Raw genomic sequence first — 1,153,433 nt, 5'->3', positions numbered from 1 at the left:
TACAAATGAAACTTTTAACTCATCTTGTTGTGTTTGTAATGAGTAAAGGACAGCATGGAAACAAGAGTGTGTTGACAAGTAACCCATATTTGAAAACCAGCATTTTTAGTTGTCATCTCTCTTTTTGCTGTGTTTCTCTGCTGAGCTAAGAAAACAATTCATACATTTCTCTGTTTAATACCTTGCAGCAGAAAACCCTGAGAGACTCCCATAAACTTACTTTATAGAGGTAATACCCAGACACTGTAATTGTTCAGAAGGTAATAGACATGATGACATACTACAAGTACTGAGGGTGTATCAACATCTGAAAATGAGATATGTGATGCTGAGTAATCAAGAGGGGAGAACTAGTGTCTAAGGAAAGATATGAAGACACAGAAAGTAGGTCAGAAAATTAGTGATTTTTTTTTTTTATGGAAACAAGCATTTGGTGGTTAAACAATGTGTAAGGTGTAAGGACTCTAAACTTGTATACATGGATAAAATCTAGCACACAATCTACTGGAAAAGGTGGATATAATACTAATACTGATACTGACACGGATACTGATACTAATAAATACTAATACTAATAGATTTCAGGGAGGTTACCTCTGGAATATTTGAAAATAAACTGTATGCAACACTGGTGTCTGTAGTAAAGGAAATCTCTTACACTGGATAGGGAAGAAGCAAATAGATCTTTTTCATTATAGATGTCTGGGCCTCTGTGAAACTAAATGCCTTTAAAAAATAGGCATTCTCAAGAATGTGGTGTCTGCTGTCAGTATTATAGGGAGAATGTTTCCCTTTCTCACTTAGTATTCAGACATTCTAGCAAATAATCCAAATGTTTGCATAATTGATGCAAGATTGTGTAATTGATGTGGCCAGAGATAGTTCTGCTGCAGAAAAATAGGCTCACTGGACATAAAAAAACCAAACCAAAACAAAAGAAAACTGAATACCATGTCTGGATTATGTTATTGTTACACATCATAGGTTGTACATCTGAGAGGAGGAGGGAAATTGAGCCAGTGAGGACGAATTCCTCAAATAAACAGGGAGAGGACTTGGTTGCACGTGAGGGGGAAGGGAGAACACTGGCTTCTATATGTCCTCCACAAAAAAATGTAATTCATCACTACCAAGCATGCCCTGCAAGCATGTTACTTTGTACGGTGTCAATGAAAACACATCAGAGACAATAGATATTACTCACAGTATTATGGTAGCATGCCAGGTCGCTACTCCAACAGGAGCAGTTACAAACGCATGCTTTTATGGGTTTTTTTGTGAATGTGTTTGGATTTTTAATCTTTAAAGCTGGTTCTTTTTGGATGTTTGGTTCCTGAATAAATGTTTAGGCACCTTATAGTAGAGGGCGATAGTATGTGTTCATTTTCCGTTTGCTGAATAAATACTGCAGATTCAATATAAGACTGAAGGAGCGTGAAAGTAGGCAGAAAGAGGAAAGCTGCTCCTGAGCCTTGACCTATCTGCTGCTGCTGAAGTGGTTAATGTGAGCATCTCGGACAGGTGTAAGGTGCTCTGAGAGCAAGTTGGCATGGCGTGAGGAAACTTCAGCATTGTCTCAAAAGGCAGACAGGAGTAGAAATAGAGTAACTGAGATATTCTGAAAAGCCGTCAGCTGTCTGCAACAGGAAACACAGTCATAGCCAACCCTTATTTATAATGAGGAAGTTGGTCACCTAAAAAGCAAGAAGAAAAGAAAAGATCTGTCTTACAAAGACACTGTTAAAAAAGAAAGAGGCTTCTCTTCAAGACCTTTATTGACTATATCCCAAGCACTGAGCTTTCTATATTTGAAGAGAAAGTTGCCCTGGTTAAGTTTAGGAGGGAGGTGTTGTTTGTTCAGGTGTTGGGTTTTTTTTTTTTTTTGGTTTGGTTGGGTTTTTTTAGATTTAAATAAGCATATTTTTTGAGATCACAGTGCCAGTGTCATCAGGCATAATCATTTCAAAAGAAAAGCAGGAAGAAGATAGTTCCACTCTGGTCACTTTAAGATCCTCTTACATCCCAGTAAAAGTTTCCTGATGCTGACGTGTCCCAGGCATTTGTGATTCATTTGGAACCTCATTTGTGAAACATAAGCAATTTAAAAAAAGGCACATATATTTTCATTAAATGGATCAAGGTAGAGTTTGAAGACCATCTCCAGGTGTTTGAGAGGTCCATTTTCATTGACCATAAAAGGTAATAAAATACACAATGTTTACTCTTGAATCACCTTGTCTGTCATTAAATGGTATAAAATAACTTTAATGAAGAACTAATGTTTATTGAGTAAATGCAGCAAAGTTTTAAAACCATTATATCCCAGTAGATATTTTGCGCTTGGCCTGTCAGTCACAGCTTTTTCGGCAGAGTCAGCAGAAGGCAGCTTATCAGTCAGCAGTAAATGCAAGTAAGGCACCAGTCTGTGAAATGGAGCAGTTGAAATAAAAGAATGTAGGGGTTTGACTTGCTTATAGGGACAGGATGTAGTGGTGGTGCAAAGAGCTAGGTGTATTAACACCTATGACCACTACAATGAACTTTCCCAGAGATTGTCTTTTCCAGACTGAGTCCCATTCCTTTGACCTGTAGGTGATGAGCAGCCTCAGGAGCTCTTATCTGGATTCTGTACAGGCCTATAGTTAAGTGAGTAAGACATGTATGTAGGAGTGGAACTTGTTATGCTGCAAATAGCTCTGCTTTCAATGTAGAATTAATCTGTATATTCGGAATTACTGTTCTACAGTATTTCACAAACGACAGTGAAATGTCTCCATGAGTTCTTTAATGATAGTTTTACGTGACAATCCACCATTCTCTGAGCTTGACTAATCTGCTAGGTCGCATAGTGATGTTTGTATGTCACTTTTTGGAAAAGACTATAACTATTAACACATGTGAATGACTATTATTTTAGCAGATTATTTGCTTGAAAAATGGGCATTCATTCCTAAAATAAACTTCCTTGGAGAAATATTTGAGAAGAGAGTATAAAGAGGGTACAGATATAGTGAAATCGCTAGAGGACCAAAATTTGCCTGAAATGCTCTTCGGGAAATTTCAGTAAACGCTAGTAGAATTCCAGGTAGAAATAAGTATTCTTGTTCCTCAGAAAGTAACAATTCCAGTGAAACACAGCAATATATGTACACATACATATAAATATTCAAAATGGTGAGATAGCCATCTGAATCTCATTGAAGATAATGAGAACCAAGTGGCCAAATTGCTGCTTACAACATGGAAATTTTTTCCTAGTATCTCTATGTAACATGGGAAAAATCATGAAACATTGCAGCTATTAAAGACTTTTTAAATACAAAACACATCTTAGTCGAGAGAAGTTTTCTGGGCAACTATAAAAGCACCATAAAAATCTTGGCTGTGCTTAAAGAAACTGTAACAAATACCAACAATTAACATTTAGAAAGAGATAATTTCCATTTCATGTTAATGAACTAGCAAAGACAAAGGATGCTTTACTGTCTACTAGTTCTGCATGCCTTTTTATGTCTTCTAAAAACTATACAGTTTAAGCAGGAGTTCTCAGACAAATTATGGAAGACCACTGTGATTATTTCAGCTACAAGAGGATGAAAAAAATGCTTATCATGTCATTAAGTCTACAATGGTATCTAAGTAGCAACTGCTTTCCCCCAAAATGGCAAACCAGTTATGATTCAGATGCTTATATCCCTAACAAGATGCATATTTTTAAGAGTGACACGGCTACCAGTTGTGAAAGAAAATAAGGTAAGTTAGAAATGTTAATTATGTAAATGGAACCTTAAGGTGAAAACCCATCTTGGAATGATACAGATTTAGAGGAAGTGAAATGACCAGAAGTAGAAAACTTTTCTTTTAGTGTCATAGTGTCATCTATTTCATTCTGCATTCTAAATTTCACTCTTTCATGTCTATGGAAGAGTGGTTTACTTCTATCGTAGCATGAGGTGGAAAGAAAATTTTCGATGTCAAAAGGGTGATTATGGCAGCTGGGAACAAAACAAATTAAAACATGGAGTGGAGGAGGAAATCTGTTTACGTCAATCAATACTTATTACTTAGAATTAATCAAATGGCACAATATAAGCAAAGTGAGGAAACCCCCATAACTCTAGACAAAACTTCCCTTGCAGTCAGTTTTGTTACAGTTCAAAGCTGAAAGGCTGTTCAAAAGCTTCCTTAACATATTAGCTCATCCAAATTGAAGCATGAGCCTTCCAGCATTCAGACTGAAATCTGTAAGGGCTGGATGATCTCAAAGGGACACTGATGTTCCCAGTAGTTTTGATCCTTAACTGGGCAATGCCGAAACAGTTTGATTGCCTCTCTCTTAACCAGGATGATCAGCTTAGGCTGAAACCAAAAGACACGCATGGTGTGAAAATCATGTAGAACCAAAACCATTTTAAAAACCCACAAAATTTTAGGGTTTTCCCCACAGAATTTTACTAGCTATTTCAAAGGTTTAATTTAAAAACTGGGTCCTTTCCTGTCCAATTTATGCACTAAGCTTATATTTATATATATTCAAATCATGCTTTTAATTTTAAATCTACCTAAACACTGACAGTGTATAGTTCTGGATATGCAAGCACAGAGTTTATTGAAGCAAACTCAATGATATATACATACTATACACTTCAGCCACCCAAAAGTTCAAAGACAAGTGAAGTCAACTGCTGCTGCCTTTCTTCTTGCACTGAAAAGCCTTTACAGTTTTGCTGCATTGGTAGATATGAACCAAATTATTTTTCTGGGTAGTACAACTGTGCCTTTATATAAGCCACAAGAAGTGCACTAGTCACTCAACACTGTTTGATTAATATTCATAATTTCCATGTGTCTAGTCCTACTCCTGAGTTACTCTTTAGCTATAAAAGCAAAACACTTTGTCTCTTCCTACAAAGTACATACCTTAATTTTTTAATTTAACACTTTTTCCCTTAGTCTATGAGTTAATCATACTCAAAAGAAGGAGTTTTTAAAGTGTGTTGGGTTGAAGCTGTGAATAGTTTGGATACAAGATTGTGGATTTGTTGTAAATGCCTAACATTTTTCTTAGTCAAGATGGACTATGATTTTTCCATTTTGCTTTGGCAGCTTTCTTATGTGTATGCTTTCCCATAATTATGCACTGTAAAGCAGTGGGAAAGTGTTGGTCTTTATTTTGTAATTAGGTTTCCTCAATCCATCTACTGTAAGATGTAAAATTATAGAGTGTTAAAATTGATTTAAGAGTAGTTTTAATCTTTGACCTAGAAAATAAACGGATGCTTTGAGACTACAAAAATTCAAATAGACCTCAGACTGATGTCAGAAAGACAAGTCAGACAAATAAACAAATGAAATTGTTTATGCTGATTATTTACATAGTGATTAGATATTAGTTGTGTTTTGGATAAATATGTTCAGTCTTCTTCACTGTCTTCACTTCTTCCAGATATAAGAAGATTTTAAATATCTCAGTCACTAAAACAGAAACATGCATGTGATTTCATGCCACACTGACAAAAATTTTATTTCTTTCCTGTAATTGACTTTAAAATTGTCACCTTCTTTTCTCCTGAAATGTATCTCCAATTAGAACATGACTCATTTTCTTCAAATTCTCCTCCTTCATCTTATTCTTACTTTTCTAGGTATTCAGGGATCTGCATCCATATTTCCCTTTCGCAATTTGAAAAAAGATATGAGATGAAGAAGATGGTTTGTTAAACCCATAGCACACTACCTTGAGAGGAACTCATATAATGGCTGTCAATTAAATGTGAATAAGCCCTCATACATGTGTAAATATATGCATATCCTATGAACATACACATATATTTTGTGTCTTCAACTGTATTCTAAGCTAATCATGCTCCAGTTTGGTATACTCAGGGTATTCGGGCAGTGTGATCTCGGTCCAGAGCAGTACCTAACTCAGTATTATCTAACTGAGTAACTATGTCATTGCAATTTTCTTTTGAATATATGTTATGAGGTTTTTAAGGCCAAAAGACAACCCTGTGATCTTCTAATATCAAATTTAGCATAATATGAACATCACATTTAAGAAAACAAGCCAAAACAAAATAAGAATTATATTGCTGTATTTATCTTCTATGAACTGAGGTATGAGAAATCATTAAGCTGGGGTAAGTTCAGAGACTGCAGATGGGAAAAACTTAGACTGTTGCAGAAAAGACTGCAGCACATATGCAAACCAACATACATCGTCAGATCCAATATCAGAAAATGTATTTATGCAGTGTGACATAGTACCTTAGTGATAAGAGTCTCTCTGAATATGGCTCCAGTGTTTGCATGAGATTTCTTGCAGCTTTGACTTCTTCTGCCATTCTTTTTCTTTTCTTTTTTTTTTCCCGAAGAAATAAACATAGACATAATTATCTATGTTGATGTGAACTTTGAGTTTGTTCCAAGTCCCACTGAAATGAACCAAAAGGCTCACTAAATTCTCTGAGTTCTGCATTAGGCTTTTTTTCTCTTCATTATATCATGCTTTTGAAGCCTTCTTATTTTATGTTATTCTGGACTAGTTTTTAATGCTTGCTTATCAAACTTAGTAACAAAAGTTACATTTTCAAGTACTTTGCTTACCTGACTACCAAACATCTATAGCACCCATGGCAAATGTAGTCACAAATAGTCATATAAATCTAGAGAGATGGTTGTCCTATGAGAATAACTATTTGAAAATTATATAGGGAGAACTCTGTAAGGCTACTAAGATGCTTTGAGGACTGTTTGGATACCTTGGAACAATGACAATCTTCTCTCTCACATACTTTGAATCTTTCAGTAAATCCGCACCTGATTGTCCTAAAGAAGATGTTATGTCTATATAAAAATCACATCCAGAAAATAAGTTGGAGTTACAACATACTAAAGGCAGAAGGCTTTCTTTTTTAATAGCTTGCCTCTTGTCCTAGTCTCTTGAATATCTTTCCATGCCTAGAATTTGCAGTCTCATGATCTGAATAGAAGTGTTATATGTCAAAAAAACCTCTTCTTGCCAACGAACAGTGACTTGCTTTTCCTTTTAGTAGGATTCTCCCTGAATATATTCACCTGCATCTGCTGGATGCTGATATGTGCAAAAGGAACAGACAAGAAAGTTGTAATTAACTCCTCCAGGATTTAAGTGGTAGAGAGCAGAATCACATTACTTCTACGAAAGAACCTGCAGGGTTTCGTATATTTTAACAAACAGAGTTCAATTTCACACATTGATTTAATTCATTTCAGCTTTCCAGTGTTGCTTGAGAGACAAGTCCTTAAACTGCATACTTTCCAGCAGGGACCATAATTCTGTTTGCAAAGGGCCTAGTTAGTAGATGCATTGAATGTCACAACAGCATTCTTTCTCATTTACAACAGATCATGCAAAATCAAGATGAAGCTCCTAGCCCACAATAGATATCAGTTACAAATGTCAATTGTTATGAAACGGGACCTCCAAGAGAATCCCTGCATTTTCTTCTGGATACTCATGCAAACACGAATTAGTGGGGCAAACTGCTGACAACTCTGATGTTAACACCAGCATGAGAGAAGTGCTATATGATAACAAACCTCTTCTTGCCAATGAACAAAGTAGAACAATTGCCTACCAGTGAGAAAAGAACAATTATTTTATGGAGACTTTGAATTGGTTCACTTCTGTCTGTTTCCTAATGCTTTTTTCTTTTTTTTTTTTACTTCACTGAGGAAACTCCTAAGGCACTGAGATTAACAGCTGTTGCAGCATCAATAGAGGCTCAATGTTGTGTAGAAGTCTGCATGTTACTGAATTGACACATTTCCTTACAGACTAAGCAAATGGAGAATGTCTTATCATTATTTGATAGAAAAAATCTAACCACACTTTTCACAAACAGTAAAATGAGCTGGAAAGTTATAGCAATTAACTGAAATTTACTGTTCTTAAAGACCTACAATAGACTGTCCTTAATTCCCCAGGGGCACGTAAATGCTGGTTTCAAGATGGGAATGCTGAAAACTCCTTTTAGCCTTCAGGTGGACAAAGGAGTTGGAAAAAGACTTTTACTCCTGTTATGGAGAAGATAACTACTGCCATTTTAGTAGAAAGTAATACCCAGTAGACATTTGAAATAATGGATTGACTCAAATCCTAAATTTCATTTTCATAGTAGCATGTCAGAGTTGTCCTGAGACAGACATTTGAAGAACCTGTTGTTCTTTCTTTCGTATGGCTGGAACATCACTTAAGTCCTTCGACTTTGGACATTAACTATTCCTCTCTTTCTCTGTCAAATCTCTCCTGAAACATCTCTTTCACTTTACATTTAATAGACATAAGTGAACTGCGGTTTTGTTGTACTCCTATTTCCTATTTCCAAGAAAGGCAGTCACAGTCTTCCTCTCTCCAAATGAACATTCTGTTATTTACAAACAGTAGAATAGTCTTTGCTTTCTATTTCCATCCTATGAGATAGAAGATCTGCACCCTAAAGCTGTACTCAGTTCTGAATTCTGCTTTGCTTTAGGCAGCTTTAGTGAGGTGGTTCACTGAGAGTTCAACAAAAAAAGCTCAACTAGATGTATAACACAATAAATATTTAGCAATAAAGGGTATATTATTCTTCTGAATTTCAGGAATGAAAAATACAGACAATGAAGATGCACAGCCAGAGGTGGAATATGAACAAGCACACTCACAATTTTTACTTTGAGGAGTGAGTTTTGTGGGGTCACAGTGGTGTGAGAATATTTTTCTTTTATCTTTATTGTATCCATCCTGAGGGAAGAACAAATAATAAATACATGTTTAACCTATAGAGCTGATTTACGTCAAAGTATTCACCCGAGGAATAAGCTCAAAGAAGAGTAAGTTCCCATCTGCCTACTGATTTCTAGGTGCAAGTCATATGTCATGAGATGTAATTAGGTAAACCAGTAAACACTAAATTGTGCAGGGATTTAATATTTGGCATCACTTTTATATTGTAAAACATGAAGGCAATAAGCCCTTCTCTATTGTACTAAGCCTAGGATCAGAAAAAAACAACAAACCCAGAATAATGCATATCTGAATATCCTTGCCAATAAATGCAAACAAAGAGCAATATTTATTGCCTGTAGGAAGTGACAGTACTCTTACAAGGCACGCTTTGCATTTCTATGTATTAGTTTTATAATTTTAAAATTTCAGCTTAAAAAATAATCTCAAAATGCTGTTCCATCACATTGAAATTATCGAGGTTTTTCTGATTGTACAATACGAAGATATATATCCTGTTTGAAATTTCTGTAGTACGTGCCAAGAATTCATCAGCAAAAAATTAGGTTTGACATCAGAATTAAGTCTCAAACAGCATTATCTTCATGTAGATAATGGATATTTTATAAAGAGACATTTTTTTTTTCTTTAGACTTGGGAGATTAAGGTCACATCACAGTATGTTAAAATATACAAACCTCAATAATCTTTGGCAGATTTATTACCTACCACACACTCACAGATCCCTGTGAATCTTTGTAATTCTTAACATGAACAGCTGGTAGTAAATAACCAAACATAAAGTGCTTGATTGAAAGAGAAAGATGTATTCTTATACTCCCAGCAAGGTTCTTCACTAGAACACTAATCAAAGAATGATTCAGGAGAAAAGCTGAAAACAGTGATAGTTTGCTTATTCAGATGTCCCAACTTCTAAGCTTTAGTTTATGGTGCAAATATTTCAGTAAAACAACAAATACTAGGGCCCGAGCTAGGTGAAATTTACCAAGAACTTCCAGTTTATTTTTTTAAACTCATCTGCTTTAGTGAAGTTTTCTATTTGCAAATACTTCAGAGTCAGCTAGTTGCATAGGAAAAATCATTTAACACACTAGGAGATGGGAGAAAGAAAGAAAAATAAAATGTTAGCCAAGCATTAGGTAGAATTAACTAAATTTCTGGATTTTTTAGTTGTATGTATGCTACTTTTGAGTTATGGAAGGTTTCTGCAGGGAATTTAGAAGGAAGGCCTTGCACAAAACTCTTTGAGGGATGATGTGATTGAGACCAGCCCTGCAGAGAAGGAATTGGGGGTGCTTATTAATAAGAGGTTTGACATGAGCTGGCAACCTGTGCTCGCAGCCCAGAAGGCCAACCATATCCTGTGCTGCATCAAAAGAAACGCGGTCAGCGGGTCAAGGAATGTGACTCTGCCCCTCTATTCCTCTCTTGTGAGACCCCACCTGGAGTATTGTGTCCAGTTCTGGAATCCTCAACATAAGAAGGATATGGAACTGTTGGAACTGGTCCAGAGCTACAAAGGATCAGAGGGCTGGAGCAACTCTGCTATGAGGACAGGTCAAGAGAGTTTGAGTTGGGCAGCCTAGAGAAGAGAAGGCTCCAGGGAGACCTTATGGCGACCTTCCAGTACCTGAAAGGGGCTACAAGAAAGCCAGGGAGGAACTTTTTACAAAGGCACGTAATGGTAGGACTAGGAGGAATGAATATAAACTCAAGAAGGGCAGAATTAGATTAGACATAAGGAGGAAATTCTTCACAATGAGGGTGGTGAAACCCTGGCACAGGTTGTCCAGGAGAGCTGTGGATGCCCCATCCCTGGAGGTGTTCAAGGCCAGATTTGATGAAACCTTGAGAAGCCTGATCTAGTGGGAGGTGTTCCTGGGACTGGAACTGGATAATCTTTAAGTTCCCTTCCAATTCAAACTATTCTGATTCTATGATTCTATGATTTTGAATGCTTTCTAGAGCTGGGTTGTTTACAAACATCCTCTCTTTGCCAGTAAGCCTTTAAAACTTGTTTATCTGTAACAACTGCTCACATGAACAGGGTGAATATTTTAGTCCCCAAATGGTGGGACACACTGTTCATGGACTTACCTCATGGAAGCCCTATAGAGCAGGTAAAGAGCAATTGAACTGTATTTGCTAAATTGCAGCCGATCTCACTGAAGGTGTGGGAATCAGAGGGAAAGAGTGAGCAGGCGAAGGAAGCTAGATTCCAGACATTTATTCGGAACAATCATGTTCTGCCTCTTCTCAGGTCTTCAGAGGGATGGAGAATACATGAAGTCCTGCAGAAGGAGTATACAAACACATTATAGCCTGATTTTTTTTTGAAAAAAGACATGCTCATGGTTATTTTGAATTCCTCTTTGAACTCAGCAAAAGCTTTTTGTTTATGTTGGAGATTCACATGTAACTAATACTTTGCATCATCTGAGGCATGGTAGATAATGATGTTATTTCCAGCTATCATTATCATTTCTCATCTTAGCAAAGCAAAGCAGATCTGAAAACGAAGCTGTCTCACTATTAGACATGCTAAACAGTACAGAATGCAGTGTGCATCTCTCAAGAATTAGAAGCAGCATAAGTTGAATCCTCTGTGGTTTATACTGGCTTCAAAGAAGATGAAGAATTAAGTTCAAAGTGCATGTCACTATCTTTAAGCATTCTAGGTTCCCAAGGCATATACAAATTAACTGAATTGTAGAATCATAGAATAACGAGGTTGGAAAAGACCTTTGAGGTCATCAAGCGCAACCATACATGTCCACTACTAAAACATATCACTTAACACTTCATCTACCCATCTTTTAAATTCCTCCCGGGATGGTGACTCAATCACCTCCCTGGGCAGCCTCTGCCAGTGCCCAATAACTGTTTTGGTGAAGAAAATTTCTTAATGTACAATCTGAACCTTGCCTGGTGCAGTTTGAGGCCATTCCTTCTCATCCTATCACCTATCACTTGGGCGAAAAGACCAACTCTACAACCTCCTTTCAGGTAGCTGTGGACAGTGATAAGGTCTTCCCACAGCCTTTTCTTCTCTAGGCTAAAGAACCCCAGTTCTTTGAGCCATTTCTCATAAGACTTGTTCTCCAGCCCCTTCACCAGCTTCGTTGCTCTTCTCTGGATATAATCTGGCAAGTCAATGTCTTTCTTGTAGTGAGGGACTCAAAACTGAACACAGTACTGAAGGTGTGAATTCACCATTGCCAAGTCCAGGGGTAGAATCACTTCCCTAGGCCCACTGGCCACACTGTTTCTGATGCAAGCCAAGATGCTGTTGGCCTTCTTGGGTACCTGGGCACACTGCTTGCTCACGTTCAGCCTATTGTCAACCAATACCTCCCAGTCCTTCTCTGCCAGTCAGTTTTCTGGCAAATCTTCCTGAAGCCAGTAGCTCTGCACGGGATTATTGTGTCCCAAGAGCATGGTCTTGTTGAACCTCATACCGTTGGTCTCCATCCATCGATTCAGCCTGTTCAGATCCCTCTGTACAGCATCCCTACCCTCAAGCAGATTAACACTTCTTCCCAGCTTAGTGTCATCCATGAACATACTAAGGGTACATTCAATTCAATGAAACTATAAGATGTAGATTTTCACTGTTTTGGAAGAGAAAAAGTGATGGTGAAATGCACTTTTCCAAGAGCAATAAGCTTTCTCAGAGACTAGAGTGCTCTCCCTGGGAAAAACAGGGCTCCTAAAACCTGCTTCTAATAGCCTCCCTCTGCCTTTACGCTCTGTGTTTAGCAAAACTCACATTCCAAAACAAAAATAACTCCTTATCTGTCCTTCTTCCCTTCAGAATGCAAAAGAAAATACAGATATGGTTGTTGTATAGAGCAACTGGATGCATTCAAGTACTAAGGTAATGAGCATGGGACAGGAGGGATTTCAACAGAATACAATAGCATATCAACCCATACAGAAGGAATGGTATGATTTTTGCTCCTCTGCAAGTTATGGGAAAAGAACAGTTAGACACCTTGCTACAGCTCTGCATGATTGAAATTAAACTTCGTTCTGTGCTCAAGTCAAAGATCACTCTCAATCAAGCTAGCTGTAAATGAGTAGTTGATCAGTGTTCTAGAGTTTAAGGCAGTTAGCTGTGTTGGCCAATTGCCTGGGCCTCTTGCCTGGGGAAATCGGATAACTGTGCTGATCAATGGATCTCCTATACACAGGTGGGCATCTGAGCTTGAACGTCCGACCTCACAAATGGTGTCAGCCTCTGTGTAGCTTTTATATTATCTGAGCCAGATACTTAACTTAATTGGGTAAATTACACTAGTTTTGATCTACAGAGAATCTGGCCCATTTATTTCGTATATCATCTCTTGCTAAATTCCAGGAAGAGGTTTTTAAAAAACATGTCCCCATCATCAATAGTAATATGGGACTATGAAAATATCACCCATCAAAATTAATATTTCCATGTTCATATTTCTAAGAACTCATCAGAAAAATCATAATACACAAAAAAAGTCTGTAACAGTTTTTTTATCTTACCAGATCTAGGAATGTATCTGCAAATAATCTTCTTCGGATAGTGTATTATTTGAAGACATTAGCCAAGAAGTGAAAATCAATCTTTATAGATGAAATTTGAATTGGTTTAATGCAAGGAAACATGACAGAAAATGTACATTCAGGTTATTCAGCTTTTAGCCCTGAACACAAAGAGAGAAAATCACCTGTGCACTTACTCTTCAAAGCAGGTCAAAAGAGAATGGCTGATACTTTGGTTTTATCCAATTCAATTGTTTGATAGTACAGTTGCTTGACTGAACAACTGGACTGCTGCAGAGGGAAGCAGAAATTTTTCTGTTATTATAGGCTAGTATAAACTGATACATAAACAAGGGCTTTTTTAACTAGGCTGAAGTATGACTCGCTAGTGTCTCTGAGTCACAATATCTCTGGATATGGGGTTGTGTAGCTTATGTATCAGCCCTTGTTCAGGTCTCTGCTTAGTCCCAACCTCTGTTCTTATGAGTTTAAAGAAATTCAGACAGAGCTAGATGTTTATTCACTGAATTCTTTTACTGCATTTTGTCTTTCATAGTGGTATTTTTTTTTTCTAATCCGTTATACCATCTCCCCTTGTATATGCCTCAGCTTTGTGTGGTTCCCTGAGCACACTAAGCCATGGCTCTTGCATACTAATTATTAGCTATTTCCTCCTGCATTAGGAATAGGAATGGAAGAAAAAGAGTCTGGCATCTGAACTTGTTTCACTTTTACTTTCTGCAAGGTTTATCATTATTCAATTCCAGAATGGAAATGCCCTTTCCTTCACAGAGTGAGCATCCTATGTCAAGTCTTTTGGTTCCTCTCCCTATCTAACTTTTAAACACACATTTGCTTTAATTTAAATGGTCATTTTTGGTTTTCCTTTTTATTGCACTTTCCATTCCTCATCCTCCACTTGAGTTGCTGACTCTCTGGTCATCTTCTGTTGGCAACTATAAAAATTGAATTTGTATATAAATTACCGGAATGATTAATTCTTCATTACTGTCTCCCCTCATCTTCATTTCCATTTTCTCAAGCCTATCCATATGTCCTTGAATATTTCATTTCAATAATTATACTTTCCCAGTTGGCCCATAATGTAGAACCAGCAGCACAGACTTTTTTCTCTTTCTCTTCCTCTTTCTTTATCCTTGGCGTGGTGGGAGTCAGTATTTCTTCAAAAGCCTGTCACAGACATTGGGCTCTGTGCCTTTGGGAGAGTGAAACAATGTTGAGAGTCACTGGGAAGTTGTGTGTGCCAGGGAAACCCTCTATTTCAAGTGCTCCTCTTCCACCGCTATTTTTTCCCCTCTGGGTTCTTTTGATGGTTTCCAGATATCTCTTCTGGGATTAAACTCTTTCATTTGCTATTTTTATTAGGAAGCGTCATCAAAATGGAGAAGTAAGAGAATCTTTCATTTTTTTTAGTTCAATTCAACTTGATTGTATGAGTGGGATTCAGTAACAAAAGTATTTAATAAATGCACAAGTGCAGTTTAACTATATCTAGACTGTGGTGAAATTGACATTAAAATACTCTAATGCTGAAAATAAAAGTTGCGATTTTAAAATTATTTTTAATAATGAATTCAAGAGCAATGCCAGCAACTGGTGCAATAATATAATTTTTGAATTCCTTTCCTCCAGCTTGTTTTTCCATTATTAATTCCATTAAGACTGCAGTGACTACAGGATTTATTAAAATGACAAACAAGATTATACAATAATTTTGAAGGTAGTTGCTTTATCATTCCATTCATTATGTTCTAAAGTTTATATTTTTCTCTTTGTGTTTCTTTTGCTGCAGGTTTCCTGTCTCGTATAATTGTTCCTTCCATAAGGTCACAGGTCTTGGTGGAAACTGCATTGCATATATTGGCGTATCAGCAACGTCACCTTCCATCAGACTCTGAGAATAAATGTTCTCAACAAGGAATGGGAGATATAATCCAACTTCTGACTGAAATGTCAGAAGTTGTTCTGGACAAGGTAAGTCAATATCAAATGCCTTCAGAAATGCACATCCTAAGGCAGGCAGGAGGTTGCCTCAACCAACTTGGTCCTGCGTGCAGTATTCTCATAGATCCTCATGCTGCCATCGGGTGACAGAACAGTTTTGTTTTCATTCAGACTTAGTGTCCAGACCAAACCCTTCAACTGATGTCCTCAGAAAGGAGCAGTGAGAATGATGGTGGTTTTCAGCATTTAAATAACATTATTTCTGAAGAACTTAATGTTTCATCTTTAGTACACTACAAAAAATTGCAGACCACTTATTAACAACAATTAATTTTAGAGGTTTAGATTAATTCTGACATCTGACTTCTGCAGCCTGTGAGTGTCAATGATGGATTAGTTTGCTGTGATATTCCTGCCCTCCCTCCCTGCCCCAAGCCTGTTTGCATGCATAATCAACTCACATTTAAAAGAAATCAAACTCCTCTCATTTATTGGTAAGCCATTTTCTAACACTTTTCCCTGTATGTAAGGACCCTTTATTTTCTCAGTTAGTGAGTTAGTACAGGAGTTGGCTATGAAAGCCGGAAGACAAATGATCCAATGACCTTCTTTCTTTGACATTTCTGCTCTTTTCCTTTCCAAATAATATGCATACCTGGGGAGCTGGACGTTGCTCTACACTTGGCAGTAGCAGCCCATCAGGATGCAGCACAATGGAGTCTTTCCAAGGTGATCATATCCTGCTCCATTCACTTCCCTTCTCTCTCTCAGTATATTGCCAGCATACTACTTTGTGATCAGGCACATCCTTGTGCAAGAAGTGCCTCTAGAACCTGGGCAACCCCACGGACTCTTTCCTGCTACTTTTTTTAATTAAAGTGCTGTTTCCTCACTTCCCTCTTCCCTCTTTCTTCTGTATCTTGTTGTCTACTGTTGTCCTTCTTCCTCTTACTTTTTTTTTCCTTCCTCCCCTCCCTTTCCATTTTCCCTTTTCTATTCTCTTTTCTTTCCCCTCTTCCCTTTAGCCATTCTTTTTCTCCTTCTCCTTTTCCTTCTCTCTCTTCCCCCCACCCCCACCCCCGTTTGCTTTTCCAGTTCCTACTTCATGAATAGGACATAGAATGACAAAAAAAAAGTCTAAGTTACTTATCTCTATTATGATTCCATACAAGATTCATAGCAGTGGAAGCATGACTAGCTTCATATTCCCCCAGTAAATTGGGGTACTTATGGAAGAGAAAATCTTATCTTAAATTGTGGATGACAGACTTGTCTGGAGTTGCAATTTCGGTTTCAAGCTTTTATATTTCAAATTGACTTCAGCTGATTAACAAAAGTGGTTCTTAAACAGAAATAGCAGTCCATGTGGATTACATCCTGGTTGAAGTACAACATTTTTATACAGAAAATTATATGAACGTACAATTGACAGTTGTAGCTTGATATCTTCTAGAGAACAGATGTTAGAAAAACAGATTTTGGTATAAAATACCCAAAACAAGGGCAGAAAAAACATTTCTTTCATCATTATATTATCACCTATTTTTATTTTCTATGAATACTCAACAAAACTAGAATCAAGGGAAGAATTTTCATGAAAACATTTGTGCAAAAGGGAGAAAAAAACATCAGATCTTCATGTTACATTTTCAGAAGTATATATGAATCTTTACTGAGTGCCTTTTCTCCCTGCTTTGCTCAAGACACAGCCAGCACTCCTACTAGAGTCGATGAGCTTCTACCCCTCTGAACAAAGCCATGGTAAGAAATACCAAACATTATACCTCAGGTCTTGTGACAGAGTGACTTGAACATTGCCTTTACAGTCTGATGTTGTACCCTCCCTATTCCTCAGAATCAAACCATCCAGAGTGTCTCCTTCTGGGTGTCCAGCCATCATTCTTCACAACCAACCATGCCTTCCTTCCCACAGTCCCCCACCACAGTGCACAACAGAGCCATAATTGTTTCCCAGAGCTCATTTTTTGCTGCAGCCCGGCGGCCGCGAAGTGTATCAAAACAAACAAGTGAAAAAGCCAAAGGGGGCCCTGTTGCTGACTGGGACAGGGATGAATCGTGTCATAGTTCAGAGCACTGTTGTCTCTCTGGCATAGAATCACTGCACTCAGTCTCTGCCAAGGCGGGTGTCAGCTGGTGAATTATAACATTGGCAGACAGGACAGAGATAAGCAAGAAATACAATGACAGCTGCTACACAGAACTATTCTTTCTGGCCTGCTGAATACAGAAATACATTGTGTAAATAAAGACAGACAGCTTCATTATGCAATTGTCTGCTGCTGCATCTCCACTGAAGAAGTAGTATTGAGTCAGGAAACCATACCCAAGCTCAGCAGGTTAATGTGCTCTTGCTTTCGGACTCCCAGTATAGCAAGAAATATAGTAATGTGATTCTCTAATAATAGTTCAACAGAAAAATGTGCTTAATGGTGAAAGAAGGTCCTGGTGATAATCTAGTCATTTTGTTTCTGATAAATTCTTATATCTATTTGAGTCCAAAGCAAAACATGGAAACAGAATGCCCTCGTTTTATATGGCACAAATACACTCTATATAGAGATATCACCATGTCTTTCCACCAGTGCAAATCAGCAAATTTTTTGTTCTGTTGTTTTAGCCCATGTGGTAAAAAGGTACAAGATGCAAAAATTGTAATAGATAAACCACAGAAAGGAGCTGAAGTTATCTTACTGTAGTGTCCTTATTAAAATGTTGTTTCTACCTTCTGTCACATAATTATCTTCTCAAATGATGCAGGACACGCTTTAGAGTGTGGCACACAATGCGGCAGCATTTAAACAATATTTCAAATAGCCCCATTCACCTTTTGCTTTAACTTGACATCATTGAGCTGCTTAACCGAAAAATATTAAATAAGGAAGGTCTGCAGAGATGTTCTTATGTGTGAAAAACAGATGAAACTATTAATTTTGAAAATAAAGGAAGCGAAAGTTAAATCAGAAGCATATTGTGCTGAATATCACAAGGCATTCATCTTTGGGAGTACTAGGGAGTAGAAGACTCTTAAAAAAGTGCAAGTATAAATAGACTGTAAAGAAAGGGTAAGCAGTACTGTTCTCTGCAGGAATTAGTTCATTATCCAAAGCTCATGAGAACGACTGCAGTTTTCAAGGGGCAATTGTGTCTGAATTGGCTCAGCTATACATTTGGTGGGATTCTGGAAGCAGTTGTGTGAACAGACTATTGAGAAGGGAGGTATTGTGCAGGAAGGTACTCCTGATTCCCTAATTGACTTTTTTTTTTAAAGGGAAGAATGAGTTTGGAAGGCCACAGCTTTTTCTAAACGCCTTCTACATTACCTTATATCTACATTGACGGTTATTATCTTTAGGTAGTTATTTTTAAATAGTGATTGCCTGAACAAGTAAAGTTGAATTCTTTGCATCGTTAACCAAGGAGAGACAATGATGAGCCAAAATCTTCTTGGATCTTTCTGCAAGCTCTATGTGCTCACGCACTCTGGTTTGTGAAGTAGCTCTTATCTAGCAATCTCAAAGCCTACATATGGAATTTTGCAACCATCTAACTTCATCCAAACCCTAGGTGACCTCTGCTAGAAAAATGTTGCAGATATAAAATGACAGTCAGTAATCAAAGGAATGTGTAACAATGTCAGAGGAAGATCTAGGCCAAACTTAGGTGGCAATATTCAAAACACTTGTAAAATGATGTAGTCTGCTCCATTTGTAGTTGAGAAATCTGTCTTTGTGCTTCAGTTACCCTACCATTTCAGATATGTGAATAAATTCAAATCGTAAGCAGTGGCTTTTCTGTGGATTTCTCTGGGATGTTTACTCACTAATTAAGTTCACAGGCATTGCAACCATTAAATTAAGTATTGTCAGCATTTAAAAATAATGCAATAGTTTTAAAACATGCAAACTCCATTACTGCATTTCAGTCAGACCTTGTGTGCCATAAGTTACCATAACTGAAGGGAACAAACAAAGTGTTATTAACATACCTGAAGTAAATGGCTCAATTAATACACTTGTTAAAGATTTATGACTTCAATATTTTAAGTCTTCCTTCTGTTTGACAGTTTCACCGAGCTTGGCAACATTATTTTTTAGTTTGTGATTGCTCTGAAACACAATCACTTTGCAAACCAGTAAACCTACAGAGAACAAGGCTATTGATATTAAGGCAAACTAAATTTTGAACATTTGTGAACAATTCACACACTGCTGGGATATGCCACACTTACTTGCCTGTCACCGTAAACATAAGAGTAGTGACAGCATTGAAAACAAAACTAAGCAGAGACTCAGCAAATAATATAAAGAATATTTATTCACCAACAAAACCGGGCTTTCTAACCAGAGCAGCAGGCAAAGGGGGCTTGTAAGAGCTAAGTGTTGCTGTAGAACTCTTGTGGGGGCCAGAGAAACTGTCCTGCTGATCCCTATTTGTTGAAACTAGTAGTCCCCTTCTCTTTTTCCATACCTGGTACAATATTGCTAGCAATCCATGTCTAGAGTCCCACGGATGAGCTCTGCATGCTTCCACCCACCTTCTCCTGCAATGGGAACTGGAGCCCCATTCACATGATCATGGCAAGAAAAACAAGAAGGTTTTAGCGACTGATGGCTACAATAATACGTAGTGTTTGAAATGTTAGACTCTGCCTCTTCCAGTACAGGCAGAAGTAACATAATGATTTTTTTACTACTGCTGTCCTCTGCTCTAAATAGGTCATGCTTTCCCTAGTCTAATTCTTGCTAATTATATGTATGCCCTGCATCATGGCATGAGTGCTTTTCATCTCCATGCCTATGCAACCATAAACTGGGCTTCGTAAAAGGATTATTTCAGGTCGTAAATACTTTGGTTAAAAAATGAGTGAAGAATGACACAATAATATCTGTGAGAGAAACTGTGTCTGTCAGCAATAACAGTCTATATTTAGCTATCAAAGCATGAAAACAGAATAATATTTTTCCAGTACTACGGAACTTTCAAGGCTATGTAACAGCTATTTAGGCTAAACATGGGATTCTTTCATTGCTGTTGTTCTTGTTTCTAAAGTCAGATATGCTCTGAATTAGCATCATATTGTAATAATTTTGGACAAGGACAAGTACTCTAACCACTTTTGCAGCATTCCTAGAGCTATGGGAAACGACCTGTTTACTGGACTTCGGTGTTATCTCATTATATATATATGTATTCTTATTTCTGCTAACTGTATTTAGATGAGATTTTAAGCACCATTCAATTTTATGAAGTTGTGACTTAATGTAAGCAAACTGTTCATTACCATTTCCAGCATTTCTAGAAGCTGGAAATCTCTGAAGTGTTTGTTCTGAAAGTTATAAACCAGGTCATCTGAAGAGCATCTTGTACATGCTAAGACCCAAGCCTGTGACTTGTCAACTAACTCCCAAAACTTTTCTCTGTATAGCAATTAATATAGTTGGAAAAGCTCAAAGATTGGTCCCCACCCAATCTAGATGCACAGCATCTGTTGTTCCGTTCTAGTGCAAAATTAAACAGCAAAAACAAGCTGTTTAGCTTGCAGTATTAATAGTTTAAATTACAGTAGTAGTTGAAGACAATGCAACTCTCTCCAGAATGGCAGGCTGTCAGGGAGGAGGCTGCTTGAGAGGCTGAAATGCTCTTCTCTTGCATCTCCCATCTGAGTACATGCATGTCCTTTCTTTGGCTGTAACACATCCTGGTCTGTACAGAAAGTTTTCTGGATTAAGGCAAAAAGTTAATGAAACAGATTTCCCCACTCAGCCCAAACACAATTTGTGTATTTTTCAAGCCACATTATCTGAAACTCATCATGACATCAAAACTGTATATTGCAGTGTAGCTGCACTTAAATTCTTTCTGATTTGCACTAGTATACATGAAAAACAATGCAAGCCCGCATTCCTTCCTTCCTTCCTTCCTTCCTTCCTTCCTTCCTTCCTTCCTTCCTTCCTTCCTTCCTTCCTTCCTTCCTTCCTTCTTCCAGGAAGTGAATAAAAAATCTGTATCTTACAAAAACACTAACAGCAAAAGACTTCAGAGTCCTAGTAGTTTTTAGGCAGTCTTGAATGTACATAAACCTTTTTTCACTCCTACAACTTTCATGGCCAACTCTCTCCTTTTGTTCTTTGTTTTGAGCTTTATTCTTTGATGGTCTTCTTTGTCCAAGTTTTCTCCTTTTCCTGATTTTATAAAATAAAATTAAAATGTATGGAACAGTATGCAATTCTCTGGTAATTTCTAGTTGTTCACACTCTCTTTATCATCCTGGGAAACGGTTGTATTTCTACAACTACAGCATTAAGGAACACAACATATTCATCATACTGTGACAATAAAAAACAGAAAATAAGAAGGAACAAGAGCTTACTGCCAGGCTTTTCTGAAAATAAATCTGTTTTCTAGAGCCTGAATAATTTGGGCAGTCATTTCAGGAATCCAATGTAACTTGAGACTCAGTAACTCAAAGATTAAGAGTTATTTCAAGCCTTCTTCAGGAATTCCTGAAGTATTGTGTGATGTTTTGGACTCCACTGAAACAAATGTAATACAAGCTAAAGTGCGTACAAGCAGAAGTGCATACAAATTAAAGCAAAATACATCAAACAAAATATGGTACCAATATGAAAACATCACCTCTCTATTCCTTAACCATATGCAGATCTCTAAGGAAGAACTTTTCAAAGCGCCCTAATCCTACTTTTCCCCCGAAAAAGAAAAAGCTATGCTTAAGAGTAAAATGAATGTTAAAGATATCTAAATTTTGATGACTGTAATAGCCATATAAAGCATCACTATTGACTTGTGAAATAAATATGTGCACAAGTAACCATATTATTGCTTGTACTTTTAAAATCTGCACCAATAGCAAGCAATTGACCTTCAAAATACAGCCTATGCAAACGATAGTATCACTGTTGTACAAAGGAGGCAGGTAGTGCTTGTAGTGGCCATAATTTCAGCAAAGACTTTTAACCTGTCAGCAGCAATTCTTTAGTTTGAAACCTTATGCACTTTTGAACTTCACCTTTAAATCACTTTATGCTTCATAGCAAAAAAAAAAAAAAAATCCCATTCTTCTACTTTGCCTCTTTCCCTAGCCAACTTTCCTTACATCCTTCCTCGCACTTAGTGTGAGACACTACCACAGACACCTGGAGCTATTCCATGACGGTACAGCTGTTTATAGCATGAAATGCTTATGCCAGAGAACCAGGTTCTTGTGCATCCTGTATGCCTACATGGGTTCAGAAGGATAGCGGACAGAAAAAATCACCCTGGAGTCTGCTTCCTGCCCCTTAGACGTTCGCTTGGGCTCCTGACGTCTGCCTTTGCTCTGCTTTTTCTGCTTTGGGGCAGAGGCATAGGTGAGCCCATGTCTCAGAGTTGGCTGTCCCATTTACAGTTGATCAAGCCTGTCACTGCAGTGTGGCATTTCTGAGGGTCCCTTGCTTTAGGGACATGTCACTGTGTGTTAGGACTTCTGTCCTAAAATTCGCTTCCTCTTCTAAAGCAATGTAGGTATGCTGTATCACTTTGTCTGGCGCTCCTACTAAATTTATGAAGTCAGGCTCACAAATTAGGATCTGATCTGTCTGTGTTTATCTGAACTCCCCTAATGTCTTGATTTGACCTGAACAGTCACCAGTGCAGCTTGGGTTTTAAGTGGCAGCTGTCTCTTGTACCTATATGGATACACAGGGAAGGATCAAAGCCATCCGTGGCTTGGCCTGGCAAATATGACTTGTACAAGGTAAAAAGGGTGTGCTAGATCCACATTTTAGAGGTTAAGAGTGTTTATCAGTTCTACAAAACTTTTGATGACTTCTTTCCACTCCAGAAGTTCCCCTCAGGCAAGTAGCCCTTGTATCTGAGCAAAGTGCCCTTGCTTCCTTGCTTAACAAAAACATTATAAGTTTTCTTGTTAGTGTCACTTGGCAGTTATTTTTAAAAATCAACAGTAGACACAGGCAGCAGCAGTGACAATTTCTTACAACCAACAGCATGTTTGGAGAGGTGAAACTTAACTGAACCGCCCTCCATTTCCCCAGTAATTAAAAGCAATTATGAAGCCGACACCCTTCCCTCTCCCCATGCAGTGCATTAGTGGCTCAAAATGCTGCATGATTGAGATAGGATTCAATATTTCTCTGCTGATGTTACATCATAATTTTTTTTGTGGGTTTTGTAGTTTTTCAGGTATTCAGTGTCTCCCGAGGCATTCTGGGCTGTAAACATCAGATAATCGTAGAATCACATAATGGTTTGTGCTGGAAAGGACCTTAAAGATAACCCAGTTCCAAATCCCCAACTGCATGCACAGACACCTCCCACTACGTCAGTTTGCTCAAAGCCTCATCCAGCCTGGCCTTGAACACCTCCAGAGATGGGACATCCATGATGTCACTGGGCAACTCGTTCTAGTGTCTCACCACACTCACAGGAAAAAAAAAAATCCTAATATCTGATCTAAATGTCCCATCTTTCAGCTTAAAACTGTTAACCTTCTTCCTGTCACTCCACTCTCTGATAAGGAGTCTCTCCCCATCTTTCCTATAGACCCCCTTTAAATACTGGGAGGCTGCTGTAAGGTGTCCCTGGAGCCTTCTCTTCTCTAGACTAAACAGGATCCACTTTCTCAGTCTGTCCTCTTATGGAAGGTGCTGCAGCCCTCTGGTCATTTCTGTGGCCCTTGTCTGGACTTCAATTGTCCTTTTACCACTGTGGAAAGCAAAATGGTTTAAACCGTGCTTACAGTACCTTCCCTAAAAAGGTACAATTCCTAAATAGAGATTTTCCTGATCCTGGGAAATTTAAAGAATTTGATTCACCAGTATCTTAGCTCTAAATTTTGGCTTTGTATAGTGAGTGGGGAAATGTTATCATCCAACAAATAAAAGGAATCTATTTTAACAAATATCACAGTACAAATAAAAAAAAAATTAAAAAATATCATATATATTACTTGAAAAGCCAGTGATAGTGCAGATTTACAAGCAATGGCATCTTCCATTTCTGCTAGCCTTGCTTTCACTTCTGAAACTGGTCTGTGCTCTTCCCTGTCATTCAACAGGTCTCCAACGTCTCTCATGTTTTTACCCTGACTGATGACTGCCTCTACTGAGACTGTATGGTGGCCAGTGTCACCACTGCTTTCCTGTCACCCCACATGATTCATTGTGGGCTTTAAGGTTAGGGACATACCCACACGTGGCCCCAAATCTCACAGGCAGCAAAGCTCACAGGTAGCACTTTGCTTTCACAGAAGTGACTCAGATCTATCTTGAACTTTCTGTAGGAAGGGTGACCCATTCAATGAGTGTGCACCTTGCTGCACATCACAGCTGTATGATCTCCTAAAACTGGCGGTGATTGTTGGCAATCCAGTCAATAGTTCTGGAAGCTGAAGTTCAAGAGGAGTGAAGGAGGATGGTCAGTGCCTCGAACAAAAATTGTGAGGTAAAGATGACAAAATTACCTACAGGAAAAATATTACAAGACCTATTAAAGGAGAAAGGTACAGGGAAAGGGAGAAGCTGAAGGATTAGGAAAGAGAGATAGAAAAATCTAAAGACCAAAGAAAAAAATTAAGAAAATTAGAAAAAGTAACAAGAAAAAGAAGACAGAGGAAAAGTGAAAATTTAAATGAGAAGAAAATACATTAATGAAAGAAAATCAAGAAAAAATACATCCAACTCTGGGATTAATAAACGTTAGCAACATTTTTACTCTACCAGTAGTTTCACATCAGGAAATGCGAGACTGACAAATCAGAGTCTGTATGAAATGCAGAGAGTTTTGTTACAGCCTTGTGAGTTGAGACACGGGAGATTCAGGACAGCTGTGGCTGGGGAGTGGCCCCAGGGTCATTTGTTGTATTTCTATTGTAACCATTGTTTCAATTGCTCTACAGTTACCTTTGTATATAGCTGAACAAAAGCATGGACAAGATTTAGATATAATTTATCTAGAGAAAGCTTACTGATTTTGACTAGAACAGGCCTTTGTAACTCTGTGCAAAGGAGGATATTGAGTCAAGGATTCACCTCAAAACCAGCAAAACAACTTGTCCTCTCTCCTTTTCTCGCACATCAGTCTTCTGTATTGAAATGCATCATTTGTTTTGGAAATACAAAAAACACAATAGCATCACCTCAAATATATTTTTTCTTCAGCTCTACATTCCTGATGCAAGTACTGGGATTTCATCCCTCCTTCCTTTGTTTTGGGGAATCCTGTGGCATAGTCATCATGTTTGAGCGAAATGAAAGAAGGAAAGTGGGAGTCTGATTCTGGAGGTTGCAAAATGCATGCTGGACAGGCTACCAAATACTATATAAGCCTAGAGAGCTGATCCAAAAAGGTCTGCAGTTTTGGTTAGACACAACCCTACTTACATTTAGCTCACTTAGGATCCAAAGGCCGTATTCTGTGTGTGTTTAATGTCATCTCATCCATTTAAGAGCTATGTGCATATCATTAAAAGCTGTATGTATTCCACAGAAACAGTTATAAAGTCTTGATTCAGTACTCCAAAACAAATCTTTGTCATTTGAGGTGTTACACAGAGGGCTGGTTAGATGGGATCTGCAGCATGTTTGGAAGATGGATACTGCTAAATATAACTATGTTATTAACACCAAGTGAAAATCCACACTATGTATTCAGCTTTTCAGAAGGATAGAGAACTCTACTTTTTTTATCCCTATAAGAAAATGTAGGTACAAGGTAAGAGTGTTGGGTTTAAAAGCAGTCAGAGACAGTGTCTATTAAACAGGCGTATTGGGCACAAAGCAGAGTAAGGACCTGCTAGTATAAACACAGTAGCAGAGCCACAAAACTGTCAGCAAAAGGCATTTCCACAGTCAAACAGGAAAGTGCCAGAAGGCATATACAGCAACAGAGAAAATAAAACAGAGGAAATCATTCCAGATGCATATATGTGACATTATATTCTAAAATGTGGGTCTCCCATACCTAGTTTTACACACTGTATTAAGGAGATGATATCACATATTACAAAAGGCAGGTACAGAATCCTAACAAAAGGAAACGTCTAGAAGGAGCACTGAAATGTGGCTGTACTAGATTTGCAGTCCCTGGAGAGAAAGTGCTCAAAAGCAATATATGGTTCAAACTGTTAACTTTTTTTTCTGAATTGCAAGTTTAAGCACATGAGTCAAGTTCGGTATTTTGTAGATTTTTTAATCAATTATTATATTCTAATAATTACGTGCCAAATTATGTGGCCTCAATGTATCGCCATCTTCTATTACCTATTTAAACTATTGTTAATTTTAGAATGCTTAAAATGTCATCCCACCAACAAACTCTTGGGACTGATATTAATACTTACAGTTAGAGTAGATATTAAAAACATCAAACAATTTCTTTCAAAGTTTGAGATCATGCATTCGTTTCACTAAATGAAATGGAGATTTTTTTTTTGTTTTTTCTTCCTGAAAAACATTAATGTTTCTGTTAAGTGCTGAAAGAGAGAGCCACCCAACACACACCTATTCTGTATTTTTTTTCCCTTCCCAGTTATTCTTCCCCATTATATCCATGTTGGTGGAATCATACAGTGTTGTTTCACATCTCAAAATATTTATTGTTGCTTGCAAATGTAGTTGGATTTTTTTGTGCAGAACAGACTTTCATTCTCATAATCTTCTTTGGATAATTTCTGTTTTCTTTGCACCCTCTTATATAGCACATACTCTCTCATTTCTTTAGTTTGAGAAATAAAACCATAAAAGCTAGCAAAAAGTAGTTAATGGTCCTTGTATCGATGGGTCATCTTTCTCTATGGTCCCTGGCGCTGTACAGAATGATATATCTGTAAGTGCGTCATTGCAGCATTTTACAAATACATCTTTTTTTGCAGTCTTACTAATATATATTTTTATTTACCCATGTTATGCACAGAGTATATATACTGAAGCTGCAGGACATATAAAAGAGATGCCAGTCATAGTGATTGTTTGATGTCATCTTTCACACGTGAAGACTTTTATTATTCTCCTATGTCAATGTAATATTTTATGAAGTTATAGATGACTTTCATGGTCCTGAATCATGATTAGTAGTTTCTTACAAATCAAGTTAGTAATAGCTAAACCCCTATCATTTACTGTCCACCTCAGTTCACATATTTTAGATTGCTATTGGCTTCTATGTTAATTTTGGAACATTTTAAATCCATCCCCCTGAGATTACAAGGATTTTTAGTTGTGCGCAGGCTATCTATTATCCATATAGTCTCAAGATGCTTGTAAACCTGTTGAAGATCCTAATCAAATGTCCCTCTCAAATGATCTTGTTCACTTCAATTCCACCCTGTCATTGTCTCTTACTTGGCAATATTTCATCCCTTATCTCAGTTCTTGTACTGGAACCATGCTACCAGTCCCTATGTAGCCTTACTTGTATAGTTGCATACCAAAACCACAAAGACTCTGCTCATAAAGTCCCCCTTCATGACTATAAAAAGAATTTAGGTGTGAGGTTACATTTGGGCTTTATCTAAAGATAAATGGTAGCTAAAATTAGAAAGCTGATTGCATGCCCTATTTATCAATACATACTAGCCTGCCCTTCCCTCTCTTCACCTAAACATACAGTGCCTGAATCATTGCTTGCAGGCAATTATTGTTAAATACATGTTTTATTTGAAAGGTAGAATTTTATTGCTCTAAAATTTAGCTATTATTTATGTGCTAAAGAAGTGTTAAACATAACCTATGTAAAAATTCAAAAAGCAGCTGAGCACGAAATGTAACAAGTGTTAATTCAGTTACTTGCTTAATAGCAAAATTTTAGGGCTAAAAATCTGATACTATGATTGTAGGCAAGAATAGGTTAGTCATTGCTTTCACCAAAGAAAATTCCGATGTATATGTTAGGTAGAATGTCAGAATATGGAGTGCAGCTCTTCTTCACTTGCAAATTAAGAATTTTCCTCTTGGTGTAAATTAATAAAAACAAATATCTAATAAGTTCTGTTCTGTGAATGCTTCAAATTCAAAACAGGATTTGTCTAAAACAAGATAGAGCTGAACTGCAGATGGAGCCTTTGGGTAGACAGTTGCCTGCTTATGTCAGCATTTGACTTTGCTGACGCTCTATCCAAACACTTTTGTGTATGGGCTCATCTTTCTTTAAACACTTTGGCCAATTTAATCTTGGCTAAAAATATAACCACAAGCGCTATGATGACTGTTTGAGTTGGCTGCAGGGTAGAAGACAACTCTAGCTAGGTAGTATTGATAGGAGGAAGATAAGATTTCATGTGTGAGGGCGTTCCCCGTATATCTTAGCCATGATCATTGGAAAAACATCATGCTTAAGGAATGATTATTAGTTAAGCACGTCGTGGTCATTTCCAAAGGGAAATATGGAATTTGGAAGGTGATCTTATTTTAATACCACAGGTTTTGAATAAGTCTCCCGACAGAAGAATGGGAGCTCTTGCTGGACCAAGGGTGAAATTAAACATCTAGTCAGGACTGGATTATCATACTTGATTTTCTACAGTTTTGATGAATAAGCTGATGTTTCATATATTTTGGCCATGGGACAAGACCAGAAACTGTGGAGGTGCAGGCAGAATCTCCCACTGTTCCTATGATTCTGTTATTGTCAGCAGCAAATCCAAAGACCAGTAAGGAGGCAAAGTAGCTTTAAGCATTTCTGGTATGTAATTAACTCCTTAGGCAAAATGGACATAATTCAAAAACAACCTGAAAATTCAGAGCTGCTAGACTTTGAAAATAAATTGCATTATTATAGACTTATTTTCACTGTAATGATAAGAATAATACCCACAACAGTGTGAGGCAAGCTCTTAAGTTCTGCTTTTAGGTCGTGTGTAATGCAGAGCACATCTATTTTTATTTTCTATCTCTAAATAATACCAGCCAAAATTTGACATATTTGTCTATCTGTTTTCCAGTTCTCTGTCCTCACTCTGTTGTTGCATTTTCTCATATCAACAGATTGCCAGGAGCAATATTGGTATATTAGTTTACAAATGGATGTGGTAGATTGCTATAGTCACTTGTTTACTTTCAGTTCTGAGCATTATTGCACCAATTTATTGTTCAATAAGTAGCACTTACAGTTCATTTCAGGATTTTATAGAGCTTCTTCCAAGCTAATTCAATGTTTTTCTCATGCTGGATTGGACTTTAAAAAGACTATTGATCTTGAATTATTTTCTCTTTTCTGGATTCTCTTTGCAGTGTTTTCATTTTCCAGCATCGCTAGATATTTTTGATAGGTATCATGGGACCTCACATACACCATTTTGGAAGAGGTCACAAATTGGATTTCTTCTCTATTAAGAAACAGTAGAAAGAAATTCCGAGCTTTGGACTAGAGAAGCAAACAAACAAAAATACCCAGAAAGAAACAAAACCACAAAACCTTTCACTCCTGATTTACTGTGTTTTCACTATTACAACCAATTTTGGAAGACACTTCCTGCTCAGCAGAAAGCAAGCTTTTTTCAAGCTTGCTTGACCCCACCAACATACCTGTAGATGTCATAGCTATTCACCAATGGATGATGTAACACAAAACAAAAAAAAAAAGGAGAAAACAAACCCCCCAAAAACAAGCCAACCAAAACATATTAGAACATCTCTTCAGTGGAAAGAATCTACCCTCAGTTAAAAACAGTGAAGGACAGAAATCAGAAGAATCTAATGTTTAAAGTTTGTGTATTCACTCCCTATAATTGTTGTAGAAAGCTAGCAGTCTTGTAATTTTCTTGTTTTGCTTTCAGAAGTATGTGGGGGGAAAAGGAAATTGTTTGTATGACTTTTTGAGAAATAGGATATAGAAATCTTCTTGCTTAAGGGAGAGAAATTGGGGGGGAGGCGACATATGTCCTCCTGCTCTTCTTACTTCCCTTCTCAGAAAAAAAAAAATCAGGCTACTTTTTCATTATACAAAGATTTAAACCAGTATCTATACATCAGTAACTTGAAGAAAGAAAAATAAAATAAGAAAGAAAAATAAATGGGAATTACAAAGTCTCAGAAGATTATGAAGAAGAGTGATAAAAAAAGTCTGAAGGCACTGGAATATTAGTGACAAACCATGGTTCAACATGTCAAGTTACCCCTCAGATTTTCTTGGAGATATGCTTCCTCTATTCAACTATTTCAATAGCTGCATAACTATTCAACTGTGAGTTATTCTCATGTTTTCATTTTCACTTCTCTGAAATCAAGTATCTATTTACTTAATTCTGAAATATATAAAGAACAGATTTATTTTCTGTACAATACTGTAGATTCTTTATACAAAGGCTCTTTCTGCTGAAAGTCACCACTGAGTAAAATCTAAGCTATAAAACACGTATTTAAACTCATAACAAAAGTGCATCTAAATGGGTTGAAGCCTAGACTGGCATAGCTATAAAATGCCCCAGTTCTAAAGCATGGAAACTTAGATATGGAGACTGTACAAAAAGAAGATTTGGAAGAGCACAGCAAGTGACCACAATCTCTAAATGAAGAAAGATGGCACAGGCAGTGTTCACTGTCTAAGGTCTAGTATATACTATAATAAAACTCACATTGTCAGTTAGGTTGTGGATTTTAATCTTTCTTCAATTCTCAGAGAAATTACTGGATTAAGGACTATGTGAGGTGTTTGTCCTGCGTGGGAAAAAAATAATTTGCTTAAATTTCAAAACTAGTCTAGTGGCATATTCAACCACCACATATTTGAAACCTGAGGTCGTCTGGAACATGATAAATAGAATATTAAAATGATTCCTTTCCCATCTGACCTCTTGCTTCATGTGTCCTATACATATTCTATAGTAGTTCTGGTATTACTTGTGAAGTGGAGTTTTTAGATGTTAAATTGTTGAATTATGAAGGTACAAAGTTTATTGCAAGGTCAAGTTGAAGGAATTGTATTCCCATCTCTCATTAAGTCTTTTAACAGGTACCACATTTCTATTCTAACGCTAATATTCCTCAAGTATGAGTAATTTTTACAAATTATTTTCCCTCTTGTTAGTCATACTTGGTGCTGGTGAGAACATGTTTAGAATACCCTAGTTTTGGGTCCCTGAGTTTAAGATATATGTGGCGAAGGGTCTGGCTGGAAGACCAACAAGGCAGTCAGAAGCCCCAACCATGCGGCCTAGAGAAAGGAGTTAAAGGAGCTGAGATTTCACCCAGCCAAGAAGAAGCTGAATGACAATCTATTTGCCCATAACTATTTCGAGGACAGCTACAAAAATGATGGAGCTAATCTCTAGATTCTTGGTAGTTTCAAACAGTCTAACAAGAGGCAGTGACCAGAGCTTGTAGCTTGGGAGATTCAGGTTGGGCATTATGAAAAACATACATGGAGGAACATGCAGCACTGCAACAGATTACCCAAAGAGACTATAGAACTCCAGTCTTGCAAGTTTTCCAAAAATGTCATCGAGTCTTTTCTTTTAGGGTATTTTCCGGACAAAAACATACAAAGATTTTTAAACAAAGACAAAACTAACCTGACTTAGCATTGGCAATAATCCTGCCCTGAGTGTGATGTTAGTTTAGATTAATTGCAAAGGTCTCTTCCAAATCAGTTTTCTGTAATTATAGTGGTACTTCTGCCCCAGCAGTCAGTTTTCCTCAAATCCCTTTACAATATTCTGTGTGAAGCCTTATGGCAAGTCTCATAGCCTGTACTAAATTCATGTCTAACACCTGTGTGCTGCATCCCAGAAAGTAAGGCCAGCTGCCGTGCCAGGTCTGAACAGTGTTTCTGGTGCATTTTGTTCTATAATTTCTAAGTCAAATTTTAAGTCTTAGCATTCTTAACGAAAAGTATATAATCAAATCCCTTAGTAAGTTTGGAGATGACACCAAATTGGGTGTGAGTGTTGATCTGCTCAAGAATAGGAAGACTGTGCAGAGGGACCTGGACAGGATGGATCAATAGGCCAAGGCCAATCATATGAGATTCAGCTGGTGGAAGTGCCACGTCCTGCACAATAACTCCATGCAATGCTACCGGCTTGGTGAAGAATAGCTGGAAAGCTGCCTGGGGGGAAAAGGACCTGGGAATGCTGGCTGCACCTCAAATATTGTATTCAGTTTTGGGCCTTTGTCACAGTTTAGCTCTGGCCTGTCCAAATTTTGGCATCTAGGCTCCCAAATCGCTTCCCCCCACCACCCCAAGGGAAAGGGAAGAAGGAAATGAGAGGAAACAGACTTGCAGGTTGAAAACTAAAACTACAACTTTAATGAAATGATAATAATAAGAAACATGAAAATAATTAGAAAGTAATAAAATATATACAGATATATGAGATTGCACCCCCAACCCTTGATGACTGTATGCCTCCACAAATACTGTAGAGCAGATATGAGGAAATGGGCTCATGGGTAGGAGGGGACAGAGCTCAGGAACTGGATTCAGGAATGCACGGACCTGTGATCAGGAGCAATAAGACAGATGAGGTCCTCACTGGATGTTGACCATCACAGAAGAGGTCTAAGACCCTCATGAACTCTCATGTTATATCAAGTATGACATATATGGGATGGAATGCTCTGTTGGTCAGTTTAGGGTCACCTGTCTTGTCCGCCCCTCTTTGGAAGTGCAGCCCATTTTTGCCAGCTTGAGGATGGCCTTGGTTACTATAAGGATAAGCATTGGCCTTTTTGCATACTAATGCCCTGCATTATCACTTTCAGAGAAGAACACTGTCTCAAAATCATGCAGTTAGTTTTCAGAGAATGAATTTACTTAGAGCAACTGAGTTAGTCACAAAATTGACTCTAATTTAGCTCAAACCACAACAACACCTCAGCACAAGAGGGACATTGAGGTGCTGGAGCATGTCCAGAGGAGGGAAATGAGGCTCATGAAAGGTCTGGAGAATAAGTCTCATGAGGAGAGGCTGAGGGAACTGGGATTGTTTACCCTGTAGAAGAAACGAATTTTTTTTGCTCAAGGGCCTGGAGATGCTTGGTGGGTTATGCTGAAGGATGATGAAGTTTAATGTGTATCTCAAGGAAATTTATCTCTGGTTGAGAACGCTCTATTTTAAGCTGGATAACGTTATACGTAATATTAACAGCATTTACAAAGTGGTTTTCAGGATAATAAGCTAGCTTTGTCATATGGCGTCTAGTAAGCTCTTCAAAGTTGACATTTCTGACCTGCAGCCTGTAGGCACAAACCATGATGAATCTTCACGCTATTCTTCTTACCCTGAGAGACTGCTATAATGGATGAAGACCCTCAAGTCTCTTTCTCCATTTCCCTTTCCCTGGGGTAGATTGGGATCAACTGCTCATGTTTGGCTGCCAATCAAGCTGGGCTGGGGCTAAACTGTGACACCTTTGCAGCAGAGATATTTTTCTGAAAGTAGATTTCCTGTTTGTTTTCACTTTGATTTACTGTTATGTGTTAGTAAATACTTTCAGGAAATGGTTGTCTTTTTCCTTCACTGAAGCTTGAACGACATTTGTCAGTTTAATTTTAATTAAAACAATTTAATCACTAAGGCTCAGTAAAAGTGAAAGAAAAAAATGTAGTGATATCACTGCTGTTTTAATTTATATAGAAAAGAAATTACTTATATTTATAAACAGATAATCTTAGCAGTCTATAGTATGACAACAACTTCCATCTTTTTCCCAGGCAAATGTGCACGAGAATGTAATCTATGGATATGGAAGTAATGATTAAAGTCTGGGGAAGATAATGAGAGATTTTGCTGTTAAATGAATGCTGCAAGTGATATTCTGTTAAACACTGCAGAACTATTGGCGATTTCAACATATTTTCAGTTTCCCAAAGAATTTATCAATCCCTGTAGAAGGGAAAGTGTATTGGTAATAAACCTGCTTTTTTAAGTGGCCTTTCACAGGCCCCTAAGAAATAACCCACCAAGCCCAGGAAGCCGTCTAAAGCAATTTGTAATAGATTGATGTTCTCAAAGGCATAAACGAACAATTTAGACTGTAAATACAAAAAAAAGTGCCATCTTCTTACCCTGATTTCATACAATATTTTGAAAAATAGCCATTGATCCCTGATTACTGTCAAGTACTACTGCAATGAAAAATAAATCTAATTATAAGAAATTAATACACACTGCTGTGATAGGAATACATTTATAAAGGAAACAGTGAGAGAAATAAATTGAAAAAGGCTACTTCTCACTTACAGAATATTGCACCCAAGGCTACTTGTGTGTACAGATATGTAAATGCAAACATAAAAGATTCTCTAATTGAGAGCTTTTAGCTTCGTAGATACTATTCTTATTTTCTTGTTATTGGGTCTTGTTATTGTATTGTATTGCTATTGATCTAGAACTTGGATCTACTGGATCATTCTGGACTTTCTGTTTATTTTGCTGCCAGCAGTACAGCACATGTCCATGTTGCCTAGGAAAATTCTTTTTTACTGTTTGTAAATATATCTTGATGTCATCTAATGGAAAAGTGTTGGAGAGATGAAAGCACAGTATCTTTATACATTAAAAGGTTTATTGACAAAACATAAAAGAAAAATGCAAGAACAGATAGGTAATACCTAAGAACTTGTTAAAATTTTGTGAAAAAATGTGACAGATGAAAAATACTGAATTGCTTTAGCCAGTCAAAGAGAGGAACTTCAGTGTCTTTTTGTCTCTGAGAAACAGATTCAAGTGTAGCACAAATGAGTTCCTTGAGTCAGAATATTTGAGCCAACTCAACTATATAATGTGAAAGAAAGTAATTTATACAGCTATTGTTGAAATAAAAGCAAATGGAAGGTAACTGTTAATTCTTGTCGGTATCAATTATGTAGAAAATGCTACAATTTTCTAACTATGGGATCATAATCTCTGCTAAAGTCTATGTTAGCTTAAGCTGAATGGGGAATTATTAGGCTTCATGTAAGTAGTCTATAAAATCAGCATTACATTGTTACTGGAAGATTATGTAGTCTGATTAATGGAAAAGATCCAACTGGACTAAACACTATGTTTTATTGGCTTTTTCGTTAATAGCCTGCAGTGGACAGTCATCTGGACTACATTTGAAATACAGCTGAATGGAACCTAGTTTAATGAAACCCCACAGGCTAAAAAGTGAGTGTTACAAAGCAGAGCACAGATCAGTTAGTCTACTCAGCACCCACTGACTGTTTTATAAATTAGTAAAAGAATGCCTGAAAATCAAATCAATATGAAAATACATTTCTTGTTCCTCAAACAAGGGTACGTCAATCCCTCTGTGCTCCAGTTTTTCATTTCTGTGCTGGATAACAAGCTGTCATCCTTATCTGACATCTTCATCTCTGAGGTCAGTGAGCATCTATGTGCTTTATTCCCATACTGGCAAATTTCTAGCCTAGGAAAATCTCTTACATGTTTTTCTAGAGGTCCAGACAAGCCCCCAAAGAGTTACTCAGCCTGCAACTTCATTGAACCTGAAGAAACAGGATGAGAATGTCATATGAAGCATAGACGAAGATGGGGACTTGGACTGAGACTCAGACAGTAATTAATCTGTACTGCATTGAACTTATTTTACAGCATCAACGAGGGTTTTTTTTGATCAGCGTGTCAGATCTACATTGTAGCTTGCAAATAGCACCATTTGTTCTTGCCGTTCTTTCTAAGCTTGAGTCTCTCAAGGCAGGCTGTTTTCCTCTGCAGCTCACCACATGGCTCAACACCATTCTAGCTTTCTGATTCACAACTCTCCTTAGACATATGAATGAGCTGAGATCCAGCACAAGGACATCAATATTGAGTAGCCCAGGCAACTTACTAGTCATCTGCATAATACTTCTAATGGTATTTATCCCACCCATCTCGTGCAGTTATTTGTGGACTGTAGAATCTGCAGCACACGAGGCCAAACAGCTCAACCATCCATGGAGCCTGCAGTCAAGAGTGTCACGTTCCTGCTTTTCCTCTGAAGAGATTCTCTATGTTTTTTACCATTTCAGAGATTTTTGAAAATCAATCTGACATGTAGCTTGATTTCTCCTTGCATGGCTTGAAATCTTTCATGCTTCTACAGCCTGTACACCTACAGTGTTGTGAATGCAACCAATACTATTGCATCTTCATAAGAAGAAAAATTGTCCTGGGTATTTTGGCAGCCACACTTTCCTGCCTCCCAGTGATAAAGATGTAAAAGTTTAACTTCAGAATTACCTGCTTTGGATATTAACACTTTTATTTCAGATCTGCTGGTCATCGGTTTGTTTGGTTTTTTTTTCTTTGAAAACGCTCATCGCATTCATTATTGGGAAACAGCCAGTTACCATAAAAATAATATTGACAGTGAGCTAATTCTTCTGTAAAAATGCAGATTATAGAAGTTCACATGGAAGTGAGAGAAATAGTTCAGTTTTACATTGTTTTCAACTGCCTTACACCTGCTGTTGGGTCTAGTAAAATGGATTAAACCCACAGAAAGATACAGCAGAGGAGATCTTAGGTCAGAGCCGTGAAAACAACTGATGTTTGTTTTGCATCCAAAAAAATGATAATTTCCTCCACTGAAGACTGTTGACAAGCACTCCTCGGGCTTTTGATCATTTTTCAGATGAAATTAATCTTTCTGCCTGATGTTAGATAAAGAAATCAGTGTCCCTCACTGCTGATTCGTGCTTAAGTGCTGATTGAAGGTAGTTTGTAATTTTTTTCCAACCTTTTTTTTTTCAAATAAAGTGTATCAGATAAATATGGTAGAGTTCCCTTACACTTGTGTGTACTCTTTCTAAAAATAATGGAATGGTTGATAAAATTATTTCCGAAAAAAAAAAATGCCAACCTTCATGATATTAGAAGTAAAGAGAAGTGAGAAATCATCAAGGTATTTCCTTTCTTTTTAAATGATCTGCCATAATCAAATATGAATAGAAATGAAACCACACACATATTATCAAATGTTCTGTAGCTGTTGCCAAATATATCTATATCCATTCATAAGAATTATTTTCCATACCTCAGAAGATATGAATAGAACTAAGCAAATAAAGGTGGTTCACAGAAACAGAAAAATGGAGGGGAAAGGCAGTGAGCTGAAAGAACAAATACAAGCAATGATTAGTGCTGCATACCTCCTTTCCTCTGGGTCTTATTTCAGTTCTTTGAATTATACTATTTTTGGAGCTGGTGTATGTTAATGGCTAACAAGAAGTGAATCCCAAGGAATCACAGTATTTTCATGACTTACTCTTAGACATCTGGGGACAGCTCCGTCTGCTGCTTTGATCTAGTGGTTGAGCACAAAGGGTACTCTGCTTGATGATTTGAAGACTGAAGTTTCATCCTGGTTCTGACAAAAAATTCTGAAAAAAGCTACTCTAGTACGCAGTGGGAGTTGATAGCTAAGAGATATGTCTTTCTACTCAGTGAATTCAGTACACTTGACTTTAGTCCAACAATGGAGAAATAGAAACACTCTCAGAGATTTATTTGTTTTTTTTCCTGCAAATATTAATTCAAATTCTTGGTTGTGCTGGTGGATTTGGGCTCCAGTTTTCATCTTCAGAGAAGGTCATAAGACAGGAAAGACCATAAAGCAAGAATCTCAAATATAGGAAGCATTTTAAGACAACATACTTTGCTTTCGTGGCATGTGCCACTACTTCAAGTTTTCTTGCAGAATGTTTTGCATATGTTAATTTCATTAGAATTTCAGTTTGTTAAAGTGAAAATATCTGTCTTTCAATGAAGTTCAAATGTTACTTAACCTTTTGTAATGTAATCATATAGTAATATAATAGCTGGACCTAAAATTAAAAAAAAAAGGCAAAATTAAATACTAATTTCATCAAATTCCTGAACTAAAATACTTCGTATGTGTTTTTTCTTGAATATTGTTTTGACTCTTTTGGTCTAATTCTGAACAGAAAAATAGTTTTTAACTTTCAGATTTTTGCATGAAACAGAGATTCCACTTTCCAACTATTTATATACACATATGTAAAATTGTTATTTATATTTCTGCTCAGAGAGTGGAATAGCATATGAAAATTTCATTGAGAATATCTGAGGAAATCATTATATATTCTTCAAGCTGAATATAAATCCTCAATTAATGTGTTATGCACTGCAAATCATTTCTCCACTGTTACCAACACAATTTTTTTTGATGACGAGATGGAAAGGAAAGTTTCTGAAGGTTTTCTTGCTTTTGCTCTGTAAGACAAAGGATTAGTCCACTGGATCTAGAGCATGAAATAGCCATAGAAATAAAACTGTGAGTTATAAGGTCATTTATTTTAAATTACTTTCTTTACCAGATTTTAAAGAAAGAAAAAAATGAACCTTTCCTCCAATGATCAAGGAATGATGAAGTCAACCATAAAGCTGACTTTGGTTTCATTGTATAACACTTTGAGACATATAGAGACAAGTAAACAAATGAAAAAATCTAAACAGTGTGGACCAAGAATTTCTTTATATTGGCCTAAACCAAGAGTTAGACTATTGAAATTGCTTAAATTGGAAGGTATATATAGTTGATTATAAGTGAGTCAAATTTTTTTACAGAGCCAGTTATATTAGCAGAGAATTACAAACCTCTTTTTTTTTTGTGTGATTTTCTACCCATTTTAATTTTTTCATACAATTTTTAAGCTCAGGAAAGGCAATACTAATAATTTCTGACCAGTGTGCTATTAAAATACTGTCTGTGTACCTCATTTAAATGTGACTGAGGTGACATTTTTCTCTTCCTTTTAAAACTATGTAATTGTGGAAATAAAATCCTTATTTAATATATGACACAGTATCATGACACAATTTAGAAGTATAAGACAACTGAAAGCCACAAGAATAATGTAACTGAGGACATGATTCTAATCAGTAGAATCAGCGGTCTTTCACTTCACCAGTCAGAGAGTTTTCATCAATAGTTGTTTTGCAGTTATGTACACTAATAGATATTAAAACTATCAATCACATCTACGATGTGTTAATTGTAAATTCAAAGGGTATCAGCTAGTGGCAAGTGGTATGACTTTAATTTCTACTCATGTTGGTTTTAATTACTACTTTGTCAAAAAATAAGTATTGTTGTTTCTTTTCTTCAACAGTTTAAAAGTTAAATACAGGTCAATATTTAGTGTTGTTTTTCCTCTTAAACAGTAAGGTCTCCAGGCAAATAGATCTTTTCTTCCTTACATGTTGTACAGCATTTTCCATGATAGGGCTTTCAAGTATCCTTTCAAGTATGAAAGCTCTATTGTCAATCCTCAGATTGATATCCAGAATTTGGTTGTCCACTCTCCTGAAAACACGCTTGGGTTTGTTTCTTTTCTGTTTCCAAATCGGCTGACAACATTAGTGACAAACTGCAAAAACAGAGATGTGGGGAAGAAAAGGAGCCCATCTTACATACTCACTGTCAGCACATGGAAGTTTCACTGGCAAATACTTGAAGCATATCTGAACAAGTACTTTAACTGTCATTGTTACTAGCATCCACCTACTTTTGCATGATAACCTAAGATAATCCATTTTGTAGCTAGTCCTGCTTTTCAGCATGTGCTATCATCACAAATAAAGTTAGCAAAAAAAGACTCGAAAATGTTTATAAAGTCTTATAGCTCAGAGCTTGGAAGCCTGAAGGAAACCATTTGTTCCTGAAGGAACACATGCTGAAAGAAATAGAATAGAATTTCTTTGTTTTATTTTCGTCTGTGTGCTCTGTGCTGGTATTTGGGATTAGATCCAATTGAGAATTACATGTTCAGCATAGTAGCATTTGTATGCAGCATATAAGGAGAATCAGATTCCTCAAGAGGCTAAGTAAAATAGGAATGAAAAATGTAAGAGTAACAAGTATGCAAAAACACAAAATTAAGGAGAATTTTTCCCTTCTCTCACCTTTGCAGAGTGTACCGTTTCTCAAGATTGTTTAGGGCTGGGGAGGAGGAAGGGATAGACTCCAATTCCCCTCTGGGAAAGAGAGAATCTGAGCACTTCCTGCATTCTAGATGCTCTAATCATGAGGCTATGGGGAAAAGAGGAGCCACTGCTATGGTGTATCTTAAGTTTGCCAATTGTCCCAGATACGGAAAGTAAACTAGGCAAGAGAACTCCTGTTTTGTGCCTTTGCAAGCTCACTACAGAATTACATCTGGATAGAAAATGGTTTAGAATAAGAAAGTGTTAACTCATTCAAGGCAGAATGGCTGGACTGCATTGTTAAAAGTTCAGTTAACTTCTGCTGTCTCAGGCATGTTTAGGAGGAAAAACTTCTGATCTCCATGCAGGTCAGGCGCTGCTCTGGGAACTTTTTAAGCTTTAGGTCCCCAGCCCTAACACAGCATGGTAAGGACTCTCTGGGGTGTCATTAGGTGCATGTGTTAGTAGTGAAGGCTAAGAGTAGGTTCCTCTGAGTAGCTATCCGGTTTAAAACGAGAGCTCAGAAACATCAGGAAAAAAATGTTGTGATCTGCTTCAAAACTAGAGAATAAAATAAATGAGGAAAGGAGAAAAGAAATAAAGGAGAAAGAAATAATAAAAAAAAAGTAAAAGGGAAGGGAAGGGAAGGGAAGGGAAGGGAAGGGAAGGGAAGGGAAGGGAAGGGAAGGGAAGGGAAGGGAAGGGAAGGGAAGGGAAGGGAAGGGAAGGGAAGGGAAGGGAAGGGAAGGGAAGGGAAGGGAAGGGAAGGGAAGGGAAGGGAAGGGAAGGGAAGGGAAGGGAAGGGAAGGGAAGGGAAGGGAAGGGAAGGGAAGGGAAGGGAAGGGAAGGGAAGGGAAGGGAAGGGAAGGGAAGGGAAGGGAAGGGAAGGGAAGGGAAGGGAAGGGAAGGATTTCTTGCAGACTGGAAAACCTGTTTTTAAACAAAAATGCAGATTAAATTACCTTTTTCTTTCTCTAGGATGTAGTTTACATCAGTGTTTGACCTGTGTTAAAGAGTCTGGCTATCCAGTTTTTTGGTGACCCCCAGAAATTTCTGTATAAGTGGAGTCACTTGTTGACCCAACAGGTCTTCAGTGTAGATATAGATTGCATTTCGTTCTCCAAGAGCATGACAAGTAAATGCTTGTCAGTCAGTCAACAATACGGGTCTGAACTTCCTCCTATGTTAACATCAGTCATTCAACCTAGGCAGCTCCCTGAGCACAGATGACAGCAACTCTCAACAGAAAATCAAACCTAGAGGTAGAGCTTGGGCCTCCACCCCTATTACATAGTTTTTGGTTTTTTTTTGTTTTTTTTTTTTTGCTATGGAAACAGTTTACTTTCTGCTATTAACTCTGGTTTACTGCCATCTTAGGAGGATGCATGGAAAATTTCTATGTATTCCCTACAGAAATATATTGCCAGTTTATTATAGCATTTCCTCACACACAATTTATTTTCTAAGACCCTCAGGGGGAGAATTGACTTACACTGTGCTCAGGAATTTAAGAACTGAATTGGATCTAGATGTATCATGTTCTAACACCAAGTTGATCTTTCTTTTGATTGTCATTTAGTTTATGGAAGTGATACGTGACCACTGTTCATATTCCCTGCTAAATTTGGTGAATAAAACTAATGAAAAGTAACATAAGGGTACTGACTGCAGATTTCTGCAGTCCTTGGATATGTCAGAAATGTCAGACAATCTGGAAATTTCAGAATAATTAAGTATGTATTTGACAGAGCAAAACCTGAACACCATATTTAGGGTAAAGCAATACACAAAATTGAAAATTATTGAAAGATGTTAATAAGCTAAATTAGAATATTCCTCTTTTCATCGTAGGAAAATTATCTCCATCTTCCATTCAAAAGAATGTTGAGCAATGTAAGGTGCAGTAAAAGGCTCTTTAGAAGCATAAGTACAAAAATCTTTGAAGAAACCCTATTTCTGCAAGACACAATTCATTGCATATTGTTTTTTTATGACAGTTTCCACATTTAGACAAAATATATCATAAAGTTTGTGAGTTAGTAGTATCCTGCAACATCATGGACAATTGTCTAGACTATGTAGATAACCAGTTTAAGTACTCTCTTTATCCAGACATTTCTAAATATATGCAAATTTCATCGTGTTACTCTGGGTAGGAATTCATCCTAACAGTAGAGCCAGCTGGCAAAAACCAAATTCCTCTGTACATGTTCCCAGTAATAAGACTGCAATTCTGATGTGTCTTCATTTCAGTGCATTGATCCAAATTTGAAAGACTTTAAATGAAAGTGACTAAATAAAAAAACAACAACACACAACAAAAGAAAACCCCTAGCCTTTCAAAGGTTTGATTGGTACATGTGTAGTTTGAGGATCATCGGAAAATGAAAAATCTAACAGATGTCACATCTTTGGTAGGCATCTTTAGTGATTTTTTTCACCAGTTTGTTCAATATTTGTTTTATTGATTAACTGGATAACGATCACCTGTATAAGAAGGCTAAAGATGTTCAGTTTATATGTCTGACAATGGTCAGTCTATATGTTGAACTGTATAACTTTTAAGCAATGTCTTCAGCCAAATTTCTATAGTTCTTTTGTTGCCTGAAATGAAAAAAAGGGTTTTGCAATCCAAAGTGTCAGGAAACCTTAAGATTAGGCAGTAGTGATAGCCTGCCAACTGTAATGTTTTCAGATGAGTAGGCTTTGTTAATTCCTAGTGGGCTTCACAACGGAGACAATTTTGGGGGAATCATTAAATTCTACTAGCTTTCCAAAGTGAAACTGAAGGTTAATTAATTCTGCAAAAGCAGTTCATGATTATATCTTACAGAGTATGAATAATTATCATACAAGTGCATATTCCTTGATTAGCATCAAGTGAATAAAATGATATTTTATAAAAAACGATAAGGAAGATTATTTCTCAAGTGACATAGTTGCATGTTTTAGTAGTATTTTTTTAGTGGATTAGGCTTATAAAATTTAGGAAGCCTTGAGATACTAGAGTTAGACTGTTTCATTACGTGTTTGTTGAACTAATTTCTCAGTATGAAATACACTTGGTCTTGAATCTATGTAACTAATTTCTTCAGATAATTTATGTAATGACTACCAGTAACAGATTGGTGAACGAGGTTGCCTACATTTCCTTTCATCATGCTGTGGTGTGCTTGGTGCAGCTCGACTAAACTAATGACCTCTACCATTTTTCCACAAAATAAAATATCTTTTTCACTCTTCTTTGCTATTTTCTCTATTGATCAAGACAGATGTGTGGTCCTACTCCTTTCCAGCATAATAAAGTTTAAAAAACAACAAAAAAAAAAAAAGGGAAGTGTCTATATTCTTTTCCAAATATAGAAAATATGATCTTATGTCTACTAAAGAATTACAAGCCTACCTAAGATGTGTTAAAATATTTTCAGGATCATATAGAAATGGCATAAGGACAAAACTGTCTACATTGGACAGTCAGGCATTGCTTGAGTATTCATTATTTCTCACCATAAAGGGAGCAGCAAAGTTAGGAATCTGAAAAACAGGTCGGTAAATACACCCACCATTTTCAACAACTTTATATGGTATAATAGTTAAGTATTAATCTATTCAATATAACCTGATAATTGTGTTTCTTTTTAGAGGAAGGTTTTCTACTTGCGAAGGGTGCATTAAACCCCATGTAATACCCTTTGATGTTAGTGGAACTGAAGCATGTGCTTCAGTGCTATGCTGAATTAAGGTGAGCCCAGGAACAGCCTCAGACCCTGTCCTCATTCTGGGCCTTTGCAAGTAAGCTCAAGTTCCTCATGAATCTGCAGAACAGAGTTTCAGCATATTTTGAAGGATTTTAATGTTACAAGGCATCAGCTAGAACCTGATTGCCTTTAAAACACACAATTTCGTAGCACTGCATGTTTTGCTGCATCTGCTCCTCTAAGATTTTAGGATGAGAAAGTGAACAGATAATCCTCAGACTTGCAGTGCTAATTTGTGTATGACAAGGTAAGACTATCTGGTAGGTACTTAGCATCTGCTGGGTCAAAGGGAAAGGCAGTAATTTTGCTTTATTTCTCAGAGAATATAGGGGAATGTATTTTCAATGTATTTTCAAGGAATTTCAAGGTAGTAAATTGTCTTTATTATTAAATATTGTTCCCTAAAATTTTGGTAGAGACAGCACTGAACAATGTAGTAATGGTTCCTATTTGTTGTGTGAATGGACATCTTGGGACTTCTAAGGGTTAGATCTTTCTGAGGTATGCTAATTAAATGACAACTAATTCCTCTGATATGAATAATGTTTACTCATTATGAATAATGAGTGTTAAAGCACTCATATTTTAAAAATAGCATTTTTAGAGTAATCTCATACAAATTCTTGACAATTTATTTATTTAAATCACCTTTTGAACAGTTTTCAAGGTAATGAAATGACAAGGTAAACCCATCTGTGTTTGCATAATTTTTAATACCCTGAGTGTTTTAGGAATATACCCACACCAGAAGGCATATTTTGTAATTTCCAATAACAAGTATGACAAATGCTGACAGAAGGGACCCTTTAATCAGAAAAGAAATTGATTATGCCCACTTGGTCCTTTAAGATATTTTTTGTGTTCCCACATGGTCTCTTGGAATAACTGGTCTTAATTACAGCCCTTTTAGAACTAATGGCTGTGCATTCCTGTTCCGTATATGTTGACAGATCCAGTTTAGCTATTTTTATGATAATTCATCTTTTGGATCTGAGAGAATATTTTTTTTTTTATTGGAATATAGGTTTAAGAATTTACAGCCTAAAACTTGAGTTTTAGGATGAAACAGAATAGCCACTTATTAGTACAGAAGACTGCAATGCCACTTAGGAATAAAAGTCCATGATGTTGCTTTCAGTAGCACATGAGTTTGCATCTAGGGCTGTGAAACCCACTGGCATCAGTCTAAGTTTTTCCTGCAATCTCACTGGCCTTTCATACTGGCAGCGAATCTCCAGTTCTGAAGACATTTACAATTGCAGTTCATTTTAGATGAATGAGCCCTGCACTTATGCACTGAAAATGTTCATCTTCTTGTCTGCTCAGAGAAAACCTCATTGCTTAAATGCCTCATCTCCTTCAGTCTCAACACATGGTTTAACCCACTATAACAGTATTCGAAACAAGTTATCTCTCACTTCCCTGTGTTCGCAACCTCTGTTCTTGGTGTTTCTTTAGGACAAAAGCTCCTCGGAAATAAGTTTGTGTTCCCATGGCACAGTGAACTTTTGCATGTTTTCTGTTAACTCTGAAATGAACAAACACTGTCTTTCTTTATCATTACCTTTACCTAACCAGAATGTTAGTGTTCTTGATTTGAAGTCTTGCCTTGTACAGAAAAAAATCCACAATTGATTTGAAGCAATTTTACTTTTTTAAAGTGTTTTTATGACTGATTGCAGGATGAAAGAATTGCCTGCTTGTGGTATCTCAAGAGAAATGTGGCTGCTCCTTTTGTTGTCCTTTTTTTGGGCATCACTGACTGCTCTTAAGTGAGCTATGAATTATGATAAAATTATGCAAAATAGTAACAATCAAGCTGAAATATTCCCCAGGGGAGGTTCTGCATCAAAAGTAGAGCTCCCTGCTGTCTGAAACCCTGTAAATGGTCTGCTCCATTTAGGGCATTTATCGTTAGAAATGTTAGCTGGGATTTTGCTTCAGCTGAAAAATGCTGCGTAGGCAGATCTGCCGTAGGAATGTAAGCCTGGACCTTTCTTTATAGTTTAACACAGATTGGAAGAGGAAAGGAACATTTCTTCCTGTGGACCCACTCTACCCTCCTGGCAGGAAGCTCTTTGCAGCTGCACTGCTGGCCAGCTGTGACAGCAGCACTCAATAGCTGGATATCCTGTTGTACGGCTCGACTTCTCAGCCATCCAGGATTGCTATGTGGAAAGTAAATTGTGACTTTCCAGGGTTTCAAGCATGCCAAGGTCAGGTACGGAAAAAGGATGTTGGAATTCACCAAATCTCAAATCTGTTTGCCACGCTGTGAGTAACACGCTTGGTTTCCAAGACATGCTCACACGTGTGCATGTATGTGTGTGGGAGCAAAAGACAAAGATGTTTTATCTCGGCTGCGGTTTTAGATCTTCAGCAAGCTATGGAGCTAGGGGGATAGCAACTCATATGAGTAAACCTGAAAACTAGCCACAAATTCCGTTGTTCAGATGGAAAATCCAAATTGGTTCAAATAAGAATATTTATCAAATAATCTCAGTTTTGGCCTTTCTCCACTCCTTTGTGTAGGAAAGGTAAAATCAGAGCATGTGTTTTCCTCTCCCAGAAATGCAGGATACAGGAAGTAGTGGAATTTTAAAACAAAGGCTAGAAAACTTTTCTAAGCATGAATCACAGTTTTAGATCTTAGTTGATTTTTCTGAAGAACTTTACCCAGGTGAAGGCATTCTATCTATCCTACTGGCCAAACATTTTCCCTGAAGGAAGAGGAGTTTAAACAGGTTTAATTAATGATATTATACATTTAGATAAATGTCTATAGCGGTTTTCTTTGAAGCACTGAATCTTGCCTTGCAAGTAAGAGACAGGTTGCCTTGCTTGTGTCTTTTGTATTTTAATAATTCCTACATTTTTATGATAAGTTAAGTAAACCCTATGATTCCTGAAAACTTAAAAGCTGAATGGATGGTTAGGCTGTCACTTATCCTTAGACTTAATTCCATATGACAACTAAACAAGCATAGATAGACTAGTAATTCACCACCGTACTAAAGATGCATCCACCTTTTTTACAGGAAGTTCCATGACATTGAATTTTAGTGAATGTTGCTTACCAACTCTTTTAGATCTTTTTGAAAGTTCATCCAGACTTGAATTTCTTTAAATGAACATCAAACTGAGTGTGAAGTTAGGAGAGAAGCAAGTTTGTGTGATCACTTACAATGACTGTGTTTTGGGGTGCAACTTTAGATATACAAAATTAGCTTCCTTGAATGTGTTTATTGTTACATACTGATAAAACTGCAGCAAATGCGCACATACAGTCCTTCCATGTTACTGCACGTGACATACTAACTATGAGGTTTCTGGGGGTCACTGAGGCTGACTGTTATCAAGAACTTAACATGAATTTAAGAAAAAAAAACCCACACAGTTTTCCAGAACTTATAGCTCCAATAACAAGAACCACAACCCACAATATGGTAATATAATGAGATATGCCACTATAGTAGAGGTTTCCTTCAAGTCTGATATAATAATTGTAGGTGCTCAGTCACAGATTAGTGCATCGGAGGGCAGGGGAGAAGTTATGTAAAAATGTATTTATTCAAGAAAAATGAAACAAAGCTCACATGCAGTAGGTGTGCTCAGATACCAAGGCAAAAAAAAGAAAAAAAAAAAAGTAGACTCAGTGCAATGAGCACAGAAATTAACTCTTCTTGGAGCCCGTCTTTGTCAGTGACTTAAAACTAGGCATTATCCTTTGCAAATACTAGAAGGGCATCTAAGAAACTACTCATTCTGCAATTTCTCTAAAGGAAACTGTCTCTAAGATCCACCAAGCCAGACAAGTGATTGAATCTGAAAGAAGGAAGTTTATCTGAATAATTTGTCATCAAATCACATCTTAAAACTAACTGCTAATTTAGGAAATTTAACATTGAATGGTCAATCTTATGCCTTCTCCCCTCTTCATAAACTCCAAAAGAACCAAAAGTAGATTAGCCCTTCCTGGTGAGACACCAGTGAATTAACTAGACTTATGCCATGTTTGCATTTGACTACACAAATGACAGCTAACACAAAAAGGCTAGCAGATATCTCCAATATGATTTCATTAAAAAATTCAGAACAGCTTCCATGAAAAATTTGGTGTGGTATTTCCACAGTCTGATTTGGCCTGCGTCACTTACTGCAATAAAGCAGAACTGAATCTTATTTTCAGAAACAACTGTCTTCTCCTATAATGTGAGAAATAGTAATCTGTCTAATATTTATCAAAAAATACTATTAACCAAACAAATCTGATACCTAGATTTTTTCCAGATAACCAGACCCTAGGACGGGATTTCTCAGCATTGATGGTATCCCCTGTTAATTTCATTGAGAATGCCTTTGATTTGTTTGCAGAAACTCAATCTTTCTTCCTATGAGTATGTAAAAGGTCATACATTTCCACAGTGTCTCTGTCAAACACAGTCAAAAGAAAGGGTCTTTTCAATCATGAAATGCTTACATTCAAAGTGCTCCGGTGCTTCAGAAGACTGCTTTCTCCTTTTCTCTTTTCTTATTTGTTCTTAAAGTAAAAAATATAATCTCAGACATTCATTTACCTGTCCTTTTATTGAGGAAACATGTTTTCTAATTTGAAGATCCCTGAGTGCTAAGTCTTCCCTTGTACTATGTGTGCAAGGCCAGCTTTGCTGTGAGCTTTACCTAGGTGTTAGGACTGTCTCTTTTTACAAGTAAAAGGCTTTACAGAAGTTCAGATAGGTCACATCTATTTTTACTCCCATGTCCACTGCTGTGGTTATCCGATCATGGAAAGCCACTAAGTTTGACACCAGAAGGGCGGGATGTCATCCAGAGAGACCTGGAGAAGCTGCATAAGTGGGCCTGTGTGAATCTCATGAGGTTCAACAAGGCAAAGTGCAAGTATCCTTGTTGGGGCAATCTGAGATTTCAATACAGGATGGGGATAATCAGTGGGCTGGAGAACCTCGGCTACGAGGAAAGGCTGAGAAAGTTGGTGCTGTTCAGCCTGGTGAAAAGAAGACTCTGAGGAGATCTTATAGCGACCCTCCAGTACCTGAAGGGGGCCTACAGGAAGGCTGAGCAGGTACTTTTTACAAAAGCCTGTAGTGATAGGACAAGGGGGAACGGCTTTAAATTGGAGAGAGGAAGATTTAAACTGAACATTAGGAAGAAATATTTCACGATGAGGGCAGTGAGACACTGGGACAGGTTGCTGGGGAAGTTGTGAATGCACCGTCCCTGGAAGTGTTCGAGGCTAGGTTGGATGGGGCTTTGAGCAGTCTCATATAGTGGGAGGTGTCCCTACCTATGGCAGAGGTGTTGGAACTAGATGATCTTTAAGCTCCCTTGTAACCCAAACCATTCTATGATTCTCTGATTCTATCTCCAGCAAAACATTTAAAACATACATGTTACCTATATCTCTTGACACTCTTACTCAAGGACCATGCACTGAGTCCATTAGTTTTTCACTGCCCTTTCTCTAGAACCAATCTTAAACCTCTGTGACCTGGAGAGGCAGAAAATATATGCAGAGTAGAAAAACATGAGTAAGAGTCTGAGCTTTAATTAGAATGTCCTTTTCTAGGCTTTTTCTGGTATTTGCGCCATCATTAATGGGAAAAGATAAGTATATCTTTCCCATTGGGACTGGAAGAAGGGAGGGGGCTGAAAACATGGCATTTATTTCCTGGAAATTTTGAAGGTTTCAAAATTAATTTTTATTCCTCAGTGGGTTGAAAATGAGCCATGTTCATATTTACACAGAGATAAAAAAGCTTGAGAAAGGGTAAGAATCAAAGGAGCATTGATAAAGACGTATATCCCATCCTGCTATGAGTGAAGCAATTGTCTTTATCACCAGATTGCCAGTTATTTCATTTGTTTCTCAGAGGAGACTCTTTCCCTTCATAGGAATAATCTGTTATTTGTTGCCCTATGGCACAGCACAACTCTTGTACTAAAACCACTCCATTCCAAAAGACATAAATAAATAACACTAGTAAACCCCATGAAAACATTTGTGTTAGTCACACCAAGGAAATGAAATTATAATACTGGCCAGGAATATGGTGGATCTTCAAGATGTCTGGCATTTGAAGACTTAAATCAACTCTGCTGATGGATTAGTCAAGGCAGACTAAAGAGTTTTCAACCCAAGTACTCTAGCCTTCTCCTGTTTCTGCATTTTGTATCATTAATATAATATTTCTAGTTCAGCACATTCTCCTTTAGGATGTGTCTACATGGAGGTAAAGAAGCCACATCCCACTTAAGGAGCTTTCCGCATTGATTTGACCTAGAATCATTAGGTTGGAAAAGACCTTTGAGATCATCAATTCCAACCATACCTGTCCACTACTAAATCATATCCCTAAGCGCATCATACCCGCCCTATAAATACCTCCAGGGATGGTGATTCAACCACGTCTCTGGGAAGACTGTTCCAGTGCTCAATAACGCTTTTGGTGAAGAAATTTTTCCTAATTTCCATTCTAAACTTCCCCTTAAACATCCCCCCTCTTGTTCTATCACATATCACTTGGGACAAAAGACCAGCTCCCACCTCTCTACAACCTCCTTTTAATTAGTTGCAGAAAGTGATAAGGTCTCCCCTCAGCCTCCTCTTCTTTAGGCTAAACAACCCCAGTTCTCTCAGCCACTCTTTGTAAGACTTGAGTTAGCTCTGTAGCGAACGACACATAACCATGTTCACATGGCAGTGTGGGGGTTCAAGCACTCCCACAAAGTCTGTGAAAAGGGGCTTTTTTTGTGCACAGTTCAGTTTTCTAAGAACATCTCTGATGTAAAACTTGTTTTCCTCAGTATTGCAACATGGTGCCAGGAAATCACAGGGGGAGTCTGTTATATCAGCCTTTTCTACCCCATCAGCCTTTTCTACCTTTTGTTAGTTTTTTCAGCCTTTTCCAAGCAATGTCAGTGAGTAGAACACAGTATTTTATGCCAGATCTGCCAAAACCAGACCAGAAGCGGAACTCTTTTTGAACTCAGAAACTTAAGCAGTACTGCTCTGCAGGTAAAAAGAGTTTGGGATAGAAGGGGAAAATATAAAAGCAAGCAGATTTCTTTGCTTGTTCTTCCTTGTAAATGAGGTCGAAGAAATATCTGTTAACTGCACACCCCAAAATCTCTTTGATTTTAGATTTAATGGCTGTTTAGTTTCAGGGGGAAAGACCCACAACTTCAACTAAATATGATATTTTTTTATCATTTTACAGTAAAAAAATATAATCATTACCCATCCCTCCTCTCCCCCAAAAAAGCAATTTTGCTGAAACTATGAGTAAAAATTTAAACATGTCATGAGACTTCACATTTGCTGAAGAAAGCTGGAAGTGATCCTCTATCTTATTTAATGTCTCAGACATACATATGTGGTTACGAGTCTTTCACCCAATACAAAATCAATAATTTATACAAGAAATCTTGCATTTGTCTCTCTGAACTACCAAATAATAGATGAAAACTGACAGATAGAAGCCCAGTTTCAACAACATCTCAGAGAAAGGTACTGCGCACATGCAGGTCATCGGTTAAGTAAGTTCTCCTGAGCATGTACTGTGTTATGATTTGATATGGAAAAAAAAACCTCCTACTTATCTGAGAAAAAAAATTAGCTTTCAGTAGTAAAAAATCAGCTTAGTTAGTTCTGGATAAGAGAACAAGAAGGTCACAAGATGATTTAAGAAGCAATCATGCTTTTTTCCTCCAGTCTCACTTAAATGTACATTGGGGATCTACACGGGATGTTATCAATAAAAGGTATGGATCACTCTGCAGTGGGGATACAGGGAGAGCTAGCAAGCAAGCAGGAATTTTGTATAAAAGGCACTCTCCTGGGACTGCATCCTAGTCCCTATTCCCAACGATTTTTCATTAAGCCCTCTTTGAATAAAACACATAAGCATATTTGCCACAGAGTCTAAATAGCAAGAACCTCATTTTAAAATGTACCTCCTTAATCAGGGGCTGCACTGTTATGTGTTCACTCTTGGGCTTTCGTGATCTTTTCATTAAGGTCTATACATCGTCCTGTGGAGACCCCCACTTTCTCACCCCTGACATTGACTGTCCTGGACTGCAGTTTATCCTCCAGAGAAATATGAATATGAACCTCTTCAGGCTCCAGAGGAAGTTGATTCTTTACTTTTTGCATTAACCTCTGACCACTGAGTGACTATGAAAATATGGTAATTTCTTTGCCAGCCATGGTTTCACATGAAATAGACCATAACTGTTGTACTTGATGCTGAATTGTACTGGCATTGTGTACTAGCACATTTTCCAAGAAGGGGTGCCTCAGAGAAGTAGATGCTGAATTATGCAGATAGAATGGAGGACAAATCATGAATACATGCACCTACCAGACTCTCAAACTAAGCTGTACTAACCTTGGTCCTTGAGATATTTCTTCTGGGACCCAACCCTCCTAGATCCTGCAAATGAGGCTACGTGGCTTCTCAATGATCCTATTCAAACACAGGCAACTGTCTTAAATCTGAAGCTGTAAAATCAACAGTGTTTCTGGTCTAACCTTAGGAGACCTGAGTAGCCAGGTGATGTTTTTAATGATTCACTTTCTTGGAATTAGAAAATAAGTTTCCCTTAAAGTGAGATTTGCACCAGTTCCTTAGGAGACTAGAAACATACTGGCAGAGGTTTGTTATAGGAATTGAAGGAAGATACAAAACATTTAATAACCTTGTTTTAGTTTGCATTCTTCTGTGGAATTTCCTTTGAGAATTGCAATACAAGAAGAAAAGCTCTCAATCATTTCAAGTATCTAAGCTTTTTCCCTGTGCCTCTTGAATTTGATATTCTTTTCAGACCATGTTGGCATCACCTTTTCAAACAGTTATGTTTTGTTTGACAAGCTAATTTTTAGCAGACATGGAAGCAATCAGTAAGCTTCTCTGTCAGGGCACTCTTTGATTTCTGTCTTCTGTCAGTGGACAGAGTTCCCCACATCTTCCCAACTCCCTGTCTTCTGACCTCTTCATCTCACTGTGTACAAAGCAAAACATGCCCTTGGTCCAATGCACAGATAATGCATTTTTTTTCCCAGATAGTGAAGTTCAGTTCACGATTTATATGATTTATATGATTTTATTTCTTACAAGCTGTATGATTTTATTTTGCTTTTATAAACAGACTACATTGATATTACTCCTCTGCATATCCCTATTTTTCAGTGAGTTTTGTTCCTCTTGAATTGATCTGAATTTCTGTGAACATGATCACCCAGAGCAACTGAAGAGAATTTTTGTGTGTCTCCTGGGCCTACATCAGAATTCATTAGTATGCAGTGACACTGACACCCACCTTCCTTCCAGATGAGGGCTAGAAACCCACAGAGAAGAGCAGGTTCTCCATGATTCAATACTTGACAATAAATTCCTAGATTTCATGGCTGCTTGTGACTACCTGCTTTGGAAAATATCAACGTCTTAGCTGAAATTGTACCTAAAACAAAGGAAGCCTGTTCACTTAGAATAGAGATTACTTTTTAATTTTTTTCTTTCAATTTTGAAAACCCATAATGGACAAAAGATTCTGGAATAATGAAGCCTGAATTCTACAGGTATGCACTAATATCTACAAGTGATAATAGAATAGAAAAGTAAAAAATTCAAGTATTTATCTTCTCTGCTCATCATACTTCTGAGGCAGCCCACACCAACTACTATTAAGAAAGCTCTGCAATTCTGCAGTTTACTACAACATAATATAAAATGCAGATAACTGCATGAAGCCTACAGAAGTTCTCCTACTCGTAGCAAGATCTCTAATGAAAGACTTCATGCCTACTGTGAGTGGCAACAAGATGCTGGAGCCTGGCATGGAGGTTGTATTTAATTTTCTCTTGGTACAAGCTTTTACATTGCACTTCTTGTACCGCCCAGGGTCATCACTATTAATCTAGGTAGAATAAGTTTATCATGAGAGTAAAAAAAAAATTATAGACTACTTTCTTCTCTGTGAGGCTCTTGAGGTAAATGGCAAGACCTGGTAATTAGCTTAAAAAAAGCAAGCTAAAAAATGAGCCACAAAATTCACATTTACCTTCAGAAATAAATAAATTCAGCTCATGATTACAAAAGAAAAGATTATGCAATACTCCGTACCATCGGTTGGAAACCAGACCACTTGTTTGGATTTACAGTGCATCTTTAGGAATCCTGTGTTTTTTAAAATGTTTGCTGGTGCATTTTAGAGAACAGTTCATCTGTTTTGTTTCTGTGAGTAATGAGCTCATCTGTTCATAGCCTTTATATAAACATGTGGGTTTGGAAATAAGCAAATGCTGCTCACTAAAAAGAACACATATCAACACAAGCACCTTCTCCTATATCAGCCATATCTCTGCTGACTGTGTGGAATTAAGTCAATTTAACTGTATTTAAATGAAGTGTATTAAAGTTTTGCAATGAACTGCATTGAGACAATAGTCATATGAGTAATGGTGTTGACTGAGATCACAAATTAATTGTTTCAATCCTCTCAAACATAGGGGCCACCAGAGGGAAACAAATTTTTATTTGCCTTTACTTCAGAGAGGTTGAAGAACTAAACTGTTTTACCCCAGCAGCAGAGTACTAACAGTATTTCCCAGTGGCTTAATCTGCTTTGTAGACTTTCATCCAAAGTATAAACAATAAATTCAAGACCCCTGAAGATTACACAAGGCTTTGTATCCTATGAATTACAGATGTTTTATTTTAAAAAATTCTTATATTAAGTTACCTAATCTTGAGGGGGGAAAAGGCCTTTTTTTACCATCTATTGAGTTTACAATATATTTAAGCAATGTTATTTTAAAAGTCCTAGACTATGCTTCTATTAGATGCACATTGCTGTTTCAGAGATTTAGGTTTTATGATGATGCAGTCTCCTCTCCTCTCCTCTCTTCTCTTCTAGTCATTCTGTTTTGATGGTCTTCTTGAAATATATGAGTAGCACAAAGAATATGGAAAACTAGATGAGGAGTAGTCGAAAAATAACATATAGTTGGACAGTTAGGGAGTATTTGACTCCATATAGATAGTAAAAGCACACAACATTCTCCTCTCGCAGTACTCTTCCTATTTAGTGGGCTTTGACACTGATGGTGTCACCCAACAAGTCAGTCACTGCATTAGAGACAGCAATCTAAACCGTGTTGTGAGCTGATATGTTGATTTCCCTATCTGTCCTTTCTGCTCCTTAGGGGTTTTGCCACCGCAGTTGGAATCATATCTGAATTTTCAGAAAAGCATTTCTAATAATGGCTTGTGTACTTTAAGTGTACAACCAGCCTGTGGGCAGCAAAGTTTTTGGCAAACTTTTGTCATACTGTTTTTTTGCCAATAACTTTACTCGACTTGGGTTCAGTTCAGTCAGGCAATTTACAAGCAGACTGTTGGAATTATTCACTATGCCAAAAAGATTATTCCACTTTTCTTTTCAATATAGTTGGTTTAGCAAAGTCCATTTAAGTGAAAACAAAACAAAGCAAAACAACAACAACAAAAAAAGTGTTTTCAGATGAGATCTACAGGGACTAAGACCTCGTACACTTAATTGAAATTAGATGTGTCAAAAAAGAATTCATGCACCAAATGCCTTATGTAGATGTTAGGTAACTACAGGTGGCCTGTGATTTTGTTTTTATTTATTTAGACTGAAGTTTTGAAATTTTTTTTTCACAAAATATTGATACATCTTTAAAATTTTCATTGCTTCTTAAGTATACTTTTATGAAAAGATGACAGATGATTTTTAATGGAAAATAGGTGGAAAAAAACTCAAGACATTTTTTTTCCTCTATATTTTATAGGGAAAACTATTTTCTGACTAGCTGGAACTTCTATGATAACTTTCTAATTATATTTTATTTTGTTGCATAAAGCACTATAAAAAAACCTTTGTTTTCTTAAACTGTTATCAAATATGAGAAATATTATAAATTTATTTTTATCAGTCACCACCGCCAATTTGTCTGTTCCAAAGAAAGACATCACACTGCCTTTAAAAACTGGTTGTAAAAGTGGCATCTTCTGATCTAAGAGCTCTGTCCTTTGCATATAATAAAACTGCATTTCAAATTGTATCTGTTTAGGATTATTGGATGACAGAAACATATTTACTGCCTTGTTAAAACCTTTTAGCACAGCAGAAAGAGCATAACAGAGCTGTGGTCTTTTCCATCTTGTATGGCAACAACTGGCTTGTTTACAAAATTTAGAGCAATTACGTGCTGGGGAATTCCACTTAAGACAGCATTTACTTTGCTGTTGGAGAGATGAAGTGATTTGGGTTGTGTTTTTTTTTCATTCAGCTGTAAGTGGGTGATTAAACTTTAGAAAACATGAGTTCAACTTGACTTTCAGATTCTTAAATCTGAGTTTGCAGCATTAACAGTTACTGTATTAACTTGTAGCTTGTCCCATTGGAGTGAAAATAACCACAGGCAAGTCTGCGTTATAAGCTGCAGCCTGGATAAACTCTTTGCTTACATTTGTGAACAAAATTGCACTGCTAAAGTGTTTTCTTAAAAACAGTTTTGCACTGGAAATGCAGTTAATTTCACAATACAACTGAAGAAATTTAGGAAAATGTCTTAACACTCTCAAAAAGAAACACTTTGCAGGATTTTACTGGTATAACTTTGCAGAAAATCTGCAGTGGTTTAGATTAACCACAAGAACTTCCCAACAGCAGATCTTTCATGGGCGCTTCCTGCAGTACTGCCCTATAAAGAGGAGCATTTTCTTTGAACAGTGGAGGAGACATATAGTGTGTGATATGACTTCAAACAAAGTCGGTTAATAGAAAACTTTCTTACAAGACTGAAGACTTAGTGGGTGTGAGCTGTGAAAACAATGGTTCAAAACTTGGTCTTGTCAAAGCTGGGGTACAAGTGCTCTCTGGCTTCTTCCAGTCTCTTTCTGTCTTCAAGAAGTAAACAAACAAAAAATCACTGACTCCAGGCAAGTCAACAGAATGTGGATGTTGTCCCAGCTTCATTTGAATCTTAATCTCTCTCCACTGATAGCCCCATCCCTCTCCTTTTGCAGCCAGAAAGGCCCTTTTTTATAGTCTGCCTGTGGATAAACTCAGCACAGTTGTGCCAGCCATGCTGCAGCGCACGTATCGGCAGTGAGAGCCAGGCAGCTGTGGTCATTCCCCAAAGAAGGCTGGCTGTTTTGCTACAAGTACTGGAAGGGAGTATATAGACCACATCATGGAGAAAAGTGCCAGCTACATGTGATGACTAGGAAAATCAGTCTGGAAAGAGAATTAGGAGTACACAACCTAACAATGATTCCTTTAATACACTATACATTGGTAATGTTTTTGAACAAAGCAGAAGAGAATAGCCTAGAGTGCCTGTGGAGAGGGAGGAGGAGTCAGTGCCCTTATTGTCTTTTAACAAAAACAATTCTGAAGTGTACCTTAGCAAAACTCATGGCTTGAAATCTTTTTTCTTTCCAGTTCAGGCCTGATGCGCAGCATGTCCCTCCAGTGTTCCCCTGTCCTTAATTGCAAGTGCACCCAGAAACTTTTGTGCCGAGCACATTTTACTACTGAAAGGAGAAAAAAATCCCTGAATGTTTGAAAAGCTGATTGTCAAGGAATTTTTTTCCCCTGAATTTTTAAATGCCTTCAGCAGTGCTTTGTTATAGTCTTAGACAATGCTACTGACCTTTTTACAAAACACTCTACGCACTGAAGAGTGAAACTTTATACACAGTTAAAATTAAGCTTTTTGGCCAGATTTTGACAGCTGTTATTCTAAAACAATGTTTTGGCTCTGATCAAAAATATGACTTTATTTCCTTTTGGGTTTCTACCAGGAGCCATATGACTGTTAGCTGATGTGGAGGAGGGGTGGGAGCAGGACATCAAGAAGCTCTTTCAGATGCTTTCCCAGTACAGCTCAGATTACAAAAAGGAAATGATGAAAGAATATCTTTTATCCAAGGTGTTAGGTTTATGGCAAGTGATCCCTGAAATACAATTTGAAGAGACTTGAAAATCATGCATTGCATATTTATTATCAAAGACGAGGTCCTGAACCACAAGACTGGGATATGAGACTTTAATTTTCTACTTGTTTCTGTTAAAAATAGAAAGGTACACATGCACAGGTTCCTTAAGTGTCAAAAGCTGACTGTCAGTAGAATCATGAAAGCCCCAGGCGTAGCTAAGGCAAGTGAGGGGCAATCTGTGCTCTCAGCAGCACATTACATTACTTGCTCAAGTACTTAACTTTCCTCAGGAAGGCCCCAGCTCGGCTTTTGACCACAAACAAGTGCTGTGGTTGCTCCTGAGAAAAACTATTCTGGTTAGAGATCATATCATTGTAGAAGGTCGTCTGAGCGTGTCCGCACTAGGCTGCCAGAGTCTGTAAGAGCTCTGAAACATAGCAGTGTCCGAAAGATGAAGTGAGCTGAGGGGACCTCTGAAATCCTGCCCAGTTTCACCAGAAAACCATTGCTGGCTGCAGCAGGTAGTAACTTAGAAACACAAAAATCATTTATGTGGGAATTAAGATAAGTTATTTAAGTACTAGTGTTGTTTGGGATTTCCAGAGGAGCAGTGAAATGAAGCCTAGTGCCTATTACAGTATTTCCCACACTGAACAGCACAGATTTAAAATTCCCTTTTAAAGGTCACCTTTAATAATTGAATAAAAATCATTCTGATGAAGTTTTCAGCTGAACTCTGATCTTTCTGAGACCAAGCATGAGCAAGCTTTAGCAAGTTTGTTACAGCAGCACCAGTAATCAGACTAGCTTGGTGCGTTTCTCTTTCTCCCATAAACACCGTGGAGGGGAATATTGTTACAGCAACACTAATTCAGGAATTCTCCACTGTCCTTTCACCAAAATAGGTCTGTCCTGAAATTCCTCACATCTAGGATGAACAAATAAATTCTGGTTGTAACACTGGGAATGTGTGTAAAAACAAGTTCTTAGGAAATATAGTGGTAAAATGAAATAAACTCTTAGTTTCTCTGTAGTTGGATGTCAGCAAGGAAAGACTCCTTTAAAAAATATATGTGCATGTTGTTTGGTATATGTGTATATGCAAATACATGGAATTTTAGATTAAAAACTGGATTTTGGGAGCTGTTATCTTTTGCAAGTGATAGTAAATGCAAAGAATTTAAAACTGAGGACAGAGGGGATATGTGACAGCTGTCAAAGACACATTCATCCACATGGAATATATGAACTATATAATTTTGCAAGGTCACCATGATTGGTTGAATAACTGCTGATCCTGGAAGGAACTTTTCATGACTGAGCAAATGTGCATGCTATTCAAAAGGAAAAAATCTGATTTTATAAATCTTGAAAAAGCAAAATAGCAACATGTTTTCATTCAAATTGAAAAATTTTTCAAAATCTATGAAATAATAAACAACTTTTAATGTATTATCTCTCAGTGGATCCTATTAATATTCTAGAAAAAAATCCTTCTGAACTGGAAAGTAAAATATTTCTTGATATTCCTCATTTGCTTCATTTGCACTGACTAATGTAAAATTTACGATCTATTATATAATAGTAATTATGAAGGTGAAGGAAACAGCAACAATGAGCTGCCTCTATTATTGCCAGAGATACGTTTTGCTGATGTAAGATTGGTAAAGACACCTTGGAGTCGGCTCTCCTCACTCCTTCACCTTCGGTAGAGGCAAGACAGGAAAGAATTTACCCCTAGCAAACAAGCAAGGACCTGATGCAACGAGCCAGAGAAGACAAAATAGGTGGTTGCTTTTATTCTTGAGAAACTCATTAGAACATTCTCTATTTAGTTCTTTACCTCTTAAACTTACTATACAATAAATTAAAACAATAACACCTAATATATTAAAAAACAATTTCTTCCTTTAAATTAAACTGAATAAAACATTGAAAGGATTCAAATAACTTAAGAATTAGTAACAGCTGTCTAAGAAGTGGACACACTATTATCTGCACTCAAGCTCAATATTTTCTGAACGGATTAAGGGGTTTTTTTAAGTGTGTCTTCCTTCCTTCATTTGCCTTCCTTCATAAACTTTGCATATTCTTTTCAGCTTGGCAAGTATGACTATTGTGTGTGTATGTTTTCTACATTTGACAGAAAGATATTTGAGAGGCTCATAAATGGTGATATTCCGTATGCAATGTTTGATTTTTTTTTTTTCCAAATAATGGAAATTGCTTAACTGGCCAGTCCTAAGGGCCATCTAATAGAACATTTTATCTTGGAGGTTAAAGACTTCATGATGGTTGTGAGAAGGAAGTATGGAAACTTCAGCGCAAGTTATTACACAGAAAAAGTGGAGCAATCTTCCTTTTAGGCAAGTCTGACCCTTGTCCCTATTAGTTATTGTAATAACTAAACACAAAACCTCAAAATGTAACCTTCCTTCTAAAAATAATCAGATTGTAATGATGGCTTTTCCTGCTAGCCTTGTAAACTTCTAAACACCTATATTCTTGAATTCCTATGTTAATGAAATGTACACCTTAGGTTTTTTTCCATGTTCTTTAAGACAGTATTCATTATTTCCACTGAAAAACTATAGCAATCTAAACCAGCTGTTGTGTTCTTCAGCTATTTTAGTTTAAAAAGAAGAAAAAACTAGGAAAGTGTGTTTTCTACCTCTCCCTTACTCTTTATGTTTTCTTCAAGCTATTTTGCAACTATCATGACCACAGGGGTCATAGTCTAAATGCACTTTCAGTTATCAATGTAATTAGTATATCTTACCTTTTATTTTTTAAAATATTTGGAATAATTTGTAATATTATTGGAAAAGAACTGTTGGAATAGTCCTTTAAAGGGAAGCATTAAAACTGTACATCTGAAAATTATTAATATGCAAATTTATGTTTTCTGGATTATTGTGGATATTATTTATGGATTTCTTAAAAATGTCTAGTCACTAAAATAGTAGGAGATTATGACACTAGATGAACAATGTGTAGAGCTCCAAACTGTTTAAAAAAGTACTGAAATAATTGTTTTTCCTTCAACTTCTATATGGCTATGGGTCAGGCTAAATGTCTGAAACCCAGGACAGGTTAGCTTTTCTTTTTTCTTATTTGACCAAGTAAGTTCTGAGTTTTTAATTTAGCACGGATTTTTTTTTTTTTAATTGAAATTTTTATAGAATCGTAGAATGATTTGGGCAGGAAGGGACCTTAAAGATCCTCCAGCTCCAACCTCCCTGCCATGGCCAGGGATGCATTCCACTAGATCAGGTTGCTCAAAGCCTCATCCAGCTTGTCCTTGAACACCTCAAGGGACAGAGCAGTTTCAGTGTCTCACCACTCTCATAGTAAAAAATTCTTCCTAATATCTAATCTAAATCTCCTCTCTTTCGGCTTAAAAGTCTTACCCTTTGTCCTGTCAATGCACTCCCTAATAAAGAGCCTATACCCAACTATCCTGTAGGAATTTAAGGAATAAAACCAAATGCGAGCTACTAAAGTTGCAAGTTCTTACTGAAAATTTTAATTCCATACTCATTTCTGTTGTACTTTTAGGATGAAGAGGACATATGCTCTGCAAAAATGGCAAGAGTCATTGAACCTTTTATTCTAAGTCTAGCATTTATCCACAGAACATGTGGGAATCAGACAATTAGTGGCACAACTTTTCTCCACATGCAGTTTAGAGAACACTTTGTACTCCAGATGAAAAACTAACAAGCAAAGAAAGAAAAAACACACAAAAGACCCCTCCCCCAACCTTGTCTGTTCTTTTAATGTGTTGCATTCTTCACAAATTTTGAAATTAGAAATACTGCCCAGAGGTAAGATACAATTGTATTTAATTTCTTGGTAAAGCTGTCAGTTAACATTGCTTATAAACAGGTCTTGAGTGGACTGCAGGATAAAGTTTAGTCCTGAACAAAGACTAATAATTGTCATCCTGTTCTTGACATTTATGAAAACTTTTCTGAAATACCTATATTAAGTGATTTCATTAAAGGCTGACTGCAGAAAATATAGTCTCAGAGAGGATCAGGAGAACAATGATAGACAGGGCAGGAACCCACTAACGTTTTCAGGGCAAACAAAGCATCCTGACTTGGCTACTCCTAGGACCATCAAAAGGGAATGATAGGACCATCGTCCTGGTGGGGAATGCCGCTGAGAGGAGTAGAGGGAACATCATGCAGAGTAAAGTGGTTCTTTGCTTCCAGGTACATCAAGGAGGAAAGTATGGGACAAGACAGGGAGAAAGGGATAAGAGGGATCAGTGAAACACAAAAAGACTGCCTCAGTACACTTCTCTGACTGAGCCTGCACTTGATCTCTGTAGTCTGTCTTCCACTTATTAAATCCTATTTCTGTGTTTTTTTCAAGTGGGTTCACTCTCAGTTCGGTACATGTGACAATATTCACAAATTGCATGGTGAGTAGGAAGAAGTCTGAGAGCCAGCAGCTGGAGTGGATCCTTAAGGACTTGGGCCAGCAACAGGAGGATACCAGGGTCTGAGGACCAGCAAGCAGACAGATTGATCATCTTAGGTGAGCTGCTGGAGAGAGTAGTTTTGGGGTTTTTTTGAGTATATATTCCACTATTGTGAGTTTCAGAACTCTCCTTCCAGGAGAGGAGAAGCAAGGTGGGGCCATCTACACTCTTCATGTTTGTGTGTGTTGCTGGTGTTTGCATAGGTACTGGTGTGACACTGCTCTCTGACTGCAGTGGATCTGTGTCCAGGCGTGTGCGTGCTATGTGTTCATGTGTTTGTGTACACCTACTGCGAACAGCAGCCCACACACACCACAGGCTGGGGCTGGGGCAGGACCTGTACCATTCTTGTCTCTGTAGAGCCAGGATAGGAGGGACCAGCTGGGACCTCCATCCTGCCAGGTTGCACTATCTCTAACAAAGAAACAAGCTTTAGGCAATCTACTCCAGATCCTTGGTGTCTCCAATCTTAGATGGTTTTCCTGACATCTATCTGCAATTTGAGATTAGTATTTCCTGCTCTATCCACCTCGGATCATTCCAGCCCAACTTTTTGCTGCTTTCTTCGTCAGAGAAGACAGACCCTTTTGGAGACCAGTGCAATTTAAGTAAGGCAGTGATGGTTAATTGAAAGGATCTATAGTTCTCTACAGACTGGCATCACCAGTTTGGTGATATTTAGTGTTTCCCAATGCACTACCAGCTTCATGTTCTGTAAATTAATAGATTTGGCCCATGCTATATCACTTTTATACATTGAGCAGGCCTGAACTGAGGCCCAGGTCATACCTTAATGAATGCCACCAATTACATCCCTCCATACTGGGAGCAAATCATTCCCAGCCACTCTTTGGGTACACTTATACACACAGTAAGACTGTATCCAAGAGTAGCTTCACCAAGACCATAGCTCTCTGGTGTAACTCTAAGAATGATACCTGCGAATGTATCAATAATCCCATTAAAGTCAAGATTTATTATGCTGCTTCTTCTCCTTTGCTGCCTCTGTTCAGTTATCCTGTTATGGAAAGGAATTAGATTAATTTAATAAAAACTGTTATTAAGAATCTGTGTTGGCTGCTTCACAATGCTGGTAGATTGTTATGCTAGGAACTGTTGAGCTAGATGTGTCCCCAAGTCAAAAAGATGCTTCATAAGCCAATCACTGTAACTGGACTTGTAAGAGGTGTTCGGTAATTCAACCTGCATGCTGACCAGCACTTTCAGACACTTTGTCAAAATAAGTCCCTGGCATAGTATCTAATTCACTCCATATTCAAAGCATTAGTGAAATATTTTACATATGTTGCTACTGCAGGACAACAGCACTTTTGTTAAGAAGCACACACAAACTGTATGAAAATGAAAATACATAGTAATTTTGGATTACTTTTAAAACAATCCAAAGAATCTCATTTAAACGTATAACTGTTCCAACAGCAGCAGTTATTGAGGACTGTTATCATTAAGTTTTAATCAGCTTTCTGGAAACATCCTGATTAAGTGTAATTTTCCATAGAATACATTGCGGTTAAGAATTTTGTTGTTGAATGTTTTAACAGTATCTCTTAATTTCTCTCCCATTGCTGTAATTTTATAATCTCTCCCAGTAACTGTACATTACAGTTTTGTAGTATGATTCTAAGATGCAATTTATTAGAAAGGTGTAAAAATAAATTACTTTTGAGCTGCATTGCTTTAGAAGAAGAAAGTTTCTGTAATTTATTTGCTGAATGAAGCCTAGGAAACTTGGGTTTATTTCTTACCTCCACTACCTACTTCCTCTTATAATTAATGTAGATAAACTGACAGGGTCTCATGTTACCCTGATTTGCTATATTTGGAAGGTTTCATGCTAATGAAAGATTAGAACCATATTGTGACCAAGATGGGATGGAGGAAAGGCAACCTCTTTTTGTCTTTTGACTAGGCTAAATGGAGATCTATGGTACCTGCAGAGCTATGATTTTATTTAGTTATTTTCTAGTTTTCAGTGGTTTCCCCTTCAGGGCTAGAATGACTCTGAGCACGAGCCAACTAATTTTTTTTTTTATGTTAATGACATTGTCTTTCAGACCTATCTTTAAAAGAATATAGATATTCTTTCTATATATGGTGTTCCAAGATGTCATCATTTCATCTAACTTAAGAGCCTAATTTAAGAATAGCTTCATTGAAAACTTCAGTGCCTGCCCCAGGAGAAATAGGGATCATGCAGTTTGATTACAATAACTGTCTTTGCTTAAAAAACAAACCAAACCACACCTAATACATAGTTACATATCTATTAGGAAGGTGAGAAGTACAGGGGCACACGTGCTTTTGATTAAGGTTACTGTAGCATAACCTCTAAGTTCTGTACTCATAGGATGAACAGATATGTCTCTGATATGTTCCTATATGAAAAAGAGGTTACCACAAAAGGCAGAGCTGAAGATGTGCTGACAAATGTGAATTTTATGTTTGCTATTTGCTTTCCCAGAACAGCTTGTAAGAAGCAGGGCTGGCTGGGTCAATGTGAATTCTGTATAGAGCAACAACTGACACCCAGTTTCCAGAGAAGAGCAACAAAGCTGGTGAAGGGTGAGGAGAACAATACTTATGAGGAGCAGCTGAGGGAAATGGGGCTGTTTAGAATGCAGGAAAGGAGCTGAAATGAGACTTTATCACTCTCTGAGACTACCTAAAAGGAGGTTGTAGCGACGTGGGTCTCTTTGCCCGAGTGATGGGGATAGGATGAGAAAGGCCTCAAGCTGCACCAGAGGATGTTCAGACTGAACATTAGGAAAAACTTATTCACTGCAAGGTTTATCAAGCACTGGAACAGGCTGTCCAGGGAGGTGGTTGAGTCACCATCCCTTGAGGTATTTAAGGGACAGGTAGATGTGCTTAGGGATATGATTTAGTAGTGGACAGGTATGGTTGGACTTGATAATCTCAAAGAGCTTTTCTAACCTAGGGATTCTATGGTTCTATAACTTTTTTTTGTCAAGAATTCCCTTGATATGACACAATTAGGAATCATGTAACTTGCAGCCATTTAATGGCAATTGTGTAATTCCAACTGTAGGAAAATCTGACCTAATTTGAACAACCTTGGAGTGAAAGCAAACAAGAGTCGTGAAAAGCTTTTCTCACTTTTAATTTCAAACTCTTAGCTTTTATAGCTTCACATTTCAGACTCTGAGAATGAATCCGTGCCTTGTTTGGAATGCACTGGTGGATTAGGCAGAGTTCTGTTTCATTACTTTTTCTTTTCTTACATTTACTTTTTGAGAATTTCCTTTGGTAGTAGAAATGGAAAATGAAAAGTAAATAGATGTTGTAAACAGTAGTGTTATTTTCCCACTTTCACCACCTAAATTTTAACGCTATAGAAGCATTAAGGAAGATACTTCCAAAAGTAAGACCATTTACTCAACTTTAAATTAAAATGAAAAATTCTATTGCTACCTGAGCAAGATCAAGCACTTTTAGTTTCATCATGGATGACTGATTTTCCTACATTCCTATTTTTCAAGATTAAGATATCTAGTTGCCATAAAAATAATGGAAATAAGAGAAATAACAGACTAAAGAAACAACTTTGCAGCATGTTACTCTCTGGACTATCAAGCTGGTTAACTCCCTGAAGGGTTTAACTTACATTTGTTATACCCTGCTATCAAGACAAAAATTGGAGTGAAAATGAACTGTGCTTGAAGCAATCAATAAGATAATATTTCACCACTTGCACAGCAAAACATTCTGGCAGGTGGTGAGTACCAAAGAGTAAGTATGAACCTTTTTGGCCAACTAAGCTTGCAAAGTAATTGCCAAACTGTTTGGACTCAGCTGTCAGAAGTAATTTTTCAAGAGCTAAAGCACACTAGAACAAAAATTTAATAACAAAACAAAATGAAAACTTGTTTTATTGAAGAAATGTTATTAGCAATATAAACCACAAAATATGTCCAAAAACCAACTCAAGCAGTAGAATCGGTAACATTGACATAGATCCCTGCATGTATATAGCAAGCAAGTCCTGTCAAACGTTACTGTGGTTCACCATGCAATGCAGAATACCAAAAATTTTGTATCAACTTGTGAGCTAACTGGCATAATAAGAATAATAACATACAAGTGTTAATGGCTTAATTAATTTTGTATGAAAATAATGATGACATTCTGATATCTGAAATTACTGAAGTCATACAAATATAAACACAATGCACTGTCTGGTGAATCTAAGTAAATGTGTTAGTATTTTATTTCAAGAACATTGATACATGAAATTTGAGGTGTTTATGTATGTAACATGTTAGCAAAATCAAATCTTAAGTATTTGAGAGCAAGCTTTTCTAATCATAAATATCTTGCCTTAGAGATTGTACATAAGTTCTTGAAGTCCATTCTTTTTTCTTGTTGACAATAGTAGCATCAGAAAGAAGTCCAAACTGGTCCAAGATCACTTTCCAGCTATTTTAAAACACAGACATAATAAAAGATACAAAGACAATTTTTTTCATGATCTCAACACAGTAGTAGGGAAAAACTTGTTGGATTGTATCAAGGTCATGGTTTCTATGACGTCTACTTTAGGGGCTGTTAAGCTTTTCTGAATTAAAAAGCATTTGACAAAATTTGCATTGACAAGAGGAACTGAAATCCAGGTCCAGCCCTTCCAGGAGAAAGTGCTCATTATCAGACCTCATATGCAAGGGTCTTTGCTTTCCATTAACCTCCTTGAATTTATCCATCTTTTAGGAGGAGGGGAAGAAAGTAGAATAAATTCAATACAGTCATGCATTGCATAGACTTCTGAGGGGTTTTTCCTCTTCAGAAAAGGAGGACTGAGGACCCCAGTCACCCATTGCCTAGCTACTAGGCTATAATGAAAAATACATGCCTTTTCTCTGTTTTCCTTCAGGTATCTAAACTCATAGAACGGTCTCTGTCTACTGATTCTACTCCTAAGAGTCACCAAGGCTGCAGGCCAACACTTCAGTCTGAGAAAGCAACTTATAACATCCTTCTTTTTTTGGCTGGCATAGGCTTTCGTCTCTTGGTATGCTGGGCATCCTGTAACCTATCATAAAGTTTTTCTCTGTATGTAGCAGCCTTGGTCCTCTCTGGGGATTAAAGGCGTCCAAGTTGTGTTAATAAATTGATTGTCTGACTGGGAATCGGGACACTTACACCCCTTTGTGAATTCACTGAGTCCAAACATAAAATCTAGTATTTATTGCAGAGGGGCTATATATATTTTCCCACCTCAAAATCTTTGAAGAAATTCCAGCCTAAGTTAATATTTTGTGGAAAAATCAGAATGAATTTTGAAGTGCATTGGAGGGCATCTCTAGTGATCTAGACAGTGGTGGTGACAGATCCTGCCTGAGTCAGTATTATGCAAGGTGATATACACAACCATAGTTCAACTCAGTATTTATCCGAAGGATCTGCTATACACTTTGAAGTGATGATAAGCAGTGTTATATATGGTGTCATGTGTCAAGCCATACCATCTATTATGTTTTGAGAAAGCATGACTTAATTTCAAACTTATAATTACAGTGGTTTCTTTTATGTCCTTGAGCTGAACTTTGTATTTAATGCCTTTCCATCCTCTATGACTCAAGGTTTTCAGAGACACAACATAATATGTATAATTTAAAATCTCTGCCTTTAAAGCACAGAAAAGCTGAAGTGAGCTACTTCAAAATAAAGCAAATTTAAAACTACTAGAAAGAAAAAGACAATATAACGTCAGATATCTTTAATGGCTTGGAAGACATTTGGTTCTTTTTGAACAGAAGTATAGCTGCTGTTTTTGTCTAAGTTGCAGTATTGATTTATTTCTACACTTTTCTGTTAGTCTCACTGAGTGGGTACTATTTTCATGACTATCTAAAACTAAATTTAACAAAGCACTTAAGTGCTCACTTAAGTGAGTAGTGCCATTGATTTTATCAATAGAATTACACTAATTTTAGAGCTAAGATTACTGTCTGCTCAGCTTTGATGAATGTTTTCAAATTTTCAAAAATCAAGTTGCAGCTCAGCAGAATTCTTTTATTCAAGAAAATAGAGAGTAACATGTGTAATTTAAAGCAAGTTCTAGATGTCTACACCCGTATTCTGGACCACTTTAAATCTTCCCTATACTGACCAAACTTATGGCTATGTATAGAGCGTTTTCAATTTTTAGTACTGGAATAGTGCTGCAAGTATATGAAGCAGAAAAGTCAGAATGAAGATCTCATAAAACGGTGCTGAGAACAAGAAAGTCTGTTGACTGACAAGGAATCATGAATACTCAGCATTGTCAAAATCAGAACATTTTAAATGTGATATAAATTACAGCCAAATCAGTGGGACATTCTCTTTTGAATTCAATGGCTCTTCCCCTTGTTTAAGTGGGTAAAAGTTCCTCTTAAATTATTTTAAAATTTTTGAAATTTTTTTTATACAGCATTTTCTTTTAATAGATGTTCATAGAGATCATAGAATCATTAAGGTTGGAAAAGAACTCTAAGATCAGTGATTCAATGTCTTTCTTGCACTGAGGGGCCCAAAACTGAACACAGTATTCAAGGTGCAGCCACCTCAGAGCTGAGTACAGGGGCATGATCACATTCCTACTCTTGTTGCGTTTACCATTTTTGATAAAAGCCTGACTGTTGGCCTTCTTGGCCACCTGTGCAGATTGCTACCTCATGTTCAGCTGGCTGTCAGCCAGCACTCAGAGGTCCTTTTCCACCAGACAGCTTTCCAGCACACTTCTCAAGCCTGCAGTTTTGCATGGATTAGTTGTGACTGAAGTGCAGGTCCTGTCATTTGGCCTTGTTGAATCTCATACAATTGGCCTCGGACCATTGATCCAGCTTGTCCAACTCCCTTTGCAGAGCCTTCCTGCCTTTAAGCAGATCAATGTTCTCCCCCAATGTTGTGTTGTCTTCAAACTTACTGAGGGTGCTCTCAGTCCCCTCATCCAGATCATTGATAAAGATATTAAACAAGACTGGTCCCAACACTGAGCCCGGGGGACATCACTTATGACCAGACATCAGCTGGATTTATCTCCTTTCACCACAATTGTCTGGGCTCTGCCATCCAGCCAGCTTTTCACCTGGCAAAGTGATACACCTGTATGAGCCATGGGCTGCCAGGTTCTACAGGTCAATTCTGTGGGAAACGGTACCGAAGGCTTCACTGAAGTTCAGTTAGATAACATGCACAGCCTTTCCCTTACCCACTAGGCTGGTCACCTGGTCATAAAGGAGATCAGGTTGGTCAAGGAGGACCTGCCTTTCATGAACCCATGCTGGGTGTGCCTGATCTCCCCTTGTTGACCTGCTCTCACCTGGCAAGCACATTCAAGGTGAATTGCTCCATAGACTTTCCTGATACTGAGGTCAAACTGACAGGCCTGTAGTTCCCCAAATCCTCTTTCTGGCCCTTATTGTAGAGGTACGTCACATTGGCAAGCCTCCAGTCGTCTGAGAACTCTATGTTAACCAGAACTGCTGGTAAATGATGGATAGTGGCTGGACAAGAAACTCCACCAGCTCCCTCATTAGTCTTGGGTGGATGCTATCCAGTCCCATAGACTTGAGAGGGTCCAGGTGGCATATCAGGTCCTTGGCTGTTTTCTTCTGGATATGGGGGGGTTTGTCCTGTTCTCCATGCCTGTCTTCCAACTCAGGAGACTGAATACCCTGGGGATAGCTGGTCTGACTACTAAAGACTGAGATGAAGAAGACATTAAGCACTTCAGCTATTTCGTCATCCTCAGTAACATTTTTTTCCTCCATATCCAATAAAGGACGGAGATTCTCCTTAGCTCTCTTCTTGTTGTTAATGTATTTCTAAAAATTTTTCTGTTGTCTCTTACAACAGAGGCCAGATTGATATTGAGCTGGGTCTCTGTGTCTTGGTGACTATTGGCTTCCCAAGACAAAATGTTAGTAAAATACAATGTCACTTCTGCTAACTCTTGGTGCCACTCTTATCTTTTCTGAAAATTTGATATATTTCCCTTTCTCCTTTAAACAATATTTCTGATAATTGAACTAAGCAGATCAGGAAATATTTCCGGATCTAATTGGACATTTTTTTAGTGGAATTCAATGATAATTTTGTATTTGTAACATCAGGAAGAGATACAAAACACATGCAAGGAGTATGAGGCTTAGATACTTACTCAGTGGAAGACAGTTTTCATAACATGCACAAAATTGCTGGATTTTTTTTAGGTTATAATAGAATAAGATGATTTCAATATTGCAACACTAGATGTCATCACATCATGGTACAAGGCGGTGAAATAATATTTAAACTCTTACCAGAATAAAGATGAGTGAATGATTCAAAATGAATAATTTATTCACTGGACTTTGCCTTTTCTTTCAAACTATGAAATATTCAAAAGGAGATTACAAAGCTCTCTAAAGTATTCTTGACCAGAAATTATTTGCAGGTTTCTTCACATTTTGTATCCTATCAAATGAATTTCAGTTGTTCATTGCGGACTTCAAAATACACTACTAGTCATTGACTGAAGAGTATTACTTTTATTCCCAATTTATTTAGCAATAGTATAAACTGATGAGCTACAAAGACACATGGAAATCAGAGATGACAAAAATGAAAGTCTGATACAAAGTCAAAATTTCCTGTAAACTACCAGTTAAAATTTTATTTTTTTTAAATGTTTCAAACACAAGTAAATATGGGAAATGTGTTCATTTGTGCTAGTTTTTAGCTTTCTGTAAAATCTTGATAAAAAACCCAAACCAATTTACCTTGAAATTAATTTCAAAAACTATAGTGAAAAATAGATTTTACCTATGAGTGATGAGTTTTTAAAAGTTGTCACCCTTCAGTTTTGCACTTTTCAGCACAATTGAATTCTATACTTAGTGGTTTTGTGCATGTGCATTTGTGTGACTTTTAGAAACAACCTTGCTTGCACTGGGCCTTGTATTGAAATGCTGCAAATTCAGATCTTTTCTTTGAAGGTGTATTTTTTCATTAATGTGAAAAGCACAATGTACTTCATAAGTATCCTACAACTTCCAGCTACCACCTATTTCACCTCCTCCCTCTTCCTTACTTCTCTACTACCTTGTGTTATCGCATAGCACACAAAAAGGGAAAACACCTTAACTCCATAAGTTTAGGCAAATGGAAATATAAAAGCTGTTAATGCAAATAAAACAAAACCCAGAAGGCATATCTACAAAATTACTGCAACATCTACATTGAAAGCAGCATTCTTTCAGATTTTTGTTATTCAGGCAACTAGGACTTGTGAAATAAATTTGTAAATACCAAAATCGTCTTTGAACTCAGTACTTTACACAATGAGTTTTTATCACAAAATGTAATGTTAGTAAAGGGATGTGAACCTTTGACTAACACCCCAAGATTATAGAACAAGGCTTACTTACATATTTCTACTGATAAGCCAATTCACACCAAACTGTTGGGAAAAACTAAAGGTTGAGAAATAGTCCCAGCCTAGATCAGATCATGACAAGTGGGGTGTCTTCCAGTTAGGTGCCATAATTCCTGGATGATATTTTGGACATTAGGAAAAACTTCTTCACAGAAAGGGTTATCAAGCACTGGAACAGGCTGCCCAGGGAGGTGATTGAGTCATCATCACTGGAGGTGTTTAAAAGACAGGTAGATTAAGTGCTTAGGGATATGATTTAGTAGTGGACAGGTACAGTTGTACTTGATGATCTCAAAACTCCTTTCCAACCTAAGGATTCTATGATTTTATGACTGGTCTACGAACATCTCTTTGTTTTAGAAGAAAAGGAAAAATAACTTTCTCAGATACAGGTGCCTGAAGCTCAACAAAAGTTCCAGATCATGAATCTCAGTCTGAGAATTTCACTGCGGTGACATTCAGGCACGCTGCTCTTATTGGCGTTTCCCATTGGTCACTTCATTCTCACATATTCCAACCCTAAATACCACCGCAATTAAGATCCTTAAATAAAAGACACACAGAGAAAATACAGCACATTTGAGATGGTTTACTGTCATTTAGTGTGCCCACTTACATTTCCCTTACTATGCTGTGATTCCCTTCTTGCTCACTAGCATTACAAATTCATTCTAATTATTATATTTTTTTTCTATGGCCAATTTACTTTTAAACTTATACCTTATTTTAGGTTAGTCTAAATGATTTTAGTTAATCATAATTGTAACCATTCACATTTATTGTGGTCATTGACTTCATTATCTGGGTTTTAAAATATCTTAATATTACTTGCTATCTGGTTTTGATATTTTTCATTATTATTTTGTGTGGATTTATTTCTGTATATCACACTTTTTGCCATTGCACTTATCTCTCCCACTCTGGCATTTTGGATATTGCACTAATGTTCCTTTAGAGTGCAGCCTGATTTCTTTCGATGGAACCACAGATGCAGGGAGCTATTCCCCAGAGCAGTTTCCCAAGACCTGTTTACATCAGCTTTTGACCTCATTAACAGCCACTTCTTGGGCTGAAATCAGTGGGATTATGGGCTAGCATTCATTTCTGTTGACTACTTGCTCTGTTTTGGTGATTCCTTTATGGGTACGTTCTGGTGGGGTTGGTATGAGGAAAGCAGTCACTTTGGAGAGTATTCAAAAGGCAGAGGCAGGGTTTCTTCAAACAGATTTTTACATGCCTTTTGTGATGTAGGGAAGGGTAATACAACAATTCACTGTGATTTGCTGAATAACCTAGAAGACATGTCAAAGAAAGATAAGAAAGTAAGAAAACCATATCATTGTACTTTAAGAGTGTTACAGCACTGAATCCAACTTGCTGCTATTTTCATGAAAAAAAACCCTCTTCAAAATCTACTTTATAAGTATTCTGAAGATCTTACAACAGCAGCTAAGTTATGGTATAGTATTTAATGCTATTATTCCAATATTATCAACAGATAAATGAAAGTGAAGAAATGAAGATGTTCTCTGCCTCTTTCTATCATTTCCAATCCAGTTAATAGATGAAATGAGAAAGAATTAGATTGCCTGTAACACACCATAAATTCCTTTATATTTTGATAATATTTTCGTGAAGGAAGTACAGTTTTATTAATACTTCTGCTATTAGAAGTCACTTAGTAAACATTTTATTCAAAGATGAACAGAGAACAAGTACCCTAGCTGCTTAAATCTTGATGATTTGGCACCTGATTTCCTAAATCCTGTAGATTTGTTACTGTTCCAGTAACTGCTCATGACTCTGCTTATAAATAATTGAAAGTGTTTCAGTTTACGGGACAAGAAATCATGCTATTTATTGATCTTCTGGACTTAAGCCCTTGATCCTAATCATCATGTAGGGGCACAATTGCCTTTATGGTAATCAGATATAGAAGCTGATTCTCTCACTACTACTACTATAAAAAAAAAAAAAGAACAAAACAGTCATTTTATCAGTCTGAAACTTACACTTTACTGCAATAACAAGTTGTAACTCTGCCACTAAACTCTTCTTCTGCCTTTGAGCTGTGATGGGTTTTTGGAAAGCTGGATGACAGTCATATGAACTTCTAAAATATAATAGTAACTGCAGGATGAGAAAAGACATAAAGCCAACCCTGCCATGGAAACTGTGTGGGTGCAAGAATCTAGCAGGCTGTTACAACACACCTCAGTCTGCAAGAGGTATTAATAACACAAGCACTGACGGAAAGGAGAAAAGAATCAATTCATAGCAAGAAATTTTCACTCATGACAAAATTCTGAACTCAGGTTTTGTAGGTATGTTTGAAATATGAGAACATTTTTATAAGCATTTCTGCTCATGCAGGTATTTTACACAGACCTAACTCTCCAGGAGTTTGTAATCTCTTGCAATTCATGCAGCGTTTCAGTTTTACAACTATCAATTTAGTTAAGCAGGAAAATCCTTTTATTGTGTATTTAACTATTTTCACATCACAGGACTGAAATACTATAAAATATTTTGGTAACAATCATTTCATCTACCTCAATGCAGGGAGTTCAACGGATGACAAATTTATGGATGCAATTGTGCTGAATTTATTTGTATTATTTAATAAATATCTGTGATTCTAGCTACTAATGTTTTACCTGGAGAAATCTGGGACCATACGTACCTCCTGTCATTTGCTAGGGAAGTAGTGTGAAGAGGATTGTGTTACCAAAGGCCACGAAATAGATTTCTGAGAGCCTGACACTATTTACTTGCATATAAGGGCTACTCTTGTTGTATTTCAACACCGAATCAGACATCGGGTTAATAGGATTGAGGAAATTCACTTAGAATACAGCAAAGAAGAGTTTACATCAATATTGTCATATTTTTATTAAGTTCTCCTGACATAAATCTAGCTGAATTATTTGTTTATATAAGAAAAAATGAAAAGATCATTTGATTCAAAACCTACAAGCTGGTCTATAAATGAAAACAGATTTTTGCATGTAAAATTTTGGGAAAAAATCTTTAGCTATTTTTAATCTTTCAGTTCAATTTTAAATGTCTATCAAACGTATCATCAAAATTGGAAACATTTTCAGCTCACTTTCACGTACCGAGTTCCTTATTAACTTACCATTATACAAGTGTTCTTATCCTGCTTGCTTTTTTTCACATTTATTTTTGTCTTCATCTCAACAGTAAGATGTGCAAATTTCTTAGACTTTCATTTATATAAGACTTGCTCTTCACATCAAAAAGGGCAGTACTGGTCATACATCTTGTATATGCATATAAGGCATATATATATAACATAAACACTAGAATTGTATTGCATGAAGCAACTTTATTTTTATATTGTATATATGCCTATTAGTCCATCATTTTCCAGGCAATAAACCAATCATTTGATCAAATACAATGGAAAAAAATAATACTATATTGCACTACTTAAATATGCAAGAGTTTAGAACTGTAGAGAATTCACCATCATATCATGCAAGTGGGATACAGGTAGAAAGCATCTCTTTTGGACTCATTGGACACATTTGTTACTTCTGGAGTGTCCTGGCAGAGCTCAGGCAGCAACCTAGCTTCATTTAATTATTTCTCTGACTTCAAGGCTGCTTTTGTATGGAGATAGGATGGAGCACACTATTACACCTCTCAGAGAAAATAAATGGCTTAGACATTGAGATAAGACCCACATCAAGAGAGATTACAGTTTTGTTACTTGCCTCAAAATCTGTGTGACTCCTGTTTTAGATACCCGCATTCATTCTTCTACCTCTGTCCACCATGGTGGTGGAGCCTCACCTATACTAGTGACAGTAGTATCAATAAATCTTCATAATTTTCCTCATTTCATTAAGGTCTCTGGAAAACCTTTTATTCCTTCTCTGAGAGTTACTACATATTTATTTTCATTGATGGATTTCCACATACTTTCTACTAAGAAGTTGGGATGATATGTTATTCTTGGCCAATGACGCATTTCTTTCAAAGTTTTTGGCAGAGTTCTTTTGCTTTTTCTTTTCCAGGTGAAAGTAGGATTCATCCTTCTTTGCTGCACAGGGTCAGCTATTAGTCGAGGGAAAGCAGGCACCAAGTGGAAGAGGGCAGCCTTAAAGTTTAATACCTACAGTATTCCTTCTTAGATTGTTCATAGGATTTGAACATGAAATAAACAAAGAAATAATATAACAGCATAGATAGCAATTATATATGTAGTAATTAAAAAAAAAATCCTGAGTACATAGCTAGAAAGAAAATTAAAAACAAGTACTAAGCTTATCAAAATAGCAGAAGGAATTTTTAGACCTATACCAGACCTCTGAGTGTGGAATAGAGAAAATTAAAGAAAGGCAAATTAACTAATCAGAATTTGATCATCCTAAATTCTAAGAAAAAATATGATTTCTCACAAACCTTTCTCCAAGAGAGAAAAACAAAGTTAAGATTACTCTATATCTCACATCAGAAATGTGTGAGAATACAATGTAGTAGTGAAGGACTTAGCCTACCTCTATGACAGTGCCTAAGGGCTGCAGTGTGCAACAGAATAAGTAAGCAGGCTAAATGCAGACATATGATTTTGAAAGGAAAGACTTACTCACTACCTTCTCAAAAGGACAGAGCTGGATGCTCTATACTTCCTTACTTATTTTCCCTATTCTCTACTTCTTTCCTTATTCCGTGTTTTTTTCACCTGAGGCTGAGAGAGACTTAAATGCTCTGAGATTCCAGGATGGAAGAAATTCTTAATCATACAATTGACACTTGCACTGCCCTCTTACAGGAATGCTCTTCATCTTCCCTTTCAGGGAAAAAAAAAAAAAATAAAAGAAGTTGTTCAGGCTTACTTGCACTTCTAATCATGCTTGTTACAAGCAATATATGTAGACTTACACCAGGAGTAAATGAGCCATAGAGAAGAACAGGAAAATGAGAAAATGTCTCCTGAAGAAAGTGTAGCTCACTGCATTTTGAACGCTATTGCTGACAACGACATGATTGCTATTCTGTGTTGTGTGGCCAATAGAATAGATCCAGTAATTTCTGAGGCTGATGTATCTGTGCCGCACTTGTGCAAAAGCTTCATCTTTACAACTAGGCCAACTGTCTGATGGGGTACATGCCATCAGTTTACATTGAAAGTTTCTGCTACGTTAATGAGACTAAAAAAGATACAACCAACAGTGGTTTTGTCCTTCAGTTTGCCAGATAATGCTAAGGAGCAGTTTATGAACTCTGTGGGAGCTTACACTGCAAAGCAATACCTTACATAGCTTGTACAGAGCTATGTTGTCTGTTGATGTAATCACCATGCCAGAACTAATTAAGCTCAGAATGACATTTTCTGGTTAAGGTTATTGCAAAGTTCCATAAAGAAGACCAAACTACATCATATCAGGAAATCTCTTGGCCTAAATGTCTTCAGACACACAAAGACAGATCTGTCCCACTTTTCTGAAGCACGGTAAATGTATTTTTTCCTTACAGATCTGAAAAAATAAATTACAATAATACAATCTGTGCAAGATGAATTATAATATGAAGACAATTATCATTTAAGAATGTTGTATTCTTAGTATACCCTTTGTCCTTACACAGTGGCAGATTATGGCATGGGCATTTAAAATACACAGAGCTGGTGGGAGATTTTAATATTTTAAGACATAAAATCATTAATTTTGCAAAAAGTCAAGGCTGAAGGGAAATTATCAGTTAAAAAAACTTGTAGTAATGTCTGTGTGAAAAAGCTACTGGGCATTTGCTCTTCCACCCTGTCAGTTTGATTGTTCATCAATTGTCTGGGAAGACTGCACTGATGCAAAAAAGGGACTTTGTATAAGAGCCTAGAAAGGGAATATGAGTAAGCAGTGCTTGGATTATAAACTAGACTGGTAATGCATAGTAAAGTCAAAAAATATGGTATTCACATATACGTATGTATATACATGTGTTTATAAAGAAGTGGGAAAGAAACCTACTCCTTAGCTGACTACTTACCAATGTATTATTCTGCAGTGGAAATACAGTTTTAAAGTCTTGAAAATTCCTTACTATTTTAATTGATAAAAGTTTTCGAGGACATTAGGGAATTCAAGTGCAATATTCTTCCTGAAGTGGTACCAGACAAAACTCAGGTCAGTGTGTTTAGTGCAACATTACCTTTAAACTAATATAAAATATAAAATATAAAAAGATATAATATTAGGGAACTAAAATGGAGGGGTAGGGTGGGGAAGAAAAGGTAACAAGAGATGTGTGTGGTGTGGTTGGTTTTTTTTTCTTGGTGGAAGTAGATTTGGAGGAAGGAGGTTGGCCCTTGAATCTTCCATAAAACACTACAGAGTTATCAAAGAAAGACTAAAATATATTTTCAGCCCTGCCTCTTTTATATAACTTACACAAAATTTTAGGTTGAACTTGAAGAACCTTTTCAATTAATATTATTCCAAATCCATGCATATTTCAGATATGCATTGATCAGCATTCCAGAACAGACATTTCACTTTAAATATTCTTTCATGAAATTTAGTTGCTATTCAGAAATGAAGATGTTGCTACTCACTGATTTCTCTTTTTGCAAATATCATTGGTCAGAAAACCTCTTTTATTTTTTGGGGTATAAGACTATTCATGAGCCAGTCCCGATGGTCTTATTCAATGTCTTTATTCAAAATATTCAGAATAAAAATGGTTTGCAAACCATTACACATAACAATTCGCATATCATGATGCTAGGTCAGCTAAGTTACAATGTTCATTCTCACTCCTAGCAACACGATGGAATAATTAAAAAACAGAGTCAGAAATCTTTTAAATGTGATGTGCTTGACTGGAATTAGATGCTAAGTCTTCCGGGTTGCAGATGCTGCATATCAGTGATGTCTTACAAATGAGAGAAGGGCTCTCACTCTCTACCTGATCCAAAGTTCTATAGTCACTCATTTTGTGGTTTTTGTCCAGGTGCCTTCATACAGATTCTTGAGGTTGTATAAGCTTTTGCTTCTGCATAAATGAGTGATAAAACCGCTTAAAATATATGGAACTGAGGGTCTACATGCACATTTAGATTTCTGTAAATATTCATACATTTTTATCAACCTTGTCGTGAATCCTATGAATCCTATGACAGGTTAAACTCTGTGTTTCTTTGTATTAACAGTAACAAAGAATGATTTTGTTCTCCTAGTCATACACTGTAGCTGTAAAGATTGTGAACCAGGTTTATGGATCTTCAAAAGGACATACTAATACCAAAAGAGTTTGCATGTCTTTGTAACGCAAGTTTATTGATTGTCATGAAAAGATGGTGAGGACTGATTCTCAGTTTTCCATAATATCCATTGAGGGCTTTGGTCCTAGTTTTGGCTCAGGATTAAGTAGACAATAGAAGAGAAATACAGGTTGTTAATGAGTTTTAGTCAAGAATAGAGACTCCAAATAGGAAAAAGAAAAAAAATCTGGTTTTGTCATCCTGTCACCCAGATTGGTTGAATGAGTTAATGAGAAGTCTTTGACAATTTTTTTTTTAATGCAACTATATTTCCCTTCTGCCTCACCTCAAATCATTTTTCTTCTGCTGCTGTTGTGTTGTTGTTGTCGTCAAAATAAAAACAAGCTGGAAAATAATACTAAAAAAATGCTAAGGGGCATATGCTAAGGTGTAAGAGATTCTATTGGCAAAGGAAGGCAGAGCTGTCCCTCCCTCTCTCTGCAGTATCAGACCATTCTTTAACATGTGGCCTGGCCAAGATTATCTTTGCTTGAAAATTCCAGAGATATCACAAAACAAAAATATTACAGTCCAAGCTTAGATGAACTAACTCTTCTGATGATTAATCCAGTAGTACTTTTCATACTGTATAAAGATAAAAAGGTAATAGTTATAGGTCAGAGTTGGGAAAAAAATGTGTTAATTCATTTACAATGAATGGTATTAAAAGACTTTTGTAAATCCTAGCTCAAAAAAAGGACAGAAACATGTCCTTGAAAAAGTCAAGTGAGCCATTTTATTTGAATATGGGTTTAATATTCCATGTGGTGTTGACTGATGTCAATGTTTTAGTATACGTTTGGGCATGACCAAGTAAAGACATTCTGGGCTTGTCCATCTGCTGTAGCCAAAGCTGATAAGCTTTTTATGAGTCTTGGCTGCTAGAGCATTTGTATCAATTCAGTACACTTAACATTTTGTTTTGCAAATATATAATGCAATAACAAAGTGGGAGAAATACTAAAAATTAATAGTGACTCTAAGGTAAAGAATCCTAAGTTGTCCATGAATAACTGAAGTGAGGAGTTGGTGAACTTCTCATGATCATGAGAAGGTAAAGCTCTAAAAGGTTTTACAAACCCAGAATTAAGTGAATACAAAAACCAGTTTTAAAATATAACCTAACAGACTGCTGAACAGAGATGTTTTGAGTGATTGCTTAGATTAGACCACTCTGGACAACCCTTTAATTATTTTATGGAATAAAATGGTAAAATATTTTTTTCTCTTTCTTTACACTCCCATTAAAAAAAAAAGATAAAATGCTTAACGAGCACACCTGTCTGCTGAAATAAAATGAAGAGGGTTTTTATATTTGACAAATTTTCTTATACACAATATGAATCCATAAATTGTACATTTGAGGAAGAAATGCCAGATTAAATCTGCTCTGTGGGTACAACTGCATGACAAATCTATTTTTGTATATTTAAATGTCATTGTTAGTAACTCCGTATTGTATACATTGTATAAGTATTTATTGTATATTGGTTCCTTTATGCATTGTGTATATACTTTTACATATGAAGTGTGAATGCATATGTAGAGAGAAATGTAACTAAGCAGTGCAGAGATGGAGGCTATAGAAAAAGAAAACACACCTTACTCTGGAGTCTCCTTGTTTCTGGTCTTTTGCCATCTCTTCAGCCCTCTCAGTCTCTGGGTGTAAAGGTTATGTGACAGGGCAGAATTTCCACTGCTTTACTTTGGTGACTGGTGTTTTTAAGGGAATATCAATAACTGGATATGTGGGTTATGTGGAAATACAAAGAAGAGAGAATTTTGTGCATTTTAGCCAATTCCTACATTGTTTTTATTTTATCTTTTTGTGTGTTTGTGTTTATCACAAAAGGATTTTAGGATATGATTCTCAGAGAAATTTCTCTTTCAGACTCATTTGAAAAGAACCAACCTAAGCTATCAAACGATGGCCTTCATCGAATCATCTGGGGAAAATTCCCATGAAGTTCACCATGAAATGAAATAATAGACTGTTAAAGGGATTGTGATTTATCTAAGGATATGCTGCCCTGCTGATGACTGACATCTGATAAGCAGCAAAGCTGTGCTTCACATAGAGCGGTGGGTTCTTACTTTCAATCTGATGAGGTCATCCCAAACCCTAGTCGCTTCATATTTCTCTGTGATACTTTCAGATTCTTCACTGAAAAGATACCAGATTTATTCTTCCATTCTCAGCCCTAGAAATCAAATTATTGGGGAGGATGTGTTGATGTAATACTTAGGAAAAAAATATTTCATATAGTTTCTTGCATATGAAGTATTTTGAAAGAAGTTCAAAGATCTGTATGTTCTGCAATTACTCTTGACAGAGGCTGGCAACAAAGGGTATCACCTACTTGACCAGAAAGGAAGAAACTAAACTGCAATGACTTCAGTTCTTGTTAAAATTTGGAAAAAAATAAATTACCTGGAATAAAGTGATTGTCTTTTTGTCAAGGTAAGTGAAAAAGTTAGTATTTTTAACCAAGATATCAGCTGAGATGCCAAAAGAAAGTCAGAAAGTCTCTCTCTTAAACCAACGTAGAATTAGCGTGTCTGTGAAATTAATTGTAAGGAACATATCATCAGATTAAAAAGAGGTTTGATTCTATGACTCAAGGGACTAAAATCAGTGTCAGACCTAATTTTGGATTTTTAACTAGGAAAACAACATCAAATTAATCTTTTACTCCAAGCAAAACATGATACCCTAAATCTCATGTCTGGAGCTATTCAAGTCAGCTTTTATCATAGTCCTTTTAGGTCAATCTTGCAGGACATTTACTATGCACTGCATGTATCGATGTAGAAGACTTTTATTCTTGTTTGAAGTGATAAAAGCGTTAGTTATAGTATTAAAAATCATAAAACAAAAAATATAGTGCCAATGTTTAGTTGAATATGATTTGCTGCTATTGTCAGACATTTGAAACCAACTCATGTCAAAACTATAGAGAAAACAAATTTTGTTTGAGTAGATTGGTCAAATGCTTTAGATATGTTTAGCCCTTGAATAAGAAGGGTCCTTTGGCCAAAAAAAAACTGCATTTCATATAAAAGCCACAAAGAGAGAAAACCTCCACATGATATAACATATGAAATCTCCTCAATTCTTTGTCACGATGAGAATTTTCTCATTCTATGTTGTTTGCAGAATAAGCCTGAAAGCTGCTTCTCAAGAGTCATAGAACATTTCCTGGGAGATAGGTTATTGTACAAGATGAGCTCTTGAACAATTTTGATGTGATGATTTCTATATATTTTAGGTAGGTTAGGTTTTTCCATCTTGCACTCATCTTCTTCTCATACCTTGTTCTTCATCACAAGATATTTTGCGAAGCAGGTTATTCTGTTTTGTGGGAAAAAACGGGAAGAAAATGTATCTCCATTATTAAAACCTGATCATGGACTTATATAGCTTTTGAATAAATTGGTAACACTGATGAACCCAACATCATATGTGATGCAGCTTTTTCATTTACCAATATGTTTCTTGGGCACAATTTCTTAGTAAAATATTCTGAAAAGAGCTTTCTGAGAAAGACTTCTATGCCGATTACACGTACTACTCTAACATGGTCTAGATTACTGGTAAACATTTCAACTATTATGTGCAGAAATGTTAAAGAGGAGTTTTTGCAACAAAAAATAGCAAAGTTTTAGAGACAAGGAAATGATGGAAAAATCTCATTACCATACCTGTATGCCAAAATAATTCCCTACTGACTGAAGTAGAAATATGCTATTAACTTAGTATGAAACAAAGATAGTTGATTGATAGTGGACATATTACAATTATTTTTCAAAACTTTTTGCTTGTCCTGACCCATATCTTCATGCTAAATTTCTGTGTAAGATGAAAGTATTTCGAATTCTTTGTTGCTAAGCTCCTGCAAATTACACAGCATCTAACAGAAACTCTTGGAAAAAAGTTAGTGCAGACTTTTACATTTACATACATATACATTGCTTTATCTTTTTTTTTTTATTTCACACAGTGATCCAGATACCAATAGGATATACAAGGAAGATGGTTTCAAGTAATTTATTTGGGAACAGACTGTACTGTATTATACATAGTCATGCTGTGATTTGTTTATGAGACAACATTTTGCATAGGGCAGATATTGATCCCTACTTTCAAACTGTTCTCAATAACTTCACATTCTGTCATGATGTAGCTCAATATAGCAAGCTGAGTGCAGATTTCTTTCGTCCTTCCCATGATTGTTTCTCCTTCAGGCTTTGCTGGAGTATTATTAAATTGTAAGGGTCCCCTGTGAGATCATTATTATAATGTGTTCACAAAAAAGTATTTGCTTTTTAGCTATATTGTATTAATATTGTCTTGCTACAGATGAATTTAATATCTTAATATTCAGATATTTCATTCAGATACTTTTCAGTGAATTTGCTATAGTAAACTTATTAAAAGACCCTGAGTATACTTACAGTAGCCTGCAAGATTCAGTGTCCCCCAATCTCATGATGTAACCATTTTCTTGTTATAATCTCAACTCCAGTTCTAGAACACAAGCTTGGAAGTTTATGAATTTAAATTTTTCATGAAAAAATATTTTTATGACCTCTGCAGTGCATCAGCCAGTTACCTTCTGTAGATTTTCCAAGTCCAAGCCAATCACTTCCACTTCTGTACCATTACTGTTTGCCTGATATCTTGGAGCTTGGTTGGTTTGCTCTTATACATTTTGGTTTTAGGCACCTGATTTCAGATTGCTTTCTGTCTTGATCACAAACTGAAGTTCTTTGGCAGGTGACCTTATGCATAGCACCACTTTTTTTTTTTATGGGGATTTTTAATTAAATTCCTGAAGAAAAATACACTACTATAAAAAATTGAATTTAAGAGAACAGTCATATTCGTGTTAGTCACTTCCATACTTTATCATTAGAGACTGGTTGACATGAAATTTTCCTGTATTTACTTTGTTTACTTAGTGTTACTATCCATAGAGATGTAGAAGTTGGAGACACTGAGTAATTCTCCATATGAAACATCAGCATTTCTCCAAGGAGAAATATATACTTAAGCTAGGTAAAAAGATTGAACCATCTGGCATAAAAAAATCTTAATGAGAGTTTTGAGTTTATTTCACACTGCCTTGTAGTGCGACAAAAGTAAAGCATGGACAAAAGAACATTTCCAAAAGGTTAACATTTTACTTTTGCAGACATGCAAAACAATTTCACCAGAAATAGTTTCTGTCATAATACTTGATAGAATGTGTCTTTGACATAGTGAAACGTAGATCTTTTTTTTTCTTTTCTTTTGTGTTACTTTCTGATATTCTTTTCCTACACCAAAGAGGCAAAGTTCCATCACACGGTAGTTTGTATTGTGTAAATAAAAATTGTGGTAATTTATTTGTAGGTTTGAGGTTTTGTTTTATATTTCATTGTGGGCATTTTACAGATTTTTAAGTGGTAGTTATCTAACTTGAATCTAGCTTGTCTAGGATTATCATCCTCAGTTTGTAGACTTTGATCTCAAGATTGAAAGTGGTAGATTTTGGCCTGAATTTTTCATGTTAGAACACAGCTGATAATGTCATTAAATATTCTATGTCATTTGTGCTCACTGCAGATGAAAAATACCATTTATAATTTAACATATAGATGATGTACAGCTTGCTCACTGGTGTCTTTCTTTTGCTACTCTGGAAAAGCATCTTAACAAGTAAGTTAATTTATATACATGAAAAGTTCAGTTATTTTAGTCATATCTGCAAAGATATGTTTGTGTAATAAAACTATTCCTGAGCAAAAGAAAACAAGTTAATTTTTAATAGATATGACAGTAGTTAATCTGTAATTGCTTCCACAATGGGGAACAAATATTGGAAAGTGGGTAGACGGAAGTTCTTGGGGTATAGTTTGTGGATACATAACACACAAAATGTCACACTTTCCTTACCACTAGTTCTTCTTTTAAAACTGTTTCTCTATTCCTCTGCGGTTGTTGAGTAAGGTTTTCTGCAAGAACCCTCTTTTTGAAGATCTAAAAATGTTTTAAAATATACTGAGCAATGACAAAAATAAACAGTATCTGCTAAAGACAAAGCAATATTTACCAATGTGTGTAGTAAAACTTGAATTAATAGCGGTCTGAGCTTTATAAGTAAGAATACAAAGTGTTAGATGAAACACAGCTTAATCTTTATCTCACTGCTCCAGATTTCTCAGCTTTGAAGAGAATGTTTTACCACATTTACAATCAAAATATTATTTGTCCTCATTAAACTACTGCTGGAGTAATCAGCAATCCAAATGCTTACAGTGACCAAAGGTGTAAGTAAAATCCTCTCATGAGTTCATCAGAAATACTGCTTACTGGTTTTCATGGGACATTTTTGGATAACTGCACCTTTTTATTCCCTTTGTAAATCGTTTAGTTATCCTATACTCAAAGGTACTGAATAAAAATTTTGAGAATGTAGGATTCAAAGAAGATATCTTTAAAAACTTGTTATCCAGCTGATATTTGGTGTTACTACGGAGTCTTTCATATTCCATTCAGACTCTGCCACGTATCCTGTGTTCACTTTATTTAGACTTAGGAATGCTTCTCTCAGAAGTTATTTCTTCTAAGTTTATTAGATCAGTGCAAGTATTGAACAAGACATTGATAACTATGTATCAACTTAACTGTTAAGGATGATGTTAAGACCTGGAGGACCATTTACTTTAGCTACGTCATTTTTTGTATTATTTCATTTCCAGATAATGCATAGCACACTTCACTATTGTGTTGGGATCTTGCACAAGCTATAGGAAAAAAAAATTCCCTAGGTTTTTAGACATTAGTCCATTCATTCGGCACTTAGGAACCTTATTAGTAGCTGGTAATTGTCAGAATGGCAAAGCACATATACAGTGTCATCTTTAAAGCAGACCTTTATTTTTAACCATGTCTCCTCTTTTTTTGTTAGTACTTGTACTTTGTGTACTATTTGTATATACTGCTCATTTGAAGGATCCTAGGAAAGTTTATGAGCTTGTTAACAAATATATTTAGTTCATGCCCTGCAGAACGCTAAAGCACCTGCTAGACAGCATTAGCTACTTGGCCACATTTAAAGCCTAATAAAACTAAAGTATGTCTGTAGCTGTGTTGTTGGATCAGATATTAATTCAGTTTAGAATATGCATAACTGCTTTTACAGCAGTCTGTAGTTGATAACTAGTACAGAAAACCAGATCCTCAAATGAAACATATTTAAATGGTCCAACCTACCAAAAAGCACTAATGAAATCAGTGAAGCCACACTGATTGATACCAGGTGAGAATTTGGTCCAGGAATAATAAACAATAAAACTACAACATTGTAGTTCATAAGTAAAGTATTCTAGAAAATCAGACATATCATAGTAATCATTGGTATACACCCATCTGGGAATGAACAGGAAAAAAATAACAAATAATTTCAAAAATTTTTCTGTGGAAAGTGCTTACTAAGGAAAAATGAGCTTTGTGGTAATTCAAGCAAAAAATAAATCCATATGTAAAGAGACATGGATAGGTAAGGAAATAGCCTTTTTTCGGTTTAGTTTTTCACAGTGACAACTTTAAACACAGTTTGACTATTAAGTGGCATATTTTTAGATCCCAAGGAATAAGATGACATTTCCTCATTCTAACCAAAACGACAGTAGTTTATTTGAGCAGAAGCTCCTTAGGAGTCAGACAGGACTAGCTGTGTGTTTGTCATGAAGTGATGCTCTCCCTCATGCTCTTGAGCATGAATTCTCTGTATGAACTGTTTGAATCTGCATGATTAATGATATAGACCCAATTCCAAAACTACAGAGTCACACTCAAGTCAACAACAAGGAAAATTTTTAATCCTTTGATTCAGATGCATGTTTTCTTCATTATGTTGTTGCTTTGCAGTTAAAAATAAATGCATGCTACAAGGTGGAAGTATGTATTCAAGTACTTAAATCAGGCTGTGAAATCTAGTTATCGTGCAACTTCTGGTAGTTATAATTACAGTCCCTCTTCTCTCTCCTGCCCCATCAGAAAATTCATATCAGTTTTATGGAGACAACACTTCAGCCTGAAGTGGTAGTCCACTATGACAGAGAGCAATCTAGGTGGCTAAACATAGATATACAGTGGAATTTTAGGCATTTTAGGAAATGCTGCTTCAGCTTCAGCTGCCATTTCAGAAGGTAGAGGGTCCTTTATAGGTCTTGTGCCAGAGCTTCTTGCTGTGTGATATCTCAGACAGCATCAGGAGCCTGCACATTACGGCTTTGTCAGATAAGAGGAAAAAAATCAATCACAAAGCTTAAGACCCTTCAGTGAAACCTCTCTGCTGTTGATCACATGAAGTGTCACTGAGGAAAATTAGTGTAACATCTGGGGAAATACTTGCAAGATCCATACTATATAGAGGTTTTATATTAAAACTGGTATCTCAAACGATACTGGCAGTCAGTTAAAATCATGTTTAATAAATAAATGTACCCGTCCTGCATAAAATGGACATGGATTACAAAGCTGCACCATATCTCTTTGTAAAGAGCCCTGCAAAAGCATCTGCATTTGGATGGAGTAGCAGAAAGCTCTAGGTAAGCATATATCTGAAATAAAAGGTTGTCATGCACAACCTTAGCACAGATAAAAAAGTGTATTAGTGCTACTGAGCACCCCAGAACTGGGTCAGACCAGCACTTGAATGTGTCAACTCGTTTTGCTATAAAAGACTGAATCAAGTTACATCGATAGCATTAGAAATGGGATCAACATAATTTAGTCTTCTGAAACACTAAGGACTATGACACTGAGCTGAAGTGCAGCAGTTTAAATATTTTGGGTTTTTTTCCTTTGAAAGTACAAGACAACGTACATGATTCACTAGACTGGAATTTGCCTTTTCTCAGAATATCCAAGCATACCATCAACATAAAATACCTCTAAAAGTGGGTTCAAAGGGCTAACTTTGATAATGCACTTGAAAAAGAAATGTTGCCCACTCAGATAAGAATAAAAATTAAAGGTACATCTTCTGGGAAATTTAAAGTAGGAATATCTACAATTTGTACAGTGAGAAAAACTCCTATATCAACCTTAGCAAGAAGGACTGAATAATTCATTGTCTCTCTTTCATAGGTGTGATGGTTTTTTTTATGTCAGAAGAGATTTAAACTTTCCAAACTGTATAATTGAAACAACAGAATCTTTGACCACAAAGTCCTAATTTGCTGATATTCCACGGCTTTTAACATAAATGTATTTAGGGATCTAAATGAAAGCTGCATTTAATCTTTGCCTTTTCTTTAATATAAAAATACTGAAAGAAACATGGATGAAGAACAATAATAATTATAATAAAGGTTCGCCTTGTAGTAGAAACTAGTTCTTATAGTGATGTTAAACTTGAAATCTACCAGTCATGCAACATGTGAAAGAAGTTTAATAGCAAGATAAAAGGTTCAGGAATAACCTTAAAACTGTTGATCAGCTCAGAAATTATATAGTCTAACACTCCTGTTTTAAGGCAAAGTGAATCTGTATTCTGGTAATATAAAATGCAAAACCCTTAAATAATGAATTAAAAATAGAATATTATGTTATGGCACTGATGCCTAAATTTAAATTAGTGGTAAAGTGAAACTTTTTCCTGAACTTGCTGTTTTTCATAGTTGCACTGGGTTTTGTTCTGGATGAAGCTGAATAAGCCACTCCACTGCGAGAAGACAAGTGGAGCAGTGTTCTGGGAGAAGGCTCAACTCAATTAAAATCATTCAGGGTCCCTTCTCAATAGTGAAATGTGAGAAATACCTCCAGAGGACAATTATTCCCCTATATTTTAAACACTTACCTTTATTTTTCTTTAATGTGATAAATTAACATCTAGAGGTGTCTATTGTTCACCAATGACTTTGGAGAGAAGTTAGCATAGCCAAGATGCCTCCCTGGGGACAGCTAAAGGTAAAAGAGTATAAAATCAGGGCTATGATCTCATTGGCATCATGGAGACGTGGTGGAATGGATCCTATGATTGGAGTGTTGGCAGGGAGCGATCCAGGCTCTTTAGGAAGGACAGGCAGGAGAAATCATAGTATCGTAGAATCATAGAATAGTTAGGGTAGGAATGAACCTTAAAGACCATCTAGTTCCAGCCCCCCCACCATGGGCAGGGACATCCCACTATATCAGGCTGCCCAAGGCCCCATCCAACCTGGCCTTGACACCTCCAGGGATGGGGCAGCCACAACATCCCCAGGCAACCTGTTCCAGTGTCCCACAGCTCTCACGGTTACACCACTCTCATGGTGAAAAGAGGAGGAGTTGTTGACCTTTATTTCAATGACCAGCTGGAGTGCATGCACCTCCACCTGGGGATGGATGAAGAACTGACCAAGAACCCATGGATCAAGATTAAAGGGAAGGCAGGGATAAGTGACGTTATAGTGGGGGTCTGCTGCAGACATCCAGACCAGGAAGGGCAGGTGGATGAGCAGACAGATAGGCACAGCCTCGTGCTTGCAAGCCCTGATCCTTATGGGGGACTTTAATCACCCTAATATCTGTTGGAGGGACAATACAGCAGGGCACAAGCAATCCAGGAGGATCCAGGATTATGGTGATGATAACTTCCTTCTCCACATGATAGAAGAGCCAATGAGGAGAGGTGTTATGCTGGACCCTGTTCTCACCAATAGGGAAAGGCTGGTTGGGAATGAGAAATTCAGGGGAAGCCTTGGCTGCAGTGACCATGAAATGGTGGAGTTCAAGATGATTTGGGCAGTGAGGAGGGTGCACAGAAAGCTCACTGCCATGTACTTTCAGAGAATGCATTTTGTCCTCTTCAAGGATCTACTCGGTAGAGTACCATGGAATAAAGCCCTGAAGGGCAGAGGGGCCCAAGAAAGCTGGTTAATATTCAAGGGTCACAAGAAAGCTGGTTAATATTCAAGGGTCACCTCTTCCAAGCTCAGAAATGATGCATTCCAACAAAAAAAAAAAAAAAAAAAAAAAAAATCAGGCAAAAACCCCAGGAGGCCTGCGTAGGTGAACAAGAAACCCCTGGACAAAGTTAGACACGAAAAGGAAACCTATAGTGCGTGGAAGCAGGGGCACTTTGCCGGGGAGGAATAGAGAGGAGTTGTCCAAGCATCCAGGAATGCCAAAGCCCTGACAGAATTAAATATGGCCAAGGATGTCAAGGACACCAAGAAAAGCTTCTATGGGTATGTCAGTGATAAAAGGAAGACTAGGGAGAATGTAGGCCCGCTCAGAAAGAAAAATGGAGACCTGGTTGCCCAGGATATGAAGAAGGCTGAGTTACTCAATGATGACTTTTTTTGCCTCAACCTTCACCAGCAAGGGCTTAAGCCACATCGCCCAAGTTGCAGAAGGCAAAGGCAAGGACTGGGAGATCATGGAACCACTCACTATAGGAGATTATCAGGTGCAAGACCATCAAAGGGACTTGAAGGTGCACAAATCCATGGGACATGATGAAATGCATCTGCAGGTCCTGAGGGAACTGGAAAGCGAAGTTGCTAAACCACTATCATATTTGAGAAGCCATGGCAGCGCAGTGAAGTTTCCACTGACAGAAAAAGAGGAAGCAACCCCCCCATTTCTAAAAAAGGAAGACCTGGGTAACTACAAGCCAGTCAATCTCATCTCTGTGCCTGGCAAGATCATGGAGCAGAACCTCCTGTAAACTCTGCTGAGGCACATGGGAAATAAGGAGGTGATTGGTGACAGGCAACATGGCTTCACTCAGGGCAAATGATGCTTGATGATGGGATGGCCTTCTACAATGGAACTATGGCATCATCAATGCCATAAAGGAAGAGTAACTGACATCATGTGCCTGGACTTGTGCAAAGCATTTGACACTGTACTGGACAATCTTCTTGTCTCTATATTGGAGAAACATGGATTTTATGGATGGACTAGTGGATAAGGAGTTGGCTAGGTGGTCACACTCAAAGAGCTGTGGTCAATGGCTCATTGTCCAGGTGGAGAGCAGTGATGAGTGACATTTCACAAGGGTCAGTATTGGAACCAGTGTTGTTTAACATCTTTGTCACAGACTTGGACAGTGGGATTGAGTGCACCTTCAGCATGTTTGCTGATAACACCAAGCTGTGTGGTGCAGTTGACATGCTAGAGGGAAGGGGTGCCATCCAAAGGGACCTAGACAAGTGAGAGGTAGGCCTGTGCAAACCTTATGAAGTTCAACAAGTCCAAGTGCAAAGTCATGCACCTGAGTTGGGGCAATCCCAAGCACAAATACAGGCTGAGCAGAGAATGGATTGAGAGTAGTAGAAGAGAAGGATTTGGGGGTGCTGGAGGATGAGAAGCTCAACATGAGCACAACTATGTACACTTACAGCCTAGGAAGCCAACTGTATCCTGGGCTGCATCAAAAGAAGTGTGACCAGTAGGTCGAGAGAGGGGATTCTTCCCCTCTATTCTGCTCTCATGAGACTTCACCTGGAGTACTGCTTTCAGTTCTGGAGTCCTCAACAGAGGAAGGGCATGGATCTATTAGAAGAAGTACAGAGGGGGGCCACAAAGATGATCAGAGTACTGGAGCGCTTCCCATATGAGGACAGGCTGAGAGAGTTGAGGTTGTTCAGCCTGGAGAAGAGAAGGCTCTGGGGAGACCTTATAGCAGCCTTCCAGTACAGAAATGATGGGGAGGGGATCTTTATCAGACAGTGCAATGATAGAATGAGAGTTAACGGTTTTAAGCTGGAAGAGGGTAGACTTAGATTAGATATTAGGAAGAATTTTTTCCTGTGAGGGTGGTGAGGCACTGGCACAGTTTGCCCAGGGAAGCTGTGGCTGCCGCATCCCTGGAGGTGTTCAAGGCCAGTTTGGAGGGGGCCTTGGGCAGCCTGATCTAGTGGGAGGTGTCCCTGCCCATGTCAGAGGGGTTGGAACTAAATGATCTTTAAAGTCCCTTTCAACCAAAACTATTCTATGATTCTATGAAGTCACCAAGTAGCGACTTACTCTGATGCCTTCAGGGGCATGAAACTAATCATAAGATTCAAACGAGCCTTCACTCAAAAACAATCTTGAATCACAAACCCACAACATATTATTTCCATGACGTTCTGTCAGTTTGCCCTTAATGTCTTTAATAATTCCCTTAGTTCACAGAATTCTTTATCATTATTATTATTATTTTTTATTATTATTTATCGAATAAATAGGCATGGGGTATGTAGAAAAGAGAGATGTCAAAAATGTCTCAAGAATGTCTTTTATTATCTTTAATCCACTCTGCAAGAAAGCTGTTCGAATGTGTAAACTCTTTTCTGCTTACTTTCTCATAAACTCCTAAGTGTTGTGAACTTGCAGAATTCTCTCTTGCAAAATAGTTGAAGCACTTGGATGGCTCAGCAATGTTGCTTACACAGTCCAAAGATGCTTGGATGCATTTGTACTGAAAAAATACAAGAATGGATATTCTAAGTAATTTAAAATAGATTGTGAAAATTTGATTTGCAAGAATTTGTGAGGACTGCAATCTCCTGAAGAAAGATAAAGACACATCTTGTGATATGGCAGGGTATACATACCAAAAAAAAAAAAAAAAAAAAGCAAGAGTTATTTAGGCTGGACAAAAAATAAGATATAGAAGAAATCTAATGTGTTTCAATAGTCAGCTGTATTCATCTCTTTAGGAAAAAGTATCAGCATCCTTTTAACAGTGGCATTCAGTTGTGTATTTTGCAGCCCAAAATACAGTCTTTAACTTTCTGGGACATGTCTGAACAACAATAAGCTTCATAAAGAGGAAAACACATTTGACACAAGCTCCAGTTTTCATCAGTCTTCTCTCCTGGCAGAGTCTCTGAAGTAGAAATGTCACTGAGGGGCACGCATGCTGCTTTCTGATCTTGCTGAGTGGTGTTTGACTAATGATCATCTGCCTTTTAACAGCTTTAGAAAACAGCAGCAAAGCAATCCTATCAATGCTTTTTTATTTACCTCAAAAAAGGAGCATGTGATGTGTAGGAAAAAAATTCTAATTAGGCAACGATCAAAAATTAGAGAACAGATCAGCTTTTTTTTTGTGCAACATTAATGCTCAGAAAAAAAAGATTGTTGCAGTGTAGGCACTATTTACATCAATGCACCAAATACCACTTTCAAGTGCCTAATGCTCGCTATAAATGCAATTAATGAAAAATTTCAGGCCAAATTCTGAATGTTACTCCACAAAATTAATTTGTGTGTATAAGGTGTGTCCTTCCTAGGCAATACTTACTGGGAGTAAGAGATGGGGATTGAGGTCTGGATTCAGTCACCTACACAAGGCTACCCAGAACATGAATCCTAGCTTAAATATAATTATATCTGAATTAAAAAATAACAATATGCATTTTGAAGCAGCATTTCTGAAGAAAAGAAAAACAGAGTAACAAATGACTAGAGATATTTACTCCAGTAATATAGCCATTTAGGTACATGAAAATGTTCAGTTTGATTTTTGTCCTTGAGAATCTTAAAAAAAATATATCTTTTTCCTCTGGAAAGTATTTTATTCTACAAGAGAATGTTTAATTCACTTTTTATTTTTTTCCTCAAACATTTTCATCTTAAGTTTGAAGTTATATATTTGGATACTTTGAATTAACCAAAGATTGACAACTGCTGAGGTCTTTGCTCCACTCTTCACTTTTACATGCAAACAATTAAGAAGGATATCAAATACTCTGGTACAAAGGCTGAGGTGTATATACTGATTTATGTTATTCATCCTTACCTCAGTGGTGTCAGGTATTAATGTCTATGTACTTTATGTCCCAGTTTTATGCTGTGTGCTTGATTTATGAATCTCAGTACTCTGTTGCCTCAGCACAAAACAGTCTGAAGTGAAAAATAGATAGTCCAGAGAAATCCTCAAATATTGCACAGTTACTGATATGCAGTAGTAGAAGTCTTTAGAGTGGGAAAGGATAGAGAGACAGCATAAATAAAAGTCCAACGATTCTAGGTTATGTTGCAATGCTTTGGGTTGTTATCAGGGTAGGCTAAAACAGCTTTTAGGTTTTTCTCTCTGTCCTGGATCAAATAAGACCTAAACCAGTACTGTCACATGCTCCTACATCTTATTTTTTTACAGGAACAGAGGTTTGTCACAATGAAAACACTCAGTTCAGATAGTTTACCACATCGAGATTGCAGACGTTTATTATTTATTAATGACATAAAATTACTGGCAATCTGTAAACTATACATTTAAAATTCAATAATAGTAATTCAACAATTAAACCATAGCATTAGATGCTTAGGAAATATTAATAAACAGCTACAAATTTCTAAACACCTTTCTGTAGTTAACCCCAAGACCCACAGATAGTCACACCCATGCTTTCAGAATCACATGCCCTCTCATAACCTTACCCCTACCATTGCAGCTCATGCACATGTCCCTTTTTCTGGGACCATGGTGATCTCTGTTTGCACACATCTCTCCTCTGGGAGGTGCGGGTTACACTTTGATAAAATGTGTAAGCAGACAATACAAAGGACTGCACAATATAGGTGTTTCAGCAATGGCCCATCAACATTTACAAAGAGCACTGACAGTGGTGGGGCGGATAAATCTGTTAGAAGAGACCAAACTTGAACAGAACCTGGAATTGCAGTGGTGGGATGGGATACAGGAGAAAGGACTTACAATTTGCTGAAAGTCTTTTTTGTGTTTGTTTTCCTCAGAAGTCAAATTCTTATTGTTATTAAATAACTCACTTAAATACTCCTATGTTAAATCAAGATGATTCACTGAAACATTCCTTTAGGCAGAGTGAATTTCTGTCTATGAAGTTCACTTTGGTAATTGATGTTCTATTGCTTTCAGAAAAAAATAAAAAAAGGCATTGTATTTTTTTCTTTTCATGTAACTCCTCTAGTGGTACAATCTCTAGCACACAGTGGTGTTATTCTTCCTGGAAACAGATAATTGAACTCTGCTTTATAGTATGATGACATCAGCACCTGCTTTAAGCCAATGGTTTTCATTTGTTGCCTGAGATTTCTTAATAAAACAGCTGGGCCCTGCAATGTCTTGCTTTACACTCTATGTGCTCTGAAAAACTGAGCGAGTATCAACTGAAGAAATTAGAATACAATAAATATGGCTTGACCATTATTTTGCTGATGCAAGCTCTGATGACCTTATAAAATCCTTCTTCTGTGCAAGCATCACTTTATTATCACATATGTCCAGTAGAAAAATAGTAGTCAGCGTTTCAGAAAAAGAGAAGGTAATATGGACTTATGAAGATGGTGAATTATAGTAACACCTTAATTTTCTTTTTAGAATTTAGAAAGCTTAAAAGAAAGCTGGAAATAATCAGCTTTATGGGAATATTTATAATAATTTGGATATTCCCAAAATTTTACTTATAATAAATAAAAAAAATGTGACATTTAGCTTATAAAACTGTGTCACTTCCTAGAAAGTATTCTCAAAGATATATCTAAGCAAATACCACCCTTAAGTAAAGGAGCACCTCTGCTATGAGGACAAGTTGAGAGAGTCTGGCTTGTTCAGCCTGGAGAAGAGGAGACTGCAGGGAGACCATATGGCAGCCTTCCAGTACCTGAAGGGGACTTACAAGAAAGCTGGGGAGGGACTTCTTACAAAGGCATGTGATGATAGGACAAGGGGGAATGGCTTTAAATTGGAGGGGTAAGATTTGAAGGAGACACTGGGAAGAAATTGTTCATGATGAGGGTAGTGAGGCATTGGCACAGGTTGCCCAGGGAAGCTGTGGCTGCCCCATCCCTGGAGGTGTTCATGGTCAGGTTGGATGGGGCTCTGAGCAGCCTGGTCAGTGGGAGGTGTCCCTGCCTATGGCAGGGGAGTTGGAACTGGATGATCTTTAAGGTCCCTTCTAACCCAAACCATTCTATGATTCTATGATCTATGATTCTATGAAACGGGGAACTAAGAGAGGACAAAAATGTATAACAAACAAGCAGTGTAGAAAACAGTTATACCAAGTTCACATTTCTGTAAGGAATATATGAACCTTTACAGCAATTTAGCCCACATACACACACACATTAAGACAAGGAAAGGTCAAAAAGAATAATTATGATTTCAAACATACCTACTCTAGTTTTCTCACTTCTTGTATTTCAGCATCAGACTAAACAAACTACAACTTGTTCATGGAATAGGCCAACCCAACTATTATCTGTGGTGACCGCTTTTGTATTTGCAGCAGGAGAAAGAGTATTCATTCGCTCAGAGGATTCTAAAAGAAACCTAACCTGTGTTTCTTCATAACCCCAAATGCTCATGTCTTAAGAAAAATAGTGAAATTTCTGTTGGAAAAAAACACAGTTGATTCTGCCATAAACCCAAGGCATAGAAAAAACAACTCCCTGATGCCCCATGATGTCATGGCTACAGTGCTCTGCTTACTTCTCTGATAGGGTCCTTACCTGTAGATACTATGTCTGCGCCTGGCCAGGTCTTAGGTCTCCAGTCTCACTTTGCAGATATCAAGTATTATTTCTGAAACTAAAAAGTAAAACATTTTTTGTTTTGTTTGCTTTGTGGGTTTTGGGTTTTTTTTCATGCAAGCAAACTTGTAACAAAATTAACTGAACTGACTTCTTTTTATTTCAGTAGTAGAGCCAGCTCAGAATTAGGATTGAAATACAATCTGTTCATAACTGAAAGTTCACTAATACAAAGAATTTGGTGGTAATTGAAAATCATGCTATGTCATCATGTGTTTCCAAAGAAGAATATTAAGCGATGGGGCAAGGAGAAGAGAAAATAAAGCTTAGTAGCAAAATATATTGTTCTATACAACTATAGTAAGTGATGCATATTTATGTCAAACTTTTCATGGAAAGATTACAACATTCCAAGATATTAGATTACCTCAGTAACAATTTTCCCTCTTAGAACTGCTGGTTCATGACCTTTTGGTTTAAAGATGCTGGCAAAATGAAAATCATGCACGCATGATCATATGGTAGTCTGAAACTGGGAGTGAGACAAAATTCATTGGAATTTAAGTTTTATTGGAAAATAAAGCCCAATTATAGAGAATTCAAAATCTGTATTGGCATTCACAGATGCTTATGTCTAGAGATCAGATGTCAAAGTAACAAGACATAGAAATTTCACTATTTGTCATTTCCTGGAAACATGTATGCAGATGAATCAGGAGATTGTAAAATATTCACAGGTCTCCTAAAGTTGTCATCTAATACTTTCCAAAAGAGCTCCAAACACCAGACAGGATTTACAATGAACAATAAATCACCAAGTAATAGTATGTTCTGTATAGATAGAGTTTTTCTTTGTTAGTTTCTGTTTTTTAACTTCTTACACAAAAGGAGAGGGACCATATAGCCAGTTTAATTAGCTGTCAGGGAATTTACCCCATGGCCTGGATGTAGCCTGATGTTTTCATGCGTGCTCTTCCCTGAGCCTGAGGGAGTAGCTGTGAAAGTGTAGGTTGTCCACCTTGTCCCTGTGTTCTGACTATCAGTCTACATCGGGGATGTGAGCAGCCAGATTCACTTTTTGATTATGCTTTTCTTTGTTGGAGGTTTCAATCAGCCCTTTCCTGAGCTTGAGAAATAAATGAGACATAAAGCTATCTTTTGTTGCTGTGCACTCATTGTAATGTTATCCAGCCCCTACAGTCTCACAGGATTATAAGTGTTGCAATCCAAATAGCTTCACATGAAAAAGAAAACAACAAACTGCTAAGAGTTTAAGGTTCATCAAGGGATTTTCAAAAGCTTCCTCAGTAAATGAGATAAAAGGTAAAATCACCAGCAAAAAAATTGGGTCATTTTTAAATTGTGATGTATATATATACGTACAAATCTTCTTATGCATTTAAAGAGATTGAGTGTTGGCAGGAAGGACATATACCTGGTGCATTTGGTATGGCTTTTATTCTCTTTCTGTTCTGAATATTCTTTGAAATAATTTTAGTTATAAAGTTCAGTGATAACAATTGAAATACCATTAATGATGGTAAAAATTTTCCACTGTTTTATGTCACAACTAATGCGAAGGCACAAGTGTAGAGCTAACTATTAAAGAATAAATCTGCCTGTAGAACACAAAACTTGAGGCACTGCAGGTAAATCCGGTAAGAAAAAGATAATTAAATTCATGAAACTGGCAGTGAGTATCAGCCAGTCCTGTGTGTAGTGTCAAATATTTGGTAAGACCTCAGTTTCACCTAAAATATACATGTGATTGTAAACATAAACAGGCAGAGCAGCAATAAGGTAAGGAGCAGCCAAAGGGGCAGGGAATCTGTTTACAAAGCAAAGAAATCTTGTTTTGTTGTGTCCTGGGCAGGCAGCAGAGACTTGCAGTGGCATGAAATATTCTTTGATTGTTTTTAATTTTGTAAGTTTTTGTATTTTGAGCTCTCTTTTGGAAAACCCTTCGAATACTATGAAAAGAGGAAGTGAAAAACAAACAAAGATCAAATTGAAATCCAAAACAGGCTATCACCACAGCATTTCCGTGAAAGAAAATACAAAATAATAATAAAAAATAATAAAGAATCATTGCACCCTATGGAATTTTCAACTCCAGTTTTTCGATGAAAGAGGTCTACAGGTAGCTATCCAAATGAAACAGATCTTTTAAATCTCACTGAGTGTGATAAATGAGGTAATATTATTAGATTGTACGAGTGCCTATTTTTAGGTTATATCACTATAACTAATTTCACCACCGGGTTTGATGTGTGGTCTTTTAAAGCTAGCTCCAAAAGAAGCATGCTTAGCCAGAAGAACCCTAATGCACTAGATACAGGGAGTTTTCTGTAGCTGTACTCCCCAGGCCCTAAAAGTGATGTACTAAGATGACCTCACGTGTTTCTACATCAAGCAATCAGGAAACACATAAATTAAAAGCAAGCCAGTTTCTGCAAAAAGTTTTTGAGGAAGAATGTGATTTTAAACTCCTCACCTCTGGGCTCTGGCTTGACATTTTACAGCTCTTTACTCTCCAAAGGCTATCGGAAAGATCATAAGACCTCCTTGTTTCCTTTGAAAGGAGAGTAATATTGTACGTGCATAGAATAGCTATGCCTAAGCACAGCTTTCATTGAAAGATACGTATTTAAACATATAAAAAATCATCTCATATGCTTACTATAACTATACTAGAAAGACTGAAAATTTTCAGGTTCCCTTTGGTGAAAAGAACGTTATTCTGAAATTCTCTCATATTTTACTGAGTGAACACAATCTTAAAAAAACCAGCACAGAAAACACAACACTGGACAAAATTCACATTTTCCAAGGATTTATTTGCCTTTCAGTGTGCCCCCTGTACACGTACCTTTGTTTGTGAACAGCACTGTGTAATTTGCTGGCCTTTTCCTGAAACTCAGTTCATTATTCAAAATAGAATCAGTGTGTTAATTAAATTATCATAAATAAGATTTTCTTTGAGCTCCCTATAAGGAACAATTTCTCTTGCTTGTTCTATGGCAATATGCAGTATAATTAACAAAGTAGTTTTTAACAAAATAATAACAAAACATTTCATAATACTATCATTTACAAGTGAATTATTTAGGTTTCAAAGTAGCATATAGATTGTGACCTACTTTATAACTGCAAATATTTAATGATTAATCATGACTTCTCACAGCAGATACGTGTCTTTGTGAGAACAGACAACCTTGGTAACGAGAACACTATTCTACACCCAGATGCGGATGAAAGGATAAATTAATACCTGGATTCTCTGTAAGAGAATCATCCTGATATGATGCCTTCATGGCATGACTAGGAGGGTTAATATCCTGATTCTGAGGAATGTAGGCACATTTGGGAACACATGACTCCTTACTTCACATTTTTCTGAGCATTTTTCATTCTTTTGTATAAATATTGTTTGCTGAACCATAGATTGGAAAACAATAAATGTTATCAAGAGGAGAATAAAGATTTATTCTTCATTTTGGAAACAATTTGGGAGTTCTAAAACATTGGCACAATAGCACCAATAACCCATATAATAAACAAGGTGCCATTTACATTGTGAAATTCCATTGTTTAATAATAAATAAACCCTAGCATTTAGTACACTTAAGATGGTAGGTGCTACTAAATTATATTAAAAATAGCTTAGTCTTAAATTGGAATCTAAATATCCCTGTTGCTTATTAATCTACAATACAGGTATTAAATAATATCAGTCATGTCATACATGTGAGCTTCTAGTAAGTACAGTCTGCTTTTTCTCTAATACACATCCTGCCTTCTACTGCAATTTGTTTAAGTTGTTCTTGTGAAGGCAGAACAATAGATCTCAAGAATAAAATCTACATATAATTAAAAACCCCACGAAACTACTACCGGTCAGTATCCAGTTCAGATTTTTTTTTTCTTATTTCTGCTCTCACTCCTCTCCTTTCTCACTTTTTCATTTTGAAATGACATTTTAAAGTTTAGCAGAACTTTCATTTTTTTTTAAATAAATAGAAATTAATGCCATTGTCCTGGGTTGCTCCAAAAACTGCTAGTCGTGATGAACTTCTACTTACCCCAAGGAGATATCACTTTGCTCCTACGCCATCTAGACCTTATGCTTCCACTGCCTTAATCCACATAAAAGGACTACTCAGTCCTACCCTTCAGCATCCACATCCGTATCACTTGGTTAGTACAGGTTAGCACTCCAGAAAGTACAGGAGAGGCAACAGGTGAAATACAAAATGGGGGAAGCACCACTGCTACCATGTCACCATCACCTCTGCTTCTGGTACTCATTTCTGGTTTGGCATCAAAAGTGATCTTGGGCGAACCACGCAGGCAGCAAAATGTAGTTCCCAGCGGGTAGACTTCTCACCGTCCCTCATTCATAGACTCATTCCTCCCATCCTCTTCATTTCCAAGATGCCCCTACTCCCCTTACACTGCTGCACACACCCCTTGCCGTCTTTGTCCTGTGCTTTTCCAGATAGAAGCTCAGATCACGGAGGAAGTGTGAGCAACATATGTTAAAGAAAAAAAAAAATCTTATCATTGCATGCAAACAACTTCTTATGTGGTCTCATATAAGCAAACAACATTGGCCTCAGTTACGGAAACAGCTGACTAAAATCCATTCAAAAGGCAGGTGTACTCTAATAAAAATCAGAAGAGCCATTTATAGAGAAAACAAGCCATAAATCTTGTTAAAATGCTTTCAGATATGCACAATTGTAGTGAGGTCTCAGGGTGACATTGCCTTGATGCTGTGTTCATTCTGTTACACTGTGCTCATTCAAGATGAAAAAAACCCAAACAAAACAGTTATTGCACAGGTCCGTTCTGAGCTCCTAAAACTGCATTTTTCAAGGGCATCCCTGACTATACTAGCTGAGCTATCACAGTCCAGTGCTAGGCAGTCTGTACTGATGTTCCCACTTTGAAAATCTCATTCAAACTTTACTCACTTGTCCCATGCAGTTGGCATTTCTTCATTGCCATGCTGCTGGTATTTAATATACATCTCTGCCTCTGTCCATGTGGAATCTGACAGCAAAAGTTGCTGGTAGACAGCAACAATCTCTCACCTATTTTAGAGAAAGTACAGACATTTGGATTCATCTTTCACACTCAGTCCAACCCCCTCTTTTTACTCTCAGCTCTAAGTAGCCCTGGAGCTTATGGGGACACCTCTCCATGACTTCTAGTCCTTGTCTTGTTGAAGAATGGGATTTTTCTAACCAATGACACTCCCGGCTGTTCTTTAGTCGCCATTCAAAGATGGTAATCTTAACATGTTCTCCTAGAGGACCCATTGCAGTGTTTCTGCCTGCAGACATCCTTAGGGAGCTGCTCAGAGGTGTGGTCCTCACAAGCACATTGAGAACTGTTCTGTATTAGGGCTTCAGGTCAGGTCTTCTGGGAACAGATCCAGCTGTAAAATGCAGGAAAGGGCTAAACAAATATCAGGCCTCAAAGGCAAATACTAGTTCACCTCATCATGTAGTCTTCAGCAAACACATTTATTGTCTTTGAGGCACTCTGACTAGAAAAGGATGGGAAGCCATAATTGTTCTACTGCTTTTATGTGGGGAGCTGCTTATATTTTAGAGCATACAAAGTCTGAAGGGTATGCAAATTAAATGATAGCTGGAGATAGCATACTCTCTGTGCTGCTTTCTGAGGCTTTCTATAGAGAAAAGCATTTAGTTAGAGTTTTTAAAGTCACTGATTGAATTATGGCAACTGCTCTTCGGATTTGCTATCCTTTATACCTTTACAATTGAGCAGTGGTTCAGCAAAACAAAGAAATAAAGATTTAATAAAAAGGGATTCCATGTTGTCTCATGTAGTAGTACTACCACATCACTTTTCTCACCTTATTTCTTTCTGAAATAAAGATACTTATTTATGAAAGGAGAGAAGTATTCAGTGTGAACAAACAAAATCAGTCAGCTAAAGCAGATAATTCTTGTTTTGCACTTAGGGTAAGGAACAGAGCATTAAGTTATTCTACAAATGAGAGATTAAGATTGTAACAAATCATCATAAATTGGAAGAGACAAGACCAAGATAAATGAGAAATACCGGTCCTACGGTGGCACTACTATAATTTAATAAGTGAAACAAAACTGTTTAATTTTCCTGCAACAATAGTGTAGAATATTCACGAGGAGATGCCTACCTTTATTAGACATGACCAAATTCTTGTGAAACAGAAAGACTGTAGGATATTGACTAAGGGGAACACCTGGAAGCCAAGTTACTGTCTTGAGAGGGAATGGGATGAAAGGAATATATAATGGGACTTCAGCTGGAGGAGCTCTTCCTCAAACTAGAGGAGTAAAGGCCAGAACAGGGAATGACATACAATGGAAATAAACAGTAAAAAAGTGGTCTTAAGAAATAATTAGCTTTCCACCAATGTTAAGAGTGGATATTTTCTAACATGAGTTGATTTCATAGAATCATAGAGTCATAGAATGGTTTGAGTTGGAAGGGAACTCAAAGATCATCCCATTCCAACCCCTATGCCATGGGCAGGGACACTTCCCACTAGATCAGGCTGCTCAAAGCCTCATCCAACCCGGCCTAGAACAATTCCAGGGTTGGGGCATCCACAGCTTCCCTGGGAAGTTAAATATTTACATGTAGACTTACTAGGTTTGTATATGGTTGTGAAAGACACTGCTTTGATCCTGTGTTTTCCTTAGTTTACACCCTTTAACCTTGGTTCATAGTAGTATTCTCGGGCAGAGATAATAGGAAATATGAAACAAATAACCATCTTCCGTGTAACCCCAGCTGCAATAGTATCTGAACAGTTCACTATCTAAAATTCATTTGTCAAAAAGTTTTATCAATGATAGATCAAGGACTTCATTGTGAATTTTTAAGGCCCATGCTAGAGCACTATAGGCTATGAGGCTGATAGTCCACACCAAAAAGAGTCAGTAAATTGTGTAAAAGTCTGTGATAGATACCAAAGTAAAATAAACACATTTTGCAGATGTATACTGGATCATGTGAAAATTCTCCCCTGACCTTGGAGAGGTGGGGCTATCTGTAGTACTCAGTCAAGTTTCAGAATGGGACCCTAAGGGAAATAAATAATGAACAAGCACCGATTGCAAACTTAAAACCAGATCATCTGAAAAGCATCTATTTTTAGGCTGCAAAATCACATCCATCAAAAGCAGAGGTTTTATATAAGTCTCATTTTAAAGGAAAATTCCAAAAATCTAGCATCTAGTAAAAAATCCCAAACCTCTTAGAATTATCATCTTCACAAGAAATAATAATAATTCAATAATAGTAAATAATATCCACACTTAAATAATACCCACAGATTTACTATATAGACACTGTGGATCACTAAATAGAAGTTTTGATGGTGATAATGATTTGCCATAGCTAGAGAAACAATCTGGTAGATCTGGTAAACAGCTATGTTTGGTTTATATATTACATATGCCAAGGTTTGATCCGAGCCCTGAAGCCACCCATATCCTCTCTCTAGGTGCAGGCTGTCTAGGGATGGTATTTCTGACTAAAATGAGGATTTGTAGATGAGTCCATACAGAAGTGTTGGCAACGTTTAATTCAAATAGGACTGGAAAGCGCTATCTGAATTTAAATAAAAAAATAGAGAATTTGTGTATCTGACACACATACATAAAATAGAGCTGAACAAACTCTTCCAGTTTGGATTTGAGTCCTTTGAATTGCAGTAGAACTTGTCTGTCAAATTTGCATTTGTATAAATAGATCATATTTGCATGAATATGAAAGTCTTGCTCTATCTCCCTCTAACTGCAAGCTCATGCATTTATTCAGTACCTGTTGCAAGTGCTTGTGTGAGGGAGCAGCAGGAGCTTCTCCATGAGCCGAATGATCTGGGGGCCAAGGGCGGCCCCAAGGCAGACTCTGTCCTCTCCAATGGAGCACAGCACCTGAGCAGGGTCAGGGGGGTGATAGGCACAACTTCCCTCAGCTGTCCCAAGAAGGCTGACAGATAAGCCAGGTCCCAGGCAGGAAGCCAAGGCAAGAAAAAAGGGAGGCAGGCCTGAAACAGGACTGGAAATAAAGTTACCTACACCCCAGGTCAGGAATCGGTCCCAGAAGAGCAGCCAGTGAGTCAAACCGGCAGAGACAGGGTCAACTAAAAGTATCTCTGAAGCACAACTCGAGAAAGGTCGAGGTGTCCAGCATGAACGAAAACAGAGACCACAGATCAATGTGCAGAAACCTGGGAGGATGTCCCAGGTGATGCCAATCAGGACCTACTGGTGTGCTCTGATACCCTTATAAAATCGACCTTAGGCACTTACCTGTATTCTGTTTCTTTTGCATAGGCATTAGTGGAATTAACTAGCTGCATACTGCTTCTTAAGTAATGCGCAACTGTTTTCTGTATGTTTTCATTAAAGTTATTAATCTTACATTTTCCCTACATGTCCACTATTAACATTACTTGTACATGCATATCAATCCTAGATCTTCAGCAACTGTGTTAAATAGGTAATTAAGGGTGCGATTTATACAGTGAAGGAGATTAATGTGGCGTATAGTGCACATCCTTATCCGTTGGACGCAGAATGAAGCTTTCTATGACACGGCAGGATAGGCCATTGTCAATAGAAACAAAACATATGCATATGAGAGTGGTTGGCAAGCGATTCCCTAAGTTCTGCATATTTCTGCTTTTTGAGATTGACGTAGTGGTTCCAATCCTGTTGTAGTGTCTTCTCAAAACAATTAGTTGTTTCTTAAATGTGGGAAGATGCTTAATATAATACTACCCCTGACATATAATGTTTTTTAATATTCAGTATGGAAATATGAAAGAAGAGCAGAACAGTGCAGCACCTCTATATCACCCAATTTTTCTTTTCACAAAAGAAATATTCTCCTCCCACTGTGAAGTTAAACTAATAAAACTGACTTTAGGGACTAAAAAGTACTTAACAAAATAAAACTACCCTTTGTTTAAGGGCTTCCAATATCAAACCTGAAGGAATTGTTCTGAAAAATTCGAGGTCTAAAAGCCAGACTGTATCAGAACTAATTTCTGTTCCCTGTGCTACCACAGACTCCTGTCCAACTCCCCATAAGTTAATGAAGCTAAATGCTCAAAAATGGCACTGTTATTTTCTGCCATGCTGTGTCCCATTTCAAACCGTAAATATGGATTTATCTGACCAAATGAGGTAGTTGTCTAGATCTTCTGATATGTATTCTGTGTGTGTCTGCAGGAATTTATTTTGGCTTGGTCCTAGTTTGATTGCCGGAAACGTACATTAGCAAGTCTAATATTACCAGGTGTAGTGCGTTTGGTACATTTCTGGAATAATCTTTTACTTTATCTGAAGAAAGCTATTTGCATGCTCTGAGGCTGCTCTGTGATATGATCCCATACTCAGTCAGTTCTGGATAACTAATAGATTTGCTTCAAATGACCACTAATGATCTGAACTAAAATACTAGTGTGAGTGTTCCCATAGATGTCTAAGGTGGATGAGATTTATCGCACTGTTACAGCCATAGCATCAGAACTTATTTTTCTAGCTGGTCACAAAGAAGCCAAAACTCTACTCTAGTGAAGTGTTACCTGTAGTTATAGGTAGAATAAATATCAGTGCCTTTGCAAGAGTCAGTCTTCTGAACAACTACCTTTACTTTATTACTGCAGTCTCTGTGCGCCTGTATAATAGGGGCTAAACTCTTAAAAAAAAAAAAAAAAAAATCAGCCTGTTATCTCTTTCATATTAATGGTTTCTTCAGCTTGAGAGAATAAGATAACTAAGAAGAGATGAGTCTCTCGTCTTTGGGAAAGCAGTTATAAAAACTATTCTTCCAACGTCGTCCAACTACTCCTTTATTAACTTTCCCAGCTTTATTTTCTTTTTTTCCTGCATTTTAGAAATGACTATTTTTTTCATTTATTTTGAATTACTTCTTTTCACCATCACTCTCATAATACATTATGAATTGTATGCATTAATAATTGTATTTTAGTATACTATACTACCCTAACACTATTTAATGTAATTTCAACAATTTCATTGAAGTGCCTTGTGTACCAAAACCTTACCAAAACAGTCATAGGAACACATCTACATATAATTCAACAAAACAAGCAGTTTGTCCACACTGTAAGAGGACAAGTAAGGTGACTGATATTACATTATCAGTTACCTGTGCTGGCAAGTGGTAAAAATCTTAATTAACCTGGTGTCTTTGAAGATTTGTTCCTTTTCATTTGTGTTGCTATACTGTAGAAATCCCATTACTATCTGTACAAGGAACTGCTGCAGTGAAATTAGCTTTCATAGCATTTGCAGTCATCTTCATCTAATAGTAGTTCTACTGTTGCAAGTACTTCACAGGGATCTCCCTGTTTGACCGGCACATTACAAGACAAGTAATAACACTTTCCCATACTTTCCCAGACTAAGGGAAATGAAACTCTACCTTTTTTTTTTGTCATCTCTTCATTCTTGCATTTAATTCTGCTCGCATTTCAGCGGTCCTTTGAAGCCTCGTTCTCAGAATTCACACTTCTGGAAAAAGTGGCTTTGTGTATTGACAACCCAGACTTGAAATAACTCATACTTTTTAGCCATTTTAAAATCAGTTTTATCTTCTGCACTGAGTCTTTCTAGAAAATATGGGAAAAAATACTGATGTTCTTTTCCAGAAAGAGGGATAGAAGTTTAATTAATGAAATAATAATGATAACTGTATAGGTTTTTCTTAAAAGAAAACAGGCAGATATCCAAACAGTGGATTGAAGTATTTAGGTGAAGTATTGCCACTGCTAAAGTCAGACTTGTCATTGACCTCCATGCCACAAGAGTAGGTCTTGTGAGATATTATCCCTTCTGGAAATTTAGGCAACAGTTATATTTTAGCTTATGTTGAATAATTTGGACACAAATTGAAGTCAATATAACAGCAATAAACAACAAGGTCCTTCACATTTTTTTCCCCCACTTAGTTAATGTTTACCTAACAAATAGATTCTAGATAAAATTGTTTTCCTTCCATGAAATAAAATGAAGACATTTTTAGTGTAGCTTCCAAGTTAAGCATAGGTAGGTCCTAAAAATTATGAGATATATGAATATCTTCTCATTTTCTTTTCGTTAGGTTAAGAAATGCAAAATTAGGAAAAGCAGTTGTAAAAGTCTACAGGACAAGAAAATTCTATTATATTGCCTCTCTGAATTTGTTTTTTCCTAAGTTAATTGTTAAAGAAATCAAGTAACTTCTCACAGAGACTTCTAATTTCAAGAATTCTTTGTAATATTTATTTTTAATTCTTATCATACACTCATTTGTACTGGGATCCCATCAGGTAGTTAATATGCTACCTATTTTCTCAAAGAATACAAAAAAAATGCGAGAGAAAAATAACACCATGATCTAAAAAATGGGAATGATAAATTCATAGGTGCCTTAATAAAAGTACACTGTAGAGATTTGTATCTGTTTTGAGATACAGCTGAGCACAGGAGGCCAACCTAATACTTATCATCTTCATAGAGGAAATCTAAGGGTAGAGTTTTCCTCAAAGATGCAAACGCTGAAGTAGGAATCATTTGGATACTTAGTCTGCGACTCTTCCTAAGTGAAGAGATAGGATGCTTTCTCAGTTGTGAAGATTTCAGCTTGGATGATTGATTGCTTTCTCTGACAGAAAACTACGCCTTTGGAAAGGCTTAAAGATTGGAAACTGGTTTGCATTGAACACAGTTATCTGTAGAAAAGGATCCAAGGAATATCCTGTTAAGAAATAGAGCTTTTCTGACATTTCATAAAATGCAGCAATTGGAACCAGATATCTTGCTGGAGTTCCTTTGCTGTGAAAGCAAGTACTCTGCTCTGTTCATGGGTGACTACAGGTTAGATAGTATTAGTCATCTCAGTTTAAGTATCTGGATGAAAGTACTCTGAAGCCTTGCTTGTAGATCTCTGTAATGCTCAGAACGAGTAAAGTCAAAACATAAACTAAAACACAGAAATGTTGTAAAATGAAAATTCTTAACAACTTGGAAATAAACTGTTTTAATGGAATTGTGACATGACTGAGAAACTGCAAAGCAAATTAACAGTTCTCGTATTATAATTTTGTTTATGCAACATCTTTAAAGAACTATACAATAAACCATTTTTCTTGCTTCTAAGTCTCTTGTTGCAGGTGAGTAAAATCTGTAAGTAAAATCCTATTTTGTTCCCTTGCAGAGATAATATTAAGTGTGTGAGCGAAGTGGATAATTTGGCAACTGGAAGGAATGAAACACTGCTAGCACCTAGGGAGATCTGTTTCCAACAACTATCCTAATGAGGTGATTTCTCTTTGAAGTCAGCCTGACCCATGGCTAATTGTTTTACACCAGCTCCAACACCAGGAGCATCTTGCCAATTTTCTTGTCCGTTAAGACTCACTGTAACAGCCACGTTCTCTGTTTTCAACTAAATGTATGTTTTGCAGGTATACAACTATAATGCTTCTCCACCTGAAGACTCTTTCAATTGCTTTGAAAAATACAGGCATTTTCTTCTTTATCTGGACATGAGTCAGGAGATAAGATTGTGGCCTTAATAGAAGTTTGGATTGTGATGCTAGAAAAGAATGAGTAGAAAAATAACACACCAGAGGAAATAGGAGTTTTCACTCTGATTTATCAGTTCCCTTATAAGTGTAAAGCCTTCTTCTCTTTAAACTATCCTATTATCTGAAAAATAATAGTGACAAATTGAAAAATAATTTATATCTGTTTTACCATGCCCACAGCTATTCACTCTCTCATTTCTCTCTTGTATACATAAATATCCCATCTCTAGTTAGGTGAACCAATATGATGTGACTGTTATAAAACCTGTAACACCAAGCCATTTGCTACTGTGATGTTTAGTGAGGTCTGCCTCAGAGAAATATTTTTTTAATGAGAAATGCATTTTTTCATTTTGTAATTTTTATTTTTAAGCATGAAATATCTTTGTGAAATATCTCAAAACAAATCAGTGCAGATGAGAATGCTATAGTCTGAGATTTTTATTTAAGCTTCCATTGAAGATGTAAAAAGAAAATGAATTATTGGAAATTCTGTCAGGATACAGATGTTACTGTTGGATCAAATGTCTCCAAGTAATAACAGTGATAGTCTGTAACTTTCACCCTTCTCCTCTCTCTTTCATTCATACTTATTCTGCTGAGTTCAACAGACAGCTCTGTACCCTCCAAACATTGAAGCCTAAGTTCATATGCACATGAGTAAGTATCAATATGAATTCAGCTGAACTGCTTATCCAGAAAGTTAGATATGTATGTTTGTGTGCCAGAGTGGGACCTCATAGGAAATCTTACTGAGAAAGAAATATAACCTTTTTTTTTTTTTTAAATAGAGAACAAATCAACAAAATATATTAGATGAGACTTAAGCTTAGAAGTTATTAGGACACTTTTGAACAATACTGCTCAGTATTTTTGAAACTATGTCCCTCAAGATGCCATTCACAACTTCTAAGCATTTAATTTCCTCAGCAGTTTCAGTCCCCCTGCTGCTAGTGGGACTGCCTGCTGTGAGGTTATGAGAGAACTTCTCACAGTTGCTTTGACAAGTCTCAGGCACAAGAAATGTGCCACCAGTTTTCTGCAGAACATGGCACACAGCAACAGTTGTTTCAGCCAGAAAAGAAGATGGAGAAAGGAAATGTTGAATGGAAGCATTTTAGAACTCAGTTATTAAAGAAAAAAAAACCTCTGCATTTCAAAGCATTGTTTGAGATCTTTTTATTGAAAAACGTATTTGGTACGGAAAAAAACCAAATGAGTACACTATCTGAAAAAAAACCCTTTTAAACATTATTAATTTTTATTTTGTCAAATAATTTAAAAATAAACATTTTTTTACAAGAAAAGACTGTGACTCTTGAAGACACTAACTAAATACTTTCTTAATTTCTGTTTCGGTTTTGTTTCTTGGTTGTTACTCTAATTTATCTGTAAGCAAAGAGAATACTATTTTAAAATATCACTGTCGGAAACTTGGCTCATGTTTGAGTTTGGTTTAAGATGCTATGCTCAAAGTCATTACCCATAACTAAGATTTCCAAATCTGTCTAAACAAGTTGAATTATAAAATATCTTTAAAACATATCTTATTGTTATAGTCAGTTCCTAGCTATAGGACTATGTGTCATCAGGCAATATGATGCCTAGACAAAACTTAAAAGCTTTTTATCCCAGATGCCTATACATACAGCTGGTGAGTGAGCCAACCAGGGAAGGCACCCTGCTGGACCTGTTATTTGTGAACAGGGAAGGACTTATGGGTGATGTGATGGCTGAAGTCTGCCTTGGGCATAGCGATTGTGAAATGATAGTGTACTCAGTTCTTGGAGAAGTGAGGAGTTGGATCAGCAGAACTGTCATCTTGGATTTCCAGAGGGCAGACTTTGGCCTATTTAGGAAACTGGTCAATTGACTTCCCTGGGAGGCAGCTTTGAAGTGCAAAGGGGTCCAGGAAGGCTGGACAGTCTTCAAGGAGGAAGTCTTAGAGGTGCAAGCGCAAGCTGTCCCCATGTGCCAGAAGACAAGCTGGCAGGGAAGAAGACCAGCCTGGCTGAAGAGAGAGCTTTGACTGGAACTAAGAAAAAAAAGGGGAGTTTATGACCTTTAGAAGAGGGAGTAGGCAACTCAGGAGTACTATGAGGATGTTGTGAGGTTATGCAGGGAGAAAATAGGAAGGGCCAAAGCCCAACTAGAACTTAATCTGCCTACTGTGATAAAGGACAATAAAAAAATATATCAGCAGCAAAAGGAGGGCTAAGGAGAATATCCATACTTCAGTGGATTTGGGGGAAATGTAGTGACAAAGAAAAAGGATGAAGTACTTAGTCACTTCTTCACCTCTGTTTTTAATAGAAAGATCGATTGTTCTCTTGATACTCAGCCCCCGATGCTGGAAGACAGGGATGAGAAGAATGAAACCTCCATAATCCAAGAGGAAAGGGTTAGTGACCTGCTCCACCACATAAACACACACAAGTCTGTGGGGCCAGATGGGATCCACACAAGGATTCTGAGGGAGCATGCAAAAGTGTACACCAAATCACTTTGTATAATCTGTAAGCAGTCCTGGCTAACCAGGGAGGTTCCAGTTGACAGGAATGCCCATCTACGAGAATGACTGGAAGGAGAATCTGGGGAACTACAAGCTGGTCAAGTTGACTTCAGTGATGGGAAGATTATGGAGCAGATCATCTTAAGTACCACTATGTGGCATGTACAGGACAACCAGGTGATCAGGCCCAGTCAGCACAGCTACGGGAAAGACAGGTCCTGCTTGACTAACCTGTTATTCCTTCCTGACTAACCTTCCATGACCAGGTGAACTGTTCAGTGGATGAGGGATGGGCTGTACGTTTTGTCTACCTACACATAAGTAAAGCCTTTGGCACTGTTTCCCATAGTATTTAACTGGAGAAACTGGACAGGTGTATTTTCTGCTGGGTAAAATTTGGCTGGATGGCCAGACACAAAGATTTGTAAGGAATAGAGTTAAATCCAGTTGACAGTTAAATCCAGTTAAATCCAGTCACAAATGTTGTTCCCCAGGGCTCAGTGTTGGGGGTAATTCTGTTTAATATCTTATCAATTATCTGGATGAGGGGATTGAGTGAATTTCTTCACTATGAGAGTGGTGAGGCACTGGCACAGGTTGCCCAGGGAAGTTGTGGATGCCCCATCCCTGGAGGTGTTCAAGGCCAGGTTGGATGGGGCCTTAGGCAGCCTGGTCTAGTAGGATTTCCCTGCCCACGGCAAGGGGTTGGAACTAGATGATCTTTGAGGTCCCTTCCAACCCAAACTATTTGATGATTCTAGGATTCTAGGATTCTATGATAATTTCAATGTAGGTTTTTAGCAGAAGTTAGCAAGAAGCATAGCAGCTGAAAACAAGTTAGCCTAAAATTTATGTCAAGAAAAAAGGATTTTGAAATACAAATTTTGTAACCTATGTAGGGAAAAGTAGGGGAGATTGAGAAATGCAGAAGTCAAATTGTGATCTTTGGGTCAAAGAAGATGACAAAATTGATTCAGAAATGCACTATTTTTTTAAGGGAAAAACCCCATTAAATACAGAAAGCTGAAAGCAACATCTTAAACCTTTAAATGGGAATAAATTAGTAGAAATATAGAGAAGACGGGGGAAATGTCATGTTCATGTACAGGTGTAGAAGTCAACAACAAGAGCAGCAAGAGCAATTTTCAGTTCTTAAATATGTCACTGTTCTGCCTCTGGGTATTTATTTCTGCAGTTTCTTTGATCATTTCTTACCTCCTCTGAGTTAGCCTCTAGGTTAAGTTGTGCAGGCAATGATGAACCCGATGAGTTTGGTGAAATTAAAAGTTGTTTAATGAACTAAAATTTTGTATAAGATAAGCTACGATTGCTTTAGGCAATGAGTTTAACTGATATCAGTCTTCCAGTCTAGCCTGAGCAGTAATGTGTGTGAGATGTTATAGCAAGAATTCAATAGCAAAGCATTTCTGTTATTAGCTATCTTAGTTTCTCTACGTTAGTTTGTATTAATTTGTGTACCATTGGAAAGCTTGACAGCTCCATCTCTATGTAAACACAGATATGACATTCTTTCCTGTTCAGTCACTGGGTGCCATGGAAAAGTCTGTTTCTGTCCTTTTTCATACCCCCCATCAGATATTCCTACACATTGAAGATCCTCCTGAGCTTTCTCTTCTCCAAGCTGAATGAGCCAAATTGTCCCAGTCTGTCCTCATAGAAGAGGTGCTCCTGTCCCCTAATCACCTCCATGGCCTTTTGCTGGTGTCTCCTCTCTACATCATCCTGCACGCTATGCTTTCCACTCTGGTCTACCACTCTCTCACTTGATAGGTGCTCTTTATGTCCCTCCTACATCGTTCTTAGTTTAAAGCTGTCCTCATCAATTTGGCCAGGCTGTTGGCAAAAAAACCTTTTCTATCACTTAACTGGGCATTTCTTTTTTCTTCCTAGCAGTCCTTAGTTCTCAGTTAGTATCCCATGGTCACATAAACCAAAACCCCACTGCTGACACCGGATGCACAAACAATTGCTGACCCACAGGATACACTCGCTCCTTTTCGAACCTTTTTCCTTCACTGTCAGGATTGAAGAGACATCACCTGTTCTGCCATGTTCTTGACCATCACCTCCAAAGCAATGTAGTCATGCTTAATATGCTCCAGATCTTCTCCGGCACTGTCATTGGTGCACACATGAAAAACCAACAGGAGTCTGCTGTTCTATGAAGGCAGTTTTCTTACAATGTCCCAAACTGACCTCCCAGCAAGAAGGAAATGTCCCTCAACAGCAGGTCAGCTGCTAGGGCCCTCTGTCTCCTGTAGCAAAGACATGGTTGTCACTTGTCACCTCATCCATGTGGCTCAGTCTCAGCTGGCTCATGTGATTCTTTGGAGAGAGCTCCCAATACCTCAGTCATCACTCCCAGTCTGCAGGTAGTGCAGGAACCATCCTCCCCCCATGCAAGAAGTCACAAACGTCCAGCCTTCATCATCATGGAAAACTCAGTTTCTCAACATGATAAGCACAGACTATCTCCTCCTCCTTCAGTACAGTTCAGGGTCCAGGCCCTTGGAGAAGATACATTCAATCTCATTCTTTTTGCCCACACTGTTCTCATTCCTTGGTCACAGTTTTAAAACAAATTATCCTTGTGAGAATACTTTTTTTTCAGTTTGGTGTTGTCAGAAAAGAAAACTCGGTTGACTCACACTAATTCTGAGCAGATAGGATGAAGAAGTGAAGGAAAGGGACTGAAAGAGCAAAGAAGGGATCGATTCCTTGCCCTGTTCTCACCAAAATCCCAGTGGCATGCTATCATTAGCAGAGTCAGGATCAATCAGAGATGATCAACAGAAGATAGAAAAGTCACAACTACTTCATAGGGAAAGTCCTGTGCATTTACAAGCTAGTAGTACCACTTCCTTGAGTCTGTAAAGTCATGTTCTAGGCCAGAGTCTTTTAAGCAAGGCGATCTGGCCTTTCCAGAGGGTTGGAATTATGGGGTTGTGAAGCATTGACAATTTATTACTCTAAGCAAAATTTTGCCTTTCCACTTCTATTATACCCTTCAACTCTAAGGCCAAATGCCAATCTGTCATCAGTACCTCAAAACTTTTGCACAAAGAATTCTTTCAGACTTGTCACTCCTACCACGGTATGTGTTTTCCTGCTGGTTTATAGGAAATGCAAAGGCTTCCTGGCATCCTGCTTTCCTTTCACTTCATAGAAGCTGCACTGGGATTACAATAACACTGATAACAGGGCACAGAGACATCTCTGAGAGTTCAAGGACACTGACAATGCATGATCCTAAAAGGCAATAAACATGAAATACTATGACAAGTGGACAGACTAAGGCAACTAATATAAGGTAGATAGACAACTGGGTGAAAACATTGAGTGAGGCAGGATGCAAAATAGTTGCAGCCAACAGGAGATGGCAATCTGCCCATTCTCAGTATGTTCAGAATAGAACAATGTGCCGTTTTTCAGGAAAGAAAAATGTGCCTTTCCAGGACAATCAGCAAATCTCCATCTCATCTTTGCAATTGAGTTCCTGTTGTGGCTGCCAAAGACAGGAGGGAGGACTGCAAAGAGGGGAAGGAGGCATTTCCCAGCAACATTAGCTCTTCCGCTGAAACACTTTTCTGGCTGTCTTCCCTGGCCTGGGTCTGAGATTCATGGTCTCCCCCTCACTAGGATTAGGACCTCTTCCAATTATCTGACAATTCTTGGGAACTTGAGAAGAGACTGGTGATAACTGGATGTGAAACATTGGTGTTAAGTATGGGTTATAACACCAAAGAGAAGAAAAAGCAGGGAACAGGGATTAAGATGGGACCGTGGGCTTGTGTTCCTGAGGAAGAGATGAGAGGGCTCCAGGAATGAGGAGTGGGAAACTGTTCCTGTCACGGCCTCACTCAGCTTTCCTGGAGCTTTCTGACATCTTGGCACCTTTCTCCACTCCTCCCTCACGCTTACTACTTCTCCCCTGACTGCACTCAGCCACAGCTGCATACATCTTTTCTGAATTTATCCATTCAGGCTCACGGATAGAGAAGGCTCACCCCAAGACTCTGCTCCCATTGGGCCACATGAACCAATATCTGCACTGGTATGATTTTGATCTGTCACACTTTTCTGTGTCCTATACTTATTTGTCTGAAAGACAACAAGAGATTTTTGCCTCATGGGAAGGTATATTTAGCTTGTATTATCTACTTCCTAGAACACAATACCTCTTTACCTTCCCGTTTGCTTTTGACATCTATCTTTTACTCGTTGCTTTCACCCAGTCTGTCACTCTCTTATTTTGTGGGTCAAGTTCAGACACCTTGATGTATCATCATTTGCTGCAGTGTACAATAGCTGATTGCCTCAACAAAGCATGTCAGCTATGTGTTACCCTGCAAATCATACCTCCAGATAGCTTGTCACAATTCTTGGGTACGTTCCAAAAAACTCACTCCAGCAGAATAACAACATGCAGGAAGCAGGAACAGTCAAATAGTGCCAATCTGAAATGTCGATATCAAAGGAACCAATAAGCTGAGAACACTGCACCAGTCTAACAATCAAATTCCCTTACAAAACAATCACAAAAGACAATGGTCCAAACTGCTGTGTAAGAAAGATCATAAAAAAATTGGCATTAGACTCTCAGTAGGTTTTGGGACTGAAACTGGAGACATTTTATAGAGTATTAGGTAGCAAGCACTCCATTTGAATAGACAGGGCCGAGATTTGTACTGGGATAACTTTTTATGGTCTGCTGTAAGAGATTTGGATTAAGGGGTATAAAAGAAAGCAAATATTGGGTTGAGTAGCTCATTTGGGCCCTTGCAGCTCTTGTAGAGATCAGGAAGTTATATAGCTCAGTGAAGTCTGAAAGAGAGTGAAAGCAAGACCTACAGCAATAAAAAAAAAAAAACCTGGACTGAAAGCAGAGTCAGTTAAGAAAAGAGTCCCACAACAAACTACACTACACTACATCTAGCAAATAAACCAAATGTTTTCCCAAAGCTTATTGCTGTAAAGGTAATAGGAGGTGCTGGAGGTGGAATCAGAGTGTGCCTTGAAGAGTATGTGCACTTTTATCACTCTGTAATTGCTTTTTATAAAAATTGTGAGGTGTAATCTTTGAAAGCTAGAACCATCTGAGTCCCGAGTAGTCAAGAGGTAAAAATATGGGTACCTCTCAGTGTCCATGTTCAGACTTAAGTTATGCTCCTCTAATTCACAATTCAAATGAAGATAACATTGGAGCCATTCATATCTTACACCAATAATTAGAGATGACCAGTTTCTGTATTTCAGCTTTAGTTTCAAATATGGATTATATTCACATCAAGTTAGGTGAAAAAATTATTTGGGAATATATATGTATATCATGATAAACTATGTACAGTATTATAAAAAATAATTCATACTCCTAAACATACGCTCACTTTAGTGGATACCAGGTACTTGTAGATAGCAGTAATCATATGTAAGAACCTGTGTTGAGATGACTTCAAGTAGATACATATATGATGATCTAATTATAAGAAACACTTATTAAAAATGGTAGTGTCTTCTTTAAACAAGAAACATTGCTTTTTTACAGAAGAACCTGCAATGCAAAATTCATATCTCAAGAAGTTTTGAATAAACATTGAAAGCTATTATTTCTTTTTTTCCAGTTTAAGTGTGAACTCTGGTGTCTTCCTTCTAATAAATTATATTTTTAAGGTGTGGAATTTGAATCTCAAAATTAAATGCAAGAAAAAGCGTTAAACACAGTAAGGAGATTTTCAAATGCTGAGATGTGTGTCAAATCACTGCAATGTATATTTCTGAATCTCTCAGAATCAAAAGATAATCTGGCAAATTCACATTTGTGCATTGGATGGTAATACATAAAATCTGTGATTAGATTAATTAATATGGATTAATACAACAGTAATTTAATTTCTAAAGCCTCAATATTGACAAAAGATTCCATATAATCTTATATTTATTAGTAAATGTTAAGATCTAATATTATTTTTATGACGATGGGAGAAGGAAAGGCAGTATAGGAAGTCAGAACCCATACTTTTTTTTTTTTTTTATTCCATTATCTCTGTTTATCTTGCCAAAGAACAAATATTTCCTAATGGAAATTACTTTGTTTCCCCTGCTAGCTTTCCAGATTAAGCTTGACTCCAAGGGCTCTCAATTTCTCTCCTGAGCAAGACTCTCTGACAGCCTTAGTAAAAACATTAAACTCTTCCTTATTGAGACACTAATTTGAAGGATCTGTTGTCTCTAATTTCTGTCAAAAGGAGCATAACCAGACCACTTCCTGGTCCGATCAGCTCTGTTTAGTAGGCCTCCACTCTTGCCATGGTTCCCTCTTCTGAAATTCAAGTAAGAGGTACTGAAGTGCCTATTCTAGCAGTCATGCCTAGACAGCCATGCTATCAGTGAAGAGAGCTCTTCTGAAATGTTGCCTGCTGTATATCAAGATGTATACAAGATCTTTCTGTCTTTTGGACTGATTTGGAAAGCAATGAGAACCTTGAATTATTTGGATCCAGCTGTCACCACTCACACAGGGTGACCTCCTGTGTTAGGCAGAATTATATTCAGAGTTACTCTGAGCTAGCTCCAAATGAGATGATATGTCTACATGACACAAGTCAGAGTTCATAGAAAGAGAGGAAAGAAAAGCCATTAGGGCAACTGGAAAAAATAGATAAACTTTCAAGCAATCAAAAACTTTCTGTTAATAGAGTCAGCATAATCCAAAGCTGAAAAAAATTGCTCTCAGCTTAATTGGTTAGACTGTGAGGCAAAGTAGCTGGTACCTTGTAAAGCAGAAGACTATTTCAAACAGAGAGAAACATTAAACTGTTTATCTTGCTGTCAAAAAGAGAAAGGAAGAGAGGATTTATGTCCTGTGAATTATAAGAAACCAGCATGGAAGTGGAAACCAGAAGATAGTATGTCTACAAAATGCTACTTCTACTGAACCCATGATTATTATTTTCTAATTGGCCTGTTGACTACAAAGGTGAAATCGTGCCTTAGCCAAGTCACAGTGTGTTTGGTTTATGATACAACAATTGATAGCCTGGAACATGCAAATCTTAATGTGGCTTTAACTGGTAAGAATAATTTGTTTTGATTTAAATCATATATTAAGATGTACTAGATGATCTTCAAGGCCCCTTTCAAGTGAAAACCATTCTTTGATTGTATGTGAACAGGAATGGATGGCCTGATTATCCTTGCAGATATTGAACAGTTTTGACATAAATTTGGTCTATTGTTGGCAAGTTATTCATTTTCCACACCATTAGATCTTTGTCTTTTGATAGGAAGCTTTCACTGACCTAGTAGTCATATATGCACGACACTGTCTTTGTCAAGGCCGTTATCAACACACTGAGTGATATTCAGATTTGACTAGCAATTCTTTCCTGAGTGGAGCTCAGATCCTTTGAAAAATACGCTCTTTAACAAGTGGTGAGGGAATGTGAGAGGAGACACTTGTTTAAGTCATGCAGATGACTGAATAAGGCGTAGGCCTGAAATTCATCCACTCCAATAGATAGTTATTTGATTGCAGGAGTACTCAAGGCTTTTCTAGATAGCTGAACATATGTTAAAGGATCAGTCCAATGATTTTTCAGTTTAGTTTAGATGTTCAACACCAATTTTTATTTCTCCATTCCTAAGGGATTGGTTTGCTCAGTTAGCTCATCCTTAATACACTGTTTTCTGCAATGATGAATCTACTGCTTTACCTGGAATTTCTTTAATGTTCTATGAATTCTATGAGTTTTGCAGAGATGATACATCAAATCATCTGTAGTGAAGGATTATTCTTCTTCTTTTGGATCACTACAGGAAGCTGTTTTATTCTTACGCTCTCTCTTCTGGTCTGCCACAATTTATATCTTTCCTTAATTAACAGGTGAGCCAATTCTTCACCAACGTTCTTCACCAACGGGTAACACCATCACAGATGGGATCTTCAACAAGAGGATACACCTGAGTTATCTATTTATATTTTTCATCTTGATAAACTAGTTCTGGCTCCAGGGACACAACTCTTTATTAACACAGTCTTTACAGGTTACCTGTTTAAAATTCGTGACTAGGAAAAATGACTATGTGTGGTGTGAGAGCTGATTTTACGTGTATAATGACTAATCATACAAACTATGACAAGAGACAATGACTAAAGCAGGAATTTGTTTTGTTTTCTTTTGTGCAGTCCAGCAGTGTTATTGCTGTTAGCGCCACACAAAATATGTTGGATTTTCTCATTTCCATTTTCTGCTGTTGAAATATTTGGGTTACAGAATAAGCTTAGATGTCAGACACCTCCCTGCATTTCAGCAAGATTCCATCCTTCATTAATTTATTTTAGCAGCTGTTAATCCTCCAGCTGTTAAGATTACTAATGTTCAACCTTCCTTTATAATCAAAGCATAATAGTTTTTTCCAGGCAAAGTTTCCAGACAGTCATTATGAGATACTGCCAGCATCCTTTGACAGGATTTCGACAATTTCTGTATGAGTTATGAAAGATGCATTGATAACAAGATCATATTTGACAAGGGTTATACTGCTGTACTACTTGTGAGTAGTCTAGTAACTAGCTTAAATTGTTGTGTTAATTTTCCATTTCATGCTTCTTATTAGCATAACACATGATTCTGTAGTTAGGACATCTTGAGGATTATTTTTGTTGCTGGAAGCAGATTGGTCCTTTAAAATATTGTTTTATTAGTGTAAGCCTTCATGAAAGACCTTTTATACAGTATTGCTAACTTGTTTATCTTGGTATGACTTTTGTTATAGTAGTATAGATGTATCAAAATTGCCAGATTTGTTAAATTTGTAATAGACTTCACCACAAATTCTCCAACAGTGACAGCTTTATTAATGCTAGCACTAATAAAGCCACTCTTCCCTCCTAAGTAACATGAAGGAACAAACCACCAGTGAGACCTGACTTAGTGATTCTTAAGAAAGTTTGTTAGAGGCATCCCACTATCCATGAATGAGAGCTTGTGTAGATAGGTATATGAGCCACTGTAGCCATCACTGCTTTCATCCCTTTCCTTCCTGGGAGTAAATGTTCTTTTGGTTGATCAATGCTACCATGGGTTAACTTATGGTTTCATTAACACTTCCGACACAATAGCTTTCTATGGTGTGATGATACCATGGCATCACTAGATGGAAATTCGAATTAAAACCTTTTGGGTGTTTTACCTTCTGGAAGCTGTAATACTTCTTTTTTTGATGTGTTGAACTAGTACTTGACCTACAAAAGTGGGAAGAGTAATGAGACTTTCATAACACAGCAAGTGAAGAGTATAGTACAAAACTGAACTGAAAAGATCCAAGATGGTAATGTTCTTCTGTGTACTAGTGACAGCTGGTTGGAAGATTTTTGCTGAAAAGAAGTGGTTATCCAGCAAGAAGTATTTGATAAAAGAGGAAAAAAAAAAATTGGGGTTGGTATCTACCTTTGAAACTACTCACATTCTTCAAGAGAGTAATATAGATTGTTTGTTTCAATACAAACACATATGCCAATGTTATTAAAAATCTCGACTAGGAATTTGTAGTCTAGGTATTCTGAAAGCCTACTTCATAGGGTAAAGAATTTGGAAAAGGCAGAGACAAGTATTAAATGAGTTTGTTATTGATTACATCAAGACATGTAAATAGGACTGATGAAATGCGAAAAGTATCTGGAAGAAGAAGCATCTACAAGGACTTTAGATTTCGAATTATTTTAAAAAAGATGGTTGATATGGCCCTTTATTCACAATGTATATTTTTAATAAACATGGACTATCTCTTTTATTCAGTTTTTTATAATATTCAGATCCTTTTGGTATCTAGCTAGATAATGTGGTTATCATATGCAATGTATGCACATAAAAAAACCCACGTCTATATTTATGGCTATGGTCTCAATGATTTTGAGGGCAGCTGTGGAATGAGGAGACTTAATACAACAACTCTTGGAAATGGAAGGGGTCAAAGCTTACCTTTTTTATTCTAATGATATCTAGAAGCATCAAAACAAGAACAATTTAATAAAGTGAAAGGCTTTGTTTTTTACCGCACAAATTTTACACTGCAATAAGAACAATCTTCCAATTGAGATTTTCAAGTCTGAAAACATTAACTCTATAGCCACAATAAGCAAATAAATAAATAAATGAAATGAAATGAAACACATCGCAAAACACCTGAATTAAATTTGGGGAAATCTGAAAAATTTCTATAAACATTTCTTATGCAACAATTAAAATTGAAATGACAAGTTATTCAAGATGACTCTCTTGTTTTGCTCTAAAGTGAATATGAAGAATTCCTATAGAAAGGTATTACAACACCTTATTTCAATCTAAGTTTATAAGAGATCTTCCTTCTTTTTCTGTGTACCCTTAGTTATCCAGTAGTACAAGAATTTCTATCTGTCTATTCTTCTACATATTTCTGACTCTATAGGTTCGTATTTTATAAAATATTTGCTTATTTCCATGCTTCTGCATCTCATGTATATATTCTAGAGAAGAATTACATGTATCACACATTTGAGCGTAAGTTGATGCTGTAATTTACTTATGTATTTATTGAAGTTCTGTGTGCTCTGCAGGCGATCACACTTTACAGGTGCATTGGAGATCAAGATGGGCATTGTCAAAGTGTAATCTCCTTTAAGTAGCAGGAATTAACCTTGAAGTATCGTAGAAATGATAACCATGTTCTCCAAGGAGAAGATGGCATTTTTGATCTCACTCAGTTCTTACTTTGAGAATGTTGAAAGACCTTCTTTTTTGTTACCTGAAAGGGGAATTGTTCACATATTAGATGTTAAAATGAGTGAAAAGAGGAAAGAGACAAAGTAATAAAATGATCAGATCTGTTATGAGGGCTATTTGAGGATGACAATTTTAACTATGTATTCAAATATAATTTAGATCAGAAAGCTGAAAATAACTAGTCATCTCAGGTTATTTCCAAACTGCTGCTTCCTTAATGTATTTGGAAGACAAACCCTTTGAGGCAGATTATATTTCTCAATACATCTGAACACTGGGGAAATCACAATATGCAGCGAGCATAATAAGAACCCTAAGTGATTAGTAAGAGTGGAGTGTCTAGAAAAAGGTGAAGGAAAGACAGAAACGTTCCCGTGAACATCCAGTCACCAACCAACATACAAGAAACAAACATTTAAACATCATCTTTAAGAATGGAAAATTACATACACACTTCTTAAATAGGTGAGGCATCTTACGTACATGTTTTTATGGGATTTTTTTTTTATTTTCATCAAGCACAGACAGAAACAGAATGTATCTAAACATCTACTGTTTCTATTTTTCACACATTCCATAAGAGTGATGCTGACAATTACTAGGCATATTGAATTTCTTCAGAACATGCTTTCTATTAATAGAATTTGCAGTGAGCACAGAGATAAATGTTTTTAGCAAGAAGTTTGTGAGCTAAACCAGTGAATATTAGATCAAACATTCCTCTACAGGGATGGATGCCTTCTCTTCAGCTCTATACTTCTGAAGCTGTTCTGTTCATTTCATTTCAAGCTCACTTTAATCCACACTTGAAGAAGCCGAATCTATATTCAACGTCGAGACTGCTCTGTGTTCCTGTCAGATCTCTCCCTTTATATTGTTACTGATGCTATATAAGTGTTCTCTGCTAGAAAGCCTAGAATATAAACATCTATAAATGTTGATTTTACGTTCTATATGCAATCTCTATGATAAAAAAGCAAATGTTTCAGTAGCTAAAAACCACATAGCCTGTCTTTTATTCCTTCAGCTAAGGATTTGGTTTGCCCTTGGTAAAATGGTACATTAGGTCATAAGAGTGGGCTGACAAGCAAACTTTCTTTTCATGTTACTGTCTTGAAAGTTAACGAGTAAAAGAGAGGCTGCATTTGCATTAATGTCTCCTTTCTTTTCACCTCCAAAATTGAGCCAGTTGGCCTCTATATATTGAGAGATGTCTGCAGAGATTCAGCATCAATAGTAACTGGAAGGCCCTCTTTTTCAGTGTAAATCCTTTGAATCTGCTGCCAAGATGACACCAGGCCCGAAGAAATGCTCATTATCTTCAACTGAACAGCATACATCAAACATAAAGTCTCCCACACCAGCCAAAAATAAAATTTGTCCCATTTGTATTTATGTTTAGTAACATTTGTGGAAGACACAATTGTAAGGCCATAGAATTCAGTTTTCACTCTCTCACTCCTCCCATCTGTAAGCTTGTCAGTAAAGGCTGAAAAAAGTTGTATGCTTAGATCCCAAACCACTGGCCTGGTCTCATAAGCATATTAGACAGCTTTATGGGATTTGCATTTAACAAAACTGTAAGGAGATTAATTACAGCTTCTTAAGCCACTGAAAAGTAATGTAAAATCAATTATTATTGGTTAGGCCAAATCATGTGGTAGAAGACAGGACAAAAATCAAACAAGCACAGCACTTTAGCTCTCCATTAGAGTATTCCATTATCAAAGACTTTTCAGATATGTGGAGATGGTCATGAAATATAGGATAATATTAGCTAATTTTTAACAAGGGGACAATTTTTTAGTTCAACGATGGCTAGACATGGGCCTTTGTAGGACTACAGTGGTCTTTTGTATTTTACTGATGAGTGCTGAATAATTCTGCAGATAATGAATAAAGGTCCAATGTTTTCTTCTTACAGATAAACAGCCATGGATTTATCATTTGATAATCAATGCTTAGTTCAGTGGGAACAATTCCATTTGTCTGCATTTAGTACAGTATTTACACTTTATTACATTTCACAAGGCATTTTAAACAGTTCATCATGAAGAATCAGATGAGCTTTAACTTCTGGAGTTTTGAAAACCATTCAAAATATTTGCTGAGTTTTTATGTATGTATATGACTTTAAAACAAGCGCAAGTATAAACACCACCTTCCCATGGTTTTGTTTTTTTTTTTTTCTCATATACCTGATGTCCTCCTTCTTCTATAGTTTCTTTAGAACATAGGATGTTTTATAATGATTTAATACACATTTATTAAGAACATAGACTAAGATTCTACTGGCCAGGAGTGCATGCAACTAAAACAGGAACAGCCTGAGTTGAGCTCATCTTCCTTCTTCTTCCAGCTTCAGATTATACACCACAGCAGAAGGTCCACTCTGCATGGCAAATCACACATAGCTGAGACATACAATGGTGCAAGTCTGCATGAATATGATAAAGGCACACACGTTCAGCTGCTGCAAAGCAGCTGGGAAGGAAGCAGAGAGCAGCTACAGTGCTGTGAAAGAATCAGTTTTGTGTGGATTGCTAGAAGGAAGATAATGGGGGGTAAATCTAATAAACCCAAGACTGCTATTAGTAAGATGACTAAGTAAGTATTAAATTCTATAGAGTTTTTCATGTTCTGTAGTGACTCCAAACCCAAGTATTTTGAGACCCATCAGGGAGCCTAATTCTTGAGTGGGACATGTAAGCTAACTGGAAAGGAAGCCCTGCTGTTCTTTATCTCATTTCATTATACAGCCCCAAAATATGTACTGGGAAAAGAACATTTTCAACTAATATTTTGACTGAAGTGAACTAGGTCCATGAATGTTACTACCACATGTTCAAAGATGGCTGAGTTGTAATAGAATATTGTTCTCATCAATACATATTCTAAATAATTTCAGCCCAACGAATAACAGCTTATAGAGCTTTTTTTCTACAGGAGAGGCAGGACATCCTCAGGGGGACCTGGACAGGCTGGATTGACTGGCTGAGGCCAATTGTACGAGATGCAACAAGGCCAAATGACAAGTCCTGCACTTCGATCATAACAACCCCATGCAACACTAGAGCCTTGGAGAAGTGTGACTGGAAAGCTGCCCTGTGGAAAAGGACCCGTGGGTGCTGTTTGACAGCCAGCTTAACATGAGCCAGCAGTACGCACAGGTGGCCAAGAAGGTCAACAGCATATTGACTTGTATTAAAAACAGTACACGAAACAAGAGTAGGAAAGTGATCATGCTGTGTACTTGCTGCTGAGGAGGCTACATGTCGAACCCTGTGTTCAGTTTTGGGCCCCTCAGTACAAGAAGGACATTGAGTTGCTGAAGTGTGTCTAGAGGAGGACAAGGAAACTGGTGAGGGGCTGGAGAGAAAGCCTTGTAAGGAATGACTGAGGGAACTGGTTTGTTTAGCCTGGAGAAGAAGAGGCTGAGGGGAGACTTCATCACTTTCACAACATGTGAAAAGAGGTTGTAGTGAGGTCAGTGTTGGTCTCTTCTCCCAAGTAACAAGTGATACAATGAGAGGAAATAACCTATCAGGGGAGGTTTAGACTGGATATAGGGAAAAAATACTTTACTGAAAAAAGGGTGGTGAGCCGTTGAATGAGGCTGCTCAGGGCAGCAGTGGAGTCTCCGTCTCCACCCTTCAAAATATTCAAAAAAGCATGTAGACATGGCACTTCGGTATACGGTTTGGTAGGCACGATGGTGTTGGGCTGACAATTGGACTTGATGATCTTAGAGTTCTTTTTGAACCTTTATGATTCTATGATTCTGTGATTCTATAATTCAATGATTCATTACTGCAGTTCAGAAGTGCTGGAACTTATAGCTGTTTAATAAGATAAACTTGTATTTTCTGGGTCATTGATGGTATACATCATGTTATTTCCTCGAACAGCATATTACTATCACTTCAAAATAGTACAGATAAAGTGAGATAAATGTTGGCAATGGGAAAATGCTTCACAGATGCGAAGTCATAATATGAAGTAAATATATCCATTAGTAGAAAGCTCAAGAAAAACAATATTTAACTTTTAAGATGTAAAGGATACTAAGCAATCCTTGAACCTTGCACAGATACACCGCACTGGGATGAATTCAGCTAAAATTAAAAAGGAAATAAATGAACAGCTTAATCAATGAAACTCATTGAATTTATTAATATTGTGTAATACTTAGGTAGTCTGGAGTAATAAAATATAGATTCCTTCAGGAAATTCACATACTTCACTATCTATTTTAAATTAATTTTGTCTTCCAGTGTAAAAAATAAAATCTTAGAGTGCTGGCTAGTCCCAAATCATAAGAGCTTTGGTCTGGAAATATAATAAAGATAACCACAAAATTAAGTCTTTAACAACAAGAATCCTGATGAACAAACACTTCTTGGGAAGTTCATTATTAAAAAAAAAGAGACTGTGCTCTAGTCTTGCACAAGTTAATAGATTCTACCAGTTTAAAAAGCAGAGGAATTACTTGATCTTGCAGTCAGTTCTGAGTGTGTCAGAGGGCGTCTCCATGCAGAGTGCGGCTCTTTAATGCTTTAGGGACCAATGGAGACTCCATGAGCTCTCTCATGTGGACACCTCAAATGTTCTCTCATCTGGCCATTGGAAAAAGGATGGTGTGAACGATTACGTAAGACTTTCTGGCAAAATAAACAACCCAGCTGCCTTTGCATTTTCTCCATTGCTTAAATCAAAATACTCAAGTAGCAAAGCAGTGATTAGGGAAAGATTGCTCTTTCTGTCATAGGTCAGGAATGTGACTTTCTGCTTCTAAGATAAGGCTTGGTAAAATCTTTTCTGGCCAGATCCTTGGCACACTGAGTTAGATAGGAATCTAACTGTGTCTTTTATACAGCTGGTCCTCAAATACTTATCTGATGAGAGAACTTGGTGAAATATCCTCCTTGAGCCTCTGAGTGTCACAACAGTCTGCATACTTAAGAATGGTGTCTTGAAGTGAATAAATTCCTTCTGGAAAAAAAAAAAGTTTAAAAATAATGCTCTTTTGGTCACTTACTGCCTAATCATGTCCTGAGTAATCCTCCACAAAACTGAAGTCTCAGTGGTTTCCACTTACCTCCTTCATGATTGGAAAGTTATGTTTCCAGACAGGAAACAGGAGCAAGCTCATGTGACACACTGTGATTAACAAGCACAGGCAACAATTTAAAACATGAGCAATACAAAAGCACACTCTAAGGTTATGTACATTTTAGTCCTGTAAATTATTCCATCATTTCTAGTGTATTTCTATGAAAGACAATACAGAAAGTTTTGAAAGAGATGTATGGTGTCTGCTTAGATGAGAACATGCTGATAAGGAGTGGCACATGACAGAAACATTTCTCTTAGCTCATTACCTCTTCCTCAGCATAATGCTGAAATGTGACTAAAGCAATAACAGTGACTAAAATGTCAGAATGCTCTGGCTTTCACAGTCCATCTTACTTTTATCATCTACTCAGATAGGTACATACAGTTGTGGAGGGAAAATAGTAACTCAGTGAGGCTGAAGTTATTATTCATTTAAAAGATGAGCATCATGCTTTCCTGCTTACTCCATGCGAGGGTCTGTAAGCAGAGTAAGAGAGAGATGAGGGAGTGCATGTGCATGTTTGTGCACATGTACATGTATAAGCAGTATAATCTTGTAAACATCAGAAGACATTTTTGGTGGGGTGGATGGCACTTTATATATATTTGCCAGCACAGCTTTCCTCCTTAGAACACTATTTGTAATGCTATTATTAAACAGCATTAAGCACCAAACGGCTCCACCTATCTAGAATATAAAACATTCATGAAAATTTCATAGATTTCTTTTTGCAGCAGGCAACTGCATTATGGCAGCATTTGCAATCTTATAGTTAAAAATATATCAGTAGTTTAATTATTAATTGTAATATGCAGGAGTCTATAGCACTGATAAAACAGTCTCCAGAGCAGTCAAGTTCTCAATGAGAAAAGGCAAAATATATCCAGAACAGAAATCATCACCCTCTCCCCATTTGACGTTTGTAGCTAATCTTCGCTAAATTGAAGTCATATAAGTTCTGTGAATCCTTTCACCCTGTACAGACTAGCTTGTCCTCCATTCCTCCCTAAGACATACCTAACTGGGGAAGGACACTGCAAGATTCAATCATCTACGGGAGATGCCTGGGATGTACTATTCATCCTGTGCTTTCACATAAGGGACCTTCAGTCTGTCTCACTTTATGAACAGTGGAGTTCCTCTATTTCTTTGTCATTACAAGTTCTGCTGAGAAAGGGTAGGATAGGGTTGGACAGCATTTTCCCAAGTTTGCACATGACTTCAGCTTCATCCTGTAAAAAGACACCTAATCTTTCAGCCCAGTGACCGGCAGATGACATTTTAAGGACTTTCTGTGGCTCACAGAGTACAAAAGCAAGGACCTGAGCTACACTCAAACATGAGTCACTCAGGCATGAGTAGACCCTTGAGCATGGACTGTGCAGGCAGGTGTAGGAGAGTTGCTTGCTGCTGTCGAGCTCCTCCTGCATCTCAGAGAAACAGTCATTAGCAAATAACAATTAACCAGATTATTCCACCGCGTTATTGTATATCTTATTTTGCAGCTATTATCCAGAAGTATAAACAACTGTCTAGCTGTTATTTGGATTCTGTGGCCCAGAGATGCCCTTGCATAGCATCATTTACAATAGTTTTAAAGACAATATCTGTAACATGTAGATAGATCAAAAATCATTTCTCCTACAATAGCAGCTGGTCTGCCTGATATCTCTTGTTTTTTAGACTTCAAGACTACAGTTTTTTAGACTGCAGCTTTTGCAGGGCACATTGTCTTCTTATTAAGCATTCTTAGAAACTAGTTTTGCACTATCAAATAAAATGGTATTGATCCTACTCACCAGTCTTCAGGCTGGAGGATGCAGCCGGACTCCCACCTATTCACACAAGCTTTCTCCCTTCCTAGGATTGTCTTGCCTGTCATTAGGAACCATCCCTGACTTGTTCTATCCCTTGCAACAGCCCCAGACAACATCTTGGCAATCTCAACATGGCATAAACCAATCCCCCAACCCCCATGTACGGGAGTGTTCTGGTGACTAAAAAGCTGTGGAAGAGCATTCAAACCTGTGACTGTTTAGATGCCACCATGGGTGCTTCTACAGCACTGTGGGGTCCTGAACCGAGTTTAGCCCTCTTTAACCTGTGGCAAAAGCATTATCAAGATTGAGAAGCTCTGGTCACTAGGAAGCAAGTCAGAAGTCCCTGCTTTTTCATCACAATATTCTGCTTGTGTGTTTCATGGCCGAAATATGTCCTTATTGCATAAAAGGCAAGTCAGATGATCCTAGTTAATTTTTTGAGTGATTCCAGAGTCCTACTAACCCTGCATAGATTGTTGTACTTGCATTACTGCTTTCCCATGCCTAGCCTGTGCCTCTGTCTATCTGGTCTGTACTCATCACAGCTGTTTCTGATCCCGTTTCTACTGGAGGCAAGATATCTTTCTTACTCTCTTATTTTCATTATTTCCAACGGAAGAAAAAATTCCTTGATTCCAACTGAATGTCAGATAGATAAATTAGTGGCTCTTTCCTCTCTTCAATGGACATTCAATAGAATTCCATTATCAAAATAATATCCAGTTTTATGATGTTCTTTGATGTTTCTAAATCATGGAAGGCTAATTACTATGGATAATTCAAATACGAATTTGAACATTGGGATCTTTATTCTATCTGAATCAGAACTCTCATATGATTTATTCACTTGTCTTGGGTTGAATTTTACCAATGTCAATTGAAACATAGAGCAGTTACACAGGTCACTATCTCCAAGCCATATACCAGATTATAAGAATTAAAAAATACGGTATTTTCAGAAATCAAATTAATGAATAAATGAAGCAACCTGGCAAAATTAACAAAAGTTGACATGAAGTCTCTTTCTTACTGATGACTTGTAAACAAAGGTGTTCTTTCCTTCTAAACATATACCTTTCTCCCACAGAAATATAGTGTTCTGCTCAGTGTTATGGAGGTCCAATCAGAAGACTGAGATGATTTCTTCCAGTTTTCTATTAATTTATAAAAGATTAGTTAAAATGGCAAAGTCTAAAAGTTATTACAAGAAGATTATAAATCAATTTAAAAACATTGAATGTTCAATTATTGTAAATTTTATAACTGTAAAATTATACAAACATAGACTGTTCCTCCAAAATGAAAGGTGATTTTTTTAAATAAAAAATTTTGCAAATTTGAAGTGATTTTCTCTGCTCTGCTCTCATGATATTTTTGCTAGCTTATACCTTTAAATATGCCTATTTTTACTGGCACGAAAGGTTGTGATAAAAGGAGGTATAAGGCCGTATTCAGCTGTTTTTGTTAAAGCTCATTTTAACATGCACTTTTGTACTCAGAAACACATGTTCTTCAAGTTCTTACACAATATTTTCATGAAGGAAAAGAAAACCTGTGATTTATCACCCAGTCAAACCTGAGTTGCACACCTAGCAAGATGAATATTTATGAACTTTTCACTGTCAGGATCCTTATCCTGTAATGAATGCAGAGAAAACACACTGATTTACATCAGCTAAGAATCTTCCCTTAGTAGAGAGGAACTTTTCAAAGATATTTCACAAGCAATAAAGAAACTAAAGTCAAATTTTTCATTCTGAAATATCGTCATCTCTGTTACTCACATACCTATAAGCACCACAGAAATCTAATCTGATCGAGCTATTATAGCTTTCAGTACCACAGATTTTAACATTCCCTGCTTGAAAGTAATACCATCTAAAGCAAGAGCTTTGTTTCTGAGTGTAAATAAGACTGCACAATGTGTTCAGGAAACCTGTTGTATTTGGATAGCAGATCTCTAATGACTGGGAAATGGGGGTAACAATGAAAAATAGCCTTCTTAAGGAAAGAAATAAATATATTTAGTCAGTTTTGAAAGTAGTTATGTGGTTTAGGTAAGCTGCAATTTAATGGCAGCTTTCTCTAGTATCTAAATATTCAAATATAAGTAATATTTTAGTTGGTTACATTGTCATAATTATACTTACTCATTTTTTAAATCCATTTAATTTTAAATGGGCATTCCAAATTTCATTTTTTTACTGCTCTGCATGTGGGTAAATAGAGTGAGGATCACTTGTAATGTTGTGAAATCCAGTACCTCTATTGAGAAGTGTTTTTTTCTTCAGTCCTGAAATGCACATTTGGCTACAAGGAAATGAATAAGGGCAAACACTGATCAGTCTCACTGCAAAGATAATGTTAAACACAAAACCACCTTAGTAAAAAATAAGGAACGATTTGCAGCAAAATATATTTGCTCCTGAGGAAGGAGATAAAAATATAGGCCATTGTAGTCAAAACTCTGTAACATTTGTCTAAATTGTATAAACTGTTATTTCTAAAAAACCCAAGAGGCAAGAAGGAAATCAAATGAAATTCTCTCTCTTCCAAAAAAGGAAATTATGGCTGACATATGTCAAAATTCCATCCCGAGAAATATAGCAGGATGGATTGTAAGAGAAATGATCTCTACGCTTTTACAGCCAATTGGTGTTGGCTCCAGCTCAGGTATGTGACAGGAGGTCACAAACTTGAATTGCCCTGCTAAAGTGCTGACTTGATAGAAAAAAATCTAAATTTCATTTGTTGCCAAACTGTTTCCTCCAGGTAACAGCCATTTATCTGTTTGCATGCTCTACACACCCTCTCTTCTCTAAAACTCTGCACTTGTGTCAGCATTGCCGTAAACTACAGGCAAGGGACACTGATTAATGGACTGATTTATGTTGAAAACTTTACCTCATAAAGAATTGATATACAGCCTTATTTTTTCCGCTACATATTGCTGCATGATAATCATAATTCCTGTGAAAGCAATCTTTATTTTCATTTAAATTGTTATTTGGATATAAAAAATACACAGCTCAAGACCTTTTCTTGGACTTTTAAAAAAATGTCTTCAGAGAACAATACCTGACCATAAGATAAATACAACTTCTTTAAACAATCCAACTTATGAAATATTGCTTTCATAACTGATTAAGTAATGAACAGCCTGGATGCTTTGCAACTAAGAAAGTACAATATTTTCTTTTGTTGGAAAGTATATTTTATAAAGATCAAATATCTGGACTAAGGTAAAATAGAACCAAGGGAAAGTAAAGCAGAATGTCATCAGGAAGGGTCTAACTAAAGCATTTGATGTTCTTCCTTCTTTTATTTATTTTTCTTTTAATATTAAATAAAGTCTGAATCTCTGTGCTAAGTAGAGTTTTCTATGAAACCAGGTTTTACAGGCAAATTAGTCACCAATTTCTTAGTACTTTAAAGATATAAGCATGTAGCAACTAAAAAAATTCTTATATTCATAACTTTTGAAAAAATGGGACACAGTATTAAGAAAAGTATCCTTAAAGCGTATAGTCTCAGAGGGTTGTTAAGGTAGTTGTCATTACTGTTTGAAAGTTCTGGTTATACAGAAATATTAGAGAGGATATTGCTCGTACTGAATTAATGTTTGTGCCCAAGCCAGCTGTACACATCTTCTTCACCCAATGTTCCTCTGATGGTGAAAGCCTCAATTCAGGGCTGCTTTCAGCTTAGGTTGACTACGTTTCCAGGACCACAAATCACAGCTACAACAACACTGATCCAACATGGCCTTGTCACTGGCCTCTTTAGCAATATTGGACTGTGGCTTATCAATTTCAATTTAGATGTTCCTTATCCTCCATGATTCTTCTTTTAGGTGTGTTTTTCTGCTAACTACCTACTTCTTTTCTTTCAATTCAATCCACAGATATACTTAAATTCCTGTTTTGGCCATGCTTCTGCCCAATTTAGACAAGATTCACTCCTAAAGAAAGCACTTGACAGACCATGTTTATCTTGCAGACTGGTCCAAACACGTCACCTTTAAACCCTTAGAGAGCCTTAATTTTGGGACATCTGATTCAGTTCTTCAGTCCTATCATGCCATCTCCAGAAAATTAGGGGGGAAAATAGTATCTCTGGATGGGAACTGACTTTGTGAATGAAACCAAGTAGCACGAAGCTGAACAGTACTCTAGTCAGCAACCAAAACAAAAAAAAAACCAGAAGTGATTATTCTGTGATGAGCTCCTCTCCCTCCCTGTTTTCAGCATCCATAGATGTGTTGGATTCATGCCATGTTTTGGAATATGCAATACAGTGTGTCAACAAAGTGTGGATAATTAGGACAAGTCAAGAAATGCAGAAAATGCAGAATGCAGCAATCATGCATGTTACCACCAGCAGTACCTCTTGAGCCCAACCTTGAGCTGTGGTTCATTTGCACAAACATTTTGAAAATATTTTCCAGCTAGAGTTGAGGTCTCTAGAAACAAAATGACAACATTGCAGTACAACTCAAACTCATAATGGAGAGCGTCTGTTTAATCACATTTAATAATGACTACTTAACACTCAGAACAAATCATCATAGTTCAAATTGCACATAGGAATGGGCTGAGTGCATATTTTGACAATGCCAAAATATTTATGACTGAATTAACAGTATAATCCTACTTTGGCACAACGACTCAGAAAGGACAAATGTGTTTCCTGCAACACAAAATAAAATAGCTTGCATGGAGCAGTTTAGTGCAACACTGAGAGCCAGGGAATTGGCCTCCCAAACTTCTCAATCTCCACATCAGTGGAGTATGTGGCCATTCACACATAGCAAAGGGTAAGGAAGGTGCTGGGACCTCAGCACTGAAATGCAAGGTTACTTCTGCAAGAAAAACAAAAGTAATGCTGTTTCCTAAATGATATAAGGCATCACTGAACCATGATGAGTTTGGTAAATGTAATCACCACCCCACACTGTGATTAACAGAAAAGAAGAACCATGGGATTTGCAAAATGCAGTCACCCTTTCTTTGTCTCATTTTTTCTATCACTTTTTTAAATAACACTGCAAATAAGAAGACAAAGCTCAGTATTAAAAAAAAAAAAAAAGGGTCTGGAAAGACAACAGCTGCCTGAAAGAGTCCAGCTGTGCAGCTCGGGTTCTGCTTTCAGGCATGTTTTGTGCAAAGTAAGTGAAACTGAAAGCTTATCATAAAAGACCAGTGATCTACATGGTTTTGAAACGTGTCTTGTAGTTCATAGGAGGTTTGTTAAGACCATGCTGGCACAGATGAGAAACAGAAGTGAAAGCAGGGAGGAATTTGCATACAGAGTGCAGATTTCATTGTTCATGGCAAAGCTGCCCTTGATTTGGTTCAATCATTGTAACAATCAGCCCAGCCAACTGTTTACATGCTCTCCATTGTGCTAGTGTTGGCTAGGAAATGGCAGGCGCGATGAGATTTGCTTTCTGCCGGCACCCAGGGGAACAGTGGGAGTTCACACACTTAGACAGACAGACAGACAGACAGACGGGCCCCTCTTTCCAAGAAACAAGAGAGTGGCTTTCTCTCTCTTGAGTTCTGCTATTGTGGCGATGAAACCAGGAGCGTATGTGGCTGAAAGCAGGGAAGAAGGGGTGAAGTATGAAACTAACTGTCAAGAACAGGCTCTGCAGAAGGATTTAAACAACTCCCCTTCCCTGCTCAACTACTTGCACCTAAGCTACTCTTAAGTAACTTTTCCCAGAAAAAACGGGTGAGCGGCCAGACAAAATGTATTCTTGCGTAAGTCACAATTGAATAGGGTGTAAGAAAGGAGTGAATCTCAAGCTGTACTAAAGGATATGTAAATATGTCCTGTAAAAGGGACAGTTGTGTTGCTGCTGTCATAGCAACGTAGTCACAGCTGTAAATATAATAAGCTCTCAAATTTAAATATAATCACAATCAAACAGAAGGCCCATGAAAGACAATCCCCCCGTCCTCCCCCTTACCCCTGCATTCGTGGCAATCTTAATGAGTTTAGGTTGACAGGCTTTTCCCTGTCCCACCCTAGTCCGATTTAAAATGCATGGGTGAAAACACTTCCCTAAACTATTTGACAAACTTGCTGAAAGGTTAAAACTGAGTCTTTCTTAAGTTATGCAGTTTTACTCTTAGGTCCACTTTCTACAACAAGAAAATATGTCCCAGAGGAATACAGGAAGGTTTAAAGTTGCATGATCAGAAAGTGTTTATAAACAAATTTATATATTTTTTACTAAATTTCATTATTTAAAGAATAATAAAAGAATATCATGTGGCTGAGGATCATGGCCAAAATAGGTCTGGAGAGGCTTTTTATATTATTTTTTCCTTTTCTTTTAAAGTCTTAATTACAACCACTATTAGCAAGGCAAAGCCAAAACTTACTTTTGGGAGCATACACACAGCTAGTACATCACTGTAGATAGCATTCAGCAGTCAGTCATATTCAAATGTCTAAATTTCTCCTTCAAAATATAGATGTATTATGCTCCAAATATTCACTGATGATTGGTGAAGAAATCTCGTCTGGCAGCAGTCTAACTCTTTATTGTCAGTCTACCTGCTAGAATTATTTGATATGTACCCCTAAAAATCATACTCTGAACTTGAAGTAATTAGGGAAGTATGGTGACTAACCTACAGACTAGAGGAGTGAGGGAAGGGTTTCTCAGCCAAACAAAATACAAAGGAATGTATACTTGAAAAAAAGAGAAGTAAGACCAGTGCTATTGAAAGGCCAAATCCCTCCATGAAACCAAATACCCAGGAATATTATTTAATAAGGTAGAAAGCAAAGTAAGCATTTTACACCTCTATTAAATTTTTCTTACAAGTTTTCTCTGCAAATACAGAAAAGACTTGAATGCCATTTCCTTTATATGATTGTTAAAGTTTTGTTAGTTGTGATTTATTTGTACAGGTCTGACTAACGACTTGAAATGAAATGGCTAGAGCAGGGAAATGATAAATTATCTAGTATATAACACTGTTTAAAACCTAAACATGTGTTTATAGTTGCTGTTCTGGGATAGTTGCCAAAGGGACATTTTACTTAGTAAGTTATGTTAGAGTAAGTATTTTTTTTCCTATAAACAACAAAAACGTCTCCAAAAATAATAAGGGGAGGAGGAGGAGGGGAAAAGACATCTCATTTATCTGCTGCTAGGAGGCACCAGGAATTTCCATATTGTTTTAATTAAAAATTAATTTCTCAATATCATCTCGGTGGAATTTTCAGAAAAAAAACGGCCTGTTACCCACTATATACTATAGTTATACAATAAAGAAGCAATTCCTCAGCACGTAAGGCTATCACTGTCTGTAAGTCAGATGTATTGCCCAAAAGGAGATTGTGCTTCACTTTTCAGGGTTAGCTGAAGAAGTAACTTACAGTGACACCACTGAGGACTAGCGATGACAAGTGATGTTCCTGACAATTCTTTGAGATAAAAGGAAATAATTAAAATTTACATTTTTTTTTGGAAAAAAAACCTTGAAGTCCACTATGTAACATCTATCGTTGAAATATTTAATTCAGGAAGGTCTTTACGACATTAAGAGAGATATTTACTAGAAAGGAAATAATAATAAGTTACAACATTTAAAAGTAATTGAATCAGAAGACCACAGTAAATATACACACCATCAAGTTGCCAAAAGAATAAAAGGCATTCCACAAAATCAGAAGTAGTGTTCAACTGAAGAAAATGGAAAAGATATTAAAGTTCAGCAGGTTAAATATAAACCGTAACGCAACCAGCCAGAAAATATTTTTCTGAGGAACTTACTAAAGGTATAAAAACTATTAAAAAAAATGTTTTGAAATCTTCAGGAGTAGAAAGCTTGCTGAGAGTCAGTAGAGACAGTAGGTAATTGAGTTGAAAAGGAGAGCTGAATGAAAATAAGGAAGGAAAGTTACGTGGGCTCTTTGTATCAGTGTTTTGGTGGTTCCTATACCAGACTCCAGCCATTCAGGGAAACAGTGTCCAAAATAAACACTATCATAGAATCACAGAATGACAGAACGGCTGAGTTTGGAAAGGAGCTCTGGAGTTCACATGATCCAACTATCCCTCTCAACCTTCCGCAGTTAGAGAGAAGATTTTGGGAAAAATGGACAGAAAGAATAAAATTAGATCATGAGTACAAGACATTATTTACCCAAAAAGTAAAATGAAATTCTTATGCAAAATAAATGATCTAACAATGTCTTTAACCATTGTTTTAATTAGCAAAATAACAGATACATTTCTTTTCAGGGTGGTTAAACTTGGGACTGACAGCTGAAAATATTAAGTTTTGATCTGTTGAATTCAGTATTCATGAGTGCAGAGCAATATATATTGTAGGCAAAAAGAGCATACCTATATACACTTATGATGATGTCCACTAAAGAAAAAATATCCAGGGAGTATAGCGTTCAATTTGAGGAAAATATCAACACTAAAAAATACTACACAAAAAGTTCAGATGCATTAAAGAAAGCAATAAAGGAAACCATACAAGCGAGCAAATGCTGAAAACATTTTGTCTGTTCTTGAATGCTGCGTTTCTAGTTTCCTTATCTAAAAAAAAAATAAAAGTGAGTGAGAAAGGAAGAAACATTGGGAGTAGGAAAGACTAGAGGTAGTAAGCAATCTTCATCCAAGAATATATACAAAGTAAAAAGCAAAAAGAGCAAGAGTCCTCTTGCTCTTGTGGAAAGAGAACATCTAAAAAACACCATGGCATAGGTCTAGAAAATCATGATTCATAAAATCATGAATGAAGTTTTGATATTTCTCACAGTGTCCAAGTATGAAGTCACTCAATGAAATTTAGTAGCACAATTACATGCAAAATAAAAGGAAGAACTGCTATTCATGCATTGTGCTGGTAGTGCCACAGGATGTTTTGAAGATAAAAATATACATAACCTAGAAAAAGAAGAGGGGGAGGACAGCCTGTGAGTAGGCTAATAAAGTCAATGGCCTGGACACAACTTACAGCAAAGGAAGTCTTTAAATTGTTAACTGCTACAAGTTGGGAAGCTTTTAAGAGGGAAGAACTATTACTTACCTGCTTTCTTTAACATTCACTACAAAAGGCAGGATTGTAAGCTAACTAAAAATTTGATCAGAGCTACTGCAGTCATTTTTACTCATATACTTAAAGAAGTTAAGTGAAAACAGAAGGCCAAAAGCAGAAACAAGAGACAAGTGAAGTCTATCATAATCTGTAAGGCTGTGAAAAATCCGTCCTAAAAAGAGAGACACCGTCACAAAATGAGTTATTCAAGAGGAGGAACTAGACTAAGTTGACCATTAAAAAACTCCCAATGATTTACCAGGTTGGATGGGCCACTGAAAAGGGATCCAATACTGTCCTTACTCACATGACCACCAGGGGTACATCCTTCTTCTGTAAATGAAGCAAATGGATGCAGCAGTTCTGTATAGCTGCACATACTGATACCTCTGTCTTTTTGAGACAGCGCTGACAGAAGAAAGGATGGGAAGAAAGTAGAGAGCAAATACATTGTATGAACAAATGGAATATAACACAATCATATATGGGATGCTGATAGAAGTATATATTCTCCCAATAAATATAAGTAGTCTCCTACATCATATAAGTATTTGCTTAACTTTTATTTCTAGAGAGTAACCCAAATTGGAGACGACCTTTACTGAAATGGCCAGCAAGCTGAGAGGAAGCTCTTTAAATGGCATAATTCCAATAGCTTAAGATAAATATATCGTTGAGGATAAAAACTTAATGGGAGATAGATCTTAAACAACATTTGTTTTGGGGTCAGATTGTTGTCTTTTATTTTTTAATCATTGATTTTTTAATGAACATTCACAGTCCATTTCCCTCAGCAAGAGTTTCTTCAGTTACCAGACATGGGAATGTTAAGCAGCTCCATTCACTCAGTCATGTCATTTCCTTGTTTCATTAAAGACAGCTTTCATTCCATAGGCCCAGCATGGGTTTCTGTTTGTATGGGAGGGAGAGGAATTCAGCTCACTATGTTAATAAGTCTGTATATGGTTCCAGATTGTTATCTATAAATTTTACCCTGCAAGGACAATTGCTTTCCATTAAAAATAATATATTCTAACTCTGTTGTTATTGAAAGACAATAGTTCTGACCACTTTCTGCCAACAAATGACTACAGATGAAAATTAATGTTTTATTGTGATTGTGGGTGATATGGTTCTTTCTTTAATCTGTACACATGGGAGGGAGATCCGTGTGTCCGAGTGGGCATGTGCTTGCTTTAACTCTGTGCCTTGAAAGGGCTGCTAAGACTATAGTAGAGAGCAAGAGGGCCACATAATTCCTTCAGCCTCCCTTTGATCGTGTGTTTGGTGTCACTGCTCCCTTAGCGTTAACTTTCATGCTGATGGGACAGACACAGTTCCTCCAGACCCTCTTGCGGCAACATTTGAGACTCATTCCCTCTGTATTTTCTCCACTGCTGTGCCAAAAAGATACTTATGTTTTGATTTTTCAGAGCAACAATACCAGATCCTAAAAGAAGTTGGGTAATGCACAGCTTAACAGTCCCTAAAAGTATGATGCCAGGCTCTAAGTGAAAGCTGTGTCTCTGCTGTCCGCTCCTGCCAGATGAGTAGTGGTTGGAGCAGTCCAGGAGGAACTATCCCTTAGAAGGGGGTGCCTGGCAATGTTGGATCTCATGCTATCAAAACTGTTCAAAGGGAAAACCAGCTCCCAACCCTCCCAAAAGTGTTTTAGGTCATGGGTCTCCCTTCTAGTTGCTTTATCTCATCACTTTATTTAGGTTCCCTGCTACTAGAGACGTGTGTACCCTGGATTGACAGTTACCTCTGGATTAATTTTTAATATCAGACAATTTAACAGACAATTGTTCCTGTGGAAAAACGAAATGTGAACATCTCAACTGAAAAGCATGACATAGGGTCATAGAGAAACAAAGCCAATGAAATTCAGTCTATATTATGCTTAAAAGCATATTTCATCCTTAGCTGTCCAGGGATAGTTCTTCTAGAATTCCTCCCCATGGAGCTCTACCCTGAAAGCAAACAGGGAATGCAAAGGATGAGTCTCCTGTACGCCGACGGGGCGAAGCTGGCTCTCCTTTTTGTACATTCCTACTGCTCAAAATGGAGCCGTCTTCTCTTCTCCTACCTGTTTAGTATTCTTAATTTCTTAATACCAAAACTTTTTCCTTTCTTTTCAGAAGGAGCAATAGGTGGGACTCTGCGCAAGGGACAAAGGTACATTATGTTTACTATTAAAATAAAGTTCTGGGGAAGTTAGAGAAGAAGTGAATGAAAACTAGATAGATTTAACCTAACCTCACAACTATCACTAGCAACCAAAACCAGCTGCCAAAAAAAAAAAAAAAGGGAAATGGAATAGATGAGAAAATTCAGTAGCAAAGCAGAAAAGTGTGAGAAAGAGTTTGAGAGAGAGATGAAAAGAGAAACTCTAGAAACCACAATTTAAAAAGCAAATACAGAGAAATAATAATGTAAAGCCTTTCAGACAGATTCAGATATGGGAACCCAGCCAACATGAGGAATGGAAGAACAATATTATAATTGTTTCTTGAGAGGTATGGCAATGAGCCATTTAGCCTACTTGTTTTTACCTTGGGTCATTGCCCAGACTGGACAATTTGAAGGATATTTTTATCATAGAATCAGTCATTTAATTTCACTGCTGTTAAAAATATGCCCCTACCAACTGTGCACACTGATTTAATCGGTAGTTGTAGGATTTTCTGTAGTCCAGAAATCTCAGATGCACACTCCTGGTGTGAGTGGTTTTGTCATATCTTGAGGACTTTTCAAATTAAAAGAATGACTTTCTAGAAAGTAGGTGAACTCTCACGTTTTTCACCTCTGCAAACCTGGTAAATTCTAAATACAGTCAGCCAGCCAAATTCTCCTTTTTGACCACCTATACTATTTGTCCCTCCCATCCTGATTGTTGACATTTGCCAGAAGAACAATGAATCTTTAAATAGGAACTTCAGAAGACTGGTGTCATTTATTTTCCATCCTAAGCTAAAGGGAGGATAACGGTGAGTATATAGTGTTTCCCATTCAAAACTATCAGCACATCTGTTTTCCAAGTCTCTTTTTAAGAGTGGCTATGTTTAGAAAGGAAGTTATTTTAGTTGCATCTGATCCCATGGGATTAAAACACTTCTGACACTGAAACTTTATTATAGGTAATTTTTTCAAGAATTAGGAAATAATTCAATGACAGGTAAGTGTATTCTAGTATAATTAAACATTAAATTTATTGTAAAGGAAGAAGAGGAATTGAAGGGCTGGATTCAAAAAGATGTTAGCTCCTCATGCTGTGGGAGGTGACTGCACCTCGGTTCCACCTGTACCTGAAGGAGTTTAGGACTGTAGCTCTCAGCTTCCAAGACAATACCTTGTTCATCAAATTGTGAGATCGTCTATTACAGCTGTTACTTCATATGCAGTCCTTCAATTAATATTGAGTGCCAGATTGAGAAAGACTCAAGTGTTGAACCTCAAGGTGGGACACCCACATTCCAGGACATTTTTGGAACAGTGTAGTAAAACAGCTTAAAAGTACCATACCACAGAGTGACTTAAGCTTGACACTGATGTTACCACTTGGAAGCCCTGAAAGATGGTTTTAGACAAACTTGTCACGGAGACAATAGAAATGGGGATGAGATTATGACACACTATTGACTAAAAGGCAAATAAAATAAGCCCTGCATTTTTCACAGATGAAAGAATTTCTTAAATTTGGGTTGAAGTCATCCAGGATTTTAAAAGCAGTAACAGTGAAATGATAGATTTATGTAAATTTGTTATTTCTCAGGGGAAGTTTTTCTTGCTGCTTGGTTAGTGTTTGTTAAGTGTTTAAATGTACCAAAAAAAAAATAATGAAAAAAATAAAATCATTTTATTCACATAGGTCATTTTTCAAAATTTGCCTTATACAAAGAGTTTGAAGGTTTTCTTTTGGTTTATATTTATATTTTAATATTACAGTTCTTGAATCAACTGTCTATGCCAGATTAGCTCTGAGAAAAGAGACAGGGAAATTTATCTGCTGTGTAAAATAAGTAAATAAAAAATCTCATTGTCTTCACAGTTTAAAGTATAAAAAAGGAAACCACACTCTAGGGCATAACAGATGATTCTGCCTGAAGATGGGTGGGGAGGTTGCTTTCCTCATCCCTTCAACATTTAGTTATGACTTGATCGAATCAAAATATACAAAATCAGGCTCAGATCCAAGATCACTTATCTTAATCTAGCTATTCTAATTTTCTGACCATACATCCAAGACACATATCAGCAGGTCAACGACTGTATTCCAAGACTATTGAAAGCCAAGACAAAATTAAATGTAACTGATTTATATTTTTTACCTATTTTGTCTAGTCATCCTGTGAGGAAAACCAGAAGAAGAAAAAAGAATGTTTCTAGGAAAATAACTTCTTTTTAGTGGTTATGAATGGAACCTTTGGAAAACATAAAGTTCATTTGAGGCATCTAACATGAAGGGGAGGTGAAGGAGTAAGGAGGTATGCAGAGTAATTTGCTAAATATCTTGGCTCACTATGTACTGGTACCCTCTGGCATTTAAAAACTGGGAGTCCTGATTTACTTCCCAATGCACTAGAAGCTCTGAGTTTGACATTGAATCACAGAAACATATTCCTCTGAATGTCTGCAGATCAACCCCATGCTCAAGACATTCCCAGTTAAAGCAAGCTGCTCATAGTTGCATCCATCTGATTTTTGTCTCCAGAGATGAGACTCCACTGCCTCTCTGGGAAATGAATTCCAGTGCAGATCTTCTCACAATGATAATTTTCTTTATGTCACTGCTTTTCCCTTGTCTCCTTTTTTCACATCACCAGCATGATCATTCATGATGTGCCCTTGGTAAATCCACGCTAACTGTTCTTAGTCACCTCCTGTATGTCCTTCCTTTGTGTGGAAATGTCTTCAGGGAGGATTTGCTTTGTAATTTTTCCAGGGACTGAACTGCTGATTGCCCTGCAGTTCCCTGGATTCTTTTTCCAGTAGATATGAAGTTTGTGTTTTTTCCATTCTTCAATTATATTCTTGTTTATTGTAGGTGTTGATTCACTCCCGAAGGTGTAGTTAGAAGGCTTGGGCCTCCTCCTGGTAATGCTGGAGTCCTCAGAAATGCTGGGAGAACAACAGCCACCAGCTCTTTGCCCTCACAAGTCTCTCCCGTAGAGGGACTGCAGGAACAGCCTGTTTCACTGAAGAAAAATCTTTGCAATAAAGACATCTTCATATGTTACACTGCATAACTGCAGGATAAAAGACTTCCTAACACTTAAACAATTAGTACAATATTATGAACTGGAAAATTTAAGTTATATTATTATAAGTCTTTGTCATAAAGCCTTTAATGACATCACTCACAAGTACTAAAGTACTGAGTTGATAGGACTCAGAAATCATGTAGATGTTACAGATAACACAAAGCCCAAATGTTTTTCCCCTGTCACATTCCTGTACCTCTTTGTAATAATCCATTTAACAAAAGCTGCAAAATTATTTCCATGAAAAAAAATCACGTTTCCTAATTGGGATGAGCTCAGGTATAGGAGAATAAAATGCCAAGAAGAAATTAATTTAGCTTTTTCAGTACTGAAAGTACACTTGTCCCATAATATTGCAGTGTTTTAGCAGCTGTTTCTCTGCTCAGACCAATAAGTCTTATGTATTGTCCCAAAATTTTTTTAAAAAAACAGAAACCAGTAAAAAAGTAAGACAGAGACTGTAAATTTCTTTACATTTTGCTGTACCTAAAAAATGGTCAAAAACAGCCATCCTCTTATTCATAAGTGCCACAACCTCAGACAAAATCTGCAATAGTCTGAAATCCAGTGGATATGAAATAATTGCAGACATCACAGGCCTACATTTTATCCTCAGTTACTTCCAAAACTTTTTCTATTTGGATTAAATATTGGCACTGAGGTTATGAATTTACTGTTGTGTAATCAATGGACAGAGAATTAGATCATTCTGAAAGCAAACAGTGATTTAAGGCACTGAGGATTAATTTTTACCCTGGCATTTTATATAACCAATTGCTGTAATTGAGTTTGTGCCCAGATTTAAAAATAAAATTTGGTCCAGCTTTTGGCATATGGTACCATTAGTAGTTGAAAAAGATTAAGCTCAGTCTGGATACCAGATCTGATTTTGTGAAACTCTTCGTGCTGAATTTTGTTCTCACATGCAGTGTTTGGTGAGGGCCCATCAGAACCAGAAGACAACATGTAGAACCTGGACCCAGCTGTGAGGTTCTAGGTAGAAGTCCCATTACAAATTAGAGTAAATACTCGATCTCTGCCTTTTGGACTGCAAGCTCGTTATGCAGTGTGCTTTTTACCATGGACTGTATCAAAAGAAGCGTGGCCAGCAGGTCAAGGGAGGGGATTCTGCCCCTCTATTCCTCTCTTGGGAGACCTCATCTGGAGTATTGTGTCCAGTTCTGGAATCCTCATCATAAGAAGGATATGGAGCTGTTGGAATGGGTCCAAGATGAGGCTGGAGCACCTCCCGTACGAGGACAGACTGAGAGAGTTGGGCTTGTTCAGCCAGGAGAAGAGAAGGCTCCGAGGAGACCTTATAGTGACCTTCCAGTACCTGAAGGGGCTAAAGGAAAGCTGGAGAAGGGCTGTTTACAAAGGCTTATAGTGGGTATAAACTGGAGAGGGGCAGATTTAGACTAGACATCAGGAGGAATTTTTTCACTATGAGGGTAATGAGGCACTGGCACAGGCTGCCCAGGGAAGATGTGGCTGCCCCATCCCTGGAGGTGTTCAAGGCCAGGTTGGATGGGTCTTGGGCAGCCTGATCTAGTGGGAGGTCTCCCCAGTTACAACCCCATGGCAGGGGGGTTGTAACTGGATGATCTTTAAGGTCCCTTCCAACTCAAAATGTTCTATGATTCTACGATTCTATGTCTTTACAGTGCCTAATTTCTTAGGACTACTAAATAAGCCTGGGTGTGCTACTATGAAGTATCAGCAGCAAGTTTGGGACTACATGCAACTTCAGTCTTATTGGGTTTGGATACTAAAACTCACTCCAGTTGTCCTAAATCTATTTATTATTTTCTACTATTACACAGACTTCTTCATAAAACAACTTGTGATAAATTACTCTCTATGTACAAAATACATCTTAAGAAATAACTCCAGGCAAATGAACTGGAGTAAAAACTTATATGAAACACATTAATTTTATTATTTTTTCCTGTCATAATGTTTATCAAAATATGAATATTTTGCTTTAACACTAATTTTTTATTTTAATCTCTTTCCCTAATTCTTTATAACTATTTTATTTCTAAGTTGAGAAAATTAGAGAAGTGTTTTCCCTTCAAAAATTGAAAAACTGGCTAGAGAAATATCAGATTATTTTGAAAACATCCCTGTTTGAAAAGTATACTTTATCTTAAAGCTCGAGTGGCATGCAGAAGAGAATAAAATAATTCTCTCCCCATTATTTATGCTCCACTCCAGTAGTCTTAATTTCAAATCAGCTTAATATTCAATTGTAAAAGAAAGGAAGAAGAAAATAAATTTTGATCTTAGAAGAATCACCAAATAGATTTCTTTTATATGTGTGTGTGAGCACGCACATGCATGTATATGTTTATATAGATATATATGTATAGAATTTTAGCTTTCTCTAAATCAAAGCACAAAAGAATGAAGGAAATAATCTTTTTTCCTTCCTTCTTAGCCTTGTAAGGTCCCTAGTGCTGCACCTAGACCATCTAGAGTAGGAAAGAATACAGGACAAAATTAAATAGATAGAATCAGTGATTAATTTCCTCCTGGTTTATGATTTTTTTTTCTTAAATGACAGTATCTTAACTAAACTTCTGTGCGAAAAAAATCAATTGAGAAAGGCTGCACCTTTATAGATGGAGGTAAATGTGGGTCTTCAAGAAGAGAGAGCTGAGTTTATACTGCCCTATAAAACGTCTCCATTTTAAATGGAATTTTTGAATAAAACTGCTGAGCCATGTGAGGGCTCCTTGGCCATCCTCTTACCTCCTCACCACTGGCTGCTGGGAATCTTTTCCATTCAGCACAGCCAGAGGCAGCTAAATTAATAAAAGGGAGCAGGCCAGTGGTATAAACTGATCTGCAGTAAAGCAGTTACTGGTCTGGAAACATCTGACTTTAACATGAACTAAAATCTGAAAGTTTTTCTAAACTTTCATGTCTTCCCATGTTCCTACAGATATTTCAGTTTCAGGCTTCACAGAACCAGTCCCAGAGTACTTTCATTTTGTGGAAACTGTTTCCTACAGATTGTTAAGATGCAAAGAAAATTGATATGATATGAACACACGTATATACATTATATGTCACCTTCTGCATCAAAATTGGAAATTTAGACTGGGCAGGGGGAAGAGGGGGAAAGCCTGCCTTTAATAGTCCAGAAAAATTTTAAACATGGGGCTAACCGGAAGAGCACTCTGCTCTCTTAAAAGTAGGCAGCTATGTGTAAAGACGTCTTTTTATTCCAGGTAATGGGATGTTAAAATACTTTTAAATATCAGTGAGCGAGTATCACAAATTATATCACTTGGGAGTCTTTGATATACATTTTCCCTCAGGGTCAGCAGCAGGGGCAGTGAATTTGGAAGATGATAACAAAGCATCACATAAAAAGCTTGTTTTTTTTAAAGCCCAAGTGGTCTCTCTCTAAACTGAAAATCTCTTAATCTATTCATCAGATTTTACAACACAATCTCTATTTCTCCATGTTTTTCTTGTTTTATACATCCTGAGGAGAAACAAGAAACTACTTTTGAAATAGAGTTTCAAACTGCTACATGTCAGCTTATACAGCAGACAAAAACATGTGAAGAGATTTTCTTTTTCCAAGAGGAGGTTTCAATTAATGCCAGAGAAGCCATAGAGGTCTACACTAGTTTTGCTTATGCAAACCTAATTGAGATTTTCGCTGCAATTTTACTTTACATTCTTTAGTTTTTCTGTAACGCAGCCTCCCCCATTTATTTTTGTAGTTTTGCAAATGTTCCCATAAGAACCCCTAACTTTTGAGGCTTCTACCAGAAAGAGGATTTGGGAAGGTTTTTAACTGACACACCTTTTGAATTTTGATGATGTGTGAAGGGGGAATACACACTCCCAAATGCCCAGAGGAGAGTTTTCCTCTATGCAGGCTGTGCTCAGCAGAGCAAAGCTCTGATGTATAAACTGGCTGAAGCAGGGATGCTCAGATCATTTGTAAAAGCAACACAGGAGCCTCTCTTTGGAAAATATTAGTGTTTTGAGTCTTGCTGGGTCAAGGTGCTCATCCCCAGATCTTTCCTGTGTTCTTGATCATCCTTTGCTGCCTGACTGAAGGAGGCCTTCAGCCACAAGGGGCTCAATGCAGTTGCTGAAGTGTAGGCAACATGAATGCCATTTTATCTAATTACTTGAGGCAATTAGAGGTCCCTGAGGTATCCATATGGGTCTTTGCAGTTTGGAGACCCTCCACATTCCTGGAGCAGCCTTTGTGGAAGACCTTTATACCGTGATTTCAAAATACTTTACAAAACCTATTTACACATTAGCAGTAGCCACAATTAGAGTTAAAAGCCCATTTATATATGTGTAAATAGAAGGAGAAAAAAAGTTGATTTATCCTTTGTTCATAAAAATAATCTTTGATAAAAACTAAGAATTTGCATACAACTAGACAAGACTCTCTCAGCCAGAGTTTCTGCAAACTGAATGAAATAAATAAAATTGAAACAACTGGAATGAATGTGCAGTTTTATCCTTATCATTGGTTGCTTTCCTTTCAGTGCTATTTGGATCTCCAGGCACATGTTTTTTTCACTCTAATATTTTTATGCAAATTTGCTCCAATCGCTACTTGCAAGTGTTCACAACATGACAAGTATTCTGACATATTTATGTGACGTACCTTTCGAAGAGATGATAAGGTTGCAGTACTACATTTGTGATGCTGTGCATAAGGGCTGTCGTGCTTTCCATTCTAAACCACTATTTTTAGAGGGTTTATAATCCTGGAATGGAAATTATTTTTGAACTTTAGTTTAACATACATGACTGGGATAACATATCTCTGGATACAATGTGAGAAAATATGAGTTCTGTAAAATTCAGAGATACAGTGCAATGAATGTACACAATTTGCAGCAAAATGGGATTTGCCCATGTCAGTATTCTGTAAAATTTGAGTTTGCAACTGGTTTCCACTCTGCCATAACTACATAGATTCTAAGATACAAATGTGCGCACATCTGTGGTAATATATGAAAATAAAACATTCATGTAAGAGTGAAGAATGAATGTTCTCATGATGCAGGTGATTTTGGACAAAATATGGTAACAATTCAAAAGACCTATTAAAATGCCACTAATGCGGTATGGAAAAAAAAACAAAACAGAAAAAAAACCTACTCAGTGGCATACTGTTGCAAGATCTCCTGTTTCCTGTGACACTTAGGTGATGTTACACAGACAACTAATAGTTTTAAAGTTTATGCTCTTCAACTTCCAATGTTCCCTATTGGAAAATATTCCTTAACCACTTGGAGAATCAGTTTTGACAGACATTGTCCTCCACTTAAATATTCTTCAGTTCTCCTTTGGTTTCTCATATAGCATGGAAGCCCCATTTTACTGGCACTAGAGCCTGCATAATTTTGTAATTCTTTTCCAGATACTTAATACCTGAGAAATGGATGATGGCTAGAAGAAGAGTTTTCTATAGGACATTATAAACTGAAGAAAAAAAATAGCCTCTGAGTGTTCTCTGAAATTTTCCTGAGAGAAAAAAAATGAGTCAGTAAAACATAGGGTGGGCTCCTGTTCACTGTAATCCTCTGCAAAACCTGATGAAATGTTTCTGCTACTACAAGAGTTTGTCACTTGACCAACTCATAACATCTCAGTACTGTTCTTCTGCTCAGAATCTCTTAGTATTGCCTTGGATATTATTGGGTTACACAGGTATCAGCAGAGTTTCTGTCATATCGCCCAGTCTCTGCTGTCTTGTGTGCCCATTTCAGAAACATAAGAGGTGACACAAGCACCTCTGGCTTGGACAAGTGAAGCCATCCTGTAACAAGTGAGAAATGTGAAGCAGACTATCTGTATTCTAGCATCCATTCTTATTCATTGCTAAAATGTCATACTTTCAAATGATCTACACATAAACATGCCACCACATCACAGCTTTACATCCCAGGCAAGCTTCAAGCACCTTCATTCAAGAGAAAGTCATCTCACTGTACAGGCAGATGAAGTCACAGCTCCCCTGGGAAGAGGAATAATAGCAGTTATTCACTCAGCTCTGCAAAAAAAAAAAGTTATTTGAAGGTTTCTCTGGTGAGATCTTGAGCAGTGTTAAGTCCAGGTATCACCTTATGCATTCGTACTCCTTTGTAGTCCTCCTAACACCCTAAGTGCCTGAACTCCTTAAACACTTCCTCTCTTCACAGGAAAGGCTCCCGAGTCATTAGCTTTAGGTGCTTATTCATGCCAAAGACCAAAAAGAAATTGATTTCTACCTGCTAGAGAGGGAAAACTTTTACAAAAGCAATAGCTGATGGGAGCACTGGGCCAGGAATCAGCACACTATGAGTGCCTGTGAGCCGGTGGTTCAGGAAAGCAGCCAGAGAGTCCCAACAAGGCACTCAGTCTCCCAATCGTCCTGCAAGCAACAATGCAGGAATCATGCATGTGGAAGGAAAATAAGGAAATCAAATCTGTACTATAAATTAGAAGACTTGGCTAGCAGAGGGGAGAGCTGATTCTGGCTCCTTTCCCTGTTCACTTGTAGGACGGTGCATGACTATAGCAGAGAACAGTGGTGGGACCCCGAATCCTTTGTGGGTCATGGGCTGCTCTACGGCTTTTGTCCATTAGAGCTGGTGGGTAAAACTTCACGAGGCAGGCTGGACTGAACCCACTCCATTCATTTCTAGTATACAGAGGTTCATAATCTGCAGTATGTATGTAAGACACAATTTCACCTTCCCTCCTCCACACATACACACACGTACACGTTCCTTGGAGAACAGGAGGAGGTAGTACACTTCTTTCTTCAAAACAGAACTAGCCCTGGTCTGTTAGGTGTCCCATAAGACCATCTATATTTCAAAATGCATATGGGTGCCTACCATTTCCAATTTGTCATCTAGGCCTTCAGAAACTGTGTACTGGTTCTTCCTCAAAGATCTGCTTTTCTCCTTTGAATTTAGGAACTTGGTTCAAGGGCACTAGATTTCTCCCCTTCTTCTCCTGCTTGTAACAAATTTAGGCACATTGCTGCCTAACTGTGCTTTCTACCCTGAATAAATCCCGCTAAAAATGACTATTGAGGATAATATGAATTGGTAAAATTATTTCTAGCTAACATTTCTCCTTTAACCCAAGATATTTTTTAGTGCTAGGAACAAATTATTAATGAGGTAAAAATTCAAAAATTCTTCAGATTTAAAAAAAAACATAATGAAATCCATTTATATGCGTAAAACAAAGGTCCTGTTATAAACCACGGTCACACATTAGGGGAAAAAAAATCGGCCCTCTGTGTTTTTGAGATTTTAATGTGAATCATTCCAGCTTTAGGTAGGAATAGAGGTGATATACCTTGTACTTTATCCTATGTGGACATTTTTCACAAAGCATAGATCAACAGTCCTGCATGGGAAGACAGTCTTTATTTTCCACAAACCCACAAGTCTACTGGTAAATCTATGCCTTAGTCCACCTGCTACCATGGCATTGTTCCCACTTACACCAGGTGAACAGATCACAGAAGCCAATCAACAAATCTCTGTATGGCTTGGGGAGGTTAATACACAGAATACCAGGAGTCAGGTTTCTGAAGATGCTCTTGGCACATCTTGTGTTTTTAATGATTAGGATCTCACCCTTTGCGCTATGTGTTACCAGCTCAGTCCTTGTAGCAGGGAACAGAGCAGATGGCTTAGCAAAAGCAAGACTCTTGTCTTTTCAAAAATTAATCATTAATTTGTTGTTTTCTTCTAACAGGAAGTTTCATGCCTACTAACAGTATTGAGGTGATCTCCATACACGTTCTGTTCAGAGAAAAGCATAACCATCCTTATGTTTAATCCACAGACTTGTGTTTAATCCTCTTATGCAGTGATGAGAGAATACTTCAGCACTTCCAGCTACTTTGCCTTTAGCATCTCCTCTGTAATTTCCAATAAGGATGATATCAACATGTGTTTGTGGTTTTATTTGTTTGTTGTCATGAAGTGGCCAGTAGTCTACTACAAGTTGGCCTGAGAACTCCAATTATACCATACTGACCAACCATCTGGCTTCGTATTAATTAATCATAACATTTTTAGCCATTGCTGCTCTCAGTTGGATATGTAACATAAGAGGCAAAACCTTCTTATTGCATAACAATCATCTTGTCACCTGAAGCAGCCACATTAGTCAGCACCTGGTTCTGGGTCTTGGTAGATATCAAAGGACTGGTCAACAATGGTATATAACAGAAATGCTTCTGAGAATTTTAGACAAGTGTAAAAGGCAAACGTGAATTAGCCCTTTTCTGCACAGTGGGTGATGGCTCTTAACTTTTCTGTTGGAAATTCTCATGTTCTCATCTGATGCCAACATGTAACAATGAAGTGTTTGTGCAATTCTGTGTAATGGAATCTACTTTTATAACCAGTCAGTTTAATCGATTTCAAAAGACACAAGTATTGAAAAAACTTTTTGCTGAAAATGACAACAGTTAGTTGTGACACTATTTAGACAACACTAGTTGTCTATTCTAAAGTCCTTTCTAAAGCCCACACTGTGAAATCTTTACTGTTTTGAGCCACAAACCCTCATAGGAGGTCATTAAGCATATAGGCAGTAGAACTGCACAGATGCTCCTCGAGTCATACTAATCTCTAGACAGATGCTCTTCATGTTCATGTGCTGTGATGAATGCCAAATAAACCATTAGAGAACAGATTAACTTAGACTGGACTGTGATCCTTGGAGGACTGGTTTCAGACTGCAAGAAGAGCTGAGGGGTCACAAACAGAGCTGCAACTCATAACGATATGAACACAGCTAGCTTTCTTTCAGCTAGATTTACCCCTACAGCATTTCAGAATTCCATCCTGCATGGAGTGAAAAAAAGCCCAGCACGAAAGCAGACTTCCATTATTTTTTCTGCTTACTTGCTCACTGAATTTGCTGCAGCTCGGTTGGTTGCTCAACTTTCCCCAAATCTGACTTGCAAGACACTCCGAGGCATTTCTGTATTGATCCCATGCTCATCCCCTGGCTGCTGTGATCTGCTACTGTGTTTGTGGGAATTGTAACAAGCAGCAAACGGGGGCTTCAGGCAGAGAGTCAGTCCTCTTTACACCCTTCTTGTCCCTGCAGAGGAGGCCTGAAGACAACTTAGTTGTTATGAAACTGAGAGATCACACCCGCTTCTCTCCTCTGAGGTTTGCAAGAAAGATTGCATGCCAATACCAGATTTGAGTCCAGAGGCCTGTCTGTCCAAAGAGAGGTGTCATCTCTGGTACATCCTGCTGTGGACCTTACTCTTCTGACCTTCATAGCTACAGCAGATGTTCTTGTTATGTTGTTATTCTGAGGAAGGGGTTCTGTTGGCCTCTGTGGGCTCCTGGGCTCTTTTCCAGCTGCAGCTGTGGAAAAAGGATACATATAATAATAATGGAATCTTCTTTCTGTCATTCCAGCTTACATCATCTTGGCACCAATAATCAAGGTAACATTAGTCAGTCATTTGTCAAGTTGCTGCAGATTCCTTCTCCAAACCACCACCCTTCTCTCTCCACCGCCGCACTGTCTCTGCTGTTACCTACCCTTCCCAACTGGAATGATTTCAGATCTGGGAAATAAGGAGTTATTTCTCTGCTGACCACTTTGTTTTTCCTCAGCTCATACCTCATGTATGTAGTAACTGTGACATCTGCAAAACTAAGAAACCTGAATCCATTTAGTTGTGCTATATCCATGTAAAATTCTTGCAGTGGCTTATTCGTAAAGTAGCAAATACTTATAATACCCTTCATTCTATGGGCTGCTTCCTTGGTTTAATTTTTCTATTTTGTTTTTTCTAATTTTTCTAAGTTGTTCCTACCAAAGTCTCAGAGGATTTCAGGAAATATATATGCCTGTACATGCATCTCAAGCAGCTACATCTCTGAAGGATCTCTACTGCATTGGGAAATACCTGAAGGGTACCGGTATTGCATATCATTGGCTCTTTTTTGAATGATACACTCAAAAATATGCCCATTGTAGCTTCAAGTGGTCACATAAACAGTCCCTACCTACTTCTTATGGGAATCTACTGCTAGAAGGATCAGGACCTGTGAACATAAAGAACAATGGGGAAGGGGGAAGATTTGGGGGAAAGGAGGGTAGTTCAAATTATATTATATAATAACAATAGAATTAGCTGTGTAAACTGATTTGTCAAAAATAAGAAAATGTTACAAGTTTGAGACTTGTTATATCTCTTACTTAATTTTGCAGAAGATTGCAAGACACCATTTGCTTTTAAGATATTATAAAACTGTTAAGATTCAGAGCATATATCTATAGAGAATATGTGAATAAGCAATGAACTACACACATAAGGAGCTACAAATCTCATTTGATATGCGTGTAGCTGTGCGTTCACAAATACTCACAACTTTTTGATTCTGCCAGCATTTCTTAAACTGTACCACCCAGGCAGGAGTGATTGTTGCCTTTTTCATTCACCTGTGGGAACAATAAAGCAGGAAAAAAAATAAATCTAAACATTTGTTTTGTCAAGTTTAGTCCCTGAAATAAATGAAGTTGCTCTAGCAGGTCTGTACTGATCAAAACAAATAAGCTCCTTCAGCTTCCTATTTCTTGCATTAAACCTCTTTTCTGAATATATGCCTTGGCAGGAAAACCAATGCCATTGTTGTATATTGACCAATAGTGGAAAGAATGAAAATAAAATGCTCTTAACTGAAGTGTAGGAAAAACAACTGAAAGGAATTGCAGTAAAGCAGGTAAGTTGCAGTCTTGATGAATGTCAGAGGATGGCTAGGACAAGAAATAGTAACGATTCTTGCACATTAACAACATCTTAAAGTATTACCATCTATATATTTGTGCTAAGCTTACCGAAGGTCTAAAACTAAATATAATTCCTGGACCAGAGTAGAAATTTCAGGAAAATGAACACTACCTTCCTATGAAAATAGAGAATCCAAAATTATTGCCTTTGGCAATGAATAAAATGTGAAAGTAGACTGTGTTCCTGCTGTACTCTCTATTCCACCTTAAATATCCAGTATACCTAAGTATTATTTTACATAAAAAGGAAGCAGTTATCCAGTTTTCATTTCTTGTTAGTCCCCCAGTGGTTCCCATTTCACCCCCTGTTTCTGTTTCTTCTACCTATCAGATTCCTCATGCATCTTGGAAAACCCATGCTGGAGTCCTTTCTCCTTCATCTTTATGTTTACTGTTTCTTCCAACATGCTTTCTATGTTTCTGCCAAATAACACTTGACAAAAGCCCTCTAAAGAGAATAAGAAAAAGGCTGAACAGGGGGTGTTTAGCCTTGATGCTGGCTTTATTTCAGCAAATCAAGAAGTGAGTATATTTCAGACAACTTTGTACATCACAATCTCAACAAAAACACTAGAGCCTCATCATATTACACTTTCGGATACAAGAACAGGTTTTCTGTAGAAGAAGAGATTTTCTTGCAGATAGGACCTTCATGGAAGGGGTCTTAAGATCAAATATTAAGAAATGCACGAGAAAAAGGACAAGAAAAAGAAGGCATTTAACATTTATGTGGTTGTGTTTTATTGCGACCAGGGCTGAACCCTTCTATTTACAGTTGTGGAGAAAGAAAATATTTTCCTGACCACAGCTGAAGAGAGACCCTGACAGGGCTTTCCTGCTCGCCATCTCCCATGTCATCACTGTTTTCTGGGAGAGGAATTTTAGGTGGTTTTCCACCTAAGTGGTTACAGCTGTTTCCACAGGATCAGTCAGATGGAGTTTCTGCCTCTGTTTATTTTGGCTCTGATTTTCAGCTGGAGCCCGGCAGGATGACAGTGTTTGCTCAGGGTCTTGGGACTTTGGACAAACATTCCAGAGTTTCTGACTTCTTAACATTAATGTTTGATGAATTCTACTCTTAATTTCTTCTGGAAAAATGTCAAGCCCACTGGGGATTACCCTTAGTCTTACAACAGTCTTTTCTTTTTTTTTTTTTTTTTTTTTTTTTAATAAGGAAAAAAGAAAAAATCTTCTGCTAAACTGTGAATATAAGCATGCTGTAAAAATTGGAGAATGCAGTTTTCTAAAACTGTAGGCTTCATTTTTTTAAGTATTTTTTTCTTTTCTTGTTAGGAACACACTGCTTGACAGGAAATGTCCACCAACTTAACAGCTAAAATTTCTGTAAAAGCTATTCCACATAGGGCGTAATTTGGGAAGGTTATTGCCTAGCAGTTAAGTAGCTCTTTCTCAAAGTCGCTGTTTTGATAGCCTCGAAACATACTGTGTCAATACACTGATGTCAAAAGCGACCTTTAAAAGACAAAACAAACACCCAGGTGAAATTGTGACCCCTGTAGAGAGAATAGACTTTATCATTGACTTCAACAAGGTCAGCACTTCCTCCTTAATACCTTATCTCTTGAACAATGGAAAAACACAGGTCACAGAAGTACATCTTGTGGAACATTTACTAACTCGCAGAGATGGACAGAAAAATGTATTTACAAAAATGTGCAAAAATATGAAAAATTCACTGAATTGAATCTATAATTAAACTATGTTCAATAAAGATACAGTATTGTATGGAGTGGCTGCTGATTTTTATACCTACATATCTTTATTAGCTTGCAAGGGACATCTAAATATGTATCATACTTACATCCCCACTAGCTCTCTTCAGGCTGGCTAGACAGCTGTACTTAAGAGGACAGTGTCTGATCTACAGTTCACCTTTTAACCACTAAAGGCCATACTGCCCGGTCCTGTGGTCAGGATGAGTTTCCTTCAGTAACTCCCACACATCAGAAGAAAGCAGGCACAGATTAAGTCTGGACAGATCTGGGAAGTCTGTTTAGATCCTCTTTTTTTATTCCCCACTTCTTCTCCTTCATTCAGCTGGAAAAGAAGTAACCTTCTCAAATGACAGTAATGGTCTTATCTTTGTTGATATACACCAAAGAATTAGAGTCAATTGTTATTATGAAGCTTTCAAAAACAAACCAATAAAAAAAAAACAAGAAAAGAAAAGGAAGGGATTTGTCTACATATAAATAGACACTGAAAGGTGGTTTCCCAATTAAAAATACAAGCTTTCACAGCAGCAGTTTTGTGCAAAATGTTTCATGACACTGTAGAAGCTGTGAGCTCTGTGGCTCCTGGGCACAGTGACAGTGTCCACCTATCTGGAGAAGTTAACATAAGGAGCAGATACATCCCATCTTTTGGAGCCTGTTTGGTGGCACTGTGTCCTAAGTCTGTTTGTGCTGTCAGTGGTCTAGATAAACGAGATATTTAATCTATGCCCTGATATTTAGCCACAGAACACATCCCTGTGGAAAAGAAACTTTTGAAGATGTCTTGTTTGTGTATTTTTAATGGATAAAAACCGAGAGGCCCTCAGTTGTGAACTTGCTGCCTTCATTCATTCATAGTATAACTTGGAAGTCCTGAAGAGAAAGCTGAATGTTGCCCATATCTAGAATGGAATGAAATTTGCTCTTTGGTATCTCTGTACAGCTTTAATGACATTTTTTTCATTTCAAAATAGGAAATTATTGATAAATTTGTCTTTTTCCCTTGAACTGACAAACTTGAGGAGTTTTAGCCAATTTTGACTCTGATATCCTGACCTCAAATGATGGGAAAGAAATGGTAGCACAGGAAAATGAAATGTCTGATCCCTATGGAAAATAGATTCTGTGAGAGGAACCTGTCAGGGTGTAAGTGAGTGCAAGTGATGCTAGAATCTTTTACACACAGAGGGATGAAAGGTAATACAGACTGTAAAGAAGAAAATATAGATATAATAAAATATAATGTAAAGAAGAAAATATAGATATAATAAAAGATATAAAAGAAAAAGGGGAGGCCTTCTGAAAAACAGTGTGGAAATCTGATTGTTCTGCCCTATAGACAAACAAGGCATACCTTCAAATGACTCCCAGAAAAGGAGGGACACCTATCCTAGAAGCCACCTCTGACTGACTGTCACAATGCACCTTCTGCTTGGTGACCCAGAATTTTGTGGAAAGGAGGAACCAACATATAGTCTTTGGCTGTATCTTACCCAAATTGCTAGGCTAGTCCTGGACTTGGAAGATGAAAGTAAATGCAATATCTAGAGTATTTGGAAACATGATCGAGTAAGTGGAAGACACTTGCAGTTGGGCAGGACAGAGTTACCAAGATATTTAAAAGGAGGAAGGAATAAAAATATATAAAGTGTATTGTCAAAAGTATAGCTACATAATAGATATAAATCTTCTTTAATTCTGATGGTTGCAATGTTTCATTCTTTGTAACATCTTTATGTAAAGATCCAATCCTGTAATAGCAGATAACAGCAGGGTGTATTAACCAGCAGCTGAGGATACAGTGGAACACAATGTAAAACACCAAATGCATAAGATGACTGAAACATGCATGTTACGTGTCTCTCAAAATAATTCTGAGCGGTTCCTGGAGACACAAGTAGCTTGCGTTACAAGGAGGGAGAAACTTGGAGTTTAGAAAGGTAAAAGTCGAAAGGTCATATGAAGAAAAAAGAATCTTTAATGCTATTAGTGAAGAACTATTCATGGGACAAGTGTTTGCTGGTTGCGTAATTACTAGAGGAAAAGAGTTAGGCAGGGTGAGATCACATGCAATATGTTCATGAGGAATGTGAGTGTAATACTTGTAAAAGGAGAATGAGAAGAATCTGTAACAAAGCTGATGTTATTCTAAATAAGGTTTGCTAATACATCATTCCAACTTTCAGTATTCCCAATGTATGGATCATGAAGGCTTACTATGTTCATCATCTTTATTTAGAACAAAAGAAAAAAATAACAATTTTCAAACAATCTATATTGGAACACACTGAATCCAGTTTTCTAGAGTTAATTAGTGGTATGTAATTTCAAATCTATCCTTTCTAGTTACTGAACAGAGCTTAGAAACATAGACACAGCATACAATTTACTTCTACAAAACCAAGTGCATAGTACATCATCATATGGAGCAGTACAGACATAAAATATGAAAAAAACTCACTCAAAAAAGTAATTAGGGTTAATTGTTGGACTACAATTACATACAGAGACATATCCAGCAAGACTGATAGGAATCATTTTCTTAATTTTTAGTTGTTAATTGCAACCATTGACAATTTGTTAGAATATTTTTCCAACTATTATATTTCCACTGCTAGCTTATATAAAACAAAGATAAGATGCTCTGATACAAAGACAGCACACTATAACTTGGGTTAGAAAAATATCAGAATGGCCAGAAAACTGAACTGTTTCTTAAGCATGCTAAGCAGGTGGACATACGATAAGAAATTCAATGAGAACCAGCTTACACTTCAGCAGAAGACAGTTGTATAAATAGAACTGCAGAGTGGATATGAACTCAGAGTAAACCAGAGTAAGCTTTTGTTCGAAGACAGGCAGTTGCATTATTCAAGTCTGTCACATAACATAGTATTACAAATATCACATTCTTATCAGCAATATATAGGAAAACAAAAATGGTTTTAGGTCTGAGGCATTATTTGCAGTAGGTAAACAAGTTGGATGGAGTAATGGTCCTGGAAAATACAAATGAGTCTACTGTATTCGCGAGGCTAACTGTTGTCATACCAATTCTAGAGCAGTATACAATATGATAATAAAAGCACTCTCAACAGGAGCAAGTAATACTTTTACCCACATATAATTATAAAGCTATATGATAAATAGGAACCTACCTGATGCTTGAAGACAGACCAAGTCTGGGGAGAAAAAATAAGGGAGACATTCTTGGTTACATGTTATGAAACTCTCGTGTTTTTTACAAGCCTCTCTAAGCCAGGAATCTGGAAGTAGCACATTTTTATCATCCTAAATGATAATATATATAGATATATAAAATGCATAATTATATTGACAGGTATGTCAATCAGAAAAGGAAGGTTAAGCCAGCAATGTGTGCAACTCAGAAGGCTTACTGCATCTTGGACTGCATCAAAAGAAACATGGCCATGAGCAACGAAGCTGGTGAGGGGGCTGGAGAACAAGCCTTATGAGGAGCGGCTGAGAGAGCTGGGGTTGTTTAGCCTGGAGAAGAGGAGGCTGAGGGGAGACCTTATTACTCTCTACAACTACCTGAAAGGAGGTTGTGGAGAGGAGGGAGCTGGCCTCTTCTCCCAAGGGACTGAGGACAGGACAAGGGGGAATGGCCTGAAGCTCCGCCAGGGGAGGTTCAGGCTGGATATCAGAAAAAAATTCTTCACAGAAAGAGTCATCGGGCACTGGCAGAGGCTGCCCAGGGAGGTGGTCCAGTCGCCTTCCCTGAAGGTGTTTAAGGAACAGGTTGATGAAGTGCTTAGGGACATGGTTTAAGGGAGTCTTAGGAATGGTTGGACTCTATGATCCAGTGGGTTATTTCCAACCTGGTGATTCTATGATTCTATGATTCTGCCCCTCTACTCCGCTCTTGTGGGACCCCACCTGGAGTATTGTGTCCAGTTCTGGAATCCTTAACATAAGAAGGATATGGAATTTTTGGAACAGGTCCAGTGGAGGGCTACAAAGATGATTAGAGGGCTGGAGCACCTTCCATACGAGGACATGCTGAGAGAGTTGGGGATTGTTCAGCCTGGAGAAGAGAAGACTCTGGGGACACCTTATAGTGACCTTCCAGTACCTGAAGGGGGCTTGCAAGAAAGCTGGGGAGGGACCTTTTACAAAGGCACATGGGGACAGGACAAAGAGGAATGGGTATAAATTGGAGAGGGGGAAGATTTAGACTAGACATAAGAAGTGATTCTTCACGAGGATGGTGAGGCACTTGCGCAGGTTGCCCAGGGGAGTTTTGGATGCCCCACATCTGGAAGTGTTCAAGGCCAAGTTGGATGGGGTCCTGAGCAGCCTGGTCTAGTAGAATTTGTTGCTGCCTATGGCAGGTGGATTGGAATTAGATGATCTTTAAATTCATAGATGATCTTCTATGATTCTGTTATTCTCTATCCAAAATACATATGTATTTGCCATATGTAGGCAGTCCTATAAATTCAAGCCCTAATCAAATAAGATGTTTTAGTGCACCAGGACATTTAGGAGTTCTTCATAAGTTACATCTGCAGGTCAGGCTTGAAGAGCACTATCAGCAAAGTGTGAAAATGCTGGCACTGTTTCAGTGACCAGTGGGTTGTACCTGCCTAAACAGACACCTTTAAAATCAAGAGACCAATTAAAACTTTTCAAGAAAATTACAGAAAAGTATTTAGTGTATTATTTAATACAAGGATTACTGACTTCTGTCTTTCTTGGGCTACTGGAGTAGCTGATGAACGTCAAATTAAGGTTATGAAGTACACCTACAGTTTCAATAAGAGAAAAAGACCTGTTGTAAAAAGATAGATGGAACAAATAACTTCAGTTGTACTGAAAAATCAGTGGCATTAATTGTTCTAGAAAACCAATTTGGAAAATGCCCCAAACAGTTATTGTTACAAGGAGGTATTAAGGCAACCAGCATGTCTCTGAATTAGTAATTGCCAGCTATATCTACAGCTAATTATATACTGGTTCCTTGTAGTTCCTCTGGGGCTAATTTTACTGAGTAAAAAGGATCAAGTTGTGGTTAATAGTAACAGTAAAAACAGTGGTAATTTGTTTTTCCACACTGCTTTTCTTTTGCCTTTTCAGCAGCAGCCTGCAGCAAATACAAGGCTGTCTTGTCATTGTTGCCTGACATTCATTGTGCTGGTTTACTGACCTCAGAGCGGAAGAGTTAAGGGAAATGCACGTTCTAAACAAGTATCTTATACTAGTCAAGACCATAAATAGACACAGGGCATTTAAGCGCCTCCCACTAAACCTCATAAATAGGTTTGTCTAAACACAAGCTATCTCTAAGAAGAAAAATGTTTTTAGATGAACTAAAGGTCTTTAAAAAGTCATTGCTTACTGCTTTACACTATGTATTCTTAAAACAAAATAAGAATGCCGACACATAAAGGAGGAGGTGCATGGATAAAATGTTTTTTCTCATTTAGACAAGCTTCAATGTTGAACTGATCTTGTTTTGAGCTGTTTTTAGTGTTCTCTGCTGCAGTTAACAACTTCAAATATTTATTTTAAAAGGCAGAAAATTATTGTGAGTTTTATGTTGGCAAACAGCCAGCCCATGCTTCATTTGGGAGTTAGCAGAGAGAGACAAGTATAAGAAACATCCTGCTGTCTAGTGGGCTGGTAATTGTTTCATAATCAATTTAACAAATTGAGTGTGAAGGAAAAATGCTTCACAAAGGAAATAGCTCACACCTAGTACTGAATCTCAGTCAGCGTCCCCTCACTCATTCTTATATCATACCTTCTTGTTGTCCACGCAGCACTCTAGACCCATATCCTTCCCACTTTTTTTTCAACTCTCCTTCCCTCCTCATTCCTCTGGACTCCCCTAGCCGCCTCTCACTTTCTCTCATTCCAAACTGGGTGCCACTATTTCATTTTTTCTACTTCCCAAGCCATTTCTAATTCTTCTTCCAACTTCCTAATTAAGATCTCCAAGCCCAGCCACATCCACCATAGGTATTCTTTCTGTCCAATGATACAGGCAATGTGATTCATAATTGTCTTCTTATATTTAAAAGAGATCTACGCTGCCTCATGTATGTCCGAGAGCAATAGTCTTCACAGAGGAAGGCATCAGTGAATAGGTGAACCACAGCAAACAGAAGGCAAAGTAGCTCAGGCAAGCCATGCCAAGAGGACTGCCAGAAACATGGATTCCAGCTTGAATTACTTATGCCTAAGGCTGGTAGGAGCAATTAATCATGCACTAGTGCTAATCTCTGAAAAAAATAAAGGATTTGGGCTTCGTCTTTTGGAATGGCAGTCTAATCCATTTCAAGGCTCAGGAGCACCTGAAATAGAATACTTCAACTTTCTGATTTAGACTTGTGTATATCTTGGTAGCTGGGGTACTGCTAATGAAAATATTGTTCAACGCATGTAGCTGCCACAGTTTTTATGAGTCAGTCAGTGACTTCATGCCCAGAGTCATCAAGGCTAGTGCAACACCAACTCAGACAGAGACCTAGGGAGTGCGGATAGACACGAGCTGCATCTGGATTGTAGATCCAAGGTTTTCTTGCATCCCTATTAACTATATCTTTAGCCTCCTCCAGCTATTGTCCCAACAAGTACACACAAATTTGTGTCCGTATATTTGTAGTTACATATGCATCTGTAGCTGTAGTTTAGATCGATCAATTTTATAGATTGAATCTGATGTTAATTTCAACACCTTTTCCTGACAGCAGTAAAGACTCACTGATTATTCCTCATGTAAGAAAAATATTTCACCTTCATTAAATCTGAGCATGAAGTCATACAGAATGGTAAAGAAGCTGAGCTTTCCTACGTAAGCAAATACTTGCTTTCAATTCTTTTAGCTGTCCAGAATATATTTCACTGAACAGAAGGGCTTAGTCAAATATTAGAGTCAAGTTCTGCAGAAGGAACCTGTTTGCCTTCAGCTTTCACTGGATTTATCACAACTCCATTTGCAGCACATTTTGGAAGAACATATTTTAAGACATATTGCTGTACAACAACTAAATCTCAGTTCTGATAAATCACAGATCTCATATATGGTCTAAAAAGGCAACAAAAAGAGGAAGGAAAAAGGTCTCTGAAAACTTTCACATCTGGCTAAGGGAGAAATAGATGGTATTTTACAAGGACTGTAGTCTCCTGACAGTTAATGACACCTTTCAATTACAGAGCAGTGTTTGTCCAGCTACTGTATGTATAACATCACTGAAATATAGTAAGTTATCCTCTGGGAGAAAAGGGCAGATGGTATTGTGGAGCAAAGGCTTGTGTGATACTGGATGTGTATGAAAGTTGAGTTGTTTAAAACTGGAATAGTAACTCACATTATCAAAGAACTTGCTTGGGTTTGTAAAGAAAAGAAGCATCTTGACAAACAAGTAACCTGAATCACACTGAATGTAAAAGGAAGAGCAATTTCCTTACAAGAACATAAAGAAAAAAATCATACTTTCTCAAAAAACATCAGTGAAATCTTTAATGAGCAAAAGATGATCTTCAAGAAGAAGATACTTTGTCTTGAGTGGTTCATGCAAACACCATCTCCTAGTGTATCCACTGATTTGAGCCTAACTAAAATGACATGCCCATCATCTGGTTTTGCCTGGTTCCTTATTGTGGTGCCAGGCACTGTAATCCTTCCATTCAAACCTCTAAGTCACAGAATCACAGAATCACAGAATCACAGAATCACAAGGTTGGAAAGGACCCATTGGATCATCGAGTCCAACCATTCCTAACACTCCCTAAACCATGTCCCTAAGCACTTCATCCACCCTTTCCTTAAACACCTCCAGGGAAGGTGACTCGACCACCTCCCTGGGCAGCCTGTTCCAGTGCCCAATGACTCTTTCTGTGAAGAATTTTTTTCTGATATCCAGCCTGAACCTCCCCTGGCGGAGCTTCAGGCCATTCCCTCTTGTCCTGTCCTCTGTCACTTGGGAGAAGAGGCCAGCTCCCTCCTCTCCACAACGTCCTTTCAGGTAGTTGTAGAGAGTAATAAGGTCTCCCCTCAGCCTCCTCTTCTCCAGGCTAAACAACCCCAGCTCTTTCAGCCGCTCCTTGTAAGACTTGTTCTCCAGCCCCCTCACCAGCTTTGTTGCTCTTCTCTGGACACGCTCCAGAGCCTCAACATCCTTGTGGTGAGGGGTCCAGAACTGAACACAGTATTCAAGGTGCGGTCTCACCAGTGCTGAGTACAGAGGGAGAATCACCTCCCTGGACCTGCTGGTGACCCCATTTCTGATACAAGCCAAGATGCCATTGGCCTTCTTGGCCACCTAGGCACACTGCTGGCTCATATTCAGTCGGCTGTCAACCAGCACCCCCAGGTCCTTCTCTTCCATGCAGCTCTCCAGCCATTCTTCCCCCAGTCTGTAGCGCTGCATAGGGTTGTTGTGCCCCAAGTGCAGGACCCGGCATTTGGTCTTGTTAAACCTCATCCCATTGGTCTCGGCCCAGCAGTCCAGCCTGTTCAGATCCCTTTGCAGAGCCTCCCTACCCTCCAGCAGATCCACACTTCCTCCCAGCTTAGTGTCATCTGCAAACTTGCTGACGGTGCACTCAATGCCTTCATCCAGGTCATTGATAAAGACATTGAACAGAGCTGGACCCAGTACCGAGCCCTGAGGAACTCCACTTGTGACTGGCCTCCAGCTGGAGTTAACTCCATTGACCACCACTCTCTGGGCCCGGCCATCCAACCAGTTTTCAACCCAGGAGAGTGTGCGCCTGTCCAGGCCAGAGGCTGACAGTTTCTGAAGCAGAATGCTGTGAGAAACTGTATCAAAGGCTTTACTGAAGTCCAAGAAGACTACATCCACAGCCTTTCCCCCATCCAGTAGTCGAGTTATTTTGTCATAGAAGGTGATCAGGTTAGTTTGGCAAGATCTGCCTTTTGTAAACCCATGTTGACTGGGCCTGATCACCCGGTTCTCTTGCATGTGCTTCATGATAGGACTCAAGATTACCTGTTCCATGACTTTCCCTGGCACTGAGGTGAGACTGACAGGCCTGTAGTTCCCCGGATCCTCTCTGCAACCCTTCTTATATATGGGCACAACATCAGCCAGCCTCCAGTCTAGTGGAACTTCCCCAGTCAGCCAGGACCTCTGGAAGATGATGGAAAGGGGTTTGGAAAGGACATCCACCAGCTCCTTCAATACTCTTGGGTGGATCCCATCCGGCCCCATAGACTTGTGGGCGTCTAGCTGGGCAAGCAAGTCTCTAACCGCCTCCTCTTGGATCACGGGAGCCTCAATCTGCCCCTCTAACTCTTTGATTTGTAAACAGAAGGAAGAACATTCTTTGCTATTAAAGACTGAAGTCCCTTCTGTGAAGGAGGAACTTTGTCCTAAGCTGTGGTTGAGAGCTGGATGAAGAAGCTAGTGTCATGAAAAAAATAAATTAACACTGAACTGTAAAAAATTATCCCATCATAAAGTGAAAACACGTTGCTTGGTATCCATGGCAACTTCAGAAACCAATGCTCTTTAACAGTCTTGCCTGGAATCATGTAAACTGCTTTGAAAAAACATGAATTGTGGCAGATGGATATGTGAAAATAAAAATAACTTCACATCCAATCTATTTCCCACACAGGACATCCTTGAAATACAGTGTTAATTATATAACCTTTGCTGTGAAACCAAAATAGAGGTAGCATTTTTTCCATACATCTCCATAGAGTTAAGAATGGTTTTAGCAGTAACCATTTAATAACTAAAGCATAGAAAGGAAATGCTCCCTGGCACTCAGAGAAGTAAACCTAACCTTCAGCTCAATATAAGAACAGCTGTGAGTTTCTTCTTCCAGGAAAGGGACTAGTTTTGGGCTTTGACTCGATTTCACTGGTGGAGCATCTGCGGCATGGCATAAATTAGAACCACAAGTTTGCTTTCTGTAAGCAAAAATCCTGAAGGAACCATGACAGAGGTGAAAACAGGGCCAGAGACATATTAGGCTAGAGTAGCTTTCTCCAAGTACCTTCAATAGCGCTTCATAGATCTGTGGTAGAACACAATTTCAATGGTTGTTTTTGCCTTCAGAAAACAAAACCTACCTTTGACTCAGTATAAGCCTTCATTGAACTAACTGAATAACAGTTAAGTTCAGCAAAAATTATAACCCAGATATGTAAGCAAAAGATTGCAGGCTACTGCTTTGATTTCAATAAGACTTCTGTTAAGGGAGTGATGTCTTGCTTTATACGTGGCATTTGTACAATGGCACTTGAACAGACAGGTATCCATCACTGCAGGGAATGAGGACGAGAAGCATGGAAGAATTAGGAATTGTTTCAGAATTTGAATCAACAGTTCTGGTGGGCAGATCTCATACTTATTCAGAGATTGTGTGGTCTGAGCAGACAACGGCCCCTTCCAGTCAAGGGACATTCATCTGTAGAGTGCGTGAAAAAGCACCCTCAACACTGTGGTTCTCCATAAGGCAAGAACATGCCAGTGGTCTTAATTTTGTATATGTCTTGGAAATTAAATGAAATCTATCAAATTAGTTTTGTAGAATCTGATAAGAAGTCATCAAACAGAAGTCACTTTTGGTGTTTACAGGTCTGAACATATGAAGCCAAAGTAACCCAATTTTAGGAAATGTAGAAATTCAGCATAAAGACTCTGGATTAGCATTGCCATCCCAAAGACTGCTGTGCTCTGCAAGTGCTGGAACTCGGAGGCATCATTCGTGGGTGGCAAAAATATCCCTTTCCTCAGGAACACACATTGCTTTTTTCTTCATTCTAATAGTGTTATCAGGTAGTAATATGTAAAATCTGTCTTCACCTCAAGTTTATCATATAACTAACAAAATCAAAGCAAACAAATATCTAAAATGTGTGCTTTGCAAATGGGACCTCTTCCACTGGAAATGCCATGCCTACCTCTCATTTCCCTTTCTTCTGGAAAGCTTCTTGGCCTTTTCAGAAGTTGCAGGTCACATGAAGCCCAGGAAGAGTTGTTTTAAACCAGAAACAAGCCCAGTCCAGAAATGAGGTCAAACACAACTGTTATGTTAGTGAAACAGGGTAACTTCAGGAACAGGCTGTGTAAACACTGAAGGCAACATCGTGTTTCATTGTGGAAGTGTGCTAGGGACTGAGTTCATAAAGCTGTACTGTCAAATTATCACAACAGGAGAATGGCAGCTTATATTACCCTATACCTCACAGAAGTCACAAATGGACTTGGCCAGTACATGAAGAGACCCAAAGTATTTCAGGTCAAAAGCCCTTTCCCTCATTTTGCCAGGTTCTAACCTGTTGTCTTCAGAGCAAGCACTTGTTTGTTTGTTTTTATTCTTGGTTTGTTTAATGGGACACAATTGTATTTTACTTTATTTTGAAGACAGAGTCCAAAATGTAATACTCTTTGTTGTAAATGCATAAGACCACACTATTTTTCAGCACTATTTTATTTACTTGAAAGTAATTCCTTTGTCAAAGGGACATGTGAATCACAGCACTACTCAAAAACCCCTCTTTGAAGACCACAGAGTTCTTCCTAGTTACCAGATTGGAAATAATTGTTTTCTTCTCCACACTTACACTTTTTATTCTAGTTCTCCTATCCAGTCTCTTTGGCTCCATCTTGTGATGCACTCATATTAGAGTCTATACATTGTAATCACCATCTCATTTTTGCTGTCTCAGAAAGCACTGATGCTGTTTTTTTTAATAATCAGAAAGTTCCATTCACAGTAGGTCCGTGCCCTGACAATCAGCAGAAGCAGGTAAAGGTCTAGCAGTAGCAGCCCCTTTGGATTTGTCTCAACATAGAAAACAACCTGGACCATTACAAACACTAATAGTACAATTTTTAATAATAAAAGATATTTTTAATAATAATGACAGTGACAAGAAAAATACCAGTTCTTTACAATACTCTTATGTGAAGACTCAGAGCAACTTAATATGACTGACTAAAATTGTTTAAATTATACTTTTGAGACACAAGCAATGTCATGTTTCTCATATGTGTTTTTGCAAACTGTGTGTGAAAGAAGTAAAGCAAATCATGAAGTCATATTTCTAAAGTAGCAAAGGTTGTAAAAGTATTGATGTACATTAATAACTAGTGTGTGCAATTTTCTGAAAATCTGAATATTGTGTAATTTAAAAAGAAGTATTTGCTTTGCTTGTCTTCCTGACAGAGATAGAATAACTGCATAATTAGTTTTAATTACTAGTGACACTGGAAATAAAATTAAAGGAAGAAATAGACTCTTGAGCTGCTTTAAACTCTAGAAATACAGTATACGGTATGTCAAGATAGAGCTTGTGTCCTGTCAAAGTTAAAGTATGTCCCAGAAAAACAGACTGAGCCGATTCCTGTTGCAGAGATAGTGATATAATTTGCATGTACACTAACTGAAACCACTGCTGTGAGACAGAATCTTTCTTTTTGTGTTCAGAGTTTGTCATGGAAGGGATTTCCTGGTATGCAAAGGAAATTTGAGATTACTGTCTTTTTAAACTGATCCTTTTGGAGAATATATAGGCTTTGTTATGCTTTGTACACATACAGCTCTAATACATACCGTATATGACTATACACAAGACATTTACAACTTACAAGGCTTTTCTGAAGGCTGCTTCAAGACTTCACAACTAAGCTTCAAAAGTCTCCATGCTACATTAGTTAAGGAAACACACCTCAGTTGTTTTGTCAAAGCTTTACTATTAGTCCAAATGAAAACAAAACACACGAAAACCCTGTCATCTCTTTCCACGTCATCTCATTTTCTTTTCTTTCAACCATTTTCCTGTTTTACTTTAGAAATCTCTTTAGTTGGCTTTCATGTTTCCTGCCTGCATCACTTCCTGTGCATCACTCACATCCTGTCCATCTCTGCCTTGCAGGTGGCACTGCCTTTGCTAGGGAGACTTTGCTTTGTGTACTGCAGCACATCCTGCTCTGCTCCCTGTCTCCCTCGGGCCCAGGAGCCATCCATTTCCTTGGGAACATTCCTGTACTGAAAAGGATTGGCGTCACCCTTCATTGCAAGCACTTGGAGGCCTCTGCTATGCATTAGCACAAAGAGAGGAAACAAGAGGAATTTTAAACTTTTGAGGAATATGGTAATTTATGAGGGACCAACGTTTGGAAACAAAAGCCAGTGGTAGTATTACAGGGTCAAGAATAGTTTCCTCATGAGAGGTGGAGATGTTGACATCAGCAGTTTTTTCACCTTCAATTGGCTTATGAAAATAACTTTCACCAGGGAGGTTAAATGAAAAAGAAGTATTTCTAGACTTCCTAATCATCTTTTGTCCCCCAAAAAGTATGCCAAAGAAAGTCTGCTGTTAGTGTCACTGTATTTTCCAGTGTCTAAATATAGAAGACACTTGTTTTTGTTGCTCTTCCTGTATGCAAGAAACAGAATGATGCAAGAGGAACAATTACTAAAAGTAATGAAAAGAAACATGCCGAAAAGAAGCTACCTTTCCAAAGATCACTGGTTGTAATACACCTACCTCTGTATGTAGGTCTCTATTAAATAGTTAGCACTATTAAAACTACCAAACAACTTTTTAGCCTATAATTTCATCCTCAAAAGAAAAACAAAACATGTCTTTTATTTTAGAGTATGGCAGCGGTAGTCTACTACAATAGCACCGCACAAAGAAAGGCAGCAGGGACCACCAACATTGGCAATTCATGACAAACCGCTGCTTGCATGCATTATTTTTGTTGAAAATATTTTTATCTTAAATTCAGTCTTGATCTTTTTTCACCCTTTATATCTCCAATTTGAGCTAAGGAAAATGAACCACCACCAAGAAAAGAGAATAGCAACATTCTGCAATAAGAAATTATGTTCTGTGGGGAGAATCCGAGAATGCCAGAGAGTTTATAACCCCTGAAAAACACTTATAACAGACAGGTTATTAACAAGTGGTGTTTGGTTTCCAAGCAAACAAACTGCTTTTCATCCTATCAGGAAACAAAAAAAAGTAAAAATTATTACACATAGACCATCACTCTGTACATCTTAACCACTGAGTGCTGAGTGACTACACTGGCTGAACTGGCCCTTGGTGGACAGCTTTCGTATGTACTCCATTTAGATACACTCTTTGGCTTGCTTACAGTAGATGTGTATGTCATGCCTCTTCAAAGAAAGAGGTGAAAGCATTCATGTTTTGGAGAGTAATGTACATCCCCAACCAACTCTTCTACTCATGCCTTTTCATCCGAGAGTTTTGGCTGTACTACGAATGACGGACATACGCAAGATGTGCCTTCATGTGAAATACTGCTGATATGACCTTAAATTAATTATATTTTTTGCTTGTTTTCATAAGACTATTTTTTGGCTTCGTGCCAAACCTGAAGAGGCAGGAACTGGGAGTATCAAAGATCTGACATTCCTTCTTGTGAAAGGAAAGGAATGAACAAGTTCTACCTAATTTTTCGGAGCACAACGTTCTCTCCTCATTCCTCCACTACTTCTGTGAAAGCCTGTTATATTTCACATATCCCCTTCAGACACCCATTTGGCTCTTCTGTGCATTTCTAATCATGAATGATGAAGGAGTGGGAGCAATAACTTCTCTATCAGGTATGAATGCACTGTGCCAATTTATGTTTGTGGCAGTGCTTTCAGTGTCCTGCAAATAAGACCATGAACTAGTCTCACCTCTTTACAGATCAAAGAATACTGTTTAAGTGTCCTGCTGAAGCATAACTCTCTTTTATTTTTCTGGCTTTTATTTTACCTTAAGATAAAATATCTCCTGTGAATGAGAGCCAACTCTTGTTCTGACACCTCATGAAGTTGTCCCTACTTCCTTAAAGTTTCCACAAAAGTCCTTGCTACTGTTAAAAACTCAACCATTCAAGATTCGCTAGCCTGAAAATCTCAGACTTCAAGGTTTTCATGATCCCATAGCTTCAGTCAATTGAATCTGCTGGAGACAGGTCTTTGCTGGGGGCAGAAGGCATATCAGTTAGGTTACAGTAATGAGTTGCCCACGCAGATAGGCAGGTAAATATCCCAGAAAGGACTGCAGCTATACCCAGCTGCTGCCCTTAAAAATGAAATACAGCTTTGGAGACAGTAAAATTTTCTTTCAAGCTCATACCTGAGGTCAATGATAATGCATACAGCATGGAGGTGGCCTGGATCACAGTTCTCCAAACACAGCTGTTTAAAATATGGCAGGTGATTTTATAGTTTTTAGTCTCCATGACTCTCAAATCAGGTGCCTGGTTCACAGGTGAGATTTTGTGATTAGTCTCAAAATCTGTGATCTGAATTCTTTTGAGGACTTCACCGTCTGCTTTCTTCACTCCTTTGTGGCAGGCAAGGAACTGGGCTCATCTGATAAAAAGGTTGCTTAAGCAGTCACCTCTGGGTCTTTATGAGTTAGCTTTTCTGAGAATCAGGAAGTCTGAATTAAATGGAATATGCAATATTTTAGTAGTGTGTCCTTATGGCCTAAATTTTTTTTTCCCTTTCCCTTAGGATGAATGGTTTCTACCCTCACTTCCACCCTAGATTTTATTCTGCAGCGTAAAGTCATTATATTCTGGAGCATAATGAAGCTGTTATGAAAATTGCTTCTAAAGATATAAATTTGTGCAAAATTTCAGTGGATCCACAGCTGATTTCTGAAGTCGTATTCATATCTTGAGTAACTTGAGCTGAATTATTTAGGGCTGAATTGGCACATTTGGCTAATGTTTCCTCTACTATTATTTATCTTTTCTTACTACTTATTGTAGTTTTATATTCTGCATACACAGAGAGATCTTTTGAAGAAGCACCACCAGAAGGAGATTTTGAAAATGCTATTTTACCTCTGGCCAGCATTAATTGCGCTGGCTTGTTTTTTTCAGACCTTTCTCACTGTTTCCCTCATGACAGATGTAATGCACATACTGCAGCCAAGTATTTACAGCCATCTCCTTTCCCTCCTTTTTGGCTTATGAATACACCCCTGAGGAGCGTGCACACAAAGCTCAAGGAATCCATTAGCTTAGGCTTTAGTGAATACAGAAAGCATGAGATTTACAGAACTTGCCAGCAAAATACATTGTTCAGTTCCAAAATACATTATGTTGTTCCCGGTTGTGGTCTAAGGGTTAAAACAGGGAATTGGGATTCCAGAGGCCTGGCTTCTTTCCTGCAAGAAATGTGTCCTGCTTGAAAGTTTCTCTGCCTCAGTTTATACTTTTTAAAGTAATAACTGTAATTCACCTCTCTCTGTGTATATCCAATAGTTTTGGTACTCTTTGGAACCTTGAAAGATTGCTAGGAAACTTGTTGCAGCAGCATGTAGGCAGGCGACATACAACATACTGTACAACTCAGAAAACATAGGAAAGCACGGTCAAATACAATGCAAAAACAAGGCTATGTAAGAAAGATGAATATTTCTCAAAGTCTTTAAGAGATACGACAGAAAAAACATTCTTCTCCTTGTTTATACCACTGGCCAAAGCTGTGACTTTCCCGACACAGAACTTATCTCCTTTGACTTCTACTCCCCTCAGCCTGTAACATAGACTTAAATTCACAAGACGGAACCACACAGTTTTCCTGGAATGTATGTAGTTAAATGTATGCACATATGCACATTTATGTATAAATACCCTGTGAGTAGCAAGAGATGAATTCTTTATTCTTATTAGCCTTTCTCCTGAGCCACTGTGACCTTTTTTGAGCAGCTGGTATCTGTTCCTCTGGGACTTCAAGCTTCAGCACAATATAAGGGCCCTTATCTTCTCCTTCACCCCTTCCATTTAAGGGCCTGCTGTTGCAACACAACAGTACTCAGAGGGGTCCCAGAAGTGTGAGCAGGGCAAGGGGAAAGAGAGAAGTGAGACCTGATTCTAGCTCCTCCTCTCCCTGCTTTTGAAGTTTTGAGTCTACAGAAAGAGCATAATCCTGACCACTCATATAGGAAAAAGAGCAGAGCCAAGCCTGGCTGTTCATAGTCAACTGTTGTGGATACCGTGAAATCACATCACAGTTTATGGCTCATCATTTTAACTTAGTTTATTGTGGCATGCATTTGGAAAAGCAATATAGTAACCTTAGTATTTTACCCATCTTGATTACAGTTGTTACAAGAGACATCTTTTACATCAGGTGTATCTTCATGATGGATTATTCAGGTATGAAATCGAACCAGCTTGCAAATTCATAACCTTAACATGCTCACCTTGTGGTTAGCTCAGCTCTCAGATGATGCACGTCGGAACTGCAAGACTGTTTGGCCTTACTCAAAAACCCCAGCACACTTTCAGAAAATTCTACTGCACATTTCCAAGAACTGCTGTCCTTTGCCTCTCCTCTAGGTGCCTCTGAGACCTTCCAAGTGTTCTTTCTGTATAAGCAGAGACAAATGGTCTCAAGAAACTCATGCAGTTCTTCACTGAGCTCAGGTGGTCCCTGGCACTGCAAAATAAGCATGTGATCTTATTCTGTGATTTGTATTATCTCAAAAAGTTCATATCTCGGGAATATCCTGAAACTCATATATCAGGCATTGAACACTACATAATGTCTCCTGCTTAATGGATAATATCTAGTTCTATGGCTCCCTGACTCTGTGCTTAATGAATGGTGTATTCTCCTCTATTTTGCTGCCCTCACACCCCCTGCTGTTGAGTGGAGCAGAGGAGTGAGGATTTCCTGGAGTTCAGTGAATAAATGCCATTCAGTCTTACTTGCACGAATAATTTCTACAGTATTGGGTATCTCTCTCTCTCTCTCCACACTTGCCTGCAGAATAAAACGACAGATCATATCCACAAATATTTTGGGGAAATATATGCATTACATCCGCATCTGTTTTGCCAAACATGGAGAGCGTTAGTGAAAAAGCAGAGTAGTATGATGTCAGAGGAAAACGCTCAGCAACAGAGTGACAGCTGGTTGCAGGAAGAGCTACAGGACTGGCAAGAATCTGAGCTAGTGCCATGGCAACAGGCATCAGTACCTGTCAGGAGCTGGGGAGTCACAATATTCATGGCTTGTGTTATTGCTGCGTGTTTGTGTCGTTGACGTTGAGGCTGCATTGCAGTTCACATTAAAAAGGCATGCTCCCTGTACAGAATTGCTCCCAGGTGGACTTTGACACTGAAGACTGCAAAAACAGATTCTCTCTCTAAATATCCGAACTGTGTTTAAATCGTGTCTACCAATGCCCCTAAATAAATATTAAAGCTGACCTTGGTTACAGGGATTTGTGGAAGGAAAAATCATAAACACTACTTGCTAATTGGTAAGCAATTAGCCACTTATGCTACAAGACTTTTGAAGCACATTAAATTGACTAACAGGCAAAGCTGATTTGTAAACAAAATGGCTGGATATTGGTGAACCAATTAGAGAAGGAAAATTACAGCAGCTGGGAGGCTGTTGGGAGTCAGACTGGTGTCACACGGAGGCTGTTTGGAGCAGTAGCTGTTTGTCAACTCCTTTTCTTAAGTAAGAGCAAACTATAAGCATTTAAAAACATTAATAAATTTGTTTGTTTGTTTGTTTACAAAATACACCTTATACGTGAAGAATCTATTTTATAGAGTATTACATATTTTTACAATATATAGTACAATGTATATACATTTGCCTGCTATTTTAAATCAAATTAAATCAATTATTAAATCAAAACTCTTGCTTATATATGACATTTGTAAATACAGTAACATACAATAAACTGTTTGAAATTCTCACTTTTCAAATATGCTATATTCTAATGTATGAAATGTGCACCCTGTGACCCATGCTGATTCCCTCTGAGAGATGTGGTGGTGTAAAGGAAAATTTGACTGTATGCAAGTGTTCCTCTTGCAATTGGATTTGCAATATTTACTTCTGCAGGTGAGGCTAAGCACATGTTTTGTGCAGTAAGAGAGACTATCTTAAGATAAATTTGATGACCTGCAAAACCATCCAATTAACACAAAAACGTTTATCTCAAGGGAATTTCAGAAAACAACTACTGTTCAGCATTTTCAGATGTCAGATGTCACATTCTTTGTGGTACAAAACAGCAATGATGAAAAGTTCTTATTGGTAAAGCGTGAGTCAGAGCTGACCATTTGGATTACAATGGTGGACTCAGCAGAGGAAACAACAGAAAATCCCATCATGAAGCCACAGTCAATTCTGAGTCTCTGTTATGATTACTCAGGAGAGGAACCACATCTGCTAAATTTCAAAAAAGGTCCCTTGGTTTCTCTGCCCTCATTGCAGCAGATGTGGTCTTTTACTCTAGTCTCCTCCTCACTGAGAACCAGTGCTAAAGGAAGAAATATCTTTTGGAGCAAAATGGAAAGCAAAAATACTGAGACAAAGTCTGAAAGCTCTCCTGAGCATTATTGAGGAAAAACTCTCTTCACCATCATTGAAAATCAGGTGTATGCAAGGAGTTAGGTCCTCTTCTATGTGTTTTCTTTCATTGGTTCACTCTATGAAGAGCTGTGAAATCACTTCTGGTGAATTCAGAGGAAATGCTAGGAGAATACGGAGGATTTTCAACACAAATGAGGGGTTCAATGTCTGCCTTAGAAATAAATGGTACTACCTTTTCTGATTTACTCATTTCCATGGAGAAAGAAATTTATGCAGAAAAGCATAAGTATATGTAAAACTATACATGTCGTAGGTGCATCTCAACACCTTGGGTTAAAAAAATACACAAAATGTAACTGTTTATCATCCATATTTGTTCTGGTGTTCTGATTGCTTCTTTTTAACTGTTCAGCCAAGCTTTTCTAGTGAAATAATTGTATTGGCTGAGCAATCAGACTCTAATCAAGATTCCCTGACAGTAGGGATATAAACACATATATATATATTCTTAGGTATGGAATATGACCAAAATAATTTCAGTCAAAACCCCAGCTGGAGTTGCCTAACAGATTCACATCCATTTAATGAACTTGGAGCCTTGCAGTTCTGCATGCACTTACCGAACTTGGTGCGTATTTTCTGTTTAGATAGCATTTAACTGTTTCCAAGTAAAGTATTTGTTAATTCAGGACACCGTTTTAGTCCATATATGCACACTCTTCAAATTACATGCAAACTCCAATTCATTTGTAACAGAAAATGAAATAGGATTTATGGATCCATGGTAGCTCTGGGTAAGCAGAAGGGGCAGAAGGGACTGATGCTGGAAGGAGGCATGGGGTGTAGGCAAGGCTGAGCCTGGAGCTGAGCCGTTTTGCACAGGGGGCTGGTAGAAGCTGCTTGGACTGTAGGCTCGAGTGCAGACATCAGCGCCAGCTGCCCACAGATTTACATGATACAGTTGGCACTGTTTATTTAAACAGACCGATGAATGTGGCCTCCTAAATGAAATATTTGTAATTATGCAGTATAGACACAGAAAGTTCATATTAAAAAGAGTTTCATAGCAAGTTCTTTTTTATTTTTGTTTATTTGTTTGCTTTGGTAAAGAAGAGGTATACTAATTTTCAAAGGTGTTCTTGTTTGTTAACACAGATACTCAGTAGATATTCCCTAAAGAGTAACCTTGGCCCTGTACCTCCTGCACTAGCTCTTCCTGCTTTCAAATGGGAGTGAAAAGGATGAAGACCGAAGTGTGAGATGACAATAAGGATTTTCCTTCTTAAACTGTGATCATTGCATGTGTTAAACTACGGAGACTTGGAGGGATAAAATTGTCCTTCATAGAAGATTTGTCATAGAAAGATACTCCTTCAGCATCTCATTAATAATCACACTTTTGATCTTTCTTCGCGTTTTATTGGAATGAGAGGCTCTTATGTAGCTTTTACTGGTGCTTGAAGAAACTATTTTTGCTTAACATTCAAGATTCTATAAGAAATAAAACAGGAAAAGAGAGTTCAAAGACACAAGTCCTTCTGTCACTTCCATCAAAAAAGTGACAAGGCAATAATATACAGTTGTAAGTACAAGTAGAAAGGATGTCAAAGGAAATAAAGTACTGTCACGTTCTTATGAACAATAAGACTGAGGACAATTCTTCATTGAAAAATAGCCACAAAGTGTCTGCTGCAATATTGAAAAGAGCTTGGATTAACCATGGGAACAAAAGATGTGAACATTACTTTCTGAGCATGTTATTTGCAGAGATCACATCCATGATGTAAATTATCATTTAGTGTTTTTTATATTCATGTAGCACTAAAAACGGAAGATAAAAATTAAGTCATTCTTGTAGCCTCTAACTATACACTATAATTTATCAAGACCACCTCCCACAGACCTTTAGAAAACTAGTAATATAATTGGTAGTCTTTGATATGTGTATATATATATATGTATATGTATGTATAGCTTAGAGCTATTTTAGACTCTCATTACCATGGAAACCAAGAGCTTTTTAAGGTAACTGAGCAAGGAGTCCCCCAGTGGACTTCATGGTGGCTCTTGCTCTCTCCCTTACTTGAGCGCACAAGCCTCGGCTTTGGCTATAGATTAGCCAGTCAAATGTGTAGAAAAGCCTGATATAACTGAATGTGTAGTCTGCACTGCCCCTTTTCCCCTTTTAATGAGTTTCGGTTGGCAAGAAAAATTTATAGCCCCACTTTCACCTTCTCATTTGTAAAAAAAAGGAAACATAACTATCAGAAGATTAATTGTTTACTTAAAATAGCAGCAACAAAATAGTGTCCATGAAACAATGGGTCACTTCAGAAATCATTTGTTGCTCTCCCTTAGCTCAGATATGTAAGTAGAAACAAAAGAAGTTGGATGCTCCAAGGGGAACAATAATTTAATCAAGCTGCATCATGAGATTATTGTAATGAGGCTATAAAGCACCTAGGAGAGCCAGACCATTGCTATCTACCCTGATAATGCCACTTTTCATGCTGTAAGATCAAATATTGAAGCAAAAGCCAAACACAAATCATGGAAGAATAAAAATAAAAGCAAGCAACAGTGACAAATAGAGAAATAAGTTATTTTGTTTAGCTGGCTGTACCATTAAGTCAACCTATTCACTGAACTAAACTGAACAGTGGAAGTAATACAAAGATTTCTTTAAAAAGGGAAGCATCCCAAGGTGATGATTTCCATTTTTGTTATTTTCTTTAGGGTTTTTTCTTTTTTTTTACTTGTCGATGGTGTGACTGAGGAATCTGACTAAAAATCTAATACCTTTCTCATACAATTTTGTAACCTCTGCACATCTGTGTATCACAGAGATTTTTTTTTTATATAGAACCTGTCTATTTTGCACCTAAAAGTGTCTTGGTTTGTTTTCACTGATACACTTCAAAATTTTAGTCTTTGCCTAGTATAATACAGCAAGATTTCACTGCCTATTTCTAGATCCATAATGATCTAAATTAGTTAAATATCTGTTAGAGCAGAGAGACATTGTCTTCACTTTATATACCAGCTGGGGTTTTGCTGTATTTTTCCTTTTTTTCTCTCTCTCCCTTTCAACATGTTTAAACCCAGAATTTTTTGTCTAAGTGTGCAGAAAGTTTATTGGAGGTGGAAGATGATTACGTTCCTGATTATGTCCCTTTGTCTGAAATTCCTGCCTGGTCTGGATCTATGACCATATATTTTTCTCTACAGCTTTTTGTTACTTCTCCGTGTGCTTGCCAGCTGTTTGGTCCAAGAGGAAAGATGTATTATTTCTGCACCATGTGTTGATAAGCCAAACTGCATCACTTATGGCATAAGTGGCTTAAACCACTGATGGCCTTAGAGATCAGGGATAAAGCCTTGAAAGAAATTACTCCAATAGGGTTATAACACCAAAACAGAAGTTCACAGGACCCTCTTTCATTCAGGGATGGATTTCTACACATAATGGAGCTGCTGTTACTACCACCTTGGTGGCTTGGCAGAAAGTGAAAGACTAGATGGAGAACAATAGCTAAACTGGTGATACATGACAAATGTAGAAATTTTCTGTACTGGTAAAATAACACTTTCTTCACAGGGTCTGGCAGATTCACCTCTTTAAACTGTGGCTGGTGACTTCTATTAACAGTAGAGAGAGTATTTATTTCCTTTGGATTCCAGAAGCCTAAAATTGCAGGCAACTTGGCAGAACGGGTTGCTGCAATAGTCTAAAGGTTTCTGACACTGTTGTTTCTCTTCAACTTGTTTTGGGTTTCTTTTGTTGTCTCTCACTCTCTATTTGCCAGCACATAGGCCATCCTTCCTCTCTTCAGTCATCTTTTGTGGACATTCTTTATGAGTATTTTCCTTGTGTCTATTCCCTCCAATGAGGGACTTTTAGCTAGAGGAAGAAAAAGGTTAGTTCTCATTTACTGTTTTCAATGTTCTGCGGAGATTTTTTCAGAATAAAGTAACTTTTTGAAATACTGACCAATTGTTAGTATCCAAAATTTTTAGATATCCACAAAATTTAAAATTGCTCCATTAAAATTAAGGAAAATGAGGGAAGCAATTTTCACCATTTAAAATGATAGTACCATGTCTGCTGTGCTTTTCATGACAGTGTGTCAGTATTGCCTTTTATAGTAACCTGCAGCCCTGGTCACTGGGGGACCTGTGGCAGGTCTTCTCTGGCCTGGAGATTTGCGTCCCTTGGGAACCTGAATGGGAGAGGCATTAGAGGAGGCGTTATACACTTAGGTCTTATAAAACTGGATTTTGCCTTAATGAGCTCTTCCTCACTGCATCAGTGCAGCAGGGGTGCTCCCATGCCTTTCGCTGTAGCCATCAAGGGAACACCAGGCACTTGATTTGAGATGCTTTACAGCTGAGGGAGAAAAGGACTTTTACCCCACTCTTTGCTCTTTTCTCTTAGCTTTATTCGTTGACAGTCCCTCCTTGTATACTGTCAATCATTCAAATGTGATTGTGCTTTACAAGAATATTTCCTCCATGATGTAGGAAAAATCAAATGCCTTCTCCAAAATCAGTTCACAGAAATACCTGACTCTTACTTAAAAGTAAATTTACATTTGTAGTTCATAGTGAGATAATGTTATTTTCAAGTGGCTTTGAAAGAGTATAAAATTATCTGGAGATTCACTGTCTTCCTCGGTACTTCCCCGCCTGCTTTAACTGTAAATCTGATGCTCAGGATCATTCTAAAGAGCACAGTCCATCATAGTATACAACTATATATTGTGAAAATAAACAGTCCTTGAGGTGTTCTTTGTCTTAACACAGAACTATTTGAAAGGTCACCTAACTAGACAAACTTTTTCTAATTAACCAAGGTATGATGAATGTAGAAGATTGTAAGTTATGAGCATACCTCTATAAGGAAAAATGGAAACCCATAGTGATAACAAGGTGTTTATTTGTCTTAAGTAGTTTTCCCATTCCCAAGGTGTTAAATATTAATTATCAGTCAGCCAATAAGTCAGATAATTACAGAGGTAAAAATAAAAAAAAATGTGTAAATAAACAAAATTGTATAAGTTTACACATTGTTTTACAATACAGTAAATCAAGCTAGGTAGAAACCTTTAGCTAACTAAATAAATGGCAAAGACTGCTCTATCTTTTTTAGTCCTTTCAGTTGTGTAAAATATTATATCAAGTAAAGGACAATAGAACTTACATTCCACGTAGGAGTAATACAGTCTTTAAGTCATATTTAGATGCTTAGGTCAATCATGATGTCATAGAGAGAGTGACTTTTTTTCTTGCTTTGCTCAGTAGGTGTAATCTTTAATATACTCCTTAATTTGGGAGCAACAAGGTAAATATATTTAAAGTAATTTGTATAAAGTTTGTACAAATGGATTTTGAAGTTAGCCACTCATTGTAGTTATGTGTTTAATATCGGCCAAGAAGATAAATAGATGCAGACACACATTGACTGGAATGGAATTTTTTGGTCCCACTTGAATGGAAATACTTTGACTGGCAACGTGTAGATGTTTAAATATTCCCAGTGAGTTCATAGGAATAAGACCGTTCCTTTCAAAAGGATGTTACATCATTTAGGACCTTAAACTTCAATGAAAACATTGACTTTAACTTTCCTAAGAACTTGTAAAAGTTTTTTTTCTCCTGTTTCTTCTACTGCTTCTCTTCAGGAACTAAAACCCTAGTGTTCAGAACAGGTTTTAGGGGCAAGCAGTCCTGGGTCACAGCCCAGGGGGAGAAGAGGGAGGAGGCAAGAGGCTAAGTTTGGTCATAGGATAAATCAGATGTGTGGAGAGAAAGAGGAGACGGAGTACCACATTCTCAGCCTCAGGCCAAGGCTACAATGAGACTTTGAGTCTCACAAAGCAGCAGCAATTTTTGGCTCTGAAGAAAGAGATGTGTAGGACCCCAGCCTTTTCTTAGCATACCTTTCAGAAGGCATAACACCATAGGGTGTCTGGTTTATTTTTCACAGAGTTTAAGAGGTTTTCGGCTGTGGTATCCATGCTAATCACTGAATCTGTTATCGATATCTCCAAGTGTTTGTGTTATTGACAATGCACCTGTTTACACACCTCATTCTCCAACACTGCTGACAGAAACCAGCCTGTATGCAGTAATCCAATTCTTCATGGGTCCTTTTTCAGTTTCTAGTGTTACTATGCTAACATGACCAGCAAAGTATAGCTCCCTGTATGAGATGGCTTTCTGTTGCTTCCTTGGATAGAAGTTTAATATAGGTTTCTCTGTGCCTCAAATGAAAATGATTGCACAATATGTTTTTAATGCAGATGATACATTAACTATGTATACGCCTTAGTAAGCATTTTGAACTCTACAGTCAAGGTTTGATGCTGAGTTTGTATTCATTGCTGCCTGTAATATCAACGGAATATTTTATCTGGCTTTCATGGAGGAAATACCAGACTCCCTATTTCAATAATGTAATGCTAGTCATATGGAATACCTGATTCTATCTATGTCATTGAAATATGCTATTTAGTCCGTTATATACAATGTAAAATGAATAAAAAAGATTATTACTTAACAGCAGATCAGGTCAGACTGGGCCCATTGCTCAGTTGCTCGTTTGCTATGGGCATTGACACACCAGTTATAGCAGTTGCAGTAAATTTCAGAGGCACACTTCTTCAGTTGCTTGTAGGTGAAAAAAAGAGATAACATTTTATGTTCTGGGCTGAGTGCAGTGTTCACCTTTCCTAAAGCTCTGATGACTGAATTGGGGATGAAATCACAGCTTTGCCTAAAATCTTTCAAGCCTACACTGAAATTCAGTGAATATTTCCCCTGTGTGATAGTGGTGACAAAAATAATATTAACATGGACCACTAAAAAAATGTTGTTTTTCCTTTCAGACATGCACTTTAAAGTATGATGCAAGCATGTATGCTGTTTGAGTCATGTGTCCCAATGATGTAGATAATATGAGAAGATTTCAACTTGATTTAAATTTTCCTTAATGTAGTCTTTCTTCATTTGAGGGTCATTATCTGTGATGTGTTTGTAAAAATGTCCTTTGCAACTCACTACAATCTGCCTTATTTAACAGTTCTGAAAGGTGTAGTATAGCTTCTCCTACTCTCACCACACACTCATACAGGTAAAGCTATAACCTGCCTCATGAAACACACCAAATTTCATTTCCTGATTTTGTCTATCTTAACTACCATTACAAATATCTGTGTTCAGTAATTTTCAGTAGTTACTAGCACTTGTCAAATCAAGTTAAGTTTTCTTTTTCTCTTTTGGGAATTGACAAAAGAAGAAAAAAAATTTATCTAATTGCCCTTGACAGGATAACAGCAGAACTGTTATGCTGGCCTCAATGTTATTTTACTAGGCTCATGTCAATGGTAATTAAATTTGTCTTAGAACTCGATTGAATGTTAAACTACAATTGGGAAAAAAAAAAAGTAAACTAAAACTCTTACAGCTCAGACTGTACAATGGTCTGTTTTCTCCCTTCCAGAAATATCTGAGTTCTTCCCTGATCACCTGTAAGGAGTTGAACTCCCCAGGTATGTTTCTATGCATTTATTTTTTTTAGCCTTGGGAGACATTAGAGGTAAGATTTTTTTTTGTAACTTTTTATTCACAGATAGAGGGAAAAAATGGTTCCCTTGAGTTCAAATCTTGTAGAAGATGATAAAGTGTACATGAGTTGCCTTATCCTATGGCCATAAAGCAAGTACAGACCTGGACAGTATGACAATTTGTTCTCCATAAAGATTTTAAGAGGACCTCCTGAGCTTCCACTAGGAAAATTTATTCTTCTTCTTTCCCTCAAAATGGTCATAAATGTCTTTGATTCAAATTCAGTATAAATTTTAGGTTCCTAATTTGTCCATAGCCTTGAATATCTCAACAAAATCAGAGAGTTAGGAGCTTGGATGCGGGAGTGGATCTGGATGTTTATATGTATTGCCCTATTCTGAATGTGTCCTTTATCATATTGAATTTGAAGATTTGAAAATACCTTGGATTTATTTATTACAGTTCCAGAGTGCTTGGATAGGATCTGTACGTTCTGTAAGAGCCTGTGAGGAAAAATACAGGTTTCTCCCATACCAGCACTTACTGTCTTCTTGTCAGATTTATTTACTATGCTTAGAAAAGATAAGAGGCATTTATGTGTGCCTCCATGTGTTTGTATGTGCAAGCATATATATATATATGTGCGTGTACAGCACTAAAGAGACACAGCTCTCACAATCTCTCTCACAGAAGCTCCTTTTGCTTAGAGAGGAACAAAGACACTTTAGGCTTAATGGCTGCTTTTGCCCAACATAAATCCCTGATTTTTCTTTTCTTCCCCCCTCTTCACCACTGAAACTACGTCACATTCTCACATCATGACTGAGAAGGTGAGGATTGCTAGACAGTAGATTTAATTCTAGGAGAAATATAATGACGTATGATCACCCTTCTTTTTCTTGACTTGCCTGAACTCCTAAAACAATTTTTTAGAAAACAGCGTATTTTTCAATAGTTTTTATTTATTAATTTCATTTTTAAACAATTTTTTTATTTTAAAGTTTTGGAATATCTCATATTTTAGATATTACTTTCTGAGCAGCAGTAGCTTTCTTTTCGTAACTCTTAACCCTGTCAAGAAAAAGACAAAAACCTAAGCATTCAATGTCATTCAATCCTTTGGTGTATCTAAACTATTACATTCATGGAAACACGAGTGTCCAATTTTTCCTGTTCCTGAGCACACACCTAATTAGCTAATGTGATACATTTGAGTTCTTTTGGGAGACTTCAGTAGGGAAAAATATAACATCCCTACAATGGATACAGAAACTAAATTGGAAACAAACTACTGCTGAATATTTGAATTATTTCCAAGTCCTTTACTCTTGGCATAGAACTTTTTCAGTTTGAATTTTGCTTATATCTAATATGAGTCCTCTGGATGCAGATATATGGCCAGAAAAAAACATGTCTAAGATCAAGATCATCCCTGAAATCGATTGTTCTGAAAGTTAACATTCCATGGCCTACATTATTTTTCTCTTGACTCGTGGCTTGAAATTCTCAGAGACCCTGTGATCAGAAGACAATTATCCTCCTAGATGACCTCGAGGGCAGGTGTACTGGCTTTGCTGGGATGGAGTCAATTTTCTTCATAGTGGCACATGTGGATTGGATTTGTGACTAAATCAGTGTTGACTACACATCAGTGCCTTGGCAGCTCATGAGCAGTGTTTGCATAGCATCAAAATTCTCTTTTTGTGTGGGTTTTTTCCTCCATTCAGCCTGTACAGCCGATAGGATTGGGGTACACAAGAAGCTATCTGTACAGCCAGGGTAGCTGACCTAAACTGACCAAAGCCATACTTCATACCAAATAACATTGTGCTCAGCAATTAATACTCGGTAGAAAGGAGGAGAAAGGGGGAACATTCGTGGTTATGGCATTTGCTTTCTCAGGTAACAATTACATGTGCTGAGGCCCTCCTTTCCAGGGAAATGGCTGGACATCTGGCTGCCATTGAGGAATGAATTCTTTATTTTGTTTTCCTCAAACATACAGCATTACTGCACTTATCAAACTGTCTTTATCTTAATCCATTCTTATTTTTCTTTTCTGATTGCCTTTTCCATTTTGCTGGGCGGACAGAAAGCAGGTGGCTGTGTGAGTGACTAGCTGCTGACATGAAGTAAGAGCAAGCCATACAGAAAGTCAGGAATAAATTCACATCTGATAATAGCTTCATAAGCAGCAAACCCGCTTTAGTGGCACATCGTAATCCCTTGTAGGGCAAAGATAAAAAGACATAACACAGACCCCTCTGTTAGTTGTTACTGGGAGAGAAACATTGGAGACCTGAGTCATGATATTCACCTACCAGAGGTTTGATTTCACCTGGTTGACTTTCCTTGAGAGAGGAGGGCAAGCACTCATGTAAGAAGCAAGCCACTGAGAAACCTACACATTTCCTCCAAGGTGGGGATTTTTCTCTTTTGTCTGAAATGCACAACTTTCTCTAAACGTGGACATAACACTTGTAGAATGTTAGGCTTGCCAGGCCAAATCCTGATGTGAGAATGTGGGACTAGCAATGCAGATATCCTTATTGTTATCCTTAGAGTCCATGATAAATTCAGTGCTGAAGGGTGGGGAAAGTGAATAAAAAAAAAAAATCAATGGAGCAACAGAACAAATAATAATCATATGTAATGCTGCTACAATAAACACTTTGACTTTCTTGGGTACATAAGAATAAACAATAAACTCACTCTCCATAGTTAAATTATGGAGTTTCAATAAACTGCAAGTCACACAAGCATCACATGCACAGGATTTTTCAAATGTACACCACAAATCAAAACAAGTCCTGTTCACTCATCAATGCAGGACCTCACAGATGGACCTTAACTCTACTCTTCCACTGTAAAATTTCCCCCAACTCAGGTAGACAATCCCCCACCTCTCATCCTTGTTAACGGTTTTTAAATGGAAGAAAAGGCAACACTTAATGCTAAGTGCAAACACCTGAAATAAAGAAAAAAGGTTTAAATGCTAAAGAAAATCTGTTCTGTAACAGGAAGCCCAGGTGTTCAAGGGCAGAGTGACTGAGCCAAGAGAATTGTACTTAATCTTAACCTTAATTATTAATATAACTTTGCTGATATGCACTAAGAAGAGTGTAAGAACCAAACTGTCAGGAATGGAGGTAATTAATATTACAAATGAGGAATGTAGCCAGCAATGTCATACTTTCTTATGCTGGCTTCCTTGCAGACAGTAACAACAACTTGGAACAAATGAGTTTCCTGAAAATATTCCATCAATGACTCTTCAAGAAATGATACAGAAACATTATGTGAAACTTGTAGGCTATTTTCTTTCCCCTTTTTTATCTCACAATTTCTCAGAAGCCTTGTTCTAGTTTCAATTTCACACACTTAATTTTTGTACCAGTCTAATCCAGCATAAATGTACCATATCTGTCTTTCTTTGGCAATTTCAGCTGCACATGGAAAGCAGAAAGTGTGCAGCACAAAGTCTTCTTCAAAATCCATTAGCATATTAGATAGAAGGAAACATAATCTCATGATTAATCTTATGGCTGGTAAAAAGACAAACTGCTTTGAGATCTTTCATACTTCCAACCGAAATTAAAATTACTGTGTTCTTTACCAAGTTATATTATCTGTAAGGAAGAAATTATTGGAAATGTTTCTTGCTGGGAGGTCAGCCTTCGGCAGATGTAATCAAGAAGAATGTGTGTACTTTCAATAGTCCCAGAAGATGGTCTGGATGCTAATTGAAATTGCAAGTTCTAAAATTTACACCCCTCTTTGCTGCTACATTTTTCTATGATTCTGGAAAAATTATCTCTTTTCCTCTCATTTCTCTGTCAACATGGTGATAGGTTTGTTCTCCCACCACACAAAATCGAGTACTGCTTTACTCTACAGGTAAGGCAGAAAAATGCTTATTCCTTTCCCAGAATTAATTCCTCAGGATCTTCCCAGTGTAGGTTGCCCCCCATACTGAAATATTAAGAAGAGACACATGAGGTTTCTGCTGAGAGAAAGGAGACAGAGAAGCTCCAAACAGCAGTAACCAGTACTGCAGCTGTCGTTGTTGGCTTCTGTCTGAGCAAGCTCTTTACCTGATCAGCAAGCAAGATGCAGGCAGTTTTATTCATACAGTCATTGCTAGGCAGGAGGTTGGGTTGCTGAGTCAGTGTACTCCTTTGATATAGTGGACATTTTCACTTAAAGCATAATTTTCTAAATTTCTGAGGTGTATGCTGGCTGTGGATGTTTGTAAAAGGCGTGTTTGTGTTAAGATACATTGTGGCTGACTGACAGTTCAGTGATGACTCTTAATCTAACATATATTGGATAGTCAGAAGTGTTTAGTGTCAACAAGGGTGGAAATAAGCAGGTGAGATGAAGTAAGCAAGATCATGTGAGTAAGTAAATGCCAGTAAAAGCACAGGCCATAAATAGCACAAATAACTTTTTCAAAGTGGCATATTAGATCAGCATGTTCATTTCAGCAAAGCCCAATAGCTCAAATAACTTACTCATGCTGGACCCAAACAGATACAGAATACTGAAGAGAACTGCAGCATTATCATGGAGAAGTTCAGCATAGTAGCGCTGAATGGGTTCGTCCATAAATTAACAATGTGGCGGCCTGAAGCACCCAAGATAAAAAGCCAGAGCTATGGCTATGGCCATATCCAGCTAAATAGAGACAACATTATAGAAGAACTGATCTCTTCTGTCAGATCTGGACCTAGCTGCTGCCTTCTGGGCGCTAACCCTGCAGAACAAGTGCAGCTGAAGAGCAAAACTTGGACAAAAATGTGTCCAGCTTCTCTCTGTTATGTTTCAAGACGGACAGAGAACCAGTCACAAGACGAGCAAAGTGGGGTGAGTTGCACCATTTCAAGGAGTCACATAAGTCAAAGCGGCTGTGACTTTGCCTAGCCATGCCAGAGTATGAAATGCATGTGCTCCAGCTTATGCATCTCTGAAGTGCCTAGGCAGCATGTTACACCTGTACACCACATTTAAATATACACCGCAGCACCAGACAGTCTTCATTGTCCAGTACCCTGTTATTCAGAAGCATCCCTGACTATGAAACATGTAAGGAAGGAAAATCCTGTAAGTTACTGTAGGATCTGGTTTTGTACTTTACAAACTCCATGGTGGTGACTGCAGAATAAAGCAGGCTGCTGATGGTAAGACTCAAGGTTCACCTCATTCAGTGCAACTCCCCAAAGGCTTCCTGGACACCTCCATTGTTCACTTGGGATGTAAATGGGACTCCAGGTGGAGGAAAGAACACCTGGAGGTAGTGAGACACATGATCCTCACATGAAGTTGGAAAAACATGATTAAATCCTGCAATTTCTCTGTCAAACTTTGTGTGAGGGGAGAAACTGATCAAATGCCTCACAACATTTTGTACTGGAAGTGAAAAAACTACTGCTATTCCATTCCAGGACAGCTTCTTGAAAACTAGCGTGCCATAGGACTATTGTTCAGAAACAAGTCTGGCTAAAGAAAGGTTCTATTTGCTCGTCTTCCCTATAAAAATGTAAGTTAAATCTACTCGAAAATCATTCATATTAAGCATTAAATTATTTAACCCAGCTGTCTTAAATACGACTCCAGTGAGAAGCCTGTGTTAACAAAAACATAGCTGGAGTCTGTTTAAGGCTTTTTGGCTGTATAAGTGAAGCTGAATCCTGTTGCCCTAAAGGTGAGGACAAAACAACTTGCCAGGGCAAGCTGTCAACATGGTGCCTTCTCTTCCCTTCATCTACCACCTTCACGTTCCCAATCTAGGTAGACCTCTCAAGAGTCCAAGCCAGCCAGGGGGAACAGGGATCCCTCGGCTGCCTCTTCTGAGCTGAGGCTGCAGCAGCAAAGCACTGCCATATGCAGTGGGCTCGTAGGCAGTGCTGGTGGTCAGGTACCTCCTGTCCAGTTGCAGGAAGGAAATGCATCCTGCCCAGCCTGAGAGCCCACTCCGAGGGAGCACCAGCTCTGCACTTGTAGCAGCGAAACAGCTAGCAAGGGCTACATTCACCCCGGTTAACGGGTGCTATGTAAAGGCTCGATCCAGGCATACCTTCTGCAGTGTCTTTAAAATAACCAGTGATGTTGTCTGCATCCAGATTGTCCATGTGACTTTTTCTCTAAGAAAATAGCTGTCTATAGTAGTTTAGGACTTCTGTGTCTTGGAAATTATGCAAAACTTGAGCTTAGTAATGAAAGTTCATTTGTGTCTCTAAGAATATAATATGCAATTCCTAGTCAGCAGGAAAATAGATGTATTTCCCCTGGGAGACATTTTGTGAAAAGGAAAATACTGTAGTTTTAACATCATAAATATATATATTTAAGACATTTTAAAACTACAAACATATGAAAAAATATCTAGAAAGCAATATTTTTTTTCCATGTTACTAGTAAAACTTTGCATGCTTGCAATTGTATGTGAATGTATAAGTGTGTGTGTTCTTGTATATAAATAACATACAGCGCAAACCACACTTCTCATTAAAATTTCTAGTTTAATAAAAATACTGGTAAAATGTCATAAAAATTAAGCGTCAGAAACTACATTACATTCTTGATTATTTTTAATAACTTCAGTGTTTTATTTGAAGTTACAATTTCAGATATATTTTGCTCTGTATAAGCATAACAATGCAAGCGAGTGTATTTTTTATTATATACTGCTTTCAAAAGTATATTCTTTTCTCTTTTCTAATTATATGAATATGATAAGGGAAGAAGGAAATAACTTCTAATTATATAGAACTAGTTTTTTTAATTAAGAGTGGAAGAGAAATTCATTCATGGCACTATAAAATATATGTGAAGCAATTATATCATCAGGACTTCTTTTTGTGTGTAACTTATGTGCTATGTAAATGGAGCAATTATGGTATCATGACTTTTTATTGTTAATTAGAAAATTAGTCTGCTGTTTGAGTAATTACAAAGAGATTCTCCTTTATTGGATCTTTCTATTCTAAGTATTAGAGGCAATTATAAGTAACAGAAGTAAAAATTAACCTATTTGCAAAATAAAAAAGCCAATAATGTTCCTTTGCTTTTATAACAGTCTGAGTTACACACAATATGAGATGCAGAAGATGTTCCTTATGCAATGGTTTCAAATTCATGCTAGATTTGAAAAGCACAGAAAAAAAATCACGTTATGTTTTAATTATAGAAAGGCTTGATGGTTTTAATGACACATTTATATAATCAGCACAAATCTAGAAAGGAAGTGATCTTTTGCTAATTATTCAGACCAAAGGCTAATAACCCCATTAACAGCAGACAAGACACTGATTCAGAATGGCCTCAAACATGATGCTGATGCCCAAGCCTCCTGAGACAGGACAATACGGCTGTAAAATAACTGTGTAGGATGATGTGAGGATTTGGAAAAAAGCAAAGGGTCTAGCAATCTTAGGCACTGCAGTTTGTGACTGAATCTGAGCATGAGGAAAGTGGGACCCAGATACATTCATGACCCTTCACAGCTTCTTGTACATCTGGTATTGACCTGTAAAAGTCTTGTGCCAGGCTCCTGGTATGAGCTCTCTGAGAGAGCTCTCTCTCTCTCTCTCTCTCTCTCTCTTCTAGGTTTATAACGTATTCTTGGAAGATGCTTCTAGGTGGTTAAAGCAGAAAGAAGCATAGAGGCTGCCTCCTGGTGATGATTCCCTAAGCCTTTTACTCTTTGTGTCAACACAGCCCTGTTCAAAACCTGTGGATAAGAAACTATCAGGGTATAATATAGTACTATAAGCTCTCCTTGGTTTTGCATAATTTACAAACATAATCCAGACCAAGTCCTTATTTAAGGGGAGATGCAACACTAGTAAAAGTAAGAAAATTCTTGCTTTGCTTCATCAGTCATTTCTAATTTAATAAGGGAAAAAATGAGTATATTACACCTGATTTGTAGGATGTTTAGCATTAGTAGATCAATTGATCTCTAAATAAAATAAGGAATGTCCTTGATTTAAGATGAATAACTCTCATGTTAGTAATTTTTTCTTGTATTTTTGGTGTCAGTAAAGAAAATTTACAGATGTTCAGCCAAGAGTATGTAGTCTGCTGATTATGCTTTCTATTTTAGGGTCAAATCTTGTAAACACTTCTAACTTGGACATCCTACCCACTAATGGAATGATTTCAAATTGGCGTTTGATGGTAGTGAGAGCCACGGCCACTGCTTACATGTTTGCAATTTAAGTCCTGAAATTGAAATAGTAAGTCATTAGTTGCAACTATATATTTTTTTTATTAAGTTTTTATATATTTCTACACCAAACCAAGAATTTAAGTTCAAAAATCTACATAAACAAAAACATTCCTCATATAAAATAAGCCAGGTTAGAGCAGTTTTGCCATATCAAAATATGAAAAATTTTTTAGTGCCACATTCAACACAATTAGGTGTTTAAACATCTGTGTTAAATAAGAATCATTTCCAGCTTATTTAGATTTTGTTCTCACGTTTCCTTATCTTTAGGAGAAAACCACATCAGTCTTCGTTGTATCTCATTTAATTTGCCATTTTAAAAAAGTATTTTATTTTTGTATACTGAAACAGACCTATGAAATCATTGCATGTCATCACTCTTCTTCTTGTCCTTGTCTTGAAGTGGAATGTATTTACATCACTCACAGACCTCACAGCTCACAAAGCAGGTCCTCAGGAGTGAACCAGAAACTCGAAACTAGTGTGGAACACGGCTCAGTTCAGCCTCTGTGCTCTCTGGCTACTGCATTGCAATTTGATCCCTAAAAGCACAAAAAGTCCTTTGACCTAGATGTTCTTTCTTTTTGCAACTCACAATATGGCAGCATTAGCTCCTTTCCCTGGAGCAGAGGTCCCCATCTGGTCTACTACTCTCACTGAAAGATGAGAGACTGAAAAGTCAAGGCTGCCTCTATTCTAAGGGATATTTCAGTAAACTCACGAAAAAAGGAGGAAACTCATTGAAAAATGGGGGTTTGTCAGCCAGAAATGGATCCTGACTTTAGATCAGCCTGACTGAGTAGTTTGCAGCTGGAGAAGGTCTCGGATATAAGCAAGTGTGTTAATCCCTTCTACACGGTGTTTCAGTGCTTAGAGCTCTCAGGAAAGATGTAGCACTCTGAGACTCCTGTCCTCTGCTGGAAGAGTCATTATGATCTGTCCTCAGAGGAGAGTATTTGAACAGTGGGCATAGGGGTTGGGCAGCACTCCGAATTCTCCCTGCAATTCTATTGCGTTGCACCTTCGTACTTAAACACTCAGTACCACAGAAAACCAAATCCATACATTGTGTTCCAGGAATATCCAGTACTCAGTTCAAAAGGAAATTTTGACCCTATGGATCACTGAACTGGAGGATACAGACCAAGAAGGTGATTAGTTATACTTGGAAGCATATACTTAGGACTCTGGAGGAGTTTTCACCTTTCAGTCGAAAGACAAAAAGCCGAGTGTGGGTGCCTACTTTGAATCAGGCAGAAAACAAATCTGAACTTAAACATCAGAGAAGAAAAAAAAAAAACTTAGAAGGGAAAAGACCAAACAATTTTATCTGCCTGGGATGATTCAGCATGAGATGCTAGTGCTTTCAGCTAACTTTTTTAATGTCTTTTTCTTTTTTTCAGTAAAGATTTTCTGACACTGAGCAGCATAGTGAGAGTGAGTCTCTCATTTAATACTCCAACTGTACCCTTTAAGGGGGTAGGGTTGGCTTTTCTGCCTTCTGCATAAACATGTGCAGAACTAAAGCCCACCCCTCATACATCCCACGTGACTGATGCGACACTCTAATGCTGTATGAAAAAGCATTTCCTTAGAAAGTATTTCAGTTATGCTTGCTTTTCTTGCAAGTACCGAAACTTTTCCTGCAGGTTGAACATAAGTTGTATGGTGAACAGAGGAAAACTGGTTTTGTTTAAGTGAGCAATAGTAGAAATACTAATTCTGTATTAATCTTACCTTCAACTTGCTGATCTATATGACATACCATTCTCTAGAACTCAGAAAAAGTTTTACATCCATATGGGATTTGTGTATCATATGATTCCAAATGAAGATGTATACATATTTTTATTTTTCTGTGGAGGCTGCTATTATTCTGCCGTCTGATTTTATAAAGGAGCTGAACTGTTGTTCATCTTTTCACGTTTATTTGTTACAAGAGGATTGCTGTTGCACCTACTGTTTTAAGCGACTTTCTTACCACAGCAATGCTATATCAAGGATATTAGGATTGGTTAGAACCTCATGAATCTTTGTGGACTTGCTCCAAATGTAGTTGGGATTTTGTGTGCAGACTGGTTAACACACATTGAAGATATTTGTATCTTCTAGGAGACAATATACAGTTTAAAATGTAATTACTCTTTGAAATTAAATCCTTAAAAAACATCGTAGGATTCAGTGCTTATTTTGTCTCAGTGATTCCTTGGCATATATATTCTGTTTATAAGCAATAAGGTTTTCTTCCCTTAACTGCCACCAATAGACTCAGTGTGTGATCTCAGCTCTTTTCTTTTCTTGCATCACTAGGAATAAAGGGTCTCCAAATAAATTAGGCCACTGCTACATTTGAATAAGCCCATGGTATTCAAATCATGCCCTCAGTGAAAGCCACCCAGTCTCAATGCTGTCAATGGTTTTGAACAAGTTTTCAAGAGAAAATTTTATGAAAGCAAACAAACAAACAGAAGCAGCAAACTGTTCATGACCGAGATCGCCGTGCTTTCCCATTGCCCGTTACCACATATTTAAGTCCAGCCCAGAAACCTAACTGTAGAGCTCCAGCAATGCTACTGTGCTGCTACAGTCCCAAACAAAACTGGAAGCCGTTTGTTTTTCACTCTTGTCTTTTCTAATATTGCATTTTTATTTCAGGGAAATACTATTTATGAAGCAACACAAGACAATAAGGACTTTGGACTGAGAGCTCTTTAACCACCAAAAGGCTTTACTGCCTGTGCCCTTCCAGCCTCCTAGAGAAGTATCCTAATATGTTAAGACTGGGAAAAAAAGAGAGAAAAGCAAAGGAATTAGAAACACTTTGTCAAGCTATCCATACCCAAGGCTGTTTGAGTCACTGACTCCTTGGTTTAATCACAAAAACATCCATATATGTGCTTTTACATATGTATAATGTTTACAGGTACAATTTTTCCAGGCATTCATGAGGAAATCATTATCTTCTGTCAAAATGAGTCAGAAATCCCTGTGTTTTCATTACGTGCAGACTGGATACCTTACGAATGCACTGTGTTTGGAATAAACTTCAACCCTGTTGAAACAAGCAGTAGGAATAAATTCTTCTCATGTCATTGAGATACGATGCAAAACTCTTGAAATAACCTCTCAACCCGCTAAGAAATGTAGCCAAATGAATAATCCATTTTCAGAACTCTAAGTCTTAAGGCATGAACACACAACTGAATATACCTGGGTTTCAACAGCTAGCATTTGATCATGTTTCTAGAGACTCACAGACATGCTGCTGTTTATCACAACATGATAATGGCTTCACTACCCCATCCACAGAAGAGACCTGAATATAAGTACAAGCTAAGAGAACTTCAGTTGGTCAGTGGCTGTTTTCAATGCACTTGATCAGATGCATAACTTTTTTGAATTCAATCACTCCCTTTCTTCTTCAGAGAACAAAGGATCGATAAAATTTGAAAAATATATAAATTACTAATAGAGTGTTAGTGGTTATTTGTACTAAGGGTTCTACATAGTATTCTATATCTAGTTTTTATTTTATTTGTGGTTTTTAATTCTGGTACTATGTTTCTTTGTCTTCCAAATAACCTTCAGTGAAATAAAATAAATTCCCTGTGAGTACCTCAGACATTTTGTTGCTGTTGTCAAAGAAAAATAAGTGCATTTGCAGTTACATTTGAATCTATACCAAATGTGAGTTTGGGAATATTCCCCACAAGTCTGAATTGCAACACAATTCTATTTTTTCCTATATGTAGTCTTTATATCATTAGATTAATAGGTCCTTCATACATGTGAAAATGAGAAGGTGGCATGCAAGGTAATAATCTAGGTCAAATTTGCCTCTTGCATGTATTTACATGAATCCTATTCACTAATGGAAATGCAGGAAAATCACAAGTGCACATTGCATTTGGATTTAGAGATTCAAAGCAAGTTCACAGAGATGGGGAAAAACATCCATGATAGAGCATTTGAAACGTTTCTCCAGTATGAAACATCTTTAAAGCTTTCTGAGACTATCCGCAGCCCAGGATTTTTTATATGCTCTAAGTGTTTTTGTAGACTGCAGACTTGTTTTCCACATACCCTTTAATTAAAGTCCATGAACTGCAACTAAAAAGGGGGCAAAGTTGAGACTAAGTGAACGGGACAAGCTGAACTGAAGACAAAGCCTCATCTTAAAGATCCACCCTCCCTCCTGAGAGCTGCAACTGCTACATGTCTACTGCTCTCCATAGGGCCTTCTCAATATTTACAGTATTTTATCGTTTTGAAGAGAATTAAGTTCAGACAATCCTGCTCCATTTTTAAAGGCAGTACAAAGGACAGAAGATGCTATTGACAAGGAAAAATGAATGATGACATTAGTATGGAAAACTAGTGGATGGTTGCAGTGATGGCAAGGCACACATCCAGGCTATTTGCTATTCCAGGGTAGAAATAGGCTTTACCTTACAGGTTATTGCTGGTGCCTTATCAGGTCTGCTGTCAAGTCACATAAGTGCTCCCATAGGCTTTATATTGGGCAGCATGTGAAGGAAAGGAGGGGTGTGTAATATTATGCAGCACAAGGGAGTCTTCATTTGAACAGCTATTTTCAACAGTCCTGGTGATTCCAGCTCATGTGTTCTGGGGTTTTAATCCACATTGTGGATGTCCCATCCCTGGAGGTGTTCAAGATCAGGTTGGATGGGGCCTCCGGCAGACTGATCTAGTGAGATGTGTCCCTGCCCATGGCACGGGGGTTAGAACTGGATGACCTTTAAGGTCCTTTCCAACACAAACCATTCTATGATTCGATTCTATGATTTCTCTTTAATATTCTCTTCTCCTGAATCAGTAGATTATTCTGAGTAGGTGAGGCGTCAGTTCTGACATCAGAGCATGCTCAGAGACAAGAAAGCTCTATATGCCCCATGGTGGGGTCTAGAAAGAGAGAGTTGATGTTCATGTAAGATTTTGTAATCATCAAATGCAGTCACTCAGAAGCAATTGCTTGTTCATAATGATGGGTTATAAAATGGAATGACTTGGACTTTACTCCAGCCACAGCAAAATTTGCCCTCAGATGGTATTTATTTAAAAAGTCTACTCAGGGTTCGTGTTTACATAGGAACCACATACAGATTGCATTTTCCATTGGCAACCTGTGCACTTAATCCACATTCACAGAGTACAAGGAAGAATAAGTGATGTATATAATAGTTGGGATGAAGGAGTAAAGCAAGTATGCAGTTTTGCGTGGAAAATTTATGAAAGTATTAATATTTTCAGCAGGTGTTGTTTCCATCATGTAGGCAGAATTTGCACATACTTTATATTGTGTAAACTTCTTTCCTTCCTAGAGCTTGGCTTTTAATATTTATATAAACAATCTCAAAGTAACATAAACCAGAGCACAGTGTTTCTCCTGTGCATCACTATTCTCCCAGTTTTTCCTTGCAAGACTGTATTTTTTTTTTCCTCTATGGGCTAGGTTATGTCAAGCTCTTTGCTACTTCTGTCTTTTAGGTATCAAGAACTGATTTCAAAGCAAGTCAGACAAAACAGCTCTGAATCTGTCCGCAGGGCACTACCTTTTGACGTTACATCAGACAGCTAGCAAAGAGCTGAAAACTGAAAATTGGCAAGCAGTGATGCATGGAAAGCAATCAAAAGTGGAGTATATTAGAAAGATAAAGGCTTTTTAAAACAACACGAGCCCACATAATTTATGAAAAAACTATGACGGAAGCTGCTTTCTGCTTTGCCTTGTATATAAACAATGCCACGTGAGTTATTTCCCATTCCTCTGGCAGTCTGAAGTGCTGAGGTGTTACATCGCCTTGTTTCCAGTGCTGAGCTGCTTCCTGCTTCAGAAAGGTCTGAGGAGATGGACAGTGCTGCAGTTGGCAGCCGGGCTTGGTGGTCAAGGGCACATGATACACTGTCCTGGTCTGAGAGGAGGAAAAACTGTCCAGGCTGCAGACAGCCTCCCTCATCTCAGGGAGGAAGTCAGCTAGAGTCAAGGTTATATGAATTAGCACTACTGTTTTCTTTCAGCAGCTGCACATGCCTTTTTACAAATATTTCACCAACTAGCTTGTACGCTGAGGAAAACACAAAATCATTCTCTGTGCTTTTTTCCTTTTGCTCCTTAACTCAAAATTGTCTTTACGCAGTGATCACCAGCACTCACTGAATGAAGGCAAACTGCTAAAGAATCTCAAGCTCAGCTGGAGAAATCACCACAGTCATTTATTTTCCTTTTCAAAATGGTGAAGTTGAATTTATACTATGTTTAAATAAAGCTTAACACAACCAGAAAATAAACCAATTCATGACAGAATTTTACCAAGTTTCAGGCAATTACCATGTTCCAGTTTTTTTCGAGTTTATGCATTAGTTACCTGCATTAATTTTTACTTTGTTAATTATTAAATGTACATTAATTTGTTTATTAATTATAAAATAATGAGGCATTTGTAGATGCAATTTACTGGTTTCTAACTATATAGAATTCTAGCCTGAGGACTAATTATTTCTGCAGCCTTACATTTAACACTAGTAGTTAAGATCAGACAAAATGAAAAAATGACAAGCCACAAATTTACTTATCAGACTTCTAGAAGCCTCCCTGCCTTATTTACGTATGTGTTTATAGGGTACATAATTGATATATGCCTTATGTGCAGTCAAGCCTTTCATCTGCTCAGTTAGACTGTTGGTGTCTCTAAGAGTTTAGAAAATTCACTTTCTTTTCTTTCCCTTTTTTCTCTTTAAAGGATTGAGATTTCTTTGGCTAGTGGAGTAGCTCTGTTCATAACACAGACAGAAAATCAAATTAGGTGTTTTCTAGATAGGCACAAATGCCTAGCAGACTGGTGGCGTACACATTTTTGTAGTTTGGTGAGAACAAATGAATGCTTTACCATTTAAATATTGTTACAGATGAAGAAAACTTTTAGAACTAATGATGTTATATTTCTAAAAAGGTTTCCAAACATTACATTAATTACTAATTAACTGATTCCATTACAATCTATACTCATTAACTCATTAAGTTTCAGACAGCCATATGACATACAGAACATAAGGAAATCACCAAAACAGAAACAATCTTTCTGAACTTCTTTTTGAACAGCTCCCTTGAAAGTCTAAACTGTATCTATAGAGTACTCTGTTACCTGCTTGGAGACCAGCTACCAAATAAATTCTCCTTAATGCAACCACTCTTCCCACAGCTGTGAAGAATAATCCTCTCCCTTCTGTCTCTCTCTACTTTCTGCATCTTAAAATAGAATTGGTGTCATTTTTAACATCTTTGGTTGCAACAGCCATGGAACTTCCTTGATGTTTTAGGATGGTTCTCAGACCATTGTAAGAACTTCTGAAGAGGGGATTGTAGTGAAAAAAAATGAGTGTAATCTTCATAGTGTTTTTACTATGGTATATCAGGACAATTATTGCATACTTAATGTGGCATTTTTTTACCCTTAAAAAATCTTCTCATATCATATGTAATACGCATCATGGTAGGTTTCAAATAAGTTTGTGGACTCATGTATTAGGTGCAGTTCCTGGAACCATCATTTGATATAAAGGGTAAAGCTATTATAACTGGGGCAGAATAGTGTTACATCTAACTTCATAGGCAAACCTATCATCTGTGTGATGATTTCCTTACCGTTCATCTGTGATATGATTGGCAAACAATAGCAGTAAAGTAACCGTTACCAGGTTACACATGTTCTTTTGCAGACTATAGTGCTCAGTAAGCTGTTCAAGGCTACATATAGTGATTTCTTTTTTTTTTCTGCCTAAGTGACCCAGAATTGTTTAGGGCTGAAAAAGCATGAAAACGTTTTTGAGCTGTGCTGGAGAACATGTTGCATTATTGAAGTTCCTATCATTGTAGGGAGGGGGGGGGGCCGTGGGCGGGGAGGAAGAAAAGGAGATGGAGGAAATTATCTTCCCCACACCTTATGAATCTGTAATTGCTGTTCTGTGCAGAAAAGTAGAAAAGTTTGGGGAATTTACCTAAAGGTGTATTGCAAATGGGAACTCGAGAGCACAGAAGTCAGCAGTATAACAGTAGGATCAAGAACCAAGGATGGAACATTCCCATCCACTGGCAAGAGATTTCCAGACATTAATCTTTGGCAAAGTTTTTTCTGCAGGTACATCAAGTGTAATGCATTTGTGATGGGCAGAGACAGTGGTATCCAGAACCAGAGCTTGTTGGAGGTGTAATATTAGCAGCTCTTTTTATTGGGAGTGACTGAAGCACCACTGCTACAACCAGGGAGTAAACTAATGACTGGAGAGGGAGGCTGGAGCATGTCAAGAGAGTACATATGAATACCAGTACAGTCAAAGTACTGGTATCACTGGTACTTAACCTTCTATCTCCTCTCAAAGTTTAAGAGAAGCACAGTACTGAGGAGCACTGTGTTCTGTAAATCTATCCTCCTAAACCATCCCATGCCTTAATATTGTATCACACCTTCAGCCATGAATATCCCTATGCCAATTCTATTTTTCGCTACTGTGGCAGACATAAAGCCCTCTTTTTCCAAGGAAATCACTCTGGAAGCTGGCTCTGCACCTTTTGTGTGGGAACAAACACAAAAGCGTCATTGGAAAGGACAGCTCTGGTGTACACGCTCCTAAAACACTGAGCCCTGGGGATCATCACTTGTGAGTGTCAAAAGTATTGGGATAACACAATGTTTGAGCTGTATTCCAGAAACTCTTTATCTAGGCTTACGAATCAGGGCCTGAAGTTTTGATGATGAAAAACATTCTGAAAAATGGGATTAAAGTATCTGGTTAAATTCAATCATAATTGATAATCAGAGTGGCTAAGTAGTGTCATAAACTATAAAAAAAGATGTTCTGTTAGCTGTGTACTTCAGGATTTATGTATCAAACATCTTTCAATTCTTACCTTGATGTCATCATCCCAGTGTTACCAGTCTATTGCTCATTCCAATGCTACCAGTTACAACTGTGTATTTGACATTATTTTCCATGCAGTCAGATTTTTCTGGTCTCAGCTTACATGCTCAGGATCACATGAAGATGATAAGATGGATAAACTTCCATTACTCTGTTGGTATAGCCTATACTTTTATACATCAGTTTATTGGTTTAATTTCTAATTGTTTGCAAAACATGTTGCCTGCCTCTGATCTGGATGAGTTTTTTCTTTTTGAAGGTTTCTCACCATCTTGCAGTAGTCACTATAACTCTTTGGCTGAGTTCATATTTTTTGCTTCCAGTGGGTTTGAACTTAGAGGAGACCTTTGCAGTAATAAGAAAGGATTCTACTTTACAAGGCAGAGGCCTTAACTCAGGATCGCCAGAATGTTTTATCCTGGATCAAGTATAAAAGAGTTAGTAAAGCTTTGCTGTGAATCTTGTTTCCATAGTTCACTAGCTGGCCTCGTTACACATGCTGTGGATTTTAACTCAGTTTTAACCATCTGGTTTTCAGATCTCCTGCTTAGGGCATGATCAGCTACTTTCATTTTTCCATAATGTAAGTGGGATAATATCCATGTATCCCTATCAGACTTTAAAGTTCATTTCCACCTTATAATACATGTCTAGATTTTCCTGTACTTATGGTGTTTGGCAAAAATCTTATTATTTTGCAGCATTTTTTTTTTCATTTTCATAGTAAATGTAACTTTGTAAAAGTTGGTGGACTGCTAACTCTAGCAGATGAGTCCTGACTCATCTGCACAAAAGAAATAGCAAAAGGATATGGCAAAATAATCTTCATTTTCTCTTCCCATCATCATGCATCATCCTTGAAGAGGAAAGAAATTCTTCAGGACTGAAGGCAAAGTTCCTGTAACAGTTCAGCTAGCATGTATCTGTTATAGTAGTGATGTTTAAATCTGGTTAGATTTTACTGAAACCCATTCATTCAATAATTTTCACAGACACAAGAACACTGTCACATGCTAGTGTTGATTTCTGGCCATGAAATCTACAGTTGTGACTCCGTGACTCCCACTACTAAATATTTGCATTAACTGCTCTTAGAAATATCAAGACAATCTGTATTGCCCTGGGAATTTATGTAACAACTTTATGACTTTACATTAAGTCAAGGGCATTATTCACACTATTTTATATATAACTGTAATTTAAAATTGAGATTGAGGGCTTCTGTGCTTAGGAGACAAAGTTCTTTATATAGTCAAGAGAGGGAGACTTCAGAAAAAGTCACAAAATCACCTGAAATATCAACCTATAGACTGAGGAATTGGCCGCAACCAGAAGATTAAGCATTATTTTAATAATGTTTTGTAGGGCTGTGCATAGAGTTTTCTCACCTGTTTAGTGTGCCAGACTGATTGCCATATTTTCCTCTAGATTCTTGTGAATCTAGTTGTTTTTGGTAGGTGCCTTCTACTGTATGAAACAGGGCTAGTCCGATGATACCTCACTTCATTGCTGATGCAGAACTTTGGGCAGTGAGGGCACTTCAGCTTTTCCAATTATATGAACATAACAGTTATGACACAAGACACTGATGCACTATAGAAAGAAATTAGACATTATTATAGAATATTTTCTTATAGATTCTATTTTCCAAATAATGGAACTAACAAACCTGGTTTATATCCTTATGTCTCCCCCACACCCCTTTTAGCCCCACCAGGCAAAGCAAAGAAGTATGTAACGTGTTATATACAGGCTGGCTAGGGAGATAGCTAGCTGCTTTCAATCAAGTAAGTCTGACCTCCACCTAACTTTTTAACCAGTCAGAAATTGATTTGGATCTCTGTCTTCTGCTGATCCACTTATTTTTACGAACTTTGTAGAAGTTATCTTTAAGAATTCCTCTGCTATTTCTAATATGTCTTAAAGCAGCCAAAATGTCCCTATGAATAGATAATGTGACATATATATGTATAAAATTTTTAACTGATACAGCTATATATGTGTCTATACTTATAACTAGATATTATATCCATGAATAGAAAGGTATAAGCAGATAGTGTAATCTCATAATCTCATTTGGTTAGGAACAATGCCTGGGCCAGGAACTCTTCTCTTTGCTACCATGAATTTCCTAGGTAAGGGGTTTAGAAATAATTCTGCCTTTAGTTGTCTCAATTACATTTGAAAATAGAATAATTTCAATAAAAGGGGAAGTTCAGGTCTCCTCAGCTCTGAGGCAGTAGTCATCAAGACGGTGCACATTGCACATTAGCAATTTTTTCTTTACAGACAGTTACAAAACTAAACCCCATAGGAAAGACAGAAACTTCTGCAGCTCTCCCTCTCATCAGTAGAGTTATACTCTCTGATTTGCCAACATCTCTTCCCAGGGATCACTAAGGAGCAAGAGAGCTATAGCTGCAGACAACATTCACAAGACAGTCCCAGCACTTGAGCGCCATACCAGACCCAGGCATGTGGCTGAGGGGGAATGCAGCAAGAAACATCACACTCAGCATTGGAGGCAGTCTCATCTCATACAACTGTGCAATTGAGGGTTAGGCAGCCTGTGCAAAGTGGGTTTGGTATGACAATGTGAGGGAAGTGGTTGAGTCACCATCCCTGGAAGTATTTAAAAGCCTGTAGATGTGACATGTAGGGACGTGGTTTAGTGGTGGACTTGGCAGTGTTAGGTTTACAGTTGGATCTGATGATCATAAAGGTCTTTTCCAACCTAAATGATTTTATCATTCTGTGAGAAGCAAGAGTCTAATTCAGCCTCAGATTTATTTGCATTGTAGAAGGCTGATCTGAGATTCTGCCCCAGCTTTGAACTACTCACAGCCTGGTAAATTTTGTATGGGACACATTGGATTTTAATCACAAAGCCCCAGAACAGTTGTTGAGGGGTTCTTTTTAAGTGTTGCGAGGGCCACCTTGCAACCCAACCTTGTACTTGTCTTTCAACCTGAGAAGAGGGGTGGGCAGAGAAGTTCTGAGAAAACTGGAAACAGACACAATTGTAAAAAATGTAGATAAGCGTGTTTACATATTGAACCTCACGTCAACAGGCAAGGACAAAGGACATTTTTTTCATTTCTTGTCCCTCACCTTTTTCTTTAAGAAGCAGGATAGTATGCCGCACTGCGGCTGAGCTAGTAAAGTGATCCATCATACTGCAACCACCTCCAAAATCCATAGCTTCTTACTACAAAAATTGTACATTTTCAACTGGATCATCTGTACCAAACAATCTCCAGATAGGTCCTTTTCCAAAGAATAGTTCTCAGGCAGCAAAAACTAAACCATCTTCTATTGTATCCAATATCTATATGATGTGGTAAAGTATGTCACCAATGGCCAGACAAAGAGTACCATGAGAGGGTACCATACTTTTCCCCTGCGTGTAGTAGGAGCCTGATGACATGTCCATTCCTTCCTCCTGCATGCCTGCCTCTCAAAAGTGGTGTGTTTTCCACTAACAGATGTAAAGAAAAAAACAATCCTTCTTAAGTTACGATGCTGATTTCGCTGATAAAGAAATAAATGCAAAGGGATTATATTCAGGAAGAATTAGAGGTTAAGCAGCAGCTATGTAGTGGTAATTTTAGGTGATAAACTGCCATCCAAAATATTGAATGGTGTGTTATCTAAGCCTCCCTACCCTACAGCTGTGTGCCAGGAGGCACCAGCAGTCTTTCACATGTACTGCTGTGCTCATTCTTGAACTTTACACTGAATGAAAGTGGGCATGGAAGTAACAGAGATGTGAAGTCTTGCAGAGCAAGTAGACAGTGGAGAGACAGGCTACGTGAAAGGTAGGGAACTTAAACCAAAATTATCTTCATCTGTGGGAAGAAAGAGAAGCTTTCCTTGGAGCAGAAACAGCTGAAGCAAAAGGCCCATATTTTAATATTCTTGTTGCCAGGCAAATTATGTGACTTTTTTTCTCTCATTTTAAATTGCAAGCTGTGAATGATGCTCTGTCAAATCTAGTTTTATATCTACTATGAAGCAGTAACAGGAAAAAAAATCCTAATCTGAAAGTTTCCTGTGAGAATACCCATGGACACAAACAAAGCCACTCCTGCAGAGTGCATGTGTGTGGCAGGGATAAGGGATGAATAGAAATAATCTTGATACAAATCAAACTTTCCATATTTTTGAAATCAAAGAGATTTAAGAGAATCATAAACCCCAAAGCTGTTCCCTCAAATGATTTCAACAGCTTGAGGCAAGCTCATTAAAACAATGTATCCAGTCTTTCAGTGGAGACAAGCTCTCCATAGGACAGTGGTTTCGCTTATCTGGGAAGAGCTTCTTGCTGAGTTCCCGCTGTTTTACTCAAGACCAGCACTGGGCTCCTGTTACTCTTCTCCTGCTGAAAATTAAACTGATTTCAGCTAGTCAGTACTGCCTGACAGCTTTAAATAAAGCATTCTAAGTATATAGACCACATTCTGATACAGAATATCATTACAATGGGAAGCCTTCCAATTGCAAAAGAGCCAGGAATTTTAATCTTGGAGCCAAGATAATCCTAATAAAGAGATGGGGGAGGGTGGGAGTGGAGGAAGGGCACTTCCTTCTGAATTTACTTTGCAAAACAACATTAATAGGGAAAAAAAAAGTAGCTTGCATATACTCCTGTTGTCTTCCAGTGAGAAATATAATAAAATGTCAGGAAGATTCAAAACTCAGATTACCTAAATCTGAGAACCATGATTTAGCTAGAAGACCAAATGATACACAGATATGTGCAGTGAAAAAAAATTTAAAGCCTTGACATATGTGTAACTTTTTAGTTTGGAAATTAAGTTATCTGGGTTCATATATACAATTACATTTGTGTGTCATGTTTTGAAACACGGAGGGCTCATTCCACAAAAATGTGTGCATCTTCCACAACTCCAATACTTTGAATGAGATAAAGTATTGTTTTTCTGCATAAGTTCATCTTCCTTCATTCTTTGTATCTATGAAATACCATTCTATGACATCATTTTATATTGCTTCTCTGTTAAGGCTCATGACTTACTGTAAAAGATAGTTGGATGAGAAAGTGTGTCCCTGTCCTTCATACATACATACAGTTCCAGAATCTTACATCCCATACATGTGTGTCAGCCTACAAGTTTTGGATATTTAAAACTCATAGTGCGTCCTTTTCATACTTATGTATTTGTTTTTCAATCCCATACAATCTCATACAAAGACTTGAAAAATATTGTCTAGCAAATCTGAGACATACATATATACGACCATAAAAAACAGGTCCTAACAACACTAGTTTTTCAGTAGAAATCTTGTCCTATATGAAACACTGTGGGAAGATCTAGACGCAGACATGAGTTATTTTCCCATTTGTTACTGTTACTTCTTGTTAATGGAGAAGTCATAATTATCACCATCTCCAAACTACCTTCAGTTTTGTAGTATAACATGCCAAATGTAAGATAGATATTATTGCTATTTCTGATCACAAATTCATGTTATTTCTATGATAATATGTGCATAATCATATAAATACCTGGAAATCTGGAAAGCAAAGATGTTTTCTTACATATTGATATTTTCACGTACTAGTACAAGTTCAGTAGAACAACTGAGTGACACAAGAAATTCTGAACTCAGAAAATTTATTCAAAAAGGCCTGTGAAGCAGGATTATCACATGTTTTCACATGATTTTCACAGCCCAGGAAATGTGCTGTAAACAACTGAACTAGTATAATTCGTGAAACAAGAAATAAACCTTCATCATATCTTACAAAAGACACTTTGCTGCAGCTTAATATTAATCAAGGGCAAATATTAATCATGAGTCTAGAAGTTTATGTACTGCGTGTTGCCCTTCCCTCTTCTTATTTTCTGGCTATTCCTCATGAATGCCATGGCAAATGGAGACAGCAATAAGAGGCAATGATGGAGGTGGATGAGATAGACAAGGACATGATGACAGCAATGACAACAACGATGATGCTTTTTTGAAAGTATAGGGAAAGAAGTCAGCCAAACAACCAAGTCTTCTTGCTTCATATTTCCCCATTCTAGTAGAATTGAAATAACATGTTCTTTAAAGAGAAGCTATCAAAACCCGTGCTAGCATCCATAGTAAAAAAAAAAAGAATCAAAATGGGCCAAGCCATACCATTTTCAATTTACCTCTACACAAACACTTAAGTGTTAAAGAAAGAAGCACACACTCTGAAATAATGCTGTTTACATCCCATCTTTTCCTGAACCCAGGTTCAATATGAAGCTAGTGTGAGGCTGAATTTGAAGTATACTTGAAACTGAAAAAGACTTTCCTTTGGTCGGTAGTTTTCACTGCCCGTTACCAAGTCAGCAGAAATCAGCAACCTAGAAAAAAGTATTTGGTACCAGTAAGAGGACAGTTCTCAGTGACTGACAGCACATTTCTGCGTATGTGTATACTCATTGTTTCAAGTGGTTGCACTATTTCCTAAAGGATTTTTTTTTGCAGAGAGACATTTTCACCTGTCACATGCATTTCTCATTCATTGTTGATTTCTTGTTCTGTGGGTTATATATAAACTATAGCAAAGGCAGCTATTAGAACGTGAAAAACCATGCAGAGCTCTTAAAAGATTTTAGAAACATATGGTATATAGTGATATTTTACAAAACTGCATGCTCTTTCAGTAAACACGCCTGTTCCCTGTAGAGATAGTTTGCTAACTCGCAGAATAAGGGTGAAACACAAGAAGGTACCTTATGTGCTTCCAGCTTTTTGGGCATCACTGTTAAAATGCCTAAAAGCATCTGCCTATAGATTAAGATCCTAGGAAGCAGTAAAAGGCATGTAAGTCTCTTAGCAAGTCACCGGCAACACGCAGTTCCCATCAGAACTTTTTCAAAGAGTGGAGCCTTTTGTAGCTCACCCTTGGGAAACCTATGGGCACATGGTGTATGCGGACTCAGAGCTGCCCTACAGCTTTTCCAAGATTTTGGAGCAGGAAGATAACTTTGAAGAGATACTGAGGAGGGCTCTCTTGGTGCACTTTTTACCCTGTAACACAGAAGCTTGAGGCCTCCTCTGTTGCTCCTTTCCAATGGTAACATCCCCTCCAGTTCTGGAGGCAGATGTATACACAGCCCTCCTGCTTCCATGGGTCAAGCTTTTGGCCACATGACTAGTGCCATGGGGGAGGACAACAGCACTGACGCTTGCGGTGGTTTTCAATCAGAGGCAGTGGGGCTGCAGTACCCTTTCAGTGGGTATCTGCTCTACCAGATGAGGAAACAGCTGAGACCTCCACTGAATCACCGTGGAGCACGGGTGTGAACAGGGTGCTAAGCAAATAGGGACTCTGCAAAGAAAAGACCACCAACAAAAGGCAAGGTGACTTCAAATCAAAGCTCTATGTACCACCCACCTTGACTTCATTTCCTAAATTCCTCTGACAACCTCTCTGTCACTAAAGCAGATTTCAAGGTCTCTCCCTACAATTTTTCCCTACTTTGCCTGACAAAACTTTAACACAATATATCTGCTTCTGCCAACTTAAAGCAGGGAGTTCTTTTATTTTAATGTTTATTCATTTATTTTAGGGTACTCAAAATGGTGTAAAAATGTGGTTTCAGTGCCATGGGGAAATCTCTGCTTCTTTGGAGTCACTTAGATATCTGCACTATATCTCAGAGCCAGGATCCTGTCTCAAGGGTCCTCTCTGCTGAATTTCGGTGCACACTGACATGCTTTAACTTATGATTCTGATGCTGCACAGTGTATAAAGGTTATTATAGTTCTTTGAATTCCATTATGTCTGGTTAGAAATTTGCCCAGATCACCTGACGTGTTACTTACATTGCCTGCTTTGTCTCTCCAGGCACCTAGTAGTAAGAATATGGAGACTTAAAGGTAAGTGAAATTTGAAGTTCTGAGTGTTTAAAGCAAAAAAAGCAAGAAAAAAATCAGGCCTTCCTACCCAGGAATTGGTCATCAGCAAAGATGCAAAGCAATTAGATTGTTCAAAAAAACTCACCATAATGAACAATAGACCAAAAACATTGGACTATTTAAATTTTGCACTTTTTTTATAGCACTATAAAGTATGTTCTTAGTTCTCAATATACATACATCTAACTAACCAAGATTGTTTACTAATGAACATCAGCTTGTTTAGTAGTGCTATCTAAGAAAGATATATTTGCCAAGAGCTTCCTGTAAAGATCTGAGGGCCATGCAAGGTGCTGACCTTATTAATAAAGTCCTTATTTATGTTTATATTCCATCTGTCTTGAAGATTATTTTCCTTTACCCTTTTACTGTGACAGTTCAAGACAATGGATTCTCCTAGTTTTTAAACATTTGGAATGAGTCATGTGTTCCCTCTACAAGGGCTTCAGTTCTAGTGTTTTAGTTGGCCCTTTCTCCAAAAGTGTTTCTTAAGGTGTAATGTTCTCTTTACCTACAAGACAGTGCAAAATTTCAGAGTGGAAGGTTGATATACAAAGTTGTTTCAGTTTGATAACCTTGTCCACATTCAAATCAATGAGGCCATTCGGGAAGCAAGCTCAGTCTCAACGCAGATCCCCAAGACAACTCTTGGTTTTCAGAGGTCACACCTTTAGTAAGGATTAATTGTTATCATCATGATCAGTTATTACCATGTATCTCATATTTATGAAAATGTTCAATAAAGCCATGATGCAGCTGACATGTAGTACAATTTTAATATATCTTTCAAAATATTCATGGAATATCAACTATTTAATGTAATTGTCTTTTGCATAGCACTTGGAAAACTTTTCTATAGCTCTTGCAGTTATGAAACATGAATATTATAAGTTTATGAACAGAAACTGTAAATATAAAAGAGCAACTACTAACTCTAGTTACAGAAGTGTTAATATGAATAAATGTTATTGACATCAGTAAAACAACTCTACATTCATATTGAGAGACCTGAGAGCAGGATTCAACTACATTTTAATTAATTACTGATGGCTTTTTATAGGGGGAATATATTTTTAAAGGACATATCTTTTTTAACTTTGTCATGTTTACAAAGTAGTATGGGATTTTACAGCAATAATTTGAAATCTTTAATCTTATTTTAGTGGCTATACAGAGTGGGTGATTATTGAGTTTTACCATAAAGAATCTGTACAGGGAGGAATCTTCTAAAAACAAACACATATGAGCAAATCTTAGGGTTAGCTTTCATCACCTTTTTTCACAACAGCTGTTCAAGAAACAATGGGCAGGAAAAATGTGATCTGAATTGTGAGAGCTTGTTTAGACATGCATAAGCCAAGAATCTCCCAAGGCAATTAATGATGTAAAGAGCATCTGTAACCTTCCAGCTAACCCATACAAACAGCTGTGAAATGAAGATTCATGTGACATAGACTTCTTCTGATTCCCAGTGTGAAAACTTTCATCAATGCCAGGACAACAGCTATCTTTACCTCAGGCTGTAAACCTGTTGGTGCTCCCCATGAAATCTGTAAGCTATCACTGATTAATTCAGTTCTTTTAGCAAAATATTAATTTTACTTTGTTTCCTTTCCTTGGTCTCATTATTCATTCTTGTGAAGCCTTGCATAGACAAGCACTGAATGTTGCTGTTGAGGAAGAACCAAATATTTCGGAGTAATAGAGTTCACCTAATGAAAGCCATTTAGATTAGAAGGGGCATAAGAAAAAATAAGTGCTCTTTCAGACTTCTCCCCTATTCCTGCCAAAGTATGGTCATCTTTAACCTACCAAAATTTAGAGGTATTTACTGTACTGTGTAGGCCAATGAATACATCCTTCCATTCAGTTTTTCTATTTTCAAGTATTAAAGTGCACGAACAGATGATCTGAGGCTGATTCTAGGCCCTGGGCTTCTCTTAGAGCCCAAATAGCTCAGCTGCAGACTCTTTACAACTTCTTCAGAAAAAAAAAAGAAAAGATTCAACATTCCTTTCATTGAGCTTTCAGACCAAAAATATGGTTTCAGCCAAAGTAATAATGGCTTTTCCAAAACAGCTGAGTTCACAATCAGAAAACTGTTTTCCTTTAGTACCAAATAAGAAATTTGTATTTAATCTCAAAGCAGTTTTGTCCTACCTGCTGCTCCCATTCTGTTTAGTGCCTGCTAATGACTGATGAGGGAGTAGAAGTAGGTACAATTCTCTTTTGACTTTGGAGAGACAAAGCACCTCCCTCCCTTTTTCTTCCTAACCAAATCTTTCTCATACCCTTAAGAAGGAATCTTTATCTTTTTTCTCCATTATTTCTGGTGACAACAAGAAGGTAAATATAAGGTAAACTACATACTGGTAGTTAGTACTGAGGGTTTCTGGTTTTCTTTTCTATCAATGAAGAAATTAATGACTGAATCAAGTACTTCCTCCTGTATTTCTCTATTGCACAGTAGATATAAATGTCAGATATTAAATCCCAATTCTTAAACACTAGAGCACCCTAAGATCACTTTATTTGTTTGCAGATTTATGCCTTTTTACAGCACATGTACTTTTAATAGCAAATATATTACCTAAATGTGGTTTCTTTAGTTTTTCTTAAATGCACAGAAATACTCCTCACTGTGTTTCTAGTGCTTCTTTCTGGATTTCTTTAGCAATTCCTTTACTTTGAGTACAAACACTGCAGTTATCTGACACTCAGTTCATCTCTGCATTCAGATGACTAATAAATCACCCTTTGTATCTGAATTCTAACTTTTATTTTCAGAAAAAAAAAAATGTTTTGGGCAGTGAGTCTTACTGTTCCAGCTGTCTATTCCACACAGGAGCTTAACAGCTTTCACAGTTATCTTGAAAGATAGGCAGTTATCATAGTCTCCAGATTTTTCTGAAGTTTCACCTCATCTTGTCTAAAGGAAATACGGTTCTTGAAAAAGGACTTAAGAAAAAAACAGGTTTTTTTATAAAGAAAGATTTTAGATTGTTTCTTTCCATGTGATACTTCTGTGATAAGAACAGTTTTCACAGGGTTACTTCTCCAGTTAAGAGTCCCTGTCTGAACACTTCCTAATTTCAGTGACTTTCTGACACATCCTGGGTCAAACTCTACTGAAATGTAATCAAATGTCCAACTACATCGGGCAAAGGCCACTGGCAGTAAAGTAGATGGGGAAAATCCAAGTCACAATGAATTTTTTTTGTGCAAATTACCAAGTAATATCGACTGATGATGAGTGGGAATGTCTTATAGGTTTGTGATAACCATGCACAAATTAAGCATGGAATGAATGTGGTGTTTAAGTAATAAAATTCTATTTTCTGCTTCCTAGAAATCTGTCCCTAAAAGCATACGGCTCCTTGTAAATAGCACAATGGTTAGTTTTGTTTTGGTAGCAAAAAAAAATCCTTGTTAATACTGTCAAGCTTAGTTCTATCATACACTGTGAGGAAAAATGTGTACAGTATCACCACATTAGTTTGCGTTAATTATCTTATTGAGAGCTATACTGAGAATGATATGGCTAGTAGGTGAAAAGCTGACTAATTGCATACATTCAGCATGGCAATGAGACTAACGTAAGGGTTTCAGCTGACATACTCTCTGCCATGATACTCTGAATGTAAAATGAATGATTATTTCTTAGACCAGTGTAAAAATACATTTAAAGGAAGAAAACATTTTTAATTACAAAATATTATTTCCTAAGTGATTAAATTCCTGTAAAGTATGAATAGTGGAATAAATGCAATGTGAACTGTTATCTCCAAATCAATTTTTTTTCCTCCCTTGGTTGTGTGAATACAGTACAGCTTGTGTTCTCCGCTTTGGAACAACATTAAAGAATGTGTTTATTTTTTTTCACAACTATGCTTTCCTTTCTCTGTACTAATCAAACTATAAAAAGCATAATTTACTGTAGCCTGCTGCTGCAGGACAACACTCTCCTACACTAGAAATTTTAGTTAAAAGAAAGGGGAAAAAATTCTAATTTTTATTACATGACTTCACAGAGTGCCCTTGCCAGAGTACTTGATACTGTCATTATTTCCAGGAAGTCAAATGCTCGGAAACTTCTTGGACTGCTCCACAGGTCTGTAAGATGACAAACGAATCTGAGCATTGGGTTCATCTCACTGAACATCACTGGCACCAAATTTCAGAAAAAAAATCGAGTCCTATATGAACTAAGATTTGAGCGTCGTTTCTAGACAGTCCTTAAATCACCTTTTCATTTCAGAATATTTGGGTCAACTAACTCAGCTATTGACACCTCTGTGATAGTACACCAATGTTTATCTTCTCCTTCACTTGTAATATACTACTGTATACAGTGGGATTTAATTCTTGTAGAAAATCAAAGTGTTTGGTAGTTCAGGAATATAAATTCTCCAAGTTTGTTATAGAGAGGTAATAACTTGTATTGAGCCTAATGAAAGGATGGAGCTTGAAAGCTCGAAAGAAGGTAGAAAGCAAAACATTATTTGCCTTTTCCAACTGTGTGTCTGAATGATAATTGATTGACAATATACCTACACTAATCTTCTAGGAGATGAAAAGCTTGGTCTATAACTGTAAAAAAAGAAATACTGTAAATTTAGTATATAAAGTCATTGCTGTAGATTCTGCATTGTGGTCTTTTATTCTGAATTTGTGAATAACCAGAGAGAAGTATGTCTTTCACAAAGCTGACACCTTTTACTTAAATTAAGTGCCTTACAAAATGTTATATTACACTATGTATACAATATTATTTAATGTACAAAGTCATGAAAAAAAACCAGACTTGTCTTATTTTCCCTCTGTCTAGCAACATAGCCTTTCAGATAGTCCAAGAAAATTCTTTGTTCCCTTTTTCTTATAATAATATTTTCTTCCAATTTCTGTGGAAAACCTGAATTTGCTGACAAAGCTAGTATAACTCTTTTCTTTTATTAAACTGTACAATCCTGATCCAAACCTTAAATCACATACTAATAAACATGTGGGAAAGCTGCAGCTTATATATAACCTTTCCAATAATCACCCTCTTCAACTATGATTACTACTTCTGACTACAAGCTTTCCAGATAACATTATAGCTATTCTTATTTTTTTGTTAATTGGAAATGGTGCCAGGACCACAGCACTGGAAGAAATCATGGCAGTTATAACAGAAATGTAGTGGATATGCAATTTCATCCAACTCAGGTCCGCTAAACATGGCTACAGAATTCAGACAAAGAAGATTTAGTCTCTTGTTTAATCAGTCACAATTCCTTAGGACATTCAATAGAACATAATCAAAAGCTTGAAGATTGCAAGAGACTTTAGAACTGTAATAACCAATTAAGTTAACAGTTTATCAGGTTTAGAATCAATCTTACAAAAATATATGTTGTAGTCTGAGGTAAATTAGAGTCAGTTTTATGACCAACTCACTTCTTGTAAGTACCTTCATTCTCTGAAAGCTAACTGCGTGTTTATGAGACAATGCTGTTCTCTAAAGTGATAACACAAGGCATTCGTGTCCAAAAAGAACAATGCTTAAACTTAACCAAGGCCGTCTTCAAGCTGTTGGGAAAGGAACCATGCTTGCAAGGAGGGGTGAACAGGGCAGGTGACCCTAAACAGGCCAACAGAGGGTTCTATCCCATATACGTCATACTCAGTATAAATTGAGATATCATGAGGATTTAACTTTCTTCTGCAATGGCTAACATCTAGTGAGGACCTTGTTTTTCTGGCTGCTCCTGATCCTGGATCCATGTGTTCCTGAATTAAGTTCCTGAGACCAGATCCCTCCCAGCTGTAGACCCATCCCCTAGGGTCTGCTCTGCAGCATTTATGGTGGTTTATAGTCATTGAGGGGTTAGCTGGGGGCATGATCTGTTACATTTGTATATATTTTATTACTTTCTAATTATTTCCATTGTTTTCATAATAATTTCATTAAAGCTGCAGTTTTATTTTGCAACCTGTAAGCCTTTTTCCTCTCGTTTCCCTCTCCCCTTTCCCTGCAGGACGTGGGGGAAGAAGGGATTTTGGAGGCTCAAATGCACGGCTTTACCTGCTGAATTTGGCCATGTGGGGCTAAACTGTGACAAGATAACAAAAGGAAATTGAATAACATAGTTCTGGCACTTTTTTTTTTCTCTGACTGAGTTCATGTTAGTCCTATAATATGGATTTCACTGAGAATTAGAAACATGAGACTCAGCAGAGAAATAAACCTGAAAAAATCAGTTCATTATTATACATATATATCTGTAGTCTAAACATACTACGTATTTTACAATTTCCTTAAAGCTTCTCAATTTTAAAATATGAAGATTTTTACAAAGTATTGCTCTTTTAAGCTCTAGCCATTCTTTGACTTCAGTGACTCAGAACAACAGAGCACCTAAAGTAGATGAATCCTAGAATAAATTTTAAGAAATACAGGGACTCATCTCAAAAATACAAGGATTCATCTCAAATCAAGGATTCATAGACATCAGCAGCGTAAGTATATATAGTCCACAGCATATATTCCAATACTTTGAAGCATGTATTGCCTCAGATGCCATTCCATACGTTTCAAAACTACATCACAGAAAATAAAATACTGATTACAGTCAAAGAATATTAGCATCTATATTTAACCATCAAATTTCATTATAGAGTATATATCTTGGTGTTAGAATCATGCTTAGGACATTTAAGCATTGATCCTTCATGTATTTCATACGAGAAAATAATTATATCTTTATAGCAAAGAAGCAAGCAGAAAATAATCATGCTTTGCTTTCAATTAAGATGTAGCAGAAAATCCTGCACGACAAAGTTTAAATCCTTGCTGATTTGTTTTTCACCCTTCCCATTTCTCTCCAGTTAAAGTAACACTTGGTCAAATTATTTCCTTCACCTGTGATCTGTTATTGATTCATAGCCTTTTTTTAATATGTTTTAAATTATTATGTTTTGGTCAAGAAATGGAAGATGTGAATGATGTGGTAGGAAGCAAAAGTAGGTTACTGGAAGCAGGCAAAATTTCAGGTTCAACCAAAATGCCTTAGCTGAGCAAAACTGTTGCCAAATACATGATGAATAAGGGTGGGGGGGGAAAGGGAGGAAGAAAGTTAGTCAAATAAAGCAATTTAAAAAAGTAAAAATTGTGAAATATTTTGCTTCAGCATTTTTCCAAATAAATTATTCCACTTTTCCTGCTTTTAAATGATTCTTTGCTTCAAAATTTACAAAGTTTTCATTATAAATCTGTAAAAAAGCTAATATGAAGAAATATATTTCATTCTGAAAAGCACTGAAGTGTTTTTTTCTGAATTTTGCATTTCACCAGTAATACTGATAATGCTCCCAGTTTAGAATGACCCCGAAAGTATTTCTTTATGTTATTCATTTTGGTCAGTTGATCAAAGGACAACTTTGCACAATTCTGACAGCAATTGGTTTATTTTTTTATTTATTTGTTTGTACTTAGTAAAGAAATCTATGTATCCTTGTAACACATGAAGAAAGATTATATTTTCTGGATAAGAATTTTTGCTTACAAGAAAACAACATAATCACTCGTGGTTCTTCATTGTATTCTGTTCAATACATATATGGTTGCTTTGATGTAAGGAACTAACTCGTTTTCACTTCCTTCTGAAGCTTGCACTTGCAGTAGGAGCTAACACACCATTTTTAAAAAGAAAACTAAATATGAAAAGGCATTAATTAATACCTCTTTAGTGTGATTAGGATACCATTGTCATGAATTGAGAGCCACTACACTCCTTGAACCTGGTTTGTTATAGTGGCTTCTAATGGATGCAGCTGCTGACTGAGGAAAAGCATTAACGATCAATGTGTGCGCATTCGTGTTTGCATTTTCTGCCCACAGACCCCATTCCTGACTGTTCGATAGTGGCAAAGTCATAGAGGTCTTATGTTGGTGTTGTCAGCAACATTTTGTCCAGGAAATCATGCAGGAGAAACAAAGAAAGATTCTTGTGAAACACAGCCCATATTTTGCTCTCGTTCCACAGGCTTCTAAAACTACATTTAGCTCAAGAAATTAATCATGAATAATAAAAACTTTCAGTTATTTGAATTGATCTGAAACTAAACAAATCTTAGCACCAAAATGCTCATGGAGACAGTCATTTCCATGTCAAGACAGGGAAAAAAAAAACTAATAGAGAACACTCTCAAAAATAAGCAGTAATAAGTCACTATAAAAGTGATAACATTGCTAGACTGCAATAGTCACTGAAAAATTACTTGTACAAATTAAGCTAAATGAAATAACAAGTTACTCTGTATGGAATTATTTTCAGTAGAAAAATATAAAAGAAGTTTTGTTGATAGAGAAATCTGGGTGCAAGTTACCCTTCATGCTGCCAGCTTGTGAGATTTTATCACAAATCTTGAGGTACTTGGTACTGGTCTCAAATGTTTCTTGAAATTTAAACCAATTGCAAGATTTCTAGGGAATTAGCTCATGATTTTTTAGGCACCTGCAGATTGTATTGCTAGCCTTTTAGTTTATCCTCAGCACCAGAACAGTACAGTAACTTCCCACTGCACAAAACTCTTCGTAAATATTCCATAAGCTAAACTAAATTGAAACCTTAGCATTCCAGCATCACTTACATCATACATAGTTTGCTTTACTTCACATGCCTTCATAACCAAGGTTTCATCTGTTTTTACTCATATAAAAAGGAGAATGTCATTTAACTTTTGTTGCAGCCACTGATGTTTTTTTTACTGTAGTCCTGCAACTGATGGATGGTATTTAATTCAGAAGGAGTATTTTCAGTCCTCACTTGCCATTTAAATGTGACGCAATGAGGATGGATGGAAGCCTTTGAATGAACAAGTCATTTGACAAATGTTCTGCTTATTCTTGTCTGAGGAATTTTTATAAGCTGTTTGCAATTTTCTCATACACATTAGTCATTCAAAATTGCTGCCTATTTTGCACAAGTACTCTGTGGTCTGTCAGTAGTACTCCAGTAGATTCTTCCAAATGTATGAGATCTGAACCACTCAAGACATTTCTGACCGGAGACAGAGATCACACAACATTAATCTTGCTCCTCAGCTTTTGACCACAGCTTTCAGAACCCAGCTTTCCATCTACAGAGGTGACTTAATGAAACTAAAATTAGTTTTCTGTTAATGTCTCCCAGGATTCAATGTTCCTGCAAAAAAATATGATCAATAAAGTCATTCTGCTAAGATACGCACAAGCATTAAGCACACAAGGAAGAAAAGCAGGAGTAAACTGCTGTCATCTTGCAGACTTCTTTTGCAGGTGAGAATAAGGGTCCTATTTCACCAAATCTTCTGGAGGAAGTTTACACTCTAGGTGCTTGATTCATCTCATGGAGCCTTTTCAGCATATTCAAGAGTTTAAAGAAAAAATTGTGATATTTTGAAATCTTAATATACATGGGAGAATGCCCACACCAAAGCAATACAAAAGCCATCATGGTAGAATTGAAAGAATGAAGAGTTATCATAAATTACTGAACTGTCACGGAGCTGCAGCTGTTCTTTCTAATTGTTCTTAAGATTTTATCCTATTGGATCCTACTTAGATTTAGCTAACTACAAGTTGCCATCTAGACTAAGATAGTCATCTTGTCCTTTGTGTAGCGAGCAGGGAGAACTCAGAAAACTTGTTCTCTGGAGGACTCAAGTGGTGGTTGACCAGGAAGACAGCTTACATGACCAACTTCTACTCCAGATGCAACAAACAGTGAAAGCAGATTGTGAAACTTGGAGAGATGGGTCAAAACAATCATGGGTAATTTTGTAAAGTTCTTACATAATGAACTTCTGTTGAGCAGTAAAATCCACAAACAACTGGACTAAGCTATGGTACTTTGAAGCAATCTGCACAGAAAACATGCTAGTAACTTCATAACAAAATTATGAGAGTGATTGAAGATGCATGAGAACTGTAGTCAATGTATTTTGAAATATCAAATTGATCATGATTTGAGTATTAAAAAAGGGCTTATGTTCCTCAAATATGTTTCAAATATTGGGAATTTAGCTCACGTAGCTCACACACAATCCTTGTTCAAGCTGTGAAGTTCATAATTATTTCCAAATAGAATAAATATGACTTTGATGACAGGCAAAATCTTTCTAGTTGTTTTTTTTTTCCCTAATGTGATAGACTCCTCAAAAAAATCCCAAACTTGGCCCACCAAAGAGTATATCACCTTGGCTCACTTGAGTGAACAGTGCAAAGTAATAACATAATATGCCACATCTTTTTGTATCAAAAGAAATCAGATTTCCAATAGGGTTTCCAAGAAAATTGTATCATTGAGAAAACAAAGAGGGAGACCAACAGCCAACAAGACAGAGTTTCATTTGTGTTTCTGTCCACTGCTTACTGAGTGACCTAAGAAAAGTCACCCTATCTCTGGTTTCATCTCAATTACTCAGATCATAAGCTTTATGGGATAGCATCTATTTTTACCTGAGAAACATAAAGACTAACAATAACTAAAGAAAGTTCTAGTTAGTGTATAAAACAGAAATAGGCCACTAAGTATTATTTGGCTTCTAATTACAAAAAGAAATACCAATGAAATTTCTATTAACCACATGCGTATGACATAAACCAAGAAACCGAGCTAGGTTTTTTTCCGACTTCCTCCAGAAGGAACACGCAGGTGAACGTCTGTGCATAGCATCCGCTGGTATCTTCTCTCTCTGCTAAACTGCCTCTTTTACTTGCTAAGATACTTTATTCACTTTTAATACTGCACCTATTATTATTCTCACATTTAAATGGATGGAAGACATCAGGGTTACCAGATTCATATCCTAAGGTGACTGAAAAGGGTGATAAAGTGAACAGATTTATGACATGTGTGACCACTGAAATACACAATAACAACAGATACAACAATAAGATTAGAAAGTGTAAATGCCTTCTATTTTAAACAGTTCAATTGTGTGACAGATCAGGACTGTTCCCTGAAGTATATTTGCTAATGTGTTGTCCAGCCAACTTATAAACATCCCTTATAAAAGTGCACAGTATGCACAAAATTTCTGTGTATTATAATGTTCCTGCAGGGAATGGCCAAAGATCCAAACATCCTGTCTTATTGTCTGTACCACCTAGGAAGAAATTAATGAAATGTTTTGGTCTTGCTGCTTTCCAGTTGTTTGGGCATCAGGGAAATATGAATCTAGGTCAGTTGGATGCTGTAAGTTTTCTTTTCCTGTTGACTCTGGCACAAATGTATGTATTTTGGGGCTGGAAGACTGAGATGATCTCCCTGTACACACAAGTAGGTTAAATTTCATAACAGAGGATCACACAGTAGGGAAAAAAATGTATTTTTTCACTGAAAATATTGGATGAATTTTACAGTTAGTGGGATGATACAGAATCATCTCATAATTCTCTCATTTTGTAAAGCCATGAAGGACAACAAAAAGGAAAGTGAGAATAGCCATATTTACTTAGAATCTATGAACAAGGATCTGTGCTTAATTGTGTGGGCAAAACAAAACATATCTTCTGAACTTTTTTCCTCTGACTAATACTTTTCATTACTTCATGGTGTCTCTGCAGCCTGCTTGCATTCAAATGTACCCAAAGAAGAAATTTTAGTAGCAACATGATAGAATAAAATATTATATATACACTACATAGTAGAATATAATAGTTCTTAATCTATGGAACACATACTAGTCCAAAGTATTAGTCACGAGCACAGGTCCAGAACTTTTCATTGGCCCAGTAGTATTACTTACCATTGCAGATGATAGAGATACTTAGGTAATACGCAATATATAGAATGCATATATATTAACAAACCAAAGTTCTTATCAATTATATTAATTCAAATACTTAACAAATGTCATTCAGAAGTTATCAAAAGTGGGAAATGTTCAGTTAGAGGCTCATGACCAGACAGGGAAAAGGAGAGACAATATTTGGAAACATTTTTTTGCTTATAAATCAAATGAAAAATGAAGAAATGCCTGACAAGTGGTTCTTTCCAGAACAAAGATGCTGGATGGAAAATTTCTTGTATACAAGCCAGAACAATACTACTAGATTTCTAAAACCAGCCAAGCTATCATCAATATCCTCAAGAGGAAGCAACTGCAGGGACTTCAGGAATATAATGTGGAGACCACTTCTTTATATGCAGCCTCTTCCTGGTTTGCAGCCCTGGAGCAGCTCCCTGTTGGTCAACAGTGCATGGTGTATAAACTTGGAGCATTTTTTTTTGCTCAAGAATTAAATGCAAGTGTCTGGAAAGAGCTGGCTCAAACAGGAAAGCTGGCCTTCCCTTCCTGGGGCTCTGCCAAGGGCCTTGTAGCTTCAATACCCATTCATCACCACAGTGACATCTGCAAGCAACAGCACACTTTAGAAAGAAATTCTACTGCCATTTATATCCCCATACCAGTTCCAAGCCATCCTTTCTTTAGTCCATATAAAGTATTATACAATCCTAATCTGCATTACTTTGTCCTTCCTTTCACAATGGAGGATCCTCAGCAATCTGCAGCAGTGTTATTTGCATCAGAGACCTTTGTCTTTCCCTCTAGCCCTTTCCCAAAAGCAGTGCTCTTATTTTACACTTACTCACACTCTTCAGCCTTCCATTTGGAAAACTCTTCAGTTGAATTACTGGCTTGTTCATTCCTAAACTCACAATCCTATTCAACCAAGCATACAACCTGTACCTACAGTTACATACAAGATGGCTTTGGTTTTCATGAGGAAGATCTTTTCCAAGATCTGGCTCTTCCAATGGGCCCTTTGAGCAGACACAGAAACAAAAATTCCAATAGATGTCATGGAAAAGAAATCCTCACTTCTATCCCATTTCTACGTTTCCAAGAAAAAATTAAAATCAAATAAAAAAATAAGACCTAAATACTCCATTAAGTAACACTGGGAGGCTTCAAAGGACAAAGCATTTCTCACTATTTTGCAAACATTAATGTTTGTTCCATATTTTTTATGGTACAAGGCTGAGATTCATACATTATTCAGCATGGGCTGGAAAGGATGTTGAATTTCTTTACGCTTTTACTCAGAGACCATACAGTTCAATTAGTTGTATAAATCATACTTGGCTGATGATCAATCTGCCTCACAACATGTTAAATATTTTTAAACTATGTAGATTTAAATAGTTGATTCATATGAGGCTGAATTATTAGGTGTAAAATAACTTCTGGGGCACAATTTATTCAAACGTGCATGAATATATTGTTCTGGTAAGGCAGGACAAAGATGTGACGCGTAGCTTCCTGAACCAAAATTCACAGCCTATGAAGACTCAAAGTCAAACAAAATAATTAAGGTGTTCAATTTTTCATGAAAATTATTTTTATTTTAATTTGCCTCTTTCAAGATGCTAAACTGAACTGGTTTCCACTATTAAAAGTATAAAGCATTAAAACAAAATTGCTAGTGAAATAATGAAAATATATTCAATTGCTTATTGCACAGCAGTTCTGTACTTGGCTCTGAATGTGTTTTTAAAAATACATCTCTTCAGTGGGTAGGAGGCAGAATGCTTAATTAGTGAAGCAAGAAAACTTTAAGACAAGCACGCTAGTGGTTGAGGTGTCAACTATCATTTTCTGGAGAATATTTCACAGTATGATATAGGTCAATATTTAAAAAAACAGTGCTTGAAGTTGGCCATTTTTAGTAGCTTAAATGTATATATCTATAAAATTAACATAAGGTTAGTACATTATTAATAACTGGATGTTTTTTTATAGAATGTTTCTGTTAGATTGAGTGTGAGAAACAGAGAAAGATTTTATGCTCTCAGGGATCCTTACCGATCAGCTCAGCCCAGCTCAGCTCAGCTCTCCCCTCGCGTCACAAGGAGTTCATTAACATGACTAAGAGGGAAAAGGGAACAAAAAAGTCTTTTTTCTTCTCTGGTAAATCTATGTCTGATATTCCTTCAGTTCTAAGAATATTGATATGTCAATGAGACAGCCACATAGCCTTAGCATTGGCCCATACTATGTTTTCAGGTACAGGTGCTGAGATCCTCATTATTTCAAGTAAAACTCTGCAAAGTTTGATCTAGTTTATTACCACTGGAAAAGCTACATTAGGCCAAACACTAAATGATGGGGGATTTTGTCTAGTGTAATGTCCCTGTATATATATTACACTTCCCTCACTCCAGGATGCCTTTGCAATTCTGTCTGCCAAACCCGTTTTGGGGTTAAAGTGCATTTAACAAAATTGCACAGTATTTATCTGCATGGTAGAGAGAAAAGTCCTTGAGGAGAAGCATCTCTGAGCTGAGATGGGTGGTGCAATGCATCTACTACAGAAGTTTGTGGGAGCTGGATAAACAAACATAGAAGCAAAACCCACGGCTATTGAGAAGATGTGAGCTCTCAGAAAATGGGTGCAATGTCAAAGAGAAGTCAAGTTTTCAAAGATGGAGGCAAATTCTGTTGTGGTTTAGAGACAAGTGTGATGCTTGTGCTGACTCTAAACTTTTAGACCAGTTGCTACCTATAAAAGTCAACATTGCCTTCAGTTTAGGCCGAGGCTGCATAAGAAGTATAACCCTTTGGTAACAAAGGGTATCATCTTCAGTTGACGTAACTTTCCAGCAAAAAAGTTTGCTTTCCTGTGTCAAGTTTAAAGTTTCAATTCCTCTGTTAAACAAATTTAAATAAAGTCATGTTTAGCACTATCTTACTTTGTGATTAATTCACACTAGATTCTTCAGAACATGAGATAATTGCAGTGCAAAATTCCTGGAGCAAAAGCCTCTCCTGTGGATAAGCTCTAAGCCTAACCAAGTGGGTAAGAATATGAATATTAAAGTTAGATGATCATGATGATATTAATAATAATATTATAATAATAATCTCAAGACAAAAAAGGACCTGCAGGTAGATCTAAAGAGGACTTGCAGATAATCCCAATTAGTAGGTTACCAAACTGATGAAAAAACCATTGAATATTTATTTCATTTGGCTTTTAGATCTTAAACTGTACCTAAGATTTGCAATAACATTGAGATTAATATAAATGGCACTCTCATGTAACATAATAACACAGACATAACTTTGCTTCACTAGTTCTCAAAAATAAAATATCAAGAGGAGATAGTGATCCCATCAACACGAAACTACTACACATCAATAAAGGATCAGGGTAGTTCCTCTTCTGTCTCTCAAAATCGTGTGATAAATGCATGCCCCAGAAAATTTAATTTGTGAGATTGCTTCCTTTACTTCTTGAAGGAGAGAATAAAAAAACCAGTTAGAGACTCCCACAAGTGAGCATCTTCATCTACAGAAATGAACAGGATAAGTAATTTTGACTGGGATATCTCTCGTAGTTTCTCACTCTAGAGTTCAGCTGAAGTGAACAAAATCTTCACCCTGTAAATGCATCTTCTTATTACATGGCAATCAGCCCTCCTCAGAAAAATCTGTGGTAAATATCAAGTAACAAAGAGCAGTACCACAGGCAAACTGAACAGGAGGCCCCAGCCATATGGGCATTCTAATGCTTCAGAAACTTCCTAAGAGGCATGAAGTTACAAGTGGAGACAGACTGCAGCATGCCAGTAGTTCTTCTAAGGTCAGCACATTTACAGGCTAGCACTTACACAGCAATGTTTTCAATTGTGTCAGCATCCGATGAGCATCTTAAGTTTTCTCTTATTTGCTCAGTGCAGGGACTGTTAGAACTGTGGATTTGCAAATCTCTCCTTCACAGAGATGTTTAGCTGCTCCTTTTTTTTCAGAGAGTTTTGCTAAGTAAGCCTTTTTGTAGTACAGAGCTGTTTTAAGATTGTTTGGCTATAGAGAGATACCTTCTGCAAGCGAAGTAGAAAAGATCCCCTTGGGATTATGATTTAAAGAGCTAATATTAAAGGAATAAAACACACACATAAAACACACACCTTCTATAGTCCATTTCCATGGCTACAGTAGCAGTGAACGTTCATGCTAAACATGTCAAGGTTGAAAATAAAAATATTCTGCCAATATACTCTCTTTACTGTTGTCTCTATGCTGTCCCTACCTGTCCTGTAGTCAGGAAACTAATAACTTTAAGAGAAAATTGCAGTATTCTTTGCCATTTGCAAGGACCTGTCCCTCATAGCTATAAGCTGGACAAACCTTAAATGCTTCCCAGAGCTGCTGATAAGCACCAAAAACCTCTGAATGGCTTGCATTTGCAATGCTAGTAGGGAAATCTGGTATAAAGTCTTTCCTGTAATTTCAGACAATTCCTCTCTAAGGTCAAGACAGAAATTCTTCACAAATAGTTTCTCTCAGGGTACAGAGGTATTTCCTTTTCAGGTTCTGGCTAGAACCCAGATCTCAAAAACATAAGGAAAAAAAACTTCATAATGATCGCAAAGTTAACCAGCCCCTTCCTAAAATGCTTTCTAAAATGCTAAATGCTTCTCTAAAATGCTTCTCTAAAATGCTTCCTAAAATGCTTCTCTAAAAAATGCTTTCACTAATGCTTGCACTACAGTTTGGCAGATGTTCAGTGTAAGTGGTATCAATCTATCTCCCTGTCTTGACACCCTCATAGGTAAGGTGCCCTCTGACTTTCACTCATGTCTCTGCTTTTGGGTAGTTTTCTGTTTCTTCAGATAAAGCACATTCTTAAAAAGTGTTTTGTATTTCTTCAGATAAAACCCATTCTTAAAAACTGAAAGATATTCCTTCAATTCAGTCCACATTTGCAAATGATCATACTGACTGTGCAGTGGGTGGAATTTCTTACTGACAAACATGAGGGGTGTCTCTTTGCATTTTCCTCATACTAACACAACCTTCAGTAGGTAAAAGGGGATATTAAAGATCTATTCTGAAAACAAACATACTTTTCTTCTAATATTTTTTCACTCTCGTTGCTTTCGTTAATTTATTTTATAAATCTCTTGACATTATTTTATCTTTTTTCCAATGTGACAGTGAATGTATGTGCCCTCTTCATATTATTTACCAGAAAATAGTAATCAAAGGCAGATGGACATCTGGAACAAATGTTGAGTTCTCTAACATGTGAGCCCAAGAAATCTGAGCTCTGAACTATACTTTGACTGTAGTTCTGGTTTGGATTTCAGGTAAATAATTTAAAACAGGAAAACTGTGCCAACATAAATCAATTTCCTGTGTTATTTTTTTGTTTAATGTAACAGCAAGTGCCTCATTCCTGAGTGACATGATGAGACCACATCATAGCAAGGGCAGAAATACCCCCCAAAATGGCTTTGGTTTGGCTTCCTAATTCCTTTCAAAATGAACCTTGCCAAAAAGCTCATGCATGGTTAAACTAGAATCCATTAGAGACCTCATCATGGGTTAAGTATTGTGATTTGCAAGTCTTCTGTTTCTCGTTAAAGAAAGAGAGGAACGAAAAGTAGGAATTCAAGGTAAGAATCCCTATCTCCATTTTTGTCACCAAAAATTGACTCTTTTTTTCTCCAAAGTTACCATAATTTAGGTTTAGTACTCTGTTTCAGTACATAATTCTTGGGTGTTTTGTATAGTTACAGGCGGTATAAAGTCTAAAGATACATCCACCCCATTAAAGGACATTGTACTAGAGCTCATACTCTGTGTCTGATTGTGTGGGAATTGGCCCATATCCATGCTTTTAAAGTTTCCCACCTTCCAAGACAGGATGGACATATCCAGATTATTCGTTAGTAATAGTCCACTGTCTGTGCTAACTTCTGAACTCTCCCTAGGATACTCCTGGGAGACCACCAGTTGTCTTAGGCCAAAATTGTGCTACTCATTAGATAGAAGGGCCATGAGACTTTGAATTTATTCACATAGAAGTAGACTAGAAATCCTGACATTGAACTGGATCTCTTCCCTACTGCCAGTTCTGAAATCCCTAACTTAGGAAGGATATAGAATTTTCGGAATGAGTCCAGAGGATGGCTATGAAGATGATGAGAGGGCTGGAGCACTTCTGCTATGAGGACAGGCTGAGAAAGCTGGAGTCGTTCAGCCTGGAGAAGAGAAGTCTCCAGGGAAACCTTATAACAACCTTCCACTACCCGAAGGGGGTCTACAAGAAAGCTAGGGAGGGACTTTTTACAAGGACATGTACTGATAGGACAAAGGAGAACGGCTTTACATTGGAAGGAGGAAGATTTAGATTAGCCATGAGGAGGAAATTCTTTGTGATGAGAGTGGTGAGGCATCAGCATGGGTTGCCCAGGGAAGCTGTGGATGCCCCATCCCTGGAGGTGTTCAAGGCCAGGTTGGATAGTGCCTTGAGCAGCCTGGTCCAGTGGGAGATGTTTCTGCCCATGGCATGGGATTGAAACTACATGATCTTTGAGGTCCCTTCCAACCCAAACAATTCTATAATTAATTCTATTTATATTTCTAAGATACGTGTGAAACTCACTGGAACTGCATCCAGAAATTAAAACTTGCTTCTTTAAATGGAGACCTTCCTATTCCACCAACAGCAATCCGTCTGACCTGAGCTCTGTAGATGGCTTCTTCCCTTCATATTCAGTGGGTAATAACTGACATTGGCAGCAGTTATGCAGAGCAAGGACAGAGTACGCATCACACATCTACAACACACTGTGCACAAGAATTGCTTTCCTTGAGGGATCACATGCTGAAAAATAAGTGTCATGCAAAAATATCCCAGTGTAGATGGATTTTGGGGGGATATTTAGAAAATGAAAAGATTTCAGACTTTGTTGGGTACAGAGTTTAAAACATAAAGCCAATCACTTTCAACTCAAAGAAAATCTCCAGTTACCTAACTAGGTTAGGATAAGCATCTTTTCTGAAGAGTATGTGAATCTGTTCAGAGTGCTGAAATTCTTAAGAGAACCAATTTTCTCATATCTTCTTTGAGATCTCCTCTCTCAGTAAACCAGAAGAAAATGCTCTTCTGAACTTCCACCTCACTAGGAAATGAAAATGCAGCAAATATACATTAATGAAAAAGCTGCTTAAAATAAACGGGATTCTGCAAAAATTTTAACTTGAGCTAAAGCTAATTTAGGGCTATTTCAGATGAACTCCTGCATTATGTGAATGCTTTGCCAACAGTAAATGATGTAAAGTATCTGGTGGATTATTGTAGATTGTCATGTCACCTCTGTACACTGAAAAAAAAAGACTCATGTTCTGGATATTTCAAAATTACTTTCTGAGTTGGAAAATAACTCTTAGTTGAACACTTTAAGGACTGCAAGAAAACACGTCTGGTAGGAATATTTAAATATAATGAAAAATATATTCAGATTTTGCAGTCTTCCCACCAGACAGTCCATTCAGTTTGATTTTTAGGAACAACTTGAGAAAATTTTATGCAAAAAACTATGCATATTAGAGTGCATTCCACAAGGCTCAATATGGCTTTGTCCTAGTCTACATTGCAAAAAGGAACTGCACCACTGGGCTACTCCTACTGACCTCCATTGTTATGGCACATTGTATCTCTGGGATTTACTTTTCCTAAACTAACTGGAAAGATGAGTTCACTCCTAGAGATTGTGCATGAGAAAACCAGAAATTACTGGATGATGGGGGGCCAGAAGGAAGAGCAAGGAGGTTATCAGATTGATCTTAGACTTCTGCTTTAGGATGACACTACTTACCCAATGGGACTCCCCTACTTGTCTTTACATACTAAGCAGCCTGCAAAGAATAATTTTTCCAATAGTCTATATTTTTGTTGTCCAATATTATACAAGATTAATCCCACTTTACAGGAGGATACACATACATGTTTATGTTTGTGCAGGCTTACGCGCAAGTATATTTACATGTGCATTTTCGTGTTCTTTCTTTGGCTCCTTGTTTGTTTCTTGTGTGTTTATTGCTAAGATATCAGCATTTTTAGAAAATTATTACAGACATAAGCTTAGTTTTCCTCATAATTAAATGTGATACATTTTGAACAGCTTTTTTCACCATAGAAAAAAATTCCAATATTACAACCTGTTGTTCCGATATACCTGCTTGCCACTGCATATTGTTTTTCCTTGATGCACGCAAGTAATGGACTGCAATATTTCCTGCCACATGCAGAGGGAAAAGTGGGAGCAGATGCCTTGCAGCAATTGTACAACAGGTGCACTCTACTTCCTCCATCTTCAAAGGAAGACTGACCAAAATATTCTCGTCTCCCATTCTGCTGCAAAAGACTCTAATCCGAAGGGCAAACCAGTAGATATAGTGTCTTTATCAGCAAGACAGTGAAGAGAAAGTGCTCAGGGGACTGGAGCACCTCGGCTATGAGGACAGGCTGAGAGAGTTGGGGTTGTTCAGATTGGAGAAGAGACGCCTCCAAGGAGACCTTATAGAGACTGTCCAGTACCTGAAGGGGATTTACAAGAAAGATTGGGAGGGACTTTTTACAAGGAAATGTAGTGATAGGACAAGAGGGAATGGTTTTACATTGGAGAGGGGAAGATTTAAACTAGACATTAGGAAGAAATTCTTTACGATGAGGGTGGTGAGGCACTCGCAGTTGTTGCCCAGGGAAGATTTAAACTAGACATTAGGAAGAAATTCTTTATGATGAGGGTCGTGAGGCACTCGCAGGTGTTGCAGCCAGGGAAGTTGTGAATACCCTCTGTGGAAGTGTTCAAGGCCATTTGGACGGGGTCTTGGGCAGCCTGATCTAGTGGGAGGTGTCCCTGCCCATGGCAGGAGGGATTGGAACTAGATCATCTTTAAGGTCCCTTCCAACCCAAACTATTCTATGATTCCACGATTCTATGTTCGTGACTCTGGACTTAATCCACATCTCTGGATTTAAATTTTCTGTTCTCAGTGATTTGTTTGTTGCTGGGGGTGTGAGTGTGTTGTTGTTTGGTTGTTTGTTTTCTTAATACTAAAGGTCAAATATTTTGTGGAAAGCAGACAGTAAACATAAGCAAAATATTTATTTTTTAAAAATACACATCTAATGAAAGATTTTGCCAGCTCCTAGAATATGCTAAAGTTTGTAACTGCTGTTCTACCAGTCCTCATCACATGCCAGAGAACTTAAAAAAGCAGCACTCCTATGTGAAGTTTCACAATGGAAAAAAAAACCACAAACACAGAAATTTCCTTTAAAGAATAATTCTACCTCCGTATCTCTAAGACATCTTATTTGGACCCCTTTTTGCACATGCAAACAACAGAATGCTGCAAAGCCATCAGCAACAGCTAGATATTACTGCAAAGAAAGAAAAACCCAAAACACTAAAAAAAATGTGAAATTGTGTGTCAGATTTTATATATTAAAATTGATTTCTTTAGCTACTATTGATTTCTTTTCAACTACTGGAGTAAAATCTTGAAAATAAACACTAGGTGTTTTTTTAATAACAAGATTCATCTATTCTTAGGGTGTCATATGACTATTTACTTAAGAAAAAAGTATTCTATTCTTGTTTTTTACAGCTTTGGAGAAAAAAGATATAAGGGAAAAGTAGGCCTAATGCAAACTGTACTACCTTCTCTGCAATAGAAATGGGAAAGGCTACTATTAGATAAGGCAGACCCTAGCATTTCACTGGCTGATTTTTGTTTTGGTCTTCTGATGACTGTTCCTCACACATGAATACAAATATTCATAAAAGCAACCTTTAAAATTGCGCACTTTTTTTCTGTCTCTCGTGCACTCACCTTGTTAGTAATTCAGTCAATAACACACGCATGGCCAATTATTTCTCGCCGGAAAATGCTGTTTGGACAATATTCGGTCTCCAATATATTCACAGAAATTAGCTCTACAGATTTGAAAATTATCTTCTTCCTTTATTTACAAAAATATTGGTAAAATATTTTTGTTTTCAAAGTATTTCTGTACTGAAAGTTTTCATTTAGAAACACGATTGAATGTAAAGTAGAATATAAATATTGTTTGTGAGATAAATATTTTAATAAAGCATTTTGCAACTACTGAAATTACCTAGTTGGCATTGCTTTACCCGAGATGACTGCAATTTTTTTTAGACTAGAAAATATTTATTGAGAATAATTAGAATCAAAGAACCCTAGAATCATAGAATAGTTTGGGTTGAAAGGGACCTTTAAGATGGGCAGGGACACCTCCCACTAGATCAGGCTGTCCAAGCCCCATCCAACCTGGCCTTGAACACCTCCAGGGATAGGGCAGCCACAGCTTCCCTGGGCAACGTGTTCCAGTGCCTCACCACTCTCCTGGTGAAGAAATTCTTCTTTATGTCTAGGCTAAATCTGCCCCTTTCCAGTTTATACCCATTCCCCCTGGTCCTATCACTCCAAGCCTTCGTAAACAGTCCCTCCCCAGCTTTCTTGTAGCCCCTTCAGGTACTGGAAAGTCGTTATAAGGTCTCCTTGGAGCCTTCTCCAGGCTGAACTTCATACAGGAGGTGTTTATTATTCACTGTGATTCAGAATGGAGGTTTTCTGAACTCTTGAAAATCTACCTGGGACAAGAAAACTTCCTTCTGCCCAACAGGACTTCCAAGTGGCAATCCAGTAAGCCCTTAATTTACCTGCTAGTCAGTTATAGTGTTTCCTTTACATTCAGGAGTGTCCCTGACATTCAGAGGTGAAGAGTAAAATCCATATTCTTGCTGCCATACATTTGAAGCACTATACCCCGCAATTTGCAAACTAAAGCCATCCTTTACAAAAACACCTAGGAAAGGGGCTATCTAACCGGTATTGAAATAAGAAGAAAAGGTTCCCTGCACTGCAGAAAAATTATTATATTTCATAATATGTTGTTTATCCTTTTCTTTGAAAAAGTGTAGCTATAAACTTCTACCCAGAACAAACTATAATTGTGTTTTTTAGTGAGGCACTGCAGCCGCCAATTTGCACAAGATTTTATAATATTTATATAGGGCCAGGGCAACTGAGAGTAGTTTATGACCACAAGTTAAGTACTGCAACTCCTTCTACTCTGTGTCTGCTTTGTTCCCAATATTATTAGGTATGCCAAGAAATGCATGAAGCTGTACAAGCTGAAGGGCCAATTGACTCAGCTAATATCTTCCTCTGGTCTATGATCAGTTCAATTTAAACAAGGACATTTGAACACTACCTTTATCAACAGATAAACTCAGACTTATTTAGTCCTTTCTGAGGCTTCACATTCTGCTCATGGCTTGTATGAATTAATAAGGAACTGGTCTATGGGGAGGATTCACGTAGGTGGCTCACCTATATAATGAAGTTACTTTCAGGCTACACTATGGAAATCTTTAGGTTAGGAAATCTTTAGTTAGGTTACTATGAAATCATAGGTTACTATGAAAGATGTGGTGGATCAGGTCTTTTTATTTCACAGGGAACAGAGACTAGAGATTTGCAGGTTTATTAGAGCAGTAAGGAAGGGGCACAACTGAGACTTCTGCTTCTTTGTTTCAATTCACATCATTTTCCATAGACAAGACAATCTGGTAATGACCAAAAGACTCTCAATTCAATCTGTAGGCTTCTTGGCTACGTTAATTTTGCCATGACACGTAATTAAGCAAAGACAATGACTGTTTCAGATGAAAAAGAAAGTTCTACTTCATTTTATGTGGAAAAGAATTACACCAGACTTTCTATCAGTAGTCAAACAGAGTACTAGAGAAACCATAGAAATGATTTCTCAGTTGCTTCAGGTTTATGTCAACAGACATCCCAGGCATGGGAAATTCTTCAGTAAATCTAAAAAGCCTGTGGTTCTCTCATATAAGTAATGCCTTGCTCATTTTACCTCACTAGATTTTGTGGGTTTTTTTCTGATGGATTTTGGTAGATGTCTGTTGTGTCAGTATCACATATCCTGTTTAAAATGGATACAGTCATTAAATTATATGTTGCAGAAGTGTCTTAAGATAGCTTCACCAAGGAAGCAGCACGGCATTTCCTTTCACAAGTAAAGGTACAACAGTTTATTTTCCAGTCACTGAAAGCTCACTCTATAATTCTATTATAACAAGAAATCCAAAAGCAAAGATTTTATTTTAGGAGAGAACTATGTTCAAGCAAAACAGTAATAAAAATAGTATCTCAATGAGTGCTTTACAGCCAGTATCTGGTTGGCCTTCACATCAGCTCTGTGATGATTTGTACGTGGCAGTAATAGAAGTAACTATGGAGAGGAATTTTATTTACCGCAGAACAACAAATCCACAAAAAGAGTTTCTTCTAATAGTGGCATCAATGCCGCATGAGGTGTTTGGACAAAACACTGGCTTCATCCAAATTCCATCTGTGGGCACCAAGTCTCTAAATTCCTGTCAGTGGAGTCACCTGCATGCCTAAATCTCTGCTGCTGCCTGTGACCATAGATCAGTCTTGACAGCACTGAGCAGCCAATTACGAGGTAACACATGAACCCCTTTGGATCTGCAAACCAGGTGTTACTCTCTAAACTTACCTCTGTGGTCTGACCCACAGTTTGAGCTTTGGGCCTGAAGAAAGTCATAGAGTCATAAAATATATTGGTTGTAAAGGAAGATCCTCCAGGGAGATCTGCTACTACCTGCAGAAATCCTTGGGGTGTTAAATCCAGCCCTGGTGTCATTCCTGTACGCTCAAGGACACGCTGATGTGTTTCAAGAAAGCCATAAATAACATCCATATGAATAGTCCCCAAGGTTAGTGTCTCCAAAAATGTGAACTGTCAACCCTCTAAGGCAAAGCCTTCTTCCTGGGAGGGGGAAAGTTGTTGATATGCAGACACTGAATCTTTCTATTCTGATTTATTTTCATTATGGACTTCAGCTGAAGATTGAATCTTTTCAAAGAAACCTCAGAAAATGTCTCTATGTTTGCTTTGTGCATCTGACTTTTCAGGAAAACATGGTTGTTTTGTGATAGGGTTTCACCTCATGAAAAAATAAATTAAAAATCTGTTGCATCAGTTGTAATAGTATATCAAGTAAGGAATATCTGCTTGAGCATAATAGCACATTGAGATGAAAGTGCCAGAGAAGTTGTGAATATCACATCCATGAAGGTGTCCAAGGCCAAGTTGGATGGGGCTTTGAGCAATCTGGTCTAGTGGAAGGTGTCCCTGCACATGGCAGGGAGGGTTGGAACTAGATGGCCTTTAAGGTCTCCTTCAAACCCAAAACATTCTATGATTCTATGAATCTCCGAATCTCTGAAATGGACACATGTAACACATTTTCCTATCAGTTCGACAGGTGCAATTTTTTGTTGAACAGCTAACAGCCATGCGAACCCAAGCACATCATGCCTCTGTGAAAATGAGAGGATGAAGAATAAATTAATATTGTACATGGACTGACTTTCCTTGAAAAAGAACAGGATATTTTAGTCTCCAAATCAATGACTCTCTCTGTAAATTCCCTGGGAAATTTTAGGTGCTGTACATAAGAAAGGGAAAAATATGAAATCAAATCAAGGCATAAGATTCAGGTTTAGCTGAGAGCTATATCTCATGCATTTTAATTACTGCCATTTCATTTTTAATTTAATTGAAGCTGTTTCTTATAGAAGTGTTGGTACTACATCATCATTCAGCCTTCATTTATTTTCTGATCTGACAGCCCTAAATGCATTTGTGTTGATGGCTTATTTGTTTCTTTCCATAAGCAAGTGCAAGTGAGACAAGTTCAGAGGATGCCATGCAAGGTTACCTTAACCGCAAGGCAACCTGGATAGCAATAGTTCTGGACTAGCAAACACACACACCTAACATCTTTTCACAGTGAAAAGAAAACTGTGTCTTACAAACATATTTGGGATAAAAATAAAAATTGCAAGCTGAAGAAATAGTAAAATATCCTTGAAAATAATTTTTTTCATATTTTATCAGAAAAGGTCACTGTTTTCTCGTTTGTTTTTTTTTTTCTTTTCGAAGGTTTTGGCTTTATATATTTTCCCTTTATTTCCTTATTCCTTTCACAACAACAAGTAAATCAACAGACAGAAAAAAAGAGAAATCAAGTAGGAAAAAATATGTCAGCAGGTGAGAAGGAAGCAAAAGAACCCACTTTTGATGACAAGAAGGTCTGCAGAATAATAGTCTTCTTTGAAAGACTATTTAAGTGATGAAGGTTTTAAATAGCAGTATTTTGCCCTATGAGTTAACTTGGTTTTCTACATAATGCTCTCATTTTTTTTGGGCCATCAGATGCCATTTAAAGGCAAAGAGAAAAAAGCCCTAACTGTGCCTGGGCAGAGGTGATCCACTGGGCTAGACTGACTAACCAAGCTACTTTGTCCAGTCTGTGGAAACTATGAGGGATTTTTCATTAGTAGGCAGATTATTATTGTTAAAAAAAATATATATTTTTTAAAAGAAAAAAAATCAGCCCACTCTTGTATTTTGCTTGGACATTCATATCACTGCTGTGGTTTTTAAGATAATAACCTATCTGATATATTACATAATACAGCTACTTTGTCCTCATTTTGCACAATACTATTTGACTGCATAAGTCAATGGACAAAGGAGAAAAAGGCCACAATTTTCTTCACCATTTGCAGTGGGAGAAGAGAATGTTTTCTTACTATAGAACTAATGATTAGCTATGTTCAAAAAGTGCAGTTTTGTTACTGGAAGTGAGATAGGTTCCGGTTTCCAAAGAGCATTACCTGTACATCTTCAGTTGAAGCTGGTTTAAACTTTGCTGCCTCTAATTAACTACTCTCACACTGAAGCCTTCATTTGTTGTGATGTGAGGGAAAACTATCATGGAGGCATTTTTGTGCTTGTTCTAATTAAAAATCGTTGCAGCATTGTAGCACCACCTGCAGGAGGCCTTTTATTTTACTAGGGTGTTCACTGTAACATGGGCAAGCTTGTGGGAGAACGTTATGAGAACATTAGAATCCAAAGTGTTAGAAACTCAAAGGTCTTACAAAACAGATTAAGAAAAAAAAAAAAGGCAAACCCATGATAACCCTGCTGCACACGTGAAAAAAACATGCAAGATGTGCACTGTTTCGGAGAGGTAATTTCTAGCTCTTGATTTTTAATTGTTTCTTTTGCCCAATTTTCTGCAAGGAACTGCTTTTAAAATTAATTTTCCATTTGATTGGTTAAAATATAGAGGGCAATATGGCAAATTTTCTGGCTGATGTAGACAGAAAGATTAGAGGTGTGTGTAATATCCCTGAGGTGCACACACACTGTTGAATGATCAAGACTCTGGGGCCTGAGCTCTTCCAATAACCTAAAGCCAGCAGGAAGCTGTCCTTCAAGGGCATTTCCCATGCACAGGCAAGTTTCCTACACAGCTGAGCCTGGGCCACCAGCTGGGGGTGCACCATGGTGATATACCCCCAGACACATGATGGAGGAGGTGGTGCCGCAGGACAGTTGGACCAGCGGTCCTTCCCTTGTGCAGCTGGGATTTGGGGTATCCACCGCAGCAAGACTGAGCAGTCTCAGGGTTTAAGTGCTGTCAGAAACTAAACAGATGTTCATTTGCATGCCTTTTTTTTTTCTTTTTCTAAGTAAGAACAAGAGCATAATTCTGATATATTTAAGAATTGAGAGTCCTGAATGTATCAGCTGATGTGCTCCCCATCCTGCTGCTGTCACGGCTTCTGTTGCAGGTAAGTTACTCACGTCAGCCTAGATGCTATTAACAGGGTCAGCCCCAGACTCAGGGTGAGCCATGGACATAAATACTTCATTTCCATTGATTTTTCTGGCAGGACTGGGCAGTCTGGTAAGACCCAGACTCAATGATATGGATCAGGGATGCCCAGGACTTTCATCACCCTCATCCAGATGGTTCAGCACAGGAAGGACTGAAGCCCCTAGAGAGACACTGCTTGCCATCAGCTGCAATGGGTGCGAGTGGTGAAAACCACTGACACACAGCTACAAGGCCCTCTTCTGCAGTTTTCTACATAGCACAGATCTGAAAAAGTGTCCAAGCCTCCGAGAACAGTCACCTACAACATGTTAGACAAGATATCAGCAAGAGCAGCAGACTGTGGAAAACTAGAGGAGAAAGAGAGGAACAAGGACCTGCAATCTGCAATAGCTGGCCATGCTGTGCACATTTCTGGGACATTTCATGCATGTGTGATTGCAGATGCAAAACCACACATATGTAAAGCAGCTTTGCTTCTTGGCATGGAAGCTCTCACTGTAAAATCTTCAGTTTGCTGCTGATTTGACAATTTTTCCTTGAGTCCTTCCACTTTCATTTTGTCTTGTGTAGGATGTGTGCAGCAGACAAGGATCAGCAGAGGTAGGAGAAAAGGCAAAATTGTGTCTGATAGGACAGAAAGCAAAACCTCTGGCATGTACTGCTGTTTGGTGAAAAAATGCTAAGAGTGGAGAGGGGATAAAGCCTGTCTCCCTCTTTGTCTGGCACCTTTGCATCCCAGCCCCGCTGGCAGTGGAGCCCTGTACCCTGCCAAAGCAATGCTACTCCTCCCTGGGTGAAATTTCCTGCATCATTCCTGGGCTGAGGAATGATGCATCCCAAAGAGATAAAAAAGCCTTATATCTGGACAAAGGTTGTGAAAGCAGCACTCCATAAGACCTTGCCCCACCTCTGAGAATATCTCACTAGCAGCTGCTGCGTTTTAAGTGTTTACTTTCTGTTTTACCTAATTTTTAAACCAGTCATTCACAACAGCCTTGTGAGTAATGTTGAAAGAGACATAGGCACACATAGCAGGCAACGGGACTTTGCTTTTCAAATAGGTACATGATTTTATGAGAAAGAGTACAGTCGAAGCTACTTCTGTTTCCTGGCAGCAGATCACTTGGGTAGTAGTCTTCAAAGTGGCTCAAAGGAAGGAAAATGGTGTTAGAAATGTAGATATACTTGTGAAAGTGTCTTTCTTACTCGTGCTTTTCCCAGTTTCCTCTCTTGCCATTTCTTTTCTTTCTACCCAGCTTCACTCTCCTGCTTTCTCATCCTCTTATACTGCATGCACCCATGTGTGTGCATGTGTATGCATATGCCTTTCCTTCCTTTTTTTTTTTTTTTGCCAAGATTCAAGCCTCAGTAAATTATTGTATAGTCCTATCTTACAGCAGCTCGCCTACTACCTCCCCTAGGCAATTTGATGCCAACTGGCTTATATCAGAGCAGTTGCTTTCCCCACAAGCACAGGAGAAGGTGCAGGAGATTAAAATAAAGATCAGCCAACCCCATATCACAGCAAATTAGCTCAGGCCATTAAGCATAATGGCCTTCCAGAGGCCAAAGGGGTCAGCTATTAGTTCAAAATAATGACCTTCAACCTAGGCAGGAGGAAGTGTGTGCACAGATGCCTGTCATTCTCCTGATTCTGTTTTCAAAAGGTCTACCTCAATCCCCATGTTGTACAGTTAAAATGTTTAACACATTTAGTGGGACCTGATTTATTTTTTTTCACTCGGGCTGACACGAGAGTTTGAAGTCAACCATATGGAGGCTGCTGAAATATCCAGGCAGAGTGATTCCAATTAACAACATTGAAACACAGTTTGCTTAATTTTGAACCTACTTAAACATCAGAGGTTCAAAAGTTCAGTGCAAATGGTCCTGGATTACATTATTTCAGAGAGGAAGAGAGCGAAAAGAATATATAGATTTCCAAGGCCATACAGTATAGACTGCATATCATATGAAATATGAACTGTTTAGGGAAGATGTTGAAAGTGCTAGACTGGGATTTGGGGGATGTAGATTAAATTCCTTGTATCTGCTGCAAACTTCCTGTGTGGCCTGGAACAAGTTGCATTACTGGCTCTCTCTTTTAGTCTCAGACACCACACGTGGGTGGGGTGCAGCTAATGAGTCCTTTCTCCTGCCTTTTGTCTCTTTTTGCTACATAGAGATGCTCTTACAGAAATGTCTGCAGACCTTCTCTTAATGAGTATGTATACAGAGATGAATACTCAAACCAGGTTTCACCTCAACTTTGAATGCTACCAAAGAAAATGTAGAAAAACAATAATTAAAAACAGTAGTCTGGCTTTCAGGAAATTCTTGGCTCTGTCACAAATTTCCTGTATGACTTTCACCAAGTCATTTAACCTCTCTGATTGAGCTCCACAACCATAAAAGTACTTCTCAGTAATGTAGTGTGTAATGCATCCACTCATGGTTGTAAGGCATGTGGAAATGACAACAAGGGGCCCAAAATGCAACTAGGTAGACTTTCTTTGGTGAACAAAAACTAGAAAGTTCAATATCACATCACAGACATCTTCTAAGGGAGCTGCTTTGAAACTCTAAACGTGTAGTGTTCAGATTGGTGATAGAAGTGAAGGACTAGCGGACTACTATTGTGCTATATATGGTGTAAATATGTGTCAGTTTTGAATTTCAAGTATGTCCTCCTAATCACAGGTCAAAACAAAAGACGCCCAAGCCTATTTGTTAGTTTAAAGTGGGATGAAAAAAGGATTACAGGGGAGGGAGAAGTTTACAAACTCAACAAATTTTGCAAACCCCAGTTGGCAAAAGGAAAAGGTCATAAAGCCTTGAACTGCATTGCTTTCTGTCATATCTTGCTCCAATATGGAGAAGTCTGACTGAATTTATGACTGTTAACGTCATGAGAGCTGCGTGGTGTTTGTGGAAGTACAAAAGCTGTTGTTGAATAGCATAAAAAGAATTAAATTACCAAACTGTTTTCATAGGAGGTTAAAAGGTCTGATATAAATCTTCAAAGGGTAGGCGGAAACTCTGTCCTTAATCTGCCCTGTTGTACTGAGGTACTGCAGGCAGCACATATGTTATATAACTTTACCCATTGCTGACTTCTGTAAAGCCTATAGGCACAAAGAAGCCAATAAGGGCAAAACTGCATCATTAGGCTAACAGTGAATTTTTTCTGGTTTCATGAGCACATATTGAACTATAAAGCTTTTTATTTAAAACTAATATTAGTTTTTTGAAAAATAGGTGAATGTATTTGAGCCCTCCACTTCCTGTGGAGGTCTTGTGAGTGTACGTGTTTAAGAGAGTGGAAAAAATGTACAAGGGGGAGGGGGGCTGGCATATGTCTCTGCCTCTCAGTGATGCCGATTAAGTACACATGCTGCTGCTGAGCTAAACTTCACCCAGTGAGCTTTCACTGTACGTCACCTGCCAGTGGGACTTGCAAGAGCTATACAGCAGGGCCAGGAGTCCAAACTGCAAAATGCCCAAAACCAGTTCTAAGGGAATGGTTAGAGAGCTTCTGTAGGAATTGGTCATCGCAAATCCCGCTTAGATAATGTTTTATTCTAAATAGTAGGGCATTTCAGAAAATCAGTTCATGGCTTACAGATTTCAAACTGGAGCTTTGGAAATATTTTTAAGCTGTGCAAGAGTGAAAAACACCCAGAGGTTCATTTGCACCTCAAGTACCTTGTTAGGATACCGTTTAATTTTAACAATGATTAAAGATGAAAGCCTTCTTATTAATTAACATTAATCAAATGTTGATAAGAGAAAAACTAAATTAAAAAATCATTAAAGTGAACATCACTCCCAGGCCAAGACTGAGGCCACTTTTTTTCTTGCCTGGATTGAATTTTATATTGGAATTATAATATAAACCTCTGGAAAGAGGGTTTACAGTGGAAACACTGACAGATTCTTAACTGGAGCATGCTATGGGTGCCTTTATAAACCTACCAGGCATGATGGTTTTGAGCCAAAAAAAGTGCTTCTTAAAAAATGTATTAAAAATTAATTTATTCCTTATGCATGTCTACTTTAAATCTTCTTGGCATGGTTTTTATTAATCCCCTCAGGGGTCCTATCTATCCATTGCACAAAACAAAGATGTACTGTAAATAAGATAAACTGGAACAGCCCAGCCTTCCATGAGATAAGTGGAATGCTTTGCTGGTAGATTGCAGTATCTTCCCTTGTAGCATTCCCATTGTACAAGCATACAGGTATGAAACAGATAGCATTTAGGAAACTTGGGTTTGCCTCATTTGCTTTACCATGCAGCACAGGCAGCCATACGGTGCACAGGAGAGCACATGATGGGTGCATCACAGTGAGGAGTGCATGTTGGACAACAGCTGGTGAGGGCACATGGCCATGGTACTGCTGGCCTTCTGCCTAAACCAGTATTCACATGTAGGGATCCCTCACCATGCTGGAAGGACAACCATCATGAAGGAATGGTGTGCATCCGTACACCAGGGTGCACTCTGTTCCAGCTTCTGAACTCAATCCTCTCTCCCTCCTTCCTTCCTGCAAGACATCATAAGGGAAGCAAACCCTTCATTCCCAAAGAGGGTGCCCTCCTACCAGCCGGAGAGTAAGAGGGATATGGTCACGGTTGCCACTGTTTCTGCAGCTGAAGAAGAAACAGAGTGCAATTTGAAAACTGGATATGGTCCGCAAATGAAATCTGACATGCAAACAGCTAAGAATGTGGGTGATGTGTGATACCCAGCCCCACATCTGCACTCAATTTGCTCAAAGGATTCCTGACATTTTCCAGGGCTGAAACAAAACACCGGCTCGGCAAGCCCCGCAACTTTGGAGGGCTGAAATTTGCAGCAGATAAATTCTTGCAGACCGATTTCCCCTTGACAGAAACATTTCTCCCTGTAACTCCCCAGTTCCTTTCTTCCAAATGCTGTTCTCAGCCCCAGCTGCACATGGCTGAAGATAAGCCTGAGGCAACGTCAAGAAGCTGCTGCAACGTTTCTTTAAGAAGCAAGGATTAATATATTTCCTGTTAGACACAGAAAATAGGATTAGAGGTGATATTATGACAAAAGCCTTCTGTGAAATGAGGAATAAATATCATTAATGCCCCCTAATGGGCAAAGTGATCTCCCACCTGCACGTATGCATTAGGCCTGTATTAGATCGTCATACATAATTGGTAGCAAAGCAAGACCACTTTCCAATAATTGGAAAAAAAGACTCATGCTGTAAATTCTTTTACAGCAAATTCATTTGCAAAAAGTTTGATCCAATCAATGATTGAGAAATTGATTCCAAATTGATTTTATTGCATGAAGACTAGGATCATGTTATAAATATTTGTTATTATAGCAAGTAAAACCAAACCAAAACAAGACCAATGGAAGAAAATTCTCCCTCACTCTGAAAAAAAGTCTGTACATTTTATTTTATCTTAGCAGTTCAAGACACAAGATAGTGCAACATAAAATGTCTCTCTTAACAATGTTATCTCTTAAAGTGGTTTTCTCCATGTGACATTTACTAAACAGTGACATCTATTGGGGAACGGTGTTTCAAGAAAATGGATAACAGGAATCTGTTCAGACTTGACTGAGCAAAGGGTTTGAAATTACCCATTATAGGACACAATCGTGAATTAGAAGAGGGATGGATGACCTTATAGATTTATTTCATCTTTAGGGCTAGCCCCTGTTTTTAGAAGTCAGGCTGAAGTAGTTGTGAGTGGGGAGGTGTGAGTATGTGAAACTTCACTGCCATTCAGAACAAAATACTGGCTGCAGGTATTTCCCCTGCACCTCCTTTCCCCATCCTTTTAAAAAAATGCAATACAGATACATTTTCTCCACTGTGCAGCAGCTTCAAAATCCAAGGATCCAGGTCAGGAACTGTGTCTCCTGCTGTTCCCAAGCAGTATTCTTCCCTTTGCGAGGGGAAGGTGAAATGACCTGTCATTCCATCCACATAAAGTGGCCCTTTCTTTCTAGGATTGTCAAAGTTAAGCTCTGACACATCACACAACCATTAGTGTGCAGTTTTATCAGAAATGACAATAAAAATGTTGTAGAACGGGCTATATAGAAGCAAAATCAGAGCTCTTGATTCATAGCTGTGAGAAGCCTGGCTCCCTCTTCTCAACCCCTTTACCACAGGTAAGAGGGATGGGCAACTGCTCCAGGTCTGACCAGCTTGGGAGACCGTCTCTGAACTCATCTGGTTTGTCCACATCTTGTATCAACAAAGCCCAAAACCAGACACTATATCCTAAGGCCTCATGACTGCAGAGCAGAAGACGAGAATCCCACCCTTAAATGGATGGACCGTGCTTCTTCTACCTGGTTGCTGCTGGCTCCTGCATGGCTCATTATGCTCCTGGTCACTGGAGCCTCCCATAGGGCTGCTTTCCAGCCTGGTTCTTCCCAGTCCACACTCTTGCAGACGTCCAGGGGTTTGTATTGATCAGCTTTGAATTTCACAAGACTGCTGTTGGCTCTTCCATCCAGCCCGACTGGGCCATGAGGTGGAGAACTGTGTTATTGCTGCTTCTGAAATGATGATACTAACCTTGTACATGCTTTGGAATCCCCTAGTGCATTTCTGAAGGCAGATACAGAGTCAGATGATTTTCTGAAATAAAGTGGTAAGCAGTGCCTGAGAGGTGAGCCAGGCCATTTCCCACAGAAGTTCAGTTGTTGTGGTTTTAATTTATTATATAAATGGCACATTTTAAAACTAAAAAAAAAAAATAATAAAATACCAAGTTAAACAATGTAGCCTAATATATACTTAGAAGAAAAATGAAATGTAAGCTGAAAATGCATATACTTAATTTCTGTGGCATGCTCTCAATTTAGGTTGACCTGGGGTTTTTCAGAAGAAAATACAAATATATTGCAATTAAGTATTTTTAATGAAAATATGTTGGGTTGCCGTAACAAGATCCAGAATGGAATTTCTAGTCTGAACCAGAACAAAGGAGCAGCACCTCCAAATAGTCCTTGTTTAGGGCCCACTTTTAGGGGAGGAGAGACCCAGACCCATAATCTTGTTTTCTCAGCTCCAAAAGAGGACCTCCTACCTTCCAACGGGTCTGAAACACATTACTCTGCTCAGTTTCCAAAACAGTTTTTTGAAAACATTGTTTCTCTTCCAACATGGAACAAAAATAATTTTCAAAACCTCAACGTTTTTTGTTAAACAAAATTTTCCCCGTCAAAGCTACCATAAGTTATTCCTTTTACAAATCCCCCAAGTGCTTCCAGAGTAATCATAAAAGAGTGCTGCATCCAGAAAAATCCCAAATCAAAAAAACAAATGCTAAGAGATAAAAGAAGAGATATGACATGCCAGGGGTTGTGCTGCCACCCTGTACTGTCATAATTGTATAGGGAAGGGAATTATTATCGCTGTGAAATTGCTCACAGGAGTAACGCAGCCTGAACTGCTGGGGGAGAAGGAGCTCCAGGTTGTGCAACCTCTCACATGCTTTTCCCCACACAGGCAATTGTCCCTGTGCACACAACGGTCTGCCTCTGCATCCTCCTTCCCCTGGCTTGGCAGCCACCTCCTTCTCTGAGTCTTCCCACCACATTCAGAGCAGCCCTCCTCAAGTTCCCTGCAGCAGGAGCTGTCACTGTCAACCCTACCCTTCTGCTCACTTGCTGGAAAAAGCGGGGGGATAGGTAAGAAGGGGAGAGCCACACTCTCATAAGAGAAAGAGGAGAAGAGGTAGATTTAAGTTCATGCAGCCCAGCCCTGCTCACTTGTGTCTATCGCAACGCAGAGTGGAAATGGGCTTGTTCCCTGCTCAATTCTTCCTCCTTCATCTTCCAGGGCTGACTGGAAGCCTTTGTTTGACCTACAGACAATCAGGACTATACTATGCCTGGTATTAAAGGTGTTTTGTAGCCACAGGTCACCTGGATCCTTTATCCAGGTGAACGACCCCCAATCTGAACCTGTTTGAGTATTATCGATGGGATGATGGTGAAAGCCAGAGCTCTAGGTCTACACAGACACTTACTGCATGTGTGTTTGGCTCAGAGCATTGCTCCCTCACTGCGTTGCAGCAACTTGAACACAGCTCTTTGCTCAGGTTCATGAACCGCAATGTCGATCCTGGGGCCACTGGGCTGGGCTCTGCTCAGCATGTGATATTTAGTCTGCTTCTGCCTTAACCCTCTATCTGCAATATGAGGAGAATATACATATTTCCCTGTTTTCCAGAATAAACATATTATAAGACTGTGAAGTCTGGATGGGGACCAGAAACAGGAAGAATGAATGTTTCTCTTTTCCTATTAAAATGAGTGGAATTTTTATGGGCGGGGAGGCAAAATCTTTGCTTTCTGTAGCAGAATAATAATTTCAGCCTAGAGAAAAAAACCTAGAAGAGCTCTCTGGAAGGAAGCTGTCCCTTTTTTTCAAGGGGTCAGACATCCTTATAAGACAAGTACCCATGCACTTTCCCTTAGGAACATCTTTCACCTAAAAAAAATAAAGTCTTGGTTGAATGTTTGGCATCAAACAGCAGACAGTGAAGCCAGGATTTCTCATGTCCTGATCTCTGTGAAAAAACCCACCACCTTTGTGAAAGAGAAGGCATGATTTGCTAAAAGAGCAGTTTCACAGCTAGTTGGTCTTTCTGTTCTCATGTGGACAAAGGGCATTTCTAACTCCGCATCCCTTCTTCCTCCACCTCTCTCCTCAGACTGCTCTCTGCTCCACATGGAGACTTTTCCCCCAGTCAGATGTCCGAGACAGTGCAGCTCAGGGATAAAGTATGCACTTCCTCATCCTCTTGTTCTGAGATAAAGTTGAAATGAACAAATCCACTAGCCATCACAGAGCTGTGCTGTATTTATAGCAACCATAATTAACATCCCCTTAGGCTGACCTGGGAGCTCCTTGGTTTGTTAGCCTCATAAGAGATTGCTTAGGGATAACAGCAACTCTGGGAAGAGATCCCTGCAGCAAAGCAGGAATATGAGGAGGGCATGCACCTCATCTGTTCCCTCCAGCATCTCTTCCTGGCACAAGTTCTGCCATCCTTAGGGCACCAGGCTTTCTTCAGGATTTTCTCAGCAGGTTTCCACAGAGCCTATGTGCTTGGCCCCAGCACATGACAAGATTGCCAGTAAAGCAAACACATGCTCTGTACAATGCTTTAATTAATGCAAAATCTCCTGATCTGACTCTTAGAAGCTTTTATCCAAGGATAGAAAATGGATGTTTCTCCATACAGGTCTTCTGTGAAGGCAGCTTCACTGAATATCCTAAGCTGTGATCACTAAAGTTTTCAGTCAGTAGTTATTTTTATGTTCTCCCTCTATAGCAGGAAAGTAAGGGCTATTTAAGTTTAGCTCAATACTCCTCAGTATGTTCAGTAAAATATCAGGCTCCCTCCTAACCCTGTTCCCTATCCAACTCCGAGTTTGCTTTCTCTGCCAACAGTTTGGGCATCATGGAGCATTCCAGTGCTTGGAGGTCAAATGTGAAGGACCATATCTCCCTACACATTTCACCTCCTCTCTCAGAAGGGGGTTGATAATTTTATTTTCTTTAATTTGAAAAGCATTTAACTAATTGTATCATTGCTTTTTTTTTTTTTTTTCCATGGGTGTAACGAAACATCCATTATTAATGTCGTTGAACACTTCAGTATAACAGTGTGTTTCTATTTGCTTGTTTCTCTGACAAATTTCCGTGTTCTCAGGCAGAATGCTTTCCTCTGGCTGATTATGTTTTTGAGTGTTTTTTCAAAATCAGCCCAAATGCCATTTACTGGAACAAAGCTGAGAATACAGTATGTCATTTCCCATTTAAAGTTATTTTCTGATACGTTTCTAGTATCTTCCTACCTTAGAGCAAAGACTGGAACTTGATTGGTGTGGCATCTTTAGTATTAATGTACACCTTTTGACATTTCAAGGAAAATTGCCTAGTTTAGCCTCTGTTTCAGAAAAAAATTAAAAGTTTTGTTCTATATTAAGAATATCCATACAAAATTAACATCTTAATTCTTGATTTTGCCAACTTCTTAATAATGTTTTCAGTATATTATTCATATATGCTGTTTTATTGAAGTACTTTAAAAACTTTTTCCAAATCACCTTTTAAACCCTACTGAGTAGGCTCTTTAGCATATTAAAATTCACAGACATATGCACACAAAACCATTATTCTAAATACAGAACTGATTAACAGTAGAATTTTAAGTGAAAAGACTGTAGGTTGAAGCAGCACAAATAATTATTACGATCAACATGAAGAAATTTTTTTTGATGAATTTCTTAAAACACAAACAACGGCACTGTGTGTTGTTTCCCGTATTGAAAGTAACTATTATTTGCCACTTCTACCATGTTGCCATTTGAGTGAAACATTAAAAATAGTGCTTCTCATTTGCCAGGCTCTGAAGCTACCCAGCTGGGAGGGCAGAGAAGGGAAATGTTCAAGTTGTCGACAAAGAAAGCCTGCCAGATCCTGCTACCAGTCCTACCAGTGTAAGTTTAGAGTAAAATCTACTCACTGTATTGATGGGTATTCTGGAACAGTATAAAACAATGTGATTTGATCCATTGGGTAATAACAAGACACAGAAGAAAAGATGAGAAAAAAGAAATTAAAATAAGATAAGCTGCACCAGAGCGATCACTGGTGTCTGGGCTGTTGAGGTAGAAAGAAGTATCAGCCTGCTGGTGGTACATTTCACTTCAGCAAAATGAATAAGGTACAGTCTTCTCTAGCCAGGTTTGACCATTGCTACATTCAGTCACAGCAACTGCAGAGACCACACCTTACAAATGCCTCTACAGCAGAAGTATAGGGGCAGTCAGATACCTACATCATCCTCAGTTCCTCACCACTGGCTGATCAGCACCAGGAGAGAAACCAGATCCCAGTAGTTCCATAAAAGACAGTGCATGTTTCCACTTTTCACCTCACCTTTTGGGTGACTCCATGCTGTGCCCTTGTGGTATGTGCTCACACTACTTTTGCTGCACATACTTTGAAGCTGCTGTTGCTGCCAAGGTGCATAACAAGACGACTGCATACAGAAATGTTTTGTTTCAGTATGAAACAGCTGCATAAGGATTATAAAAATGTAATTTGCCAAAAATATTTTAAATATTTGAAAAAAGGATTTGGTGGCATTTTGCTTATAAAAATAAGCAATTCCTTCTGTGTTGACTAGTGTGGTGTACATAAAGAGTTTTGGCAGCCATACAGAACGTATTTCAGCTGCTGTTCATATAGATGGATCATTCTAGGGATGTACAGATGTGGTGAACATTAAAAATGTAGCACTACAAGTTTTCATAACATTCATAGATGTTTTAGGAGGTGAAGAGCAAACCCTTGACATTTGTCTGGCATTGTACTGTTTTCATTGGGTGAAGAACTGTGCTCATAAAATCAGGAGCAAAACCTCAGAACCAGTCCTGTGCTAATCACCAAAGCCAGGAGTTCTGGGGAACCTGAAGACGCTGCAGGACCACATACAGATGCTGCCATGCAGAAGCATGTGGTTGATGTAGCTGCTGAGTAGAGATGGCCAAGGCTTCATGTTGGGCTGCTACTTCATACCCCAATTCAGGATGCACAAGGTGTCCTTCGTGCCCCTGACTGCTGAACCATAGTGGAGGTATCGGCTGAAATCATGTTCCTTGGCGCCTCCCACATCTTCACCAAGGACAAATGAATAGTCTTCGTGAGATGAGGCCATCTAGACTTGCAGGGAAGGGGAACACCTTTGCCTCTGAGGATACAGTTTGTAGAAGCAGCAGTAAGCCAAAGCCTGGAGTACATTTACTATGCCAGCTGCAGGGCAAGAGCCACTTTCTACAAGCTTGCTGCCAGGATTAGTAAAGGATTGCAGAAAGTCTGGCAGTAGATCTGACCTGACTGTTTGACATGCAGGAAAATGTACTTGCACACAGCAAGCCCCACAAATATCACACTTCTCCACGTGAAAATTAATCCCCTGGGTCTCTCCATTCTGCCATGCACACACTGCAGAACTGGATTTCTTAGATTCAGTACACATGAGCCAGAAAAATACCGATTAACCTGTTCATGTGCTGAAAGTCTGATGCATCCAAAACTTAAGCAGGCTTGCAGTGCACATGTTTCACATTGCACACTGACATTTTCTATCTAAGATTTCAGAGAAAAAAGATATAGGAGCCCTAAGCCACTTTGCCATGTAATCGAAGCGACCATAACTGTGTTCACCTATCAGTCCCTTTGAGATTCAAGGCTCACACAGCCCTGTGTGCTCTGTTGATTGTTGGTAATACGTTCAGTGTTGCACCAGGACAAAAATAGAGTCCTTACTAGAAAAAATGTGTAAACTCAAAGACAAAGAAAGTCATAACTTACCAGAAACCTAAAAATAATTGTTTCGTGCTCTCTAATGATTAAAACTTTCATCTGAGCATCTATGCAAAGGAAGGATACTCCTTAGGTGTATCTTACCCTAAAATTTAAAATACAGAAAATAATACTTATTTTGAGGGGAAATCCATGCAATGTGGATCAAAAAAAGTCATGGGACTTTATGAGGATAGGATACTAGTAGGCTGATCTTGCATTGGGTCATTTTTTTATTTATTAAATAGAATCCTGAATAATAAAATTCTACAGGTCATTTCCTTTTTAGAACTATCTTGGCTGAAAAAAAGACATAAACCTTCAGATTTTCAATACATTTGTGAATCAACACATCACTGTGGATCTCCTGCTGGTTTAGAGCTTTTCTGTACGGTGTAGTTTGAACAGGAAGAGGAAGGTTGCATTGTGAAAAAGAAACAGCTTGCATATTGAAAATAGCTGGCTTTGATTTATTACATAAAAATGACTGGAAAGAGGGAACTGAGGTCAGCGTACATACAGTCTTGTGCTGTAACCCATACAGTGTCTTTCCTCAAGTTGGGAGAGTAATGGGTATGCATAATGTAAAGCTTGCTGCTGCAAAGTGTTCTACATTTTCAGCTCTCATGGGTACACAAACCCTAAGCTGACATTGCTGATCATCCTTAAAGATGTACTTGGAAGTGTGCAGCACTAAGCCTCAAAGTAACTTGCTTGAGTTATCACTTTAAACATATGCAAATCATATCTTCACTTTATTCTGTATAGAATATCCTGACACAGGAGCAATAAAACTCTGCCCCAAACTATTGCAGGTTTGGCTTATGTGTGGTTTCAGGTGTTAACAGAGTGCTAGAGAAGAGCGACTTGCAGGTTTTCATTCTGAAATGCCAAATGCCTTTTCAAATTGAAAAAAAACTTAAGCAAGCATGCAAAGACAAGCGAACAGATCTTGATACTTTGCTTTGCAATAGCACAAACACAAAACTTTGCATGTCAAATGCTGCATTTATCCATCATGAATGGAGAAGGTAATTAAAAGAACATCCTCTAAGCTGTGCAAACATATAAACAACTCTGTGATTTTAAGATGTAAACATTCAGATGTCAGTAATTTGTATGTATCGATATTTTGCTAGTAAACATGTGCACTAGTTTTTACATCTGACCACAAGCTGCTATTTTTTAATCAAAATTGTACTAAATAGGGCAAGATTTTTTACTTTCCTAGCTTCATTTCTCAATACTCATCTTCCACTTAGGGTACATAGGCACCTTGTCTGCATTGCCTACATATTCAAGTGGAAAGAAACATATATTTTAATGAAAATGAGGGAGTTCATAAGGCTGATGCTTCTAGGGATTAGCAAGCAATTATGCCTACTCTATAAACACTAGCTGTAGCATAGGCCTCTAGTTATGCTGACTGACACTAGCACAGCAAGAGTGCCAGGTCAAATGCAATTAGACTGGAAATAATGTTGGAGTAAAACTCAAATCTGTAACAGGACAAGAAGCTGACAGCAAAAACCCATTTTCTCCCTCTCCATTGAGGTCATGGATGGCACAACAGACCGCACTTACTGCATTACATCTCTCCATCACTGTAGCTAAGAGGAAAAACAAATCGAAGATTTATTTCTTATTTAACATCAAGAAACAGCCGAGGCCTCAATCTCCATTCAAACAGTAATGCTCACTCAAAACTGTTAGTCGATTACAAGAATGTTTTTCATTTCTGTTCTTTTTCTTTCCCAAGAGGAAAATTCCTTATGACACTTTGTATGAACCCCCTGTAAAATTGTGCCACAAAACAGAGAAGAGGAAAATAAAATCCTTATTATTTTAACATCTCAGTGTTGCCTGTAAGCAATTGGTATATTTTTGAATCAGTGGATGTACTCTTGAATCCTCATCACTGAAAGGAGAAAACTAACATGTACCTTAAAAAATTCTTAGTGAAACCCTCTGGAATATTAACTGAGATGTACTTACATACATTCTCTGAAGGATGGATTTAACAAGGCTTCAAAGGGTGGAGTTTTCTTGCTGTTAATGAGCAAAAGATTTGAAATGGACAACTGATATTTAGCTAAAATAACTTTTGTGAACAGGTGTTTATTTCAAAGAGATATTTAATTTCATTTTATCACTATCTTAAGTGGAATAGAAATTCTTTCATGCTGCATTTGTTCACATACTTCTTGTCAGCAAAAAGACATCTCTATTGATTACACAGCTGGGATTGTTTCTGACAGGTACTAATACTTAGGGTTTATTCCCAGTATTTATTTAGTTGGCATTTAGTTAAATATCTCCTCATATTTTTTCTGAGCTGAGAAGTGCTGAAGGAACTTATAGTTCTTTAATGAATTTAAACATAGCAAAACCAAAACGTTGGTGAAGAGCTGACAGTGCTCAACAATGGTGATTGTGTTTTACAGGGATGTTTATATTTACCTTTACTTTTTGCTATTAGGTTTAACATTACACAGGAGAAATTATGTAAACATGAAATCATTGTCACCTGGCCTTCATACCAAAAGTGAAGGTCTGTGCATTTGTACTCTAGCAGCTTCTATGCTCAGGTTTGTGGTCCTGGTGATGCTACCAGCATGCAGATTGCGCAAATTTGGGCACTGCCATGGATCTTGTAAGTTCTGGCTGAAGTTCCAGTCACAACAAAGGGTATTAGGAAAAATCCATCTCCTACGCAATTTTTCTGATGCCCAATGGCACACAAACTGATATTACTGCCTTTCCTTCAGCTGGGTTATTTACAGAGGTTTTAATAAGATTTCTCTTCTCTGGCTTAGTTCCAGTTTCCATAAAATTTGTGGGAACTCCGATAGCTCACCCTTTAGTTAACTTAGGTTAAAACTGGCTGACAGATTCAGGAGTAAATGGAAAGATAAACCTTGTGCACACAAGCACAGTGTGATCATATAAACCATGTTTGTAATGGAAGTTGGTATAAAAAATAGAAACCTCCAGTTCAGGTGATGGAAGCTATTAGGAATTGATTATTAAATGGATGCTTAACTTATAGTCTGACTTCAGGGGAGAGTTTTGGGGGTATTAATTGATTGATTCAAATCTGTATTTCCACACTGCAGACTTATTTATTTGCTTTGAAGTTTAATCTTAGCTCTAAACTTTTAGAGCCTGTTGAGATTTTCTGGGGACATACCTTCAAAAAGTGGACAGTATATTTTCCTTCTCTCTATGAAGAAGCTTGTACTTTCTAATTAATATGGGGCTTAAGATACCTGAAAAGAGCTATTTTTCTATTTCCTGGTGCAAAACCAAATTCTTATTTTTTAGGAAAAGCATATTATTCCACACTCAGTGCTGTTAAATTAATGATTGTCTATGAAAATAAAAACCTCAAAAATTTCTTGTGTTGACTTTGTGCCAAAAAACTCTCATAGAATCATAGAATCACAAGGTTGGAAAAGACCCACCAGATCATCGAGTCTAACCATTCCTAACACTCCCTTAAACCATGTCCCTAAGCACTTCATCCACCTGTTCTTTAAACACCTCCAGGGAAGGTGATTCGACCACCTCCCTGGGCAGCCTGTTCCAGTGCCCAATGACTCTTTCTGTGAAAAATTTTTTTCTGATATCCAGCCTGAACCCCCCCCGGCAGAACAGTTCAGGCCATTCGCTCTTGTCCTGTCCCCTGTCACTTGGGAGAAGAGGCCAGCTCCCTCCTCTCCACAACCTCCTTTCAGGTAGTTGTAGAGCGTAATAAGGTTTCCCCTCAGCCTCCTCTTCTCCAGGCTAAACAACCCCAAATTTATCCACACTATATAGGTCCACATATTATTGAAATAAACACGTTATTTCAATATGGCTTCCAAGCTTAATGGAATATAGTTTCAGCTAGACACACTTGTGCAGATTAAGGTGCATCATTAAATTGTGATGAAACTGCTAGCTCAAGATACCAGCTACACTAACACAACTCCATCAAGGATTTTGCACTATGTTGGTATAAAACTGGATCAACAGCTGAATGAATCATTCTCAGTGCTTTTATCTCTGTCATGCTGACTTACTTTACTAATTGATTCAGAGGCATTTTCATTTTGTTGTATTTTCTTTTCTGTCTTACACTGCTTTCTACTAACCACCTGTAAGTGATTCGCTGCAGGATGACCTAAGGTTTGTTCAAATTGTTCTACTGCTTTGTTTGCTGTAGAGAACAATAAATTAAATCAACCTCTAAGACAAAATGAATGTTTGGCATAAAACTTGCTCTGAGAGGTTAATGAATCTCAGAAAACCTCCCAAGCAAAAGAAAGAGGTTATACTTAACAAATACAGAACTGATGCAACAAACACTATGCTTCTAACATAATTCCTCTGATTTCAGTGAGGTTACACTGGGAATCAATTTGATATACATGAGTCAAACCCATTCTTCTTTTCAGAAGGTACAATATCCAGCAAGGAAACAATCACTTCTCACCAGCCAGTAGATTAATGGAAAAACTACAGGTCAATGTATGGACATAAAACCATACGGATTATTTCTGATATGATACCTATTTTGTTAACTCCAACAGATTTTTTTAAATTTATATTTCTTTGCTATTAGAGGAAGCTAAATTATATGCACATGAAAATAATATTACTGCAATAAGGAAGATTCCTATTAAACTAAAATAATTCATTATTTAATAAAAAGTTAATTATTCATACTTCTAATATCTTGAAAATTTTTGAGAGTGTTTCTTCCAGTGAATTAAATGGAAGATGAGACTAGTTCTCAGAGGAGAAAGAAGCAGTCTAAGGAAAAATAATTGCACAGAACAGAGATGTGAATTAACCACTCAATCTTTTAGAAAGGAAAATCAAATAACTTGGAGCTCCATTTTATTTAATTAGATTCCATTTTATTTCATTTTTTAGAGATTCAGCTGTTGATATAGTCAGACGCAGTAAGATTGTGAGGTGATCCGTAGGTGACATGGGGTTGGGGGTAACCACAGCTGAGTCACCACTGAGGAGCTGTGGGGTGAAATGCCAGAAAAAGTGCCAGATCCAAGACACCTATTTGAAATATATTGACTTAGACATCTGTCATTAAGGATATCTCTTAGGTCAGATCTTCTATCCATAAGCCAGGACAGGGTTATATGGTAGTCCTCAAAGTTTCTTCATTAGTACTTTTGGTCAATGTAGTTTTAATGAATCTAGTGCGAAGGGGATTTCCATGGCTATCTGCCAGAGTTTGAAGCAATCCAGCAAACTTCCCGTGCTCGAGCTAAGGCCTCACTTTACATGTTCCTTATGCCTCTTGGTTTTGGAGGTTGTGTGGGGAGAAGGAATCATCAGCAAGTGGAAGTCAACTTCTTAAGGAGAGGTTATTAATGTCATTTAGTCTCTAAAAGATAAAGCAGAGAAGCTCTTTCTGAATACTGAATGTCAAGAGAATCCATTCTGGAGTAGGATCAGAAATATAAGGCTGAGGATAAACAATGTAAAGCTAGGTTAGTGGGGAGTTAGCTCATTAACCTGTAATTTAAACTATCTAAATGGACAGCTTCCTGCCTCCCATCTCTTTCCTATCTCTTATTATCAGCACAGAATTAAGAAACATTAGTTAGTAGCCTATATTTTACTATCTTGAAGAGGAAGGGGAAAAAAATGGAGTAAAATTATGAGTAAATATTTCTTTTCCTGTTATTTGTATTCTAGGTTTTGCAGTGCATATTATAATGAAAGTGGGAATATTACACCACCAGCTACAGAAATTCTGTGCACGGTCCACTGCAGATTACAGGGACTAGAAAAGAAAAACAAAATCAGTAAACATTTTCCTTTTGTTCATGCAATATTGTTGTAGCAGCAATGACTGCTGGGAAATTTACCCACTAACCTTTTTATATGTGTGTAAACACTTTGAAAACTTCCTGAAAACTACAGTTGACTTGCAGACCACAGTATTTCTGCAAGCTTTTTTGTATTTGAATAACTGAAATACATCTTACTCAACAGATTTCTAACACAATATTATCAGTGAGGAATCTTATACAGACAGAAACAACAACAAAAAAAATCAGAAACAACACCTCCCTTCCTCAAATCACCTAATATAAAGGAAAATAGCACTGCTTCATCCTCACTGCAACTATGTGCACAAGAATAAAGCAAAATAGTGTTAGTTCATATGGTTTTGAATGCCATAGACACAAGCAAGCTGATTCCAGATGAGTTAGAAACTGTGTTCATACTGTTCTGTGTTTGCCCAGGTTGCATGGGCAATGCTATCACAGGTTGGAATCTTTCTTTTCAATTGCAGCAAAAGCACAAGTTCATTTCCTCAATCTGGCCTTACCTTTGTTTTTTTTATTTTATTTTTTTTTAAAGAAAGCAAAATCACCATGAATAACTCTCCAGGCACATTAAGGCATTTGCTTGTTTCATCTCATTGAAACATTGTAAGAGTAATGGCTAACACTGTTTTTGCTTCTGTGTTAATGGCTAACACTGTGTTTTGCTAACACTGTGCATTTGTTTGTTAAGAACAAATTCCTGCCTACAGTTACAGTAAAGGTGGCAATAAAAGCATATTTAAAACCAGGTGGAAAGTGGAAGGAGCAGATAAGGTCTGTTCTGCAGCTCAGAGCACTGGCCTTTGCTAGGAATATTCCAGTTCTCACTGCTTCAGGGAATTCCCTAGCAGCATACCTATGTAAATAATTGTGTAGCTTCTTTCACGCAATGAGAAAAGTCACCTGAGAAATACTGTAGTTTCCCATTAGGATCAGTGCTTTTGTATTATCATCCTCATTTTGAGCTGATGGCTGGGGCAAGCAGTTATATTTCCTGCTGTCCTGGCCCCCTTCCCATCTTTGCAGCTACACACAATGCACAATAAACACAGAGCATAACAAACACTGGATGAACAAATACTTGGATACTCATGCAGAACATACATAAATTAATTTGAGTCCTATAGTATTATCTTTTTAATTATATTTTTTTCATTTCAGTTTACTGAGCTGCATTTGCTTGATTGTTAATTTGGGCTTTTATTGGAGGTCAGATTTGCACTTAATAACTACATGGATAATCCCTTTGCTGCAGGAGCAAAAAGCTCATATAAAGATTCTCAAAGAAGAATGGTGAAATTCTCACACTGCCATTTTTAAATTACTTGCCACATGTCTTTTAAATGGCTGTCTAAGGCTGGTCATTGTAAAGCTGCTGTTACTACTCAGAGAGCAGGTTCTGGTCATCTATTGTGTCATTATTCATCAAGGAGAAAAAGATGAACTACTGACATCTTCATAACAAGTTATACCAAGCTGGAAATTGGAGAAAAATTGCTCGGGCTGTGTTCTTGATGTGGAAAAATTTAACCTAAGCTCAGGTTCTTCTGAACACCTGATCTGTTAAAGCAGGTATCTCAAAACAAAAAATTCTTTTACAAAGATAAGAGAAAAAGTCTATTCACATCACTAACATGGACCAGAATATCAAGCTACTTTCAGATTTGCAGGACCTGCACCAGGTCAAAGATTGGTGAATTCCCACCCACTAATTTACGGTACTCCAGCTATCAAGCTCCAGATAAAGGAGAAATTAGTTCATTCAATCTATAACATTCTGAGCCTATGGACAGAGCAAATAAATACTCTATAAGAAGGTAAAAACAGTTACAACTTTATCTTTTGTAGACAAACTGCCTTTTATAGTCTTATCAAGCAGGAATATTAGTGTTGGGTTTTTTTCCTGAAGAAATGACAGATCTGTTATTTTTATCTTTGTTAAGGTATTTATATAGTCTACATGAGTATTTTAATATCTTGAAATATTCACAAATGGAAATAGTAAACCATTAACAAAGACAGAAATAATAATTATAATAACAAGAACAACAATAATAGTATAGAATCATGGAATCATAAAATGGTTTGAGTTGGAAGGGACCTTAAAGATCATCTAATTCCAGTCCCCCTGCCATTGGTAGGGACACTTCCCACTAGACCAGTCTCCTAAAGGCCCCATCCAACCTGGCCTTGAACACCTCCAGGGATGGGACAGACACAACTTCCCTGGGCAACCTGTGTCTGTGGCTCACTGCTCTCATAGTGAAGAATTTCTTCCTAATGTGTAGTCTAAATCTTCCTTCCTCCAATTTATAGCCATTTCTCCTCAGCCTATTGCTACATGCCCCTGCAAAAAGTCCTTCCCGATCTTTCTTGTAGCCCCTTCAAGTACTGGAAGGCTGTTGTAAGGTCTCCCCAGAGTCTTCTCTTCTCCAATCTCAATCCCCTCAACTCTTTCAGCCTGTTCGCATAGCAGGAGTGCTCCAGTCCTCTGATCATCTTTGTAGCCCTCCTCTGGCCCTGTTCCAACAGTTCCATATCCTTCTTATGTTGGGTATTCCAGAACTGGATGCAATACTCCAGGCGGGATATCACGAGAATGGTGTAGAGGGGGAGAATCACTTCCCTTGACCTGCTGGCTGCGCTTCTTTTGATGCAGCCCATGATACTGTTGGCCTTTTGGGCAATGAGCATGCATTGCCAGCTCATGTCGATCTTCTCATCAGTCAGCACCCTCAAGCCCTTCCCCGCAGTGCTACTCTCAGTCCCATCATACCCCATCCTGTATTGAAACCATGGATTGCCCCAAGCCAGCTATAGAATCTTACACCTGGCCTTGTTATCCTCATGAAGTTCATACAGGCCCGCTTCTCCAGCTTGTACAGGTCTCCCTGGATGACATCCTGTCCTTCTGATGTGATAACTGCGCCATTCAGCTTGGTGTCATCTGCAAACTTGCTGGGAGTGTACTCGATCCCACTGTCTGTATCATCAATGAAAATATTAGCACTGGTCCTGGTAAGGACCCCTAAAGGATACCACTTGTCACTCATCTCCACCCAGATATCAAGCCCTAGACCACTATTTTCTGAACACAACCATTCAACCAACTCCTTATCCACCGAACAGTCCACCCATCAAGTCCATATCTCTGCAGTGTAGAGAGAAGGATGTTGTGGAGGACCATGTCAAAGGCTTTACAAAAATCCAGATAGATTACATTCATTGTTTTTCTATGTCCACTGTTGTTGTCACCCCATCATAGAAAGCCACTAGACTGTTCAGGCAGGACTGACCCTTGGTGAAGCCATGCTGTCTGTCTCAAATCACCTTCCTGTCTTCCATGTGCTTTAGCATAGCTTTTAGGAGGATTTTTTTCATGATTATAATATTATAATAATAGTATATGAATATTATATAGATTATAATCATAATGTTACATTAATAATATTATAATATTATAATATGATAATAATAATATCTGACTTAATTTACCCAGTTAGTGAATTGGTTTTCAAGATTAATTAGAAAGCTTTTCCTTGGATTTCTCATACTAAACCCCAAGGAAGTGACCCACTACACCTAGCCAGATCCCTGAAGTATCTCTATCTGTTTACTTTGGAAATTTGTTGCCAGAAATCCTGCACCATGAATATGTAAAAGATAGCCCAAAAGAGCTGCTTCTTATCTTGCCCTTTCACTCAAGTTTCAGAACTTTTTGAACCTGTCAATGTTAGAGTGAAATAAATAAGAAAAGCACCTGTGATTCATATTGTCTGGCTGTGTATTTTCAAAGTGTGAAAGAAACAAATATTTTGTTTTCAGTGCCTTCTGAATGATTTCTAATACTGCTTGCAGACATTCATTTTATTAGAATTTGTACATGATTTGCTGTATTTTTGTGAAAGTGTAAAAACTGTAACAAAAGCCAGTATCATAGAGAAAAAAATAGTCAAATGGTCTAAGAATAATGAAACTTTCTTGGAGCAGACTGACGTAGACAGTCTATCTTCAGGTAATTTTCTCTCAAAGGAGATGAAGTTGCTTGGGTTAACTGACAAACTGCTGAGATTTTGGTAGTGTAATCCAAGTCAAAGATTATCTACGCTGGTTAAGATCTTCACTGCCAATGAAAATAGGATTATGCTTTGTACGAGCAGTTCAAGATAAAAATACCAAAGTAGCTGCCAGTATGTTTGGATCAAGCAGGCATTTCCTCTCAGCCTTTTCTTTTTTACCTCATCTCAGAAAAGCAGTTTTGGTTTCACTTTTGCACTAGGCAACTTCTTGGCTGCTATTCACCACAGTTTTCTGTTTCCTTAGGAAGGATGTAATCCCCTGAGATATATAGCAGTTTGCAACACTCTCTTTCCTGAATAAAAAAAACTTGCAACGCACAGTAATCTTTAACAATGTTCTCTGGATTAGTAACATATTCAAAAATAAAGACATGGTGGGAACTAAGCGTGATCCCATAGAATAAACATGCTTTTCTTTATTCAAGTGTTATCCCGTGGACTTCAGGAGAATATTAATGTGAAAAGGTTATTCATGTGCATAAGTGCCTACAGCTGAACGAGAGCTCGAGATGCACTAGTCTAGTAGCGGGAATGGAGATTCACCAGTCTATACAGCAATTATACTGTGAGTCTATACGGAGAGGCTTAATTTTAATCATTAATAGTAGCTTGGAGTTAATTACTATCCAATCTTGAATTGAATATTTTTCTGTAAACAATAAAGAAGTCAATAAGCAACCTATGGATTTTATGGTCTAAAAATCCCATGTATAACTTCAAGTTTACATGTCACATCTATTAGAAACACAGATTTATGTTTGGCAAATAAAGCCAGCTCTCATTTATCCATGAGCAGGTAATGTGCTCTGTTGATCGTCCATGCTAGGGATATTAAGCCTCATGTCCAGCAGGGTGTTTAGTAATTCATGAAGCACATCATGAATACAGTTGTACTGCTTCCAGGGCTGGAACAGACCCAGGAATACAACACCTACTTTCCCCACAGAGCTTTGAGTAATAGACTTTACTAGATCCAAGTTTTATCTGTGCATGAGCTTAAGTTCACAATCAAGAGTTGTTGGAGAATAGCCTGAGTCTTGCAAGCCAACATTGAAACAGGATTCCTTGTGCTGGTATTTCTGTACCATATGTAACAGAGCCTGATGACTCGTTTTGTTCATTGTTTTCCATTATGCAGAACAACTGAGCCTTCTCTTGCCCTGCACTCTATGAAGACGCAAGAAGCAGTGTGGACGCTATGTACAGTTTGCATGATCATATTCCAGATGTAGCACAAGACTGATAAAGTAGAGTTTTCCCTGCCATTTAGCACAGCAGCCAAGGACCTAATTCAAAATCCACAGAATCACTAGGTATCATTTTGTTCACTTTAAACCAGGGCTTAATGATGTAAAGGCAGAAAAACTCTTCTCTAGCTTAATCAGGAGGGTGCGTACTCTGAGTCAAAGCAGATGCTTGTAAGAGATGAATTACCCTGATCAGTAAATTCCACAGTAAGTAGATACTATTTAATGACTGCAGAGATTGCTTTGGGAATCAGTTCCTTCTGGATTAATTGGAGTGTTGTCAAAAAAAAGGAGTCTCGTTAGTTTTGAGCTTGAATTTTGTTGGTAATTGAATGTTTATCAATAGGAGCAAGTATTTGTATCACTTATTTAGTACACATACCCTACAAATGAAGCAGATTAATAGTAGTCAATTACAATGTCTCTTTCAAGAAAATTGTAAGTAATGTGTTAACCTCTAAGACACCAGCTCTAAGTTAGTATCTGTGTTGAAAACATAATTACTTTATTTTGTCTTCCAACATTACCATCAACTTATCTTAAACTGAAGTATCTTACTTACGAAAAGGAGAGTAAAAAAAGTCAACAACAATTTGTGGGGTTGTCTTTTTTTTTTTTTTTTTTTTAATGTATATCATCCTCAATTTAAAGTCACAAAGGAATTCAGTAATATCTCCATTGTCCTGGCTCTTGGGGTTGAGTTATCCTGAATTATGAACAAACCTGAGTGATGTAGTACCACAATGGACCCTTAGGCATGGAGGACATAAACATACCACGCCCTTCATTCAGAAGTCAGCTTGGGTCCTATTTGGTTTGGTAGGTCCAACGTGGCATTACTAACACTTGGTGAGCCCTTTACTGGGGATGCCAGGAACATCATCCCTTTTTCTTACCAGGATTGGGCCCCACACTGAAATTGAAATATATCAAAGACTAAAGAGAAATAGTATGATCCCTCAAAAATTCACCACTCTAGATTAGCACCAGGTAGTACTGACAACACTATGTGAGACATTGCACTTTAGCCAACACACCTATCTGAATCATCCTAGCTGTAGAGACACAGACCAATAATCTGTGACCTATGTAATCCAACAAAAGACAAGTACAATTTGATGCTACAGCTCTAATATAGAAATTGCTAGTATTCAGTAAGAACATCACAAGAAGAATATGGCATTAGAAGCATACGGACAAGTAGAAGAAAAGAAAAATGAAACTGAAGTCTGTCCAAGAAGATTCTTAGAGTTGGCTCAGTTTTAAGACAAGTGCATAGAAAATAAAGGGTTCACATTTCCCTACATTTGCATAATTAATCTGATTGTTAACTGACCTATTTCTTCTATTACAGGCATAAGATCGTTCTCTACTTTTTTTCTTTTGAAGCAGTGCTTTGTTATAAGCAGATCCTAAATCCCGTATTTTTGAAGCTGAATTAAAGACAGTTCAACAAACTAATATCCTGTGAGCTAATTATGAAGAGAAGTTGGTCTGCTACAGACAAGCAACTTTTCATCCCTTCATCCAACTCAGATGTTTTCTGGGTGCTCAGCCTCCTCAGCTACAATACAGGGAGGGTGAGCAGAACAAAGCTCCAGAGATCCAAGAGGAAATGGTTAGAGATCAACTTGGCCAACTAGACATTTACAAGACTGTAGGCCAGATGGGATCCACCCAGGAGTACTGAGGGAGCTGGCGGAGGTGCTCAACAAACCCCTTTCCGTCATCTACCAGCAGCCCTGGCTCACTGGGGAAGTTCCACTTGACTGGAGGTTGGCAAATGTTAAGCCCACTTACATGAAGGGTTGGAGGGAGGATCCAGGGAATTGCAGGCCTGTCAGTCTGGCCTCAGTGCCAGGGAAAGTCATGGAGCAGATCATCTTCAGTGCTATCACACAGTACAAGCAGGACAAGCAGGTGATCAGGCCCAGTCAACACAGGTTTATAAAAGCAGGTCCAGCCAAACTAACCTGATCACTTTCTATGACAAGATGACCTGCTTAATGGATGAGGAAATGGTTGTAAATTTAGAGTATCTGGACTTTAGTAAAGCCTTTGACAACATTTCTCACAGGATTCTGCTGAGAAACTGGCTGCCACTGGCCTGGACAGGCACACCTTCTGCTAGGTAAAAAACTGGCTGGATGGCCAAGACCAAAGAGTCGTGGTAAATGGAGTTAAATCCAGTTAGAGGCTGGTCACAAATGATGTTCCCCAAGGGTCAGTGTTGGGACCAGTTCTGTTCAATATCTTTATTAACCATCTGGATGAAGAGATTAAGAATACCCTCAGTAAGATTGCGGATGACACTAAGGTGGGAGGAAATGTCAATCTGCTTGTAGGTAGAGAGGCTCTACAGAAGGATCTGAACAGGCTGGTTCAATGGACTGACCACTAGGAGGAGGTTCAGCAAGACCAAGTCCTGAGTCCTTCACTTGAGACACAACAACCCTGTGCAGTGCTACAGGCTTGGGGAAGAGTGGGTAGAAAGCTGCCTGGTGGAGAAGGACGTGGGGGTGTTGGTCAACAGCCAGCTGGATATGAGCCAGCAGTGAGCCTCACAGAAGGCTAGATTTGCTGACTCTTGTTCCTTTTTATGCTGCAAACTAAGTTAAAATGCAAGTCCACCCCCTTCTTCTGTTCTTCCAGGATTTCTTATTGATAGATGAGGGCATGGCCATACAAGGGCATCTTTTGCCTCAAAACTGAATGGAGTTGGCTAGTGACTGAGCCCTGCAAAGAGAAGTGCTCCGTTATAATTCAAATGCCAAGCGGAGTCTTTCACCAAAACTTAATATTTTCATACAAATGTATAATGTTATAATTACATCTAATGCAGTTATATTACCAGAATTAACACAAGCAAATCCTTATTAGGTTTCATTCAAAAGTAGATGTAATGGTAAATAATTGTTTCAGAATGTTAATGATTTTTGGGGATCACTAAGAGCCATCTTGCTATTGAGTACTAAGACACATTAGTTTTCTTCATATTACAACAAAAAGTCTCTGCATTTTCTTCCTATTACTTTTCTTGGGTAAACTCTGTTAATATAATCTATCTAGAAATTAACTATTTGTTAAGAGAAATGTGGTTCTTTGTCTTCTTACTCGAAAAATTGTACATATTTCTTCAAATATATCTTTCTTGCTGTGCTCTCCAATATTCCTAGGCCCCTTAAATGGGACAGGAAGTACTACAAGAGAATAAAATTGTTTACAGGAGAATACATGCTTTGGGGGTAGCTGAATAGAAATAGCAACTGTTGTAGTTTCATAGCATGTGTATAGACTTGCAGTAAAACAGAACCACTAATGAAAATATTAAAATCAGCATCACCCAATCAGCTGAATGATGAAAATGGAGCTTCAGCCAAAGCTGGATCCAACAGAGCTGTTGAAAGATAAGGTCAAGTTCATAATGAAATCACCAGATGATAATCTTGTTTAAATTTTGGATAAGGTATTTGGGTGGATGTATAATGAGGTCATAGGAGGAAATGTAACACAGACTTTAAGAAAATGTTGGGTTTCAAGTGACATAATGTAAGCAATGCTGACATTGAAAGCAGAACATGCAGAAGAATTAACATCAGCAGAATGTGATGGGGGTTCATGAGCTATACCATCCTTTCTCCATGTATGGAAGAAATACAAATTCAGTATGACTGACCAGACCTCTAATAAATAATGACTAATTTTTAATGTTCTAGTTATGCATTTCACAGATCTATTTCTGTCAGGCACATATACATAAATAAACATATGATTTCAGATAGAATAAGAAAAGTAAAAAAACAAAAAAAACCAAAAAAACCAAAAAAAACACTAGCTTGGTTTATTGCATTTTTTCTAATCAAGCCTTTGATACTTTAAGTTGGAAAGTGAATCTGAGTAATTTTCCTTTTAAAAAACAATAGCTTCCCTCCAAGTTTGTCTTTTTGGGGGGGGTAAAATGTCAAATGAACTTTAATAGTTGCTTATTCAGCACAGAGAATCTTAAAATCCTGCAGAAGTCCTAGCATACTTCCTGTTCTTTCTGAGTGCAGTATCATTTTTAGAAAATGAAAAAAACAAAACATTTCCTTGCAATGACAAATGTTTTGTCAGCAGTGAAAAAAAAAAAAAAAGGGTAGCAGAAGGGCTTAACAGACATGTAAGTCCTCTCTCCCAAAGAACCCTTCCTTCCATACACATTTCAGTTTCAACCTTAAAGGTGAAATTTTTGCATTCTACCACACTTTTGTTAACAAACCGTCATCAAGAATTAGTAAAATAAACCCTGTCTAGACAATTTCCCTTGATATGACCTTCCAATGCATTTAAAAAAAAAAAAAAAAAAGAAAAAGGAACTACTTTATCTGAGGAATAGTTTTCTTTCTAATAGGTGATGGGTTTTTTTTACCTTTGAAATGAATAAGGCTCTAAGGGTTGTAAAGTCGACTGATGACACACCTCAGCATTTAACAGCTTTCTGTACTGTCTTACATTTAAAAGCTCCAAAGCATGTATTATAAGACCATAATGCATACCCTGTCATGTCTTATCACTTAATTAGATCACCTAGTCTTCCCACCTCATTAAGTGCAATGGCTAATATTATATTTCCACCATTTTTCCAGGTTGCTTTTGAAACTCCCAGTGGAAGGATATTCCACTAGTTTCTTAGCAGAATTATTTTGTATTTCTTTATATCTCACCATTGAATTGTTTCTTGATTATTTTTCTGTTTATTTAATATCAGGCAATTAAAGTATTCCTTTTCTGCATGATAGCAAGGTTTTCATGTCTCATCAATTCCATATCTCCTATATCATTTGTAGTTCTCTCTGATTTTGGAAAAAAACACCCATATTTATAGCTGTAATTTAAAACTAGATTAAAAATATTTGGTTTTTTCAGCATTTAGGATTGTAAATAAAAATTCTGGAAATTTTAAACAACAGGCATAGCTAGTTTTATCACAACTGCAATTTAAACATTTATCACATCCCTTCTTTTACTCACAGCCTTACCTGAGAAGCACCTAAAATTAGTTGGCACTTTTCAGTTAGAGGACACCTGAAGAGAAGCACCTCTTCTTATTTTAACACTGGCCACAATTCAAGCTTAAAAGCTCTGCTTTTAAGACCTCCTGAGACTCACTAGGTTTGGACTGAATTTACTTAAAAATATATTGAGGGAAGACACATTTTTCACAGAGCTTGGTAGCTGGAATGCATGCCTAAATATTGGAAGCCACGTGAGATGCAAGCTCGAGAGGCTATAGAAATTTAAATAGGAATCTGTCTCCCTAGAGATAACCTTTACTACCTGCCTATTTGGTAGTTTCTCCACCACTCCAGTGAAAGTTGGGTAACCGTGCAAAAATGAATGCAGAGTTTAGGAACCTCTAGAGAGAAAGTAAGGAAGAGATGTACTAGACCCATAATCTAATTGTAAATTATTACCCAAAATGGAGAAGAAGAGGAGCCCTGGGTCCTGATTTCAAAGCCAGAGTTTCATCTGGGGTTTCTTTCACACGAAACACATAAGTGTTCTCCACAGTAGTAGTATTCTTCCTTGAGTGTGTTATAGACAGCAGATCTAGGTATAAATCTACATTCATTCCATAAGGTATACAGTGTTTTCCAGAGGAGAGAGTCCAGGTTTCTGGTTTCTGTTCCCTTGACTATTTCAGTACTCATTTCAGCACAGGCTGTAGTGTAGAATAGAAGAATACAGAATATGGTTCTGTTACAGGAAGTTTCTGTCTGAGTAATTCAGGCTTATAGCGTTATTTGAGACTGTTTGTCTTAACACTACCTTTGTCAGTACAATCACAGAACTGCTTTGTTTGAAAAAAAAAAAATACCCTGTGCTTAAAAAAATGTTTGATGGTCAAAAACTGTGAACTGCCTGATACTTTCTTAACTTCATTTTCATTCTGTATGAAACTGGTACCAGTGACTGGTAGCAGCAAGACTTATAAACAGTGTTATCTGATTTGAGGGCAAGAGTTCATCCATTCAGTATTTTCCATTCAGTATTTTTGTTAAATATACTGTCCTCTGGTGCCTCTTTGCTATGCTTTGAGGTTTGCATATGTATGGAAATCGGTGCTGAGGAAAGATCTGCAACTGGAGTCTACACAAAACCCTTTAATGGACTGATACATGAGTACAAAGGACTGTCTACTAAGTGCAAAACAGTTCACCTCCACTTTGCAATGGGGTAGCAATGTCACACATATCTCAGATCTGTTACAAATGGCCACGTAAGGATGTTAAGTGGTATGATAATGATAAAGGAACCCCAATCTTACTGCACACTAACCTTCCTATGTTTATAAAACCTTATTTGATTTTTCAGGTCAAGACAAAGAGATGTGTTGCATTTCTGCCAGGTAAGGCGAATGTATCCAGCGTATTAACCTGACAATACACGGCTAAGATTTGCAGCGAAATGAATGATTTACTTGTTCAAAAAGTCAATGACAACTTATTTTATTCTTTAACAACTATATTCCAGACCCAAATCTTTCATTATAGGAAATAGCATGGAGTAGTGTTTTGACTGAATGAATTTTCTAAGCATGTGAATTGAACTGAATCAATTTTTGTAATTTCAAAGCCATTCATTGTGAACACAATTTAGGACTCCAAGTGAGCACTACAGTAACCCATTCAGACTGAATTGCTTTGAAATTGGTTAAAGGCTACTTTATTTTCTTCAGCTACACTTTGGAAAGCATGTTTTCATGGGGTAAATTTAATTTCAAGCTGAACTGCTGAATTGATTAAATGTCTTATTGTATCTTACTGTAACTTTATCGTAATTCCAAAGCTCCTAAAAAATAAAACAGGAAATAAAATCAAAGTTACAACAACCATGGTACTTGGTCCATCTTCAGAAACTTCTTCAATTCTTGGCAAATAATTTCCTTTATTTTCTGGATGAACAGGATCCTACCAGGATGGCAAAGAAAAGCTCTTGATCTACTTTTATTTTTTTCCTGCAAAATTATAATGATTCCCAACAGAGCATTGTCATGAACATTTTACAGGGATGTGACATTAAGTTTTACTTAGATGTTAGGAGGAGAAAAGTGGAAAGAGGTTTTTTTACTCCTGTAACATGGGTTTCTAAGACTCATTCCATAATCAGTCCTCTCAAGAATAACAGCTGTCATTGAACTTTTCTTCTGGTAGGAATCAGGAGGCACCAGCCATGCTTGTGGCTGAATCTCCATTGAACATGGAGCCACACAGGTCAGTCCCATGGGCAGTCACAGTTACTTGCACATACAATCGGAGGTTAAAAATGTTTTGTTGGGACGTATCTGAAGGTGTCTTACTTGCAACCATGCACACAAAGGCACTTTACTGAGCAGCATATCTTCTGGAAGTCTATTTTCAAGGTTAAAAGTAATGGCTTAAGGCGTTTTTTACATAAGCATTACTACGATGTGTTAAAAGAGTCTTATAAGCTATTTTCCAAAATGTGAGAAAGGAATAATGGATAAACCCAGAATGATGTCTATATACTCCCTGATGGTAGCCATTTAGGGAGTCTTGTCTTACTGTAACTTGAGAGAGTTTGCGTCTGAACTATCATGCTCGACAGACACCAACTGGCTCCTGTGGTTCTATACAGCTCTCTTTAATTTTTTTAATATATTATTTACCTTCGCAGCATTCTGTGGCAATAAGTTTGCAGTACATTTACGCAGTCTTGAAAATTTGACACACAAAAGTATTTTTGTCTGTGTCAGACCTTTTGTCTTGTAATTTAATCAGATTCTCTTAGTTACTCTATTATAAGCAGCAGTAAATATCATTTGGAGTTTACAGTTTTGTTTTGTGCTGTCACCTGTTGCCTTCATAACTTTTTTTCCATATTGAAAAGTAATAATATATATCTATCTCTCCTTATGGCATTGGTCTTCTCTGCTGCCCTTTCTTGTTCATCTCCCCATTCTGCTGCTGATTCACTGCCAGAAGATAGTCACAGCCAATACTTGGTAACACAAAGTACATATCAATCTTTATGAGGTTACAACTCCATTTTTTTGTTTGGTTTGTTTCTTTTTCCTCCCCTAGTTGTTCCTGTCTTTCTATAAGCGCATCTGTCTTGTGCTGAGCACAGAGCTGGCATTGACACAGAGCTGTCCACAGTGACTCTTTACTTGTTCTTTTTACTGGAAAAAGTCAATTATTAACTATGCAAAATTCCGGTGTTTTCTGCTATACATCTAACTCTGAAGGTATCAATATTGATTTTCATCTTCTGTTTTATTTCCCAGACACCTGATAAAGAATTCACTTTCCAGCTTTTTCTCAATTCTCATTTAGTCCATTCTAAATCTTTCTTTGAGGACTGCCTTTACAAAATCTCAAAGAAGATTAATAACAGCTTGTGAAGGAAGAACTGAGCAGCCAGTGACTGGATCTAGAAGAAGAGTAAATATTTCTGATGTTCCAAATACAAAATGTGAAGATAAGAGCAGCAGTTTCTGATTTTGGAATGCTTCATACACAACACTTCATCCAAAGGCTAATTAAGGCAGGCCTTTTTCAGAAGCATTGCAAGTAGGTTCTGCGGAACAACCTTTTCCAACAAAGAAAAATTTTCACCTGGAAATTTCTAACGAATTCTTGTATGCAATATTCAGCCTCAAGAGCTTCCATCAAACAATGATATTTCCTGTAAAGTTTCATACTGTCAATCATAATCCACATTGGTTTGATTAAATTAGGTTTACTGCACCATGTTGCCCAGTTTTGGAAGGCATTTCCTAAAATATTACACAGTGAAGATATTATGAACACATATTTTTACTGGATCTGTCCTTCAATACAGAAAGTGCAGCCTCCATGGCACCATGCAAAATAAAAGGAAGGCTACAGCTGTGTTTCTGCAGAGTCCTACATCCTTTAGTCACAGTTGCTGTATCCACTCCTACGTACTCAAGAGTAACAGCCTTTTAATATACTTATCTCCTTTCTAGATATGTGTATGTGAATTCCATTAATGGGAGCATCCTGCACTGTGTACATCCAAGACTCAAGAAAAAGTATATTGCAGCCCAGAAATAAAACCTATAAATCGTGCAGTTTTATTCTGCCGCAGTAGGGTATTTAAGTATTTTGACTACATTTTGCAGATGTTCACGGTGCCTGCATTTCAGTACCTCCAACTGGGCAACATATTATCTCTTTAAAAGTGTTTCTGTGCACTGAGTTGTTTTCAGGTCCATAAAGTTTAAAAATACCATGTGGTTGTTCCAATGTCAGCACTCTGTTTAAGCAGTGAAGTGTTACGCATGAGCTCTTGCAGAAGTAAATAAAATTATCTTTGACTGTCACACAGATGGGGAAAAATGTCACATTTCTTTCTCACACATCACTTTGGAAGAGAGCAGATCTCAGGAAGTGGTACAACTGTGGGGAAAGTTATCTCTGAAGTTCTCTATCTCAATAACCACATTGCTGTACATACTAAGGCTAACTTTGATACGACTCTCATTTGACTGCAACAGGACTCCTGCAGCAAGTGATATACAGTTAGACCAAGTAGAGAAAATGGACAGTGAGGAGGCAGAACAGTATTTCAATTTAATTTTAGTTTTAAGATAAGTGTAAATGCAATTATAAGCTAATTTCTTACACACACACACACACACCCCTAGCCCTTTACAAACACTCTGCAGAATGGTACTTTCGGTTCCAGAGGTTTATAAACCTACAGAAAATTCAAGCCCCAGTCCCTGAAAGATGTCGGTGAATGATTCTCTGTAAGGGAGCTGTTTCATGCGTCAGTGGAGCCAGCCTGCTTCACACACACCCTAACATTTCATTTAAGATGAAGTCTCCTGTGGTTTCCAAAGAGACTGTGCTTTGGTGGGTCATTGTGTTACCACTTATTGTGCATTAGGATTTATCCCCTGTGTTTTTGTTAGCTCCCTATCACAAAGATTCGCACACCGTGCTGAATCCTAAACATAGAGGTAACGTTAATTACATATTTACAGGGGAAATAACGGAAATAAATAGCTTCATAGAACACAGGACCATGTTCAAAGGACAGTGAAGCAGGGCATACGATTTTAAATGTTTCTGATCTGGCAAGGAAAAATTTACTGCTTCCATATTCATATTTTATATTTTGAGTGACTTCAGACTAACCTCAGGGGAAGCCCAGAATATCAGTTTGTCTGCAGCTGGGAGCTGACACTGGAATATGTAATCAGGAGAGCCTGCTCTTTGTTTAAATCTCTCCTGACACCACCTTGGCTTTGCTGAAATTTAAATTGTTTCTTCCTTTTTTTCTCTGCCATTGTGATTGGTATGGTGAGGCATTATACCCTGCTTGTTAGTGATGGATGGATGACCCACCAGTTCAGCCTAGTTCTGTCTCCTGAGGACAGGGGAGAGATCAGCTGACAGCAGAGAACAGGCTACGCTTCAAACCAGCTGGCCAACAGGGAGCCCCAGTGTGTATCACGGATGACAGCAGCCATCTTTCATTTTCTTCTGTCCCTGAGGTTTTAATATTATGATGCAGGGAAAGTATCAAACTTCATTGACTACATTCATTAATGCTGCTTCTCTGAGCTATTTGGATCAGAGAAGAGGAGATGGCACAAGGTGGAGGGAGGAAGATGTAGTGGAAAAAGAGAAGTATCATGGTTTTGGCTGATCCTATAACTACAGACTGCTATACTAGAAAGAAAGTTAAATAAACCCGTCAAATAGCTATAAAATCTCTTACTGCATTGAAATATTTCTTATCACCATGCACTTTGCAGCACTCTGTCTCAGGGCATATTTTCTCCATTTTTGTAGCAGGCATGTTTTGTCCAAAAGATAGCATAAATGTCCTTTCCCCCCACATATGTATAATGCACACAGATCTTAAGCTCATTTATTGTTTCACAGATATGTCAGAGACACCACACTCAGTCACAGAAGACTTCAATTCTGGTGTGAAGAATTTTTGTGATCATGACAGAGATGTCTTGAGATGAAGATGCACTCATTGAGTTGGGAAATTACAAGCCAATGCAATGAATAAAAGATACAGAGTATATCCTCAGTGTGCACTTCTAGTCTTTAACACTATTCAACAGAATATTGGAGAATATCCTATTAATGTAATAAAATGGCTAGTGCATTTGCTGCAGGCACTGTGAAAGACATGAGAAGGAAAAAAAGAGAGTTGCTACACCAGCCCAAAGCAGAAATTCATTACTTAACAGGAACTAAGACAGAAGGCCATGTTTACCTTAACCATCTGTCTGCAAAATCATTTTTCCTCCTCTCCTCTTCCTAAGAGTGAATAGCCTCAAAGGCATATGTGCTCTCAGAAAAGAACTCAATCAGTGCTCCTCTACTTTTCCTAAAAACATTCAGCAACAGCTGAAGTCATCAGCTAGAATACAAAAAAAAAAAAAAAAGCCAATATCACCTCACTGCTTTGAATCACATAGACAGAAGAATTGAATCTGAAGAAGCTCATATCTGAAAGATATATAGGAACTGACTAACCTGCAGAACTAACTGTGCAGAAAAGACAGAAATTGCCTTTTGCCACTAGCTTGGCAACCACAATGATCCATTTTAAACATTACTGAAAATGATAAAATTAGTTATGCAACGCAGATTTTTTTTCTTCATAGTGCAGTTGTTTTGGTCCAATCTACCAATCTAGGTCCTGTAAGTAAGTAGGTGCCACTAAAAAATAAAGAGCTCACCATACAGACCTCATGCATGATCTGTGCTTAAATGAGAAGTATGGTGGATGATCAGATAGGTGAAGAAGGGACTCAATGGGTTCCAGGGTTATAACATCACCCTAAAATGCAGAGGCTTGTGTTTTACTTTTCTTCCAGCCGCAAAGGCATAGCTGTTTGCCACCCTGCAGCTGGAATACAATCCTGGATCTACAAGGTGCTGAGCATGCTCATGCTTTCCTTCCCACGATAGCTGTAGTGTGGATGTTGTTAACTTATCTGTCAGAGCAGAAATATATAGCAAAGAGATGGAGTGAATCTCTGGGTATGTGAACATCTTGTGCTGCTGCCCAGGTTTCTCCAGAGCTTGTCTGTCAGCATTGTATTAGAAGACAAGGACTGCAATTGTTTTCTTCTTCATATAGAGACAGTGTAAGGGAGGAAATTTATGGAAGCATTTCTTTCTGTGCATTCCCACAGAGGTCAGTCACAATCTTACCTTGTGAATTACGTGATTTAAACACTTATGTGAAGGCAAAAGTACATTGATTTTGAAATTTGGCATTTAAGCAGAGCACCTTTGTGGTTACATTATTTATCACATTTGTTCGCTGTGTACAAAACTAGCAATTTCCACTGCAACCAGCTAAAGGAAATGCTTTTTCACAGTCTGCTGGGAAGGAGCTTTGTATATGCAAATAAAAGCTATGATGAATTTTTAAGCATCCAGTCCTCAAATTTCTGTTGTGTCCCAGTTATTATCTGCAGATGTCCAGTAATGATCACTCTTTGTTCACCAAATTGACTTATTTTTTCCCCTGTGGAGAGAAGGATGGAGCAATTTGGCTAAAGAAAGTCTGCCCCTCCACTTCTTGTTTCCTTAATGAAAAAAGATGAAATCTCTTGAAACATCGTGTAGGTTAATTGGAGCAACAACTGTCCTGTCCAGTTAATCAGCTCTGAATTCACCAATAGGTATCCCAGCTGGCACTGGAAGCAATCACTGAATGTGTAGGGGTGTGTATATAAGCTAGCCAAAGCTCCAAGAACAAAACCGTGCCTGTGATGACTGAATAGACAGCATTATCCTGATGAAGGATTTCTTAGAAAATTATTTCAGTGGAACAAAGTAGGATATGCACAGTACAGAAAAGGAAAAGCAGAACAATATTAAAACAAAAAGGAGGATATCATAAAAAAAAGGAACGTTAAGACTTGATTCTATAGAGTCAATAGAATTCAATTGAATAGCCCATTGTACCCATTTTGCTGTAAAAAAAAGTCTGTTTGGGAAAACAGTTTTATGTTAGCCTGAAGTCACAGTATGGAAGGAAATTTTCTGGCTAAGATTTCACTGGTACTGTGACAGCCATTACTGTAAATAAGAAGATACAATAACATAAACTCCTACTAAAAAAATACCTACTAGAACGAAAAACATAAAAATATTCCTCTGTTTAAGAGTTGTTAACATTCGTAACACCTGGCAGCTTGCTGTTACACCTCTAAAGCTGGCTGTTCAATAGTGGCAGATCACTCATATTCTGTCTTTATGAAGTCATACTGCTTTTACCCCAAACATTCAGTTAGAGGAGAGAATTATCCTGAGACACTGAAATCCAGCAAATCAATGTTATCTCATTATCTCTTTGCTAAGAGATACATCTTTTTCCACTTTTCCAGCAGCAAAAGATTGGGTCCAATCCTGGCTTTTTTTGCCAGTGTAATTTTAGAGGGATCAATCCAACAGTGGAGACTACAGCACCAGCTAAGGTAGTCCCAGGTTATGGGTGTGATGTCATGTCCTGGATTGGCAGGGAATAGGTTATGATGTCACTACTCTCTTGACAATGTTTGATTATGCAGCTCCGGATGTGTAAGTCCATGTCTATATTAACAGAAGGACTTCTGCTGTATTTAGGCACCTAAATTCCACTTGTAGATCTTTGAGATATGCCTTTGATACAAACTTTCCCCAGACATCAAACTTTTCCTTTCCACAATAGCCCACAAATCCCTTAGTCTTGACAATACCGAGTACCTGTAGCCCAGCTCACTTCCAGCTCCCAGCACAACCTGCAAGCCAGCTCATTTCAGCTCCTCTCATTTTAAGCCCCAGGTTATGATTGCTATTGAAGGAGGTCTACCTGGCTGAGTTTCCATGAAATGGTGTCAGACATCATGCTGGCATCGAGTCCCGTGTAGTCCTTTCCATGCAGAATAGACATTGGTACCTAATTTAGGTATCATGAACACTGCCGGCACCCTTAACACTTAAATCCTTTTTTGGGTAGACGGTTTTGAGGTACAGTACTGCAAATCTTATAATTCTTAGTGACAGCTAAGATAGTGGTCTTATTCATTTGTGCTTACAATTTAAGGAGAGTAAATTTGGTTGAATGGGTGCAAAATTGAGCCACAAGAGAAATAACAGCATAAAGTTCATTACATCCCCCAACCTCTCCCCCCCTCCCCCCAAAAAAATAACAAACCACATCTTTTTAAAGACTAAAGCTTGATTAACTTTTCTGCACTACTGTAGTATTTCATGGTAATTGCTACAACCAGTTTTTACTCTTGGCAGGGAGCAGTCTCCTTTTCATCAAGGCCACAGAGAAGAAACATATCTAATGCAAAAAAAGGAGAATGTCTAAGAAGAACTTTTTATCAGTTGTTGGCATGCAAAGACATAATACTGGTACTTAGGCTGTTAAATCAAAGTGTGCAATTTAAACAGCATAAAATAGCATCCTGGCTAAGAGAAACGTAATGGTGGGGAATAAAGGAAACAGAAAATCCTCTAATTCCTCAAGAACTAAAGCAAATCCATTCATTATAAGTCAATAAATTTGAACCAGAAGCCTAAACTGCTCTATTAGGGAGGAATCACTGGTAATTCTTTGGCCAGACAAAGTAGGATATCTCTGATTAAGTCCACCAGTGCTGAGATCAAAAGAAACCATTAGACATTTAATCGCACCATAGACAATATCTGAGGGAGACCCCTGTTTGCTGTTGCAGTTTACTGAGGGCACGTGTCACAGGCTGCATGGGGAGGCATCCCAAAAACAAGCCATACGCGTTACTGAAAAGAATCCCTGTTTACATGATGCCCAACTCAGCTCAATTGTGTGAGGGCCAAAACTGTCAGCAGAGGCATTCCTAGTTGAAGAAATGACACTTGTATTTGGCAATTTACTGAATACAATCTTTGTGAAGAAGTCGGATTTCTGTAACACAGATGTTAAAGGGGGAGGACAGTCTAGTTACATCCTATTTACAGCAATGTGGAAAGATCAAAGTCTCGCTTGAAATATCTAAAACTGGAACTTGAACAATGTGAATAAAAAGGATCAGAGGGTTTGATAGACAACAATAAGCACTTTTAAGAAATATATTGCTTTTGGTCTTCATCATCATGGTCAACTAAATAAGCCTCTCATACTGAAATAAACTTAGTAACATGCATTTTTTGAGTCTCTGAAATCTGAATGTTCTTTGTGAGTTTACAGTAAATGTTCTTTGTGGTTTGAGGCCACTGATTTCTCTTCTGAGAATTCTGTGTCTGGACAGAGCTGTCCTTAAAGTTTTAGAATGTTTTTTTCCAAAGAAGACAGGATATGAATCAAAGATCATTTGTTTGTGTGCAGGAAGGAAATCATGATCTTTATGTATCAAATTCAAGAATGAAGTCCTAAACATATACCATTTTTCTAGATGTAATCAAACACAATATGATCCACATTCCTAGTTACCTAAAGAGTGTCACTGCCAAAGCAGAAGAAGTAGTGGCTTGGGAAGGGAAGAATCATAACTTGAAGATTAAGCCAGGGAAAGAAGGATTGGAGAAACGGAGAAACACTACTGCTTTCTTTTTGATCTGTCGTGTTAGATCTCTGCAGTGTCATTCATCAGGGTTGTGATAACCATACAGTAAATTGTGTTTCACTGGTTAAAAGATCTGTCTTTCAGCATTAGGAATTGTAAGACCAACTGTAGATTTTAAGATATAAGTTACACTTATCCTCTTCGAGCTTTAGTTCAATTAAAGACAGGCCCTAAGATGACATTAAGGACAGAGATATTGCTAATTAACAAGTGTAATTCATGAAACACCGGAGCTTTTTTCTTGAACCAGTTACACTTGACACCTCTTCTTCTTTTTCCACAGGAGGTAAAAATTTACTGTGTGGTCCTAGCTCAGCTTGTGATGCCTGATGCACTTGTGACATCAGGCAGAACCTAAAGTTTATAAACACAATCAGGGTTTTATATACACCAGGCCCTATAATTCTTTCAGACAAAAACTGCTTCAGCTACACAATGCCTTCAAGAAAAACTATGGGAAGACAATATTTGTTTATGTGCACATAGACAAAGTCACTTAGGAATTTTTATGCATCAAGGTCCATGTCTTTTCTGCAGAGCTTACCAAAGATAACAGAAAGCTGTACTGAAACTGTTGTTAAATACATTATCCCAAAATAAAACACACAGAGAATGTTGGATTTTTTTTTGTTGTACAACGATCCTTATAATGGGTTTCTTTAATAAGGACACACTGTCTCATAGCTGAAGAACCTTTCAAAGCTCGTTTTAAAAAAATATATGTGATTTACCAACAAGACATTTTGGCCACATGCAGTTATATTGTGGAGATGTTAATTTTGTTGGATAATGCGTCACCTCATTTTGCTGTGTCAAGGATGATTCAGTACTGGGAATTGGCAGCTAATACCGTTACTTTCAGTTGGATAAGGTCCATTTACACAAGTAAATATTCCTTGAGAGCATGCAGAGATTCTTGATTTTTCACAAGCCCTACTCACACAAGATTAAAACTGCTCCATGATACAGAGAACATGCTGGTGAATCCTGCATTCTGTGCAACTCCTTTTCTTTTAATTATATAAAGAAGAGACACACGGTTATTAGCTGAGACATCGTTGCTTTCCACCCGATAGACTGTAAAATTTTTTCATCTCAGGCTGAGCCTGTAACTGCCCAAATGTCTGTGAGATAGCATGTTAGTGCAGAAATATTTACATTTGAAAGCCTCATGCTATTCTTCAAAATAAATTTAAGGATAGAAAGAAATGTTTTAAATAGACCGGTCTTGAGAGACAGCATATGAAAGGTTAGCACCCCATTCAACATTAGTGCGTGAATTTTTAACCATGAAATATTTTACATTCCAAGCATGTTTAATACTAGGGAGATAAGTATATATGATTCTTCGACTGACATCAGAAAGTGAAGTTTAAGATTACTAACTGTGGAAATTTTTGCTGGTAATCATGAAATCATGAAAGCCAAACATGAGGTAGCACAGGGAAACGAAGAGAGAGCTGTTGAGGCAGTGTCCGCGGGTGGTGCTGCCACTGGCCACGGCAGACCCTGACACCAGACAGAGGTGTAGTTTATGTAACAAGTTCACAAAGACTCTGCATCAGTGGAAAGTTCACACAGGAGATTTCTGCCTTCTCACATTCCTAACAAAAGCTAGCAGAAGCCAGCAAGTGAGCTAGTGAGCACCTTTATGTTTGTTTCTTCTCCACGGGAGTGAAGTTGGCTCTGTCTCTGGAATGCAGGTAGAAGGAAGGAAATAAAAAAAAAAAGAAAAAAAAGAAGACAAATTATTAAACTGAAAACCCCAGAGAGTGAAGATTTTTATCTGTAATGAAAGGCGTAAGAATATCATGAGGGTCGTGTAACCTGGTGACCTCAGGTGGTATTAATTCGCTTGTTGAAAGCAAGGCACGAAATGTTTCATAATGCACACAAACCACAGAACTACAAAGTTAGGATGGAAGAGTGTTGCTTCAGACCTCATTACTGTCCAGCTTTTGCCATGGAGTGTTGTGACTGATCACCTTATAATTTCTACACAGATAATATTTTGCATCAGTGAGTTCTATGAATTAATTCAGCAGAGCTTAAAAGCATTCTTCATTTCTTAACATTTGCATTGCAAGGCATAATCTCCTCCTGCCCTACTCCCCAAATTGTGATTAACTCCAATGGCTACCATTCAGTTCATAACTACATCAATCACAGGTTCATCCCATCTTCATTTCCCATGCTTATTACTACATCAAATAGTTGTGGCACTTTCTGAATTAACATTTTGCCAACAGACAATTCTGCAGAACAGACATATCACTAGATCTTTCTGCGCAGAGAGGTGCTGACTACACAGAAACAGATGGATTGTGAGGTAAACAAATGCACAACCAAATGAGATTGTGGGAGATTTTGGAAAATTAGGCTACATATTTAGTCTCTTTCATTCATATTTAGGTCCCTAGCTTTGGATGCTGAGGGGACACCTTATTACTCTCTACAACTACCTAAAAGGAGGTTGTGGAAAGGAGGGATCTGGCCTCTTCTCCCAAGTGACAGGGGACAGGACAAGGGGGAACAGCCTCAAGGTGCGCCAGGGGAGGTTCAGGTTGGATATCAGAAAAAAATTCTTCACAGAAAGAGTCATTGGGCACTGGAACAGGCTGCCCAGGGAGGTGGTCGAGTCGCCTTCCCTGGAGGTGTTTAAGGAACGGGTGGATGAAGTGCTTAGGGACATGGTTTAAGGGAGTGTTAGGAATGGTTGGACACGATGATCCAGTGGGTCCTTTCCAACCTGGTGATTCTGTGATTCTGTGATTCTGTGAAATCCGTGTGCATGAGAGTGTTTCTCTAGAGCTTTTGCAAAAAGGGTGCATAAGAGGTAACATTAAATAGTGTTTCTTATATTTCTTCCTCACGCTTCTTCATTTGATGAACAACCACAATCCTCAGATGCCAAATCAAAGAATATATCTTCATTTCATACAGCATCTTCCCATCTGACAACTTCTTTAGAGCTGCAATATGCACTTGTCTCCCAATATTTTGTCTCAGTTGCAGTATTGACTAAGCTCTGCTATGGATTGCTCATCCAGTTTTAGTGCTGTAGTTTTCAGACCAACAAGTTCAGGATGCCTCTGAATAAGTCTTTTTATGAAGAGGTACATCATCTTAAACTGTAATTAGAGGCTGCCTCCACGTTCAGAGGTATTTGTTCATGTGTTCCAGCTGCTCATCAAGCTGGAAAACTCTTGAAACATACTTCTGACAGCATCAGCCTTAGAAACCTCTCCGGCTAATGGGATTACATTAGCTATAGTGACACTTTTGTTTTAAATAGAAGGTACTTCCAAGACAAAATGAATTGAAAACATCAGTAGAAATTCAGTCATAGGGTATTTGTGATTTGCCTGACAGGCATTTCGGGTAGTTCCATCTTGCAGACACTCTTTTTCTGCTTGGTAGATAATATATCTACATCAAAGCAAGAGAAATGGATTGCCTAGAGGAGTAAAATGGCAGCAGCTCCCTTGATGTATCTATATAACTTCATAAAACAAACATTTTTTAGGCAAATTATTATACTTTTTCTTCTCCAGTCATTATGGTACTTAGTGAAATGTTCGCTGTATGCATTGACTTTCCTCCTTTGACCTGGTGATGGCTTGCATTTTGCTAATTTAGAGCTAACTAAAACATAAGGGTGAAAACTTAGGGATATTTTGAATTCACATACAATACATTAGTGAAAATACATTAAACTGTAGCTCTTCTCTGGAAGAGATTTTTTTTTTCCACAAACTTCTAATTTGGGCTAATCGTATTATGCGACAAGGAGGGGAAATATTACAGTCATGGCTGATCTATTTATTTTACCAAGATCAGAAGACCAAAAGGCTGGAGAACTTGTCCTGTGAGAAAGAATAGAGGAGTTAGTTTTTTTCTCACTGAAGAGAAGACTCAGAAGGCCCTTCATCACAGTTCAATGTGATATTTTTTATTGTTTTGAATTGAAAGCACTGAGCTTTATGTATTAGCTGAATCATATCAAGGTCAAGTTTAAGTGGGCCTCTGAAAGTTTGAAACACATTTAATAAGTATCAAGCAGTCATGCATACTTCTCAGTCCTTTGCATCTGTTTTCAATTGGAATAGAGGGTCACTTCTATTACGAGCCGAGATTAGCTAGTAGAGATAAAGGGAAAAAGGATCTCTTACCTGTGCCTGAGTAAGAAAGTGGTTGTGCGTATTTGCTGGAGTGTGGAATTCATTAGAATCATTGCTGCTGGCAACTGAATAAATCACTAAGCCCTCGCATTCTGTTTATAAAGGTTTTGCTCAGACAAAAGTGCAAGCAATTTTTTTTTTCCCATAAATTAAGCCCAAGCAGTTCAGGGCCACATGAAGAATTTAGCTGTGTACATCTGAAACTAAGGGTGCCATCTAATTCTCCTCATATTTGCTTTCATTTGAACTTTTTATTTAGCACATTGGTCAGTAAAAGAAGAAAATAGAGACCTCTGAAATGTCTACAATTTTGCAAACTAATGTATTATAAATGTTGAACACCAACATCCACAAGTGTGATTATTAACCATTTTTGTTTTCCGAAGCAGATTAAACCTTCATCCAGATCAGGTTTCCATTAAATAGGCAGTTTCATGCAAAAATGCAAAGACTAACTCCTGTCCTAAAGTTAAGGATGTCTGCCACAAGATAAGTAATGTCCTGTGAGTATATATTCTGTATCATATTGTGGTTTCTCATCATTGTCTCACATATTCTTACTTTATAAATCTCATCTCTTCAAGTCAGGACAATGTAGACTGATTCTACTTTTCATACAATTTAATTTACCTTAAAGGCATAACAATTATTGAAAAAAAATTGTAAACATAAAAACCACGAGATAATGGCACTGTGCAGAAGTATTACCTAAATGATGTCAATAGGATCAAAAACGTCTCATCATTTTCAGCAGATGATGGATTGTGAATTAATTATTTGTACCTAACTTCAGGTATTAGTATGAAAGTGATAATTTTTTTTTAACTTGGTAGGAGGTTAAAGAAGCATTTAAAGAACACTGTCCCTGAAGGAAGAATCATTTAATGGACTTTGTAGAAACAATTTGGTTTTTCTAGGAAAGGATTAAAAATTAAAGCTCTGTAATATTATTTTTTCTCCCTGAAAAGCAGAAAAAAATTAACATGAAAAATAAATATCCCTTGTAAAATGTTCAGGTAGTGAATACGTCTTCAAAGTCAGAGAATGCCACAGGTTGATTATGTATAACCTTAATTTGGAAGCCTTGAGTATCAGTGTTATTCTATAGTTTTTATTAGCCACATATTTGCAAACTTTTTATGACAGAATGCCTTATTCAGTCAGTGCTTAGAGCAGAACAGTGTTCACTGAACTACCTGCCAGATACTGTCTTTTATCAAGTTCTTCCAAGTACCCTTTTTCTATGTGGTACCCTCTGGCACTCACAGAACTGTAACTCACGTTCCCTCCACTCTGCCTTATGGAGCAGGCTTTGTCAAGGGAGGGCAAATCTTATGCTGCAAAATTGTTGCTTTGCTTCCTGAGTAAAATATACAGTGCCTTCTGGGAGCCAGAGGACTTCCAGTGCATCCAGAGATGCACAGTCTGGTCTTGCAAGGCAAGCATCCAAACTTCAAAATTCTTGAAATAATCTAGTTTCATAATGCATCATAATGAAATGGTTCAACATACAGTAGTTTGCCTATAAAGATGTTCCAACTTTAAAATTTTTGTCCTGATTCAGGAGCAGAAATATTTTGGCAAAGGAAAAATTTTTATATCTTCGCAGTTCTAAATCTAACCCACCTTTACTTCTAGTTCTTCTCATCACTGCATATAAATTCATCTGCAATTAATAGCCAATCAGTAGATAGGAATGTCCATTGTATCAAGAAACTTCTAAAAAGATAAAATCTGGAAAGAAGAAAACACTTATTTTCATATTACAGATTAGGAACTAGGGCACAAAAAGATTAAGTGGCTTACCAAAGTTTATCCAGGAAGATTTTAGCAGAGCCAGAAGTTGAACCTGAACTACAAGACTGTTCTTGCAACTCTCTAATACTTTGAAGTATTGCTAGTCTTGCACCAATATTCCTTTTGTATGTTGCTAAAAGTATTTTCTTCCCACTTTCTGATCTCTCTTCCTCAAGAGTGTGTTTTGGTTTTAATTCCAGGAACTGAAAGCAATTAAACCAAACATATGTATAAAACTATGAAAAGCAGGTTTTTGTGCATCTGCTTGCACAATGAATATCCAGGGTATGAGACAAACTGTCCTATAACTGTCTTGTTTACAAACTACTTTGGATCAGCATATGTTCCATGTTTCTATGGGCTGTTTCAGTTTTCTAAACAAGTCCACATCTTCTGTAAAGGTAAATGAAGGAGGAGTGATGCTTTCAGTTTGGATCGTTGTATTAAAACAGCTGAGGATCTGACCATATTTTTGCGAGACATCTTTAGTACCACTGCCTCAAGATGATCCCCTCTGGAAAGACAGGACCTCCTTCACCTGTAGGAACAAATGGTGATGCATCGTTCCTTAAAAGTAGCAGCAAGGGAAACCTCTCCTTTCCCGTACCCCAAGGTGTATGCAGACAGTAAATTGGTTGCAGCTGCCCCATCTTCTCTGTCACCATAAGCCCAAAGCCAGGAGATGAGCTGACTTGAATTTACTGTCCTATTGCAACGATATGGATCCTCATCTGGTTGTGTTTGGGTTTATGCAATTTTAGAAATGTATTGTTGAAGTTACAACACATGTTCAGATTGAAAAACGTTTTAAGGACTGTTAAGAGCATGTAATTCAATTTTTCTGTATGTTATTCCCAAGCAGATTTGTGGAACATCCATGCAAATTATGCGTAATAGCTCTATGAGCTGAACTTTCGATTTTTGCAGCATGCAACAAGCTACTTCTTTTAGCATCCTGTGGGGATTCACCTTGTGTTCGGTTTGGGGACAGATAGGTATTTTGGAATATTTCTAGAAATGTTCTGGTTTCCTTTCAAATCAGGCATCTTTCCTAGAAGGTGGAAGGTTTTGAATGGATGACTTCATTAATTTTTATATTATCCAAATACTGAAGTGAGAAAATCAAAGCCTGATTTTGTGACTTGTACTCTTTGTTGAAAATATTGCATATTACTCAGAAAACTGAATTCACTTCAGTGCAGGATTGTTAAACAGGTGAAGAGTGTCTCAAATAAAATCAGCATCCTTTTTCCAAAAGCATCTTTTATTCATTTTATTTATCAGCATCTCACTAAGGATCTCTTTTGATCATTTGTTCAAAGTTACATATAAAATTAACAAATTAGCTTTGCTCCTAAGAAGTGATAGATTGTTTTCTACCAGCCATTAAATGTTAACATTGCATTTGGCTGTTTGCATGTGCCCACAAAAGCATATTTATAGAAGATATTACTTTGTTATCAGCCCTTCAGAGAATGCAAAGCTAGTAGACTGTAAACCCCTTTTGGGGACACCAGGTCTAAGCTGCCTGGAAGAGTTGTATTGGATCTTTTCTTCTCCCTGGGAGTCTGAAGACAGACATATGGTAGGTACGGCATACTGTGAGAAGAAACAAAACCTCCCTCTCATCAAAGAGAATGTCAAACTTGAGCGGAGTCTGCTTCCTGGAAAAAGGGCTAAGTATAACAGAAGGCCATTTATCTTCCATTTGATCTTTATTGCAGCTGGGATCTATATCCATTACCACAATGTTTTAGTCAGTTTGTGGCTCTCCTAGTAGTGTAACTCCTGTCACCTCCCAAATGACAGCACATGGCACTCTGAATAGTTGTGGTGACACACTGTCAAAGTCCTCCACATACAAAGTACCTGAAATCTGTCCAGCTCTGCCTGGAAAGGAATTATTTCAACAGTTTATTTCAATGTGGCTTCCTACATTCTACCTCCCATCCTCAATGATAAGAGTCTTTCCATCTTTGTTGTGTGCTTCTTCACTCCTATTTAACACTGCTAGAAGCACAAATAGTTATAATTCTGAAACTTATGAAATTCTAAAATCTGGCATCAGCTTCAGTAATTTTTGTATAAGGCAGAAAGAAAGTGGTACGGGAACAACATGGCTTCACCTGGGGAGCAGTAACACCACACACATCTTTCTGTCTTCTTAGCTTTTCTCATTTATGGAATATAAACGTAGTTTTATATTTAAATAATGAACAACTCAAGCATTCATTTTCATCAAAGTGTTTCTTCCCTATTTAAAAGAAATCTTAAGACAAACTTTGAAGGCTGTTTAGTTTAGGCAACTGAACTATAACAAACCATCCACTTACCAGCTTCACGTATACAACTAGTGGTCAGCCAAGAAATCTCTGATTCCCACAGCACTGGGGGACAGCACAAGGTTGTGGCTATGTTGTTCTCATCTGGTGAAAGTGGTTATGCAAGGTGTTTTGCCAAGAACAAAACTCAAAAACTCCCAAGGCAGAGGGCATATTGCCAACTACATAACCTGGGCTCCCTCGGGACGCGCTGCACAGATCCTGCTCCTGAGCTATGTCAGACAGTAAGAAAATCTCCTATACAGCTGTGTGTATCTGCCTCCGCACAAATCCTAAATTCTCTTGGCATTTTGAAAACATGAAAAGACTTGATAAGGCAGGCACACACATGATTTCAATATATAACTGGACCACTGCAAGAAGTTACAGTCTTTCCAGTGTTTGATACTACATTTTACCTGCCTGCAGTATCAACTAGCAGTAGCAGCCAAAAGGATAATGGTGAATTTCTGGTTCTCCTGAGATAAACTGAATCAGCAATTTAGGAACATTTTATTTTAACTCATTTGGAATAAAAAGCTGAGCAATGAAAGTCTTCATTCACAGATAATGCCAACATAGACAGATTTATTTGGCCAACAACATCATAGTTAGATAAGTCTGTCTGAGGCTCTGAGCCTAAACTCAGATCTTAAATCTGGCTGCAGAGTATTCTTCTCAAGTTGTTGTCTCCTTCTAGCAATTGCCACTGCCAGCGTTACAGTGTGAAGAATACTGAGGTGTGTTACTCTGTGTCTCCTTATGTGGACTACTTCCATGACTTAGACTCAGTAACTCTGAAGGGCAAAACTACAGAAACATCATGGGATATTGAATTCTTACACCCTGAACCACAGGAGGGAATCAGAAACTTTCCTGGATATGTGGCCTCACTCAGTTTTTATAGAGGAAAATCTGAATATATGAGAATTGGTTAATCATAAAACTACAGCAGAAGTGACAGACATTATGAATGTAGATCTTCATTTCTCTGTTATTTATTATGAGTTTTTATTTTCGTGAGGCCAAAATAAAAATCCTTCTGATGAAAACAACTATTTTTATTTCTATTATGTCCAAATATTTGTTTCCATTTTGCCACTGAAACAAAAAATCGGTTATTTACTCATTCTAGCTAATGGACTGTCTCTTTGTGGATTATGAAAATCACTAGCAAAATTAGCTATCTTTTTCAATGTATGACGTACAACAGATGGCATGTAAACAGAACTATTTCTTTTTCCTAAAGGTAAAATTTGAAACATATTAGCAGATGATGTGTATAAGCTTATATCATCTCTTTGCATGTGATAACCCTCTCCCTTCTGACAAAAATAAGGTTATTTCTCAGAACTGCCAATCCAGCAGCTTTCACAAACACTAAATTATTTTAATTTTAACTGGGTTTTGGGGGGGTTGTTTTTTTAACATATAAGCTAATAGAAATTTTCAAGCTTTAATGTAACTGTGGTTCAATAGCATATGACTTTCAACTGGAGTACATATCAGTTCTTGTTTTATGTAAGTTAGTTCATGCTTGACTGCTCAGTTTCCTAGTGGAAGTAATGTGTAATAAGAAGGAATCAAACAAAGAAATACTGTCTTCAGATGATATTATGCATTAGAAAGTAATATTTTTTATAGAAAACAAACTCTTTCATATTACGTCTTGCTTCTACCTGAAATAAGATTTCAATTAACATATAATTAGTGAGAAAACCATTAAAATATTCAAAATATTTGACTTTTGAGTTCCTTTGGATGGAAATAGAGTATATCTCTAAAATTAAATTAAGTCAAATCTGCTTTACAAATAAATTCTGCAGATTATCTTCAAATTATTATCTAATTGTCATATGCAGACAGTAGACAGTTTTGACTGGCTTATCGCTGAATAGAGCAAGTACAAAAAGAAGCAATATATCTTTTTCATTCTTTAAAAAGATAAGGTCATGAAAAACTAATTATTATATTTTTTTAACTAATTCCATCCAAAGAAACCACAAAATGTGGGTTCCTCTTTTCAGAAGTGCCATTTGTACATATTTAATAAGAGCATCAATATGTAGAAGACATGAGTAGTTGTTTAAATATTTGAATTCAGAGTAGACACAAAGCTGTTTTCTTAAATATTTTTAAAAAAGCAGCCTCCAGATGAAGATCCTGAACCTACAAATGATTCGGCACCAGGATTATTCCCCCCATGCAGTAATTTTGACTGCGCCTAGCGTACTTTATCTACTTTGGGACTGTTCAGTATAGAACAGAAATTGATAAATTGGCACAAGTTCATTGAGGGGTCCGCAAGCTAATTGAGGCTGCAGCAGCAGCCCTGCCTGCGAGGAACGGCTGAGGACTCACTCTGTAAGAGTCTAACAGCAGCACCCAACACCTGCAGGGACGCAGCTGAGAAAATGGCTTTTAAGCATTGCATGTCAGGAGATTGAGACATAAGGCAATTCTCTTTGAAATGAGAGAATCGGACTAGATTTCAGAAAAATAATTTTCACTCCTGAGAATAGTAAACAGTGGAGAAGGTTGCCCAGAGAGGTTGTACAATCTCTGTCCCCTGAGGTTTTACAGATCTGATTGTGCAAACTGGTGGTCTGATCTGGTGGCCCCTTATCAAATTTTGTCTGATCTCATAGCTAACCCTGTTTCAGCAGAAGGTTCGACTGAAGGCTTCTTGGAATTCTTTCCTGCTTCTGTTATCTCATGACCCTTTATCAACCTGGACAAAAGCAGCTGATGTTCAAATTCCACTGGAGATCAACACCCAAAACTATTTTCTATTTGTGTATTATGAAACAAACATTTTTTTCAGCGAAGCAACTGTTAATGCAGTTGTCTGCCAAGATTTTGCACTTAGCTTTTAAGCATTTTCTTCTTGCTATAACTTTTTAATGGCATCACATAAATTGATAAATTGAAGCCCTGACAGAAACTTGTCACAAATCTTAATAAACAAACTAGCAGGGATGAAGCAGCAACAAATCCTTAACCAGTCACTATTTAGCAGTGAAACACAATACGCTTCCTCGTGTCTCACACCATCATTTTCAGAGCATTTTAAGAGTGATCCTGCAAACTATGTAAATGTGACTAAAATCCGTTGTGTCCCCTGGAATTAAATGTGCAGAAATTCTCCCTAATTTATAAGTGTCAAAGTTTTTTCAGCATATTTAAAGTGAAAACACTTATTTGAATACCCATATATGGTCTGAGAGGCTTAATCTTAGACTCTCTCACCATTCCTTACAAATGCTATAATACTGTGAAGAAACTCACCTGGATAGCACATGAATGGGGCATAAGCAAATTTCACCTCACGGTGATTTAAGAATCAAGACTTTTTCCTCTAAATTAACATGGAAGAAAAGCACTAACAGTGCAACAAGGCAATGTAAAAAGTGTTGCCTTCCCAGACAGAGAGAAATGGAAGGTGCTAACCTGCTCAGGGGAAATCAATCTCTCACATAGTGTGACACTTTTTGAAACATTAAAATCATTAAATTTTGTATCACAGATAATTTGAATTTAGACAGTTAAAAATTGTTCCTGTAGAGTCAGTTGTGTGCAACACTCCTCTGACTTACTGTCTACTCCTAAGATGCAACTTAATGTTGCTTTCTGCACCTCCTGAGTCTTCCTAACTGCCCTATGAAAGAAGCTGCCACATATTTTTCCATCTTTTCTGCCCTCCTAAGAAACACAACTTGAAAAAAAGTTACCCTTTCCTAATATTCTAACTCACTTCTTACCAACTGTTTATGAGTTTTCCTGGCACATGAGTAAAAGCAAATATGCTAAGTTTCTAACAGTAAATGTGCCTGCTTTGTCTTTAGTATGAAAACAGTAATTACTTCAGAACTGCAGTCTTTAAAGTACAGTTCAGAAACAGATCTAGAGAAGCAACCCCCAGCTGGTGTGAAAAGAATAATGCCTCCTCTGCACTAGGTCAATATTAAAAATGCATATGCCATTTATTATCAAGACTATCAAAAAAGGATGGCTGAACTGCAGACAGCATGAAGATATAATCTCATAGATGGCAGAATCACTCAGGCAAATGCACTAGAGGAGACAAACCTTTACAAACACATCCATGTTGTCTATTGTGGTCTTAGATGATGTGAAAGAGTACACTCTACATGCATAGTGTCCCAGAGGAATATGACCCATCTGCTCCAAGCACTAACTCTCCCATATGGTGTTATATACATACACAAAATGGGCAAACTAATGTGGGAAAATCAAGTCAAATCAAGGCCTTAATATGACATTTGCTACCATCTTTACTGTAAAAAAATTAGCTGGTTTCCTCTACAACTGCTTCTATACTCTCTTCGATATGATATATTTTTGTACAAGTTATGTCATTAGGTATCTGGGAAAGTGTTGCTGTTGCACTCTACTAAATGAGTTGTAAATTTTTTTTTCTGTAAATATTTTGCAGTTTTCTCCATTCAGCTCCACAGATGAAAGTAAAAAAAGTAATATTATCTTTTCCATTCTCATAATAAATATTAACACAGAAACACACACGCAGACACACACACTACATCTTAAGCAGTAAATTCACTATGGAGAAAAGAGCTATGAAACAAAGTGCTACAGCATCTGTCACTTTCTTTATCCCTCACTGCCTTACCAGCCTGAAGGATGATTCCATTTACCTATATCGTAACCCTAGATTTCTGATAAAATCCAGTCAAAATCCAGAGAGCATTTCAGGAATTTGTCACTACATCTCCTAAATTAACAGAGCATTGCTATCTAAGCAAGAAGTTCCTCAAACATCCAAATCTAAGCACTTTATTTTGTCTTTGGAGTGTTTTCAGTCTCCTCCAACTACAACAAAGAACACCCACGGATGTGTAAAAAGACCAGAAGGTATCCCCACTTTCTAAGGAGAGCAGTTAGAAGCAAGACAGCTTGAATACAGCTCAAAAAAAGAGAGGGAGTTTTAAAATGAAGAAATATAAAAGTTTCATAATAAAAAAATATGACACCTCAAGACTTCTAAGGAGCTTAGAAATGTTTCAGAGATTTTAGGAAAAGAACGATGATAATTTTTCCTTTGCTGGGTTTTAGTCTAATATCCTCTGAACTACTGGCTCCATCCTATTGATATTTTTCTTCTCATAAAATGTTTTTACCTGAAAAGCATTTAACAAGAAAATCAGAGCATCTTAGCTTCTACAGCCAGGTTATATTTTTTAACTGAACATTGAAAATAATAATTGTCAGCTTAAATCAATGCTGAAGCTGTACTCCAATCATTTGTAAAACTAGTAACATTTGTAAAGACCCATATGATACATTAACCCATATACTTTGCAGAAATGCATATAAAAACCTGAAACAGGTAGAGTTTTTATGCTGTCATGATACTGACTTAGGAAATTACAGAGTTTAGTCATCAGATAATGTCTTTTGCAAGTATTTTTCAATAAAATGCAAAGTAAGTGCAGGGCTTAGTGGTAAGGAGCTGTTACCATTTTCTTAAGGAGATTTTTGTTGACTTTTCTGCTCCCCATGAGCTTTCTTGAATTAGAAAATTATTGTCCTACTCAACCTGCATGAAATTTTTAAGAAATAGCATATGGCATCCATTATTTTATCAAAGCCCTGTGCTTGTGGCAATGACAAGGCCATTGGGCTGAGGCCCCAGATTTTGCTTGTTTTAAAATACTACTGCTATCAGCTCTGTGCTGTTAAAAACATTGATTTAGTGGGATTTCCAGGAAATATCTTTTCAAACCTGGTAAGGCCCATAAGAGGATGATGCAAAGTACTTTGGGTACCAAAAAAAACTTAACAATGCAAAAGTACATTCCCTCTGTTTGTATTTTGCAATATCCCGTGAAGCCAGCACTTTAGGAATCAAGGAATGAACAAATCCCATTCCTCTGTTCACCCCTTTTCTTGTACTTGGCCATCCAACAGGGCTTTCTGGACATCTAGCAATAGCTCAGACAAACGGCAAAGACACTTGTTGAGATCCATGACAAAACACATACTCAGTAAATATGAAGCATTTTGGATAAATTTACAGTTGCTTAATACACCACTTTAGTCACTAAGTAAAATTCTCTGTGCATTTAGGAAATCCTGAACAAAACATTGGCAGATTGTGCTGCATAGAACACAAAGGTGCAGTAAAGCCTCACGCATTCAGGATGGATCCAGATGACTTTCCCTCCTTGTATTTCCCATACCCTCCTATTTTTATCAGGGACTTCTCTCAGATGTCAAAACTGAGGTCCACAATGGAATAGGTGCTGAATAAGACATGGGATGCAAGACAGTGACCTTCCATAGCATAGCCATTCTTGTGAGTGAAATGATTGTGAAAGGGAAATTGTGTCTTGTAAGCAGGAATTTTCCTCCCAGGCTGCTCCTAGGCAGAGCAGTAATATTTGTGGCTAACCATAGGCACAGGCAAAATGCCACAAACTAACCCCAAAATCAAAGGCTTTTTCAGAATTCAAAAACTGTATTCCTGTAACAGAATAAAATATTTTATGAGATTCAACTAATTGAACCCAGTGAAAAAGTCCTTCCCAGAGATCTCTTCTCATTTTTTCCAGTAGTTACTTTTAGTTTCAGCCAAGTTTGTTGGCAAACTGTACAAACCTCTGTCACATTATCTAAGTATTTTTAGATTAATGAGACAAAAGCAAGTTTATAAATAGCACACTGTCTTGCATGTCAATGATATGTTCTTGTCCCAAGGATGCTGAAGCATCTGACAAAGTATTGGCAGAAAACTGCAGTCTGTCCCAACAGGTCCAAAGTAGGATGCCCAAGGGAGGTAAGAGAGGCAAACATCTGCAGTCCGCAGCAGGATTTTGTTTGTTTTCCTATCAACAGCATCACCTGCTGATGCAACAGAATCTTTCTCTGCTCGTGCCAAAACACGTAGCTTGGTGTAGCTGGAAGAGGTTAACATGGGATTTCAGGAGACTATAAGATTCAGTCAAGCCTATCTTCTAAACACTGCTTGTTTTGAGCTTATGGGAAAAGAAAATTCCTTTTTCCAGTCTGAGCTGGCATGAGTTGGAAGGTTGCTGGGCTTCTGAATAGAAATGAAATAATTTTCCTCCTTCTCACTTCCATTACACAGATGAAGGCCAGTAGATGTACCTGCATCCAACTGCATTCTTGAGGTGAGAAACAGAGCAGTCCTTTTCCCCGTCCATCTCATAATTCCTTTCTCTCACTGACCTCCACTCTAAACTTTCCTCACCAATGTTGACCAGTCATATTTTAAAGAAGAGTATGAAAGAAGGCAGGTACCAAGTGAACTCGTGCTGCAGCAGATGAAAGATACTTAGCTAGAATCTATGCATAACAACAACTAAGCCCTGCATCCACCTCTGGAAAGTGTATGGAAGCCACCTGAATAAGGCAATAGAAGTTATTTGCATTCATTTAAGGCCTTGGGGTGGCTACTGAGGGAATCAGGGGCCCAGGTGATTTTTAATTCCCTCCTCCCAGTAACAGGTGGTAACATAGAACAGCTCAGACAGGTCCAAGTCTATTAATACATGGCTCCATGGCTGGTGTCACAGCAATAACTTTAGGGTTTTTGATAGCAGAATGGCCTACATGGCACCGGGGTTACAGGCTTCAGATGGGAGCCACCTTTCTCAGAGGGGGAGGAGGATCTTTGCCCAGGAGTTTGCAGGGCTTGTAGATACGGCCTTAAACTAGATACGAAGGTGGAGGGGGATAACACCGAGCTAGCCCTTAACAAGAGGTGGAAGGACAGGTGTCAGGGGTCAGGTCTTAGGGAGGAGAATTCTTCAAAACACCTTATAGGTAATAGAAGGTCCACTGGGAAGGTGATGCAACTGGCAGCCCAGCTGAAGTGCCTCTATACAAATGCAGGAACCTTGGGTAACAAGCAGGAGGAGCTGGAAGCTACTGTGCTGCTTGAAAGCTATGATCTGGTTGCCATCACGGAAATGTGGTGGGACGAGTCCCATGACTGGAATGTGGCTGTCGATGGCTACAGGCTGTTCAGGAGAGACAGACTCGGAAGGAGGGGTGGAGACATTACCGTGTACCTCAGGAAAGGGATAGAATGTGAAGAACTGTTGTTGAAGAGTAGCTACGAACAGGTTGAAAGCTTGTGGGTAAAAATTAAAGATGGAAGAACCAATGGGAACCTTGTGGTTGGTGTATACTACAGGCCACCTGATCAAGGTGAGACAACTGATGAAGCCTTCTTCCTCCAGCAACAGGAGGCTTCGCACTCGCAAGCTCTCATCCTACTCGGGGACTTCAACCACCCAGACATGTGCTGGAGAAGTAGCATGCCAAGCTGTAACCAATCCAGGAGACTCCCGAAGTGCATCAAAGATAGTTTCTTAGTCCAGCTGATAGAGACCCCCACCAGAGGAGAAACAATACTGGACCTTATGGTCACCAATACTCACCAGTGATGTTAGGATCGATGGCAGCCTGGGCTGCAGTGATCATGCACTGATGGAGTTCAACGTCCAGAGTGTTAAGGAACAGGTGAGGAGTATAGTCAGGACACTAAATTTCAAGAAAGTACACTTCCAGCTCTTCAAGGAATTACTCTTTAGGACCCCCTGGGACATGGTCCTCTGAGGCAAGGGAGCAGAACAGAGGTGGAAAATATTTAAGGGAGCTTTCCACAGGGCACAAGAGCGCACCGTCCCCGTATGTAGAAAATCAGGCAGGAAAGGGAAAGACCTGCATGGCTGAGTCGAGAACTGCTGGTTAAACAAGAAAAAAAGAAGGAACTGCACAGGCAGTGCAAGCAGGAACAGGGAACCTGGGACGTGTATAGAGATGCTGCCCGGTTGTTTAGGGATAAAGTCAGGAAGGTCAAGGCACAGCTGGAGCTGAACTTGGCAAGGGAAGTAAAGACCAATAAGAAGGGCTTTTACAGATACATCAATTGAAAGAGGAAGATCAAAGAGAACGTACCCCCACAGATGACTGGAAATGGGATCATGTATCAAGACAAGAGGAGAAGGCTGAGGTACTTAACAACTTTTTAGCCTCAGTCTTCACCTATAACTGCTCTCCTTGCCCCTCCTGGGTCATGGGACAGCAAGATGGTGACCATGGTGACCAGGGGGGTAGATCCTCTCCCACAGTAGAGGAGGATCATGTTCACGAACACCTGAGGAAAGTGAAAATATATAAGTCCATGGCACCTGATGAGATGCATCACAGAGTCCTGAAGGAATTAGCAGATGTGGTTGCCAAGCCACTCTCCATGATATTTGAAAAGTCTTGGCAGTCAGGAGAAGTCCCTGGTGACTGGAAGAAGGGTAACGATTTGCCCATTTTTAAAAATGGTAGAAAAGACAACCCTGAGAACTACCGACTTCTCAGCCTCAGCTCTGTGCCTGGGAAGATCATGGAACAGATCCTCCTAGAAGCTATGCTGAAGCACATGGAGGGCAGGGAGGTGATTAATGGCAGACAGCATGGCTTCACCAGGGGCAAATCCTGTATGACCAACTTGGTGGCTTTCTATGATGAGGTAACCACAGCAGTGGATACAGGTAAACCCACGGATGTGATCTATCTAGACTTCTGTAAAGCCTTTGACACAGTCCTCCACAACAACCTTTTTTCTAAATTGGAGAGATATGGATTTGATGAGTGGATGGTAAGGATGAGAAACTGGTTGGATGGTCATATTCAGAGAGTAGTGGTCAATGGCTCAAAGTCCAGATGGAGATCCGTGACAAGTGGTGTCCCTCAGGGGTCCGTACTGCGACCGGTGCTGTTCAATATCGTTATCAATGGTATTGACAGCGAGCTTGAGTGCACCCTCAGCAAGTTTGCAGATGACACCAAACTGAGTGGTGTAGTTGCCACACCAGAAGGATATGTCATCCAGAGGGACCTGCATAGACTGGAGAAGTGGGTCTGTGAGAACCTCATGAGGTTCAACAAGGCCAAAAGTAAGGTTCTGCACCTGGGTCGGGGCAACCCCCATTTTCAGTACACGATGGGGGATGACATGCTTGGGAGCTGTCCTGCAGAGAAGGACTTTGGAGTGCTGGTCGATGAGAAGCTCGACATGAGCCGGTAATGTGCGCTCACAGCAGAGAAAGCCAACCGTATCCTGGGCTGAACCAAAAGAAGCATGGCCAGCAGGTTGAGGGAGGTGATTCTGCCCCTCTATTCCTCTCTTGTGAGACCTCATCTGGAATCCTGTGTCCAGTTCTGGAATCCTGTGTCCAGTTCTGGAATCCTCAACGTAAGTAGGATATGGAGCTGTTGGAACAGGTCCAGAGGAGGGCTACAAGGTTGATTGGAGGGCTGGAGCACCTTCCCTATGAGGACAGGCTGAGAGAGTTGGGCTTATTCAGCCTGGAGAAGAGAAGGCTCAGAGGAGATCTTATAGCAACCTTCCAGTAACTGAAGGGAGCCTACAGAAAAGCTGGAGAGGGGCTATTCATAAAGGCTTGTGGGGATAGGACTAGGGGGAACAGGTATAAACTGGATATTTATACTGGACATTAGGAAGAATTTCTTCACCATGAGGGTAGTGAGGCACTGGCACAGGTTGCCCAGGGATGTTGTGGCTGCTCCATCCCTGGAGATGTTCAAGGCCAGGTTGGATGGGCCTTGGGCAGCCTGATCTAGTGAGAGGTGTCTCTGCCCATGGCAGGGGGGTTGGTACTAGATGATCTTTAAGGTCCCTTCCAACCCTAACTATTCTGTGATTCTATAATTCTGAGCTCAGCGTTAGCCAGACACAAGAAGTGGCTTTCCATTTTTCCACTCCCAGGAAGCTTAGATACACAGATAGTTGTATTTTTTGCATGAAAGTATATTCTTATAAAGAAGTTTCCTGTTATGCCTGGAATACTCCTTTAAGCATCCATCTATTTCCCTTAGTGAATCAAGCACTAAGGAAGACATTTCATTGACTGAAAGACCTTAAGGTATGTGGAACCAAAAGCTTCATTAATCATAAAGATGTGTGATTGGCACAGCCATATCATGACAGGTTAAAATCAGCCAGTAACAGCTGATGAACTACTGTTTCATTGACTCCTTTTTCCCCCTGGTGGAGAAAGCCTTTTCTTTTTCCAATTGGTCTGCTTAGGAATGTTTTTTAGTCAGCATTCAACACATGGAAATCAGCATGTTCCTCATCACAGGCCCATTTTTTAAGAGTGAATGCACAGGTTTTCAAATTTCTTCCAGTCAAAAGGCAGATTTACAGCTTACAGCCAGTATTGCTGCTGAATCAGAGACAACACTGTCCAATAAATTGTCTCCTTTTAAAAGTCATTCATGCCCTCCAGCAGCCCAGACCAGGGTAATCTATTGCATGTGTTCCTAGATTGTGTCAAGACAGTCATAGATAAACTAGGAATGCAGGTCTTTTTTTTTTCTTTTTTTCTTCTTTTCTTTTTTTCTTTTTTCTTTTTTAATAATGTTGAAACACAATGCAGGGGAATACTTACACCTGTGTGTCTCTATATTATTTCAATTAGGTGCTTTAGCCTACAAAGGTAACCTTGGCACATGCACATTTGAGGAAGGATTCCTATGATGTATCAACCGTTGACTCTATTTAGCAGATATAAAACATATTCTTTGAAAGACTTTGAGCTGATCCTAAAGACAACCAAGTTTAATAGATGAAAGCATAGGTGTGTCATATCCTGTGGAGATCAAATATAAATTAATTTAGTGTATCTCAGGCTCATGTCCACTTATTATTACCTTGTTGTGATGCTTCAAAATTATATCCATGCTGACTTCATACTATTGTTACAGCTCTGTGAGTGCACAGGGATTCCTGACAAAGATCTTCCATTTCATGCATCCTCAGTGTTTCCAAATGTCAGAAGGAATAGGACATACATCTTTTTATGAGCTAAATCTGCTCCTATGGCTCTCAAGAGTGAATTGTCTGCCACACCCACTTTCCCATCAGTGGATTAAAGTGCCTGTGTGTACATTGGTTAATTCATAACACATCCTAAATAACTGAAGCTCCCTGGTAAGGATTTTCAAGGATAGTGCTGGATGTTTTTCCCTTATTTCCACTGTCCACTGCTGTTAGATTATTGCAATGTAGCAAGTGTAAATTGTTCTAATACAGTACAAACATAGGTTGTTCCAATCTTCTACAAATACCTTACTCCCTTTCACATGTAAGTTATACAAGAATGGCTAACTTTTCTTAAACACACAACTAAGGTATCTCTTTGAACCAAAGGCTGAAGCTCTTGCACTAACCAAACAAGTTAAATACACCAGACAAAAGCCTATTGCTTTGAAAAGGTATTTCCACGCTTGAATTTCTTAGAAATGTTGGGTTCTATGTGGGTCATATAAGAATGTTTATTATTAAATTTTGGTGTAATAAGAGTCAGAAACCTCTCCAAACACCCCTTGAGGAATTGTAAGAAATCAGACAAAGCATAAAAGAAGTCTGACCAAACTTTGCCTGTTATGAACTCCGAAATTTTTGAAGTGTGAGTTACCACTGATATCTGTCCTGCTGTTATTTCATTGCATTTCCTCAACAACATGCCTTCTGTCTTTCTGCAATGTCAGCAACAACAAGAAGTATTTTTGACAGTTTTTTGGAAGTCCCAGCAGCCAGGGTCATGCTGTTCAGTGAGGGACTCCATTGCTGTATTGGAAACTATAATAACCATCTGCCTCCAAATTAAACAATGACCCACAGAGCCTCAGCAACCTCATATTGTTACAGCTCGGAGCACTCCACCCTTATGGGACACACTAGGTCTAAGCTGCAGAAGGGTGGGAGTGATCTCGCTGAGCACAAAGACGAGCTCTCATCATCAAGAGGCCAAAGTCAGACAAAGAATCCTAAACAGGAAAGCTAACAAAATATAAATGCTCTACTTCTTTCCAGAGGTCAACCTATGGCAAATTTTTCTCATGTATACCACATCTCAGCCATTAACCAGGCAAGCATCTGGTTTAAGGATCTCATGAGAAAGAGAAATATTGCAACTGTTCTGAAAATAATATATTATGTCTCTCCTGTTTAAATAAAAAGCTGCACTTCAGCAATTTCTCCGACACAAATGTCAGCTTGAGATGTTAGTGATTAAATTGCAGCTTAGGAATTTGTTCCCAGCTATCAATTGTTTAATACTCACAGCTTGGAGAAGTATGAAACATTTCAATCATGCTTCGAGCTAGAAATAAGGAGACCATTATATCAGGTATTTTCTAAACATTGAAGTTCAAAAGGAACTCTTAAAGGAAAGTGTTATAATTTCTATCAAAATGGCAACTGCACAGTAGGGGCAAAGAGGAAAGGTTTCCCCAACATGTAAAAGCTCATTTGAGGATGTGCAAAGTAGAGAGAGATAGATGGCTTCTATCATCAGAAATGAAAATAAACTGGCAAAAATTATCACTTATAGAGACTGATGGACTCAAAGAGAGCTGATTGCTTTCCTACATAGTAACTGTAAGAGAGAACTGATAGTCTTTTCATGTAAAAATATCTCCCAGACAGCAGCTAACAGTTTGTTAATAGAACACTAAGCACAATTTCAGAGCTGTCTCTCAACATTACTGTGATCTGTGCTGATCTCATGTGCAATGTACTAAAGTGATACATTATCAGAGCCACCAAGGAGCAAAAAACTGTTGGCTTTAAGATGTCTAGTTGCTGAACCACAGGTCGTAAGGCCAGAAAGGAGACTTGGTTTTGTTGGGTTTTTTTCTGACCATAGGTCCTAGCACATCTTATACCTATAAATGTTGATAAGTATTGTACTGTAATTGAATATAATTTAGCTAGATGGGTCATTAGATATTTGTACTTACACAATAAATGGACAGAAAAGCAGAATAATACTACTGGAATTTCTTCTGACAAGTATACTTTTCATATCACTTAATAGAGGTCCATTAATATGCAGTAAACACCTATCTATTCCTCTAAATATTCAGAAAAATATGAGTGAGAATTTTGTGCTAAATATCTAATATTAATGCTATCCATATACAGAAGGAAAAAATTGACAGACTTAATATATAATAACCACACACTCCTGAAAATAAGTAAGAAATAGCCTTAAAAAACGTATGTATTTTAGCATTAGTATTCAGCAGCAGAGTATGAACATTTTCAAAACAAAATATTCTTAGGGGTTACTTTGAACCAATCTCTATCCAAACCACCTGGAAGACATCAGACTTGAACATCCTAACCTACAATCATATTTTTAAAGCCCTGAAGTCAGTATGTCATTTACTGTGTTGAAAACTTACATAATGATCAATAAATCAGGCACAGTTTGTCACTTTAGACATTTGGGGGGATGTGGCTGGTATGTACGTGCTAAACTGGGACTGCATGCACTCCCAGTCTAAATGAGAGGAAAGTGGGCAGAGACTAACATGCTGTCAGGCCCTGGTGAATTCCTTATTCTTCCACTGCAGAATAATGCACAAGTAAAAAATACCCGTGAGCTCATCTAGTTCAGCCCATGCCTGTGGGAGTACAGTAAATGGAATGGGCAGCAATGGACCTCTGAAGTGACATATTGCCAAGTAGGGTTATTTTTTTAAAAAATAAATAGATTCAGTCCCTGAAGTAACATCAGAATGTTCCCCATCCGGTTGCAACTTTATAATAAATTCCTTGTGTTCACTACAGTATGATATACAACCTTTCATATAGTAAATTACTTCCATATAATATTAAAAGTAATAGCCATATAGAAGGAATGATTGCTGATGGTGGGAGGATTCTGCTTAAGCCACACAGAGTATCAGTTTTGCTATCTTATTAAAAAATCCCTCCCAGGTTAAATCTTCACAGTAAATCCTTCCTCTCCTCGTTTAAAATAGATAACAAATGACTGTTCATAGAAATCTGTAGGTAATATACTTCAATATACACAGTTTCTGCCTTAGCTGTTACTGTCCTCTCTCACTGCTAAGCACGTACAAACATGCCATGGAAACAACAGAATGGAGGAACAGTCATTTCATGTGAAGAATTATTCTGTGTTGAAGCTTGCATTTTGGTGTGTAGTGGGAACATTGGAAGGTACTTATCTTGAAAGGAAGAAACTCTGCCTCCAGGGAAATAGTTTTTGAACGAAGAGGACTGCTGAGAACAGGCTGGATCACTGAGAAGCCTCCATCAGAAGTTACACCTTTTTTAATCAATCCCCTGAGGACTGCTGTCTGTGTGCTTTAACAGAACTACCTGCCTAAGCTGTCAGGGCAACAATCCTGCTACTACTTTGTACTTTGAGTCACCTTAGAACCCCAAGAGAACAGTGCTCTGGATCACTCTGCTACTGATGCTCCAGACCCAGTCTGACCTGGGACAGCATTGCTGTCTAACCAAGTCATCAGTTCCACACTTCTTCAGTACGTGCAGCAGCGTCTCTTCAACAAGTTCCCCCAACTGGTCCAAGACAAGGAATGCCATGAAAAGCAATGACTTCTCGGAAAATAGTTTTGACAACGAAGCATTGAAAATCATATTAAGCAAGCACTACATTAAAGAAGAAGAAGAACCGCAAAATTCAATTGTACCATATATTCCCTTACACACACACACAAAAAAATGTGAAATCAATTAATTGATATAAACATAGCACTTTACATTAAAGATGCTTCTGGCTTCCAGATCTTCATGGCGTCTAAAAGTATGAATGCTGGTATAAATGTGTTACTCTGCTCTGCCATTTGCAGACTTCCTAGTAAGTTTGTTGTGCCCTGCTGAATATCAAGGTCAATTAAGAAAGCCTTGTGTTTGCTGATGACTTATTCCTGTGAAGTGTGCACCAATTGCTCTGCCTCATCAGAATCAGATTTCTTTTTAATAAAGACTTGAATCCTCAATCTAGTAGGAGAGAAAGTGGAAATATAAGTACCTTTTTCTGTACTTTATCAGCCATGTAACAGTAGAGTTTTCCACAACATGAGGAAATATAGGTCTTGTCCTATAGAAAGTAACCTTTCTAATTCCCTTTGCATTTGATATTTCCACTTTCCTTTTATCAGAAGGCTATTAAAAACTAATTACAAATATCATGGCCTACACTTCATGAAAGAGATCTGTCTGAAACATGCTGAGGTCACTTACTGGAGATAAAATTTTAAACACACTAAAAAAGTCAGCTGTTTTTTTCTTATCTTGGTATCCACTTCAAGGATATGTTGCAGGCCTCATGAAGTGATAAATCAAATTCTGAGTATTACAGTTCAATGTATTTAACACTCAGATGTCAGTTATCAACTGATACATCCATTTGTTTTTCCTCAAATTATTAACCAAGATTATTATTAGTGTCAGACTTTGTGAAAGGCATACCATGACACATTCAAATTTTTCATATTTCAGTTCACTTTCCCATTAAACTAACTTACTGTTAATGACACAGAAAACTTGCATTTTTAACCAAAGAGTCTCTAAAAAACTAGGTGATGATATCTGCTGCCTGTCATACAACTAAGACATGCTTCAATTGCATGTGATTTACCCCCGTGGACAGAAAACCAAGTCTTGGTGTTACCGCTCGGTCTTTACATTGTCCATGCATCCTCAGAATATAAATCTGCTTAGCATGCCCTTTTTGGGCAGTTAGACTAGATGATCACTGTAAATCCTTTTCCAACTGAAACAGTGTATGCATCTGGGTCTTTTTAAATTTAAACTGTGTCCAGATTAGTGTTTCCAGAGACTCACTAACTCCAGTCTGTCAGAAAAACCTTTTGACTGGCAAAGTCATCTCTTTAGGTCCCAAAGAGCCTCTGAGCTATATATAGGTCATATGAAGCTTTGTTTGAGAGACTGCATATATGTGGTGAAGATGAGCAAATAGAGAACAGTGGAATCTGGGAACACTGCTCTGTTTACAGCTGGGAAAACACAATCAGACAGAAATACTTCACACTGTTTTGCAATGCTGTTCATTCACTAGCTTACATGGGGACAGCACTCCACAACAGCATCACATTAGTTGAAACCCCTTTCTGCACTTCTCAACTATCTCTGTCATCTCATTGTTTCAGAGACTGCAATGGTCTTAACTTTCTATTGACTGAGTTATGATCTCTGCTAGACTCTGTCCACTAATTATGTTGGAGATAGACCCAAGGCTTTAAGTTAACAATGTAAACTGAGCACAGGAGAGCTGTCACAACAGTGGAAGTAAGCAACTCCATTTTGCATTAGCTGAAGACACGGCTTTGGCTTGGTTGTCCGACAAAAATATAATTAAATAAATAATAATTCAAAAGAAGGTAGTCAGGATGTTACTGTGACCCTCTTCTCCCCCAGAAGACAAAGCTGGCACTTAGTCACTGACTTGAAAGTGAAATGTATTTTACCTGTTGATGATATTTGGCCATCCAAGTTCCCCTAGTTAGCAAGCTGGTTGGGAAGTCTGTCCTTAAAAGGAGAGAAAGGAGGCATTCTATCTTGGTCTTTTAAAGATTTTCCTTTCACAGACCTTCATCACTTCAGTTTTGCCCATGATGAAGTTTACCCAACTTTCTACACCAGAGCAGGCTCTCATTTTACATGACACCTTAGCAATAGTAAGTACCGCCTCAATGGACAGTGAAACATAGAATCTACTTATGGTTTAGAAGTGGAACAACTCTCATTTCTTATTTCATAGACTCTCTTACCAGAGAAAACAGTAGCTTTTTTTTTTTGTGTTTCACAAATTGGGGAAATGCAAATGAAATAAAAAATTATGTTAGAATTGTATTGACTATCCTTTGGAAACCTTGAGTTATAAACAGTCATAATGACCAACAAATCATAAAACTCAATGACCCAGTGATGTTTGTTTTCTAGGGAAGGAAGGTTTTAGTTGCTCTTCAACAGTGGTATCATGTGCTCTGAGAAATCTTTGTGTCAGTATATATAACACACACACATGCTCACCGCATAGTCAAAGATGAAGCATACAGTGTTATATCAAAGATTTATCCAGCAAAGGTGTCAAATGCAAACAACTGAACTAACACCCATCTTTCAGATTTTTTTAAAATAAGCTTTTCCCTTCTGAAACCTCTTTGAAAGCTGTCCACATAGAGAACTGTACTGCCTGGCTGGGAAAAAAAAAAATCAACAGAGAGAGACTGCACATGGAGAAGAGTATATCTAAATTAGAAAAACTCATCTTAAAGAGGAATTTATTTTGATTTCGCAGCTTAATGATCATAGACCTGCTTAGGCTTATCTCTGAAGGGTTGATCCACCAAAAGTTTAAGCACACTTCAAAATTGCTGTCTAACAGGAAAGGTAGGCCAATTACAGATTTGAGTAAACAGTAACTCTTTCCAGGAATTTTTTGAGACGTGAGTTTCAGAAGAGACCATTATTGTTTTAAAAAGTACATTTACTTGCATTTAGACTTTCTCTTTGGTTTTTTTTTAATATTTTTATCAAATTGCATTTCAAAAGCAACAGGATGATTTTTTTTCATATCACTGGGTTTAAGATGTAATGTTAGAATATTTTAAGTATTTTTGTATAATACGTCAGAAGTAGTAGATTATATTAAAGTGTCAGTGCACCTAGCATGCATTGCAACAATATACAAAGAATTTAAAATTTCTAAAAGAATAAAGCTTTAAAACATCTTCCAGAAAGTTTTAGAAGGGCTAAAACAGGAAAGCTAACAGGAAAGCATTTAGAAGGGCTAGTTTTTTTTGAAACAAAACTGAAAACTTATTTATCTTCTTTCTAAATGTTATAAAAGAATAACATTTTTCATTCCATTATTTTTTGTGGGTGAACATTTTAACTTTCACAAATCTATATTACTAAGGATAGAGTGAATGAGGTGTTAAAATGTAAAGAAAAGCTTTTTTTTTTTTTTGCATTTTATTATCGTGAAAGCTTACAGTGACTGTCTTCAAGGGGGTTATCATTGGTGTAATGTCAGATTTACTTAAAATACCTCAATGCATTCAAAATCCACAGCAATGGAAGATCCAAATTTTCCCCTTCCATAGAGAAAGATGGCAAGAGAAAATTGCAGCTGCTGTCCTTGGCCTGAGGTCACACTGTTGCCTGGAAAGAAGCTAAATCTGTGAGTATATGTGCTTTCCCTGGGGAGAAAGGGGTTTGCTGTTTGGAGCAGCATGTGTTTGTACTGCCATAAGCGACAAGAGTAACTACCAGGCAGGAATACACCAAATAGCCAATGCTGAATAGGTCAAGGAGAAACCGGAATCTGAGACCTGAAAGGATCCAATACTTTCATGGGGAAAAGTTAGCATTTTTGACAAAGAAAGTGCCTGTTGTTAACATTTTTCTTCTGTGCTGAGTGAAACAGGCACTTATGCACTTTTCTGGTTAATAACCTGGATTTCACCCAAGAAATACATGACATATCTCATCAATGTCATCTCCTAAAAAACAGAGCCTATGATGCCCAGAATATTGACTGACTTTATTGAGGAAGAAACAATAATTTCCCTTTTCTCTAGCTTTTCTTACTTCATAAAAGGGGTAGACGGAGGGAATATGGAAGTAGATTTTTCCCACTAAAACAAACAAACAAAAAAATCTAAAAGTTTTATTTTAAAATTTATAATTTTTACGTTAACCTTTTGGTGAAACAAAATATTTTGTTTCTGTGAAATTATAAGACTTCTTAAGTGACATATTAAACCAGTGAAGATGACAGATAAATTATTTTGGGTCTCTAGAGGTAATTTTTCTGTTTGGAAATTCTATTTATTTTCATTATCATTGTGGAGACAACTTCTAGCATTCTTACATTTTTTTTCTTCTCTTTCAGATCTGTACTGTATTTCTGGCAATACCGAGAAATTTTCTTTACAGATACTTGTTATATTCTTCATACAATGATGGATCCAAATGATCATATGGGCCTTGTTTCAGCAGTGTTTAAGCAAATCAGCTAACATTAAGATTAGAGGTACACTTGTTCTTAGATACTTTTGTGCACTCGGGGGTCAGAGGGAAAGAACCTATTACAAAGTTACCGCAGACTCTTAACTCTGAGTTTCCTACATTTTATACTATAAAACTGCACCCTTAAACTTTCTGTAACAGGGATTTTTTATTTAATGCTCCACAGGGTTAGAAGACAGATGAGGTGGTGGTAAGAAGAGGTATGTAACGTTCTGCACATTGACAGCATCTATCCTGGAATGTGGTTTGCAGAAAAATATGTTGCCATATATTGAAGAAATTCTTCATATCTTCTTTCATTTCTTTAACACCTTCCAAACAACAAAAAAAAGGTCCTATCAAAGTGGTAGTTTAAGTAGTCATACTATCCCTTGATATTTGGGAGACACACTGTCACCCCTGCCTCCAGCCACTGCTCTAACTCAGGCTCTAATAGGCAGGAAATCTGAAACCTATCACCCTTCCCCGCTGTATTTATTATTACGGTGCACTGCATGCAAATATCTAGTCTAGGTGGAACTCCATTTAGATTCCAGTGTCTACAGATCCATCGACATTTTCTCCTGGCAAAACCACTGCCAGGTTGAAACAAGTACACTCTTGAGCAAATGGAATAGTTTACTATTTGGAATTAAATATGTACTGACTTTCCAAGGTTCAGTCTTAAAAAGCAAAGGCACAAGTAAATTTTCAGCCAAATCTGACAGAATCTAGAAATCTTTGGACCTGGTTTTAGAATTAGAGCCTAATAGCAAAAATACTTGACTTAATAAAAAACTGTGGGTTTTTTTTTGTCCCTAAAAATAGTCTTCGTTAGTTAGTTATTGTGGTAAAAATGATATATTTTGCCAAAAACAAAACAACTTTATTAATTTGGATTCAGTTACTGCTAGTAGATTAGAAAAATATACAAACCAATTAGACATATTATGCAGTGATATTCCAGTTAAGCTAAACTAAAATGAGAGAACAGCTGCCAATTTCCAAAGGTGATCTGCTGAAGTAGAGAAGTGTGAAAAGTTTTCTTGAAGTTTAAAGATGAGATGAGAGTACATAATGCCCAAGATGTATTTAAAATCTTCTTTGCAGGATATCTTATTATATTTTGGGCTTGTGACCAGAATGGATCATAGTGTGAACAGGCTGATATGCAAACAGAGGCAAATTGATTAATATTTTAATTGCTTTGATAAAAGATTTCACATATGCAGAAAAGTACAGATAGTCTATGAATTTCTTTACTTACTTTATATTGCAGTCATTCTTAAATCTTGTCAAGACTACAGGCTGTATATCCAATGTGAATGGTAGTGTAGGACACAAAATATTGACTAGCAAATGCTTCTGTTCTTTTTGCAGGTTGATCATCACATGACTAAGATAAAAGAGGTGTGATACCAGCAATGTTTAACTGCATGGTAGTGGTTAGAGTAGGCACCTTGGAGGAGACGACAAAAGGTCTGATCCTAAATAAATTTTAAATTTGTTGTATACTGTAAAAATCATAGATATTCCCTACAATAGGACCAAAATTCATATGTACCCTCTAAGGTATTAGCTCTTTCCACAGTGTTTTGAAATGTAGGACTGACACCATCTGTGCTCAGAGCACCATCCAGTGCTTTCACAGCTGGTTTGCATTCCCTGCACATCTTGGCAGAATGTGGGCGTCTTTTGAGGCCCATGGTCACAGTGTTATCTTAAAATATTTGGAAAGAGTTACATGCAGGCTTCTTCAGGATCAGGAAATGGTGTGCTGAACAGCATTCTCAGCCTCAGGCCTTGCCTGCATCCCAAATGTTGGTGTGCATTTGCTGTGCATGTTCTGGCTGAGGTTTGCTTGCCCACCTCCACCTGTATCATCTCATTATATATCACAGCTCCTCCTATTGCCAAGAGAATTCTCCTATGACGCACTACTTAGGAACAACTCTAATGCAATGTGAGTGTTGCCTCAGCTCAAGTGCCGAACTCCTGATGGCTCCCATGCTCCCACTCCACTGATGTGCTGAGATGGCTCATCAGACAGAGTTTTCATCTTTTCTTTGGGAAAGTTATAAAACAAGTAAATAAATGAAGAGGTCATATTTATAGCTTCTATTTCCTGAGATCATCAAGGTTTAACCTGACAAGAAATGAAAATCACTTTTCACAAATTCATCTGATAGCTTTATTCAGTATTTAACTACAAACAACATTTGGCTCCAATCTAACCATACAATATTAAATTATTATGTTTCAATGTAAAATGTCATGAGTTTATCAGTACTTATTATCTCTACTGTAGACAATTTTATTTTGTTAACAATTACATATAATTTTGTTTGCATAAATTTCATATACATTTTGATAAGACTTTTATGCTTAATTACTACCCTGACTGTTAATAGCTGCAATACCAGGGGTAATTGGTATTCATAACCCCTATAAATGAGTCTTGTTGAATGCCAACCAAGAAGAGCATGGACTGAGTATTGGACTGCTCTTTGCTGAAATTTATCAGATAAGTGGGTCACATTCTGCCAGTCCTGTCAACGGTTTTCATAGTGACATTATGAAAAACAACACCTCTCAGGCCGAAAGCAGACTTCACACGTTTTAAAATAAATCATTCTTGGCAGCTTGTATCAAATAATGATGGGAAAAGTTGTGGGAATTCAGCCCTTCCTGATTTTATCTGGAGTTCTGTTGTCTGATTAAAAGCCCCACATAGATGGTTCAGAAGACTGCTCACTTTTTAAATCCAATGGACAAGACTGATGTCTGGAGTCAGATTATGCTTTTGGAGAACTAAATTGAAATGTTCCTTCCACTTCCCGAAATGGTGAGATTTGATTAAATTTGATCCTCCCATCATTCAATAATTCACATCATCATAACACCTAGGCACTGTTGTCACAGAGACTCGTTATACACCATACAAGGGCAAAACTAGGGTAAATCTTGTTCTGTGCCATAGCAGAGAAATGTCTAGATCTATGTAAGACACTATTTTACTGACACTGAATAATCACGCAAAGGGGCAAGTCAGAAATTGTTTGAGCTCTGTGAAGAAGGAAGGGGCCTGTGTTGCCTCTTCTGAAAAAGAGTCAGTTTTGTTAGTAGATTAATTGCTATTCCATATTGTTTTGTGATTTATATTACAAGGGCCTACAATTCTGGATAAGAGCCATTTTCATTATTGCAGGATTTTACAGAAATAATCTCAGGACTACAGATCCCTTTAGACAGGCATTTCAGACATGATTAAATGCCCTTGCTGAAAACAAAAATCTCTACTTAGTGCAATGGGTTTCACATGGGTCCTGGAGCCATTCTTCTGCTCCCATTCCACTGGCTGAGAGATATCTCATCATATTCAAACAGCTCTTCTAGTCTGTTGTTTTCCCCCAAAGCATTACAAGATCCAGTTTTCCTTCATGGGTCTTTAACTCTTTGGATCCTTAATGAAACACATAAGCACAGAAAGTGAGGGAACAGGCAGATTTTTATTCTATAATGCTAATGCCTTACCCCTGGTACTGGTCAAATTGAACAGTAGCCTTGCTGCGGTATAATGGTGCCTTCTGCTGCAATGGAGTGGAAGTAATGCCAGACACAAGACTGAGAAAAAGTCATTGTCTTACTTCACAAAATGGAAAAAAAAAAAAAAAAAAGGCGAAAGACTGTCCACATTGCTGTCAAAAACACCCAGTGGTTGGACACTTTTAGTATGACAACTGAGAAACTACAGCACAACTCCTCAAGGAATTGCAAAATGTCTAAGAAAAAAACTGATCTTCAAGCTTCACATCCGAATTTGCAGCTTGTGCCCATATCACACCTGCTCCAACTTGAAGAAAGTTCATCTCCAAACCGGAATTTCAGGTCCTTCATGTTTAGGATCTGGAGATACTAGACCCCTTAAAGTTAGAGGTGACTTTGTTCTGGTATTTCTATCCAAAAGTGAAAGCGACTTCAGGGCCATCTCTACATTTGTTGCCAGCTGACAGACCACACTAAGCCACCTAGGTAAGCTGCTGTGAGCACTCAGGCAGCAGGCACTGACTTGCAGCAATAAGTTACACGGTGAATGTATGGCTGCATACCAACTTATTTCCTTGCATGCTTCCTTGAGGGAAAGGAAAGTTTTCCAGCAGAAAGTTAATCACTGCTACCTCTTCTGGCTTCTTCCAGAAGCCAGTCAAACTGTGTGAGTTTAACTGATAGCAAAACAGAGGTCTCTGCATGTATCATTTTCATTTACCATGTGTTACCACACAATAACTCAGAGAAATGTGAGGAAAAACACCACAGCAAATAAAACTGCTGAAATTAAACTTGGAGTGGAGTTGTTAATGAGTACAGGGAGAGTGCTGTGGTGCGCTGCGGCATGCAGCAGCGCCAGATCCTCTTCTAGCTTGTTGATGAAGTAGATCTGTGAGACCTGAGGGATACCAGGGGTACCAGAGATCTGTTCCATGTCAATGGCCAGTCAAGAAATTGGAAGTGGAAGAGAAAGCACTCTAATCAGCATGTACTCAAGAGGAGGTCTGCACATCTACAGCAACATCAGCAATTATGGGCACAGTGGTGAGACGCAACTCTTTCCTTATTCAAAACTCCTCACTCCTGCGCTTTTCAGTGTGCAGAAGTGCACCATCCCATGGTGTAACCTCCTGTGGCTGAGCCTATCACTCCAAGGTCCTGCTAGGTTCCCGCAGGCTGGCTCTTCCTGCAGCAAGCCTCCACTCCCAGCTGCAGCAGCTGCTGATGGCTGCTATCAAACAAATGTAGGAAAAAAACCCCTGAAATCTGAAAACTGTCTGTCATAACCCATCCGTTTCTTCAAAGAAGTGGCAATGTGATGATTTTCCAAGCAAAACAAAAGACGCTGCCTACTCTGTCCAACTCGGAGCTCTGCAGTGAAGTTGAAAGGGAAGGGATTTAATAGGGGATTTTCAGTGGAATTAATAAGCAGAAAGAATGCTGGAGACCAGCCGGCAACATCTGGAGAAAGGGGTTGAGATCTGGTTTTGGGTTATTTAACCTTTCTGCCTGATCTACATGGGCTGCTATTTTCAATCAACACTTGAGCGGAACTAAAATAATTTGAAGAAAATGTTGAAAAGCTTCTTCTAGCACATGACAACACACTTGCTAGTACAAAATAATTCCATTTTATAAAAGCTCCTGTTGTTTGGAGCTGTTGCAACTACAAATATCTTTCTCCTCAGTAATCCATAAACATCCATATCTTTTCAGTAATAATACCTCGTTGAAAAGATTATCACTCAATTCTTTTTTAAGCCTTGCTCACTCAGGCACAGACTGGCACCATTGAGGCAGTGTAAGAAAGGCTAGTGGAGAAACTAGCTCTGTTTGTATTTGTGCAGATTAGGGCACTGGCACTTTCAGGGCTACAACAGTCTGAAGGTTTTGAAGGACAAAAGTTTCTGGAGAAAGCACTGAAAAATAAGAAAAACTTAGAGATAACAGATATCCCCCCAACAAAAAAAAAAGAAAAATAAAGAAAAAAAAAGGCTTGGGGTAAGCACAAGGAGAAACAAACAGCTGAACATTAGTTTTTTACATGAAACAGGGCTCCATCATGGCAATTTTGGAGACGACAAAGAAGGAGAGAAAGATCTTCAGGCTAGCAAGTGGATCTGTGTGGTGCACGTTATGCAGTATTGTGGATTAATTACAGAGTTTAACCTTTCCCATTTTTGGTGTGTTTAAGTCATATTCTTTAAACTAATAGTGAGTGATATAACTCTCAGGCCAGCAGGGATAATAAAAGATGCCCAGTCATGACATGAGTTTTTATGATGAAATAAAACTATGACAGTTCCTCAAAACTTAGTATATGATGAATGTGATCTTTTCTGACAGAAACTAGAATAAAATCATGCTTCAGTGATTCAGGAAAAAGAAAAAAATTATTTCAGGTACAACAGATTTCTTGGTGACATATAGCAAGTAAATCTAGAGATGAAATAACAGTTATCTTGCTCTTCAGTAAAAAACACCATCTTGTTTACACACAACAGACATTATAAGCAGCTCTTTGGGTGTCTTTGGTGCTCAATACTCCTGCCATAGACTACCAAAGGTTGATTTGTTTACATGAATGTTCTTGCTTATTTTCCCATAAATATATTTTCTCCAGGCTTTTATGAGGTTCTATGATCTCAACCTGAATTATGTTTTAAGCATTGTTTGTACCTTCCTATCAGCTCTTGAAGGATAACTTTTCCATTGCTAATCTACTAGTCATGCCATAAGACAGATAGATTTTTGACTTTAACTTTTGGCAAAGAAGAGCTTGTCTTACAGTGAAAGAAACTGTTCACTGAGGTCACTATGTGCAAAAATAAGAACAATACATTGATGCCATGCCAGGCATACAGTTCCTGTTTCTAACCCAAGAAAACGTGGGTCATGTTGATTCACCAGTGGACATAAGAGTAGTCTCACCTGATTATCTACACCAACACAGAGTTCAAAAATACCTCAGACATGACCTTTACAAACAGGAACTTCTTCCTTTCCTCTCCTACCCACCCCTCACCTTTGCCCTCCAAGGCTGGATGAGACATTGCTTTTTTTCTCAAAGATTTTTTTTTCGTGTTGCAAATATGTCCTGACATTGAGACATATCCTCAGCATACAGGGAGCAGAGATTGGGGAACGGAATCCTGTTAAAAGTGATCTAAGATATTTAATTCTCCAGCAAGCTGTGCTGAAAACGAGCCCTACTGTGCCATAGCACTCCAATTAGGACACAGTATGTGATCTGCAGCAACAGTTCTAATGCAAAAAATTCAGTGTCAGACTGTTTCAGTTTACGAAAAAAGAAGGCCTAGGAAAGTGATTGTGAAATTATTTTTTTTTTTCAATTTAAAGAGCCAGTGTTACCTTGAAAATAACAAATCCTTCTTAAATCTTGTTACTTGGACTGTAATTAATACAATGTTTACAATTATGTAATGAAAGAACAATATATTTTTACTCTTTTATGCTCGCTGTTCCATTATGACTTTTCTTATACAGTCATTTATTGATATTATTGCTGATGTATTTTGCATTACTCCCACTAGTTTCAGGTTGAATACCATGTCACAGTATTACAGTTTTCAAATAACCTCTGTAAATAATATCTTCTATCAGAAAGAATCATTGGTTCTTTTGGTTACAAGAGCAGTTTTAATTCCTAAAAATTTGCTCAACATTCTACAGTTTTCTTTGTTTAATTCTAAAATTACATTTCAGATATTTTGATAGCTAAGTACAGGTTATGCAGGTTTTCATTAAAGTTTTCACATTATGATTTCTTGAGTTTTTCTTTCCACTGCATAGAAAGCCAAAAGATGGAAGTATCTGAAAAAAACTTCTTTTAATATTAAAACACATCATTGCCACCTTCTATACAAAAAAAAGCAGGAAGCCATAGCTGTGGACACGAGTCAAAGACATGTTTCAAAGTCCTGTTTGACAAATCGAATGAAAAGTCAGTATGGATTTGTCCAATCATCTGACATTTTGTTCTCTCTAAAACGAAGTGAAGATGAAGACCTGTGTTCTTCACTTTTAAGTGGAAGTATTTGTACCTTGCCTGTAGGAAACCAATTACAGGATGAATTACTACTTTAAGCTGCTCTAAACAGTAAGACTTTTGCCAGTTTTAACATTCTGATCATTGTTATTGACCTGTGTAATGCACAGGAATAGCCCATCAATGTACTTTCTATATGTCTCTATGCTCAAGCTCAGGCCAATATAAAATCCCACATAGGTAGATCCACAAGTTTTAGACACCACCGGTATGCAGGATCACATCTTTCTCTTGTCCGTACCAACATCATTTACAAGATGGCTGAGGAACTGAACTTCATTTCAGGACATTTAAATGAGGGAAGTTAACACTGTCAGGAAAAGTAGTGGAATACAGCCAATCCCTAATCCTTAGGGAAAAAAATGAGAGTTAAGAACAAATAAAAGTTGATCATCAAAGGCTTTGTATTCCTACACATCAAATCACACTTTGCAAGACAACTAAATGAGATGAAGATCATAGAACAAACTAACCAATACCCAGAGAAAGACAAGTATACTAAGACAAATGGAGACATAACTAACCACTCTAGACAGCAAATGAACACAAATTAAATTAAGCAAGACTAAAAATCTAAGTAAATTGCATGCAATCATGGGATCAGAAAAAAAGCAGGTTCTAAATGTATTGCTGGCTTCTTTCCATCTCTCCTTTTGTCTACCTGATAATAGCCAATACCATTAAGCATCTCACCATCACTGAATTAAATTTATCGGGTTAGAGGAATTTCCTCATTTGGGAGGATGTGGCTTACATTTCCAGGAGTATAGTGTTTTAGTTGTAGTGGTCACTGGAAATACAATGCCCCTATCTGTTTGCGACCAACAAATGACATTTCATAGCATAGATCCTTGTTGGGGATAATTTTAGTAGTTGTTTCCCTTTCCCTCTGACAGCCAGCAGTAATAATGTAAGAGAAAAAAAGACCCTTCACAAAGCCTAAGGACACTCCGTGGAAACAGAAAACACACAATATACAGGAAAACAACATAGTAGAAGCTAATCATAGGACCATTATTATTTTAAGTCATGATTTTAGATTAGATTTCAGTTGTATAAACCTACATTCTCAAGACAGCATACTCACAGTGAATAACAGAAGCCTTACTCCTGAAAGCTTGTCCAGGTGACCAGTCCAGAAACTTAAATAGACGCATTTTTTTTTTTAAAATGGAGCACAGGCCTATTGAATGGTGAACTAGTAATGTTTTCATCTTTTTTTACTCAGATGGACTACAGCACTAGAACCTTGATTCAGCAAAAGCTAGAGACAAACAACTGCATCTTTCCACGAGTGATCAAGTCTGATGCTTCTGAAAGCACGAACTAAAAGAGTTAGGAAAATGAAACAATTAGATGATGCAAAATGACAGTGAGCTCAAAGTGGAGGAAGGAGAAGCTGAACAATTTGCTATCAACTTCTGTGATGTGGATTCCATTTCTTCAGACCTGCAATATGATTTTCAATGATCTGTGTTTCTTGTTTCCCCAACTTTGAGGATAATTCCTTCTCTGATTCTGTTAAGTATATTTATCAGTGACTGGATAAGGGGATTGAATGTAGCATTAGTAAGTTTCATAGAATCATAGAATCACCAGATTGGAAAGGACCCACTGAATCATCAAGTCCAACCAAGTTTGTGGATGACACTAATCTTGAAAGAAATGTCAATCTGCTTGAGGGTAGGGAGGCTCTCCAAAGTGATCTGAACAGGCTGGATCGATGGGCTGTGGCCAGTGCTGTGAGGTTCCACAAGGCCAAGTGCAGAGTCCTGCACTTGGGACACAACAACCCATGCAGTGCTACAGGCTTGGGGAAGAGAGGCTGGAAAGCTACCTGGAGGAGAAGGACCTGGGCGTGTTGGTTGACAGCCAACTAAATATGAGCCAACAGCATGTCCAGGTGGCCAAGAAAGCCCATAGCATCTTGGCCTGTGTCAGAAACAGCACGGCCAGCACAACCAGGGAGATGACTGAGTCCCAGTACTCAGCATTGGTGAGACCACATCTCAAATACTGTGTTCAGTTTTGGGCCCCTCACTACAAGAACGACATTGAGGTCATGGAGCGTGTCCAGAGAAGAGCAGCAAGGCTGGTGAAGGGGCTGCAGAACAAGTCTTATGAGAAGTGGCTAAGGGAACTGGGATTGTTTAGTCTAGAGAAGAGGAGGCTGAGAGGAGACCTTATCACTGTGTGCAACTACCTGAAAGGAGGTTGTAGAGAGGTGGGTGTTGGTCTCTTCTCCCAAGTGATAGGTGACAGGATGAGAGGGGATGGCCTCAAGGTGCACCAGGGGATGATCAGATTGGACATTAGGAAAAATTTCTTCACCAAAAGGGTTATTGAGCACTGGAACAGGCTGCCTGGGGAGGTGATTGAGCCACCATCCCAGGAGGTATTTAAGAGATGGGTAAGTGCTTGATATGATTTAGTAGCAGACAGGTACAGCTGGACTTAATGATGTCAAAGGTCTTTTCAAACTTAGGGGTTCTATGATTCTAGTGCCTCCACCCCTCCTTCCTGATCTTTCCTTTCTGAATGGCTTATAGCCATCAATAACTACACTCCAGTCATGGGACTTGTCTCACCAAGTTTCAGTAATGACAATTAGGTCATAGCTTCCTAGCAGCACAGTAGCTTCCAGCTTTTCTTGTTTGTTACCCAAGCTGTGTGCAGGCATTTCATCTAGCCTGTTGGCCACATCAACTTCTTAGTGAGACACCCCTTATTTCCCTTAGGGTGTTACATGGAATTTTCCTTGTTGGCTCCTACTGCCTCAGTAGGCCCCAATTCATCTCTGCAAGAGTTCAGCTGTGCTGCAGCATCCCCAGAAAGACCCAAGGCAACAGGTGGAGCACCCCATCCCTCTGATCACAACACGTCCTCTCACAGGTTGTCATGAGGAAGCCTGATCTTATTCCCCTCACCCGACACAACTAGTTTAAGGCCCTGCCATTGAGCATTGCAAGCTCCTGAGTGAAGACCCTCCTTCCCTTTTGACAAAGGTGGCTCCTATCTGGTACCTGTAAATTTAGTGCCATGTAGGCCATGCCATTGTCAAAAACCGCAAAGCTGTTATGGTGACATGGTATTAATACATGGAGTCATGTATTAATAGGCTGGGGGGAAGGATACCTAATCCCTTTGATCAGGGGCATGAAAATGTATACTGAATTACATATGTATGACAAAGTCATGCATTACTACTGTAGTTTAACATTTCTACTTCACTGGGGTTCCCCAAATAGGAATGGTCCAATAAGATGGTCCAGGTATATTTTTCTACAGTCATTCAAAATTCTGCTTGGTCACCAATGAAACAACCTTTTGTGAAAAGGCAAAATGCCACTTCATTGTAAAGTGGTTTGGCACGCATCAAAACCAGGTCCTTATGCACGATCCTGCAGTTATATAGACGTGTGTATAAAGACACAGAATACAGCAGAGATGGTTTATTTCCTTTTTTATTTTATATAGAGAGGCCAGTCAAAGAAAAAACATAACAGTAAAAGATAAAGAAGAAAAATATGTAGTCCTGTTTAGAGTAGCTTAACAGGACATTAAAACTTAATAGTTCAAATAAGAACTTTAAAAACCTCGGGACAAGTTTTATGAGGTTCTCATAAGTCAAACAAGAGCATAAATTATTTTGATAGCAATTTTGGTAAGGTAATATGGCAAATAATAAGGTTGTGTGGACTTGTGGCTTAAGGTTGAAGGCTCTTTTTGCTCTTCAGATTAAAACAGTAATGCTTCAATGTTTGTAGTGAAACACAACATAAATACATTTTAGTAATTTAGAAGAGCATATAATTTAGGTTTGAGGCAATACCAGTTAAAGCACTTTCAAACCAGAGTCAGTGTTAATCTTAGATCAGTGTGATAATTCCTGAAAGATTGACTCCAAAACCTGTGAATTAAAACAACACATGATGGAGTGAGAACAGTTTCTTTATCCACTGCAGCAGAGCAAAACAGACACTTATTTCAGCATCATCTAATATTTTCTATTAATTAAAAAGACAACAACAAAAATATCCTACTGTATATTGTGTTCTATCCATGCAGGCAGGTGTTTGGCTACACTACCTGGTCTATAAATATAATGTAGTTATATTTATATTGATTTGTTCCCATAGCAATATAAAAGATCCACTTGGGTTTCCAAGGCAATATGCAGCAGAGTAACAAATCAGAAAAGTATGGAAATGTTCAGCAAGCAATGGGTTTAGGCAGTGCCCCAAGCCTCCAAGCAGAAATGAATTCTTCATTATAACGATCTGAAAAAAAGTGCTTGAAATTAAAACAGAAATTCTCATCTATGAGGCTCATATTTTCTTTTGTCATTAAACACACTCTGTAGAAACATGCTTTTGTTTGTGACAGTTCACGTTCAAGTCAATCCCACTAATAGAAGCAAGGGATGTTCACTTTAATGTTTGTTTAAATGCAGAGCTGTCTAGAAGTGATTTAGAAGCTCTGATACAAAACATGCTGGAGGAGGGGTGGCTCCAAGAGAAAACCATTTTTTTTTTAATGCCCAAGTGGAGACTGATGATATTTAACATCTTGGTAACAGACATGGACAGTGGGATTGAGTGCACCCTCAGCAAGTTTGCCAATGACACCAAGCTGTGCGACATTGTTGACACACTGTAAGGAAGGGATGCCATCCAGGGGGACTTTGACATGCTTGAGAGGTGGGCCTGTGCGAACCTTATGAAGTACAACAAGGCCGAGGGCAAGGTCCTGTACCTGGGTCAAGGCAATCTCAAGCACAATTACAGGCTGTGTGGATAATGGATTGACAGTAGCCCTGAAGAGGAGGACTTTAATATGAGCCTGTGATGTCTGCTTGCAGCCGAGACAGCCAGACGTATCTCAAGCTGTGTCAAAAGAACTGAGACCAGAAGGCTGAGAGAGGTGATTCTGCACCTTTAGGCAGCGCTCATGAGACCTCTGCCGGAGTATTGCATTCAATTCTGGAGTTCTCAGCACAGGAAGTGCGTGGATCTGTTATAGTGAGTCCAGAGGAGGGACACAAAGATAATCAGAGGGCTGGAGCATCTCCCATACAAGAACAGGCTGAGAGAGTTGGAGTTGTTTAGCCTAGAGAAGTGAAGGCTCCAGGGAGACCTTACAGCAGTCTTCCAGTACTTAACAAGGGCCTACAAGAAAGATAGGGAGAGGCTCTTTATCAGGGAGTGTAGTGATAGGACAGGGACAATGGTTTTAAGCTGAAATAAGCGAGATTTAGATGAGATATTAGGAAGAATTTTTTTTTCCTGTGAGGGTGGTGAGGCAGTGGAATGTGTTGCCCAGAGAAGTCATGGATGCCTCATCCCTGGAGGTGTTCAAGGGCAAGCTAGAAGAAGCTTTGAGCAACCCGGTCTAGTGGAAGGTCAACCAGGTCTAGGGGAGTTGGAACTAGATGATCTTTAAAGTCCCTTCTGACTCAAACCATTCTATGATTCTATGTTTCCAGTTCTACGTTTCTTGTTATATCTGCCAAAGAGATCTGTCATAAGAGACTACCTTGTCCATGTGCAAAAGCAGGAAGGAAAAAACTCTTAGTTATAATACCATTGTTATATCCACAGGTTTACCCTACATTAGTCTTCAGAGGTTTTCTATATTCTTCTAAATTAAAGCTCTGAATCTGAGAAGCCTAATACCCTAAGAGCCATCCCAGTTACGAAGTCAGTCAATATATATTAATTAAGCCTATAAACATAGGAAGGATATTTGGACTTAAATCTTAGGCTTGTTCAGACAAAATACACATTTTAGAGCCAAATTTATCACTTTTTTTTCCTGACATTTAGAAAAAAAAATATACCTTACTGACTTGTGTTCTGTTTTAAGCTAAAGTAGAATCAGTTTTCTAAGTTCAGCTAAGTCTCAACTTAGTAACTTCATTTTCTGAGATTTAACTTCATGTTTTTCAGGCAGTGTTTCTCTAGAAGTGATAAAACAGGGCATTGCTATGCAGAATGGCCACAGCTTATACTTATTTCAATAGAAACTAAGGCCATCATTAGACTGATGGAATGCTGTAAGTCAAAGAGGCAAAAAAGAATAGCACCTACAGGGTGGTGTGGACAGGACAAGTAACCTAAACATGAAACATGGAGTATTGCATCCCATATATGTCATATTCTGTATAAAACCAAGGGATCATGAGGATCATTCTTTCTTCTTCAATGCCCAACATCCAAAGAGGACACATCTGCAATGAAAATCAGAAAAGCCTTTTAATGAGGCTGCTCTCATTAAAATATGATCTGACCCCTGCATTGATTTTGTACTGAAAAGCAGCATTCAAGAAAGAAATGTTCTAAAAAGCTTTACTATAAACCTTGCTATATAAAAGGCATTGCTTGGAGTTTTGGGATGGATTTGTTTGGGTTTTATTTTATTTCAATAAAAGGCTTTCAAACATGGCAAAAAGACATTTCATTCAACATCTTTAGACGTTTTTAACTAGAGACCTTCCAAAAGCTCTCTGTCAATTTTCATCTAGCTTCACTCATCTATGACTCAAGGGGATGGAAAGCCTCAGTATGACACACAGCAAAAATACTGGAGTCCTTTTGAGCTTAAGACAGAATGAGGGTTTCAAGGGAGACGTGTATCTTCCTTAGCACCCTAAAACTAGTATTCTTATGGGGAGTTAAGTCAAATCTCTCAGACAGGATGAACAGTTGCTATCCGGGTGGTAGCTGACGTCTCCACTTCAAGGGACATTTCAATTTTGTCTTTATACCTCACTTTTAACCTGATTTCCATAGCTCTTGCCACAGACGGAGATTCTTTCAGATCTGTTTGAAGCATGATGAGTTAAACCAACAACAGGGGAACTTTTGGGGAGAACTGTGAGAAGTATTGGAATATTCATAGCCATCGAGGGAAAATTTACAAGTGAATAGAAAATGGTAGCAAGTACACAGTTAATTTCTGTTATCACATGATGAATACAGCAAGATGCTGTAGTTATGCCCTTATCTGTATAAATTCTTCTACCATTTTTTTTCATTTATGAAAGGTTTTCAGTCATGTGGGTGATGCTTCCTTTTCTCAGGCTCAGAATCTTTCTTCTGTGTTTTAGGTCTGCTGTATCCAGGTACAAATCACAATTTCACTAAAGGTAATGAAGACTGAATGTTATGAAGTTTTCATGACCAAATATGAGTTATCTTTCCTTCACAATTCATCTGAAAGTTTTTTTGATGCAATTTTATATTTGGTAAATCTTGCTAGAACATGCAGCAGTTAATAACAAAATGGGTCTAGCAATGGTTAAATTAAAACAAATTATTAACATAAATGTAAGTATTGAGTAAAATCACAAACAACTTTAACAGTCGCAGAATTATTCTTGAAGAGAACAAAAATAAAATACGCATATAGAAATTAGAAAGATAAAATGCAGATATATACATATGTGTTTACATGTATATAATGGTTTTCTATGAGTGTTGTATACAGTGATACTTCAAGCTATCTGTGTACACCATATTAGTCTTATTAAAGCACCACATTATTTTTAATGTTCATATACTTTTTGTGTGGTATTTTGAAATATGTCATTTATTCAGTTTCATTCAAAGTTAATGATATGCAGCATAACTACTTTGTTTAAAAAGATTTGCACAGATGAAAATCAATATTAACAGTCCTCTGTATTAAAGCTAAACTTGAAATGATGTGTTAGTTTCAAAACATAGAGTGTTAAATTAATTATCTTAAAAGCAAAAATGTGTTGTAATGTATTAAAGATACTTAAAAAAGAAATGGAAGCTTATAAAGACTCAGCTATATGTCAAATTCCAGAAGACATGTAGACTTGGGAAAAAATACATTACATAGTTGTCCTGAAAAATAGTACTCTAAATAAATGTTGTCTCTAACTTTTAGGTAGTTATCTTTTATTTTATTTATATTCCTTCCTGTCCCACTTTGCAATAAACCACTTCCATGTATTTTACTTTCCCACCCTACTACAATACCACATTATAAAAATCCACATTAATCAGTCTTATCCACCACTTATTTACAGGAATATGCCCAGTGCTAATGTTTTGACTCAAGCTAATGGCAGAAGATTTCAAGAGGCAATAACTATGCCCTCACTCTTGCACCAGAATCCAGTCCACCTGAATGCAGAGGCTGTATTTATTTATTAATTTCTTAGTTTATGTTCTTAGAACCACATATCTACAATAAGAGTCACACAAAGCTTGGGAGATGCTGGTTGGCCTGACTTATATTTAGAGGTAGCAATGACGTGACAGCTTTAGAATGCCAAAATTTGTTCATTACTTATAAAGAACAGGCAGAATCCACCTCTCCATATCGATCCCAAATTTTTTTGGGATTATGTAAATTTTCTCTCTTCAATGGAGTTTAGTCTACGTATAAGCTGGATCTTTTTGCCTTCCTGTTTCAAAATATGGAAGATACAGTACAGCACAAAACCTGAAAAAATTCATTTGCTTGTGTCTTCTCCAAAAATCACATTCAGAAACTGTGCACTTTTGAATTACTTGATAAAATTCGTTCAGGAGCATTTGCAATTTCTAAGGAAAAGTATTTAAAGCACTGTCTGCACATTCTACTAAGTGTCTTTGAAGAAATGACAAGGTTCTTTAGTGTAGAAGACTCTCACAATTCAGTAATCTGGGACATCTATCTCATTATTTTTAAAACCTTTATTCTTTGCTCATATCCCCAAACCACTGGGTTTAATTTGACAAATAAACAACAAAAAGTCTTCTCATCTTGAGGAGATGTTTACCTATTTATGCTAATTAATGAAAACAAAATTTCATCTGGTACTTTCCACTTGAAACTGACTAAAAATCAGCTCAAAGTTGCAGGGGAGTTGAAAGAGTTTTGCCAATGATATGTGCATATTTTCAAACAGTTGGAAATTGCAAGTTGGTATAGAGGATGATGGAAAATGCTGATTATAATAGGCAGAAATGTTATTCTGTGTATGTTCACAAGGAAAGACTTTTGAACATAATCCTGACATACCCCAGCAGAAAACCATTCAATAGTGTAGCTCACAGAGATATATTTGCTATCATCAGGATAAATTAATATTCTAATTCATTTCCTCATAGATTAACTTTCCAAATCAATAGGTTTCTTTGTGTGAAGAATATCACTGAGTGTTGTCTGGCTAGTTTCTAATATATATATGTTTGAAAATCAATTCTTTTTTACTTCCTGAAAAAAGTTATTCTGCTGGACTTAAACATGCTCCCAGAGAGGTCTTCTGTAGGTAGAGATGTGAACTGTCTCAGGCTGTCCAATCATTTTGAACACTAACTTCAAATGATTTCACTCTTTCCCTGATATTCATGTCTTTGGCTATTACTCTTAAACAGAGGTTTAGTTCCAACTGCAGCTTGTAAATAACCTACAGGCCTGGATTTATTGTGGACTAACAAGGAAAAAATATCATTACATAAAAAAAAGCCATAAGGTGTTACTTGATAGATAACTGTGTAGGATATCTTTCTGCATATCCATTGACTCCACTCCTTATATCGGTACACAGGGTATGTCTAAAAGCAGTGTCTATGACTTATTCATAGATAAGCTACATCACTGATGGGAGGTACTAGTGGTCTGCCTCAGAGGAGACGACTGTTTGCCTACTGCCAGCCTGGGATAAGAACAACAATAAAGCTGTTACGACATATTTCAATTGGTCTTCCGTGCAGCTGGGGAAAGATGCTCACTCTGCCTAAGACCGCTTTCTTTCTTTCTCCAGTCAATTGCCTTGCCTCACAAGGCAGCGTTTTTACTTACTGTGCAACTTGTATTACATGAACAGAGACACTTCTTACGCACTGGCCTCACATTCTCCCTTTGGTAACTTGGGTATATCAGACTTCAAAACATAGTTCTAAAAATCCATAACCTTCTCACAGTCGAAATCTTTTCTAAGAATCTGAGTAGAGTTTATTCAGATCACAGCTGATGGAAATTGAGCTTGCTTAGAGAGGAAGGAAGTGAGAGTATAATGCATTTTTCATACCAGACAGTGACATGAAATGTAGTCATGCAGAAATCACTCAGCTTCTTCTTAGAAACTTGATTTCAAAGCACCATTAAGAAAGCTGATTGTTTTGCCCAAACACTAACTTCATTACTTATAAGTAATCTGCAATGGAAATGCATGCTTTCTTTAATTCACTAAATGATTAGCCTTGTCGAAGTGTCAAATGAGACAAAGAACCTTTAAGTCCCAGCAAATCTTACTCACAGAATGTAAGACAAAGCAACTTTTTGTTTTACTGATTTATTTGGTCAAGAATGCCTGAGTAACGAGTAATGTGTCTCTGTTACAAACTTCAATATAAAGATCAAATTAAGGATTCAATTATAATTTCACTGAATATTACAGTATCGTCAACAATTGGTCAGATACAATGAAATATTAAAGGGAACAGTCAGTATGCATCTACCAGGACAAAATTATTCCCCACAACAGTAGAGTAGAACCTAACTCCCAGAAGTCTGCAGCAGTGCAATATGGAATTCTGGAGGAGATCTACTTTCATATTAATGTTTACAGGCTCATCCTAAAAGCATATGTGATCTTCTACCTGGAAGTCAGCTGGGAACTATCATCTGTGAAAATTCTTTCTTACTGTAGCAGAAATTACTTCACCAAGTAGTGCTATTTGCCAACCCACCAAAGAAGTCTGGGGTATTGTTTTCCTTTTTTCATACTCTCATATTAGTTTCCGATTACTAAGATCATTAGAAATAAAGCATTCATATTTTATGCATCTCGTGCTAATTTTACAAGCCTTTCAAATACATCTTTATCCTGTGTAAACTATGTAGGAATTCTGCCTAATAATAACTGATCTCTGAAATGTACAATCACATGTGTGTGCACATATATATTTTCTCATTCAAGGGAATCTACAGGTTCACCAGAGTGAATTTAGCAAGCACGGGTACAAAAAGGGAAAAGGACTGTAATACTTGCTTGCCATGGCCTGATAGATGATGATACAGGTGAAACTTTCACTGTTCTTTTTATGCTTGTGACAGGCATTTTGCTTCAAAGACTTTAATTACTTTCAGCATAGTGTGGTTCTGTAGCTGAAGATGATTCCTTAGTATTGTTGACTTGCAGACATTTTGTATCGCAGCTCACTGGTTGGTGCTACTGCGTATGAGATTACAATCTCTAGCCTTCAGTTTAAGTTCAGCCAGGCTTTCATAAGCTGGCATGTCACCACGCAGATACTGACATAAAATAGAAGTTTTCTGGGAGGAGTTGGTGACAGACAGCTCAATGTCCTTCTTGCACTGCAGAGCCCGAAACTTAATACAGTATTTGAGGCGCAGCTACAACGGCGTTGAGTACAGGGGCACAATCACTTCCCTAGTCCTGCTGGGCACACTATTTCTGATACAATCCAGGATATTGTGTTGGCCTTCTTAGCCACCTGGACACATTTTTGTCTCATGTTCACCTGTCCATCAATCAATATCCGCAGTTTTTTTTCTGCCAGCCAGATTTCCAGACACTCTTCCCCAAGCCTGTAGCGTTGCATGGGGTTGTTGTGATCAAAGTAAAGGGTCCTGCACTTGGCCTTGTTAAACATTACACAATTGGCCTTGGCCCATAAATCCAGCCTGTCCAGATTCCTCTGCAGAGCCCTCAAGCAGATCAACACTCCCACCCAACTTGGTGTCATCTGCAAACTTACTGAGGGTGCACTGAGAGTTCCTTCATCCAGATCATTAAAGAAGATATTAAACAAGACTGTCCCTGATACTGAGCCCTGCAGAAAACCATTCATGACTGACCACCAACTGGATTTATGTCCATTTACCACAACTCTCTGGGCTCAGCCAACCAGACAGTTTTTACCCAATCAACAGTACAGCTGTCTAAGGCACGGACAGTCAGATTTCTGGAAGAATACTGTGGGAGACAGTATCAAAAACTTTACTAAAGTCCAGGTAGGTAATACCCAAAGCCTTTCCCTCATCCACTAAGCAGGGCACTTGAAGGAGACCAGGTTAGTCAGGCAGCACCTGCCTTTCATGAACCCATGCTGGCTGGTCCTGATCTCTTGGTTGTCCTGCACGTGCCTGGTGAGTGCATTCAAGGTGAACTACTCCATAATCTTCCCTGGCAATGAGGTCAGGCTGACAGTTCCCCATATCCCCCTTCCAGCCCTCCTTGTAGATGGCTGTCACGTTTGCTAACCTCCAGTCATGTGGGACTTCCCTTGTTAACCAGGACTGCTGATAAATAATGGAGAGTGTCTTTAAAAGCAACTTCATCAGCTCACTTGGTACTCTTGTGTAGATCCTATCTCACCCTGTCAACCTGTGAGCGCCCAGGTGGTGTAATAGGTTGTCAACTGCTTCCTCCTCAATTATGGGGGATTTATTTTGCTCCCATCCTGGAGCACTGCACTTCAAGGAAGATGTGAATGAGTTAAAGAGACCGTGTGGAGAAAAGGAAGGGTTCAAAATCTAGTAAGAAAACTAGCAGGGTTGTCTCAAGATGACTAAAGGACAACCATTGACAAAGATTACAAAGAAGGCTGAAAATTAAAAGGGAATAATCCTTTTCCTGCATCTTCTGAGGCAGGAATAACCTATCTATAAATTTAAAGCTGTACTTCTGAAAGAAATGCTCACTTTCTAAAAGTAGGTAAACACTTAAATAGATCAATTTTATTTAGAACGTGTTGGAGAGAGGTCTGTCAGGAAAGACTTGCATTTAGTTGATCCTGCCTTGAAACAAGAAATGGATCAGATAATGTCTTACAATCTCAGCCAGCCTAATTTTCTGTGATGCCATGAATCTAATATCTTTATTCAGCATCTTGAAAATATAGGCTCAGTCACTGCAAAGAAATAGAGAGAAAAGGGGGTCAGAAACATTCCAACTCCCAACAAGCACGTGAAAGATATGAAAAAGAAGAGAAGAGGACACCCTGCAGAAGGATCAGGTGCACTGGCATGCAGGGTACTCAGGGCCACAGCCCTGATGGGAGGTGACAGCTTCCCCTAGGGGAGGAGAGGAGATCTCTGCCTGGTGCAGCCTGACTTGTGGAGAAAAGAGCATCATATACGTACTTCTGTTAAACAGATTTAACAGGAAAGTGGGCTGAGTGTAGAGGAGGTTTCAGACACGAGGGGCTCAGACACAACTATCAGGTATTTCAGTGACTCTTTTTTTCTACCCCAGAGCCATGGCACTGAGTCTTAATTCACTGAAGTCAATAAAAATTAACCTTGACTTCAAAGTAACGTGTAATATTTGCAGCATCCACTGGAAATCTGCATGCTTTATTTGCAGAAGAGTAAATACAAGTACAGGTCTCACATTATTTAATGCCTAATATACTGAGAAAGACTGTGAAACTGATATATGTTGCTCTATTTTTTAATACAATCCCATTACCACATGTCTAACAGTTTAAATACTTTTTTCTGTCAGGGGCTAGTTCTTGAGTCACCTGTTACTGATGAAATAAACTTCTTTTAAAAATTGATCTGCAAATAGCATTAAAATTATTATTCTTCAGTTACATTATTATCAATTCAGAACAAAGAGCATTCTCTTAAAAAAGTTTAATGAAAGCTTTTTCCCTCAAAGTAAAAAAAAGATCCTTCATATATAAAGCACAGTTTTAGGCAAGAAGAGTGCACTGAAGATGGAAATTATTGGAAAATGAGGTAGCAAATAAGTGTTTTATCTATTAAATCATTAAAGATAAAAACTGTATGTTCCACAAGCAGCCAGTGGACAGATGGGTGAAAGGCTTGGACGAGATGTTTGATGGCCTCCCACCATTCGTTCTGGTATGCCAACTGGTAATTATTCTGCTAAAAGCGATGTAGGTCCAGGCTGCGTTTTGTCACATAAAATCTACACAATGACACAGATCATAAACAATTTGTAAGCATATTTACACTGGATTTACAAAAAGAAATGATGTAATGATAACTCATTATAATTTTGAAGATAACAGAAGCATAATTGTGTAAAGTAACATGGTCACATCTGGTCAAACTGCCACATGTGCAAAATGAGAAGACTTACCAGACCAGCTGAAAAAATAATGCTGAAATATATCAATATATTGTATCACTTTGTCCTGAATGTTCTTGCAGTTATATTTACAGCTACAGCTCTTTTGTGTCACAGTGCTGAAATTCACAGAACAGATTCTGAGCTATGTTTTCAATCAGTCAGTAATTTTTAGCTACATTTTCTTCTGACAGAAGAAAATTGAGTACAACAATTGGGTTTAGCTATAGGTCAGCTACAGTTCAGCACTATAGTCCTATCTATGCAATCTGTTGAATCATTATCATGATTTCCTTTGCTTGTATTTTTTCCAGCTCATCTGAACTCATATGGAGATAATAAAGAGTGCTGACAACCAGCTCAACTACAAATAAAAGATCCACAGTCACTGAACTTGAGCATTTCTGATGAGCATCCATGTTACCTGAGCATCCACAGTTCACAATATAAAGTGATAGTTAAGTTTTTAGAGTAAATTAGGATGACATGAAGATATCTCTTTTTGACAATATCAAATTATTTCTCTTAGAATTATCTCTTTTATTATAAATTGGAAAACTGAGGGATACATAGAATTTTTCTGCTTCTTAAGGGCTCTACTCATTTTAGCACTGCTTTCATTCTTCATGGAGGCATTACACACAGATAAGACCACACCTAAGGCAGATTCTTGACAGACTCCACCCATAGCTTGCCTGCACTTTGTTACGTCCCCTTTCAACACACCCAACATCTACTTAGAAATTCATTGATATGACACACTTAAGCTTAAAATCCTAACTACTTGTCTCACATTGGTCTAGTAGTAGTTCGAATATTTTTCTCCTGTTCAAAACTCTACTTGTAAGACTTTTTAAAAAATTGTCTTTAATATGCCATGTTAAGACCTAATTCCATTTATTAGTCACTCGTTTATCTGTCTTTGGATACAAAATGGAGAACAAAACTACAAAACTTTACACATGTTAAAGAAAATATAGGAACGTTGAAAAAAATATCTGGGATTTCTATGACAATAAAAGATCAGCATTAATATCTATGTCATCCAGGATCCCTACCTTGATAGGTACTTCACTTTTGATAGAAGTACATATATGGGAAAACATATTTGTGAGAAAACTCAATTGCAAGGGGATATTCTGATGATAGGCTTTGATATCTGCTTTATTTATAGTCATATTCATACTCCTTGTTTAGCAAGGTAAACAAATGCACAGATTATAAATTTGCACATTTCTAGATGTTAAATATCCAAACTTGAGTGCTGACATCCAAGTCTATAGTCGTAAACAAAGTGACATCTCCAAAATGTGGAGGTAAATTCAGGTTCACGGGGTAAACTATTCCAGGCCTGGTCCTGGAGAGACACAAGTGCACAAATAAGTTTAATTTTAATCTTAGAGTTCTAGACAGGTACTGATATGGACTTTTCTTGTCTGCTTCAGTTTTGAGATACAAACATTTCAATAGGCTACTTCATACAGATAAATACCTATGGTATGAGGATTGAGTCACACTCGCAAGGCACCTATTCTCTCATTGAAATATGGAGAAGGAATAGATAATTACTTTAGACTAGATGGCTGAACATCAGACAGAAAAATTGCTGCCCAGAAAGACCTACTGTTCATGATAAGAACCCTCTTTGTGTACATAAACTAAAATTTCGCTGCCCTTCTTTGTTACTACGTTGCATTTCAGATGCTTATCTGTTCACATTGTCTACTGCACACCACCATTGATTCTGGTACTGTAGCTGATGTCCACGTTTTAACTGCTCATAAAAAATCACTTTTCTTTAGTATTGTCCACATGGACATCTGTCATATTACACTGCAACTTGTATGTAGAATTTCATACACAATTTTGATGTGAAAATCTTGACCCTGAGATCTTCTGAAGAATCAAGAGAAAAATAGATGTCTGTAATCCTTTAGAAAGTTTAGTTGGCCAGCTTGGTTCTGACTGTTAGAAAAAACATCAGTATGGGTTGAAAGCAAACAGTCCCTGGTGACTGGAAGAAGGGTAACGTTGTGCCCATTTTTAAAGGGTAGAAAAGACAACCCTGAGAACTACCAACCTCTCAGCCTCAACTCTGTGCCTGGGCAGATCATGGAACAGATCCTCCTAGAAGCTATGCTAAAGCACATGGAGGGCAGGGAGGTGATTAATAGCAGACAGCATGGCTTCACCAGGGGCAAGTCCTGTGTGACCAATGTGGTGGCTTTCTATGATGGGGTAACCACAGCAGTGGAAATGGGTAAATCAATGGATGTGATCTATCTGGACTTCTGTAAAGACTTTGATGCAGTCCCCCACAACACCCTTCTCTCTAAATTGGAGAGATATGGATTTGATGGCTGGACAGTAAAGTGGATAAGAAACTGGTTGGATGGTCACATCCAGAGAGTAGTTGTCAATGGCTCAAAGTCCAGATGGACATCTGTGACAAGTGATATCCCTCAGGGGTCCATACTGGGACTGGTGCTGTTAAATATCTTTATCAATGATACTGACAGCGAGATTGAGTGCACCCTCAGCAAGTTTGCAGATGACACCAAGCTGAGTGGTGTAGTTGTCACACCAGAATGATCGGATATCATCTAGAAGAACCTGGATAGACTGGAGAAGTGGGCCTCTGAGAAAGTCATGAGGTTCAACAAGGCCAACCCTAAGGTCCTGCACTTGGGTCGGGGCAACCCCTGTTTTCAGTACACAATGGGGGATGACTTGTTTGAGAGCAGCCCTGCAGAGAAGGACTTAAGGGTGCTGGTCGATGAGAAGCTTAACATGAGCCGGCAACGTGCACTCGCAGCCCAGAAGGCCAACTGTATCTTGGGCTGAACCAAAAGAAGCGTGGCCAGCAGGTTGAGGGAGGTGATTCTGCCCCTCTATTCCTCTCTTGTGAGGCCTCATCTGGAATCCTGTGTCCAGTTCTGGAATCCTCAAAGTAAGAAGGATATGGAGCTGTTGGAACAGGTGCAGAGGAAGGCTACAAAGATGACCAGAAGGCTGAAACATCTTCCCTATGAGGACAGGCTGAGAGAGTTGGGCTTGTTCAGCCTGGAGAAGAGAAGGCTCAGAGGAGATTTTACAGAGACTTTCCAGTAACTTAAGGGAGCCTACAGTAAAGGTGGAGAGGGGCTATTCTTAAAGGCTTGTGGGGATAGGACTAGGGGCAATGGGTATAAACTGGAGAGAGGCCAATTTAGGCTAGACATTAGGAAGAATTTCTTCACTATGAGAGTTGTGAGACACCCAAACAAGTTGCCCAGGCAGACTGTGGCTGCCCCATCCCTGGAGGTGTTCAACGCCAGGTTGGATGGGCCCTTGGGCAGCCTGCTTTAGTGGGATGTCTCTGCCCATGGCAGGGGGGTTGGAACTAGATAATCTTTAAGGTCCCTTCCAATCCTAACTATACTATGATACTATGATACTACTACTATGACAATATTATTCTTAAATCCAAATTTTCCTAGTACAATACTTTCAGGAAGTATGTAAGCCACTATTGTTCAACTGTTAGAGCCTTCTATCAGACAGGCCATTTTCTAGAACATTTTTTGGAAGAAATGAAAAAAGTAAGAAATCATTGTATAAGTAAAAGAAAATTCATTTTGTATCTGAGTATTCCTGACTTGCAAAGAAAGTTCCTCTGTAATTCTCACTATAGTCTATCAAAATATTCTTTGAATATGGAGGTGGTAGAACAGTTCTCTCCAGACACTACGTCAGTCACATGAACCTCCCTACCCTCAAGCAGATTGACGCTTCCTCCCAGTTTAGTGTTATTTGCAAACTTTCTAAAGGTACATTTAATCCTCTCATCTAGGTCATTCATAAAGATTTTGAACAGAACTGGACCCAGCACTGAGCTCTGGGGAACACCACTTGTTACCAGCCTCCAGCTGGAGTTAACTCCATTTACCACCGCTCTTTGTGCCTGGCCATCCAGCCGGTTATTAACCCAGCAGAGGTTACACCTGATCGGGCCAATGGAATCAAGTTTCCTCAAGTAGAATACTGTGAGAAATGGTGTCAAAGGCTTTACTGAAGTTTAGGTATACTACATGCACAACATTTCCCTCGTCCATCAAGAAGATTACCTTGTCATAGAAGGTGATCAGGTTAGTTTGGCTGGATCTGCCTTTCATAACACCCTGCTGAGTGGGCCTGATCACCCGGTTGTCTTGTGTGTGCTGTAAGATAGCACTCAGGATGACCTGTTCCATGACCTTCCCTGGCACTGAGGTCAGACTTACAGGCCTGTAGTGTCCTGGATCCTCCCTCTGACCCATCTTGTAAATGTGTGTAACATCTGCCAGCCTCTAGTCCAATGGAACTTCCCCAGTCAGCCAGGACTACTGGTAGATAGTGGAAAGGGGTTTGGCAAGCACCTTAATACCCTTGGGTGGATCCCATCTGCCCTGATAGACTTGTGAATGTCTAATTAGCCCAGCAGGTCTCTAATCATTTTCTTATGGATCAAGGGAGCTTTGTTATGCTCTCCGTCCCTGTCTACTAGCTTGTGAGGTTGAGTAACCAGGGAACATCTTACCATGCTATTAAAGACTGAGGCAAAGAAGTCATTAAGTACCTCAGCCTTATCCCAGTCCACTGTCATTATTTCTCCCCATGTGTCCAGTAAAAGATGGAGATTCTCCTTGGCCCTTCTTTTGTTGCTGATATATTTGTAGAAGGATTTTTTCTTAATCTTTCACAGAATGGGCCAATCTAAGTTCTAATTGGTCTTTACCATTTTGATTTTATCTCTACATGATCTCACTTCATCTCTGTAGTCCTCCCAAGATGCCCACCCCTTCTTACAAAGTTCCTATATTTTCCTGTTTTCCCTGATTTCAACCCAGAGCTCTCTGCTCAGTCAGGTCAGTTTTCTTCCCCGACAGATTATTTTCTGGCACATGGGGATGGCTTGCTCTTGTGCAACCAGGAATTCCTTCTTAAAGAGCATCTAGCCCTCATGGGCTCCTTTGCTCTTAAGGACTATGTCCCACAAAACTTTATCAACCAGCCTTCTGAATAGATCAAAGTCTGACCCTGGACTGATCAAAGTCCAAGGTGGTCATTCTACTGACAGCACCACCACCTCCTGACCCTTACTTCGCCTAGAACCGTCTTCAGGCATAAGATGGAAAGACTTTGCCTGGATCAGACACATGTTACAGGAGCATTCAGAGATGGAAGATACTTAATTAAAATGCAGTATATCAAAGCAGTTGTAAGTTGCAACATGATATTGCATGATATAAATAATCAAAAATAAATTTACTGCTGTAATATCTATCACACTTCAAACAGGTCAAGCCAAAAACTGGTATTTATTTTCTGTCAAGAAGATTGGAAAACTATGATTTAATGTTAATACTTTAAAAATATATGAATAATATTTCTTCAAGGAGAAATTTAGTCCTACTACATACAGAAAACAATGCCAATAGTACAGAGGAGTTGGAATAACAGACACCTCCACCTTTGTGTACACTAAAAAGAGAATAATATGGGAGAATCATGTAAACACTGGAAGTGTCACATGAAAGTGACCAAAACCCGCTCTAAATTTTTAATTAGAGACAGCAATTGAATGGAACAGAGGAATGATGAAATATAGAGCTATTTGGAGTGATGAAAACCTTGTTTGAATCTTCCTTAAAAGGATTAAAAAACAGGAGTACTGTAATATAAATGCAGTCATTCATAAACATTTGACATTTTAAAATTGCAAAAGTACAAAACAGGGATTATTGATACATCAGTAAGAGTAGTTTCTTTGTTTCTTGCCTAAGAACCGAGATTTGCATTATTATTCCTTGGAATTTTTATATAGTTGAAATAATTGGATTCTCAGACATAATCAAAAAACATAATTAATCTTTCTAGGATCTTAAAAGATGATTAGATTTTTCTGTCTGTCAAAATCACTGTTAAAGCACATTAGGACATCAGCCATAACAGAGCTATTTTTTTACCCCAAAACTGAATTTTCCTCACATTTCTTGAATGATTGGAAATAATTCCACTTATGACTTACTACATTTCCTACAACTCACAGTACTGTCTTCAGCCACTTTGTTCAGTTTACTGTCCATATATACATACTTTCATTATCAGTCAACGAAATCCTTGAAATGCCTCAGAATTTGTACAATGGTCAGAAGGTCAGAAGTTCAGATAGTCACTTATGCCTTTGTTCTCCTTCCCCTCATTTATATACTGGGTGTTCTCTAGAGGGTATTGAGGATCTTTTGATTGCCTTCAAAGGGATCTGGTAGAAATGCCCTCCCTGTCTGCCAGGGTATTTTTTCCCATCCACCCCTGCTGATCTGCCCGGGGCTGTGCTGAACTCTACAAGACACACACATCCAGCAACCAATGCTTTCCCTTCACCCTGCTTCTTTCTTCTCCCAAAATCATTTTTTTTATGACAAGTTCACTGTGAGGTCTCTGCAGGCTTAGAAGCCTCAGTTGGACCAGGTCTGTACCAGAATTTACACTGATAGAATTTTCTCTGGACTGAATTCACCATAATGTACATTTCATCTCTCTGGTTATATGGGAAGTTGCAAAAGTTGCTTCAGGCCTCAAAGAAAAGACAGTGAAAGGATCTTTGTGGAGGTGAACGGAAGCTGGGTCAGATGTGATTTGTGAGTTAAATGAAATCAGAAGCCAGCTCAGGTGAAAACCAGCTGATATCCATACCAGGATATGCAAGGCAGAAACAGGAAAGTAACAGTATGGATAAGAAATTTACAGTGATTTCCCTTGATCCCACTTTCTAATAAGGACTCATCTGTCTTTCTCTATGAGTGCGATTTGCAGTCCTATGTCCATTCCTGCACTGTGTGAGAGCTTAAGTCTTGTGATATATTGTAAAATCAGGTTGGGCATAAGTGACTGAAGACAGTACAACAGGTAGTTGTTTCCTTAGGGATTTCCAAGAGAAGGAATGATTAATTGCGAGCACATACTTTTAAAGGAGATATGTAATCATGTAAAAATCAGATGGGGGTCTTGGAGGAAATCTTTTTTCCTCACCACAGAAAGGATCACAGAAATAAACAATACGGTTCTTGCAACTTTTTAATTAAAGAGTGCCTTTTCATGGTTGGATTGATTTCCTAACCAGCAAGCTCTTCTTGAGTAAAGCAGCTGAAACGAAGGACAGTATCCCCATAAAGCAGTGTCTGCAGCTTAGACTTTCCTATTTAACATACAGCTTGTCTTCCACCCACTGTGTTTTCTATAAACACTGAACAGTTTGAGCAGGACTGAATTTTCATTTCATGGCTATTGACACCCTGCAGCATTACAACGATTTAGAGGTAATTTTGCATTCAAATGGAAGTCTATAGTTGAGAAATAGTTGTTTCTACTTACATGTCTCAGAGGAAGAACTTCAAACCATCATTCCCTCACAACTGCTGCTCCCTTACACAGACTTCATTTTGAGAATATATTTAAGTCCCAGAAGTAAATGAACGTGAGCAGTGCCTATTATAGCTATTGGAAGAAATAAGGACTGCAGGGCCAAGTCCTGAACTGAATGGCACTCCTGCAAGAGTTCCCATTACAGGGGAAAAATGGACAAATACAGAGGAAAACAAGAAAAAAACAGGTAGTTTTGTGTGCTGTCATTCTCTCCAGATTTGTCCCTACATTAGTCACATCTGATATTAATGTGATTAGTGTGATTAAAGGAGACTCACTAGAAGAACTGGGAAGCAGGGAATATTCTTGTGGGGTTTGTTTTTCAGTTCCTCGAGATTTTAAATTTAATAAATATTTCTGGGATAAGTTTTCAGTAACCCTTCTGACACTGTGAAAAACATTGATGCAGTGACAGAGGGAAAGATTGCAAAACCAATCGATTTTCATTCCTCATTAAAAGACTATATGATTATGCAATGATCCTTCAAACCAGCCATACCTCAGATTTTAAAAAACTAATACTGTAGTCAAGTATATATTATAACCATGGTTACCATGGCAATCTGCTAAGCAGCTCCCATTTGCTCTGAAAGCCATTGTCATTCATATGATATATGCCTTAACATCAGCTTTCAGAAACTGTTCATATTGAACTACAGACTATATTTTATTATTCACTGAAAATACTTTGGTTACTAACATATTAAACTTTTCTTTTATATGGAAATAAGCCCATATCAAAGTGTGTAATGGTAGTATAGTGTTATGTGGGAAGCTGCTGTCTTTCTCACAGATATCTATCTATGGGTTGCTTTGCCAGTAAAGAAGTATTTGTTAGCCTGCATATTTGCAGGCTGAGAACTCACATCTGTATTGCTAGCTGCTAGGTCAGGTATTGCTGAGATGACCTCCAATGCAGAAAAACAGATCTCATCATGATTTTAATAGTAAATTTGTGGTTGTGTTCTTTCCTACTGGTTATCTATACGGTTTAATTTAAAAATTAAATGTTAGAACTCCCCACTCAACATCACATCACTCTGCTGCACTACTTGAGGAAATTTTGTTTCTATGGTAACTGCAGGAGTCTTATTCACAGCTATTGATGTCACCCACATACTAAATTTAATTACAATATATACAAACCATTGAATCATTGACTTCTTTTGTTATATTACCTGGAACCATAATTTAACAGTTACCAGTTATGATAACACTGAGTATTTCTATAATCTAAATAAAGATATACAAAGAGAAGGCTGTAGATATATTTCCTAAAATCTATATAAATAGAGAATCTTTGGAGAGGAACACATTTATTGGTTCTCTCCATTGGCAGATGACCAATTCCATTTTAAGTACACTTTAGAGGCACCTATCACTTCCTTAGACATTTGCCAGATTCTTCTGGTGGCTAAGAAGGTGCTTGGGGACTGTTCAGTCACAGGAACTAGTTACAACAGCCGAAGCCAATACCATCACTGCTGGACCCACAGAGTGCCTTAGTATGATGTTTTCTGCTGAGGATTTAAGAAGTGTCCACAGGAATCCACATCTCCTTCACCCTTTTGGAGGGCAAGGGTCAGCCCTTGGTTGCTGTTCACAGCTGAGCGAAATCTGAATCTGAGTCCAGAGCAGGATTTATAGAATCACAGAATCATTTAAGTTGGAAAAGACTCTTAAGATCATCAAGTCAAACCATAAACCTAACACACCCAAGTCCACCACTAAACCATGTCCCTAAGAACCACATATACACATCTTCTAATTACCTCCAGCGACGCGGACTCAACCAGTTCCCTGAGCAGCCTGTCCCAGTGCTTGACAACCCTTTCAGTTGAAGAAATTTTTCCCAATAGAGAATCTAAACCTCCCCTGGCATATTTTGAGACTTTTTTTCTCCACTTCTTACTTGTGAGAAGAGACCAACACCCACCTCACTACAAACTCCTTTCAGGGAGTTGTAAAGAGCATCAAGGGCTCCCCTCTGCCTGCTTTTCTCCACACTAAACAACTTCAGTACTCTCAGCCACTTCTCATACAACTTGCTCTCTAGACCCTTTACCAGCTTTGCTGCCCTTCTTTGGACGTGCTCTAGCAGCTCAATGTCCTTCCTGTACCGAAAAGCCCAAAACAGAACACAGTGTTTGAGGCATGGCCTTGCCAATGCCGCATACAGGGGAACAATCACTTCCTTGGTCCTGCTGGCCTCGCTATTTCTAATACAAGCCACTATGCTGTTAACCTTCGTGGCCCACTGGCCACCTGGGCACAATGCTGGTTCGTGTTCAGCCAGTTGTCAACCAATACCCCAAGGTTCTTTTCCACCATACAACTTTCCAGACACTTTTCCCAATGTCTGTAACATTGCATGGGGTTCTTGTGGCCAAAGTGCAGTACCTGGTACCTACCTTGTTGAACCTCATCAACCCAGTCTGTCCAGTTTCCTCTGTAATGCCTTTGACCTTCCAGCAGATCAACACTCTGCAAACTTACTGAGAGTGCACTTGATATTCTCATGCAGATCATTGATAACAATAGTTAAACGGAAATTACTCCAGTACTGAGCCCTGGGGAACACCACTAATGATTGCCAACAGGATTTAACTCCATTCACCAAAGTACTTTGGGCCAGGGCTCCCAGTCAGCTTTTCTACCTAGAGAAGAGTACACCCATCCAAGCCATGAATGGTCAGGTTTTTTCCCAGGAGAATTCTATGGGAAACAGTGTCAAAGGCTTTACTGAACTGTGATATTCACAGCCTTTCCCTCATCCGCTGAACAGGTCACCTTGTCATAAGAGTTCAGGTTAGTCTGTCAGGACCTGTCTTTCATAAACCCACGCTGGCTAGACCTGATCACCAGATCAGGCTGCAAGTGCCATGTGATGGCACTCAACATGGTGCACTCCATAACCTTCTCCAGCACTGAGGTCAGTCTGACAGACCTGTAGTTCCCCAGATCCTTCTTCCAGCCATTCTTGTAGATGAGCATAACATTTGCTAACCTCCAGTCAATGGGGACACCCCTGGTTAGCTAGGACTGCTAATAAATGATTTACCAACAAGCCCTCAGCCATCCCACACAAGGTGATAAGAGACAGACAGATATGAGAGCTGGCATATCGTTAGGCTGTAGAAACAATTGCAAAGCAATTCTGCCATCACCTCTGAGCTAACAAGGAGATGATGATGAGGAGGAAATTCAGAGACTGACAGACTTGTTCTTTAGAGAAGCTTCCTTTGTAACTCTCATTTACACAGAGTAGTTTAGAAAAGAATTGTGCATCCTGAGAAATATTTTGACGATGAACTGGAAGAGACAAATCCTTACAGTCCGTGAAAGATAGGCCACATGTCTGAGGGATTTTTTTCAATGCCTCAGACTTTTAGTCTGTTTGTGACAAGAAAGACACTACATCAGTGGTAATTGTTTTTTCCTGAAAATGAGAATCTAGAGGGTATTTGTCTTCCTATAAGAGAGTTTCCACAGAAGCTAGAAAGATAAAAGTTCTAAAAGCTTTACTTTTGACATATTTTTCTAAGGCCTGGCCCTGGCCCATTAAGAATTTCTCTCTCTTGTATGGAGACAGTAGCCTTAGCACATTCAGACTCTGATAACTGAGCCTAGGACATAGCTGCAAGAGGCCCTGTATTGAGATGATGTCTTTAAAAACTGACTGTGGTCATAGAACCACAGATCATTTTTATTTTTTTTTTTTTTTTATTTGCAGCAGCTTGAAAACTGTCATTTTTGTGGGGAGCTCACCAGCGCAAAGTTTCCCAAATTAAAGTTTTTCCAGTAGTAACATACGTATCTATTTAATCTCCAGACCATGGTCTAGAAAAAAAGAATGCTAGAAAATAGGGGCATTTCCCACATCTTCACCTTCTGTTGCTTGTAGCTGTTCATCCAGCTTTTACAGGGAATGATGGCATAAATAACTTCCAATATCAGGAGAGTAGGGAATTTCCTGTGTTAGGAGAAACTAAATTTTGCCTAGCAGTGACTTTTTAAGGAAATTATTAGGTGAAGCTACAACCACAAGAAATGTTCAAAAATACATTCACTAAATATTGACAATGGCTTCTTTAACCACCTCTCTGATCTTACAGAAACTTTCATGTAATTGTTAGAACATCCAAAACCAATGAAAATGTTTCCCTTTCCTGAAACAAATGCAACAATTTTTAAATAAAATCTATAGTCCAGCTCTAATATTAAGTAAGCTAACTCTGCAAATATCAGTAGTACTCACCTTAATCTGGAGACTTTGTCTTTATTCTCACTCTCTCTCCTCTTTTATATATTGGCATTCACTTGGGACACAACAACCCTATGTAGCACTGCAGGTTTGGAGAAGAGTGGCTAGAAATCTGCCTAGCAGAGAAGAACCTGGGGGTGTTGGTCAACAGCCAGCTGGATATGAGCCAGCAGTGCGCCCAGGTGCCCAAGAAGGCCAATGGCATCCTGGCCTCTGTCAGAAACAGTGTGGTCAGCAGGACCCGGGAAGCGATTGTGCCCCTGTATTCAGCATTGGTGAGGCTGCTCCTCTAGTAACGTGTTCAGTTTTGGGCCCCTCACTACAAGAAAGACATTGAGGTCCTGGAGCGTGTCCAGAAAAGAGCAACGAAGCTGGTGAAGGGGCTGGAGAACAAGCCTTATGAGGAGCAGCTGAGGGAGCTGGGGTTGTTTAGCCTACAGAAAAGAAAGCTGAGGGGAGACCTTATCACTGTCCACAACTACCTGAAAGGAGGTTGTAGTGAAATGAGCGTTGGTCTCTTTCCGAAGTGATAGGCAATAGAATGAGTGGGAATAGCCTCAGGTTGCACCCGGGAAGTTCAGATTGGACATTAGGAAAAATTTCTTCACCAAAAGTGTTATTGGACACTGGCACAGGCTGCCCAGGGAGGTGGTTGAGTCCTCATCCCTGGAGTTGTTTAAAAGACAGGTAGATGAAGTGCTTAGGTATATGGTTTAGTAGTGGACAGGTTTGGTTGAACTCAGTAATCTGAAAGGTCTTTTCCAACCTAGTGATTTTATGATTCTATGATTACTTCTTGGAAACCTTTCCATTTTGCTGAATTCTTGCTGTATCTTATCTCTATAGCACTCAAGAGAGAACATGAGTTACAGCAGGAAAATGTTTTTGAGAAGGATCCCTTAGGTCAGGCTGTGTGCAGTGCTGCAACATTTGCTGAAGCTCTTTTTAACAAAGAGCAAATATTTATAAACATGATGTTCTCTCCTGTTGCCCAGAATGAATTACCTGTAATATCTCAAATGTGGTAGGAACAGTTAGACTAGGGTGACTCACAAAGAAGGGATTAAAAGGTGTAAATACAGCACAACCAGAGCAAATAAGCCTGCATACACTGAGTCCTGTGGAATTTGCCTATGTATAAAATACTTTGCAGAATAGAATAATACAGAACTTACCATGAGAGACAAGGAGATAATAAACCTGGAGCTATTTTGTTGTTGTTGCACTGGCTTGTAAAGGGTTTTTTGCTTTCTTGCTTTCACTATCGCATTGGGGAGAAAAGGATGGCAAGGGAGTAAAATGTATTTTCAAGGACATGGCTAATGCATTACAGGGAAGCTTTTGCCAAGGGAACAACTAATGAAACAAATCTTCTCAAGACAGCATTAGAAAAAGTGAAATTGTTGCTGATACACTAAACTCTTGTGCATTTCATATTGAACAAGATAAAGAATTTCACAGCACAATAAAAAGGAAATGGATAATTACACAACACAGCTAGAAACTCTAGTACTCAGAAAATCTGAGATTCCTCTTTGGACAGTGGGTTCTATGATTTTAGCTTCTACAAGATGAAGACATAGACAGTTTGAGAAATGCCTCCAAATAAAAGACACAGCTGTGATATCCAGAGAAAGGGTTAAAGCTATAGCATCCTCTAAGATTGAGCAAATGTGTAGGACTAGCCACAGAGCAGGACAGAAACACAATAATGCCCAGCCTGTTGTGCCAGGAGACTGAAAACCTGTGGGCTCCATTCCTTCTGTCTTTGAGATACAGGCAAATCTAAGAAAACCACAAACACAAATCTCAATGAATTCAGTGGCAGAGTTTAAGGATTTATAGTAAAGGGATGGATGCCTGCAGAACAACTTTAGTACACCCACAGGTTCTCAACCTGCACCCAACATGGGGGCTGCCTGCCATTCAGCTGCGATCACTGTAGCTCCGTGTAAAATTAGTGACTCCATTGATTTCAGCTGCACTGTGGAGCCAGCTGCAATCTGATGCTCGCAATGTAACAGGATGAAGAAATGAATCCAGGTGCTAATGAGACTGAAAAAGCTATTTTGATGCAGTCAATAAGAAGCAAAGTGAATGAGATGCACTGGGACTTGATGTTTGCATCATTTTGTTACAACAGTTATGAAAACAATTAAAAGCAAATGGGTAGTAACCTCAGAAACTGGAGAAAAGAGTCCACATTGTAAGAAAAGAGACAAAGGATTAAACAGACAGCAAACTTGGCTAGAAAGGAAAATATATTTGTAACACCACTGCAAACATCCCTGGTAAGGCAACAGGTTAGCCTTTACAACATGGACTTCACCTTCAGGTGCTGTCCAGCACACAATTTTCACAATGTGCATATATATTGTCAACAGCTTTGTGTAAAGCGAAAGAAACTTTACTCCAACATTTGGATAATGTGAATCAAATCTGTACTCAGGGCTATTTTTGAAGTAAATCTGAAATAATTTGGCAAAAGACACTGTAATTATTCCAGGTTTGTGTGGCTGTCAAATAATTGATAATGTATGAGACTCAGATCATTTTTCCTGCCATCAAGGACAAGCCCAAGCTTTTAGAAATAATTAATTTATCTCTTCTCCATTATGTATGTAAAATAAAGATTAATTATGTATTTAGATTCATCCTAATCAGAGCTGATTGAGTTCTAATTTATTTTATTACTTTCATAAATTGTGGGTGAGATTTACCTGCACATTGGTGGGGTCAGATGGTATAACTGGAAGCAGAAGCTGGCCCAGCAGGTAACTTAGACCAATATTTCTGACATCCTAATTTGGCCTGCTCATGCTGTGGCTGTTATTGCAGATACTTGAAAGCTTCACCTCTCCGATAACTAAAGTCTCTTACTAAATCATACATGCTTTTTACTATTGTATTCCACATCACCAACAAAGTCTTGTCTTCACTGTGCAAAACAGCACAGCACAAAGCTTGGCCTGCTGCCAGGGCAGAGACTCATTAGCTGGGCTGCAGCATTAACCCAATACTGCTCTGCTGCTCCCAGCCCAGATTCGCATCTCAGAAGACCATTGCTCTGCACCTCCTGCCCAACTTGGTTAGCACAGCACAGGATCACCACTGCTGGGGCTCCTGCTCTGGGATCCCCAGGAGAAGGCTCTAACTAGTATGCAGCTCATAAGTTTTAGGCAGGGTTGCATCTGAACTGATTTATGCCTTGTAGATACTTGGTTTTATGTAACTGCATCTGTGTATTTTCTGTCTTCAATTACCTATAATTACCAGATGAATTAATGTATGACAACATGATTGTTTAGCTTTGAAGCCTACAATTGTGGCAGTCCTCATATGCATTTAATCTTCAGCACTCTGTAAAGTACATTAGTAACAGACAGGAATGGTTCATGTTGCCACAGAGGTCTGTCTTCAAGTGTCTGTTTTATCATAGTGTTGGACTGGAAAAAATCCAGGAAGTTCCTTGTTAATTATAATACTAAGTTGTTTAAGGGTAATGTCATTCTTCCTTCCATGGCTATTTCTTTTACGTGTGTTATAAGCAAATCAAAACTTTAGTGGACCCCAAAGATATTTTATTCACTATCTGAAAGCCAAACTGTCCTTTCCACGCATAAGTGGTCTAACTGTGTTGTGTAAGGGAAAGAATAACACCACTGCCACTTGCTACCTTTTCAATGAAAACAGTGAGTTTGTCACATACACTTAGATGGATGTACTTTATGTTCAGGGAATGGCTTCTAACTCCAGTCTCCATTTTGCCTCAAATAGAGAAGTATCTCTTGTCTTTTATCAGTTTTGATGAGCGCAGTTATGTCTAAGTGGTGACTCTCTTTCATCCCGTTAGAGGCTTCAAAAATAGTTCTGGGAACTCCAGACCCAGGAAAAAACCCCAATGTTCCTCTGTGGATGTGGACCCTTTTGCTTCTCAGGGGATTTTGCTACTATTATAGTCAGCTATCTATTTGCATCTGTCACTCCAGAAAAATGTTGAAATGTAATAGTATCATTTCTTAATCCTTTGCAAAACCCAGCACTCCCTAGCACAGTACATTTTCTTGATTTAACTGTATAAGACTCTGAGCCCTTGTTGGAAAAATAACACATTGGGACATATAGTAAGTGCCAATAATTTATTAAAATCAATATGAAAACCGAAGACTAGTATATTTACATGAGCACTTTGATTAACTTCACATTATTTGCTTCAGGCTTCTTCCTCACACTGTGTAGAGAAACACCGCAAAATAAAGGAGTAAAACTGTCTTGTACCACATTAGACAGTGTCACACGCAAGGACTGTGTATCCACAGCAGTGATTGTAAGAATGAAAGGAGGAGTGACAGAGGTCATCTTCATACTGCTTGATACACTATATGGAGTGCAATTTGACTGACAAAAAAATTATATATCGAAGAACAAGTTCTTTCTCCCTATAATCATACTATTTCCTATCGCTTAACAGCTGCATTTAGCTACATGTTCTATTTTTTACTGAGATACTTTATAATTGAAATTCACATCCTTCTATGCAATTTTTAAAGATGATAACTGCTATTGCCATGAATGAGACATAATGGTATATGCTCAAATTTTATAGTGCAGTAATGTTAGATTTCATTAATAAAAGAATTACTTATTGGAAATAACTTCTGCACTTACAATGAGAATGCAGGTAATGGGATTCTGAGAGATCTGAATCATCAGCTATGCAACAGTTGCTGTCATTCATTAAGAGAGCATCTAGAAGATGGGGAAGTAGTTACATGTGCAATCCAGACTGGTAAAGAATTTTCTACTATGATACTAACCATTTCTCTGTCATGCAGGCTGTGTCACCACCATACAGTGCAAAGGAGGGTATTTTTGACCTACAAAAGCCATTGTTTTGTGGGAACTCAGAAAGTGTAGACTAAAGCTGTTATGTCATCTAGATACAGACCATTTTACTCTAGGATTCAAGGATGATTTTGAATGAAACTCTGTGTTTGCTAAGAGTAAAAAGTCAGCCTCTAAAGTATTTTGCCTGTTTCTTGAGGCATGCATTAAAAAGTGATTTACCAAAATGCTAAGTTAGTGGGTTTACAAGCTTGCAATAAATCAACACTGAACATATTTTTTTTATCAGTTAATTTTTCATCCGACCCAACATCTACCTGGAACTTTGGCCACAGTTTCCCTTGAGGATATGAAACAAAAGAGCCACGATAATATTTACATAATAAACACCTTGAGTCTTTGGTTATCATTAGTTTTGAGTTATCTTAAGATGCAGAAATTTCCATATGATGGAGTGGAGGCAGGAGGCTCTACGGCAAAGTATATTGCAGGCAGGGGTGAGGCAGGCTGCAAGTAACCATTCCCCCACCAAGTCAGACCTGTGAACTTTTCTGAGGCATGTACAACCATCACCTATGCTGCTCACTGTTCACTTCATAAAGCTTCACTTCTTTTTTGGTGAGTGACATTCACCCCATGCATCTAACCTTGCTTTTTCAGCAGTCTGCCCTTTTCAGCTGCACTTCAGTTGCAGAGGCTGGAGACGGAAGGAGTTAATTTGCTGGGCATCTTGTTTACAGTTTCAGTGCAGAAATGTCATTCTACTGCAAATTTGTTCTTAGGATCTGTTTGAGTGTTTTAACAATCACCCATGTGCAGTGAAGCTTCCTAGAAGAGAAAAACTCTAACATATATAATAAGCTGTAATCTGCATGGCTACTTTGCACAGAACTTGGGAAAAGAGCATCGAAGAGCAGCATTTGGTGCTTATGAACTGTTTCTTACTAGGTGTGACTCCATTCCCTTTAAAATGTTCGCAGATAAAAATAATTGCAATAATGAAGATTGGTTATCTGTTTAAATGAAGAGGATTATTTTATTTTTAAACCACTGTTGCCAGCCCGACTGGCTTCTGTTTTGTAGTTAATGTGGGTCACATTATTTGTCTTTTCCTTTCAACACTGCTGTCTTTATTTACACAGTTAATCAATGTTTTCAAACTGCTTAATTATTTCGGAAAGCTTACATTCACTGTGCATATATTTCTTACGCTTCTTCAGCTTTGAAGGAGGAACAAAAGGGGCATCAGGCCTGGCCTGCCAAAGCCAATGACTGGGCATACTCAGGAAATCCTCTGGCTTATCCCTCTCCTTCTACCACATCCCCAGGTATTACAGTGCTGAGGAAGGCGAGACAAAAGGGATTCAGAAACTGGGATCAGCTCTGTACTCAGCCACTTAAACATAGATATCTACAATGTAGGTGTCTTCTCTAAGCAAGGTGTCCAAACTTTATCGGGGCTTGTGGAGTGCTAGGATTCAACTCAGTTGCCTAAACATTGGAGCTCACTTTTGAGACCACTGGGGATAGGTACAATTTTTGCATAGTAATAGCTCTTATGAAGCAGAACCTATGGGTGATATTTTGAAGCGGCATTTAGAAGCCAGACACGATACTCCAAGTCTCAAAAGGCAATAGATTATCTAGAACTCCGCTAACTCCTAGAGGAGGCATAGACATCTTGTCATCATACAGTGCTCTAGACTATAAACGTATTTAGGTGTTTGACTCTGAAAACCATTCAAACTATTAGTGAGGGGAAAGATAAAAAAGGACACTAAAAAACAGTTCAGTGCAAAGAAGACACAAATTTACTGCTGACAATTCTCACTATTTTGTTATTTTTATTACAATACAAAGATTGTGAGCTCATCAAGCCTTCTCCAAAAAACTTGATAGGTCTGCATGTCACAACATGATCACCTATGGAGAACAGAATTTTTCTGTTCAATCTAAGGTTTCATCTGTATTGCAAATGCCCTCCAAAGACCACCTTCTTTAATGGCCACTTTAAGGCTAATTGACTAAATAGTTTCGTCTTTCTTGAGCTTACCTACTGTTCTCTGGAACCCAGAGACACTTCAGTACTTGTAATATCCTTTAGGCAATGAGCTAGACATAGCTTCTGTGGAGTGCCTCCTCTGTTCAATCCTATCTCCTGTTTGATTCCTCTATCTTTAGACGTAGCTTCTTACTCCTTGGCAGCTCAATCCCAATAGTACAGAGGGCTCTCTATTGATCTCTGGGAAAGGAATAATGTTGCTGCAAGGCCAACATATTAAACTAAACCATATATGTACATCAGAGGAAAAATATTCATGTTTTTCTTCAGCCCTGAGTTCAGCTGAAATTAAAAAATATGGAATATTTTCACTGCTTCCTTATGAATCTCATCAACAATTTCATACAAGTACTGTCTGAGTCAAATGCCAGCAGAAATAAAAGGACTGAAAGGAGTAAAAAAATGCATGAAAGAAGAGGATCATTCTTTGTTTATTTTGAGGGGAGGAAACTGTGTGATTGCAATTAATATTAATTTTGAGCAGCACAGAAAAGCCTCATGGCCATAGAGGCTGAAAAGCAAAGTTTTCACCTCTTTGATGTTTTCCCAAGGAGAAGAAGGTGGCCAGAGGAGGAGAAATAAATTTTATATTTCTGGATATTTTCCTTTTATTATTTGAAATATTTTTTTAAAGTACTATGTTCATGATGTGCTAGTAGCTTGCTGGTCAGATATCACACACTGAATAGTAAAGTAGTATTTAAAAGGCAAGTGTATATACTGATCACCTGATGAACAGTGGGAATTCTATTATCCCCTTAGAAGTAGCATTAGCAGTACTGGTAACCTGCAAAATTCTGTTATGAGTTTCCCAGATGGACTGCACTTCAATATCTGTCTCATATCTGTGAGATACAAACTCCGTACTGAAAAGAAATTAAAAGCAAGAATAGTTTAATTTTGTAGGAAATTCTAAGGTAAATTCACCATGCTTCTGCTACCCTAAGAGATCAGCAAAAGAGCTGGGACAGGTTAGTTAATAACTTGATCCTCATTCTTATCCAAACTTAATCTATAGATTCATCTGGAACAAGGTTTTGAAAGGAGAATTGTGGCCTGCATTCACTTTAGTAAAATTCTGAACTTGACATTTATAAGAGAGAAAAACACTAGTGCGGGAAACCAAATGTTTTTAGTGCCACCAATCCAGCTACTGGATTGAGCACTGAGAGCAGCTACAGCTAAACAAGACGCTCTCACAAATGCTTAAACTTAAGCCTCACCATAGTATAGTCACCAACTGTAAAACACAGTACATAGGAGGGAGACAGGAAGGACTGGGAGGTATTTACATCCTAAAACTGCTTGATATGTGATAAAGGCCATGAAAAAGAACATTTCATTTGTTGTGGAAAACACAGACAAGAGAGGTCTCATTAATGAACAGAACTGTTTATTCCAAGATGCTAATATGGAAAGAGTAGCTGTAGATAAGCCGTTATCAGCTGTCGTCCAAGCCTCTGACTTGGAAATTATATAAAAAATGAGGATACAGAGACCCAAGGCAAATGAAAGAAGCAGACCATGACCTCTTTTGTTGTGGTTTAATGAAGCAATAAAAGTAGCAACTGATACACCCATCTTACCTAGCAAAGAAGATTTTTAGAGCTATTTGAATATAAAAGTGCTAATTAGGTAACTAGGCCAGACAGAATTATTCCCAAACCTTTCTGTTCTATTAATGTTTCTGTGTTGATACTTTTCAGTTTTCTTTATGGAGATGCTACAAAGTGAAGCAGATGCTTTGCATGCTCATTATCATTAATGAGCACAACAGCCATACTTTCCAGTTCCTTTCATTCTCTTTAGCATTCTTCAGTGACAAGACTTTAATTCAGCAATATGAGTGATTGATATTTGTATTAGTATCATAATTCATTAAGACATTTTAGTAATAAAATATATGTATTTTTTTCTTGACATTTTAAAATGACAACTGAATGATTGTCACTCCTAGAATATAAGGCAGGGTAGTGAGGTATGATTGACCACCAAATTAGTCTAAGGAAAGATATGTTCTGATAGGACTAACTACCAAAGAAAAGAGTAACTACAATATGTGTATATATGCAGGTGCAAGGAGGTTGTGTAAATCATTTGATAGAGTAAATAGTGTTTGATGCTTGACAGGAAATTAATTTCCACACAAGCGCTTGCTGTGCCAGCAAAGTGACATAACAGCCTCTGGAGAACACCCAGCTAATTACTGTATCTTCCTTCACCTTTCATTTTTTTTCCCTTACCGTAAATCCTGGACAGAGAGGTGGAAATCCATTCTCCTGCTGTTGTGAGAAATATAAACGCAAAAACTCTTCTATCCAGGGATGAAAAGTGTTTTGATCCTGAGAAATGCAGAATTTTAAATCATGGACTCAGATCAGTAGAACTGCTGAAATATTTCTTCAGTGTTTGCATCACAATTAAAAATCAGGTTTTCACATTGGAAAGTCTCTTTCCTTTGTACCAATGTTCAACTGAACTACGCTAATGCTAGGCGGGCCATTATACACGAAGTGCTGTTCAAATGTAGTGCGATAGGAGTCAGCTCCGCCACTAAGTTAATGCATGCACTTTCAGAAAAGCACATTCAGGAGCTGGGCTTGAGAAAGTTGGGAGGTCTTTCCTGGTGTCAGATTCAGCACTGAGCTGGGGAGAAGGAAGCAGGGTGGAGACAGGGACTTAAAAGTCTGCTCTGTCCCGGAAGACACTCACCTGTTCTGGAGTTATAGTGGGCAAAATGCTGTATTTCTGCATTCTCATCACAGATATACAGAGGCATTCAAGATGGAGTCCCCGATGGACATCAATCCAGTAAACACCTTTTCCAGAAAGAAGTGAAGAGGTCTTTCCAGAAAGAAGCGAAGAGGTCTTTCTTCAGCTGGAAGATTTATTAGAACCACACTTTATGTACTGTGACTTCAAGAAGTCCGTAATCACTGCTGATTTGGGCTGGTTCCTTCTAGGTCTCACACAAGTAGTGGACATCAAGGGGTTGCTCAAAGGAAAGACAAGGGCTTTGTGCAATTAATCTGATACACATGTTGTCTTCAGCGTTAGAAGGGAAGTACAAAAGGAAGAACAAAAGCAGTTAAGGTAAGAACAGAAGGTGAAAGAAGCTGGACACATTTTCTTATCCTAATGAAGCTTCATTCTTCCTGACCAGAGAAAATAATCTTGTCACCTGTGCTTTCATTTGTCTAAGATTAACCTTTTCCCCTTGTATTGATTTTGCTTTCTTTCAGTTGCCATTGTGGAATTTAATAATTTTTGTATTGCAAGTACCTTGAAAGGAGAGTTTTCTGACAAAAGCTGGGATTTGGAAATGGGTGAAGGAAGGTCAGCACAGGGAATGATTTAGAAATATCTCTGGTAGAAAACAGTAAAAAAAAAAAAGAAAAAAACTTTATTTACGCCAATCCAGACATTTTCTCATGGAACACCTTTAAGAAGTGTAAAGGGAGTATAAAATAAGAAGGGAAGAATCAAAACACACACACACGCCCCTCAAGAAATCTGAACTGTACCTTTTTTTGCATCAAGGGATGATCAATCTATTCAATCCTATCAGACAAATCAATGCAGTTTCATATGTAGCCTGATTAACAGATTTATCCTGATTCTGCTAGATGGCTCTCAGCTGTCAACGCAACGCAATGATGAGACCCACTGCAACCCCACACTTTCTCTTGCATCACTCAGGGACCACAGCAGCACTGCCTTGGAGGTGGATGAAGGATACGCTGGATGCATGTGTATCAGCACAGTGGAGGGCAGGCTGTCCCAGCAGCCGCATCGCCAGCCAACAAGGAGGTATACAGCTTTGTATGGAGCCTGAAATCTGGAGAAATTTAGAAGTATGCTTGATACGTGGAAGCAAGCAGAACATCCTTTCCTTTTTATTTGTGGAGCCTGGTGATGACAAGTGTGCCAGGTGAACCTGCTTTGCCTGCAGGAACCTCAGATCCAAATCTTTGTGCTGATGTTACAAGAAATTAAAGCCTATCTATAGACAGAAGGATGTCAAACAAATTCCACACAAGCTCTCAGATCTATTAATTCGCTCTTGTGATCTACATCCTCTGCAGTTATTCCACTTTCTTCACGTTTTCTCCAGCATAAATCACTTTGGCTACTTCCTTTCAATTCATACCGAGCCATATACTTAAATCATTTTACTCATAGGAGGAGTTTTGTAGGGAAATCAGAATAGCTGTCAGCCTCTGCCACTGAGATGTGGGCAAAATGTCTCTGAAGGAGAGATGACAGCTACTGATGAAAATGAAATTTCGGACAAATTTCCCAAATTTTCTGCCTGGTGGAAGTTAATGAGAAACCACAGATAGATTCAGCTTGCCTGCTCCAGAGATAACTGGAAAAACTGAAATTCATACCCTGCCATTTGTCTCAGCCTGACAACTACTAAGCCGAGAGCTCTCAAGAGTAACCCCATTGCAGCTTTTAGGAGGTATCTCAACAATGACATCTCTTAACATTTCTTACGCATCCTGACAAAGAGGAATAGGAGACTCAATAAGCTTCCTCAGGCTTATAGCACTCAATTCCATTTCCAAGTGTCTCAACTCCATAACATATTTACTCTAAAAGCATGAAAGCCTGGAAAAAAACTTAAATCAAATACTTGCTGTTAGATTGTTTACTTTGCTCTTAACAATGAGTCAGTGGCTACAACTTAGTTTTACTGATGAAACACACCATTTTCTAATTGCTAAAGGATAACTACAGGACATATATGGTTATAGCTATGAAGCAGTGTCTTTAAACCAAAAATGAAATGTTAAACCAAAATCAAAGATAAAGCGAGAATTTAAATTAGTCTTGTGACAAGAAAAATGGTTACTCTAAGAGGTAGGTAAAGTCAGGTCCCCAGAAGGAAAATCTAGATCCAAATAAAAGTGCCCTATCCAAAAACATCCTCCCAATTCTTTCCCTGGAGAGTTTTGCCCTTGCCTCCTGTTCCAAAATGTCTTTGCACTTCGCTTGACTAATAATGCCCAGAGTCAGCAGCTGTCAGGCACTTAGCTCCTGTTAAACTCCTTTGGGAACCAGAAGAAGTCAAAGAAGTGCCCTCAGAAGAGTGATACTTAAGCTCACTGGAGGAAACCAACCTGATAAAGTGTGCTTCATTCACAGATAGCACACAAAGAGATCAAATTCCTCACAAGTGCAGTGAAAGCTGCTTTCACTTTTAAATACACTCCAGGAAGAAGGCCAGATGATAGTAATGGCCACCATCAACCTCATTTTAGAACACGAGCTGAATGCTTAAAACATTTTCACAGAGGAGGAGTTTTGGTCTCTAGGTCTGCTCAGCCCTGGGGAATCAAACTCATATCTCTTTTTCTCTAACTTTCCTTTGCCTAAAGAAGTCCCAGTTCAAATTCCCCAAAACTCTATAAAGCTTGAAACTCTCTACTTCCTATATCACTAAACAAAATTGGTAGTGCAGTCAACAGGGGCTTTCTCATCTCTTCCCACAAGCCAGCGAATGCTGGGGCCACCACTCTGTGGTACATCACTCTTCATGCTCCTCCAGCCCTTGGACTCAGAGTCCATTCTCAGACCAAGCACCCAAAACCTAAGTGGGGCACCACTTACGAGGCTGTGTGCCCTTTAACCAAAGAGATTTTGATTTGTTACTTGGGAAAATTTCCTCTCAGAGATTGTTTTCAATTATTATTATTATGGTTTTACATGCTTGCTAACATATAGTCTAAAACAATATGTACACTCTTTTCTTCTACAGATTTACTTCTGATAAGTAACAGGTCAACAACTATTAGTGCCATCCAGGCAAGCTAAAAGCAAAGTAAACACTTTTTCTGCATTTATTTGGGAAGTTTTATTTTAATGCCTAAGGACTGCCAGAGTGTAAGTACTACCCAAAGATGTTCATTATACAATTTTTCAGTAAGTGAAGTTTCTGAAGACCTGAAATATGTTAACAGTGAAGAGACCTTGCTGGATAGATAAGATGATAGTCCTGGTTTATTTAACAACATAAAATCGAAGTGAAGACAGATTTCAGCTCAACCAAGAAGCACTAAATTGAAAGCTAAGCAAAGAGAAATTTCCCTACATAAATCTACATTTTCTGAAACACTCACTCGCCCAGTTCTCTGTAATTCATGTAAATCCATGTCATCAATATATCTTGTTATACCACTATTGTGACTGACATTTTTTATAAATGTACATGCTTCTTTGCAGGCTGATTCTGATTACTGGGAATGAAGTATGATTTGTTCTGAGCTGCGTTTTTCCAATCTATTCTGTTCTTTTGAAACAGCATATCGGTAGTTGACAGGTGCACTCAATATTTCACTTATAGGCTTCCTGTTCCACTGTGTTCTAAGGAGTGCTTTACTATTATATACTTCATTAAAATTATGAGTAAATTAATGTTGTTAGAACAAATTGTCCCTCATCAAATGTGCTGTCTTATGAACAACAATGTTGCAGTCATATTTTGCAAACCTATCACAAGAACCTTGAAAAGCCTGATCCAACAGGAGCAGTGCCTGTCCTTGGGCTAGTATGCTAGAAATAAATGAAAATGTGTGGGCTCAGAGAGCAGAGCAGCAGTAACATTAGAAATTTCCCATCCCTGTTTCTAAGCCCGGCCTTGTGTTTCCTCCAGTGAAGGCTGGATGCGGCCAAGGGTTCCTCTCTGGGAGGTGATGTATCAGGTATCCTGGTCCTTTCCGGGGTCCAACACAAGGTCTTTGATGCAAAGAACGTATGGTATAAAACAATAAATAACACGTCTAAATGAAAGGTGGAGTGGGTGGAGTGATTCATGCAAGGTCATGGAGCAAGCTCATCATCAGAGGAGTACTAAAGCCCTCTCACCTGAATACCAGCCCAATTTAATATGCTTGGCATGCACTCAACAGGGGGTAGGAGTTCCTGTAGATCAACCATAGCACCATGCAATGAATTTGATATGTATAATTCTACTTAATACATGTTTTTGTCCACACAACATCCTCCAGGCTCCTCATCCACCCAGAAAATCAACTATCCTGAATATCCCAGACTTTCCTGAGTAATCAGCATAACACATTGATTGTTACTTTACAACATGGAAAAAAAGAGTAATGTCTTTTGCATCTGTCTTTTGGCTGATAGGCTATTAGGGAGATCTCTGGGCTCCTAACAATCCATTTTTTTGAGCACAAGTCATCTTTTCTGAAGGTCCTTTCACAGCTTTGTTGAAAGAAACCAAGCCTTCTGGTTTCTTATTGCTAGATTTTATTTGGATTCATTTTACTGCACAACTTTGACTTATATAGGAACTCATCTGGGCCCTTGACAGAATGGCTGCTTTCCAATGAAGTTGAAAAGTCTCACAGTCCAAGTAAAGCAAGCCACTTGACCTAACTCTCCAGTTATTCTCACACCTTTTGCTGCCTACCACAGCTACTCCGCACTGTAGACAGTATGGATAGGAGCTGTCTCAGTGTGGGCACAACAATTCATGAGAGCCCAAAAGAGTTTCCTGGAGAGACTTGTGCCTCCAACATCCCAACTTGTCCTCATAATAGCTACATCAGAACATGAGAAACATTTCCTGCAAATAAATGCACAGTTTGGGTGGGTTGCAGCACATTTAATTGCTTTGGATATTTTGAACTGAAAAGAAAAGCACATCATTATTAAAAGATAATGGCCGCCCTATGAGGCTTGACCCTTGAGAAGGATAATGTGAATGCAACCAGTGTGTGCTAAAGGGGGATAGCAGGGCATGTGTAAGCCACCCTCCATACCTACACACCTCCAAATATGTCCTTATGTTCTCAAATATGTCTGTTTCAAAAGCATTGGTAAATGTAAGGCCCAAAGTTCTTGCTTGTGTTATCTACAAAGACAATGTACAGGAGGCATTTACACAGAGATCATGTAGGTCACCTTAGAAAAGCCTACATGAGGATACAGAAACAATATTTGAGCTACAATAAGTTTGGAATTGCTTAGAAAAACCCAGGTGACATTTAAATTACAGAAACTGTCTCATTTATAGATGGTAACAGATCATCACTGCTGTTCTCTAAATATGGATTTATTAAAAAAGCTGTACTGTCTAACTTACAGATCAGAAGATCCGGTAGACCAGATGACTTTTTAATTCTAGGAACAATATTTGCCTTGCTACTCAGACTCTCCCCTCATCTGCAAAGAACATAAATTCACTACAAATCAAAATTTCATATTTTTACACAATAAAGTTTTTCTTGTAGCCCTCTCTTTCTGAACCAAGTAGAACAGCTTCACAGATAAATAGTTCTATATGGGTATTTCAAAAATATTACAAAAATTATTTAATGTCTTGGGAAGTCTGTGGCAGTCCTAAGGAGTCTGTGGCATAACCACTGTTACACAGCTGTCCCTTCATGCTGTGAGATAGTTTCAGTATCATTAATACAAAGAGTCACAGTTAATAGTGCTGCTCACAGTCCTTCCAGATCCTCACATGATGTGTTTTCTCTGCAGGAGGGGTGTGATGCTCGTTACAGTACAATGGATACTTGTGGAGTGCTCATCATGTTGTAATGAGCAGCTGGACAGATGTGGGGAAAGAGATGCGTTCCCGCTGCATGCCAGCAGTGCTGGAGGGAAGGTTACACTTGAAGTTGTTGGCACTGTTGTTGATACTATTGATAGCAGTTTCAATGGAAACACTGTTATTAAAAAACATTTCCTCCATCCTTCTTAATTTCTTATGACTCAAGAGCTGGCAGTGAAACAGGGGAATTCCATTGCTCACATATTTTAAATGATGAGAAAGAAGTTGTTTTCAAAGGATCTTTTTGTAACAGATTTTGAGAAATTTGCCTTATGCTTCACTGCAGATTCTGCATTTTCAAAAGATAGTGTCCATGTTCCCTGAATTGTTAAAGACATTTCTTCCTAGTGCAGTAGCTTTAAAAGACTTGTTTGTTTGCAAGTCTATGTACCAGTATCTGTCAACATTTTCCTGCAGTGCTAAGAAGTTTAAGTGTGATTGCATCTACCAACTTAGAATTAAGTAAAAGATAGTATGGAGAAAACTTTGAAATTGTAGAAGTGTATGAAATGCAGAACTGCAATTTTGCATAACAGAAAATACCATACTAAATGAGAATCAACTGTAGCCCAAGTTACTTTGCCATCTGTCTCTAAGGTATGAGAATATTTCTTACAACTCAAAGACAATGTTCTAAGACAAGTATTGACGAGCGTAGCCCAATATTGATGAAAAGACTTATCTCAAACAAAAAGAATAATTTATTTTTCATAAACTGTAGATAACTGTCCTTTTAAAAATACATGCAAAATTCATTGTTCAAAGCCTGTGATTTCCACCTTTAAGTTTCCTTTATTGACTGAGCATACAAAGCAGATAAAAGTTAGGAGAAAATCTAGCCATGCATCATGTTCTTTTCTAATACAATAATCTCTGGCAATTTTTGGCATTTCTTACTCATTAAGTGGTCTGCACAGTTTATAGGCAGCTCCAAGCTGGAATTGCAGGGAAGATGCCTGTTATACCCAGTCTTCATTTAATCCAGCAGAGAGGTCCTGGATTCAAAATGACATTCTGCAATTCTTCACTATCTTCATTAAAATTTTCTATCAGACTTCCTGTTAAATGGATACCCCAAATTTTTCTTTGGTAAATTGTGCATAGTCTACTCATTTCAATAGTCACACTGCCCCTTCCAGATGCATGCAGCCTAATGCTGTATCAGGATGGGATATAATTCTGTGACTGGTAAATGTATAAGATTCTTTCATAAAAAAATCAGAGTTTTAGAAACATATTAACCACTCATCTGGATGCATTTGTTTTGAAATTCTGTTGTCACCTACTGTTGAAAATGGAATATAAAAGTCTAATCAGGTACTGAAAATATTTCAAATTGTACATACACTGTTGGATTGCAATGGTTTAACAGAGGAACTCAGAGTTACTGAGTCCATGGAAGTGAAATTAAATGTAACTCATCACTAGCATAACTCATTATTATTGTGAAATTTCACCAGAAATATGCATAGAGATATGTTATTTTAATAGAAGATTTTTATCATAAAAGAATGGATTAACTTGTAGTCTTTAATCAACTTTACACTGAGATTTTACATTTTTTTATTAGAGTGTGCTTGAGGAAAAAAAGACAAGTCCCATACACAACACAGAGCTGGGGTTGAAATGCTCTGATCAAGATACTAAACACTTAGAAAGAATACTTCTCATTAAATCTCTAAAGATCATATTTTCTTGGCTTCTCGCCTTTATCATAAAGTCCATCTTACCAGTTTATGATACAAGTAACTGATCCTCATCTTGTAATCTCAGATAACAAATAGCAGCATAAAGGAAAGAGGAGAATCTCTGGCATTTTACTTGGCTCCAATGGCAGTTTTGCAAGAATCTGTAAAGCTGTTATTTCTCAAGAAAATTACCACAGTTACAGCTGTTTGTGAAACCATTCTTTCTCTCTATTTGCCATCTTTCTGTTTGAATAAACATGTGTGCATATGTGTGCATTTATGCATGTATGTGAGCATTATAAATGTCAGAATTAGAAGTACCCTATTATTGATAAGTTTGCCAGGTTTTACAATATTGTCAAAATCACACCCATTCATACAGAAGTTTTTCAAACTATGTATCTATCTCAAGTTACTTATTTGCAAAAAAAAAAAAATGTGTGGCTTTTGCTACAGGGATCTTCGTTGTTTTGGCAATAATGAAATGTGGTGAATAAATAGATGAAAACCAAAGCCTTCAAAAACAATCGAAATGCTGACCTACTTAATGCAGCATTGGGAAGTTTGAATGCAGTCCCAAAACAGAGTACAGCATTTTTATTTTTTTTTTCCTAGGGAAGACAGCAGAGATGTCTGAGTATTCTGAGTAAAAATAAACTTCAGTTTGGGTCAATACCTGCTATGGGGGACTGAGCCAATAATCAAAGCTCACTGATACTGCTGTCACTGCTGCAGAATGCACCATACACTCCCTCTAGGGCAGCACTCTGAGCTAACTCAGAGATTTCCAGTTATGTGGCAAAGTCATCACAAGCTGGAGGGCAAGAGCAGCAATCTCATTCCCTACAGGGATGCCCCAGGGAACTACCTACTATGCTTATGCTCAGACCAGTTGTGCTGTAAGAAGGAGACAGATATTCTGACAAATTAATTAGATTTGATGTACTCATCAGGACTTGCAAGTAGCAAGCCTTGCCTGAGGACTGTCACTGAGTGGGAAGCAGGACTATCTGCCACTGCATTGTAGCAGAAAGATTAAAAGTATAAGGTCATGCTAAATTGATAGTTTTTGTTGTTGTTGGGTACAGCTACTTATTAAAAGAAACATTCTAGGCAGAATATTGCAAACTGCTATGTAAAACTCTCAGTCCTACTGAAAGCACAGGAAGAAATACAGCAGGGAGCAGACAGTCCAGCAGCTTCTTCCAATGTGTTACAGACCTTTTTCTTTTGTTTATTTTGGGTGCTGGAAGAACACTTATATAGGAGGCTTTTCCAACTTGTGTTGTAGGAGCCTCTCACCTCTTCTAGGAGATGAAAAGGCAGAGTGAGCACTGCGGACTTCAAGGAAATTAACTTCCCAATAACACTGTGTGATACTACTTGCTTACAAAGAATATAAAGTAAGACAGAGAGAAAGGAATTCCCATTTGTTTGCCAGCTGCAAAGAAGGAAAGCAACTTCATTGATGAAATCATCATCTCTATCCTGTGCCTGCCGGGCACAGTCTGCTGGGACTAAGCAATGAAGGTGGAGTCTTTCATGTGAAAACCCAAGTGCCTCATGCCTTTTGACCCAGAGGACAGCCAAAAGCTGCCTAGTATTCAAAGCCTTGCTTGTAATTGCAAATCAGAACAAGTCTAGTTTGTAATCTCAGAAAATAAGCACATTTTCTCCTGTCCTGAAGAGCAAGTTTTATTCAAGAACTTTACTTGTTTGAACGTGAACTGGTCTGTCATTTGCAATAAGAGTAATTCAGTAGAAGAAACAAAGGCATCAGTTTATTCTTATACATCTTGTTAGTTTTTTTTTCCTTTGACAAGTTAGTTGTCTAGGTGTTAATAACATAGATGGTCAATGACCACTGCTAAGAGTTTTCTAAATATTGTCGACAAGCTGAAGGGCAACATGTGTGGACAGCGTGACAGGCTTAAAGAAATCTCAGTTCCAGATTTCCAATGCATATCTATGTTTGAATTATCGAGTTTATAATTCAAGTTTGCTATTTAAGAGAAACAATATCACATATATGATTTACTAAAGAATAGATAAATGGAATCATTTTTGTTCTTGATTAAAAAAGATGATGAAGTAATGGAAATGACACTTTGAAAACCAAAATTGACCATTGTTTTCAGCAGAGATAAAAATTAAAAAAAACCTTTATTTCTGTATCCTTTCCATTAATTCATTGAGTTATAAAAATTTGGAACACAAATGTGAGACTGGTACCTACAATTCATTTAGCAAATTCCACCTTTCCATCAAAAGTTCATTCAGGAGCCGGAACTGTTATCTGAGGCAAAATAAATCTGCCACAGAATATCCCTTGTAAAATTAACTATAAAGATGCCTTAAAAAATAGAAACAAATGGTGATTCTCTCTTGCTTCACACTGATGTGGAGAATAATCATTTTCCTTGGGGAGTAAGATAGAAGAGGAGAGTAAATAGTATAACCTGAATATTGAGACAGATCCGCCAGAAAGTATAAAATAAGATATTAAGGAAACGTGAGTAGCTAGCACATTGCTTTGTTGTGGTTAGCTATACAATGAAGAAGTTGTAGATGCAGGGAGAAAGGGAGTTTTCATGGCTTATATGTAGAGTAGGAAATGATGAGAACTACCAAAAGCTGGCTACACTGAGCAAGGAACAATAAAGATACAGGTTGGCTATAGACCCAGAAGTTTATCCAAACTTTATGCTAGACTAGTAGCACACAGCACATAATGGCAGATGACTCATTCATTTATCCTTACGCAGTATTGAGACTGCAATACACAGTGGCGCCTCTATAAACAGTCAGTGTCATAACCCAAAAGGATCCTCTAGCTGGAAGAAGTATCATAAGATTTCTGCTGCTTCAGACTACTCTGCCACAGCTCATGAGAAGTAGACAGGATCCAGTTGGATTTGGACTGGACCTGGGCTGACCTGTTGAAAAATCTACTCTTAGCAACAGTTATGGCAAAAAACTTCCAGCTATTTCTGTGCAACTGTTCTGTTCTAGCACTGGTACCACGTTGGTAACTTAAGACTTGAAGTTACTGAATTCCACCTGTTTTCTGAGAGCCAGCCCCTAGAGCTCATGCACTGTCAACATCTACCTTGATTTCCTATGCAACTTCAATGCTCTGAATATGCATCATTCCAGAGGTAGATGCAGGGAGGTAGACCTCTTGAATGGCTATAGCCACTGGAGTTGAGCAAATGCATGAATCACTGCAGAACTGGTTACATGACTGCACTTCCTTCAGCAGCAGGGTACAGAGAGAACTCTCTCCCACTGAGCAATCCCAGTGAAGCAAGACAAAGTAAGAGTGTGAAAAGCTTCTGGCAGGAGGGAGGCAGCTTTCAAGTGTTGTTTCTGAAGTAATCTGCTCTTTGCTGGTATGTATCAGAGTATTTATATATCCAAAAAAAAAAAAAAAAAGATAATGTTACAAATAAAAAAAAGGGTTTATACCACTGTAAAATAGTGATGTAATTGAACATGTCTTGAGAAAAAAAATATAAATAAATATTTTCTATTTTACATATATTCATACAGAAAAAAAAAATTATAAACTCTTAAAAAGAATACAGTAGTTCTTCCTCAATAAGTTAATCCTCTGCAGCCATACATGATCAGAGAGACTAAGAATGCTTTAAAAAAAAATGCAGGCATTTATCTTGAAAGTCAAGATATATTAACTCTTTTTTTTTCTGCTTGCTATTTGCTTCATGGATTCAAGGTTTTCAACTGCATATTTTCAAACCAAGGACTTCAAAGTGGTTGTTTTTTTTAAAAAAAATAATCACCCAATCTTATGATACAAGTACCCTGGGCTTAAATAAAAGTATCAAATATCATAGAATCATAGAATCACCAGGTTGGAAAGGACCAACTGGATCATCGAGTCCAACCACTCCTAACACCCCCTAAACCATGCCCCTCAGCACCTCATCCACCCATCCCTTAAACATTTCCAGGGAAGGTAACTCAACCATCTTCCTGGGCAGCCTGTTCCAGTACCCAATGACCCTCTCCGTGAATTTTTTTTCCTGCTATCCAGTCTGAACCTCCCCTGGCGGATCTTCAGGTAATTCCCTCTAGTCCTGTCCCCTGTCACTTTGGAGAAAAGGCCATCTCCCTCCTCTCCACAGCCTCCTTTCAGGTAGTTGTAGAGAGTAATAAGGTCTCCCCTCAGCCTCCTCTTCTCAAGGCTAAACAACCCCAGCTCTCTCAGCCGCTCCTCGTAAGACTTGTTCTCCAGCCCCCTCACCAGCTTCATTGCTCTTCTCTGGAACGCTCCAGAGCCTCAACATCCTTCTTGTGGGGAGGGGCCCAGAACTGAACACAGTACTCAGGGTGAGGTCTCACCGGTGCCGAGTACAGAGGGAGAATAACCTCCCTGGACTTGCTGGCCATGTTGTTTCTGATACAAGCCCAGATGCCATTGGCCTTCTTGGCCACCTGGGCACACTGCTGGCTCATGGTCAGTCGGCTGTCAACCAACACCCCCAGGTCCTTCTCCTCTATGCAGCTTTCTAGCCACTCTTCTGCTAGTCTGTAGCACTGCATAGGGTTGCTGTGCCGCAAGTGCAGGACCCGGCATTTGGCCTTGTTAAACCTCATGCCACTGGCCTCGGCCCAGCGGTCCAGCCTGTTCAGGTCCCTTTGCAGAGCCTCCCTACCCTCCAGCAGATCCATGCTGCCACCCAGCTTAGTGTCATCTGCAAATGTGCTAAGAGTGCACTCAATGCCTTCATCCAGGTCATTGATAAAGACATTGACATATCACAAAATTCAGATGAAATTATCTTTCTTAACATCAAAGAAATAAATGCTTGAGATGCTTTCTAGGAAAATCACTAGAATTGGGGTCGAGGAGTCCAGCACATGCAGGAAAAATCAGAAATGAAGGCATAAATATCGTGGTAAATGTGCTCTTAAAGAGGTCCTTTCCAGTGAGGTGAGGTCTTGGCTCAAAGGGAAGGTAAGGGCATTGAAATCTGCAGCCCCTATGAAATTACTCTCCTTCCTGCCTGCAGCCTGGCTTCAGTTTAGACTGAGAGTAGCCACTCAGACATTGGGAGCAGCTGAGTTACCCTTTAGGTTGTTGTACCCCTTGCTTTATCTTTGCCTGGTTCTTCCAGACTCTACAAGAATCATAGAATCATTGAATGCTTTGAGCTGGTAGGGCCCTTAAAGATCTTCTCAATCCAACCCCTCTGCCATGGGCAGGGACACCTTCCACTAGATCAGGTTGCTCAAATCCTCATCCACTCTGCCAGTTCAAAGACTGGTCCTGAAAGGCAATGGGAAGAGTGGACTAGCAAGCAGCTCTGGATTTCTAACTTGGTTTAAGCACATGCTTAATGGGCAAACTAAAATTAAAGCCAGGAAAGTGTTTTGAGCATATTAGTTAATTTCTTTTTTTTTATGTTTTAAAGTGATTTCTCACAAACTGACAAATGAATTCTAAAATTAAGGTACTCCTTGTACAATACGATAATTTTCCTCTAAATTACTTTAGGAAAAAAGACTTAAAAAAATTCTATATAAAATAGACATTTGTTTTGTTGTTTGTAAGGAACTGATTTGTGAGTTTATTACTATTCATTCTTGTCATCATAGAACCTCAGAGCCTCAAGATTAAGGCCTCATTTGTATGGAAGGCAGTAATAAAGAAAAAGACAGTTTTATAATCAGAGTACATGTGCATTCTCTCAGAAAGCATTATTGTCAAAGGAATTGTCTAAGAAAATAAAAGGAGCTTTTTTTGCATTTAGATTTCTCTCTTTTCTTAAGCTGTTTGTTTAGAAATAGGTCACTTAGCCTAGCAGATATTTCCCCAACACAACACATTTATGTCACAAATTATGCAAATTTTCCAACCATCTCCCTTGTTTTAGTAATTATAATTTAATAATCTGTTTTATTTCTTTTTAAAGCAGACAGAACAATTAGCTAAAAATTCTAGTTGTTCAACTCTGTTTTCCCCCTACCTCAAATCTGTACAGATAAACTGCTATGGGAAATTTTATTTCTGTCCTAATAAAAGAACGTAAACTCCATATGAGCATGCAGTTTCAAGCCACCAGAAATTATTCAGGAAACATCAATTAACTGGTTTATGTACAAGAATGCAAATGAGGCCTCCTTCTTTTTTTTTTTTCTTTTTTCCCTGCTACCAGTAAAGCTGAGGCATTCACTGCTTTCATTTCATTTCACTTTTTTTTTTTGGTTGCCATGGAAACCAGGGTGCCAGTCAGTCTGCAGAGGAGGCTGCCATTGCAGGTGGCTTGCAGATACTGTATTAATAAATGAAGAAATAAATAAATAAATAGGACCTGTGTTTTCCTCAAAAAGACAGCAGTAAAAAGCACATCACTTTGTATTTATGTTGTTGGCTTGTGTAATTTGGCTACTGAGACTTTATAGAAAATATTTCCTGCTTCAGAAAACAAGCATGCTTTTATTTCTTGTACCTGGCAAGCCCATTGTGTATATTTACAGCCTTCTCTATAGCAATCAACTAAAATATTGAAACAACATAAACGAATTGAGCTGAAAAGAATGAATTCTAAAAAGAAAGGGAGAATAAAAGAGAGAGTGTGCGTGCACAAGCATGTAGTTATTGACTTATTCATATGCATGTTCTAGTTATGTGCTTGGGATTAATAACAAGTTTGGGTCCTATTTGTACATCGATCCTGTTGTTCTGGAGATATTTAAATTAATATAACCTTGATCTAAGAAATTAAAATCAACCAACAAAACAAAAAAGAAGGTTAGTTTAGTCTCACTAAATGCAGAAAATACAACCAGGGGATCACATTATCAGTTCACCTGTGGATTCCCCATAACCTTAGAACAATTTTGTCTAAACTCAACCAACTCTTAGAAATGTGTAGAAATCCCACATGCAATTATTCATGTAAAATAATTTGTAAACACTAGCATCTAGAGGAGGGATCAGTGCCTCCAAAAACTAAAGGCAAGAATTCCTCTGTTATCTATTCCATTTGGCACTTTTCATAGAAACAAAAATCAGGCCTACAAATGTGTCACTTCAATACTCTCCATCTCACATTTTACTAGATGCAGGAAGAGGAGAGACTTATGTATGGCTTACAGTTGTGCCTGTGATGCATCTTAAGTTTTTCCAGTATAGAGAGAATTCTATAGTTATTGCTGATTAGGATGTACTTAACGTTTTAGTAAAATGTATACATCTTTTCTCTTCTATCATTCTCCTGATTCCCCTCATATTCCTCCACAAAAAAATAATGTTAGTGTTAGCCTTTTAAGGAATGAATCATTTGTCAGAGTTCTCCCAGCAAACCATTTCTCTAATAGATTGAAAACCAGTTTCCGCTCAAGCAGATTTAAGAAGATTTAGAAACAGAAAACCAAATCGTGAACGACCCGCACTGCAGACTAGTAGAAGTCTGAGGCTTTGCACATGCTTACGTTCTAACAAAAAAGATGTCCTTAGGCTTGTCCAGTTCAGATTTGGAGCTAGCAACCTAGTTATTGTCCAAAAGAACAGGGAAAGACTTGCTTTTTATTGTGATTACTTCATATATAACAACAGTAGTGAAAAAATCTCAGCGCTATTGTTTTAAGGTTGCCAGAATAGTGGAGGGAAGCAAATGTCACTCCTGTCTTCAAGACAAGCAAGAAGGAGGAACCAGGGAACTAGAGGCTGGTCAACATCACCTTGATCCCTTGAAAGGCATGAAAAGGTAGCCCTGTGAACCATTTCCAAGCATGTGAAGGATGAGAAAGTCATGAGGAGTAGTCAGCATGGTTTCACTAAGGGTAAGTAATGTTTGACCAACCTGATAACCTTGTATGATGAAATAACTGTCTTGGTAGATGAGAAGAAGAGTGGATATTGTCTGCCTCGACTGAAGTCCAGCTTTTGACACTGTGTCTCATAAGATCCTCATAGAAAAGCTATTGAACTACAGGCTGGATGAGCAACCAGAGAGGTGGACTGAAACTGGCTAAACAGCCAGAGCCAAAGAGCAATTATAAGGGGCTCAAGGAGGCTAGCAACAAGCAGCATAACCCAGGAGTCAAAGGTTCAGTCCAATTCTGTGAAATGTTTTTCATTAATACAGGGCTTGGTGTACACTCAGAAAGTTTGCAGATGACACAGAACTGGGAGAATTGGCTAATACAAGTGATGGTCATGCTGCTGTCCAGAAGGACCTCAATAGGCTGGGGAAATGGGCTGATAGGACTCTCTTGAAGTTCAGCTAGGAGAAACGCAAAGACCTACACCTCAGAAGGAAAAATCCCATGAACCAGTATAATCTAGGAGTCACACATCTGGAAAGCAGCTTTGCAGAAAAGGACCAGGTGTCCTGGTGGACACTTAGTTGAGCATAAGACTCCAATGTCCTCTTGTCATAAAAAGGCCAGTGGTATCCTAGGCTGCATGAGGCAGTGTTGCCAGCAGACTAGAAAGGGGTGATCCTTCCCCTCTATTAAGCAGTGGTGAGGCCACAGCTGGAATGCTGAGTCCATTTCTGGGCTCCTTGGTACAAGAGAGACATGGACATACTGGAAAGAATTCTTAACAAAAGACCACAAAGATGATGAAGAGAACAGAGCACCTCTCCTATGAAGAAAGGCTGAGAGACTTGGGAGTTTTCAGCCTAGAGAAGTGAAGGCTCAGGTAGGATCTTATCCATGTATGCAGGAAGGGTGCAAAGAGGACAGAGCCAGGCTCCTTTCAGTGGTGCTCGGTGACAGGACCAGAGCCAACAGGTACAAACTAAAACACAAGAGGTTCCCTTTGAACATCAGGAAACACTTTTTTACTGTGAAGATGACCAAACATTGGCACAGGTTGCCCAGAGAGGTGGTATAGTCTCCATCTCTGGAGAAATTCAAAAGCCATCTGGACGAGGTCCTGGGCAGCTGTCGCTAGGTGTCCCTGCTTGAGCAGGTGTGGTAGACCAGATGGTCCCTTACAATGTCAACCATTCTGTGATTTTATGACTGTATGACTGTACAAGCACAAAATCATGACTGTAACAAGCACAAAATCATCACCTCTTCCTGAAGAGTTCACCATTTCAGGCTTCAGTCCAACAAAGTGAAATAGCCATTGCCACTGAAATCAGTGGTACTCAGCATTTCCTACAAAATCAGACCTATCAGGTAAAAAATAAATTAGAAGAATGTTTCTCAAGTTTTCATTGCCAGGATACAGAACATCTTGGTCATCTCTTGTCATTCACTATATCACCAAATTTATGAAATTGCATCAAATTATTTTTGTGACTATTAAATCACTGAATTACAGTTATACGACCCAGTCACTTCTTATCCACTATTACTCCAGAAATGCTCCTGGATTTTACTGCACCATTCTGAGAAGGAGGAAAAAAAAATCTTTCTTACTGTGCTACATGGGAAATGATTGAAAATTGTACACCAGCTGATGTAAAAACCCCAAACCATAGTACCTGAAGAACACTATCATCAGTCTGGAATGGTCACAGCTTTTTGCTCAGAAGATTAATGGAAATTTCAGCAGAAGTTTGATTGAAAAAAGCAACATTCCTTCTCTTCCTCTTTCATCACATTCTAGCCCATTCTGGTTCATACTTCTGAAATCTCACTGAAAAACTGTTAGCAGGGAATGTAATCAGGGGAGGGTTTGCTGCACACACAAACTTATTTTCATAATTGGATCATTGTTTATCAATGGCACAAGCACCACATTTTCTTGTCCTGAAGCTTAAAAACAAAATAAAATAAAACAAAACAAAACAAAACAAAATTTAAAAAACCCACACCAAACAAAACCAAATGAACAGAGAAACCTCTTTCTTACCTGCATCCCTGGGCATGAAACTAAATTTTGTGGTGACATCAATGAATTGCAAAGATACACTGAGGAAGGAAATAGGGAGGGTGGGAGAAACAGCAAAAGTTTTGGAGATGGAAAGTTTTAGAAAGGAAAGAAACATTGAGGAGGAGGGAGAACTAGGGTTCTGTTTCAGGAAGGGGGCCAGCAGAGACTGGGATAGTGCAGGGCATTATAGGTACCACAGGGCTCTGTTCAGGGTTAGGGGATCCCTCCATCTCTTGCTCTCTTCTTCATTATTCACTAAATCCTCAGGGCAACAAGAAATACCTTCCACCTACCTCACTCCTGAATTATAGCTTCACAACTCTAATTCTTCCCTTCACGATCCAGCCCTTTGTAGGCAGCTTCCTCCTCCATTAGTCTGCTGCCATGAGCAACATCCTATTTGGCTTATGATTTCCTAATTTTTTCTTTTATCCCTTAAGCAATTCATTGACGACTATTAACATGGGATAATGAGCTTGATCAACGTCAGTTATGACCCAGCATGGCTCTTTTATGTCAATGATATATTTACCAGAAAATTTTTAGAAAGAGAAGCTCTGGTTTTAGGGTAGGGTTTTTTTTTTAGGAATTTATCAACAAGAAATTGAATTTCAGAGCTCTAACATAACCTACTTAGGAAAAGTAGAGCATATAATAAAAGCAGTGGAAACCGTAGATAACTCTTTCAGGGCTCACTGCTTCTAAAGGCATCTACAGACTCCCATGTTGTTGGAGACAGGCCATTCATGAATGCCACAGGCCTACAGAACTAGTCAAAAAACCAAAATGAACCCTCCGTAGATATGCAGTCTTCCATAACTCCAACTATTAAACAAAATATTTGACACCACTAACTGTAAAATATATTCTAGAGAAGACAATCTGTATAAAAAAGTTAAATAGGTAATTCATGATAGCAAACTTCCAGAAGTAACTAGTGAGGAAAAAGAAAAGACTATTGCAAAATGGATCAGATGACAGAAATCAAAATGTTGATCTTGTATTACTTTCATATGAGACTTCCCTTAAAGCTCTGACCGGGAGCTGCCAGTGAAGGGCTTCTGGAAAAGGCAAACAAACTGTTGCTTCTGTTTTAATTACTTTTCTCTCATTTCATTCTGGAATGTCACTTGGATGCTGAGATCGCTGCACGATATGAATTGGACAGAAACCTCCTCTTCTCTGTAAGATAAATGTGCTGTTATATTTTCAAGCAGGCAAGAACCTACAAAATTTGTACAAGTAAATGGAAAAACACTTATGTTGGTGAAGAAATCTAAACCACATCCTTTTGTACTCTTACCCGTCTACCCACTAATAGAGAAAAGTTGTCAGAAAAGTATTTTCACTCTGAGTGTGTCTGAAGTTTTAAAATAAGCTCTTCTTTTCCTCTTCTAGTGACCTCATATATAAGCAGAATGTAGGAACATTTGAGTTTAGGTTTCTCTTTCCGGGAAACAAAGAAACCTCTATTGTGTACCCTTATTTAGGCACAACTTGGACTGAAGAATGTCACCCTTACAAAAACAATGAGCCCCAGGAGCATCTAGTAAAAACAGAGACAGAGCTGAGCGTCTTTGAAATATATCCACCCATGATCTACTACTTCCTTTTAAGATACAAGAAATCCTGAAAATTTGGAGCCAGGTGATCTATACAGTGATATATTTTAGATTTGGACTCTGTTCAAGTCCATCTGCACTTAATATAGATGTTAGAGTCCAGAAACAAATATGGATTAGAATTGGCAACACTCATCTGGGCAAAGATCCCCTGAAATCAGTATAAATGTTCCTCAATTAAGTTTCCAGGCTGGAACTTACTTGGAATTAGAGAACATAAACGTCTGCTGCATGTGCTATAATATTTGTCTATAAAACATTCTCAAGAGACAATCTTAAATATGTAGTTCATGTCTTAATGAGAAGAGAGGAAAACTTGGTTTTGATTTATTTTTATGATCATAAGAATACTGATGTCATGGCCTAAAATGGAAAAATATCCTGTTAAGTTATACAGCATTATATCACATAATTTAACCTCTTGATGAGATGGAGCAGAAGATACAAGAGGCCCTTGGCAGTAGTTAGTGCACTATCGTATTTTCATGGCTTGTTTTCTAAGCCTGGTAGAACTCCGAAAAACAGATGGAAGGGGGCCAACCGTGCAGACCTGCAAGTTTCCAAGAAATCCTGGTTATATGATTCACACTAGTCCTTTCGATAAAAGACTAATTGCTACTGAAGACCAAAATAATACAGAAGAACCTTCTGAGCAGGCGAAGGCATAGTAAATGGCCAAAGAGAGACAATAACTAATCAGAGGTGGGGAGAGTTATGGAGAAGTGAAATAACCGAGTAGCAGACACTATAGGAAGAAAGGCTGCCTGCCTTCATTGCCTCATGCCTGGAAGCTTTCAAGATTAGCTCCAGCAGGGAATCTTCTACTTCGGAAATTCTAACTCTTGATTTAGCAGGTGAGAAACACATATAGTTCCTTCGGATTTCCATATTTCCTTTAGAAGAACATCTGCCCACTGAGCAAGACCAGCTCATGAGGAGATATGGATAGAGCAGTGGTTTTGGCTACAGCGTTGTGGTTCAGCAGAGGTGTTCTGTGCTTTCATTTCTCTTCAGAGCTAGTGCTTTGAAACTGTTGGCCTTGTGTTTGGATTGAGCTTCTATCAGTTCCTTGCCTGTGATTTTTAGAGAGCATTTCCAAAGGCAGCTTTGGGGCTAGTAGGGTACCTCCATACCCCCTTCCTACAGTCCCTGGGAGAAAAAGGATTCTCTAGAGAAAGAACAGATCCTACTGTACTTGATTTGAATCAGCCTCTGGAGAAGTCTTGCTTTCCCCATGGGCTATCAGGAGACATCAGGGGCATTTATCTCATTAGTAGTCTACAGTGGCCTTTCTGAAAGCTTCCTTTGCGTCTTTCTATGTGTCTCTCCTTGTTTTGTAAGATAAACAGAAACCATGGGATAGATTCACTCCTGCTCTAAACTGACTAATGCCAGCAAAGATTTTTTCCAGAGAGAAACTCTAGGACCCTGCAAATGGCAGGAATGTGTGCCAGGGTAGGTTTAGATTGGATATTAGGCAAAGTTTCTTCAGTCATAGGGCGATGGAGCACTGGAATAGGCTCCCCAGGGGAGTAGTCATGGCATCAATCCTAACAATATTCAAGAAAGCCCTCAAACACATGTTGTAAATTCTGAGGTTGTCCTGTGCAGGAATAGGAGTTGGACTTAATGACCCTTGTGGATCCTTTCCAACTCGGGTCATTCTGTGATTGTGTGTAACTCAATCCAATTGTTTCTACTTACCCTAATTCTGGAGTTGAAGTCTCACAGAAAATCAGCCAATGGCTTCTGAAATCCAAAATAATGACCCTTTGTCCAGTAGTTAACATGAACATCAAACAGTCACAGACTCTGCATTTAACAGGCAGAAAGATGATAATTACTACATCTCTGAATGTATCTCTAGGCAAGTGATATATTCAGAAGGAACGTGGGTCTGATATTTTAGTTATAGGTGATATTAATTTATTAAAGCCTAATGTTAATTTCCTTGAAAGAGGCAGGGGAAAATGGCAACACAGCAAAATTGGAATTGTTTGCTGCACCTGCCACCAACTTTTACAGCCAGCCAAATAATATATTTTTGCCGATTGAGATACACCATTTCTCTTAAATTTCATGCTTTTTTATATAGGGGCTAAATGGCTTCAGGATTTCCTGGAAACGTAGCAGTGGTGAGCATGGGTTGCTCCTCAGGTGCAGTAAATGGCACAGGACTATCAGTGGGACTATCAGTGGGATAGTCTGCATAACTTTCCATAGGCTTAAGATCACATCCTTAATCAGAGCATACATTTGGAAAAACCTTTCCATAGCTACCTGGGATTCACATGAAACACAACAGGAACAGAAAGCCATGTCTCTGAGTGCATGTTTGGGGATGGGGGATGAGCACCAGTCCTCTGCATTGTTGTGGCTTGGGAAGTCCCCTCCTCTGTTCTTTTGGGAATCCACCTGAATGAATGCAGAATGCAGGACGTCTATCAGGACCAGAAAAACTGAAAGAGGCTGAAAGATCATAGCATCATTTTGATATTTGAGGGGAAAGTAGTAGGAAGCAATGTATTTTTCTCCTTTCCTGATCTCAAATATGAATGCAATCTCTGTTGAAGAAGAACCCTGAAAAAATTCAGACTGTTGGTACAAATACATACAGAAGAACAGATTTCTGCAAGCCTTGCTGACCTACCCCTAGAAATATGCCTTTTCCTTCGTAGAAAATGCACAGACACAGCTATGCTGACCTTGACTTTTCTTTATGCGCTGCTTACAGTGGTTTGAAAACAACTTTGTTTCATTATTCCTGGATTCTAAACTGAAGTAATAATTTCTTCTTCCCACTGAAGAAATTCTTATTCCGCTTCTACAGACACAAGTAGAGGGGAAAAAAACTCGAGCCCCAGTGTTACATCTAAATATATGTAAAAACAGATTTACCACAGCAAAACTATATGAAAACAAAAACTCATTATAAACAAATACAAGCAAAAATGAGGGCACTGAAGCATAGCGGTGTTTGAACCTCTAAAAGCATCAGCCAAACTCAAAACAAAAACTCACAGCCACATAGATTATTTATATTTTGTCAATGTGAACAAGGTTCTTTACCTCCTGGACACTTTTATGTGCAGGATGAGGCAAATCTCCCTCCCCCTCTCTGTCCCCAACGCCCCAAAATAGCACGTGCTGCAAAAAATTGTTGCTGTCTGCTGTCACTGGCCACAGGGGATGTGCATGCTACAGGGTCTTGGAGGAGTGCAGTGCATTGAACCAGACTGGCTAAGGTTCATGTTCTGTTTGTCAAAGACATTATGCACTTCTACAGCCACAAGCATTTAACAAGGAAAAGAGCCAAAAGTGCTTTAACAACTTTTTTCAGATACATCCAATAAAACCTAGTAGATAATTTAGGTTCAGATAGTCAGAGAACCACAGAGAACATGCATATTCTAGGTAAGAAATCATACCAGAGCCTATGTTTTTAAGTGAAATGTGGACATTTTCTGTAACAGCTTTGGAGTGTCAATTGTCATAACTGCTTTGTGAGTAGGTTTTGATAGCTACTGAACCCTCTGTCAGTTTCAGAAGAAAACAATACACAAACGAACATAAGAGAAGACAATTTCTTGTAAATGTTTCTTGTGCCACCACCATGCTCAGAAGGGCATGGAAGACAGGGAAAATCTGCAATTGTGTCTTATTGCACATTATTTGACCCAGTGAATGGTGAATGGCTCGAGGATTTGTTTCATCTACAATTAATGTCAGAAGGTTTAATTTCTTTTCTTTATCATCTTAAAAGTAAGAAATCTATGAATAATCTAGTTTCTTGTGACATTCCTGATACAAGATTCTACTATTTGCAGCTGATTCGAGGATGCTTTTATACTGCTATTTCTTTTCAATGCTATATCTGGAAAAAAATTAAAGATAAAACCTTTTTCTGGAAAGTGAAATAAATGTATTTATTCCCTCAATACTACATGTATAAAATAGATTTCTATATAAAATGCTTATTCTTCGACGTTGCATTATTGCAGTTATTAATCACTTGTTTGTGTTTGTTGATCACAAAAACATAAATGGGAAATATATTATTTAGTAGTGTTAACCATGAATTCTAGAGTACAAAGTGAATATAGGTCACATTTACTACAAAATTTATTAAGTTAATCATGTACAAGTTAATAACAAGAATTTTGAGTTGCACTTGCAGAGGAATTGTCTGAGGTAAACTGTATTCCTGCCTGTGAGTCTATCCTGCTGGCAATTCTTTAAGCTTTTAAAGAATCACAGAATTTTTCCCACGGGGGGACGTCAGGTGGAAAACTGATCCAACTCCAGTGCTCAAATAAGGTAACCTAGAGATGATTGTTCAGGGCCACATCCAGAAGGCTTTTGAATATCTCCAAAGTTGGAGACTCTACCACCTCTTTGGGCAACCTGTGCCTGAGCTTGGTCATCCTCACAGCGAAAGTGTTTCCTGATTTCAGAAGTCATGTGGTTCTGTTTGTGCCCATTTTAGATCAATTCAATCACACGTGAAAGGGTAGAATTCTGCAGGCTTCTTGAAGTGCTATGAAAGTAATTAACCAGGAGAAGGGACAGCTCAGGGTGAGGGCTCTCACCATATATACATAAGCTAGCATGTGCATATTAGGTGTCCAAGAAGGATGTGCACAGATGGCTTGCTGCATTCACCCTGGCTCTTGATAAGTAGAAGTACCATCAGAAAAATCCAGAAGAGATGATTTTATGCAATGAGGGGGAGGCTTAGAGGTTCCAGGTCATTAACCTGTAAGAAGAGAATTTCTTCCACTCCACTGCTCAAAAAAAAATTGTTTTCTGTGGGCAGCTTTTTTTCCCTGCAGTAGCTGAGTATTACAAAAAAACCTCTGTGTCCTAAGTGGCCTTGGAGAATCCAGTCCTGTAAGGCAAAAGATATCTTTATCTATCCATGAACACAATCTTGCCAATATCTGTAGGTATATATTTACAAATATAAATTTTGCAGGCAAAGACTGATTTCTTTTACCGAAAGGTTAGTGTGTAACTTAAACATCTTTGTTCTTCACCAAAGTGGAAGCTTGTTGATTCCTTTTTGTCTCAACAGCTCAGAAGGAAACAATTACTTTTTCAAGAACTGTTATAAGAGCTAAAGGGGCAGGATCCATCAGGTAACCATGCAGTGGACAGCCTTCCAAGTCCTGAGAAACCAAGCAAGTTTTGAATCTCGGGAATTTGTGTTGTTCTTCATTTTGATTTGCAGGAGTTAACACAGAGACAATGCTGACAGTCAAGCTGAAAAAAAACTTTATTCCTTTTGAAGTCATATCTTGATGCAGTATTGTTCCCTTGGAACTAGACAATGATAATGCACTAGAATTGTTTATACGAACCCTGTCCATCATGTTTCTGGTCTTATATATATAAGCTGATAAAGTTACATGACCAGGGCTCCAATACCACTGATTTCTTCTCAGAAGCATCCAGCCAGAAAGATATTTACAATCGCTCAGCAGAGAAGCGAGGACGGTCTCAAATTTGTCTCAAAAGTAAATAAGTACCTCTAGCTGTAAACTGGTTCACTTGTAGCTTTCAATATACTGAATTTTGGATGAAAAGGGTAGATGGACTCTAATCCGTACCCTGTTCCACTTATTATTCAGGCTTCACATTGCAACAGGTGTGTACTTCCCATATGCCCAGAGAACAGCATGATTAGGAGTTGTCAGATGCAGTTTATACCTTCTCTCATTCTCTCCTCTAATACTGGCAATCTGGTTGCACAGCCAGGCTGAGGCTGCCCCTGTATTTATTTAGCCAAAATTGTGCCTTGCTTTCTTGCTTAGTGATTAGGGCAAAGAGCGAATTTGTGAGAACCTCAGGATTGTGCCTCTGGCCCAATGAATATTTATTTATTCAGGGAAGAGGTTGAGAGAAAAAAATCTTGAGAATTATAGTTGAATAGTTTCACATTATCAGATGGGTGATACAGCTATTTGTGCTGTAGGAAAAAAGGGTAACAATCTGAACACCCGTGTCTCCAATTCAGGGGAGTTTCCTATTGCAATGTTATTGTCTATTTGGGGTTGGTTTTCTGTTTTTCTAAAGAAAAAACTGTGAAAATTCTTGGGCTTGTTACAGTGGAGAGTGGGCATATTTTTTTTAAACCCCAGTTTGTCAGGAGACATGAAATCACTACCAGAGACCATTAATCGGACAAACAGAGTATTGCTCTATTTTTCAATCTCTTAATCATTCAGTCCAGCTTTTTGTGGAGACAATTCTGTGCTAGTATGCATTGATGGACTTTTCAGATGTTTCACTTGGAACATGCAAGGCAAAAAATGTTAAACTAGCAATGATATTACTTTCCATTAAGGAAAGTTCACTGCTACAAGCAGTGAAAAAGTCCAGAGGTTAGAAAGATCCAAGAATTCAACAAAAGCACTGCTCTTCTGTGATGCAGTCAGATTCAAAGAACCTCTTAAATAAAAAGTATGTGTATTTGCTTATTTACTAGTCCATTTTGTCTCTGGACAATGAAGCTTTTGAGACTAGGCATCTGATGACCTCCATAGGAGCCACTGAGGACCGCAGGCTAGCAGTGACAGTCCTCTTTGCTAACAGCATCTCCACACAGATTTAATGGAGACATTTAGTCCATAATAAATACAGTCTAGGGAAACACAGGCCTAGAACTGTCTACTGACTCATTATTAATACATTGGGATAGTCTGGACTTGTGACCTCTAGAGTGAATCTTCCCCCCTCCCTTCCACTACTCCTTTTTTATGTCTGTGCACACTGTGGGACTTCGCACGTATGCAACTACACCATGGTATCTCACCTTACGGTCCTTTTGTCACCTGTGCCCCAGAGTGCCTTGACCACAGGGACTACATCTGTTGAAAAGACAGAGTGTGCAAGCAAAACCAGCTTATGTGTGCCCAGCATGCTAACAATACCCCTCCAAAGAGAAAGGATGTGGTTACATCTGGTAGTGCCTACTGTGTGCAGCTTAATAGCAAACCAAAAATGCAAGAAGGCTGTATCAATCATGCAGATATAGCAAGAATAAAACAAAACAAAACAAAAAACAAATGAACAAACAAAAAAAAAAAAGACTGAAGTACATTAGGGCTTTTATTAATTATTCTTTTTTCCCCTGTAACGTACAGCCACCAAGCAGAAGACTAGCAGATTTAAGAGCTATATAAAAATGAGTAGCAAGGCAAGTCCAGGGAACAATACATCTGAAGGAAAAGGACTTCTAGAAGCAGAGTCGGGTCTTTTTGTGTGAGGCCTGGAAGCAGCTAATCTCTGCTGAGTAAAGATAGCCATTCAGCTCAGATCACTCAACTACACTGCTGGAGGAGGAAAACCAGGGAATCGCTTCATTGTCATTACTGGGGAGCCACCAGATGCTTGGGATTCCACGTATTTGGGGGATAAATCTTTCAAAAGCTCCATTGACACTGGGGTATGTCAATAATTCAATGTATTAGTTGGATGCAAATACTGCACAATAAGGTATGGAAAGAAAACTGTAATTGGAAATGCTGGGGCGAAGGGAGCTCTATCTTCTGACTGAGCCTATTGTTGAACTCCAGGCTGAACCTCCGACCCTTTACTTTAGAGGGACACAATAGGCTTTGATATGAGATGGTGGGAAATGGGCTTGGAGGCTCATTTCACATTCAGCTGCAATTCATCAGCTTGGCTGGGACTTCTAGCAGCTTTAATGACCACTGCAATTGATGGTTAAATCAATTTGTGACGGTGACAGCATGGCTGGCCCCTAGACTGTAACAATCCAGGATTACAACAGGCAGAAAAGGCCCCGTTATTCAGACGTGCGTGGTTTCTGCTTGGCTCAGAGTGGGAACAACAGTGGGACAAAGTCTCACAAAACAAGGCCCGGAGAATGTACACATTCACTCCAGTTGACTACACACCACCACAGCTTCATTGTAGCACGATGAAGCAGGTTAAAAAAAAAAAAATTAAAAAAAAAAGGCATTTTTACAAATAAAAATATACAGTAGGGCACAAAAGACCCCGATATCTGACTATATGCTTAGGGAAAGTGGCAACCCAAAGAGAATTTCAGCTTTGTTCCTCGGGAGACAAAGTGGGTGGTCTGTCCTCCATCCACCCTCGACCCCAAACTGTCTTCCCGCTTGCCCCCACAGCCGTGTCTGGATTATGATCGAGCAGGTTTGCATTTGGCAAAAGGGGCATAGGCAGGGGGGATGGGGGCCAAATGTGTGTCTCAGACAGTGAGAAGGCAGAACCACTCCCTCTTGTGTTACTGAAGAAAAAATGCATTTGAAATGCTCTATGGTTTATTTTTCATGTGTGCATGGTTACAATTACCTCTTACATCAAGCAGATATTACAGGGAAAAAAGACCACCAAAGATCACTCTGGTGATTGCACTTGATAATTATGTTACAGGAGATTTGGTTGTTTTGGACAAGGGTCTACAAGCCTAGTGCTTGCCTGACAGCAAGTCAAAAATGCACTTTCAAATCATCTTAGCTCTCATGTCTCCTGCATTTTTCTGGTGTAATATGATATTTGGACTAAAAAGCTACAGTATATGTTAGAAACAGGCATCATTTCTGGAAAATATGTGATTGTGATTCTGCTTTTCAGCATAATATTTTACATAAAATAACAGTGGCTAAAAATTCTCAAACAGACTTATATATTTGTATTGTAGTATATATATGACCTAATGTGTATGTGTGCTTTCCTTACGTCAAATTGAATTTAAAATATGTCAGACAATTCAATGAAAAGTTACATCATGGTAACTGAAATTATTTATTCAGTCCAAATAGAACAGTTATGAAATTAATATATCATGTTGCATATCTAATTAAGCGTAGATTCATTTAAAAAATCAATATGATATGTAGTCAAAGAATCAAAAGACTAAAAAATCTATATTAGGAAGCTGTTAATGTGAGCACTACGAATGACACCAATCGATAGCTTGTAAATTATATAGTAATTAATTACATATCTCTCTTTGTATTTAAGCGTGATCAAGCCATTTCTGTGGACACCAAAGAAACATGTTGAAAATTACTGTTAAAACATATGAAAATGTGAGATACAGTCCACTGACCTGTTACATAAATCCCTTCTTTCACGTTCTTAGTTGAAGTCTACAATTAATAATCAATTCTGGCATCTTCCTTACAAAATGCCATGTTCTAAATGTTGCAAAAGAAAGAGTTGTCTAGCTTCTTGAAGTATGTGAATCAATTGGTTGATGTTAACACCTGAAAATTTGTATCCTGAAATAAAGTACCACATCCTGAAAATGTAAACAACAGATTTTTTTCTAAAAAATCTGTCCAAATATTGAAAAAATATTATTGCTAACAGTAGGGAAGTCTGGCATTAGGTCCAAACGCTGACATAGAAGGGAGGAGGGGAGAGCACTTGGTTTCTATGGTAACAGTGCTGGTAGAAATAGTTGTGTGAGCATACTGAACGTGCATAAAAGCCTTCCCAAGGGATGTCAGAGGATTTGAAGAAAGAAGAAAAAAAAAAGATGGCAGATTCTGCAGAAAGCACAGAGACATTTTATGCTGAATAAGTGTTTCATGTTTGTGATGTGATATGATCAATAACAAAATATTATTGCTAAGAAAATGTTCAAAAATATTTAATATCTATACATTCACAATTTAATCATGGTTTTGTGTCTTGGTACTATATGAGACATACAACACAGGCAAATTTGCTTCTGCACACATGTATGTAGATGTCAGTATATGAATAAATAATATGTCATCCTACACAATGGAATTATAATAAGAGACTAACAGACTCTTTAATATATACATTATTATGTAAAATGCATCACATATGAGCAACTACTATATCAGATATACTAAATATATCAGTGCACATCTAAATTATAAAATATAATGCCAGTCTGAACTATTTGACACAAATGATCATCCTTGAGAAAATCAGTAACTCACAACAAGCAGAAAGAAGCATATAGCATTATTTGTGGATAAGGTATTTCGTTTTGGCAATTAAAGCATTTAAATGAAATTTAATTTTATTAGCAAAGATCAAGAAGACAGTAATTAGTCGGTCTGTTGTACAGCAAGCAAGCTATATATACAAACTAGGCTCTGCCATTCAGCCTGCTTAGAAACAAAGTGATCATGGTTCATTCTTTAGAGCTAAAAATGTTCACTAGCCCTTTATTTACAACTGCTTCAATGCTCTTCATTCATTGCTGGTTGCTATAAACTCACTCCATGGGGACAGATTGGCACAGAGCGAAAACGTGACAGAGGCTCCCATGCAGAGGATGAGCTGTTGCTGCAAGTGAAATCCTGCATCCATAAAGCTGGGATGGAAGCGGGGTGGAGTGGTGGTGAATACTCAGTTATGATTGAAAGCTTCATTTTTGCAAGCATGAAGACAAAAATTTTTTGGTGTTGCATGGTGTGCAAAGTAGGTTTGGAAAAATGTGCATTGTTCTCATGGATGTTTCAGAGTGAAACAATGCACTAAAATTTCCAGAGCTTGCTAGATTACCTTCTGGGGAATGGTGAGAGAGGATTTTCATCCAGAAGAGATGGCTACTGAGAGCAAGGAAGATCTATATCCATTGCTGCATCTTTACAATCCAAAAGAAGCAGTGCATTGTCTGGGATCCATGCTTGCAGGCAAAAGTAGCACAGAAGTCTTCCCTTCCTCCCTTAATCTCCTTCCCTCTCTCTCCTCTGTGACACACACACACACACACACACACACTCTCCAAGCATCAAAGGGAGGACCTAGAAGCAGAAAATGACTTTCTCCTGCTCCGTCCATATGGCTATCCTTCCTCCTTCCCTACACGTGGAAATATCTATTATTCAGTTGCAATGGATAGGGTGTGGTGTGGGCATATAACCAGTAAGGATGTTGCCTCAGGGACATAGCCAGCAAACTTGGAAGAAAGACAAAGAATGCACTTCAGACACCAGCTGCCAACACAGACTCAGCTTGTCTGATGTCAGGTAGAGGTTCTGTTCTATTCAACAGCATCATTTGTAAAAGGTATGTGCAGGAGGGAACTGTAATGCCACCAATCTTCCTCATTTATTTGGAAGATCATACCACTGGCCACACTAACTCATCTGTAAATCTGAGTCAGTGTCACTATTAGTTTCAGTGTGAAAGTGCATTTTTAGGAAGGCATTTTCAGTCTCCCTTGTATAAGGATTGTGCTGTTCACACTAGAGAAACAGGGAGATTTTATCATAGGATTACCATACTTCACCCAGTTTCTGAAACTTCTGCAAGCCAAAAGTACCTTGTTAGTCATTAATTTTCTTTAATTAGACCTCAGGTTAACATTTTCCTGAAATGAACAGTGGCTTTCTTTACTTCTCGAAACTAATATTTCTATCTGCCCTTGGAAACTCACTTAGATCACACCAGGCCAGCATCTAATTAGAAAACATAAACTATAAAAAGAAAGAAAAACAAAGTATGACCCACCCAGGACAGATAGAGCCTTATCACTACTGAGAACCTTACTTCGGGTTCTCCAGCACTAGTGTGACAAGCTCTAAAAATATGAAGCTACAATAATTCTATAAATAATACAGAAATATCATACAGTCTGCAGCCCAAAGGGGTTGAACTCAAAATTTTCTATGTAGTTACTTTCTTCCTGCTTACAGCTGGTAGTATCTTTCTCTTGAGAAATGGCAGGTTTGTAATATTCTCTGAATTTTAACAATGACCCTGACTTTCTCACATAACCTCAAGTTCTTTCTGGAAGCCCTAGTGAGTCTGACTTTATTTGCTGTGTGTTCCAGGTATCGTACTATCAGCAAGTTTCATTTGCCATCTGAAACTGGAAAGTCACTGATGCAACATCTTTTTCTTGAGTCTGAAATTACTTAGACCCCAGCTGCTGAATCTTAACCTACGTTCCCAAATGCATATCCCATCCCTCACTTCACACTGTTCAGTAAACTTGCTCTTCTGTCTTCTGTCATAGGAATGCTTTCACTCGTAGTGCATCAACCTCTGTACCAAAACTGCTGTCCTTATTCTGCATGCTAGCTTTCACTCTTATTTGGATTAGCTATGTAATAACTCTGCTATTGTACTCAGTAAGCTATGTGAGGGAGAAAATTTCCATCTAGCTATAAGTATTTAAAGGCAACGTTGTACCCATTTATTCTATTGTGAACTCCTGCATCAAACAGTCTTCTCAGAATCAATGAGCAAACATTGGTCTTTGTTGGAAAGAATTATTGAATTAGTTTATAGAAAAACATAAGCACACAAAATCAGCACTAGCACAAGGTATGTCAAGAGGTTTATACAGATTTTGATGAATTAGTTTTTGTTGTTTGCCTTTTTTCTCTCAAGAGTGACCAGCAAAATGTTCAGTAGTACCAGTATTTACAGCACTCTGGTCATTTGTGCTTATTCACTGGCTGCAATTTTCTGGACATACACTTTTGTCTCACTCTGCTCCTTTGTAGAAATTCACAAAATCCTTTAACAGTCCTAAGTGCCCATCCAACCCTTTCAGAAAATTTTAAATAGAACTGTGATATCCCCACGCGTGTCCACCTGACTGCCATCTGTTCTTCAAGCAAAGCTGGCCTCTCACACACTGTAACTGGAGGAGATGATCTTCCTATCAGATTAGTTGTGATTGTGCTCAAAACCAGGTGTTAATGACTACCTGAGTTCAGGTAAGAGAAACTGAAATACTTACATGGTGCAGGTATAGTACATTAAACAGCGTTTCTTGTCGGACACATGATATCATCTGAGAATTCATACTCAACTATTGAATAATCCTATTTATAGTCCTATTTATATGGTATCCCAGGAAGCAAATATACTGGCTAGGTGGATTTTATAGAATACATAGCAAGAGTCTGGGCTTCTGGCCAATAGCCAGCTGAGTTACTTATACCAGCTGTATGTAAAATGTCCATGTTATAGTTGAGAGCAAATGGTCTTTTAAAACTGTATCAAAAAAAAAGGTTCTACTCTGTCTTTATTAGAGGTACTTGCAATATTAAGGAAAGTGTGGTAGTCAAAATGCAACAGTTGAAAAAGATCCAAGTCCAGAGAATTGCTTTCTACCTACACACAATCAATATGAACATAAAATCTCGAGTGCTTTATGTACTCTTACATCAACCACTACTCTTAATGAAACAAAAGGCTATAAGGCTTGCACCTTGGAATAAAAATGTTTGAGTCTCTGCAATGGTGTAGCAAATTTGGGTTTTAGTTGTTGGTGACTACAGTGATAGTGATGCCAATACTGCATCCTTATCTTGGATATTAATATCTACAGTATTATAAATCTAGTGTCACAAGAACAGTGTCTCAGAGGTTTTCTTGCCCTTTCTTCCTGCTTGATCTGCTCTAATAGTTACGAGAAACCTTTAAGCATGAAAACCTGAGACCACAAGTCAAAAATGCTTAAGACTGTAGAAATTGCATGAGTCCAATCTATTAATTTCAGCCTAAGCAATTTACTGAAAAATTATCCCTTTGCTCATGACAAACACATTCAAAAAACTAGTGTAACAAGTATCACAGTTTAAATATGTGTGACCTGAAATCATTGTACAATCTTCCAAACAGCAAACCACTGACAGATACAAAAGCAAAGGGAAAGGAAGTGAATTAACAGAATTGTCATTAAACTTCAGAAACAGCACTAATATTTTCTTTGAATAATCACTGACTTCAGAATTCATGTAAATTTTACAAATTCGGGCATAATATGAGGTTTTTCACTCTTAGCCAGATTCTGATACCCTGACTTTGAATAGCAATTCTCTTTTCAAGTAACCAGACTGAATTCAGCATACCTGAATACAATAGAATACTTTTCTCCCTGGCTTGGAAAACAATGCTTTTTCTACTTTTACCATTTTTCAGACTTCTTCTGCTCCACCAAAGTCTTAGGAAATCATTTGTGGAAATTAAAATCTGGTCCATGAAACTGTTTGCAAAGATTCTGCTCAGCACAAGCAAAGGTGTAATGATTTTGTTCTTTGTGTAAGTCTAAAGAATCACAGTAGCTATAAAGCAACAACATTTCTGTAGCAAGAATTGCATGCTGATTTTGTTACGTTTAGTTTTCCGTGGTGGTTACATAAATAAAAGATTTACTTTGCATGTGATCATTAGAAATTGTAAATTGTAGATCATAAAAACAATCCCTAACAAACGTGGTTTTGCACTAACCAAGGAGTGCAGAAAATAGCATCTCATTAGCCATAAATCTTGGCAGAAAAGGGAAACAGAGTCTATGAGTCCTAACAACAGCTTCTGTGCACCAGCCATTAGATCATACTGAAAAGCACAACATGCCTAAAATTTAGTTTTATGAATGCCCATGTAAACATTTCAGTATTATACAATCATTGAAGTGCTCTGAAATCTATAGGCTTATGCCAGCCTTTAAAAGATTAAATGTTATATTTGAGACTAATGAATTCCCCTTATTTTTATTTTTTAAACCCTTATTAATGTCTTTTAAAAAGCTATATTCTCCTATCCAGACTTCATTGCTTTCATGTCTGGCATGTTTTTGCTATGATATGTGCTAAGCAGGCACAGCAAACAATTTGATACATGACTAAAGCCAAGATCTAGGCGGGTTTATGAAAACCCCTACATAGCTTAGACACCTGCAAGTGCATAAAGGCAGCCTTGTTTATGCCATTAGGTTGCCTCACTCCTGCCAAAGCTCTCTCATGACTGAGTGATGTGTCATGGAAGGACTTTGTGCTTATCTAGTGACTGAGAGATGTGGGATGGAAAGACCTTATGCTTTTCCCATAGCCACTTAAAAGAAACATAAGCACAGCAGCCAAATGCCTACTCTTCCATGAAGTCTGGCGTCCTGCATGTTCTCCAATGGGAATCATGCAATACACAGCTCTGATTCAATCTCATGAGCTCCAAACATGCAGCTATTCTACAGCTATCCCGTCCTATCCCTGTGATGAGCACACACACATCAGTCCAGAGCCTAATCCAGCCATCAAGGCTGTATGTCTGCTTTTCAGGCATTAAGGCATCTGAACTGAGCATCTAAAGTGAGTAGCCTGAACCTAGTCCTAAAAGACAAACATTGTGGTGAAATATTTGAAGTTTCCTTCTATATTTCCTGAAACCTTCTTCTGTAGCAGTTCTTCCTCATTCCAGGTATATATGAGAAAATTCAAACCAGACAGGCTGAAAATACTAGGGACACTTATCTTCTTTTAATAAAATAGAGAAAGTTGAAAATAACAAGCATTAAATCCACAGTGTGAGGTAGCAACCATTTGTTTTCCTTAAAAATATTGTGATGATTAAAGCTCCAGAAGGTTGTTGCCATGATCTTTCCTGATATTTTCTTATGTGGCACTGAGACCTTCTTCAGCTGCTGCATATGTGCTAAAGAACCGTCACAGGGAACATCTGGATCTTCTTTACAACGTGGTCTGGACAAGAAAAGGATTTCTTTCCTATATAATGAAAAAGACAAAGAAGTAAGGCTCAGAGAAAAACACCAGAAAACAAGATATTAAGTTTTCTTCAATCCCAATGTAGTCATCTGTGTTTGCCATACACCTTCCTTTTAACAAGACATCTCCAAAGAATCTGTTACTTCCTTGTTACTGTTCACGTGTATGCAAACTTTCCTTCTAAAGTGGTAAAAGGTCTTTCCTTGCCTAAGAGATACCAAAGCGGGGTCATGAACCTTAGCATCCATTCACTAAGCTCACACACATACAGAGTATGGTGTTCAAGATCGTTGTTAACTATTTATTTCTGCCAAGAAATTAAAATAGTCAAATGCATTTGCTATAAAGGAAAATATAATCTACCCTATAATTAGCTTTTAAGTAGCATCTTCCAATAAACACACCCTTAGCAAAATGTTTTGCCATCAACATAAAACAATTCAAAATGCTTGTAAAAGAGCCATATTGAGAAAAAGAATGGGAAAAGATAATTAAAACCAATCAGGAATGTGGTAGATGTGATTCTGAAGCAGCAATAATCTAAGGAGAGGAATGTATTCAATCCAACAAGGGAAATCAAATATGTCTGGTGTCATTATAAAAAAATGATAGATAAAAGCAATAGTCAAGGTTTAGACTAGGTCATTTATTTTATTAAAAACTCATATGGCATGATGATAACTATGAAAAATACATATAGTGGTGGTTTATTGCTGTGGTTTGTACACTAACAAGATTTTAATTTACTTGAACGCCTTCCATAATGTTCAGGACAAGAAGATGTTTCTAACCATCTCCTCTTAATCTTTATTTTGGCATTATGATATCTGATTTAAAAAGCAGTAATGTAGTTTAATAATATATAACACTTGTTGTTTGTTTTATAATAGGTGATTCTGACCACCTATCAAACATCAGCATACCTCATACTGGACATTTGGAAAATTTGACTGACTGGCCGGTGTAAAGTTCGAACTCGAAGTAGTATCAGATGTGCTGCTGTTCTGGGACAACGTGGCAGCAAATAGGCTGATTAAGTTATAAAGAAGTAATTTTCTTCTACTTTCATGGGTGCCAGTGGGATCTGTATAAGAAGGTCAGATAATAAAATTCACGTTCTCACATCATGTGAAGAGGAATGTGCAAGCTTCATGGATATTTATGAACATGTGCCTGTCTCTCATACAGAAAGTTCACGGTGCTCTGGGGATGAAACCAAGCAAAGTTTACAGATCAGCAAATCGTCAGCCCCAACCTCCAGCTGAAATTAAAGCAGATAAAACAAATAGAATGTTTTAAGGAAATGGAAATACCAAGTGCTGGAATTTCCTGGCTATGTACAGCTGGATTTATTTCAAGCTCTGTGGACACGGAAAAAAATATGAGCTCATATTCCCCATATGGGAAATGTGGTGTTCGTAAAGGAAGAAAACAGAGTTATAGTCCCTGTTCTAAGGCAACTGCATGATTATCCAGGCTGAAGACAAGAAAATAGTTCCAGACAAGAAAATAGTTCCAAACAAGAATTGTTGCCCAGTCACAGCATGAAGGATAGCATGAGTAAGAGTAGGTACTCAGTAGGCACTGTGGATGAGGTTTTCTGGGGATGCTAGGAGGGAGAAAATTAAACCAGGTGGAAGTAAGCTGTGCTACCCTTGCCCTGTCTGTGTGTAGTTTTCTAACACAGAAGAAGATATATGTCTTATGGATTCTAGTGTGCAATGAGGGATCATCTTGAATTACAATGGGGATGAAATACTAAATCAGGAAAATATCCCATTCACAGTGTCTGTGAATGTAGCAAGGCGTTGTCAGAGTGAGGATTAGAGCAGGAATTGCTGGAAGGGATAAGTCTGGAAGAACTAAATTCCTGGTAGCTCACATTCAGCACCCAAAATTAGTGGAAGACTTGCTTTAACATCCGCATGTGTGGTTCCTCCATGTGTAAAACAGATGGTCTTCTTGCAGGATGTGCTTCTTAGGTCTGATCTACAGGATATTTCTGAAGTGAATTTCCCGGTTGACCTAGCTCACTATGCTTTGGCTTGCATTCCTGAGCCCTTCTATGGCATCCAGGTTGGATTTCTTTTGGTGAGATTAAACTGGACATTGTTTTGCAGGCGTCTCCACCTAATGCACTCCAGCTGTTCACGGATGTTCAAAATATGCTGCTAGGATGCAACAAAACCCCTGTCATGTGGGCATCAGGCCCTCAGCACCTCCCTCTTCCATGTATTAGACATAGTGCTGGAGGGCTCCACCACTCCCTAGCACAGACAAGGATTTCTACAAAAAATGATGCTACAAAGTGCTCAGTTGTAGCAATGATGAGCAAGACAATACTGCTCAGGAGTAGATGAACACTATTTCCTCCAGAGTAAGGTTTATACAGTGCGAAATAAAAGCATCAGATGCTATACATACAAGAAAAACATATATTGCATAACTGTTCCTTACATGGACAACTTACACTTTCTGTGCATGGACTGAGGTGGGTGTCTTGGAGAGGAATCATATACATTCATGTGACTAAAAAATATCTTAAGGCACACATTCATGAGGTCAAATTAAAGTTGCACAGACCACCTTAATTCTGGCATTTCCTAAGCCTCAAGTGTTTGACTTTACAACCTTAATAATGTTCTTTTAACATAGTTTTTGTATGTGTAATGAATTATATGCCCTTCTCACTTTCGGTGCTCTTCTCACCAGTAATGCTGTTGGATTCTGGTCCTTCATTATGAAAACAAATATTGGAAATTATTGTTGTTGTTATTGAAACCAGATGTACTGCTCTCCTAGGCGTTTATTTGTATAGTGTCAAACTCTGGCACATTCAATTTCAGGGTAGTTATTGAATAAAAATGAGCAATGTAACTGATAGTGAAACATAAGTGTTAGAAAGGCCATAGAAGCTGTCTCCTTTCAGGAAAGTTTATAATTTTCACTTCATACGCAAACATTCACACAAATGACTATGAACAAAACTGACAAAATTACATATTTGCATTAGTATAGAGTAATGAAATGTAATAGAGGGCCAAGATGAAAGAATCTGAGCCCAAATCTGTGAGGCACTGAATCCACCTTAAAGCAGGAAGTCTCTTGTGCCTCATGGGAGAAAAAAGCAACGTCCTTGGTTAACTCAAATAATAAATGTGAAGCAGAGACCTCATCTGCTTTTCATCTTATCTCAGATCTCAGACGGAAGGCACCCAAAGGGCAGCATTTTTCCCCATCTATTTCCAAGGGTGCACAGTACTTCAACTATAGAGCATTAACTTTTGGACATCGAGTATGAGGTGAGAAATATCCCATCTTGTCTTTTCTATGTTCTTGCTGCTCATCCTGGCCTGACCCCAGAGGAGCAAGCAGCTTGACTGTAGTAGAAAGCGCTGGGTGAAGAAAACGTGCATGATCACTGCAGAAAATGTGCATTATCACTCTACAGTTTCCCTGCAGGATTTCTACCTAAGTCATTGCGTATTGGGGGTCATGTTCAGAGAATGAATCAGGGTTGTGCTGTTAATTAGGCTTTTCTAAGGAGTCAGATCTGCAGAATTCCTGGGCACTCACAGCTGTAACTGCAGTCAAGGAACGTGTGTGCTGGACGTGCGTCATAAAAAGCTAGAGGCTCTGTAAATTAGTCCTTGGACTTCTCGGATTGGATGACTTGTCTTATACTGTTTGAGCTTTAACTTCCAAGTCACTTAGATGACATATCTCACAAGCCCAGATACCAGCATGTTTTCAGTTCAGACTGCTGCCAAGAAAATAAATCTATTAGGACTATTATTACTACAGTTCATCTCCCTTATGCACTGTAGTAAGAATGGTGCAGTAAAACCAATTGAGTGATTAAAAGCACATGGAAAACATGGAAAAATACATGCAGAGTAACCCAATTCCATGCAATGTGTGAAGAGCAAAAAAAACCCAAACCTGTTTGCTGAAAGTTTTTGCAAATTTAACACTTCTCTGACATTGTTTTTAGTGCTGTAACTATCTATGCAGTCCCTAGGCTCATGCAAAGCACCTGCAGGTGCTAAAAATCTTTCAGTCTGAATAAACAGTATGCATAGGGGAGGCTGAACAAAGCCTTACTTATATGGATAAACATCTTTTCAGTTAGTGTATTTTAACAATTCATACAACATTATTCCCATTTTCGTTATCCCTTAATACCTACTGATCATTTTTACAGACTGCTGTTTCCAGCCAGAGCTTTACCAACCAATCTAATCATAAAACTCAGTTCATCCAATGACCAGCCTCCCACATTATGCCAAGACAGCACTCTTGAATGACTGCCTTGCAGTACTTGCCTTATTTTGTCAGCTTTCCATCTCATTCAGGAGAGCAAGGGCATCCTATTGATTGACTGACTTCATTTCCATTCTCCTGACATTCCTTGGATCTCTTGCCTCAAAGATCAAACAACCCCCCCTCAGAAACGAAGTTGGAATTTTAACAAGACTCAAAGCAGCATGGACATTTATTGGTAAACAAATCCATGAATACTTGTGACAACTACAAGTGGAGACACTGTATAAAATAGGGAAGAATGAGTGGTTATTTATTTAAGGAAAGTACAATCTTTGTGGCCATTTCAAAAGCATTTTATTGTAACCTAAAATATCCAGCTATGGGAAGGTTTGAAAAGAGGAAAAAAAAAATAAGTGCTTTTTGAGTACACCTGTAAGGAAAATGTGCTCTGATAGTTTGTAAAGCTTTAATTGTATTGTGATTAATCAGATTTATGCTGCATATATAATATATGAGCTAAAGTCACATTACAGGAGGAATCTGTGTAATAAAACACAGTAGTTTGGAGTTGTTATTTATTTTAATATTGTAAAAGGATAATATTTTTACTGCAATATGCAACTGTGCCAATGGAAAATAGTGGGAAGAAAAAAATATATTGTCTGGCACTGGTTGCCATAGCAACAAGCTGAAGTTCAAGGAGAAGTGGAGAATCTGAATTCTGTGGCAAGGTAATGAATTTAGCATCTACAGGAACAGAAATGGATTTTCTGTCACAGCCTGTAAATCAGCTGCAGGAAACCAACACATGGGAGATATTATGGAATGTTTTATATCTGCTTCTCATGTATGAAATGTGTATCAAAATTAACTCTCAGGGCTTTGTCTTCCAAGGCCTTCCCTTTTTTTCTATTCAGACCAATGCACTTAAAAACATACTTGACTAAGCTGATGTTTGTTATTGATGCAAAGGCAAAAGCCTTGCAGTTTTCTCACCATCCCCCTTAAGTCAGCAGCAATCGCCTTCCTCCGAGCAAGATGCTTTAATACACTCACTTTTCACAATACACCAAAGTTTCAAAGGTCAGCCGTGAGTTGCATGTGTGCAGTCGTCCAAGTCATATTTTGAAATACTTTTTAAGATATTTTGTTATGCAAATGCATGTTGCAGTTGAGCAAAGGATGTGAACATGAAAATACCTGAGATACCTAAGTCAGCATCAGGGACAAACAAGACAGCTTTTCAGCATCCCTACATGCATGTGTAGTTGGTCTACTTTGAAAACTTCCATGAACAATGGTTGCAAGGCTGCTGTCTTGGGAGACCTATCGTACCAAGGAAAGCGGGGAATGGTGTATGGACACTGAGCTGGTGTTTCATGACTGCTGCCTGTAGAAAGGTTGCACACAGCACCAGGTTGCCCGTGGGCAGTCAGGAGTCTTAAAAGGGATTTGGGGGAATGATGTGCCTACCTCAGATAAATCTCACACGCTTTCTCACTCCCTTTCTAATAGCTTGTTGATCTCCAGGGTGACCTTGTCCTTCCCTGCAATAGTTATGTCTCAGCAATCCAGACAGTATCAGGAAGAAATGTATAGAAAAACAATGTCTCACAACTGTGGGACCCAGCCAATGTTGTCTGTGCCTTTAAAATCATGAAAAATAAATAGCTTCCCTTTCTGTCTCCTATCCTAGAGCAGATGGAACACACTCTGGGGAAAGGGAGGAAAAATTCTCTTAAATTAAAAAAAAAAGAATTATAACAATACACTGCAGTTAATTTTCTATAATGTGCTTCATTCCCAGTAAATCACACTAGTGTAACTTAGCTGTAATTCTTCCAAAGTCAGTGAAGATAAAGCAATGTAAAATCACTGTGAGCAGAGAACATGGATGAAAATACACTGTAAAAAATAAAGTAGGAGAAAAAGATACTAGAAAAAAAGAGTTATTTCTTATTTGGAATTCTTCAGTGTGAGACAAAAGAATGTACTATGTCCACATTACCTTAGAGGGTGCATATGGAAGATGAATTATCTCTGTGTATTCTCATTGCTTTCAAGCCATGCAACTTGCTAAATAAATGTGGAATAACAGTTCAGGAGTAAAAATATTTCATAGAATTTTGTATAATTTGATGATCTTGACTAATTCCTCTTCAAATCCTCTTTTGCTTCTGGAGTAAAAGTATGATCATGGGCTCCACAAATTTCCCTGGAGGTGCATTTGTAACTTTCTCTGAACAAAATATTTTGGAATTTGTGAATTCAAAACTTAGAGCTATTTTTTAAGATTACTATTACTTTTTTTAATTTAGATGTCAAATTCCAGAAGGTAAGCCCATTTTTTAGCATCTGAAAGAAAACAAACTATATTTCCATTCTAATTGCCCCATGTTTTGTTGTTTCCCCAGATTCCTGTCCTATTACAACTGGAAAAATGTTGGGTATTGGTTGAATTTAAATCATATAAAATTAATCAGTGAAGTTCTTAAACTCATAGTTAACTATTGGTAATCTGGAAGTTAAATGTAAATGTCTTCAAGCCTTTTGTTGATCTGTGGCTATTAGGAAAAGAAGAGAGGAAAAGCAAAGATACAAATTTCAAAAACACTTCAGTGGTCATTTGGACAGCTGTAGAATTAAAGATGTGTTAAGTCTCATAGTTGCAGTCATTCTTACTCCTCTGACAGAAATTTCTCAAAAAACTTTAGCCCCCTTTTCCTTTTATAAATATTTGAATAGCTGGTAGCTTAAGCTTCAGGTCTGCTGTCTTTCATTTAAAATTGGGGTGTCCTGGGCTACAAAACAGGACAGCACTGCCCAGCGTGGAGTTTGGTATAGGAAGCAGATTTCTGCTCAGAATTCCTTGGAGAGAAATGTACTTTGCTGTTCAGATGAACCACTTCAGAAATAGCTTGAGGTTTGCAGTGTTTCAAGCCTGATGAAAATCAGGCATTTGTTTTGCCTTTAAAGAAAAGTCTTCTGATCCAAGAGACTGTTTTTATGTGAAAATGGTGTACCATGTTTCTGCAGAATTTTGTCTGAAACTCTAAGTAAATATGAACATAGTAGGAGATCATTATTTCAATTACTACTACTGCCGTGAATATAAGACTCTCCACTTCTAACAAACAGTGCATGATTTTCATTTACATAAGATTCTCTTGGAGTGGAAAACGATAATGTAAAACCTGTTTTTTCCTTCAAACTTTTGTCTCTACAGAGTATTTAAGTCACTGGAATAAATAAAGCCAGACACCACGGCATTCAGGATAGACCCTTTTTCCTTCCAAGTCCACAGTTCTTGTCACTCTTCTGCTTGCTGGAGCTGCTTGCTGTTGAGAATGGCTTAAAAATCAGATAACACAGTTGTATATGCCTCATATCCCTCAAAAAAGGGGACAAACTTTTTGGAAGGGAGGATCCTTCTTTGTACATTGGACAAGCTCTGTCTGGAACAAAATCATGAAGACAAAATAAATTTTGCCTTATGTGATCTGACTAGGAATTGATTGAAATTTATACTGTCAATAACCTGCTTATGCAGGGATCTTCTATTAACAACCAGGTAACTACCGCTTGAAATATCTCTCCAAACTGCTAAACATGTTAGGTGAGTGCTGGGTGCTCTTAGATTTCTATCAGTCCCTTTTCAACAAGTATTTAATTGTTACCACAAAGTGACCATTACACAGCAGGTGTGTCCCATCCAGAATACCTTGAAACCCAAGGGCTATGTCAGGTATTTGAGTTACAAATTCAGGCACTCTTGATTGGAGCTGATGCTATAGTGTATTAATTACGAATAAAATCTGCTCAGTCTTTCTTGTCATTTTTCACTGAGATATGCCGTGGACTGCTTTAATAAACCCACCTGTAATAGGCGAGAAACCAGGTACAACTTTTTGCCAAGCCATTTTTCTGCAAGATCCATCCTTGTTTCAGATCACGATGTGACTGTACAAATTGGCATGGGTCAACTGCTAGAGCAGTTGAAGGGGTGGGAACTTGTGGGATATTGTCACCAAACACACTGTCATGTCAAATCAAAGCCTCAGGCAAAAGAGTGGAAGATCTGATTGAGACCCAGATCTCTCTCATTGTGGCTGAGATTTCCAAGAATTGTGGAGGAGGATATATGTCTTCTTCCAGCAGCTTTGTGAGTCAAATCCAAGATATTAATTTCATAGCAATAAAAAAAGAAAGACTTTTCAGATGGTTTGGGTGAGATTTTTTTCTCTAATTATGCACATTCCGGTCAGGTTCAATTGAAAATTTTCTTGCATTTTTGCTTTAGTTCCCAAAGAAAAAGCTTTGTTTATGGTACCAAAAAAGATACATAATCTGTTCTTGGCTAGCTCTGTGACAGTTCCCAAACCTCATTAACTCTTTTTTGCAAATTTATTTTTGAGCACAAATTATTTTCCTTCCCTATCAGTTCCTTCCAGAAAGTGAAGGAGGAGAGACTGGCGCTGGGAGGAGTCATCATATGAGCAATTTGCATAACTATAACCTGCATGATTGTGCTTTCCTCATTCACCTGAGAAATCTTCATTTGTGCCAGTAATTCCATTGAACTAATTACTGTCTGAGGAGCCAAATCATGTTATCTAGTCAGTTCAATTCACAACCTGTAATATATAGCTGCAAAGTTCCAAGACAGCACTGAAAGGCATCCTGAAACTTCACGGTAGTGTTGGGAGAGAAAGTGAGGACACCTGGACCTTCTGGCATTCACACAGGACTGATTGGTTATGTGCAGAGAGTGGGGAAGGGGGTGGAGAGACATGACTACAGTGTGTTTGTTTATCCTCCCATTTAATATTTAATGAACTCAAAGGTATTTTTATGATTTGTTGATTTTTTAAGCTATTGGAGATGGCAGGGAAGCCGGGAGTTAATAGTTCTCTGGGTTCCTGTAACGGATTCTGGATGCTGAAGCAAAAGTCTCTTTTCCTTGTTCCTTGCCAGGGCTAATTCCTGTCACTTTTCCTTTGAAAAGAATCTTCTCTACGAAAGGGCTAGTTTATCTCACTTTCCATCAAGACTCTTCTCACTACCCAAACTTGTTCAGGCTGAGGTAGTTAAGCTGCATACAGCACGAGACTGTAGTGTGCTGCAGAAGTCAATGCTTGAAAATCTAGAAGCTATACATGTATCTTCTTGCCATCCATAGAAGGGCAGATGCAGACTGGAAAATCTCAGTGGAACTTTAAGATTCCTTACAACACAAACCATTCAATAACTCTGTGAAATCCCTTCTAAAAGAGTCTGTCCACACCAAGCATGCCCTGCACGTAACAGAACTGGGCTAGACCAGCAGAGCAAGCCACATCCATGCAGAGATCATTATCAGCACTCTCAGCTTGTGACTAGGTAGGACCGGTTTATGATTGCTGTCTCACCTGTCAAGGGCTCTCTAGGAGCATGACGTGCAAGCAGGGATTGTTACACTGGCACTACTCCTATGAGTTGAATGCTTCCCAATGACACTGAAGAAGATGATCCTAGAGACATGGTTTAGGTTGTGGAATATCAGTGATCATAGAGGGCAGGCACAGATATAAAGACTGGAGAACAAGGGAGGGGAAATATCTCCAGAAGCACAAAGATGAACAAGAAGCTTCAGTTCTGGCATTTCCTGACATTTGAGTGCTTGGCTCTGAAACATATACATCCTTATATTTAGTTCATGTACACACAGAAAATAGTTGCAAATGACAATATTGGGTGGGTTTTCATTTTTACCATCTTCTGCTACAATTTTAAATGGCATCTTTGAAAAGCCTACATAACAATATTTTACAATGATCTTTGACTTCCTAACTCCTGAACTCTCGACAACCACATGTAATTCAATGAGAAAACAGATCTCTGACTTGGTCGCCCCTGTAGCAGTCACTTGAATGAAGGCCATTTGAGTATACCCAAAAGTATCAATAAACATCAGTCCAGAGACCTCTACTCAGAAAGCAGCTTTGAGAGTGTCTTATACAAACCTAAATCAAGTCATGTAGGGAGCAGATTGTTTACATCGAATGATTAAGCCATTACATTAGGTGAGAAAAAAGGCAAGATCCAGGATGTCTCTATCTCTACTTGACATGAAAGACAAGAGCTACCATTTAAAATATATCAACGTAAATTTGGAGGATGTCTGCTTGCTTACTGCTTTATAGACTAATGGACTGCAGCTGTTAACAAGTTCTAGCAGAGCCGTAGGCAGAAATCAGAGAGTACGTACAGCCCTACCAGTACAGATGTTGTGTGCAGTCAGTGGAAATTCAGCCAAATATATTGTAATTGCTAAAGTAATTAAAGCTCATTACTGAAAGTAAACATAACCACGAAAGTTATCACTCCTGAAGGAGTAAGTGACTTTCCTCACTTATTAACACTTGAATCAAATGATATCATTACAGCACAGATGAACTTCAAGCTGACAGGGAAGAGCACTTTAAGGAGAAAATAGTTACAAGAGGGGTTAATGTGTTTGTATAAGTAAATTGTGAAAATAATAATAATAAAACCACAAAATAATATATTACTGGAAATGGAATGCAGGGGAAGGGATCAAAGAGGGAAGGAGAGGAGAGAGTCATTGGCCTGGATGTGTATACAGAACAGATGATCTGTTCCTCCATAAACACATTAACTGTAATTTCCTTCCCTCATTCTGGACTCCTGATCTCTAGTGCTGAAGTTTCTACCTATTTTTCACTCCATAGAGGACATCCTATCCCCTTTCCACCTCTGGTAACTGCAACTACAGCTTCTCAACAAAAAGGAAGAGGAACCTTTAGACGTTCTTGAAAAACTCTTTACCAGTAAAAAGCAGCAGGAGCCTGCCTGTTAGGTGCATGCAACCCTGCTTCCATCAATGGTGACTGTGTGGAAGACTTTAGTTCAAAATATCTTTAGGAGAGTTCTGCTTCCTTTAATGGTAGTAGAAATGATCTGATATTGTAATGTAACACATACGGTCCCACTGGACTGCCCATTCTTGCTGCAAACCTCGTATATTAATGTGGAGGGTGAGGAAAGAAGTCTCATGGATTTGCAAACCACTGAGTGGCAAGGAGCTGGGCTGCTGATTTCTAAAATATGAAATTATATCAGCCAATATTACTGTTTCAGTAGTGATGTCAAGGTAGTTTAGCTCAAAATCTTTTTGTTAAGCCACAACTTGTCTGCGCTGTAGCTCTTTAACCATTCCCACTACTATCCAATGAGGAAAGAGGGATATTAGGTGGGATTTGCTTAGTGTATGAAAAGTTTAATTTAGGAAATCACGCTTTCATGAAAGAAAAAAAAACATTTAGGATCAACACACCTAAATTTAATCCATGCATTTAGAGATATGCTAGTATACGTAGACATATAAGTACATAGAGGTTCACATAAATGTACATGATAATATTACATGTTTAAAATAAATACACAGAAAGTTTATGTATATATACATACACATTCACCTGTATTTATATCTACAATTATACATACCCATATACACATTTATATTTTACGTTACATGAGTAGACACCCATGTGTGAATGGACGTCTGTAGGTCTGTATATAATATGAGGTATATGTCTGGGTTCCTATTGCAGTCAGCACAGTTGTGACAGGTGCCTAAACGTAACTGCTCACAATGACCTGAGATGTTCTCTGGTACTCAAAACAGCTACACAGCTCTGGCAGATGCAATACAGGATCTTCGGGAGATTCATGGCCTTGTGAATTGATCCTTCTGGAGGTCATGGACGATTATTTTCATGAGTCTCAAATTGCATTAGATGCATATGTTTAGACAACTAAATCCACCTACTAGTCGATGTATTCTCCAAAGCTGCTCAGCTGAGCTCAGAGTGAGCACCATTTGTTCACCTGAGAAGCTCTGGAAATTTCATTGACTGTACTGACTAAATTGCCATTGACTGGTAAGAAAGCTTAGGCAGCTGGCACACATATGGACACCTGTATGAAAACACCAACACTTGGCAATCTTAACCTGGAGCAGAATCCCAATTGTTAATGTAGATGTTCAAATTCTGTCATAACTCTAACTTGAAAATAGTTGTAATGGTTTGTCCAGCCAATGACATTAAAAGCACATTTGGACAGAGAGAGCATTTTAGCTCTGCAGGAACTATACCTGTTGCACCTCTAAGTGGAAAAACAATTTTAGGTATTTTTACAGGTTTTTCACTGATCATCTAGTTGCATACCTTGACTGATATATGTTTACCTATTACAAGATGCAAGGAAGGGCAATCATCATGTCACAGTTGATTTATCTCACTGTTGCCCCATTCTGGATTACTAGTTCTTTCACATTTGAGTACTTCTACTGTGCCTCTGAAAAAAAAGAACAATTTTCACTTCTGAGAGAAAGTTAAGTGTTTTCTGAACACTTTGTTTACCGTAGTCTACAAAGCTGTTGCCATTTTCGTATTGAATATTTTCTTGTACTGAAATTCCTTCTCAACCTCTGAAAGCTCTTGTTAAACAGGGAAAATTCACATGAAATCAGTCCTTTCAAACTATTTATGGAATTTATCAGCTAGGATTTGGTATGGTGAATGCACTAATAGAAATCAGAGATGTGCTGTCCCTACACTACCTGGGAATGCAGAGCCCACTTTAGCACCTGTTCATGGTGGAAGCCACTCCCAAGTGCGTGTCAGAAGCAGGGCTGACCACAAGGCCTAAGTAGCACATTTCTATTAAGGAGGCATGAATACCTGTTGCTGTAATCTCACTGTAGCATTATTGGAATTAGCCTCTCTCTGTCCAGGCTCAGGGAATAAAAAAATTGCTTTCTTCACACAACAATTTTGTTACTTGCATGTAAAAAGAGATATCATTGGTGTAGGCAGTTCTTTATCAAAAAAGAAAGCTTCAAAAATAACATAATCCTCATGAGATTAATCTGAATTTGATTTAAGGATTCAGCAATTTACGTTTTGTACTTACTAGTTAACTTACATGGCTGAGTCTGAACATTATCATGGGCTCAAATTTGCTTGTTACATGCTTTGTCTTAAAACCAAAGTGGTAGCTCAGTTCTCATATTGATCCTGATCGATTTGTATCTGCTGATGCTTTCAAAGTGTAATTTTAAGGACATAGACATGATTACAAATTAATATAGATTTTGCACTGATAATGAAAAAAAAATAGAACTGTGCTATATTCTGCAAGATAATATGCTGAGAAGAAATGCTGTGTGCCTGTTGACAGCTTGGCAAGCGTAATGTCAGCAGCAGAGTCACAGCTGGAAACCTGCCCAGATTGTCCACCAGGAGACTGGTCACGAGCTTGGTGGTACCTGTGGATCAGCAACACGTGCAGTACTACATGAGCCATGATTTAACAAAGGAGGATGCTTTTATTTACTGTGTTCGTCAGCTCTGTAATTTGGTATCACAGAGACCAGAAATAGGGATGATACAATCTGTTCAACAAACCAGCCACTAAAAGTGCCTCCTCTAAGGTAGTGGAGATCTCTTTCAGAGTGAATAATAACACATTAGTAGGTTTTGTTTCCCAGACACTCTCTTTTGCTGCAGGCAGAATTGCTTTTTGTACCAGTAACTGTAAACTCAAGGAATTTTTCTACTATAAAAGCAGCACTAGAAACATATAGTTTGGTTGAATGACTGGATCACTTCACCGGCTGAGCAACAAAGAGAAAATTAAATAAATTCATGAATAATGCATTAGCCCTTTCTTTGACTGTTATTTCAGCATTTTTATTTTTAATGCATAAATAGAAAAGCAAAACAAACAAGTCATTACTCATCTCTGCTCAGATGAGATAAGCAAGTGGTCACCAAAGCACAAGGGAAAAGGCATTTAATCAGTTCTTTCAAGATTTTTTTTCTAAATACATGGTTCCTCAGCAAAACACAGTTTTGCAATTGAATCACAACAAATTGATACATTCCCCAAGAAGTACAGCAGATGTGAGGTAGGGTGATACAAGTTTCTTTTACCACACAGCCGGAGCTGAGCACAGCAGATGAGGAATGTTTGCATCACAGGTTAGAAGAGGGCTTTGGGACTGCAAACTATCTAACTGCAAAATATGCCATACTCACAGATTCTGTAATAACACACAACGTACGAAAGTAGTGCCTGCTCCCTGCCTGCCAGTCTAGCTATCTTTTTACATAAAGTATGGCCTTAAGCAGTTAACTCAGGCCATAATTCAAAGCAAAGATTTTAAAATAGTTAGTTGTTATGCTTAAGAAAAGGGCTTGGGGTTAGAAGGAAAATACAGAAAAAGAGCATAAGAGGGTTTTGCTGTTTATTTGGTCCTTGCCTTTTGGTCTGAGAAGGCTGGTAAGTACTTCAATTGCAAGTTGGCAGCTCTTGAGGCGGAGGCATGGATACTTGTCCATGGATACCTGAGCATGGTGTTGTTCCTCTCCTGTGGTGAGATGCAGAATGTCAACTGTCTGCTCTCACATAACTTCATTTGTTTTAAGAAGCCTTAAAATCTACAGATCACAGTTAATAATGTTTAAATTAGTGGTTTTCTCTCCATCGTTCAAAAAGGTTATGACAATCTTTTTGTTGTTGTTTGAATTCTACTTCAACACCTATAATAATCCTTCAGCATAAAAATCCTTATGTCCAAACTGTGAAAGGGATGTAAAGAATCAAATCTCACTGAACTCAATGGAAGTTCAGATGATAGATAGCTTCAAAGGTTTGGTTCTTTTTTTTCACCCTCTTTATATCTGCATGTCTCTACCCTAGAGCTGCCCTAGAGATAGGAAAAGCAAAACAAAACCTTGGAGCACATTCAGGGGGTGGGAAGAAGGAGCATCTGAGAGACGAGAGAGTGCACCATATCCTCAAATCACAAAGCCTCAGCACTGTCCCTCGCACATCTGTACATCCCTCCTTATGGTCTTTTTCCCAAGCTTCTCCTCTGGGAACCATACTCCTGCTGGCTGACTTGGTTTGCAGCTGCAGACACACAACCCTGGGAAGGGTTTTGGCGAGCTATTTGCTGCTGGGATTTCCTGTTGTTAATTCCCAGGGTAACCAAAAAGACTGTCCGAAATGACCTGAGCTGAATAGCCCATGAGCAGCATCTGTTCTCCATAGCAATGTCCTCTCTAACCTGGAATATCCAGACAGGATAGAGCAGGAGCAGGAAGGCTCAGGGAAAACAGTTGAAGGAGATAGATTGAGTTGCAGGCAATGTTTGTAAAATTCTTATGATTGAGTCCCATCCTACATGCCCTGCAGGTACCTCTGTACCTGGCACACTGACAGCACAGTCACACAGCTTCTCTGTGCAACAACACAGTTGAATCACGATCCCCTGCCCAGCTGCACAGTGAAGCTGGAGCTCACAGAGCAGAGGTGAACCACCCAGATGTTACACTTCCCTTGCACCCCTTCCACTCTCATGTGCCCAGACCTGATTGTGTCTTTCCAGGCGTACCCTGCCAGAACAGTCTCAGGTATAGGAAAAAAAATGGTTTTGAGTAAGCTTCCTGGGAATGCTGATTTCTACTTTTTTTTCAGAGAAGTGAGTAAAACAAGGATGGCAAATGCAAGGTATTTCTCATTGGTGGTTGCAACACACTTTAGATATTTTTAGCTGAAACGCAGGCCTCAATGTCCCTTAAGTTAAGCCACACTGTTGGTTGTTTCATTTGTTTAGAAAAACGGAATAACAAAATCTTATCCGAGAAAAGTGTTTTGGTTTCAAAATCTTGAAAAGCAGAAGGAGGCAGAAGAAAATGCACCAGAACACTTGTTTGATTTTCTCCATGGACTTTATTGATTGCAATAAAAATATCTGATTTTGATGTAGAGGTTTTTATGCACATAAGCTAAACGTTTTATGAAAATAGGGCCACATAAAATTACTTCTTCTGGTGGTAGATGGCTTAGAACCCAATTAATTCCCATCTGAGGGCCCTGTTCTCTGGGGCTCAGTCTAACAGAAGTGCCCACATATTCATGCAGCTGAAAAAGACTTTATCCGGACTACCTAGCAGATCCATGCTCAGTTTTGTAGACGCTTGATTCACTCTGCTCTGAGTCATCAGGCATTGCATATGCTGTCACTGGCCGGGCAGGATGTGCTCAGTTATGTGTTTGGAGCATTGTACATATCTGAATTTTTCCATATTGAAGCAGACTTTCTCGTGATCTGAGAGGCGGAGTGACCCTGGAAAAGTTGGATGATCTTCTTTATTTATATAGAAATATAGTAAGCTGCTTACCAGATGGACTTGTTTGCAAGCTTGCCCACTTCTGACATGAATCCATTAATTTACAGAGTGATTTTCTGGTAACCAGTAAGCCCCAAAAAAAAGAAAATCAATGTGATACCGGTACTGCCACCTCGTGTAGGCTCTGACCATTGCAGGTGTTTCCTGCAGAAACTACACATTTTAGTAGCACTGAGAAACGTTAAAGTTGTTAAAAGAGCAAGTACTTTAAATGGCTGCAGTCTAACACAAGACAAAGGATACTATTACCCTGTTAGCCTAGCAGAGCTTGTCCCTCAAATTAAACATCTCCAGGAACAAAAATACTCTTCAGTCTTATCCGTAAGAGGAATTCCATATCATATAGTCACTACTTCAGTGGTAAATTGTCATTCCTTATTGGAATATTGCAAAAAATGCGGAAGGAAATACAGGAAAATGGGGAAGACAAGGAGTGAATAGTTCCCTTGAAGAAGAACAACCAAGGCAAATGGAGCAGAAAGCTAAAGCAGAAGGCAAGATCACCAGGAAAACGCACAAGAAAGACCAGCAAGTTCAAACCAAAGAAATCATTGTATAAAAGAAAAATGGCAAAAAGCTTGATAATTGCTTTGTGCTACTTTTTGTCACAAAATGTCTGAAGACTTGTTTGCAGGGCTGACCACTGCTGATTAGAGGGAGTCAAGAGGGTTGTGTCATCGTGTGATCAGGGACATTTACTCCATGTTACTGTGAAGGTCTGCAACCCTCCCACCCTCTTCCTGCCCTCTTCACTCACACACACATCCCAGTGCACAGGGGTGGGGATAACCATGAGCTCACTGAAGCAAAGCTCATTTGGTGATGTGGAAGTCTGGAATACTGCTAGAACAGTGTAATCCTCTGTTTTGAACATATCACACCAATATCGAAGCAGGCATAAACAAAGCAAGAACTAGGGAACATCAGTGAAACAGAAACTAAGGAAGAGAAGAGCAGTGAGTCATTTGTCAAAGAATGTTCAAGGTTTATAGGAACTCAAAGGCAGACCAGACAAATACAGCAAGAGAAATCCCCAGAAATTACCAGATATACATGAATCATACAAGAAAAGTTCAGCTCAGCAAAGTAAGTTACCCCACATTTTCCAAGTCAGCCAGTCAGACACCTTGGCTCCAGCATTTACAAGTGCCTTAAACAGAGTGCCCAGAAATCTAGCAGAAATCAGCAAGCAGAATAAAGCTAATTTGTGCCACAAAAATTGAAGATAAATTTATTTGACTTCATAGAGACACACTTTTGTCATGGGCTAATCTTTTCAATAAAATACAGTGTAAGCACCATTTTAGAGAAACTGGTTTTGATATGCTGACAAATACTAGGTTTGAATAGAAACTGTGATTTATTCATTCATTAATTAATTAAGTCTATTTTTTTTCAGAAAATGAAACACTGTACCATAGTTTTACAAAGCCTGCTTTGCATCAAGCTCCCTGAAACTTCATACAGATTGGACCTAGAACTATTTTGTCTTTCCTCCTCCCCTCATTCCCTCTCTCCCCTCCTTCTTTCCTCTCTCCTTCTGAGGAACATTACTTGCTGACAGCCACCCTTCTCCGCCTTTCCATCCACCAGTCAAACAAAGGAATGACAGAGTATGGGCAGAAACTGCCTTTCACTGCAGCTGCAAATGTAGTAGTACCTTGTAGTACAATGCTCCTGCTGGCTATAAGAATGACAATATAGAAAGAAAGAAAGAGTGAGAACCGTGACACCTGCAGTCAGTCATACACAACGTTCAGACACCCAACAAGTCACTATTCTGCATGTCCTTGGTAAAAAAAGCTAGGGGAAGCTGTCTGCTATCACAGATTTAGCTTTCAAATCTTTTTTTCGTCCTGTCATTGTGGAACAAGTTCCTTTCTCTTTCACATTGGGTCTTTTCTTTCTTTTCTTACTACACGCAGTGCAATAATGATCCCCATCAATTCAGTTTTAATTGATTCATGTTTTTTTTTATCTCACTGTAGAATTTAATTTAAGCAAAATTGTCACATTAGGTTTGTGAGTATAATACATGGGGCAAGGCCAACTGCCTGGCAAGGTTTAAATAAGGCTTTTTAAAAGATGTTCTTTTACCACTCTTTTCTGCGGAAAGCAAGGGAAACTTTAACAGATAATGCATGGAAAATAGAAACTTGGGTAGAGGAAAAAACAGAGACCTACTAAATGTCAGAAAGTGGCTTTGACCACAGTCCTTAAGTTATGTTTATCTATGTTGGTTTTACCTCTGTTATTTCTGTTTAAGAAGAAAAAGAAAAAAATATTTTGGAAATATATGAAAATTATGCTTTGAGTATAAACAAGTGTACTTGACAAAACATGAAAGTGCTGTCCAGAGATGTGTTTTGAATGGCTCTTTAAAATTTCAGAATTATGGAAATAGGTGAATTTATTGCAAATGCTTGTTTATTGAGTGCTATTTGACACGTAGAGTCTTAGTTCACATTAATTTGTTCAGTGTCACTAATGTGTCCTGCATATACATTACCTGCAGAGCTCCTAGATCCGTATAATGTGACTGCATCACTGTGCGGTTGATTAAGGAAACAAGATTAACTTGATGCTAATTCCCAGTGTCTAAATAAATGACTTCAACTTCAAGATATCAGATGTGATAACATCCCAGACAAAATACATCACACTACAGTGTCTGGTAGGCTTTTTATTGTACAGTATGAAAGGAAACATATGAATATAGTAATGCAATCTAAAAATCTCTCACCATCTTCTCTTTAAAAATTGAATTAGTAACTCATTTTCCTATTAATCAGTATGCCCTATGTCTTTCTGATCCTATAAATCAAGTGTAGTGAGACACGATTCCACATATCTCCAGTGCAAACACCTTATTCTGTGGAAAATGCAGAAATATGTTTCTCTGCATCACAGTCTCTCTTTATAAATACCCTTTACTATGTGGAATTACTTTTGTTTAAATTAAATGTGTCAGTGCAGGGAAATAGAAACACTACAAGCATCCACTACATAGCAGCAAAATCTGATTGAACCATCATGATAGAAAAGAGAAAGGTAACCCGTACTGGTTACCATGATATATATCAAAAACATCTTTAGGGTCATGTCTTAAAGTGGATGATTCACAAAGTCTGTGCAGACTGAAGTATAATATAAAGAGCCACTCATATTCTTTGTTGTTCCACCCAAACAGCTAAGACCACTAAAAGAAAAATTCAATTGTTAGAGCAGCATAATTGTGTTAATTTTTTCACCTCTCTATCTCCCATTTTCAGGCACCTTTTGTGTCTTTTCACACAATTTATAATCCTATTAACACAAACAATTGCTGCAGCTTTATCCTAGGAAGATGGTGTGTGGCCATGAACCCGTTGCTGCACCAGTATTCTAATCAGCAAGCCAGCAGGCTGTGACTTAGGCCAGTCCCCTGAGTAAAGGGTTCCAGTGCAGGTCTGTAGCCCTCAGCTTCCAGCAGGAACAACTATCTGTACAGTCAGGGCTGGAGTATGCTCTGAGTTCTCTTCTTCTTGCTTAATTTAAGTTGTCCAAAATGGAGACGTCTAGTCTGAAGTTACTTTCCCAGATTTCTTTTATAACAGGTGGAGAAGGACAGGCACCATCAGAGAATGATGCACCACATCCTAAAGTGGAGGTCTGATGTAGATGGCATCAACCACTCTTTGGAGGTTGCTCTTCTGACTGTGGAGGAAGCTGAAGGCATTGTCTTGGATCAGAGCTCTACTCCTTAAGAGGTGAGAAGATGACATATATGTTCTTCCCTCTGCTCAGGTCCCCTCAAGAACCTGCTCTTCCTGAATAGAGAAGTTATCTACAAAGTAGTAAACCAAAAATAATAATAAATCCGCTAGAACTGCAGAGCCGTGTAATTTCCAGTAGTAAATTTGCATTGATTTACTCTAACTAAGGCTTGGTGATGTATGTCTGACTGAGAAATGGCTTTGCATCACATGACTTGAAAATTTACTTTATTTTTTCAATCTACTTTTTGTTCCCTTTGGAATTACTTATGCACTGTAAAACTTGGCACAATGAATGGAAATACAGACTCCCAAGTCCAAGCTTACAGAACATCCCAAGAGATGTCATTGGTTCCCAAAGTACTCTAGCCACATCGGTGCAGCTCTGCTCCAAATTAATTTTCTCCATGGAAAACAGAGGTTTGTTAGCTGAGGCATAGAGAGAAGCAGAAACAACTATTTTATATTTTGGACTGAGATAACACCTCTCTGGTTTGGATGGGTTTGCAGACATTCTGGTATGAGTATTATATTTTGCTTTATTGTAATATGCAGCCTTGTCCATTAAAAAAACAGGGTTTCCTTAGGAAAAAAAACAACCAAACAAACAAACAAAAAAAACCCACAGGACTTGAAACCAAACACTGCGATATCTAAGGTACTGCATATCTATATATACATTCATCACCAGGGATACAGATATAGAAATAAAGAAGACGTGCAAAAGAGGACAGAAGAATTTTTGTAGCTCATAGCAAGTACTTTCAAGGTTTAGTCATTTCACTCTACTTAAACTTGTGCCTCAATTTTTAACAAATTATGCAAAACTAAAAGAAATTTCATGGCAGAGAAAACAGACTTATGTTGCTATGAGAGGGCAGGGAGGTAAAGGGAAGAAATACATGATGGCAGATCATGAGACACCATGAAGGCACTGCTGTGTTAGCTAGCTGCCAAATGTCAAACGGGAGAAGAATAGGGAGGAGAGGTGGCTTCTGGATCATCAGGCCACCAAGAAAGAGCATGACTTTGTAACATGAGTGCAAAAAATATCTGATGTTATAGACAAGTTGTCAAGGGTTACTAACTATTAAGGCTATTGCTGGATCCACACAGAGAGAAGGAAAATGAAAGCCCTGTTTTGTCTCTTGTGAAGATGACTAGTAGCAATTACAGAATTCATTGCTCTCCTTTTTCTCCTGCCCTGCCAGACAGAACTGGAGATACATTGCCGTGACTGAGCAGATGCAGAGCCAGTGAAAAATAAAGACAGTCAATAGGTGAAGTCTTCGAATAATCAACACTTCAGGATCTGACATTTGGAACTGGACCTGGTGTTTATATGCGACAGTCTTGTGACACTAATGTCTATAGCTTAACTCAAAAGACACAGCCCAGATCTTCCAAGGTATCTGAATCATCCTATCATTCAAAATTTCATGTTTATCCCTCTACCTCTCTGCTTGTACCCAACAACATCCTGTGTTGATGTGTTATTACAATACAGCAAAGACCAGCACTCACTTTGCATAACATTCATGGAACAGTGTATGAGCACAGGATGTGCGAAGTGCCAGGGAAAAGCTTAAAGTGGTGATTTGGCTCACAGAGCAAATATATCTGACTTCTGGACTCCATGTGTCACAAACTTCTTAGACTGTCCAATAGATTTGAAAACACAGCCCTTGATTTTATAAGCTGCTCCTGGTACTTGCACAAATATTAGAGTAACTTTTAAAAATCTTAACTAACATGTAGTCAGAAGAACAGTTTCTAAGTCACCTTGTCTGCTCTCACTAAATCTGCTTTAGTGAAATAAGCACGGTTATTCCATGGACAGTAATTACTTACTGATCTCCTGAAGCAGGTCTTCCTGTTTGAGACTGAAGTAGAAGGTAACACATTTGTATACATATTGAACTTCCATCAGCTGAAAATTGCCACAGAAATGGCAGTATAAAAATGGGTAAGGCTTATTAATATTACTAGTTGATGTTAGTAATAGTAAGATGTGGTAAAGTAATAGTAAGTCATGATACCAGGGCATATTTGAACCTTACAGAGTCACTTTAGCCCTTGACACAATATTTTAAATCCATAATTACAGCCCACAGAATATCCTACATGGTGTTGGTGCACAAAGACCTAACAGATGTTAAGTTAAACTATTAAAGACTTGATATAGTTAGTTACATGGCACAAAACTCATAATTATTGCTTTATCTACCGATGAAGTACAAGGGAGAGAAAATGACAAATTTGAATTAAAAAGTCAGCAGACGTGCATTATGCATGTCTGAGAAGGAGATATAGAGTGAATTTCCCTTCAGGCAGTGCTAATGCTGCTCAGGTTCTGTTATTCAGATTGTGTTGTCTCATAATGTTAGCAGCACAATCCTTCTGTGTCAGATTACAATATTTTTAACTTCTTGTGATGCTTTACCCTCCTCTTCACCTTCGTTTCCATCTGTTGTTAAACAAGCATGTCTGAGTTAGAATTGCTCTGGAGATGACAGAGGGAGGAACACAGCAGACTGGAGAGATGCTTCCCTGGTGGGAGCAGAGCTGTGCTAGCTCCAAGACTCGTGTGCAGTTCTGGCACTGGTTCTGACTGGCAGGCATTACAAAGCCACGGTTACAGGTGTTACATAGACACAGTTTGGATGTGCAATCCATTGGCTAAAATAAAATTAAAAAATACTGAGCCACCAGTACTCCAATGGCATAGACTTGCCCCTGTGCATTTTGTAAAATGCTGAGAGAATTAAAATTCCAGTAGACAGATTAGAACAATAAAAGAAGTAAAAGATTATGGTAATGAAGTCACTCATCACAGCAAGAATATCTGTTACATTACAATATTTCACAGAGAGAAAGAGGACAAAGCTCAAGTGGTTTTGAATCAACAGTCAATTTTTTGATGCATTTCTGTTTTACATTAGTAAAAAAGGTTCAAAGAATCCCTTGTTAAGCTAGCTTCAAGTTTACCTTTGTTCATGTGCCTTGGACTTCTTTACCAGGATACAGGAGGTCTGATTTCCTGATTGTTTCTAAATCCCACAAGGTGCTGAATATAGGGAACTGATGTCAAATCACAGCAAAAAGGCAAACGCATGGGTACCACATTGGCAAATACAACAAATAACCCTGCTGCCCTTTGCCAGTCCAAGGAAAATTGAAGCTCACCATCTATGAAAACTGGAATAACCAAGGGAAGAGAGGTGATTCCTTGGATTGCAACGCTGGCCATCCTGTGACCAAAAAAACCCAAATTCAGATCCATTAGTTGTATAACCATCTGAAGTCTACCAGAACTGGTTTGAAGTCTGTGATTAGAGGCCTAAGTAACTTTGCAAATTAAACTTTAATCTCATTCTCTAACTTTCATTGTCCGTATATTTTGATTGAGTATGTCATCTGCATATTTACTATTTTTCTTTTTACAGAGCTTTTCAGTGTTAAAGGGTGTATGTATATCCAGATCTCTAGGAAATGCTACTACATTAATGTCTCATGTACCTGTTTTCTTAGTAGTTAGTTTAGCTGTAGATTCTTCATTGTTTCCTTTAATGACTTAAGATTTGTTCAGAGGTAGTTAAATTCAGTGACCTTTTGTAATGTTTGAAGTACCTTCCCACTGCTGTTTAATAAAACACATGGTGAAAGGAAACCTAAGTGCTAGTCATATCTGTTGTTATCAATGAAAAAGAGAGGGAATGGTGACAGATGAAATACCAGATATTATCAGTTAGAGACTTCATTTTCTATTGATACAGCTGAATGCATCAGTCTACATGATCCTAAGAGTGTCTGCCTATGATTTTACCCCCATCATTCTTTATTGCCATTGCTGGGAAATAGGGATTCACAGATCTTGATTCAACAAAGAAAGTAAACACATTAGCAAATCGGAGTAAGTCTTTCTTAAAGATGGTCCTTTGCCATGAAGTATGGGCTTAAGTCATATGGTAAGCAGCAGGGTTGCATGCTCAAAATCAGGCATTTACAACAAAGTAAATCCAAACTGATAAACTAGTGCCAAAGATCAGAGCCCTCCTTACTTTCGTCCAGGTGTCCATGGCATAAGAAACTGAATATTCTAAATGATGGAAAGAGTAAGGGTTACCTCACAACAGAAGAGATGGTCCAATCCATTTATAAAAAACACAAATATCGGTGACACTTTTCAAACACACTTGTATTCATTCTCTGAAACAAGAGTAACATTCAAAGGATTTAGCAGAAAGCTAAAAATATGTGTTATCTAACACATTTCTTTTTCTTTCATCCCCTCAAAAAATGTGCTATGAGGAGGGCAGAAGAGAAAGAAAAATAAATCTTCTGAAAGTATTCAGTCCCAACAACTGTAGTTGCAAGTACTGGTACTGTTAAAAGATGTTTTCTCTCTTGTTTTTTTTGACTCCTCTGAAGTTCTGTTCTTCGACCTGCTTTTCAAACTTAGATAAGTCATTCATTTCTTTTAAAGTTTCAGGGTGGTTAGAAGGCATTATTGAATGGAATGGGCCTTATAAAGATTTTATATTATAAAAACAGTCATGTGTGTTTCTACCTGCTGGATGAATCACTCCAGGCTGTAGATCCGCTGAATATTATTGATATACTGAAAAAGTGTGTGTAAATTTTATTTTAGGAAATATAAATCAGAAATAGAATACATGTGCCAGGCTAAAATTGCAAATCTTCAAAATATTCATAAAAAGAAGTGTGATACCAACACTGAGGGAACTCAAAAGCCACTGAACTGAGATTCTTCCCAGTTCCTGAATCGTTCACAGATTATTTGTAACTGAGGTCCATGGAGCTGTACACAAGGAAGATACCTACTTATCAAGTAGCTTGCATGGGTGTCTATCAGCTAGCAGTCCAGCAGGGGTGATGGTGCTGGTTTGGTCATGGGACATGCTCTCTGTTCCTCAGCTGGAAAACTCACACTGTAACAAGAGTGAGGAATGGCAAATAAAAAAGAAACACTCATCATTTTTTCTGCCATGCTTCAGTGGATCAAATGGGGACCCCTTACAGGGTTCAGTGCTGTTCTGTCCTGTTCATTTGTGACCTTACAAGTCTCACCTCCCGTGAGCATCTGCCATTCAGCCTGTTCTGATCTCATCACGTTATTCAGGGTGGGAAAATTAGTGCAAGGAGAAAAATAATTCCTCATGCTGGATTCAAGAAGGTCTGTGATGAAAAATACTAATATCTCACTCACATCCTAGGAAAACCTCTTTGTCAATAAAGTTGATGGAATATTTTGACTAATGAAGTAGTTACAGCACAGGCACTTAGCAGCTTTAACGAAAGGTCAGATTCACACAATGAATGGAGTACCACAAGGTCCTCCTCTCCTCGATGCAAGGGACTGGATCTGAGTAGTGCCTTGATCCTTTCAATCCCATCAACTATGATTTATCATTAAAAAGCCTTCCTCCCAGAGAGCTGACAGAAGTCCAGTTTTGTATGCAGGGAGAGCTGCAGGGACCGAGCTCTTATTGTTCTGTTATTATCTAAGAAGCGTCTGTGTGCCGGTAGATATTTATAATCTGGTATGTTTTAGAATAAGTGTGTTATCTCCCAGAGAACAGCATGTTTGATATAATTCTAGTGGGATATATGAAACAGAAGTTTCATGTGAATGGCAGAGCTGCCAGGGGAGGTACGTGACAAGCCATATTTACCATGCTCAGTCTGCTCAGGAATACACTAGAGGAAATAACCAAACTGCCACCTTGATTAGATCTCTCCCTACTACCAAACTGAACAAATAAAAATGAGAATATTAAATAAAGCTTTCTGGATGCCATGAATTTCAAGAGAACTAAAGTGCCTTCACATACACATGAATACTTGCAATAGCTAAATCAAGGCAGTTTAGTCAGTGCAGTGCTGGTAGACCTAATTTGGTTAGGATCACAAAACACATTGAGCTATCAAGAGGGCATAAAAAGATCCCTTTGAGGTAATTTTCCTATGCCAGATTTTCTTTGGCTTTGCACATCCAATGCCACTATCTCACTAGGTGTAAAATGTTACACAATACACAGAAGAAAATTATCTTACTGATCTCAGCACAGGAACAGGGAAATATAAAAAAAAGGAACTAAAAACCTTGTAAAGAAGGGATCTTTCTCTTTTCCTTCCTCACTTCTTCCCAGATATGTCTTACGTTTGCATACCATAGTATATATGTAATTCTTTTGTTTTGAAAGCCATGTTTATATTTCCTCAAACAAACAAATGTGAGATCAAGCTGTGTTGCTGGAAAGATGCTAATTAGCTTTGCTGCAATATGAGAGCCTGAGGTGATGCAGCGATAGATTAGGGCACACACACCACCTCCCTGAATGTTTTTCAGCAATCAGATGAGGAAATTATGAGATTTATAATCGTATCAGCTGTGAAAATAAAAGACTTCTCATTGCAACTAAAGCTCTGCGTATTTTCCTGTACAGTGATGCTGTATTTCCTTGTTCCTGCAGCTGAAATGAGTAACTCGCTGATGCTGCACTTGGAGATTCCTCTTGAAATGTTTCTGTTTCAGTTAAAGCACATAACCACTTTCAGACAAAGAGGAGTAGACTCAGCAGTGAGCAACAGAAAAATGCTTTTCAGATATTTCAGTTGAATGTTGAAAAAACATACCTAAATCAGTATCCATTTTCTTGCGGGTCAGCAAAAGAACTGAAAACAAAGACAGTACTGAATCAAAAGATATAGTTCAGACCAATTGGAAGATAAAAAAAAAAAAAAATAAATGCAGAAATCAGCAGGATGAGACCTTTCTCCATTTGGCTTTGGTAGTAAAAGGAAATATCTACTATATCATGGTTTATTAGTTTTAGCAGAGCTAGTTTATTAAAATACATAACAGTTAAGAGGTATGTGGCCTTACTTTTTTTTTGTTTCAAGGCATTGTCAGAGCCCTGTTAAGATATAATTTAATATTATATCCATCAGGGATCCTCAAAGGCCTTTTCAAAGTGGAGATGGATGTGGGTCAGCATTTGGCTAATAAATCCAATGGCACCATACCACAGTTCAGAGACTGGGACAGTAAATTTCATAGTTTCAGGATGATAATATCATTATAAAATATCAGTGTTTCCTAGTAATCCTAGAAGAACATGCACAAAATTACAGTCAGTGAATACCAAGCCTCATGATACCTTCCCATCTTGTACTCAGGTAACAGCAGGCTTAACAGTAAGCATGCAACTTTAGGAGATATACAAACTGACGGCTAATATAGAAGAGTTAAGAATTTCAGAGCACATTCACAGGATAACTTAGTCTGCTTCTAAAAACCAGTGTTGATCCTTCACTGAAGCAAACAGGCTTTGCACAGTGACACTCAAGTAAAATATAAACTGATTGAGTTAAAATCAGAGATATAGTTGCCGTTATTCACTGACTCCTTGAAATGAAACACTGTGCTAGACTGCCCTTATGCCTTCTGTGGAAGTGTTTCCTCATCCAAGAGTGACAAATTACATTTTTCCTTTTGCTTCATGGAGCTCTCACTGGTTGAGTCTAGTCAATTTTTAAAATCAACTAAGCTTTGTCATTTTATTGGCTAAAGAGCATGATTCAATATCAGTCGTGATCTTCAAAGTGCTGTCCTTATGCCCTTGAGAGGGCTTAGACTATAGGTTCATGAAAATCAATTAAAAAAACCCTACACCTGCCCTGATTGGAATCTATTTGGACAACATCTCCAGTGAAAATATTTTAAAAGATTTGCAAATCAAAGGAAAAATAGAACATGAAACTCTTCAGCCTGCAATAAAATATATTTTTGAAATGCAAAGAAGGCTGTTCCTATCTTGTTTCAAGAAACCACTGTTTTTCACCAGACTCTGTATATCTCTGTCAGGCAGGCATATACTTTCCAGCACATACATCTCCAGTATGTATCCAGTGTAATCTCAGGATATTTCTTGATCCCGTGAACACATAGATGAGATTGAGCTGTCTTAGTGCGTTTCCTAGTCTCTTATACACAAGTTTCCTCCCAATGCTTTCAGGATTTTTGAGTTAGAATAAGGGGGAAAAGGTGGAAGGGTATAAATTGATTTTAAATTATCTTGTGAAACCCTGGGGTTTTTTTAAATTTTATATCCTTTACATTTTTTTCATTACAAACATAAGAGTGTGAAAGAAACTCAGACCTGCCCTGGGGTGACATTCATGTGGGTGTTCTACCCACCACCAAGTCTCTTCCTCTCCTACTAACCCAGTCTCTCTCTGTGCTGTTCTGCATTGGAGCTGAGCACCCGTGCAACAAAAGTTTTGAAGTTAGTGTGTTGCTGCAGACATTTTGGTTTCTATACAGTGATATCCCTCAGCAATAGGAAAAATGAAGATATTGTATACTTTTTGAACATGCCTACATATCTCATTCTTCTCAGCTGATAATATGGTGCCATGCCATTCTGGGTAAGAACATAGTTTCTTTCTTGGAGAAAGGTGAAAATGCGCAGTTTCACTTGTACATGCAGAAATATTTCTGGACCTGCTAGCTTTAATTTATCCTTTTAGCCTAGAAATTACATTCACAACGTTGTTGACGCATGACATGGCTGGTGCACACTAAGGTAACCCTGGCATGCTACACCTCTGCCTGTAAAATTTTTCCACAACCAAAAGCCTTGGAATTTTTTAGAAAATTAGATAATTTCTGAAGTTATTTCATAACTTCTGGTATGATCCAGATCTAGACTGAATGACAACCTAGTGCAGGCTACTAGGTGTCTCAGGGATGGTATTTTATAACCGTTTCAACTTACTTCTATTCAGATGTGTTTCCCTGGGTCTTTCAAGCAGACAGGGGATGATATGGCTGCAGCCCATCTGTCAGGTCAGCTCTATACAGAAGTCATTCATTTTGATTTACCTCTTTGCAAACCTGAATACTTCTTTCTGCCACTGTTAATACTGACCTAAGCCAGTTGGATTTGCAAAAGTTTGTTCAGACACCTCTATTTGCTAAAGATCCCAAATGTAGCCAGAAAAAACTTCTTTATGCAGCAGCACTTGCCAACATACACGTTCAGGATACGATACTACTTTTGTTAAGTCAAACAACTGCAAGTACTGGGCAAGGAGCTCTCTTCAGTACTTTACTTAAGTTGTTTGGGACCACACAAATAGTTGCTTTCTCGAGTTTTTCCCTACTGTGTTCAGAGATATGTTTCTGCATTCTGGCGGTTTCTTCTCCTTGTTGCTCTGCATTTGGTTTTGCACAGTGGTGATGTTGGGGTGCCTGCATTCTCATTGTTAGTCTCTGAAACTGCTCCCCTTCTGCTGTCATTTTGTTTTATCTGCCAACAACTATTGACAGAGTTAGCGTGGGATGTCTAAGTATTTCTCATTCAAACATCTGTATTTTACAGTCCATTTACTAACCTGTCTTGAATCAGTTTCAGATTGTGTTAACAGCATGAGTCAGGTCACAAAACATGGATCTATTCTTTCTCCAGTTCTTAATTAGACTCACTAAATAGGTACCTCTCTGACTGCTAGCTGAAAATACTTTTGGAATACTTTATATATATACCCCCATTATCTGCTCCACTCTTGGCCAAACACGCTTGAAATAGGGAACATATCAAACTGAAGAACATAAGAATCTGGCTGAGTTGGGGGGTTTTTTCCTTTTCTATTTTCCCTTTTTTTTCCTTTTTTTTTTTTTTTTAAGTTTATTAACCTCATTAGAGTAACATCATTTATCCAGAGTTATCTAAAAGAAAGCCAACCCACTGAAAACTGCAGATCTGCCTCCCTGTATTCTCTTAAGGAGGTGTAGGCATCAGGATCTGCCTAACCAACTACCCAACAAGAGCACCGTCTCTCCAGTGGTGAAACTCCTGCAACTGCCATGGCCTGGGAGAGGAGAGAGGTGCCTGTGAGCAGCCAAGTACAGCCTTCTCCTCTGACATGGGGAAACATGGAAGGACAGAAGGGCTAGTTCAGCTCTGAAGTTATCTACAGCCTCTACCATGTCTGTACATGGTGGCAGTCTTCTGTTCCCAGCCACCACCAAAAGGAGTGGCAGGGACACTGGCATCCAGCTCCTGGGATTTTTTGGCTTCTCCCTACCATGAGCTAGAGCACATCCACTCTCTGAATGCATCACCACCATCTGCTCAGGGACAGGAATGTGACATGTTGTTCAAAAAATCTGCTTCAATGAGGTAATTACTGTTTTCCAGCTCGCTTTGGTTTTACATAGGCAGAGTTGGAGGAGATTGGAAATACCCATAGTTTCTGATTTGACAAACCTGCAGGAGCCAACTGACTTCTGGTACCAGTTGGTATTTGAGGGACAGAGGAAGAAAGCACAAAGTAAACACAATATCACAAGACAACATCTTCATAGCCCTTTCTCCACATGCAATATTCTTTCCCATCAAACCCTGGAGATTTCTTTCCCATTCAAAGGCTCTATGGAAAGCTTTCTGTTCCAGTCAGCTAGAAAGTGGGTTGGAAAGCATTCTCATTCCTTACAGAGAAAGCACTCTGGGCATGGGATGAGAGAGGGAAAGTGGAGCTGTCAAACGAGACAGAAATAGTTCAACTGATCTTCCACGTCCTGCAGAGATCCCTGCCAAGGCTGGGTGGAAGAAGGACAGTCAGATCCTCCATGGACACTCAGGGAGAAGGCTGGGCACTGTACATCTCTGCTGTGTATAGACAATAGACATTGCTTATGCAGCTATCTGTGCATTACATGTGGCACGTGGCTTAAAGAATAGCCTGCATACACAAACAGTATTTCCTATCTTCAGTGGGAAAATGTAAAAAATGTTTACGTCCAATTTGTATCTGCATACATAAAAAGTAACATTACTAAAACTTTGGCAAAGGCCTGGGAACCTCAGGCACAGGCAGCTGGAAGAAAGCACCTAATGCACTGGTATAGGAAATAAGTGACTATGGTTTGGATCCAAGCTTAGTCACTGTCACCTTCCTCGGCTTGCAGCATCAGTTGAACTGTGTTTGGCCTGGGCTTTGAAGAGCTGAGGAAAATAAAGGCAAAATTTATCAGTTCCTAAACATGAAAAGAAATAAAAAATAGAAAGAGGTGGCTAGAGGATCTATTTTGAATTTTTTTAATCCATTGAAAACTTGTCTTCTTCCTCTTTAATAGAAGAAATATTATTAAATCCCTATTAAATATCATATATATTCTTTATTTAAAATAATTCATGCAAACTTGGACAGAAGCAATTACGTTGCAGAAACTAAGCACAACCTAACAGAGAAGTTTTGTTATTTTCTCTTTCAGCTTTCTGTCAAAACCATTCCATTGTATTCCTTACTTCTCCTAAAAGCTAAGCAGAGGCAAAATACCTAGTACTAGAGCTTGGAAGGTGCAGGGACAAACACAACCCAGTCCGCAGATCTTTAGCCAGCCTGGCTGCTCCTGGCTTCAATCCTGTCTCAGCTGCACGAGTAGATAAAACGTCAGTTGTACCTCCACAGCCACACTGCAAACCCCCGTACAGAGGGACTGGTCCCTCATTCTTACTTGGATTGAAGGCACACAGCTCCTCTTTCATTTCTTCCTTCCTCCTATCATAACCACCCCAGGACAGGACAGATTGCACCAAGGAGATATGGTACCAGAAGGAGAAAAACCACCTCCATCAGGAAGCATTTTCCCACCTCCATCAGGGAGCCTGTCTCCTGGCCCAGCTCTTCCCCATCTCCTCCCCTGGCTTCCCCATCCACACAGTTGCTTCCACTTCCCTCCCATTCCACTCTCAACTGGAAAAGTGCTGATCTCTCTCTTTCCCAAAGGAGATCACGTAACATCCTTCTGGCAACAGCATGAATTGAGAGTGAAGGAAAGTAATATTAGGAAAATGTTAATGGAATTTAACTTCTAATATTATTTAGGGGTGGAAACAATGAAACAAGCCTGAATGAAGCTTACTGCCAGCTCCGCATGAACCAGCAGCCAGAGGTCCCAGGGACCTTGTTCAGGAACTGGTCTCCCAAGGACAGGAGAGAACAGGAGGAAGATAGAGAGGGCTTTGGAAAAGATTACAGTATGCACAGGAACTGAGTTTCCAGCCCGAGAGCAACATTAATGGGTGCCAAAGGAAGAAGTAATGAAAGGGATTTGTACTGACAGAAATAGGAAGGAGCCAACAAAACGACATTCCGAGTTCAACCCCAAGGGAAGAGTTTAACGAAAAGAACAAAAATATGTACTGAGAGACCAAAAGGCCACAAAGCCAAACTGAGAATGCTGAATGTCCAAATCCTCAGTACTCCCAGACATTTTGGTGATGTTACTTATAGAAACGGGAGGCATTAGTAAATTGACATAAGATCTCCATGGACGTAAATGAAGCACATTTGGCTCTATACATTGAGAAACAGACAGTTGAAATTCAGAGTCATAAAAAATGTCAGGTCAGAAGAACCTTTATAAATGCTTCCACAATTAGTAGAAGGAAGTACCTGTGGAAAGAGAGGCAGTGCTTTGGATTTAGTGCCAGACAGCACATAATACCAGCCAGTGTTACTTAAAAAACTGAACTTGAACTTGGTCATGGAAATACTCTCAGGTGGAGCAAGATAGAACCAGATACTAAGGGTGCTATGTTTTGTGCCTTTTTTTCAGGGCGTCATTAGAAAAACATGGGAGAATGTGATGATGGACAGGAAATAATATTTTTATAAACCATTTTTTTTCAGTTTCTGTGGCTACCAGGAGCCATGTTTTCTCAGATAATCATCAGAAAAACACCTTTCTGCAATAGTAGTGTAGCCTTTGACCAGTAACTGAAAGTATTTTTAAAGTCAGGTAATTTCACTTACATTATTTTAATGTCAGCCAACTATCAAAGGTGCAGAACTATAAATGCGGCATCTCTCATAATTGCTGTAGTCTGACGAAAGCAGTGGATGACATGTACCAGAAAATCCTTTTCTCTTGCAACTTGTTGCAAGGGTAGGCCTTGGAATGATTTCCCATGAAACACCGCCACTTTCTCCAATAAACTCTATACTTTTCATAGCCACAGCCTGTGCTTCCAACACTGAGTAGAAACATTAGAGGTAAAACTGAAAAAAATAGTTGAAATACAGACTGGTCTTTAACCTGGTTTGAGGAGGGGGGTCCTACTTTTTTTAAGCTGGAGCAGAGGGACAGGAGCTAAAGATGTTCATTTCTATCCCTAAACATGTAATGAGATACATGACAAGTTTAACTCCTAAGATCTTACTGAGAAAAATTGTCAGATTTACTGTAGGACATTTTAAATGGAAAAAGTTGAGACAAGTCTACAAGTTCCTCAATATTTGTATTTTTCTCTTTTCAAAAGTGAACAAAAAGATGAGTTTTCCATTCTATATAGGCTTCTTCATGGTATATTGCAGATCAGTAGGAATCCGTTGGTTGTCGCCAGCACAGACAGCCAAACCAAGAACTCTCACTACCCCAGAAATAGCATTAACCTTTTAGATCACTCGTGCTTCCTCCCCTTAACCCTGCCTCAATGCATGCAGCCCTGTGGCTGCAGGAGATACAACACACAGTGACAAAAAATTCAGCATCACAAGGCATTTCTTGATAGAAAATCCTGCTTATTTTGCCTCACTTGCTACTGCCCAGAGATTACTGACCCAAGGTCTGCCCTCTAAAAACAGAGGAGAGGTACAGTTATAGGAGAAATCTGTGATGGTTTGTTGCCAAAGATTTTGCTTAACGTTTATTCAGATTTTGAGACAATCCCAGTCTTCACCTCACAATTTTCTGTAAATGCATTACGAAGAGATATTAACTCAGATCAACATTTTCGGCAGGTAATTCAGCAACCAATATATGCTGATACAACTCAAGAGCCACCCAAATGACTACAGATTTTTTTCCTTTCTCAATACATTATCAAAATCAATTAAAATAACTTTCAGCTTCTTTGTCTTGATGCCAGGCCTGATGCAACTCAGTTACATAAATTCCTTGCAGTAGGAACAACATCTTTTTGACATTCATAAATATTATCGTTGCAAACACTAAACATTCACTTATACAGGAGTAAACAAATGTATGATTAGAAGTAGCATGAGCTGTAATAACTTCTAATAATCAAGGCCAGGTTGGATGGGGCCTTGGGCAGCCTGATCTAGTGGGATGTCCCTGCCCATGGCAGAGAGGGTGGAACTAGATAATCTTTAAGGTCCCTTCCAAACCTAACTATTCTATGATTCTATGATTCTCTGTATGTTCCTTATTTTTTCTTACCATGAGTCCACTTTTGTCAATTTACGTTTGCTATGCTGGAACTGGTGTTTATTAAGGTAAATCAGGATCAATATGGGGACTCATATTTCAGATTTTTGTGCCATTCTCCCATGTGAAATCAGAATATAAGTGTATCATTGAGGCTGATTATTCCCATCACTGTTCTCTGCAGTTTCACTGATTTCACATCCAGCTGAGAAAATATTTTGCTGTGAAACATCTGGCTAAGGAATGCTGGGACCTCTGAAATGACGGGTGCGACCTCTGAAGTAGACAGCTTTGAAGCAAAGTAACATAGTATTAAACAATTCCAATGGACTGAAAAATATTTAACAAAAACCCACCAGAGACTATCGAAGATCCTGTAGATGTTGTCATAGACTTCTCTGAGCATGTAGCCCTGGCACATGCAGATGTAACTGAAACTGTGAAGATATTATGGGAATAAAAATATAACCCCAGCAGAAAAGTTGTGAGGGGATGCACATCAGAGAAAAGAAAGGACTGTAAAAATAGAGAGAAGTGGAAAATCGAAAGCAAAGAATATCTGTTTTGTCCGGCTTGAAGTTTTTCTCTCATGAATGTTTCTCAGAGAAGGTGAGAGCTATCCAGCTGTACTTCACTTACCCCAGACAGAATAAAATAATGATATTTTTACCACCTTTGTGCTTAGAAAAATAAAATAGTGGAAAGCAAAAAGTAAGTAATTGAAGATAAAAGTAAGCACAGTATTTATTTTATTCATGAGAGTCTTGGGCCAAAAATTGGGACAGAATTCAGCCCAGCATTTGACCACAAGTATGATTACAGCAACATCAGCCAGGGATGCAATCATCTGCTGATTTTCAGGCACCTGATCAGCCCCTTCCAGAGCTATGCATAGTTAATTAGCCCTGGCTGAAAGAGAGCACTTACTCTTTCTTGAACTCAAGATAGTTGTTCTGTTATTCAGAAAAAAATAAACTTTTTTCTGTTGTTCCAACACAGCTCCCTTTAACAGGAAGGATCAAACATTGCAGCAACCGAGTGTGTAGGGGCACTTGTGGCACAGTGGAATGATCACAAACTCCAAAGCCAATGAAGAAAGTCATGAAACTGTCATATAACATCCCATAAGAGAATAGGTTAAGAAGAAAAAGGGTTAAAAAACAAGGGGTTCCTGGAAAAAAAGACACCGACATAAATTACATCACAGTGAAAGACAGACAGGAAGCATCGCAGGAATTAGCTGGGCTAAGTGAAGAGTTCTTCACATATCTTACACATCACAACAAATCATGCTGGCAGGGGCAATAGGGTCACATCACTGAGGACAAGATTAAAAGCACTACATGTTGAAACAAGAGTAGCAGGTAGGAAAATGAGAAATGTTCTGTTAATGGTCAAGTTTAGAAATATGTTCACATATAAAAGGAAGGGCCAAGAAAGACTGATCCACCAAGCACTGGAGATGAGAAGCTATTGAGACATTGCTCTAAGAAGGCATGAAATTCAGCTGCAATCAGACAGAGTATAATCCAAATAACCAAGCAAACGCATCTACCTTTGGCGGGGAAAGAAGAGGTTAAAACGTATTTTGACAAGTCAGATGCTTTCAAATTAATCAGTCTCAATACTATGTCAGTATTTCAAAGACCTAGTTGATTTCATAGACCTAGTTGATCATATCTCCAAGTTATTAGCAGTTATGTTTGGAAAGTAATGGGTAAAGGTGAGATGCCTTAAAACAATAGAAGGCAGATACGACATCTACTTTCAAGGAAGAAAACAAACCAATGAAGGTACAACAAAGAAAACAACAAATGAAGGTACCAGGGAACTACTGACATACCTACTTAGTTCCATTTTCAGGAAAAATACTGGAACCGTTCAATAAGTGCAAATGGAAACAAAGTGTTGAATAATAACCCATATGTATTTGTCAGGAGCAAAATCTGTCACGCCAATAACATTTACTTCTCTAACAGGGCGACAGGTCTGGCAAAGAAAGGAAAAGCAATAGATGTGATGTATTTCAACATTAGTTAGGAGTTTGATTACACAACATCTTCCTAAGCAGACTAGGGAAATACAGCTAAAGAGCCACATTCTGACAGTACTTCTACGCACTGAAGACACAAAAATACAGCCATCCTTTAATGTGACAAAACCAACAGTTCAAGGGACCAGTTGTTCCTACTTATCTATAAAGGTGCCCAAAGATCCCTAGGGAAGAACAGAAGAAAAAGGAAAAAACCCTGCTATGTTTTACCAGACTACTGTCATTGATTCAAATAGCTTGTGGCTCAGGGACTGTCTAAGCACAAGATGATCTGATTACACTTTTTCTTTGTGAATTGTTTGGTTGCTTTTTTGAACCAACATATTTTTGTGGCATCCCATAACAAAAAATTCCAAGAATTCAACTCTGCAGTGCATTATGAACAATGTCCTGTTGTTTTGAATCTGACTTTTGCTATTTGATTTGATTTCCCCTAGTTCTTAGGTTGGAAAAGACAAAAAATAAATCTTTTTTCCCTTTTTCTATGGTACTTGTGCTATGACAGACCTCTACTAAATGCCCGCTTACCTACTACTATCCAGTCTGAAGTTTCCTATTAGGATTATTTGATTTTAATACAGAAACTACTTTGATCATCTTCTCTCAGACTTTTCCAGTTGTGGTGTACCATCATTTTGATGGCAGACTAAATCTGACCCCAGTGCATGGAAGTAATATCAGTATATGTGCTGCTTTGAAGGAAAGGATTTTGGTCATTGTTAAACAGAAACTGTGCTTGAATGAAAAAGGGTCTGCTATTGCAGAGAAAGCAAACTCATACCAACACATATAAAGAGAGATGTAGCCTGCAAAGCACAGGAAGTCATCCATCCCTTCTGCTCTGTAGATGCAGCACTCCATGTGGCACTAGTCAATAATATGAGTAATGGAGAAAAACAAGAGGAAAACATGAACCTGTTAGTTCAGAATGATTAGGTCCCACACAAGCAAAAAAAGCTGGGAGGAAAGACTAGGTCAGCTGGACTTGTTTATACTACTAACTATAATCCAGAAGGTAGGATGAAAAAATATCTTCAAATATATGACAGAGCAAGGAAGCATTTTTGTCCATTTCTGTGGCAGGCAGGACAAGAGACAACTCCCCTTGCCTTAGAGCAACGAGAAGCCCAGGAACACACTAGGTAAAGCTGGAGGCTTGTAAGGAGAGTGAAGTATTGGTGCCTTGGAGGGGCTGTGGGGCTTCATGAAGAATGGCCATAAAGATCAAGTTAGACTGAAGTGTCTGGGAATAAGAACACCTGATCTCCCCTGGACGAGTGGATGGAGGATACAGTCTCTCCAAATTCCTTCCAGCTCTGGAGTATTCTGAAGTCCTGAGAAGTAGGGAATTAAAAGAACAGATAAAGCTTTATAATCCTTTTTTTAAAACATTGTTAAATTTTCTTTACATAAAATTTGCCTTATTTAGCTTCTGTGTTGATGGTTTGTTTATATCTCAGCAAAGATCATGGGAAGATTCACTGCCCTAACTGGACACATACTATATTCCAGACAGCAAAATCAAAAATAATCTTTTAAGATAACTGCTATTGCTCCACTTACCATTTTCTTTCTTGGAAGGCATTAATATGAAATAGATTATATACCTTGTTCAGCACTATTTATGAGGCTTTGTGTGATGCATTGTTTCTGCATATAACAATTGGGAAACATCCCACTCTATTATCACCGTTAGCAAAGCCATTAGGCTTTGGAGAGAAGCCTCTAAATTTCATTCTCTAATTTTCAGCTCAAATCTGTCTCTATTAATGCAGAATTTCTTTTGTTGTTTAGCCACCCAAGAGATAAAACAGTTTACAGATGCTTAGCAAATCTGTTCATATTTTTATTTCTAGCTTCCTCTCCTGAATTTAATTTTCCCAGAGGAAATCTGGTACAGGATATGCTTTCTTTTCACTCTTCAGACTGCTCAGCAAATGAATGTTTTTTTCTCTTCTATAGGATTTCCCACCCAGTGTATAATCCATTAATAAAGTTTTTCAGGAAACAGTAAAAAAATCAACAATTTGTCACACTTAAATCTAGTAGTTCCTACGGAGAAAGGGTCAATGCTACAACCTACCTTAACATTTGCTTTTCAGCACTTGCATGTCCTTGACTGGAGAACATTACAGCTTCCTCCAGGAAACAAGCACCCTTCACAAAGGGGTTAATGGTCTTTCTGAGAAAAGTTTTGCTTTGGACGTTTCCCACAAAGTCTGCCAGGAGTGACAAATGTGAAAGAAGGAGTCTTCCCATGGGGCAAAAGAGTGGAGAGAGGAAAGAATAAAGACCAGGAGGCAGGAGAAGTGTTGGAAAGGAGTCAGAGATTTTTCTGGCTTAGGTGGCTGCATGAAAAACAGTGAGAGTGTAAGCAACCCTGGTGATATGCCCACAGAGCCTTATCCCTGATGTACAATAATAATAACACCAAATTATGGCAGCTGTGCCATATCAAACCTGCTAGATGAACTGTCAGATAGGAAATCTCCATTTTTACACCCCTCTCCCCTTTATCTGGTTCAGCATTTACTTCTAAGTATTTGTAAAACTATTTAGTCACAGACCCTACAGGCATATTTTTCTCTTCTGAAAAGCCAGTAGTGGATTTATCATCCTGACAGGCATGTGCCAGTAAGGCACTTGACTCTACACCAGTCAACTTAGTCTCGGTAGCTGCCGCTGCTCTAACTGACAACCTCAAAGTGACTTGCTGTGCTTTCATCCTCAGGGTCCTGTACATCTTAACAGGGAACTTAAGATAAGCACAGATAAACATTGACTACTTTTTTATTACTATGTTTTCAATTTGGGAAGGAAAGCATCTACCCTTTTCTCAGCAGCTGATTTATCCCAATTGATACATACCCCTCCTACTGCCCAGATCTGCAGGTAGGGCCAAATTGTGCTGGTAGATCCTTAATGATATCCTTAATGAAATCTTCCTTTGCATAACATGTCGTTGTGCTTTGTGACATAGACTTAACACACTCCTTGCCTAAGGTAGGGTCTAAGGAGGTAGGTGTGTACAGGTTCCTGTCCATTATACACTGCATTGTAAAACTGATCCATTATACAGGGTACATTCAGAGCACCTTCAATTTTCATCAGATATTCACTGAGCCTCATAAATATTTGAGCAATCAAACGATCCTTAAAGGGAGGGGGATGAAGCCTGTAAAATGAATGCCCAGACTTTTAAAAAGGCTTGCTACAGAGTGTTTATGCAAGTACTATAGAAAATTACAGAGATTCTTTCTATACTAGTAGATTATATTTCTGCTTTTCATGATTAAATTTGAAATTACTGGCTCCAAGTAAACATCTGAACTTCATCTAGGTTTTCACTGAAAAATAAAAAAAAAAGAGGGAGAGATGGACTCATTTAGGCAATAAAGAACAAGTAAATTGTGCTCTTACCAAAGGTTACAGGTTCAGACTAATGTTGAATTTGAAATGATTGGCTTCCACACTACAAATAATCTCTTTTGAAAAATTAGGGATATGTTTCTTTTGATTCTTTTGAGTCAATTTAGTTGTGGTGAAAGCTGTTTGATTGACAGCCCGAAAAAACAGCACTCTGTGCTCATCAGCAGTCTGAGCAGAGGGATGTAGTACGCAGAGCAGCAGCACAAATTTTCACAAATTCCTTTTACATCTCAAATTGGACTTCAAGCATCTGTCCCATTTGGTTATGGGACATGGCCAAACTGCCCAGGCAGATGTTATTTTTTGAGGTCTGAAAACAATGGTGCCAGTTAAGCAACTCCCATTTTGAAGGATTTTTGTGAGAATTCACATGGAAATAGTGCTGGGAAATTTGTCTTTCCAGCGACCACAAAAGAAAAAGAAGCAAAAGAAAATCTGAACAATTTTTCACAAGCTCTCCAAATTTCACTTTATGCAAACTAGTGACAACTCTCAACTCTGTCCACCCACCAGTAATTCCTGTTTTGCAGAAGAGCAGAAGAAAGCATAAAAGAGGCAAGGTTCATTTCCCATTTGCATCACTAGTGAAAAAATATTCCTGCAGCTTATATTATTATCCTCTCTGCATGCTGAAAAACTCAAAGGAAGATTCTTCTCTTCCTAAAAAAATTTAATTTACAAAGACAAACTATGTCAACACACAAATAGAAGTAGGAGTGGGTGGCCAACAGCTCCCACTCTAAGGTATTATGTGTAGCTGCCAAATCTTTCTGAAGAAATTTCCCTGCTGCAGTGTCCCAGAGAAGTGTTGTGCTGACCGAAGACTACAGGGAGGAGATTCTTTATATGTCCAAATTTCTGTTGCTGCCCCAAAGTTGGAGCCACTTGCACCGGGGCTATTGCCAGGGATTGTGAGCTGGTCCTTCTGACCATGCAGAACCTTGCAAATAATTCCAGACAGACACTATCATAGGAAAAGGCGTATAAGGGAGGCAAAAGATCTGCAAGTGTCCCTCTCCTACCACAACAGCAGTCCTCGCACACTCCCCTGATCAAACATCTACTGGTCACAAGGGCTTGTTACAGCACAGTCCAAACCCTTTAAATGTCTCGTACTTTAAATGCAGCCTAAAGGGCAGGAATACCCACCCTGTCCCACAAAGCTTGCAAGGCAAGAGAAAAACTAGAGCAGAGCCAGACTCTGTATTGTCCCTTCTCTGTTCCAAACATACAGGTGTTGTCTCTTCAGAAGTGATGTTATGATGTGAGCCACTCTTGTAATGCCCTGTGCTCTATGCCTCAAGCCTATAAGCATGTGTTGTAATTGTTATAATACTAAGTATATATCTTCCAGTAATTTGTGTATGTACATACATATATACATGTGTTGTTGCATTGCAACAAAATTCGCTGTACTTCTCAGCTTCACTTGCTATACTTTTGATGGAGCAATCAAGCCACTGCATTGTGAATCAGGCTGTTGTCACTGTGTATTAAAATTAAATCAATGTCTCCCACTCTCCAGTTTTTCACACCTACTCATGTGCTTTTGTAAACCACAATATTCTGTTGTGTCCTCCCTCTCCCAATCCACCAATGATGTTTGGAAGTGTAAGAAAAAGAGGGTTTTTTTCAACATAATGGGCCGCCTAGAAAAACTGAAAGAATAATCATTTCAAGGCAAAGGAAATGTTTTGTCGACCATTTCAGAATCAACCTTTTCAAGCATCTTTTTCTTCCAAACTAATCATCAAGTTTAAGCCAAATAGAGAGACATTTTGAAAAGTCTTCTGACTTCTGTTGCCCATTTTTCCATTCATATTAACAATTATCTTATATCTTTTTCTGTGCTACCCTTGCTAGATGAAGCACATTCTTCAGAAAGTTCTATACTCTGGCTCCATCAATATGCACTTTTATACTGATGATTTTGAGAAACTGTCAGTAGGGAATAACAAGATTCTCTACTAAGCAAAGCGAAGACTGATGGAATTCTGTCCTAATTAAGTCAGTGCCAATGTTTTCATTAGCATCAACAGACTTAGAATTTCACCCACGACATTTCTCTCATCTCTGATGCATCAGTATATGCTTTTATCATTGTCTTCCTTCTCATCTGTTTTCTATTTTAGTCATTCACTTCGCTTGCTTTTCTGTTTTTTGAGATGAATTGCATGCCAGTAGTGTCTTTAGAGTTCTGTTGGAACCCTGAAGTCGTCAGGACAGACGCATTTGAGGGATGAGCCTTTGGGAATTCCTCATTCATGGGGAATAATTTCAGTCCCCAATCCCCATCACAAAGGCACGTGATGTGTAATGCACAACACATTATGTTTCATTTAAAGCAAATGCCTTACAAATTAGAGTCCTTGAAGTATAGTATCCAACTTGTTAACACAAATGGCCTGAATGCTTTTCAATGACACGTCTGTTGTCACTAAAATTTTTCTCTGTCAAAAATGTTCTGTAAAACAATTAAGCACTTTAATTGTCAGATCAAACAAGCAAAGGGAAAGAACAGGTCTAGATCAGCTAATGCTTATACATCTTGCTACTGCTTTACTTCCTTCTCCTTGCAATGCTTTGTAACTGTCAGCTCTCAGTTTTTACTGGGACCCTACTTAATAGAATTATTTTCCTCTGCAGTATTGATCTTTAGTGCAAAATAGCTTCCCATTCACTTGTTGTCTCCACCTGACACCTCAGCTCTGGCTGCCAGCAGGGTTTGGGTTCTGGGCTGTGTACCAGAACGTATTCTCATGGGTGCAGATGGGAGAGCAGGGGATCATCAAGTCTGATTTCAGAAATCATTCTCCGTCTCTGTTAAAGCAAACTAAATCAATATGTTCAGCCATCATTTCAGGCTTGCCCACCTGAGATTTGAATGATTCTCCAATGAACCGAGTGTATTTACCACTCAGCAAGAAGACAGTTTCACATCTGTTGAACTTTGCTGAGGTTCAGTACAGAGAAGCTTAATTACTACCAGTAGCAGGTCACTTTACTTTGATCAAGAGCAAGTCTTACAGAAATACTTTACTGGTTTCAGTGGGATAACTTGCTCCAATAAGGTGAAAAGTGTTTCACCCTGGAATTGTAAAATAGACTTAGATTGACAGGCACTTCTGTGTTTTCTTTCTGCTCTAATGAAAGCTAAATGATACTTTAATGAGATCACAACGGGGCATGTCCAGGGGGACTGGCATCTAGACAGTCAGCACAATTTATCCACAAGGTTATTTTCCTTAAGATATCTAAATATCCACCATACAATGTGCAAACAGCAATGAATCTTGGCTCCAGGTGCATTTCCATAAGAGACACTCTCAATTTTCAAAATCCAGGAGGGAAAACACATATCTTCGACCAACAATCCGTCCTATGCCTGTCTTCTTGTAAAAGGACTAGTGTAATAATGTAACCTGAGATGCTTATTTTCTGGGGCCAGAGCATAATGTGGTAGGCAAACCTAAGCTATTACATGGAAAGGTCAGGCATTTTCAGTGAAACATGAAGCAAGCAGCGGCCTGCCTGAGGACAGGACAAGCTATGAAAATTTGGAGTGGCACATGGAAACTGAAATGCAGCTGGATTCTGCATTCATCACTCATTGTCATGATGTAATTTGCTAAGGATTCCTTTTTGAGTGTCTCCTAACAGATAACATATCTGAAAATCAGACAGTGTCAGGAAAAAAAGGCATTTGGAAGACCTCTGCCTCAGCATAGTGATGGTGCAGGGCAAAAAGCTGTGCTACTGCAAATTAACCACTTCTTACTGAACTTGTTATTGCTACGGGCTGCTCTTCAGGGCCTGCAGTGAAAAGCAGATTGCTCTCTCAGCTTCACATCTCCTCTGACAAGACAATACCACCCTGAAATGTGTCAGGAAAGCAAATCCCACATATATTTCACCTTTGCCCTGACGTGTGCTTCCAGGGTTCATTTTCTCACTTGTACAAGTGAATTGGCAAGATAAGACCAGTGAATCGGTAGGAAAAAAAAAAGTCTGAAAAGATCTATAACCAGCTAAATTTGAAGCCAAGAGTTGGCTCAGCATGCTGGGTTTTGAGGTTAACCAATGTCTCTTTCCACTATAGATCCTTTTTTCCTCTATCAAGCCATGCCAGTGCAAGTTGTCACGAGTTTCTCCATCTGAAATGGCAAACGTTTTATACATTCACCCATCTCAGGATATGGAAACCTCTTCAATTCTGACATCTGTCCCTGAGTATTAATATCCTTTGCCCTTGCATTTTGATATTTTCTATAGATCTTCCATTAGATATCAACCACAATGCTCAGATCCTCCTGAAAACAATTTCTCTCTTTCTGGTCCCTTAAAAGTGTGAAGTTTGCCAGAACTGGTTATTTCCAATACCTCACAAAGAAAGCTCTTTCTGTGCTTACTTGTTTTCCCATCAGTTACTTCTTCCTGTCCACTGTGCTACTGGCTTCAAATCTGTGATTTGCCTCCATGCATTTTTTATCAATAGGTTATTTCTGATATGACTGTGTGAAATATTGTGCTTGTAGACACAATAATACTTTTTTCTTTTCCTACGAAATCTTTTTCAGCACTTCCAGTCAAAACCAAATTGACTTCTCATTTTAGCATATTTTTTTCACTGGTAAAGAAAAATTTTTCAGTGAAAATTGCTCATTTAAAAACTGTTGCAGGTCGGTAGAAAAATATATTTGTGTGAAAAAGAATAGGAGACAAAATTGAAGAAAAAAACACCTATCTACCTCTCTTTTTTGTTCTATTTTTTTATGGTGGAAAAAGATTTTTATATTAATATATCAAGAAACTACCATCAATGTTCCAAGAAATGAACTCTTTCATTGTGTGAAGTTTCAGGATTGATAGTAGTCCAAATATTTTTAATGAAAGAAAAAACACCTGTGATTGCCAAGACAGCCATCCCCACCTCTCCATTTAGATTTGCTGTGGCAGGCAATGGAATGATAGTCCCCATATTCATACCCGAAAGTGTTGTTCAGCTCCTCGTAGCCATCTGTGGGAGAACCAGATAATTATTGCACAGGCATTTCTACTGACCTGTATAAGTTGATTTTCCATTCTGGAACACCAAAGATTCTTATACCAAAGGTTGTGCTTTTTCCATGCATTTGAAGAATGTTTAACACCATCAATAAAATTCATACTTTGTTACATGTCAGTAGATGATAGGTTAATCTGACTTTTTTGCACTATAAATTTCACTCTCAAGACCTCAACAAATATTTCTGTGTTTGCAAAGATTGCTTTTTGTCCAAATCCCATGGCACTGGAGGCAAGAACAGACAAACAGTGAACCTTACCTCACATTTCACTTACTCTCTCCCCTACTCCAATCATATTCAAATAATAACACAAATTTCCTTGCTGGATAGCCTTTCAAATTTGTACCTTTCTTACAAATAGAGGGCAAAAGTTCACAGAACAGCCCTCCCAAGCTTTATAGAGATCAAAAATTATGCTGATGGGGTTCAGGAAATGCTGCACACTCTGGCAATGAATCAAGAGGTACATGGACCACTGCATATACCACCTTAGCGTTTGAATTTGTATTCCCGTTTCAGTGCAGAGCTCACCAACCACATTGTTTAAACTAAGACTTGCTGAGAAGATGGTTTTAGGAAGTTTGGCTATTGTATCTGTGAACCTCAGTCCGTTTCTCCCCCTGCCCCAAACTCACAGTTGCATTTTCCCATCTTTTTTGAAGAAAGCAACAATGAGCAATGTAGTGCCTACAAACTAATTCAGAAAATCTGAATCCAGCCTGAATTCCAGCAATGACATTTATGGGCTGTTCTGTCTCAGCTCTATGCTGTGTACTAGCCAAAACTCAAATAAGCACATGGAGTTACAGTACTATTCAATAATTTACAAGGTAGAGTCCGTTTTCTATAAATTTATAATCTTCATTTTTTGGCTGTCTTCATTAGAGAATGAACCAGGGTCAGCTTTGAGGAAAAGGAGCAAAAGTAAACATTACTGATCGCACCAACAGCTATCTTCTCATATCTAGATTATACATACTGTTATCTTGAGTTTTAAGCAGGGATCTTGAGTGCTTTGTCATCTCTATCTTAGCTTGAATTTGATGCCTTACATGCTTCTGCCAAACTTCTATCTGGCCTTGGGCTAAAATGAACCAAGACCATGCATTTATGGGTAGCATCCCAGAACTGACCCTTTGGTAAACTCCAACCCAAAATAATAGTGATATTTTCTTTTTCCCTCTCTCTTCCATTATAGCTCACAGAGATAGTCACTTCCCCAGTCAAATGTCAATGCCAGCCTCTTTGTAGTCTGAGACATTTTCCTCTTTGTGGCAATGACTACACACTACAGCATTCTTCCATCCCTCTCACTCTTCCAAAATCCTGGAGACCATTTTTTTTTTGCAAGATAATACAGCATGATCCTGGGCAGTATATCCCAACAAGAACCACTCATTCCAATCTCTGCATATTGTAGGTCTGCAGACAAGGTACATCTGGTGGGATACAGATAACATGAATGCATTCACCTCCCAGAACCGGCAGAATTCACATTAACCCTTAAAATCTGTTCACAAATTTACTGAGCTAAAAGTTTACATGATATAACAACTTTTTTATTTTACTCCCTAAAAGCTCCAGGTTTGTGGTGTGACTGCAGTACCCTTCTACAGACTTTCCAGCAGACAACCTCATTGCCTACATAATCCAACAACATTGCTGAAGGCAACAGTGATTCCTTCCATTACTTCTAGGTAAGACTCACAGGAAATGTCTACTATTAGACTCCAAGCCCTCAAACTAGTTGAAAAAGCAGATCTTCTCATGATATCTCCCTTGTTCAGTACCATGTGCCGCTTGTGGCGCAGGTGTCTTCCCACTGAGTGGCAGAAATTAGCTGTTCAAGAAGTGAAGAGCAGGCTCCTTTTTCATGTTTAGCTCCTAATTGTTCCATATCTTCCAGCACTGACTTCTGGTGCTCTGTCATTCACTGCAGCACATCCTGCATACTCCCTGCCAGGGCAGAAGAAGCACAGTCCTATGCATATGCATGTGGCATTCCCAGCCAGCTCTGAGCAGAATATACACATTTGTTCTTCTCCATATGTCTCTTTGATGTATTTGTTTTCACTGTGAAGGCAAATAATAACGAACTGTAAACCAAAGTGTCGACCAAAACATGGAGGTTCATGCCATTCCTCTAAAAAGACCATATTGTTCTGACTCTATTTTCAGCTGAAATGAGACACTCCAGTCTGTACTAGAGCGTAGATCTCTGTATCTCTCTGTACAAGAGATAGTAGGACACAAAAACTGAACAAGAAAAAGTAATAAGATTTCCATGGAGCTTTCAAGCATAAGAGACAAATCCAGTTGCAATGAGTTTCCATCAGTAGAGGGGGCCAGAACTAGTCAACGTACCTCTAATTGGCTTCAGCTCTCGACTGAAAATCTAATGCAGGAGAAACCATATCTTTCCAAGTCTATAGCACTATTTTAACTTAAACAAGCTTCTCAATAAGTTGTTAGCATCTGAGATTTTTGCATGCTGAATGGAAAGAACATTTTTTTCATACTCACAGCTAGATACAGCTGCAATGGGATCAGAAGTGGGTAGTGGTTAGTCATCCTGTGAGCATTGACTATGGCCTTGTATGAAATGAAAACATCTGAGTTTTGCTTATGCATTCATTGTTAGCAGGCATACTGCAAAATTATTAACCTGCTTACATTTAAGATATTGTGTTGTCACCATTATTAATAAAATAAACAACCACATGCTCTTTACAACCCACAGGCGCAAAATATTGATGTGCAGATAACAAATCAAAAATACCAAGACCTTTTTGCTGCCTTCTTTCTGTCTGTGTACTTTATTTTGATTGCATTTGCTCTGACATATTTCAGCTAATTGTTGTACTTGCACCTGAGTGGAATATAAAGTAATAAATAACATAACATAATTTTTAAGGATATCACATGTCAAATAATGTATATTTGGGTTTAACAACTAGTTCAGAGAATTAATCTACATAATTCATTACCAGTTATATCACTCCAAACTCAATCAAAAAAAACAAAAATGCACTGTAAAATTGCATACAAATTCCAGCCACAATTGACAAAGCACATCTCTGAGACAGACTGTATCTCTGGTTAAAATATACTCATAACTGTCATGATGTATGCTAGTAAATCAAGCTCGCAAATGCATGTGCTAAGACTTGAAAGGCTTTCATGAATAAATGTATATTCTGTCTGTCACTACAGTCTACCTACCTTTAAAAAAAAGAATTCGGTAAGCTGACTGTCTCTCCTTAGCATCAGTTTGAATCAGTTTAAGGCATTGGCCACTACCGTGCAGACACTGAAATAAGACAATACATCCCATGTGTTCATAAACGGTGAATGAAGGCAATAAGGTGCCTACTGAAAACAAAACCCTGGAAAGTTTTCTTTCCACGTAATGTTATTCTACCCCAGTCCAAATTAGACAGAATGAGAGATCTGGGAACAAAAGTTGGAGATTCCAAGGTGCAGGTAACTGCTTGGCTGCAGCGTAAAGTCATGTTCAGTCAAAATGCTTAGCTTACTATACAAACTTTCATCAGGCTCAAAAGTTTCAGCATAGTAGATTTTGAGATTGATTGACATACGTTTTATTTTCCTTTCCATTTACTTAAATTTTATTAATAATTTACAGATTTGAGTGCCTTGAAAATCATATGTAGTAAGTGCTCACTGGCATGTTAGGAGTAATCATGGTTAGAAGACTATCACTGCAACTGGATCACAAGTGTTGATTTCTCAGTAAAGCAGGAAGAGAGTTTATTAAGTCCTACAAGCAGAAGAAATGCTCCTCTAAGGGCTGGGCAAAGTCTGGGCATGTAGCAGCCTGCTGGGAACAGTGGCGCAGCAACTTCTTATTTCTGCCAGTGCCCAATGCCTTGGGGGCCAGGCTGGCTGGGTCTGTCCTTGTCCTGTGCTGCTCCATGAGTAATAAGGCAGCACGGTAGAAGCGGGATGAGACAAGAAACCCGGCAGCCCCAGGGGGGTGACAGTCTTTCTGCCTTTTCCCACTTGCCTCTCATCTATGCTTTGGAGAAACATTTGTGACTTAACAACAGCCTTGACAATGGCTGATAATTTGGAGACATTTAGGCAGGGTTGAAGAAGCCCTAATACTCCAAATAATAGAGATCTCTAGTCACTCCTCATGTGACATCCACGTCAGGTCAGCCCAGGTTGAGAATAAATAATCTGCAGCAATTGTCAACATCCAGCAGCTACCCTCTGTCTCAGGAAAATTCAGATGCCTTTAATGTTTCATATCCTATCAGGCACTAAGGTTGGAAACATCAGCAGCAGGGTGAAAACAATCAGAGTAGCTTGGTTAACCAAAGGGATTTGGAGAAAACTTATCCAGCATCTGACTCTTATCAGAGTTGGGGTGTTTTCCTTTAAGGTTGAAAGAGGTTATTTTGAGTACCGTTCTAAAAATACAGAGTAAGGCCCTGTTTGCAGTTGAACAGGCTCAGTGTACGCAGCAGCATAAGATTTACGTACTGGTTTTGTCATGTCTTATGTTTGTAAGACATCACAACTTGGATACTCTGAAGGTCAGATTTAGTCCCAGCTGGCACTGCCATGGTTTCTAGGACTGTACTTATGCAGGGGTCCTCACTAGTTATGTGTCCAATGTGTCCTTAACACAAAGCTGTATAAACTTAGTTTTCAGGTGTGAACATACACGAGAGGTGCTTGGGGTACCTGAAGTCTCTCACTTTGTACCGTCTCTAACCAAAGCACCCAGAGTCATTGTGTGACTGGTATCTCACTGGGCGATTAGCATGGTGAAATGGCATCTCCTCGGCCTTCTGACGGATTCTTGAGGAAATGCCCAAGTGGTGAGGACACATGTAAATGGTTGGCTGAGACAAATGAGCATTAAGGAAAAGCTCTTAATGAGGCATCATCATTCACTTTAAATTCTGTAACCGTAAAGCACTTAGAAACAAAGCACTGCAGCTCAACAAGGTTCACAGTGAATAATGACTGACAAATTTTCTTTCTTTTTTCACATAGGTTTTCTGCACAGATGTCCATTTTCTCTACTGCATTTGTTACCTTAAATGAGTTCTTTTGTGCCTTGTATCCAACCCTATAGGGGAAAAATCTCCACTTCATTGTCTTGCTATGATTGTCTTGTTCAATGAAAAACACATTTGTAATTTTCTTAGGTTTTGGGAAGCACTGCATTTAATAAGTAAGCTCATTTTCCTTAAGTCACATAAGTCACATTTTCCCTACGATCATAGGAGCATAAAACTTGCTTTCTATGATCATTCATGCTCATAAAATTCAGTTGCAAAATGCTTGAAAGAAGCAAATACCAAATGTGTGGAGATAAAGTTCCTACAAACTGCCCTTTACTTTCAAATATTGACAGAAATGTTTTGTGCTACAACTTCCATCATAGTATGAATATAAATTACTAGAATTCAACACACTTTAATTGAGTTTACTTTTGACTGTGCCTTGTTTGTTATGTTTCCCTGAACCTGTAAAATGAGAGTTGCTGTGAGCACATATAGGTCCTGTGAACAGAAAATTCTCCCCCGTGCATTGCAAAACTGAAAGAAAACAACATGGGTGGTAATGAACAAAGGTAAAAAATTTCAGGTCTTATTTTTGCTGACCTTTTTGACTGCTAAGAGATACCATTATCTTCAAGACATTATGCTGTATGTCGAACTGTCACTCATTAACTTGTAAATCTTTGTGCTCCAGAACCTTTTCTGGGGAGGTGAAACAATACAATATTTGACTGTAAGATACATTGCTAATTCTTAAGTGTACGTGTCAGAAGTTTACCACTGCACTGCACTTGCTAATTCAGTTCCTACTGAGAAAACAAGAAATCTGCCTTTCCAACAAATCACTGCAAGGAAAAATAAAATACCTCCTTATAAAAAGAAGATCACTTATTGATTCCTCTCTGACTTAGCTTGATCTTATTTACCATTACCTTTCTGCATTCAGGTCTAACTGCCTTCACACATTAAACATTCTTATCAAAAAGGAAGCCTACAGATTTGTCTTACTGTTTGATTGCATTAACTGCACATTAATAGATGTAGAGCAAAATATCCCCCACCTTGTGTGCATGTGAGGCAACAACCAATTGCGAGCTGCCTCCGGGATCGGTGACCTAGAAACTAAGAATAAGGCTCATAAAAATCAGATGCTGAAGAACAGCATCAGGGACAGCCTCAGAAAGGGAATGATAAATCATTTGACAAGGCCATAAGATTTAAGTGCTTCTGGAATAAAAAAAAGATAACTCTTTAAAGATATTTTCCAGCTCTATTTTCTTCTGTCATTTTCAGCTCTTTAAACATTCTCAGAGACCCCATCCTCTGCACACCACACTGAATGGCACATTTTTCATTACAGAATTAAGCATTTTGCACCCTTTCTACTAACACTTCTTCTTTCATTAACCCTTCCAAGAACAGCAGTTCTTAATGCACAAAATCCATGAGAAAATCAAGATTGTGGCAATAGACAGAAGAAAGACACTTAGCCGTTTTAATTCAAGACACCATAAATGCTTCACAAGGCAGTTTTCAATCACTGAGAGTTTCAAGTACGAAAATAGGCACATTCCTATCAAAAATCCTGGGATTCACTTGAATATAAGCCACTGGGGTTTAGATTTCACATAAAATCCTGCTGTTCTGAAACAGTTTCATCCTCTGAGCTGGATCAATTAGAGGTGTGGTGTCCATAGCACATGATCTTTAGCAGCCAAACAGTCATGAATGTCAACTAAATTAAACCGGAAAAAATATGTCATTTTGGATCATAATTCAGAAAGAGGCGTTTCTGCAAATATAGAGGACACCTAAGGACATTGATTTGGAGTTGTGGAATGATTAAAAGTCTGAAAAAGCTTATTCAATGGCTGGCTTAGTATTTTTGCAGATATTTTCTGATTCTTAAATTTTACACAATTTTGGATGACAGACCAAGAAAGAATGAGGTAAAGGCATTATATCAATATGTTGTGTGGGTACTTAATGGATTATCTCTTTGCTGTGAATTACTCTAGACCTATTATGTATTGATCATTCTTAGTTAGGTGGAAATCTAAAAAATAGTAGGTAACTGACAGTACACAGAACTGATGTGTAATGGCAATGGCAATACTTCTCAAAGAGAAAAGCTAAGTGGACACACTTCATAACATTTTAGATTTTTCACACGTGGTAGTAGAGATGAAACCCCATCACCAGAAACCCCAGACACAACCCAAGGCCCCTCTGTGAAGAGTGCTGCACAAGCACACAATGAAACAAATTAAGGCATTCTCACACTCAAGGTGAAACATAGCAAAGCCAGTTTTATATGAGATCTTAGCTGTGCGGAGGTGTCTTTTCATGTCTGTGTATGCAAAAAAATACAGGCAAGAAATAGCCAAGTGCTTTCAGTTTTAACAGCGTAACAAGCCAATTAGGTTGGAGCAAACCTCAGGCTTCTGGCATTTTCTCAGTGTGATTTGTATGTCTCACCAGCGTGTGCTGCCCTTAGCCTTAAAGAATCGAGTACGTACATTAGGTCATTTTTAAAACACCTTCGTTCATGCCTTTTTCCTGTGTGCTTTATTTCTGTCTTACCCAGAACAACCTCCGCACCACAGGAGGTAAGTAGATAAAGGCTATGTAAGGTACTGGATAAAGGCTCCAGCTGTCCTGGGAGATTTGTTTTCTTCCTCTCATACCACCTTCATCTGGGAAGGTCTCAACAAGAGAAACACAACCAACACTTGCAACCATCTCCTGCTATCTTTGCAAGTCACACTTTCATCTGCTTAATAATTAAAATTTCCATTTTCTGGATTTTTTTTAATGTATACACTAATGTCAGTGAATAGGATGGAGTGGGAAGGCACCCTTACAAGCTGAACTTACGTTCCCTGTCCTTTCCACCTCAAATTTAAAATACATGAATGCAAGCAAAAAGAAATATGTGACAAGTGCAGCTACCTTCTTTTGTTTATGGTAATTGTTTTAGTAGTATTTGTTCTGTGACCTAGCCTGTCTGTCATCAGTTCCATGACATTGGCTGAGAAGGATAGTGAAAAAGATCAGGTCTGGCTTTCTTACCCAATGCAGACAAGAAGCAGGTCTCTGGAAAGAAGCCTGAAGTTTACCAGTGGACATATTGGCTTTATAATTGGTAATGATGTCGGTAAAAGAGGGGAAATCGGAAGTGAGAACTGGAAGAAGGATGCCTTCTTCACTTCCTTCTGCATCACCTGACTTCTGTACAGAAATGTTTGCATTTCCTGGTTTCTGTCATGTGTTATTTCTGTCTTGACCCAAAACAGCAAGAGTTTTCAGAAACAGATTGTTTCAGATTTTTCAGCTTGTTTTGCAGACAAAAGTATCAAAACCATTTGAAAGAAGGTCAATAGGAGTTAAGTATATAATCCGTTTAGGATTTAGTAAATCCTACACAAACCTTTTTGCATTTCTAGGCACCTACCTCTGTAAACTGTGTCGTGTAGAAATTTCTGAAGTTTGGATACTGAAGAGAATCAAACCATTGACTTGCCCAGGTTTCTTTCACAACTCCTGCCACTGCAGAAATTGTCCCACCAGACTGTGGTGTCTGACAGCTTGTTGTGGGGAAACGGAAAAGATGCAGAGATTTGGTTGTTTTTAATAAAGAAGTTTAAATACCTGTTTCATTCTGCATATGTAGGATAGCACTGGCTATAACAGAGTATCATAATGTAAATGAAAGAAGGATTTTGTAAGATATGCTTGAGAAATAGGTCGTCAGTATTGCTGATCTCAGTGTCCTCAGATCTTATTATATGGTGTTGGACTTAGTCAATGTATTTGAAGAAAATAAACAACTGGTGAAAATAATAGCAGCTTGCTACATAAAAATTACTAAGACACACTGCTGACAGTTGTTAAATAGAGATGGCACTAACGTAATAGCTATGACAGCATGACAGTAAGTTATGACAGTAGCTTAGCAGTTATGACAGCACAACTAGGAGAGTTAAATAAAATAGAGGACGAAAAAAATAGTCATTCCGGGACAAAATTGAAACATTACCATGTGTTTTCTAGAAATTAAAGACCCTTATACTGAGAAGTTGCATAATAGAGAGAGATTGTTGTAGTTGTGAAACAGCAACATTTCCCAAGAGCACTCACGAAATCACACTCCTGACCCAACATGCAGGGAGATGCAGAGGACCATTGGGACCTGCTCTCTCAGCAATGAGCATCTCTTTCACTTAAGTCAAAAAGATCAGCATCAAACCCCTCCTTCTGGGTACCTGTAGCCCACATTTCAAGAAGAGGAAGACATCCACTTCTTCGTAACTCAGGTGAATAAATGGGTGTACAGCAAGATCTCTTCGGGTCATACCCATGAAGACACTGAGCAACCTCAAGCTGCTCCAACATGAGGGAAAGGGCCCTTTCAGTAAATAGAGGTGGAGCAGAGGAGGAAATGAGCTGTGGTTACTCCTGCCCAGCTACTCCTCCAGCTGGCTGATAACCCTATCCTTATGCTTGACAGATCACAGACTCAGAATTGTTTAGTTTGGAAAATACATGTAAGATCATCAAGTCTAACCATAAATCTAACACTGCCATGTTTACTATTAAACCATGTCCCTAAGCATCTCTACGTGTCTTTTAAATATCTCCAGGGATGGTTACTCAGCCACTTTCCTGGGCAACTTGTTTCAATGCTTGATAATCCTTTCAGTGAAGAAATTTTTCCCAATATTCAATCTAAACCTCCTCTGGAGCAACTTGGGGACATTTCCTCTCATCGCTTCATATTTGGAAGAAGGGACTGACACCCACCTCACTACAACCTCCTTTCAGGTAGTTGTAAAGAGCAATAAGGTCTCCCCTCAGCCTCCTTTTCTCAAGACTAAAGATGCCTTCAGTCCTCCCACAAAGGCTCATGTTTTATCAGAGGACAGTGAACAAAACATCTGTAAAGGTATTTTAGGATGGAAGCTTGGCAGAGCCACAAGTACAGGGCTTGGGTTGGTGAGACACCAATCTGAGGTCCCAGCCTAACTGCAGTCCCTGTCTCTGATGAACTGTAGCTCATAACACACAAGAAAAAATGAGTCATTTGATACCTTCAGCTGTAGGTTACAAAATTATGTGCGTAATCCTTTTTTTCCTCAGGTGAGACTAAAATTTACAAGTTCTGCTTCCACACGCACAGTGGAATGTCAATCTGAAGACTAAAATATTGTTAAAATGGGTATTTTCACTGAAATTATCTTGAAGAGCAATTTGTATCTTATTTCATCCTCCACCCTCTCCCCCGAAGAAGCCAAATTTTCTTTTATTTAAAACTGCTTTTGATGCTGTGTATTTAATATACACATAATAAGTTCAACTGTTTGCTGCTTGGACACTGATAAATGCGTATAACTGAACATACACTTGACATTTTTTAATGATGAAACACAACCTAGACAACTGAAACAGCTCAGAGAGGAGTCATAATTAATTTGAGTGGCATTTCCAAAGTATCTGACTGAATGAACATGGCTACCTTTAACAATATATCTTTTTTTGCAGTACTCTAACCAGAAAAAAATCCTAGCTTTCAGCTGGTCCCATAATAATCTATAATTGACCTGCACAATCAGGTCAAAGAGCAAAAATTAGGGAAAATGCAATATGAACAACAGCCTATAATTTGTTTGGTTATTTTTTCTTTCTGCATGGTAACGTTCAATAAAATTCTGTAGCCTGTCAGAACTTCCTGTTTTCTAGAGATTTGCCATCATCTATCTTTAACTATTGCTCTGAAGTGAAAACAAGAGACACAGTCGGAGCATGTGCAAATGACCGCTTCATGCCAGGGAAAACATCTCGCATGTCCTGGCAATGTCAGGGGCTCCAGTCATTGCTATGTACCTGGGAGTTTCAATATTTTCAGTTACTAGAAAAGGAATTTCTCTTTGAAAATGATTGCATTAGGTTTGTATGGCAACATTTAAGTAGTGGGGGGACTACTGGGTGGCTTCTATGAGAAGCTGCTAGAAGCCTTCCCTGCATCCAATAGACCCAATGCCAACCAGCTCCAAGATCACAGCATCACAGAATCACTAAGTTGGAAAAGACCTCCAGGATCATCGAGTCCAGCCATTCCTAGCAACCACTAAACCATGTCCCTGAGCGCCTCATCCACCCGCCTTTAAATACCTCCAGGGAAGGTGACTCAACCACCTCCCTGGGCAGCCTCTGCCAGTACCCAATGACCCTTTCTGTGAAATTTTTTTTTCTGATGTCCAGCCTGAACCTCCCCTGGTGGAACTTGAGGCCATTCCCCAATTGTCCTGTCCCCTGACACCTGGGAGAAAAGGCCAGCTCCCTCCTCTCTACAACCTCCTTTCAGGTAGTTGTGGAGGGCAATAAGGTCTCCCCTCAGCCTCCTCCAGGCTAAACAACCCCAGCTCCCTCAGCCACTCCTTGTAAGACTTGTTCTCCAGCCCCTTCACCAGCTTTCTCGCTCTTCTCTGGACATGCTCCAGATGGACCCACCGCTGGCTGAGGCGAAGCCAGTCAGCAATAGTGTTAGCACCTTTGTGATAACATATTTAAGAAGGGGAAAAAACTTCTGCCCAACAACAGCTGGAAAAGAAATGTGAAACTATATGAGAGAAACAACCCTGCAGACACCTAGGTGAGTGAGGAAGCAGGGGAAGAAGGTGTTCCAAGTGCCAGAGAAGAGATTGCCCTACAGCCCATGGAGGACCCCATGTCAGAGCAGGTGGATGCAACCAGAAGACACAGAGATCCATGGAAAGAGGAGCCCGCACTGGAGCAGGTTTGCTGACAGGAGTTGTGACCCCTTGGGGGACCCACGCTGGAGCAGTCTGTTACTGAAGGACTGCACCCTGTGGAAAGGACCCATGCTGGAGTAGTTCATGAAGAACTGCAGACTGTGGGAAGGACCCACATTGGAGAAATCCATGGAGGACTGTCTCCTGTGGGAGGGAGCAGAGGAAGAATGTGAAGAGGAAGGACTGGCAGAGACAATGTGTGAACGGACCGCAACTCCCATACCCCATCCCAGTGTGCTGCCTCAGGGCAGAAGGTAGAGGAATTGGGAGTGAAGTTGAGCCTGGGAAAGAAGTTAGTGGTGGGGGAAGATATTTTAAGAGTTGGATTTATTTCTTATTGCCCTACTCTGATTTGATTGGAAATAAATTAATTTCCCTGAGTTGACTCTGTTTTGCCCATGACAGTAATTGGTGAGTGGTCTCTCCCTGTTCCTATCTCAACCCACAAAGCTTTCATTATGTTTTCTCCCCACGATCAGCTGAGAAGGGGGATGGAGTGATAAAGCAGCTTTGGTAGGGACCCAAGGTCAACCCACCACCACAATCAACGAATTTGGCGCAAACCTATTCTACTTCTAAGTACTCTTTAGAGGTTTGTGGTGGCCTGTTGATAACCAGCATACAGTGGCCTAGAAGCTCAAATTTCTACAATTCAATGTGTCAATTTGGCTTTGGGCTGCAACTGGTTGTGTTCTGGTTGAATAGCAACAAAACACTCAGCAGCTGCTTATGCTTTGGATTTGCCATCCCTTGATATAATTACTTTAGAAATGGAAAAAGGAATTATGCACCCCAGTGCTGATGACATTTCTTCTTTTCCATGTATATTGTACTTACAGCCTAATCAAAAAGATGACTGTCAGGCAATACTTTGTCAACAACCGTCAGAAATAAGATCACCACAATAAGAAAGAAAGAATAGAGCTCACATGCAACACAAGGAGAGGCACTGGTACAGTGAAACATTTTTATCATCAACAAAGGAAATAGAGACATAAACATTTCTTTTGCTTCCAGCAACTAATCAGATAAACTTTCCAGTAACAACTTTAAAAAGGAAAGATGATGTTTATGAAGTTTGCCACAGTGCAAGCTTAAAAAGTTCTACATACTCTACTTCTTTAAAAATAATAATAGAAGCATATTCTGTTTACTTAGATACTTAATATTGAAAAACATCTTGATTTTTATATATTAGTAAAATTTTAAAGTGTTTTAGTGGCACAGGAACCCCTACTCAGAGTTCAAGAATGAAATGGAGAATTTGTATCTTTACAATTTTTGTCTGAAATCCTACTTTATAAGTTGCTTTGACTGTAGACTTAACACAGACATTACTACTTACTAACTGCTAGTTGTGTTTTCCTTCTACATCCTGCCAACAGAGTGCTTCCCCTGTAAGTGACCCTGTGTAGTTCACACTGTGACATAAATTCAGAAGGCAGCCTTGTACTGTCTATAATGAAAAAATTATTAAAGTTTTATTAAAAGTTAAAAGTAATAGTTTATAGAATCTCATAAGAAACATTTGTATCATATCTGAAAGAAATAATTACACTGCTGGTTTAATGGAAAGGAAAATATCTCATTTTAATTTATCCACTAAGAAGTATTCAACAAGCCTAAACTATAAAATTGTTAATTTCAGATGAAATATTAAGCTAGTGCCCCCAGCATCTGGAGCAAATTTCAAGGCTGCAATGAGGCTAACAAAATGAACAATCAAATTCCTTCTCATATATTCAATTTGATTATGGATTTAAGACACAATAAATATATAGTTCACATTATCTCCATACAAGTATTCTCTTCAGCTACAGAAGTGATAAAGATCAGAGTTATTCAGCTTAACAGTATTGAATAAACATGTATGCCCATATAAGAGGACAGATTATGGAAAAGAAAAAGGAAATATTCCTTTCATTATTCCCTAAAATAGAAATGGTGATCACTCCAAAAGATTTCTGGCTTTACCTAAGATGCATCTATTGCCTGGGAAAGCACATGTATTACTTGCAAGCATCATTAGCTCCATTCACTGTTTTCATAGAACCTATCAGCATTAAGTTATTCTGTTGTTCCTCTAATGCTATCATGAGAAAACAAGTTTGGGTTTGGTTTAGGTTATTTTTTTTCCACATATTTGCAGAGAAGTCTTTTGAAACAAAGGCTGTAAAAGCAATAACAGAGTTCTATGCATAAGGCATTTAGAGACTTTCTTGTCCAGCTAGACATCCACAAGTCTATGGGGCCGGATGGGATACACCGAAGGGTATTGAAGGAGCTGGCAGATGTCCATTCCAAACGTCTTTCCATCATCTTCCAGTGGTCCTGGCTGACTGGGGAAGTTCCACTGGATTGGAGGCTGGCTGATGTTGTGTCCATCTACAAGAAGGGTTGCAGGGAGGATCCAGGGAACTACAGGCCTGTCAGTCTCACCTCAGTGCTGGAAAAAGTCATGGAACAGGTAATCTTGAGTGCTATCATGAATCACATGCAAGAGAAACGGGTGATCAGGCCCAGTCAACACAGGTTCATGAAAAGCAGGTCTTGCCAAACTAACCTGATCGCCTTCTATGACAAAGTGACTCAACTACGGGATGAGGGAAAAGCTGTGGATGTAGTCTTCTTGGACTTCGGGAAAGCCTTTGACACAGTTTCTCACAGCATTCTGCTTCAGAAACTGTCAGCCTCTGGACTGGATGGGCGCACACTCTACTGGGTTGAAAACTGGTTGGATGGCTGGGCCCAGAGAGTGGTGGTAAATTGAGTTAAATCCAGTCGGAGGCCAGTTACAAGTGGGGTTCCTCAGGGCTCAGTACTGGGTCCAGCTCTGTTCAATGTCTTTATCAATGACCTGGATGAAGGCATTGAGTGCACCCTCAGCAAGTTTGCAGATGAAACTAAGCTGGGAGGAAGTGTCGATCTGCTGGAGGGTAGGGAGGCTCTGCAAAGGGACCTGAACAGGCTGGACTGCTGGGCCGAGACCAATGGCATGAGGTTTAAAAAGGCCAAATGCCGGGTCCTGCACTTGGGGCACAACAACCCTATGCAGCGCTACAGACTGGGGGAAGAGTGGCTGGAGAGCTGCACAGAGGAGAAGGACCTGGGGGTGCTGGTTGACAGCCGACTGAACATGAGCCAGCAGTGTGCCCAGGTGGCCAAGAAGGCCAATGGAATCTTGGCTTGTATCAGAAATGGGGTCACCAGCAGGTCCAGGGAGGATATTCTCCCTCTGTACTCGGCACTGGTGAGACCGCACCTCGAATACTGTGTTCAGTTCTGGACCCCTCACCACAAGAAGGATGTTGAGGCTCTGGAGCGTGTCCAGAGAAGAGCAACAAAGCTGGTGAAGGGGCTGGAGAACAAGTCTTATGAGGAGCGGCTGAGAGAGCTGGGGTTGTTTAGCCTGGAGAAGAGGAGGCTGAGGGGAGACCTTATTGCTCTCTACAGCTACCTGAAAGGAGATTGTGGAGAGGAGGGTGCTGGCCTCTTCCAAGTGACAGGGAACAGGACAAGAGGGAATGGCCTGAAGCTCCGTCAGGGGAGGTTCAGGTTGGATATCAGAAAAAAATTCTTCACAGAAAGAGTCATTGGGCACTGGAACAGGCTGCCCTGAAAGGTGGTCGAGTCGCCTTCCCTGGAGGTGTTTAAGGAACGGGTTGATGAAGTGCTTAGGGACATGGTTTAGGGAGTGTTAGGAATGGTTGGACTCAATGATCCAGTGGGTCCTTTCCAACCTGGTGATTCTGTGATTCTGTGATTCTGTGATTCCTATACTTGGGGCATAACAACCCTATGCAGAGCTACAGATTAGGGGAAATCTGGCTAGAAAGCTGCTTAGAGGAGGAGCAGCTGGGGTGTTGGTTGACAGCTGACTGAACATGAGCCAGCAATGTGCCCAGGTGGCCAAGAAGGCCAATGGCATCTTGGCTTGGATCAGAAATGGCGTGACCAGCAGGTCCAGGGAGGTTATTCTCCCTCTGTACTCAGCACTGGTGAGACCGCACCTTGAATACTGTGTTCAGTTCTGGGCCCCTCACCACAAGAAGGATGTTGAGGCTCTGGAGCGTGTCCAGAGAAGAGCAACAAAGCTGGTGAAGGGGCTGGAGAACAAGTCTTATGAGAAGCAGCTGAGAGAGCTGGGGTTGTTTAGCCTGGAGAAGAGTAGGCTGAGGGGAGACCTTATTGCTCTCTACAACTACCTGAAAGGAGGCTGTGGAGAGGAGGGTGCTGGCCTCTTCTCCCAAGTGACAGGGGACAGGACAAGGGGGAATGGCCTCAAGCTCCACCAGGGGATGTTTAGGCTGGACATCAGGAAAAATTTTTTCACTGAAAGGGTCATTGGGCATTTGTATAGGCTGCCCAGGGAGGTGGTTGTCACCTTCCCTGGAGGTGTTTAAGGGACAGGTGGATGAGGTGCTGGGTATGGTTTAGGGATAGTTAGGAATGGTTGGACTTGATTTTCCAGTGGGTCCTTTCCAACTTAGTGATTCTATGATTCTGTGATAACATCATGTATTATGTTTCAAGGCAGCATTTGAGGATGGTTCAGTAAAAGATTTAAACTCACCCTTGTGTTTTATCCCATTTCTTCATCCAGTCACAAATATTATAGGCATAACACCAAACCCAAAACCACACCAGAGGAAGTGGTGCTGGCCTTTGGGTCCTCTCCACATGCCAGTGCAGAGCTGGAGCTTGAGTCCCTGCCCCGCTCTGCTCTGAAACCACTGTGGCACTCGCTACATCATTACATGGTTATGATTACTTTTCCGTAAGTTCAGTGCTTTCAGTAGATATATAGCTCAAAATGCACAGTTTGGGGTCTCTCTGTCATGAAAAGCAAGACATAACAAGGGGACAAATCAGAGCTATAATATCAAGCAGCTGCTTTAGGCTGGTTAAGCAACACTGTTGAGATACCTACAAAGCACACTGATATCCACACGGGGTGGAGATATATGCTTTGGGCTGCTGAAGCTGCCAGCAGCATTTCATGGGGCTGCACCTCACTCCCTTTCAGGTACCAGCTCCTACCTAATAGGGCCAGTGGGGTAGCCAGGTCATGTACAGGTGAATGGCATTAACCTAATTCTAACCTCATGTAAAGTGGTGCAGCATTTATCTGCTTCTCTTCTTACTTGCCATCTGGTGGGTTTATTTGTTGCTCTCCAAACATGTGCGATTGAAAGGACATAAGGCAATGTCTTGATATTTTATCATTTTGAAATGGATCACTACACCACTGGCAAAAGTAATAACTTTCTGTCACTTCTAGTCATGTCAGCTCTGTTAGATCACCATGTGTGACCACCTCACAGTTCCCTTATTTAACCAAAGCTTCTCGCTCTGTCAAAACCAGGTTGCTGGGGCAGAGAATCTGCTGTGAAGCCCCTCCTATTCTACTGACATCTCAGGAGTTGTTAACCCGCTCCCATTCTACGTGCAGACTTATATACAGATGTATAAATATACGGAGGCAGACGAATATTCAAATATAAACCAATAAATGGGATTCTATAAAGAAGCAGTTCTGTACTAGGTGTTAATCAGTATATGTCGAAGAAAGCTGGCTGCAGCCCGGCCACTTAGCTAGAAAGACATCCTCTCCCATGCTCCCATGTGTTAAAACCTGTGGACTGGAGGTGGATCCAGACTGAGGTGCACACCCTAATCACATGCTAACCATATATATGGGAATTACCCAGGCAGAAATCAATTCTCTTCCATCTTCTGCTGTCCCCAGTAAATTGCTTCTATTGCAGAAACTTGGACACTTGGATCGGAAAGGAGCTATCATGTATCCCAGCCATACTCCCAGCTTCAAGCACCAGGACAGCAGAGTGAGCTAAAGGATGCTGTAGCTACGTCTAATCTCCTAGGACACCTCTGGAGTACCAAACAGACTTTTAATCTCTCAGATGTGCTAGGTAAAGGAGACAACATTCCTGTCCTCAAAATGGAAGTCAGTAAGGCAGTAGCTTGCACTCTGGGAACACTAACAGTAAAGTCAACCAACTGTTTTAACAGCCTTGAAGAGAATGCAAGATATTTTCCAGCCCTTCAACTCCTTAACTCAGGAACGTGTGTCTTCCTGAAGGGGCAACTCTTGTTCTTGTTTCACAACCTGTTCCTGGGTAACATTTTGAGTGGGAACCTATGAACCATACAATGCAAAAAGTCAGGTCCTGCTGGGTCCTACATTTATAAATGAATACATGGATGTCAGGGCTAATGTCCATCCTGAGGAGAAAGAGAGTGCAGATTTTTAAAGATAGAATAACACTTTAAAGGTGTTGGGTTTTTTAACGGCTGTTTCCTCTCCATCTCTTTAGGTATATAAGCTATATAAGGTTCAAGCAGATGATATATTTCATCAGGAGAGATGACAGAAATGAAAAACATACCTAGACACTTCAGAGCAGCAGTAAAAGAAATCAAGCTCGTTCATAAATTTCCCTTCTAGAAGACACCTCTATTAAAATGTAGGAGCAAAGCTGTGAAATATTGAGGAAAAGGCAATGAAATGTGGAAGTTATAAATCCAGAGACATAAAAATCTTGAAAATACCTAATAAGAACAAAGTTCAAACCTTATTAATGCTCCTATTAGAATTAACCATACATTGCAATGTCTGATTTGCAAAATGTACACCAATCCTATTTCTGTGAAGCTATTGAAGACTGTCCTGGTAAATAAGATTCTCAGCTATTATGCAAAATGGCTTGCGCAGTAACAAATACAGCTTTCCATGTATTTAGTCAAATCCTTGTACAGATGTAAAGATAGTAGCAATCGCATGATCATTTCCTTTGGTTGGATATATGGAAGTAAACAAATATTTGAAAGTAAATGTTATTCTTTTGATTAATGTCAAATAATCCCTCCTTTTTAATACCGCAGCGAATGATATCTATTTAGCAAACAAAAGAAGTCAATACTTCAGAAAACACAGGTACTGATAGAAACACTCGATATTTTGTTTTAAATTCTAAGACATCACCAAGGGTAAAAACCAAATAGAATGTATTTGTACAGCTTGTATTCAGGCAATTCCCTCATGGGAATTACGTTTCTCCAAGTTGTCTCTATGACAGGTTGCATGGAAACTCAGCCTATAGGAAGCTGTTTTCTGAAGCACTAACTTTCAGTTTCTTGAATATTTTTTTACTGCACAATTTTCATCCACTCGTTACAAAATGCTCAGCTATTGGACCCAATCTTTCATGTTCCGTGTGAATGCATTAAACAGAGTAATTGTCAAGTGGACTTGGTGTTATTTCAACATTAGCATGTTCGTAACTGAGGAAGCTCATTACCATCTTCATATGCAACAGATTTACCTTCAATTTCCTGAATTGAGAAGAAGGAAATGAGTATCTTAAGAAGTGATGGCATTCACCCTTAGACTGGTGGCAAAAAAATTGCACCTCCTTGGGACAGTGGTATCTTTGTTTGAGAAGCACAGGGATTGTGTAAGGACAGGAGAATATCAAAGACCAGAAGGAGAAGAAAAGACCTTATTTTACTTTCTCTGTCACCTGCTTTTTAAAAAAAATATTCATTCTTCCAATAAAAGCCCCTGTTGATCTTCAGGCTGTACTGTAAGAGGGTCCTGTTTATTTATCTCTACAGTGTGTATCAAGAGGATGTATTGGAGTCCAGCTTCTGATGGACAATACATTTTTTCCTTACTTGTTTTGAAGCAAGAATATACTCCTATAACAAAATTCCCCCTCAGCCTTATTACACTAAGGGACTGAGATATGGGACAAGGGAGAAGACTTGGAGTCTAAATGGAGGCTTGAGGAAACACAGAACAAATCCTGTGCCTAACAGCTCTGCTCATCTGTTATAGCTGTTGCTCTAGATCTTTACAACCCTACTGAGGAAACATGGTATGCAAACACACGTTGTGAAATGACAGCCAAAGCATTATTTCAGCTTCAGGTTTTTGGCAACACCTAAAAGATGTGTCTTTCCTCTCACCATGTTGTTCAATGGACCCACATGATTAGACCAATTTATCTACCAAGCTTTACCCTGGCTTCCCCTGCTCCAAGAGCTATTCCTGTTATTGCCGTGTTGACTTTCTTTGGTGAAGACAGGGAGTACTTTGCTACATAAATAATCAAGAATACGCATATATGCATAAAAATGCATCTTTTTCCCATCAATTAACCATGTGATCACCCTGCAGATGATCACAGCAAATCAGTAATATGAAACATGTACTGGGCAGCTCAGGAGCAACTCCACAAGAGCATGGGGTGACCTTTCTGCCCCAACACTGATGCCTTTCTCCTACTCACTGATCTGCATCCCACTACAATTGCTGCAGTAAGGGAGGGGCTTTTCTGCTGATTCGTCTTTCCCTCACACTGGGTGTATCCAGCCCTGCCAGCTCCCTTTTTGTTCAGGGGAAATCCAGAAAGAACAATCCCTCCAAGATTCATCCCTGTTTGACAGTAAAGCCCAGGGAAACTCCAGGGGTTAAAATAACCAGTGGGGACATTTTTTGTCAGGTCTACGTGGTCACCTGCTAACAACCTCACGTAGCAATTAAACAGATTTATACCAGATACTATTACCAGTATAAAGCTAACATTTCCTTTTATAATTACTTTCCATTTTCTTTTTGTACTGTTTCCACTTATATGATCTTACATGATTTCCCTGATAAAAACATGACAAGTCATTGTTCTGAATTAGCCATTGTGCTATAAATCACAGATTTTATTATTTATGAAATCTTGGCTACATGAGTCCCCCTAAAAAACATTTAAGACTTCTCATCTTCTGGTGACACATGCTCGTGAAATGTCAGCATTTTCAGCATTTGATCATGTTGTGAGGGGTTGTCTTGATAAGCGCTGGAACTCATCAGTCGCCGAGGGTGTCAGCTAACATCTCTCAGCATCATTATTTCTATTTCATCTGAAATTCCATGGTGATGAGCCTTTAAACACTAGCGGCAGGGAGGTGGAATAATGTAATTTGTAATTTAAAAACTATGTAAAATGGGACAAGTTGTAGAGTATTTGAGGGGATATTCTCATCTCAGTGCATGGGGCTAAAACAGCTCTTCCATTAGTGCAGGGGAATGTAGAATGCACAAGGCTGAAAATGTAGTATTTGCATAACACAATCTTTCTCAGCTGAAAGCCAAAGAGCCTCAGGAAGACTTGAAAGCAGGAGACAGCAACATCCCTGCTGGTGGCACTAGTCAGTTTTATGGTGGTGCCAGAATATCCTGCCAGCAGGGCAAAGGCACAAGTATACAGAGGCCCCAAAGAACAAGTGTTGATGGCTTCTGGGCTGGGCTGTCAGGTTCCTCACCTTCAGGCTCATGCCACTGCACTCCTCCTCTGGAGGTGTTAGGTGAAGACAGACTGCAAATTTGAAGCAATACTACCTAAGTCCCACCAGCCAGCTTCAACAACAGTAAAGCCCAAGCCCTATAAAAACCTACAGTTTCTAAATTGTGAAAGTATTTACTGCCTGTTTTCATGTTCAACAGCTTTCCAGTTGAGATGGTCAAAATATTCATCACTCATTTGACATCAAATTGGTGAGGGGAGAAACATCATCAAGAAAAAGTCATATTTTGATAAAAATGTTGAAACTGAAAAATGGCAGTAAATGAATATCAAAAATTACCATGACAAAAACAGTTTCCAGCTCTAACTGCTAGTGATTGTATCCATGCAGCGTAAGTTGTTGAGTCATCTTCAATTAAAATAAATAAATAGAAAAAGTTCTGCTTATCCTTTAACATATTCCACAGATGTCCATTTAGAAATTATCATAGTGATGAGGCTATTAAACAATCTCTCATTAACTGCTTGATTCAAGATAGACAAGGTCTGACACCAAAAAAAAATGAGACTTTGCCTATAATTCTTCTTATTTAATAAATTAAGAAAATAAACTATGAACATTTTCAAAATAGTTCCCTTCTGAGTTGACACACATCTGCACACAATGCTGCCAATGTTCAAAGCACTTCTGCAGACCATTTTCTGAAAGGCTGTTCAGGATCTTCATCATTTTTTTTCCCACATCTTCTACTGACAAAAAAAATGGGTTCCTTTGAGCACTGACGATCTTTGGGAAGAGGTAGAAATCGTAAGGAGCCACATCTGGTGAACATGGTGAGTGCTTAAGCACAGTGATGTTGTTATTGGCTGAAGACTACTTCACAGACAAAGCATCGTGGGCTGAAACACACTGAAATTTCCAACCAAGGGTAAGAAAACTTCTATATTTGAACACACATACAATCATATTGAGTAAAATGATCCAGTTGAGCTTTGACCTACTGTGAAAGGTTAGAAAATGTGTTGTAACCACCTCTTTGTCTCTCCTTTCCCATTCTTGGTTCCCAGGCTATAGGGTTAGTCTTGGGTTGTTTTGTGTCAGACCTCATATTGCATACTTGGGCAAAGCATCTTCGTAAACTGAAATGCACTTTTAGGCAGTGCCCTCTTCTCTGTTTATTGTGAATATTAGGGGAAGCAAAACGTGTGAAATCTTCAGCTAAAATTATACAGCTAAGGAAATTTTTAATTAAGTGATATTTTAGGTTGGACTTGGTTTATTGTGTCATAGTTTAAAGCACCATTCAACATACTAATCATTAGTATTCATGCATTGTTATCTCTTAAGGTTTATACATATTTCAGCAATACTCTCTGCATGCCTGCTTAAGAACGAAGGGCATTGCAGGAGAAACATCTGTTCAGTTTTGGATGCCCTTGGTTAAGAAGGATATAGTCAAGATTGAAAAACTCCAGAGACATACAACTAAAACAGTGGTTTAAGTTGCAATTACTTAGTCTAAAGGAAAAAAAAAAAAGAGTCATATCTGATTCATATCTGATCTATAAATGTCTAAATAGCTGATACATCTTTCCTTCTCAGAGTAGACCCTCAAAACTCAGAGTAAAACCAAGGTCAAAATAAGAGTAAAAGCAAGAAATAAAAATGGTTCAGTGCTTGAAAATAGCTCAGTGTAAGAAGCAATTGTAAAGAACAGTGAGTGAAACCTGCCAAACCAGGCCCCTTTTGGTGCGGAATTAACCACTCCCACACTTTTATTAAACCTATTCATGTGCTAGGCAGTATGTCCAGGCAAGACTTTCTTGGAGAGGTAATGTACACAGGCTAGTACATCTACTCTTCTGATTTTCCAGTAAGTCACTAGAAATAGGAGCTTCATTTTTTCCTTTCTATTTTGTTTCTCTCCAGAGTGACTATTCATAATAACAATTAATCATTGCCCAGAATCCAGGAGCAAACCACTAGTAGGCAAATAGCAGCCAATAGCAGTATGTTCCAGGAAAACCAGGGGAATTTCACATGTTCCTTGGCTCAGTTTGGAAGGAAAATCACAGCTTTCTGTGCTGTGGCAAACCAGGACTCCGATAGAATTTATCTGGCTTGAAGGTCACAAAGCAGCAAACTCAAAGCATACTGAACAGGAGGAGGAGAAAAGAGGTAAAGACGGAAAGAAAATGTAACAGTTCATCTAAGAGAAAATTTTCGATTTCTCACTGTCTCTAAACTGCACTGCAACGGACTCACCATAAGTAATCCTGGTTGTGGCATCATGAGTCCAGGTCTTTTCTTCTGGTCACCATATTTCCAAATGAGCTTGAGGAAGCAATCTATCTTAGTGGCAGAGGAATCGCATCCCGTTTCAAAGCTTGTGGTAGTGTCAGGAGCATTAAACTGTGTCAGACAGTCAGATCTTGTTGAAAGTTAAGAACGCTATGTGGGATGATCTTGCGACTTGGCAGAGATTTCTCACTAATACTGTTTTGGTTCATGAAGTATAAGAACTAGTCATTGTCTGTTCTGGAAAAGTCACAAGAGTGGTGACTATTTGTGATACGAGGACTGCTGAAAGTTCTCTCTCTTGTTTAGTAGCTGCTTTTATTGTGAGACAAGCAGTAGGAAGATTACAGTCAAAATTTACTTAGTTTCTAAAAAAAAGATGAGGGTCTCTGAAGTGCTAATATTATACGTTCTAAAATCCTAAATTAATTCTATAAAGCGAATTTGAAACAGGCATTAGCTGTACTATTGCTATTTCCCAAATCAACTACTCTGACTGATGAGCTTCTTCACCAATTTGCAGATACATAAACATGCCCACAGTGCTTTTGACAGTTCCAGCCATTCAACGCCAGTCCTGAAGGAATGACAGCCAGGGAAAAAGAAAAATGTAGTCTTTTTCCTCACTAAACTTTTGGCCTTTCTGAGGTGAAAGTCAGAGCCACTTTCTAAGTGGATGTTCATGACATAGACTTCTATCCCCCAGGAACATTGTCTCAACAGCACCTTGAGTAGCACAGAGTAAGCTTTTGCTGCGTAAAGTGCTTACTAGAGGAATCACCAACCTACTTCCCAACCAGCGGTCTCTGCAGAGACCTGTTTGAAAACAGGTCTTCCTATTTCCTCCTATTTAGTCATCTGTGAAAGAGAGCATACACTTTAAGAAGCAAATCCTAAATGAATCTTCTTGTTCTCTAATAGAAATATCCCAAAGCGACCATCTTCTTATAGAAAGAATCAAAATCTTTTTCTACAACTGTTGGCCTGCAATTATCCAGGCTAGAGGATAAAGAGTCCATACTGAACAAGACTGCTGACAAAAATAATTGCAATACATGCTTGCACACACAAGTTCTTACTTGTCGATCATGTCTTTGCTTAAAAAAAATAATGACTTTTTCAAGAGAATTAATTGCTCTTGCAGATTTTTTTCATTTTCATTAATAGATTCTGTCAGTATCTCAGTTGGCGGATGAATTGAAATCATTCGCTATTTTTTCCACAGTTTATTATTCTAAGTATCATTTTTGGTAATTAGATTTTTTTCCATATTTTAGAATTTTCCATTTTTGGTAATTAGAATACTCACTATATTAAGAGAAGGAAATATCTGTCCCTCTTGGTTGAACAGAAGGAAAATCCAATCAAAACAAAGGGAGCAAGATCTTTCCTTCATTTGAATTCCAGCTGATGCAAGCATAGTGTTAGCTGACTGCTACTCACTCAGGTGCAAAATTTGTAATACAAAATTGACGACCCTATGTACTCTCAGAGTTTTTGTCACTTCATGATCAATTTGAAAAAAGTAATTCTGAATTCTAACAGTGAGCATATTTGATGCGATATTTGGAAAAGTAGCACTAGGGTAGCAACTTATGTGTTCAGGAATCTTGGCTAATACCAGTTTTCCAAGCGTAACTTCAGATACTGATTTTATCTAACAATACTCCAAACAGTTTTCAATGAGTAATCTGACATTGGAAGGCACCATAATGTAACTGTACAGCTAACGACTCCAGAAGCCCAGGAGTTGGCATCCCTCCTGGTTCACAGAATCACAGAATAGTTTGAGGTTGGAAGGGACCTCTGCAGGTCATCTGGCCCAACCACCCTGCTCAAACAAGGCCACCGACAGCCAGTTGCTCAGATGGCTTTTGAAGATTGCCAGGGATGGAGACTCCACAACCTTCACTAGACCTGAGTCACCCTCACAGTGAAAAAGTGCTCCCTGATATTAAGAGGGAATCTCCTGTGTTTCTGTTTATGCCCATTGCCTATCGCATTGCCTCTTTGCACCACTGAAAAGAGCCTGAGTCCATCCTCTTTGCACCCTCTCTTTAGGTATATACATTGGTAACATCCCTCTCAGTCTTCCCTTCTCCAGGCTGAACGGTCTCAGCTCTCTCTGCCTCTTCTCACAGAAAAGGTCATCCAGCCCCTTCACCATCTTAGTGGCGCTCCACTGGTCTCCCCTTAATAGCTCCATGATTAAATGTTCTAGTTAAAAACAATGCTTTCCATTTAAAACTCTCTAATTTGGAGGCTTGCTGTCTTGTTTTGCTTGTCCCTGTTATCAAAGCACTGCTGCACTGGTTTCTTACGTGTTCAGGAAAATTTTGTTTCCTCCCTTTCCCCTCTGTTCTTATTTTCTCCTGTTTCAGATGGTCCCATGCACCAGATCAAATTGATGAAATGCATCAGGACCTAGTAAAGAGAATTCTAATTTAATGACATCATTATTTCTGTATTGAAATATCACAAAGCACCATGAATGAGCACTCTAACATTTACACAAAGCCAGATTTATGAGGATAAACGGGAAAAGGTGAGTATGACATGCAAATTGCCTAGACTTTGAAGCCACAAATCTATTAAGAACATGAATCAAGGTATGGAGGACAAAAACGTGGGTGAAAACAAAAATACCCTGGAATTGGCTTCTCCTGAAAGCCACAGTCTGTTGGGAGATAGGAGGCCTTCAGAGTCTCCTACCTGTGATTAAGTTGCTTAAATCAGGCAGTGTTTTTTGCCGATTCAGCAGTCTTGATCCACTGAGCAAAATGATGCTTCAGTGTATGGTGCTTCACAGAGGTCTCTTCCTTTCCTCCATACAGAGCCAGGGAGCAGCCGGTGCCCTCCCATGTAATCTTACAGGCTCCAGACAATAATCGCTGGGAACAGGAGCGTGTAATTTATGTTATGCACTGCCATCTGCTGTGTCTCTACCGAAACTACGACATGAAACTCAAGCCTAGAAAATACTAAACTTCAAACAAAATCATCACTGTATGTCACTATCATCATGCTTCAAAAGTGGATTGCATAAGGGTATGGAGAACAAATCCAACCCAATGTGCAAATAAATATAAATGGCGTATATGCCCACTAAAGGTCCCAAGTTTTGCACAGTAAAAGAGACTGCGAGTATCTTTTCCTTTTTGAAATAAAGATTTAATGTACATTAACACATTAAGGAGTGATAGCATTTATAAATAAACTAGAACAATATTCTGTGTCATAAGATGCTTTTAAGAATATTTAGATTTCTTGCTGACTTTTATCCTACATGAAAATTTATTTTAACCCCCAAGAGTGAGCCTCAGAAACCCTGCCAAATGCGTTTGCTTATATTTGAGTCCAGAATCTCCCCAGGGCAGTAGCCATATTCTATTTATAGATAACCAGTTAGCTGATAATCTGAAAGAGCAGCTGGCCTTGTGAAGTGCTAAGAGACCACAAAATGTTACATGGCAATCACAGAGTGAGAAAATACAGACTCTGCACAGTGCAAGACTTTGTGAAGGAAATATGAGATTTTTCCAACAAACCTTGGTGATATTGGCACTCTTGCCCTACTACCATCAGCTTCAGTAGACCACACAATGGTATCACATTCTTCTCTCCGTAAAACAGGCATAATCCAGCAGTACTTTAGTATATTACATTGTTGATGTCTTTTTGAAAAAAAGTTATAAGATGTTCTTTTAAAACACAGGTCTGTTTTCCACCCAGCTGCTGTATCCTCTCCATGCATAACGTCATGGATCTATTCCATAACAGGTTTTGCAGTTTCATCCATTTTTTATTTCTTCATGGTATTTTTTCTACATGAACATTCTAATGATATACAAAGAGGAAGAAGTCCTACTGGAAAACCAGTTTCCTTACTCACCCTCTGCTTGATTTTACCAGACCTCAGTCTTATTTTTGCTTCAGGTCAGCAAAGGTTAAGTGATGAAAGTTGTTTCAGCACATGCCCATCTTAGAAATTAATGATCACCCATTTGGCATCATATGAAGTCAGAATGAATGATAATTTTAAGGCTATTTTATTTTCATGATTCTTTCTAATACTTCTGCATGATGTCTGATGCTTCACTGCCCAAAATTATTTGTGATTCTTACCAGGCAAATTAGCAGAGCTGTTTTTTTCTTTAGTGGAACGTCTATGATCATATATGGGCAATAAAATCTCCAATGCTGCTGGTGGTTTTTTTTTTTTCAGATTGTTGCACATGACAGTGTCACACTTTAACTAGAGAAATTTGAACTACATGAAACTCTATCCAAGGGTATAAAATGGGCTGGCAAACCACACCAGAGGAGTTATATACAGCTAGCATCGGGATGGAGCTATGTATCGTATACAGTCCCATCAGCTATACCTGGAGTCCACTGCAGCACTGTATTGTTACAATTGCTCTGGGTAATGGAACAGAGACTGGACTTATCATATTTGAAGACATGGGAATACATTGAAAAGCAGATATAGAAAACCAAATTATCATTATAAATTAGAGGCATGGTCCAACAGAAATATTATATTATTGAGAGGACATATGCACAATTTAATACAGTTAGCCGAACACAGTCAGCTGCATAGGTGCTGATTGGCAGATGACTAATCAGCAATTCGATAAAAAAAAGGAGCTGGCAGTTACTGTGGATCACAAGCTGAACATGAGTCAACAACATCATGCTACAGAAAAAAAAAAAAGAGAAACATACTGAGGTGAATAAATAGAAATGTAGTCTGCAGCACCAGCAGGATCATCTCTCCATCCTACGCAGCACTGGTCAAACCTCAGCTGGAGTACAGCACTGGGTGCTGCCCTTAAAGAAAATGTTAAATTCTGGGGTAAAAGTCACAGAGTGACTGATGACTGAGGTCTGGAAAACAGTCTGGGAGGAAAGAAAGAGAGCATTTGACCTGTTCAGTCTGTAGCAGAAAAGAGAAGGAACATGAGAACAGCTTGGGTATGTAAAAAACCTGCTGGTTAGAAGGTACAAATTTATACTTTGCACCCATATTGGAGAAAACAGGAGGCAAGGGGATAACATTTCAGTGAGAAAGATTCATACAGCACACTATAAAATTATTTCTTACAATAAAAATAATGAAACACTACAGAATTCTGGAGTCTCCATCCTGAAATCTTCAAAAACACATTGGGCAAATCTCAGTTACAGAATTATAGTGGACACCGGTTTATGAGGTCAGAGGGATGGATGACATGACACCCTGAAGATCCTTTGAGCCCTTTTCTGCAGTGGTAGCTTAAGAGAAAGGATCATTTTCAGAAGGCAGTTGAGAAGTAGTTGAAGTACATCTATCTGACTATCCATTAGCAGAAAAGGGGAAATGAGAGACAGTAAGTAATCGCTAGCATCAGTCTTTTCACATATAATGGAGGAGAAAACACTTCGGACCTTAGAAAAATTCATCTTCAAGGACTAGTGAGCTAAATGATGTGGAGGGGATGGTTAGGGTTGTTTTCTGGTTTGTTTGGTTGGGGTTTTTTTAATACAGGAAGAGGCAAGTTGCCTCTGATGGTTATGATGATTGGAGTGCATGATGTTTAAAGAGTTGCTGGGAGAACTGAGTCTGCTTAAGCCTGAAGAGATAAGAGCTGTCAGGTGATCCAGCTGTAGCCTTTCCACAGCTTAAATGGCATTGTAGAGAATCTGGAGCTAGATAATTTGGAGGTGCCCAGCAAAAGCAATGGGCACAGGCTGCAACAAGCGAAAAGTTTCACAGTGATAGTGGTTACCTTCTGTGAGAGGTGCTCAGGGAAACTGTAAGACCTCTGCCGTTGAAGATTTTCAGCACTTGATCAAATGAGGCTGTGAGTCAGGAGGCAGTCCAAGCAACTTCAAAATCCTGAAGGGTGCTGGGAGGAACAGATTGGTTTATTGGAGTTTTGGGGTTGGGAAATTGTTTGGTTTTGCAAGGTAGGGAATTGTTTGGGTTTTGATTGCTTTAAAAAGTGTTCTGGAGGCAAGAAAAACTCCCTTGTAATACAGCAGTGTTTGCAAGAGAGATTTGTATCAAATAATACAGAGTGAAATACATGCAAACACTAGGTGCAGCCACACCCAGCCAGGGTTTTTATTGAAACTACCGACTGCAGGGAACATGCAATACTCCCTTATTTCTGCCTCACATAGTAACCAATCTTAGTATTAGCATCTTTGCATTGATCTGTAGGAATTGATGTTAGAAAGAATCTACTACACTGAATTTTTCATTTCCTATGAGTTTTTTTCCACAGAAAAAGCTCTATTTTGTTTTATTTACTGCTGATTACAGTCTTTATCTTCAAAGAAATCTGTTTCTTGTACCCAGTGTATTTAATTCTATTGTGTGCGAGCTGCATTCCTTGTTGTTTAAAGTTTCTTCTAAGGACCCAACAGCTGGAATTGATTTTTTTTTTTTTAAGAGCATTGCAAAACTATTTCTTTGGGGACTAGGGAAGGAGCATATGTGAAGAATTAAATGAACTTTAGAAAAATATCCAAACACAGTGGTCGCCCAGTGCTGGCATTATGTCAACCTTGACACTATCTCTTTAACTCATTGGCAAGCTGTTTTCAAGAATATTTCTGGTATCATTTCCTTATATCCATTGCAAAATCCCTTTTTATAAGGTGTAGGGTTCTATACTACAGATCTGGGAGCTATATAAAAGGATCTTGTTATCAGGTAGAAACAATGAGGTTGCTAGAAAACTGGAGTAGAAGCTAAGCATTTACAGCTTAAAAATAATTCCAAAGGGATTCCACAGAGTTTCTATTTCAGTGGTTTAATATATTGTGTATGGTTACAAAAAAAAAAAAGAAAAAGAAAAAGAAAGAGAAAAAAAACCCACAAAAGAATTCTAACAAGCATACCAAATATTATACCAGAAGTGGGCTAACTAACAAAAATAGGGAGGAGTAATGAAAAAGGCAAATTCCTCTGTATAAGCTTCTCTCATGCCTGCTACAAGTTAATGTCAAATACTGCCCATGCCCTTACTTGAGAGACCTATAGTGCACAATTATCAGAGACTTGCTTCACATGCACAGAAAGAGAAAGTCAGTCTCACAGGGCCGTTTACTTTGAGTGGGAGGAAGATAGGCATTTTCCTAGATCAAGTATAGAAGATCTAAGAGAGACACTAAGCCTCTGCTCTAGCTGTTGAGTTAGATGCCTACAGGCGATGAGAATATATGCAGCCAACAGGCCTATCTACACTATTTGGAACAGCCTTTAAGAGAAAAGGAAATTCATGTCTCAGAAAATGCCTTGTCTTGTGTGAGGCAAGCTCTCAGCCAGGTTTTAACTGAACCTGAAGGCAAAAGGATAAGTCTTCAAGACAGTTTAAATTAGTGACAGAGAAAATGAGACACATATTTTGGTTAAAAAAAGAAAAGTGCCCATTTCCTCAAGCCCACAAAAAAAACCTCCCAAAACTGCTATACATTCAAAACAAAGTGCAAAGCAAAATAACTCTTTCCTTTTGGACCATCAGCATTCTTCTTCAGCTGTCCTATTGTTTCGTATATGAGGAAGAAAACCTTCTATTTATGCAGTCACTCTGAGGCCAGGACTTCCTAAAAAAAAATCAGAACCCTCTCCTCCTATTGCCTCTGCACCACTCCATCTGAGTCTGCTTAAACCCATTAATGAGGAACTCACAAGGTGGTTCCCAGCAACATAGGTCTTTTTGTCATAGAACACTGCCAGCCGCTCTCTTGCATTCTTATGACGACAGAGCATGCTGCTGTGTGGGAATACTCTCTCAAGTAGAAAAATTGCTATCAACTCACATAACACTCATCCAGTTATTTTAAACTAACAACTAATCTCTGATTAGCCTACTTTTTAATACTGTTCATGTCTCTTTACACTGTAATTACTGTGATGTATACTGCAGAGCAAATGAAACTATGGAGACCCCATCAGAGCAAATGGAAGAAAAATACCAAAGTATGCATTAAAAAAATAATCCAGTTGACATATTTGCAAATAGACTTTCAAAACTATAACATTGGTGATATTATGGTTGTTGATTATTATTAGCCGGTATATTTTTATAATGAGCAATATGACCAGAAAAAAAATAAGGCAGTTACTAGAAGGGAAAATAAAATGTTACCACAAAATACACCAGAACAGGTTGATTTTGTTTTCAGAGAACAGTCTCAAAGAGGAAGGGCATTGACTTGCAATTAATTTTTCTTGGACATGCTCTTAACTGGTAGGAAAAAATTATTTGATGTAGCTTGGTGTGCAGTGGAAGAAAACAAAGTTAAGCCACAGAAAAAGTAAACAGTTGGACAGGCATCACTCTTGCTCAGGTCAAGCCACCAAGCCTATGGGTCTGGGTCAACAAGGTACAAAGCCAGGTATAGGCACAGCCTATACTGAACTGCAGTTCAGTCAAGGACCAGCTTAAACAAAGCTCCCAAGGCAAGGTGGGGGAAGCTGCCAAGACTTGTTTTCAATGAAGCTGGACCACATCTCTCATAGCTGCCAGGCAGAATATATACTGTGTGATCCTGCTGTAACTGCTGAAATCTCTGCTATCACAATAAAGAGGGACAGACTGTAAGGATGAGCACAGCGTATTTTAGAGGCTGATGATGCACCTTGAGTTACAGCATGAAAGTTTCCCAGTGGCCAAATCTTCCCAGTGTAAAGATATTTTGGATATGTCTGAGCTAGCATTACTTCTTTTCTCTAGTTTCTTGTGCTTCAGCAATAAATTCAAGTATTCTAAGACACCGCAAGGAAGAGTACTCTAATGCTTTGACAGCTATGAAATATATCACACTGTTTTCACCACTGTGGCCTTTGCTCAGAAGATTTCCGAACTAAGTTTTGCTAACTCATGGGCCTTTGATAAGTATCAAATCACATAAGAGTTTATCTCTAAAGAGCAGACAAGTCTTTTGATACCAGCCAGTTTACTACCTGATGCAGGATTTCTTGAGTGCTGCCACAAGGGTTCTCTACCCATCCTTACTCTCAATGAATTTATATACCTCTAAATATATAAAAGCTGGGACATACTGCATAGGAATTATTTGACTGTCCTATCTTAAAGAAAAAATTGCACTCTTCCAGGAATCTTTCTGCCAGTCCTTCAGCTCCATCAAAAGCACATAAGACTTTCATACTTTCATGGCTACTGCCCACCAGGAATCAAATTGTTGCTTCCTTTCATGTGTAAGCAGTCAACTTTAATCAATCTTTAATCTGCCAGTAGCCCTTCAGTAAGAAAATTGTCTATCCATTTTATACTTCATAGTTTCAGCAGAGCAGACCAGGATCTGCTAGTTCTGTGAACAAAAATAGATTTTATTGGGTGTTTTTGTTGGGAGCAGGGGAGGTTAAGGCCACAATATGTTTATGTACATGTGAGAATGAGCTCCACTGGAATTAGCCAGCTGGAGGACAGGTACATTTGTTGCATTACATCATTATGTATGTAATGTGTTGCATTACATCATTAAGCAGGTATTAGAAAGCACCACTAACATTTTTTTCTTACCCCTTCATTACATCTCTTCAGGTTGCTCAGGACTTTACACTTTCAGAAAACTTCAAGAACTAGAAACAGAGCAATAAAACTGGAAAGTTTTAAAAAATTAGTTTAAAAAATACCAGAAATGTTGCCTTTTCTCATGGCCGTTCATTGCATGCTTTGTTTGCTCCCTGCTTGGGGGCTCCATAAAAGCAGGTCCCCTACATACCTTTTGAGGGCCTCAACAACCTAGGAAAAAAGGCACCTCAAGCAATCTTAGTGGCTTTAAAAGACAGGATTACTTCTTTGCCTCAGTCTTTAATAGCAAGGAAAGATGTTCTCTCTGTGTACAAACCCAGGAATTAGAGCAGCAGAATGAGGCTCCCATGATCCAAGAGAAGGCGGTTAGAGGCTTGCTTGCCCAGCTAGACACCCACAAGTCTATGGGGCCAGATGGGATCCACCCAAGAGTACTGAAGGAGCTGGTGGATATCCATTCCAAACGTCTTTCCATCATCTTCCAGTGGTCCTGGCTGACTGGGGAAGTTCCACTAGACTGGAGGCTGGCTGATGTTGTGCCCATATACAAGAAGGGTTGCAGGGAGGATCCAGGGAACTACAGGCCTGTCAGTCTGACCTCAGTGCTGGGGAAACAGGTGATCTTGAGTGCTATCATGAAGCACATGCAAGAGAACCGGGTGATCAGGCCCAGTCAACATGGGTTTACAAAAGGCAGGTCTTGCCAAACTAACCCGATTGCCTTCTATGACAAAGTGACTCAACTACTGGATGAGGGAAAAGCTGTGGATGCAGTCTTCTTGGACTTCAGTAAAGCCTTTGACACAGTTTCTCACAGCATTCTGCTGCAGAAACTGTCAGCCTCTGGCCTGGACAGGCGCATACTCTCCTGGGTTGAAAACCAGTTGGAAGGCCGGGCCCAGAGAGTGGTGGTCAATGGAGTTAACTCCAGCTGGAGGCCAGTTACAAGTGGGGTTCCTCAGGGCTCAGTACTGGGTCCAGCCCTGTTCAATGTCTTTATCAATGGCCTGGATGAAGGCATTGAGTGCACCCTCAGCAAGTTTGCAGATGACACTAAGCTGGTTGGAAGTGTGGATCTCCTGGAGGGGTAGGGAGGCTCTGCAAAGGGATCTGAACAGGCTGGACCGCTGGGCTGAGACCAATGGCATGAGGTTTAACAGGGCCAAATGCCGGGTCCTGCACTTGGGGCACAACAACCCTGTGCAGTGCTACAGACTGGGGGAAGAGTGGCTGGAGAGCTGCACAGAGGAGAAGGACCTGGGGGTAATGGTTGACAGCCGACTGAACATGAGCCAGCAGTGTGCCCAGGTGGCCAAGAAGGCCAATGGCATCTTGGTTTGGATCAGAAATGAGGTCACCAGCAGGTCCAGGGAGGTGATTCTCCCTCTGTACTCGGCACTGGTGAGACCACACCTTGAGTACTGTGTTCAGTTCTGGGCCCCTCACCACAAGAAGGATGTTGAGGCTCTGGACCATGTCCAGAGAAGAAAAACGAAGCTGGTGAAGGGGCTGGAGAACAAGTCTTATGAGGAACGGCTGAGAGACCTGGGGTTGTTTAGCCTGGAGAAGAGGAGGCTGAGGGGAGACCTTATTGCTCTCTACAACTACCTGAAAGGAGGTTGTGGAGAGGAGGGAACTGGCCTTTTCTCCCAAGTGACAGGGGATAGGACAAGGGGGAATGGCGTGAAGCTCCACCAGGGCAGGTTCAGGCTGGATATCAGAAAAAAATTCTTCATGGAAAGAGTCATCGGGCACTGGAACAGGCTGCCCAGGGAGGTGGTCGAGTCGTCTTCCCTGGAGGTGTTTAAGGAACGGGGGGATGAAGTGTTTAAGGACATGGTTTAAGGGATTGTTAGGAATGGTTGGACTCGATGATACAGTGGGTCCTTTCCAACCTGGTGATTCTATGATTCTATGATTAGATAGGTAAGTTAAAACTCTTAACTAAAAGATAAGGTGGAATTTTTCAGCTGACCTCTCATCCATCTCAATTTTTGTGTTTATAACTAAAAAAAAGAACTTGATCTAATTGAATACACTTACAGTAATTGGTGCAAAACTCCCGTGATAGTCACATGTATGTGCAAAAACAAACTAGAAGGACCAGAAAGTGCCCCAGAAAATTAACTATGAAAAGCAAAACTGCTGAAAGTTTCAATTGCAATTCATTTGAGCCACCATTTAAGTTCACTGGTACTTCTATGAGGATGAGTAGCTCACACAACTCGGGGTTTGCAGCAATGGGTCAGCTGAGAGCTATAGACCTACAGACAGTCACGTACTAATTTTGTGTTATGATAGAGGGTGAAAAAGCTCTGACATTTGTACCACTACATCTAAGAAAAAAATGTAAACTGATAAAAAGCAAAAGGAAAAACAGATGGCTTCTGTTTAATTTGGTGCCATATTGCAATTTAAAAAGGTCTTGTGCTGTGCTGTGTGACTTGCTTCACTTAGAAATGAAAACTTCTGGATTCCTCTAATTTCCTCTCCCCTAAGCTAATGGCAGCAAACATTTGAAAGAAATTGTTCCCACTAAGCTTCATTCACTATTAAATTACAGACAATTTGCAATGCAGGTCAGAGCCCTGGAAGGCTATTTCCATACAGATGTTAGATCTGGCACCCTGCTGAAGATAATGCATCAATAGAATTTTGTAGAATTGATTGTTATTAAATTATTTATGCTTAATTTTTTTGCAGATGGGGAAGACTAAGTTCTTGCAGACTCATTATCAAAGGGGATGAAATCTTTGCTGAAGGATTTCTCAGTTCTTGGAAAGACATAAGAACAAATTTTCTAACATTTCAGAACTGGTGGAAATACAAGAGCATTTGCCATGTTTGGAGATCCGTGCTCCTGTGCTGTCTGCGAAGTACGCATACTATTTCCCCTGACCTTAGGCAAGATCCATAAAGCAGATTAAAATCCTAATGATGATATAGTTGTCTTTACCCAAGATTACGTAGTTACACTTAGTTTTTACTAAGCAAAGAGATATTGAAACTGCTTTTGCAATACATACCCTACTCAATTCCTTCCATTAAGTTTTTTTTCATGGAGGTTATATGTTTGACCCTAGCTGTGTACTGTTGTTGGCGGCTTTTGTACCTGACTTCCAGAAGTATTTTCAGTGCAGTGATCACTCCTCAGATTCCCAGGGTCCAATCTGCAAGTCATTTTCAGAGTATGAGCAACCATTTGGGACGTGCCCAAAACACATAGCAGGTGGTGTTGACCTTTTTTTTTCTGCTGGACAGTCCTGCTATTAATGCACTGACACACTGTAATGCCTTTTTTGCAGTAGGGGTTTTAATTAAAAACTCTGTTCCCCCAAACTAGCAGATTATTATCTCCTAGTTATCTACTAGTCATTCATAATGAGTCTCAGTCTTGATTTTGAACATCCGCTGGGCCAGAAGCATGGAAATATAGAGCTCAGTGGGGAACATGTTTATCAGCGAACATTTTGTAAAGACGGAACATCCTCATCTGAAGACAGTGCAGTAGATCAGCTTGGGATATGCTTAAGAAAAATCTCCTGTGAAGTAATAACTCTCACTCCCAACCTGGCAGAGAAGAACCTTGGACTCATACAGTGTCATAAATGGCTTCTTTAATCCTAGAGATAAAGGAGGAACATTTTTTTAATGATCAGATGTTTTGGCTACAAAGAAGATAGAAGCTCCCTTTTTACAAGGAGTTACATGGAAAAGATGAGGATTGAGTACAAGCCGCTCTTGGAAAGATACTGACTGGACACAAGAGGAAAAATTTTCACAATGAGAACAATCAGCCACTGGAATAATTGTGATTCTGTGATTTAATGGTGGTGATGATTCTGTAGGAGACTATAATAGCATACCAAGGATACATAGAAAGCTGTGCTCCATTAATTTAAAGAGTAAAATCCATGTGACAAGACCTTTGAAACCAGGAGTAAAACTCAATCAGTAATAGAATCTGGGATGACTTTAAAAGTTGCATTGGAAATTTTATTGTTGAGGAGTGGGAGATTCATATTTGTAACACTAGTCATGATTTGGAGCATCATGTTTGGTGTTGCAGAGTGCCAGGCTGAGAACTGAGATCTAGACCTGATCTGAGATCAGCCACACATTAAATCAGGGGAGACAAGTCAGACCTCCTGAAAAACAATTCACAGGAAACTGATCTCCGTTTATATGATGTTGCTACTGTTCTCATTCATCCTGTTTTATAAGAATGCACCCAAATTAGATACGGTTGGGATAGCTCAGAAGTTTATCTCAATTCTCGTTGCCAGATAGTGACTTGCCTCCTAGGTTAATACTGACAGTGACTATCCAGATTTCCTGATAAAGGCAGCATGGAGATATGTACTGAGTTGTTGAAACTGACTTTAAATATGAGGTTGCTTCCTAACAAATTTTATGAAGACTCTGAAATCACTCTGAAGGGCAACAACTACATTTGTGAAGTGTTGTAAGATTTGCAGAAAAAATGAGATGCTGGTATAATGAGATATTTATAAAAGGTCATTAGGAATTTCCGTTAGCAAGGAAGCAATTTGATTGTCCATGTTTGAGAGCATTTCATCAGAGGCAAATAAAGAAAGAAGATTCAATATCACATTCAAATCAAATGAGATCTTTTTGCACCATGAGTGGCATTTGACTGCATTTCTAAAGCACTCCTGTGCACAGTTCATCTGAGAAGAATAAACATAAACTATTCTCCGAAAAAAAAAACTGTAAACTGCAAAAACAAAAGAATGTTTTTTCACCCAGAAATGGGAAACATTTGAGAGGTTACTCACAATGAGGACAAGATGGCACAACATGGAAGGAACAACGTTATGAAAACAACACTTTTGGAAAGCATTTCCTGATTTGAGGCAGAGAAAGGAAAGGTTACAGTGGATTAACTATGATAAATGAGAACAAACTAGATGACCTGGTCCTCCACTAATTGAAATAGAAAGCTGGTAGCAGATGGCTTTGGGAAGGGCAATTCATTTAGTCTTTTTCTTCTGTCTTTCTACTTTCACCTTCATTAAGAAAATATACTGGGCTCAGATGGCTAACACATTTAATATCAGTGATAAAGTGGTAACGACTCAGGCTATAACAAAGACAAGTCGGAGATCACTTACCTATATTAGACAAATACCAGGTCCCACTCCCACCATGTCTGGCGTAGTTAGGGACCTGAATGAACCAATCTTTACACCTTTCAAAATATGTGGAGAAAAAAAAAAAAAAAAAAAAAAGATCCAGAACAGTGCAAAAGGGTCATTATAATGCCCATCCCAGGCAAAGGACATCCCTCCAAAAAAATTACAGAACAGCTGAATCAAATGCTGTGCAAAGATAAATACTGGAAAATATGAACAATCTTTTTGAGTCAATAGGGGAATAACCCAAGCTGATATAAATTTTTCAAGACTAAACTGTGAAAAGCAACAGAACATGAATACTTAGTAGGAGACTGGCAGAAAGGATGGATGTGATTCTTGTGATTCCTTTGTGTAAAGGCAGCAGTTAATAGTGTAGTAAGTGATTTTACATTTGCACAGAGCATGGATAGAAATGTTGCACATGATCCTGGTATCCATATTTTAGAAAGGAGAGAGAAGAAGAGAAGGAGCTAAAAATTAAAAACTAATACAATAATATAAGAGCTAAACAATGTTTTCTAGTAAGAAACCTAAGAACTTGAATCTATGGAGCTAAAAAAATTACCGCAGAAGACTGAGTTGTCTTGGTCACAGCAAGTACTTTCATGATGACAAATAGCATATTGAAAGGCTCCGTGAAGCAAAAGAAAGGAAGGAGTGACAAGAGTTAATAACTGGAAGTTAGGCAATAGCGTTTCCTGTTAGATATCAACCTTTTTTAGCAATGACTCTTTTCACATGTTCAGATCAAGACTAATTACCTTCTGGAACTGCTATGATTAGAAAAAATGTGAAAGCATCTTGAAGATCAGTAACTTGGGCCCCTCACTACAAGGAGGACATTGAGGTCCTGGAGCATGTCCAGAGAAAGGCAATGAAGCTGGTGAAGGGTCTAGACCACAAGTCTTATGAGCAGCAACTGAGAGAACTGATGTTGCCTAGTCTGGAGAAGAGGAGGCTAAGGGGAGACCTTACTGCTCTTTACAACTACTGGAAAGGAGAATGTGGTGAAGTGGGTGTTGGTCTTTTCTCCAAAGTGACTAGTGATGAGATGAGAGGAAATGGCCTCAAGTTGCATCAGGGGAGGTTTACATCGTATATTATGAAAAATTTCTTTTCCAAAAGAACAGTGAAGCAGTGGAGCAGACTGCCCAGGGAAGTGGTGGAGTCACCATCCCTGGAGGTGTTCAGAAAAACATGTAGACATGGGGCTTCGGGACATGGTTTAGCAGGCATGGTGATGTTGGGCTGACAGTTGGACTTGACAATCTTAGAGGTGTTTTCCAGCCTTAATGATTCTATGATTCTATCATACATGGAAAAGTAGTTTCACTATGTAATTTTCTCTTCCATTAAACAGAGTACCCAAATAAGCTAGAACTACTTAGACTGGAACTTCATTGAAACATGCAAATAAATGTTAATTAATTTAGCAAGCATTTGAGGTAACATTTACTTGGAGATAGAGAATTCCACAATTAGAAAATTAAACAATACCATATAGTTAGTTACCAAGGCATAAGCCAAAGCATCATTTACTCATAAAATAATGCCTTAATACAGCTTTCTCCTGTTCCTCAAATGTTACACCAAAAAGACTTTTATGCTCCCAAAACAGGGAGTGTCATACAAGTTTCATGAAATATTATAGGCATACACTGACATAATTAACTTGTTAATTCACAGAATGTTGTGTGTTTTGTAATACCCTGATACCAGCTGAAGGTTTGGTGAAGTAAAGTATTGCAGAATCAGAGTCACGTTCTAATACCTCTACTGCTTATGTGTACCTGAATACATCCCAGAGGACAAAACCATAACGTTAACTAATTGGTGAATTTAAAATTATGCTGACGCAGATTTGACGGGATCTAAGTTATGATTCATAGTAACAATTGTCTTCCTCTGATAGAAGGCCATAGTAAAGTTATACCGTTCAGTTGTACACAAACCTCACATGCTTGATGAGCACACACTACAAAGAATGACCCTCCTCATGGCAGTGGTCTACCTGTACGTAAAAGGGGCTGAACATGAAAGACGCACCTGCCAAAACAGAGAGAATTCTTCCAAGCCCAGCAGCACCAGCAATACAGAAGTGTGCACCATGCCTGGATACTTGTGCAAGTAGAGAAGAGGCTTTCCTCCCTCCAGCAAACCCACACTAAAATAGTGGTGCAACCTTTCAGAGCACTAGGTGTTAATGTGAAATAAAAAGTATAGCAGGAATCTTCATTAAAAAGGGGGAATAAATGTTTATGTTTTGTCCACAAGACAAATACAGAAAGGGCAATGCTCCTCTTACTGCTCTGCCTCCTTACCTCAGCAGAAAACTGAGGAACCATCAAAGCCAGTGGAAAATGTAGTCCAGCCCGCATGACAACTCACATAATTCCCTCTACAAGTCATATGCATACTGTTCAACCATTTTTAGCCTGAGTTGGCTTTAGATTGACAAGCTGGATGTATAAGGCTTAACAGCTAATCAACAGTCTCCGGAGTGTTCATCACCTCTAAGAGTAATACATGGTCGTTACAAAATTCAAAACCACAATTGTATGCACCTTGTAGTTATAGAAGGTCCATGTTCTATTCCTAGTACAGACTTCAGTGTGTGCAGACAAGAAGAAAAACATGGAGAAAGACAGTAGCAAATTCTGAATTCACCAGAGTCCCATTTCTTGGTCCTTTGTACAGCTGGGACATGACTGTACAGGTCAGCAGGGGGAGTTCAGCTTCATAAATAATCCACTCCAGGTCCACTGCCATTCCCAAGACATGAAAGTCAGGAAAAAGACAGTGTTTCATTGCATTATATAAAAAAAAAACCAAAAGATGCTGCTAATTTTTAGTGCCTACTTATAGGTATTTTTGTAACCAACTGTATTTGCGGATCACAGTGTCCTTCCTTCAGAGTTTGTGGAGGGGCAAATAATGTCATCCAGCTCACAGGGCAATGCAGACACAGCCTTTGCTGTAACCAGAGTGGTAGAGGTTTATCGCACTGTGGGAGCGTCTCATGGGAGTGCATGTCTGACCCCTGTAGAGATTACCATGTGTCCAGATTTCCTTCAGCAAGGTCAAAGGAGATAGCTTGCCTGGGCCTGGGATTTCCTGACAACGTGCAGCTCAAGGCACACATAACTTAGGGCAGCTAGTCATCCAGAAATACCACATGGTTTCAGGTACGTGTACAGTAGCCAAAAAGCACTAAAATTTCTGGATAGTGCTTCGCAGTCACTCCCATAAAGCAAGTTGATGTGCTCATGTTGCAAGCATGTAACTCATACTCCTTCAAAGTACTATGTTGACAGTACCTATGCCACAAGACACAACATTCTGCCTAGGAACCTCTAGGCAGAGTAAATTGCCATCATGCCCCTCTCCCCTCGGTAAATGCTGTGCTTTAGTGTGAGTTGCATCACAGAAAGTAAAACTTGTACATGCTGAAAACCTTCCCTCTCTCTGCCGGTCACAGCCCACTTTAAAAAAAAAAAAAAAGTGAGCTCTTTAACCCAGCATGGTGACAGAGCGATCCAAAATCACTCAGGAGGAGATTGTAAATGATACTTTTTACTGAACAAGGCGTATGCCCTTAAATCATTAGATTCAATGAATAAACAACCCATATGTGACAGAGCAACAACAGAAAACCCGCAGTTCCAAGTACTGGAACATAACTCAACCACAAAAACAGCAAGGAGAGCCCTAATGCCTCTGGAGTCAAAACCAAAATCAAAACAAAACCACCAGCTACAGCCTGCTACAGCTGCATGTGTTGCAAAGAGAAAAAAGAGAGAAAGAGACAAAAGGGAGAAAAGAAGAAAAGGACAAAGAAGACGAAAGGACAAAAGAGAGAAATAGTTACAAGAGAAATAGGAAAGATGAGAGGTAGCCACCACCTTAGGTACTCTGCATGTAGAAACACGTGATGGGCGTCCACACAAAACACAACACAACAAGGTACACACACAAGCAGTGCGCATGGAAAAAGCAGTGGATGTAATCTATCATCTGGACTTCTGTAAAGCCCTTGACACAGTCTCCCACAACACCCTTGAAATTGGAGTGATACGTATTTGATGGGTGGACTGTTGAGTGCATAACAAATTGGTTGGATGGTCACATTCAGAGAGTGGTGGTCAACAGCTAAATGTCCAGATGGAGATCCATGACAAGTTGTGTCTCACTGGGACCACTGCTTTTCACTAATGATATCTCAGCAAGATTGAGTGCAACATCAGCAAGTTTGCAGTTGACACCAAGCTGAGTGCTTCAGTTGTCACACTAGAAGAATGGGATGTCATCCAAAGGGAGCTGGACAAGTTAGAAAAGTGGGCCTGTGTGAACCACATGAGGTTCAACAAGGCCAGATGTAAGGTCCTACACTGGGGTCAGGGCAATCTGCAGTTTCAATATGGGGTGGAAGATAACATGTTTGAGAGGAGCCCTGCAGAGAAGGACTGTGGGTGCTGATGAGAAGCTTGACATAAGCCAGCAAAGTGTGCTCACAGACCAGAAAGCCAACCGTATCCTGGGCTGCATCAAAAGAAGCACAGCCAGCAGAACAAGGGAGATGATTCTCCCCTTCTACTCTGCTCTCATTAGACCTCACCTGGAGTATTGTGTCTATTTCTGGAACTCCAACATAAGAAGGATATAGAATTGTTGGAATGGGTCCAAAGGAGAGCAACAGAGATGATCGGAGGGCTGGAGCACCTCTAATATGATGACAGGTTGAGAGAGTTGGGGTTGTTCAGTCTGGAGAAGAGAAGGCTCTGGGGAGACCTTACAGCAACCTCCCCTTACCTGAAGGGGGTTTACAAGAAAGCCACAGAGGGACTTTCTACAAGGGCGTGTAGTGATAGGATGAGGAGGAATGGCTTTAAATTGGAGGGAGGAAGAGTTAGACATTAGGTAGACATTTTTCATGGCTCTTTCCAGCACGTTATTGGCTTTGTTGCCTTATAAGCACAGTTAAAACTATACCCATTCCTGTCAAATGGTTTCCACTGACTCCCTCAAGCAAAGTCATTTCTGTCCCTATTGATACTGTTACAGCTATCTAGCTAAGAAAGAGAAGGATAAGGGGCAGAATTCAAATGTAAGGTGGTGGGCAGATGTGTAACCTTGAACCAAGAAGGTGACAATGAGGCCCTAGGTGAATATTGCTCTGTTATGATTCTATCTCCCTTCATTCATCTCTTTCATGAAACCAGTAACGTACTTCAGCCTGTCTTTTCAAAGTGTTTTTTCACACAGCTGAGGGGATGCTGTGAAAGCATTGTTAATGTTATGGTTTGTCTGAAAGCCACTAAACAGATAATATATCATTCGGGGTAGGTAGTCTCAAACAAGCTAATATGGACATAGATGATCCATTAAATTCCAGTGAGAGAAGAATGTATTAACCATTTGACATACTCCAGCAAGCTTTCCTCAACAACACTTTCATTTAAAAAATAAGGAAGCAGGTGGGAAAGTGGGAGGGCAGGAGTTTGAGATTAAATGTGATATAAGAAAAATGTCTGAAGGGTTTATTCTGACCAGTATGTCTAGTCTATATGTCCCATAAAGGGTGGGGAAGAAATATTAAAATCTAATTATACTATGGAGAGCACCGTTGAGTAGGAAAGGGCATAATTTCAGCATTGTTTAAAAAATATTAAGAATAGGCACACTACAAAAATCCCATGTGACAGAACAGGAGAGACAAAAATGTACATCTCATCTAACCACCATCATTGCATGCTCCCCCTGTCCAAAGTTGCCCATCTCTTCTTCCAAGGAGAGGCTGCAGGTACAGCAGAACAGAAATATCAGCTCAGCAGGGAGAGAAGGAAATCCATTATTCATTTGGTTAGACTACTCATCAGATCAGTAAACAATACAGAAAAAAAAATAATAAAAAAGATAAAATCCTTAACACAGATAAAACAAACAAAACAAACCCCGTAAATATTTAGCCATTGTCAACTGAAAGTATAAAAAAGCTACAGTGCAAAGAAATTCTTGACAAGTCCATAACCGAGAGCTCTTAAATGAAAATTCAGCCCTCGATAGCATAGAAATTAAAACACGCCAGATGTTACAGGGATTTGACATAGTTCAACAAGGGTAAAGTTAAAAGTTTTATTAACTACACCAGCTGGTATTGGAGGAGTTAAGATTTTTATTCAATATATAATTGGTGCATGTAAGCACAAAAGGGGCATGAAAAAGATGTTGTGAAAGACCAACAAAATGAGAACTCATAAAAAGAGGACTTACAGGAATGTAAAGCATAAGGTGGTGTAATAAATTAGATGAACAGCAGAGGTCCATGTTAAACTCCCTCTAGCCACACAAAGATGAAGAAATGCAATAAAGCACCATTTATTTAGTTTGCCAGCAAGGATTTTTAAAAGCTTGCAAAATCTTTTCAAATTATAGCACTTGTAATTAAATCCATCTCCTTTGAACTGAATAGAATATGGGCACTGGGAATCTGTCCCCAGCCTACGTATCTCCACAGCAAAGGTCAGGAGTTTAGTCTGAGCTGCAGCTTGTGAATCGTGTGGGGAAGGACTGCTCTCCAGTCATGCTTTGGGCCCATCCTTAAACTTATTAAGAAGACATTTATGTGGATGTCTGACTTCTATTTAAGTAGTTTTATTAATTAACAGGGGCATATGTAAGGAATTTGCAGCTTTAGAATTCACTATGCATATCCAAAACAACACAAAAACACTTTATGATGCCAATTAGTTTCTTTTTTTCATTTGGCACTTGAAAAGGGGGTGGGAGGGAGTATAAGTAGGACGGCTTTGTTTCAGACCAGGCAGAGTTTTCCAGTTAATAACTTTTAGGGCCAGTGGGTTTTACTGAGGCATTTTGCTGTGCAGATGGTGGTATTCAAAGAAATCACTTTAAGTTAAATATAAAGGAAAAAAAAGAGCATACCTTTGTTGATACTACATAGGCAAGATTATATTCCATCCATTTGTCTGCATTACATGTGTATGCGAATAGATGACTTTTTCATAGAAAGGTATGTATAGGTAAATACATTACTGGCATAAAAGTGCGTAAGTGTAGTAAAGTACAGCAAATGCAAGAAAACAGCTTGGTGGAAGCATGTAGGGAAATTATGCTAGAGGGCTGGAAGCCCAGCCTGCTGCCAGCCTACAGCATTTCATGTTCTGCAGCCTGCATTTCACTTTACAGTTTTGCCAAACTATCACCATCGGAGGTTCAAATTTTACATGTCGAATGGCATAGCTTTCGGATTTACCCCTCTCAGTCTTTACTAAGATAAGGAAACAAGTAACAATGTTTGGGTCCTGCTAAATCCCGGCAACTTTTTCTTTAAAATCCTGATCTTCAAAACATACACAGTTCATAGTTGGCACTGATAGCACAGCGTGTCTGTTTGTTGTTGTTTCCCTACCCAGTAATAATCTGAAGAAATTCAGCCAGGTTACAGACTCTAAAAGTACAGGTTTTGTGTGTTCAATAGAAAACATTACTTTTGTAAACAAAATATCTGAATACTCTGCAGAATAAGGCACAAAACTGCAATGTTTGGTCCAGACACCTCATATGAAAGCCAGATTTCTATATATTTTCATTAGTTGCCCAGCTGGGTCTACGTAGAGCAGAAAAAAATGGTAACTCCATGATGAACAAAAATGCTTGATGTGAAAGGATTGAAGTGCAAAACCTGCAAGCAAGGATACTGGAAGATCAAGCAGAGGGACTGGTACTATCCATCTCCGACTGGCCACTCAAAATCACAGACATTTCCATCTCAGTCTCTGTAAGTGTTTACCATTTTCAGATGATCTGGTTCATCTAGACAGCTTGTAATAAAAATAAAACCATTAACACTGAAAAATCAAGCTCTTGAATGATGAGGGTTATAGAAAGCTCCAGAGAAACTGAACACTTAATAAACATACAGCATTAATTTCAGTGTTGTGGGTGTGCGTGTAGTGATTTCTATTATGGTGAAGCCATTATGGGCTTGCTAGGAGCAAAGCCACATTGTGTTGAGTGTTGTGAGTGGTGTTCCTACTCCCAGCTGGAATTGTCTGTACCTTAGACACCCATCAGAAGCTATGCTAGACTGTCTCTAGAGACAAAGGAAATAAACAGGCACCTCCAGAAGATGATTCATCTGCTCTACTTCAGACAGGAGGAATAACTGCCCGAAGGTGGTTGCCTCACTCTGTTGCCTACAGAACTAGCCTCAGGGAACTATCTTATATCAGATAATTGTCTCTTCCACATCTACCACAGTTGAGCTGGATCCAGCTCTGGAGAAGCACTCTGACAAATCTTTCGTGTACATTTTGTCACCTCACATAACCAGCAATCAAAAGTGAGGTCCCCAGACAAAACTAATCAGCTTTTCCCCATTGCAGTCAACAGTCACCCAGGGGCTGCTACCTACCATCTGGGACACTTCATTTAAACTTCAAGCTCAACTTTGTGATCATTCATGTTACATGAAGAAGTGACTTCCCTTCATGTTTTTGTAGAGAATACAAGAACTAAAATTATTGTCATAACCATCTTTAAAACTAGCAAACAGGTATCATATGTTCTTCCACCACAAATGTAGCTGCAGTGCAGTGTAGAAATGCATATGGCAGATTCACATCACCCAGGCAGGCACAGCTTGCAATTAACCAGCAATTAAGCACACGTGGCTGGACTCTATTAAGAACATGAATAAAAAGTTCATGCATGGTTATGGGGAGATAGATACACACCCACAGTGTGCAGAAGAAAGGCAATAGTCCTCACTTGGCCTGGAAAGGCAGCTACCTTGGGCAATAATAATGGCGTGTTGCAAGATGATACAGCACTCTCAGCCTTTCTTGCTAAATCTGATCTTGGTGCTACAGCTGCATCAACCCCGCTATCAAAGCTACATGCTCCCAAATAAAATAATTTTACAAGCTTGTAGTCAGATATTCTTTATCAGTATAAACCACATGTTGAGAGTGAAACAAAGGTCAGGCTGGAAATTTGGAGCATAACTCTTCTGTGTACCCTCCTTTACAGGGCCACATCTCCTTTCAGATTCACTGTGTCTCAGGCTAAATTCAGCCATACAGATAATTCTAGGTATTTTTAGAAGAGTGTAGTTTCTTTTTTCTGTCATTCTTGTTAGGCAGAAAGTATTAGGCCACATCTGACATCCTGAGAAAGGATAGGCTGATGCACACCAACGCCCCCGGTTCCAACCAGTAGCGAGGCTGAAAATGGATTTCCCATAGGCATGCTTACTCAGAGCACACATGTATACAGCATATGCACATGGCTGGATGCAAATCAGACAGACAGACACAGAGGACTCACATGAACACAGACAAAACCAATGGCCTCATCCTGCTTCCCTCTCTAGCTGAGTAGGATGGAGCTCTGCAAGTGAAAAAAACCCCACATATCTATGCATACAGAGGTGGATACACACACACATTCAGATGAAGAGTCCCTTGACAGGAAAAAGTTAGGAATTTAGCAAGCAGATAGGACAGGCAGTGTTGATCAGGCACAGGGTGTGGCTGGAGAAAGATACTGGCCAGCAAACCGTTTACACAGGCTGGACTTCTTTAACCTGTTATTCCTCATATTTTCCTACACTTGCTCCTCCCTAGATCACCTAAATCTCTCTCTGGTTTCTCTCCTGAATATCCTATAGTAAGTCCTCTGGGATGCTGAAATGTTTTTGCACGGCATCTTCCTACGTGTTCTATGCCCCAAGGCACTCATTCCCTTCAGTCCTGAAAGTGATCTGGCATTGACTTATCCTGATGGGTGTCACACCTGTACATGGGCTTTGAGGGTCTCCTGGGACAGCCCAGGGAGGCACTGGACAAGGTGTCCCCTCTTCTGAGCCTGCAGCATGGGTTCCGTTTGCCTTCGCTCCAGTGTTCCTCTGGCTATATGGAGAAGGGCTGGTTATATCAGAGCTGAAGGCTCCTGCTATGGGCCTGGGAGGAACCAGGGCAGGATGTTATTTAGGCTACTCCTCCTGCCACTGTCAGTCTGTGCACCTTTGTGAGTGTGATCTTTTATTTAGCAATCCTCATTTCTGTTTTTAGCTCCCTTTTTCTCATGTCTTCACTGCTTTCTAAAACACTGCTCTGACAGTTGCTTTCCAGGTCAGAAAGTGAGGAGCTAATGTTGTTATCACCCAATTAGATATCTTATTCCATTTAACACATTATACTTCTTACAGCCTTTCTATTACCAGCTGGCCAGATTTTGGTCCACATGACAATGTTCATACCGTAGCTAGTTTGAACTGACCTTGAAACATTACCTAATACTGAAATCCAATTTCATTTCATATTTTTCATTCACTTTATCTATTGATTTAGTCATCCTGTCATTGAACTGTACTGAATTTACATGATAAAATGTGTATTTGTAATTTCTTACTACTTTAAAGCCATGATCTGTTATCATATTTAGCAAAGCCTCTCATATGGAAGCATATGCTTATGTTTTATTCTTTTCCCCTTGTGATATTAAAAGTTAGAAGATTTCTTTATTGATATTGTATTTGCACTTCTCATAACTCATATTCTAGTCGTACATTCATTTCAGGGTGTTCTATGTCACTTTATATACCAATCACCAATGGATTCCCTAACAAAATGCGATCCCAGCCAGTTCAGACACATTTATGCCTAACCTCAACAAATTACACAGACCCAGTCCTGAAAAGTGCAGTTTCACGCAAGAAAATGACCATTACAAAGCCATTTAACTTTCTTTTTGTTTCATATCACTAGAGAAAGAAAGAACAAACATGTAAAGAGTTGAAAGGATGTTACACAATGTTCAGAATATGTGTCAGTGGCATCCTCAACACTTAGATTCATCATGCCTAAGTCTGAAGATTGGTTTCTACTCATCCACACCATGTGTTTTCCAGCACTGAAGTTATAGAGAACTGAAATTCGGAAGTATCAGCCTCACTGTTTACCCAGTCAAATCAGGTATGATTCAGCACATCTCAGGTATGACTGTATCTCTAGTAAGAAGAACGTATAACAGAAGGGTGATGACACTCCATCTTTCCTTTCTGTTTGCATATCCTACATGCTGTCATTTTTGAGTCATTGGTGTTTTCCACTTCCAAAATTTCTGTCACTCTGCTTCTATATTAAAACCTCACTCGGATTTCTGAAGTTTTAGAGTTCTCCCCTGACAATATGCAAATAGAGTATTACTATGTGAACACATGGCTAGTGAGTTTAGCCAGGTTAGCCAGGTTTTGACCACATCAAAATCAAATCCAGTACTGAGCAAATACATGTAAACAATTTCCTATCAGTCAAGGGTTTGTATAACTACTGATACATTGGTTTTCAAGCAAGAAGCTAAAGACCAGTGAACTGATGATCTTTTTTCCATATGTTGTACATTTAGTACTGATTTACCACCACTATATCAATGTATGTTCTGCTAACCAATCACATCATGATTTACTACACTTAAACATCAGAAACTTGCCGTGTATATTACATAACCTTGAAAATTACAGATAGTTTCCCACACAGATTTGTAGCTATTCTTCCAAATAGGTTGGGATTCTTAACTTTTCAAAAAGCTGAATGTCCCCTATTTATGCCACACACTAAGGTTTTACAGAAAAACTTTGTTTGTAACATACAGCTTTTCTTTTGGATTTTGTTTTTTTCTTTCAGAAATAGACCCTTTTCTCTATACGGAACTATTTTCCATATCCTCATTTATTCCTGAATGTTGAACAACACATTAGTGCCTCCCTTATTTAATGTTAGCAAGAATGTATGTTGTCACTTTTCCTGTTTCCAGGATGACTGCTGGAATTTTCCACCAGGTGGACCAACAGGAGGTGACACATACAGCCTTTCCAGGAATTTAATCCCATCCACTGTAACACTGGCTGCTCTTTGCTCTACTCGTATGGTGCCCTCCAGTCAGGGTTCTCTTCTCTAAATATATATTTGTCCCGTAAATCAAGGCAAGAAGGATAGTCATATAAAAGTCTGCATTTATTGCCAAGGAGAATCACTCACAAAGGCAGAAAAATTAATTTGGCTTGGGTTTGGATTTTTTTTTTTTTTTTAAGCAGATTGCACTGTCACAAATATCCACAGGAAGAGCTGGATCTGAATTTCTCCAAACCATGTCATTTTTTCACTCTTAAAATATAATCATTTAACACACGGTTTCAAAGAGAAGAGAATTTGGTCACCCACACTGCCAGAGAAATGATGGTGGGCTATAATGTTAACTAGATATCAGATAAATAAAGGGGAAAACTTAATTTTAGCAAATAGCATCTCTCTCTTTCAAGCAACTACACATTTATTGTTATGGTTGCTTTTTCTGAACTTAATTAAATCAACAAGTCACCATATAAGCTTGCACAGCTGTATTGCCTTCCTGCAGTTTCAAATATTTTTATAATCTTGGGTGGAGCGTGGGATACCAGGTGCTTCAGTAACTAGCTCTAGAAACGGCTGAATTTTTTTAGAAGTATGTTATACTCCCAAAGCAGAAATAAACATCTCTTCATTCCCATGACTAAAGCATCCTCTTTTATTCTTTACCAAGCAGTAATCAGAATACAGATTATCAAGAAAATAAAACAAACCCAAACACACTGCAGGATAGGGAAAGGAATTTTTAATATTTCCTGGAAATAAATAAGCTAACATTTCTTCCTTTCTTTTCCCTATGTGAATAAAAAGAACGCTGAATTTGAAATTTTTATCCTACATCAGTTTCTCCCTTGACATTAAAAAGTAACATGGGCATTTTAAAGCAAGTAAATATGCCTTCCTTTTTAATTAGATCACTCTTCAAAGCGTTCAGTATTTTGGGAATGAAGGGGAGGAGACACAAATGAAAGATGGGAAAATGTTACATGATTTTCATTCAGTTTAAATCAAAATTTAAACTTTAGACAACTTCCTTGCACAACTGGTTAGCGAACCAACAAGGGAGGGTGCCTTCCTAGACCTGCTGTTTGTGAATAGGGAAGGTCTTGTCGGGGATTTGACGGTTGGAGGACGCCTGGGATTAAGTGATCATGAGATGATAGGGTTTTCAGTTCTAGGTGGGATTAAGAAGGGGGTTAGCAAAGCAGTCACATTAAACTTCCAGAGGGCAGACTTTGGCCTGTTCAGAAGGTTGATTAGCAAAGTCCCGTGGGAAACAGTCCTTCAGGGCAAGGGAGCCCATGAGGGTTGGGCGCTCTTGAAAAATGAAATCCTATCAGCTCAAGAGCAGGCCATCCCTGTGTTCCGGAAAAGGAGCCGGCGGGGGGAAAAGCCAGCTTGGTGGAGCAGGGTGATCTCAAGATGCGTCAATAAGAAAAAGAAGCTCTATGTGCTCTGGAGGAAAGGACAGGCATCTTGGGTGGACTACAGGGACGAAGTGAGATCGTGCAGGGAAAAAATCAGGAGGGCCAAGGCCCAACTAGAATTAAAACTCGCTAAGTCTGTAAAAGACAACAAAAAGTCTTTCTACAAGTACATTAACAGGAAAAGGAGGACGAGGGAGAATATCCAGTCTCTAGTGGATGCAGAAGGAATAACAGTGACAGGGGATAAGGACAAGGCTGAGGTACTTAATGCCTTCTTCGCCTCAGTCTTTAATAGCAAAGAAAGTTGTTCCTTCTGTTTACAAATCCAAGAGTTAGAGGGGCAGATTGAGGCTCCCGTGATCCAAGAGGAGGCGGTTAGAGACTTGCTTGCCCAGCTAGACGTCCACAAGTCTATGGGGCCGGATGGGATCCACCCAAGAGTATTGAAGGAACTGGCGGATGTCCTTTCCAAACCCCTATCCATCATCTTCCAGAGGTCCTGGCTGACTGGGGAAGTTCCACTAGACTGGAGGCTGGCTGATGTTGTGCCCATATACAAGAAGGGTTGCAGAGAGGATCCGGGGAACTACAGGCCTGTCAGTCTCACCTCAGTGCCAGGGAAAGTCATGGAACAGGTAATCTTGAGTGCTATCATGAAGCACACGCAAGAGAACCGGGTGATCAGGCCCAGTCAACATGGGTTTACAAAAGGCAGATCTTGCCAAACTAACCTGATCACCTTCTATGACAAAATCACTCAACTACTGGATGGGGGAAAGGCTGTGGATGTAGTCTTCTTGGACTTCAGTAAAGCCTTTGACACAGTTTCTCACAGCATTCTGCTGCAGAAACTGTCAGCCTCTGGCCTGGACAGGCGCACACTCTCCTGGGTTGAAAACTGGTTGGATGGCCGGGCCCAGAGAGTGGTGGTCAATGGAGTTAACTCCAGCTGGAGGCCAGTCACAAGTGGAGTTCCTCAGGGCTCAGTACTGGGTCCAGCTCTGTTCAATATCTTTATCAATGACCTGGATGAAGGCATTGAGTGCACCCTCAGCAAGTTTGCAGATGACACTAAGCTGGGAGGAAGTGTCGACCTGCTGGAGGGTAGGGAGGCTCTGCAAAGGGATCTGAACAGGCTGGACTGCTGGGCCGAGACCAATGGGATGAGGTTTAACAAGACCAAATGCAGGGTCCTGCACTTGGGGCACAACAACCCTATGCAGCGCTACAGACTGGGGGAAGAATGGCTGGAGAGCTGCACAGAAGAGAAGGACCTGGGGGTGCTGGTTGACAGCCGACTGAACATGAGCCAGCAGTGTGCCCAGGTGGCCAAGAAGGCCAATGGCATCTTGGCTTGTATCAGAAATGGGGTCACCAGCAGGTCCAGGGAGGTTATTCTCCCTCTGTACTCGGCACTGGTGAGACCGCACCTCGAATACTGTGTTCAGTTCTGGGCCCCTCACCACAAGAAGGATGTTGAGGCTCTGGAGCGTGTCCAGAGAAGAGCAACAAAGCTGGTGAGGGGGCTGGAGAACAAGTCTTATGAGGAGCGGCTGAGAGAGCTGGGGTTGTTTAGCCTTGAGAAGAGGAGGCTGAGGGGAGACCTTATTACTCTCTACAACTACCTGAAAGGAGGTTGTGGAGAGGAGGGAGCTGGCCTCTTCTCCCAAGTGACAGGGGACAGGACTAGAGGGAATGGCCTGAAGCTCCGTCAGGGGAGGTTCAGGTTGGATATCAGAAAAAAATTCTTCACAGTAAGAGTCATTGGGTACTGGAACAGGCTGCCCAGGGAGGTGGTCGAGTCGCCTTCCCTAGAGGTGTTTAAGGAACGGGTGGATGAAGTACTTAGGGACATGGTTTAGGGAGTGTTGGGAGCGGTTGGACTCGATGATCCAATGGGTCCTTTCCAACCTTGTGATTCTGTGATTCTGTGATTCTGTGATTCTGTGAAAATGCTAATCACATATACCCAGATGGGTTGCAATACCAAAAATACATGGGTAAAGCACCTGTAGAACTTGCATTTAATTTCTTGTTATTTTCTCAGGGGTTCTACATTTAGTATAAACAAGTAACCAAAAAGTAATTTACAAGAGCTTCTGAACACCAAATAGCCTTTTGCACTATGTGTAATGGAAGGGATTACTGTGATGATGGAAGGGAAGACAACACCTTCAGTAATCACAACAATTTAAAGCGTTTGAGAAGCTCTGCAAGAGTTGGAAATTACCACTTGTTTGTTATAGATTAGTTCCCCTCTCAGTCAGATCTGTGACCACACTGCCAGTGACTCCTACTGTGCACTGAGTAGACCTTCTGCCCGTGAATGGTCCCACCTGAGCAATTTTCAGCAACTCAAATATGCCTAAACTATGTCCATAATTTCTTATGATATTATTCTTAACAATCCATCCTCAATATCTTCTGTCCTGGTGCCAAGCAAAATCTCTCATTACAAACGTCCCTCTGCCCAAGTTACCATTTCATTCCGGCACAGATGTCAGGTGAAGAAGGAGGCATTTCCTGCCCTTGAAGTAGCAGGCAAATGAAATGTCTCTGCTGGGTGGCTTTGCTGATCAGCAACCAGCACTGGCTCCACGGCTTTTCTTTCACACACTTGCTGCAGAAAGCCAGACCACTGGTGCAAATGAGGTTGTACAGCCCTGAGCCAGCCCAGGAGGGAGTTTATAGCCTCATTTGGAGAAGTCATCATGAATTCCAAACTTCTGCATTTGCCTCCAACCCTCAAACTTCTTCCATCTGCAGATACCCACAGCAAAATTAGTACTAACTCACTGTCAAAATCAGAACCCCACTGACTGCTGCCATCAAAGCTGAGCCGGGGAAACTGATGACGGAGGAATGTTTTACATGTGTTGGTGCTTAATATGTAGGATTGGGAGCATAGGCTCCATTTACTGCCATCTCACGGAATTAGGTGCCTCAGAAGGGCAACCCCAAAACTTATGCATCCCTGTCTGAAGGGGACACCTACCTGAGGACTGTATGTGCAGTTTGCGTTCAACCATCTCAGGGTAAATGAGCAAAGAGGAGAGGGGAAGCAGAAGCTATGGAGTACAAAGTCACCACAGCTGAGTGTGTATCCCACCAGGCCCCCAAAGTCATACACTGTCAGTGATTTCTCCTTTTGGCTTCTTACATCCTCTCTTGCCTTCTGTGCAGTCGTACAGTACATTTGGATGTACAGAACAGATCTACAATGTTGTGCATCAGCAATGCCACAGCATGAGCTTATGACCTTACTTTTTATACTGCATCTTGCTTTAACCTCCCTTAGCGTGTGCAGAAGGTAACACCTTCTGTAAGAAAAAAGTTATGGAGTAATGGTTATTTATATTAACAGCAAAAAAACAAAGCTGTGAGACTTTGCTTTGGCTCACATCAGGTTTTCCTCAATGTGTTCCCTTGTTGCAGAGATCGGCTTCCATCACTAAAAAATTAGCTATACCAAGTCTTCAGCTCCAATTTGTGGCCTAAGAATAACCACTGTAATTACTTTGGCTGTGATGCAAATTTAATGTCAAAAAATCCATCTCCATCCCAATATCTCCTATTCCTTAGTTCTGCCATTCTTGATATATTGCTGGTATATCTTTCTATGTCTGTGCTGGGCAAATACCACGTTATACCCAGAAAATTTGAAACAATTTAATTTTTGACGGTTTATACTTACTTAGGTTTGCTTAGCTTTTTTCCCCTTTTTTTTTTTAATTTGAAACTCAAAAGTGTTTCTTTCCTGCCTTTTTTCAAGTGGTCATACTGGACCATGGTGGAATACTGCCCCACTTAGTTGTGAAAAAGATATGTATTCTAGAACATAGCACTACTGAATTTTCGTCTATCATCTGCGCATTTACTTTCCACCTTCACTAATACTAACTTCCACCTACTTCTCTTTTGCCAGATCCTGTGGACCACTGACAGCTGTGGAGCGGTTATACCTCACTTTACCTGCAGGGAAGTGATATTTGTGGAGGAACTTCACCAGACAGCTTAAGTCAACTTTAAATCAGAGGTAAAACAGCTGATAGAACAAGGAGTGTTTACTTTAGAAATCCACTTAGACCTCTTCTGGATTTGTTCACTCCTGACTCTTTGCAAAGACAGTTTGACAGCTGGCACTGGTATTTGACCTCAGTAGTTATAAAAATATTTCTTGATTATAAATGTCATAGGATACTGCTTGCAGAGATTATTCTAAATCCATTCCTTTTGTATATACCAGCCTGAGAAGTCTTGCAAACACCTCTCCCTATACCAAACACAATTTAGTTGTATATGGGAATTGCTAACTAAGAACTACTCAGCGTGACTGAAGCAGAGCTGGTTTTCATTGCCAATGTGTGCCTGGTAAATAGTACAGTTAACCATTGCACACATGATCTATACAGAGGTCCTTTTTTTCACAGAAATAATATTTGCACCAGCCTATCCATAATGCAATGGGTAGGACGTGAAATGAAATTCTCAAAAAAAACCCCAACTCAGCTGTTCTAAAAACTGAATATTTCATGTGTTTTAGAACCTAAAAAAAAAAAAAATACAGTATCGATTTCTAATGAGCAGTTGTCTCACTTTAAGTGAAAGGTGTTATCTCTGACGTGGGAAGTGCACATGTAAAACAATGCTACAGGAAAACAACGTTTTAAGACTGCAAAGTTAAACATGAATCATCTGAATTCAGCACATTTCTGCATACCTATTAGGACTCTGCAACTAATTACAGAAGTGGATAACAAGCCTGACTATGCTTGTGCAGTACACTAGAGGATGGTGTTCATTTAATGAGCATCTAACTGATAATTTGTTTTCCCCTCATTATTCCCTATCTGGGCCTCAGTTTCATGTACAGCATGCTGTTCAGCTGTTCATTTTCCCAATGGGTTTTTCCACAGGCTTGGCACAGCATCTCAGTGATTCATAAGCAGCATCCTTACATGTTGTGGGAACATGGCTGTATTTTACAAAGAGGAAGCTGAAACTGAGATATATCCAAAGGAGAAATACACATTGATTTTGCAACACTTGTGATTGGAAAGTAGTTGCATAGGTAAATTTTTAAGTAAGAAATCAACTAATAATCAGGAGGCATCAAATGTCAGTGGCTAGTGGCAACAGTCATTTGGCACAGGGCACTGTGAAGCGAAAAATTAAGATGAGTTCAAAATATGCCTAGAAATACTCAAGGAAGAAAAATCCATTGATGACCATTTTATACAAAAACGACAAGCCTGACTCAGAAGACTGTTGAACATTAATTTTTGGACACTGGGAAAATACCACAGACAAGTATTACAGCATGATAGTCTTGTTCCTATAAGCTTTTATGTCTGCTCTTGGCCACTGTCAGAGACAGGATACAGGGAGAGATGGATTATTGGTTCTGGCCTAGCAGAACTGTTCCTATCCCTACTTTTAAATAAATCCTGCCATAACAACAGATCTGAGTTTGGCATAAGACTCTGCATAGCTCCATAGAGCAGGATCAACCTTTAGGTGGTTTTTAGCATACTCAGTAGCAAAACGTTTGGCAGAAGATGGATGGCATATTTTAACATATAACCAAACTTCAAAGAGACGAATACTTCTGGTTGTTAAGGTCTTGGCCTAAATAATGCAGCTGATTAACTGACTTTGACTTTCAGAGTTGCTCAGTTTCCTCTGTCACACCTCTGCTTATAAAAGTATTGACCTTTGGCTTCCTACATAATCCTATAAAAATGCAGTACCCTTCAAAAACGTAACTGGAAAATTAAACCAAATAAATGTATACATGAAAGCATCCCCAGCTCTTCATCCTACCAGACACAACTTTTCAGAACTCCTTAAAAAATAAAACTAATGGATCTAACATATGTTGCTTCTTTTACATAGGTCATCTTTAGCTCAGATTTTTCCTGTCAGAAGTAACTAGATTTTTTTTTATTGTTGTTATTTTTTATTTCTTCATTTATATGCAGCATAGACTTGGCATCTAGCTATCAGCGTGACTCACACAAGGAATGGAGAATTCATCACCACATACTGGCAGAGTGATCTGTTGCCATTCTCTTTGAATGTTTAGTGAGAGATGATTTTGATGTTAAATCTCTTAGTCCACTTTGAAGCATGTATATTTAGGAAAAGCACCGGTGTTTTCCTTTGTCTTACATCATTAGAGTCTTCGAAGAACAAGGACATCACACAAATTTTCCCCAAATAGCTCTCTACTCTCTGCAGATTTATGAGTAATGTGCAATAAATGTCTGACATGAAGTGAGAGGAGTTTTTCTAATGACTTGATGCTGGTTTTGTCATTGCTAGCAAACACCACTGTCAAAAGCGTGTGATGGAAGGATTTGCTGCCTTTGCAAAAAAGTTAGTTAGAAAAGGTTTATAAAATTCAGAATGGGACTTTGGGTCTGAAAAGTCTCCATCCCAAAATAGTACTCTCCTGGAAGAGAGGAAAGGACAGTAAAAAGAACAGTAAAGTCACTAAGAAGTAAGAACAGAAAGGGTAAGACCTTGAATGTGATTCCTGCCTAATGGAGCCTTCTTTCCTTACAGCAGCTCCATACTGCCAGAATCATTAAATAAACATGGGACTGAGGAGGCAGGCAGACTTCATAGCTTGCTGGTTCCAACTTGGACCACAGCAAGTGCCAGTTCCTGATCACAAAGCTAGAATGAGGACCTAAACCTGGCATTAAGATATCCCAGATGTGTGCTCTGACTTGTTTCTTGTTTGGTTTGATCTGAGTAAGGGAGAAAGGTTTGGTGGAAAGGGGTTTGGGAAGACTTCATTTCTTTTAACTTCTGAAAGACTCTGATCTGTTTCTGTTTCACTTTTCCTCTGAATGGCAGATGACAGAGGCACCCCCCATTCCACCAGCTTCCCTTCTGCCAGATTTCCCCTTCCCTCCTAGGGGCTGGCATGACGTGGCAGCTCCATGAGTTTTCACACATACAGAAACCTTTTTTTCTTGCCTGGAGTTCTCAGACATGGGTAAACACACTCATTTCAGGACAGATTTTGAAATAAATTATAATCCAGTCTAGTATCTTTCACACAATTTCCACCTGAAAGGACTGGGTGAGACATAAAACCTGTTTTCAATAAGCATTTTTTGTGTAATTTCCTTATTTAAGGGGAAAAGGCAGCTCTGTCAATGCAAGACCTTTATTGTGCTACATTGCTTTACGGACACAACTAAGATAGCACTGTTCTTTTCTGTCCAGAGATAGCTTGCGACCCATATGATACAGGGTGAGGGGAATGGCTGGCCTACAAAGTACTGAAATCTCTGCACCATCTGACAGTTAAGCCATTCTCCTGCAAGGTGGGACCTTCAGATATGAGTTCCATCCAGCACAGGTAAAATTTCAGCTTGGATCTCCTGTGAAGATAAATTCCCTGACCAAGTGAGAAAGCCTATGCATATACAGTCCATGGCTTCAGTTCAAATGCCTGGCAGCAACAAGATTTGCGTTGGATTGGGCCATTTGGGGGCTGAATGCAAGGCGGTTTGACAACACTCACTCCCAGACTGGATAGCATGGGATTAGTATACACAGAGCTGACATGAAGAAAAGTCTAAGTCAAGAAATAAAAATGTGTTAATGCCTCACTTTTACTATCTAGGACACTAAATCTTTATTGGCACTGGAGCCCAGTGCTGTTACATTATCATTAGACACTGTCAGGCATTCCTTTAATTTTATGCCTACATTAGAGATGAGAGTGAATTGCTAAAATGGAGCATGCTGTCGCTCTCTTATGAGTTCTATGGTCATTCCTCCTCAGAGTATCTTGACACTTGAATATAGTCTGAATATCACAATACTTCTGATATATGACACTCATAAACTCTGAAAAGCCAAACTGTAGGCATAAATCCTCCACCTACTATGCTTTCACACACATGCTAGAGAAGAGGTTCTTTGTGTTAATACAATGATCTATTTCGCAGTTAACAGCAGGCTTGTCTAATTGAAGAGATAATGTCAGAGGAATAGCTTCCTTCTGCAAAATACTGTAAACAGAATTGCTCAGATAAAATAGTCATTCTGATATCTTTTTAGTGGCAGAATTTTATGCCAGTAACTCTGCCACTGTTGCATTAAAGTATCAGCATAAAGAAACAAAAAGTAGATGATGATGATGATTTGTTTTACAAATTGACAATGAATTGAAATGCTGAATCTCTAATGAAAAAAAATCAAGTTATTTGTGTCAGTGATGTCCCTATCTTCAATACATTTAATTTGGAGCAATAAGAAAACTCAGCAGTATAAGACTTTGATCCTGTGGATCTTAAGTATATGTACTTATATGTATCCTTCTCGTACTTCTTTATTATCAATAATGCTATTGAAATCAATAGCAATGCAGCTGAGCCCAGGCAGAAGCTTTTGCAGTACTGAGAACAAGGTACAATTTAAGGTAGTTAGCAGTATCAGTACGACTCTAAAAGAGCCGATATCATCTGGTTTTATTAAGCTTTGGCAAATTGCCTTCCTTCATTTTGGGAAGTTATTTTGACAAGCTGACAATCTTCTCCTTAATTTCTGACATGTCAAGCTTGTGGAAACACACAGGAAAGCCTTCCCTTTATGAAATTTTGTTTCCTGAAAGTCTCATGCAATCCCATCTTTACAAGAAGTTATCCACAAGGTCTTTCAAAAGCAAATATGCTTTACTGCCAGTCAGCCGCAGTTTCATCTCCTTGCAGGTCCATGAAGAGCACAGAATTTCTTGATATCACTGGAGGTTTGAAAGACAAACCTGGGAAGTAGGGTAAAGCCAAAAGATATGTTCCTCTTCTCTCTGCACCATAAGCATTATTACGGGAGAAGCTGGGAAAAATGTCTCCTGTAGAAGATCACGGTGCTTTACAGAGGATTCCACAGGTCTTGGGGGTGGGAGCTGACCAAATCCATATGAAAAAGTTGACTCTTTTCAGCACTGATATCTCATTTACATTGTGAGGATGTCAATAGACTTTTCTGTAGTAGATGCATGCATACATATGTGACTGTCTTTGTATGTGCACGCATATTTGCAATGCAACAATTTAAGAGAACAATATTAAAACAGGAACAGAATAGGTTATTATTAAGACAATGATAACAAGATGAACATATTTAATTGTGATGCATTGGAAAACAGAAAAAACATCATTGCCTTGTAGAGGGCTTATAACTTACTCTGATACATCCTTTTTTGTGCTCAGCCCAAGTTGCCAAATGCCCATCTGTGCAAGCTTGGGAATAGCCAGGAAAATACTCACACTGTAAATTTCCATTTCCAATATGTGGTACTGCTGGACTTGCTATGATTGCGTGCAATAGCAGTGCTAAATACAAGAGGGAAATAAGACTGACAAAGATTTTACTAAGAGCTATAAGCTCTGCCAAGGAAGGATTGTACTGCCTCCAAAGTAAGTGTCAAATAGGTTTCCCAGTCTAAAGCATAATTAGTTTCAATCTGCTTATACTTGCAATAATCAAAAAAATGCTTTTACTGTGAAAAGAATAAAAGATACAGATGAAATGACTGATCTAAATCCACACAGGACCAGAAAGGGAAAAAAACTGAACCTGTGCAAGCCCATGTGTTAACCACTGTATCATCCTTCCTCCCAATTCCTTTTGCTTCCCTTTTACCAAGTTTCATGTTCTGTGTTTTCATGACTCGTTTTGTTCCTCAGGAGAAATGATTGCATATGCTCATAGAAAGGTCAAGAGGATGAGGATTTTTCTTATCTTTTTCTTTCATTGACATTGATCTTTTTTCTCTGGAAATAGTAAAACTAAAGATGTTCTCTCATCTCTGCATCCAAACCTGGAGAAGGTAAACAGAAACTGCAGGTTGTAATGATTATAGCTTGCTGCAGATCTCATTTCCATTTCTATTTTCCTATCTCAAATCAGAGTCTTTTTATAGGTTCTGACATCTGTGCAACTTGAATTATCAGCACTAACCAATCACCAAAAATTTCCACGTGGAAAGGCACACACAAGATGCTTCACAATATTCATTTTACTACCATTTTTATACCGTCTGGTCTATTGAGCACTCACGTTCCTAGTCAGAATGTTAATATAGTAGGTCCTTGAAGTCCCTTTCTACATACTTTCTAAAATACTAAATAAAGAAGGGGGTAAGTATGAAGAACAAATAAGTCAGCTATAGTATCTCTTAGAGCTTTCCTCTCTCAGGCTTGAATTTTACTTTTGACTAGTTATGACTCTAATGTCACTAGTTCAGAGTCAACCCCATTGCTTCAGAAAGCTGCACATACAGATTAAGAGCTAGTCCTGGAAAACTTATTTGCTCATTAAGAGCAATATGCAAGAGCAGAGAAGAAAGCAGTATCATCCTGCTTTCCAGAGGCATATGGTTTGCACTTTTTGGAGACTTTCTAAAGTTTCAAATAAATTACTAGAAAAATAAAGGACTAAATTTCATTTCAAATACTAAATCTGGAGAGCTTCTGAGATATTCAAGAATGGAATCAATTCAGTTCCACAACTATACCTACACTCCTTGGTGTCATAGAGGAGGGTGTCTAATAGCTGGGGTGAGTTTGCGTGCAGCCAGGGCATACGCTGCCACACAACCTATGCTGAAGTCCTCTCAGGCTGTCTGCTAAGGTGGTAGGGTCAGCTTGTCTGCATACATTCTGGTGACTGTTTACAGAGTTATGTTCATCACAAGGCCCACAGACTGGTATTTTAGGTGCAGCAGGTACACAGCTAGCTGCACAGTGGTGTAAACCAAGCAGCAGCATCCTTTGTCAGATAGTCACCGTGGCTGTTGCACTGGTGAATGGTCTTCATGGCGCAAATACATCACATGGGCATAAGCATCTTGAGGACCTCACAGCAGCTACACACAAGCACCATTTTGAGGACAGCTCATTCCTTTCATTCTGGTAGTAGAAAAATGAGAGAAAACACAAAGTGGCAGCTTTCAGTTTGTCCATAAGTATTAGCCCTTTGACTAAGACCATATCACATCCACAAAAGTAATGTAACCTTTGTCTGGTTAGGTCTGACCTCTGCCCACCCTCTTCATGATTTTTACCCAGGCCTCCCAGTTGCAGGCAGCCCTTCCTCTAGCAGCAGAAAGGAATCTTAGTGCTGAAGTCTCCTTTTTGTATGACTCTAATGGAGTCTTTGTGCACATAATCCTTGGGGTCTGAACATCTACAAACTCAGTTAAGGAGGTTTCTACCAACACAGGAAAGAGAGGAGTCAACTCAAAATCTGCCAACCTAGAAAAGAGAGACATAGATTTAGCATGAGAAGACATTTGTCACTATCTTTGGGTGAACAAGGGAAAGTGCAGATGCTCAGAGTTCATCCACATGCATTTCCTCAACTGGAGAAGTGTTACAGAGGTGTGTGTGCTGGTTAGGAGGGTGATTCATCTCCAAACATTTCATAGGCAGGCAGAAAAAAAGACTTTAACCAAAGATGCTGAAGGGAGAGCACTTTATACAGAGTTAATTTGTGCCAGTTTCTTGCCAGATCTGCTTTGTCTGAATTCATCAGGGACTGGAGAGGAGCAGCGGAAGAAGTCCTAACAATGAAGATAACGCTGCACTTGAAAATTTATCCAAATTCCAAACCATGATATGTTGCTTCTTAAAAAATTTTAGAGAATGTTTCAAAGGTCAAATTTGGGCCTTGAAAGAGCTATTGTTCTTCCAGACATGTGAAGCCTCTTTCTACTCCTAATTAAATCATTGACATTTTTGTGTTGAGTTTATCCTCTTCTTCCTTCTCTTTCTCCCCCTCCACCCCTCTAGTTTGAGTCCATTAAGTCACAATACCGTTGGAATGAAGTGAAAGCATTCAGGTGGAAGCAGGAAAAAAGATGCAATTCCAGATCTCCATGATTCTGCTCCTGTACAAGAAGCAGAACCTCCTGTATAAGAAAAAAAAGTTGCCAAACACCAAGTCTTTTGAAACTGCAGTGTTGTGTACTGGCACAGTCTCTGAAGTGGATTAATAACAGGGTGGAGACCAACAATACACTCTGCTAAGCACAGCCAGCATTAAACACCATTGTTCTCTTTTCTTTCTTTTTTGGGCATGTGGGGGGTGGTGTCAGTAGAATCACGTGTATGTTGAGGCTCAGTTGTGTTCTGGCTTTCAGTCCTGGCTGCCAAACATCTAATAGCTCTGAATCTTCCTTTTTTGATAGCTTTGACCTTTGAGAGCTTTTCCCAGATTAAGTGTTGAGAAATATTACTCATATTCAAAAGCTTGTTTTCTCTTTGCCCAAACAATCACTGCTCTGTCAGAATAATAGCCTGACCTTGATAATGCCACATCTGAGAAAGGGATCAGCCACAATATCTGTGCTGTTGTCTTGTAATCTCCTTATACATGTCTGAACCTATCAGTGATTTTTGTGAACAAATAAATGGAAGAATACAGGAATGCAGCCTCTGAGCCTTCTCCCCTGTGTTGTATTTTATCGCAGTAGATGAAACAGACAATTGATTTAGCAGGTAAAGAATAACATTTTATGTTTGAAGGTGCCTCAAATGCAGATATACCACTACAGGGTATGATATCAAGGCACTACACTGAAAAATTTGGGTTTATTAACTTAAATTAATTAAGATTTATTAAGATCAATAAAATGCTTGCTAAAGCATTCCTTTTCTCCTAACCACCAGTTATTTTCTTGGACTTTATATTGCAATGATAAATAAAAATATATATATGGACACTTCATAGAATCATAGAATCATAGAATCATAGAATGGTTTGGATTGGAAAGGACCTAGAAGATCACCTAGTTCCACCCCATCCAACCTAGCCTTGAACACTTCCAGGGATGGGGCAGCCACACTTCCCTGGGCAACCTGTGCCAGTGCCTCACCATCCTCATCATGAAGAATTTCTTCCTAATGTCTAACCTAAGTCTTTCCATCCTCCAATTTAAAGCCATTCCCCCTCATCCCATCATTACATACCCTTGTAAATAGTCCTTCCCTAGTTTTCTCGTATGCCCCCTTCAAGTATGGAAAGGCCACTATACGTTGTCCTCGGAACCTTCTCTTCTGTAGGCTGAACAACCACAACTCTCTCAACCTGTCCTCATAGTAGAGGTGCTCCAGCCCTCTGATCATCTACATGGCTGTTCTTCGGACCCATTCCAACAGTTCCATATCCTGCTTATGTTGAGGATTCCAGAAATGGACATAACACTCCAGGTGGGATCAAATGAGAGCAGAGTAGAAGGGGAGAATCACTTCCCTTAACCTGCTGGCTGTGCTTCTTTTGATGCAGCCCTGGATACAGTTGGCCTTCTGGGCTGTGAGTGCATATTGCTGGCTCATGTGGAGCTTCTCACCAATCAGCATCCCCAAAGCCCTTGTTCAAAAGTTTCTGATTTGATTCTATAGGTTTATCCTGTTTTCTGTTTTAAATCCACTTTGTGTTTCTGCATCTGTGACATCCCTTTTATACAAATATATTTACATATTAAAATATGAGGCCACCGTAGATGCAGAGAGAATAAATTCTGATTTTCAGCTTTCTATTCTAACATCAATGTCTTTGCAGACAAATCCTGGTTCAAGTAGATCAAAAAACTCCTATGGATTCCAGAGAGGTCAAGACACCACCTTATCTGCTCATTTGGCAGAACTATGAAATGACACAAATAACTTGGTTAACAAATTGCAAGCTTGTTATGTTTTGAAGTATTCAGTTTACATTTTCTTACTGGCATGTAACACTCCTATACCTATTAAGTGAGTTCAGATATTTGATTTGCATTTTATTTCATCAGCGTGTGTCCTAATGAGTCACAACAAGCTCTGTGTTTGGGAAATAGAAAAGCGAGTTGTCCTAGTATGGAAGCTGATGAATCTTGATTTGAGTTAGCAAACTCCATTCAGAAGCCAGGGGTCAGGTAGGATTTAGGATACGAAGGTCCTAAAGTGTAACTTTTTTTCCTAGAATATCCACTAGTTGCACTAGTGTTGGTACTTGCTGATCTCTTAGCAATCATGTTCAAGAAGCCAAGTGGACTAAATGCAATTTTTTTTTTTGTTTAGTAACGTTAGTTTTCTTCCTCTTCAGCTGCCTGAACTGGCTTACCACAGGATCAGGAAAATGCCTGTGCTAGGACATGGACTTAAATTAGCATAAACTGTCAGGGAGTGGGAAAATAAGGCTTAAAGGCAGTTACGTAGAAGAGCGTGAGCAGCACAGTAAGAGTCTGCCTAAATTCACATTTAATGACTGCATTCAATGTTTCCTACTTATCACATTCATTGTTTTGGAAAGCAGTATTGGAATAAAACAGTATGAAATTGTCTATAGACCTATGTAAATAGGTTTGTCCAGAAATTTCTCGTTAAAAGATCTGCTAGACCAATTCCCATTTATTTTTATCAGTCTTGGAAACTTTTACTATCCCATATAATTCTATAAATATGGTAAATTTCTATACATCATTCTTTAAGAGGTTCTAAAGAAGGCTAAAGAAGAAGCCTTTAGAAGGTTCTAAAGTGCCAATTGGGGCACTGGATCATGTCCAGAAAAGGGCAAGAAAGCTGGTGAAGGTTCTGGAGCACAGGTCTTATGAGGAGTGGCTGAGGAAACTGGGGTTATTTAGTCTAGAGAAAAGGACGCTATGAGGGGACCTTATCACTATCTACAACTACTGAAAAAGAGGTTGTAGCGAGGTGGGTGTTGGTCTCTTCTCCCAAGTAACAAGTGATAGGAGGAGAGGAAATGACCTCAAGTTGCGCAAGGGGAATTTGTGCAAGATTCTAAATTCAGATTAGATATTAAGAAAAATTTCTCCACTGAAAGGGTTATCAGGCACTGGAATGGGCTCCCCAGGGAAGTGGCTGAGTCACCACCACTGGAGGTATTTGAGAGATGGGTAGATGAGGTGCTCAGAGACAGAGTTTAGTAGCAGACAGGTACAGTTGGACTTGATAGCAAAGGTCTTTTCCAACAAAACAATTATATAATGCTATGAAACCCATAAAAATATTCTTTTTTTTTATCATGACACCATTTCCTATTCTTGATGGTACCATTAAAACTAAATGGCAAATTTGCAATGAAACTTTAAAAGCTTGCTGATGTGAGTTTGCTTGCTTTTAAAATGTTGCCTAGAGCAATAACTACAGGATCCCACAACTGAAGCCAGGATAGCCTAAATTCACCGTCAATCAGCAAAAGGTGGGCAACAAGCAAAAGGCTCCACAGCTGAGCTTCCAGTGTTAAGCCACAATTCCGAAAACTGAAATCTAACCTAAAACACCTGGCCTAAAAAAATGGACAGTTCATACCAAATAATGGCAGTGCCAACTCCATGAGCTTAAAATCTTAAACTTTCTGGTTTTGCTGTATCAAAGAGAGCACGCTGAGGGATCATCTTAGCACAGAATAATGTTCTCAAATCAAAGCAGTCACATGCTGATATTTGTGGAGTTGATAGGGCAGGTACCACTGGTATCACAAGGACACAAAAGAACCAGAAATGAAAGGATATTTTGTATGAAGAACAAGGTTAAAATTGTCTGCTATGAGAGAAGAGTAAGGCTGGATTGTGGAATCTGGCAAAAAAAAGATTTTTAGATACCTTGATTTGATCTATAGAAAAAAAACTGCTCTGGCCCAGCAAGCACTGAGTATTCATAGCATGAGGCCCACAGCAATTTTTTACCTTTCTGCAAATGCAACCAAAAAGGGAAATTTCCTCCTCTGTATGAAAAATCAAGCCTTTAATGCAAATCCAGAGCTCATCAGGGACTGTTTCCAAAGCAGTCAAGTGTGATGTTGGCTGCTATGGATACAGTAAGAGCAGTCATTGCAGCAGCCATGAATTCTCATATTGCATAAAATTTAAAAGACCACTGTGTCGTCTGATTCAAGCATTTGCCAACCCTGACAAAGTCTGGAGCTAGAGAAAGAACATCATGAAAGACTGTCACAACAGAAGGCAACCTAAACCTCTACCTGTGCTCGTCAACTAAGGGAAATAGAGAATAGAAAATAGGAGCTTAAAACAGATTTTGCAGCTGTGAGCAAGAATAAAACCTAAATAGGAAGTGAAGAAAACTTTCTGGCAGCTAGCAGTAGTTTCTCAGCTATGGAAACTAGTGATAGTCACTAAAGAAAGTGGTTGGTTTTCTTGGAAACCACAATCGGAATGGTGTCAAACTGTTAGTGGGTTTACCATTGTGTCTGTACCAGGAATTTTGATAGAGCGTATTTTTTGTCATTAGATAAGTGGTAAGCAAAAAAATATAAAGTGCTTTGTATCCTGCAGTCTTGGCAGGAGTTATCAGAATTATACTGGCTCCACAAACCTCATTTGGACTTCCCGTCAATTACCAGGGTAATGGGTGATGCTATGGACAGAACGTGTGCTGGAATGACATAGCAGGCTCTGAGTTAGGACGACTGGGATACATCCACTGACACTGCTTTTAAAATACATATAGATCCTGAAAAGTTTGAGTATACCTCACTGTGTAGAATTAAATGACTGGTGAAGTGACTGATTTGTTATTTCCTTGCCTCTGCATGGCTGAGCCAAATAGTCCTGACTGCATCTATGGTGCAGATGGTAGCTTGACTGGACTGCAGCATTCACACAGCACACAGTAACAAGCGCTGTAGAAACAGAAGCACTGAAGCTTCAGTCCACATGACATCCATCCACATTCATCATAGGTTACAAGGCTGTTACCCCAGCCACGCAGGTAGCCTGCAGTTACGGATTCACGTGGTTGATCCATTTATTAGGGTTGTTAAACACTTTCAGCTCAGAAACCAAGTCTTGTTACACTCTTCATTTTAGTTTGAAGAGCAGTTTCTCAAAAAGTTATTCTCATCTTAGCCAGAAGAATCATCAGAACTTAGTGTAAAGCTTAGAGAAATCCAAGGACCCATTTCTAGAGTAATATGTATACCCCTTTATATATATATTTATACATACATATGTTTAAACGTTCTGCTCTTTCTCCAAATGTCAGGTATCTAGAGGTCCTCCCAGGAGGCCTGAAATTCCAATGCACAATTGAGGAGTTTCACAGGGACAGTTTTTCTGCAAAGTAACAGCTTGCACCATCAACACAACCTTCAACAATATGCAGCAGATCTGTCTTTAAAACTCAGCGTATCAATTTTGTGTTCATCCTGGTTGAAGTTAATAACTAGTTACTACTCAGGAAAAGACACCAAGTAAAGCTTCTGACTCTTGTTAAAGGCAGACATCTTCTCTTGTTTCAGATAAAGCCTGCCTAAGACATCAGAGAAGAAACAGCTGCCTCTGGTCATCCACACAGCATGTGTACCTAAGAGCAGCTGCCCTGTAGCACTGATCTGGTTGGAGTTTTACACAATGCCTGTCCACATGCATACACATTCAGATCTCAGATAGCTTAATAAAGGTGGACAAAGCAACATGGATTTCCTCACAGCTATGAAAGCAAGCGTTTAAAATTGAAGAGACTGGCTTAATCTGGAGCTGCCTGACTGCATAGCTAACAGCTTGGCAATTAGGGAGCTACCAGGGCTCATTTGTACATGTGGGTAGGCAACTAAATCAGCCAATTTTCAACATGCATGCACACTGCTCTATCTGTTGGCTCCATTGTGGCTGGCTGCTGTCATAGCAAAATAATTTGTGCCAGATGAAAGATGCTGGTGTCTCCTAAATTCTTTTTCATTCTGTTTTACCTGAAAATGCAGCAAGGTTGACACATGTTATCACACAAGGAAATGTCACTAAGGACAAATTATGACCCACACATCTGTAATGAAACTTTTTGCAGTGCAGGGCCTCTCTCAGAGCAGCTGATGTCCCAAAGGTGCTGTTCTTTTCCCTCAGATCTGGAGAGATCTGGGTAGCACTTACGCAATTCATTAGCCATCGAGACTTGCTATGGAGCCAGTTAGAGCTGAAATGGTGTAGCTGTTACTGTCAGCATTTCCTGGCAGCGGGACAGGGGCCAGCTGCTCAGCCAGCCCTATTGCTGCTGACAGACAGGCTGGGTTAGCTGGTATTGTGCCTCCTGTCAAAGGGAATTGCTTTGTTATTCTATTGAATCCATCAGGTCAGGGTGAAAATCACAAAAAATACAAGAAATGAAACAAAAAGAAATCTGAAAACTCGTGTTTACTGTATGTCAAAGTGACTTTCAAACACCCTTGCTGTTATGACAGGACATGAAAATCCTGCAAAACTGTGTAAGAATTTATTTTTTCACCTTACAGGTCTTAGTTTCATACAAATATTTCTACAAATACTTTCAGCTTATTATGTAAATCAAAACTCTTTTTCATTGAAGTTAAATCAACAGCAGAGTTAAGTTATTTTGTGGTTGAGACTTAAATGTCAAGGACAAATGGGAAGTATAATAAACACAACAATTTGAAAAAAAATGTAATTAACTGTCTTAGTTCACCGCCTTTCTCATTTAAAGAGCTTCTATTAATCTGAAGCCTTTGATTAAGCTCTTTCTGAAAAACCCAGAGAGCTCCAGCTGTCCGTCATAATCAATGAGCTCAGCTAATTGCATCATACCACCAGTGCCCTTCATCAGATAGTCAAGACTTTCATGGGCATTTGTTTATTGCCTGCAGACTTGACATTAACGAATTAAGCTGTCAGGAATACAGGTGGCATAGTGCAAGCAAAAATTATTCCTCCTTCTTGCTTACTGGGCCATTCAGGAGAAGTAATTTTAGCATCTAAAACCAACAGGCTAAGACAGAACACATTCACAGCTCCCTACACTTAAACAAATGTAAATCAGTACTAGAGACGCCAAAGATTTGAAAAAAATCCCCATCAGATCAAATGGCAATAGATGTACAAAAATCTATGCTTATAAATGTTCTGAATCTGGCTTGCTGAATTGTTTATGTTACAGGGCAACATTTCTCTTTCACACCACAACAAAGAAAATTTTGAAGGCATTTTAGGCCTCCTCTGCAAGCCAACTAAGGCTGTTTTCAAGCACTGCTGGCACAGAACAATTTTAAAACTGGTGCAATGCTTAAAAAGGGAAAGATTGAGCAGAGAGAGCTGGTTGGTGGTGTGATGCTTTCTAGCAGGACATGCAGGGCTGGAAAAGACTGTTCTTGCAAGTCCAAACTGCTATGTTTCTATTACATCTAGCACAAAAGGGCATGTCATGGTAAGCTCAGAAGTCAGCGGAAGCTATAAACCCCATCTAACTTACCAGGAAACAAGCTGCACCAAGTGCTTTTCTGCCCTGGTTAGACAGATAGTGTTCTCAGTATTACTTCAGTTAGCTCTGTTAGATCACATTTTTGCTATCACCTGTCAGTGACGTGCTCTCTTCTGGCCACTATCATGCCTTTGAAGTGCATAGGACAAATTTGAAGCGATCTGAGACAGTTTCTTCTTTGTGCTGACAACATAGGACCCATGGAAAGCATTCTGGCAGTGAACTCAAGTATCTGCTTCTGTGTGACTTCATAACCAAGGCTAAGTTAAGCACTATTGGACTTGTGAGAGTTGCTAGCCAGTTTTCCAGGGTGTGGGGTTTTGAGGGGTTTGGGGTTTTTTTTGCAGTTTTGGAAAGCTGTTTTATGGGGACTCCTAAAGGGGATGTAAATTCAGTGGAGATTTTTATGCAACTCATCTTCTTCAGCCAATGTTCCATTATTATGATCAAACAACTGAGGAGGAAGGGTGGGGAAGCTTCCCTGCAGGGAGAATGAAGAACTTTTAAAAAATAGAGATATGCAACTTGAATTAGGACAAACAAGTTGGGAGAGAAAGGGGAATGTTTCAAGACTGTGTAAGGAGAGGAAAGCTGTCAGTGCAGATCAAAGCATAATGTAATGGGAAATGCTGCACTGCGTAAGAATGCAATAACTAACTATGCCAGTTTATCGGTTTGTGACTACTAAAAACAGGTTGGGCCTGAGTGATTAGAAATAAAGCAATCAGACTTTTTTGCTTTAATCTTGCTTTGTTCTTAGAGTAAACTAACAGTTTAGTTAGTCGGTAAGGTGACCCGCTTCCTGGATGAGGGAAAGGCTGTGGATGTAGTATTCTTGGACTTCAGTAAAGCATTTGACAGTTTCTCACAGCATTCTGCTTGTTCTGACAGGCGCACACTCTCCTGGGTTGAAAACTGGTTGGATGGCCGGGCCCAGAGAGTGGTGGTCAATGGAGTTAACTCCAGCTGGAGGCCAGTTACAAGTGGGGTTCCTCAGGGCTCGACACTGGGTCCAGCTCTGTTCAATGTCTTTATCAATTACCTGGATGAAGGCATTGAGTGCACCCTCAGCAAGTTTGCAGATGACACTAAGTTGGGTGGAAGCGTGGATCTGCTGGAGGGTAGGAAGGCTCTGCAATGGGATCTGAACAGGCTGGACCGCTGGGCTGAGACCAATGGGATGAGGTTTAATAAGGCCAAATGACGGGTCCTGCACTAGGGGCACAACAACCCTGTGCAGCTACAGACTAGGAGAAGAGTGGCTAGAAAGGTGCCCAGAGGGGAAGGACCTGGGGGTGTTGGTTGACAGCCAACTGACCATGAGCCAGCAATGTGCCCAGGTGGTCAAGAAGGCCAATGGCATCTTGGCTTGTATCAGAAGCAACATGACCAGCAGGTCCAGGGAGGTTATTCTGCCCTGTACTCAGCACTTCGAATCCTGTGTTCAGTTCTGGGCCCCTCCCTACAAGAAGGATGTTGAGACTCTGGAGCGTGTCCAGAGAAGAGCAATGAAGCTGGTGAGGGGGCTGGAGAACAAGTCTTATGAGGAGTGGCTGAGAGAGCTGGGGTTGTTTAACCTTGAGAAGAGGAGGCTGAGGGGTGACATTTTTGCTCTCTACAACTACCTGAAAGGAGGTTGTGGAGAGGAGGGTGATGGCCTCTTCTCCCAAGTGACAGGGGACATGACAAGGGGGAACAGCCTCAAGCTGCACCAGGGGAGGTTCAGGCCGGACATCAGAAAGAAATTTTTCACAGAAAGGGTCATCGGGCACTGGCAGAGGCTGCCCAGGGATGTGGCTGAGTCACCTTCCCTGGAGGTGTTTAAAAGACGTTAGACAAGGTACTCAGGGGCATGGTTTAGTGGCAGATAGGAATGATTGGACTGGATGATCCAAGAGGTCTTTTCCAACCTGGTGATTCTCTGATTCTAAACTCTTCCTCACTTGATCAAGACCAGCTAAGCCCTTGTGCCCAGAGTTTCAGTGAAGGACACAAGCTAAAATCAAGGAGGAGAATCATTAGACTAAAAGGGCAGCCTCACACAGGAACTGTTGTAGCTTTTAGGATGCTCCAATAAAGAAATTTTCAGAAGCAGCAAGGACACAAGTGAAATCATGAAGGATTAACAAATTAAGATGTACCATCCAGGAGATTTGGAAAAGAATTGCAAGGAGAAGAACAGAAGGAGAAAATATAAGGAAATTTGAGTTTGGGACAGGCCTCCACTTTAGGAGAAGCATTTACTGAACTGGATTATTATTCATCTATCATTAGTCTAAATGTGTTTAAAATGTGCAATATTATTTCTTTGTCCTTATGTAATATTTTTCAGAAGTAAATGAGTACACAATTAACAGCAGTAAAGAATCCAGCATCCACATCCTAGTCTTTCTGCAGTATGCTGCAGTGCCCAGTAGTGATTTTTTTTCTTCACTAATACCGAGTGCAACTACACTAATTATAACACGACACCAATTTCTCTTACTATAAATAAGGTAAATATGTGTCTAACAATTAATCTCCACCTTACAAGCCTGACTTCAAAGCCCACTCCTACCAATTTCAAAAGAGGCTGTTGACATCTTGTTAGTCAGAGCCATCCAGTCTTTTCTGTATGATGTGTTGCTGTTATCAATGAGATCTATCACTAACCCAAATAAACACATTCTTGCTAGGCTGCAATGCCACATCTTTCTCCACCGGTATATCTAGTGATATTAAGCATCAGCATCATGCGAGCAAAACAGAGTTGTCCTATTCTCTCCTAATCAAACTCCCTCTAGAGTCACAGAAACCCACGTGTATTTGATAAAATCAGGGATATTTCTATTGTAGAAATAACATCTTATTTTTTAAAATTTCTCACTTAACATTTTATTTTTTTCTAGCAGAAGGTACCACTTTTCTGGCTATAACAGACTGAATTGATTTGTCTTGGCTTATTTTATTTTAAAAGACAAGCAGATATGCTCAGAACGTAAGTGGGAGACCATCTGGAAATATTAGGTGCAGTATCTACAAGCCAAGATATCAGAGCCAAACATTGTGTCACAAGAAACTGAATGATTGGAATATTACATTGACCCTCTTGCCATAGTTGAGACGGCATGAGAATTGTTACAGGAAATGAAAAGATTCAATTCAACTGCCTAACCACAGAAGACAGAAAGCACAGTCTCCATCCCTGCACTTACTCCTTCTCCCTCAACTCTCTAGCCGAACTTCCTCTAGTTCACTCTAATTCACTTTTTACAATCAGTGAATCTTCACTATTTATGCAACAGTACATATGTTAGAGTTTTCTTTCCTCATGCACCCTTCTACAACGGGAGTTGAGGTAACACAATACAGTATTTCAGGACGCTGTGGTTCATTTCTAGTCTTACAGGGTCTATGCAGTTGCTAATGACGATGCCTTTAGCAAGAAAGACAAGCAGCTGTTTCCCTATTGCACTCTGGAGGTAGTAGCCTTGAGAAATCTTTCTCTTTAAACAAGTTTGGCTTAAATATTGTAGTACTAAAGAACAATGACATTTTCATCCGACTTGCAAGACTCTGGTATGCTTAATTGAATTTGAAGTGTTTTACAGAGAAAAAAGATGAGCAGTAACAAGTATTAAGGCACAAAAGAAATGCTACAAGGTTAGTTGAAAGCACTTTGGAATCAGCCAAATTCCAGTGTTGCCAGTAAGTAATAACATGAAGCATTGTTCACTTTAAAGCATTGTCATGTGTGATGTTCATTGAATGATGTCCGTAACTAGTATGGGAAAGAACAAGCTTGCCCTTTTTCACACCAGATCTACAAGATAAAGGCTTTGCATTCATGCTTTCCTTGAACCCTGCAACTCAAATTCTGTCTTCTACTAGCAAACTTAGATTTCTTTCCTAATATGACATAATCCAAAACACATGAAACAAGATAACAAAAGTGCCATTTTTGCTTGCATAACTGAAATTTTATTAGCATCTCTGGTATAAACTATGACAAGCAAGTTATTGCTCATTGCACCTCAGTTGACAGAAGTTTCTAGTGCAGATTGTAGATTTCTCATTCATGTGATGATACATAGATATACTGTCAATGTCTTCTAACATTTACAAAGGTACTTTGAACATCGGTTCCAAAACATTTTGGATCACAAACATCAGTCATCTGTCAGCATTTCCATTGGATCACCATGCAACCTTGTCAAACGTTTAACTGGTAACACTTGGCACTAGCGCTCGACAGACTGTTTGCAGATGTCCCACTGGGACCTGACAAACTGCTAGTAGCCCACACACAACAGCTTGAGATTAGTTAATTTGAAATATGTTATTGGTAATAAGCCTTCCATGGATTCATCCTTTTGTCTTTCATTAATCTTACTGTCTATCGCAGCGAACCAAAGCTGAATGTTAAAGGGGTGAAAAGGGGAATTCATAAAAAGAACGGAAGATAATACTGTGAAAACAGAAGGAGAAACTCCTGTTTCTGCACCCTGCCATATTGGAGAAGACCCATTCCAAATCTGAGACTGTTCATGTAACATACTCACATTGTTTCTGCCAAGGATAAAGAAACTGGACGTCCATCACAACATAAATTTACATTACAGGCTCTTTTTTTAGTAGTTATGCGTATGTCATTGTTCAGCAAGCTATTCCACTGATGTAAAGTATAATATTTAGGGCTATTAATGCATATAATATTTTCTGCTCAAAAGATTTTGGTTATAATTTTTCTGCTATGGGATTAATATATTTGTGGATATATTTAGATCTCATGAGATATGATGAACTGTGTCTTTCTTCATTTCCTGTATTTCATAAGAATAAATTATTCATTGTTTAATAATGCTACCATTTGAAGTTACCTGTTTTTCCTTTGCTATACACATTAAGGACATGAGGTTTTCCAGATTCTTAATGCCTTGGGCCAGTCTGACGATTTTTAAAGGATCTTATTTTCCAAAGAAATTAAGCAGACATCTTCCTCTCTGTAAGACTTTGATCTTCAGAATTATTATACTTCTACTTCTTTCAAAGTGTTGTAAATTAGCAATGTGAACTCTTTTACAAAGGATATGAATATCTTTATTCCAATTTTACATAAAGAGATGTGACAGGTATCAATGTCAGTACATGTTGTCACCAATCACTTGGTAACGTTTTTCCTCTTTCAACAATGGTATTTTATGTTTTCTGTAAAGGTGTCTTAGGCTTTTTGCATTACTAATAACCTAATAACCTACTAGGTGAGATGTCTTAATCACACAGATGTTCATTCCGTTGCCTGCTATACATGTGCAATAAAAATCATACTTAACTTGGAGAACTTGTAATCTGAGCATCCTCAGTCATATTTCTAATGGTATTACTTGCTCAGTTAGAGCAGATGCATACCCGAAGAAGAAAGTCCCTCAATGGAATGCATAAGGGTACAGATGGTCAGTTTGCTGCACTGAGGGAGGCTCACGAATCTCGCAGTTGCTCTGGTTGAATACATCTCTTTCAGCAGCTCCTTTACAAGACTTCCATATTCACTACTATCACAGGCAGAACAGTCTCAGGTCAGGGCATTTCACATAACTTAATTTATTGGCAATAAATAATCAGAAATGTTTAATCATTTGTTTCGATATTGAGAAAAGAACAAGAAAATAAATGATTAATTGAACAGAGAAATATCTTCTTTCTCTCTCTCCAGGTTCAACTTCTGTCCACACCTTTCTAGTCCCTTCTTAATGTACACTCTCAGGGGTATCCCTGATCAGCATGGATCACACACAGGTTGCATCCCCTCACGGTGTCCTTGTCCTGGTGTGGGTCACTCTTAGGTGGGCACCCAACCCAGCAACAGGTGTGTCCTTCCAAGACTGCATCACAAATCATATCCCAAGCAATCCCCTCTACCCCATCTCCTCCATTTTGTTTCTCCAAATGTATCTCTTCTCATTTTTCCTCATGAGTCCCTTTTTTACATCCTCATGTCTTTCCTATTGCATGTCCTCAGTGCACCCTCATGTCTTCCCTCCAGTATTTCCTGCTCCAGCAGCTACTGCCCTATTTAGCATCTGTTTGAGCAGAGGAGCCATGTTTTGGGGCACTGGGGGCTGTTTCCATCTATAGCCAAGTCAGCTGGACCAGCCCAGGGCACGCCGCTGCTGCTGCCCTCCAAATGCTGCTGTTCACAGAATCACAGAACAGTGTTGGAAAGCACCTCTGAAGATCCAACCCCTCTGCTAAAACACATTCACCTAGAGCAGGTTGCACAGGAACATGTCTAGGCAGTTTTTTTAATATCTCCAGAGAAGGAGATTCCACAACCTCCCTGGGCAGCCTGTTCCAGTGTCCTGTCAGCCTCACAGTAAAGTTTTTCTTCCCAATACAACTACTTAGGCAAGCCAGTTTCTGCAAACATAGAAACCTTGAGCTCTTCAAAGCCATTATGTGACTTTTATACAAAATTGCAGGATCTTGTCCTAAATTAGGTATGCATGAATACACTGTTCAAATTCTTTTCATCATTCCTGCAATAAAAGGACTTTTAAAAAATCAGTTAAGTTGTAATTATTTAGTAATTCAATTAATTTGAAATCCCTGAATTAATTAAATTGTCAACACTATGAATCATTCAACATAATGACTAATAACTACATCTGGTTTTTAATACAGCTTACATACTGATACTTCTTATGACATACTCCCAGTCCTAAACTGTACACAAACCATATCAGTAGGCAGATGAAAAGATGCTAAAAAACCAAAATATGTGCTGCAAATTACCTTTTTGAAAGGTGTTATTTTAAGGAGTCTTCTATTCTGAAATTTTATTTATCAAAATTCTACCAAAGTGTTCTGGAAGGAATATTTTTCTTCATTGTTTCCAGAAAAAAATAATTAAGGCATAATCAGTTGGAAAAAAACAGTGCTACACCTTATTTTTGTTCCACTATATTTAGAAGTCTTGTTCTCCAGAGCCAAAACCATAACAGCTAATGACTTCCTAGGAACACTAAAATTCACAGAGCTAGGAAAGCCATCAAGAATCCATTTAAAGCCATTTTCCACCTAAAACAATTTCATTTCTTAGATTAATCCTTTGATAAATTTCTCACTTTGGTGGATATTGAATCCAAGATCTTCCAAATCTTCCTCTCACATTTATTGTCTTTAAAATTATGTCTCATTTTCTGCATTTACCTTTCAGCTTTCATCCCAATATGTTCTTCCTGTGTTTAGCTGTAGTCTGTTTTCAATTCCCACATGTTTTTGTCCTGAGCTTCAGGTTCAGAGGGAGCTCAACATTCGGCCAAATCTTCTTGTCTTTCCTGTCTTTCTGGTTCATGCCTTGTCTTTACAGACTATTTACTTTCTTCAGTTCATTTTTCTACTAGGCTAAAGAACTTATCTTCCAAGCCTCTGAATTTGTTGAAGACTGACTGCCAGAAATCCATGGATTTAATTTCCTGTTCTTCCCTTCCAAAGCTTCATAAACCTTAAGCAACTGCTCTACAATTTATCTTTCTCTGTTGTTTTGTCAACAGTTTCTCCTTAATGCCTAGTAACAGATGTAGCAGGTTCTCTGGTGGTTGCTTTTTCCAAAAAAATGTATTTAAAAAAAAAAAAAGTGTTATGCATATTCCAGTAATTTGCTGCATAATTCACTGGGTAGTTAAAATCTCCATTGCTACCACAGGAGTGGGCATTCTGTCACTTCCTGTCAAGATGTCCAATTCTCTTTCTTGCCCCTACTTTAGTGTTATATTTACACCTCAAACTTGTCCCTATAGCAGGAGGCCTAATAGGAACCTCATGGTTCCTATTATTGGTTCCTACATTTTTCATGGACCCTTGTCTGGGTCCTCCCTGGTTTTCTTCTCACCGAGCCTTTGGACCTGCTGCTGACCATCCCCAGAACTGCCATTAGCAGAAACAGATGGAAAAGCCCTGGCAGCCATCAATAATATCTCACTTTCATGCTCCTGGAAGCTGGCTGCTCTCCACCATATCAGGTCCAGATGACAGTGAGATGTTTCCATTTCTCACAGGACAGAATTACCTGCAACCACCACTGCCATCATTTATTTCCTCTTACAAACCTTGTTCCTGAACCTCACAGCTTTGGGTGACACAGCTTTTTCTTTGTCCCACAAGCTAGAGTGGCCTTGCCTGCTCAGCTACACCATTTCTGAATCAGAGGTTCTTGGTGTTTAACGACTTTATAGTCCCTCTATGATATTTGGACATATGGGTCCAAACTTTTGCCTGCAGGTATACAGAAAGTTAACAGATAGCCAAAGCACTTTATTTCACCTTTAATTCTTTATTGACTGCTTTCTTAGTTCATAATATCTTCAATTAGATAGGAAAGGGGAGAGGGAGAGAGAATGAAGGAATCCTCTTCTAGAATGAAGCCAAATAAGTCAGTTTCTCTTATGATTTAAGAATGAAGCCTTGAATGAAGACAATGGTGCTACAGACTCCTGCACATAGGACAGCTGAGGGACAGAGTGCATAGAATGGTGCACATTAGTAAATTATACCCTGACTTTGTCCCAAACCTAACAAGGGTTACTGCGTTGTCTTTTTGAGACTGTAGTCATAAAATTAAGTCAGCTGTGGGCAATATATTCAGCTCACTTTCATACACACACTGAAAGCCTTGTTACCAGGGCCTCACAAAGCATCTCTTGAAAAAGGAATACAAGATGCTCTTTGTAAATAAAAGTTCATGCGTCTGAGAAATGAAGTCATTTTCCAAAATCGCAATGAAAGATATTTTTTTTTTTCAAGAGACGAAGAAAAGCTGAGAGGGGGGACTTGAATGAAGTATCTGAATGAAATATGTTAGAGAAGCCACTTAGTCCTGTTAGCCCATGGCACAGCCAGGCTGTGTCCCTCCTCCTTCTCCTCCTCCTCCCGCCCACAGCCTCCCCTCCCCCACGTCAAAAGGAAAGGTTGGTCTATCAGTTTTTTAAACAAATTTGGCACCTTTCTGCCTTCCACTGAATAAACTAGAGATGTTAAAAAATAAGCAGTTCATAAAAGTCAATGTTACATGTGGAGCAGTTGGATGGAGTTGTGGGGGGGAAGAGAGTATGGAGGGGGAGGAAAGAGTGACCTCACTTTCTAAATGGCAAAGTTTGAGTGGGAGGGTCTCAACACGAAAGGTAGAAAAGGGAACGATGTGAACATGTGAAGGAAGCCAGAACACCAAGCAGAGCGTCAGTCTGTATCCTGACAGGGGGAGATAAGGTGGCTGGGGAGCCAGCGGTGCTTTCCTGGAATACAATCTCTGTTTGACACTCTCTGCTTAAGCACTGCCCATCTGTATGTTATTGAGCTGGAGGCTCTGGGGAAAAAGAGGAGCCACAGGCACAGAGACTGAAAGAGGGAGGCAGCAAAAGCGCTTTTCTTCCCTTCTTTCCTTTTTTTTTTCCTCTTTTAAATCAGGATCTGGTTAGACTGCCTTGAAGTGCCACATCTGGAAACTGAACACTGAAAGAAAGTTAAAATAACTGAGGCACCACTAAGCCAAGGGGGGCTGATTGCAGAAGAGGGTAAACAATTACGGAGACGCTAGAAGACCACTGCTGGATGTAAGGGGAGGAAATGGCTTTGATCTCCGCCTGGCCCCTCATTTCTCCTATATTATTCTTTTTGAGATGCTTCTCCTGCAGCACAGCCTCGAGTGAGGGAGGTGTTTTTCAGTTTGACATTGAAGGTAGCTCAGCGGTCAGCGTGCAAGAAGCCACTATTATCAGAGAGCAGCAGCAGGCAGTAGCTACTGGAAGTTGGGTGCCTTTTGCTGAGGTACAGTAACTCCCTTCTCTCTCTAGTGTCTGCACTTTTCTGCTTTCATCTGTCTGTGTTGCAGCTCCCATCTGGTTAATGTTAGCTTTATCATCCGATCCTTAAAGCGATACCAGAGGATTTTTTGCGGGGGGTCTGAAATGTTGCATTTCGGGACTGGAGAGATACAGACTTAAAAATGTACACATGCCCTGCGTGCTGTGAGCTGACAGCTGCTATACTTTGCAGTGAGGCTGACTTAGCCTGTCTCTGACTTTCCTGCCAACATACCTAAACAGGCCTGTCCAAACAGAGCTATTTTACAAAGGTTAACTGTCACAATACTTTTCTGCTTGCCTTGTTGTAGTTTCTGTAATTGTAATTCACTTAAACTTCCAGAAAGTGACTGTCTTTTGCTGGCAAACACTGTACTGTAGAAGTTTGGGCTTTTGTCTTTGAATGCCACCATCTGAAGTTCCTTTTTACAATGAGAGCGGGGATAATAAATCAAATGTGTGTAGGAAACTGCCTTGAGAGAAAACACCTGCATGGATTTTAAGACTTCCAAAAAGTATGATGTTGGGATTAGTAACAAATGAAATTAGAGAGGTCTGAGAAGAAATTTGATAGTAGAAATTTTTCTGCAACCCCTGTGTTTTGGAATTGGTTAATGCTCCTTATTTTAGCAAGGCTATGTTGGGAATGGACTACTCAAAATTACAGCTTGAGAAAACAATAAATTACTCTGGCATACACTGGGGAGGAGGGGGCAGTAATGGCTCATGCGTGGGAGATGCAAAGTAGGAAGCAAATTGAGTTACATAAGGTCATGGGAAGAGAAAGAGTAGTTCTTCTAGCATAACATCCAAAAATGAGGTTAGATTAGCACAGCCATGTCAGTGTGACAATATCAAGATTGCAATCTCTGATACCACAAGGCTAATTTTCTCCCTGCACTCCAATAGGCAGAACTAAAAGCCATGGAAATAAGTGCAAAAGCCCTTCATATAGCTGGGGTCACCAGGAGGCTGGGCAGAGCTCATCCCCCTGCTGCAGTGGCTCCAAGCAGCTGGACAGCCTCAGGAAACACTTGCCCCTTCTGCCAGGGGCTCCACACGAAATATGACCTGTGTGAGAAAACTGGAGGCTAAATCCTTCTCTGCTCAGTGTAGGGGCTCTCGGGAGCCATTCTGGGCTTGGACAGGCTCCATGACACGGGATGTACAGCTCCCCTCCCCTGGCCTGTGATCAGCCCCTGGAAGCTGTATTACCACCTGTTGCTTACAACACGGGAAGTCCCTCAATGAAATATCTAATTTAAGAGCTGGATGGGTTTTCTAGATGATTTTTACAGGATGATAGGTGTAAGTGATTATTATTCTTTCTGTATATGATTATGTAGGATACTTCTCCCAAACACACTCTGCACATTGCTTCACTGTGATATATTAGACTTTACCTTGGGAAAACGCTGTTACATATTGGACATTGCAGAGAAATAACACTTTAGTCTCCTTCACCCATTTCAATCATCCCTAATACTTCATTTGTACAGTCCAGTCTAATAGACTCACTAACTGTTGTTTGATCTGGCAGTTTACTTTCAGCTCCCTCAATGGCAGCATTTAGACTCTCGATCTCATATTATGAATAAATGACGCTGCCTGCTATCATCACGCCAAGGCACTCAGCTGCAGGATGTTACAGTTTCATGAGGAAGGAGCCAGGATTTCAGGACCCTTTGCTAGCTGCAGAATCACCTTACTATTGCGTCTCATGGCCCACCTCCATAGCAATTTCCAAGGATGTCCAAGAGGATGCTCTCTCTGGATAGGGCTGATGGCTCTGTAAAATAGTGTGAGTCTGCTTACCCATTGATCCATGTACACAGTTGGTAATAGGAGGTGGGGAATGGGCTTTAAGCCTGGAGGTTGATGCAGGGGTGAAACAGGGATGCTCTGGTAGTCTCTCACCCAAAGAAAGAACATTTCCTTTGGTCCTCAGACATCTTCCCTCTCCTGCAGATTACTTTCCCTACCTCGGCCCTGGGAACAGGGTTTATTGCAGCAGGTTTGAATTAGCTTCTTTCGAAGTCTGAGTTCTTAACTTGCAGCTCACGGGGAACCACAGAGTAAACTCCCTTACACAGCGTGGTTTGATTCAGCTCTTTCGTCTAAATATTGACTCAGGCCTACAGCTCTCCTGAGCAGACAGAAGCTGTTAGTCATGTTGAATAGTGCCAAATTATACAAAGGGAGCAGATTTGCAAGGAAGAGTTGCAGAGGTGCAGGTGGGGCTTCATGGTGGACTGTGGTGCCAGTCAACCACGACATGAAACACACCACTGTAAAGCCGGAGCACAGATCATAGATTCATAGAATAGTTTGATCTGGAAGGGACCTTAAAGATCACCTAGTTACAATCTCCCTGCCTTGAGCAGGGATACCTTCGACTAGGTCAGGTTGCTCAACATTCCATCCAACCTAGCACTGAACACATCCGGGGATGGGGCATACACGACTTCTCCAGGCATTCTGTCCTAGTGCCTCACCACCTTCACAGTGTGAAATTTCTTCTTCATATCTAACCTGAATCTACCCTTTTTTCAGTTCAAAGCCATTACCCCTTGTCCTAGATCTGAACGGATAGAAATTGTGATGTTTCAGCATGTGGGGCAGGTGCTGCACAGCATAGTTAGAGATTCTGCTCTACACAACACCTTCAGAAATCAGCAAAGTCTGAGATTGTACTGGTGGTAGTTTCCATGCTGTAGCTGGTGGGATGTTCCAAAATCTCAGTAAGAGTTTGATATTGTGAACCTATAGAACAGAAGACCCCAATTAATGTAAACACATATCAGTGAATATTTTTCAGTTTCCCACTCATCTTCCTTTCCCATGTTTGGCAACTCTAAACTCAAAGGAACTGGGAGAAGTGTTTTAAAAATTCATAATTGATATTAATGTGGAGTTTTTCTATGCCTTGAATTTGAATGAAAGCCTCTTGATGTCAGAAAGAAGTGGACTAATTACATTTTCCATGTTATGGTAATATGCCATACCCACTCAAAGAGCAAACTTTGGACTTTAGTAGCATCTTGGGCAATATCTAAGATCTCAGTGCCCTAGCTGTTAATTAAGATATGATCCAGTTCACCTAATCATGTGCCTAATTTAGGCACGTGGATTGGGCCTAAGCATTTTCGATTTCAATCAGTCACTATCTTCAAGTATAAACTCAAATTCCCAATACAGTAATGGAGACATTGGTGTATTTAAACCTGTAAACCCTAGTGGTCTTCCCCAAAGACTGTCAAAGGAGCCTCTTCCTCTTTAAGGAATTTGTTGCATACTCACTTCAGGACAGCTTTATTAATCAGCTAAAGGCTGAGGCACAAAATGTGGATGTTTAAATTAACTCGATTAGATTCCACCCAGTGAAATGTAATGTTACCTACATAATGAGCACTGGCAGCGATCGTCATGGAATAATACATCTTGCTCTCTGCCTCTGTTTCAAGGTTATAAATTGCTTATAAATCGATGAAAGTTGTTCAGAGAAAGTATAATGAGAAGGACTAAAATGTTAGGAAGAAAAAATTAACTTCTTGTCTAAACACATACAACACGGACCACAAAAATTTTAAAAATAATAAAAATAACTTGCTAGTCTAGGAAATTAAGGTCTCATCCTATGCAATAAACAGAAACTGAGGGGGACTCAGTTCAGAGTACAATTTAGTTACAAATTTTAATTTTAAAGGTAATTAAGCACTGAAGAATTTATCCATTTCTATCAAGAGGCAGATTAACACTCAGTCAAGTACTCAGTTTCTTGTATGCTATTCAAGATGTTGAAGTTCCTTGGCTCACAAACTCAATAATGGGACATGGGGCAGATGTTATGGTGCTGAATCTTGATGTGTATGGGAGTGAAAAACAGAAGGAGAGTGAGGACAAAGCACTGGATCAGCTCATCAGTATGAGCCAACCACAGTTGGTGGCGTTAAGTCAGAGACTGATTTTTCCAAATAAGGATAGATTTTTTAATTATTTTTTTTTGTTAATTAATTAAGGAAGATTTATCAGAGATGGAAGCAAAGGATTTAGAACTGACAGACATATCAAATGAAATAAAGCAAGTCAGTGGCAAACATCAGAAATCTTTGCTTTGGGGATGCATTCCTTAGCTTGGGCATAGCAGAAGGAAAGGGAAGGGTAAGACACTTCCATTTTTGGTGAGGAAGGGAGTTAAAATTGAAAACCAGAAGTAACTTCCCATAACAGTTATATCCCACTGTCAAACACATGCCTTTAAAATAGGAGACATCTTGTACATTGCCATTTGTGTCTGAAGCCCACCACTGTCAACATTTGTGTGCAAAATCCACTGACATGATAGTTTTAATTAGTTCCTTTCCTTAGAATATTTCCTTCTTTATAGAGTCTAAGGTGAGAATAAACTGGTACAAGACTTCAAATACTAGAGAGCATAGCAAATGATTCCCTGTGATACACGTTGTGCGGTCAGTCATTTTAATGTAAAATGAATTGAAGGTAGCACCCAGAGAAAAACTCATTTCCCTCTGATGTAAATGACTACATGAGGTCAAGAAAATAGCAAAGACAAACCAGTATAGGAGATGTGTGGGAAGGATTAATGGAAGGGAAGACAGGTATTCTGTGGAGACCCTTGCCACGCAACAAAAGATAATATCATATGTCCTCTATGGAAAGAAGAGGTGAAGAAAACAGTGGGAAAAGAAGTGTTCTAAAACAGTAAGGAGACAAAGGAGATTTAAAAATTAGAACAAAAATGAGAAAATCAAGGCCTTAAGAGTAAAGAAAAAAACCAAAGTAGTTGGGACAGGGCAGGAAGCCAATTCCAAGAGTGAAAGAAGGCATGATACCGTTGGACAGATGGAAGAAGAAAACTGTTTCCAGCATCAGTGTTTCTGGCTCAGAGGAAAGACGGAGGGGCAAAAGAAGTCCTTTAAAGGAAACAACTGTAGTCAAGTCAAGCTTGTTATAGTTAGAATGACATGTGACAATCATCTTTTTTTTCCCACCTGACTTCTACCAGTGGCTGCTGATCTAAACTTTCAAAAGCAAGAAACAGTATTTAGGGTGCTTTCTTTATGGTTGTCTAAAGCGATAAGCAATAATCATCACAGAACCTGTGACAAACTCACCTCTCTAAAATGGCTCACACAAGCTATAAAAAAAAAAAGAGAGCCAATCATAAGTTCCAGCCACTTGTTAGCAAAGACTCAAACTATCTCAAAATTGCTTCACCCCTCCCCCGCAAAGGTTGGAACAGAAAGTTTTGCAGATTGTTTAGAGAAACCACAATTTGATCTTTACTTGTGACATTAATCTGTGCAAAACAAACTAGCACTAAAAGAAGCAGTAGAATACCTAATCCTGAGGTGTGAGCCAAAAAGGGTTTTAGCTTGACAGAAGCCTTTATATTCTTTTAAGCTAATGGGAACTGCATCTATCTTTAAAAAAGCAAATCTTTAAATGAATTCATTTTAGACCCTTGAGGTTACGTTAGGTTAACTCCCATAATGGACAATTTGGATTTCTAGCTGCTGGGTTTTTTTCTGGTACAACAAGGTTATGTTCTGAGAAATGTCTGTTAGTGGGGAGGAAGTTTTACTGCAGATGTTTGTGATTCCAGCTTAAGTTTCTCATCAAAGCTCTAATGAGAATCAGCTGCTTGGAATAGAGCCATCAGACCCCAAACCTTTTAAATCATAGGAAACTGAAGGAAATGGAAGCACAGAACAGAGAGATGGCTAGTGGGAAACGTTCTCCATTTCAAGAAGGTGCATAAAGCACCCACGAGAATAATGAAATTTAAACTCCACTGCTGAGAGTTCCCACAATGTTCTGGGCAAGTACTAGCAAAGTGCCCCCAAGCTTATTCAGGGCTCTGAAAACCAATAAAAAGCGCTTCATGCCAGCTCTTATTCATGACATGGGAAGCAAGGAAGGAATTAAAAGTCTAGTTTTTCCAGGGGGCATGAGACGGAATAAAAGAATTTGTTTCTGAAGGAGAACTTGTCCTGATTTAAACTGATAACAACTAGAGGTCCTAGTGTTCAAGAGCTGTGTAAAATAGGTCCAGTGGCTGAGTAATATGTAACCAGCCACTGATCATTTACAATTTGCTTCTGAACTTAGATTTCAAACACCAAAATACAGAAACTCTTGTTTTTTATATTTTAATTGGTCCTCTTGAACATTTGGATCTTTTCCCAGTTCATTTTCAGACACCATTATGAGCTGAGGATGTTTGGGTCATGCATCCTAATGCAAGATTCAACAATTGCTGAATAGTACTGTATACAAAGCTGTTAGAGCTCTACAGTTTTTGAAATCTAGTTCTTTGTTGTTAAATGACCTCAAAGACATTTTCCTAACTATCAGTCAGGATACATCCAATGTGAACTTGGCAATGCAAACAGAAAATTACTAAAATGGAGTAAATACTATCTGGTTTTGTCTGGCTTTTTCTTCTGGTTTAGCTGTACTGTGCAATCCTTTAGGTGGTTGTTTTCCTAAAATAAATACTTCAGAAATAGTAAAGTCCTTTTTTCTTTTAAGACAAACCAGCAAGAAATCATGCTAAAATCCCAGATTCAAGAGTTACTGAGATACCTAATATGAGTCAAAGAATATTAGAAGGGTGTGAAAACTATTTTAGAAATTACTATTCCAAGTTTGCAAGAATGAAAATATTATTTTTTTAAGTCATGACATATTGAAGCCAGGAAGCATGGGAAGAACTGGCACACTTGAATGTTAATTTTAAACCTGAATAAAAAGACTACCTGCATGAACAACTTTCAATATGATCTATAATGACATCTATTTTATCTAAAACTGTAGGGCTCTGAAACATTGTTTGACTCTTTCTTCCAAACAAAAATTATTAAAAATTAATTCATTCAGACTTTCAGGATTGGGGTCAGGTGTCTGAAGCACATGGAACCAGCAACCAGCACCTAGGCTGGATCATTTTTGGGCTGCATTGTACCCTGTACCTTGTACTTCATACTTGTACCTTCATACTACTGTATGAAAGGCCTCCTGAGTGGCAAGAGATGAGCAGATTTCTTCTCTGCCAAGGCTAATGCAAGCTTGGTATGTCCTGGGGTTTCTCACTGCCATTTTCCACTTCCGAGCCTGGATGATAGCCTGTGGAGAGCAACAAGAGAACTGCCATTCATGACTCTTTTGTGCTGTGCTCCCCACTCCGGGGTCCATGGACCCTTCCTTGAAAGCACTCCATCGAAGAAAGCATTTGTCCAGAGAAAATCTCCTCCAGTATCCAAAAGAGAAAAAAAGGACAAGACCTGGCAGAGCAAAACACTGTGCAGCCACCCCTATCTCAGCTCTTAAAATCCTACACACGAAAGTACTTAAGAAAAGCTAGCACAACTTGGCCTGTTGAAGGTTGGCAAGGTCTCCAAAGCATCAGTACCTGGAACAGATCCATTCAGGGAGAGGTGGGCAGGTGTTGAAGGTCTAGACATGGTGTAAGGTCAGAGGGGATTTGTGTGCTGTACTCAGCTTTTTGCAGGTGTGTGGTCTTCTGTGTTTCTCTGCTTCTCATCAACAGTGAAGATTGTCTGCAGAGGCTCAGAAGAGTCTTTAAGGCACTAGCTAATTACTTTTAAGTGAGATGAAAACAAGGGTTTGACCAAGGGATTTTTGTGAGGGATGAGGAAAGAGACCATTTTTTATTTCTTTTTCTAGATGTATCTATTTTTCCTCTAATGTGAGCCAGAAATAAAATAATTTCTTCAATACCAGACCATGCCTGTGATGAAGCGAGCCAAGAGGCCATAAGAGGTAGGGGAAGGTTATCCCTTCTCCCTAGCCCTGACTTTTCCTCAATTCTCTCAAAGCACAGCCTCTGTCTGCTTCCATGCTGGATGTAAGGCTCCTAAGTACAAAGCTAGGCTGTTTCAGTTCTTTCCTTTTCGTTTGCAAGCACTAGCATCATCAAGGGGGAAACCTTATTTCTAAGAACAGCCTTGAAATAGGGCACCTTCCCATCAGCCATGTCAAGCAGCTTCCTGCTTTGTCCACAGTTAAGCCATCCTTGGGAAGGTGAGGTAGATGAAATCTTTTTCTTTTGATCTTTCCTGTTTTTCACACTGTGACTTGTGTTTTGTGCTAACACGCTTTTAAATTGGTGCCATAGCTACTGGTCAAGCAGATCACTGTGTGTCTCTACTACAATTCCAATGTTTCAAAGACCTGCAAAATCAAACTAGGAAATACTAAAAATCTGAGGTGAGAGGAATTCCTCCAAAAAGGCAGAACAAAGAAACCTTCAAATTTACTCTCAGTTTTAACAGTGTCCTGTGAACAAAGTCATAGCTGCTTTAAGGGCCACCTTTTCTTTTTTATCCCTTGAAAATTTTTGTGTGTATCTGGAAATCTCTCAGGGAGTGCTGTAGTTTGACAATCAGTTATGTCTCACTGAACTGGGGCACTCCCGGGAAGAAACTATGACTCAGAGGTAGTATCTCATGTAAGTGTGTGGTAAGGACTGGGTGGAGGGTGGTTGATGAGGAAACAGCATAGAATTATTTACCCTTTTTCCTGTAAATTGTTCTCCTTGAATAAACTTGCCATTTTGTTTGGAAAAAAAATATAAAAAGGATAATCAAATAGCTAACTTTTCAATGGCAGATTTTGTATTTTCAACAGTAAGCATCTATAAGAGTAAAATTTTTACTTAGTAGCTGTAGTACAAAGTACATTAGACCAGAGGCTGGCACTAATCTCTGATCCTTAGCCAGCTTGCAGACAGCTAGAATATTTTAGCCCTTCCCCTTTTTGGAGAAGAATGCCTTATAAGCAGAGGCTTTGTCTTTCCCACTGTATATGGAAAAAAAATGACTATCCACTTCTACAGAGAATGCCTAGCTGAGAAACGTTTATGTTGGAACCAACCCCATCTCTGCTGCTGAATGGCATTTTGTTTTCCATTTTGACTGGGGAAGGGGTAACAGCTTGGAAACATTTTCAACACAGGAACTTTTTTAAAATTATATTCAATTATTTAGTCAAGATAATAAGTAATGTTGTTGCTCGGCATAAAGCCATCTGCCTTTCAGCTTTTACTTGTTTTTGGAGAGTCACCATTATTCTGTCACTGCTACAATGGAGTCGTACACAAGTACACTCAAGGAACAAGAATATTGGGTGACAGTGGTCTGGGAAGAGGATCTCTTGTAATTTTTCCCTGTTGTCCATCCTTCATTTTGCTTATAGGTTTGGGGTTTACCCTTGTGCAATTAGTCATATTCATGCTTTCTCTGACTGTTAGCTCTATTATGCAATAGAGAGAAAGAGAGGTAATTTTTGTTCAGTAACTCAGCCACCAGCAGGATTTTACCTAGAGTTTCATTCTTGCTAGTTTTAGTTTCAGCAATCTCTGAGCTCTTTGTCTAAAACTTTGGGAAGCTGGTTTCCATCAGAGTCATAATCTGCTGTCTATTATCATTAAAAATAAACTTCTGTTTTGGAAGCTCATGAGTTGATAACTCCTCAGGTGATACATAAATATTTCCAGTTGTCAGTGATAAGTTAGCACCTGAAATTTTTAAATCAGGCTATTATAAAGTTAGGGGTTTGCCCTATCTTCCTTAAGGCAATCACAATTTTTTCAGTAAATTCGGAGGAAAGCTCAACCCTTCTGTATCTATAAACAACGGAGGTGTTACAATGTTAACTTGCTGCTTAACACAGCAACAGCTGGAAAACCAGACTAAATTAAGGCATCAGATATATTTTTTAGCAGCTGCAGGTTGGCCAGATGTAGTATGCATGGCTCCAGGCCAGCTGAAGCCCTGTGCTCTCAGGTGGGAGCATCACTGGGGATGCAGACAAAAAGAGTTAATTTAAAGATCTACACACAGAGGATGACAGAAAGGACACCAGTAACAGAAAATAAGGCTTAATTTATCTCATCATTCGTTGAACAGCTCATTTAGTGAAAAAGATTACAGATTCAAAACCAGCATCACTGCTTTATTTTTCGTTTGAAGATTCAAACTACTGAGCTTCACGAAAGCATACCACTGCAGCTTTAATGAGTATTTGATATCACTTATCTAGAAAACTCAATTTTTATATTAATTTGCTCAGGAAAATGCACTCAATTAATCTTTAGGTTTCATTGAACCTGTCTCATCTTAGAATTTAATTTAAAAAAATCAGAATACGCAACAATATTGGGGGTTTTACGGAATGACTATTTCTGCAAGAAATAATTTGCTTTTACATTTGTAAGCTACATAACGAACTAGAACACTAGTTATTGTGTAATTCACATAATTGCTTTAGTTTGTAATCTCATTAAATGCAATTAGAACTGAGATATCTATCAAGTGGATAAAAAAATTATCAGCATTGTGCTCATAACTGTTCACCTGCTTCTAGTTAATTCTTAATTTACAACATCAGTAAAGTATTGGAATTAATAAATATTTCACAGTTACTAATGTCAGAAATTTAAGAGAACAATACAGGGACTTAATATATTACACCAGAGTGCTTACTATAAAGCCATCATGAATATTGATTTGGAGACTATACAGAATAATGTGTTCTTTTAGAAATGTTTACAATTTAAAAAAAAAAAAATTGAAATTGTAAATGGCGAATTTGCATCAGGTTTCTGCCCTTGAAATGGTAAATGCTGCAGAGTAGCTTTCTGCATGCAGACAGTTCTCTAACAGCTGTGGTGTCCATTAAATTGTTTAATTAACTATCTAGGTATGATGTCATACACTGAATAAGTTTATCCAGTAATAATAGTGAGAATGTGACCTTTCTAGTTCCGAATAATTTAATACCATAAACCAGAGGTAATGAAGGCTTATAGAAATTATAAATAGAACTTGGAGGCCTAAGGGGAAGCTGGTGAGCAAGCTTGTTTGTTTTTGATTCTCTAGCATTTTGAGGCTTCAAAGCTCAGGTAATTTTTTAAAGAAAACAATAGAGAAGAAATAAAACTGCAGAGCAAATGTCTCCTTTTGTCTATGTGTGGTGGAGTACCTTATGGTGTAGAGCAGAACTTCCAGCCATTTCTTTTCATGATGACTTTGATGGTAGAACATGTCTGTTCAACATGTCAGTTACTAACTTCTGAGGCCTTTTTCTGCAGAAAAAGACAAAGATCTTTCGGAAATGTCACCTCGTAGGGATTTATAGATTCGAGTAAAAAGGCAGTCTTGAATTTGCTATTACTCAAGGTCTGGGAATTTGAAGTCCATTTATTTCTTCAAACTTTAACTAGAGTTAAGCATGACAGATCTTAGAGAGGGCATCACCAGGACATTTTATTTTCAAAATTAGTTATAATTTAACTCAGTAACTCACAGCATCCACCCCCATAACTAAGACCTGTCCCAGGAAGATGCATGTGGCAAACTTAAGAGAAATTAACAGGGTAGGTTCAAAGGGCAAGATATCCATAGAACTAATGTTATGTGTACCTTCAGTAAGAGCTCCAGGTCCTTACTAGTTTCTTTCAAAAAGAGGAATATATTTTAATCATTATACATAACAAAAACAAATACCCTGAATGATATTTAACGAAAATAACTTCTATCTCAAATAGATTTTTCCATATTCATATTTCCTTCTTCTTATGAATTGAAGAAAGTACATTGTCTTTAAATATCTTAAAAGCTCTCCTACAAAGTTAGTTTCAACTTTTCATGTGAAATTGTAACACTGAAATGGAATTCTTTCTCCCTAACCTCTTTGGCAAATCTTTTTTATCTATCTGGTATGCTTCGGCAGTAAATCCTTGCAGGTCACTCATAAAAGTTGCCCTCAAATACCAGAGTGTGGTCTATCCTTTAGAAAGTATGGAGGAAAAAAATGAGAAAGATGGCACAATGCCAAGCACTGTTGTGTAAGTATGCAAATGGCTTTAAAGTACCTCTGTTTAGCTAGAAGCCAAAAAGACTCCTTCAGTACTGAATTAAAAAGACTGGAAGTCTAGGGTCCAGCAACAGCTTTATATTCACCACAGGCAGCTGATAGAAGCAAATTATGACTACCAGAAATATCTGCCTATATAGGGATATTTGTTATTCCTGGTGATTCTGACTAGTTCTCTTAAAAGACATGAAGTTGTTGACTTGTGTCACTGCTGTGGGTACATCTCAGCACAGTCCCAGACAACCAGCTCTGGGTGGCCCTGTTTGAGTAGGTGCATTGGACCAGATAACTTCCAGAGGTCCCTTCGAACCCCAGCCATTCTGTGATTCTGTGTGATTATGGTTGCTATTCCTTGTTACAAATAGAGAAACTGAGAAATGTTCAAGGTCACAGAAGAGATGAGCAGAAGAATTCATTTTCTTGAGTCCAAATATCCTTATGAATGTAGTTATGAATAAAGGAGCTTATGCACAGAAACAAGGTGATGAGTTCTTATCTGTTCAGTGAGAAGGAATATTTTTTCTTACCTTAATTTCAAACAACATAATGAAACTACTGCTGTGAAGATGTCAGTAGATTAGAGGTGAAGGGTAAGTTATGAAGCGTATAGAACAAGGTGCAGGGAGTGGCAAAGTGGAGAAGACAAGTAGGAGAACAAATACAAACCAGGGCAGGGAGGACATAAGCATCAATAGAGAACAAGGCAACAGCAGATGGACTGTGGGAGGCAATGCAAGCAGACGGAGATCCACAGCCCATCAGCATAATATTCAGATGCTCCATTTATAGAAACAGTCCAATAAAAGTGCAGAGGAGTCCCCATAAGTGTCAATGAATGACCTGACCTCCAGCTGGCAATTGCTATAAGACTGCTTAAGTGACATTCAAGTATTGTTGCCGGCAATAGAGACATGTAATATAGACAAGAAAAAGTGGTAACCTATACATAAAAACTAGAGTGAATGTGAACTATAAATATAAACTAAGGAGCCATGGATTTAATCAATGCCTCACTGTATATGAAAGGACCTGTTGGAACATGCTGTCTATAGCAAACCCAGCATTGCTACAAATAATCACTACACTTTTGAGGAAACTGTAACTGCACAAATCTCTATCCATATGTTATTCTTTCTGCTTTGGCAAATTCAAATCCATTCCAATTTTGTTGGACACAAGAGCCAGAAGAAATTGATAAATAATTTGCAACGATATAGTTATTATTGTGAAAAATAGCAGAGATATGAATGACAGTTAGGACAATACAAGAGCTGTCATCAAATATTTGTATATAAAGAGCCCAAGGACACTTTCTAGAAATATTTCCTCTCTTGCCTCAAAAAATCAGAAGAAAACAAAGCAGAGTGAAATTAATTACACAAACTTTACTTCAAGTTTTACATTTCACATAGGATCCATCAAATCATCAAATCCTTTGTCTACATGCCTATAGCAGTTAGATCAAATGCAATTGTACAGATGATCCTTTTGGCAGGTTGGAGGTTGGTTGTTCTAGTATCTCACCACCTAATATCTAATCTAATTTGAGATACCATACCTGTAAAATATGTACTGTGTGCTGGGGACAGAGCAAAACAAGCGTAGTTCTAACCTTCATCAGTTAAATTCATCCCAGAACTTTTTTAACAGTGTTTCTCAGGTGCAGTCAATATGGCATAAAATTTACTCCAGCAAGAGCTGGTGAGCTAGTGCCAATGAGTTCCTCATCCACAGAAGTGGTTTAGGTATGAAGTACACTGGAGCATCACACACTGCTTGGATGAGAAGAACACTGGCTGGATAAAACATGAGATGGGGATAAAAGCTTTCGTCAGTTCATCCCCTGCCAGAAATAGGGCTCCATCTCCATGAATTAAAGACATGTCTATGTAGACCATTAAAACCAGAGCATTAATTAATAAACACCCTTTCAATCCAGTAAACAATCTCTGTTGGGCCCAGTGCTGCTGCCTATGTATCCACAAATGGAGGAAATGCATGTAGGTTTTCCTACCCACTGACCCTACACAGCAAATGCTGTTCATAGATGTTCTTGTGAACATGTGAGTCCATGCATTCAACCCTTGTCCACCCCATGTACACACACAGTTTTAAGACTGCCTGCAGTCACAAATATACTCCTAAATGCTACTCTTGCTGAATACTAGAGCCAAAATGCAACCTCCCGTCGGTAAACACCTTTAGTGCAGGCAATAAAGTGAATGGTGTCTGTGTAAGATGGCAAAGAGCCCAGGGCTCCTGAGTGTGCTGCTCACAAGCAGTGCGTGCCAGCATCGAGCTACACTTATGCATAGTGTGTACTGTACTTCTTCTGGGGTTTACATTTTGGCAACAAATGGAGCGAAGTTTCTCCTGCAGGTCACGGAGGACAGTGGGGCTCAGTGCTATTGCAGCTCTTTTCGTTTGCATAAAGTTTCCCAGCAGACTGAAGAAGAACTAAACCTTTGTGTCTATGCTTATGAAAAACATGTCTTCAACCTGAGGAATTTGAAACGTCTGTTACTTTGGTCCCAGGAAGCAAGAAATTGTCAAACGTCCATCAGATTACAACAAACACTCTGGTTTTTAAAAGTCCATATTTAAACGTACTGGAAGTCAATTATGTTCTGAGCTGAAACGCAGATGTAGCAGTCATGTTGGTGCCTTCAGTACTTTCTTTCTGAATTAAACATCAGAACTAGACTCATATATCTGTCCAAAGTACAGAAGTTTACTTTCTAGTTTACGCTTTCCAAGCATGGTTAGCCATACAATGTGTGCCTATACAGAGTGGATTTAAGCTAGCATGTCCATGGAGACAAATACTTTGTTTATTTACATCCCAGTTTGGCAAAGAAACCTGTGCCTTTTTGAGGGGACTAGAATATGTCCTTAGAATGAGGTCATGCTCCTTTCTGTACTAGAGTTTAGCTGTGTAGTTATTCAGGCAGTTTTACTCAAGTCATAGCTCTGCAGATTGCCAAAGTCACTCACAGCATCAGAGCTCTTCTTCCCAGCTGTATCTACAGTGCTTAATTGCAACTCAAGCCAGGAACAAACAAGATAACACTAACATGATGGCAGGACCAGTTTCACTCTCAGTAAAACGGGATAATCTTCTATCTCACAGTCACACTTTGCAGTGAGTACGGAGTATTTTGGATGACAAGACAAAGTCTTAATAATTTCTTAGAGATTTATTTCCTAAATGAGTTCTGTGCTGTCCAAAGTCATCAAGCTGAAGCAGGATTGAACTACTAGCAGCAATAAAATCAATTTCTAGATAGTAAATGTCCCGTGGTATTTTAAAATTCTTCATAAGAATTCATAAGAATTAGCTTCACTAAAGGTGCTAGCATATATGTATGCTTTCTGCCTCCCAAAGAAGAAAAATCTATCTCAGAGACTGGCTGAAAACATTTTGTTTACAGATTTTTGACACCTGACACGCAATAGGTTTCATCTCCTCAGACTCTTTATGCAGTACAGACACCTATCTGTAAGCTAGCCCTGCAAGCCTCCCTTTGCAGTCAGTAGAGAGCAAAAGACACAGCTGACTTAATTTAGACGCATTTTAGTACAGACGGAATTCAACAACACAAAGGGTGTTTAGCTGGCTTCTTCCCATCTGGAAGTTCCCATGTTGGTGAGTCCCAGTCTGCTGTGGTTTGGGCTTCCTACGCGTGCAGTCCCACCATCCAGCTGTGAAGGCCACTGGCCAGGATGCCCCCGCACTAGCACGGCCACAGCTGTGTTAGCAGAACACTGCAGCTGGGGCACAGAGTTTGTTTAAGGTGCAGCCTGGGACTGTCTTCATGGCTGACACAGACGTGTCAGGAGGGACCTGCTGAATGCTGAAAATTTGGTACGCTTTCTGTGAGCACTTGGCTTGCGGCTGAGCTTTTCTGAATGTGAAAACCCTATTGTAGGTGGTAAAGACCAGGAATCTTCAGAAAACAGTCCTACCTATTCTGAGGAAACCAGAGACACTGGGTGAGCATTACATGTACAGTAGAGGACTGCTTTCTCAGACTTATTTGTCTAACATTCTTATTTCTAATAAATAATTACATCAATGAAAAAAACGGAAGGTATTCGATCAAGAAACAATCTTTATTTTTAGAAAGGGCAGTAGGCTGCTTATCTCAAGTTGGCCTAAGCAAACAATCTTCAAAAAGGCCTCAGAACGGTGGCTGCCAATTCTAAATACTGCTCTTAAAAGAAATAAACAGAAGCAAGCACGTTTTGGTTGGGTTTGGAAATGTCCCCAAGAAGCAGAGGGTTGTTGTTCCCATGGCAATGCCATGCACTTCCAGCAGACTGGTCTCTCTTTTAGACACAGACTTGAAAACAGGTGAGGGATATTTAGAATATTCGCTCACCCCGGTATAGCAAAAGACGGAGAGTTTCAGGCATTAGTATTATGTTGAGTCTTGAACTTCTGCTTCATGGAACCATACCTTCCAGAAAAGCATTACACCCTAATATGAAGCTGTTCAAAAAGGGATATTGCTCCACTCAATTTCTCTGATTGTTTTCTTCAATGCACTAAACACTTGGCTTTATTTACTCACATGTCCTACTTTGACAGGCATCTATGGCTGATATGATGCCTGATGGCTGATCTCATAACAGAGGAGTAACACTTACATAGAATCACTAGGTTGGAAAACACCTTTGAGATCATCAAGTCCAACCATACCTGTCCACTGCTAAATCATATCCCTAAGCACTTCATCTACTTGTCCTTAAAATACCTTCAGGGATGGTAACTCAACCACCTCCCTGGGCAGCCTGTTCCAGTGCCCAATAACTGTTTTGGTGAAGAAACTTTTCCTAATGCCTTTTTCCTTTCTTTTCTTCCTCTTTTCTTTCACTCGTTAAAAGACAGTGGAGACTTCTGAAGATCCTACTGTTTTTAAACTGCTGATCAGTCTATGTCAAGTGATAAGTATTATTATGCAAATAATTCGCAATATGTGTCATAGTTCTCTATAGTTGTTTCTATTGAGATAGCCTGTCACACCAGACTTCACAGTTCAGGCTAAGACTCTATTAAGTACATTTCTTCTGTCTATTTTTACTGTCTTTACAGAACAGGTCAGACTGCAGAAAAACAGAAACGTAAATACACAAAAATCTTTTCAAAATTAAACTATGCGTCCACTGAACTTTCTACACCATCAAGATAAAGCAGGTGAATGAGGTGTGGTATATCAGCTTAGCTGTAGGTAACTATCTATGTACGTTCTTGTCTATCACCAAGTGACAGGTAATGAGAATTAATTTAATTCTCTTACACTGAAGGCTAAAAGAGCATGATCAGGAAGTGTTACTGTGGCTTGGGCAGCATACCACAAATCATGCTACAGTCTTTTATCTAGCTCCTTGGCATATGAAGAAGTAATGTGTAGGGCCAGAAAGTAAAAAAATGTGCACTTTCACCTCTTGGTATGCAAAATCAACCTTCTTCACAAAATACAGGTGTTTATGGCACAGGATAGAACTTCTTTGTACTATGACATGTAGATTCGAGATATTAGGTTAATTAAGTTAACTTTCATTTCTTTGTAAGGCCACGAGTTTACAGGATTCAGCTGTGCCCAGGCCACACTCACTTTTACTATCCTGATCAGAATTTTGAAGTGAGAATCTACTAAGTACTCACTTAGTACTTAGATCATACTAAGTTACTAAGTACTAAGTAACGTATGATCTTTGCTCTCATGTCTGAGCATCCATGCAGCCCACTGAGGATCTTTCTCAGACCTCTGATGAAGCACACCTTTTGACGCAATCTCTGGCACCAAAGAATATAACATTGCTGGCCAGCCAAGTCTCAGTTGACACTAAATGTAGGAGTAACTTGGCAGCTGATGTGCCATCACTGCTACTTTGAGTGCCATTCTTCAGACTCTGTCCCCAAAGTGCACTGGCTGTCTCCTTTTTTATAACAGTCCTGGAAGCAAGAACCACCTTTCTCTTCTGAGTTTGTTTTGGATCAAATTTAATGAAATTCCTGGTCCAAGACTAGTTGGCAGGAGTATACCAAATATAACAAAGTCTGTAATGTCTTAATGTAGACCATTTAACCCTGAATCCACATCCCTTCATGTAGCCTAGCACTCGAGAGAAAAATCTGGAAATAACAAACATTGGTGTGGATCCAAGGGAGCCTTTTATTGTGGAAGAAAGAGACCCTTTGTGCTTTTATGTATCCACAGGAGAGTCACAGGTTCCGGTGCTAACTAAAGAAGCATGCCATGTTTTCTTACCACTAGATAAGAGAGTCAATGGCAACATCTTTACCAAATAAAGCAGTGTGGGGACCTCCTAGTCAAGTAGCATAACGCAGCCCTTGCCTATGTGCTGAAGCCCTTTCTATGTTTGCACAGAAAATAACAGTCTCATACAGAATGCCTTGTGGAAACACATCCTAACAGATGCCATGCTCTGAGTTGTGCCAGGACTTTGTCAGGAAAATCACAATCTGTCAAAGAGTAAACTCAGGGCAGAAAATGAACCATCAGTCAGTATGGATGATCATAAACCTATGTCTGAAACACTGTCTTGCCCTTCTTCGGGTGACTGATGCAGATGAAACCACAGAGAGCACTCTGTGCATATTAACAGCACAGCACTCATCTTTTTGGAAAAGCAAGCCAGAAGAGTCAGGATCACAGCAACCATACCAGTCGCAGTACAGCTGCTTCACTACTGCTAGCTGGCTCTAGAGAAGGAACAGGGACTTGATTCTGCCCTCAGCTATAAAGGCACAGATCAGGGTCAGCTGCAATTTAACTGGCGGAACTGCTTGAATATAATGTGGAGTAAACTCATACCCTGTGTATATGGATTGTTTTCCATCTTCAGTCCTATCTTGCGCCCACAGCAGCAGAAGGGTCTGAAGAAATGGATATGACTACTGCCTCTACAGTGCTTTCAGCACTGCAGCTGGTTCTTGTTCTTAAGAAATTTTATAATTAAATCCAGATGCAAGGCTGGGGGAAATAAATGCACCATGGGTGTAAAAGATTTTCATGAACTCAGCAAGACCTACATTAGACTGGACTTTTCAGTTTGAACTGTACCAAAATTGTCCCTTGGGCAAAAAAAAATCTAGTAATTATGAAGACATAATTGCTAATGCAGACCTAGAGTTTTGGACTGCTAATTGTCTTCACCATTCAGAAACAGACAGTGAACGGAAATGTTCCTCACTCGATTGTCTACATAATGATTTTTCAGGGAGGACATTTCCATTTTGTTCCAGACCTGTTTGTGTTTTGAGTGCAATTATTTTGTGCTCCCAGAACATTCAGCCATTTGGATCCCCCAATTAGCTCAAGACTCTGACACTTCTTTTTATAAATATGATGTTGGCTCACATCCTGGAACAACTAACCTATCACTCCATTATCACTAGCAGGGCAAGGAGCAACAAAAATATATCAGAATAATTGAGAATGCCTGAGAAAACTTCTGAACCCAAAGGAAATTATCTGGATCTCATTTTCCCCTCATTCCCACTTCCCACATAGCATTGATTGTCAATACTTCATTTATGGTTTAAGTTGATGCAACCCAAAGTTTAAAATACTGTGTTAAAATATGAGCATCAGAACCTTCCAAGTTTTTCTGATGAATGTAATAATGTGAGGAAAAAATGCTGCCAGAAAATATCCAGGTGACTTAGTAACCTGCATCTCATTTTCAAGAGGGATTTTGACAGTGAGAATAGAATTTGATTATGGAACAGATCTTCCTAGAAGCTATGCCAAACCACATGGAGGACAGGGAGGTGATTAATGGCAGCCAGCACGGCCTCACCAGGGGCAGATCCTGTATGACCAACTTAGTGGCTTTCTGTGATGGGGTAACTGCAGCAGTGCACATGGGTAAACCGACCCATGTGATCTATCTAGACTTCTGTAAAGCCTTTGACAGAGTCCCACACAACATCCTTCTCTCTAAATTGGAGAGAGATGAATTTGATGGGTTGATGGTACAGTGGATAAGAAACTAGCTGGATGGTCATATTCAAAGAGTAGTGGTCAATGGCTCAAAGCCCAGATGGAGACCTGTGACAAGTGGTGTCCCTCAGGGTCCATACTGGGACCAGTGCTGTTTAATATCTTTATCAGTGACATTGACAGCGAGATTGAGTGCACCCTCAGCAAGTTTGCAGATGACACCAAGCTGAGTGGTGTAGTTGCCACACCAGAAGGACGGGATGTCATACAGAGGGACTTGGACAGACTGGAGAAGTGGGTCTGTGAGAACCTCATGAGGTTCAGCAAGGCCAAGTGTAAGGTCCTGCGCCTGGGTCAGGGCAATCCCCGTTTTCAGTACACAATGGGAGAGGATGTGCTTGAGAGCAGCCCTGCAGAAAAGGACTTGGGGGTGATGGTTGATGAGAAGTTCAACGTGAGATGGCAACGTGCGCTCACAGCCCAGAAGGCCAACTGTATCCTGAGCTGCATCAAAAGAAGTGTGGCCAGCAGGTCGAGGGAAGGGATTCTGCACCTCTATTCCTCTCTTGTGAGACCTCATCTGGAGTATTGTGTCCAGTTCTGGAATCTTCAATGTAAGAAGGATATGGAGCTGTTAGAATGGGTCCAGAGACAGGCTACAAAGACAATCGAAGGGCTGGCACCTTCCCTATGAGGATAGGCTGAGAGAGTTAGGCTTGTTCAGCCTGGAGAAGAGAAGGCTCAGAAGAGATCTTATAGTGATCTTCCAGTACCTGAAGGAAGCCTACAGGAAAGATGGAGAGGGGCTATTCACAAAGCCTTGTGGGGATAGGAACAGGGGGAACGGGTATAAACTGGAGAGAGGCAGATTTAGACCAGACATGAGGAAGAATTTCTTCACCATGAGAGTGGTGAGACACTGGCACAGGTTGCCAAGGGAAGTTGTGACTGCCCCATCCCTGGAGGTGTTCAAGGCCAGGTTGGATGGGGCCTTGGGCAGCCTGATCTAGTGGGATGTGGCTGCCCATGGCAGGGGGGTTGGAACTGGATGACCTTTAAGGTCCCTTCCAACCCAAACTATTCTATGATTCTATGAATAGCAAAGGCATCCAAAACTGAGGAAGATGATTTGAGGGACTGAAAAGTGTGTCTGCCCAGAGTTGGGAGTAGACTGGTTCTCAGTGGACTTCAGCAAAGGTCATATAACCCTACCCATACAGCCAATGTTTAGTGATGTTGCACTGAACTACACCTAACTTGTTAGTGCTGGGTCAGTGGACTAGATGGAATCTTATTCATGACTGCGATGCAGGCATACCCTTAACTGAAGTATAAAGGAGATGATCTTTATGCCTGACTGAGGGATTTGCATAGACACCTTTACACAGAGTTATGCATTTCCGTTGTCCATATTCACTACCATAAGTAAAAAATGATTCTTCTCAGACCTGCACAACCAAGAAAGCTTTTGGGCAGACACTAATAGACCAGCTAGGACCACCCACTGGTTAAGGGGCATCATAGAATATAATGTGCCTAAGATCTGTATGGGTGGAGAGAAACATTGCCAAGACAGACACTAGGCTAAGAATCTGTTTTCAGTTTAGAAACTGACTCCCTTCCACAGTAATGGTGTAATCACTCAGCTGAAATCTTTAGTCTGGAGGGAGTCAGTACTGTGTTAAGACTAAACAGCAGAAATAAACAAGCAGCAGAAATAAATAGTATTTTTGCTGTCCCAAAGCAGCTATTGTACGAAGGCTTTTCCTCCTAGGAGCTATTATCTAAGACAGTGTTTCCAAAGCAAACCAGATAAAATATTGTGTGTAAGAATGGTAAAGTCAACTGAGTTTTCCATTTATGTTCATCTCAGCTTCTCAGAGCTCTCTGGGATAAGATTAGATTAATGATTCTTTTGTAAACCTCATTTTTAAAGCTTGTTGTTAGTCATCTTGTAAGATACATCGTTTTCTAAGAAAGCAGTTTATCTGGCCAGATAGAAGCATACCCACCCTTGAGAAATGAAGCTAACACACAGATGAATCTCAGGATTGCTGGCTTTTGCTACCCAGTGCTCCACAGCTGTGTCTACAGCACTGTGTAGACACACAGGTTCAGGTCCCAGAAGCAACACAGACATAGCACTGTGACAGGGTTAATTAACCACAGCCACCAGCAAGGCTAGTTAGCGGTACTTCTCACAGGCTAGTTTTTGGAGCCACTGGAGGTATCACTGCAATACCGTATTTGACATTGTAGACCTGCTGTTCGTGTCATAGCTTACAGTGGGCATGAGAAGCAATGGTTAGGTCAGTGCAGAAACGAAACCATTCTTTATTTCAGGGCAACCAGGAAAATGAGGAGATGAAAAGGAAATGTAATCCTGTTTAGTGCAGTACTATGTAATAAGAAACCTCATGCCTCATTTAAATGCAGGCATGTAAGATCTTTCCCTTCTGACTTGCTTGAACCTCTCCCTTTTTCCACTTTTCACAAGAGTGAGTGACATCAAGAGACACAGAATACACAAAGTGCTGTAGAGGAAGTGACAAAGAATATACCAGGAGACCCTGGCATTTCTCAGGCTCTGACAGGCACCTCAGGGCCAGCATTTGCAAATGCTACCAGAAACAGGTGATGGTAAATAATTTCTGGAGATCTAATTGCATGCTAGGGTCTTGACATCAGCTCTGCAACAACATTGTGGAAATTACACAAGGGGAAGAGCTTTAGGATCCAAAATTTCATGAGTTTGCATGGTTCTAACATCATACATGTGAGCAGGTGCTGCCTGAGTTACTGAGGTTGCTCCTCAAGTCAGCCTGTGCACATCTCACCAGCATAGCATAATGAGATAGAAGCTCCTCAGTGGAGAACAACAGTTTACACCTAATAGACCAAACAGAACCTATTCTCTTTCATTTTCTTTTTATTTTCCTTTCTTAGAGGGGCATCTTAATAGCTTTGTTTCCGATTCCTTATGTTACTTCAGTTAGTATTTTAAAAACGGTAATATTTATAATATTTATTTAATTTTGGTAACCTTTGCTAAGTTATCAAAAGTACTAAATTACATAGACCGGGCATGGAAAACTTATCTTTCATGCAATGTCCCCCCATTTATTTATTATGTCACACTGAAGAAACTGTTGTATCCCCTAGGGACAGAATACTTCCTGGAATGACAACAGCACATCTCACCAGCCTCACAGACAGACAGAGACAGACCTGATTTGGTATCCTCTCACAGCATCCAGGCAGCTTTCATCCAGAGGGCATTGATCTTTGTAGATATATTTCTTTCCTTTAGGTCTTCATCCAAAGCTCATCAAAGCCAGTACAAAATCTGCTTTTAATAAAAGTCCTACATCTTTTCTTTTTTAAGTTTCCTTTCCTATAAATACACATTTACTGAATAAGAATAATCACTTCTATCTATCTCATTGTCTAGTAAGAAACCCAGTAAGAATCTGCCAGCTACTCTCCCCCAGGCAGGCACCCACTGCTGGCAGGGGCAGGACTTGGGCAGGAATGCTAACAGCTTAAATACTGTAAGGCAAAAAAAGCAGCACCAGGGCAGAGAGTGAAGCAACAGATTCCAGTTCAACAGTGTGTGTGTGGTCTGCTACAATGGAGTTGTGCAGTGTGCTCTTGGGAGACCTGACTGTTGTAATTCTTGCTTTCCCGTGCCTCTCAGACAAACCTAACTCTCTGGATGCATATGCATAGGAAAGACTTTATTTTTATTTTTATGTTGCAGAGATGCCAAGAGGGATTTTATCGTACCAGCTCAGGAAAATGCTCTCCTTGCAATTGTAATGGCAATGCAAAAAGCTGCCTTGATGGATCTGGAGTCTGTGTGGTAAGGAATTCCTGTGTTCTCTGCTGGTTCCTCACTGAATAATAGTACTTTTTTTTGGTTTTGTTTAATGATAATATGAACCCTTTCACCTTCTTTCATGCTTCACAAGAAGGAAGTATTTCTCAGGCAAACCCAAACGAGTACAGTCTGGTTCTTCTATTAACACCAATGCTCAACTTCATACACAGTAAAGCCGTGTCTGTACCACAGGAGCTTTTTACTGAAGAGCAATCATAAGTAGGGCCAAAATCAATACATTAATAAGATTATCCTGGCTAAATTTCATTCTCAATTACTAAAATTATCTCTGCAGTTTCAAAGCACTTCCTGAATGCAGTAGTTGTGAGAGTTGTATGCTGGGGAAAATGTTTAATCCATCAGAAATATGGAAAGAGTTTTGTATACCTCTGGGTAGAAAATGTATAAATTCAAACACGTTTCATTCTCCCCATTATGAATACAGTGCTGTATATCATATAAACAATTTACAATGGTGAATGACCTTTGTGAGTGTATATACATGTGTTATCCACAGTAATTCAGCTGCATGGCAGCCTCCTGCTGTGAAGGAGCAACATGAGGAAGCTGAAATAATATACCAAGGAAAGAGCATGTTGAACACCAGGGTAGTATTACAATTTCCCATATGCTTGGTTTTACTCAGCATCAGCTCATACAGAAAACTGTGAGTTAGTATAAGTAGCTGATCACTTGCAGCTCCAGGGCAAAAATCAGTCCAGAAAAACTAACCCAAATTACTAGTGGGTAATCAAAGTAGTAATACACTTAAAAAAAAAAAAAAAAAAAAAAAGGTTAAAGTTAATAGTATAATGTATCTAAACCACACAACAAGAGCTATGCACTAGTGTACTCTTTACAGGCTCATAAAGCAGGAGAGGCCAGACCTTCTTGCTCTGCCATGTGTTACTTTTGACAAGTCATAAACCTTTGCCCTCAGTTTGTTTCTTCATAAAATGGCTTGATAATATTCAAATATTTTGCATTGTTACAGCCACTATCAAGTTTTCAGCTATACAAATACATAGAGCTATGTTCTACTGTTTATTTCCTACTATTTTTATTCCCATGGGAGGAAGACAGTGCAGCGGACCACTGTTATGGCTTGGCCAATGTAGTGTATTTAGGATTGGCTGGTTTCTGCAGTGTAGGTATAGGCTTAGTGTTTTAATATTAAATTTTTAGAAGTGATTTTACACTGCCAATGTGATTTAGAAGTGATTTTACACAGCTATCCTCTTTCACTGCACATGGCTTTTGCTCATGGGATGATTGCCCCCTTAGCATCATGTGACAATGATGACAAGAGAAAACTTCGGATGAAAGGCTTGACAAAGAGAGAGAGATCTTGACAGATGACTGCTTCTGACGACTCAAGTGACCAGAGAGTTTACAGATTAGAACATAAGAGGTAGAGAAATTATTAGATCCTCAGTTTACAAACAGAACAGAAGACTTGTTTCCCATCTGCTACGAAAACAAGGCTGATGGCAAGTGGGGAGGGTGGGCAAAAAGGGGCCCAAAAGAAAAACAAAGTTACTGTATCAGCAGGAAACAATCTGAAAGTATATATGCATTCCTGACAGGCATTTCTGCGGAACACTAAACTCTCAGAACCAACTAGGTAGCAAAGAACAAAACCAAGAGCTAAACCCAAGTTTACTGCTTGAGTTCAAATAAGCCATTTGTTGCCTTATCTTTAATAACCTATTAAGCTCAGGTCATTTATTTCTGAATAAAGAGCAATATCAAAAATGTTTAAGTGAAATAAGAGTGAAAAATCATGGTAAAAGCAAAGAGCAGAATGAAAAGGAGTTCTGGAGGTTTGAAAACATAAACCGAACAAGAGATGCCCAGAAGGACTGCAGTAACAAGAGTTCCTGAGGATGTGGAAATTTCCAGGGAAGACCAGAAGACTGATGAAACTGACAAACTGCAAAATGTGAGTGAGAGAAGAAAAGCCTGGTGAAAGAAAGATGGGATTTGGACTACAGCAAGAAGAAGCATGCTAGATGAATGAATACAAGGAATTGGGAAAAAGGAGACGCTGGTTGATCATGTGATTTTTATTAGAATCAATGGACAAAGCAGCCTTCCCTAAGGACAATTCTGGAGAAGTGCAGGAATTTACCTGTCCAAAGCCTGTTGGGGGCTGAGGTTGGAACAGAAAGGAGTAGACACCTACATAGCTGGGAGTTTCTGCAAAGAGATAGGATCACATAGTATGGAGAGCTCACTATTTTCTCTGTCCTCAATTTTTTAGGCAAATTACTCCAATAATCATTGCAGTAGTAGCCACTACACCTGGTAGCAAGATGTAAGAGTTTCTGCATTCAGGCAGTTATAATCCTGCTATCTCCCTGCCACTGAAACACAACAGTGTCCTAAAGTCTTATCCCTTATGGACTCTCCAGTAGCACCACACATTTCCCTAAATCATGAGTCACAAATATGGTGGAATGTCTTTAGCAAAAGACCTTTAGAACCAATGTTCCTCAAAGTTAAAAGTTTCTGTGTCTGCATGTTTATTCACACAATGGAATGATTCATACATCAAAAAAAAACATCATCTTTTAAAGTTAACTCTGCTAATGATAATGGAAGACAACATGAAAGTAATAATAATAATACTGTTTTCACTTGGTAATTATTTTTTGCAGTTTAAGTAATAATTAAGCTATAAGAACTGAAAAAATTAAAAAGACGGTATGTAAATGAAAAAGTACTCTACTTCAAAAGTTATGAACTAAAAGGGTCACTCCATACGATGCCCTAAGACCATCATATCATGCAAATCAATTTGGCAAACATAGTTCCACAGCATATAAATCAATGAAATTTTCATTGGCCTCTGCTCTGAATTTGAAAATAAATAAAATTAAACCCTTGTTAATGACGCCTTACTGTAAAGTACTCCCATCTTTAATTTCTGCTGACAGAAGTATCTCAGTGTTCTTCTCACATCTTATTTATAGAGTATAAATCAAATCCACGAGTCTTTAAAAGCTTATTGAATGACACAACCAATGAATCAACAGTCTCATTAGATGACCAGAGAGAAAAAATTATTGGAGACAGAGCCTTTCTTTCGCAAATGTCCACATAAAACTGATGTATAACTCAGTCAAATTGTCCTACGACTAAAACTGAAGAGTTCCTCAGTCCATTTTTTTAGCATAGAATTTCACCCGAGTGACAGAAGATAGCCAGCATAGTATAATCTCCATTTATGGTATAACATAATACTCATGTCAAAAAATGCTTTATGTCAAAGACATTCTCTATTGACACATACAAGGTTAGCAGAGGAAGAAACATCAATTTTTTGAACTGATTTTGGGTTTGAGCTTTTAACATGATGCTCTCAATCATAGCTAAGAGAAGAAGAGGAAGTCACTTGTAGGACCCTCTAGCTTTTGATTATTGAAACATGCATATATGTGATGTTAACTGTGTGAAACTGAAATAGCTGCAAGTGGCAGTCTGCAGACAGGGTAATGTACTTTTCTGCTGCATAAAACCCAAGCAATCAGGTTTATCTCCTAAGAAGACAAGGAGATAATGAGGGGAATGTTTTGCCATCCCCACCTCATTCATCTTACCCCAACAGCAACCCACAGCTGAGATATTTTTTTACAGTGCCACTCCTGAGGGTTTAATATCTGAAAATTCAGACAGATGAGTGGGCTTCAAGGCACTTGACAGATGAACAGAAAGTCATAGCTACCATGAAGGTCAACTCTGAAATAAGTGGTATATGGAGGTGAAACAGCTTGTCTAAATCAATGAGCTCTCATACCATATGCAGGTCATAGTATAATGGGCAGAGCTTTAAAAATACTAAAAAATTTGATTGCTTATACTAGCTGCTTGAGGTGACCGCTTGAGGTGACTGCAATGTACCATGGCAAAGACTCCAGTCAAACACAGTAAAATGGATTGGAAGGCTGAAAGGATTTAAATATTACAAAGATAAATATCCAGACAAAATTTTTGTTGGACTGAGATATCAGAGGGGTTTTTTTTTTTTTGATGTTTCTACTATTAATGGAGGTTAGATCTTCATAAATGCATGAAAATGCATACAATAGAAGGAGCATGTCTGGACAGAGCACTATAGCAGAAGGTAAAGAGCAAATTTCTGGTGTCCACCTAAAAATATCTACATGATTTGTTGCCAGCTCAGTATCATATGTTCGATCAGTATGCATATAAGGCATCCAAAGATTACTCAAAATTAATAAATAAATCAATAATTAACTAAATAAATATACCTTTTTGAAATGAGAAGGACCAAAATATCATGGAGAGGATAAATTCGCTGGTATCCTTTCAAGCCTTTTATGGAATTTCTTACAATAGAGCATATTGTCATGTAAGTTATTTGTGTTTAAGCATTTCAGTTTACAACTGCATGGAAAGGTTGGAATGGATTCGGCAGTTCTGCCTGAAGTGATATATTCCACATGATTGCCAAGGCAGGTCTGGAGAATTTCCAGTGGATCTACAACCATCCATCAAGCACGAGCGAAAAGCAACAGGGAGCTAGAAAAACTCTCCAGCTTATTGGGTACTTCTGGCTTCATGAAAAGCCTTGCAGCTAACATCTCACTGTTTCTTTCAATAAAGATGTACTACTTCTATCTACAGTGACCTTCGTGATACATGTTTGGAAAGCCAACCAGAACTACAAGTCTGCTGCTGAAATGCAGCCCTTCTCCAGAGTGTTTTAGTATGCAGTAGCTGTCAAAAGCATTAGTATTAATAGTCTCAGTGCCTCAGCTGCACGTATTTTCCTCCCTTTCAGATAGGTTTTAACTTACTAGTTGTTGTCCTAACTGTTCTGTGATTGAAAACCTGCAACAGTGATCCTAACACCTGACCAATTTATTTCCATGCCCTGTGCCACCTGTATGAGAGGCATGTAGGAATCTAGGCCAAGACTACAAAGAAGGGCTGCTGTCACTCTCACGCCCACACAGCCACAGCAAGCTAAGAAAAGTGATGGACCAGGAGAGTAAAAGGCCACGTGATTTTTGCAAGATATCAACTCCCACTTCATTTATTGATGCAGGACAAGTTCTACATAACAAAATTTTTACATAGGGTGTATATTGACCTAAACTGGATCAGGAACTTAGTTTTGTTGCTATTCTTATTATGTTGATGTTTGTCTTGACTTTAGTAAAAGTTGTGTAATATTTAGTGTTTCTTTTTAGTAACTGATCTTCTTCCATAAGAAATTCTGTTAAAACTGCATGTCATCCACAGTGACTGGAGAGAGAAGGCTTGAAATCATAAACCTTAAAGATGAAAAAGATAAAACACGAAATCTCATGGTTCTCAGGTCATTGTGCTGAAGTACTCTACTTGCTATTATTATTTTAGGACACCAATGAGTTCCAGCATGCTGGCACGAGCAATGTTATACAGTTCTGCAACCTCAGAGACAGACAGATAAGAAGGCACCTCCCACATTTGGAGAATTCTAAATCCGCACCCAGATATTGCACCTTGGACCAACCTCTACTGGCACAGCAATAAATTCAGACAGGCTGTATAAGAATGTAAACCATTTGCATCATTTTACCTATATAATTTATTTATTCTCATTCAATCTTTTTGCATTAATAATTGCTACAAGACTGCCTCTGAGAAGAACAAAACAAACAAACAAAAAAAAATAAGTGAGAAAAAAAGCCCCAAACATTTCTGCTCCTCATTTCTGCTCCATTGTAATAATGACTGTTTTCAGCTGCAAAGTAATTTCATAATTCCTAACCAATGTTCATGAATAATTCCAGTTTTCAGAGATAATATTTCAGACCATAGGAATTTGGGGTTTTTTTTGGTTGTGCTAACTTCACCAGAGTTAGATAGTGTTGAGTATTAACTTTCCGATGCCCTGAGCAGTCCCCATACAATCCAGCATTAGCTGCCTAACACAGGTGCTCTGCACCACTCTGTGGTGGGTTCTGTCTTTCTTCTTTAACTCTAGATGTTACACAGAAAACCAGTCTGCTATCTTAGTTTCCTATAGAGGAGGTCCGGCCTGCTTAAATTGCCCTGTTAGTCATCTGATTAAATAACCTCCCTAAAATAACCACCTAAATGGACCATTTAGTGAAGTTGGTGTCTTTGAAGACCCTTAGAAGGAACTCTTCTCTCCTAAATTAAGGTTCCTAAATTAAGGTGGGGGAGATTCCCTCCTCTCAGATTTTCACTTATATCCATTTACAGAAAAGCATGAGGGAGGTTTGATGGGAAACTGGACCCAGTACAATTACCCAAACAAAAACTTTTCATCATTATTTGTACAGAAGTGTATTTAGTGAGTAGAACTGCGTCACATGAAGTGTTCTACGGTCTCAGAAAAGCAGTTTGATCTTTGCTTTCCAAGCAGATGCGTTCAGGAGTTCATTGCTGACAATCATTCTCAAGTAACACACACACATACCCCCATAGCACCTTTTCATGTGTACTTCGTTTATGTAAAGTAAGGATAGTTACAGTAAGGGCCAGGTAGAAATGCTTACCCTGATTGATGGAACTCAGTGAGAACAGAGTAGCAGGACCAGCTAAGGCATTTTCTAACACAAGAAAACTCTCCAGCCACTCTGTCATCTAAAAAGCTGCTGCTAGTGCATTGATGGATGAATGATTATATGCTGTAGCCTCATATAGAACGTTTTAGAATCCAGGCTGCTGTTATATTGGATTACTTCTTCTGAAGCTGAAGTGTCTGTGAGGAAGGAACACTTCTGCCTTGACTTTGCATTATGAAAATAAAGGTTGTATTTATGTGGGAGCATGGAAAGAGTTGATCTTAGAATTTAAACTTACTGTAATTTGAAACATACTTTACAAAAACCCAGAGCATTATAAAGCCTAGTTGTGATACTTCTAACTGCATGTTTGTATCTGGCTTTGTGCCCTGTGCCAAGTCTCACACTGTTCTGTACAAAGACATGCAGCAATTTTCTGCTAAATATCAGTGTTTAGTGTCCTAAGATACATATCACAAAGTATTTTCTAGAGATTGTTATTTTAATCTTCCTTATTCTTCAAAGAAAACCAAAACCAAATCTATATACTGAGTTTCTTTGTTTGAAGAAGTAGACATTCATATCACTAAATGTTTCTGCAATTTTGGAGTACATTTGAATAGACCACTAAGACAGGGAAGGCTGTGCATAATCACATTCGATTAATGACATGAACTGTAAATGATGCCTTTCATTCTAAAGCAAGTGAAAACACCAGGAGCAAGCGTAGCCCTTGCAACTCTTACAGCAGACTACTTCTTTAAAATCCAATTTCACAAAAATTGCTATAAATGTAATTCCACTTTTTCCTCATCACTACTTCTCAGTCAAAAGTGACCCATTCAGCAGCAAAACACTTTCCTTACACTACCAAATCAGTGCCTCCAAGTGCTGAGAATGATCCATAAACTGCAGGGATGGTGTCCTCCCTGCCTTCAGAGATGTCTCATAGGCTTATTATAGTCAGCAGTTTTGTTGGAGGTGCAACAATAGAACTTAAAGTACAAGGACACATTTTTAACACTGTAAAAATACGATTCTAAATACCCACAGGAGTTCTGACTTGTTAAATAAGATAAAGCCACTTTTACATAATCCCTGACCACAGGAAAACTACTAAAGTGCCTCAATCACTCAACTAACAGGGTCTTTGGGGTAAAAAGGCCTTTTAGCACTTCTCTTTGGTTTAGAAGATGAAAATACACTGCAAATTTAAGGAGCACCATCAGCTCCCCTGCTGGCCAGCTCTGTTTGTCACAATAGTATCTGAGCTTTGAAAGAGGAATAACTTATTTATTCGGACAATATCCATGCGTTGTTTGGAGAGCTGAGGGCAAGAGATGCGCACTGAATTGCTTAGAGCATAAATGAAGAGCATAATCAATGTCACAACTGAATGTAACCCTCCTGATGCTTCCACCAGCGCTTCAGGTACAGGGTTGCTCTTTATTTTTGAGAGCTCAGTGCTCACTCTCTCAGCTCTCTATTATGGTACATTAAAATAACTTATTCTTTGAATAATGACAAATGCAAACTTTTTTCAAAACTGTGTTAGCTTTCCAGTGCCTCTGGCTCGCACCATGTGCCTCGCAGTTAGTGCACTGTTGCAAGAGCGGTGTGTAACATCTGGACAATTCCCCAGCAGCTGCCTGCCACTCTGTCCTCATTTGCTCTGTTTCTCTGCTTTCACCAAGTTTCTTTCCTCCACCTCTTTCTCCTTGTCAACCTGTCTGTATTTTAGAGCCTTTTAGTTAAAATAATCTTCTGGTTTTCTGAATACTAAATACGCTTTTCTTTACAGCAAATATTACTATGTAAAAAAACCCTTTAGCTCTACAGCTGTTGATGTTTAATCTATTTAAAGATCCATGGAAAAAGAAATTTACATTTTCCTTTCACTATCGGAGTCTACCTGCTGTAGAGTTCTTTGACCAAATCAGAGCTTTGTAGAGACAAATAAATGCCCTGCAATAGGTTCTATATGACTGTAAATATAATGCAGCAACATAAGCAAAGTCTTCTAGAAGCAAAAAGGATCTGAATTAGATTTATAAGTCCTAACTGGAGACTTTAATGGAATTAAAATAAGGAATATTGGCTAAAAAAAATCAGATGTGTTTTCACAAGGGTGAGTGCCCTTTACTGAAATGCACTTTTCAGTGCAGATTGATGATAACTGGACACAAACTTAGGCAAAAATGCTGCTAAGACAAAATCTGCCACTAAATTGAAGTTACAATACTTAGATACAAAGCTCATTTAGCAGTGCCTGTGCAAGTAAAACTTGACTATTTTTTTTTTTTAATCACCTTCCCTAATCCCCCCTCCTCATATTCTTTTCTTCAAAGAACGCGCCATGGCTGGAACAGAAAGAGAGTTTCAAACCTGCATGGTATGGCCCAGTTGAAAAAAAAACAGTAAACTGAGCTCTGCCACCCCCAGGCTGGTGTTGCTGAAGAAGCTCCAACCACAGAGGGGTTAAGGTGCCCCTTGCCCTGTGCAGGGGAGCTCCATCCCACTGCAAGCGCTCCTAAAATCCCACACCCAGCTTCCTTGTTTTTCCAGGGACAGCTAACTGCCAACAGCACAGTGACTTCTGTGATGGGATTAAATAACTAAGGGAGAATAAATTGGAGCAGCATGGTCATTGGTGCATCTGCAGCAACTCTGACCATATCAGAGAAGTCCACTGCAGGGCCCAATCAAAGGTCTTTGCAGCCCATATTGGATCTCCAGCAGTGATAACAAGGGATGCTCTTTGGAGAGGGCACCTAGCCTGGCCTGTTTCTGAAGTCTCTGCTTCATACTCCAACAGCATCCACAATTGTTTTATAAGGGAATGCTAGAGGATACATATCTTCTGTGTCCTTTTGGTGTCCATTTATGAATATGTTGCCCATTAATTTCTCTAGGAAACCTCTTTTTGTCCCTGCAAATGCTGTCACTTCCAGGCAGCAGGTTATAGAAATTTCTGACCTCCCGTGTAAAGAAGCTTATTTACCACCTTTGTGATTTTACAAACCCCAAACACACCCTGCTGTCAGACTTTCTCTCCCATCTGAGTATCTCTAGCATTTTTCGGTCTCTGTAAGTCACTGGTGAATACAGAACAAAACTGGCCGCAGTGATCCAAATAGTGACTTTTCCCCACTCTTAAAGTGACTGATGCATTCTACCCATTGCTTCCTGGTCTTTAGCAGCTTTCAGTTCATATAATGAAAGAAACTTTCTTCAGGTCCCCTGACAACCTAGCTGGCTTTGGGGAAGCCCAGATACGTTATCTCGTTCCCCTTCATACACTTGCTTATTTGCACCGTTACACAGCAGGTACAAGAAGCAGGAGTTCTTGATCCAGATGATGCTTAGCCATGTACTCAGAGATCTTTTTCATTATAGATGCTGTCAACTTACCAAAGCTGGAAATCATATTAATCAGTATGTAGTTTCCACGATCCACTGTTTGTAGGCCAGAAGGGGAAATAATCAAACACCAAAACCACACCAAATATGCGCTGAAATATTAATTCTCCATATATTTATGCCATGGAGCTGACTCCTTGCTGCCTCTTGTCTTGCACAGCTGTTTACACTGTATCATTTCCATACTAAGTGGTGTAATTGCGGAGTTCTGATTCAGGGACATGGCAAAACTCATTGCACAGTTGCAAGAAAGAAAAGCACTACTGTGCCCTTCCTACATTTTCAAATTATTCAGCAAGAGAGCCAGAATTTGGAGGGTTGTGGCTTTTCACTGACAACTTCTGGGTAATTTGCTGGAAAGGGGGGAGGAGTCTGCCCTCTGCACTGGTCACCCACCACTTTATCATGTTCCTGGAGGAAAGACCACATAACCAATGACATCTAAGTGTGTAATGACATCTAAGTATTTGTAAATCAAATGATATAACCGTGCTTACTTAAGTTTGCAGGACTTACAAATTCTACTTGGAATTGTTTACCCCAAACCTTGACATTTTATTGTGATTAAAAATATTATCTGAGAGATAAAATTTTGTACCCAGCATCATGAAATATTTTGGAACAAATATTCTATATGAATTTCCACAGCCTGATATATTTCTGTGGAGTCCCAACAATATCAGCTGGTGGCCAATTTGCGTCTGCATGAGGAAGCACGTTTCCTCACAAACATTAAACCAGGGAGCTGAAATTTTGTTATAAAGTGAGTGACATCTTGCACAGTTGCTTTGTATTTTAAAGAAAGGCCACTTATAGAGGGCTTCTGCTTCTTCCCTCTGTTAACTGGATCTCCTTTAAGGCTGAGAACAAGGTGCGGTGACGACGCATCACTTCATGCTGTACCATTTTTCATCTCAGGAATAAAACACCAGCGCCACTGGTGTATTAGACAACATTTGCCTGCACATTCCCCCAAATGCTGTTTTCCCATCAAGTCCAAGAAGTGGGTTAGCTGAAACCTGTGTCAAGGCTGAAATCTGTTGATAGTATTCACCAGCAGATATTTTTCGTTTTGTTTTGGTGTCAGTAAAAGGGACTTTTTCCTACTAGCACATGCAATTCAAAACAGAGCTGCTGGCTACACCTGAGTACCCCTGACATCTCTGACAACAGGTAATGCTGCTCCTGCTCCAGCACCTGGCAAGCACTTATGTCTGTTTAATCCTGTACCGCACCTTACCAGCACTCGCTGGCTGGCAAGTGTGATCATTTATAGCATTTCTGTTTGCAGCGGTGCTAGCTGGTCTGGCTTAATCTCCCAGTGCTTGAAGGGTCAGAGCATGTCATCAGCCCCTATGGTGCTTGGCCGGGTTTTCAGCTAAATGATTTCTTTCTGAATTAGGCAGCACCTCTTTTTAACTTTCACCACATTCTCTCTTTCCAATGAAGGACTGCCAAAGAAACACAACAGGACAGCACTGCGAGCAATGTCCAGATGGCTTCATTGGTGATGTTGTCAGAGGAGTGCCCACATTCTGCGAGCCCTGCCCTTGTCCCCTGCCAGCACTTGCCAAGTATGTAAAGACTCTGCTTCTCTTTGATTTGGGCTGGCTTTGGCCCTTTCCAAGTCGGGGTCAGCATCCCTTCCTGGATGCAAGAGACAAAGGCTGCTACTTTTGCCAAGGCAGGGGGGGAAATAAGAGGACTACCAGATGTTCACATTTATAATCACAGGAAACTATTTAATTTAGAAGCTGTAAAATATACTTAAGTGCTCATATAATTTCTTACCAAGAGGGAAAAGAAAATATTTGAGCAAAATCAAGTTCACCCTTTTTCACATAAGAGAGATTATTCAGTTGTCTTGTTGCTTTTAAGAATCCCTTAAAGCCCAAGTTCCTGAGGAAGATGGCATTAGGGATGTCTCTGGCTGAGACAGACAGAAAAATAAAGATCAGTCCCTGACCCGTGGAAGGTAAAACTAATCACAAAAAAAAAAAATAGCCTCACAGTTCCCTGAGCAATGAGTGACAGGATCCAGTTAGTACAGCAACAGTTAAAAGGAAAGGACTGGAGGACACTTTGACAGGTACAGTACTCTTTAGCTGATGCCCAGCTACCTTTGGGCAGGAAATTCTGACAGAAAACTAAGACCAACCCAAAGAACTACAGCTGTTAGCCCACTTACTGCCTTCAGAAGTTAGCCTTCAGCTAACTACAAACCATGACCAGCTATTAGAAACTGTTAGTGGCACATCCGTTGTGGAGCAGAAAGGAATAATCAACTTCCTCTTTCTTGAGGTCCATGCTCTGGAGGCAAAAGGCATCTATGCAAATATCTCTATTGTGTACAGAAAAGATGCTACTAAATATTTGCCAATGTGGTTAAAGCTATTTTTCAGTGAGTTACTACTCCCTTTGTGTTGTTTCCCATTCTGCTTTCAGCAGGATTTCTCAACAAAGGGGAATTTCCTTGCTGTATTTGCTTGCTGTTGCTACAGGATTACTCATACAGCCTTAAGGTGGTATGAGCTGCTGTATTTTTCTGACCTACTCGGTGGCAGAGGCTCAAAATGGCAATAGAGCAAAATCGCTCCAGCCAAACTTCTGCAGATCACCTCTTGGCTTTCACAGTAAGCTGCAGACATGTGAGGAGGGCTATGGGGTGGAGAACAGCTATTGTTGAAAAACTGCAGCTTTGCCTGGACTAGAAAGAAAATCCTCCAAAGACAGGGGAAGAACCTGGCTTTGCTCACATGTAGAAAGGCTTAGGAGTGAGTGAGCTTACAGACAAAGCAGACTGCTTCCTCCAGTTTCTGTAGTAGCTGAAATGCCAGAAGTAGTAGAAATACAACACCCTGAAATAGTGCCTTTTCCTTGGGAAAGCAAAGTGATTTTTTTTTAACCTGTTGGGCACAGACCAGCCACTTTGGTGTAAGGAGCTACTCTCTCAATCACAACCTAGGCTACACATGCTTGAGGCACTGCCACACAAGACCCAGTTTCTACTAAGCATGGTCAGTCAAGCAAGGTGTAGTGTGTTATCCCTAGAGTATGATTTTGCAGATCATGGCTGGATCTGTATTCACCCTGCACCCCTTGCCCAGTCTTACAGCCCAGCAGGCTCTGTGGCAGCTCCCCCTGGCAGCCGGGAGCCAGCCAGCCTGCCAGCCCAGCAGTGCACAGCCTGAGCTATATGCTGTCTCCGTCACTTCAGTGGGAGATGGGTGCAGAGCCCGGGGAGCATTCCCTGCTTCAACATGTTCCTTAGCACTTCTGCTAGGGACATAAAGTTTCTCCTATTCTAGACCACTAGACAATGTCAGGAAGCCCTGAATCCAAAAGGACAGCAGCATGGGATCAGGAAGGGAGAACAAAAGTTGGAAGCAGCCTGAATGCAGATGCTTCAGCATTAGCAGCAATATAAGAGTTGATCCTCATAAGCTCCTTCCATTTCAGGATATTCGGTGTTCTGTGATACATGACATCTTTTAAATTACCTCAGTAAAAGTCCAATTCATTTTTTTCTGAGTTTTCCTTCAGAAAAGTCCTGAGGGCACTTAGATAAAGGAAAATCCCATCCCGATTTGCCTCTCACTCCTATTTAAATAACATGCAGAAATTGTCTGTTCGGCTTCTTGCATGAGACACAGCAATTGCCCTCAGCTGGGGATGGAACAGGCTAATAATAATGATTGAGCAACATTCAGCTTTGCATAACTAAATTCAGAGAACAACCATTTTCTCTTTGTTTTTTAATTTTTCCTCCATTATACCCATTAAGGCAAAACAGTGACTACCAGAAAGCAGAGAAGCCTTAAAAGCCTTAAATAAAGAACATCCAAGGGATGTTGCTTTGTACTTTGTTTTACATTGGAAACAGCTAATTCATAATAGCTTGGCAAAGTGACCAAATCTGTGAACTGACAGACTGATCAGATATGTATTTTTCCCTTGGGATTCACCTGTGTGTTTCTAGATTTTCTGCTCAGACTGTCTTCATTTCTGCTGTCCTGGGAACTTTTGGAGTAACTCTAGGATATTACACGTGAGGTGTGATGTCATCTCTTTGGAATTAAAAATAAAGGAGGGAGATTGCTTCACAGCCCAGCAGATGTTACTTCTTTTCAAACCTGAGGGAATTTCATAGACATTTTTCCCCTAAAAGATCACAAAAAATATAAAACCTCAGGAAGGCTTCGGTCTTATTTCATAACTTAAATCCACAATGTGTTTTCTTTTCAACTACGTGAGGGAATTAGCCTCTGTAAAAGAAGAGAAATACTGCCAACTGTTATGATTTTCTCAATACATTCTCAAAAGAGCTTTACTGAAGCTAATTTGTGAATTCTGTGAGAAGAATCTCATTTTATGTTTTCTCTAGTTATATGAAACATTTTGAGACAGCAGATTGAGATTTATTGGACCTCAGTTATCCTACCAACTGAGAAATGCTGACGGGAACTGAAATTATGCAGGAATTCTTGTCCTCTTTCAGTGCTGCCTGTTCATGAAACAAGCAGCATATGGATCACGGTCTTTCCCATCACTGTGAGTCCTTCTGTGCAAAAAGAATGCAATCTGGCCACAGCTGCCCAGCACAGTACAACTTGGGACCTGCAGTTTAGCAACCACAGGCCTGCGGTTGGCAGCTGCTGCCACTCAGTACTCTGATCGCACTCCAGTGCTGGCAGGAATTTACTCACACGTACTACAAACTAACTAGAAACAGTTTTAGGAGTATATGCCTTTTTCCTGCAAATGTATTTTAGCTATTTCCATCACTGTGTCTAAAGTGTATGCAATTTGTACTTTCCACATCTGTCTGCTTCTGTTCCTTGGGTCTCATGTATAGCTGCACATGTATTAAATCCTGAAAACATAAGAAAGCAAAGGAATCCATGATTTAGAAACACAGCAGTGAAAATTACAGACCAAGCCACTACTGTAATCACTACTTGGTGTGTTGATCTCAGAAGAGGACCCAGACTCTTTCCAGCTTACTCAAGGAGCTGGTAGAGCAACACCAGTGACTGTGTATAAGGATGGCATCACTGAAGTCAGTTTTCACCACTCGGTACTTCCAGATTGGATTAGAAGAAAACTGTAGAATTTACATAGGAAACTATTGCACCCATTGCAGAGACTACATTCCTATGTTCACTGCACTGTCTTGCATAAGCAATATTTCACCTTACGCTAAAAGGCAGGAAGCAATTAAGTTCGCGTGGCATACACATTTATCTTAAGTCATGTATCTAAAATGTGTGTGTCAAAACCTGTAGGTGTGCCTGTCTACAATGTGAGAAAGCAACTTATATGTATATGTATTTATATAGCTCCATAGTGCTCTACAATAATTAGTGTTTTCTACACTAAGAAAACTAAATGAGGGATATAATGTAAGTAACATATACAGCTTAAGAATACCTATTCATCAATAAGTAACCAAGAGCCACAGCCCACACTGACATCGAATGCCCATAATGTAGTAAAGAAATTCTTCCAAGTGTTTACCACTGCCTGCTATACTAACTCTTCGTTCTAATGAAATTCCAGCTTTGCAGTCTCCTGTTACAGAAAAAGTGGAAGTGTGCGATGTGTCTGTCAGGAAAACTATGCAGGACCCAATTGTGAAAGGTAAGAAACTAATAGGATTATTTACTGGCCAAAGACAATGAAGTCCAGAATCTTTCCAATGGGGGAGAAATCTTATGCATCTCTTTTCACCAGGCTGAATCGTGTATGTTAAAGGATCTCATTCAGTTCCTACTACAAACCATAATAACTTGCTGTGGAGACATGTCAGGGTAAGACAGACAAGCATATCTATCTGATGTATTTTGATCAAGTTTTTGCACTTTGTGTACTTTCATGTGGTGATCTTCCTAAAAGGAATATAATTTATGCATCAAAATACAAAATACAAATGGGAAAAAGCAGCTGAAGTGAAAAATAACCAAGGAAACAACTATATGCCTTTGTTGCTTTTCAACTCTCCCTTATGCCCATAAACAATTTCCAGTAAATATCTTCTAAATAAAAACCTACACAAATAAATGGAGCTATACGTCAGAAAGGTAACTTAATCTCCTCTGTAATAAAAGGCCATCTTACTTGCTATGAAGAAATATGGATGATGTTTCAGTGAATGTCAGAGGCATGATTATAAACCAGAAATTCTCCTTGAGCAGATAAAAAATTAAAACAGCTCTAATGCAAAGATTGAGAGATATAGAATAGCTTAGACACTAACTTCCTGAACTTCTCTTTTTGTTTTTCCTTAAAGCCCCTGAAGTATTTAAGACTTCAGTCCACTTTCATTAATGGGCAAGTCTTGAATTCAAATGATATTTAGCATAACTATCAGAGAAGGGAGAAAGGAGGTGCTTAAGATGCAAAGAGAAATCAGTATGAAAAAGGTAAGATGAAAAAGAATGAAGGCTTTTGCCATAACAGATGATGCAAAAACATCAGCACATTACCTCTGCATCACTAACATGGTGACAGCAATAGTGAAAGCCCTTTAGACAGACGGCAAAAAAACATAAAAGCCCACCCTTGTTTCCAGGCCTTTGGCTGTGTTCTTTTGTTCTTCCAAAACGTCAGATTTATACACAAAGGATAAAGCAGACAATTAAAAGGTCAGTGAGGTTTCTTAATGGTTATTAAAATGTCAAGCTAGACTATAAGCAATTCAGATCCTATGAAATGAGTAGCAGATGCGCAGTAACAGCAGAAAATAGCATCAGTTTTTTTTTCTAATAGCCACTACCCAGCCTGACACAGTGCATCTGTCTCAAGGAAGGCAAAGCTGTGTAGATGGGTTAGGAAAAGTTCAGAAAAGTAATCAGCCATTCCTGGTCACCATGTTAAGTCCTTGACTAACTGCTGGGGTGTGTTGCAAGCAGTGGTAAATTGGATTTTCCTGGTTGCAAGCAGTGGTAAGTGGTAGTCTCCTGGCCCTACTCCCATTTGTGTCAGGAATAATAAAAAGCATTTTGGAGACTAATGAGAAATGCATTCCTTGTCCCTGTCCACTTGCTAAAGATCAAGCCCTCTTTCGCTGTTGGGCACTGCTGCTCTCTGTTCCCACTGACTGCTATTGTGCCGCCAACACGCTGGCAGGAGGACTGGAGGATCCTGAATGAGAGAGGGCATTGCCCCTGTTCTTCCCTGCAGCCCAAACAGCACCTCGTGTCTCCAACCCCAAGTGGAAGGCTCCAGCTTGCTCACCACTCTTCCTCCCAGCTCTCTGCAGCAGTGGGTGACGAGCACGGTGGAGCAGCTAGATGTAGAACACACCTCCAGAGCCAGCGTGTGGGATTTCCAGAGCAGCACTCCGGGAGGCAATCTGCTCCATTTCCTCTGGCATTCGCTTAGCAGGCTTACTTGTGCTGCTCCAGGGGCTTGGCACAAGCCCATCCAGTTTATGGTTGCCAGCAAATGGTGTTGTGAAATCATGGAGGCCTTTGCTAGGAGCTGAGAAGGCTTCCCAATCTGAAATTTAGGAATTAATTATTTTGCTCCTGGACTTCAGCAAGAAGGCATTAAGGTGATAGCAGCTGAAATCCAGGTTTTGTTAATGCCCAGATGTTAAAAAAGATAACTGAAAAAATCATACTTTGGTGTCCAAAGTAAATAGGAAAAAAAATCTGGCAGTGCTAGGGAAGAGGAAGTTAATTTCTTGCTCACTGATAATTACAGGAAGCAAACATGGCTGCAAAATGAAACAAAGATAACTTAGCAGCTTTATTATGGGAGAGGAAATACTCTTTGTCAGCAACAAAGAACTATTTCTTGATACAATGGAGGAAAAGATATTTATGCCAGGCCCCTACGTTTTCAGGCCATAAATTGCAGAGATGGAGCAGTATGTTTCCAACCAGAAGCCTCTGCTCTTCTTGCATGCTACCAGCAACATAAAAGAGGCCAAGTGCAGTCTGGCCCTATGAGATGCATTGAATGGCAGAGAAGGCAAAATGAAGGTGACACTTTTATATTCAGCTTTAAAATTTCTATTTGTTTTAGACAGCTACTCTAGATGAGGAGATATAGCTAATAAAAGTGATTCAGACTGTCATAAAAAGTAGCAGTTAGAAAATGTGTCTATGAGGATGTGAGGAACTGTCCACTACATTTCTGGAAAGTGAACTGAGTAGTATATCTCAGAAAAGAAAAAAAAAAAAAATCACCTTGCCCTGGTGAGAGGGCAGATATTGTCGGCCCAAAGGGAATAGTACACAATCTTTGATAGATGCTGGCTGAAAGTCAGAGCTGGATAGCGGTAAGCAAAAAGCTGGTCTTGTCCCAGCAATGCTGAGCAGCTTCTGTGATTTGGTGGCCACATTAGATAGACATTCATTTGGAAAATACCTAACTACAGAAAAATAAAAAGAAACTGCAAGATTTTGAGAGTTCAGAATAAACAAAATGATACTATTTTTAAACCCAGAGAGGGTTTTCTTCTTGTTCAAACCCCATAAACATACTGAAATTTTGAAATTTGGGAAAATACTACAAGCTCAGACTGGCTGAAATAGTAGAAAATTATAGCAAGACTATTGGCACCAATAAAAAGTAGGCTACCCATTACTGCCTGCTCCGAGTCCCCTGGGAAAGGGGAGTGATTCCACCAAAGCCAGCTAAATTGCACACATTATGCTCCATGTCACATAGTTCTTCAAGAGGTGCACAGAACTCCAAGTCACAATTTTATTCTTTACATCTTGGTCACCCAAGTGATAAGATCTGCACTAAAGATTCTGGCAATGCTGCAAAGAGACAGTCTCTGCCATTGGCAAAAGCAGTATTTGAGGCAGCCAAATGGTTTATATTAAAATGCTTAGAATTTTATAAGTGTTTACTGTGGGGTTTGGGACTGGAACATGAACAAAGCAGTGTTGAGGAAGTTACTTTATTAAAAGAAAAATCAGCAAATGTAGGAACAGATCAAAACTGGAAGCTCTTATCAGATCTCCCACATTTCATGATTCAGACATAGAAGAACCTGGATTTGACTACATTCGTACTTTAGGAGACAACAGATCTTGCCTCGGGTCTGGCAGCCAGAAATCGGGGAAAATTAAACTAAACTGCCTGAGACCTCACCCTCCCCACCCACAAACAGCATCTTAAAACAGGACTTTATGGATAGGAGAAAAGACAAGGACAACAGGGTGATAAAACAGGATGAAATGCAATGGCTGCTCCATACATAAATCACTGCAACAATTATTCAGTCCTCCAAATTATTCTGTAAGCAATTGCTTCTCCACCTAGTTATCACCCTCCCTTCAGTAATTCTTCATTCCCAGTGTACAAGGCCCAGGCTGCTGGGTCACAGGCTCTCCTGCCACCCTGCAGTGACACAATGAATGGCATGGGTTGCCACTGTCCTGCCAGCTGGCCACTCCAGTCCATCAGCTGCTGCTCTGCACTGCTCCAGCCACCAGCTCCTTCAGCTATGTCCTTGCTCAAAATGTGCTCCTGTGAGGTGCTCCATGTCCACTCCAGCACTCTGGTTGTTTTGCAAAGGTTTCTCTGACTTATAGGATTAAGCCTGCTCTCTGCTACCAGCAGAAACTCCTTTAACCAAAACCCTCTCTTTCCAAATGATCACACCAAATCTATTATCTGTCTTAGCTTAGGGTCAGTGGTCACACAAGAATGTTAGGTATCGCTGGTTTGTCTAGACTTTCAAAACCCACTACAGTTTCATCATCTCTTCCATTTTAAGATGTAGCAAGTTTTCCATAGAAATGCTTCCTAAACATGTCAAGACATGAAAAACAATTTGGACCCATTTCAGACCTCCCCTGGAGTGCTTACCTCCCTCTCACCTTCTGCAAACCAACATAGGAATCCTCCCCTCCTGGGCTGGTGGCTGCTCTCAGCTGTTTGCCCTCAGTCAGCCAGCTAGCATTGAACAAATCTGAAAAACAGAGGCTGGTTCAATGACTGTTTTGTTTTGCAAAAACCAGAAACCATCCTAATGCTTCATAATAGAAGTAGTTATATAAACCTTTTATAGTTAGTACTTTGCTATATACATTATAATGGAAATAAGGCCTGAACTTCCTCCGAGTTTCAGCATCATGAAATGCAGACTCTTACCTCAGTTTCCTATATGACACAATATAGTTGGTGAGATCCAAAGATGAAAGAGACCAAAATAAACACTACAGCTGCCTCTCTGCCAATGTCACTCTGTCATAAATTTTAAAACAATGGGGAACAAATCATGTCACTGATGAAGACACAGGAAAAAAAACAACCTCAGATAGGTGTGACTGAAAGATATATGTAACTGTAAAGATTGAGATTAGAGCACAAAACAGCCTTTGCAGGAATACAGCTCCTAATACGCCTTCTGTCTTTTAATAGCTATTCATCAATTCCTAGTGACATAAATAAGGTAAGATAATAAATAGTACTGCAGATGGGAATGTCATTGCTCGTCACTGCTGGATTTGCTCTTCCTTTCAGGTGTGCCCCTGGTTACTATGGGAACCCTTTGTTAATTGGAAGCACTTGTAAAAAATGTGACTGCAGTGGCAACTCAGACCCAAACCTGATTTTTGAAGACTGTGATGAAGTGACTGGGCAGTGTCGCAACTGCCTGCACCATACCACTGGGTTCAACTGCGAACGATGCGCTCCGGGTTACTATGGAGATGCCAGATTCTCTAAAAACTGTACAGGTATTGTCTCTAGTTTAGTATAGCAGAGCTGAGGAAAATCCAGCACAATATGTTCTACAGATGACCTCCCAAAGGTCAGAGATGCCTAAATCCGTATTCAGACACCTACAGCCCTGGGAGGTATCGTGTGCTCCTCGCCACCTGTCTGGTGGGCTAATTCAGATGCCTGTTCAGTTAAATCATCCAGGCACTACCACTCTTTCCATTGCCCTTGAGGAATTCTCAGACCCCAGACTCCAACATTTCAAATGCCTGGGAAAGGTGAATTAGGCACTATTGTGTCCTACATCTTGTTTTAAATAAGGGTCTCTAAGTTTTATTTGAGCAGAGACTTCTACTCTATGTTTGTTCATACCACATGCCACCCAAAATGACCCCTCAGACTGATGGCACTTAAAGACTTGAAAGGTTTTTCTATGGAAATAGGATCGTCCTTCCTGTCCTGACCCAATACCCCCTCAGTTTCTGCTAGTTTTCAAAATGATAGTATGTTCTTCATTTCTCATGTGTCTGTGTAATCTTGCTGGTTACCATCTTTCCATGCCAGAGATGACTGTACTTCAAGAGGCTGGCAGGCTGCTACCCACAGAATCTTCCTAAAACCTACTCACATAGAAGGATTACAGAGGTTTATGTCCTTTAATAATTATTCTCATAATGTACATGGAGTTTGATCCAAATAGGAATTTGGGCTCATGCCCTTTATCTTTGTTTTGACTCTGGGAGACAAGTTTAAAGTTGTCTTTCAAGCCACCAAGGAACAGTCACAGCTAAAGGCAAAATGCAGGTGCTCAGAGTAAGGACCTTGGAGCTCCCTCCCAACATCTTTGCCAGGGTCCATCAAAGATCAGAACACAAATAGGGTAGCTGGATCACTCCTAGCTCTTAACTGGCTTGAAGGTAAGACACAGCTAAACCACACACACAACTTGGATATTTCAAGTGTTCCTGGATCTCCAGGTACAGGGCTACAGGCCTTGGGGGCCTAGCAATGCCTTGATGAAGCTATGTCCTTCTTGCAACTCACTGTACACTTTGGCCTTGCTTTTTAGTAACTTACTATGAAGTGCTAAGGCATGTTTTGAGACCTGCAGGACAGAGGCTGTGATGATGCTCTGTATTCAAGAGACCTTTGCATTGCTGTCTTAATTTGTAGAGGACCACCTATGATGTCACTAGTGGTCCTTTATGGTTTTATGATCCTGTACCATTACAGCAAGAAGTTGAGAGTTCATCTCCAGGATGTAACCCATATTGCAAAGCCACATGCTTAAATTCCATTTATGCTGAATGGGAGAGGTGATGCACACACACAGTAATCCCAAAAGCCAATCCTAAATATTAAAATTAGCCAAAGACAGAAGCTGTAGGGAAGAGGCTGCCCAAAAACCCACCTCCTGCCTGGATTTAAGCATGAAACATATGCCTGAAATTCAATATTTCTGTGATTTTGAGGTTGCAAAAGCAGATCTTGTTTATCCACTTCACTGCCTAACTCAGTTCACCAGAGCTGATTTCACAGCATTTCTGATAAAGAATGACAGGATCTAGTTTGTGGCTCCTGAATGATATGAGGGAGGAGAAATGCACCCAGAACTTCAACTCAGCAAACCACAGCAATTGTGCCCTAACTATATGCAAAAGCAGAGCTTCAAATAGCTGGGAGTAGCTTTGTCAGAAGTCTCAGGATTACAGGGTATTCCAAGTGTCTAAATAGACTATACAAGACATAATTTTGGAAGACATCTCTGAACATAGAGTTTCTAAACTGAAGTTAAGTCCCACTTTCATCACCTCAGTATAGTTTTTGGTTGCAGCCTTAAGAAGCTGCAAGTATTAGAGGCAGAATGCTTGGTATTATCTACATTTCTGAGGTACAGTTAAGTGGGATTTCATGGTGCACAGGACTTCTCTATAAAGGCTTTTCATGCAGACTGCCAAACATCTTAGTAATTCTCTTTGTCAGCAGATTTCCTTGTACTGTTTGATCTTTACTAAAAACTAAGTGCCTGGGCACTTGAATATGTTGTAAGAAGTGCAGTTTTTGTTTGTTTAGGAGTGAATTTAATCTTGTAGCTGAGTCTAGCAAATCCTGATTTTCAAGTAGTATGTTTCAGAAAATTACACACTTCTTGTTTCATCTTCATTTCTGCTAAACAACACAATGTGCTATACTTGACAGTAGTGCATAGATTGCCTGCACCTCTCAATATATCCATGATATCCAAACTGGGTAGTTTACAAGGCAAGCTTATATTTTGCCATTTTGGAGTAATTAGGAACCCTTATTTAGAAACATATTGATTCTGAAATAAGAAAAACACCTTCTTTAAAATACAAAAACATAGAAAAAAAATTAGTGTAAGGAAAAAGAGAGTCCATGTACATGGTTTCCACAGAGTGCCTCTAAGGATATGTAGGAAAAAAAACTGCAAGAGAACTAAATAAGCAACATCTCTATGCAGCTAAATCATCTTTTTTCCTTCAAGCAAAAGACAAAATTCTTGTAGCTGTAGATAGTAGTTTTCAGCTTCTTTTCAATACATTTTTTAACCAAATGTCCTCTAGCCACACTTCAAAGCTTTCCACAAATGTCCCTCAGAAATAAAGGTAAATCTAGAAGCTTCATTCACCAACAAGCTACAGTAGCAATGAAAGTCATAGATCCCTACTGAAAACGTGGTACCTCCTAAACAAGAAGATAAAAAATTGTCAGGACTCCTTGTGAAATTCATTTACTACGAGCATTTGTATAGCAAAATAAGAGTTTTCCAATTAAATAAGAGATACCGTTTGATATTCTTGATCACCAATCTCATACAAATTTTATGAAATATTGCCACCTCTTTTGGGAATAGCCTAGATCCTGTGTCAAAGGTCAAGGAATAAATCTCTTCTTTCAGCTGAGACTTTTATTTCATTTCTTAACAAAAGAAATTGCAAACTAAAAAATTGTGGATCCAAGAGCTGGGAGACACCCTATTTATGCAGATTGTGGGGAGGTCAAAATATTGAATGCCCCACAGAATTCATAATCAAATTCCATTCTCACAATGGTACAAAAATGAATAGTACTGCCAACACTGGTTCTGTTATACAGAATTATTCAAATGTTAGTGCATCATGTTGAATTTGAAGCTGTATTACACGTTTTCCTTGATCATTCTGCAAATGTGTCATATGGAATGTAAATACAAGGGTAATTCATAGAGAACAATGAATGGGCTGCAATAGAAGGGCAGTAAACAATTTTGTTATACAAGATCCTGCTGAAACCACTAATCACTGTAGCAAAACAAATTCCAGATAAGTCACTTATGTTCTTCTTGAGGATTTTTTTATTCTATCCAAGTGTTCCAAGAATACTTTAATCATTAAAATAATGTATTTTATGAGACCAATTAAACCTTGAAATAGACACTTTAGATTAAAAATAATGCTTTCTAAAAAGCCACTTGTGCTGACAATAAATATGTAAATTGCTTAAGTTTAAAAAAATGTAAAACCTCATTAATTCTTCATTGTAAGTGATAGGAGATATTTACTTTTTTATATGGTCAAGCTGATGATGGAATTGGAGTCTACTGTCAAACCCTGATAGCTGTAAAGCTTATTTAGTGCCTGTCTGACAGTGTTGATAAGTTCCACATGTCTATGGAGAGATTTATAACTAATAATTAACTTTATTTGTACTGCTTTCCTTAGCTCACATCCTAAACGACACCCTCTCTAGATGGTGATGCACAATGGCCTGCTGGGCAACTCCAGCTTTGTTGTCTTTACTTGCAACCAACTGGGGAGCTTTGAACAAGTTACTTCAGCACAGGCTTTGTGGATCTGCTTCCTATCTCATATTTCATCTGGTCCAATTTGACTGCAGTGCAAAGAACACCTTTTTCTACGTACTGAAGGGAAAATCAGTCCAAGAAGCCCTTGATTTTGGTTTGACTGCACATGTGCAATCCTATATACAATCATTTCTTGAGTCTTGGGATGGGAGAGGTGGGCTGCACATTTTGAAGATTCTTCTTTCAAAATTCCTTTCTTTCCTTCCAGAATGTAACTGTGGAGGGAGAATGTGTGACAGCCAGACTGGAGAATGCCTCGCAGACAGTCCTGAAGTTTCTACTGGAACAGACTGCCCAACCATCAGTAAGAAGATTATCATAAGAACATGAAAAAATAATATTGCTCTTGTATTTAGATGCTTACAAATACTAACTTAAGAGCTTGGTTCTCCAGTGGGCTCAGCACTGTGACCTTGGTCCCACTGGGTACTTAAACATGTGAACATGCACAATGCCCCACAGACTGAGTGTTTAAATGTATTCTCCCTTGCTTGACTGAGTACCTGTACACATCCAGCTCTGTGATACAGGCTGAATGTTTAGGTGCAAACTGTGGAGCAGTAGGAAGTATAACCAAAGCCTAGACTTCTATAGACTTTGAGATACAATGCCTGCAAATTAACATTCTGGCCCTAAAAACTGCCATCAGAACTTTATCTGTTCCATCGTGCATATAATTTATGTTTTTCTAGTTGTACACCTATTATAAATTGTTGCTGTTGACAATTTGACATATATCCATCGACTTTTGCACTATCACCTCCCCTGTTGTAATGACAGGATGCCTGGGGAATTTCCAAAAGCACTATGTTGTAACTATTGGAACTACTGAAATTTTTTTAAATGTTGGTATATTTCGCCTGTGGTATAATGCAGACCATGTAGCACACAGGGGTTCCTAAGCCAGCTCCCAAGAAGAGGGGCCATATGCCTTGAAACACAGCTAGAAGGAAAACATTTTGAGGTTACTGCCATCAAGAATATGGACTATGCGATACCAAGCAAAAGTTTCTGTAGGAATCTGTGTTTCATGTTCACCTAAGTCGCTTGCATTTAGTGGTGGCACCAACATCAATAAAAACAAGATGTCATTGCAAGCATTCAGTAGGGACAATGGTATAGTACTTCACAAGCATATCCAAACATGTTAAAAGCTGCTTTTAGACGTTGCCTTCCTAATCAAATAAGGAGCCAAGAGTCCATCTGCTGGACATCCTTATTTCTCATTCAACCAAATTTTAATTACAGAGTGCTGGGTTCTGACAAAATGGAGTTGTTTTTTTTGACCCCCATCTGTTGTTCTTCTGGCCACAAACATGCAAATCCTCTAGAGAATAGCCAGGAAATGCCTCCTCTCTCTCTCTCCCTGCTGATTACCCTGTCGTTGCAGCAGCCTCTTGGAGCAGTCCCATCTGGTGCTGCTCAGCAGGAAGTGTAATGTCTGTACTGTGGGACCTTGGAAGTGGGTGGATGAAAGTGAAAGAAAAATGGGTATCTATACAGAGCGAACACCATGGGGCAGGAGCACTATAAAGTGAATTTAAGATATTGGCTGTTCACTGACACAAGCACTAAAGTAAATTACACTCTTATTTTCTTACCAGGCTGTGATAAATGTATTTGGGATTTGACAGATGACATCCGATTAGCAGTTTTGGCTATTGATGAAAGCAAATCGACTTTGCTGAGCATTTCTACAGGTGTGGCAGCTCAAAAGCGCTTGAATGACCTGAACCTCACTTCTACCCATCTACAGGTGCAAATATTGATGACATTTTATTATTCATATAATTTTAATCTATGAATTTCCACTCCATTTCTGTAGACCCCTGCCCTCACTAGAGAAATAAACTGTTTTCAGATGCACTGACTTTTTTTTCCCACACACACATAGGTGGCAATGTCCAACAAAAAGAACCTTGCTGTGCTTTGGACCAGCCAGGTTGATGGTACTGCAGATGAAATGAATGCTTTCCTGAGAGAGGCAACAACACTTGATGAACAGGTTTGTTTATAGCTCCCTGCCAGAGCTCTGAAGATTTGCGGTTTGTCATATTTGCATGCTGGTATAAAACCTTGGTACAGAATAGTAGCAGTTGGAAATGACCTACAACAATCATCTAGTCCAACTGCCTGACCACTTCAAGGCTGATCAAAAGTTAAGGCATGTTATTAAGGGCATTGTCCAAATGACTCTTAAACACTGACAGGCTTGAGGCATCAACAACCTCTCTAGAGAGCCCATTCCAGTGTTTCACCACCCCCTGAGTAAAGAAACACTTCCTAACATTTAGTCTGAATCAGTTCATCTAAAGAGTGGGAGTGCCCTGAAAGATAGTTGGGAGAACTTTGTATTTCTATTTTCTATTTTTAAACTCTCTAGATTACTTTAGCTCTGACTTAAAAGCATAAATGACCTATGAAGTATTTTTCCCAGTAAAGGATAGATGTAGGGCCAAAATCTGTCAAATGTTGTTGAGCTTTGTCACTGATCACAAAAAGCCTCCCTTCAGGATGAGTATCTTCCTACCCTCCTACACGTTTGATCTGAGACAGACACATTGTCTTTCTAGTTCACATTTTGATCTCTAATTAGGCAACCTAACCAACACTAAACTAATTCAGATTGACTTTGGTAGTTTTTGTACTATAACTATTTTACCTGTATGCTCTCACAAAATTAAATTAGCCCGATTAAATACTTGAAAACATGTTACAAAACTGCTGGTTCGATAGGTTTTTCACATACCTACTGAGATGAGAGCCTGACCAGCACTCAGATTTTTTTAAACACAATTGTAATCATAAATGTTGCTTCCACATTCAGTTGTCAGACTGTAAAATTAAGGTTATCTGCTCTCAGCTCATGTAACACTTTCATTGCATGCTAGAAGAATACTGATATGATATATTTTAAGAAGAGAAATAGGGTTCAAAATTGCTTCTCTTCTATTTTAAAGAGATATTATTAAACATCTATCTGTTGCTAAGATGTATAAATATTAGTGAGATACATAATTCAATGTTATCCCCAGACATAATCACAGCTTTAGTACGACTACAGTATATTTCATGCTTATTGCAAAATGCCAGACCTTATATTCACTTACCAGTTCCTTCAAAAGACAAATTAAAATTATACCTCAGACTAAAATTCAAATATGGGAGCAAGTAGGGAAAAAAAACCACAAAGGAAGTGCAGAAAGGACTATACAGAGAAGTAAAAGAAAAAAATTTGGGTTTGGGTGTTTTTAATCAGTACTTACTTAGCAGAAAGAGCACTGTAGAATTACTCAGACTATGCCTGTGTTCAAGACAGGTTTGATTAAATCAGTTCCCCCACACATATATCTGTACCTGCCTGGTGGTGCTCATATGCCTCAGTGTCCCTCTAGTAGTTTGTAGACAGGATGATTACAGCATTAGGTTTTCTAAGAATATTTAGTGAATTTGGGTAATAATATTTTTGTCATCTTCAGTACTACATAGGGATTTCTTAGCTCATTCCTCAGCTTGACTGTCTCTGAACCAATAAATTCAGCATTTCCTCTGTCTTTTCCCCTTGGTTATTTCTAACACTTGTTTCAAAGGAATACTTACGATTGCTTGTAAAGGCAGGGCAATAATGACCCCAGACTCTCATAGTCAAGGGAGACCACAGTAATATCTGAATATATTGAACCTTTTACTCTTTCGAGGCACTTTTATGGGAAACTGGTGCTAGCAGTTTGAGTAGATTTTGAAGAGATGTGCTACATCTTCCATTTAGAGCGTTTCACATGTACATCCCCCTGTCTGAGGGGTCATTGCACATTCTGATGAATGTATCAAGTGTAGGCAAATCCTCCAGCTAAATGAGAATAGTAAACGTGACCTCTGAGACTACTTCAAGGAGCCTAGAGTAAAACAGCATGTAGCTTCCTCCTGAATGTTTGGCAGACACTTAGGGGAGTAAAGTAGCTTTCTTTCTTGGGCTCTTAGCAAATTTCAGGATGAGAATCCCTACATTAGCAGGAATTTGACGGTTCCTAAGAGCATCCCTCACTCATGTTGCTGCATTCCTCATCAATCTCATGGGAAAAAAAACAGCAAACCTGTCTCAGCAGTTCCCATAAGTTCAATAGTTAAAAAAAAAATAATATCTGGTGAGGAAAGTTTATTATGTAAAGGCAAGTGTGTGTAAAAATGAGAACAAGTTGCCTAAGATGAGCATGAAGTTGTGATGCTGAGCAACACAACAACCATGAGAAACCTTGATAGCAATAAAGAAATAGGAATAATATGGATAGTGCTTGTGATTCAGAGACTATTAAAACAAAAAAATAAACAAAATAACTAAAACACCCAAGCATGTAGAAATAAAACTAAAACCTTACTATAACCCCTGATGTTTGCTGTGTACACACACACACACAGAGGCAGAGCCCTCTGCGGTTCTTGCAGCATTAAGCAAGTGCTTACAGGAAAGCTAGTGGGGGGCTTTTCCTCAGGGAGCAGAGCGACAGGATGAGGGGATAATGCGTTTAAGCTGAAAGAGGGAAGATTCAGATGAGATATTAGGAACAAATTTTTTTACTGTGAGAGGGGTGAAGCGCTGGGACTGGTTGCCCAGAGAAGTTGTGGAAGCCCCAACCCTGGAGGTGTTCAAGGGCAGGTTGGATGAGGCTTTGAGCAACCTGATCCAGGGGGAGGTGCCCCTGCTCACAACAGGGGAACTGGAACTACAGATCCTTTCCAACCCAAAGCATTCTATGATTCTATGAAGGGAGCACACTGACAGCCAAATATCTTCCGGCATACCAAATCCAGAAACTAATTTTAAAGTGGGAAATTTTGCTGCTGCAGCCCCAAAGGGTGAACCAAACACCTCACCACTGGCAAGCATGAGGTACGGGCTTAATATGTATGCACACATATTTCTGTGGTCCAGGAAACACCAAAGGCACAGCAGTCCTATTTTTTCTTCTTCTTGGGAAATACCAGTGAAAAATAAATCTGAGGACTCCCAAAGTCAGTGACCTAGGAAAGATGCTACCTATAACACAGTAACTCTTTGTTTCCTTCACACGTAAGAGAACACAATGCAGAGTACAGCCTCCAAAGTAATATCGTGTAGAAGTGTGGCTATCCTCTTCAGAATATTTTTAATCCTCATGTTTTTTCTTAATTTTAGCAAGTTACAGAGCTGAGGACCTCACTTGAGGGAGACACTGATCTAAAAATGGTTGCAAGCTTGACAGCATATTCTTCAGTCTATATGCTTACTTAGGAAACGCCATAACCAGCAAAATGAGCCAGCCTTGCTGAATGCCTAGGAGACTCAGCAGATGGGAGTTTTACAACTATACATAATTTATGGCAGTTTGATTGCAGCAAATGATGAATAAATATGGGACAGATTTTAATCTCTCATTCTGCAATTCTGAAAATATCGAGACAGGCCTTCAGTTCAAATACCTCTGTAAATACCACTTTATATGATAAATCGACTTTCACATATTCATCAGCAAAAAGAAAAAATGTGTGTTTACACTGCTCATCCTCACACATGCATATGGACCTGAAAAGAAATCCAATGTCTAACTCACATGGTTTATTCATAGGGAAATGAAGCATCCAGCAAAGGCCTACTAGTACAGAAGGAAACCATGGAGACCAACAACCGTGCTACTCAGCTTGTGCAGCAGCTCAGTAATATAAGGGATGACATTGAAGGTAAATAGATTACTTTCTAGTTCAACTCAATGTCAAGCATGTATTAATGAAAACTCACAGCACCTGAGTACTCTCGCAAAGCAACCCACACATAAGGTTTTTATAGCCTGCAATTCCATGATGAAAAGTTGTCTCTTAAAAGAAAACTAACACCATGGACTGACTTGCTCTGACACCCAGAACAACAGCTTCTCTTTCCTTTTTCTCTCTTTGACAAGACAAAATAGTAGGAAATACTTTTACACAAAATAACTTAAGCTAATTTGGTTGGTAGCTTTTGTTTGTTCGGACAGATATTTATACACATTTGGGGTAAAAATAAAGAGTCAGTATCAGACTGGGGCTGGATGAAGCCACAAATACAAGCATGAGGTGGGTGGAGAGCGTGCTCTGTGCCTTACTTGTCTGCAGATTCATGCAAGTTTAATGGTACTTTCCTTTCTGAATGCATGGCAGTCAGCTAGGTCTGACTAACTCTGGTGATTACACCAGAAAGCGTTACTTCTAATCCAGTTTTCACCTTTTAGCAAACTCTTGCTAAGTCAGATTGTGCTTGTTCATATAACTTTATGCATATGCTTCTAAAAAGAACAGGATGCAGGAGAGTAAATAATTTTGTGAATTTACTGCTTCCCTAATCTCAGCATGGGAAGTGGTGGCGATTTTCTTCTCAAGCTGCTGATTGCTTCACCTGACCAGAATTTCTAACTGGGTCTAACATCTACAGAGCATTAGAAACTAGCTAGTGTCCTCTTGTTCTTTTTTTTCTGACATTGAGAAGTACAAGTGGAAAACTGTATTTTCGTTGCCTTTTTTTTCCACAGAGAAAGCTTGTGGAAAAGCGAAAGGCAGAATTGTAAAATGTGTGTCTAGAACAGACCATCATAAATGTTTCTAGTGATGCTGATTCACAGTAGGAGAAGTAGACACAAAGATTCTCAAAATTAGGAAAAGAGTGAAACCAAGTTTAAATGTTGTGACAAACTGCCACCTATTGTCTCAACGTCCTGCTCATCCACCCATATGACACTAGGGGATGCAGACAAAACTTATAAAGTCCACCTTTGGGCAACATAGTAGAGCAATAAAAGCATCTCCAGAACTAGGATAAATTTCAAAACATAATTTCTCTTTTGACTGTAAATGTCTGTATTTTATACCTTCCCAGATGAAGAATTTTTTCTTTAGAGCCTGACAAAACCTCTTGCATCTTCAAGAATTTTTATTTTACTCTATAGTAAAGGATAAATGACAACAGTGAACACCTTTCTAACTATTATTGCTCTTAGAAAATATTTCTTTGTCAGAGATCATTTTGATCTGGAATATCTATGACATATCATTCTCATGCTGATACATAAGACTGAGATTAAGCCAATTGCAGCCTTTTTTTCTGTACCTACACAAAGCACTAAAACCCCAAGTGAACATACTCAGAGCATCTCTGTCTCCTGTACATCTGCATTATGACAGTCCCATCCTGCCACAGAGCACACTAATTTCTCCCAGTCCTTGGCAAAGCAAACAGGCTCATAGGATGTTAGATTTGCACTGCCTTCTTACACCTGTGATGCTAAATCACCTTTGATCTGCTGGCCATACATCTAATTTTATTTCTACAATTACGGAGCAAAAATGTCAGCATAAGCCTCATTGTATGTCACCAAGAATCACTGATTATCCTCTGTAGATAGTCTTTCTGTATTATGAACTGGTTTGGGGCAGGAAGGGAACCACAGAAGGCAGAAATGTATCTAGTCTGGTACACAAATAGCACAATGAGGTTGAGCTATACTAGAAGAAGCAAGACTCATGGCTGTAAAAAAAAATGATAGTGCTTGTTCACCCAGAAAGGAGTTGGAGACAAGTGGGTTAAAATTATTTCCACCTAAAAGGCATCACCCCTCTAGAAGGTAAGCTACTCTTTTCTGAAGGGACTACACGTATGTGCACACATGTGCACGTGTGCCAGCATGACAAGAAAAAAGAAATTCATGGAATCATTGGCGGTGGTCAGTTACTGCTCAGTATGAGACTTCAAAGCTTAACTAATGAGCTGCCAGCCAGAAACTACATGCAAAGACACTCTGCCAAAGAATGAGTTGTGTCACAATTACATATCTATTTTATATAAAAATCTTGCAGATGCATAGCGCTGGCTTTTCCAGCTCTGCTTGTCCACAAAACTAGTGATGAACGCAAGCCGAAGCTACTCAGATCATAGGGCATAAAAAAGGGGTGATTCAAGGCCAAAGAGTAAGAAGTGTAAGAAGTAGGTAAACTTTGTAATGCTTGTCCTGGGGATGGGTAAACTCAATTTCCCCTGCAGGGACCCAACAGTGTTTTTTGAACTGAGACCAAAACCCTAAAATAGTATCTATCTCCAAAACAGCTGGGCACTATCAGGCCAGAAGCCATATGTTACCTCTTCAGGGTGCCTCAAACTTCTTCAGATGGAACAAGAGGTTACTTCAGTCTCCTTGTCGCTGTTGTTATTTAATAAACATAACATTTTTGCAGCTGCACTTAAAAACCATGATCCTACTCAAAAGCCGCAGACTGCTGCACACTACAGAATTCAGAATAAAATTATGATCGCAGCCTATAAGAACTGCCAAACCAAATAATGGACACAACCCATGCCTGCTTAACCCTCTTCTGATGAGACCCTCATATATGACAGAAAGTGTGATTTATTTACAGTTTTCATTTAAGACTGGATTAAACATAATAATTATCTACTATAAAGTTGGAAGACAACTAGAACTTTCTTTTGCCATCAGCATGAGCTGGATTTACAAAAGTAAAAGTGCTCCATAGTATTTACATCCCTGTAGCCATGCTAGATTGACAATCTGTTCCTTTTTTCCACAGAAATCAGCAGCAAGATGAAATACTATGCGATACAACAAGAGCTGAGCCCTGAAGAAATTGCCCAAAAGTTGAGCATGGCTGAGAAGATGCTGAATGAGATCAAACTTCGTAAGCCTTTCACTAATCAGAGGCAGCTTGCAGATGAGGAGGAAAATGCAGCAGAGGAGTGTGAGTTTTAAAGCTGTTTTCCATTCACCCACATGTCGCTATGCAGCTGATATGGGCTACGCACCTCTGCATGCACTGCTGAGTCCCTGGGGAGGACCAGCAGGCACTTGGCAAGCACCAGCTGGTGTACTGAAGATGCTGCTGGTTCCAAATGCCTGCCCCAAGTCTCTGCTGGTGTTTGCTGCCCCTGTGGCAGATTGAGCAAAAAAATATGTGTGTGTCTGTGTGAGTCTGTGCACTGCAGCACCTCAGTGATAGCTGCTTAGGAGGGTTCGTGCCAGCGTTGGAATACCTCATGTGGACATCCTCATTAACGCCCGCCAGCTCTGCCATGGGAACAGTAAACCTCAGCAGAGAGAAAAATTGCTAGTATGGGAAAGAGCAGCAGCTTAATTCTCACAGCTTGGTGAATATGAGTCAGAGCCCTGGGACAATAAGGACTGTCTTCTCCATAGCAGCCTGTTTAGCTGTCACAATAACAGAAAAAAAAAAAAAAAAAAAGAGCAAGGAAAGCCAAACATAGTTTCTTTTAGGAAAAACTACTTGAGAGGAGGAATTAATGGGATAAAAATGAGATACTAAAATGAGAAGCATCTTTCCTTCTCAAATAGGAAGGAAAATTAAAACCTCATTATATGATCTCTCAAGTGAGCTTTTAACAAGTGTGTTTTACTGTCCCCTGAGTAATGCAACACAAATTGTTGCATAGGAAAGTTTTGTCAGAAATCCAAGTTTTGTATTAATCTGTGGCTTCTGATTTTTCTCCTAGTGCTACAGCAAGTTGAAGAATTCCACGAGAGGTATAACGACACCAGATCTCTGGTATCTGATGTGCTGGAGCAGCTCAGTGAACAGGATGTGAGGCTGTCAGACCTGGAGGAGGCATTAGACCAGGCGCTTGACTATGTTATAAAAACAGACGATTTAAACAAGGAAAACACAGCCAGTCTTCAAAAGCATGAGGTACTATGCAGTACGTTTATCATAACTGTTGTCTGTGAACACTCCATCTCTGCCAGCTCTTAAAATAGTAAATGCAAACAATTTAGATTCAGGAACCATCATACCAAAAAAGAATTTCTTGGACCACTCAATGGGATGACTTTGACTTTCCAGTTCTAAGAATCAAGTTGTGGAAGTGTAAGGCACTGTTATTTATTCATGGAGTGAAAATGAATTCCAAGTCTCAGCAGGCCAAGGAAGAGATAGATACTAACGTCTAAACTAGGAAGATATATTAAAACAAAACCCAAGAAGCTTAAAATTCCCTGTAGCATGGCTGCTATACAGATTGTGGTGGGATTGTTTCATCTATTATGTACTGATTTATAATGTGGAAGGGCTTCATGCTCACAAAGGTAACTACGTTCTATTAAAACCATTATTTTTAAAGACTCTGTACTGCATTCATGCCCTGGGGCAAGTACGTTCATATTGTCTCATCCAAACTTTCTCTTTGGTCCTCTTTAAACAAAATGCATCCCCATTTTTTCAAGAAGAGCAGATGATTGTCCTTGCATCATCAAGCACACATACTGTTCAACCACAGATATCTTGAAACTCTATTTCCTACTTTCTGGGTGAACAGCCTAGCTATAAGGATACAGCAGTTTTCCCTTATGCTCTGTTCAAACGAATAGTTTCAGTAGTTTTAATAAAGTAATCACTCCAGAGGAGAGCTCAGAGGAGACCTGTCCCCTACAGTACGGAAAGGGGACATGTTTGCCTGTAGGTGGTGGTATTAGGTTCAAATCCCATCTGGCTGATGAGGAAATTGAATTTTCAGGTCTCTTATCCCAGAAAAGTACTCAGCCATACAAAGACTATTTTCTCTCCTCCCAGCAGTTTTGTGCCTCTCTGTGTTCTTTAGTTTTCTTTAAGGGATGCAAAACCAGAATGTCCCACTTAAAATTTTTCATGTATTATTTCAGCAAGGAAGAAAATTACAAGAGAACAATTTGGGACAATATGAGGTGAACTGTTTTCATTTTGATGGCTGAAAATGTTGGGATTTGGGAGAAGAGCGGCTTAGGGAGCAGTTTTGTGATTTGAAGAATGATCTTGCAAATCCAACCTCTGGGTTTCATGGCATCAGTGGCTGAGTTTTGAGCTCTTGAAATTTGCACTAAAAGTTGATGCTAATGGAGAAGGTCTGATAATTCAATAGAGACATCAGGCGTGCTGTTCTCATGAATTCTTCTACAAGCAGCTTGAGATCCTTATATACAAGGCCTCTTCTGTTGTTCCATTGTTTCATAATTACAGTGCCAAGCTGCAGCTCTCTTCTTGCATTTATGAAGCAAAGCCTGAAGTGTGGAGTAGCAATTGTTCACTGTTTATAACCAGTTGGCTCTTCATTATTCCTCACAATGAAGGCAGATGCTGTTCAAAAGAGACTATTCACATTAGTTTTAATATTGACAAGGAAAAGAGATCTCCTACTGTAGATTTAAAAAAACTCCAGAAAAAAAGTGGTCTCCAGACCACTATAAAAAATCCACATTTCATTTTTCTCTACTGACAGTGCATTGAATAATGCTTCATTACAATTATTGTTCATGCTATAATATAAAATAAAATTAATGTATATAAATAAAAAAAACACATTCTTTCACAAGAAAATGGGAGGAGTAACATGCTAATAGGCAGCATTTAGAGATGTCTGGGTAAAACAGGCTAAACTTATATTTGTCTAAAATGTAGTTTATCAATTCATCTTTTGAATTAGTTTTAATGACATGACAAAATTGTAAGACTATATTTTAGCAATTCACTAAAAAATTTAGAGTTTGGGTGTGATTTAACTTAATTTAATTTTATTTTATTTTATTTTGTTTTATTTTATTCAGAAACAGCATGAGAAAATAAAAGAACAAATAGATGAAGTGAACAGCACACTGCTAAGTGCCACAACTATTTTGGCAGGACCACAAAAGATTAACTCTGAGTTAAGTGAAGTAATAAAGGTAGGTGCCTCAGTGACTCCTGATTTTTTGAACTTTTTGAAAGTCATGTGTTTAGACAATTAAATAAACATTTCCATGGATGTAGAACTTTCTCTGAAAAAATGGAGACAATAAAACTGGGAGTTTTCTAACTAGGATATTTGCCATTTTACTAAAGCCTCTTTTTATTAATCTTTTTTAAAAAATTTTGAGGTAGTACAAAACAAATCAAAATTCTCCACAAAAATTAATTTAAGCCATAATTGCTGACCTCTATTTTTAACATAAAAGTAGATATCAAAATCCATTAACTTTTCTTTGAAAAAGTAATTTGAGAAAACAGAATGAAGACAACTTGCTTTATAATCATCCCTGGTTTATCAAGCAGTATGGGGTTTTTTCCTCCTGTGTTTTGTGCAAACCAAATTGCTGCAGTTTATCATTTTGGGTCCATAGTTCCATTGGATAAGTTTACACACAGGGGATATCAAAACTGCATTAAAGAAAATAGTGTGCCAACATCATACATCTTCTGTCCTCATCAACAATAAGTATTTTCACACTTCACTTATTCATTATTTTTCTCTCCTTCCATTTCATCCTTTTTTCCTGTATTTTGAGGCCAAATATCAGCAAATTTGTGTATTGGACAGGTGAATGCCAGCCCAGTTTGTTTTCCACCAAGTATTGCATGTAAGGAAGAAGTGCGGTTAAGGCAAAGGGATACTACTTCTCCCTGCCTATACATACAAACAGGTAGTACTTAGGGGGACTGATTTACAAGTTAGATTAACCCAAGGTGTCTTAGCATGAGGAATGTCTCTGTGAAAGGAGGCAGAAGGAGGTCAGAGCCCATTTTCCCATTTTCCATGATGGGTCACAGCTCTAAACTGTACAACTAAACTCTCTGCCCCTCTCAAGCAATTGCCAAATTGTCCCTGGGGCACAGGCACCGTCCCATGGTATTCCCGAGGGCGCAGGTTTGGGAGGGTGGCAGCTGGCCACGGCCGAAATCGTGCCAGGCCCGTGCAGTAATGGGGTGATACATAAGCTCACACATCCCAGCATTATTTAGTTGACTTGCATATATACCATTTACAAGGCTCAGAAAACTAATTTCTGGCCTGAAGTCATCACAGAGAAAAGGTTAAAAAAAAAAAAAAAAAGGATTTGTCTCCTAATTCAAGAAGAACCATAAAGAGGGGCTTTTTGCAAAGATCTGGTTTCATTACTTCATCTCTTAGAATCTCATTCTAAAAGACTTGTCATTAGCACCATTCTGGAGCAAACATAAAGGATAGTAAGACATTTCTCAACTGTCATTCTTTGGTACTTCACACATCTCTCTTATATATATCTCTCTCTAGTATCTTTTGAATGGATTCCTGGAATTTTAGTTGATGTTTATCTTTCTGCATTTGCCTTGTCATACTGACATTCATGGGACAGACTCTCTGATTTTTACTCTTTTTAATATGCTAAAAATATAACATCAAACAAATGCAACGTAAAACAAAATTATGATAGTATAAAAGGTGAAACGAAACAGAAACAAAATATAGACTTGATTTTTTACAGTTTTCATCTTCTTTCCTTCCTTTCTTCCGTATTTTGTTCAGAATGCATCAGGATTCTACGCAGAAATAGATGGAGCGAAAAAGGAGTTGCAAGAAAAACTAGCCAATCTGTCTCTCTTTGATGATGATTTGGTAGAAAAGGCTATGCATCATGCACACAACCTAAGAAGACTTGCTGATGAGCTGGACAGGTAAAATTTAACTTCAACAGACTCTGTTCATATAAGTGCTATTGATTAAACAGATGAATGAACTGGAAGACAAGCAGAAACACAGTGGCATTAGATATGTTGCCTGAAGGACTTGTCAGGGTCCAGAGGGAACAGCTGAAGTTGAGCTAAGCAAAATCTATTAATATTTTCAAAGAATAAACAAATATATATCTTGTGTGACGTTCTCCCCTTTCTAATTTGACATGTTCTTTTCTTCCTCTAACAAGGGTAAGATGGATTACTGAAAAGTAAAATAATACAGACAGATTAAATGGGGTTTGCAGAAACAGCTCATATCAGTGAATTAATTCACATTTAAAAATTCTTAGTATTATGGGCCTAAAAAATGGCCTTTGGGATAATTTTTGTTCAAGAATTGGTTTAGAGATGGAGTAGTTCTGACACAACTCAGTAGGTTGTATCCCAGTAAAACTGCCCCACTATAACACCAAAAGCTTACTGTAAGTTTTGCTACTTTGCTGGAAGATACTGAGTGCACCAAGTTTTTCCAGTTTACTAAAAAGCCACTTTTAGATAGATTTGAATTATGACTATATTTTCAATTGGGACTATCCTTGGAAAAATCACTGCCACAAATTATTTCTTAAGTAAAATATTTGGCCAGTTGTTTCTTAATATTAATATGCCCTAGATAGGAGATTAAAACAGGGGGAAAAAAAAATAACAGATGGTTTTCTTTTCTACAGTTGTATAAAGCTGACATCTGAAACCCTGTTCTGTAACGCCACACAATTACAGACAGCCTAAAAAACAAACATTATGTTCAGTCTGAGATCAGGTATCCAGGGGCAGCAGAATCGCTTGAAAGAAAATACCCCATATGGCTACCCTTCATCCCTTACCAAAATAATTTGAAAACAACTGCTAAGTCCAACACATTAAGAATTTAACAGAAAGCAAACAGAAATAATTACGAAACATCCAGATGGAAACGTGCTTATGCTTTTATTTGTTAAGAAGATTGTCCTACAGTGAAATTTAATCCTTTAAAAAATTTAGTCTGTCTTCAAATAATTTGGGGGTTTATGGGTTTGCTTTATAAGGCTGTTAGGCTTTTATTTGTTACCATTTATTCTTTCATCTGGAGGGAATATAGCAGAAAATTCTTGCAACAACACTGAATCTGGAAACTTAATAAGCCCCCACTGTGCAAACTCTTTGAAGTGAATACACACACGTGTATATATTTAGAGTCTATACCAAACATATATTCTGAATTCTGTTTATTACAAAAATATATATTTAAAAAATATTTATTCGAAGTTGGTAATAGTTGAAGGTTGAAACCTAAATCTGTTGTTTGGATCTGCTCTCAAGACCAGTTATCACCTGATATACAAATCAAACTACCATTCCAGCAAAGCTTTCTTGTATTTTTGAAACATAACCTTTTGCAAAGTTTCATGATCATGATCCTGCATCTGATCCTCCCCATTTTCCCACTTAATTTTGGAGAGTACAAACAGCTCAGTGATATAGCTGTCCTGACCACTGGCACACATAGGTCTTTTCAGTCACAGCTAGGAGTTATCCCTATAGAAGGACAACTGATAGATGTTATGCTGTTAATTTATGGAATATCTAATTTAGATTTTATAAAGAGATAAAAACTCAGTAGTCACTTGTTCCTGATTGCCTAGACATCAAGGGTGAAATTCCCAGAGTTAAACCACTGGAAAGTACCTTATATCCACATAGTTTTCACCTGCTTCAGACTGACATAAATGGTCATACACAATTAAGAGAATGTTAATATGGCCAAGTATATTTACGTGCATGATTATGTAGTCAGAATTCACAGAATTTTAAGAAAATTAATCCATTAGAAACTTCTTTGATTTGGTTTGCTTTCTTCTTCCTTTTACTCTCTTTTTAAAAGGGATTTATATGGTGTTGATACAAATGGTTTGGTACAAAGGGCAATAAATGCCTCAAATGTGTATGAAAACATTGCCAATTATATTGAAGAAGCTAACAAAGCGGCATTGCTGGCAATGAACACAACAAATCGAGTCAATGATGTAAGTAATTTTCATAATATCATCTTTTACTTTGCACTGCTTCAGGGACTTTGGGCACCGAAGGATAAAATAAAAAAACAAGATTTAACTGTCAACAATGAACTTCTCACTGCACATATTGTTTCATCTATTATTTCCTGAAATAAATCCTAGCTGGTTAATTATTCTATCAGCCTAAATTCTCCTGATATTCAAAAAGATGCAACAGATTCTTCTGTCCCTAAGTAGAGGGTGATGCTGCTCTGTGTTTTCATTCAAACTGAGGCATTACTGTAAAAGTCCAGACATCTCTCTGGCCCTATAGGAACCAGAGCTGGCAGTTAGCACTCACGTCCTCCTACTCCCCACAGCAAAACGGGGCAGAAAAATGCAGCCAAGACATCTAACAAAAGCATCACTATTTCTCATAGAAAGTCAGGTTAAAATCACAGAAAAACCCCACTCACACACTCAGTGCAGGGATGAGGAAGATAATTTTGTCTCTGGCCTTGCTGTTCTAAAATATTTTATATGTATTTTTGTGTGTATATAGTTTCCAACCTGTATACATGCTACTTAACAGCAATTTATTAGTGGGCTACCAACAGGATTTGGTTAGATTACAAGGGCCTGAACCCCAGAAAGCTGCGGGATCTTGAGCCCAGCCCTTTGCTTCCAGCACTCTACTGCAAGGCAGCTCCCCATGCAGCACAAGTGTTCATCGCCTATCTCAGATGACAGTAGAAATGACAGTCACAGTGCCAAACTAACATGTAGCATGAGTATTACGTTGACAATACTGGAGTTGATAAACTAAGAGTGCTTCTCTGCTTTCTACATCTTTTTTATTCAGTACTGGTGTCTGGAAAGCATACAGTTCTCTAAACTTTAATTGCAATCTACAAAAAAATTTTGCTTTACAACTATGTTTTCTAATCCATCTGCCTATCGTAAGTGTTAACAAAGCAAGTGAAACTCTAATGACTTTGTAGTTACATTTTTATGAAGCACTATGTTGTCCGAAACTAAACACAACAAAGAGGAATATTTGGTAAGCATTACTCCAACTTTCTTTTTTGGAACATACTTGTAGGCTGCAATTGGAATTGATACTCAGATCACTTACCATAAAGGTAAAAGTGAAGAACTTCTCAGACAAGCCATGGAGCTACAATGGACAGCAGATGACCGTAAATATATATCCTTTCTACTTTCCCAGTCAGTTGATAAGCATGCAAGTTAAAATATATTTCTAAAGCACATCACTAAGGCAGAACTACTGCTGTAGCAGAAAAGTGTATTAATCGAAGTCACCACACAAAGCATTTGAAATGGCCATAGGCACAGTTTGGGTAGTTCATGTGTTGTCATCCTGCCAGATGCTGAAACTTTACTTCATTTACAAAAGGGCCATTTCAGGTACAACCACTGTTGTGATCCTACATACAGCTGTTCACTGGTAAATGCACTCAAACAAGTAGTTCAGCTGAAATCAATTCACAACACTTTAAGTGTTCAGAAAACTAATAAATATTAAAGAATTTTGGCCTTTTTTTCACCACAAATGAAAGACAGCTCTGAAATTACAGAAATTACCTCTTTAATTTTTCAGGACGTAAAGTTCCTCAAAATTTTCCTCTGTACTTGTTACAGCTATTCTCAACAGTTCTGGCAAAGCAAAGAGAAACAGTACCAACTGAGGTACAGGTCTCCAGATTTTTCTGAGTAGCCTTGTGGCAAGCAAATAATGGCCGGGAACTGCAAGGTTGCTTTTTCCTTTAGATTATGTGAAGTCCAGAGTGCTAGTATGCTCTATGCTAAAAAAAATCGCTATACTGTACTGCCTATAGTGTATTAATTACTTAATAACATGCCTCCACAGGATAAAATTTACCTTTTTAAATGTCACTTTGATGCCATTCAACTATACATCCTATTTTCTCCCCACAGGTAACGATTTAACCATTGTAGACGCTAGTCGGCATGTTAATGGCACTCTTGCCAGAATGAATGCTCTGCGAAGCCAACTCATGAGAGCCATCACAAAAATGCAATCAGCAGAGCCAGGTTGTATGAGCTTCATCGTATGATGCTTTATTGTCATATATCTAAGCACATATTTTATCTTTATGTATGGCCTATGAAGTTGGTATTAAGATTTCAGTCCCGAGGAGGTCACAAGGACTGAAACTACAAGACCTAGACAGCAAACATCAAGTTTTAATACACTCATAATGGAATTGTAAGTTTTGCCACCTGAAATTATTAGCGTTTTCTTAATCCTCCTTACTACAATTGTCCTCTCCCATGTTACTCTTGATCTTTTCAGGGTGTGGAAAATCTACAAGTCTGTGGATTTGTGTTGTTCATCAAAATCTAATTCAAATATACATCACATGTGTCAAGTACAGTAATTGGGATGTAGTTACTGGCAGTCTTGATTGACAAAACCTCACCTGAGTTTTTCAGCAAAAAGACATCATAGAGCATCCAGCAAGTACATCTGGAGGTGTTCAAAGTTGACATGGGAAAGATTTCTCCATTACCTTCAACTAAAAATGGTTAGGTTTTCCTGCCAAGATATTATCATGTGCAAAATGCTACAGGTTTTACAAATACAGTAGTTGATAACTTAGAAGAAATTTTAAAACCTTAAAATGCCAGGTACGAAGAAACAAAACCACTGCAGTGTTTTGGGTTTCTCTCCTTCAGAAATAACTTTCATGAAAAAAAAGTCATCCAACAAATACATGCATTTTCTTTTGGATGAAGAACAGTTTGTGGAAAACTATGTATTTTTTAAATCTCTATTCCAACATCCTTGGCTATATAACACCTATCAAAATCCAAGGACATTAAAAAATCCTAACAATCTACAATTGAAAGGAGTATTTTAAGAATTAATATAAGTGTAGACAAACCACAAGAAATTTTGACTATTTTCTGCAGAACTAAGAGAAAACCAACTAAGCAAGGTTGGGTGTCCATTCTGCAGAAGGTAAAATTTTAGCCACCACTTTCTAAGTGTTGGTTATAGCTCATTTCAACCTTTGAAATAATTCATTTATTCTCATCCCCTATTTATTTTGTAGTGGAAGCCAGAGAGCGTTTAGAGCAAGCTAAACTGAAGACTGCAGAGGCTGTGAGTGCTACCATGACAGTAACACAGGCTACGACCCCCATGGATGAGAACGTGAGGATGTGGTCTCAAAACCTGCAAGACTTCCAGCACAATTCAGCAGCATATGACAGTGCTGTGCATTCAGCTGGGGATGCAGGTATGGTGATCTGAATTTTGCCATTCTTTAGTACTAAAAGGTCAGCGAACCATCACATCATGGTGTATGAATTCTTTACATTGCACATTTACTGCATATAGCCTTTTAGCATTTTACCTCCATGATAACATTACAAAAATTAGCAGTTATCCAGAGACTTAAACTCTTAAGGGCCGCAGTCTTATTGGCTTCTAAGATGTTGTTATCAAAGCACCGAGGTCACAATGAATGGCAGACAACTTGTTGAAATACTTCTCGTTATTATGATTGGCAGTTTTTAACATTGAGAGGGATTTGGAAACAGGGATCTTTTGTCCTCAGTAGTACAAACATGGAGGAGAAATGGTCCCTGACTTGATGAGCTTGCAGTCTAACTAAAGGAGGCAAAGAGGATTACGAAGGAATAAATTTAGGCAGGATGATTGCTGGAAAAGCTTATAAACATCACATTAATTCACTTTTATTACCAGGTTTTATTATCAGGGGAGGAGGAGCAGAGTAAAAATTGGAAGATTTATTATGAAAAATTTAAGGTAAATAAAAAGACTGAGGCAAGCTACAAAACTGAAATGAAGATGATAGGGAAAAGAGTGGAAAAAGAGACAGGAAGAGTGAAGCTGAATGGTGAAGTGACTAGTGAGAGAAGGAAAAGAACAGTAAGAAAGAAAAGTCTATAGCGTAAAAGCCTGAAATAAAAAATTGCTGACAAGCACCACTATTTATTGCTTTATATATTCCTGGCTCAGCTTAGGATGATCACTAATCACAAGTGATTCATGGCTAGGGAGCTAGAAATGCAGAACAAAGTGTTTCCTGCATACATTTGATGATATGTACCATCACTTGCAGCACTGTTCAGTGATGTCTTGCTTCCTGAAAGTGCCTCAGAGGAGGTCCATAACTCCATTGTTTCTATACCCTCCAGAAAGTCAGAATCTGAGACCTACTGCCTCAAAACCCTTCTTCTGTCATGAGCTTCACAACTTGATTGTGATTTTACTGCATATGGAGTTATGAGTACCAAACTGTTGCAAACAGGTGATTTAGAGCGCTCAAAGAACCACAGTCAAAGGTATTAGCAAAAGTGGTTTTAATATGATGTTGTGAAAGTGCAACTTGAAAACATTCAATGGTAAGGTTCGTTCTATTACTATACAGCACAATCATTTGAACAGTGATTCAAAACTGTCACGGCAAAATCAAAGTTAACAAGTCATGAACCAAAGTTACCAAGACAAAATCAGAGTTGTCATACTACAAGGTTATGTGTAATATCGGTCACTTACTGAAAATCTGCTGTTGGTAGAAGTTCTCTTTGCCTCGAGAAGCAACCTTGAGAGGTGTCCCAGCTTAAGGGGAGGTCGCTACCACGTAGTAAGGCTGCTTAGCCAGGAGAATTCAAAGAAGGCTCTCTTAGCCTTATTAGTCATATTTAAATATGTTTAAATTTATATATTTTAAATATGTTTAAATTTTTATTTTAGTCATATTTATGGAATAAAATTGTAGTCAAACTACACGTGATGGAAAAGGTATGCAGGAGACTCTTTGTACCCGTAACCTTTGTTCCTTGACAAATGAGTCTTGGAAAAGCCACATGCTACTCGTGTTAATTGCATGATCAGTGTTCCAAACTCATATGCATTGATGCTCACTGTTTCACTCTGCTCCTTTCTGGGTTTTCAGAAGACAGATTGGAACTAGAGGAGTTCTTGGCCCAGCTATGGCTCAGGATTTTATCTGCTTGGAACATGCACCAAACTACTGCTAGTTTGGTTAAGGGGTCAAGTGCATGTGTCACACAAACTCAACACTGTTTATAGCACTCCAAAGCCACACCCTTCCCTCTGGACTGGGGAAACCTAAGGGTCGTGTTATTTCTAGAATTCAGTAATGAAGAAGACCCTTGCACTAATATTTTCAGTTAAGTGAGTGCTCCCAATAACTGATATAAAAGTGGGTCTCTCCACAAGAAGAAATTCAGTATGATTCAATATCCTGACTTCTGGCTTCAGAACTGAAGGCAGCTCACATTTCTCTGAGATTTCTATCCAAAGCAAACACTGAACCACTCCACCTGGGAATGGGTAAACTCACTGCTGGTCACTGCACAGGGCTTCATAAGGGTGTGGTTCTACTGCATTGCTGTAAGATGGTTTTGATCACCAGAGAGCACAGTTTAGGCTGTGGGCTACAGACTCCAACTACTATTTAAGATAATGTAAATGTGGATGTGATTGTCATCCAGGGAGTCAATAGTATGAGGAAAAACATCTAAGAGAAACAGTCTACTGTAGCTTACACATGAAGGTTGTTGCTTTTATTCACCTTTACATTTCATTTACATTTAACATTTACCAGTGCCAGCTTAGTAGCTAAAGCAGCAACATAAACTGCATTTGGCTTTTCATCCTCAAAATGTCAGCATTCAATATTAAAAAAAATCTGCTCATACTAGCTGTTAAACTGGAAGAAATAATTCCAGTAGCATTTTAGAAGTTCCATAAGATTGGATAGACCTAAGATGGCCCAGCTCACCTATCTGGTTATCTTCCCAAAAAAGCACACATGGTACATGCAGCACAAGTACTCAAGAACTGCTCAGCTCCTACGTGATGTGCCTGGCAAAAATGTCTTCTCTGTGATAGTGGATCTGCAGTTAGGGAGTCACCTTGAAAGTATTCTGATCGTATCAGAGTGCCTGGAAGGCCTGCTGACCATAAACTAACTGTTTGAGAAACGCTAATATACAAACTACAGCAATGTTCAGCCTATTCCATTTGTGGAGACAGCTTTTCCATGGCAATTTTGGTCTGAAGACATTTATTTGTTTGTTTTAAGGCACAATGATTTTTTTTTTTTTTTTTTTTTTTGCCAGAAAGATCAGGTGGAAATAACTAAAAAGACAGATCAGTGCTACAAAGGAGGCTGGCATGGTTGGTGCTCGTCAGATGTGACTGATTCACAACCTGGCAAGACATTTCAGACATGGTGAAGTGCTCTCAGATCAGCTGTGTATGTTGCCAGGAGAGACTGGCGTGATAGGAGCAATGTCCATCAAAGTCCAAAAGAAAGTCACAAAAAACTTTGAGACAGGCACCTGAAACACCAAAACACCCGATCATCATGCCAATAACACCACTATGGCAGCTGAAGCCTCTAAACTGGCATGTCTGGACTGCCTTTGAATAAAGATAGCGCTTGATTTTTGGCAGGGTGAGAGCATGACTTGGCTGTGCAGTGTGTCTGAGAGTAATCCCTGTGTTGCCACTGTATAGGGAAGTGTAGGCTTCAGCAGAGAGGATGAAGGGCCACTTGGAAAGGGCAACACAAAAGGAGAAACTGTATGGAAGGTTATAGTCAAGGTATTTCCTCCTTGACAGTTTCCCTTGTATTCTTTTTTCAATTTTATCACTGGGTAAGGTGAGTTTTCCTTTTTCACCTTCACCTTCATCCGAAAGACTAAAGAAAAAATCAATATTCTTCTGTATTGGTGAATGCCATTATAAAGGACAAGAAGAAACAGATTTATGGACAAGAGATTTATGGTGAGATTTTATCATAGTACTAGTAGTAATGTATGTTAGGTTTGTGTTTTCTTGTTACAATTGTGCTTCAATTTTAATACTCTAAATTGCAAACAGATGAAAAGCCAGTTTTTCAACATGTGAGACCAGACACAATTCTAATTCAGTTGCTAATTATTTTTTAAAAGGTAGTCAGAATTTGCTAAGTCACTTTCTGAGTTTTTAATTTTTTTCCTTTAAGAATAATGTGACTTTTTTCCAATGCAATGGAACATTAATTTCAAAAGGCAGAGAAAAATTTCTGTAAGTTGATTATTTTACTGGTTGTTTTCTAAAGTAGACATTTTAATGCATGCTGGAATTAACGGTTTACCTAGAATTCATCATAGTTCTTTGAGGATTCACTAACATAATTGTATATAATGTACCATAAGCTTTATATAGACTATCTGATCACTGATCCCCAGCACACAAGATCTTCCAGGACTTGATAGGAATTGGAACGGCAGAGTCTAAAGGTCTATGTGGCCCGTACCTCCACTGGACTTGGAAAGTAAAAGACAAGTGAAAAGAGCCAAGCAAAGAGAGAGCAAGACTGTGGTAATTAGAGATTTTCACCCTACCCAAAGAGAAGCAGGACTGGTAGGACTCCACTGGGATCTTCTCATACTCTGGGTTGCTCTAAGAGAGGCTGAGAGCTGCTTCAGTCAGTCAACACAGAACTGAAAGCACAGAAAAGCAATCAGAAGCTACTCTTCCTTCCTTCTTTCCCTTCTATACAGTTTCAATACATCTGAAGATTAGCTCCTTTACCTGACTCTCTGCTTTAGACAAGAGTTAAAATATGAGGGTAAGAACACAAGAGCTGGTGAACATAAGTTGACAACCCCTAAAATATAACAATATAACTACAAACCCTACAAATCTAGTCTTAACCTTTATAGCGAATCCATGTCATTAAAAATTAACTATGAATATTGGATCTTTCTTGTATGCATGTAGCTTGTGGCTAAAATCACATTTCATTATACTCAGCTAGTTGTACCTACGTCTAATTAAAGATGAAAAATGATGTGATGTGTAAATATCTTTCAAAGGGCAGCATGTCATTGGAATGTGATGTGATGAACAGGATTATAATTAGGAGTAGCTACTTTTTCTTTCTGAGTAACTCCTCTGTCTGCTTATCTTTCTGGGAAAGGACTTCTCTCCCTTTGAACACAACAAAGCACCTGCATTTCCCTTTGATAACAATCCTACCTGCACTTGTACCAGAACACACAACAGTGAAAGACCAAAGGTCCGGGACTCTGATTCATGACTGCAGGCAGGAAAGCTGAAGAGTTTACAACTCACAAGGGCTGAGCCAGGTAGTAAGCACAGTTTAGGTGCACATGCATCCTCAGCTAGGGCTTACTATCATTCTACAGTACAGGCTTGTTATCACAGTCTGAAAGAGGTTGTGTTTCTGTTACCAGAGTGGGCTGTGAACCACACAGAGTCACATCACCTGTGCAGCTGTTGCTGCTGTCTGGGTGATGCACAGCTGAAAGCTGAGGTAAACAACCTACTCATCTCCTTTAAAATGGATTTGAAGAGGTCATGAACTGTAGATTCTAGATGCAGTTCCCAGGTCAGCCACAGATATCCAGTGAGTTGTTGAACAAATAATTCTTCCATTCCAGTTGCCATATGTGTAAAATCGGATTTAACATCTATCTGCCTTGAAGGGAGATGAAAAGGTTAAAATGACTGACATTTGCGAAGCTCTTTAAGGAAAGTATTACAGAGTTACAACACCACAGTTATATGTAGGAATCCCATGAAAAAGTAGTCTCCTTTGTGCAAACCTCTTTCCAAAACCTTTTGCAATACTAGATTCTGATAAATCACTACCCTTTCTGAAATCACTGCCTCTCACACGCCACAGTTAGGACTTGTTCTTAAAGCAGAAGAAGATAGGTGAGCTAAACTAATAGGGTAAGGAGGAATTCTGGTACAAAATCGATGTTACAAAGAGATAAAAACCAAGCTGTCACATCTTTTCTAACTGCAGTGAAGAAACTTACAGAAGTCTTCCCTCAACTCTTGGACAACCTGCGCAGAGTAGAACAGAAGGCACCAGCAAACAATATTTCTTCCAGCATTCAACGGATCAGAGAGTTAATTGCTCAAACCAGAAGCGTAGCAAGCAAGGTAAACCATTTAGATGGGAATTTTGGTTGCTAGTGTTAGTAATCAAATGAATCCTACTTGGAGGTCCATTTTCTTGGGATATGTTAGAAGCCCAAACCATGAAATTATCTCTTCCAAACAACTGGATGAACAAAGTACTGTGGAAGTTATTAAAATCTTTACAGTTACTGTTTGCAAACAATTAACATTACCCTGGTATGCATGATAGACTACTGCTACTGCAGAAGCAAATTTAATTGACTAGCACAGTGTTAAAGACGGCCACAATAACAAAACCATTTAAAGCTAAAAACAGAAGGTCATTATTCAGCAGGCAACACACATTACAAGCAGTCGTAATTATGGCAATTTAAAGCAAACTTTTCTGAGATAACAATATTTATTCTTTTTCCTTTGAATTAATTTTCTGCAGGGTAAGAGAGTCATTCGCTCATACATATTTAATACAGAAAAACACTTCCATTATCATACATAAATTATGAGGGATTTTTCTGTAACAAGAACACTGAGGTCAAAAAATTAAAACATATTTTAATTCATTCAGAGAAATCAAAAATTCATTGCATTATGGTACATTTACAATGCTGTAATATGCTGTCCACATACATTATTTCAAAAAAGAAAAGCAAAATCAGTCAGCATGCGTGCTACTTTTTTGTTCTTTAACTTTGTTTTGTCATCCAGGTGTATTGTGCTTGAACTTGAAAACTTTATTTCAGTTATGTCGAAGGCATTGTGAACTAAAATGAACATGTTTTAACATCTCATTAGCATCTCATATATATCACTGTAACTCCAGGAATATAACAGGATTACTTGTGAACAGAAAATTGGTCATACTACTCCCAAAGCAAAGAAATAAATCATGGCTAGAAGTTTTATAGCTATGTAAGAATTTCATTATGTGCCATACTCAACGATGTAGCCCTGAGTCAACTAAGCACACATCTACGTCCCACTGAAATTTAATTTACTTTATGAATACATTTAAGCAGAGTTAACTAAGAGCTTTAATTAATTTTAAAATTAATTCCCTTCATCTTCTTTACAGTGTCTCCCAGAAGTGATTGTTATAAATACAATTTTACATGGTCAATATAGAGGTGCCGACTCTGCTCTTGCAGTAAGCAAGGCTGATGGCTAAGAATTCTTGCACAGTTACCTTAAGTAACATACCCAGGTAGCAATAATGTGTCTCACTTAGCGCAATTGCAACTGCAGGTCCAAGTTTCTATGATGTTTGGAGGCCAATCAGCTGTTGAAGTCAACCCAAAGATCAACGTGGAGGAACTGAAATCTTTCACTTCCATGAGCTTGTATATAAAGCTTCAGAAAGACAACCCACAACTGGCAGCATCTCCAGACAGGTTTATTTTGTACCTCGGAAACAAAAATGTGAGAAAATAATCCAGTTAATTTTTATATCCAGAAAAAAAAAATGAAATAGATTTGAAGTTTATTTGTCCTTTTTTGTCTCTCACTATTTCTCATCTCTCACTATTTCTCCATGTTTCAAAATAAGAGCTGTCTACAATATGACTGTCACTGATTTTATGACAAGCACAGAGCAATATTCCACGAGACCTCTGCCCTTGAAACTTCTGACCCCAAACAGTGAAGGATTCTCTCTAAGAAGCAAATTAGACTGCCTGAACAGCATCCTGCTGTGATTGCCACTGCTGCAAGGCACACTTGCTATCTTCAATGCCAAGCACTGAGGTGCTCTGAAGCCACCTGGCTTTTGAGTGCCACATTTTAATCAGGTTTACGCTGTGACAGTGTCAGTTCCAAATCTCTGAGGTCACAGCATAAGCAAGCTGCTTTGCCTGTGGGTTGTGCTGCTGTTATACACTGTGTACATCACTAGATTGAAACACTTAGAAAGAATGTATGCTCTCACCACCTGTGAGTGTTGTGAAATAATTGTACTTTAAATTGTGGTTCCTAAAAGAAAAGGAAAATCACACCTCACAAGCTAGCTATAATCCTGGCAAGCTGCTAGCTGGGAAGGGCAAAGAGGCACGCTTTTCTTTTTAAGCTTTTCCGAAAAGAATGTCTACTGAATATAAATCAAATGAAACCCCTCTTGGCAGAATATTTAATGGCAGCATAACTCCCGGGCTTTAGAAAAATGTTTCTTCCTATTTCTTGCATACGGCACTGCCCACTAAACACCGATGAACAGCTTCCCATTGAGCTTGACCAATCTATGGTCAGAAGAAATCTCATTTTTACCTCAGTCAAAATGGATATAAAGTAAAATATCAGAGACCTTTTCTGTACAGTGCTATCTGGTGACAATGAGAATGAAGCATTTGTTTAATAGGTATCTTTAAAGGTATTATATAGTCTATCAAAGCTCATCCTTTCCCAATATTCCACATTAAATCTCTTTCGATGTTGTAGTTCTGACATCTTTCTCCATTGATGTTTTAGGCAAAAAATTACATTGGTCTTGCAATTAAAAATGACAATCTTGTGTACATCTATAATCTGGGGGGTGAGGACGTGGAGATATCTCTGGATGCCAAGCCAGTCAGCACGTGGCCTTCTTACTTCAGCATCATCAAAATTGAGAGGTAAAGCAATAATGTAGATTTCCCAAAAATCAGACAGTTGATGGGAAAAAAATCAAACAGAGAAGGCTGGGTTAGAACTGTTCATTAGAAGTCTCCAGCGTCTGGTTCTACTTCTACTGAAATAAATGGGAATTCTCTGTGCTTTTGGAGTCAGGACTCAAGAGGCCACAGAGGGGAATAAAAAGTGTCTGTGGCTTCCCTTTCTTTTCTACTAGAGTGTCATTTCTGAGTGAGAAAATAAAACCCCTTCCTGGAGTCCAGCCATTTTAAGCCCAGCCAACATAAAACTCTCTTCTCTTACAATTCCCTCCTACAGGATTGGAAGACATGGCAAAGTGTTTCTAACTGTGCCCAGCCTTAGCAGCACAGCTGAAGAAAAATTCATCAAAAAGGGAGAGGTTCTGGGTCCTGGCTCTCTCCTGAATTTGGAACCTGAAAACTCTGTTTTCTATGTTGGTGGAGTACCTCCAGATTTCAAGGTTGGTCAGATAAATACTCTATATTCAAAATTATATAATCCAAACTTATCTTGTTGGGCCTTCCTTTAAACACATAAATGGTTAATGAATAAAATGTCCTTATTTAGTCATCATATTAGGACTCCATCTTCTAGCAATGGCGAAAACTACTGTTTCTCTAGCATATCATGTCATACAGATGATCTAGGATTCCATTAGCTGCCATTCAAGTTTTCTGAAATATAAGAAAAAATGCTTGATAGCTGTTCAGTAGTATGTAGAAATTAAGGTCTATCAGCCCAGTTTAATAAATTTTGCAGGCTACCAGCTTTTTCAGTGCTAATGAGCTGTTGGTGACTACAATTTCTTTTTTACAGCAGTGACAAATATAGAAATAACATATTGTTAATATTAGGAGAAATTAACAATATAGTGATTTGTTTGAATTTAAATTATCATTTGTTTAAATCCAGCCTTACAACAGCATGAAGACTTGAATGTGCAAAAAATGTCTGAAGACCTATGTGAGACACTTGCTTCAGTCTACTTCCTAAAAGTCAGCATTAATTAGCACCTCTTTATCTGCCTCTGTGAACATACCAGGTCCTCTTTTTTCGATTTAGAAATTGTTATGAACAATCTTGGCTATAAAAATTGCATGGTTGAATGAAAATGTACTTAGACTTCAGAGAACACTAAATTTTTTAAGATGTATAGTATGGGCTAAAAAAACCCAGCCGCTGTTCTACAAGCAGCCCTCCTAACAATATAAAAACAAATATTAATACACTTACATATTCCTGAGCTTTTGCACTGCTGTGACTACCACATACATGCCATGGTTTCAATTTTATTTTACTGAGCCCTGGGTGCAAATTGCTTGGGAATAGGACTGAGGACTGAATAATAGTTGCACGCACACACACAAAAGGAAAAGTAATCCAGCAAACAAACATTTTAAGTCTGTTCCAGAGCAGGGCAGAGGAGAAGGATAAGAGTAAAGTGAAGGAAAACAGGAAGGGGAATGGGAAGAAAAGGTTTCATGTAATTATTTGATAAGCAAATGAGCCTCTCCTCCCTTGGAAATGGAAACCTCACATTTTCAATTATTAACATAGTGTTATTTGGTAAAAGCTTTTGCCTTTGCTTCCCTGTTACATACTTCTAAATATAAAATGTGCCATTTAACCATTAGAAGTCTCATACTGGACACAATTTAACAGACCAGTTAAACAAAGAAGAAACAAAGAACAGTTAAACAAAGAAGAAACAAAGAAAAAAAGGAAACATGACCTTTTACCACATGTATCTGTGCTGCTGATAAGAATCTCATTTTCTCTTACAGCTATACACATATTCTGCACTGCTGTATTGCCACTATATCATAAGCAAAATGGGAATAATGAGAAGCAAAGAAAAGTGCTGGCAGTGATCAGACTCTGAAGTTCAAGAGGTGTTATTACTATCACACCTGTTCCACAAGGCAGAGCATTTTAATATTAAGAGAATGAGTCACTACTTCTGCCAGCTTTATTCTTTCGAATTCTTCCCCTCAGTAGTGTTACTATTTAAATTCCATTTGCAATGGCCTTTGTTAAAAGGAGTTTCCATATCCTGCTAACTGTTCAAAATAATACCTGCTGAGGATTAGCCACTGGTAGACTTTGAATCCAAGCCTTCTGGGTTTAAAGAGCTCTCTCATTTCTCTCTCTTTTGTCACAGTATGAAGTTATTTTTCTGGTAGTGAAGAATGTTTATGCGACAGATAAGAAATATTTTGACCCTTTTCTGCTTTTGCAAGTGTGTTCCCTTCAAACCTACAAAAGAAAGTTTTATTTGCAGTTGCCTTACCCGGCCTATTGTTCCCACCATGACACCATTTATGTATTCTTTTTTAACTTACAGCATAATGGTCATATTACGATAAGGACTGCAAAGACTATTCCACAGTAGCGTTATCCCATTTGTTTCAAAACACGTGGAGCACAAAGACAAAACTGACCCCATGCACAAATGCTTTCACATAACCCATATAAAGAGAGTGACTTTTCTCCTTTTGCTTTTTCTTGGCTTCTGCACAGCTCCCTCCTAGCTTGAACCTACCTAGCTTCATAGGCTGCCTGGAACTGGCTACCCTGAACGATGAAGTGATCAGCCTATACAACTTCAAGCACATCTATAACATCGACACCACCACATCGCCACCTTGTGCCAGGTAGGACACAGTCCCACCACCACGGCTGCACTGGTTTGTTGCAAGTGCCAGTGGTTCATTCAACAGTGCCTGGTGGTTCATTTCTGGTTTAGATTACAAACGTGAAGGTAATATTGAGCTCACCAGAAGAAATTTGGCCACTTTTAACTCCTAGTTGCATCAACAAGTTGACTTTATATGTGTGTGTGTATATATATATATATACACACACATACATGAGTTGGACTTGTTGATCCTTACAGGCCACTTCCAACCAAAGATATTCTATGATTTGCTGCTCTCTCCATTAACTCTCTCACAATTTTGTTCATGCCTTCCAAAGTGAAACTGTCACATTAGCTGTGGCATGGTCCAGGCTCCCTCCTTATCCCTGCTCCTCGCCTAGGACAGGGCAGCTCTTGACTAAAATCCTACAGCTGTAAGCAATACAGTCACAGTCTGTGAACTCCAGTGGGAAGAGTAAACGTGAGTGCAGTTCTCTTCCCAGCTAGCAAAGACAGTATGGAAGTTATCTTTGTGCCATACGCTCTTAAGCTCCCAAGAAAATTCCTCAGATAAGCCATTCACAAACAGAGAAATGCAGCCCTTAAAGCAGAACTGAAATCAACTGCAGCATTCATTTAGCACAGACGTGAGCAGGTATTTTGTCCATACAACAGGCAGCAAGAGTGGAATCTCTCTACACAAAAAACAGGAGAAAAACTTGCAGCTCTCACTGGGAAGAGATGCAGGAGGTGCTAGGACAGGGCAAATGATTGCTTCCCACGCCACTCCCACAGAAGGACAAGCTACTACTCTCCAGGATTGTGCGTGCAGGCTATTCCTGGGCTCCCCAGCACAGTCCGTGATCAGTTAAAGTCCTCGGAGAACTCAAATGTGTTTCTGTACAAAATCAAGCTCTTAGTAGAAATATATGTGTATCTTTGTAATAAGGAGGTGGTGTGAGCCTGCCGCTTTACAAGGATGAGCAAAGATTTTTCCTGTCCTCTACATGCAACACAGGATAAAAGCATGATGTAAGGATGAAGGAGTTAGATACACCTTCAAAGCTACACATTATTTTTCATAAAATAATCTCAGACAGAATTTGAAAGGAAAAGTCATCAGTCTGACTACTGCCAGAAAGAAGCAGCAGTTCAGAACAAATATTTCAAAAGAAATATTTTAATTGTAAAGACCTGTAAATTTCTCCACGTTAAAATGGAGGTGCCAAATATTGCTTCCTTGCTTGTTCTTTTCATAGAAATAAGTTGGCTTTCACTCAGAGCCGGGCTGTGAGCTATTTTTTTGATGGCTCTGGCTATGCCTTGGCAAGGAACATTGAGAGAAGGGGAAGATTCAGCCAGGTGACTCGGTTTGACATAGAAGTTCGAACACCTACAGACAATGGATTGATCCTGCTGATGATTAATGGGGTGAGTATCAAATCCTGCCACTTTACTTCATTCATGAACACCACGAGTTGTCCAGTACTTACAATATCATGAAAAATCCAAAATGCTTACATGTCCTTACATTTACCTTCTGGAAAGAAAAACACTTTGTGTTTATCTGATGTGTGTATACAGTAGGCAAGAACTGAAATGTGCTCTGCAAAGGCCCCCTGGAAGCCAAGGCCCTGAGCTGGACTCTGCTTTCACAGCTGGGACAACAGCCCAGCCATACGCCCGTAATGATATTTTTGAGAGAGACTCCAGTTAAGCCCAGTAGTTGCACCTTTATTTAAATGTGAATGCACAAAGCGACAGGAAATTTCTGTGAAGTAACCCTCATAAAGAAGGCCACATCATGGTAGCAGCCACTTTATAACTCTGTCTCAGAGTGTACTAGAGTTAAATATTAATTTAAGTTACTGAAAATAGAAAATAGCCTAAATAAAAAAAGGTTTGATCCAAATATCACTAGCTTCTCAGAAGTTAGAGGGTGATACAAACTTTCTAAGGATTTGAAGAAAGTAGACTCCATGTGCAAACACCTTCTGCCAACAAAATCAGATTCTTTTGTCTTTGCATGTCTCTACATTGAGCTCCAAGTACTACGTGGATTACAACTTGGTGAAACCACAGAAAACATTTTACTATGTTGATGCAGTCTACGGACATACACATGTTTAAACACCTACATGTACCACCTCACTGAGCATTTAGAAGAGAAAAAAATCCACTCCCCCTACAAGAGCTGCTCTCCCTTCCAGAGGGTAACTTGGGGTAACTTCCAGAGGAGAGTTGTGGCAGCAATTTTCTCTCCAACATAGCATGCCACCACTAATCCTTCTTAGGAAGTTTTGGACTAAGCAACTGCTGTTAGACGTTTAAAAGCCTCTATTGTAGATCAGTCATTTTTTTCAAGCAAAAGTGCTCAGAGGTTTCTCAGAGATGATTTGTGTTTTACGGTGAAAGAGCAATCAAGTTGGACGCTAGCTGGGTAAGCCTGTGCATTATCCAGTTCTGCAGAGAGAATAAATGTTCTGAATGTAATCCCTGTTTCATTTTCAAAGTTAACTTGCTCAAGACAAACCCAAGCTGCAGTTTCATTTAAAAGCACTAGATAAAACCAGCATTTACCGATTTAAGTAATGACTTCTGAGGGTAGACTCATTAAATGAGTCAGCAGTTCTTGACCTGCAGAACTTTTTTGAGAATTATTATTACGTGTCCATTAGGCATGGGAACAATAGCATGAACACCAGGAGAAAAGACAAACACTAGCATTAAAAGCATGAAGATGCATGGTTGCCGTAAACTGTCCTTTCTGCTTTTTTATGTTCAGGTTTTGAACAAAATTTATTGTATGGTACAGATCGTCATTTCATGCACTCCCTAAAAATTTTCTAAAGTAGAGCTCTTATTTAAAAAGAGCTCTACCACAGCCACAGAACAGAAGCCAAACCATGAAGCAAGAATAGTCAGGAAATCCATAGACCAAATGCACAGTAAATACATTCCAGCTCTTGCTCAGTCTTCAGCAAATACGTCAGTGTTGATCAAGGCTGTGAAAAGATATAATCTTGAGCTATTACAGGCATTGGGATAGAAGCTGCTAATGCAGATACAGCCATTCTAGCACAACATTGCTTTCACCAGTATATCTTTCATTTGGGGCATGTTGTGTTACTTTGACAGTAAATAGATGTGTTTGCATTAGGAATACTTTGCTGGTAAAGAATACTGACATTAGTCTGCTACTGAATGCTACTCCTACAGGGAAACAGTTCACCAAGTCTGAAGATAAGTGCTGTTTATCAAACAATTATGTGTGCACCTGTATACATATACTAGATATAAAATACACATATATTAGATATAAAAGAAAAATCCAGAAACTGTGCTACAGTTTTGCAAATAAAAAACCTTTTCCCAGCATGTTTTTCACAACGTCAGATATATTTGTAACCCTTTTTATTATTTTTTTTAAGCTGCTGACACAATCATAGTGCTTTTCTGACTGCTGTTTTGTTCCACACAGAGTATGTTCTTCAGTCTAGAGATGCACGACGGTTTCTTGTACCTCCGCTACGATTTTGGCTTCAGCACCGGCCCTGTGCTGCTAGAGGACACCCTGAAGAAGGCTCAGATTAATGACGCTAAATTTCATGAGGTAGACATGCAGTTACAATTACAGCCATTTGATCAACTATCCCAGCACTTCCAAAGCAGCAATAATTTGCTCCAACATCAATGAAAGGAGCAAAAGGAAGATGGGTCATATGGTGATGCACTAGAATGGGCAGAAGAGTAGAGCACATGCCTGCCTTGCATGTGAAAGAGTACATGCAAGTCCCACCACTACTGCAAGGTGGAAAGGGAAGGCTCTCCCTGCCTCCTGGTAAATCAGTGCTTGGGGACAGATACTGTATGTTATCAGACAAGGACAGGAGGGTTCATATGGAAGAAAAAGTGTTATTAATTTATATCCAGGACAGCTATGTCCTTCAAACATTCAACTCTCCTCAACTGAAAACGTCATTATGTTAACTCGACCACCTTAGTTGTTATGCATTGTATTGCAAGAAATTTTCCATTTCCTATTTCACTTGAAGGGAGAATTAATTGGTAGCAGTCTTTCATATATACATAGTATTTTAGGAACTTTGCCAGACCTAAAATAGCTACTTGTATTTGTTTTAGAAGAATTTGCTTCAAGCCAGAGTAACTATGACACTGACAGTAGAAAGTTCCCCTTAGTGACATGCTTCTCCTGCCATTTACTTGATGTAAATTCAAAGTCTGATTCCTGATCTACAACTACAGCTACGGTTCCATTCAATCTGTTTAAGCAGAGCACAACTAAGCATGCTACATTTTGACAATGAAATAAGTTTTTTAAGAAATGTGCCCTAAGTTCTTGGATAAATCAAGAATGCGTTCTGAAGGTAATGGAGCTTATCTGTCTGCTGCAGTGTAGAATTTGACACAGGGTACTCTAATGTGGATTTATTTGTAAATGAAATATCCTGTTTTTTCAGTCATCGGAGTAATTGTGACATCAAATTAAGCTCCCTACTAATAATTATTAGGATCTCCCAATTAACAAACAGCTTTTTTGATAAACGGGAGGAACTTTTCAAACAAAAAGAAAGATGCCATCAGTTTTGTAATCACCATGACAACTTACAAAAGATTACATTTTTGATCTTTTTAAGCATGTTTTTCTTTTCAGATTTCTATTATATATCACAATTCTAAGAAGATGATCTTGGTAGTAGACAGGCGACATATAAAAAGTGTGGACAATGAAAGAACAGCAATGCCATTCACAGACATCTACATTGGAGGAGCGCCTGCTGAGATCTTGCACTCCAGGTAGGTTTACAACTGGGATTCCATCATTATCTTCAAGTAATTGCTATATTTATATTATATTGTATGACCTGTGCTGAACCGCTTACAATAAAATATTTTCCCCAGCCTCAACGCCTTGTGTAAAACAACCCCTCAGACACTCTTCTAAGTGTCTCTCAGCGCTCTTAAGTACCAAGCATTAGGCTTGATCCAGCACAGGTTAATTCTGCTGAAAATGGTTTAGTTTTAGTAAGAGTAACAGAAACTGCTGTATTCTGAACACAAAAAGATATTTTCAAAGAACACATGAATACATAGCGTCACCATTCTCCCTTGCTCTGCAAAAAGTGATTTTGTAAAGTAGCAATGCACTAGCTGAAGGATCAAACCCCTCTATCAACTGCATTTTCAAATCCAAAGACGGTATCTTTCCTACTACGTGCTTCAGTTCTGATTCGTCTCAGTTTCTCTCTAGACCCAAGTCAGCTGGCTCTGTGTGGGTGTGGGAAGAAAAGAAAAAGTCTCGTTTTCCCATTGCACCATGTGGCAGAAGCCAAGTTTAATCTCAGTAGACTATATAACTCATTTCCTACAGTGGGAATCTGCCAGACCAGGGTCACACTCTTGGAGAGCAGGATGGCTGTTTCAAGACAGTTACGCTCTTCTGACAGGCAATATTCATTCCTGGAGTCAGACAGCAAGGCCAGCATTTTTAGATGGGCTCCAGCTGCTGTTTTGTGTCACAACTGCTAACAGAAATACCATCTCTCTCTGCACACCCTCTATGTAAAAAAATAAATAAATAAAAAATGATGAAGATCGCAAATGTTGCACAAGTTTCTAGGAATTAATGGTAAATCTCCTGAAACCTTATCTTGTTGTCAGGAGTGACTGTTGAATTGCTAAAAAATGTCTGAGTTACAAAACACACAGAAGACAGGAACAAACTTCTTGTAAAGGAAAAAGATGCCTTTGAATCCTACGTAATTATTTGAACACACAAACAAAATGGTGGACATGGGAGAAACAAGAGTATATAATTTATCTGGCCTTTCAAATAGTCCTTTATAAAGGTCTGTCATAAGGGGCTATTAAGAAAACTAGTGAGGTAGAAGAGGGGAAAAGGGTGCAATGGATTAGAAACTAGCTGGGAAAGAGAAAACAGGACACAGAGTAACTCTTCAATTTTCACAGGATAAAAAGTCTACAGCACGAGCTGAAAGGAAGTCTCTTAGGGCTGGTATTAAATACATTAATGATCTAGAAACAAAGCACAAAAGAATGGTGAAAATTACTTTTCTTAATCAAGCCTAGAGAAGACTGAAAAAGCCCAGAGGGACCTAGAAATGTAGGCAATTGAGCAGCTCAGCGGCAGATGAAACTTTTCACAAATGTAGGATTCAAGATAAATCACATGAATTATGCCCATAAGTTTTCTGAGTGAATTGTGGTCATTCTGCAAAACACTTGGAAAGTACTGTCAAAGGAGGAAAAACAGCATCTCAATGAACAAGTCATATCAGAAAAAAAACATAGGCATTGTAAAAACATGACAAATTATAATATTGAAAAATGTATACTGAAATTATTTAAGCAGAGCTACACCTTTGCTTTGGATATTGTATCCAGCTTCAGTTCCCATGACAAGGGTAGACAGCAAAATACAGTCCAAATGTGGTGGCATCTTTACATTTTCATCAGGAGCACTAATTTTTATTATCATTTTATCTACTGATGATCTATTATTACTATCTATCTACTACTAGTAGTATCTACTACTGATATTTATGGCTCCTTTTCCTAGGATGATTTACATTTGACTGACATTGGGTGGCAGCAGCAGCAGAGGGAAAATTAGCAGTAGTCTTAAAGAAGGATTTTAATATTCTTTCAAAGTAGTATATTTTCATTAGCTTCAATAGCACTTTCCTCTGTCAATTGCCTTTTTTTCCCCCAAAAAAAATGAATCTGGAAGTACCATTATATGTTCTTTTTCTCCCAACTCAGTCACTGCATAAAGCAGAAGCACTGGGCACTGAGAACTATTAAACAAACTCAAGTTAAAAGGCTAAAACCTGTCTTCTGTAGTTCCTGATGTTAAGTTAATGGCATTTAATGGAAAGGCATATTGGTGGCATCCAGCCAGTCACATGGTCAGTCAGAGCAGAGATTAAACTGGTTGACTGATACTTCACGCCGATCCAAATCCCAGTGAGGATGGCAGGAGCCTTCCTGTTAATTTTCTCTTCCTGGTGATTAGCTGATTTCATTGGGCAGCAGATTAAGCCCCTACAGTGCTCTCACCTAATTTCAAATATGTAAGTGTACATCTGCACTACTTCACCTGATGGTCCACTTTTGCCAAAGTAGAAAAATAAGCATTTTTAGAGTCGTATTCATTTGTTGTGTTTTCAATGTCTACCTTACAATGAACACAGAACAAGATGTCAACACTGTCAGTACCATCTCATGTGAGGGGAGAAGAATCTCACTTCTAAGGTCCACCCTGTAGAAAGCACAAAGATTGTTTACAGGTAGCCAGGTCAAAACTCCAGATTTCACATTCACTCCTTCAGTATATTTGTTCCTTAGTTCCTGGACTGCTATCCAAAAGATCACATATCATTTCCTTGTCCTGTCAGAGACGCTATGTGATTTTAGGCAAATTTCTTCTTCTTGCAGCATGAGTATTGTGAAGATAAGTTCAATTATATTTGCCCTGTGCCTTAATGTTGGGATATCTTGGTGAGAGGTGGAACTGAAAAACTCGAAGCAGTGAGTAGACACTGCTGTGCTGTCCACCTCAAGCTGACATAAAAAGGATGTTGGAAGTCTGCCTACTGCTCTCATTTACAACTGTGTAAACTCACTCATCAGCAAGCAGAATATACTCTTACCTCCTTGACCTCTGCTACTATTGTTTGCTAAGAAGGAAAGAACCATTCACTTCCCAAGACAATAATGCAGGTTGCTAGGAAAAAAAAAAAGCAAACAAATAAACAAAAAAAACCCCAAGAAAGTTAAACCAGAACTTTTTAAAATAATAAAAAATAGAGATGGAAATCCTTTGATTTTCACTCCAAGTGGGTAGAAATCCATTTAAAAATAGGACTTTTGATTTCTGCAGTTATTTTTGTCTTTTCAGTGTTACTGTATATATTTTTCCTCTCTGAACGCTCATATATTTCCTTTTGTACATCTGATGCATATTGACTTTTCAAAACACATAATGTGGTTGATTAGTTTTACATAAAGATGCAGGAATCAGATACTAGTGAGGCAAATGACTGAAGTTCTTCCAAGCGTTTGTTTTTTTCTAACACCTTAGTGACAAAGGCAAGGGTTATCTAACTGCAGCTTGTTTGATACTCTTTTCCAACAGCGTTAGCTCACATCTGGCAGGAACTATTGGCTTTAAAGGCTGCATGAAGGGTTTCCAGTTCCAAAAGAAGGATTTCAACTTGTTGGAAGAACCAGGAACCCTGGGAATCAGCTATGGATGCCCAGAGGATTCACTGGTAAGCACAACATTATTTGTAAAATAACAATAAAACTTTGGCAATGAATACAGCTGCAAGCTTGAGTTTTACTCCAAACCACACAAAGGAAAACTTGAACCAAAGAAATGGTAATGTACTCATTGATGGATGGTGGTGGTGTATGTGCGTGTATTAAGTCTGATGACATACTACCCAGTTTTCTCCCTGAATTACAGCACAAGGTGTTTCACTTGACAATCTTACCATTTATGAGACTGCAATGTGAAAGCTAGATCTGAAAAAAAATTGTGTGCTGTATTCTGAAAGTAAATGCTCAGCATAATTATTTTTTTCTTAAAGAAACAAAGAGAAATGTCCTCACGTGTGTCCTAGTATAGATGAATGAAACAAGAGACAGCAAGATATTCACACTTGGAATGAGTTCTTCCATTACATCAAGCCATTTCTTCCTCTGCAATATACAAATGGACTGCACCAGCATTAACAAAGAAAATTGGCATTTTGTTTCTGATCCCCTTCATCATTCATCATTTGTTCCTTACAATGCAAGGCTGGTACATCTAAAGACTCTTTGTGGACTTTATCCTATGGCCATGTTTATCGAAAGCCATGCTCCAGACCTGTGAAGATGAAGGCAGCCACCACTTGCAGAACTCATCACACAATCTCACCCTCTGTCAACAAGGAAGCTAGCAGCAATTTGTCCTACCTCAGACACAGTTTTATTCCGAAGACTCAGAGGGTTATAGCCCACCCTGTCCAATACCCCCCTCTCTCCAGCCCAGCCCTCAGTGTAGCGTGTAGTATTATATGTTGGGATGGTGACTCAGAGCCACATAGCTCAGACAGGGGCTTGAGCTCCCCTCTGCTTCTAGTCTTCATGCTCACTAACATCAGCAGGCTTAGGATGAGGCTAAGAATCTCAGGAAACTGAGAACAATTTAGCTTACACTGTCTAAAATGGCTACACTTTCTGAAGATTTCCACAGCATATATAAATTAGGTTAAGTCATGCAGGAAAAACTGAAGTTTTTCAAGAACTGAACTGGTTGCATTTTTTTTTTTTTTAAAAAAAAAAAAAAAAAAGAAGAAGAAATAGCCTCATTCTTTTTATTATTTGAATGTTTTCTGCAATTTACTTGTCATTTTGTTTTATTTAATATACAGATGTCCCGCAAAGCATATTTCAATGGAGAAAGCTTCATTGCATCGAGCCAAAAAGCATCCCTCTTTAGTGAATTTGAAGGTGGCTTTAATTTCCGGACATTGCAGCCCAGCGGGCTGCTGTTCTACTATTCTGAAGAAGTGAGTATATATTTATTTACCGTTTGTTTTATTTCACCCTTAGATTGTTTCTCAGGAGAATGCTAGGGGAATAATACAATATCTCACTTCGTCTTTTTGTAACAGAGAAAGCAATCGACAGTATAGAAACATTCATTGTTGACCTCATTTTCACAGTCACATTTGATCTACAGATGAAAACCAGCAATGTGTAATCATTATTTTGATGTTAAGAAAACAATTTGATCATATGCCTAGCATTAACACACACATCCATTTGTGCTTAATAAAGTCAGGGCAGAAATGCGCAGTGGATCTTGCTGTGCTCAGCAGCACTACAATCCCTATACTGACCTGTAGGTGCTACCAAAGTACAAATAATACTAAGTGCCTGACATTTTCCATCCAGAGACGCAAAGACAAAGTTTGCTTGAATTACTGGGATGGTATTTTGAGCATTGCTGAGTTGACAGAAATCAACCAGAAAGCTGCCTTATATTCCCAGATGGTACTTCGACCTCCATGTGTCACTGCAAAAGGCTGCACTTGAGAACAGTTCCTTGCAGCTATGGGAAGTTAGGCTGCTCTAAATGCCTCCTCAGAGGTGTGACACGGGCAGAAATAGGGACTTGCACTCCCAAAATGTTGTGTGAGCCAGAGTGATTCCAAGATCCTGCAGGCTCAGACTGACATCTGCATCAAGCATGAGCTCAGACGACAGAACATTTGCTACCACCCCCAAATGTCTGTTCTGCCATACTTGCAGAAGATCATCAGCAGTGCTGCAGGGAAGGCTGTATGACACCGATAACTACTTCTGAACTTTACATTTTACAGCCTGGTGTATTACTTTAATTGAAATCAGTCAGTTTTCCACATCATTTGCATAAATGAGGCTTTACACACACCATTGCTGGTTTTAATTCAAAAGCTCTAATCCTATGAGGTGCCAAGTGTCCTACTTAACAAATGGAGGTTCAGATATTCAGAACTTCACAGAATGAGACAGGGATTCCTACCAGTGCACAGCAGCAGTTCTTGCTCTAATGGAACAGGCAACATTTATAGAATCACAGAATCATAGAATGGTTTAGGCTGGAAGGGACCTTAAAGATCATCTAATTCCAACACTCTGCCATGGGCAGGGACACGTCCCGCTATGTCAGGCTGCTCAAGGTCCCATCCAGCCAGGACCTGAACACTTCCAGGGATGGGGCATCCACAACTTCCCTGGGCAACCTGTGCCTGTGCTTCACCACTGTCATTGTGAAGAATTTCCCCCTCATGTCTAGTCTAAATCATCTCCTTTCCAATTTATACCATTCACCCGAGTCCCATCACTACATGCCCTTGTAAAAAGTCTCTCCCCAGCTTCCTTGTAGCCCCTTCAGGTACTGGAAGGACACTATAAGGTCCCCGCTGAGCCTTCTCTTCTCCAGGCTGAACAAGCCAAACTCTTCCTGCCTGTCCTCATACGGAAGGTGCTCCAGGCCTTCGATCATCTTTGTAGCCCTCCTCTGGACCTGTTCTAACAGCTCCATGTCCTTCTTATGTTGAGAATTCCAGAACTGGACACAATATTCCTTCTATGTGGCACAGTGATGCCTGACCCAGACAGCGAATCTTATCTCTGAGATAATTTTGAGTGATTGAATGGGTCTGATCAGAGGGAATTAGGGAAAAAAATAAATAAATTATTGGTCTTAAAACAGCAGGAATCTTACAGTAACAGAGGCTCTATACATAAATATCACACATCCATGCTGGTGGAAGGAACTCATGTGACAGATACATGAGACATAATAAACAGTAGAACTCCCAGAATTCAGGTGTAAAAAACAGCAAGAATATCGATTCTATTGAGATTATCTCCTGTTTTACTTCTCAGTCTATCTTTCTGCAAATATAGCACAAATGGGGAAAACAGCAGGAAGCAAGATAAATGCGTCAGGGAAATGCACAGAACTGTTAATTTGTCAATGTTACACTTGATTATTAAGATGGTTTTTCCTATTTCAGTCCGATGTATTATCCATCTTAATGGACAGAGGTGCTGTTGTTTTAAATGCAAGTGGAATCAAAATTCAAACAGCAGACCGAAATTACAACGATGGAAAAACCCACTTCATCATTACTTCTGTCACTCCAGAAAGGTAAAGCTCTCCAGGATTTTCTAAGCTCTACTTTTAGAATATAAATACTTCTTGTAAAGCACATTATAACTTAATATTCACTTTCAAAGCGTTGTTTAAATGGGGGGCATAGGGGGCGGTGTTAAGTGGTATTTTTAACTAATGAATTCAGTTAAAAAAAATACATAGAAAATCAATGATTGAAAACTGGCCAGTTTGGCCTGAGCACAAGATGCTGGGAATTTTTATTAGAATTAAAATCATAGTTTTTCCTAAAAGCTTAGTCATTTTTTTGTCCTCAGGTATGAAAGCAGTTTAATATAATTTGAGACTAGCATGAGATTCATTTTTCAGCAAGATTGATTGTTTTGATTTGTTAAAGCAATTACAAATTGACCCTGAAGTAACTGAGGTATCTTCACAAAAAGCATTCATCTAGGATATATAGAGTGGGGCATGTTCAAAATACTTTTAGCTCTGACAGACACAAATGCAAGACTAAGTACACCAGCAGGTGATAAGTCTTTCTGTGTGCTTCTTAAAAAACTTGAAAGCATTGGTTTATTGGTATGTTTTACCGTTGTTTTCTGTGTTTAAAGTTTTCTTAGAAGGTCAAATAATCAAAGCATCTGTCTTCAAGTATCTTGCCTATGAAGATGCAACCAAGTCATTCTCAGCGTTCTAACAGAAACAGAAGTTTGTGCCATGACTTCTGACATCTAAAAAACATAGCTTGAAAAGCTGAAGATGTGAAAAGGTGCCTCAGAATAGCATTGGGCACTGTCATGTTTCCCCGAGTGTCCTGAATTCTGAACTTGCCAAACAAAACCAATGTCTGATGCTTTAGTTGCAATCAGTTTCTTAGTAAAAGCAAGAGAATCTGTCCTGGTTTCTGCAGCAATTAATGTGTTGCAAAATGATATTGGGTAAAAAATATTGTATAAGCTCAAACATCAATATATTGAGATGAAAGAGAAGGAGAAAAGGGATAGGAGCATAAAGAAGAAGGATTTGCATGTGCTTAGATCTTATTTTACCCAAATGGTAGCCCCATCCACTTAGTATCAACCCCTTAGTTTATCTGTCTTCATTGAGTGGACCACATTGTTTTGGACTTCACATTTAACCTCAGAATATTACGAAATTCATGAGCCTCTGGACTCAACTTTGCCAGCCGGTTAATTGCACTGCTGCTTGTTGCATAGTTAGAAGTGAGGTGGTCTTCTTATGACTTTGAGCACTACCACTCAGTGATGCATACACTGAGCAGAGCATCTTGGGTGCACGTAACACACTGTCTAACCGCTGGCATTGACATTTCTGAAACCAGACTGCAAAATGGATGCTTTGCCTTTGTAGATATGAGCTGACTGTTGATGACAAGAAACAAAGTAAGAAGAACCCAGTGAAGGACAGAGCAGGGATAAGTCTGGACAGCATCAAGAAGTTTTATTTTGGCGGCTCTCCTCTCAGAACACAGCAAGCCAACTTCACTGGCTGCATAAGCAATGCTTACTTCACCAGGTGCGTAGCATCCTCCAAAACACATTTCCAGGAAGTCGTTGCCTGACAGCTCAAATAGTAGATCAAGAGAACTGACTTATTGTCACAATAAAAAACCCTCCTTCATTTTGTGAGGCTTAGACGTTATGTGTGAATAAGTTTTTTACCTTATTTGCCATGGCATCTGTTGGCACAGATCTGCTAGGTTAAGATACTGTTAAAGTTGGAGTAACTTGATGTAAATCAGCTTTCAATACTGCACCTGCTAATGATGCTGGTGCGATGTATAATTTGCATAGCTGTAATTTACATTTGTATTACGTAGCTCTGTCTTTGAAACAAAATGGTATTAAAGCATCTCACAGAAGCTGAGGAAATTAGGAGTTTGGTTGTGTGAAAATGGTCAGAATTTGTTGATCTTAATAGCTTTATGAAATGTTCTTATGAAAAAGATATTAGAGTGAATTTGATGCTGCAGATTGCTACTCTCTGTTTATGTAAGCATGGACACAACAGGCAGAGGTAATACAGGCTGCCCACATTATCCAAACATTGATTGATAAATATGTACTTTTATCCACAATCCAAGAATGAAAAAGAGCCCACCCAAAGATCATTTAAACTATAAATGTAAAATTCCCTGGGGTTTATGAAGACAATTCCAATACTTGGAAAAAAGGCTGTTCTTGTCATGCCCTTTTTGAAACACAGGTCTGATCAAGAGGTTGAAGTGGAAGATTTCCAGCAGTACTCTGAGAAAGTTCAAGCTTCTTTGTACGGATGCCCTGTTGAATCTCCTCCAGTTGCTCTTCTCCATAAAAAAAGAAAAAACTCATCAAAAGCCAAAGGAAGCCATAATAAAAAGGTTTGCTACAAATTGCCCCAGTGCCACCCTAGAATTTTCCAAATTTGATATGGTTGGACTCACTGATCTTAAGGGTCTTCTCCAACCTAAATGATTCTGTGATTGGGAATTCTCATGGATCCAAACTGTACCACATGAAGAATATTTCAGACATATGAAGGAAAGGATCCTCTTCCTTTGCATATTTTGTCACTACAAATGACTGCCCTGACCCAATCCATCTGGCCTACACTTGCATCATTCTCTTTTGCTAGAACTGTAAAACAAAATATATGACATCTTCCAAAAAGTACTGCAGAAACAAGCCTTCCTGATTTCTTCTATATCCTAAAGGCAATAAGCTTGTTCCCAGCTCCTTCTGTGTGGTTTTGTCTACTGGGTACAATTAGTATGTACTAATATAAATATGAAAAAATCTTTCCTCAGCCTGCAGAACTTTCAGCCCAACCATGGACTATGCCCATAACACAGCTAATGTAATCAAAATCGGAGCGGAAAAGATTCCATTAGGAAAACTGCAAAAGAATTGAACTGTAATTCTGTTAGCTACACAAGTGTTCTGTTTATCCCTTCTTCTGCCCTAAATTAGCATCTATAGTAGATCTGTTCACGCAAAATTTGACTTGGAACTATTTCTGGTATTTTTGTAAGGAAAAAAATGTATTATTAGCTTAGATATAAATGATACTGGTATTTTCATTATGTATAAACTTTGTTTAAATTTCTGCTTAATGTTTCTATGAAGATGGGAAGAGATAAAGACAGGATCTCACAGCCTGCCACTGGCCTCAAAAAACTGTATCAAGAAGTGAATATGCAAAAAGACCCTCAGTGCTATTTGCCCATGAATCCCAAGGCAATCGAACATGCGTACCAGTTTGGAGGAACAGCAAACAGCCGGCAAGAATTTGATCACATACCAAAGGATTTCAGTAAAAGGTAACAGGACCTTAGAAATAAAAAAAATTAAAATTAAATATACTGGGGAGGAGAAAGATGTATTTCAAAGAAAAAAAGAGACATATTTCTACCGTTACCCTGTCTTTTTCCTTTATATCTTAGGACAATTTTTGTGTAAAGCATGTTGTTCGGATCTATTAAAAGGTGTTTCAGTTGAGTAACAGCAATAAATAGAATATGTTTCCAGTTATGCCCCAGTCTTCATCTGCATTGTGTATTAACAAAATGTCTCTCCTTGCCTAGTTCTATACAAGCAATGCACCATCAGTCCCTTTATGCATGAAGCAATAGCATAAGAGCAGAGCTGCAAAAGAATACAATAATTCAATACGAAGAGAAGCAGTTATGTGCTGAGTAGACTTTGGCAGCTGTTTAATGGCTAGGATTCTACACAGTGCACTAGCACATAAAGCTATGAAAATCATGTCCTATTCAAGCTATAATGGAAATAAAATTAATAATGAGCCTAGATACTATGGACATTTAATTCTCAGGCTCCCACAGTACATTCCATATGGTATGTTATGACCAACAAAGGATTTTTGTTTAATACTTTCCATGAAAGTCTATAAATTCAGCAACACACCACTTCCTGGAAGCATACCAGACCACTACCTCAAAGGAATGCTGTTTCCTAACTTAGAATCATAGAATCGTAGTATAGTTTGGGTTAGAAGGGACCTTAAAGATCATCTAGTTCCACCCCTCCTGTCATGGCAGGGACATCCCACCAGACCAGGCTGCCCAAGGCCCCATCCAACCTGGCCTTGAACACCTCCAGGGATGGGGCATCCACAACCTCCCTGGGCAACATGTTCCAGTGTCTCACTGCTCTCATGGTGAAGAAATTCTTCCTAATGTCCAGTCTAAACCTGCCCCTCTCCAGTTTATACCTGTTCCCCCTTGTCCTATCACCACAAGCTTTGTGAATAGCCCCTCTCCAGCTTTCCTGTAGGCCCCCTGCAGGTACTGGAAGGTCACTATTAGAACTCCTCTGAGCCTTCTCTTCTCCAGGCTGAACAAGCCCAACTGTCTCAGCCTGTCCTCATAGGGAAGGTGCTCCAGCCCTCCAAGCATCTTTGTAGCACTCCTCTGGACCTGTTCCAACAGGCTCCTGATTTCATAGTGTCATACTATCATAGTATCATAGTATAGTTAGTGTTGAAAGGGACCTTAAAGATCATCTGGTTCCAACCCCACTGCCATGGGCAGGGACACCTCCCACTAAAGCAGGCTGCCCAAGGCCCCATCCAACCTGGCCTTGAACACCTCTTTTCCTTAAGAAATCTTCACTGTTCACAGTGTCAAACCAAGTCATTATAACTTGCCATGTTGTCTTAGACTTCACAAGGAATTACAAGAAAGGAGAAGCTCAGCAGTGAGGCTGGAAGAGCATCACAGATTTATGAACTGTCATGCCTCCATGCCATCACATTTAAAAAGTCCCCCAGCATTGCTGTTTGACAGGAATGGCAAAGCACTGCATATAGTGTCATTTATTGGTGGTTTGTATTGGTTTTATTCACTCAGAGATTTTAATTTTCTTAGGTAAGTTCCTTGCAAGGTATCTTCTCCAACTTTGACTTCTACTCCAAATAACAGTATGGAATGTTTCTCAGAAACACAACCCCCATAAAGGAGATGTATATTTCTTTGGATGAGAGGAAAATCTGTCTTCCCCTGCCTGTAGTTGATTTACATCAGTTAAATCTGATTTAATTTTAATATTGTGTTTTTATGTGCCAGAGCTCAGTTCTCTATCAATCTGAAAACTCATTCGTCTCATGGAATGATTTTCTACGTCTCAGACCAACAAGAGACCAACTTCATGGCCCTTTTTGTTGCTCATGGCCGACTCATTTTTATGTTTAATGCTGGTCATCAGAAGATAAGGATTAAGAGCCAAGAGAAATACAATGATGGCCTTTGGCACAATGTGAGTAAAAGAAAGCAATCACTATTCTACATGCTATCAAGGCTGTGATATAGACACTGCTGATCTGACAGCTCAGGAGTTTTCATTCATGTGTTCATAACCACACCTATATATTAAGAAACTTCTGCCAATATTTTTAAATATTCCATGTGGTATTTTATCAAGTCATTAACTAGGGACAGGAAAGAGAGCCAGTTATAAAAATCCAGCAATTCCCAACACTAGCAGCTGAACAGAAGTGACTCAAGCAAGCAGAACAGTGAGGCTATAAAATCTAAATTAGCTAGGAAAGGAAGGACTAGGATAGTTTTGTTCAGCAAATTACTCTGAAGTGCCTAAGCAAGGAGCACAGTAGTCTTAAGCTCCCCCTGTAATCTATGAAAATAAAAAGACAATTTTGGGAGTTAATGTGAATTTCTCTCTGTAGGTAGCTCTCTCTCCTTACTGACTACAGAGGAAATCTACAGTCCCTAAGCTCCTAACTTGGGCATTTCAGTGTTTAAAGCAGGTTGGATTAATCCAGACCATAAAAATGCTATCAGTGATAGCACTGTAGCAATGAATCCTATGTGCAAATATAAGATGGGCAGATCTCAGTAGACCTTGTAACACCTTGATTACTTCTGCCTTGTACCTTACACCAAAATGTAAGAAAAACAGCAGTTTCACTACCTAGCCTTTACATGAATGTGAAAAGATAGTTGTCCAGCAAAGAACAGTGGCACTTAATAAAACAGATTTGCAGAATACAACTAACAAGCTTTTCTTCTCAAACTTCTTATTGTCTTCCACTACAGGAGTATTGTCTCAACAGATGAAAGTAATCTTACAATCTTTTTTCCTCCCTTTCCAGGTGATATTTATTAGAGAGAAAAATATTGGTCGCTTGATAATTGATGGTCTCCGAGTGCTGGAAGAATCTTTTGGTGGTAATGCTAATACCTGGCAAGTCACTAAACCACTCTACATTGGAGGTGTAGCTCCAGGAAAAGCTGTAAAAAATATCCAGGTAAAGCAGACATCAATTCCATCATCCCACACCTCTACGTACAGGTGATGCAAACTGTAGGGATGAGTTCAGACAAATACATATTATGATCTGGATCCTCAGCATTGCAGCAGCAAATAGAAAGCCAGTGGTCTCTGAAGAACAGAAAAATCCTAGAGACATCCAAGCTTAGATGAGACAGGTAAAGTTAGGCGAGATCAATTTCACCTGAAGGTCTGAGATACATATGAGTTTCAGAGAGATTTTAGTGTTTAGTATCTCTGTTTTAAGACAGTACCTAGAAGTCAGGATCCTGCTCTAAATCTTGGATACTGAAGTATATGGAAAGGAGCGTTAAAGCAAAAATGAACATAAACAAGTCTCCTTCAAGCTAATCTATATGCTGAACAAGATAGATACACTTCTCAGAAAAAGTAGACCTCTGTCATGTCTTGAGGGTATCAAGTATGTATAATACTGCCTTGCTTTAGTCGTCTTTTGTTTCTCAAGGTTCAGTAAGGACTGTCTGAGAAACAACACTAGCTGGAGTTACCTTGATGTCATCAGAGAGCCATGAGTGGCTATGAAAAGCATCTGTCCTGATTCTCTTCTCTGGAAACTGTTTTTTAATTCAAAACTGATGCACTGGATAATCACAGCTTTACAGCTCATAAACAAGTACAAATAAAGACAGAAGAGTTTATTTCCTTCCACAAGCAGTTGACCTACTAATCATGCTTTTTTTTTTTTCGCTCCTCAGATTAACTCTGTCTACAGTTTTAATGGTTGTCTCAGCAATTTACATCTCAATGAAAGATCAATTACTTCAGCTTCACAGACGTTTAGTGTAACACCTTGCTTTGAAGGCCCATCAGAAGCAGGAACATACTTTTCATCAGAAGGAGGATATGTCGTCCTTGGTAATACACCACTGAACAAATTTATCCCATAACCAGATTGTAGTATTCACTTTGCTTCAGAATGGCATATTTCAGTAAAGGGTGTGGTAATTTCTGAGGCTGTGAGCTGTAAGGATTATTAGATTCAGATCGTTATTGTGGTAAGCAGCTGAAGTTGACAGGTCAAAATGTCACCATGAAACTTAAAAGTTGTTCTATAATTACATCTTTAGGTATTTGAAATAATTACACTAATTTTACAAGGGAACAAATTATAATATGGAAAAAAATACTGCAGACATATAGAAGTTAATGTGGCTAAGACCAAAGTATACCAGCAAATCATCATCCCTTAGCTTTTTAACTAATAAAACAAGTAATTAAAAAATCCTAAGGAAAGACTTCCTACATGTATCAACAATGAACACCATGATAGAACACATCTTTTCTGTCACTTAGGCCTGCTGAGTTTCAGGAGGGGTGTTTTTAGGAGGGGTTCTTGGTCATATAGGCTCTGATCTGAACAGGAAAGGAAACTGCAGAACCCTATTAATTAGCAACACCAAGAAGAATTAGAGAGTGTTTCTAATTTGCTCCCTGACTTGCCACCATATTGAAAAAGGGGTTTCTTCTACTGAATCATCAAGCTCAAGTGAACTACCAACCACTGTATAAAGACTGCTGAATGTCTAGCAATTTGCACAATAAGAAACTGCCAAAAAATATAGATAATTTACTTTCTGCTGTCCAATTCATTGCTAAGAAATATTTTTGAATAAAATACGTTTTTTAAATAAGAAAAATAAAGAAACCTTCATTAGCAGTTCAAGGAAATATAATCAGAAAAAAAGTTAAAATGGGCTATTGACAGTACATCATGCCATTTCTTCAAGCGCATGTTCTAATAATTTTAAAGACAGAACAAACTAAGTTCCACTCTGTAGCTTTGAACTTCCCTTTTGACTTTATGTCCAATTCATCACTAACTCAATACAAAAAAGAATTATATTTTTTTCCTCCTCACAGATGAATCCTTCAGTTTAGGCCTAAAATTTGAAGTTGTTTTTGAAATACGTCCCCGAAGCAGCTCAGGAATTCTGCTGCATGGTCACAGCGTGAATGGAGAGTACTTGAATATGCACATGAGAAATGGACAGGTAAAATGAAGGTCACATTTTCCCCACTGCTTTCACTAGTTCCTCCCCTACCTACTTGGGCTCTGCTATATGCAGCTTTTGTCTTACAAGTTGGCTATTAACTGATTCTTATTTCTCCCTATATTAACTTCTTAGATTTGGAAACCCAGATATTTCTCTTAAGATACAAAAAACACCTAAGACAAAATCAGATCACTTTACCAATACCAACTATAAATATTTCATGATCAGTTAAAAAGATGAAAGAGCATTGACCCTTTGGTGCTGCTCTTTCATCCACTAAAAATGTATACCAGTTGCAAGTAAGGTAACTGTTGATGAATTTTTATTTCTTGTTTGTTAAAAGAGAAGTCTGTGTTGCATTCTTCATTTAACATCTATGTCATAGGAAGAGTGAAAGGGAAAGTTCTGATTGTTTATCTGGTTTCTAGAACATCTGGATTTTTGTAAGGTTGTGAATTGAATGAGAGAGGTTTCAAATGAACTTACCAGATAGTTCTTGCTGTCGTTATTTTTTTTATTATATTCATCACTAAAATCTGGGTCCCTTCATGCTATGCATTGCATACAGTAAGAAGTTTTAGTCTAGGACAAGAAAAGCAAAGGTTTGGAGAAGGGGGTTCCTTTTTGCAGAAAAGAAACTCTGGGCATAATCAAGAGACTAAGCAGTGAGAATATTCTTTAACCACTCCAGTGCGTTTATGTGCAGCTGGCTATACCTTGGTCAAAAATGCAACTCCTGAGGAAACATGTTGTCACCTCTCTTACAAAAATAAGAACCCATCACAGAGTGACTAAGTGGATAGGTTGCCCAGGGAAGCTGTGGATGCCTCATCCCTGGAGGTGTTCAAGGCCAGGTTGGATGGGGCCTTGGGCAGCCTGATCTAGTGGGAGGTGTCCCTGCCCATCGCAGAGGGTTGAAACAAGATGATCTTTAAGGTCCCTTCCAAGCCAAACTATTCTATGATTCTATATTCCTTCAGGTTACTGTGAAATTGAATAACGGAATCAGGGATTTTTCAACTTCAGTGACACTGAAACAGAGTCTCTGTGATGGCAGGTGGCACCGAATTGCAGGTCAGTAAAACATGTTCATCCCCTAAGTGACGTGACAAGAGCCCCATTCGCCATCCTCAGACATCCATCTCCATGGCTTAATGCATTGAGAATGGGGTCATATTTTCAGTTCTTCCTTTTCACCTGTCAAGACACAAGTTTGTGTGAAAGAGACAGTCATATTACTCCCTTAGATATAGGAACTGTAGATCTTCCTCGGAGGACAAGCACAAGTTCCTATGAAGAATAAGGAAAGACATTTGTTCAAAGAAAACAAGACAGCCTGGTTGAAATGCTAGCAATCTTTCCCAAGTTGTATACCAGATTATATTCTTTTCCCAATTAGAGGTTAAACAAGTTGGTAGAATGTAGTAGGCACAAGTAGATGCTGCCCTTAAAGGTCAAATAACAGGACAGATCTGAGGAGCCCCTGCCTCACATAGACAGATGTCTACAGTCAGGAATCTGCACCTATGTCAGACTGCCATCCTTCTTTCCTGGGTTTGAAAATCAAAGTACTTCTAAACTTCAGGTACTTTGAACTTCCTTACCTTCCTTTCTAAGTGCTCACTTGGGATGTCCCCCAGTGCTATATCCAGTAGAGATCTGAGTGTGCACCCTTTCCCCATGCATTCTACTTTCCTTTTGAAGGAAACCCAGGCACACAAGCAAGAAGGGAACCTCACTGCATTCTAGTACATTCCCTGCTGGGGATGATTTGGCAAACAGCTTTTCTAAGCCATGGACCACTGTATATGCATACCGTGCATCCTAGTCACAGCTGCCAGCAACCAAGAGCCTCACTCAAAAGCACGCTTGTTCTCACACTTTATCTTCCATTGGTCCTGATGTATGCCAGAATCTGCCTCTACTGGCACTGCCACTGACAGCCCACACCCAATCTAGCAAACACTAAACCAAGCTACTCAGATCGAAAAAGATCTGAGTAGCAGATTAACTCCTGTCTGTCATAGAAAACACACATGCTAATTCTTACAATCTTCTTGACGCTTGTTCCTTCTCCTTTCAGTTATTAGAGATGCTAACGTGGTGCAGCTGGATGTAGACTCTGAAGTCAACCATGTGGTAGGGCCACTAAATCCAAAGGCAATTGACCACAGGGAGCCAGTGTTTATTGGAGGTGTACCAGGTAAGTTTTTGACAGCTTTGTGGCACACTGTTCTCAAATTTCAACATGGTTTCCAAAGAAAGTATACAGGCTTAGCTTTCATATCATAAAAGAATAAAACATATCTCATGTGAACATCCTGCTAAAATTCAAAGGCTCAAGAGCCGATCAGAAGTGTTCTGCCTCAAGTTAGCAAAGAAAAAAAGTAATGCCTCATTGAAATTAAAATATCCACTGGAGTTGCTGCTGGGTCAGGTATGGACTCGGTAGAGGAGTCAGCCAGCTAGGAAAAAATCACTTTTCCATTCTACTTTCTAGTATAGACCTACTGTTTTTTTAAGAAGTGATTGATTTATTTATTTAAGGAACTGGAAACTCACTGTAAGTGGAGCCTCAAGATTTTGTTGCTGGTAGGCTTCTGTCCTCTTCTTCGAGCATTTGCATCTTTGAACACAAGACAAAACATGAAGATTCTTTTTTTGACTAGTGATTTCTATTGCACAGATGTCTGCTAATGTGAATTTGTGACTCACAGACCATCTGCGTAGCGTGGGCCAAGATTACTACATTTACTTCCCTTATTCAACAGACAGAGCTACTCTGTTGGGGTTCATATACAAACTGTAATCAACACTACGTGATTCAAATTTTAAGTCATCTCCTGTACATTTCTCATTGAAAACAGGCAGCATTACATCTCTGTGCCTTGCATGTCAATCATGAACAGCTCTAACTGCAAAATTTATTATATTGCTTATCTTGGATTAGTGGCTTGAGTGTGTGATGTTCTCATCCATCCCACACTACTAGAAGAAAAAAGGAGCGTACAGGGAATAATAAAATCTCTGTGCAGATGCCTGTTCACTCTTTAAATCCAAACTGGAATTTTATTAGGACAGAACTCTTCCCAGAGGGGTGTTATAAAGTGGTAATTGCAACTGCTGTTCTGCTTCATAACAGAGTCTTCTATTTCTACGTTAATTAGAGAATACTAAAGCAATGCCATAAATGGGCTCTCTGAAGCTGTTATCACCTTGGCACAGAAAAATCTTGAAAAACTTCACAACAACAAACAAGACATAATACTAACTAATGCCACGTAAATACAGTAAACTAAATGCAAACTAACAAATCAGAAATGGATGACAAATCACGTAATGTTAAAAGAATTTACATACACACACCCTGGGATTCATCTACTCTGTTACTTAAAAGAAAATGCTGTTGTCAAAAAATGCAAGATTGGGCCGGCATTGACTATGTAGTATCAAGAGTTTCACATAAACGTGCATAACTCCCCATAGTCACTCTAATGGCCTCTAGAACCCTGGCAGTAGGTCAGACATTTTAAAAGACCCACAGAAGATTCAGCAGAGCTACAGTTAGTAGCAAATTGAAGAGATTCTGCCACCAAACTGATTATTTTGGTCAACATGAGCTCTGATAATTTTTTTTTTTCCATTTTAACTTTGCTTCTTCCAGAGTCTCTTCTAACATCCAGCCTGACTACACGCAACTCCTTCATTGGCTGCATTCGTAACTTCATGATTGATGAAAAACCAGTGAGTTTCAGTAAAGCAGCTTTGGTTAGCGGTGCTGTAAGCATCAACACATGTCCAGCAGCCTGATAGTGCACTGCATCAATCCTGTAAAGTTCCTTAGACCACAGAAATAAAAATAGAACAACCACAAAAAAAAAACATGTTCATCAAGAGAAGAATTAAAATACAAGGATCGATCTACAGGAAGCAATATGTTTAAGAGTCGCTCCTAATCTTTATGTGCAAACAAAAAACACTGAAGAATAAAGGGCTGTTGCTTCTGCACTTCTCTTATCATACCACAAGAGCGAGCTTCACCATTTCTTATAGTGTATGTGTGGCCAATCTGTTACATGAAAAAGCAATATTATAAAAGAAATGAAAATTATATTAAATATGTTATTTTCAAGATAGATCCTCTACATCATTTCATTCCATACTTTAGATCACACTTTGTTTCCCAGGAAAAGATCTGCTAATGTGCGTTAAAATAAAGTTAGAAAATAGACTTACATTGCAAATAACTGTGTTCAAAGATTTTTTTTTTAATTTTCTATTCAACTCATTTATATGTTCCACAATTAAAATGGGGGGCAGAGAGCGTACCAGTTACATAAGCTTACAAACAACGAAAACCTGACATTTTTATTCCACTTCTAGACTTCACGGCTATGATCTGGCACAACATGATGACAGGATGTATATCTTTTAAGAAAGACACTTTATATAACTGACCATTTACCTAAACTAGATACATTTAGCACAATACTTGCCTTACACAGGAAGAGAAAGGAGAGACAAAATTCAAAATTTCATGGTTTTTCTCTAAATTTTTAAATGCACTTCCACACAGACACTAAATATATAATCTCTTTGTGATCTCATTTGCACTAATATAACACAAGTATATATATATATATATAAAAATATATATATATAAGCACAAAGAGTTGAAAACAGAATCATAGTCACAGTTTCAGGTAAATCCCTTATCACACGAAATCATCACTTCCTTGTGAAACCGTTGCATGAATTCTGTTTACAGCAATAACACTCAAACTAGGAAGAGGTTTGATGTTCCTGTGGAACGTATCCCAGAAGATATGCTACTGCAGAGGAACTTGGCGTGAAACAGAAAGATGTAAACAGAAGGTGAAGTGCTGTAAACCTGAGCTATATTAAAACTATAAACATAGGTGGAAATTAATACTAGGCTTTAGCTCAAAGTAGACTTGAATATCAGACACAAGTTTAGATTTCTTTTCTTTAATGAATAAACTACTGTTGACAGAAAGTTTTATGATTGCTAGGCAAATTATTGTTGGAAACAACTCAAACTATGACCCGCTGGAAAGTATGGAAGGCAAAAAAAAAAGACAACACTCCACAGATTAAAAATTAATAGGAGCTCATCTGGAAAACGCAACTGACAACTGGAATCCAAAGATCTTGACTCCATGGACAGCTGACAGAACCACCAGAATAAGACATGTTTTCAGCATAATTTCTCATAATTTCAGATAATTTCTTAGTCCAGCTGATAGAGACTCCCACCCAAGGAGAAGCAATACTGGACCTTATGGTCACGAATACAAGTGAACTCATCAATGACGTTAGGACCGGTGGCAGCCTGGACTGCAGTGATCATGCACTGGTGGAGTTCAAGATTCAGAAGGATATGAGACAGGTGAGTAGTATAGTCAGGACACTAAATTTCAGGACAGCAGACTTCCAGGTCTTCAAGGAATTACTCAGCAGGACCCCCTGGGACATGGTCCTCTGAGACAAGGGAGCGGAACAGAGCTGGAAAATATTTAATGAAACTTTCCACAGGGCACAAGAGCACTCAGTCCCTGTATGTAGAAAATCAGGCAGGAAAGGGAAGAGACCCGCACGGCTTAGTTGAGAACTGCTGGTTAAACTGAAAAGGAAGAAGGAACTGCACAGGCAGTGCAAGCAGGGACAGGGAATCTGGGACATATATAGAGATGTTGTCTGGTTGTTTAGGGATGAAGTCAGGAAGGCCAAGGCACAGCTGGAGCTGAATTTGGCAAGGGAAGTAAAGACCAACAAGAAGGGCTTTTACAGGTACATCAGTCAAAAGAGGAAGATCAAAGAGAATGTACCCCTACTGATGACTGGAAGTGGGGATCATGTATCAACAGATGAGGAAAAGGCCGGGGTACTTAACAACTTTTTTAGCCTCAGTCTTCACTGATAACTACTCGCATCACCCCTCCTGGGCCATGGAACAGCAAGATGGTGACCAGGGGCTAAACCCCCTCCCACAGTAGAGGAGAATCAGGTTCACAAACACCTCAGGAACCTGAACATATATAAGTCCATGGGACCTGATGAGATGCATCCCAGAGTCTTGAGAGAATTGGCAGATGTGGTTGCCAAGCTACTATCCATGATATTTAAAAAGTCATGGCAATCAGGAAAGTCCCTGGTGACTGGAAGAAGGGTAACGTGCCCATTTTTAAAAAGGGTAGAAAAGACAACCCTGAGAACTACCAACCTGTCAGCCTCACCTCTGTGCCTGGGAAGATCATGGAACAGATCCTCCTAGAAGCTATGCTAAAGCACATGGAGGACAGGAAGGTGATTAATAGCAGCCAGCATGGCTTCACCAGGGGCAAGTCCTGTCTGACCAACGTGGTAGCTTTCTATGATGGGGTAACCACAGCAGTGGACACAGGTAAGCTGACAGATGTGATCTATCTAGACTTCTGTAAAGCCTTTGACACAGTCCCCCACAACATCCTTCTCTCTAAATTGGACAGAGATGGATTTGATGGGTGGACGGTAAGGTGGATGAGAAACTGGTTGGATGGTCGTATTCAGAGAGTAGTGGTCAATGGCTCAAAGTTCAGATGGAGATCTGTGACAAGTGGTGTCCCTAAGGGGTCCGTACTGGGACCGGTGCTGTTTAATATCTTTATCAATGATACTGACAGCAAGATTCAGTGCACCCTCAGCAAGTTTGCAGATGACACCAAGCTGAGTGGTGTAGTTCCCACACCGGAAGGATGGGATGTCATCCAGAAAGACCTGGACAGACTGGAGAAGTGGGCCTGTGAGAACCTCAGGAGGTTCAACAAAGCCAAGTGTAAGGTCTTGCACCTGGGTCGGGGCAATCCCCATTTTCAGTACACAATGGGGGATGATATGTTTGAGAGCAGCCCTGCAGAGAAGGACTTGGGGGGTGCTGGTCGATGAGAAGCTCAACATGAGCCGGCAATGTGCGCTCACAGCACAGAAGGCCAACCGTATCCTGGGCTGCATCAAAAGAAGCATGGCCAGCAGGGCGAGGGAAGTGATTCTGCCCCTCTATTCCTCTCTTGTGAGACCTCATCTGGAATAGTGTGTCCAGTTCTGGAATCCTCAACATAAGAAGGATATGGAGCTGTTGGAATGGGTCCAGAGGAGGGCTACAAAGATGATTGGAGGGTTGGAGCACCTCCTGTATGAGGATAGGCTGAGAGGGTTTGGCTTGTTCAGGCTGGAGAAGAGAAGGCTCAGAGGAGATCTTATAGCGACCTTCCAGTACCTGAAGGGGGCCTACAGGAAAGCTGGAGAGGGGCTATTCATAAGGGCTTGTAGTGGTAGAACTAGGGGGAACGAGTATAAACTGGAGAGGGGCAGGCTTACACTGGACAATAGGAAGAATATCTTCACAATGAGAGTGGTGAGACACTGGAACATGTTGCCCAGGGAGGTTGTGGATGCCCCATCCCTGGAGGTGTTCAAAGCCAGGTTGGATGGGGCCTTGGGCAGTCTGATCTAGTGGGATGTCCCTGCCTATGGCAGGGTGGTTGGAACTAGATGATCTTTAAGGTCCTTTCCAACTCTAAATATACTATGATACTATAATTAGTAGCTTCACTACTACTCTTTCAGTAGGGAAAAGGTTTTCACAGATTGCAGTCGTCTTGGCTCACTCCAGATAAAGAACTGCAAGCTCTGGACAGACTGGCACAGGGACTCTCTGGCAGCTGGGACCCCATCCCTGCCTCTGCACTGTATTTTGGACACCAAAACCCGCATGACTGCTGAACTCTTTCCTGCTCCCAGCTACTACTCAGACTCTGAATGGAAAACATTTAGTGCTTTTGGTTTGGGGATATCAGGGGAATGTCCTGAGTGAGCTGGGTTCCTAGTGGGTACCAGAGACCATACTTAGTCTCAGGCTGTGCAGTTGGGAGTAGGGATAAAGAAGGAATCTCTGTACTTCCAGTGGCAGTGAGTTGTTAGATTGGCTTAATCAATCTCATAACACCACAACCTGAGATAAGCTTCCTCAGACCCTCATCTTCAGAACCCTATTGCTGGAGAGAAAAGAAGAGCTTAGATAGTTTCATTACAAAGATTACTAAAATTCCTTTCAAGTTTCATTGCAGCTGCTAAGCAGAGATAGCCAGCAAGAGCACATGCTTGTGCCCACTAAGAGCACCACAGTTCAGTGAACGCTGGTATTAAATTGAGCATTGTATGTTAACTGGTACACATACTCAGAATGTTTTTCCATCTTACACCTACTTCAAACTAAAGCAGTTTCTCATATCCACATCCAAGCTCTGAGAATAAAAAATATTCTTCTTAGACATATTTGCTGCAATGAGATTTGGGTTTGTTCAGTTAATTTACATTTAAGAATGACTTTTCTGATTAATCAGTCCTTTGCATACTTTATATATGGAAAAATAATTTAAAACAGTAAAATACTACGTGAGTAAAAAATACATTAAAATTCATAAACTGTTATCATTCAATTTACTTCTTTTTACTATATCACCAACTAATCAAACACAACAGTATTTGTGGAGGATATCTTCCTCAATTTTCTAGGCCACAGAGAGGCAGGTTTTTGCCCTGCAGAGCAGGGTTTCAAAAAAAAAAAAATAAAAGTACCATAAAGCAGAGGATACTTGCAGACTCAGAGGAAAGCAGATAATAATGCAAAATTTCCTGCCCCAAAAATCCATACAGATATTGAAATTACCATTCCATACACACCAAAGAAAGTCTGTATGTGATGCATTACATTAAACACACCTCCACACTCATCTCAAAGCTCCTGGTGGTTAAGAGATGGCAACTGCCTAAGCAGAAATGTCCACAGAATTCAATTCCTCTTCTGTATCTATCCTAAAATTTATAGCTCCAAAGGATGAAACTCTTCATCTACAAAGACTTGGGAAAAAACCTCCAAGTTCTGAGGCGCACTGTCAGATTGTCCATTTGCATTTTCAGTCTGAATATAACTGTCTTAACTATGCAGAATGTTTACAAAAAAAAAGTGCACTGACCCTAAGGAGATTATAACTTTTCTCTGCCACCGTCAAGGTTTTAATAAGTATTGTTACAGTCATTATCTAAATCAGGGCTACAACTACACTGTTATTATATCCTCGAATATTCTAAAATTGGACATTTGCATTGCTATATAAGAAAGAATTCAAACTCAAGTTGAAACACTCAACAAACTGCTTGAAAATGGAGTATTTAAGTATGCTCTCTGGTCCCTCTATTTTGTCTTTCTGAAGATCTGTAGATATTGTGATCCAGGTTGGCTGCCTGATTTAGTGGGATGTCCCTGCCTATGGCAGGGGCGTTGGAACAAGATGATCTTTAAGATCCCTTCCAACCCTAACTATTCTACGATTCTATGATTCTATGATCTCCATAGTTAAAGGTTCTTATCAGCCTTTCCTTCTCCTCAGGGATCAAGACTATGGACAATAACTTGAAAAGGAAAATAAAAAATAAAGGGTTACAGATCTGACACTAACTCCTCAAAAGTCAGCTGTTCTCAGTTAAAAAAAAAATAAAATGAAACATTCATACGCGAACTAAGCCCTGAATAAATCAAAGAATAACATTAGTTCAAATCCCAGTGTATTCTCCCTACAGCAGCATGTGGTCTAAATAGTCAAATGACTGTCACTGAAAAGATGCTGAAAGCATAGCACATATATTTAAGTTGTGATGTACATCTGGCTGGGATTTAAGGGCTATTCACAGATTCACAGTGATCCATGTGACCTCATTTCCTCTCAATAACATACTAAGTTCCTACAATTCAAGTATTCCATTTGTGTTCCAAACCTGTGGAACACTACTACTGTGTAACATCAACAACAAAAAGATATTGAGAAAATAAGGATATGAAACATACGCTAGCATAAGACTGTTGAATAGATGATTAACATAGACAAAAGGTCTCTGAGGAGATCTGGCTAGATTCATGGATTTATAAGATGGTAGATGAAATACAGCTTCATCCACAACAAAATGGAAAGTCATTGTGTGATTATTTCCTTCACACAGTTGAGTTACCTGTTTCATTAAACCACTGAGCACATGCACCAAAACAAACTGATTATTGCATATCCACTTCCTGCACTTGGACCTCCTTTGGAAGCTAAAAAATATTCCCACATGAGTAGGAATCTCAATTGTATCTCTGATTCACAGTGTTCCCAAGCTCAGTGAAAATAAACATTTTACAATTGCCATCACAGACCCCTTAATAGCATATTGGAAGCCAAAGCACAGGGCTTCTTGCAGTAACCTTATGATCAGTGGAGCAAACCCCTTCAAGCTGAATCTTGATGGGACATGGACCACAAAAACTACAGCTAACTAAAAGAGCAAGCAGAAAGGGCAGCTAACTTAAAGAAGAAAGCAAGACAAATATAGTACTATTGAGACTGCTGTAAACTTTAAATTAAGCTGTGGCATGCATACAAGCAATGCTGCAATGCTTTTAGCCAAAGTTAGACAATGAGACATGTGAGGGGAAGACTTTAAGGACATGATAGTAGGCAAGAAGTATACAGTTTCACGCAACCTACTGGTTTGGACCAGTTCAGGTTGAAACAGGGAATAAAATTAAGCTATAGATTACATTTAGTCTCTCCTGAGAGAGATGGGAAAGCCTAGCTGCTGCTTTCCTGATTAATATTCATGTAGTTTTACACTAGTGATTAGTTTAAAAAGAAGTATTTTAGGCAGTGTCACTCTATTCATGCTAAACTTTCCACCCGCCTGTAACACTAAATCCATTAGTCCTTCACAACTTCAAACATGAAGCTTAAGTAAGCTACTTTTTCTAAAAAATTACAGATTTCCAGAAAGTTGATTCTTCTCTTTCAATCATTTTTTAAAAAATATTCTTGATATGTATTTCTTATATCTAATGCATTGCTATTATTGTATTTGCTGCAATACATTGACTCTTTCCAGGATTTTTTTTTTTAAATAGTCATTATTAGCCTTATTTCCTGAGGACTTAAAACTGATCTCTAGGTCACGTCCAAGAGTCAGCATCATGGCTTCTTGAGAGCAAATAAACAATTACAATACTTCGTATTTCTATTAAGAATTTCATTTGGCAGATTTTGTTTGCACACCAGCACTAGAAATAGTACATTTGAATAAAAGCATATTCTGTTGGATAGTTTTAGCCATAAAACCTAATGAACTGCATTGCATGGAAGTGCTTTTGTTCTCCCACAGGAAGCAGAAATGTTATCTGTATCACAAGAGAGCTTTCTGCAAGCAACTGCTTTGCATATCACACATTCTTTACACCATTTTGCAGCATAGCCATGCTGTGGACCAGACTTATTGTGCTGAGACAACAGCATGTCTACATTTCTCATCTCACATTTTTTGTCCCAAAGTTGCTGTGTTCAACACATGGGCAAAGGCACCTCCTAATTGCACTGTGGATACTTAATTGCATAAGAAATATGAAACTGAGCTTAAAGAAGAACACAATTTGGAAGCCCGATGGGAGGGTACATCATTACAGCACTTTCACAAGACCATTTTTTCATTTATTTTTTAATTTTTATGTTCACATCATTTGGCACGTTTTACACCATCACTCTAGGGGAAATGAAACATCAACAAAAAGTAATGAATTGTATCATACAGAAATATTTCTGTTCTCCCATAGAAAGATTTCATTTCAGGCCTTTGCCACATCTCCTGCATTAGGGCTCTATCAGAGATGCTGTAGCCTCTGGCAGGTTCATCCTCAGGACTATACTGAGTTTCTGAGTACCTCACCACATCCACTGTTTCCCTTCTGCCAATCAGGTGACAGATACCTTACTACTCCCTCAGCTCCTCTCAGGGCACACTTATTCTTACGCCAAATCTTGAATTGTAGAATTATAGAATGGTTTGGGCTGGAAGGGACTATGAAGGTCATCTAGTCCAATCCCTCTACAGTGAGCAGGGACACCTTCAACTAGATCAGGTTGCTCAGAGCCCCATCCAACCTGACCTTGAATGTCTCCAGGGACCAGGCCTCTGCCACCTCTCTGGTCAGCCTATGTCAGTTTCACCACCCTAAGCATAAAAAATTTCTTCCTAATATCTAGTCTAAACCTCTCCTCTTTTAGTTTAAAACCATTACCCCTTGCCCTATTGCTACAGGCCCTGCTACAAAGTTTTCCCCATCTTTCTTATAAATCCCTTCGGGTACTGGAAGGCTGCCATAAGGTCTCCTCGGAGTCTTCTCTTCTCCAAGCTGAACAACCTCAACTCTCAGCCTCTCTTCACAGTGCAGGTGTTCCAGGCCTTCGATACCTTTTCATGTCCCTCCTCTGGACCCACTCCAACAGGTCCATGTGTTTACTGGGCAGAGGGTTCCAGAGCTGGATGCAGTATGCCAGATCTGGTCTCACCAGAGCAGAGGGGCAGAATCACTTCCCTCCACCTCCTGGCAACACTCCTTTTGATGCAGCCCAGGATATGGTTGGCTTACAGATGCTTGCAGAATCACAGAATGGTTTGGGTTGGAAGGGACCTTAAAGCCCATCCAGTTCCATCCCCTGCCATGGGCAGGGACACCTCCCACCAGACCAGGCTGCTCAGAGCCCCATCCAACCTGGCCTTGAACACCTCCAGGGATGGGGCATCCAACAGCTTCCCTGGGCAACCTGTGCCAGTGCCTCACCACGCTCATCGTGAAGAATTTCTTCCTAATGTCTAGTCTAAATCTGCCCCTCTCCAGTTTATACCCATTAGGCATCTGTAAGAAAGCTGGTGAGGGACTGGTTACAACGCCGTGGAGTGACAGGACAACGGGGAATGGCTTTAAATTGGAATGCGGAAGATTTAGATTAGTTCTTAGGAAGAAATTCTTCAGCAGCCTTGGCCATCAGGAGCAACACCCAAACAACAGACCCCACCGGGCCCGCCACGCTGCATCCCAGACACAGACCCCGCGCCTCCCCCCCGCACCGCTCCCCCCGGGTCCCCAAATGGAATGTTCCACTCGCGACGGGCAGGGGGTGAGTGTCCGCGCCCAACGGATGGGACGTTCCACCGGGGAAGGAAGGCGGGGGAGGAAGGCGGGGGAGGAAGGCGCCCTGCCGTTGGGAGGGGCGTGGCTTCCGGGCGCCGCGTTCGAAAGTGCAGGCGGCGCGCACCGCGTCATGACCCAGTCCGTGGTGGTGCAGGGTAAGGGGCCGCGGCGCCCGGCGCCATCATCATCCTCTTGCTCCTTACCCACGTTCTCCCCTGACGCTTGTCTCTCCCATTCGCAGTGGGGCAGTGCGGGAACCAGGTGGGCTGCCGGTTCTGGGAGCTGGCGCTGCGGGAACACGCCGCCGTCAACCAGGTACGGGTGGGGACCGTACCCCTGTGCCGTCGAAACTGTCCCCCAGTGGTTATGCAGATGACACCAAGCTGAGTGGTGCAGTTGCCACACCAGAAGGACGGGATGTTATCCAGCGTGACCGGGACAGACTGCAGAAGTGGGCCTGTGAGAACCTCATGAGGTTCAACAAGGCCAAGTGCAAGGTCCTACACCTGGGTCGGGGCAATCCACGGTTTCAATATGGGGTGGGAGATGATGTGATTGCGAGCAGGCCTGTGGAGAAGGACTTGAGGGTGTTGATTGATGAGAAGCTCAACATGAGCGGGCAGTGTGAGCTCGCAGCACAGAAGGCCAACCGTATCCTGGGCTGCATCAAAAGAAGCGTGGCCAGCAGATTGAGGGAGGTGGTTCTGCCCTTCTATTCCTCTTTTGTGAGACCTCATCTGGAGTATTGTGTCCAGTTCTGGAATCCTCAACGTAAGAAGGATATGGAGCTATTGGAATGGGTCCAGAGAAGGGCTACAAAGATGGTCAGAGGACTGGAGTACCTCCCGTATGAGGACAGGCTGAGAGAGTTGGGGTTGTTCAGCCTGGACCTTCCAGTACGTGAAAGGGGCCTACAAGAAAGCTGGGGAGGGATTGTTTCCAAAGGCTTGTAGTGGTAGGACTAGGGGCAATGGGTATAAACTGGAGAGGGGCAGATTTAGACTGGACATAAGGAAGAATTTCTTCACTATGAGAGTGGTGAGGCACTGGCACAGGTTGCCCAGGGAAGTTGTGGCTGCCCCATCCCTGGAGGTGTTCAAAGGCAGGCTGGAAGGTTGCCTGATCTGGTGGGAGGTGCCCCTGCCCACGGCATGGGGGCTGGAACTAGATGATCTGTATGGTCCCTTCCAACCCAAGCTATTCTATGATTCTGTGCTGTTTAATTAAATGCCTCTAAATCAGGTCAGCCTGATTTTCCACCTTGAATAATCCAGGGCATCCCCTTCAAGGCAGGCATTACCAGATGTGAGGCAGTTCAAGGAAAAGGTTATAGAATCATAGACTCCTTTGTTTGGAGAAGACCTTTGAGATCATCAACTTCAACTGTACCTGTCCACTACTAAATCATATCCCTAAGCACTTCATCTACCCATCTTTCAAGTATCTCCAGGGATGGTGATTAAACCACCTCCCTGGGCAGCCTTTGCCAGCGCCTGATAACCCTTTGAAGGAAGGAATCAGTCATTATGTTAAGGGACTGAATTAGCTTAAGAATAACAAGTATCACATCTTGGCCAGCTTGCAGTTAGAAAGAATGTGATTGTAACAGGAGTTTAGCTTGTTTACTAGTTGAAACAAGGAACAAATGAAGTATTGAAAGGGCAGTCCCCAGTCCCGCAGCAGGAACAACAGACAGACTTGAGCTCACCAAGAGGACACAATGAGGAAGGAGATAAAATAAAGACCATCAGAGGCTTCTAAAAACACCTGTGATGTGCATACAAGAGTGGGTGCCTGGAAAAGCAGTGAACATGTAACATGTTTCCAGGAGTCTATATTGATATGTATGTTTAACCAGTATTTCCTGGAACCTCTATGAATATGTATGTTTAACCAGTATAAAAGTCATATAACCAGTTTCAGTAGTTGGACACGTTAGGTGGGTTACCCCTTGTAAACCCAAGCGCTGCTTATTTAAAGAATACCTGCTTAATAATCAAATTGGCATTGATTATTGAGTTTGGCTTTTTCACAGCATCACCTTTCAGTGAAGAAATTTTTCCTAATGTCCAACTGAACTTCCCCTGGCACAGGTTGAGGCCATTTCCTCTTGTCCTGTTGTTTGTCACTTGGGAGAATAGACCAGCACCCACCTCGCTATAACCTTCTTTCAGGTGGTTGTAGACAGTGATAAGGTCTCCCAAGGGGATTCGGGGCAGGTTCTTTGGCACTGGCAGTAAAGCGAAAGCATCCCACCGAAGCCCACCTTTGTTTTCCATGTTGGTGCATGCCATGCAGTAATTTAGTGTTCAGTTGTGCTGTGCAGAGTACCCTGACCAAAAATGCACTCTTCCATGACTATAAGGATTCTATTTCCTGGTAAATACCATACGCTAACAGATAACGATGAGCAGTCCTTCTCAGTGCCTTCTGTTGGAAGCAGCTGTTAAAAGGCAGTGGATAAAGTTCATACACATAGGGAGAGGCTTTAGTGTTGTAGAGAAAAGCAGCTTCCAAATTCTGCTTTGTCAGGTCTTTAGGAAAACAGTAAGCAGTCTATTAAATAACATTGAAGTATTTAAACTTACGAGGTCTCTAGCTTTATGAAGGGGTAAGTAATTTCCACACCATACTTCATCAGGGAGTTTCGGAATCACTGATGCAGTGTGACATGCTTACCTTTCCACAGTACATCATGGACTTAAGTGTTATTGGGATGGAGCTTTCCCTATATTGTATCAGTGATGAGCTGAGTGAGCTAAGTAGCAGCTGTTCTATTTAATTATTGCATTGAGATCTTCAGTAAAATACTAAGTCTTAAGAAATTAAGAAAGAGTAGTTTTTTAACCTTGTGCTGAAATGTTAATTTCCTAGTTATGTCCTCCTGATAGTTTTGAACATCAAGTTGATGCTTCAATGAAATGTTCTTTTTAGTGCTGACTAGAGCTAGTTGGATTCAATGTAGATGTTCATTTTGGTTTGAGTGGGGACATTTGACAGGTGACCTTCAGAGGTCCTTTTCAAATTAAGTTATTCTATGAAAAAGCACTGAGAATTTTTGAAGTTACATATCATCTTATGTCATGTTGTTTCTTTTTAGAAAGGAATTTATGATGAAGCATTAAGCAGTTTCTTTAGGAATGTTGATACAAGGTAAGTCAAGCAGCTCGTAAGTTTAACACCTGATCGGAGGCCTGGAGCGCTTCCCATATGAGGACAGGCTGAGAGAGCTGTGTTTTTTTAGCCTAGAGAAGAGAGTGCTCTGAGAAGACCTTATAGCAGCCTTCCAGTACTTAAAGGGGGCCTACAGGAAAGATGGGGAGAGACTCTTTATCAGGAAGTGTAGTTATTGGATGGGGTGTAATGGGTTTAAGCTGGAAAAGGGGAGATTTAGATTAGATATTAGGAAGAATGGTTTTCCTGTGAGGGTGGTGAGGTACTGGAACAGGTTGCCTAGAGAAGTCATGGGTGCCCCATCCCTGGAGGTGTTCAAGGCCAGGTTCGATGAGGCTTTGTGCAACCTGATGTAGTGGAAAGTGTCCCTGCTGGTGGGGGGGAGGCGTAAGAAGTGGAACTTCTAAGATCAACAATTCTGCTATGCTCTCTGAACCTAACTTTCAGTTTTCTCTTTTTCAGGACATATTTAGATTGTGCTAGAAAAAGTTGTTACTTCTTTGTATTCTTAAAACACTCTCCTTACCTTTCTATTTTAATTACACTTACTTAAGTAGTTAGAAGTGTTGAATGTGTTTGGGTTTTTTTGCCTTTTCTTCTGTCCCCAAAATGGGCAGTTGGGATCTGATAGCTTTTGCCTTTGTGAATCACGAGCAGACTGCAAGCCCTCTGTATACCAACGCAGCATTTCTTCAAGAGTTGTAATAGGAATTGTATTTAAGGTAGTCAGAAAAGGTCATGTCAATTTTTAAATCCCTTTTATCTGACTAGTTTGTTGCACAAAGAGTGATGGCTGTGATTTTTATTAAAGTTAACCAATTCATATGTGAAGAGCATTTGTCATCTCTTACTTGTCCAGTTACAAAAATTGTTGCAGTTTACAAGAAAAAACGGTTGTGTACTTGGATATTGGTGTTACACTTTAATTATTTAAAAGGCAATTGACCAGCCTTTGTTTCCTTCCATTGTAAGGCAAGGCTGCAGTACAGGATGCAATTTTAACTAAAATGTCATTGAAATACTAATTCTTTTGTCTCAAATTTTACCTATTTGAAAGAACATGCAAGTCCGTTGGAGTTTATCATTGCCATTCTTTGTGGGCATTTCTTAGAATATCTTTTTTTTTTTAATTCAAGAAAATTTGCTTGTAAGCGACGTCTGTTTCTGTGTGTGCCAAATGAAACCACCCAAATTACAATTGACAGGTTGGCTATTGAAGAAACATTTGTTTTCTCTCTGTAAGGAGGAAGGACGTATCTTGCTGAATACTGTAGAAGTTTCAAGGAAGATTCCCCTACCTGTGAAACAAAAGAATGATTATTCAAATCTCATCTCTTCCAGGAGCTGTCTATTTTCCTGTTGAAACACATCCCACTTTTAGCTGTAGCATTGAACTATAATTTAGTTAGGGAGAGTACTTTCAAACTCTGTTGCTCAGGCTGTGAGGTTTTTGCCTTTTGTTATTGCTGCTGGGTTTGTTTTAGTTTTGTCAGAAATAACTAATTCACCTCCCTGGCCGTTGCAAACATAAAACCCTATGTCATGAAGGAGACAAACTTCAGTTTTCTGTGCTATGACATACCACTCATGAAAATAATTAATCAATGTGGGTTATCCTATCACAAACAGCAATCAGCAACACTCTGGCAGAAACCGTCGGAATTTTTTACTATTCTGGTGATTATTAAACTGTGTAATATTGGAAATGTGCTTATGCATTTCAGTGGTTTTATATGCAGAAAAAAATGTGTGTCTGAAGCCTAGAGGATTCCAGGGAACATGGAGGAGGGAGAGGTCAGCAATTGAATCAAAGTGATTCAGAGTATGGGCTGCATGAAAGACCTTAAAGATGGTAGTAAGAGAAAGAAGTGTTCATTTTATATATATATATCTATAAATCTCTTTGAGTTTTGTTAGTCCCTAAAAAGAAATAGAACTTCTCTAGCTGGATTTACTGGTGCTCTAGTGGACTCATGGGAGTTATGTAGGCTAGAGAATTCACATTAGTACTGGAGGCTGCTGTGAACTGTGGAATCCAGTGCAGCCCCATACTCTCTTCCCCTCATTCCTGAATGGGCCAAGAATGATCAGAACATTTGGTGCTGTAGCTAGTGGTTTTAGAATATTATTGTCGTTGAATGTGAAATAGTCTAAGAGATGCTTTATATTTAGTCTTGACCAGCCCCCAAATCAGGTCAATAATTGAGGGAAAAATTAGATCCATCTTCCAATATCCCTGCCTTTTTTCTCTTTGTTGACTATAGTGTGGCCAGACTGGAGTGTCTCTTCCCTTGTGTGTAGAAGCACCAGCACTCACTGTGAAAAAAGTGTGATTGTACACAATGCATAGCTCCCTAGGTTGTCTCAGTACAAACAGTCCTGGGGGAAAAAGGTGCAAATTAAGCTAAGTCAGCCCAGCATGATTTCTGCACTTGTAAATCTGAATGGCAAAATAAGTCAAGCACAGTCCTGTACTAATGCAGTTACACAGCTTCACAGAATCACAGAATGCCAGGTTGGAAGGGACCTCAGGGATCATCTAGTCCAACCTTTTTAGGTGGCATATAGTTTAAATGAGATGGCCCTGCACCTTGTCCAGCTGAGCCTTAAACGTGTCCAGTGTAGGGGGATCCACCACTTCCCTGGGGAGATTGTTCCAATGTTTCACTGTTCTCATGGCGAAAAACTTTCTTCTGAAATCCAATTGGAATGTCCCCAGGAGCAACTTATACCCATTACCCCACTGTAACCTCTCACAGTAGCACAATGCTGTAGTATCCCCTTTGAAAAGGTAGTAGTGCTATTTGGCACGCTCTGTTCCATTGTAAGATACAGATATACCACGTGCTGGATAAAAGATAACCCTTCCAAGTTTTGGCACTGCTTGTGGAATTAACGCAGAGCAGAGGCTGTCTCTGAGAGTAGACTTTCAATGCTAATCTATTCAGCTTCCTGAAGTACTGCTTAAGATATTTCTGATTGAGATCATGTCCCGTAATTGCATTACTTTAGGAAATATTGAGGTCTTTCTTAGCAGCACATTCAGGTTGTTTCTTAGTTTACATTGTTAACAATCTTCTGAACATGAAAGATTAAGGAGGGACTTTTGTTCTAATATATATTGCCCTATTTTCTGTTATGATTCTGAGTTTGGATTTATTTATTTATTTACTTTGTTTGTTTGTTTTGTTTTTTCCAGAAATGGTGGTGATGGTACTGATATTTATAAAGGGAAAATCTGCTCTTTAAAAGCACGAGTAAGACAATCTATAAAGGTCTTCTTTTTACATTGTGTATTTACATTCAGTTGTGTAGGAATTTTCATAAGGTCCTTATATTTGCATATGTTTTAAAATGCTACTTTGAATAATAAAATTTCTAATAGTCACTTCTGTGGTTCGATAGAGTAATGCAGTTTGCTGCCAGTCTAGTTGAGTAATTTAAATCATAATTTTAATAAAATTATTGCAGCTATTACCAACTAAGTTTTATTTGCATTTCCTAAGGAATGGGTGCCTTTGAGCCACTTGTAAGTGATCATGAAGTAAGAGAATTTGAAACATAAAATGCTTTAATTTCTTTACTCCTAAGTATTGGTGAAAAATATTATAAAATTATGACAAAACTGCATTATCTGAAAAGCTGTCCTATTGCGCAACTTCAAACAAATCAGCCAAGATAAATCTAGGTAACTAAAATAAAGTTTCTGTGGAGCACAGTAGAAATTACATACCTTCAATATTGTAAATAATTTCATCTTTCTTTATGTGATTATTTCGAAAAGTGGTTTGCTTACTGACTGAATTTTAATTCTTTCCCTTCTCAAAGGCACTGTTGATTGACATGGAGGAGGGTGTGGTAAATGAAATTCTGCAGGGACCATTGAGGGATGTGTTTGATAGCAAGCAGCTTATCACAGATGTTTCTGGTTCAGGAAACAACTGGTGAGAACCTCTTCAGAAAGCATTTCTTAGGAACTAATTAGATGGCATTTGAAAAGAGGAATGATAACAGTAGCTTTCTGTTTCATTCTATTGCACCTGGGGAGCTGGAGCGTTTTACCAGTAAACTTTGGAATCACTGTTGCCTGAAGGAGGGCTTTGAAAAGTCTTTTACAGAAGGATAATTCTGCTGATATATCATTTTGTCTGCTTTTTCTTTTTTGTTTTTCATTTTCTTTTTCAAAAGAGCATGCTTTTATTTTTGTTTCTTTGGTATTCAGCTGCTTCCATTGCTCAGTCGAAGCCATAATCTAGTTTGAGACTGTGCAACCATTGTAAAAAGGAGATACATGAGCACTTCTGGTTTCTGAGCGCCACAGAGTCTGCTTTTTGCCTGTAAACTAAATTACCAAAAAGGGAAATTCAGAGAAAAACATTGATTAACATAATGAATTGCAAATTTTCACCAAGACCTTAGTGTAACTGATAATATTCAGTGTACTACAGACTAGAAAGCAAATCATCAGCAAATGTACTGAAAGAAAGTGCAATACAGACTAGGAAGCATCCTATAGCTTCACCATCTAGTAGGCAAGTGTGTTGAAGATAAGCTGTTTGAGGTTTTTTATTACTGGTAGAACTGACTTACATGGTATTCAGATGAACATCAGAAAACGTATTACATAGGGATATCCTTAGTGTTATGAAGTGTATAACTTTTATCTCATAATTACAGTTTGATCATCCGATGTGGGAGTTTATTTCCTTATCAGTACAAAATAGTAGTGTGTGGTCCACAGATGTGAGTTTAGTGCTGCTTGCATCCTCAAAATTAAAGCCATATCCTGACTCCCGTATTCACATGATTTAGTCACAGCTTAGCAGCTCTCGCAGCTTAGGGGTTGCACCAAGTTCTGGACTCTGAACTGTAAGATGTCAAATAGGAGGAGTTAAAAAAAATGAAAGGCTGATTGTTGGATTTCTTTAAGTACTTTTCATATCTTCAGGGCTGTAGGTCATAAGCTCTACGGCTGTCAGTACCGCGAAAGTATTGTGGAAAAGCTGAGGAAAACTGCAGAACATTGTGACTGTCTACAGTGCTTTTTTATAATTCATTCCATGGGAGGTGGTAAGTAATATTTTTATGGTTACTATGATTGCAGAAGTCACAGGTGAAAAAGAAAAATATGGATCACTGAGAATGCAGAATAAAAAAAATTAACACTGGCTAATTTAGTGGACCTGTAATTATTTGTTATTTGTTTTGCTAGAGCACTGAGGAGCCCTAATCATAAGCTAAGTGCTACTCAGAACAAAAATAGAGCAAATATTTTAAATGTGAGGCAGCGAGTGGATCAAGGCTGGTAACAAATAAAAGGAAACACTGAGGCTTTACTGATTAGAGGAAGGGGCAGTGGCCTCAGAACACTGACATCATGGTTGTAATCAAGTTTTTTTTTCATGAGGAAAGAGTTTTCCAAAAGGCTTCTCTTGTTGCTTAACTTCAGAAAAACTTTTTTCCTAATTTCCTTCAACAAGATTCTGTTGAATTGTGTCTAGCTACTTTGTTAATAAATCAGGAGGGTGATACCCTTGCAGTGACAGTTTCATCATTACTGTATTGCCACTAAAACTTCTTCCTCCAGAAACATGGGGGAGCATGTATTGTAACTGGTTATGATGCGGAAAAAGACGCAGAAAATAGCTCTAAATGTGAAGTAAGAGTTTTGTGAATGGCCTTTTTTCTGTGGCCATTTGCTTAATTTGAGAGACCCTGCAGGTATCGTTCCATCATTGCAGAAAATTGCTGTCATGCTCATAGATTAAACTGTCTGATACTGAGAATGTTAGATATCCAAGACAGAAGAAACACAGTTCTCTGATTGGAACTTAGTGCTATGTGCTTAGTGCTAATGAGGAAAACAACATTGCATGTGCTGGGGGGGATGGAGTTATTCTGTTTTGACTGGAGAATAAGGAAATATTTATAAAACCCTAAAAGGAAAGCAAATAACTGGTTTGGGTGGTTCAGTGTTTTTCAACAAATGTTTTATTTAAAAATTCAAATTAAAGATTTTAAAATAACTAACAATACTGGGTCAGAAAAAAGTTGTTTATGTAATAGGACTTTTAGTTTTTCAGAAATTTTTGAGATTGTATACTTCATTCTGTCTGGTATGCTATGGGAAATACTTTTATCACTTAATTATTTTCCTGTCTGGGAAAAACTTTCCTGCCTTAATTTACATGAGTAGCCGTCACTGTCAGCCAAGTGCTTCAGAAAATGTTCATTAATATACATAATTACAAAGTTCTGTGTTTCCTACACATGAGGCTTATGATAGCATGGGGAACCTTTTCTCTTCTCTCATTCTGTCTTCATTCATTATTAGGGACAGGATCTGGTCTTGGAACTTTTGTCCTAAATTTGCTTGAGGATGAATTCCCAGAAGTTTATAGATTTGTTACTTCAGTTTATCCCTCTGGTGAAGATGATGTTATTACTTCTCCATATAACAGTGTTCTGGCTATGAAGGAGCTTAATGAACACGCTGACTGTGTGCTACCGATAGAGAACGAAGTAAGAAACAATATTCTATTTCTGTCAATTTCTCTTTTTCTTAGACTGCACATAAGTTTTTCTTCTTTCTGTGTATTGATTTGAGTGCCAAGCCTTAAAAACTGTAATTTCAATTTTTTTAACATAATAACTGAATTCCTAAGTCATTGCAGACTTTTGAATTTAATATGGCTATCACGAACAAGTTGCTCTGCACCTTCAAAGTAGTCTAAAATGATTCTTTTCTTGTCTGTTTCAAGGTAAACAATGAAAAGCTTCTGTTTGCTGAGGCTGAGAGTCTTATATTCTTTTAGCAATCAATTTGTGAGTAGTAATGGTAAAGCCCTTCAAGGGAAATGACTAACTACTCCAAATTCCCACAGATTTTACTTTACTGGTTAGTAATATGGGCATCGTAGGCGTACCTGACCACACAAACCATTAGACTTATCTGAATCTGACTTTGATGACTGTCTTGCAGTATGCTTATGAAAAAAACTAAGAGAAAGTGAAATATATTTAGAGAATATATTTTTGCACTCACGGGAATTATGATAATTTAAAATGTGACTTTAATAGATAAGGGTTTTGAGTAATTCAATAAAATTCAAACACCTGAGACAAGTAGAACATGTTTGTGACGTGTAAGCAACGGACTTTTAGAACCACTTCAGTCTGGATTTACATGTATCAAGGGTATAAAGTTTGAACTAGAAGTAACATGTCTTATTTTTTTCTTTAAGGGTAATTGAAATGAAAAATTGGGGTACTTAATTTGAAAGCTCTACTCAAGACTCTCTGTATGGTTTTTTTTCTCTTAAAGTCTCTGTTTGATATAGTTAATAAAATTCATCAGATGACCAATTCTGGGAAGCTAGGGTCAACTGTGAAGCAAAACAGCTTGTTAACATCAAGCGCAGGCGGTGCAAAAATTACACAAGAGAAGCCATTTGACACAATGAACAATATTGTAGCCAACTTGCTGCTAAACCTGACAAGGTAAAGTTATGGATTATTCCTCTGTACAAGTAGTACTGCTAGACATGGTGTGTGATGGAAATATGCAGGCCTGCATCAACTCAATATTAATTATTTTCTGTTTGACGAGAGTCTCTTTTTTTTGAGAATTAGTTATCAATTACTAAATGTTAAAGTATTTTTAAGTACTCAAATTGCAGTGGTGTGGCTCTAGCCTCCTTCCTGAAGTGGGAAGAGATTTATATAGGCACAAGGATATTGTCTTCTATTAGTGCTTAATGGAACCCAGGGAGGTTTGCCTTTCCAAGCCGGTTGTATTATTTTATAAATGTCATCAGACCTCAGACCATTGTTTCTACTAAACTGTTTATTGCTGTAAGAAAATCCTGGTGAAATATCATTCTGGAGTATTGGCCTGCTTTTCTTTTAAACAGCTTTTCAGGAATGCTAAGTCATGCATGTTTTATTATAGTCTAATTATTAAAACCAGTACTGAGCAGCTATGTCCACATACTGAAAAACAATTCTAAAGACTACAATTAAGGTCTCATTCTTGATGGTTAATTGTTCTATAATGAGAAGTGTGAGGAAATAAGATATAGCGCTGTCACTGCCAAATGTGAAAGCTTGATAATTATACGTGAACACTGTTTCATGAACACTGTGTTTTACTGTTTTATTGTAGGGGACAATTGAAAAATAGATATAATTAATGTTTACCTTATAAATGTGATTTACTTAGTTTATAAGAGCTTTATAACAGTTTGTTAAATTCTCAGCTCTGCTAGGTTTGAAGGATCCCTTAACATGGATCTTAATGAAATCAGCATGAATTTGGTTCCATTTCCTCGCCTGCATTACTTGGTTTCAAGCTTGACTCCTCTGTATACACTGGCTGATGTTAATGTACCTCCTAGAAGGTAAGAAAAAAATACTATGGAAGCTTTACATTTGAAGCTTAGTTTTTTATTCTTCCTTAGTTTTCATTTAAAAAAATCCATTCTATAGCAAAACTAAGGGTAGAAGTTCTAAAGGTTTTAATTCTGTCGCATTTTAAAAATGATCCAGCTGATTTTGAGAACATCCTTCGTCCCTTTTCTCTGTAATGGCTGAGCAGGTAAACTTGAAGTAGATTTTTGTGATCTCTGCTGGGAAATGTTTCTGTTAGAAAAATGTGTTACTTGGATGATAGGTACAACACACACCACAAGTTCTTCTGAGTAACAGTTTGCAGTTGCCTTACAAAATGATGTAAAGACACACAGGGAGTTAAACTAGACTTCTTGGGAAGTAATGGCATTTTAACTCCAATCTGGAGATGCAGGCAAGCCTTTTTAACGGGCTGTTGTAATGATAGACTGATGCTTGTCAAACTCTTTGAGGCAATTTACCCCTTTGACTTTGCAGAAAAATAATCAGTTAAAGTAGATTTCACTGGTTTTAGTGAGTTATATTCATTCAGTAAAGGTCCAAATAGGGATAGAACCTGCTAAGGGTAAGTGATGGAAGTACACAAAGTGCAGAAGAGGGCAGGATCACCCCTTTTCTGTGATAGCAACTTCTGACAATCAGTTGGATCTCTTGAAACCATGCCCTCAGAAGACAGTACAGTACTGGAGGGAAAGTAGCAGATTATGGGAAGATACTTGGCCAAACGGTAGTATTTTTGTCTCCTTTTTTTCCTTTTTTTAATAGGCAGATCATGACAGGTGTTTTTAAAATCAGAAGTAGAGCTGATAGATGCAGGGTGTTTGGAACAAATGGAAAGATTAGCTTAGATGTTATGGGTTCAGAGACTTCAAGACACCAACCATCTTTGATATCGCATGGTACAGTGGACCTTACTTAGAGGTGAAAAGAGGAAGAATATGATCTGCTGTGTCATCTTTTAAAGCAGTCATACACAATGAAATTCTAACAAGTACAGTCTGTCTTTTCCTAAATCATTGATCAAAATTAATACAGTTATATGGTTCATTGATCTTCTTAGGTGTAACAGAGTGGTAATCAGTCCTGTAAGGGTCAGCAGCACTTCAATATTCCTTGTCAGATCCTTCACAAGCAGTGAGATTGTCCACTCAAATTGTCATATAACCAGAACCTCAAGTACTTAAATCCTTTTACATACTTCAATACTTTGTAACTGTTGACCCAAAATTTCCTTAATATACTCTCTTTAATCTGTCCGCTTCTGACTTCAGACTCAACAGTGGGTTGTAATATGAGGGAGAAGAAAGTGAAAAACTGATCTGGTCTGTTTTTAAAACTTCTAATGCCAATATATGTACACTTAAAGGTTTATATCTTTTTCCTGTCATTCATGGTCACAGATTAAATGTACCTTTATTTCCATAATTTTATGTACTTCTTAACTCTGAAGGTGGACATTCTGAAGAACTTTTGTGGCCTACTTTAGTGAGAGTAGATAACTTTCTTTTCTTTTCACCTAGATTGGATCAGATGTTTTCAGATGCTTTTAGTAGAGATCATCAACTAATTCAAGCAGATCCAAAGCATAGCCTCTACCTTGCCTGTGCACTTCTTGTTCGAGGAAATGTGCAGCTTTCAGACCTTCGCAGAAATATTGAAAGGTTTGTAATTCCACACCAAATAGTCATGGTATTTGTTATGGAAACTGTTGTCAGTTGTCCAGAGCACTCTCACTTTTTATCTGACAAATTTTGATATCAGATCACTTTATTCAGAAATATTATTCTTAATTTCACAAGGGGAAAAAGTCTTAATGTGTTAGAATAAGTCACAGCACTCTTAGATTTCCCATAAAGGGAGCTGAGTGGATGTCCCTGTGCAGCTCCTCCCATTATCAAAAATGCAAAAGAAAGCTAATCCCAAACTTTCAGAGGTCTCCTGCCAGTAAAAAATGTTGAAAGAAAAAGTTCTGTGGTAGAAGGGTTTAGTTGTTTGGTTTGGTTTTGTTTTTTTTAAATAGACACACTGGTTTAGTCTGAAGTCTAAAATATTTTATTCATTATGCTAATTATAACTGTCTCAGTCCTGAAAGCTTTATGTTAACCTTTTCAGATTGTTTGTTAGCTAAGGGAATTTAGGCTTTGTGCTCTTTCCCTAGATAACTATAAATTTTTGTATCACAGGTTGAAGCCTTCCTTGCACTTTGTCTCTTGGAATCAAGAGGGCTGGAAAACTGGATTGTGTTCAGTACCTCCTGTGGGCCATTCCCATTCTCTCCTGGCTTTAGCAAACAACACCTGTGTGAAACCAACTTTCATTGAACTTAAAAACAGATTTATGAAGCTCTACAAGAAAAAGGTACAAGTCTGTCATCGTTATAACATCCATAGCCACTAATCTTTAGTATCTTGCATTGTTGGGAAACAAGCCTTAGTATCGCAAAGGGACTACTGGAAAGTCACAGCCCAAGATTTTTATCTGTGCTACCTATCAGAGAATCATTTCAACAGCTGCTTCTTCAAAAGGCTAAATCCCTTAATAACCTGTACCTCCTAGGCAACATACTCATGTTCTTCAACAGTGAGGCAGTATCTGACAGATCTGCCTACCAGTTTATGGCTGCCAGGTACCCACCAAGCTGTTCTCTGATTTCCCCACCTCAGCAGGGCAGGGGTGGAAAATATAATTAAAAACTATTTGGTCAAGATAAAGATAGGGATATTACTCACCTATTACCATCATGGACAAAACAGGCTTGACTCGGGGAATATTAATTTAATTTATTGCCAGTTAATAACAGAGTATGGTAGAAAGTAAAACCAAAACTAGAAACACTTTCACCCTACCCCTGTCTTTGCAGACTCAATTTAATTCCTAACTCCTCTATCTCCTCCCTGCTCCAAGCAGCACAGGGGGATGGGGAACAGGAGGTTGTGATCAGTCCATAACACACAGAACGTAAAAAGAAATGTCTAAGAAATGCATAATATTGACTGTAATTCCATAGGAGATTGCTATTAAAGTTGCCAAGTTTGTAAGCAAGGGAAGTCATGGTATACCATAAGTCTTCAAACCTACTTTCTGCAGTTCTTGCACTCCCCTCTTTAGTGCAGGCCAAATGATACTTACTGAGCCAAATTAGTTAGATGCCAAGAAAAAGAATAAACTGAATTTTTTATTGTCGTAGGCTCACCTTCACCATTATCTGCATATAGATGGGATGGAGCAAAGCTGTTTTTCTGAAGCCATATCATCTTTGTCTGACCTCATAGAAGAGTACAATGAACTGGATGCCACAAAAGGTGGGCCTAAAACAGATCCAGGAAGACTGAAGATAGCTGTTTAAAGAAGGGAAGAACTGATTTAAAAAAAAAAAATCCTCCAACCAGCCAACTACTCAGTTAACGAGAATGAAGTGCAGTGTGCCTAGCTAATGTCATTCCAAAGTTAAACTGGGACAACAGCTTCCTCAGCTCTCCAAGAGGTGTCATATTAAGTGACAGGCCTCGCCTGTAAGAAAGATTTGAAGGCACCTAATTATGGCAGATATTGGTAAGAGCAATCGTCTGAACTGTAGAGTAAATTGGCATACCATATGCTGTAAAGAGAAGACAGAGAGGTGGTAGTAGCCAAAAATGTAGTTCTTTTCTCAGACTTTCAGCTTGCAGTAAACTAAAGGCAGGCCTTGCTTCAAAGAAGGATCATTGTTGCTAGGTTTGTATTTCAACAAGCAACTGTGAAGAGAAGCCCACATCATTTTTTCTAAAATGAAAGTAAGTCTCTAATGAGACTGGTTTCCCAAACTTGCAGTGTAGTCATCATTGCAGAATGCTCTGAATTATGGTCATAGTTTTAAAATTTTTGCTTCCACATGATACTTAAGTGTATTAGAGCATTCTGAGTTGATATCAAAATTGGCAATATCAGAAAATTCAACAAGGTAAATTTTGTTACAAGTAGTATACTTGGAGTATTAATTAACATATTATTTTAATGATTCATATTCATGAATGCTTAGTTGCACTTGATAATGAGGTAATACAATATGGCTCTGACCAAAATGTGCACTTACAATGACGTTATAATGACTGAAGAAGAAAGCTTATATGCTTGAAAGAATGCGAGTAAAATAGACATTTTAATATTTATATTATACCCAGTTGAGTAGATTTTTATATTATATAAGAACTTCTATAAAATAGAATGTACAGCTGTTTCCAGTTGCTTGCCAGCCTTGGCTGTCTTGGAGCAGCCAGACAAGTGGCTGTTACAAATCAAAATGTATCAATATAATGATTCTAAAAGCTTGAAGTCCTAGCAGAGTTGGAGTGTTGGGTGGGTGTATAAGTAAGCACAATTTTAGATGTATAAGTCCAGAAGTATTCAATAAAACATTGTGATAACATTTGTTGAGAGTGTTTTTTTAAGAAAAAAATCTAAAAATAGCCATTTCCTTGAAATTTTGCAGTTCTATTATCTGCAGGTTTGTTCCTTTACAAGTGCATTGTTTATATTCACAACACTGGAGAAAGATTATCTGCTGCAAAAAGAAATCTGAGCTTAAAAATTAATTCTGGTCTTGCAGATACATAGCAGAAAATGTTAATATGAGAATCAAGAATGATAGATGAAGTATTACTGGATAATTTTTTTTCTGATATGTTAGGCATCCATGAATTTGTGTGTTTGTCTTTGTGGGCAACAACTTGTTACAGTGAGACATGAAGCTGTCTTGTTTGCTGTGCCTTTACCAAAAGTTCTCATCTTGACCATAGAAATGTTGTGAACATACTTCTCGAGAATATATTTCAATATGAGAACAATTAAGTTTAAAAAGATGAACTCCTACTTGCATTTTCCAGATGCTATTGAAAAAATGGATATTCACATATGTAGTTTCACCATAAACATTGCTGTGGCAGGGAGTTACACTAACTCTTCAGGGTGTGAAAGTGCTGTTGCACTCGCGGCACATTACAGTTAATGGTATAACTTGTCATAAAACTTTGAGTTCAGAAAATATATCTCCTGGAGCACTGCAAGTCCTCTGACATACACACGATGTTATCCACATCATCTTCCACTGAAAGAAGCCTTCGCTGGGACACTCAAAGTGTACAGTGATCATTTTGGACTTATTAGGTATGCAGCATCTCTTGTCCAAGCACACCCCACAGAAAGTTAATTTGTAGCTCTGTGTAGTTGAGCAACCGGAAAAAAATAGTTTTTCTGCTGTAGGAAGCTGGAATGTTGGTTGACACGTTTTTCCTTTTGGAATCTTTAATATAAAAACAAAGAAAAGCCTGAGTTTTTCCACATTAAAAATTGTACATGTAAGAAAAAATTGCAGCATTAGCATAGAAATATCTTGAAAATTACTTCTTCTGAAAGCTGTCTTATTTTTCTTTATCAGCTAAGAAATAGCAAATATTTTCTCAGTGACCGAGCACCAAGACAGCACTGGCAGCACTTGTGTTTCAGGACATTACATTGTTTTGTTTGAAATTACGTGCCTGTAGTTTACTTGAAGACTGAAGGTAGAAAACAGGAAACAGTTATTTTAAAACCTTGAAAAAAGGAAGAAATTACTTTATATTAGTAGTTCCTAATATATCCCTTTTCTTGATTACTTATAATATTTTCGTTTTCTATCAGGAAGTCATTTTATGTTAGGGAAGTACCTTTATTGTCTTCAATATATTAGTCAGACAAGGCTGGATGAAGCATAATCTCTTCTCTTTTTTCATTTCACATTTTCTGTTTTCATTGGTCACTCTGCTGGATATGCCTATGCCACAGGTCTTGGAACAAGGGGTCCAGGGAGTTGCCTGTACTATGCACTTTTTCTTCAAAACCAGAGGTAAACTTCTGTAAGCTAAGAGAGCAATATATTGTTTATGCAACAGAACAGCCCCAAAAGGATTAAGTGAAAGTTAAAGGATAAGCATTTGATTTCTATTCATGAAGGTGCTTTTGTAGGTAAATCTAAAGATGAGGCATAAACAAAGTTACCCAAACATTGGCTGAGTGCGGTTAAACTCTACTGACACTGATACTTGGATCCTAGGAAGGACTGTAGAATTGCATGTGTTTTAAGACCCTCCACTTTAATGTAATGGAAATGTTAAGTGGTGAGAGTTATTTGTGGAATTTTTATGAAATATCCAGAATGGAAGAGATATTGAAAAAAAAAAAATATTTATGGGCCAAGGGTAGCTTGAAAAGGGGTTCTGAAAACATTAATGTTGGTTTCTTTGTGGGTATTGTGAAGGGCTTTATGGTTTGTATTGAGGAGTAAAATTCTCCAGTCACTTCTAGGTACCACCAAGGAGCTGATTTTCTGAGGGATTAGGGCTGGATTAGGTGGAGAACACTTGGGGGAAAAAAGAAACAAAATTGCAGTGCAAAAATTCATAGTGAAACTACAAAAAAGCTGAGTGTATATAACCTGTGTATTTAGGTTAAAGTGCAGGTAGAATTACAAGGACAGCTGGAGAGTAGACAACGATTTAAAGATCTCATTGCAGCAAGCAGATTAAAAGCCTATCACAGACACACAACAAATAAAGGGAAGTTAAATGGTCATTTATACTTGGTACATTTTTTAAATGAGGACAGAGGTAAAACCCTGTGTATCTGAATAAGGTAAGTCAAATTGACAAGGAAAGCCAGAAAACAAAGCAAGAGCGGTAAAGTGAAACTCAGCACTTCTTACTCATGCTAACAGAAAAAAACACTTTTCGAAATAGATATTGGCCCATTTGGGCATTTGTGGAACTCACACACAAGTTGACGTGATACTACTGCACTGAGAAAGGGAATGGGGAAGATCTCACTTCAAAACAAAAATTTCAAGGTACTTTTCTTCAGAGAGTTTGTGTGACCTGAAGAATGGCATCCTTCAGCATGTACAGCCACCACAGGGGGAGGCTTTTGGGTCCCTGAGCCAACTCAATTAGGAGGTGGATGTCCTCAAAGAGGAAGCTTTGCAAGCTGGATGCCTTCTCTGTTATGTTGTGCACTTGATTCAAATTCCTGAACAAATGCTGTGAAGTGTAGGGTTGCAGTTCATGAAGGAGTTACTGAGGCTGGACTTCAGCCTTTGGATCTGCTGAAGGACTACAAAGTAAATGCTATTCTCCAGCTATCAGAAATATAGCTCCCCATAAACCCAATTAATATATTTCATGGGGTCAGGTGGTTTGGTTTCCATTGTTTTCAAGGCATTACATTCTCTCTTCAATCAGATTAGCAATATTCTCTAGAAATGAAGTCTCTCTTCATTTGGAAGTCAGTTGCCTTACAAAGTGTGTTTACACACAGCACTCAGTAAATTTCTGAAATAAGGCTTAGATACTACTTGTATCATAATTTTAAAATAAAGGTGAGTCGCTTTTTTTATTTTTGGTAACTTGCATAACCGCTGCAAATGTGTTAGAAATTGTCCAAACTGAACTTCAGATTTTGTAAGTATGTCTATTTATCTGCAGATTGACTTATATGTGTCTACCTATTTACTCAGCAGTCTTTTATGAGGGTTTGCTGATAAGCTTTGGAGATCCGTTTGGGTGTATTTGATTGGTCCACGATGGTGATTCAGGCCATAGTTTCCCCAAAATTCAAGCTGCCATGAAATAAATGGCTCAGCTTTCTGGGATCCATAGTAGTTGCAACGAAGATGAGTTTCATGATAGAAAATTGCACATGCCCAGAGAAGGAGAACGCAAAAAGTTCAGACAGCTGTGGCCAGGGAAGGGCCAGAATAGCTATTTCTGGCAATGGCACTTCTGTGAAGTGAAAAAGAGAACTACAGTGTTAGCAGCAGAACGAGAATGATGTTAAAGGGAATATCAACTGACCCTGGCAGAACTGCATGGATAAGCTTGAGTATGCTTTTAATCAGACCGAATCAAGAAGAAATTGGGGGAGCATTGTCCTTGCATTGACCTGAAATTTTTGTGAATTCAGGAAAGCCACTAAGGCAAATGTTATCATTGTCTCTTTTCTGTTGAAAGAAAAGGCCTGCAACATGTTAGTTGACGTATGTGAAAACCAAGACTCCCTATCACCACAAAGCAGGAGAAAGCGAGACAGCTTCCAGGCTGCGAAAAGGCTGTCCACCAGCAGCCTTAATTGGTCTGATCTGATGAGTAGTAAGCCACTGCAGAAAGAAGGGTTGAAGGTAGCTTTGGCCAATTCTCTGGTGACAGAAGCCAAGAGGCTTTTTGCTTTTCATATTCATCGGGTTTAGAGAAAAGAGTCTGTGACCTAAGAATAAAAGGGGTAATTGGGACAGACCAGTCACCCTGGCAATGACCTTCAACAAGAATTGAGAAATTGCCAGTGTGCTGCCTGCCTGGCTGCTGGAGCCAGGGACATTAAATGCTCAACTACACACAGGCTCGTGTACAGAAAAATTTACCAGTGTAGCAAGGCATACCTGACATCAGTCTGTAGTTTGTTGATTGAAGCTGCTTCTGCTGTCTTGGGCCACAGATGGATTGTCTAGACTTCTTTCCACTCATGACCCTGGTGCAGGGACTTGCTGCTAATCTTGGTATGAATACAGGTGTGCATCCAATTGCACCACTGACACACAGGCATTTATAAAGCGGATGAGGTTGGAAGGTCTGCCCATTAAGATAATAAACTCCATTGAGCTCACATCCTACAGCTACCAGATCTGCCAAGGGTAAACAACAGTTACTGACACAGGAGAAGCACGTGGTTCCTGCCTAGAGAGTGGTAAAATGCTATCAGCCTTCACTGCACCCACAGCTTCCAGTTCTTCCCAGCCCAAGCACCTTTTTTTTTTCTTAAGTTTATGCAAAGTGATAACTACAACCGCCTAACTTTAAATTGGTCATCCACAGGTCTGCAAATAACAGGCTTGTGCACAATGAACTGTTTTCACTAATACATATGCAGGTGAGTTTAAAGACAGTTCCAGCCCTACTCTCAGATTCTCTGACTCAGCAGTTGGAGGATTAAATTAAGATAAATTGACTAACACAGGACTGTGCAGCACCACTGAGAAGTTTTCCTCAGAAAGCATTGACCTGCATGATCCCACCCTCCTGGATTTCGAGAAGGGAACATGAAAGAACAACTTACATGCACACACGCCTGTTTCATACCTAGGCTTGTCTTCTGAGTAGTCACAGTAGAGGCCTTTGTGGGGATCACAGATGTCTGCTTCATTGCAGGTCTCTCCTGCCTGCTTGGCACAGACCTTACAGCAGCCACAACCATCCTTCACCAAGCTTACCCCAAGCGCACAGGTTGGCACAGGCGGGCATCTGCATGGCCAGTGACAAACGGCGTTGCGCTGGTGGACTTCACTAGTTTCCGAAAGTTTTTCTCCAAGCTTCAGTGGTAGGCTGCCGAAAAACTTACACACAGTGGGATATTTTGGGAGCTGAATGCATTAGGCATAGATGGGATAAAGTGAAGCTGGGATGGAAAAAACTGTGAAGTTGCAGGAAGACACTTAACATTTCTCATCTCACAGGATCCAAATAGTGGGAGGCTGTGAGGTTTAGGTAGGAGACAGAGGACTGATTTCATCGGTCACTGTTATGCATTGAGGTGTTGCTCCACCAGAGAGCCTGGCCTACTGCTTGCATGAAACAGAATTTGGTGGTCTCTCCTTTGCCTTCAATAAAACAAAACCTGTAATAGAGCTAACGTAGCAGGGGAAGTAGTTTATAGTAGGCAGTGTATTTATTGTAAACATTCCTTCCCATAAACCTCCTATAAAATTAATTACTTGGTGTTCCCTTCCTCTCTTTGATAGCCAACCACTGCCCTGTGGGCCATTCTTGATACAAAGTAGTAAACTTCTTTTCAGTGTTACTTTTTCTCCAAAACTTGAGTAGCTATTTGGGAAGTAGCATTACAGTATTTACAAATTCTCTTGTGCTAGAGGCAAAAATGGAATGCTTATAAATTAAGCCAGTAGTTGCACTAAGCTTATTGGGTCATTTTCAAAGAGTGTATCTATTTTCATGAGTTCATCCAATCCAGGGCACAGACGTTATCTCTAAAAGAGATTTGTATTAGCAGTAGGAAGTCAAGATCTAGCCAGAATTCACTGTTGTCTTCATTCTATCTCAGAATTTGTGCCTTTTTCTTTTCTATTCTTTTCTTTTTTAAGAAGTCTTAAGTAATTCTTGATGGGGTTATTTTTCTGACGTATGAGGGAAGACTGGCAGCACAGAGTGTGAAAGGATCTGTTTGAGACAGTTGTATACTATCTGCTTTTTTAAAGAGCTACATCTGAAACACAACATTTTAGAATTTAGGATTAAATGTTTTCATGCTGCTGATTTCAGCAGGAATGCAAATCGTGATATAGTTATCCATCACGGATGACTGGATCCATAGTTAAGCAGAGGCACACACAGCACTTGGCCTAAAGCGTAATATAAGGCTTGGGAGCTGCTCTCATCAAGCAGCTCAACCTGCCCAAAGAGCAAGAGGGCAGGACAAAATACAGCCCCTCATTGCGTGCCAGTATCACTGTCCAGTTTACAGGAAAAAAAAATACATAGCCTGGTTTTTATCTGGGCATCAGTTTTTCTCTCTTCCTCTAAATTACAGGTCTCCACTGACGCAGAAAGCACGTCTAGGGGAGACCTTAAGGGAAAGCTGGAGATGGGATCATTCAGCTGGGTTTCCTTTCCATTCAACTTTAAAACTGAAATATCTGCAGAATTCAGTATTTCATATTTCATATCTCACAAAACCTCTCACAGCATAATTGTGCTGGCTTAATTGCATGCAGCACTAAATGACCTTTTAAAAGGCTTTTTTCTACCACTAATTGCCACTTTTCATGGTCGTTTACAACTGTACTTACAGTATCTTAATCCACAGCTACTAATGAAGCTCCAAAGTCCTAGCTTTCAAGTTCCTTTGGATGAGTGATTTTAAAGATACATATTCATTCACAGAAGCAATTCATGTAATAACTGAATATTAAACAGTCATGTAGTATTCCATGCAACATGCAGAAGAGATTCATAGATGTGTTATTTTTGTCAATCATTTGCTGACAAAGGATTTCTTCTAATCCTTTTTACCTAAATGCAGCAATAATATAGAAGTGACTAACTTAAGTACGCTATTTTTTTAGGCAGCTAAGCCTTTCTAAAAACCATAACGTTAATTTGATGAATATGTGCATTGAAGTGTAAAGCTTCTTAAAACTTCATTCCGGAAGCAAGACACACAGGTGTTCCTGTATATTTTGTAGTTTTCAAGGCTTTAGGAAACCCTTTCTTTCTGTTTTTTTTCTTTTTAAGCAGAGTATTTTTATTAGGAACGTGGCCATGTGCCAGCTATATGATGTTATGTGTCTTAAATTAGACACCACGTTTCAAAATGGGTATATGTCGCAGGAAATCGTGTGTGCTTCGACCAATATATTTAATTTGTATCACAGATTGAAATGTTCCTTAAACCTACAGAATTCCACCTAAGGAAAAGGAAAAGGTGTCAATTGATAGGTGTGAGTCTACAAAGTTTCCCAGTAAGAAAAACACCATCAGGCATATATCTGGCAGTTTTAACTGTGGAATTACTGAGCAGCTTGGTCTACTTGAAAAATCTTCAAAAATCTACTAAGTTACAATGAAAATTTAGAGTTTGCTTGTAAAGCTTATAGGCCAAATATTTTTCTAATCCTTGCTTCCCAAAGTTTCTACGCCAAAGCTATCCACATCACACAAGCCCAGTGCATACTTTTCCTGATCCTATGGGCAAATCAGAAAATGAGACCATTGTGTAGGTATCCTTCACATGCTATTGTTTGTTTTCTTATGATTTAAAGTTTGAACAAGGTCTGTATGGCATAAATAAGCAAATAGCAAAAGGAGGCAATGTACTATTGCTAATGTTGGGTTATCTTAGTCTGGCTTTAAATACACAGAAAGTTAGCAGTGGGAGAAAGTAATTTGAAAGTTCTCCATTTGACACTCATCTTGATAGTAAAGGAAAAATACACTGCATAAACATAAAGCGGATTTTCAAAATTAAGTAATAAATAATGAAATTGGCTTTTGACACAAATACCTTCAGCAAAAGCTACCACTTAAAATTTTCTCGTAACAGACAAAGCACAGCACAGCCCAAGTGCCTTTCTCAGTTGTAAAACTAGCCTGAAATCAGACCACTGTGTATATACATGTATATACACATATATATGGAATATGAGCATGGACAAGATGTTTACATTCATACTGCATGAGATAACCCTTTGTATTACATTAGAAAAAAAGATAACTACCCCCTCCAAGATCACTGACAATTTAGACTTCCTTAACACTCTTTTTTTCCACTGTATAATATTCATGTACAGATTAGAGAAAACAAAATACCAAAATCAGGACTAATGCAGTAAATAAGCTGCAAATTAAATTTACTCAGGAGTAGGGAATGGCTCCTTATTCTTTATGAGGAATTGCTTCTCTGGAATTTGTTTTGTCATTAAGCAAATAAAAACTTTAAATTGGGACAAGGTGAGGAGGGGAGAAATCTTTTTCTTCTTTTTAATGAACTTACCTGTTGCGTACAAGGGATGATGAAGATGGTGGGAAAAAGGAGCCACTGCATGTTTCTGCACGTTCAGAAGTGAAGCTGGGAGATAGGGAACAGGCTGAGCTGTGTCAGAGGAAGCACTGAACACAAAGCTCTCCTCTGTCTCCCTTGCCAACTCTACTTTCCCCAGCCACATGCGTGAACACATACACGCATTCACACTTGAAATTCTCCACTTATACAGAACCAGCTTCACACTGAAACTTCTAACTGATCTTTTCTCTGTCTGGTGCTAGAATACAGATTTTCACACCCTGCTTGATCCCATCCAGCTGCTTCAGCAGACTCTGCCTGACTTAATTGAGGTCGGGTGGGGTGACATCTGATTCTTAATATTTTGCTGCTGGAAACACAGTGTTATTTTTAACTTGTCTTGAAGTCCACATTACAGGAATTTCTGAAATCTGAAGAGCAGAGCCCCAAATATGTGTATTTTTTGAGTCAGAGAAAGTAGAGTTTCTCAAAATTTCCAATTGTGACTAGCAGAATCACAGCATAAAAATTATCATGGTTAGTACATGCTCACTAAATAAGGAAAGAGGTGCTGTAGTGAGTTACAGCATTGGTACGTGCTCTGCACTACTTCTTTCCATGGAATCCTAATGGGGAAACCCAAACTATAATGTACTTTTCCCTGAAGTGTGCGCCTTGTCTTACTGCCATGCCACCTCACTTAAACAGGGGACCATTCAAACCTCCAAATTTTCTCTTTCCTAATAATGTTGAGGTGATGTGCCTGATTTTTAGGCCAACAAGCGAAGGTCTTCAGGATAAGAGAAAATGTCCATCCTTGCAAGAGTGGTCGTGGTGCCCTGATGACTGCTCCTTCTTTGCATTTGTCCTCACTAAGTTGCCTCCTGTGAAGTCCAGCAGTTACTAGGGAAAGCTGCCAAAGCCCACTCTCACACAGCAGCTGTATGTGGACAGAGGCAGTGGTGAGAGTATCTAATCAAATCTGGTTTGAACAATTCTATTTTCTCCCTGACTTGGAGCACCTTGTGCCCCTTACAGTTACAAATGAATCCTGAACTGCCCTTCAAACCCTTGAACAGTCAGCTGTAAATCACTGAGAAACTGCTCTCCTTTAGCACACCCACTTTGACACAAAGTCCAAACGATAAGTAGATAACAATTGGATGCTGCAGATCAGTTAATTTCAGTGACATTACTCTGAGTACCAATCAGTGCAGACCAGGTCTGACCCAAGCCTGGTGTTTGCCATGAAAAGGTTACAAACAAATCCCACAAGTTTCTCAAAAATCTCTTCTGTATAACTTTCAAAACACAGCTTGTTTCACAGGATCAAAGGATTATCAAACCTCTGCTCAAGCAGGGTCAGCTCTGAGATCAGACCAGGTTACTTAGGGCTCCATCTGTTTAGTTCTGGGAAAACTCCAAACCTTTCCTGGCAACCTTTTGGAATGATAATAATGAGCAATGGCAGGCTGTCTGAGGAGATCCAAGGTATAGCTTTCTCCTGCAGACCCTAAGAGATGCCTTTCACTCTCCAGTGTGGAAGAAATGAGGAAAGTCAGAGGACTAGGACATCTATTCTTCTCCTAGAGCTGAAGGGGAATGCATAGCACTCATTTGAAATGTGTTGTTCCTCTCTGCATCACAGAAATAAAGTATGTGGCCATCACAGGGCTGGCAATGCTCTGTGCAAGCTGGCAAAGACTGGTTTGCTGTGGATAATGATCCCTAGTCTTGGGAAACAGTAGATTTTCCTGCAGGATTACCCATTTCTTTCATATGATGTATCTTGTCAGAATTCACCTGGAGAACATGATACCTTCAGAATTAGAGTGAGGCTTGGAAACTGGAGTTTGAGTATACTTAAGCTGATTGATAGAAAACGTTGTTTTTTGGAGTGGTGGCAGGAATGTTCCACCCCAAGGAAGACATTCTGGTGGTATAACACATTAAAATGCGATTTTCTGTGGCTGGATGGTTACCCACATGTGTGTAAAGCAAGCGACTTTCTCCTTCATCCTGGGAAGGGCCTGCTGCTAGGAGCAACCCATCTGCTACCAGGATTCAACTCTCCAAAGCAGTAACAAGCCTTCATTGTGTCTTCCTAACAAACACGCTAACCGAGGCTGTCTGGAGTTTGCAATACCTGCAGTACTGAACCTTAAGTGTATTTAATAAGGACGCATTAGAACAAGAAGACAGCACCACAAACTCCTCTGCATTCATAGCACACTAATACTTTGACTTAGTATTAGTCTGTGTCTCTGCTAGTTTTGGCTCTGATTTAAATAAATGGAGGCTGTATGCTCTTTTTCTCTCCTGTGGATTTTTAGCAATGTCCCAGAACTTAAAAATTAATGTTGTTAATGCCATGTCCAGACTTAGCAATAGTTTGTCTGTATGCATCATTATTGCCAAATCTTCCGTACAGATTTTATTACATAGAGCATTATTCATTTCCTGAACGAAACCCGCTCTGTTATCTGGTGCCATTGTAAGACTAGTCTGAAAGGAAATGTAATTTTATTGTATATTCAGCAATCTCTACATATGAAATATGCCGTGTACATCCATTGTCTTAAGAGATAAAAAAGTATGGAATATAAGCCCATAAATGAACCTAACCATGCATTCTAACAGGATACCCTGTCTTAGACAAAATTCCAGAAGCAGTCACTATTCGTATTTATTATAGACCAGGATTTTCAATACTCTCTGTTGGTCTTGGTAGAGTGATTATTGCAAAATCCAGCAAAGCTAGGGCTAGGTTTATTCATTCCTAATAAGAGAGTGTCAGTCCAGACATATACCAGACCTGAGAGTCATATTTTACAGGGAGATTTTAACATATTGTCCTGTCTTTTATCTCCTTTGTTCATAGATGTTACAAAGAAACTACTCTGTTTCAGTTAGTCAAACTACCTGTCCATGTTTCCCTCAAAAAAATAAACAGGTGACTAAAATGTTTGGGCTCGATAATTTAAGAGGTCTTTTCCAAACTAGTGATTCTATGATAAAGAAACAGGCACATTATATGACAACACATTACCCTTGGCTCACCTTATCTCCCCTGTTGTTTCCTCACTTGGACTTTGCAAAGAAGCTGCGTTCTTCAAAACAACCATATTCCAAACCCACTACTGGACTTCACTAAGAAGCATGCTTGCTATTGGTGGCAGCTTGGCCACACAAAGGCACAGACATCTTCCTGCTGAGAACGGCAGTTTGCTCCTGGGCAGCACAGCATGCCTCAGGTCCCGGGCTTAGCCATGCTTAAACATGGAATGGAGATGCCACTTGAGTCAGTGAGGCCAGGCACTGTGATGGACTTTTCAGAGGAGCCACCGATTCACCACAGACAAGTATTGGGAGGTGCTTCCTTCCTCAGATGGTCAGCTGCTCTACCTTTGTAATTTGAGCTACTTTTTCTTCTCTCCAGATTAATTTTCAAACTTGAGTTGCATTCAAACAGGCTCCGGACTTCTCCTCCTGAAGCACCACTAATAAGCACATTCCTCGACACAGCTAGGTAAGGAACTTCTCCCAAGTTGACAGAGATATTTCCAATCATAGAATCATAGAATAGTTTGGGTTGGAAGGAACCTTAAAGACCACCTAGTTCCAGCCCCCTTGCCAGGGTGCCAGGGGCAGGGACACCTCCCACTAGATCAAGCTGCCCAAGGCCGCATCCAACCTGGCCTTGGACACCTCCAGGGATGGGGCAGCCACAACTTCCCTGGGCAACCTGTGCCAGTGCCTCACTGCTCTCGTAGTGAAGAAATTCTTCCTTAAGTCTAGTTTAAATCTGCCCCTCTCCAGTTTATGCCCATTGCCCCAGTCCTATCACTACAAGCCTTTGGAGACGGTCCCTCCCCAGCTTTCTTGTAGCCCCTTTCAGGTGATGGCAGGTTGCTATAAGATCTCCTCAGAGCCTTCTCTTCTCCAGGCTGAACAAGCCCAACTCTCTCAGCCTGTCCTCCTATGTTCCAACAGCTCCATATCCTTCTTATGCTGAGGATTCCAGAACTGGACAATATACTCCAGGTGAGGTCTCACACGAGAGGAATAGAGAGGCATAATCCCCTCCCTGGAACTGCTGGCCACACCTCTTTTGATGCAGCCCAGGATACAGTTGGCCTTCTGGGCTGTGAGCGCATATTACTGGCTCATGTCGAGCTTCTCATCAACCAGCACCCCCAAGTTCTTCTCCACAGGGCTGCTCTCAACCACATCATCGCCCATCCTGTATTGAAATCGGGGACTGCCCCAGCCCAAATCAGGGATTGCCACAACCCAAATGGGAAATAAATTCATCTTGTTCTTTATACCCACTTCAGCAAGGCCACATGCTACACTGAGATCATTGTCAGAGTGGCAGAAATGCTTTTCACAAGGGCAACTATAACATGTTCCCCACAGCATGCCACTCTCTCTATTTCAGCTGTTGTCTGCTTCCAAAATAAGTTATAGTTTCTCAGAACCATAACATGCTACCTGATTTATGAAGAAACTTACATAATGATTTAAGATGTTTGGATCCCATTCTAAAAACTGACTTATGCAGGTATTTGTCTATATTCTATTTACTTCTAATGAGCCTTAAAGATGGAAAAGATGCCGTAAAGTGCCTGTACTCCTAAGGCACGACTGTGAAATGTTTCGTCTTTCCATGACCATCAACCATGTGGAACAAGAAACTCTCAAAACTATTTCACATTAATGTTTGTCAGCAAAGATGGGCTGAGCTGATCATTTAAAAATGTTTGTCCATGCCAAACAGGATCAGTCAGTGCTCTGCCCAGCTCTGTGGAGCAGTATCTGTACAATCAGGCCAGAGAGGCACAGAGTAAAGAATATGGACCAGGAAGAGTGAAGGCAGAGACAGGAATAAAAATGAAGACAAACTGGGGACCCACCAAGCAAGGAAAAGAAGTGTAACTGTGCTGAGCTAACCTATTACATCCTGGAATTGGCCAGTTCTGCATACAGTGCAGTGGCTCTATTTTCTCTTTTTAATTTGATGCTGAATTCATTGTGACAGAATAAACTCAGATCAGCTCAATCGTATTCACAAAGCAGGATTTCTCCTTATAGCCTGCCTCTGTGGGCACCCTGATGCCGGCAGTTCCTGCCTCCCCTTCCTTTCTGCCCCCACAGCTGACTGGCACACTGCAGAGCAGGCAGGCAGCAGCTCCTTGGGGAGAAGCACCGTCAGGGTAAATATTTGAGCATGGAGGCTAATCCTGCATGTCAGGAGACTTGCAAACTTCTGTGGAGGCTTGTATGATTCTCAAAGGGTTTCCGTTGTTAGTTATTGGAGGAAATAGTAAAGCTACTTCCCAAACTCCTGGGCCAGATACACATGCAGGTTTTGTGCCAGCTAAAAACATTCCCAATAAAAATGAAAATAAGGTTCCGGCCAATATCCTACCTAAACCTTCCTTCAGGAGAGAGCATAGGAGAGACACAGAAAGAGCTGTATTTTTCCCAAGCCACCGACTGGGGAATTTTTTTTTTTTTTTAAATTGTTCCCAGTACCTACTTTATTAACCTTTTAAAAAACATCCCATGAAAATGTCGATATGTTCACATCTCCAGATGTTTCAATCTCCATGTTTCAATGCAAAGTCATCCGAAAGACAAACTCCACTTTTTGGTCTACAGGGAGAGTATACAACGTTGCACAGACCCAGCGACACCCATAAATTGTATGTCACGGGCTGGATCTGCTGCTCATTTTGCATGGCAGGTGTCCCTGAGGGTAAGAAACCCCCAGCAAGAGGAAAGGAGCCTGCACCCAACCCATCTCCTTCTCACTTTTACAGCCACCTCCCCATCTTTCTTCTCATGTACAAAGAAGGCCACCTCCACCTCTGTCCTTCTCAGTACAAGGAAGCTGCTCCAAGTTTCAGGGATGCAAGGATTTGCCCCTTCATTTGATGGGTCCATTAAAAATAGCAGAAGCTGGGGAACTGGTATTGGGGAGTCTAAAGAGCAAACGATGGTGGGCATATCAGATTTGGGCAAGGTCCAGGGTTTACAGAGATGGTGATAGCCTGTCTTCAGCCTCTTGTAAGGGAAGATGTCAGAAAAGACAAAAAAGATTTTTTGCCCTAGCCCTCAGGCTGTGTCTTTCAAGCTCTAAAAAGTAATGAAGTATCTAATAGAAAAAAAAACATACCTCTTTATTGCACAAGTATGGAGAATATAATGAAATTTCCTTATTTTTCTACTTTAGAAACTCACCTCAGCATGTGTCTATGAAGGAGTGCAAAAGCAATGGGAAACTCAGTTTAAACAGCCGTGCTTGGCTCCTTTTCAGTTTCCTGTATGGAAAGAGCATTAAAATCTACAAAACATCTAGGCAAAACCTCACATCAACTGAAATACTCCAAAGGGGTTGCAAGCTTGCCTAGTAGTTAGCAGAATTCCCTGTAAATCACTGGAGAAGGGCGGGAAAGGAGCAGAAATAACCACCTCCATGGCACAGCTGTGTCCATTTCCTTCATCCCAATGCTTTGGTCCAGATAACAGGTCCACCACCACCAGGCTAAACTAAGGAGAAGAGGTGGCTTCTGGTTGGCTGGTGAGTTGCCAGACCCTCATCTGCCATGCAGGCAGAAGTAAGGGAAAGAAAAGAAGTAGGAAGGGGTTAAGGCAGAAATCTTCTAGTGAATATTGTGCCTGGCTCAGTCATCTCCATTCTGGAAAAGCCTACAGGGAATTTCAAACATAAACAAGTGAATAATGACTCTTAGATCCAAGGCTCTCAGTACTGTTTTGCAGAAGAGATTATTTCATTTGCATTTTCCATATATAGACTCACGACCTATTGGTACCTACAAAATTCTCCATATCGCTTCTGCTAAAAGTAGGCCACACACCTTAAAATCCTGGCTCCCTCAGTGGTAGGAGCTATATGGCTGACTGCTGGTGGGACATTGCAGTGGCAGAGAGAAACAGGTTTAGTGCTGCTGAAGCCAGACCACGCACAGGGCAGCTTTACAGTTGGTGTCCACTCACCAACGCTCTGCCCTCGCTGCAGCTGACGAGCGCAGGTGCGCTCTCCTACTGACCAGTTACCACAGGAAGGATATCCTGGAGGCACCAGGGCAGGTACTCAGGAGGCCTCTGCGTAAACCATGCATAGTCCCACATTGAAAGCTAAGAAAATAAAAGAAGGGGGGGGGGGGGGGGGGGGAGAGAAAGAGAGAAAAAAAGAGAAGAAAATGTTTTCAATGTAATTAAGAAAATTATTAGGGTTTTCTTCTAGATATCCCCAGTAATGCACAGATTTCTCAATCCCAGTCTTTTAAAACCTCTTGCAGACCACCTTGAATTCGCTGGATGAGTACTTTGTCTTGCATTACGTAGAGCCCTGCCATTTGATAGATTTATTTTTTTAATTAAATGCTTGTTTAAATAAGAGGGGAAAAAAAATCAACAAAAAAACACCTGGCAGCAGTTCCTTCTTTTTTTTTCATTTGTCAAATATGTGTTTGCTTTCTGAAAAGAGTACAGAAACCAGCAGTGACACTGTTTTCCTGGAGAGTCCAGTTCACCTGGGTCTCCATCCAGATAGCCTGCGCCCAAGGCTACACTCCTGTCTCACAGCCCAGCTCGCCAGAACACTGTAGGCTAGATAAGTGAAAACAGAGGAATTTTAGGCTAAATAAGAGATAACTGGGGCCAGCTGAGTAGCTGTTAACGAGGGCATAAGGGTGTGCAAAGCCTGGTGGCAGAGCTGTTAAAAGACCACTCAAAGGAAGACCTCTCAAGGAGGAGCTCGGGGTAAGAGAGAGTGGTCTGAGGGAAAGCAGCCGAGAAAGTTAGGGAGCTCCAAGGCGGAGCTCGGAGTTGGAGCAGCGGTCGGGTCATCGGCACGAACCTGGGAGGCGGCGAAGGACAGAGAGACCGGGAAGAGAGGTCCGGCTGTCCGCGGCAGAGGTATGAACCAGCTTCAGTGATAGCGACATCCCACTTCCGTGGGTATCTTCCCACATGAAAGGGAAAAGGTTCCTTCTAAGGAAAAAAAAAGGGTTGTTGTTTTTTACCTAAGGCTGATAGATCATCTGTCACGTGTTTGTCTAGGCTCCAGAGAGGCTTTCCGAGGGAAAAAGACTAAGATGCTAAAAGACCCTTTAACCTAAGATAGATAAGTATAAGAAGACCCAGCAATGGGCAAAATATTTAACAGAAGATCAACTATAACATGATGTATGGAAGTGGCGGTTTTTGGGGGGTGAGATTCCCCTAGCTCTCCTCTGATGGAGACAGCAACGTGTCATCTGGGAACTCTTTCTGTTTCTAGAAGGAAACAAACACTTCCAAGGTGCAGTTCATTCCTTCAAGTGGGCACTTCATCCTCAAGAGATGAATTGCATCCTTGATGTACTTCTGAACCTTCTTCTCTCTGGTGACCATGCAGGGAGATTGGGATGATTTATGGTCAGAGAAGCATTCCTTTTGTGTCTAGGCATCTCTCTGGCAAAGCCATTAGTACAAAACACAAATAATTACACCCAAAACTTATGTGACTGGGTGCACTCTAAGATTTGATACTTAGATATCCTCAGGTGATTTCACAACCCCTTCTGGCCTTGCTTTCTGTGTTTCTCAGGCCCTACAGTGGGAGACATAGGCATGGTGCAGCCTGCCAGGTTGGGCCAGCCTATGATCTGGATGACCTTGAAAAGTGCTTTTGATTTCTTGCTTCATGTGAGGGGCAATGGGAAGGGATGTTATTTTGTCCTGCGTAGTGCCAAATCACAGGAGAAAGCAGCTACTACCCAGCAAACACTTGTTCTGCAGCTGTGCCCAGCACAACACCCACCAACAGCTCCATCCTTCCTTTCTGCATGAAGAGGACTTTACTAAAAAAGTAAAAAGAGACTTACAAGAGAGCCTCTAAGCATGGAGGATGCTTCATTGCCATCAATCTGATTCAAGCTTCTGATGATTTTTAATATGCTTACATTACTCATTTACTCTGAACAGAAGAAATGAGCGCTCTGGCTTTTATTTTCATGTGCTTAAGCTACCTTCAACAGAGAAGAAGCCCCATGTGTTTTTTGTTGAGGGACCCACGTAAGGCTATTTAAACTGGCAACTGGATCTTTTTTCTTATGCAAATATGAAAGGCAGAATTTAGAAACTCTTTATTCAAGACACTGTTGCAACCGCACAAAATGGCCGAAGATGGTTCCTGAAGTATGTTGTTGGAAGTCAGATTTTTAGAACAGTTGATGTATTTGCAGCAGGGATCTTGCCCTTTTCTTCCATTAGTTTTGTCCAGTTTCACATCACGACTCTTACTGCTGTGTCAAAACAGGCAAATTTCCTCTCTGAAAGGCACCTAAGGGAAACCACTGCAGATAGTGGCATAGGTTTTCTGTACTATAACAGAAACAACAGGAAAAAACTCGTATCTAGTCTACTTGTGAGAGGTTTTCCTACCCCACAGAAGTTCTTCCCCACGTTGGACTCATTTAAAACCTCTCAGATACTTTGGTCCTGTCTGCTGCAGAAGCATGACAAAAATAATGGAAAACCCAAGCAAAAATGCTTCCCTGAGTCATGTATCTGATTAAAGGCAAGGTCACAACGTGTGACGAGACAGCCTGGAGCGAGCATGCATGAATGAGTGACATTGGCTGATGCCCAGCATGAATTATGACAATAGCGAGAAGGTGACATCAAGCAAACCACAGAACATGCACTCCAGACCTTTGCCATGGGCAAATACAGTCTCACAGACATAGCCCAGAGGATGTAACTACACTGGTATGGAGGGTTGTAGCTCAAATGTCAATTAAAATCTCAGCAAATCTTACTTGTCATCCATGTTCCTCATACACATGTGTGGGCAGCCTAAAAACTTTCACAGTTCAGGCAGGGTGGCTACACCATCTGAAATAGACAGGTCGCATACAGATCATAACACCTCAGCTTCATGTGCAATCTACACAATTTCCAAGTATCTTCAAAGCATTGGAGCAGCCTGAACCTTTCCTCGGTGATGCTGGACCTCCAGCTGCTTCTGCTCTCCCAGGCACAGTTCAGGGTCAGCATGGGGCTGGCACCCTTCACAGCAGTTAAGTGGAGACACTGATCCCGTTTTGGGGATAACTGAATTTAGCAGTACAGATATAAGCTGTGCTGTGCCTGCTGCCCTCAGGGTCAGGTAATGATTTCTGGTCTGCTTTATCATAGTGGAGAGATGCCATTGGGTCTAAAACACACCTGATCATTTTTTCATACACCTTCTGCTAACAGGATCTAGACTACAGTTTCACACTATGCATTAAATTGGGAAATTAATGTCACTAAAAATCACTTTATTCAATAAGTTTTATAGTCATCTGGCAGCTATAAACTTTGTCTTCAAATGTACATTGAAAGTGTGTCTACATGACTGTCAGCCCTTTATAGGTCTCATGAAATATCAAGTACAACTTTAGCATGTCTAGCTGGCGTCCTGCAAACAGAGTTGCCATGGCAGCTTGGAAATCTGCCCCTACAGAACACCTTTGCTTGCCTTTGCCATTTGGAGCATCTAATGGATTCTTCTTTAAAACACACTGGGCTTAAAGAAAACCTGGCTTACCTCACTCTCTTAAAGCATCAAGCTGAGACCTGAAATCACAAAGTCACATAAGAAAAGGGGTAAGTCCAGAGAGTCTTGTTAGGATCAGAGACCCATGTGAGCCTGAAATCAGAGTGAGCCTCCAGCAATGAGGACACAGCCATGTCATTGCTGGTGGCTGGAACAGCTCTCAGCACTGCAGTGCTGTAGTTCTCCCCTCAGCCTTCTGCAGATGGCTGTCACACTAGCAATAACTGCTATTGAAACTGCCTGGCTTTATTCTCCTTCGTTACTTTCCTTCTGACAGGAGAAATTACTACACTTGGTGAGTAAACAGCTTTTGTTGCAGTTCTCCTGAATATCAGTGCTGCTCTAAAATGTTTAGAGAAAACACACACAATGCAAGAAAATAAACAACACTGAAGACCAGTTATTAGTATTTTCATCATGCTGTAGCAGTGCCTAATCTTTGACTGGAATTACAAAGATGCCTGAGAGAGTCTGCTGTCCAGGACTTTTGGCCTCATTTCTTCACAGACTTCAAGACATGTTTTCATCTCCTCAGAGCAGTTGTGCAGAGGGGCTGTTTGATGTGCAGAATGGTTTTTGCGTAAGTATTTGTAGGGCTGGAGCCTGACCTGATGAGCACAGAAAATTGAAGAAAACTAGTGAGAGTAGCAGAGCACTTCGATCTTGAATGGGTGAAATCAAAGCTGAGACACTTAGCAGCATCAAAAGCATTTTATGACTGGTAACTTCTGTCCCTATGAGAGAGAAATGCAGGAGCTCTTCTTGAATTCTTGGACTAATTGAGCCACATCAAGACCTGATGATCCAGAGGGATGCAAACATCCCTGGCTCCATTGAGTTGCTCACACTATATGTGTCCAGCTGTGCAATGGTGTACACATGGAAGGAACAAGTGAATCTCTCCTGATTTATATCCTGAAGCTTGACTCATAATTAGAAATTTCTGAGTTTCCTACATCCGTTATGTTCAGCCTCAGCCAGAGCCTCATTTTGAGCTGGATATCTCCAGGGACAAGCGCAGAAGCCTCCTCTTGACCTACAGCATTTCTGTCTGCAGAGTATCCAGGCTGGATTAGAGGAATCTTCTTCACATGTATAAAAAAAAAACCCGGCCTGCCTGAATCTGAAGTCCAACCGCTTGACTATCTCGCTTGTTGTCAATATTGACACATTGACTACTCTCTGAATGTATCCTAGGCATTTACCAACAGGTCATAAGCAATTCTTCCATTCTTCTTCTTTTTTCAAAGGCTACAAGACTTGTTGCATCATCTTCTGTGTTTTACTTCTCCTTTTCTCACCGTAGGTGTTACTCCATCAGCCTTGTTATGTTCTTTTTGTAATTCACCTCACATCTGACCTGTGATGGAGGGAGCTCCCACAAGGATGAGTCCCAGGGGAAAATCCTGCAGTGGGAGAGGGGCTTCCTCCAGACAAAGGCTCCCCCAACCAGTGACTCCTTGTTCTCAGTGGGAACCATGCAAATCAACTGCACAGTAAAATGAGAGGCCACGTAAGCTGCAGCTTTTTTCCAAGTGCCATGGCTTTTTCTTTATGAAATGCTCCTTCCTTAAAAGGAAGGAGGAAGGAACAGAAAGGTGTCTGGGTCATACTTTCTTTGTTCTCAGTCTTTTTCCTCTGCTTTTAATTGGGACACATCAGTAACTTTGAAACAGCTCGTGTGCTTGCATCAGGGACGCTCAGTGCCAGTGATTTGGACAACAATCACTCAAGGAGTCAAAGCAGCCCAGCATTTAGTGGAAAAACAACAACATAACAAAAAGCTCCTACAGGTTTTTTACTGTCTCAACCACAGTCTCCAGCCAAGGCTAGCTGCTTCCCAGCAGCCCAAAGCAGATGTGCCCTCTGAGGTGGCCTGACTGCCTCTGTCCCCATTGTCACTCCAGCTAGCCTCAGCACGAGCTAATCACAGAGGCAGCACTTGTAAAGGAGCCAGTCACTGTTTCCCAGATGGGGATTTTTCAGAATTACTGTTTCTCAGGTAAATCAGCCTTCTTTGAATTGAGAAAGGAAAGAAAATGTCAGGGTTTTCTCTTGTCCATGGTTGTTGTTGGGACAGGAGGGGCAGAGGAGCAATGGAGGAGGGCTTGGTGGACTGGGAAATTACTGAAATGCAGAGTTAGTAAAAGCAAAACAGGGAGAGGTAATGAACCAACATAGAGCAGGTTTTGTGCATCCAGCAGCATCTAAGGAGGTTCTACAGTGGTGACTCTCCACTGGCTGTGGCCACTTGGAGATCAGGGCTTTGACTTGCCTGCCACTACTGCTATCCCCTGGTTTTGTCCAGGCTTTTGTAGGCAGCTGCCTTGGCAAGACTGGCAAGACAATCTAAAATCTCATGTTCTTGAGGCAGCCTATTTTGTCTGGTTAAAATATGGGGGGCAGCACTGTAGACATGGCTTTCATTCACAGGGGAGCAGGAGGGGAGTTTGGCCTGAATTTAGCATTAGAGGGAAGAGGGCGTATTTTACAGTCACCCATTGTGTCCTGCCAAGATCTTATATGTTGCAGAAAGTGTTATTTCTGCAGAAAATGGGATGCCTGGTGGGAGACAGGAGAGAATCATTGCCCCACAACGTGGTGGAAAATTCAGCTTCAAGTCCAGCAGCTCCAACATTTCTCACTGCTTGGATTATTAATGCCATTTTGGAAGTGTCACACAGAGCACTGTGGAGGAGAATAAATTCTGATAATCAAGAAAGAAAAACTCAGCAACTGTGAAAGTGGCTTTACTGTGATATTCTTGGACAGCTACAGCTCTGAGAGGCAACCACTGAAGATTTCTTTTTATAGCAATCACAGCTCCAGTGTCACCTAGTGGGGATTGAGAATTTGGGTCATGATGAGAGCGAGCTCTTGCAAAGAGACTTCTAGATGTCACTCTGCTCTGCATGGTGCTACACATTGAGCGTCAGTAGGTAGGAAAGGAAAGACATAATGGTGCACATGGGTAGACTTTGCCTTTCCCACCCTGATACATCACAACTCAGTAGTCCAAACTCCCAGAGGGACACTTTTCTCCTCACACTGGTAGAAATAACATAGCTTGTCCAGGAAAGTTTGCAGTAGTATTTGTAGGCAGACCACTGTCTGCCTAATGAAGAAGGACAGGATGGCTGATGTGGACAATGTGCTTCTACATTTCTTGTGGCAGAGGAAACCTTTTTCAGAACACTTTATTCCTAGGGAAAACCTGTTTAGCTACTGCCTAAGCGGCTGTTTTTCAAGCACAGAGGGCCAAAATGTGCTCCTTACACGGGTAAGGTGTGGGGGCATGCCAGATCAGGGTCTGTTACCTGCAGGTGATAGGTTGCACTTTCTCTGTTGGTGTCCAGCCAGCCTATAGCTGTTCTGTATGCACCTCACATTAGCAAAAGGCATAAGCCTTAGTGTCAGAAGAGAGCTGAGGCAAGTCCAGGACAGGCAGGAGGTGGTGAGGTGGCAATAGAGAGGGTGCCTGTGATGCAAGTCAGGGCTTTGGGCAGCTGCCAGCAGGAAGCAGGCAACAGGGGCAATTTATAGAAGAGGAGCACAGGCTGCCCTTGATTTAGCTGCTTACTTTGTACTGTTAGGACGAAGCAGAGAATTATTGTGATATTTTCCCCAGAGACATTTCCAGAAGCTGAGTAAATAAAGAAAGTGTAAGCTCCATGTTTGTTAACAGACAAGTAATATTAATAATGAATGGATGATTTTCAGAGTGGAAATACGAGTGATAAAACAGAGTGGTAAAACAGAGTGGTAAAACAAGGTGACAGGGTGTCCATCTGACCAGTGGCAGTCTGGGAAAAGATGCAGACAACTATGTGCTAATTTAGCTAAGAATATAAATACATAGAATTTAAATGTGGCTGTTACATGCCACTGAAACTACAGGAGTGACTGCTGTGGCCATAACTGTGGTTTCAAAAGAAAATTTTGAGTCTTAGGATATATTTTGCAGTATACATATAGCACCTGTCCATGTTTTCTGCCTTCCCCCCCCCAGCCCTCACTCATATCAGATCTTATAAATACTGAAAATCCCCATAAATACAATCTCTTTTATCTAGCATATGTTCAAACTTGATAGTGCAGATGCAGGATATGATTTGGCTTTATCAGATCTGTACAGTAGGCAGCATTACGCCCTCCTGTGCCAGGCAATGCACACAGGGTTCTCCTCCACCCACGCCACCCAGACAGTGTCTAGTACAGACTCAGACCCTCAGATTTCTCTTGGACCTCAGGTGTCTCCAGCGCTCACTCCTGGTTATCCCTGCAGGTGTTTTGAGGAGGGAACTCAAATGCCACCTGCACCCTTCTGTCATCTCCATCCCCAAGGGGTGGATGGGAAAGGCGTCCACACGTTGAGAATTGCACCAAACAGCAAAATGTCACAGCAAAATACATAGTATAAAAGCCAAGTTTCTACTTTTAGTCTTTAATTTAAAAAACAGGCCAAAATTCATTTGACAGTACCAGGGGAAGACCTGTTTTTGAAAGTGTGGCAGGCAGGTTAGAGGCTTCAGCCTGCCATTTCATCCAGGGGGGTAGGATACTAGCTCTCCACTACAAAAATACAACAAAACTCGACAGCTCGTCTGGAAAAGCTACTAGTTTGGGCTGCAGGGCTGTGACTCCTTGGAGCACCACCCAAGTTCCTGTTATTCACCCACAGCAGAAAGAGTGGTCCCTTGTCAGCATGCAAGGGAGGGAAAGAAACCTCCTCCTGAATATGAACCAGTGCCACCAAATAAGCACACTCAACAATCATGCCACAAACTTCAAAAGTCATAAAGTGGTTTTGAAAAGCACATGATTTTGAAAGCTAAACATTTTAAAATTATTTTTCTGTTTACTCAGTCTCTAGGCTTCTGGTCCCTGAGGTCAACTCTGCAGCCAAAGGGCTACAGATGTTTTCCAAAAAATAAAGCCAAGCTTGTCAAGGAATAGTTTAGTCACACAAACTGTGAATTTAAGGGAAAAACACCAAAGACCACAAGACTCCTGATAATTTTCTGGACTTAGCATCACACATGATTTGTCATGTAAGCCTGCAGAGAAAGATGGTTTCAAAATCCTCAGAAGTGCTTTCTGGTTTTATGGAAACTCCTGAGTAACTAAGTACTGGACTCTCCTTTTTTAACTTTTTCTTTTTGTGTTGCTCTGGGATTTCAGGAGCATAGGGGATGTTGTGAGGAGTAGTGGACTGGTGTGGTACCTGGAGTACTTAGAGTATTTATATACTTAGCATTTCATAATTTGACTATGTCAGGAAGCATTCAGAAAGAGGCAGTTCTCTGTCTATCCAGCTGGATTTGGCTGGGAAAATTTCACCCCTATCTTCAGTGTATTCCCTACTTCATATCCTCAAATAACATGAGAATGGAGTAAATACTAAATTGGCTTCTGTTATTGTGCAACTGAACAGGCAGAAAATGGAAATACATGCATAGTACAGGAAAAATGAGTTTGAAAAACAGGTAAAAAGAGTTTTGTCGGATTTTCTCATTTGCAATCCTACATACAGTTCTGTGTTATTTTGCAGTTTGTATATCTGCACTATCTGTGAGATAGTAGAGAGGAGTAGATAGAAATCAGAATTAAATAATCTGTTCTCCAAAGTCTGAGCATGTGCAAATATATTGTACAAGGCATTACAAATGACCCAACATAGAAATTTTTAAATCTGTGGAGTTTATGTCTGCCATCACAAGGCCTTTCACACCAGTGAGTGCTGGGAAGGAAGCAAAAGGCATAACCATACCAATGGCCTTATGTGCCTCGACATCTACCTCTGCAAATTGTCATTCGCCTGTAACTTCAATAAAGTCATGATCACATGAAGTCTGTCTCCTCCTGCTTCCCCATGGTTTAATAGACTTCTTGAAGCATTTGCTAAGCTACAAATAGGCTTTTCAGAAACATGACTGTGAAAGCTGCAGTTCCACTCACCAATATGTGTGTAAGGACACTCAATTAATTTTCCTAGCCTTAACAATAAAATTAAATTCTGATTTTATCATGATACTCTTGCCAATCTCTTTCACTAAAAGATATTAAAAACTCCACAATACCTCTCCGTCTAACAGCACATGCCACTTCTTCAAGGTTAAACAGCTCACATGGCACTGCTTGCTCTGCTACTTGCATGTAATTATATTTTCTGTATAAGTTTGTGTGTTCCTCGTCTCACAGCAATTCACAGGGACATACTCTGGTGGCATATTCTTGCACCAGCCTTTGGAAATTGTCTATTTTCTGTGAGATTAAGTTCTTCCCTCCTAATTAAAAGAATTGCTCAAATTTGACAATATTAATTGAATATACTTTTAGCTAATCTATTTTTAGTTAGACCTAAGGGAAAATCCAGTTTTAGACTATGAAGTTCTACAGTCTGTCTCCAGCTTCTCCCTTCCCCTCAGGAAAGAGTTTCTGATGAGCCAAGTCGTCCTGGCATTTTCTAACCCTAGTATACTGCTACCACTGCAGGCTGACTGGAAAGCTGCTCCTGAGTAGTCTACAGTTTGAGCTGATCCCAAGGACCTGAAGTCTGAGTGGAGGTGGTGCTGTACAGCCACGCGTCTCTACTAGCTTGTATATTTTAGAAATCCAGGCAGCACCCCTTACCGTAGCTGTACTGTCTATGCCTACTGATACGCATATGTGAATTTAAAAGAATTCCCTGATGGCTTAATTGAAAATTTGCTTAAGAGGAATATCTTTGAGGGTTAATATTTCCGGAAGACTGGAGGATATTGTATTTCTCAAGACTGATGTTTAGTAGCTATCCACCTTAACAGCTTTTAGGCACCTTTCGACATTTCTCAGTTGAAGCTCTCCTGGTGGTGTAGTGACAATTTCCCCAGTCAGAGCTTTTGTCTTTGTAGAAAATGAGCAATATTACAGCACCACCTGTGAGGCTCTGCTGAGAGAGTTGTAAGGAGTGCCATGAATGGAATGCATGCACACGTACTGAAATTGCCCCAGAAATGAACCCTGTTAAAAGGTCAAAGACCAAAACATCTGAATTTTACGAGGCAGCAGCTGACAGGCAGGGACATGATTCTCCCCTTGTAAAAAAAGACGAAGATGAAATAAATAGAGTGCTGTAATAGCACTCACCTGAGAGGCATCTGGCAGTCAGGGCCACAGCAGTACGTGCACACCAACTTTAGTACAACCCTGGCAGGAGCACACTTCTTCCCAAGTGTAGGACATTTTATACAGCAGCAGCCAAAAGGGCAATGCTTTCCTCCTGAATGTGGGTGATTTCAGATATTCAGGCATTATAGAAACCTGAGTCACAGGGGCGTGGAGATAAGGAATACACTCCAGCTTGAGAGGCTCCTTCTCCTGCCTTAATTTACCTTGGATTATCAGCAATGCAGCTGCTTCTGCTGTTCATCCTCTTGTCAGATTCAGTGTGTGCAGAGCAAAGGGAGGAGGTTTCAGAGTCACAGTTTTCATGCACAGCTAAAAACTAGCTGTTAACAGTAAAAGATGCATTTCAAAAGAAGGCTAATCATACCAGGGATAGAAGACTGCCATGTGTGTACTTATGCACAGCACTATTATGAACGTGTTGCACAGTATATCTAACCTGTTAGTAGCTATTATTCATGTAAACAAAGAGTAGAAAGAAGAAAAAGAAAAAAGAAAAAAAAAGAGAAAAGAAGAAAATGAGGATGCTATCACAATGCTATTACTGTACATACTAATTACACTGGCTGGTTGCTGGGTCCCCCCCTAGAGCCTCAAAGTTAAATTCACTGCCTGTCCAGAGGCAGAAAGTGGCAATTGCTGTCAAGAAGGTTGCCTTTCTGCTTTGAGAAGTTTCTTTGTCCAGACTAAAAATCTTGTATTCAGTAGCCAGTGTGAAAACTGGATGCTGCTCATCTTATCTGGCCGTCCTGGCTTTCAGAAAACATTTGCATTTCTCTCACTGTAGGGCAAACCAGACCCTCCTGTCACTCTCAGCAAGTGACCTCAGTGCCAGCAGCCCCTGGGGCTGGTAAGAGCCACCTCGTTCCTCGAGGGCGGCACTAGCAGCTGCCTCCTGCTGCAACTGGTTTCTTTGTGTGCTGAGGCAGTGTAAAGGGAAGCCAGAGCCTGACCCCAGGGATGTCACCATCTGCCCTAGACATGTCTACAAGGAAACTGCTTGAGAAGCTCTTGAAAATTTTCCTTCAGGAGGCTAGGCTCATCTCAGAGAGGGAACACTGGTACCAAGCACCCATCAGCTGGCTGTGGGTACCTGTCTTGCCAGCGGCTGAGTCACTTGTGCAGATGTCCAGGCAGGAAAAGAGCTGTAGGACAATGCTTCAATGGAGATGGTCCTCTGAAGCACAGCAGGGTGAGGTTTGCTGTGTTTCAGAGTGTGATCTGCCAGCTGGGAGCAGCATGGGCCATTGCAGGTGCAGCCTTTGCAAACGAGCTCCCCACAGCTGGCACTCCAGCATGCAGCCAAGCATGGCCGGTCACTGCCCTGAGACCCAAGCACAAAATTCCTCAAAGACAGTGATGCTCACAGCAATGCTGGACGATTCTTAAGTGTGTGCTAATCAGGGAGAGATGGTTTGCAGCTCAACTCCCGCTCTCTGTGAGGGAGTATTGATGCATGGGATCTGCTGCTGAACCATTTCCTCTGTCTGAGGTGTTAGCTGCATATCCACAGTGACCACCAGCCCTACCTTCTGGGGCTTGGCTTCTCCACCACGAAGACTCGAATCTGTAATTTGTCAGACCAGATGCAGTTGACTGTAGGTCTCCATTTGCAAACAAGGTAGATGCCTGATCTAAATGCACATCTAAGATGTCCACCCTCCCTTTGTCCTCAGTTGAAAATAAGTACTTTTTGGGCGCAATTTGTCTCTTCAGAAAGCAGAGGTCTAAACAGGTCAAGTGTCTCAGTTGCAAGCACTTACTTCTGTCCCTCAGCAGGAGGAGGAGTATGGGGTGCCCAGGACAGCAGCAGATACTAGCCATGTGTGGTCCCACGAAAACAACATAAGTATTCCCCAGTATTCCCACACAGCTCCCAGGGATCCCACCCTGCAACTGCATGGACATCTTCTTTTAGGTTGGTGTGGCTTTCCCTCTGGTGAGCACCCTTGTGAAGGCCAGGTCAGAACAACCATTTGAAATGTCAAGGGTTTGAGTGTGCACATCCTATGCTGCCATTCCCAAATGCTGGAGTATTTGTCTTGTGGTCCTAATAGAGTAGTTGCACTTCATCCAGATGCAAATAATGTTTCCTTGATTTTATACTTCCTTAGTCATAAGTTTGCTTTTTGCTGCTGTTTCTTATCCTGTTGCAGTATGTTAGTCCAACATTGACCATCAAGATTGCAACGGGAAAAGTCAGTCAACTGGCCACTTGCCACTTTATGAAACTTGCTGGTAACCCTTTGTTACAGAGTATTACAGTTTTTCCTAGAGGATTGAGATTATATCCTGGAAGTGTGATGTCCAAGGCTTTGCCTGTTTTATAGCATAATAAAAAGGCAGGAGAAAGTTTAATTGCTGTGTTAGAGACCAGCAAACCTTGACTAATAGTTTCTCGTTGATTTCTGTAAGTGAAAATGTCTGTCAAACTGTCCATCAAATACAGCTACCCACCCTTTTAATTTGAGACAATCACCTATTTGAACTCTTAATAATAGATGGCCGATTAGACATATTAGCATAAAGGTTTTTTCTCCAACCCATACGCATTTTTTTTTCATTTCAGTCAACTCTATAGTCTTCTAAACCTATACACTCCAAGAAATACTATAGAATAGAAAGTAGAGGGTTTACACAGACACTGCTACTTATGCAATTTAAGTTCCATGAAAAAGGAGGTGGGAAAATCCATCTGTTTAGATTACGTATCCAAAGGCTGGTAGTAGGAGCAGGGAAATACACAGCTAAATGTTATCAAGACTTGGTGTAAAGATGAGCCTGACAGTTTGGAGTTCTTCCTCTCTAGTTGGGTGTAGGACAGGCTCTCTCCACATCAGGGAAGCTAAACAGGTGAGGTATTTCAAGTGTTAGAGGAAGTTTAGCTTGCTAGTGTTGAAGCATAGGGCCAGTAAATATAGTGGTATCATAGCTTTCTGCTATGTCTTCTGGCTACCATGGTATAAGTTTCACTCAGCTCCTGCCCAACTCCTCTCCCAGGCTCAAAATAAGCTGGCTTTCTATTTTATTATATTTTTCAGAGTCAACAACCGCATCTGAAAAACAAGCACAGAAAATCCTAATTGTAGAAAGAAAAATGTATATTTTGTGATAACTAAGTGGATATAGTAACTATATGCAACACCTCTTTACACCTCCGAGCAGTTCTTCAAGTACAGTGTCTCCCTGGGTGAGATGCAGTCTCTTCTCTACTACAAAGAGATGCATCTCCCACCATGTCAGTTCTCATATGGCATAGATAATAGCCAGACTTCAATGCTATGTTCAGGGTAGCAAGTGTCCTCTGTTTTCTCACATAAGAATGATAAGGCTTTCTCTGAATGTACTCAGAAAGAGCAAACCTCTTGCTCCTCTATCAGATGTTCTCACCTACGGAAAATGCAAGCCTCGGGAAATAGTTATGGCTCTAAATCATTTCAGACAGGGCTTGGCCACAGCCAGATTTTCAAAGCCCTGTTAAAAATAGATTTTTACTCCCCAATTTCTGTCCAATTTTCTTTCAGTACTGCAAAACACCCACACTATTTCTCCTTAAACTAAAATGCTTCCCATCACTGCTTCCTTTCAATATCCCTCACAAGGCTTGTCATTTACAGTACATCTGCATTTTGAAAGCCACAGCCAGCAACCAAAAGGACTGAACCCTTCATGTTTTGCTGAGCATCAGAGGGGAAAAATGCAACACATTGGAAGGAAGCCCCAGCAGCTGACAAGCTACCTTAAAATGGGTGCCAAGCTGAAGGAGAAGTGTGGGAATACTGTAGTTGTTCTGTAGTACTTAAGCATAGAAGACTTTGGGGCAGTCTGACAAATAAAGGCTATTTAGGCTAAGAACCTTTCTTGAGGTAAACATTCCTCTGCAAACACAGAACAGAGAGGGCAACTTTGATATTCAAGACAGTATTGCAACAAGTGAAAATGATGAGATGGGCGTTGATGGATCTTATAGAAAGCCTCAAGTTTAAATTTTCTCAATACTTTTGTGCAGTATGAAAGTACCATGTGAAAATGTCTGCAGTAGAGTTTGTGGATGATAGAAAATTGAGGAGTGATTATTTGGAGGAGAGACTTAAAATACAGTGTGAGCTAGGTAAGTTGAAGAAATAGAGCGTAACCAAACCAAGATTTAAAGAGACAAGTGTGAAATGCTTCCTATCAAAGGGAAACATTAGATGTGTGAACACAGAAAGCAGAGATATTCCTTGTAGAGCACAGCTCAGCCTAGGCCAGCAGATCCTGGACCATACAGGGCACACTGGCACAAGGGCAAGTGCATCTCAAGCAGAAATATCACTCAAGCGTAAAACAAGTGGGGGCTTTTCCTGAGCTAGACTGGCATAGGTAGATCTTCACACACAATATTCATCTAGGGGCATATTTCTGTCAGAATTGACAAGAAAAATGTCAGAGGAAGTCCAAAGAAAGAAATGAAAAGAAAAAAAAAGACAAAAAGTTTAAAAAATCTGACAGTTGAAGAAGACTGAATCCATGTTCAGAAGGAGTAGAGGGATGTCCAAAGAGGTCAGTGAGGTGTAGTAGAGTATTTCTACAAGCTCATACATCACTACTCTATTCATTTCTTGAGGACAGGGTAACAAGCAGGAGGCAAGAAGGGAAAACAAAGATCAAATTACATGTGTTTTTAAGATGATGTGCAGAATTTCCATAACTGGTGGAAACGGAGCAGACCACAGCCACATTGGTTAAACACAACAATGCAACCCCACCAGCTCCTGCAAGTGCCCTGCTGGCACTTGAAGCCCAGTTTCCCTTCTGCCAGAACCTTCCCCCATTGCCCCTCTCATAATATTTCTCACATTCAGTGCAATTATTTTAACAAGGATTTTCAACTCAGCTATCCTTAGTGGGATTTGCTTACTTACAACTACAGACACTTCAAAATTTTACTCATCTTGCTTATAGAGGCTTTCATTTTTCCTTGCTTTCTAACACAGTTATTATATGGAAAACAATGGGAATTTCCTCTGAGTATAGATCCAAAGCAACACATCAGCCAGCCCAGTGAGGTGCAGAGGGACCTTCTTATGACATGACACTTTCAGTGGTCCTCCTTTGCCCCACATTGGAGCTCAACAACGTCTCTTGCAGAAGAGTAGGCTGCAGTTTGGAAATGCTCAGGAGGAAATTATAACCCTTTTCCTAACTTCAGGGCTTTTTTTTTTTTCCCAAATGCTGTAATGTAGATTTTCTGAAGGCTTTTATTATTATTTTCTATGGGGAATATTATGCTCTGCAGTAATAGCCCCTTCTGTAGAGCCTGAGGAGCAGGAAGTCCCTTGGAGACCCCCGATGCTCTGCAGATCCCCAAAGCTGCTCAGCTTGCGTGACAAAAACAGACGGCTTCATTCATCAGAAAGCAAGAGATCTGCAGGAAAACATCTTACAGGCTCAGTGAGCAAGGACACAAGAGATTGTATATGGCTTTGGCTGCCAAATTTTATGTCTGCTTCCATGTAGTGTGTCATGCTGCTCTTGTCTTTAATCAGGTCCTTTGCTTTTTATTTTATGTATTTAAGCAGCACCTTACATATTAGAAACCATATGTGCATATATGCATGTGTAGGTTATCTTCCTTGGAGGCACAGGATACTGCGGCAAAGTATGACAGATGCCCGTATGTGCACATTTTAAATTTCTGGCTATACCAATGCACAAAAGACCTTTCATCTCTACAGTGATAATGAGAGGACCGCATGTACAGTGTGGCAACGGGAGGTGTCCCAGAATCCCAATAGAGTCACTCCAACATCCATAAAATAATGGATTTTTCTTTCCTTTTAAAAAAAAATCATGTTCAGTTTGAAAAGAAGAAAACAAGCAAAACCACAGGGCACAGTCAGCTCCCCAGAAGGGCAACGATCTTGAGTTGTAGAAATCATCACAGCACTGTGTTAGGATGCTGGGAATTCAAAATGTTCAACAATAAAAAGAGAGCTTGCATTCAAAGGTGACATTCAAAGCAATTCAAATGGCATAATAAAGCAGTGTGTAATTAGGTACACAGTTCGTATCAAAGGTCCTCTTATTACAGACCTGCTGCGTGTGCTATGCAAAAGGATTTAAAATAGACATTTCTGATTAAGCAAGGTCTCATTTCAAACATATCTTCCTTTTTGACTTGCTGCTACATCCAGGGAGATCATATCATAAGGCTAAATTTATGACGACATAACTGTTTCTATGGTAGCAAACTATTGTCATAAACACTAAGCTTTATGATTTCACAGCTGGATTAAGAAAAAAAAGCGAATCAGGCTAGAGAGTGAGGAAGTTTTTTATTCCAATGAGAGTTAGGGGAATACGGAAGATTACAGGCAAAGAAAATTGCTTTTTGCGTAAATGTTCTTTTTTAAGTTTACCCCAGTGTGAAAGTCCTTTTCAAGGGATATAATTTGGGTAACGGTCTCTCTCCTATTTAAATGCTCATAAGGCTAATGAGCAAGCTTGTCTATTTTTGGAACACTCCAGCAGTAAGGCTGGATGTTTTACAGCAGGAAGCCAACTGTATTGAAATGTGTTTTCTTTACTTTCCTGCAAATTCCTGACCCTTTCTTCCATGAATTTCTGTACTTTCCCCAACTAGAAAGCAATTTACAGGTTAGTTTAGCTTATTTATAACAATGCATAGACCCTACCAGCCACCATTCACCTCCTCATTACTTGGATTATGGTTTCTTTTCATTAATTATGTTGAAGCATCTATGACTACTGAATGGAAATACCTGTCATGATGGACAGATTGAAATACCATTGTGTTTTTAGGAAGAGCTATTTTCCTGACATGATCATCTATGTCCTTAAGATAAATTAGTATCATTAATTATCAACAGCCCTTGACTATGAAAATGCAATCAGAGCAATTTGCTTTTGGGAGATCAGAGGTACCTGAATCACCAGAAGATGTGATACACCATCACACCTTGGATGATGGGATTCATTCTGTCAGGGGCAAATCCCAGGATGGTTTTGTGGGCATGAAAGCCCCATGGCTACATGCCCATCCCTATGGCTGTAGTCCTGTATCCCAGTCCCTTTACAGCTAAGAGAGAAGCGTGGAGATATCCTTGGTGCCAATCACTTGCCACTGGCAAGCTGCTCTCCAAGCACTATCCAGTTCTAGCTTGCAGATGAGATAAGGAAGGGGTGGGCATAGGTCTTCAGGGTGATCCAGAGAGAAGGTTAAAGCTCCAGTCCTCTGGGAGCCCTCAGTGGTCCATGAAGGGAAACTTCAAGGCCCCCTCTCTAATCACTCCAATTCACCCTACCCCTCTGCGCTGGCAGGTAACTCGCCTTTGTGAGAGGCATCACTTCAGGCAGCTACAGTGGGAAAGAACAACCTGCATCCTCACTGACTGGGAAGGTGGTGTAAAGAAAAAGTGTCACAGAATGAAACGTACAATATTCTTACAGGAATACGAGTGGTGGAATGTCCTGTGTTGGCCCCCCTCAGAGACAGAGCTAGAGAAGGATTATTACAGTGTCTCCTAGTGATTCCCCTGGAAATTCTACAGCAGAAACAAATTAAAAATAACTCATCTTGCAAGTAATTAGCACATTTCATTTCAAGAAATCCCAGCTGACTTTACCTACTAGGCACTAGATTAGTATGTCCTGCATTAAAATGTGACTGAGATTTAGCTTTCTAAAAAAGATTTATTCATATGCAGAGAATCTATCTTGTCAAAATATAAAATAACAGTGCATGCAGTGCTAGAGGCTGCAAAAATTCTCCCTGAGACACACCAAAATGTAAACACTTAGAGCACAAGAGCTGGGCAGCCACAGATACAACATGCTGCTGTTGCTCTCCTATCAATTATCAGTCTCAAGGGAGCATTTTATATTTTCTTTGAAAGGAATCCAAAATAAACAGAAAGGTCATTTTGTAAGGCTGCTTCCTTCCCATGAGATGTAAAATGTCTTTGCCCTGTAAGCTGGAAATGCCAGGTCTGGATACTGAGAGCTGTACGCTAGAGGTCACTGCTATAATAAAGGAAAGAGCTAGCTAGCAGGTAAAGCAGGGTTTGTTCTCCACCTTGTTACAAGGTGAATCATAATGAAAGGCAACAGCTAAATGAATCACACTGTACACCATCAAATGTAAAGAATCACTGAATAAGGACTATTCAGCTATAGATCAAAACTGAGAGGTCTTCAGATATTTGAAGAAATGTTTAAAGATGGAAGTGTGGGACTCCATATTTTGAAATACCAGTTCACTTTCTTCAGTTTCAATTGGTTAAATTGGAACTGGAATATTATATCAGCCTGTGGGATTTCTGTTGTACTGATACCCTTGCCAGTTTGTTTGTTTGGGCTTTGCTTTTTTTTTTCTCTGCAGGGAATACTAATGAGTTGGCTAATCTTGACCAAAACACCAGTGCTGCCTTTATCTCCCTCATCCGAGTTCTGCTAAACAGTGCTAATAATGAATGTACCCAGTACACTTTAATACAAATCAAAGACACAAACCAGTGGGTAATTAGTTGAGAATTACAGGTGGGATGCTGATGAAATAGCTGCCTGTAGAGAGATTGTCACTGCTAACTGTGTGCCAGTCAACTTATCCCAAGGCTTCCTAAGTCTCAAAGCATGCTCACCTTTCTCTGATTCTGTATACTCTTAATTAGTGTCTAGTGTCTAGTACTGTTTATTTAGTGAGGCATCCCACGCTCTGGCAGCGTTAACTTCTCTCTCGCACATGGACTCATAGAATAGTTTGAGTTGGAAGGGACCTTAAAGCCCATACAGTTCCAACCCCCCTGCTATGGGCAGGGACACTTCCCACCAGATCAGGCTGCCCAAGGCCCCATCCAGCCTGGCCTTGAACACCTCCAGGGATGGGGCAGCCACAGCTTCCCTGGGCAACCTGTGCCAGTGACTCATCTCTCTGATCGTGAAGAAAATCTTCCTTATGTCTAGTCTAAATATGCCCCTCTCCAGTTTATACCCATTGCCCCTCATCCTATCACTACAAGCCTTTGTAAAAAGTCCCTCCTCAGCTTTCTTGTAGGCCCCCTTCAGGTACTGGAAGGTTGCTATAAGATCTCCTCTGAGCCTTCTCTTCTCCAGGCCGAACAAGTTCAACTCTTTGAGCCTGTCTTCGTATGGGAGGCGCTCCAGCCATTTGATCATCTTTGTAACACCCCCTGAGACCCATTCCTTCTTATCCTTCTTATGTTGATGATTCCAGAACTGGACACAATACTTCAGATAAGGTCTCATAAGAGAGGAATAGAGGAGCAGAATCACCTCCCTCACCCTGCTGGCCACACTTCTTTTGATGCAGCTCAGGATACGACTGGCCTTCCGGGCTGCGAGTGCACATTGCCAGCTCATGCCGAACTTCTCATCAACACCCCCCACCCCACCCTCCCCCCCGCCAAGTCCTTCTCCACAGGACTGCTCTCAACCACATCTTCTCCCATCCTGTACTGAAATTGGGTGTTGCCCCAGCCCAGGTGTAGGACCTTGCACTTCGCCTTGTTGAACCTTATGAAGTTCTCAAAGGCCCACTTCTCCAAGTCTGTCCAGGGCCTCTGGATGACATCCCAGCCTCCTGGGATGTGGTGTGGCACACCTCCTGGTGTGGCAGCTACATCACTTAGCTTGGTGTCATCTGCAAACTTGCTGAGAGTGCACTCAATCTCACTGTCTCTGTCATTGATGAAGGTATTAAACAGTGCTGGTCCCAGTACTGACCACTGAGGGACACCACTTGTCACGTATCTCCATCTGGACATCGAGCCGTTGACCACTACTCTCTGAATGTGACCATCCAACCAATCTCTTATCCACTGAACAGTTCACCCATCAAATCCAAGTTGTTGCCAAACAGGCGTGACCAGCCTGAATTTTCAGTCTGTCTTTTCTAAACTTTTGTCATAACTTTATGATATTATTTAAATATCTTCTTTCCAACCCCAGTAAATTATTAATTTCATTCAGGACTGAGCCATGTAACCTGTCCAGGGCCTGCTTGCTGTTGATTCATGACATGTTTCCTGTTTTGTTTCCTTTATAGGAACCCCGGTTCCTGATGATTTTGCACATCTTCATGTGGCACATCCGGGCCAGGGAATTGCTTATCATAGTGGCTGACAACATATTTTGTCAGCTGTTTCTCCTTATTCAGTCTTAGTTCCAGTATTTCACGTCCTTCTTAGATTATTTTTTCCCATTCTCTTCATTTTCATAATTTTGCTCTTTTCTTGTGTCAAATGGCACGTTAAGCAAGAACATGGCAGGGGAAGGTATTTTTGTGGTAGGCAGCCATTATACCAGGTCAGCTCATCTCAGTCCTGGCCCATATTCACATCAACTACTTGTATGCTCTCTCATGTTTCACCGTGGTCAGATTCACAGAGCAACAGCCAAACCCATCACATCTGCAGAAGCCACCTAAGGTCTAGTCAGTTTCTGGACAGATCACCTCACCTCTGTACAACTTTCTGCCAAAATATTCCCCATGACACCCAGCTTCATATGAGGTCAGACACACAAAAAAAACAAACCCAAGGCTGTGCCTACAAATCTTTGCATTTAACAAATTAAGAAAATCAACTACAATTGCTTTCAGAATAGTTCCCTTCTGAATTAACACACAGCTGCATGTGATGCTGCCAATGTTCAAAGCAGTTCCACAGATAGTTTTCTGAAAGGGTCTCCATCGTTTTTCGTTTGTATCCTCTACTGAGAAAAAAATGGGATCATTTGAGCACTGATTTGGTCTTTAGAATCTCTTAATTGTAAGCCTCAGTCAATAACCGAAAAGTTTCCATTGTGGATTTCTTCAGTTTCACAGGAAACTTGATGTTAACTCACTGCTTGCTCTTGCAGACCAACATTTTCTGACCAGGGGTAAGAAAATATTTATATTTGAACATGTGGCCACTCACACTGAGTGAAGGGATCAAGCTGAGCCTTGTCTCACCGTGGCAGGTTAGAACATGTTCTATAACCATTTCTTTGTCTCTCCCTTCCCACTCTTGGTTCCTGAGCTAAAGGGTTAGTCTTAGGGTTAATTTGTATCTGATCACATATATTTCTTTTGTAGCTACCATTTTTCTTATTGGTAGGCAACCTTTCTTTTTTCTCTCTTTTTGCCAGCTAGGGGTGGCCAAAGAACTTCTCTTCATCTCCAGTGGCAACATTGTTCAAATATCTGCAATTATTTTTTTCCCTCTGACACTTGATAGTCTCTTAGGCCTTTTAGGCTTTACATTGCAACTGAAACTTTTTTTAAAACTCAGCTTTTTAAAACTACTTTATATGTCACTTTCAGGTCCAATTCATCCTTTGCCTGAGTCTGTTTCCCCTATGCAACGTTCTTTTCAGCATGGTAGTTTCCCAGATTTCCTACCTCTACTTAAGTATCCATTCCCAATTTATATATACCAGAAACTGTAAGGTCAGACTGTTTCCAACATTAATCTCATTGGTATGAGCCTCTACCTGCCTAAGAAAAGTTTGTTTGAAAAAGATAATGTTTTATTTCAGTCTAATTTTTTCATTTAAAGTATCATTTGTTATACAAAGCATGCAGCGTGCTAGAGAAATTCTGGGAAAAAAACAGTCTGAAACTATGATTACTGGGACAATTTTCTTTGCACTGTAAGATTGTACCAAAATGTCTTTTGTCATGTCCATTACTCTGACAATTTCCTTCCTGATGCTTCTTTGTAACTGAAAATAGCCTTGCTTGATACTGTTGAAATGCAGAGAGGCTAGAAAGAAAGATAGAAGTTTTCTTTTCCAGACTTCACACAGAGTAAACAGACAGCAATATGTTGGTCATTTGGAGGAATTCCTGTCACAACATAGTTCCCTCAGTGTTACACAATCATTGCAAAGATTTTTTATTGAATACATAAACGCATCCTGCCCTGCCTTATATCTTCTGTGAAAGGAAGTCCCCAAAACCACTCTCTCAACAGCCCAGCACTGCCCTCTTTATCTTCCCTCTGCTGCACTGCCTACCCAAAGCCTCAAGATGGTGAGCCAACTGGTTTGCTGTGGCCGGCATGCTGCATCCCCTCCTTCTTGTCACTGACTGCCAGCTGCCCTGTTGGCACCTAACACTGCAGTATCTCCCTGCAATACAAAGAGATAATAAGCTCACCTCAGAGCTGCTTGCCCAATGGTTTTCCGAGGTCAGTGGTTGGAGCCATGAGCTTGGAAGGACTCCTGGCAGTGACACTGCCACTTAAGGCCAAGGAAGAAAAAGGTCATGAGGAGAAAAGTTTGAAAATTAGTTCTTCAGACTGTAATTTTTTCTGAAAAGATACTTTCTTTCAAATTCTTTTATGAACTATTGCTCACACTGACCTTTTTCATGTGTCATGAAAAATAGTGGAGACAGCTTTAAGGTTGTGTGTATTTTGATGCTCTTACATGCAATAAATCCAGAAGCTGTATTCATTTCTAAGCTGGGCTGCTATACGTATTCCAAATCTATACATGCCTACACATCTCCTGGGGTCTAAGCTTGTGTGCACACGTGTTTTGTTTAACTTATGCCCTTGCTCTTGTTCTTTATTTGAAGCTACTGAGGTCCCTGAGATTTGAAGCAGATTTTGCACAGGCATCATCACACTGTTCTCTGAGAAGTTTTTTTGATAGTGTGCTGATGACACTTGGTGTGTGCAGAGCATTTGTCAGAAAACCATAACAGGTCAAGTTTAATCATAAAATAAAAACATGCTAAGTAGTATCGTGCCTTCATTCATTTTTATAATTCATACAAATTCACTCTGCAAAGGAGTCATTTGGAAGACTCTGCTAAGCCTAGAAACCAGATACATTATATTTCTACTCCATGCTTTATGAAATACTTCTGGAGGGTCACCCATCTCACTTTTGCATTTACAGAAATTTTAAGCTTGTGTAAGCTGTAAACAGAACATGATTCATAGCATGTGTTGCTTTATCATGAATTTACCCATATTGCATGAAGATACATGGATGCAAATATAAGCAATAATTTTAATGTCAGTTAAGTTTCCAAATCAGGGGTGAAGGAAGGACAAACACTCTAGTTAGCTTTAAGACAGAACTGGGATGAGTTTTGTGACATGGCTTCCTGCAAGCACAGGTGTCTGACCTTAGCCACCGCTGAGGTCCTTTCTGGGCTGGAATTTCCACATTTACTTTATCCAAGTTCCTCAACGGATAAGTCTGATCGTACTGCACTTCTCCCAAAGCAAGGTCACACTTTCACATGCATTTGAATGGATGAAGATTTTTATTGTTTTCAACCAGTATCTAGGAGTAGGAATGCAATTGTGCATGCAAAATTTCATCATGCCACCTGGCTGAATGCTCCTTGAGGCTGGGATGGAGGTGTATCATGCAGTTTTAGGTGCTAGATAAATCATTTCCAATATTTAGTGTGATGTACTGCTGAGTTGTGGATATTTGTGTGCAGAACTGCATTGTTTCAATGATTTTGGCTCTATCTTTTTTTCCCTGGTAGACTTTTGAGAATGTTAAAGGTCTGGAACCAGCCTCCTTATAACCCTTTCCTTGTAGTTTTCCAAGAATAATTTTGGAAAGTTCTTGGAGACTGATACCAGACTGCGCAAACAAACCCAGAAACCACAGAGCTAATTCTCAGTCATTTGGGACATTCTCAGGCTTTTGGGACAGGAAGCTCTAAACTACTTTTCCATCCCCCATTATCTAGGGCTGTTTAAGGAACTAGTCTCTCTCCATGGTATAAAAATAGCCAAGACGTTCATGCGGCCCAGGAGTGCTTTCCCTTTGAGCAGTATGTGCTGGCCATCATCTCAACAAGACATCTTCACTGGAAACAACAAGCATGGTTAGCACAGAGCCCTTGGAAAGATCTGAGGTGACTAGAGAGGTTCTTTGAGCAGTATGTTTCCTCAGAGGGTCTTTTACAGACCATTTTCAAATCTCTTCATGTTCACTGACCGGTAGGTAGCACAGGCTTTGGATGTGGAGTCTCCTGAGCCTCTGAGACTGCAGAAGGAAAGTTCCCCTACCTTTTGCAAAGGATCAGAGGTATGCAGCCTGCCATTCAGCCAAACCATACAAATGCCTCATGTTACAAAGGAAACAACATGCATCCGCATAGACTTCAGTTTGGAACCCATCTGCTATTTCTCCTTTCTGATCCCCTTTTTCCCTGACTAAAATAGTATCATAGAAGTATCGTAGTATCACAGTATCATAGTATCACAGTATCATAGTTTCATAGTATCATAGTATAGTAAGGGTTGGAAGGGACGTTAAAGATTATCCAGTTCCAACCCCCTTGCCATGGGCAGGGACATCCCACTAAATCAGGCTGCCCAAGGCCCCATTCAACCTGGCCTTGAAAATAAAAGTATACTAATTGTAAGCATATCGCTGTCCTTTGCGTGTTGAAAAACATGTCAAAAAAAAGAGCAAACTATTCATGATAGGTAAAACGAACAAAGCCTCTCTGCCTCAAAAAACAACAGAGAAGTTCATTAATTCATTTGCAAGGAGTTCTGACTGGAGTAAGGATCCTGTACTTAGCTTCTACTTCTGTACTGCCAATGCTTTATGTGCTCTTAGTGGAAAACAAGGTGCACAAATACACAAAAGTACTCAATTCAAGGGAACCTTACTCACCCGGAGTGAGCCCTCTGCCCTGCCAGGCAGTATGGACAGGGAAGGAGAGCCTGATGGCACAGTTCTGGGACTCTGCCTGCAGCAGGCTGCAAGTCCTGGCAGAGGATATGCTTCCTGCCCACTGTATAGATTACAAATGTTAGGGCCAACAAGGGGGTAACAAGTGCCCTAATAAGTGCAGAGGAAAAAGAAAAGCAAAATTTAATGGATCACCCAAATTTCCCAATAGGATATCGGCAGCTTACTCCATGTGTCCAGAGCCTATGTCTGATCTAACAATATCAACATTCTCTTTGTATGTCATTTATACACAACTGAATGACTGGTTACCATTTAAGAGATGTACAGGGAGAAGGTATGACATCTTGGTCAACAATTTGAAGTAGTTCTATTTCAGCTGGGCAGTTAAGGACAAAATCTTGCAAAGTTTGCTAATAAAAACCATTACCCATCACCACTGAGCCTTGTGTGAACCTGTGAAGTCTGAATCAAGACAATTTTTCATATCAGAAGAAAGAAATTCGGTTACTACTGCTTTCACATAGAACAGTGCAAAACGTGTTACCTAAAGTCCTTATATGGGAAGAACTGTACTCAATTGAAGGAGCTAATGGAGCTGATCTTTATAACATCTGAAGGAGATAAACAGTCTAAAATCTAAAACTAAACTAATTTTCTAAAATGTCTTGAGTAAAAAGGTTAAGAAATACACCACGAAGTGCAGGTCTCTCATGGCAAGTACAGAGAAGCACTGATCTTGAGCTAATTTTATTCAATTGTTCTTAAGAAAAACATCTCTACAAAAAACTTTTCCTTAGCAGCTGAAAACTGAATATTACTGTAGCCATTGCTATTCAGACTGGACAAGGAGTTGCCAGATGACCATTTTCCACTTTGGTTTGAAAGATGTCATCTCAAAAGAATATTCTTTGTCCTAACAGCTGTGCATGAAAAACTCCAGAAAAATGCATATGCCAAAACATAGGAATAGAGGGGAGTCAAATCATCAACCCTGGTAAAATTAGAAAGAAGCAAAAGGAAACCTATTAATACTACTCACAAGCAACAGGGAATGTAACATAAAACTGAGGCTTAATAAACGTCACAAGTACAGATGCAGCATAGGGATATTTATGGAAGAAAGAGTCACCTGACAAAATCCAGATAAAACAATGTGCTTAAAAACATCATTTCCCTCTCCACAAAGTACTGGAAAAAAACATAATAAAGTTGGTCCATCTATAAAGGTTATAACAAGTTAATCAGAAATAATAGTGGCTCAAGAGAGAAGGTAATGAGGACTGGCTCTAGGGCAAACACTGGGGCAAGAGCTTGCAATACATAAAGGACATTATCACTTTCACAGAAAAACTGAAATATTGCCATGCAACCACATTCCTGGAAGAGGCTGCGCAAATGGCAATCAGAGCACCAATATTATTAGAAAGGACTTGAGCTAAACGAGGACCAAAACAGACAATACCTATTTTTTCCTGTGCTGAGACAGGAAAAAATATTGCTGCTGGTGCAGGTTATCTATATGTTTGACTGAAGCACATTGTACACCTAGCATGAAAGTTGTATATCACTCATCTGTGTGCAGTCAAGACTAAAGTGAAGATTATAAAAGTGCCAGGCTATGGAGGGCAAAGTTAATTAGGAAACCAGATTAATAAAATTTTCATTTAATTTACCCTACCCTATGTGGAAGAGTGATCTAGCTAGTTTCTCACTGCTCATGCAGTCCTTTCCACTGAACACTACCTTACAGGTCATACATTTCCTTTCCAAACATAATATTTCCTCAGAATAAAACTTAGGAAAACGTATTGAAAGGTCAAAATAACAGTAACAAGTTATAAAATTCTTATACTTATTCACGATCTCTATTTCCAATAATCTTTCTTTAATCTTCCACTTTCAATATTTACACAAACTTTTGCCAACGTTATTAGGCTGACATTAGGAGTTTGGGTGGACAGTGTTAATGTGTTAATCCTTGCATGCATTTAAATACGCAAACCAGACTGTGTAACTAAAATATTTCATGTCTCTAGGGGTGTCTCTACTTTCTTGTGAGCAGTTTCCCTTAAACTAATCCTGAATGCCCTAGCAGAAGCTCACTTTACGGTCGAGCTGTTCTATCAGCAACACTAGGTATTTAGCTTTAGCACAGGGAGGCTAAGCTGAGGGTTTGTCCAGGTGATAGAGAGGCGAGTGGAGCAAGCTGTCTCTCTCTACCGACATGAAGGCTTCCTTCTCATGAAAACCAGACCATGGTGATCAAGAAGGGAATTACTAATGTCAAGGTACCGTGCCAACTTTGTTGGGAAGTTCTCCTATGTCCTACCTTGTCTTGACACCACTCTGGAGTTAATTGCTCCCAAAAAAAAGGGCTGATAGCACATGGCTTAACTGAGAATGTAGGAAGGAATCTTATATTTCTGTATGGTTTTGCTACTCAAAAATTTGAGGTGAGGGGGCAGTTTAAGCCCTCAGACTTGCCTGAAGGCAGAATAAACCTGCCTTAGATTAGTCCACCCTCATTTGTACAGCAATGTGACCTTGTCCTGCGGAAGGCTATGAATGGACATATCAACAGCTCAGCTGACAGCCAGGTATAAAATTAATTTGCCCTGACATGATTATGTGCTGTCTGTTCCTTCACATCAGAATAATGAACTGCTTATTTCTTATGGTATCATGTGAAATGGTGGTGTTTTAATTAAAACCTAAAATCTCTCAGTAATGAAGGAGATAGGAAAGAAAAATTTCAAATATTAAAGCTTCTACTGCAATTTCTCAGCTTTTATCTGGCTGTCTTAGCCCAGTTAAAACTCTCTGAGTCCTGCAAGTAATGCAAAGCCCTACAACATCTCTCCAAATTCATCTGGCTATTTTAAATCAAAAGTGCTGGTGGAAAAGAAGTTAATAACTGTTCATTTATCTAGCACTAAACCAGCTGATGTATATGGCTATACCTGAGCTACAAGTAAAGTTATACAGATGCTTTGGATGTGGCTCCTGCATATTTAATAAAATAATTAATACTTTCGATTACGCACATTTAGAAAGAAAACTGAACCACTTCAACATTCTCCTTTTGAATACAGCCTTAACCATAACGATGTTACTACAGCAAACCTTCACACCTTTGCAAATGGGACGTTACTTACATCTACGCAAATAAAACAAATCATAGGTTCCCTTACACAACCGCCAGGCTTTATCTGCTCTTGATAGCGCTTTAATCCATGAAACACAATATCTTATTTTCATCAAAGAGAAGCAGCAAGTGTAGGTTTAGGCATGATTGTAGGCATTTGCGCTGCACTACAAAAAAAATCAAAAAAAACAACCCAGTGGCAGGCCAAGGGAAGAGGAGGAGGAGAATGCTGGTGATGCCCCAGGGCACTGAGGAGGCTGGCAGGCACCAGAAGAAGCTCACTGAGCATGGCAGGCCAGCTTGCCAGCACCAGCAGCACCCCCAGGTATCCCTGCAGCTGCCCAGCTCTTCAAAACTCTCCCCTCATACCATGTTAGCACATAAAGGATCCTGTCATCTGTCTTTAGAAAGAAGGGAGACAGGCTGGGAGGAGATGGAGTCTAATAGACAGCTCCCCAGAGACACCGCAGGCCTTTGTCTTGCCGCAGTCACTGCAGAAGCAGCACAGCTGCGGATGGCAAACTGCATGTTTGAGGCTTGATGAGTGGAGGAACTGGTGCTCTAGAGAATGGATGAATCATATTTTCCATGTTCAGCTGTAATCTGTGTAATTCCTCTATCATAGGGCAATGCATTAAAGCACAAGCTGCCACAAGGTAGCAGCACTCTATGGGCTGCATTCTGGTTTTCCTCTGCCATCAGGAAACAGTGCCCGCCAAGCAGCCTCTTCCTTGTGCACCTCACACAGCCCTCAGGGCCCTCACATCCTGCCACTCTCCTTTTGGTGCATCTGCCTTCATGCAGCAGCGTTCAGGGGCACTGGGAGATGAAAACTCCTGTTCAGTTGCTCACCCTTGTGCCTCCGGACCATGTAATGGCCTGGAAAAGAGTACTGGGAACATTTGGAAAGTACTTCTTGCATCTGCAGCCCTGCAGGTTGTTTGACTCCTCCTGGCCTTGCCTTGCCTTCGGGGGATTTTGGTTCCTCCTCCTGAACGTTGCTCCAGAAGAAGTGCTGTGCAGATGGAGACCTGCATTGTGTGACGTTCCCACTCACCTGCTCCTACTTGCTTTGGCTCTGGGGGCAAGAAGTGGCTGTACACCTAATCTGAACTTCAAGCTGCCACTCCTGAGCCAGAAAATGCTGGGTCTGGCTATTAGTGTTACCAGGCCCAGGACAGCTGTGCTCTGTGTGTGCCCCAGATCTTTACTACATGGGTGGATTTTCCTTTTTATTTCTGTCACAGCCCTCTCTTGCACTGCCCAAATTACAATAAATTTCTTAGTCATTGCCTTATCCGTAAGACATAATGCCACACTAGTCACTGTGCTTTTCCATGGAACAGGGTCCTGTTTTCAACATGCTGGTTACACCTCCACTAGTAAACTAAGCAACGCTTTGTCATGGCTTCTCTCCTGGTTTTTTTTTCCACAACGTGAAACTGCCCATGATTCAGATATACACCTCACAGCACTCACCCTGGTGGTGCTCTGGACCGGTCTAGCATTAACAACAGAGTAGGTGCAGTTACTCTGATATGGAGGGTGAGATGTGTAACTCTATGAACACAGCCTATGCGGTGCCTTAGGGACAACAAATGGATCCTAGTCCTTTTTACGGATGGGACTAAGGACTAGAGAGTCAAACTCTTTTCTCTGTAGTGTTATCACCTTATAGCCTTCATCGAACGTACATAAATCTCAGGGTGGGCTTCACCTCACCCGCCTTTGGCCCTTTAAATCTAAACTGCAATCATTAGTAAAGGAACAGAAACAGGAATCTCTAATGGGCAACCTAAAATAGACAGGGTGAGTCACCAACAGGAGACATCTGTTACTATTCACTAATTAAAGACGGAGCCAAGAGGACTAATTCAGACAACTATCTTCACCCAGCTAAACTTGGGCGATGTTAATCTTGCTTTGTATGTTGTTGTATCTAACTAGCTTACTGAGTTCAAGGGCAAGGCAGTGTGATATGCATGCTGTCAGTCAAACTATTACAGTAGTGGTGCAAATGTACTAATGCAGGATTTCCGTTTCTGAGCTGATGGTTCCCAACTTCTGAATTATTATTTACGCAGAATTAATGTTCTAAATATTTGTTTTCCAGAGTGATATATGACAATCTATGAGATTCTGGATTCACATCATAAACGAATTTCAGATGTGTTTTTAAATGACTTGCTTGTTCCCTAAGCTATACCACATGGCTGAAGGAGAATATACACTTCTGTGCAGTTTACCAGATCCCTTAAAGTTAGCCTTCCCAACAACTCAAGCAGAAATGGATCAGCAGTAGTTACTCGGTTCAGCATATGAGGTCCAACACAAAAAAATGAGACTAACATTATTGCACAGAAACCAAGAGTGGGAAGGGAGGGACAAAGGGACAGTTACAGAACATGCTCTAACCTGTCACAATGAGACAAGGCTCAACTCAATCATTTCACTCAGCATAAGTGGACATGTGTTCAAACATAGATGTTTTGTTACCCCTGGTCAGAAAATATCGGTGTGCAAGAATGAACAGCAAGTTAACATCAATTTTCTCGTAAAACTGAAGAAATCCACAATGGAAACTTCTCAATTATTGACTGAGGCTTACAGTGAAGAGATACCAAAGATCAAGCCGGTGCTCAAAGGAAGCCATTTCTTTTATCAGTAGAAGATATGGAAGCAGAAATGACAGACATCCTCAATAGACTTTCAGAAAATGATCTGCGGACTTGCTTGGAACACTGGCAGCATCATGTGCAGCTGTGTGTCAGTTTAGAAGGGAACTATTTCAAAAGTGACTGTAGTTGATTTTCTTAATTTGTTAAATACAAAGATTTACAGGCACAGCCTTGCTTTTTGGTGCCAGATCAACATGATTTTATACCCGCTGACGGTGACATGTGACAGTACAGAATAAATGGGACACTGGGAAGCTGCGATGCCTGAGTCCTCTTCCTTTCTGCTGTTTGATGTCTTCCATTGTTGCAGCAGAGTTGAGGAAGGAGGTTTGGAAGAACGCATGTTTCCTTCTCCACAGGCCATAAAATATTGGTATGGCAATTCTCTTTGAAATAGCCAATAAAAGCCCATTTTCCTCTTGCTTTCATGTGCTCATGAGTGTGTGAATAAATATAAGCTGACATGGGATTTGTAGGTGTGAAACAGTGTGAGGTACCATTTTGCTTCATAACGCCAAGTTTTTAGCATGATCGCATGTCTCATGAGAAAAGGAACGGTTCACAAGCCATGCAAGTCTTCCTAAAATACACATTGTAAAACCTGTGGTGTGCTCCAAGCTGCTGTGCAAGCTGTTTGTTCCGCATACTCCCTTCCAGTGTTAGCCTTTCAAATTCCTCTGATTTTCCTCCTCTCATTGAAGCACTCTATAGTTACTATGGAAACCAATCTGTGGGTACCGAACTTGGTGACATCCACACCGAAGGGATGCTTCCCAGGAACCTAAATATCTACTGGAGGGTTATATATCAACCGTGCATATGGCTTAGGTTTTCTAAAAACCCACAGGAGGTCACTAAGGGAGAAGAGGTAGCAGCTGAGGTTATGATGACAAGCAATAGTGTGTTCTGCAGTCCTATGACCTTCCCAGTGACACAGCCCTTTGACTCAGAGGGAGAGAAACCAGGAACAGGCTGTGCTGAACCACGGGACTGTGACTCCCTTCCAGGAGCAACTTCACACTGAGACACAGGCACAAGGTTACTATAGCTTTTGTAGTGATCTTTAATGATGCTTACCAGAGAACTCTTAGCAAAAGTGAAAACTAATAAAAGGAAAAAATAAATTACATACATCACACAAAAAATGATCATGAATTAGCTGTTTCACAGAGGGCCTTTCTTGTAAGATAGAAATTCATCTATTGTGGAAAATCTTTCATAATTGTGCACTTGGCTGCGTGGTCCTTTGTTGTGTCACTATGAAGAGACAAACCTCTTAGAGGGATCGAGTCCACCTGAAAACAACCACGGCAAAGGAAGCCCTGCTCTCAACTAGTAGCACCCAGCAGAGGAGTAAGACCTTGCAGCAGCAGGAACTAGTCTCTGGTGACAGCCAGCACAGCTCCCTGGACACTGGAAGTCACCAGCTCCACTTGGCCACGTGGGGATGCCTCTTGGTTTCACTCCTCATTAAATGCTGTATTCCATTCTCATTAAATAAACTTAGTATATACCAGCTCCCTCGGCACAGGCAGGAGGATCCAGGGCAGACAACCCCCTTCCATCCCAGGCAGAAGAGCACCTGCAGAGCACACGGAAAGGAGGTGGCACTGCAGGCAGCAGGGCATAAAGCAGGGACAAGTGGACCAGATGCAGAATGGTCTCAACCCAGATTTAGGATTCTCAACCCTTGTTTTTGATAGAAGTGTGAATCGCTTTCCAGAAAAGAGATATATATGCTGAGTTGGGGTGTAACCAAAGGCACGTGTTTTGCAACAGCTGTTATTCATTAAGGGTTTTTTCCAACTGTGTTTTCAGGGGAGTAGGAAATGTCTCCCAGCATCACAGAAGAAAACTTTGCATCATTTAACAGACCCACAGAAAAGAGGCAGGAAGGCACTGGGGGGAGGCAGGTAGACAGGGCCAGAGCTACTGGTGTGGCAGGCATAGGAGAATGGGATTCAACCAAGCAGCAATTCCTGACAAGCAAAAACCAGGATCATGCGTGTGATGAGATGTGAGGGGCATTTTTCACCATTGCTAAACCTGTATACAGAAACCCATCCTATTCCTGTTGCAGAAGCATGGTGCTAAAAAATTTCTCCCAGTGTGTACCAGCACAAGTCACTACCAGGGTAAAGGTTTCTAAATGAGTTTCCTACTGTTGAGGGCTAAAATCCTCAGACTAGGAAGATTTTTTTACTTGCTTTGGGTTGCCTAGGCTTTTTTCTTTAGTACAAAAGGCCTGTGGTATTTCAGCTCACCTAAAAATCAGGCCAGCTGTCTCCCCAAAGGTACTGACAATCTTGTTTCTTTACCTGGATGCATAAGGAGCAGATAGGGGTGCAAGATCTCTCCTTGCTCTTTGCTGGTCACCCCACATCCCTGAATGGGGACTGCTCAGGCTGCCCTTCCTGCCCATGAGTAGCCCAAGTGGGAAAAGACTGTGGTAGATTTAGAGATCAATGGCTGAGGACGAAAACTGATCTCATTCAAGCTCCTCTTGAAAGATTATAAAAAAAAAGTGTTCAGTATTTTTTTGAGATTTGTCTCATTACATCAGTAGCAGACCTAGTATGGGCAGTAAGATAAAGAGCTACAGACTGCATTTTTAAGACAGTAAGAGGGACTATCCTCAAAGACAACTGAGTAATTGAAGTCCTTGCACTGTGCTGTCACATTTTCATTTAGCAACTACATGAAAAGTCATCATGTCCCATTTTAGATGGCCACCTCCCTGTTCACACTGATCTTTATAACAAGCACACAAATGCCCATCTATATTTAATGTGGGCTCCTCACAGAACCATAGAAATTTCAGTAAGACGGAGATTTGAGGCTCAATGTGGACAAGAATATAAAGCCCTGACTTCAGCACTGTTTGCCTAAATTTTCAGGACCTGTTCCTCATCCCCAGGCTCCACCCTAGCACTGTTTCTATTCTCCCCTTCCCTGCTTCCTCAAGGGTTTAGCAGAACACAGGCTATCCTGGAGCGGGGAGTGGTTGGCTTTAATACACTCCCTTTCATTCCCAGTGTGTCAATAGTAGGGATTTTCCAGAGGGCTTTTTTAGATTCACCTGTTGTTTGTGCAGCCAGCCCTACAGAAACATGTAAACCTGATTTACTTGAAAAGGGAAAGCAGGCTAACCTCACTATATGATTAGATCAAGCTAGCTGTCTGCTTTCAGCCAAGAAAAGATGCCAGCCTGGATGAAGTAACAATTAGCCTGACTGACATCTGAAGAGGAATGGAGTAAATCCCCGAAATGAAACTTCTGCAGCCACAGGGCAAAAAACTCTATCCTATTCCCACAGTTCTGGCTGTTTCCCTCTGAGTCTGCATGAGGAATTGTGGCTCCAATCTGTTCCTACATGAAATAAATCGGCTGGCCCATCCCTAATCAAAACCTGTGTTTAAAATGAGACAGAGGAGCAGCTGTCCAAAAATTAACAATGAGCTGATGACCCAGATGTGGAACGTAACTGCCAAATACTCAGGGCCTAAAATATGTGTATTCAAATGAACATTACTTAAATATTGCTAAATACCAACAAAGAAGCTACAGAAATAGAACGGAAAGTTATACTGATGGTTTTGCAAGAGTTTGACGCGCTACACACATTTAAAAAAAAAAAAGTGAAGCAATAGCAAAAATTGCACTTGATGAAACATCAGCTGGCTGGAATTCACGCTGGTGAGAAAGAGAATGATTGCATGTCATAATGAGTTGTGCTGAGCAATAACGGAGTGGAGAAATGGGAAGAAAATTGAACAGCAACATCTCCTTATCCTTCCTAACAAAGAAATGTCTCAAAATTTAGTGACAATTTGAGATGTTAAAAAGTAGCTTCAAAAGAAATCAGTGGTAGAGATGACACCCAGAGCTGCAGAGTCCCAGACAGAGGAAAAAATTAAGCCAAATCTGATTGCTAACATACTCTGTCCCTACACAAGAGATGCCACGGGAAAAGGCAGTAGAAAGACCAGAGCGAAGACTTGCAAAAAGTTCAAAACCAAAATCTGAGACAGAAAATATGTGTATAAAAGGACAGCACCATCCTCTGATCACTCGCGTCAATCACCAAGAACTCTCCCATATTTGTATTCATTTTGGCATACCGATGTAAGCTCTAGACTTGGAGATAAGGGACTGAATTTTTATTAGATGCAGGCCATCAAAGCTTAGAGGATGGTAGTGTAGCAAGGGTTGAACAGCATATGTCTAGCTAAGTGTGACTGTGACTGCCTCTACAAATACAACAGCTGGAGGTGAGTGTCTGGTGGGGGGAGAACTGGGGGAGCTATTTCAGCTGAAAGACATTTTTCCAGAAGAACAAATGGCTGTAAAGCAGCTAGGGACACATGCAGGCAAAGCTGCCCCCAGCCTGGTCGCTGTGGCTGCCTCCCTGAGCATGGCCTGGCTTCATCTCTGTCCATCCGGAGCAGTAGGTGGGCTGGTGTGTGCTGCAATGAAGAGAATGGGTATGAGGAGTAATTTGAAGACCAAAGGCTTTGCTGAATTGCTTTTGGTTGGCTATGCACTCCCAGAAGAATGAGGCCAGAGAACAGCATCCTGCTGCACACCAGGGACACCAGGGTTCTCAGCACAGGGCCAACAGCACACCCTGGCCCCATGTGCCTCTCCAACAGCATAGACAGCGCAGGTCCATGCAGGATGGCTGCACGTTTGGTAAAGCTTTCCCACAGGCCTTGACTAGAAAGCCCAGATTTCAAACCAGGGGATGGAGTTCCCATGAGTAAGCTGCCAGGAGCACTGACTTTGAAATAAATAGTAAAAATAAAACTGGTACTAAAAACATATCAGGGAAGTATTACAGTGTATTTCTTCCCTTCAGGTGCTCAGAAACATTCAGTACACAGATGGACAAACTTTTTCCACTTGAACAGTGATTTATCTGACTTGAATATTCTCCAAAAGGCTCTGGGGCATTGCTCTGGCATGGAGGGAGAAGAAGGAAAACTCCGCAATGAAGGATGGAAAAGAAAGTAATAAACAAGGCATATGTCAGAGGAGGAGATCCTAATGCACCGCTAACCCAGGGCTCTGCCACCAGCCCTGAGGAAGGCAGGATGGGGCCGCTGTGCTGCCCTGGTGTGGCACCACATCCCCTCTGCTCCACCTGCTCGTTGTTGCAGGGGATGCTGGGCATAGGCACAGTGAGCAGGTCACTGTCCCAGACCTGCTGCTGGACCACAGCTGGAGGGTGAAGGAACAGGCACAGACATGCAGCCCTCGTGGAAGGCAGTACCCGAGCATCTGCCTACAGCACAAGTTTTCCTCTCACCAGAAAACTACTTTTAGCAATTAGCTAGACCGTTACCATTACCTTTAGAAGGCTACCGCCAGCTTACAGATGGCCCTTTTTCTTTTTTCTCTCTTTTTATTTTGTTTATTTTCTTCCAGAACTTGAAGTAAACAGAAAAGATTTGAAAGGTTTGTTGGGAAGAAGGGTTCTGTTCCAGTAAAAACAGCTGGGTTTAAGCAGATAAATATTATGTTACCATGTAATTGCCACACCACAAACAATACAGCACTAGGAACCTAACAGCAAAACTGACCAAATTAAAAACTATGTTTCAGTCCCCAAGAGGAGAAACAAACACATAAAGGAAGATTATTCTTTTTAACTTATCTCAAATTTAATAATTTCAGGTATTGCTTGTTACACTAGTTAAGAAATATGCGTTTAAACTGTAAATTTTCAATACTGAAAGCAAGAATGTAATCTGCCGAGTATAAAAGTTTTCTAAAATGGAAATCTTCTACACCGAAAGAGAACAGAAGAAATTTGATAAACATCAGTCACTTAGGGTTTACCTAGGCCTTGTCTGAAGCATGTGTACAGAGCAGGAAAGTGATTCTTTTGTAAGAAATAGTGAACTCTAAATTGAATCAATTTTTTTTTGTTTCAATACAAATTCATTTCATTCTTAGTTGGCAAGATCACATCAAAAAGCTGGCCTTTAGCTGGCTTAGCAGCAGCAGCGCTGCATGGTGTGAAATAAAACTTGCACTGTGTTGGAATAAGCAAAGAAATGTTCAATGATGTGGATTTGTCTACATCTAGCATCCATCTCCCTTTCTGACAAGTCCATCAATGGCATAATTTGTAAAATGTAAGGTTTTATTATGCTTGTCTGAAAATTGGTTCACCTAAACTGTATATTTCAGCTGTATATTGCAGCATATACACAGCGAAATACCCATCTTCAACCATGTAATCTAGTGTGAACTCAGACTTTATCAGCCTTCCTATCCAGCTTCCTACATTCCATATCAAAGCCCTCCACTTCTCTTCTAATGCTTTCCAATAAACATAAAAGGCTTTTCCTAAACACGGGGTTTATACAACAGGTCGCAATGGGATCTGTTTCATAAGAGAAATTAAGCTGTAAGAGAGACAACAAAGACAGAAGAGCCAAGCAGCTTGCTAGCTGGGGTTATGAGATGATACAATTTAAGAATATGTTGGTGGGCTGAAGAAAGGCTTGGTAAGTACCAGCCCAGCTCACCCAGGACTATCCATGTGTGAGAGCCAGGCATACCACACAACTGTCTGGTAGGAGAGGAGTTTTGCAACAACTCACATCAGAAACCTGCCGTTGCCCTCAAATTCTGGTGATTTCACACATTCTTTCTCAACATGCTGCTTTTCAAAGTTCTGTCTACCAGAACTTTGTGGAAAAGCCTCAGGACAATCAAGTGTTTTCTCTTCTTATCTAGAGCTGGCTCCTCACTGCAGTTGATGCAGAAGCAGCCTTGGCCAGGTTGATCTGAAAAGCTGATCTAAGCTGTCGGTTTCCTGTGCTTCCTAACCTGCTGCTCTCCCCTCTCACTCCTCAGGACAGTGGTGTTTATTATCACAGCAAACTTTGGTGGTGGTGCAGAGATTTGTTTTCTTTCCTTTTAGTCAGTGTGCTGCAGGAGTCCTGCTGGGAGCAACAAACATCCTCATCTATTCACACGGATCAAAACCCACCCTGATGTGATATTTTAAGAGTGGAAACAATCAGCTTCAAAGGAAAACTGACTAGAAAAACAGTGTCTGAAGAGTGCTGCTGATTTTAAAGCTGTAAAGAGAAGTTTAGTGGTGTTAGTGCCATCTGAAGAAAAAAGGTTAATAAGTCACCCAAAAGGAAGAGAAGCCCCCCCCTCACATATGTCTTGAGATGCAGAGCTTGGCATTGGTGTGCCTCTTGTCTTTGAACCAATCCAGGCTCATTAGCAACTGTGAAAGGATTTTTAGATCTGCAACCAGCACACCTTCAAGGACCACCTTGCTCCACCAGCCACAGGGCAGAGTCATTGTGCGTGCATCACAGGGCTGCACCACAAGTGGACTCTCCATGACCCATACAGAGCTTGGCTGCACAGTCTGAGATGTGCTGGACTGTCATGTCCATCAGTGCAGAGAAACAAAACCCATCTGTGGCACAGACATGGACCCACTCCTACAGCCATGTAGCACAGCCCTGGGTTGGTGCCACTTGGCCTGTTCCCAGGGGAGTGCAGGTGCCAGGGACCACTTCCTTGACATAGTTTGGATGGGCCCAACCTGTTTTGGACAGGATGGCAATTTACCTACATAAATGTGAACTTCCCCAGCATCGTGAGCACTGCATGGTTTCCTGGTTTGTAAGTATAAGGTCCAACGCACACAAAAAGAGACTGTGCCTGTAACTTTTTATTTAAAAAATTAAGAATATCAACTACCATCACCTTTATAGTAGTGCCCTTCAGAGTTGACAAATAGCTGCTTATGATGCTGCCAACCTTCAAAGCCATTCAAAGTACTGCAGTATTGGACCTCTCCCAGTGGCTGTACCTTCCATGCGGTCCAAGAAATTCGTTAGGGGTGAGGTAGGGGTTCTAGAATGACACTGTTCTAAATAGCATTCTCATGGAGAAGAGAGAGGAAGAAAACATGGCTTAGGAAGGCTGAAAGGTTGAGTCCAATCTTTCTCAAGAGAATATGAACATGAAAAATTGTAGATAGCCCTGGAAGAAGCTTAGTGGCTCCTGTAGGCTCCATCATGGGAGGCCTCCTTCTATTTCACCATTTTCTGTCTTTCTCCCCCTGGGCAAACAGTGGTCCAACTATAAATCCCACGTACAGGCGCTTGAGGGATCAACTGCCCCCTTTGTATCACCACCAAGTCTACATCAGTTGTACACAAACCTAGAGAGTGTGTAAAAGGCAGAGGAGGTCACACCTGTGCTCATGTAATGGAGTGGAGTAAGAAGATGAGCAATGCTAGGGAGGGATGTGACTTCACTGAGGTCACCAGAGCTCCTGTCTGCTCCTGTTGGCTCTGGCTTCAGACCTGGGATCACCATGGAGGATCTGGGCATATGTAAAAATAGGGTGTGGATGTGACCATATCTTGTTAGCTGCTTCCTGGTTTACATTTGCTGCCAGGCTGCTTTAAACCACATCCCAGGGGCTGGGTAGGGTTAGTGCAGAGCTGTTATTCCAACGCACTCCTGCCTCCCCCTCAAGGGAATCCCCTCCCTTGTTTTTCGTAGTGCCCACGTGCTCATCATGGGGCTTAGCGCAGAGCTCATGTTGACGCTGTCTCACTGTAGATTGTACTGTGTTGTCATTCCTGCTGTACCTAAGGCACAACCGCACTAACTTTCCACCCCATGTTAAATCACCACTAAATCCAAACCACCGTTTCCACAAGGTTGCACACACCTATTTCTGGTCATGTTTTGCTTTGTTAGCCCCAGTTACTCCAGGCAAGAGAAGCAAAACTCTGGCCAGTAAATCTGCCCTAACCTTTGGCTATCAGCTGGCAAATGGGCAGACAGACTCCAGGGATGCAGGGAATGTGCTCAGATGTATCACTGCCAACTGCCTAGCACCGGAGAAATATCCCCTGTCATAGTGGGCTTTTTTTAACTTCTCCCCACAGGTCAAAGCCCTGTAGCCAAACTAACATTGTTTGCCTCAAAACCATTTCCATCAGATGGAAAAAGAGAATACCTGCTTGGGGACGTCTGCTATACACAGCCACTTCAGACAGAACAAAGAGAACTGCAAATAAAGGAGCCTGCATCCTGCGAGGGACAGACAGAGTGAGAAGCTACATCTTTCCGAAGCTCTTTTCATATTTCTCTCCTTTCAGCAGGCCTCCTTGGTCTCTACCATCCAGGCAACCACACAGAGAGGGCAAAGCAAAGCTGGGATTTAACATCATTTGGTACTAACCCTTGGAGAAGTCCCCTGCCTCTTCCCTCTCTCATTATCAACTAGAAGAGCCTCAATAGATCTACGCTAAGTTTTCATGGGCTCTCATTGCCAGTGCCACAGCTACAGTGGTCTCTTCTGTTTAACAGTGCCGCTGGATTCACACAAGGCTGGCAAAGCCTGGCTGCCTGCACAGTTAGTGGAGAAAAGCAACCAAAGCCCAGATGCCACCCTAAGAAGGTCACAGGCAATGTGAAACAAGCTGGTGGAAAGCAGCAGGACAGAGACCATTAGCATTGAGTAGTTCTGCTTTTCTTGGGTGTGACCCAGCTACAGTATGGGCCTGGGCTGATTCCTCCGAGGAAGAAGGGATCTCCCCAACGAGGGGTTTCTAAAAGAAGCTTGGTTTCAGCAGCCAGTTACTACACAAAATTTGGCAACTTGCAGCACAAACCCTTTTGGAGGCATTTTTTCCCCTTCCTCTCTCTACCCCTGTCACTGCATGCACATCGTGCCCAGGACCCCAGAGAGGAACCAGGGCAGGAAAACAGTTTGACTAGGAAATCTTTCCAATGTCAACATCCTCCATCCTGGGGCCTTGCTTTCCGGGAAAAGATGAACTTTGTGTACATGTGTTTGTGTGGACTGGGCTTAAAGGCAAAGACCCCTTTTGTGGGTTAAAAAAAAGTTTAAAACTATTCTACAGACTAAACAGATAGGTTTCTTTGAGTACTCTAGTGATGTATTTAGCAACATTTAGGAATATATTTATTTAGATGGAGAAATCCTTGGGCATTTCAATACACAGGAGAGCCCTGGGGCCATGGGATCCTGCACCAGAGTGCATCTCCATCAACGCTATGGACTGCTGCTCCAGTCCTAAAAGAAAGCTGTGTTGAGTGATTTAGGAACACATAGGCTATTCAGGCTCCCAGGACCTGGGCTAGGACATCCATGTCTACACAGATCCCTAAGGCTTTTGTGCTCACCCTAAAAAATGCAGCAGAAAGCCTTGTTCAGCTGCCATGATTTTTCCAAGTAGCCAGTTGAGCTAGGGCAGAGATGAGAAACTGAACCAATGCCTTAAGGCTGAAAGTCAAACTGGTAGTGGCTGGTCCTGAAGAGTGACCAAGCAGGATCTGCTGAGCTATAGCCTTTAGTTGAACCAGTGACTGGGAATTGCCACAGCATCATTCTCTCTGCCATGCACTGTCCCTCCTCAATCATAAGGCTGATGAAAGTTAGTCCTTGAAGCAAAGTTACCCAAACCATGCTTCCCTTAGGAACTTATATCCTTGCTCAAAAGAGAATTCACAAAACAGAGACATTCATGACTGCCATGTTGAAATATTGCCACAGAAATATTAATGATTCTGAAAGGCAGGAAGGGATGACAATTTTGACACTGCATGACACCAAGAAGCAGGTTACTTCACAAGACAGAAACACACTTTATTTTGAAGGAAGTTCTGTCCATGACTAGAAATAAACCTATGCCATTTCCCTACTTGAACTTCCTGTAGCTCTTTAAAGAATACAGAGACCCAACCGAGTCATTCTCTTTGAAGGAAATATTAGAGATCATTAGCAACTTGCCTGTTGGGAGATTCTCAATCCAGATGTCTTTGTGGTAAATTTGCACAGAGCATTTGGCATCCTATTTATCCTCTCATTTACAAACCATATGCAACTCATAAAGTCAGCACTGCACAAAGAGAGGCATTACTGGTGACAGCTCTGCTTACAATAGATACGCATTGGATTAAAATGAAGTTTCATTGTTAACCAAAAAGTTAACTTCCAGATACAATTCTTAATTTAAAACATCTGAAAAATTAACATACTCATTTGGGCATTTTTCCAGGTCAGATGGTAGCACATTGATGTTCTCTGGACAAACTATTTCATCCACAGTAAGTGGCTAAATTATTTGCTTCACTTGTAATGTATACAAGTGAAGAATTGTGTTGTTTTTATTAATCATCCCAGAATTAGTTCAGTATCCCACATCACAGGTTTTTGTTCCACTGCTGCTTCTGGCTTCCTAAAAAACAGAGCACTTGTGTCATACTCTCTGACACTCCACACACACTTTGAGAGTTTCAGACTTGGATGATTCCAGTTGCTTTTGTTTCGGATAACTTCTTGAACCCCTTCAACGCTTGTGAAATCTGCCTCTTAAACAGGCTATCAGACAGGGCAGGGAGGGGCTTTCTAGACAAGTTAAGATCTCTTCCCTTTTTCTATTTCATTAAACCAAACATTGAAATACAGAGGGATTATCTGCACAGTGCTTCCTGCAGTAGTTATACATTCCTTTGATTTGGTTTCCAGGCTTTCCTTATTACATTTTCAAATAGCACCTCTGACACGGTCGTTGTGAGCTTGAGCAGCCCATTGAAGGAAGTGACTTGCACTTCAGCTCAATGGAAACTTGGTCTTAAAAGACTGATGAAGTTTACATGGGCTCCAATGGATTCCAGTAAGACATGCAGAAGAATTGTTATTAAAACACATACATAATCTTACTGTTCTATTTCATGCTAGTAATGGTTCTGCTGGGGAACATTTTGCTTCACAGGCAAACTCTCTTTCCAAACCTCTCAAGTGGATGAACCGCAAGACAGAGAATAGGGGAGCAAAGTCCTTCACACCGTAAGAGAAGATCAAGTTCATGACCACCTGAGGTCCCTGAACATTAAAAAGTTTATTGGCCCTAGCGAGGCATATCCCAGAGTCCTGAGGAAACTGGCTGATACAGTTGTCAAGCCACTCTCCGTGATATTTGAAAAGTGATAGCAGACAGGTAAAGACCCTGGTGATTGGAAGAAGGGCAACATTGTGCCCATTTTTAAAAAGGGTAGAAAGGAGAACCCTGGGAACCACTGACCCATCAGCCTCACCTCTGTGCCTGGGAAGAACATGGAGCTGATCTTTCTAGAGGCTATGCTAAAGCACATGGAGGACAGCAAAGTGATTCAAGACATCCAGCACTGCTTCACCAAGGCCAACTATTGCCTGACCAACCTAGTGGCCTTCTGTGATAGAGTGACTACAACAGAGAAGGGTGTTGTGGGAGGATTATCTAGACTTCTGTACAGCTTTTGACAACACCCTTCTCTCTAAATTGGAGAGAGATGGATTTGATGGGTGAACTGTTTGATGGACAAGGAATTGGTTGGATGGTTGCATCCAGAGGGTAATGGTCAACAGCTCGAAGTCCAGATGAAGATCAGTGACAAGTGATACCCTCAGAGGTCTGTATTAAGACAATTACTGTTTAATATCTTCATCAGTGACATAGACAGTGGGATTGAGTGCACCTTCAGGAAGTTTGCAGATGACACTAAGCTGAGCAGTGCAGTTGGCATGCCTGAGGATGCCATCCAGACGGACCTGGAAAAGCCTGAGAAGTGGGCTCATGTGAACCTCATCAGGTTCAGCAAGGTCCTGCACCTGGGTTAGGGCAATCCCTGGTATCAATACAGGCTGGAGGATGAAGGGATTGAGAGTAGGTCTACTGAGAGGGACTTGGGAGTATTGGTGGATAAAAAGCAGTAAGTGAGCTGACAATCTCTGCTCACAGCCCAGAAGGCCAACCATCAAAAGGAGTGTGGCCAGCAGGTCAAGGGAGATGATTCTCCGCCTCTATTCCACTCTGGCAAGACCCTACGAGACTACTGCATCCAGCTCTGCAGCTCTCAGCACAGGAAAGACACGGACTTGTTGGTGCAGGTCCAGAGGATGGCCATAAAAATGATCAGAGCAATGGAACACTTGTCCTATGAGAATAGGCTAAGAGAGTTGGCATTATTCAGCCTGCAGAAGAGAAGGCTCTGGGGAGATCTTATTGCAGCCTTTCAGTACTTAAAGGAGGTGGTAGGTGCCCCATCCCTGGCATCATTCCCCAAGTAACCTGATCCAATTGAAGATGTCCCCCCTCATTGCAGGAGGGTTGGGATAGATGAACTTAAAAGGCCGTTTCCAACCCAAAGCAGTCTATGATTCTGCAATTCTATATCAACCAGTTTCTGGCATTGGGCTTCAAAAAGTTAGAGCAATCAGGCAGAAACAAAAATGTCCAGATGTAGGAAACATGACCTGCTAGGAAAGGTTGAAAATGATCAGTGTGATGAGAAAACTAAAACTAAGGAGATAGATTAATAGCCCTTAAAGACATAGGAGATGCAAAAAAGGGAGAAAGGAAATTATTCACATGTTCTTTGGAAACAGGACAAGAGTAGTGCATTTTGATTGTACTCAGAGAGACTGAGGGTTGGTGCTAGAGACAGCTTCCTGTAGTGACAAGGACAGTAAACAGCAGAAAAAGTTGCCTAGGGAGTTTGTGGAATACCCATCACTCTTGGATTCTAATAGCAAATGTGACAGATGTGAGTTGGAAATCATTCTGGTATAGCTGAACCTACCTTTGGGCAAGGACTGTGGACAAGTTTACTCCTCAAGGCACCTTTCACAGATATTTATTTAATACTTGGTTATAATTATGATTAACCTCATAGACAGAGGAGTAAATTTTTAATACTATAAACAAAACTATCTCAGGAAGAGAATACTGGAAAAAAAGGTCTTGGACATTATCAAGTTTTGGGGAGTTAAAGGTATGCTTTACTCTTTGAAAAGTTGTCTGTCTGCTTTCGTTTTGCATAAAGTTCCGGAAAAGGAGCCGGCGGGGGGAAAAGCCAGCTTGGTGGAGCAGGGAGATCTCAAGATGCGTCAATAATAAGAAGAAGCTCTATGTGCTCTGGAGGAAAGGACAGGCATCTTGGGTGGACTACAGGGACGAAGTGAGATCGTGCAGGGAAAAAATCAGGAGGGCCAAGGCCCAACTAGAATTAAAACTCGCTAAGTCTGTGAAAGACAACAAAAAGTCTTTCTACAGGTACATTAACAGGAAAAGGAGGACGAGGGAGAATATCCAGTCTCTAGTGGGTGCAGAAGGAATAACAGTGACAGGGGATAAGGACAAGGCTGAGGTACTTAATGCCTTCTTCGCCTCAGTCTTTAATAGCCAAGAAAGTTGTTCCTTCTGTTTACAAATCCAAGAGTTAGAGGGGCAGATTGAGGCTCCTGTGATCCAAGAGGAGGCGGTTAGAGACTTGCTTGCCCAGCTAGACGCCCACAAGTCTATGGGGCCGGATGGGATCCACCCAAGAGTATTGAAGGAACTGGCGGATGTCCTTTCCAAACCCCTATCCATCATCTTCCAGAGGTCCTGGCTGACTGGGGAAGTTCCACTAGACTGGAGGCTGGCTGATGTTGTGCCCATCTACAAGAAGGGTTGCAGAGAGGATCCGGGGAACTACAGGCCTGTCAGTCTCACCTCAGTGCCAGGGAAAGTCATGGAACAGGTAATCTTGAGTGCTATCATGAAGCACATGCAAGAGAACCGGGTGATCAGGCGCAGTCAACATGGGTTTACAAAAGGCAGATCTTGCCAAACTAACCTGATCACCTTCTACGACAAAATCACTCAACTACTGGATGGGGGAAAGGCTGTGGACGTAGTCTTCTTGGACTTCAGTAAAGCCTTTGACACAGTTTCTCACAGCATTCTGCTGCAGAAACTGTCAGCCTCTGGCCTGGACAGGCGCACACTCTCCTGGGTTGAAAACTGGTTGGATGGCCGGGCCCAGAGAGTGGTGGTCAATGGAGTTAACTCCAGCTGGAGGCCAGTCACAAGTGGAGTTCCTCAGGGCTCAGTACTGTGTCCAGCTCTGTTCAATGTCTTTATCAATGACCTGGATGAAGGCATCGAGTGCACCCTTAGCAAGTTTGCAGATGACACTAAGCTGGGAGGAAGTGTCGACCTGCTGGAGGGTAGGGAGGCTCTGCAAAGGGATCTGAACAGGCTGGACCGCTGGGCTGAGACCAATGGGATGAGATTTAACAAGGCCAAATGCCGGGTCCTGCACTTGGGGCACAACAACCCTATGCAGCGCTACAGACTGGGGGAAGAATGGCTGGAGAGCTGCACAGAAGAGAAGGACCTGGGGGTAATGGTTGACAGCCGACTGAACATGAGCCAGCAGTGTGCCCAGGTGGCCAAGAAGGCCAACGGCATCTTGGCTTGTATCAGAAACGGGGTCACCAGCAGGTCCAGGGAGGTTATTCTCCCTCTGTACTCAGCACTGGTGAGACCGCACCTCGAGTACTGTGTTCAGTTCTGGGCCCCTCACCACAAGAAGGATGTTGAGGCTCTGGAGTGTGTCCAGAGAAGAGCAACAAAGCTGGTGAGGGGGCTGGAGAACAAGTCTTACGAGGAGCGGCTGAGAGAGCTGGGGTTGTTTAGCCTGGAGAAGAGGAGGCTGAGGGGAGACCTTATTACTCTCTACAACTACCTGAAAGGAGGTTGTGGAGAGGAGGGAGCTGGCCTCTTCTCCCAAGTGACAGGGGACAGGACTAGAGGGAATGGCCTGAAGCTCCGTCAGGGGAGGTTCAGGTTGGATATCAGAAAAAAATTCTTCACAGTAAGAGTCATCGGGCACTGGAACAGGCTGCCCAGGGAGGTGGTTGAGTTGCCTTCCCTGGAGGTGTTTAAGGAACGGGTGGATGAAGTGCTTAGGGACATGGTTTAGGGAGTGTTAGGAGTGGTTGGACTCGATGATCCAATGGGTCCTTTCCGACCTTGTGATTCTGTGATTCTGTGAAAGTTAATATAAGATGACTGCTTCATAGGCCACATTAAGAAGCATGTTGACTTCAGAGAGGTCACTTAAGGAATAAGTTGGGTGGATGCTGGAGTCCTTTCAGATATCTCATCAAATTTCTCATATTGAGTTGAGTGAAGGAGTGTGCTATAAAATCTTTAGTATCTTTTTTTAAGAGATTCAAAGCTTAAAGTAAGGATTTAAAACAAATAAACAAATATCAAAAACCAACACCCCCCATAAAGAGGAGCCCAGACTCAAGAAAATCCCAGCTCCAGGAAGCTGAACTAGAATTTAAGTACCACATACAGAAAGGAAGAGAGAATTAATGTAATTAAATGTTTATGTAAATGTTTATGTAAAAATATTAGAGACGTGATCACAGTTCAGATCATGCAGTCTCACTTTATCATGCCTCATGCTGTGCACAAGTATTTCAGAATGCCCGCTTAGGGCAGGAGGTTGCTGGGAAATCCTCCTTTCCACGTAAGGAACAGGAACTGTCTGTCTTACAGGGGCAACAGAACAGTCTTTCAGAATTCCAGTTAACTTCCTTCACTTCTTAAATTATCCATTTTTTTTTTTATATAAGCCTCCTAAATCTTCCTCACTGTTACTTCAGTAAGATCCAATACCACATCCATCACCTTAAGGTGCCTTCCCCAATAGCAATTTATTGACAGATTTTCCAAATTCTCACTTTCCTGGCACCCAGGACTTAACGTGCTGTTGAGATTCGAAGCAGAATTCAGATGATAGAAAAATTGAGGTCTAAAACAGAAAAGGCACAAGATAACATATTTCTAAGGGCTTCCAGCCTTTTTTTCTGTGAATATGCTCATCTGCACTAGTATAAACCGGGTGCTACTCCACTGAAGAAAGGAAGTACGCATCAGTGTGGACCCACTCTGATAGCATGATCAGTCCCAAAAGTACTCTCATCAATCAACATTTAGATGCCACCTTTTCTGAAAGCATCTAGCAATAACTGGGAAGAAAACCATTTAAATAAAGGCACTTCAGTTCTACTCACTGCTGAATGACACTGTATAAAATACCTATATGTTTTAATTTATTAAGTTGATATTGCTTTCCAAATGCATACAGCAAAGTCAAAATACTTCAAATAATAAAGCATTTCCAAGACAAATTCTGCCCTTTTGGGGGTATTATATGAAAAGTGGCTGATTAGATGAAAAAAATGGCATTTGAGAGGTACATCGGAGACAAACAAAGGTTGGCCTAAAATGGCAAGCAAGCAGTTTTAACAGTCAAGATTTTCAAGCCATAGGAAATGGATTTGTAATAGCAATTAATGCTTACCTTTTTTTCCCAACATACTCAAATCTGTTGCAAAAAGAAAAGTCATTTCAGAAACAAACAAAAATCATGGCAAAATCCAGAGTAATTTGGTACTAGTTTGAGCCTTAAACTCAGGTCTGATCATTTGCAATGGTTTGTATTAATACTTTTAAAATAACTCTAGATTAGGAAACTTATCTTTTCATCAGGCTGTATTGACCATTTAAGTCTCTCATAAACCACATGCAACTTAGCAACATTTATTTTTTCAGCTGGAACGCTGGACAGGCCTTAGTTTCCAACAAGTGTAGTTTAAAGTTCCTACATTTTTTCTTGAAACAGAAAGCTAGGTTTTGAGTCCATTCAGTAGAGAACAAAAGCATAATCATTAAACATATTTAATCCACAGCCTAAACCTGCCAAGTTTGCATAACAAAAAAGAAGGGAGGGGGGAGAAAAGATTAATATCTTTCTAACTAATTGAGAGTAGTTGGTGAAAACGAATGAAGAAAAGGGAATGCTGTGTGTTTGCATTGTGTGCAATAATTTATGGCGTTTGAATGCCTTTGAACACTCTTACTAGCTATATATGAAAACACCCCTGGTGAAGAATAAAGAAATTACTAGATTTCAGTATTCCAAAACTGCATATAAAAACCCATGCTGTATAACAATAAAAATCACAGACTCTTATGAATGAGTACAATTAGTCATAGTAGTATAAATGCAAGTGTACATTAAATTTATGTGTATATATCAAAGGGAAATATGTTAAAAGAGAAAACTGTTTTTCAGTACAAGACGTAACATATTGAGCAAACCTACAGCACAAATAGGGAATTTCACCCACAGAAGAAAGCCTAAATGCCTAAAGGCTATTGCTATAGGAGACCCTGGGGCTGCCAGCATGGACTGTATTGGAGTCACACCACAGAGCACACTTCTCTTTCTTGGCCACCAGTGAGGGTGCTAACACTGATGTCCCATCCTCTAGCAGCAGCTCCACTTATGTAGAATTGCAGATAGCTATTCCATATATGATAACTATTGGAGTCAAAGACAGTGATTGACTTTTTTTTTCTTCATTTGGCCCAGTGAAGTAATTTCACCAGCCTGCTGCAGAGTTCAGGCGGCCAGGCCAGCTCCTACATATGTTTTTAACACTAAACAAAGGCTGGTTAGGCGAATGAGAAGAGATATCTATAAAGCAAGGGACTTCTTGGTCCCCTACTTTTTTTTATTCGCTATCTGTCAGCTATCCTGAATCTGTGCCCGAGTCTCCTATCGCTTTTCTAGGTCATGTGTTCATCAAATTCCTCACATTTATTTCCACCACTCACTTTATTCTTATGCGAATGTTTAACAACAAAATATAAATGTTGTAGTTACTAGATGGTTAGATGGTACACCCTCAAATGGTATTTATCAGACATTTTTGAGCATCTCACTCAGCTTTTGACTAACCAAACACTCTTGAGAACTACTTCTAGCATCTCATTTGTAACTTCATGCAGCCATTAATTTAAAAAAAACACCTTACTACAACGTTTGCTTTCTTCCTTGCAACTTTGAAACTGCTCCATAATTGTCCTACCACAGATTTTATCACTGTCAATAGTTGATCCTTACATTGGAAAATAACAATGGTAGATATGCAATGTAATACCAACTACCACTTTTGTTAACTGCAGTTCCAAGACAACTTTGCCTTTTGGTGCACAAGTTGGTGTAACTGCTAGGGAAGTTGGCTGGGTCTGTAGTTCTGCAATGGCCCCTCTACACTTGCATTGTGAGTACACCTGGAGTAAGCCTGATGAGCATGCCAGAGTCAAAGTTACCACAAGAATAGCAACTGGCCCTGGAGGCATGAGAGAATTGGTGAAGGAACGATAGGTACTTCCTGTGCTCCTTCCCCGTATGGGAAGAAAGGTTTCAAGTTTGAGCCCACTGTGAAATGGTAGCAAGGAGGAAGAGCTCTTCAGAGAGCTGTTTTTCCAACAGCCAGGCTGATTGCAAGTTAAGCTATATACCATGAATAAGTGAGGTACTATTCAAATGCTGTGTTTCTAGGTCTGTCGAGGTACAAAGTCTCCTGCAGATATGCTTTCATCTCAAGCCACAAGTTCATAATCTCCAGTCAATAGAAGGAAAGAGGGACCTCTCATGCTTTCTAATAGGAGGCTGAAGGAGGAGCAGCTCTGCTTCTCCTTATTGCCCAGGGTCAGATGTGCTGCTTATTCTCAGATTTTCATGTAAGCACCATAGCAGACCTTCATGAAAAACACTCTCCATCTAGAAAAGCTATCTCAGCACATATGTGTCACCACAGCTGCTGACTTCCAAACTGACATTAAGGAGAACAGAAATTATCTCTTAAGGGCATGGACAAAACAATGATTTAGGAAAGCTTTAGTTTTTACCTAGGCCAGCCCTCCAGTCTTAGTGTCTGCCTTTCTTTTCCAAAAGAATCTTATATTTAGCGGCTCTAGCTGCTCTTACAGGTAGGTTTACTCCAAAAAGCATAGCATTAACATGCCTGAACCCACCAGATGCCCAAAGTCTTGCTCCAGATTGCTGCTGCGTAACATAAGGCATAGGAAGCATCTAGCAGAAATCTTTCTCTGGGTTCCCAAGACAGCGCAGCTTGCCAAAAGTAGAAAATTTGTTAAAAAAAATAAAATAATAAAAAGCAGCACAATGGTACGGCTTTCCCGTTCCAGAAGAGCTCAAGCGATGCTAACTGGTAGAGCTCTGCAGTGTGCTGCACTGCACACTGTTAAGTGATAACACTCTTAGTTTCCTAGTGTCATTAATTCTGATTAGATCTTGAGTCCTTGCACTCAAAAAAGATGCAGTGTGCCAGAAACAGTTCACAAGAATAGCCCAGACCAGAGCAAGGGGGGAAAGCCGTAGATTGCTGATTTTCTAGGCGTTTTGAGATTGTCTATGGAGGGTTCCCCAGCACTAGTTTATCAGTAATGGTATTTAGCTATGCACATTTTGCAGAGAAAAACATCCATTGAGATTCAGAAGATTGTAATGTGGTGTGATACGAAATACTAGTTTTAGCTAAGTGATCGTGCTTCTTTACATTCATGAGACATGTTCACAGTGAAGCCCCTTGTTCTTCTTTTTTTCTCTGTGCTGAACCTGATTCCCTTTGTCCTACAATTGCCTCGGTGGACAATTAATATGGCTTTTTGCTCTTTTTGTAGGGCTAAGAATCTGGCCCATTTTGCTCCAAGCATCGGTGAGGCATTGAAACACAAACCTCTGAAAATCAAATGGCTTTGTCAAAAAATCAGCTTTCACTTAAAATATTCCAAAAGCAAGGGTTGCTGAAGTATATTTTGCACGCCTCAAAACAGAACAAAGTAGCAGGATGCAAAGAGGAAAAGGAGACTCCTGGCTTGAGATTTAAATTTTCCTTAAATTTAAATAACAAAAACATTTTTCAAAGTATGAATCTTTTGGGCACTGCCATGTTATGTTGCCAAATAATTCATTAAATAATGTTAACTCTACTGCTTCTGTTTGAAGTGCCAGAGGTTTCTTTCCCTGAAACAGCCTGTTATTCCCAAGGATGGAAGGAAGAAGAGGGTTGTCTTTGTATTTTGCTTTTGGAGCACAATGGACTAAAACCCAAAAAAATCCTTAAAAATGAGACAACAGTGAGGGAACTCATTTTAAAGGATCCTAGAGTATTGTACTAGCATGTCGCCATCCATAGTAGGGCAAAGCTCTGCTTCCTCCCTGTGCACAAGTTGCTTGATTGCACTTACTGCCACAGTTTGTTTCCTAATACTGAGCATGACGTTTCCTGTTTCTAGCCTTGGGCTTAAACGGGTTTGAGCCAGTCTGCCCTGAAATTAATGGAAAGACTGCTATTTACTTCAGTATTCCCTTTTTCCTCTTGCTGCAGCCCATTGGCTACTCCAATGATTTCTGTCTCTTTCATTTTGGCTAGCCTTCAACTCCTTCCAAAACATCATGCCTCTTTTTCTGTACACAAGCACAGACAGAAAGAGGGAGAGACAAGATAATAAGGTGTTTGGCTCCAATCGCTTTGCTGTGTGTGCTAGTCAAGGGGCCCAAAGTGGCTCACGTAGCAGTGATAGAGGGAATGAACCAGGCCCTTCTTTCCAGGCAGCCCTTGGCATGCGCTCCAGCCTTCCCCAGCTACTCCCACTCTACTACAGTTGACAGAACCAGCATAGCCAACAGCTACAATGCTGCTCTCCGCATTTATCAAACACTATAAGTTGAGGTTTTAAGGTCCCTGTATATGATCCCACACCCAGTCCTGGTATAATGTTCCCTTGCTTGGGTGATTTTCCCTGTAACATTTAATTTTTTTCCAAAAAAAATGAAACAGTGTGAATACTGCCCCTTGTTTAAGTTATAATACTTCGCCTACTATCTATAGAGATAATCTCTCTTTGGGTGACCTGCTTGCTTGGCTGCAAACCACCCATTTGTGAGTTTGTGAGGTATATGCTTGATACAGAAATACATATCAGCTTTTTCTCCCACCGACAATCAATGGCCTTGTGTTTCTGTTGCTGTGGTAATTAGTCATTATGGGCTGATGCTTTTTTGACTGGCTTTACCTATTTAACATAAGTTCTCAGAGGACTGTAGCTTGCCCACAGTGGCAGGTTTTGGCCCATAGGATGTTTCTTCTCCTTTTGTCCTATTTCTTGCTCTTACTAGCATACCTGTTTGCTGAAGCTAGGTACCAAAGGTATGTATTCATCTTGACAGAAAGCATTTTTACCAGACTACTCTTAACATTCTACAGGGAATGTTTCTCCATTCAGGAGTGGTTTGGCATATGTTTTCTTTTTAGCAGATTTTTAAATAGGGCTCCAGTAATTACAAGCAGCAACTAAGCTTTTCCATTGTAATGTGATGGTGACATCGAAGTCCTGTTCCAAGGTAAACCATCTGAACAGAGTGGCCCAATTCAGGGGCATTAATTAAAAGCACAAGGCTGAGGGTACCAGGCCTGTTAAAATGATTCTTGTGGTCAGTGCAGTGTCTGACAGTCATCTGCTTCCCAGCAGCCTGAACAGCAGACCTTAATGTGTGCACAGAGAGGGAGGGTTGAGCAGCCAAGGTCATTTCAGAGTGTCATTTAGGTCAGCTCTGTTAAGGAGTAGTGGAAAGCATCCTCAGTGTGGATTAAAGGGGATAAGCAAACCAACTTTGACCGAGGCACTCGTAACCATCTATGTCTACATCACTGAATAAGGGAGAGACAGGGGCTGATTTCTGGTCCTGATTTCCAAGCGGAATGTGCACCCAGCTGTAGGGCAGTCACTTATACAGAAGACTGTCCTAAAGAAAGCTAAGTTTGAGTCATCCAAGAGAAGCTAGGAGTGACAATTAAACAGTGCCGACAATGTTCTACCAATGCTCATGCTCATTCCCACACAGTTACTTATTTAGAGCACAGACAAACCAAATGTTGTGTACATTTCATCAGCTTTGGGTTGATTCTGCACATTCCCACATAAACCCCAACTGCTTACCAGGTCTTTGATATCCTTGGCCATATCTGCCAAACAGTGACATCTCCACGTTTTTGGAGACACGCTTCAGTTTCAGAAGGCGCTCTGAGGAAGCTTCTGTGATCTGAGAGCTGTGAGCCAACTGCCTTTAACCATGATGCTGTCTCGTATGCTCAGACTCTCTCAGTAATTCATGTACTTTATGCATGTGGGTGGGAGCTCTCCTTTGGCATGTGCCCAGCTCTACAAAATTATAGCTATGAGCACTTGTTTCATATAGCTTGTTCTCAGATTCCTTTCAGATGCTTCCTTGACAATGGTAAATAATTGGCTTGATTGCTTTCTGTGCCTTCCTGTTATCTGTTTTTCTAGCAATTTGAAGATCTTGTATTTTTGTTCATTTGTTGTACTTTTATGACTAGAAAATTAAGTGAGCTATGTATATCTAATTCCTTCTTTTCATTTTGAGCCTCAAAATTTTAGCTTTGCAGTTTCAGCATCATGGAGAGCCACTAGCAATAACTCCTTTAAAATGCTCTCTGGTGATTTAGTGTCATTTTCTACTTCAGTTGCTTTACATCCTTGAACTTAATGATGAAACGACTCACAGCAAACACAATTGCTAGACATTTGTTCTTGGTTTGGGTGTCTCTTTGTTCTGTGGTGATAACAAACAGCCCAAAAGCTATCGGCTGTCTCTGTTGTAGGAACTGGTATTTTAAACTACAGTTGACTAGCATGACATCATGTGGTTACCTTCTCAGTCATATTGCCATATTTTGGGACAGGATAAATAATCACCTCTTCCCTGGCGGTATGTAATGGTTATATGTGGTAACCATGTTTATGCTATCTATTTTTTTTTCAGGAGTCACCAGTTGTCTGGTGGTGGGAAAACAGTAGAAATAATGTCAGCTAGTTTCAAAGCCCTTTAGAAACTATCTCTAGATGCAAGTGTGTTGCTTTTACCTCTTGGGAGAGTTGCAAATGCCCGTGAATGACACGGTAGAAAAGAGCTTTTTACTGTGTTTTTAGCCAAATTTTAATCCACTTCCCAAACCCTCTCAAAACAGGTTGTGGCCATGATCAGTTCCAGCTTCTGCCATACAGTTTCCTTGTTGGTGAAGCAGAAGGTTGAGAGATACATGTTGTTCCAAACAGATCCAACTAACAACTCCTATTGTCGACAGACATTACTCACTACTTCTGCAGATGGGATCCCAAATGCCATTCCCCACTTTCTGCGCCTAGATGAGTCCTACATGATTTGCCTGAGCATTCTTGCCATTACCACTGTTTGCCACAAAGCACTAGGTATTGTTCTACTTCTCTAACACAGATAATCAGCATTTAGTCATGAACTCCAGTTGTCTGCAAATGTGCAGCTTGTCTGGTGACTGTGCTTGCCTAGATTTTCCTCCTCTAGTCATAGCATGGGGAAAGTGGAAGGACACTGACAGGAATGCTTCAGGGAGATCCAAAAGGCACTTTTGGGCAAAGTTAGTTTGATTACCAGCCAATTCTTCTAAGTTCTCAAACAAAGGAAGCACTGGAGTGAGGCAAAGCATAGGCATTTGGAAAAAAAAAAAAAAAAGATCATCCTGTTTGGTAGTAAAAATATGTAAGAGAATGGTGCAGCAAAACACACATGCACAGACAATCATCATGACCTGTGTAATGAAAGATGCTTATCCTGGCTAAGTTGGTACAATCATTCACATCATGATACCCACAACAGCCCTGTTGATCTCACCCTCAAGGGACTTAGAATAATGATGGTGGCCTGAATTTCATACCATTTTTCCACTATTATAGTGTCATTGCTGGTTCTAGTTGACTGAATTTGTCTCTCAAATTACACTAAGGAAGTCTCTATCGCTTCACATATTTACTGCTTATTTTGCATTTGATTTCCTGAGGGTTTCGTTGTTCATATCACAGCTTTTGATTTGGGGCAGGGTTTTCTGATGCCATCTTGTATTTGTATCATGAGGTTATCTGAAGTTTACAGCAACATTTCTTTTTTCACACCTTTGCACTGCATTAACATTATGTGCTTGCAAAATCTCACTCTTGGTATCACTTCCTGCCTCCCTGACAATGTCATTTTGTAGTTTTCTGTTTTTCTAAATGTCTCCTCTTTCCATGACTATCGTATTCAAATTCTTTACACAGACCACGCTTTATTACCCCTCAGGTTACTCACATTTACCTTTTAATTTTTTTGTCTACTTTTTACCACTATGAATTTGGTTTTGTGCATTCATATGGGTCCATTTTCTTGTTTTCTCTCTTCTGCTTAGGGGATTAACATTTCTAAGTCTGGTCCATCTTAAATCTTGCATTTACATGGGAAACTGCACCACACCTTTAGACACAGCTGCAGCTTTTGGAGGCTTGTTGAGGGATCTTATTTTAAGTCTTTAAAATTCTTATATTTGAGTTGGTTAAGATTTGATAACCACATGAATCTTGAACTGTTCAGCAAGATTATCATCTGTTCCAGGTTTTTGGTTGCATGCACTGAGCAGATACTCTTTCTGGGTGGAAACAGTCTTAGAGAGTTTTTAGATCTTCACTTGGGTACTCACCAGCTTAGCGCTGGTGCATCTGTTCAGTGCACAGCTGAGTGTCTATTCCAGAGAGCAATATGGCTGCATTTATTTTATTTCTCCTTCTGTCTGGCTTCACTGTGTAGAATCATAAAATCATAGAATGGTTTGGGTTGGAAGGGACCTTAAAGATCACCCAGTTCCAATCCCCTGCCAGGGGCAGGGACACCTTCCACTAGATCAGGTTGCTCAAAGCCTCATCCAACCTGGCCTTGAACACCTCCAGCAATGGGGCACCCATGACTTCAATGGGCTACCTGTTCTAGTGCCTCACCATCCTCACAAAAAAAAAAAAATCTTCCTAATATCTGATCTAAATCTCCCCTCTTTCAGCTTGAAACCATTAGCCCTGACCTTATCACTGCACTCCCTCAAAAAGAACCCCTCCCCAGCTTTCCTGCACGCCCCCTTTCAGTACTGGAAGGCTGCTATAAGGTCTTCCTGGAGCCTTCTCTTCTCCAGGTTAAAACAAGCCCAACTCTCAGTCTGTCCTCATATGGGAAGTGCTCCAGCCCTCTGACCATCTTTGTGACCCTCCTCTGGACTCACTCAAATACATCCATGTCCTTGCTGTGCTGAGGACTCTAGAACTCAATGAAATACTCCAGGTGAGGTCTCATGAGAGCAGAGGGGCAGTGTCACCTCCCTCGACCTTATGGCCATGCTTCTTTTGATGCAGCCCAGGATACAGTTGCCTTTCTGGGCTGCAAGTGCACATAGAGGGTTTATATTGGGCCTATCCACCAGCATCCCCAAGTCCTTCTCTTCAGGGATACTGTCAATCCATTCCCCGCCCAGCCCATATTTGTGCTTGGGATTGCCAGATGCTGGACCTTGCACTTGGCCTTGTTGAACTTTATGAGGTTTGCACCAGCCCACCTCTCATGCCTGTCAAGGTTCCTCTGAATGGCATCCCTTCTCTCCAGTGTGTTGACCATACCGCACAGCCTGGTGTCACCGGTAAACTTGCTGAGGGTCAACTGTGCCAGTACCAACCCCTCAGGAACATCACTTATCACTGGCATCCACTTGAACATTGAGCCATTGACCAAAACTCTGTGAGTGTGACTATCCACCTTATCCACCAAGTAGTCCACCTGTTAAATTCATGTCCCTCCAGTATAGAGACAGTAATGTCATGCGGGATAGTGTTGAATGCTTTGCACAAGTCCAGATGTTTGATGTCAGTTATTCTTCCCCTATCCACCATCAATGGATCCCCGTCATAGAAGGCCACCAAATTCATCAGACACAATTTGTCCTTAGTGAAACCATGCTGGCTGTCACCAATCAACTCATTATTTTCCATGTGCCTCAGCAGGGTTTCCAGAAGGATCTGCTCCATGATCTTGACAGGCACAGATATGACACATCCAACACCTGTTTTTCTTCGCAAGCTAGGGAATTGTCCAAATGATGAGTACTGTTTATCTGCATGCAGGTAGCTGTGGCACGGTGCCATGATTATTGTTTTTAGTTTAGTTGAAGGATCCAGAATTCATCCTTAATGACGGATGAAATTATGTTTCTCAAGAAAAAAAAGCCTCAAGCCTCCCAGTTAGAAATTAAGCCAATGAGGGCACATGTTCACATTGTCAACAAAACAGTCAATTAAAAATACTAAAAGAGGTGAGAACTGAACAAAACGAGGGCGGTAGCACTCAAACCTGCATATCCACAACAACAGCCTGTGGGGCTGTCAGTAAGTTGACAGCCCAAGGTGATGGCTGCTTCATGGGAGATTTACACTGTTTGCAGGTACCAGAAGACACTGTGGGCAAAGAGCACAATGAGCACACTGCTCGCTTGGATGTGTTTTCCTTGCTCGTAACAGCAGCAGGAGAGGTTCTCATTAATAAGCTGAAAGCAAGCATGAATCTTTCTAATCCTTACTTGGAATCCAGTCCGCAAGTCAGCATGTCAATAGAAATAGTGTTAATATAACTAAAGCAGTACTTCAATGCCCTCAGTACGTACCAGGGGCAACTGTATGGGGCACTAGAGCAAAGACAGCCTCTATGACCATGAACAGGGCAAATTCAGGAAAGAAGATGAGTAAGACAATTTATGAGAAGTTGGGCCACTGCCCCAAACCGTGGGACCACCCAGCAGCACTCTGCTGCCAGAAGACAGCTGGAAACTCACTGATGTGTGCTTTGTACATTCCTAATCTTTGTCCCAGCCAGGCAATGACAGCTCAAACTCTGCACCCTCAAGGAGGAGGAGTGCAGGCAGCCAAATGACTCCCCCCCACCCTCTAATGAGGTCATTAGTATATGTCTTTGCTAACAATACATATGTAACCAAACTACTCCCATATGACAGATCTCTGGGTTATTTTACCATTTCAAAAAAAAACCAAAAACTGGGAAATCACATCCAAAAATAGGTTAAGAGAACATGAGAAGCGGAAGGTCAAGCATTCAACGGCTGGGTAGTGCCAGAACTGGGACAGTTTACACAACTTTGCTGTAACCTCCCTGAATGGATGCAGTAGTCAGTCACTGGATCATAGGTCTTTTTTTTCTAGAGAATCCTGACTCATTTGGTGATGTAATGGCCCAAAGGATTAAAGAGAAAAACAGAAATATTGCTTTCCTCACATTCAGAAGGTGGCACTGTGCAGAAACCCAGCGCCACAATGAAAGCAGAATTATTATCTTCATGAGCTTCTGCAGTACAACCTGTCCAGAATATACTTAATTCTTTACAAATAGCAATTCATCTTCATGCTGCACAAATAAGAATATATTGTTATCCCCATCTTATATGTTGGAGACAGAAGCACTAAACCAAAAGTTTTTACTCAAGTAATCTGAGATATACTTATGAGATAAGTTATTTCTTAACATCCACTTAGATTTTAGACCTGGAGACTGCTACATTAGTTCTGTTATACAACGTGTCTTGGAGACAAGCAATGACAGATGAGAAAAAGTTCATTTCTATTTTTTTGGCATTTGGAGATAATTCTTTGGAAAATGTACACTTCTGGGAATCACAAAGCCCTATGTGGGTCTATTTTTTGGAAGACAGAGTGTATGCCTATAATTTGCCAATGCATCTGCTATGGGGCTGGTCTCTACAAGTAAATGAAGAAAGTGATATTTAAGAATAAACTTGGGCATTTTGCTCCAGGTTTATTCTACCACAGGAAGCCAGCCTTTCCAGCATTCCTCTGTCTTTCAGCAGGGGGCTAACGGTGACAGCAAAAGGAGGACAATGATGCGTGTTTAAGTGTATTAGCTGTTCTTGTACATAATTGCTAAAAAGTTATGTAATGTAATATACACACTGCATCCTGTATCTTCAAAAAGATACTGTCCCCAAAAAAGAATTAATATATTCCCTGGCTGGATTATAGATGCACTGCTGTTCCCAGTGTCCTTCTCCTACAGGCTTCTCACTGTCATTTACAAGTATTTTTACTGCAAGTCAGTAGATTTTACCAACTTTCACAGAGAGTTTTAAAAGTTTATTTGAGTAAGTATAATAAGAGTAAGAATTACTTTTTTTTCTAATTTTAGTAGGATGCAACCAGAAATTACAAAAAGATGGACTCAATATTTTCATGTTATTTTGGATTTCCTTAGGTAGTCTCACGTGTGGTTTTTTTTTCCCTCATGTCCATGTGTAGTCACAGAGAGAGCAAAAACATCTGGAGCATCTAAACACAGATATTTAACTTTCAGAAAATGCATGATCCCATTTGAAGTTATTCTTACAGCTTAGTACCTGCTTTACGGGCTTGGGAAAACCTCTGTGCAGTGTCTCAGGGAACACCTCTTCCAATTTGTGTTTTAGAGACATTCTAACACAATAAGAAAAATAGGCTGGTATGACTGTAAACATTTGAGAATAGACCATCTAAAGCAATAATGAAGGCCTCTTTATTTTATTCTTTAAAGACATAATTGACAGAGTTTCCTCTGTCTGCCTGCTCCTATAAATGGTCTGTCTATCACACAAAATGCAAAGTGCTCTTTTCCTATCCCTGTTAATATCCTTCCTTCAGCTCCTGTGTATTAGTGGGATCAGCACTGATGGGCAGGATGAAGAACTCAGCTCAAACCCTTCCCTTCCACTTCCAGGCTGTTTTTCCCACCTCAAAGACTGTCTCCCTAGGGAGGCAGACCTGCCACCTCAGCATCCCCTGGCAGTAATCACCCATGAGTCAGCAGGACCCATTTAGCTCTCCCCAGCCAAAGTATCTCCTGAAAACACTGTGGGATGTTTCAGGCAAATACTGTCAGCTTCTTAAAATACTGTAGGCAAGTTCAGATCCTTTTTTTTCCCACTACTCTGTAATTATTATTATAATATGCTATACATGACAGGCTATAACTGGTAAAATGTACACAAGCCAAAACCAAAATGAATGGAGGTGTCACTGAGTTAGCAATGTAGAAAGGAATGAAGTGTAAGAGAGGGTATAAAATGATGAAGCCGATTAGTGATCTTTTAGTCTGTGATCAGTGTACTAGTCTGAGAGAACCTGACCATGGCATTTGGTTATTCTTCTGATGGGTATCTCATTTTAAAAGTTTGTGATAAAAGAAAAGAAGCTGTAAAACTTACTATCTTTTAAAATAAAGTTTTTCAGGTTCTCACTTTTACAAATTACAGTCAGAAGAATCCAGCATTTCTGAGACACAGCCTAGTTTTACCAACAGTGGTTTGAAGCAACCAAGAAAACTGAACGGATGTCCTACCCTGCTCTGCAAAAGAGCTGCCTTTACACTTCCTCATTATTGCAAACTTCAGCATGTTTTGCTTCTCAGAATATTACCTTCCAGTGCAAACAGTGGCTATTATTTACTCAGCATACCTTTGTGGTATCTGTCACTGATTCCTTGCCCACTGAGAAGTCCAACTGGCACTTGTGTCATTTTGTGACTATTGCACTGCATTCTCAGCTGCTAAATCATTAATACAAATAAATCCTAATCAGGCTCCGTAATTTTCACATTGCTCAACTATGAAAATGGCATGGCAACTCTATAGGAAGACAGAAGTAGGGAATAGGAAAGAAAGGGGAAAATCTTTACACCATATCATTTAGCACGTGTGACTCGGCAAAATTAAGGTTTTGGCAGTATTTTTCATGTTTTCTATGAAAATAGTTGATAGGCAAGCAGCATTTCAGTGGAAATTATTTCAAGATTTTAATGAATAGCTGTTTTAATAAGAGGTTGGAGAAAGAAGGAGAAATCAGTTTGGCATGAGGGGGAAAGCCACAGAAATGAAGTTGGGAGAAAACAGCGTTATGCACGTAAGGTTAAGATGCTTAGAAAAGTCGAAGGAGTAAGAGGAGAATGCAAATAGCTGCTCCTGTATGACGCAGGTAAATCTAATTATTTCATCTGTTTAGCTGGGAGACTGCCTGTCAGATTTTTCTGGGTGATTCTTGAAGGCAGATATCAATATGCTCGGACAATGGTGGTGAGGGCCAAAGAACATGACTTGTGCGAGGAGATGTTGTGGGCATATGTGGGCTTGACTTTCCCAAAGACAACATTCCAGTACAACTAACCTCTCACAAAGGGGCTGTAGGAAACCATAGCAGCTCTGCTGGTCTTTATGATCTTGAAGAAATTACAGGTCTCCTATAGGAGAAACCCAAAGCTTCTTCCCATGCAGCTACCGGCGCTTGGTCTCTGACTCCACACCTCACTCCTCTTCAGCCGCTCACTGGCTCAGAGCATCAGACTTTCTGTGGCATGCAGCCAAGTCAGCTCATCTGGCTGGGCTTAGACCAGGTCTGGCCTGATGCATGATATTGTTTTGGTCTGTTTTCACTGATTAGTTGGTTATTTTCTGGTTTGGCTCAAAAAAGAGTTGCTGGTTGCTGGTTGTTGGTTTGGGTTTTTTTTCTTTGTGCCATTCTGGTTTTACTTCACAGCAAGAGCATTCAAAATTTTGGACAGTAATTCTTTATTCTCGCTTTCCTGATTATAAAATTAAGTGCATTTTTTTTCCTATAGCTCTTGCAGGAAGAATACCTGTCCTTTGATGAATTTACAAGATGCTTAAGATCCCCAAGAATGTAAACCTCTATTGACGTGTCGGGAGGTAAGATTATGAATAAGCCCATTAAAACCACAAATTTAGAGCATGCAAAAATGCACATTTTCCTAGACCCAGATTCTTCTTTTGCTGAGGAGCCTGGAGTATTAAAGCACCATTTGCAGTCTTGATAGTCTCCAAGCTGGAAGTCCATAGCTCTGCTCTCCCTCCAGACCATGCTGGGCCATCTGGGGCTGGTCTCTGGCCAGCAGCTCTGGGCTGGTGCCTGCCACTGGCCCAACGGATACAGCCCGAGCCCCTCAAAGGATCTCAGGATCCCATGTGATATTTCTGAAAAGGCAGAACTTGACCTCTCCACTGAGCTGCCCAACAGGATGAAAAGCAAAACCGTTTTTTCAATTGACCTATAAATTTCTACTCTTGTGGTGTTTATATTGTAAATTTTTTTTTAAATATCAATTTGTATTAATAGGAAAGACTAGGAAAGAAACTAAAATTTAGCTACCTAGGAGCCTGCACGTGTTATTTATATATCTAAATCAGGTTTTATAGAGAAAGTGAGAAGTGAGACAAGTGACGCTTTCTTTTGGAATTACCATCCTCTCCAGACTCTTTACATGAATTAGTGGAACAAACTCTGTAGGGTCCTGAAATTTAATGATCAAGAGTCACCAACACACAACCTACACAGGAACCTAGACAGAAAAGTGAAACACTTTTTTTGTTGTTAGCACACTAGACATCCTGGTAGGAAACAAGGTTTCATTTGGACCTGTAAAATTGTAGTTTCATCAGGAAATTGAATCATCAGGATGAAATTATTCGCTGGTTAAATACCAGCAGACACAAATTAAATCCAGAGAGGAGAGGGGAGAGAGAAATGTAAACCTTATTCATTGAAATTTTTTATTATAGTTCTCTTTGCTATTTCAACGTTTTATTAAATTCTCCCTCTGCATCTCTATTTTACGTGTCTCTCCTGTTTCTGTTGAAGTCTAAATCTTCATTTCTTCAGTGCAAAGGCAAAAGAGCTTTTCAATCCCAGGAGAAAACTGACAGTGAGATGTGCCGATCTGCCAGCACAGGAGCATCTGAGGTCACCGGGAATGTTGTATTGGAGAGGGGGCCTGAAGCTGGAGCATATTACACTTTCAGTGGGTGTTGGAGATGGATGCAAACTCCTTGAGAAATTCCAGGAAGAGCTACAGAGTTGCTGTGGATGTGAAGGAACAAAACATACGGAAATCCTTTCCTATCACCTGCCTGTGGGGCAAGGTGCACCGAGACTCGTGGACAGCAAAGCCTGCGTGTCTGTGCAAGATCGAAGCCCCGGCAAAGGTGCTCAGCCATGTTGTGGGGACAGCATGTACATCCCTGGAAGACGGCCACAGTGGGGCTGACCCTCCTCCCAGCGTGTGGGGCTGAAATACATTACAACTACAGACAGTAAAAAAATGGAATAAAATCGTAGCTCTGGAAAAAAACCTTTGCACACTTCACTAGAAGCGTTGCCATACAACTTGATGCTGCCAAATTCAAGAATTCGAGATAAAAAATAGTAACAGAATCATAGAATGCCTAAGTTGGAAAAGACCAGCAGGTTCATCGAGTCCAACCATCTGCCACTAAACCATGTCCCTGAGCACCTCGTCTACCCATCTTTTAAATCCCTCCAGGGATGGAAACTCACCCCCCTCCCTGGGCAGCCTCTGCCGGTGCCCGATGACCCTTTCTGTGAAAAATTTCTTCTCGATATCCAGCCTGAGCCTCCCCTGGCGCAGCCTGAGGCCATTCCCCCTTGTCCTGTCACCTGCCACTAACAGTAAAGACGCCGTCTATCTCAAAGAGAACCCGCTTAAGGTTGTCCTGCCATTCACCGAGGATGTCGGGACGCTCAGCTCCCGAGGCGCCGGGCGCGGAGCGGCCACCCCTCCTCGCTCCTTCTTCTCCCTCCGCTTCACCCCCGGCTCCTCTTCCTCGGGACGCCGAGGGTCGCGGCTGCCGCTCCCCGGGGCGGGCGCTGGCGGCCCCCCCAACCAATCGGAGCGGCGGCCGCTGCCCATCGCGCCTCGCCATTGGCTATGGGCGCTGCCGCTCCGGGGCCGCCCCCGCGGCGGGCGGAGAGGAGGAGGAGGAGGAGGGAGGGAGGGAGGCGGCTGCCGGCTCCGGGCGAGCGGGGCCGGAGCTGCGGTTGCGCCATCTGTCAGGAGCCCCGGTGGGAGGGGAGGGGAAGCGAAGCGGAGGCAGCGCGGAGAGCCTGTGCGAGCCCATCGCTGCCCGCCGCACGAAGCCGGCGGGGAGAGGCAGCGGCGCCCCTCGCTGCGGGCGGCGGAGGAGCGGGGCGAGGACGATGTGAGTGCGGTGGTGCCGCGCCGGCCCCGCGCTGAGCCGCCCCAGGTAACGGAGGGGCCGCCCGGGAGAAGCGGGGGCGAGGGAGGGAGGGAGGGATGCTGCGGCGCCTTCGTTTCCTTTGTGCGCCCGATGGGGTGCGGGGGAGGCGGCCGCGATGCTGCGGGGATCCCCGCACACGCCCACCCAAACCCCCCCGCCGGGAGCCGCCGGCTGCGGGGCGGGGCGGGAGCGGCGGAGAGCCGAGATGCGGGGAGAGGAGATGCGGGAAGCGGAGATGCGGGGAGCGGAGCAGCGGGGAGCAGCGGGGAGCGGCGATGCGAGGAGCGGAGATACGGGCGCCGCGCCCCCTGCGAGCCCGAGGTCGCCCGCATCCCCCCCCCGCATCCCCGGCCGGGGAGGGGTCTCAGCACAGCGCCGTGTTTGTTGCCGCCGAACTGCGAAAAAAAGGGGAGGGAAGGGAGAGAGGGGGAATAGATAAAAAGAGCTTCTCTCCCTCTGAAATAAATCGTATAGGATTTGCGTGTCTGTGACAAAGGCCTCTTTCAGGGAAGAAAGAAGGGGCACACAAAATGCCCAAGGGTGGTAGGATGTGAAAAGAAGCTTGTTTCTTGTCTTTCCCCCTAGAACCTCTCTGTTCCTCCCTAGATGAGGCCGCTGGTCTGGTGCCAGTTACTTTCCAGCCACATTTTAGATTAGGCAGAGATACCAAACGCCACACCACGGGTGTCAGCGTTTTGCTTCGTCTGCAGAGCCACGGTGGAGGTGTCGCCCGACCTCCTTTAATAATGCTTAGTTGGGTTTCTGTGTTCACCTTATTTCTGCTCCGTGTGGCTTGTGCGCGTGCAGGAGCACTAGGAGAGGGCCGGGGGGGAAGAGGGTCACTTTGTGAAAACAGTATCTTGGTCAGTTCAGCGGTGATGGGAAGGGCAGCGCTGGTTTGGTACTGGAGGAGAAGGCTGAGTGGAAACCAGCCCTCTGCAGTTCTTAATCAGTCACTCTGATATGCTCCTGTTTTTAAAATGCTAAATAACAAGTGGGAACGGATCAGGCTTTTGAAATGCATGCACAGGACTGGGAACGCCTTTGGGACCTTGTCATTTTCCTCCTTGTATACAACCTCCTTAACTCCCACATCCTTCCTTCCACCATCCATGCAGCTGTAACACTTTCCAGTATCTCCTCCACACACACCCATCTTTTTATTTTTCTCTCTTTTTTTTTTTTTTTTGTCTTGGTATCTTTTTAACTAGTGTTCTGTGGCCAAAGCTTAGAACAATTGTAGGTGAAGATCTGTTTGTTTATCTCCTGGTGAAGGAAGGGTTTTTGTTGGGATTGACTTGTCTGATCTCCCGTGAGGAGCAACAGTAAACTAAAGGGACACTGTCAGCTTGAAATCCGGAGAATGTGCATGATGAATGGAGAGCTGTGTCCAATATTACACCCACCGTCAAGCTCCCTGCTGGAGATCTGTGGCTTTTATAAGCTTGTCTTCTGACTGTGTGGGTTTGTCATGCAGTGAAGGAGTAAAAACACACTTCAAACAAAGTTCTGTTAAGGGAACAAAGGAGGCCAGAAGAAAAATACCAGAGTGGGAAGAAGGAGAAGGCAGCATCTCCAACTTCTCAGTTATATCCACTGCAGCCACTGCTTGACCCAGTGGCAAACTGGAGGGGAAGGTAGTTGGTTTTCACAATTGAATGTTGAGTTACTGTCAGTAAAGTGGACAGATTGTTACTTTCCCCTCAGTGATAGAGGAGTTTTCAGCACCTTGATGTATACACTCAGAAAACTGGTAACACTTGATGAATGTAGATCTGTGCCTTTTCACAATTTGTAAAGAGCAATTTTAAGAAGAGAACCTTTTGAAGAAAACAATGGGTTCCTTCTTGAGCCTTTTTTACCCCACAAAGCTGTGATTTTGATGAAAAAGAGAAAGGAAAATTGCCTAATTAATGCCTTCAACATTTGTATTTCATTGGTAGTAGGCTGCAGATTTCTCTTAGCTTGTTGAAATGTTCAGATGCTTCTTGAAGGGTGTCATAAGCCTGCTGCTTCTCCACTTCTAACAAATTACTGCCTTATCTGCATGGCTCATCTTTGGCAAAAGTAAGAATTTCCAATATGAGGTCGTCTAATCGTAGGCCACTGGCTGCGGGGTTTTGTGGTTTATGCTTCAGGCATGTTGTTTCAGAAATTCTCTGTGGCCTGCTGGTGGAAGATGTAGTGGTGTGAAACAAGCGTAAAGTATAAAACCTTAAACAGACTTCTCTGGAAATTGTTTTGATATTGAATAAATACATATCTTCAGTGAGGGATGAACAACTTGGCATAGGAGCATGGCAGTCAACGTAAGGCAGGAGTGAAGAAGGTGGTACAAAGAAGTTGTTTATTTATAATTTTCATTTTAAGTATCTTTAAAAGTTAGGACCCATTGACAAAATTCTCTTTCGTTTGAGTAAGAAAGCATTGCTGAGAAAATAGTTGGTTTTGAGACCAACTAGATTTCACAATATGTTTATGTGAAATGCCTTACTATTGTTATCCAAAATGCATGGGTGGAGTCTGGTACAGAGAGGGTCTCTGTAGCCATTGGCCCTACGGTTTAGCAGAACCCCCGAGACTGTGCCTGTAACTTTTATTTAACAAATTAAGAAAATGAACTATGATCACCTTCAAATTAGTTCCCTTCTGCATTGATACACACAGCTGCATATGATGCTGCCAATGTTCAATGCAATTCCACAGATCATTTTCTGAAAGGTTGTTGAGGATCTCCGTAGTTTTTGCTTTCACATCTTCTGCTGACAAAAAATGGGTTCCTTTGAGCACCAACTTGATCTTTGCAATCTTTTCACCATAAATATTAATCAATAATTAAAAAGTTTCTATTGTGGATTTCTTCAGTTTCACAGGAAGCTTAATGATAACTTGCTGTTCACTCTTGCAACAACGTTTTATGACCGTGTGTAAGAAAACATCTATATTTGAACATGTGGCCGCTCGTACTGAGTGAAGCGATCAAGTTGAACCTTGTCTCACTGTGAAAGGTTAGAACATGTTCTGTAACCATCCTTTTGTCTCTTTCCTCCAACTCTTGGTACCCATGCTATAGTCACTTTTTACGTCAGACATCGCGTGCTGATCTGGACATGGTATGGTCTGAACTGGTTTTACAGTGTAATAAAATTGTAGCTAGTTGAGTGAATACTGTTCAGTGCTTTTGTGGTGATTTAACACTACAATACAGTACATCTACAATATTATATACTTCATTGCGTTAAGGAAGACTTAGAGCTGTTGGCCACCTTATGCCCAATTACTTTTCTTTATCCAGCATCTTCACTTTGCTGTGTTGCTACATCGTGCTTTTACTTTAGGAAGAAAAAGAGTTGCACGCATATGCTTTCCCTTCCTTCTTCTCTCTTGGGCACACATTAATATTTGATTCAAACTTGTTCTGTAAAGTTCTGCTTAATTCAGCTAGGGCACTGCTTTGAATGTATAATAGTGGTGTTCGTTTGTGGTACGGACAGCACCTTGTAATTTGCTTTATGGGCAAGTCTGCTGCTGGCAGTGTTTATTGTCAAAGTGACCTTCCTTTGCAAGGGAGAAAACCAATATCTTCTGTCCCTTTCCCTCTCCCACAGAAATGTCTTAACAAGCTATTTTGACCCATTACTCCAAAAACAGGACTTGAACAGACAAATCTAATTCACCCAAGCACTTTCATTGAAATCTAGCAATTAAGGACTCTTTGGTGACTAAAGGCCTACAGATCTGTATTGTGCAAGTCAGCGATTTACTCGAGGCAAAAACCCACAAAAAGGTTTGCGTGCTTCAGCGTGGAGCATCCTGAGGTCTTGCTGCCAGGGCGGTTGTGACACCTGTGGATCTCACACCCCTGAGTGAGAGGTATAGCTGCGTGCTGAACACATCGTGCACCTCAGAGCTGCACTCCCAGGGGCAATGTCCTGGGGGAAATGCTGCCAGGGCCACCCAGTGGAAAGTGCCTCAGAGGAGTTGAAACACCAGTGGTTTCATCTGCCTCCTTGCTGAGTGTCTAACTTGACACCGCTTTGGCTTGCTCCTAGAATTTAAAAACCCTAACCTGTTTTTAATAAGATAGTAATAATTATTTTAAAAAAAAGAAAGAAAAAATTAAATCTTTATATCGTGTATTTCAGTAGGTGACAAACGTGCAGATGTCGATGAATCAAGATTTCTAGCATTTGCACCCCTTCATGGGTTTTGGTCTTAGTGTCCAAGTTCTAAACCGAGAAATGACAATTCCAGATGGAATGTGAAAGGTTTATGTTGTTTCAGTACATCCAATATTCAGTACATACAACACTCCTTGAGGAGCATGTGGGCCTCTTTAATCCTGTCTTGTAGGGCAATCTCACTTCTTAATGTGCTCAAGTGTTGGTTTGGTTTCGGGCAGGTAAGCTGTCTCTTGGTTTGAGAGTGGTCAAATTAAACCTGTCTGTGGGAGTTGTCCTTGAGCCATGAAACTAGAAACAGGCCTGAACTTACAGGAGTTTGCAGCCAAGGAGAAGTGCCCCGTTGTTCTCCTTACCACTGACCACAGGAAAACAATGACATTCTTGTAAAGGATTTTCAGAACTCTCCTTTACTTGGAACAGGATCAAAAGAAAAAAATATCAGCACTTTTGCTGGGGGAAGTGAAAAATAAAATCACTTCAAGTCAATCAAAATGTGTTGCCTCATCTTGTTTCTGACTGTTTTGAATGGTAACTTGCTATGAAAACAAGGGCTTCAATTTAAAATACTGGCACCTGTTTGGAACAAAACAAAACCTTTGACATCTTGGCTTTTTACTGAAGTATGAAATCAGCAAGTTTTACAGAGTTAGAACTAGATCTTCTCACAGAAAATGTCTGTCAGGTTTTTCTTGACCAGCTCTACTTCTTGTGTACTATGAACTTGAATGAACATTTTCCATCTAAAATAGCCAGCAAAAAGCCAGCCTGGCAATATCAGCTGATATGAATTAGTTGGCCTGAGTGAATTTTTTTCAACAGAGGAGAGGATAGCAAATTCATTTTAAACTTGCTGTCCTTCCCAAAATGCAGCTCCTTTTTTGTATCAAAGCCATCTCCCCTTAAATGACTTTACTGATGTTGTTTGTGACAAGGGGATATAGTAAGAGGTTTTCCAGCTCAGCTCTTCCTGATTTAGGGAAGTCTTGCACAACTGAAAGTTGCTTGTTTTGCTCTGTAATTTTCTACTGGATCTGGGAGTAATAAGTCCTGCTTGATTAAACCAGTAACTTAAATTCTTAGTGCAAGTTAGCTGATGTTCTTCACATTGAGACGTAGTTTAATATGGTGAACCATACAAGGCAACAGCAATGTGAGAATGTTTTGATGGGAACAAAGAAGATCACCCCTCCATACTTGTGTTATGGTATGTTATATGGTATGTTATATGGTATGTTATATGGTATGTTATATGGTATGTTATATGGTATGTTATATGGTATGTTATGTTGCTGGGGTTTTTAGGAGGCAGCAATGACTCAATGCCTTTTCTAGCCCAGGGAAATTCTTTGTCCTGTACTGCTTTAGGTACTCTGTGGCTAAAACGAGAAAGGAGGGATGTTGAGAAGTGGCTCTCAAGTGATGTGCTCAGTGCTTTGAGGTACAAAGTGCTCCAGCCAGAGCTGTGCTACTTTCAATAGTATTGGATCCTGTGCTGTGAGAGCAGTTACTGGGCTATCCCCAAAACACATGGCACTGTGGTCAATGACACTATCAGCAGCCAGCCCTGAACAAAGGTTCTTACATAGTATTCTTTGCTTCACAGCTTTTGGGGGGGCCTGGGGAAGAGCTTCCTCACGTCCTCTATGCTGCCTTGCAGCAGCTCTGAAAGCTCTGAAAGCTCTGAAATACAGATAAACATCTAAAGCCTTGGCTGTGTAAGGGCTGTAACCATTTATTTTAACCTGAAATTGAGACCTAACACTTCAGGCAAAATGTACCATTAGTACTGAAGCTTCCAGAAACTCTTGAAAAATGCTGTTTTATTCACCAAAGTTTTGTCACTCACAGTGGTGAGTTAGAAAGTGTTCTGAAGCTGAAAGTAATGGTAGTGGCACCAGCACAATATACAAAGAAGCAGAGGAGTACCCAAGGCAGAGGGATGGTTGAAGAGACCAAGGGAAGAGCAGGCTGTAGCAGGCAAGAGGAAGCTGCTCTTGTGTGTGTGAGGGAGAGGACATTTGCTTTAATAGCAAAGAAGTGTTTGGCACCACTTAAACTTGCAAATAACTCTTGATTTTGGGAGGAGAAAGGAGGAAACCTCAAATGATTTGCTTGACTTGGATGAAATATCTTCTCTATTTCACATTGTCCTTTTCCTCTTGGCACTGTTTTCCCCATGTTAACAGATTTGACCAAAATAGTTCTCAAGGCTTTTTGGTATGGCTGACCATGAAAATATTGTTGCCAGATAATTTTTTTATCTTGTCAGGCATCAGTTAGTTATATGAAGTTACACGGAGAAGTTAAACGGGATACAAGAATGAAGATTAAGTTTAAATACCCAATCAGGGCTTGTTTAAGAAAAACTTTTCTGTTCCATGACAGTGCTCTGATGACTGAGAACTCTCTGGTGGTTCTTAGCGTCCCTTTCCTTTACAATTTCTGTTATTTTACTTGTGTATTTTTGAACAAATAAACTTTAACATACATTTGAAGGCTTTTTATTGTATTAATAAAGACCTTCCAACCTTCCTTGTTTTAAAACAACCTGTTTTAAAACAAGGTGAAAGAGCACTTTGCATAATGTTGATCTTTGACTTGCAGCTGTACTGCTTACAAAAGAGGCAGCTCTGAAGGTTTTCCTGGGATGACTTCGGAATATCATGCAGTTCATATCTTGGCTCCTGATATTGGTGTACAGATAATTGCTGATTTTTTGTTGGATTTTTTGGTGTTTTTTTTTCTTTTTTTTTTTTTGATAAATAAGTTGGACTTCTCCCTTTCATGCCTAACCTTTGAACTGCAGAATTGCCATGGGGATTATAATCGAAGTTGATGCTCTTGTCTAAAATAATCGGGAATACTTATTGCTGGTTAGTTCAGAAGTTCTCCAAGCTAGAAGCCATGAGTTCTGGGCACCTAGCTGGAGCTGAGATTAGCAGAGAAGTTTGTATACAACTTCGTGCTGGCTCTGGGCTGTCAGTGAAGTGCACAGTGAGAATGCCTGTGGACTTTTTCTCTCTCTTTTAGCCCGTACAAATTTCATGACTATGTTAGTGTTGGTGAAGGCCTTAACTATCTCTGTATCAACCAACATCCTGCGATTCTGAGGGCTGTGTTAACTGTCCAAACCCAAAAATAACAGCAGGAGCTTGTCTGTTACTTTCGAATTTCTGGACTTGTATCACTTCTCCACAGAAGTACTTTTCCTTCTTTTGGGACAACATAATCCCACACCTGGTCACTCCTTAGGACTTGGCATAAAAGTGACTGATACCCCTGTTTGGAAGATGGTGATGGTTGCATCCTACAGCCATCTGCTTTTAACCTAGGAGGGGAAGAGAGCAGATGTAAGAGAAAGCAGCTCTCATCGTTAAAAGAAAGAAGATTTTATTTTTGTTCTTAGGACTAGGTTTTCTTTGTGGGTAGCCTTTCACTAGGAGGCAATGATTTATTTTTCTAGGAAAAAAAAAGTATCTCTAAGACTCAGAACGAAGACCTCTATTGTCTGACTAAGCAATTAGACTGTTTCTTGTTTTAAACTATATGTAAATGCTCTGTGTTTATTTTTAGTGGTGAGGTTAATGATGGGGTTTTTAGTGGGGAGTTTCATGACTTCTTGTGTGTTTTCATACCTCTCTGTAGACAGGTCCTTTTGCACGCTGTCATTGTATGCTAATAATGTTTGAAAAGGGGCAGGTCTGAGTGGTAAGATTTTAGAGGGGTAGGCCACATTCGGTAAGATTTTTCTCTGAAGCCTAACAAAAATGCTAATTCTGTTGCTTGTCCACCTTCCTGGGAAGTAAAGGAAAACTCCTTAATTTTCTTCTGTGATTTGGGTATGAAATAGGCAATTAATGGTGACATTTGTGGTCGTTACTGTGCCGGGCAGCTTTCAAATTGGTGGTTTTGTCAAAAGATATTCTAGGTTCCATTTCCAGATTCATCGTTCATGTTTTGCTGGTTTCACTCTTCAGGAAGGAGTAAAACTATTACAACCTAATTCTTTGAATAGCACGGTATCTGATGTTATTCATAGTTTTCATTTAAAGCATTTAGCTAAATATGCAGGGCTTTGTTTCAACTATGATCAACAGTCTTATTTTGATAAAACCTCATACTCTGGAGTAGTGATGGGGAATACAAACTGGATTTTTATTTCATTTTTATTTTTAATCTCTTTTATATTTATTTAGAAAGACTGAGGCAAACCAGGTTTAGAAGAAAAAAAAATCAAATGTTTAATGCCACTCATTTTATTAATTGTAATCACTGTTGAAAAACTTCGCAAGCCTATGAGCCTATATTTCACATAAGGTCAGCGTAGAGAAGCTGGCAAGCTGAAGAGCCAGACTTAGCTCTCCGTGTAATAGGCTGTATGCTCTCAAAAAAATGTGCGTAATGTTGACTTTGATTTCTTTTGACCACCTCTCTAGGAGTTTCCCTTTTGTAGGAAGTGTAATGAACACAAAAGTTTGGCTGAGAAGAGAGCTACTAATTGATGTGACCTTATGAAATGACCTCTTACATCTGAAGGTCAAAATTACGTTGGAGGAGGTAGGAAAGGAGTATTGACTATACTTCTTGTTTGAGGCAGCATTACTGACATGCTTAAAACCTGCAGAATTCCTTGTCCTAATGTTCAGTTGGGGCTGCCAAAAAGGAACAAATAGGGCTGTGGACAAAGTGCGCAGAGAAGACTGTGTCCCTCTTCCTGCTTCTCGGTCATCACAAGCAGAATGAGGAGAGCATTGGTTTGCCCTACTTGATGACTTGACATTCAGTACAAGTTGCTGCCAGCCCTGTAAAAGGTTAAAGAACTTCTTTCTTTTATAGGCTTTTTTTTTTTTTTTTTTCAATTGTGGACTTCCTCTGGCATCAGTGTGATTCAGTTGCTTCTTCAAGGGTGAGGTGACCTTGTCTCTGCTCTTGCTACATTTGCAGCAAGTCATAATTTGAACTGTTGTAATTTTACGTTGTTCGGGGTTTTTCCTTTTCCTCCCTGTGCTAAAGAGTTAGTTCTGCTTTATGAAGCTGACTGTAGAGCTGTAGGTGTTAAATAAGTCGGGCTAATTTTGCTGTTGATCCTCCATGATTTCTCTGTGAGTTTGTGTCTTAGAAAAACTAGTTGTCATCCTTTGAGAGCTAATGTGGCATAGCAGGACTGTGCTGAGAATAATCTGGACCAGACCATGCGGAGGGTGGATCAAAAAAAACATTGCTTTGGTTTTACTTCCTTGGGTAGAGCAGACCTCAGATTTGGGATCTGTCTGCACAGCACTGTGCTGAGGTGGACAGAAGAGCTCGTGTGTGAGAGTCAGGATAGCTCCAGCAGCCCAGGAGGAGCATCATGCTGATATGCCTGGACCACTTCCAGGACCACCATCATGTGTTCATATTTGTTGTGAGTGTATCTGCACAGTACAGTGTGGTGCTGTAGAGGTTGTACTTTACTTTTTGACACAAAAAAAGAAGAGGCGCGAGAGCAATGACCTGAAAGAGTGGATTAAATAGATGAATGTTCACTTTCACGGCACCAAAGACTACTCAAACTAGCTTTTTAAAAAATTGCTACTAAATTTAAAAGAAATCCTTTTGGTTTTTTTACATTATCTGGCCCGCTGAAGAAGAGTGATTGTGTTCCTTGGGAGCACCATCCATACCAGCTACCCACAAGCTTTGAAATGACATGATGCTGCAATTGTATGCAGCATTTATTTTCAATTTTTTTTTATTTAAAAAAGATACAATCACCATTCAAATTATGTCACCATGAGAGTGGGAGAGTACTTCTTGATGAGTGAGAACTTTTCAAAGTAAACTGGTTTAGAGCACTTGCTGTCTTGAATTTAATTTTGAAGTGTTAGAACATTACTGTGGATTTCGTAGTGGTGCTGGACCATTGTTAGCACTCCCTTCCAAAAGCAAAATATCACAGATCTTAAAGGTATGGACAACTCTGCAAGGGAAATTAAGGTATATGTTTGCCAATAATGTAGTCACTCCAAACTGCAATCATAGGAATTTCTTACATAATCAGCAATATGTTGCCACCACGAGGTATAATTTCTTAGAAAACATATTGAAAATGGCAGTCAAACTGCGTCATGTAGATTTACTTTATGATGGCTGGTATAGGAACTTGCTAAACCTGTGTGTATCATGACAAGTCTGTAGCTTTGGAGTCTTTCACTTCATGCTTTAAACCTAAAGGGTGGAAAACCTTCTAGTTTTGTTTGAAGAAATGATAAATTGTTTTATTTTTCTTCCCCTGGTCATGATGTAACAATTTATTTTCTGTAACTGGACTCTCTTTAGAGCTAACAGTCTTCTATTCTAAAAGAATGTTTTAATAGTTCTGATGTTGAACTGCGTTTTTGTTGTCTTAACTTCTCTGAGATGAGCTCTTAATACTTTTAAACATTAAACACAGAAGAATCTAGGTGTGAAGGGCCCTGTGGAAATTATCATCCCACACAGAACAGGAGTAACCTCAAAGCCATGTCTGATTTCAACGCCAAGGGCTCATCCAGTCTGGTTTTGAGTATCTCTCAGGATGGACTGAACAAACCCATATCTCTTGATCTCTCCTTCATATACCAAGTGCTGCAGCATCTTGGTGGCCATCCACTGGTCTCACTCCAGTCTGTCATTCTTTTCCCAGGACTCTCCAAACCAGACCAGTTACTCCACATGTGGTCTTACAAATGCTGCATAGAGAGGAATAATTACTTCCTTCCACCTGCCAGCTAGTTATATTGCTTATTTGGTGCCAGATCTTCAGCCGCTGTCAGTTGTCTTTGCTTCTCTCAAGCTGAAGTGATGGCAACTCTCCTTTGCAGGGGAGCCCTTGTGGGCTTCTCTGTCACCTCAAGAAGAGCTGGTACAGAGATGGCCCATATGACCAAACGAGTGTTTACATACGCAAAACTGCAGCGGCTTCCATCACCCTGTAGTGGATTTTTACCCCAGACTTTTATGCTGCATATGGCAGTATAACTAGAAGCAGTAAGATCGTATCACAGTGATTCTTTTGGTAAAACAGTGAAGAGACAGCACATGAAAAGAAAGAGATGCATTGCTATTTGTTCTCCTGGCAGTACTTTAGCTATTAGCTAAGTTACCCACTTTAGTGTTAATGTTTTGTAGCAAATATGGGGATTGAAACAGGCGTGCCACCCAGATGAGCCTCGCAGGAGCTGTGTGACAGTAACACATGCTGAAGATTTTATACCCAGAAAGTGGTTCTTCACCATTCGATTTCTGAGACTCTGTCATTGCAAGTTGCACTATTATAGGTGACTGAAGTATCTGTGGCTACCTATAGTCTGTGCTTTTCAAAAATTTAATGTTCCTATGTTTTTTTTTAAACACACACAAAATGAGAATTTTATGATAAATACTCTAAGTACTTAAGTGAACATTTGCTTGAAAAATCCAGAACAGCTGGAATACAAAAAAAGCCTAACAACCACTACCTAGCCTGCATGTGCGGGACTTGTCCTGCAGTTGCTGCCACTTCCAGGAGCGTATTGCTCCCATCACCTAGTTCAGATGTCCTCACACACCAGTGCAGGAAAACAGCTGAAGGCATAAATCTTCCACATGCATATGCCTGCTTTAATGTCTAAGCAATTTGCATTTTCTTTAGGGAATTCTGGCTCCTGAAAAGCGTGGCAAGGTAGGTGCCGGGGTATTGAGCGTATACAACTGCTGCTTGACCATCTGATCATCAGAGAGATGGCTGGGCTGAGGGGTTGCTGTGTCATGTGGTCCTTCCAGCACATCTGAGGAAGAAACCTTAAAAGGCTGATGGGTGTAAAAGGAAGCATTGGTAGAGAGACTTGAGCTTGGTATTCAGTATTTGTCTCCACCAGGGAACTTCTTCAAAGTCTCCCTTCCTACTCTGGCTGTTGCCACCACTGTTTTCCTTCTGTAATTTTTCTTTGGGTATTTGTACTAGCTCTGTGGCACTGGCTGTGGCAAACAGAGGCTCTTTTAGAGGTCACTCTTTCACATGTTTCATTCCCATAACCCTGCTTGCAGCCATCCTGTCTTCATGTTTGTTTACCTCAGACTTCTCCATTGCTCACCTTCCTTGCCTTGCCTGCAAATCCTCTCATCTACTGACACAAATGAGCTATTTATCCTTGAGCTAATGGGTGTTCACAATGCTCCGACCATAATGCTGCAGAACTGCTTATATTCACGGTGATTAAAAAATAAAAGGGTGGATTATTTTTTGCCCTGCCTCAGAGAATTACTTGTATATTTTCGCTCCATACAGTTGTTACAGTCCAAGTCTGTAGGCTGAGTTGAATGGAGCTCAAAGGTGAGTAAGAAGCCCCTACTGGTACAGAAACAAACCTCACATTGCACAGGTTGTTCAGGTTATCCAGGCATCATTGTGTAGCAGAAGAACCATGTGCAAGAGCTATACCAAAGCAGAGGCTTGCTATGATACCTATCCCTGTATTATGTGGAGAAATGTGCAGTTTTGCCTGTTGACAGGATTAAATGCATCCTGCAGGTCCTTGAGGGACACAAACCTTCCTTGGGTACTATTGGCAGTGCTGGAGAACACCTCTTGCCATGGCCACCGAGGTGAGGTTGACCATCTTGGAGGGTGCATGCTTTTATTTATTTGCTTTTATTTTAGTCAGAAACTGGGTTTGCTTCATGCTGTATATAAGCTCTTGTGGGGAAGACAGTGCGAGTTTAGAACATTTTGAATTTTTGTTCCAGTTCTGATTTAATTTGTGTGAAAAGCTCACCAGCTTTCTGGTATTTGGTGGCAGCTTGAATAAAATAGTTTCAGTGGGAAGGTGAGGAGGATGTATATCAGAGTGTACTTAATATTTGTTTAAATGTGTTATGCAAGATAACAGGCTATTGTTAGCAAGCTAAAGAAGTCACGAAAAGTGTCCACAGAGTATAAAGTATATTATTTTGGTAAAAACTCTGGGACATGAGGCAACAGCTTTTGAGCACAAGAGATCAGTATTGTGATGATGCCAGCACCTTCAGTCTGCTGCATCCTGTCCCTGGCCACTCATTTGAGTAAAACTTAGACGGTGCTAGTACTGGAAGCAAGTGTTACCAATCCCAAATATTTAAATATTGCAGTGATTTTGGAGGAGAGGAAGACGATGCTGGAGTTTGGAGGTGGAGATGTTACATGGATTCATTGGGCCACCAAGGTCCAAGCCTAGGTTAATGGGAACTGCCCCTGAAGATCTCTAAGGCTGCTGTCTTTATTTTTATGGGCTAAATTTGTTTGTACTTGTTAATCCCAGTAATCAAATCTAAGGTATTCAAATCATGTTGGAGATCAGTTCAACCAGTGTGACTCAGATATTTTTAATGTCTGTATTTTGATTGTCCTGCCTGAAAGACTAGTTGGTAGAGTTGATTTGTAGCTTTTTTAAATTCCTAGTACGTAGACTGGTGTAATAGAGGCTGATCCTAAAAATGTTCTCAGTTATCTTCTTCTGTTAATGTTGGCAGATGTTTCCAAGCAATACACTGACTTCTTTGTATACCGTTTTTAATCTCTCTGGAAAAAAAAAAAATAAAAGAAGCAAAGGTCTCTATAAAAGGAGTGGTAGGAGCCGGGGCATTGCTCAGTATGAGGCACTTGAGGCCACCTCAGTGTGCTGTTTAGGTGAAATAAGTAATTTAAAACCACTTTTTTTCCTCTGTTTTCCAATAGTTAAAAGCATTGGCGGTGCTGCCCAAACAGACAAGCCCACCAACTCCCTCCTCCAGACAAATATCAGAGTCTCCTGATGATGTGGATGCCTTCCAGGATAGCTGACCTTGGGCTGTTCAAGTACACCCGCTGTCTTTGTGCAATGTGTGTATGAACACAAAATGTCAGAAATGGTCCTTTTATGTTATAGATGTGAGTCAGATTTTTTTTTTCCCATCATCTCATGACTTTATTCTCTGACAAGCTTGTGGCAGATCGCCAATTGAAATGCAGCTCCTTAGTTTTTGACCCTAAGCAAATCACATATTGACTGCTGTTTTAAGGTGGTTCCTTATTCCCCATAGTTCTTTGTTGTAGCAATTTTCAAGCCTCGATCTTATCAACAATTGCTTTTTAGCAACTTAAAACCAATTATCACATTTGCTAAAGAGGCAAAACAAAGGATACAATGTATTAAAACAAACAAAAAAATAAATAGGTGGAGAGGGTTTACATATAACTTTATCTGTAAAATTTTGTTTTGCAAATTACCTTTGCTGGTACACCTAAATCTGAATATGTGCTATATGCTTGGGTTAGAGTTACAGTAAATGCCATTGCATGTCGATAACTTTTTGAACAGTTCTTTCTTTGGTTTTGGGGACTGTCTTTTTTTGCGGGGGGGGAGAACGTGTTAAAGAAGGAATCTAATCCTTTTTTGACTTAAAGGTAGAGGGAGATCTGGATGGTGATTAGTAGTTAGCAGTGGCTGAGTCCCAAAAAAACAGCATAAGTCTTCATGGCAGTAGTTCTTGATTATTTTTTAATTGTTGTTGTTCTTTATTATTTTTAATTGTTATTGTTATTATTATCTTTCTTTATCCTATGTTCAACAAGAAACTGCTAACCTAGTTTTGCTATTCCTATAAGAGCTCATTTTTTATGAGTTGTTGGAAGTCCTCAAATTAATTCTAAGGTCCTTGTTGGCACCTGTGAGTTGGGTTTCTTTGTTTGAATTTTAATATCATTTAATTTTTTTCCGTTATACAATTTTGCTTTCTTTAGGAAGAATGTTTATCAAACAAACATAGCCTAGTACTATGAAGTAGAATAAAGTCTTCAGGCCTATATATTGAATACTTGAAAATTTGTGCCACTTCTATGACTTCTTGAAACTGTACTTGCAGTTTCCTATCCCTCTTGCTGTAGTGAGAAACCACAAAATACAGTTGACTATATTGCAAAATCTTAAAAGCTTTAAAAAGTATAGTGTGTTTTTTAATAAAAAAAATAAATAAATGTTAAAAGCATGGACTTTTATATAGTCTGGATTTCCTCTAGGCATTAGCCTTATGCAATTTGTTCACTTGTCACAAACCTGGAGCCTCTTGATATCTCGGAGTAAATTTGAAGATGGCTGTGAATGATCTTCATGACTGAATTTTGTTCAGGAGAGGCAGTTATTCAGAGGAGGCACTGTGCTTTTAACCCTCCTGGAGGAATGGTCAAACTCGGTGCTTACGGGTGTCAGACAACTGAGTGCTGCCAAACCAAGTCAGCACATACGCTTTGTTCGAATAGCTGTAGTGCTCTCTCATCTCTTCAGGGTGTCAGGAGACGTGGAAGAAAAGGGTAGATGAAAGAGAAGCACCAAGGATCCAAGCAACTAGTAAGTAAAAGGCGAAACAGGAGGGTGTATTGGTAGGGAACAGAGCTTCATTGGCGCAGTGATTACAACCTGTTTTTTCAAATCAGTGGTGCTCTCTTCTAGGACGTTCAGAAGTGCAGCCACTCCATACCCAAAGAAACAATTTTTTTCTTTAAACAAAAAATTGTTGTCTTTAGATTTATTTATCAGGATTTTATAGAGCAAATGTAACCCAACCCCCTTGAACTGGTGATACTCCATAGGGGATTTAGAAGCCTGATAGCCAGTTTGCCTTCTAGACGTACCCAGCAATCTCTCAGACTTGCTCTGCCAGCCAGTCACAGTGTTTTAGTGACATGACTTGACTACATCTGCATCTGAGTAATGTTCCTTCTGAAGTTTGTTGGAAAAGTGGTTGACTTGAAAGACATTATTTCTGGTTGCACACTATATTTAAATTCACATGGGTAATATGCAGAATATCTAAAACTGATTTTCTACCTCTTTGTCCTAGGAACGGGGTTTTTTAACATCCTAAAAGTGAAGTTTCACTTGTTGTCTGTTTCATTGTCCTTTTCAGGATCTGTCTGCCTCGTCTTGCCAGTCTGATTTCAACAAAAAATTATGGGGACTATTTGGAGTAAGAGAAATTTGGGGCTGAAGAGAGAAGGAAGGGAGCAGAAAAAAAAAATTCAGTCTGTTTCTAGGCTGAGATTTCTCGCTCTGCTTTGTAATCTAGCAGTTTTGACTAGGGCCACCCCTTTCCTCTGAGAGTATCAGGCTCTGACCCTTCATATTTGTTATGTTTTGAACAGCAGCAAAGGTGCCAGTCAGCACATTGCCTTTTTCTGTGCTTTTTCTGCTTTTACTAGACTTCTTCAAGATAAGTGCATCCTCTAGAGAAAAGGAAGGAAGGAGGAGTGTAAGGAGAGGAGAAAACTTATTACTGCAGTTTTATTTGGGTGAGAAACTTGGTGTTTGTTTGGAGCTCCTGTAAACATTGGGTTTGTCAGTTTTGTTAACCATCTCTTACTCTTCTGGTGTTTTGTGGGTGAGCATCCTGCATTAGTTCTCACTGAGGAGGGCTGGTCAAATTGTTCTGCCTTGGCTGAGCTGCAGGCACTTACTGTGTGGGCATCTACCCTCACCACAGAGATGATGGAACCCTAAAGTCCCGTAACTGTGCCTACTTAACATCCAGCAAAACCATTTCTTTTCTTCCCAGTCATCTGCACCTAAACTACTTACATAGATGTGTCTGGAACAAAAAAATCCTATACATAGTCATTTGGTTTTATAATCTTCCCTGTGTTATATATTTGTGGGGGCTACTAATACACGTTTAAACCAGATAATTTCACAGCTACTTCAGAGAGTTAGGAGCTTGCAGTTGCAATAGCTCTGCTGCTTTTTGAGACACTTGGTACACTCCTCATAAAGAAGAGTGAAGTGTTTGGAGAGGTGTCGGTCCTAAAATATTGCCAGTACTTGGGTACTAATAACCTACTGCTTCTATAAGGTAAATTGCTTTTCCTAAGTAGTGGTATGGCACAGAATAGTCTTTTATTGCCAGTTCAGTTACAAAAACGTGCCCAGAACTTTCTGGCTGCTGTTAGATCACGTACATCAGCAATTTTCAGTAATGGGTGCTAAGTGGGAGGAGTGCCTGCCTATAATCTCTACCAACTATCTCATTTGGCTTTTTGCAGTGTCTGTATTCAGAACTGCTATAACATGTATGTATTTAAGTCAGCATTGACTTAAGCCAGGTCTTAAACCACAAAGCACACAGGCATGTTGAAATAAGGGCGGGCGGGTGCAAGATGAGGTTTTATGATTCTTACTTTTCTGAGAACAGCTTTGGAGAGTGACACAAAGTTGTGCATTGTAGAAACAGCACAGGATTTCTATAGCCTCTCTGCATAGGCCACAGCAAGGAAAAGACTTGCAAGGAGGTTGAGGAAGAAGTCATAGATTTCAGAGTTTGGTTTGGTAGTTGAACTGAGGATTTGAGGGTTTGGGTTCTTCCCTTCTGTTAGTAGCAATAACCCATGAAATTTGTCAATAAACAGTGTTTTGTACCCACCTTCTTCCTTCCTGATTCTCATTAGCACAGATGTAGAAGGAGCATGAAGTTTCTAGTTTCTCCCTGAGTTTAAACAGGAGAGATTATGCATCAGACTGTTGATTAATTGCAGGCACTCGTGATGAAAATTTCTCAGGCGATGGGAAAGGTTAGTTTGCTTTTAGCAGGCTTAAAATAGTCTCATTTCAAAGAACATTTCCATTTTTTTTTTCTTAAGTCAAGAATGCGTAAGTGTTTGCGGTGTTAGTGTGTGTGCTTTACAGTTTGGGTTTTAGTTGCGTGATGTGATCCTGGGCTTCTCAGTTGAGAACATCCCCGCTTTCTTTGCTGCACCCAGGAGCAAACTAAGACTATAACAGGAGAGATTTGCTCTTGCCAAATCAGAGCTTCATCTGTCGCAGGAGCTGGGAGGTGCCATGTGAAAGAGGAGGAGAAGTTTATAAGAAGGAAAATGCAAGGATCTGCTAGGCATCTGGGAAAGAAAATCTAGTTAAGCACGTTGCTATGAAAAGTGACTTATTTTGCTGTGCTAGTAGACTGTGGGGTGACTGGAGAAGTCAAGTACGTGCAACTGCAAAGGAAGTCAATGGGCTCATTGCTGGGAGTATACTGAATAGTCAGGCCTCAGTTGTCTCAAACTGGGAACCTAAATAAAGAACACTTTTGAATTTATCTTCTCTTTGTCATAAAGTGCCAATAATACTCCTGGTGTCTTAAGATGCTATAAAAAAAAGGCATGCTTTGTGAGAGAAAACTCAGGCGATGAGCGGTGCAGGGACCCATGAGTGTTTTCAGAGCAGTCTGGAAAGAATATTCTGTGAAATGACAGTGAATATCAAAAAGGGAAAAAAAAAAGTATTAAATGACTGCATTGAATCAGCACCAGCCATTTTAGGTACTGAAGGAGACTGCTTTTATGGAAAACTTTCAATGTGATCATGTAATTAAAAGCTGCATCACAGTGAAGTCACGGGCAGGTTGGTGAATCAGGACAGGCAAATGCAAGCAGCACAACCAGTAACATCTCTGGGAAGTTTGGTGTTTGTGTGCATAACTTCATAACCTTAATATTTTTGTCATGCAAATACATGTAATTGATCTTTGAATACAAATCTGCAGTGAGGCAGCATGGGGAGCAAAAGCCGAGTAGTGAAGCTTTATGTTGTTCGGGTATGAGGTAGCACACTCGATATCCAGAGGGGTCTCGCTACGAACTAGTGTTGCAAGCCAGCGCATGCAAACCACACTAATTCACTGTTGGCTGCAGTGCTTGTGGCAAAGATGACGAACCAGCCTTTGTGCAAACGAAAAACCAGAAAGGCACAACTGAGAATGGAAATTTGGTGCTGTTGGGACTGTAGGCGTTTGCAGGCTCCTTATCTCTCTGTTCCCGTAGGTGGGATGGTGTGCATGTAGGGGAGAAACAGCCCAAGCCACAGGTCAGCTTTCTGAGTGGGCTAGAGACGGTGTCTTCTGTACTGCAAGGAAGCTTGGTGCCGTGGAGCATCTTACAACACGTACTTTTATTTTTCTAACTACCTGGCTCATACCGTGTGACTTTTGGTGACCAAAGTGGCTTTTTTTTTTTTTTTTTTGTATACAGTTAGGAGTCTGGTCTGTACCATGCTAAAAAGTCTCAGTAAAAAATGTGAAGCAGCTCTTTAATGGCTGTATAATAAACCTTACTGTCCTTTACAGGTAACACAAAGCAGAGTCAAGTGATCTCATGTCTGTCAGCACTGTTACTCTGTTTTATTTTAAACCTAATTATACTTAAAAGGTGTAGGAGAAATTGAGAACCTGACTTTTGGCACTGTCAGTGCAATCTTAATTAACCATCACCATCCCTTCACATCTCTTCACCATTTCTGTGAAGAGCTCCAGTCCCATGAGCTCACTTCCCTTGTCTCATTTGACAGTTAGGAGAAATCAATGGAAGAGTATTAATTTTATTATCTAGTCTGTCTTCTGTTTAAAAATAAGTGGTAAAACACTTCTCAAAACTGTTTGGAAGCCCCCCTTGCACGTCAAAGCAGAAACTCATGAACTCATCACCGTCTTTTTCTGATTCTCAGCAAGAAAATTCAGAGAAATATATAAATGTTTGGAGTGCTTGCAATAAGGGTGATAGGATATTGTGAAATGCAGTTGTGCTGGTGAGACTATAGGATGCAGAGAAGACATGCAAGAAAGAAACAGTGTACGACTTTTACTTGCTAAATGAGATGTTTGTAAATTTACACTTTAAGTGTGAACTGAGATTTTTTTTTTGTCATTTGTGCTAACAGTGCAAAAAAATATAACCGTAAAGGCAGTCATTTAACAGCTGACAATCGGTCACTCAGAAAATTTTAATAAATATGTATAAAAAGGAAAAGTTAAATTCTTTGTTTTCTGAAATATTCTGGTTTTCAGACTTGTAATGATTTTAAATTAAACATGACAGTCTTGATAAATTATAAGATAGAGTTCTGAAAAATTTTTTTTTTTTTGCTTGGGTTTTGTTTTTTTTTTTTACCACCACCTTGGTTTTTCAGAAGGAGGTTAGGGGAGAGGATCTTGTTTGGTGATTGACATTTATTTGAAGTAAAAATATTTTTAAAGCCACAAAATAGCATTTGATTCATATAATCCCTGGTGTGATTGTATAAGCTGCTTATGAATTGGGGGAGGGTACTGAAAAGCCCTTGATCAGAAGTATTTGGACACCTGATGTAACACTTTAAGGAGTCTAAAGAAAAGAAAAAAGAAAAACAAAACCCAACCAACCATTTCTGGTGCCCATTAACATGATTGTATTAATAAAAGCTGGTTCAGTGCCCATACTGCCTGTCCCCAGCACAATGTTGATGACATTTTGAGAGACGTGGGTAAACATTTATACTGTGCTCTGAGAAAAGGTTACATTAAAGCCTTTTGATAGGACCTGGATTTGCAATTTGTTTCTCTTTCTTTAAACAGGAAAAAGCAGGTCAGATGTGTCTGTGAGAGTTTTAATTCTTTGGGCTTGATGGAACAATGTAAAACAGGTTACAAGTGCTACATGGATGTCAAACAGGTTTTGTATCGTTGCTTCTAGACTAAAACGTATGCTTATTTAAGAATATATTCCTGTTCTTCAACATACAAATAGTAAGAGAAGTCTGAAAAATGTGACGATGCTTGTGGTTGTAACTTTAAGAATAATCCATTTGTATTGCAGGACACGAGCAGCCAGAGCACACACTTAACTTATTGAATTGGAAGGCGCACATCCTGTGACTGGTTTCCTGCAGTCTCCGGAGGACAGTGGTCTTTTTCCATTGTCATTTTGTCCATCGGCGTAAAATAGAGATTATCTGCCGTCTGCCATTTCCGCTTCTCCCTCCCTTCTCTGTTTCTTTCTGAAATTCTCCCTCTGGCTCATGCAGTTATTAGCACTGCGAGGACCTTCTCTCAGGCCAGCTGCAGGAAGCATTTCCCAAATGGACCATACAGTCCTTTGGTCTTATCCTGTCCTTTGCTTCTTTCTGTTTAAGATTGTTAGTGTGCTTGTCTTGCGCTGACAAATTTGCTTCATTGCAGTGGTGTGTGTTTGTGGAGAAATAAACATTTAGTGATTCATCCATCTGTTAAAACAGCATATGAAGCAAAAACTATTCAATAAAAAAGTGTTTGAAATATAGGTTTAGTCCACTAGCCTCGGAGTCCAGGAAGGCTGCTTTTTAGTGAGATTACAATAGTACAATGTTGTACTATTGTGTGAACAAAGCGCCTGTGCCATGAAAACACTGTGAAAAGATGATAGATGTCCAGGGTATTGAGAGTTTCTTTTCTTTAATAACTGAATTTTTCTGCCATCCGTTGTTTTATTAAGATCACTTTCATTCTACCTATGGAGCTCTATGAAGCCCAGACTTCAATCTTGTTTTCAAAATGCCTACAAGATGGAAATGCCACGTCTATAGGATTTGCAAACACTTCTAAGGATCAGAAGGATTAATTAAAGGTATTTCAATTTATCTGTATATGTTTCTCCTTGCCCTCTCCCCCACCAGTGCCGTAACGACGCGCTCTTTCCAATCCCCAAAATCACTGCAGCCCAGGCTAGTTGGAGTGTCTGACCACTGCTGTGTTGGAGAGGTCAGGGAGCGAACCAAAGTGAAAAGCATGTTGACTTCATTAGTGTTCAGGGAAAAAGTGGCGTTAGTGGAACAGTCTGGGGAGATGTTGCTTGTGCTATTCAATCTTTGAAGAAAAAGTAGTGTTTATCCACAGAGTGAGAGTTCTTAGCACCAGCCACAAGCCCTGAAATAACCAGGAGTTGCAGATTTTTGTTCCACTTTATCCTTTCTGTGCTTACTTGCAAGTAAATTGTGTTTTAGTAGTACACCTCCTGATAATATAAGTATATATTTATATATATATAAATAACCCCTTCTTCTTTACTTGGAGTGGACTAATCCTGTCTGGGATAGCATAGCTGCAGCCAGCCTTTCTGTGAAGGAAAGTATAACTCCGGTGGAGGAATGCTCTGCTAAGATAGAGGAGAAAGACCAGCAGCCTACATGTGGGCTTGCTTTCGCCCCTAAGTGTGTTACAGGAAGCTGTGGGGACCAGAGCTGCCTGGAAGTGCTGTCAAGAAGACAGGCAGCACATCACAAGCAATCCTGGGAGTTTGAGCGGTCACCTGTCAGAGGAGCATGGGTGAGGTGAGGAAGAGAATATGGGGGTGTGTGGTTTTTTTAGTAAAGGTTGAGAAAAGGTTCTAGGGAGGAGATGGTGGAGACAGAAAATACAGCCAGGACAGGAAAGAGTATAGAGAAGGCAGAAGTGTTGAATGTAAAGCAAAAAACATAGCCTTGAAATGAGCGAAAACCCACAGTATTGTGTAATATGGATGAGTGTGGCTTGAAGCCAAAAATTCAAAAGAAGTTTTTAACTAAACACCAGTTATGCTGCAAGTTCATTCACTAGAAAGCTGCTTGGTTGTATTATTATTAAATGCAGTAATATGCATTTTTGTATTTCAGAAAGTGCCTGCTTGGGAGATGGCAGAGCAGAGCTTTGTTTTTTACCCTGGGTCATTAAAGAGTGAGATAATGGTCATTATCATTTATCATGAGATAAATGTCATTAAGGAATAGGATAATGTTGTTTTGTATTGTCCCAGTCTGAGCATGAGTCTGGTAAGAAAGAGGTGAAAATGCTGAAATGTGGAAATGCTGAAACAAGCTGAGGACACAACAGCTCAGAACAGGCATGGAAGTGGCTGCAGGCAGGAGGGAAATACGAGCCCTTGGAGAGAGATTGAACTGGAAAGAAGGAAGTGAGGAGGAGGTTAATATCTTGTTCAAGTTGTAAATCTGTTTGGCAACTTATTCCAGCACCTTTGGAATATATATACCTTTGCTCTATCAAGCACATAGATTTGCAGTGTGAATATTTGCAAGTACATGGACAAATATGCTCAATTAAGAGAGCTGGGAGAGTTGACAACAGAAGTTTCAACCGCTGAGAGAAAAGATGACAATTTTTATTTGGGAGATGAAAATTGAATGTGGTACAGAGAGTTATTGCACAGTTATTGCAAAGGAATATGAGTTCAGGCCCAGAAGTCAGAGGAGACTTGCTGAAGCTGCTGTGGGTTTTTTTTCAATACAAGTTGTTTGAGAGCGATAATGACTGGCAAGTGGACTGCTGCGTGTTGGAGAGGGTTGGTGATTCTCTGGGGGGGGGGGGGGGCCTCCTTTCTCCTGCCATCTGCAGGACAGCAGCTCTTCAGGGAATGGAAGAGGACCTGGACTTACTGAGGATGTGGCTTGTTGGGGCAGGGAATGTAATTAAGCTAATAGCAGATAGGTTTTAAGACTCGGTTTCACAAACCAATACATAAGCTGGTTTTGAAGAATCCGACCGCGCTGCAGAAGGCAGTTATCTCTCACATCCATCTGAAGTGGAGGGCAGGCTTTAGCTTCCAAGGAAATTTTGCCAACCACAGCGATGGTGGAGCTGTTGCGTGAATCCCCCTCTGTGAGCGGGACTAAGTCACGCCAAGGTGAAGAGCAAGTTATCCTTTGCTGAAGCAGAACTGTGGGCAAGGTGCCGTGGCGATTTACATAGGAGTTCCTCAGGATAAGACAAGATGGCAACTTCTCTGCCTGCTGGTCGATATGTACGGACTTAGGGAAAGGCACACATGGTAAAATGTCAAAACACTTCTGCGTATTTTCAGCTAGCTTGGAGTGGGAGATGAACTGGCTTAGGGCTCTCTTGTTTGTTCTCAATTGCTTCTCCTTTTTTTCCTTTCTTGGATTAACATCTGGAGGGAGCAGGTTTTGCATTTTGGGGGATTTTTTGGAAGACTGTACTCTGCAGCAGAGGGGAGGGAACAGTAAGTAGTGGCAGAGAATGGGAGACAACTGGAGATGGATTTGGCCATACAAACTCTCATCTGCCCACCTCCGTTAGGAAAGCAAGTGTAATGGCAGTAAAACACACTTTTCTTTAATCCATTTCTCTATGCCTTTATCTCAAAAGAAACTTTAAAATTCAAAGTACCAAATAAAGGAGTTGAATAAAAGGCAGCTATTGTTGTACCCTGGAGCTTAGTGTGCAACACAATAGGAAACTCTTTAGTGAACCTGGAAATCATAGTGAAGAAGAAGGACAAATGTTCAAAAATGCTTTTAATTAACTTGCATTATCAGTAACTGCACTGAGTTGGTTTCTCATTTAAATCTTCAATCTAGAGCTCCTTCTGACTGGAGTATTTAATCATTGCTGTTGCAATTTAGCCTTTGCAATTGGGACACTTCAAAAATGATGGGCTTTCCTATCTGAGAAAAAGCTGCACCAGTTTCTGGCTTTTAAAGCCTAAAATTCATTCTAATATAAATGAGAACTGTAGCTTTGCTATGAATCTTACTTTCTTGAGAAAGTTAGGAGGTTTTCATATTTATTTAGATAGTGATGTTTCAAAATTTGCATACAGTTCTTTGAAATTCCACCTTTTGTTGCTGCAAATGTCATTTTTAGTTCTAAATGAAAAATGATAAATACTTTTTCAGGAGTCTGGAGCTCAAGGATTAATGTGGTTGAACTAGTTAAATGTTAAACCTATTCAAAGTAAAACTGCATAGAGACTGCAAATGTTCTTGCATGCAAGTAAATCCTTTTTATATTGAGTCTGGTTTGCTAAAAGCGTAAGTGCTCTGCCAGCTTGTTCTGTACAGATAAGTTACGTATGTTGCAGGCAGTCTATCTTGTGGTGCTATATTTACTGTCCCCATTAATGCTAAGCTGAGATTGAAGTTCAATTCTGCTTTGTATCAAAATGGGAACCGGTCTTTTTGAATAGATGGGAAGATGCTCTAGAATACTGTATATTTTATGCAGAACCAAAAGTTTTTCAAGAAAATTATATAGACTGTGATAGAGGTTTAAATATTTCACTCATCACTTAATTCTCTCCCTTGATATAGCAGTGTGGTCATCCATTCCTTCATATCTAATTTTAAATGGGAAGGTTTTCCAAAACAGTGGCCAAGATGATGTTTTTATTTCACCTGACTTATACGAATCCACAGATAAAACATTGCGAAACAGCCACCTCGGGATTCAAGTACTGACAAGCTGGGAAGTGAAAAGCATTTACTCTGGGACAAGTTTCAATGCCCTGTGTTCTCAGAATAAAAGGTTCCTTTTTTTTCACCCAGCTATATTCTTGGAAATGACTGGGTTGTTTTGGCTGCAGCTCCTCAGAAAACTCAGCCTGAACTCGATGCATACAACTCCAGCACAAAAGGTCTACAAAGTCACAAAGGTTTCCTAAGCAATGAAGAGCAGTGGGTTGGGGGAAGCTGCAGGTACCCCTAGGTGTAAACCGTTGCTTTTTTTCTTTGAGATTTGTGATTTTAAATTTACAGGTCAGAATTCAGTCTGGATCATTTATTCCTTTTTTTGCTAGTACTATCACACAACCTTTTTTTTTTTTTTTTCTCACCAATTTGAACAAAAGACAGGTTGCTACATCAGGGTCATACCTGTAACACAACAAATCAGGCAGCCAGTGTCTGATTTAACCAGATCATGGTGCTTTGGGAAAGGTTTTAACACCACAGGAGACAGTGAAGAAAAAATTAATCTTATCTTACTTCCTTTGTAATTAGACCGTAATAAACCTTGCACATGATGTTTAATAGCCCTTCTAATACCATTACCAGCAATACAGCAAAGCTAAGTGCTGTTCTGTGTATAACATAGTACCAAGAAATAGACCTATGTTCCTGGCCTGCTATGTTCTCATGATGAAGACTTCAGCAGGCTACTTACTTATAGTTTCCTTCCTTCTACTGTGGCTTAATATCCATAATGCTGCTTCTCCCCGAGTTTGAGCACTGTAAGGTTCTGCAGTGTCCAGACATGAGGTGAGTATTGTCCCACATTTACTTCACCAGCAACTAACCTGCCTGGATGGTTCTGCAGCTGCCAGATGTTGTCAAGCACCATCTCTTCACATGGGCTTTTCTGAAGGAAATGCTAACCTGCTAACCTCCCGGGTTTCTTCAGGATTTATATGGTCTTAAAGTAATTTAAAAAAAAAAAAACAACCAAAAAAAACAGAGAAAGCAAAACCCGGGGAATAGATACAGTTGATAATGTCTCTAATAGCAAAGATAGGACTGAAGATGTAAATGTAGTGTTAGTTTTTCAGACTGGGAACTTGAAGGTGATCTAAAAGCTTACGATAAGAGGATACACACACACATGCATGTATATGAAATAAGGAAAAGAGAATTCATGTAATTTGCGGCTATTTCTAATTACTTCTGCCATGTGATATTGAAGAGGAGGGCTTCTCTCACTCCTGGCTTCCTGACTGCAGCAGCCCTGTCATCTATAAATAGAAAGTTCTACAATATTCTTTATTTTCCTGACTAGTTCTGAGTACTGTAAGAGCTGTGCAATTATTGTGATTGAATCAAATGGAAACCCATCCAAGAAGCAAGCAGGGTGTTTCCAAAAATGATCCTGGTTGGGGTATAATAAGTTTTAAATCCGTACTGCTATATATAAAATCTTTGGCCAAAAACTTGGTAAAAACTTCAAAAGCCTTGTTTCTGCTTCAAAGAGAAGATTTATTTAGCTTTCAAGTAATCACAAGGCAAACATGGCTGTGGTCTGTAATTTTTATGGATGTAGTTAAAGAGTATTTTTGGAGGTTTGAGAGCTGTTGATAAAATTACAAACTACTTGTGCTTCATGAGCATTTCCCTCACTCTGGAAACTGTAAATGCTTTAGATGGTAGCAGTGATAAGTTATGGATCTCATCCATAAATAATACATGTTTATGTTAATATATTTAATAATTAGTATAGTATCTGTGCAGAAATTATTCCATCTCCAGCCTAAGATTACCCTTATTGCTTTCTGTTTGTGATTACTTAAGTGCTTAAGAAGTAGCTTTCTGCTTTGGCGGGAGAAGACTGCGGGGGTGATGACTGTCATCTGTCATACTTCTGTCAGCTTCTTTATGGGTCATAGAGACAATTCCTGTAACAAATGGCTATGCCATGGGGCAAGGGGCCCGTTTGTGGGTTTCCATTTCAGTGTTTTGTCATCTGAAGTGCGATTGCGTGATTGCAGCTCGCTGGGACCTAGGTAGCAAGAAGCGTGCAGAGGTCCTTGAGCTCACCTCTTTGAGGAGCACTAATATACTGGAGGAGAAGCAACCTCTGCCTTATCAGATGCACATGTTATTAACAGAGTTCAGAAAGACACTCCAAGAGTGTGATGTGTGATACTTGATTTCCGTGCCTAAATGTTCCTGTGACTATGTACCGCTACCCTTCTGAGTGTCTCAGGCTGAGGACACTTCCTAACCACCTGCTGCGATGGCTGGGTGGGTTGAAGCAGTGATGTGCAGGGAGGGTGAGACCTTGCCATCAGAGCCCTGTTAGGCTCCTGCACACAAGAGTACAAGCAGTTTTGGGTTTTGGACTTCCAGGAAGTCAGGGCAGCTCCTCCTACAGTGAAATAATCTGCCTTTCCTTCCTTTTTTATTTAGTCAGATTTGCTGCTGCTGTGTTTGTTTGGGGTTTTTTTGTTCGCTGGTGTTTTCCTTAATATAACTGGGGAAGCTTGTGAACTGCCACTAATAATGAACAACTAAAACAGCAGTTGTAAACTTAATCCTGTTAAATACAAATCTACTTACAGCAAAACCACAGAAGTTGTTATAATTTTCATCAGACGTTATTCCTGCCACAATTCTTAAAAAGACTAGGAAGACTTTAAATTCTGGAAGGGTGTTAAAATGTAGCAAATTTATAATAAAATGGATTCACTTTGGCCATGTTGCTTTCTTGTTATTCCATCAAATTAGCTTTGTAGGTAAGATAAACATATAGCATGGAAAAAAGTACACCTTTCAACACACTTGAATATGCACGTATTCCTTTGCATGTGATTTGTGTTGCTTCTGTCACATTTTTCTTTCTTCCATACTTCCTTTGTAGCATCTTGCCTTTAATTATTTTTGAAGTCCCAAGAAGCAGATGTATCTGTTCTGAATCTCATAGGGTAGAGACACAGTGTCTTGGAGCGCTCTGAAGTACTGCAGAATGAGCTCTATGAAGTAGGAATGAGAGAATATAGGCTTCAGCTGAGATTCCTTTCATCAGGATATTCAGTGTTGTAGCCATCCTGTAAACGGCAAAATCAGGTCAGAACTGCTAGACTTCCACTTTCTCAAAGAAAATTTTGCGTAAACCTACTGCTTCAAACTTTTGAAACAGGATACTTTATAGACAAGTATGATTATGCTTTATTATACAGGCAAAAGTACTACAATAACTATGTTTGCCTCAGACGGCTTCTTTCAGAATTTTTTTCACTTAGTTTTGTAGTATTCGTGGTGCCTGAGCAAAGCCTGTGTTCTGACACTACAGCTTCTAATTGTTAGGGGGATTCCAGCAATGTGCTTGCTAATGTGCTCTTGGTGTTCTCAGGCTCTTGCCTTGGGTTGGCTCCTTGTTTTTTTCACCCTCTTAAAATGAGGCTAGTGCTTATGGCTTGGCTCAGCTGGTGCTGAGGTGTATGGCCAGAGCCACGGAAGAGGCTCCTTCTCTTCCTTTTCTGAGAGTGTGATGAACTGGAAGGACCTGAAAGCATGTGATTCTCTGAGGTGACATCCCTGGGTAAAGTTGAGGCAGTCACATTAATGAGTGAATAAGCCCCCACTCCCACTCTTCTGTCAGTAGTCTCAGATCTCTTAACTCTTGAGAAGCCAACTGGGCAGAGGAGACAACATTTTTGGTTAAATAGTGTAGTGAGCTTGCATTAGCATCTCAGTGTGGAAAGGAAGCTCACCGCGCCCTGCTCAAGGTCCAGACTGTCGGTGGAGCTTGTGGCAGCAGTGGGACAGATATGGAGATTGAACTCTACGTTTGTGAAGGAAAACAGTAGTGCAACACTGATAACTGGTTTGTAAAATGAGATGTGATGTGGCTATCTAGTGTGGTGCCTGATGTTGGAGGGACTGCTCCCCCTCCCTACCCCCAAGATTTCTTGTGGGTCTGTATTTGTCATCCTGGTCTCTTCAGTCTGTATTTTTTGAGATTCCTCAGGACTCTCAAGTCCTGGGAAACAAAACAAAGGGCTTAATTCCAGCAAGCGTTTGCCTCTGACAGAATTGGCTCCTTTTATCAGTAGTTCATGTCAGGACATTGGGCAGTGAGACAGAGAGCTCAGCTTCCAACCTTCCTTCCAGTCAGCATTGGCTTCTTTTGCCCCTCCTCTTGTGAATTTACTGAGACCAGATTTGTGTGGCTTTGCTAGAAGGGAAACAGTGTTTTCCACCAATCTCAAGTGTTTGTTGAAGGTCTCTGCTTCCACTGCACATCAGTGGCAGCCATAAGAAAGCTGGAATCATATTGGCTACTGAAGTAATTTGGTCATTTATTGTATGTGTTTCAGTAGCACTAATTAGAGTCAGATTTGGCCAAATTGAATTTATATTCTGTTCACTTCTTCACCAGTCAGTGGAAGCCTGGGAATTCCTTCTAAGGGCTTGATGAGATTTCATTGCACAAGCCAGGAGGATTTCTCTTAGTTGAGCTTGACCTCTAGCAGTTCGCTGTTTTGGGTTGTCTTTCTAGCCTTCTCTCTATGCCTGGGAATGCAACCTTGACCTTCAGCAACCTAACCTAAGCCTCACAGCCTGCACACATGTGAAATGCCATAACTTCAGAGACATTTCCTTTACCAAAATGACTACTGGATTGCCCCATTTTTGTGTGGCGTAAGCATTTGTAAATTTCTCAAGTGCAAAAGCTGTTGCAAATAGCAATTTCTTAGTGGATGGATGTGGTTTATTTCTTTTGTGGGGACAACTGCACTGGAGATTACCTTTATGTTGTTGATGTGTAAGTTTTAATTTAGCGATATGTTTATTAATGCTTCCGACTGGTTTTCTATTTTATTCTAGGAATTATCACATCAGTTGTTTAATTAAAGCTGTTTGGATTTTTTTTTTTTTTCATTTTGGTTTGTCTGTTTAGTTTAAAAATCTTTTGTACGAGTCTAAAACCTTATTTTTAATTTTTATATGGTTGGTTTGTGAATCTGAATTATAATGAAGAGCAATTCAAGGTTTTGTGATAAGCATGCATGAAGCTTTTGATTGTTGCTTTCTTTCTGTGTATTCTAATGCGTACAGTTTCATGCTATTGGTTGCTTCCAACTGGGAAATTAACTTCTAAGATATTTGCCATCAGTGGCTGTATGCAAGAAAAAAATTGCTTGTAAAAGTTTTTTAAAGGTGATTTCAGCATGGTCTTTATTTAGTGTTGCACCCATAAAATGAATGTAGGGAGCAGTATCTACTTAAGAGAAACAAGGCATTAAGAGGAAACAAGTCAGTATGGGGTAAGCTGGCATGTATGCTTGCAGCTTGTGGGCTTCTGAACCGCAACTGCTGTATAATGCTTAGTCCTTTGCTTTGGGTAACTCCATATTCTCCTGCAACTGCAGCACAAGATAGAATATCCTTGTGGATAGGTGACACACAATATGCACCTTCTGGTAGAAAAGTTCACAAGCTATCACAAGTTATTACGTAGCATCTGGGACCACAAAGTGATACTTGTGGCCCAAGGTTCATGAAATTTAGACTGCACGGGCTATGTTGCATCTACAAAGAAGTCTGTGTTAAACATTTTCCTTGTAGTTGTGTTATTACAATCTACATTTTAGGACAGAGGGCTGGTTTGAAGAAGGCCATATTCTTCCCTCATAGTAAACAGTGTTTCCTGATTTATCTGGATAAGGACTTTAGTTTTCTTTGTATGCATGTTCCATTCAATTCCAAATGGCCATGACATTTGAAACTCCTAGATAAAACTTGTATTTATCATCATTTACAATATGTGGATTCAGGATCTAATCACTCACTTCTCTTAAGCTGCCATTATTTGTTGGTCTCTGGCCATGCCGGATGTGTGACTTGAAGAGAGCCCACTTTAAAATAACCCAAAAGTAAATAGATACTTGGTTTTGTTTAGTTTTCACTGTTTTGCAGTGCCAATAATCTAAAATCAAACCCCATTTTTATTTTTTTATTGCCTTTCTGAATATAAATAGATAGCACAAGTTTCATTCCTTGGTAATATGTCAAGCTGACATTTGTCTTGGTGAAAACATAGAGGAGTCTCAGCTTCGTTGTGGTAAGAAAGCCAAAAACTTAACACTACTTAGCTCTGGAGTGATGAGAGGAAGGATGCAAATAAAACTGAGAATTAAACCTTTTCCTTTTTTCTTTTCCCCAGAATATTCTAATGCCCTGTCAAGTGATTGTTAATGAAAAATAATTTTGCTAGCATATTTTTTTACTATTTTGCAGTTTAGTAATTGGGACAAAATATCTGCTTGTTGGCTAACAGGACCTATGTGATACTTGCACTTGTGATGAACTTACGCTTGTATGAACATAACACAGGAGCTGGAAATCAAAGCCACACCATTAACAATTGCCTCATATCCAGTTCAGAACCAGTGATGCTCTACTCCCACACGGAGCTTCCTTCACACCATTGAAGGCTACAAACCTTCCTGTAAAGGTGTAAGATTTCGTGCTGACAGTTACATGTTGCAGGGTGATAAACTGCCAGCCTCAGTTATAAGCTGAGCCTAGATTCATTGTCTTCCTATTTTAATAACAAAAATCTGGTGATTGATAGGGAACTTCCTGAAGTTAATGGAAAGACCTTAATTTGACATCAGTGGGACTCAAACCAGGCACTGACAGCACAATTTCTTTGGACAAAAGGCCTTTCTGTGTTATTCTTTCGGGGTATTTTTGTAAAAGTAGTGCACCTATGGTTGCACGTAACCATTTTCAGTACCATTTCATCTGCTAGTTTCTCTTTTTCATGAATAGTTAACAGCTCTTTGTGTTTGCTGCATGCATTGCTATATGTGCAGCGCTATTGCTGGCTGCTGAAGAGCAGATTTCAAATGAAGCCTTTGGGTGTGTACCAAGAGTTCAGCTGCAGATGGGAAGGGCCTTTCCTGTGGAATTTAGATTAAAATTGCCACACATAACATATCATTATGCATTCATAAATCTATATTAGGTTGTAATTAATAAAATAGATATTGAAATTTTAAATACATAATTCTGCTGAATTCTATTTTCCTTCCCCAAGCTCAGTGCTGTCTGTTTATGCTAAAGCAACTTTGTGAAATTTTTGCAGGAAAAAATTAAGCATTGTTTTGACAATTAGGTGTGAGCCTAAGGTTGAAATATTTCATATTATTTCCTGTAAGTTCTCAAGTTCTCTGTTCATTTATTGGTTGTACAATGCTTTTTTTTTTTTTTTCCCCCCCCAAGTGCATTTGTATCCCTGGTTATCTCATCAATCATACTTAAAATGAATAGGCTTTTAAAATATACATATCACATTGTGTGTTTTTTGTGTTTAATTAAACATAAATCTAATCCTGCAGTTGTTAATCTGTCAAACCCTTATTGGAATTTACAGCCATCTGATCAAGTAAAGCAGGGCTGGATACAATCTGATATAAGGTCTTGAGGAAGTTCACATCTTTATTCCTAATTTTAAATAGTATTCTAATACTATGTAAGTTTTTGGTTATTTAGTAGTTAAAGTGTTTCCTCCCATTTTGATGGTGAATGGCTGTATCTGTTTAATTTTCCTTGGATCGTTTCCTGTCCACAAAAGACTCTATCTTAATTCTCAGCCTTTCTAGTAAACACTCAATGGATAGGAAGTTGTAGCTTCACACTAGACCATATCCATGTGGAAATCTATAAACATCCTTTGCACACACTCCCCTCCTTTTTTTTTGAGATTTATTCATTAGTCATTCCCACTAGACTGCTTGCTTTGTGTAACAGCTCGGCTAGGCAGTGCTTGTAGAATAGGAAGTTTCTCACTCCATCACCTCACCAAACTAAAGCTGTACAGAGAAGGTACATTTGAATGTAAAGTTACTATATGTGGCCTAAAAAGCAAAAATAATTACCTAATGTTTTTTCCTGATGACCAAAGGAAGAGTTTTGCAGAAACACAAAAATTAGCTACTGCCCTGGAAATATTTTTTTCCTTGTTATCACTTTGGAAAAGGTTAGTGTCAGGAGTAGGATAAGTTGATGACCACAGAGCAGACACCTTTAGTGAGCAACCCAAAACACAATAAATTTTGTGCTGAGCTGTATTCCTGTCCATAAGGTGGTAAGTTTATTTTCCAAATTTACAGCTTGTTCTTTGTACATTGAAGAATACAATTCTTAACCAATTAGGTCTCCAACTCATGAAGTTTTGTGTATGAGGTTCCTGCCTCAGTGGCAATCCTGTCCTGTTTCACATCATCAGCTCCAGAAACCTCAATGTGGCGGTGCCTCTGTTTCTCAGAGCCCACGGCTGACCAGCCTGTCTGCCTTCTGAACCTGGCATGTCTGTCCAGAAGGAACACAAGGAAGTAGCTGGAGGGCTTGTGTTTCCCATTGTACATCCCAATGAGGAATACAGGCAATAAAATTCTGTCAAGAGCATCTGCTCGGTTGAATGCACCTCTTCATTGCTTATGGATCAAGGCAAATAGAAATTACCTCAGCCCAGATGAACTTTAGCACAATTTCTCATCCTTACTTGGCTCAAAAGTTGAGATTTATTTCCAAGGAATTCTCTTTTGTGTGTGTGTGTACATAATATATCAATGATTTCATCATCTGCTTTCTCAAAGTTATTGACTTATTTATAATGGCTCATAGGAGAGATGCACAAAAGGTTCTGCCTGAAGTTGTTTGAATTAAGACTTTAAGGCCTGAGAACCAGGCGAGTCTTGATTTCTAATTCCACATACTTCACCATTGACGATAATAGTTTTAATTCTTTTTCTAGGTAATTTGGCAAAGTGATGGTGAGCCTATTTTCACTAAGAAACCTCCAAATCCTGTCAATTTTGAGAGTGGAAGGTGTCTATTTCCTTTCCCTGTGACTTCTGATCACTTAAGAACCTGTAAAAAAAGTGGCAGCCTCAGAGATGGCTGATGTAACTTCTCTGGACCTCAGGTGACTTCTGTGTCCCTCTCAAGGCAGTCACATCGCCTCTTCTCAGCTCAGAGAATACAACTGTTGCTTCTGCATCTCTCCTTTCTCATGCTAAACAAAGAGTGAAGGAGTGTGCAGACTGAATTGAGATTGTGAATTTAGCATGTCTGAGGCCTGAGGAGCACTACTTCCCTGTATTAAGCTGATTTATTTTTAAAAAATTGTTTTTAATATCTACAATGCCCCTGGAAAAACTCACAAGGACATCATCTCAAGTCAGGCCTTACTGTGCTGCTGCAGTGCAAACCAGAGAAGGTAACTTCTTCAGCCTATGTGCCGTAAAAACTAGCTTTCTTTGGAGAGCTCTCTTGAATCTCAGATCTGTCTGCTGCTCTTTTCTTCCCTTCTTGTTTAACTTTCATGCTTGTACCCTGTACAAAATATCTGTATTTCTGCACATCTGCTCTGTATTATCAGATGTTTTGGGAAAAAGCAAGCATCACTTTCCCAAAACCTTTTGGGTAGCTGGTGTAAGGAAGGATATGGTCCGATGCATGTATCTGAATTCTTGACACAGTTTCCAGATACCTCAGATTGCCAAGTGAAGAAAGTCTTTGCAATGAAAACTGTTTCAATGAAAGCAATACTTCAGAGAGCTAATTCCTTCAAATAGAGACTATGCAGAATCAGAGCTATATACTCCTTTCTGGGACATCTAATGTCATTGATGAGTTAGAGCTTGGTCTAGTGAATTCTGACTGTCCTTTCCATACAGTCTGCTGTAACACATTGTGTTACGTAGTTTGTGTTTGCCAAGAATTAGCATTTTTCTCATGTTTTGTGTTTTCCATGATCCAAAAAAAAATATGGCTAGTTAGGGTTTTTTTCCCAGATAGTATTCCATTTTTATTGCTGCGTGAATTAGCAGCCAATGAGATTCTGCAAGTCTCCCATTTCCTAGGACCAAATGAAGCTAGGAAAAGGGAAGCAAATCTAAAGCTAGCCCAACTTTACCACTGATCTTTGCTCTGATATTGACAGTCCTAACATCCTGACATGTTCTTTCTTTAAAGCAATCAATCGTGAATGCCCTTTTTCATTTACCTGAATACTATTAAGTATAATAAAAATTGCATAAAGACTGAAAGAGGTCAGTATCCCGTCATCAGAATAAGTTTTAAAAAAGCCCAAGCATGGCAAAAACACTATATAGGAGAAGATTCCATGTGTATTTTCCATCTTGAAAATAAATGTCTGCAGCTTGTGTTACGTGAGTCTAGTAATAACCTACCCAACTTATGATGATGATGTAGTTGGTTAGTATCCTGTGGTACTTCCTGAGCAAAAGCTGGACGCAGAGATGTTACAGTAAACAAAATCTTGTCCCTGCCTGAAAGTAATACTGTGTTGTCACGTGGTTTAGCAGAAGCAGTAGTGAATGTGCTTTTGCCTATATTAACTGTTAAGTTGAACTATCATCAGTATGTTCATTCCTGTGAAGTCAAGATGATGTGTTGAAATTCTGAGTAATACCAACTCATGCTTAAAGATGCTCCTTCCTGCGTGGTAGGATTTGCTGTAAATGAAGTGGGAGACTTTGGTCTATGAAGTGCCACTCTGTCACCCCTACTGAGCACTAAACTGTCTCCTTCCCACGCAGTATCAGTTGTGCAGAGTTGCCTCTCAGCTATCCGTTTGCATAACTGCAGCATTATTTCAAATGTAAGCATGTGACTTTCCAGTTGCAGATGACTTACTTTCTGTAGAAAATCCTAAAGGTGACTTGTGTTGCAATGTCCGCTTGGGCAAACCATAAAGAAATGTTCCAAAGAAACCACTTGTATTCACTTTACTGGAGAAAAACTCAGAGATCTTTTCTATAGAGTTGCCATCCTGTGCACAGTTCTACTTCTGGCTGAGCAAGTCATGGTAACTACATGTAATGGTGGACTTCAAGAGGGTAGAGGTGAAGAGGAAGCACTGCAATGAAAGCTCTGATCTTCTGGCACACGGCCAATATCTGAATTAATCATGTATCTCTATATTACTTCTTCTGGAGTGACTACAGAGCAAGAGATGACAGAGCTGAGAGCAGCAGCACCTAACTAGGAAAAAAAATGATTGCTGAAGAAAATGAGGTGACTGTTTATAGGCAAGGCTGGGTGAAGACAAATCTGCAGATAGGAGATAATACTACCTACTGACTTTTAAACTCTAAAAGGAAACTGGTGGAGAAATGGCAAAGATTAGCTGTTTCTGTGAAATAGTACTCATTGGTAAGCGTGAAGGGAGTTACTTGCCATTAACCTCCAGCGTAGGACCTTATAACTGATGGTGCAATAACAGTAGCTATCTTGAGGATCATGTGGCCTTGAGGAAAAAGAGGTAATTGCTTCACAGCTTTGGCTTTCCTTCTGTGCACTGGTGCCTTTTGCAGTGCTGCTCAAGAATCTGTTCCTCAGGTGTGAAGGAGGAGGACCATTTGTCATGCACTGCCTTGGCAGCACAGATCACTGTTGTAACTGAGGCACACTTTGTAAGGCAAGCCAACTCAGGCACTAGTAGGGACACATTCAGTATATGACTTATCTGACATCAAATTAGAGTCTTACTCTGACTGTACGAATGTGTCTCTCATGGAATGTTCAGATGGGCTTTTAAGATTTGTTCTTCTCCAACTACCTTTTCCTGCATCCAGCTTCCTAAGATTTAAGGATGCTTATGATTTTGATCTCCAGCTGTTTATGGGTGTTTAATGTACAGATATCACAAAATGACCTATAGTTCTTCCTGGAAAAATCCAGCCTCATCCAAATGCCAAGTTGTATGTTTGGAGTAATTAATCACTTTTCTAAAAATTAAAATAATGTTTTTCACTTAGAAACCTACTTCTTCTAGTGTTTTAGAGTTTGTATGATGTTCAGCTCTTCATTTGCATAGACCTCAAAATACTTTATAGACTGTGTATGCTTTGCTAGCATGGAATACAGTAATTTCATACCAACTTTTTACGTGGGATTTTATTAGGAGCAGGAGATATTCATAACTTTTCCATTTGAAGCTCTGAGGAAGCAGTAGACTAGCTATTTTAAATTTTGCAAGTGCCATTTTAAATTTTGCAAGGTTCTCCAGAATATATATATAGTGAATAGTTTTGTGTCCTTTTTTTTGTTGTTTTAATTCTGCCATGCAGCCTTATAGGCAGGCTGAAGCCTTGATTTTTTATTATCATATGTAGCTGAGGAAAAACACATGTGAAATCCCAAATTATTTGCCCTTTTCCAATACTGGTCTTGAGGGCTGGCAAACACGTGGACTACGTGATTCTTTGAATACTTAATGGAGCGTTTTCCTTTTTGGGACACCATTTTCTGTTAGGAACAAGGAGATACTCAGGTGCTTTTAGTGGGATCTTGGTGTCAATAGAAATCTCCCATGAAACTGCACTCCAGAAAAGCTTTTGAAACTGGAAGCTCTTTTTTTTGTGAGACATCTGGCTCAACATACTACATTACAGGCAAGAGGGCATTGCAAAGCTGAAGTTGTTTGTGGTCATGGTGAGCCCTTGTTATTCTCCCTCTTATTCTAATATTTTATGAAAACATAGCTGGGGAAACTGGCAGTGGCCATCTCAAATACCATATACATCTGGGAGTGGAACTGACTTAACAATGTGTTCCTCTTCTCTCCCTTTTTCTCCTAAAGAAATGTTGGTCCCTAACAGTTTTTCAGGGTATCCATACCTGCAAGGAAGGAAACTTCTTTTTCTTCTATATCAGTGAAAGGTAACTGATGAGTGCCACTATTCTGTCTCCAGCACTATTCTCGGATAATCATTAGCACCTAAATTCCCCACTTCAAAACAGGGGGGGTTGTTTAGTGAGTTGACATCCCTATTAGTTACAGAAGCCTATTCAAGTACTACCCGACTTTGTTTTGTACGCTCTGCTGAACATGGTGAGACCCAGAGGACGTTATTTTTGAGTCCACTGAGGAACCTGTAGATATATATATATATATAGAGAGAGAGAGAAATAAATAACATATGCACCCACTGACCTTTCTGCTACCTTTTTGTTACCAAATGATCTTCCTCTCCCAAGCACATGTGACTAATTACAGCTGCAGAGAGCTGCAAGGAGGTAAGCTCGAAGGACAGTAGAAAGTGGACCAATACAGATGTTTCACAAGCTGAGTCGGATGGTCAGCCATGTCGACCAGGTTACAGATAGTGAAAGCTTCTGGGGTTTATATGTATGCCTAAATCTAATGGCTGCTTGCAATTGTTTTTACCTATAGGGTTGAGCATTTCTAGTGAAGATTACGTATAGAACTACAAATGCCAAGTATGTAAAATCATTTTTCAGTCACTTGTGCATGACAGACTTTCTCATTATCTATTTAAACAAGAAGAGTAATCTAGTTATTTTGCAAAATTTTCTTTCATGTAATTAAGAACACAAAGTTGAAAGAACACATGATTACTCAAAATGTTGGCTTCCGTGTTCAAGTTGTAGGGCTAAAGCCAAAGAGATTCTTAAGGATTTGAAATTAGAACTTACATTGGATAGCATTTAAAAGCAGATACCTAAATACCTTTTTTGGATTTGTCTCTAAATCTTTGAACAACTGTCACCATGTTCATTTTCACAGTTTGTCACAGTTGAGAAAGCTACATACTCTCTTTTGTGTGAAAGCCTAGAGATGAGAGCAAAAGAGTGCACAAATTAAAGAGAAGTCAGGAAATTAAGACTGCTTTTTACTACTTCAAGGTGAAGTTCTACCTACTTGTTGCTCAGAAGCCTGAGGGATATTAGCAGAGGTGACAATGGAGTCTCCTCAGCAACACAGGCTTCTTAAAATCTCGTGCAGCTATGTGCTTCTGCAGAGCAGTAAAGCAGGAGTGACTGCTAGCACAGGTCACTAGTGTTTGCAAAGTGCAGCCTACATCAGCATTCACCTCCTCAGAAACCACTTACTCCTCTGAAGAAGCAAGTAGAGGTTTCATAGCAGGAATGAGTACTTACCTGGAAGAAATTGGTGGGATAAAGTAAATGATGCTGTAAGTTCATCTTCAAGCAATTGCTCTTCAAAGCGCTTGACCAGCCCGTGGGGGCTCTGTTTTCCTATACTGCCTGACGAGAGTCTGGCTATTTCTTGGTGGGTGAGGTTCTGCCTTTTGACCATTCAGGGCACAGGCATGTGCACACAGATATCCTAAGATACAGCTGCTGAAGCCTTATTTGTGAAGTGTGCAGCACTGGAACAACTCTGTAAAAGGTCCCACATCTCCCAGAGAACAGACTGACTTCAGCATTACCAGAACCTGTGTACCCTTTTTTGCCTGCTGCTTGTCACATCTGCTGCCAGTGGTGTCTCTCTGCCCTGGTCCCCACCAGACGAGCATTGTGCAAATCTCTGCTGTACCATTTGTAGAGCAGATACTACCGCTGGTAAGCTGCTTGGGTCACTGTGCGAGGCACTGCTTGGGTTTTTGTTATTAATGTTTCTGCTGGAGTGTTGGAAGAGAAAGGAAATGACAAAAAAAAATCCTCTGCATTGTTGTTTTGGTTTTTTTTAAATTGTATTCCATTCAATGTCTAAAATGTTCTGACTCACAAGGGGGCATTTAATTTCATAAGGTTGGTATCTGTGAGAAAAATCAATCAATAAATAAAAATTTAGGCAAAGATAATGCTTTGCAGGCTTCTTCCGAGCCCCTTCAGGCAAACCGAGTCTCTCTCCTCTTTTCTCTCCTTACCACAGGGAGAGACCTGGTAGGCAGGCAGAAAAAGCCAAGGCTGGGCTACCTGTCTGCACTCCCTACTGAGAGACCCTTGGCCTGTCCCAGGGGTGCACATGGGACCACAGGTTATCCTGTGTCACTTCATACCTGAGCCCACACTCTGACCAACAGTGCTAATGGGTGAGTGATATTCCTCTGCTGGGCATGGACCTGCTATGGGCACTCTCTGGCTTCAAAGCAAGTAATCTTGCTTCAAGCTGGCAATCAAGGAGGTCATCTGGAGCAATAGTTGCGTTTGCTTTTCTGGCACATGCCAGGATTTCCTTTTGTTCAGGGTTTTTGGTTAATTTTCTTTCTCTTTCAGAAGTTTGCTTTGCCCTGGGAATCAGCCCACTACAGTAGCATTAAGTTGAAATTGAAAGGTCACGGTTCACATCTGAGGTTTTCAAACAAAAAGGTTCAGTGGTTTACTTGTCCCTTTTACCTTCCCAAAGGCCTACAATGTATGTTCATTAAGGTGTCGTATTTTATGTTAGAAGAGAATAGTTGTGATTTTCTGAATGTAGCTTTTGTGTGGATTCTGCTACCCCCTGAAAAGGAACCTCTTCCATTTTACTGACAGTAGGAAGCAGCTGTACATGCTTTGTGGTTTTTTTCTGTCTCTGGGAGCCTGCTCCTATAGAAAAGTGGGAATTTTCCCATTGATGTTGGCAGGAAGGATAATCAGACAAATGCAAAGCTTCTACACTAGGAGTCCTTAGTGCTGTTGGTCCTTTTGATGTAGAGCATCTGATTTTGCCCTTGTGAAGATCCTACTCCGTAAAATTCCTAGCAACAAAAATGGTGACTTCTAGGTGCATAATGATGATTAAAAAGCACATTTCTTCTCCATGGGAGAAACTTTGAAATTGCTGACGCAGAGAGATTTTCATTAGAAATTCTAAAAGACAGAAAGTGTATAAACCTGCAAGAGAGGAAAACCACACAAAGCTGATGACTGTTTGCATCTTATGAACACTTAATGGCATGAACTAGGGTTAGCAGAAGCAAAAAGCATCAGGAGCACCAAAGGCTTGGCTGAAAGTGAGTATAGCACTTCAACATCCCAGAGATTTAGTACTTGTGATTTAATTTGCTCAACTCATCCAAGTCTATAGTGTAGAGTTACAATAGAGTTACAGTTTTTCAGTGATGTGAAAGATTAGTTTTTAGTTGGTGTTGGGTTTTTTAATGGAAAAGATATACTTTTCCTTGCTAGTTTTCATTTAATGTCATTTTATTTTGTGACTGTGGATGTAGTTAATAAAAATTCTACATGTGCTAGAGAAAAAAATAGAACTTGTCAAAATTCATCTGTGAAGGCACTTTATTGAGGCTTACTGAAGGTAAAGGGCTAGTATATAAATTCAGTCATTCAAGAGTCTAAAGAAGCTAATATTTCAGTTCGCCCAGAAACCTCACTCTTTTAAGCCCAAAGCTCCAAGAAAGGTTATTTGCTCTGTTTTGTATATACAAGTAAGTACGGGAGACCCAATAGGACTATCTGTGCAAGATGTGTCAGCTGGAACGTTGCTGTATTCATCTCCAGTGCCAAGCAACTCCAATTACTCTTTGGTCAAACAAACTTTTTATTCATTGAGGTGCAGTTGTTTGCCAGAGCTATTTGCAACCATGTGGCAGAGGGGGCACAATTAATACATTGTAAAAATGAATATTTTTTTTTAATGGCATATGCTACCGAGATGTAATGGAACCCCCCTGGCAATGATCTGAGGAGCAGTGCTGGGGCAGGGTGAGGATTTACTAGATTATAGCAGAACACTTGAAATTCTCCAGCTGGCAGGAAGGAAAAGTGTGCAGGAGAGAGCCCGTGGGAACTGAATTTTGGTTCAGCAGCGTCCATTAACATTGTCAAACTGTCTGCCTCAAACTGTTAAGACTGATAAACTGCCAGTAATTATCGTTTAGAAAATTAGCAGCTGCCAAGACCATCACGCACATCACATGTTGGTTGGACTGTTTTGAAATTACTTTACTTTAAAAAAAAAAAAAAGAGAAAGAAAAAAAAATTCCTGAGCCTGCATCGGCTCCAAGAATAGCATTGAGTTTTGACACATGACAGTTGGTGCTGGCAGTAGTTATTTTTGTTGTTCAGAATAGGCTTGGGGGATGCTTTCTTGGAGTGCGTCACTGCTGCTGTTTACCTTTTGGGTAACCGGGCTACTGAGACCCCTGAGTATTTGCAGCAAATCTAAATAAATAACTAGTGGGGTTGCTCTTTCCTTCCTCACCTATCACAGTGAACAGAGAGAACTAAAAACAATGGTTGCTAGAAGGAAAACTTACTTATTTTGCAGCTGATATCCAGGCACTGTAAAGAAACAGATTCAGAATGGAAGGGCTGAATGGGGCAGGACAAGAACTTTGAAGCAGCTTTGCCTGTACACTGCTGTTGCTTTGTCTCCTCCTAGCCCTCTCAAACAGCCCGTACGTAGACACCATGGTGTGAGGCAGATCAAGTGTCATCCATTTCTTTATGAAGGAATCTGAATGCAGCCATGACCTAGAGTTAGAGACAATACAGACACAACCGTATCACTCAGCAGTTGCTGGGAAAGGAGACGGCAGTGATGAAAAGGCTGTGCAGAAGCTTGCATGGTGTTTTTCATACGGAGATTTGTGACTTTATCAGTCATCAATGAATAAGGTGGTGCAATCTCTGAGTCAATGACCTATGAGTGTGAAGGACTCCCAAGTTTGAGTTGTCAGATGTCCCAAGAAAATATCACTAACATTTTAGCTTACATGTTAGTGTGTGTACTTTTCTGCTTATATTGAGTGCAAGGGTGTTCTCTCTTTTTCTCTCTGGAGTGTGGTTCAGAACAAGTCTTCTGGAGTGAACCTCCAGAGTTCCTGTTCACGCTCGCTTTCCTGTGCAACTCGCCCACTACTGTTTCAGAATTTAAACAAAACCACTTTGAAGTGATTTATTTTAAACCCCAGTGTCTCCAGGACCCAGCAATGTAACCAACAGACAAATCAGTTGAACTGGGGTAGTGAAGAATTGCAGCAGAACTGGCTCTGCATCTAAGGCATAGGAACAGCGATTCTTATTGTCAGGGTTTTTCTTTGCTTATTGTAAAGGTGTGCATCCAACACAAATCAGGAGTGCTGATGATGAAATATACCAGCTTAATCTAACTCTTTATGGAATATGAAGGGAGAAATTCTTTTCTTTAAATTAATAGTTCAAGAACTGTAAATCAAGTTGCTTACTTGTGACTTGGAGTGTACCCGATATTATGTCATAAAAATAAAAGAAAAATGTATTGCATGTCATTATTTCTGTGTAAGCACTTTACTGTGTTTAGTTCTGTTAATCTAAAATTATAAACAAACTTATGCTGATATAATCTAATTTTCATTATAGACACTAAATGCTATTATGTTGGGCAGCAAATTGGCTTACAATAATTCTGTCTTTAGAAAATAAGATTGTAATCAATAGATTTATAGTTTAATAAAGTCTCATGATATATGTATACCCTATAGCTTTTCGAGCTTCATTTTTAGTTCAGGGTTCCCATTAGTCTAATTTAAGTTTATTGGTACAGTCATTAGATTTAAGATTAGCCTGTTTTTTTAACCAACAAAGCATGGCAGTGTGAGATACTAGAAAGAAGCAGTGTAAGGAATCTTGTTTTAAAGCTGTTGATGGATGAGATTTAGGGTCTAGGGTGTACAGTAAGAGCCTGTGTTTTGTCTATAGTTTGGAAAGGGCAGAGGACAATGAGACTATGTAGGATCCCAACTGGAAAAAGTGAGGTTATTTTGATCTGAAATAAAGCTTTTGCCAAAAAAGTAAAAACTTCTCATAGAAGTCTTGCTTTATCTTTCTTTTCTTCCCCAGCAGTCAGGTTTAAACTGTAAACTCTGAACAGTGTGGTATAGATTATTGGCTGTGTAGCTCTGGTCTCACGATTCAAAAGCCCAGCAGCAGAACTCTCCCAGATATGGATGTAGAGAATTAATTGCATTTTATTTGTGGAAATATTCAAACAAAAGAAATTATGGGTGGTATGTCTGTTTGCATGCGTGTGTTTTAGTTTCTGATTTGTTTATCTACTTTTTTGTACTTTGAAACTGCAAATCTGCTGTTTTTCTTTTTTTCCAAAACAGCTTTTTGTTTTATTAAGGGAAGTCATGTGCCTGCAGTTTGCTCAGCTTCTTGTCTGAGTGAACTTGAAGAGATAATTAATTAAGCTTGGATAGTAAGCAGACCATGGATCTAGGTCATTTGTAACAAGTCGGTGAGATTTTGTGTAATGATTTTGTGAACCTGAGGAGGTGTGCATACAGGGATGTGGGTTTCTAGCTGGCTGGCTGCGTGTGGCCAGGATTAAAGTACATGTATTTTTATTCCAAAGAGTGTATGAAACTTGAGGATAGGTGAACATGCTGTGGTTTGGGATCTTCTGAAAGGCTGGCTGAGGAGAGACTAGGATCTCTCCCTCCTGGTTGTCCCTGTCCTATTTCAAGGAACTGTGGTCTTCCCTAGATGTGCTCAGTTTAATGTTGTCTACAATCTTGTAATTAGATGTGTGGATCTTGAGGAGCCTGGGAAGAGCAGTCCATCTCAGTTGTGTGCATCTGTCGGCAGAACGGGCACAGCTTGGAGCTGTGGCTGATGGGCCGTGGCACAGGCAGCTCTCTTGCCACAACTGTCCAGCCAAGGGGGCTGGGGAAGAGCCGTGTGACTGAGGAGGGGCTCGACCATGAGTGACGCTTTGTGCTAACAGCACAAGGAGACCTTATCTCTAGTATAACTCGAGGTGGTAGGGTGTATGTTGGGGAGCTGCTTCCCTTTCCCTGTGCCCCCCTTTGCCTATGCTTTTAGAGTAAAGAGATAGTTTCTCCAGTTAGAAAGCTGCATTTCACAAGAACAGGAACCAAGAGACTGTTCATTTCTGTGGAGAGTTGCTATAAATAGCTTGCTCTGTTAAAATAAATTCTTTCACTAAGTGAATCCTACAAACAGGATTTTGTTCGAAGCCTACAAAATGCTTTGTATGCCCTTGTCACTTTGTACGTGCTAGTTTGGCCTCCAGCACTTCCCCTTCAAAATAAGAGGTAAGCCTGGCACTTGCAGGGTCACAGTGCTCAATTGATGGAGTGAGAGAATCAGCCTTCAGAAACTGACTTGCTACAGCTTAAATTTTTTGCATCATTGATAACAAAGGAACTGCTGGATATCTATAAGGTAAGTAGGGCAGAACTTGCTGAAGTCCACGCTCACTGGTGTTTAAACCTTCAGCTGGGCTGCAATGTTTTCCACTGCTCTGCTCTCTACTAATGCATGCAGTTGGTCTAGGTCGGAAGCTGCAAGCCTTGAAAGCTTCATGAAGCTTTTAGGAAGCTTTTAATTGCTCTGCTGTGAATCTTAGAGTGAGAAAGAGCTTGCCCAGGAGGAAAGAGTCTTGCGTTACTGCTAGTGCAGTGGAAACTCTACGGGCATAAGTGGTCCCAGCTGTATGATATGCATCTGTCACTCTACAGAACTGCAGCTTTTTATTTTCTCCCTCTTGCGTAGTCCTGATACTCTCCCTGGGAGAAGATTTTCTACTTTCATTTAACCGTGTTTCTGCATTTCACTGTCTGATGTTCGGTCCACATCCCTTCCCCCTATTCACATGAAATGACAGCCAGTGAGCTGTTGAAATTTTAACAGAGCTGAAAGATGTGACCCAGAGGTGTCTATCTGGAAAAAGGAAGTGATTTGGATTTCAGACAGTTGGTAAAACACACGTGTTTATGAGGAAGCATGCTTTCTCCTACTTTCTGTCCTTTTTTTGAGTGCATCTGTCTGCTTGTGGAGGCTGTGCTGTTTTCACTCCCCACGCACACATATGACAAGGTCAGATACAGTTCTCTTTCTTTATACCCTTTTGTATGAGAGGTGCTTCAAAATACTTGCTATAGCTGTCTGTCCATGCAGGTGGGTTAAAAGTGAAGTAAGCAGTGGATGGGCACATATCTAACATGTCGATAGGAAGCAGAGTTGAAACCAATTGAGAAACTGGTTGTCGTCCACAGTGTATACCACGGTGAATGGAGAGAAGGGCATCTTGATGCAGCAGGTGCTGTTTCTACATAAGGTGTCCAGCTGCAGCACCAGTAGCTTTGTGGGACTGTTGTAGTCCTGAATGCTGTTGACACTTTGCCATTAGATGTAAAAGTGTATGCGTGAGAAATGAACTCGATGACTTTGGCATGTATAGTCTGTCTTTAAAATGTGACTATTGATTTATGGCTACCTTAGCTGTTACCGATGATGTTTGCTGTTGAAATCGTCACAACTGGCCCTTGCAATGGCTCCCAGATTCTGCAAATGCTTTTTGGAGGGGAAATTAATTAGCTTATTTGAATACTCAAAAACAAGTCTTGCCTCTTTGTAGTTCTCAGACACGCATCCGTCTTTTTTTTCCATAAGATTGTTATGGATATGTACTTCCAGGGATTGTACTATCAGCCTGTACCATTCATACATTTTGCAGAGTTCATAATTGAATGCTTTCGTGGCTGAAAGTGGCACACGTGCTCCTCTGAATGCTCCTTGTCAGATGTCTCCTGCTTCTGGTAACCCACATTCTGCAGCTGGAGGCTGCACTCTGGGCGCCGCATGAATGGTGCGTCTTGTGTTCCAGTGAGGCGGAGTGAACTTGATTCTAGGTCAAAATCAAATGTGACATTTCCTAAATGCACGAGTCCAAACTAGTTACAGTACTAAAAAGCAGAGCCTGTGAGTGCTTTCTGTGCAATTCACGGTCTGTTTTACTGGGGGCACAGGGGTAGGTTGAATGAGCTTTTATAATCCTGATTACACCTGCAAAATTGTGAGTAAAGAGAAAATAAACCAGTGTCACCGCATCACTTAGGAGTTCAAAAGCCTTACCCTTACAATACCGAAAATCCACTTTTCTTGTTCCAGGGTGAGGGTATCCAGTTTACAGCCAGTGTCCTAGATAAGACCTGCCAGCACAGCTCCTCAAATCTGCAGCCTGCTCCTCCCTGCTCTGCTCTTCTTCCCCAAGGTCCTCGCAGGCATAGCAAGAGCAGGCAGTGACCCAGATGCGCTGCTCTGAAAGTGCCATTTGTTTCCAGCACTCAGCATGCTGGCGGTTTTGACACATGGCTACACATGCATCCATCACTGGACCAAAATACACATCCCTGGTACTGTAAGGGGTGTTCTGTCTGCTAAGTGACTGCTGACAGGGCCAGTAGCTGTTTGCATATCCTGTGAGGTGTGTAGCAGGGTTGGGTGCATGGGACACCTGCCTTCCAAACGTGGAAATATTTGTCAAGCTGCAAGATAAGGAAGCTGGCTACAACAGTATTTTTTAATATTTTTTTTGACTGCTTGAACTTTCCAGAGAGTTATCAGGCAAGCATTTTGCTACTATGTGCTTTGTTACTTGTCATGCTATGAAAAAGCCTTCTTTCCTTTCTGTTTTTGGCAGGGAGTACAGGGCTGTGTTCTTTCTCTTCTGTTTTTCTGACCACAACTTTATTTCAGATTCCTTTGCCTGCAGGCAGAACTATTACATCTGTATATGTAAATACATATTTATATACAGAGATATGTATATAAAGATCATCATAGAGTCATTCTTATGTAGCTATACATAAATATGATTCTTAGGACTGGAACATAAAACTCATCCTCTTTCCCCTTATCCAGGCTTCTTTGTGGATACCAAGACATCAAGTATCATTCAGTGTGTCTTAACAGATACCCATTGATACACCCCTTCCTCCCTCCACCTGCAGCTCTCCCCATTATCTCCTCCCTCTGTTGCCATGGACAACACCAGTGTCCTTCAGTCAGGCCAAAATCTATTCATCTCCTAATTTCCTCTGTCCTTACTCTAAGATCAGCAAATTCTTCCTGCATACTGCTTCTTGAGAAATGCCCTGTGCTATCCAGACCACACAGCAGAAATTCACCATCTAAGCATTCATTTGATGTCTTGAATTACTGCAACATCCTTTTCTCTGGCCTGTTCAAATTATGATTTTGTCTGTCTGTAATGACTTTGCAAAAGGAATTTTTTCAGCTTCCCAATTCTTTAACAGCATAACGTGCCCTATAAATTCTTTTACTGGCGCTCCCTCTTTGTTCAGCACACGGTGCTCGCCATCACCACCAAAGCCTCTCATTCTTTCTCTACTTTCTATCTGTAAACCAGTTCCAAGAGGGCTCCTCCAGCCACCCATGATGCCCATCTCTCCAGTGTGCAGAAGTTGCTTTCTAATAAGAATTTACAGTTTTTCTGCTGACCTAACCCACCCTGTTAATGTTAGAATGACTACTTTCTTGTTCTTTAGGAGTCTCCTTAAAAATAAATACTCTTCTTTTTTCTTTTTTTTTTTTTTTCCTGGGATGCAGGCAATGCAGAATCCCTGCCTCAGGCAGTTCACCACACGTCTTCTGCTTTCAGAGCGCAGCTCTTCTCTTACACAAATAGTAAGCACTCAGAGGAATTTTAGACCCTGCTGAGATTAAGACCTTAACCAGCATCTTCTGTCATTGCAGGCTTTTAAAAATAGGTTCAACATGCATGGTAATAGCAGCATTGTAACCATGGTAATGCAAGGAAGGCAGTGTTTTCAGGCAGAGTTCTCTTACTAGACCAACTGGCATGGCAGAGGGCTGGACCAGGGCCACACAGGCGTGAGATTTCAGGCAAAGGAAGGGACTTGGACCCCAAAGCATATCTGTTTTCCCCTAGCAGGATCAGGTGGCCTAATAAAAAGAATAACGTAAGTGCAGTTGATCCTGCCTTGAGCAGGAAAGCAGCCTAGATGGTCATTCAAGGTCTCTTTTAATCCTGGTTCAGTTTTAATAGGGAGAGCTGACTTCTTCTCTGCATACTATGCATTCAAGCATATGCTGATCTTTTGCTGGTACCAACAGAAGGTCTCTGAATATCAAGAAACCAGAATATTCTCATTAAGAATCTGCTCAGAGGATGTGAGAGTAATAGATTGCTCTTTGAGCGGAGGCTGATTTTGTGCAGCAATAAAACACGAATATTAAACAGGAAGCCAATGACACTTCTGAAACATGCCTGAGACAGTAATCCAGATGCTGTTCGGGGATATAGTACAGCTCTTAAGCCTTGCATCTATGCTACTCCTTTTTTTTTTTTTTTTTTCCCTTCTCCATACTGCATCTGCAGAGCTGGGGGCAGGGAGGAGGACGTAGCAAGAGAAAACCCAGATTATTTTAGCCTGGTTTCCTGAGGAAGTGGGGGTTAGGCTGTTAATTTGGTGTGTCTGCGTGCCAGTCCTCCTGTTTATTAACTTTGCTGACTGTCTCCATCCAGGGAGGGGACTTCAGGGGCAGCATTGGGCTTCCCAGTCCTTTCTCCGATGGATTAGCTGCTGAGAGGAGACAGGCAGGGTGTGAGGTGGCAGGGCCAGGATGCAGTGGGCACCCCTGGGAGTGGCCAGCCAGCAGCTGCTTGAAGGCTTGCCCAGCAAACGTGGCTGAGAACCAGGCACTGGGCACCATGTGGCATGGGGGAACCAGGAGCGCTGGGGTGCTGCAGCCTGGGAGAGACTCACCCTGTAAATTTAGCATCACAAGCCCAAATGAGCTGGAAATCCAGTTTCATTAGTTCCACCGCTCAAACATTTGCTTAATCTTGAAAAACAAAAGACAAAAAAGTAGAGAGAGGTTATACTGAATAATAATATTTTAAATCCATAGAATATTTTAGCAAAGTAAATGCTTTTATGTGACTTTTGTATTGCAGAGAGGGTTATATCAATGTAGCGCAATCCTGGAATTACACGAACCTTGTATTTAGTCTGGTTCACGCTGGGACACTTTCTAAGGCAGACCTGATGTATTTAAGAGTAGTGTTAAAGAATAGACTCAACACTGCACTCGAGGCCGAAGCATTATGTCACTGCAAAATCTTTCTGCTTATACGTCTGATGTGTTGCTCTGAGAATTTAATTTCCTGTTTTTCATTATGGAAGTCTTTTTTGGAAACCACTAGAGAGCAAAGGGTTTTTTGGAAAGTAAGCTCTTAAAATACAGTGACTTTTTTCAGGTTATTCTTTTTTTTTTTTTTCTTTCCTGGATATAGAGCTTGTCAACACAAAATCTCATCATTAAAATAAGTAAATAAATGATCAATGAAATAAGATGAGAGACAGCCCTCTTTTTTTCACTCTTCCATACCTTCAGCCCACTGGTGATTTTTCCTTGGTTTTTGCAATGATGCTTCTCAAATTTAAGTCTCTTATTCCCTTCTGCTTTGTGCTATATGACAACCAAGGATGTTGTTTATTTGCTTTACACATGTCTTACTTTAAAAAAAAATAAAGCAGAATGTCACATTTTCTGTTCTTCCATTTCCAGTACTCTTGTTTATTTTGAAACTTCCAGAAAGAGATAAAAACAGCTTAGGAAAAATGCTCTCCAGAGCAATCCTTTAAAGAGCAACAAACAAACATTGCAGATTGGTCCTCAAGGCTGTGCTTCCTTTCTGAGGAGGGAGGAAGGTGGGGAGGGAGGATGTTTTCTGCTTAGCTTTGCTCTAATCATCTGATCTGGGATTTGATAAGCTCCACAAGTCTGAAACTGCTGCCTCCTCCTGTCTTCCCTCTTCCTGCCTCTCAGAAGATTAAAGTGAACATGGCAAAAAGGAAACAGTTTATTTTCAGCTCCTCGTAGTTAATAATTAGTTTACAGTGCAGCATTTGCATTGTTTGTGTTTTAATCGCGTTGCTATATTCTTTTCTTACACTGTTTACATTTTGCTTCATGGGCTCTCTTTGATATAGAAATAGGTTTACAAAAAGCTCATTCTTGCAAGATTTCAGCCCCTTTTCAACGTATTTATGCTTCGCATCAGGAAATGTGACCATGTGTAGGTGGCGTAGCTTCTGCAAAGCCATGCTTTGCTTTCTCTTCCGAGCCCACCCAGCTCCTGTGGTGCGATTGCAGACCATGCCATGCTTTCGTTTCACACTCTAACAATTTTGGGATTGTTATGATGAATCCATTAAAGCATTACATGTACAAGACATAAATATTATTTGACATACTCAAAATTAGCTAGATCTATGACTTGACTGAACTACTAGAGGTTCTTAGTAATTCACAGTTCCCTTCCCCCCCTCATTTGTACTAAGAGTATATAGGATGTGTGCTGAATTCTGTAAACTTTTAAAGCCTGGAAGTAAACTGACCTGGACTTGGGACTGTGTCTTCCCATGTCTGTATTTCTTATAATTTCTTGCATGATGGGAATGGCTGATATGGATACTGGAATATTGTAACATTAACTCATGTATTATATATATAATATATGTATGTGTTTGTTTTCATCGTACATCATGGATATAATGTACTCAACTGAAACCTCGCATACTGATTAAAGCACAAAAATGTTTATGCGTAAGTAAGATTCTCTCTTAAAGCGGGGGGGGAAGAAATTGTATATTGAAACAATAGTTTATAAAGATAAATTTTTGTATATAAAATCTTACATTTACATTGCAATGTAATTGCTCTTCTAAATGGCCTTTACTGCTCCTGCAGAGGGTTTATAAATATGCTGCTTAGACAGATTCTGCTAAAGGTACTTTAGGGTCAATCCTGTATCTTCAGAAGAAAACCATTTTCTTCTTTGAGACAAAATCAATTATTAAAACAAAAGCTTCTAAAATCTTACATTATGCTTGCTCTCTTTTTTCTTGCTATTTAACTTTTTTTTTTTAACTTTCATAATGATGTCGGTGTTTATTTCTGGCCATAGAAGCTGTTCACTGATGCCACTGGCATATTAGGCAGGTAAGGATGTGCAAATTGAGGGTGCTGGACAGGGATGCAATGCAGTGCTGGCTCCAGCCACCGTATCCCTGCCTCGCTGGCTGCCCATGCCCTCCCTCAGTTCCCCGAGTGGCCAGCAGCATTCCTAGGAGCAAGTTCGGAGGGTTAGAAAGTGCAATCTATTTTTAGGACTATGGGCTTCATTCATATACATAAAAAAAAAATTGTTTGGTGCATAGTACTTCTCATTTTTCTGTAAAGAGAAATGCCAACGCTCTTCCTGCAATTAATGAAGTCATTTTTCTACTGTTTTGAGAAGTAACATATGTTGCTGCAATCACATGCTCCTCATATATGAATAACATTCTCCGTCTGAGTGCATGCTCGATATTGAGCTTGCTAATAGCTTCCTCTATCGATTGTTCAGCCCTCGTGATTGGCAGCAGCCGCCTGACACAGGGGCAGGCAGTTCCAGCAAGGCAGCTGAAGTGTGCAGTACACACACTGGCTTTCAGCTTCTGAAGAGATGCACACTTGCTTCTCTCCCAGACAGGGTGGATGGCAAGGGATGGCCACAACACATGACATCTTAGCTGAGTGATTTCAAAAGGCAGAATTTAGGAATGAGCCATGAGTGCCATTGTGTTTGTCACTGGTGCCCTTGCAAGTGTGGTGCTTCACTTGCTCACCATAACTTCTAGCAGTCCCACCATATATTTCTTAACACTTTGGCATGTTCTGATTCATTGCATCTGCCTCTGCTGTCTGTACGCATCCACATGCTCTGCCTATACTGGCACTCTTCATGCTGGGGTGCTTGGTTAGATGGTCCCTTTGTGTGCTCAGATCCCAGTTCCTCTTATGTTTTAAGCTTTCTGCTGTGTTGCAGTGTAAGTTGATGCCTGGAAAAGGAGCTGTGAATGTAAAGAAGATTTAGTTTAGTTTATCCCGCTTAAAATTTGAGAGAGTAAAAAGGTACTAGTATCACCGACATTGAGCTGGCAATATCGAGGGGCTTAAACTGCCTGTGGGAATGAAGCATCCCAGGGAGAAGAAGAGCAAGCAGCGTGCTTCAGCAGGGCTGGAAGCCACAGGACGCCCAGGACATGGGGACCAGCTGATAGCAGCATGTCTGCTAAAGATAAGTCAATAGATCCGATGTGTGAGGAGATTAAAGTGGCCAGAAAAGAACCAGTTCAGCTTATGATCTTTAACACAGTTTGTGGGGTTTTTTTCTCTCTATAGCTTCACTTATAAAAGCAGAAAAAGTTCAAGCAAAGCCTCTGTATTTTCCTGATGTTTTTCTCCCGTGTTTCCTGTTTCTTAGGACTTGTTGCTGCTACAACAGTGACTTTGCACCTGAGTTCCTGCTGCTCCAAACGGAAAGGGCAGCAGTTTGAAAGATATGTTTTTAGACAGCAGCAAGTTTGTTGGTGCAGACAAACATTTTTGTTTTGAAACAAACAGTCCTGTGGGACTCCTTTAAGGGAAGAACCCAGTTATCCTTATTTACATTCTACAACTGCACCAAGCTTTCAAGTAACTGTTTTAGAAATCCACCAAGTTTCCCATGAAGAATTCCAGGGTGCTTGTCGTGTAACCGTTGTCCTCTTTCTAAGTTTTAGCACTGTTGCATGAGAGGAGAAACCATCAGAATGATAGTATTTAGTCTTAGTAGAGCATGGTAATAGTGTTGCTGGGCTTTTTTCCTTCTGCTGGTGTCCAGGGCTGTCTGTCCTCATTGCAAGAGTTGCCTCCTGTGGAAGCTTCTTCTTTCTGCCTCTCAGCTCTCCCTCCACTGTTTATGACTGGGCTTTTTTATATCATGTGCCTGCTATCTGGGATCCTCACTTAGCAGGGGATACCAAGATAACAGGGAGGCTTCTGTCTCTGTCTAAGAGCTAGTCTATAAGCTTCCCTTAAACTTTAAATGTTTCATTGTTGGAAAGCTTTCAGATGTTCACAGGATAAGCGGTCTTTATATGTAATCTGGCATTGCACGGTACTAGATTGCTTTATGTAAGTTAAGATGTGCAGTTCCTTTATAAACTGGCTGTGTAATGTCAGTGTGCAGGAGACTGGTTTTCTTCTTGTATTCAATGTTGCTTTTCTGAAGTTTATTTTTTAATTTTTTTTTTTTAGTAGGATTAGAAATCTTAAGGTGGTGACAATAGGCAGAAAATACTGGACCGTAGGCAGAACTGAACATGCACACCTCCATTCAGTCATTCAAACACCAGTGTTAGTAGCCTCCCAGATAAAAAGAGTCCTCAAGCGTGTCTAGAAAGGGTTAATCAAGACGTTGTTACTGTAGGACCATAGTAATGTACTACTGAAAAATACTTTCTGGGACTAAATTGTGGCCCAAGAATCTGTACAATATGTGTTGTAAAATTAGCATGAATGACATTAGAACATGTAAGAGAGGAAGGTTATTGCTCTGTGGGCTAACCAACACTTTCTTTACGAAGTGAATCCAGCTCATTTACAGGTTACGTAGATGTGTTCATTTGTAAACTGTTTTCCGAACTGAAAACCTTCTTCTTCCCAATTTTTGACAGTACAATAGCACCCAAGAACCAGGGATGCCTACTTCTCCTTGAGGTTTGAAAAAACAGAGGCAGAAGCATGTTATTAATAAAAAACTGCTAGATTCTTACTGTTATGTAGATTTTTTTCTGTGTTTGAGTATCATAAACTGAATTGTATCTACTAGCATTTGGAAAGTTTTTAGACCACTTTTGACTTCTTCACATAGCTGGAGGAAGTGGCTGGCTGGTCACACGAACTGCAACAACTACAACATGTACCATGTAACTGTTTTACACCTTAACTCATGTTTTTATCTGTTTAAAATGGTGGACAAACCACTTCAAAACAATTTTGGCTTTAATGAAAAATAAGGAGGTTTTGTGAGTTCTTGTCTAGGATTGTTCACAGTGGACTTGATCTAAAGATCCTTGAAATTAGTGGTTCTTAATGGATTTGGGAGTGCAGGCTTGGAAAAACAGTAGAAACAGTAGTTACTATGTCTTCTGACAGTGAGTTCTCTTTTTCCGGTGGTAATCGGCTTCATTTTGTTCCCAGTATGAGCTGATAAAAAAGTATTTGGAGGCTGATGAGAATAAGCAGATGTTGTCTCATAAACCAGTCAATGTCATGAGACTGAACATATGAGTGATGTGTGGTTATGCTACTTAGCACATTCTGTTTCACAAAATACTTTTTTCTTTACAAAAACAAAATAATTTTTACACAGACTACATAAGAACACTGCTGGTGTATGTGCAACACTGGGGAAAAGGTGGTATTTTGGTTAAATATTCCAATTTGTTGAAGCTGGTGGTGCTTACAGGAAAAGGTTGTTCCTGGCAAATAATAGTTCTGATTATCATCCAAGAGTGGTTTATTTTTCTTTAAAGTTTCAAATTAAGTCTTTTTGAACTTCAGAGCAACTTTTCATTTCTGTTGGTGTGCTAGTATTTTACCATGTCTTACCATTTAGGAGGAGATTCTTGGGCAGCTTTCATTTGCACACCACTTCCATGTTGGCAGTGATGTGTTTGTCACAGTTGGGGGTAACCCTGTTGTAAATGTTTTGGCCTGGGATGGATAGCAAGTTGCAGCTACTTATGGGAAGCTGATGTTGCTTAAATTTAATACTATTCATAAATTGCTTAAATTTAATACTATTGATTGTACTCTGAAACATCCTCACTCTGTATTTGATGTTAGATGGCAAGGGAGCGCTCTTCTTTCCCTGCTCTGCCTTTGGCTAAAGTAACAAATAAACTTTTAATATATGCCATTCAATTGCTGCCAGCAGCCTGTTGGATACCTTTGTACACTTACAGTCAACTCTTCATAATCGAAGCATATCAAAACTTTTCATGGTAAATGCCTTCTGTTAAAAGAACTAATTGTGAAAATAGAATTCTCCAAAAGACAGCATAAAGCTTTCACTGAATAGTCACGTGGCTACCTCTAGGTTTTTGTTTTCCCCAGACACAGAAACTTGGGAAGATAAGCTCTCTTCCATTAGTGGTTCTGGTCAGACAAACTGTTTGTCATCTCTTCTTTTTATTATACTAATTGCAAAAGAATCCAACATTGGTGTGCATCAAAGCCTATATTAATTTATTTTGTATTTCCTATGCTGTGTTCTCCAAAGACAGCAAAGCTTTTCTGAATAGTGCTGGTCAGAATTTGGAAATAAGTAATATTATCTGAAGCCTTCAAGAAAAAGGAATGTTCCTACATGCTTAGGTAGAATGAAAATCATTAAGGCTAAAACTGAGTTCTGTTCAGACCCCAGACTAAATGCAAACAAAGAGTGAATCAGCTGTGGTTTTCTCTGCAACCTATGTCCAGCCCTCACCTCTAATTATGCAGCAAAATATCTTCCCTTCCCTTCTCCCTCCCTGTGTTGCTCTACCATCAAATACTTCATCTCCTTTGTAGCCAAAGAGACAAGGCACATTTTGCATCATCTTCTAAACTCAAGCAAAAAGCATACTCCGGAAATATTTCAAGCTTTCCACCAGCCACCTCCAAAGTTCAAAAGATCTTGCAAGGCTAGGGACATGGTAAATTGCGTCACTGCCTCAGATTTAGTTGGACACCCCTTTACCTAGCCCTCTTACTAGTTTTTATTGTACATGGTTTCAAAGGAGGATCTGGACTAGGCTTCTTTAGCATGTATTAAAGCAGCTGCCTGCAATCCAGTACCGTACCAGTGGAGTCTTACTGTTGGTTGAAACTGCAGCCAAATAAATGGACCTGCCATTCCCCAAATCCTGTTTATCCTTTCCTCCCTTTTTCCCTAGTACCAGCATAGTTGTGGGGGTTTTTTTTGTTTTTGTTTTTGTTGTTGTTTTTCGGTTTGGGTTTTCTTTCAGTTACTTTGCAAACTGGGCTAAAGAATTCAACCAGTTCATTTTAATCCCAGTTGCTCCCCCAGCCCCGTTTGCTGTGCACACGTTTGTGTTGGGGTGAGGGAGGGAGGGAGGGAATGCTGCTGGGGCCGTACCCAGAAGCTCCACACAAGTGCTGAGGAGGGGCTCAACCTATTTTTGGCAGCAGTGCCAGCCCCTGTCTTTCAAGTATTCGTGGGACCGGCAGCATAGAGTACAGAGTTTCCCTTATTTGTCAATTCTCTGGGGAAACTGTTAAATTAGTCCCTTGGTGTAGAAGAAAATAATGAGCTAATCCAGAGTTGGGGTACTATTGGATTGTTTTGTACCTGGCTCATCTCTTAAGCTCCTAACTTTTCTGCATGCAGATGTTATCCCATTAATTCAGAGACAGAAGTAGATTTTCTTGACTTGATTTTTTCTTTCCAAGCCAAATGCCTGGAAGCTAGGGAGGGAAACGGATGGCACTGGAATAATAAGCACCTCCCCTGAGCCTGAGGAAAGCAGTTAAGACCCATTTTTTTAAAGTGTTTTCATGAATCCTGCCAAACTGTACAAAAGGTACTGGGGAAAGAAGCGGTGTTGGGTTATTTCTTTATTCCTTGATATGCCTAGTTTTTTTCTCAACCACTAAACAAAGTAAGCAAGCAAGGAAGAATATACTTTGGTTTGTAGTTTTGCGATTAAAAGTGTCCATTCCTAAAATCATTCACAACAGCCCTTTCTGATTTGTAATGATGTTTTTTTCTTCTCTCCCCACCCTGAACTCTCCACCCAGAATGAAGTCTCAGCCTTATGAGGTCAGAGGTCTGTTAATCGGGATTTAGAGCAGTGTAATCCAGTTGTCATGTTTTAAGGAAGATTTATTTGGCAATTCCCTAATAGAAATTTTATTTTCTTACCTCTTTTTCATGTAACAATGACCAGTAAATGTAATTTGATCTAAGAAGCCGTTCCCCCTTCCTTTTCTGTGGATGTCTACAGCATCCTTTGGGAGGGGTGCCAAAGCAAAGATCTGATGCTTCTGCAGCTGAGGCAGGTGTCCACGATCAATAATGCAGGGCTCCAACTCATCTGTGTAAAGCTGTAAAGTTACTCATCCAGCAGCAATTTCACAGATGCCTCTCTCGTGGAAAATTAAGCCATGTACTTGGTGGGGAATGGAAGTTTAAAGCAGTTCAAATTCAGTCTGGCTTCACTGGTGGTGACACCTGGGCACGGAAACATGTGTCCTTCTCAGTTTGCTGTACAGTTACTGCTCCCAAACTTGAACACCAGCAGAATCATAGCTCCTCCATCCTCTAGGAGTCTGCAATCGAAATGTTTTAACATCATTGTTAGTCTGTGCTGTGTGAGTTGTTCTTTCAAAGATTTTGCCTCTAGGAAAAGCAAGGAGTAACTGTCATCTGAAATTTACTCAGGGTTGGCAAAATGATGGCATTTGTCACTTCTGCTCTCTTTCTTCTTCAAAATGGCCCTAGTGTGTGTCAAACTAGATATTGCATTGACTGACTGACTTCTCCTTCTTTGTTCTTCTAGAGAACACCGAGTAATTAATATAGTCTAAAAAAGTAGTGTGGCACAATCCCCTTTTTTTTGTGTATGTAGTTTTCAAACAAGGAGGCTGACTAGAGCCTTAGTTGTGTCATATTTAAAAAACACTTTGTTAAAGCAAAATCACCAGATACTGGGCTGACCAATTTTTTTAAGGCTGGATCTAAAATAATTGGCATACGGTGTATGCTGCTGCACGTTTCGTGTTGTTGTCCTTGTCTCCCTGAAGTCTGAGTAGCCGTCATGTCAGTGACAGTTATTTGTCTGAGCAGTCTGGGGGAGTCCTGCAATTACTTTAATATTTTACATAATACTGGTGGAATTTAATAATTAGTTGTGAATTAGTTGTGAATAATTAGTTGTGAAAGATCAAATCCAATTACCTCTTTCACTAAAACAGGAAAAATGGTGGAAGTTTGGTAATAAATGCTAGCAGAGTCAGAAAGAAATGTAACATAATTTCTAGTGTTCCAGTCACTAATGTTTTTCTTTCTTTCTCTCTCTCATTTCCCAGGGCACATTTTCGAGCCATTTTTGAGGAAATGTGGTGAATGTAAACTTGTTCTGTTTTGGGGGAAAATTCTGGTGAGTTATGCTGCCTTGATCAATTTTCGTTTTCAATGAGAGTTTCAGAAGGATTGTTTTAGCTTTTTTCAGTTTTATTTTTTAGCTGATGGGAAATAGTTGATTATATATGTTTTTCTTCCTCCAATATGGCGATTCACAGAATGAGAAGCATTGACAGAAAGCAGCATGCTGGACCTGGAGGCAAGGAATGTGGTTTTATTTGCTCCAGTGGCATCTGCTTATTGTGATTGTAGCTGTTCTGCTGAAAAGGGATTAAGCTAAAACCTAGAGCAGAAGAAACATAAAGGCCTAAAACACCGTGCGTAGCCCTTTCCTTCTGGACACAGAACTGAACCCACCAAAAGGGCGTAAGCAGAAATCTCCCTCTGAAGGATGGGGCTCTTGCAGAGTTTAAATCAAAGAACAAGCTAATGCTTTTAGGAAAAATAACACTAAGAAATATTCTTTTGGTATTACCACAGCTTTGTATACAATTAAATAAAAAACAGGCTAAAATGTAAGGAACAAATATTAAAATTTACTTCTTCACACTGTTTTTTTTCCCCTTAGATTTCTGCAGTGTTTTGAGTTTCCCAGTTACTTTGTAAAGCAGTTTCTGCTGCATAATAGGCTACCATCGGGCATCACCTTAAGAAATGCTGCTCTGATGCAATGTTAAAGGCTACATTGGACGCAGCTGCAGTTTGTGAGAGGCACAGAACCATCATTGCCTATTATGGTTGCTCGCTGTCAGTCCCCTTAATTCAGGGCACTGTGTCTTTGTTTAATGCTTTTATATTTCACAATTGCATGCTGTTTGTATCCTTTGAATTCATATGGATTTTTAATACCAACATTATTAATTAATGGCTTCTCATGTGACATGTTCCTGCCCATGGCAGGGTGGTTGGAACTAGATGATCTTTAAGGTCCCTTCCAACCCAAACTATTCTATGATTCTATAAAAACATGAGAAACAAAACAGCAGGCTAGTGATATAAAACTCAGGAGCAAAATAATGTAGAGGGAGCACATGCCTCCCAAAGTGGGAGGGTGTCTGGGCAGTCTTTCTTTCATTCCTTGAGTGTCTGACTGGCACTCTTACCACATGGTGCTAGAATGATTTGCTTATGCCTAAGTGATAAGAAGGTAGTTAATGCGTTTGTGTTCTGTACAAGTTTTCATATTCCTCCTTTCTGTCTCACGTGACAAGTTTTGCTTCTTCTCTGGCTGTTCTGTACACAACACTTAGAGAGGCACCAGCTTCCTACAGACTTCTGGTCTACAGGCACTGTGGGAACAGGTCATGTCATGTATGATGTGTCTGTACTGCTGAGCTGCACTGCTCTAAGGAGAAGGACGCAGAGAAGAATGGGAGTTGTTAGTGACATGCTCCAACTGGAAGGAATTAATCCTGAAAAAACTCTTCCAACGTGCAAAAAAGCAGCAGATCTGGAGCAGCTTGTAGGCCCGTATTCCTTTTCCCTGTAGGAGACTAAATATACAGAGTTCTGGCTGATGCCAGTAGTTCACCATCACCCTAGTGAAAAAAAATGCCAAGAAAAGATTGTCTCCTTTCTTTCCCTTCGCCAAGCAGCATTTTTTATTCAGCTAGCATGTGCAGATTGCTGATGAAAACTGGCTTATTCTCCACTGGCAAAAGACTTCAGAGTCGGATAGCCTGCAGGGTAGAAAACTGAAAATTAAAGACCAGCTCTGTGAGATCACTTGTTCTTTTCTGCCATTTAAAAAAATAGATGTTGTTACATCATAGAGAAACATCTGAATTAGCTAGCAGATGTTTAAATGTAGATCATTTAGCCTTCTGTAGAGTATAGTCTTAAAGATAAGACAAGATGAGATAACAAGATCAGAATTTTGTAAAGGATTCGGCCAAACACATGAGAAGTCCTGTACAACAGTACCTGAGTAGACCCTACTGCAGTTCATTCTTTAAAGCAATTTTCTGCCTACAGTTTGGCTTGTCTGACAATGGTGCATGTTGTAGGCTTGCACCTGTATCCATGTACTGTCAAATACAAACAATTATTTAACTGGAATTTAATAGTAGGGTGAAAGGTGAGCCACAGACCAGCAGCATGAACTCGTTAGTCTATAAGATTTTTTGCTGACTTCTGTTGTTGCAGAAGAGGATAGGATCTATATCTAGTTTCCTTTTTGGTGGTAGTAACGATACTTTGATCCTAAAAGTTGTTGGGTGTCCTTAAAGCTGATCTTTTTGTGGGGTGTGACAAAGCTATGCTGCTCACAGGTCAAGGAGTCGAGTTACGATTCAGAAATAGTGATGTTGTATAACACTAGGGAAAAAAGGTTTATCAGCTGACCCAGCAGTTAGATTGTTGTGTTTTAATTTCCCTTCAAAGATGCATCAGCTGAGACCAGCCTAGTCTCCATGGCTGGCCTTAATACAAGAGCATGATTCAGAAGCAGCAAGAGGAAAGAGGCAGAAGCAGCGTGTTTCTTGGAATCGTAGAATAATTTTGGTTGGAAGAAACTGCCAGATGTCAGCTTGTCCAAACGCTACTTGCAACAGGTCTTATTAGGTCAGGTTGCTCAGGGGCTTCATTTTCCAAATTCAACTGGATGGCAAGGCTGGAAACACTACAGCCTCTCTGAGCACCTGTTCCCATGTCTGACCATCCCCAGAGTGAAAGCTTACAGACAAGGAAACAGTTTTGCCCAGTATCTGTTCCTAACCCACTGAATCCAAAAAGGACTGGATATCAAGAGAACATTTTGAATTTAAGTTGACGTAGCAGCTGAGCTCAGAAGCTCCGTGGTTATTTCTTCATCTTGTATCAAAGTCCTAGAAAAAGTCATGCAGCCTCCAGATCCAAAATTCATAGTGGTTTTGGGAGCTGATTGGAGAAGTATACTTGAATTCTGGGAGGGAAATCTTGGGTGTATTTAGAACTCCCTCATCTAAGCTGATGATATCTTTCCAAGGAGTGTGAGAAGAGACCTCTTTTGATGCGATTTCTATAAAACAGCCTTGTGGATGTCAGAGCAGATATTTGCGTAGCGCTACAGGTTTGACCTGTCTTTCATTGAGCACAGCATTCAACAGCCATCCCTCCACATCAAATACTTATATTACTGCAAGGAGTTCCAAGAAGCATGGCTTATTTAGGACAGAAGACCTTGGGGGGTGATCTGCGTTTTATTTTCTTCCCTGCTCAGATTGCTTTTTGCCAGTCCAGGCTCCCCTTGAAAGTCTGGCCTTTCATAAGAGTTCTTTTGCATTTCTAAGCATGACCTAGGCTGTACAGTACTGTACAGACAGTTGCTGTGTGTCTAGAACCTGTAGCTGGTTACAGCCATCAAGGTCAGAGGAGGATCGAGTTGAGAAGTGAATAGAGGGGCTGCTGTATCATAAACCTGACCTGCATCTTCCTGCACCAGGTGTACCACTGTGTGTTCATCCTTTTTCCTATAGATTTCCTTTTCCCAGGAAAGCTGTGAATGCTTCAAACATAGGCCTTGCAAATTGAATGCATATCTTGGTGCCTCAAAACCCACTGCTCTTTTCACTTTGAATTTAGGTAGGGATACTTCCCTAAGTTCAAGGCTTTTTGTTGTTTGAACTGAAATCTGAGATGCTGTGTTCCTGTCTGCACACATCTCTGTGGGTTAGAAGCAACTGCACATCTTAAACAAAGGTTTCAGTTATTCTGAGTTGCTCAGCTGTATAGTGGAAAAATTGAATTTCAGCTGCTAAGACACTCATCTGGTGTTTTGTTTTAGGTTTTTTTCTCATTAAGGACAGGCATATTTTTCTTCTCTCTATATTTTAAACAAATAAAATTATAGCAAGCAGTGCTGGTTTTTAGAAATTATAGAAAAAACAGATTTTCAGTATCTTTATACGTATTTAATTTGTTTGCTTTTAGAAAAATAGTGATACACTGTGTCCATTTTGTATGATGCTATTCTTTACATCCTTGATATCTACAAAAAATGTTATTGAATTTCTGTTGGTGATTCTTCTTCTTATGTCAGGTTTATGAGAGAAAGTATTACAGAGCAACTATGCATTATTTGCAAAGAGCTTGCAACGAGCACTTTCGCAGCAAAAATAACCCACTGTAACTTTTGCCTTGTGACCGGTATTCTGCCATGGCCCCAAGAGGCTTTGCCAGAATCATTAGCTGTTCTCTGTAATTAGGGCTGACCTGGTGCATTTTGGTCCTATTTCTAGTAGCTTTTCATTTTCCAGAGTCATTAATTTGGGCAGTGATGCGCCTCATAATGTGTTTTTGTTGCGTATCTTCATTATCTTTTCCTGTGGGCTGAAGATTATCATGCATCCTTAGGAAGGAAAGTGTGTGGAAATGCTTGAGCATTATAAAATATCTTGGGGTTTACCAAGATTTGCTATGCTACACTTGTAATTCCTTCAATTTTATTGCGTTTCTTTTCTTCCAGTCTAGTCTGTGTGAAAGATGTGCACGTTGTTGCTGTGAATGTGGCAAATGTTAAATCTGGTCCATTAGATTTGTAAGGATTTGAGCTTGTCCTCTGCCCAGAGCTGAATGTCTTCAGTCCCAGCCAGTCTAGAGTCTGCTCTCTAAAGAGATGTGAAGCATTGTTATACTTGTGTTCAATTTATTAAATCAGATAACCCTACACAGGGAGGTCATGTTCCAGTCTCTTGCAGAAGACATCTCTGTATCTCAGTCTCTGTTGTTTTTGCAAACGTTTTCCTACATCTCAGCGGTAATCCCTTTAGTTTGGCTTTTTTTTTTTCCCCTGAAGTTGAGGTGATGCAATTTTTGGAATTGCTTAGCAAAAGAGAGCTAGTCTGTGGCCCATCCTTCTGGATTATCCCTCTTGCTGTAGCCACCCGACAAGAGAGAGGAAAGTACAATTAAGACAGCAGGTGGAGCAAAGTACTACATGCAGCTGTACCTCTCAGCTTTCTTAGCTGACTCGATGGCAGAGACTTTTGCCATAATTTTGGATCATGATGTTATAGCAGCCTGAAGATTTGTGATAGGATTTTGCAAGTGGTAAATTGGTTGGGTTTTTTAAATATAGGTAGCAATCCAAATGCTCCATTGAAAGAAAAGCATTAAATTTGAAAATTCAAGTGTTGTTTTAGGGAGTGTTACATCAACTTTGCTCTTTTCTATATGTGCTTCAGGGTATTTTTGTCACTGTGCAAGTGATATGAAAACTCCCATTCCATCACACCGGCATGTTCTCGTATCTTCTGTTCCCCTTCCTCCCCTCTAGAGGACTGTATAAAAGCCGGGATATGATACACTGCAGGGAACTTTACCATCCAACCTGTTATCAGTTCAGATTTAGGTACGGAACAGTCTTGCACCTGGTTTCATGTCCAGCTCTGATCATTTAATATTAAAGTGTGAGTGCAGCTTGGACCAGGCAGCTCCCATCTAGCTGGTAGCAGGGTCCCGGGGCGTTGTAGGTGGAATCTCCAGGGAAATTAGTTGCTAGGAAGCATCACCTCCTTAGTGAGCTCATGCAAATGGAGACTTATTTTTTCAGAGGTTGGTAATTTAGTCATGTTTGGGAGTTTTCTGCAGAGAACAAAATACAAAGATTTTGCCTTGACACCTTGCAAATTTGTAGTCCAAATCACAAAACCTCTTGAGCTGCTCAAGGAGTGGCCAGAAGCTTTTAACATGAACAAATCACTCCAGTCTCCCATGCTTTGTTTTAGAATTAGCTGGAAAAATTTTGGCTGAAGCCATGCCAAAAATCCAAAACAGCAACAAAGCGAGGGAAAAAAAAAACAACCTCCCAGTAAACATCCAGCACAGAGAATATTGCCAAACTTGGAACTATTTGTGCCAAGTTTATAATCCGGCAGCAACAGGGTCTTAGTAGGTAATGCTCTCAACCCGCAGCTAATGAGCCCTGCAGCACAGGGAGTGAGGAACACCACAGAGAGAGGCAGGGCTCGTACTCAGTGCCTGGTTTGCGTGATGTGCTGTGTGCAAGACACGAATCATACTCAAGATTAAAAGGAATAGAGAGCATGATTGCTGGGCATCATATAAGGCTGTTTCTGTGGGTAAGGCACTTACTGAATGAATACATGTTTGCAGTGATAAATACATCTGTATGTAGAGTTCAGGATGTGTGGATGGATATAGATTTTCCTGACCTGAGCCTGCTGTATTCTGTAGTACAGCCACAGTGCTGCTTTACTGCTTGTGAACTTCTTTTAGGAAATATAGGGGGAGGGGGACAGTTAATATAATTCTCTCGACATCAATTCTGCCCCATCAATACGTCATGGATTTAATAGATTCGAGAGCTACAATCATTTAGGAAATCATTTTATCAGCCAAACATAGTGGAGATTGCTGAAACTAAATGGAGGACAGAATGCATATGTGTGTGTGATACAGGATGTTTTGGTATCAAGAACATTTAATTATTATGGGATTTCTTTAGGAGATTTCTTTGTGCTTTTTGTGAAACATTATGTTCAGCACTAGATACTTTGCAATAGACAAGCTATCCCTTCAATAAGAGTTTGGTAAGGATCTGTAGGAACAAGTGCTGGTTTCCACCTCATGGCATAAGCACACTGCTCTAGTTCTTCATCTCTCATTATATCTTCCTCTTGCTTAAATGCTCATCTGGCACAAACATAAGAAAGTTGCATATAAAGGAGCATGAAGAAGAGAGTACATCTTATTGCAGATTACCAAAGCTGAGCATTTTTGGACATTCAGTTATTTATATTAATCAGTTTTCTAAGCTCGAAGATAAAAGAAAGTCTGGGAAGCAATCCAGAAAATCAAGAAGAGAAACTAAAGAAGATAGTGTGAAGATCATGCATTAGTGCATATTTGGAGGATGCCTACAGCACTGTGTCACAATAACCATTTGAAAATAAAGAAGAAGATGGGTGGATCTTGAAGGCCGGTTCTCAGTAGTGGAGGAAATTCCTCCTTGACGTGTCTTTCTCCACCAGCTAAAGCAGAAAGTTCTGTCAGGCAGCACTCTGCTTCATCCTTCAGCAGCCTTGATAGCAACAGTGGGCAGTATTCATGGGGACCAAGGGATCCCAGATAGCCTCCACTGGTCTAGGAGAGTCAGCTCTTCCCAAGACACATTATCAGGTAAATCACTGATGGTAATTTTTAGAAAATACCCAGAAACCTTAAATTCTTGAGAAGTGCCTTTTCATGCTGAAGGTATCATCACCCTGAAAACCTCAGAGCTAACAGAGATTTCTACAGCCTTCTAATAAATAGTGTTTTGTCCTCGTGACCTTTATATCTGTTCTCCACCCACCTATAGGAATATATCTAATATAGCAAGTCGTATTGCTTCTGTTGTTTTTAAGGAAAAGAAAATAATAAAAGATTCAACTGTGTAAATGTCATTCCTGCCCGGCCCATTTAGTATTATGAGACAGGGAGAAGTCTGATTTGAAATTTTCCCTCAGGCAGAAGCTGGAAAAACCTTGAAGGTTGTGTGCATCCTTATCCTTAATCATGTAATGCAACAGCAGCAGTGAGAAATACACAATCCACTAGCTCAGTCTGATAGGGTTTTGAATGCTGTGCTAAGTGGTAACAATCCTGCCTTTCTAGTCTTACAAGGTGGTATCTAATCTTGTAACAACCTTTCAGACCATATTGATTTACTGACATAAATTCTGCTTTTTTTTATCAAACTGCATTTCTTACCTTGTATTTTATTTTGTGCAAAAATCATGATAACTGAAGCAAGTGGCTTCACAGGCAGAAGGATAAAAATAGAAATAGCATGAGATTTTTTACGTTCTTTGTTTAACTATTAATTTAAAATATACATGGGTGTTAGATGTGATCTGAAATGTTAACTAATTTGGTCCCTGGTTAACAAACTTTCCCATTCATGCAGTTAAGATGCTGCTTAGAAAGAAGACTCTGTGGAAAGAAACTAGAACTGCACAATTTGGAACAGGATTTCAGATAATTTCTTGTCTTTTTCTGTTGTTTTTCAGAAGTTAGAAGTTTTTCTTTTTTTTCAGTGGGAACTTACACCAAATTATAGCACAGTCTGCATGAAGCTAGTAGTTGCATCCGTACACCAACGCCCATTGCTGTGATGGATGGTGGGTCTGATTAGCTGTAATTGAACCGTATCATCAGTTTAGAAAAGTCCTCATTTTGCTATCGTATTTGGTGGTTGTGCATGACAGTTAGGAGTTGTCAATTTCCCCCCACCCTTCTAATTCTGCAATATTAGGGCATTAGTCTCTCACTGTATGTCATTTACTATCAAACATGATCTCCTTTTCCCTCCATTTCTTTCCACTTACATCCTTTAATGAGAAATATTAAGGCAACTATATGTCTTTACTCTTGTAAGACAAAGGCTGATGGAAGATGCAGTACATGAAATTCTGCTCTATTTGTAGAGCAGGATATCTCCAAATACATCTGTAAACACGAGGTGCAACACAAAACCCCCAAGACTGTGCTTGTAACTTGTTTTAGTTAACAAGCTAAGAAAATCAACTATGATCACCTTCAAAACAGCCCCCTTCTGAGTTGACACACAGCCGCATATGATGCTGCCGATGTTCAAAGCAATTCCACAGATCATGTTCTGAAAGGTTGTTGAGGAACTCCGTAGTTTTTGCTTTCGCATCTTCTAGAGACAAAAGATGGATTCCTTTGAGCACCGTCTTGATATTTGGGAATAGGTTATTGTTAGCTAAGAACTGCTTCACAGACAAAGCATTGTGGTCTGGCTCATTGTATTCATGTTAATTCACTGTTCACTCTTGCACACCAAGACTTGTGTTGTGAGACTTGTTCTCCAGCCCCTTCCCCAGCTTCATTGCTCTTCTCTGGACACACTCCAGAGCCTCAACATCCTTCTTGTGGGGAGGGGCCCAGAACTGAAGACAGTACTCAAGGTGCAGTTTCACCAGTGCCGAGTACAGAGGGAGAATAACCTCCCTGGACCTGCTGGTCACACTGTTTCTGATACAAGCCAGGATGTCATTGGCCTTCTTGGCCACCTGGGCCCATTGCTGGCTCATGTTCAGTTGGCTGTCAACCAACACCCCCAGGTCCTTCTCCTCCAGGCAGCTTTCTAGCCAGACTTCTCCTGGTCTGTAGCTGCACAGGGCTGTTGTGCCCCAAGTGCAGGACCCAGCATTTGGCCTTGTTAAACCTCATGCCATTGGCCTCGGCCTATCAGTCCAGCCTGTTAAGATCCCTTTGCAGAGCCTTGGGATTGGTCTCATTTTGTTTGAGACCAATATAAGGTTGGTCTCATTTTGTTTGTGTCAGACCTCATAGAAAACATAGAAACTGACAGCTGACAGATGCTGTAGACTTCTCATTGTTTTCTCCTGCAGTGGTTATGTGTTAAAACACACAGAAAAAAACTTGTATATGAGTTAAGGGGCATCTTTTTTGGCTGGGAAAACTACACATCCACAGTTTTCTTTTTAAGATATCCTCTATGAGCATTTTGATATCTCCTAAATGCATTTGCAGGAGACATAGGTAATTTCATTTGCTTTTCTAAATGTTTTGCTCTTGAGTTTTGCCCTTTAACTGACTGTAATTACACAGGGAGGTTTGGTTTGAGTCTAACCACCAGCCTTCCTGTATGTCCTTAAATGTTGTTCAGGTGTAAGGATGCAGTTGCAAATGACAGCATATATCTTCTTTTTTTTTTTTTTTTATTAGACTGTTTATAAGCAAGTGATTCAGATGAAGAGAGAGAGCGCACTATCCAAAGCTGACAAATCAGAAGAAAAGCTTGTGTTGAATCAAGGAGCTGCTGATAGCAGCCTTTTTCTCACCCTGAGGAAATAAGGGCACGCCAAACACACAAGCTGGTATAAAGCACAATTCTTGTGTGTTGATGCTGAAGTAGTCGTCATTTCTGTGTTAGTGTGGCACGTGCCTTCCACATGTGTCATCCTCTGCACGTGGTATAGATGTTATCCAGAAACAGTTATTTGAAGAAACTTGTCTAGTTACGTGTGGAATATGCCATTGACTCTTATCAACAATAGTGAATCTTGCACGTAACTGTGGCTCCTGTCTTGCTCTGAGCAGTTTCATGTGGCTTGTGCTCAGTAACAAGTGTAGCACCCTTCGTCTGATATCTTTTAGCAGTGTGCAAAATGGCTTACACGTGGCAGAGTATGCAGAAAGCAGCCCACCTTGAAGACATTTCAGTAAGTGGATGTTGGGCAGAGCTCTGAGAAAGGAGCTCCATTTCCAGGCAGCATTCGAGCTGCTCGCTGTGCACAAGCAGGAAGGGGTCTTTGGGAAGAGCTCACACTCAGATCATCTTTGTTACTTTGCTTTTCTCATCCAGTTTAGGTCCCCCACCTTGCATCTGCTTTTACCCATGCTTCTGTGAATGTGTGATTTGGGTGAATGTATGTGAGACCTGAGTTTTAGATTTTGTGGGAAACACAGACCTGTTACTCCAGTGTTGCAAGACCCCTTTAATAGCACCTTTAAATCTCCAGAAATAAAAAGAAAATTATGATTTCCCATTCAGGCACGTGTTAGAGACATCATTGAAAGTCACGTGTATTGCAGGGGACTTGTATTTGCTGTGTCAAATATTTCTGCTGCTTAATGTCAAAAGTTTCTATAGATGTATTAAATATTTCCCTAGTTATACTTCTGACTAAAGTAAAAAAAAATTATAAGCCATCATTTTTAACCATCTCTTCTTCTCTAAGAAATTCTCCCTCAATACCGTGAGAGACCAGTACCATTCCAGGCCTTAGCAGGAGCTGTAAGAGTGCTGCTGTGTAGAGTATTTTATGTCAAATTATCGCTGCTGCTTCATTTCCATTGTAGCCAGCAATTCTCATGGTATTTTTTCCTAGAATATAACTGTCTTAGAAGTTACCCATGAACAGAATCAATGTCTTTCTATCTTCTTTTCCTTTTAGATCTCTTAAGTCTGGGATAAATTCCAGGAGCTTTGATCTGTAGTTCTAGGTTCTTCTAGGGTGGAGATACTTCTGTTTCTCACCCAGACAAGAACTTCCCTTATTTAAAACAAGAAATAAGGGAGGAAATAATAAATATATATTTTAAAAAATCTTTCCAGTTCCATGGTAGAGGAGGAAGACACCCTAGACATGATTGACAATTAGTTGTATAGTTTCTTCAGGCTGATAAAAAATCTGTTCTATGATAGGGAGTTCTCTAATGATATTGGACAGTGCAAGCAGCAAATTTAATATGCTTTGCAAGTCAGGGTAGGTTGAAACACCAGAAAACTGTGAAAGTCTGAGAGAAATCCCCTTGGAGCTTGCTTTGTCTGCTTGCGACTTGCTCTTTCTTGTATTTAACCAGTATGAATCCAGGTCATCGGTCCTAGGCTTATCTGTGTCAGTAGGGTGGTGGAGTGTGAAGGGAGATTTTTTTTTTCTTTCTTTCTTTTTTAAACCTAAAACACATGAGCAAGATAGCAGGTGGTACGCAGGTTGAACTCATGGAGGTTCACGCAATGTGTTGAAGTAGCTGTTGGTGACGACACCAGCACAAATCTGTTCTTGGTTGGCTTGGCAAGATATAGATTAGTAAGTGACTCACTCAAGGTATTTCTGTGGTTCTTTAGCAGGTAATGCTGTATATTTAGTGTTAGCAAGTTTGACTGTAGCTTAACACGTCCAGCAGTCTTCAGTAAAGCTTTCTGTAATTTACAAAAGTAATTACTTCTGATGTTGTGTACTGTTTTCCCACAAGGGTCTGGAAACATCTAAGCCATCCCAATCCATTCATTAAATTTTATAGATGTTGCTCGGCTTATGATTAAATAAAAGCTGTTAAAATAGGATTCTTCAATGGAACCCAGTTAAATCTTTTGCAAAGGCTCTTAAAGTGTCAAATATAACTTGCAAATAGCAGAGACTGACACTGCAGATTATTTAAATCTTTATGACATCATCAGTGGATAATTTCCGAACCCCACTTATTATGCAAATGTATTCAGTAACCAGCAGAAGGGCTTGTGTATTTGAGAAATCATACTTCTGTGTGCTTTAAGTCATGTCACTTGCATTGTGTTTCTTCTGGGTGGAAAACAGTGTCTGTGACTAGGAGCCTCTCCAGGGGTCTTATCCTCAAATCACCACAGCCATGATTTACAGGAACAGCCATGTGAAACCTCTTGAACCTTTTGGAGCTTCCTGCTTCTTTGTTGGTCTTTCCAGGTCTAAGGTAATTTTAGCTCCTTCTTAGCAATGAGATTAGGCACAGGCAATTTCCTTGTAAAATTGCCTGGCCGAGTCCTTTGGTAAATGGTAATAACTTTGTTGTAGCTCAGGGGCATTTGTCAGAAGAATTAAACTGGACTCCAGCACCACAAATAGGTATGCAATTAAATTCCAGAGATCCACTCAGGAGCTTGGTTAAGTTCCTGTATACATAGGCTCTGTCCTGACCATATGTGTCTCCTATTTATGGTTTCTGCTGCAATCTTTGCATTGTTCACCCTGGAAAATCATGATTTTAAGTATGCTGATTGATAAAGCACTTGTATCTCTTATGCTACAAATGCAGCAACATTAGATGGATTCACTCTGATTTGTGCCATGGCTTTCTTAGCTGTTTATTTTAAAACTATTTTAATCTCTAAATATTCCAAGGTTTTCAAGAGAGAGGAAAGAGAGAACAATTAAAGATTTCACACAAATTGCAAATCACCTTTGTGAGAACCTTTCCAAGTAAGTCTGAGAATTTTACAACAATTACTTTTTCATGCAGGCTCCATATTGATTTTGTGCTGCACAACACATCCTCCTAGTTCTTTGTGCAGAACAAACCATGCTAACCTCCTGGCCCTTCCCCCGACAACCTCATCGCTTTTCGACTGCTTGTATGTGGTATCCCTGCAGCTATCCCCATAAACACAAATGCACCTTTCAATGTAATTTCTTGAGCGATTTCCTTGTAATTTTGGACACCACAGAGAAAGCAGAATGTCCCTGTCCATACACAGACATACCCTTACATTTCTAACCAATAGTCTGATTGCTAAAAAATACCCATGGGTAATTAGTACCATGTATGTAGTTAATCAATTTAAAATTAAATGCCACTGACGCTGCTGAAAGGTCGTACTAGGTTTTGTTATAGCTGTTTTTGTGAAAGCTGTCTCTGAGAAGGGGTATGGCTTCTTTGTACACTGCCCATGACAAAAGAGGAGGGGGGGGCAGTTTTTCACAAAGGGTCCTGTAGATTTTATTATCGTGTTTTGACCGAGATGATGGGGTTTCTGTGTTGATTTTAAGAAACCAGACCTCCACTTTAAGGAGGTGGATGTATCTGCCTAAGCACAGCAAAAAGAGCTGGTGTGCTAACGGTCTTGTGGGTGAGATAGGAACCTCATCTCTGGCTTCCTAGTCCACCATCCTCATTATTAGACAATTCTGCCTCGTAGGCAGACAGATTACTTCATATTTTCATTCATTAATGATTTATCAGACAGCTCCTCCCCTAAAGGCTCATCTCTTCTGTTATATTCACAACCCACACGCAACCAGCAACATGTAGCTGCCAACTGGCACTCTGGCATTAATAGTAGAAGCTGTGAGCCCTTTCCGCGTCTCCTGCTGCCCACTCCTCTCCTCCCTTCCCAGTTGCTCAGCTTACCTGCCTGCTCCTCGGTGTCTTAGATTGCACCAAAGCCACTAGATTTCCATGTGTCCTTTTCTCCTGTCCCATCTCTCCTATCTGGTTGCTTAAAGTGCTTTTACTAGCTATATGTATTTAAAAAAAAAACAAAAAGAGAGGTGAGGTGACCCTATGTCTAATGTGGCAGTACTTATGTTTTTGTTATGGAAGTAGTGGCCTGTCAAAGCACAGCACAGTCTGGGTGTGAGGGTATGGTGACTTACATTTTATTTCCAGGTAGAATTAAAAGACAAGAAGGAGTGCTGGGGAGAAAATGAGCAAGCTGTGTATATGAGCAGGAAGGTGTGGGTTGGCTTCAGTTTCAGGCTTTGCTGTCAGGTGCCTGGCACACCACCTCCTTTGAAATCCTTTTCCAGTTGTCTGTGTGAGAGGGTGATTTTTATCACATCACTAAAGATTAACTCTGTTCTTGTTCTCGGTTCTGCTCCCAGAAATCGGGCATGCTTTGAGGTCTGGGAAAGGGATTCCAAATGAAATCTCACAATGAAAGCAGTAAAATCCATACCTGTTTACCACTCTCCAACTTGTCTGCTGCAGGTGGGTTGTGACTGAGTACAACACTGGAATGAGGGCTGTAGGACAGGAGGAAAAAAAGCATAAGGTAGGAAACAAGGAATAGATGAAACTCATTTGAGTCATTTATACATGAACGTATAATCCCTTAATCAACTCTTGGCAAGTCTCTTCCCTCTCTCACACTCTTCCAGTGTCTTCAGAAAGGGCATGTGATAGGAACAAAAAAAAAAAAAAAGTCAATATTTTAGCAGGCTACAAAGGAAATTATGGATTAAAAGTGTTGTGGATGCCTCAGCAGAGAGAAAGTAGCTCTTCCTAGGATGCCTAAAATAATTTTTTATTCTCCTTGTTTTTGAGAGCTTCCTGAATTATTCAGGCCCCTCCATGTACCCCTTTGGCACAATAATTTCAAGTAAACCAGTTTTAAAGGTATTGAGCTCCGGTCGAGCAGCCTTGTTGGTCCTACAACTTGAGGACACCCAGAGCCTGACATTAAGTGAGCTCAGTCTTTGGGGGAAGACCGGATCTAAATCCAGACCAGATTATCTTTACTCCTGGTCTCCGACCTGAAGCTCTGCACTACTGTTTTAAGGGGAGAGCTGGAAGGAGAAGGGGAGTTCAGGTCAACACACATAATGGCATATGTGTTCTATTGTATTCTGGAAGACTAATTTGGCTTTGGAGGGGTCAGAGGTAGGTGAGAACTGTAGGTGCTTGTGTGCTCTGGGCCGCCAGGTGTCTGGAAAACCAGTGTCGGCTCTGAGGGAGTAGAAGCTCTTGCTGCTCCTCCATGGCCTCCCTGTTGCAGCCACAGCAGGCGTCAGAGCTCCCTGGGGGCTGAGTGGGAGAGGCCATGGCAGGTTTGTGCTCATGTAGGCCAAGAAAAGAGGTCGTTGTATGGTGACTCAGAACAGGGGCAGGGAACAAGAAAAAACAACAAATAACTGATTTCAAGGGATAGTCTGTGCTCCAAACAGGGACTTGGTGCATGGATCTTGCAGGTCCCCAGACCAAGGACAGACCTCATCAGGTGCTGCAAGATGAGCACACCCCAGAACCGTCGATGAGGACGGCAGCTGAGCTAGGAAAATCACTTCCATGCATTAGCAGGTGGCAAAACTTCATCCAGGTCTCTTGGTAAAACCTGGCAAACCTGGCACATGGCTGACAACTGAACTAAGGGCTTGTTTGCTCTGGCAGGTTGCCACCAGTAAAGCCAAGCATAAATTTAAAGCACCTGACTACTTCATAACAGCTCTTTTTCTGCTGACATTCCTGTGGAAACCCTTCTTGCTGCTTTTGACAGCCCTTACTGCGTTCAACTCCAGGTGGGCTGTGGTTTTCCTAACCCTATCTGTCCCTGCTTCTCTCTCTTGTACATTTCCATTCCATGTTTGAGTTCAGTCAGGAGCTCCTTATTCATCACTGTGGGCTTCCTTGCTGCCTGTGCTTGCCTCTGTTCATATTGAGATGGAGCTCACAGGAGGCAGTTCTTGAAAATCAACCAGCTTTTCTGGACCTCTTTTTTCTCCAAGGCTGTATCCCATAGGATTTTTCTAAGCGTATCCCCAATAGGCCAAAGTCTACTCTTTGTGGAAATTGCAATCCAGCTTTTCGGATAAAAGACCATCTACTGTCTCATGGTCAGTCCAGCGCATGCTGTCCCTGACCTGCACATCCCCTGATGATTATTTAGGTGTGTGAGGTCCAGCACAGCGCTTCCCATTGTCGGCTTCTTGGTCACCTATGTTATGAAGTTCCCATCAATGCACTTCAGGAATTTCCTGGATTACTTGAGCCCTGCTGATTCAGGTTGGCATTTTCAGCCTTCTCTCATGTTTGATGTACCTGTGGCTGCTATTTTTTTGTGCAAACTATTCAGTTGTTTTACATGATGAAACTTTCGAATCGCATCCTGAAATCATGTCCTGTGGAAAGCATTTCGCAAAGAAAGACTCCATGAGGCTTGTACCAAAACAAAAGATGTAACCCACCTAAGGGGTTGGGTTATATTTCCTCCCCGTTTCTCATGCTTAAATGTAAAATAAGCATTATGCTGTAGGAACCAGGCAAAGGCTAATTTGCCTCATTTGAATCTGAAAAGGAGCCCACATCCTTCCTGTGCCCTGCAAAGAATGCAAAAAGACTTTACAGAGAAAACAGCTGTACTAATATGTATAACTTGGTGGGGGCAGGGGGAATCCAGGGTGCTGCCATTAAAGCAATGCTGAACTTGTAAGAAAACAAAAGCACCAGCATATAAAATACAGTGCTGGGAAGTTGACAAAGTTGTGACTGTTTCCTTTTGCTTACATTTATGCTTCCAGCATCTGAAAAACTGCTCCGAAAAATATGTACAAAAGAAAACATGTAGCCTCATTTTTCACGCTCAAGAAAATCTTCACCAAAGATAGCTTCACCGAAGATGGTTAAGTGCCCAAATGCAAACACAAAGCAGAAGCTCCAGCCTAGCCTTAGGGGAATCTTCTGCGTTTCAGAGTCAATATTGCCTTGCCAGAAGAATTTACTACTTACATCATAAACAACATCATAACTTTATGAATTATCCCTTGGATTTTTTATATTTTTAAGTCCTTTACCTCTCTAACATATAAATAGGAAAGAGTTAGTCCTGTTATCTCACCAAAAATGCAGGATATAGCAGGGAGGGTATTAATGGTTTAGTGATTTTTGATAGTTCTCTATCTTCCATGTTAGAACAGCATGGAAAATAGAGAACGAATGAATCCTGGCTGTTATTTCTTCAGCTATGCAATCCAGTTCAGAGTACTGTCCTTTCCTGACCCATTTGTTTATTCCTTCCCAAGAGCTTTGGCAATGAACAGTCAGCGCTGGCTGGTCAGCTTGCAAATCTGCTGATGCTCAAAGCGCCCCAAATTCAGCAACCTACCTGGTGCGGATTTGGCCCTGTAGCGGTATAGAGTCTCTCGCCAGCTTTTAGCTTGCAGACAGGTGACAGATGCATGCGGTCATTTATAATTTATTATATGCATGGAGTGTCAGTCAGTAATAAATAGGATAAGAGAATGCTTGAAAGTTTCCTCTTAAAAAGCCACTTCAGACTTCCTAAATTAAATACTGATTTTGCAAAAGCAGAGAAGTGAAACATAACAGTCAGGTTTTTTTGTTCAGCAGTGGTAGCTGGGTAACAATCAAGGATTAAGGTGTTCTGCTGTCTCCCTAAATGCAACACAATGGCCATTTTCTCACAGTCTGCAATACTGAGTTTCAGGGCCACAACAAGGACCCTTCAAAGACGCTTCCTGCTTGAGGTACTGTTTTCATCTTCAAGAAGTGTTCTTGATTCACAGGAGTTTTAAAACTCTGGCATTGACACAAAAATTCCCAGCCACGGATAAGACAGTCTCAGTAACCTTGAAAAGAGAAAACTTAAGCCCACTAACCTAAATCACTTACGTGAAAGTAAATGCAGCCCAAGAGCTTGAGGTGCTTGAGTTGCCCTTTAGCTGCAGGCTTGTTTTGTAGGATCAGGGTAAATAAAATCTTGGCCTTGAACTAATATCTGTGCTTTGGAACAAACATCTCAATGCAGCACACTGCAGAAGGAAGGAAGCTGAATAGAAATTAGATCACTTTCCTTTCCTGCATTATTTCTTGTAAGTGTAATCTTCTTACGTATGGAAGACACATTTCCTGTTGTAAAAATATTGTAACTGCCTGCAGCAGCCAAACAACTGATAACCTACTATCACTGAAAACTGGAGTCACATTAGACAAGCCTGTTTAGAGAGAAGTGTTCAAAACCTGCAGATGATTGGATCTCTCATGCTCTGAAAAGATAATAAGTGTGAACAACATAATAACTGCTGTGATTGTCATAACAACTCTAGCTTTGCAGTACAGAAGAAATAATAAACTTGACTCTTCATACAAATAGCATAAAGATGTGGATGTGTTTGTTTCTTGCTTTTTCTTCTGTATCATCTATGCATTTAGACAAAATCGCATGGGTGTTTTATCCTTTTTTTTTCATGTGTCTTAATCTTAGAGCGTAGGTGCTCTGTTTATCTCTGTCTAGAGTAAAACTGGCTTGTAACCCTATTCTACAAGTTGTCTTACAGCACTATATAAGTCTCAGCTGTGCTAATGGCACTGTCCCTACTCTGTGATAGCAGCCTTGGAGGTGGTAATCCAATTTAGTAACAGAATAGTCAATCACAGAACGGTTTGGGTTTGAAGGACCTCTAAAGATCATCCATCACCCGTGCCCTGGAACGGGACATCTGCTAGACCAGGCTACCCAAAGCCCCATCCAACCTGACATTAAACATTTACGATGATGGGGCATCTGCAACTTCTCTGGACAACCTATTCTCATCATAAAAAATGCTTCCTAGGTCTGTTCAAATTCCACCCTCTTTCAGTTTAAAACTGTTGCCGCTTGCCCTAGCACTACAAGCCCTAGTAAAAAGTCTCTTTCCCGACCATATTATAGTATTGAAGTATCCTTCCAGTACTGAAATAAGGTCTCCCTGGAAGCCTTTTCTTCTTCAGGCTGAACAACCTCAGCTGTCAGCCTGTTCTCATACCGGAAGTATTCTATCCCTCTGATCATTTCATGGCCCTTCTTCTGGACCTGCTCTAGCAGATCTAAGATCTTTTACTGGGGACCCCAGAACTGGATGCAGTATACCAGGTGGGGTCTTACATGAATGGTGTAGAGGAGCAGAATTGTGTCCCTCAACCTGCTGGTCATGCTTCTTTTTATGCAGCCCAGGATATGATTGGCTTTCTGGGCTGCAAGTGTACATTGCTGGCTCATATCCAGTTTTTCATCAACCATTGTCCCCAAGTCCTTCTGTACAGGGCTGTTCGCAATCTCTTTATCTGCCAGTCTGTACAGATATTGATGATTGCCCCAATCCAGGAGCAGGACCTTGCACTTGGCCTTGTTCGACCTTGTGAGTTTCACTTAGGCCCACTTCTCAAGCCTCTGAAAGTCCCTCTGGATGGCATGCCATCCATCAAGTGTGACAGCTGCACCACTCAGCTTCATGTCGTCTGCAAACTTGCTGAGGGTGCACTCAATCCCATTGTCTATGTCATTAATAAGGATATTGGACAGTGTCAGTTCCAATACAGATCCTTGAGGGACACCACTTGTTGCTGATCTCCATTTGGACATTGAGCCATTGACTGCAACTCTTTGGATGTCACCATCCAGCTAATTCCTTATACGTTGAATAGTCCATCCATCAAATCCATATTTTTCCAGTTGAGAGACAAAGATGTTGTATGGGACCACGTCAACATCCTTACAGGAGTCAAGGTAGACAGTAAACTTTTATGTTAGTTAAAGCCTTATTCTCAGTATTAGAAAAATGTTTCAACCATACTTCTTCATTTTGACAAATGCTTTCAAAAATATAACACAACAGCATGAGAAATTCAATTAATTCCTTAGGACATTCAGTCATATTTTTTATCAGCCTTTGATTTCTGATGTCTCAGAGCAGTGATTCCAAAGTTTTCTTTCTGGAAATTATGCAAGAAGCCAGATACCGCATGCTCCAGGGGCTAAAGTATTTGGAAATTCCTCATGATTGGTGGTCTTAAAACCCTTATTCCCTGAACATCACAACATTTATGCAGGTCCCAACATAGATGAAATGGTCCTGCAGCCTCTGATGATCGGTCAAACTGTGGACTACACTTTGTGGCCACATTTTGAGAGCAGGTCACGTAAAGGGAGGTAGATAAAGAAGGGCTGAAGTCTGTTTTTTCTTTATATAGGGCTGGGTTGATATTTTATATCAAGTGGTTCCAGAGGCTGTAACGCATCTTTATGTCTCTTTATCATGGTCAGATAGCACGTGCAGACTTTTGTTGTGGTAGAGTGACCCACACAAGCAGCCACAGGAAAGGCAAGTGAGAATCCATTTCTTCACAAAACTTTCTGTTCTGGGAAGCAGTCTAAGCACACAGAAATGGGAAGCCTTGAGGACCTCATCTGTTTTTTTGCGTGACACCATTATAGACAATGGATTCATGGGAAGCAGGAGGAATGGAAGAAAAGGAGAATTGTGCGGAGCAGAGATAGAAGCCTTTCTTAGGAAAGGAGGTAAAAGTGGGAGGAGGAAATGAGTTTGGGATCTCTTTTTCTTTTCTGTTTCCATTGTATGAAGTTGAAGTATTTTCCTTAATGAGTTCTGAAAAACTGCACCACTGATGTGTGTGGGTTTTCTCTTTTACTTTTATACAGAATTTATTTCAGGAGCAATATCGACAGGTAAAGAAGAAAATCTTCAGCTTAATATTTTATTCTCAAGATAGCCATTGTGACTCCTTGGTCTGTTTTCCTACCATAATTTGTCTTTCCCTTGGAAAATATATCCCCAGCTTCAACTTGTACAAATCCTGTGCAGAGAAATCAGTGTTGCGTCAATGTTCTCTGACATCAAACTATATAGCCCCAAAGTTGCTAAAGCTTGAGCATTTGAGTGAGTGGCAAGACAGGAAGGTTTCATCCTGGCAATCATTTTGAAAGCAGGTCTATGCAGTCCCTGAAATTTTAGAAGAATGGGAGAAAGGGAAGAAGAGCACCTCTTTAAGGTGAGGGAACTATGTTAGTAAGTCTTAAATGTGCCTTAATGGACTGAATTACACTGTTTCTGAGGCTTTAGATTAATATCCTCTATGGAACAGATGTTTCACGTGTGTTTAATGTGCAAAGAGCCAATTACATGTACAGGTCATGTAAATTTAAGCTGTAAATGGAATGTTGCGTACACATCCAAATGATACTTTTGAAGTGTTTGTCTTGGTTCTCCCTCACTTGGACAGGATGTCCCAAGTTTTACTGCTGAGAGGTGAGCATGTGTTTGGCAAGGTTTTGGGTTGTGTTGTGTTTTGTTTTCCCTCATTGTTTTCTTCAGTGAGAAAAGGAGATTGGGTAAAACTCCTTTCTGGTGTCTGTTGACATCAGCACATTCGATCTGCCTGCGTCCAAAAGAATTATGTCAAAGCAATTGCCTGCATTTGTTTCTTAACGTGTTCTCCAGCAGCACTGTCGCTTGAGGATCAAACTGGAATACATTAAGCTGGAATTGGGGCAGAAACTGCAGCCAATCTCCGGTCAATGATGCCTCCTGAGATTTGTGAAAGTGACACTTCTGGGGTTCATTGCATTAACTTCCATAGCATTTCTGCGTCTGGTCTGGGGGACTTACAAAGGCAAATGGGGTGGTTAGTCTCATTTTCTCCCATTTAATTATTTTTCTGTGTGTATAGGGTAAAAGGACAAGCCTCACATCTGACCTATTTCTTAATGTTTTGAAAAGGTTTTTTAAATCCATATGTTAAAGCTGTTTGCTTCTATGTACTTTCTATGCATTTATGTTTAGGAAGATTAACACAGTTACTTCATCTGTAAAAATAAATGGTAGAGTCTAGCCTGTGTGATCTTTGTAATGGTGCACCTTTTGACATAAACAAGCCTTTCCGAGACTTAAAACCACAGTTGCACACGTGTTTAACAGAATTAGGATGTAGTTAGGGTTATGCCAGAGGAAGAGGGAGAAAAATGCGCCCAGGAGGACAGAAAGTATTAAGATATACAAACACGTGATTCCAGCAGGCTCTGATTTATCTTATATTCGTAGCTCTGAAATCTTGCTCTTCATCAGCTTTCCCAAAACTTTTGTTCTTTTAGTGACTACAAAGTTCCTAATCACAGTTTTGAGTCTTGAGATCTGTTGATGGGAATACCAGTTATAGCAGAGACCAGGGGGTGGTGGTGGGGTGCATGCACGTGCACATATGTGTGTACACACACCACACTTAAACAGATCTTTCCTCCCTAAAATTTTCACAAGCTTTCTTGCTTTAGTTCATTCTGCATAAGTTTTGTACTACAACAGTTTGCTTAAGATGGGATGTTTCTTTTACATTTGTAACATAGCACTGAGATTTTACTGTGCTATGTACACTGTGTTTTAGTGGGCATCACTTACTGAAAGTGAATGAAAGTTTGAAAAACACATTTTTTTCCCACTTGTTGAACATAAAAATATCTGTAGAATGATAATTAAATATAATTAAATGCTTGTATGAAATAATGTCTTCTAAATCTCTGGAGTGGCATACGTGAACTAATGCTGGGCTCAAGGAATTGAGGTTATTTTATCTGTTTTATTTGCAGAATTTACACTGCAGCACTTAGTCATAAGTGGGTTCATTCCAGAAGCTTGAAATGAGCTGATGCCAGTGAATGGCATGAATCAAACGCTCCCCAGCTTTCCCCACTCCTGCTTATTGATGAGATCAATCCTTTGGCCAAAGGCCCAGGTTAAGGCAGACAGCCCTGACAAGAGCTCGTGCTGCATGCTTAAAACCCACTGAATTTAAATATTGGCAGGCTGTGGGATGAAGAAAATTCAGTAGCCAGAGCCCCCAGTGAGTACGTCATCCTTAGAAGCCCACCTGCCAGACCCCATCCTTGGGACACAGAGACAAAAGCTTTCTTGGCAGCACCCTTGGTGGGATGAAGGGGAAGAAGAAGACGTGTGGATGTCGCATGTGAACTTGGAGGTGCCTGTGGGACCAGTGCTCACATCCACTCAGCAGAAACACTAGCTTGTTTCCCTGGAGAAGGTGTCTAGTCCATCAGTTCATCCAAAAAAGGTGAAGCTGGGAGAGGAAATATCTGAGAGGTGTGGAGGACTCCTTCCCTCAGCGTAATTCTCTGAGGTCACTCTCTGTGGCTGGGAGATCCTGGAATAAGATCCCAGGCAGATCCTTGGGACAAGATTCCAGTAGCAGGCAATAGATGAAGTGGAGCCAGATGCTGGGAATTCAGAGATAGCTGCGTGGGGATCCTGCAACAGACAGTTGGATGTCATCCATACTTAGATATATGGATGCACCTCAGCCCCAGAAGGTTAGGATTTCCCCAGAAGATATTTTGCAGGCCATGAAAAGAAGGCTGCCAAGATTACTACACTGAGAGGGGAGCAAATGTTTCTCAATGGAACCACAAAGCACTGTCTGATGCTGTGACTGCTCACCTGACATACAGCTTTACGCAGGCAGTGGTTCTCACCTGCAGGAGCTCCTGCTTAGTACCTCATAACCCGAGCTGCATGAGTGTGCATCCTTTTTAAATCATGCAGTTATTTTCACAACTTTGCGGAGACAGACAGTGCATCACAACCTGTGGTATAAAGAGTTAATTACTGGTTAATTGCCCAAAACAGATCATTGCTGAAAAAGCAAAACAAAATTGCCAAATCTGAGTTGGATTCATTTCTAGTTCCAATCTGTGTTCCACCTTTGCTAGATTAGAACCTGCTGTTGGCAAATTTATTCCCCCTATGAATACTCCTATACTGGGAACCAAACAACACAATTACCTTTTAAGCTTTTTGTTTATAACGAAGCCTTCTCCTACACAGTGTTTTCAGTTCTTTAATCTCTCTCCCCTGAACACTCTTCCAGTTTTCCAACACTTTGTTTGAAAAATGAAGCAGCAGAACCTGATACATTATTCACGGAGCAGAGGAACAAGAGCCAAATACAGCATCACTGTAACCTACCTACTCATCTTTTGATTTTCATTTGTTTGTACAGCTGAGACTCGCATTAGCCCTTTTGGCCACAGCCTTGCGTGGGGAATTCATGTCAAGCTGATTGCCTCCCTGGACCCTGGTCTCATATTCAGTCTCTGCTTCGGAGGATAGAGTCCTCTCTCTCCCTCTAATCCTGTAAGTATGGCCTGTATTCTTATTCTAGTAAGATGATTCTACGCTTGGCCATATTAACACCTAAACTGGTTTCTTCCATCTTTCTACAGACCCCAGTTGCTCTGTGTCAGGCTTGTCCTTCCATTGTTTGGGTTTTGCTGTCTCATATCTAAGTGTAATGACTTAACTTTCCAGGTCACTGATAAGGCTATTAAATAGTGAAGGAATGATCATTAATACCTGTGGGAACCCAACAGGAACCCATCTGTTTGTTAATAGTTTCTCACTCACAGTTATACTTTGTTTTCCTCCATTTATCAACGTTTTAACACATTTCATATGATTGTAGACTCAGAAATGACTTAAGTGTAAAATGTGTTTGAGATTTTTGCCTGACCTCATACAATGCTCTCCACCTATGGAGTCCTGCTCTCCACGTACAAATGGAGACACTCCATACAAGCTTCAAAGCATTCAGCTTCTTCATAAAGGTGTTCTACAGAACAAGTCAAATGACTTAGACTCGTAATGATGTCAACGACACCGCCTTCATCAAGTGAACTTGTAATTCTTGAAAAAAATGACATCAGATCAGTTTGACAGGATCTGTTTTCTTTAAAGCCAAGTTGATTTAATTTAATTATAATGCTTTTTAAAAAAAATATGAATTGAATGCTACGTTGGTTGTTCTGTCCTGTGCAAAATACTGGGAACTCAGTCAACTGGCCTGTCATTACTTTTTACCCTTCTTAAACAGTGGCCCAACATGAGCCTTCCTTCTGCCCCGATCCTTTCCCAGGCGCCCAGAAAAGCTTTAAGTGCAGCAGCAGCTCCAACACTGGCTCTCTAAAACATGAGACAGGTTTAGTTCTAGCAACTAATCTGAAATACCTAGAATCATGTATCTGCTGCTTAACATCCTCTCTCCGGGGGTTGCTGTGGTTGGAAGTTATTTCATCATCATCGTCATGAACTGTTTGTCTGGCCTTTTACCTGTGTGCTAATTAGAAATATTTATTTAATAACTTCTGCTGCCATATTGTTATGAACGATTCTACTGCTTTCATTGCTCAGGATTCCTCTTTCATAATCTGTTTAGAAAAATAAGAAGATCTACATCTAGTTCTATCTGCCTTAATTTTTCATAGTATCTTCTTGCTTCCTCTACATAATCTTTATTTTAGCTTCTATACTCATTATGATCATTTTCCATTCCTCTTGTCATGTGTTGGGTTTGTATATAACGTTTTATTATTTTTTTTTCACTTCCCTGGTAAACCCAGCTGCTAGGGGGTTTTGTTGTCTGTTATTTTTATCTAGCCCAGTGTTCTTTTGTGGTTGTAGCATCATAGGCGTTTAGGAAATGTCTTAAACCTTTTGCAGATGTCGGCAACTTTCCATGTGTTCTGTCTTGAGCCTGATTTGACTCGCATTCACTATGTGAAATTGCTTCTCAGAAAGCATGCACTGTGATTTTAATTATGTCTCTGTGAAGAAGGTATGTTCATATACTGCGTAAAGTTTTACTCGTCTGGATTTGATCACAGACACTGTTAATTATTCACACAGAAAATGTCCGTCTCTTTCAGTCTGAATAACCAGTTTGTGATTGCCTTCCTTCTGGGACAAGACCTAGAGCAGGCATTGTCTGGCTCCTCTGTTAAACTGCATGTGACTCACAGGCAGTTCAGGTGTAGCTACATCATACAACCAGCAGCAAGTTGTGCCTGTGCTGACATGGCAGCTCCTGCTGGCAGCTGCCCCTGGCTGGGCAGGGAGCCAATCCACAGGTCTTGCTGTGCACAGTGTGGGAGGGTGACCGCTGTGGGGTTTAGCTATGTGCGGTGGAGTGTACCGCCCCAGAAGTTCTTCATGTCGTGGTGATCGTACTGTGAACTACTCCCGAGTTCTCCATTCCCTTTGATGCTGCAGGGCCTATACAGGATGTGTATGACTCATTTAGCTAGTTGGCGAGTGCTTTAGTTCACACGGTTAGGAAGCCTCATCTCTCCTCTAAATTAGGGGTTAGTAACTTGTCATTTGTAGCATTTTGGAAAGTATAGTCGCGTTTTAGTTCTAGTGACATAAGGTCTCTGGCATAACTTGTTAGGATTGAAAGGCCCTGAGACAACATGAGGGGTTTTTTTTATACCTCTTGTATAGAGGTTTCGAAAAAGATGATCAGCCTGTGCTTTACAGTGATTCCAATGGTCTGTAACAGTTACCAACTAGTAACCTACCTTAGATGTACCTTGATAAATAAATATCCAAGATTACCTACTGCCAAGTTGTCAGTCACTCAGACAGGCATGTTTGTGACATACAGGGCCTGGCAATTTCCCTCTTCCATTTGCACTTCTTAAATTGGTTACAGCTATTTCCTTTAATATTCTAATAATCTAAATCTGGTTATTAGTTTTCAGGAGTATTATTCTGCATTGCTACTCTGCAGGCAGAGGGTTTATCCGTGCCTGTAATTAGCATGTAGGCAGCTCAATAAGGTCATCAAAACCTCTACTTTGGTTAATGTTGTGTTTGATATCATGTTTTTTGTGCCGAGTGGGCTTTCAGTTGCTTATTTAATCAGACTCGCCTAGCCAGCCTGACTTACAGAGCATGCTTTTATTCCCTATCAGTGGGTCACTTGCTCTTTCCAACGTAATCCGTAAATCTAACATCTATTCCCTGTGGTGTTCACCTAGTTGTTATCTTGGACAGTCTTCAGGTTTTTGTCTTTCTGTGCTAGGAAACAGGGAGGAAGGCTAGAGAGGAGGTCCAAATCTCTAGAATTGTCAACAGTTGTGTAGCCCACGAGGTGTAATACAAAACAATCACCTCTGATGAAAACCTGGCTGTGTTCTCAAAATTATCATCCTGTCCTACACTTCCCTTTTGTGTCTTAAATGCAAAGAAACACAGAAACCTCTATTGTCTACCTCTTCCTCACACTCTACGCTTTTCAGCCTTTCAGCCTGATGATGAGGATGGTTGAAGGCATCCTCAGAAGCATTTTGGGTCCGTGCTTTTCAGCTGCTCACGCTCAGAGAACCAGACAAATGGAGGAGGGCATGCAGGCAGTGTGAGAGGGAGCTCAGGCACCACCAGCAAAATGCTGGCACAGTGCCCTGTGCGTGTGTATTTGCTTGGTCATGCATGTACTATGGGCTTATGGACCACTTGATGATTTATGGTTTCCAATGCTCCCTGGATCACAGGTCAAGGAATACTGTTGTAGATAATCCTGCATGCTAGATTGAGCAGATGTCCACCTGGGCAAACATCCACACTCCATTCTGTGTGACTAACAGGATTTTCAGGTGTGTTTTTAGAGCCCTGCAAATGTACCTTCATTCACAGCCCAGATTTAAAGTACAGTTTCTACTCCTGAGCGTATGAATCTTGAGAAAGAATGAAAGAGGGAGCAAGAGAAATAAAGAAATTGCACTTCCTCTAGCTTGAGGGGAAGGGCTATTAAAAAGCATTTGCGTGTGCTGTTTTTGCCACTTATTGAGTAACAGAAAATTAAACAGAAAGAGACTTGCCCATCCTCCTCACCAAAGGCAGCACCATGCTTGGCAGGTACTTGTCCAGCCTTCACATTGCCTTAGCCAGTCTGTTCCAGGTTGGTTTCCTGTCCTTGCCAACAGAAAGGATTTTCTTCCCTGACACCTAGCTTAAATATCCACAGCTTCCATTTTGTCCATTATTTCAATGTGACTTTCTGCTTAAGCCATGAAGAATTAAAGTAGAACCTCCTAAAGCTGCACTGAGGAGACTGCACTAGCTTTAAGCAAAAGGACAGGTTATAGACCTGTAGCTTAGACTCACCACACATGAGCAGCCCTTGCAGATCATTCCCTAAGCAGAATTCCTCAGATTCACGATGAAGTCAAATTCTGTCTTCTGCTTTCTCTCAGACGTGGACATAAAGCATAAAAATATAATAGATCTTCCATATGCTTAATGATACTTGTGTGTTTTGATCAATGTGGAAGGGCTCTCTAGCTCTTTGCTGCCTTCCTTTGGAACATGCTCACTAACCCAGCAGAGTCTGTCATGGCTCTTAGCAGGTACCTGATCCCTTTTTAAGTTCCATCCTCTCTGGCTAATAGGAGGGACCTTCCCTCATGATTTTCCCCACCATCACTTCTTTTTTAAATTCCAGCTCCTATCTTCTGAAGCACATGTGATATTCTTCCTTTTTTCTCGTTGGCTTATTCTCCTCTGGGCTGTCATGTTCTGCTTCAGTCAGTGCAGCCACATAAGAGACAGGGCAGGCTATGGGGTTAATCACCAAAAATGAAAACTCGTCAGTCCTACAACCATATATATGGATACAAAGACAAAGAATATAATACATGGAGGACAGAAGCCATTGGTGTTTTGTGTTCCTCTGTTGCTGCTGCTGGTATTGTGAATGACGGTGTCTTTGCAAGAGACAGAGGGAGAGGGAAACAGAAAGAAAGACAGAGAGAGACAGAGAGAAGCAGGCTTTTTAGGGTATAGGTCCATGTGTACCCATTTCTATTCTACTTTCATAGAGTTCCTTGAGGTAGCAGTGGAATGTAGGCAGCCTCATTGAGCTTTGTGATACTGCAGGGACCGCTCTGAGCTCAGCAGTATTGATTTGCCTTTGAAAGCAGAGGGACTTGCTGTGGATCAGTGATCCTCAGGAGAAGCCAGAGAAGGGGACAGTGGCTTCTCTTATTCCTCTCGTTCTTGTGGATTCTGTCTTGATTCCCCTCCTGTTATTCATCTCCTGCTCTGCCAATTGCCCCATCCAGGTGTGTGTAGGTTATCTCTGTTTCTAGGGGCATTTCCTGGCTTTTTCACACTGAGGACTGTTTGCGGTTAAAAGAAAGCAGAGATTGACCATAGACTTCCTAGAAGACATCAGTGCTGGTACAGATGCAGCTTGCAGTGGGACAGGGTTGTAAAATATGGGGAGCTGAAGTTTGTGGGGTACTTGGCAAAACAGAGTTGAGAAGCGATGATGTTAGTGGCCTCATGGTTGGACAGCAGAGGACTGTATACATCAATGCTGCCATGCTTCCGTGAGAGAGAATGCAAGTTAGAACTTGTCTGTTTTCATGTCCTGCTGCCCAGGGTGTTTTTTGCTACCATCTCAGCATCCCACAGTCTGTTGTTTTCCACATTTCAAAATCTCTGCTAAAAATGGACTTGATGGTAATGTATCATCTTTGTAATCCTCACAAATTCATCTGCAGGCAGTTTATCAATTCTTGTTTGTCTGGTTAGCATGGCTTAACCTATGTGCTTCTGAAGGTTTTTTTCACACCAAGAACATCACTTACATAGTACTCACTGTGATGGGTTGACCCCAGCCAGAAGTTAAGCCTTCACCAAGTTGCTTATTCACTGCCCCCCAGTAGAATGAGGGAGAGAATCAGAAGAACAAAAGCAAGAGAACTCATGGGTTGAGATAAAAATGTTGTAATAAGTGAATGAAATAAAAAGAAACAAGTGATGCAAAGGCGGTCATTCAATGCCTCCCACCAGCAGACTGAGCAAAAGCTACTTCCAAAAAAATGCCCCCATGCCTTTATTGCTGAGCACAGTGTCATAAGGTATGGAATATTCCTTTGCTCAGTTGAGGCCAGCTGTCCCAGCTGTGTCCCCACCCACCCCCACCCCCCAGCCTACTCGCTGCAGGGCAGAGTAAGAAAGGTCTTGATGCTGTGCAAGCGCTGTTCAGCATTAGCTAAAACATGGGTATGTTATCAACACTGGTTTGGTCACAAATCTAAAGCACAGAAGGGTTCAGGCTACAATGAAGAAACTTAACCCCGCCCAGACCTGGTACACTCACCCAAGCTTTCACACAGAAAGAAGCTGTTGTGCACTGCAACCACAATGGCTACAGCTGGGTTTGAGAAAACAGATCTCACTGGTAGCACTTCTTGTGTGTGTGTGAGTGTAGGCAGAGTTTTCATGTTTTCCCATTACTGATGTACCTTCATCACTCTGGTTTCTCATTGGCCTTTGTCACCATGTGGTTGCCACCTTGTCTAGGGTCTCTACCTCTCTGTATCTCTGCTGCTGTAGCTGAAGCCACCTGCTTCACCCGGTGAGAAGACTGGGGATTTCTTTGTGATCTGGTCACAGGCAAATTTTTGTTCATATCTAGGAAGGAGACTATTTTTCCCCCAGTGTAACTGGACAAATAAGGAATTTAAATAACATTTCAATAATATTAGCAGAAGCAACCTAGTTGAAACAAGAGCCCTTTCAGGAGGGAACGGCATCTGGAATGGTCTCAAAGTAAATCACCTCCTGATTTGAGACTCGCCTCGTTCTCATTTCCTTGCTGTCGCATCCTCCAAGTTCTTCAGTCACAAACCAGTAATCAGACAAGGCGGAGAAGAGGTTAGTTTTGTTTGTATACAGGGAAACGGGAGTAGGGAGGGAACAATGGGGTTTTTTGAGAGAAAATATTTGTCTATGCCTCTCACATATTCCAAAGAAGTAGATAAACAGAACTTCTATACCATTCCCTTTCCCCTCTTCCTTCTCTGCCCATCCTAATTCACATTTTGCATTCTGCTCCATGCTGCTCCCATCCTGCAGATCAGGCGAACACCCATTGATCCCAGGTAGATTCTAAAAATAAGAATTGAAAGAAAAAACATCAGAACAGCATGAATGAACCTGCAATCATCTTTCTGTTCTCTTAATGGGGAGAAAAGAAAAAGGAAATCAGTGGAGAGACACTGTTTCACTTCTCTTTTGAAGACAAAATGATTCTGGCATTTGCAGCAGTTGTTCTCTTGATATAGGTTTTCTAATTTGTATACTTAAAAGGCACCTGAAAATTTAGGCACATTACCTTAAAATGCTTATGCAGACCATCCATCTACCTCTCTCTGTGAGTGAACAGAGCTACCACAAGCAGCCTAAGGAAGAAGCAATATGGCTTGAAATCACTCTGCTGAATTTACATGGGGTCTCGTGTGTTACTCAGAACCAATGATGGACCCATCCTTAGGAAGGGAAGGAAGGAAGGAAGGAAGGAAGGAAGGAAGGAAGGAAGGAAGGAAGGAAGGAAGGAAGGAAGGAAGGAAGGAAGGAAGGAAGGAAGGAAGGAAGGAAGGAAGGAAGGAAGGGAGGGAGGGAGGGAGGGAGGGAGGGAGGGAGGAAGGAAGGAAGGAAGGAAGGAAGGAAGGAAGGAAGGAAGGAAGGAAGGAAGGAAGGAAGGAAGGAAGGAAGGAAGGAGGGAAGTGAAGGTCTGAGTCTGACTTGCTCTTCGGTGTATGAATGTAAAATCTGCAGGCCTTCCTTCTCAAGTTAGGTATGAGTAAACTTCTTTCTTTTGGATTACAAATCATAGAATCAGAGAATGGTTTGGGTTGGAAAGAACCTTAAAGCCCATCCAGTTCTGGCCCCCTGCCATGGGCAGGGACATCTCCCACCAGACCAGCCCCATCTAGCCTGACCTTGAGCACCTCCAGGGATGGGGCATCCACAGCTTCCCTGGGCAACCTGTGCCAGTGCCTCACGACCCTCATCGTGAAGAATTTCCTCCTTATGTCTAGTCTAAATTTGCCCCTCTCCTATTTAAAGCTATTCCCCTCATCCTATCACTCCATGCCCTTATAAGAAGTCCCTCCCCAGCTTTCCTGCGGCCCCTTCAAGTACTGGAAGGTCGCTCTAAGATCTCCTTGGAGCCTTCTCTTCTCCAGGCTGAACAACCTCAGCCTGTCCTCATAGCAGAGGGGCTCCATTTCTCTGAATGATGTCGATAGGAAAAGCAAATGTCTCCTCAGAACTGATCTTCCTGTGCTGCACTTTTCTAGGAATTGCTTTTCTTAAAGCAATAAAAGCCTGAGACAGTACAAGGTGTAACTCTGTTACTGTTACTTTAAGAGACTGCAGGCTGAAACTCTGCTTTAACCAACTTCTGTTCTCTTCTGCTTTGGTTTTGCTGGAAGGGGCCATCACAAAGAGTGGAAAATAATTTACTGGTTTTTTTAAATATGTGAGACCATGACATTCACAGACTGGGCTGGCCAAGAAGCTGCAAAAAACATAGAGGACGGCAACATCCTTTTGTGGGCAGCTTGGAGGCTTTGTCTCCTTCTTTCACCAATTGCATTGAGGAGCTTTTAGTTACAGCTGTTCAAACAGCTGCATTGTGCTAATGCCATCTTCTTGTGGCCTCGCCAAGTGACCCCTAGCTACTGGCCAGTCCCACTGCCACAACTGTCCCTCAAACAAGCACTACACGTGGACACAGTTATTGTTCCTCATGCCCACCTGGACCACCGACTTCCTTTTTTCCTCTCTTACTTGTAATAAATAGATTGTACAGATAAAGAGATAATAAATAGCTTGCCTGGGTAGTAATAAATCTCTAGCTGGAGAGGGACTGTACCTCACCAACAGGATGATAGATGTGTTTGTCAAGGCATTCGTTGCTCTTCATACCTGCCATTCTGTGGCCACCTGCCCTCCCCCATGAACACTCTCTGGCAGAAACCAAGGGTCTGGTTGTGTAGTTCAATGAAATCATTCAACATGGATGTCCTCTTCTCTGGTCCTGACCTCTGAGGCTGGCTGAGATTAAATGGGCAAGAAGAAGCCCAAATCTTCCTCTTTCATAACTGATGAAAGAACTGATTAAAATCTTAGTTCAGATTCTAAAGGAGGAAAAGACAGAAGGCAATCACAGTGCTATAGAGTCATAGAAGAGTTTGGGTTGGAAGAGACCTTAACGATCATCTAGTTCCAACCCCCTGCCATGGGCAGGGACATCCCACTAGATCAGGCTGCCAAAGGCCCCATCCAGCCTGGCCTTGAACACCTCCAGGGAGGGGGCATCCACTATACTTTGCAGGCATGTCTTAAATATTGTCTATAGTGTCAGGAAGCTATTGTTTACAGGGCCCCAGTCACTCAGTAAATGGAGAGGAACAGTAGGGCCAAACATGGCTTAGAACTGCCATGTTCCAAGCTCTGCTCTTCTCATGGCAGCAGGAGCTGCTTATTTTCCTGAATCCCTTCTGACGTTGTAGAAGACTTCCAAAGCAACTTTACGCTGACGAGAAACAATAATAAGAGTGCTCCAGCAGTGTCAGAGACAATTGCTTTGAGCTAGAGCGGTATGGCAGCAGGAGGCGTTCATGTAAGACTGCTCTTCTTACTCCTCTGGCCACGGATGTCCATTGTGACTAGGCATTTGACTTCTGGCTGCTGAAGACAAACAAGCAATTAAATCGCTCAGATTTTGCTGCTCATCTCACTAAAGCAGAGTCCAGGGGGAAAGCATTAAAAGACTCTCTTCAAAAATCAAATGAATGCCACCCAAGCATTTTTCAGTACTGTTTTTCTCGTGACAACACTATTTCAATGCGGTCATTGATCTTGATACATCCTGATCCTTCACTTGAAGTTTTGCCCTGGTGTTTCTGCCCTTTTGTTCAGGAATACCATATTGTGTATTTGAGATTTATTGCGCATCTTTAGTAATCACAGGACATCCAGTGTTAGCAGTGTATCTTCTCAGATTTATGTTTTTTAATACAGCATGTGGTGCACATGTAGGTTTCCAGGCATTCCTCAAAAATTCCCAGTTTCCAGGCTCTTTTATGCATAGACCAGATCTCATAGAATCATAGAGTGGTTTTGGTTGGAAGGGACCTTCAAGATCATCTAGTTCCAGCCTCCTGCCATGGGCGGGGACACTTCTCACTGACCAGGCTGCTCAGGGCCCCATCCAGCCTGGCCTTGAACACCTCCAGGGATGGGGCAACCACAGCTTCCTTGGGCAACCTGTGCCAGTGCCTCACCGCCCTCATCATGAAGAACTTCTTCCTGATGTCTAATCTAATTCTTCCCATTTCCAATTTAAAGCCATTCCCCTTCATCCTGTCTCTACATGCCCTTGTAGACTGATCATATTGCGGTAAATTCTATTCTTCCTATACTTTCTATTAGTATAAATGTCTGTAGTAACCCACAGCCCATGAGCCTGAGAAATAATGAATAATGCCCAACAGTCCTAATTATTTTAAAGCATTTGTTTTATCTTTCTCACCTGCTTTATGATTCCTAAAAGTTGTGGAATCATTGGTTAAGCTGGAATGAAGGCAGCCCTCTAAAAGGTCCCAGAGTTAATTAATAAGTATAAACAAAAATAATGTGACAAGTGTTGCTATTTTAGTCCATCTGTTTAATTTGATTTGGCTTGAAACTGATACAGAATGAATTCTCAAAATCCAAAATGCTCCCATCGGCATAAAAGTTAAAGAACAGGCAGGCAGCAGGAGAATTCCTGACCTACATGGGACTAGTTTTAAGTGCCTATTTGTTGTCCAGACCGGAATGCCTTCCTAATAACTTGTAATAGTCAGAGTGAGCAAGGCTGTCCTGAAAACTGGATTTTCTAATGTGTCTCAGGCTTGTGTTTCAGAATAGGTACCATCAGTTTCTCTCTAAGGAGCTGCTAATGGTGGCATGGAAAGTAAGACATTTCACCTTTAGGGTAAATTTCTGCCTTGATTATTCTCCCTCTCCAGCCATCAGGAGGCATTCCACAGAAAACCAGCCTCATTTTAAAATTCTTCAAGTTCTTATTCTTGGAAAGCATTTTCTGTCCTTCTTGCATCTTCACAGTAACTCAGAGTGTGGCATTTTGAATATTACATCCTACAGTAGCTCATGAAATTTGGCCTATTTGATGTCACAGACTGATATTTCTGTGCAGCTTTCAGTAAAACATAAAACACCAAGAGATATCGCTTAGAGAATATATTTTTCACAGCCACGCGTCGTGAAACCCGTGGTTTGATTAACAAGCATGTTCACCACAGAGACTGAATCAAAGCCAAAGATTTTGTTCTTCTGATTCCCTTTTAACATAACTGTTTCTTAACTCAGCTTTCCTGCTGGTGCTTTCCAGACAAGATCTGTGAGATCTGGTCAGAAAAAGACAGTTGACAGTTAGCAGTCACCCACAGCCTTCCCTTTTCATGTCTTTCACTGAAAGAAGTCCTCCTAAACCTATACCATCAAATTTAATTGCAGAGAAAACCAAAAGGAAGGAGAATGTGACCTGCTAGTCCTGAACCAGCTCCACATCTCTGCAGCAGGTTGGAACCCTCTCCAGTGGTGTTCTCCTTTTTTAAGCAAGGGGTTGGAGGACAGAGGCCCTGGCATGATAGGAGGGTGCAGAATAGACAGATGCCTCTGTCCCCCTGCCTTTCCCTGTACCCATCTCTCAAGCATTTTATGGACCTGATTTCTCCAACAACACTCAAAAAAGCAGGTTCTGAAGAGGAACCATAATTTGGAGATTCAGCTACGAGTTGCAAAATCTTATGGAAAAACTTCTGATGCTCTGAAGAAGTGAATTGACACCACTCTGCCACCTTTTTCTGGTGGCACAGCTATAGAAGCTAGACTAAGCAGAGGCTTAGTGATAATTTTTCTTTTCAAATATCACGTGTTGGAGCTTTTACTTTGAAAATAGAAGTGTGAAAAATTGGCTTTGCCTGCTACGCCTGAACCTTTCCTAGGCTTTGATCAGCTAACAGAGGACTGCTTTGGTTCTGTTACTGCAGTGGATGTCTGGCTTTGGCGCGTGTTTCAGTCTTGGCTTCCATTTTGTATCAGGAACCAACAGAAAACTGAAGGAGGGTGATTTCTGATAATAATAGCAGTGTTAATAACATCTCCTTAGCCCTCATCTGTTTCTAACTTAGAAGTAATTTCTGTGCTATGACTATAAAGAATTAATAATGATGGAATTAATTTTATATCTTGGTCAAATAATATTTCTACTATGTGGGAGGAAACTACTCTTCTGATAAGGCTGATGTTGGATTGCTTGCAATGTAAGTGTTAGAGTCCAAGAAATAGAATGACTACAAAGGAGACAAAGAACACAATGATCATTCTCATTTGTCTCTAAGGGAGTCTCAAACAACATGTAAATATGTTCCATATTGCCCATAAAAGCACAACTTTAAAATAAAAAAATTCAACCTGCTTGCATTAGAAAAGTTCGTTTTAATTAGGCTTGTTACTTACTTTTTAACAATTCCAAGTCAAATTATGATAAGGCCATAACACACACATCTGAGAAACACTGCCTTTCCTAATGAACGTGGAAGAAAATCTTGTTCCTTTACTGTAAGTTGTGCAGCAAGTTCGATGAACGATGTTGTGCACTTGTCTCTAGAGAATTTGGTGTAAAACAAATCCAGATTTGTTTGGTGATCTCAGAGCTGGCTGAGTAACTCCAGCCTTCCACAGCTCCAAACACTGACATGGGGGGAGAGGAGACTTTCAGATATTAAAAGCCTGCTCTGTGATACTGAAGGGGATCAGGTTTTGGAATCCCTTCATTGACACAAAGGCCAACACTGAATGGAGGTTATGTTTACTGTCTCTGAAACCCCCAAGTGAGCTGAAATCACTTTCAGAATGTACGTGCATCCATGTTTCGCGGTTTCAATACAGGATGGGGGATGATGTGATTGAGAGCAGCCCTGCGGAGAAGGACTTGGAGGTGCTGGTTGATGAGAAGCTCAACATGGGACGGCAATGTGCGCTCACAGCCCAGAAGGCCAACTGTATCCTGGGCTGCATCAAAAGAAGCGTGGCCAGAAGGTGGAGAGAGGTGACTCTGCTCCTCTAGTCCTTTCTTGTGAGACTTCGTCTGGAGTATTGTGTCCAGTTCTGGAATCCTCAACATAAGAAGGATATGGAGCTGTTGGAACCAATCCAGAGGAGGGCTACAGGGATGATCAGAGGGCTGGAGCACCTCCCATACGAGGACAGGCTGAGAGAGTTGGAGAAGAGAAGGCTCCGAGGAAACCTTATAGCGACCTTCCAGTACCTGAAGGGGCTGCAGGAAAGCTGCAGAGGGACTGTTTACAAAGGCTTGGAGTGACAAGACTAGGGGCAATGAGTGAAAACTGAAGAGGGGCAGATTTAAACTGGACGTAAGGAGGAATTTCTTCACGATGAGAGTGGTGAGGCACTGGCACAGGTTGCCCAGGGAGGCTGTGGATGTCCCATCCCTGGAGGTGTTCAAGGCCAGGCTGGATGGGGCCTTGGGCAGCCTGATCTGGCAGGATGTCCCAACCCATGGCAGGGGCCTTAGAACTGGATGATCTTTAAGGTCCCTTCCAGCCCAAACTATTATGATTATATGATTCTATGTATTCTCTCACATTAGGCAACTCCCCGCAATGCTGGTTTCTTTCAGCAGGGACTTGGCTGGAAAGGATGGCTGTGACACATTTTGCAAGAAGTTACAATGTAGCAGTCTTTCTACTTGAATTGTCTGAACACTGGGACAAAGTGGGAAAGGGCAAGGGAAAGAAAAAGCCCTTTTTTTTCAGCCATTCAGTTTGCACCAAATTCTCCTTCCCTGTGCTGTGTCCTTGCCTCCAAAATGATAAAGGGAACAAAACCCAAACAAAAATCAAGAAATTGATAGGTCGCTGTTTTTCTATTCATATCATTCCTAGTAAAAAGGAAACTCCAAACCATTATTTTTCTGTAACTACCTGTACGTATGAATACCATCTCCTGGTTTATTGACTATTTTTCAGAATTAATACTTGGAACAATTTTATTTTTGTGGCTGATTTGTAGTTTTTACTTTTTCCTCATCAACTGATTGTAACTGAAGCATGCAAGACTGTCTTGTCAGCACTTGAAACTTGATATATGAATTCTTCCCAGATGTCAATGGATCTTTTTTTCCCTGCTCAACTGAACACTTGTGAATGAGCAAAGAGAAACCTCCTTTCCCTCACTGCTCCCCCAGATTTCATGTTTCCCATCTTTTTTTCCTTTCATTCCTTCACTTTCTTTTCTACTTTTTTCCTTTGAAAACACATAGGAAAAAATAAGAGGAGAAAGAGAACTGGGAGAGGAAAGGGAGAATGCAATAGAGTTTCACAAGGAAGTAAGGTTGCAAGCCAACAAAAAGGCTGCTGAGATTCTTCTTTAAAGAGTAAAGCCCGCATATCACTTAACTTTTTTTAAGTGAATAAATGTGTATTCCAGCATGAGTCTTGGACTCATTCCTCCCACTCGAAGCCCCCTGGACTCTGCCTATACTGTGAGCAGTGAACCCACCCCGTGCGTGCCCTGTGGTCCTGCTTCACTCCCTGGCTTGTCCTGTGGGGCTTCTTGGCTCTGAGAAGAGCCAGAAAATCCTCACCTCTGAGTGACATCTCCAAGCAGAGGGGGCTCCAGGGCCAGATCTTCCTGCTGTTGTGAAAACAGCAGAGATATCTGTGCAAGCAATTTTTCGCAGTAGATCTGAAGTCCCTGCAGGCTCAGCTGGAGCCACTGCTAGTCCAGGAGGTTGGCAAACTCGAACCTCAACATGATTTCTACACCTCCAGCACCAACTCAGCTGTTGCGGAGGACCAAGGCTGGAGGCTGGCACAGCAGCAGCAGTGAGTTTTGCAGCCTTCAGGCTGCTGGCTTCCGCAACTCCCTTCCCTCAACCGGTTGTCGCTTTAGTTTCTTGAGAGACACCAGCTCATGCTGCCCATTGCGGCAAATTGAGGGTGAGGAGTTCATGTTTCTGTTCATTTCTTCCCTTATGTTTAAAGAGTCTTAAAAGTTCTAGTAATGAAACTCTACTGAGTGGACGGGGCGTCTTGAAGGAAATGGAGAAATGGGAAAAGAGCACCTTTAAGTTAAGTTAAGCTAAGAGCAAGAGACAGTGACCTGTGTGAACTGCAGGCAACGTGGCGCAGGGAAAGAGATTTAAAAGGGGGCTGGTTTTCTGAATAGGCAGAATAACTGGAAGCGCCTCCAAATTGTAGAAAATACCCTTCTACAGAAGGGGATTTTTAATTAGGTAGGTTACATTGATGAATCATAGAATAGTTTGGGTTGGAAGGGACCTTCAAGATCATATAGTTCTAACCCCGGTGCCATGGGCAGGGACACCTCCCACTAGATCAGGCTGCCCATTCAACCTGGCCTTGGACGCCTCCAGGGATGGGGCAGCCACAGCTTCCCTGGGCAACCTGTGCCAGTGCCTCACCACTCTCATTGTGAAGAAATTCTTCCTTATGTCTAGTCTAAGTCTGCCCCTCTCCAGTTTATACCCATAACCCCTAGTCCTGCCACTCCAAGCCTTTGTAAACAGTCCCTCTGCAGCTTCCCTGTAGCCCCTTCAGGTACTGGAAGGTTGCTATAAGGTCTCCTCTGAGCCTTCTCTTCTCCAGGCTGAACAAGCCCAACTCTCTCAGCCTGTCCTCGTATGGGAGGTACTCTGGCCCTCTGACCATCTTTGTAGCCCTCCTCTGGACCCATTCCAACAGCTCCATATCCTTCTTATATTGAGGATTCCAGAACTGGACACAATATTCCAGATGAGGTCTCACAAGAGAGGAATAGAGGGGCAGAATCACCTCCCTCGGCCTGCTGGCCACGCTTCTTTTGATGCAGCCCAGGATACAGTTGGCCTTCTGGGCTGCAAGCGCACATTGCCGTCTCACGTTGAGCTTCTCATCAACCAGCACCTCCAACTTCTTCTCCTCAGGACTGCTCTCAATCACATCATTCCCCATCCTGTATTGAAATTGGGGATTGCCCTGACCCAGGTGTAGGACCTTGTACTTGGCTTTGTTGAACCTGGTGGTGTTCACGCAGACCCACTTCTCCAGCTAAGAAGCAGATATGCAGATCATGGACTGTCACAGGGAGCAGGGAGCTACTGCATAATTTTTCAAGCATTAGCATCTTTTTCTGAATCCTATGGCTTTGTCAAAAGCAATTTCCTGTATTGCTGTTGGAGTGAGGCATACAAGATACCAGCCTAGCAGCTACAGAAGAATGAGGATATTTGAAAAAGAATAGGCTTTCTATTTACCCTAAGTGACGGATATTGGCTGAAATGTGAAAAGAAATGGGGGGAGGGGAAGAAGTGGGATGGATTTTGCTGTATCTTTTTTTTATTATTATTTCTATTCTTTCTACACTTTCTCCTTGTCTATTTATCTATTCTGAACAAAGTATGTAAGTCTGTAAGTCTAATTTTTTAAAGCTTTTTCTATTGTCACTACTATTCTTGCAGCCTCAGTGTTTACAGTATCTTCTTCTCCCAAGTGACAAGCGATAAGACAAGAGGGAATGGCCTCAAGTTGCACCAGGGGAGATTCAGATTAGGTATTAGGAAACATTTCTTCACAAAAGGTTCTCAGGCGCTGGTAGAGGCTTCCCAGGGAGTTGTTGAGTCCCCATCCCTGGAGGTATTTAAAAGACGGGCAGATGAGATGCTCAGGGATATGGTTTAGTAGTGTATAGTACAGTTGGACTCGATGATCTCAAAGGTCTTTTCCAGCCGGTGATTCTATGATTTTTTGCATGCAAGATTCACTGTACTGGTTCAGACGAAGGGTGCGTCCGGAAAAGTATCGAGTTCCCTAGATTCATGACACCCAGCTTTGGAAACTTGAGTTTTGTGTCTAGATTCAGCTGGAGTCAATAAGAGAGAGTTTGGTGACACAACACATGGATTGTGTTAGAGCTCACAGATGGCAAGCAGGGCTGATCTGAGGGCTGCTTTTAAGATGTGGTGAATGACCCTCTGTCTCCCTCCACATAGAGAGAGGTAGGCACCTAAAATTAAGAGAGATTAACCCAGGCCCCAGTCGTACCCATGAGGATGCTGAACAGAAGTTACAAGAACTACAAACCTTAGAGCAACCTTTTCCAAGCTGTACCCTCTCAGCTTCCTCCTGTCGAGGATCTGGAATTTGAGACACTGTATTTAATGTTGCTAATTCCTCCATGACTTTCTCTAGTCTCTTAACTCCTGTACACCTTTGGCTGCCCCACCAGCTGCTACTGGTGGGTTTTATACTTCAGTAGTGCAGAAAAGGGCACTTCCTTTTGTTTCGTTGTGCTCTCGGATGAGCTCCCTCCTACTTTCCCATGCTGTGCTATTGGCTCCTTGTGTCTGCTTTTCTGCCTGCCAAGCAGGATTCCAGCAGTGGAAGAAGTTTTATTGCCTTTAGGCAAAGTCAGCTTTTGTGTAGTAGGCAAGGTCAAACATGAGCTATGAGCTAAATGCCTTGTTCTGTGTTTTGAGGGACAGACTTCAACACCTCTAGCTGTATTTTTTTGTCCTTCGCCTACCAGTCGTGCTCTCCTGGCAAAGGGAGAACAAGAGGGGTTTCAACCTTTCACTACCTCCATGCAAACAATTGCCTGGCCAGGGCTGGGCAGAGAGCTGCCACTCACATAAGAGCAGGCAGGACCCAGGCTCCAATGGGAAACCACTGCGAGGGAAGATTCCATGTCAGATTTTCCCAACATGTTGCTGTTTGTATTCAAACTGCTGTGGGTTTGTTGTTTTTTTTCAAAGTACTTCACTTTTGAGTGGTGAATTTAATTTGGTCCTCATCATCTGTGGGTTTGGGAGAGATCTGGTGAGCATCAACACATACGAATGCCTGTCCTTTCCTTCATCTCCTAGGATTTTAGATAATGGGCTGTGTGCAATGTAAGGATAAAGAAGCAACAAAACTGACTGATGAGAGGGATGGCAGCTTAACTCAAAGCTCAGGCTACCGCTATGGGACAGATCCCACTCCGCAGCACTATCCTAGCTTTGGTGTGACTTCAATTCCAAACTACAACAACTTCCACGCCACAGGAGGCCAAGGACTGACTGTGTTTGGTGGAGTCAATTCCTCCTCTCATACAGGGACACTGCGTACAAGAGGAGGAACAGGTGAGTTCTAAAGTCTGCTTTCAGTGCTCTGAGTGAGTATCTGTCACATGACTACAGCAGGGGCACAACTGTCTCGTGCTGCTTTGGGGAAGAGTTATTTCATGAAATAGTGCAAAGAATTGAAGTAGGGGTGGAGCAGGGCTTTCAGCCCTTCCTTTCCTCAACTTGCAGGTGCTGACACATTCGGGCTTTGAGAAATTATGTATCTGTGCCCCGTTTGGCTGACTGCCTACCTCATCCCTCTGCCAGGGAATGAAAAGAGTGGTCTGAGCCACCTCAAGTAGGTTAACAGGAAATACTTTGTGTGGTGGTGTCTAAACCCTTTCTTCACGTTCCCTTTGCCCACCTAGGATCCAACATTTGTGTGTGGTACCAAACCAAGAGCACCGATGAGTTTACAGAGTGAAGGAGGTGGTGTGCTGTCATGCCCCAATCCACGAGCTACACACTCGTGTTCGGGGCCTTTTTTCAAACTGCAGAGTTGAAAGAAGGTGGTTCGATTATCCGTGAGGCAACGTGGAGGCTGACAAGGTCACTCCCAGGGTGAAGACAAAAGCAAAATTTAGTCTGGTTTCAACCAAAATAAACAGACCAAAAAACTTGGGTTGCGCAGCTGAGTTATGGAGGTACAACTGCATAACTGCCATAAGTTGCAGAAAACAGATTGCAGTCTTGTCAGATTGCAATCTGAGCCCTGATCACAGCCAAGGTCACTCGGGTTTGATCCAACACACACCGATACCAGTCAAGAAAACACAGTAGGATAAATGAGAGAGAGAGAGAGGGGGGTGGAAAAGGAGAGAGAGAAGGGAAAAGGAAGGAGTCACCACTGCAATTGGTAGCCACAGGTCCTCAGGAACACATGGTCGGTCTTTCTGGCAGCAGCTCCAGCAGCAGCTTTTTCCAGGATGCATGGTCCAGGCTGGTCTGATTGGAGTCATGGACACGCACACCACGTGGCTCCTTGCAAGTTCTTTTATACGGCCAGTCTGTGCCCCATCAGCATATGAGGAGTGGTCTTGCCACGTGTGTGCAGAAGCTCCTTCAGAGGGTTTTTTTCTTCCTTCATGAGGGTACGGCCAGGGCAGTCAGGTGGGGGTGGAGGGGAGGGGGCGGCACCTGCTGCTCCACACCCCCTCCCCAGCTCAGAACCCTGAGCTCAGCCAGGCAAGTGGGAGGGGAGCGCTCACCACTGCGCTTCCACCCCCCTATTCATTGCCATCACAACAAACAAGGCCCTCAGATAGAAATAGGCAGCCCTCAGACAGTACAAATGTTGAAGCAGTTAAAGTCCATTTTTACATCTGCCCTGGCTTCATAAAAAGCACAGGGATTACCTACCTACCAAAAGGTGGACACTTCGGTTTATTTTGCTCCTCAGCAACCAGAATAGTTTACATGGTTCAGCCACCTGATCTCCTGAAGCTCCTTTCCCTCCTGCTTTTTGTGATGGAGTATAACTCACGTGTCGTCTTCTTTAGGTGTAACTCTTTTTGTGGCACTATATGACTATGAAGCAAGAACAGAAGATGACTTGAGTTTTCACAAAGGAGAAAAATTTCAAATACTCAACAGCTCGTAAGTTTTGGGCTTGGGAAGATGCTTTTTAATATTTTTAAACTTACAGTATTGACAGTTATATTTGTCTGCTTATGTTATTGGTGACATCTAATGTTGGATATTCAAGATGTGTAGGGGGGTTACTCAGTGCTTACTTGTCTTTGCATTTTGTGGGGTTTGCAAAGTGCTTTGTTATTGAAAACCTTCAACCCCATGCAGCTCGGAAGTTCCATTAAGTGAGAAAGCACCATTGGGCGATGGCATTTGGCACGAAAACCACACTTCCATCTTGGAAATCATCAACTTAAAATTAATTTTATTAACTGCCCATAGAAAAAAAAATCCCTTAACAATTTAAAAATAACTTCTAAAACTTACTGTGCTACTGACCTATATCTGAACATCTTGCAATTCTTGGCTAAGAATATAAAGTTGAAGGCTCCATGTTATGCTCAGTATTGCTGTCACATAAAAATGGGTTAGCAACCCAGTCGGTAACTTTCTAGGGACTTTTTGATATTGCTCTCATCTTTTTTTTCTTACGCTGTGTGACAGGGAAGCAAATACATCCCTGATGCAACTCCTGGTAATTTTAATAGAACAACTCGAGGGTTGGGGTTGGCTTAATATGCATTAGAGTAAAGAAAAGGAAAAATCAGGTAATTCTGTGGAATATTTCATGAAGCTGTGAAGCTGAAGATCTTTGATGTAGATGAAAGCACAGAAACTTCAGTTACGTCTTGTAGAAGGAGCAGCAGTTTCAAAACCTCTCTGCTTCTAAATTAGCAGCTGGAAAAAATCCTTTTTTTAAACTATCATCCATTTTTGTTCACATTGCCTGCTGCTTTCCTAACCTTGTACAAGTGAAGCTGTAATAAAAAGAAACAAGAAGAAATTCCACATACTATAAATTCTTTATATGTGCCAGGTGATGAAATCAGGGGATGCTGACCAGAGTAGTCCTACTTTGAGTTGGTGGGACAGAGAGATCCCCCACATCTGGGTAGTTGCAGCACGTGCATTTTGATGCAGGCAACTCCTGACTGGAGGAAGGTTTTCTAAGAGGAAAAAAGAAAGCATCCACTGATTTTCTTGTAGAATTAAATAGGCTCAGTTCCCATGATAGTCAGCTCTGTCTGATTATGTAGTGGACCTAACCTCTCTCCGGGAGTACTGTCAGCCAAGGCTGGGAATCTCCAGAAAACAGCTTTTCCGTGAGAATGCTTCCTCTCTTCACTTCAAATTAGAAGTGATATGAAAGAAGCCCATTTTTTTAACAGTCTGCCAATGCTGCTTGCAGCCATAAAGCATATCTGTGCACTAAACAAGCTTGTCTGGAATTTTTGGAGAGAGTTGGATTTTTTTTAACTCTCAGCAGTTCAAAACAGTAATACCTAAAGGGCCGCACAGAGGGTTATCTCTGCCATTTGAAGTCAGAAATTATAGCAAGGAAAGAGGTACCTGCAAGGGTTGTTCAGAGCAGAGCCTGACTTTGGGGGCTCAGAAACACTCTGCTGTTCCCTGCATCCCCCATACCGCTCCTGCACATCCTGCCTACCCTCATGGACTGCCCTTCTCCTTCCTCGTCTGGAGGTCTAAATCAAAAGCTGTGAAAAATACCATCATTCCTCCTCCTTTCTGGCAGTGCTTTCAGAGATTTAAGCTAATTGGAGGGGAGGGAAGATTTAGATTAGACCTTATGTGAAGGTCTAATCAGCTTCACATAATTCAGCTCTGTGGAGAAGAACTTGGGGTGCTGGTTGATGAGAAGCTCAACATGAGACGGCAGTGTGCACTCGCAGCCCAGACGGCCAACCATATCCTGGGCTGCATCAAAAGAAGCGTGGCTAGCAGGGCGAGGGAGGTGATTCTGCCTCTCTATTCCTCTCTTGTGAGACCTCATCTGGAGTATTGTGTCCAGTTCTGGAATCCTCAACATAAGAAGGATGTGGAGCTGTTGGAAGGGGTCCAGAGGAGGGCTACAAGGATAATCAGATAATCAGCAAAAGCTCTGAGGAGACCTTATAGCGACCTTCCAGTACCTGAAGGGGCTACAGGAAAGCTGAGGAGGGACTGTTTACAAAGGCTTGTAGTGATAGGACGAGGTGCAATGGGTATAAACTGGAGAGGAGCATATTTAGACTAGACATTAGGAGTAATTTCTTCACAATGAGGGTAGTGAGGCACTGGCAGAGGTTGCCCAGGGAAGTTGTGGCTGCCCCATCCCTGGAGGTGTTCAAGGCCAGGCTGGATGGAGCTCTGAGCAGCCTGGTCTGGTGGGAGGTGTCCCTGCCCATCATGGGGGAGTGGGGTGGAACTAGATGATCTTGAAGGTCCCTTCCAACCCAAACTATTCTATGATTCTATGTCAAAGTAGAGGTTTTTGACCTGATCTACAGCACTGATTTTTCCCTCCCTAGGTATGATAGAATGCCTCCATCTAGTGGTGTCTCTGTATATTAAAGAGAAGAAATGTAGTGCTACAGTTCCTTAACTGCAGTATGGAATAGTCTCTCAGAAATGTTTCACAGCAACACGTGGGGGGACAGTTAGCACTTCAGCTGATAAATTTGGGACATAAGCAGATAGGGCCATTTGCCTGACACACTGATGCACACAAGGTTTATTAAAATAGTGACAGCTGCCAGCCTCTAGAAGGCTGCTTGTTCTTCACTATTTTGAACTGTAGAATTGGAAACATCTCCTTTTTGACTCATCACAGCTGTTCTGTAGTTGTTTTCCATGGAGTTTGTACTCCTTAAAAATGTTACAGGACAGGGAATTGAAAATTTAAAGAAAGAGCTCACTTGAAACAAACTTTCCTGCCAATAACAGTTTAGACAACATGTTTTCTGTAAATGCTTGCTTACAGAAGAAGCTGAATTCTCTGGCAACACTTGATAATTCTGTTTTATTACAGAGAAGGGAACTGAGAAAGAGTTTCCAGTCCAGAAACAGAAAGGAGAACGATGATTAGTAGCAGTAGGAGTTAAACAGCAGTGAATCTGGTTCTGAAAATGAAATGCAATCTGCTAAATCCCAGATCATTGGATACTATAAAAAGCTGAGAACTAAACTCCTCTTAAGGCCATGTTCTGCAGCAATACACATTGTCTGAAGGGCAGTACTAGGTGCCACTGTGTGCACCAGCGTACAACAAAAATTGATGCTAATCCTGTGGAAGCTGCCATTAGATGGTCCTGCATGGACCTCTCCGTATTTAAATGCTGTAGAAGAATGGGGTTTGTAAGTGTTTGAAAATGCAGCTAAGTCTTTTACTATTTCAGATACCTACTTGAGGTGACCAAGACAGGGAATCCAGACAATGAAGTGAGATCCTTAAGGGCTATGTAAAGCCCCATGTTGATAGACGGCTTCTTGACACCTTTGGGTTTCAGATCAATTATCCATATAGAGGTTTAAAATCAGCAGTGAATGTGACAGTGTTCTGTTTGGCAGCTTTTCTACAAGCTCTCTCAGGGATCTGTGTTAGAATAATATGATGGAGACAGTTTTCAGTATTCTAGTCCAAATCCAGCCCTCACCAAACCTGATTTCCCTGGGTTGTTATGCCTATTGATGCCATTAGGCTGTTTGGGAGGCTGCACTACTGATCACCACTGAAATAATAATAGGTGTAAAAAAATACGGACATTATTTGGGCTTAGATATAAACGGCACTCACCAAAGCATATCAGTGATGAAAAGGTGAGTTGCTGTGGATTCTTACACCGTGCAGCTGTGGGTGCTGTTAGCAAAGTCTAATCATTGTCTTTACAGCCGTGTCTCACTCTCATTTCTCCTCACCTCTGTTTCTGCAGGGAAGGAGACTGGTGGGAGGCCCGATCCTTGACGACAGGCGAAACTGGTTACATTCCTAGTAATTATGTGGCTCCGGTCGATTCCATCCAAGCAGAGGAGTATGTTTGCTTTTCATTGTAAAGACCCGTTAGTGCTGTACTTGAAGGAGGTTTGAGGAGTTTGGTTTAATTGACTGCAGCAATTTTTCAAGTGACTTACATTATTTTTCAGTACGGGGTGGGGGATGATGTGATTGAGAGCAGCCCTGCGGAGAAGGACTTGGAGGTGCTGGTTGATGAGAAGCTCAATATGAGCTGGCAATGTGCGCTCACAGCCCAGAAGGCCAACTGTATCCTGGGCTGCATCAAAAGAAGCATGGCCAGCAGGGCGAGGGAGGCAATTCTGCCCCTCTATTCCTCTCTTGTGAGACCTCATCTGGAGTATTGTTTCCAGTTCTGGAATCCTCAACATAAGGATATGGAACTGTTGGAATGGGTCCAGAGGAGGGCTACAAAGATGGTCAGAGGGCTGGAGCACCTCCCATACGAGGACAGGCTGAGAGAGTTGGAGAAGAGAAGGCTCCAAGGAAACCTTATAACAACCTTCCAGTACCTGAAGGGGCTACAGGAAAGCTGCAGAGGGACTGTTCACAAAGGCTTGGAGTGGCAGGACTAGGGGTAATGGGTATAAACTGGAGAGGGGCAGACTTAGACTAGACATAAGGAAGAATTTCTTCACAATGAGAGTGGTGAGGCACTGGCACAGGTTGCCCAGGGAAGCTGTGGCTGCCCCATCCCTGGAGGTGTCCAAGGCCAGGTTGTATGGGGCCTTGGGCAGCCTGGTCTAGCAGGATGTGTCCCTGCCCATGGCAGGGGGTTTGGAACTGGATGGGCTTTAATGTCCTTTCAGACCCAAACTATTCTATGATTCTATGATTTGGTAACAAATTCTATGATTGGTAACAAAAAGGAGCACAAGCTCAGTGCTTGTGAAAAAAAAGGAAGAAAACCTAAAGGAGCATAGGTTTGCTATCTTTATTGAAGCATCAACAAAGGTGCCCTTGCGTTTCCTGAACCAGCTTGTAAAAATATTTGGAGTAGCTCTGTGCGGACTGTTTTATTAAAGAGGCCCCGTTGTATCAACAAACACCTCCTACCAACAGGTAGGATGCCTACAACACGTAGAGCAGGAAGCGTAATGAGGACACAGCCCCGTGAAAAATGGAGTGCTAGGTGTATCCATATTATTTCCATCATAAAAGATACACTGGAGGAGCTGCTATAGCTGAGCTGGTACTGCTGGGTCTGGACTTCAGGTTGGACTCAGTTAATCGCAAAACCAGAAAAAGAAATGAAAAGAAATTGCTACAGGAAGAAAAAAGGTACGGGAACACAGTAAAGTGGTTGCATCTGGTCCTTCTACTGAGGTTTTATAGCTGTGCTGCAACAAAAATACTGAATACTAATACATCACTAAGCAAGTCAAATATGCAGTTTAAAGTAACGTCTGTAAAAATACAGCTCTTCAGCAGCAACATGTTTTTCTGCCCTTTTCCTTGTCTATTCCTTCCCCCTGCCAAGCCTGGCTCTCTGTCAAAGCCTGGCCTTTGTCGTAAGACACCAAACAAGTATTCTCAGCATGTACTGATTGTAGGCTTTAATGCAAAGTGCTACTGCACAACACATACAGCCTCCACTACACACTTTGTCTCATTAGCTTGCCACTGCTGTAAAAGAGACGCAGTATGATAAAATTAGTTGAACATACTTGAAGTATCCACAGTTTCTGCAGATAATCCTCCGTGTCTGAGCTCTGTGGCATGACCTCATAATTCTATGTAACATTCATCTTCCCGTTTCTGATGTTTCCCTAAGGTGGTACTTCGGCAAACTTGGCCGAAAAGATGCCGAGAGACAGCTGTTGTCATTTGGAAACCCCAGAGGTACCTTCCTGATCCGGGAAAGTGAAACCACCAAAGGTAGGCTTGGCCAAAGCTATTCTGACTACAATTGAGAAGGTGTATGAGAAAACCTGTGCTAAGTCTGTGAAGCACTATTTGCAGTGGTATGAAGGTAGACCTAAGTCTGGACTTCTGTAAAGCCTTTGACATGCCCCCCCCCCCAACATCCTTCTCTCTAAATTGGAGAGAGATGCATTTGATGGGTGAATGGTTCAGTGGATAAGGAACTGGTTGGATGTTCATATTCAAAGAGTGGTGGTCAATGGCTCTAAGTCCAGATGGAGATCTGTGACAAGTGGTGTCCCTCTGGGGTCTGTACTGGGACCAGTGCTGTTTAATATCTTCATCAATGATATTGACAGCAAGATCGAGTGCACCTTCAGCAAGTTTGCAGATGACACCAAGCTGAGTGGTGCAGTTGCCACACCGGAAGGACGGGGTCTCGTGCAGAGGGACCTGGACAGGATAGAGAAGTGGGCCTGTAAGAACCTCATTGCTCATGAACTTTATGTTCAACTTTATTGCTAATTGTAGAGACCTTATGGTCCTTAAGGAGGTTGTAGAGAGGCGAGTGCTGGCCTCTTCTCCCAAGTGACAGGTGATAGGACAAGGGGTAATGGCCTCAAGCTGGGCCAGAGGAGGTTCTGGCTTGATATCAGGAAAAAAAATTTCACGGAAAGGGTCATTGGGCACTGGCAGAGGCTGCCCAGGGAGGGGATTGAGTCACCATCCCTGGAGGTATTTAAAAGATGGGTAGACGAGGTGGTCAGGGACATGGTTTAGTAGCAGATAGGAATGGTTGGACTCGATAATCCAAAAGGCCTTTTCCAACCTGGTGATTCTAAGATTCATGAGGCTCTTCTTCAGCGTTTTGCTCTGCTGTCACCCTCAGCACATCACATGTCTCTCTCACTGCGTGTGTGCAGGCTATGACTGTTGCAATGGAACTGGGTGGCCGCGGGGCTATAAGGAACAGACCTGTCCGTGTCTCTCGGACACAACACGCTGGCCCCGGGAGAACCGGCACCGGAGCCCGCATCGAGTGTTGCCGCTGCCGGGTGGTCAGCTGCAGTGGGGCTGGGCGGGCGCTGCCCCTGTGTAGTATGGACTGGCAGAGCCCCCAGTACCCCAATGCCTGCCGGGCACCCACCGGGAGGGCATGCCAGCCACGCTGCCCTCCGCGAGGACCTAGCAGGAGGCAGCATGAGCCGGTGACCGCTTCAGCAGCTCCAAGAAACTGGCCAGGCCTCATGTGCAGGTCCAGCCGGCTCACTGAGTGCTGGGCATCACCAGCCCGGGGCACTGAGAACTGCTGCTTCTGAACAAGCAGAATCATAGAGTCATAGAATAGTTTGGGTTGGAAGGGACCTTAAAGATCATTCAATTCCAATCCCCCTGCCATGGGCAGGGACACCTCCCACTAGATCAGGCTGCCCAAGGCCCCATACAACCTGGCCTTGAGCACCTCCAGGGATGGGGCAGCCACAGCTTCCCTGGCAACCTGTGCCAGTGCCTCACCACCCTCGTCATGAAGAAATTTCTCCTTATGTCTAATGTAAATCTGCCCCTCTCCAGTTTATACCCATTGCCCCTCGTCCTACCACTACAAGCCTTTGTGAACAGTCCCTCTCCAGCTTGCTAGAGACTTCTTGCCTGGGAGATGTCCGATAAGATTTTAGGGGAGAGGGAGGTACTGGTTTTTATTTTGGGAAGATTACGGGATTTTTCAGCCTTTCCCCTTTGAAATCCTGGATCCCAGGGCACTCAGTTCAGCCGGGGGGTTTCTTGCTTCTCCTGTGGCTCAGCGTGGTTTTTTTGCCAGCCCACTTTCCAGCCCCGAGCGGGTCCACTCTTTATAGCCCCATGGCTGCTGTTTTGAGGGGCCGCTTTCTACCCAATTCCATTGCAACAGTAGTAGCCTCCACATACATGGTGAGAGAGACAATGGGACATGCTGAGGGTGACAGCAGAGCACCCTGCCTGTGTATGGCTTGCATTGCAGTTGCCATGGGGTGAGCATGGCATGGCTTGTGCTTGGGTTGTTCTCTGCTTTGAAAACTCACTGTTAAGACCTGGGATGGCCAGACATCTGGTGTTGGGGGGGGGGAGGTGTATAGCTGTTTTCAATTCATGGATTAACAGTGAAAAAGCTTCAAAATATTTGTAATGAACACATTAATAAAGTTTTAACTCTATCCATTCTGGTGAAGTCAGGTGGAAGGATGTGTTCTCCTCCTTCCCTCTAAAAATACTGGAGGAGTTCCAGTTTTCTTGATGGGTTCTATCTTTGCTTTACATTTTGTTCGTGAGTCCTGTCAACATCTTCTTCAAAGCTTCACGTGTATGAAAAGTTCTCTTTAACACATACAACTATTCAGGAGGAAACCTGCAACTAAATGAAAACAAACCTGGCTATTTCTCAATTAATCAGCAGTCCAAAACAGTATCTGTGGGAAGCATAATTCACTAGAATTTATTCCATGTAAGTTCTGAAGTCCAATGACAGTTCACGTAATTAAAGCACTGACTTGCCAGTGCTTTGATCAGAGCACACTCTGTTAGCTGGAATTAGCTTGCAAAGTGGTTGCAGTCATGGCTGGTAAAGGGGCTTAAAGAAGAGAAGCACAATTTCCCACTCCTTTCTCCCTGACCTATCTTCAGATGCTGCATTCTGTCATCTAAAATTGTAAGCTTTGTATTTTTTACTCCTGCAATCACTGGATTCTTTCTTTGCTACCCACAGTTCTGAAGAGTGTTTCTGATGCAAAATCAGAATAGACACGCTGTTGTTTCAGGCAGCTCATTTCCCATCTTGTCACCCCACAGCTTCACCAGACCTTATGTAGCAGTGAGGCATTCTCACCAGGAGCCAAACAGGCTCTAACTTGCTCTTTTTCTGTAAATAGCTTCTACCTGTTTATTTTCACAAACTCTTGTGATGTGTGCAAGGAGCAGGACTTCATTCCACTCTGTGCTGAGTTTAAAAACTCACTCATATAGGCATCAATGGAGCCTAAAAACAAACACAACCCTTTTCCTCTAAATCATATTATCAGTTTAGTCTGTATTGACCATTTTTTGTACAGTGATAGGAGATGTGTTTTGCAGGGCTGTTTACTTAGCTATGTCAGGGCTGTTTGCTAGAGTTTATTGACATAAAAGCATTGGGTAAATGGAGTAATCCATCATGGATTTTCTTATAGCAGCAAGCTTAATTTCTCTGCATTTGAACTTAAGGCTTTCTACATCTTCAGGCTAAGTATGCATCAAAGCCATTGGAAAAAAACAAACATGCATGTTTTTGTGATGTTTCAGTATGTTGTTAGAAGAAAACAGAGGGAGCTTGTTGCTCATTAGGGAGAAAAAAGTCAGCTGGGAGAACTCAAATGGTTCATTCTCCCATAAGTTGTCTCAAAATGCTTTACTCCAGCTAGTCATCTTGGGCTTGAGGCAGGAATTGTTTCATGACTAGAATCATCCCTTCTGCTTTAAATAATAACAATAATAAAATTAATCAGGATCATGTTAAAAGTATCATTGTGGATGACTTCAGCATGAATTTAACCTCCCTTGATCATAGTTGCCTTCTCTTCTTACTTCCAAAATAAATCATATGGAGCTGGCTTTTCATTTTTTTCCATTGTCTGACTACCCAGGTACTTCATCAACTCATGTCTGTGTAATCCTTCACCTGGTTTCAATCTCCACCTTCCAAGGCTGTCTGGTTTTAGGTTTGTTTTCCAAAAAAATTCATTAGTATGATATATTGTAATGTCATATTTCTATCCAATTTTTTATTAAGTATATCTCTTATATTTGAATTTATTGTTGGATAATAATGAATAGTATAAATAACCAACAGCCTAAATAAATGAATAAAGAAATCTATCTTGGCTGTTGTTTTTATCCAGATTTGAACTAAAGCTCCAGTCCTGCAACTTGATCTGAGGTCAGTGGGGGTCCACAGAGGGCCACCCACGCAGCTCTGATTGCAGACCTGGAGCCACAAATTGTTTACATTTTCCTAAAGAATCTAAAATAGTGACCAGATAGGCAGGGAGCGTGTCTAAAGAAAATACAGCTGCTGCCAGTGGATCAAAACTCTGCCTGGAAAATTTTGGAAATAGGCTGAGGGTGTACAACCCAGAGTGGTGGTACAAAGCATGCACAAGGTGTGCTTGCAAGTCCCCAAAAAGCTTTGAACTCCTAGCTGAAATAGATGAACTTACTCAGTGGGAGAACCTCCTCGGACAAATATCCTAAACAGTATTTGTCCACAGTTTAGAAATAAAAACCCTGTCAGTCCTCTCAGGGTGTCTCCCATTCACACAAACCAGAATCATCTGTGTAACTGCTGGCTCTTTTCCTCCTATTTAGAGCACAAACCAGTGGGAATTTGAGGAGTCCTTGGAGTCAGGGTGGAGATGTTCTGTTCACTGCAGCTCCCTCAGCAGTGACCCACTCACCAGCACGACCTGTTGCAGGTTAACGTAGTCCAGGAGACCATGGTTCTTCCTGGTGAGAGATCTAGAAAAGACGTCTTAAACTGGGAATCTCAACCACCTGGGGTTCTTTAAACTGTTTCACTTAGCCAGATTTGGTTCCGGAGGATCTGCCAGGTGTGTTGAAAAGTACCCTGACTTGCGATAAGCAGCACTCAGTGCTGGGTGCTATCAGATCTATAGGAAATCACCTTTCACGTTGTCCAAAATTGTCTGCTGATGTTTTTCCTTTCCTGCCCTTAGCCGACATGGTTACCAATGAAAGCAGCTCACACTCTAGGAGGACCTTCCATGAAATCTCTGCAGCTGCCAGTTACCCCCAATATTTTTCATTTTAATGTCTAAATTACCTTCCAGTAAAGACAATATTCATCTGAGCTGTGAGTGAAGACTTGTCTTCTTCACTGTCTTTGAAATGGCCATGCTTTTGCATTTTCTGCATTATGCTATAAAATGTAGCTTCACTTTTGACACTTCACTATTGAGAAGCAATATGTTGTCACTGTATGTAGAAAAGAACTGTACTTCAAGTTAAGACACGTGAATATGCAGGTCCCTATGTAGGTGGCCAAGCTCCCTTTATAGTCATCAGGAAACTGGGGTTCAGTTCAGCTGCCTGTGACAGCAGACACCTAGTGCTCAAACCTGCGTTACACCATCAATATCTACAGTGCCATAACACTCATGGAAACTAGGCTGGGATTCAGCTGTCCTAATAGCATGAGAAGCGTATGTGTTGGCATCTAAATCAAGCCCATATTCCACCTGCAAGCAGCCGCCACTACACTTAAAACTAAATCCAGCCCCTCAGCTGAGGTTTCTCTATCTGGCTGTGAGCATCCAGAGCCTTTTGAAATGCCTGCAGCGTATCCGCATGGATCAGACAAATATGACAGCCTGTGAGGAAAGTGCCACACAGAATGTCCTTGGGCATCTCACATGGCACATAACCATTGTATTTGGGCACCTGAATCACACCAGTAAGCTCTAAAGATCCAGCATGGATTTGGAAAGTGAAACCTGCAGTTCTTGTAGATCTCCCAGTACACAGTCTTGGTGCACAAGACATCTCTGACATACAAAGTGTGCTAATTTTGTTGTTTAATGTTTATAAAGAAGTCTGGGATCCATCTGGGTGACAACACTACACATATATAAAGTCATTATCTCCAGTGCTTCTTATGAAAATCTTGATATTTACTGCCCAGTGGCATTTACCTAAACCGAAGTATTTGCGATGTAACCTGACACTTAGAATAGGAAAAGTCAATTTAACAACCTGAAGCAGTAAATGTTAAAATGTGAGTTCTCAGTTACACAGAAGTCCTAATTTCTTTCTGCAAAGATGTGAAAGAAACACAGTGTGAACATCATAAGATTTCTGTGTTACTTGTTACTTAGATTCGTTTGTTCTTTCTTATGGAACAGTGAGCATCTTTTAGAAGCGATTTCTCTTTCACTTTATAACAACTGGCCAGCAAACTAGAATCTTTGTGTCTAAAAACTACTGACAATTTTTATTCCTCTCTTGCTTGGAACAGGTGCCTATTCCCTGTCTATTCGAGACTGGGATGATATGAAAGGAGATCATGTCAAGCATTATAAGATTCGTAAACTTGACAATGGTGGATATTATATTACAACTCGGGCACAATTTGAAACTCTTCAGCAGCTGGTTCAGCATTATTCAGGTAATTTTTCAGATAATACATGACACACTGAAGTATTCTAAAACAAAAGTGTTTGCTGCTGAGCTGATGTATGCATAAGACACCCTAAAGAGTCATTTGAGCTGTCTCTCGCTTGTTATAATGCGTTGTCCATTATTCCTTTCCCATTACAGTTATAAATGGCTATGAGTGGCGTTCACAGTGTATAGTGGCAGAGCTTTTAAAAGCTACCAGTCTGCTGAGGTAAAGGTTTTGCCTGCTCTCCCTCTTCTAAGCAAACAGAATTACTGAATTTGACTGGCACATCTCAAATCATTAATTCCCTGTGTTTAAGCAAGTGCTAATATAATATTTTGCAGCACAGTATTGCTAATAAAGCAAATAGGGAATTGCATCATGGAATTCACTCGCCTTAAGCAATGACCAGAAGGTTTGCTTATATTACCTGACAAATTATCCCACCAGATTTGGGTTCAATCTGCAAAGTATTAACATTTAAATTATAATCAGTCTAATATTAAAAATAAATATGTCAAGGTGGGTGTTTCTTTATGCGCACTGTTTATGTCCACTCACCAGGCTATTTTGGTTTTAAATTCCTGTGATTAAAACGTGGCATCAACCCAGAAGGCCATTCTGCTGTCACTGGCAATTGGTGTACAACAGATGCAGCTTTAAAGCACCCCCCAAACCTCCACATGGGACAACCAGTTCTTATGTAGAAGGATGCCATGCATCTCAACATGGTCATTTTTTAAGCAGAAATTTGTATTTTGAATGATTTTTCTTTTTTTTCCCCCGCTCCACTTTAGCTTTTCATATTAACGGATGACCCCAAATGCTTGCTGCTCAAAAACTTTTCATAATTTTCACTTGGGGAAACAACTTCTCTGTGGGGTGTTTTTTCTGTATTCTTTGTATTCTGTCTGCTATATTCTTATGCTATTCATACTAGACATCTGGCTGTCTTCTCCACCCAATTTCTGATGGGTGTATGCTGCCCAGAAGTTCTAGTTGTTTCTGGTGACTCCACATTAAACTAATCTAAATAATATACAAAACCTCACAACTAAGGAAGATAATTCTCAACTCTACTGTTCCAACTTTTAGTTTCCTTTGTTCGAATTATTTGGGTAGTGTATTTTCCATGGACAAATGCTGAAACAAGCAGAACTGAAAGTAGCCATTTTGGTGCAACACAGAGGAATAATCAGTGGGATCCACGTAGGACAGCTCAGGAGGACACGGTACAGATCCACACTCCAGAGGTTTCAGCTGTGGTCTTCAGACCCAAGTAACCACAAGGATGCCTCTAACTGCCTGGTCCACACTCTGGATTGAGGGCAGTAGATTAGCACAACACCTTGTGAGTGCCTAGATTTACCTCTAAGGAGAGATCATAGATGCCTAAATGACTCTGTAAAGATCAGCATGGTTCCTGATGAACCACTACAGAGGCTGTAGGTCACTGCTTATAGAGCAGGACCACCCTTCAGCCTTCATCCCATAGCTGTCCAGACTGAAGGACCCCTCCTGTCCAGGCAGCTGAAAAACAGGCTACACAGGTAGGCAGTGTACTGTTTGGTCTCATGTAAGCAGTCCTGGATTTGGAAGTACGAAGTGTACCTTTGTGCAGATACAGCACAGGTATCCCTGCAATGTGTTCCCTTTGCACTGCCAAGTACCCTTACTACCCAGACTTCCCTCTTATCCCGGCCCCTTCTTAATAATAAATAATAAAAATAATAAAAATAATAACATTAACTGCAGTGTCTGCACTTCCACAGCTGAGATTTATGAATGAAAAATACTGAGCTCCCCAAGGTGTCCTCACATCAGACTGAAGTCCAATAACAGCACATCTGAAGTTGAAGCACCATTCACCCAGTCCTTAACAGTCCTGTCAAGCACAAGCTCTTCTGTGTGCAGTCTAGGCTTAACTGGAGCACCAGCACACCAAGCTTCTTTTTCAATTCAAGAAAACAATAAGATCTTAAAAAACTCCAGACAGCTTTCCAGACACTATCCATATTTCAAGTAGTCCCTCTCCTAATGTTCCCATTGGAATTATCTTGGAATAAAACATGCCAGCTGGTCAGATCATCTTCCCTGTTTTATGGTCTTTGTTGTCTTGCTACAGATGACACAAGGTTCATGTCAAGGTGTCTTTAGGGACTTCCCTGCTATCCCACGGCATTTGTGATGAGGAGAATCTTGGTGCTTCAAGGAGTTTTGGTGCTTGCACACCTCATAATGCTGAAATAAACTGTTCACCTGCTCGAAAAGAAATCTTGCACAGGAGAATAAAGATTGTGTTTGGGTCTGAAATACAATGCAGTTCTGCTGCAGCTGTTTTAAAATAGAGGTCACTGTGCAGGCTTTATATTGCAGTCTGCTTTGTGCAGCATAGTAAACGACACAACAATATTTGTGTGTAGGTATATGTATTTAGGTTTAGTCCTGCCAAAATATCTTGTGATTTTTGTCACAGTTCAGTTTTCTCTGAAGCTTTACAAGGGACGAGTATAATGAATCTGCCCCAAACTATGTAGGATAGACTGACTGCATACGCTAGTAAAGATTTCCACTATAAAGAATGGCAGAAAAAGTCTTTTACAGGACACCTAGAAAAACACCTTTTCACAGCACAGAATATAGAAAATACCTTTTTTCCAAGGTACCGAGAGAAAAATTTGCATAGTCCATCAAATTCATTTCTATGTTTGTCAGAAAAAGTGAATCTTGCCTATGTTTCTTTTAGTCGGTTTAGAATTAATACGCTTTGTGATTTGCAGATGACTTTTCAAACGTAATACTGTACTATAGTATACCAGTTACTCATGAAGTTATCTTAACACAGCATTGTGAGAGAAGGGAAATACAAAGTCCACAAGAGCAACCATAGGCAGTCACCTTCCATTTCAGGCTGTGGAAGCAGAAACTAAAATATTTCCTGTTCTGTCTCAAATGAATATGTTTCACTGTTCAATTTCTAATCTTCCAGGATGCTTTGTGGTATGCAACTAACAGCTGTTGTGAGTAGCATTGTTTTTATGCTTACTGTTTTTGTTTCATGTCACACTTTTTTTTCTTTCCTCTCCTTTGCTGTTGGCTTCACTTCTGGCTCCATCAGAGAGAGCTGCAGGTCTTTGCTGCCGCTTAGTAGTCCCCTGTCATAAAGGAATGCCAAGGCTTACTGATCTGTCTGTCAAAACCAAAGATGTCTGGGAAATTCCACGAGAATCCCTACAGTTGATCAAGAGACTGGGAAATGGGCAGTTTGGGGAAGTATGGATGGGTATGGAGCAAAATAATTATTCTAAAATAGCTCTCTGTGTGGGGATTACAAGATGGAAGGTGAAAATGTAGCACACTGTGACCCACAAGAAAAAATGGGCAAAGCTCAAATTATTTTGAATAATACCTTTGGAAACAAGGTTTTAACTTTGAAATTCTTTAATCTTCAGCTTCTACTCTAATTGAAAAATGAAAGTCCATGTTTCCTTGGAAGTTTTCAATTTTGACAAATCACCACCATCTTAATAATAAATTAAGGCACACATAGTAACATTTTAATTATACCAAGGAGCCTTTTTCTGCAAGGTTATAAAAAAGCCCATACTTTCACCATCCAAAAATCAGTGTTTGCAAATGAACTTTTATGCAGCACTGAGAGGCGAGTCACCTTCCATCTTTCTCAATGCATGCATCATTTTGGATTATAAGTGTGTTTTTTTTATTAATTTCCTCTCCTATAGAGAAAGCTGATGGTTTGTGTTTTAACTTAACTGTGATTGCTACGAATAATATCCCACAAACTGTTGGATTGGCTAAAGATGCATGGGAAGTTGCACGTGATTCATTATTTCTGGAACAGAAGCTTGGTCAGGGGTGTTTCGCTGAAGTGTGGCGTGGTAAGGCAGAGAATATATTTTGCTTTGGATGGATCTTTTAAGGCCCTCTTGGCAGAAATAAACATTTCGAGTAGAGATTTTAAAGCTAAAAGATCAGAATGGTATGAAATGGTAGTCTGTATCACCTTAAACAGTCAGACTGTAATAAAGTAACCCACAGTAAAACTTTCATTTGCACGCTCTGGTATGAGAGGTTAGGACATTAAACTTCATTAATTGCATTGGATTTTTGGGGGTCACTCACAGTCACTGGGTATTAAAATAGGAATGATGCTAAACTTCTAAATTAGAATGGCTAAGCAGAAATTAATCTGGTAAGTAGACATTTTTTTCCCTCACGCGTTTTAGCATTGATGGAGTCAGACCCTGAAAATGCTTCCATCCACTCTCCCAGTTTAAAAATAAAGGCAAATATCAGCAAGCTGATATTGTCAAGCTAGCTTTCCCATGCATCCACTTCTTTAAGTCTGCTCTGAAATTTGTTTCTGCAGCAGAGCCCCATAACTCAATATGGAGACCAGGGACAATAGAGACAAGGCTTGCCCAGCCCAGCTGAACCCCCATTTTGAATGTCAGAAATACTGACATTTTCCAAATCATCTGACATTGTTTTCTGTACACTTGCCAGCTTTATTTACTGCTCCCCTCTCTATGGACCTCATTCTTTTCATGACTGTAAAACAATAGCAATTTAAAGTATACATAAATCTGAGTATAGTCATAGCATTGAAACACAATGTAGTAGATATTAAATGAAAGATGGGCTAAATTTTTATGCCAAATTGCATTCTGTGTAGCCTTTTTAAAATGACCTATTCAAATAAAAAATTGCTATATATTGTTTCTTTACATCAGAATCATTTGGTGGAGCAGTGTGGCCAATTCTTTTTGTTGCGATGACAAAAAATTATGTACAACGAAAATAACCAGTGGGCTCTCATGGGTTCTTGCAGCTGTTTTCCATTGCAAGACTACAGCCAATAATATGGCAGCTAGCCTGTGAAGTTTATAGAATTTATAAAATAGAAATATATAGAAATGTATAGAATTTCACAGAAAATTTGGCCAGTTGTGAAGAAAACTACCTGGTTTTTATATTAGCGTCCCCAGATAAATGTGGTTTCACCTTCTTGTTCTCTGTCTTGAATGCATGCAAGAGTTTGGAGTTGATATTAATACTTAGTGGTCAACTTTATGTGCCATAGATCTTAAACTGTTACAATAAGCTGAAGTGGCAAATGCATTTTTTTTTAAAAAAAAAATCAGCTATGAGAAAGAAAATGCCAAGTATCAGTACCAAATATCCGTCAGAAACACTTAAATTTCTTAAAGTAATGTATAGTAAAAGTATGTTAACAACCCTGAAGCATTACCAAATCAGAATAGATTAACACTGTAAAAATTAATATAAAATGCATTTAGTAGTAACTAACTACATATGGGAGGAATTCAGAGGGAGGTCTCTGCTACTTTTCTTTTGGAGAGAAAAATACTAAAGCATAACAAGGAAATTTAACAATTTAAAATGAAATCTGGGCTGAGAGGATAAGTTAACCTTTTTGTTTGATTTTCTTTTAACTGGAGAAAGTCATAAAAACAGTTTTAACCTGCTGAAAACCTTTAATGATAGTAGAAGTTCTGGGATTTTCATTAAGGCAATGCAAACGGATAGTACACAGGTAATCCTGTTAAAACACAGGGTAAAATACTAGTTTATTAACACCAGTAACAGAGTGCTATGACTCTGGGGTTTCGTTCCTGGTTCATATAATTTGTGGCACCTCTGCAAAGTGGCTGTCACTGATGGCACTCTGTGGTCCGGAACCTCAGTGGCTCCAGATAAAACATGATCTTTTTTACTCATCAGAAGATATTTTGGTCACCCTGCTTGAAATCAAGAGGCGAAACCACATCCTTCCCAGCTTATACAGGAGTGCTGCTAAAGTGAAATCCTGCTTCAACTCTAATTTGAAGGACTAAGTGAAACTAAGACCTCAAGGGCCTTCCTCAAACCTACTAGTAGAGCAGCACTAGCAACTCAGGACATTACTGCAACATTGGTAGAGATGACAGCACTGGGCACTGAGCTGGCAGAAGAAAATCAAGTAAAACCCAAACTTGCACTATGCACTTCTGGCTATGATGTTCCTCAAGCTGCCATCAGACAGTTTTATGTATCCCTGTGGGGATTGCCCTGCAAAATGTGGGATGGCACAAGCAGTGGCTGCCCTGCCGCTCCTCCCCTGTCCTCAGCTAGGTGAGATGGCAGCTGGAGCCTGACCACTTGCACAAAATTCAGCTCATTTTATGCTCTGGCAGGTTGCAAAAGCTCATGATGAAGATGCTTTGGCTGAACCAGTTCCCATGCAACAGCTGAGCCCTGATAACTGTTAATATGCTTTTAACAAAGACAAACCATGTTACCTTTTTTGATTACATCTTAATTTATAGGAACAAGATTTGATCTAGAGTCTGCATGTCCTTTGCAGGCCTTCTGCTATCTTCATGCTTCAGTGCAGAGGAGCAGTTTTTACCCTGTATGTTTCATTCCTGAAGTCATTTAGCATTGTTCAGCCTTAGCACACAGTAGCTCCCTGTCAACAGATCACAGGTCCCATTCAAAGTTATGTCAGTCCTGGCTCTTGGACAGGGTTCTGGCAAGTCTGGGCAAGGGACAACCAGAAGGCACTAGGGAAGTGATATTTCTGCTCATTTTCATTTTCCTTCCCTTCCCCACTCCCCTATCCCCCCAAAAAACTGTTATCTTATGTAGGTGTTCTGTTTTTTAATTTCCAGTGGTCCTTCTCCCCCTTGCAAAGTTCTGAGTAGAGCCCCACCTGTTGTGGGACCCCCTGAGTCAGCCTTCCCCAGCTCACTCCAGGCCCTTGTCTAGGCTCTCAGGTGTTAGAGAAGGCTTGGGTAATGATGGCTGAAAAGTGATGCAACTTGTCCTTTTCAGTGCTGACCACAAGTAAAGAACAAAGTGAAGTGGACAGGAACCACCTCATTTTCCATCAGCAGCTGCTGGGCTTCTGGGGATGAGGAGGGGAAGGAAAAAGACGCATTTTGGTTTGGAAACCCTCCTGTGTTTCTAAAATGAAATCAATTCAGAATTTGTTTATTGGGAATGTCTCTTAGAATATTTTTTTCCTCTGACTCAGAACAAAAGCAAAATGTTAAAATGTCTTGCAAATGGAAAGTTCTGGGTTTAACCCGTTTTGTTATCCAAATCTGTGACTGAAGCTGTGGTGTTGTCTGTAGCAATTACTTGTTAGCAAGGGAATATATGAAGATTGTTTTCAGCAGTCCCATGTTTCTTACTCAGAGGAGGTTTCTGTGAACATCAGTGGAAACATTGTCAGAGTAGGACAACAGTGATTGTGCCTCAGTGCCAAAGGGATTATTACTTTTCAGTATAATAGAAAAAGACTATAATATGAGAGAGGCGGGGAGGAATATAATAATAAGGCAATATGGGAAACCACACTTAAAAAAAATTATTATATTGTGTCCATGCTAGTTTATTCCTTGGTTACATTTAGCATGAGGCAGAAAAAGGAGCAGAAGATGTTTAATCTAAGTATCTGTGCTTGTAGGTACGTGGAATGGAAATACTAAAGTGGCTATCAAGACCCTGAAGCCTGGCACTATGTCTCCAGAATCTTTCTTAGAGGAAGCCCAAATCATGAAGAAGCTAAAACATGACAAACTGGTCCAACTTTATGCTGTGGTATCTGAAGAACCTATCTATATTGTCACGGAGTATATGAGCAAAGGTGAAGCCAGAGCTGCTTGATAACAATGTTTTGTTTGTTAATGCTCCTTGGGGATACAGAGGAAGGTGCAGTGTGATACATGAACAGTGTGTGAGGATGGAGAGAGGGAATGGGAAGCTAAATTCATCTTTGGCTTCAGAATTATGAATTCAGTTCTGAACCGGGCCCATAATCTGAAATCCTCTAGATGTACAAAGGAAATCAGCACTAGGTGAAGAGGGAAGAAGGTGGTGTTTCCAGTTGCATCATCATCTAAACTTCCCTGACAAGTGGAGATCTATGTTTTCTAGGTCTGAATAATATTACATGCTGTTTCCGAACACCTTAGCTTTTCCTGGTGCCAAAGAGTTCATATGCTGTCTTATTTCGGTGTTTACTTGTCAGCCTAAGATTTCTGCTTTTTCTTTCAGCAATCATGAGTTCAGTTGCAAGCAGCATGCTCCCAGATTACAGCTTAATTTTTAGTCTAGCACATTTATTGTTTTAATACATGATTGGCACATTTGATTCTTTCCTCTTTCTCCTCCTCTTTCCCCTTCTCCCTTATCTGTTTCTTTAAGCTACTTAACTGGTAACAATATAGTAAATTGAGAAAAGGAAAACTTTTCACTCCGTCAGATCTCCAGCAGGGGTGCTGAGAGCAGAGCAAAAAATCTGCTTGTTTTGGAAAAGCAAATGAACCAAATAGGAAACATAAGTTCTCACAGGGAAGTTTCATTGTACATTGGAGGATACACTCTGAAATTTTAAGTGCATTTTTTCAGTCTATTTGGAGTTGACTTTTATTTTCCTGGCAGGTGCCTGCCCCCTCCCTCCTCAGAGGCATCCAAGCCTTGACTAACTCACACTTTAATCATATGTCTCAGTGAAAAGCATGTGCTTTTTCCCCTTTAAAAAAAAGGACTCCTCAAAATCCTTCTGAAGTACGTAGTTTATTTTGGCTTACTTTACCAGTTTTTACTGTAACATTTTACATCTTTGGATCTGAGCTTGAGGCTGATGATTTATCAAGGGAGAAACGCCTATTCGTCTGTCTTTTCTCCTTATTTGTTAACATAATTCACTGACTTTATTTAAAGGAGACTGCCACACTTCTCTGTTTGTGTACAAGATTGGGAAGGGAGCTATAGCATCCCAGGGTGTTGTCAAAAGCTACAGGAAATCCTTGCTTTCCCCTGTACAGGGGAGCTCTGTTCTTATTGCTTTTGCTAAAATCGCTTTCATTTGATCTCTGCTTTGTTTTCTCTAGTTTTGCATATTGGTCTTCTGAAACTAATGGTTCATGCTACATTTAGTTATGGGTTACCAAGAGAAGGAACACTACTAATGTCTAAGTAAAATTAGCCTTTATTAGTGCTAGCCCCTTTGGGCTTACCAGACTCCAGGCTGACCTTTCTTTTGGACAATGTTGAGCTGGGATTTGACTTTTTCCATAGTTTCTGTGGCTCAAAACCAAGCTGATACTTTGCAGCTAGCTGAGGTCTTCGGAAAGCAGCACATATGTAGTTTCAAAGAGCACTGGAAAAGTTAAGAAAGATCAGCTTTCTCAGTAATGGTAAGGAAAATTAAAAACAATGTGGTTTCTTTTCCCAGCAGCTCTCTTTGGACTAGTGACATATTCTTCTGCAAGTCAACCTTAAAAAAGAGTGAAACAAGTATAATAGGATAATTCTAAGATACTGGGAGTTTTTTTGAAACCATCCCTTGAACTTGAAACACTGCTGTCTTTAATATTACACGTACTGCTGCACCTCCATCCTGATGAATAGCCATTGTTTCCCTAACATCTCTTTTCTGTGTCAACTTTGCATTTGCAGGGAGTTTGCTAGATTTCTTAAAAGATGGAGAAGGAAGAGCATTGAAGTTGCCGAATTTGGTGGACATGGCAGCCCAGGTCTGTCTTCAGACTATTTAGCACTTAGGTTTATATGTTTTATAGCACAAGTATGTTGGAGCTCATCTTAAAATGCACCAATTCTGTTTCATGCTTCTCACAGGTGGCTGCAGGAATGGCGTACATCGAGCGAATGAATTACATACACAGAGATCTGCGGTCTGCAAACATTTTGGTGGGGAATGGCCTAATATGCAAGATTGCCGACTTTGGATTGGCAAGACTGATTGAAGACAATGAATATACAGCCAGACAAGGTAGGTATAGTGGCAGGCATAGCCCCGTGTCATTCTTGTGATGGGGGGAAAAGTGGAATGTGGCTTTAAAAAGTTTGCTTTCATATGCTTTGGTGTTGCTTTCAGTAAATTATTAACTTCTAGCACAGAACTTCACTGCTAAATGTCCTAAAAAGAACATATTATTTAGTTGTCTTCTCTTCAAAAACTGACCAAAGTGAGGCAAAGATGAGGAATGAGAGCACAAGTGGGTGAAGTGACAATAAAGACAAGATCCTTGTGGTGCCATAACAAAGAAGATACTTTACTTACCAGCCCTGAAACCCTGAGTGGGGTAATCCTGAAAAGCTATTTCTTTCATAGTATGCTTTCTAGTATTTACTAACGACTATCAGCATTGCTGTGCTATTCTTATTTTATTTCATACAGGACAAAGAAATGTGTCTCTATGCAATGGAACTGTGTTTCTGAGCACTATGTTTTCTTTTGGAACTTAAAAAGTTACGTTAATAAGAAAGCTGTTTCCCAGTGCCACACAGAGTGCCGGGCACAGCAGACCACTGATAACACTATAAAAATGTATCAAAGAGCATTGTAGCTTTTTCAAAAAAGCATATGTGTGTGTGTGTATTTTCAGACCGGCATGACACAGGCTCTTTTGTAGTTAGTCCTTCTTTACAAGTCATGCTTACTTGTTAGATGTTGGTCCAAGTTTGTAGAGCTACGGTTTTGTTCCCTTTCTATTGGCAGCATATTGGTAGTGCTTGCTCAACATGTGTCAGTAAATACCATTCCATGCATTTCAGTGCCAAAACCAAGGACTGTCCCGTTAAACCCTGTTCTATGTCATCAGAAAGCAAAGGTCAATTAAGTACTTCATAACCTGCATGCACCCCTTCCTGTTGTGAGTTTTTTCTCTTGACCAGAAGTCCGTGGTTTAGCATGGATTTTGTCATTAATTCTTAGGAAAGAGCTAACCTCTTCCTGTGACTTTCAATTGTTGACAGAAGGAGCCAGCGAGTTTCCAGCATGCCTTGTCTTGGCCTGGGAGCAGCAGCTCTCATGCCATTTTCATTCCCCTGAACTGCTGTCAGCAGTACCTAGTCACGGGCATGTGGACCACAGACTGCGTCCACCTGAAAAGCTGCCTGCTTCATGTTCAAACGGCAGGGCCTGATTTGGGGGGGGGTTGGGGAGAGGGCTTGAAGATGCCATGGTAGGTACTAGTGCAGAGAGTTAACCATTATTAATTTCAGCCTCAGGGTGGGACTTGCTTCTTGCTAGAAAATATAGCCTTGTGTCACTCTGCAGAGTAACAAGGAAGTCTGCAGGCTAGACAGAAATCTGTGTGCTTGCCCTTCTCCTGTGTAAAACAAGGCAGACAGATCCAGTCTGCAAAATGGCTTTGAAAGAGTATCCTATATTATCTGTGTTTTGTCTGGTTTACTGCCATCTCTTTTTTTTTCTCTTTGGAAACCACTCGATGTATAGTTTGGCATTACTAATTATTTGGTTTAATAGACAAGTATGTGACCTACTTCTGGCCAGATCTCCTCAGGTGCCTGATCCCCAGGAAATCCTCTAATGACCTGTTTGCTTCCTGGTTTAAATCTGTCAGGATGGTTTTGCCCTCTTCACATGTTAGAAAGCTGTGAAAGGCTGCCTGACTGTTGTTGAGGAGAAGCTCAGATTTTTTTTTAAGACAATAAAAGTTACTGGATTTTGGATGGGAGAACTTAAAGCTGAGAAAAAAAAGAATGCTGGGACTGGTAGGGAGAGGGAGCATAGTTATGGGTATCTCCTGCCCTGCTTCCATGATGGAGACCACTTGAATTGTGGAAAAAGTGGCTGAGAAGGGAGAATTAGTTCAGCTTTTAATCTGCATCTGTGATGTTCTGGAGATCTGAATCGTGTTTGCCTGGCTTCATCTCATGCTGCAAGTATGGAGAAGTCACCCATCATTTCTATACTTTGGGGCAATGGACAATACTTCTTTCCCCTGACTCACGGTCAGGCTTAAGTCCTTCAGAGCTACAGAACTCCTTAAAAGAGAGACTCAAAGAGCTGTAGTCACAGACATCTCATAGAAAGATTTTCCTGCTTTCACTAATGTTTTTTTTGACACTTTCTTAAGTAGCTTGTTATAAGGAGGGGTACATTTTTGACTGAGCAGAATGCTCTGAATTTACATTTCATAGCAATTAACCTGACTGCCAAGCCAACTGGGCAGCCAGGGTGAGCCTCGGACCTTTAAATTATTGAAAAAAAAACATGGCTTCTAATGCACTACTGGAGTTTTTCTTCCAAGTGGGATTTAGTCCTGTTTATTTAGTTAAAATTCATTTTGAGCATGGAGACCATAGTATCAGAAGGAAATGGTTGCCTTTGTTGGTTTTCCATGACCTATTACTTCAGCCTCCAAGGGAATGCATCTGGGGACTGCTCTGTTTATCTAGCTGACTACTGCTTCAGTGGGAATTTTGGCACTAGAGGAGAGCCTGGCTAGCAGAGGAGGGTGGGGGGGAATGAAGAGCACTCCAGACTGGGAGATCCTGTGGGAGAAAGGAAATGTTTTGCCTTAAAATATCTGAAGATTAAAGCCTCTGGTCACTCTCTCCTCAGCAGTTGTCCTTCTCTTGGCTTAACAATGTTACTACAGAACTCATTGTCAGCATGGGGGAGAGGTAGATTTCTCCAGTCTTGCTTGATCTCCTACTCCCTTCCCCCACTGTCGCTTTTGTCTCTGATTAAATATTTTGAAAGGAAGCAGATGGGGATGCTTTGAGACCCAGCAGACTAGAGTGCAGGATTCCTGAACCTGTATGGGTATTACTCAGCCTGGTGGTAACATTTAACTGACCGGTTTATTTTCTTTTTGGTTTGAACAAAGCGGGACTGACTGCTCCTGATTTATGAGAGGTAAATAAAAAGTGGTTTGTTGTCTGCACTGCCATTTATCAGTAATCATCAGGAAGGAAAGAGATGGTTGTGCCACTAATGATTTAAAGTGTGTGACTAGCAGCTATACACTGCCATTAAATAACAACAAAAAAAAAATCTTGGCTTGTAATGAGCATTTGGCTCCTCTTGCTTTTAGAGGAAGTGAGTAATCAAAGGGGAAAAACTTGCCTGTTAAAGTGACGCCCATTTTAAAGGCTATGCTGATGGACTGCACTGCAGCCTCCACCACTGGGGTTTGCTTCTTTTGGCTCTTGCTATTACAACGACTTCCTCCCACACCAGTGTCAGGCATTCAGTTTTGTTTCCTTCCATCGGCGATAATGTTTGTGTCAGTCCTGTAAGGCAAGACTTAAAACTCCTGGTATCCTACAGGACAGAGAGGAACTTCCCATCACCTTCCCATCAGAGTTTTGGCCAAGCCCATGGCATTTTTGTGGAGAGTGTCGAGTGTTCCACAGAGTTGCTGGGGAAGAGTTGTTACTATTCTAAGCAGTAGCAGCTGATACAAATTTAAAATTGCCCTAATAAAAAAAAAAAAAAAAAAAAAAAAAAAAGCAGAGTTATTTTCCAGGCCATGTTTCTACTGCATACACTGGCAGCACTTGCAGCAGTCCTGCTCCAAGCACACATGAAACAATAACGATCTTTCTGATGCCTTCCAGACAAGTCAGAGCTATTTTGGGAGCTCTAGTACATGTTTGTAAACTCTCAATCATTTTTGCCTCCTTAACAGTTAGAAATATCTCCTTCCTGCCCTGGTTAATATCAAGTGATACTTCTTATTTTGATTTCCTAGAAATTAGCAGGGACTTTTTTTCCCCCTTTCAGGTTCTCCGCAGTCCTTTTGTAGAGACTTGGCTCCCTACTCACCAGCTAATCATATCTCCTTTATTGGTGACTGACTGTACTGTGGACTGTAACATCCAGGGCTTTGTTCTTGCTCTTTGCCTGCCATTCCCCAGGTCAGCCATGGAACAGACAGGAGGAAGGACTCTTTCTTCTCAAGAGCCAGCCCCCTGGATCCCAGAGGGGGATCGCTAATGTGCTCCTCCAGAGTTGCCATCTGCTCTGTGAGGAGCACGGCCAGGTCAAGAGGAAGGGCAAAGGGAAGAGGGGCGTGCAGGCAAAGGGCAAGAGGGGTATTTAGACCCACAGTTCCGGCCCCTGTCCCCTGCTTCCCAGGGGATGCTCAACCTGTGGAGCCTGCTTCTGATCGCTGATGTTTTGCCAGACTTGTAATTTCTTGTTTGTTCTCACAGCACAAAAATTGTAATTGCACGGTCCCTCCCACACGGCATTCATCATCTCCTGCCAGGGCTGACTTGTTTCCTGTTACATGCTTGCTTCAGCACTTCGTTTTTACCTTTTGTGGCTTTCCCTTTTCAGCCTCAGGAGCAGTTTGGGGTTGCACTACATTCGCTGGTTGCTAGCCCAAGTGTTCCCCTGGTTTTGGGGTCTTAGAGCTTGAGGTGCTGTGTTCGGTTTGAAGATATGAGAGGTACCAGCTTCGTAGCATATCTGGAAACAGGATCATTATCAATCTGGCAGTGGCTCTGGGGCATGAATTTCAGAGATTTCTGCTTCATCAAGATTTAGATCTGAAAAAACAAAGCTCTGAGGGATTTTTGCTTGCCTCAGAAGAAACCATGCTGAGAGCTGTGTGTCAAGGTCACTCAGTTGTCCCAGCCCCCTCCACTCTTCATCACGCGACCTGCTTATAGCCGACAAAGAATTAAAGCAGGGCCATAGATTGAATTTTCCGAAGGAAATCCTCCTGGGAGATAACCTGTACGAACGTCTGAGCAGAGCCAGGCAGAGGTCCGAAGCACAGGGCTGAGCTTCACAAAAATCCTCAGGGGTAGGAGGAAGGCCCGTCTGCCCTAACAGTAGATTGTACAAGCAGCTTTGGTTTGATGTGGTTGCAAGCAGTGTGCTGTCTTTCTGCAGGCTGAAATGTTTCAAAAAAAAAGGACAGAGATAAAAGCTGCAGATTACTACGCCACTTTGGGGCAAAGCCAGGCTATCCTGACCTAATAAATGTGGTGTGTGGTTGGTTTGTATGCTTGAAGTTACTGATCTGCTAGTTTGTAATAAAACAGGTTCCGGGGAAAAAAAAAAAAAAAAGATAAATTCCCCCCACTGATGTCAAATATGCCTTCAAAGTAGGAGATAGGCTGCCTTGTCAGCTAGGGTAATTTGGCTTATCTGATTTATTAACATGCTTGTCAGTAATACACATTTTATCTGATGATCTGATGCTTTAATTTGTTTGCCACACAAAGTCAGCTTGTTTAATAAGCTGCTGAGGCCTGGGCAGAGGAAAGGGGTGGGTTTTTTAATCAGTGTGTTGGGAAGACAATAAGCAGAGACTATGTGTTGGTCAAGAGCCATGCACAGCATGTGGCCTATAAGAACACTTTGTGTAGCAGCAGCAGCAAGTGAAAGGCTTTGGAGCAGTGCTGAACACACTTGGAGATATTTGTGCTTTCACAGAAGTGCACTGCCTGTGTCTCCAGTGCCAGGTATTTGATGGGAGGCAGCACCTTGGGGGGATCTCTGTTAGACACACACACACAAGCTGTATGTGATCTCTTTGTGTTACGATTGTACCTGCAGCTGTTCAGGTGGCCAGTCTCTGGTCTCTGCTCTCCTCTTACTGATGGCTCTGCCGTACTTACTGAGTTGCAGGCTCGCTTTGACCATCTATCCTCAACATGTACTGCAGTGCCAGAAAACCACGGGGCAGGGCTTTGCTAGCAGCCTCTCTGCCAACCTTGCCTTTCCCTCCTTGCCATCTCTCACTTCAGGAAATACTGCACAAAATGCAGAACATTATTTTTGTATTAATTGTTTTAGCTAGAGAATCATGTACAGCAGGGGCAGCATAGAAGTGTAATGAGTAGCTATCCTGTCATTGGAGAATTCACAGCACAGACCATTTGTCTTCTCTGGCAGCGCTCATCACAGGCCAGTGGGGTTTGTACTGCTCTAGCTCTCAGGAAAAGGAGTGTGCTGGAATTGTCCTCTTTCTCACCTACTTACCTTGCTTCTCATCTTCCCAGGGTCCCTCAACACACCACATACTTAACTCCCACTGCCACTCTGGCAATAGATGAGGAAGGCAAAAATACCAGGGGAGTTAGCCACAAAGGAGTCTGAAGACATATCTTTCCTCCAAAGACGAGTAATAGGTGGTTGCTACCTTTGGATCTGAGTATGAAGCACAAGGGAATTAGACCAGGTTTGGCTCAGCTTCTCAGGAAAACACAGATGGTTAAAGAAAAAAATATTTGTTGGATAAAATATGTGCAACACACAAACAAGCAAACCCTCATGCTTAGCTATCTCACATACCACCAGCCAATGTCCAAGCCTTCAGGCTGCTGGCCAGCTTGGAGCTATTCATTCAGCTGGTGTGGGGTGTGTGTACTACTTCAATGAGAGAGTAGATGGACATCAGCCCACATATTCGTGGCATGCCTCCATAAGCCCATCTAAGGCCATGCACTGTAGGCCTAGGGAACTGGCCACCAGACATATGCAGCTTGCAGGTTTTCCGGGGATCAGAGAGGGGTGGATAGTCCTCTCTAGGGGCTGGGGGAACCAGTTTGCCAAGCCCACATGGTTGCTGGTGCTGCTTAAGAAGGGCCAGATTCTGGGACAGAGGCTCAAGCAATGGCAGGACTGCTGCTGCAGAGGAATTGGACATCATGGCCAAGGCATTCTTGAAGAGAAGTTCTGAAAATCTGGAGTGTTGCAAACTGAGACTGGTTCCATGAAGAAGTGGAAGTTAAGGAGATTGAGAGCAAGGCCAAGCACCCAAATTTTAGCTCCTGCCTGCATATTGACTAACGAAAAAACAGAACAGACAGACTTTTTTGAAAGTGAAAAGTCATCCAAAAATCTTCCGGCACCTTTGCAAATATATAATAACTGATGTGTTGATGCTTGACTAGACTTAAGTTGCTGACTTCAGGCATTTTAAACTTTTTTCTTGCATCTTTTGAATTAGCAGGACTTACTTGAGCAACTGCAATTTTCCCTAGAAAAATATATTTGTTTCTAAGTAATAATCTCTCTTAGGATCGCTTACATGTAGAGGAGGAAAAATTTTAGCACACCTGATGTTTTACCAAGTAAGGAGATGAGAATTACTGTGTTTACTTTGTACTCTGAGTCAAGTCAGATTGCAGCCATAGCAGGAGATAGGAGGCATCAAGCACTGGATGTAATGGCAGAACAGCACCAGCAGGGAACTGTAAACAGTGCTATAACTTCACTCCCTGAGAATGATTTGTCCATGTTGTTACACTTTCCACACTCCTCTTGAAAGCTAAGGGAATTTTATGAGAGGGTAGTGAGAAGTCAAAGTCAGTCTGTTTCCTAATTCAAGAGTGTTTTTCACTAGGGATCAGCAATAAGCGATGCAACTCTTTTGCCTGTATGTTAATACAAGGCACCAGGGAAATGTCTGCATATTTTTTGTGCGTACTATGAGTTAATTATTACCACAAGACTTTTCTTTAAAGTCATACTGAAAATATTTTCCCTAAGAAAACAGTAAATGATTGGAAAAGCAAATAAATCAGTGTTTAAAGGCTTGTTATCTTACCATCCTTACCACAGCTGGCTCTTGCAAGCTCTAATGATGGATGAGCACATTAGAACTGCACGTATTTAAGGCACTACAGGCTTCTCAGTGCCAGGAGCTTAAAGTACGCTGTCAAGTTATAAATCACAGGCCAAGTTGTACCTTGACATCATTGTACTCCAAGCAATTCAAATGGCAGGATTAGATCCTTGCATGTTTCTAATGAAATGTTAGGTTTGGGTTTAATTTATGTTATTACCATGTTTGTTTGTTTGCATTTTGCTCAGCTTTAGTGGGGAAGCTGGGATGTATATTTCCAACAAATCGCACTTCTATTCATAGGTACTAACTGTGTTTTACCTACAATTATCACGGGGAAATGTTAATTTAAAATATTCTAGGAGAAATAATGTCTATTATATTTGGCTTATTGGTTTTTTAGACTTTTTTTTCTTTCATAAAATGTCAAACCTGAATTAAAATGTCTTGGGATGGGAGACAAACTCTCCCCTTCCCTGCTAAGTCTTTCCTTCTCCCCTGTATGTTCCACCCACCTGTTCTCTCCGACCATACTCCATGGAGCTGTTTGTTAATACTTGCCTGCAGCTCTGTCCGCCTCATGTGTTGCAGAACACAACAGTCACCTGTGAACTGGTACTTTGATTCTGTCTCTATTCGGATTAAGATTCATTTATTCTTTCATTAGGTGCAAAGTTTCCCATTAAATGGACTGCGCCAGAAGCAGCGTTGTATGGAAGGTTCACAATAAAGTCGGATGTGTGGTCTTTTGGGATCCTATTGACAGAGCTGGTAACAAAAGGGAGAGTGCCATACCCAGGTAAGAAAACAGTCTGACCCTTGCTTCACCTGGGGAAAGGAGTGGGAATGAGCCAAGTCACATGCTTAAATTGGAATGTTTATGTATTTTCACTGGTCTCAAAGGAGGATAGTTGTCATGCATAAGGTCTGTGCAGGCTTGAAAATGGTCCTGACTCTGAAAGCTGCTGTGTGATGGTCATGATAAAAATGACAAGAGGACAGAAAATCCAATATAATTATTTCTAATTTTTTTAATTGTACTCAGTACAATTAATATACTTTCTAGCCAAATGATGAAAGTAATGTAAAATTACCATACTGTGGAGCAAATAGCTCTCTGTAGTATTGTGTTCACTTTAAAATACCAACAGTTATACTCCCAGAGTGGGATTGCTCCATTTATTCTGTCAGTCTGGTTCTTTGCAAAGTTTGATGACTGTCTGAATGTCTTATTACCAAATCTCTTTTTTATAAACTCTTGGATTTCAGTCCTTGCTTTTGAGATGGATGGAAAGGAAAGAAAATAATTCTGTACTGTGCAGGCCAGAGCTCATGGCAGGGTCACAGCGGGGCCAGATTCTCCGCATGGGGGAACTGGAGGCCCCACGGCTCTTCGTTGAAACCTTGCCAAGTATCCAATAGATTAAGATTTGTAGGAGAGGTGATTGGATCTGCCTATGCAGAAAGAAGTTTTCATTCTGTTGCTCGCCCTCAAGATTGTAGGCATTTAGGTTAAGAGTATAGGTGTGAGGAGAAAACAGTGCATTACATGGAAAATAATTTAATCCCTTCATTTTCTTATCAGCACAGATACTAATAACAGGGCATCCAACTGCATCTTTATTCTTTCCATTAAAAAAAAAAATCTAAATACTCACCAGTGTGGCTGTGTGCACTGCAGCTGATTTAATGGAAAGTGCCCTAAAGCAGTTTCAATTTTCCAATCTGTGCCATAATCAACCAGTCAGATCCATACATAATACTAGTGGAGAAGCAGCAAAGTGGAATTCAGTTTATTTTGTGGTATCTCATGGTACTTCAGAAGGCTGAACTCATCAAAACTAAACTCCCAGAGTGTTACTAGGAATTTAAACTTTGCTAGTGCCTAGCAGCCAGTAGCTGATATTTGGGAAGAGAATATGGGGACTGGAAGTCTTCTCATGATCAGCAGTGAATTTTTGGCATGATTAACAGGAAGCAGTTTAGCAAAGCTGTGACTATGACCAGAGAATGAGGTAGCAGAAAGTGAGATGATGTGATTCTGTGGGATGGATGAGTCCCTCCACCCAGCACTTCCCCTTGCGATTAAAGAAAAGCGTGTGTTGCCACAACACAGAATGGCTGTGTCAGTAGCAGGCACAAAAGTCTTCTTGCCATGAGAATTACTAGCAGTGGCGTGGGAGAGCTGTGATTTCCACGGGTTTATTGAGTTAAGTGCAGACATGGTATAGTGTGCAAAGGCTGAAGACAGAACGAAGATGTGTAAGACTTAGCTGATGCAGTGTTGCTCCCAGAGAGTGGGCAAGGCTCCTCGTTCCGCGCAGCAGGAAGAAGGAATCCATAGTCACTACCAGCACAGTGGGTGCACGGAGGCTCTTGCCAGACAGGACATAGTTAAGGTGAATTTTCTTCCTTGAGCTCCACATTGATGGGGCAGAGGTGCTTAATGGCTAAGCTGCTTTATTATCATGTGCATGAGCACAGACACACGCATACAGGAGAAATAATATCCCACACAGTAACTGTCTAAGCCCCTATTAACTCACAAGTTTGTAACTGAACACAGTGTTCACCATGGCAGCAGAGGATGTCTGCACTTCCCAAGTATTCCTTTTCCTCCCTGAAGGAGAAAGAGGCCACTAGATGTGCATTTAAGTCCTTACAATGTATAACTTCTTGTAGGACCCATGACAGAAATCCTAGGCATGGTGTGTGTGCTGAAAATGTGAACAGTTTTATTATGTGGCAGCACATCAAAGACACTAACAGCATCTCTCCTCTTTCAGCACCATCCTCCCCCTTCGCCCCTTACTACATAAAGCCTTCATGCACTGCAAGTCCTTCCAACTCACTCTCCACCCACACATGGAAGATATCAAGTATCTGGAAGAAACTTTTTGTGTTACATATCACAGAGTCAACAATCTTCTAGATGGTCAAATACCACCTCAGTCACAAACTGCCCAAGGTCGACACTAAGGCCATTCCTTCCCACTGGGTCTCCCAGCCTGCTTAGCCAGGAGGCCTTAACCATTCTCTTGGTCACCTTCACTCCCCTCCGTGTAAGTTTTACTGAAGGGCAGCCTCTATTTTAAATTTGAATTTCCAAAGTCTGTAGAGATTTCAGTTCAGTTTCCAGACCCTGAGTGGGAAAGCTTTTATAAGCCAAGGCAACAATGTAGGAGAACTGAGGTCTTCTCCAAAAGGTCTGTCTTTGCATGTAGGTTGAAGAGAGGGCTTGGACTTCCCAACATGACAAAGACCTCCTGAGCTCCTCAGAAAAGACTGTTTTCTCCTGATACAGAAAGGATCACCCAGCTTCTGCTTCGTGCTAGGGGGAGGAAGGACCTCCTGGAAAGATAAAGCTTCATGAATTCAGGTCTGAGGCAGGGAACAGGGTTCAGATGCACCTACAGGGCTTTTCCTGCCATCGTGACATGGCTTGCCAAGGATGAAAAGATGGGAGTTCAGCCACCCTAGGACGCAAGACTCAGGCTGCCTCACCCTAGTAGACAACCTATAAGTGAGAGAATGGAATTCCTAGGCACTGCCAGCCACTTTGGCACCCAAGGCTTGTGAATTTGCAAGCTCTGAAAATGGTCAGCCTTGAAAGAAAGAGAGTCACAGATCTGTCACTCTGTTTTAATAGCGAGTTTCTGAAAAAGTTGTGGGCATGTTGTCCTGATGTTCCTGCTCACAGCTTGTAGCAGGCCAGGGGGAGCAGGGAGAGGCCCTCAGACAAAGGGATTGCTTTCTTGCTTCACAATATCTAAGTGGCTGAAGAGGTTATTTATAGCACAAACTCCAGTCCTGTGGTGGTAACCATGCCCACAGGGCACTGTACCTCATTGCTTAGAGAACCAGGCATTGTTTTAAGCTTGTGTGAAAGAAGGGAAAAGCACAATGAGAAGGACAGAAGAAGGAAGGCAGTATATAGGAAGAAACAGAATGTGTGGAGTAGTACATGGCATTCCTTGTCCCCCAGATTTCAACCAGTTCCTGTCCTGATGCCCATTTTGGAAGAGAGACTGAAGCACTGGACATGTAAGCAGTAAAGATTTTTCTGCTGAAGATGAAGATCAGGCTAGAGTTCATAATCAAGCCTTGCCCCAGACCCTATACCTCCCACAAACAAGTCTATTTCCCAGATGTCCTCATCTTCATCCTTCAACCAAACCTGTTTCTCTGCCAATGGACATAATGGACTGCTGTGATAACTAATTTATTAGTGCTTTTCCAAGCTTTCCCTAATGCATTCCCATTCTTTTCACAACATAGCAGATCGAAATAAGAAACGTTCACAGTCTTTTTGGGCATTGAGGTTTTATTTCCGCTATTACAGCAGTGAAATAAAAACTAGGTATGGGCAGAAGAGGAGCGGAGTTTAAAAAATAGCCTGCTTAGTCGACCTTTTTTCAGTGTTTGTTTCTTTTCCCTTTCACAAGTTCCCTTTGGATCTTAGTTTTGGGGTTTTTAGTGGAGTTCAAGAATAGGAGGCCGCATTTCTCTAGCAGTAGTCAGAGAATTTTGGGTTTTTCAATATATTGCCTTTTGGATAGTCAAAAATCTCAGCTGCACTAAACACTTTCTGCTGCACTTGTCAAATCAAGAGTATTTACATTTTATGTCTAGGCAGGGCTCAATTTACATTTTGAGTCTGGGCTCCAAGCAGCTCTGCAGCCCCTGGGGAGCTATGGTCAGCCTCCTTATCCCAAGGGGAAGCTGGGCCACTTGGGAAGCTGTACCAAGGGCCAGACAGCGCGTGGTACCTGCCCAAGGCTGGGGCCAAGTACGCATCAGTGAACCGGCATATGTGTGTGTGTACTGTCATCATGGATGGTAGATAAGGAGTTTAGAGAGATGTGTACTCGGCACATAGCACAGATGGGCTCAAGTAGGTTTCTTTGTAAGCAGAAAAGCTACATTCAGAAGTGCTATAGCTCAAAGTTGCAAATAACTTATTTTAAAAAAACAAAACAAACAAAAAAAGACCCAAACAGATATTGATAGCCACAAAGCCTAGCTTTGTGGGTGTTTTGAGGATGAGGAGTTGTTGGGGGTTTTCAGACCTTGATTTCTAAATGAAGTGGCATGACTTCCAGATTTTTAAAACTTTTTACTACTTTTGCATAGAAACTAGGTTCATATTGTACTCATAAGAAAAACATTATGCTTCAAAGGTTGTCTTCCTTCAGGATCAGCTTTCCTGTTCCCTTCAGTGCACTGTCATGCTTGTGTATGGAATGATCTTCCTGCCTAAGTCCAATATCCCATTCCTGCACCCTCATCTCTGTCTTTGCTTTTGAGCTGTCCAGGGAAGTTAGAAATTCTGCTTCTAGATAAACTGAATAAAACCCAAAAATCAACCTGTCTCCATTGTACCTCTTTCTTTTGAGAGCATGGTCTGAGTGCCAATGTGATCCAGCTCCTCTGGAGGACTACAGTTTTGCCTTCTCAACTGTATTAGAGATGGGCCAACATGTCTATGTCTGAGGAACCTTTGAACATGAGCAGAGGCACAGCTGTAGGTTCTTGGAGAATCTGAAATACAGCAGTTCTGGAGATGGACAGCAGCTGAGCTGTTGTTTTAAGAGTTCTCCTTAAAGAATTTGTGTCTATTAATTTGATCAATGGTCTAAAAGAATGCAGTGGATCTTGAAGGAGCATAATTCTCAGTCCAACAGAAGAAAACAAGAATACAGTGGCTTAAAATACTTGGATCTCACGTTGCCCGGAGTAATCTATATAGCTTACTAGCTTTGGACGTTGGGGTGCTGCAAAGTTACAGCAATGTTCCTGTCTTCTGGAAGAAAAGTATTGCCCAGATCCACACTATCTGCACATCTGCTGTGCTCCATCTAATCAAGCTCCTCAGGGCACTGCAAAGCACTTTGTAGTGTTTTCCTTAGCCACAACTGGAAACTTTACATCCTCTTTTATGTCACACTAACTCTTACTACTGCAGCTTTCCTAAGAAAAGTCAAGCAGCATTGGGTTTCTGTCCCCAGTCCCTTTGGGCAGTAAATTTTTATTGTATTGAGGTATATCATGTGGCATCTTAAGACTATTGGAGGTTTCACTAATAAAGCTAGATGGTGGGAAGTTATTTCATTTTTGCTCTTCTCAGGGAATAAAAAAGCTAGTGGAAAAGCCATTTTTTTGAAATTGGATGTTTACTTCTTGGTTCAAATGGTAGTTCTAGAGGCATCATGAGCACAAACTGATTTTCAGACACATGAAATAGCTGTATTCTACAGAAGAATATTGCTGAGTAGTTTATTCCACAGATTTAAGGACTTTAGGATAAACTTTTAAGAGGTCTAGAAGTTTACTGCATGCAGAATTTCAGTTATTATTTACTATAAGAGTTTAAACTCTCCGTTATTCATTAGGAGAGAGGAGTTGTAGACTGTTCAAATATTCTCTCTGCAGTGTTAGAAGTGCAGATACAACAGGCTCCTGCTATCAAAAGAGAAACACTAAGACTTGTAGGATAGGATAAGATAAGCAAATCTAGATAATAGATTTGTAAACATAAATAGATCTTTTAAGAGATAAAAAGTATATCTGAAACATTATTTTTATAAGTCTGATGAATAATCCAGTGGATTTTGAAAATAAAATTTATTTGAAACTCCTCTTTTAAATTAGCAATACACGTCAAAAACAATAGAATTTCTTTGGCAAATCCTAGGTGCTGCGTCCCTTACTAGATGTATGAATTCCAATAAGGAACATAATGATTACTTAATTTAGTTTCATATCTGAGTTTTAGTGAGAGGGAGGGGAAAGGAGAAAGGAAAAGAAGGGCATTTTCCTGGATTATGCTGTGATGAGAAAACCTGGCTTGACTGACTTTCCAGGGAGAAAACAATGACTATGTTCTCAGACAGTATGTCTTTTCTATGCTCTTTTTCTCTATCTCTTTTTTTTTTTAAAAAAAAAAAAAAAGGGGAAATGTGAAGGGCTGTTTGTGTTTTTCCTCCCCCCTCTCTCTCCTCAGGGTTTTTCTTCCAGCATACAGTTCGTTATCGTTATCAAGTTTCAGGGCGTGCTTTGCAGCACTGAGTAATGCACTAGATAAAAATACCAAACATTCGATATCTTAGAATAACAAATCAGTTGGGAAGGAGCTTTTCTGCTGCTGTTGTTTCCATCCATGTTATACTTAAAGGGGTACTACCAAAATAAAAACAAAGAATGCAGCTTGTTTGTGGGTTGGGTATATACAATAGATGAGTTATTGATAACACTTATTTTCAAAGCATGTAATATGTAAGGGAAGCAAAGCACAGCAGAAGTTCTTGCCCAAAAGCATGAGGTGATTCAGCTGATTCAAAGACAAGGATATGAAAAAAGGGTGCGGATTTTTGTTCAAAACACAATTTTAAAAAAACAAATATTGAGAACACAACATAAGCAAAATGCCCATTTTTTTTCTTGTAGCATCTTGAAACCAGTAAGACCAGAAGGTTTGGGTTGATGCTGCCTTTGGGTTGGTGATGACTAACAGACCACTAGCTTTGTTTTGTAATTTTATAAAAGAGTAGAATATCTTTGAAAATGTTCTTTTTGGATAATGAGGAACACCCAAACATTTGTTCAGTGTGTGGCAAGCCTTTCTGGTTTGTTGTGAGCCTGTGTGACCCAACAACATCAATTTGGAGTCAATAATATAGGAGAACCTTAACTCTATGCAGAGTCTGATGTCTGCAGAGGACTGTTATTGCTCTGTTCATTCTGTGGAGTCTTAACCGTGAACCACTTAAGGTGCCATACAAAGTATTTTCTCCTTCTCATGAACATCTAACACCAAAAATACAGTGGGTGGATGCAGGCAATAAATCAAACACAAGAAAACAGTGCTAAAGTATTGGTCTGCAGGTTTAGAAAATACTGTAAATCAGTAATCTAACCTTTGTTTTTGCAATTATCACTTCTTGTATTTCATGTAGTAGGCTACTATTGTTGGAGAAGGGATCATGCCATATCCTGTCCATATAAGCCAAGAGGGTAACCATGGAAGCAGCGTTTTACTCGTCACTGGATCCTAAAACCCTCTGCTGAGAAAGAAAATAATCCAGGTTACCTTGCAGTAGATGGGTAGCTGAAACAGTGACACTGGAAGTGGTCTCGTTTGCTTATCTGAACCAAAATAACTTAGTATGATCAAGGAAACCTTATGTATTATCAATATAGTTATAGTCAGGTTAACGGTTCTGCAATTTAACAGTGTGGATTTGTCTGCCCTTTACAGCATGAATAACCGTGAAGTTTGGAGCAAGTTGAACGTGGTTATCGGATGCCATGTCCTCAGGACTGTCCCATCTCCTTGCACGAGCTTATGATCCACTGCTGGAAAAAAGACCCAGAGGAGCGTCCAACTTTTTGAATATTTGCAGGGTTTCTTGAAGACTACTTCACTGCAAACAGAACCCCATACCAGCCCGGTGACAACCTGTAAATCCCTGGTCTCCAGACACTGTCATGAATTACAGGTGTTCTCAGCCCTGCCCCACCTGCCCTTCAGCTTCTTTACTCTGTGATCGGCTTCTCCAGAGTGCAGCATCTTACCAGCAATGCCCGTGCGCAGGAGGGGCTGAAGCTGGGAACTTCTGCAGCTCTTGGCCTATGACCACTTGTCCTAGTACTCGAATGTCCTGGATGAAAAGGAGAAAAACACTTGTTTTTTCTTAATCAAAGACTCCAAAACTGGCATTGTATTGATGTTATGTAAACTGCAAAACCTCTGTTCATTGTAAATAGTAACTCAGTGCCAATAACTGATCCTAGTGCTTTCCTTTTTTAAAACGCAAAACCTATGTGATTTTAAACTAGTCTTCTCCTGATTCAACTAAAAGTATTATTTTCCAGAAGTGGCCTCTTTGTCTAAAACATTTTTTTTCATGTTTTAACAAATAAAAATAAAAAAATCAGGACAGGTGTTTGGTTTTTTGCTTTTTTATATATAAAATTATATATAATATATTATACATACCTGTACATTACAGTATATGGGTGCTATTGCAGAGGAAACTCATTTGGGAATTGAATGAATCCTGCTGCAGCAGTACCCAGAAAGCGATAATTTTTACTGCAGACCATGAAAACACTGGTGGGATTCTGAAAGCCAGTGATCTAATTTTTGGCTTTTGCCAAGCATGATTTTTTAAATTGGATTGCACTTTTGTTTATGATTATGTACCTGTAGATGGTTGTAACTTTGCTCTTTCAGGAATCATGTGCTGTATTTACAGTAATGTTTCCAATGTTTGACAAGTGTGTGATGATTTGTTCTTGAAATTAAAATGAACATATTTAAAACTAGAAAATTACACCATCACCGTTTGAACTGGAAAATTGAAACTGCAAGGACTTCTTGTATCAAAACATGTATACTGAAATGTTTTGGAAGGATTATTAAACTGTAACCACATTTGGATGGTCTTAAAATCATAGCATTTTAGCCATGTCCACCTGCTAAACTGTTGGTCATGCAACTAGGATTTTTCTGTTTTATGTGTAACATTTTTCCATTGTAAAATAAGTGTGTTTAAATGTCCTGTACTGCTAATGAAATTACTTTCTCTGTGTCTGCAAGTTCTCCAGTGGAATTACTATGCACTTCTTTACATTTCATGGGGGATGCACAGAACAAAGTATTACCTTTTCAGTTGTCTGTACCAGCCTTGAATTACTTACGTTTAACCAAAAAAAAAAAAAAATTCCTTTCTATTGAGTTTTAATACTGAGTTGCAAATTTTAAAGTCTTAATTACATTTTGTTATGTTTTATTTGCAAGTTTACATTTTAAAACTGTTTAACTTTCTTAATTTAGTAATTAAAAAAAGAGCATTTTATATTTGGATAGTTGTTCTTTTGTTTAAACTGTGGAGATAATGGTGGAGATGAGATAAAAACTTTTCAAGAAGGGGTGTCATGCCATTTGGGGCATTTATTTCATAGGAGTGTGCAGACCAGTCACCTATGGGACATCATTTTCCAAATTATGAAGTCAATGTGTTTTTAAACAGCTGGAGTTCAGCTGTAGGGAAGATGGTTGAATGTGTAGCTATTCTCTCATTTCTCTGTTCTATGAGCGGTTTATTCTTTGATAGTTCTGTTGCATTTAACGTGAATACTTTTATGAGTGTTGCAGGAAAAGATTTCCTACACCTTGTATTGCTGTTGTTGCTTTAAAATATTGCAAGTAAGACTTCCTGACAGCTGAAGCTTTTTTAAATTATTTAATACTTAGCTTGTGAATTCATATTCTGAATATTCAAACATTTTCTAAAGAGAACCTTTTTCCATGCCTGAAAACTAAACCAATAATGAATTGAGATTCAGAGAACAAATTATCATCATTGTATTAATCTTTTCTATACAAAACATGGACTGAAAATGCTCTTGCAAAGGAAGGTTCCACATTTAGCCTTTCTTGAAGTGTGAATTTATATGGCAATGTTGCTTGTTACCAGATTTCCATGATAAATTGGTTAACGTTTTACATGTAGAGTCTATAAGTAATGTTATGTACCGATATATTCAATGTTGCTGTACCTGTAGCTGTGGAGTACTGAAGAGGCCATCATTCTTGTTGGACTTTTCTTTTCTTCTTAGTACTTACAAAGTGAGTCGTGGTCCTCTTTCTCCCACAGCTACCCCCTGCCTTAAAATGTCATTCACTGAACTGAGGACTCCAAGTAACTCAGCAGGCTGGCAAAGCCAAAATGTCACATACTCTGCCCAGTGCTCGGTGGCAAAGCATGGCCATCCTGCCAGGTTCCTTAGCAGCCTTTGCTATGCCACAAACTTAAGTACAGTTTCCATCTGTTACGCAGGATGAGCCTAAAATATTAGTTTTGCCTATATTTCTCATTAGAAGTAAGACTCAGATGGGGCGTTGTTGGGGTTTTATGGCCTTTATTTCTGATTCTTGGGTTTGTTGTTTCTTGTACCACATTCAGTCTATGAGTACCATGTTGGTCTCTGCCACATCTTGGCCTGCAGCTGGCTTGTGTGCAGACTGGTACCACTGTTGAGTGGCGAATCCAGACCATTCCTCATCGGTAGTTCTTCTGCTTCTTTTTCTTAATGTTGGGAGTTTTGTTGTTTGGGTTTTTTAATCTCTCAAATAAAAACATTAGCAAAAATTTAAGCAAGATTGTTAGCATTTTTGCAATAACTTAATAAAAGCCTTTTCCTAAGCACTGTGTATACACCACAAATACCTGTGTGGCGACTGTAAAAGTTAAATTATCAGATTAAAAATCTGTTCCCTCCAATTTATTTTTTCTTAATGTAAGGCTAAGTAAATCCTATCTAGGTAAAAACAATTGGACAAGTGCTTCCCCCACCAGCCTGTCTGACTCCCAACCAACCCGTGAAGTGGCAGCTACGTTCAAGAAAAGGTCATCTACAAGCAGCTGAAAGCACTCCATGGAGTGGCCCAAGCATCTCCAGGTCAACCTTAATCCAATGCCAGTCCCAGGAAAAATGACAGGTGGAAATGCAACACTGCTGTGAAAGGGACGTTAGTACGATTAATGCCTGTTAAGGTATGTCTATGGAAGGAAATTACATGAAACTAGTGGGTCTTTAAAAAGGTCCAAATTTTGTCAAAGGCACTAGCGGGATGTTCTTTTACTTCTGCAAACAGTGTTCGTTTTAGTTGTGTGTGACGGTCCAATTTTGATTTAATTACCACTGTAGGAAAGCAAAGTAAATATAAAATAGAAAAGTGATTAACGGCTCAAATTACAAGAATAATCATAAACGGAAAATCTGCCTCCAGTGCGAGTGTTTCTCCTGCAGCCACTAGACTGGAAAGGACTACCTGCAGACCCAGAAGGCAGATTGCTAAATATATTTGACCTTGCCACAAAACTTCAAGGTGAGTGGGAAGTTGCTCAAATTTATTTTAATATCTGCCATCCTTTTCTCAAATGCTGCAATAAAAAATGCAGCGCACTAATGAATGCTGCTGTGTGGTACTCGAGGGGCTTAAGGGCCTCGCATGAGGCTGAGCCAAAGCATGCAAGAGCTATTAGGAGATATACAGTAGCTCCTCTTCTAATGTGTAGACAATATTCATTCATCAAAGAAGGCTTTTCCTGTCTAATGGGAAATTACCACCAGCAGCGCAGACAAAAGGATATTTATTTTCTCCAATCATGTCAGTTTGAGAGTCTGTCTGTCTTTCAAGAATAATTGAAGTCTGTTTGTAGCTCAGAAATCTCATTGTGTTTTGCAATCTTGGTAAGCAGTGATTATAATTTCCTGTGATTCATACACATGGAAGTTTTATCACTGAAGGGGCTCCTGTCAATTGCGCCAGCGTTCCCTGCCATCTTAACTGAAGAAGGGGGCACTTCAGTTTTGGATTTTCCTGCACAGAACAAACCAGAAGCTGTGTCCTTTCAGCAAAAAAGGGAAAGAGCCCCTCAGCAGGATGCTGCTGGCGTAGCGCATCAGTCATTCCTTCCCAGTACTTCTGAATTTGTCAGGAGAACTCTGGACATCTAAAACCCGGCTACTGACGTTCATTTTGAACGATAGAGGGGAAATGCCGGCTTCCTTTTCAGTCTGAGATATTTTCTGTTGACTTTTATTATAGCCAGTGTTCTTGTGTGTGTGTGTGTATGTATATATCTACATCACAAAATGCAATTTACACACAAAACCATCTATGCCTACAAGAACATCAACCCATCTCCTTGTACTCCTCCCCTGCAGCTGAATGCTTAACATAAATGTAAGATTGGGATGTGATTAGATTAGAGGACAGAGTGGTGTTAACAACCAAAGAGCTTCTTTTTTTCCCCCCCTATTTAAGTTTTTCCGGGCTCCCACTACTTGATCAGCTACAATCCCTGTTCACAGGCCAGGAGAGGGGTGGTAGCAGCAAGCCACAGCTCAGTGATGCTGTGTGTTTCTGGCTACTGCAATGAGCAACCTGCAGCTGATTTCAAAGCCCAGGAGGGAAAACATTTCTCCTGAGGGCTTGGCTGCATTTTGGGGCCTGCAGTGTGAGCGTGCAGCAGGGCCAAAAGCAGCATCCTAGGAAAAGCAGGTCATTAGCTGGTAAGCTGTGCATCTTGTTGTGTTAGAGGGAGATCTAAAGGTTTTGCAGCACCAGCTGTGCTCGCAGTGCTTGCGTTTCGCTGTGGCCAGGCATTTTAGATGATCAGAGCAGGCTGGTAAGCATGAACTGCGGTTTCAGTTACCAAGTGTAAATATCTTCCCTGCTAGGGGTGGGAGTAAATATGTATTCAAGATGGGCAAAAAGATCACAGAACTGTGACTGAAAGGCAAGTGTTGCTTCTGCCTGGCCAGGGCAGACGGGAGTTTGATTGTTTGGTTCATTGTTGGGAATAACTCGGCATTAGTCTCCCGGGAATAGCTAAAAGGGGTCAAAAGAGCAACGAAATGAGATATCTCCTTCCTCTGTGTCTGGGCTAGAGCTTGCCAAGGGCTCTGGTTTGCTTTTTGTGCATCAGCATTTGTTGCCAAGATCCCGCACCCAGAGCCTTGTGAAGCATGCTCAGCTACTTACTGTCACAGCTACACACAAAATCCCTGAGCTTGCAATGGATGATTTTCATCTGAAAAAGAAATAAGGAAGTTGAGAGGCTTTCTGACCATGTTGTAGCTTTGCTTGTTGATCCTGGGGCTCACCCTCCTGCCGGAGGGCTGCCCAAAAGCCCTGGCATCCCCTGTGCTGTATTCACTGCCACGGTTCAGGCTCTGGGCTGCCTTCCAGCCCTGCTGTGCTGCTGGATTTCCCTAGCTAGCAGTTGCTGCTTGTACAGGATGGGTTCCCGGGGTTGGGGAAGGGGTGTGGTGGTCCTGGCACACCCCTCCTGGCACTGCGCAGGGCCAGGGCCATCCCTGCTAGCCATCGGCTGCAGCTCAGGCGTAACTGTGCGTAGCTGCGACTGGGTCTTGGGTGACTTGGGGGCTGTGTTGACACAGCCCACAGTCCCCAAGCCCCAGTGAAAACAGAGAAGCAGATGCTAACTCCTGCCCTCCTGAAAAAAAAGCAGCAGCAAAAAGCCAAATCAGGAACCGCTTTGCATCTTAAAGCCAGAGGACTAGGCATGTTTGATCATATGAGAGCTCAAGTGTTCCCTCAAATTCCCATGCCTCCCAAAAGCAGCGCAGCCGCCAGCTGAGCTTTGTATATGACCTCATATACATCCAGTGTATAAAACACATACCACATAGTGAACATTTGCATATGTTACACGTCTTTTGTTCCACTTGGGTGGCCTTCTCCTTCCCTTCCCCCTACCTCTCGCCCCGTTACTCGCCCACACAGCTCCTCTCACGTTATTCTGGACGTGTTGTTTCTAAAGGACTACACATCCCGGCCCTGTGGAGAGTGGGGGCTCTGTTCATTGTCAAATGTTGAGTGGGTAATGATCAACGGATGAATAATTAGAAGCAAGGGGGAATAAAATAGGTATTATTTAGCTTCTGCTCTTAATTAAGAGGATGCATAATGCTGTGGGGAAAATCTTAACAAATGGCAGGAGGGGTTTTGCCATTATGCAAGGTTTAATTGGAAGCATTGCACAAGGTAACATCCAGGTACTGTTTTCTTTTCTTTCAGGTGTCTCTCCAGGGTGTAACTGAAAAATACCAAAGCAAGAGCCTTAAAAATAAGTAAGTGGAAAATATTTTCGTGGGCATGCGTCTAGTAACCTAAACAGCAAGACATGGATGAAAGCCTCAGTTTCCCTCATAGTGCAAAAACAGCGAGGGGCAAGCTGAATGCAGAGAACCACAATGAGAACATCATGTGCATTACGCTGAGGTGGATGGGATTAAATACTCATTGCAATGGTCTCCAGGTTAATTCACAGCACCGATGTTAAAAGTGGAGCAATGTGACAGTGCCTTATTTTATCAGTTAATCATCTGAAAGCAAAAGCATTTATGATTTAGTTCTCTGAATATATAGATGAAGTAGGAAACACAAGAAGCAGCACCCAATATCGACATTACCTTCCTAAGAAAAAATGAATGATTATAACTCCCGAAGGACTGGGAACCACTTTTCATAAAAAAAAAGCGCTCCATGTTAGTTGCTTTGCCAATGAAAAAAACTCATCATGCACTTGAATATTAATTTGTACTTTCTATGATGGGCCAAATATGACACATCACATTCTGCTGGTAAATAGTGTGAAGATGACATACTAACTTTAAAGAGTTCAGAGTTTGATCTGGCTTTCAGCAAAGTCAGTTTAAAGACTTCAGAAATATAAAACAGGTCTTCAGAATGCAACAAGGATGGCCTCAACTTTGGAGACAAAGGAGGCTTTTGAAAAGCTGAAATAAACTTGGATATCTGTTCTCTGAGTTTCCGAATCCAAAACCAAGTTAATTGATAGCAGTTTCTAAAACTTTGTGGGAGGGTGCTTAGGTGTGGGCAGGACCTCATCTCTGCTCTGCAACCCACTCGGCAGACAGTGCTGTTAACACAGTTAGCAAAGGGTTGTCTTTCAGGATTTTTTTTTTCTCTTTCTCATGCTGCTAAGAAAGTATGTAAAGCTGAAGTGAGATGAACTGCTCCAAGTACCTGCTGTTTTCTGGCATTTGGCAAGTTAAAGAAGGGACTTATACTGGTCCTTTGGCTATGACTGCAGACAACATTAGCTCTGTAGGTGTGATTTCTGGACCTGCAAGGGCTCACACAAGGGTCAGATTCTACTGACATGCAGATTTATTCCCTGGGCATCGTGTCCTTAGGAGCCAGGCTGCTCTGCACTCCTTTGTTTGGGGCCACAAAACCCACTTCAAATGAAGATGTATACGAGTGGTCATGTTGGAAATGAACCCACGAAACTGATGGTGAATAAGATAGATAGCTTTAATTCCCAGGGGCATTTCTAGGTGGCTGAGTAAAATATATATGAAGCTACTGAAGAAAGCACAGCAAAGTACTACAGAGATGGTGAAAGGGCTGGAACATCTAATGTATGAGGAAAGGCTGAGAGAGCTAGGACTGCTCAGCCTTAAGAAGAGAAGACTCAGGGGAATCATATCAATATATATTAATAGAGGGTGGGTGCAAGGAGGATGGAGCCAGGGTCTTTTCAGTGATGCCCCGTGACAGGATCAGATGTGATGGGGTACAAACGAAACCAGGAGGAGCCCTTTGAACATCAGGAAATGTTTCTTTCTACAATGAGGATGACCCAGGCACTTGCACAGGTCAAAACAAGGCTGGTCATGGGCCTGGCTCGTCATGGTGCTTCAGCTGGGGAGCGTGGACCAGATGAACTCCAGAGGTCCCTTCCAGTCTCAACCATCCTGCAGTTGTGTGTGTGATTCTGTGTGAAAAATTAACAGCCTGAGGCTTTGTGACTTCTCTGTCCAGCCCTGTCCTGGATGCTTGAAAAACATGCCAAGCTCTCAGGCACCACTGCCCAAACTCTGCTGAGGCGAGTGGTGTGGGTCCACAGCCTCCCTCCTCTGGCCAGCTGGTAGCCATCTACAGGGGAGGCAGGTGGCCACTGTTGTTTGCTGGGCGTTACAGCCCAGCATCCAGGGTATGACCAGTGGAGACCAGGAGACTGTCCACAACCATTGTGTGCAAGGGAGGCCACTCGACTGCGTGAAAGAAGAAGTGTTTGGCTGCACAGCAGAGGCCTTTAGAAACAAAACCCACAAATACAAGTATTTGTGATGGAAGGTCCCCGTAGGAGCCTCTGCCCACCAAATCCCCATGCCAGGCCATGGCTGCCTGCTCTCCTGGGGATCTGTTTGATGCACTACAAACACTGCATAAGTCTTTTGCATAAGCCCCAGGAAGGTCTGGCACTCCTCAGAGCAGCTCTCCCTCCCAGCTCCCATCCTGCCTATATCCAACAATGCCCTGATTTTTACTCCTATGTGGCCTTGGGCCCCTGACCAACCTTCCCCACCAGGGTGCACAGGCTGCAGCTAGGCCATGGCAGCTCCTAGGTGGGAGGCCAGCAAGCGAGGGAGCTGTCAAATTCAGGTTTGGCATGACTTGAGGCTCACACAGCCCTGCTGAAAATGCTGGCTGTCAGGGTGTTCATGGTGCAAAACAGCCATGAAGCAGAGCCACCACGCTTGAGTCCAGACCTGAGGGATTAAATCTCAAGCTGACTCGAACACCAGCAGTTGTAATGCCAACAAGCATTGACGCCGGCCACACGCATCAGCTGCTCTTTGTGTCCAGGTCTACTTGGAATTGCTGGCAGAGCAGGAGTTGTCTGGGGCACCAAAGACAACTTTGGGATGCCCCAGAAGGGAAGCCACCAAGTGGGGCTGCCAAAGTAGCAGGTGCCCCAGAGGACAGCCTGTATAGGGTGGGGGATGCTGAGCAGGCAGCTCTCACCGCCACCCCTGTGCCAGGAAGGAGCAGCAGCACTGCCCGAACAAGGGTCTTGAGGTGGTTTAGACGTCCCCATGTGCACAGGCCGGCGGATCAAGCGTTAAGGCAGTGTGTGGCAGCAGCCCACGTGCACAAGTTCCAGCCAAGTCAGACTCCTCCTAGGGTTAGACTAAGAAAATGTAGGCTAAAGATCAGGAAGAACTTCTTGGCAAGGAGATGGTGCAGAGCAGGGGGGGGTCAGGAAGCGGCGTAGGCTGGGAGGCACAGCTGTGTCCAGCAGGAGAACCCGGGGATGCTGCTCTGGTGCCTGGCGCGGAGCCCACAAAGCCACCGCGAGGCTTACGGGGCTTTTCGAACCCCACTCCAGCATCCCGTGCTTGGCTTTCCAGAGCCGTGTGAAACGCGTACAGGTTTCAACTTGTAGGAAAAGCGAGTTTCTGCTGCTTGAGAGGGAAAAACTCGGAAATGTTTGTCTAACCCAGAAAAAAAAAAGAAACAGAAAAATAAATCCCTTTTCTTTCCTTCTTTATATAGTTCTTACACCCATCATGTGATTGACCCCAGCAGTCTGAATCACAGCTGGGTTAGCGTTTGGCGCTGAGGGTAAGGAGCCGGGGACTAGAAGCAAAGGAGGACTCTCAAGGCAAGGCACCCCGTTAGGGATCGCGCCGAGTTTGCCCCCACGTTTCGTGCAGGGTTCGAGAGTTTTAAGGCTGCAAGCGAGCGCCCCGCAGGCTCCCAGCGCCGCGCCTGCCTCCGCCCTTCCTGCTGCAGAGCCAGTTCTGCCGCTCACCTGGCGGGGGAAGGGACCGTGTCCTGAGAAAGAGGGGGGGAAAAGGCTGTCCGGCCGAGGAAGGGGAGCCACGGCGCGCGCAGGAGGCGAGCCAGCCCTCGCTTTCCTCTGTCAGCTCAGCCGAGCCTCCCTCGCCACCAAGGTAAGAAGTGATAGAGACGCTGCCTTTCGCCGTCCCTGCTTGGCATTAGCTGCTGACCCACTTCTAGCTCTCACTAGGGTGGGGGGTTTTCCCCTCGAATTGCTGTCTCACTCCCTTATCCCCCCCTCTCTGAGTTTCACAGATGGTTACAACATGCTTCAGCCATTTCACTGCAGTTTTGCTGTGTTTTTTTTTTTAAAGGATCAGGAGGGAGTTGGGGTAAACACTGGGAACAGACACGCCTGGTGTCGAAATGTTGTCCTCCCTATTTACGTGGCTGCCTGGCAATGCCTGGCAGCCAGGCCTCATCCCATTCCCGCTCTGCACGGCTGTGCAGGCTCAAGGTGATTTGTTGGCCGACAACTCCTTTCCTCTATCCTTCTTCTCCCTCTCCTCTCCTCTCCTCTCCTCTCCTCTCCTCTCCTCTCCTCTCCTCTCCTCTCCTCTCCTCTCCTCTCCTTCTGCTCTCCTTCTGCTCTCCTTCTCCTCTCCTTCACTCTCCCTAGCTGCCCCGGGGCTGCATAGGACAAGTCCATGGACCTGGCAAGGGACAGGTGCCTGGAAAGTATGATGGAAACAGGATCATAGACCTCTTTACCACCATCCTTCCTGGTACTACCATGGAAACAGTGGGAGCAAGCCAGTAGTAGTTGTTTTGAATTAGGATAAAATTGCCGTACAAACCTTGCTCTCCTTTCACGCAGTAAACTGATTGGTTAGGATATGGGTTTTGTAAGGCTAGCATTGGCCGGGCAACCAGAACAGCAGATCTGGGCTTATTAGGCCTCAACCACTGCTGCTGGCCACCAGACCAGAAATTCCCATTTCCTGCAAGCCCCAGGCAGGTTCAAGGCTTGGCCTGGCAGTGTCCATGCTGTCCCGGCTGTGAGCCCCATGGCTGGTGACACTGAAGACAGGGGTGCAACCGGTGCAAGCAGCAAGGCCAGTGCCCTGATGAGTGCTCGCCAGTGCCACCAGCTGCTGGTCAGTGTCAACCAATTGTGCTGCCACCTGTGATGCTATCAGCCTCTGAGGTCGGGCTTGCGCTTGCTGTGCACCAGCAATGTCTTGAAGCTTGCTGTATTTTTTTCTATGGGGTTGGGTTTTCTCTTTTTCTTTCTAAGGCAGGAAACAAGGCACGAGCAATTATGGTGTTCGTGTCTTGCACGCTTCATGAAAGCAAGTGAGCAAGGCTGTTCTCACGCTAGCTGAGGGAGACATGTCAGGTCCCCCGGGTTTCCCCACACCCTTCCACCACGTGCCCCACAGTGGTCAGGCTGCAGAGTGAGAGGAGCGGTTAGGGATGAGGGATACCCTGTGAAATACCGGAGAGTCTCCCTTATTAGAACCAGAGGGCTCCAAAGTAAGGAATGAAGCTGTAGGAAAGCTGGGGAGACGTATGCTCTCAGGGTCGTCCCCCTTATCCCACCCCACTCAGCTAGCGCAAATTTTGTGCCAAAGTTTTTAGGCGTCTTAGGGCCATGTTGTATCCCAGTTTGGGGATTATTCAGTGCCTGTGAGCGTTTTTATCAGCATCAGAAATGGGTGGGAAGCAACCTCTGGAAAACAAACACATTTTTAAGGATACCTGAGATCATTGCAGACATTTTCATATTTCACAAATATTAGAAAACTGACAAGGAATGCTGCCTATATGGGAGATGTCTGTTTGGATCCCGCTTCAGGGTATTCCACTTTTAGTTTCCTACCTCTTATTGCTTAGGATTCCTATTACACTATTGTGTAATAGGATATTGAAGGCTACACTAAAAAGGCAAAAATTATCAGGTCTACGCTAGCCTTTACACCATGGACTGCCCAGTGAAGAAACATTAGTGCCACAAAAGAGAATGTGATGTTTGCCATACAGGGAAAGTTGGAAGTGCGTTCTCCTGTTCTCCTGGTGTATGTAGACTTTCATGCCATGGCTACAGAGAACGTATAAGAGCAACTATATAGTCAGTGTGGAAGAGGAACATTGTTTTCATGTTCTTTTTCTAATTTTTCCAGAAGTCATAAAAATAAATATTACCTGCCCTAGAGGGCTTAAAATCTGGGCTAGGAATGTGACACACTGCCTTAGTCTTCGCTGCGGAGGGTACCCAAGAGAGAGGGTAAGCATCCGTGATGACAGCAGCCAAAATTCTTCATGGTGAAGTGTGAAACTCTGGAGACTGGATTTCCTTGGCTGTGTTTATTTAAGTTATAGACCCAAAAACAGTTTCCACATTTACACTTGCTTATCCTAAAAGATTTGTCTCTTTTTTTTTTTTGAGGAAAGTTGTGTTAGTGTTTCTGTAGAAAGCTGTTTTTAAGGCAAGTGTACTTACACACTTACACTTATCTGACCCTATGGCAACAGTGTTTGTTGCAATCTCAACATGTGCATCCTCACAGCAGCTTGCAAATTCTGCATCCACTTACTCCCATCCAGCAGATGGATATCAGCAGCACCAGGGAGCTTAAAGGATTCAGCCAAAGTACACAGAATTATTTGGAAATCAAGAAATTTCTGTCCATCCCCACCCCTTGTGACCTCAGCTTTGCCTTAATCTATACCAGCGCCATTTCAGAAATTTCATGACTGGTGGATAAAAATCTCTTCCCTTGTGTGTTGTGTACCAAGGAAACTGAGGTTTCTTTCTTACCCTAACTTTTTTTTTTTTTTTAACAACATAGACAAATATAACAAATATTCTTTTCCCCCTCTCCAGAAGTGACAGGGAGCTGTGCTCACGTTTGCAGGGTCTTCTGTTTCTTCACAGCAGAAGTTTTCTAATCAAAATCAGATAGATGGTTAGTGTGTGTTTTGGGACAGCGCATCCTGACATTTGCTGGGAAACAGATGAAATACCTGACAGCTTTCGCAATCAGCTGCAATAGAACTGCACAGATGAGCCTGAGCCCAACGGCCTTCGCCTTCCTGGCCAGCCCCTTGCCTTTTTAGGGAAGTTTGGCCCTTGCTTCAAACTTGAGTGCTTATGCTTATCTCTGCCAACCTAGAGTAGAGTTTGTTCCCATTCATTTATGCTGTATCTGCAGCTTCTCAGAAGTGGCCATCACCAGCAGAAGCCGGCCGTGAACAGGAGGACTGGGCAGTCTCCGGCTGGTCGTCTTGGCAGGAGCAGTGGGAGAACCTCTCCAGGTGTGGGAAGTCTCACAAGGGAGTTGAGATGGGGTTTGTTACCAGGAGCCTGGGTTACTGAGCACCCGCCCAGGGAGGTTATTTGCTGAATTCATGCACGTTACAGAACTGGGTGTATGAGCGGAGGAAGAAAAAGAAGTACAAAGGGTGGTTTAAGGAGTTCCCTCAACGTTTTTGAGAGCAGTCCAGGCCTGGCTACTGTGTCCCTTTAGGAAGGGCCTCTTTGCTTTATTATGAGCAGAAATATATGCAATGGCTCCAGCTGGTTATAAGTAATCTCTTTCATAGTCTTAGGTACAGGAGGGATATTACATTCTCAAAGCTTTCTGGCAGTATCATGAACTGACTTGAAGTTGCAGTGTCTTTGGAGATGAGATTGGGCACATCTACACTCTCCAGCAGTCTCTGTGCCAGAAAAGGGATTAGGCTACAGGTTTCTGAGGGTATTTCAATATGTTGAAGCATTCCTTTACCCTAATTCTGCAACACAGGAGACCTAAGTGAGTGATTTTCTGTCCTATGCATAACTGTACTTGCAGCATAAGCTAACTAGAAGTCAGAGGAAACCTAATGAAACTCTGCAGCACAAGGCAACATAAAATGCTGGGATGATGGGCTCAGTGTTAGGTCTTTTTCCAAAAGCTCAGGGCTTCAGCAGAGCAGAAACAACATTCGGAAGTACTGCTGTTGGAGGAGGATGTTTCTGAATCATCCATAATGTTCCCAGCAGCGTGGGGATTTCTTTTGGGAATTCCCATCCACATACCATTGCCAGCCTTGCTAAAAAAGTGTTCAGCATGTCCTGGGGTAAATTTATCTTCCTGGCCATCTCAACAGACAGAGCACTGATGTTGTAACAGCTTGTCTCTCCAACCAGAGCTACTGAGGGAGGAGGAGGATGAAATCACTTTTCCCCCTTTTAATGACATTTGTGTTTTAACACAAAAGCCTTCAGCCCCTCAGTGCCTCCTACCTCAGCCCCATGGGAGCAGGGGTATCAATGCTCAGCTTTTGCTGCTCAGCTGTCGTGCAGCAGGCTCTCAGCAAAATAATTTTTTTAAAAAATATAATCTTTTTCAGGTCAAAACACAAGTGATAGAATTAGGTCTCTCTTCTGTCTGACCAAATTATTTTTACGTAGCTACTTGGAGTGATTTTCATAAAGTTTAGCTCGTGTTACACAGGAAGGAAATTAGGCTGTCATTTAAACATTAAGTCGATTTGTGAGATAAAGAGGCATTTATTCTTTCAGAGGGCTGAACTAGTAGGAAAGACATTTTTTAACTCTTCTGAAGTAAGCCATTTCAAGAGTTTGGTAGCTGATCATTTGCAATACAGTTTAATAAAGACTTGATATCCCTCCTCCAAAAGGCAAAGGAAATACGCTGAATAACAAACTTGAAGAAAACAAGTCTGGCTTTTCTCTGCCCGTGTTGTGCCTTTCATTAGGCTCACGCAGTCTGTGCATCTGTGCATGATCCGTTTCACAGATAGCCAGATGTTAGCAATGAACTGAAAAAAAAGGGACTAAAAACTTTAGAGGTTTTAGCCTCCAAAGGAATTTAGTAACTTTTAAATCCCACCTGACACCTGATCCAAAACCTACAGAAGTCAGTAGAGAGTTTCCCATTTCCTTCATTGAGCTCTGGACTGAGTTCTCGGTTTCTCCATAGAAATCCGTTCTTCTTGCCACAGTGCTACATTAAAGGATGTTGAACATAGAGGATCTGAATTCAAAGTGTTTTCTAGCATTTTGAGCTACTTCAGAGACCACCAAAGAAGCATCTAAGTGTATAAGGCATTGTAAATTTATTTCTGAAAAACCATGTTTGGGTGTTCCTTATATCTAATGTGAGGGATGCTTAGATAACACATGTGGCTAAAGAGTTGGAGCTGTGCCCTGGTACCCCTCAGATGAGCTTGTGCTTCATGAACACCAAGGAGAATTTTGCACAGAGATCCAGTTCACTGGAGATGCTTAGTGGAGGGAATAAGTTTGCAGTGATATTTGCTGCTCAAGCATGAGTCATTCAGCTTACAAGCAAACAGGCAGAGATATCCGCAAGTCAGAGCATGTCTGAGCAGACGCTTTGAGGCCAGATGATCCAAGGGTCAGGTTTCCAGAGCTGCTGGGATGAGCAAAAGGCAGATGCATTGCAGGGACTTAGACACTTAACATTCACAGGCGCTTCTCTAAGTCTGGCAGGGAACCCCTCGGCAGCTTTACACCCCAATTCATGTAAACCTGTCATCATGCTGTACAGTCCTGGGGAGTCACCATGACAGGACAGTCGTCATTTAAAACGCCATCTTACCGAAGGTCCCAAGTAAAGGACATTTTGTCACCACCTCACACAGCACAGCACAAGTCCCTGTCACAATCCTGTGCTGATTATGAGAGCTCAAGGTTTTCCCTTTCCCATCACATCAGTTATGACTGTCAAGAGAACTGTGACTCAGCAAGCAGGGCTGGTGTTAGTGACGTGGCATAGCGGAAAAGGGATATAAACCACAGGGCGGGATGTGCAAGAGTGGTGAGATGACGGTCGGGATTTCAGTCTTGGGTGCTTATATGGGAAGGAGCTGGCTTGGAACCAGACCCAGTGCTCTCACGCAGGAGGCTGCAGCTGTCAGAACAGCAGCGTGTTCACTGTTTTGGTACAACTAATAGCTGCTCTGAGGACTTGCTTACATGGGAAAATTTACCAGTGTAATTATCCCACTGTAATTATCCCAGGATAGTTCTCCCGGTGGATGTGCTTGCTATGATATAAGATGTGTATTTTGAATATATGGTAAATTTTCTGCATAAATAGGTTTTAAGTTACACAGAGGAGGAATATTTACATTGCAGCCCAGCAGCAAAGGACAGTTTTAATCCTACTTTCCAGAAAATGTTGCACCTAGAATTTTTTATGCCAGAGGTACTTTCGGGGGGGAGGGAATACATGTCATTTGATCTGATTAGCATGAATGTAAAGCCTGACTCTTACCCATGGGGCACATCCTTTGCCTTTACAGAACCACTGTGTGAGCCAGGGTAAAGGTTGGGTTTCTATCTCTCTGTGATCCCGTTCAACTGTTTTTAATACTGTGGTCATTTGAATATATGTTCTTCATTTGACCTTTCTGTTCAAGCTACTGTGACTGAAGTTGGGAGAAGTCCTTGGACTGCTAAAAGCTCCTCAAATGTGTGGGGATTTTGACTTTGTTTACCAAGCTTTCAAGACAGATTCTGTTGCCAAAGGCTGTCATTCCCATTGCTTGAGTGCTTAGTCCATTCTTCTCTGACAACACTGCTTGGGATTTTAGCTTCTCCAGTGTGATAGAAGGAAAATGGCTGGAGAAATGGTGAACGCTGGGCTTGTTTCTCTATACTCCATGGCAGCAGTTAAAATTTCCTAAAGTCAAGCTAATCTGCACCCCTATACCAGAGGATGAAGATGGCTGCACTCCTGAAGCCCACCCAGCAGTCATCCATCACCAGTGCCATCATTCTGAGTGATCGTGAAGCAGAGGCGTCCATCATCAGGGATCATTTGGCTGGACCCAATTTACTGACAACACCCTCAAAAGGCAGTGATAATTTTGGTGTTTGGGCCCAAGTGAATACCAAAAGAAGGGAAAAAAATCCGAACAATAACTAACACCTCTAAATTGTCTTTTTATTTTCAGTAATTTGAAATAACAACAGCCGTGTGATAATGGGCTGAAGTGGTTTGATAAAATAAGCAGCAACACTAGGAAACAAGCTTTGGACTTAAAATTACTCGTCTAGGTGTGTGGTGAAATTTAGATCTAAGGCATCAGTGTGAAGCTATCCTTAGAAGGTAATGAGTAAAATAATTGCAAATGATTGTGCTTCCTGGAAAATGCCTGTGCCAAACGTCCAGACCTAAGCAGCTTGCTCTTTTGTCAGGTGCAGAAAGCACCTCTGAGAGACAATTCATTTGCTTTTCCCCCCTCCAATCTCAGCAGGAAGAGTAAGTTCCAGAAATCCATAAAAGCGTCTGTTTTGCACAATGCAATTTCCAGAACTCTAACCAGTATTTCTTTTCCAGTATCTAAGATAGAGTTATTTTAGGATTATTGCCTGTGTGAAACTGTACCATGTTCACAAGAGTCTTTCTCTTCTTTTCCAGTTTGCTGGAAAATCCTGGCCCTGCAGCTGACTCTCGTTTCCAGTACAACTACGAAACTTGGGAATGTCAGGTTAGTCCAAAATATAACTCTGTGCTAGCCCCACTCCAGCTAACCCTCCACTTTCTTGCTTTGCCAAAATTCAGCCAGACCTTTCTTGCTGTTTTCTGCCTGTCTTTTTTAAAAGACATAAAAACATAAAGGATGTAAAGAATACATACTGCTCTTCAGTGTTTCTGCTCACGGTCATTCAGTGGTGACTGAAGGCATGTGTTTGTCTGGATTGCTGTCCACCTACAGTGATTCTTCTCACACTTTGTTTCAGACACTTCTGTGGGTCGAAGCATACCAGTTGAAGTGGATGAATCCATGCCATGGTCCCCATTTCCTGAACATGTCTTGGGAAGAGCTTTGCAGCCTTCTGGAGAAGATGTAGAGGATGAGAAGTCCCAGAGACCGTGTGCCACTGGAACACCTCAGCCTGTGGCTGATCCACCATGCCTCTGCAAAGCATCAGCACGTCATCAGTCAGCACTGTCTGTGGAGCCAGACAGCAGCTTGTGGTCAAAATACACCAGTTCTGATGGAGATGAACACTTCTGTTCCCCCAGTGAATCAATAGCTGGAGCAATTCCCTCCAAGATGCATCTTGTAGCTATGGACAAACCAGGCATGCAGCCAAGATCACAGCTTTCAGTTGACACTGGGCAAAACTCCAGTAAATCAGAGCAGAGCCTGTCTGTTGTTCCTGAGGACTCACTGGAGGAGAGCAGCCAAGGGAGTTCACAGTCACAGCAACCCTTAGGAAACAGACCCCCAGCAGAGCTGAGGGCGGTGGACATAAGTTACAACTCCCAGTCACGAGACGTCATGGGCATCAGGCACCTGGAGCCCCCTTTACCGCTGGTGTCCGTGCTGAATCCCCAGGACCTTCCAGGACCGCTGATCTCCAGAGAGTTTTTTGGACCTGATCATCAGCAGTGCCCTATGTGCCAGCACTTGCCCCATCCCAATGTCACCTCACAAGCTCACGGCTGCTTTGTACACGGCTGTCCAGCAGAGCAGCATCTCCAGGGCCCATGTGAGTAACACTGCCCACCCCACAGGAGGTTTTCCAGGTCTGTCACAGCCATCATCCACCAAGCTGGTGTTTTCCTACTGTACTTAAAGGCAAAGCATGGCATGCAATTATTAATCTTTTAAAACATCTATTTGCAGTTCATTTTATATTTCCAGATGTTGGGGTTTTGCAGCCGGACTCTCTGATGCAGAACCTCTGAGCCAGATTAAACGTCAAAGAGCTCACAGTTATTCATCAAATGAAGGCTAATGATTTTGCCTTATAACTAGCCTTTGTCGGTCATGCTGTGCATGCACAGCCTTCTCCCTGCTGTTATTTCATATTCTAGTCATTTCTTTCCTCCTTGCATCAATCATTCAGCAGCTTCCTGTACCAACTTAATTCCTGTTGGTTTCATAGATTTCCTTATTCCGACCTGCATCCTCAAAGTTGAGAATTTCCTGCCAGAATCAGGATGGGAGGTTACCCTTGATCTATGTAAACAGTATCTCCCAGCATTATGACCAAACTCACCCATGTGTTTTATTTCTGTGCGAAAGGAGCGTGACATCCATCATCCTCATTTTTTTTTCTGTTGCCAGCTGAAATGAAAGCTCATTACTTAAAATGGAGCCCTCTCAGCTGCTGGTGATTGTATCACTGAATGCTGATGTGACTCTGTCAATATGAGTGTTTTGGTTCTTGGAGACTACGGCGCAGTTTACAGCCTGCTATTAATTAGTATTCCTTTTCAGTCTCTGAGATTTTTATCTGCTATGAAGCGAGCTTTGAACATCCAACAGCAATATAATTGTTTTAATATAATTTATATTTCATTAGACTCATGAGAAACTAACCCATTTGGGGCTGGCTTTGTAATAAAAAGCCATGGGCCTGTTCTGATAACCCTTTTTTTTTTTTTTTTAACCTTCTGTTGACTCCACGGCATTTATATTACATCTGTTTAGGGAGTTTTGTCATTCCAGCGATGTGCTATAATTAGGTATATGAAAGAGAGAGGCTATATCAGAGCCTCCATTTTCACCTCTGATCTTCAGACTTAGTAAAGCGAAAGGGCCTACAGATGGACTTTCATCAGTGTCTACAGCTGAACGGTTGCAAAATGTTCTCTGATTTTCTTTTCGTACCTTCTCCTTTCAGTTCAGCTTTAAGCAGACAAAGAGCTGGTTGCAAAACACCCCTCGCTATTTACCTCGATGTACCTCTTCCACATGCGGGCATCGTGAGAAGTAGGACATTTCTTGAATGAGGCCATTTTGTTTTAAAGCAGGAACTCTGAAAGGCTTTCTTTAGAAAAATCACTAGCATTTCAACCATATCCAGAGGGCAAAATGAATAAACTAAGCTCAGATGGCTGGAGCAGATTTGGTCAGGACCAAGAAGCTGGAATCTGTACTCCTGTTTCTCTCATGCCTGGGACAGTGTAAATCACCTCCCGACAGCTCCTTGAGTTTCAGATAATTGTTGGGCAGTGGCAACCCACAACAAAGCTCTGCAGTTTGTGTGTTACAACATGCCTCTCCTGGGGAACAGCAATTGTGCCTGTAGGCTCTAAGCTGGCTCTGGACACCTGCTATTTGAGATACAACAGCAAAACTGCTTCTGAAATCAAAGAAATCCTCATAGCAATGCTATGTGCCCAGGGACCATTATTTCAGATATGTATATGTGAGAGCTTTTGGTGGGGAGGGTCACACACGCTTGGCCATGCTGTGCTTCTGAAGGGCAGGGGTTGCATCCGTTGAAATACATCAGATACATCCAAAGGAAGTTGGTAAAGCATTGGCATAAAAAACTGTAAACCAAACTGCATCTCTCAGAGCCCTGCCACCTTTCCTAGGAGCGAATCCATGAGACCTATTTGCTTTTAAGTTTGTAGTCCCAGGCTCTTTCACCCTGTCCTTTTGCAAACAGTTTAAAGGGGGAGCACGAAAATCTCCTAAAACAGTCTCAACAAATACAGTGTTGCCAACTCACAATTTCATCAGGAATGGTTAGTTGGGTTTTTTTTAAATATTGTCTCCTGGAATTGGACTGTTTCATCAAAGCTTTGTTTTCTTTTTTTTTTCCCCTCCTCTTTTAAAATAAATTTTAGTCTTCATGGCTGCTAGGAAAAGGAAAGCATGACCCCAAAACAGCTAAAAGGATTTTAAAAAATAGTCTTGGAGGGGCAAAAAAAGAGTGTTTTAGTACTACAGCTTTCAGAGCCAGCTCACAACACCAAAATCATGCAGCGCTAATAAGCCCTGCCAAGCTGGACTTTGATCTGCACACAGCAGCTTGAAAGTGTGCAGAGCTGCTTGCCTAATGAAAACTGCAAGCAGAAAGACTGGAGGAAAAAGAGAGAAAATAGTTTTCGCCTTTTGGGAAACAAACAGCTTACACTGCTTTCTCTCTCAGTTTATGTCAACAGTTCCACTGTATGTTAGTTATTAAACAGCATCATGTGTGCACAGCCAACAACAGTAAGGTTTTCCGAATTACTTGAGAAAAATCTTTTTTTTGGGCTGCCCCTGCAGCCCCTTGGATGGCAACAGGAGCAGCAGCAAGGCCTTAAGAGGTCACTTAGGCAGCAAATTCATACAGGGTGAAATAACAAACCAAGACATTATTTTTTCTCTTTTCATTTTCAATAATCACAGTCTGTTTAGCCTTAGTGTTGCAAACTGATTTGTTCCAGGTTTTTGCATCTGCTTTCATGAGAGTATTGGGATGATTCATTTTCAGAAGTTATCGCCAAAAAACAAATTAAAAAAAAACAAACAACCAAAAAACATCAAGGCATGGTAAGTGCAGGGATGAAGCAGCCCTGAATGTTTAACTGTTAGTTGTCCCGACAGCCCAGCCCAGGGTGGAGATCTGAACCGTGCTGTGTGTGAATGGGAAATAGGAAACTTCAGACTATATTGTTCCTTAATCTGGCTTTTTTTCAGACCTAGATACCTGCAAATCCCTCCAAACTGCTCCGGTTCCTGAGACATGAAAGAGGACATACCTGCAAAGGAGTAAACACAAACTGAGGGAAAAAAATATATTAGCTGAAATGATAGTTGGTGCCTTTTATTTTCTCACCCTCCCAGATGGCAGAGCTCCTTACCAACAGTTTGCACATATATCGCAACCGCTTCCTCCTGTTCCTGGACCTTGCATAAGAGTTATCCGCCCAGCCCAGCAAGTCATCCCAAATTACTCAAACTTCCGTGCTCCCAAGGGCACCAGAGACCGACCACCACAGAGGACATGCTCCTCCCCTGGTCCTCCTCGATTCCCGTAAGTACATTTCAAGAGAGTTGTTGGCTGTGTTGGGTAGAAGCTCCTCTGATCTGATTTTGTGTGCTTTTAACTAATACTTCTTAAGCCTTGGAATGCTGGTGTGCCTGGGCTGCAGGGGTACATGTGAGATGCTGGGTAGTTTTTGTTATTTGCTGTTTTACACCCAAAAGGGGCCTGACCTTACCCTAGTGAACTTCAAAGCTGGATACATGATATGTTGTTACAGCACACCCTGAAATGCATGCTTTAAGGAAGATAAATGCTTGAAGGTTAAAGGGATGAGGGGTTGAAAAACATCCCTGTTGAAACATTAGAGTTCTCCTGCTTGAGAGCAAAGGTCAATTTGGTGTCTCACTGCAGTCTTCAGCGTTTTGTTGTACCAGCCTGAGATGCCTCCATCATTGACTTCCACTGACTTCCTTCTTATCTCTTCTGTAGTGAAAAGAAAAAGGGCGAAAATCTTACCCATCTCATTGCAGTTTGCAGCCTTTTCCATGATTTTTCATATAGTAGTAGAATACCACCTGTGCAACACTTTTCATCAAGGGCTTTTTTGACTGGTTTTCAGATACTAATTTACCAGGCCTTGTATCTCCCTCCTTATTAAGTATGTCATTAGCAGGTGGGAAATACTATCCATGCAGGGTTTTCTCCAGACTCAGCTTCCTGAAGACAAATTGAAGTTCAGGTATTGAGGACATCTGAAATCAGACTGATTTTACTTTAGTGTCACAATACTTTCAGAGATGCTAAACTGTTGGAAAATGTCCACTTATGTGACGTGGTTTTGACAGAAAATTGTGAGAACAGGCGGGACAAAAGAGGGTGGACAACTGAAATACCTCACTGCCCTGGTTTGCGTAAAGCTAGGGACTGTGGCAGAAAAATGACAGCCAGATAAGAAAGTACTTGCAGCAGAGATAATTGCACTAAAAAGTTTATATGAAAATGTAAAAATACTGAGGAATAGTGGGTATCCGTTGCAGTAGTAAAATTTAAAAACAGACTCCTAATTTTTTGTGCATTTGTTATATAAGAGGAAGGTTTGGGAAGATCTGTAAATTTGTTGAAGGGTAGGTTCTGTGGCTGTTGATGAGGTACGTGTTGCTTTTCTTGGTACTTTCTTCTTCTAAAAGAAATACAGAATACACGGGGTCTGTCCTGCGGCTGCGTGGCTGGTATTTGCATGCTGATTCCAGGAATGGCAGTTATATGTTCGTAATATTTGCCTATAGAGTACTTTGTAACAGAAAACATCTGTACTGAAATGAATAAACCAAATCTTAATGTGACAACAGAAAACATGCTGTGACCAGCCTGTCATCATTCATTTAAGGAAGGGAAAGAAAAAAGAGAGAGTGGGCTTTATTGACTAAATATCACTGGGCGGAAAAGCTCTCTCAGAAACCTAACACTCATCCAACAGATTCATCGCAGCAGATTCAAAGGACACCTCATGCAGGAATCTCTATAGATTTGCCTTCCCATTGACTTAAACTGTGATGTCAAAGTTTAGTAGGACAAGGACTGCTAAGCTTCTCTGTTTGTTAAAACGGAGAAGGCATTAGGCAAGGTTATTGCAGGTCCAGGGTGCAGATTACTTGCATGAGGGATACCTGCTCCCATGAGTGCATAAAATCATCCACGATGCAGTGGATGGTTATCTTTATCCTCTCTTGTTTTTCTTTCTAGAAACCAGCTATACAATCAGCTACCTAATGGTCAGTTGTCTCCCAAGCCATGTGGCCCAGAGGAAGCGTGCTGTTGTCCTTCTGACAATTTTCCATCTCCAGCTGCTGTCCCAAGACCTCTCAGTAACCCTGCAGCCAAGGGAACTCTCAGAACCAGCAATTTGCCGGAGGAGTTGCGTAAGTGGTTAGCAAATCTATTCTGTGCAAGATTTTAAAGCATAGCCTGACAGCTTTAGGTGGGAAAGCTCCAGGGGGCAGAAGGCAGGGGTGAAGACATTAAGACACAAAGACAACAAGAAAATACTGAGTGTCCTCACATCTGTGTTTGGTGGGGTGGAATTATCCCCTTGAATCCTGAAAACTTAATTGTCATTAATTGCTTGTTATTTTGTTTACAAAAACTAAATACTGTTTAGATTGTTTTCATGACTTCTTGCTAAACAGGATGTCCCTTTGAGGCAGGAGGCACTGAAGCTTACAGTAAAAGACTAATAACAAACAAAGCCCTAGGGATAAAGCGTTTCTGCCTGCCCCAAACCAGACAAATATGTTGAGTCTCAACCTCAGTTTCTCTCTGACCTGGTGAGTGGAGAGGACTTTGGGGTGGTAGCCTGCAGAGAGAGCTGAGGTTGGCACAGGCACTGGCTGAGGCACTTTCCCTGCAACAAGCCCCTGAAACTCTTTCATCCTTCAACCCTTACAAGAAAGAAAGGTTTCAGAAAAGCTAGCTTCCTTCTTAATGCTGTGCAGACTTGCAAGTGAGATATACCATTGCTAAGAACACTCTGCATCTCTCCTGAGGTTTCAATCTTTCCTTTAGTCTTCATTTTGCTCATCCCCTTTCAAATTCAGAGAGTTGCATCTCTCCGGCGTGTAAGAGTGAGCAATGACACTGGATATCACTCTTGGATAAACTCTTCTTTATCAATTAAGTGTGTCCTAGATACTTACTGGATGAAACTGTTATTTGTGATACATGCACAGCTGGATCACATCAACCAGCTAGTTTACTCCAACCTGCAAATTCATGATTCTTTAACTATTAAAAATACTCCTTCCATGATGGCAGGGGCAGCTGAAGACATTGCTGTCACCAGCCAGTCATCCTGCCCACACGGGGAGTTAATGCCGCTGTAAGGTGAGTCCGTATGGCACGTGTAAGAGCTCCTCCAGCTCTTGGTCAGATCAGTGAGGTCTGGGGGAAAGCTGTGCTGGTTGCAGCCAGTGCAGGTGGCCACAGCTCTGGGTGAAGGCCCAACCTCATCTGTGCCAAAGGGCTGGGGCAGAAGCAGCTCTGGCAGCAGGGCAGGGCGAGCAGCAGAGTAGGGTTAGCCTCTCCGGCTTCCAAAGAAGTGCTTGTCTGCAGCGAGGCACTAGGAACTTAGACCTGGTTTCTGGATGGGTGACTGAGTTCAACACCAAGCCACTGTGCTATCCCACATCCGTTTTGTGCATAATCTGAAGAGATGTAAACGGGAAAAACCTAAAACGTGGTGGAAAAGGAAGGTTGTGGAAGTCTCATCCTCCAAATGGCACATCTTAATGCATCATATATTCATATGAACTCTCTCTCCTAGGCAAGGTCTTCATAACCTATTCGGTGGACACGGCGGTGGAGGTTATGAAATTTGTGAACTTCTTGCTTGTAAATGGATTTCAAACTGCTGTAAGTATTCCTTCTAGAGAGAGGGACTTTAAACCAGGGGGAGAAAGAGGCTTTTTTTTTGTAAAACCAGAGATGATGCATGATCCATTTAAATGTTTTTCTGTTTATCATCACATTTTGTAGATTAAATGAGATACAAATGGAATGAACTAGACTTCACTTTAGAAATTGTAGCTTAAATGATTTGCCTTTTCATATGCTCACATTTTAACTGAATTTTATCCTTTAAAATGTATTTTAGTAATGACCTTGGAAAATTCCATTTAGTGACTCCAAATACCATATGGGCAATGGTGTGAGGTTTTGTAAGCTATTCCATTAACATTGTCTCATATTTGATTGTAATATCAGTGTTAAAAAAGGTCAATTTTCACATTCATCATATCCCAGCTTCCTTTTTTCTGCGATGCTATTACGTTGTTGGTTCTTTAGATGTGAACACCTTACTGCTAAAAAACGATCTAAAATCAGTGTATTTCACACAGCTTAATAAAACAGCCCATCTCATGGTTTCATTTGCTTTGTTATACTTTTAAAAGGGATTCTAAAATCACTGGCCTGAAAAGAACTCTGCCCTACTGTCTAATCCCATAAGTCATCCAGATTCTCCCTTCGCTTTTTCAGAGTTTGCTTCATCATAACAGCCCTCTTTAAGGAGACCATCCACAGAGGCTCTAGAATTCAGTATTCATCAAAACCTTGATTCATATTTTCTTATTTCAAGTGCATATTCTTTGTGACCCCTCAACCTTCACTGTTTGGCTTCAGTTCAGGAAAGCATTTAAGCAAGTGGCTATCATTAAACTGAATGAGACTCAGTGGGGTGCTTTGCACATGCTTATTTATTTTCATGAATCAAAGATTCTTTTCCAGAGACTGCAATTATACTTGTCTCCAGCAGTTCTGTACTATGACCAATTCATAAGAAAACTGTTGAGCACCAGAGAGGTACGGAGTAGAAGGCTCATTAATAGCACCTTTCCTGGACAGGCAATTCTTGGACCATGCTGCAGAATAATATATAAATTAAAATGGCCCCAAAGCAGGGAAACAAATATGTTCTCCACTTTCAAAAGGGGGAAAAGAATGACTTCAGAGCAGAACATGACTCTTCCATCTAAAACTTAGAGAAGTTAATACTTACTCCATTGGTCACGGTCACTGATTGCCAGTTTCTGGGCTTACTGAGCGTGCAGGGAAGTGAGCAGTATTGGTTGTATTTAGTCCTATGAAGTTCTCCACCTCTCTGCTGTTGCTGAAGGTCTGGATTACCGGATCCAGCATCAGTGACCTGTCTGACTTCCCACTACGCACTCTGAAAATTCGGTACAATATGAAGCTAAAACTTGACGCTCGGTATATACCCTTGCAGCCAGAAAATAGCGGACATTTGCAGCTCTATAAATGGAGAAGGTGGGTAGCCATTCACCTTCTTGAGGTGTTTAGAGAAGCAGAAAATCCAGTTTGTAAATGTTGAATATCTAACATTCGTTGTTCCGATGAGCAAAAATGCCTGGAAGTTTGGAGCTGGCAGGGCAGGGTGGCCAGTTGAATGGCCAGCTGGGCAGAAGCATGAAGATGCGCCTGCAGCAGCCCCTCTCCACCTGCCTGGGGTCAAGACCATCCAGCTTGACTCTGGACTGCAAGGAAAGGAGAGAAATTGTCCATGCACATATGTACATATGTGATGTTTCTTCCCTAAGGGAATTAGGTATGCATGTTAGAAATTAGGGAAAAGAGCAGGCACCTTTTCAGTGCCACCAAATAGAGAGGACAAAAGGATGCTCATCACGGATTTTCATTCTCTTGCAGATTGATATATTCGAGGACACGGTACGAGGTATTGACATCATTAAGTGGATGGAGCGCTACCTAGGTGATGTATGTAAAGGCCATTTAACCTTGTTCATGGCAGAAGTGACCTGAGGAAAATGGTTGAATTATTCTGATAGCAACAGAAGCAGAATCAAAATACAAGACCCTACTATTGTCTTCCCCGCCCCTACAGAAATGGCAGAGGCCTTGCAGTGAGAGCATAGGCAAATCTCACTCACTTCTACCTCTTACGATCCCAAAGCTCTTTCTTGAAGAAACGAAGTGCTAATCCTAGCATTCCTGCCAAATTCCAATGCTGGCTGTTACATTCAGCCTAAAGCTGCCATTGGACAAGTTGTTCCTCCATCTCATTTTTAAATAGTGAGGTTTAGCTATATTTGGTTAAAATGATATCCCAGGCTGCATAGTAGTAACTAACATCCATCCTGCTTCTCACCTGTAGTTTTTATCCAAAAGACAGAAGAGTTCTTCTGGATAAACCATCCTGTATGTAAACTGGAAATTGATACTCTGCTAGTCATGTGATAGATTTTCTCTATCACTTTGAATGTATCTAAGCAGTAAAATAGAGATTCATATTGGTGCCAGTGCAATCCCCTGCAGCAGCACCTTCCTCTGAAGTACAAAGGAGCAGTGAATGCACATCTCCTTTAGGATCAAGCCAAGTGGTCCCAGTATACCAGCACAGCTGAACACAAACTGGTGATTCTGTTACCAGACACATGCCATCATGGAGTGGCTTCCTTTGATTTGTGCCTTGCCACTGCGCCTCTGATTCACTCTGGGCACATCTCCATGCTTGGGAACAGGGTTGACGAAGCGGTGGGCTCTCCCCAGCCTGAGCAAGGAAGCTTAACCATCTGACACAGCACTACACAGGTTTCCCAAAGGTGTTCAAGCAGGACACTTTAGCTCAAGTGCCCTGCATGAAGAGTCAGCTTGGGGCTTCTGCTGCAGCAAAGCAGTCATGCCTTTTTGGGGCTTCCATCAGGACAGAGCAGGCTTGGGCTCACCATGCATAATGGAGGTACTGAAACTAGAAGCTAGGGTGAATTTGCTTTTGCCAAGAATGTCATTATCATTTAAAATACAAACTGGCACATCTCTCTTTGGACTCTTGCACAGTCAATAGGAGAGACCAGTGCATGCAGAGAGCGATTCCCCTCCTCCGCACGGGGAACCTTCTCTGACTGCTTGTCCTGGAATTGTCTGTTTTCCTCCATTGACTGTAAAGGCAGTTTCTAACTTCAAAGCCTCTACACGTGTGAGGAAGAAGGGACTGCTTGGACACAAGCAGGGGGATGTGTCCATCCAGGCATGTCTTTGCAAACCTTCAACATCTGTAAGTGCTTACATGCATGTCAGACACAAGCAAAAGTAATTCTGGAGTATGTTAAGTCAGTGTAAAGGATAATGGCTTCTTACTGTATTTGACCCTGTGGTGGGGCAAATTCCCTTGATATTACACAGAAGGAAAGAGTTAATTAGGTGCCAGGCTGACTGTGAGCCACAGACTTGGAAGCCTTACACAGCCTGATGTGGCCTTGGTGTGCCGGGGATAAAAGACAGGCACTAGGGAAACACAAGTAGGAGGCTTTCATCTGCCTAGCGTCTTCACTGGCCCACCATTAAGGAGGAGAGATGTTTCCCAGATATGAAGGACGGCCCCTCTGTGGAAACCTGAGCTCGGTGGGGGCCTGGGATTAAATAGGTCACAGGCAGGATCCAGGCTGTCCCAGCGAGGCAAGGAGCATTGCCTTAAGCCCACTGCAGCTGCCCCTAAGTACCCCTAAGCCTGCCCAAGCCATCTGCAAAAGCCCACCTCTCTGCGCAGACACCTCTCTGCACACCTCACTGCTAAGATCAGCCACAGAAGTTGTAGTTTCTTTTGCCAAGAGCCCTAGACGTAGCTTCCACAGACAACTGCCTTTAGTGGCTTTATGTATAAAAAGCCATAGATGGTTAAATAGATGCACTTTTACATAAGCTGTTGGAAAACATTTTGGTTTGCACTTGAAGATAAAACTTTTCTGTGTATGCACGTAGACAATCTACACTGATAAAAAAGCTATTTTTTGCTTTTTATTACAGAGATTCCAACTGTACGCTGGTAGCTGCTAATATACCTCTTGACATTTAGATTTTCTATATTATGAGATCTCGAGAAATAATAAGGAGAACGAGTATATGAGTTCTCCTGCATTTCCTGCCAGAATGAATGAGATCCTCTCATGTTTGCCCAGAACATGAAGATCACTTAAAACACAAACTGGCAGATTTCCGATCTGCCTCTACCAAACACGCTGTGTATCCCAATTTCATAAAAGTGCTTTTCTCCCTAACAGAAGACGGTGATGATAATCATAGCAATCAGTCCAAAATACAAACAGGATGTGGAAGGGGCTGAATCCCAGCTGGACAGGGATGAACACGGCTTACATACTAAATACATCCACAGGATGGTAAGCAAGGATGTGCATTTGCTGTTGTACAAAGACTCTGTCTCTTCTTCTCAGAAGACAAATCTGTCTCCAAATGGCAGGTTCTTTGCTTTGTTTTCTCCAATCCCCATAGTTAAACCACCCCCCTTTGGAATTCATTAATCCTCCCTCTCATCAACTCCGTATGCTCATTAACATCTGCTAAGAGGCTCAAGGAAGAAGAATCCTATTAAAAACGCTCGTCTTATTCCTCTACATTCTTTATTGTTCTATGGGTTTGTTTCCCTCCCTCACCTTCTTGAGCCCTTGTTGCCCTGTCATATAGCCCTGAGCACAATCTTATCTAATACCACCTGACCTTCCTCACTGTAAACCAGCCCCGATCGCTTTGGCCATCCTGTAACTGAGGTCTTTTTTTTCAGGCAGTAATAAAGCCGGCTGAAAGGTGGAATTGTAGAGCAAAGGCCAGGGCTGCAAAGGGGGTTTCTTGGGTGGGCAGCAGGGCAGGGGAGCAGCAGAGGTCAGAGATGCTTATCTCTGCAGTCTGTCACAGAACAGATGACCCACAGAGCCATGAAACTCATCCTTTCTCCCTCAGTTCACAGTTTGCTGCCTTTCTTACCCTATACCCATCTGATTCCTCAGTTTGATACTGCAGTCAGACTTCTCAGAAGCTGTCATCAACAGATGAACTCTCAGCAGTACTTTGCTGTCCTTAACACCCTGCCTGTGTCCAGGGACACAGGGAAGAGGCTGGGGCTCAGCTCAGACACAGAGCTGGGACGTGGGAAACAGGCTGGGTCCTAGCTTCAACAGGACACTGGCCTCCATCTGAAATCTTTCATCCCACTGGAGACTGAACGGGGGCCTTGGTGAAGTCAAACTTTGTAGGTTTTAGACGGATTTCATGGGATTTTCATTACAGCTAAACCCACAATTATTTCACACCACAGAACTAAATGCCCAAGAAATGTTGACAGATCTTTCCCGTATCCATTCTGTAGTAATGAAGAATCAGATTAAGTGGCCAAATAAAATGATACCAAGTCCACCAGCAATAGATCAAATAATTTAGCAGAAGAGCAGTTTCAAGTAAGCAGTAAGCAAAAAATGTTTTTACACATAAGATTCAGATGTGTGTGAAGAAAAGTTAAGATGTTTTTACAATAAATCTGGCAATATGTTCTATTTCAGATGCAGATTGAGTTTATACAACAAGGAAGTATGAACTTCAGATTCATCCCTGTGCTTTTTCCAAATGCCAAAAAGGTAACATACATACATGCACTTACATTTGTTCCATTGTTAAGCGTATCTTATTTTGATCACAATGCACCTGATGAAATCTTAAATCCAAACCTCTCAATTTCTTGGCTCTTAATATCCCACTAGTAATATTCCAAAGCTACATTTTACATGAAAAGTTTATAGCTTTATGTACATACAAGTAAAAAACATTTCATCCACAACATAAATCAGCACATAAATGTATTTCTGATGATGGATGTATAACTAAAACTTAAATTGTCTTGAGGGTTGAAAGAATTTAAATGGAGAGAGACAATCTAACCAGCGAGCATGCTTTTTATATTAACCCTTTTATAATCTTATCCAGATGTTATACTGATGAGCGAGATGGGAGAGATTTATGAGTGATGTGAGATGAGGATCTGGAAGAGGGTGGGTTGAGAATATAAAAATAAAGAGGATAATAAATATTAAAGTACTATGCCATTGTTTGAACTTTGATGGCGCCATCAAAGGCAATCTATAAGGTTTTTTAGGACTTAGACTTTCATCTGCCCTCCTTTTTGGTTTTGAAGATTCATTTGAGACTAAGAAATAGGTAATGCAGCAGCTTCCTTTACCCTTCTTCCTCACTCTGAGAGACTGCCTTGGACTTCTACAAGGCCAGAAAAGTTAAATGCCTTCAGTTATAGTTGAGAAATTGCATTCTTCCCCAAGCTTAGGATGGATACATTGAATTCGTGCTAAATGCTTTGTGCACTATTGAGTAGCTGTCATGTTATCTCTAGGTACAACTGTATCCTGGAAAAGTGTGGAAAGCTGCTTTATATTTATTTGGGTGCCCAAATCTTGAAACCTAAGTCAAGATTTAAACAATGTTACCAGTTACTGCAGAGCCCTGAAGTCCCGGGGCACTTGTGGATTTGAGTGTGATCAAGTTCTGTTTTTAGGCACTGACTTGAAATAAGCTCAGAAATTTGAAAACATGTCTCTGGATTAGTAAAATATGTGAGGTTCTTTGGAATGAACAGTACCTCTGATATTTCATGTCATTCAGCTGCCTTCCTGAATGATCTCTGGTCTTTTTCAGCATGAAAAGCTGCAAGACCGCATGGGTGAAAAGTGAGGAAACCAAAAGCACTGAACCAGTTAGCATTTTCAGTCAGTCTTTGCAGCTTGGTCTGGAGGGAGAGGGCAGGACTGCGCCTAACTTTTGGGGCTCCTTGAGTGCCTGCCACAGAAACCAGACCAGCCTGCAGCCACTTGGTACCTCAAGGGTTGTAGAGAGAAGTGGCCCAGCAGGCACTAAAGTCACCTTTGGGCCTCGAGGCAGACACAAGAACAATAAATATAGGTTAATTTTGGCTGTATCGAGAGACTATTTAGCACATAGTAGTGGCTCGCTCAGACAGTGAACTATAAGGAATTTCCAGGGTTGGTTTATTCCCCTGCTCTTATTAAAGCATCAGGCTTAAGAAAGCCTTCCTGCCCATCCTCTGCAGTCCACATCACCCTTCAGTTCTTCAAGAGGTCGCTTTCTCATCAAAATTCTGTGGATCAGCATCTTCTACTGCCATTAAGCTTTGCTGTCATTCTTCACACATTTCTTTGGTGCATCATCTACTTCCATCTAACTGTTAATGATAATATAATGGGGGACATCACAGGTGGAAGGAGAGTGCCAGAGCCTGAACAAATTGCAGTAACGAAGTCTGTGGGCAGTCAGAGGAGGTGAGGTACTTGAAAAACACCACATATATGTATGATTGATGATGTTGGTGGATAAAGCACTTTCATTTCGTTTTTTTCATACTGTCCTTTACAAGTTCAAGTACTACTGCAACTGTCAGTGGATAAGAGCAGGGGAGCAAGGTTTTGAAAGTTTCGTTCGGGCATGTCGTTCTTAGAGGAGTTAATCTCATACGAAGCACATCATAAAGCACTGTGAAAATTAGTCAACCTTTCACTATGTGAAAGTTAGTCAACCTCCAACCAGAAGGGATCTGTGTGATCCAAAGATGTTCATTAGGAAATTAAACAATGAGAGGAAAAAATATAAAATGTAGTTAAGGTGGAACTGCCATTTCCAGCTTCCCATCGTACACTACTAAAGGAAACCTGGGTGTTGCTGGTTCAAGGCTTGCATCAAGCCAGTCCACAGACACGTGTCCTCATGATCTCTTCACCCTATGACCAAAGCATTAAGCCATGATTGCCCCATGCTGGAGGCTCCCTCTGGCAGAGCGGAGGCAGCAGGTGAGGTGAGGTAAGCAAGGTTGGTGCCAGGGCAGCCAGGAGAGCTCAAACCGTGCTTTAGAGACATGATCTTGAACGCACAGTCCTTCCCTCTGCACTGCCCCCTTCCTACTAGTTTGATTCTGAGAGTTATCAAATACTCTATGCCATAGAGAGAATTTCTTCTCGACTTACAGATACACAGCCTAATGAAGACATCTAAAAGGGCAGTAACCATTCGCCCGTTAACTCCCACCCAAAATGACTGCTGGTGTCGTGTGGCAAGGAAAAGCCCTCTTCTCACTTTCTCTGCTCTCCCTCTGAGTCAAAATAGCTGCTATACCCCTTGCCTCTTCAACCTCCTTTAAGTTAAAATTAATGCCAGAGCTGATTGGTGTGCAGGTACTTTTTGCACCAAGTTTATGATGGAGGATATTAAATGAAATTGGTTACAGGAGCGTATCTGGAAGAAAGGCATAGAGCTTGTCTCTGGGTGTATAGTGTCTCTCTCATTTTATTCCTACTTGCTGGTTTCTTACCTACTATGCATTTCTCACACTAATTTCCATCTTTTCAAGCTTAACCAATGATTTACCATGTGGACCTACATAAAATGCTTTGCTGTAGTTCAGACTGACTAGATCCACTGCATTTACTTCCTCCAGAAAATGTAGTCTCATCAAGAATAGAGAGAAGGCTTGTTTGGTAAACCCGTGCTGTGTTTTATCACATTTCCTTTTACGGCTTCTACCAAGATTTAGTAAAGAAAGAAAATTTGGGTAATAAGGGTGTGCACGTGCATGCAAACACAGTTATCTTTCTTTCTGCCAGTAACACCTGAATCTCTTGGTCATTTTCAAACAGCTTTGTCAAAGGAGCAAAGTTCACAAAGATTAAAATCCATTCCTATGCAAAACCAGACCTGCAGGTGAAGACAAGAAATCTTATTCATGCTCCTACCAAACTAAACACTGCAGGATCTAAGCTTTGTTGGGCAGTGAGGTGTCCACCTGGAAGAGCAAATTTTAAAATCTCCACTTTGGGAAGACTATTCACCAAGGCCCACGCCTTCTCAGCCACTGGAGAAAGCAGAGAGCGAGGCTTGATAGATACCTCTGCCACTCACCAAGCTGCTTATTCTGAAGCCTGTGTGAGGTCAGACTAATGGGTCTGTAGGTGCCTGGGTCATATACCTCCTTCTTATACCTAAATCCTGTAGATCTAGCAAAGTGGTCCCACCAATTAACACAAATCGCTTCCTAAATAGTGGAAACAATGATATTTGGTTCCTACAGCCATGCATTCCCAGGAAAAGACAGCCAATTTGAGAAGCATGAGGCTTTGGAATGAAGGATTTGGACTGCAGCTAGGCTGTTTGCTGGCAGGCAGGACATTCTGCTCATGCCAGGGCATCCTCTGGCAAGATGCCGAGCTGTGGTGCATGCCAGCAGCTTTTTGCTCAGTCCTTGTGAAGCCATCTCCACTGGCTTGACAGGGACTGTGCTGTTCCTAACAGGGGCCATCTTAGGAAAACAATGCCCTGCGAAATAAGAGGTTCAGGGAACAAGTGTTAGATATCTTGACTGCTCATGTTGCTTACCTGCTCTCTCACTTTGGCTGTGTTCTGGTGTCACCAACACCACCTCTCTAAAAAAGAAATCAACATCTCCACGGTGGGCGTGAGCTGGTTTTGGTCAAGGAGCAAAGCTCTCTTTTTAATTAGTGTTACGAATATACCCCTTCACCCCTACATTTCCAAGCTGTCCATATAGAAACCTTCCAAGGCTGTGGAAACATGGGAACATGAGGCCTGAGCAGGCTCCTCTCCACAAGCCTGCTGTCACTGTCGAAGGCCATGGTGCTCCCATCTTCATTACATTAATGGGCATTAGCCAACCCGTCTGAAAGGCTGCATCTTTCCCAGACTGCAGGGAGTGGTGGAGGTCTGACCCTGCTCATCTGGAGATAAATTAGCCTCTCCTTGAGCTCAGCATCATCCCCAGCCTCCTGCTTTAAAGGGGGCCAGGAGGAACCATGCTTGGTGAAGGAGGGTGGAAGGGGAGGGGGAAGAAGGCTACCAGGATGAGAAATGCTCCCCTGTGGTCCCGCTCTTTCTGCACTGCTTCTCAAGGTTGAACATGTTGTGTGGATCCTTCAACAGCAACTAAAGTGGCAGCCTTTCCCTGGTAGGGGCACTGAAATGTCTCCCTTTTCTTCATGTGTTTTTTTTTCACAAGCCTTTAGATGCCTGTCACTGAGATCAGAATCCCTTTGAAAGGTGGTGAAATTAGCCAACATGATGGCAGAAAAGAGGGAGAGACAGACAAGCTGTGAGATCACACCAAGTTAATTTATTTAGGAACCCAAACACAATTCTGAAGCCAAATTAAAATTTCTTGTTGTTATGGGAAGTGCCTAGAACAGACGAAATGAAATCTTCCTTGGCAGACTCTGATGGAATCTGCAAGGTTCTGGTACAGATTCAGGAGAATTCATGGGATTTCACTTTTTTTTCTTGTTTTTCAGGAACACGTGCCTACCTGGCTGCAGAATACTCACATATATAACTGGCCAAAGAATAAGAAGAACATCCTTTTGCGGTTACTGAGGGAGGAGGAATATGTTGCTCCTCCAGTAGGACCTTTACCAACCCTCCAGGTTGTGCCGTTATGAACATTAGTACTTAAAGTGCATGACAAGCAGTTGTTAAAGCGTTGTTCTTGGCAGCGTGCCAGTGCTCTTCCAGATGGCTCTTTCTGATGACAGAAGACACTCTTTCTGCTAAAGGAATTGGTTGTCTTGGGTAACTGAGGCTCAGCTTGTTTCCTACCATGTTGAACGTCTGTTTCTGAAGCTGATGGGATAGAACTCTTTCCTCTAGATTTTTAAATAAGCTGCAAAAGGAAAGAATGCCCAGGTTTATTTTAACATCTGGTTTTAACATACTTTTATTAGTCGATACAGCAAACAAATACCAGAAATAATGTTGCAATAAGTGTAAAATAAAAATTACAACCTCCATAGTGCTCAGGGTTTCTTTAAAGATATCCCTGCCTTGTATAGCATTATTGAACAGTTTGTTTGTATATACACTATTAAATATATTGCCTTTTGTAAGGCAACCTTATACATTGCGTCAGCCTTATTATGCTGGGAGCAACAGAGGAATGGTGACTGTTGGGTAATGCAAGTTTTCCTTAGCCTGCCTTGCATAAAGACACTGTCTTCAATTAGAGGTCTCACAGATCTGAAATCTCTGGAGTTCCATTTCCTTACAGCTCGGCCCCTTACACCTTCAGCGTGTTCCAGCAATAGTCGACAAAAGGAGAGTTAACCACATGGCTACGTATGTGCTGTCAGTACCACGGAATGCTACAATCTTTTTTATAGCAGGCCTTTTGCTACATTACTGCTTTTCAGCCCTTATTTAAAACAGAGCACATCAAAGGACAGTTGGCATTTGGAAATCCAGCAATTGTTAAGAGAAATAACATCGACTCCTACAACTTATATGCAGAATGGAACAATGAAATAATCCAAGGTGCTGGAGAGCCATGGGATGTTGGCAACAAGGAAGGCTCAACAACATCACATCTGCTAAGATCTGAACTTCTTTGTTACAGACACGTAAATATGACTTTGTTGAGGGTTCTTTTTTTTAAAACTGTCTTAAGCATACTGAGGTCACAGTGGACCCTGTTGGCTTACAATTCTGCAACCCTTATCCTTCAGAGCAAGCGTACAAGCGTGTCCTGCTCTGACCCAGAGCGCTTCATGCTTACTCTTCCCAAGATTCTTTTCAGCTTTGTTTTTTTTGTTATAGAATGACCCGTACACAGCTCTATTAAAAACTACATGTGTTTGGTAGTCTGAAAAGTAAATTAGCCCAGAAGTAGAAACTCCTGTTACACCACAAAAATTATTTACTTAGCTTTCCATGAAGGTGGTGCCAGTGTGGTATGTTGATACAAGACACACTTTGTGGTGCTCATGAGGGACAATTTAAGAACCACGTTGCAGATATACTCAGATTTTCCTCTAGCAGGCTTCTCGGCCATTTAAGAGAACTGGGAGAAGGGTGTATCCAGTGTTTTCAACTCTTATATAAATTTTGATTGTGGCATTTGCTGCGCTTCTTAAGACTCCAGTTTCTAAATTGGAAGTTGAAGCTCAACAACTGAAATAGGCTAACACCTGCCGTGCCAGCAACTTCCTGAAAGGCACAATAAAATTGTGCGAGGTAGTGATACTTCTCGTTACCTACTTGCATGTTGCGAGGGGAGGTCCATTTTCCGTGCAATGATAAACTAAGCTTCCAATTAAGAAAATAACTTTCTAGTACATGGTGACAAGCCTAAAATAATGACAGAAATCCTTCTTAAAAAGTCAACGAAGTGAAGGCAAAAGGAGTGGGACGCAGGTACCTAAACACTGATACTTAGGGTCACTTGGAGAGTCCTACAGCATTGAGCTCAACGTCCAGGTTAAGGAAGTCCCCTGAAATGCTACAGCACATCTGCCAACTCAGTATAGCTGTCTCTGCTATTTTAGGACATCTGAAGCATTTTAGCACTGTGAACTAGTCAGTCTCAAATGGCTTCTGACCCCCTTTGCCAATTTCTACCACATTTAGCAGGGAGAAGCTCTAAGATATTAAGGGTCTACAAGTTTCATGGAAAAAATAACCTGAGCAAAGAGCTACCCCCAAACCTGTGTGCTGTAGAGAGAGGCAACCGGGGTTCAGGCCTGTGGAGGTCTCTTCCCCGAGGTGGACAAGTGGCCAGCCAGTACTCACAGGAGTCAGAGCTGGACATCCTGCCGCTGGACAGGGCTGGCGAGGGGCTGGGAGGGCTTTTGGGGAGTACAGCCTGGGTAAAGATGGAGGAGAAACGTCTGTAGGGAATGAGGCTGTGTCAGTTTTGCTGCTTGCAAAGCAGCATATTAGGGAGTGCAGTTAAGCATTCAAAATGATTAGCAAGGCTGGGTAGTAAATTCCTTTCATCATTTTGGCTGTCATCCTAAAATATGTGCTCTAGATTTACCACAGATTTGCTTGGTTTGGGCCAGGGAATTTCATTAAGTAACTCCTGCATCATGTGATACACAAGGTTGCATTAAATGGTCCAGTGATCATTTTTATTCATCTGTTTCAATGATCCTTTTCTGAAAAACAATTCTAGCAGAGCGCGGAAGAAAAACTAAGCATTGGTGTTTAGGAATTACAAAGAGCCCAATCTATTTAAATAGATTGGGGCTTTTTTTTTCTTTAATTGAATAACAATTCCCAGGATTCATTGATCTTTACATTAGTTAGAGCATCCGACAAGAACAGAAACCATGATGGGGAGAGTGTGAGTAATGAGCTAGCAGCCTAGTGAATCATTTCCCCTAAAGCTTTGTATTTGTAGAGAGACAGATGGTGGGAGCTGTGAAGAGGGAGAGGGAGGAAAAAAGCAGGTTTTTGCAAACAACAAAAATAGGGATAGAGGACAGTGACAAAAAGAAATAACCAGCAGGTAAAGGAGAAGCAGAAGCTGAGAGCACACAGGCTGTTTCAAAACTGACACGTCAATGTTAAAATGGTTAGTGTTACAGGAAAATATAGGAAGGTCATTACAAAAAAGACCTTTGTGGCCGTGAGGGGAAAAAATTACCAAAAGCAGGACGTTTGTAGACGACCTCTTGAGTCAGTTATTAACTTTATGTGTAAACAATGGGGAATGGCTGAAAGTATGCAAGTCTCCCTCCTGCAGGCTGGCAGGTACCCATGGAGGCAAAAGGCATTGCTTGAACAAGGCCTTTCAAGGCCAGGTTGGACAGGGCCTTGGGCAGCCTGATCTAATCCACGTCCCTGCCCGTGGCACGGGGTTGGAACTGGATTATCTTTAAGGTCCCTTCCAACTTAAACTGTTCTCTGATTCTATGATTCTACGAACAGCAACAGCAGAGCCAGGGGTTTCTGTCACGGTGCCTGTACATTTGCAAGGGGCGCGTGGGAGAGGAACTGCACTGTCCCTAAGGTGGAAAATACGCAAAGCGAGAGTTACACACTTAACACTGGGATGAGTGCAGCACTAAAAGACACAGAAGTAATTGAGAAAGAGCCTACTTGGGGGCTTGCCAAAGCTCATATGACATTAATGCATGTAAAGATTTTTTTAATGCGAGTCACCTGTGTGACAAAAATATGGTTGTAAAGTTTTTATCCCACAGTTAAGCTGGATCAGCCTTTCAAGTGAGGGAAGTGTATGGCAGTTCTAGTATAACATTAATCAAATAAAGCCTTGCATGGAAGACATGAAATGCAGCCTTAAGAGCTCCTTTTCTCCTGGTAGGCTTTTAACTGGCATCATTTTGTGCCATTTAAGAAAATAAAGCAGCAGATGTCCCTGAAGCCTCTCTGGGCCCAGAAGCAAAGCAGATAACAAAGCTGGTTCATTAGAGCAGCCCCACCAAAGGGCACCTTGCTAAGAGCACGCCCTTCCCTCGTCTCCAGCCAGCAACCAGGCTGCAGGTACTAGAGACCTGGGCATGTTCATAACAGCATCAGCCCAGGCACCAAACTTTAATGGCGTGGTCAGTGGAGCTCCACAACGAGATGTAGTGATGGAGGAAAAGGAGCAATTGCCACTATTTATCATACTTAATGTTGGATTGGAGGCACTGGTAAAACCACAGGATACCTGGTCTTAAAAGGTAATGGAGGGGGAGTTAAGTGGCCTTACAGTACAAAAGGTCTACCATGGTAACGAAGGAAAACACATCTGAGTTTCCTCACCCTCAGGATGCAGAACAGGTGCACGTTATCTTCCAAAGCAAACATGTCTTTTGTTATGCTTTGGCTTTAATTTAACAGGCTCACCCATGCCCACACCTGCTGGATTCTGCACTGTTTAACTTGTGTTTGGGAAACAGATCCTGCCTGGAAGGTCACAGCTTTCAGCAGTGTCCCCCTTCACCACCCTTCATCATGACGTTGCTGCAGGAAAGCACTCCCTCAGTATCGGGTTTGCAGTACCAATGGACTGGCACTGCTCCTTCTCCCCAGTCCCCGACATGGGTCTTCTGAAGTTCACAGCTGGCATGCAGCACATCAGGATCACTAGAAATCACCACTGTGTCATTTCTGCTTGAGCTGCTACAGTAGCTGCTCACACGGGTCCCCACAGCCAGCACAAAGCACACTGGCACACGAACAACTCACAAAAGCCCGCTGCAAAGCCTTCTCTGAGATGCTAGGCCTTTAGACACACACCCCTCCCGCTTTTTCTAGTGATATTATAATTAGTGGAAGAAGAACAGTATCTGTATTTGTGCGATATTTGTATTAAAACACTTATGGCTAACACTGAGAGGTGTTCTGTGGTCTGAGGGAGAAGCACGTCTGGAGCGACCAGAGGTGTCCATCGCATGCCTGCTCTGAGCCACAGCTGCAGATGGGCACTGGATGCTGCTGCCCATGCAGCCAAAGCCAAACCAGGCCCCAAAGTGCCAGCCTGCAGAAGGAGGCAGTGGAGAAGCAACTTCTCCAATGCTGGCTCCAAACTAAGACAGGAGTAGGCTGGGAGAGCTCAGCCTGGCTCCAGCCTTCGCAGGCTCCCAGCCTTGCCTCAGCCTGATCCTGGAGCTGTGCACAGACCACCAGCTGCGTGTCCCTGTCCGTGGCCAAGATCACTTATAAACAAAGAGAAAAACATCTGAAATGAAGTTTCCCAGCCTGACCAGATCTGCCAGTCAGGCTACATTCCCAGGGCTCACTGGTGTAGATGGGACCAGACAAATATAAATGCACGTATCCTCTATCGTGACTACACACACAACATGCCGTTGTGCAGATCCCTGCAAACTGCAAGAAATGCCACCTAATGCAAAGTGAGGGATTTTTTTAAAGCTCTTTTTCTTCATTGAAAGGTATCAGGGACTTCTCCAGTTTCCAGAGGGGGAGGGAGCAAGTGCCTGCCTGGTCACCTAACCCTTGGGTCAGAGGCGCTTCACAGCACCTTCTGCAGCCACTGAGCCCTCAGGGATAATGGGAGGACTCAGGGAATCACAGGTGAAACACGGATGTATCCAGTGGGTGTAAATCCCTGAAGGACTGACTGTTGTGGAAGGGGAAAATTTGGCCCAAATCCTGCCAGGGAGTAGGTGACTTCCCAACGCTTAATTTGCTGGTTGGGCAGATGAAAGTCCTCTCTGCTGTACTGTGCCAGTCTTCTAACGGGGGGCAGGAAATGCTGTGTACAAGCTCTAGAAAACTACAAAAGTGTGCATTGTTTCTGGGGCTGCAGAAAAGGTACCACAATGACAGACACAGGACAAAAAATAATTATTAAAATAGTTAATAATTAAAATTGATGTTAAAAAATCATGGCCAGCAGTGAGCTCATTATGGCTGTATTACATTCTTTGGATTTTCCACTTGTTTTTCTGAAGGAATATGTTCTGGAAATCCTACCTTGCAGGCTTTCTTCAAAGCTACCTTTCTTTACTTCTGCTGACAGTCCTTACAACACATTTGTTCTGTACATTCTTTGGATTTTCCACTAGTTTTTCTGAAGGAATATGTTCTGGAAATCCTACCTTGCAGGCTTTCTTCAAAGCTACCTTTCTTTACTTCTGCTGACAGTCCTTACAACACATTTGTTCTGTTCTTCATCAGCTACCTCCAGTAGAAACGCACTAAATGTGATGCTTTGTGACTAGCACGTTTGGCACTGCAACACTCTCATGTGCTGGCCTCAGGATTTCCAGCAAGCAGCAGGTGCTGCAGTCTGCTGTTCAAAAGCCTGCAGTCTTCAAAGGAAGCAATTTACTGAGAAAAGACTTCTAAACACGTAACACTAAAGGGATTGAGTTGAGTGGCCCAGAAGCAGTGAGTGCATTAAAAAGTCTTTCATCCCTAGGCTGGGAGACAGAATGGAGCCCAGCTTGGCACTGACCAACCTGGTCAGGTTAGGATCTGGTAGCACCACCTCAATTCTCAGCAGGTCTTGTGTGCATCTCACTCACACGTGTGAATGCACCCAGTCAGATGCACACAACACCCATCACAGTCTACCTCCCAGTTCTTCCCTCCAAGCAGGTCGTGCAGATACACTGAGATCCAGCCTCAGCATCAGTACAGGCAGTTGCGGACCATTTCTCTTTACAGCAGGCTGAAGACCCCTATCAACAATGATTGGTACAGATGCTCAGTACTCGCTTTCCCCATGTACAGGGTAGAGGGTAAGGCACCAAAAAATCATTTGGAAAAGAGAAGTTTTATTCTCCACTTTACTATTGCATTGCTGTGGACAGCAGAAAGTTAGCAACTCGCTTTGCTCCAGTCTCCTTACCTAAGACACTAGGACAATAGCAAACTGGCCACTTAGGTAAAGTTACCAGAGACTTACCGATTAAAGTACTACATGCATGCAAACAATATTTATTTTTATGGGTCCATTCTCCTCCCAGCTTTACAGGAGAGACACTTTTTTTCTTGAAGCATCGGCTGCGTAGAAGCTGAAACAGCAGAAAGCCAGCAGTAAGACTGTCCCAAAAGAGAGATGAAGAGGGAATCTTTAAATTGGCACAACAGAAACCAGGAAGACAGATAGGGAGTATGATAAAGAAGTGAGAAAGAGGAACGGAACTATACTGTAATAAAATTGAATGAAGTAGCAAAACTAACTAGCTAGCATAGACTAATCCTTTTTTGCTTCATGCTTTATTTTAAAAGCAATAAAATAATTTAGCATTTACTATTTTTAAAATTAAGAGAGGAAAGACAGCAAAACTATATTTTCCTTCAGGCTTTTGCATCTTGTTATAACTTATTAATTGGAATCCAACCTACTAAAGCAGCACAGTCCCTTGTGAGGACACAGACATACCAACATCAATTTGATATATCGGTGTATCAGCAGTCAAGAGACCGACGGCTGCATCAAGACAAGACAGTACAAATTACATGGAAAACAAAGCATCATCATGTAACTTCTCCTGTAATACAGAGAATGAAAACTGCAGATCTCAAGCCCTCACAACCATTGATTGATGCAGTTCAGTCTCCTTGCTCACTCCAGGCTGGAGTTAATTACTCCCAGGAGTAATTAGCAGGTTGAATTTTAAAGCTCTGGGCTGGCTGGACTTCAGCATTAGAGAATCGAGTTTCAGCATTTCTTCGAGGCAGTGCCCAGACAATGGCATGAATCGTGTGACCTGCTTCATGGGAGCTATGCTAGGGAAAATACATCATTCCCATCAAATGAGCTTGGGGTTTTTTTGTTTCTCTTGCTCATATTTCTAAGTCCTGCACACCTCCCTGTCTGGATGTCTTACAGAGTAGCTTGCCTTGAACTGCCCAACGCTTCTTGTCCCAATGGCAGTTTCCAGTACAGAAAAAACAGAGATCCATGTCAGGCTCAGTCTGTGCATCCCTACACAAAATCAGCATTTGGTCTGGAGTGAGCCTGTGCTCCCCTCACAGGAGTTTGGGAGGTAGAAGTAGCCAAGCAGCGCTATTGTATGGAGACAGGCTGGTGCTTGGGAAAATTATCCAGGGAATTTCTACACTAAGGTTGGTCCAAGTCTAGATCTCTGGTGGTGCCCAAACTGGTCTTTAGCAGATAGCAAGAAGGCAAGCCTTTATGAGATACTCTCTGTGAAAAAGCATCAGTGAAAAAATCCAGTGACGGCCAGAAAATCTGGTGTCACATTGCTTGTGACAGAGCTTAGGAAAATGAATGTCTGCAAGGGGGCAAAATAGCTCTTGACCTACCCGCTCCCTGCAACCAGAACAGTTCTTAGGTACATCACAGGGATATGCATTTTACCCTTAGAGACATACAGTGTACAAACACAGGCTGCAAACAGCATATCTGCAAGCTCTTAGCTTGTCAGACAAGTCTCAGCATCTCACACCCTACTGCATGCTGGGGTTTAGCAGGCTTTCAAGGCATCTCGCATTAGCCCAGGTACCAGCTCTGCTACTATTATGCAGTATATGTGCTATCACCTAGCTAGAAGCATGATTTCAATTCTGATTTCTCTTTTTTCTCACATTTCCATTCATTAAGCTCTAATCTGAAATAGCAAATAATTTATCTAATGTTGTCTGTATTTTACACCATCAGAAGCAGCCATGTAGATAGCTGCTCTGTGCCTAACTGAAAACCAGAAGGCTGTGCTTAGGAAGAGCGTACAGGCTGACTCTATCTGGGATATGAGTGGCTAACTAAAATCCTTTGCAAACTATCTGTCACTTCTTTGTAAGCCCTGCTTCCTTTCTTTACGTCGGAATTTGGACTGGGTATAATGAACTTCCTGTGTCATAGACCAGGATACAAGAAAACTCATTGTACGCTCACCAAGGAAGAGTATCAGTAAAGTGGCTTATATGGCAGCTCTGAAGGGTCTTGTTAGAATGACTTATTCTCCGAGTTCCAGTGGTTTGATTAAGTGGATCATGTGATAAACACTTATAATGAACTTCTTCAGATGCTGCCAGGGAAAACTCAGCAGATAAATTGCTGAATCCCACGGCATTGCTCTCTGCATAACAAACTGATTACAAAGATGGAAAAATCATGCAATTCACTGGCTTCTTCTCCTACTCAGGACAGTACATCAGTGTTATACAATTTTTTCTCTCTGCTGCCCCAAATTAAAATGTCCTTGCTACTAAATCCAGTTCAAACTAGTGCAATTTTCCTCCTCCAACTCACCAGGCAGACTACAGCTAAATGTAACCACTTGCAAGCAAGTCTAGTGATGCTTCTGAGCAATTTCTTTCTTATTAAAGTAAACAAACTGAAACAAAACAAAAAAAACCTGCAACAAAACAGAAAATGAGCATAAATTCACAAGTAACACATGCCAGTGTGATTTGTTTAAAGAATAAAAATTTAGGTCAGCCTGAATCACCACAGAGTAAACTTCATTTCATTGGCAACAGTGAGAGATGTCAAACAGCAGGCCATGTTCAAGAGTATCCTTTGCAGCTTCAGCCAATACCTTTAGGATCAATGACCAGGGTAAGAGATCAGCATCAGCTATGCTCTCTCCCCACCCCCAGTCAGCAACTCATTGTTTCTCCTTGTCAGCAGCACAGCTCAACTCATCTTTATTCCACTCTTTCAAGTTGTCTCCATGTAACAAGCTACAGTGCCTCTACAAAAGGCATCCTGGCTCAGGGACGAAGCATGGGATGTACTTGTTCCTGCCCTGTCAGCTGGCATAAATTATGGCTCTGCTCTCCAAGGCCAGTGCTGTATCCCTGACTCAGGTGTCAACTGCAGTACGTGTGATGGATAGGATGCCATTAAGAAAGTTGTCTTCGAGTCCTGATACTGAGATGAGGAAAAGACCCCAGCAGCCTCTGCTCCCTGATTAGCATTTCTCATGTGTTCCTTCTACCATGGGCAATAGGACACACATGCTGGGCTGGTCCAATACCTGATTAAAATATATTAAAAAGTAGCTGAGACGGCAGAAGCTGCAAAGCCAGCCCCCAGTAATGTCTGTCCTCAGGCTACCCCACTCCATACCATCCCACTGATTAATCAGCTCTTTAGGATCACTGGGTGAATCACATTAAAGGCTTCAGGTGTCAGAAAAAACAAGGAGGTAAAGGGTGGTAAAAGGCAAGTCATCTAGTTCTGTCCTGCACATCACCAGTAGGTCTGACAGCTGTCAATGATGAGCAGTGGAACCAAACTGCACAAGGCAAGAGTGCCCAGACGGGCACAGAAGCTGTACAGTCACTTGTGCATCATCGCTAGAAAGCCTGGAGGGCCACAAGGCTGCTTTTGCACAGCACTTTGGAGACTGATCTTTGTTATGGCTGGCATCTCACTGTGCTCCCCACTCCATTTGCTTGTCATGCACATTGCCTGTCCACTGCAGTGAGCAGCATGTTATACCACCTCACCGACTACCAATGTATTAAACCACCGCACAGATGTGCAGACAACCTTGCAAGTGAGACCCTGTGCTTGTAGTCTGCATGGACGCTAGAGCTGGCCCAGCAACAAGCCCAGGAGCACCTCTGAAGTACAGCGCCGGCATATTAACATGCTACGTAGGATGACAGGCTCATCACCCCTAGTGCAGCTGTTATAAAGAGACCAATTTGCCAAAGGAATCAGAGCGCCAGGGGTTGGTGGTGGCCTTGCTCCCTGGCTTGACCCATCAGAATATTTATCCATCAGTTCTGTTTTGAGGAATGGTCCAGTGGTTATGGCATCTCACAGAAGTCCTAGGGAACAGTAAAAACTGTTTGTGATTTTTTTTCAAGCAGCTAACCTGTAAATACAACTGCAGTTTAAAATGTACCTCAAGCTTTGTATATCAGCTTTCCCATGCACCATTACTAGCCAGTACATTTCCCCAGGTCATGTTATTTTTCAATTAATGGGATTCCACAGGTGTAATCAAAGGCATGATACCAATCAGCTCTCACAACTTGTGATGGCATGTGAGGAAGAGAGCCTTATCTTGCTTTATTTTACAGCCAAAAGGAATTCATGCATCTAATCACAAGAAAAAAGGTATCTTTAAAATGTACTTTCTACGCAACCAATAACTGCAAAATTACAATACTGCTATTAGATTCAATCATCAGACAACAATGGAATTTTAATTCTGTAATCAAGTGAAAATTTGCTCTTTAAATAATTTGGTTGCCACCTGACAAGGAAGACTCCTGGAAATGCTGGCTCATTGTCAGGTATCACATTTTGGTATTTCGAACTGAATGTACTCCCACAAAGCATTCCCTTCAATTCTACTTGGAAGTTTGCTATTTCAGATTAGGTATGGATGCTGGACGTGACAGGATTTTTCCTCCACTTCACACTTAAAACAATTCATGTAAAAATCATTTAATTCTAGGAAGCAACCAAAAAGGAAAAATAGTATTTTATATTATAAAATACAGTATATATTATTTTATATTATATATTATACTATATATTGTAGTATGTTTTTGTATGTTAAATCTGTGTGTCCTAAGATCTGTATGTCCAGAAACCGAGCCCCTTGAATTCCCCAAGAACTAAAGGAGACTTTTGAAAATGTGAGGCATGCTGAGGTTAGGTATTCCAAACAGAAAATCAGGCTATGGTACTTCATTTTCCACTCATCTAGCACCATGTAATCCTATCACAAAGGTCTATTGTGAGACTTCAACATTTAAATATTTAGCAGCCAAATTAATGCTCACCATCGTTGAGCATTAAGTAACATTTCTTTCTGAGTTACTGATCTTTACCATGTCTCTTCCTTCTATATGACAAAACAGATAAAGGTGTTTGTGGTTTAAACCATGGATGCTAACTTATCCGTGATCTAGTCTGAAATTTTGAATTACATCAATCTGGAGTACTGTTTGGTAGCTGCTTTTTTACTTCTCTCATACTTGTATGTATTAAATATCATCCACAGATTTCCTGTGTAGACCTGTCCCCAGGGACTAAAAACCTGGTGTACACGACTCATAAATAAAGCGAGGGAGACACAAGCAAGAAAAAGAATAGCATACTTCTGGGAATCACTCCAGGAAAATAAATATGCAAGATGGCACATCACCCTACATAAAGCTGGCAAAGGTAAAATAACATTTGAGTTTGATAATTAAGGAAAAGAAAATAGTTTTATGTTCATATGTACATACTGGTCTTCTGCTGAAACAAAAGGGCAAAGGTAAAACTGGAGTTTGACTCACAAGAAAACAAACCTGCTGGAACAGTTGTAGCTTATTTAAGTAAATTGGGGGATCAAGCTTGAATTTGATCCCCAGCTTTCAGAGGCCCATGTGTTCTCTGGAAATAGCCACCATCATTTATTTCCTGTCTTTGCATTTCATTACTCTTTCTATGGCATACGTTTGTTTTAAGAGCCTATCTAAATTCCAGGTATACCTTTCCCTCAGTAGTCACAATGTACGACTTTATACAGAAGTAGTATTAAAACCCAGTGAAGAAAATCCCTCTTACTTTTCTATAATGGGTTTGGATGACCACGCCCTCCCATTTCCGTCTGTGCATTACTCTTCTTTTTTCTTCAAAGTAGGATATTACATTTACTGGCACTCACTCTTTCCTCAGATCTATTCTTTTACTCCTTTTCAACTCTGCTCTCAAAATCTTAGTCTTTTCTACTTTTTTGTATAGTCTCCTTCTTTTCTTATCAGGTTTTGCACTATCCAGTGCCCAGCTTTGTTTACTGTTGTTATTTATGAGATCTTGAATAAGTTCAAGCCACTTTATATAAGATATGACAATAACATGATTGCACAGAAATTATTATTATTTAAGGGATGAACTTGCAGAAGAGACATCCTAAAACTATGCAGATTGCAGACAGATGTCTACCTGTGTTTTGTTTGGCTGTAATTTCAGCATTCTGTAATCAGAATTAACTTTGAGAGCAACTGGGATGCATAATTGCCAATTTTTATTTTGTTGTGGATTGGTCTACCTTTTTTTTATTTTAGGAACGCATGCTTACTGCTGTGTTATAGCTGTTTGCCTGGTGATGCATGTTGATAATTTTGCTTGGGTACTTAAATAACATATGTGACAGTAGAATTGCATACTTCTTGAGCAGATATAGCTTTAAAACAAGCTATTTATTAGAAATTCATTAGAAAGTTTTAAAACTTGGAGCTTAAAGATAATACGTTAAAAGTAGAGCTTAAAGATAATATCTTGAAAGTAGTACCTTACACTATTCCAAATGTAGTTTGTTCATGTAGTCTTATTGTTGCTTCATTTGAGGGCCTTAAAATCACCTTATCCTTTGTATGACTGAATATCCTTATGCTATCTGATACCACTGCTTCCATGGCACAAAGAACATGTATGCTTCTCATCCCTCTGATGAAAAGTTCCTTATGATACAGCAACGGGAGTTCAAAGAGAGGTATACATCCATATCTGCTGGTGTTGCACATTTGCTTAAGAGAGTATGGGGCTTGATATACCTATACAGCACACATAAGCCTTGAGGCTGCTGGAGATTTTCATTTCAGTAATAGCACACTCAGTGCACCTTAAGTGTATGAGAATCCCAAGTGTGCAGGAGTAAAATGGAAGGAGAATGGGAGCTGTGTGGGATCTGCACACATCTAGTACTGATCAATTACTGATAGGTGCTCATTTTCTGTTCTCCTCTTGGCAGTTATTTGTATGCAATATATATCGATATTCCCACTACAGCATACTCAATAGCAATCATTAGTTTCTTCCATGGCAGACTCAGATTCTTGGGAGGCTGAGAGTGGAACAATGCTGCATTTTGGATCCCATCAAGAGTTGTTAATATGCTTTACATAACAACTGTTGAATTGGGAAGACAGAGCTTCAGGTTGATGCTCTGTGGATGTCTAAGATGAAGAATTTTCTTGGTGAAATTGCCAGCACAGATGCTGCTCTGACAGCATGTGATCTAACGGTTTACCTGGAATTGCCATAACAATCTTAAAATAGACTTGCAGTCTGCAATATAACTAGGTAGGAAAGTCAAGGGAGTATGCTGAAAAACTTCTGGTTTTATAATTAACGGGGTACCTGTTACATCCCAAGTGTGGAGAGATGACTCTGTCTCCAGGAACATGTGGTTTGAATGAAAAAAAAACCAGAAAGATTAATTTTCTAATTCAAATGGAGCTCCATAACCATCATTGGCAGAAACTGAAGGATGCCACTAAGTGCTCTCTATCCATTTAGAGGAGAGGGTTCAGCTGTACCTCTGCCTCAGTCTTGTCACTGAAGTGCTGGCCTCTAGGGGGTCACCCTAGCTGACAAAAGTCATCAAAGGCATAAATTTTTTTGTCAAGAACAGGGACTCTTGGGAGCTCATGGATCCAGACACAAGTTCCAGTCTGAGTTGGGAGAAGTAGCTTATTTACCTCGGTTGGACCCTTCAAGAACCACGACTCAGTGAGGTGGGAGAAGCTACTGAATATAGACCTCTGCAAGCTCAACTTCTTTCAGCCTTTCAGAACTGGCCACTGCTGTAAAGCCAGAAGACAGTTTAAAACATCACGTAACAATTCCTTAAATGTACACAAAATATTTTATAGCTTTAGTAGGAAAATCTCATTCCCTTTCACAATTAAATATGCCTGAAAGTCATCTTCTAACCATTGGTCAATATCGAGTGAAAAGCAGCACTTCTTACTCTTGACAGCCATCCAGTATGCAAGCTAAGAGAGGGAACACCTATAGGTACAGATATCAAACTGTTCCTTTGTCTGGTGGCTTCAAATACAGGAAGTCCCTAAGTTCTGCAGATATTCCATTCGGGATATCTGGAAACCTGGACTTTTCTGGCAAGTGGAAATTAAAAAGCTTAATTTTGCTGAGTCTTACTTGATTTTGCCAAGTAACCTGGGAATTAGAAAGACTGACAGGTAAGTATAAAAGGAAACGGCTAACCCTGGAACACAGAAATAATTGTCTTGTTGATCTATGCTGTGAAGATGTCCATTCATGAGAACTCTATTTTGAGAAGATGCCCTCAAATGTTTTTGATTTCCTGTCTGTGTTTTGAAGAGGAGTGTCAGCTGAAATCTTTTACCCAGCTTTTCTGCGGACTAAGCACAACATAAAAAGACAATTTTATGCAAGTGCCATAATTTAATTGCTTCCTGGCACAGAGAGTAATGTCACAGTCTCACTATTGACATAAAGTCATATGAGATCGCTAACAATTTTGATGGGTTTTCTGTTTTATCTGTCCACTGGAAACTGGTTTAAGGATTTGACTTAACTGTAAAGATGTCATCCAAAGCTATCAGATGAAAATAACTTTTGACTTGTGTGGTGTTGAGATCTAACGTATATCCTGTGAGTTATCTTTGTACTATCTTATAACACAATAGCAAACAGCTATTACACACCGAAATAGTTGTCTGCTTTCTAGTGTTGCGATCTAGCAAGCGTAATTCCCCTGAATTGGTGGTATTTTTAGAGTAAAATGAGAGGTATGGGTTCTGTGGTTTGAAGAGGTCAAAGGGAATCACAGAATCACTAGGTTGGGAAAGACCACCAGGATCATTGAGTCCAACCATCCCTATCAACCACTAAACCATGTCCCTGAGTACCTCATCTACCCATCTTTTAAATACATCCAGGGATGATGACTCAATCACCTCCCTGGGCAGCCTCTGCCAGTGCCTAATAATCCTTTTTGTGAAAATTTTTTTTCTGATGTCCAGCCTGAACCTCCCCTGGCACAGCTTGAGGCCATTCCCTCTTGTCCTGTCCCCTGTCACTTGGCAGAAGAGGCCAGCTCCCTCCTCTCTACAACCTCCTTTCAGGGTAGTTGTACAGAGCAATAAGGTCTCCCCTCAGCCTCCTCTTCTCCAGGCTAAACAACCCCGGTTCCCTCAGCCACTCCTCTTAAGACCTGTTCTCCAGCCCCTTCACCAGCTTCGTTGCTTTTCTCTGGACACATTCCAGAGCCTCAACATCCTTCTTATAGCTCAATGAAGCTTGTAGCTCATTGAAGTTCAATGTCAGATACAAAAGCAAATTTCCTTGCGACAATGTGCAATCTGATGGGTTTCTGTTAACTTACTGTCTCCAACAAAAAAAAAAAAAAAAAAGAGCAATTAATTGAATTGTATTTGGAAAATAGAATCACAGAATCACCAGGTTGGTAAAGACCTCTTGGATCATTGAGTCCAACCATTCCTATCTGCCACTAAACCATGTCCCCGAGCACCTCGTCTACCCGTAATACTCAGCTAATTTTCCTGCTTTGCTAATAAGAAACTGAGTGATGCATTATGGGCTTGTTTTTTAATCCTCAGTATTTGGACGCTCCATCCCCCAGGGTAAATGACACCACCACAGTTATGTCTACACTGTAATTGAATAAAAAGTCCTTTGGGTCAGAAGTGAGCATGCTGTAATCTGAATCTCCTCTCCCCTCCCTATCCACTTCATAGGATCATAGAATTGTTAAGGTTGGAAAAGACCTCTAAGATCATCCAGTCCAACACTGGCCTAACACCACCATGCCTAGTAAACTATACTACAAAGTGCCGTGTGCTACGTGTTTTCTGAATGCCTCCAGGAATGGAGGCTTTGCCACTTCGCTAGGCAGCCTGAACCAATGCTTCATCACTCTTTCAGTAAAGAAGTTTTTCAAATATTCAGTCTGAACCTCCCCTGGCACAACCTGAGGCCATCTCCTCTCATCCTGTCACTTGTCACTGGGGAGAAGAGACCAGCACCCACCTCACTACAACCTCCTTTCAGGTAGTTGTAGAGAGCAATAAGGTCTCCCTTCAGCCTCCTCTTCTCCAAGCTAAACAATCCCAGTTCCCTCAGCTGCTCCTTGTAAGTCTTCTTCTCCAGACCCTTCACCAGCTTCATTACCTCCTCCTGGACCCACTCCAGCAGCTCAGTGTGCTCAGTTGTGCTCCTCCTGTACTGAGGAGCCCAAAACTGAACACGGTATTTGAGATGTGGCCTCACAACCACCGACTATAGTGGCACAAACGCTTCCCTACTCCTGCTGGCCACACAAGCCAGGATGCTGTATGTGTTCTTGGCCACCTGGGCACACTGCTGGCTCATGTTCAGCTGGCTATTGACCAATACCCCCAGGTTCATTTTTCCCCGGCAGCTTTCCAGCCACATTTTCTCAAGCCTATAGCACTGCACAGAGTTGTTGCGATGACAGTAAGGACCAACAGCAGACTGCTTGTGAGCATTAGCATGCTAGCACTACCTACCAAGCTGACTCAAGTACCCAGATGCCAACACATTCTGAAGAAAAGGTGATGGGCCCATATTTGAGGTAAGCCTTGTATGCTTGCAGTACAAAATATGGGTAAGTGTGAATTTCAGCAGTTTCTGGTCTGCTTTCACTAGAGTACAGATGAAGGTTTTAAGTGATTACACAAATGTAGTAATTATGTAAACTAGAAGACATGACAATTGGAATTAAGGCTGAGAATGTAAATGTGGACCTTGCTATCTTGAATTCGATGAGTGAAGTTTTATTTTTCCGAACAATATAACACATGAAAACCTCAAATCCAATACAAATCTTTACTGACAAATCAGGTTGATGGGAGGTAGGATAAAGGTTAACTATAATTTGTTATTTACAGTTTTCAAAGTCATATACAAATCTCTGTTCTGAGTGCTAAACTCTTATGCCCCATACATATGCTGTTTGTTTATTAGACTACATGTGAATGAAAAGAACAGCTGTGACCTCCCCTTGTACTTTCAAAGAGCTCTGACAAGAACCCAAACAAATCCTCTTTAAGAAAAAAATTCTTAATTTGAATTCATTCATTCTGCATATGTAAGAACCCACAGAATTACTCCATATTTTCATTACATTGAAAACTAATAGCGGAAAAGCAGCTACGGTAGAATTGCATAGCCCATAGCAGAACTGACGCAAAGCCCTATACAGTCTAATAAAGACTCGGCTTAAGCCGGTAGATAAGTTTTGAATGTGACAAAATCATAACGATACACATATTTCACTGTCCAGCACTCACAGCAATTATTGATCACCATCCCTTTTCTATGCCTCTTGGACTGTATACACGCCTTTTTTTCCTCAGAAAACATAGATCTTCAAATACAACCACAACTAATGAGAATACAATAAGAAGACAAAAAAAGGCCTCTGAACTCAGCTGGAGATGGAGGCTGCTGCCTCCACACCAACAAGATGGTGTTGATCAGCTTGCTTTTCTATGCAGCAGCAGCTCACAGCTTCGGCTAAGCTGCACACTCAGTATGGGATGTGGAAGAGCAGAGATACAGGTGCTGGGACAGGAGTCTGGAAATAGGGAATATTGCAGTTCATAATATGATGGGGAGGGAGGTAAGGAAGGAAAATACAACCAATTGATCTGTGACTCACTGACACTGCATATTTTATTTGCCTTGTTCTTGGTCTCCGCAAGTTTGATGCTTTCTGTCTTTTGGTCTTCTTCCACACACTCCTACTGCAGTCTAAGGCTTCCTGTCTTCAAATGATCCAAATGTTTCTCCCTCCTTGACTGCCTTCCAACTCCACTGAGCTACTCCTGTGATTAACAGGCAAGAGGTACGCGAACAGTGTGCATTTTCAATAACAAGCTCTGCAGCTCACTGAAAACTAAAAATTAATAAAAATATTTTTAACATTTAGGAGCAGAAGAGATTGATTATATACCGATTTTGTTAATTTACATATGTAATCATATTTAAAAAAATTGAAATTATATGATGAATTACTAAAGTCTTCTACAGAATCAAAAATTTTTAAGACTGGAGTAAGAAAAATTGTTCAAGCTTGCTGTATCACTGCCTGAAGAGATACAGGAACAGGCAAACAAAGCAAGCAGAATATAGGTGTAGTTGGCTATGCTCATGTAATCCAAATATTTAATAGCCAAGTGGTCCTATCAATAAATAAGCAGTAATAACCTCTTCTGTAATCACAGGATATATTTGAACTCCCTGGGCAAGTTCTGGCTTAAGCTTATGAGGCATGTGGTAGTTGAAAGGAAATACACAAATAAAAGATAAACATTTCCTGAATTATTTTACCAAAAAAGGGGAGGGGAGGGGCAGGAATGACCTACAGTGTTCTGTACTTTGTTCTTGAAACACGCGGAATAACTTCCCTCAAAGCACGCACTGTGAACTGCACGTCCGTGACACAGTACCAGGTCTGGCCAGATGCCCAACTCAGCTCAGCGCGCCCACGTCGAGACCTGTCCTATCAGCAGGCATGTTAGGTTAATGCTCAGAGTGATAAGAAAGTACTTCTCCAGCTGTGAGGAAAGTGCAGGAAATCTCTCTGTGTCATTTTCGCCCATGTTCTTCAAACAAAGTTACACAAACCCAACCCACATTTCCCTCTTCTTATGTGGCAAATATAATCCTTTCTCTAATAAAAAAAAAAAAAAATCCAAATCTGAAAAACATGTTAAATGATTTGCAGGAATGACTAAAAGTTCTGCTGACTGGTAAAAATCTGTTTAAAGCAGCTAGGGTATGGTGGCAGGATAAAGTTTATTTGATTCTCTATAACTGAGTGTCCTCAGTTGAACCTACCAGCCCTTTGCTGTGTGAGGATTATAACGCACGCTGCAGTTGGATCAGGCTCCATTTCTATTTTTAGTGCAGATCTTGCTCCTTATTTAGTCCTGATTGCATAGCCAGAACTGCATTCTCAGCAGCTCGGTGAAAAGCCTGCCTGTTCCATTTTATAACTTTTCCAGACAAAAAGATGGAAAGCGTGTAGCTTTCCAAACGGTCTTATTTAGGATCTTGCAATACGATACAATCCAAAACCCAAGGGCCACATGAATCCCCACTGAAATACAAGTGACTTTCCTGGAGCTTTATACAGCAACAATTTAGCTGCTTATAAGTTAACCAGGACATTTAAAAAAAACCAAACCACACATCCCCTCCCCAAACACAAATCTCCAAAACCCCCCAAATATTTCTTCACCCTAAATACTTAAAAGGTACTTTTTGAAAGAGAGACATACATCTGGATCAAATTCTTCAGAAAACATTTTATCCTCCTTAGATTTGTAGTTTATAATTCCAATTAATGGAGGAAACTACTAGCCAAAAAAGAAATAAACAAGGGAACATGGAAAATTTTGGTTTTAAAGAATCTCTTAACAGTGATGACCACACAGAAGTAATTTTCTGCCACTCAATTAAAACCATAAGAACATTTTGGGGTTTGAACAAAGTTTTCCAACTATAGCAAGGAATTGCTGTAATTCTGTCAGAATCAGTTACAATACTTCACCTTTACTTCTAGGATTTGTTTCTGGAATATCTCCTTAATCATATTTTATTTCCACGCGTTGCACATAAATGCAGGACTGAAGACCAAGAATAAGATGATCAAGGCCATAACTAAACAAAATGAAAAAACCTACACTGATAATACATGTAAAATACTTTTTTATCTATACTGAACCACACTGTCAGTAATGGATCTTATTTCCACATGTTAAGAAACTTACTATACACTGAAATTACACATATCTCAAAAAAGGTCTATTATTCCTAACCCGAGATAGCGAGTCAAATCCTCACATGCACAGATCTCTTCTTAGATGGAATCCAAAACCCTTGCTCTCCCAACCTGCCGTAAATCACTAAGGAATTGTCACGCTGGTCAGGCAGTGATCACTGACTTCAGCCATCTTTATTGTACGTGTAAGGATATCCAGCACTCCTCCTGCAGCGAGGAGACTGATTGCAGACAGACATTTCTCTCCACTGCCTCTGTATTCAGGCCGCTGACTAGTCTCTTTATGCCACACAGAGAACACAAAGGCAGATTTAAAAGAAAATTAACTGGAGGAGTAAAGAAATAAAATCAGCAAAGGGAAGAATGAACTAATGTATTCTCATTGTAAATTCAGTAATTTAATTAGCCTTCAGTCAAACACTGGACAATTTACAAAGCCAATGCAAAACAGAAGGGCCATAAAAATTACATATTCAGCAGGTCTGAATTTGCATATTCTGTGTTCCCCAAATATACTATTAATTCTGTGAGAATGGAGTGTGTCCCAAACACAGGACGTCAAGTTCGGTATCTTGATTTAAATGAAACCAGCATGAGAAAGAGAATCTGAATGCCACAAAATACTACTCAAGATCACTATCTCAAAGGCAGGAGGTTAGAAACTAAAAGGACTGGAAGTTATTAACCAAAAACAAAAGACCCAAGTACTTGAAAGCCTATTCATCCTAGCTACTATGAGGAACATTGTACCCTGAACAGAGACTACTGAAATTTGAGTATTTGGGATATGGATCATTTTGGCTGTGCTTCCCAATGTGACAAATAAAGCTGAAAATAATAAAAAAATACTAGTACCAAGATGCCAATGCTTAAATCATGGTGATGGAATCATGACGTGTGTACCTATAAGTTAGGAACAAAAAATTCAAGCATGACCATTCTGACACAAAACTATTTAGAACACCGATTCATTATTAAAGATCTGTGAAGGCCACTCAGTTTTTTTTTTTTCAAGATTACACTGACAGAGATTGAACTACATGTGAAATCCTTCAGAAAATGCCTAAAATATAACATAGCCAGAGACTGTGTTGACTTCCTTTGAGCTCCTTTCAAGACAGGTCTTTTGAGCTGATGTATGGCAGAGGAGCCCAATAAGCTGACACTGAGCTGCAAGGGGCCAAGATATAGTGCGGAAATCTCTATACCCTTATGTGAATATGCCATGTTCCAGGAAGATTTGGGGAAATCTTTGATGGGGACACTCCATATCTAAGAATAAAACTTTGAGGGAACACCTTAAGTAATCATGATATGATTTTCTCTAGCAAGCCTCTAGCATAGAGTTTCTTATGGAACATCATAGCATAGTGCAAAAATTTGCCCACAACTACATTCTGGACATAATTTTTAATGATAAAAGTGACTGTTCACTCTGTCTGGAAGAAATGTTGATTAAAGTGTATACAGCTTCATTTGTAATATAACACTTTCATATAAAGTGTACCCTCATGAGTTATGAGTATTTTACATCTGATGTAATAACTATTGATGTATTTTTCAGCTAGGAGTGACCACTTCTGTGTTTTGAGTTAGGAAATCTGCATAACATTAAAATAAAATTATTCAAGTGCCATTTTAAATCAAAATGAAGTAGGTCACTTTGAAGTCAGCTTTGATGGACAGTTTTGTTGGTGGGTTTTGTTGTTTTTTTTTTCTTTAAATGAGAGCATGAGTTTGTTCCCTCAGCACCACTTAATCACTGGTAACTTTCATGAGGAGCAAACAAAAGGCCTCTTTTATTTATCCATTATGTTCTTAAGAGGTGAGAACAGCTTGATGCAAATGAAAATCATTAAAGCATTCTGCACTACCATGAACTCTCTGAATATCTGTCTATGCAAATGTAGCACATAACCCACTGAAACTGCAGCCTCATGACCTTCTGCATTGAAAATCTATGCCTTATGACTCTCTTAACAGTTAAAATACTCTCTATGGCGTGCCTTTGGATAAGTGCTTGGTTTGGATAGGTGTGGAAACGGAGTGCAAGCCATTACACTGAAACACATTCAGTTTCAGATACCCCTTCACTTTGACTGAGCAAGGGGTAACACCAGATATATCAGATTTGTAATAGTGCTACTGTATGAATAATAAGCTAAAACGCAATTGCACAGATCTGATCCTGTGTGCAATTACACCCACAACTCCACTCAAATGAACAGTTCCATTTAAGACATAATGAACATATAATAATGCAAAACCCTAAGTGGTTTGTAGGATAGGGGCCTAATTAGATATAAAACCTACTGACCTTATTCTTTATTTTTGTCCTTTGTGTAGCCATTTATGCCCACATGAACGGCGTACTGAACACTACTATTCACACTAAGTAGCACACCACTCAACTGACAAAGATGGGTGAATGTATGAAGCTAGAGAATTAAGACCTCCAACAGCAGTACCTAGCAACAGAAATGCATCAGAACTCTCGCATTCTTAATAGTTTTAACCAGACATACGGATGGTAGCTCTGACGGAAGGTTACAGAAAACCATTTATTGCTGTTCAGTCTCATTATCTCCTGGATTAAATTTATGTCAGTCATGAATCACAAATTTACATCTGCTGCCCATGAACTAGGACTAAGTCTTGGTAGAGGTTAAGGATATCTCCCCCTCTTTTGGGACATGTATGTTTGTTGCATGCTCTTACATAGAAGTGGAGCGGTTAGGACACTGTGTTATGCACTAGCATACCTGAATAGGCAACATTAGATTAAATTCTAGGCTTTCCACTCCTTGAAGAACACCAAACCTGTCTCCTAGGAGGGTGCCCCTGCCAGCAAATGGTTGCATGTGAAGCATCTCTCACCTCCAGCCTGGGTTTTTACCAACTGGTGCTGAGGAATGGAAAACTTAAGAGGCCAAAAAGAATAAGGACACTTCAGTTTCCTACGCCTGCTTATGGCTTTTCATTAAACAGTAATTGTACAGCTTGCATACATAGTATTGAGGGTAGGGACTTCTAAGCAAGTGCCCTCACTACTCATTTATTTGGACACTATGAAAATTAATTAGTGTATTTGAAGAACTTAGAAAAGAAAGAAATCAGTGGGACTTAAGTTGTGTTCTGGATTTGGCAAATCGGTACATTTAAAAAGCCTTACCTGAGACACTGCTGCATTGCCTCTACTGTTTAGTAAAGCAGTACCAAGGAATAAGCTTGAAGACCTGGCTGTTTCACCACCCACGCTGTTAAGCTGCTGGCCTGCTATGGGGCAGTTTAGGACCACAACAACTGTGACATCTGAAACGGTTCTCCCACATTGCTCAAGGGACAGCATTTGGAGGCAGAGAGACACAGCAGTCTTTCCAGCCCTTTTTTTATTTCACAGTATGGATGTAATTTTTGGTGATAAAACACTACAAAGATGTCAACGAGGAAACTATGAATTCTGCTGTCACAGTACAGATCATGCCAAACAATTTGGAATTTTTAAACCTTTGAAGTAGCAGAATTATCGTTTTATATATGATTAAATTAAAATAACTTTAAAAGTTTTGTTTCTATTCGGGACATATAAATAAATTATGCTAACAACAATACAATATTTACAGAAACATTGTGCCTCTAACATGCTCATTCATCTCCTTTTCTGACAGAACATTCAAAAAAAAGGATATGTTTCCAGGTAGTGCACTTTATCCCTTTTGTCAACTACCGCTGATATTTTCTCTTTATCTGATTGAATTTTACTTCTAAACAGAACTACTTAATCTAAAAAATGCTAATACTTTCAAAGTGTGATAAAAAATAAAGCTCCTTCGGATAAGCTTAGAAAACATGGATGCTGTTGATTTCTTTGGTTTAAAATAAGCAGTTTCTGAAGTACTCCAGGCAAAAAGCAGTTCTGTGCCAGTCAGGAAAAGAACAAATTGGGGAACTGACTAGAAATCTCGTGCTGGAGCAATAGAGAGAAACTCAGGTTACTGGTAGTGAAACCCTTATCACAACACAGGTTTAAAAAGCTGCAACTAGAACACGTGGTCTTTAAACACGGTTTGGGTTTTTTCCTAACAACTAAGAAAAGGTGGAGAAATTTTGGTAATTTCAAACAAATAGATATTAAAAAACCCAAACCAACCTTACAGTAATTTGAAAAGCTTATTCATTACAGTACAAAAATACAGTCTGTTTTTTAATGTGTACCTAAAGATTCACCCAGAACAGCCACCATAACTCCTGTCTTTAGACAATGATGAAGAAAAACAATCAGGGGATGCCAGAAATGTATTGTCTAATGAAAGACATACCCATTTTTCTCAGAGCACAAGAGGCCTTGGCACTGACAATTCTTTTTTTCAAATGCCTGGTCCTAATGCCTTACTTCAGAATAGTATGGTTTTCCAGATAATCCCATAACTACATCTGATTTACTGACTGATTCTCTTCTGTTTCCTTTTAAAGATAAAGAATGTGTTTAAAGCTTAGTGTGAGAATGCGATCACTTCTTGGAATGCTCTCTTCCCTCTCTGAATCTTAAGACTTGTTCAAAGTTGATAATTTCCTATTTTTCCCTGCATACTAGTACTTCTACCCAACAATCATTTTCTTCGAAAAAAGCATGGTCCTAATGCGGACACATCACTTAATAATTAGAGAAAAAATTAAAAAATGAAGTTGTTAAAAGCCTAAGTCCCATCCTCAGAAAAACAACTATGCAAAATACTATCTCCACAAAATAGCTTAGAAAGCACCATTGGAAAATGAAGGTGGAGGTGCAGGGGGTGGGGAGACTGGAATATGGCATAGTACTTGATGCTTTACAGATTTTGACGGCAGTGTTGTTTAATCTTATAAGCCAAGCCATCTAGTTCCTGCTTTTGGATGAAAACAAGTATCACTGATTTTCTAACTAAAGCAGCTGCAAGATTACTCAAGAGACAGCAGGAAACACACATGATATTATAACAGAATCCAGTCTCCATCACTTAACTGCACAGCTTCCAGAGAGAATGTATCCAATTTCTGTACTTGACTAGGGGTCCATAAGCAACACACATAATTTCCCTCCCAAGCATCTGGAAACAGAATCATTGCATCTTACCTTTCAATCTTCCCTAACTTCAATTAACATATTACATCAGATTGGTAGATCAACTCTCTAGATTTGCTTTCTTCCCAAGTTTGTATCTCCAACTCTACCTGTTTCATGCTTTCAGATATAAAACAATCAATATACTGGTTAGAGAATTAATTTTATTTGCAAGACTCCAAAATTGTTGAGGCAGATCTGTGTGCTAATAGGGCCTATATGATAATAGTGCCATCCTTTGGCAGCTACTACTAAATTGAAAGATTAACAACAATAATAAAACCAAAACAACAACATCATGTCAAGCAGACTGAAGCATTTATAAAGGGAGTATTTTTCTAGGAATACCATATTCAGGATGAACTTCAGCTCCAGTGATGTCTTACGGGGATTACCTGTACATCAGTGTTTAAATTGCCTTTTTCCCATGTGCCATATGCCTAGCAACATCTTTTTGGTGCACTGCATTGGGACTCTTGTGAAGTGTCAGTATTATTAACTGGCATAAACACCAGTATTTTCATCTTAAATGTAGGCATGCCTTGATTCTGGAAAGAGTAAGAAGTGCTAATTGTGTTTAACTGATGGATGTTACACTAAAATAAAATGTTACTCGTCTCTGACTAAATATCATATACCTAGTAAATAAATATATGGTATTTTGTGGCTTCCTGCACTTTATAAAGATGCATTTGAAAGTATGCACACCATTCTTCCCCCCCCTCCCCCCAGCTTATAAATTACCATTAAGATTGGCATTGAAGGAAGCAGACCTTTAAGAAAGTTGAAAAGTCCCTTAAATGCAAGTACTGGGTAAAAAAAAACCACCAGCAAAAAGTGCTCAGCAAGTGAATTTTTAAAACTAGGTTTCGGTAGTCATGAAATTAGCTTCTTAAGCATCTAGATAAGAGAACTACCTTTGAAATTCTAACCTACAATAGACTTAATTTCAGACCAAGCTTTAAAGGACAACAGCATACTAAGCAATATTTAGCTTACAGTAAAACAAACAACAGCACTTATCCAGAACAAAATACACAGAGCAAAGGCAAGCTTTAGATATTATACAGCTCGATTTTAGAAAAACATTTGGTACTCTCATGAAACCTCAAAAATTACTCTGAATGTGCTGGATAGGTTACAATGCTGAACTACAGGTGCAAGGACACAAGGACTGCATAAAAATTCTGAGGCTTAAGGAAAACAGTGAATATTGTAGGGCTTAAGATAAAACTGTGAGGACTGTCAGCAAGTAAAAGAATCCTAGGATAAAGGACAAGTATCAACGAATCTGTATGTGTAGTGCCACAGGAATTCTTGTGAGGCCTTGCTTTATTTGACATCTTCATTAATCCCCGAGAGGTCACAATGCAGACAACTTTGAGGACACTGAGATACCTTAAAGTAACTTAGCGTGACTAAAATACAGCCAGGAAACAGTAAAATGAAATTGAGCACAAGAAAAAGCAAGCTGCTCTGTGGAAAAGACTGAAAGAAATATTCTGGAACAGATTCTGGAATATATTCAATAGGATGGGAATACCCCAAGGGCATAATATTTGTAAAGGATCTAAAGATAACAAGCAAGCAGAAATAGATTTGTAACAGAGTGCCAACACAGAGACTAATTCAGTTTTTTTCTTGCATACTTGGAAGCACTGAATCCTAGAGCAGGAAGGTAACAGTTTCTCTACACACAGCTGTAGGGCAGACTGCAGAACATTTTATTTGTGGTCAACCAACAAAGTCCTTCAAGACTCTCGGTGGACCAAACACTATTACCCTCAGGTAATTAATTCTGTCCTACACACAGAGGTCATACAGATACCTGAAACAAAGTAAAATAACCTAAGTGGAGATAAAGCATACATTTTTCATCCATGCACTTTACAACCACACTGGAATTCACCAATGAGCTCTAGGCATATTATGAGAAAGATCTCTGCAAGTTGGATGGAATTCACATAAAAATAACAGAAATTCTTTGGTAGCTGGAAGACACAAGAAAATTACACAAACCTCAATAGGTGTTAACCTTACCTGCTCAAGGTAATCAGACAAGTTAAAAATGCTTTTTTCTTAACATTCAGTTTGTTCTGGAAAATTATTTCACAGGAAGATACATCAAGAAGGAAAAATAATTATTTGAGGTGATAAAAGGTTACATATACATTCTTAATTAGGAACAGAGAGATTTAGGCCACACAGGAAACACACTGAGTTCTAAACTACAGGTAACTGTCCTAAGTGAAAAAAATAACAGGCATCTGAAACAGCAGCATAATGTATACATCTGTACATTACAGGGACCGGTACTGACAGAGGTGGGCAAGGCATTTAATGGAATTGTGCCATTTCTAATTTAATCTTAAACCATTTTAAGTTTACTCCTATGGCAACACTCCTCTCTCTTTTTGGATAACTGATGGCTGTATGTAATCTATTTATTGGACTGAGGTTTCTTTTGCTTTGTCTCGTGCATGAATGTGCAACGCTTTTGTAAGTCAGGCTACATGGCAGAAAAAAAGACAGTATCTAACACTGAATGGATTTCACCATTTACCATCCAGCCTCATTTCTGTGATGCACTCACAGAAACACATTTCACATTTTAAAACAATAAAAATTCAAATAATAACCACATACACGTGTATATTTGACTACATAAGTTATAGGAGACTGATAGGCCTTTTGGCAGTTATAGTACTTGAAAATTTTCCATAGTGAAATCTTTTTAATTACTTACTATTTGAACTATTTGAGCTAAATCTCTTCAAACCAGACTTATTTCTCAATGGAGATTTTCACTAAACGCTTCAGCTATTTATCAAAACTAGAATATGAAAAAATATGTTTCACTTGCCTGTTTAAAAACAATTCTTAAAACCATCTACCTGAGCCGCACTGTATGGAATAAAATTTGGTAGGGATATGTACACATGCAGGTATGGGAACATACAAATTAAATGCACTTTTAAAATTAACAAACTGCACCCAGTCACATAACCTTTCTCCTGAGAAGACAATGGAAGAGTCAATCACATACAACCTCGAGTGGCAGCTGTTGTGAAAATAAACCCCTTACTTTTATTTTTACAACAAAAGTTCTTAAAATGCTCAATTATTTTTCTCTTTCTACAGCACTACTTGCCAGTAACTCTCACTGTCAAACATACCACTCCCACAAATAGTATTAATGTTCAAATGTTACGTCATTACACATGATCTTTTCTATACCCAACTTTTTATAGTCATTAGACCCAAGCATTACACAACAGTTTTTTTAATTACATTGATTCAGCAATGCCACTCATAAAAACAACTCTAGCACTATTCCTCAGTTATCTAAGACGTAATCAGTTCATCTTAAACAAATCTAATCTACAAAATTCTCATTGCAGTGCATTCAGTCACTAAACTTCACTTAAAACTATACCATTAACTGTTCCCCAATGTGTGTTCTTGTTATACTAAACTTAATTCCTTATGCAATCATATAAATATTGTGCTCTTGACAATAGGTCATTCTCCAGTCATAGGAGGGAAACAATCCTTTCTTGACATGTAAAATTCTATCAGCACATAACAGAGCAGGAATCTCATCTTTAGAATTAAAATTAGGTGTTTACAGACTATTTTCTCACATTAAGCATAAGCTGCTTCTCAATTAAATACACTTCCTCAATTTTTTAAAGAGGAGATACAGTTCTACGTTGTTACACGTGTAGTTTATTCACGTTCACATCTCAGTTTACATAATTTTCTTTAATACTTATGCGTTTTCCTGTACACGCGTTCGCTGGTGGGATGTTCTGATAGGAGACAACAGCCAGACCTGGAATTGTTGGGGAAAAAAAAATGTTATTTTAAAAAAAAACCCCAAAAAGTTGAATAACATTCAATCAAAACTTCTGTTTGAAATACAAGTTACTAAACGCAAATACAACCCAGGAAGCAAAACCAGTCAAAGATGGCTTTGCATTTTCATATAAACATTACATATGCGAATTTGTATATTTATACACAACTCATTGTGTATATATGAATATGCACATAGATATGGTGTGTAGATATGAACATACACACCAGGCTACAATACGTATTTTAGCAGGGTTGCATTTTGTGCTACAGTCAAGATTTCTGAAAGAGAAAGCTAAACCATATCCTTGGTGTACGATGCGTTTTATACAAGAATGATGACAACTCCTTTATCCTATGGCTAAATTGTCCACATTAATAGAGGAACATTGAAATGTTAGTTGAACTATATGTGATTTTTCTAGAAGGTTGATCATCAGCTGCAGTCATGAGCGATAACCAGCAAATATCACACAACCCTTTTCATAATCACATCAACCTCCATATTAAAACCTGTTAAAATGCTCTGCCCTGCTACTTTCACTGAGAGAAAAATTCATTCCTCCATTGGTTAGAAACTTTCTTTCATGGCCAGTTAATTTCCAGTTTATATCTAATCATTCTACATCAACACTGTTCTTTGGCTTAAATATCTTTTCTTCTTGCTCACTCTAAAGTTACAGATATACCTACAAAGTACATTTATATTCTCTTATCTTTTGTTTTTCTAGATGAAGCCAACTGATTTTTATCTTCTTCATAAAACAGACTTTTCCATATGGAAGATGTTATGATACTTCATTATTCCAATTCAAACCACACAATTCTTCCTATACGATTGGCCTGTTCTCCTGCAAACTTAAGGTTACCAGCAACTTTTATTTATATGCTAAATAGGACTACACTAAAGACATGAAATGGGCAGACACTTCCTGTAGCCAAATTTCAGTTTTATAGCTTCCTTTCAGCACAATCCACTGTCATTTCCCATCAGCAATTCTTTTTGTTATGCATTCTACTTAATTTCTCATATGGTACTACATCGAATCTTTCCAGGAAGTACAGATTAAATCGCCTTCATTTCCTTTGCCAATAAATTATTTTTTTTATCCAAAAAAAATGCCCACTTACGTCAACAAAATCTGCCTCTACTGCACCAAATATTTTTTTTTCCTACTTCTATGCCATTGCTTATCCCATGCTACAATTTGTTTCCTTCACCTCAGATACTGCAGCAGTTGCACGTAACACTTCCTTGGGCTCTCCTTCAAACACACTGTTCCAATCAGATGGCATCATTCTTGCTCTGATAAAAGTTTTGCCAGAAGACTGATTTGATATTTCTAATATTTTCATAACTGAGACCTGGGTTAGTTTTCCCACTGGGTTTCTAGTGGCAAGACATTGTTGGTGTAAGGTCATTGATTAAACATGTGAATGCCCTGCTTCTGACAGAACCTGACTGTGTTCCACTTCAGAGCCTACTGCCTCACCTGTATCCATTCATTGAGTATAAAAAAAATACATATCTCATTAATTAGGAGCTTAAGCATTATTTTCAAAGCACAGTTACCTCCACAAATGAATTCAGCAGCCCAGAGGGCACTTCCAGTCAGTTTGGTATCCACAAGTTGCTCAATTCCTTGCTGTTGACATGCCATCCTTAAATTTTATCTGATAACATCCAGACAGCACTTGACTCTCCACTGGTATGAGGGGCATGCACAACATAGCCTCAAATTCTAGTGTAAGGGGGCCTAACCAGAGAATAAGCAAGGCCCACCAGGACTTTCATGAGGAATCCTCCTGTGTATCTTGCCTCTGAGGTCTGGTCTAGTAATCATTCTTAAAACATTGAAGACGACCACAAATGAATCTTTCAAAATATTTTCCACTGCATTATTTCATCCATTAACCTATTGCTAAGGCATCCATGTGAAATGTGGACTTGCTTTCTGCTGGACTTGGAAGAAAGAGCTATCTTTTCTTATTCCTTTATCTCCCAAATACGACAAAGGTTGTACTTGCTTACATACCCAGCTCTACAAAAGGACTACAAACTGAGAACCGTGAGAGAAGACTTCAGCCTTGCTCCTTTGGGCAAGGGAATATTCAGTTCATATGTTCCCAGCATTTCTAGACAGCTTCTCATTCAGTGCACTCACTTTTGTGGACTGAAGGCTACTTCTTGCCCTGAGTGTTTAAGGACCCTTATAGCCAAACATGAGACTATAAATTCTTATACGTGGCAAAGTATGTAATGGTTTGGCAGTCCAAAATTAGATGGTGTAGCACCAAGTATCTTAGTCTGAAGATTTAGTCTTTTTTTATTCACTTGGTTTGTGAGGCACACTGGGAAAAAAACTTCCTCTCTAATGTAGATGGCCTGACTGTCTGGGTCGGCATATCAACTGGGTAGACCACATGCTACTCCTGATCTTTGTGCTCAGGTTGTCTCCATGCAGAAACCATGTTTGTGTAACCTGAAGAAACAGCACCTGAAGATGGGGGCCACACTCAGCTCTCATTCTGAAATATAATTTGGCTAAATCCAGGCCATTTCCAGACTGAGAGAGCACTTAAAGGTTTCAGACCACAGACCTGAGAAATACTGAACCTCCTAGAAATCAATAAGAACCCAAACACAGATATGCAAGTTGATTTTGAAGTTAAGATGCACTGTTCAAAATTTTACCTTTGGTATTTTTACCAAATTCTGTTGCATTCTGCTATAATAATTGGATATTTTAAAAATGTGGCTTTTCCCTGGCCCCTACAATGTTTAGTCGCTATATGATCCTTGTATCTGCTCATATTTGCATTTACAATTTTTTGTGAACTGCAGATACCATTTTGTGACCATTTTTTTTTCTAAGTAGGTACACAGTGCAGATTAAAAGAAAGAAAAAACTGATGTGTCTTTTGTTAGGGAAAAAAAACCCCAAAGCTATATTAATTTTACTCTACAGGGAAATACTAACTTTTAAGACAGTCATCAATTATGATGATAACCAATACTATTAATACTCTTTTAACTATTTAACTGTGCATGATTAGAAGTAGTTATATATTCAAGCTTGATTATTTTCATGCAAATACATGGCTGGCTAATGGGGAGAACAGCTGCTGCTTAGCAACTGGAGGAACAGAGAAAAGGGGTGACTTGCTTTATAACAGAAAACTGTATGAAACCATAGAGAGAATCTGTACAGAGTCTGGAGATACCAGGGGAAAAGATACCAGGCACTTTCTAACCATTATGTCTCCTTTTGCAATTACTGACATTCTAGGATGTCAGCATTTTCAGGTAATAAAGGATAAACTGCAAGAAAATGTATGTATAGTAGCTGCATACACGTGGTCATCAACAACAAATAAAACAAGTGCTAAAGACAAACCCTGACACACAAGCTGAAACGCAGTAAATCAGAAACTGGCTTTGTGTCTGTCATCTCCTGTAAGGGTTAAAGATTTAGACGTCAGCAACCTAAACCAGCAATCAACTTAAGCTAACACACGCCAAGACTGGTGGAAGAAATCTTCTCTTTTAATTCCTGCCGCTCAAACCCAGCTCCTGAACTGCCTCCTCCACTGTGCAGCACAGGCTTTCACACACCTGCATAATGAGGCAGATCAGAGACCTGATCTAGGTTAAAACTAACCCATATTTTTCAGTTGGATCACTCCTACGTGGGTCAATTTCCAAATCCAGTCTACTACGCAGCTGTTCAAAGGCTTGCACTGACATTAAGAGGAGGGCAAGGGACCTCCCATGACAGTGTTGACTCAAACCTGTTCTGAAAATATATCGCTACTTTGGTGTGACCCTGCAAACTAACTTCTTGACTTGACTACCAGAAGAATTTGAAAGCAGAAATGCTGTCTAAAAAATGAAGAGAAACTGAAAAGATACAGCCAGAAAGTACGTGAGTTCCAAGTAAATGTCTGCATGACCATATGACTACCACTTGGATTGAACTGCTTATATCAAAAAAGAAAGTCACTTAATTTTTTTTCTGAGAATAACATTCAACACTTTCAGAAATCAAATGAATACTTCATATGATTAGGGTACCGGCCCTCAGTTAGGGATTCACTGCTCTTGTCTCAGCCCTGCCGTCTTCCGTCTGCAACAGTTCTTCCTAACCCCAAGCACAGTTCCCTCTGATTTAATAAACAACCTTAAAAAAATGTAATGAAATAGAAGACTCGGAATAACCGCACTTTAGTGGCTCCTGCTTTATGCTTCTAAAAATTTTCATTCCACCTATCTACACTATTCTGTTGTGAGCAACTGCTCTCTTCAGCAGTTAGATAGATACGAATTTGTGCCTACACCTGACACACAACACTCATTCAGAAGAAGTCAGAATCCTCCAGCAATTTAAAAGCTTTGGATTATATATCAGCCCAGCTGAGGTGTAGATACACATCATGTCATACTGACTATGTATATCACAACAGAATATAGTAGTGGACTGGTATCCCCTTGGCACAGAAGTTCACAGCTGATGTCGTAGCCTAAACTCACACAGGAAGAGGCAACAGAGCACATTTGCCAGTGTTCAAGGACATTAAGCCATTAACAGTGGTGGGGAGATAAAATGCTCAGGAAGTTGAACAATTGTGTGAACAGAAAGACGACAGAGCACGTAACAGAGTAATACAAGAACAGAGTAGTGTCCCAACCAAACTCCTATGGAAAATGAGGGAAACGTATTAGTTAAGCAGCAGTGCAAAATGTATTCAAATAACAGGACTCAGAGATGTTATTTGTTAACATGATACGCCCATAAACCTCCTAGTGATTTATTAGCCTTTGAGAAATTCAAGTATTCATAGGAGTATTCTTGCAGTTTCAAAGCTTTTCTAAATATTAGCCTTGCAAATGTAAATAGCTGTCAAAAAAAATAAAGTTGTAGCTCAGTTATTCTTCAGATACAATGAAAATAGTTTGGGTTTCAATCCTATTTCAACAACTTACTTCTGCAAAGCAAGATTTCTTGATGACTAGGTAGTCTGACTTTTTTTCTGTTTGCATAAAAGTGAGTTTAAGGAGGAAAACAGAAGTGAGCTACAGAAAATAAACAGCTTACAAAGAAAGAGTAGGAAACCAGCTACCCCTGAGCAGACAGGCAAGCTTCCTGTTCATTACAATGAAAAAATGAAGGGTAGCAACTGCCTGACCTGTCTTTTGTTCAAATCTAAACCCAAAACACATGTAAGCAAAATGTGAAACACATGTATTACATATAGGACTTTTGTCGGATTTTATAGATTTGTACGTTTGTCTCATATTATCCAGTCTTGCACGCACATGTAACAATATCATTCTAAGAATATGTAAGAATATTTGGCCTTTTTATAGACTGATCTTCCACACTGCCAAATCTTTCAATATTTGGTGTGGGGTTTTTTCCCTCCAAATCCTCAGCTCTGAGACAAAAAGACTGCAACAGGAATCCCAATTCAAGGCTTTTGGTTATCATTTTAAATGCAAACCCACATTAGAGAGATGGAAAACACAAAACACACTCTCCTAAAGGACCAAAGAAGAGAAATCTAAATCCTTGTTCTACCCAAATTGAGGTTGGGAGGCAAGGAAGCACCTAGCTCTCTGGACTCGCTTCCTCCCGACTAACACAGTTCTTCACAAGGCTGCTGCGCCCACTTCTGCGGGGCTTCAAGAAGCAGGGACCCTGACCCCAGCCTCAGGATGCCCTTCCCCAGCAGAAGAGGTCCGAAGGTTGCATCCTCAGCACCTGGGTAAGACAGCTGGATGCTCCCTGGCTCCCCGGCCAGCTCCCAGCTCGACTTTTATTCCCAAGTTGCAGAAAGGTAATGGGCAACCATGGAGAGAGAGAATCACAGAATGCCAGGCTGGAAGGGACCTCGGGGATCATCTGGTCCAATCTTTTAGGTGATTATAGTTTAAATGAGATGGTCAGGCACCCTGTCCAGCTGAGCCTTAAACGTGTCCAGTGTAGAGGAATCTGCCACTTCCCTGGGGAGATTATTCCAATATTTCACTGTTCTCATGGTGAAAAATTTTCTTTGGTGATCCAATCAAAACGTCCCCAGGAGCAACTTAATACCCTTTACCCCTTGTCTCTTTTCCATGTGACTCCTCCTAAAAAGGGAGTCTCCATCCTCTTGGCAGACACCCTTTATGTACTGGTACATGGTGATAAGGTCTCCCCTAAGCTCTCTTCTTCTCTCCCCTTCTCTTCTCAAGGCTGAACAAACCCAGTTCTCTCAGCCTTACTTAGAAGCATAGAATAGTCTGACTTGGAAGGAACCTTAGAGATCATCCAGTTCCAATCTCCCTGCCATAGGCAGGGACACCTCCCACCAGATCAGGCTGCTCAGACCCCCATCCAACCTGGCTTTAAACACCTCCAGGGATGGGGCAGCCACAGCTTCCCTGGGCAACCTGTGCCAGTGCCTCACCACCCTCATTGTGAGGAAATTCTTCTTTATGTCTAGTCTAAACCTGCCCCTCTCCAGTTTATACCTACTGCCCCTCGTCCTACCGCTACAAGCCTTTGGAAACAATCCCTCCCCAGCTTTCTTGTAGGCCCCTTTCAGGTACTGGAAGGTCGCTCTAAGGTCTTGGAGCCTCCTCTTCTCCAGGCTCAACAAACCCAACTCTCTCAGCCTGTCCTGGTACGGGAGGTGCTCCAGTCCTCTGACCATCCCCGTATCCCTGCTCTGGACCCGTTGCAGCCTGAGGTAAAGGAAAACACTCGCGGCGGGCGGGGGGGGGGAGGGGGGCGAAAGAGGGAGGGAAAGGCTCGCGCTGCCGCGAGGGAGGGGGACGGACGGGGAGGAAAGCGCGCGCCCGGCCCGGTCCGGCCCCGCCCCTCTCGCCGGCTCCGCCCCCCCGCGCGTGCCGCGACCGCTGCAGCCACAGGGGGCGCCGCCGCCGAGGCGCTACCGGAGCGCGGCTCCCGCGGCCCTCTCGTGGGTGAACAGCAGCTGTGGGTTCCCCCGCCTCCCTCTTCCCTGGCCCGCCACGCTTTGGGTTTGTTTCTTTTTTTCAGCGTGCCGCAGCCTCACCTTCCCGAGGCGAGGCGGCCTCGCATCCAAAATGGCGGCCGACCCAGCTTAACCCCAGCGCGTCCCGGCAGCGCTCCCAGCCCGGCTCATCCGCCGCTCGGCGTTCCACAGCCCGGGTGGCCGATCACCGAAACACCGAGGGGAGGGAAGATACAGCGCTGGGAGGGTTTCCCCCACGCCCACCGGCAGCACGGGGCGGGGGAGGCGGGTGCGCTAAGGAGGGGAGGGGGGAGAAACGCACCTCCTCCCCCCCCCGCATTCCCTCAATGGTTACGTCCGTGACATCATCATCATGGCAACAACAGCTGCAGCCCGGAGCCGGGCGGCTGCTGCGCTGCTGCGGGGGGACGAGCTCGCACTGCCCGCCCGGCGCTCGCGGGCGGCCGGGCTTTAGAGCCCGGGGAAAGGGGAGGGGAAGAGAGAGAGGGAGCGAGCGCGCGCCCCGCCCCGCGCCTGGAGGGGCAGAGCAGCAGCACTTGGCGGCGGCGGGGGGAAAGAGAGAGAGATTGAGAGGGAGGGAGGGAGGGAGAGAGCCAACAGCGACAGACGGAGAAGGCGCGTGCGAGGGCGCGCGCCCGTGTGTGTGTGTGAGTGAGTGAGTGCGCGCGCGCGCCGGCGGGCGAAGGAGGGGGAGAGGCGGGCGGGGGCCGCGCTCGCTCCTCGCGGCGCCGTGCGGGCTCGGCGCTCGCTCCCTCCTCCTTCAGTGCGTGTCTCGGCGGCGGCGAACAACATGTTCTCAGTGCGAATCGTGACCGCCGACTACTACATGGGCAGCCCGCTGCCCGGCCTGGATCCCTGCCAGTCCCACTTCCGAGAGGCCCCGACCCGGCGGGTCCCCGTCGTCAGAGTCTTCGGCGCCACCCCTGCAGGTATGGGGTCCCCGCCGGAGGCAGCGACAGCTCCGGCTCTTTGTGGCTGGGTCGCGCCCCTCCGGCCCTCCCCAGCCGCCGTGGCGGGGCTCACCTGCCAGCGGCGGCGGCGAGGTAGCGTCGGGCCCAGCCGGAGCCGCGGTGACTGCGGCCGAGGGGGTGCAGGGGAGGTGAGGAGGGGGGCGAGGCCGCAGGTAGGGGGGGTGGAGCGAGGGGGGGGCGAGGCCGCAGGTGAGGAAGTGGGGGGCGAAGGTGTGAGGGAGTGTGTGTGTGGGGGGGTGTGGCCGCAGGTGAGGGGGGGCGCGAGGCCAAAGGTGAGGGCAGGAGGGGTGAGGGGCGCGAGGCCAGACCCTTGGGCGGGGGGGGCGAGGGGGAATGAGGGGGCGCTAGGCCTCAGGTGAGAGTGAGTGAGTAAGTGAGTGAGGCGGGAGGCCACAGATGGAGGAGGTGGGGGGCGAGGGGCGCGAGGCTGGACCGCGGGGGGGTGGGGAGAAGGAGTCTAGGGAATGAGGGGGGCGCGAGGCCGGAGGTTAGGAGGGGTCGGAAGGATGCAGGTGAGGGCGGAGGGGAGCGGGAGAGTGAGGGGGGCGTGGGGTGCGAGGCCGTAGTGGGAGGGGGCCGAAGGGCGCGAGGACGCAGGTGAGGGGGACGAGCTCCGTGCTCCCCGTCCGGCGGGGTCTGCTGTGCAGATCGAGGGGGCGGTCCCCCCTCCCCCCCGTCCCAGTAAGGGCAGGGTGGCACCGGGCCGGCACAGGGAGTGCAGGCGGCTCGTCTGGGAGGAGGTGGGGGGTATGTGTGCAAAGGGGAGCCTTTGAATGTAGTCAGAAGTGAGACTTGTGTGGCACTTAGAGTGTGGGGGCTGTGTCGGTCTGGGGCTGGCGTGGTACACTTCGCGTAAAACGGTAAGGCATTGGTGCTGCACTGCAGAAGGGAAAGGCCTCACCGCTGGCCACATGTTGCCCCCCCTGAGACCTCATGTCACATTCTGCTTCTTCGTTGCCTCTTCTCTATGGTCTTCCCACGTCTCCAGTGTGTTTCTGACCATCAGAACAAATTTCAAATTAATTTAATATTAGGAAAATCAATTTAATATTTATTTTCTTTTACCCATACATTGAATATCATGTTGCAAAAAACCCTCTGTTCCTTCAGATGTTAGACATGTTAAGTGTCATTGTTTGAGATCCCTTTATACTCATGTTGTGTAATGCTGACTTTGGGAATTAAGGTATTTCTGCATTTTTTATTGACTTACGTGTTGAAAATGAGACATTGGTATGTACATTAGATGTTAGGCAAGACAAAAAAAAAAACGAAATGAAAAAAACCATAATAATGGTATCTTTCCATTCACCCAATTATTATAGTAGAGCAGATTTTATTTTTTGGTAATGGTTTTCTTTCTGGTGCCTTGGTGTTTTTGGGGGGGTTTGGAGTGGGGTGGGTGGGTTTTTTTAATTCAAAATTATCTATCTGTTCTCTCTTTAGGCATGGAGGAATGTGAGCTATTGAAGGTCCTGTAATCTGATGCATCTACAGCTCCAAATTATTGAGTGGATGAGTGGGATTAATAGATAGAATATTGAAATAGTGGGACCTATTTTATTGTAGTTCTAATTTTGCATACAAAGGAGATATTATGTAATAATATTTATGTAATGGCATGAGTAACTATTTCATTATTAAAAAATGTAGAGCCTGAGGTTGTCTGGCAGGTAACAAGCTTTCTGTGCGTGCGTGTGGTTAACTCATTAAGGTTTATTCTCTTTTAAGAAAATGTTTAGGCTATGCCATATCATGAATGAGGCATCATAAAGTAAACAGTAAAGTAGTTTAGTTGTCCAGCTATTAGGAACATAGTAGGAAATCCCTGGCTTCCCAAACAATAAACTTTAATATAAATTTGCATAATAAAAGTGTTTCTAATTCGTCTTGGTTAGAGAAGACACTTCACTACAGTCTGCAAAAGAAGTGTGACTTGGCTGTGTTCTATTTCTTTTGTTGTTAAAATTCTTAGTGTGTTATTTTTCCTTTCTGTACCTTTAGTAATGTTTGCTAGTAAATTTCAAGAACTCATTACACCTCTGCATTGTATTTTCCTTTTTTAGTAAAAGAGACAAATGTAATTCTGTCTCTTAGAGGTGCTGGATCTAAGCAGTCATTGTTAGAAGTAGTAGTGTGTGTGACTTCAGAGAGAGAGGGCTGTCCAATTATTTACTTGAGAGTTGAAATATAGAATGGAGTTGAGTATAATCACTTAGACCTACATTGACACTCTCTGAGGAAAAAGGAATAGTGAAACCAACTTCTAATGTGCTGTGTAAGACAGTGGGTGTACTTACTGTTTAGCTTACAAGGAATGTGTTGCTTGTCTTCACTTGAGTTGATCTGTATAAGAATAACCCTTTCTTGTTGGGTTTAACGTGTATGTCTTGCCTTTGGGGAAGGTGCTGTTGCCTACGTGACGGCAAACTACTGCATCTGTATAGGCTGCTTCACCTCCAGCATGATTACCTTTGTATGAATCTTAATATGGTTCAAGATGTGTGTCCATGCTGTGCAGCTAATTTGGTAGTCATGTTCAGAACAGACTCTAAATTCCACCTGCTGAGTGAAGAGGAATTGATTGGTATGTGCAAGTGGCTTATGCAGATATTGAGAATATCAAATGTCTGGCATCACTGTATCTTGTGACTAATATCAGTTATGGACACTGGTTCTGAAGGCATTTACCTACTTTGCCCCTTCTTCTGGAGGTAGCGTGCTCAGTGAGTTATATGAATGACAGGGATTGCCAGTGTTCTTATCTTTGAGGGCTTTTATGTAGTCCTGTAGTCAACAATTGATTCATAAAGGTTTGCTGGTACAATCTGTAAAAATAAAGTGGTTTGTGGTATAGTTGTTGGAAGAGGCAAAACCCAGACTTCTAATTAGAAGTGATGGAAGGATGAACTAGAATTGACTCTGTTGGCAATAACACTTGACAACTTCTCTAGGTCTTTTGAAGAAGAAATTTCATTGTATTTGGCAAGACTATGCGAGTCATCTCTTCACATCCTACATCTTTGCGTTAGAAGAGCTTGAAAGTCAAGGAATCAAAATTTTAAGTCCAAAGATCCACCTACTATTTTCTGTTGCTCTGTGAAATACAGGGAGTAAAATTTTGTCTACAATACCAAAAGGTGAAGTGAAGCACTACTGGAATTTACATTTGAATGGACCTTAGCTGGTTGAGCTGTTTCATTCCATTTTAGCCATTTGCTGCCTGAAGCAGACTGGCACATCTGTTGAAACAGTGACTTGGACAAAAGTATGATTTCAGGAATGCTACAACGCTGCCACTGTGGCAATGCAGTGAATGCAGTGTTAAATTCATGCATCATTGTATAAGATTGTAGATGTTATTTGATATGGTAGTCTTTATCTCTAAAAGTGTCTCATAATATTACTGGTTATATTTAAAACCAGTAGGTTTTAATTCACTAGGTAATGCTCAACTGTGAAACAAAATTTCATTATCAGGCAGTATTTCTCTTCTGGCGGCTAGCAATTCTTGTAAATGTTTGTGGTTTTTGTATAAGAAAGGAAGAAAAACCTTTGAGAAATCACAAGGCCTATTTGTTAAGAGTGAAATCATAACAAAAATGCATTTTCTGTTTACATATGGTCTTTTGTTTAATTGATAATTCTTGAATTGTTGTTCTTTTTGCTAAGTTGTGGTGTATGGAGGTATCAAAGTTTCGATTTATTTCCTATTAGCTTTTGGCCATTTCAAGCTCTTGGAGTCTTTCTTCAAGATTTCACTGACCACTTCAAAATAAGGTCGTGAATGCTCAGTTGATTATTTCTGTCAGGTGCGTATTCAACTGCAGGCGGGCAGAACCAAACTGGAAATCTATCCATAAAGAGAAAAGGGTGAGACTAGATGTCATGTTAGGAGAGACATTAACAAACAAGCTGAAGCTGCCAAATTATCGTATCACTTAACAAGATTGAGCGTGAGTAGCTGAGGACGCTAATCATGAAGCACATACAAGATACCTGGTGGTGCGTGATAATGAATATTGTAAAATGGACAGTTGAAGTATTCTTAAAAATCAGAATTATGGTTTGGAGGTGATTTGAGGCTGGTACATGTGATAAATTTTACAGAAATAGGTACACATTTAAAAATTAATTTTGAAGGGCGTTAGGCTGGGAAATATGTATTTGGTAAACAGAGGGAAGGGCTGTTGGAGAAGGCAAATTAGGGATTTACCTAAGCAAAAGCAATGTGTAATTTAAGGAATAATGTAACTCTGCTGTCCTAAACTGTCACTTTATATGTTTGTCTCTTTTTGAAAGGTTTTGTAATTTACATTGTGAAATCACTGATCCAAGAATGAATCTTACTTCAGGGCAGCACAAAAACTCAGCGAAAGAAGAGGGTGCATTGAAGCACTCTTGTGTGCTTTTGATTATGAGTTTTAATGAGGCTGGGTGTAATTTAGAGTAGGAGTTTACAGTTGGCAAAATCTGAATTCATTTCAGGTAGATGTGTAAGTTTGGTGGCTTCAATTCTTGATTTTCTGAGAGGAGGGAAAAAAGCAGAGGCAAATGCTCCAGTTCAAATCTGGCTCCATTCCAGCAGCAGTAGCTCTGGTATGACTCAGTAAGGGGGCCTGCTTATCTTCTTTCTTCTGTTCTTCCCTCCCCTTTCCTCCTTCACTGACCTGGCTAGGCTGTATATCTGATCCGGTCCCCAGTGTGTCTCTTCCCTCCATTGCTGCTCACTTGAGAAGGAATGAGCTCATTGCAGGAGCTTGCTGCTTTCTACACTCCGCTCGTGGCTAACGTTTTTCTCTCCTCATTTTCACTACCATTTCACACATTGTGTCCCACAAAGGTCATTCCCCTCAGCTTCCTCGGTTCACTGTCCCAATATTCACAATTGAGCATCGTTCCAGTTGCCGCTGCTTTCTGTATTCCATTTCTAAGATATGGGCACTTCCAGTCATTTCTGTGGCTTCATAGCGAGGATATGAGCATGCAAAATGGGTTACAGCTATTGTGGTGAGGCTTATGGTTCTCTCTTATTTTTCATACCCTGTCCTAAAATATGCCAATGTACAACTCTTGATAGGGGGTTATTCTGTAGACTTCAGCATGGCCTAGAAGATTTTCTGCATCATACAGTAGAGCTCCACTTCTATTGTACCATTTCTGCATTTTGCACTGGCAGGTTCTCATACTTCTGAAGACCTATTTGAAAAATAGCCTCATGCCCATTTGTTTCTGTTTTCTCCAGAGGTTTATAGCTTCTACGAGATGCAAACAGAGCTGGAGTAGGAGTGAGGAATTTGAGATAGTGTATTTATTCTGGGATTGTTTTCAGTGTTTGAGTTTTGTCAGTGTTGTGATTGGAGGTTGTTACCTGATTCTTAAAAGGATGTGTCTAGTGAGTTGTGGGGGTTTTGTGTGTGTGTGTTCACTTGATTTTTGTTGTTTGTTTTTTTTTTAAGAACCTTCCCCTGTTTTTGAGACATTTGTTACATATTTTGTATAGATTGCTTGCTGAGTTTGAGCAATGAGACGCTGCCCCAATAAACTGGGATTCTGCTTTACTGATATGAACCTCATTATCAAATTTAGTACCCATGTATATACATCTTGCTTTAGTTACGTTCCTTAAATAAAACTTAAAATACTGTGATAAAATCGATATTCTAACTAGAATCCAGGTATTGATTTCATGACCGTTCTTCTCTTTGCTGCTATAAAGTACCTCTTGGTCAAGTAACTGAATATTTGTAGCTTTTGTAGTTCAGTCAAAAAAACCCCACGTATACTGCCACTATGTGCTTAGAACTCCATCAGCTGCAGACTTTAAAGTGTTTCACAAAGTACCTGCGTCTATATTGTGTCTAATATATAACTTGGGACTGATATTTATGGTTAGTGCTGGAAGTACTGACAGCTTTTTCCACCTCTGATTCTGTTGTATACTTCTTAAGGGTCCTTTTTGGCTGCTTGTTGAAATATCTTCTTTTTCATGTGTGTAAAATGAACCTCCTCAAAATAACTCCCTGGCCTGAAAATAGTTGTCTCTTAGTTTTACCAGAGTATCACATGGATATCACAACTGAGGTTGGCAGTATTAGACAACGTGTAAACACTCAGTTAGAAACAGCTCCTGCTTAATAATTTTCGCAGTCTGAGTAGACAAGATAAATCTCTGGAAGAAGCAAACAGGTGCGCTAACACCATATCTGTTTCTTCTCAGTCTCCTATTTCAGGGTTCTGGTATTGATCATTTAATACCCTGTTCTACTAACCGTTGTCATTACCCTGGTTTTGTCCTTTACCCTTGATTGACTTGATTGACCTTCGTGTGCAGTGGGCCTCTGAGAAGGATGATGATGATGATGAATATTGGAAAGAGGTCGCACGAATGCTTACTTCAAAAGATTTACAGTGGATGTTTGGTCTCACGCATGAAGCAGCTAAAGTATTTTAGTGTGGTTGGACAAGGTCACTAGAGATACAGTTTCGTGTTAGGGGAGATGTGCTGATCAAAATCTCAGGACAATTAGCAGTCAATTTTGTTTTATTTTTTTAATTAAGCATTCTGTATCTCCAGGTATTGTGAAGCGAGCTTCTGAAAAGCTAGCATCTCATCCTTCTCATCTGTCATCACTGGATGTTGTGTTGACAAGTGATGAACTTGCTTCTTCCTGTCTGTCTGCCATGTCTTGTGTACTGTCCCTGTGTGTTACAGTTGTATGTGTGTTTTAAGTTCCTGTATATGTCTCCCCTTTGTTACATTTATTCTATGAGGAAAAAATGTTTCACTGTCTATTGAATTGCTATCTCACATTTCAGGAATGCATTCTTGACAGACAGCGAGGTATACCTGTTTAAAGAAAAGAATGGATTTGCTTAGGATCCTGCGTCAAATGTATAGCGGAGCCAATAGTGCAATGAAGAAACTGCTGTCTGCAAGCAGCGTTATTTCTGTGCTACTACCCCACCCAATAATAAATTAATGTAAACTATAAAATAATGTTCTTTTATATGTTGACCAAAGCTGTGGAACAATTAGAACATTAAGGCCTAGGCTTGAGTAACAAGGTCAGCGATTGGTTGTGAAGATCTACTATGAAATCTGTATAGTTAGTCTGCAATTGCACTGCTGTTCATGATACCTATATATATTCTGGTGAAACAAATAATTTTGAGGAATGCAGGGGAATGATCAAATATATGAGGTTGCAAACAGGCAACCTGTTGCTGCCTGTGATACAGTTACTTTAAGACTGAGTATAGAGCCCAAAATATGCAAGAAGCAAATACCAGGTTAAGTTTGAACTAGGTATAGGGACCATCTGAAATACTGATGTTTGCATAGGCTTCATTCATGAGTGTTTGTTAAGGATATTTTATTTCAAGAGCTGTTTTTTATTACAGAGAAGTTATAAAGTGTGTAGAAGTTTGTGGGTTTTTTTGGCAGAGTATTTAAATAAAGCTTCACACTTGCTGGATGGGCGATATGGCTTATTAGGGAGCCATTTGCTGTCTGTATGCTCCAGCATTTCTGTGATCGGCATAGAGGTAGGCATTTCGGATGACTTCTTCCCCGACTCTTACATATCCAGTCTGTCATGTTGACTGCCTGTTTATGAGTTCATGTTATGTGACCTTGGCGTTTGTGTGCATGCCTTCTCAGATTCTCAGGTTATGGAGTCATTGTCCTCAGAGATAGTCAAAAGCTGCTGGGACGTGGTCCTGGGCAACAGGCTCTAGTTGGCAGAGTGTTTGGAACTGGTGACCTCCAGAGGTCTCTTCCAACCTGGATCATTCTGTGATTGCTCTTGTCAGGAGTGAGTGTCCAAGTGCTTTGTACAGCCTATTCTTGTGCCCAGGTAGACACAGTTACATCCAAATGATGTGGAGAGGTTGCCAAGTAGCTGTCTTTGAGTTGATTACCCTACAGCTGTAGAAGGTACTGGAAAGTTTTGGCAGTGTTAGTGAAAACTGACTTAGATCTGTAAAGAAGTAGAAAAGGAGGAGTGTTCACTGCAGAGACCATTGCTAGGTTTGGTTTGTCCCTTAGTGTAATTTTTAGGCTGTTTTCCTAAAAATTACAGCAAAAGTGAGAACAGCCACTGCTTATTTACATTCAGGTTGTTCTTCTGTATTGTTTGCTGACTAAACCAGTGTTTACTACAGCAAAGCTCTATGTCCTGTGTTAGGCGCAATATCAACATGCGGTACTCAGTGAGAATATTGAAAGGGCTGTGGAATGTTGCACCTAATCCATAATGCTTGGCATTACTCCTCAGGGGAGGTTTACAATACAAGTTTCCTGAGTTTTGTATAATGAGATATATAATGAGTCTTTCATTTTGTGTTTGAAACTACCTAGGTGGGTTTCTGTATAGCACAGATCTTATTAAGCAGTGGGAATTGGAAACTGATTTAAACCTTCACTTCTGCAAGTACTACCTTCAGATCAGTAATGAAGAAATTTTTTATTGCTGCCACCCTTATTATATTTATTATCCAGATGATAATAAATAACTTTTTAAAAGTTACCTGTTTAACCTAACTAAAATGTTACAAAACGCTTTCATTGCAGATGAATCTTCCTTTATGTTCTTGTATGGTTTTTATCCACTGACCATTAAGCAAATGCGTTTGTGGTGTTCACATTTGTAAGTAGTGAAACCTATTTTACTATCTGTAGAAAATTACAAGAGATTACAGGCAGTTTCTTACAGTGAGGTAAATGAATCTATTTTTATAAATATTTAGTAGCAATTATTTAGTTTTTGAACTGTTTGCATCAGCTTTGTAGAATTGAGGTTTAACCATCTTTACTGCTACATCCAAGTAGTAGCAGTAAAAATAACTCAGTTCTGCTTTGAGGATTAGATGTTTGTCTATTTCCTGCAAGAGAAGTGTAATTTACTCTGAGATAAATGTTGAGGTTGGAAGGGACCTCTAGAGATCTAGTTAGTCCAAGTACCCTGCTCAAATCAAGTGTCACCTAAACCAGCTCCAAGGATGGAAATGTCACAACCTGTCTGGGTAATAAGTTCCAGTGTTTGACCACCCTCACAGTATAACAAAGCAAACTGGGGCAGGGGGCGGGGGAAGAGGGAGAAGAAACCAAACCCACCCAAAACTTTTAAGTTTCTTGTGTTCCAATTTGTGTTTGTTGCCACTTGTCCATTCACTGGGCAGCACTGAGGACAGACTTCCTCTCCTTTACTGCTTCCTTTCGGGTATTTATATGGAATTGATAAGATCCTTCCCTCCCACCCCCAATTCTCCTCTTCTTGAGAAGATAGAAAATCCTGGCTCGTGCAGCCTTCCGTTGTATGTTCCTTCGAGACCTTAATAACCTTCATGGCCTGGCTCCAATATATCCATATCTGTCTTGTATTGCAGAACCCAGACCTGGACCCAGCACCCCAAATGTGTCTCAGCAGTGCTGAGTGGAGGAGAAGGGTCGTGCCCCCTTGACCTACTGGTGTTGTTCTTCCCAGTGTAGCCTGGAACACTGTTGGCCTTCTTTGTAGCTGAGGTGCATTGCTGGCTTGTGTTCATTCAAGACCCCTGGGTCACTTTTTGCAAAGCTGCTTTCCAGGCAGTCTGCCTACAGCCCATAGTGATGTATGGAGTTATTACTCCCCAGATGAGGACTTTGCATGTCCCCTTGCAGGGCTTCATGAGATTCCTCTCTGCCCATTTCTCCAGCCTGTCAGGGTCCTTCTGAATGTCATCACAACACTCACAAGACACTCCTCCAAATCTTATCATCTGTAAACTTGCTGAGGGTGCACCTGTCCGATGTCCAGGTCAGTATTGAAGACATTAAACAATATTGACCTCAATATTGACCTCTAGAGTACACCACAAATGACTGGCATCCGTATTCCATTATTGCAAGGCCTCTGCTCCTCACTTAACTTTTCACGTCTCTCCTTGCTGCATAACAGTCAAATCAGAGCTCTCCATTGCGTGTTTTATTGTTGCCTCTTCCTTTTTTTATCGTGCCATCTTCTGAGGAGAAAGTATATGCATTTCATTTAATTTCTGATCACAGCAAGGTTTCTTTTGTAGCATTTATGAAACTTCTACGTAGGTATCTTGGGTATGGTATGACTATGTAAAAGTAGTAAATCTTGGGTCTGTATTATCTGTGTTTTGATGGTATGTTTTACCTGAACAGAAAACATGAGAATGATGTAAAATAACTGAACATAAGTCATCTTTTGACTAAAAAGGTGTTCTGTATCAGAAATTCAGTTTTAAATTGTCCCATGTTTTCCTTACTTCAGAGAAGTGGCATATATTGTGCATAAAGTAGTTTAACTTACCCTGGTAATTAAGTTGATTCTTTACTGTGCTTTCTTTATTTATGATTTTTAAGGAATTTGTGCATTTGTGTGTAAGTTTGTAAACCTGAAATTTCTGTGCAGAGATGAATTTAGTATCTTTACTATCTAGATTTCTGTTTTGAGTCTGATGCGTTAAAAAAAACCTCCAAACCACCAACCCCTCCCCCACCTTAGGATAGATGGGAAGAACAGAATGAGGTTCTGCTTAACATTTACAGATTGTGCCAGCATGTCAGGTTTTGGTGAGCTTGTGTTCTTCTGCCAACAGTTGGAAACCTAATCAAGGAAATAAATAGTCATTTTTAACCACTGCTATATTAAAGATGAAAGACTTAAGAACAGAAACCAGTTGTTTCAGGCGATGTGCATGTAATGGTGGATAGTCTTCACTCCAAAACAGTTATGTTCTGTATAAATGGAGCATTAAAAGGTGTAGAAAGAGTGATATGTTATGAAAACAGATGGCATGACAATATTGTTAGCCATTATTTTGAAGTGAAATTTTGTAAGAGGGATTGCCTGAATGGAAAATCAGGACGAGGGGAGGATGTGTTGAAATGAAAGCTGGGAACGGAAAGGTATATGTGGAGCATGTGAGGTGAGCTGGGAAGAGGGGGGTTGGAGCAACGAGAGTGCGGAGTGCCAGGACTGCAGAAAATATTGATGTTGGAGTTGCAACAACAGGGACCAGTTATCTAGCAGCTCCCTTTTGGTTTCGCTTGCTTTGGCTCATGGGGCTGATTCATCCCCTGGAATTTCTTATCTCGACTTGTTGCTGGAAGTAGATGAGGTTTTACGTGAGGTTTATTGCCCTGTGCAGTGGGAGAAGAGAGAAAGAAAACAAAATACTCCCCGACTGAGAACTGAGAGGTGTACAGCATAGCAGAGAAATACAATAATCTCATGAGCACTGTGGAGTTTGAGAGCATGATTGTGTTGCCTGCTCTCATGAAAATTTTTATTTTTGCGTTAAGGGATGTGAAATGTGATTAAAATGATTTCCGAATATCTGGTGTTCATCTTCCCAGTGTATCAGTGGAAATAAACTAAAACCAGACTGACTTCAAGACTGACTCTGCAGTGTGATGCATGCACAAGAAAATACATCTTTTGCTGGCTGAGAAAAATAGGTGGACCTGCATAATGTAAATGCATATGTGTCAGATAAAAAAAGAGAGCAGAAACCAAACAGTGAGAAATGGGTTATTTCTTCAACTTTTTTTTGTCACGTTTTCCAGTTGATTCTGTAAAAATCATTTGTTTTGCGTAAGCTTAATTTGTTGAAAGAAAACCTTAGCAACATCTTATTCTTTCCAAGTTAGTCTTTTGCTTTTTCAGAATGTCATTTTCATATGGAAACCAGTAACAATGCAATGTTTTAATTATTAATAAAATGTCTTCTGTAGCCATCTGACTCATAGTAAACTATATAACTTCACTGAATGCTTTAATTCTATAGTTTTTAAAGGATGAGTGATTGCATTTTTTGCTTGCAGTACCCTCATGACTGGACACTTGGTATTTTGATAGTGGAACATTGGTGATGAGAGACTGAAGCTTGTGTGTTTGACAATAAAGTTGTGGAGGTAAAATGGTGATGGACAAATACCAGTAGGTCAGAGCGAAGTTGGCCAGAGAACATTTACTAAGAATTTGGTTTAGGAGGAAATCTGGTGACTGCAGCGTAATGCTTTCATTATCTGAAGATATATAACTTGGTATACAAGGGTTAGGAGAAGTAGAGTAGTGTTTAAAACTGAGTAGTGTGAAACTTTTAACTATTTTACAGCTGCTCTGCAGCAGTCATCACTTGAAACTTAAAGCTTGATCATCCAGTTGAATATCTGGACGTGCCTCCAAGATTGGTGAATTTTCAAATCCAGTAGCTTGCATTCTTTTTTTTTAATATTTAATTAATGATTTTAAAAGTTTTATAGTGTGCAGTATTTAACAGGAATTTCTTGGCCCACTGAGTTTGATACAGTAACTATGGTTTTGCATAAATGTTGCTTTCTGAAGCCATCAGATTTTACCTTTGGGCAAATGCATGGTGTGGTTATTTGTTAGTGCTTTTATATTCGGAAGTCACTTAGAATTGCAGAGAAAGGGGAAGAGGAGAGAAAAGATTGATGAAATGTATTTGGTGAGCTGAACATTTTATTTTTGATGTGGCGTGGTTGTTTATTTTCATGGAGGTAGACTCTGTCCTCAAAGAATTAAGTTCTTTGTTAGCACAATGTAACTGAACTTTCAACTGTTCTAGAGCTGAAAATAATTTGTTGTTTAAGAGTATTTTGTGAGCTGCTTATTGATGCTGTAGCAAGTAACTAAAGAAAGGTAGCTGATTGCACACGCTGAAGCTCTGTAGAATAATTCTGCTGTTTCAGTTCATCAAAGCTGTAAACCAGGATACTGGTAGTACTAGAGGCACTATATTCATGCAAGGATTACAGGAATAGACACATATAAAGAGAAAAAGAGGGAAAAATGAAACTTGGAAATTAAAGCCTATTCCATCTGCATTTGTGAAGAACTGTCAACGTTTTTCCTTCTAAACATTATTAAAATAATTTCTTAATTTCTACAAATATAGCTGGTGTCTGTAATAGATCACTAAATTCCTTAATGTAACAAGACATGATGGAGTTAGATATTCTGCTATTCTGAATATAAGCCTGTCTCTTCAGTATCTGTATATTTAAATGCATACCTAGAACCATAGTGTTTTTGACAGAATGGAACCTACTATAGCTGTTACAAATCTAATGATACAGTTTTCAACAAAATTTTGGATGTTAAAATCTAATATAACTCTTAATTTTTCACCCCTTTTTTGCAATTAAGTCAGAATTGGAAAATTCTGCAGCTGTTGGATTCATGTCTTTTGTTTTCTTAGTTTTTGGGAGAGGAGAAATATGTGTTAGGGGAGCTATCCACTAAATCTTTGGCTCTGTCTAGACCAGAGTGGCTGGGTGTGGGTGCACTCTCTTGTGATTATATTTTGAAGCATATGTTCTATTTGTTGGTGTGGGTTTGTTCAGGAAAATCAAAATACTTAGGAAAATGTTGTTTAAAAATCAGTTTAAAGAAAACTTGTGATTAAATATAATAGTGTCATCTATACAAAAGGAATAACTTCTAGAAAACTTAGTGATGTCCATTTGGTTTTTTTTATCAGTTTTTTAAATATTCTTAAAAATGGTATTGTTGGTGGTGTTAGCCAGTCTCTCAGTGTCACCTCGTTATTTCTTGGGTAGATTTTTCTTTGAAACTTAAGAGTGCTGGTGAAAAGGTTGGCACCATGTGGTTGTCATAGTGGTAGTAAAGTGGACCTTAATTGTAACTCAAAATATCCTTTCTGATGTTCCAGCTAAGGAATAAACCATGAAATCCAAGTTGTGATTAATGTTAGAATGCTAATAAATTATTTTTAAAAGCATGACTTTTCGTTCCTCTCCATAGTGCTTATGTTCTCTCTATCTTAAATGTGAGAACTAAATGTACTTCTACATAATGTCTTAAGTTTCTTTTCAAAAGAAAACAAGATTACATATTCCAAAGTAGAGCAGCTGTTTTACAGCACCTGATTACAATATTTTTTCCCAAGCACTGTGTTTTAAACAAGCTTTAATTTGAACTTTTAATGTATTGTGACTATTAATACATACTATGAAGGAACTTTATATTCTCTAGTTTTTTTTTTTGCAAGCTAGGATGGGAACTGAAAAAATAGAAGTTTTTTTTATATGTAAGGAAGCAATCTCTTTTTTTTTTTTTTTTTTTTAAACTGTTACGTTGGGGTTTTTTTTCTGTTTTTGGATAGTTTTCAGTTGACCAACAGAATTTATCACCATGATACATTATGTATTTTACAAGGAGAAAAGTATTTTTTCATCAACCTATATACTAGTAGTTGCCAGCATGTAGAACAAGGAGATCTCCAAGTTGATGTTGGAAGCTAGCCATGTGGAAGGATGAGGCGCCAACTGCATGAAGTGTTGTTTTTCTGGAAATAGCTTCTGTGTACGCTCATCACTAACTCAGAAGTAAAACTGATCTGAGGTAATTTCTGCTTTTGTGAGATAGTTGTAGTTCAGCTCTGAATTCATGAAGCATAGGTCACATCTGTAATGGAAATTTATTGCTCTTTGACTGTGTTTGTAGTTGCACAGTGAGGTCAAGAGCTCTTTTTCCACTCAGGAATTTTGGTCACATTATTTTAAAATAAGCTTAGTTGCTATTAGGCATCGTTGTTTCTAATTGCCAAGCTGCGTCGTGTTGAACTAGTTAGCTTTAAAAAGGCTTCTAAAATCATCTCTCATGAGGTGTAGTGGTATTTCTGTGTAGGCCCAACCATAGGCAAAATGCTTTACTCCAAAGAGGATTGTGATTGTTGGAACTGTTGTGGTTCTGTATTAGAATTTGCTTCCTACTGTTAGTAAGGAATGTGATGAAAACTGAGTGATATTTTTTTTTTTTTCCCAAAGAATGAGAAATAAACTGATAGGAAAGGAATTGTGGATGCAATTAAAACTCCTAATGTCCATTAAATGAAAGGTGAAAGAAGTGAGAAATGCAGTAGATGATGATGATTATAATTAATATTTATTTAGAAACAGGTTGATTTTTCAAGTGGGGAGATAGATATTTGTTCTGTAATTGTCTGTTAAGAGATCTTGATCTCTAGCTATTGAACGGTAGCAGCCTCAATAACTGGATTAATGTATCAAAAAATATCATGTTTAAAGATTTTTGTTAACATTGTTGAGACAGTTTCTTAATGTTGAGACATTATTAAAAAGTTCAAGGGACAATTCTTTAGTTGCCTGCAAGGAAGTTCATCAGTAGATGATCTGGCTACTGTGGTTCCCTAGTGTCAGGACTTGATTGTTCAGTAGTGTATAATAATCACAATTCCTATTGAATCGGTATATTTCTGACTAACTCTAGGAGTTCCACCCTTACAGTAATTTTTTAATAGAAATGTGCTACAAATGTTTAAATTTGGAAACAATAATTGTCCTGTTTTTTTTCAAATGCATTATTGTCAAGGGTAGTAGTTACTTATTCATAGGAGAGAATAAGCAGAACCCACAGTCTGATTTGTGTATGAGGTTAAGTTTTTAGTTCTTTATGACTGTAATTCTTAAGTGATTGGTGTTTTTTATGCAGTCACAACTTAAGGCTTTTGTCTCCCTCACAGCACCCCAGTTCATAGAATCATCGAGTCCAACCATTCCTAACACTCCCTAAACCATGCCCCTCAGCACCTCATCGACCCATCCCTTAAACACCTCCAGGGAAGGTGACTCAACCACCTGATAGTACTCCCAATTTTTTTGGTTCTGAATGCCTGATAGTAACAAGATAAATCAAAAAGCTTGCCATATCAAACCACTGCTCTCTTAAGCAATATCTTTGTTGTTTGGTCATTCCTTTGTACTATTTACCAATTAGAGTTATTTTAAAGTGGATTAAGCTCTTAAGAATAATTCATTCAAGTTGGCCTTTCAAGATTATGTTCAAATTGAAAGCTGAGAATCATGTGCAGAACCTTTGCAAAGGCATTTGACTTTTCTTTCTTTTAATTCTACTCCTGCGAAGATATATATATATTAGTATCTGCATTGTGTCTGAATGCTGTGTATGCTGCTAGCAAATTATTTTGTGCTTTAAAATAGTTAAATAATTCTTAATTTAGTATTATAGATGTAAAATAAAGACTGAGGGACTGAATGACTTGTACAAGGTCTTGAGGGGCTCGAAGTGGAGTTCATCCTCCTTTTCTTGCCTTTAAGTGTCTCAATCACAAGACCATCATTTAAGAAGATGATATGCATGAGTGCTTCGAAGAATTCCTCACAAGATATGTGCCTTCATGCCATAATGTTGTATTTCAATTTGTACAGCTAAACTAATGAGCAGTAGACTGGAAACACATTGCAGAATAAGTATTGAAATGTCAGAAAACAAAAGACATTATTAAAAGGTTATGTTTTGAGGGGAACTATAGATGGCTGTGTTCATTGATTTCAGCTTATTTAATTAAAGTTTATGTTTTTTTTATCACGTGTAAGATTTCAAGTATTCTGTATTGCTAAGTGATTTCAAGGACTCGTAGCATAGGTTAAAGTTTCAACTGTTCTGTGTCTTCTAATATTTTTGAACCATATTCAAATACAAGCCTGCATACGTGCTAGTGTGCTTCCACTTTCTGAAACAATTGTTTGAAGGATAGTTCCTGACATAGTTTGGCTCACATAGTTCCTTTCTTTAAAAAAAACTATCCTGGACAGGGAAACTTGGCAGGCAGTCATATTGGAAAATAATAAACATGCCTCTGCCAGAAGCGTTTGAATTTGTTACACTCATCTGGTCTGGACTAGTAGCTGCTTAGGGATCTGTGAGTAGCAATAGTAGAGGCAGAGGAGCAATTTTTCTGAAGGCATAGGGTTGAAATTATTCTTATTTGGAAGTCTGCCTTTGTCATCGAAGAGTTAGAAATGGGTTTTTTCCCATTTTTTTTCCTGAAGATATTAATAATATGTAGTAATAAATTGAATTCAAAATTTGCTGAAACGTTCATTTTAGAACAGGCAGTGCAGAAACACCCCAGTGACACTGATGAATAACTTTCTGACCAAAGCCAAGACAAAAAAATAAATAGCCTTAAAGATCGTTTTAGGCCTTTCGGTGATTTTGATGACAGTTCTTTTCTGATTTTCCTAGAAATGAAGGATTTTTTTTGTCTCTTAAAGGACTGGAGCCCCAGAGATTTTTAGTAGTCAACTTCTCTTTAGGGTTGCAGAAGACTGACTATTACTTTCTCTCAATATGAGTTTTTTTCAGGTTTTCTCAGTCCACAGCCATCGTTATTAATGTTATGACATAGCAGTTGCCTGTGTGAGAAGTTCCTGTTGGTCCGTGCTTTTCTCTCTGATGCACTTGCATTTATATTGCTTTTGATATGTTCAAAGTAATTGACTAGGATTTGAAATAATCAGTTGGTCTTAACGATGCAAAATACAGTACTTTATAAGCATAGATTTTTATTCCTCATTAGAGGAAGATTTAACCTTTCTCTCAAAAGGACCAGGAGCTGGCACAGCAAAATAGATTTTGTTGTCTAAAATAAAAGTAATACCATTAGTGCTGGAAATAAAATGCAAATACTTTCACATCTGAAACGTCAGAAAAGGAATATTTGTGTTCTGTGATAGTGGTGGTCCAGAGATTTTACTAGCCTTGAACTTGAGCCTGTAATACTCTTACTGCTTCACAGAACTGGGTACATCCTGAGAATCTATCTTTTTTTTTTTTTTTTTTTTTTTTTTAAACTGATGAGAGATTATGGTGACTTCAGAGCATCTTTATGGATTGTGAGTTAACTGCAACAATAACACCGGGCTGCAGAACTAAAAAAATTGGGAGTATGATTTGTCAGTGTACTTCTCAAATTAGGAAGACAGCCTGTCTTTTCAGCTCTTGGAAATGTAAAGAATTGCTTGTGAGGAAGACTCCTGTGTGCTCTTCTAAGTTGTTTCTTCACTAAGCAGTTATTAGTAGTGCTTTTGGTTCTTGCCCAAAAATATGTCATACCATTTGCGTTAACAACCTGCATGTGCTTTCAGATTTGGTGAAGTTTACTGACTTCTGGGAAAGTAATAGATCAGACTCCAAACTCATTTCTTAATCGCACTTGCCGCGATGATGCATGTAAAATTGTTTGAGGGCCTGTAGTCCTCCAGTCCTCTTGCTGCAATTCTTCTTGAAGAGTGTATCATAATGTGCTGATAAAAGCTCTTAGAGCATCTGAGCATGAAATGTAGAATATACGAGCATGAATATAGAATATACTAGAGGTATATGGATGAACAAGAACGGTATTGAAGATGCAAAATCATGGAGTGGTATTTTACAAGGTTAACCTGGGTATTCAGATTTGGTTGCTGATCTTTGAGTTCTCCATGGGGTTACCAGCTGCAAGGGTATCTGAACACACGTGAATAAAGCAAAAGCTGTTTTCAAAGAGATGGAGACAATCACTTCTGTGACAATGAAAAATATGTTCAGTAGCTTCTAGTCCTCTTTTTCTTTTAGGGCTAGCTTCTGCTGTTCCAGTAGTTGTAGCATGGGAAAATAATGGTTTGGTAAGATTTTCATACGTGTATTCTGCCATCGGCTGAAAAAAGACTGAATAAATGCTTATTTCTGTAGGCCCTTGGGCAGTAAGCAATAAAGCCACTACAGGAATCCAACTAGTATGGAATAAAATTGTTTCAAATGTTTACTTTGTAATAGTTTCATCAAAATTCATGTTCAAAATGTGTAAAGTTCCCTCTTAAAGCAAGTTTATGGTGTTATCCCCAGATTTTACCTGTTACTGTGATAGAAGACTTCATCCTGTTAAGTTACTCCTTTACTTAATATTTTTTCCTAAAACTCTCCAATGTGCTTTTTGTTGTTTTAGTTTTTTTAGATCTGTACTATGTCTGCTTCTGTACAAAACCCTGTTATTCCATATGGACCTTTGATTAATGCAGCAAGATGTCTGTATTTTGTTTGGATATTGTTGTTTTGGTTATCCGGTTGTAGTGAGGAGCTTAATGAATTCCTGTGGGTATCTTAAAAGTGAGATGTCCTCCATCCTATTACTAAAACATGTAGCTTTTAAATAGATTACAGATAAAAAGTGAGGACTTAAAATGATTGAACTAGATGATGATGATTATTTTCTCAGTGCATTGGGAATGCAAGTTCTGCATTTTTAAAGCATTTCTTTTTGCTTTTGATGATCCATTCAACTCAAAGTCTTATTACAGTAATATTTGAAATATTTGTGTTAAACTTGTATAGATACTTGATTCCTTTTTCTGAGTAACATGGTAATGAATAGACAAATTTTCAAAACCTGAATTAATAAAATTCTGTTTGCAGAATGCAGGCTTTTGTAATATATGCTATTCCTTATCATTGTCAATTTAAGCAGGGTTTTGTGTAAAGCCATGCTTCTTAGAATAATGGTAGCAGTCTTAGGGACATAAAAGAAAGCATCTTGGGAGCACAGGTAGACCTGTGTGTTTTGATTTGTCATCTTAACTTCGTTTTCAAATGACAACCAGTTCTCTAGTTATAGTTGCAAGGAAACATTAAATACCAAAACCAAGTCAATGCAATAAAATGCTGTCTGCTTGAGCTGTTGGAGAGCTTGAAACAATAGTTCTGAGGTATGAACTAACCCATTCTTAAAACTGTGCCAGTTTGAGTGCCAATAGCAATGTTATAAAACATCAAAGTATTGTACTGTTTCACTATTCGTTGAGCTCTAGAAAGTAGTACCATATTTATATGCATCTTATTTGCATTCTGAAACATATAGAGTCCAGAGAGGCTGATACGGTTAATGAGTAAAAAGAACATAAGTATGTGGCTATTGAACTAAACAAAAGCAAACTCTTAGATTTGGAATCACTTTTCTGAAATAAGTATTGTTAGACTTACTGATATAATTACTTTCAATTCAGGATGCTTCAGTTGTAGGGCATACACGTGTTGATTGGTGAAGTTTAATGATATGTTTCCTTGAAAAACTACCTTCATTGTTTTTTCTTTTGTTTCTTTGTTGTTGGGCTTAAGGTTAACTGTGATTGGATGGCTTTAGCATTTGTCAAAATACATTTGTGTGGAAGCTGGAGCCAAGTAAAAAGAACTAACTAAAATACTAGACGAGGTCAGAGGCACACTGCTTTAGGAGACCCTGCTTTGAGCTGGGAAGTTGGACTAGGTGATCTCCAGAGGTTCCTTCCAGCCTCAACTGTTCTGTCAATCTGGTATGTGACAGAAGAATTGCATTCAATATACCTGCATTTAAATAGGTTTATCCAACTAGTTTCTATTTCAGATTTTTTGTTACCTTGAAATATTCTAATTCATTCTGTTCTTGTCAATTAAAAGAAAGAATACCTAACTAACTTCTACATAGTATTTATTAATTAAATTGAAACTGTAAACAAGTTTTCAGCTCTTTCTCAGTTTTGAATGAATATAATTGATCTAGTTCACAAAACTGAAGGTACTTATTCTATGCCTGCTAGAGAGAGTCACAAGCTGGATTTAGAAAAACTCTAATTTTAGGCCACTTCTCCATTTCCATGTTTTGACTGTTTAAAAAAAAAAAATTGTTGGACATTGTTTCCTTAACTTTTAAAAGTGTTTAATTGAAATTAAGTTAATGGCTTTACAGTAAACATAAACCTTAGTGTAAGCCACTACACTTTCAAACTTAAGGATTAGCAAGCTTACTTGAAAAGGAAAGGATTTGTTTGAAAGTTACTTAAATGGAAACAATTTGGATTTATGGCTGCCGCCTCCTAATATAAACCTATTGAAAAGTCTCAATAGTTTTGTGGTATTTAGTTGCTGGGGATTTTTTGGTATCCATTTTGTGAGAGTCAAATGGTGCTGTCCACAACTTATTTTGGCGATTTAAGGCTTGAGGCTAGGGTGATTATATTTTAGTTTACCTTAGTCAGTCTTTTCAGAACTGTGATTAATGAATAGCACTGACATATAATCTGTGACTCTCTAAAAACATAAGGGTGACAGTTTAACTGTTCAGATAAAAGTACACTATTTTAACTAGGTGAAATTAAGGGAGGAGTTCTGTACATGTAACAGACACACTCTAGCTGCTAGTGCTGTCATACTGCAGCTGTCATGCTCAAGCATTACGGGCTTCCAAGAACTGAGTTTGATAGACATACTATTAAGTCGGTAAATGATTAAATCTTCAGTTGTGGAACAAAGGCAAACAGCCAACACTTAGTGAAATTTGTGTAGTTCATATTAAGTTACATTTCATTGTTGGCATTTAATGGCCTTCTTAGCATGCAGAGTATCCCTTCAGCAGATTTACATTTGTTGGTTTTGGTGATTACAGTGAGTACCAAAGAATTTTAAACTAGGAATACTTCAGCACGAGGGAAAAGATCTGATTTTGACAGTGCTCTTCTAGCTGGAGTGCTCTTTATTTGAGCTAACAGGCCCACATGCTGTAACTACCATGTGTATAGATAAAATGGATAAAATGTACCTAGTTAGATATGTTGTTATTTTTTAAATATACAATGTATCTTGCATTTGGTTGAGATTTTTTTTAAGCTCTCTGATAAACATACTAATTCTTGCATGCTTTGCACATGGTTTTGGTGTTGTTATTCATGAGGTTTTGTTATTTTACTGTTTTATCACAGCTTTATTTTTCTTTAGCCATGTGCCATGAAATATAAGCATACTGGCTCTTTCTGGCCTGGTGAGCAACAATGTTCTAACTGTAGTAAAACTGGTGAAAGTAATTTGAGAGTACACAGAAGAGATGTTTGGTGATGTAAAAAAAAACATACGCACTACACTGTACACTGATAACTCAAAGCATGTCACCTGATACTATATGCTTTCATTTGTTTTGAGTTATGTGGTTGCAGAGTAAGAGCTGGGGTTTAATTTTTGCAAAGGTTTAATAACTTTGGGATTTCCAACCCTTTAAGGAGCATAAATATTTCATGACAAGCTACTGGCTAGAATATTTATTTCTAATAAAGTACTTTAGTGCAAGTTTATTGTGTAATTAGTTTGTAACAATCATGTATAATGTTCATAGGATTCAAGGAAGGCAAAGAATTGCAGACAGTTAAATAGTGGAGTGTTCATAGATAGTTACGTAAGTCACATGATAGAATTTGGGTATTCAAATGAAGTGGGATATTGTAAGATTAAAGAATATAAAGCAGTGTCCATGGTATAGAAAATAGTGACTGTGTAAAGAATTTTGGGTCATTGGAGACAAGCAGCTGAATTAATATCAGTGTGATGCTGAAAGACTTAATGTCATTTTTGGTTGTATTAATAACAGAAGAATGCTGAGGAGGTGGAAGGTAGCATTTGTGAAACACATGTGAGAAGCAGTGCGTCCAACTCCAGCACTGATGTATTTTATATTATGTTGAAAAAACATAAAATGCTCAGAAGAGAGCTCAAACATGTTTTTTCCTCCTCTAGAGGAAATTAAGATATATTTTTGTTAGATTGTATCAGGAGCTAGTGAAGAAATGTTGAGAAGTTCTAGTCTAGTGAGGAAAGCCACGGAAAGAACAAAATATCTGAAATTTAAGCTAGCCTAATTCAAACAGTAGCTCAAACAAATATCTAAGCAAAGAGGAGTTTGAGAGGGGAGTTTCAGGGATTTTGAACTGCCTGTTAAAGGAAAGTGGTAGCCTCCTTTTCTCCTAAAGCTAGATGTGTTTTTTTTTCTAGAATGACAACTCACATGAGCTACTGGACAACCAGTTCTAGGTCTGTAATATCCTGGAGGGCAGATAAATTGATCAGATTTATAACTTTAAAAAAGTACTTTACATACCAATCCACTGCATCAATATGATCCAGTGCTGTATCAGTGCAGCAGTTTGTCTGGGTGGAAGTACTGCTTCTAGTTCAGTCTCAGCAATGTGGAGTACGAACCATAGGCTTATGAAGTAGGAAAGTTTGAATTCCAGTTCCCCATTAGGCACCTTGCATTATCTCAGCCCATACTAGCTTGTGCTGATCTGAGCCATATGTAAACAGCTGACCCCAAGTACTGGGAATTTAGATAAAATCTGTGGGTGGAATTGTGCTTTCTTCATCTTGGAGCTCATGAGGGAGCTCAGTTGCTCTGCAGCACCACTCTGATGGTGTTACCCTGTAGTAACAGCTATGCAAACTGTCATGGCAGGAGCAACTGATGCATTGTAAATTTATGTGCTAGTTCAACCTGCTGCAACTTGTGCATGTGCTCATACTTCCAGGAATGACAGGCAAAACTTCGTGCCTGTACTTTCAAAGCATTTGAGCAGTCAGTTGTAGTGTCTTCACTTGTGTCCCTGTCACCATGGGCACTGTCACAGAGGAATCAGAATTAAGAGCTAAATGTAACTTTTCTGCAAAATGTGTCCTTGGTTAATCAGGGCCTCTCTCTGTCATTATCTTACTGTGGGGGAGGGAGATGAGCGTCAAAGCAGGAAAGGCTGTATTTTCTTCCAAAAGCAGCTGTTAAATGCATTGTTTGAGTAAACTTTAGCTCAATAAACCATTTTTTGTTTGTTTGATTTGTTCATAGAAATGCATCTGATTAAAAATTTAGCATGTGCAGGATTGGATTCTTCTGATTGCTTGTTACCTAAGGGGAGATGCCAGTACTGTGAGTGTTCCCACACTGTGTGGCTCATGGCATAAAGGGCAAGTGGCTTCAACTTGCTGTCTGTTCTTTCTGGTTATAGTAGAGACTTCTATGATAAATGCATAACTTACTCTTACTTAATAACTAGTTCAGTTCTTAGCATACAAAGTTGATATGATATGGAGAAAATTTACTTGCCCTTTAGTTCTTTCTCCCTTTCAGTTAAGATAAACAGTGGGGTTTTTATGTATAGTAGCATTTCAGCCAGGTGCAAAGCCAGAAATGTTTGGGTTGAATCATTTGGCTTCATTATGAATCTATTATTGCTAAATATTTGAGGCTTATTGCGTTTTGGCAGATACCATTTCCTTTGTGTGAGGAAACCCTTCTCCAGATGGATGTAAAAGACACATGAGATACCTTTTCAGGCAGTGTTTGATCAGGTTAGATTACAGAAAGATCACGTGAGTCTGTCAGCATTATAAAGCCACTATTTTAGTAAACAATGATGCAGTTTGGCATAGCTAGTCTATTTTTATTCAAATATCTTCTTAGTATATAAAAAAGGAACACTGTAAAAAGCAGCTTTAGGAGAGCACAGCATCAGGCCAGACCCAATTTGATTCTGTGCTGTGTAAAATAGAAATAGAAGGTCTCTGCTGTTCTTTTCTGAAGTAAACGTGCGCTTGTTCCTGTAGCGAGTGAGCATTTGTTCCCATTAGTGTTGAACACTTAAGCATCAAATATACTAACGCAAAATGCAGCATCATAATATTTGAAACAGTTATCTTTATTTCTAGACAGATTTATTTATTTGTGGCAATACAAGTATTTCACTGGTATTGCTCTCATTTATGGCGGAGAGCCCTTTCTGGCACTATCATTGCCCTTGCCTCTTTCTGAGAGCATGAGAGGTAATTGCAAAATACCAGTCAGTATTGTTTTGGAAACAAATGTTTCCAAATAGGCCCATCTACTGAAAGAAGCTCACCCCTTGCCCTCAGAGACTTCTTATTCAGTTGTACTTTACACAACCCATGTTGATGAAATACAAGTCAGAATGAATCATTAGAGAAATCTCAAGTGGAATGGAGACATAATTGTGGTCATACAAGGAGCAGCTGACGTTGTTTACTCGAGTACCTGCACCAGTCACAGGAGAACTGAACTCTTCTAGACAACTGGCTTCATTTGTTGTCTCTGAATTTAATGCCCTTCATTGAATAGTTACTGAATTTAGTATTATTCACGCATGTCCTTCATGGACTCTACATTCCAGATTGAGTGAGTTATCACTCCTGATTGAAATCCGATTTTTGAAAGGGAGAAACTACTAGGGAAGAAAATATTTGCCGGAAGATCTCTGTTTTCTGGGCGGTCCAGATATCAGCGGTTTGCCTCTTGTTCCGCTTCTGACAGCAGTTTTCATCTGCCAGTTTGAGGGTTCAGGTGACTTCCAGAAATTCCTAAGTTACAAAGCTATGCCAGATCTTCATTTTTGAGGGTCAAGAGAGGTTTAAAAAATGGGCTTATTTGAGAGGGCTTTATACTCTTTAGTGGCAAACTATGAAACACTTTTCATTATATTCCTTATAAAGCTTCATAACACAGAATCACTATGATTTGCTTGGCAGTGTGAGTTGCATTCAATGTTTCTAATTAAACATTGCTATGGCTTTGATTCTTTAACTGTCCATTCACTGACTGTTCTTTTCCGTAAGGAAGGCAGTGAAACTTACTATTCACTTTAAAATTTCACAAATATCATGGAGTTATTAGGTTTGTGCTTACAAAAACATGATTTTGGAGGGTTTTTCAGTTTCAAAGGTAAATCATAGTGTGACAAAAAGTGGTGCCTGGTTTCCGATTTGTGTTTTATATTCGTGTCAAGTTTTAGCTTGGATGGTAATGGGAAGAAACCTGATTTAGTATAATCTTGTAACTACAACACTAGGTGAAAAATAAGGCAACTTTAGACCATAGTGGAAAGAATTGGAAGTTTGTAGAAAATGCATCTACTGCAATGTGAAATTTCACCCAGCTCTTTCAAATCTTTATGCATGTGACATGCTTGTAAAATGTAGTTCTATGTTTACATGGCAGGGAATCGCTTTCCCAGCTTCCCTTTCTATTCTGCTTTCTAGCTGTTTGTATGTAGAATCTAAAGTAGGATGAATTACATCTAAAGTAGGATGAGTTATGTGTTGAAGAGGTCCATCTGCCTCACTCTCCTTGGGCTTAGAAGCAGCAAGGGTTGTCAAGCATTGGAACAAACTGGCCAGGGAAGTGGTTGAATCGCCATCATTGGAAGTATTTAGAAGACGTGTGGATATGGTGCTTAGAGACATGGTTTAGTGGTGAACCTGGCAGTGTTATGTTGGCAGTTGGACTTGATGATCATACATGTCTTTTCTAACCTAAATGATTCTGTGATTAGCCTGGATGAACCTCGTGCTTAAAAGAAAAGGTAGGCTTCTTGATCAAGAAAAAGAGCTATCTGACTCATGTATAATATGCAGCTCGGTAGGGATGATGGTACTGTTCTTAGATTTTTTTTTTTGTTATACTTCCACACTTATCAAACCTCAGTGGTAGGCATTCTTAGGCACATTTCACTGTTAGACTCATGTAAGCAGTACAGTCCTGTTGACAATTAGACACCAGAAAATAATTGTACTCTTTTTCTCCCCAGAGACAGCAGTACAGAAACATCTTTATGAAGTGAACAGTAGCACAAAGTATGTGATTAGAAGTTTTGGACTCAAGTACACATAGTGAAATGAGATAGGGAATTGCAAATAAAGAGCCTCACACATGTAGACAGGATGCATGGACCCGGAAAGTCCAGGCAGGTAACTCAACAGATCGTGTAAATTAAACATGATGGTATAACTACATGAAGAGTACTTTTATCAGTATATTGTCTTGTGTCTACTTATTTTTTCAATGTTTCTTCTTTTGCTGAAATAATTTACTTGGGTTTAGAAAAGTTTTAAAAATTTCTTTGGCTGTGTTAGCTCCATCTATGCAATCCTTTATTAGTTGTGTTTGCATTAGAAAAAGGAAAGTTACATTTATGCATGTTTGTAGTGTACACTGGGGGCTTGTCTGCACAGGTTTGGGGGTTTTTTTATAAGCAATGAGCTGCAAATTAAGCTGTTAAGCATTTTTTTTACTAGAATAAAGAGACTTTAGAAAATAGCATGTTTTGTAATACACATCCCTAGAGCTATACATCTTCCAGTTGAATGCAGATGTTAATTAATAATTGGTTAACCTCAGATTTCCCTGGAGCAAAAATGTAAGTCTAGTCACATGGCAGGCCACAGTGTTGATTTCTATCATCAGTACCACTTAAAAGTGTTTTTCGTAATAGTCTTACTTTTTTTCTGAATGTTTATGTATAATTGGCATTCTTTTGCATGCTTAGCTACAGATTGTGGTGGGTGAGTCTTGACTCCTATTGGGAGTATTACAATTAGATTGCTTTTGTTTCACTTTTTTTAGAGTGATTTGATAAATCATAATTCTGACACACTAACTAAATAGTTGCTATACTATCCCTGAGGAATCATTGCTTCAGTTGTGCAGGTATGTTTGAATCTCCAAAGCTGAGCCAATTTTTATGTTATGATTTCTTTGAGAACTTTTATAGACTTCTGTTTTCATGACAAAATGAAAACAAAAGTCTATAAAAGTTCTCAAAGGACTTTTTATGGAGCACATTCCCCAAACTGGCATTAGTTTAGTTAGGGGGAGGGAGGAATAAAATTCTGACTGTATGGCACTTTTGTTGTGTTTGCATTGTCTTTAAATCTTTTAATCAGTTGGGAGTTGTAGCTGTTTTCTGATGAGTAAGTGTTCAGTAACTGTGTCTTAAAGTGATGGGCTTGAAACTGTATTGATTTTGTTCGTTTTGGGTGTGTTTTGATTCCATAGCCTTAAAGTGTGAACACATGATTCCACATTTGTTATTTTTTTGTCCGTTTATGTTGTCCAATAAATAACAGCTTTGCTGGTACATTTCTTGATTTTTAAAAAAAAAGGCAGAAATGCAAATTTCCCCATTCAGTAGCCATTGTCTGAACTTTGATCCAGTTATATTAACATTGATTTAATTGCTCTGCTTTGATTTGCTTTATGCTCTGGATTAATTAGTTCTTTTTCTTCACATGAAACTCAAGTCATCCTATGTTGTTTACAAGTGATAAGAATAATAGGATTTGTTTCTTGAAAATGTAGAACACTTCCCTTTCTGTGTTACTACTCGTTAGGAATTACTAGCTTTGTCATCTGGTTTGCCAAAACTATTGTAAAATACTGGCTGACCAGTGCTTAAGGAACATTTAGAGCTCATTAATATTTTTAAAACCACTTACAGTACTTGAAGAGCTTTCTGTCAATAACTAGTGAAAGGCTGACATCAGAAAAGACTGTTTGCTTAAATGTTTTATAGCGGTTAGTTAACTGGCATTCTAGTATTTCCTTGTATTTGCATAAAATACTGCTTTTGTTTCTCTTTAAGTAAAATCATGGAAGGGGGCAGAATGTAAAAGTGATATGGGTGTACATACTGTCAAACAATTTCTTCTCACTTTTAAGAATGTGACAGTACAGGATTGTTTACCTTTGTTTGTAAAGCAGCTAACATTTAGGTTATGCTTTTGAATACGGTTGATGCTGACGCTGGTCCTGCCCTGTGCAGCTTTGCCTCTGTGTGTGCTGGCACGATAAGTCATGCAGTTATGTTGAACTTGGGGAACTGATGTTATGTTGAAGGGGCAATCTTTTTGCAGGATGCATTTTTAGCCAGATCAGCGTTCCTGCTCAGTTCCTTGTGCAGATGTCCAAAGTCTTGTACAGTCTGAAAAGAGAAATGGAGAACAGGAGCAAGAACAGATAACCTAGGCAGCTTAGTTTTCATCTGATTGTATTTAATACTTTGTTTTTGCTGTGTGTTATTTCACTTCCTCCTGACTGTTGCGAATGTTAAAAGTGGGTGGAGGAAAGGAATGTGTCAAACATTGAGGTGTTTTCCATTCAATTCACTGTAATCTGAAAATTCAAAGATCTAAAAGGACAGTTTGCTATATGTTAGGTTCAAATTATGCTTTAATAATCTCTTAAATTATTACATTTTGAAATAAATGTTTAAAACATGCTTATATTTCAGCAATAAGTCATAGGTCATATTTAAATAAATCTGACATTTTAACTTGTAATAAACAAGCAGTAAGCAAGTACTTTAGCTCAATTGGGTCTTTATACCTTTATAATGTAGCTTCTGGTGTGCATGCTGGTGTGAGAGGGAAATTTTAGCAATTGAACTGTAGTATTTGCAACCAACTGCATTCCTCATTTCACCTTTCGATACATTTGCTGAAGTTGATGCATGCAGATGCTGAACATGCAGTGCTGCCATAAAATAAGCTTTAGATTAAAGTTCATAAGGAGTCTTGTACGTTATTCATTCCAGCCACAAGGTGACTCGTGCTGTTACGTTGCTCTTATAGGGCTGGAATTGTACGAGAAAGTAAAGATTCACAATAAAGCACAGCATACAGAAATAGCTGAACCAAATGCAGTCTGTAACATGCCAGTTTCCCTCTTTTTGGCTTGGCCTGATATTGATAGACAAGATTAGGTAGTGTGATAGATGTCAGTTGTGCTGAGGTGGAACTTAAGTCAGTTTGGGTTTGGTAGTTGTTCTCAGAAGTGACATGTCATTCTTCGACTAGCAAAACATGTTAAGATACCATTCATGGTTGCTTAGTTCTGTGTGTTGTGGTAATACCTTGCTATTTCCTGTGGGATTTTTATGACGTACAAGCAACCTTGAATTTCAATAAATTGATGCTTTCAGCTTGAACACATCTACCCTTTCTGTATCTGAAACTCTTTCGTTGTTCAATGTCCTATTGTTAATTGGCTTGCTTCTTTATAATATGTAGTAAAATGTAGTAAATAGTCAGAGGCCTAACATGAAATATCAGCTACATCTAGGCAACAAAAAAGAGAAACACAGGCTTATTAACCCCTGGAAATACCAACAGAAATTCTGATAATGAAGACTTTTGGTCCAGAGGGAAGGAGCGAATCACTTTAGTTCTTGATCTGCAAGGTCTCTCATCTAATGGCCAATTCAAATTGTTTTTTCACCTTTGTAGGATGGTTTGGGTTGGAAGGGATCTTTAAAGGTGATCTGGTCCAATCCCCCTTCAATGAGCAGCGACATCGTCAACCTTCAGTTGCCAAATTTTCACTAATTCCCCTCCCATTTCTTCCTAATCTTCTGTAGTTCTGCAGTACCTGTTTATCAGTGTCACATATAATTCCTCTGTTAAGAGAACAGCAGAGTTTCTATCACTAAAAAGTGTGAAGATGTGCCAGAAGTCTTTTCCCTTATGTGAAAGCAAAAGGAAAATTTTCAATAATGTGATCAAATGCTAATTTTTCACATTCTCGCTGGTAATTAGCACATGGTGCTCTGTGACTTTTTATCCAGTTACTCAGCTGATAGGCATAATCTTATTTATCAGCCACAGTCAAAAACTTAACCCAAATAAAACATTCACTAAGAGGTGTTTCCCCTCCTCTTTTAATATTGGCATATGATATTTACAATTTTTTGTGAAGTTATCTGGAAGTCAGAGATGAGGTAATGATGTTGTCTTGTGCATGAAGAACTGAGATTCAAAAATTAAGATAATTAGGTTCTAATTCTTTTGAACTTTTGTGAGTTCTTCACCTGAAAGTATGAGGGTTTAAGGTTTTTTTTTTTATATTACAGTGCCTAATGATTTAATTACGCATAGAAATACTTAGCAATTTTCCTGTTAATTTTTCTCTCAACAAGGTGCTGCATTAAAGAAAAATTAAATACCTGAATGATTTGTATGTATAGCGTGATTTAAAGGTATCACGATTATCCACATAGTTGTTATCATAAATATGTGTATACACAATCCAGTTACGTTGCCAGTGATAATGGAGATAATAAGAATCTTTCAGCAGCTGTAGGATGCATCTCTCCTGCTCAAATTTGAGGATGATTGCTAGCGAGTTGCCCAAGTAGTGTGTTCCTTCCCCAGTGGCCTTTCAAGAGTGTGAACAATGCTTACTATTCCCAAAGTATGTTTCCTTTATCTTCTCTGCCTCTGATTTCAATCCAAACATTTCATACCCAATCAAAACATGGGATGAAGGGAGCTTCTGAAACATAGTATCCTGACTCTTAAAAGAACAGTGAGTCTTCTAGGTCATTAACAGAAAACTGTGTTGTAGAAAGAGCTGTGCACTCCTCATGAGAATTGAACATCTTTTTGACAATGCATCAGTACTGGAAGGAGTTTGTCACATTTGTGTCACTTTTGATGATATTCTAGTCTTCATCTTAAAGTTTTAAGGTCAAATGTAAAGAATACGTTTTTGGAGGACTAGTTAAAAAGCATTCAAACATACTGCCTATGTGTCCCTGCTGTCATTAGTTTGGGAAAAGGGATAAGTGTGGGCAGAGAGCATTCAGATCTGAAGAGAGGAAGGGAGTGGCTGCTATTAAGTACTCCCTCTGAGCACTTGTTGCATTAGCTTAAAATGTGAAGCTAGATTGCTACCTGGTTTCTGTCCGCTTGTTCTTTTTAATTATATGTGAGGGAGAGCTTTTGTTTTCAGTGCAGAAAGGTAGTAAATAATTAGAGTTGTGCTGTGCACAGAATTTCAGCAATTTAAAATATAATAGCCAGACCCTGCAAAATAGGGATATCTGGACTGAGTGATAGTCCATCAGTGGCAGATACTTCAGAGTAATTCTTCAAAGTGTTTCTTAAAGACTGCAGACATTGCTATAAATACTTTGTCTTGGCAAGTGAAACATCCAGTCTACACAGTCTTTACAGCCAGTCTGAAGGTTATTGATTAAATAAAAGACAGCCACATGAAATGATCTGTTCGAGGACACATGTATCTTTGGATACATGGTTTCTATGAAATGCTCAAATGTTTAAAATTTTTTGCTGTCACGCTGAGGCAGAAAAAGATCTTGCAGTTGAAATGATGTGAAGAACTACAACAGTGCATGTGTTATCAATTAACAACTGTAACAAGCCTAAGATAAGTGTGCTACAAAGACTGGGCATTCTTTGCAGAAAGAAAGGCTGGAGCAGGCAAAAAGCCATGAAAATCTTCAAGTGCTGCCAAGAGACAGCAGACTTTACAGAAGATGAAAAGAGGGGTCTAGATGACTAATTCAAGATGAGGAAGTGAAGTAGTATGTCACAAAAGAAACCAAAATAGGAAGTGAGATACTTGATAGTATTGCAAAATGTGCAGAATAAAGTAGTAACGCCAGCTGTATTACTGAAGGAGCATTCATTTACATTTTTGTAATATGTAGAAGAACAGAGAAAGGCATAAAAAGATCATATTAGAGGAGTGACAGATGCCGTGTTTATGTTTAGGACCTATTGACCTTAGTGGATGCTAAGGTCCTTGTTTACATGAAGTGGGGGCAAAAAAGTCCTTGCTTGTTAGTAACCACAGCTGAGGGTGTACAGAGTTCTATGGGCTATATGCACAGTAAAATACAAAAAGCTAAAATACAGATTATTTTGAAATATCATGGATAAATCTGTGGGAAAAGAATAAGGCTAAAAAGAGCTACTTTCATTTGGTTTTTGTTTCAAGGACTCTTTCTTTTGTAAGACTCTTAGCTTCCCATGTCTTTTGACAAGCAAGCAGGCTATCTGATACTTTGGTAAGCAAAATAAAAATACAGAAATAACATTACTGTAGTGAGATTTCCATATACACCACACAGCTGTCATGTAAAGGAGAATGTTTTGTTAGAAGAATAAAAAAAAAACCCAAACTTGAAAGTACTGAAATCTGATTTTGATTTTTTCTAGTGTTGCTATTGTTTACACTGATTAAAGCCAATATTTTTGCACTTGCATAGTACCTCTCAAGAGTTAATCCTGAGTATCTATTGAAGATAAGAATAATAATTATTGAACAACTGTTAAACTGGAGCAAAGGGGTTAAAAATCATCTGAAGGAAGAGGAGGTGGGAAGATTAGTGTGTGCGTGTGGGCACGCGTGCGTGTATGCTTATGATACAAACTACAGAATTGCTCAGGATTTACGTTTCTGTCAGATGAATCATGATTCAGACCAGCAGCTTTCAAAAATGCAGCTTCTGGAAATTGTCTGCTCCCTCTATAACAGTTCTATGGAATCAAATGTGGCTGGGATAGGTGCATAGCAAATCAAAGGCTGCTATATCAGCTGAAAATCATTTCCCTTGTGTAGCTGGTAGAAGGGTCTTAATGATGACAATCCTTAGGGAAAACTTTGAATAAGGATTTGATGTATGTGCAGTCTCAATTTATAGCATCTTTTAAAGAAGCTTCAGTGGATTAGAGCATTTTATTGCCCTATCTGCTTGCTGTAGCTTTTTTTTTTGCTTGGAAATGTCTTGAACATTCTGCACCTTTGTGCATAGCCTTTCTTGGAAGATGTGAACAGGCATATCTTTCGCCAATGTGTTTTTAAGTAGGTTTGTTGTAAAGGTTAATACTTTCTCCCACATTGCTTAATTATTATATTAATAAAACAACCAACAATGTTTATATTATTATGTTATTTAATTTAAGTTATGGTGATGTGACTAATATATGGAAAGTTTGTGGTTATTAATATATTAATGTTGCATTGAAGGGTTTTATTACTTTGAGGATTGGGGCTGTATGTTGTTTTATATTAAGTTAAGATGTGTAGGCTGAAACGTCTATTCTGAGTGAAGATTTAAAGCAGACTTGCAAGTGTAACACGTGCTGCAATCTTCTAGTGAGGTTATAGATCACAGGTTAGCAGGTCTGTCTGCTAACACCAAAACTTGACTATGTTACTTTTCCCAAACCTTCTGAAATAGTTTGTTAGCTCTAGAGTTTGACATCCAGGGGATCATCTCTGTTAACAAGCGTGTGCTTTGCTAACAGCCAGATTCCCACGCAGCTGCTTGCTTGTGCCACCCTCAGTCTCATTCTGGTAAGGAAGGGGGGTAAAATAGGAGAAACAGAAACAGTGAAGCAACAGGTTGAGATAACAACAGGGAAATTACTTACAATTTACAACTGTGGGCAAAACAGGCTCTGCTTTGGGAAGGCTAACTAATGTATTGCCAATTAAAATTGATTAAGGCAGTGAGAAGCAAACATTAAAACAGCATACCTTTTTTCCCCCCTCTCCCAGGCTCAGCTTTATTACTTCACTCCAGACTCCCTTAAGCAACATACAAGCTGCCCTGCAAGCTTATATGGAGGGTGGCAGAGTGCTGCAGTCAGTACAGAGTGATATCTCTCTGCCACTCCTTCCTCCACTCTTTCCTCTGCTCTGGTGTGGGCTTTCCACGAGCTAATGTTTCTTCAGGAATATCCTTGTGCCTCCTCTCTGGGGTCCTCCATGAGCTGCAGGAGATAACAGCTCTGCCATGGAGCTGCTCCTCTTCCTCTTTTCTCTGTCTTTGATGTTCCCTTTCTTAGACATGTTTTCCTAGAGGTGCCCCCAGCTTGTTTGAGCTGCTCAGCTGTGCCCTGCGGTGGGTCTGCTGGAGCCAGCTGTGTCGCACACAAGGCAGGCCCCAGCCTCTTCCTCCAGCACCCCCCCCCTCCCCTCGCTGCCAACAGCTCACCACGTAAACCCTGAAACACAGAGTTAGTAAGATATTAAGAACACAGTTTATTTTCTGGGTCATGAAGTTTCCTGCTATTACTGTTGCACACCCTATAGCTCTTTCGAAAGCTTATAGAGGAATTTAAAAGGTGTCTGAGGTAAGTACTCCATAAGTAAGTTGCTGCTTGTCCAAAACTGATAAGCTTGGTATATGCAAAAGATGGTAAGAACTTGTGCTTGTTTTTGTGGAGCATGTCATCTAGCTTTCATCAGTTAGAGGAACAGGCTGACGTGAGTTACCTGCGTGTGGAAGATCTTAATGCAAATACAAAAAAAGGAGAAGAATGCCAAGAACTATTCATATAATTAGTTAGCACTGAAGAAAAGAGGGAGAGAAAACAAAGAGAATGTGCCATTGCTTGCTTGTTAACATGAACTACTCTGACTCATAACAGTGTCTATACAGTGTATCATTTCTCTGGGATTACACAAGCTTGGTGTTCAGGAATTTATAAATAGTCAACATTTCTGAAAAGTGTGGATGGAAGACAATACTCATCAAAACACTGTTAGCCTTATCACAGTTAATATCAGGGAGATTGCCTGCCATTTACAGTAACAAAGCCTTTGGCAATAATTTATGATGCTTTTTTTCTGACTGGCTATCTAGCTGACAGAGAAATACCTGTCTTCCAGTAGAACAAAAATATTTCAACTGATTTTGTCTGACACAGGAAAAGGAGGGAAATTGTGATTGGAAGGATGCATGCTCATTATAGGATTGATAAGCTTCATGTGGAGGTGAAAATTCCAAGTTCAGCTACCAGTCAGCAAAACTTTTTCCTTTGAGTATGTATGTATGACTTTCCATTCACATGTATTACTTTTCATCAAGGAAGACTAATTAGGTAGTTAGAAGAACTTGTGTAGCAGCAACAGGCTCTAATGAAAGCTTGTTGAAGGAAATAGAAACAAAACGCTGTGTGACTACTTTTCTCTCCCTTTTTACTACTGACTTATTTTTGCAACTTATATTTTTGCAACTTATTTTTTTAGAGGATGCGGTGAAGGTACACACTGCTAGTTTATCTGGGATTAATAAATATGTTCCTTTCGATTCAGCTATGCTTTGGTCAGTGTGGTCTAATATAACCTGCCTCAGTTGCATTGATGTGGTTGCTTTCCTTACTGGATTGGTAGCTTGGCCTTTGACAGTTTGTGCATACCAAGAGCCCAGTATGATAGCTAGAATCTGTAGCTGAGACCAGCTGCATTTTCCTCCTTCATCTTACTTTTTTTTTTTTATGATTTTTTTTTTAAATTTAATTCAACTTTACATCTCTGAATATTCAGAGATATTTGCTCTCATTTTTGTTTCACTTCATAGTTGAAGTGGAGGAAAAATTTGTTGATTAACTTTTCTTGCTGCACTGAGCCATCCCATAGATGGAAGGTTGAGATTAGATGTTTTTCATATGACCAGGTTGTTTCAGTTTTGCTGATGTGAAAGTGTTGAAGAAAGTTGGATACTTAATAGTGTGAGATTAAAAAGGTTGCAGGGTACCTACTATTCAAAGAAGAATATGTGCAGTAGTGCGAGTCTAAGCTTACAAATTGCTCATGGAAGTTTGCTTTCCTTTCTTGAAAGATTGCTGAGATGGCATGGCAACATCCTAAATAGGATACTGCTGCTTGTTTGAATCCATTGTCCTTTGTCTTCCTAGCTATTGCGTACTCCTAGACCTGTCTTTTTTTTTTGTTTTGTTTTTTTTTTTGTCTGAGCATTCCTTCTGTGTATCTGTCCCTTTAACTGATCTTTCAGATATGAAAGTACTGTTACATCAATTTCATGAGAAAGTCTCATCTATGGTAAGTAACGTGCCCAAGGCCACTTCTGAAGCCCCTCTAGATAGGAATTAAACTCTTGTCTCTTAGATTCTAGGCGAGGTATTGCTTCAGTATATGCCTAGTTATACAGAGATTTCTAATTTTAAATTATAGATGGAAAACTCAACTCTTCTCCCTCTCTGAGGATCCCTACATCAAGGGTGAGGAATTAAACTAGTTGTAATGAGTCACAGACTCTCATTTTCCTAGTGGATAAGCTTTCTTTTATTTTTTTCTTTTCATGAGGGGAGAGGTATCACATGTTACAAGAAACAGTTGCTGACTAAAGAATTATAAATAACGGAATACTCTGTTTGGATTCAAACAAATGTAATTTTTTTTTTTTTCTGTCCCATTTACTAATGTGACTGAAATAAGCATTTTCTGACATGCCAGGAAAAAACTGAAAGCCTTGACACAAGTATCTAATAATATATGAAATATGGCCTGTGGGCTCTGTTCGTGGTTTTATTTTAAGGATATCTTGCCACTGCAGGACCTTATTTTATGACTCTTGTTTCTCTAGTATCCAGTTGTATTTAAGAGTCTCCATTGTGGTATTTAAGACTACAATGTGTGTAGTTCTGCCTGCCTTCTCACCCCTTGAAAAAAACTTGACTTGATTCAGGACTGGTAAAAGTTCAAGAGCTTCACTTAATCACAGAAGAAGCTATGTTAATGTAATGTACTACTAAAAAACTCTTGGGTGTTAAAACATTAAACCTTTATGGTTTTGAATAGCATGGCGAATATTTTAAGAGGGAAAGACCTTCCCAAGTTTTGCTACAGAAGGGATTTGTCTTCATCAAAGTATTACTGTAGTTGTATCAGTCTGTGTATGTGATTCACTTGCTTTCTGTGAGAGTTCAAGAGTTGTGACTTTAATTTCATAGGCTGTATTGGTACTAAAAGTAATCAGATCCTATCCATTTTCAGTAGCTCAGTTCTGAGTGATAGTAATCAATGTCTTGACAAGCCCACTCAGGTAAGTGACATAGCTTAAATTTAAAGCACCATCTACAGTGTACAGAAGATTCTCCCCTTGTGCTTACCTAGCGGGGTAGAATAAATACTCTGTTACAACTTCAGGTTGCTCTCTGAAGACTGTTCCTGGAGAAAGGGCAAGTGAGATTGCCTATGGTACGGTAACTTTTATCGTGGAGGAAAATATTGCTTCGAAATTGTGTTCTAATATTTATCCCATTTATCAATTTTTGATTTTAGAATTTTTTTCTAATAGGATTGTTACTTTCTCCACTCTCTGTAGCCATCATTGTTGAAGGGTTTTTTTTAGTCTAGATGCTTCAACAGTTATTTGAAAATACCTATTAATCCTTTAAAGATGGTAGAATCATGTCTTTTGGTTTCTAATGGCTTTGTTGTAGTTTTGCTGTTAAAGCAGGGAAATCCCTTATGACTGTCTAGCCTCTTCTGCATCCTGCAGTGACATGCTTGATGTATTCACTACTGCTTCTGCATTCTTCTGCTAATACTGTCCGTGTTTAGTCCTACCGCTTTACAAAACTGTGCTTAAAGTACTTTTAATAGATGGCAAGTGTGTAAAAAGCCCTTTGTCTTCTGTTTTCTGCATCCTTTTTTTTTTTAATCTCCAGCCACAATTCTCCTAAAGTCTTGGGATTTTGCCATGTATTTTAAGTGCTTCTGCATTCTCCATTTTACTCCCACTCTGTTGTTTTTTACAACAGTCTGGGAGAAATGGATTGTAGCTCAGCAATTAAAGTAACAGTTTTAGGGAGAGCTTAGACAAAACTGTTCATTTACATATAGGAGTGGATTTGTTGTAGTTGTTCCCCACAGTTCTTCTTAGCTTTTTGTAATGAGATCAGCTTGTTCCGTGGCAGAAATATTACAGCAAAATATGTTTGCATGTAGACCAGTGTTGGAACTTTTTTCTGAAGTTATATTTCTATAAATTTAGTTTTAGTTTTCTAAATACTAAATGAGGTGATGTCTATTCAAAATGTTTCCAGTACTGGCTTTAATTTACAAGGGTTCTTAATTTTGGAACTGAGTACAGAATTACGGAACAGGAACTAAATGGCTTTGAGTACCATTTATAACTAGTAAAACTGTATCAGAGCTGTAGGATGGGTGCTCATTTATTATTGGAAATCTCAGAAGCAGGGATTTTGTATTTTAGAATTATCCTATCTAATGCACAAACAGTACTGAGGCTGAAATGGCCCTGAACTGATCCTGTGAGGCTCTTACTCGTACTGTAGAAATCTTGCATTCCTCTCTGTGGTGGTGCAAATCCATGGCTGTAGAGCTTTGTCAGTAGCCTTGTGATTAGGTCAATCTAATGTGATAATGTTGGATTTGACTATTTTTTTAGGTGGAACAGATCCTGAAACCTAGTGTGTGGTTTCTTTGGAGTGCCTTGACCTCAATGTTATAGGCTCAGTAGAATCCAGTGTATTTTAGTATTCTAGTCAATTAACTATAACATCTACATGCTCTGTTCAGACAATCCTCCCATGAGAGTCGATAACTGGAGGCAGTAACTGCATGAGTGCTCGCAGTGCTGGAGTATGAGCCAGCAGGTGGTCCTGTATGTGTGGAATTACATCCAGAACAGATGGACATCTGTCTTCTCCTCAAATATAAACACAGATTTTCCTTTGCTAGCTGTGGTGAATCTTTAGGTGTTCTTTGTCTAAGTTGTTTGCAAACTTTATTCCTGAACAGTACAATACAGGTTTTTGCGTTTTTCTTTTGTACATAACTTTGTCTGATTTGATCTCAGCAGAAATAAATTTTTAGAAGTTTAAAGCAAAATCAGTTTTTTTCAAATGTTGAAAAGGCACTTCTCCAAGGGCACATGAATAGTAATCCTCAGGTTGTCTGGCTTGTTGTATTATGCAATTAGATGTTTGTATACTTGGGTAGGGAGTCCAGACCAGATGACCTCCAGAGGTACTTTTCAACCTCAAGCATTCTGTGATTCTGTATAGATTGCATCTCAGTTTTTTATCTGTACCAGATCATCTTGTATGGCTAAGCGTTTTGGTGGACAAATGACGTCAGTTCTTGCATCTTCTTGAGTAGTTGTTGAGCAATTTTATGTTCCTTTATCATACTGATTTCATTATATTAAAGTTTTCTGCCTTAGGGTTGCTACAGATTTTTCTTCTGATATTTTAAATGATATAGTAGCTCAAGAGTTATGCTTGGTACATGTTCCTAATAGTAATGCGTATCATAGAATGGACCTTAAAGACCATCCAGTTCCAAAACCCCTGCCATGGTCAATGACACTTCCTGCTAGATCGTGTTGCTCAAAGCCTCATCCAGCCTGGCTTGAACACTTCCAGAATCATAGAATCACCAGGTTGGAAAGGACCCACTGGATCATCGATTCCAAGATTCCAACCATTCCTAACACTTCCTTAAACCATGTCCCTAAGCACTTCATCCACCCGTTCCTTAAACACCTCCAGGGAAGGCAACTCGACCACCTCCCTGGGCAGCCTGTTCCAGTGCCCAATGACTCTTTCCGTGAAGAATTTTTTTCTGATATCCAGCCTGAACCTTCCCTGGCGGAGCTTCAGGCCATTCCTCCTCGTCCTATCCTCTGTCACTTGGGAGAAGAGGCCAGCTCCCTCCTCTCTACAACCTCCTTTCAGGTAGTTGTAGAGATTAATAAGGTCTCCCCTCAGCCTCCTCTTCTCCAGGCTAAACAACCCCAGGAATGGGGCATAAACAACTGCCCTGGGCAACCTGTGCCAGTGCCTCACTGCCCTCACAGAAAAAGCTTCTTCCTAATGTCTCATCTAAATCTCCCCTCCCCTCTCAAAAACATTCCACTTCATCTTATTCCAGCACTCCCTGTTAAAGAGTCCCTCTCTTATCTCTGCTGTAGGCCCCCTTTAAGTACTGGCAGGCTGCTGTAAGGTGTCCTCAGAGCCTTCTCTTCTCTAGGCTGAACAAGCCCAACTCTCTCAGCCTGTCCTAATAGGAGAGTTTCTCCTCCTCTGGACTCACTCTAACAGATCCATGTCCTTCCTGTGCTGAGGACTTCAGAATTGAGTGCAGTACTCAGGTGGGTTCTCAGGAGAGCAGAGTAGAGGAGCGGAATCACCTCCCTCCACCTGCTGGTCACACTTCTTTGGATGCAACCCAGGATACAGTTGGCTTCCTGGGCTGCAAGCACACGTTGCTAGCTCATGTAGAGCTTCTCATCCATCAGCACCAACAAGTCCTTCTCTTCAATGTTTCTCTCAATCCATTCTCCACCCAGCCTGTATTTGTGCTTGGGATTGCCCCAAGCCAGGTGTAGGACCTTGCACTTGGTTTTGTTGAACTGAGTGAGGTTTGCACGGGCTCGCCTCTGAAGTCTGTCAAGGTCACTCTGGATGGCATCCCTTCTCTCCAGCATGTTGACCTCTGGAGTGCCATCCAATGACAACAGTCTTCAAAAACAGTAGGTTGGCTTTCTGAATCTCTTGTGGGTTTCAGGCATGCAAAATGCTATATTTTAACTTAAGTTTATAGTAAGTTTATATATATTTTAAGTTAAGTTTATATTAAACGTAAGTTTAATATGTAAGTAACAGTTATGCTAGTTGTTTTTGTAAGTATGGGTAGGAGGGTGAGCTCAACTTTCTTTACTGTCTGAAAATACTGCATTTATATTGTTTTTTAGTATTGACTCACTATTACTCTGTCTATTCATGAATATTGACATTTAGTTTTCAGTTTCTTCTTTTTAGAGAAAATAGTCAGGTTGCTAGTTGAGTATCTCGAGGTTTTGTCTATTGCCTCTTTTCTGTGTTATAGTAGCACTTTTTGTGTTGCTTCGTTCAGTGCCTGAAAAAGACTTGTGAATAAGCTTCAGCTTTGCTTCTAGATTTCTGTATGTTTACTCGTAACTGGGATGCTTGATCTGTGACCTGCAGGTAATTCAGCTGTTGCAGACCCCATTTTCTTAAGAGAGCATGGGCTAGAGAAATTATTTGGGCAGCAGCCTCCTCCTGGTTGATAACCAGTTATCCCCACCAGTCCTAGCCTTTACATAAACATTGTGGGTTTTTGTTAATAGGGACATATATGTATGACTTGTGTACAGAATGTTGTGATGCTCGTGTGTAGTAGATCCATGATGAGGTCACAACATGAAATATTTTAATGGCCCATCTGAAAACTCTGGGAATCACTTCCAGGCATCCAGTTTTGCACTGGGAAATTCTGAGGATAGCAATTGTATAAACTGTATGGCTTTTCTGCAGAATCTGCTGCTGGGCACCATCTATTCTACAGATGTAAAAAAACTGATGAATTAGATGTAAAAATATCTGCTGGTCACTGTAAGTGACTGCTGTAACAGTTGCTACTGTTCTAGTGGTACAAATTTGCTTCTGCCTGCATCTCCAAAAAGAAACAGAAACATAGGGTTCATACGTTTAAAGCATAAAACTTCTTAACCTTGTCCCAAGACAAGTTTTTAATTTGTGTTAATTACTGAGTTTGTGTGGGCCAAGATCCCTTGTAAGTAGAAATGTTTTCTCCTTGTGGCTGCATTGGAAATTTACTAGAATTTGCAATGGCTTAATGCAAAGCATGGTTGCTGTTGCTGGGGTCTAGGCTTCAGACTCAACACTGTGATAGTTTGGTGCATTTTGATGCTTTTACATAAGTGATGGGAACAAATTACTCTGTTCTTATACAAGCAGGGTAGGACTTGTAATGTGGATTGTAAATAAAAATAGCAGTATAACCACATAGCATGGTAAATGAGTCAGTACTAACAAGGATCAGAGTGGGTGGCTGTATAACCCATGTAACTTGACAGCTGCTAGCCTAATAGGAATCTTAAATCAGCAGTGGTTTGTTTGCTTTCTTGGCAGAATCAAAAATGAAAAGCACTCAGTGTAGGTGCTTTATAAGATTTCTCTGGAGTTAGGTGGTCTTTGGTCACTTGAAAGCTATAGTGTTTTTAAAGGGATTTTGCTCGTAAAGAGGAATGCAGGGAAGGGGGGACGGAAGAAAATAAAAGGAAGTTTTCTTTCTATGTGGTGTTTTATTTTTTTTTTTTGCTTTTTTACTGTGCAATACTATGGCATTTCAGTTCAACAAGAACTGCTAACTAGCTGCAGTAGAAATTGTTTTTAAATTTAATGAAGTTGAGTCATCAAGTGCTAGCTATAAAAGTGTTATTAATTAATGATCTTGCATAACTTGAAAGGAATCTGAATTTAAGTGCAGCAAGTTTAGACTGTCTCCCTATTCCATATAATTTGGTGCTTTGCAATTTTGTTTTCTGGGGAACATAAATTAACTCGGGTATAGTTGAGCAACCGTTACAGCAAAGGTATTCTTTAAGGTGTTATCAAAAAGAACAAGAGTTCATAGCTATCAGTGTAAAGGAAAAAAGAAAAGAGTGCAGAACTGATTTTGACTGACAAGTTGTAGGTAGCAGACACCTGAATCTGTAAAATCGATGGATGGGATAGATCTATATATTTGCCAGAAATTCTCAGTCTGTAGCTCCAATATCAAATTTAGTTTGGGGTTGGATTGTTTTTCGCTTCAAAAAAGAGAACCCAAACCAAAACTCCAGTAAGCATTTAGACAAATAGTAGGTGTGAATTGAATTAAATTTCTCTCTGCATGTGATCCTGACGTACTTTTTTTTGAAAAAACACCTCCTCCGTCATGATCCCCCAACTCAACTGCCAAAAAAACCCAAATCCCGCCCTAAAAAAGCATAGGAGAGAGGAACTATAGAAGCTGAAACAACTATTAATTTTCTGTTAATTGTATCTGATGGGAGGGGAATACTTTGTTTCAAAGTCAGTTTTAAGTACAACCATGAGTAAACATTAGGATGTGAGTGACACAGTGCAGAAAACAGATGGTCTGCTACCACTGCACGGATTTGTACTCTCTGTTCACGTGCTCCTAGTTAATGACTTATGTCAGGGAGGCAGAGGTTTTCCTGCCGTGTAAAGAGGTTACTGTCCTTTATTTTGCCATTTTAAAAAAAATCCCCCTAGCTCAGTTTCTCTTTCTTTAGTTTCCTCTGTTTCTTAGTCTGTTATTATTTGGAGTACGTAATACATAATAAGAAATTTATTCTCCTGAAATATTTTAAAAGCATGGGCAGAATTCATCATAGATGATGACCTCAACATATGGATGCCTATCTAGGTTGTATTTAAACATTGTTGAAGAGACTGGATGGGGGTGACTTATAGGAAGAATACAATACACTTCAGAAAATGGACTTGTACCGTCACCCTTTGAACAATTTCTTTCCCTCCTAGACATTACAGCAAGGTTGATAAATATTTGAAGAAAGAGCAATACATATGACATCCATTACAAGTAAAAATAAAAGTGCTGTGCTATCTGTGGTGTTTGGAGGCATGCATTTTACAGGTGTAAAAATTGGCAAACAGTCCCAATTCTGAAGCTCTATTCTTCCTGCACTTTAATGGACTTGCACCTGTCTTCACTGAATGGCTGATGGGGCTCTGATGTGGGTATGAATGAGTGTAAATAGTTCAGGCAAGGCCCACCTGCTGAGAATACTCTCTGTGAAAGAAGAGAATTTTGGAAGTCTTTTCAGTGCTCTTATTGGATCGGTGAAGTTGTGCTGCCTCTTAGTTATACTTGTCTTCTGGTTAGTGAAAGCACTACCTTTAGATATTGTTTCACTGTCTTCGTGCAGAGAGTTTATCCAAACAAAATGGAAGATGAGATACTTTGCCTGTCATTACAGTGCAGTGAGGGTTAATTGGTGACATGTGCTTGTGGTATTTTTCTGTGAAACTTTTCCTTTGACCAGTGAGAAGTCATGAATGGGATGGAAAGGTGGTGAACAAGATCCGATGTTAAGTGACTGCATGCTCTGTTGTAGTATGGTGAGGAAAGAACAGGGAACGTGCATTACAGTTGAGAATAACCCCCCAAAAAACTGATAGGTTTGGGAGATCCTGATTTGCATCATTGCACTGCCTTGTCTGAAGCAGAAGCTCAAGCTGTGGTCTAGCAGAATGGTTTTCATGGTGTGCTCTTTGATTTTGCTATCATTGCAGAAAGCTGATGCTGAGAAGTAAGGGTGGTGCTAGAAGGCTAGAGACCTGCATTACACTGTTAAGAGACCTCTCAAGGCTCCACCGATTTCAACAGTTGAAAATGGCCTGGGTTTTTTCCATATCCCAACTTATGCCTTAAAACTAGAATATTAAATGCTTTGGGTGTTCTTTTTAATTTCTAAGAGATTGTGTGCTCATGCCAGTGAGGAACAGAAAGAATTTTGATACTGGAAAATTTTCAAAAAGGCTCAGAAGTTAACTGTCCAACGCTGACTCAGTATGCATAATTATTTTCAGCGAGGTGTGTTATTGCTGCAAAGAAAATCATTAGGTTTCCTGTTGTATAGTAGCAGCATTTGCCACTGTGTATGTCATGTAGTCCCATCTGCTCTGTATTGCTTTTGTCAGTGAATCAAACATGAGAACTGCTCTGAACTGGTACCTTTTATTTGAACTACACCTGAACTTGTTTCATAGATTTATCCTGTCTGCAGTACCTGAAAGAAATCTTGGAAAAAAAAAATCAAACTTAAGGGCTGCTTAAAAAAAGAAAAATATGTAGGTATTGGAAAATAAATATTTGCCTTTTCTTTTTAGGTCAGAAGACTTGTCTCCACTTACATGGTATCTTCCCCTATCTCTATGTACCATATGATGGTTTCGGACAGCATCCAGAGCACTATCTTCGTCAAGTGGCATTCAGCATTGACAGAGCACTTAATGTAGCTTTAGGCAATCCATCTTCTAGTGTTCAACATGTTTTCAAAGTGTCATTAGTATCTGGAACGTAAGTATGGCCTGTTAGGTTTTTCAGTTATCTGTTTTGAAATGGTTTTGCAGTTGTACTCCCTAGAGGCACTTACTGTGGACTTTGGTGACTGCAGTGCTTTTCATCTCCCATGTGTGTTTTTGTACAGTCCTATACAGCAACTGAATAACTCTTCTCACTTGTTTTGTCTTTTATATGATCAGCGATCAGCAAGTTTCCCTCTAAACACTTGACACAACCATTTTTTCCTAAACTTGTGTCCTATTATCTGTCATGTTTCCAAATCTGTTCATTTTTCCAAATCTGTTCATTTTTCTGTCTCTGCTATTACAGCAGTACTTTCCAGACAGCATTTTCTGCCTGTCTGGGTTATTCTAGGTTCCCTGCAGGAGCCTAACTCTAGGTCTCTTTTTCTTTGTTCACCTAAGATAGCCACTTTAGGAAACACAACACAGAGACTGTCAAGTCATGTTTGTCCATCTCATTCTTCCAGCAGCATAGGCCACGAAGCGGAGAATCTGAAACATTAACTTAATTATCAAGCTGACTGTTGTGTTTCATTTGGTGTAGCTTTCTGCTGCTGCTGGAGCTGCATGCTATTATTGAATGTTAATGTTTTAAGGGTTGTCTTAATCATTATTTCACTTACATAACCAAGGACTGAAAAATAAGTCGAATCTTAGTGAATAATAGGAAGCTGTCCTGGAGGAACACAGTTAATCTATATACGTATTGAATTTTTCATCCCAAACAATGTAAATGCTAATTTTCAGTACTGCACAGCACTATCTCTTACTTATTTTTTTAATGCACTTTTGAAATATGTTCTTTCTAACTGTTATAGTTAGGAAGATCATCTTTCTGTTCCCAGCCAGTTTTACCAGTATCTTCTAGATGCTGGTAGTAAAGTGGTTGCAGTAACATCTTCTCGTTCACCCTCAGCAAGTTTACTGATGACACCATGCTGAGTTGTGCTGTTGCCACACCAGGGGGGTGGGATGTCATCCAGAGGGACCTGGGCAGGCTGGAGAAGTGGGCCTGTGCGAACCTCATGAGGTTCAACAAGGCCAAGTGCAAGGTCCTGCACTTGGGAAAGGGCAATTCCCAGTTTCAGTACAGGACGGGGGATGATGGGATTGAAAGCGGCACTGCAGAGAAGGACTTGGGGTTGCTGAGTGATGAGATGCTCAACATGAGCAGGCAGTGTGCGCTCGCAGCCTAGAAGGCCAACCGTATCCTGGGCTGCATCAGAAGTAGGTGTTCATTGCTAACCTTGGAAATGGTGTAAATCTTGCTCTCTCTGGTGCCTTGTCAATGTGAGTGTGGATCACTTGCCGTGCAAGTGCTGACTTCTTTTTCAAAGTAGCTTTTAAATTACATGCCTAGAGCACATTGAGTCATCATAGCTCAATGTATATAATCTGTAATTAGGTTTATACTATCTCTACAAGAAAGAGATTGATTCATTATACAAGATCTGATCTCCTCCTTTTCAACTTAACAGCTTTAAGTTTATTGTTTCAACTTAGCTCAGTTTTAACATCATAAACATTCCTTTTAAACAGTTCAGTCTAGCTTTTTGAGATACTAAATGCACGCATTTTTAACCATATAAAGGACAACAGTGTTATTGCTATAGTTGAGCAGTCCTGCTGAGTTTGTGTTTTATTTAGGTCTGAAATCCCTCTTACTACTAAACTTGATTTTTTTTTTTAGACATAGCAGGTAAGCATCCCAGTTGCACTTCTAATAATATTTTTGGCAAAGAGATTTGATTTTATATTTTTTTGTAGAGGTAACGTTTAAATTTATGCTTTCCTGAATTTCTGTTGACATTGGTTGTGATTACTACAGACTTCTTGCATTCACCAAATGTGTTGAATTATGGCCTGTTTCCTTAACATGCTGTTTTACAAGCATGTTAGATTAGACTGGAATCCTAGATACTGAAAAGTCAGTAATTCAGTCAAGTAATACCAGAATTAATGCTGCCTGTTCAACCTCGTTTTAGTCTTGACATATTCGTTATGATATGTATTCCTTAATTGCATTCTCAAATCCTATTTTCTTCAGGATTCATGCCTCATTTAGTGTACGAGATGATTAGTAATCACAGAAAAGGTGTAGCTATTCACTTTTCTAAGCTGTTCTCATTGTTCAGTTGTTTATATTACGCAGCCAGGATACACTCATTTACACTTGATATACAGAGTTCACGTCCTTAAAGATTCTGTTACAGACTCAATTAGAAAGGTTGAATGCTGTTTTTGAAGTAGTCCAGCAAATTTATTAAAAGTACCGTTATGATGGTGTGCCATCAGTGTGTATGTGCGTGGGGAAATGAAAAACAAGGTACAGCTGGAAATGCCTTCTAATTTTATTTTCTTCTTTTTTTTTTTAGATCTGGCCTATTCTTTTTATCCATAAGATTTTTTTATACTAATGTGGTGCTCCACTTTGGCCTGACACATGGGAATTTTTATTCTCCTGGATATGCAGCTTACCTTCCATTTTTCCCCCCCTGTATTTTAATATTCTTTTGTAGTAAAATGTGGCTGAATAAATGCCACAGCATAACTGACTAACTGATTGCTTTTACTTCTTCCTTTCCAGGCCTTTTTATGGTTACCATGAAAAGGAGAGACAGTTTATGAAGATTTATCTTTACAATCCTGCAATGGTAAAAAGGTAAGGATGTGGTGATACAAAGCTCTGGCTGGTTTTCTCATGTCTTGTATTAAAAATGTTTTTAAATTCTTATATTAAAAAGATTTTTTCCAACCTTAACGATTCTATGATTCTGTAAGAAGTCAGTTTTGAAGCAAGATCCACTTACATCTTCAGAAAGTCAGAGCAGCAAAATCATTGTCCAAATTTTTCAATTGCTAATTTTTAGCACACTCATCATCTTAAAATGGTAGCATGTTACAAAAGGAAGACAAAAATATACTTGCCTGTATTTGTTTTGTGTTGACTGTGATTCTTACACATCTGAATGAATTTCCATCAGGTTACTTTTCCTGTAACTTTTAAGGAAAACAGGGAAAAAAATGTAGCTCTCTTTCATAAGTTATGGAGTCTTTTTTGGTAGTTTTTAAGTTTTTCAATTCCAGCACCCATTATTAAATTTAAAATACACTTGGAAAACTGGATAGTTTTTTTTCATTAGACCAGCTTTCTACTTCTTGACAGTGTTCTGTTAAATGAAAGTACAGTTGATCTTAATCTTACTGTCACAGTAGTTGCAGTAAGTTAAGGAGGAGTTAATTCTCAAGCATGAACTGAAGTCCCTTGAGTTTGTAGTATTACCTATTGTACCTGTTTGGTGTGCTTTTTAAGTTCTAATACATGATCTTAAGATAGGATTGTCTGGGTTTTTTTCTAGGCTAGTAAAATTTTGCATGATCTTAAATTTATGTCTTACTGTAGTCTAGATGCATGTACAATGTGATAATTGTTTTGAACTTCGGAGCTTCTGATGTTTGAATTAATCCTATCCAAATAAGGACTGACACTTAAAATTATTCTTTTATTTGTTCTGATTAAAACTTTATTTTTTTAAGTCAGTTTCACGTGCTTAGAAATGCTTAGTGCTTCTCTTTGATTTATAGATATAGTCTGTTATTTGTTGCACCGATTTATAATTATCCAAATACCTGTGGTTATTTTTTTTAAGTGTAGATGTTTAAAAAAGCAAATTTGTTATGCTTCCAGGAAGTTGTAAAAATACTGCTTCTGTGTATGCAGTATGTAACGTCAAAATAATTCAGGACATCTTTCTATATCAAGGAGAACTAGAGCGGCTTTCAAAGTTGTTATTGGTGTGTAGGCATACAGCTGCCACAGTTTGTTCTGTAGAAAGATTACCATGGACTACAGTGGGATTGGATCAGTTGCAGGAATAGTACATGGAATAGTAGGGATTTTTTTTTTTTTGCTTTTAGGGTGGAGGATTCACTGCTAATTTAAAATTCTTAAAATGTAAATGACAAATATTTCATATTTCAATAAAATCAAATACCTATCTTGTTGCACTGGAATAATTTTTGGTTTATGTCCTAATTTGTCTTTAGAGTATGTGAGCTTCTGCAAGGTGGAGCCATAATGAACAAATCTTACCAGCCTCATGAAGCCCATATTCCCTACCTCCTTCAACTCTTTATAGACTACAACTTATATGGAATGAATTTAATAAATCTGGCTGCTGTCAAATTCAGAAAGGCAAGGAGAAAAAGTAAGGTTTTTATTTCTTAAGACCAAACAATTGTCTTGAATGCTAAAAGCCACCATTTTGAACAAAATGTCATTAGCTGTCAGAACTTCGCCATGGTTTGTGTGGCGGAGTAGGTATCATGTTGTTCTCCTCTAGTCTGCTTTCTGTGTCAAAACAAAGGCTGTATGTAGTTGTGTAGTCCCTGTGTATTGGGACTGAGGAAGAGTCTGCTTCCTGAAACGAGATGCTGTATATCAAGAAACCCACATGCTGTTAGTGAACTGTGACAATTTTCCCAACCACACCTCTTTTCAAGTTACAAGACTAAAAGTAGTTAATATTTAGTTAAAGAATTTACATGAAAGATAGCATGCTATACTGATGCTTTGGTTCTCTGATGTTTGGTTTTGATCCCTATGTCAATGATGGTTCTTTTTTTTTCTTTTTTTTCTGTCGTGGTGTCTTTACATAATCGTGGCTAATTTTTATGCTTTGTTGATAATGCTTTTAAATAAAATGCTTGTGTCTGTACTAAGTTTATTTGATCTAGGGTGAAATTTGAAATATAAATCTGAGCAAAGGAGGTATTTTCAATTTTCTTTAAAAAAATAGTTTAGCATTTGAATGTACACACTTCAATAAAAATGGAGTGTGGCAAGAACATCTATAATGTTATCTAAATGTTTCTGTATAAAAGGGAGATAACAGGAGGAAAACTATTGTCTTTGGTACTTAATACTTAGAAAAATGTGGTGTTTACAGAAACAGTGATTGTTCCTACTGCTAAAGCAGGAGTTGAAAAGGATGGTAAAGTAACTTTCCGTAAAAACAAGTAAAGATCATGCTAACTTTAATTTTGTCTCATTATTTTTATTCATATATAGACAGCAATAAATTAGTACACAGGGTATCATAACTGTTTCTTATCTAAAGAAATACTCAACAGTAGGCCACACTTTTTGCTGGTGTTAAAACTGTAGGAAGACAGAAGCTCAGTCACAGACAGGGCATCTTCAGGATCTTCAGTCCTGAGGAAATAGTCAGGTACCGTTAGTCTTCCAAATGTCCAAAGCAGACTTCTGGAAACATGCAATATGTTTGTATTGCATAGTTGCTCTCACTCTTTTTTCCATAGCTCTTTTCCCTCTTACTTTCAGATGAAAAAACATGAACCGTGTATATTCTCCTTCATCATTAGTTTAATTATGGGACCCCTAGGTTTTGGATGGGAAGAGTTTGAAAGAGGAGTGTGGGCTAAGACCAGTGGGCTTGGAACTGTTCTGGTAAGGGGGAATACAATAGGAAAAAAGCAAGAAATTAAAGACTACGTTGTCCTGCCTTGAGCAGCTGCTAGCAAGATTCACACTACTTTGAGTGGTTCCACATCACACTGTGTAAGTAGCCTGCCTCAGTCTGCTGCAGTCTACAGGCCCAGGGATCACTACATACTACTCCTCACACAGCAGCTGAATAACAGATGCTTTCTCCCTGGCACAACATTATAGAGGCTGTCAAGAAGCCAGTCCTTGCGCAGCAGCCCTGAGAAGTGCCATCCTTTCTAAGCTCAGACCTGTTGGAGTGGTGCAGAAGGCACAGCCTCTGCTTACAACTGAGACACACACCTGCCTGTTCCACAGCTTCTGTCTTCAGGGTTGCATTCATTTTACTCAAGTGTAGTTTGTGCCATGCTGGGCTGGCTGAACATTGTTTCTTAGATAGCAGTAAAAGCTTATGCCTAAAGATACGCAGCAAACGCATTTCCTTTGCAGGTGATGATATAAAAATCTGTCTGGCAAGGAACAGAATACTCAATGATAGATCTGTTCCTAAATCTAAGCAAGCAGCCTCGGGAGCCTGTTTGCAGTGGTATTATTCTCATTGAGAGAAGCAGACTGTTTTGGAGGCTGAGATAGGTCAGCAGGCAAATTTGTAGTAGAAGGATAGAAGGAATGTTCTGCCTTTATCATCCCGCATCAAGAAGATGCAAGAGTTCTTCTTTTCAGGTTCTTCTCTTTATGGTTAGTGGGGAAGAAGGCTGCAAATTCATTCATGCACCACATGCCACTAAAACTATCACAAAACCTTTATTTTGCATAGTTTTATAGTTTATTTTTCATAGTTTCCATAGGCATAAGATCTTCTGTGATGTGACTCTGAAAGACCTTGATGTGTCATTGCTACTGTCTTTAAAGATCTTCATGTCAAGAAAAGGAGAATATTGAGTGTACTTGGATCTCTATCCTTATGAGTAACTTTACTTGAAGAAAAAAAATGATATAGGAATTTGAGCCTTAATTTTTAGAAGTGTTCGAAAATAGGGCTTATGGGGAATGAGAAAGGACATAATGCACTGAAACTGCTCTGTGGTATTTGAAATGCATATGATTTTTAAAAATAATAGTATATATTTTACCAGTTGGCCTATAATCTTGAAAAGCTGCTGTGATTTATTTTTCTTTAAAATATACAACTAATCTGTCCCATGTCATCAACTCACAACAGTCAGGTTGCAGATGAAGAATAACAAGAAATGTTTCCAGGCATGGTCAGCTTGCATTCTAATACGGAGAATGAGCTGATATGCCACAGAGTAATAACATGGCTGTTTTCCTTCCTGGACCAGCTCTGCCTGGGGGCAGGCCATCACTTCTGAACAGGACAGACAGGAAGCTATGCTAGGTTTGAGCTGGGTCTGTGTAAATAGGATCAGATGTTTTGTGTTGTCTTTCTGGAATCACCTGCTTAGGCATCACAGTGCATAGACCATCTTAGTGCAGGTGTGGCTGCACATGAGCTAGCTCCTGCATAAACACGAACATGTCTTCTCGCCACACTTGAGTGCCATATTTCCAGTGTGAGATCAGTGTCTGTCTGCCGTGTCTGTGCACTTAGGAGTCTGATGTAGGGACAGGATTTACAGGACCTAGTCTCAGCGCAGTAGGGTCGGTCTGGAACATGCTTGCATAATCCTGCTAGATTTCAGTTGCTTCTCTTTGTAGCTTCTAAGTCACTTTTGGCATGGTGTTTGCCAGTTGCTTCTGTAGTAACTGCATTATTCAAGGGGTTTTTCTGCATGAGATATCCTTTTCTCTGCTGTTCCAAGTGATGGAATTCACATCTATTATGAAATTTACTTTAAAATTATAGAATAAAAATGTGTTCTAATAAACATTCATTTAATGGAGGTCTCTGACAATTGAATTGTTCAGTTAGTGTATCTTTAACAAATGCAAAAGCATTTGCTCTTAGTGAAAGGTAAACTTAATTAAAAAAAAAAAAAAAGCCAGCTAGTTTATTACACCGATATAGCTGGGAAAGTTCAAGGTTCAAGCTGATCTTTCACACAGAAGTGGGAGACTGAGTAATTGTCAAGGTCTTCTCCCATTCTCTCTCTCCACAACTCCGTTCCTGGGCTTTTTGCTTTCTCATGTCACATCCTATATATATTGTCTTTTCTTCCTCTGAAAAGTGAAGGTTCAGGAGGAAGCCACAATGAATGTAGTCTGTCTTCAGAGATGACCTCTCCAGCATGACTTTGGAGCACACTTCCTTACACTGAGACCTCCAAGTGAAATTATGCAGCATTTTATTTATTTGTAGGTCAGACAACATCTGCCTTCATTGCAGATTTCCACTTACTGCTACTGCTGCTGTGTCTGGAATATATTGTGTGTTCTCTTGCAGCTCACAGATAAGAAAGAGGAAAAGCATGAAATAAAATTTACTGTTTTCTTTGGCTTCTAATTTCCGTTGGGATCTGATCAAGGACCAAGGCACTTGGGAATCCTGAAGTTTACATCAGACTGTATGATCTACTTTGAAACTCACACAAATAGGAAAAGATTGAGGTTAGGTTAAGCTATGACTAGAACACAGCAAACATAATTATAGTAATGGCAGCGTGTTGAGAATATATGTATCTATGTGTTAGAAAGAAAGTAAATTTGTTTAAATGATAGCATAGTTATTTTTTGAAGATGATACTATGAAGTGCTATTTATTTTTTAGGAGCATTTGGACTGGTAATAATAAATAGTAAATGCAATTATATAATTATATGTGGAAAAGATATTGCCACATAAATACACTCATTTTTCATACTGTCTGTCTTTCTAGGTGCTGCATCAGGTGTAAGTAAACGTCATAGAACTCACTTGCCAGAAAATTCAAACAGCACATCTTTCATTGAATGGGAAGAAGATGAAATACCAAGGTCAGCATGCCAATTTTTTTTAGTCTATGCTGTTTTTTTAATATGTGTCTACTTGAATATACTACAGGATTCTTGTCTCTCATTTAAAGGACCCTTATATGTTTTATTTGTTTAAAAAAGAAAAAGCACTACCTTGACGTAGGCATTTGTTAGTTCCAGTCATATGGAACTTTCTGGTATAGGGTTATTAAAATCTAACTGGAGTTAACAGTAGGAATATTATGTGGCAAATTCATTTTTCTCTTTTTTGTAAGATATGTTTCTAGCTAATGACTTCTGATTGAAAAGCTAAAAAAGGTTATAGAGAATACTTGCACATCAGTTCAGATTCTGGTTTTGTAATCACTCTTAACTAACAGTAATAGTGTGCTAATTTGTCAGTAGTATTCCAATTTGTCCACTTGAAGTAGGGGCTAAATAAAAATCTCAGCTTAGAATTTGCTCGTCTGTCTCCTGTGGATCTTCTAGAAAAAAGTTCTAGACATGTCCTAGTTTAGAGCCTATAATTTGTAATGACTTTATTTTCCTGAGAAAAGGGTGTTGGGATTGGGGGTGCTGGGGTGGGGAAATGGACAGTATCTTGTGTTACCTCAGTTGTTTAATTTATCTATAGCAAGTTCATTTTAAGGTACTTTCTCGTGTTTTACAGGCTCTGTAAATACTCTGTCATCTAGTAGTCTTCTCTGTCTTTTGGTACTTCCTGGCATTCTTCTCTGAATAGCTTATTAGGCTCAATATGCTGCACTGCTTACTAGTGCCCAGTTCTTGTTGCAAGTAGCAGTTGACAGGATCTCTGGTTTAACCAAGTAGTGCCAGTGATTTAGCATTTCTTGTCTTTGGAGTGCAGTATATAAAGTGGTTGAAAGCTGATGCTGGTTGCCTGGTAGGTAAGATGCAAAATGTTATTCAGAAGTTGTGTATGTTTTGCACGAGTAAATGCCAGTAGTAAGTCCTTATTTCAGCAAAGGTTTGAGAACTATGTCAAAGTTTCTTGGTGACTGAACTCGCTCTTCAGTATTTGATAGCTTGTTCCTACTCTGCCACTTCTTCAGAATAGTATTTAACCCAGCCGTGTCCTGTCTTGCTCCTGGCAAATCCCTGAATTACTAACTTGTCACTGTAATTAGTTTACTGTATTAAGCTAGGAGACAGTTCTTTTATTCTAATTCTGAAGTGATTCTGTTATGAAGTAGGCATGTTTCCAAAGCTACTAGTGTCCAGGAATCCATGATGTTGTAAGGCTTTTAGGTGTGAAACTTCCCAGTGTTACCAGACTGGAAACAACAAAGCCAACCTTAAAATAGGCAGTAGCCACCTGAGCCTAGCGGTGCTATCCAACAGTTTTGACAAGTAGAGTTCTTCACATGAGACACATTTATGTTATCCCTCAGTAACTGATAATAAATGATGAAACACTTCCATGAGTTCCAGTGAGAACTTTCTGGTAAATGCCAGGTTTGGAGTAATCTGCCCATCAAGTCTACCACACAGCCATGATTTGTTAATAGCAGAATGATTGGTACAATGCTTTTGAGAAATATTTGCTTTTTAAGTTGTAGATTTGCTATTGAACAGTAGCTGATATGGGAGAGATCTGACAACTCCTAGACTATGCAATAGCTTTATGTAATGTTAAAGATATCTATGAGGGGCTGTCATAATTGTTTTTCTTGCTTGTCTTATTTAGCTTTTTGATTCTTAGTAAATTTTGTGCATTATTCAAGTCAGTAGGACATCCTGCAAATAAAGACATTTTTTCTTCCATGAATAGAATATGGAAACCTCTTATGGTAAAGTTTAGATCTCTTAGCAGTGTCATTGAGTGACACCTTTCAGATTCTCTGTGAGGTTAATTTTAATCAATCTTCAGTTTAGCATTATACATACCTGAGATGTGGCCATCACAGAACTTGTTTTCCTAAGCTGTCGTTAATGTTGGTGAGTTAAGATACTGACCTGGATGTCCATTCTTCAGAGTTTTTGAGGGTTTTTATCTAGTTAATTGTATATAGTGAGCACTCTTAAATCATGTGTCCCCTGTTGCTATAATTTATTGCCTCGGTATCTGAGGAACCATACACCACTACCTTCTTTGAGCACAGGTTTCATCTTACATTATTATTATTAGTGCCAGCAAACCTTTGTTTTCTTAAAAAATAAGAATCATTCTTTCTTTTCTCAAAATAATTTATTTGGGGCTTTCTCTGCAAAGGTATGATGAATCTAGATTGCAGTTTTTCAGTGTAGTGTGCAGGTATAGAAGGTAATTTTAAATAACTTCATTTGAGTATCCCAAGTGGCCTAGTTATAGCAGCTCTGTGTTGTGCAACCCTGATTTATCTTGCCACTTAAGAGTGTAAACTTTTGTTCTCTCGCAGCTGGGTTGCTTCCATTCTTATGCCACCTCACTTAACCCTGCCTTTCATATATCTGCATTGTAAGTTGCACCTTATGAATAATTTTATCTGCTACGTTCTCTTTTTTACAAAATGAAATCTAGATGCTATGGAAAGCTTTGGCTGGAACTTGCTAGATCTTTTCCAACATTATTTGAATACAAATATTCTCAAATTTTGGTTCTGATATTACACAAAATTGGGGTTTTTTTTCTTTTGCAAAACTGATGCATGGCAGTTGGCTAATCTGTTGCATAGGGCAATCTGTGTCAAATAGACCACTTCTGAGTATCTTCCAAGGCGTAGCAACTGCTAACGACCTGAAGTAGTTAATATTTTCAGCTACAGCTGAGAGACTGGACGTGTTCCGACTTCTTCGTGCTGTCTTCTCATCTGCTAATTGCAGCAGTATTGCTGCTCAGGAAATGTGACTTGATCTCAGAGAGAAGGAAATTAACAATTGCTTCATGTTATTTTCCTGATGTGTTGTGGGTGTTTGTTTTAGATGAGCAAAACCAGCAAGCCTAACAGCTGACCAAGTTATTGATAGTATTCACATCAAATAGTTCTCGAAGAAGCACATAATTAAATAACTGTCTTTCAGGATGATTTGTACTCCTCCCTCTCCTCCTGACATGTTTGTTTTGATCGGAGTAAATTAAAATGTTAGAAGGGGCAGTTAAAGCTGTTCTACTTTCATATTTCCTTTGAGGTTTTTCCTGAAGTAGAGACAAATGGTTCCTTGCCCTTTGTGTCTTACCTGGATGTTGCAGAAGCTTGTGATGCTACTCTCCTGGCTGCTGCCAGTGCAAGTGTCTAGCGTCAGGATGTTAAGTGTCGAGTTAAATGACCTGGTTGTATTGAGAAGGCATTTTTCAAGTCTTAAGACAATTTTACTGTGCATGCCAATTGTCTTTGGAGCCTGCAATTTTGACTGCTAGCCCTTCCTTAATCCTTAAGATGTTAACAAGAATAATGATGATAAATCCTGAAGTTGTTCCAAAAAATGGCTCTTGTTAGCTCAGTGTTTTTAATTTGAATAACGTGCCATATTAATTGGACTACTGTAGTTTTTGACAGAAAGACTCCTTATATCCATTTGATTTAGAGCTTGGGCAAAATGAGCTTTTCTGCTTCTAATTGCCCTAATCTGGCGAGTTGTAGACAAAGAACGTGCTTCAAATTAATATTATTTTGGAAAAAGACTTAATTTACAGTGATAACTACCAGTTTGTCTTGAATTCAGTGTTGTTGAATTTAGTGTTATTTTTATAGGATAAATCCGTATTAGAATCTCCTGTAATTAAGAACTCTGATCTGGAGAGCTCTTGGCCAGTTCTGCTTGTGGTGTTGATCAGTTCTCAGTCAGTGACCACACTCTTGATGGGAGTGTGGAAAACCAAGATATGTGGGGTTTTGATGTCCTAACTAGCTAAAGGGAAAAGAGTGGAAAGCTGCCTTTTTGTCAGAGGAGAGACGAATGTTTCAGTAAATGGTTTTAATTATCAAACCTATTCTTCAGAAATAGTTCACTAACACTAAAAATATATTTTGTCTTAAACTTTTAAATAATTTTCTCTCTTTCGATGAAAGCGGTGAAAGTAGAAAGCTCGGAGCTTTGCTGTTGCAGCGACCAAAAAAGTAAAAGAAGATCTTGACCAGATTTCTGGTCATTTGCATGTGTCATTTAGGCAAAGGGAAATATTAAAATCAAACTCTTCTGATATTGAGACCACAGTGTATTGTGGTCTCTTTTCACATGCTCCCAGAAACACTGATTTCATGCAGGGTTCAGACCATATTTTTACAGCCATCTCCCTCATTCTTGTTTCCCAGTGATCTTGCAGTTCTTTCTTATTATGCGACTAAGATGCAGGTTTCAGCTTGCCTGTGGTTACTGTTGCATGCCGTGCAGACAGGCTCTGTTTGAAAGCTTTGATGAATACAAGAACAAGTATATGACAGGCAAAGAATGCATTTTTATCATGTTATGGACTTGTTTTGTAGCTAATGGCGTGACTGGGAAGGGAGGAGGGAAGGATTGGCAGTAGATTTTTCTTAAAATGCTGCATTAAGGTATGTGCAGTCTACTTCTCCTAAAAGACTGAGCTACTTTTGGTTTAGGAGTTTTTTGATCTGCTCTCAATTCTCAGAATTACTGCAACGCTGCTGACTGGAGGATTAGTAATCATATATTAATGCATAGTATCTTACAGTTGTTAACGAATTCTACATATTTGCTACACAACTTTTGCCAGATGTACTTGTGGATGTTTGTAATAAAGGAATATCCTACTCTGTCTTCTTCCACTGTAAGCAAGTGAAACATACCTTTACATAAAGAGTGAAAAAAACATTTACTGTATTAATGGAACCGTAAAATGTGACATCACAAATTTTAAAAGTATGGCTTCCAAAAAATTATTCTGGAAACTTTGTTTTTTCTGCTCTTATAGTATATGCATTCAAAATAATAAGTGCAGGCGATTTCTAAAATTGATTTCAAGGTGCCTGTTTCTTATCCTTCGCCCTGTTAAAAATCTGATTGCTGCGATTTCTGTTTTGTTTCTCAATTTCCTATTACGTATAACATGGGTTTTTACTCTCCAGTAAAAGTTCCACTGGTATAGTGTGATACAAGAAGAGAGCAAAGATGATTCTTAAAGGTTGAATCTACTGTAGAGAGGTTGAGGTTATCACAGTAAACCCTGTTGGCCTCACACAGAATCATAGAATAGTTTCGGTTGGAAGGGACCTTAAAGATCATCCAGTTCCAACCCCCCTGCCTTGGGCAGGGACACTATTATATAAGGTAATATTCCTTTATTACCCCAGAAGTCAAGTTGTGCGTTACTTGAGCAATTGAACTAGTAATACAAATTGAACTTTGGATTACTGTGATCCATAGAAAGAGTCAGTGACCAAATAACTAGGTTTCCTTTCAGTTCTCTACCTTTTCCCTTACAAGTGCTAGTAAATAGATATTCTGGGAGTTGTTTCATTTCTCCTAACATTTCTAATAGTGTTTATTTCTATCTTGTCCAGTTTTTAGCCTGAGCAGTTACTGGGATGTTTTTAATCTCCACTGGAGATCTATATGAAAAAAAAAAAAAAAAAGATGTAAAGGTGTACTTTTTCACAACTGCACTCTGTTCTTGCTAATAATTTTCTAATTTCCTTGTAAGAGCTCAGTATTCTTTCTAAAAATGCAGGAATCTACTTTTGCTTTATGCAAAATGCAGTTGATATTTCAATTGACTGATGTTATTTCTTCGTAGGTGGACAAAGAGATACAGGCTTAAAGTAGTGATAGCCTAACAATTTGTTTTCTCTGTCTATGATACTATCACCTAACAGTCTTACAAAGTATTTGTTTTCCTGTGCCTTTCTTAATGCTTTATGATGTTGATACACTATTGTGGAGCTAATACAGAATCCTTGCTTTTGTAATCACAAATGAATAGGTTAGGTATCTTAAACTAAGTCATGTAGTACATAGATACACTTGAGAAATACCAGATCTCTGTGGTACTGACAGAACTGGGCAGCAGTCAATAAAAGCTCACATCGTGTTATCGCTTCATAGAAGCAACCCTCATTATTTCTTGTGTTGTGTGTCATTCCCCACCCTTCTCCTCGCTTTCTGCTTTGGAAGATAATACCTCGGCCTTTCCCTTTGGGTAGTGTGACCTACTTTGTGGAGGTAAGGGTTGTTCTTCTGGAGGAAGCAAAGAAAGCTGAGAGCCAGGAGGAAATGAGAAAGAAACAATGTTGCACCTGTTTAGAAGTACTCCTTTGTTCTGTACTTCACTTAAGGTGGGCTCTTTGCGGCCGAGTATGTCAGGAATTCTGGTGTGATGATAAAGTGGTAGACTGCTGAAGCTGCCATGAAAGCAGCCCTTTACCTTCTACATGGATTTGGGTTGTTTATACCAGTTCAATATCTGCAGTGCATTTGAGAGAACTCTTGGTCTTCTGCTGCTTCAAAGGCAGGAAAAGTGTTTAGAGCTTTCTCACAGGAAGCATCCTAGCAGTTTTAATTAGCTCTCTGCTGGGCATGTCTACATGCTTTGCCCACAGACAGCCCTCTTAAGGAAGAGCATGTGTCTGAACTACCTTCAGTCCTCACTTCAGGTAATCTATAGCTTGCTGATGTTCTGTACGATAGACTTCTGCAAAAGAAGTTTAGAAGTAATTTCTTTTTTCCAGAATATTTCAGATTAGGAATGTGATAAAGGGGTCAGTTCTGTGTTTTTCTTAGGGTGCTTTTTTTTTTTCTTGATAATAAATATGGGGCTCTGAAGCCTTTTGGAAATTGAGTATATTTTTGTGGTTGAGTACTCTGTTTCCTGAGAAAGTTTTTGCTCTTCCAAAATAAGCTAAGCAGTTTTACATTTATTTCAAATTTCATATTTCTAGATGGTTAAATACTTTCAGAGAAGGTATTTGGGATATCCAGCTTTTAATTATATCTTCTAAACCCCGTAAAAACAAAATCTGAAAGTTAAGGCACTTTTTGCTTAGGTTCCTTTAGTTGGAAATGTTAAACTATTTTGCATGGCTCTGAACTCACAGCATTCTGCTTCAGAAACTGTCAGCCTCTGGACTGGACAGGTGCACACTCTCCTGGGTTGAAAACCAGTTGGATGGCCGGGCCCAGAGAGTGGTGGTAAATGGAGTTAACTCCAGCTGGAGGCCAGTTACAAGTGGGGTTCCCCAGGGCTCGGTACTGGGTCCAGCCCTGTTCAATGTCTTTATCAATGACCTGGGTGAAGTCATTGAGTGCACCCTTAGCAAGTTTGCAGATGACACTAAGCTGGGAGGAAGTGTGGATCTGATGGAGGGTAGAGAGACTCTGCAAAGGGACCTGAACAGGCTGGACCGCTGGGCCGAGGCCAGTGGCATGAGGTTTAACAAGGCCAAATGCCGGGTCCTGCACTTGGGGCACAACAACCCTATGCAGTGCTGCAGACTAGGGGAATAGTGGCTAGAAAGCTGCATGGAAGAAAAGGACCTGGGGATAATGTTTGACAGCCAACTGAACATGATCCAGCAGTGTGCCCAGGTGGCCAAGAAGGCCAATGGCATCTTGGCTTGTATCAGAAACGGTGTGACCAGCAGGTCCAGGGAGGTTATTCTGCCCCTGTACTCGGCACTGGTGAGACCGCACCTTGAGTACTGTGTTCAATTCTGGGCCCCTCCCCACAAGAAGGATGTTGAGGCTCTGGAGCGTGTCCAGAGAAGAGCAACGAAGCTGGTGAAGGGGCTGGAGAACAAGTCTTATGAGGAGCGGCTGAGAGAGCTGGGGTTGTTTAGCCTGGAGAAGAGGAGGCTGAGGGGAGACCTTATTACTCTCTACAACTACCTGAAAGGAGGTTGTAGAGAGGAGGGAGCTGGCCTCTTCTCCCAGGTGACAGAGGACAGGACAAGAGGGAATGGCCTGAAGCTCCACCAGGGGAGGTTCAGGCTGGATATCAGAAAAAAATTCTTCATGGAAAGGGCCATTGCGCACTGTAACAGGCTGCCCAGGGAGGTGGTCAAGTCACCTTCCCTGGAGATCTTTAAGGAACAGGTGGATGAAGTGCTTAGGGACATGGTTTAGGGAGCGTTAGGAATGGTTGGACTCGATGATCCAGTGGGTCCTTTCCAACCTATTGATTCTATGATTCTATGAAGTGTAAATGGGAGAAAAATCCTTGCCACTGTGTTTTCTGGGCGCAAGATCATGCAGACACAGATGGTCTTATTGGCTGAAAGTTCTATAGAATGTTTCAACTTGTACTTGAGGAGGAGAACATTATTATAATTTCTTCAGTATTTAGAGTTGTTAACACTTGTTTCTCTTTTCCCCACAAAAGAAAAATTTGATTTTTTTAAGTTGAAGATACAAATTTCTTCTCCAATTAGATCTGGATATGACCATTAATTTAAGCACTTGCAGGTTAGGGTGAGAACTGGTAATTGTGTGTTCAGGTACTTGCCTTCATTCCCTGTGAAATATTTTAGATGTTAGTGCAGTTAGAAAACAGTAATGATGAATGTTTCAAAATGGACATATTGACAAAAATTAACCTGTGGTATTTATGTTGTCACAGCTCTTTAATGTTGAAAGGTGTTGAGCCACAAAGTACCTGTGAATTGGAGGTGGATGCAGTAGCTGCTGACATTTTAAATCAACTGGATATTGAAGGTGAATTGTTAAAACTTTCCATGGGAAATGTTTTAGGACAGGAACTATATTGTCATCTTTTTTACAGGCTCAGCTTAGTTAAGCCACAATTCAGATTTCAGTGTTAGTGACTTGTCAATTACAAATTTATAAAATTAAAAGAAAAAATAAACTGAATGATCTTTGGAAGAAAACAGGCTGTGAGAATAGAAAGACATTTTTGTTAATGCATAATGGAATGATTCAGACTTATAAGGAGAATAAGTGAAATGTCAACATCTAGAATGTGTATATATGCACATACGTGATGAGGAGAAAGAGCAAAAGCCAGAGATGTAGAAAAAAAAATAACCCGGTTACACCTTACCTTTTACTTGCCTTACTCTCAGATTCAGTGTTTACGAGTTGCAGTTAAAAAAATAACAGGCTACAATGACAAAACCTAAAAAGGAGTGTCAGAATCTACTTTGGTGGGAAGAATGCTTTTTGTTGCATTGACAGACTTCTCTTCATGTATTATTGCGTATTTCAGCCCAGATTGGCAGGAACCCTGGTTTGCAAGCTATATGGGAAGATGAAAAGCAGAGACGGAGACAGAAATGTGAATCTTCTCAGATTAAGCCACCTGAGTCACAAGGTAAAAAGAAAAACCCAAGAAACGAAATTATGCGACTCTTTATCAAAAACTGTGAATGAGAAGCAAGCAGGAGGCTGAATTTAAATTGGTATATCAAGTTTGAGGGCTTCTTAGATGTACTGTTTTTTCAGTTCCTAGCTTATTGATTGTCCAGTTATGTGTATTCCGGTTGTAAAAGTCAGATCCATAACCTTGCCTAAAACCACTTCAATTCAGCAAGCTACAAAGTGTTCTAGGCAGAATGAATGATAATGAGAGTTAAGATCGCATGCTTTATGATGGAAGACATTAAATGTTTTAAGTACTGGCAAAAATTATTTTATCCTGAAGCCTTTCAGGGTAGTTTATGCACAAGGGCAGTTCCTTGTAATTTCTGTGAATTATAGCTAAGGTGATGTTACATGAAAATTGTAGAAGGATGGATAAATCCCTGTATTTTTATGTAAAATTCATTACACAAGGAAGACCGTGCTCTGCAAATTAATTGCATAATGAACAGGGCTATTGCCTGTAGAACCTAGGCTGTGTTTCTTTTAAAATATGGATGATATTTGGCAAGTAAGCTAGAAGGTTGCAAGAAGGAAAGAGGTGGATTCCCAGCTAAGGCATACTGCTTTCTTTGGTTTTCCTGCATGTCTGTGTGATTTTATTTAGGCTGCATAAACCCAACTTTTCAAAATTGTTCACTGATGGTTCTTTTCCTGGTTGCTCACCTTGGTGTAATTGCAACTTGATTCGTAAACGCTATTGATACCGACAGTTGCAAATGAGATAGTGAAGTGTTTAAATGCACTTGAAAAGTCAGCCCTCAAATTTGGCGCTTAAAATTAGCGGACAGAACAATTTCTTCTTAGAATTAGTAATTTTAACTGCTCTTTGTGTTAAGAGTTCAAGTAAAACTGAATAACAAATATTTTTTAAATCTTGAAGACCGTGGATTTGTGCCAGCAACAGAGAGTGAAAAATTTTTCCAGAAGAGACTTAAAGAAATCCTCAAGCAAAATGACTTCTCTGTGTAAGTGTTTAGACGTTTGCTCTAAAGTGTAATATTCTATGCAAACCTTAAATATGCATTTAAAAATTGGTTTTCAATTAACTAGAACGTTGTCAGGATCAGTGGACTACAGTAATGGATCAGAGGAGTTCTCTGCTGAGCTAACACTACATTCTGAGGTACTTTCTCCTGAAGCCTTTCAGTGTACGCCAGCTAATATGGTAGAAGTGCATAAAGATAAAAAGATGAACAAAGGTGAGTATTTTTAATAGCATAATTGTCTAGGCATAAATCTGTCACGCTTTAGCTGTTTGTACTATTACCAGAAGTAAGCCGGGGAAGATATAATTGTCGGTTATGAAAAAATGAAGAGTATTTTGGCTTTTATTTTCATCATTGTTTTCATCAGTAACCATTTTTAATTGCCATAGCAAATAATGGAAACATATTTGAATAGTAAAATCCATTTAAAAGTGGCTTGCTTTCATAATATTTTGATATCTGTAGCTCTTTGAAGTTTTATCCTTTTGCTTTTTGTTTTTCTTTTGAAGAATCCAATAGGATGCATACTGATAAAGAAGAGGAAGCACTTATTAATGAAGAAGCAATTTTAAACATTGTGGAGAATAGTCAGAGCTTTCAGCCTTTGTCTCAAAGACTGAGTCAGACTACAGTTTTTAGTGAGTATGATTGGAATGTCTTTTCTTCCAGGCTATTTTATTGTTCCATGGTCTTTGTTGTGTTCACTTAGGTTGCCAGTCATAAAAGAAAGTAAGTAATTTACCTCAGGGGGTTTGTCAAGCAGATTGAGACTTTGCACACACACTCTCTACCACCACCACCAAAACACCACCTCATATTTTCTGAAAATATTACCAGGGCAGTGTGTTTGTGGAGGGTGCATGAAGCCTAGCCTCTTGCCAGGTCATCTAAACACAATCTTTTGTGGGTGTTGCTCTTCCTTATGCCCTTAGGACTACAGGAATGCAGACTATATATAACTGTCAGAGTAAAGAGGATTTTGATTGTCTATCCATGATATTCTTGTGTTACATCATCTTTCTTACAGTACGGTAGAGAACATGGTTATGGGCTATGTTTTAGAAGCACAGCTGTCTGGAGATACTGGGGGATTGTAGGTTGATGATGAGAGGCAAGTTGCTTCAGAGCATTTCTCAAACTTTATGGATACAAAATAATGGTTGAAGGCAAAGAAACAAGAAATAAAACATTAGAAAGGTAGAAAACCCATGACAGTAAACAGATGTGGATGGCATGAGGGGGAAACAACAATAAAACAACACAAAAAAAACTTCTATGAAAAACCACTTCAGGTAGAAATCGTTCAAATAATCTTTAGAAGAGATGAAAAGCACATAGTTCATGCCATTGTCTATATACATTCTTATTTAAATATAAGATATAACATTAATATGCACTAAAGTTGATACCACAAGGTGCAGAAGGGAGAATATCTAAAATCCACAGCCTCCAGTACTTTTGATTGTATGGTGTGAATATGTGCATGGGCAAAAGATACAAAATGGACAACAGTATATGTGTATGGAAAATATAATATACAATCTTTTCTTGCAAAGAAAGGAGGAGTGGATAGAGTGTGAGAAAGTGTGTTTCTCAGTGCTGTTTTATTTTGCAGAAAGTAGACAAGATTTTAGTTATGGAAATTTTATAGGCAACGATATAAGTAAAGAAGTTACTGGCAAACATGAGCATTGATTTATCTTTGAGTGAGAAGGTTGTGGTGACAAGATACAGAGAGGCTAAAATAATATATAGGGTACATCTCGTGACTATGTGTTTGAATTGCTTAACCAATAGGAGTGTTGAAAGGGTCCAGTTATGCCAGTGGCGAGGGAGTCAAATGGAGCTTTTATGAGTTTTCTTTCTTTTTTCTTTCTTTACCATAGAATCATAGAATAGTTAGGGTTGGAAGGGACCTTAAAGGTCATGTAGTTCCAACCCCCATGCCATGGGCAGGGACACCTCCCACTAAATCAGGCTGCCCAAGGCCACATCCAGCCTGGCTTTGAACACCTCCAGGGATGGGGCAGCCACAGCTTCCCTTGGCAACCTGTTCCAGTGCCTCACCGCTCTCATTGTGAAGAAATTCTTCCTTATGTCTGGTCTAAATCTGCCCTCTCCAGTTTGTACCCATTCCCCTTGTCCTATCACCACAAGCCTTTGTGAATAGCCACCCTACAGCTTTCCTGTAGGCCCCCTTCAGGTACTGGAATGTTGTTATAAGATCTCCTCTGAGCCTTCTCCAGGCTGAACAAGCCCAACTCTCTCAGTCTGTCCTTGTAGGGAAGGTGCTCCAGCCCTCCAATCATCCTTGTAGCCCTCCTCTGGATCCATTCCAACAGCTCCATGTCCTTCTTAAGTTGAGGATTCCAGAGCTGAACACAATATTCCAAATGAGGTCTCACAAGAGAGAAATAGAGAGGCAGAATCCCCTCCCTCGACCTGCTGGCCACACTTCTTTTGATGCAGCCCAGATACAGTTGGCCTTCTGGGCTGCGAGCGCACATTGCCGGCTCATGTCGAGCTTCTCATTAATCAGCACCCCAAAATCCTTCTCTGCAGGGCTGTTATCAATCACATCATCCCCTGCTGTGTACTGAGAACAAGGATTGTCCTGACCCAGGTGCAGGACCTTACCCTTGGCCTTGTTGAACCTTGTGACGTTCTCAGAGGCCTACTTCTCCAGTCTATCCAGGTCCCTCTGGGTGACATCCTGTTCTCCCAATGTGACATCCTGTCCTTCCAGTGTGATCGTGGGGCTGCTAATTGCTGGTGTGACCACAAGCAATGTGCTGCAGATTTGGGTCTTTTATGCTCTTTCATAGCATAGACTAGTATTCACAGTGCCTTTGTAAAGTCATAGGGGCTGCAAAGCACTCTACTTCTACTGCTGCTGCTGTGAAGTACACAGCAAGGTTTGTTTTAGTGTGAAGGAAGGGTTGGAGTTTAATGACAAACCTCACAAAGGGCAAAGGAGCCAAGAACAAAAAGAACAATTGAAAGTGGGTTAATTCAGAACTCTGGCAAAGGGCATGGTTTCCATTCTAAATGGTTGCATGGTGTCTTGTGAAGCCTTTGTAAAATATGGAAAACGCCTTCCTTGCTGATGTTGAGACCTATTTTATATGATTCTCAGGATCATTGTAAGTCATATGATATTTCCTGAGGAAGGAGAGTAGAGATTGTAGTCCTTCAGCCAGAGGAGAAGGAGAGAGAAGTAACAAAGATGCCTGGTAGACTGGATATCAGAAATTGGTTATGAGGTCAGATGAAAGGTAAGCAGGAAGAGAGTGAGAAAAAATTCTGACTTGGAAGGATGTTTAAGAAATAAAGAATGAGAAGGCAAGTACAATAGCTTGGGTCAAATAAAGGAAAATAAAAAATAAAATTTAAAGAAGGGGTGAAGTCAGATAAACTTTCAGTGTTTAGAGGAACCTAGGAAGAGAATTTGTTATAATGAAAAGAGAATGGAGATGCGGTTAGGCAGTATAGTAAGGGACAGAAGGAAGGAGAAGCTGGCATCCTTTTTCAGGAGATGCAGTGATTGAAAGTCCTCCAAGGGATACAGAGAGAATTGCCCCACAAATTTAATGCAGTCATTGAAATGGTGAGAGCAGAAGGCAGTGGTGCTTTAGAAGCTGACACTCATGCTGAAATAAAAGGAGGTAATAGGCAGGTGGAGAGAGAGAGAAGTGCTTCCACTAAATCTGTTACAATCAGAAGAGGAGAGCAGGAAAAAAAAAACCCTAAGGTTGTCAAGATTCTAGATAAAGAGCTAGAAAAGATAACAAATTCTAAAACTTGAAAAAATAACCTATGGAAAGAGCTTTATTTTGTGTAGCCTGCCTTACTTTAGACAGTCATGAACTAGTAGATTTTAAAATGTTGAGAGGATTTTTGTTTCGGTTAGTTGTTTTTTGTTTTTTACTGGTAGACTACAACTTGTTGTTTACAAGTAGAACAAAATACAGATTCTACTTGTATGGGCTTTTTCTGCAGTGGACAGTAGTGCTGATGAGGCCATGATTGATCTGTTGGCTGGATTGGAGAATGATGGATATCAGATGGAACATCACAAAACACACTCTCATCATCGTTCTCTCGGAAGCTGTCGAAATGCTCAGAACAGTGATGATGAAGAAAATGAGCTGCAGTGTGAGAAGGAAGAAATGGAACTTAGCTTGTTAATGTCCCAAAGGTGGGATAGTAGCATTGAAGAGCCTGGACCAAAAAGAAGGTATATATGTCATTTTCTTTTCTTAAAATGTTCTTTTCTGCCAGATCCTTCCTGCCTCCCACCCTGTTTTCAAGCATGCTGTGAGCCCAGTGAGCTGTAGAGAGGTCTCTGTTGACAGCATTGGAAAAATCTATGCAGATCTTTGGACAGAATGCAATTGTTCAGATGGTGCTATCAATCGTTCGTTTTATATGGAAATCAAGATTAAATATTTAGATTTGACTGAACCACAGGTTTTAGTTTGCTGTTTGAGGAAAAATTGAGTAGTTTTTTTGTCCTACAAATTCAAATACAAAAAACCTTAGTTGTAACTTCCTTCTAAGGCACGCCTTGGATGTAGTACAAATAGCGAGATGTATCTTGTACATCTCATGTGCCTGTAACTTTTCCTGAAGTAGGTATTTAGGAAGTATTCTTATGAATACTGACCCAGAAGCCTGAGAAAAACATGCATTTGTTGGCAAGCTTAAACTTTAAATCAAAACATGAATGTTGCTAGCTCTGCTGGACTGTTGAAGGTCAGCAGCTTGAATATTTTTAAGGCCAAGATTCTTGCAACACTTTCTCAGGTTGTAATGACCTTTTGTACAGACATTAGAAGAGACTGTATCCAATGTCTCTTCACCTCTGCTTTGGGCAGACTGTCTGGTATTTACAATTCTGTTTGAAAGATGAGAGACTTCAGACATAACATTTTGATATCTGTTTTTTTAACATCAGAAATCATGATTATACTATGATTCAAAGAGCAAGAGATGCATAGAAATATTTCATCTTTTCTTTCCTGAAGACATACAGAAAGGTTATAAAAGAATCAGAAGTTAGATAACAGAATTAGAACTTAGTAGTCTTCTAGCTCTAGAGATATTTCATCTCTAAAACTAATTTTCTGATCTGACCTTTGATTTTCTTTGGTTTTTTTCCCTCCTAGTAACCTGAAAAGTTGATATTTTCATCTAAAACACTTAACTTTAATATTCAGTTCAGTGGTAATTTCTGTGTAAAGCCACCCTATGTCTTGAAAAGTTTATTAGCTCAGGCAGAGCTCTGTATGGGCATGGTTGTACAACTTCTGGAGTCAGGTAGGACCCCAATGCAAGTAACTGCTGCCTCATGCTCATGTATGCCTACATCTTAATCCCAGACAGAAAGCACTACTGAGAGTCTACATGCCAGCCTAGGATGTAACTGGCCTTCTTTCCTACAAAGGCACACTGTCCGCTCTCAGGTTTAACCAGTTGTCTGCAGAGCTTTTTGCATCCTTTTCTGCAAGGCGACTTCCTAGCCAGCTCTCTCCCTGCCTGTAGCAGTGCATGGGGTTATTTCATCTCCCTTGTGAGAGATTGGGATTTGTCTGATTTTGAAGTTCGTGAGGTTCCTGTCAGCTCATTCTCAGCCTATTGTGATCCATCAAAATAGCAGCCCTCTCCCCAAAGTACCGATTAGTCTCCCCAGTTTGATATTCATTTGAAAATAGAATAGAATGTCTTTGCACTGTACTTTTCCATATTTGGGGAACATAGAAGAGGGAGAACTAAGCTCATTTAGGTCGTGGCCACTGTGTACCTAGCTGTGCTTGTTTGTTAGGTCTCTGTTTAAAGTCATGCTGCTCCCAGACTTGAGTTAGGCTGGAAATTATATAGCCATATTTGAGACTATTGTTCCTGAACTAATAAACATGGCTTGTTCTGAGTTAGCTTAGTGCTGAGTACATTCAGATGTCTGTGGTGTTATGATATTATAATTCATACTTAGGTCAAACCACACAGAGAAGAGTTTAAGAGTTCTTAAAAGCAGACTTTATTTAGCAGAAAGTATTTAGGTCATTGTGGATTTTCCTTCCTGTAACTTCAAAACCTTTGTATTTATAAATTTTAAGGTACTACACAATAACATCAAGCTACTAGGATAGCTTATTATTTTTATCTTCAAAACAAGCAAATTAACAACAAAACAAACCCCCAGACCTCAGTTCTTTCTTTTTTATCTGGATTTCTCACTTGCAGCCACAGAATAGCATATTTTTGTGAAGAATTATGTTCATCTTCTGCTTTATTCTAAAAATGAAGACATCAACTTCCTAACTTCTTGCTGAGTTTTAATTTACAGGAAGGTTTGGAGTTGAGGGGGGGTCTGGACAGTTTTTCTTCCCTTCCTCCTTTCCCCCCCCCGCCCCCCAAGCCATGGCACCTTAAAAACCATGAAAAATTCATAGAGGCTTTTCTTTTTAGATTTACTACATTTTTGTTTGCCCCAGCAGATTTATGACTGTAAAAACGGCAGTGTGGAACAGTTAACTTAGTAATAGCAACAGCAACTTGAGAATTTTCAAGAATGGATGGAAACAAACATTTTAGACATTAAGCCTGCCAAGAGAGAGAATTGTTACAATACAGTAAAGACTCCTCTAAAAAAAAAAAACCCATAAAAAACATCCATTTGCTAGGAGCTAAACTGAAATAATTTTGCATGGTTGTTTTAATCTTCACATTACAAGCACTGTCAAGGAGTGAAATTATATTTCAGCAACATTGAAATAAAATTAACTATCTAAATGCCTTCTCTTTAACCTCTAAGCTGGTGAATCCTGCTGGTATTGTCTGTAGTTTTCAGTGGTTGGCTACCTGCTGCCTGTTAAAATAGTAACACTGAAGAGTATTTTGAGTTTGGCCTTGAGAAATGTAACAATTTTCTTTTTTGTTTCCCTTTGTTCGCCCAATTTACACAAGCATATAGCTCCACGCCTCTTTGATTTTGAAGTTCCCTGTGGCTGTTGGCATTTTTTAAGAGAAGTGTTGTGCATTTGTTAGTTCCTTCATTTTTCTCTAGGTCAGCTGGCAAAAGTATGCATCAAAGTTCAGCAGAAGAGGATTCATCTTCAGAGGAAGAAATGGAGTGGAGTGGTAACAATATGCTTCTAACCAATCTCTCTATACCTCAGTTAGATGGGACTGCAGATGAAAATGGTGGTAAGTAAACAGGAAAACAGTTTTGGAAGTTGAATTATTACCTGGGTCGTAGTTCATTTTCGGATCAATTTGCTAATGCTTCAAAGTGCTAATCATTTTCAATTCTTTTTTCAGTTGGAAGGAAATGCTCTCAACAGATTGCAGAAGCAGGCCCTTAACATCTTCCTTAAGCCAACAATATTTTAATCTCTGTGCCCTTTGCTAATTACCAGAATCTGCTTTTCCTGTTCTGTTAATGATTTAAAAAGGTCATTATTTAATAGTTTTATGGAAAAGATAGTTACTTTGTTGCAAGGGGTGTTTTTCTGTTACTATTTGTAATGCAAATTTGATGTTAAAATTAATGATTCTGTAGGATCCTTTATCCTGCCTGGATTTCATTGTAAATAGTAAATGTATTATTGTAAATTTAGATGGTTCTTTTCTTTGCAAGTGGTTGCCACACAAGCTAAAATACAGCAAGCCTTTGCTTGAGCCTGTGTTTCATTCAGCAGATTGCATGTTCACATCTTGGGATTGCATGAGTTAAAACTATGCAGTGGCAAAGCTGATGCAGAAGAAGCTGCCTTTCAAAAATCTATACGAAACTAATCTGTAGGGATATCTCTTGCCATCTCTTTATGACCTGCTGTCTTTGATCAAATAACCTTAGTTAATAGAATGCACACTTTGAGATTAGGCAAATATTTGTGTATCGTTATTTATTTCATTAGACAATCTACATATTTTTGCATTTATAAAATTCTGTTGAGCAAAGCAATGTAAAATGTGTGGATCCTGGGGGAGGGGGGCTATCTGTGTCCAGGGTTTTTTCTGTATAAGGTTCATTTTTCTTGATCTAATCAGCAGTAATTGTTCTTTGTTTAGAAATACTAGTCATACTTCATTGCCTTTAAAATTTAAAATTTAAATGCTTAACATCGCTTTGTGCAGAAGCTGCTTTCTTAATCCATACTAAAAACTGGTTAATATGAAGTCTTGTTTGTGCTAATGCATGTACCTAATTTCCTATGATTGCATTTGTTCTTCAGGGTAGGAATGTCATCCTTTACAAAATTTCTGTATTAATTTGTGTCTCTTGAAACTATTTGGCAAAAATAGCAAACGTCATATATTAATATATAAAACACATATCTCGATATATCTATTAATAATTCTGTTTTAGTGAAAGTGAGCTATATGATTTTATTATATAGGCAACCACGGCTATTCTTTTGTGTTCACTGTTGAAAGCATAATTTGCTTTTTTCCTTTGCTTTTGTAGATATAATGGTAGGGTTAATGTGACTTGGTGTACTTACTAATATGATTTTGGTTTGCAATGTACATAATTGTAATTTCCTTATTAGCAGTAGTTCATAATTTAATGTAAAAAGGGAAATTCTGGATAATGACACTGTATCTTAAGTAATTGTTTAAATTCTAGAATATGTAAAGTAGATGAAATATCACATGGGGAAGAAGGTCAGCTTAGAATGAGTTTATTACTGTGAACTTTTACATCAGCTTCTTACAATAGGAGATACAGTAAATTCAAAACAGATCTCAGTCCCATTCTTCTAAATTAGAAAATGCTTATACACACATAAATCTTTTTGTATCTGAGTAGTCAGGTATCTTCTAAGTATTCGTTGACACTTCACTGAACTCCCATCTTCTTGATTTTTGGTTAATCATCCTCATTCTTGCGGTGGACTCATGCCCTTGAAGAATTGTAGGCAGCATCTCCTAGCTGTGTTTCACAGCTCAGGGACTCTGTGTATGCATTAGACAATGTTACTAGAAACAGATTGAGACCTCCTTTTATTTTTCTCACCTGGCAACAAATAAGTTGCTAAGCTGAAGGCAGCACAAATCTAAGATAATCCCCAAATTGGTTGAGTAAGGGCCCAAAGGAATCCCCTGTCTGGTACAACAGTGTGCTGCATATGCTTCCAGGTCACACAGCATGTTTCATAACTGCTATCCCCTTCAATATTTCAGCTAAAGGTGTGGACACATAAACAAATTGCTGTCTGCCAGGAGCAGTGTAGTAATTGCCTCTTTGCAGAGGAATAAAATCCTTCAAATTACTTGATGTTCATTGTGGTTTTAAGCAAATACTCAGTTGCTGCAAACCAGTTGTTAATTTGTTATACTTGCCACCTGCCTGCCCACCCTTATCCTGCAGTAAATGTAGTGGAAGTATCAGCGGAAAAGAGAAATCTTCTCAGGTATCATGTGATGAGTCTACACAGTACAATTACAGCAACACATGCTGGGCACAGATCAGTATAGGAATTTTAATGCATGAATATGAATTCATAGACTAACTAAACAGTGCAAGCTCCTTGCATCAACACCTAAATAGATGGTGGATTGCTCTGCTTTATAAAAGTGCAGCAAACTACTTATTCTTAGCACACAGGACAGTTCATACAAAGCCCTTGTTGTAAGACAGTACTTATAGCTTTCTGTGCAATGACTTTTCTATATGCGGAAAGTCATCTAAATAAGTTTTTTATTTCAGACCCAGTGAGTATGCCTACTTCTCAGGAACAAAGCAAGATATAAACTTTTCTAGAAATCAGTCTGCTTATATTTAGTGATCTGGAAGTGATTTTTAGAAGCCTTCTTTCAGCAAACCAGCATGAAATCTTTGGTGACTGTATGCAAGCCTGCCATTTAGGCTAAACTGACACAACAGCTGAGACACAAATGTACTGGCGACATGATAAAGCAACTCACTTGCTCAGGGTCTGTACTTGTCATTATTATAAATGCAATGTGATTTAGAAGAGGTTTATTTCTTCTTTGGATGGGAGGGCTTTCAGGAAAATGTCATTAAAATGGATAATGCCTTAGGTTATTGGATTGTTTTTTTTCACAGGAAAACTAGAGTAAAATTACTTGTCTTCCATTTCAGACAATCCTTTGAATAATGAAAGTTCTCGAACTCATTCCTCCGTCATTGCAACAAGCAAGATGTCAGTAAAGACTTCAATCTTTCACAAAGGTGCTGCTACACTAGAACCCCCATCTTCTGCTAAAATTACTTTTCAGTGTAAACACACAAGTGCCCTTTCTAACCATGTTTTGAATAATGAAGATTTAGTAGAAGACCTCTCACAACCAAACACAGAAAATAGACCTGAACTTTCAGTCCATTCTCTTGCAAAAGAAAGCACTTACTCAGCAAAATACCCAGCTCCGTTCAGCAATAGTATCCATCTGGAAAATTCTCACAAAGAAAGTAACAAGAAAGATACTCTCCCAATTTCTTCATGTGAAAATAATATTTTTGAGTATGAAGATGATATTACATCAGTCAGCAGACAGATACCTAGTAGGAAGTATACAAGCATAAGAAAGACTGAAAAGGATGTCTCTTTTATGCATGTGGGCCGCCACATTGGCGACAGCATATTGAATAAGAATTTATTTTAACTTTTCTGATTTGAAGCCACTCCAAAGGTAAAATGTCCTCTGAAGTAAATGAAAAATCCAGCAGTGCAAGTATAAATAGTTTTTTTCCAGCAACAGTTACCGAAAATTGTGAATTGGTGTCTTGTTCAGGAGGCAGTCGAACTGTGGTACATTCACTTGAAAATAACACTGACGAAGGTGGCCTTAATAAGCTTAAAATTAGGTATGAAGAATTTCAAGAGCATAAGGCAGAAAAGCCAAGTCTCAGTCAACAGGCAGCACACTATATGTTCTTTCCTAGTGTTGTTCTTTCCAATTGTCTCAGTCGACCACAGAAATTGGCTCCCGTGACGTATAAATTACAGCAAGGCAACAAACAGTCCAGATTGAAGCTGAATAAAAAGAAACATAATTTTATCAGTCTTCAGGAGCCTGCAAGTGTAAATGATGTTGCATCAGTGAAGGAAAGCTGCTATACACAAGGTAATGCTTGTAGTACATTCCTGATAAGGTGTAGTGCTTTACCTAGTGACTTAGTTCAAATTCCTCTTGAGGCTTTTGAAAACAAAATGCCTCCAAGTACTGCTAATTATACGGACTGCCAGTTTGCAGATGGCTCTCTTGAAACTGAGCAGTCATTTGGATTATGTGGCAATAAGTATACGCTCCGAACGAAACGGAAGGTGAACTATGAGACCGAGGACAGTGAATCAAGCTTTGTCGCACACAACTCAAAAATCAATCTACCTCAACCAATAGAAAGTGTTGAAAGTTTGGATGGGTCTCAGAAGTCTCGGAAGCGTAGAAAACTTTCTAAAAATTGCCACCTGTTATTATTAAAATATATTATCATCAATAGATTTAGAGGGAGAAAAAATATGCTTGTTAAACTAGGAAAAGTAGATTCTAGTGAGGAAAGAGTAGTACTCACAGAGGAAAAGATGAACTTATATAAAAAGCTTGCACCTTTAAAGGACTTTTGGCCAAAAGTTCCTGATTCTCCTGCAACCAAATATCCTATTTATCCACTAACGCCAAAGAAAGTCAAAAAAGGAAAGCCAAAACACAAGTCAACAAAGAAAAAAGCTGGAAAACCACAAAAAACAGGTAGCAAAAATATTAAAAGAACCCTATCTTTCAGAAAAAGGACTCATGCAATTCTTTCTCCTCCTTCACCATCCTACAATGCTGAAGCTGAAGACTGTGACTATAACTATAGTGATGTTATGTCTAAGTTAGGTTTTCTTTCTGAGAGAAGCACAAGCCCAGTAAATACATCTCCACCTCGCTGCTGGTCTCCCACTGATCCAAAAGCAGAAGAAATTTTAACCAACCTGGACAGGGAAGCTTTATTTAGTAGGATGCCCAATATGTACAACAGCAAGACTGTTAATTCCAGTGTAGGAAAAAGTAGTCGAGCAAAAACTCAGGTTAAGAAATGTAAAAAGAAATTTGCTAGCCCCACTGTATCTACCAAGAAAAAGAAAAAGATTAATCAGGCTGATAAAACAGCAGATGATGGAAAGAAAAAACGTAGAACTAAACAAAGGCAAAAAGCAGCTGAAAAAGTGTCCTCAAGAAAGCGAGTTGTATATAAAGATGGAAAAGGAAATACATGCTCTACTGCCGAAGTGAAGTTTGTGCTGAAACGTCAAGATTTTCCTGAGATTTCTTACAACTCTGTCAACTCACAGCCACTTCATAACCAGAAAGACAGTCCTCTTCCCGGTTACGCAGCAGGATATCTACCATCAGCACAGCTTCCTTCAGTGGCTGATGCGCATGGTAATTCATCAGGCTGTTTTCATTCATTGATGGGAGTTGATAAGCCTGTAGATGCACAGTGTTTACCTGTTCCACGAGAAGACCCTCGTTCGTCTCTTGCATCTACTCCTGTGGCATCTGGAAAGGAAGTACCAAAAATGAACTCTCAAAGACCCAGGACTCAAAGTGCTGTGTTTAGAATGAAGGATTCTGCTCTCATTCAAAACATATTTGATCCATCTAATCACTCAACTCAGGTATCACAGAATGTGTGCATTTCTAAAGATAAGACTTCTGCAAAAGTAGACGAGATAAAAAATGTGCAAAACAGATATTTACCACCAGATGGGAAATTAAATGAAGCTTATGATTCTTTGGACACAGTGAAGATGGATCAGTTATATGCCACTAACTATTTGCATTGTAAAGACAACAATCAACAGCAGATTTTTTGTTTACCAGAGGCATCCAAGCATTCTGATCCCTGTTCTTCTATTCTTAAGTCATCTGAGGAAAGCCCTGGGCCACTTCAGTTGCCCAAGAATTGTTTTGTAACATCTTTGAAGAGTCCGGTGAAACAGTTAAATTGGGATCAAAACCAGAGAGGATTTATTTTTGATATGTCACATTTTAAACCTGAAACAGTTAAACAGAGGTCTCTGACAGAAACAACCATACAACCAAAACCCATCTCCCAATATAAAAACAGGACTATAGTGGCCCCATCAGCATTCAGCGAAGGACAGTCTGGCCTAGCTGTTTTGAAAGAGTTGCTCCAGAAGAGACAGCAGAAAGCTCAGAATGCAGATGTTACACAGGAACCACTACCCGCTAAACCACAGCTGAGCAGAAATATACCATGCCCTCTTGAACAGAATAAAGCAATCAAAAGATCACGGTCAGTCACATCACCAAGAAAATCTTGTGCTCCCAGGAATACAAAGCCTAAAGAAAAAACGCCAAAGCTTTCAAAAAAGGAGTCTTTAAGCCAGCAGATCACTAGTCGCATCGATCACTCTGTGTCTGATAGCCCCATTTTTTTTTTCAGACCCTGGTTTTGAAAGCTGCTACTCACTTGAAGACAGCTTGTCTCCAGACCACAATTACAACTTTGATATTAATGCTATAGGTCAAACTGGATTTTGCAGTTTTTATTCTGCAAGCCAGTTTGTCCCAGCAGATCAAAATTTGCCCCAGAAATTCTTGAGTGATGCAGTTCAAGATCTTGGCTCTGGGCAAACAACAGAAAATGATTTTCTGTGTCATAATGACCAAAAATCTGAGGAAGAAAAGCAGCATTCTTCGAGCACAAATAAGTGGATAAGGTCCAGTTCCTTGAGCCCCGAGCTTTTTGAGAAAACCTCACTGGATAATAACGAGAACCACTGCCATAGTCAATGGAGGAAAAACATTCATCCTTCAACTTCTAGACCTAATTCCATCGATACCTCTTGTACCCAAGAGACTGAGGTCTGTTTAAAGGAAAAATTCAAATTGAATAGAAATACAGTGAATAAAGAGAGATTTCTTAATCTTCCTCAGCCAACCAGTTCAGACTGGATTCAAAGCCACATTAGAAAAGAAACCACTTTTGAACCCTGTCAACCACTTGATTCAGTTAATACCTCTTTTACATCTGTATTGTCTTCTCCTGATGGTGAACTTATAGATGCAGCTTCTGAGGATTTAGAGTTATATGTTTCAAGAAATAATGAGGCATTAACTCCAACTCCAGATAGTTCACCAAGATCAACCAGTTCTCCCTCACAATCAAAGAACGGAAGTTTTACTCCTCGTACTGCTCATGTTCTTAAGCCTCTCATGTCCCCACCCAGTCGTGAAGAAATCATGGCAACTTTGCTCGATCATGATCTTGCAGAAACAATTTATCAGGAACCATTTTGCAGCAATCCTTCAGATGCTCCAGAAAAACCGAGGTACTGTGTTAAATGCATATCTGTCTACATACACTTGTGATTATATTAAATTAAATTTATTTCTGTAAACAATTTTATGCTGTTATGTGGCACAGATGCATGAAAGATCCCATCTGATATACATACATTTGAAGTTGAAAATTACAGTGCTTCCTGTGCAAATACCCATTTTCATTTATGACACTTTGGTTTGGTTTTTTTTATTGCTTTTTATTAGTGTAATAAGTGGGAATGTGCCTGCTTGGTTTGTAAAAGAAAGATACTGCCCACAGGAACTGGATAGTGAGAAAACTAGTTGTCAGCACTCTGTTTGTTATATCATCCCAAGGACTGCCTGCAATGCAGTTCAAAGCAAAACTGTAATTCAAACTATTCTCTTAACAGGGAGATTGGAGGACGGCTTCTGACAGTGGAAACTAGACTTCCAAACAACCTGCTTGAGTTTGAGGGAGATTTCTCATTAGAAGGTCTACGACTCTGGAAGACTGCATTTTCAGCAATGACAGAAGGTCCTAGACCAGGCTCTCCTCCCCGTTATGGTCACTCTCCTGTTAATAAAAGAGAAAGTAATAGCCATAAAACTAGTGAAGACAAAAAAATAGTCATAATGCCATGCAAATGTGCTCCAAGCCAACAGCAAGTTCAGATATGGCTTCATGCCAAAGAAGAGTATGAACATTTCAAGAAATTGCCTAGGAATCATCCTGCTGAGCTGGCAAAGGCAGCTGAGAATTTCAGCTCTGCAGTATTGTCTGAAGAGAAATCTATAGAAGTAGTAAAAGCAGCTAAAGATTTGAATTTATCTAGCCTCGAAGGTGAAAGACCTGTTGTGCCTAGAAAGAATTCTGCTTCTGTGGCAGAAACTACAAAAACACAAACCAAGGAAACCTGTGATAAGTCTATAAGCACTATTGAAACTTGCGTATATACTAAAAATGACATAGACTCTAATAAAAGTCCATCTGAAAGCAAGACACTTATTACTTCACCACTAGAACATGATAAGGAGGAGGAGGAGGAAGATTATTATGTCAATTACAGTTCGCCAGATTCTCCAGTACTTCCTCCTTGGCAGCAAGTAGCATCTCCAGATCTCAAGCAGCCCAATTCAGAAGAGACAGAGTGGAAAAGTCAGGCTATTATTTTGTCTTCTGTGGAAAGAAATGGTGTAGTACCTGTTGGAAGTGCACGAAACTCTCCATCCACCCAAGATGATGTTAGTACATCCTTTGACACATCACCATTTCCAGTTAATGAAGATCCTGGAAATTCTGAGCCCATTTGCCTACACAGTACACCCATTGTGCAGAGAAAAAATCAAGATGGAGTACCTGAAGTTCTTGGCTTTACTCCTTTATCCACAGGTAAATCCATTAAGTGATTCTAATGATACACAAAAAAAAAGTTCTGAATATGATAAGATGCTATATTTCTTTTGACGTAACAAGGAAAGAATTGCATTTCCACAAAAAAAGTATTTAGAACTAGTTTTGGAAAGGAAAATGCCTGTGTATTATTGTTAAAGTAACTTCTGAATTGTGAAAAATGTCTAGGGGCAGGACTCCCTTTTGCTCCCTGATGGTCTGCTAGTATTTGAACTCTGAAACGCTGGTTAAAATAACTTAATTTAGAAGTGTAGCTTATTTTGGCGATTTTGAAATCTTGTTGGTTTTATTGTTTATATTTTTCCAAACATAATCTCAGAGTAGTGTGAATATCATTGCAGTGTTGGAGATGATAATTATGTGAGGTTTGGTAACTTACTAGTCCTATGTTGTATGTTCTTAAGTGTCTGTAAATACTAAATTGTAGTAGTTATGCTTTGGATTGGACAGATGATAAGGTTCTGTTTGTTTTATATTTTACATATAAAATATTTGTTTATTGTGGTATCCAAATGGCTCTGGTTGATTCCACCATGTTGTTTAATTTCTAGACAATATTGTTGAGGCTAAGCAGTTTTTCACTCGTATATGTTTACAGAACGAAAAGCCCTGAAACTGAACCACAAGAGAGGAAATAATACTGATGGTCTTAGAAGAGTACTTCTAACCACGCAAGTGAAGGTAAAATAAGATTTTATGTACAGATATATTTTTATTATGCCACACATACACATCTCCATTCTCTTTCTTCTATGTTGGTTTTTTTCATTTGTTCTTAAGCTCTTGAAAATGCATTTAAAATGGTAGTGCACAATAGCTGTAGAATTTGTACACGCAAAGTTGGGAAGGAAAAATAAGTTTAATTTGCAGAAGAGGAAGAAAAGTTGGGTATTGAGAGTACGATCTATGTTTTAGGGTAGTGAGATGCTAATAAACACTAAAGAGAGACCACATAAGGATTTTTGTCTTGCTGTTTTACTTAAAACACCCTTTTCAGTTCTGTTTGGGTTTCCTTTTTTCATATATGTGTGCGCATGGTGTATCTATACACATAGACATGTATATTTATGTGTCTCTGTGTGTATTAATTTTCAGACAGTGTTCCAAGCATTGTTGGAAAGCAGCATAGGCAGTGACTGGCACTGGTATGCTGACCAAGTAGAAGGGATCACATGAACTTATTAGACTCGTGTTTTCCCTAAATGGTGTTTCTGCTCCTCATGTTGGAAAAAGAAGGGTTTGCTGGGTGCGTTACTGAAATGACCCAATAGTCTTTTCTTTTGTTCTCGACATACTGTTATTCACTTAGCTCTAGTGGATGTTTAAGTGTACCCTAAATTCAGTGCCTTAAAAACTGGTGACTGAAACAGAGGTTTTTCATGAATTGTTGCCCAAGGGAGAGTAGAGATTTGCTGCTTCCTCTTTTTCAGGCTTCTGAGAAAGCAAATATGTGTGGGTTTGGGGGGTTTGGTTGCGTTTTTGTTTTTAAAAGTATTTCAAACTTGCTCTTTCTTCACTATAAGGTTTCATTAAAATTATTCCTAAAACACAGAAAGATTCAGATATTGTTTCCCTGTTGAAAAATGAGATAAGGAGATAGTAATTGTAGTGAAGCATTTGCAACTTCACTGATGAATTTGTACTTAATATTGCCTATGAACTTTGCAACCTGTATTTTTTTCAATATTATACTGTGCTTTTTTTACCCCCTACCTGCTCTCCTTCCCTCAAGAATCAATTTGCAGCCCTCAGCGCTCCAAAGAAAGAGACTTCTCAGATTGAAGGACCATCTTTAAACAACACTTATGGTTTTAAAGTCAGTGTGGAAAACCTCCAGGAAGCAAAATCTTTACATGAGGTAACTGACTGTTACATGTATTTTATAAAATGATTAGACCAGTTTTATAATGGCAGAATTAAAAGATCTTTTCCTAGTTGGTTGCGCCTGACTTAAAGAATCAGTGTGTCATGTCTGCAGCTTTAAGTAGTCGCTCCGCTAGTTTCAGCTTGATCTCCAAGTGCTTTATTTAATAGGATTGCAGTATTTTTTGTGGAGAAGTTAGTAGACCTTCCTTTAAAAAGCAAAAGTAAGGGAAGATCAGAAGGAAGAAATAGTAAGTCTTGTGTAAACACATTACTGGAAAAACTGGTTGACCGTAAATTTCAGGGTTGTTTCCTTAAGAAGCAAGGCATCTGGCATCAGTCAGTCAGGCCCTCATAGTATTTCTACACCTTCTGAACCTGTTGGCCAGTTTCAACTGCATATAAAGAAGTAGTACACGTCTCAAAGAGCATTTCTACTGTAGATCAGTGGTTGATCTGTGAAGAGACATCAAAATTGGTGCTGGAGAAAGGGATGCAGTGTGAATACAGTAGTACTGTGTTTGGCTGCTAACTGGCCAAAACAGCGTGGCTGTGCCTCCCAGACAGTCCACTCGATCGACACAGCTGTGACCGATTTACAGATGAAATGGGGATACAAGAAGTTTTGTGTGCTGAGTGGGTGACACTCGAGAAGCCACTAATGATTTTGCAGGAAATTGAGATAGAGGTGGTAATGAAATTCATTTCAGTGATGGCTGTAGTGATTTAGGATGCCAAATCTAGAGGAAATCAGGCTGCCTGCAGGGCAGCTTTCGTACTCCAGAAATATTTGTAACTTTTCCTTTGGTAATCCCTTCAATTTGTCCTTTAATCCACATTAGCAACCGTATTATACAGAACAAGAGCAACAGCATAGCACTGAAATAGTATAAATGCTAAAGTATTTATTGTGGAGTCAGAAGTTCACAACACAGGAATTGGCATTTGCTTTATGCAAACAATTATGCAGCAAGCTGTAGCAACATGGTACGGAAGCTGCTTAACAGAAGTGAAAGAAGAGTGAGGTATCTCTGTATCTTCCTGCAAGTGACAGCCTTCATGCTTGCTTTGCACATTTCGGCGTGAGGGAGGCGAACGGAAAATAGAGACCAACAGTAATTCTTTGTTCTTGATCAGTTCAGAAACTTAATTCAGCCTCAGTGTGCCAAGCCTAGTTTCGAAAATATTACAGGATATATGCAGTTGTTGAAGTTGAGCATTTTCTTTTCGTATTTTTTGCTTTTGGGTAAAAGGTAGTACTCAGAAATGAATACTGAATTTTAATAATTGAGTATTTAAAAAGTGATCAATCTAATTTTTTGTAAGATAATGCTTTCTGAAAAAAAAATGAGGACCCAGAGATGCATGTTTAATAACTTCTGTTAATTTTCAGGCGTGACCTCTTAGTTACAATATATATATGACCATATAAATGTCTGCAATTAGTACATTTGCACTAATAATCTCCTCTTATTTTTTTTGAAGAATAGCTCCGAAACACACTAACTTTATTGTATTTATTTGTGGTAGGTCCAACACCTTACCCTCATCAGTTATGGAGCTACATGCTCGAACCAGACGAGATTTGGAACCAGACCCAGAGTTTGATCCTATCTGTGCTTTATTCTATTGCATCTCATCGGACACAGCACTGCCAAATACTGATAAAAAAGAAATCACTGGGCTATAGTGATTGATAGAGACAGGACACCCTCAGGCCAAGGTTCGTATTTCTTTTTTCTTAATGTGTTTTACAAAAAGCTATTTCCTAGTAATCAAACAGCTAGCGAACAAAATATAATTGAGGATCTATATTACTATTTAGCTCATTTAATATTGTCTTGTTGACTGTTGGATGAATGGCCATATTAAACATAGAGAGAGTTTTCCTGCTTATATCTTCCAAAGAACTATTGCATGGGCTGTAAACCACAAATAGCATACGCATGTGCAAAATATTTATGTTCACATACTTGTGGAAAAGCTCCTGCAGCGTTCTAAAAGTATAAAGAGGAAAACGTGCCTTTGGTTTCCTACTCGAGTTGCTGGATAGCTACAAGTAGAAAATGTTAAAAGCAAGACAGTATGTTTTATATTTTACTTAAGGGTTATTTTTGTGGTTTTATCTGATCCTTTTAGGATCTAAACAGGGGCCCTTATTCTATTGTACCTTTTTGGCTTTGTTTAGACCAGTGATACTCAACCTGTGGCTCTAGAGCCGGATGTGGCTCTTCATGGCCCTACAGGCGGCTCTCGCAATGTAGGCATCTGATCGGCGCTCCACTCTATCAGGCAGCGCGGGGAGCACTGAGCAAATGGACCAGCACTGTGGGAGTCGCTGAAGTTCCCCCTCCCATAGGGGGAAAGAAAAGGAGCTGCTGGGATCCCCCCACAGGTAAGAGTAGAGATCACGTCCCACCCAGCAGCCGTGGGGCAGAATGGGGAAAACTCGCCCTTTTGGCCCTTTGCACCCCGGCACCTCAATCCTTCCTAGCAGCCAGAAGGGGTTGAAGACAGAATGCTGCTGGGAGAGAGGATGCTGATGTGTCATGTCGTGATGTATCAATATGTGATGATGTTGAGGCAGCAGCATCACACATTGAAGTGTCATGATGGAAAAAAAAAAAGTCACACCATCGATACTTGATTTTTATGGTGCTCTACAACTCCATTTAATAAAGAAGTGGCTCTCCAGCTGTTAAAGGTTGAGTACCACTGGTTTAGGCTAGTAAAAATACCAACCAAGCAAAAAGAACTTCTCTTTCTTTCCGTGTTTCTTTGGCATTGTGAGTGTGTATTAAACCACAAAATACTGTCTAAAATGTAAGTGTGGACAAAAAACTACGAAAACCAAATTTAGCATTAAAGCAACAGCTCCTTCTTTTACCAGTTTATTTTTCAAACTATTGTAGATATTATATCGTGTTAAGCTAAGTTCTTATTATTCTCAGTGAAGTTTATTCTGGTATTCTATGCTTGTCACTATCTTTAAAATTATGTCCATTACCTTATTGAGATCTTCCAGTGTATATCCACTATAGCTTTCTAGGTGTGTGCCACTGATAAATTATCAAGACAAAGCTCTCTTTACAGAGGTCCAATAATATTTTGAAAAAACAAAAGGTTCTGATCTGGTTTTGTTAGGGAAATAAAATTACATGTTTAAATGTTATTGTGACATTCCTTGCTATAATTGATGTGTACTATTAATATTTTCTTGGTTAGAACTTTTTGAGTTCCCTGTGGAGTGACATTAAAATTGAGCTATACCTTTTTTCCTCATTTTTGATAATTGCTTTGTAAGTTACAGTATTCATTTTAATTACTTATTCCTGAACGCACACTTTTAAAATTTTTTTAATTTTAAGAATGTGTCAAAGTAGAATGCTTTTTAAAAGCTCCAGATTGTTGGCTTTAATCGGAGATATTACTATCTGTTGTACGGAGAACACGAAAAGACAGAGTGTGTGTTGCATATTATTCATTTAAAGAGGGTTTTTTTTATATGGAAGGCAAGTGCTGAGTTCCTGCGTGCACTACAGATTTAGCTATTATTCACACATTATCACTGTAGACACTCTTAATGTGCACAAGTGAGCCATTGCTTGTGCTTTTCTATCAGTAACTTAGCAGTGTTTTTTTTTAAGAAGTGTGCTGAACAAGAACTGGTATTATGTTAAATAGCATTCTTCAAAGCATCCTTTTCAAAGCACTACTCTAAGCTAGCAATTAAAATGCATATTTTGCATGAAAACCTGTGAGCTGTCATGGTCCTTTAGTATTTTCTTACTCAAAGATAATTTTGTAATAGCTGGACTCCTGTACATCTAAAAGCTGAAATATGTCTGAATCAAATTATTTATATCTGAGGATTTGTGCAAGATTACCACTATGGTAGAATTTTTACAAAGTGAGAAGAACAAACTTTTCCATCCAAGAGGAACAACATAAGTCCATGGAATTAATGCATAATAGTAGTGTTAAAGATAAAAATAGTATTCAATACTGCTTTTAAGTTTTATGATTTATTCTAAAGATATATTGTTGACTGAAGTCATTCAATTCCTTCTAAATTGTGATGAATTTTTTTTTTTACTTTATTTCTAGGGATCAGAGACCAAGCCCCCTTGTCTCACAAGATCTGGAGTTACAGGACTAGAAGTCAGTACGCTACTGATGAAAGAACTCTTTTCAGGGAAGTAGTGAATATTGTTAAAAAGGTAGCATATCTGTACGTTCTGCTTTTATTTTTCAGGCTTGGTTCAGCAGATTTAGTTCCTTCAGCCCTTGCCAGTTTCTCAGATACTGATTTTATTTTTTTGTTGTTGTTGTTTCCCTCAAAGGCTTATTTCTAGAGTGGACAAGCATTGGTGGTCTTTTGAATAAAAGTACTTTTTTGCTTTTCCTTTTCTCTGGCAGCAAGAACATTCAGATCCTCTTAAGCAGCTGAGTTACAGTCTTGAAAATAATCAGCCATATAGATAATCTTTTTAACATACATCTTTTCCTGTTAATCCCAGAATCATTGCCACCCTCTCTCTCTGAAGCTCACAGTAGATATTAACAGTGCCTCAATGCTATAGAAAACCCCTAGATGGGAAGAATTCTTCCAGGAAAGACAGAAAATCCTACATGGTACTAAAACTGCTGTGGACGGATTAAAATAACCAGTAGTTGAAAATCGCTTGCCTTCATTTGTTTTGTCTTCTCTGAATGGAAATCCCTGCTCCATTCAGACTTGGAAAACCGCTGGTTTTCCCCATCTTCACTAGGGCTGGAAACCTGTTTGGTAGCCCTCTCAGCTTGGCTGAGGACGTGGAACCGCAGACGTCTCTCCCAGTCCCTACTGACAGAGTTGCAAAGCTGTAAACTCGCAAGGAAAAATACAGAGATATAAATGAGTCACCCTGTGGAATAGAGGCACTGAGAAAAAATGTGTACTAGGCAGAGTACATTTGCAATTCTTTCTCTCTCCAACCAGAAACCTCTGATGAGAAAGACATTGACCAAGCCCATGAAGCCAGAATACAAAAAGAGTTGCTGAATGCAACCAACACAGGGTGAGTCCTGACAGAGCAGCAGATCCCTGTTCAAGAGAAGACAAAATTCAGGTAAGGAACAAAATTTTTGTTTTTTTCTCTTTCTTGGAAATCTAGTGCTCATCAAACTTAGGAATGATTACTGAGAATGAGACGCTGCAAATGAATGAAGATTTCTCCACCGGTTGTGTGAAGTTTTAAAAGTGACAGCTACGTAAGGAGTATGAGAGAGAGAACTTAGCAGTTTAAACTGTATATTTATCACTGAAGACGAGAAGTCTACATCTGTACATATTGAAGGCACTATGGAATGAAAAAAAGCATGCAATTTTCGTAGCACTTCCAAGATGGAATGTACCAATCACCAGGTGCTGACTGAGAAATCTCTTTTTAAGAGATCTTCTCTTTCAACACTGTGCTACCATGCCCTTTTTGACTCAACAACTTTATCTTCAGAAAACGCTGAGTTAGTTTGCTTGCATTCCTGGAAGAGAAAAGATTGGATCTATTACTCAACAACTTTACTCTTCAGAAACTGAGTTAGTTTGCTTGCATCCTGGAAGAGAAAAGATGGATCTATTAATGGAGAGGCAAACTGCTGTCCTCATCTTGGTCTACTTCCCTCCCGCTCTGTGCAATATCACTTAGGAAATCAGACTACTGCTGAACTCTCAACCAATACATTTTTAAACTGGGACCACATCTACAATCTGCAAACTCTTTTCTCCCTTTATTTTCTGTAGCCTAGGCAAAGAGAGTTAAGAAAATTCGCTGGAGCAAGCGTCTAGGCCTAGAGTAACTTTAACTGAAAGAAAAAGTACGTAAAATGACTGATTAAAAAGTAGTGGACTGCAAAAATCTTCCTCAATAGGAAGTGAACAAGTCACACAGATAAAGTGAAAACTTTTCAGCATCAGGAATCTATTTTTTAAAAATCTTCTGTTGCTATTTTTAATGTTACTTTTTCCCAGCACAAGCTAGGTACTCTAGTTGTTAGGGTAAGTGCTCTTAATTGTATGTCTGATAGGAAACAATAGGGCCATGTTTAAGAAGCATAACCACGTGAGGTTCATGGAGCAAAATCAAATCACCTTAGTTTATCAGTAGAGGACCATATAAGTATCTTACATACTGATGTATGCATGCTGGCTAGAGGATACTAGGTTCTTGTGACCAAATAGCATGGTCCAACATGACTGCAGCTTCCTTTTGGTTCATATCTTGGCCCCTCTTTGGCTATTGGAGAGAAGAGTGGAAGAGTGAAAATACCAGATTCCTGGCACAGTGAATGACAGAATAGCTGTTCAGTCTTGATTGCAGTACCAAGAACAGACTTTATCAATTTGGTTGCACTGAACAGAGAGTACCTCATCTGTGGGAGGAATTGTCTTATACAGTCGAATCGAAGAAATACTTTTTTCCCATTTCTAGTCATTCTCTTACTAATTGGCCTAATTCTTGTTCTTATTTCAATATGTGAAATTGTGGAAATACATCCTTGTTTCAAGTTCCAGCCTTCCTACTTCTCATTTAGGCCTTTTGTTTTTATTGTTCTAGTTATTGAAAATAAGAAATGGTTGATTCTGTCACTTCTTGTCAGTAGATGTAAATTCTGGAAGACCACAATAGAGAATTCGTGACCACTGCTTTCAGCAAACAGACAAGGGAAAGGTCATTCCTGGAAAACCTATCACTTCCTGCAATACTCTTAGCTCATTAGTCTTTTTTTCCATCAAAAATCTGCAAGTGTTTGTCTTCAAACAAATGACCCCAGAGTATCTATACAAAACAGTCTTTATAATGTGCTGGTTGATATTGAGGAACACAGGTGCTGAAGCAAAGAGTAATAAGTTAGTGAGGGTTTAATGCTTGCTGGTGTTTTATTCTTGGGCTCCGCCACTAGGCTTTTTTTCACTGGCTTTTCCCAAATTCAGCTTTTTATAGCAGACCTAAAGTAACGCTGTTACATGTTCACTGAAGATAAGTATTGCTCCAGAAAGTTCACTGGAATGATGACCTGAAGTTGGATTCAGTTTTACACCTTCACTGTGAAGTTGTCAGCGTGTGCCAGATCTGAATAACCACAGTAAGATCAATGTGTGTTCCACCTGGCATCCTCAAAGTAAATATCAGGTTAAATATTCTTCTGTCTTGTCTCCGATTAATTCTGGGCAGTTGGCAAATGAAACAAGTCATCTTTGACATTTGTAGACCAGAAGAGACCTGGTGTTTCTCTGGAATTGTGATCTGTGATTCATCTATCCTGAAGACTAGCAGATTTTTGTCCAAATATGGAGGGGAATAAGCACCTTTATTTCTTGGAGATTATGGATTCCACAGTGAAATGAGAGAGCTACAAGCGTGAGTACCAAAATCTGTGTAGAGACAGCTAAAAGAAAACATGTCATTGTAAAGGGAATTTTGAGAATTCTCTTTAATTCTAGAGGGTATTGAAATACTGAGCTGCTTTGAGGGTCGAGAGGCAAGGAACAGTTTGAAAGGAAGAGCCATAGAGGTGAGTTTGGCGAAGGCAGAGAGAATAAACAACATGGATTTGAAAAAATAACAGCATAGTTAAAGTGGTTCTTGGTACTCTGACAGCCATCTTAAACTTTGAGAGGAAGCTTCACTTACATAGTTCCAGTTTTCTCTTCCTTAGTGAGCTTTCCTCTGACTCTAAACAAAAAAGTAGAGCATAAGCTCAAAATTGGCATAAAGCAGCTGAGAAACTACCTCCTTTCCATCCTGTGCAGCAAATTGGATGATCTGTAAGCAGAGACACAAAATTGTAGGCCTCTTTCAAGTTGTCATAGGGGAAAATCTTTTTTTCCTGAAATGGAGCCTGTACCTGTATTGCTGGATCCTGTAATGCTGCCTGAACAGCCTTCTGGAATAGAAGCTCTCTTTAGCCTAAGTTGTCAGCTGCGATGAGGTTGGGAGAAAATTGGAAGAAACAGTCTGCTTGAAAAAGTTAATACAGAACTACCTCTCTGTCTGAACCTAAAGGCAGAAAAAGTGAACACATTCACATCTAGCTCCATGAACCAGCCAGTACGAAATGTGATGAAAGCTGGCTGTTAGAGAAGGTGGAGGAAGGGTATGCCACAAGCATGTTTGTCTTGGTGATTTAAAAAAAAACACAGGAAAACTAGAGATATCCAAGCCTGGTGGAGCAGTAGATTCCCATGAAAGAGAAATTAAGTGTCTGGATCTCTCCTTCAATTTTAAGGCAAATTGCGCCACTCTTCTGTAAGTGCAGATACTATCAGGTGGCAGAAAAGGGTTGGTCCTGGAGGCATGAGGGGAGCAAAATTTAGGGAATTCATGTGAGAATGCACAATTCCTATCTCTGTGACAAGCAGAGAATGTGGGAGCAGGACAGGCTTGAAAAAAAGTAGTAGATTCACTGCTACTTGAGAGTCACTAGCCAACCACAGCTCTTTGTGCCCATGGAAGTAGTTTCTGACAAAAGTGTAAACAGAGTATAAAGCTATAAGGGTGTTTTTTAAGATTTTAAGGATAAAACACATGTAAATTAATTGGTTGTTAATACTTACTATTTAAATATTTTGTATAATGTTTTTCTTGTGAAGTATGATGCTAATCAATTTTTTATATTGGATACTGTGCATTATATTTGTTCTGTAAATGCTCTAGCAATATTTTCTTTTTAAAACAGAGATGTGTTAATCTAACCTTCTTTTCCCAGGCCAGTACCATCATCTGTGGCCTTTTCTTGTAGAAATCTCTACTTAATGTCCTGTATCAACTTCATAGATTTTTATTGTCCAAAGCAAACTGGAAAAATGTTTTCAGAGATTTCAGTTGTGTATTTGAGTCACCAACTGTTCTGTTACCGTGCACAATTACTGCTTTTGTCTGTATCACAGGTCTGGCCTAATTTTTCCCCCTTTTTTTTTTTTCTTTTTAAATTTTTAGCTGGAAGGAAAGATAGCAGTCAGGAAAAGCAGATTACATAATAGAAAGGAAGGCATAACTTGGGGCGTTAGTATTCGTTCACAAAATTATCAAAGGAGAAAGCGGAAAGAGATCATATAACAGCACATACGGCTTAGCTAGAAAGGAAAATAATCACATTTCTTCTCTCTGCAGCATGTATGAGTTGAATGTTAATGCTGTCGTCTTTAAGTCCTGCCAGTAAAAATGCTGCTTTTCATCTTTGCAGAGAGGCTGGCAACAGCATGCAAAGCAGTATCAGTGCTCATCCTTCTAACAAAGAGCACTGTGTTGGCAGGCACACCTCATATTGCTGTCGTGTTAGTCCTAGCCAGCAGCTTTCAAATACTAGTATTACAACTTATTAGATTCTGCAGGTGTAAAGCTGCAATGACAATTTTCAATTAGTAAGTACAGCTTAAGCTGATGATGACGACCAACTGGATAGTAAACTGTAAAAACTGTGAGAAGGAGGATGAAAAATATAAAACTTACCCTCTCCTTAGCTCACAGCCCGTTGCCTTTGTCGGTACCACATGAAGAGGGTGAGAGAGAAAGCGAGAGAGGAAACCACAGGACTTTCAACTTGAGCTCACATCAGCTAAAACCGTGGGATTACCCTGTTCTTTTTTACCTCTTTGGATAATGTCATCTTTTAGCTCTAGGCATCTCTTCTTCTCGAAAAGCCAAAAGAATACCGTGAGAGATCTGAATAAATGACACTGGTTCATTGGTACCAAATGCTATGTGGGAATTGGGCAAGCAGGAGAGTGGCAGTTTCTGCTGCGTTAAATCTGAGATGGAGTTCGATCAGCAAGGACAAATAAGAAACAAGAACAGCATGTGCTTACCGTTAGTGCAAATCTGATAGGTCTGTTAAACCTGCTGCATATTGTACTGCAGGAATTTGGGGTGCTAAGTGTTGCCCCAAAGAAAGGAGTTCTACTTGCATATAGTCTTACTTTATTTTTTCCTTCAAAGACATTTCGGAGAGAAACTTAACCAAAAATTGTTTTGATTGTAAAGGAAATACCTAAGCATCCATAAATTTGGTAATACTTCATAGTCCTTTATGCACATATACTGTGAATGCACAAGGTACATGTATGTGTAATTTACAGCAGTATCTGAGCAACTCAGTTTCTGGTAATGTTTTTACTGGTTTTCATGCTTTGAGAGGGATACCACTTGGATCCAAGTTTTAAATATGGGAAACTTAGACTAAGGGACTATATTTACAGGGAATTTATGGTAGGGTTTGAATTCACCATTTTCTGGCAACTCTATCTTGATTTTCCTTGTAGATAGCTTTGTATGAAAGTCATCTGACTGAAACTTGGACATCTGTATTTCATTGTCAGTGTCTAAGTAGTTACCCTCATCACCATGTATGTTAGATGGAAAGAACAGGATCTCGTTCTGCAAGAGATGGCTAAAATGTAAGGACTAGCTCACCCAAAGAGGCCTTTTTCCTTCAGTGACAATGGAGAGACCAGGTTAGAAAACTTGAGATGCAAAAATTACTTTAAATGAGACCCTTCCCTTAATGCATATGCAATGTCTAGTTGGGAATGAAAAGCAGACTTAAGTAACACACTATGAAGTGATATCCTGTGACTCAGTAATGTGCCACAAGCAATCCCTAATGGCCTGTACAAGCAAAACTAGCACGCTCACTTGGGTCTTGAGTGATAAAATTTCTAATCTACATGTGAATTTACATAAAACTGTTAAAAATTGTAATTTTTAAGCTAGATACCATGTAATGGTAATGTAATAGTCCGCTGAAATTTGGTTAAATGGTAGGTGAGGGAGGTAATGCACTACTTGGGGAAGGAAAAACCCAAAACATCTGTCCTCCATGACCCATGGTAGCTGCTAAAATAACTGTGGCAACTTGCTTCTTCCAAACAATATGCTTGTTTCTGTTCTGAACAGGCCTAAAACATCGAGCAGATTCCTAACATAATGAATACTCATAGAATGTCCTGAGTTGGAAGGGACCCACAACAATCAAGTCCAACTCCTATCCCTACATAGGACAACCCCAACATTCACACCGTGTGTCTGAGGGCATTGTCCAAGTATTGTCAGGTTTGGCGGCATTACTGCTTCCCTGGGTAGCCTGTTCCACTGCTCCACTACCCTCTGAGTGAAGAACCTTTTCCTAATATCCAGTGTAAACCTCCCTTGGCACATCATCTTGCTGTTCCCTCAGGTCCTATCATTGGTCACCAGAGAGAAGAGATTGGTGCCTGCTCCTCCTCCTTGCCTTGTGAGGATGCAGTAAAACGCAATGAGGTCTCCCCTTAGTCTCCTCCAGGCTGAACAGACCAAGTGACTTCAGCCACTCCTCATACGTCTTCCCCTCTAAGCCCTTCACCAGCTTTGTGGCCCTCCTCTGGACACTCTCCAGTAGCTCGACAATCCTTTTTATACTGTGGTGCCCGAAAACTGCTCACAGTGCTCAAGGCGGGGCCACACCAATGCAGAGCAGTAGCAGGATAATCACCTCCCTCAACTGGCTACCCATGCCAGTTCTTGGTGCACCGCAGGACACGGTGGCCTCCTTGGCTGCAAGGGCAACACTGCTGGCTCACATTCAACTTGCCATCAACCAGAACCCCCAGATCCCTTTCCACAAGGCTGCTTCCAGCTTCTCGCTCCCAGTCTGTATGGACATCCAGGGTTGCTGCATCCCAGATGCAAAATCTGGCTCTCGCACTAGTTAAACTTCATGTGGTTGATGATTGCCCAGCTCTCCAATTTGTCCGATCCCTCTGCAGGGCCTCTTTCCCTCAAGACTTTCAACAGCTCCCCAGATTTTGTGTTGTCTGCAAACTTAGTTATTAACCTTCAATTCCTGTGTCCAAGTCCATTTATGAAGACATTAGAGTACACGGCCCTGAGATGGATCCTTGCTAATGACTGGTCACCAGCCCAATGTAACCCCATTCACTATGACCCTTTGAGCCCAACCAGTCAGCCAGTTGTTCACTCTTGGCTGGACAGTTTGTTTAGGAAGATACTGTGAGAGACAGAATTAAAGGGCTTGCTGAAATCTGTAAAGATTCATCAACTGGCTCCCCCTTGCTCGGTGGGTAACCTGTCATAGAAAGGACAGTAAGTTGGTCAAGCCAGGATCTTCCCCTGTGAACCTCTGCTGGCCAGGACCAATGGACTGTGTTGTCTTCAGGTGTTTTTCAGTAGCTTCAGAATCATCTTCTCCATAATTTTACCAGGCGCTGAAGTGAGACTACCTGGCCTATAGTTACCAGGATCATTCCTGCTGCCCTTCTTGAAGACTGGGACAGCATTTGCCATCTTCCAGTCAACTGATAGCTATCAGATTCCCAGAAGCGCTGGAAAATCATTGAGAGAGATCTCACTATGACATCAGCGAGCTCTTTAAGTACCCTTGGATGAATCCCATCAAGACCTGTCAACTTCTAGAGATTCAGCTGGAGCAGCAAATCCCACACAAATCTGGGGTGGATTGGGAATTTATCATTTGCACAGTTTTGGTCCTCTAGCCCAGGGTTCTGGAGATGCCCAAGCCCATCATCAGTATTGAAGACCGAGACAAAGCATTAGATGTCTCTGCTTTGTCTATATCTGTGTCTTGTGAGGTGTCCAGGCTCATCAAGTAATGGGCCAAGTGTTATTTCTGGCCTGTCTTTTGGTATTAACATTTTCTAAAGTCCTTTTTACTGTCCCTCGTTGGTGCTGGTCAGCTTTAACTCCAATTGAGCTTTGGCCACGTGAATTTTCTGCTGGTTTATGTGCCATGTAACCACTTCTTCACAAGTTTTGTATTCACTTTTGCATCTGCCATGGAACCCATCTGCATAATGTCTTGTCCTACATAAAATTTACAAATATTTTCCATTTTGAATTGTGAAAACAGTTTTCAAATATTAAATCACTACCACTGTAAGATTTTCCTTTGTTTTAAATAATCTGTGTTTTATGATATGCTAGGACCAGGATAGTTGAACTGCAAGAATTATGTGAAAATATGTTAATTTTTTTAACATTTATTCTGTGACTGAATAAACCATTACATAATTCCTTTTTATTTTAACGCTTTTAGAACCTCAGTTGGCAATCATTTTACGTTGTGTGGAGCTGCAAGTGGTCATAACTCTTTTGACACTAATTCTTCTGCTGGAAGAAACTGCCAGCTATCTTCATTAATTCATCCATAAATTGTTCTTCTTAGATTTGGGGTTGTGCCACTGGTAGAGTAAGTTTCCAAAATGAGTAAATTTACTATTTCCACTCCTGATGTTCATTTCCTGTCTCCAAACCCAAGAATCATTCATTGGACATTAATAGCAGATAGTGAAATACACCCCCAAATGCAAAGTGCCAGTTGTTTTAGTTTCTCTAGAATGCTAGAAATCCAAAAACTTAATACAGAATCTTCTTTTTTTAGTCAAAAATTGTATCAATGACCGTAAGCCATTCCTTCACAGGTAGACATAGATGGTAAAGGGTTTTTTGCAACTTTTGCTGGCTGGTGCAAAAGCTTGAATTTTAGTACAGCCAAGAGCCATGCTGGGTAAGTGCACAGATCCTGTTCATAAGCCGGGGCCCTTGCCTACTTCTCCCATAAACTAAGGTCTACAAGCCTGCATCCTGTTGTGGTGTTGGACACAGACTGTAGTACAGGATCCTCAGCCTGTCCTCTAGCTCCTTGACAGCTGCCTTTTGTCGTTCATTTGTATTGAATGCCTGCTTCCTGGAACTCAAAACCTCTGCATTGAAAGAAGCAGCTAAGCTTCCCCTGAAGCTTCCTTTTTCTTTTTTTTTCTGTAAAATAGGAGATATCTGGTGTTACTTTGGCCAATGTCTTTCTGGCCAAGCCCGAGAAAATCATTTCTTTGGCTCTTCAGCAATAGTGAGCATGTCATGACTTGTGGTTTAATAGTGCCAGCTCAAAGGCTGATGATACAGGCTCTTCCAAGCTAACTCCTATCTTGTTTACCCTTCTGCCTAGTCCACTCTTCTGTATGCCTGATTGGAAGATGGGCAGTGACTGTGTCAGAAACAAGTCTGCCTTTTTTTTTTCTTTCTCATACCTAGGCTAGTCAAATTTTCAACCCAGCATGAGATCTAGCATAAAATGAGGTTTTCTGTGCATTTTCTAGAAATAAGGTTATCTTAAAGAAGAGGGAGGTATTTAAGAGAACTGGTAGACATATGGTTGCTTTTCTCCTGTTTCAGTTTTTGACATCTGTCGCTCCGGTACGAATTGTAACTTTCCTGATAAAGGGTTACCATTTTGGACCAGAGGTGCCCTCTGATTATTATAACATAACTGCAGTATGCATGACACGTTTCTTATTTCCAATACATTCAAGTAGCCTGGCAGCAAATTCTATCCTATTTCATAAAGGAAGATAGTACTACAAAGTTTGAGGATGGGGACTATGTTTCATTAAACACCTGTGTTGTGCGGCAGCTAGGTTTCAGTTTGTGCTCAATATGGCCTGATTTCTGTAAAACCTGATTAGACCTAGATTTTGTTCTTTATTTGTAGAGATGGAAATAATAGAAGTATGTAAATATGTACACGCTTTCCCTATGAAAGTATTCCTTCTAAAATTTTTTTCAGTTAAATTTTATTGAAAATCCTAAAAGGACTGTCTGTTTTAAATATTGTCTCCTTAGTCCAGCTGCTGCTTTCAGAGAAACCTGTTGTGGATGCTTCTTTTTCAAACTCAGCATGATTAGAATGAAATCCCGTTTGTACCCTGCTCATGGAAAATAGTTTCTTAAATAATATGAAGCTTATTTTCATTTTTCTCCCCCTCTTTAGATATGACCCAGACATTTTGTTAGGCTATGAAGTCCAGATGCATTCCTGGGGTTATCTCTTACAGAGGGCTGCTGCGCTAAATATTGATTTATGCCAGATGATTTCTCGTGTGCCAGGTAAGTTATTCTATAGGATTTCAGTTCACTTCCAATAGAAACAAGTTGAAATCTATGAATAAATGAAGAAATGTAAATGCAGAGTATTTCTTGAGATAGTCTTCTTTTGTTGTTGTTGTGTTGATACAGGTATAGTCATGCAAGAACAACAAAAAAAAAAGAAGAAATATCAGTGCAATTCTGGTTTTCATTGTTTTCAGAATTTTTAAATTCCTCGTGTATTCCACTTCTGGGTATTTCCTGTATCTGTGAACCTAGACTCATTTTCATTAGTCATGACTGTTAAGTTTTCAGTTCTTGGAGGTGCTTCTGCTACCAAGCCTTTTCTTGCTTCTCCTTGGCTTCAGTCATGTGTGTTTGTCATCCAGGGTACCCACCATAGTCATTATTCATGGTTTCTCTGGCTGGGATACAAAGACGTAAAGATGCTCCTTGCTTTCAATAGCTATTTTTGTACTGGCCCAAGTGCTGAAGCTTTCCTCCAACATTGAGAAAAAGATCTGCTTGAATTTTTTTCTTGAAAACCTGGGGAAAGTTATCTAGGAGAGTGGCAAGCCTAGCGTCTATACTTGGCAAATCAATAGAAGCTGTCATTCGAAGAATGCAGTTAGTGAGCAGCTAAATTAATGTGTTGTGCCTGAGAAGAGTCAAGATGACTTCATGGAATTAAGAAACATCTCAAAAATTTGTTGTAGCTCTTTGCAGCAGTCAAGATTATGTGGGTGAGGAAGATATGATTTTAAAAATCAAAACAATTGAAAAAGCTCTTTTTGTCAGAACTCTTGCTAAAGATCTGTGCAGAAACTAAATAGCAATGAAATAAGAAGGGCTTTCCTATGATTGTCCTATTAAGACTTGATCTTGTTACTCTCTAATGGTTGAAAAGGCAAATGAAGTGTTAGGAATTATAAAGCAAGGAAAATTTAAAACAATGACTAAATATAAAACCTGGAGTATTCTTGCACCTTGGATACTGTGGTTCTAGCCTCTTCATAACCTTTCCCCCATCAAAATGGATACAGGTCCAGTGGTAAAGAGAGAAGAGTAATCCAAATGTGTCTAGTAAAGAATTCCAGAAGAGATAAAACTGGATAAGGAAGATAAAAGCCTATGAAATCTTGAGGGATACAGAGGGAAACATGGATTGGTTGTTGATGGTCTCTTCCAGAGAGAGAGAAGAAAGAACCAGAAATCATGAAATTAAGCTAGCAAATGTTAGCTACAGAATAGGAGTTGATTTTTTGTCTCTGGGTTGTTGAACTGTTAAGTTCCTTGCCACAAGACAGTACAAATGCTCAAAGGGTATTTTGCTTTAAAAGAAGATAAATTCTTGGAAGGAAGTCCATTGGAAACTATTGCATATGTTAAAACTATGTCTGGCCCAGGAAGCCATAAATGGTTAGAAGTTGGGAGAGTTTTAAAGAGATTATCGGTAGCTGTGTCAAAGTTTAGCCCCAGCCCAGCCAATTTTGGCAGCTAGACCTGAGTAGCTGGGCTCCCACAACAAGCTGCTTCCCCTCTTCTTGAAGCATCTGCTTTTGTGTACTTGATAGAACACAGTACTGGGCTAATTGTGTCTTTGGGCATGCCCAATGTAGCAATAGCATCTCTTATGTTGGCCTGCTGTGTGCCTGCACAGGAGAAAATGATGTTTTAGAAGAGTTAAGTTCACACACTGCTTCCTTCAGGTTTGAATATTTGGGCGCGCTTTTGATGACTTGAAAATGTTTTTTAGATTGGATATTAGGAAAACCTTCTTTACTGAAAGAGTGGTAAAGCATTGGAGCAGGCTGCCCAGGGAAATGGAGGAGTCACCATCCCTGGAGGTGTTCAAGAAACATGTAGATGTGGCACTTTGGGACATGGTTCAGTAGGCACAGTGGTGTTGGGCTGACGGTTGGACTTGATGATCTTAGAGCTCTTTTCCAACCTTAATGATTCTAAGATTCTATACCTGTGAGCTGTTTGAAAAGGTCTGAGTTATAGAGACTCTTCAAAGACAAGAAAACATAAAAACACATTCATATCTTCAGCCGAACGTTGACTACTGGACCTTGATCAATTTTTAAATAATGTATGAGAACAGGAACACACAACAGTTTAGATTTGGATTGGCCATCGAAGGTCACAAGTTTCCTTCAGGACAAAGGTCTCAAATTTGTTTTGCAGGAATAATAGGTGATTGCATGAACCTTGTTATGAAATTCCCCTCATGGCTCAAACTGAAATGATACACTGGTTGCAGTAATAATGCCTCTGGGTACAGTCTTCAGATGTATTGAAGTGTGTTGAGAAAAAAACTTTTTGACTGCTTACGCTTCAAGATTTGCAATGGCTTTGGTGAAAGGAATGGTATATGTTGCAGTCAAAGGTTTCTTAAACCTCCAAAGATTGCAAAGGTTTACTGCTCTGCTGTAGAAGTATGGCTGACCAATGTCCTCAGTTTGGGACAAATAACTAATCTGCTTTCGTTCTCAAGGGCTGAGTCACAGGTCTTGTCTTGCAGGACAGCTGTGTCTGCACTATAGTTGACGCCGAATCAATAGTTACTTCAGTAAAGCTCTCGATAGTACCCATCTACATGACAAAAGCTGTTGTTCAAGTTACTGGAATTGGGATACTCAGGAAGAGTTCCTTGAAGAAGAGAGGTTACTTCTCTGGAAACTGTATGGTTCTTAATGTTGGGTCTATGCATTTCACAGTCAGGCTTCCTTCCCTGAAATTGTGAAATCCCACACAATATGGGTTCAGCTCTAGTGAAGGAAACCAGAGTTGTAGGCCTCAGCATCTTTGGACATGAAGTTCAAGTGGGCATGCAGGATATAGGCATGATCTCCACAACGCTGGTATTCATAGTATTGATTTTCTTGTGCCAGATGGTAGATGCACACCCAGAAGTGGAATACATAACACTTAAAATGTTTCTAAGAACTAGCATCATTGTAAGGTATGCAATTATTCTTTTTTGACTGAACTGCAGGAGAGAGATAAGGAAATGTTCACACTGATGGGCTCCTCCCAAAATTGTCATGCTATAAATGTGAGCTTGCATGCATGACCATAAATGTACAAGTGTTGTGTTCTCTGTTGCTTTGTGGCCTCTTTGTCCATGGTTTTGATCCCGTCTATGTTCCTCTTGTTTTTCCAACCCTTATGGACTTCTCTGTGGTTTTGCTTTATTGGCTGAGTCTGGTGCTGCCTCTGCCATTTACAGGTGAACTATTCATGAGTCATTAGGACACACCACAAGAGAAGTGAGTAACTGTGACTGTGCGTAGTGGCATTTTTTGTGTATGCACCATGGCCTTCTGTTTCCTCCTTTGCATCCTAGCTGAGTTAGGGAGTGGGTAACAGGATGAGAGGAGTCTTCTTTTTATTTCATCTCACTCACAGAAGAATATCCAGTTCTGCTTCTTCTGGGAGACCCATCCCTGCAGATATTTAAAAGACAGGTAGATGAAGTGCTTAGGGGTATGATTTAGTAGTGGACTGGTACGGTCAGGCTTGTTCATCTCAAAGGCCTTTTCCAACCTAGTGATTCTATGATTCTTAAAAGAGAATCCAAAGAGGCTCATATGGGTCTGGTGGTATATCCCCCACACAGTTGTAAAGCAGTACAGGTTTCTGTAATTTTGCAATTCTTATCACATGCTGAGTCTCTTGTTCATCAGGGTAGTGTGTCTCTCTTGTGACTGCAGTATATAGTCGCCTGTCTTTACAAGCAAGACATGCAACAAGCTTAAGAAACATAGGAAATCTCCTAAACAAGTCAGAAGAGAGCTAGACACTGCAGAAGGTAGAGCTAACTGATAGTTCTGCTTCCAATTAAAAAAAAAAATGAAGGGGGGGGAGAAATATCAAGTTCCTCACTTTCACAGGAGGTCCATCGTTTGGAAATGAAGAAAAGGAGAAGAAAAAGTGTTGCTGTTGCGGCGCTTTTTTTCCATCCAGACATGCAAAGAGGAATTGCTGTTTTTCCTCTTTAAAAACATGAAACAATATAAGATGATAATAAAATGGTATGCATTTTGATAAATTGTATTAAAGGTCTGCTAAATTTCATAAAGGCTCTTTGATTTGTTTATAAGGTCAATAAATGACAAATAGGTTTTCTTGACCGTATTTTGATTGATACACACATCTGAAAGGTCAGTGTATGAATTTAGTCTGTGTTATATTGTTTCACAGCAGTTCTGCAGAATTTCAGGCAATTATTCTGTCTTCAAGGGCAAATGTGCTTCATAGCTGTCTGAGGAACTATATACTCAGTTGTGATCATTGTTTTAAAGTACTGTGTATCCACACTTCTGTATCCTCTGTCCAAAATGTTCTGGGTTTTATTAGTAGGGTACTGCACAGAGATATCCGATAAATGAGTAGTGGCAAAGTACATGACCCACAGTTGAAAGATGGGTATGGATTTAGAACTGTGGAAAAATTGCCCCAAAGTGCTTTCTCTTCCATTATACTAAGAAAAGGAACAAGACTGGTGGATCAAATAGCACAGTGTGTTTTCATATTGAATTTTAAACTCTGTTGTGCATTTAAAAGATATTTGTGTAAACTCAGGAAAGAATATCAAAACCGAAGCCCTTTAGGTTGACTGAAAAAAAGACAGTTTCAAGAAACTTACACAAAAAAGACTGTCTTCTCTTGTGTGGTATTTCAAAGCATGAAAAAAAACCCAAGGACAGCAAAAGAGAATATCTTTACTGTAGTCGCCATCTCGCAGAAAGATTGAGTGCTATTTCTGCTCTACATTTGTTCCTTCTCATTTCCTTCTCTCTCTGTTTGAGCTGTCCAGAACTCATGTCTACCTGCTCCCATTGAGATGGGTTTGCATTTACTGTATGAAAGGCACCGAATTTTCTATCCCATGACCTGGTTCTGACTGTTTAGGATCATTATAGGCAAAACCTTGAGTTATAAATTCTTTAGAGCAGAAATCACTTTTCTTTTTAAGTGTTGTGCACTAATGTGTGTGCAGCTAGCTTTCAAGTAACATTCTTAACCAATATATTCAATATGGATGCCATTTCAATGAAATTGAAGTAAGAGTTATCTTTGAGGGATGTGCAAAAGCAGGAAAACCTGAGGGAGGTTTATTTGGAGATTGCGTGGAAGACTGCTAGATAAATAATCTTGTGCAATCAGTATCAGTCTTCAGGAATTCTCATTTTTCTAGAGAGCTCAGATTGAAAGAGGGATGGCTTGATCTGGTCTTGACTGTGCTATAACTTGTCTAAATATATTATCTTTTAATGTGTTTAGATGAAAAGAAAGAGAACAGATTTGCGACTGAGCTGGATGAATACGGATCAGATACAATGAGTGAAATACATATTGTTGGGCGAATTATCTTAAATATTTGGAGAATGATGAGACATGAGGTAAAATTTTTAAAAGGTTAATGTATTTAACTTATTGTGGTTTTTTTAATTATGTAGACTTTGTGGAAAATTTCATGTAACTTAGGCAACTTCTGTTCTCTATTTGCATACCTTCAAATCCAGCAGTCTGCCACTTCTTGAGAATGGATTTTGCATACTGCTAAAATGTAAAATACTGAAGCCCTTATCTTTCAGTAATATTTCTTAATGATATTCCTTTTCAATTCTTTGTGGGTTTTGAGAACAGCTTACCTGTTTTAGCAATTTCTCTAGTATGATGCTTTTACTAGATGAAATTAAGCTGTCAGACTTACTCATTGTTTTGCTGTTGATGACATTTAATACTGATATGGTTCAGTCTTTACAATTCTTGTTCTGACCAAATTCAGACCTGATCTTTGTCATCTGCTTAATTTAGCATATTCTTTCCAGTTGATGAGGGGTATTCTTTCCTGACTTGTAAATAGGTAGGGACTTCTAACTATAGGTGTTTACCTTTTAGTAATAACAAGTTAATAAATTTAGTTGTTACAGTTTTTTAAAAGTAGAGATTTCTTAGATTGTGAAAGACATCATGCACATTAACACATCCTCTGTGTTTTTCTAGGTTAATCTAATGAATTACACTTTTGAAAACGTGGGCTTTCATGTTCTTCATCAACGTTTTCCTTTATTTACTTTCCGAGTTCTGTCTGATTGGTTTGATAATAAGACAGATGTCTACAGGTAATGATCTATTAATCCATTTTGTTTGTTCTTTTTAAGGTCAGGTTCTAACGTTGGATGGGTATAAGCTAAAGTCATCTTAGGAAGACATAATCAATTTAGCTTAGGTACTAGAACAGTCTATATGCAGCAACATGAGTTTATTTACTCTGCTGTTTCGCTGTGTTCTCTTGTGTAGTAATACCTTCAATATTTTATGCTGTGATTTTTCTGTTTAAAGCACACAAAAGCAGAACAAATTTTTATTTTTAACATAGCTGAATAGATAGACTATTTTGAAGTTCTGTGTCTATTTTGTATATACTATTTATCAGAACGACTTGTAATCAACTGTCAGATTTCTAGTTTACTGCACAGTGCATGTCAACCAAGCTAGGCTTAAAATAGTACAAAAGAGCATGCAAAATGTCAAGACAGTAACTGTAGCTGATCAAAAAAACCTTTATATGACACGTATCACACTGGGCTTCACTCTTTCATGTAGTGATTTGGTGTTGTGCAATACGAACAATTCATACAACTGAGTACTGATGTCAACATCACTCGTGACATATATGTAGTATCTGAAAAAGTTAAACATTCTTCAATTAGGTGGAAACCTGGTTTGGTGCTGAAATTACAAATTTATGTTCAACTGAGATTGGTATTCTTAATACAGAAGAATGCTTCCACGCAAGTCTACTCAGTTAAAAACAACATGTAAACAGATTAAGAGAAACTGGAGTTTCTGTTTCAGTAATCCTTTAAGGCAGTAAGGAAAACAGTACATACCATCTCACTGAGACATGCCTTAACAGTAGTTTGCTATAACACATTCCGTGTGTATCTTTAGAATACCTAAGTGTACGTTTATGTGCACTGCATTTTTGAAAGAGTGGTGTGAAAACGTCCTGGAGGAAATTTTATTTGCTGGTTTCTAACAAGCTATCTTAAAAATACGGTTTTTTTGTACAAAGAGCAGCACTTCCCTAATCGTTTATAATGAGCTATTCACTTTCACAGGTGGAAAATGGTTGATCATTATGTTACCCGGGTCCGTGGGAATCTCCAGTTGTTAGACAAACTGGATTTGATTGACAGAACAAGTGAAATGGCAAGACTTTTTGGCATTCAGTTCTTACATGTATTAACAAGAGGCTCCCAGGTAAGATTTAATTTTCTTACACTTGACAAAATCAAAACGGTCTTTCCAAAATGTTTTAGTTCTTCAGTATCTTTTCAGTCAGTATGTGTATTTTTCTAAGGTCACAGAAGACTGTTTAGCATAACATGAAATTGAAACATAGAGAAAGGCAATTCAAAAGCATTAATAAGAGATTGAATGATTAGTCTCAAAGATTTAGAAGAGCTGTTAAAAATACAGCGCCCCAAATGTAATCACACCAGTGAGTCGTTTCTTCTGACTGTGGGGTTAGTAATTTTTCCCTTTGAGTTGGTATTCTTCACACTTAGATGAGTCTGAAAATGAATGGTTTTTAAAACATTAGAAAATATAATTGAGCACATTTTAGAAAGATGAGATTATTTTCTTTTGGGGCAGACAGAGATGCACCAAATATGTTTTAAGTGTCATTTCCTGTGAAGCACAGCTCTGGGTGAGATTTGAAAAGGCAAGAAGGGCCCTGGCATTGTTATGTACGTATGTCATGCAAGATGTGTCTGGTTCTGTTATTTTGGTGCTGGCATCAGAGGGAAAGGGTGCAGGACAGACTGAAATTTACACCACCTTTTCTTTGAGACCTCAGAAGTTTCCAGTAATACCAAAGGCTTTCATCACCCAGGTTCTGAGCAACTAGACTAACTAGACTGTTTTCGTGGCTTCACATGAACGCTGAAGAGCACCTGAAACAAGAGACAACTACACTCACTCACATGTGCCTGCTTTTCTGTTGTCACCTTACTTTCTACCATAATTCTTCTTTCCTACTATCTTTTTGCTTTCTATTTTAATAGATATTTAGCTGAGATGACGAGGATTGATTACTTTGCCAAAGTAATTACTGTGGACAAAAAGACAACCTAAACACTCATGCTAAACAGACTGGCATTGTCTTAAGGCAGCCAGAAATGAGAGTGCCTGAAGCTGCAGTTCCTTAATAATTTAACCCAGTTTAAAAATATTGCCACTTTTTTTTTCCTTTGACTGCAGTTGCCTGTGTCATCTCTTGATCTCATGCAGATTCTTGTTGGTCTTGCTAGTACTGGCCTAATATTTTGGGGGGACAGGTGGCAGCAGCAGCAGAACCTTGGTGGCGTTCAGTATTTACCAGTTTAGCTCCCTGATCAGGTTTAGCACGTTTGCAGAAAAGTACCGCTGTCAGAGCAAGGGAAGAGAAATGCACAGTTAAGGACAGGGAGGGTGGGACTGGCATACTGCCAACATAGAGATGCTTAAGCTGTTGTGATTGCAGCCCGCAAAGACTGTTCTGCCTGTCATTTTCTCAAATGGCTGTGAGTGGGAGTGAGCAACAGAAACATGCTGCATTTTCTATCCTGACTGTTCTTTTCTCTTCCCTTCTGTGCACGTATGTTTGTTTCCACTGAAAACTGCCATTACAAGATGGCAGTTGCAACAATTCCTAGTCACCTCAAATAATGTTTTTTTTCACTCAGAAGAATCATCACTACCTTTTATGAAGATATTCCTTTTCTTCTTAGCTGAAAAACGTGTTAAAATGGAATAGTACTAAGAACAGATTTCAGATATTTTAAGTTATTTTTTCCATATTTTTATTTCTATTAAGTCCTACAAGACCTTTCTAAAGGCAATTTTTTTATTATGATATCTTGAATATCATAGAATCATAGAATGGTTTGAGTTGGAAGGGATCTTAAAGATCATCCAGTTCCAGCCCCCCTGCCGTGGGACACCTCCCACCAAACTAGGCTACTCAAAGCCTCATCCACCCTGACCTTGAACACCTCCAGGGATGGGGCATCCACAGCTTCCCTGGGTAACCTGTGCCAGTGCCTCACCACTAAGTGAAAGACTAAACAAATCTAACAGGAGATGGTCATAGACCTGCAAATTATAGGTCATATGATTGAAGAACTTGCTGGAAACTAGAAAAAAAACCTCTAGTTCTTGCCAGATCCAGTCACTGACCATCTCATCATACATCTGATCTCACAACTGGACACAGATTAGTGCACAGTTAGAGCAAGGCAGCAGCAGCTTATGCTTGCGCTGCTGCAAAGCTACACTTTGAAACCCTATCCTGTTCGTAAGGTGGTAGGGTCTTGTTAAAGCTGTTAGTTCCATAAGTTCATTTATAACATGAATGTTAAAGAAATTACACCTGACCCATTCAGTACAGTGATTGAATATGTACTGTGTCAGGCAGAGGGCTTTTGAATAGTGATTTAGTTGCTTACAAAGCACTGGATTTTAGGATTATATCATCTTGACCTTTGGTATTTTGGGATTTTCAGTCCTTTGCCACCCATATATGTAATTTTTAGCTATTTGGGGTTTTTTTATTGTGAGCGGACACAGTGAATACCTGGCTGTTAGTGCTTGTGAAGCCTTACTAACGCATTGAATAATCCATAAATAATGAGGGCTGTTTTTTCTCTCACTTTCCTACCTCCACATATGACATTTTGTGATGTCTTGAACAAGGTGAAAGTCCTTAAATGTTTTGTTATTTTATGCGTCCTGTACTACGTGTGACATGACCAGGGAGAAAGCATGAGACCCAGTACAAAGCAGCAGACTTTTGAAGTGGGCTGACTTAGATTCTTCCTTTGGTTTTCTTGCTGCAATGTACATTCTAGATACTTCTTATGGTCAAAAGCTTGGACCCACAATTATCAACTTAGAGAACTCACATGTCACTTCTCTGTTTTCCCATATGTTGAAATAGAATTGCTGTGCAGATTCTTAAGGAAAATGGTCATCAACTGTATATTATATACATTGTCTTCTTCAGCGTTCTGCAGGTCTTAACAAAAATACAGTTCAGCAAGTGTTCGATCAGTGACTGTTGCATGGCCATCCACATATGTTGTTGCAGCCTGATGGATGTTTATTTTTTCAACCTGAGCTGGGTGTTTATTTTTTCCATAGATAAAAATCAGAAGTATTGATTTTCAGTGACTAGGGATAAATTGTGAGGAAACACATGGAAAAGTTCCACTGTATGTGATAGAAAATATACATTAAAAATAAGAATATGGCTATTTATTGTGAAAACTAGTTTTCCATACTTTAAATTCAGGATATGTGAATGCATATTTACACAGTTTTAATGCACCCATGTTTATTCTGCGTTTTTTGAAACTATAATGATTATATCCAAACTGTTTTGCAGTATCGTGTGGAGTCTATGATGCTGCGTGTTGCAAAACCAATGAACTATATTGCTGTGACACCCAGTATCCAGCAGCGAGCTCAAATGAAAGCCCTGCAATGTGTTCCCTTAATAATGGAACCAGAATCCCGCTTCTACAGCAATGCTGTTCTTGTATTAGATTTCCAGTCCTTGTATCCTTCCATTGTCATTGCATACAACTACTGTTTTTCAACCTGCCTGGGACACGTTGAAAACTTAGGAAAGTAAGTTGTTATTCTTTTCTCACAAACTTTGATTCTGTAGAGGCTTTAGCATCTGTTCTAAGACACTGAGAACCCTTGATTGTCATTGGAAACAATGGGCATATATGAATAGCACCATTTTCTACTGCACAATAGAGATTATAAAGCTCTGCTGTTGGGGTATACATACATATACGTGTACACATCTATTAAATAGAGAATTACACGCCATTCTGCTTAAAAAAAAAACCAAACAACCTCTGATGTGTCTATGCCTGTTTCTTTATTGCAGTGATACTAGTTCTTAGTATTGCTTCAGAATAAGTTAACGTGCTATATAAATCCACTACATATTTTCAAAATTGGACAGGTATTGTTCCACTGTCTCTAAATAAATTGGTTGCTCTTTTTAACAGTTCACTCTGGTCTTAACTATTCAAAATGAAGAGTAATTTATTCTTTGTAGTATTTCTTACTGAGCCTATCAGTAGTTCTGTTAATTGGAAAGAAATCTAATTGCCGATTATAATTACCTCTACAAAACAATATTTGGAAGAATGGGAAGATGCATGTGATGATGGCTAGGTGTCACCATCAGGTTTTCAAGTTTCTGCTTTTAAATGCTGAGTCTGTAGGAAGAGAATAAATGCAATGAGTTACTTGGTAAACATTCATGGTTTCCATCAAGGATTATGGGATGAGTATGTACCTCCTCTAACTCTGCATTTGGAAATCATAAAACCATAGAATCATAGAATAGTTTGGGTTGGCAGGGACCTTAAAGATCATCTAGTTCCAACTCCCCTGCCATGGGCAGGGACATCCCACTAGATCAGGCTGTCTAAGGCCCCATCCAACCTGGCCTTGAACACCTCCAGGGATGGGGCAGCCACAACTTCTCTGGGCAACCTGTGCCAGTGCCTCACCACTCTCATGGTGAAGAAATTCTTCCTAATGTCCATTCTAAATCTGCCCCTCTCCAGTTTATACCCGTATCATGTATTAGCACAGAACAGAATTAATAAATATTGTGTGTGTTGGAATTTAACTCTTTATTACTACTTTACTCCTAGAGCCTTTTGCATGTAGCTAAGAAATTTTAAATTATAATGTGTATGTTTATGCCTGAGATTATAATTATGTTTCTGTCCTTGCTGCCGTTACCAGCATTTTAATGTGAGTTCATGCTTTTGCTCGATCTGGCTGTAAGTGGATGAATTGTCTTAGTATTTAATTTTTCTCTTTATTAGATATGATGCATTCAAATTTGGCTGTACATCTCTCAGAGTGCCTCCTGACTTACTTTACCAGATTAGGCATGATATCACAGTGTCACCCAGTGGAGTAGCTTTTGTCAAGGTAATGGTATTAGCACTGTGACCAACATTTTCACTCTCTGTTGGCTCCCTAGCTTAAGATCAAATTGATATTATAGTTTATATTTTGCTGCGTTAAGAGCAGGCAGAAGAGGGGAGGTTCAGTCTCTCATTTCCCAGTTTTTTTTGATATTTATCAGAGTGCTGAACTTCTGTCAGTTCAGGAAATAAAATGTCATCTTTATGCTTTCTTTTAAACTGAAGGCTCGTTTCATCTATAATTAAACATTATTTTATTGGTGCAGTTTGGGAATCAAACAGTAATTATCTGCGTGCAGCACTTCATTCTTCTCCTGCCTCTATAACAGAATGCTTTCCTAGTAAAAGAGTCGTAGCTTAGGAGATGAAAACCCCTGACTTGCTTTCAATTGTTCTGATTTTATGTTATATGTATTGCTGGGCGATTTGTAATGAATTCATAAATACGGCCTGGAGCTCTTGCAAATAATTAGCCAATCACCAGCATACTGAAAATAAATGTAGACCAAAAACTTGAAGTAAAGAATATTTGCAGAATTCCTAAAAGATAATATTTCTTTAGCATTTCACATTTTGAGAATAAACAGTAAAGTATTGAGGTCCCATTTTAGTTAATAAGGTTATCTAAACATTGCATTGGCAGGCCTGATGAAAACAAAGAACAAGAAGCTATTTACCCTGCCCTTGCGAGTGTTCTAGGTTGCTTGTAATATATGTGGGAAGAGCCAAACCGTTGGTGCCTAGGGCATCCTGCTAATTTAATTTGTCTTCTTAACAATGATTATCTAACAGTTCGGGGTTTGTTTTTACTCCTGACTTTTTAGGTTAGGCTTTTTAACATAATGTCTTTCTTTGTTCCCTTTATGCAGCCTTCAGTAAGAAAGGGTGTACTGCCAAGAATGCTAGAAGAAATCTTGAAGACTAGGATAATGGTAAAACAGTCAATGAAGGCTTATAAACATGACAAGGCTATAACTCGAATGCTCGAAGCTCGTCAGCTGGGTCTTAAATTTATAGCTAATTTTACATTTGGTTACACTGCTGCTAATTTCTCTGGAAGAATGCCCTGCACTGAGGTAAGGATTGCAGACAAAATGCAGAAAAAATGTGGAAAAGACACTTAATAAAGTATAGTTAATACTTTATGTAATATGTTAATAAAGTATAGCTAGATGCCACAGTATTATTGTTTGAAATGTATTTAATCTAAATACCTTCATAAAGGCTATTTTTATTTGTAGTACTGAAAATCAGCAACTTGGGATTTATTTGTGATCCTTCTTATAAAAAAAAAAAACTTATTTTTCATCTTCCCATAAAAGAGCATTTGAAGTTGACTTTTCTGTAGAACTTTCTCCAAAGGGACATTGGATTGCAGCTCTAATAGTGGAAATAAAATATAACATTATAGCTGTTCCATACTTTTCATTAAAGGAGGAACCAAGAGAATTCAAAAACAAGAGAAAATTAACCTAAGCAATCTTGTCTTGCTCCTTATACCTTTAATATGCCTGAAGAGGTTTAAACCAAATTTTCCTTTATTTTAATTCTTAATAATTTTTGATCACTCTTCCTGTACTTCTTGCTATTTTAGTGTACTGTAAGCAACCTTTTTATTTATTGCATGCATTTAAACCATTAAATAAAACATATTGTCTCAATATAGTAATTTTGATAAACAGATCAAACATTATGTTTACCAAGAGCTAGTATTTGGGTTAGTAGTAGAATAAAGATTCTCAATTTATCTTTAACTTTGCAGGTTGGGGATAGCATTGTCCACAAAGCCAGAGAAACATTAGAGCGTGCTATAAAACTGGTGAATGATACAAAAAAATGGGGTGCTCGCGTTGTGTATGGTGATACTGACAGGTAATTAGTGGTCTGCTTCTTACAGTGTTTTAAAATTGTAGTACTTCTTCATAGATATATTTTACTTTTGTCCCAACAAGGGGAATTTATCATACTGGAAAGAATATGTAGGCCCTTGCTTACTGTCTTGCAGAATATGCAAAATAAACAATGTTTATTTTCTTGGAGTTTCTTTTAGGGCTCTTTAGAAAGCACTTTGAGGATTTCCCTTCTTTTGAAAATTATGTGGAACAGAAATGGGGGGGGGACACCGAGTGCTTTTCAGGTGTGAGTTAATGTCAGTCTTAGTCAAATGAGTATTTTTGTACCTGTTTCTACTGACATTTAAAAAAAAGCCAAAACCATGAAGTGTTTATAATACTGTAGGCATTGTATGCTCATACTTAGAGGAAGCCACTATTTGAAGCTTCAGAAGTGGAATTCAATTCAGAAGCAACCACCAGAGCATACAAAGATATGGTTAGGCATCCTGAAATATATCATGTAAATATCTCCTTTTTCTCAGTCAGTCTTTCATCTAAATTACAGCTGTGCTCTAGACATATCCATCTCTGGTGCTGGGCTTGGATTAATTTTTCAGCCACGGGAAACAAAACTTGTCTAGCTGTCCTTCCTTAAGAATCCAGTGACTGGATTTCAGTCAGACTTGATGAAAGAATTGAAATATCAAAGATACTAAATTCATAGCAGCATCAACAAAAAAAAAATAAATTGTTGGATAGAGGAAGTAAAATCCTGTTGCGTGTAGTGGGGAAAGAGGGTGTACACAGAGCTCTTCCCAGTTCTCTCAGGTTTTGCAATGCCTGGGTGCAGTCACGTCCCCTGCCCTCACCAGAGAGTCACAGCGCTCATCATGCTTTTGACACTCCTGATTTCATACTAAACACCAAAGTTTCTCAGGTTTTTTGCTTTTCTAGCTGAAAGGAGGGAACAGAATTGATAACAACATGCCTGCCTTACCTCCAGGGAAGATCTATAGCTTATAAGTTTCAGGAACTATATTGAACAGATTTGTGCTTATTCCCTCTGTCTGATTTCTCGTAGCATATTTGTACTCTTGAAAGGAGCCACAAAGGAGCAGTCTTTTAAGATTGGTCAAGAAATTGCTGAGGCTGTAACAGCAACAAACCCCAAACCTGTTAAACTGAAGTTTGAAAAGGTAAAAGGAAAATGTTTTGCTTTAAGCATGTTGGGTGAAAGCATTGTTATTTCTGGACACTGAGATGGCATAAGGATATCTGGCAGCTGCACGCTGTACTGTTTCTGCAGGTATATTGCAAGCTCCTTAGTGCCTCAGGGACCTTGTCAGAGAAGTGCTGCAGCATGAACAACAAAAAGAAATATCCCCAATTTCACATCAGAATGCCTGGTGTCCTATTGCGCAGCACCAGGCCATTGGAAATGCCTGTTTGACCAGTTTTTGGAAATAGTTCCCTCAGTTTTCTATTATATACACACAATCAAACTAACATTTGCAACCTGATAATGTTCACTGTCCTTTGAAGAGATTCCAGCTCATTAGTCACAGGGCTGGTATTTATTCTTCAGGCAGCCTTAGCACTCTTGAGGACATGTCCTTGTGATACATATACAAATAAAACGTAAGCTTTTGGAAGAAGTGTTAACGACAATAAGCGTTTTGTAGAAGAGCAAGACAATCTGATTCTAATTTTGGTGGAACTTTATTGTTGCCAAGTCATTAGCAATCAGTTCATATTCAATCAGAATTTTTAAGCAAATTGCTATTTTTTGTGGGAAATACAATAGAAAAATATTAGCAAGAAAAGTCAGGATACCTGTGGAAGGCACAGCAACTTCTCTTCACTAACTAATGCCCAGGGACCCACTTTGAGGCAATTCTGTGTCATTAACCTAAAGGAGTAATTAGCCAGAAAAAATACTAGGTGCAAGGATATACTTGAGAATATGTCCAAGTGCTTCACTTCAAGTGTCCTCATTCACCTGCGGGTCAAAATGTTGCATAGTCTTCTAGGGTGGCCTTATAGCACAGGAGGAAAAAAGTGCTTCAAAGCTGGAGCATCTGTTCAAGCAGTGGGACACCTACATGCAGGACCTTCTGCAGCCTGAGGCAATCTAAACTCACTGCTCCCTCTTCCACAAGAGCCAGGAAGATGTGGTGTTATTCTAGTAATACTGGGAAGAAATCATTCCCCATTCTTTCTTTTAGAAGTGGTCAGGGAATACTGACAAAATGAAGAATACAATAAGAGGTTGGAGGAAACAAGCAAAAGAGACCATGACCCTAAAAATCCATTCCTGAGGAAACTGTTCTCCAAGCATAGCCATTTAAAAAGCATGCTTTCCCTAAATCAAGATACTGGCAGATCTTAGGCGCCTCATAATTAGATAAAGTTTGAAAATAGAATGTTCAAAGCCACTACTTCTGCTGGGAAAGTTTTCTTCTCTGATGTTTAAAATGAAATTGTTGTCTTTTTAAGAAAGAGAGATGAAAAAGTTACATTAAAAAAGCTGACAGATGCAATCCAGAAAAGTAACGGTACTTGAAACAAATTATACACTTCTCATCTGAGCTTCACGTGTCTTCGCCTTTACAGCTAGATGAAATATGAAGTGATTTAAGAGTGGAACACCACTGAATCCCAACTTCCTCAGCCATTCTTTAGTAGTGCTTTGATCTAGTGTATTTGGTTTCATAATTTAAAAGAATCTCAGTGTTCAGAGACACCGTATATTCCCAGCACGTGCCAGATTGGGATATCTTGTTTCCAAATATTCTAGGTCTACTTGCCATGTGTCCTGCAAACTAAAAAGAGGTACGTGGGTTACATGTATGAAACACTGGACCAGAAGGACCCAGTATTTGACGCGAAAGGCATAGAGACAGTCCGAAGGGACTCCTGTCCTGCTGTTTCCAAGGTAAAATATGTTTCTTCCTGAATGAAATGATAGTATTCTGTTATTTCATTGTATATTTATCCTTTCTTGTCATTTCTGCTTTGTGAGCTGTCTGAGACTTCATCTGTTTTTCTTGTATGAGCCATTTGAAAGATAAATTGAAGATCTTGTACAGCATTACAAGAACTTGCTCTTTTCCATCTTAACAATCTTTCAGCCCCTAAAAACACATAAAAAGCCCTCAGCCCCATGTAAACTCTCTAGACAACCATTCTTGATCCAGTTCACTTCAACTGGAAGTATTACTCCAATATGTGTGAAGCACACTGATATGTCTACTAAATAGCTCACTTACATAAATCTAATTTAACTAAGAATTCATTTAAAATAAACTTCCTTGCCTATTTATTTTAAGCTTTGCATTAGGAGATTAAAAAGAAATGGCTTTCGTTCTTAATCATGTCAGAACAAATTTATGCCAGTAAGAAAGGTAACCTCTTAGAAGGATTTACTTCCCTTTTTCTTTCTAATCCAAATTATTTTGTTTGCTGAAGTGGTCAGAAAGTCATGGCAAAATTTTTTAGGTGATGGGAAAAAGAACATCTTCTGTCATACTCAGGAAAGCCTCTGTAACTGTTGAAACAGTCTCAGTGACAGAGTTTGCCATGAAAGTTGTGTTAAGCAGAGAAGAAGGTTGTCCAGTAATGTATTCATGAATGTCTTTGGCAGAGAATGCAACCTGTTGTCATTTTAATTTATACTTTTTCTAAGCCATATATTAATATTTTCATATAATTTATTGAATTACTTAGAATTAATTTTTTCTTTCAGTTAAACATACATGTTTTTCTTACCTTTCTCCTTTGGTTGTAAAGATACTTGAGTGTTCTATCAAGCTGCTATTTGAAACACGGGACATAAGTCAGATCAAACAGTACGTTCAGAATCAATGCATGAAGTTACTGGAAGGAAAAGCCAGCATGCAAGACTTCATCTTTGCTAAAGAGTACAGAGGGAGCTCAGCTTACAGGCCTGGATCCTGTGTGCCAGCGCTGGAGATCACCAGGTAGAGAGATTAAGTCATAATCGCGGATTTTTTTTTTTTTTTCCTCTTGACCTTTGTACTGCCAAGTTTTGGGTAGCAGTGAGATGTCTCCTGCTCTTGTGGCAGCAGTTGGCTCTGACTTTATTCTGTGTGTGAAGAGAGATCAGGCATCAGTCCTAGAAAGCCATTTTGTCAGCTTGGGAAAAGCCACACATGATAAAGAGTGAAGTCTGTTGTCAGCACACCATGATGGTGTGTTCACTGCTGTTACTTCTGCTTTGGTTTTTATACAATGTTTTGTCCTCTCCAAGATTGCCCATCACTCAGAGATATTAGATAGTAGGGTAGTAGCGATGTCTCTTGGTGCCATGAAATACATTACCAGACATAATTTTTAATTTTTTTAGAAGTACCTTACTTAGAGTTATTTCATCCTGTCAGTATTGTTTATCAGTAATAGATAACGTGAGCTGGCACATTTTGCCACCTTGCTTAATATAAAAGGTCTTCAAATTAAGCCATGCTTTTAAAATAAAATAAATTCATGTCCAAGATTGAAACCTGCTTCAAATTGATTTCTGGGTGCCTGAGTTCTTTTAAGTACTCTGGCTGCTCTTTATTAAAATTTTTCTAAGGACAGGGTAGCTAGAATGCAACCTGTGTGCAAATCCAAGCAACCTGAAACAGAAGATATCCTTAGGGCTCATGTTCTAACTTCTAAATTTGGATCTAATCATGAGACAAATTAAAAATGAAACAACTCAGTCTTGTGCTTCATAATAGACACTATCCTCAGTCATCTGGAGAGCTACTAATATAAGATGGGGGAACTTCACAAGCAAATTAAATAACAACGGATTTGTCTCTGGATGCACTATAAGGGCTATTTTTAAACAGGAGAATGCTCGCCTATGACCGTCGCTCTGAACCACGAGTTGGGGAGCGAGTGCCCTACGTCATTGTGTATGGCATGCCCGGACTGCCTTTGATACAGCTGGTGAGGCGGCCCATCGAAGTCCTGCAAGATCCCAACCTGAGACTGAATGCTACGTACTATATCACCAAACAGATTCTGCCACCGCTGGCCAGGGTTTTCTCGCTGATTGGCATAGACGTCTTCAGCTGGTACCATGAGTTGCCACGGGTAAGTGAAAACAAACAGACTGCAAACGCAGTACATCTGTACAGTGTTTGGTTGATCATGACTTTTAACAGAATGAGGTTTATCTGAAGCTACGGCAACAGTTACTTTACAAGGCAGTGTTTGATGCCCAAACATGCAGACCTGGTTCTTAGGTCTTCTTTGTGGTTTTTTTCACTTAGTAAATCAATTTTTTTGAGCAGCCCTTTTGTGCAGGGGTGATCACGCCGCTATTTACCATATTCTGGCCCTTTGTGTAGTTTAAAAGGATGTTTTGCCATAACAGTATATTTTTAGCATACTTGTAGATGCATCTATTTGACTGCACCACCTTTTCAATCTCTCTGTAGTAGATGCTGGAACTCAGTAGATGCTGTTTTCCCAAGGTGTTCTGAAGGTCTTCCCTCTTTATAGAAAAGAGGGCCCATCAGCAGAAACACTTTTAAAAAAAAATCTCTATCACCAAAAATTTTAAACTAATTCTAGCCACAACTGACTTTTCTAAAAGTTAAAGAAATCATAGAGATGCAGGAAGAGAAGTGTTAGATGGCTGGATTTTAGTTTGCGATTCCCCTGACAAAAGGCAATGTATCTGTGTAGTTTGGTTACTCTGCTTTGTGTGGACTTTAGCAGCACAATAGTATGTCATGTTTCTCACTGCAGACTTTTAAAATAGCCTGATATATTCCTTTGCTGTGCTTTTCCCATGACACTCACCTTAACTGTTGTATCTCTGAAGAGGCAAAAAGAGCCCTGACTCTTTTACAAGGCCAGGGAGCACCAAGGAGGTCGTGGGGAGCAGAGCAGCTGGGTGTTTGAAGTGGGAGAGTGAAGGATAAAACAAAGCATGTATCGTGCAGCACCAGGAGTGAGTGCAGAGAGCAAACTTTCCTGGGCGTGAGGGGGCAGTGATGGAGCTCTGTCCAGGGAAATCGGAGCACGAGCTAGAGCCGCGGACCAAAGGACAGTGGCAGGTCTGTGACCAAGACTGCACCAACACAGAAACTTGAGAGGAGACAGGATCTGGATGGCAGCCACCAGGACTGCAGCCAGGGCACGTCTGGATGTGAAACAGATCAGCACCTATGAAGGAACAGCTGCAGAAGACAAAGTCTGAGATGAGATCAGGAATTTAATATGTGATGGAGGATTTCTTTGGTTACTCTTTCACTTTTCTGGTGAGATTCCCTGTGAAATAGGTGTGGATGAGTTCTGTTGACTTCAGGGCAAGTGCTGCACTCTTCAGAATGATGCGATCCACGTTCAGAATTTATGCACAAACCCATGCCCTGCAGGCTCTGTTGCACTTTCACGCTCCTTTTAAAAAAAAAAAATAGGCTACATAATTGAGGAATAAGGCAAGCTGCTCTCTTGGAAGTTCATTACCTCTTCATTTGTTTTTTTTATCAGATTCAAAAAGCTGCTTCGACTGCCCGCATTGAGCTAGAAGGACGCAAAGGCACAATTTCCCAGTATTTCACGACCTTACACTGTCCCGTGTGTGATGAACTGACCCAATATGGGATTTGTAATAAATGCAGAAGCCAGCCACAGCATGTGGCAGTGATTCTCAACCAAGAAATCCGAGAGCTGGAGCGTAAGCAAGAACAGCTGGTCAAGGTATGATTAAAGCACTGTCACATGTCTGTCAGCTGAAATTTCAAAGCAACGTGTTACTGAATATCCCCAACAGCAATGGGAAGTACAGTCCGGGTGTTAAATGTGTTACAGCTTGTTTGCTTTTCCCGTGGCTGTCAAAGGCAGCATAGCAGCTGTTACACTCCTTAGCTTTGCGTAAAGCAGAAGGCAAAGAGGGGGGCTCAGAACAGAAGATGCTTTTCTCCTTTTCTTTTTGTTTTTTTAAGAGTATCCTGACATGGTTTGTAGGTGCCTTTTTACAACGACCGTGATTGCAGAGTTGCAAAAGTTTGAAAGAGTCATCCTTTTTGCACTTAAACAATTAACGCTTGTCCCAGAAATGTATATATGTCTAACATGGATGTACGTTAGCTTGGAGGTTTTCTTGTTGCCATTCTTCTCCATAGGAATTTTCCAAGCTATTTTTTTTCCTTGAGCTAGAAGTCAATTAAGAGAGTAGCTGACTGTGCTCACAAATACTTCATGGCAAAGCACAGTGCCTCCCCTTGCAGCAACATGCATGGCCTCACCTAATTTTTGTACTGTCATGTTTTATAATTAATAATTATTTCTGTTAAAATTGATTTTTAGCACTAGTACATACACCATTTTAAAGACTTGTCTGAATTGCAGGGATATGAATGTTCCTGTAGCCTAGGCATTGATTTGATAGGTTCCCATGGGGCTTTGTTGCTAGAGAGCCATTATAATTCACTGTTCATAAATATTGCATTACTAAGGTGTGGAATTCTATATTTTGCTGTATTTTTGTAATATTTGCTCTGCTCTGCATTATGAATGGCAGTAAAGGAAGGTGGAGTGTGTTCTGCAGTTTTCCTCTGGTGCTCTGTATCTTTTACATTCCTTTTGTTCTGAAATAAACCAGAACTTGGCAACTTGGTCCAGCCCCACAGAAGGATCAGTGGTTTTGATGGGAACATTCTCTTTTCCCTGCAGCATGCAGCAGATCAGCCAGGCGTGGGATTCCCTTCTAGACAGTGTATGATGATTCTGCCTCTCTTTAAGAGCATCTTAAAGTCGTGTTTTAATATGAAGATGTAGCTGTCCTTCACAGCTTAAATTCTTGGCCCTCTTAGGTTATAAACATGCTGGAGCCAGCAGAAAACTGATGTAACACTGAATCAGACACTATCTTAAAGCGCACTTAAAAACTGCATGCCCTCTACACAGGTGAAACTGTCCCTCATACCATGTAGTTGGGACCCTTGCATTCAAACCAGCCACAGCCTCTTTCAAAAGAACGAGGTGGATTTATTTCTGCAGTGGTTTTAGGTGCTGCAAATGTGGAACAAACTGTTTAAATCCTCTTCCTTGTTGGTTAGGGTTGGAGGTCAAAGGACTGCTGTGCTCTGAGGTGCTGCGTGGGGTCCTGGCCAAGAGGGGCTGCTTCTCTCCCACAACTGTCAGTTTGAGTTTCTGGTCTGCAGGGATTCAGTGTTGATATGGGTCTGGCTGAGAGGGTCGCTGGTAACCAAGTAATTTTGACATAGAAAGAAGGAAAACTAATTTTAAAAGCAAAGGATATGATTTTGATTTGTTGTTCAAACCATCCAAACTGTTGGACAACCTTGTGTAACATTTTGATGTTACAAAACACAAATGTGTTTGGAAGCAAATCCCTCGGGTTTTCTTGAAAAGCATCGGAGGTGGCAGATACTGGAAAGGATTAAAAATAAAAGAGCAAACCTTGGGGGAAACCTGTGCCTACTGCTATTTTCTTCTATCAGGTATCTCATGTTAGAAGTACTTTCAAGCAGCATTAACTACCATAATGAGTAGTTCCACGAAGGAGGAGAGCAGTGGAAACTGCCTTCTTATGTCTGTCTTTCTTGGGATTGACTAACTCTGACTTGAAAAGTAAAACTCTAATTGAAGCTTATCTTGAAACAGGAGTAGGTTATTAAGTCCCTTTCCTGCATGGAGAGTAACAGTTTTGTCTCTTTTCACTGGGAAGCTTTCATACAGGATAAGTTTATCACCAGTGTAACACACCGCCCCACTTAAACCCACTCATTTACCTTATTTTTCCAAGTGCTGCTGCACAGGAGTAGAACTTAATTAGCCAGAATGAAACACAAGCTATGCAGCCACGCTGTTGATCTCTGCCCCATACACTGTGGGTGGCAGCTGCTGCCCAGCAGCAGGAGCAGCAGCAAAAGGAACATCTGGCAGTGGCAGGAGAGGCTGCAGTAGGGAATGGAGCTGCTCTGGATGCCTCCATGTTGGGGAAAAGCTTGGTGCTGGTAGGGCTGTGCCTGTTGTGCTGATGGAATGTTGGGGACTTAAAAGTCCCAAGTGCTTTATGCCTTGCCTGCGTCAAGTTTAAAATAACCTGGTTTGCTTTTTCTTACATACACTCTAGATATGCAAGAACTGCACAGGCTGCTTTGATCGACAGATCCAGTGCGTCTCCCTCAACTGTCCCGTACTTTTCAAGCTCTCCAGAGTAAGCAGGGAACTGTCAAAGGCGCCGTATCTTCGCCAGCTGCTTGACCAGTTTTGAATGCTCTGTGTTACAGGATTCCAGGTGCTATTTTTTTTTTCTTCAGTGTTTACCACACTAAGACTATTGTGCATGGTGCTTTTTCAATTCTCATCTAGTCCAGGATTTCCATTTTAACTGTCGGGTTTATGATCTGAAGAATAATGAGCGCTTATCCTAACTAAATTAAAAAACAAACATCTGTTGATCTATGAATAGCTCACTTTTTAAGATGTACAAATTTCTTCTTTCTTTCATGTTTCTAACATACTGTTTTATAATGCTGATGTTGAAATAGCTACGTGTGACATCTTGTAAATCCATATCCATTTCAAAGTAGAAGTCAAGTTTACTTCCTGGAGGAAGGAGCACTGAAAACCTCTTAACGACAAAACCATTAGTGTGTGTTCTTGAACTGTCAGTATCAAGACGTGTTACATGTTATCCTTTCACTTTATAATTTTGTCTGCGAAATATTTTGTAAATACACTTTTTTACTTTTCAAACAACTGAGTAAAATAATGTGCAATGACTTTTATACAGATAATTTTAAAGTCGGTTGGTATATCTCCTCCTAAGTTTTGCCTGATTCCAAGTAGATGGTTATTTTGATCAGACTGTGCAAACAGTAGTACCATGTGTAGCATTTTGAAACATTATTTTCTAAAAATGGCTGTCTTGCTTTAGCTATTAATGGGGCATTGTGAGGAACTGTGCAAAGACATTTTTGTTACAAACCTGTGGGACTGTTGCAATACTTTAAATATAAAATTTTATTCCATTTTTGCTTCTTTTGTATAGACATTTCTATTGCTTCTAAATATGCTTAAAATATTTTCTTTCCTTATGTACTGTACAGTTAAATCTTATTTGCCACCATCTTGACAAAATGTGTATTTAGAATATTTGTATAACTGTATAAAATGGAAAAGGAATTATGTGGTCAGTGCATTGTTTTCTAAACTGGAAATCATTTTGTTTTAGAAGTTAATAATGGAAACCATATTAAAGTTGAATAAAATGATATGGTAAAAATTATGGGTTTCTTTCATATTTACCCTTGATTGCAGGGTTTGTTCCCCTCGTCGGGCACGTGAATAGTAATGTGAACAAGATCACTCACATAAGAGTTAAAAACCCACGATTCAGTTTCCAGCTGAAGCTCTGGGATCTAAAGCCTCAGTGTCAATTCTTGGCACCCATCCCCAAACCAGAAGAGAAACATTCCCAGTTTTCCATTAGTCAAAAGAGGAGTGAGTTTTAAATTTAGAAGTCCAGAGCACCTTTGAAAAATAGAAGAAAACTTTATTTACATCAAGGAACCTGAGTGCCTTCTCCAGTTAAGAATTTATTACATTCACGATACAATCAGTATTCCATTTCGCAGAATGCAGTGCAATGTAAACCCACACCCAGCAGGATAAAAGCTCTTCAATATAGAACACAACAGCCACAGGTGGTGATGTGCTTTTATGCAAAGAAACTAAAGAAAAAAAACCATCAAGGCACAGAACTTTGGCCACCCTCACACTCAGCATTGTTCACAGGCCAAATAAAAGTGCAAATGCCAGAGCCTACACATTAGTGCTTGTGACACAATCCATCAATGGGCAGCGCTTCAGGGAGAAATAAAACTAGTAAATAACGCTTGACTGTAAGAGGTTACCTCTAACGCCAGAGAAATGGACAAGTGCTCATCTCCAACCCATTCCTGGTTTTATGGACAAAAGCAGGATTCTTATTAAATTCAGAGATCTGATCCACAGACCACAGCTCTCGTCCTCAACACTGAGACGACTTTTCTAAGATAAGCAAGGCAATGGTAAAGTGAAAGTAACCCAAGTTTACTTCAATGTCAACCCATAACACCTAAGTGTAAGCACTGATGCTTTCTGGAGGACCTGTCACTTCAAAGGCACCGTGAGCAGATCCACACTGTAAACACATCCTCCCTTCAGCTGCGTGTGCCAAGAAGCTCTTTACTTTGAAATGGAATTAAAACAGGTGACAACTAATGTTCATTCCCTAAAAAGAAGCCTTGAGGAATACCATTATCCAAGAAAAGGCTGTAGGAAAGCTACAGCCTGGAACATCCAAGTGTGTGTAGAACTGCTGTGAGCTGGATTCATTGTTGGAAATGTCCTGGATTTGTTTTAATCTTAACCATGAAGATTAAATGCTTTAACCATTTCATTTTCATTTAAGGGCAGCCCCTGCCACTAACAGCATGCTTTTAGGGGATGAGGAGAACGAGTGCTATAAGGATATCCCAGTTCCAGCCTGAGGCCAGAATTGAGACACTGAAGGTTCTAAGTGCTCACTCAAAATTTAGACATGATCCAAACAAGAGTTTCCACATATCAACTGGACATTTTACATGGTACCATTTCAAGATACAACAATAATGAGAGTTCCACTGTCTCCTTACCACTGCATTTTGGATCCCTTACTTCTTGCCACATGCTGCTCTGACCTTGGCATTCCAGGCTGTTGCTCCACTCCTACAACATGGGCTTTTAAGGGGGCAAAAGGGGATGAATTCAAGTGACTCACACAGGAATTAATACAGCCAGTAAAAACAAAATCTTTGTTTTCCACCATATTTTTACATTTGTTGGGAAGGTGTTAGTCAGGAACACAAATAAGCCGTGCATATTGAAGCAGTCAATACGCGGGCAAGTTTCAGAGAGGTTACAATGTTTTTCCTTCTGCGGCTTTAATTTCATTTTTCTGGGTTTTTTTAGTACTTGATTTTGCAAGATGTGTAAAATATCCCTGAGAACAAGCTTAGGTGTGGGACGTTCCAAATTGGAATTTAATTCCAAAAGTTGGTGTATGAATTGGATGTTATTTTAAATCTTCCTGCTTCCCAGGTGTGTTTCTTGAACAAATTTTCCCCTGGCAACATGATTTGAGGTCTGGGGAAACTTCACCTTGCTGCCTATTCAGGTGAGGCCTGTGGATGGCAGGTCTGCGGGAAGCCACCATGGAACCATTTCTGTATCTTTTGTTGTCTGTCCTGCAGCAACCCCAGAGGAAACCCGTGAGCTCCCCAGGGCTGTTGGGAACTCCTGCAAGGCGGAGCAGAAGCAGGTGTCACCATCGCACCCCCCATCCACCAACAGGATTTGTCCTTTCTATCAGTTAACACCCCTGCTCCCTACACACACAAAATGGTTACAGTAGAGCGCAGGAGGGGAAAGGAAAGTTGACGGAATGGAGGCTTAGTCTGCGCTCCCATGAGTCACTGCCCCTGCCACACCCCTTCATTTGTTACGTGTGAAACAGAGCTGAACACATCCGGCCACGCAGCTGAACAAGCGCTGTCACTGCCACCAAGAACAGAACGTTTAAGAGCACTCTTCAGTACCTTATACAAAGAAGAGGACCGTTGTGCAGTGAGTGAAAGAAGTCTGTAATTTAAAGTGCAGGTTCATGCATTGCATTGGGAAAGGAGCCACAGAAATGCATGTAAACACCAGGGGGGAAAAAAAGGTATCATCCGGAAAAACCACAACAGCATTAAGGCGACAACAGCAGAGTGAGAGGGAGGCCCTTTGGCATGGCAAGATGCAAAAAAATTATATGTTTTCTCTACAAGACCTTACCGACTTCTCAGAAGAAAAGAAAAAGCCATGAGATTCTAGGGTACACAACTGGGGGACAGGAGAGGGAACAAACCCAGACCTGGAAACACACTGAACAGCCACAACTCTGTGCTATGTTACACCTAAAGCTCTTCTGTTATTAAATTAAACTCCTAAACCGGAAAAATAGTAATAAAAGTGCAAAGTGGAAAATCACCAAACATGACCACATTCTGATCACGCAGCCTTAAAAAAAATACTTAACCTACAATCAGGAGTTTCAAGTAGACAAATTGCAAGACTGTGGTTTCAGAGCCTGATTGTGTCATTAGCAGCTGGTTTTTTTCTCTTGCTGGGAGCGCTGGGAACGATCGGCCCTGCCCTCGGCTTGCCACTCAGCAGCCACAAACCTACAGCTGCAACCCCTGCCTGCGAGTCGTCAGGGCGAGCGATTGCACAGTGCAACCTGATCAGATTGTCTTGGCAATAATTCCCTCTCGTTTTCAGATTTTTCATCTTAACACATCACTGTGTTAAAGTCTTGCCCACAGGAAGCCAGAAAAATTGGTATAACCTTAATTTAACCAACTGGCTCAAAAACATCACAGCCCTATGGCAATACCATATATTAAGTAATCTGTATAGTTTCATCTCCTTCAAGCATGTCTTGATTTCAAAGGTAGTGCAGTAACTAAAATCACAAGTGCAATCACTAGTACTTTAGATAGATTTGTAACCACTCTTTAACTGGTAAATCAGAGATACACATAAGAGCAGATTAATACGACCCATTTTGTACCCCCTCTTCCCATAAACCACTTTTAAATGACCCAGAGCCACGGTTCCACTCATAAAAATTAATTTTTAGGAGGATTTTTTTTTGTCTTGGTGACAGAAACAGCAAATTATACGGTTTGGCAGGAAGTTCTCCTATTTGCAGCCTCTGGGCATCACCTGCAATTGGACTTGATTTCCTGGTTTATGTCATACAAACTGTCAGTGCAGTAGAAAGATTCCTCTTCCACAAGCTAAAAGAAAGTTTGGTGCCACCCACCCCCTAAACACCTGAGCCTGAGCAGTCCTCTCTTTCCTAGTTAGTTCTTATCACAGCAAACATTACTTCAATGTGCATCTCACATTTAGAAAACGTCTCATTTTAACATTTTTGGTACAGCCCATACATCTTATCAGGTTACCCCAGTCATTGGTGGACGCTCTGGCTCTGCAATGCGCCGCTGCAGGCTGAAAATGAAAGAGGAGAAAGGGCCAGACAAATGCAGAAATGAACACACCGAGCTGTGCGCTGCTATAAAAGGATTCTGGAACCACTTTGCAAGAAAAATTACGATTCAATTGCTTTTCCTTAAAAAAAAAAAAAAAGTCAGCTTTCACTTTAATCGTTCTTCTCCCGCTCAACACTCACAGTTTTCCTCCCAGGGGAGCCACCAGCAACCATTGGAGAATCGTGCAGAACATTGTCCAGATGGGGCTGGAGAGGGACTTCGGCCGGAGAGTCCCCTGGTATTTTACGGGAGGTCTCTATCACAGAGTTCCTCAGTGTGTCATTCATTTCTATTACCTCAAAGTCTGCTTCGTTCCACTCTCCTGCATCCTCCTCATCCTCTTCATCCCCATTATGCCCTGGGTTTGACAACAAAGCTGTCTGGTCCTCGCTCTCGCTCCGATCTTTCAAATCACTCTCACCAGGACAGTTGGCCAATTTGTACATCAGAGGGAAGAGCAGGACGGTCACTGCGGACGTCACCAAGGCAGTGTACATAACCACAGGGACGTGGTGGAACCTTCCTTGGAGATATCCCACTGCAGCAGGAATGCACATCTCACCCAGTGCAGCTCCAATCACAAACAGAGAAGCCGATTTTCCTTGAACAACCGTGTACTGTTCTATCCAGGAGATGCCACTGGGGAAGATGGTAGCCATTGACGCTCCATACACGGCGGTTCCAACCCACAGGGAAGCCGGGTAACTCGCAAAGAAGACCAAGCACGAAGAGGAGACAGCTGAGCCTACGAGACTGAGGAGGATCATGGTGCCGGGGTACAAGCAAGCAGCACAGAATATTGCCAAGCCTCGGCAAGCGGCGAACGCACCCCAGAAGACAGAATTCAAAGCAGCTGCTTCACTGTCTTTCATCTCAGCAAAGACCTTTGCATAAGTAAATATGTAAGAGCCATAAGTGACCTCCGCTCCCACGTACCAGAAGAAGAACATGAACAGAAGAAAAATAAGGGCATAGTGGTATTTGGCAAATGTGCCTTTCTGCGAAGCGGCCTTTGATTTGTCTCGAGCCGAGTTGCCCTTTGAATACAAAATAAAAAATAAAAAAGAAACAAACAGAAGATAGGTCCCTATGACAACGTAGGACCACAAAAAGTCTGCACCGAAGTGGTGTTTCAACACTGACACAGCTGATGCAGATGGTGCTGTCGGCACAGACCTTGGGACAGACTCATTTGTCTTTCCACCTGCTGGAAGGTCTTTAGATTCTGAGCCTCCCAAGGCCATTTTAGCCAGGATTGGAGCCACAAACGCACCAGCAGCAAAACTGAAGTGCAAGGCCTGCATATGTGGCCCAGCCTCTGATCCCCAGGTATTCAGTGCCAGTACATTGCCACCTGCAGATCGGAGAGAGGAGGAGTCCGTGATTCTAGTCTGAAACTAGATATTGGTTAAGAAAAAACAAAAAAAGAGACAATCCAAACTGTAATCTGTATCAATTCAATTTGCAATAATAGCAGATTTAGCAAATACAATGTGCAAAATCGGAGTTAAGTGAAATTTTGTTCTTAAACCCATGCGATGACTGAGCTTCAGGAGGGCATTCGTGGCCGCTGGAATGCAAAACCACACAACAGCTGCACTTAATGACCCTACTCGACAATTTGCATCATTTTTCATCCTTTTTTCAAAGAGCAAACATAACTGCTTCTCATTTCTGTAAGTTCTAAAAGCAACAACACACAACGCTACGAATCTAAGGCCTCATTAAACAACATCCCAGGAAACATCAAGAATTGCTTCCTTCTGATGGGCTGGGACTACCCCAACGGCGCTCAAATGACTCTCCATGAGCAGAAAGGTTTACAGCAATGCCACTGCAGAGAACAAACGACAACACCCTCAGAGCAATAATAATGCTACAAAACAAGATCTCAGAGAGACATTTTTAAGTAGTCCCTGAGAAATGTGCAGGGAAATAAGAGCAGTAACTAAATTCCTGTGCTACAGCACAGCAACCCTTGTCACGCAGCACTAACGCCTGTAAATTAATTCAGTTACACTCTACTACCTTGCACTTGAGTTTCTCCTGCTGGGAAGTCTCCCTGACTCAAAGGTCTGACTTCCAAGCAGCACGCCTACCCACTGAAGGCATTTTGACAATAAGCTGACAAGGTTTTCCCATATGAGGAATTTTTAAAACAAGTGCCATGTGTAATGATCCTAGCAGAGGCAACGAATACACCTATGCACTCTGGTTATTTAGCATCACCCATGACATGCAAAACCATCTTTTTCACTACACGATCCTGTACCACACTCCCTTCAGTGTTAACAGAGCTCCCTCAGGCTCCATGGAATTATGCAGATGGCTCACATGCGCAGCCATCTCTCCTCTGTGTTGCCTACCAGCCAAGCCACCAAAACCAGGCCCTAGCTGGGATGCTTCCAAAGCTGTTTGGATAGTGAGGCTAATTCATTAGCCAGCTCCTACTCAGAAATAAGGCTGGCTCAAAGCTGGTCAACCAGATCCAGTCATACCTTGCTGGCCAGTTAAGTACCCACAGACTCCCTCAGAAAGCCAGGGAAGTCAGCACACTGCTGGCACATCACTGGAGTGGTGGCAGGTGAGTGGCCGCCTCTTGCAGCTTCACCACCACCCTCCACAGCAACGCCAGAACACTTCACTGCTGACAGACTTTTGTTTTCTTGTCCCCACCTGCAAGTATGCCAGCGCTACCCAGTGGTCTCTAAGCAGGCTTGGGTCTCTTACCATGCCCTCTCATTTCCATCATCTATACGCTGCCTGTAAGAGATTTAGGCTTGTGTACCTTTGCCTCCCTACCCAGTGAGCCCATCCACTGGAAAAAAACGCTGTACAGCAGCAATGCCCAGAAGAGTTTGCATCTGAACTGCCTACTACAGCCAGCCAGCCCCAAATCATCCTTCCTAAGCCATACTAATGGCCTAATTTCTGTGGGAATTTCTTTTTCATTCATACCTCAGGTATAACTGACCTTTCCAGCTGCACCTGCAGACACTGGCTCTGCTGCTCCACTGGTACATCCTCCTCCAATAAGGAGACTCTACTAAGAAACTGGTTTTGAACAGATTTCCAGCAAAAGTGGCTTTCCAGGTCCATCTGCAGGATGCACGTGCCAAAGACTTACAATATGGAGCACAGAATTAAACGTATTCCCAAACAGTTAAGTGAGGCTGGCTGAGAGCGGCAAATCTCCATTTATTCAGGGAGATGGATGCCATGGTGCTCTAAGTGAGCTACAGCAGTAGATGTCTGTCTGCTGTGACTCCCCAAATCCCACCTGGCGAGGTTCAGGTGGCCAACTGTCCAACACAGCAACTCTGAGAATCGCTCTCAAACACCGTGGCTTGCTCAGGGCTAACCCAGATCCAGACGGCACCCAATTAGCTTCCTGCAGATGGGTAACATAAAGAAAACACTTGTTTCAAAAGCACATGATGTTTGCTTTACATCTGTGATTGCCCACTGAAATGCATACTGATCTTATCCAGGAAGCGAGGGACACCCAGCGCTCCAGGCCCCTTAAGGGAGACCAGTTACAGGGACACAAACACCAGAAGTCTCAGGACCAGAATAATCCAAGAATCCCATCCAGGTAAAGCAGCTCCCCACCTTGAATTCAAGATTCATTTGTCACATGAAATACCAGGAACAGCTTTGGTGAGCTTGACCTTTCCAATTTGTTTGGTGAAGGAACTATCGGACCACGTGGTCCCTTACCTGTGTCTAGAATTCCCATGGAAGCTCCAATGACTGACATTAAGACAGTTAACAGCAGGGATTTCTTACACCAGGGTATCCCATAAAGACCAACTGTTGTTCCAAACATGGATAATGCTGGAAAGGTTAAAAAACAACAAAAAAAACCCCAGGTAATACAGTTTCCACTTAAACTATAAAACATACAGAAGAGCAAGAAAAACAAACAAAGAGTAAGAAATGCAAACACATTCATCACTACTGCAGTTACACATAATCCTAACAGGTGATGTAACATAACCCCCTCGATTCAGGACTGGCAGAAACAGCTAGAAAGTTCAACAGAATCATTTTTCACTTGGGAAGAAGGAACTTCATCAGGATATATGAACACTACAAAAAAAACCTGTTTGGCCAAAGCTTTCTTTGCAAAGGGAGTAGCATCTCCTGCTAGAATGCTCAGAAGTCATCTTCTGCAAACTTCTGGTTTAGAAGCACCATTTCAGTATCTCCTGCAAACTTCTGACCTAGAAATATTACTTTATCACAAAAGAAATAAAAGGTGGCTTTGGACAGTATGAAGTTTTCCCTCTGAGAGCTTCAGAGCATTAAATTTGCCTCCAATTAAAAGAACACAAATCACTAAACTCTTAAAATCTTCTAAAGCAACCGCTCCTTGGCCAAAAAAAGAACGTCCGTATAAAAATGCTGACTTTCATTTATATTCTGTTCTCACAGGAAGGATGTATTCCAAGGGATTTCTGGAGTTTTAAGAGACAGAACTACAACATTTCTCATCATAAATTTAGCAGCATTTCACTAACAGTATTGACTTTGCTATTATTAACTATGCTTACAACATGGCATTTCAAAAATTCTTCTAGCAGATGGAAATTATCTTCATTACAGTTTGGGAGGAAATCCAGCAGTTACAGTCCATACTTCTAATCACCTTCATAATAAAATAATCTGCAATTAATATCTCAAATATACAGTATTAGTTTTTTAGAAAGCTTGTACCAGTTCAGGCTTATCTTAGGACGAGGGACAATGGGTATAAACTGGAGAGGGGCAGATTTAGACTAGACATAAGGAGGAATTTCTCCATCATGAGGGTGGTGAGGCACTGGCACAGGTTGCCCAGGGAAGCTGTGGCTGCCCCATCCCAGGAGGTGTTCAAAGCCAGGTTGGATGGGGTCTTGGGCAGCCTGATTTAGTGGGAGGTGTCCCTGCCCATGGCAGGGGATTGGAACTGGATGGGCTTTAAAGTCCCTTCCAACCCAAACTATTCTATGATTCTATTATTTTTCCAAATCAATGCTTGATCACAGGTGGGGCAGACACTTAAAGGTCAATGGGGATTGATGGAATTAAGACCTTTAGTTAATCCCAAAGAAAAACAACAAAGGACAAAAAAATATCCAGAATTCTAAAGCCCTAGTGAGATACTTGGAATACATGCCTCAAAATATTTTTGAAGGCTAGCATGCAGAAAAAGCTAAAGGTGGGGTGTGTTATGTGCAGCTTCTCGGATGCCCCACTCCAAGCTGAAACGTAACTTCTCAGCAAGTTCTCAGTAGCCCACTTCAGCTCTACACCTGAAGATCAGTACTTAAAAGCTTCCTTGACAAAGACAGGTTACGTCTTCAATTTTTTTCCAGTGTCAAAAGCTGAAAGAAAGGCAATGAAGCTGGTGAAGGGTCTGGAGCACAAGTTTTATGAGGAGCGGCTGAGGGAACTGGGGTTGTTTAGTCTAGAGAAAGGGAGGCTGATGGGAGGCCTTATCGTCCTCTACAACTACCTAAAAGGGGATTGCAAAGAAGGCATTGGTCTCTTCTCCCAAGTAACGAGATGAGAGGAAACGGCCTCAAGTTGCACCAAGGAAGGTTTAGATTGGATATTAGGAAAAAATTCTTCAACAAAAGGGTTGTCAAGCATAGATTGGCACAGGCTGCCTAGGGAAGTAGTGGAGTCACCATCCCTGGAGGTATTTAAAACACATGTAGAGGTGGTGCTTAGGGACATAGTTTAATGGTGGACTTAGAAGAGCTAGGTTAGGAATTGGACTCAATGATCTTAAAGGTCTTTTCCAACCTAAACTATGCTGTGATTCTGTGAAAGACGGGAGATAAAACTACACAAGCCAAAGCCTCTTACAGGCAGCCTTCAGATGACAGAAATGAGAGACGATTCAGTCGTTCAAACAATGGTTTTGCCATAAGCACTACCAAACCGGAGATCAATAATTTTCTGAGTATTCCTGTGTGATACCTCAGGAAAAGGAGCAAATACTAAACTATCTCAAGTTAATATTCACCTCCACAGGTGTGTTAGTTCCAGTACAGAAGGTCAAGTTTCAAATGTAAGAAGAGGCCTAAAGGAAACCTACTTTACAGGTGTTCTGGAGGAGAGAGAAAAAGAACGGGGAAAAGACCAAATAAAGGCAAGTTAGAACAAGAATAAATAAGAACTGATCCAGGGAGATGAAGACAAGAAGATGGGGGTGAGGGGAAAGAAAAGCGACAGAAACGTCGTATGACATGACTACTTCTGCTAGCAGGAAACAGGCATACAGGGGTAATAAGAGTCTCAAACACTACACACAGAAAACGGCTCTTCTCATATTCTCTGAACTGATGCTGTGATTACAGCAGAGCCCTCAGGAAGGCACAGTTCTCTTTGAATCTCCCCAATTAAAAGTATGGGATGGAGAAGGAAAAGAGTGAGCCTGGTATCTACTTTAGTCCCTAACTTAGAGCAGAGAAGACGTACTGCCATCGCTGCATTTGAAAGGAGAAAAAAAGACATGGCTTCCACTATTTTAGGTGTGCTGCGACAATCTCTACCTGAACAAGACCCTAATACAAGTCTGAAAGGAGCACGTCATCTCCCGTGTGTGTGTGGCTCCTAGTGACCTGGCAGCCAAGTGACCCTGCTCTGCCAGGACGAAGCCAGGCCTGCGCTCCTACCAAGGAGAGTTTCCACTTGTCCAAAAAAATGTTAAGATTGTGAGCTGTGGTTCCTATAGAGTTTAAGCATTTTCAGAGCTAGGCAGCAACTGAGCAACAAGTTGCCACAATCACTGGTGGTATTTAACGTAATTTCCATTTCAAATATTTGGTTAAGGCCCTCCAGGTGACAATCATAGACTAGAATCAGAGAATCATTAAGTTGGGATAGACCTCCAAGATCATCCAGTCCAACCGTCAGCCCAACACCACCATGCCTACTCAACCATGTCCTGAAGTGCCCCATCCACACGTTTTTTGAACTCTTCCAGGGATGGTGACTCCACTCCTTCCCTGGGCAGCCAGTGCCAAAGCTTCACTACTCCTTCAGTAAAGAAATCATTCCCAATATCCAATCCAACTCCCCTTGGTGCAACTCAAGGCCACCTCTACCCATTCCACCATTTGCTACTTGGGAGAAGAGACCAACACCCATCTCTCTATAGGCTTCTAGGTAGTTGTAGAGAACACTAAGGTCTCCCCTCCAGACCAAATAACCCCAGCTCCCTCAGCCATGCCTCATAAAACTTGTGCTCCAGCCCCTTTACCAGCTTCGTTGCCCTTCTCTGGACACACTCCAGCACCTTAATGTCCTTCTTGTAGCGAGAGGCCTAAAACTAAACACACTACTCAAGGTGTGGCCTCACCAGCACTGAATACAGGGGCAGAATCACTTCCCTGGTCCTTCTGGCCACGCTGTTTCTGACACAGGCCAGGATGCTACTGGCCTTCTTGGCCACCTGGGCACACTGCTGCTCACGTTCAGCCACTGTCAACCAACACTCCCAGATCCTTTTCCTCTGGGCAGCTTTCCAGACACTATTCCCCAAGCCTGTCACGCTGCATGGGGTTGTTGTGACCAGTCTTAGCACTTGTGTCGAGTACAGGAAGGTGATCACTTCCGATGAGCTTTAGGAGAGAGAAGGGCTTTACGCAGCTCTCCCCACAGCGGGTGCCTCCCCATGACCAATGGCCGGGGGTTCTGCTGTGTGGTTTGGGTTGGAAGAGACCTTAAAAATCATCCAGTTGCAACGCGCCTGCCATGGGCAGGGACACCTCCCACGGGACCGTGTTGTGCAAAGCCTCACCCCGCGTGTCCTTGAACACCTTCAGGGATGGGGCATCTGTGACTTCTCAGGGCAACCTGTGCCAGTGCCTCAGCGCCCTCACAGGAAAAAGTTTCTTCCTAATCTCCCGTCTAAACCTTCCCCCTCTCAGCTTAAAACCATTTCCCCTCGCCCTATCCCACACTCCCTGAAAAAGAGCCCCCTCCCAGCCCTCCTGCAGCTCCTTTAACTGCTGGAAGCTGCGAGGTCTCCCCAGAAAATGGAACCAGAAGCCGAAGGGCAGTTTCCTGTGTTTTGTTTCCGTTCTCACGGGGGCCGGTTCGCTCCAGGCGGGCCGGGGCCGGGCCCGGCCTCGATGTGAAGGGACGATCACCCCGACTTGCCCCTTCCCGGCCCCCCGGGCCCCGCACTCACCGAGCAGCAGCAGCGCGTCGGTGCAGTCGCAGAGGGCGCCGCCGAGCACGGAGCCGCCCAGGTAGCCGAGCGAGCGGCCCACGAAGACGTAGGCGATGTCGGTGACGTTCCTGCGCACGTTGGCGGCCAGGCTGGGGAAGGTGGGGCCCAGCACGGCGATGCTCATGCCCTGCAAGGCAGTGCCAGGGGTGACCCCGCGGGCCGCCGCCGCCCCCGCCCGCCCCCGGCCCCGCGCTCACCAGCCCCAAGAACGCGGCGCACAGCGACACCGAGACGGCCCAGCGCCGCGCCGCGCCCGCCCGCCGCCCCGCCGCCAGCCCAGCGCGCTGCCGCCGCCCCGCTGCCGCCATGGCTCCTCGCGACGCGGCGCTGCGGACCCGCCCCCGCGCGGCAGCGGGAGGACTACGACTCCCGGCCTGCCTCGCGCCCGCGGCTCCGGTGACAATGGACTACAACTCCCGGCGTGCCTCGCGCTCACACCGGCTGCAGGACCGCGGCCCCGGGGACAACTCCCGGCGTGCCCCGCGCCAGCGGCCCTGGGGCAGGGCAGGGCGGCCGCGAGCTTCCCGCCCCGCTGCGGTTGTTTTTCCGTCGCCCGAGGGCGGGTCTTCAGGAGCGACCGGGGCGGTGGGAGCGGGGTGCGCTGAGCGCTGCCTGCTTGAATTGTAGAATCATGGAACGGTTTGGGTTGGAAGGGACCTTAGAGATCATCCAGTTCCACCCCCTGCCAGGGGCAGGAACACCTCCCACCAGCCCATCCAACCTGGCCTTGAACACCTCCAGGGATGGGGCAGCCGCAGCTTCCCTGGGCAACCTGTGCCAGTGCCTCACCGTCCTCATCGGGAGGAATTTCCTCCTTATGTCTTACCCAGCCCCAGCCCCAGCCGCACCAGCCCGCTCAGAACACGGCAAGGAACGTCTGCCCGGTGCCCTCCCGGCCCCGCCGCACGCGAGTGCTGCTCTGCAGAAAAAAGATTTACCTTCTTATTTTAAAGCCTGACAAGCAACTCGAGACAAGGCCGAGTTGGATATTTTTCCTCCTCGTTGTGTTCCTTAAGTCACTCAGAAGAACACAGCCCGGACTCTGCAGCCACGGCCCAGGTTGCAGCGATGCTCCTGCAGGTGAAGCTGCAACTCAGGGGACCCCAGGGGACAGACAGATGGGCATTAGTGTGTGTGTGGGGGGGAAGCACCAACAAGCAACCACGCAAGATAACGTGTAAATCTGTTAACAGCCACCTTAATATCCTGGCAACAGGTTCAGAGGAAGGCTTCCTATCAAGTCCACAGGTAGAGAAATACAAATCAAATACTGTTATTTTATACTTGAAATGATCTTTTTTCTGAAAATCTTATACAAGTCGAACCACTTTTCTACGTCACTGTTTTGCTTCGTTCATTAGCTTTCATGATAAAGACTGTTTGAAACCAGCTTCTTATACAGAAGTATTTGAGATGTATTCCATGAGGCTTTATACCTCAGGAGCGTACAAATGGCAAGAGCACTCAGGCTCTTACAAAGGTTTTGAGCAAATCTTTTTCAAATCCTAATGAATTTAATACAAGGAGTCCACAGAACAACCCCCGGCGGAATGGGAATGTTTCCCTCCTGCTGTCAGATATGTTTATTAAAGAAAGGGAAACTTTTGGCTCTACTACAAAGGAAAGGAGAATGAACTGTGATTTACTGAAGCTGTTAATGAGGAAACACTTCATACTGCCAAGGGGAGTCAAGGTGAAATTGGTAATAGGCCAGTGAATGATCAAAGGTCCAACTGAATTACACTGGCATTTTGTGAAGCAGAATATACAGAATTCTTCTAAAACACCACTGACATTTATTCCAACAGTTTCCCTCCATCAAGTTTACTTTTGCTTTTTGTGAATAAAAGTGTTCTAAGTGTGATATTAAACTTCAGAATGGAAAATAAGAGTAGATAAGATTTTCACAAACAAGTAACTCAAGAGGTCAGCAGTTTAGATTTGTAAATCATTGGTCTTAAAATGGATCGTCAGTGCCATTGGAATGAAATGGGTTGCACCTCATTAATTTAGGAGCAAATGTAACAGGGATATTCCGATCAGAACACAGTGGTAATAAAAGCTGTAAAGGCTTTTATATAAAATTCTGTACATGAGATTCAATAATTATCAGAATATAACACAATTACTTCTAAAAAATTACCAGTTTTACAGGAGAACAAGACTAAAAACTACACACGCAGTAACAAACGGGGCACTTAAGAACTACCATCTTTATTCTGAATAATTTGAGACTGATCACAGTTACTTTAGCACCATGATGGAACATTTAGACATTCACTTCTCATCCTTCTAACAAAGCAGAACTTCAAAGAATGGAGTTAAGGCTAGCAAGACATATATCCTTTAATATCAAAAACAACATACCAAATAGGATGTCTATAAAGATACTTAAACATGTCAGTGTTAGCAATATTGGCACACATTTTAGTATAAAATCACTCTAATCGTAGCATACACAGTTGTGAAACATTAAAAACACTGACGCAATACATACAAGGCTAAAAAACATACTGAAAATATGCTGAGGTTTACATGACTGGAAACTCACTGGCTGACTGGAACTGTAATGGTGCTGTACTTGTCAACAGTGAAACGCACAAACCAAAGTAATTACTTCTCCCCTAGCTGTCTCTCACCTCCCAAAGCTACAGCTCCTGTAGTTAAATGCAGAATGGTTGTGTACGTCCTGGTCAAAATACATTGTATTTATATATAGGTAAACACATACACTCTTTGAGGCATCTTAACTCTGATATTAAAAGTCAGCTTCCATAACACTTCCAGCTCCCTGGAGGGCAATCGGGCACCTAACAAGGCAGCACCTCTGCTCCCTGCTCAGAGAGGGCGGCAGAGCCTGTCCTGTGGGCTCCCACACGGCAAGCGGCAAAACAGGGAGCTGCCCCATGTCATTACAGTGAGAACCCGGCTGCTTAAGTTAACCCGTAAGGATGATCTTAAGGATAGTAACGTTGATTTCCATCCTTAGATACTTCCTTCGGGGCTGCAAGGAAGCATCTCCTGTCCCTTTGCCATGTACTACCTGATGCAAAGAACTGAAAAGGGCATTTTTTGCTTTAAAACAGTAGGTAGCGTCCATTTTTTACATCATAAGCCTGCGATCAAAGCATTCATCTAGCATGTGCGAGAACTGCCTTCACTAACTCTTGTGAGCTGATTCAGCCTCACACTTCCCAACAGCTTGCCTAGGCTGTCAGGCTATGGCTTTTCAAAGGTTCAATGCAGGGAGGAAGTCCGAGAAAGGAAGGCAGGGAAGCACTATCCATGGCTAAGATGGTGTGCAGCAGCTTAGACAGTCCAGTGTCTCCAAACGGGAGGGGGAATGTATATGCCCAGACATCATACGTGAAGTGCCAAAGGAGAAAAGCGTCAGTCATCTAGCTCATCTGATACTGGATATTCCCTGAAGGAGAGCCACGGAATGGCTATGTCATCTTTGACTCCAGAAAGCAATTTAGGAAAGCTCACAAATGGTCACTGAAAGTAAGCTTAGAAAAAAGAGTGGTGAGGCACTGGAAAAACTTAAAATACAAGAGTGGTGAGGCACTGGCACAGGTTGCCAAAGGAAGCTGTGGCTGCCCCATCCCTGCAGTTGTTCAAGGCCAGGTTGGATGGGGCCTTGAGCAGCCTGGTCTAGCAGGATGTGTCCTTGCCCAGGCAGGGGGGTTGGAACTGGATGATCTTTAAGTCCCTTCCAACCCAAACTATTCTATGATTCTATGAAAAAAAAAAAAATGTTAAAGCTGAATGACTATCTGCATGAAAGAAATTATAATGAAGAGTCTGTTAATTTGAAGTCTTAGTTTGAGACTCGTACAGGTCCTTTAGCATGTAGCCAGAGAACATCCAACATTTTTTTATTATATATTGTTGCATAGCTGAGCTGTAAATAAGGACCTAAAGGGTTTTCATTACTTCAGACTCTTTACTGAACAGATACATTAAGATTTACAAGGAGCTCATACCTACTGAAAAGACACGTTCGCCATACATAACACCAACGTCTTGCTCAAAATTAGTCTTAGGTTTCAAGATCTGGTGTATTAAATTACAGTGCAGAGCAGGACTGTAAATGTCACACAGCCATTTTAAACTAACCTCATTCTACTCAATTTCTTCTTAAGCTTAGCCTAAGAATATTTAATGGAGAAAAAGGAAGAGGATTACTCTGTTCGTAGGATGGGAGAGCAAAGTCTATGAAAAGTACTCTGAACTGTTCTCAAGAGAGGGATACATCTCAATGAGCTAAGGGTTTTCTCCAACTAATCTGGTATTTTAGAATATTGAGAATTTTAGATTCTAATATTTAAAATATTTAGATTTTAGAATCTACCCCTAAACAAGATGAAATCTGCCCTGCTTTAGGTCATCAAAACAGAAGTTCAGCAGGTTTCCTACAAACTGGTTTTCACACCTAAAATAACATTTTGTTACAAAAAAGTTTACATTTACTCAAATTAAAATTGACTGGTGCTTTTTTCTCTTCAGAGCAGCAACTGCTACTACAGTATGTGATAATATTTTTCATAATGTACTAAAAAGTTGTGTTGGGGGTTTTGTGGTTTGGGTTGGGTTTTTTTGTTGTTTTTTTTAAAGGGAGACAGCTACCTTAATTTTTAAAGCCTCAGGGCATATAGAATCCAGTATCTCTCTAAGTTTTTCAGTGGTTAGTTAGCCTCCCCACTAAAAAAACAATCTTTGCTTTAATCTCAGCTGCATCTCACCTAGCTTTAGGACACTATCATCTTCTGCTTATGTCCAATAGAAAAAGTTCTTTATTGGACATTTCCCTCATAGATGCAAGCTAACAGTAAAGATGCCAACTGAATTTTCATGTATTAATTTACTTTATTATTTTACCTTTCCTGAAATTGCTCTTTCCGAAACCTGCCCAATTTTAACAGTGTTGATAGCTTCAATTATTGTAATATCACCACACCAGCGTAGCCTCCTACCCCTAACTCTGCTTCCCTCTTGCCTGACCCACATTTCAATAGCTGTTTTACCATAGTAATCACTCCTAAACTGCTATTCACTCATCCTACCCTCTTCCTGGAGTCTCTAGGGGTTTATATTTCTTTTTTAAAAGCTGTCCTTCATATTTGTGAGCATAATTTACATTTTTAGTTACTCAAATATGAGAGTTTGGAATGAATACATTTCTAAAGGGTATGGCAATAATTAGTCTATACTATCATTATACTATTTCTGTATAATTTCTAAAACTTAGCAACAACTATTTTATATTCTCTCTCAAATAATTTACATAGATACAGAGTAGCAGGTAAGGAAAGATGCCACAATCACATCAAGATGTCTGACCACAATGATTTCAAATTGAATTAATGCTAAAAAGCAGCCTTATTTTTGCTTAAAACCTCAAAGCTAAAACAGATTAAATTTAAGATCTGGGATGAATAATTTTTCATAACAAAGCAATAGAAAATGAGGTTTTCACCACAATTAACACCTTTTGTATTGCCCAAATAGAAGATAATACTGAATAACATGTTCTACAGAAATACTCCAGACAAGATCAGCATAAGCCGTCAACATAATCTCTGTTATGAAGGCAGCATTTTGTAGTCATTGTAGTTAACAATACTATGACTATTATAATGAAATTTTTAGCACTTATGAGGTGCAGAAACAAGTCCAAGTGAACCGAAAAGGAGCTCTGTTTTACAGACTAGGGATTTTTTTTCCACCTGCAAGTCCCTCCCCTACAACTCTAACATTTTACGATCCCATTCTTTTAAACCTCACTCATGTAAAGCAAGGACTGCAATTCTTTAATATAAATAAGTATAAACTTTGGTCTCCAATAATTAAAGGACTTTTATGACTTGATAGATGTAAACGTTATTCTATGCAGTAGTATTGCTAACATGATGTTTTATATCACACATGTGCATGGGCTTTCTGAGCAATTTACAACTGTGGAGAAAGAAAATTAATAAGAACAGAAAAGACAATAAAGATTATAATTTTTAAATGGTATGCCTCTGGTTTATATAAAGATCAGGTATTTAACTGATTAAGAAAATGCACTTCAATGTGCATCTTATCTTCAGATCACATTTAATTTACTCTTTCTTATGACGCTTCTAAGCAAGAAAACAAGAATGATTAGTATTGAATGGACCTGAAACAGAACGATTCATTATTCCACTGCACTGCTGTTCTGTATCTACAAATGAACAGTCTACTTGGAAGTGTTTTATGATAAACTGAAAAGCGGTGTTTTCATCTCAAAGTATTATGCTTTCAAATATTTTTCAGAGAAAGAGGTTCTCAGAAATACATACTTGTTAAACAGTGCATAATACCTAAGAATACATAAGTAATAGGCCCATTTTAGTATGTTAAGAAAGCAACAGGACATGCAAAGACGTTTCTTTGCATTTGAATAAAACATGGAGCTAAATCCTACATGCAACTCAACACAGCCATAAGGACCTATAATAAACCTGCATGTTCACTTAGTGCAAATATCTTTGTTGTACATCATTGTGATATTTCCACATCAAAAACTTACTATTGCACGTATTCAGTGTATTCTTTAAAGCTGTCTTGTTTTTAAGACTAAAAAACAGAACCTAACAACAATAATTTGAACTTTAGTCTAATTCACAATACTGCTCCAAAGTATTACTGTCAATACAATTTCAAAACTACCAGCTGTTCTGAGGTTTAGCTGAAAAACGTATGCATATACATTAATAGTATTGCCTTCACCCATTAAAAAAAGAAATCTATCATTCAGCAGCTTTATTTCCAAATGTGTTTGCACTTGGAGCTTAGTTTGCACATATTCAAAACCTGTACCCATCAAATATGTCATCCTTCATGTTCTTTGGGCTATTGTGAAATGCTGGAGCAATGCAAAACTAGGTGAATGCTTAAGCAAACTGAGCAGGCTGGGATATGTAGAGAAAATGAAACATATGTTCAATAATTTAGCTTTCTAAGGATTTTAGCAAGACTTGAGGCAATCAAAGATGCATATTCGTGTTCATTATATAGGACTGTAAAAGACTAAAACAGCATGAGAAACTTCAAAAAAAACAAATCGGTCATAGCAGCTACTACCATTTTCCAGTACAAACACCCACAGGTGTCTGCATTGGATGGACCATAAAATTCATTGAAGGATCCTAGGTAGTGCGCCAAAAGCAGCTTTCACACTTCCAGAAATAGGTTCTGATGAATTAGAAAAATATTCTTTTCACATGCAGAATCACCACACACACACACACACTAGTGCTACAAAACTTGAAATACCTTGAAAATGTGTCTTGAAATCAAACTCAACAACTCATCCAAAAAAAAGTTCAATGGTATAAAAGCTTCTTATAGCAGTTTTGCAATTTGAGCTGCTCAAAACTCCTTTAGTATCTTATAGTATCTTCAGGCAGAATGTAGAAATTAGCTTCAGTAGAAGGTCGGACTGGTACAGGAAAAGAAAGCATCAAACACCAGATTCTATTTCTTTGTCTGGCTTTTCTGTAGTGCCTGACACTGAAGTGTTTTCATTTTCCAGCATTTTCTCAGTAGTTTCTCCATCAACAGGTTTTGCTCTTTCTTTTAACTTCTGCCGCTCATGGACCCAAGGGATGAAACACAATATAGCTCCGCCAATAAGAGGAGGGACTCCAGCCAGGTAGAATGCTACATCATAGGTGCCAAGGTGATCGCGCAGGAAACCTGGAAAGACAGAAAGTTACCACTGATAAGTAATGGGGCCTTGAAATGTGCAAAAAACATCTTTTCTTTGATTTTAGAAACTTGGGAGCTGGCACAGATTATTATGACTAACGAAACTACCTGATGGCCAAATATCAGTGTATATATAGGCAGAAAGGTATTCCAGACTTGATTTAAAGACTCTGAGTAATTAAGTACTTGGTATTGTCACCACTTGACCGCTTAATTACCACTCATCACTGATAGCCATGTACCATATTTCATATTTGAAAGTTGCTTATTTCAGCTTCTCCAGCACTTGAATCTTGCAAGGAGTCAGAGAAATTCTCCCTCTTGTTAACAGTTGCCTTTGATCAAGGCGTCTCTTAATCTTTTTCTAGATACACTGCATACAGTGCATTCCTGGTAGTCTCATTAAAAAGTGGTTTGGCTTGGAAGGGACCTTAAAGATCATCCAGTTCCTACCCCCATGCCATGGGCAGGGACACTTTCCACTGGATCATGTTGCTCAAAGCCTCATCCATCCAGGCCTTGAACACATGGATGGGGCATCCATGACTCCTCTGCACAACCTGTGCCAGTACCTCACTACCCTCATAGGAAAAAATTTTTGCTAATCTCTCATCTAAATCTCACTTTTGGCTTAAAACCATTCCCCTTATCCTATCACTGCACTTCCTGAAAAGGAGCTCCTCCCCATCTTTCCTGTAGCCCCCCCTCCAAGTACTGGAAGGCTGCTATAAGGTCTTCCCAGAGCCTTTTGTTCTATTCTCTATCCTAAACAAGCGCCCCCTCTCTCAGCTTGTCCTCGTACGGGAGATGCTCCAGCTCTCTGATCATCTTTGTGGCCCTCCTCTGGACTCACTCTAATAGATCCGTGTCCTTCCTGTGCCGAGGACTCCAGAATTGAATGTAATAGTCCAGCTGAGGTCTCCCAAGAGCAGAGTAGTTCAGAGTTAAGTCTTACTAAGTATCTTTCAGTAGCACTCAAGACCTTACAGTAAATTATGATTTTCAAATCATCAGTGGTAAGGATTACAGCTTAAGCTATTTCTAGCTCCCAAGGAACGTCCAGTTTTCATCTTCAAAACTTGTACTTTGTTAAACCATCTTCCAACAAAGAATAAAAAAGCCAGTGTTCCTACTTATAAGAAGCAATTAAAGTGACTGGAGCTTTTATCCTCACAATTGGTTTTGCATGAGCAAATCTTGGAGTCCAATTAATTTTCAAGTTCTAATTTGAAGTTCTTCTGTCACACAAACAACATACGCTGTCACCTCAACAGCATGGAAAGCGTCAGATCCTCAATCCAACTGGAAATCTCTCTTTCTTTTGAGGAATGTTTTACTTTGCATAAGTTATTTTAAAAAAAGACTGAAGCAGTTTTCAAAGAGTACAGTAAATTAATAACCTAGATGCAGCAGTTAAATTCACCATATATTCGGGAGCACACTGGAAATTCTCAGTATGTAAGTGCACTGCCTATGAAGTCAGAACAGAAAACATGACCTAAAAGTCATGCACCCACAGAAGCACTTACAGGCGCAGACCATACCCATACCTACCTGCAACAGGTGGACCAACTGTCATAGGTATCGACATGAGTCCTAATAGAAATCCAATGGCCTGGGAGACATTCTGAGCCCCAACAAGCTCAAAGGCAATAGGAGCCATAATGCAAATGAAGCACCCATCAAACAGGCCCATGAAGAGGCAGACAGCAATGAGACCTCCAAAGACGTGGCAGAGTGGAATCATCATAGACATCAAGCCAATAAAGAAGAATGAGGCCACCTAAACATGATCAAAGGAAAAATATAAAAACATGTTGCATTAAATTAGCAAAGATAAAGGGAACAGATGCATTTTCTTGCATTTGTAGTGTATTAAATAGTCTGCCTGTATTTACTTTACAATAAATAGAAGCGTTTTCCCTGGAACACAAAATGCAATCAGAGAAATTCCACTACCCATTTCACAAGTTTCGCAAATGCATTTGCAACTGACTACCCTACAGTGGTTATTGTAAGATCTTTTCTTGTGTACCAAAAGTTTTTGAAAAGTGAAGAACCTCTTCCTAATATCCAACCTAACCCTCACTGGCACATCTTCCTGTCCCTTCCTTGGGTTCTGTCAACCGTCACCAGAGAGGAGAGATCAGCGTCTGTTCCTCCCCTTCTGAGGAAGCTGTGGGAAACATGCTATTCCCTGCCATTCTTGTAGGGATGGGACCAATTCTCAACGCAAGACTTCTCTGCCAGCACCCCCAGTACAACCATAATGAAAGGCAGAAGCCTCCTATGCCAGCTGAACACAGGGTTTCCTCCATCCCCGAAACCAGTCTAGACATTCACAGGAAAGTTCTAAGAGGAAAGAGGTTTCATTTGCATTAGTCAAAATTGATTCTTAAATAATTTTTGCATAAGATAGGATAATAGGATGAACTGTTGGATAAATCTGAACAATAACTGAGGTGAATATTCACTCTCTCTAAAAAATGCCAATTTGAAAGAGGAGAGCTGAAGATGCTGGAGTGTGGCTTGGCAAAAGTTAACATGTTTTTCCTGCTTAAAACCAAGTGAAACCAACAGTACTCCGAAGCATCCTAGTTCACGTCCTAAACAGAAAAGTTTCAGTTCTAGCTGTTCAAGGAAGAGAATAAAAACGCTTGTGATTTTACTCCAGGTTTGGTATTTATGCTTTGTAAATTGTGTATAATATCTCACTTTTTATCTTACTACTGACACTCCCTGAAAATTTAACAATAGGTATTAAATCAATGCAAATGAATGGGATGCAATCCCAGCTTCTATCATCAGGGAATCTAAATTCATGTTACTATGGCAACAAATACTCCATCTTTAAGAAAGGTGATTCTTTCAAGATTTTTTGTTCTCAATAGTGTAGTACAGATAATAGCCATTAGATGTCTCCCTTGTTATTAATTTTAACACAACAAAACAAGAACACCCAGTGGCTGATAACATGCAAGTTATTAACTAAAGCTTTTCAAAACATCTACACTAACACTGTTACTTTCTCAAAAAAATAGCCTTTATAAGTATGCAGGGGGGAAAAAGGTATATCCTCCTCCATCCCCAGGCTTCACCATTTCTGGAAGCTGTGACTTTTTCTGCAAATAACTCACTTCATTCAGCAAAATCTCAACTAAGGACCTCATATTCCCATGGCCTTATCAGTGTACGCTATGCACAGAACATAACTGACACCAAATTATCACGTATCAAAGATCAAGAAGAAATCCAAAATCCTTAGAGGAATACAGAAAAAGTCATCTTCCTTCATGTATTATGAAATCACAGGACAAAACAGGCAAAGCAGAATCTAGAGACTCCCCAAAGTTTTTCCCACTCACATGCAAACGAGTAGTAATTTCTTTCATTCCCAGCTCAAAATAGCCAGTAGCTAGTCCACATGTTGAAAAACAGCATTAAAAAGAGAAAAAAAAATCATAGCTTCATGAACTCCGTACAGAAGGCTCCTGGTATCAAAACCCATACATTAAGACTCCTAGAATTTGAAATTTGTCAAATTTGAATCTCCAGTTATTTCTGCTTACTTAATAGTATCTACAATGAAAGCTTTCAGCACATTGTCTCTATATTTCTTCAGAGCCATGTGAAAACATACCTGTAAATAAACTTTCTTTGCACCAGGAATATAATCTGCAACTCTGCCAAAAACCAATCTGCCAACTCCTGAAGTAATGCCCAGACACAGCAGAAGCACTTCTTCTGGCACGCTGTCACCAAATCTGTCTTTTACGTGCTTCATCTGTTTAAAGAGAAAGTTGAGAAAATAAACTGGCTTTACAATTTATAAGGAAGTTAAACCTTAGAAAACTTGAGTTAAATAATCTGTGAATCTCAGACAAGTATGGCTACAAGTGGTCAACTAACTTACTCCGCTTTTACAGATCTTAGGACAAATTTTACACTGGTCTATCAGTATTAAGTGCAATATAATAAGAACAATCTGAAAACATGTTGCTTTATTCATAATTAAGGAACTTATTTCAAGAAAACATAAGGCTGCTTCTAATACCAAGAAAATCAAAGAGAATCCAGAAGTGTCCTCGCCGACCACATTTAATTTACTAGTTATAGGTTTAACATAACACAGAATCCACAAAGATGTCCAGAACCGATTGCTTCACTGGCCAGGGCATGCTCTCATATCTGAAGGTACTGTACTATTAATGGGTGTCACTGCAGTACTGTGCTGTACGTTAAGACAGAGGTAAGTGCTACCAAACTTATAAGATAGGGCAGGAGCAAGAAGCAGAAGGGCAGAGAGCTGGAGGCCAGACAGCACGAGCAGTGGCCCCTCCAGCCTGCCTCATTATGAGATCCAAGATTATCATGACATCCAGAGGCAAGGAGGAAGAAGAGCAGGAACCACTTGCAGTATCCAACACAATAGCAAAGACTTCCAGGAGAAGGTGCAGCTACAACAGCAAATGAATGTTGAGAATAATTTATCAGCCACTTCAGCCTGAAGAACTGAAGCAACTGACTGACAGTTCTGACAGCAGAACAACTACAGTGTCATGAACTATCGCTGCAGGTAATTCTAACTCTTTGAGTCATATTGAAATTTAAAAAAAAAAAAATAAAAAGCTTGGGGTTTTTATATATTTTCTGGTTCCACAGTATATTTTAAAATGAACCACAAAGACCAAAAATTACCCATAAGAAAAGTTTTTGCACAATCGCTTTTTGAAACACACTTGGCAATACCAAAAATGCCAAAGTGAGCATTAGGAGATGCAGAAATCATTTGCATAGTGCCACAATCTCTGTGCTTATAACTAGTTCTGAACAAGAAACTGTAAGGACTTGGAAGTGTGAAGAAGCAAACACAAGAAACTTATTTTAAGTAAAGATGTAGTAAAACCATTTGAGACTAGATGACCACAGGCAGACAGACCTGGCTACCAGAAACTGTAAACCTGTTTGTTATTAGTTCCAATTATGTGATATCACTTCAAGTTAGAGAAGCCGTCTTTTCCTGTTTATAAAGTGTAAAAGCCAAGTTTCAGTAAATACTTCTATAGCAAAATAGTCAAGAGTCTTTCCTGCCAAAATGTTAACACACAAGTAGAAGCCTTCTTCCCCCCAACATAAACAGGATTTGCTGAGTGATGGCGATTTTGTTAAGTATAAAATCAATGGGGTTTTGTTTAAATACCACAGGAAGTCTATTAAATCTAATATTTAATTTGTACCATATAATTTATTTTTGTCAGAAAAGAAAAAAAATAAGGGTTAGTGGGTTTGTTTCTGAAGAAAAACTTCTTAACTTCAATTGAAAACAGATGCTTGCTCTTCCTACTTTTGAAGTTATTTTTTTCTTTGCTTCTTAAGGCACATTTGGGAACAGAAGCTGGTGAATTTTTTCTTCTGGAATGATATATAAACATGAAAGATAAAGTTGTATTTCTTTCTGTCAAAGGTGAGAAGAGGAAAGGCTGACAGTTTTCCCACCACTACCTCTATGTTCCTGTCAACACCTGCTGACCCAGCCAGCAAAAGAAGCCAAGGTATTTTCTGCCATTCTTGTCACGTGTTCCACTCTATGTTTTTGCAGCCTCTAGCTTGTTTAAATAGGTGACCTGGTTCATCCGCTCACAGGAGGCTTTTCAAGAGGTAAGATAAAACCCTAGATCTAGATAACTATTAACCCTGCATCTGCAACTGAGTAACTACATTTTTCAAAGCAGGGCTCCGAGGGTGAAATGCTGTTCTCTTAGATGAATGGGGGGGGGGAAATACTGGATTCTATCAGCTCCGTAGGTAGGAAAATAACCACTATTCATCTCAATCTTCAAATACCTAAATAGTATTTTTATTTTTTATTTTTTTTAGCTTTCACTCCTCTTAAGCACACCATAACCTTAAAGAGAGCTTCCAAGTAGACGTAAGGAGAAACTTTTTCACTAGGGAGGCAGTGGCACAAGCTGCCCAGAGAGCCTCTTTCCTTGGAGGTTTTCCAGATCCAAGTGCACAAAGCCCTGAGGAACTTGGTCAGATCTCAGGGCTGACACTCTCATCCTCAAGAGCATATTCAGTCTTCAGTGATACAGTCACTAAATAAACTGCAAGTAACAGCAGTATTATTAACAAAGTATCTGAAAATATTCAGGATTAATTCCTTACCATAAGTGCTAGCTCATTTTGGACTTTCTTGTAATTAGGGGTTAAATAAAATTTTTTATTTATTTATGATAAAGTAGTCCAAACAAGATTCAGATTTTCACAAATTTTCAGCTGACAGAACTACTCAATAATCCCATGATGGGCAATTAGTTCTGAACCTTCTTAGGCAGCACCTCATGCATTAATGCAGAACTAATGCTGTAATCAATATGATTCTTTAGGCATTATCTACTGCAGTCAAAAGGGGACCCAGGCATACAGCAGGTGCATTGAAGGCCAGAGCATTTCCCTATGGCTTTTGCCTGTTCTTAGTACTGTAACTGGCTCTTCACTCTGAGCTGTATGTATGCTGAATTGCAGGTCTGATTTTCTCAAATGCAGAAAAGGCCCGTAATTTTGGCTGAGACAAGCAGTACAAGATTTTGCAGACTAGCGTGTCTTCTTTGCTATTTTAAAGTAAATTATCTTTGTACAATCCCAGTTTCCAAAATAAAGACAGCACCAGCATTTTAACTTATATGCTTGCTCTCTGTTACCGGGGTTACATACATAGAACAACACATCGTACTGTCCAAATACTCATTACTGCTAGGAGAAGGACTAGAAGAAAGATCAGCCACTGCGTAGTGGCTAGCATGCTTTCAGATAGACTGTCTCGGGTAACCTCTTCCCATTCAACCAATATCCAGATGGGCCAAAATCTTCCATTCAATGCACACATATACATGACTATACTCATGCACTGAATCAAAGCTAGAGAGAACAATCTGAGCATAGCTCCAGTTTCTTTTTCCAAACGCAAATAAGCTGAATCTGAAAGAAGTGGTAATGAACTAGTAACAGAATTCTTTCTGTCAACTGCTTTCCTCCTGTGTATATTCCATTTTGGGAATTCCCAATCAACTTTAACACCTTAGTAGTGTTAATGCAATGAAATTTTTCTCAACAAAAGAGATGGCCAACAGCAATATATAACCTAGAAAAGTTTGAGCACATAAAATCCAGCATTTTCTTCAAGTCCTGATGTCTGACACTATCCTTGCACTGGTTCTGAATGAAAAAAGGAAACCTCTAGAGGGTAGTGGTGGTACCATTGGTAAATTGGAGATACTAACTGCTCCAAATTAACAGTTTACTGAAAGAGCTGATGGCAGTTTCTTTGGTTTTGATTTTTCTTTCCCAGATAGGAAAACAACAACCTACACAATCTTCTCATTCTTCACACTTTCCAGAAATGCATAAGTTCTATGAAAATCCAGGCAAAACTATGCTTCCTCGGAATGCAAAGTGGTGAGCTATGCCTGTAAGTAACAAAGATGCATGTGGTGTCAGACGAATATCAAATATAACTTTACAGAAAAAACTATGAATGGAGACTGCATCTATCATAGGGCTCATGGCATGGAGTCTTCTCTGAGGTATAAGCACTTGTAAGATCCAGAAACTGCTTTAATACTGGACTTTTTCAGTACTAATTTGCCTTCTTAGCCACACAACAATTTTAAATCCAGATGTATAATGTATGAGACTTAGCCATCAATGGCTATACCTCCATAAGCTATTGATTTGATGTGGCTCCCAAAAGCCCATTCAGTATCATTAGAAGACACAATGGCCCTGTCATTCCATCACTCAGATTTTTTTCCTAGCTGTAAATGCAAGAAAGGCAAGAAAAAAAATAAACTAAGCGCATGTCTGAGTAAGGGTATTAGCAACTGACAGGACACAAACAGAGTAGATACAGGTAGAAAAATTACACTAGTGCTCATCTTTAAGATTACAATTGGATCTTCCAAATATCAGACAACTAAAAGCTTGGGTGTATTTCATACACGTTTCCTGAGAAAAAGAACTGCCTTACTGATGATGTACAGCTCTTTCTGTATTGTTAGTACCACCACACAGCAGCCTTCCTTCAATGTACAAGTCAACCACATGCCTGAACAAGCAGACTCCTTTGAAGGCCTAGAGAAAAATATGAACTGTTGCCTTAATAATGATATATCAAGAACTTCACAGTGAACTGTCCTAGAAGAACTGAAGATCGTGGAAGAAGTTTTAGGATGTGCTGAAAAACAGAGCATAAAGTAATTCTAGACAAATCATTCTTTATTCTCTAACATAAGAACTCACTAAAAAACTGATAGGGGAGGCAGGGGAGATAAAAAAACCTTGATTACCACAGAACTGTACGATACTAGGCACAGGGAAGATAACTTAATGTAAATACATTTCTGGTCCAGACTCCACTTAAACTTTTACTTATGAGCCAAAAAGTAGAACAGAATCCATACATCATGGAGATTCAGAACAAGTATAGTCTGAATTTCATTATTAAAACTGAACATAACAGTTAACAGGCTAACTGTTAAGACTGTTTAACAGGAAAGGTTAAGAACTCAGACTAGATTAAGAAAAGTCAATTACATAGTTAACTATTCCTTCCCCCCACAAATAGCTAGTCCTAAAGAAATTTACCCTAAAAAAATAACAACTAAAAAAAAAAAAAAAGAAAATCTGAACTGTCAGTGTTATCTTTAAGATTATGTGGAGGATGAGTGTGATCCTGGAGATGAAAACAGGCAACTGATAGCATAAAACTTAAATTAGAGAAACCAAGACAATGTTTGTTAACCAGTTAACCTTTTTTTCTACTTAAGAGTCACAAATGCTAATTATTTTTAAAGCAATTAAACCAGTCCTCAGGTCTTGAGAAGATGAATGCCAGTTGGTAGGCCTGAGAAGTATGCAGGGGACAGTGCAAGAAAGCATGTTGGGAACTGAGAAAAGCCTGAAACATTGGGGATAACCCCTATACACTGCAGCACAAGCCAGTCCATGACTTCTGCTCTTCCACTCCACATCATCTCTCAGGATATTTTCAGGTCCTATCCTCTGCTAGTAGCTCCTGGAGGTGCCAGGAGTGACTGGACCTCCTTGGAGCCACAAGAGGCAACATAAAGAAATGGGCTTAACAATACTGGTGGATTGGTGTGGCTTGGGTGACAGCTGCAAAACAGATAAAGAACACACATATCTGAGGAAGCTCAAATCACCAAGAAAAAGGAGGAGGAATAAAGCCAGGGATACTCAAGAACTTGAAGTGTTACATATATCTGAGAACTGAGAGTTACATTGTCAAGTAATACACCCTTTTCAAGCATTTTTTAAATTGCTTCTCATTTGTGAATACAATCCACAACTTACAGTCTTAGTTCTATCTGTCCCTGTAGCTCAAAGCAGTGTTTCCTGGGCCTATCTTACTCTCAAAACTCAACTAGCCCATGTCCAAAATTAGCTACTAAGTCCTAAAGAGCTACAAGTCAATCGCATTAACTTGAATTTCCAGAATAACAGCAGAAAAAGAAACAAAACCAGAACTAGTTGTAAACATCTAACAGGCAGCATAGATTTGGGGGGGGTGGGGGTGGGGGGTGAAAAGCAATCCTAGTTTCTTTCTCTAACATGGTAGGCAGAAAACCTTGACAGAGGGAAGGACAGATGTAACAAACCTTGACCTTGGCCAGCATTTTGAAATTCTCTCAGACTTAAGGATTCTCACAAGCAGGTTTAGAATACGTGACTCAAATGGACCAGCTGTAAAGATGGATGTTCAAAAGTTTGGGAAAGCAACTTTAGAGAGTAGTCAATTAGTGGTTCGTTGCAAAACTGAAGATGCCAAAGAAGACTCCATAAAAAACTGCCCAAATCTACCGCTTTTTAACATTTCCTTTAGTGATATGGACAGATACTTTCTATGAAACTCTCTATGAAACAGAGAATATACTTATTAAATTTGCAAATTACATCAAGTGATGAGTATTGCAGGCACTCTAAAGAAAAAGACTGGAATTCAAAATCATCTTTGCAACCCGCATCTAGGTCAATAGTGGGAAATAAATACTATTAATTCCTATTAAAATACTGAGGTAAATAATATTAAATACTACATGAAGTAAAAAAATCACATGCATGACTACAACATGGAAGAATGATGTGGCAACAGCTCTTTAGAAAGGCAGCTGAAGGTTTCACACATTAAACTTCAGCATATTCTAATTATGTCATCATATTGCAAAAGTAATACAATATATCAATTCATGACATGATGTGACCTTCACATACTGCTCAGTATTGGTAAGGCCTCAGATGAATTATGCCCTATTTTGAACATTACTCATTGAGGACAAGGGCCACGTGAACAGAATCAAAAAAAGACCTAGCAATAAGCAGAAATTTGATAAGCATGACTTATGAAACAAAAGATTAAGAGAAATATTTTAAAATGTCCTTTACCAAAATAAGTCTGTATTTTAAAAAAATGGGTAAATTGGATAAAGCAATGGAATCCCCCCAGCCTTATTTTCTAGGAATCATGAAGTGATTTGATAGATGTCTTGGTATAGTCAGGAATACATATTTATTGAGTATTATTTTTTTTTTTTTTTTAAGTTCTAGCTTAGTAAAACTCTGCTGGACATTCGATTAAAAGTAACCTTATGACTGAAGGAAGCAATATGAAGACATGACCACTTAAATTTTACAAGCATAATGTAAGTAATTATTTTCAAGTCATTGTGACATTTACTAGTGTGATAAAGTGTTAACATGTTATAACTCATGTAATTAAAACTGACCATATTATATGCTATGCTAGGATTAAGAAATTACAGACTATCAAAACAACAAATTAAGATACCCTGTACAAATACTAAGTATTTACTATGTAAGAAGAAAATACTTCACTAACCACTGATGAGTAGATTGTATGCACAGGATTTATTAAAAAAAAACACCTTGGCTAATTGCTGTAAAAACCGTTTAAGATGGATTCTTAAAGCAACTAATAAAAGTGAACCAACTAAAACCTAACAGAGCAAGTCCATCCTCTTTACAATATTAAATTATAAGCTTATAGTATGGATTATTTTTATATTGTTTTATATTTTAATACTTTAAAAAAGGAAAATACATCTTATGTATTTTTTAATGTGAATACCTTGGCCTTAGCTTCCAATTAAATACAGTCAAACTCCATTAGCCTAGCTTACAAATATAAATAATAGAAGAAGACCGAGAAGGGTGTCTAAAAGCATATGCTACTTGTCCAGAAATAAGTGCAACGATACACTAACAAAATTAATTTTTGTTAAAACTAAGAACTGTTAGCAGTTACAGTTACTTCAGTCAAATGCCTAGTTTCCTTTCATATTTCTGCCTAAATTAGACATTGCTGGAAATATTAATCGCATACATTTTACAGAAAGTGTATATTTAGCCTCTGTCAATTCAGTTCAGCAAAGCTGAAGGTAAGCTTGCAGTTGACTATACAGGAGGACAAGTGGAACTAATGGTGTATTAACGAATTAAATTAAGTACTAAGTGGAAAAAGGGACATGCTAATACCATTACAATACAACAAGCAAGACCTTTACTGGACTATTGTGTTAGCTACAGCATTTATATGTCACAAAAGGACGTCTTCTCATTGCTGCTATGAAGATGTTTACTTTAGCCAAGTAGTCTTCTTAACCCAATTAAAAAAAAAAAAAAAGAGATAGGTTCTTTGAGAGACAGTTCAGAAACCTGAGCCTGATGCACCACACTGCTCTCTGGAGAAGCTTCTTAATCTTTGGATTGTAAGGAAGACCTTTAGTTTGACAAGTCAAGTAAAGTGAGTTGAGTATCTCTCAGCCTGAAAAACACTTTCAAAGATAGCCATGAGACTGATTCAAGGCCTCTGGAATTTACCACGCTGAAAAACTTGACAGGAGAAAGCTCATGCTCAGACAGGAAGATGGCAAAGGCAAAGAGAAACATTGTAAGCTGGACTAAGATCAGAATGAAAATAAGTGGATTTTTGCATCACTGAAAATAGTTAACCAGGAACAAAAAGCTTTTGTAAAAGGATGGGTTTCCATTTTACAAAATAATGCTGATAAGTATATTTTTCAACTCACCAGAAGAACTGGCACTAAGATTACCAGACAAGGTTGTAAGACTCATTTATGCGAAAAGAAAGCGGCTTATTACAGTACGTCCTAAAATGTACAATCATAAAGACTGTATTTCTTACCTATCTCAGAGAAAAACACAATAAGCAACTAATTTGGAGTTAACTGGTTAGTAAAATAGGGATTCATTCATCTATGTGTTACAACGCTACTGTCATCTTCCAAGAGAGGCTAACTTCCTTCTTCCACAACAGAGTTTGTGCTACTTTTATCAAGTCCCTCCGGACTAGATTTCTTCGATTCTCAAACCTTTAGTCAACTGCCAAATAGTTCTGAGGGTATCCATAACACTTTGATATTAGAGATCTCTTTATGGAGACAGTCTTAATCAGCTCAGCTTTCACAGAGCTGTGTGTTGTGCCTGTCTCATTCTACTGGGAAACACAGCAAAAAGCTCTTGCTAGAGCCTCAGTTCTAGATAGAAGTCCCAAATACACTGCCAAGTCTCTACCAGACCAGGGCCCAGAGAAACTGAATCAAGTAGTTATATCTTCATTTAAAGCACAATGAAAAGATGCTATTGATAGTCTATCATCCTCATACAGAGATACAGCCCTTACTCAGGATACAGACATTTATGTTCAGTTTTCTTTCCCGCCTGGGGCAATCCAAAACCACCTCGTCCTTTTCCTAGGAAACATTCTGCTCAGTGGTAAAGACAAATTTTAACCCAATCATCCAAAAACCTGGAAAATAGCTCACAACTTGATAATTACTGGCAATCAGAGTGAAAGAGCTAGGCTCCAGGATTTCCTCATAGGAAAATTCAAAATACAGGTAAAAAAAATTTACAAGTCAGAACAGGACTTAAAAAGCAAAAAGAGTTTCTGTGCAGCTTTTCTTAAAGTAGAAACTAGACAGAAAAACTGGTCTGTATGAGTGAAGGAAGGCGCTTCACTTAATTACACTTTTTAAGGAAAAAAGGTCAATAGTGATTTCAGGCTCCTGGGTGCTCATAGAACTTGAAGAGTTTAGTTCAGGTCAAGAAGCTTCAAGCATCTAATGACAGGATGCTGATCTACCATTAAAATAGCATTTAAAAAAAAAAAGAATACACTTTACAGTTTAATTTGACTTCAAACTACATGCTGTCTGCTATTGGAATACTTTGTATTATGCAAGAGTACATTAACTAGTGTGCTGTTGGAGACAGATACAAAGGAAACCAAAATATAACTCAGATCTTTCAATCTGCTAGTGTTGCACAGAGCTAAGGAAAACTGCTTTGCTCTTATCCTTAAACATTATCTTATTGTTTGTACCTGAGTATACCTGCCAACTAAATTTCTTTTTGTAAACTTCCTTCCAGTTTTACTTCTAAAACAACTCAGAAAACACGTGGTTTATTCTTTTCAGTTTCTACTCTTTCTGTACTTATACTTTTTATTCTTCTCCAGTACTTATTTGCAAAATAGAGTTCAAATATGCTTTCACAACAATTACAAGTACAACACAGGAAATTATTTATTTTCCTACTACCACTGCAATGTCAAAAGCGGACAATGTAGCCAAGAATAAATACTGCCAGATCAACATTGATGAACACCAGGAAAGAAACAGGTGCACAGGATAATTACAGAAGTGGAGAAAGGGGGAAAATTTCACTAACCTGGGCAGTCAAACTGCAGCAGATGTTGAGATCTGAAGGGAGATAAATGCAAAGATTAGAAAAGCAAGTAAAGCATGGGGAGCCACTGAAGAACTGGAGTCTCAGAGGTATCTGCTTTATAACAACATTGGACCTTTACAAAACCAGTGCCTTGTTAGTCTTCCATTGGAGACAAATATGGTAGATTAAAAGGATGAGAAAGGTAATAGTGCTAAAATTGTCAGCTACATCTACAGTTCTATTTTTTTTAGATTATCTATAGTATAGAGAAATATCTGTTTGACACAGTTATCTGTTAGTACTGGCCGTAAAAGACACTATCCTATCATTACAAAGCAGACTGACAGCAGATTCTAAGAAATCAAAGATGTCGTAGACTTCAGACAAATGACTGATACAGGAGATCTGAAGAAACGAAGGGGTTTCTTGAACAGCAGCTCATAAAAGCAAGCAAATATAGTAACAGAGGATGATTTTTTTACAGTTTGTGTAAAAAAATCCAGACATACCAATTAGTTATCAAACACTGTTTTACACAACACTTGAAAAGTAGCAAGTTTATGACATAATACAAGTGGTTCACAAAACAAAGGCTACTTACCTTACAAAAACTGAATTTCTTCAAGATGTGCTATATGTCAGCGCTTTACTGTGCATATGCATATTTCATATGTTTAAGTTTAGAGATTTTTGGTTACTAGAGTCCATACAGCATACATCACACTTTTCATCATGCTTTGCATTCAGACACAAAGTACAGCATTTATATCTGTGCTGCTATTTCTCTCCACTGTGGAATCCAAGGGCATAGAACTTAAAGGAAGGAGAGAGATGCAAGACTAGGACTGAGCACACAGAATGCACAACCTGAAGAGCTTCACCTATTGCAAAATATGTAACTGCTTCCTACTACGGCTCCTCGAGCAGATGCGTGTCCCACTACAGAGAACACAAAGCAACCACCATTGTGTATGCAGAGATGACCTCTCTTGCAAAGACAGCAACTTAAACACTGATTTCTCAAAGGAGGACTCTAATCTAGAGATGACACACCTGCCAATGTTTAGGGAACAAGACAGTAGGGGAGGCTTTAACAGTTACAAAAATATTTGTAAGCAATATTATGGATGATGACTAGGGTCTTTTTGCATAGAACATCCACTGTTGCAATGAGATTCATCCCGACTATCCTATAGCTTGTCCTGATACAGCAGTTCAAATCTGCTTAGAGAACCTTAGGTGATTTCTATACCCTTCATATTTTCCAGTATAATAATACTAATTGATGTAAAGCTTTTGCTTGGGAAGGGTGGAGTTTACAAGTGGGAAGTGGCTATTTTTCTGAACGGGCAGAATAAAGAGACTGGCATTTCAGAAACTGAGCCTATGAAAGTGAATAGAGCTTTAAAAGTACATAGCAAGAAATTCAGATAAGTTCCTAAAAATGGCTACAGAGGATCTCCTGAGAGCTTGGCTCTTCATTCCTCCACACTGATTGCACAGAAGACAGTTTTTATTGGCACATGTTATAGGGGGCAAAGGTTCGAACACTGACTTTGCAGAGCAGAATCTGATCTCTTATTAGAAAAAACAAGGCACATCACTGATACAGAGTGGGAAATTGCAAGAGACAAGTCAAAATAGCTGGCTGGTAAAGAACAGAGTTGAAGGACAAATCATCCTAGTTCAATTTAAGAAGGTGGTCCAAAGTGATAAATGATTTGTAGAACAGTTAAATCGCGTGAAGGCAAGAATCCTGCACTACAGAGGTGAATGAGGTTGGCGGGGGATATCAAGTCTAGCAACAAAAACCTGAATAATCTATATGCCATATCAGCAAGTCCTCCTGTTTATTTTCTTGTTTCTAAAGTGAAAAAGAGACTTCTCTTAGCTAAAGTACAGAAACAAAGTGGATGTTCCAGCCAAAGATAAAAGTACAGACCAGCAGACAACTATATTTCTGCCCAAGGACAGACTATGTGGGCACAGCACTAAACCCAGCAACCTCCAACTAGCAAACACAGAAGATCAGGAGATAGAGTAAGCCACACAGACAACAAATTAATATTTATCTGAGCTCTCTGACTTTGTGATGCAGCCTAGATTAGTTTGTTTATATGCATTAAAAAGTTGTTATGACTAACAAGTACTTTACAGAATTCCAGCCATCTCCACGCCCCTCACAGAAACAATAATGTGTGTCTTGCTAGGACGGCGAAGATTCGGAATGCCATTTAGCTTCCATCTGAGAAGCAGACTGTCTAACTGATCTAGCCTTTAAGTGCCCACCATCTATTTTGACAACATACCTGAAATACATTGCTTTAGAGCTTCCCTAAACAGCAGGACCATAAGCTTTCTCTCTGATAACAGAAAATAAAATTGCAGTATTGCCCATAGCTATCTTTAGGCCCCAAGATTGTCTAGAGAACAGATTTAGGAGTGCTGAAAGAGTTTACATTGAGGACACTATCTATCACTAAAACCAGTAAGCATCCTCCACTGAACTAGTTGCTCTGGATGTAAAAAGGTCGCCTGCAGACACTAAACTACTCTAGAATTTCAAGAAGGCAGAAGCATATATATATATATAAAAATACTTGTCTGCAGAACAGGCGAACCTTCAGCAGCCCATATCACAGATATTGCCTGGAATGTAGCACAATAATGTACATTTTCACTGTTGTGTTTTGATCCTCAAGCCTGAACAGGCTCTAGAACTTACCACAAAACAAGTTCACCCTTTCAAAGGGGGAAATCAGAGGCCACCATAACCTTCATTATGCCAAGGGAAAAGGTTTGACATCCAAGGGCTTAAAAACCCCACTGAGCTCTTTGATTAGGTCTCTAAATATTTCACCAATAAACATTTTCTGTAGAGAAGACCTGTCAGGGTTAGCCAGCTACCTCAAAGACCTGGGTTCAAATCCTCAAAGCTATCAATAATTCTAATGACAAGGTCCCTGGTATTGTTAATGTTTTTGACCTAACACAAGCTAATGAACTTCACACATGTAGCAATATAATGAAATGTTGAATTCTGAAAGTTAAGGCATAATAACTAGTCTCTCAATTACATTTAACTTCAGTTTTTGGATGAACAGGCTTCTGAAACCTATTATTTTTTGGAGATGAAAGTGACTAATTTCCCGTTTTCCAGGAAACTTCTTATTTTAAAAGATTACTTTTGGAAGGACAGCAGAAAGACTATGGGAGGTAATGAACAGAAAATTAAATGAACTGGAAGAACTTTCCAGAAGAAAGAGAGCCCAAGATGACTAGGTATGTTGGGTCATGCTGGCTCAAATGCTCAAAATGGGCCAAGGGGCCTCCAAAGGATAACACTGCAAGGCACTCAATCTGTCACGATGTTTGTGGACTGAGCAGAGCAGGGAATTACTGGCCTGACAAGAATGCTTGTCATCACTGCCACTTCTTCCCAGCCATTCCTAAGGTCTATAAAAAGAGAAGACAGCTAAACTTACCGCCTTCGTGAAACATATAATACCACAGGGAGCAAGGAATCTCCTCTGAATTCTTCCAAACACTGTGTATCCCTCGTTTTCATAGAGCAAAGCACAGCACCTCAGAGGACATAAGCACTTCTATATATTTTTATTTTGGAGTGAAAAACAGCTACACCGTGTCCACTGCTGGCAGCCAGCTTATTTGGAGCCTAAACCTTCACACTTCATAGTTACAAAGTTTCTCCAAGAATCTGAAAGTGGATTTCAACAACAGAGCCTGCAAATCTCATTTTCAAGCAAGATGCCAGTAAAGCCTGAGTCTGTACCTAACAATGGTTCCGGGACTGCTGTATCTTTTCGGAATACCTTTTAGCTGGCAAGGTGGTTGGAAGACTCTACTTTTCATTGTGAAATGCACTTTGTTTTCCCATGCAGCTGATGAAAATCTTACAGTAGAGTCCAAGGTGATGCTTTGTTTTTAAGTGGCAGTTTCTAGAATCCATGGCAGTATCTACCTATTTTTTTGCAAGCATGAAGTCTGCAGTCTCATTTCCCTCTTCCTTGGAGGTCCAGCTGAACCTATTCCTGGTAAATGCCGATTCAGAGAAGCAATGAGACACCGAATCTTCACTATTTGCTTATGGAGGAGAATAAATCCAGCAACTAAATCCATCTCCCAAGACAGATTCTCCCAAGGAAGTTGGTAGTGGCCAGGCACACAACATTTTTTTCTTATCTTAAACATGAAGCACACAGACACAGAACACGTGCACTCCACACAGCTACTGCTAACCAAAAATCTCTACATATGCAAGTATGTACCCATGATGGAATATGAATGTGGATAAGCATCAAAAGGAAAAGTCAGATTTACACAGTAAATTAAGAAATAGGCAACAAGTTTTGAGTACAGTCAGTGTTACAATAACTTTCATATTGCTTATCAGTTAACCGGTAGCTCTGCATAGAAGCTTGTAACCATATTTAAGCAATAAGCCTAATTTTCAAATAGTCTGGCCATTCTTTAAGAGTATGTATTTTCTTTATTAAAAGAGATTTAGACTCAGAAATATAAACTTTATCAATACATATATTTTTATTGCATTGTCTACCATTCAGTTGGGTTTTTTTTTAGTAAAACATACTAAACATTTGTACTATGTTGTTCAACTACTCAGTTGTTCAATTCAATTTAATTCTGTTTTTCGTCCTGCAAGGTGTTTAACTCTACAAATAACACAGGACCTATCATTAGCAAGAGGCATTTAATAAACATAACTGCTAAACCAAATCACGTCTTTGAAACTGAATTAATGGAGATACTATTAATATCCCAAGACAAATTACTACAAGACTAAAACATTGCACAGAAAGAGTTAATAAGATTCTCAGTCCTACCAGTATTCCTCATCGTGGCTGAACACTGCTACATCAGCCCACAAGACTGGGCCATGTTTTTTGTAAGTGTCATAACTGATATAGTCCTAAACTCACACTGAACCTTGGTAACTACCTTAGGCACTGCTTAGAAAAGACTAAGGACTGACAATATCCATTTTAAGCAGTTATTTCTTCTCTCCTTGTTAAATAAAACACAAAAAAAACCCAGCATATCTTTTAAACTACCTATCATGTGACCTTATATCACATTTTAACAGAATTGACCTAACAAGCTTATAAGAATTAAGGACTTGTGGTCTTGATTAAGTACATATGTTTTTAAGGGGTAAGAGAAAACAGCACTAACTGTTTAACATTAGGCTGTGATTCCTGAAAAAAACAGAAGTACTGTTTATTAGCAGAATAAGCACAGGACAAGAAGTGGCACAGAAACTAGGTATACTTTCTTTCAAATATATCCTTGTGAGATAGTCCATTCGAGTTTAAATTGTGAATCCACAACAAGAATCTGTCAGTTTAAAGTGGAACACTCTTTCAAAGTTATTTTTAATAAGGACTAACTAGTTTGTCTATTTGCCCATTTTAGAGAGTCATCAAAAGAAAAAAACTCTCCATCACTGCAGTTTAGACTGGATTTAAAATTGACTAGAATAACAACAATTTGATTTAGTCAACCAATGAATCATCAGTTTGCTCTTCAATCTGAATAAATCCTAAAAGCATATGATGAAATTAAGCTAAAGCCTATTTATAGTATTTCTCCAAACCCAGTTCCCCAAAATCACATGGAATAGAATGCTTCACACCAACTAAACAGCGATAAGAAAAGCTCTCCCCTTCTGGTTCTCCATTGCAAGAGCCGAAAGGAATATGATGCCTATTTCACATGCAGCTGATATCTACCAGTCAGAGACTAGCAGTTCTTCCCAGCTCCTTAAAATAAATCCTATCTAGCATGGAATATAATTAATATGTTGATTTATTTTAGTTAGAGCCCATTTCATTAGCTGGTCATTTTCTCTGGTTTTAACAGCTTTTACTCTGTCTAGCAAATAGTATAATCACACACAGAATCACACACAGAATCACAAGGTTGGAAAGGACCCATTGGATCATCGAGTCCAACCGTTCCTAACACTCCCTAAACCATGTCCCTAAGTACTTCATCCACCCGTTCCTTAAACACCTCCAGGGAAGGCGACTCGACCACCTCCCTGGGCAGCCTGTTCCAGTACCCAATGACTCTTACTGTGAAGAATTTTTTTCTGATATCCAACCTGAACCTCCCCTGACGGAGCTTCAGGCCATTCCCTCTAGTTCTGTCCCCTGTCACTTGGGAGAAGAGGCCAGCTCCCTCCTCTCCACAATCTCCTTTCAGGTAGTTGTAGAGAGTAATAAGGTCTCCCCTCAGCCTCCTCTTCTCAAGGCTAAACAACCCCAGCTCTCTCAGCCGCTCCTCATAAGACTTGTTCTCCAGCCCCCTCACCAGCTTTGTTGCTCTTCTCTGGACACGCTCCAGAGCCTCAACATCCTTCTTGTGGTGAGGGGCCCAGAACTGAACACAGTATTCGAGGTGCGGTCTCACCAGTGCCGAGTACAGAGGGAGAATAACCTCCCTGGACCTGCTGGTGACCCCATTTCTGATACAAGCCAAGATTCCATTGGCCTTCTTGGCCACCTGGGCACACTGCTGGCTCATGTTCAGTCGGCTGTCAACCAGCACCCCCAGGTCCTTCTCTTCTGTGCAGCTCTCCAGCCATTCTTCCCCCAGTCTGTAGCGCTGCATAGGGTTGTTGTGCCCCAAGTGCAGGACCCGGCATTTGGTCTTGTTAAACCTCATCCCATTGGTCTCGGCCCAGCAGTCCAGCCTGTTCAGATCCCTTTGCAGAGCCTCCCTACCCTCCAGCAGGTCGACACTTCCTCCCAGCTTAGTGTCATCTGCAAACTTGCTGAGGGTGCACTCAATGCCTTCATCCAGGTCATTGATAAAGACATTGAACAGAGCTGGACCCAGTACTGAGCCCTGAGGAACTCCACTTGTGACTGGCCTCCAGCTGGAGTTAACTCCATTGACCACCACTCTCTGGGCCTGGCCATCCAACCAGTTTTCAACCCAGGAGAGTGTGCGCCTGTCCAGGCCAGAGGCTGACAGTTTCTGAAGCAGAATGCTGTGAGAAACTGTGTCAAAGGCTTTACTGAAGTCCAAGAAGACTACATCCACAGCCTTTCCCCCATCCAGTAGTTGAGTGATTTTGTCGTAGAAGGTGATCAGGTTAGTTTGGCAAGATCTGCCTTTTGTAAACCCATGTTGACTGGGCCTGATCACCCGGTTCTCTTGCATGTGCTTCATGATAGCACTCAAGATTACCTGTTCCATGACTTTCCCTGGCACTGAGGTGAGACTGACAGGCCTGTAGTTCCCCGGATCCTCTCTGCAACCCTTCTTGAATATGGGCACAACATCAGCCAGCCTCCAGTCTAGTGGAACTTCCCCAGTCAGCCAGGACCTCTGGAAGATGATGGATAGGGGTTTGGAAAGGACATCCGCCAGTTCCTTCAATACTCTTGGGTGGATCCCATCCGGCCCCATAGACTTGTGGACGTCTAGCTCGGCAAGCAAGTCTCTAACCGCCTCCTCTTGGATCACGGGAGCCTCAATCTGCCCCTCTAACTCTTGGATTTGTAAACAGAAGGAACAACTTTCTTTGCTATTAAAGACTGAGGCGAAGAAGGCATTAAGTACCTCAGCCTTGTCCTTATCCCCTGTCACTGTTATTCCTTCTGCAAGGAATAATAACTATAATAATATAGTTAGGTTTGGAAGGGACCTTAAAGATCATCTAGTTCCAACCCCCCTGCCATGGGCACGGACATCCCACTAGATCAGGCTGCCCAAGGCCCCATCCAGCCTGGCTTTGAACACCTCCAGGGATGGGGCAGCCACAGCCTCCCTGGGCAACCTGTTCCAGTGTCTCACCACTCTCACGGTGAAGAAATTCTTCCTAATGTCCAGTCTAAATCTGCCCCTCTCCAGTTTATACCCATTCCCTAGGGTCCTATCCCCACAAGCCTTTACAAATAGCCCCTCCCCAGCTTTCCTGTAGGTCCCCTTCAGGTACTGGAAGGTTGCTATACAATCTCCTCTGAGCCTTCTCTTCTCCAGGCTGAACAAGCCCAACTCTCTCAGCCTGTCCTCGTAGGGAAGGTGCTCCAGCCCTACGATCATCTTTGTAGCCCTCCTCTGGACCCGTTCCAACAGCTCCGTGTCCTTCTTACGTTGAGAATTCTAGAACTGGACACAGTACTCCAGATGAGGTCTCACAAGAGAGGAGTAGAGGGGCAGAATCACTTCCCTTGCCCTGCTGGCCATGCATCTTTTGATGCAGCCCAGGATACGGTTGGCCTTCTGGGCTGTGACCGCACATTGCCAGCTCATGTCGAGCTTCTCATAGACCAACACCCCCAAGTCCTTCTCTGCAGGGCTGCTCTCAAACACGTCATCCCCCATTGCGTACTGAAAACAGGGATTGCCCCGACCCAGGTGCAAGACCTTACACTTGGCCTTGTTGAACTTCATGAAGTTCTCACAGGCCCACTTCTCCAGCCTGTCCAGGTCCCTCTGGATGACATCCTGTCCTTCCAGTGTGGCAACTACATCACTCAGCTTGGTATCGTCCGCAAACTTGCCGAGGGTGCACTCAATCTCGCTGTCAATATCATTGATAAACATATTAAACAGCACCGGTCAGATATTAAACAGCACCAGTCAAATATGGTGCAGATAATTAAATTTGTGAAGATCTAGCTGATTCGGTTATTCCAAAGCCTGAAGTGAGCTTTTATTCTTTGTTAGGAGAACTTTCACAACATGCATCCTCTTTCCAATATGCTTCAGAAAACAGAGACAAATAGAAGTCCACAACCTCTAGTTCCCATGGTGGCACAAAATGACCCCAACTAGCAAGGCCTGTGGCACCTTGTGTTTCATCACGTGGTCGAGTGCACCCAACACTCCAGCAGAAACTGCCTTTCCAGATGGGAAAAATGGGAATGAATGGCATGAGAATCCACGTACAAGTAGTTTTTCTGAAGGCACTTGCAACCTGCATCCCATTCTAGCAGTTTGGCTATTGTTGCCCATCTCTAACAGAAAATTTTCAAGAGTTTTAGCATAACAAAAGCTGTCACTTGTTCAAGTATCATATCCCTTTTCCAGTCTTGCTACAGTTTTAAAAATGCAGTAATCAACAGAACAATAGTAACTTTCCCTTTCAAAAGCTGAGGAAAGTAATCTCTGATTTGCTAGATGTACAACAAGCCAAAAAAAAAATATTTTGCTTATAGCCTTCGACTTATCTGGAATGATGTACTTTCATGTACTTCTAGCACTACATAAAAATGTAGGCTTGATCAAAAGCAGACAAAACTAGGATAAAAAAAAAAGTCCAGAGCTATCTACTGCAATTGAAATATCAGTGTTGAAGGGCAGAATCAATGCTGTTCCTTCATAAGCACTGATCTATGCTCCTCCTCATATACAGATCCACGGGGACTTTCAAAGGTTTTCAATAGTCCCCCCAGCAAACAACATTGCCCACCCACAATTAATGCTATGGCTCTTCATCTACGTTTTCATAAAAGTAAATACCTCTTTCAATTTAAAAGTTTTTCCTTTCTTTTATTTTATTTTAAGTTATTAAATTTGAATTAGATTGATGAGTGCTTGATTAGTTCCAAAAGCAGACCTAAATTCTTGAATGAGTTTAGGTTTATGTAGAAATAATTGCTTTAAGCCCTAAGCAGCAAGTACATTTTTAGTCCTACTACTGCATCCTCCAAGCCAGCAATTCGAACTCATACTTCCTGTCACAAAGATTACTGCTACTGAGGATACATTCATCCTTGGCAATCACATACAAAATAGTAACTTAAAGATCTTAAATATATGACATACAGGTATTAAAATCTTAATCCTGATGACATATCCAAGACTGAAGGTTAGAAAAAAATCATATATGTTCTGGAAGTGGAAATACTGCTGTATATGAAATTCCAGTTTTAATTTTCCATTTCAACATCAGTAAAGCTAGGGATTACTTTATTAAACTATTTGTATGTCAAGGTTTCTGAAAGATTAGTGAGCATTTACATAGTACTTACTGGACCACATATGTAAGCAAACAAATCTGACATCGATGGTGCCTACGTAGTTTCTTATCAGTCTAAATAAGCACATGAAATTTTATTCCTGTTCATACTGTTTCTTGCCATCTCTATCATACTCACTGATCAAAGTTTCATTTAGTCTTTTAATATTTCAGACTATGGGAGTCCTGGGAACATAGCAAGTTAAGAAGTACTCTGCTCCTCCATGGATCCTGGTGTATATTTAAAGGTACCCAAATTAAATTTTGAACAGAAATCCGAATCATAAAAAAAAAAAATCAGATGTTTTTCAAAAGAGTAAAGAAAAAAAAACCCTCAAGCTATTTTCCATTTAATAATGCTATCTGCTAAGCCCAGAATGAAGGCTACACTTCTTGTTTAGAATGGTTTTATTTAAAAGCAGTGAGAGTTTACTATATGTTTTTTAAGAAGATTTTCCTCTGGGGTTTACAGGAAGACCAAAGAATTATAGAGCAAAATTGAGTATGTAGAGACAAGTAAATTAAAACAAGAACTTGTGAGTTTCAGAAGGGGTTTTGACAACAGAACTTATGAGTGAGGAATTCCTAAGAGCTGGTGAAGCTTCCCTTGCAAAACTGGCAGACAAAGCAAACTGACTACCATTGAGGATTTTATGTTATAAATAGTTGAGCTTCATGATTGCTCTGAATCTCAGGGAAAAAAAAAACACAACTGCTACAATTTGAATCCCTAACCATAATTTCAAGGTAATCTTTAAAATATTAGATTCTAACTGCACATTGGAGTAGTTTTATAGTGTTGTCAAACATTATATTAGAAACAGTCTTGATCAAGTTATTTCCATGTACTGGAATTGTATTTCTCAATCAGAATTTTGCCAATCTGATATGGCGTAAAAGCTCTCAAGTGGAGTGAAAGACTTCTATAAAAAGAAAATATAGAATAAAAAAAATAGATACAAAAGTGTTTGTCCTCTAAAAGTTGACCAGCAGCTTTAGTCCAGTCTAGAAACAAGAAACATTCATTCAAGCATATCAGTAAAAAATTACAAACTTTTTGTTAAATAAACTTGTCTTAGAGGTTCTGTGTAACTGCATGTACAACCTTGTTCTTCAGTTCTCTGCAAGCGTTGACAGTCATGTATGATCTTGTCCAGTACGTTTCTCCATAACACTTCCCTTCTACTCCTCTGAACACTGTTTTATTTCAAAACAGCTCCACAAAACTTAATGTGGAAATAGCATAAGATGTCACAATAGCATACTCAAGTGGTCTAAGTGGCATAGAATAAGAACTACACAATTAAAACCTAAGCGACAAGAACCAGTCATGACAAGTCAGTTTACAGCTGCTCAAAAACAACCTATCCTAAAAACAAACTCATCCTAAGGTAATATTTTAAATAAATATCTTGATGCAGAGTCAGTAATCTAAGCAATGGATTACCAGAAAGCAGTGACACCACTTGTTATACTGCATACAAACCCATGGGGGTTCAGAATTTAAGACATTTATCATCATGAATCTTAGTGTTCTGTCATGGATGAGTAGTAAATATTGACACAATCTTTCTATTTCCATAGCAGGTAATAGTTCTACTAATCCAGGCTCTTTATCAGATCCTCTTGAATATGAGGATGTGTAACACTAAATATCACATTCCATTGCAGGTTGTGGGCTTTTTTTACCCCCTTTCCCTTTCTAAGCCTTTTGGTAGGCACCACTTCACTTTAGACAGCACTACCAGGAAGCCATTCAAAAATAATTCACCATTTAAGTAGTGCAGTGACTGCCAGTCAGATACATTTTGTGTAATGCAGCTCTCCCAGCTGCATCAGAATTTCTTGAATTAACAGTGTACTACAAAAAATAATCTGCTAGGAAAACAAATTAACTTTAGTACACATATAAGCAATGACTGATTGACAGCTTCCCCATCATCAGAAACTAAAGCTCTATCAGTTAATGTAGAGAGCTATAAAAAACAGCTGAACTGGCAGCTAGAAGCACCAGATAACAGGATCAGTCAGATTAGTGCTACAGCGCTAAACTACAAAGCTGAAGTTAGAGAGACAGAAAAGTCCACGTATTTTGCTTTTAATGAACCTGGAAAATGGTCAATAAAATATACACATTTTAAATATGCCTCAATTTAAAAAAGCAGAAATTAGAAGTTTTATCTCCTATTTACTCTTTCCACTATTCCTCTGCAATGCACAAGTATTGGAAATGTATGCAGCTGAGTACCAAAATGAACGTCTACTTCCACGGTTAAAGTATTTTAAACCTTTGATTGAGAACAAGGAACTCAAAATTTTAGCTGGCTAAACTAACAGTTCTGATTAGAGCCCTGGAATCTTTTAATCACAGACAGCACCAAAATTAATTTTGTGTTTCTCCTCAACACAACTTGCACTTCAATTACTTCTTCCTATCACTAACTCTTTTCTTAGTCCATAACACAAAGGGAAATGACTGCAGTTTTAAATGCATCACATACGGGAAGAAAAGTGCACTTACCAAGTGTACATAAGGCACAAAGTATCCAAAAAGTGCAGCTGGGACCCCAAAAGCCCAGATTCGGTAACTGAGAACTTTAAAAACGGAGAAATTGCAAATCTTTTTTTCAGGAGGAAATTTGAACTTTCCTTTGTTTCCACCCTCCTTGTCTTTGGCATCGGAAACAAGGGGTTTGTACGTAAAGCCAGCCAGGAACAGAATAAACATAAGGATGCACAGGACCCGCAAGGTGTTGTATAGGCCAACAGAATCAATCAGAACTCTCAAGACGAAGGGCAGTGACACAGTGAACAAGCTGCTGCCAGCAGTGACGATGCCATTCACTAGTCCAAGGCGTTTCTTGAAATAGTGCCCAAGAATGACCAAAGATGGCTGATATGCAAACGAGCAGCCACAGGCAAATAAGATTCCATAGGTGAAATATAGAGGTTCAATGGTGCTATATAAAAAGGAAAAAAAAAAACAAACAATATTAGTGTTTTGTACAGCACTACATGCTCACATTTACCTACCATATGCAAGACAGTTTTTCACTGAATTGCTTGCCTCTCCTTTCAAAGTGCTCCTTAAATTCTAAAACAAAATTCAAATAAGCAAAAAATATTTTTAAAGCCTTCACAAAATAACTTCCTTTTGCATGCCTCTTCTGTCCCATTGGATATCAGAGAAACACAAAGATGACAACATTTTGTTCAAGGGAAGAAAACATCTTTCAGCCAGGCCAGTAGTCTTCCCTGCTGGCTTGTTTTCCACCTCTTATTCTTGAGGGACAACCAGCCTTCTTGGACACCTTTGCCCTTCAGGACCATCTCCCAAAGGACTCTGTCAACCAGTCTCCTAAACAGGCCAGTCTGCTCTCTGGAAATCCAATGTGACAGCTCTGGTGCCCCTCCTCTTCACTTCTCTAAGAAATAAAAACTCTAGCATTTTGTTATTACTGTGCCCAAGACTGCCTTCAACCACCACATCACCCACAAGTACGTCTTTGTTCACAAACAACAGGTCCAGCAGGGCACCTTCCCTATCTGGCTCACCTCATCACCACACACTCCAGGAACCTCCTTGACTGTTTCCTCTCTTCTGTTTATTTCCAGCAAACACCTGGTAAGTTGAAATCCCCCACAAGAACAAGGGCTAGCAATTGTGAGACTTCTCCAAGCTACTTACAGAATATTTTATCTGCTTCATCATCCTGGTTGCATGGTATATAATGGACTCCCACCACAGTACCTGCCTTGCTGGCCTTCCCCCTGATTCTTACTCATAAACACTCAACCCTATCATCATCATCATTAAGTTCTAGACAATCAAAACTGTGTCTAACTGAGGGGCTATCCCACCACCTCTCCTTCCTTGACTATCCCTTCTGAAGAGTTTATAGCCATTCATTGCACCAGTCATCCCACTGTGTTTCTGTAATGGCAACTGTATCAGTTTTCCTGCTGCACAATGACTTCCATCTCCTCCTGTTGTCCATGACGTGTGCATTGGTGTTGATGCATTTCAGCTGGACTATTAATTCCACCACCTTTTTGGGGGCAGAACCCCTAATACCTGTGTGACCACTTCCAGGCGCTTTCATGGTTTCTAATACATCAATAACTCTGTCTCTGCTGCTGCATGTACATCCATTTCCTAACTCCACTGAGATGGGAGATTGAAGGACCTCGCTAGCACATCATTCCTCAAACACTGGTGTGCTGTCCCCAGGTTTATCTCCAGCAAGCCTGGTTTTCTCTCTTTCCCCTTTCCAATCTACTTTAAAGCTCTTCCAATGAGCCCTGCTAACTCCTGTGGCAAAGATCCTTCTCTCCCTTTGAGGAAAGGTGTACCCTGCCTGTCACTAGCACATGTGGTATAACAAAGACCAATCCATGATCAAAAAAATCCAATGTTCTGCTGGTGACACCAGGGTCAGAGCCAGGTACTGATCTTCTGGCTCTTCTGTTTTCTTCCTGCATCATTCCCAGTAACTGGAAGGACAGAGGAGAATGCTACTTGTGCCTCTGATCCCTTAACCAGTCATCCCAAGGCCCTGAAGTCTCTCCTCTTACGATTTATTCTAGAAAAGTTAGGGAAATGTACAAAGTAAAGTGCAACATGGAGAAAAGACTCAACTACCTGTTCAGGCTTTTTCAGCAGCACAAGAAAGAAACAAGATCTTCTTAAGTAAATAAGCCTTAAGTATTCATCATTATACCAAGGTTTTCTCTATACTGGTGTTTGGCAAGTGGAACAGTGATAATAGAAGAAAGCATCCAGTTTGACTGAAACATGAACACATTCCTGGAAGTCCTACTGCACATTTATCAACATTTAAACAGTGATTTAAAAACAAACGGATGGGGGGGGGAAGGAGAAAGAACACAGCATACATCAAGAAAACATACAAGAAGATTATCCCTGACAATACTGTAGATCTTACAGCATTAGAGCACTGGTCTTGCTGTTGATACCTTTATGCATAATTGGTCCTGTTAAATAGAGAGTGTTATCACTCCTGTTATCAGGTTATACTATATTTTTAATGTTATTTTTGAAGTTTTAAGTACCACTTGAGTTCCCACAAGTCACAGCTTGAAAGACAAAAATGAAAATTAATAAAAGGTTTCTACTCTAACGGATAATATCAAGTAGCACTGCTTACTCCCTCATGTTCTGTTGATGGAACCATGTAAAATTGATAAAGTAATTTGAATGTAAAATAAATACTTTACCTTACAAAAGAACTTGAAAGGAGTCCAGTAAATCCTACTGCAGCTCCAATAACAGCTACTTTTCGACAACCAAACAGGTCTGTGAACACGCTGACTATTGGAGAACAGAAGAAGACCATTCCCATAGAAAGCGAGTTCACCCATGCTGCAGAAAAGAAGAAAACAGCATTTCAGAAAGCCAAATGGTTTCAGCTTTTAGCTAGTATTTGTTTTAATTCAGCAACATAAAATCACATATAGAAGTGAAACAGTTGGGTAACTATTTTAAAATAAATATATTCTAAAATATCTAACATGGTAAAAATTAAAAGCCTGACCATTTTACATAATCAACTGGTTTAGACTTTCACTTTAAGGAATGCAAATATATTCCTCCAGTGAGTAACCTAGTACTCAAACTGATGACTAGGCCATTAAGGTACCTTTGAGCTCCATATGCCCTTTTGACATAAATGAGCAGATGACACTCGCTTCAATTCTAGACTTCAATGACTTTAAACATAAGCATTTGCTGAAAGAAGAAAATTAACTACATTACATAGATCTAGATGTTAGCGAACGTTAATGAGTAAACTAAACCAATCAGCTTTTATACTGTAATACCTACGTTAGGAATATGATTTTACTTTAAAACTAAAAGAACTTGAACTTGTACACCCATTTCCATATGTAATGGGAAAATGTCCCTACAGCTGATACTGCTCTGGCTTTACGGACATCATGAAAACTGCACTTTGTCTATAAATGAACCTTTAGATCACTAATATTCAGTTCAGGTGAGTACACTGAAGTTTTAGCCAAAAGTGTGGGTTTTATTTCCAAGTCTACAAAAATTATCTTCAAATAACTTAGATAGAAGAGAATTTGATTCATTTAAAATTAGAAGTCAGCTTTCAGCTTCACTTCATATAGGTGTCCAGAACTACTTCATTTACCTGGTATCATCTAATTGTTCTTCCAATTACACAATACTGATGCTATGCACAACAGTTCTGCCAGGGCATAAAGGTAGATCAAGCTGTTGTGCCACAACAATTAAAACAAATACCCAGGTAGGTAAATACCCCCATCTATCTGGGGAAAAAATGGCCAGAACAGGTAGTGGAAAAAGCTGTTGATGCAAAACACATTGCAAAAGACTAACTCTTTTGAATTGCATGGAAGATGAAAAAACTCTTTCAGTCTAGAATGGGTCTGAAACCTTGTAATTGGAATTTGGTTAGAATATCTTTCCTAAAGACATAGTGAGATTAAATAATTATGATTCAGTGATAAAGGCAATTGAAATTATGGGGGGGCAATGAAAGGCAGGGAAGACACCTAACGAAGAATACTTGCAAGTATATCTATCAATACCAAGGTTTAGATGTAGCGTTAAAGCTCCAGTAAGCCCCACGCAATCCATAAAGACTCCACTATGCAAGGCACTGAAGAAAACAGAGCAAAACGAACAAGCAAACAAAAAAGCATGTTTCTTCAAAGAGGTTTACATTGTAAGTGAAAGACAAAAGAGAACAGATGGTTAGAGGAAAACAGAAGTGAGAGTACAAGAAATAATACACTTATTTTAGGGCAAACAATGATCTCAATGAACCATGATCTAACTGTTTGGGGCAAGGAGGGGATATTATTGCATTTTGAGCGAGGGATAAATATAATGGAGTTTTAAGGTGTAATCTGAAGAAGAGCAAGGTGCTTTTAAGGGTATTTGCTGCATTTCTGGGGTATAACTAACTCAGACAAAATAGTCCTGCCAGACCTGCACCTCTGCAGCAGAAACATGAGCTCTATGAAGAGACAGCAGGAAGGACTAGGAAGAACATATCCCCCCGCAAGACACTGACCGGAAGGCACAGACCAAATTTATGAAAGGTCTGACCTTTCTCTTCTTCTGCACTCAAGGACGGTTCAGATGCACCTTGGATGTGGCAAGATATGACAGAGATCTGTCCCATGTTATAGCTTAGATGACTCCTGGTGTTCCAAGATAACACTGTACCAACTACAATTTGTAAGCGGGAGTCAGAAGGGGTAAACGCTCTCAACGCAGCCTGGGGACGAGCCAGTTGCAAAGCATCTAAGCCCAACTTTTACGGAAGTCCATATTTCTATTTATCTTCCTGAGAGTGAGCTATATAGAGACCCTGAGGTTCTCTATACCCTGAGGTATCCAAAGGAAACCGCAAAGACAAGAAGAGGAAAGTCCACAGCTTCCTGTCACCCCTCAAATAAATGGCAGCTCCATCATGATCAACAGTCCTCAGCAACTCTGTGTGACTCACAGGGCAACACTACGAATCAGAGATTACCCACACCACTCAAGCACAAGACCAAGAAAAAAGGCAGCTAAAACTCGAGAAGCGGGCATCATAACACTCAGGGTCACCAGACTAAGGGCGGTATGAAAGCACTAAGGAATGGCTGAATCTCCTGTCAGCCTTCCTGCCTAGGTAGGAGAAGACACAAGGCATCTGTGGCACTAGACAAGCCCACCAGAGACCGAGTTATGTGAATCCAATCTCACATAGACAGCTACATGCATCGCACTCAGGGAAATGAGCAGGTAAAGAAAAACTGGGCAACCGAAACAGAATAAGTAGCTTGTATAAACTCAGACTAAACTTCAGAGACACAAAAAAGAGTCCAGCAATACTGATCTCAAACACAGGCTGTGGTTCAAGTAGTATTCTCCTTAGTGTAATCAAATAGTTCGCAGTACTTTTAAATGGCTTATAGAACTAATAAAATAATTGATATATAAAAGCCCAAAGTGAAAAAGTTCAGCTCAAATTACATTCAATTAACAACGTGCTGACTTTGCCTCTTGATGCTTTGAGGTACTAATGGAAGAAGTGTCTGTCTTTTCTTTCAACCCTCTCTTCTTGTTACAACATTGAGAGGCAAAGCCTAAAAGAGAAGAAAGGTTCCCACAGCTTTTCAACAAAGCAGTTAAGAGAAAGAACAACAGCCTTATCTGAGGCATTTCAGAACAACGCTGCAATTAAACTGGAGAGGTGCGAGCTCATGCCCTGCCACTAGTGTAAACTAGAGCCCTTTAATTTACAACTGGAAGCTAATATGAGGCTTTGGGGTTCTATAGAAAAGTAACTTAAAAAGATGTTGTTGGCATGTCTCGTATGAACATCTTTTTTAATGAAAAGGGTGTTCTTGAATTTTAACTTCAAGTGTGTGCATATTTCAAGAAAATTTACTATATTCATCCTGAGAAATCTAGCATCAAAAAATTAAGATATAAGCAGAACAACATATGTTTAAATTATTAATTTATTTAAGGCAAATACTTCTTGCTAGAATATGTTGATTCTATGAAGGTATTGATGGTTATAAAATATATTCAATAGGTCCAAGTAATTTTTCACTTTGCTCAAATAAGTTTTCAAGCATTCTCCCACTTTTTCACTCAGTATGAAGAGGGTACAATGAATAGTCTTCTACATTTTTTAATTAGAAGTCACAACAACTGTCCCAAATAAGTAATAGGAAAAACTACAAATGCAGCTTGCCAGGATAAAAAGCGCTCTCTAGAGCAGTTACTACATATTAATTAAAAAATTTCTCCTCCAGGCTATTGGCTGCTTTCCTGGCCACAAGCTGGCTATATTTCAGAGCTGCTAATTCAGATAATAATACCACACCTAATTGCTACATGTAACTGCATTCATATTCATACATAAAATATTTTGATTGCCAAAGGAGGAAAGCTACTCTTACTTTAAGGTCTTAAGCCTTCCCTAAGTCACTAGAAGTCAAGAATAAGTTCCTCAAGACATATGACTGCAGAATAACCAATTCCCAAGCTTCCTGGAAGATGTAACAGAAGTTTTCTTTAAGATAAAAACATTAGACCAGAGAGCTTATTGGTAGCATCTATACTGACAAGTCTGCTTCTACGCCATTGAAACACACAAGAGGTTACAAAAGAATCCTTTATAATAACTAAAATTATTCCAAAGTAAAAACTCACAGCTGCGTGTTCTTTTCTTGCCAGTTCACTGCAAATGTGTGTACTTCATTTATGAGTATGTGTTCTCATATTTCTTTAATTATTTCTCTGTTCAACTATGAAACTATACCATCTACTCCACAAATATGCTGTCATTTTACCATGAGTTTCCAGAAGTCGGTCATATTTACATGCATCTTGTCTTCAACAGTAAGTACAGTATCTACTACCTAAGCATTTACAAAATCAGACATCAGTCACAGCTGGATTACCTAGCACATTTATCTACCAAACTACAAACCAAGCTGTTAAACGTTTTAATTCATTCTTTAGACTCAAGCACTAGGACTTAAGAGACAAAAGAAAAGAAAGCATTACTATCTTATCAATTAGGAATGCTTTATCATGCATAAATTTAAATAAAGGCTACTCATCCATAGCATTCCTCTCTTTACAATCAAAATTCTTCTATGCATTAGAATAAGAAGATTATCAGTTTCATCCTCGCAAGTGTCTTTAAAGTCATTGGCTTAACACAGTAACAACATCCTTCATTCTGTAGTTATCTTCAAGAAATTTTTTTAATATCTTCCCCTGACAATCTCCTGGGTGAGACAGGGAACAAAAAGCCACTGTCTGGCAAGTGATACGAAGCAAGTAAAGAGGAGTACATTTAAACTGAGGATTCAAAATCAAAATTTGTTTTGTTTTCCCGCATTAAGAAGGCAGGTATGTGTGTGTTTGTGTACCTCATGCAGCAGACCAAGACAGTAGTTTAATAACAGCTCAATGGATAGCTTGCAGAACAATCCATTTGGCACTACATATACTAAGACAAAAGCTCAGACTGGAAAGTTAAAGCAAACTTCCTGCATTTAATGTAACAGATTCTCATGGGCAGAGACCCACAGCTACACTGGTTTTAAGCACTTTTAAAACAGACTGGCCAACCATCACCTAAACCAGTACCTTTGTTTACTGTCAGACATCGTTCCTAAAAAGCAGTTCTTCCACCATCCCGTTACATAACTAGTACAGTCATTCAGGCCATACTATACTGCTAATACTTTTGAGTACAAACTGGGATGATGCTGGGTAGTGAGAAATTCTTGCGCTAAGTCATAATGAACAAAAAGTACAGAATCAGAGACAAACTGCTTCAGAGTCAATCTCTTGATTTATAAAATGGAAATAATATTTCTCCTACTGAAACGTGAAATTCTTCTTTTGTGGAAGGTACTCTACAAAGCAGATTTAATAAATAATTTTAAAATGATTGTGCAAAATTAACAACATAGGACAAGTTATATGAATGGCAGATGTTTAAAAGCGTTTCATTGTCTCATACAGACAAGGCTGGTGCAGAAGTAGCCTATTACAATAAAATCATATGCAGAGTTAATATAACTGCTTAAATAACAGCACTAAGTAACTTCCGAAAGCTCAACTTTAATGATATTTAGAAAGGTTTTCCTTGTATATTATGAAAATACTTGGAGAAAAAGGCAGGACAATATTTACCTCATGAAAACCTTCATGCTTCCATTAAGTTATTAGTTAAGATTTATGTAAGAATAATGAAGCCTGTATGTACTCTCCCAGTCTTAAACCATTAACAGCTGAGGGACTTCCTAAGCCAGGGGTTTTCATTTTCCCCACTAAAAAAATTTGGACATTACTATTTTCCAGTGTATTTAGCAATATTCTGGTGATTTCTCCTCTATGAGCTGCCATCCTCTCATGGAACACTTAGACACTTTCAGCACCTGCAACGTGTTACAGTAAACTACTCCGTAACTCAACTCTGGGCTGCGTGAAGGACCTCCACTTCTATTATGGCCATTTACGTGCAAGGATATTGTCTTCAAAGCAGATTGGCTTCCGTAAGAAGATTTGTTATGAGTGTAGCTTGGGAATTTGAGAGATCTTGTTTTGGAGGAAACAGAAATGGATGTTCAAAGTTATTTCTGAAGATAATTTGCTCATTTCCTGCCGGTATAAATAATTCCTTGCCTGCATAATTGCATTTACATGGCATTTATTTTTAAAAACAAATTGCAATACTACATAGATCAAAGACCGATTTAGCCCAGCATCCCCTTTCTGGCCACCACAAATTACTTAAGACAAATAACATCTGAAAAAGGGCTAGCATCCTGCAATACTTTCTCCCTGGCTATGTTCTCACAACATCCAGCAATAAGCAGCTTGGAAACCTCCTAAGCAGAAAGTCAAATCTAACCATTCTTCAAGAACATTTAGTTCCATCAATATCACTTCAGATTCACTGCATTTTATTGTAATCAGTTACAGAACATGCTCAGGCACCAGCACCACACAAAAAAAAAAACCTTCCCCTTTGTTTTGAACCCATTTACACTTTAATTCCTCTGCTGTAAGAAATATAAACTAATTATCCCTGCTAAACTTCCTCTTGCAACCTATGATTTTCTATGCCTTTATCAGATCTGTTCATACTAGTTTCTTCTCCAAAATTAAGTGTCTTTTTTTACTTTGTTTATTTTCCTTCATCACCTGTTATATTGAGTCTAATTGTACTATACAGTTTCTGAGACAGGGTAGTCAGAACCGCCTACAGTATTTAATATGGGACAAACAACTTTCTGTGCTAATATAACTTTTTTCATTCTTTATCTCCTAATTATATCCAATAATCAGCCTCTTCAATTATTCTGAGACCCTAATTTATGGAAGAATACTGTTCTAAATCACTGCTTATTTGAAAAATGGGTTCTGAAGATCATGTGAAACATTATCAGTTCTTCAGACAAATAATCTAGGTTGGCAACATTAGGCCAACTACCAATCTCTAGTTTGTGAATCTTGAAAAGACATATAAACTCCTTCAGGTAAGAAAGAAAAAGAAAAAAACACACAAAAATGCTTAAACGTTTTTCCCCGCCCCCCCCCCCTTAGAAAATGAGAAGGAGTTGAGCGCACTCTTAAATTCTAAGCCAAAGAGATCTTTACAAGTAGATCTCCTTAAACATACTGTTAACGTTATAGATGTAAGCTTCATTGCTTAGAACTACTGTATATCCCTTCCATTGATGCACTTTTTCCATCAATATAGTTTTGTTCTTATTGCCTATGTCCAACAGCACAGGGTGACCCTTTGCCTCTGGCAGTGCAAATACATCCTCTTGAAGGTGTTATCTATTTTTCTTTCTCCAGGGAAAAGCTAGGAATTTCTAAATAAGGGAGTTGTTCAACAGATGTCAGGTAACCAATGGTACAACACAACCATGAGACCCAGCAAATGTCAGAATATCCTCCCACACCCACAGAGAGCCTGTGTAGGTCAGGCTTCTGGAAACTGCCAACCCTATTTTTATCCAACCTATCACTACCCAAAGATGATGTCAAATGACTTGTGTTACATGTCTTGTTTACACAAGCCTGTGAAAACTGTTTCAGAGACCTCTCAGCAGCTTCTCATGAATTCTGAGGAATTAAATTAGTCGTGGGTGCAAGAGGGAGAGCAGCTGAATTTCCACATAGCCATTACCATTACTGAGCAATCCACAGATCACAGAATAGTATGTCAGTAAAAAAAAAAGAAAGTGGAAGTTGAAATGCATGTATTGACATACTGTCAAAAAAAAATGCACTGCTTGTTCTATTCGAAACAGATCTGCTGATCTCATTAGAGAAAGTATGTGTTTAAAGACTAAAAAAATTTATGATGTAATGCTACCATAGGAAGTATCCTATACTCTAAATTCTGGTCGCATGACTGCAGCTTTCGGTTTGCTTACTTTCAAGCTTATAATTTGTAGATATCTAAGCTAGGCTCTCCCTTAAAGTAATACTATCCAAACAAACCCCAAAAAATTAATTCCCATTTTAAAGGAAAAATTTAAAATACTTGGGACAAAGAAAATTTACTGCAAAGAAATACCATTTCTTTTGGACACCATCTCTTAAACAGGCTTTAAGGAACAGAATTATCTAAAAGGATCTGATCAGATTTCTACAACACACTCAAAGACACCATGGCCAATACATAAAGATTTTATGAACCAGGAACTAGTAGAAGTATCCAACAGGAGTGCAAGACATTGCTTTTTTTTTCTGCCCCACTGACTCTTTGTTTTTATCCTGTCCTTGAGGAACAAGTCTTTTATCAAATGACCTTACTACTGAAAAATACGGTAGTCATAATGAGTCAGAAAGCAAGAAATATATTGGGATCCACTGGGTCCCAATAAATAGATCTTTGAACAGACACTCTGTTTCCATGTCCACAAGCATGAAAGCATACCCTCTGTTTTCAGCAGACATTAGGTCATTATCAGGCAGTCTGAATTATTCTGATTGAAAAGATTGAACTCAGATTTTACAAACAGCTTGAAGCTTTCCTGTGCTTATACGTAACATCTCTTTATCATAAATGCTTTGCACGTCAAAAAGTTACTTCAAGCTTGTATGTGTCACTTTGCTCTTGATGCAACAAGGTGAAGAGAAGCATAAACTTGCCAATATGTTGTAAAATTAGCAAAATAAGCTCACAAAGTAGGAGTAAGAAACAAAACCAAACATCATATCAAATCAAAACATAGATTGTTCTCTTCCAAGGCTTTATCGACCATAAATGTTCTCTGACATGATGTGTGACAGATCAAATGCCAGAAAAGATTTACATATATCCTCAATACAGCTACCCTCCCTCCCCAGCTTGCCATTTACAAAAATAAGCCTATTTTCCCCTCCACCTTCATAAGTAATACATAACAATAAGCATTTCTACTGAAATCAAGTCCTTGTGAGCGTAAGGAGCAGGGAAAGAGAAGTCAGAACAATGAGTATTTATGCACTTACAAAACATCCTATATCACTGCAACTAGCTGATTTTTTACCTATCATCTAATTTACACTCACTGCAACAACGCAAGTTTAGGCAGTTTTGGAGATTTTTCAGTTGTTGATTCCCACTTTAGTAAATCAATAGAACAGATAGTGATGGTGAATCCAAAGCAAGTACCATGGAAATTGATCATAACATTTACTTCAAATTATAAGGCACAAAATAAGAATCTGAAACAATTAAAGAAAATGAGGGTCTTACAAGCAAACAACTTTTACTACTTGAGAGGCTGCAGATCTATGTAGTTAAAAAGTTAGAAGAAAATAAACAAATGCTTAAGTTAGTAAAAGCTAAAACAAAAGCTTGAAAGTAAAAAGTGCACTGTTAGGCAAAATATTGCTGGTAGAGATAAGTATTAAGTCTTCAGGAACCTTTAAAGGAAGGCTGAAGTCAATCATTAACAGAAAAACACGTGCATTTAGATTTCATGGCAAACAGCTTGACCTTTGACACTTAATAAAGTCTGAAAATGCTGTGGTAGGAAGAATAAACAAGGAACAAATTGATAAGTGGCTGTAACCATTTGTTTTTCCTTTTAGAAGTCATACCAGAATGTTTTCCGCTGACTGTCTGCAACAGCTTTCAAACCACAATGTAATCACTTCTTTAACTAATAGCCTCAAAAAAAACTGAAATCCAGAACTGATTTCCAGGCACATTTTTATCTTACCTTCCCTCCCCCCAAATTAGCACTAATTTCTTCATTTTTTTTAAATACCAAACTGCAGGACTCCAAGTATTATGTTCCGTTTTGATTTAGGATCAGTAACATTCTACATAATAAAATACTAGCTATTAACTCCAAAGATGATAGCCTGATTTACCAGAAAGGTTTAATCAGCTGCTCTCACAACCAACAGCTCCATACATATTCCAAACACATCTGCAACTAAACACATCATGCAATGGTGAGCTACAGCATGGATTAGAACAAGATTCAAATTCCTAAGCTTTCTTCCTTTCCTCCACCTCACTTGCCCTGGCACAAGACCTGTAAGTGAAGGTTGCCTTTTAAATACCAAAAGCATATATTTTACTTCTACAGCATCCCTTGCGAGATCGTGATGAAGACAAAACCAGACAAGAAAGAAATCTGACTTCATTAGTGACTTTTGTACACTGTCTAAAGCTCAGGAGCAGTTTGTCATCAAGCAGCTCAAACTAACCCTAACTTTTCATATGCAAAGATCCTTCCAAATCCATCAGAACTGGCTAAGAGACCCCATCACATCGATAACTTTGTGAGCATCCTCGGGATGAGATAACAGCATGTATTCTCTGATTACTTCAAGATATATTCCCCCTTGTGTTCTGTAGGTCTCTATGGAATAATCAATCTTAATTTAGATCATCTTCACGGCTCAAACCATTACCTGTAAGATCTCCTGATGTTACAAACCACCATTCCCAACTATTCACCCCAAAACAGTCATTAAAAGCATCACATTTAGGGCTTTATAGGCAGAGTCCCCATTATCAGCAAGGTACAGATTATTTACCATAAAAAAATACTCTAAGCAAACCCAAGATACTATTGCACAGAGCAAATATAACAGAAGAATTAGTGATTCTAGGACAAATCATTTAGATGCTATGACAGGTAAATATTTTTCAAGGTAAGATCCAATTGTCGGACTAGCACCTGCTTCAAAGGGGAAGAATCTGCGTTTATATAGAAACAAATGCCTATTTTGAAACAGGACATCTCAACTTAGAAAACAGACAAGTGTTCAGAGGCATGTGCCTGCATGTAGTATTACAAGTACAAAAACTGAACTAGGCAGCAAAATTCTGTCTTTGCAATTGTGACATTGTTTAGTACCCTAACTTATGTGGAAAGCAACACTTGACTTCAAACAAAGCAATTGCAAGGTAAAACAAGGTGATAAATAAGTTCTGTATGCCTATCTTTCATAAAGAATGCTTTTATTCAAAAAGAATATTTACAGATACAATTCAGTCTCATCACAAATACACTGCCATATGGAAACATTAAGACCAAAACTGGACTATTTTTAAGTGACTCAAAATTAAATGCTGTTTTCACAGGCTGAGGAGGAAAGGTGATTTACGTGCATCATGTCTTCTTTCACCCACATCTCCCATTTTCTTCCCTTCAAATACTGAAAACTTAGTAAAATAACAGGGGTACCATAAATTTTTGCACAGCAAACAAATGGATTAAAATATTGTCCCTTTCAGGGGATTAATAGGAAGAGGAAATAATTTGCATGGAAAGCTCTGTAAGTGCAGATACAAGAAAATGCATACATGACAGTAATTCTCTCAGCACATGCTTTCTGTATCAGTTACACGCACATGTGACTCAGCTTGTGCGCTCTGTAACCCTTGTGATCTAGTGAACCAGCCACTGTAACTCTTGACCTTGTTCTTCTATTAATACCTCATCTCCATTCAAAATTTAAGTCTGCTAATATTACTCACTGGGACAATAAACTATTTCTCATTAATTTAGTTCCCAACTACTAAGTTATGTTAACGACCTAACTTCCAGCAATCCAAACTTCCAGCAATCCAAATGCCCAGGTTGCCAAACATCTAGAAAACCTGAACAAATTGCTACTGGGCATACACAAAGCAATTTTATCTTAGATATACAGCTGATAAACTCTCATGAAAGCAACTTGCTGCATATGTAGTATTTCACATATGCAGCTAAGATAAACCAGTTTGACAGATACAGGACATATGGCCTACAGATTGTTGAAGTACTTCTTAGAAGACCTGGAGTTTGCATGTGTCCCATCTAGTCTAGAATCCAGTTTGCAAAAAATCAAAAGCAAGATGTTACACTTTTTTAATTTATTCATAATATAAAAATGTTTACTAGAGTCTCTAGACACTGCAAATACTTACCACTGGTAACAGTTATAATTTAGATTGTATTTACAGTTAGTAAAATATAAAAATTTAAGCAAAAAACTTCCTGCTAAGTTGCTGAATCACAAGCCCCCTTTCCTGGCCATTAAAGTGTTTTTTTCTTAGGAAACACCACTGCATCAAACATGAAAGTAAGCACTTCTTCAAAACTATTTTAAAGCAGAACCATAGTTACTTTAAGTTCATATTCAACAGCTGAGAATTTGTATTTGTGCTGAGTTAACCTTGGCCAGAGGCCAGGTGCCACCAAGCCACTCCATCAATCCCCCTCCTCAGCTGCACTGGGGAGAGAATATAATGAAAGGCTCATGGGTCAAGATAAGAACAGGGAGAGATCACTCACCAATTATAGTCACAGACAAAACAGACTCCATGAGGAGAAATTTAATTTATTACAAATCAACTCAGAGTGGAGCAATGAGAAATAAACCCAAATCTTCAAGCACCTTCTCCCTCCTTCATACCAGGCTCAACTTCAGTCCCGATTTCTCTGCCTCTTCCCCTGAGCAGTGCGGGTGGATGGGGAACAGGGGTTGTGGACAGTTCATCACAGATAACCTCTACCACTCCCTCCTCAGACTCCCTGCTCCAGTGTGGGTCCTTTCCACAGGTCACAAGACCTATCACCAAACCTGCTCCAGCACGGGCTCTTCTCTCCACTGTCACACGTTTATCCAGTTCACCAAGTATATCCAAAAAAACAGCCTAACCTCAAGTTTTCCTAGTCATTTTCACACAATTTCCATATTTCACCCTCAGCACCAGGTATTTCCAGAGCAAAACACAGCGATTTTATTTCAAAATACAAAGAAACGCAGAAGCAATTGAGCTGCTTGAGCACTTTTATAATTTTAGAAGTACAATATTTCTTTTGAGCTAAAATTCTATTTACTTGAGATAGGGCACAAATTTTATTCTGCAGCATTTGTCACATATATAGGTACTCTTTAGCATTACAAGTGGTCTCCTTTATGATACTGTATTACTCTGCAAAAAATATTTTATTATGCCTAAGACATCCAATCAGTTCTCAAAAAACTGAGTGTACTTCTAAAGAAAATATTTCTTTAAGCGCACATTTTATATAGGTAAAATCTAGTCAAAAAATAAAGGAGTAGTAAATTAAATACATCATGTATGGACAATAAATATATATATATAAACAGTGCTATCTGGAATAAATTCATTGTTTAACTCAAGAAACATTTTCTGTTTCACTAATATTCCTACTACATCACTTATTCTTTTACTTTCAATCCACCTACTAGTGACCATCACCAAAACTATGATACATACTCAAAAAAAATACTCAAACATCCAACTCCAGATACAACTTTCTGAAGATTTTTTTAAAGGAAGAATAGTTTTGCTTGGTAAAGATCTCACTATCTTGCGAACAAAACCAATAATTTTACAGACTATTTTGCTGCATTTTGGAAAATATCAGAAGTCCAAAGCTCTTATTTATAATATAAGTAGGTACAACAGCACAGAAGTCTGAGCCTATTAAACTACTTGTTCATTCCCTCCCCTGTTTTTCACCAATGCCATTTGCTCTTCAGGCTTCCGAGTGGCTGCACTAAAAAGACTCTTTGTACCCACCATGAGCAAACAGACACAGGCACACACTGTCCAGTGTAAATTTTTTTCTCCAAAGTCCCAGACTAAAACAATGGTTATTACTTCCTTAAGTATGAAAAGTAGGTATGAAAAGTCTCTCTTTTAAGAGAAACTGTAAAACGTAGTCAAGAAAACTGCTCAAATCAGTCACCTCCTTCGAATACCTGATAAGAGGTGGAAGACTTTAAGGAGTCTCAGTGCTTTACCTCCTCAATCGTTCACTTGAGAATACTTATATTTGTTGAAAAGAAGCCTAAACCCACCACTCTGCTTAGCAATTGCAATAGTCTTGCTTGAGCTGTACAAGTCTGAAACACTTCCCTGCAGTGACTCAGCCATTTCAGTTGTGTCAATGGCAAAAGAACCGGTATATTATCAGTACAGAGATTTTTTCCAGTTATATTACATGATAGTAATAGTGTAGAACAGTAATAGAATAGTATGACAGTTGTTAGCAAAAAAGAAAAGTCCTTCTGCTGAAGAATCAATCTCCATTTACTAACATTGCACTCGTCTCTTAGAAGAGTCTGAGCATTTAAAACGTGTTTTTATCTTATCAGCTTGCAATCTGAGCACCAAGCAGCTTGGCTACTAGCATTTCTACAACCCTGTTTACTTTAATGCTACTCCCAGAACAGTAACCCTACTAGATCAATCAAGTAACCAACAATTTGCCGTGTTTATTAGTGCCTTGGGGCACACGACACATTACAGGATGGTAGGGAAGAGCATTTCAGGATCATGCAGGACTTACTATGGAATGTTCAGAGGAGGAACCAAGGAGGAACTTAGGTGATGTGGGGAGGAGCAAGCATAGGAAAATAAGAGGGATAACAGGATAAAAAGGACCAAGTCCATGTAAACAGTCTGCTGGTCAGGACATTGTCTGGTCATGCCCTGTGCTGAATCACTGTACTCTGTCCTCTCACTGCACTCTTCCTTCCTAACCTTTCCCTGGTCAAGGGACTCTCCATCTGCGTGCACATCCGAGTGGCTGAGACCATCATCTTGAGGGATCCACACTGCAACCATCTGTATATATATTCATAGAACCACTTGGTTGGAAAAGATCTGAGACCATCAAGCCCAACCATACCAGTCCACTACTAAATCATATCCCTGAACACTTCATCAGCCTGTCCAGAGATAGTGACTCAACCACTGCCCTGGGCAGCCTGTTCCAGTGCCTGATAATCCTTTCAGTGAAGAAATTTTTCCTGATGTCTAATCTAAACCTCTCCTGGCACAACTTGAGGCCACCCCTTCCTGTCCTATCACTTGTCACCTGGGAGAAGAGACCAACACCCACCTCTCTACAACAGGCAGTTGTAGACAGTGATAAGATCTTCCGGGTTTTCTCTAGGCTAAACAACTCCAGCTCCCTCAGCCACTCCTCATAAGACTTTTTTATTCGTTGCCCTTTTCTGGACACACTTCAGGACCTCAAAGCCTTCCTTGTAGTGAGGGACCCAAAACTGAACACAGTACTAGAGAAGCAGCCTCACCAATGCTGAGTACAAGGGCACAATCACTTCCCAGGTCCTGCTGGCCACACTGTTTCTGATACAGGCCAAGATGTTACTGGCCTTCTTGGCCACCTGGGCACACTGCTGACTCACGTTCAGTTGGCTGTCAACTAATACCCCCAAGTCCTTCTCTGCCAGGCAGCTTTCCAGACACTTTTCCCCAAGCCTGCAGCACTGCATGGGGATGTTTTGTCCCAAGTGCAGGATTCGGCACTTGGCCTTGTTGAATCTCATTCCATTCGTCACAGCCCATTGATGCTATCCTGTGGGCGTCTGAACAGGCTGCAAAGTCCAAATATCTTTATGGAATAAATAAGACTTCCGTGCACTAACAGAAATGGAAGTTTGGTGAACATAGCTTCACCTCGATGGCATAAAATGGTGTAAAGCAGCATTAGGTAAACTTCACTGGAAAGATTCTCTCAAGAGATATCAGTGAGTGCAATCAAAAGACAAAATCAAAAAACATGAATTAATAGTATGTCTGCCATTGAGTACAGTTTAGAAGAATTTTCAAGTAAGATCAAATAAAAAAATCTCACCCCAACAGACTGCACAATTAACTATTGGGAGTGTGGACAGCATAAGAATCCATTTTTTAATTATTCTGAATTTATAATAAAAATAAAGCACAATGCAAGTGTTCCTTAAGCTGAAGCATATCAAAACTGTTAAAAGTCATCATCCCCTAGCCAGCCCCGAAAAAACAAAGAATCAACAAGGCCTGCTTGCTTTCAATTCATCCTGTAGACTGAAGTGCAGAACGCTCTGTTGCTTGAGCTTTCTTTAGTAAAAAGCACTAGGTGCCAAAGAAGGAAGATACCAGCAGTAATGCGAGGAGCCCTTGGCCATTTAAACCAGGTAACAACTCCTCCACCAGTCCCCTAGGACTCCATCTTCAGAAGAAGGTGGCTGCTTCTCACTTTGAGACAAGCAAGAGGCTTACTGTGCAATGAATGCATGCTCACCCTATGAGAGGAAACTGATTCTGTGAAAAGCACAAAAAGTCTAAAGCATAGAGAAATTGTAATCTGTTGAGCAGATTAATAGATATGGGGATGGGGAGTGCAAGTATGAATGACACGAGCCTGTAATACCCAGAACGGAAAAAAAGGGCTAAGCTGACAAGGCCCAACAGCTAAAGCTAGTGTGAAAGCAAGAGTCCTGCATTTCCTCTGGCACCAGTAAGGTAGGAAAGCAGAAAAGGTAGAGAAGGAAGACTAAGATTTCTTGGATGACAGGATAGGAACAAATATATTTTTGCAAACAAACCAGAGCCCCATACAAAAATGGGTATAAGGTATGCTAATAAATAAAGAATGTAATTTTAACATGTCAGACAATCAGTTAAGATTAATACATTTTGGTGGTTTAAGAGGTAGTAACAGATTAGGAGCTGCTAGCACAAAACAAAGACAGGTGTTCCTTTTTTGTACAAAGGCAGACACACTTTGTAACAGAGACATTAAGACAGATATGACTGGACAATGAATGGGAATGCCTGGGTGTGGAAATCCAGAAAGAACAGCAGAAGAAAGGGCTTAAAAACAGCATGTGTTTGAGGACACCTAGATAAACAGGTCAAAGATCACAATACAACTACAAATCGGTTACTCAGAATTCTCAGGTCGTTAAAACAAGAAACAAACTATAGACTTAAGTTTTTAAGAAATAGTAGTGGGAAGATAAGTAACAAATTGAAGGTGATAAGGAGACAAAAGACTGAGTAAATACTAATGACTCAGAGGTGGAACAGGACAAAGATTCTCATCACTGTCAGTTCCTATAAGGTACAAATGTCAGATGCAAATTCAGCACATAGATGTTGACCTGGGAACCCAGAAGACAAAAGGATCTGATAGCAGGAATCTGTCACCTCTCATTTCATTGGGAGGATTTCCAGCAACACTACTTTGACACATTCATCTGTGTGGGTGGTAGGATTGCTTAACAGACTGCTTGGTACATGTGTCTCAATGCTCATGAGTATGTGGGAATGACTACCTGTACAAAACTGTGTGTTGGGAGGTGTTTGGTTGGGGTTTAGGGTTGGGGTTTAGGGTTGGTTTCTTTCGATTAAAGGTCACCTTCCCATTCTCTAAGTGTCTCTAATTTTTTCTCTCGTAGCTGGAATAGTGCCATGTTTTGGATTTAGTACAAGAATAATGTTAATAACACACTGGTGGTTTTAGACGTAGCTAAGAAGTGTTTATACTAAGTCAAGAAATTTTCAGCTTCCCATGCTCCACCAACAGAGGTACACAAAAAGCTGGGAGAGAGCACAGTGGGGAACAGCTGACCCTGGCCAAAGGAATGTTCCATGGCCTATAAGGTCATATTCAGTATATAAATTGTGGAATTGACCTGGGGGAATGATCACTGCTTTGGGAGCAGCTGGGCATCAGTCACTGGGGGATAAGCAATTGCATTGTGCATGACTTGTTTTGTCTATTCTTTTATCATCATTAATATAATTCTTCTCCTTTGCTGTCATATTAAATTTTTATTATCTCAATCCATGAGTTTTACTTTTTCTCCATTCTTGTCCCCATCCCACATTGCGAGGTGGGGGAAGGTGTGGTGAGGAGCTGTATGCTGCTTAGCTTCCAGCTGGGGTTAAACCACAACAGTATAGAACACTAGTTTATTGGGGGAAAAAAAAACTGATACAGCTATGTAAGTGCCAAACCACTCCAAATTCAACATTCTTTTATAGCCCCAACTTAATTAATTCTCTCCTGAGTATTCCCAACTTACAAACCTCACAATCTAAAAAACATTCCATACACCAATACAGTCATGCTGCATTTTAATACATTCTTAGACAGTAACATATACATAGTGCCTTGCACTTAAGCTAGACAATGCAACATCATGTTACTTGCACTCTTCAGCCATTTCTTAGGATTACCTACTCAACCCAGCAGAACTGGCAAAAAGTAAGACTTGCAAAGAAGAAAGTGAAGACAGAAACAAAGTAAAGCTTGTTTAAAAAAAATCCACAAAAGGGAAACTAATTAGGACAGGAATTTGGTCTAATAAATTATTCTGCTTGAATAATGATCAGCTTGTCAAAATTTGTTCATGAAGCTCACAGCTGGAAACAGCAGGGATATTTCAGGTCAGGAATTAGGTTCTTTGGCAAAAACTACACCAAAAAGTTTGCACAGCTCCTGCCAACACCATGCTTAGCTTGAGGCAATGCTTTTGTTTTCAGGAGCTCTGAAGTAACTCAATTTTTAAAAAGCTTACATATCCAATAAAGAAAATAAAGGATTCTGGTTGTTCTACAACCAGTTTACTCTTCAGACTATTACAGACTTCACATGAGAAATTACAGAAGTTTGGAAATAGAAAGACTAAAAACAGCAATGCTTGTGAGTATTTCTCAATGCAAAAAGGGACAGCACCTTAGAGGACAGAGGACAAATTCGCTGAAATTTCTCAAGACTGCTACTGTCAAATAGGGTAAATCCTGCTCTTAATAAGCCTGCAAGGATGACATAAGGGTATCTTTCTTCCCTGCCCCTCATCTCCAGTCAAAACAACTTCACATAACCCTGTAAAGGCAAACAGATGATGCCATATACTTCAATACTGGTGACCATAATAATTTTCCTGACAATTAGAACTAAATATCCTGTAGGTGCAGGCTGGTAGTGTTAGCGTAGAGAGAGTTTCATAAAGAATATCTACCCTTTCCATAGCTTTAATATAGCCAAATACATTAGAAGTATTTTTAAAAAACCTGAAAGATGGGGATTGGAAAACATCTCTTTACTCTCCTTTGAAGAAAACAAAAAATGAAGCATTTCTGCATGGTGGAGATAAAAACTAGGAATTGTTTTAAAAAACTAATCCTCTAGAGGAGCAAAGGCACTTCAGTCAATTTGAGAAATTATACTTGTGTTTTCTGCACTTCAAGAAACTAGAGTAAAACTTACAAGAAAAAGTGAAAGTTATCTTTCTCTTTTACAAGGTTTGTTTTCTTTTTTTTCCACAGAGAATTCTCTTCTCCCTCACCTAAATTTTATTCTAGAAAGCACTAAAACAAAACAGAAGTATTCCTTCCCCATAAGGAGGAGGACACCTCCTCTGATGCAAGGCCTCTTCAAAGTGGCTGAACATTAAGGGGTTTTGTGCAACCAAAACCAGCTACTATCATTCATCAAGCAATCATGAATCATATGATAACACCTTTTGAACATAAAGATCTTAAAAAAAAAACCAAAACAGAGTTTAGATATAATCACTTATTGAGATTTATCTGGATATGCTGAAGTAACATGCCATTCAAAATAAATCCTATGTTAATTGCTTGGAACTTTCTACAGCTTTTAACAAAAGGTTCATCCATCAGAAAAGATTCTTAAAAAAACAAAGTATCGATCAGAGGAAAAAGCCCTCCAGGTATAAATAAGATAGCTAAAAAGAAACAAGAGGCAGCCAGATTAGCATAAAGAGAGCAGTTACCAGAAAGACTCCATGTTGAGTCAACCAGTTTGGCAACATTAACAAATCACCTTCAAAAGGGAGATGGGCTGAAGTGATAAAGCTCCTTATCTTAGAAGAGAACTGGGTGACCGCAGCTGAACTGGTTTCTTTGGGGTTTTTTTGAGGGTTGGTTTGGGTTTGGGATGTTTTTTGTGTTATGTTTGTTTTTAGAGAGAATATACATGGACAACGGGGGGTATTTCTCATAAGACAAAAATGGGGTAGGACTCCTAAAGCTATCAGAAAGCATATTTAAATCACAAGAAAGCGTGAACTATGTTAAGAAAATAAATTCAATAGTGCACCCCCTAAGCTGAGCATTCAGGTATTAAGCAACTTTGAAAAAAGCAATTCATACAGGGTGAGTTTCTCTGTCTCTCCAAATACAAAAAAATACTGACTGGTCTCACAGGCTGAGAGAGTTGGGTTTGTTCATTCTGGAGAAGAGAAGACTCGGAGATTATATAGCAGCCTTCCAGTAACTGAAGAGGGCTATGGGAAAGCTGAAGAGGGGATGTTCACAAAGGCTTGTGGGGACAGGACCAGGGGGCATGGGTACAAACTGGAGAGGGGCAGATTTAGACTGGACATTAGAAAGAATTTCTTCACTATGAGAGTGGTGAGACACTGGAACAGGTTGCCAAGGGAAGCTGTGGATGCCCCATCCCTGAAGGTGTTCAAGGCCAGGTTGGATGGAGCCTTGAGCAGCCTGACCTAGTGGGATGTCCCTGACCATGGCAGGGGAGTTGGAGATGGATGACCTTTAAGGTGCCTTTCAACCCTAACTATTCTATGATTCTATGATCAAACAAAAGAATAATCAGTTACTACTTTTGAAGTACCAGTTACTAGTCTTGGACACAGAATACTGACTTAGATCAATTTGAAGTGTGGCCAGTTATTTTCATGTAATTTTATTTGTTTGTATGCAATACAGACATGAAATACCGTCTCTTTCATTAAGCATTAAAACCATACACCTGGTTTTACAAGACATAATACAGCTAAAAATGACTCCACCAAATGTGGACAACACCACATTGGAAAGAATGATTGATAGGCTGAAGAACAGGGCTACTACGTGCAGGGACCGCAGCATGCTGAGAAATAGGCCAACAGGAACCAGAAGCAATTTCAACAAAGCCAGATGTAAAGTCCTTCACCTGGGATGAAAAACAACTAATGCTAGTACAGGCTACAGGACCTCGTGGATGCAAGTCAAATCTGAGTCAGCAGCATACAAATTTTCAACAACAAAACCTCACTGTATCCCAGGTTGCATTAGCAGAAGCATTGCCAGCAGGCTGAGGGATATGGGCATTTCACTTTCATACGGTGGTATCTGAAGGATGCACTGAGTTTTCCACTGCCCAGAACAAGAGACAGACATTGACATACTGCAGTGAATGCAGAAGGGTCACCAAGATGGCTGAAGAGGAAAGACAAAGAGAATTGGGTTTGTTCAGCCTTAAAAGAAGGCACGGGAGGCAGGAGCAGTTCAGATCTTATTGCTCTCTACAACTACCTAAAAGACAGGAAACAAAACTACAATGCTCAAAGGTGCACAGCTATTGCACAAGAGGCAGAAGACAAGATAGAACATGGGAACTTTCACCATGAGGATGGTCAAACATTGGAACATGTTACCCAGAACAACAGAAGACTCTATTCAAACTCAACTGGACCCAAGCAATCTGATCTGACCAAACTTGTTCTGAACAGGGGATTGAACAAGATGGTCTTCAGAGATCTTATCCAGCCTTAATTATTCTATCATTTTAGGAACACAGACACCACAGCTAGAAGAGTTTCACAAGCAAGACTGCTTCCTCCAAAATCTACTGCCAGGACACTTAAAGAGTCATAGATATTTCTTGCAATTTATATCCATGCAAGCAAAGCATTATAAACTGGTGTTTGGAATGTTTTTATGCAATGAGGTTCTCTTCTCCATAGCTACCAAATGCAAATAGGAAGATATTAGTGAAATATTTTAAAAATACGGTTACTGTTGTTAAGTGAAACATCCAATAGCTTATCCTAGAGGTTTGTTCCCAAATGGCTCACATTGATAACTGCACACAAGACGTCGATTTTAATTATCAAATTTCTGCCAGAAAATTAGAGTTGATTTACATATTTGTCAGCAGCTCCCGATTCCCTTTGGAAAAGTTATCACACCACAAAAGATGCTACTTTAAAAAGACAGAAAGATTAACTCAATTATTCAAAAAGCTTTATGATCAGGTTTATAATCAAGATTGTTTTCTCAAAAATAGTCATGCCACTGAGCACACTGACACAATTCACCCACTCATTAGTCACAGCAATTCAAATACCATTAAAAAAAGCAGTAAATCACATGGTCAGGGATGTATGCAACACTTAAGTACAAAATAAAAGCTACCACTGCTTCTTATGCCACATTCTCAGTTTGCATTCAAAAATTCAAGTCTGGATGAGAACAAATTTTGTCTCAAGAATTTCAACAGCCAAGGACTTGGAAGCCTGAGAACATGTGAATGGAAATTCTAAGGAATTCGACTTCTGTCTTGCCCAGTAATCCAAAAAACAGTAATGGAATTAGCATTGCTTTGTTAATAGCATTAACAGCTATATATATTAAAAGTCCTTGATTATTAAGTTTTACAGAATTTCTTATCCCTAAATTTATGCAAAAAAATATTCTAGAACATGTTAATAGTCAAAACATCCAGATACAACAATTATCTTAACTTTCCAGTGGTATAAAGGCAAACCAAAACAAACTGTTTAAAGGGTATGTAGACCAAATAAAACTTGGCATTACTAGCTGAAAGAATTTGGAAAAAGAAGCCTGACATCAGTAAGAATAGCAGTCATTTATACTGTGTGTCATGTTTGCAGTCTCATTTGGAAACCTTTGTGCAATCTGTCTTTCATAACAAAATTTGCAATTTCAGGACCTACATCTATATTTGCACTATGATGCTGAACAAATGCTCTATTCTACCAAACAAACATTGTCTTTTACTCAACCAAAGCATGCTAAATGCTTAAATTCTATATGTATAGATTCTTTTGCATACACTATTGTCTTTGTAAAATGTAGAAGTTGAGCCATCTGGGTTTAGATCCAACTTTAAAGTGTTGAACAAAGTTATAAGCAACTCTAATTAACTCAGAATTAGCAATAAAAAGACATTCGAAAATGCCAAATCAAGTAAGTTTCTATTAGCAGTAGTCCAGGAAAGCCAAACAATAATTAAAGTACTTACAAACTCGAAGATAACATTGAGGAAAATGTAACACTATTCTGTTTGCTCTGCTTCTGGTAAGCTATGAGCAGTGCAATGCCCCCTAACTACTGAAAAATGCCAAGAATAAGCCATTTCCTGATTTGCACATGACAAATGCATATGTATGGTGCAAGAGACACAAATTTGAAATCACATCTCTGCATTTTATACCATCCTATTAAAAATTAAATTTATTCAAAACTAATTTTATTAAACAATATTAATACCAAAACTGATATCTGTAATGACAAATACCTATAATAATATTGACATCTCTCCCTTAATTGACATATTTCCACTGTGTACAGGCTTTAAAAACAAAACACCGGAGCTCTGTCACAGCAGAAAAATCTGAAATCAGTAGGCTGTATTTGGGTCTGCTATTATACCTTCCTAAAAATGAGTATGTATGTGCATTCAGAAACAAAAGTTCCTGTGTGAAAAAAGAAAATGCCATTTTCTGTTTGTGTGTTAAGAACAAAACATTATGTATCCGCAGCAAGTATTTGTAATACTACACACCTTTTACCTCTACCATTACCAGTCAATGAACGTCTGAACATTGAATGTTGAGGAGTGCTCTGAAGTGTCTATGCTCACTCTCCTCCTGCTCCCCCTAAGCATTCCCAATAGCCTTTGGGAGTCAGACAGAGCCATTACCCCATCCCCCAAGGTGGGGAAGTATAAGTGCTTGCTATAATCTATCTCTGGAAAGGAAAATAAGCATACACACACCTCCTCCTTCTTAAGAGCAGCAGTAAAGGTGATCCCCTCAGCTGAGCGCCTGACCATGGCTTGGTCTCAGAAAAGCAGTTTCAAAAGCATAGCTAGACCTACCTCCAATGCCAATGGTATATGTGTCACTATAATTTAAGACTGGAGGATACTGTTGGTAAAAGCCCTTGATAATTTTAATATCTTAAATATGTTAGGATCATCAGACAGGCAGGAGATTCACACAAGATAGGTCCCAGTTAATAATTTGTAATTTTTGCGGTATGGGACTAAAGTTTGTTCAGCTGTATGGTTAAATAATAGTGCAATTTATTAGCATGACTTTTGAATGGGGAGCTGGGAACTTAATTTAAGAAGTTCCAAGCCAGCAGTTCAGAGATATTGCCAGTAACTGGGAGGAGATGGGGAGGAGCTGACAAAGAGGTGAACTTTGCAGATAATTTTTGTGGCGATTACCATCAGGCACCCCTAAAGACTCACTTGGAGCATATGCAGATGTTGCAAGGAATGACTCGGCACTTATTATAATTACACTGAGATATGTGATTACATGCATGATTAATAATGTATAGCTTTGTGTAACTGTGTATAAGTGAAGGCAACAAACCCCTCGAGGTGTGCTTGATTTAAAGAAAAACTCCAAGCAATGGGGATCTGCACAAACCTGAATAAAACAATGTCTTTCTCAGTGATGCAGTTATTGGCTTATTGCACACCAGGTAACAGATCCGACTTTTTGAACAATAGTGCTTTAGTCCTTAGGGGTACAGAAGAAGCATTTGACCTCTTGATGCACAAACAAAACAAACAGATGAAGTCTGCAAAGGTTCAATGTGTTCCTTTCCTATTATTTGCACTGGAATTCAAAACACAAATAGACTTACAACAGTATTAACAAGAAGTTCCGTGACAACTCTAAACCTAAGTCCAGCACAACTTATTGAGATCACTTCGTCATTACAGAATATTAATAACAGTGTCCTTGCATGGCAAGTCTGCTATATCCTGATATTTTGACAGTAATTCAAATAAATGGAAGATTTACTAAAGACTACTCCTTCAAATTGAGGAAGACTCAAGCGAAGATTCCACAATGAAAAGACTGTCTACAGGAAAGAAGTTCAGTTCTCGTTGAAAGGCAAAAACATACTGCATGGAACAATTACCTCCAGTCAGAGTATTTTATCCGAGTTAACCAGAGTATTGTTATCCCTTTGCCAGAATCCTTGTGGAATTTTGATCAAACGTGTAATAAACGTTGCAATACACAGTTCAAGAGAAGTGAAAGAATATATCCTGCTATTTGTGAAGACCTGCTGCAGAACAGGAATTTGACAGAGACAAATGCAAATTTTTACAGCCTCAAAAAAATACAAAAACTGTGCAAAGCAACAATTTACAGAGACAGAAAGTACTCATCAGGTCAGAAAGACCCAGAAAACATTTAAATTAGTTATCCTGCAAACACAAGATATTGAAAATAAGTTAACAGGCATTGTATTCTGATAAACAAATCTCAAATCTACCTAAAAGTTTACTTTATCTCATTACTTTAGGGCCCTGAATGTTTTCAGATGGGTGGCAAGCAAGCCTGCTCCTAGACAAAATAAGAAACTCCAGTGAGGTGAGGTCAAAGTAGTATGGGCACCATCAGGGTGCATCAGAGTTGGAGCTATAAATAATGACTCTGAACACCCTCTTTTAGCCGGCTCTCGAAAGGAAAAGGAGTGATGACCATCAGTGAACAAGGAGCATGACTTTTAAATACTCTAAAGACATAAGTCCACACTGCTATCAAGAATAAAAATGATCTTGAAGGCTAAGCTGCTAAAAATATATCAAATAAAGGAGAACTGGGAAAATTAAGTGTGATGTAATGTCACAGGGCAGACTTACCTAGAGCTAAAAAGCATATGCCTTCCTCAATATCTGAATTAAAAGATAACTCAAAATGGGAAAGAGTTACTTCAAACCCCAAATGGCTTGGTTATTCAAAACATCAATACATTCTGTATCTTATTCCACATATTTCCTATCCATGTACTGCAGGAAACTAACACAAATTTCAGCTTAAATTTTGGTTCTACTAAACCCCAAAAGGGAAAAGATAACATGTATGTACATATACTATGTATGCTGCAAGGTTCAAGTGCAATAGGTACAAATAAAAACTGAGATCTCAGCTTCTGTTCATTTATGGTTAACCTTCTTAAATAGTTCACTAGTTCTGACAGTTCTATAAACTTACAAAACTAATTTATTTAACAGCTAAGATCTCCTGCTCAGCAAGCAATTATCCAAAGATTAGTGTCTAGTAATTCATTTATTCCCTTCAATGAGCAGAAATAATAGGGATTGGGTTTCTGTGACTTTAAGCAGCTCATGCTCAGTTACTACCAGATGCTCAAAGTCATCACAATAGATCAGAGCAGGAAAATACATTAATTGGATTAAGTGCTACTTTCACCTTTCCCTCTTTCCGATTGAAAATGGAGAACATTTCGCCTCATTTAATATGAGGAATGTAAAAGTAAATGTAATAAAAATAGTAAAACTAGTAAAATAACAGAAGAGTAGTTCCATTTTCCTGCATTTCTTCTCTGGTTTGAAAGCTTGGAAAAGCAAACTGTTGCAAAAAGCTACAGAAACTGTAGAAATCAGTGCTTCATATTTAACGATTTGCATCATTAAAGTGTTGAACACTGATACATACTGGAAGTCAGAGACCTTACATCTTGAGGCAAATTGTAAAGATAACATTCTCACTTAAAGGGAAAGAGGGAACAAAACAAAAAAAAACTAAAAATAATCTTCATAATAGGACAGCACCGACCTTTCCAGATACTGCCCATATAAAAGTAATACATGTTAAAAGGAGAAAAAAATGGTCCTTCATTTGCATGCTGAACCTTGGAAGTGCCACTGGTTGCCTGCACCTGTTTAAATCAAAACCAGACAGCATTCTATTCCAACAATCTATTTTCATAGCCAGTGGTCTATTTTCAGGGAAACTGAAAGCATTACAGAACAAAACAAGTAGTACACTCATATTAAATGATAAAAACAACAGAATCACTTAAATATATAATGTATATTCAGCATATGCAAAAGTGAATACCAATGTGATCATAACCAGGACTTCTCTTACATCAGGAGATCATCACATGTAATGTCTAGGCTTTCATATTTGATTTTTCCCATTGTTGCCCTCTCTAACCTGTATTATCACAAAATCTAAAAGTATGTACAAAATCCATGTTATAGCAGAACACTTTCAAGTTTTATTTGCTACAATGTTTTCTTAAGTATTTTCTTTGGCATAAGAAAACATTCTAGTAATGTTTCCACTTATATTTGCTTAAAACCACCTATATCCTAGTCAGCTAATTAGACTGCTTATACTGTTTGCATCTAAAAAACCTCCAAACTTCATTTACAAGTATTTAGTCATCTCCATGAGATATAATTAACACATAAACAAAAGTCTCAAATAGCATATTAGCCCAGCCAACACTTTAAAATTAAAAAATAGTTGACTGGCAGGTACCAGCTGGCATCCCCCAGATACTTTGGTAAAGCATTATGCCCAGCCATGACAACTTTCAGAGGTGCAATGCACTGCTTAAGAGAGGAAGCACTTTTCAGTTCCAGCTCCTACCAAATGCACGGCTCAGCACGAACTCCCCCCTCCCAGAGATGGGATGTAACCGACTGGGCACTGTGTGGCCTCTATGCATGACAGAGGCTCTGTAATCCTGGCCAATACCAAAACGGTAAACAGAAGGGTTACAGACGTGAAAATCATACTGAGCAGCTATATCTTGCCTCTGAGAACTTACTTTACAAGTCTACTGATGTTAGCCAGTAAACTACTTTCTTAACTATTCACGCTGATTTTTCTTCTGCATAGCTTAACTTGGCACATCAACAAACCACTAGCCACATCATGCCTTGAAAAGCTGCCTGTAAGTGCCTCATATTTGGAAATGGATGAAAATAATGCACTGCCTACAATTATAGCCTATTAGGAGCTATATAAATGAGTAGGATTTACAACTACAAGATGAATTTTCCTTTACTTGAGGAACAGAATCATACCAAAGCATTGGTCACAGAAATTATTCATCAGCCTATTTCCCATATTCAAAAGAAAAAACAGAGGTTGAAGCTCATACATCACATGGAAGACAGTTCAGCAAATACAGCTGCATTAGTAACTATATACAATAGCAGAGCATCAGACAGTTCTATGGGCATTGTTTTCTGTATAGATGTCATCAGACTTTGATAAACCTTAAAAGGGAAGACAACTTTGACAATAAGATCCAACTAACTAGGTTTGTAAATGAGATTTCTAACTAGGCAGGCACTGGCGTGATGATGTTGGAGTGTGGATGCTATTAGTCAGAGTGTGGACAGTACAGGTGGAACATGTACTCACAAGCAGATGACAGACAATACGTAAACTACAGCTTCAGCCCACTGAAGTTGAAGCCTGCATCTGCCCAGCTGAGTAATTCTTCAGATTCCACAGAATGTACTGAGTAGATCTCCATCTACTACAACCTACAAGTTGAATCCCATACCTTGCCAATTTTCTCCTGGTCTAACATCGCTCTTCTATATTTTGCATCACTGCCTGAAAATGCCTGTTTCATCCAACATTTCAATACAGCAAAACAGACAAGCAGAGCAAAACAAAAGAAAAACACCAATAAAGTCAAAACACACATTACTGGTCCAGTCTGACACCAAGCATCAACAAATGATTAGCAGCAGTGCCTTTTAGGAAAGCTGCACTGGACCTTGGAACATATCATGCTTTTCAGAACACAACAAAACCTTCCAGCCATCACATTTGCTTCAACAGTTCCATAGTAACCCAGATAAAAAATAGGAAAAAAGGCAAGAAAGGCAACAATTATATATAGTTTGTCTATTTATCACTTTAGCACATGCCAGAAATAACTACTGAGGGTGAAAATTCAATGGCAATACTTCCAAACTGATACTCCTTTAATTGGAGATAAATATATGAACAGACTAGCTCTAAAATCCTATGGTACTATTTTCTATCACAAAACATTTGTGATATCCCTGTCTTACTCAACTGAAATTCCTTACTTACAGAATTTCAAGGGACTTGTGCCTGACTTAAGCTAAACCAATTGTACATAGAAAAGGCTTTACAATTATGAAATTACTTCATTTAAAAAAATGGAGATAGTAGCTAAAGAGAAAAAGTACCTGCTAAAAAAAATTATATTGCCAAGCATAGCTGCAATCAGAAGCAGTACAAGTCAGTTGGAGAGATAAGAACTTACACAATCAAGCAAATAAATCCACGTGGATGCAGCATTCTCACTAGAAGGTGGCTTAACAAGACGCGTCCTACCTTTAAAATAAGCAGATTAATTTTACCTTTGATCTCTTCTCCACCAGCACTAACAATTGGTGGAGGCTCCCTTCCTCCTTCCTCTACATTTACACTAGTCCCAAACTTCCCTCATTTCAACTATCTTAGTGTAAACACTGCTAAACCATTCTCTAACCACCTCTTAAATTTCCACTAAAGGCCCATGCACTCTGATCAAACTTTTAATCTTATTCCTCAATCAATGTCTTTGTGTTATACAAAGCTACACTCCACACTTCATTAGAAGGTTGGCCACTACAGGAACTTATTCAAGAAAAGAATTTTCTTAATGATGCAGTTTTATACTTAGTGGCAAGATCACCTTAAAAAGATTTGATCACATTTCCAGGCTCCAAGTTCTACTCAAAGACAAGGGGTAATGGCATGGGGAGCCCAATAGAAAAAAAGTTCAGGGCCCTTTAATTTTTCTGGTAGAAGTATCAATTTAAGTTAAGGAAAGGAAAGGAAAAGATTACCAAGTGATGGAGGCCCCTGAGCAGGCACACTGCCTTTACTAAAAAATAAAGGCTAGGCAATGAGGGTCTATAGCTTGTTAGTAAACAGATACAATGTATACAAGATACAGTAATTGCTAGAGGGTAACGTTTCCCTTTCCCTAGTTGAAGGGTTAGGGTCTTTTATGTCATACAGGTCACAATATGTATAAAATTAACATGTTATTTGTCTATCAAGCAGGACATAGAGCAAAATTCAAAGACACGTCTTAAGCTCCAGAGTAGGAAATGCTATCAGGATTGATTTTTAAGTATATCAATAGGCATTTGATCAGAATCACTGTTTTGTAAAACAGCAAACAGTACTAGAACTGTGGACAAAATCTAGCATTTAATGTCTTAAAAGAAAAAAAAAAAAGCATTATTTACTTAATTTCTGAGAAGATACAATAAATGTACTAATTGGGTACAACCACATCAGCGAGAGATTCAAAAACTGGTCATCTTGTCCACACAACTGTTATTAGTCTTTTATAAGGCTAAATGTAACCACTCAGTCTGTTAAAGACCATTGAGCCACCTCTATTTCAGATCTTAATCTAACACTAAAAGAAAACCAGCAACCAGCTCTACAGACCTCTACAAAAACTCAAGAAAAGCAGAGCTCTAATCTTGTTTTCAAAGCAATGTCTTGATTAAAACAATAAGAGCCTTTCCATACCAAGAATACTAGTAGTTTGTAAATACTAACATCTTCTGCACAGTAAACACTGAGCGGCAATCTCAGGCCAAATTCCTGTTCCAAAGAATTAGCCTTCAAAGCTTCCACAGAATCCACACCCCTTATAAACAAGTAAGCAGTGAGAAATCTGTCACCTTCAGAAGGCAACATAAAATTTGCAGGAATTTTTCATCTTTAAATTAAATCTGCATCCTTTTCATTCTGACCCTTAATTTGAAGCCTACAGTAATGTTGTTACATTAAGAATCTATATCTTTTTTGTTTGAAACTCCAGAATAACCACATAGGTCCAGTTGTAGGCAGTATTAAAGATATGATATATGTGATTTTTCACCTATTACTGTTTATAGCACCATGCTACCCCAAATCAGAAAAACATGCATCTAGAAGACTACTAGGTGGAATAGCTCATAAGATAGGAAAGAAGTCTCAGGTGCAGAGGCAGCCATGACCGTATTCCAAAGAACAAGCAGCAGAATAGTTTGCAGGGTATCTGCCCATCCTTACCTGTATTGTCCTAAGACAGTTATATTAATTGTCAGTTTACTACAAAATAGTTTAAAATATTTTGGCCAACTGCTGAAGTAATATATGTTCAGCTAAAAAAATATCAATACAGTATACAGCTGTTTTGTCACAGACTTCGATATAAAGGCTGAAGCCGTACCATAACATACACTAATAGTAAACTAAATCACAGAATCATTCAGGTTGGAAAAGACCTTTAAAATCATCGAGTCCAACTGTAAACCTAATACCGCCAAGTCCACCACCAAATCATGTCTCAATGCATTCTCTGGGCAGCCCGTTCCAATGCTTGATAGCCCTTTGAAGAAGAGATTTTTTCCGAATGCCTAGTTTAAGCCTTCCCTAGTACAACTTGAGGCCATTTCTTCTCATCCTAAATGTATTGTACCAAATGCACAAAACACAAATACTGCTTGAAAAAAAAAATCAAAATTGAACAGTATTAATTTCAGGACTAACACTATTTGAAATCAGAAGCTTACAAAAGCTTTTTGTGATATTTGAGACATACTATTTTCTTTGCCCAATACTAGAAAAAGCCATAAAAATCTAGAACACCAGAGCTGGGTAATGTTGAGTAGACTGACTATGCATACAAAGTCTAACATACAATTTTTTGAACCTCTACTCCAGCCTTCCCAAGAAATTACTCATTCCTGTCCCCGTCACCCTCACACACCTTTAAGGGTCAGTGATTTCACTGCATGAAACTAAATGTTCATTAAACTGCTGTATTATGAACAAAGTACTTTGATATGTACAGAGGTGTAAAAGGTTGTTAATGTTCCATGCTTCAATTTGTAAAAAATAGGGTTACTCTGATAGGATTAGAAAACACATCTCAAGCTTGCACATGTAAGCTTCCAGAATACTTCCTACCGCTGATTTAATTTTCTAGATCACCGCCTGCACCCACAGTGTCAGAAATCATAAGATGAGAGTTCTAATTTCTTTCAAGTTTGGAATGCAATATTGGGTTCTGAAGAGCCTAAGCTACATAAATATTTCAAAGGTAGGCAATTACTTGAAGGTATAAGAGAACAAAGGACAATTTCAAATTCACTGTTATGTGCCAAAATCAAAGACCTTCAGTTTTGTTACACACACAACAACATAAACCAATGAACTAAAGAGGCCGCCAGCAGTATTTTTGTACATGAATTGAAGGAGCACTGAAAAGTCATCATATAAATAGTACACTCTACATTTGAAAAAATGTTATTTAACAACACTACGTTGACTTCATGAGAAGGTTGTTCCTCTTAGCCATGACACATACCACTGATACTGGTACAAAATATGCACCACAGTTCAGATTCTTGATAACAATCTCACTTGCTTTACAGTTAATAGTATCTTTAGATAATGCACCATTACCACACCTTCTTTCCTCTCAAAAAAAATAAGCAGCATTACATAGCAGCTGATGTCAACCACTAGTTCAAACCACTTGAACTACTCCAGTATGTAGGGGATACAGGCTTCCTTGGGCAAACCACATTGGCTTTTGCTTTACACTAGCGTCCCTGTTCAACTGTTTAGAATATTCTATATACTGCTCAGCTGTCACCCCAGACTCTAACCTAAAGCAAACCAAGCAGCGTCCCAATACCAGAGACAGCAAAGGCAAAAGCCTCCAAAGATATGGCCCATCTCAACAGTCTCTAAGAATCACCTTTAAATGAATACTAACATAGTATTTTCGTCTTTAATTCTTTGGCTCCTAAGTATTCAATGCAACACAGTAAGAGCCCAAACCAGGACTTCTCTGTTGGAAGAATCCGTTTTTGGTGTTATAGTTAAGACTTTTTTTTTTTTTTTTTTTGCAAAAGAGCAGTTTTCTTACCTTACACACACAATGTTCCTGATCATCATATAACAAGCTTGCATCAAAAGTATTTTTTTCTTTCAAAAGAAAGGACTGTTCATTCCCTCTAGACTATATAAGTGGAAAGCTTACAGATCACTTTATTTAGGACATTCTACCATCATGTTCTCTGTTTGCTCAGAGTTACAGCATTGACAAAATAGAGTTAAAATTATTAAATATTGTAAAAATCTGACATCTGTGGTATCAACATACTTATTTACAATTAACTAGAAATATTTTTGGGTACTTGCCCAATGCATATTCTATATGGAACCTTATCACTGAAGCACCTTGAAAAACACACCATCAGCCAGAAAACAATCCTTACTGCCACTTTACAAGTCATTTGCAAGAGGATAAGTGTTAGAGATCAAGGCAGTTAAATACTAGTAGCTAGTATTTTTAAAATTACTTATTACTCCCCCTCCTATATGTGATGTTCTTAAACGTAAAAGATAAAACTGTTCTGAGATACTTTGAACATATGGATAAATTACAGCTCTACTGAACAAAGCACACTGCAGAAGACAGATTTCCAAAGAATTCACTACTACTGCTTATAACAGCAGAAAGGCTATGCAACCTTACCACCTAAGGGAGACCACATTCCATGGGATTACAGGCATGCTGCTGGTAACAGCAAGAAGCTGGACTCAACACCCCAGTAACCCCTTCTTGTGTGGGGGAACTAACACCGATGATTTTTAAATTGTTCCCATCCTTGCTAAAGGGTTGCTACTCTAACTTAGCTATTAGAACAAGTCATTCCCATCCAGTTCACACAAAAATTAACAACAGGATACAAAGCAGAGTTGCTATTATCAGAACAAATTAGATTTCTGAGAGTAAAACAGACCATGTAAGATCACAAGGGAATGCTTTCTCATAGAATTATCATTTCTGGACATTTGCTGAATGTTAAACTGGAGTAGACTACAGCTGCATTAACTGTGCGTGTTCACAAACCAAAAAATTAAGAAAATTGTGGAAGATGCATGAAGGAACGTAGATTATTTCTTCTGCCACAATGCACAGTCTAAAATAAATCAGTTATACTACCAGCACTACATTAGCTTGGGTGTAATTAATTAGTATATCTCCTTTCTTGTAGTTCACAGAGCAGAAGTAATTTCAAACTGGGCAATTACTTGCTAAGCATTATAGATCAATGTTTATCAATTCCTTATTTTCCTTAGCAACACACAGCAACGCAATTTTGAATTTTATGAATATTCCTCTCATTTCAAAGCATGAACTTTGATATGTAGGATTCTATTAAAAGTTTTATTCATCATTCAGACCCACAAGCCTCTCTCTTCCCTATGATGTTACATTACATAAAGATTTGGAAAAAACAATCTTAAAAATCCTGACTAAGATTTATATAGCTATCTCTGAAAACTATACTAAAGACTTTTTTTAATACACTTTTTAAAAAGTAAAAGGCTAGAAAATACTAAGAGATCCAATTACAAAATTTTCTTAACATTTCATAAACTAAAGACACTTTTATGGGACTGATAAAATACTTCTACCAATTCCCTAATGTTTTATAAGTATTAATAAACTAACCTATAAATCTAGAAATGAGGAATTGAAATATAGATTAGGATAATTTCCAAAAATAAAACAATTCTACAGCTAAACCTGAATTGCCACTCCGTTCCTCAGTTAAGATTATATGCACATGGCTCTTCAAGTAGTAAATAATACCCATACAAAATTTAGAAAACATTAACTACTAAATTTCATGACTGTTGAACCCTCACATTATGGAAGGGGCTGGCCCAACAGCCGCAACAGCACAGCCAAGGCAGCCAGACCCAACAGCTTGCACAGCAGCTAGCCAACAGCAGGGCACAAAGAGGGCCAGCAGCTCTTCTCAAAACAGCAAACACTCAGTGGTAGTGGTGCCATGGGGCACAGCCCTCAGCAACCAGCAGAGCTGTGCTTCCAAGGGAGGATGCATCTGAGCAGGCCCAGGGCCCCTCAACGAGGGAGCAGAAACCAGACAACTTGCCTGCAGGAGCTGTGTGCTGATGAAGTTTGTGTGTTACCAAGTGAAGGAGATGTGGGAGGAGGTCAGCACACTACACATCAGAGATTGCAAGAAAGAAATTGACTATCTGCTCCAAGACACTGAAGCTTCAATAGCCTGAACCTCCAACTGTGCTGAAGGAGGAACGGGTAGTCTGCTTATTACTGTGAATCCACTAAAGGGCTGCAAAAATGATCAAGGAATTGGAGCATCTCCCATACAATGAGAGGCTTAGGGGTGGTGTCGGTTTGGCTTAAGAAAATTCCATTTAAATTTAAGAAAAAAGAAAATCTTTTTTACTATCAAACACTGGACACAGATCATATACAGAGACTGTAGAGTCTCCATCCTTGGAGACAGTCAAAACTGAAGTGGGAAATGTCCTCAGCAGCCTGCTGTAGATGCTGCTCCAAGCAGAGTGTCTACAACTTTAACCAAATCTGTAATCACTGAATTAACTCAAACTGGCTAAAAGTAGACAAATTATGTTATAACAGTTTGAGAACAGTCCATTTACATTTCTTTGCCCAAAACTAGTAACTGAACAAAGGAAGAGAGACCGATAACATTTACACTTCGAGATTGCCTTTAACAACACACCTCTCAAGAGGCTAAGCAAGTCAAGTCATGAGAAGAGACAAAACATTATCCAGAAACTTAAGTGTCTGAATGCAAAGCAGTCTAAGTTAAAAGATTAAATCATCTTTACGGACAGACAAACAGCACTAAGCACTGGTACACCTCGCTACGTCTAAGAAGAGGGACTATTAATAAATATATACATTTTGCTGACTTCCTCTTCAGACAGCAGTTATTTAGGCTAACCCAAAAATCAGGAAGGAATTTGAGGAACTTCAAAGAACGGTAGCCAAAATGGATGAATAAGACAACACTGAACAGATTACAGGGACCAAACAGACAAAGCAAAGTTGAAGAGTAAGGAGCAATGCATGCTGGAAAACTGCAAAGGTATTTAAAAAAGCAGCAAGAAAAATGTTAAGTTACGTAAATAATGCAAACTAAATAGCACAATGTCATCATAGCACATAATGTCATGCAACAAAACAGCAAAACCTAATTTAGAATGTGACACAGTACTGTTCCTCTGCATATTACAGAAGGTTACAGAAGCATCAGAGAAGATGACAAAGAAATAACATTAAATGACAGCGTGAAAAATGTTCCATATAGGACAAAAGTTTTAAGACTTGAAAGACTTATCAAAGGGAAAGACATAAGGAAACACACTCATGAAAATGTATGCATACACACATACACACATCAGTCCCAAGTACCTTTGTCTGAAAGCAAAATTGCATACTACAGACCAGCAAACCATCTAGATAAAGTATTTTCAAAATGAAGAACAAGACACATTTCTTCTGCTACCTGGAAATTAAAGCAAGGCTGAGTCTTCATCCATCTGCAGAAAAGTCTAACCACATGAAACTGCTGCCTACTAGGATTTGAAACAAGACTGCTCAAAACAGGTTTTTACAGTCTTTATAAACTTCCACTTAAGGATCAGACTGGAAAACAGTTTTAACATTATCTTAAGAACCATCAAACGTGGCATTTCTCCTGAGAATAAAAATAAGCCAAAAATAAGCCAAAACAGTTTCATTAACACTTCACTTATTTTTTTAATTTCACTTAAATTTTTAAATGATGTTTTAAACTTTTAATCTCATGTTTAAGAACTCTTTCATTACTTTGATGCACGTAACTATATTACCACAGCTACAGGCAGGCACTAACTGCATTTAGCTTTTTAATGTTATGGCGATGTAATAGCCTCGAGAGAGCTTCACCTCTACTGATAATGTTACACTAACAGCAAATTACTCCTCAGGACATTCAGTAGCGTTTTGCTTTCATCCAACTTTTCACCTTATGAATAAAGTACAGTAAAAACTTAGTCTTTGTGTGGCTTTGGTTAAAGGAGATTTTAGAGGATGCAGTTTTGACTGAAAGGCAGCACACAAAAGCTCATGACTTAAGGCACACACATTTAATGCAGAATGGTGGCAATAGCCAGCCATTTTTAGAATTTTACAGGAGTATTTCATTCCTGTGTAATTAAAGTATTGCCTCTAAATAAGTTCACAAAAAAAATAAACTGATAACTAGTTTTCAGACACATTAGGAAGATTATTCTCCCTAAGCAAGCACCTTGCTGCAGGTTGATCTGCAGTTGGAACAGGAATAGATGCCACCTATGTGAATTCCAACAAGGGGAAAAAGACCAAAAGACAACCTAACTCACAGGCACGACGCTAATCAGTCTGCAGACTCTGCTATCAAGAGTACAAGCAAAACACTCCAGGAAGCATAAAGAAATATGTGCATGAGTGTACACAAACAGTAGAGGTATTAACTATTCTGTCCTAAGGAAAGACAGCATGCTAAAGCAACTAACTTCAACTTTCCAGTTTGACTCACTCATAATTTCAACTATTCCAGAGTCCTCGTTTACATAAATATTTATTATCACAGAGACAGCTCAGAAGAGGACAAAAACGTGACTGCTGCTGAATAAAATTAATCATTACTTTTACATTGGGTTAGTTTTTAGCCAATCTGCTCCCATTGTTGGTTGCCTGCATTGGGTTCAATGGCCACACAAATATAGTAAGGAGGGAGACTACAGCAGCACTGATATTGATCAGTCTCAGTTTTTGTGCAACTACATTCTTCATTGCCATGTAATCCTTATTGGCCAAGCTGTTACACAGCAGTGTGCTTTGTTGTACCTCATGCAAATTACAGTTCTTGTGACCTGATAACTTCTATATTCCAAATTTGATTTTTCTTTAAAAAGTGAGAGAAAAAGAAGTCAACTGCTCTCTCATAAGCCATCTGACATAGTCCCACTTTCCAAGCTTCCCAATTTACTGGAAACCACACCCTAAAGAACTAGAGATGGGTTCTGAAGGACAGTTACAGAAGGTCTTGAATAATAACAAAACCAATGATGCTGGTTTTATCTCTGAAGGAAAGCTCTGGAGACAACAAAAGATTCAACGAAAGAATAAAAGAATAAAAGAAAAACTTCTTAAGTTCAAACTGTCTTGTTAAACCAAAATGCCAGTCCTTGCTCAGCAAAATTGTTATCATATAATAGTGGTTCATTTTTTCCAACACGTGTGGATGTCTCCAGTCATTCAATGTAATTTCTTTTTTGCTGCCTTAAACTACTTGTTTTCAGCTGCAGCTGAAAGTGCAGCTGAAAGTTTCAGCTGCAGTGTCCTTCAATCTTATCTCACTCTCCCAAGCAGCCCGGTTTGCTGCCCGGAGAGGCCACGCTGCAGTCTTGCCAGTAGGGAGAGCAGAGGCAAAACAACACCATAGACTTAGATCCCAGAGCCCTCCCTAAGTCCTCCCCAAGCTCAGTTCTAGAACTTTATTAGAAGCAGCACTGTGTAGGCCCACCAAAAACTTTAAATAATGCTCTGGAAGGGGGGCCATTTGCAGCAGCACCCACCATCCTGTGAGAGATAAGAGGAGGACTGGAGCCAAGGTAGTGTCCTTGCACCTCTCTCCCTCCCCCCTCCCCCCCCCCCTTTCCTTTCCCTTAACATAGACTTAGCAAGCTAATGCCAATCTTAACCCCTAGAAGTGCCTGTATGAATAAACTCCTTTTTGGACCAATTGTTTGGCATAGTTTTGCCTTCACTTAGCCCAGTGGGCACTGAACCCATAAATTTTATGGGGAGACCCAAGGTCTTACCTCAGTGACCCCAGGAGTGTCCAGGTTGGGTCATGATGCTGAGTTACGGCCTGATGTGACGGCAAAGGCAGAATTCTCCTCCTTGCCCTACCGGACTCACAGCAATCCAGCTCCAAAAGCCCCAACAGTGCTGACTGTGTGAAGTCAGCCCAGTGAACTACCAATAACTCCGATATCCAGATATACCAACAAAGGCTGCACATGACAAAGTCAAACCAAGGCAGATACATACAAGCACACAGATAACCAGTTTAGGCCAGCTGATGCACTGCCTTCTAATAACACTTGCTAATACAAAACAAATACGAGGATATGGAATAGTAATAACAGTACACACTTACTGTGCTAGGCTATCTGTACAAGTGAAGATGAACAAACATACATAAAATAATCCAGTGGAGTTAGTGTTGTAAATCATAGAACAAGGAGTAACTAGTAGAATTACTGGGTTTTATATACTTTTTTCCCAAATAAAACCCAGTATTTTTACCTCCGTTGCCCCAAGGATCTTCATATTTACTTGCTTTTTGAAAACAAGTATGCATACACACACACACAAATCTGTACAGTAATGGCATCTATCAAGAGAGCACCACATAGGACAAGATGGGCCAGATCTAACAGATAAAATAGGGGCTGGCTCAGTGCTCCATATTCCTCTGTGCCAATGCCAACAAGGAAAGGAACCAAGTGTTCTTTCTGCCAGAACCTAAACTGGCCCCACAACCTGATCCCTTCCCTCCAAGGATGATAAGAATGCAATTGCATTTTAAAGCTAGAGGCCTACTAGGTCTGCCCTACTTCCAAGGACTAAGAGCCTCCCATATTTCATTGCCATTGCAATTTTCCACCCAACTTGTTCCTCAAACACAATGAGCTATAAACAATGAACAAAGTAGTTTCCTGAGACTTCATGCACATCTTCCCAGTAGTTTTATACTTATGCTGGGGGCTTTTCCTCTTCTGCAGTTGCCCATCAATTAGCTTCTGGAGAAAAAAAAATGGCTACACAAGGAAACAAAGTAAATGCTTATAAACTATACAACATGGGGAAAGAAACAAGCATTTTACGAATTAATTAATTAAAACACCAAAATATTGTATATTAGTTATGTTCAAAATTTTTACTAAAAAGATGAATTACAATTGGATGCCCTTTAAAGAGATTTGCGACCTGCAGCAGAAGTTCCTCCATAAACGTTTCTAAATCCTGGTACAACGTCAATTGTATTTATTCATCTTACTTATCTAGTGCCAATGCTGCATTTTGGAGACAGTCTCACTGCCTTTGCCTGTACTTCTGCTTCCTTCGACTCCTGATCTGCAAGGCAGAGCCACTTCTTGACTACATCCTCTGCCCTGCCTCCTCCCATTTTGCCTTTCACACTGATAAATATCCATCTATCTACTAAAAATAAAACTAGCACGTACTACGATTACTTAATTCCCTTCCATTTTGCCTTACATAGAGGTAGGCATCCATTAAGAGATTACAAAATGTTATTACAACATAACAAAACTAGCATGTACTATAGTCTACTTAATTCCTCTTTCTGAGGAAAACACTAGGCAAGAGAACTACTGCCCTGTCCCAGAAAAGCAGGCATACAAAAACCTGTGGCAACACATATGTTTCTGGAAACAGCCAAGTAATCTTGCAGTTAAAGTTGAATTTTGTGGTCTCTAGATCAACTGTGAGATTCCACAGACATCCAGAGTCCCGAGAGATTATGTGAAATATTCATGCCTCTTAAAAATCAGCACTTCAGATTTCAAAGAAATAATGTTTTTCAGAAGGATAGATACTAAGCTTTGTATTCTAAAGCAAAGCCACACAACAATAAAACTTTCATTACAAATCCCAGTTTTCAAATTAATTAAATCTAACCAAAACTCCATTTGCACTGCCAGTTTGGAGTTGCAATAAGTCTGAACACAGGAGACCAACCAGATTAAGTACTATAATCAATACATTGGGAATTATCAGACTAGGGTTTTTCCTAACATTAATATCATACTGACTTTATCCCATTAGTCAACCTTTTACTTCCTACAGTATTCCAGCTAACCCATCAGTGTTCAATAAGAGCTGCACTAAGTGTAATTTGCCATTTCTGATCATAGCTCCCTTTATGGCAAGCTAAATATTGTATCAGAATTTGTTCAATTCAGTTCACTCTTGTTCCCACCTTCAACAAGATAAAAAAAATAGCAGACAAACAGTTTCTAGGTGATGAAGTTCAACATTACAGAACAAATAGTCCTGTCTGACAGCTGCTGCTTAGCCCTTATGGTGCTCAGACTCATTATGGTACTTTCGGGTTTCAAAGGGAAGGACACCTTTTTATCTGCTGCTTAGCATTTCACAGGAGGCAATTTCGTATTTGCAGTCCTTCACATGCACACAAGTCATCTATACAAGACAACTATCTCACTCTCTTCCCCACACTCAAGACCATTCGGATTTAGAAAAGCAAAATGAGTGGTTTCTGAACTGGAGAGCACATCTGACAGCAAAACAAAAATGCAGCTATAGGTTATTTTTTTTTTAATTTAATGAAATAGAAAAAAAAAAGTGATGCAGGAGGTGCTAGCTGCATCCAGGACTCGGTACACTTCTGGCTCTTCGAAGCAGGATCCAAAACAACTAGGCTGTAAATGCAGGTTCCATTCCCCTCTCCACTCTGCAGTTCGGCAAAGTTTCAAAAACATGGGTGGAGCACACCCTGAATTTCAGCTCACCTAAACACCAGTGATGCAATTACCCCACTGGGAGGTAAGAGATAACTTCAGTCCTTCTCTTGTTGATTATTTTGACTACTGTACCATTACGCTAAAGCCACGCTTTCTTAAGTACAAGACAACTATTTTGAGAGATCACTACTTGAGAATCAGATCCCCAGAAAAAGCAATTACACCTCCATATAATGAATAGGCAAAGTGTAAGCCACACGTGTGTCTCTGCATTTCTGACTGGCCAGTGGCTCCCAGATCAGTGTGCAAACGTTCACAGCAGCTCCTCGATCATCCTCATTTTTCTCACGTTCAGGGTAAGGAGCCTAGGCACCTGCTGCTGGGTGGGCATTTCCTTTCTGTGGAGCAGGCACCGCCACATCCCACGTTTCTAGCTCAAGAACACTAAACAATACACCTCATACATCACCATAAGCAGTTCAGACGCTGGAGAGCACACCACTTCGTGCTCCACAGGTTTCTTACATCAGTTTAAACACCTGCCATGATCTTCTACTTCAGATAAAAATATTGTTAAGTCGGGGACAAAAATCAGCTACTTTGTCTCCTACATCTTAACTGTAGGCCCACTTATCCCGATATTAAGGAAGACAAATTTCAAAACTCTTTTAAAGCTCTTAAACATTGCTCTGTACTGAGAAAGTTTCCTAGAAGGCTTACACCTCTGCAGGGCTACACAGCTGGAACACCTTTCTTTCTAGTAAGGAGCAAAAACATAAAACACAATGTTCAATATTTAAGCTACCTTTTAAAGTTTACTATAAAAATTATCACAATTATTAATTCATTATTACTGCGATAACCAAAAAATCTTATTTTCCTCAACTTACAAGTCAAAGCACAAGACACTTGTCAAAGATAACTTGCATAAAACTGCTTACCTCTGAATTAATTGGTACCTATGTGTCTAGAATGAATTAGCTCAGTGCTGGCAGAGTGAAGGTTTGGTTGCGATAGTGCTGTTACACCTTCACAGATGAGTAAATATCATCAACTTCAGTGGTGAGCTTGGGGATATCAGCTACAGCAATAAACCTGCACATCGAAATGCTGGTTTGGGCAACTGTTAAGCCCGTTCTTGACATATCTTAAGTTCCACTATACCCCCCCGTCAATTAATTATTTAGACTAATCATCAGAGAAATGGTGGCAGGGTGTGAGAATTGATAATTAAACATGCAAAGCAGCTACAGCAAAATTATTTTGTCATATATATCTGTCTTGTATCAAGAGATAATATACAGACAATCTCCAGACACGGATAAATAACGTGAAAGAATAAACAACCTCTTACAGCCGCAAGAATTTATTGATACGCTTGTAAGATGTAGCTGGTTTAGGGCAGGAGATAATCTATCTTAGGGCGACGAGAACGTATGGATACGCTTAGTTGTCTTGTAGGATATAGATGGTTTAGGTCAACAGATAACCTGTCTTAGGGCTGCGAGAGTTATTGATAAGAGTAGTTGTGTTGTAAGATGTAGCTCTTTTAGGTCAGGAGAAAACCTGAAGGGAGTCTCCAGACAGGGTTGGAGAGCCTTAAAGAATGAACGTTCTTTGGAGATTTACACGGTTCTTTGTGTAAAACTAGTCTATATACTCACTGCTGTAGTAAGATGGGATGCCTTTTTTAGGAGGGCTGAGTTGTAAAATACAATTATCATTGCCTTTGCTTCGAAGACTTCGTCCTTTCCAATATTTTACCAGCGAATGAGTGTTTCCCACAAGGGGAACAAAACTTCCCGCGACCTAGCGCGTGCGTTCTAACCACAGCTCACGACAGGCGCCTCCAGCCCCGCTGTGGAAGGAGCCGGGGCTCACCTGCTCTTCCCGGGACGGCGGCCCCGAGCCCCCGCCCAGCCCCGCGGCCGCTCACCCGTCTTGAACGCGAGCTGCTCGTCCTGGCCGCCGCCGAAGAGCTGGAGCATGGAGACGAAGAGCACCCCGCACGAGTTCTGGATGCCGAACACGGCGCCGTTGCACCACATGGCGGCCAGCATCACGGCCCAGCCCCAGCCGCCCTCGGGGGGCTCCGGGGGGGTCACAGCCCGCTCCCCGCCGCCGCCCTCGCCGCGCGCCTCCCCGGGGTCCTGCGCGACCCGCGCCGCCACCGCCGGCTCGCGGGCCGGCGCCATCCGCGCGCGCGGCGTGAGGGGCGACACCCTGCGGGGGGGGGAAGAGCGAGACCCTCCCAGCGCGCTCGCTGCGCCGCCTGCTCCTCCTCGAGACGTCCGCCCGCCTCAGCCCCTCGCCGCGGACATCTCGCGCCGCTCCGTCTGCCTGAGCAGGGCCGCCACCCCCGGCCCCGCACGCACTTCCCGCCGCCGCCGCGTTATTTTAAAAGGGGGGCTCCCGCGGGGGCGTCGGCGGCACGAGGGCTCCCCCGCGCGCCCATTGGCTGAGAGAAGGGAGGCGGAGTGGGGGGGGAGGTAAGGGCTTCGCTCACTCGCTCCCTCCTCCTCCTCCTCCCTTCCCCCCTCGCCCCCCCCTCCGCCAGCCTTCCTTCTCCGAGGGCGGGGCGCGAGGAGCGCTCGTGCCGCGGCCTCGCGGGGAAGGAGGAGCGGCCGCGAGGCGGGGAGTCAACAGTTAACGGGCCGAGTGGCCACGCGCAGGTTCCGCGTGGGGAGGGGAACAGCGCGCGGAGCGGCCGAAGGAGCCCCCGGAGCGCGCGAGGGGCGGGGGGCGTGGGAGCAGCGCGCGGAGCGGCCAAAGGAGCCCCCGGAGCGCGCGAGGCGAGCGGAGGGAGCCCGAAATTCGCCTCGACGGCACCGCTGCTGCCTCCTTGTCTTTCCTGTTTTTACCGAAACGCGGGACTTGGGCGTCTCTGGAAACGTTTCCCGCTTGCCGCTCTGGACGTTTCCTCCCTGCAGCCAGAGAAGTAGGGAAAGCTGAGGAGTGTTGGTGGAATCACGGGGTGAGTCGGATCGGAAGGGACCTGAAAGCCCGTCCAGTTCCAGACCCCTCACTGACCGGGCTGCCCAGGGCGTTTCCTAAGCCTGGGAAATGCAACTGAATAGCAACAAATTCATAGAATCATAGAATGGTTTGGGTAGGAAGGGACCTTAAAGCCCATCCAGTTCCAACCCCTGCCACGGGCGGGGACACCTCCCGCTGACCAGGCTGCCCACGGCATTTCCTAACTCTGCAAAAGGCAACTAAATAGCAACAAATTAATAGAAACATAGAATGGTTGGGATGGAAGGGACCTTTACAGGTCGGGATATCGTTAAGGAGACCAGGCTGACCAAGGCCCCATCTGACCTGGCCTTGAACACCTCCAGGGATGGGGCAGCCACAACCTCCTTTGGCAACCTGTGCCAGTGCCTCACCACCCTCAGCGTGAAGAAATTCTTCCTAACGTCTAATCTAATTCTCTCCCCTTCCAATTTAAAGCCAAAGGCATTGTTAAATGACAGGCTTTTTGACCTGTGCTCCTGCTTCCAGACTTTCAACTGCACATCTGTTCGTATGTTTGGCAGCTACTCGTGCTTTCAGCAGCTTGGGCCTGATGAGAAAGAGGAGCTTCTTGAAAGAGGATCAGCAGATCTAATCCGGATGCTTCATCCTTCCCCTTGAGACCTGGAAGGCTCAGAGCAGCCTCCTGCGTTTGTACACCATCCCCATCTTTTTGTATCAGAAGTTGGGCTGCTACTGCTGTATCACTCGCACCATCCAACTCTGCCTGTCAAAGCCGCTTCCTACTTCTTTGACCCTGAATCACCTTCTCCCTCCTACCTACCGGTGGCCACATGAAGAAACAAAACTTATTCCAAAGTAAAGCACTAATTCATAAGGCTATGCCTTGTTCAGCACAAATTACTCAGTTGCTCTCCAATTGAGTTGCAGCTAAAGAAAGAAAACTATTTAATGACACAATGAAAGCCTATGCAATAAAGCACATCGAATGTGTGTTGTCTTTAAGAATGCTTGGCTTTGGGAATTAATTGTCCTTCAGGTTTTTCATTTTGCGTGGTTAGTATTCTCCCTGTTTTAAAAAAATATAATTTAATTTTTAAAACAGTTTACAGCTACATTTATAATAATGAAGTGCATTTTACAGATGCACTAATCTTGCTGCATACTCTGCCTTGTTAACCATGCCCATCTCAGTTAAAGATAAAAACATTGTATGTACACATACAACAGCAGTAGAATACAAAAATGAAATAAAAGCCCATAACAAAACACAATATAGCTGTATGAAATACATAATAACTGTCAAAGCAAAGAGAGAACTTTTGGCTGACCATTCTAAAGCACATCTGTTTCCCCCAGGGAACAAGTTTTAATGCTTATGAAAAACCCCAAGCCTCTCGTAAGTTCAAATATGCTTAGAATAGTTCATAAGCAATTTAACGTGCAAAAGTTAACACTTCACGTTCTCCAGCAAGCCTTTTTCCAGGGGCCGTTGGGCAAATCTATTGAGCTTTTTTACGATAAATCAAGTTCCATCCATGACAACAGCTTTGAATAGTTATGACAGAGAGAACCTTCTTTGGAACTAGATTCAATCTTCACTGTTTGCCAGCAATTATTAACTTAATTAAACTTTCGGTTGCATATGAATAAACAAGGGCAAAATCCAAGACTAGGTCTTATTTTGACTGATCAGAAGGTACCCAGTTCTGCAAGCTCTTAATATGTTTCTAAATTTTAGTTAGACTCCTCAGATTACTCCAGCTGCCTTCCTGAATGGAGCTCTGTGAACTACGATAAATAGACAAATCAGCCTGAGGGAAGAACCATATATTTTTTCTGTTTCAGACAGTGTTCAGTTAAACATAAGACTAATTTCTTCTCTGTATATATTTCAACATAATATGAGTTTCATTTCCCTGTTTTGCAGAAACACTGTAATGAGAGTATGCCCCCCTCCTTTTTTAAGATAAAGGATATATTTAAAACAAACAATCAAACAAACACCATTGTAAACATATTATGCGTAACTTCTACTTCTGGGCATTTTTTAAAACAGGTTCTGTTCTCCAGTTCTCAAATGTTTCTTACACCCTGATTAGAATGGAACAACTATTTTCCCTTTCTCTGCACCTTCTTGGGACTGGAGAGCCACAAAATCTGATTCTCCACTACATCCAATTTTTATTAATTTGGTGCCTGTAACTATTCTGCATGTTCCTTCAGTATTCTGTATCTTATTGTCCTATTGCTGTTCATCAGAACTTAAAAAAAAGGTTTATATTGTAAAAAAAATAGGGCACATGGTGCCTTCCTTTCCAGGCCTTAAGCAGATATCTAGGGAAATGTTGTACCTCTTTGCTCTTTGGTACACTCTGCTCCTGTCAAGAACTAAGTCTTTTCCCTTTCAAGAGAGGTCTCCTGAGAATTCAGCTATTTCCCTAATAGTTCCCAAGAGCGAGAACAATAAAGGCTTACTCTTCGTAGTCAGATAATTTGCAATCTCCACCTTCTATGAAAAATGTACTTTGCAAACAGAAGATGGGCAGGCTTGGCTGCAGTTTGATTTCTAAACTTTTTGTAACCCAAATAATTCACAGTAAAACCCTTAGCCCTTAAATTCTTGCTGTCAAAAAAATGGCTATTTGAAATTGGAAAAAAAAAATGAAAACCATGTAAAAGGAAAACCACCCTCGTGGCTCTGGGATTTTGAGCCCTGCCTGATGACAAAAATAATAATTTTAAAAGAAAAGGAAAAAGAAGGAAGCTGGACATAAGAGAATTGCCATAAAAATAGTGAAAATAAAGCTAAATTGTTGTTATGAATAAGGAAAAAAAATCATAAAACCAACACCAAGACAGAGACGAAAGTGAAAAAATCAACTGAGAATGGATAAGCTGAGAAATGTGATGTGAGAAACACCTTGGCTTTGTCTAAGATTTGTTCCTGTTTATAGTGATTTACGTATTTTACATATATGGCTATAGCTGATAACACAAACAGCCAGCAATGATGCATGAGAAAGACATAATGCTTGCAACAGATCTGCCATAGTGGTACTTAGGTTATGTCTTTTTTAGGATCGATAAAATGCTGGTGCCAAAGGAGGAATTCGCCCTGTTGTTTGTGGGCTCTCAAAAGCCACAGACCAGGAAATAGCATCTTCTGCAAACCTATCTAAAATTCTGGCCAGCTCCCTATTAAACATTCACGTACTTTCTCACAAGCTATTGAAAATAGACCACTACTTCAGTAGCTCTCACATGCAGCACTTTCTTTGACCATAAGGAATGTTTTGATTGCCAACTACTTGAAAAAAATTACTGTAATAGTTGAAGTATGCTATTAGTGATGTATCAAGAGAGTTTTTTCCATAAATCATTTTATTCATAGAGCATTTCAAAATTATGTGGTGTTCTGCAAAGTTAGAGTGAACAGGATGCCAAGCCTGAAGAGTACATGTTCAGAGTTTAATTCTTCCTTCTTCTGTTGCTCTGACAAGAATTTGTATTGTAATCAACAAAAAGGCTATGCCTACATCATCCAGGAAAAAAAAAAAAAAAAAAAAAGATCTTTAGTTAAATGCCTAACTTTGTTGCAAATTTGCAACAAGCAGTACAGTAGAATCGAACTCAAGAAAGTTAAGCAGTATATAGAGAGGACATGAGGCCAACACGAAATTGTGTGACCACTTAGACTAACGCATGGTCTTACTGATTAAGCCTTTCTATTGTTTAATTTTCAGCTGGCATTTATAATGCACCTATTCAACAGAAGGATTTGGCCTTAAGTCAGAAAGATGAGATAAACAGGATAACCATTAAAACACAAAAACATATGGTATCACCAACTGCGTGAAGATCAACATTAGATTAAATCCCATTCAGTAAGCAGTGTTTATGCATCTCTCAGCCAGACAGGATGTTCTGCTGGTGTTTCAGACTGGGCTCCAGCTGAGCAGTATGAAGTGCAGGGATTGCATCTCACTGCTGAAGCAAGTGAGTCACATTTTCAAAGATAAAAAGCGCAGATTTTATTTGCTTGCTGTGAAGACCATTGATAGCATCTAACCTTAGTTTCAGCATTTGATAATACCTGCTGTAAAAGTTTCCTAAGGTGCTATTATTTCTCAAAATACAGTTCTCTCCTACTTCACAATAGCTAGAGAATTTTCTTCTTTGCCTTTTCAAATGCAAGAGGGCAGAATGAGAGAGGGAGACAGTAGCCTAAAAGTCTAACGAGTGAAGGTGAGGGTAAGCAGCAGGTCTGATTCCCACTATGACATTTACTTAAAACAGCAGCTTCAGACTTCTGCAAATGTTTTACCCTTTTAGGTTCACCTTGAGCATGGGTTTTGGCTCAGTTCTGGGTCCTTTACAAATTAAATTTGGTTTTAGATGAGACTTGACAGGCTGTTATCTGGGACATCATTAACATTGAACTGCTATTATTAAAGTGATAGTTACTAACTATAAAAGCCCCCCGCAAATCTCATTGCACAAAGACGAGTTCTTGATTGTAGTCTTTCGGTGAAGGATTCCTCTAACCTGCTTTGTCACTATCTCTGCTGTGAACAAGATCTTTAAGGTCCCTGCCAACCCTAACTATTGTATGATTCTGATTCCATGATACTATGATCTAATTAGAGCTGGTCTTCTACATAGTGTTGGTAGGAGGGGATAGGGAATTTCAGGGGACAAATTACTTTAAACATTAACGTTTATGATGAGATAAGTGATATTAAAAGAGCCCAGATGACTAGCTTAGATGTAGATGTGAGAAATCTAGACACCTAAAATTTGGTGAAATTAATACCACCCTCAGATATTAACTTGAAGAACATCTTAAGATAATTATTATTCAGACCCCAAGCATAGAATTTGTTTTGATCCTATTGCTAAATGAGGAAACATGAAGAATACTTTGTCCTAGCATGATCATTCACCTCTTTCTTGGCAGTGAAATAACTAACACTGTTGGCAACATTATCATTCAGCTTCAAAGTTAACATCTCTTTCAAATGAGCAGGAACTGCTTCAAGCCATTGTTTTAGGCTGTCTTCAGGCTTGGTTTGATACCACTATCCAAATCGAGTATTTCATATTGCACCTATTATCATAGCATCTAAACACCTCAAAGTTCCTTCCTTTGTTTACATGTATTTATCCAGACCACCTTTGCAATCTCAAGAACTCAACTTGATTTTCAACAAAAGTTCAGAGCATCAGAGTCACAAACATTTTATCAAATAAATCCAATCTCCTTGTTGTCCAGACGCAGATATCGGTCACCTGCTCAGTTGCTACTCAATTGACTTTTCAGGCTGCAAAAAGTCCAAAAAAACAAGGAACTACTACTTCAACCAATACAACCTAATTAACAAATGACCAGAAATAGGAGTTACATGAATCTTGCTTGCTTGCTTTTTAAGAATTCTGATTTCTATTCAAATTAATTTAACTCCATTTATCACCGTTTTCTTTTTGTCACTTTGAAAGTACTTCTGTATTAAAGACAAGGGTCAGCAGGTGTTAGTGGCCCCACTTCAAGATATGATTTACAACACTGTCAGCATTTTACTTGCTAGATAAGTGAAACTGTGTATCTAGGTGAGTCAATTCAACTATTAAGGCTTATTAAAACTGTTAACAAAGTCTTCCATGTAGAAAGTCTACTTGCCTTTGCAAGTTGAACAGACTTGTGCCGAGAAATACAAACATTAAAAAACCCTGATACTTTAAGTGTTACTAAATATATCAAGGTTACTAAATATATCAAAGAATACTTTCAGGTTGTATGTATTTGCATTGGAATACTTGAACTATATAAGACATATGAAATATATGATGAATCACTTCTTACAGCATATTACCTTGCAGCTGGCATAGAAGAATTTCATTTCATTCTATGTTTCTATTCACAAAGAGTTGCTTTGCTATGTAAAGGAGTAATAGAAAGGCAATCTTTTTTCCAACTATTTTTTGAAATTATTGTGCCAGCTCTACATCTGTTTCTTAACTATTATCTGAAATCCTGAATTTAAAATGGGGTATCCCACAGCAAAAAATCCAGCCTGTTTCATGTCAATTTAGAACAAAATTTATATACTCTTTATGGTTCAGTTTTCTCCAATTGATAGATTATTTAACCCATAGTTCATCCCGTATCTGGAAATATATGTTAACCAAATTTCAAAGACAGGCACATAGAAATGCCTCATTCAGTTTGTAACAATTGTATTTTGTGAAATAAACATGACGATTGTTGTTAGTACCATGAGTTATCTCCTCTCTCTCAACAGCAGAGCTGAGTTAATCCATAAATTGACAGGGATTTTTTTATTTTAAGTTAAATAAATCCCATATCAATGCCTTTCCTCTAAGTGTATATTTGCTTAGCTGCTAAGTAAAAATAAACGCTTACTTAAAAGTAAGCACACACATAGGCCCTGCACTTTCTATTTATACTCTGATAAAAATCTGTCCATTTATAATCCTTGCTTTCTACATAGAAATAAAATAGATTAATATAGAAAAAAAAGAATCTACTATATAGCATATATTTATACCAGTCAACTTCATAAAGGAATCATAAATTTAACTATTATTGCCTCCTCTGTTGTTTAAACTAAGGAAGACAGCATGCCGTCTCTCGCTAGCCTCACTCACAAGGAATAACAGGTTACCAAATAGCTGGTCATTCATAGCGCAGGATTTACTCGAAAGCCAGGCATACATCATCCAGATTCAGTACCTCCCAAGTGCTAGTGGTGCTGCCTCTGAAATAGCATTTTTGGTGACTTAAGGGATGCAAATAATCTAAGATTCCTCTCTGGGAAACTTAGATTGCATTCCCTAAAATGGATAAAATTAATCAATTTGCTTTGTCATCATAATGGTCTTGAATTACTTAAAAGAAAGGCTCTGAAGTGGTTCTACATTACACCAGGGTGTGACCACAGATACGTGACACAACAGATGCAGAGTCAGTTTTCAGGCAGAATTATTCGGTATATAAAATGTCTAATGATTTAGGTGTCTGTGTGTTACATTTTAGTTACAAACACTTTAAAATAAAGAAAAAAGTGAGTCTTCCCTCATACAGGTGAAATTGAGGTCATCTTACTTAGGAGTAATTTCTCCCTGAGATTGTAATATTTAAAATTAAATGACACTCCCCTTAAATTCCCCCTAAATTATTTAACTAAAAGCCTTCAGCTCTTCTAAGCTCTCCAAGCAGCATCTTCTAAACCTTTAAGAAGTTGCCAACTGTTTGACTAATGTAGTGCATGGAGTACCACCCTTTAAGAGAAAGATCATATGCTTAAATTGGACCAGATAAGCAATAAGATTATATAAAACCAAGCCACTTAAACCACATGAAGGATTCCTAAATACTCAACAATCTGATTTATAACCATACACAAGCATTACTATCATAGTTCTGAAATTCACTTTGCTGGAATTAACTGCAGAATACTACTGTGTATTAACAGGATTTTACAATTAATAATACCTTTTGAGCTACTGACTGGGCATGAAAACTGTGTATAATCTTTCTGTTTAAGGTCAATTTGCTACAGAGAATAATGTTACTAATCAGTAAGACATCTTAGATGTCTATGTGACTATCCAAATGTGCCTTGTATTCTTGCCAAGAAGGTCGCCACTGACATAAGGAGTTGATCTTACAAATAACCTGGGACCCTGATTTTTACAGAAGTAATATTTGCTCACCTTTTATGACTGACTTCATTCAGGCATTGTAATTCTGTAGTTCCTTTGATCTTAAGACATTTTGCTAACTGTACTTCTGCGTGATATCTGATAGTACATCAGGGACCAGTCAGTAGAGAAGCAGAAGCTAAAAGCCTATAAGCCCTTTCTTATACGTATCAATCTATGTCCACATATAGAAGAGTGTTTATTTTTTTAATGAATTAACTTACTATACCATGGCTATGTGGAAAAAAGCTGAACAAGAAGAAAAAAATATTCTGATACAAGAGCGTGCATATGAACTGTTGTGGAATGACTACAGAGCTTTAACTTCTGTTCACATACGAACAATTGGGGAGTAGCTACAGGGCTGAAGCTTTAGACTATTTTTTACTTTACACGGTTCAATAATTTGCATCAGCCTAACAAATGGGTATAATTAAAGTAGCATTAAATCTTAGCATGGAAACACTTGTTAAAAACCTGCTCACATTAATACATCCAGTCTCCTATGTGCTTTTCTCCTTGAGAGAAATAAACTTGTTCTTTATTCAATGTTAGCAGGATTTATTCACTCCAATTTAAATATAATTAGTGAAATTGTTAAGCAAGTTGCAGTTGCCAGATCTTTATGGCTGGTAATACCTCAGCCAAAGTACACACTATTGTCTGTTTCCAGTATGACTTTGCAAGGCTATCAGTTGGAAAAAGCAGTTTTCTGGTTGTGCAATAAATCCAATCGTAGCCAGGAATTAAAGACACAAACATAAAAGCCCAGCTTTGTATTTGACTTCAACTTTTAAAGTAGCACTGATACTTCAGGGTAACCTACAAGGTGGTTTGAGTGCCCTTTTTCCCATTTTGCTTTATCTGATATGCAGGAGCAATGCAAGAGAGCTGAACTTCTTATTTTTTCTGGCCGAGCTGTGTGTTTCTTATAAAGGTGACCTGTCAAGTTCATTTTGGGGATCAATCTATGTAGCAGATAGTAACTGGAAGCACTAGTTGCCACAGGTGGATTGATTTCTATTCTCAGTTTAGACATTGATTTGTGTTTGTGTCCAACCTCAGTCTCCCGCATTTCAAAGACTTGCTGACGCAGATAGACTCCAGTGTTCCTAACTCTGGATTTCCCAAGCAAATTGCCACGTACAGATCCCATGTTTAACCCCTTTCTCACCACCCTGAGTCCCTTCTCTCTCTTACCCCCAAACTAATTCCCCTAATTATTTGGATAAATTCCTTCTGAGTCTATCTTGCTGTTTCCTAACAACATGGTTTCCTAACAACAGTTTTGAGAAACAGCTCTGATGTTAAAGGGGCACAGGCTTAGCACCAGGATTTCTTACCCATGAACATGTGAGAGCTACAGGTTTGTTTGTTTTTAAACAAACTTTTGAACATAGTCCCTGCAGTCTGCTTAAACTATTCACCACCAGAAAAGCCCAAGTTTCCTTTGAAGCCTGAGGCCAGACAGCCTCTCCAGACTTCCGCTTCAGCTGGCTCCTTTCTGGTGGGGCAGACTCTCTCTTACTCAAGGAAGCACTTTCTTTTCTGACAATGACAGGACTTCTAACTTGAAGCTTCGCAGAGCACTGGCCACTAACAATAGAAATACAAGGATGGACATTGCACGCTTCTGGTTTGTCTGCAGTAGCTCGCCAAAAGACCTTGGGTTAAAAACAATCACACTTTTAGTCTAGGAATTAATTCTCTCATTACAGTCATATCAGTATTGACTAGAAAGTAAAACATAGTATTTCAGTCAGTCTGAAATATTGAGTATTCAAAAGCAAACTGTCTTTTTTGACAGGATCCTGAGTTCCTCTTCCCACTAATTTTCCTTTTTCACTCTCTTCAGCCCTCAGTCTCATGCCAAAGTGACTAAACTTTGAGCCATACAAAGCTAGATAAAGCTTGCTTCGTATCCTATTTATGCTTCTTGAGGTAAAAAGGTCACCAGAGAATGAATTAAGCAACGTTTCCCCAACACTTACCAAGGACTTCTGTACTCCTTTGTGGTCCAGTCAGCATGATAGCTAGGAACCAAATTGTAATGCCAGCTTGAACCTCCTTCTTAACCCTTCCTCCTCCCCACATTGAGAGTTATCACTCTTGAGATGTAAAAAATCATAGCATTCCCTAAAGAGCACGTTGTATTTAGTTCTACAGAGCCATTCTGCTGTGAAAATGAAAGAGAAATTTGGGATAATGTTGGTATATTTTCCATTAACCATAATTCCTACTTGCTGTTTTGCTGGCTTTTTACTTCATCCCTGAAATATTCTCCTTATTCAGCAAAGAACCTAACTTGAGTTTACATTAATTTCCTACAGCAGCCTTCTCTGCTAACCTGTTCCAAAAGTTTGCCATTTATTACATACATTATCTGTATCTGCACACTCCCCTTTTTCTCCTTCTCCACTTAAACATCTCATTTCCTTTAGATCTGTAACAACAATAGGAAACACAGGTATATTGAATTTTTCTTTATGTTCAACTCACCATGTCAATGCATATCAGGACACTTTGATGTGAGAGGAAGCATCCCAGAAACAACATAGATTTTACAATACCTTTACAAAGGGACCAAAATTCCTGTACTGCATGCCATGAAAGTGGGAGAGTTAACTGCTAAGTGGACAACTTGGAACTACATTAAGTGCTCTTCTTAATGTTTAGCAGTATTTATTTCACAGACTAAGAATCTCCAATATCTGATCTGTTAATAGATGACAGAAAAGATGAGTCCAATTTCCAGAACTTCAAATTCCAGATTGTTTTTACACTCAATGTAATTTTCCAGAGACTCATCTACAGCAGACTCCTGTTTCTGTGCACTATAAAGGCAGCCTGAGAATGTCTTAGAGAGCGGTAATTGCCATCTGCCGGCCAAGACAGGAATGGTCTTTGTCCACAATTCATTTCTTTGTCTATTTGGCTAAATTTGGAAACAGGTTTGAGCAAAAGAGGGAGTGCAATGTGGGAGCGGGACAGTGAGGCTGCACACTGGGACAGAAGCATGTGCTTATTTCTCTGTCTCATGCTGGAAAGGGAAAAGAAAAAATGTAGATGGGGTTTAGGGATCAGTGATACTACTGTTATTTGCTGAGATGTTGATTTAAAAATACAGAACCAGCAAAATTATTGTTATTTTCTCATCTGGAAATCAAGCCCGCAATTTTATACTTTTGAGTGAAAAAAAAAAACTGCAGGGGAGGCAAGCCCTGAGCTGCTGGGAGAGAATGGCCAGGTCTGCAAATTTCTGTTTCCAGATCAGAGCAGGTTGAGGCAGCAGGGAGACACCACAGTAATCCCTGTCCACTCCTCACCCAAAATCCTACGTAGCACAGCAGGCTTATGCCCTGATTCTCCTCTCTTATTTGCTTGTTCCCAGTTGTGACTTTTTATCTCCCAAGCCTTTCTGTCTCCAAACTTGTTTCACAATCCACCCCTACTCTCAGTCAAACCATTTCTCCTTATTTCAATCCAGAACCCCTGACATTTTCCGTCCTCTTTCCCATTCTTCCCTAAATTCTCTTACTTCCAAAGGCTTCCTCTACTTCCCAGACTCCCCCACATCTCCAGCCTTCCTACTCCAAGAAACTAAAGCCCAGAGGGCATATTTCTTGCATCCCCAGAGCAGGCTTTGACATCTGCCCCAGTTGTTTGACTTCTCCTGTTCTGCCTTCTCAGAACAATTCTACCTCTCTAAAGTTGTCCTTGGTAAGACACGGGAGGTGGAAAGGCATGACAAGTCTTGAGAAACACAGATGCAAGGTAGGTTTATTTGAATACTTTTTCTCTGATATCTACCCATTAGATGGTAGAAGACAGGAATTAGATCCCGTCTTAGTCTTCTCATCCACAGAGTGAACGAATGCAGTACTCTCAGCCTCTGCTTGTGCAGTCTGTGCTCCAGCATCCTAACTATGATGGTGATTCTCTGTGCACGCTGGTGGTTGGTTGGTAAAGTAAAGCAGCAACTTCCCCTTAGTGTTCCCCAACTTTAGCAGATAAATTGTGATAAATGGATTTGTTCTATCACTATTTTCTGGCAGGAGTTCCATAGCTTAACTGCATGTGTGAAAAAAACACATCCTTTTATGTGCTACCTAGTTCCTGTAAGCTTTGTTGGATAATCCCAAATTCACTGTCTCTTCCCATACAAGAACAACCTTTTTCTATTAACATTCTCCATATCATCTATGCATTCATATCTCTTTGCTGTATTCCACTGCAGTTCTTCTCAGGCAGATTCAATCATTCAAGCTGATTCAAACATTCTTCTTATAGAAGCCCTTATCTTTTAATCACTTTTTCCCTCCTCTGAACTAGAATCATAGGATAACGCAAGTCGAAAAGGTCCTATAAGGGTGATGGAGTTAGTTTAACTCCCTGCTCCCCACAGAACTACCTAAAACTAAACCATATGGCTATTATCATCCAGACACTCCTTGAGATATGACAGGCTTGGTGCCATGACCACTTCCCTGGGGAGCCTGCTCCAGTGACCAAACACCCTCTCAGTGAAGAATCTTTTTCCTAATGTTCAGTCTGAACTTCCACTAACACAGCTTCATTCTATTTCCTCGTGTCCTATCACTTGTCACCAGAGAGAGATCATTACCTCCCCCTCTGCTGCCCCCCTTGAGGAAATTGTATACCACAATAACCTCACCCCTCACACTTCTCCAAGCTGAACAAGCCAAGTGGTGACAGCTACTTCTGGTAAGTCTTGCCCTCAAGGCCTTTCACCATCTCGGTCACCCTCCTCTGGACACACTCTAATAGTTCGATATCCTCCTTGTACTGAGGCACCCAAAACTGCACACAGTACTCAAGGTGGGGCCATACTAATGCAGTGTAGAATGGGACAATCACCTCCCTCGACAGGCTGGCTATGATGTACCTCAGGACACAGTTGGTCCTTTTGGCTGCCAGGGAATGGTTTTGACTCATATTCAACGCACTATGAACCTAAATCCCCAGATCTCTTTCTGTGAGGTTGCTCTACAGCCTCTCATCCCCTGGGGTTTCCCCATCCCGGGTTGAGAATCCAGCACTTGCTCTCATTAAATTTCATATGGCTGGCAATTGCCCAGCTTCTAGTCTATCCAAACTTCTAAAACTAGTTCTGTCATAGCTCTTTTCAAGGTAAGGAACAGGAATAGCTGAACTGCACACAGCAATCAGGATATGGGCACACTTTGAATTTATACAACAGCAAGTGTTTGTTCTCTGTTTCATTTTCCTCCTGCCATACTAATTATTAACGTTCGATTTGCTTTTTGGACTGTGAGCATCAGAATGACTTTTTTACTCTCTGGTATAATCTGGAGGTCTCTTTCCCAAATAGCCATGGTTAGCTCAGAACACATCTTAAGATGATGTCAGGTCTGTTCATCACCTGCAGATACCAACACTGAAACTAATTTGACTGGCACTGAAGTGTCTTTTGCTGAAGAATTTTCTGGATATCTTTGCAGGGCAGCACTCATTTTTACAACACCAATATATCCAACATCAGTAGCAAACTCTGTTATAGTATTGTGTTATCAAACTACAAGCTGTGGAAGAATTTGAATAACTGTAATTGGGAAGCAAAATAGCAGGTTAAATTCACTACTGAGAAACATAAATGTGAAAAAAAACCTTTCTCTAGGCACACAAATTAATCGTCTCTTGTGTGTTATTATCATTAGGATGTTCATTAGAGAATAGAGATCTTGGAGTTATTTTGGCTCCTTCTCTGGCAGCAATAACTCCCTAAACAATAATATTGAACAGGCATATAGAACATGAATCGTTATTAAGGAGAGAAGATCCAAAATAATATGTTGCCCAGAATTAATTGTGCAACAAGACCTTTGATTCTACCCACAATTCTCAGAAAGTATAAAACATAACAAGAAAAGTGCAGAGGACAAATTAGCAATATGATACAGCTTCTACGTGAAAAGTATTTGAGCTGAACAAGACTCTTTGTCTTGGGAAAGAAATCAGTGTGGAAACTGAGGCTTGTAAAATCATGACTGGCATGAAACACGTTAAGACAGATGCTTATGTGCTAGCTCTCAAATAAAAGACCTAAGGGATATCCAAGAATATTTGGACTCATGTTTAACCCAATAATTACTATTTCACTCAACAAAACTGCATTATGGAACTAACCGATACAAAGTGTTTAAGATGCCAAGATAATATACTTAAAAAGCCAATAGGAAAAGTTGTGAGAGAAAGATGCAGTAGTAACAGGAGGAGAGAGGTATTTAAATAAAGCCCTGTCGAGCTTCTCCTTGTTCTCATGCTCTTTCCCAAAGCACCTGGAACAGGACACAAACTCATTTTAAGCTTCCAGGATAAAGCACAAATGCAGTTCCCTGCTACTACAGTTTATTTTTCCCACGTTTGGGAAAATTGCACAGACAACCCTTCCAGACTTACCTTTGGAAAAGTCACTCTCTAGATGAATACCTCAGATGAACA

General features: G+C 39.6%; 8 protein-coding genes and 3 long non-coding RNA genes across 13 annotated transcripts; 6 read left to right on the top strand and 5 right to left on the bottom strand.

Moving 5' to 3' along the window:
• Positions 1-400,346: 400,346 nt before the first annotated feature.
• Positions 400,347-407,960, bottom strand: LOC128851741 (uncharacterized). Its single transcript, XR_008449162.1, has 3 exons — positions 407,872-407,960; positions 405,338-405,420; positions 400,347-404,409 (listed from the first exon to the last, which is right to left on the bottom strand). It is a non-coding gene; the product is annotated as an uncharacterized LOC128851741 (long non-coding RNA).
• A 98,042-nt stretch (positions 407,961-506,002) lies between these two features.
• LAMA4 (laminin subunit alpha 4) lies at positions 506,003-608,903 on the top strand. Its single transcript, XM_009564843.2, has 38 exons — positions 506,003-506,613; positions 530,304-530,405; positions 541,838-541,962; positions 545,948-546,028; positions 550,877-551,091; positions 555,148-555,243; positions 556,544-556,695; positions 556,834-556,944; positions 560,543-560,654; positions 563,529-563,696; positions 564,466-564,659; positions 566,546-566,662; positions 568,261-568,409; positions 570,331-570,472; positions 571,545-571,641; positions 572,402-572,518; positions 573,544-573,729; positions 579,313-579,452; positions 580,674-580,847; positions 581,889-582,031; positions 582,348-582,510; positions 584,571-584,704; positions 585,948-586,119; positions 588,170-588,301; positions 589,364-589,506; positions 592,868-593,003; positions 594,153-594,290; positions 596,289-596,422; positions 597,761-597,925; positions 598,616-598,769; positions 599,515-599,708; positions 601,476-601,665; positions 602,519-602,674; positions 603,414-603,573; positions 604,579-604,709; positions 605,693-605,786; positions 606,796-606,915; positions 608,377-608,903. The coding sequence occupies exons 1-38, from the start codon at positions 506,413-506,415 to the stop codon at positions 608,520-608,522; spliced, it is 5,484 nt and encodes a 1,827-aa protein (XP_009563138.2). The 5' UTR covers positions 506,003-506,412; the 3' UTR covers positions 608,523-608,903.
• An 8,958-nt stretch (positions 608,904-617,861) lies between these two features.
• TUBE1 (tubulin epsilon 1) lies at positions 617,862-633,751 on the top strand. Its single transcript, XM_009564845.2, has 12 exons — positions 617,862-617,918; positions 618,005-618,078; positions 620,864-620,916; positions 624,137-624,194; positions 624,766-624,881; positions 625,886-626,007; positions 627,272-627,459; positions 628,262-628,437; positions 629,196-629,336; positions 630,867-631,007; positions 631,530-631,704; positions 632,534-633,751. The coding sequence occupies exons 1-12, from the start codon at positions 617,894-617,896 to the stop codon at positions 632,690-632,692; spliced, it is 1,428 nt and encodes a 475-aa protein (XP_009563140.2). The 5' UTR covers positions 617,862-617,893; the 3' UTR covers positions 632,693-633,751.
• A 591-nt stretch (positions 633,752-634,342) lies between these two features.
• Positions 634,343-713,625, bottom strand: CCN6 (cellular communication network factor 6). Its single transcript, XM_054061460.1, has 6 exons — positions 713,360-713,625; positions 641,911-641,965; positions 638,461-638,737; positions 637,787-638,029; positions 635,028-635,221; positions 634,343-634,624 (listed from the first exon to the last, which is right to left on the bottom strand). Exons 1-6 carry the CDS (start codon positions 713,623-713,625, stop codon positions 634,343-634,345), a joined length of 1,317 nt encoding a protein of 438 aa, XP_053917435.1.
• An 83-nt stretch (positions 713,626-713,708) lies between these two features.
• On the top strand, positions 713,709-853,729 carry FYN (FYN proto-oncogene, Src family tyrosine kinase). The gene is made up of 14 exons (XM_054062538.1): positions 713,709-713,946; positions 772,685-772,755; positions 796,545-796,678; positions 814,134-814,391; positions 815,873-815,969; positions 819,773-819,871; positions 821,627-821,730; positions 827,756-827,905; positions 831,643-831,798; positions 835,395-835,574; positions 837,392-837,468; positions 837,572-837,725; positions 845,963-846,095; positions 853,553-853,729. Exons 4-14 carry the CDS (start codon positions 814,145-814,147, stop codon positions 853,641-853,643), a joined length of 1,488 nt encoding a protein of 495 aa, XP_053918513.1. The 5' UTR covers positions 713,709-713,946; positions 772,685-772,755; positions 796,545-796,678; positions 814,134-814,144; the 3' UTR covers positions 853,644-853,729.
• A 9,534-nt stretch (positions 853,730-863,263) lies between these two features.
• On the top strand, positions 863,264-895,743 carry TRAF3IP2 (TRAF3 interacting protein 2). 2 transcript variants are annotated; one of them, XM_054061312.1, is made up of 10 exons: positions 863,264-863,604; positions 870,892-870,961; positions 871,215-871,970; positions 875,051-875,240; positions 876,936-877,111; positions 878,512-878,600; positions 880,413-880,481; positions 882,782-882,898; positions 884,072-884,146; positions 888,887-895,743. In XM_054061312.1, exons 2-10 carry the CDS (start codon positions 870,955-870,957, stop codon positions 889,031-889,033), a joined length of 1,626 nt encoding a protein of 541 aa, XP_053917287.1. In that variant the 5' UTR covers positions 863,264-863,604; positions 870,892-870,954; the 3' UTR covers positions 889,034-895,743. The 2 variants fall into 2 exon arrangements, with proteins under 2 accessions (XP_053917287.1, XP_053917288.1); XM_054061313.1 differs by lacking the exon at positions 863,264-863,604 and adding an exon at positions 866,706-866,749.
• LOC128851623 (uncharacterized) lies at positions 889,115-925,857 on the bottom strand. Its single transcript, XR_008448971.1, has 3 exons — positions 925,389-925,857; positions 918,244-918,306; positions 889,115-889,254 (listed from the first exon to the last, which is right to left on the bottom strand). It is a non-coding gene; the product is annotated as an uncharacterized LOC128851623 (long non-coding RNA).
• Positions 925,858-925,934: 77 nt separating this feature from the next.
• On the top strand, positions 925,935-1,046,631 carry REV3L (REV3 like, DNA directed polymerase zeta catalytic subunit). The gene is given in 36 exon segments (XM_054061905.1): positions 925,935-926,257; positions 971,071-971,260; positions 973,856-973,930; positions 975,316-975,476; positions 979,572-979,668; positions 988,160-988,254; positions 988,766-988,870; positions 989,801-989,885; positions 989,971-990,119; positions 990,416-990,544; positions 993,906-994,143; positions 996,973-997,112; positions 1,000,018-1,000,535; positions 1,000,538-1,003,308; positions 1,003,310-1,004,218; positions 1,004,603-1,005,582; positions 1,006,202-1,006,284; positions 1,007,336-1,007,461; positions 1,008,997-1,009,017; positions 1,009,019-1,009,189; positions 1,011,574-1,011,628; positions 1,011,631-1,011,697; positions 1,022,287-1,022,402; positions 1,027,674-1,027,792; positions 1,028,400-1,028,518; positions 1,029,521-1,029,662; positions 1,032,832-1,033,076; positions 1,034,306-1,034,414; positions 1,035,280-1,035,486; positions 1,036,173-1,036,282; positions 1,037,327-1,037,441; positions 1,039,043-1,039,180; positions 1,040,035-1,040,225; positions 1,041,102-1,041,348; positions 1,042,756-1,042,965; positions 1,045,367-1,046,631. Coding segments are annotated over 36 exon segments (9,513 nt in total). The 5' UTR covers positions 925,935-926,118; the 3' UTR covers positions 1,045,508-1,046,631.
• Positions 1,046,632-1,046,770: 139 nt separating this feature from the next.
• On the bottom strand, positions 1,046,771-1,059,803 carry MFSD4B (major facilitator superfamily domain containing 4B). Of its 2 annotated transcripts, none has more exons than XM_054061907.1 (4): positions 1,059,525-1,059,803; positions 1,058,545-1,058,713; positions 1,054,077-1,054,193; positions 1,046,771-1,051,710 (listed from the first exon to the last, which is right to left on the bottom strand). In XM_054061907.1, the coding sequence occupies exons 2-4, from the start codon at positions 1,058,708-1,058,710 to the stop codon at positions 1,050,467-1,050,469; spliced, it is 1,527 nt and encodes a 508-aa protein (XP_053917882.1). In that variant the 5' UTR covers positions 1,058,711-1,058,713; positions 1,059,525-1,059,803; the 3' UTR covers positions 1,046,771-1,050,466. The 2 variants fall into 2 exon arrangements, with proteins under 2 accessions (XP_053917882.1, XP_053917881.1); XM_054061906.1 differs by lacking the exon at positions 1,059,525-1,059,803 and adding an exon at positions 1,058,784-1,058,936.
• Positions 1,059,804-1,066,076: 6,273 nt separating this feature from the next.
• Positions 1,066,077-1,138,648, bottom strand: SLC16A10 (solute carrier family 16 member 10). Its single transcript, XM_009564850.2, has 6 exons — positions 1,138,186-1,138,648; positions 1,095,371-1,095,515; positions 1,092,654-1,093,092; positions 1,069,967-1,070,110; positions 1,067,881-1,068,109; positions 1,066,077-1,066,314 (listed from the first exon to the last, which is right to left on the bottom strand). Exons 1-6 carry the CDS (start codon positions 1,138,442-1,138,444, stop codon positions 1,066,079-1,066,081), a joined length of 1,452 nt encoding a protein of 483 aa, XP_009563145.2. The 5' UTR covers positions 1,138,445-1,138,648; the 3' UTR covers positions 1,066,077-1,066,078.
• On the top strand, positions 1,070,123-1,083,405 carry LOC128851660 (uncharacterized). Its single transcript, XR_008449055.1, has 4 exons — positions 1,070,123-1,071,984; positions 1,073,678-1,073,797; positions 1,076,947-1,077,047; positions 1,083,278-1,083,405. It is a non-coding gene; the product is annotated as an uncharacterized LOC128851660 (long non-coding RNA).
• Positions 1,138,649-1,153,433: the final 14,785 nt, after the last annotated feature.

The sequence above is a fragment of the Cuculus canorus genome, chromosome 3, assembly GCF_017976375.1.
Source record: "Cuculus canorus isolate bCucCan1 chromosome 3, bCucCan1.pri, whole genome shotgun sequence".
NCBI classification, from domain to species: domain Eukaryota; kingdom Metazoa; phylum Chordata; class Aves; order Cuculiformes; family Cuculidae; genus Cuculus; species Cuculus canorus.
This window is presented reverse-complemented; position numbering and strand designations above follow the sequence as displayed.

What these genes read in the sequence shown, in the direction of transcription:
- LAMA4 (XM_009564843.2), top strand. Translation starts at nt 506,413, where the DNA reads ATGGCTTTGATCTCCGCCTGGCCCCTCATTTCTCCTATATTATTCTTT. An exon ending in ATTCTCTAAAAACTGTACAG is followed by an intron (nt 551,092 to 555,147) that starts GTATTGTCTCTA and finishes CTTTCCTTCCAG; the next exon opens with AATGTAACTGTGGAGGGAGA. An exon ending in ATGACGCTAAATTTCATGAG is followed by an intron (nt 588,302 to 589,363) that starts GTAGACATGCAG and finishes TTTTCTTTTCAG; the next exon opens with ATTTCTATTATATATCACAA.
- TUBE1 (XM_009564845.2), top strand. Translation starts at nt 617,894, where the DNA reads ATGACCCAGTCCGTGGTGGTGCAGG. An exon ending in TCTGCTCTTTAAAAGCACGA is followed by an intron (nt 624,195 to 624,765) that starts GTAAGACAATCT and finishes CCCTTCTCAAAG; the next exon opens with GCACTGTTGATTGACATGGA. An exon ending in AATTCATTCCATGGGAGGTG is followed by an intron (nt 626,008 to 627,271) that starts GTAAGTAATATT and finishes ATTCATTATTAG; the next exon opens with GGACAGGATCTGGTCTTGGA.
- CCN6 (XM_054061460.1), bottom strand. Translation starts at nt 713,625, where the DNA reads ATGGCGAGGCGCGATGGGCAGCGGCCGCCGCTCCGATTGGTTGGGGGG. An exon ending in TCATCCCTTGTACGCAACAG is followed by an intron (nt 638,738 to 641,910) that starts GTAAGTTCATTA and finishes ACTGTGTGTAAG; the next exon opens with TTTTTCGGCAGCCTACCACT. An exon ending in ATATATTGAAGACAATAAAG is followed by an intron (nt 634,625 to 635,027) that starts GTACTTCCCTAA and finishes TTTATATTAAAG; the next exon opens with ATTCCAAAAGGAAAAACGTG.
- FYN (XM_054062538.1), top strand. Translation starts at nt 814,145, where the DNA reads ATGGGCTGTGTGCAATGTAAGGATAAAGAAGCAACAAAACTGACTGAT. An exon ending in GATTCCATCCAAGCAGAGGA is followed by an intron (nt 819,872 to 821,626) that starts GTATGTTTGCTT and finishes TGTTTCCCTAAG; the next exon opens with GTGGTACTTCGGCAAACTTG. An exon ending in TTTCGCTGAAGTGTGGCGTG is followed by an intron (nt 831,799 to 835,394) that starts GTAAGGCAGAGA and finishes CTGTGCTTGTAG; the next exon opens with GTACGTGGAATGGAAATACT.
- TRAF3IP2 (XM_054061312.1), top strand. An exon ending in CCTGGTCCTCCTCGATTCCC is followed by an intron (nt 875,241 to 876,935) that starts GTAAGTACATTT and finishes TTTTCTTTCTAG; the next exon opens with AAACCAGCTATACAATCAGC. An exon ending in CTAAATACATCCACAGGATG is followed by an intron (nt 882,899 to 884,071) that starts GTAAGCAAGGAT and finishes GTTCTATTTCAG; the next exon opens with ATGCAGATTGAGTTTATACA.
- MFSD4B (XM_054061906.1), bottom strand. Translation starts at nt 1,058,894, where the DNA reads ATGGCGGCAGCGGGGCGGCGGCAGCGCGCTGGGCTGGCGGCGGGGCGG. An exon ending in GCGCCGCGTTCTTGGGGCTG is followed by an intron (nt 1,058,714 to 1,058,783) that starts GTGAGCGCGGGG and finishes ACTGCCTTGCAG; the next exon opens with GGCATGAGCATCGCCGTGCT. An exon ending in CGACGCGCTGCTGCTGCTCG is followed by an intron (nt 1,054,194 to 1,058,544) that starts GTGAGTGCGGGG and finishes TAACCTTTCCAG; the next exon opens with CATTATCCATGTTTGGAACA.
- SLC16A10 (XM_009564850.2), bottom strand. Translation starts at nt 1,138,444, where the DNA reads ATGGCGCCGGCCCGCGAGCCGGCGGTGGCGGCGCGGGTCGCGCAGGAC. An exon ending in GCAGCTCGCGTTCAAGACGG is followed by an intron (nt 1,095,516 to 1,138,185) that starts GTGAGCGGCCGC and finishes TCTTTTCTGCAG; the next exon opens with CATGGGTGAACTCGCTTTCT. An exon ending in AGTTGGTCCACCTGTTGCAG is followed by an intron (nt 1,066,315 to 1,067,880) that starts GTAGGTATGGGT and finishes CTGTCTTTCCAG; the next exon opens with GTTTCCTGCGCGATCACCTT.